The 953,992-nt window shown below is 46.7% G+C and overlaps 86 protein-coding genes, 15 long non-coding RNA genes and 4 other non-coding genes across 259 annotated transcripts; 41 read left to right on the top strand and 64 right to left on the bottom strand.

Moving 5' to 3' along the window:
- Positions 1-1,825: 1,825 nt before the first annotated feature.
- Positions 1,826-4,603, bottom strand: LOC130539934 (cytochrome c oxidase assembly protein COX16 homolog, mitochondrial). 2 transcript variants are annotated; one of them, XM_057058709.1, is made up of 5 exons: positions 4,440-4,603; positions 3,817-3,894; positions 3,503-3,571; positions 3,326-3,420; positions 1,826-2,269 (listed from the first exon to the last, which is right to left on the bottom strand). In XM_057058709.1, the coding sequence occupies exons 1-5, from the start codon at positions 4,497-4,499 to the stop codon at positions 2,110-2,112; spliced, it is 462 nt and encodes a 153-aa protein (XP_056914689.1). In that variant the 5' UTR covers positions 4,500-4,603; the 3' UTR covers positions 1,826-2,109. The 2 variants fall into 2 exon arrangements, with proteins under 2 accessions (XP_056914689.1, XP_056914691.1); XM_057058711.1 differs by lacking the exon at positions 1,826-2,269 and adding an exon at positions 2,927-3,184.
- Positions 2,157-2,695, top strand: LOC130539950 (uncharacterized). Its single transcript, XR_008954260.1, has 2 exons — positions 2,157-2,290; positions 2,521-2,695. It is a non-coding gene; the product is annotated as an uncharacterized LOC130539950 (long non-coding RNA).
- A 74-nt stretch (positions 4,604-4,677) lies between the features above and the next one.
- Positions 4,678-5,348, top strand: LOC130539944 (uncharacterized). The gene is made up of 2 exons (XR_008954254.1): positions 4,678-4,951; positions 5,144-5,348. It is a non-coding gene; the product is annotated as an uncharacterized LOC130539944 (long non-coding RNA).
- actn1 (actinin, alpha 1) lies at positions 5,206-30,217 on the bottom strand. Of its 5 annotated transcripts, none has more exons than XM_057058569.1 (22): positions 29,819-30,217; positions 18,725-18,839; positions 18,472-18,591; positions 16,460-16,546; positions 16,169-16,256; positions 15,222-15,300; positions 14,694-14,775; positions 13,096-13,181; positions 11,345-11,437; positions 10,615-10,845; positions 10,390-10,537; positions 10,148-10,298; positions 9,729-9,837; positions 9,503-9,643; positions 9,188-9,370; positions 8,869-9,003; positions 8,589-8,768; positions 8,180-8,326; positions 6,580-6,660; positions 6,243-6,308; positions 5,871-6,029; positions 5,206-5,772 (listed from the first exon to the last, which is right to left on the bottom strand). In XM_057058569.1, the coding sequence occupies exons 1-22, from the start codon at positions 29,915-29,917 to the stop codon at positions 5,614-5,616; spliced, it is 2,739 nt and encodes a 912-aa protein (XP_056914549.1). In that variant the 5' UTR covers positions 29,918-30,217; the 3' UTR covers positions 5,206-5,613. The 5 variants fall into 5 exon arrangements, with proteins under 5 accessions (XP_056914549.1, XP_056914547.1, XP_056914552.1 ...); XM_057058567.1 differs by lacking the exon at positions 13,096-13,181 and adding an exon at positions 14,384-14,469 and having other exon boundaries at positions 29,819-30,216; XM_057058572.1 differs by lacking the exon at positions 6,580-6,660 and having other exon boundaries at positions 29,819-30,216.
- LOC130539949 (uncharacterized) lies at positions 26,888-29,769 on the bottom strand. Its single transcript, XR_008954259.1, has 2 exons — positions 28,289-29,769; positions 26,888-28,115 (listed from the first exon to the last, which is right to left on the bottom strand). It is a non-coding gene; the product is annotated as an uncharacterized LOC130539949 (long non-coding RNA).
- Positions 30,218-32,617: 2,400 nt separating the features above from the next.
- Positions 32,618-37,882, bottom strand: dcaf5 (ddb1 and cul4 associated factor 5). The gene is made up of 9 exons (XM_057058584.1): positions 37,431-37,882; positions 36,558-36,701; positions 36,418-36,454; positions 36,203-36,342; positions 35,977-36,106; positions 35,378-35,591; positions 34,621-34,687; positions 34,410-34,537; positions 32,618-34,301 (listed from the first exon to the last, which is right to left on the bottom strand). Exons 1-9 carry the CDS (start codon positions 37,636-37,638, stop codon positions 33,051-33,053), a joined length of 2,319 nt encoding a protein of 772 aa, XP_056914564.1. The 5' UTR covers positions 37,639-37,882; the 3' UTR covers positions 32,618-33,050.
- Positions 37,883-38,275: 393 nt separating this feature from the next.
- Positions 38,276-56,409, bottom strand: pacs2 (phosphofurin acidic cluster sorting protein 2). Of its 8 annotated transcripts, none has more exons than XM_057058574.1 (26): positions 55,831-56,409; positions 46,601-46,688; positions 46,427-46,516; positions 46,152-46,277; positions 45,537-45,699; positions 45,386-45,459; positions 45,244-45,324; positions 45,110-45,169; positions 44,884-45,038; positions 44,710-44,800; positions 44,492-44,563; positions 44,270-44,394; positions 44,070-44,202; positions 43,875-43,979; positions 43,694-43,800; positions 43,465-43,619; positions 43,286-43,396; positions 43,081-43,189; positions 42,600-42,632; positions 41,687-41,731; positions 41,132-41,174; positions 41,008-41,050; positions 40,764-40,899; positions 40,449-40,669; positions 40,211-40,324; positions 38,276-40,138 (listed from the first exon to the last, which is right to left on the bottom strand). In XM_057058574.1, the coding sequence occupies exons 1-26, from the start codon at positions 55,947-55,949 to the stop codon at positions 40,020-40,022; spliced, it is 2,718 nt and encodes a 905-aa protein (XP_056914554.1). In that variant the 5' UTR covers positions 55,950-56,409; the 3' UTR covers positions 38,276-40,019. The 8 variants fall into 8 exon arrangements, with proteins under 8 accessions (XP_056914554.1, XP_056914555.1, XP_056914553.1 ...); XM_057058575.1 differs by having other exon boundaries at positions 40,449-40,672; positions 45,110-45,166; positions 55,831-56,408; XM_057058573.1 differs by having other exon boundaries at positions 40,449-40,672; positions 55,831-56,392.
- Positions 56,410-56,869: 460 nt separating this feature from the next.
- srsf5a (serine and arginine rich splicing factor 5a) lies at positions 56,870-61,102 on the bottom strand. 2 transcript variants are annotated; one of them, XM_057058672.1, is made up of 8 exons: positions 60,943-61,102; positions 59,892-60,023; positions 59,742-59,812; positions 59,436-59,567; positions 59,286-59,355; positions 58,027-58,100; positions 57,854-57,958; positions 56,870-57,769 (listed from the first exon to the last, which is right to left on the bottom strand). In XM_057058672.1, the coding sequence occupies exons 2-8, from the start codon at positions 60,015-60,017 to the stop codon at positions 57,463-57,465; spliced, it is 885 nt and encodes a 294-aa protein (XP_056914652.1). In that variant the 5' UTR covers positions 60,018-60,023; positions 60,943-61,102; the 3' UTR covers positions 56,870-57,462. The 2 variants fall into 2 exon arrangements, with proteins under 2 accessions (XP_056914652.1, XP_056914650.1); XM_057058670.1 differs by having other exon boundaries at positions 56,870-57,958.
- Positions 61,103-61,977: 875 nt separating this feature from the next.
- On the bottom strand, positions 61,978-68,092 carry LOC130539922 (deubiquitinase DESI2). Of its 2 annotated transcripts, none has more exons than XM_057058691.1 (5): positions 67,272-68,092; positions 65,008-65,080; positions 64,485-64,578; positions 64,272-64,413; positions 61,978-64,192 (listed from the first exon to the last, which is right to left on the bottom strand). In XM_057058691.1, exons 1-5 carry the CDS (start codon positions 67,308-67,310, stop codon positions 63,902-63,904), a joined length of 639 nt encoding a protein of 212 aa, XP_056914671.1. In that variant the 5' UTR covers positions 67,311-68,092; the 3' UTR covers positions 61,978-63,901. The 2 variants fall into 2 exon arrangements, with proteins under 2 accessions (XP_056914671.1, XP_056914672.1); XM_057058692.1 differs by having other exon boundaries at positions 61,978-64,141; positions 67,272-68,086.
- A 540-nt stretch (positions 68,093-68,632) lies between these two features.
- Positions 68,633-70,968, bottom strand: synj2bp (synaptojanin 2 binding protein). Its single transcript, XM_057058714.1, has 4 exons — positions 70,762-70,968; positions 70,180-70,316; positions 70,007-70,102; positions 68,633-69,769 (listed from the first exon to the last, which is right to left on the bottom strand). The coding sequence occupies exons 1-4, from the start codon at positions 70,814-70,816 to the stop codon at positions 69,626-69,628; spliced, it is 432 nt and encodes a 143-aa protein (XP_056914694.1). The 5' UTR covers positions 70,817-70,968; the 3' UTR covers positions 68,633-69,625.
- Positions 70,969-71,264: 296 nt separating this feature from the next.
- On the bottom strand, positions 71,265-74,871 carry lgals3a (lectin, galactoside binding soluble 3a). 2 transcript variants are annotated; one of them, XM_057058657.1, is made up of 6 exons: positions 74,704-74,871; positions 74,301-74,318; positions 73,498-74,214; positions 72,893-72,981; positions 72,474-72,630; positions 71,265-72,010 (listed from the first exon to the last, which is right to left on the bottom strand). In XM_057058657.1, the coding sequence occupies exons 2-6, from the start codon at positions 74,313-74,315 to the stop codon at positions 71,855-71,857; spliced, it is 1,134 nt and encodes a 377-aa protein (XP_056914637.1). In that variant the 5' UTR covers positions 74,316-74,318; positions 74,704-74,871; the 3' UTR covers positions 71,265-71,854. The 2 variants fall into 2 exon arrangements, with proteins under 2 accessions (XP_056914637.1, XP_056914639.1); XM_057058659.1 differs by lacking the exons at positions 71,265-72,010; positions 72,474-72,630; positions 72,893-72,981 and adding an exon at positions 73,143-73,341.
- A 734-nt stretch (positions 74,872-75,605) lies between these two features.
- gmfb (glia maturation factor, beta) lies at positions 75,606-80,282 on the top strand. 2 transcript variants are annotated; one of them, XM_057058704.1, is made up of 7 exons: positions 75,607-75,752; positions 76,908-77,004; positions 77,363-77,412; positions 77,493-77,542; positions 77,693-77,775; positions 77,848-77,921; positions 78,090-80,282. In XM_057058704.1, the coding sequence occupies exons 1-7, from the start codon at positions 75,750-75,752 to the stop codon at positions 78,159-78,161; spliced, it is 429 nt and encodes a 142-aa protein (XP_056914684.1). In that variant the 5' UTR covers positions 75,607-75,749; the 3' UTR covers positions 78,162-80,282. The 2 variants fall into 2 exon arrangements, with proteins under 2 accessions (XP_056914683.1, XP_056914684.1); XM_057058703.1 differs by having other exon boundaries at positions 75,606-75,752; positions 77,693-77,921.
- A 213-nt stretch (positions 80,283-80,495) lies between these two features.
- Positions 80,496-84,701, top strand: cnih1 (cornichon family AMPA receptor auxiliary protein 1). Of its 2 annotated transcripts, XM_057058707.1 has the most exons (6): positions 80,496-80,656; positions 81,403-81,471; positions 81,696-81,743; positions 83,226-83,338; positions 83,410-83,553; positions 83,637-84,701. In XM_057058707.1, exons 1-6 carry the CDS (start codon positions 80,576-80,578, stop codon positions 83,662-83,664), a joined length of 483 nt encoding a protein of 160 aa, XP_056914687.1. In that variant the 5' UTR covers positions 80,496-80,575; the 3' UTR covers positions 83,665-84,701. The 2 variants fall into 2 exon arrangements, with proteins under 2 accessions (XP_056914687.1, XP_056914688.1); XM_057058708.1 differs by lacking the exon at positions 81,696-81,743.
- On the top strand, positions 81,750-82,953 carry LOC130539948 (uncharacterized). The gene is made up of 2 exons (XR_008954258.1): positions 81,750-82,197; positions 82,284-82,953. It is a non-coding gene; the product is annotated as an uncharacterized LOC130539948 (long non-coding RNA).
- Positions 84,702-84,822: 121 nt separating the features above from the next.
- cdkn3 (cyclin dependent kinase inhibitor 3) lies at positions 84,823-86,837 on the bottom strand. Its single transcript, XM_057058693.1, has 8 exons — positions 86,780-86,837; positions 86,192-86,293; positions 86,061-86,116; positions 85,936-85,980; positions 85,620-85,842; positions 85,414-85,445; positions 85,221-85,324; positions 84,823-85,131 (listed from the first exon to the last, which is right to left on the bottom strand). The coding sequence occupies exons 2-8, from the start codon at positions 86,269-86,271 to the stop codon at positions 85,042-85,044; spliced, it is 630 nt and encodes a 209-aa protein (XP_056914673.1). The 5' UTR covers positions 86,272-86,293; positions 86,780-86,837; the 3' UTR covers positions 84,823-85,041.
- A 472-nt stretch (positions 86,838-87,309) lies between these two features.
- On the top strand, positions 87,310-93,420 carry LOC130539879 (uncharacterized). Of its 6 annotated transcripts, none has more exons than XM_057058607.1 (15): positions 87,321-87,555; positions 87,849-87,967; positions 88,261-88,305; positions 88,694-88,858; positions 88,933-89,027; positions 89,094-89,194; positions 89,262-89,382; positions 89,743-89,881; positions 90,109-90,216; positions 90,289-90,369; positions 90,547-90,692; positions 90,784-90,870; positions 91,803-92,472; positions 92,915-93,009; positions 93,054-93,188. In XM_057058607.1, exons 3-15 carry the CDS (start codon positions 88,264-88,266, stop codon positions 93,055-93,057), a joined length of 1,854 nt encoding a protein of 617 aa, XP_056914587.1. In that variant the 5' UTR covers positions 87,321-87,555; positions 87,849-87,967; positions 88,261-88,263; the 3' UTR covers positions 93,058-93,188. The 6 variants fall into 6 exon arrangements, with proteins under 6 accessions (XP_056914583.1, XP_056914584.1, XP_056914582.1 ...); XM_057058606.1 differs by having other exon boundaries at positions 87,322-87,555; positions 93,082-93,420; XM_057058603.1 differs by having other exon boundaries at positions 87,310-87,555; positions 87,852-87,967; positions 92,915-93,420.
- Positions 93,406-111,064, bottom strand: sos2 (son of sevenless homolog 2 (Drosophila)). 2 transcript variants are annotated; one of them, XM_057058515.1, is made up of 23 exons: positions 110,165-111,062; positions 105,551-105,676; positions 105,344-105,475; positions 104,899-105,063; positions 104,623-104,829; positions 103,226-103,369; positions 103,033-103,143; positions 100,860-100,958; positions 100,315-100,442; positions 99,515-100,170; positions 99,333-99,414; positions 99,124-99,246; positions 98,304-98,416; positions 98,009-98,231; positions 97,811-97,930; positions 97,576-97,738; positions 97,175-97,292; positions 96,931-97,103; positions 96,737-96,853; positions 96,390-96,657; positions 96,276-96,317; positions 96,097-96,200; positions 93,406-96,016 (listed from the first exon to the last, which is right to left on the bottom strand). In XM_057058515.1, exons 1-23 carry the CDS (start codon positions 110,246-110,248, stop codon positions 95,504-95,506), a joined length of 4,011 nt encoding a protein of 1,336 aa, XP_056914495.1. In that variant the 5' UTR covers positions 110,249-111,062; the 3' UTR covers positions 93,406-95,503. The 2 variants fall into 2 exon arrangements, with proteins under 2 accessions (XP_056914495.1, XP_056914494.1); XM_057058514.1 differs by having other exon boundaries at positions 96,276-96,657; positions 110,165-111,064.
- Positions 111,065-111,287: 223 nt separating this feature from the next.
- On the bottom strand, positions 111,288-115,987 carry l2hgdh (L-2-hydroxyglutarate dehydrogenase). Its single transcript, XM_057058644.1, has 10 exons — positions 115,777-115,987; positions 114,252-114,367; positions 113,775-113,926; positions 113,548-113,679; positions 113,317-113,479; positions 113,203-113,237; positions 112,971-113,138; positions 112,569-112,726; positions 112,365-112,496; positions 111,288-112,253 (listed from the first exon to the last, which is right to left on the bottom strand). Exons 1-10 carry the CDS (start codon positions 115,866-115,868, stop codon positions 112,058-112,060), a joined length of 1,344 nt encoding a protein of 447 aa, XP_056914624.1. The 5' UTR covers positions 115,869-115,987; the 3' UTR covers positions 111,288-112,057.
- A 25-nt stretch (positions 115,988-116,012) lies between these two features.
- Positions 116,013-117,254, top strand: dmac2l (distal membrane arm assembly component 2 like). The gene is made up of 4 exons (XM_057058698.1): positions 116,013-116,297; positions 116,406-116,614; positions 116,787-116,958; positions 117,035-117,254. The coding sequence occupies exons 1-4, from the start codon at positions 116,203-116,205 to the stop codon at positions 117,147-117,149; spliced, it is 591 nt and encodes a 196-aa protein (XP_056914678.1). The 5' UTR covers positions 116,013-116,202; the 3' UTR covers positions 117,150-117,254.
- A 188-nt stretch (positions 117,255-117,442) lies between these two features.
- cdkl1 (cyclin dependent kinase like 1 (CDC2 related kinase)) lies at positions 117,443-122,437 on the bottom strand. Of its 2 annotated transcripts, none has more exons than XM_057058662.1 (10): positions 122,321-122,437; positions 121,392-121,623; positions 120,653-120,774; positions 119,593-119,665; positions 119,201-119,291; positions 118,827-119,027; positions 118,657-118,739; positions 118,511-118,567; positions 118,246-118,401; positions 117,443-118,068 (listed from the first exon to the last, which is right to left on the bottom strand). In XM_057058662.1, the coding sequence occupies exons 2-10, from the start codon at positions 121,557-121,559 to the stop codon at positions 117,970-117,972; spliced, it is 1,050 nt and encodes a 349-aa protein (XP_056914642.1). In that variant the 5' UTR covers positions 121,560-121,623; positions 122,321-122,437; the 3' UTR covers positions 117,443-117,969. The 2 variants fall into 2 exon arrangements, with proteins under 2 accessions (XP_056914642.1, XP_056914643.1); XM_057058663.1 differs by having other exon boundaries at positions 121,392-121,581; positions 122,321-122,431.
- On the top strand, positions 121,513-122,844 carry LOC130539945 (uncharacterized). Its single transcript, XR_008954255.1, has 2 exons — positions 121,513-121,647; positions 121,761-122,844. It is a non-coding gene; the product is annotated as an uncharacterized LOC130539945 (long non-coding RNA).
- A 146-nt stretch (positions 122,845-122,990) lies between these two features.
- Positions 122,991-171,735, bottom strand: nin (ninein (GSK3B interacting protein)). 10 transcript variants are annotated; one of them, XR_008954238.1, is made up of 29 exons: positions 167,684-168,940; positions 167,394-167,603; positions 166,647-166,740; positions 166,053-166,225; positions 164,520-164,565; positions 164,264-164,439; positions 164,044-164,190; positions 163,805-163,972; positions 163,596-163,732; positions 163,293-163,433; positions 163,029-163,203; positions 162,848-162,958; positions 162,684-162,773; positions 162,490-162,625; positions 162,269-162,390; positions 161,022-162,130; positions 158,279-158,377; positions 158,132-158,201; positions 157,856-158,020; positions 157,664-157,780; positions 157,410-157,523; positions 157,192-157,338; positions 156,940-157,119; positions 156,748-156,864; positions 156,576-156,677; positions 156,405-156,497; positions 154,668-154,862; positions 153,059-153,582; positions 122,991-123,006 (listed from the first exon to the last, which is right to left on the bottom strand). XR_008954238.1 is itself a non-coding variant. In XM_057058507.1 (28 exons), exons 1-28 carry the CDS (start codon positions 171,476-171,478, stop codon positions 153,289-153,291), a joined length of 4,761 nt encoding a protein of 1,586 aa, XP_056914487.1. In that variant the 5' UTR covers positions 171,479-171,717; the 3' UTR covers positions 152,931-153,288. The 10 variants fall into 10 exon arrangements, 9 of the variants coding, with proteins under 9 accessions (XP_056914487.1, XP_056914488.1, XP_056914486.1 ...); XM_057058507.1 differs by lacking the exons at positions 122,991-123,006; positions 167,684-168,940 and adding an exon at positions 171,446-171,717 and having other exon boundaries at positions 152,931-153,582; XM_057058508.1 differs by lacking the exon at positions 122,991-123,006 and having other exon boundaries at positions 152,931-153,582; positions 154,668-154,841.
- On the bottom strand, positions 123,225-141,439 carry map4k5 (mitogen-activated protein kinase kinase kinase kinase 5). 8 transcript variants are annotated; one of them, XM_057058560.1, is made up of 36 exons: positions 141,098-141,439; positions 140,292-140,507; positions 138,098-138,155; positions 135,401-135,491; positions 133,700-133,764; positions 133,571-133,626; positions 133,443-133,490; positions 132,868-132,910; positions 132,717-132,789; positions 132,462-132,593; positions 132,317-132,379; positions 132,150-132,231; positions 131,938-132,054; positions 131,270-131,348; positions 130,784-130,855; positions 130,055-130,113; positions 129,857-129,924; positions 129,517-129,555; positions 129,105-129,146; positions 128,990-129,032; positions 128,700-128,910; positions 128,596-128,619; positions 128,406-128,491; positions 128,283-128,324; positions 128,121-128,205; positions 127,974-128,053; positions 127,820-127,880; positions 127,153-127,267; positions 127,003-127,061; positions 126,780-126,883; positions 126,518-126,695; positions 126,375-126,443; positions 126,198-126,290; positions 126,060-126,130; positions 124,823-124,878; positions 123,225-124,169 (listed from the first exon to the last, which is right to left on the bottom strand). In XM_057058560.1, exons 2-36 carry the CDS (start codon positions 140,397-140,399, stop codon positions 124,082-124,084), a joined length of 2,760 nt encoding a protein of 919 aa, XP_056914540.1. In that variant the 5' UTR covers positions 140,400-140,507; positions 141,098-141,439; the 3' UTR covers positions 123,225-124,081. The 8 variants fall into 8 exon arrangements, with proteins under 8 accessions (XP_056914540.1, XP_056914539.1, XP_056914544.1 ...); XM_057058559.1 differs by having other exon boundaries at positions 140,894-141,436; XM_057058564.1 differs by lacking the exon at positions 130,784-130,855 and having other exon boundaries at positions 140,894-141,432.
- Positions 141,608-148,270, top strand: atl1 (atlastin GTPase 1). 2 transcript variants are annotated; one of them, XM_057058628.1, is made up of 14 exons: positions 141,608-141,922; positions 143,210-143,460; positions 143,624-143,758; positions 143,833-143,937; positions 144,375-144,425; positions 144,582-144,638; positions 144,759-144,851; positions 144,952-145,090; positions 145,214-145,341; positions 145,415-145,471; positions 145,582-145,653; positions 145,730-146,161; positions 146,718-146,732; positions 146,817-148,270. In XM_057058628.1, the coding sequence occupies exons 1-14, from the start codon at positions 141,883-141,885 to the stop codon at positions 146,928-146,930; spliced, it is 1,689 nt and encodes a 562-aa protein (XP_056914608.1). In that variant the 5' UTR covers positions 141,608-141,882; the 3' UTR covers positions 146,931-148,270. The 2 variants fall into 2 exon arrangements, with proteins under 2 accessions (XP_056914608.1, XP_056914609.1); XM_057058629.1 differs by having other exon boundaries at positions 141,611-141,916.
- sav1 (salvador family WW domain containing protein 1) lies at positions 148,522-152,695 on the bottom strand. Of its 2 annotated transcripts, none has more exons than XM_057058654.1 (5): positions 152,300-152,695; positions 151,237-151,698; positions 150,009-150,279; positions 149,773-149,928; positions 148,522-149,691 (listed from the first exon to the last, which is right to left on the bottom strand). In XM_057058654.1, exons 1-5 carry the CDS (start codon positions 152,391-152,393, stop codon positions 149,478-149,480), a joined length of 1,197 nt encoding a protein of 398 aa, XP_056914634.1. In that variant the 5' UTR covers positions 152,394-152,695; the 3' UTR covers positions 148,522-149,477. The 2 variants fall into 2 exon arrangements, with proteins under 2 accessions (XP_056914634.1, XP_056914635.1); XM_057058655.1 differs by having other exon boundaries at positions 152,197-152,322.
- Positions 169,577-173,882, top strand: LOC130539910 (lysophosphatidylserine lipase ABHD12-like). 3 transcript variants are annotated; one of them, XM_057058667.1, is made up of 13 exons: positions 169,577-169,799; positions 170,602-170,820; positions 171,467-171,569; positions 171,744-171,863; positions 172,024-172,054; positions 172,128-172,173; positions 172,242-172,371; positions 172,460-172,497; positions 172,562-172,641; positions 172,838-172,920; positions 173,006-173,084; positions 173,155-173,288; positions 173,650-173,882. In XM_057058667.1, exons 2-13 carry the CDS (start codon positions 170,718-170,720, stop codon positions 173,675-173,677), a joined length of 975 nt encoding a protein of 324 aa, XP_056914647.1. In that variant the 5' UTR covers positions 169,577-169,799; positions 170,602-170,717; the 3' UTR covers positions 173,678-173,882. The 3 variants fall into 3 exon arrangements, with proteins under 3 accessions (XP_056914647.1, XP_056914648.1, XP_056914649.1); XM_057058668.1 differs by lacking the exon at positions 169,577-169,799 and adding an exon at positions 169,828-169,963; XM_057058669.1 differs by lacking the exon at positions 169,577-169,799 and adding an exon at positions 169,917-170,055.
- On the bottom strand, positions 173,770-179,673 carry pygl (phosphorylase, glycogen, liver). The gene is made up of 20 exons (XM_057058583.1): positions 179,379-179,673; positions 178,994-179,095; positions 178,847-178,925; positions 178,676-178,779; positions 178,127-178,258; positions 177,933-178,044; positions 177,655-177,737; positions 177,448-177,585; positions 176,985-177,077; positions 176,630-176,776; positions 176,393-176,556; positions 176,206-176,320; positions 176,032-176,133; positions 175,647-175,794; positions 175,298-175,356; positions 175,035-175,176; positions 174,746-174,953; positions 174,536-174,670; positions 174,390-174,456; positions 173,770-174,282 (listed from the first exon to the last, which is right to left on the bottom strand). The coding sequence occupies exons 1-20, from the start codon at positions 179,619-179,621 to the stop codon at positions 174,094-174,096; spliced, it is 2,562 nt and encodes an 853-aa protein (XP_056914563.1). The 5' UTR covers positions 179,622-179,673; the 3' UTR covers positions 173,770-174,093.
- A 318-nt stretch (positions 179,674-179,991) lies between these two features.
- trim9 (tripartite motif containing 9) lies at positions 179,992-200,799 on the bottom strand. 4 transcript variants are annotated; one of them, XM_057058593.1, is made up of 11 exons: positions 199,822-200,799; positions 192,849-192,944; positions 192,290-192,412; positions 187,580-187,690; positions 186,454-186,607; positions 186,119-186,264; positions 185,147-185,285; positions 184,034-184,072; positions 183,166-183,415; positions 182,875-183,037; positions 179,992-182,693 (listed from the first exon to the last, which is right to left on the bottom strand). In XM_057058593.1, the coding sequence occupies exons 1-11, from the start codon at positions 200,656-200,658 to the stop codon at positions 182,616-182,618; spliced, it is 2,136 nt and encodes a 711-aa protein (XP_056914573.1). In that variant the 5' UTR covers positions 200,659-200,799; the 3' UTR covers positions 179,992-182,615. The 4 variants fall into 4 exon arrangements, with proteins under 4 accessions (XP_056914573.1, XP_056914571.1, XP_056914574.1 ...); XM_057058591.1 differs by having other exon boundaries at positions 183,112-183,415; positions 199,822-200,796; XM_057058594.1 differs by lacking the exon at positions 184,034-184,072.
- Positions 200,800-208,180: 7,381 nt separating this feature from the next.
- tmx1 (thioredoxin-related transmembrane protein 1) lies at positions 208,181-210,844 on the top strand. The gene is made up of 8 exons (XM_057058673.1): positions 208,181-208,423; positions 208,817-208,932; positions 209,009-209,054; positions 209,321-209,449; positions 209,650-209,695; positions 209,875-209,976; positions 210,055-210,121; positions 210,225-210,844. Exons 1-8 carry the CDS (start codon positions 208,221-208,223, stop codon positions 210,452-210,454), a joined length of 939 nt encoding a protein of 312 aa, XP_056914653.1. The 5' UTR covers positions 208,181-208,220; the 3' UTR covers positions 210,455-210,844.
- Positions 210,845-227,529: 16,685 nt separating this feature from the next.
- Positions 227,530-242,996, top strand: frmd6 (FERM domain containing 6). The gene is made up of 14 exons (XM_057058616.1): positions 227,530-227,702; positions 232,464-232,744; positions 232,874-232,964; positions 234,192-234,271; positions 235,118-235,194; positions 235,282-235,468; positions 236,062-236,217; positions 236,295-236,360; positions 236,491-236,559; positions 239,054-239,228; positions 239,317-239,625; positions 239,724-239,855; positions 239,940-240,031; positions 240,607-242,996. Exons 2-14 carry the CDS (start codon positions 232,646-232,648, stop codon positions 240,898-240,900), a joined length of 1,827 nt encoding a protein of 608 aa, XP_056914596.1. The 5' UTR covers positions 227,530-227,702; positions 232,464-232,645; the 3' UTR covers positions 240,901-242,996.
- Positions 242,997-245,472: 2,476 nt separating this feature from the next.
- LOC130539937 (guanine nucleotide-binding protein G(I)/G(S)/G(O) subunit gamma-2) lies at positions 245,473-255,008 on the top strand. Its single transcript, XM_057058715.1, has 4 exons — positions 245,473-245,683; positions 251,722-251,777; positions 253,837-253,955; positions 254,034-255,008. Exons 3-4 carry the CDS (start codon positions 253,869-253,871, stop codon positions 254,160-254,162), a joined length of 216 nt encoding a protein of 71 aa, XP_056914695.1. The 5' UTR covers positions 245,473-245,683; positions 251,722-251,777; positions 253,837-253,868; the 3' UTR covers positions 254,163-255,008.
- Positions 255,009-257,511: 2,503 nt separating this feature from the next.
- Positions 257,512-260,279, top strand: LOC130539935 (dual specificity protein phosphatase 23-like). Of its 2 annotated transcripts, none has more exons than XM_057058712.1 (3): positions 257,512-257,701; positions 258,105-258,381; positions 258,694-260,279. In XM_057058712.1, exons 2-3 carry the CDS (start codon positions 258,112-258,114, stop codon positions 258,877-258,879), a joined length of 456 nt encoding a protein of 151 aa, XP_056914692.1. In that variant the 5' UTR covers positions 257,512-257,701; positions 258,105-258,111; the 3' UTR covers positions 258,880-260,279. The 2 variants fall into 2 exon arrangements, with proteins under 2 accessions (XP_056914692.1, XP_056914693.1); XM_057058713.1 differs by lacking the exon at positions 257,512-257,701 and adding an exon at positions 257,876-258,037.
- Positions 259,947-266,808, bottom strand: LOC130513021 (afadin-like). Its single transcript, XM_057011561.1, has 21 exons — positions 266,686-266,808; positions 266,371-266,575; positions 266,193-266,299; positions 266,003-266,109; positions 265,843-265,904; positions 265,739-265,766; positions 265,436-265,694; positions 265,210-265,355; positions 264,984-265,078; positions 264,632-264,903; positions 264,360-264,503; positions 263,629-263,827; positions 263,092-263,174; positions 262,906-262,992; positions 262,734-262,799; positions 262,587-262,660; positions 262,204-262,322; positions 261,937-262,095; positions 261,781-261,857; positions 261,517-261,645; positions 259,947-261,436 (listed from the first exon to the last, which is right to left on the bottom strand). Exons 1-21 carry the CDS (start codon positions 266,779-266,781, stop codon positions 260,609-260,611), a joined length of 3,342 nt encoding a protein of 1,113 aa, XP_056867541.1. The 5' UTR covers positions 266,782-266,808; the 3' UTR covers positions 259,947-260,608.
- A 3,082-nt stretch (positions 266,809-269,890) lies between these two features.
- Positions 269,891-274,144, bottom strand: txlnbb (taxilin beta b). The gene is made up of 10 exons (XM_057058632.1): positions 274,010-274,144; positions 272,352-272,595; positions 272,179-272,270; positions 271,871-272,041; positions 271,398-271,592; positions 271,192-271,311; positions 271,032-271,106; positions 270,859-270,951; positions 270,610-270,705; positions 269,891-270,409 (listed from the first exon to the last, which is right to left on the bottom strand). Exons 2-10 carry the CDS (start codon positions 272,581-272,583, stop codon positions 269,954-269,956), a joined length of 1,530 nt encoding a protein of 509 aa, XP_056914612.1. The 5' UTR covers positions 272,584-272,595; positions 274,010-274,144; the 3' UTR covers positions 269,891-269,953.
- Positions 274,145-274,706: 562 nt separating this feature from the next.
- Positions 274,707-289,464, bottom strand: hivep2b (HIVEP zinc finger 2b). Of its 2 annotated transcripts, none has more exons than XM_057058499.1 (7): positions 289,238-289,464; positions 279,569-283,456; positions 279,152-279,309; positions 278,857-279,032; positions 278,444-278,542; positions 277,588-278,375; positions 274,707-277,259 (listed from the first exon to the last, which is right to left on the bottom strand). In XM_057058499.1, the coding sequence occupies exons 2-7, from the start codon at positions 283,352-283,354 to the stop codon at positions 276,897-276,899; spliced, it is 5,370 nt and encodes a 1,789-aa protein (XP_056914479.1). In that variant the 5' UTR covers positions 283,355-283,456; positions 289,238-289,464; the 3' UTR covers positions 274,707-276,896. The 2 variants fall into 2 exon arrangements, with proteins under 2 accessions (XP_056914479.1, XP_056914478.1); XM_057058498.1 differs by lacking the exon at positions 289,238-289,464 and adding an exon at positions 285,511-285,828.
- Positions 289,465-289,501: 37 nt separating this feature from the next.
- LOC130539895 (plasma alpha-L-fucosidase-like) lies at positions 289,502-297,784 on the bottom strand. Of its 3 annotated transcripts, XM_057058640.1 has the most exons (8): positions 297,766-297,784; positions 292,146-292,284; positions 291,606-291,793; positions 291,187-291,526; positions 290,912-291,122; positions 290,464-290,654; positions 290,280-290,388; positions 289,502-289,883 (listed from the first exon to the last, which is right to left on the bottom strand). In XM_057058640.1, the coding sequence occupies exons 3-8, from the start codon at positions 291,769-291,771 to the stop codon at positions 289,746-289,748; spliced, it is 1,155 nt and encodes a 384-aa protein (XP_056914620.1). In that variant the 5' UTR covers positions 291,772-291,793; positions 292,146-292,284; positions 297,766-297,784; the 3' UTR covers positions 289,502-289,745. The 3 variants fall into 3 exon arrangements, with proteins under 3 accessions (XP_056914620.1, XP_056914619.1, XP_056914618.1); XM_057058639.1 differs by lacking the exon at positions 297,766-297,784 and having other exon boundaries at positions 290,912-290,960; positions 292,146-292,441; XM_057058638.1 differs by lacking the exon at positions 297,766-297,784 and having other exon boundaries at positions 292,146-292,440.
- Positions 289,759-290,260, top strand: LOC130539940 (uncharacterized). The gene is made up of 2 exons (XR_008954243.1): positions 289,759-289,932; positions 290,003-290,260. It is a non-coding gene; the product is annotated as an uncharacterized LOC130539940 (long non-coding RNA).
- Positions 292,584-294,724, top strand: LOC130539917 (putative deoxyribonuclease TATDN3). The gene is made up of 9 exons (XM_057058681.1): positions 292,584-292,705; positions 292,817-292,890; positions 293,092-293,176; positions 293,408-293,470; positions 293,567-293,676; positions 293,789-293,844; positions 293,925-294,037; positions 294,288-294,368; positions 294,472-294,724. The coding sequence occupies exons 1-9, from the start codon at positions 292,589-292,591 to the stop codon at positions 294,613-294,615; spliced, it is 843 nt and encodes a 280-aa protein (XP_056914661.1). The 5' UTR covers positions 292,584-292,588; the 3' UTR covers positions 294,616-294,724.
- Positions 297,785-298,024: 240 nt separating the features above from the next.
- LOC130539894 (plasma alpha-L-fucosidase-like) lies at positions 298,025-300,957 on the bottom strand. The gene is made up of 7 exons (XM_057058637.1): positions 300,652-300,957; positions 300,133-300,320; positions 299,714-300,053; positions 299,436-299,646; positions 298,988-299,178; positions 298,804-298,912; positions 298,025-298,409 (listed from the first exon to the last, which is right to left on the bottom strand). The coding sequence occupies exons 1-7, from the start codon at positions 300,837-300,839 to the stop codon at positions 298,272-298,274; spliced, it is 1,365 nt and encodes a 454-aa protein (XP_056914617.1). The 5' UTR covers positions 300,840-300,957; the 3' UTR covers positions 298,025-298,271.
- A 166-nt stretch (positions 300,958-301,123) lies between these two features.
- On the top strand, positions 301,124-303,247 carry LOC130513022 (putative deoxyribonuclease TATDN3). Its single transcript, XM_057011562.1, has 10 exons — positions 301,124-301,228; positions 301,341-301,373; positions 301,461-301,534; positions 301,616-301,700; positions 301,932-301,994; positions 302,091-302,200; positions 302,313-302,368; positions 302,449-302,561; positions 302,811-302,891; positions 302,995-303,247. Exons 1-10 carry the CDS (start codon positions 301,124-301,126, stop codon positions 303,136-303,138), a joined length of 864 nt encoding a protein of 287 aa, XP_056867542.1. The 3' UTR covers positions 303,139-303,247.
- A 155-nt stretch (positions 303,248-303,402) lies between these two features.
- Positions 303,403-311,488, top strand: coq8ab (coenzyme Q8A, genome duplicate b). 3 transcript variants are annotated; one of them, XM_057058608.1, is made up of 17 exons: positions 303,403-303,997; positions 304,227-304,378; positions 305,081-305,359; positions 305,446-305,512; positions 305,599-305,670; positions 305,792-305,917; positions 306,479-306,564; positions 306,642-306,782; positions 306,874-306,955; positions 307,055-307,148; positions 307,364-307,505; positions 307,659-307,766; positions 307,848-307,913; positions 308,189-308,275; positions 308,481-308,652; positions 308,724-308,792; positions 310,020-311,488. In XM_057058608.1, the coding sequence occupies exons 1-17, from the start codon at positions 303,964-303,966 to the stop codon at positions 310,172-310,174; spliced, it is 1,932 nt and encodes a 643-aa protein (XP_056914588.1). In that variant the 5' UTR covers positions 303,403-303,963; the 3' UTR covers positions 310,175-311,488. The 3 variants fall into 3 exon arrangements, with proteins under 3 accessions (XP_056914588.1, XP_056914591.1, XP_056914590.1); XM_057058611.1 differs by lacking the exon at positions 310,020-311,488 and adding an exon at positions 309,092-309,342; XM_057058610.1 differs by lacking the exon at positions 310,020-311,488 and adding an exon at positions 309,092-309,342 and having other exon boundaries at positions 308,481-308,792.
- Positions 310,310-311,240, bottom strand: LOC130539928 (proton-coupled zinc antiporter SLC30A2-like). Its single transcript, XM_057058701.1, has 4 exons — positions 311,138-311,240; positions 310,860-311,068; positions 310,619-310,765; positions 310,310-310,467 (listed from the first exon to the last, which is right to left on the bottom strand). Exons 1-4 carry the CDS (start codon positions 311,191-311,193, stop codon positions 310,310-310,312), a joined length of 570 nt encoding a protein of 189 aa, XP_056914681.1. The 5' UTR covers positions 311,194-311,240.
- On the bottom strand, positions 311,338-315,395 carry LOC130539924 (dnaJ homolog subfamily C member 5-like). 3 transcript variants are annotated; one of them, XM_057058695.1, is made up of 6 exons: positions 315,311-315,395; positions 314,814-314,943; positions 314,159-314,372; positions 313,899-314,049; positions 313,424-313,513; positions 311,338-312,700 (listed from the first exon to the last, which is right to left on the bottom strand). In XM_057058695.1, the coding sequence occupies exons 2-6, from the start codon at positions 314,924-314,926 to the stop codon at positions 312,642-312,644; spliced, it is 627 nt and encodes a 208-aa protein (XP_056914675.1). In that variant the 5' UTR covers positions 314,927-314,943; positions 315,311-315,395; the 3' UTR covers positions 311,338-312,641. The 3 variants fall into 3 exon arrangements, with proteins under 3 accessions (XP_056914675.1, XP_056914674.1, XP_056914676.1); XM_057058694.1 differs by having other exon boundaries at positions 315,190-315,356; XM_057058696.1 differs by lacking the exon at positions 313,424-313,513 and having other exon boundaries at positions 315,190-315,356.
- Positions 315,396-315,510: 115 nt separating this feature from the next.
- LOC130539906 (quinone oxidoreductase PIG3-like) lies at positions 315,511-319,314 on the bottom strand. Its single transcript, XM_057058661.1, has 7 exons — positions 318,155-319,314; positions 317,616-317,691; positions 317,348-317,518; positions 316,885-317,152; positions 316,346-316,558; positions 316,045-316,241; positions 315,511-315,961 (listed from the first exon to the last, which is right to left on the bottom strand). The coding sequence occupies exons 2-7, from the start codon at positions 317,667-317,669 to the stop codon at positions 315,776-315,778; spliced, it is 1,089 nt and encodes a 362-aa protein (XP_056914641.1). The 5' UTR covers positions 317,670-317,691; positions 318,155-319,314; the 3' UTR covers positions 315,511-315,775.
- cenpo (centromere protein O) lies at positions 317,761-321,385 on the bottom strand. Its single transcript, XM_057058675.1, has 6 exons — positions 321,198-321,385; positions 320,902-321,047; positions 320,420-320,576; positions 320,058-320,329; positions 319,805-319,964; positions 317,761-319,502 (listed from the first exon to the last, which is right to left on the bottom strand). The coding sequence occupies exons 1-6, from the start codon at positions 321,217-321,219 to the stop codon at positions 319,393-319,395; spliced, it is 867 nt and encodes a 288-aa protein (XP_056914655.1). The 5' UTR covers positions 321,220-321,385; the 3' UTR covers positions 317,761-319,392.
- On the top strand, positions 321,355-328,964 carry LOC130539882 (sodium-dependent multivitamin transporter-like). 3 transcript variants are annotated; one of them, XM_057058613.1, is made up of 16 exons: positions 321,355-321,481; positions 324,163-324,510; positions 324,586-324,651; positions 325,181-325,232; positions 325,305-325,372; positions 325,496-325,650; positions 325,833-325,973; positions 326,301-326,430; positions 326,893-326,981; positions 327,201-327,313; positions 327,388-327,458; positions 327,526-327,612; positions 327,747-327,934; positions 328,005-328,111; positions 328,194-328,315; positions 328,529-328,964. In XM_057058613.1, the coding sequence occupies exons 2-16, from the start codon at positions 324,163-324,165 to the stop codon at positions 328,655-328,657; spliced, it is 1,866 nt and encodes a 621-aa protein (XP_056914593.1). In that variant the 5' UTR covers positions 321,355-321,481; the 3' UTR covers positions 328,658-328,964. The 3 variants fall into 3 exon arrangements, with proteins under 3 accessions (XP_056914593.1, XP_056914594.1, XP_056914592.1); XM_057058614.1 differs by lacking the exon at positions 321,355-321,481 and adding an exon at positions 321,588-321,610; XM_057058612.1 differs by lacking the exon at positions 321,355-321,481 and adding an exon at positions 323,077-323,265.
- A 43-nt stretch (positions 328,965-329,007) lies between these two features.
- On the bottom strand, positions 329,008-330,680 carry LOC130539932 (ankyrin repeat domain-containing protein 66). The gene is made up of 3 exons (XM_057058706.1): positions 330,208-330,680; positions 329,478-329,706; positions 329,008-329,380 (listed from the first exon to the last, which is right to left on the bottom strand). Exons 1-3 carry the CDS (start codon positions 330,344-330,346, stop codon positions 329,251-329,253), a joined length of 498 nt encoding a protein of 165 aa, XP_056914686.1. The 5' UTR covers positions 330,347-330,680; the 3' UTR covers positions 329,008-329,250.
- Positions 330,681-331,051: 371 nt separating this feature from the next.
- Positions 331,052-337,139, bottom strand: LOC130539851 (tudor domain-containing 6). The gene is made up of 4 exons (XM_057058513.1): positions 337,007-337,139; positions 331,387-336,315; positions 331,258-331,297; positions 331,052-331,180 (listed from the first exon to the last, which is right to left on the bottom strand). The coding sequence occupies exons 2-3, from the start codon at positions 336,288-336,290 to the stop codon at positions 331,285-331,287; spliced, it is 4,917 nt and encodes a 1,638-aa protein (XP_056914493.1). The 5' UTR covers positions 336,291-336,315; positions 337,007-337,139; the 3' UTR covers positions 331,052-331,180; positions 331,258-331,284.
- Positions 337,140-341,195: 4,056 nt separating this feature from the next.
- On the bottom strand, positions 341,196-346,523 carry vsnl1b (visinin-like 1b). Its single transcript, XM_057058700.1, has 4 exons — positions 346,218-346,523; positions 344,198-344,364; positions 343,906-344,121; positions 341,196-343,093 (listed from the first exon to the last, which is right to left on the bottom strand). The coding sequence occupies exons 2-4, from the start codon at positions 344,357-344,359 to the stop codon at positions 342,896-342,898; spliced, it is 576 nt and encodes a 191-aa protein (XP_056914680.1). The 5' UTR covers positions 344,360-344,364; positions 346,218-346,523; the 3' UTR covers positions 341,196-342,895.
- Positions 346,524-347,191: 668 nt separating this feature from the next.
- Positions 347,192-355,684, bottom strand: LOC130539900 (sex comb on midleg-like protein 4). 5 transcript variants are annotated; one of them, XM_057058649.1, is made up of 9 exons: positions 353,654-353,798; positions 351,358-351,440; positions 350,287-350,523; positions 349,872-350,001; positions 349,562-349,786; positions 349,284-349,445; positions 348,982-349,203; positions 348,752-348,897; positions 347,192-348,668 (listed from the first exon to the last, which is right to left on the bottom strand). In XM_057058649.1, exons 2-9 carry the CDS (start codon positions 351,358-351,360, stop codon positions 348,543-348,545), a joined length of 1,251 nt encoding a protein of 416 aa, XP_056914629.1. In that variant the 5' UTR covers positions 351,361-351,440; positions 353,654-353,798; the 3' UTR covers positions 347,192-348,542. The 5 variants fall into 5 exon arrangements, with proteins under 5 accessions (XP_056914629.1, XP_056914632.1, XP_056914631.1 ...); XM_057058652.1 differs by lacking the exons at positions 351,358-351,440; positions 353,654-353,798 and adding an exon at positions 355,666-355,684; XM_057058651.1 differs by lacking the exon at positions 351,358-351,440 and having other exon boundaries at positions 353,654-353,907.
- afg1la (AFG1 like ATPase a) lies at positions 352,063-357,297 on the top strand. 2 transcript variants are annotated; one of them, XM_057058634.1, is made up of 13 exons: positions 352,063-352,266; positions 353,797-354,002; positions 354,409-354,460; positions 354,540-354,641; positions 354,874-355,004; positions 355,116-355,215; positions 355,370-355,428; positions 355,520-355,602; positions 355,680-355,750; positions 355,840-355,940; positions 356,024-356,164; positions 356,238-356,351; positions 356,440-357,297. In XM_057058634.1, the coding sequence occupies exons 1-13, from the start codon at positions 352,242-352,244 to the stop codon at positions 356,575-356,577; spliced, it is 1,323 nt and encodes a 440-aa protein (XP_056914614.1). In that variant the 5' UTR covers positions 352,063-352,241; the 3' UTR covers positions 356,578-357,297. The 2 variants fall into 2 exon arrangements, with proteins under 2 accessions (XP_056914614.1, XP_056914613.1); XM_057058633.1 differs by lacking the exon at positions 352,063-352,266 and adding an exon at positions 353,294-353,481.
- A 252-nt stretch (positions 357,298-357,549) lies between these two features.
- foxo3a (forkhead box O3A) lies at positions 357,550-364,885 on the top strand. The gene is made up of 2 exons (XM_057058615.1): positions 357,550-358,818; positions 361,728-364,885. The coding sequence occupies exons 1-2, from the start codon at positions 358,267-358,269 to the stop codon at positions 363,033-363,035; spliced, it is 1,860 nt and encodes a 619-aa protein (XP_056914595.1). The 5' UTR covers positions 357,550-358,266; the 3' UTR covers positions 363,036-364,885.
- Positions 364,886-369,829: 4,944 nt separating this feature from the next.
- Positions 369,830-370,735, top strand: LOC130539943 (uncharacterized). 2 transcript variants are annotated; one of them, XR_008954253.1, is made up of 3 exons: positions 369,830-369,870; positions 369,934-370,155; positions 370,541-370,735. It is a non-coding gene; the product is annotated as an uncharacterized LOC130539943 (long non-coding RNA). The 2 variants fall into 2 exon arrangements; XR_008954252.1 differs by having other exon boundaries at positions 370,587-370,735.
- A 7-nt stretch (positions 370,736-370,742) lies between these two features.
- Positions 370,743-373,408, top strand: LOC130539942 (uncharacterized). Of its 6 annotated transcripts, none has more exons than XR_008954249.1 (5): positions 370,743-370,832; positions 370,909-371,667; positions 371,863-372,063; positions 372,192-372,510; positions 373,195-373,408. It is a non-coding gene; the product is annotated as an uncharacterized LOC130539942 (long non-coding RNA). The 6 variants fall into 6 exon arrangements; XR_008954246.1 differs by having other exon boundaries at positions 370,755-371,309; positions 371,556-371,667; XR_008954251.1 differs by having other exon boundaries at positions 370,755-371,309; positions 371,556-371,667; positions 371,873-372,063.
- Positions 373,409-373,534: 126 nt separating this feature from the next.
- zbtb24 (zinc finger and BTB domain containing 24) lies at positions 373,535-377,039 on the bottom strand. 2 transcript variants are annotated; one of them, XM_057058597.1, is made up of 7 exons: positions 376,956-377,039; positions 375,554-376,382; positions 375,208-375,375; positions 375,053-375,136; positions 374,903-374,986; positions 374,756-374,837; positions 373,535-374,470 (listed from the first exon to the last, which is right to left on the bottom strand). In XM_057058597.1, exons 2-7 carry the CDS (start codon positions 376,371-376,373, stop codon positions 373,618-373,620), a joined length of 2,091 nt encoding a protein of 696 aa, XP_056914577.1. In that variant the 5' UTR covers positions 376,374-376,382; positions 376,956-377,039; the 3' UTR covers positions 373,535-373,617. The 2 variants fall into 2 exon arrangements, with proteins under 2 accessions (XP_056914577.1, XP_056914576.1); XM_057058596.1 differs by having other exon boundaries at positions 375,208-375,384.
- ddo (D-aspartate oxidase) lies at positions 376,982-381,037 on the top strand. 3 transcript variants are annotated; one of them, XM_057058664.1, is made up of 5 exons: positions 376,982-377,103; positions 379,275-379,587; positions 379,735-379,843; positions 379,919-380,098; positions 380,240-381,037. In XM_057058664.1, exons 2-5 carry the CDS (start codon positions 379,416-379,418, stop codon positions 380,796-380,798), a joined length of 1,020 nt encoding a protein of 339 aa, XP_056914644.1. In that variant the 5' UTR covers positions 376,982-377,103; positions 379,275-379,415; the 3' UTR covers positions 380,799-381,037. The 3 variants fall into 3 exon arrangements, with proteins under 3 accessions (XP_056914644.1, XP_056914646.1, XP_056914645.1); XM_057058666.1 differs by lacking the exon at positions 376,982-377,103 and adding an exon at positions 377,363-377,475; XM_057058665.1 differs by lacking the exon at positions 376,982-377,103 and having other exon boundaries at positions 378,646-379,587.
- A 443-nt stretch (positions 381,038-381,480) lies between these two features.
- On the bottom strand, positions 381,481-407,527 carry LOC130539858 (SAM and SH3 domain-containing protein 1-like). Of its 7 annotated transcripts, none has more exons than XM_057058542.1 (19): positions 407,151-407,527; positions 406,278-406,989; positions 390,140-390,268; positions 389,254-389,304; positions 388,828-388,877; positions 387,469-387,509; positions 387,178-387,264; positions 386,989-387,101; positions 386,612-386,707; positions 385,668-385,797; positions 385,191-385,552; positions 385,029-385,103; positions 384,820-384,939; positions 384,608-384,740; positions 384,233-384,402; positions 383,950-384,156; positions 383,723-383,873; positions 383,474-383,602; positions 381,481-382,451 (listed from the first exon to the last, which is right to left on the bottom strand). In XM_057058542.1, the coding sequence occupies exons 2-19, from the start codon at positions 406,743-406,745 to the stop codon at positions 381,754-381,756; spliced, it is 3,210 nt and encodes a 1,069-aa protein (XP_056914522.1). In that variant the 5' UTR covers positions 406,746-406,989; positions 407,151-407,527; the 3' UTR covers positions 381,481-381,753. The 7 variants fall into 7 exon arrangements, with proteins under 7 accessions (XP_056914522.1, XP_056914521.1, XP_056914520.1 ...); XM_057058541.1 differs by having other exon boundaries at positions 384,820-384,942; positions 385,668-385,794; positions 407,151-407,526; XM_057058540.1 differs by having other exon boundaries at positions 384,820-384,942; positions 407,151-407,526.
- A 509-nt stretch (positions 407,528-408,036) lies between these two features.
- On the bottom strand, positions 408,037-428,894 carry stxbp5b (syntaxin binding protein 5b (tomosyn)). Of its 7 annotated transcripts, XM_057058518.1 has the most exons (30): positions 428,737-428,894; positions 428,414-428,633; positions 426,796-426,893; positions 424,033-424,114; positions 423,800-423,900; positions 422,814-422,948; positions 422,007-422,070; positions 421,690-421,773; positions 420,732-420,855; positions 420,360-420,438; positions 419,647-419,801; positions 419,495-419,567; positions 419,211-419,358; positions 419,045-419,112; positions 418,910-418,950; positions 418,196-418,416; positions 417,851-418,035; positions 417,532-417,657; positions 416,605-416,756; positions 415,209-415,271; positions 415,055-415,111; positions 414,917-414,964; positions 413,963-414,013; positions 413,648-413,767; positions 412,750-412,989; positions 412,290-412,647; positions 412,029-412,194; positions 411,765-411,876; positions 411,238-411,458; positions 408,037-411,150 (listed from the first exon to the last, which is right to left on the bottom strand). In XM_057058518.1, exons 2-30 carry the CDS (start codon positions 428,552-428,554, stop codon positions 411,109-411,111), a joined length of 3,555 nt encoding a protein of 1,184 aa, XP_056914498.1. In that variant the 5' UTR covers positions 428,555-428,633; positions 428,737-428,894; the 3' UTR covers positions 408,037-411,108. The 7 variants fall into 7 exon arrangements, with proteins under 7 accessions (XP_056914498.1, XP_056914496.1, XP_056914499.1 ...); XM_057058516.1 differs by having other exon boundaries at positions 428,414-428,888; XM_057058519.1 differs by lacking the exon at positions 414,917-414,964 and having other exon boundaries at positions 428,414-428,888.
- Positions 428,895-431,096: 2,202 nt separating this feature from the next.
- On the bottom strand, positions 431,097-432,280 carry rab32b (RAB32b, member RAS oncogene family). The gene is made up of 3 exons (XM_057011563.1): positions 432,067-432,280; positions 431,715-431,992; positions 431,097-431,429 (listed from the first exon to the last, which is right to left on the bottom strand). Exons 1-3 carry the CDS (start codon positions 432,278-432,280, stop codon positions 431,280-431,282), a joined length of 642 nt encoding a protein of 213 aa, XP_056867543.1. The 3' UTR covers positions 431,097-431,279.
- Positions 432,281-432,443: 163 nt separating this feature from the next.
- Positions 432,444-445,198, bottom strand: grm1b (glutamate receptor, metabotropic 1b). Of its 5 annotated transcripts, none has more exons than XM_057058529.1 (11): positions 445,012-445,193; positions 443,500-444,305; positions 442,275-442,524; positions 439,337-439,572; positions 439,119-439,133; positions 438,642-438,653; positions 436,998-437,244; positions 436,685-436,853; positions 436,400-436,526; positions 434,780-435,707; positions 432,444-434,391 (listed from the first exon to the last, which is right to left on the bottom strand). In XM_057058529.1, the coding sequence occupies exons 2-11, from the start codon at positions 444,203-444,205 to the stop codon at positions 433,581-433,583; spliced, it is 3,501 nt and encodes a 1,166-aa protein (XP_056914509.1). In that variant the 5' UTR covers positions 444,206-444,305; positions 445,012-445,193; the 3' UTR covers positions 432,444-433,580. The 5 variants fall into 5 exon arrangements, with proteins under 5 accessions (XP_056914509.1, XP_056914511.1, XP_056914510.1 ...); XM_057058533.1 differs by having other exon boundaries at positions 434,113-434,356; positions 445,012-445,198; XM_057058531.1 differs by lacking the exon at positions 439,119-439,133.
- Positions 445,199-445,861: 663 nt separating this feature from the next.
- Positions 445,862-455,315, top strand: shprh (SNF2 histone linker PHD RING helicase). Of its 3 annotated transcripts, XM_057058510.1 has the most exons (30): positions 445,862-446,003; positions 446,658-447,233; positions 447,358-447,487; positions 447,580-447,798; positions 447,871-447,949; positions 448,028-448,178; positions 448,285-448,390; positions 448,470-448,729; positions 448,809-449,432; positions 449,546-449,797; positions 449,892-449,970; positions 450,070-450,233; positions 450,355-450,611; positions 450,841-450,962; positions 451,197-451,285; positions 451,442-451,534; positions 451,618-451,725; positions 451,919-452,061; positions 452,152-452,325; positions 452,406-452,468; positions 452,549-452,774; positions 452,847-452,984; positions 453,150-453,251; positions 453,362-453,433; positions 453,674-453,862; positions 453,949-454,041; positions 454,124-454,210; positions 454,425-454,603; positions 454,699-454,779; positions 454,849-455,315. In XM_057058510.1, the coding sequence occupies exons 2-30, from the start codon at positions 446,667-446,669 to the stop codon at positions 454,943-454,945; spliced, it is 4,944 nt and encodes a 1,647-aa protein (XP_056914490.1). In that variant the 5' UTR covers positions 445,862-446,003; positions 446,658-446,666; the 3' UTR covers positions 454,946-455,315. The 3 variants fall into 3 exon arrangements, with proteins under 3 accessions (XP_056914490.1, XP_056914491.1, XP_056914492.1); XM_057058511.1 differs by lacking the exons at positions 445,862-446,003; positions 446,658-447,233; positions 447,358-447,487 and having other exon boundaries at positions 447,580-447,653; positions 447,731-447,798; XM_057058512.1 differs by lacking the exons at positions 445,862-446,003; positions 446,658-447,233; positions 447,358-447,487 and having other exon boundaries at positions 447,580-447,653; positions 447,731-447,798; positions 448,060-448,178.
- Positions 455,316-455,541: 226 nt separating this feature from the next.
- Positions 455,542-460,357, top strand: si:dkeyp-110a12.4 (pancreatic secretory granule membrane major glycoprotein GP2). The gene is made up of 9 exons (XM_057058660.1): positions 455,542-456,236; positions 456,455-456,543; positions 456,646-456,750; positions 458,286-458,446; positions 458,528-458,663; positions 458,983-459,077; positions 459,545-459,713; positions 459,884-459,998; positions 460,076-460,357. The coding sequence occupies exons 1-9, from the start codon at positions 456,149-456,151 to the stop codon at positions 460,243-460,245; spliced, it is 1,128 nt and encodes a 375-aa protein (XP_056914640.1). The 5' UTR covers positions 455,542-456,148; the 3' UTR covers positions 460,246-460,357.
- A 530-nt stretch (positions 460,358-460,887) lies between these two features.
- Positions 460,888-466,234, top strand: fbxo30a (F-box protein 30a). Of its 2 annotated transcripts, XM_057058590.1 has the most exons (4): positions 460,888-461,094; positions 461,969-464,037; positions 464,130-464,358; positions 464,452-466,234. In XM_057058590.1, the coding sequence occupies exons 2-3, from the start codon at positions 462,025-462,027 to the stop codon at positions 464,331-464,333; spliced, it is 2,217 nt and encodes a 738-aa protein (XP_056914570.1). In that variant the 5' UTR covers positions 460,888-461,094; positions 461,969-462,024; the 3' UTR covers positions 464,334-464,358; positions 464,452-466,234. The 2 variants fall into 2 exon arrangements, with proteins under 2 accessions (XP_056914570.1, XP_056914569.1); XM_057058589.1 differs by having other exon boundaries at positions 464,130-466,234.
- Positions 466,235-466,343: 109 nt separating this feature from the next.
- On the bottom strand, positions 466,344-469,245 carry stx11a (syntaxin 11a). 3 transcript variants are annotated; one of them, XM_057058677.1, is made up of 3 exons: positions 469,081-469,216; positions 468,630-468,702; positions 466,344-468,538 (listed from the first exon to the last, which is right to left on the bottom strand). In XM_057058677.1, the coding sequence occupies exon 3, from the start codon at positions 468,531-468,533 to the stop codon at positions 467,670-467,672; it is 864 nt and encodes a 287-aa protein (XP_056914657.1). In that variant the 5' UTR covers positions 468,534-468,538; positions 468,630-468,702; positions 469,081-469,216; the 3' UTR covers positions 466,344-467,669. The 3 variants fall into 3 exon arrangements, with proteins under 3 accessions (XP_056914657.1, XP_056914656.1, XP_056914658.1); XM_057058676.1 differs by lacking the exon at positions 468,630-468,702 and having other exon boundaries at positions 469,081-469,245; XM_057058678.1 differs by lacking the exon at positions 468,630-468,702 and having other exon boundaries at positions 466,344-468,586.
- On the bottom strand, positions 466,836-466,918 carry trnal-uaa (transfer RNA leucine (anticodon UAA)). Its single transcript has one exon. It is a non-coding gene; the product is annotated as a tRNA-Leu (tRNA).
- LOC130539916 (syntaxin-11-like) lies at positions 468,883-471,514 on the bottom strand. The gene is made up of 2 exons (XM_057058680.1): positions 471,363-471,514; positions 468,883-470,453 (listed from the first exon to the last, which is right to left on the bottom strand). The coding sequence occupies exon 2, from the start codon at positions 470,449-470,451 to the stop codon at positions 469,594-469,596; it is 858 nt and encodes a 285-aa protein (XP_056914660.1). The 5' UTR covers positions 470,452-470,453; positions 471,363-471,514; the 3' UTR covers positions 468,883-469,593.
- Positions 471,515-474,607: 3,093 nt separating this feature from the next.
- LOC130539946 (uncharacterized) lies at positions 474,608-477,286 on the bottom strand. Its single transcript, XR_008954256.1, has 2 exons — positions 475,969-477,286; positions 474,608-475,482 (listed from the first exon to the last, which is right to left on the bottom strand). It is a non-coding gene; the product is annotated as an uncharacterized LOC130539946 (long non-coding RNA).
- On the top strand, positions 475,296-485,739 carry akap12a (A kinase (PRKA) anchor protein 12a). 3 transcript variants are annotated; one of them, XM_057058491.1, is made up of 4 exons: positions 475,296-475,541; positions 477,119-477,207; positions 477,281-485,101; positions 485,175-485,739. In XM_057058491.1, the coding sequence occupies exons 2-4, from the start codon at positions 477,171-477,173 to the stop codon at positions 485,177-485,179; spliced, it is 7,863 nt and encodes a 2,620-aa protein (XP_056914471.1). In that variant the 5' UTR covers positions 475,296-475,541; positions 477,119-477,170; the 3' UTR covers positions 485,180-485,739. The 3 variants fall into 3 exon arrangements, with proteins under 3 accessions (XP_056914471.1, XP_056914470.1, XP_056914472.1); XM_057058490.1 differs by having other exon boundaries at positions 477,119-477,203; XM_057058492.1 differs by lacking the exon at positions 485,175-485,739 and having other exon boundaries at positions 477,119-477,203; positions 477,281-482,407; positions 482,483-482,562.
- rmnd1 (required for meiotic nuclear division 1 homolog) lies at positions 485,254-488,485 on the bottom strand. Of its 2 annotated transcripts, none has more exons than XM_057058647.1 (12): positions 488,317-488,485; positions 487,565-487,998; positions 487,385-487,490; positions 487,243-487,318; positions 487,112-487,151; positions 486,926-487,026; positions 486,749-486,855; positions 486,608-486,672; positions 486,429-486,505; positions 486,219-486,339; positions 486,026-486,142; positions 485,254-485,949 (listed from the first exon to the last, which is right to left on the bottom strand). In XM_057058647.1, exons 2-12 carry the CDS (start codon positions 487,976-487,978, stop codon positions 485,917-485,919), a joined length of 1,257 nt encoding a protein of 418 aa, XP_056914627.1. In that variant the 5' UTR covers positions 487,979-487,998; positions 488,317-488,485; the 3' UTR covers positions 485,254-485,916. The 2 variants fall into 2 exon arrangements, with proteins under 2 accessions (XP_056914627.1, XP_056914628.1); XM_057058648.1 differs by lacking the exon at positions 488,317-488,485 and adding an exon at positions 488,111-488,292.
- Positions 488,486-488,913: 428 nt separating this feature from the next.
- Positions 488,914-492,071, top strand: ccdc170 (coiled-coil domain containing 170). Its single transcript, XM_057058656.1, has 6 exons — positions 488,914-489,214; positions 489,324-489,506; positions 489,652-489,954; positions 490,131-490,331; positions 490,425-490,598; positions 490,675-492,071. Exons 1-6 carry the CDS (start codon positions 489,197-489,199, stop codon positions 490,969-490,971), a joined length of 1,176 nt encoding a protein of 391 aa, XP_056914636.1. The 5' UTR covers positions 488,914-489,196; the 3' UTR covers positions 490,972-492,071.
- Positions 491,752-550,170, bottom strand: syne1b (spectrin repeat containing, nuclear envelope 1b). Of its 15 annotated transcripts, XM_057058477.1 has the most exons (148): positions 550,055-550,170; positions 548,920-549,178; positions 543,866-543,927; positions 542,410-542,505; positions 541,779-541,862; positions 540,966-541,058; positions 540,646-540,824; positions 540,362-540,558; positions 539,981-540,090; positions 539,669-539,719; positions 539,484-539,516; positions 539,156-539,263; positions 538,934-539,071; positions 538,352-538,516; positions 538,130-538,242; positions 537,815-537,983; positions 537,625-537,721; positions 537,500-537,520; positions 537,012-537,214; positions 536,761-536,925; positions 536,496-536,648; positions 536,276-536,419; positions 535,980-536,147; positions 535,728-535,886; positions 535,482-535,646; positions 535,262-535,396; positions 534,973-535,131; positions 534,673-534,881; positions 534,398-534,506; positions 534,054-534,218; positions 533,807-533,974; positions 533,521-533,697; positions 533,233-533,373; positions 532,963-533,123; positions 532,451-532,601; positions 532,073-532,300; positions 531,857-531,955; positions 531,556-531,743; positions 531,320-531,443; positions 531,013-531,179; positions 530,626-530,779; positions 529,907-530,532; positions 529,613-529,792; positions 529,348-529,498; positions 529,047-529,205; positions 528,778-528,960; positions 528,598-528,699; positions 528,310-528,513; positions 527,962-528,169; positions 527,765-527,877; positions 527,487-527,692; positions 527,265-527,414; positions 526,892-527,183; positions 526,642-526,814; positions 526,243-526,552; positions 525,955-526,119; positions 525,373-525,729; positions 525,077-525,213; positions 524,778-524,955; positions 524,464-524,646; positions 524,214-524,357; positions 523,631-523,786; positions 523,158-523,322; positions 522,892-523,064; positions 522,503-522,656; positions 522,215-522,358; positions 521,961-522,125; positions 521,544-521,861; positions 521,198-521,353; positions 520,733-520,903; positions 520,258-520,584; positions 520,007-520,159; positions 519,646-519,813; positions 519,355-519,531; positions 519,118-519,264; positions 518,914-519,039; positions 518,651-518,827; positions 518,216-518,481; positions 515,970-518,130; positions 515,517-515,854; positions 515,277-515,421; positions 514,969-515,187; positions 514,582-514,850; positions 514,297-514,462; positions 514,024-514,179; positions 513,794-513,946; positions 513,497-513,679; positions 513,268-513,405; positions 512,989-513,174; positions 512,789-512,911; positions 512,520-512,702; positions 512,203-512,346; positions 511,945-512,121; positions 511,679-511,816; positions 511,353-511,466; positions 511,089-511,250; positions 510,755-510,943; positions 510,507-510,683; positions 509,411-509,602; positions 509,158-509,289; positions 508,850-508,950; positions 508,605-508,755; positions 508,383-508,514; positions 508,134-508,286; positions 507,853-508,062; positions 507,623-507,724; positions 507,431-507,550; positions 507,017-507,217; positions 506,745-506,918; positions 506,428-506,559; positions 506,104-506,300; positions 505,891-506,023; positions 505,461-505,643; positions 505,151-505,300; positions 504,816-504,992; positions 504,557-504,712; positions 504,314-504,469; positions 504,043-504,213; positions 503,833-503,966; positions 503,496-503,700; positions 503,145-503,327; positions 502,849-502,995; positions 502,613-502,767; positions 502,361-502,508; positions 502,192-502,286; positions 501,881-502,115; positions 501,558-501,752; positions 501,321-501,446; positions 501,016-501,171; positions 500,139-500,297; positions 499,789-499,955; positions 499,547-499,709; positions 499,252-499,439; positions 499,029-499,179; positions 498,768-498,950; positions 498,494-498,631; positions 498,220-498,411; positions 497,687-498,014; positions 497,213-497,281; positions 496,392-496,519; positions 496,175-496,301; positions 495,874-496,085; positions 495,473-495,673; positions 495,269-495,397; positions 494,976-495,188; positions 494,804-494,896; positions 493,890-493,948; positions 491,752-492,671 (listed from the first exon to the last, which is right to left on the bottom strand). In XM_057058477.1, exons 2-148 carry the CDS (start codon positions 548,969-548,971, stop codon positions 492,431-492,433), a joined length of 26,388 nt encoding a protein of 8,795 aa, XP_056914457.1. In that variant the 5' UTR covers positions 548,972-549,178; positions 550,055-550,170; the 3' UTR covers positions 491,752-492,430. The 15 variants fall into 15 exon arrangements, with proteins under 15 accessions (XP_056914457.1, XP_056914468.1, XP_056914460.1 ...); XM_057058488.1 differs by lacking the exon at positions 539,669-539,719; XM_057058480.1 differs by lacking the exon at positions 539,484-539,516.
- Positions 550,171-550,998: 828 nt separating this feature from the next.
- Positions 550,999-552,854, top strand: myct1b (myc target 1b). Its single transcript, XM_057058685.1, has 2 exons — positions 550,999-551,303; positions 552,011-552,854. The coding sequence occupies exons 1-2, from the start codon at positions 551,030-551,032 to the stop codon at positions 552,511-552,513; spliced, it is 777 nt and encodes a 258-aa protein (XP_056914665.1). The 5' UTR covers positions 550,999-551,029; the 3' UTR covers positions 552,514-552,854.
- A 146-nt stretch (positions 552,855-553,000) lies between these two features.
- Positions 553,001-563,866, top strand: tulp4b (TUB like protein 4b). 2 transcript variants are annotated; one of them, XM_057058496.1, is made up of 16 exons: positions 553,001-553,396; positions 554,196-554,311; positions 555,216-555,485; positions 555,725-555,853; positions 555,944-556,105; positions 556,236-556,416; positions 556,520-556,627; positions 556,716-556,882; positions 556,983-557,207; positions 557,306-557,540; positions 557,915-558,038; positions 558,257-558,401; positions 558,485-558,578; positions 558,648-558,791; positions 558,885-562,216; positions 562,293-563,866. In XM_057058496.1, exons 2-16 carry the CDS (start codon positions 554,294-554,296, stop codon positions 562,407-562,409), a joined length of 5,451 nt encoding a protein of 1,816 aa, XP_056914476.1. In that variant the 5' UTR covers positions 553,001-553,396; positions 554,196-554,293; the 3' UTR covers positions 562,410-563,866. The 2 variants fall into 2 exon arrangements, with proteins under 2 accessions (XP_056914476.1, XP_056914477.1); XM_057058497.1 differs by lacking the exon at positions 553,001-553,396 and adding an exon at positions 553,527-554,071.
- Positions 563,867-564,134: 268 nt separating this feature from the next.
- slc18b1 (solute carrier family 18 member B1) lies at positions 564,135-583,301 on the top strand. Of its 5 annotated transcripts, none has more exons than XM_057058642.1 (14): positions 564,135-564,375; positions 564,505-564,644; positions 565,466-565,561; positions 565,644-565,717; positions 565,819-565,966; positions 566,105-566,261; positions 566,353-566,489; positions 566,568-566,669; positions 566,748-566,839; positions 566,981-567,076; positions 567,166-567,240; positions 567,332-567,425; positions 568,425-568,474; positions 582,724-583,301. In XM_057058642.1, exons 1-14 carry the CDS (start codon positions 564,345-564,347, stop codon positions 582,785-582,787), a joined length of 1,356 nt encoding a protein of 451 aa, XP_056914622.1. In that variant the 5' UTR covers positions 564,135-564,344; the 3' UTR covers positions 582,788-583,301. The 5 variants fall into 5 exon arrangements, 3 of the variants coding, with proteins under 3 accessions (XP_056914622.1, XP_056914623.1, XP_056914621.1); XM_057058643.1 differs by lacking the exon at positions 568,425-568,474 and adding an exon at positions 581,612-581,661; XM_057058641.1 differs by lacking the exon at positions 582,724-583,301 and adding an exon at positions 568,595-569,171.
- On the bottom strand, positions 569,034-571,998 carry LOC130539941 (uncharacterized). Of its 2 annotated transcripts, XR_008954245.1 has the most exons (3): positions 571,368-571,998; positions 569,609-569,676; positions 569,034-569,528 (listed from the first exon to the last, which is right to left on the bottom strand). It is a non-coding gene; the product is annotated as an uncharacterized LOC130539941 (long non-coding RNA). The 2 variants fall into 2 exon arrangements; XR_008954244.1 differs by lacking the exon at positions 571,368-571,998 and having other exon boundaries at positions 569,609-570,238.
- On the bottom strand, positions 583,164-590,706 carry ahi1 (Abelson helper integration site 1). Of its 3 annotated transcripts, XM_057058526.1 has the most exons (27): positions 590,672-590,703; positions 590,210-590,284; positions 589,987-590,108; positions 589,304-589,866; positions 589,127-589,212; positions 588,843-589,029; positions 588,571-588,763; positions 588,404-588,499; positions 588,130-588,315; positions 587,893-588,045; positions 587,648-587,780; positions 587,439-587,562; positions 587,006-587,235; positions 586,698-586,804; positions 586,371-586,489; positions 586,032-586,162; positions 585,827-585,967; positions 585,570-585,754; positions 585,422-585,467; positions 585,298-585,335; positions 584,806-584,923; positions 584,481-584,539; positions 584,301-584,366; positions 584,042-584,204; positions 583,889-583,959; positions 583,739-583,806; positions 583,164-583,658 (listed from the first exon to the last, which is right to left on the bottom strand). In XM_057058526.1, exons 2-27 carry the CDS (start codon positions 590,217-590,219, stop codon positions 583,505-583,507), a joined length of 3,549 nt encoding a protein of 1,182 aa, XP_056914506.1. In that variant the 5' UTR covers positions 590,220-590,284; positions 590,672-590,703; the 3' UTR covers positions 583,164-583,504. The 3 variants fall into 3 exon arrangements, with proteins under 3 accessions (XP_056914506.1, XP_056914507.1, XP_056914505.1); XM_057058527.1 differs by having other exon boundaries at positions 588,843-589,026; positions 590,210-590,706; XM_057058525.1 differs by having other exon boundaries at positions 590,210-590,706.
- A 462-nt stretch (positions 590,707-591,168) lies between these two features.
- ankar (ankyrin and armadillo repeat containing) lies at positions 591,169-594,913 on the top strand. 2 transcript variants are annotated; one of them, XM_057058630.1, is made up of 13 exons: positions 591,169-591,407; positions 591,652-591,771; positions 592,216-592,335; positions 592,435-592,554; positions 592,626-592,745; positions 592,820-593,028; positions 593,117-593,162; positions 593,301-593,449; positions 593,500-593,631; positions 593,749-593,863; positions 593,960-594,091; positions 594,170-594,295; positions 594,460-594,913. In XM_057058630.1, exons 1-13 carry the CDS (start codon positions 591,209-591,211, stop codon positions 594,543-594,545), a joined length of 1,674 nt encoding a protein of 557 aa, XP_056914610.1. In that variant the 5' UTR covers positions 591,169-591,208; the 3' UTR covers positions 594,546-594,913. The 2 variants fall into 2 exon arrangements, with proteins under 2 accessions (XP_056914610.1, XP_056914611.1); XM_057058631.1 differs by having other exon boundaries at positions 593,301-593,425.
- Positions 594,699-599,875, bottom strand: map7a (microtubule-associated protein 7a). 3 transcript variants are annotated; one of them, XM_057058599.1, is made up of 15 exons: positions 599,336-599,875; positions 598,707-598,787; positions 598,463-598,537; positions 598,219-598,382; positions 598,038-598,131; positions 597,790-597,906; positions 597,300-597,583; positions 597,074-597,201; positions 596,742-596,977; positions 596,488-596,668; positions 596,249-596,417; positions 596,056-596,160; positions 595,873-595,923; positions 595,498-595,726; positions 594,699-595,412 (listed from the first exon to the last, which is right to left on the bottom strand). In XM_057058599.1, exons 1-15 carry the CDS (start codon positions 599,460-599,462, stop codon positions 595,402-595,404), a joined length of 2,052 nt encoding a protein of 683 aa, XP_056914579.1. In that variant the 5' UTR covers positions 599,463-599,875; the 3' UTR covers positions 594,699-595,401. The 3 variants fall into 3 exon arrangements, with proteins under 3 accessions (XP_056914579.1, XP_056914578.1, XP_056914580.1); XM_057058598.1 differs by having other exon boundaries at positions 597,300-597,607; positions 599,336-599,873; XM_057058600.1 differs by lacking the exon at positions 597,790-597,906.
- A 1,094-nt stretch (positions 599,876-600,969) lies between these two features.
- Positions 600,970-615,116, top strand: LOC130539938 (otoferlin-like). Its single transcript, XM_057058716.1, has 43 exons — positions 600,970-601,109; positions 602,527-602,590; positions 603,420-603,478; positions 603,666-603,786; positions 603,896-603,950; positions 604,031-604,162; positions 604,238-604,300; positions 604,375-604,459; positions 604,539-604,698; positions 604,783-604,969; positions 605,055-605,241; positions 605,325-605,548; positions 605,849-605,957; positions 606,048-606,231; positions 606,321-606,441; positions 606,507-606,607; positions 606,698-606,788; positions 606,881-606,997; positions 607,069-607,221; positions 607,290-607,479; positions 607,582-607,706; positions 607,779-607,913; positions 608,508-608,669; positions 608,741-608,860; positions 608,937-609,098; positions 609,205-609,367; positions 609,474-609,547; positions 609,634-609,660; positions 609,739-609,870; positions 609,945-610,017; positions 610,798-610,913; positions 610,989-611,126; positions 611,268-611,393; positions 611,472-611,599; positions 611,680-611,850; positions 611,937-612,097; positions 612,190-612,332; positions 612,429-612,517; positions 612,600-612,698; positions 612,783-613,024; positions 613,099-613,277; positions 613,350-613,450; positions 614,551-615,116. The coding sequence occupies exons 3-43, from the start codon at positions 603,436-603,438 to the stop codon at positions 614,729-614,731; spliced, it is 5,370 nt and encodes a 1,789-aa protein (XP_056914696.1). The 5' UTR covers positions 600,970-601,109; positions 602,527-602,590; positions 603,420-603,435; the 3' UTR covers positions 614,732-615,116.
- Positions 615,117-615,238: 122 nt separating this feature from the next.
- Positions 615,239-615,311, bottom strand: trnaa-agc (transfer RNA alanine (anticodon AGC)). The gene has a single exon. It is a non-coding gene; the product is annotated as a tRNA-Ala (tRNA).
- Positions 615,312-615,667: 356 nt separating this feature from the next.
- Positions 615,668-615,740, bottom strand: trnaa-agc (transfer RNA alanine (anticodon AGC)). The gene has a single exon. It is a non-coding gene; the product is annotated as a tRNA-Ala (tRNA).
- A 183-nt stretch (positions 615,741-615,923) lies between these two features.
- trnaa-agc (transfer RNA alanine (anticodon AGC)) lies at positions 615,924-615,996 on the bottom strand. The gene has a single exon. It is a non-coding gene; the product is annotated as a tRNA-Ala (tRNA).
- A 128-nt stretch (positions 615,997-616,124) lies between these two features.
- Positions 616,125-620,940, bottom strand: mapre3a (microtubule-associated protein, RP/EB family, member 3a). 3 transcript variants are annotated; one of them, XM_057058682.1, is made up of 7 exons: positions 620,787-620,940; positions 619,431-619,558; positions 619,197-619,342; positions 618,912-619,104; positions 617,801-617,943; positions 617,555-617,707; positions 616,125-617,454 (listed from the first exon to the last, which is right to left on the bottom strand). In XM_057058682.1, exons 2-7 carry the CDS (start codon positions 619,549-619,551, stop codon positions 617,386-617,388), a joined length of 825 nt encoding a protein of 274 aa, XP_056914662.1. In that variant the 5' UTR covers positions 619,552-619,558; positions 620,787-620,940; the 3' UTR covers positions 616,125-617,385. The 3 variants fall into 3 exon arrangements, with proteins under 3 accessions (XP_056914662.1, XP_056914664.1, XP_056914663.1); XM_057058684.1 differs by having other exon boundaries at positions 618,948-619,104; positions 620,787-620,939; XM_057058683.1 differs by lacking the exon at positions 620,787-620,940 and adding an exon at positions 620,239-620,557.
- An 863-nt stretch (positions 620,941-621,803) lies between these two features.
- dpysl5a (dihydropyrimidinase like 5a) lies at positions 621,804-629,503 on the bottom strand. 2 transcript variants are annotated; one of them, XM_057058627.1, is made up of 13 exons: positions 629,330-629,503; positions 627,176-627,446; positions 625,786-625,944; positions 625,501-625,680; positions 625,333-625,401; positions 625,213-625,257; positions 625,060-625,135; positions 624,767-624,923; positions 624,532-624,673; positions 624,223-624,365; positions 623,905-624,112; positions 623,506-623,674; positions 621,804-623,007 (listed from the first exon to the last, which is right to left on the bottom strand). In XM_057058627.1, the coding sequence occupies exons 2-13, from the start codon at positions 627,416-627,418 to the stop codon at positions 622,922-622,924; spliced, it is 1,677 nt and encodes a 558-aa protein (XP_056914607.1). In that variant the 5' UTR covers positions 627,419-627,446; positions 629,330-629,503; the 3' UTR covers positions 621,804-622,921. The 2 variants fall into 2 exon arrangements, with proteins under 2 accessions (XP_056914607.1, XP_056914606.1); XM_057058626.1 differs by lacking the exon at positions 629,330-629,503 and adding an exon at positions 627,527-627,673.
- Positions 629,504-630,978: 1,475 nt separating this feature from the next.
- LOC130539860 (DNA (cytosine-5)-methyltransferase 3A-like) lies at positions 630,979-654,828 on the bottom strand. Of its 8 annotated transcripts, none has more exons than XM_057058556.1 (23): positions 654,619-654,828; positions 653,347-653,534; positions 651,399-651,500; positions 648,070-648,421; positions 645,847-645,893; positions 643,837-643,983; positions 638,732-639,079; positions 638,241-638,399; positions 637,868-637,975; positions 637,412-637,568; positions 637,186-637,332; positions 636,933-636,977; positions 636,783-636,862; positions 636,593-636,705; positions 635,476-635,659; positions 635,289-635,373; positions 635,068-635,213; positions 634,772-634,862; positions 634,519-634,667; positions 634,188-634,288; positions 633,908-633,977; positions 633,721-633,839; positions 630,979-633,614 (listed from the first exon to the last, which is right to left on the bottom strand). In XM_057058556.1, the coding sequence occupies exons 2-23, from the start codon at positions 653,419-653,421 to the stop codon at positions 633,473-633,475; spliced, it is 2,967 nt and encodes a 988-aa protein (XP_056914536.1). In that variant the 5' UTR covers positions 653,422-653,534; positions 654,619-654,828; the 3' UTR covers positions 630,979-633,472. The 8 variants fall into 8 exon arrangements, with proteins under 8 accessions (XP_056914536.1, XP_056914532.1, XP_056914530.1 ...); XM_057058552.1 differs by having other exon boundaries at positions 634,203-634,288; positions 634,781-634,862; positions 654,619-654,813; XM_057058550.1 differs by having other exon boundaries at positions 634,781-634,862; positions 654,619-654,813.
- Positions 646,331-647,640, top strand: LOC130539947 (uncharacterized). The gene is made up of 2 exons (XR_008954257.1): positions 646,331-647,484; positions 647,535-647,640. It is a non-coding gene; the product is annotated as an uncharacterized LOC130539947 (long non-coding RNA).
- Positions 654,829-656,553: 1,725 nt separating the features above from the next.
- On the bottom strand, positions 656,554-674,924 carry dtnbb (dystrobrevin, beta b). 7 transcript variants are annotated; one of them, XM_057058620.1, is made up of 20 exons: positions 674,681-674,923; positions 672,872-672,918; positions 672,071-672,138; positions 671,756-671,836; positions 671,426-671,639; positions 670,030-670,115; positions 669,665-669,819; positions 669,487-669,589; positions 669,247-669,413; positions 669,041-669,165; positions 664,823-664,897; positions 662,290-662,380; positions 661,794-661,882; positions 661,475-661,588; positions 660,279-660,375; positions 660,069-660,089; positions 659,390-659,549; positions 659,224-659,313; positions 659,055-659,108; positions 656,554-658,710 (listed from the first exon to the last, which is right to left on the bottom strand). In XM_057058620.1, the coding sequence occupies exons 3-20, from the start codon at positions 672,135-672,137 to the stop codon at positions 658,685-658,687; spliced, it is 1,815 nt and encodes a 604-aa protein (XP_056914600.1). In that variant the 5' UTR covers position 672,138; positions 672,872-672,918; positions 674,681-674,923; the 3' UTR covers positions 656,554-658,684. The 7 variants fall into 7 exon arrangements, with proteins under 7 accessions (XP_056914600.1, XP_056914599.1, XP_056914597.1 ...); XM_057058619.1 differs by having other exon boundaries at positions 661,794-661,879; positions 669,487-669,592; XM_057058617.1 differs by having other exon boundaries at positions 669,487-669,592.
- Positions 674,925-675,909: 985 nt separating this feature from the next.
- On the bottom strand, positions 675,910-687,485 carry asxl2 (ASXL transcriptional regulator 2). 5 transcript variants are annotated; one of them, XM_057058537.1, is made up of 13 exons: positions 687,208-687,485; positions 686,029-686,111; positions 684,938-685,046; positions 684,726-684,858; positions 683,816-683,934; positions 682,873-682,987; positions 682,567-682,626; positions 682,155-682,315; positions 681,834-681,930; positions 681,605-681,710; positions 679,749-680,427; positions 678,855-679,395; positions 675,910-678,749 (listed from the first exon to the last, which is right to left on the bottom strand). In XM_057058537.1, exons 1-13 carry the CDS (start codon positions 687,262-687,264, stop codon positions 677,656-677,658), a joined length of 3,354 nt encoding a protein of 1,117 aa, XP_056914517.1. In that variant the 5' UTR covers positions 687,265-687,485; the 3' UTR covers positions 675,910-677,655. The 5 variants fall into 5 exon arrangements, with proteins under 5 accessions (XP_056914517.1, XP_056914515.1, XP_056914514.1 ...); XM_057058535.1 differs by having other exon boundaries at positions 675,910-679,395; positions 684,726-684,855; XM_057058534.1 differs by having other exon boundaries at positions 675,910-679,395.
- A 36-nt stretch (positions 687,486-687,521) lies between these two features.
- LOC130539872 (kinesin-like protein KIF3C) lies at positions 687,522-691,705 on the bottom strand. Its single transcript, XM_057058588.1, has 8 exons — positions 690,095-691,705; positions 689,911-690,012; positions 689,716-689,838; positions 689,512-689,630; positions 689,200-689,313; positions 688,910-689,024; positions 688,658-688,821; positions 687,522-688,083 (listed from the first exon to the last, which is right to left on the bottom strand). The coding sequence occupies exons 1-8, from the start codon at positions 691,469-691,471 to the stop codon at positions 687,951-687,953; spliced, it is 2,247 nt and encodes a 748-aa protein (XP_056914568.1). The 5' UTR covers positions 691,472-691,705; the 3' UTR covers positions 687,522-687,950.
- Positions 691,706-691,846: 141 nt separating this feature from the next.
- Positions 691,847-697,532, bottom strand: hadhab (hydroxyacyl-CoA dehydrogenase trifunctional multienzyme complex subunit alpha b). Its single transcript, XM_057058585.1, has 20 exons — positions 697,379-697,532; positions 696,627-696,668; positions 696,459-696,529; positions 696,240-696,373; positions 695,772-695,910; positions 695,561-695,680; positions 695,262-695,364; positions 694,973-695,095; positions 694,768-694,886; positions 694,626-694,682; positions 694,423-694,532; positions 694,213-694,347; positions 693,971-694,142; positions 693,780-693,866; positions 693,562-693,702; positions 693,393-693,461; positions 693,112-693,307; positions 692,918-693,032; positions 692,684-692,829; positions 691,847-692,509 (listed from the first exon to the last, which is right to left on the bottom strand). Exons 1-20 carry the CDS (start codon positions 697,446-697,448, stop codon positions 692,364-692,366), a joined length of 2,295 nt encoding a protein of 764 aa, XP_056914565.1. The 5' UTR covers positions 697,449-697,532; the 3' UTR covers positions 691,847-692,363.
- Positions 697,533-699,894: 2,362 nt separating this feature from the next.
- rps6ka5 (ribosomal protein S6 kinase, polypeptide 5) lies at positions 699,895-713,613 on the top strand. The gene is made up of 17 exons (XM_057058894.1): positions 699,895-700,209; positions 702,939-703,010; positions 703,106-703,324; positions 703,510-703,625; positions 703,704-703,805; positions 703,886-703,969; positions 704,046-704,149; positions 704,227-704,377; positions 704,460-704,621; positions 705,716-705,841; positions 706,339-706,472; positions 706,652-706,745; positions 707,322-707,492; positions 707,770-707,961; positions 708,825-708,984; positions 709,160-709,323; positions 709,416-713,613. The coding sequence occupies exons 1-17, from the start codon at positions 700,140-700,142 to the stop codon at positions 709,716-709,718; spliced, it is 2,424 nt and encodes an 807-aa protein (XP_056914874.1). The 5' UTR covers positions 699,895-700,139; the 3' UTR covers positions 709,719-713,613.
- Positions 713,614-738,861: 25,248 nt separating this feature from the next.
- On the bottom strand, positions 738,862-743,392 carry mbip (MAP3K12 binding inhibitory protein 1). The gene is made up of 9 exons (XM_057059373.1): positions 743,224-743,392; positions 742,471-742,587; positions 742,124-742,333; positions 741,468-741,564; positions 741,067-741,132; positions 740,787-740,945; positions 740,585-740,682; positions 739,307-739,345; positions 738,862-739,209 (listed from the first exon to the last, which is right to left on the bottom strand). Exons 1-9 carry the CDS (start codon positions 743,341-743,343, stop codon positions 739,102-739,104), a joined length of 1,014 nt encoding a protein of 337 aa, XP_056915353.1. The 5' UTR covers positions 743,344-743,392; the 3' UTR covers positions 738,862-739,101.
- Positions 743,393-753,444: 10,052 nt separating this feature from the next.
- On the top strand, positions 753,445-760,841 carry LOC130540319 (uncharacterized). 2 transcript variants are annotated; one of them, XR_008954413.1, is made up of 3 exons: positions 753,445-753,992; positions 758,996-759,485; positions 759,559-760,841. It is a non-coding gene; the product is annotated as an uncharacterized LOC130540319 (long non-coding RNA). The 2 variants fall into 2 exon arrangements; XR_008954412.1 differs by lacking the exon at positions 753,445-753,992 and adding an exon at positions 758,720-758,909.
- On the bottom strand, positions 755,821-758,019 carry nkx2.1 (NK2 homeobox 1). The gene is made up of 2 exons (XM_057059377.1): positions 757,647-758,019; positions 755,821-757,036 (listed from the first exon to the last, which is right to left on the bottom strand). Exons 1-2 carry the CDS (start codon positions 758,011-758,013, stop codon positions 756,366-756,368), a joined length of 1,038 nt encoding a protein of 345 aa, XP_056915357.1. The 5' UTR covers positions 758,014-758,019; the 3' UTR covers positions 755,821-756,365.
- A 2,112-nt stretch (positions 760,842-762,953) lies between the features above and the next one.
- On the bottom strand, positions 762,954-764,679 carry nkx2.9 (NK2 transcription factor related, locus 9 (Drosophila)). The gene is made up of 2 exons (XM_057059378.1): positions 764,154-764,679; positions 762,954-763,904 (listed from the first exon to the last, which is right to left on the bottom strand). Exons 1-2 carry the CDS (start codon positions 764,308-764,310, stop codon positions 763,336-763,338), a joined length of 726 nt encoding a protein of 241 aa, XP_056915358.1. The 5' UTR covers positions 764,311-764,679; the 3' UTR covers positions 762,954-763,335.
- Positions 764,680-771,835: 7,156 nt separating this feature from the next.
- LOC130539773 (uncharacterized) lies at positions 771,836-773,863 on the bottom strand. Its single transcript, XR_008954219.1, has 2 exons — positions 773,655-773,863; positions 771,836-772,102 (listed from the first exon to the last, which is right to left on the bottom strand). It is a non-coding gene; the product is annotated as an uncharacterized LOC130539773 (long non-coding RNA).
- pax9 (paired box 9) lies at positions 773,748-779,881 on the top strand. Of its 2 annotated transcripts, XM_057058357.1 has the most exons (4): positions 773,748-774,062; positions 774,527-775,141; positions 776,587-776,711; positions 779,020-779,881. In XM_057058357.1, exons 1-4 carry the CDS (start codon positions 773,774-773,776, stop codon positions 779,272-779,274), a joined length of 1,284 nt encoding a protein of 427 aa, XP_056914337.1. In that variant the 5' UTR covers positions 773,748-773,773; the 3' UTR covers positions 779,275-779,881. The 2 variants fall into 2 exon arrangements, with proteins under 2 accessions (XP_056914337.1, XP_056914338.1); XM_057058358.1 differs by lacking the exon at positions 776,587-776,711.
- A 1,485-nt stretch (positions 779,882-781,366) lies between these two features.
- slc25a21 (solute carrier family 25 member 21) lies at positions 781,367-842,011 on the bottom strand. 4 transcript variants are annotated; one of them, XM_057058359.1, is made up of 12 exons: positions 841,782-842,011; positions 841,574-841,665; positions 833,617-833,880; positions 800,998-801,046; positions 793,839-793,922; positions 788,965-789,031; positions 788,572-788,631; positions 785,793-785,900; positions 785,555-785,719; positions 783,960-784,141; positions 783,083-783,135; positions 781,367-782,803 (listed from the first exon to the last, which is right to left on the bottom strand). In XM_057058359.1, exons 3-12 carry the CDS (start codon positions 833,690-833,692, stop codon positions 782,742-782,744), a joined length of 906 nt encoding a protein of 301 aa, XP_056914339.1. In that variant the 5' UTR covers positions 833,693-833,880; positions 841,574-841,665; positions 841,782-842,011; the 3' UTR covers positions 781,367-782,741. The 4 variants fall into 4 exon arrangements, with proteins under 4 accessions (XP_056914339.1, XP_056914342.1, XP_056914341.1 ...); XM_057058362.1 differs by having other exon boundaries at positions 833,621-833,880; positions 841,782-842,010; XM_057058361.1 differs by lacking the exon at positions 833,617-833,880 and having other exon boundaries at positions 841,574-841,661; positions 841,782-842,010.
- A 1,003-nt stretch (positions 842,012-843,014) lies between these two features.
- plekhh1 (pleckstrin homology domain containing, family H (with MyTH4 domain) member 1) lies at positions 843,015-860,366 on the bottom strand. Of its 5 annotated transcripts, XM_057058354.1 has the most exons (31): positions 860,079-860,366; positions 858,071-858,249; positions 857,253-857,420; positions 853,681-853,743; positions 853,027-853,176; positions 852,858-852,941; positions 852,648-852,729; positions 852,348-852,518; positions 851,416-852,164; positions 851,225-851,303; positions 850,306-850,397; positions 850,082-850,229; positions 849,829-849,965; positions 849,639-849,749; positions 849,472-849,558; positions 849,171-849,329; positions 848,553-848,633; positions 848,295-848,474; positions 848,114-848,225; positions 847,824-847,936; positions 846,899-847,075; positions 846,720-846,817; positions 846,476-846,653; positions 845,890-846,045; positions 845,500-845,597; positions 845,288-845,429; positions 844,978-845,108; positions 844,758-844,887; positions 844,576-844,659; positions 844,347-844,493; positions 843,015-844,260 (listed from the first exon to the last, which is right to left on the bottom strand). In XM_057058354.1, exons 3-31 carry the CDS (start codon positions 857,397-857,399, stop codon positions 844,105-844,107), a joined length of 4,242 nt encoding a protein of 1,413 aa, XP_056914334.1. In that variant the 5' UTR covers positions 857,400-857,420; positions 858,071-858,249; positions 860,079-860,366; the 3' UTR covers positions 843,015-844,104. The 5 variants fall into 5 exon arrangements, with proteins under 5 accessions (XP_056914334.1, XP_056914333.1, XP_056914332.1 ...); XM_057058353.1 differs by lacking the exon at positions 858,071-858,249; XM_057058352.1 differs by lacking the exon at positions 860,079-860,366 and having other exon boundaries at positions 858,071-859,169.
- Positions 860,367-878,440: 18,074 nt separating this feature from the next.
- On the bottom strand, positions 878,441-879,819 carry LOC130513070 (eukaryotic translation initiation factor 4 gamma 3-like). The gene is made up of 5 exons (XM_057011621.1): positions 879,538-879,819; positions 879,273-879,451; positions 879,093-879,177; positions 878,757-878,894; positions 878,441-878,625 (listed from the first exon to the last, which is right to left on the bottom strand). The coding sequence occupies exons 1-5, from the start codon at positions 879,635-879,637 to the stop codon at positions 878,477-878,479; spliced, it is 651 nt and encodes a 216-aa protein (XP_056867601.1). The 5' UTR covers positions 879,638-879,819; the 3' UTR covers positions 878,441-878,476.
- Positions 879,820-879,822: 3 nt separating this feature from the next.
- LOC130513071 (uncharacterized) lies at positions 879,823-880,211 on the bottom strand. Its single transcript, XR_008946607.1, has 3 exons — positions 880,184-880,211; positions 879,939-880,043; positions 879,823-879,861 (listed from the first exon to the last, which is right to left on the bottom strand). It is a non-coding gene; the product is annotated as an uncharacterized LOC130513071 (long non-coding RNA).
- Positions 880,212-890,850: 10,639 nt separating this feature from the next.
- LOC130540374 (uncharacterized) lies at positions 890,851-895,868 on the bottom strand. Of its 3 annotated transcripts, XR_008954430.1 has the most exons (5): positions 895,786-895,868; positions 895,427-895,705; positions 895,255-895,328; positions 893,063-893,755; positions 890,851-892,826 (listed from the first exon to the last, which is right to left on the bottom strand). It is a non-coding gene; the product is annotated as an uncharacterized LOC130540374 (long non-coding RNA). The 3 variants fall into 3 exon arrangements; XR_008954429.1 differs by lacking the exon at positions 895,786-895,868 and having other exon boundaries at positions 895,427-895,772; XR_008954431.1 differs by lacking the exons at positions 895,255-895,328; positions 895,786-895,868 and having other exon boundaries at positions 895,427-895,772.
- Positions 895,869-903,355: 7,487 nt separating this feature from the next.
- On the top strand, positions 903,356-907,512 carry zfp36l1a (zinc finger protein 36, C3H type-like 1a). Its single transcript, XM_057059096.1, has 2 exons — positions 903,356-903,573; positions 904,464-907,512. The coding sequence occupies exons 1-2, from the start codon at positions 903,523-903,525 to the stop codon at positions 905,523-905,525; spliced, it is 1,113 nt and encodes a 370-aa protein (XP_056915076.1). The 5' UTR covers positions 903,356-903,522; the 3' UTR covers positions 905,526-907,512.
- Positions 907,513-911,942: 4,430 nt separating this feature from the next.
- Positions 911,943-944,241, top strand: LOC130540320 (E3 ubiquitin-protein ligase TRIM33-like). 4 transcript variants are annotated; one of them, XR_008954414.1, is made up of 10 exons: positions 911,943-914,255; positions 915,457-915,648; positions 942,361-942,507; positions 942,676-942,762; positions 942,875-942,983; positions 943,084-943,204; positions 943,304-943,381; positions 943,460-943,531; positions 943,613-943,672; positions 943,785-944,241. XR_008954414.1 is itself a non-coding variant. In XM_057059381.1 (9 exons), the coding sequence occupies exons 4-9, from the start codon at positions 942,954-942,956 to the stop codon at positions 943,805-943,807; spliced, it is 387 nt and encodes a 128-aa protein (XP_056915361.1). In that variant the 5' UTR covers positions 915,109-915,648; positions 942,361-942,507; positions 942,676-942,762; positions 942,875-942,953; the 3' UTR covers positions 943,808-944,241. The 4 variants fall into 4 exon arrangements, 3 of the variants coding, with proteins under 3 accessions (XP_056915361.1, XP_056915359.1, XP_056915362.1); XM_057059381.1 differs by lacking the exon at positions 911,943-914,255 and having other exon boundaries at positions 915,109-915,648; positions 943,081-943,204; XM_057059379.1 differs by lacking the exons at positions 911,943-914,255; positions 915,457-915,648 and having other exon boundaries at positions 941,761-942,507; positions 943,081-943,204.
- A 36-nt stretch (positions 944,242-944,277) lies between these two features.
- Positions 944,278-949,281, top strand: LOC130513025 (eukaryotic translation initiation factor 4 gamma 3-like). The gene is made up of 12 exons (XM_057011564.1): positions 944,278-944,946; positions 945,035-945,368; positions 945,517-945,675; positions 946,629-946,931; positions 947,017-947,145; positions 947,371-947,580; positions 947,716-947,820; positions 947,898-948,000; positions 948,307-948,485; positions 948,581-948,665; positions 948,864-949,001; positions 949,133-949,281. Exons 1-12 carry the CDS (start codon positions 944,660-944,662, stop codon positions 949,279-949,281), a joined length of 2,181 nt encoding a protein of 726 aa, XP_056867544.1. The 5' UTR covers positions 944,278-944,659.
- The last annotated feature ends 4,711 nt before the right edge of the window (positions 949,282-953,992 follow it).

Here is a 953,992-nt window from a genome sequence, read left to right on the forward strand (position 1 = left end):
AATTATTCATATAAATGATGACATTAAAGGAAATAATGGATCAGCCGAGCGGTAAATGACGTGAACCTGGAAGATTAAAGCGTGTTATTTCACTGGTTTTGGGATAATGGTTAGGATTAGGAGAGAGGATGGTGTTTGTGAACGTACGCCATGGTTTGAATAGAGAAGACTGGAATCAGTTGGATCACCATCATCAAAGAGACACGAAGGTCGCTGGCGACCAAAGCAAACCCACCGATGCCTCCTGGAGGAGCCTGAAGGCAACTCAAGCAAACAAGAGCAGCAGTGGAATACGTCTGGACGTGGGCAACCTGGCTGCGAACATCAGAGACGTCAGAGGAGTGATGGAAAATAGCAGAAAACTCAAACGCCTTTGATCTGAGCTCCAAGATCAAAGGACGCCTACAACCTTCTGAAACCCAAAGAAACCTTCGGCCTCAGAATATCCAAGTTGCTGCTCGAGTACATCGCGCCAGGCATTGTCGACGTCGAAGAATCTCGCCAAAGCACACGCACGCGCGTGTAGAGGGCGTGCACGTGGAACTCTGTGGCCTGAGCGCTGCTCAGTATTTGCACATGTAGCGGAGCTCATTCTCCAGCTGCAGCTACTGGAGCATTCACAGGCTCACTGGGCCGGAACGCATCTGAGGAGGGGGTTACCCGCGCCTGTCCCAGGACATCAGGAGACCAGGGAGGACGCTGGGGGGGCGCCGGGCTGAGCGATTGACAGGAAGGAGGGAGGGGTGACAGTCAGGCAGGAGACAGAGATCAGCCGGGTCAGTTCTGCTGGAACCCTCTGTCCATCTCTGAGGCACCCGGGGACCCCGCAGAGTCCCGCGGAGAGCGGCGGCGGTCCGCGCGCCCGGCTCATGTGGGGAGTAAAGCGCAGCAGCCGGGGGGGTGCATTTGTTCTGCGTGGACTACCCCTCAGCTGCCAAGCTTCCCTCTATTTATAGAAATGAAAGAGAGATGAAATAAAGACAAATCACAGAGGCCAGCGCTCTTCCTCGGAGTTGATTCCATTTTCCTCTCTGTTGCTTTGAACGTGACAACAGTGTGAGTCAGGAGTGTGGGATGGCGAGCACCCTGGGATTGTTAGAACCTCCAGGAGCGGCAGATACTGCGGCCACGCTCATCACGACCAATCACAGCGCAGCAACATCTGAGGCCGAAGGTTCTCCTGTTCCCCACGTAAGGTCGGGGGTCAAAAAGCCCAGGTTCAAAAAATGATAGGAAAGAAGTGTGATGTAGCTGTTGGGCGGAGTCTATGTGGGTGTGGGCGGGGCTTCTCATTAAGGCGGGGCTTTAATCTGACAGATTACATCATCCTAATCTGAGATGTGTCCATGAGGAAGAGAAAGAGAGGAAAGATTTCCTGTTTTTCTGGACAAAATCCAACTGGTGATAAACGGCCACAAGACAAAATAGGAAGTTGCAGAAAAGCCTGATGAATCCAAAACATCCTTTCTTCTAAATAATCTCTAATCTCTCTCACAAAAAAAGTGCCCTTGTAAACTGATGGCGGCTGTAATTATTCATCAACTGGAGTGCGTTCGAGTGTTTTGGAAGAGTTGGGGTTCTATTTTTCCTCCATTCACGGAGCGCCAGACCGACTGAGAGCTGATTGGTCCTCCCGCCGAGTGTTACCACGGCGGCGCTGCGCTGATTTGGCAGCAGGAACTGTTGAACGCGAAAGAATCGGGGCCCCTGGAAGATAATCCGATTAAATTTGCCGAGGAGCCTCTCTTGTCACCGGGCCCAGCTCTCCTCCTCGTGCTGCTCAGATCTCATTAGTTCTCCGGCTCACAGAAACTGCTGGTAAATATTGAATTTTTTTTCTTTTCTTAGCAACATAACATGAATATTTGATTGGTTTTTCGTGCATTTCCTGGTTAAAAATTCAGCAGCACGTGCTGGCGCCGGATGTCTTGGAATTAGGAGTCAAAGTTGGTGTAAGCCCCCCCCAGTGCTCTTCCTGGCCTCCGATGACTCTGCTCCCTCTGAAACACATCTTTGCACTCTGAAGCTTCATCTGTGTGGGGGGGGGGGGGGGGGGGGGGGGGTCGCTGCGAGGCACAGAAATTAGGGATGCTTCACCAGATCCAGACCTCAACAAACATGGAGGCAAGAGAAAAAAAAAGCAGGCAGATCTGATTCTCGGGACTGAAAAAACCCTGAAATATTCCGAAGTTCAGCTGTCAAGAACATCTGTCTCTTGAAGAAACGCGTCCTGAGAGCAGAGGAACGTTTTGCTTCAAGGAATCCAAGTCTGGAATGATAAAAAGCTCTGGTAAATATTTGATTCCTCTTAGTTTTAGCAGAGTAATCTGAGGAGAGTGCTGTGATTCAACATCGGAGCTAACGTTTATTCCATCCACGGCAGGTTCCACTGCTTTTATCTGCTCTGCTCCCCCGAATGAGGCTGGGGTCTTGAATTTCAGAGTCGCTCCTCTAAAATATTTGCGCGATAATCCTGCTGCGTGTGTGATTTGAGACCGCAACGGGCATCTCTGTGTCCAGATCTTTCAGGCTGGATTTCATCATCAGCTGCTGCACCTTTGAATTTACACGCTGATCCATGAAGACGCATCCACGGTCAGACGCGACCCGAGGGGCTGTCCTCCGCCGCTGCAGAAGCACGGACGCCTCCAGAGAGGGAATGATGCGAGGCGGCGGAAAATAACAAAGATTTACATCGGGATTAATCTAGAAATGCACAGGAAGTGAAACTCGTGACACATGAATTATTTCCAGTCCATCATCATTCCGTCCCAATCAGCAGCCAACAGTCACGTTCACTCGGTTTCTCAAAACCAAAAAAAAGGCCACACAGGTTCCATTATGAGTCGAATAAATCCACTGCATTGCAAAGTAATAACTGTCAGAGAAACAGATTACCATCGAGACCCATAAGCCCGAGGAAATGTCGGATTTTCCTGTTGTTTATTCTTTTAGACTTTTGGCTGGCAAATCAATGTGATTCCTTGTGTAAACAAGACTCAACACATCTACAAGCCTGCTGTTAAAAATAAAAGTTTGGATCAATAACACATCATTTATTGGAACGGAATTCTGGAATTGACGCCCATCGTGAAGGAAAAGGGACCGCGGCGCCCCCTGGCGGTCATTTTGTATTTTAAATCCTCAACGTCACAGAGAAGGAGCGGCTGCAGGTTTCAGGCTCCTGCAGCACAAATGATCCACATCTTCAAGTCCGACTCATCTTTCAGGGTTTTAGGTTCAGCTCAGTAGTGCCATCACCACAGAACCTCCCCTCCCATCAGTGGCACGCTTCCAGTCGAGAATGCCTCAGTCTTTGTTCTACCTGCTCCGCTGCTGTTCCTGGTACTGTCTGGAGTCCTCCCAGGGACGAGGACCACGTATGTTCTTCCAGTCGTCCAAATTCTTCTCCTTCAGCTTCTGCAGGGAGAAGCCAAAAAAAAACCCCACAACAAATGAGAGATGAGCAGCAGCAGAGGAACGCATCACCATTTCTACTTACCTCATACTGCTCCTCCAAGACGACAGCCTGATTCTGAACATTCACTCTGGCCTCCAGTGATGGATCCAGCTGAGGAAGAACGCATCATTAATCAGGTAAAAACAAAAATAAAAAAACAATAACATTTATATTCCGTTTTATTTGATTTTGTACCCGTTTAGGCTCTTTGGATGGCAACACATTAAAACTAGATATGGGTGCCACAAAAAATGGATGTTAGGCCATCTTAGGACTGTTTCTTTTATCTCCATGCTTTCTCTTGAAGCTGGAAGTGTGAGTAGCCGTTTATAAGGGAGATGGTGGAGATTCCGAACCTTTTTTCTGATCTTCTGGGCATCGTAGCGAATCTGCGTAAACTCTCGCAGGCCAAAGGAACCTCCAACGACCAACAACTGGGGGTTACAATGAACTTACATCATTCAATTTCACTACTGGATTTACAACAATTTGGTGAATAACATCAAACAACGCATAACTGTGAATTTAGCAATTTATTACAAATGTATTACAATGATTTACAATATTTATGGATTAAGTGATAATTGTCACAATAGCTGACAGTTACAGCACAGTAAACAGGTTGAAACAGAAAAAAAACATCTATTTACTCATCTTATTAGAAAATGTAATGGATCTAGACTCGACTCTGGTAAAGCAGTGAAATTCATTTAAGTTTGCCTTAAACTAACATTTCATAATTACACAATTTAAACACAAGCCAGTCAAGGAACACGAATTCTAACGTGAGATGGTCAAACTCTCTACATCTTTGCTTTTCATCGATTCACAATTGTTCCACTGCTTTAGGTGCACAGAACAGTCAAAGGTGAAACCTAAATACTCAAAGCTGTCACACATTTGTAAAGCCTAATGATAATGTCGACGTTAGCATAACGCGCTAAGACGCTTCTTTAAAGCGTAATAAAAAGCTACTGACCAGCATAGGGACTCCATATTTCAAGGTTTTGTTCCTCTGCAAGGCTTTCAGATTAAACATGATTTGCTTTGCAATTAAATGTCCATTTTTTAGACGCGGACACACAGCAGGTCACTGAGAGGTGTGTTTCCTCATTCAGGTCCGACACATAATAGTGTCCGTGTAGACCCGACGACCGGGCTATGGTTCCCATTTGTTATTTAAAAGTATTTTAGTTCTAAAATATTTGTATCATGGTAACGGAAATCATTCAAAAATTTAATTCCTTTGATTTCAAATATCAGTCTCACAAATAGAGGGGCCGCTGCGCAATTGCGCGCCGCCGGACATTACTAATTCCTACAAACTCAATCTGGCACTTTTTCACAAATTTACATAGAGCTGAGTATTTAATATTTAACACAACAATCCTACCGTCTCTTCAAACTTTGGTACACTCTTCTTACACCGGTGGCACCGACAGGTGTTTCTACTTGTTGAGGTTGAAGACCCAAACGCACCATCATAAACAGGTTTGAGCTCTTTCACCGACTATAATTATTCATTATCTCAGTTATGGATTTTTGCCAGTCTGCCTTTGTGTGGATGAACAGTTTTAAGCTTTACCTTCAATTTTAAGTAGAGTTGGAAGCAATGTCAAACAATAATTCTCTTGTAAATAAAAGCAGATTTTATTTAACCCACATTTATTTTTCTCTTTATAGAACTGTCACAAGCTAGTCAGTCGGCTGAACACAATCCCAGTAGTAAAAAGAAGAGAAGAACGTACAGCAATTTGTCTTTATTACAATTTTTGTCTCTTATTTTCAATCAGATGAAGAAAAATACCTTTATTGTTCAGTATAATAAAATATGTTAACTTTATTCATTTTATGAAGAAAAACAATGACAAGAAAATAAAAACAAAAATCTTTTTTTTCTCTCTCCCTCTTTGTAAACCTGGAGAGCAGCTGCATTGCGTGTAAAGCAAATACAATAAAGACAGTGAGTGAGGGAGGCAGGAGGAAGAGGAGGAAGAGGAGGGGGAGACGTAGGCAGGAGGCAAAATAAAAGATAAGGCCAGAGACGTACAAAAAAATGAGCACAGTAGGACAGGAGTGAGGGCCGTTGGAGGGCGTGGCGGTGATCGGAGCAGGTAGGCTGGTGGTCCCGAGTCAGGACTCCTGACGAGTGTTCAGAGGTCGCTCTCTCCGTACAGAGCCGTCGAGAAAGACATGTAGTCCAGGGCTCCGGGAACGCCGTCGGGGCCAGTGTAGGGGGCCATGCGGGCTATGCAGTACTCCGCCTGATCTGGAGGAAGCTCCCGACGCAGCTCGTCTGCCAAAATGTAGTTCTGTCAAAAAAAATAAAAACACCCGATGTAAAAAATCAGCTCATTGGAGTCAGATCTCAGGACGCTAGCATCACAAGCTCGACAATATGGAGTCCTACCTTATCCCCGGCCAGAACTTTGAAAGAGGCTATCACTTGGTCAGCCGTGTCCGTGTCGGCGGTCTCGCGGGACATGAAGTCGATGAAGGCCTGGAAGGTGACGATGCCCATCCTGTTGGGATCCACTACACTCATGATGCGGGAGAACTCACTCTCCCCCTGGTGGTGGAAAACAGCAACTGTGACGCTCAGGAGTCGTGGCGACAGTCAACGCAACAGAAGTGCACACCAGATTAACATGCCCTTTGAATAAAGCTATTTATGAAGTAAAATGTCTAACTGTAAAATAAAAGAATAATGTAATCAAGTTACCATTTCCAGTTGGTCTCTTTAATCACACAAACAAATGTTCATACTTGTAATAGGCTTTACCAGGTTGTAACCCATGGAGATAAGGCAGGTTTTGAAGTCTTCCGCATCCATGATTCCTGATCTCTTCTACAAGGTCAGCCATGAGACCAGGGAGACGGAGAATAACAGGGACAGTGGAGGAAAAGGGTGGAAGGAGAGAAGGATGAGTCAAAGGGAGGAGTTAAGGAGGAAACTCCACAACAGTCCATGGAGGAGGACGTTGCAAGGGGTGGAAAAAACCCACAAATTTGGAGAGGAGGGGTCAGCGGTGAAGGTAGGAAGAGAGAGAGAATAGAAGAAGAACAAAAAGAGAAACCAGTTAAACTCCTGGCAGCAGGGCGAGGCTGCGCCTAAGTACCTGTGCATCGTTGGCGATATCGAAGCCCAGGCTGATCAGGCAGGCCTTGAACTCCTCTGCGCCCAGAGTGCCCGAGTGGTCCTGGGGTGTGGGAGGCCAGTGCCAGGCGAGGCGCCGGGAAGGGGAGCGGCGCCACAGGCCATGCAGCAACACATACAGCGGTGTCAGTGAAGGGGTGACAGGGGTGAGACCAGGGAGGTGGGTGAGGTGGTGTGGGAGGGGACGGGAGGAAACAGGGGTGAGGCCGGGAGTGCATCATGCACGGGGGGAGGTGGTGGTGGTGGTGGTGGGGGGGGGGGGGGGTGTCATGCATGAGACAGAAAAACAGAACACATTGCATATTCATTAGGATCTGGCAGGTGACCACACGGTGGCAGCAGAGCTGCCATGCTGGGCGTGGGGCATTCAGAGGCGTTAATGTGCGGTATGCAGGCAGACTACGGGCCCTGGAGCCCTGTGGTGGGTTATTTACATCAACATCACACAGTTGCTCTGCAAGGAAAACGCCTCTCTTCAACTTACAGCATCACAGCCCACTGGGAAATGCGTTTAACCATTAAAGCTCCAACTTCATTAGACTTTTCTCCCTGTTTCATTTCTACTTAATACTGCATTTGTATAATCTTTAACTGTGTTTTATGATGATCTTGTGAACTTTTAGTAAATATATGCAGTGCCTCTATTAGCCACTAGACGGAGAATCAAAATCCATTTTTAATGGATCATTTTAGACCAAAACTCAACAAAATAAAGTTGAAAACAGTTTTGCTATGAGGGAGTCATTATATTGTATTATCTGTTAGCTTGTATATCTCTTTCAAAACAACTAAATACCTCATTAAACTGTAAAAAGAAACAGCGTTATATTCCTAAAGGAAAAACAAATGGGTGATTTCTTCTTTCTCACTCGCGGACATCAGTACCAACTAACGGAGTGGCGAGGGGGAGGAGCCAGGGCTAAATAAAAACTCGTCCATAATTGGTGCTGAATCTGAGTATAAACAATAAGGAGGAGGGGTGGAGAAACAGCCTTCAATGGAAAGGCCTGTGATATGAACTAGATCTTCAACTTTTGCTCTGACATTAGAAACAACTTTGTTGATATTAGCGCTGAAATTTTTGTTGGCTACGTTTCAGTCAGTCAGACAAACGAGTCGCGCCTGATCTCTCCTGGCCTGTTCAAAGACTCCTTAAAAGTTTAGTATAATCCTTGTTTTAGATGAGTGGTGACGACCTTTTCACCTGCCTCTTAAATAAGGCCTGCAGATGATTCTCCTCTAGCATGTAGCGCTCACAGCTCCCTCTGAGGCTGAAGCCAAACTGCTCAGCGTGTGTGAGACATTCATCCGCTGACGCAACTACGACCTTCGTTCTACAATAATAACGGCCGTCTATTACTCTGCAGAGGACAGCGGGGAGGAATCTTAGGAAACCCGTGCAGACAGAGCAAGAACACGTCGACTCGTGCACGTCACCAAACACTAGCCTAAATAATTAATATGAAGTGGGGTTCTGGACATTGAGCGGAATCTCAAAGCGAGGTAACGGGTTTGGGTTCAGCCTGGGAACCCTGTCGTAGTCCCCGCGTTGGAGTACTGACCCTGTCGAAGTGGTTGAAGGAGGCCCGGAACTCGTTGAGCTGCTCCTGGCTGATGCCCTTGGCGTCTCGCGTTAAGATCTGGTTCTCAATTTCGTTGATGGTGCGAGCGATGGTGGTGAGGAGCTGCTCCCAGCCCACACGGATGTGCTGGGGACGAAACACACACACTTTAGTGTTCTGATGGCTAAGCGGACTATCGTGTAGCTCGTGGTCGCGACACACTTTCAATCAAAAGAAGAAAAAAAAAAAACCCGAAGAGAGCCCCCTGGTGGCCAATTTCAAATTACAGAAAAGTTAAACAGCCTCAGTTCAAATTTGTTTCCTTTATCTGTTATAATCAAAATTGTTCACATAGCCCCCCCCCCTTCAGCAAGACGAGATGCAGAGCCGTTGATGGGCTCAGATTTACCTCCATGGTGTACTTGGTGTGTTTGTTGTCAAAGATGAGAGCTTCCTGAATGAGCTGGTGGTCTCCCTCCAGCTGGTCGATCTTTGGCTTGTAGTTGACGATGCTCTTCTCGTACTGGCGTAGGTGTTGCAGCTGGTCCTCCAGGGTGCCGTGCATCTCGATAGAGATGCGTCCAATTTCCTGCATGGAGAGAAGAAGGTTGTGATACGTGTGGTAGGATTCAGAAAAATGCTTCCTGCTCTTTAAAGACCAGGTTTGATCTGTTCTGGCTCGCTCGCACCTCCATCTTGGTTTGGATCCAGGGGCCGATGACGTTAGCCTGGTTGGCAAACTGTCGGCGAAGACGTTCGTTATTCTGCTGTCGCGCATGTTCCTCGATCAGAGCCTGGTCGCGCTGAGGCACCAGCTGCTTGACCTGTCAGACACCATCGGGTACGACTCTATCAGACGCTTGTCCGGACAAAACAAAACAAGAAACCCTCCTTTCCTCATCCTCTCTGGTCACGACCGTCATCGAGTAGAAAATTAGCATTAGCATCCTTCCCAGCTGATCCTATTCTGATGAAATCTTTTACTGCTTGACTGGTTAACTCACACACCTTGTCCCATTTGGTGTTGACCTCCTGCGGGGTGATGGTGGTGTAGGGGTTGGTACCGGCCATGTTCACATGATAGGTCTGCACAATCTTGGCTATCTCGTTGTGGATTCCCAGGATGGCCTGGCGTTCCTTGTCGGCTTCGGGAAGTGTTGCTTTGAACTGCTCGTGAGCTGTGCTTAAGCCCTGGAACACACCAACATCTTAATCTACTGTAAACTGAACAGAAATACCCTCAGTTCATATTTCCAGTGGTTGTGCTAAGCTAAGCTAAGCTAGCGCGGTGGCCTCCTTCACTGGTGGCCGTCCTCTGCGCACCTGAATTTCTTCGATGGTGTGGACGATGAAGGTGTCCTGCAGGTCCTCCATCGCGCTCTCCATCCAGTTATTGAACGGCGCCGCTCTTTTGGCAAACTCGAGGTACAGTTGGTCGATGGTTTCGAGGAGTTTTCCTGTTCTCTGTGGGGCAGACAACACACGTGTGGGTGGATCTCTGCGGAGGCACCAGCGGGCTCATTTTTTAAACGCCGGGGTTCGTCCTCACCTGCAGAGCTTCGCCGCGTTTCTGGGTCAGAGCTCCAAGAGTGTCCCACTGGTCGCAGATCCGCTGGCAGCGAGCGTTCACACTGGGGGAGTCGTAGTAGTCCAGTTCACTGGAGAACAAACACGGGGAATCAGCTGACCTCTCAGAGCACCTTCACCCTCTTCTGGCCTCAGTTTTACGGTCTAAAACGACTCCTTTCAGATAAAACTGGGCTTCCGTTTTTTCCTGTACAACATCCGAACTCACCGCAAACACAATCGATAGATCCTTGACACTGAAGACAGAATAATCAATGTCATTCATGTCCTCAACAGCACAGCTCTATCCACTACGCCGCCACGCTTACTGCACTCACAAGTCTCCCCTTCAACTCCCTCCGTTATTGATCGGGAGAAGCTCTTCGCCGTGCAGGGTCTTACTTTAACTCCTGTGCGATGGCGGCGATTTGCTCGACGCGGTCCTGATGTGCCGCCAGGTCGCTCTCAAACGCCTCGTGTTTCTTCAGCAGGGCCTTGATTTCCGACAGAGAGGCCGTCTCGTAGTCATGCTTCTGCAGTACTTCCTCTTGACCTGCAGGGGGGGGGCGCAGCCCATCCAGGCTCTTCATTAATCCTTCCGTCTCAGGGATCTTGTGGCGCATTCATCTACAACAGCCAGTTACCTTCGGTCCAGGCTTCATGGATGGTGGCCTTCTGGCGAAATTTCTCCGCCAGGTGGTCGAGTCTTTCCAGCCGGCGGATCTCGTTGAGCAGCCACTCTTCGTAGCCCTTCTCTGCCCCCTCCAGGTTTCCCCAGGCGTTGATGATGTCCTGCAGTGATAGCGGAATCGTGTTATTACTTCAGTAAACTTTAGCAACAGAAGTGTGAGGTTCTGAGTCCGACCCACCGACACCATCTTGCCCTCAGAGGGCATGAAGGCGGGCCTGTTGCTCAGCCTCAGTTTGGTCTGCAGGGTGTTGAAGTTGATCTCCAGCTGGCACTTCTCCTGCACTTTGGGCGGCTTGTGGAGGCGGCGGTAATCTCTGAAGTCCTCCAGCTTCTGCTGCATGGCCTGCATGGTGTTCTCTGGCATGCGGTTCTCCAGCCAGGGGATGGTGCGACGGATCCACTCCAGCAGCTGCAAGATGTGCGTGCGTGTGTGTGTGTGTGTGTGTGTGTGTGTGTGTGTGGATGGGTGGAACAGATAAGAGAAAAAAATGGAGCAAAAACCATTCAGGGATAAAAAGGAGAAACATGCAGATGTGAGGAAGAGATGAGGATTTGATGAATGTGTATCAGCAGAAGACAAGAGCAAGTGATCAATTAGCTGATCTTTTTGTACATGTTACCTGCGCCAAACCATTTTTTTAAACATCATATTGATCTGCTGGAGTGGTCAGATTTCCCACCTTCCCACTGACCCCTAAACGCAGCATTTTATATGAAGATCTACAATAAAATAACTATAAAAGTGCAGGAGCTGTTCATGTGGAGCCACACTCTTTATGTACATCTGCTGCACCTGATGGAGCACAAACCCCAGGTAAAGGGAGGCGGGGCTTAGATGGGACAACAGGAGAACAGAGGGTGAGAGGAGATGCGGTGTAATAATGAGGGAAGAAGAGGGGTGTGCTCACATCACTGGCAAGTCTTTCATAGTCCTCCATCAGCTGCTCGTTCTCCTGGTTGACCGCCAGCACTTTGCAGATCCTGTTGGCCGCCGTCTCGGCCTGGATGGTGAGGGGAGAGAGGGCATGAGACCACAAACACGCACCCTGACGCCATCAGGCTGACAAAGATTCAGCTGGAAGTTTATCATCAAGCACTAAAGTTACTCAGCTTCCAAGGAAGCTTCTGCTTGATCACTCTGCATTTGAATGTTTAAGTGTTATCTTTAAATCCAAGTGTTTAAATATCAAGGTACATAACTAAAATTGTATGTTTGAGTCTCCCCCTTTGGGAATTCTGTGTCTACATCAGCTAAAGTCAGCTTTTACCACTTTGATTCATAAAAGCGCTTCTGTCGTCATCAGATTTATCACTCTGTTTTCAGCGTGCACTGTGCTGCTGTATTATAAACACTCACTCCACTTTCCCACATTTAAGCACATGAATCCATCATGCTGCTTTCAGGAGCGCGCTGAGATTTCCCAAATGAGTCATTTTGGGAGATGAAGCCATGGATCAGCAATAAAAAAGCTGCTGGCTACTGAAAGTGCGGCAACATAATAGAGGGATCCATCATAGCTGCTGCGCGCTATTTTAGCATGTTTAATTTACATGTGCTTAAACAAGGGGTGAAGAGGGGCTCGACTACACGACACCCCACTTTCGACGTGTCACTCCCTGACTGGACTGGTAATGCATGAACGAGCAGAGTTTCCATGACAACGCGTGTTCTGTTAACCCTTTGAGGGCGTGTGAATGGAAAGTGTCAGAAACTGCAGAAGAGGAGGAATAAAAGAGATTTGAGAGATGTGCAGAGCAGAGGGAGGTGTGCAGCTGAGTGCAGCCATATTTGAACACGTGGAGGGGAAAATTCCACATCCTGGAATATCTGAAAAGCCCGTTCAGTGAAGGTAGGCCGAGTCCCTGAGGACGGCTTCAGTGCTCCTCCTCCAGCCTCCGCTGGCCAAAGGTTACAGGGAGGGTGGGGGGACCAGGCTCGGCGGGAGCTGTGCGCCGGCCGGCTGCCTTAAAAGGCGAGCAAGTCGCGCTTGTCTGAGCAAATGTTTGCTGCTCAGCTTTTTTTTTGGAGAGTAGTTTTATGAATCGGAGCTTGCGTTACTGACAGACGCTTGAACGCAGCCCTGAGTCACACACACTGAAACGCTGATCGTTCCTGAGTGTGTGTTTACAGGAAGCCAAAGCTAATACAGGTTTTCTCCTGCGCGCGGCTCTTTTTGGTGGTTCCCTGCAGGGATCTCAGATCTGCTGTGACGCTGCCGTGCACGAGGGGGCAGGAACTCACTGATGGAGCAGGACGGTTGTAAGAGCAATACGCAGCTGAGTTTGGATTCCCTGCAGGGACGCCCACACACTAAATGTCACAGCACTCAGAGGAGCAATCGCAATATTCCCCACAGCTGCCAAGAGAGATGACAGATGTAAAAACACATGTTTCCTCAGCTCAATTATGTTTCAAATGAGCCAAACTCAGTCCCTCCGGGTTCAAAGAGCCCTTTTTCTGATTGAAACCTGGTCAGAATAGCACACAGACACGATCTAACCCACACAAAGGCAAATCTGTCAGAAAACTAATGAGTTTTCTTCATTCAGGGCTCGTAAAGTCAAATAAATGTGTGCTATCAAAGACATTTCTGCCATTTCCTGCTAGCAGGCATTCAATTATTGTTTCCAGATTTTTCTTTTTTTCCCCATTTCTCACCTTCTGCTTGCCTGAGAACGCGTGGTAGTAACACGACACATAAGTCATGACGGCCTTCTCATCGGGCCTCAAGGTGCTAATGATATCTGCCCAGGGAAGAGAGGAGAGGGGACAGGAAGGAGAAAAACGCAGAGTAAAAGAGTGCAAAGGCAAAAGGGCCAGCAGGGGGCGTAATAACAGGGAGGAGGCGGCGGGACACATGTCATCTCCAGGCTACCTTCAGAGCCAACCATCTTGTCTAAAATCCTCATCCTTTACTCCACCACCCTGTTTCTTTCGCTGCAGGTGTGACTAAACTTTCCACAGGTGCGTTTCCTCTCTAACGTCATCCTCGTCCAGCTGTAGCGTCGCTGCTCTCGCTCAGCCTCTGCGCTCCAGTTCTAAACACACACGCTGTTGTTTAAAGGCAGCTGTGTGTCTCTCTGCCGCTGGGCCTCTCGCACAAAACCTGCTCTTGCGTAACTTCCGCCTGGTGAGGCGTCGGCCCTCTCGGATATAGGAATTACAAAACGCTAACAGCAGTGCCCGTCATGCTGCAGTACAGCCGCGGCTGCTGCTGCTGTCGCTGGCAGACGTGAAATGCATTGTGGGATACCTAGCTGTCCAAATTCACACTTGGGTGGCGACTGATGAGGTTGCAGAAGTCCGCGAGACCACACGTACAGACAAGTACGTGCGTCACCCCACGGAGCTGTGCCACGATTCCTTCTAAAGAGTTAGGCTCCGCCCCTTTCCTGGTCCCATCTAAACCAGCTGGAGCGTTCCTGTTGTGCTGTGGCATGTCCGTCAAACACAATTGTAGTTTACGCCGCAGCAGAGAAGCTCCGCTTTGCTTAATTTGTTTTGTTAATTTGTTTTAGCTTGACGGCGTATCGGGGATGGAAACGGCGGCTCTGCTGCAGTGACAGCTCTGATTTTATTCATCACCCCCCCCCCGCGGCTGAAGACAACCCTCAATTTAAACGACCCCCCCACTCCCCAGCGTGGCTGATTGGCTTCTTCTCGGCTGTCATCAGCAACATCAGACAAGCTCGGGCGCCGCGCTCATTGCTAATCAGTCCCAATCAGAGCTGAAAGGACCACAGCAAGCTAGACTGGAGATGCACTTGTGTTCTGCCACTGCAGGAGCAGTGTCTTATTGTCCCATCATGCATTTGGTGGAGTGAAACCATGCGAAAAGTGAAAGAAGGACCCCTGCAGGAAGGGGGGGTCGTGTGCGCTGCAGGAAAAAAAGGGCACTGTTAGGAAAAAGAGGAGAAGGGTGAGGAGGACGCTGTATCCAGGATACCTTCTGAGCGCCAGAGAAGGCGTGGTAGAAGCTAGAGACGTAGGTCATGATGGCCTTTTCATCCGGACGGGCAGTGCCCACAATGTCTGTGAGGGAGGGGGGAGGGGGGTGGAGTTCGTTAAAGAGGTTAATGCAGACGAGAGGAAGCAACAACTGACAGAAATACGATAAAAGCTTCTCTTTATGCTGCAGGTCTACATTAGGCTGCTGGAGAATCTTCTGTCTTTCTGCTGCTGCTTCAGTTTCAGAATAGAGGACTGACAGATTAAAACCGGGACCAAGACGACGCTCTTCCTCCACCTCAGCTCACCTTCTGCGTCCAGCATCTTGGGGATGTCCAGGTACTTCTCGGCCACGTCGAAGGCCGTGTTCAGGTTGGTCATCGGGTCGTCCTGACAAACACGACAACAAACTCCAGCTGTAAATACTCCATTTGAACTGATTTTCTGCTGCTCAGAATGTTAAAGCTGATAAAACGTATCCAACGAATTAGAAACTCAAGATTACAAATGATAACGTTGCTAAAATAATCACATCAATCTGGGAATATTGAGCCCAGAAGACAAAGCATGTCCAGAAATACTCAGACAAACATTTCTACATTTAATTTCTAAACATTTAACATCATAAAAGTTATTTAACTTCGAGGATTATATTAACAATTAAGAGCAGTGAGACAGAACTGAAGAGAGTAGTTCAACTAATCAGAAATAATCACTGAATAATAAAAAAACCTATTTTTAAACAGGTGTTAAGGAGCATATCAGCAGCCAAAAATGATCTTCAGTTAATTAAAAGCAATGACGACCGGTTGTGCTACGAGGCCACGCCCCCTCACCTTCCGCAGTTTTCCATAGTCGATGAGCTCCGGACGGTGTCGATGGATGAGCGCACAGAATCCCAAACCGTCTTTCCAGCTGAAACAGAGAAGCTCGTGATGAAACCGAAGCAGCTGGAGACGAAACAATGCCTTTTAAAACGATTCTTCCTTCGAAGAACCGAGGTCGGAGTCCGTATATCTGGTTATCGAAGAAAAATAACCTGTTTGGACAGTTTAAGACCCTAACAATGCAACTAATCCTCTCTGGTTTGCAGATATGGACCGAATTAACAGAAAGCAGAAATAAAACCAAAAGAACCTGCTTAAAACTGATTTTTCTATCTTTAGGGGGCAAGGGAAAGACACAGCACCACCAGGGGGCGCTGTTTCCCCCTAAACACAAACGTTATTGCAACAGATACTCCAACTTTACCAGATCACCCTCATGCACTTATTACTATAATATGTTTAACACGTTACTCCAACAATTCTGCTGTGCTTCAACTTTACAAGCCTCTGGGCTGCTGCACATGACCTTGGGCTAGTTATGGCTCCACAAGCTGCTAACGTGTTCAGTGAGTAAAACCTGCTGCCGTACGATCACATTTCTGTTCCTCCTGCACCGTTTTGTTGGTAATGACGCTAAACACAAGACGCTGCCGTCAAATCTGAATCACAACGTCCGACAGCAGATGATATAACGTCGCTGCTCTCATCGTTTTGACCGTTTTCATCTCCTCCATCATCTCTCACAGAGGGACCACATCAAAGGCCTGCCCCCTCTCCAGCGCCGCCGCCGCCACCGGGCCACTCACCACGCGGCTCTCATGCACAGCCGACGGCCGCGGCGGGTGTCCATCAATGATTCAGCACACGAGTTCACGTGATATTTACCCAAATATCAGATTAGCGTCTTTGGTGTCGTCCGGGGGACAGACGTCACGTGACCAGAACAACCTCCTCACCTGATGTGGAAGTTCTGGATGTTGACGTTCTTGTAGGGCGCCGTCTTCCTCTGGCACCACAGCAGGAGGCCCTCTTTGGCAGACGTCTCTGCGGTGGGAGAGAGGAGACGACGCTGAAGGCGGAAGCGAGGAGAGTGGGAACGTGCACGACCAGCGGGGCGTCTGGAATCCAAAGCTCGCCGCGTCATTCTGATGACTCCCGACATTTAAATCGGATTACACCGTAAGCACTTTATAGGGAGGAGAGCGAAGCTACCGCTCAGGACGGGAGCAAACACACGTGCACGCTACCTTCCACGGAAATGTCTTGGATGGCGAAGCGGAGGATGATGGTCCAGATCATTCCCAGGGTCATCTTGGCGTTGCCGTCCACGATCTCTGAAAGGACAGAAGACTTACAGCGCGACTGTTGCCGAGACAACCAGGGTCCACCCGGAAAAGATTACAGGAGCCCCGAAACATCACATGATCTTTGACCAGTGTCAGGTGATCGGGGCTCCTGTCGTGTTTCTATCAGACACCTCCTGGATCCCGCGCCAATTAACACGGCTTCATCTGTGACTCAGCGCTTTTAGGGAGGATGGAGCCCGTCGAGCATCGGCGTGAGTCAAGTGTTCGCAGGTCACCATCCAACCACGGCGAGCTGCGGCGCCGTCCCTCAGACGCTGCGAGAGACGTCCGTCAGGAGGCTGCAGCATGCGCGGATACATGTTGAGATTAGCCCTGATGAACATGGCTGATGGGAAATCCCATTAAGCCCATTTTGAGACCTCCCCCCACGCTCCCGACGAGGGTGGGGGACCTCCCTTCGTCTTGGCGGCTGACGGAGCGGCGCAGAGCCGCTCCAGCGGGAGCCAGGAGGGGATTCCATGCAGATAATCTGTCTGGAATTCTGCTTGGCTTAAGAGCTTCTGCGGCAGCCTGCGTGCACTGTAACAATAATCCCCATTTTTATGATCTCATTTTTAACCTCACATATGTTACGCTGGGAATGATTTTAGGATTAGGCTCCTTCTCTTCAATGGCCGGTAGTTCCTGTAATCGGAGCATCTGACACGTGTTTGTACCCAACATCCAATTTGAAATCTGATACTGAAAACAGAAACAAGCTCTGCCGAGGGGTCAAAGGTTAACCCAGGGAGGTAAACATGGATCACGCTCATTTACAGGGATTCCTGCTATACGGAAGGTCACTTTAACGCTGTTCTGACACGCTTACGGGTCCGGTTTGGGGATTTCTGCCTCTGAAACCTCCCACCAACTGGACCGGCTTCGGCAGGGATGAGTGCAAACATCTGTCAGCAGCAGGAACTGTTGACATTTAGGCTCCAGGATAATCCAGGACGCCGTTTCTGGAAGTTCCTGTTCAATTTTTACAATCTGTCATCGCTTAAGACAAAACTCAAATGTTTGTTCTTGCTGCTCTGCACAAATTTACCCAGCGGGGAAGAGCAACATCGTTCTAAAGGACCCTCAGAGACTGTTCAAACACTCCAAGATCCATTTCTGTTTGCTACAAACACACGGGGTTTGTGTTCAGACCAGAAAATGCCAGCGTGTGTGTGTGTTCTTGTCTATGTTACAAAGTGAGGACATCAGGGCTGGTCCTCACCACCACAAGTCGCCCATTTGATGCCGGTTTGGTTTTAGTGCCATGTGTCGGCATTGGGCTCAGGTCAAAGAGGGCTCTCACAGAGATAGAAGGACAAATGTGTGTGTGTGGAAAAGGTAAAGAAGATAAAAGGTGAGAATGAAAAAGAGAGGAGTGTTTGTTCAACTGCAGAGATGATGGACAAAGTTATTTGCGCTCAGCACTGTGTGTGTGTGTGTGTGTCTGTGTGTGTGTGTGTCTGTGTGTGTGTGTGTGTGTGTGTGTGTTCTCTTGTACTTGCTACATACTGAGCACCAAAATCCACCTTCTATTAGCAAAGTGAGGACATTTTGGTTGGTTCTCACAACTTCAACGAGACATGGTTTTAGAATTGGGTTTAGGTCAGGGTTAGTTGGGATGGTTAGTTGGGATGGTTAGTTGGGATGGTTAGTTGGGATGGTTAGTTGGGAGCTCATGGATTATGCCTATGAATGTCCTCACAAATATAGAAGTACAAGAGTGTGTGTGTATGTCCTATAGCACTGCAACACTCTGGAACAGCCGTCTCATTAAACTGCACAGTAGTTGGCTGTATCGCCACGGTAACAGGAGGCAGAACGGCACCAACATCGCACACTTGGAGGTGTAAACAAACGGGGCGAATCCCCGTCGGGCAGAAGGAGTGAGGACTGGGAGACGTGACGTCGCTCACCCTCTGCTCCGATGGAAACCAGTTTGACTCCTTTGCTCGCAATGAAGTCCAGAGCTTTGTTGACGTTGGAGATCTTGTGGACTCTCATCTTGCCTCTCTCTGGTTTGGCTAAACGTTCACCTGGACACAGAAGCACAAAGGTAAAGACACCAGAGGCCGATTAGCTTAGCATAAACAAGAGAAGACGTCACATCCCAGCGAACGCAGCCACACCAGTAGAATATCATGTGCTGATAGAGGATAACGCGGTTACCTGAGATGACCTCCAGCAGCAGCATGAGTTTGAGGCCATCCCGGAAATCCTCCTCGATGTTCTCGATCTGTGTGCCCGCTTTCCTCAGGTGGGAGTTGCACCAAGCTGTAAACGTCTGCAGGAGAGGGAAGCAGTCACGGGTCACATAAACCGCTAATGAACTTCCTGCTGCTCAGGTGTTCTGGGGCCGTTCTGCTGGGAGGCCGCGTTTATGGGTTCCTGACGCTGCTCCTCGGCAGAACTTCATTAGCGAGCTTCCTCCGAGAGCCGCTCTCTCCACAGCAGTCGTCCAGTAGTCGCAGCGTTCGCAGCTTCTCTGGCATCGCTAACGGAAAACATCTGGAGCGGCGCGGCGGCCGAGGGTTCAGTGCAGCCCTGTGCAACGGCACCAGGAACCCCGTTTTCACCACAGAGCTGGAGGAGGACCCACAGGAGCAGAGCCAGCCCCAATGAAAGCCCACACTGTCTGATTCTGGCCCGGCTGAGCAGAAACCACTTAAAAGTGAAGCACCGCATCACAGCTGAGATCAGGGCTCAGAGTGGCTGAGAGTAGAGGATCCAAAGGATCAGCATCGCAGTTTGGATCCCGTCGTCGCCACGGCAGGACGCGGGAGAGGGGGCGGGGCTTAGCCTGAACAGAGAGCGATCCAGAAACACCTCAGAACAACCGGACTAGAGACACAGCACTCAGGAAGGACAGAACGAGTGTGTGTCGACCACAGAGAACGGTGAATTTGGCCGTGAGTTCAGCAGAGGAATGTTAGCTTGTTAAACGCGGGGGGGGGCGGGGGTGATAAGGCTCCTCCTGGACAGAATTAGCCCCCCCGCAGCTTCTCTAGCGCTCTCTAAACCGTGGAGTTTTGGCAGCAGTGCGCCATCCAAGCCGGCGGACACCTGCGGCGTCACATGACCTGCCGCCCGTGTTGTGGCCGACGCTCGCGGGCCCCTCGGGTGTTCCGGGGGACAGGGCGCCGCATCGGTCCACTCGGCCCAGTGATTACTTAGAGAAGAGCTCACACACGCTTTATCAGTTATTTATAGCCGTAATTAAAGCCTCCTTTGACAGCGACGCCAAGACATTAATGATGTCAGACAGCCATGTGGAATCCCGTTATTAAAGAGGTGTGACAGCAGCAAAGCATGCTGGGATGTTTTAGGATGTTCCACAAGCATGCAACAATAGACTAAAGTGACTTTTACTGTCCCTGCTGGGCGGGAAAACCCGTCTTCTGCTGCTATGAGGAGTGACAAGTGACGAGTCAGGGCACTGGGAGTTAGCAGCTAACTGTGGCTAACAGTTGCTAACAGATGCTAACGGCATTAAATCAGAGTGCTTTGATCACCTGGCAATACAACGACCGTCTGTTTTTCCTCTGCTCCCGGAGACTTAAACACATCACCGAGAGTATTCTGACTCCTGCCCCCCCCCACCTCAGCCCCCTCCCTCCCAGCCCGCTAATCAACCTCTGTTAGGAAAATATTTCCTGCCTCTCTGCCAGTTCCATATTAGTACAATCCTTTCAGTGAAACAAGCCGGCTCATGAGAGCGAGCCGCTGCCACATCCCAGCACGCAGGCAGCCAGACAAGTCTGGGCGAGGGAGGAAAGTCAGATATCGCTGGCAGGGACTCGGGACACAGGAAGGCGGGGGTGCGACGCCGCCGGCAGTTTCTCGGGCCTCTCAGGGTAGCAGCGCCGCTCGTATGCGAGACCTCGCGCTAAAGGTCGAGGCTAATTTTTGGTTCATTTCAGCTTGTTTACTCAACAACTCGGCCTGGAATCAGATGAGAAATCCGCATGTTTGGGGAAAGGGGGCCTCGGTGAAGCCGTTGCTACGCTGCCTCTGTCTCACCGAGGCTCCTGGGGGCCCTGAATGTGCTTCTGGAAAGAGTGTGTGGTGCCAGAAACACAGAGCTGCTAACAGCCGCGGCACCTTCCTCCGCTTCAGACTCCCAGAGGACTTCCTGACGAATGCAGCATCGGCCTGGCAGCTTTTACTGCGGGCAGATTTACAGGGGCCCTGGGGAGGGGCCGCTCGGCTAAACACAAAAGGGAAACTTGTAGTTCGACTCACTCGACTAGATCCAAAACCAGCAAGACGAAGACGTGAACGCTCCTGAGTGGACGGCGGGTGAAGAACAGGCAGAAACTGGTTTCCATCAATGTCTTAAAGTAACATTTGTGATCTTTGCAGACAAAATTTGGGTTCAAACAGATCATTCCCAGTGAAGGAATGACTTCCTGCGTCCAGGGTCGTGTTCCGACGTCACCCGACCACGGCAGAACCAGACACCCGCTCCTCCAGAGAGCCGCAGCTCCGTCCCCACGTGGGCGGAACAGTACGGCCTTCGCTCGGCCTGCTGGAGGGACGGAGACGGAGTTTCTGGCTGGAGACGTGCCAAATAACAAGCACTTAAAGGGTCAAAGGTCAGCGTTCAACCTTCCCTCTGCTTCCTGTAAAGCTCACTGGAGGATACGGCCGGACCACCACACACACACACACACACACACACACACACACACACACTCTGGCCCCAGCGACGGAACAACAGCGTGTGTGTGAGAGAGAGCGGGCCATATGAAGTGGTGCGACACCAGTATAATCCCAGCACTGTCTCTCCACATCATCACACATGCACAGCTGGGCCGCCAGCTTTTGTTTTTCCTCACTTCCTACACGTTTCTGTTCAGCTTCAACACAAATCTGGGTTCTGTTTCCACACAGAGCCGCTGCTGCTGCCCTTACAGAGCAAATTAGGAGGGTTTTTTTCATGATCCAACAGCTGTGTGGAGGAAAAACCTCTGGTTTCCTATTTAGGAGACAAGGACGAATGTAAACAAGTCAGAAACATGTACAACAGTCTCAGAAACATCTGGAAAAAAGGATGTTGAGGCTAATGGTGTTGACGGCCATACCGCCTCTCTGCTGCCTGATTTATGATGACCTGGGAATATCTGAACCCAGAGAGCTGCAGGACATGGTGGAGGGAGCGCACACACACACACACACACACACACACACACACACACACACACACACACACACACACACTGGCTTGTAGTGCTGATGGAGTAGCATCATCCAACCAACCAGCCCGAGACTGCGAGCTAGCGCTTCCTGCAGCGCCAACGTGCTAAAATATGCTAACACGCAGCCTGTCATCACACGCGCGCGTGTGCTCTCTGCGTGCACACGCGCAGGACCAAAAGGAGGGAAATAATTCGGACGTTTAAGCCCAAAGCTGCACTGATGCATGTTTATCTGTGTGTGTGTGTGTGTGTGTGTGTGTGTGTGTGTGTGTGTGTGTGTGTGGAGGGGGGCTCTCTCCTCGATGGACTTCATTGAACAAAGAGTCTCGCCCGTGAAAATGCCGCAGAGCGCCCAACACTGACCGGTTGCTATGGCGACCGCTCAGGGCTGGCGGAACCACAAACAGCCCGGCTGCTCCCAGAAGCCCGCGTGCGCCGCTCGTCGTCATGTCAGCGCGCACGTTTACTCACTGGCGCCCACGCAACACAAGTTTACGAGCGCGGACGCGCGTGACCGCGGATCGCCATGGAGTCACCTGGAGCGACTCCTTGGAAAACATTAATAACGACCCAGTAATAACGAGTCAATCACGTCATGTCAAAGCTGGAGGAGCAAACACAACCAAATAAATGGTAAAATCCAGCTTCAAAGAGGAATTAAACCTAAAATATGAACCCTAGGCTAATAAAATAAGTCCACTTCCCCTGCTCAGAGCTCTGCCCCCCATGTGCAGCTGGAGCTTACCTGCTTCGCTAATCTGACCCCTTTTGAACCATTTATATTAGAAAATAAGACAAGTCTCCACTAAGTAAAACTGGTTCTTTAAGACAACTGTGTAGTGACTATAGGCCCACTTTAGTGCGTGAATTAATGCGTGTAAATGTATTAGCGTCATGGCAACGGTCGAGTTTCACAAAGGGACCTCGAGCTCTGGTGTCAGTGATGAGCTCAGAGGCAAAGCAGAAGTGGTCAGCAGCGGGTTTCAGGACGACCAAATAAGTCCTGCCGGTCCTCTGACTGGACCTCGCAGCATTTCTGATGATGTCACAGGCTGCAAATGACAACGCAAATCCGCTGTATTATTCAAATGGCTCCGTCAGAGCGTCCAGGCGGGACAGAAGAGCAGAGTTAGCATGTTTGGAGGCTCCGCGGCTGTCAGAACCAGCTCGGCGGAGCTTTGCTTCATTCCTCAGAAGTGACTCGGGGGGATTGTGACCCCCTTCCAGACTGACAGGAAGTGGCCTTCACACGGGTCAGGACGCAGCAGTCACGCGTCAGCTGAGTGCTCAGAGGCGTGCCCGCTTGGACCCTGGCGCTGCTTTGTGCCGGAGCAGCGCTTTTGCTCTGCTGACCGTCACCTGACTCAGAGAAATGCTGAGCTGGGAGGAGCCGCGCTGCTCTCGAACAAAGAGCGCTTTCAAAACATTTGGACGTCCACTGTGCTGGACGCGTCCCGGTTGTGCACGCCGTGCCCGTGCGCGACCAGATGTAATCTGCAGAACGGAGGCAGAACGATGTCCATAAGCGGTCAGAATAAACTGGTCAGAACACACTTACAGTCAGAGGCTAGGCTAGGCTAGGCTAGGCTAGGCTAGGCTAGGTGAGCTCATTGGGAGACCTGACATCAGTTAAACCTTCGATGACACTTTTGAAAGTGTTCACCAGAACTGTGATGCGACACAAAAGTAACAGAAGCAGAAATTGTCCACATTTGTTCCTTTTTCCCGCCCCGTTAGTCAGTTAACGCTAACGACAAAAACCGCACCAAGAGCTTGCCGACCAGTCCCTTCCACATAACACTGAAATGGGGAAGTGGCACCATTCTCACTTCAGCAAACCAAAGGGCAGCTGGACCTGGACCTGTTAAACGCTAACAACTGGCTGTGGGACGTGTGTGGACGGCAAAAACCAGCGGTGCCTCCCAGGATATTTGAATTTAACACCGACCAGGACAGTGAAGGAGGTTGGGGGGGTTTATCTTTGGTCATTACATCCTCCAGGAAACTCCCTACTGCAGACTCATGCTGCTGTTCCTGCCACATTAGCTGCTTTCCATCCTAAAATAACCGCTCGCTCTATGACGTCATCAACCGTCACGCAGTCTCTGATTGGCTGGTTTTGATCAAGGTTCCAGTAAAACTCGGCCACGTGAGCGTGCTTTAAAGGAAGGAAGGATGTGAAGAGGCGATGATGTCCGTGTTTCTGTGGCGGAAGATCAAAGGAGGCTGGAATTAAGACTAATTCCTGAAGCTCATTGGTGCTTTTCTGCCTGTACGTGGTGGTTTTGGACACTTCCCTCCTCCATCTTCCATCCACCACCTGCCGCCACGCTTCGCCCAATCACCGCTGTCCCGCCGCACTGCTAAGTGCTCTCCACAGCACTTGAGTGCTGTGGGTCACCGAGGGTGGGACTGCAGGGGGGGGGGGGGGGGTGTCCATTACAACTGGTAATGAGATCCGTCCTGAGGCTCCGCAGGAGCTGCTGTTGTTTACCAGCACAAATGAGGTGCCATCGCGCAGGCTAATCCTGCAGCAGGGAAGCAGCGCGCAGCAGCACAGATGCCGGCCAGCGCTCGCCGCCGCCGCCGGGCAGAAGTGGCGGCGGGTCAGTGGGGGGCGGCGCCGCCCTGCAGCCGGCCCACAGGCCGCGGTCTTTAACCGAGCAGGAGCAGAACCGAGAGGTCGATAGCAGCCTCTGATTGAAACTGAAACGTTCGATACTTGTCCCGATTTAGGTGGACAAACGGCCTCTGGCCTTCGCTGGAATGATCCCCCCCCCCCCCCCCCCCCCCCCCCCACCCCCACCCCCACCCCCACCCCAACACACAGACCCCAGGACTGTCAGACAGGCTGAGGGGTTTAGTTCTCCCGTCTCTTTGCTGTTGTGCAGCTTTGTTTTTCACACTTGAGAAAGTTTAACTGCGGGTTAATTCTCTGGCACTCGAGCAGGGGGCCACGCAGGAAGTGACGCGGGGGAGTTTTCTAGCGGCGGTGGCCAATAAACCGTAGCCGGGGAGTCGACCTCAAAGCCTGAGAGGACAGACTGTCCAGAGGAACAGCAGAAAGGGGGTCATGGCGGGGGGGGGGGGGGGGGCCTCCAGCAGCCGTCACGTCTGGGCTCAGAGGCAGCGGGTTCAACCACCGGGGCCGTGTCATTCGCGTTGCGTCCGTCCAGGCCTACTGATGGAGTCGTGACGTGTCACATCCTGTTCAGACAAACATGGCGGCTGCCAGGAAAACATGACGGTTTGGGAACCATATGAAGCGCTCGTTTAAGGCTGAAACACGACAAGTATCGAGATATATACGTATTCAGCATAGCACAAGATTATTCTGCCCCTGGTGGTGGGTTGCGGTAATTGTTCATGGTCATTTCCAGGAGGAATTTGTATAAAAGAGACTATGTTTGTCTTCAGTTGAAATGTTTGCAGCTATTTGTTGTTATCTTGTTCTGGGCGTTCTCGTCATCTTAACACGTCAGTTAGCTTAGCTTAACAACTGCCAGCCAGGCTAGCAGTCAAAACCGGCCGCTAGCAGCAACTGGATGAATCGTTTAACGCAGACCCGTAAAAGCAGAAGCGGTAACAGCGATCCTGTTTCCAGCAGGGCTACTTCTAGAATCTACACAGGTTCCCTAGCAACAAGATCCCCTGAAGCCAGTCTTTATGCTAAGCTAAACCGTGGGGCTCCCGCCCTTTAACAGACAACAGTAGCAAAAACAATAAACTTTTCCCAGCTTTGATGAGCAGAGCGCTGCGGGGGTCATGTGATAGAACCTTTAACACTGATAAATTATCAATGCTGAGCTGACAAAGGAGCCTCCACCCTTCTGCTCCTCCTCCCACAGCCTCCAGCTATTGGGCAGAAAGGTGCGCCTGCTTTTACTGCGGTATCTGTTGACTCAAAGCCCTTTTCACTTGCATGAGACACATCGCAGCTGCTGCCTTCACCTGATGACGTCACACCCCCGAGGCCACGCCCCCAGCGGCTTCAGAGAGGAGGACCGGGGCGACCACGAGCATTAGAAAGGAGAAAATGAGAAAATTCCTCCTGTCCGTGCAGGCTACCTCGGTCAAATCCAGCCTGATCCCGCTGACGCTGGGAAAATTCAGCGCAGCTGTGAACCCCTGTAAATCCTTCACGTTAATAACACCGGCGCAGTTTTAACGGCCTGTAACCAGCAGCCAATTCCTCCATTCTAAATTTAGGGCGACGGTCTGAGAAAAACTGCAATAAAGAATGTGAATCGGGGCCCAGCGCCTGCAAAGTGCTCAGATAAGGAACGGGCAATCGCTCGCATGCGTTTCAGCGGAAAATTACAGGTAACATCCAGCTGGATGGGAGATTTAGAACCCTCCAGAACCCAAACACAGAGAGAACGTCCGGCGATGCCGAGCTGCTACTTAAGCATGAAAATGTTCCCAGATAAACCGCCGCTCCGATTCACAAATGATCTGGGACGCCGCTTCAGCTCGCTCAGTTCCTGAATTACTGATAAACCAACATAGGACACTTTTATGGATGCAAATTTTACAACTTGGCACATAAATTATGCCATCACCTGTGCCTCCGTCGTGCTTCCAAACATCCCCGTTTATTCTACAGTCGCTCCAAAAATGACTCCAGTCTAACACTGGGTGGAATGGAGGCCAACCTTCATAATTAGCCTTGATAATTAGCATGCTAATGCCCGATGAGTGTCACTAAACACTTGAAGTTAATACAGCATTAGCATTGAGCTAAACCACAGACGATCTGCACCCATTTCCTGGGCAAACACTGGCGTCAGACCTCCGACAGGAACAGGAGAAGCACCCATGGATGGTGTGGAGTTACTGGAGATTACACAACAGCAGACCTCAGGAAGGAGGAGAAAATGGGAGCCTGTTTTTGGCTCACGGGTGTTTGATTCCTGGCTGAGATTGTGGTTATGAAAACATCCTAATAACGCTAATGCTCCATTATCAGCAGCCGTTAGCTGGGAGGACGCACGGAGAACCTGGAGGGAGTGGATGGACCGACGCTCCGGGGTCCCCTCATCCGTCACAACAAATGAAACGGGACCGTGAAAGCGCGGCCCGGATGAGATCCCAGGGTGGATCCAGACTCCCGTTGGGATTAACATCCCAGCTGTTTTGGCAGCGCGCCTCTGCAGACATAACTTCCACTATTTATTCCACAGAAAACCCAAACAGCTCTTTCCTTCACATTGGAGCACTGAAACATTCCAGTTAGCAGCTAACTGTTGCTAATATCCATGTCAAGAAACGTCCCCACGACCTTGAGAACACGCCAACACAGAGGCGTCGTTAGCTTAGCTTAGCCTAAAATACAAGAGAAGAGAAAACTGAACACAGTGTTGATCCAGGAGTTACACGGATCTGGTTCTTAAAGGGATTTTCGGGAATTCGAGGCAGGAAGTGTCAGATGTGACCCGACGACCTGCAGATATCGATAACGCGGCCTTTGGAAGCGCAACCGCCGCCGCCGCCGCCGCCGCCGCCGCGTGCGAGTTTAATCAGAGGCCGGCTGTCTGATCTGGCTGGGAGGGATCACGTGATCTCCGGGCCGCTCATCACGAATGAAACGACAGGAAAACAGGCGCCGAGCACGCCGGCGCGGCCTGAAAAGAAATGACACTTCAGCAGAAAGAGCCTCCGTCCACATTCCAGCGCTTTGTCACCCACTTCTGACGCTCGGCCTTTGTTGGGAGTCGCATCGCGCCAGCGCAGGAATCCGATGACAGGAAGCCTTTCGCTGGTCGGTAACCTCGCCAACAGCGGCCCCGTACGCAGCTCGGCGGCCTGAGTCAGCTTCCTGTCCGGTCCCGAGGATCAAGCGCGTCTCCTCCTCGGGAGATTAACAGGTCAGGATGCTCGGAGCGCTGGCCACGCCCACTGATCAGCCCCACGCTGGCAGGGTCGGGGGGAAGTTCTGGGACGGTGACCCTGAAACAAGTTCCGGCAGAGCAGAGTGTGTGTGTGTGTGTGTGTGTGTGTGTGATTCCTGACTGCTGGAAGGTTGGTTTGGGGCAGAAAAAGGCGCATCAGCGGCGGCGGCTGACACACAGATGTTATCTCTGACCTGACTTGCAGAGTCTGAGCAGGGGAATGTGGGTGTGAGCGGAGGATCGGGGAGGGGGGGCTCCAAGGTGCTGCGGCTCCTGTCCATATAAGGACAAACCTGGACGCGTTTGTGACATCATCCTGCACCTGAGCGTCACAGGCGGGCCATCAAAACTCCGCAGAAAATGAGCTGCGTGTGTTTAAAACCAGATTTTATATGCAAAGTTGGGGAAGATGAAGACAACTTCTGGAGCGGCAGCTTTTAATCGGCTCTGGCAGCGACGTTCCCGACACACCTGGAAAGACATTAAGATTCCAGGCAGATAAGAAGATTGAAGATTCCAGGACCGCTGTCAGGGTCAGGTTGAGACTTGACTGTAAATATTTCAGGCATTCTGTAATGTGTGTGTGTGGGGGGGGAGGGGGGGGGTTCAACTGCTAACGAGAGCCACAGGACAAAAATCCTCACCTGTGGAACATCCACGTCTCTGGAGACGTTTTCTCCCCTGTGGAACCCCAAAAGCTGCTGCTTTAAACTGCGGCCGGTCAATACTGTACGTTTCTTCTCCACATCGGAGATCTAGTCGGGAATTTTTGGAATGGCAGATGTGGCACAAGCCAGGTTTAGAGCGCGAGATGGCAGATTCACGCAAACATCGATGCGGGTCCCCCTCCATGGGCTGGAACGTTCATGCTTCCTGTTTCTACGGTAGCCCAGGAAGGACATTTTAATTGAAGCAGTGATCTCCAGACCCGATGCAGGCTGTGTAGGAGAAGAAGGAGCCTGTAGGAGCATTCAGGTAGCATTAGCGGCTTGCTAACGATCTTTAAAGTCTAGGTTTAGGGAACTTTTCAGGACCAGTTCTCCAGCAGGGAAGCCATCAGCCGCGCCGCCACCACCGCCGCCGCCACGCCAAGGCGTGACCACTTATCTCTGCTGGAGGAGGAAATGAGGAATAAATCATCCCAGCTGCTCTGCAGACCCGGCAGAAATGCGCAGGTCATTCACAGGAACTCGGGTCCTCATGCTGGACCTCAGGTCAGGAGCCAGCCAGGTGTGAACTTCCGGAGGGGCTTCACCTGACACCACCCCTCCTTTGACCGCCTCCGCTTCGGTAGCAGCTCCGCCGATGACATAATCCAGGAAACTAGGAGCAGCAGAGAAACTTGGGGGGGAAAGTTTTCCGACAGGCAGCGAGAGGGGCCGATTATTACCATTTTTGGGCACGCTCGCTCCCATGCAGGCCCAGCCCAAACCGCAGCGACTCAGATTCCACACTGACTTTTCTTCCCCGTTTTTCAAAGCGGGGCAGAGAGCGGAGGAGCCGCCGGGGGGGGGGGCGGCCCGAGGTCCGGGCGGCGGTGGCGCGGCTCTGCGTGCGGGATGGAGGAGGAGCAGCGCCTCCAAACTACGGCGAATGCTGAAAACCTGCGCGTCAGCCTCAGTTAGGACGGATTTAACCGCGCTCCCCATCTCCCCAAACACACACACACACACACCACACACACACACACACACACTTCCTTGCCGGTAATTAAGCGTGAACTAATCCATGTCTCCTCCCGCAGCAGATGACAGGAGGGTCCCTCACACAATACGCACCCAAGCGCATGGCTGACATCTGTTGCGCTGCAAAGGTGCTCCACTTCTTAACCGTCTTCCCGAACAACGCGCGCGCGCGCGCACTCGCACGCCCGCCCGCACGCACGGACTCGGCGTTATTTCTACTTTCCGAATCGTGCTGCAGAGATGCAGGGTGGGTCAGAGGCGCTCGTATTGGTCCGTGAACGCCACACGGGACGATGGGGAGAAAAGTTTGTCGGCCGAGGCGGAGGAGCGCAGGTGTTTGGCAAAGTGGGGGTAATTAAAGTAGACGGAGGGCAGCGGGCGGCCGGACAAACGGCCCCCCCGGGCGATGGGCGATGGACCCGGAGCCATCACGCAGCGCAGCGCCACTTCCGCACCTTCGCTCCGGAGGTAGAAGGAAGTCGGACTCACCTTTCGCTGCTGCTTCTCCCAGGCGGGGTCCAGCAGCAGATCCCGGTCCCAGTCGTCCTGCTGCTGCATGTAACACTCTTCTCCGTCATATTGTTCCATATTAGAGGCGTTTATCTGTGAAGGTTGGTGGGTCCAGACGCTCCCCCGGTCCTCGGTGATGGTTATCGGCAGGCTGCGTCTACTCTCCGCCACGCATTCAAGACGGTGTGTGGATGAAATTAACGGTCCACCCCCGGCTTCCTCCTCCCCTCTCTCTCGCTCTCTCTCTCCCGCTTTCTCTCTTCCTCTTTCCCCCTCTATCTTTCTCTATCTTTCTCTCTCTCTCTCTGGCTGCTCTACTTTTTTCCACTCGGCGGGAGGACACAGCAGCAGACAGGTACAACGGCCGAGGAACAACGCGATAAAACTTTGCTTCAGACAAATTAAAATCGATGACCCACACTAGGCTCTGATTGGACGTGGTCGGGCACACATGACCCGCCTTCTCGACGCTGATTGGCTGGTTCCGCTGTCCGTCTAGCTTTGACTGCGACTAGGTTGATCCAAATCAACGACAGCTTGACTGTGAGGATCCTTGAGGATGTACTCTAGTAAAACACGTGTAACGCGTTACTTCTCTTTTAGAATTTTAAGAACTCTAAGAATTTCGAGGTTTCGTTGGAAAACGGCTGAGATTTGAAAGGTTTTACTCAAGGACAATTTTGAGGTACCTCATGGACCTTTTCTATTTTTGCTACCTTTTTAACGTAAATATTGCACTTTTAATATGTTTCACACTTTTCTTTTTTTTTTGGTTCTATTCCTGAACTCTTCCATAGACATCACACATGTATATTGCATCATCAATTAGCATTCATATATACGTGTATGTGTATGTATATATATATATGAGTGTGTATATGTATGTATATATCTGTGTGTGTGTGTGTGTATCTATGTATGTATAGGCACTAACTGCAACAGCCTCACTTAAAGGTCAGCATTGATTGCAGAATCTTAAAATGTCATGCTGTTATTAGTATAGTAAGACATGTTTTATTGGGATCAGAGTATTTTCAGTGTTGTAGTAGTATTTTCTTTCATATATTTTGTCCTCTACTGCGTGCTGGTGGCTGTAAACAAACAAACTTAAGTTATTCAGCAAAGAAAGGTGAGTCAAGCGCAGCCACTTTAAACGAGTGAGGCAAAAGGTCAGATCTGTCAGCCTTGTAAGGTAAACGGACTCCCATACTTCTTCTCCCCGTCTCTCTCTCTCTCTCTCTCACACACACACACACACACACACACACACACACAGATATCAGAGCAGTACAGATGCTGACATGGGATAGCCCCGTCAGTCAGAAGAAAGTAGAACACACTTCCATATAAGGACAAACTTCCAAGGGGAAATGTTTGGGAATCTGATGTCACACAGTGGGACCAGGCTGCCAACTGTCTGCCTGGTCCCCGATCAGAGGACGCAGCTCCTGTGCAGGACGTGCTGTCGGAATTTTATCATCCTAAGTGCACATGATCTGGTTTGACCTCTGACCTTAGGATCATTTAGACCTACAGTTGATTTTTTTTTTTTTTAAAGTGGTTGTTTATTGCAGCATATTGTGCTGAAGGAATGTAAGAGAACTCGGACTTTGGCCTTTTGACCTCCGAAACTGTTGATCTTTGACCCCCACGTTCCAAATTTGAATAAACACTCATTCAAGTATTCCAAAATTGAGAAAACAATAAGATATCTGTGACCTCAAATCAGACCAACGAATGAGGTTTCTGAGTAAAAGAGTTCAGGGCTAGAGAGGATTTCCAAATAAAAGATTCTTGATTTTTTTTAAAAGAGAATTTCAGATCGTGAAAACTGAAGTCAATCGACCGAACGCCACCTTCACTTTGTCCTTCAGCCAATCGACATTCACACCAATTGAGAGAAAACTCAAAGGACCTGATAACACCAATAATAATAATTGGTTGTGTCCTGGGGTGCAGCAGAAGCCTCCTGTCCACGCTGCACCACAGTTATTAAACGCATCAGCTAACTCTTTATGACGGCTCACTGGGACGTGTCTAACGACCGCCATGGCACGCTCCACACCCGACCCCGAGACCGACGTCAGCACTGTCGCTGCTCAGCAGAATCTCAGCATGTCCAGCAGCACCAGGCCCGCGGGTCATTTCGCGTTTGGCGCCGTCTATTTTCTGGCACGTTCCCAAATAATTCCGGTCGCGTTGGGAGGAGAATTCCCGAGCAGCTGCGCCGTGTACGGCACTCGCAGCAGCCATGAAAATCGGACTGAATTTTACACGTGTTTGGGTTCGTGGATCAAGACGCTCGAGCCAAAAACATCATCGGGGAGCAAAAGGACCAGAGACTGGGGGGCCAGGGGACAAACAGGAAGTCCACATTCTAAGGACAAACACCTGTCCGAGGACGGGCCAGAAAGTAAACGTGGCTTTTAGTGGGATATTGTCTTTATTAACATCCCCCCCCCCCGAATGAGCAGCCCTGTGTGCAGCCTGGAAAGAATAGAGGTTTGCAGCCCAGTGGGCTAGCGGCCAAATGGTAAACAAACACGGCCTCTTTATATCTGAAAGTGTCTCGGGGGAAACGCGGCGGTCAGATTAGGGACGTGGACTTCCTGTAGACGAGTGTCGGCCACAGACAGAAGATGAAGGAGCGGAAAGGTTCTTAGAAACGGGCTGGAACAGCGTTTCAGGTCCTCGGACCATCGTCAAGACCGGATTCATTCGTTCGGAGACCATTTGATTGATGCCGGGCTGGAATGAAGAGAGAGATTAAGCTGGAAGAACTGGAGAACACTTGATTCTTTAATCACATAAACCAAAAAGGAAGGAGCATCGGGCGCTAACGACACCAACAGGGTGGGAACGAGCCAAGGGTTCCGTTGCTCAGGTGAGCCCGGAGCAGCCGAGAATCCCCGTTCGGAGAAAAGGAGCCCGAATCGGACTCAAACGGCAGAAATTAAACGACTGCAAAGCTTTTTTTGTCCTCCTTTGTTGCTGTTTTTCTGGTTGAAAACGTTCCTGTGGAGCTTGGTGGGAAAACAAAGGGAATAACTGCGGTCCAAATGCCAACGCCGTCCACAACGCGAGCCAACGTGGACGTTTTTAGTGTCACCTTCAGGGGCCTCGTCCAAACGGTCGGGTCAGAACAGAAAAGTTTCATAAACAAACAACCTATAAAAACCTTCTTTCTAAATGAACACAGCTCCAGGACAGATCAGGCTTTGAGCTTCTTCTCTGAGCTCGGCTCTTCCTCCTCTGAACCCACGCGAGTCCGTTTCTGAACCAGGCCTTTGTCCCTCTGCGGCCTCGTGTCCTCCAGCGTGACGGCCGTCTCCCCCTCGGTGTCAGAGGACGCGGCGAGGCTCTCACCCACGCACGGCGTCTCAGTCCGGTGCTGTCCGTTCACCCCGCGGCCGTGCCGGTTCTGGGCGTCGCTCCGGGGTGATCCCGAGCCGCTGCAGGCCTCCTCGCCCTCGGAGCCGTCCAGGGCCGGTTCCTTCTCTGGAGTTCTGTCCCGCTCGGTCCCGCCGCCTCCGTCCTGGTTCTGCTGACTCTCGGGGGACATTTCTGGGCTCAGACACACAAACTGAGACGGGCTGAGACACGTGTTGTCGTCTCTGCCGCTGCCGGGTTTGATTCTGAGAGAGTCTCGTTCCTCATCTGAGGACGACGTGGACAAATCGTCCACGGATATCGACGGGTAGCTGCAGGAGTCCACGGCTGAAAACAGCGCCTGCACGGACTCGGGTCGCTCCCCCGCTCTGGACAGCACGTGCATGCAGCGCCTCCTCATCACGTTGCGCCGCCTGACTTCGCTGCGCCGCTCCTCGTCGTCGCTGCTGGAGCTGGAGGTGGACGTGGAGGAGCTGGAGGCGCCCGCGGGGAGCGAGGGCGAGGTGGTGGGGCTGGACAGGGTGGAGTTGTCTCTCGGGCTCGGGGATCGAGGCCGGGGCATCGGGTCGAGCCAGAACTCGCTGGAGTCCGAGTCGTCGTTGTCCAGGAAGCCCGAGTGATGCCTCTGACGGCGGCCCCGCCTCCTTGGCCCCGCCCCCTCCTCTGCCGCCGCTTCCCCTCCGGAGACATCGGCCCCAGCCAGAGACGAGGACGACGAGTTGTCGGAGTCGCTTTGCTGACTAGAACCCGGCGCGGCGGCGGCGGCGGCGGTCGCCACCGTCTCCCGGGCCGCGCGGCGCCCGCGGGCGTGCAGCTGCATGATGGCCTCGCTCAGGTCGCTGTCGGAGTCCGAGCTCCAGCCCTCGATCTCTCGACGCACCAGCGAGTCAAAGAACGCCATCATGCGGGGGTCCTCCTGGATGGACTGGCTGACGTAGTCGTGGGACAGGCCGCTGCCGCTGTTCAGCACCAGGCTGATGTACTCCTCGTGGGTGTACAGGCTGCGGGACTTCTCCTCCACCAGGCCCTCCAGGTCGCCCAGGCTGTCGGGCTGCCTGTAGGGGCTCCACAGCTGCACACAGACGGAGACGCGGTCATTCTACAGCCAACATCTGCACAAACAGCTGGAGCTGCATCTCTGCTGGGGGGGACAACGGCCCCTTTTCCTGCTCCCGCTCACCTTAATCACTTTCTCCACGCCGGAGGAGCAGATCATGTAGCTGTGGGGGTTGAAGCGGACCTGGTTCACGATGGAGCGATGACCCTTCAGGACCATGAACGCACCGTTCACCACGCGGCCGGGGCCCCCTTCGGGTCGGAACAGTAACATCGTTAGTAGTTAAACGTTTAAAGACTTTATTGCACGGTGTTGCCTTCGCTGCACCACTCACCTGCTTCCGGGTCTTTAGGGATTTTCCACATGTAAAGGTTGAAGTCGTCGGACCCAGACAAGATGTACTGCAGGGGGAAACACAGATGTTTGAAAAGGGCCCGGTTCTGAGTGACAAAAGGTTCCATCTGAGCACGGGACAGAGGAACTCGGGGGGCTCCAGAGCGTGGAAGCCGATCTTATCGCGGCGTTTGGCGGATCAAACGCCGCCCGACCCGCCGCTCCGCTCACACATGGTTCCACTTAGGAAGCTGGGTTGGGAGGCAGACACGGTCAGGACAGCAGAACACGACGCTGTCTGTCCAAATTCCACAACGCCGGCGGACCGACGCGCAGACGCACGTCTGGTTCCGTTTACTACTGTTGTGAGAATGGCGCCGTTTGTTTGTTTTCCAGCCAGTTTTCAGAAGACGGCGGATAAATTCAGAGACGTTCGGGAATGCCGACGGACCGTCGAGTCCTGGAGAAGACAGTAGAACCTGAAACGGCAGCTCTCTCCATGTACTCTTTGCCCCCCCCACCACCCCAAGACCTCTCCTGCCCCTCTTCTGGGCTGAGCCCAGTCTGGCCCACTGGGACAAGGATTCTATAAACTGCCTCCTTCCCCTGCGCGGCGGCTCATTTCTCAAGCCTCCGAGGATCATGCTAGCATAATAAACATGGCTGCACGCTGATGTCATGTCTGAGGAGGAGCAGCGGGAGGTCCGGCGGCTCCTGGCGCTCCTCCAGCACCGGAAAAACGATCCGGAGCGACTGACCTGGTCCCTGTCTCCAGCGAAGCAGCAGCTCTTCATGGTGCAGGAGTTGAAGTAGCCCTGGTTGTCGAACTGGAAGCTCGGCAGGCGCGAGTGCAGCTCGTACAGGACGGGCGGCAGGCGGCGCCGCAGCGCCAGCAGCTGGGTGCCGGCGCTGTTGAAGCGCACGCTCATGGCGCTCTGCAGCGACATGCTTCCTCCGTAACGCAGCAGGGAGCTGAGAGGAAGGCAGAGGACACAGTAAATGTGGAGCCGGGGATGAATTCAATGAAGCAATTCCATAATTCAATCCCCTTGATTAAAAAGGGCTGTTTTAGGTGGAAAGTGAAGGGAACCGTTCCCGTCCTGCAGACGCAGAGGAGGATTTACTGAAAACTGGGTCCTCGTCAAGCAGAATCCAGCCCAACCTCTATAAAAAGACACTCGGAATCATTTTAGTGGCGCAAACATTTGAATGAAAGGCCGAGAAGTGGTGTGACTGCGGGCCCACAGCTCCACCTGCTGGTCAGAAGCCGCACCAACACCTGCTGAAACCTGGAGCGATTCTGCTGAGGGAAACATCTGGAAATTGGCTGACAGCCACAGAGAAGCTAAAGTCTGACCTGCGAGGTTTGCGGATGTCCCATAATCCCACTCCCTCCTTGGAGTTGGCCGTGGCGATCAGCCTGGGCTCCACGGGGTTAAACATCACACTGTGGAAGGCCGAAGGGTAGATGGCCAAACAAAACGGCTCTGCGGGACATTAAAAACAATGGGATGGTGTTCAGACACGACGTTGGGCGGGTGCAGAGACGTCCACGGATGCTAAAGGAGGCGTCCGTCTCTCACCGGCGTTCGGGGGGCCGCGGGTGTCCCAGATGAGAACGCGGCCGTCGTCGGAAGAGCTGGCGAAGACGTTGTCGTTGACCGGGTTGACGGACAAACTGTAGACGGCGTCGATGTGCAGGAACACGTTCAGAGTTTCTCCTCTGCGCAGGGAACAACAAAGCAGGCGTTAGCGGTGGCGTTGGGGAGGAGACGAGCGCACGTGCAGTTTTACCCACCTCTCCACGTCGTGAAGGATCACCTGCTCGTCGTTTCCTGAGGAACAAAGAAGGCAGAATGTGGATCGGAGCTGCTGCACCCGGGTTTATTTCCATGCACGTTTCCCACCATCGTTTTTGTGAGAGTGTCTGGAACTCACCCCCGGAGAAGACCTTGGTGTTGCTGCTGTCAAAGGCCAGGCAGAAGATGTTGGAGCGGTGTTCTCCCTTCAGCTTCACCGGCTTGGACCGCCCGTGGATGGCTTTTTCCATTTGCCACAGGAGCACGCGGCGATCGTCTCCCCCTGCAGACACCACGGACGTGCACCGAATCATCTTCTGTGTCGGGTCCAGTCTCAAACATCAGACTTTACCAAATGATTCGGCCAGTTCTAATTAGCAACACTAATGCCCTTCTTCTAATCCAAGATATTTTAACTGTGATGCCAAATAAATCAAGAATCCACATCAGGTGGGGAGATTAAGGCAGTTTCTTGAGGACTTGAAGTGAAATGTTAAATGAGTGAATGTTAGGTCCAGCTGACTTTAGTGACTTTTATGCAGCAGACTGGAAGAATTAGCGTGCAAATAATAACGAATATCTGCAAAATGGAGCGTGAACGTACTTTTTTCTCGTGTTTATAAAGTTAACTGATACAAAGTTCACATTCTCAGTAGCTCAAACATGGAGGGACAGGGCTTGTACACTAGGCCAGATGAGGGTTTTCCAGCCCAATCCAGCATAAATACGGCGATATCAACACGTAGCCGCGTTTACACCCTCAAAGGTGTATTTAAAAGTTCTATTCAGCGGCCGAAGTGAAGAATTTATGGGCTGACACGGCGACTGGCCCCAGGCTAATGTCTTGCGCTGCTTGCTGTTTGGTTTGACGTTAGCTCGCTGGCTAGTGGGCGATGCTAGGCTAACTTAGCTAGCCCGGCAGGCTTTCAGCGGACTGCCAGGCTAGTTAGCGCTAGCATGCTAACACGCTCGAACAGTGTCGCCCAGGAGCGGGCAGGGTTTGTCAGCTCACCAGACACCAGCCATTCCCCGCCGTTGTTGGAGAACTCAATGGCGTTGACGCAGCCGAAGTGCCCGAGCATGTCTTTCTTGTACAGGCTGGTGCAGCCCGCCAGCCGTCGCCTTTGGAAGTCCTCCTTGATGAGCGGCTCCCCAGTGAGCTCTCTGCGGGACAGAAAGCCCACTGAGGAGCGCATACCGCAGCCATTCAGCTCCTTCATGTTTAGCGTGCAGAAACCCCCCCCAAAAAAAGCCGCCCCGCCGTCGTTTTTCACCACAGCTCCCTCCACATCTGCTCTTGTTCCTCGGTAAACGCTGCGCAGGCTCCTCGGGGGTCTACATGCTGCTGAACCGCCCGCTAACGTCGGCGTTGTTGTCGTGTAGCTCCTCCGTCTCGTCGGTATCCCAGCAGCGGTTTCCTGCTCCGGCGGAGGATCTCTCTTCCTCCCCCTGTCTGTCACGCAGCATCACCGGCCGGGACCCGCTGACCTTTACCCGCTACCCCCGGTACTGGAGGCAGGGAATAGTAGTTTTAAAAGGATTTTTGCTTAATACAAATATGAGCGACGCGCCAGGCTACTGTAAAGTAAAGAACTACTTTTTTTTATTGCAAAGGAATAAACGGATATTGGGCTTTCGTCAACTTTGTGCGTCGTTTTATGTAACAATTACGCGTGCTCGTACTTTGCATCTCAGTAATTCGTATCTAAGAAAAGCTATTTTGATACTTGATAAATAGACGGGTTATACTGCACCGCCGTATTTAGGAAAGAACTCAAACATTTAAGGAAGTACTTTATTGCATGATGTTGCTTTCAGTCGCTCAAATCTTTGGTTTTCACACATCAGAAGAGTCGGTTATAGTGTGTGTAGTAGTTTATTATGGTGGAAGTATTTGGGGAACATTCTGCTTCAACAGGCCTTTCTCTCTGACAAGAAAATCGAATTTGAAGAAAACCGAATTTAAAAAAAAAAAAAATTGTTCAGCAACTGAAACAAATGCAAGCTCAACAAAACAGGGCCATTCTTCTAATCCAACACGAAAGCCTTTCAATTTTGTGCTGTTTGTGTTTATTTTTACTCCTTTCCGCGCCACGTTAGCGAAGGACAAAATGATTCAGCAAATTAGGCACTTGTCAAGATCTTTTACATAAAAACCGCCAGTGGAGAATAATGCGAAATGCGTCCATGTTAACAGTCAACAGAAGGTTCGGGAACATCCGACGGACGTCAAGTGTTGTTGGAGACCGATTTCAGCTAAACCTTGAGGAGCCTTGAGGAACCAGCAGCGCAGAGAAGCTGCTGGTTCTTGGTTTGATTTGCATTAAAAAACTACTTTTATTAACGCCGATTCTTGTGCCGCCGTAAACCACAAACCCGCAGAATCCGTCTGAAACACGAACATCGACAAACATTTAAAAGTGCTTTACATTAAAGTACATTTAGTACATTCGCCTCTACGTAACAAAATATTCTATAATACCACACAGGTAACGGGTCGGCTGATTTCTGGCGGCAAAACTAACGTTAGCTTTAGCTTTAGCAAACGATGCGGAGTGTCTCAGCTTTGAGGGTCCAGAGGTCTTTCCATAAAACGATATTAGCTTTCCAATTACCTGACACAGCGGAGACAAAAGCATTTTCCTCACGTTACACACATAAATGTTGTTACACTCACTAGCGTGACAGCTACTGTGCTACAGCTAGCAGCTAATTAGCGTAGCTTAGCACAAACAAGCGTGGAAACAGCTAACCTAGCTGGTACGATTCTAATAAATTGTGTTGAGTTCAAAGAGTCTTCAGTTTGAGGTGTGTTTCTTGTGGGAACTTGAGTTTTCAATAGAAATAGAATGAATTTTGTTACTATTGTCAGGCTAACCGTTTCCCTCATTCATGCCAAGCTACATGTGGTCAGGCATTTAAATGATACATTGATAGTCTGAGCTAACATTCAGCACAGGAACAATATATATTATATATACGCAATACATAATATATATTGTCATTTCAAAACAGTATTGTTAGTACATGTAATCCTGCTACCAAAGTGTTCATTTTGTGCTGTGGTCTTCATCACCTTCACCTTTAATTGCACATCTAAATTTGACTAAACCTTAAAGGTCAGAGGTCGTGGGGGTGAAGGTAAACAACCACCTGGTTGTGTAATGGAGTTTGAGAATCACATCTGCACAGTTTAGTGGACGCTGGACTCTTGGTTGGTGTGACAAGAAGTGTGGCGGCGTCTCGTCCGCAGCTGCTTTAGTGTGTTTTTAATATGTTCTATATGTTGTGCATCACCCGGTTAAAAAAAAAAGAATACAAGGTGAAATCTGGGCACTCGAATATCTGTTAAAGTAATTTATGGTTATTATTTTTTAAAAGTCTAAAAAACTCGAGCGAGATCCTTTTAAAAAGCTGAATACAGAAATGTTCTCCTGGCATCCGCCACGAGGGGGTTTCACTTAAATAGAAAACAGAAACACACAACAGATTAAATAACACGTAAAAGCAGAAACCAAACAAGTGTGCGAGGAGGGGGTTAAACACTGAAGACAGGGGGCGCCGTCCCCGGGGTTTCAGTCCCGTCGCTGCTGCTAATGAGCTAATAAGGACCTTTGGTGTGACCGAAGATCCCGATGGGGAAGTGCTTGACGTGGGAGGACCACTGCGCCGCCAGCTGGAAAAACTTGACGTCGTTCCACTCCACGCCGTCGATAGTTACTGCGGAGCAGGAAACACGGTGAAACTCCACCGGTCAGCGACACCTTTCAGGATTCGGGGGCTGTGGCGTACCTCTCAGCATGGTCTGCTGTTGTTTGGCAGTGCAGATGAGGCGGCTGATGCCCTCGATCACCTGGCTCTTGGACTCCACCTCCTTGTCTTTGCTCTTTTTTGGCAGGAACATGACTGGCGGAGGACAAACGGGAGACACACGTGCTCCGGGTCAACCAGGGATTTACCCTTCCAAGGTCAAAACTGTCAAACCTGCAGTAAATAAAGCCCCGGCTGTCTCACACCAATGATACTTTACCCTTCTTGTTCTTCTCCTTGGTCACCACCGTCATGGACATGCTGGGCTGGGCGCTCAGCTCTGCGCCCCCTAGTGGCAGCCGGCTGACCTGCAGCGAGCGGAAATTGCACTTCAGGGTGTTTTTGGACGAAGAGTCGCGCTTCTCAACGTCCTTCTTCCTCTCCGTTGGAGCCACCCAGTAGTCCACTTGGAGCCCCATCAGTTCTGACTGACCCGCAGAACTGCTGAAGGAGACAGAGCTGGTTTGATGGAGAAACTGACACACACGCACACACACACACACACACCGGCATCCAGGTTTAATACAGTAATTACCTGTAAACACAGAAGCTTGTGTTGACGGAGGGTGAGGAAGGCGGCGTGGGCGAGGCTTCTTTGAGCGCGGGTGAGACTTGAGGGGGCGTGGAGGAGAGCAGCGAGGCGCTGAGCGGCGTGGCGTCGTCCGAGTCTCCTGTGGAAGAGAGACAACATTTTTTCACATCTCAGAACACACGAGCTGGAGCTAATGCGTCCGACACGCCGCTTCACGTTAGCATTGTTTCTAATTTGATGAGCTTGCCTGACGTGGCAGATGTTTGCTCCAAGATGCCGACTTTCACCACCTGCGGGATTAGAAACAGATTCCAAAAATGGATTATTGCTCATGGAGCCCCTTCAAACCTGGAATGAGAGGAGCTTCTTACCCCGATGAAAGGGATGAACTTCTGACAGGAGTCTTCATCGGGGCTGCGGAGAGTTTCAGACAAAGTTCAGAAGAGGAGGGGAGGAAATCCTCAAAAGATCAAAGGGATCAAAGGCACTAGCTACTGCTAACTGCAGCTACGGTTAGTAACAGAGTGCATTTCCTATTTTCCATCTGGAGGTCCACCACAGAAGATAACCCCAGCATGCTTCACCGATTCAGACTCCACTGCGGGCCCCTGCAATTCAGCTGCAGAAGCAAATTAGGACATGCAGGCTACCGGCTAAAGGCAAAGCTGGAGCAAAAGTACCAAAACCGAGAGTCAGAGGGGCATTCAGGAGGCGGTGGGTCCACCAGTGGGGCATTTACAGGTGGATGAGAAGAACAGGAAGAGCCCTAACCTACAGCCGCAACCTCTCTGGCCTGCACGCGCCCGTGAGCAGCCGTGCACGGCTACACGCTACGAGAACTATTTTCCTGACGGCGAGCAGAAAAATAGCCAGAGCGCTTCTAGATTCTACGTGTCGAAGCCGGAGCGGAAGATTGTTGCCCTTGCCTTGAGGAGAGCTGCCATCGCCCCCCCAGGGAGGAAACAGAGAGGCTGCAGAGGAGGGGAGAGAAGGAGACACAGGTGGAGCTGGGATCAGAGACACGGCGCCGGATGTCTGCCTGCTGCGATGTCCAGGTCAGACCTGACAGTCCGCACATGCGCGTGGATCAGACGCAACTCAAGCTCCCGCAACAGCAACGCTGGCATTTTACACTCAAAACAGAAGCTCATGTGCCGTTTATCAGTCTTATCATCAATCTATTCATCTCTTATTATTATTATCTCATTACATCAGAACATTTGATCCACACTTGAGGAACCACAAAGCTTCTCTTTGATCTTTGTCACGTTTCTGTTCGTGAATGTGCGCGAATAAAGTTGCATTTGATGATGAAATCATCCGAACTTGGCTGAGGACAACTGATGATGTGGAGGCAGATGTGATGATGTTGTTAGTTCTGCAGTGGAATGATGTCATTTGGTTCTTATTGGTCTACGGCTGAAGGACAACAGACAGACACGGAGGTCAGAAGCACGCCAGGCACCAAGATCAGAGAAGAAGAAGAGAGTCTGGCGCATCGGTCACTTTATCAGCCCGTGTTTGCCACCGTTTCAAAGGGGAACAAACTTATTGTCTTTATTAAAGAAACTGTTTCATTCACTCTTCGAGGATCCCGGATTTTCTGTCTCCAAACAACCATGTAAAACTCTTCTTTTGCTGTTAGAATATTCAGCTTTTAAAGTAAAAAAGAAGCTACTTTTGGTTAAAAAGAGGTTTTTCAGTCAACTGGATAATCTGCTGTTTTCTCCTATTTTTTTTGTGAGATTTTATAAAAACGAAGCTGTTAAAGTGCCAAGTGATGAAGGTGGGAGGAAAGCAGGTGAAGCTACGTGAGAGACACACAGTCGACCACAATACCTGACTGCAAAATCAAAATGAAAGCTCTTTTTCCTTCAAAGAAAGAAAAGGAAAAAAAAATACAACAGAGGGACAAAACGTGTTATTCACACACACGCGAGCGCATAGAAGAGAAGATTCACACACCAGCGACCCTAGGCCTCCTTCTCCATTCAAAAGGGGGATTAAAAACATCCCAGCTGAGCTAATGCTAATGCTAACAGAGAGCACTGTTAAAACCATGATAACTTTGACTTAATGTTACATTTATGCAACTTGATGTGAACTAAACTACTAAGTATGCTAACGCTAGGCACTGGGACGCCATCCTACACCTCCAGGAAGTGTTTTATGCTCTGCAGAGCCAAAATTAGAAACTAATCTAATAAAATGTTTCCATCTGAGGTCAGATTATTCCACAGTTTAATCCCCTTTTGAAGAGCAGCTGAAAGCTCGCCATCAGACGCGCGTAAGCGTGGCGAGAACGGCGAAGGGGGCCTACCTCTTCTGCTTGTAGGTCAGCATGGCCTCGGCGATGGGGAGCTGATGAGCACCGTTGGCTCCCAACATGTACTGAGTCACTCTGGACACCACGTCCAGGCTCTCCTGAACTGCAGCCACACACACACACACACACACACACACACAGATCAAAGTTCCACCTTTAAACGGAGCTGTGCCGGAACACTAAAGGTCGGGGAACCTACCAATGACAGGAGCCTCCGGTTTGTGAAACAGGTCCCTCCAGGCAGTGTCCTGGAACAAGCTGTTGTAGCGCTGATCGATGGTGCCCAGATACTTGGAGACAGGATGGGCCCCTGATCAAAGAAACACCTCAAGCTCACGGACACAGAGAGACGTGCGAAGGGGACAAAACGCCACCGACCCAGAGGGATGATGAGGAACCTCATGTAGCCGAGCCAGTCGGGGGTCTTGTGGGAGAGGTGGTCCACGAACAGCCTGAGGACGGCGCTGAGGTAGTGCTGCGCTCCGGCCACCGCCACCTTGATGGGAACTGGCGTCTGAGAGTTGCAGTTGCAGCTGGAATAGAGGAGAGTTTCGCCTTCAGCGGCGGGGACTGTGGGGGGGCCGGGAGGGGAGGGGGGCCCACTTACAATCTCTGTATGCGCGAGACGATGGTGTTGAAGGCAGCCTGGATGTCTGCGGTGGTGCAGGTGCAGACCACCGGGAGATGGTGGTTCTGGAGCACATCTGAGAGGTACTGAGAGGGAACAGAGAGTTTAGATGAAGCCTCTTAGATCATCCACAGGGGGGCAGCAGAGGGGACCTCCTGACCTGGCCCTGCCAGTCCGAAGTGTTGATGAGCACAATGCTGTCAGGGAGATGGTTGTCAGACACCAGGATGTGGTTTAGCTGGTCGTATACCGTCTTCCTCGGGATCTGGAGGACAGATTTTAGGACCTTTAATGTGTTTTTGACCAGATCTGATTGCTCTTCCAGCGTCTGGGTCCTGCAGTTCTGTCCTCCTACCTGCAGGTGGCAGCGTGTTTCCAGGGAGCGCTCGTTGTCCAGGCTGTTGGCCCTCTCGTTCTGCGGCCTGCTGGGCTGACGCTCCTTCAGAGAGGTGCTCCGGCCTCGTCTGCCCGCCAACTTTGGTTCCTGCCTGCAGGAGAATTCCGAGATCCATAACTGGTCAGTGAAAACCAAACATGGGTTGCCGTTTCCTCTACCGGTTGGACGCGATGATCAGGGACTCGGTCTTGGTCATCTTGCCGCTCGGTGGCAGCCTCTCTAAAAACGTGTCCATGTTGTCCATCTCCAGCTCCGTGGTCGGAGTCACCGACTCCGGATGCTCCTGTTGGACAGTGAGAGAGGAAGAAGCAGATTCACGCTCACGTCGCCATTTACCACAAATATTAAAGAAGCTGTTGATTCTTGTATCAAGAACTCACAAAAGAGACGTTTTCAGACATTCCATCATCGGGAAATTTGGCCCCCGGACATTTGCTTTTATCTGGGTCAATCTGTCAATCAGAAGAAAACCAGGAGTGAGACCAGGAGGAGGCTGCTGGTTTCTCCTGAGGAGCTCCAAAGCCTCCGGCCAGTGCTCCCGTTATCCCTGGAATCTGATTTTTCCTCTGTATTACTCGGCTTTGCCGGGAAGGCTCACCGGGCTGGGGGGGTCCCTGTGACTTCGGATGCTGTGGATGCTGCCGATCTCCGTCTGAGAGCTGGACAGAGAGACGCCCTCGAAGTACGGCCTGAAAGAGAGAGAGAGCGAGAGAGAGAGAGTGAAGGAGACGGCTATTGCTAATGCTAATGGGGGTGCAACGCGTCCACTGACTTGAGTTTGGGCTTGGGCGTGCTGAGGACGCTGTCGTCATCGTCCAGCTCTGGCCCGCTGTCGCTGGGGTTCTCGAACTCCACGCTGTCCAGGTCCAGGTCCTCCTCCTCTACCTCTAGGGGCGGCTCTGCGGGGTCCTGCTCCGAGTCCAAGACCTACACACGCGAGCGTGTCCTGAGTGGCTCGAAGGCAGACGGACCCTCGGCTGGAGGCGGGAAACACTCACCTCGTCAGAGACTCGGAAGCGCTTGAGGAGCGCCACCACGCGCTGCTTAAAGTTCTGCTGCTAAAAGACCAGGACGGAGCAGCGTCAGGATAATCTGCGGGATCTAATTTGGAGTCGGCGTCTCGGGCTCTTACTCTGGTGATGGAAGGCGTCCTCACGATCGACCTCCTCTGCTTCTTTGGTTTCCTCACGTCGTACTCGTCATCCTCCAGATCCTAAAGACAGTTAAGATCAGTTAGGGGTCAAAGGTCAGGGCCCGCCCACCCGCCCGCCCACCTGTGCCTGCAGGGCGTCGTCGCTGGCCTCCTGCTCCGAGGAGAAGCTCTCGTACTCTTCCTCAGAGTAGGTGTCTGTGGAGAATCAGAGGTCAGAGGTCGGTGTGTGCGCGGCGCTCCGGACGGGCCTGCGGCTGCGGCGCGTCCCCTACCCGAACATTTGATCTTCTGTCCTCCCTGCAGCGCCGCCTCCTCGTGGTCGATGGGCTGGCTGGACAGCGAGAAGATCCAGATCTCCGCCACCTTCCCCAGCAGCTCTTTGTGGCTGCTGCAGAGCGCCAGGACCTGGCCGCCCTCCGTTGGGTGCTGCATCACCTGAGTGGGTCAGAGGAACCAGCTCAGAAACTCTACTACTGTGTCACGGATGCTTCAGCATCCCAGCGGAGCTCGCCGTCCCTGTCTGTGGACAGGCCAGCACCGATCCAGGACAAGGCGGGATTTTCCTACTGAACTACGGACCGTTCAGTCCAGTCCACGCTGGTCCTCACTGCTCACCATTTCTATGAACACACACACACACACAGGACGGTCCGCCCCACCTCTCAGGGACCAGCGTGTTTTTAACTTCCTGGTTTTGACCTTAATAAGCTCCGCTGAGCTTTAGGAGCCCCCGGGGAGCGCGCCGCCATGATCCCTGTCTGAAGACTGTTTGTTAATCACATTAGAACCAAATGGGCCTGTTGAGATCAGAATGAAAGTTCTGCAGGAAGCAGAGAGGTGCACAAGGTTCTGAAGAGGCGACCACGGGGTGTCAGGTGTGGTCGTACCTCGGCCATGTCGATGGAGCCCACGGCGAGGGTCTTGTAGCCCAGGATGGTCCGGTTCTTGTAGCGCTTGCGCCTCTGCAGCATGATCTGCAGCTTGTTCCCTTCTCTCTTCAGGAAATGAGGATACTGGGGAGGAGAGTGCATGTAAAACACAAAAATCTCTGCCTCTCCAGAGGTGTTACCGTGGCAACCGGCCTCATTTAAGTCCTCCCACACAAGAACCTGACTTGCTGATGACTCTCCCACCCAAAGGAGCCGCGCTGGCGTCAGCGTACCTGCAGCGAGAAGGTGAGCGCCAGGTCCGTCTCCACACTTCCACTGGGGGGCAGCACAATCTCATGGGACCTCAGAATCCGCTTGGAGCCCTGGGGAGGGCAAATGGGAAGAAGGGGGGGTTCGGGAGTCTGCAGCTCAAATGTTCCAGCATTTTGATAACACCTGGAATCTACCTGGATCTTCACAGCAATGACCACCGAGATCAGCTCCTTATCCAGCTCCCTCAGCACGACCAGCTTCTTCAGCGTCAGGCTGCACAGCCTGCGGACAGACGGACGGACGCACGCACAGGTGAGGTCACCTTGGGTGGAATACGAGCAGACGCGCGCTCCCTTCCAAAAGGTGGCAGATTCACATTCAAAGTGGAAAGCAGTGCTTCAAAGGTCATCTCTGAGGGCTGCCCCAGGCTGCTAAATAAAGATTATTGTCATTTGCTCAATAAAACTACAGAAAATCAACCGTTGATCGTGGAAGCGTTTGTAAATTCCCACGCTGGGGGGGGGGCTGAGCTAAATCCTCTTTCATTTGCAGATGGGTTTGTGCCAGCAGAGGAGAATAATAGGGAGCCTGAGGGTGGGGGGGTGTCAGGGCAGCCACGGGGGTCCGTGCTCTTAACAAGCCTGTCACGGTGTGTTCCAGACACTTCCTCCTCCAATGGAAAAGAAAAGCTTTTCTTTCTTCCACAACAGGCTAACTGCTCTCAGCCTGGAGGTGGACGTCCAGCAGCCGGTTGGTAGCCTCCCGCCTTTTCCCTGGCGGATCTAACGCTATTGACGCCGTGGTCGGCCAGGATGACATCATTCTTACACTATCGTGGCATGACAACACAGCTCTGAATGGGAGGAATGGCTATTCAACACCGTTAGCCACTTTTTTATTTTATTTTTTTTAACAGGAAGAAACCCTGAGCGGGACCAGGACCAACTGGAAAGGAGTGAGTTTCATAATAACAGCCTTTTCCGTTGGATCTTTACCTCCACCAAGCTGCTCCTGACGGCCCACATTTGCCTTTCTGTTAGAAAAATAGCTCAGTTACAGATTTTGGTGGAATTTTCAGGAAAGGTTGATATTGGGCCGATAAGGAGCTCATTCAACTTCGGTGATGGTTTGGATTCCAGAAACTTTGACCATTGACCTCCCAAACAGGTGAGGATCAGAGCCGTTTCCCAGTTGATCACGAGCAAAATACTGATGCGGAAAAACTCAATGAAGGTGTTCCGAGGAAGGCGCCAACATGGTAACTGTTAGCATGATCCCAGAGCAATCGCGCCACTTCAAAACAGGACGAGAACTTTAGCATCGTTAGCTGACCGTGGACGTGTGCTAGCTAATCTAAGACTGGAAGCAGCACCCCAGCAGTAAAAGAAGAACTTTTCCTCCCCAAACCAGACCCAATCTAAAAGACCCCCCCCCCATCCCTGGCACAATGGAAGCGAGCCGTGAAGGCTGGCATTGTCTCCGGGCTGCTCCCACTCGGACAATCCGCAGCATTCTTTTGTGTTCTCCCCTGTTTCCATCGGTTCCAAGCCCACCGCTCCGTCCATCCCTGCCCGGGCAGAGGTGGAGCGAAGGAATCTGGCAAATTTTGTTTCGCAGAAATTCATGTGGGATTGTCGCTCAAACAGAAAGACGCAACTGGCGGGTTAACCAACGCTTGTATCCGGCCGGTTATCCTCCTTGTTGGATCTGAACCCTTTTGAGTTCTTGTCAAAACGGTGAGACAGGAAGTGAAGCGTCCACAGACCCAGACTGGACATGTTTGTGGACTGTGAGACCCTCATCGATTGCAGATTAACACAGGTAACAGTGGAGACGCTGGTGGACCCCAAGTCAATCAGGACCGCAGCTCCCGTGACCATATATGGGCGTAACATTGATCAGGTGAACCCCTACCTGTATCTGGTGGTTCACATTGACAATTTAAGTTGGCACAAGCGAGACGGTGGAATGCTTTTTATTTTTTTATTCTTATTTCTTAAATTTCTCTCCATGGAGGGAAATAAAGACACTTTGACTCGGACTTAGCGCTTCACACGTTAATGTGTCGCTGCATAACAGAACACTCACGGCTGACTTGGCTCAGGCAACAGCAACTTTACCACCGACGACGCAGCAGTGAGGTTTCAGTTAACAGCTGCTGCCTGAAGCCTGGTCAGCAACAATGGCGGTGGAGCGCTGAGCTAGCTGCACTGTTGGAACAGTAGCAGAGAATCACCTCCATGCTGAAACGCACGGCCTGCCAACGCTAAGTCACATCGGGATTAGTCAAATATTTTCATTAACCTACGAAATTTGAGTGCCCAACGTGTGAGTCGACAGGTCCAGGGAACAGGCCATGAAAAATACCTGAACTGCACTAGTAATCAGGACATTAGCCGCGAGCGCCGCTCCAATACACGAAAGGACTGCATGTTTTTCTGATATTAGCATTCACTGTAAAGTAAGCATGGAAACAGGAGTGGCAGCCTTGCAAATACGCTCCTAACTACAGTGTGAACACACTGGGAGCATGAATATTTACCACGTAATGTGTAGGGTTAGCGCGACAACTGCTGGAAATTAGCACGGCTGTGTGAAGGCTAGCGTGGAGGGAGAGCTCTGCAGTGAGAGTCCCTCAGCGATATAAGATCTCACTTCCTGCTCTTCTGCATCAGATCACATCCAAACACACACACGCACATGTGCACACACACATGCACTTAAGCCCCAAAAAAATAATGTATCAGGTATCAAAAGAGAAGCTAATTCAACGCTTTCATCGGATGAGCTTGATGGATGTTTCAGCGTTAGCTGGACCCATCAGATTAAAAACATGCACTCGATATTAAGCTTAAATATCACTTCAAATCAGGAGAAAAGACACGTGAGCTTTTCTTTCTGTGAAAGAAAATCCCACCTCTGGAACACGCTCCTACTTCAAGGCTGAGCCAAAAAGAAAATAATGTTTTTGTGCTGCAGCGGAGCAGAATCCTGACTCCGCTGACCTCCGACGCTCTTCAATAAACCCCGTCTGTCTGCGCCCGTACAGCGAGCTGCCAGGATTTATGCCGCACCGCTGCTGCCTCGCTCTTATTCTTGTATGACGTCTTAGATATGTCTTGTTATTCTGCCCTAAATGTTAAATTTGCTCTGGATTTACCAGGTTAGCGAGCTGCTATGCTACATCAGTATGCTAAAGCTGCAAATATGGCCATATGCAGACATGTTAACTCTAACAATGTGGATTATACATGAGCCGCATCTCTTTAATCTAACATGTTGCTAAATTAAAAGATTTTTTATTCAACAATTCCGCTTCCTGTAAGGTTGCCCCTGGTTACGCTGGTTCTGCCGGATCCCTCTTTCATAAACTGATGCTATGCAACTAGAGCGGGTCTGTTAATGATCCAGTGTTCTCTTCACCAGCCGTGGATCGCTAACCGATGTTACTGACTCTGCTGTCTCAGCTCAAAAGGTCAAAGGTGCTGGTTAACCCGTTCACCGCTTGTGTTGCCCCCTGCTGATGTCTTTGGACACGACTGGCTAACAGACTGGTTACAGAGATGCTCACAGCTTCGGCGCCTTCTTTCAACATCCTGCACCTGCCAAGCTGGTTAAGGCCTGGTTGACGTTGCTATGGCGACCGGGATTTCACACACAGTCACAGAGATGAATAAGTTGCGTTCAGGTGATGACTCCCACCGTGTGTCTGTAAGGCTGCAAGTGAAACGCCTCACACAAGTGTTATGGACGTACAACATTCCAGTGATTTAAAACGCACCACTGGACGTGTGTGTGTGTGTGTGTGAGTGTGTGTGTGTGTGTTGGGGGAGTGGGGATGGCTGTCCATCAGACAGCTGCTGGAACGAGCTGCGGCTGGAGACACACTGGGCAGGTCAGCAGGGGTCAGCGGGGTCAGTGGCTGGTCTTTAGTGGGATGGACAGATGAGGGGCTGAGGGACGGTGGACAAAGCGCCTCATACCAGGTTAGCAAGGCCTTTAGCCAGCATTAGCATCCTGATATTGGACCGACAAGAGAAGAAGATATGCAAATTAGAGAGAAGACACATGCACATGTGCGCAAAGACACACACACACACACACACACACACACACACACACACACACACACACACACACACACCATTGTTCCGATGTGCCAGAGGGGCTCTCCAGCACTCAGCTGCTCATGTAATATTCAGCTCTGGGATTCACCGCATGGCTGCAAATACGGTACCGTGGAGAGACAGAGCAGAGGCTGGTGTCTGTGTGTGTGTGTGTGTGTGTGTGTGTGACAGTGAGTGTGAGTGTGAATGCACTAAAAAATGCACTAAACCTAAAATAACGAGCTGGTTTTTAAGTACAACCTGTCAGACGAGACCAGAGTTTTGATAGAAAGTGTGAATCACTGCCCCCCCCCCCCCCACACACACACACACACACACACACACAGGTAATGAGCATAGTCCCATTCTGGTGAACAGATTCGTCCCGCCTCACAGCTGGGAGCCAATTGGCTTAGCATAAAGATGTAGGGCGCTAACTAAAGTAGGAAAATAACCAACAGAACATCTGTAGAAACTCTAAAGCTAATTTAACTGGTTCCGACTACACAACTCTGATTCCGTGATTCCAGAAATGTGCTGAATATTTGTTCTAGCCATTCCCAGAATTCCTGACTGGAGCAGCTCCTTCATCAATAATAAACAAGCCACTGGAGGCAAAGTCTGAGCGCCGTCACACGTCTGTTTGCCCTCCCAATCTGTGTCAGTTGATCATTAATCCGCGTGACGGCCGACGGACCGGGAGACGTTCGGACACGCGTGAGCGCTCGGACCCAGCCGGACGAGCTTCCTGCCATCGGGATAGAAACAGGAAGTCTCCACTGGCGGCGAACGCTCGAGGAGTCTCACGGGTTTGTGAATTTTAATGAGCGAGCAGCGGGATGCTAATGAGAATAATCAGAAAGAGAGCAGACGCGGCCCCAAAGATCAAAGCTCAGTTGCAGGAATCAACAAAAACACCACCAAGTCTTAATAATTAACTAAATTAACTAAGACACTTTTCCCTCAGCAGCAACTTCAGAGCGCGTCTGGAAACGCCACGACTGACGGACGGAAGTGAGCGACAAAAGAAGGTAAAGGAGGTGTTCCCACCACGCCCCCGGCCTGCGGCGCCGCCACCACCGCTTCCACAGCTCAATAATTGACTGCTGATCTTTTATTAAAGCGCCGGGACAAAGACGCCGTGGCACCGCCGCCTCCTCTGGCCGAGGTGCCCATCAAAGCTTCATCAAAGCTTCATCAAAGCTTCAGCACCTCTGCCATCGCACTGGTGATATTACCCATGATTCAACGGGAACACCGGCAACAACAAGCCGCTGTCATAGTAACTGAAGGCAGCGACTAAATGGAAGACTCAAAGCTCCGTTTGTGAGAGTCCTGGGAGGTTACCCGCATGCTTTTATTGTGAAGGCCCACAGACGCCACACGAGCAGCCAAATAAAAACGGAAACCCCCCAAATAACTAAGCAAACACGTCTGGAATTTAGATAATTAACAGACTTTTCTGGCAACAATTGAGCAAACGAACAGAGCGCCGGCCTTTTAAACATGAATGAAGCCTTCGCGGATGATGGATGTGGGATTTAGGAGAAATGTCGGACTTTTAAAGGCACCGTTTCTTAGATTCGATGTTTCATCGTCTGACATCTGCCCTAAATCTCACACTGATCGTCTGGGCCTGACGGCTGCATCCGGCACGCCTGAGAACAATCAATTTTTAAAAGGCCGCCGCTCCGTTAGGATGAGGCGCGTTCTGGACTAAAAATAAAGCAGCACAAATTGGGTCAGAGCGCTGCCGGTTGTTCGCCTGTTTCTGTTTTCACCAGCTGAGCTGCAGCGACCCCAAAACATCTGCAGGAGAAGGACGCGCAAAGGTCTGAGGTCGCGAGGTCAGAGCCCGGGCTGCTGCGCTACAGGTGAGGCCGAGAGGTTTCCCAGAAGCCCCTGCGGGTCAGGAAGGTCAGCCTTCTTGTCTGGCTAACGGTTAGCATCGTCGCTAGCTTCCATCTCATCCAGGGCCCGTGGCAGCTTCTCTCAGCCCGAGCGGCGGCCAGGTCACATGACTCAGCCAGCGGTTCTCCTCCCTGACAGCCTGACCTACATTTGGGCTCTGGAGTCTCGCGGGAGAGATCCCCCCGGGCCCTTTCTGGCCGGTCCGCACCAAGTGCAGAGGAACACAAACACTGTTGCTACGGGAAACGCTGACTAATGCGTGACGAGGAGTTCCCTGGAAGTGCGACTCAGAAACAGAGCCGCCCCGGCCACGGCCGAGGAAATCACGGAATTCCACGGGCCGGAACGGTGGCCGGGAATGATGAGGAGGAGGAACCCTCCCGGACGCCGAGACGCAGCAGAAAGTCCAAACTGAATGGAGCAGGAGGAACGCCGGCGTGGCTGAATTTCCGGGACATCAAAGTTTGGGCGAAGGGTGAGGGCAGACCTGGAGGCAGGCGGCGCCCACGGCTCCAGAAACGCCACTTTTCCTCCCTCCGACAGGCTAAGCTGCCGCATAATCTCATCAACATCTGCCGCAAAGTTCTGACAAATCCCCCTCTGCCTTTTCCAGCGCGCTAACCCCATTTTCCCATTATTACCTGCCATTAAAAAGTAAATAGCGGAATCCACGAGCGGTTGTGACGCGCTTGTGCCATCGCTGGGCTATTTTAATCGTTTTTAAGCAACTTTTGGAATGAGGATGTCTGCCGCCGTCAAAGGAACGACCATTTAGGATAATGACATTCTGGCACGCAACGCAGCTGTGAGCAGAAATGGGATTAATGGGTTTAGCTTAATGGGCGAGGTGGCCGTCGTCATAGCTCGCTTTATTTTAAAGGTCACGGACAACTTTATTCTTTACTCTGCTGCTAGCTTGCTTTGGCTGCTGGCTAAGGCCGCTGTGTACGGTTTTGTGTGTGCTACATTGGATGCTGCCCCATCACTGAGGCTAGTAGCATGAATTGAACTGGGATTTGTCACATTGGAATGAGTTGAACAGTTTGGAGGCCGTCTCAGCTGCTGACGCCAGCGTAGCCTCGTAGCCTCTAGCCTGGTGCTGCCAACACTGGCCAGAGTGAGTTCATCACAGCAGGAAATGCTAAACCGTCCTCCTTGAAGACGCTAAAGTGTCTGTAAATGTGACTAAACCCATAGTTCTGTCATATATTATGCATTAGCTGGCGGTCGTAAAGGTGATTACCGCGCATTAACCTGAAGGAGGGGTCCGCCGCTCTGAGCGTGACCTGAAACTGAAAAGCATTCTGGGATTATTGCATTAAACAGCCATTTCTGCTGATGAATAAAAGCTCGCTCTCTGGAACCTCACCGGTAAGCCCTTCTTATCACGCTGGGTTCAAACGGCTGCGTCTCGTCTGCTCGCCGTCCCCGCCTGGGTGTATTTAGACTATTTATGCTATTTATGAAGAGGACATGGTGACCCCAGATGAACATTTACAGAGATGAGCGGAGGGACCAAGGTCGCTTTAGCACCAGCTGACATCGTCTCGGAGCACAAAAGTGACCTGGAAACACGGTCCTGATCCAGATCTGTCGCTAGCATCTTAAAGGAGCATCAGCGCAGCGTTCAGGGGCGGCGTTTACATTAAGTTATTGTTTACATTTAGGCTTTATCACTTTGCTTTAGGCAGCGGTTTTAAACAGCAGCCGGTTCTTTTCAGCTCGCGTACAGCAGCGAAACGAACTGCAAACGTTTTCTGCCTGTCGTTCCAGTGTGTCGGGTTTCACGGAGACCTGTACGGGCCGCAACGACAATGTTCTATAGGTCAGACCTAAAGACGGTGGCATGATCAACGCAGGCGCTTTAGAATTATGCGAGGGGAAATAACAGCCGAGCGCAGGAGGCAGGAGCCAGGCCAGAGAGAAGTTGGCTGGAGTCAAAAGTGATCAGGCTGCAGCAGCAAAGCATCTCGCGTGTGTGTGTGTGTGTGTGTGTGTGTGTGTGTGTGTGTGTGTGTGTGTGTGTGTGTGAGAAGGCTGCCCTTTGCAGCCCTGCACAGGACATGCTGCCTCAGCAAGATGGAGGAAGTTGAGCACCTTATATAAGACATTTCAAAACCGGCAGGCGCTAACTTAACACGTTATTGATTAATTTGTAAAGTTAGCATCCTGATCGTGGCCCTGCAGCACTCGAACAGAACGGGATGCGTTTTGTGTCACAATATTCCCAGGAAATTCCTCCTGCTGGGGCTCCATAACTGGCAGCGTAATCGCTGGGACGAGGGAACCTTCGCCATGGATGTTTGAATTGTTAGCATGCTATCACGCCCACGCCGAGCTGCCAATGTTAGCCGAGTTACAGATGCAGCGTTAACATTTGTCCAGCGCTGGTACCGTGCGGGACAAAGAACAAGAAGGACATCATAAAACAAAGAGGCTTTAAGTGCTTCTCGTTCATCCTACTAGAAATTCCGGCGGCGTGAGCATCGCGGGCAGCGCGAGGACAAAAGAGCAAGTGTCTCCTCGCTGCTCAAAGCGACGTCTCAGCATTATCGCCTCCAACGGGCCAAAATGTGACGGCCTACTGGGTCCAGCTACCTCTGGAGGGCCCCGTTCAATCCTGGCTCTGTCTCACAGATTGGCCCACTTCGCTCCACATCCGAGGGCCGGTGCCCCCTTCAAACACCAAGAGGAGGCGCGGATACGTCCAATTTTAGCGGGTGGCTCCACGCTAACAGCTGCTGGCGATAAGCCCCGCCCCCTCTACCTGTGACCGATGAATCTGGACCTTAGTGGTGCGTCCGTGACAGAAAAGTTCATCAAGAAAATGAGAAAAAGAACCGATGAAAAAAGTAAAGTGATCTTCTCGCAGTGGAAACAAGGTCTGAACGCACATAAACAGGAAGTCCGTGTGTGTGTTGGCTCCCGGGACAGCGAGGACGTGTCCAAGCCAGGATGACGAATGTCCAAATGATTTAACTCAATCAAAGTCAGGATTAATCCTAAAAACAAAAGTTACCTTCCTCTGGTATTTTAGCGAGTTATTCGATGGGGGGGGGGGGATTGTATGATTCTCATGCATCCAAATGACAACAAAAGCCAATAAAAACTGGAATCATAAAAACAGAAACAGAAAGCAGAAATGGGTCAGGGGGGGGGGACGACTGGGTTACAATCACACATTTATCACAAAAGGAATCATTTAATCCAGAATGAATGAGTCCAGGTGTGGTTCTGTGGTCGGCTCCGGCCAGGCTCTCACCAGCCACAAGCCCCCCCCCAGTGAATATTTACCCCCCTTGTTTATTTAGAACCTATCAGAACCAGGCAGAGGTCTGAGAGGAACATGGGGGGGGGGGAGCACTGCTGTCTGCTGCACCGGGGAAGTTTGAACAGCAGCGGCTTACCTGGGGATGCAGTTCGGGGAGGATCCATCTATCTCCCATGTGGCGAACAGGTTCATGGGCACCGGCCTGTTGAGAGCGCCGCTCCCGGGGAAGCTCAGCCGGCCGCTTCTCTCCGCCATGGTCCGGGCTGCGGGTGGGACGGTCCGACACCGAGCTGGGGCTTTCTGCAGACCGGGGCGGCTCTTCGGCGTTTGGGTGTGTGCGCGTCCGCGAAGTGGAGCGGCGACACGCTCAGGGCGACGCTGATGCGGAGCGAACCGCGAAGGACGAGCTCATTTCTCCGTCCCCGTTCGTGGGCCGAACCGCTCGGGGTGGAACCGCAGTGGGAAGTGGCGCTGGAGCGAGCGCGGAGCTGGTTGTGCCGACCACGCCGCTCCGACGGTGTGAGGGCTGGGGAGAGCTGCCGCTGCCGCACAGGCGCACCGGGGGAGGCGGCGCCAGGAGACGCAGGCGCAGGGACGCCGCCAAGGCGTAAAAAACGCTTCCAAATTCCATTTTAGCCACCATTGACCACAAAATACTCCGCTAAGAGTCTGTTTACTCGCTCCTGTAGCGCCCCTGGCGTTAGGCTGCAGTAAGGGCAAGTAAGCCTTTAATTAGCATCACGTCGTCCACATCGAGCGCGCGCGCGCGCGTGTGTGTGAATCAAAGCTAAAGCGAAAATAAAGGTGATTAACAAATATCACCTATAAGTCACTGGTTACCGGAAGTTACTTTATTATGGCGCGCAGTTAGCATGCTAGCGATAATTAGCTACACAATCCATATTCATCTTCTTGTTGGCGTTTTGTGTTGTATTAAGGCGTCTGGGCGGGTGGCGCCCCCTGGTGTCTGGACCGGGGGCTGCAGGTTCGGCGGCCAACACACCCGGATTATTCAGCCTTCAAGGTCCTCAAACCGGCACAGAATTAATCTGTAAACGGATTATATTAATCCGAGTTTATGTATCGATGCTTCCTTGGATACATTTGTAACTACTGTGGGATTAATGGTCTAATTTCAGACACATCTTAATCTACACATCACAGGACAACTGAAGTGATGTTATGTATTTTATTAGTATCAAATTAACTTTCTGAAGTTTCTCTTGCTGAAATTGAGACCAGAGCAGAAGCTCCAGCAAACAAATGAAAAAAAAAACTGCAACATGAAACAAAATTGTGATACAGCAGTGTTTTAAAAAAAAGACATTTAATGAGATTTTACACAAGACAGAACTGAAATAGACCACCGACCGGTGTTTACGTGCCAGGTCAGTGAACGCAACACACCTCAACAAAAGCACAATCACAGTTTCACGGCGATACCAGAGCTCACGTCAAACTTGCTCGGTGACATTTTATGGTTCCAACAATCCTGGCAGGGTGCTGGGGGGAAGGGTGGCGCCAGAACAGGGCCCAAGTCTGATGGTTTTACACACACTCGAAGGGGGGTTAAAAAGAGCCAATCATTGTCAATCTTTTTCTCCTGACAAAGACAAACTTAAAAAAAAAGTAGATTAATGACGCAAGATCTTATTTCAAAAGGAAAAAAAAGGCATGTAAAATGTTCTCCCCTTCATTTAAAAAGACTGATCACCAATGCCACCACCACCAGCAGCTGTCAGTCTGTACGCCCGACAGACGGACAGCCTCAGTGTTTGCTATCTGCTGAGGGGGAGCGAGAACGTGAGCGGGACCGGGACCTGGACCGGGAGCGAGAACGTGAGCGGGACTGTTTGTTTGGGTCGGGGAGGGGGGACCGTGAGCGAGACCTGGACGGGGACTTTGAGCGGGACTTGGACCTAGAGGGGGACCTGCCGGCAGCCTTGCCCCCACCTGATGACTTCCGCTCTGGGGTGCGACTGAGGGACCTGGAGCGGCTCCTGGACCGGTTGCGGCTCCTGGAGCGGCTCTTGGATCGGGAGTAGCTTCTGGAGCGGGAGCGGCTCTTGCTGTGGCTGCAGGGAGTAAAGACGTCATTGTAGATTCGGCACAAGAAGAAGAACCATGTTTCAAATGTGTTGGCAGGGAGCGAAACTGACTTTCTGCTGTCCTCAAAGACCTTCAGCTTCCGTCCATTCAGCTCTGTCCCATCAAACTTGGAGATGGCGCTCTTCATGTCACTGCGGGAGGCAAACTCCACCACCCTGCAGCAGACGCAGCCGTCACAAGTCTGAGCCACCACACGCGTCTGGCCGACAGGAGCAAGACTCACCCTTCGTTTTTGTTGGGCCTGTGGGCGTCCACAAAGGTAACTTCACCTGCTTTCCTCATCATGTCCTTCAGGTCCTGTTGGAAAGCAGAGAGCTACATTAGCGACACAGGACGGAACAGCAGGTGCCTGAGAGAGCCTTGTCTTACCTGGAGGGAGAAATGTGAGCACAGAAACCAGAACAATATCACGCTTAAAGCTAATAATATCCCTCTTCAGCGGTTGGAATGTGCACAAATATAGTGTGGACCAGAGTTATGATCCCATTAATTTGGTTTATTTTAATGAGCTACAGATTTGAAGCAATATAATGAGGCGGTCAACATGTGTTACGCAGTTTTATCAGCAAATGGAAGCCGATTCTGAATGCAGCATTAAATAAGATTGATTTTGTGTCTGCGTGTTTTACAGGTCAATCGTTTTAAGAAAAAAAAACTTTTCTAGATTTTAGCATTTATGGTTAAATTGCTACTAAATTTGCAAAAGTGCTGACAGTAAAATTGATCCCTTTCCCATTTGAGACTGCAACTGTTCACCACCCATCCCTAAAAACCCAATCACAGGAGTATTTACTACTTACCGCTCCATACCCAAGAAGACATTAGCATAGAGCCACTTGTCCAAATAGCAAATGGGAACCAATGCAGTGTTAAGCCCTTGAGAAACGACCTCGGCCTTGACTCAGCATCCGGCCTCCACAAGTAAGGAACCACCAGAGAGCAAGTAGGGGGAGGGGTGTGCTCCCAACTCAACACCCTTCCCCAGCTCCATCAGCAACAGACAAAGACCCAAATGGGAGAGTGTAGGGACCGTGGATTTGAGAGAGGATGCCAGCCCACAGAACCTCCAGACTGGGGCTACGGACCTCCTAAGGCTACCGTATCCTGCGCTAGACCATTTTCACCCGCTATGGAGCCCAGCCAAGACTTTAGACCGGCGGCAACTGCGTGCAGGGAGAGGCACCAAATGGACACTATTCAGAAAAACAACCAGGAGAGGGCGCTAGACACTTCTGACACCTGATGAGCGCATGTATTCGTCTGATACACAGGAGACCATATCAGAGCAGCTGCTAAAAAACAGTTAAATGATTGTTAGAATGCCCACAAGCAGCTGAAATGTACTTTTGAAAAACATGGAGTAACATTTTTTAACATAATCTGATGAGGCATCGACTGCCACATGATCAAATGAATGTTATAGCATAATCTTAAAAAAGGACAGAGGGGTGTGGATTTTGAGAGGTAATAAAGAAACCTTACCTGCCAGCTGATTCGCGAAGAAAGGTTCTCCACAATGAGTCTGTGCTCAGTGCGAACAGGAGGGCCGTATCTGGAAACAAAAAGGAAATCTGCGTTTTACAAAAAACTGAAACAAGTTGGACCACGGCAACAAAGAAAACTTGTCTTCACCTGGGTCCGCTGCTGCGAGAGGGCCGATAGCCTCCTCCTCCGCCCCCACCACCACCACCACCACCACCAAAGCGTCCCATTCCTGGGCCGCCACCTCTGCCCCGCCTGGAGCGAGCATGCTCAATCGTGACCCTGAAAAGAAAGCGCCGTTACAGCCATGGCGCCAACGGAGACGGCCTGTCTTTTCGGGACTTTGCCACCAATAAATGACTTGAAATGCTGTGTGCACGTGATGGTGACAAGGAAACACTGCAAGTTTGCTTTTACAGTACAAGGTTCAAAAGAAAGGAAGCAGTAATTTTATACCTTTCACTGCACAACTCTTTGCCATTCAGTTCATAAACGGCATCATCTGCATCTCTGTGGTCATCAAATTCCTGAGGAGGTTTTAAATGTAACAAATTAGACAGCGGGAGAAGTGCAAAGCCTGTATCTGACAAGTGGTCAGAGACTCACCACGAAGCCAAATCCATTCTTCAAGTTGATTTCCCGTATGCGTCCGTATCCCTTGAAGAACTTCTCCACGTCCCTCTCTCTGGCGTGGGGGCTCAAGTGGCCAATGAAAACACGGCAACCACTCATTGTTAACTGGTGAAAGTGGAAGCAGGAGATCTGGTGAACATTAACCCACAAGTGCAATAACATCCTAGTGGTTTCAGTGAGGCCCGAGGCTCAGTTAAACTGGGCCGAACCCAGTTTCGATGTTTGAGGTTGGAGAGCCTAAACAGGCACCGACAGCAGCTTCCAGAGCTACAAAACGATGGCAGGGAACCACAAAATGTGCCACATTCAATAGACTAGCCATGTTTTCTAGCACGGTTTCCGTGCACCACCGCAGGGCTGAGCACATACAGGAAATATGCGTGGCGGGCCTCCAACCCGCATTGTTGCGGGTCCAGGGCCTCCGCCACACAGGGACCCGGTGCAACGATGATTAACTAATTTCGTCGACCCATCCAGAATTATTACATTTCGATTACTTAATGAACCACTGCGGGTGTGATTTAACGGTAGAAAAAATACGTTAAAGACGAATGACGCGATTAAGCAAAGCCAAAATTTAGTTGAGATTAAGATGCACGTGTATCCCCGTTTTAATCACATCAAGGCCTGGTGGACCATACAAAACCATGTCGATTAGTCACATCAGCAATATTATTCTATTAAAATTATGACCACCGAAACCATCGAATCATTCAACGAGGCGGGCCTTGTTGTAGCATGCTAGCTAGCAGCTCTCGCTGCGGCAACACGCCCCAACAATGGGAATATATACGTTAATAAAAACAACGCAAAATATGTCCGTCCAAACTGTACTCTTGTTCAATTATGGATTAAACTGCGTTAGGTTGGTTCGGCCTGTTATTTTCGTGCCATGATGGCTGCTGTTCGCCTCGAGGTCGACTCCTGCTAGCACAGGCGAGCTAGCCACCAACGACCACGGAAAAACACCCAAATCCTCTAAGCGCAATAAAAAGTGACGCATTATTTCGCATTTGTCGTTCACCTTGGAGATTCTGTTAGCCTCGATTACTCTTTGTTTTGCCGTCTGCTACGCTGGTTTTCGCCAACTTCAGTCTCGTCCTTTAACTGTCGAGATCAAAATGGCGAATGAACGAGTGCCTCGCGGGGGGAGCCAACTCCCCAACAACGACGGCCGCTATTGGCTGTCCTAAAACGGACATGACGTCATCGCCAAATTTACATAGTTTACGTTTCCATGTTATTGTAAAGGCGAGATAAATAATGTGGGAGGGGCTATAAAATGGCAAATTAACTTTTTGGGATATTTTGGGAAAATATACTGTGGTTACGTTTTCATCGTGCAGCCTAAACAATTGATGCAGAAGCCCAGTGGTTTCTTTTTTAATATCTTACATTGCAATTTGTATTAGCTTTGATCGCTGCTGACTCTAGTTGAGTTTAATCGATACCAGTAGTCTAGGCAGGAGTTACGCAATGTAGCGTAGTTCTATAGTACGATGTTTACAATCAAAGCTCCTTTGAACATATGCAGGTACGTGGCCACCGGGCCAGCCGCAGCGGTGTTGCGCTTGCGCAGTACGGACTACACATATGGGTGGGTTTGCAGCTGGAGACCCCTGGGAGCCGCTTGTCGCCAGATTTAGCGAGAAAGCCGCTAAATTGGACACGCTACAGGTGTTGCTGCATTTACCCTGCCAATTTTGGGCTGTTACGGAGCAATAATATAATTTTCTTTTACACGGTCATTAAAATAAACCTATAAAAAGCCAGTTAAGGCGCTCATGGTGTGGAAAGTACTGTATTCTAATTTAATTGTCTATCAATTGTCCAGGGGAATAAACGCGAATCTTGGGGTTTCTTTTCAAAAGAACCTGAATCGGATCGTTCTTCAGTAAAATGATCTAAAAGTCCTAAAACATTAGTTTCAGACGTTCAATGATAAATTCAATGTTTTGAATTGTATCATATTTAGGAAAAGTAATGTTCTTTACACTATCAAAAAGTTTTGTTTTTTTTGTTGTTGTTTTTTGCAATCAAAACCATTTCCATCCAAAGATGAAGAGAAAGCATTTATTTTGACCTGACATGTAAACAATTCAGTATCCAATTTAGGCCAGTCTATTATTATTATTGGTCAACGATCCAACATTCCCCCACAAGCAACATGATGATGAAAACTTTCTTTTTGGAGGCTGAAACCTCAGATCATGGCTCTAGGTTTGAGGTAGAATATCAAATACATGTTTCCTCTATAATGTGGTCCTATAGTCTGAAAATAAGGCCTGTCACTATATTTGTTTCACCGTATCAAAACATAACCGGTGCCAATGATGCAAAAAAAAAAAACCACTTATCTGCTGTTCCAGTTTTTTATTCTAGCACTATATCGTTGTTGTCTCGGGTTAGGAAAAGGGATCATGGGGTTAAGGTTGACACGGTACCATAGAAAAAATACCTGGTCAGCTCTGTAGAAAGTGTCAAATACAGGAATACTGATCACTGTACAGCTGTAACCGACAGAAAATATACCAAAATCTTAATACAATACCCTTGGTGAAGCATAAATATAAATAAGACCAAAACCCTTGTTTAGATGGAGAACTCAATGGTTATTTTGCACTTTCTTTTAATCGGCATATTTCGGTTGTGTTTTCCTTCCTGAGAAAGAGTCCTTTAACACAGCAGGAGGGACGGGGAGGGTAAATCACCTGCGTCCTTATGATTATAATGATCATCATCACTGGGCTTGTCAAGTAGGTTTGGAGCTAAAGCAAACTTATCAAAAGGTTTGTTTTCATATTAATCACAAGTTCTGTCTATGCTCTTATATGACACAAATATGACACAGGACTATGGGCTGGTTAGCTCAGTATAGCTATAGCTTATCCAACCAGGGATAGGCAAGACCTAGAATAGAACTCCCATTAAATGCCAAATCGAATAAGAATTTAAAGTTTTTATCGGCTCCTCTGGGTGTCAAGTTTAATTCTTGAATTTGTATGTGAACAAAGTTTAACAGTTGTGTCTTGAAATGCTAAGTTAGGCGAACTACCTGGACAAATATGATAGTGGTCAAGTGTCACCAATAATTTATTAAATTAAAAAAAACAACTCTTGGTTGTATTAGCTGCTACAATCTGAAAGTTTAAATTTTAAAGTTTTCTATTTTTCTTTGCACATTAGCTTTAAAAGGAACTGTTTAGCTTGGGAGCTTTTTTATACTGTGAAGCCCATTTTTTACCAAGGTACTGACAAAAGATCCCCACTAGGTATTAAAGTCGAGACTTGATATTGTATTAACATGACTTTCTGTGTGTTTGTGCCTCTGGGACGTTCACCGCAAACACAATCCAGCCTGGAGCTGCAGGAAAGCTCCTGAAATAAAACAATATTGACCCTCCATAACAGGCGGTTCACAGTAAAAACAAGACCTGGGGGAGGACAGGTTCACCTTCAAAATGGAACGGGGATGAGAAACACTCCACGACAAGTGTTGCCTTCTTGAAAACTCTCTCCACATGCAAAATTTTGATTTGAATTCAATTTGAAAATCAGCCAAATCATTTCAACCCTTGTGCTCCTCAGGTACAGAGAGCAGTCATTAATATCAACTGAAGGCCACGAAGAGGCTTTTGGGAGAGAATCAGTTGAAATCGAGTGGATTAAATTCAGGATAAGAAGCCTCGGGTGTATATCAAGTTACTCTACAAAAGCAGCTCTGAAGGCAGGGCAGGGAACAAGGCTAACAAAGGTTTAAAAGTTCAAGAAAAAGACCCAGAACGTCTGAATCAAGCTCTGTGAATCTGAAATCGAGTGTGCAGGAAAAGCCCCATGTCCAGTTGTCGAAAAACCCGAAGGATTCCTCTGGAACCGGGACGTCTTTGTTTCCTGCCTCTTTACTCAGAGGACAGTATGAGGTCAGGTGGTTGTTGAAGCCGACCGCCCCCCCGGCAGAGGTCAGGACGTTTTTGTTGGCGAGTTCAGACTCTCGTGTGGCGACAGCTGTGGGAGGAGCCGGTGGCCGCCGCTCCGGACGGAGAGGAGGGCTCGTCGTCGCTTGAATCGTTGCGTTCGTCTTTGTGGAGGCCCAGGCTGATGTGGCTCTGCAGGGCCGCCGGGGTCAACCACTCCTTGGGGAGGCAGCTCTGCAGGAAGGGGATGCAGGAGCTGAAGTAGGCCAGCCTGTTGACCCAGCGGGGGATTTCTCGCCCACACAGCAACTGCAAAAAATGTGCGAGATAACAAAAAGGAAGCAGGCTGTGCTGATCCCACTGAAACCAAACCAGATGACAGGAGGTGCCTTCACAACACTATTCTCACAGCAGCATCTAGCGGTGGTCTGTGACTGACCTCGGACAGCGAGGAGGAGAAGTGGTTGCAGTTTTTGTGCATCAGGTGGTAGGCGCTGCCTCGAAACTCTTTGCCAAGCTCCTCCATGATTTTATCGATGTCCTCCTCCGTGAAGTCCGTGGTGCCCAGCACGATGGCCTCCCTGTTTGGAGAGGACAAAAGATGGGCGGGTGGCCTCGGCGCTGTGTACCTGCCAGCTCCAACAAGACTCACTTGAACTTGAAGGTCTCTCCCAGTTCGGCTGCGTTGCCGGGGTTGATCTCAAAGATGCCACTGAAGGGGTAGGGGTGACCCCCGTATGCAAATTCTGCAGGGGTGACAAAGCAGAGGTTAAACAAACAAGTGGAGGCGACCGTAATCACAGAGAAGCAAGTGATTAATCACTGTGTTTAAATCACTGACTCGGATAATTACGGGTCCGTCTGTGTCCTGTTTACACGAGCGGAACAACAGCTGCACGCTGTTAGCAATTTAGCTGCTAAAGCATTTAGCCGTTGTATTCTACTCTATAGTCTACAAATGGATAATAGTTCTGTGTTGTTTCTCTGCCTCACACACACACACAAACACACACACACACACAAACACGCGCACACACATACATGCAAACTGAGTCAGTGGTGACTCAACGAAGAGAAATGGGGTCATGCTATTAAGAATCCATTTTTAAAAAGCAGGCATTTCATTTGAGTCTGAAAAAGAAGATTCTCACAATTAAAAGAAATAAAAGTCTTACCTCTTCCATAAATCTCAATGCCTGAATGAAAGACTCCAATACCCAGAGTGGACGTGTATTCATTGATCCAGTACTGCAGAGAGAGAGAGAGAGAGAGAGAGAATCCATTTAGGATCAATAGGTACTAAATGTGTCAGACATGAAAAAGGATCATCACTGCAGACTAGAAAACACCATCATGAGCACCATAAAGAGTGCAGATGTGCTTACAGCTGCACAAGTCTGAGGATTTACGGCTGTGCAATCGCATATCAATCATTAATACGCAGCACTTAAAGGTGCAGCCAGGGGACTGAAGGTCTCACGAGAAAAATACAAGCAAATACTACAAATGTGCTGAAAGAACCACCAAATTTTACAATAACAGGAGTCAGAATCTGTCATAAATCATCATTTTCTGGTATCAATCTGCTGGGAAATGCTCTCTGGCTAAATCAGTCATTTGGCTACGGTAGCCCAGAATGGACAAACCAAATGCCAGCTTCAGAGACGGACATTAGAGAGATTCAGATTGCTGCCGACAAGCACAACCCAGTAAACATCTCATTACCCATCAAAAGGTTCACATTTAATAAGCACCACTTGTACGAGGACGTTCCTGTTGCTGCGGTTGAAATTAGCATACGCGCTAACTTGGACTTTATTTCAGTGTTCTGCACAGACATGGTGCTGCTGCTCTGCTCCTCGTTGCTACGCCTGCTGTCTCCGCCAGAACAAAGCGGGTTAGATAACAGAACCTTTGACGCTCACATGATGCGCTTGCTGGGTTCCAGAGCTGCGCTGGTGAAATCCAAGCCTGCAGGAAAGGCCGGATCAGGAGGGTTTTTGTTGAAGGGAAACATTCGTGTCAGTGGGGAGATTATTTATTCCACGATTCATCGGCGCCCTCTGACACCCCCGAGGGACACGCTAAGAGCTTCTCGCGCTGCCACAGATGTCCTCTATTAATAATGGAGCAGGTTTACAATAAAAAAAGCACATCCACCGTCTCTCTGTGCAACAGAGACGTCTCATGTTTCTGATCCTGTTTGGGCTCAGCAGCAGCAGCGGAGACAGGCTGGAGGGCCGCCGTTCTGAGTCAGTCTACAGAAATCTGGAGCGTTTCTGTGCACGCTGCTTCCGCTGCTGGCAGAAACTCGAGCGTCCCGTTTCCCAGAATCACCCAGCGCTGATGTAACCGTCCGTGCAGCCTCCTCTGCAGCCAGCGTCAGTCACACCGATCGATCCCCTCATCAGCCCTGGCTGGCTGCAGCCTCTCTGGGCAGCGGAGGCTGGAGTTCTCCACAAAAAAGCACCTTTTCATCCTTCTCTCCCCTTTATCCAGAGCACCGAGGAGTGTCCAACATCTGTAACATGCAATTCTGAAGTTTTTTTTAATCAAGAAATTCAGTTTTGTATAATTTTGAAGGATTATTTTAACAATTTGGGACACTATAGCGCACCTATGGGCTCAAACGGGGATTGTTTGAGTGTTTTTCTTGTGCATAAAAGCTACAATTCAGCAACTACAGTTTATTTACATGGTCAGAACCAGTTTTCTTATGTTCATAAAATGTTTTAAAGACAAGAATATCTCTCCAACATCACACATGTGATTTTTGCAGCATCTACTGGCCTTGGAGACTGTGTTTTTGAGGGCCTGGTGGGATCTGCAAAGGTCAAAGGGCAATTAAAAGAGCCTGGGCCCTGTAGATCATGTGACAGGAAGTGCTGCCCCTGCAGTTTATCTGTTTACATTAACATTTATTTACAGGTTTTGAGGAATAATGTGAAAAATTTGCAATTTAACAAACATAATGTGAAATAAGTCGTAGGTTTGTCGATGTTATACAATGTGCTGACAATGTTTGGCTCCACTGTGAGTTGGATTACAGCAACATGTTGCATAAGACAGGCGGTGGGCAGAACGAGGGGGCTCACTCGTCTGCCAGTGTGGGGGTGCAGGATGGGATCATTCTAAAACCTACATGAGGCAAGTGGAGTGGTGACCGGTAAAGGGCCAAGATAAATAAGATAAATGCTTTTTTTTCTTTCAACTTTTCTGCCTCTTTTAACTCCTGGTAAATCAAAAATGGCCGCCGTGTGCAAAATAGCAAAACAAACATTTTAAAAGGGCTCAAACATTAATTCCTGAGCATCACTGGTTCATTATGAGCTTGAAAATGCAGACACACTTGAAAAACAGGCACCGCTACTCTATAAAGTGGAGCTAAAGGGGCCAGACCCAATATTTACCTCCAGTTTGTGGTGACATAATATCTTACCATGTCGTACACGTTCAGGATGACCGGTTCATTGGCCATGGCTCAAACCCCAGCTGGGAAGAACGTCCCCACCCTCCACGTCTGATGGCCGTCAGGAGCTCCACATGCAGCGGGCAGGCCGCAGGTCCTCACTCCCCCCCGCAGGGAGATGACCGCCGGGCAGGAAAGCCAGTGAAGTGTCAAATGAAGCTCCGGCCAGATTTCAGCGGGCATAAAACTGATTCCAGCAGCGATGGAGGCGAAAATGAGTGGAGAGGCAGCTTGATCCCGGGTATCTGAGCGAAAGAGCCGCAATAATCCCTCAGAATTTAGCATCAGACGGTGATGTGACCCAGAGGCCTACAAGTGCTGACATGAGGCGGCAGCGCGGCTGTCATCGCGGGCGCAGAGCGGAGGGCTGCGGCGGCGCGGCGGCCCATGTCCCCCCGGGGGACGGAGCTGGAGCGGCGGGGCTGGTCCTCCTCAGCCCCGCTGATTTTCGCTGGATGCAGCCGGAGGTGATGCCGGTGGTGGAGGGTTGCTCCAAGTTCGGCTCTAGCAGCTCCCCCGTCCGATGCTTCTACTGTCCGCCTGCTTCCTCCAGCAACCGCGGCCGCTCGGCCCAAAGCTCCGCGACATGACTCCCGAACGGAGCCCTGGAAATCCGCCGATGCGGGCTCTCCGGATGAGAGGGGGGCAGATGGGAGGCCGTCGTGGCGCGGCTGCGCTCCGTCTGTCTCCTGTGGCCGGACTGAAGCGTTACATGACATCATCTGCGGCTCCGAGGCAGCATCCTCCACCAGCTGATGGAGACGGTGATGCTGCTGCAGGAGGCTCAGCACGCACGCACGCACGCACGCACGCGTTTACTTTTCCTGCCTAAAACTTTCTCACCTCTCTGGGAGCAAAATCAGCTTAATCACATAAAGAAACGTTATTTTTTTATTCGCTATGGAGACTGACCAGTCCCCACTTTAATGAAAATGTTCTTTATTTTGATTCATGTGTCAATTACTGGAACATTATATATGGAAAAAGAACGTTCCCATCACAAGCTGCCACAGGTGGGACGTTACCAATACAGAACCATCCAATAATGTCATTAATTCGTGGTCTAGCCGTCATAGATCTGGGCTCTATCCTATCACCTAACATGGCTAATCTAGAGATTTACTTAAATGACGTCAAGTGTGATTTTAAAGACGCAAACGAGTCACAGCTTTTATTTTGAAAGCAGGATAAAGGCTTCCGGTCCTGCTTAATCAGGTTAACTTGACAGGTATAATAATGCTCAGTAATTTGTATCAAATCCCTAAAATTTAAGGTTAAAATAATTTAATGAGACCATCTGGAATAAAGAGGGCGTAAATAAATCAAAAGAGGCCGGTTCATCATCACCTTTATTACAGCAGGTTCTTGGATATAAAACAGCATTTGCATATTTTAGTGCTTCTAAGCAACGTTCACCAATTCACCATCTCTCTGAGTCATTGACAGACGAGCTGCTGACGGACGCTCCCAGGCCGACCAGCGCTCCGACACTCACGTGACCCTGGTTTAACGATCGTGGCTAGTGCAAAAAAATAATAAACCTGCAGATAAACTCTTGAGGTGACGCTCACTGGCTTACATGATCCTTCACAAAAACGGGAAATGGTGTAAATCTGGGTTTCTGTCCCGAGGGCGCGCGGCACGGTCGCCGTCGTCGAGGGGAACGTCCGAAACGAGAACATCGTCTCGGACTCCTTCGCGATTAAAGATAAGCTGCCAATCACGCGATTCATCTTATCTGTCCTGCATAAGTGAAAGGGTCATCCTCAGTGATCATGTGACGCCCAGTGATTGGTCTTTAGTATCAAATCCGATATTTCTAATTTTGTCAATAATCACCTGACCCTGTTTCACTTTATAAATATATAATCTAGAATTCATTTTAAGACTATGGCACCCGAAACACTGGCCAGAGTGACAAACATGTATTGATCCGCTGCTGGAAATAGTCCCCCCCCCCCCCCGCCCACACATGAGTAACTTTAGTGAATCTGTCACCGGATAAAAGTGCCTGTGGGACTCAATCTGGGAATTTCAAAGGACATTCTGACAGTAAGGAAATCTGGATTAATTGCAGCCAACATGAGCAGCCCGACCGGGATGAAGAACCCGACTGGAGGATGGGAAAGGATTGTCCCAGTGTGCACGGGGAGCGTCCCAGTGCCCGAGCCCAGCCCAGCGGCAGGAACGTCTCGTTTACATTCAACAGTAGACGGAGAGGTTGTCAGGAGAGTAGGTATCGCTCACCAATCAGGAAAAATAAAGTCTACAACTGTGAGTTTGTTCCTTTCAGCAACGTTTAAAATAACAGACGTCACCTTGCGTTAAAAGTCCTTTCTAGACCGCCTCAAGTAAATGAACGCAAGAACCGCCGCAGCTGCCCCTAAAACTGTCAGGATTTGCAGAGATGACACAGAGGACTTGGGCTCTGGTTCTGAGTTTGTTGGTTCGGTTGAGATATTGTGAACCTGAAAAAACAACAACAAAACACCACAGAAGGTTTTCACGCAGGTAAACAACAGATCAAATCTTTAAAAATGCTTCAGATTACACTCTGGCATGAAAGAAAAGCAGGTTGTGTCTGAAAACAACCTTCCTAGTTGGGTTTAAGTTCCCGGCCGTGATCTGATGTTTCTACATCGTATATGTAGCCCGAAGCTGCAGTTCAGACCACAGAACAGGGAAAATGAAGCCCTGCCTCCTACCTTTTTCTGAACACAGAGCTCCACGTCCTCCCCTGCCGTCTTGAATAGATCCACCACGTGTCTGTGTTCCCGGTCCTTCAGCCAGATTCCATTGATCTGCACCACAAATGTGATATCAGCCCAGTTACAGGGACTTTCACTGCAGGTGACATGGATTTCCAGTCGCGTCTTACCGACAGGATCTTGTCCCCCTCCTGCAGCCTGCCATCCAAAGCTGCAGCTCCATCTTCTTTAATTTTGGACACATAAATGCTGGCGTCATTGGCAACATAGTGCTGGTCAACACCTCCAACTATGTTGAATCCCAAACCTGGAAGAATAAAAATGATCCCATCAAACTGGGAGGTTCGGAGCAATGCTGCATGCTGGAGAGTCCTGTTGCTCAGATGTGTTTTCAAAGACAGATCCCACCATCAGACAATGCCATTTATGATCATTCCATCAAATCAATTAGCTTCTCTGGCTCCAGGCTGGGAGGCCAAAAATGAATGTCACTAAAAGGATTTGGACCAAAAGGCTGAAGCACATCGGATTAAACTCTCATCTCTAACCCCAGCGTTGAGGCAACAACCTAGAAGACCCCTTGACTTCATTCTCATACATTTCACACCTCGACAGAACACGCATGGATGAAGTTTGTTTCAGCTTTCACTTAAATTAGCCGTTAGCTTGACCGCGTTGACTTTTACTGCTACGTAGCCGCTAACGGTGCGACCCGCGGACGACGCGTCAAGGCTCCTAAACCAAGGTTTTACCTGTGGGTCCCCGCTTCAGCTTAATGGTCTCCACGGTGGTCGCAGAGTCGTTCATTGTGCGGAGGCACCAGGATGGATCCACAAAGCCGCTGGGAGAGAAACTATTTATCGTAACTCATTGAACACTTTCGATTAGCTTCCTTCTTCATGCTGCGCGGGTTGGTGTCTGCGCTGCCCCCTGGCGGCTCGGACGAGAACTGCAGGCAGAACTTTGACAGGACGCGGACGATGAGAGCAAAAGGTTCATTCACTAATTCACTAATTCCAGGTCCAACCACAGGCGTGAATCCCTGTTCATTATTCTGAAGCGTAGCAGCAGCTCAGCATTCCTTTAAAACTGTCTTTTAGTATTCAAAATACCCGTTTTATCCTGTCATTTTGAGCTACACTGAAGGAATTGTTTGTGACACAAACCATTTACCACAGTGTAAAATAGACTGGTGACAAGAAAAATATGTGAAAATCTATTAATAATAACAAAAAAAACATCCCGACATCATTAATTCTTTATTACAGCCTTTATTTATGAGACAATTTCAAAATATTGTTTGGCAACTAAATCAAAGACCAGAACCTTACTGGTTTTTATTTTCACTGTTAAAGACTTCAGCATAAACTCACTCTGAGTTTAAAGTCAGAATAAATAGTTAGAAACGTCACCATCGGCCTTTTCTGTTAATAAGAGAGAGAGAGAGAGAGAGATGGAGTGAGAGAAACTACAGAGGTTTGTCAATACTGTGATTAAAAATGATCGGATTATAAAACAAAGTGCTGATGGGACTCATGATCAGGTCACTCAGATGTGCTCCACTCGGCCTATTTTCTCCTTCACTATGTATAAATTAGCGTTACCTAAAGGAGGTCTTTTGATTACCTCATAAAACAAGCTGGATTGTGACTGGCGAGCCAGAATGAAACCAGTAGAAAAAGTCCAGGACTACTGGGTGCAGACCTGGATTCATCTGCCATCTGCTCGGTGATAAATGACATTTTTTTTATTGTTTCGTTTTCGTGCCTCAAAAACTCCATCGAGGGAACCCGAGGAGCTTAAACTGGGACCGGGGTCTCCGCTGCAGGTTCCACAGCCCAGAGCTCAGATCATGCTGGGCGCCGCGCTGTACAGCGCCACGTCCCCCTCCACCCGCACCAGGGTCACGTCCTCCATCCCACCCACTCTGTGCTCGTACTCCAGCAGGTGGGTGCCGTCCACCGCCACCTTGTACATGTCCTCCTCCACCAGGATCTTCAGCTACGGCGTAAAAGCAGACATCAGAGATCGGAGCTGGCGTTTGCAACAAAGGCAAATCAATAGCTTCTGCTCCAAAATGAATTAGGGTGTGTTGTGAAGCACTGAACATTATCAGTTCCTCTATGACCGAATAAAAAAGCATTTTAGATGTCTTAAACCCTCTCGTTTTAAGGTTTATTAATTTACAATAGTCAATTAGTTTTTAATTGCTGATTTAAGCATCGTGCAAATATCAAAGTTCATAAAGTAAACATACAATAAACAGGAAACACATGTGCTTGGAACCACTGTAAAGTGTGAATAAAACACACATCCTTCACCTTCTATCTTTGTGAGGACCCTTATGCAACTCCATCCTCACCTTGCAGGTAAAATGCACTTTGGTCCTTGCAAGCAATGTACAAGGACACACACACACACACACACACACACTTTTGGTTTGTGCGCGCCAGGGATAATTCACCTCAAAGCGGCGTCCCTGAACGAAGGGAAATCCTCCCTCCCGCTCCTCCGGCCCCCAGCATCCACCCAGACTGGAGTTCCTCACAATTGTCTGTTCGTGGAATCGAGGATTAAAGTGAAAGACGACATCTGGGCCTTTGATGAAGTCAACCTGGAACCTGCGAGACAGAAAAAGGGGCAAACACCCTTACACAATTGGATCCTGTCAATCCTATTTGTGACCGACAGCAGCCAAAATGCAGCGACAGCTCACGGCACGCAGGGCGAAACGCAGGCGCGTTTGGTCCTTCAGGGCCGCCGTAGCGTGCGCCCTGGTATGAGCGCGTGCACACTCATAGCTGAGGTTAATCAGTAATATCCACAGACCAAAGGACTGAGCCTGACATCCACGGAAGCAGAATGAAAGGGTTGTTACTCTACCTGTCCCCACCAGGAACCGGCTCCCCGACTATTGTGATTAAAAGTCGTGGCAGAATTCCAGCATGAAGAGGAAGATCAAAGGGCAGCATCTGTGGGGGCCGAAGAGAAATTACTGATATTTTATCACCAATATCCTGAACCTGATGTGATAAAGAAGGAACTTTCAGTTAAGCATTATTTTAAACTTTGAGCCTGTTGAGCCACCAACTCCTGAGCGTTCATCTTGTTGATGCAAGTAAAAGACAACAGCGAGGGTTTAACAGTTTAATCATGCAGCGAGTGTACAAAACTGATGCTGTGCAAATGAATAATAATCAGGAGCCAAGGCAATGTGGGGAAAACCGTTGCTGCATTCATCGTGGCATTAACATGGATTCAGGCGGGGCTGTCCTTGTTCCACCCAAAAGCTGAGTTCATTGCTTTCAATTATATGGTGGGAAATATCTGGGCTGAAAGACAAAAATGAATGTTTGATAACTACTTTTGCATATTGATTCAGTTTGATTATGTGCGGCACCCCTGCAGAGCCCAAGAGGAAATGAAAGAAATGGAAAAGCAGCCCAGCCTGAAAGCATCCTGCAGGAAAATAACTGAGAGGGACTCACCAACATGCCTCCAGGAGCTGCTGGGCCCCCATATGGACCCATAGGCCCTGGGCCTGGACCAAAAGGGCCTGGGGCCGGAGGGAATCCTCCACCTGCAGGTGGGCCCCATGATCCAGTGGGTAAGGGTGGAAAACCTCCAGCAGGGAATGCAGAAAAGGCAGACGGGTCGGGTGGAGGGAATGCACCAGGACCACCTGGTCCATACATCCCTTCTCCGCCTCCAGGGAAAGGTACATTGGGGTAGGGCCCAGCAGGAGCTCCTGGGCCAGAAGGAAACGGTCCAGTTGGATAGGGGACTGGGCCACCAGGTAGCTGTCCTGGAGCTCCTTCAGGTGGATACTGCCCAGGAAACTGCCCAGGAAACTGCCCAGGAAACTGCCCAGGGGCTCCAGGACTGGAGGGGAACTGCCCTGGGGCTCCTGGTGGATACTGCCCTGGAATCCCAGGCCCAGGGGGAAATCCGCCAGGAGCTGAAGGAGGTCCAGGGTACTGCCCTGGTGCCCCAGGACCAGAGTGAAATGGGAGCTGTCCTGGAGCTCCTGGCCCGGATGATCCACCAAAGTCACAGGGAGCAGAGGGCTGGGTGGGTGCTCCAGGCGCTGAACCTGGCCATCCTGGATTTGTAGGAGCTGATGGGTTCCCAGCAGGAGCGGTGGGATTAGTGTTCCCTACTTTTTTAGCCTGGCTTGGGCTGTCATCTGCTAATGCATCTGCCAGCTAAAGAAGAACGCAAAGAGGTGACAACTGCGAGAAATCAACTACAACAATGATACACTCTTATTCTGGGTTTGCAGAAAACTCACCGAGAAATCCGACATGACCTAAAAGGCATATAAATATAGCTATTAGACATGGTATACATTTAAGTAATACAAGAAGCTGTCACAGGAAGGCGTGTCACACAGAAGGTTTGAGTAATAGCTGAGTAAATGTTTCCATTTCCTCCGCTGAAGACCAGGAACAAACATAATATCAGCAGAAGCAGCTTGATCAAATTAATTATTATAACGACGAGTCACACAGTGATTTCAGCTGCCAGCATGTAGTTGTTTAACAACAGTTGTCTGATGTTATATAGTTGCCGACCTGGCTAACAGCGGCTAAGTCTTAAAACAGCCTTCAGATGATTAGCTCGTTTATTTCTGTTTGCTCCGTGCTGCCAAAAACATTAAGTGGTAAAAAAAAATAAACATGAAATCGCGCTACCTCGCCAGTAGACGGACTCCTCTCGGATAATAGCTGGAAAAAGTGAAGGTTTGTCCGGTGGCAAGTTAGCTTGCTAATTTTCCCCCTATCGAAAGCAGAGTAGCAGGCTAACCAACAGAGCTAACTGCTAAAGAAAACTACAACTCTCCTAAAAACGGAAGAGAGGGTACACGCGCCACAGCGATGACGTATGGGACAAGGTGGGCGGGGCCATGACGGAAAGGCACGCAGCACACGTAAAAAAAGTTGGACAAAATGCATTATTATTATTATTATTATTATTAGTAGTAGTAGTAGTAGTAGTAGTAGTAGTAGTAGTAGTAGTAGTAGATTTACTATGGTGAATAAATATGTAATTGTTATAGTTTAATATAATATTTGATGTTAAACCAAGAAGATAAATAGGAAAAACAATTTTGGTTTTCATACTAAAAGAGAGAAAACAATGTATGAGAGTAGTTAAATTTCAAGAAATTTTGTGATGAAATTCTAAATACACAACAGACCACAGAATTGAGTGAGGGTCGTTATAATGTTATAATGGGAAAGGGGTGAAATGACACCATAAAACGTTACTATTATATAACTGCTCTAAATTTTAGAAATCTGAATACTAAAATGAACAATTTCGATGCAAGAAAATAATCATACTGTTATTAAATTTTCCTCTTTTTTATCTCTTTGAATATAGATGTATATTTGCAGCTCATTGCATATAATTTATGTAATTTATGTTAGTACTTGTTACATTAGTTTGCATTCTTTGTTTCTGGTCAATTTTCTCGTCTCTTATTTCTCTTTCGCACAAAAACTTAACGGTCTTCTATCCTTAACAGAGTTAAGAGGTACTTTTTTCCATATTTATGTTTCTAAAGTTTGGTTTTTGTGTGTTTATTCACCATGGTAACGTCTGGAGGAAGTGAGCTTGTTTGGGATTGGCCAGTCAACAGTCACAAGATGAGGGGAGTTTGAAAAAACCATTTCCAGCGTTTCTCTTCCTCTCAGAGCCGCAGCTGCAGCTTCAGAGGATTTCCTGCTCCGCAACAATGGTGAGTCCGCCTCTCGCTCCATATAATTAACCTGGTTTGCATCTAAGAATTGGGTCTTGGTAACAACTACAAAGTTCAGTCACATCTTTTAGAAAACTAAGCAAAGAAATCGCCCGTGTTAGCATACTAACATTAGTTACACCCTCCGTTCATCGTATTTGCATTAAGTTGGATGCAGCAGAAATACGGGGTTTCCGGTTGGTCATTCCAAAGTAAAACCAAAGAAAGGACGTTTTCGAACGTTTAAAACACCGTAAACGACTGTCCCGTCGTTTCTGTAATTTAACATTAACTCTTCCTAAAAAGGTAGTGGTCATCAAAAACTAACGAGACGCTTTCACCAGTAAATCTTAAAGAAATTATGTGATTGCGAATCGTTAGGGACTGTTATTTTGAAATCCCAGCGGCAGGGGTTCCTGTAGCCGTGCGGCTTGGTGCTGTTAGCTTGCCCCCGCTTTGTTGCTTAACGTGTCTGGGCTCGGTCATCGCTAGCTCAGACGCTTTTCTTTCGTTTGTAGGTCGTGGCAATTCCACCGTCCGTCCACCCATCCTATGCTTTAGAAATCTTGCCACTAGTGAGATGATCTGTCTGAATTTGGGCAGAGGTTCGCGCACTCTGAATTATTGTTTGAGTTGTTAGCCGAACTAGCGGGCTAGCTGTCAGTGTGAGAAGATTTGAACCATAAGTGGACCTGTGGCGTTCAGTGTTTGCTTGCTTTGTCACGCCTTGTGCAATCTTTTAGTCCTTCCCTCCACAACTGTTGTAGCAGAAACCACAGACACTTGAATTTCATCATAATCTGTATAGATTTCCCTGCTGAGCTCAGTGAAATCCCGGCTTCCACCTCCCATCTGTTCAAACAGGTGTAATTTTAGAACTCAAATTTATGTCTTTGTGGTGGTATTATGTAACCTGACGGGTGTGTATGTGTGAAAGAGAAAAGCCTCCTTTATTTCCCCAGATTCATTCGCGCAGAATCCCACACTAATAAAGTTTTTGCATTCATTTGGTAGCTCAGTGTGTCTGCTTTGTGCATCATTTAAATCAAACACTCAGAGAATGTCTGTATCCGTGCAAAAAACCCCACACGAATCAGAACAGTTTGTGGGTTTTTTTCCCATGATTCTGGGCTCACTGATCATTGTTCTCCTCAGAGTGAATCACTGGTGGTTTGTGAGGTGGATGAAGACCTGGTTAAAAAGCTGAAGGAGTTCCGTTTCCGGAAGGAGACCAACAACGCAGCCATCATAAGTGAGTTTTATGTGTTATACTGGGACAGAGGGGGTAAATGGACAGGTTAGACAGAGGAGTTAGTGGTGCTTGTCGAGCTCTGTCAGGCAGCACTTTTGTCCTGGTTTAAACAGATGTTAGGGAAACACACTCGATAAATCTGACCTACATAACGAAAGGAGGAAAAAAAGAAAAATGTAGGACGCAGCATAAAAGCAGCAGGTGGTGTGGCTGATTACATTTTTTGAGCTTTATCCTCCACATTCTCTGCTACACACACCTCTTTTATACAGTAGTTTGCAATAATATCATCTGAATTTATGTCTGTTCTCCTGGTGGATTTGAAGATTTCATCATGTATTTCCTTTTTTTTTTTTAGTGAAGATTGATAAAGACAAGCAGCTGGTGATTCTGGAAGAAGAGCACGAGGCAAGTTAGCTCTTAGAGCCTGTGAAATCTTGTCTTTCCCAGGTGGGAGACTGAATTGATCATCACTTGTGTGTTTCCAGGACATTTCTCCTGACGATCTAAAGGATGAGCTTCCTGAGAGACAGCCCAGATATCCTTTGACGATTATTTCATCAGTTTCATCCTCCATCTCAGTCTCTAAATCCTCCCTCCACCTGGTTTTCCCTCCACTTACCCCACTTTATCTGTTTTCTTCCTGCATTCCTTCCCTCCTGAATGTTCTCTCCTTAACAACCGGCACGTTCATCGTCTACAGTTACAAGTACCAGCACGATGACGGACGCGTCTCCTACCCACTCTGCTTCATCTTCTCCAGTCCAGTGGGTAAGGAAAGTCGTCCTGCGTGTTTCTGCATGTGTCCTGCTTCTCTGTGGTTAATGTCGGTGTTTCCTGCAGGCTGCAGACCGGAGCAGCAGATGATGTACGCAGGGAGCAAAAATAAACTGGTACACACCGTCCAGCTGTCCAAGGTCTGTCAGCTTTGCCCTTCTAGCATCACCATCAACATGGTTTTGGTTTTTTTGTTTCTGCAGCTCTAATAATTTGGATTTTCAGTGGTTCTGTTCATCTCTCTGATGTACCTGAAGCTTGCAACTTGGATGCAAAATGCTTACACTTTTTATTTATTTTTTTTGCAGGTGTTTGAGATCAGAAACACAGAGGACCTGACAGAGGAGTGGCTCAGAGAGAAACTGGGCTTCTTCGGCTAAATGCCGTCTCCTGAGGAGAATCCCCTTCACACGGGTTGGGAGAAGAAGATAAAAACCCAGAAAGATTTAGCATTTTCCTCTTTGTGTCAGACCTGATTTAAATGGTTGTTGTGACTGATTCTCTGCTGGGCTGTGGGCTCCTCTTAACAGGGGTGGTGGGATATGCAGCTCTGGTGCTGAAGTGACGCGGCTGTTTAACGCAGGTCTGCTTCTGTGTCCCACACGGTCTCTTTGTGACAGTTTTGTCTGCTGAATTCAGTCTCCTGTAGCGCTTAAGTGGACAGAAACACGTAGAATAATGGAGCATTTTCTTTATTTGACTCTTTAGTGTTTAATTTTGTATCTTTAGTTGCAGATTTGGTTTACTGAGCTTTAGTTGATCTCTTTGGCACTCCTCAGACATATATAGGGTGTTCTGTAGCTTTACCCATGTATCAGCGGTGCGAATCCTCCCATATTTCCCGTGGCTCATGGGTAAAACCTGTCCTCCGATTTCGTCTTATACTCTGGAGAATCCCATTTATGCAGAAACATTCCAAACCCAACGTGTTGTTACTGACTGAGTAGCCGTGATGGGTGTGAGCGTCTTGATTCTGCTGCATTGGCAGCGGCGGTGTCGCACAGATTGTCGGTGAATATTGGGAGTCACAGTCGTTATTAGTGTTTATGAATGTTGCCCTTTTTAAAGTCGCTTCGATCTAACGTTCCGACCTCTGTCTCTTTTCCACATGGGACAGAATTTTACCAATTCTGCTCTGGAGGCTGATGTAGATGTGCCAGTATTCCTTTTTTTTTGCCTGTTTATTTGATGTGACTGAGGTTATTGTGACCCATCACACATTTAAAATCCAAAGGTGGAACTTTTCTGGACCCTGATGTGACGGTTTGGCTGTTTTTCTGGACCAAGAGTGACATCTGTTATTTTTAGTGTTTTTGCATCAGGATTACAGAGACTCCAGCGCACCAAAACTCCAAGATAGTTGCTAATATTTTAAGGATTTGCGGCTTTTAAAAGAATTCCTCCATCCACACTCCAGTTGCACACCTGGAAATAATAATGTTGTTTGAATATACTTTGAAAATGGTTGAGGGAATATATATAATATAACCTTTTGTCTTCATCCAAATGCCTTGTCTTCAACTGGATTTGTGGCCCTTTGGCTCAATTATAATAAATTAAGTATACAAGCATACCATAGACCAGGATTTTTCTCCTGTTAAATGAAAAGTGTCTTAATTCTGACTGAAATATGCACAAACACGCCAGTTAGTGTAAATCAATGAATTAATTTACATTTTCGGGGAGTTTTAACAAATTAAAAACAGCGCATGTGGGTGTAATCGCTGCTTTCGCTGTTTATTGACAGCGACGGAGCTACGATTGATGCTGTGCTCTCCACAGGATCAGTGTTATTCTGTCGTGGGTGAATCTCCCGTTGAATGTTCTCTTTCCCTGTTTGAGCCGAACGTGTGTATTTGAGCTTTTCTTGACTCTGGAAACTGCAAAAACATTGTAATAGTAGTTGGACCTTTTGAGAAATGACATTGTTGGCATCTATTTCTCTTTAATAACATTTTGAAATGTGAAGAGCTACCTTAAACAGATGCGCATGCTTGAAAATGCGAAGGAACAACCGGTCTGATTTTTTTTTTCAACTGAGATTGAGAAATCAAAAAATGAGACGACATTAAGATGATTCGGGAACGTTTCATGCATGCAAATTCTTTCATAAGGAGCAAGATTAACATCTCACAATCATTCCTCTCACATTCTGTCATTTCTTTGAGGAAATCCACTCTTTTTGTTGGTGAAAATGAGTTGTCAGAATGACTTTCTCTGATGTATCTATATTGAGCCATGTATTTGGTCATATCCTGTGGATCTAACTCCTGTTTGGTGAATTCCTTGTATATCTGACCTCAGTCAGCTGCAGATATGTCTTTAAGCTCGTGGTGTCTTGGATCGAATGCTTAGCTCTTCTGCCCTTGTTAGTAAAACCATCAAAGATGTTTCATAAACAGCTGCCTCGTGGAGTGAAACTTGATATATTTGTATTTTCTCCATTTAAAACAAAATGTCTGTCATATTGTCTGAATAAAACGGCAGTCGTGTTTAAAGCGTTTGGGTGTAACTTGAATTGAATTCTCAAGTTTTTAATTTGAAATCTTATTTTATGTCAGAAGATTTTAAGGATGTTAACTCCTTGATTCAGCGTGTATATTTAAGTATCACCTCTTTTAGTGGCTATTGGAAAACTAGCATCTTCAACAGTCCGTTACCAATTGTGAGCAGAAGGGGGCGCTGGTGCGCTGCACTACTTTAAAACCACAGAAGAAGACGAGGCGACTCAGCCGCAAACGGTCGCGAGGCTGCCTGCATCACCCGCCGGGATCCGACGAGCAGAAGCGAAGTAATGGCGTTCACATTCGCGGCCTTTTGTTATATGCTGGCTCTGCTGCTCACGGCGGCGCTTATTTTCTTCGCTATCTGGCACGTAAGTACAAGCTGAGGCCGCACGATTCATGACTGTTGTCCTGCCTGTCGGAGGCGACGAACAGGAGCGGACGAAAAGGCGAGGGAGGCCGGTGGCTAAAGCTAGGCCCGTTTAGCCGCTCAGGCGGGACTTTGGCGGAGGCTACCCGCGGTACCTGCGATGATATCCGGGTCCACCTACAGGCCCAGCGCCTGGTTTGGTAGCTACAGAATGAATGACGAACGTTAGCGATCGCCTGGGAAACAAAACCCACCCCGGTATAAATGTTGTTTTGACGTGGTGTTATCTTAATTAAAATCCACCTCTGTTGTCGCGATTAGCAGGTAATTTACCAGGTGTTTATCCATTTACCTGTGTTCTAAACGTCAGCTAGCAAAGATGCTAAACTGCTCTGTTATTATTTCATTCATTATTCATGTTAAGAGAGGTGTAATTAACTTGATATTCACTTGTGTTCTTATGGGTGAAGAAGTGTAACCAACATAAACCAGATGTCCTTTTAAAACATGTACATGAAGAATGAATTAAACAAAGTAAGGGCTATGGAACGAGATTCAAATCTAAGGAATATATACTAATAAGGTCTTGATGTCTTCCAAATGATGTCCAGGAAGAAACAGCCCTATAGCAAAATAAGTTGTCATTTAGTGAGATGAAATTAATCAGTTTATTAGGCTTAAGCTTTTATCCTGTTGTTGGCTATTCGTGACATGTGTGTTAACGTTACACTGTTGTTTATTCCTCAGATAATAGCATTCGATGAGCTGAAGACTGATTACAAGAACCCTATAGATCAGTGTAACACCTTAAATCCGGTAAGTGGCCCCCAGCCTCCAGACACTCCTCCCTGGCCTCTTTTACTGCATGCACATATGCTCTGTCCAGGTTACTCATTTATTTTCAGGTTAAATGTCTCCCGCTATCATTTCTCTGCACTGTTTTGCTGAATAACCTGCCTGTTATGCAGTCAAACTCTAACGGCTGTTGTTGTTTTTGTTTTCCCTAATCTGTTTTTTGCACTTTGTTAACGGCATAAAAGACAGTTGAAAAGGTCAAAAAGATTAAGAGAGTCAGAATTGCCTTGAAGGTTTGTACCAATCTCTAGTTCAAGTCGGTCTGCAGTCTTGTCATCTTTGCACGGCGAAGTGTTTGCAAACGTCTTTTCAGTTAACTAATCTCAGCTTTAGGATCAGACGCTCGTGCCTCTGTCCGCGTTAGCTGGAGAGCGTTTAACCTGAACACCCCTGACATGGGCGTCCGTCTGGGGATCCCTGGGAAAGCAGAATCGTCCGTCTTGTAATTTATGAGGCCAGTTTAGTCTCCTCGATGTCGTTTGTATGCTGTTAACTCAAGGAGCCGTGCGTGTTGTTTACTACTAATACTAATGTAAAAAGATGAGTGTAGCTGTTAACTGAAAAGACTTGCAAATGCTCTAAACTTGCATGGACTTATAACAACCTACCCTTTGTTTGCAAATAGTGTTTTACTGGTACAGAGAGTCAACACTAATGCCAGGAACAGGAAATCTGAAGTCAGATCAGGTTTATATTGCTCCTCTTTGGGTTCACTTAGCTTCAAATCGGTAAACTTGAGCTAATTGGGCGTTTCCTCGGGGTGGGGGGTGCAGGTCAGCTATCAGCAGGACTCAGCTGCTGTACATGAGCTCATCTTTGGCTCTGATCTTCCTCACCTGTGGATCAGGACAGATGGCTGCAGAATCGGCATCGCCCAGCTCAGCGACTTTGAGCTGCTCTGATTGGTTAATGTCTGGGTAGGAAGAGTCATGTGACTCTGGCGCTCAGGCCTGTTCTGAGCTCTGATCTCGTTCTGTATTTGGCAGCACAGTGCAGGGGGTCGGCACGTCACAGCCGCTGCACCTTCCTCCTCCTACACCTTTCCATCTGTGGGCCGTTTGTTACCCCCCCTGCTCTTTTTGGGTGCATGGCTTTCTTGTGCTTGGTGAAACAACCCCACAGCATGGTCAGACGGGGCCTGTTTGTGTTTGTCCTCGCTGAAGATGTGCAAAATGTTCTTCAGAGCTATCGGTGGACCCCCCCGTTTCACTGAGCAGGTGCATGACCTCTAAGCAGGGTGAGAAATTAACCCTTTCCAGCCATTTGCAAGTGTGCGGAGCAAATTTCAGCGTTGCCCCAACAGCTGCAGAGAGGCTGTCGGAAGTTGGTTAATCCCGTTTGCAGGTGGTGGAATCTTAATTTTTCACCCAGCGCGTCCACACAGACCAGTGCATGACGGCAGTGCTCACTGGCGCCCCCCAGTTCTTCTCCACGTGTCAGAATGTTGTGAAATCACTCGGGCTGGTCCTGGCAGTCTGATCCAGAACACGTTTAGAGCAGCTCATTGGTATTCACGCCCGTCTCCTTGGAGCTGACTGTCATTTTCCAGACGTCCACTTCCTCCAGAGCCCTTTAGTCAGTTCCTCTGAGGTTCTGCCAGTTCAGCCTTTAGCTCCTGGCGTTTCACAACGTTACGCACTCGTCAGTCCACCCGCGCCAGGAGGAAGTCGCTGTTTCGTGGGCGTGACGGTTTCTTTGCCTTCTGCTCCGTGCAGCTGGTTCTCCCGGAGTACCTCATCCATTTCTTCTTCTGCGTGATGTTCTTCTGCGCGGCCGAGTGGCTCACCCTCTGCCTGAACCTGCCGCTGCTGGCCTACCACGTCTGGAGGTGAGTGAGGAACCCGCCTGCTGCCTGAGCCGCTGCTGCGGGGGCGTCGCTCACCAGAACCTCTGTCGCAGGTACACGAGCAGGCCCGTGATGAGCTCCCCCGGACTGTACGACCCCACGACCATCATGAACGCCGACATCCTGGCCTTCTGTCAGAAAGAAGGCTGGTGTAAGCTGGCCTTCTACCTGCTCTCCTTCTTCTACTATCTCTACGGGTAGGAAGCCGCGCTCGCCGGGCTTTTGAAAGCAGAACGACACCGTGAAACGTGTGATGGACCTTCCTTTGCTTCTCTTACAGGATGATTTATGTTCTGGTGAGCTCCTAAAATGGACGCCAAGGGGGAACGGGACCTGCATGTACAGTAGACGACCAGAAACTCTGATCCTGGTGCTGCAGCACTGGACCTGCTGGAGACGGATGATCTCGACCCCTCACTCGCAGCACAGACTGTCAGTCCAGACCCATTTAGCCATTTTAAACCCACCTCTGCTGCAGCGTTCCTGCCATTACACTAGAGATACTTTTTATGGAAAACACTTAAAAGCCCAGACGGACATCCTTTTTTCTTTTTTTTATTATTGATGTGCTCTTTTTTTCTGATGCTTTTGATTCAAATAAAGCTTTTTTCTCTTCAGTTCTTTTCAGACTAGCTAGACTCGCTTCTGTGAGGAGGCGGAGCCGCGTGCTAACTGCGTTAGCGTTCTCCGTCAACCAGGTTCTGGGCTCTAGCAGCTAATTTCCTCTGGCATCCAGACGGACCCAGCAGGACGACGCAGGTGCAGACTCGACGTTTTCAGACCCCAGGGTGCGGCGGCGCGGGCTGAGCTTCACGGGTTACTATCCTCGTTGACGGGTGCTGCGCGGGGACGATCAGTCGCGGCGCAGCACCGACTCCCAAAACCTGACGTGTATTTTCAGACGTGTTGAACATCCCGTTGGATCCACGGAAGCGTGTTTGTGAACCCAGTAGAAGCGTAGATATCTGTACATTTCAGAGGCGCCACGTAGCAGCAGCGCCGCTCTGGTTTTCCCACTTCCTGGATTTCTGTTTGTTAGGAATCTGCTGATGTGCCATCCTGTTGAATGTGTGGAATTCTGTGGCTGTGCATCTTGTTTTTCCCTGTTAGGAGCGCCGCCCTTTATTTATTTTCACTTTTGCGTGATATCAAAGCACTCCTTGTGGTGCGGAGTCGCCTCCAGACCAGAATCCAGAGTCGTTTTGGCCCTTGAACGGAATCTGGAAGTATTTATTTCCAGTTTTATCATCACGGTACGACGACGCTTTATCAGTTTGTATTTTTCCCATCATGTCTCACCAGGAAATGTCAAAGTTGTTTGAATCTAAATAAAACGATCCAGGAATGTTGTTGTGGATTTCTTTGAACAGTCCGGGAAGAGAAGAGTCGGTGAAACTGAGTTTAGCATCTCAGGATTCATCTTTTTCCCCACACAATATAAATGAAAGCAACGTGAGAAGCGGGAGTTAATTTTGCCAAAATTTACTGTGAAGTTCAGAATTAAACTGGAAAATGAACCAGTTTTTCCCCATAAAGCTGTGATTTCTTGAGAACGTTGACGGAGAAGCATGATTTATCTCCCAAATCATCTTTTTAATGTTCTAATGAGGACAAAAACATTCCATTATCCCGTTAAAGTGCAGTCGCAGAACAGAAACCTCACACCGGCAGAGATCCCCCGAGGATCACCGGGACACCGAGCGCTCCGGGGACGCCCTCCGGCTCTCCACGTAGGCTTTGTACTTTTCCCGGAACTCGTGCAGGAAGTTGTACTGCTGCAGAGGAAACGTGCACGTTATCTGTGGACATCTTCCTGTTATCAGAGGTTTCTGCCTTTTTAATGCCGAGCGGCGCCTCAACCGACCTTCACCGTTTGGATGGCTCCGCCTCCTCGGTGCTCCCTGAGGATCTCGATCACCTTGTTCTCCGTCAGCGACACCGAGAGACGAAGCAGCAGACAGGCGGCGACTGGGGCAGAAAAGGGCAGAGGGAGGCTGGAATGAAGCCCCCAGAGAGGAATGGACTGGGCTACAGAGGCGGGAAGGCGAGATTCTTACTTAATCCGGATCTGCCAAGACCTCCGTAACAGCTGAGGGAGGAGGGAAAAACGGTGTGTTTGAGTACCGCCATGAGGAGGTTCTACATTCCTGACAGGAGTCCTGTTGCTTCACATTTACATTCTCAAGTCCAACCAAACCAGTCTCACACAGACTGAAGGAAATGTGAAGTTTCATGAAAAATCAACAGGAATAACTCGGCTCACTGGATCACGGTCCTCCTGTTGTTCTCCAGGCTGGTCTGCAGCTCCTCCAGGATCCGGCAGCACTGCTCCAGCTCCGGGACGTCCCCGTCCGGGAACGGCATGTGGTGGACGCAGAAGCCTCGCTGCTGGTAGACGTCCAGCAGGGAGGGAACTCGGTACCGGTGGAGCTCTGCCCTGCTGCAGAATACAAAGACCTCCTGCACCCCCTGGTTCTGGAGCTCCTCTGGTGGGAGAGGACCTCCAACAGTCACGATTCTCCTCAAGAGCGAGCGAAAAGGCTGATGTTGAAATCACTTTTGGACTCGGGTCTTCTTACCAACGTCTCTCTCCAGGCTCCTGCGGACGTCTTTGTATTTGCACCCTGAGTTGAGATGAAGTAAAGACTGAATGTCGGTCGGGTGAAGGCGGGAACGGTGTGAGAACATTAAAGGTGTGTCTCACCTGGAAGGGCACAGATGCCCAGGAACTGCGAGCACTCCACCACAGACAATGGTAACCTTTGAGCCAAGCACAACACACCTCAGCTTCTGTTTCACAGCGCGCCAACGCTTCCTGCTGCAGCTGGAACTCACCAGGAGATGTGGAGAGGAGTCAGCTGCTCCTCCCCGACCTCCTCCTCTTCAGATGAGGAGTCGAACTCACTAGTCCTCATGGCGGAAACTGGGACAACAAACCACTTGTAATAGTTCAGAGCTTTACAGGTCACATTCATGTAAACGTGCACATCCAAACATTTCCTTCTCCTTCAGCAATTCAGTGTTTCCCTCTTTTGCACGTTGTTTAGGTTCTTTTTGAACTGCATTACGTCATAAAGTGTGTTGGGCTAACATGAATGCTAATTAAAAGTGAATGCTAATTACCTCAGCAGGCACCTAGGCTACCCTAGAATGTAAACCATGAATAAAATATACTCATATGTAAGATGGCGAGCAGCTGAGACGAAATGCATAGTCAGATATTTAAATACAAGGAAAATATATATTAAAATTACTGTCACAACTGTCGACACCCAGCAGCGATGTTACTGAGAATGTTCGGACGGAAATAGAAATACGCACACCGCATTCCCATTGTAACTTTATCTACACGTTGTTCTGAGATAACAAAAGTGATTTTAGGCTACTTGTTTCAGGAATATGAAGCATTTTCTCTCGTTTCCTCACCAGCTTTGCTCTCCTCCTGTTTTGACAGCTCCGTCAACACTGCCTCGATTTGAAAACCCCTTTAGCCTCACAGCCAATCACATTCGAGCGCGTCACACTGACCACGCCTACTTGACAACAGATGGCGCCGTGCGTTCGTTTGTTTTGATGTACGGGCAGCGCCGCCAGGGCGGAGGGAAGCGACAACGGGAGCAACGGTCACTTTATTTAATAATGTTTAATACGATTTTTAGCGTAAAGATGGGAATTAATAGGAAATTTTAATGGGCTATCTGAGAATATGTAGTCTATATGTTGATTAATATATTTATGAATAGTATTATACTGCACCTCACGATCATTTTCTATACCTTTTCTGATGGTTAACTGTATAATGGTGTATCTGTAAAGAAATAAAAAATACCCTAACTATATACATAAAAGGGTTTTCAATTACTAACGATTTTAAATCAGGCCAGTCAGGCCACACATTTTGTGCATGCTTATAAATATGTGTGAGTAGTAGATAGTGATCGGAACTGTATTGCGGCTCTTGTGGCGCCTGTGTGTCACTGGGTCGTGCACGCTCCAGCCTGACTTGGCCAGTTCAGACCATCACAGAGCCGCTCACTGAGCTGCATCTGTTCTGTGCACAGCTCAGCCTCACACAGCCGCTCTCTAACTCACTTCACTCCAAATGTTCTCACTGCAAACCAGGAGATGTTGGACATCTTAAAAGGGTTTTTTGGGGGGAGATTCCGCATCTTTCATGACTCTTCATTGGATGAACTGAGGTGAGTTTACATCATTGTGTGTCGTTGGTCTTCAGCATGATCCCTCCAGTGTAATTCTGGTCTATGTGCTTCCAGATAAAGTTAAGGGGTGGAAAACAACACCCTTTACAACATACAAAATAATGTTTGGGCATTTTAATGCATTTTAATACCTCAGGGTGACGCATGGTTAACTCTCATAAGTGATTTTAACATTTTTGATTTGAAGTTTTGAAGCTGTGGTTATAAAATCATGCACCTGATTTTTTTTTAAATTCTGTTTTTCTGCCCTTTTGTGTTTGTCCTTTTGTCAGCAGGCTTTAAAGAGGAGGATCTTGGCTCCCGCAGCCATCCCGCCTGCAGGGCTGAACTCTTTGGCTGGCGTGTCACTTCCTCTGCAGAGGGGCTGCTGGCAGACGCCACATCTACACCGGTACAAACACAGGCGCTCTCCGATGACTGTTGTAGCACCAGCAGTCGTAAATGTAGCAGCAGCGACTCTCAGTCCTGCTCTGGTTCATATTTCTGAGCAGGAAGAGGTTAAATATTCCCTCTGTGGAGGCAGAAAACACCGTTGACCTGCCAGGTTTGAGCCTTTTGTGCTAATGCAACATTATCTGATGTTTAGCAGGACACTTTGAAACAGGAGAAGCTGTTTTCCTCCACACGCTGGAAATATGACGGCCGGTAACCTCTGAGCGGTGCTGTTTGTTTGTCTGCACGCAGGTCATGAAGCCACAGGAGGCCGAGCTCGTGGGGGAAATCGCCAAGGTAAATAATCACCTCCCTTCAAGAGACACTTGGCTTTGTAGGCTGTTGGCCTCATCGGAGTCAGAATTACTTCAGCAACCAGCCAAATGAGGCAGAAACCAACAATATAAGCAGCTAAGATGACAAACGGATATCACTCTTTCCTTTTATTGGGTTTTGAACTCTGGTTCAGCTCCATTCAGGTCACTCAGAAACGCAAAAAGTTGCCAAAGTTCCCTCAAAGAGATCCCACATCAGCTCAGGATGACCAGTGGAGGCAAACCGAGACTTTTAATCCAGATTAAAAGTCACATTTTTTCAGTTCTTCCACCTCCAATTTTTGCGAGCATATGTAGAGGAACGCCTCGTCTTTCACCATAAGGGGACATGTTGTGTTTGACTCCCTCAGTTGCAGTACATGGTCTCAGAGCTGAAGAGGGGCTTCACCAGCGCCCTGCTGGAGCTCAGTCACATCCAGCATGGAGACACACACCTGAGGGAGGAGCTGGAGGAGAACCGCAGGAGCTGCCAGAAGAAAGCTGCTCGCCTGGAGCTGTTGGTGGACTCTCTGAGGGTCAGGCTTCCTGACGTGAGCGTGTGCTGATGCAGCGTCCAGGGAAACACTCAGGTTTGTCCTTCGTCCTGCAGGAGGAGCTTGGAGTGCTGCAGACTCAGATCTTCCAGCTGGACAGTAAGAGACAGAGAGCTCTGCAGGACGGAGACACCTCCAAACACAGAGAGAGGTGAAGACAGAGTTGAGGGGAGTTGAGTTGCTACAGACGTGTCCTCATGTGGTCCCTGTTGTCCAGCAGCAACCCAGCAGACGCGCCGCCGTCCTGTGGGTCCAGAGGGAAGCTGCTGCTCCACTGTTTCCTGCAGGGCCTGAAAGCGGGACTGAGTGAAGGCACAGGTGAGTCCTCACACGTCAAAGCCCGAAGCGCTGAAGGTTTGTGGCTTCTGTCATGTTTTCTGTGCAGATGCTCGACATCAGGTGGCCATGCAGCTGCTGCACGCGGAGTGGGAGTACGTGTCCACGCTCAATCAGCTGCTTGACAAGTACAAAACACCTGCAGCTCAGCAGGGGGCCCTGGAGCCGCAGTGAGTCTGGAACTCTTTAAATCATCCTAACGTTCAGGTCAGAGGGCGGCCGAGGCACCTGCAGTACCACCTGTCACCAGCAGGAGGCCGCTCTCCGCGTTCAATCCCCAAATGTGTTCTGGAAGGCTAATAAATATAAATGTTGTATCAAATGTAGCTTTCCATCCAGTTTAATGACAAATCAAGAGTTGTTAATTGTTTTTGTTTATTTAGCAGCATCGTTTAGTGTAAATACTGATGTGGTGTCGCTGCACCATGTTTCTACACTAGTTGGATTAGAGTTCAACATAAATGTGCACCTGTATTTATCAAGTTAAGTCAACTCTGGAGCCTAAAGGTTCTGACGATTCTCGCCATCAGTCAGACGCTGGTGAAGTTTGTGGAGGAGCTGCTGCAGCGACATCTGCCGTTCAGGAACTCGCTGCAGGAGCGACTCTCTGCTGCACACTGGAAATCTCTGGTGGGAGACATCCTGGTGCAACTCATCGGACAAAACGATGTGAGTTCACACCGCCAGCATGTGTGTGTTCTTGTACTTAAAAAATCAGGACCACACTCCATATTCTACGTGCAATTTTGGGTGGTTAGAGCTAAAATAGTAAGTTAAAATGCATTACATGTATTAAAGGCCTTACAAAGATAGAAATACAAGTAAGTGTGTGTGTGTGTGTGTGTGTGTGTGTGTGTGTGTGTGTGTGTGTGTGTGTGACATGTTCCTGTTTACAGACTGTCTTCTCTGACACATATGTTGGATACACAACCACGCTGGCATCCTTCCTCTGCCTGGAGTTTAACAGATTAAACCATCCAGACAGCAACAGCGACAAAGTCCAGGTATTTCACACACACACACACACGCACACAGACACACACACGCACACACACATTCACCTGTCTGTGAATCAGGAGGACAGAGAGGAGATGAAACTGCTGTCGCTGCTGCTGGCGCCTGTGTCTCGAATTCACGCCTACCTGAGCCACGTCCAGGTGAGTCCAGGGGGTTTTGAATCAGCTTTATTTATAACGAGACACAAAGCAAAACCCTGTTTTTTTTGGCAAATACCAGCAATAGTTTGATCTGAAGGGAAGAAGAGGAAAATGTGTAAAATCTTGGTGGGGAAAGATCCAGAAATTAGTATTGAAGTTGACACTGAATGTGTGCAGAGTTTGTTACAGTGGACGGGCAAAGAACATCCCGACTGCAGCCTCCTGCTGGGAGCCGAGCGAGCGCTGAGGAATGTTCTATCCCGCTGTCACGCCATCCTGGAGGAGGATGTGAGGTGGGAGGAAGCAGAAGGTGCAGGGCAAAGGTCAGGGAATGATGAGAAATGAGCGCGTGTGACTTTTACTTTCACATATCTGAGCTTAATTGAAATGTGGAGGGTTTCTCTGCGTCCTCAGCTGTTCTGAGGCTGCTGGATCTTCTGCCAGCTGTTGCGGGAGGAACCATGAGAAGAGAGAGTCTCCGCAGGAAGCTGCAGCGCTCAGGTGAGTGCTGCCCTCTACTGGACATCTGCAGAACTGCAACCAGACGCCTGTCTTCACCCTCGAATCCAAACCATCAAAAAACAAACAAAGAAACAAACTAATAACAGAAGTAGATCTGAAATGTTGACCCGAGAGAGAAAATGAAAACCTCAGACCGGAATCATCTGAAGATCTCTGAAAGAAACCAACCAAACAGGCAAAGAAGCAGAGAAGCTTTTTAACGTGATCAGCCCAGCTGGATCCTGTAAAACCGGATGATCTGCAGAAGCCGAGAGCGGCGCGGCTCTGGTTTCTGATCCGTAACTCTAACCCAGAGCTTGGTCTCAGCGCGTAACTGCACTTGGTTAAAGTTCTTGAAGCTGTTTGGCCTCTTCTCCCAGAGGTTGGAGCCAGAGCTCAGAGCTCCAGCCTGTGTGGACCAGTAGCATGTGAATGATCTGGGCGGTCAGCTGAGGGGCCGTAGTGGACTCGTCTAAAGCTTCAACAATGTTCCAGGAGTCCTCATTTGTCTCCGCTGGTCCAGTCCAGCCGATTGAACTATTTCCAAATAAAAAGGTTTAGTGTTGACAGATGTATCAGTCAATTGCTCTGATTAGTTCCCGATGATCCAAGATGAAACTAGGGTTAGTTTAGGGTTGGTGTTAGGGTTGGGTTTGCCTTTAGGGGTGGGGCTAGAGCTGGGACTAATAATACTACTATTAGTAACTGGGTTAAGGCTGTGTTGGTTTAAATTGGTTTGTAATCTCTATAAGGGTTCGGGTTTTTAACCATTTTCTCCTCTTTTATTGATGACTATCGATGCCCTGCTCTCTGTCTGGGCCTGGTCTTGAATCTGGATCCCCAGTGGGAGGGACTTCAGCCTCCTGACACCAACCCAAACCCAAACCCTGACCCTGACCCTGACCTCTATATGTGCTCTGATCCCACCCCAGAAACGATCCGCCGGTGGCCGACCTTACCAACGGCTGCCAGTCCATGCGTCTGGAGTGTTGGTCCTGCAGCCCCGTCAGGCGGAAGGGCTGCGGGCGGGACAGGAGCGTCCAGAACCGGCCGGGTCGAGACTGTTGCCGCGCCTGCTGCTCCCTCCTCATGCCCGACGCTGCTGGGTGGGGGGAGAACAGCGACTCGGGCCAGGGAACCTTCAGCCAGCACACTGGGAAAGGCACCATTGGCCCGGAGGCCACCGGCGCCACCTGCAGCCCAGAGGATGTCGAGACGGACCTGGATGACACCTCGGCCTTTGGGGACTCCTCCGTGACCTCCTGCAGCCCTGATGGGACCCTGTGCAGGGAGGAGGTGATTAGTGGGCAGGAGGAGGAGGAGGAAGAGGAGGAGGACAGCCAGGTCCCGGTTCTGTTGAGACCTTCGTACAGTCAGCAGAGGGAGGGGTCCAGAGAGAGGAGCGTGTGTCTCAGATGGCAGATTCCAAGAGTGACCCCCCACCCGCCCCTGAGAAACGCAGCAGGGCCCCCGTGCACTACCGCGGCCACGCCCTGTCTGGTCAGCTCCCGCGGAAAGAGGCTGGTCAGCATCCGGACCGGCTCGCCTCCGCTGCACCCAAAAAGCGCCTTCAGGCCCATCTGGGACGACCCCTCCAGACAGGTGACGGGTCACTCCCGTGGTTCTAGTGCAGGGGTGGGCAAACATTTTGATTCGTGGGCCACAATGGGTTCTAACAAAATATCTGACTTTGGAATGAGTCTTAAAACACTTAAAATCAAATGAATAAAATGTGCCTTTTTAAAAAAAATTAATAACCATTTCTATTTTAAAGCACTGAAAGTTCTGTTATCCTTCAGGATATCACCATCACTCTCCTCCTGACTGTCTTTTTTCTAGTGGGAAAACACCAGAATTGCAGTGAAAATATAACATTAACAAGGTTTATTCATTTAATTTTTCAAGTTTGGCGGGCCGGATTAAAACGTTTAACGGGCCGCGTGTGGCCCCCAGGCCGTAGTTTGCCCATGCCTGTTCTAGGGTCTCCATCTTCTTCTGTGGTCTGTAACGCTGCCCCACTCCTGTCTGTGTCTCATCGCTTCAGGACGATTCGGCTCCAGAGAAGGACGTCAGGAAAGGTTTCGTCCCAGTTCAGGCTGCCGCCCGGCAGAGTCTCGGCCTGGGCAGAGACAATCTGAGGTACCAGTGGCATCATCTAAACTCTGAAATCAAACAGATTACAGGTGAATTCCTCCCTCTGCGTCTCCTCAGGCCGAGTTTACGGCGAGCCCACGCAGCGGCGGTGAGCGGCCCTGGATTGTGGGAGGACAGCGAGGACAGCGAGGGGCCATGCAGCACCGTGTGACCCTCCAAGCTGCAACTTCCTGGTCCATCTGGACCTTTTATTTGATTATTACTGGACCTTAAACCCCCCTTTTTTTACAGGAGTGAATATCCAAAAGAGAAAAAAGGAATTCCTGAAAAACAGCATAAAAGTGAGCTCACATCAGAGTTCAGGCTACATGCTAAGCTAACTGGATGAGCAGGAGGGCCATGCCATGAAACGCTCCAAAGAATAAAAAGAGAAACAAGCAGTTCAGTACAAAATAAGACTGGGTGATTTATTAATCTCAAGACCATTAATACAAAGCAGTTAAAAGGCCACATACCATCAAATCAATCAGTTGCTGGATCAAGCCGTTACAGTGCCACCAGAGGAGAACCTGTCAGCTGGGGTCGCCAAAACAAACATCCAAAGGAACAAACGTTTGGAAAATGAACCCCAAAAATACTGTGTTTCCAAAAAAGGGGAAGAATATGAGCAGATCTGAGCCCCTGTGACCCCACCTCTCATTTCTAGTTTGATCAATTTGATGGCGAGGCGAGGAGGGGGCGTTGCTGGAGTCCAGCATTGGTAGGTCCAATGTGGGGGGGGTAAAAACGGAGGCGGTAGACTGGTGTTTTCCTGCCCTGATCCACATAGAAAGTGTGAGTTAAACAGCTGCACAGGACAGTCGCGTCCACCGACATGACCCATAGCAACCGCGGCTCTTCAACAGTACAGCCTAAAGTGCACAAAGTGTGTATTCTCAGGGGGGAAAAGGTTTTTACACCACTACAGCGGCCGAACGCAGGTGAGCCGTGGCTCTGACGTGACTCCAACCTCTGCACAATGAGTTAGCATTGAAAAGAAAAACCTCTGAAAGTAAGAAAAAAGGCCATTAGTAGGGCGTACAAAGTGAAGCACGTCTTTAAGTAAGTGCTGGGCATACTGGACTGTATACTGGTTCTCATTGCTTTAAAACAGCAAAGGGGCAGGGAAGAAAAATGGCTTTCCTCAGTTAATACTCCCAGTGTCTCAACTGGAGATTGTCTGTAAGTTAGCGACAGTGACCTGTTCTGGTTTTGTTTTTATCGTTTTTCTTTTTTTTTAATGTTATCCGACTGTAGCAGCATTGGATTATTAGGCAATATTTGACTGAACAGATGCGGATGAGGGTAAAATACAACAGGAAGAGGAAAAAACTTGTCACTTTATACAAATTACTTAGTTAGTGTATACATGTTATATATACACAGTATCCACAAACATGTACAATTTCATAGTGTATAGCTTTTGTTCTAAACTTTACATAGGCAACTTTATTTTTAGCATTTTAGACACAGTTTGCTTATTCCTGTAAAGTAGAAAACAAAATAAAAAGGCACATCTGAGCATGATGAATGGGTTATTTTAGTCTATCCAAAATGTTTTCAAGCAGGAAAAAAAAGTTGTCAAGGTCCTTTTTCGAGCGGCCACCAGGGGGAGCACTGCCGGTAGAGTTTGAATACCAATGAAGAAGAGTTGGTGATGGAGGAGCACAGTGCGGGGACAGCAACGCTGCGGCTGAGCGGCCCAGTTCAGACATCAGCTGTCAGAGGATGCAGGGAAAAGAAACACCTCTTTGCTCTTCTTTAATGCTGCTTGATATTGTTTTTAAAAAAAATCAAGAAAAAAATCGGGGAACTGAACAAAAAACTCCCGACAGTGCCGAAACTCGATGTGCAAATGGAGTGTTCTCGGCTCTCGTCCAGGCTGACGGGACCGGAGCCTGGGGGTCAAAGGTCACCACTCTTGGACCTTTGAAAAGGCAACGTTGTGTGGCTACGGAGGAGCCTCAGAGGGGGGAAAAGTCATTTGACCCAGTCAATGCAGTCACAGTGTGCAGTTGAGACACAAGATGGCGGCGGCGGCGGCGGCAGCGTTCACTGTTGCCCCCCCCCGTGTGTTCTTTTCGTTAAGTCACATTTTGTTCAAAAACATCCCTTATATCCCCCTGCAGAAAATAAGACTTTGGCTAATTGGGTTGTAGAGCGGGTGAACGGCAGAATCCGCGAGCTGCGGCGGGACTCCTGTTCGCGTCAATGCCCGAAGAAAACCAAGCACGACAGCTGAGGGCAGACCCCCCCCCTCACATTCAACCCACCCTGATAGGGCAGTGAGTGGGGCAAAGCTTCGGCAGCTTGTTGTCTATCAGCTGGCACACTGGTGAGGGTTTCCCATTGGCACAGAGGGTTGAGGGTGAAGGCGGAGCTACTGATCCCCTGAGAGGCACAGCGAGGGTGTGATAGGTCTATACAGGGGGGGGTGGAGTCCAGAGCGCGTTTGTCTGATCAGTAGCTTGAGTCCGATGATCCGAAACACGGCGCCGACTCACTGGCTGCTGTCGCTGTTCTCCACCAATGAGAGGCCTTGAAGCGGCAGCGGCGGCGGCAGGAGCTCCCTTTTGTATGTCTTTGGTGGGAGTTTGGGAAGCTGGGGGCTGGAATTGTGGCGAGGCGGCACCGGCGGCGCGGTGATGGAAACGGGGAGCGGACAGAGGCTGTTCTGGCTGGCGCTGAGCGGGCAGCTCCGGCGGGGGACGCGTGGCGAGGGCGTGCTGGGTGGAGTGTTCGGGGAGCTCGGGGAGCTGCTGAATTCCCAGTGGTAGCGGCCCACCGGGGAGGGCTGCAGGTTCAGGGGGTAGTTGATGAAGATCTCCGGGGGCCGCTGAGGCACCGGGGGAGGCGTGTCGGGCAGAGGGTCCCGTGGAGGCGGCGGAGGAGGGCTGGGCAGGGGGCCGTCGCCGGGGGGGCCGTTGTAGATCACCGGTCGGGGCTGGTTCCTGGGAAAAGGAGGAGGCAGCCGGGGCGGGATGGCGGGGGGACTGTCGGACCTGGAGCTCAGCTGACGCGCAGAGATAAGAACAGAGAATGAATAAAACGCATCTCATTAAACAGATGCTGCTGGGGGGGCTCTGTTCTCACTTTAGCCTCAGACATGGCATCTTTCCTCCTGGGGGGTAGCGGAGGGGGCTTCAGCTGCTCCTCCCCGAGTTGGTGCAGGCTGCCGCAGGACACAGACTGGAGCTCTGGGAAAACAGGCCACCATTAAAACCATTCCACATCCTTAACCCCCCCCAGGTAAAAGGAGACCAAACACTCACTGGAAGTCGGAAGATGAGCCGAACCGAATAAGGAGCTGCTACCTGTAAAAACCAGAACCCGGATCAGAAAAGGTGTTTCCCCGTCACCCGGGTGACGCTCAAGCGTGAACTCACTGCCGCACAAGCTGCCCAGGTCGTGCTCCATGAACACCGAGCTCAGGTCGGACGAGGCCGACTGCGGGGGCGTCGGCGTGTTCGGGGAGGTGGGCACCGAGGCGGACGGCGGCGTCTCCGGCGGTTCGGTCTCCGCGATGCTCCTGAAGGTGATCTTGTGCGGGGGCTCCCGCTCCAGGGGGACCGGGTGGCCCTTCAGCGTGCCGGAGGTAGAGGTCCGCACGGGTCGGATCCCCGGGGACTTCAGCGTGTACACGGTCTTCCTGGGCTGCGGGACCGACAACACACGGGGAACTTTAGACTCGCCGGGATGGAACCCGCGACCTTCGGGTCACTGCTGCGCTTACAAATCTGGGAGGCTGCCTGCAGTTCCGTGGCTCGATGTCCAGAGACATTTTGAACAAGTAGTCGGCAAACTCCTTCTCCCCCATGTTGCCCATCGGGTTCAGGTTCTCGAAGAACCTCTGCAGAACAGACGAGGGGGTCAGTTTGGGATTCGACTTTGAAGGACCACAGAGGGGCGAGAGGAGAGGGCGCTCACCCTGATTTCATGCTCCACCTTCAGACAATACGGCTGGTTCTGATACTGCTGGATCTCCCCGGTGATTTCCGCCACTTTCCTCCTCTTGCTGAAGTTGATCAGCTCCTTGCTGTGGCGCGTGAGGAAGTCTGGGTTGCCCTCCTCTGTTTTCAGGATGTTGGTCAGGTAGATACCTGTGGATGAAGGCGGGAGGCGTCAGGGTCCCGCTGGGACGCCAACCACTCTCACACCGGCCAAGACTCACCAAAGAAAGGCACGCAGGGCGGGTTGATGGACTTGAGTTTAGCCAGGTACTTCTTGAAGTGGTCCTGGCTCAGCTCCACAGCTTCTTCCAGGAGTTTCCTTTTCCTTTCTGGGATTGCCTGTACGTGCAGATTTTTTTTTTTTTTTAAAAGGGTCAAGTTCCGTGAACGAAGAGTGGATCCACATCACGAAGACACGCGAGCAGAGAAACAAAAGGAGTGTTGATGAGGAGAGATTTCCAGTAACGGCTGATGAGGATTTTTAACAGAACGAGGGTTTCTGGGAAAGCGAGTTTTAATCGAGTGTTACAAATCAGCCCTGAGCGCCTCTCTGGGCGCTCGAGTCTGGCAGGTATGTGGCCATGCCCCCCCCCCCGTCCCGGGAGCCTACTGCCGTCCCTACCTCAAAGGTGTGGTCCAGCCTGTACACTGGGACAGAGTTGATGGCGCTGACCACCTCCAGCACGCCGTTGAAGTTGTTGAGCTCCTGGAACACCTGCAGGATCTCGATGACCCGCGACAACACGGCCACCCGCTCCTCTAGATTCATGGTCTCCACGATGCACCTGAGAGCGCGCCAGCATGCGCACGGTTACACATGGAACTGGATTTTCTTGTGAAGGAAGTATTTGACTTACTTCTCAAACCACAGCGTGAGGTTGGTGGTGTGGCGGATCATGCGGAGCAAGTTAGGCGAGTTCTTCTCTTTGTCCTCTTTGGTCCAGACACTGCCGACCAGCTCGGACGGCCTCACGGCTCTGCCGGGAGGGGGGGGGGAGGAGTCAGAGCGAGGGCAGGGCGGAGTGCTCGGTCACGTCAGTTGTAGTTCTACTCACCTGTAGAGCTCCGATTCGAGCAGAGTCAGCTGGCGAGCGATCTCTATGGGATGGAGGGTCATGAGGTCAAAGGCGTCCACCTGCCCCGCCCTGCATATATGCCACTCGATGGGGGGAGGCGGGCTCTCGAAGGTGATGTTGTGACTGACGCCGTTGGCCTGCGTCTGCAGCTTCCTCTTGATGATCTTGTTGATGGACTCCACCCACTTCCTCATAGACTTGCCTAAACAGCGAGACGTCGTTTAGACGGGAGGACGAGAACATCACAAACACGTCCCGAGGGTTGACCTCCGACCTCGCAGTTGGATTTTGCTGGTGATGTACTCCTCCAGGTGACTTCTCAGCTCTGGGTCGTTCTCGAAGTCGTAGAAATGGTGCTCCACCCACTGGCGGAACACATTGAGAACCCTGGAGGAGCAGAGTCACGTTAGGCTCACAGGTGTTCACACGACAGGCGGGAGATGCTCCCGTTTCGCCCCTTTAGCTGGCGAGAAAAGTCCCTCAATCAAGGAATCGGGATAATGAGAAGACACCAGCGTGTTTACGTCCTGTGTTTACTCCTCACAGACGTCTTAAAAATAGCAGCAGCTGGAATGTTTTGTACTTTGAAGGGCAAAAGGGCAGCATGAAGAGCTATTTTCACCTACTTCGAGTGTCCTGGATTTAAAATAAAGCAGCGCTTGCTAAACAACAGACCACCCAAGATGGTTTCGTTCATTTACACAATGGTTGCGTAACCAAAGGAGCTATTTTTAGCTCAGTCCTTTTGGTGTTTCTGCAGATTCTGGTGATCCGACTGTGACCAGAGGACCTCACAGCCTGCTGCTGTGGAGGGATCCAGTTGTGTTTTAATTGCTTTTTTATTGCAGCTGGCATTAAGTGGAGCAGCAGAAGCTTTCAGATGGTTCTGGGTTCCTCCTTATAAGGAGCTAAAGTCTCATACAGATGAGAACATTCAGGCCCTGCCAGCAGAGTGGAGCAGCAGAAGAACAGGAGACGCGGGGCTGTCCTACACAACGCGTTTAAAGAAGTTCACCACTTTTATAGATGAAAGAAAAACAACACTGGCTCTCCTAGGTCAGACAACAAGACCCAAACTGGGACGGCTGTGGTACCTGAGCTGGACCGGCTGCACGTACTCCTTCCTGAACCTCTGCAGCTCGGCAGCCATCGGCTGATCCCCGTTCCAGAGAGCCTGGCGGTCCTCCTCAGTCGGCTCCGGCTCAGGGATCTCGATCCTGGGTAATCAAACACGGGGCGTTTTAGTTCCTAACCGTATCCGCCGGGCCTAAACGAGCCAAAGGACAGACGTTCTAGTCTTTACCTCTCTATCAGCAGGGTGAGGAGCTCCTGAGGTTTGCAGAACGACCGATATGTGGTGAGAAACGTGCGCACGAAGTTAGGATCTACAAAAAGACGTCAAGATGAGAGAAGAAAGACAGACGTGCATGGATGAAGAATGGAGCGGCGGTCCAGCAGGCTGGGGCGAGAGGAGGAGCGTCTCACCAGCATACATGTGGTAGGTCAGCCTCTCGATGAGCTTGACCACGGTGCCGGCCTTGATGATGGGGATCCCCGTCTTGCTCTGCACTTTGTCCTCAAACACGATGTTCTCCTCCGAGTCCTGCACGGCAAAGCGGTACACCTCCGGGGAGGGCAGCCTCAGAGGGTGCTCTTGCTCCTCGTGCTGCAGCACCGTATCCAACATGCGATCCAACGTGGAGCGGTACTGCAGAGTGACCAGCGCCGCCATCCACGCCGCCTTCTCCTCTGCTGTCCGTGCGCAGAAAACCGCGCAGTTTTCGTCCTTTCCGATCAGTTCGAAAGCGTGCCGCAGCTCTACGGAGTCCTCGCGATCCACGATGCGCACCTTCCTCAACACAAACTTCTCCTTCAGGCGGTATTCCGCCCCGCTGCCCGAACCCGGGAGCCTGGAGCTCTGATTGGCCTTGCAGCTGATCATCAGGCCATCAAACAGGAAGTTGTGCCTCTCGTGCTTGGCGCCGGCCCGTATCAGCGGGCCCTCCAGGATGAACTCGCTGCAGCACTGACCGATGTCCTTCCCCTCCCAGCCGTCGATGCTCTTCTGGATCTCGTTCATCCGCTTGATGGCCAGCTGTTTGCTTCGGACCTGCCTGCTGTACAGTCGGTACATGGGCTCACTGGCAACGAGGAGCGGAGCAACAATCACACATTGTTCAAGCCACATAAGTCACATGATGGCGCCGTTTTTCAAAAACACACGTCAACATTCGCCACATTCCTAAAGGTCTGAACGGTCACAAACGCTAGAGCGGGATTCCTACCCGGGTTTACGGCGAGGCTGGTGTTTAGTATAGATGCGGTCCACGCTGCACTGGAGGTTTAGCAGCGCCGTGATGGCCTGTTTCAGACACTCTCTGTCATCTTGGTCCTCACTGCGCTCCTGAAGTTGCTGTGAAGTGAGAAAAATGTGATGATTAAATGATATAAAAGGGACCCTCGACAGAACAGCAGCAGCATGAATTTAATGAGGATATTTTAAATCGTATCACTGCATATTAATGACACCTTCCACTAAAACAGATGCATTTCCTGATACTGTGTGATTCCTGTAAATGTACCAACTGTGGCCTGAATCTATAAAATGTGCTAATAATACCGATAGAAATAATAATAATCAACCCAGCAGAGCGGGAGAGAGAAGCAGAGCAGCGGCTGGGTTGAGCTGGTGTGTGTGGTCAGACACTGAAGGTGTCAGGGTGTGTACATGTGAGGGAAAGAAACAAACACAGCCGAAGTACATGTGACGAGCTAACCGCTGCTGCATCGGGGTCAATCGGCTGCATCTCTGACGGGAACCTGAACGTACCTGCAGGAGCTCGAAGTAGTGCATACAATGGTATACCGGGACCATCATCAGCTGGGGAAGAACATACTGGACGGCTTCTTTGAAGCCTTCTGCAACTGACTGGAGGCACAAAGATGCAAATGACCCATTAACAACAACATTATCACTGGAGCATCATTCATGAGCTGTAATTTTGATTATGCAGGAAAAACAAAGCTGCGCTCCTCCCGAATGATTCGTCATCTATCAATAATCCAACGGTTAAGACCAGGAAATGTTTATAGGTAGTAGTTTTCATTGAAGGTTCATCACAAATTTCAACATACATCTATCAGAATAACCTCAAAACACAAATGTGTTGGGTTTTATTTAAACCGAGAAGCAGCCAACAGAGTGATACTTCAGGGTAACCAGAGACGAGGCCGTCATAGTACCCATTTAAATCTCCCGTTCCCCTGATAGACGATACAGAATCAATACGCTACTACTCAGCCTCCCCGGCACGGCGTGGAGGGCAGAGACGCATCAGCTGCAGGATGACGGAAAGCCGCACAACAACGGCTGAAGTTAAGATCACCTCATTTACACACCAGCACCAGTGAGCTGTGGCTTCATGTTGTGCAACAGAATCTTGCAACACACACACACACACATAACTGTCCTATAGTTAAATATTGTAGCTGAGCTATATTTTAGCACTGTAGCACTCCTGTTGCCATGGAAAACTTAAGGGTTGCTGACTCTTCTGTCTCAATCCACAGCTTATTCTGCAGGGTGAAATGTGCCACAGGCAACTGACTCCCCCCACGTTGCCCCTTGTGCTTCTCTCCCGAGAGAGCGAGAGAAAGAGAGCGGGAGAAATGGCCCGCAGTGTGGCGGCGTGTTCTATTTTTAAAAGGCGATGTAATTTAGCCACAATAGCAGATGCTGCAGAGTGCAGCGGCTGAGTGCTCCACAGACACATTTAACTGACATGGAGAGCAGAGGAAGGAGGGGCGGGGGGGTACAAAAAGATAAAGTAGATGTGTTGGGAGGAAAACAGCAGGGAGATGGGTTACAGACAGAGGTGTGCAGATGTGTGAACATTGGAATTGATCTGAGATAAAGACCAAGTGTCTGCTCAGAGATGAAACAGGGTGGAAGGCGTGTGTGTGTGTGTGTTTAGGAGTGTTAGAAGGTCGGCTATGACACCATCTGCCCCTGGGGCCGCTGCTGACGATCACACACACGAGTTAGAAACAATCCCACAAGCATCGGGTCCGAATCTGAGCGGTGAACTGTTAAAGTGGCAGAAAAACGGTAGTTTGAGCTTCTCAAACATGGACGGTGACGCTAAATGTTTATTAACTGTATTGTTTTAACTTAAGTTGTGCATTTTTCCTGGTAAAACCTAACCCTAACCGTTGTATCCAAGATAAATAAACAAACAAGAGAGAGACACAGTTGACCTTAGCTAAAACCCGAGTCAGGCCAGTACGTGCAACAATGTGAGGTGTTCTTAGATAAATCCCATAGAACCCCCCCCAATAATGCAAAAAACAAAGCTTTATTTTTAACCTGTCTGCCCTTTCCTCGCTTTTATACAATGAGCCCTGTGAAAATAAACTGTGGGTTTGTGTAATCAGGGGACAGTGCCGTTGGTGTTGATCTAACCGGGGTTAGAGCAGCGGTTTGAGGGTAAACAGGCAACCTCAACCTGAGGAACAGTCCTGCCGGATGACGCAAACCGGTGTGTGAAAGCTAGGAGGAGAGAAGAGTGTGAGACAGGACGGAGCAGATCCCCCTCGTACGTTAGCTCCGATGCTGCTCCGTGTGAACGTTCAGCCTGAGAAAACACCAGCACATATTTCAAGGCTACCAAACGGCCCCCCGCCGAGCGTAATTCAATGCTGTTCTTGTGAGGAATGTCCAAATAAAACAAGGCTGCAGCGGCAGTGAATAAACTCAACACAGGACGCCGACTACATCGTGACATGCCCTCAAACGATAGCGGAAGTTATTTCACCAGGTTCACTTCAAAGTCACACAGGAACAAATATTCCGATTCTGTTGCTGTAAACACACAAATGACCTGCTTATACCCGACGCTCCAAAACACGCGGCGTTTCGCTTCATTCTGGTTTTTGTTCTAGCCCCACTTGTCCGTTTGATGCACGCTTTGATGGCTCACAGGTGGAGCCGATGTCAAACTTACCTGGAAGTAGAGGCCGGCGGTCGGCCGCGCCATCAGGTTGTTGAAGTGCTCGTGGAAATCCTTGCGGAGGATATCCTGAGACATGGTCTCGTAGGGGTCAAAGGCCTGCTCCTGTGGTCACGGGGACAATGAGAGGTCATTTCGATTGGCCAACGACGAGCAGACGTTCTCTCCATCAGAAGAGTCGCCGTACCTCCGCTAGGTCTTCAAAGCAGCTGCCCACCAGCGGATGGGGGCTGCCGTCGGCCGTCATCTCCACGGCGTCTTCGATCAGCCCCAGCAGTTTCACCGTCAGCTCGTGGATGTCCAGGATGTTGCTGAAGATCACCTCCACGTCCTGGAATACGGGACAAACACATGGGAGGATGCTAAGAGAAACAACATCTTTTAGCTGAACTTCCTTCCTGTCTCACACTGGAGGTGATTCAATTTGTGCCGCAAAATATTTTTTTAAAAAAAAGCTCCGAAATAGTTGTTGATTTTGACCTGAACACGTAGACGCGCTGCTGCATTTTTAGAGGCAGTGGGAATAACGCCTCGAACTTCCCGAGGATGTCATTGTCTCCAGTAAACATCCATAAACGTGCGTAGCCGGAGAATTCTTACGTTATAAAGCTGCCAAACTTATCAAATATGTGCGCAGCGACGAAGAACAATACCCAGCGTGGAACACGGAGCTCCAGCTCCGGGATAAATACATTCTTCCAAAATAAGGCGACAACCAGCTTCAACAATTTGCCCGAGGAAATCATTAGTCAAGCAGAGGAGACAGCGAAAATAGCAGCGAGCGATTATTGACGGCTCAACTCTGCCGAGGAGTTCAATCCTGTCATTACCCGACTGTACACTTCCCTGCCTTCTCTGGGGCAAGTCCACATTACGCCGCGTTTCAACAGACATAATTGAGGTTATTTTTGCGCGGGGTGCAGATGCTCCGCTTTTCTCAACGTAATTACATGTGCTGCATTCCACTGGGCCTCGCCAAGGTTTATCCTCTTCACCCAACTGATGCCGCAAATTACTCAACCCAAAATATGCAAAGCCGCAGCAACCCATTAAACCCAACTTTCCATTTACTTCTCACCCAGGAGACCCACTGAGCCGCGCCTCAAACCTACGTCTGGTTTTTAGGAGAGATTAGAGAAAATAATAGCTGCGCTGGATTGGGTCTAATTTGGAATTTGTTCCGCATAAAGACGCGAGTATCGACTGATTCCTGGAGGGAACGTCTTTAATAGTGAGGGAGTGCCTGCGCTGGCTCTGCCGACAGTATGAAAACACCCAACGTGCGTTAGCAGCAAGTGAATGTTATGCTATGTAGGATTAATAACGTAACAGTGGGGGAGATATGCATTTCAAAGGGGATTCCTGATGCTGATTGGCGCCGAGCCGATTACAGAGTTGTGATTTTTTAATGTTCTTAAGGTGGATTAGGCGGTCTAATCACAGGCTGAAACTTGACTAATGGCTCATAAGCTGATTTGGAATAAGAGCTGGAGGCCGGCGTGTTTCACGTGGCGTTCTCCCCGCAGACGCGCTGGAGCTGCCGACCGACACGCCTCCGTCAGGTCAGGTCCTGCTTGTCCTCACCTGCGGCGTGAAGATTTTGGGGTTGGAGAGGAAGTGGTGGCGGAACACTTTGATGATGAGGTCGAGCTCGCGCAGGTACTGCCGCTCCTCTGCGATCTCCAGCCTCACCAGGTCGTCGTACGCCAGCTCCCCGGAGGAGGACGGCTCCTCCGTGCACTGAGACATCAGGCCGATGTCCTCCTCCTGGTCAAACATGTCCATCAGCACCTGAAACCAGACAGCCGGTCAAAGTGATGCTCCTCCTCCTCCTCTACCGAGTGTCATACCGACGCTCACCTTGTCGGCGCACATGGACACCTTGATGTCCTGCTGGCTGATTTCGTAGTGTCGAATGTTCCCCACGTAGTTGCCCGCCAGCTTCAGTATGTCTGCCGATATGTACTCGAGCACGGCCACGATGTACAGGGAGACGTGGTAGTCCACTTTATAGCCCAAAACCTCCTGTTGAAAAGAAACAAAGCAATGACTCAGGAGTCAAGCGGCAGGTCAGGATCCGCAGAGGGAACTCTGTCGATCCAGGCAAATTCAATCCCAACAAGCTGTCAAAACAGGCAGCAAATTAGATTAGCAATGTTTCCCAGAAAGTGCAGCGCAGTTCTGGCGTTTTTGTGAACGAGAAAACATCCCTGTCAGCATTTTAGCCTCAGGAACAGAGATTACAATCCTAATCTTCTGCTCTGACCGCCCGTAAAGCTCCATGTGATTGATGGCCCAGCTTTACCTTCAGCAGTGGGTGTATCTTGTCCACGGGGAGAAGCAAAGGGTTTCGCCTCTTGCGTTTCTCGATGGCGGACTGGGCGTCTGCAATAGCCCATTTATCTATAGGGTGGGGGAAGGTTTTCTGGACCCGTTCCTGGGGAGAAGGATCATCTTTATTCATGCACTCAAACAACAGTCGTGGCCCAGTTTGTGTCGGAGGACGTCTCACCTCCACGTCCTGCACGGAGCGCGGCTGCGCCACGCACAGCATGTTGAGCAGCTGCAGGATCAGCTCCTCGATGTGCTGCAGGGCGTCCTCCTTCGCCATGAGGCCCGGGTGGACCTGCTTCTGCACCTGAACCACGAACGCACAGAAAGGCACGGGGGTGATTAACGGCCGGGGAGACGCGCGTCACCGCAGGAGCATCTGCGTGTGAAACGGCCGCATGCAAATCGAGCAGCAACACCTGGGGGGATGCGCGCCAGCCAGGCTCGGCGCACGTTTCATGACGTCAGAGCTGCAAGTACAGACAGCAACTCAACGCCTGTCGGCCTTAAAACGCTCAGATTGGCCGCAGGTTCCTGCTCACATGGCACCATTACACACTGCGGCGTCACTGACAAGAACACAATCGTCCTTTTATTGCGAGATGAGAAAGAAAAAAGAAAATAATCGGCCACTTTGACACTTTTTCTTCAAGACGCGCGTCAACGGGCAAAGCAAAAACACCAACAACACACAAAAAAGTGCAGATTCTGAGACGTTTCTCCTGCCGAGTCATCCACCCTGCTCGTAGGAGACCCTCAGAGGTGGAACCGGCCTTCCAGGAGGCGTGGTTCCAGATCAGGGGGTGGCAGAAGGTGTGGCGCCTCTGTGTATATGACAGGAAAGGCGAGAACAAGCCCCGCCCCCTCCAACCACCTTCTAACCTCCCAAAAGCTGTTGTCATTTTGGCCGTGCCCTCCTGCAGGAATGCCGTCAGTTGAGATACTATTACAGCAGCAGAAGCGGCCAAAAAGGGAAAGAAACGGGCCGGGAAAACGAGCCTAACATTTACTTCGCCTCACAAAAGCCGGCCTGTTCACATGCTAGTGATGGAATTACCCTGGCACAAACTAAAAAGTGGGGCATTATGATGACAAAACCTTGCCCCCAGATTGAGGAATGTGAGAGGAACGTGAAAAGGTCAACGCGGAGCCGGCTTCACGCATTCTTGTGCTCTGACCTAACAGAGATGCAGCGACAGGCAGGATGTCCACCCGTGTCAAAAAAGAAAGAAAAAAAGAAAAAACGGGTCTTAAAAAAAGCAAAAAGAAAGGAGGTAAAGTCCTCCGCTGGGGGAATATAAAAGAATCTCTGTGTTTGGACAGTAGAACAGCATTCAGACGCTGGAAAAGCTGCAGCCACAGCCTGGGCTCATCTGCCTCTCTGTTTCGGTGCACGCTCACAAGACCTGGCGGCCATAAATAAGCCACGAGCGCGGCGGTGGAAAAAAGACATGAAAGCAGAAGCAGGTTATGACATAGGCGCTCAAGACTGCATATGGCCACTTGACCAAATTCCACAAGACACCAGGAGCTGTGAGTCACTTCGCTGAAACTACCGGGGTTTTCCCTCGCTCCATTCATAGAATAGTTGGCCCGGTTCTGAGAGGCCCGCGTCCAACTGGTGCCTGTCAGGATGGGCGAGAGTGGAAAGAATGAAGAGGAGAAGCTACCTGTCCAAATAAATACGCCAGCTTTAGCTATAGCAGCTAAAGACGGGCAGGTAAAGACAGGAGGAATCAACATCACGCTAACGGATGCTAACGGAGGATATGTGTGAATCCAGAACTCAACCAGAGACTGATGGCGTCCCATTAAACGGGGGAACGCGCGCCCTGTCCCAGACGCCCGTCACCGCCCCCCTGCCGAGCGGAGACCCCCCGGGGACGGGGACCATGGACGAGGCATCGAGGCACGAGGACGGGTCTGACTAGAACTAGAACAGCATCAGGAGGTTTGACAGAACACGCAGAGCAGATGTGACAGGTGAAAGTGACGGGAAAAATCATGATTCACAGGCTATCGGGATCAGGTGATGACGGTGTGTGTGTGTGTGTGTGTGTGTGTGTGGAGGTAGCAACAGACGACAGACAGTGGTCATACACCGTTAACGGCTCTGATTTGATTAATTATTCTAGTGCCCGTCTATCGCAGGCTCAGGTTGCAGGTAATGTGGCTTGTGTGTGTGTGTGTGCATGTGTGTGTGTTGTACACATGTGGGGGGGAGGGGCTTGTTATTATACCCGTGCATGTGTCACTGTTTGTGATTCATGCCATGACATCATCTGCCATTACAACCAGACTGTCTGGGGAACCATAGGGCAGAAATAATCTCTGAGACAACACACACACACACACACACACACACACACACACACACACGATGTAGACATGCTATACAAAGACAAAGACATAAACAGAGATAAGCCTGGAGACATCTAAACAAGCAAAAACACATCTGCCAAGATGGAGACTTGCGCGTGCACACACACACACACACACCCCCACACACACAATGGACGGTGGTCACGACGGTAACCTTGCCGTGACCCTGGTCTATCCTGACCCAATGACCCCCGCTGGCCACCCCTCCTCTGTCTGCACTGATGATCACACACTTGACTTCCTATCCTTATGGGGACGCGGGGTCAGAATTAGCAGTCGGCGTTCCCCTCCTCGCCGCTGTGCAGGAAGGGCGACGTTTTAAGCGGCTCCCTTCCGATAAACGCCGTCCTGACGTAAAGCTGCGCGTGGCTGTGTCGTAAGAGTTTTATTGATTGTTGCTAAAGGTAAACGGCTGCGGGTCACCTGTTCAACTTTTTCCTCATTGTGTAATTATTGACAGCCCGGTCCCATAAACCCACATAAACCCCTGTGGCCACACAGGGAAGGGAAATCCCAGATTCCAGACCTGGATCCATGATTCCAACAGAACCATTAGGGCTCAACAGACAGGCCGAATTAGGTCATTCAGGCGGGCACAAATCCAGAGGCGTCCTCGGGCGCCCGAGGCAGGACGCCGCACCGTCCACAGCAACTGTCCCGGCTTACGTAACCTCGCTTATTTCAATGCCGCCTCCCACGCTATTATTTTTAAACAGGCATCTTTGCCGGAGTCCCGAGTGCCGTCCTCACTGGCCGTCGCAACTGCAGGGAGGAACGAACCGCTGACGCGTGCGTTTTGAACACGCGTGAAGGCGGATGAGCGCTGAAAGGTGTGAAACTTACAAATGTGTCCAAAGCTGCGACTGGCGTGAAGCGAGCGGGTTTCTAAGGAGGCCTGCAGAGTCTCCAGCGGCGCTAATGGACGCACAGTCATAAGATTAATGCATCCAGGGTCAGATGCTGCTACGGCTGACGACAGATGGAAATTTGGGAGGGGAAAAAGAGCCTCCGACGATGAATCTGTGATTAAACCGCCGTCAAATCCGAGCAGGAAGAGCAGAGAAGCCCGTTCGGGAGCCACCGAGGGGGAACTGCAACCTTGGGCTCCGAGGACAAGAGAGTTCTTGAAACCTGATAAACGTTAGCGTTTGATGTCGGCCTCCCGGCCTGGTGCCGCGCTAGCATAGCAACAGGCTGAAACTGTAGCCGGGCGGGCTCTGGCCCGGGTCCGGAGAATGCACAGTTATTATCAACATCGGCGCGTCAGAGGCGGAGTGACGCGCTCGCATAGCTCTGGGTACGAGCCGCGCCGGTCAGGAATAGCCGAGACGGGAGACAGGGGCAGACGGAGCGGGACGCCGCAAGCTCGTCTTTGGCGTTTTCACCTCCTATAGACGAACGCAACCTGACCTCTGGCGTCACAGGTTCATCATCAGCCCCCCCCCCCCCCAAAACCAGCCAGTCACAGTCTGTCAGAACCACAACAAGCCTCTCTTGCGTCAGTGCTCTGACGAGCGTTCCCCGCGGCGGCCGTGCAACAAGTCGAGACAGCGACGCCGTGGCGACGCCAGCGGCCGACCACCTGCTCGCTCGGCTTCACCTGATTCATGGCGTCGGCCACAAATAACCCGCGTCCCTATGCCGCTGGAAACTTGCTAAACAGCCAAATGCGATGTTTCCGACCCATCGGTCCTGGGAAGAGTGGTGAACACAGACGCACAGCGGCCACCACCCCCCCGTCACCCCCCCGTCCATCTCTAAACTGCTCAAATCAGCCACAAAACGTCTTCAGGCCTCTCCAGTCTCTCCAGGTCCAGCCACATCAGGACACACAAAAAGCCCGTCTACTTTTCCAGAGCCCGTCTAGGTCCCCCCAGCAGCGGGGATGGGCAGAAGCGTGGACTTTCTGACCAGATCCAGCTCCAGACAAGCTGCCCGAAATAAAAGCCAGCTAATGATGACAGGGAGACGCCAGGATGAGGCAAGAAGGCGGCCAAAGGGGAACGGACGCGTGCAAAATCTGCTGACAAAGGGAATTAAAAACGTTTAAGTTGATCAGAACGCGAGCGCGTTTCTCCGAGGGGGGAGGATGACGAAAACTTGGCTTGTGACCATCACGACGCCACAGAGAGACAAGTTCTGCTGCAACGCGCTCAGGGATTTTTGGAGGCGTCCTGCAGCGGGTCAGAACCATCTCCAAAAATCCTGACGGGCACATTTGCCTCATCCACCAACCAGAACCAGAACACATGGGTCAGAATCCTGAACAGCTTCCAACCGGTCGACATAAAAGAAGCCCCTGCAGAGCAATAAGCCATTAGAAGACCAGGACCAGGACCGGGACCGGGCTCTGAAAGGCCACTTAAGGGACGTTTCAGGATCACGATAGTTGGCGTTGTGACAGCAGTTTTACCTTTCGTAAAGCTTGCACGAAAAGGCCTCTCCATTTGTGACTGTTCTCGTCACTTGAAAAGTCGTATATCTGCTGGGGCTGCATGGCTGTAGCGGCTCCTGGCGTTGCCGTGATCCGGGCTGAACTGTCAGCATCGGCCCCGGGTAGATAGTCCTTGTGGGTGGGTCAGTCCAGGGCAGGCACGGTGGGAAAAGTCAAAGCGCCTCGCTTGCTAATACAAGAGGAACGCAAAAACACGCCGCCCGTCCTGGCTCGAGCGTGGTCAAACGCCGAAAAACGAGCAAAAGTGTAAATAAGCACATGTAGGTATAAAGTTAACTCGTTAGCTCGGTGGCTAGTGACGCTAGCCTGCTACTGCTGTAAACACGGGACGGCGGCTAACTAAAAGAAGCTACTGGCTAACAACAATGTTGCTAAGTGTTCTACTTGCTACTTGGCGGTTGTTAAAAGGCGGATAACAGGCACACAGAGTTCGGAAATTAATCACGCCATTTGAGCTGGGCTTGTTGCCAGAAAACTACGGCTACCAACTAAGTTTGGTTATTTGCTGTCTAAACACCTGTAACGTTAGCAGGCTGTCGTTAGCCGACTAGCTAACTAATGCTACAGGCTGCTGCTGGCCTTGATGCGCTCCGAGTTTTATGTTGTGGCACACGAGCCTTTCCTCTCCAAACAAGGCACACTTTCTCCGGCGCCGCGTACTTCAACTTTAGTCATCTTTTCCGGAGCGATCGGGCGCTAAATCCAAAGCAGATCCCCCGAACGGCGGCAGTTCCGAGGCAACGTCCATGAGCGGAGCAGCCGAAGGGAGGTCGAGGTGTTTTTGGTTCGATGAGGCGAAGATGTTCGTACCAACTCGGCTGCCTGCCTGCCTGCCTGCCTGCCTGACTGTCTGCTGCTCCCCTCTGAGCTGCGAGTCCCGCTGTCAGTCACGCACGCTGCGTGATTTCACATTTTATTGGACGGGGCGGGGGGGACGAGGCTGGACTTCTCTCTGGTTTCAACTGGAAGAGCCTCAGCCTAACAGTTCCAGCGACACTCCGAAAGGCCCCGGACGCACGAATTTAGCCCCCAATTATTGACTTTTCTTATCCGACAGACGTGTTCACAAAAAAGCAGCGCAGGCATTCCAAAAAAATGCGTTTTATTGGATACACGTGTGCGCGTACATGCGTTTTAATTTTGCGCAATTGCGCAGACAAACAGTCACGCAGGATTAGGTGGTTTTCGTGGCATTTTGCGGTAGATTTTAATATTTGCGCGTCCATTAAACCTCAGGTTGTCCGTCGCGCTGCTGCCACCTTGTGTACCAACAGGTTCCATTTTTAATTCAACCACAATTCTTCACTTAGTACCTCGGAATAAGATATAAAAATGACGATACATCAACAAGCGCCAACAATTATATGTTCATAGATGCCTTTTGACTTTCATTTGTCCACAAATGAGATGATATAAGTGACAGTTTAGATAATGGCAGATCCTGATATGTCGATCTTCTGCATCATAGTGGATACATACACAAGTAAATATGAGCACAACCTGTGTTGAGATGCTCATAAATTCGATGGTAAACTGCCCGAAACAATAAAACACACACACCAACTACATTTTGGTGTGTGCAACTTCCTTCATCCACACTTCTGTATTTATATTTCACTCACAGTTCATCGTTAAAATTCATTGATAAATGATTTTTTTGGAGTATATCTGCTAAAATGAGAGAAATCCCATATATAAAAAAGTCGATATATATTTTATTTTAGATGTGGTCACCGTGTAGCGCGACCAAGGCTCTTTTTACGTGGCGTGAGTGAGATTAAGGCTTGAGATTGGGAATTAAAGGACAGCGGTGATGAGGTAGTGGCTCAAATCTCTGCTTCGCTTCTCTTCCTACAGGGCGAAGCGACTCTCCACCTCATCCGCGATCATTTCAGCAATGGCGAGCGAGGAGGTGGCCGCCGGCGAGGGGGCGTTGCGCACGTGGAGCACCCGGCTGCCGACCTCCCCGACGCCGCCGTCGAAGACGAAGTCGTCCACCAGGTTTCCGGCGCGGTCGAGCGCCTGAGCTCGGACCCCCGACGGACCCCTGCGGAGGAGACAACGGCGGAGGGATTAATCACCTGGAATTCTGTCCTCCCAAATTAACGTTCCCATTAAAAACAGCGTTCCCATAACAGGCAAAGACGCGACGCCTCACCTGAGGACGTCGCTGGGTGAGATTTCAGGAATGTACTTCTGCAGGAGTTTGACCTGCGCGCTGGTGAAAATCCCTCGATACATCTCTCCGATCCCGTAGGCGACGTTCCTGAGGACCAGCTTCTGGAGGCCCCTGGATTAAAAGGAGGCGAGACGTCAGCGGCGGCCTTCAGACAGCCGCTCACAGAGGAGAAGCCTCGGGTACCTGAAGGACATCGCGTCGGCGAAGTCCCGCACGTTGAAGTCGTAGACTCTGTAACCCTCCCTTTTGAAGGCCAGGACGGCGTTGGGGCCGAGCCAAACGCTCCCATCCATCCTCGGGGTGAAATGGACTCCGAGGAACGGGAATCGCGGGTCAGGAACCTGGGTGTGAAAGGGAAGGAGCGGGCGTGTTAATTATGACGTGCGTCTGCTGCACGGATGATGAGTCCCATCTAAAATAACACTGGTGGGCGGAGCCTATGCTTTAACCTCATCCTACCGCCAGACTCAGAAAACAGGGTTAAAAATGCATCAGATCTGTTCTTCCTGTTTGAATTGTGAGTGTTTAGACCCTGACAATCATCAGCAATCCAGGTTTTTAGCTAGAAACAGTGATTTCACCCACGGGGTAGATGTTTCCTTTGACCAGATAATGTTTCTCCGGCTTCAGGACCAGATAGTCTCCTCTGAAGGGGACGATTCTCGGCTCCCGGCTGCACCCGGAAATCTGTGAGAGGCGGTCCGAGTACAGGCCTCCACACGTCAGGACGTACCGGCACCGCACCTTGTTGCCCTGTTGATACAAGCAGAGCCCGTGAGATCACGCCAAACAGGTGAACACAAGCTGCCATTTTTACCTTCTTGTCTCTGATTTCAATCGGATATTTCATTCCTGCAGGTTTAAAAAACGGGACGCATTTCAAAGGGGGCTTCAAATGTGCTGTTAATAGATGTAATGAGGCATTCGTTACCTTCGGCGCTCCCGGCCGGACTCTCGTTGGACCCGGATATGTCGTTGACCTCACAGTCCGTCACCACCTCGCCGCCGGCCTCCACGAAGTCTTTGCCGTACTGGAGCGCCACCACCCTCCAGTCCACGATGCCAGTGTAGGGGGAGTCCAAGGCCATTATTCCCTGTAAGGACGAGAGGATTTAGGCTCCCGCAGCCGCCCTCGTCTCCGCCCAGCATCCCGGCCCCTCACCCTGCAGTACGGCTCGCGCTCTCGGATCTCCTTGGCGTCGATGATGCTGAGGTCGCGGACGTTGTTCTGCATGCCGCGCTCGTACAGCGCTTTCAGCCGGGGGATCTCCTCCTGCTCCACGGCCACGATGAGCTGCGGGTGCGGAGACACGCGGATCAGTGGCGGCAGAAACCGGAACACCAAGCACATCATTCACTGGAAGTCCGTATTCTGGGCCTGAGTCGGACCTTTCCACATCTCTTGTAAGGGAGTCCTTTCTTGTCGCAGTACTCGTAGGCTAAAGTGGCTCCTCGCACACACAGACGGGCCTTCAGGGAGCCGGGCGTGTAGTAGATCCCGCTGTGAATGACTCCGCTGTTGTGGCCACTCTGGTGCACAGCTGCCCAGTGACAGAGAAGTTGGACATCAGAACATATAAAACACTCAGTATTTAAAAGCCTGGCTGAAAGAAAGGACTCAAATAGAGCTGAGGGTACTGAGTGTACGGGTTATTTATGTTCAAACAGCAGAAGAAGAACTGAAACATCCAACCCTTGGCTGGCGGAGGCTAATAAGAAGAATCATCAAGCTCCGTCTCCAGCAGCATCACAGAAAATGGATCCATTCAGCCATAAAGTTGCTACACTTTCACTGTCTAGACGTGTGGTTTTAATGACAGTCTCAACATTTTGTTGCTGCTCCCTCCTCAAACATCTCGAACCCACCGAGCTCCTTTTCCTTCTCCAGCAGGATGAAGCTGAGCGACGGGTGCCGCAGGAGGAGCTCCCTGGCCGTGGCCAGACCCACGATGCCGCCTCCCACCACCGCCACATCGTATGTGCTGAAACGCAGGTCAAAGGTCAGGTTACACGCTGTCAACAAATGAAGACGTTCGCCTGATAACGGCCACATCGATGTGTTGCAAAACGCTGCGAGTACAACAGAAAAATGCAGGTCGGCGGGTCAACGTCCTGCTGGTCACGGCTGCAACTGCTGGACCTTTGGGATGGATCTATATTTTAAAAAAATGACCAGCGTCAGCACCCACAGGCCACTTCTGTCTAAAGAGAACAAAAACCTCCATTTTAGCATGTAAGCGACCGCCGATTGTTCTCTTGTGGGCGGAGTCAGAGGCCAAAGAAGCATATCCAGAACATCAAATCACATGAGGGTCTGCGCGGGAATCGAAGCGCCCCGTTTTCAAACCAGGAAGAATATTTGGAATTCTTTGGCACTGAACCCTGGTTCGACATCTAGAAGGCGTAGTTAAATAAGGCAGACGCGGGGAGGAACCGATATATTCACAGCTTATCTGGAGCATCTGTAACTAAAGGGACCACTTGAGCAAATGTCCCAGAGAAAGGCAGCTCCACCCAACGGGGACAACAGGAGCCAATCTGTCCCTTATATAATCCAATTAGGAACGAAGAGAAATGTGATTCACTCCTCACTATCAATGATGTGATCTTAAAACGCTTAGATGTCAGGGGAGGCTGGGGAGGAAGTGTTATGTAAGGCCTCACCCCCCACACATGGCTCCTCATTCCTTACGGTGCCAAAACTCAACTGCTGGACAGATGGGCCGAAAGACATAAACTTACTATAGTTGTTCTAAACGCACAGATTATAGGTTTGCTCAAGAGGTCTGCCGTCTTCTGCACAATTTAAAGATATTTGTTCAGATGAGTTAAAACATTCGTGTTACAGGCTACAGCAGTACTTTACAGCATATTTACATTTGTGTCTTCCATTTTTTGGGGAACTTTTACTACCCAAAAAACCTGTTTTCGTTTTAAAAAAAAAAGTCTAGTTGCAGCCCTGCTAGGAACTTAATGGCTTTAATGTGAAACACATGTGGACTGCATGCATCTCCAGAGGTGCATTATAGAGCCAGACAGTTTAAAAACAAACAACAAAAGAATAATTACTTCCTTTATGTATAAAAATATGTCTACAAGTCCCTTGTGCACAAATCTGGAACGGCACATGCATAATTGTGGACATGTAAATATTTTGCGTGGGCAAAATATGAAGCGGGTCGTGCACCAAGTGCAGGTGAAATGTGGATCTGCTCGTGTGTCCTTGGCGACGTCTGGCCTCGATTAAAAAGTTCCTTCTCGCACTTGGACGCGACTTTGGTCTCTGCCCTTCGCCTGTCTTTGTCTGTCTGGTGCAGAAAATGACAGTTCTGGGAAGTTCCCTCAGCCAGCGCCACGGAAGTTAGCGGTAGCCTCTTAAGGTCGCTCCTACCTGTGCAGCTGCCTGCTCGGGGAGGCCTTCAGCAGTCTGGGCTGCGCTGGCCCGGCAGCCCGGAAACACGCTCCGCTCAGCGTCCGGATCATTGCGGTTACTGGGCCGACTGCATCGTGCAACTGTCACAAAATCTTGCCGACTTCTGTTTGCTTTTCCTCCTCCCGGTGACTCTCCGTAAGCCCACTCCCCGTCCACGGACGGACCCGACGTCCAATGGAAGCGCGATGAGGCGTTCGGCCAATCACGAGGCACGTTGCCTCTGACGTCATCACGCCGCGCCCGACAACAATGGCCGTCCCCGGAATGTAAACAGGTCGCTTCGATGACCGGGGAGAATCCTGCTTTAACCCAGCGTGTCAATGGAATTGCATCCTTAAAATATACAAGCATTTAAGGATATATCTATTTTATTTTTGCGCAGGTATGAGATATTTATTTTCGGCAGTGACGTCAGCTGTGGGTTCGAGGGGGTGGAACAGGAGACACTTCTGGGGTTGGCTCAACGCAGTCTTCAACAAGTGAGAGCTCGCTGTTATTATTCTTAAATGTGGGATAAGGACGCGCTTCTAAGCGTCCAGATTACGCCGCATTACGTCGTGCTGATGCTGGTGTTGCTGGTTTGTCAGGGTGGACTATGAGAGGATCAAAGCTGTGGGCCCTGACCGAGCTGCCTCAGAGTGGCTGCTGAGATGTGGGGCCAAAGTCAAGTTTCAAGGGTTTGAACGATTTCATCACGACTACAACGGGCTGCCCGTTGGCCCCCTGGGCAAATACAAGATCCAGGCTATTGATGCAACTGAGTCGTGCATCATGTACAGAGGATTTGACTATTTAGGTCAGTGACCCATCTGGCAAATGTGTCATTTTTTGTGTGGATTCTTCTATTTTCTTCCAACAGATTTTAATACTTTTCTTGGCTCGGTCTCACGAGGGATTTCTGCCCGTGCCACGAAGCCGCAGATCATCCTAAACCTCTCTTCTTCTCCTTTCTGCTCATTTGCTGCCAGATGGTTTAAAACATGTGGAGGAGATCAAGTTTAACAAGTGTATCTACATCGAGGACGCGTGTCTGGAGAGGTTGAGCTCCGTCGAGAGTCTCCAGGAGAGCGTGGTCACCATGGAGGTGGTGTCGTGTGGGAACGTCACAGATAAAGGCATCATCGCGCTGCACCGGCTCAGGTCAGTTCAGTGGCTGAACGGCTGATTCTGTGATCCAGACGGTCAGGAACAGTCACTGTCTGTGTATCCCACGCAGGAACCTGGAGAACCTGTTCCTCAGCGACCTCCCGGGGATCACCGACAAGCAGACGATGGTCACGCGGCTGCAGACGGCGCTGCCACGGCTGGACGTGTCGCTGGACCTGGACTGACTGGTTTTCAGTTAAACTGCCTGAATGACCATTCCAGCATGTTTCATCCTTCACCTAAATGTTCAATTAAGATCTTTGTTCAATAAAAGAGTGTGAAAACAACAAGTTATCGTTGCAGCATTTCCCCAATCCTTAGTATATATGATACTGTTCATAATATAGCTGAGGGAAAAGGAAATTTCATCATGAATATAAATCTTTTTGATTAATTGTGAGTAAAATAAGGACAAATTCCAAAAGAAACAAACTTAGTTAATAGCAGAAAAAGGAAATCAAGTCAGTTACGCCTCAGATTATAAACTCTTGGTAGAATAAAGTGTTTATTACAGTTTCAGCATATATGTGAGCACAACGGGACATTTTTACATCTGTTCTCCAAAGACAAATTTGGCATTTGTGCGATATTGGAAAGTTATTAGCACCATAGTTCCATAGTTCGGTGGAATTGTTTACATTGTGATGCTAATGAATATTTTCAGACAAAACCGTCAACCGTTATTAAAACTTAGTGACTATCTCACACTGGAGTCACTGGCTAAAACACGGGACTCCTCCAGAGTCCGCCGTCGTACAAAAACTACGTTTGGCAACCCAGGCGAGGCACTACGTGATGGCGCGACCTCCGGTCCCGTACGAGCAGAGCGACGCTTCACTCTTTGTCTTTGTGCATCTACAGGAAATCTACAAGACCTACTGGGATTACTGGGAACACGGGGACCAGCGTGGCTGCGCGTTGGCGAACAGTGCATAGACTGAACCAGTGGTCCATCCTCCTGGGCTGGAGATCCTGAGCGGAGCAGAAAATTCCTCACGTTCGGCTTTAGATGTTGGGGAGGTGGTAGTTGAACTTCCGCAGGTTGTAGTACCTCTTGTTGTCCACAGCGGGGAAGATGCTGCTGCTGGTCAGCTGGGGGAGATACTGGGAACAAAGGGAAAAGGGTCAGGAACGGCTGGGATAACTGTGGAGGGTAAACTTTAGGAGTATTGAGGAGTGTTTGATGGATGCGTGCTCACCCCTGTTATAGAAACAGGGGTAGTTGTGTGGCTTCTGGAGGTAATACTGTTGAATATCGTGTGTGACAGCAGGTTATTTTACCCCGGGAGGATGGTGTTTCCGAGGGAAGCGCGTCCTCCTGCTGCGGTCCTGCTCCCGAGAGCTGCTCTCGCTCTTTTCCCTCAGGCTGTCGAAGTACGGGTGCAGCAACAGCTGCTCGCAGGTCAGCCGCTCTGACGGGTCCATCCTCAGACAACCCTGAACGTTGGAAACCATGGAAACCGTCAAAACAACAGCAGCCGCAGAACGGTAGCATTTGTACCTCATCCATTTCCATAATCTGGAAATGGATTTTTGTGATCTTTACCTTCATGAGACTCAGAGCCTGGACTGAGACATTTGGATATTTCTGCTCCAGAGGGTCCTGGAGGAAGAAAAGAGAAAAGTTCAACTGTATTTTTGCATAAAACAGCAGCTGAGGATGAGGAGGATGAAGCAGCTGCCCGGTCTCACCATCTCCTGTGGTTCTGGGATTGAGACGCCACAGAAGAACTGGTTGTTGCTGAAGACCTGCTGATGCCGAGGGATCAGATCTCCTGCCGACGACAACATAAAACAACAAATCATTCCGCCTTCATCAGAAATCCACACCTGCCCTCGTTCATCAGAACGGCTGCTCCCACCCAGAGTCTTTCTGATCAGGTACAGCTGGTCCATGTCCGACTTCCCGGGCCACAGCGGGATCCCTGACAGCAGCTCTGCGAACACACAGCCGATGGCCCACACGTCCACCGGAGGACCGTACTGAGTGTCCCCCACCAGCAGCTCGGGGGCCCGATACCAGCGGGTCGCCACATAGTCCGTGTAATAGTCAGATGGTCCAGCTGAGGACGCAGGAAGAGAAGTGTCACGTGTTTCTCAGGAGGGTGGAGTTAGTTTCACCTTCCCCTTTCAAAGAAATATTCAGTCTTTTCAGTTTCAAATTAAAAAGTCGTCTCCAGTGTTATGGAAGTGGGTGTCCAGCAGGGGGCAGTGTCAGGAGGAGCTACATTCTTACTGAGAATCCTGGCAAAGCCGAAGTCGCAGAGTTTGATGACCTGCTGTTTGGTGATGAGAATGTTTTCAGGTTTGACGTCTCGATGGATGCACTGAAGAAAAGACCAGGGAAAATGGAATCATCGCACGGAAAACACCAGATCCTCGAGATGCAGACAGTAAAATCAAGCAGCGGCGCTGTGTTTTCTGGACCAGGCCGCCCTATTAAACGGTGGCCTGGTAGCATTCGTTGTGTCTAGGTGACACATTAACTGCTGGACAGCCGAGGGGGAGGAATTCTTGTTAAAGCAAAAAAAAAAAAGAAAATACAAAGAAGAACTGAGCCATAAAATGAGAGGAGAGCTGGAGGAAGGCAGAGCCGTGAGGAACCCAGAGTCAGAATGAGCCACTTACACTCTGTTTGTGACAGAAGTTGACAGCTTGAAGAGTCTGCCAGGTTATACTCCTGACCAGCGGCTCTGGAACCCTGCAAACCGGACCAGATGCAAAAAGTTATTTTGACTAAATACATCACTGCTGCTAAAACTACCGACTCTTTAAAGATATCAGCGTAAACAGTCCGTTACGACTTTAATTACTGGCAATTAAAAACATTTAACTGGTGGTTTTGTGTCATGTAGCTCATGTAGCATTGAGACGTTCAGGCCTCGATGTTCCACGGTGTCTCTTGTTGTTTAGGGGGAACCGTCGTCGATCGGCGTTGCCAAGGAAATACCGAAAGGAAACTTTGTGAGCAGCAGTTAATAACCGCCTCCACCCCCCCGCCCTCCTCCTCGCCTGTCTTCTTTGTGTGGGAGGCCTCGGACGGCCAAAACACTCCTTGTAAAATGTGGCCGAGGCCGGTCAGCAAAGCCTTCTGGGAGAGCATCACTGTAAACATTCCACAATGAGCGGGGTCAGCGTCCCCGGAGACGAGCGCCGTGCCGGCCCGAGCCCAACAAAGCGGGTGGTGGAGTGTGTGATGGGAGGGAGGCAGAGATAATAGCGAGTACACAGAGGCGGGATTTATGCTCTCTGTATCGCCATTTATCTCCGCTCAGTCCACTGAGCTGTGTACTCACTCCAAGTAATCCAGAAATAGGTACTTTAGAGCATATTTATTCTGATGATTCTATTATGAAGGATAGTTCCCCCCAATAACCAGCATATAAGGAGTTATTCCTTCTTATTTCATTAGCCGTGATTCAGTTTCGCCCTAAACTTGGTTTTTTATGGATTATTTCAATGTTTTGGTTTTGCTTTGTTAGTTTTTCTGCAGACAACCGTCTGGTTTCATCAGCAGCAGCTTTAAAATCAAAGAAAATGGCAAGTTTGCTGCTTCAGGCTGACAAGTGAGGCCGCGGACGTCTCTGAACAAGCGCCGCCATCTTGGATCCAGCGTCTCGCCACGCTGACCTAAACAGAACGGCCGCTTTGAACGTGCGTTTGCCCCGTTGACCCGGTCCACACTCACCCTCTGGGATGGCGGTCCAGCTCGTTGAGGACCGTGTGGTCGCAGTACTCGAACACCAGGTGAAGCTTCCGTTTGCGGCGGAACACCTCGATCAGATTCACCAGGTTGGCGTGTTTCAGTTGCTGCAACCAGGAGAAACAGCAGCGTCTTGGCTCACAGCTTCAGGGTGGCGTATTGTCTGACAGCTAGTCATAAACATGCAGTTGCCCCTGACGACGGGTTCGAATCATGCCATATTTATGAGCCTCTGGTGTCCAGCCCCCCCCCACACACACACACAGCATGACTAATTAACTGACTGATTCATTGTTGCACCTTTGATAGCAAAATAAATCAAGGATCTGGGACGGGGGACTGAAGAGTCAGGAACATCACCCTCGGCAGGATGCTCCTTTTATTGGATTGGTTCACGTCTCAGCCTCTTTTTAAAATGTTGCCCCTTTAAATGACGTTTTTATCAGCTACAAAAGTGCTTCCCGTCCCATCTCCCGCTGTTCGCTCCTGCTGGCTGCACCAAGAGGAGCAACAATGGACAAGGAGCATCAATTAGCCTCCGTCTCCATCGCAGCAGTTTGATTGACAGGAGCTTCTGTTCATACGTGAAAGGTTCAAATGATGTTTAATGTTCAAAATTGTGCCTATTTGTTGCTATTTGAATGTAATTATGTTCTTTTCCAAACTGTAGGTCTCAAAAGTTTATCTTCATAAACCAAAGTTGGGTGTATTGGAGAAAGTGAACCTTCAGCATCCGGATCTCCCTCAGCGCGATCTTTTTGATGATGGGATCGTCTTCGGACTCCACGAACTTCTTGATGGCGACGATCTGGCCCGTGTCTCTGTTCCTGCACTTGAACACAACACCGTAGGAGCCCTCGCCGATCTTCCCAATCTTCTCGTACTTCTCCATCTTCAGGGATCTTTAAGGCGGACTGACAGATACGCGGAGGGTCAGAACAGGTCGATGGGAGGGTCTGATGGAGACAGTCACTGGAAATGTGAGAAATGTGACTAATGCTGGTTTGTTAAATCAGAATTATGAAACAAGCTCTTTCTGCCTTTAACCTCTTGAACATGCAAAGTGTTAAGTAACCTCTTACGTTGCCTCCAGATGATGGATCTAATGTCCTGAAGGCAACAGTACACCCGAGTCTGGACTGTCTACAACTGTCTGACAACCTTCACCGTATTGTATCAGGATGCTGGTTAAGGCGCCCAGCAAGTTGAACAAGCCAATTAAATATTGGGATTTTAGAGCAGGTTTACTTTCCTTGCTGGTCATAAAGGCTTTTTAAAATCAAGATATTTTTTTACATAATTATTTAGTTGTTCCATAAATCAGAAAATATTGCTAGGGTATATATATTTATATATATGTGTGTGTGTGTGTGTGTGTGTGTCAAAGTAAAAGTTATATATATCTAAATGTCTAATATATATGTCTAATCTAAATCTAAGTTTAAATAAATGTAAATTCAAAATAAATAAAATAGACTCATTTATAAAAAGATTTAGAGATAAAATGACAAATAAGAGTAAACCGATATTAAAGGTTTAAAATAATAACAATAGTTCCAACAATCCTCGGAGGCGCATCAGAAAACCGGTTGATCACAAAAAGTTGATTTTTATCACATCCGGTTTATTCAGAATTTAACATTTGGAACTCACCTTCGGGCCAGATGCTCAGTTGTCGGTCAGTCAGAACCAGTCAGTGAGTCTGGAGCTTCCAGCACCAGCAGGGTGGTCCAGCACTCCTCGACTGGCCCCGCAGAGCCGCAATTGGACCAGTTATTCCAGCATGAACAGGGACATCCGCTCTGGCCTTTCAAAATAAAATCCCAAACTCCGCGTCATCGCTAGCTTAGGCAGTCATAAACGACGGCGCTAAAAATGAAGTTTTTATGGGCGTTTTGACTGCATTAAATCTTTTATTTTTTATTTTATTGGGCAAATAAGAGAACAGTTTAATAAGCAGCCCAATTCGGACAACTCAACATTAATTAATGTACGTATAAATTTTAATAAAAGCATTTGAGATACAGCGATTAACCCTTCAGGTTTCTGATTTATTTTGAAGGCGAACTCTGACTTCCTGTGCTGACCAGCTCTGCTGAGCTCTGACGTTACTTTTCCACCCCAGTCCCAATAGGAACCAACTGCACCTTCACTTAAATAAAACCAGTTAAACTAGACTCCTACTGGGTTTGTGACATCCAACAGACTTTGTGTCAGAGACGGTGTGAAAACAGAAGCTGTTTGTTCATTTATGAAGTTAATATCATTAATCTTTACTGAAACTACAGCCAGTAGATGAGTCTGTGCTGCACTGATGATGATGATTTAGTTCTTCCACACTTGGATCCACTTGAGCAAAACCTTCATGCATGACATAATCATGCATGTGACACTGACGCGCTGCACTGAGACCAATTAGTGCAGACGGGAGACGCCCGTGGAATGGCAGACAAAAGAGACAAATGATGGAAACAGGAGTCACACACCATGGTTCCTCCCAGTGGAGCCGTCCTCAGCTCAGCCGTGATCTCACAAGAAAAACAAACCCCTCACATAGTCACGTTAACAACTGGGTTTTTTTAATTACAAAAAAACAAACAACAAAACAGCATACAATTAACAATTTGAGAAGGGAATGCAAAGATGTTAACGAAACCTAGCAAAATCCCTTATTTTGTCATTTCATTTTAAATAAAAATGTACAAAAGTGCTTACATGGTGCAAATAATGAGAAGTAAAAGGTCTATAAAAGATGGAAGTAAAGCAAAAAAAGAAAAACAAATGTACATTTCCCAAATATCTAAAAATGCAGTAGATGCTGAAGAGATGTGAGATTATTTATCTTACACAGCATTAAAAGAACCCAAAGCTGCTCAGAATCTGTCCATTAGGTAGTTAATCCTCATGCAGCAGGACTGCATGTCACTGTCTGTCAGAGGGGTCCTGGAACACCCCCCCACAGTTAACATGAGGTTAATAAATATGGTTTAAATAGCCCAGGATGCTGGTGGGTTTCTGCCTGGATTTGGCTGCTAGTCGGACTAAATCAAACCCTAAAAACCTCTGATTTCTACACGTTACAAGGTAGCAATGATCTCCCATTATCTGCTAATACAATCCCAGACTTGTGAAACTTAATGGCACTTTAGTCGACAATACCTCTAGATAACGGTGTCTGGAAGTCAGACTAGGGAAAATGGCTGAGTGACAGCTTGAGATGCTAATGTTTGCCCTCCATCGGTCGAGGCGAGCGTGTCGTTGCTGGTCTTAAGGCTGTATGTGCGGCTCCGCGTTCTCTCGCCGCCCCGCCATCAGCAACAAAACTACTGTCTGAAAACGGACATTTTCCTGGACGCAGGCCTTTGCGTCCCGAAACGGAGGCGTTTTCGGTGCTTTCCGATCTGTGCGTGAGGCTCAGTAACTGTTCTCGTGACCTGCCAGGATGTAGAGGTTGCTCAGGGCCGTGGGGTTGTCTGTAGGTCGACTCTCCAAAACCACCACCCTGCGGAAGACACACAAACACACCCTCATCTTCAGACACCAGAAATCGCCTGGAAAATCCATATATTCAATTTCCTGATCAACTTTGGATGAGGGGATGGAAGCGGAAGAGCAAAGCTAGCTGTTAGCTTAGCATAAAACAGGAAACGGCACGCCAGTCAGGTCAGGACAGCTGTGTGTGTGTCCTCAGGTCCAGGTCTGGTGGTGACAGGTGAGCTGGGATGCTACAGTCCATACCGCCTGTTCCATCAGATGAAATTACAGAGGCGAGGAGATGGACGCAAACCAGGCTGGCAGTGAATAAAACATGGCCGTGTGGGCAGAGAGGGGCGCAACTCTGGTGCCACAGACAGATCGGCGACATCGGGAGTCGCATGTGAGTGGAGATTAATCACAACTGGTGTATCGGCGAATAAAAGTCGTGTTTAACCGACTGACCCGGCAAACCGAGAGCAACCTGAGGCGACAGGAGGCGAGAGCTCCTGACACGGCAGGTGAGGAGGGAGTTTGCTGGTTTCCAGGTAATAACACCTGGGAGACAACAGCTATAATCACGAGGCCGCCTAATGACAACAGGGCTGACAGAAATAAGGAGGGTGAGAGAACCTCTTTACACCCTATGATTTTTAAGACTGATCTGAAATCAGCACCAACCTGTCAGATCCCAGGAGGTGAAAGACTCTGCTCGGATCAGAGATCTCCTGGGTCACCTGTGGGAAAAATAAGTAAATGACTTCAATGAAAGACAAGTGAACAAACAACAATAACCAAAGTAAAACCATGTTTTCAGTGAAGATGAGGATCGTTGTGCATAAATAAAGCAAGTCAATCATCACAACTATGTCAAAGGCGACAAAGAAGGTTTTTTTGTACAAATTATAGTGGAACATGTCCACTTGTGAATAGTCATTATGTAATAATAAGAGTTTCTAAAAAGGAAATATTGTTTTTTATTGTTTTTAAAAAAAGAACTTTTGAAGCGTTTGGTGAGAAGGCACAGATTGAGAATAGGTGAAACAGCGCCCCCTCTACTCAGCGGATGCAGCTGGTAATTACATCAAACGTCAACCATTTAATACAAAAATCATTGTCAAAAAAAAGGATTTAGTTGGTAACTGTCACTGCAAAACGCATCATCTGAGTCACAGTCTGTGTCCAGCGTGGCTGTGTACCCTCAGATCAGTGTGTCAAACACAAGCCAACACCTTGAAACACACCTTTGTGGTGTTTGGGATGGATTCACACACTTTGCAGAGCCCCTTCAAAACACTCCTGTGTGTGTTAAAATAACAAAGACCTGTGGACAGATGTGAGGCGGTTGGCGTATGACAACTGACAGGTGTGAGCCCTTGGCCTCGGGGGGAGACCTGATCTGTTAAGGTCTAAAGGAGAACAGGGTCTCGGGTGTGCCGCGGAGCGCCCGCCGAGGCGAGCACGGATCAACGGGCCCTCCCGCTTTTCAAAGGAATCATAAGGAGACAAAGGTTGAATAATTTAGCGCTGCTCTCTGCCGTGTGACGGTTTTCGATTATAATCGGGCATGAATTTTGCATGGCTGCTGACATTTCAAAAATCCTCGCCTGGGGGGGGTAAACAAAGCTTTGTCTCGCCCGAGCGTTACGGGACCACGTCTGACGCCGCCGGCATTCAAAGAGGGCGACCCGGATCGCTTTCCATGAAAACAGGCTTCACCTGTCCGCGATCTCCTGAACTTTTGATTGGCGCCAGTCCTCATCGGGTTCACATGGGCGCCCGCCGTTAATGAGGGGCAGCAAATTCATTACCTCAGCCTGACACACAGACACCACCGCGGCGGAGACCTGATCCGGGATCAGAGGTGTTGACGTGGAGAGCAAACAACTCTAATGCTTCGGAATACAGCGTTCCTCACCTCATTAGACTTGAAGCTCTTTCCCTGCATGCCGTGTTTCCAGAAGGCCAGGACGCTGTCCTGAAGACACACTGTCAGGGGACAAAGGTAAGGCAGAGGCTCAACACTTCCCGGGGTCTCTCCTGTATGAAAGCTCACCAACACATTCGATGGAGAAGTCAAAGCTCAGTTCAGAAGCCAGCTTCTTGTTGGACTTCAGTCTGCCCTGGAGGTTCACAATCTTTAAATTTTCTGCAGAGAAGAAGAAAAAAAAGACGCATAAGAGGTTGAGGCTGCAGGAGCGCAGCTGCTGACATCTGCTGAGGAGGTACTCACGGTCCAAACACACCAACACCGTGTCCCTCTCCAGCTGGGTGACGTGGATCGCGTCCACCTGTTGATTAGCTGGAAAAAAACCCAAAACCCCTCCAATGATTCGGTTCTCCCAACCTCAAACATCTCCCATCTGTGGGACTCACTTGTTCCGATCTCTGTGAACCAGGACGAGCAAGAGTTGAGGTTGATGGTCTCGAAGCGGACCACCTGGCTGGGGTCTGAGCCCTGGCTGATGGCCACGCACACCAGAGGATACTCCTGCTCCGGGACCACCAGCATCTCAAACACCTTCAGGGGGCTGGGGAGCGGGAAGTCAAAGAGCTGCGGGAGGAGAGAGTGAAAAGAAGGGTCGGTCTCGGTCTCAGTCTGAAGATCTTTGACCTTTCCACGCTCTGGGACACCGACCTTGAGGAGCATGAACCTCTGCATGGGCTCGTACCACTGCAGCAGGACGATCCCAGACTGCAGCGCTCCACACAGATACTTGTGGCCCGTGTAGGGATTTCTCACTGCAAACAAACGTGGACAAAGTCCAGTCAAAACAGGAATCTTGGCAAACTCTTTATTGGCCAAGTTTAATCTGATAGACAGGTGAGTAAATAAAAACAGAGGTTAGGAGGAAGCTCACCGATGCAGCATTTGTGACAGCCCTTGGTGTCGGGGATCTTGGTTGTCAAGGCAAACCTCCTAAAGAGAGAAACAGTCAGACCACTGGCGAAGCAGTCTGCCTACTTTCGACCTCTGACCCCGTGGAGTGTCTGCCGATGGACGCTCTCACCTGGGTAATATCCTGTCTGGGAAGCGGTGAGTCTGGAACTGAGCCGCCAGGCCGGGTTTCCTCAGCTGCTCAAACAGCCCGATGAGGTTGTGCGAGTACAGCTGGAAGGTTTTTCCTACACCGCGTTCAAAACACAAACACGGCGTGACGGACGAAAATGAGACCCGCGGCTAGCATCTGGAGCATCTGAGCGATGAGGCGGGCTTTTATGTGGACTGGTTAGGTGTGCAGAAGCAGAAGTGTGGCGATGATGTGAAGCATGATTACCTTCTGATGAAGCCAGTTAGTAGAATATCAAATCAAGCCAGGCGAGAGGAGGGTGGACAGTGTCCAAGGGAAGAGAAGAGAAAAGAGGTTACGTAAATCGAACCTGATGAAAGCAGACATCGGCGCTTTGTAACCTCAGCCTGAACCGTTAAACTCCTCCTAATGTTTCTGTATCGTACATGAACATGTGCTGCTTCCACTCTATTCTACAGAGGTCAATAAATGAGCAGAAGCACCCCTCCGCTTGTAAAAAGGCCTCTGGTGGCAAAACAAAGAAAGGGCTGTTTCAGGGTGCAGACGTAAACGACCGTTTTGCCCTCAGAGACGACACAGGAAAAAGAAGCAGCGGGTTATGACAGTGTCCAGGGAAGCACGGGGGAGGCCACAGCCTGGTACCCACCAGAGAGAGACATCAGGTTGTTGTTGATGACGTAGAGCCACGTGCACTTCCTCGGGAAGAGCTGAACGAAGAATCCAATCAAATACGGACAACCACGGAACGACCAATCACGGGTCGGCAGTCGGATGCTAAAATAAGGAGACGTTCATGTTACCTGCTCCATTGTGGCCTCATGCAGCTCATTCAGGTTCAGCGTGTAGATGCCATCCTCAGTCCCAAAGATGAGGTACTGATCTGCAAGAACACGGGAAGCGTGTAAAAACGGACCTCGGCTCTCACAAACCCTCTTTATGAGCTCCACCTTTGGTGTCAGGATGGATCCATGACGTGGCACAGTTGATCTTCAGCGGACATCCGTCGAACACTTTGGAGAAGCAGGCTCCCATCTGGAGGTAAACACAGCAGTTCAGCACGGTCCCGCTCACTGAGGCACCGCGAGGTTACCAGAATTCCGGAAACTCACCAGGACTTTAGGAGTGGGGGGCAGACCGTTGATAGCTGGTTTCTAAAGGTCACCAAAAGTTCACAAAACCATCAATTCGGTTACTGTCACATTAAGACGCCAGCGGGAATCATTCTGACTCACAGGAAACTCCTTTTTCTCCTTCCTGTGCTGGCGGTTGGGCGGTTGTCTGGGGCTGCCTTCGTTCACGTCATCGTCCGAGTCGTTATCTGGCAGGAGAGAGCAGGCTGTGAATGCATTTACAATCAGCAATAACGAGAGCGTGACAGCATCTAAATACAAGGCTCAGGTTTATTATCTCGGGCTGCCTTACCTTTACATTCAGGCTTACTGAGAGCTTGCAAAAATAAAATATCTGCTCATTTAAATGTCAGCTTTCACGAGAGAAGACACTGTCAGATAGAGAGCGGGACTGACCTGGATCTGAGGCGTGAGACAGGAGGCCAGGGCTGCTGACGCTGGCAGACAGGTAATCGGGGGAGGAGTTCTCCACCTTGTGGCCCTGCTCTGGCGTGCTCTGCCTCCGGGACGCCTGGCTCGGCCCGTTCTCGTAGTTTGGGAACCTCCGGACCGTCAGGATTCTATCGTCATTCAGGCCGATTTCATCTGAAGAGCTGTTCAGTCGAGGCTGAGAGGTCCCAGAGGAGTAAAGATGACGAAGAGCTCAAACATTAACCAACAATCCGAATCCGGGGTTTGACTCTCACCTTTGGGGGTAAAGGAGGGGGAACCCCTGGCTTCAGAGTGGAACTGAAATTCAAATCTGTGTTTTAGAACTACATGAAAGTTCCAAAGGGAAGAATTATTTGCAACATCACTCACATTTCTAACTCAAATGCATCTTCAAGGTGGGTGACGTGTCCCCTGCAGAGAGAAGAAAACAACAAGTCAGCAAGCTAAGACTGGGCACAGCTCAGGGGCTGATGTTTGTGTTGAAATCCTCCTCAGAGATGGAGAAAACATGACTCTGAGGGGAAGAATGAGAGCACGGAGATGGATGCGGGAGGTAAAAACATCAATATGAAATGCTCTTCCATACAAATGTCAAACTTAGTAACCAACGAGCAGCAGATACACGTTGATAAGATGCCAGCTGAGGATCCTCTAGTACATCCTAAACTATGCAATGGAGTGATGGCGGTGGGATGAGACAGGTGGGAACTAATCTTTGTCTTAAAAAAGGGGGCCAATGGGTGGTGTTAGGGTGCTACAGTGCACACAGTGTTAGTGTTACCGTTGGAACAACTCGTCTTCAACGCTTTTGAGAAGGCTCCTTAGAGGGAAAGGAGGAGAGAAACAGAGAGAGCGACAACCAAAAGGCACAGGGACAAGTGAAATAAGTGGAGGAACGTTCATGCGCAGTTTCAGTGAACGAGCAGGTTAATGTGAGACATGGATGAGCAGCAAAACTCAACTAATTTACACTTTGAGCAACGGACATCAGATTACAGAACATACAGGATCACATTTGTCTGAGTCTAAGACGTAAGCAAGTCAGAAGAGAGATTGAGACAGAGACAGAGAGGAGGAAGTAAATAAGAGCTGCTCCCGTGACAACAGTTTCCATAGATTACCTGGTTGTTATTCCTCCCTCTGCAAACGGACTCCAGGGGGAAGGAAAGTCATTATCTTTACTCACATCCTGTGGAAAGGCACAAAAATAGACTACTGACAACGCAGCCCTTTTTATGTGGAAATCCAATTATTCATTCATTCGCACATAACACGAGGTGGTGACAGAGCAGCGGTAAGTTTAAACTTGTTATGATCACCATTTCAGAATGAGCCTCTGTTTCCTTCCGGAGTGGAGGTTCAAACTGCAGCTTGTCGACTGTAAATGAAGAGGAAAATATTGTTTTTTAATTCGTCCAACAGGAATATCGTCCACTAGAGGGCGCCAGAGCTCAGCACAACATGACATTGGGGGCGGCGGTGTTGTGGGTATAAGCCTTGCAAAAACACTCATTCTCAAAGAAAAAAAATGATCAGGCTGTGATGCAAACACCTAAACATTTCACAGAAACAGTGAGATGACTTTTTGAGGAACCAGAAAACTCATTTTTGAGACCGTTTAAATAATCTTGCTCTAATTATGAAGCCGAAGGCAACAACCTGCTCAAACATTCTCCCATGTAATCGGCTTGTTATTGACAAAGAAAGCTTGTATCCCTTATTAACAGCCCAGATATTTGTTCTTTAGTCAGGTTTGAGGAATGTTGGACCTTTTAAATCAAATACATTCACCACCAACGAGGTTAGTTTACAATATTAAATGTGAGAAAAATTGAAAATCAACCGCAGTCATGTTAGGATTTGATTAGTTATTCACTATATTATTTAATTGTAAGAGGAACCGATATGTCAATGAGCTCAGTATGCACCTCCTCTCATTAGTATCACTTCAAACCTTCACACATTTACCTCTTTTTGCTACTTTGTTCTACTCGGGCAGAATCTTGGGAATGGGATGGCAAACAGACACACACTACGCTGTCACTAACCTGCATCCCCCCTGTGTCCCCCAGTGAGGTTAGGACTTGGGCATGGCCTTCCTTGGTCTGCCTCATTGTTTGCTTCATGCAGAAGAGGAAAGTCAAATGTGACGGTGAGAAGCGAAAGCAGAGCTAACCGTGAAGGTGCATCTACTGCACGATGAACTTTTGAGTTTCCGGAACGATGCCAAACGTTCAGACGCGGCACCACGAACACGACCAAACGGCAGCTTCCCCAAGCGTTGCGAAATAATAGACACACATCTGTGAGGCTGTTAAATTTAGGCTCGCTGACGTCTGATGAGCTGTGAGGAAGTTACATGCACATCCACTTTTTCTTCCATGAAGGCCTGAGCTATAATTACACTCCAGACTGGAAAAGTGCCAGCCAGTGCTTCTGTATTACGGGGATGACCCTCCGATTGGCGGCCAGATGACTATCCCGGCTGACAACAGGACTGATGCTGGTGTCGAACGGGGTGTTTGTTCACTTACAGTCGATCTCCGAGCGCGTCCTCTCAGCTCGGGCATGTTTGTTGGTGGAGCGGATGGTGTGTCGGACTGCAGACAGAGGCTGAAACAAAGAGAGTGAAGCAGGCAGAGATGTTCAGATAAGGAAGCAGCTCCTGGCGATGGGACCAGACAAGTGGCTCGAATTATGTAACGTGGGCGCAGCGGTTCCTGCAGCTGCTCGACACAATTGTGACTTTTATCTCCAGGAAAGTTGTGATGCAGAGCTGAGCTGTGGTCAGGTCTGCATCACCACATTACTATGCACCCCCTGACTTGTCTGCTCTGCTGCTGGGAGTCAACAGCCTGCAGGGCTGGTTTCATTCACCGCAGCCAACAGTGTTGCTGCTGTCAGGGGGAGAACAGCACAATGATCTTTTAAAAAGCCACTGGTACCACCTCTTTGGCTCCCATACTGTTGTGACGCTGATTCCAGTGGGAACCAGAGTGCTGCAGTAGACTGGGGAGAGGGGACGGGAAAGTTCAACTTCTTATTGCGACATAATTGAAACAGTTTGTGCCGTTAAGCGAGTTCAGTGCTGCTGGATCAACAAGGGGCTGGTTTTAATGTATCACTTTCTGCAACCAAAACAAATATGTCATCAGCTTTTACTTCCTCGCTGTGTTCTGTGACCTTAAAGTGAGGGCGTTACCTCCAGGTCGTCGTCGTCCACCTCGCTGTAAGGCTGGTGGTTGTCTGGGTTGTTCATCTTATCCAGGAGATCGACGGCGAGCCGCCAGGTCAAACCAGTCTGGGCCACAAACACATGCTGCCGCAGAACAGACGAGTCAATGCTACTGACCAACACACACACTGTGCACACACAGAAGCATAAAGATGTGATCCAATGTTGAGAAACATTACTGATAAAAGCTTTTCTGCTGTGGGCCTCTTCTTTGGGTTCTTGGTGAGGGACACTTTGACAAAGTTATGGAAGCTGGTGGACCTGAAAGAGGAGACGGTTTGGTTTTCAATGAGCCCATCGGCACCGTTTCACCAAGAACAGCTCGTTTAACATTCCGCTCACCCACCATTTGTTTTTGTCTTTTAGCTTTGGAGGCTGGAAGCTGCTCTTTGACATCAGGAACAAAGCTCTGAGGAAACCAGAGGGAGAGTTAGAGGAGCTACAAGGCAACAGGATGGCTGCAGAGAGAGGCTGGAGGTAGCTGAAGAGACCTCATGGGGTGAAGGTCAAACATCGGCGGCTGCAGCTCGGCCAGCTCTATCGACGTGATCCCGACAGCCCAGATGTCACACAGCTGGTTGTAGCCACCGTTCTTCTCCACCGCGGCTACTTCTGGAGCCATCCTGCACAGAAGAGAGTTCAGAGGTGACACAGGGGAGGGCTGATGAAGAAGAACTGGTTTTTTTTGTAAAAAGCAGCAGGCCAAGTCAGCAGAAAAATCAGATAAAAACGTCCAGTCCACTCACCAATAAGGTGTCCCAATAAAAGACTTTCGTTTCGCAATAGTAGCTGTAATTTTGGCCGCGACTCCAAAGTCGGCTGGAATGAAACGGGACAGGATGTTTGTTTTAAACAGACTGTGACATTAGGCTGACGTGGAACTTGTTAATAACTTACCTAATTTTACATCTCCTTTGTCTGTTAGAAGAATGTTTGCACCCTGCAGAAATACCATCGTTTTTAATACACTTAAGCAATTTGAGGAACTTGAAAAGGTCTGTAACCATGACTGGAGATATTCTGAGTGATAGTTGCGTAGCATTTGCAACCCTGCAGCTCATCGGTTTCTCAATTCTTAATTTGAACATTCTCTGCAAAATCAGCCACTGCTGAAATCTGTTGTTGCTGCCATCTGAGTTGCACTATAACTGCAGCGTTTCTGGTGGCATCCTGCAGCGAGAGCAGAGGAAACAGGAAGTGCTCGCTGTGTCGAGCCGAGCAGAAATAACAGGTCCAACCCTGACCTTATATGATAACAGGCAGGACGGGGGCTCCTGACACACTGTTCGCGCTGGCTACAGTGACTCAACAAATTGTGACCGTTACACCTTTCTGGTGTCTTCAGCCGACACACCTGAGAGGTGAGGAAAAAAGGCTCGAGGGGGAAATGTCGAGTCTTCTGACTTTAGATTTCACAGCTAAACTGTTGTGAAGAGTGAAAAATGTGGCATAACACTACAGCAGAGCAATACCTTAATGTCGCGGTGCATCTTGCCCATGCTGTGCAGATATCCCAAACCCTGTAAAGAGCGATCCAAAGTTTAATAAATTCAGCCTGAATGTCCCAGCTTGAAGATATGTTCAAAAGCAAAGCAATAACCTGTATAGTCTCTCTGCAGACGTAGGCTATCTGGAGCTCCGACAGAGGGCCCGTCACTGGAATCACATGACCGTTCACGTTATCACCTTTGGGATGGGAATGTTCTAACTGGTTGAGAGTGAAGCTCACCGTGGTAGATGTCCTGCAGAGATCCTCCGCCGCAGTACTCCATACATATCCACAGCTTCTCGCGACTGAGGAAACCAGACAAAATCACCACGTTAGCATAACGCTTGGCTAAATATTCTGCTGACTACAGGGTAAATACAGCCAAGCACTTCAAAATGGTATACACAAATGTTCACCTCATCTCTGGGCCAGAATCTAAAAGCTAAGAGTCTGGTCTGACTGTGACAGTGTGTTCACGTGCACAGCTTAAACGAGCTATGCTCAGAATTGAACTTTGCCGTCTCGTCGGAATCGGTCCTTGTCCTACTTTACATTACACTACTTTACATTAAATAACATGCTGTCCTCCCCAACACTAGGGGGCGATATTTGTCTTTTCAGCAGGTTAAGGTGGCCGCCTTTTGGGTCATTCCTATTATGTCACATGATAGTCAACTGGAGTCAGGCGGCAGACCGGCATTTCCAACAGGTGGGTGGATAATTGTTCAGCTTCGTTCGTCTCCTACGTATCGTATGCTGGACAGATACGAGGGCTTTCTTGGATGGTTTTGTTTGAGGGGGTCGTGAAGCTTTTGCACATGCATTGCGCACTTTAACCCTGCTAAAGGCGCACACATGATGGAGCGAAGCGATTTCCGATGGCATTATCTGTGGGTCTTACACCAACAATACACAGGATGTGACTGAGCTGCGCTCTGTCCTCGGCCAAGATACACCGGCTGTGTCTTCAGGTGTGAAATTCCAGCACTTACTTTCGATTGCACGATATTACCACTTTTTGGTGTATGAAACGCACACCACACAATTGTTTTCATTGAGATTCGTGTTTCTTTAGTACGTAACTCCATCATTTCCACACAAGGTTGAATTCACAGATTATTTATTGTGTATGAGGTTTATTTTTTCATATAAATAGGTTTTGTAAGTGCGGATCCTATGAAACCGCTAAAAAATACCCTGCCCTAAACAGAAAATTGTATTTTGTAGGTGACTTCCTGTCCCACATGCACTGCATTGCCAGATGGCTGCAACGTGCTCCGCCATCAGGCAAAAATAGGAGCCGGTGTACGCACACATTGATTTGAATGTAAACAAATCAGCTCCGCTGTCCTTTCAGAGCAGAGATGCTCCACAAGCACATCCGCTGCATTTCAGGGGTCAGTTGGACCACTCGATTACTAATCAGACGAGCATGTTTACACACTTCAGTTGTCTAGTTGGTCAGATTAAGGCCATCATTTGGTCTTTCAAGCGTTATGTTTATGGATCAGGAAATCATAACTGCGCCACATTTCAAACCTGGACACAGAAGTGAATCTAAATCCGGAGAGTTATTCTCCCATTTTACCGTTAATCAAGTGAAATGTGGCGCCCATTTACATTTTATAGCCAGAGTTTGTCCTTTGTGTGCTGGGATACAACACGTGTGTCTCTCTGGGCCGAGAGCCACATAAAACACATCAGAGGCTCATGTTCTTGTTAAACCTGCTGGAGGTTGGAGGCAGCTGTGGGCAGATTAAGCACTTCCTCTCAGATACCAGCCGCAACATACACAGGACACATGCTGGCACTAAAGGGCCTGAGACAGCACCGGTGGGCCCGGTTCAATAGGCTGAGTCATGCTTCACACACGGCTGTATGGGAATACACACAAAGTGACAATTTCAGGCGACACAGACAGTGTTTTAAGATGGCTCCTACCAGAGGTAGCTCCCGAAGTAGGCAACAATATTCTTGTGTGTGCATTCCTTCACCATGAAGATTTCCTGCTGGATGATGGAAAAGTCATCCCCTGGAAAGAGTGAGAAAAAAAACACAGACGTGGAAAAAAAGCCTTTAATTTCATCTTTTCCAATGTAAACTGAGAGACTTTTGGGTAGAAGAGACCGTGGTCATCGGCTTTAGTTCTGCCTTTCTGATCACGTTCACTGAATTTTCCCCTAATCTCTGTGGAATCCCAAACTGGACGGGACACCTTGTGCTTTGAAAGTTTATGCGGAGCGAGCAGATATCCTGGTTGTTTTCGACTTCGGCGGAGCCCTGCGACACATCCGACCAGTAGGAAGTAGGGAAACAAAAAAAAATCTGCTCCAGCTGCTGCCAATTATGCAGACACACAAACCCTGGAAGACATTAGCAGTCTAACTCCGGCGGGGCTGCCAGCTACGGTGCTCCATCATTCCGTTGTCAGGCTTTAAAACTGAAGCAGCGCTGGAAACGGCAGCCACGGTTTCAATCAGGCCAAAAGCACCCGTCAGCCTGTGTACATGCACAGCTTAAACGAGCACGGCTCAAAACCAGACCCTGGCGTCTCGGAAGAATTGGTTCCTCGTCCCGGGTTACATGCAACTCTGGAGGAAACTGATGGGACCATGTCATCCTCCAGCACACCAAGCGGCGACAGGCATCTTCCCAGTGAATAAAGCCTGGTCGACCTATTCCGTCACGTAACGACGGATAATCCAACAGCTTTTTACATCCCGTGTGTAAATGACACTTCTCTTTATTAATCACATTATCTGGGCGTCTTAGTTTTACATTAATTGGACTCACACGCTTACGTGCACTTCCCAATATCGATGATCAAGGCAATTTTCCCCTAAATTGTTGCGTGAATATACAGCGACGAGTCGGTTCACTCTCTGTTAGCTTGCGCAGGTAATATTCAACAATGCCTCTGACTCAGCCATGAAGGTGGGATGACCTGCGAAACGCAGAGTCACGTCACATCGACCCGTCACCAGAGCGGAATGATGAACGAGCGTTTGATAAAAGCCCGATAAATGCCTCTCGCTGCCGTTACACAAGCCTCCGCTGCAGGCCAAAAACAACAAAGCCGCAGCTTCTTAACGACGGGCTGGGGAAGTGCAGTTTATCGGGTTAACTCGCGCGTCCTCAAGCAGAACAATGCTGCCGTTTCTGTCGGGGCACCGCGATAAACTGGGTCCTGACAGCACAAAGAGAAGGGAAGTCTGGAGACACTGACACACGGCTGACTTGGGTTTTAGTTTATCTGTTGCCAGTGACAGAAAATAGGTAATGCGACTAATCCTGAAGATAAATCAAAATGAGGAGGAGGCTACTTTTTTTTAGCTTTTGCACCCAACAGATGTGTTTGGAAACTGGAGCCTTGAGTCTGACTCACACGGTCGACTCTGATAAAGGACGTCTGCACAGAATCTCCTCCCGCTGCTGCATCTTTCAAAGCCACGACCCACAAAAATGTGAGAGGGACGATTTCAGTGACGTGTCTCTCAGTTTGGTAAAAATAAACTGAAAAAGAAAACCCACAGCCACTTCCTGTCCCTGAAGCTGCGAGTAAACATGCCACCACTTGGTGCTCATCTGAGCTTTTTAATTTGCATTTTGTTCAGAGAGAGACGTAAAAAAACACGACGTAAAGATGTCAGAGGGAAGACTGATGTGACCCAAATGTGAAACCAAATCTAAACAAGCAGAGACCCCAAACAGAGGCTGGACTTTTCTTCTCGGGAAGAGAAAAATCCATATTTTGGTATCACAACAACAACAAAACTGAGAAGATGAGAAAGTCATGTGACTTTCAGTCGTTGGTGGTGCAGAACGCTGGACGGAGACGTCGGTAGTGATAAGATCCGATCATGCGGATCATTTCCAGTCATCTCTGCCTTGTGAGCTAAAACTTATTCTCTTATTTGGTAGGAAGGGTTGCTCGGCACTCCTCCGTCACTCCTCCCGGTCAAACCAGTTTGAGTACGCGGTCCACCTCAAAAACTGTTTACCTGAAGCTCAGGGAGGGAGAGCTGGGCAGATCTTTGTTTAATTAGAGATAAAATAATGTAAATATGAACAGAACAACTAAAGATAAGTCAAGAAAAACCTGACTATTCTTCTACACCAGCTTTCACAGTTCTCTAGGCCTCTTTTTATTCTAATTGACGACTATCCTTTACTCTGTGTGGGTGTTACATGATCATGTGCTCAAGTTGGGTGTGATATCATTTGGTGCAGCTCCTCTAAAGAGCAACTGGCCAGTATTTTTCAAAATGGAAGGTCTATACCAGGTTTTTTACATTTGTTAGAAAAAACCCATCAATTTCAATAAGAAATATGGAGGTATTCTTCCTGATCTTCCCTCACACACATACAGACGCCCAGACACATACACTATTCTGATTCTACAGGTAGAATGCATCTGCCCTGTAAATAACCGGCTCCAGAACCAAACCAGAGCAGAAATATTGCAGAATATTGCTAATCCTCCTCTTCAGCGCCGCTCCGTCTGTTCTGATGGTGTAAAGCTCTCGTCGTAATCCCAGTAATCTAGATCTCTGTCAGTAGGTCAGACTACAGAACCTCGCAGTCACACCACGATTACAGATGTGGTTTGTGGTCCGGTGGGGCAGCGGTTTCTCTTACCTGGTTCCAGCTTTATGATCTTCACAGCAGCTAGCTCCCCTGTTTTTATGTTCCGAGCCTGAAAGACACAACAGGAGACAGTCAGAGCAGGATTCCCGACCTTCCCGATCCCATGTTTTTGCACAAACTGCTGTGGCTGTACAAAAAGAATCCCGATTTTACAATGTGTTGATGGGGTAACTGGAGGGAGAAACTTTATTTTCCAAAACCCAACCTGAGAACTGTGTAACCTGATGCTAAAGACAGTGGCTCTCAGCCTGGATAAGCATTAATCCAATAAAAGTCACATGGATGATGGTTTTGTTGGAGAAGTGGAGCGAGAAATACTCATGGCTGATCATTAGCCACAACAACAGTCCGCTGATAAGCATTTCCAAACCACGTCCGTCCCCATGGGGGACACGAATACCATAAAGTAGGCTGATCTGACATGTGAATTCAGGTCAAGATGGGATGCTCCTTAATCTGAGACGAGCTGCTCAATCAACCATAAACCCCGAAACCCCCCCATCACGACCCGCTTCAACACAGGAAGTCCGAGCAAGTCGTTCCCAGAGCGTTGACCAGCCTGCGGCGAGACGGCTCAGCACGCCACGCTGTTCAGATCAAGCACCTGCCCCCAAAGCAGTCTTTACTCAACCTGAGAAGTGATCCCAGAAAGGGGAACTTGTCAAAGGTCAACAACACATTTGCCAATGACGCCGTAAACCACAGCAGGAGCATTCAAGCAGCAACGACACCCGAGCAAACACAAGAGAGGATAAACAGGTGCGTGCATGCGTGCGTGCACGGATGAAGGCCCCAGATAATTGTAGTGAGAGTGTCATAAGACTAATTACCACCAACACGAGCAGCCGCCAAATTTCCCTAGTCGGTTAACATTTCTTTGGTCAGAAGTGCCTGAGGATTGTGGGTAGTGTAGTTTCTGAGACTCTGACTAAATCATTTTGTCTCCTCCAGAAGCACATGTCCTCTATGTAAAGGCAGCGCGTGGTCACGACAGTAAAGCCGATCATCGCATCAATAAATCGCACCTTTGCTTCCAGAGGCGCACAAATGACCTCAAAAACCGTATAAGCAGTCCATCAAAACTGCGCCCATTCAAAGTGAACCCAGCACAGCAGCCACGGGAGGACTCTCCCCCATGTGAAGCGGTTCCTCTGTCAGCGCAGCCCCGAACACACCCATGGAGGAACACATGTTTAGACAGGGGCCTGATCATATTTCAGCCTGCTGCAGCCCCATGGCCTGCAAGCTGTGGGAGAATACCAGGCGCAGCATTCCACCAGTGGCCCGTCTGGGGGTGGGGTGCTGTGTGTGTGTGGATGTGTGTGTGTGGGTGGAGAGCGTGACCACGAGAAAGTGCCTCAACCATCACACCCTGTGGCAGACGGATAAACAGGAGAAAACACCTCGCCGGAGCCACCCGGGGGTCACCTGGATAAATGAGCCTGTTTATCTTCGAGGTTTCTCATATTTCACTGCAAAAAGGCTCCATTAATAAAACCAGGGAAGGTGAAAGCTGATATTTAAGCAGCCCTATAATTAAATATTTGATAAACATCTCAGAAAGCTCCTGAATTACTGCGGAATGTTTCAAAACTGCTCCCCAATAAGGGAAAAAGTCTGTGAGGAGTTTTTCCAAAGACGATTTTTTAAATAATAAAGCGTTCACTTCCTCTCAATCTCTACCTACTCACACACTATTTCAGTTCTCCAGTTACTGACCACGGCTTCAGAGATGGCGAGCGTCTTCTGCAACAGAGGCGACCGGCGCCGTCTCCCATGAAGCATCAACGTCCATCAGACAGACAAACACTGATCACTCGGTGTGACCAACCAAATAAGTTCAGGAAATGGTTCCGTGTCACCGACACGGAGCTGCACACAGCTAGTAGTTAATTCACTGGCTAATTCAAAGAAAAGCAGCTGGTTTAAAGCGGAACTGGAACCCCGGTTAATCTGTTGATCTTAATCTAAGCTCTGAATGCATTTTCAGAACATTATGAATTGCAACGACCCGGGTGGAACCCCCTGCTGAGCTCTCAAGGGCCCTGAAATGGGCCCTCAATTACTGTCTAATGTCAGAGGATGATTAAAGTGTCAAATCCAGGGCAGCGGCGTGGCTCGACACAACTGGGATGCACCACTGGTTGTGTGTTCGGATCTCCCCAGTTCAGCAACTCCTTTATACCTTGTACACGTCTCCATAGGTGCCACTTCCAACCCTCTGGATGAGCTCAAAGTCTTGATGAGGGTTCCTCCTCTGGATTTCTCCACTAGGCCGAGGAAATATATCCATGGTGGATCTTTGACATCGAGTAGATCAAATCTGATGAAAACTTGTTTGTGGGTCCTGGATTCAATCTGAACACTGAGATTCAGGCGATCCTTCTGCGCGCTCCATAGGCTGGAAACAGATCAGCAAAAAATAAATTAAAGACTGGGTAAAAACCAAAAAGACAACATCAACCTGACAAATATTTAACTTGTGACGCTGAAGGAAAACCAGAACAGACGGCTACACTGGTATTTATCTGTCAGCCTAACCCCAACATATCATTTATCACTCAAAAGAGAGTTTCCCAATTAGAGCAGGCAACAAAGGAGAGGCCAACAAGAGGAATCACTAGTAGAACAACTTGTTAAAACATCGGTGTGACCACTGAGGCCAGCCAAACTAAACTTAGCCTGCAAACTACCGGGAGTTAGTTGTCTCGGCGTTCGGGCAGATCGGCTAATGCTAGCAAACCATAACTTAGCCGCGCGACTGCTCCAAACTCAAGTCGTAACTACCTTTCTCGACGCACACGTCGCGGGCGAGTGGGAGTCGCATTTCTAAAGATCCCCGAGACGATCAAACGTAGGCTGGCGTCGAGTAGGTGCAGAAAAAAAACCACAGGCGCCCCGTCGTTATCGAAGAAAAGGTAATAAACTTCCAGCAGGCTGATCGCCCCGTCCCCTTCAATGGCAGTCGTTAACAGCACAATTCCCGCATACTTTTATTAAGCACAGCCCGTGACATGTCGGTTCCTCCCGGATAAAGTGTGAAGAGAGGCGTCGGATTAGCCCGTCAAACAATACTGGTAAAGCTTTGAATAATATCAGGTTTTCCTGGTAGATTCACTCCAAAACAATCAGCCGTAGGAAAAGCAACAGTGTGCTGCTAATCTCCCTGGGGTAACAGGGTAGCTTCTGATGCTGCGTTCACGGCGCCTCGAAAATATTACACCCCTAACACAACGTTGTAAAATGACTGAATAACATTTTGCACCGACGCTGTGTATCAAAAGCATTTATTGAATTAAAACAATATTCTGTCGTACTGTACTGAATTAAAACGCCCCTGTCGGACCCATATTCCACGATGACGCGAGTCCGGATTGTAAATCCGGGAGTATCTACAACGGTCCGGAATGCATCAAATTTCCCAATCTCTTTGTACGTGTCGCCACCTTGTGGTGAAACCTGAAAATGTAAAAACGCCACACAAGAACTATTGCACCAGAAATGCTAAACGTATCCTGCGGTTACGCTTCAACACAGTACACAGTAAATGAGGAACCACTTTCTTTTCCCGTCCGACATCATCAGGCTTCCTCCCTACAGGGACACATCAGCGCCCCCTGGCTGCGTGTTGAAGCTCTGCGTCGCGCTGGGAATAAAAGCTCCATCATCGTCCTCCTTTACGAGGATCGGTGGATCTCGGGCATCCTCCCTACACCTATGACTACCCATTAGGGTCGCCTATTAACGCAGAAACAGAGGGACACACGGACAGCATCATGTCGAAACACCGTAAAGACAGAGACAGCTGGGGTGAGTGTACGTACAACATTTCATATTTCATTGACGCACAGATCTGTTTTCTCCATCATGCCGTCGAGGCGAGGACCTTGCCCGAATCGATGTTTATTTCAGGCTCCACCACCAAGGGCTTGTTCGCCTTTTCGTGGCAAATGTGCATTTATCTGCACCTCGATCTTCTTGGCTGGGAGAGAAGCAACGCGATTCCTTCTCTTCGTGTGTGACTGCGGGCCAGTCGTGCAGAAGCGAGCGGACATTTTTTTTAAGAAAAAAAAACGTGTTGTGCTTATTACATCTTGAGAGATGTCTTTAATAAGCACAGTGGAAACAGACTGGGCGGTTCTGTCCCCCCTCCCAAAGGCCTCAAACACACCACCCTGTCTTTATTATGATCACTGAAGTATCACTGGGGCTCTGTGGTGCATCTGCCCTCAAATTATGTAATATTGCATCAGTAAACCTCTTTAAAATCCTCTTTAAAGCATCATTTGTGTCACAATTATCATCCCCATATGATCCAGCATCCTCCACGGGCTGTGACCTCCCTCTCACACTCATGTTAACTTTAAATAGGATAAGAGTGTGTGTGTGCCAGTGTGTTGGGGGCTGGGGGGGTGTTGACTGCAGGGCTGCATCAGAGGAAGAACCCATGTTAGAGTTGATCTGGTCTGACCCACTTTAGAGGCTGACGTCTTCACTTAAACACAGCCCGATCAGTTTAACCAGGCGGGGCCGTCAGCCGGGCCTCTGCTGGAGTCCAGGAGCCCGACTGACGGCCCTCCTCGCACCCCCCCCTCCTTCAATTATTCACCAGACTTTCATGGCACCCTGCAGGACAACCCTGAACGTGCAGAACTGAACTGTCCAGATGGGACCTGACCCGTGCAGCATGGTCAAAAAACTCCTGGAGTTAAAGTCTTTTTTATTTTTTTACAGAATCAACATTCAATAGTTTAGCCACCAAACCAAAGCTGATTAAATAAACATAATGGAGTTAAAGGCTCTCTGAGTCTGGTCTGCATGACATAGCAGGGGCTGGAATCCGAGTCAGTGCCTGGAAAGTGCTGGAAAAAAGTGAGGCGATTGGACACGATGGGATCAGGTGGTCACGGCGTGAATCATCATTAGAGCGAGGAGCACGGAGGCCATATTATTGATCAGAGCTAACAGGAAGGAGTAATGAACCCTGATTTCCTGTTTCTGCACCTAATGGACCACAAAGTTCCTGTCTGGTCTCTGTCAGGTTCTGGTGATGTGGGTGGGTTTCAATGGGGTCGATTTTTATTGTGTTTCTCTGACTTTCAGGGTCCCTCAGTGACAAAAATGTCTACGACTGGAGCTCAGAGGAGGAGGAGCCTGATGGACGGGCCCGGCCCATTCAGGTGCTGCTGGTCAAAGACGACCACACCTTTGAGCTGGACGAGGCGGCGCTGAGCCGCATCCTGCTGGCCGAGGAGGTCAGGGAGCGCGAGGTGGTGGCCGTGTCCGTGGCCGGAGCCTTCCGGAAGGGCAAGTCCTTCCTCATGGACTTCATGCTGCGTTACATGTACAAGCAGGTGAGCACTGGCGAGCACTGACGAGCACTTCCTGTTCCTGCAGGGCCACACACAGGGGTGGGGTGGGGGGGCACCTTTACGCTATCATAAGGGCTGCATAAGCAGGTTTTTCTGCCACGAAAGGGAGAAGTTCTAGAGAAAATTGTGGACATTGTGTGCTCAGGCGTCAGAAGACTGGCTGGGAGACAACGAGGAGCCTCTGACTGGTTTTTCCTGGAGAGGGGGCTCGGAGAGGGAGACCACTGGGATTCAGATCTGGAGCGAAGTCTTCCTCGTGGACAAACCGGATGGTAGAAAGGTGAACTAACCATTAAATTCCACACATGTCCTCATGCAGCAGGGGACGGCGTCCTCACGTCTTGGCTCTTCCAGGTGGCCGTGCTGCTAATGGACACTCAGGGCACGTTTGACAGCCAGTCAACGCTGAGGGATTCAGCCACCGTGTTCGCCTTGAGCACCATGATCAGCTCCATGCAGGTACGGCCACCTTCACCCGGCCCACCCCGGCGTCCCTTCAGTCATTAGCATAGCAGAACAGATTTGTGGAAGCTTTCCTAGAGCCCAGAGGACTGATGGGCGATAGTAGAGTTTAGCACAATGCTATGTTTTTGATTTTAAAAATTCTCAATCAATTTGTCCAAAAAATGAAACACATCCAATACTTTTAAGGTCAGCAAGCTTCATATGCACTGCTCATTAACTCATGATGGCTGAAGATTGTTTTAGCTGCCGAGCAAAGGGCATTCTCAATTTAGCAAACATTAGCTGTTAGCTTTCTTGCTAATGTTTATCCTTGATTGGCCTTATGTTCTTTATTTCCACGTTATTTATTATTACATTTATAATTTACTCACATTAAATAGAAGCACTGCACACATTGTGAGTAATTTGTTGAAACAAATTGTCTTTTTCAGGTTTACAACATCTCTCAGAATGTACAAGAGGACGACCTTCAGCATTTGCAGGTATAAGTGCTAACATGCTAACCTGTTTGTGGAAAATCATATATGGTGAGCAGAAGAGTCACTCAAATACAGGCATTTTTTAGAATCTCCACTAATGTTGAAGAGTTTAGAATGTGTCTATGACTGGATGTGTAATAAAACACTGAATTGTTGCAGCTTTTTACCGAGTACGGCAGACTTGCCATGGAGGAGACGTTCCTCAAACCGTTTCAGGTACCATCCATCATTTTCTCCTGGATGTAGAGTTCCTTAAAACGTCAGGGAACGGCATTTCCAAAGGGTTGACAAGAAATGTACCAGAACTAAAGTCAAATGGTTCCGTGTCCTTCTCAGTCCCTGATTTTCCTCGTCCGGGACTGGAGCTTCCCGTACGAGTTCCCCTACGGGCAGGAGGGAGGCATGAAGTTCCTGGAGAAGAGACTGAAGGTCAGTGAGGACGCTGCAGACATCTGTGACACCTCACAGAACCCTCCAGAACCACCTAATCCGAACCGACGCGCTGCGCTCTGGCGCGTTTGTGCCGCAGATCTCGGAGAACCAGCACGAGGAGCTGCAGAACGTGCGTAAACACATCCACTCCTGCTTCACCAACATCTCCTGCTTCCTGATGCCCCACCCCGGCCTCAAAGTGGCCACCAACCCCAACTTTGATGGGAGGATCGCAGGTACGGTGCAGAAATACACGGAAAACGCTCCAGCCGGAGAGCCCTGTTGCCTTCAGGTGTTGATGTGTGTTGATGTGTCTGATTAGAGAATCCTAATCCTTTGTGTTTTTCCTCCACGTCCAGAGATCGACGGTGATTTCCTAAACAACCTGAAGGTTCTGGTCCCGTGGCTCCTCAGCCCCCGAAACATCGACGTGAAGGAGATCAACGGCAGCAAAATCACATGCAGAGGCCTGCTGGAGTACTTCAAGGTCAGGGGAATGTTTATCCAGCCCACAAAAGTTCCAGTTACAAGGATTCCTATTTACGTCCCTTTACCTTCAGGCATACATCAAAATATACCAGGGGGAGGAGCTACCACATCCCAAGTCCATGCTGCAGGTAGAGCAGCGCCACGTTGAGCAAACAAGCCTGTAAAAATCCTGGTTTAGATGCTTTTAATGAAGGCTTTTATGGAATAATTGGCCACTTTATTCCCGTCTTCCTGCTAGGCCACAGCGGAGGCGAACAATCTGGCGGCGGTCGCTGCTGCGAAGGATCTGTACAACAAGAAAATGGAGGATGTAAGTAAAGAAGGGAAAAGGTTTCAACTGAAGCTCCACGCGCCTCTTTAACCCTTCTCCGTGCATCCATTTCCAGGTGTGCGGGGGCGACCGGCCATTCCTGGCCCCCAACGAGCTGCAGGCGCGACACGGCGCCATCCGGGAGGAGGCCCTGCAGGTGTTCCGCGGCGTGAAGAAGATGGGAGGCGAAGAGTTCAGCCGCCGCTACCTGCAGCAGCTGGAGAGCGAGATCGACGAGGTGTTTGTCCAGTACATCAAGCACAATGACTCCAAGAACATTTTTCACGCCGCCCGCACGCCGGCCACTCTGTTCGTGGTCATCTTCGTCATGTACGTGGCCGCCGGCATCACTGGCTTCGTGGGCGTGGACATCATCGCCAGCCTGTGCAACATGATCCTGGGCCTGGCCCTCATCACGCTCTGCACCTGGGCCTACATCCGCTACTCCGGGGAGTACCGGGAGCTCGGCGCCGTCATCGACCAGGTGGCCGGTGCGCTGTGGGACCAGGTCAGAGAATCGGAACAAATTTGATTTAAAAACCTAAAAGAAAAAAAGGAAATAAACAGAAGATTTCAAAAAATACTGCATATTAGAACGTACCACCCTGTTAGTTATGATAAATGGGAACATTTGGAGATTTGTCCCTTCCAGAAAGATAAAAACAAGGAAACAAACAACACAAACAGGCGAACCTGGCTGAATTACATTAGACTTGATTACATTCCATGATTCAGCCCTGAGGTTTCTGCTGATTGATTAATCAGATGATCCCTGCATGATGATATTTAACAAGTCTCAGTAACTCCCTGACCTGATGGGACAGACAATTTCCCCCACTGACAGGAGGACATTTGGTTTAATTAGAATGATTATAGCTCTCCTAGTCCAAACTAAATCTGATTAATTCCTTTTTAAGAATTACACAAACACTATTTGACTTGTACTGGCTCCACCGGCCACTAGAGGGCGTCGGTCGTATTTTAAGCAACGCTCTGTTTTCCCTTATGTTTTATGTCAAATACGTTATATTCTCCTTTTCCTCCCTTCTCTAACACATCCACAGGGGAGCACAAATGAGGTAAGAGAACATGCTCAGTGCAAATATCTGTAAATCAAGTGTAAGTGTTGTAACTCCTGTTGTACCCACCTCTGCCCCCCACAGGCTCTCTACAAGCTGTATAACGTAGCAGCCAATCACAGGCACCTCTACCACCACGCCTTCCCTGGGCACCAGGTGGAAGAGGCCGCGGGGGAGCGGGACAAGAAGCGGGACTGATCAGATAAGACAGAGGACGGCGGGCCCATCCTGGCGATTGAGGAGCATCCTCGCCTCATCAGGCACCCTTAGCTGCTGGTGTTGGCCACCAGTACACCCACCACTCCACACCGGACTGGACGACGTTCATGTATAGGCTGCTGCAAAGTGACGGATGCCGTGTTTTTCTTTTTTTTGCCTGTGTAAACTATAAACGTGCGTGTTGGCGCTGCGCTCCGGGAGCCCTCGGCGCCACCCGAGCTCGTCCGACGCCGTAATCCAACACATCTGTGACCATTAGTGACGTTTGTTCTGTTCTAAAGTTTAGTGCTGTTCACCAGAAACCACATCGACGCGGCCCCACGCGCCCGAGAGCCACAATATGTCCTGTGTGTTAAGTAACGAGGCGTAAATGAGCGCCGTCAGCATGGTGAGTGATGTCTGTCCGTCACCTGGAAGCGGCCATCTTTATATTAAACCCTTCAAGTTGTGTTTCAATGTCGTATCACAACATGTAAAACTGCCGTTTTGTTTTAGGACTTGGACGCCATCTTACTTTGCAGGTTTGTAACGAGGCTGCGCATGTTTGGTGTACTGGGGGGGGGGGGGGTCCTGGTCATTGTGATGTGGAGGTGGTGGGTCCAACCATTGTCCCCCCCCCCCCCCTTTTTTTTTCCTCCTCGCTGAATGTTCCAGCGAACGCCAGGAATGTAGCGATCCTGTGGCCGCCGAGGAATCAAAGCGTGTGCGTGTGAGGCGGGGCCACGGGGCCGCTCTGGAGAAGGATCCTCATTCCACGTCTCTGGCATCACTTTCACATGCTCGTGTTGAATCATCTGTAGGGAAGAAAAGAGAAAAAAGCTGCTCTCTGGTGAGAGCAGCAGCCCCCCCACTCCGCTTCTGACCTTAAACGCAACAAAGGGAGAAAAAAACCAGGATTTTAATTGAAGAGAATCACTTTTTGGTGTTGAAACCGTAGATTGTTGGGTTGTTTTTAGCGTACTAACGTGAGCACTGAAACCTTCCTAACCCGCCACCACATAAAGGTCGGAGTTGATACGGAGGCTCGTCCCGCACGGCCGAGCGTCATCTCAAGTCTTCCGACCAGTGTGATCACCTCCGACCTTCACGCGGGCCAGGGGTCACGAACGCCTCCCAGCGTTCATTCCTCAGTCTGGTTATCAGCAGTTGTGTCCCGGACTTTGGTTGTGGGTTCATTCCCGAAGCCTCCGTGGGGAGAAACATCCGCCCCCGGATGTGCTGACGTGGTTTGGGAAAAGGTCGGAGGAACGAAGCGTGTGTCCGTTCCCACACTCGCGCTGCAAACTCTGATTGAATAAAGCTGGACCAAACTCACGGCAGCAGCAGCAGTCGGACCCTTCCTGTCCCACACACACCTCACACACACTCTTAATACCTAAACACATCTCTATCGCTAAAACGGACAAAATGGTGACTGTTAAAACAGAAAAAAATCTATTAATAGTCTTAAAAACCTACAGCTGCAGGGTCCAGCGCAGGTTTCCTCCTGTTAAAGACAGCTAACCCTGGTGGGTCTGGCTCCAGGTGTAACCATAGTGACCAGGGCCAACATCAGCCGGAACCAGAGGCCTTTCTTTCTCCACTGCAGACTTTATTGACCTGTTTGTGGTACAGAAGCAGGCGGGTTCACACCGACCCGCTCGGGGGTACAGACATGACTGTTGCATAGCGACGGACCCGGAGACGCTTCCCGACATTCCGCCGCGAACCCGTCGCCAACGGGCCCAGAGCGACGGCCCGAGAGGCTTCTGGGCGGCGGACCCAAACCCAAACTGCAGCCCGGAGCCGCTTCGGAGCGTCTTTGGGGCGTGGCGAGCAGCGGCTGACGGGATGTTTCCACAGAAGGGTCCGGAAAGATCAGGAAGAAGCTGAATTGCACATTTTTGGCAAACTGACTGTGTCTGATATAGTTCCAGTAGCTTATTTATGTTTCAGTACACACTCTCTCACACACACACACACACATTTCCTGACTTACAGTAATGCCAAGAGCCATGAGATGCTCAAACTGCTGCATCATGTGATGCTTCACCCCCCTCGACAAAAAGAGCCTTTAAATAAAGACCCTTTGAATATCAAAACTTAAATATCTGTCAGTTTGGTAGATTGTCATAAAAAAGGACTTTTTTTTTAGAGTGATAAGAGCGCGCTCGCAGTGGAATATGTCAAACAAAGATGCTCCTGGATGGCGTCGCCGGGGGATACAGACGTGAGCAGGCAGAGAAGAGCAGGTTTTTTTCTTTTTTTAACTTCAAGGCAGAATCTGAGGAGGTCTGTGAACAAAGACAGTCTTAAAACAAGTGTTCCCTGGCCAGATCTACATGAAAGGCTCCCCGTCTCCGCGATGGCGTCTCTGTCCACCACGGCGTGCGCGCCGCGGTTCCCGCCCGTGTCCCCATTTCCTGGATGATATATTTGGATCAAGCGAAGGCACAGATGTGTTTGGTAAAGAGTCGGTTAGGAGTGGAACCCCCCCGGGCCGCTCCCAGCCTGGGAAAACCTCAGCGAGGTGTGGCGGCCCCGCCCTCACATGTTCCCGATGAAGTTCTTGGCGGGCTGCTGGGCGTACCACTGCTGCTGCTGCTTGCGGGCCTCCACCTCGGACAGCAGCGCCTGGCGGTACGCCTCGTAGGACTTGACGATGTGCTCCAGCTCCTTCATGAAGAGCAGCTTCAGCATCCCCTGGTAGGTGTCCAGGTCGGCCAGCTGGAACAGCTCCCACTTCAGGATGTGGTCGTACCTGTGGGGAGGGGGAGGGGGGGGCATCGGTAAAACCGCATCACAACCATCTGAAAGCTTCCACCCTGGACCGGTCACTCACTTGAGCGGGGCGCGGGCGTAGACCTGCAGCCAGTCGGGGATCTCGGCCGTGTGGTAGGGGTTGGCGGGCACCAGCACCGGCTGGTTCCTCTCTGCTGGGCGCGGCTGGTAGGCGACGGGAGGCGGCAGCGGGGGAGGCTGGTCGTAGCGAGGGACGCTGAGGGCAGACGGGGAGGACAGGGGTTGGAGCGAACGTACAAGAATGAGGCGGCGGCGGCGGCGGCGTGGGAACGGTACCTGGGGGCACAGGGGTGACGGTACTGGGCTCTCTTGTTTATGTGATCCACGTAATAGACGCCAAACTCTGCCGACTCCACCTTCTCCCAGCCCGGGGGGAGCCCCTCCCTCTCCAGGGGGTGGCTCCAGTGCGTGGTGTTGGTGTTGTGGTCGATGTAGTACTTCCTGCCGCGGATGGTCCAGTCCACGGTCCAGCCGGCAGGAAGGGGGAGGTCCTCTCCCGTCAGGCTGGAGAGGTTCCCCAGGGATTTGGCCTGGATTCGCCCGATTCCTGCGCAACACAAATATTTTGTCTTCAGGCGGATGTGAGCAAACATCTGGGAGACTCGACCTGTGAGAAAATGACATTTAAAGGAGGCAGACGCGTTCTTTAGCGGTCCGGGAGCCAGGATCCGGGCTGACGGGCAACATTCGATGAATGGTAGGAAGTGGGAGTGTTGCACCCCCCCCCCCCCCCCCCCAACACGGCTGCAACCACTCGACTGTGCACGCGAGACAATGTGCTGGGAATGAAAAACCTCAGCAAAATGGAGGCTACAGCGGGATAAACTCCCCCCGGAGTGACAGCAGCAGGGCCGCAGCTCCCTGCCAGCCGCCGAGGGACGGAATGTGCGTGTGCACCGCAGAAATGCACGCCGCCGCCGCCGCCTGCTCGTCATCGCCAGCCCTGCCCTTTAACTCGGAGAAATATGGCGGGCGGCCATACTCGCGCTGGCACCTCCGACCATCGCAGGAATGCCGGAGCAGTCGGGAATAGAAGCCTCTATTTGCGGGGAATGTTACATCCCGATGGCTGCAGGTTCACGTTGCACCAGTTGCTGCAACATTTTCAACTTTTTCCTGAAACGTAAGCAGGCCCGGAGTCTGGCGGCGATGACGTCATCCTAAAACTGGCTCCCCACCAGTGGGAATGGGAACGGCGAGCCGGCATAGTGCTAGTTTGTGGGCAGAGAAAGATTGAGCAAACAGAGAGGTGAATAACGCAGAGCCCCTAAAGCCTGTTTGAACTCCCTCCAAACAGGACACGACGGGCCTCGCATAAACCCCCGTGCACCACGTCTGACGCTTAAAAATAATTTTAAAAAATCCCGCAGTTCCGAACGTCTCGCGCAAATTTTCAAAGTGGAGCCGGAAAAGAACGTCCCGCTCATCCCAGCGAGACTGAAAATTCCGACCACGTCGTGCTGATTCTGGCAGCCTGGACCCCAGCAGAAGGTGGCGCCTTTACCTGAAGGTGGTCTGCTCGGAGCCGGGGGGGTGTGCTGCCGCGGAACTCTTTGGAAGCCGTGTTCATTGTGCTCATGGTACATATAGTCCGGGACCCTCCTGGGCTGGCGCTGCTGCTGGCTGTCGTAGTACGGTTCAGACGGGTAATAATACCGGGCGGCGTCCCCGTTCTCGGACATGGGGCTCACGTCTGTGAGGAAGGACTGCGAGGAGCCGCTGTACTCGTGGGGCAGGTCTCCCAGACTGCGGGGCAGGTACGGCGGCGCCGACATGCGGTGGATCTCTCTGCAGGCCACTTCGTGCGGGGGCCTCTGCACAGGCGCGCGGAGGACACTCTTGTTGCGGGGCACCACGGGCTCCCGGGTGGGGGCCACAGGATAGGGAGACGGTCCCATGTCGGGCGGAGGTCTCTCTGCCCGTCGAGGAATGGTCGGTCCATGACGGATGAATGAGGGCATGAGATCTGCAGCAGGGTTCAAAAATAGTGTCAGCAAAGCACGAAGGTTTATCCTAAACTGGTAGTTCATTACACCTGGTAACAACAATCTATCACATCTCCAGATGCAATAGTTTATTAAGTCTTTCATCTGTTTACTGTTAGAATTTATGTGCAAGTTAATGCTGACCCAAAAGGAGCTATAAGTTAACACGTTTCAAAATGATGACAAGATTAAGGGGGGGCGTGGGGAGGCTAACTTAAACTGCACGTCTGGGGTGGGTTTCGAGTCAGAAAAGTATAAAATACAACTTATTTAAAGGGTAAACGGATCAATGGACATGGTTGCCGTCTGTTCTTTAGCGCTGCCGTTCAAGTTCCAGTAGATTAAGTCAACGTTAGCTAGCTAGCTAGCGGTGCTGGCATCGAACTGCTTTAAACTCGATTAAAAGTGGCTTTAAACGCCCGATAATCGCACTGGTGTGGAGTTATCTCTCGGTTTATTCTCGCCGGGCCGTTTGTTACCGTCATCTGCTACTTGGCGGCGGCAGTGCGGCCACTTTTCCGCTCGCCTGCTAGCGGATGCTAGCGGGAGCTAGCGGGCGGTGGAAGCATTTGTTGCGCTTACTTCTGAGGAGCGGCGACGTTTCCTTCTTCACATACTTCCCGTGGACCTCGGCTGGTTTCGACGCTTCGTTCTTGCTTTTCTTTCGGGAGAGCATCACTCAAGGCTCCGACACATCAACAACGCGGCGCACTGAGGTCATGGCACGATCCGTCGACTGGAAAACCACCGGGTTCGGACCGCAGCGCTGGGAAGGTCAACATTTTGGGCTTTGGGTGGACTAGCAGCGGGCTAGCAGCGGGTTAGCCGGCTAACTCGGGCTGCAGGATGAGCGTCTCCCTGCGGAGGTCCAGTCAGTTCTGGAGCTGCTCCACTCCCCCCGCCGCAGGATCCCTGCAGGATCGTCCTCCAGACCACCGGGCTGCAGAGGGATTACCCGTCACACTCCCGATGAAGTAGAAATAGCCCCGCTAAGACTTTGCTATAATCTGTCCTGCACATTTCCTCAGCAACAGGAACTTTACTGCAAAAATACTGAAGATTGAATTAAGTGAAGCTTAAATTACTAAACGATCCCACCCACATGTATTATTAAAGCCTTATTACTCGGTGGAGACAGATTCTTTATGGAAGTAACCTAAATAGTCATTAATTATTTACGCAGTCGCTATAAAAATGCAACACAGGCCAAACATTTGCGTTGGAGTTTTAATGTTGTGGGATTCTGAGTCATAAAAAGCAACAGCAGGGTAGAAGATATTTACAAATGAAACATAATTCTTTTTTTCCACATATAAAACACTATTATATATCTATAATAACATAACCTTCGCTTGAATATCTAATTTTACAGTTTGCAAGAGTTTAATTGCAGCTTCCACTTTAGGATTATCCAACCTGAATATAACTTATGTTACATGTAACACAGGTGCTTAAGCAAAACATATTTAAACATGATAAATTACTTTTTTTATATAATAATAAAAAATAAAAGTATTGCTTGATTACAGATTGAATGCTTTGCAACTTTCTGTTGTAACAAATAGCAGAAGTCAGATGTTTAAAACTGATTTTTCAGTGAGTAAACAGTGGCATTTAGGGCTTGGAGGTGCTGTCCCATCAATGCTGGCCTCTGAGCATTTATACTGGTAACGCAGTGGGGACAGTGGGGAGGGCTTCAGGTCACACACCATCTTGTTCAGACTGGAGATCTTCTCTTCCAGGAGGTAGTTCTTCTTCTCTGTGATCTTCTGTCGCTGCTCGGTGATCTCCAGAGCCTTCAGCAGCTGGGCGTTCTCCACATACAGGTCACCCATCAGCACCTCCGCTTTCCCCTGCTGCTGCCGCTGGAGGGGCAGAGGAGACGTGAGATGACCGGAGACACACGAATGCACCACGACCGAGGGCAAACCAGTCCTTTACCTCTGTCCCAGTGAAACCAGTCTTTTACCCTCTGTCCCAGTGAAACCAGTCCATTTCCCCTCCCTGTCCCGTGACCGTCCTTTCCCCTCCCTGTCCCAGTGAAACCAGTCCATTTCCCTCCCCTCCCTGAACCCTGCCCGTCCATTCCCCTCCCTGTCCCAGTCAGTGAAACCAGTCCTTTACCCTCCCTCTGAACCGTCCAGTGAAAACCAGTTCCATTTCACCCCCTGACCAAGTGTCCATTACCCTCCCTCCCATGAAACCAGTCCATTTACCCTCCGTCCCAGTGAAACCAGTCCATTTACCCTCTGTCCCCAGAAGTCATAACCATGTCCCACCCTCACCAGTCACCAGTCATTTACCCATTCCCCCCCCGTGACACCCATTTACCCTCCCTCTGTCCCAGTGAAACCAGTCCATTTACCCTCCCTGTCCCAGTGAAACCAGTCCATTTACCCTCTCCTGTCCCAGTGAAACCAGTCCATTTACCCTCCCTGTCCCAGTGAAACCATCCATTTACCCTCTCTGTCCCAGTGAAACCAGTCCATTTACCCTCCCTGTCCCAGTGAACCAGTCCATTTACCCTCCCTGTCCCAGTGAAACCAGTCCATTTACCCTGTCCCAGTGAAACCAGTCCATTTACCCTCCTGTCCCAGTGAAACCAGTCCATTTACCCTCTCTGTCCCAGTGAAACCAGTCCATTTACCCTGTCCCAGTGAAACCAGTCCATTTACCCTCTGTCCCAGTGAAACCAGTCCATTTACCCTCTCTGTCCCAGTGAAACCAGTCCATTTACCCTCTCTGTCCCAGTGAAACCAGTCCATTTACCCTGTCCCAGTGAAACCAGTCCATTTACCCCCTGTCCCAGTGAAACCAGTCCATTTACCCTGTCCCAGTGAAACCAGTCCATTTACCCTCTGTCCCAGTATAACCAGTCCATTTCCCCTCCCTGTCCCAGTGAAACCAGTCCATTTCCCCTCCCTGTCCCAGTCTAACCAGTGGAAGTCACCTGTTCCTTCAGCTGAGCGTCCTTCTCTCGGAGCAGCAGCTTGAGGTTGCGCAGCGACAGCTCCACTTCCTTCATCCTCTCCTCCGTACCCTCCATCCTCCTCATCCTCTCCTCCGTACCCTCCATCCTCCTCATCCTCTCCTCCGTACCCTTCATCCTCCTCATCCTCTCCTCCTGAGGACAGGGATGAACACGCTGAGAAAGGGAAACGAAAGAAGCAGCAGCAGCAGAAAGGAGGACACTTTTTAATGAGCTTAAATCTTTATTTCAGCCATTTCTCACAGGACAAACACAAAAATAAAAATAAATAAAATAAATAGTCATAATATTAGAGTCCAAATGTAGCTACAAAATAAATTAATGCATACATTTAAATAGCTAACATGATTTAATTAAAATAACTAAAAATTACATTTATTTTGAAAAACCCAACATGGATATGACATTATTGAACATAACACTAAGACAATACAACATAACTGAGACGGGACCTTTTTGTTAGTTGTGAGGATTTTGGTTGCCCGGCAACAGTAAGACAGAAAGCTGACAGACATGTAGCTGAAAGGAGCATCGCGTGTGTTAGCAAACACACACACACACAGGTAAACAAACGTGCAGAAGAAGACTTCTGGATAAAACCCTGACTGGTGTGGATCACATGACTTTGCTCCAGTTAGGCACTGATCTGTAGTCCCTGAGGATGGTCACTCCCTGTCTCACCCCAAACCAAGACATAGCACACGTTTTCAACTGCAGATTGCATTTAATGCAAAGCTGGAAATATGATGGTTAAATCTTTTTTTGTTACAATTCTATTGAGGAAAAGCCTCATTCAGGGGCCTCCGCTGCCACCTAGTGGCAGGAGAGTGCAATAACATTTTTGGAATCAGGCTCCGAGTTTGTTCAGTCTCCTACAAGGACACATATTTTGGCTCCAAACAAAGCAGAGGCCAGAGAGACATTAAAAGCAGGGACAGAGGACGGCGTTAGAGCCCGCCGATCCGCCGGTAGCTGTCTGCGTGAGTGGCCCGCTGCTCCGGCGTCGCCCCCTGGGAAGAAAAGGTAGGCACACTTCACCACAGCTCGACCTCTTCCACGACCCCTAATCCCTGTACAGGCCTGGTCAGTGAACACACCATTACTCTGCCTTCTACCCCAGGATATGTTTGATTTCAATAAGAAATATATAAAAACTAGTCCACATTTGTAGCATGAGATCGTGAGGTTATAATCATTGATGGTCACATGACTAGATTGGAAAATTGGACTAGTGGGGAAAATCATTTCAGTCTGATCGTGCTGCTGAATAGAATGAAATCAAAAGATAAAATCAACACTAAAACTACAACTACTTTATGTGATGAGTGGCGAGGTGACAAATGGAAAACGACCACACCCGAAAACAGCCTCACCGCTGCCGCTACCTCAGTAACGAGATGGAAACGTAAAAGTTCAGAAGCGCACACACAGACACACACACACACAGAGGCAACATTGAACCCAACAGTGTAAACAGAACAGGAGACGAAGACAAACAGGCGCCGCTATGAAGCCAAAGGAGAGCCGAAACTCAAACAGAAAGAGAATTTTAAATAAATGACCCTCGGCTCTGCTGCTTTCATCATCTGAATTCACCTGAACCGGGTCGTTTATTCGAGTGGATGAAGGATGGAACAAGGTGCAGTGATATTCCCAAGCATCAGGTGTGAGAGTGAAGAGAATAAAACGCTCTCGTACCTGGGCGTTTTCTGCGTCGTCCCCGGGGTTCTGCACCCTCGGCATCCTGAGAGGCGACGGGGGCAACAGTCCCACCAGCTGAGCCTGCAGCGTCTGGAAATAAACCCTCATTTAATCTATGGAAAACAGGAAGAAGCCCAACATGTCCTGTAAGAAGGGAAATATCCGCACATCTATTAGATGCGTGGAGAGTCGAGACATCTGCGCCTTGAGTGCTTCGTTCTCCTGCTGGAGGCTCTCCAGCCGCACGTGTCCTTGTCCTCCTGCGCCGCTCTGGAAGCACAGGCAGAACCTGAGCCCACAGCACCAACCTGGGCCACTGGAGACACTGAATTATTCTTACGCTGGAGAGTTCCTTCTGTGCCGCGAGCTCCCGCTTCAGAGCGGCGTTCTCCTGCTCCAGCGCCTTCGCCGCCGGAGACTGACTCAAGGACAGGACAGTCGCGTCCAGCTGACGCACCTGCGCATGTGAGAAACGACTCCAGGTCAGCGGGACAAGCGGGGCGGCGATGGGATGGGTAGAACGAGGCGTCACCGTTTCTCGGGACCGGAGGAGGTCTTCCCTGGCGCGGCGCACCTCCATCTGGAGCCGCTCGTTCTCCTGCCGCAGCAGCTGCTGATCCTGCTCCACCAGCCGAGACATCTCATCCCTGTGCCGCTTCTTGCCCTGACTCAGCAGGCCGCCGGAGTACAAGGCCTTCTCCAGAACGCGGTTCTGTGAGGTCAAGGGTCACACTGACTAATGCCTCCAGAGGGAATGAGAACACTCTGAATGAGAGCATCATACCTTTTCGTTGACGTTCTGCAGCTGCTTTCTCAGAACTGTGATGTCGTGTTTGAGGAAATCCCTCTCACGCTGCACATCAAGCAGCTCCGACCTCAGGCAGCCATTTTGGTGGGTCACATCCTCAAGACTTTCTTCTATTTTCACCACCTGGAGAGGGGAAGTCTCGTCAGGACAGGATCAAATCTCCATTTGGTTTTGTGTCCGTGCGCCGTTCTCACCCTGTCTTTGGCTTTGTGCAGCTGGTTCTGGAGGCCCTGGGACTCCTCACTCACTCTGTCCCTCTCCACCACCAGCTGGCTGAGCTGAATCTCCATGGCATCGGCTTTGTAGGCCTGAGAATTAGAAAACAACCACCGTGAAGTGATCCGTCGTGAACAATCCCAGCTCCGAGGTGCTCTCAGGAAAACATCAGGGTAAAGTGAAAAGCTCAAGGTCAAGCTCCGACTCTCCGGTGAGATCATCTCGCGCTCACCTTCTCTCTGAGGACAGAGAGCTGCTGGGACAGCTGGGTGTTCCTGTTCTCCATGCGTTCCGTGTCCTCCAGAGCTTTTCTCAGCTCTGTCTCCAAAGCAGACACACACGCTGCCAGCTAACACAAAACAGCCTCTGATTAACTACCACCGCACGACACCGGCGCCACCAGCGCGCCACCGCCCTCGCTTACCTCTCGTTTGTCTTCCTCCGGGGACGCCTCCCTCTGGGGACGCTCCACCAGCTCCGCCAGCTGCCGCCGAAGCGTCTCCATCTCAGCGGTGTTCCGGGCATCTTTCTCTGACAGCATCCGGTTCTTATCTTCCAGCTGCTGGCTCTGCAGATGCATCCGGGAAACCTGCAGACGGGATCGGGATGGACGGGATGAGGCGAGTCCCCGCTGATGCCTGTGCTCGGCTCCTCGGCTTAGCTTCAAACTAGCATCAAAGATACCAAAGACTCTCAGTACCTGCTTACTGAAAGCTTCTGCTTCCCCTTGAGCCACCACCTTCATTTTGTTCAGATGCTCCAACTTGTGTCTATACAGAAGAGAACAATTTGAAATATCAAAACGTTGCCACGTCACACATAAATTCCCGTGGACTCATTAACTTACAGTAACTCTTGCTGGGCTTCCTTTAGGTCCTCCTCCTTCAGTTCAGTGATCTTTTGTTGGAGGAGGTGGTTTTCTTCAGCGAGCCGGCCGGCTTCAGATCTATAAACAAGCAAAACTCCAGTCAAAAACATGAAAACGTTCCATCCGTACGCGGATATTCAGCTCAAGGTGACATAATAGCATCAATGATGCTGGAATATTCACAAGAATGTTTCTAATCCGTTGATTTGGTGATGACAGGTTCGGGTTTTAGAAAAGCACCACCACTGGAGATCTAAAACGGGTCCAAGTAGGAAACACTCCACGAAGGGTTCATCTAGAAAAGGTCTGCTGGGGACATTCAGGACGGGACCACGAGGAGCTGCAGGAGACGCGGATTCCTAGTTTCTCCTCTCGTTACCTTTGAGCCTGCGTGCTCTCGTGTAACGTCTGAGACTCGTCCTGCAGCGCCCAGATCGCTTCGCGAAGGCCGATGTTCTCCTTCTCCAACTCTGCACAGCAGCCCTGCAGCTCAGTCGCCCCCTGACCTTCAACGTCCGTGGGCCCGGGCCGATCCACCATGGTTTCCACTGCTGGGATAGCAGAGAGAATCTCCCTCTGCAGCTCCAGTTCACCCAGTAACTCAGAGAACTTCCTGTTGTCTTCCCTCAACGTGCCAATTTCATCCAGCAGCGACACTTTGGAATGGTTTGGGAACCCCTCCCATCTACTCACCCCTCTTTCAAACCTCTGGACACTCTTTTCAAGCTCGCCGTTTCGGTACTTCAGCCTGGCGTTTTCACACAGACAGTCCTCATATCTGGCCTGAAGAGCTGCGGCCTCCGAGGCCTTCAGCTCCAGCTCTTTGACGCGTTCCATCAGAAGCAGGATTTTAACTTTGAGGCTGTAGTTCTCCTCCAACACTTGGTTTCCTGTTTTGATCTTCTCACTGTTATGATACAGAAGCTTTTCTAATATTTGGGTCTTCTGCTGAAGCAGAGAAATCTTCTTGAGCAGGAGGATGTTCTCCTCTGTGGCCACATCACACATGACCTGAAGTCTGAGCAGAGGACAATCGGCACCCTCATCAGCCGTCTCCAGGCCATGTGAGCGTTCTTCATTAATATTAGCGCTCGGTTGTTCAAAAGTCAAATGTGCCGCAGGTCCCACTTCCTGTTTGTCGTGGGAAACCTGAACATCAGGAGGAGATGGCACATCGGGGTCACTCACCTCCTCCGGCATGAAGGGTTCGTCTTCAATCGCTTGATTTCTCTCTTCATCTTGGGAAACGTTAACACCGAGCAAAACTGGAACGTCTTGAGGTTGGTTTTTCGCCTCACATGACTCAAGATCCAAGGTTTTCTCCGTTTTCCCTGTGCCGGCATCCGAAGCCTCCGACGCCCGGAGCGCCACGACCGTCTCACACAGCGGCCGTGGGAAAAAGGCTTCACTGTTGGAGTCTACACTGAAGTTGTTTTCATCTGGGCCAGAGGAATCCAGGTCCAGGCCTTTAAAGGATGTTGATTGTGCAGAGCAACAATCTGGAGAAGATTCTCCATCAACTTCCTGTTTACTTCCAGCCAACACGTCAGTCTCATAAATCCAACCATTCCTTTTTACTTCTAAATTTCCATGGTGCTTACTGGCTAAATCATCATCTTCTCCAGCACATGAAGCTGGTGCCATAATCTGAACATTTTGCTCCAGAGGGTACGAGGAATTTGGGATGGGTGGAGAAACATTCTGGGGGCCCTCAAAGCACATGCCAACAGCAGCTTCTTCTTCTTCTAGAGCCTTTTCAGCCAAACCCTGATGGACAAGAAGTCCTTTTCCGGTGTTTTCTGGATCCTTTCTTAAACCCTTCTCCAGTGTGGATAGGTGTTCTTGCAGTTCTTTCGTCTCATGGTAAAAGTCCACCGCCGCCTGCTGAAGGAGCACCTCCAGCTCTTCAATCTTCATCTTTAGACCATCGCACTCGCTAACCAGCTCAATCCTCTCCTGAGTCTGCTTCTCAGATACGGAAAGCATCTCAGTATTTCTAGCTTCAAGTTCTGTGTGGCTCCTCAGGAGTTCCTCCTTCTCCTCGAGGGTTTGTTGTAGCAGGCGCTCGGCCTCCTCCGCCTTCCTCTCAGACTGAGCGAGAAACTCGTCCCTGGTTTCCAGGTTCTCTTGAAGCCTGTTGTGAAGCTCGTTCAGCTGCCTGCTCAGTTCCAACTCTGCAGTCTGAGCCACGCTGCTCAGCTCCTCCAGCTCAGTTTGCAGTTGCTGGTTCTTCATGGCAAGTTCTTCCATTTTCTTCTCATGCTGGCTTTCCTGCTGATGCATCTCCTCCCGCCACTGCTGATCCAGCTGCTCTCGCTCTCGCTCCATCGTTCTTCCTTGTTCTTCTGCTTTCTGAAGTGCCTCCTGTATCTCTGCATCTAAGAGGAGCTTCTGCTCTGTGTGGCTTTGAGAAAGGGTCTCAAGCTCAGTCTGGTAGTGCTGCTCAAGTCTCAAAACATCGGCCTGAAACCGCTTCTCGACAGAATCCTGATCACCTGAGAAACGAGCCTCCACTTCTCGGATTCTTTGCGAGAAGCTCAACTCGAGTTCCTTCCTGCACATGGTTATGTTAAAACAACAGTTTTCAACAGGATGTTATTTAAAACTAGAGCCTAAAATCCAGGAGCCCCTTTAGCTTAGCACAAACACTGAAATGGAAAAGTTTATCCTAAGGTGTCGCTAAACTGACACCTCACAAAAGAAAGTGTTTTTGAATTCTCACCTTTCTTTGGCGATGTCGTCTCGCAGTTTCTCCAGCATGCTGCTCAGCGCGTCCCTCTCCTCGCCGTGTTTGCTGGTCAGCTCCCTAATGGCTTCTCGGTGACGAGTCATCACCTGTGCCATCAAGAATTCCTGCCTCTTCTCCTGTTCCTCTGCTTCCGCCTGAAACTTCTCCCGCTCCTCACTCAGCTTCTCCTGGAGCATCCCTTCATAATCCTCCTCCAGCTGCAGCCTCTCCATCTCCCACTGCTCCTTCTGCCTTTTCTCCCTCTGCTCAAACTGCTCCTGCAGCTGCAGCCTTTCCTGCAGTAGCCTCTGGAGGAAAGTCTCCTCTTGGTGCTCCTGAAGCTCAGCCACATTGTGCTCCCACTGCTCCCTAAGTTTGTTCTCCTTATCTTCATGTTCTTTGATGAGCTTCAGCATCTCCTCCTCCAGCAGCACCTGTAGAGACTCGCTGTGCTCCTCGTCGAGCCGAGCCCTCTCTTTCTGCCACTGCTCCGTCAGCCTTTCCACGATCTCATCACGCTCGTGCTCAAACCTCAACTTTGCCTCCTCTGATCTCGCCTTTAGTTGGTCCTCATGGCTCTCCTGCATCACCTCCCTCTCCCTTCTGAAGTCATCCAACAGCTTCTCCATCTCAGCCTTCTCTTCCTGCATTTTTGCCCTTTCCTCATCCAGTCTGGCTTCAGAGAGCTCCACATGTTCCTGCTCCAGTTTTTTAATCTCATCTGCGTGCCGTTTTCTCAGATCTTCTATCTGATTGGCGTGATTCTCACCCCTCTCTACCAGCTGGGTGCTCAGGGTGGTTAGCTGCTCCTTCAGGTCTTCAGCATAGGAGTGGGCCTCGGTCAGCTGCTGTCTCAGACTCCTCACTTCCTCCTCCCGCTTGTTTTCCAGTACTTCTCTGTCCTCGGCCTGCGCCCTCTGCAGAGAAGCGTTCTCCAACTCTGCCTGCTCTAGCTGGCTCTGGAGCTTCTCTATGTGGCTCTGGGTGGAGGCCAGCTCCACCTTCATCGCCTGGAGCTCCTGCTGGTACTGGAGGGATAAAGCAGCCTTCTGGTCTTCATGGATCAGACCGTGCTTTTCCACCATCATGTCAAAATCATTGATCTGTGCCAATGAAGAGAATATTTCAATTTTGATGGAGGATATCAAAAAGATTAATAGTAGTCACAGGCTGTATTAAACAGTCAAACAAGTTTTGACCCGCTGAAAAGACAGAAATGGTAGACTGTCTCCTGGACCCACCTTGCTTTGCAGCTGGTTCCGCAAATCCTCCATTTCCCGAAGGTGTTGTTCCTTCAGCTGCTCCAACATCATCTCTGCTTCGAGGCTCAGGCTGAACGGCTGAACTTCCTCCGATCCAATACCTGCAGAAGAGTTCCGGTAGTAGAGAACCTCATCAAGTGCCATTAAGTTGCAATAAGAGATGCTGGGCCTGTGGTGACTTCTCCGGGGAGAGGTCTCACCTGGATCGGACTCCATGCCCGGGCTCTTACTCTCGAGCTCTTCAGAGAGAGGCTGTCCGATGGGTTGCTGGACCCGCCCCAGACTGTGGAAGTCCCGCAGTTCTGCCTGCAGCTCATCAATTCGATCCTGCATCTCCTGCACAACAAGAAAAGCTAAATACTGAAAATCTCAGCCTCTGCTCAGACTAACTTACCCTGTACTGAGCTTCGTAGCCGGCACCCAGTTGTTTCATTCGCTCCTCTTGGAGAAAGAAATCTGCACTGCTGGGGTCCAAGTCTCCAAACTTGAGAAAAAGAAGATCATGAGAGTTAAAAGTCATTCTCAGAGACGGCGGGGAGAAAGCAGCGCTCCGTATACCCGTTCTTTCATGATGTTGTCCAAACTCCTCTGCAGTTTTGCTACTTGACTTTCAGCTTCCATCAGTTTTTCAGTGCTGTCCAGCAGCTCTATTTCAAGACGTCTGTTATCCTGAAAACAACCACCATTCATAAATCTGTTTATGAAGAGGATACGTTCGTGTCACCGATGGTTTTGGTACCTTCACCGAGATGGAGAGGTGGTCTCTGAGGAAAGACTCATCCTCCCTGATTTTCTGGATCTCGGCTTCCAGCTCCTCGCGCTGCAGGCCCGCCTGCTGCTTGAGCTGGTCCATCTCCTTCATCAGCTCCGATCTCACTGCTGACAGCTTCTCCTTGTGGTCCTGCTCAAGCTTCCTGTGGACACCCACAGAGAGGCTGAGTAATGCTTACACACAGAAGAAATGACACAACCTCTTCCGACACTTTTGGGGGCGGTGGATGACCTGAGATTGAGGTTGTTCTTGTGCTCAATTGCAGAGTGGTGCTCATCCACCTCGGTAGCGAGCTGATTTTTTAGTTTCTCGGCTTTTTCCAGGTCAGAAAGGATTTTCTCTTTCTCTTTCATCTCTCTGTCCACTTGTTCTCTGACAAAATTAAAAAGAAAGTCGCATTTTACATTAAAATGGACAAGGATCCTAATCTGTAAGGCGTTCTCACGAATAACATACAAAACCTGCAGAAATTTAACATTTCTAAGCTCTGTATACTAATAATACTGAAAAACTCCATTGATGGTTTATAATTACAGGAGATATCTGATTTCAGCTTTGAAGCTTGCAACTGCCGCTTGGTGGATCCCATTCTTGGTAATCAGAAGTTCATTCTCCAGGGCCGTAGTGAGGTCGCTCAGACTCAGTTTTCCATCCAGATCAAAATTTAAAGCCTGGAAATGAGAAAAATCATGAAGATTTTGCTGCGTAAACTTCAGCTGCTCCAGAACAACAAGGTCTGATACCTGCAGGATCTCAGCGCTGTTCTCGATCCCCTCGTCTAGCCAGGCATCCAGGATATACTCCACTGGAGTGAAACCAGTCCCGTCATCCAGGGTGGAGAACAGGCGCATGCCTATGGTGCTGGTGAGAGCAGATGGGGGGGCTATCCTGCGGCCTCCTTCATCGAATGGCTGCATAGAAGTATATATTTTTTTAAATCATGATTTAAAATGAGCAGAACCAAACCAGTAAATGACTGTACCTGGGTGGAATGGTGTCGCTTAAGCTGCCTGTACGGGGTGGAGGCAGGTGGAATCTGCGTCTTGTTGCTATTTAAAACTCTGGAAACAAACTCCTCCACACTCATGACTCCGTTCCCTGATAGACTCTGGAGCAAATCCGAGTTTAACTGGAAAAACAGAGATATTCTTTTTTAAAATCCATGAATCAGTTTCAACAAATAACTCCAGTTTTGGTCTCACCTTCAGGCCCAGGTGTTCAGAGAGGACCAGCAGCTCGTCGTGATCCGCAAATCCATCCCAGGAAATCATCAGCTGGCTGCAAGCCTCCCGCAGCCTCTCCTCCAGAGAGGTGGATGGCGCAGCGTTGGATCCTCGAGGCGTGCTCGGCTCATCGGGGTTCCACAGACGCAGCTGACCTACAAACACAAAACACTGGTCATTAGAGCTTCAAACTCCAGAGGGGTTTTTAACCTAAAATACAGAAAACGGGACATACCTTCTGCTTCATATTCCTCCGTGCTGCTTTCATTACTATTCCAGCGCTGTTGGAGACAAACACAAGTCAAAGCTCGACACACTTATCCTAATATTTTGGCTTCTTTTTGAAAGACAAAAGATCTCTAGCGTTGTATAAACTAACTGTATAAAATCCTACTTTTCTGATGCCTTTTTTAACTCAATTAGTTTCACACATTTTGAAGATTCAAAGTAAAAAGTGAGAATATATGTGGATATTTTTGGACGAAAAGAAATTTCCTTTTGTGAATCCTGAATCTAGAAAAAAAAACAAAACGGGGGGGCAGGGTAGGGGGGCTCATGCTCATCTGACGTCCGAGTGCTCCAGTTCCAGCGTGACCCGTCTATTGTGTAGGATGCAAATAGTGAGAGAATGCAGGACAGATGGAGTCTGCAAGTGCCATTGAATGGGGTGTATAGGCATCTACAAGGGTGGGAGGGGTCATGGGGCTCATTGTTCCGCTGTCACCCTCCTACAGCCCCTCGTCCTGCTCCCCCCAACAGCACCAGGCCTGCCCTCTTTGCAGCAGAGCCCTCTGACCCATCCCCATCTGCTGATCACTGCCGTATTGTGGCAACACAGATCAGTCAATGCTGAGACACGCTTCTGTTCAGCGTCTTGAAGGCGGGTGTTCGGTAGACATCTGGGAGGGAGTCAGGAGCGTGCACAATGCACCCGATATTTATCCCGTCCCTGTGCACAAGCTGCAGCGACCATCATTCAACCATTTGTGTGATTTAGTCTGTGACAAATTAATATGAGAAACGAAGTGCTGCCTTGAGGTCACAGCAGCTCAAAATAAACATAAAAAATAAATCTTTGTTTCAGGTCAGCCACCAAACCAATAATTGATCAAAAGCTTTTTAAGAATTTGATGGAGATTTGGCATGATGGCACCTTCATAAATGCACAAAATGTGACTTTAAGGAGCTCCACGTCAAACAACTTTCACGCGTCAGCATTAAGGGTAATCCAGGATCAGTCCTGGGAACCACGCAGAGAGACGGTGGTGAAGCCTCCGATGTTGTCGCGTCAAACAGGAGCCCCTCATTAAAGCCACCATGGTAACGTGGACAGGGCACCAGCCTCACCGCCAGTGACAGACCGGCGGAAATATCGACAACCATAAACTCTCCAACCAACATCTGTCGCTCTTTAATCTTCCGCACCAGTTCAGTCAATTCCTACGTAACTGCGATGTTGCCGTGACTACCAGATCCCCTCCATCACAAACACTCAGGACAAAATTCAAACCAACACAGCCGCATCTTGAAAACGCTTAAAACCATCACAATCAACAGTCAACACGTGTTTCCCAGCTATGCAAGAAACCCCAAACTTGTGAACAAGGCCCTCCAGAACCGCTTTTTCAGGATCCACGGCAAATGCCGCTAAGCTGATTAGCTAAGAATAACAGCTCACTGCCAGCCAAAGGTTGGCCACAAACATTTGAGAGTTGGAAGGTGATAAGAACGGCGTCCGCCTGTCTGGATCTTGATTCGGCACCTTTACCTCACGCTTTCTGGGAACGGCTGAATCATAGTTGTCCTCAGCGACCTCCTCTTCTTCCAGATTAGTGTTTCTAACTTCAGAATGGTCGGAAATAGGCTCAATGAACTCTGGTGTGGAACGGCGGCCGTAGCGTTTGCTGCCCTTCACAAACTTTGGTTGGATCTCAGGAGAATCTGGGCAAAGAAAATGATAAATCAGTCCAATCCACGAATCTGCAATGGAATAAAAATAACATTCTAATGTCTAAATGTTTAAATGATGAACTAAAGACTTAACTGTCAGTTACTTGAGATAAATATGACACATGATTAAAAACAACCTACAAATACATTATAACTGACTAGCACACCTAGTAGATGTTCAACACATAACAGGATGTGAAGCATTTGAAATAGTTTCATCATCCGTGGCAGTACAAACACTAACAGTCAGCTAAGTGGCTTTGGGCAAACACTTCAGGCTGGGTGTCTGTGTGGAGAGAAGCAGCTGACTCAGCAGGTTAGCTGATCCACTCTCACACGTAACCTCTGATCAGCTGACATCTCTGTCAAGTTCAATACTAAACAGGGACAGAATTACATCTAAAGCCTTTACCTGGTTTCGACAACGTCTCCTCTTCACTTGGTTGCGGCTCGACATTTGAGGACAACACAAGAATCAACGCATCCTTGAACTGCTCAAAATCCACCTGAAACAAACAAAAAAGGCGTTTGTATGTCAAATGTTTAGCATCTGAAGTAACTCCCACTAAATTCTTCAGTGTGGATGTAATTCCCCGGGTGTTGGGTGGAGGAAGGGTTGTCGAGCGCAGAGGTCACACTTCAAGAATCAACAGCTGCTGACCTTGAATATGCTGATCGTTATTGTGCGAGCAGGCTGGCGGCTGCCGCTTCTTGCAAATTTGGTGGGGGAGCGATTCTGTTCTGACTTCATTGTTGGATGCCATGGGTACGCAATTGGCCCTCTGCTAACACTTCCCCCACTCCTACACTTAACAATGCCCCCCCCGTATGTCCACGTGCTTATGCACAAATTCAACTCGATGCAGAAGTGCACATGAATATGCATTCCATCCATTCAAGATAGATCTAAAGATAGATTTCCTGATTAGCCAGATCGGTTGTCTTGGCGACAGACACCTGGGCTGTTGGGGGCGACTCAACAGGACTGCTCACAAAGCATGAAAACGTCTGGACAAACAAAGAGCCCAAGAGCTGAAGTGGCTTCACGCAGATGTCTGCATGGACACCTGACAACATCTGACCTATGACGATATCTGATACAACAGCCTCCATCCTCACGTCACGGATGCAACCTTTCCATAGAAACTTAGAAGGGTACCCTGGCGTCGAGCTGATCCTGGTTCTGCAGCAGTGCTTGGAGAACCGGTGTGGCATCATCCAGATGGAGGGACTGGCAGAGCTCACAGAGCTCCTCTGGTGACAGAGAACCAGCGCCGCTGGCATCAAAGCTGTCAAAGACTTCTTTTAGGCGCTCCTCGTAGTTGCCCTGCTCCTGGCAGTCATCCATCCCACAGGACAGCACCCTGCCCTGGAGGAAAAGCAAGGAAGATTCCACATTAATGTAGCAGAAGAGACGGTTTTTAGGAAATATGATATCAAGTCCCTTACAACAAAGGCCTCAGCATGTCTTCCCAACACGTTCATCTGAGCGGTGCTGGGAAACTGAGAGACCAACAGAGCTTCTCCTGAGTCATTTGTGGACAAGGCTTTGACTAATCCAATCAGTGTGATTAGACAACCAGTTAAATTGACAGAAGTGGTTAAAGTCAGACTCTGACGTCCACTGTTAACGCATCGGCCTTTGGAACGGAGACAGAGCGAAAACCTTCAAGTGTGGCACAAATCTGTCTTTTTGGAGAAGGTAACGAAGCAGCTCATTCAATTGACCAAACTAAATGCTGCCCAAATTAGCAACCAAAGACACAGAGGGGGAAGTGGAACCAAGTGGAAGCAGCAGCCAGAGACTGATTCATTGATTGAGGGTTGTTTACTGGCTGTCGGCACCATTAACAACCACAAAGACTAATGTGGTGTGATTTAACTGCTGTAAATTAATTATTTGAATGCAGAGCAACAAAACTGGAGAGGAAGTCCAGAGGTACCCGTGGGTCAAAACCAGAATAGAGAGATGAGCTGCCTGCAGCTTAAGGAAGGTGAATATCTGTTGCCATAACCGGAGAGCTCAGCACCCGTCCGTTGCTATTTTTACTTAAAGTCTTTGATTGCGCAACACATGTTTTATGGACCGAATTTTCACATTTTTGCCATTTGTCAGAGTAAAAGGTCTGTAAATCCTTGACAAAGACGCCGAGAACAAAGTTTGACATTAAGTTGATTGTACCGAGTGAAAACATCCGTACAAAAGGCGAACCTGTCCTGTTTTATGTCAGTTCTTGGTGCTCTTGCCCAGGTGCCCCCCCCACAAAAGCACCAAGACTAATGGGAACCCATTCATTCAGACAATAAGGGGAAATCAGTATTCTGCATCTGCAAATTTGAGCCTTTTGTCAATTTAAAATCAATAAAAAGCGAGGTAAATAATAAGAAGTGAGAATCAATGCAGTGAAATTTTAAATTTTTTATACACTTTTCCACTGTGCAGGTCTCAATTTCTATAAAAAGGTGTCACTCTGTGTCTTTGCCGCTTTTCAGATTAGCTATCCCTTTCACCCTCACACACCACTGCAGTCACGGTGGGTCACGGTGGCCGAGGTTTGACAGCTGCTGCAGCCAAAGAATCGCTCTAGTCCGGGTCAAGTAAAGGAGGTTAATCTACATCCACTCCTGCTGCTGTGGCAAGTCATTATCACAACCTGTGGTCAATCCATGTCCATTATCCTGCTTCTTAAATCTGTGTTTGTTGGACACAACTCCTAATCCTTTTGCCTGTAAAATTAGAAAACCTCAAAATGAATCCGATCTCCTGCAAATCCAATTTCTAATTGCTTTAACTTTCTATGCAGCTTTTTGCCAAATTTAATGCGATGGTTTTGTGTTTTCCTCTGACAATAGCCAAATGCACTGCACAATACTCCATTATTCAATCATACTTACTAAAATAATTTAATCTGGCATACCTTGCAAAGCAGATAATTAGAGGTAGCAGTATTAATTATTGACTACTTGTTTTAGAAATCCTGAAGTAATATTTAAACCTTAAGAGTCGATGACTTGAGTCCACGCTTAAAATAAAGAATAACAAACCTGAGTTTTCTGTTTGAGACAAGCAACAACCTTTAAAGACAAGTTGGGTGGAAAAACGTTCAGAAAGAAAATAGGAAACAATTCAAATTGTATGTGTAATTGAAAACACACACAATAGTCGTCCTTGAAATGCCTGAATCACGAAAATTGGGAATATTACAACAACTTATGGGTCATTAAAGAAAAACAGCAACAGCATGGTATGGTTTAACAAGTTTTACTCAACAAGTTTAACTTGTTAAACCACAATAATCCCAGCGATGGGACGGGCTTTGCTAACCGGACGGTTTTCCAGCAGGCACTTTGGAGGGAGCAGCAGTTAGCCAACATCAGCCAACGTTTCCATCCGAGCAGCACACACAAGATCAAGAAGCGTGTTCGGGGGATATAATAAACTCACCAAAGTCTCCGAACTTCTGACGAGAGTCGATTCCTTTCTGTGGGATTTACAGAGCGAAACGGGCGTAAAAGTCAACTTTTAGAACATCTTTCCTGCTGTGGCGTTGCGGTTCCCTCGCAGGTAAAACGATCGTTTTTAGAAAGAGAAGGTTACTATCTTGATAATGCGGCCGGTGGACTGGATCACAGTGTTGCTACTCCGAACCGAAACAGGGAGGATTTTTGTCCAGTGTCGCTACAAACTTCCCGCTTCGTGTCCCCGCTTGAGTGTTTCATCCTCCTGTGGTTGGTAGCGGATTTTGAAAAGGGGCTGTGGAGGAAGGGGCGGTTACCGAGAGGCTGCGCGGCCCCGGGAGGACCCCCCCGCGGGCTCCAGGGCACACTGACCACGGCAGTGATGCTCGGCCTTAAAGCGGTGGAGAATGGATTAAAGAGTGCCTGTTATAGCTGACTTTATGAGTTAACTTTAAGATATTTCTCCCAGTTCTTGGAAATAGATTGGGTTACAGTTATTTCTAGTCGTCTATCTCTAAAATGCACGTGCGTGCGTGTGTGTGTGTGTGTGTGTAAGTATGTCATAAGATTTTTGCGGAAGTTGCACAAAAATACACATGAAGTTTTAAAAAAGTACTGTCCATTTTATGTTGCCCATGATGTTCTCTGCCAGTAAGGTGCATTTTGTTTTAGATTTAATTGTTTTTGTGTGTTTCTGCGCTATATTGTGACCTCTATCTGCCTTTTGAAGCAAAAGTCTTTTCCTTTTTCTTTCCTCTTTCTATTTTCTCAGTAAAACCTCAATGGATCACACTCCTCCTTTGGTTTGAGTCGGTGCATCAGCCCTGAAAGCATGACATGATCTGATTTGTCACATTTGAACGTTGACCCCTTTTATGATCTCTCTTTCACAATCCTCGTGTTGTCAGGACGAGCGCCGCTCCGGATCCCCCTGCAGCTTCGAGGGTGAAGCAGAGAAAACAGAAACCGAGTTGGACGGCGAGTTTGCTGCTGCAGACGAGAGGCTGGATCCCCTGAGGCCAACATGAGGAGAGCTCTGCTGTATGTGATCACTGTTTACGCCTCAGCGCCTGTCGTTCTCTACCTGTTCCCCTGGATACTGGGACACATCGTATTCTCTCACCTTTGTAAGTATTCTTCCTTTGATCAGTGTTGGGTAACTGAATCAGATCCATCAAATCCTGATTTTGTAAATGTCAGAAACTGTCTGGGAGCAACGTGATGATCAGGTTATCTGTTGTGCACCACATTAAAGGTTGTTTTCTAATATTCTACCGACCTCTTTAAAAAAACAATATCATAAAAGTAAAATATATGAATGAAGACAGATATGTTTACTCTAGAAACCTACTGATCAGATTTATATTTGATTGTGACCTAAATAACTTTATAATACACCACATTTAAGTGTGATAGAGACAACTGACAAGTCAAACATAACAAATAAAGTTGATTTTCTATTTAAAAAATAACATTGGCTTTTTTATTTTAGTTAAAGAACATTTAAATATGAATAAATGGGACGTGTGTTTTTATGCCCTGGTTTTCCTTTGCAGATTCATTATTATTATCTTCATGGATAACAAAAATCATCATAAATCAAATAAAATAAAGGCATACCCAGAACTGGTAATTGACAAGATGTGATGAAAGAGGATGATTCAACATCTTGGATAATCTAAATGAATAATGTCTTTTCTGACATTCTGTAAAACAGAACACATACTCCGGTGTGGTGGAAGGGGCGCTCACCTTGTTGATGTGTCTCTGCAGTGAGGTTTCCATTCTTCGTGGATCTCAGCAGGCCAGAGCTTGTGCTGAACCACACATGCAACTTCTACCTGAACACGGACGAGGGCGTCTCGGTCGGAGTGTGGTAGGTCGTTTGCTGCTTCCTCTTTTGTCCATTGGAGTGCATCGGTGCTTGAAAACGAGGCGGGCGGGCGGGCCAACATTGGGGGCAGGTGACTCTCCAGCGAAGAGGACGTCCACTTAAAGACGTCCTGTGAAAGACACTGTTTGTTTGTCACGCTTGATCTTTGTCTCGCAGGCATACGCTCCCCGCCAGCCAATGGGAGGAGGCCGCCGGGAAAAGACCTGAGTGGTATCGGGAGACCCTGAAAGACGGCAATCCTGTTATTATCTATCTCCACGGCAACCTAGGGACCAGGTGGGATGAGAGCAGCATAGAGGTCGTTGAATTGATGCTAAGAAACTCCAGTGTGTTTCAGAGGCCCAGGGGCTTATCCAGAGGCACAATGCCCTCTAGGGATTGTGGGTAAATCAGCCTGAAAGCCACTTGTTTGTTTTCATTCACATTATTTCTGCAGGGCAATACACCACCGAGTGGAACTTGTGAAGGTAAAGGCTCCTGATCGGAAGCGTGCAGGTTTGCTTTGACATCAGATTTTCATCTGTGTTTCCTGCTTTACAGATTTTAAGTGCTGCAGGATATCACGTCTTATCTCTGGACTACAGAGGTAAGACACTCTTTTTTAGAACTTTGGGACGTCTCTCTACATTAAAGGCTGGTATTTTCCTTGTTGAGGGTTTGGAGACTCAACCGGGGAGCCCAGCGAGGCCGGGCTCACCAGCGACGCCCTCTACCTGTACCACTGGGTAAAGGTGCACAGCAGGGGAGGGCTCGTCTGTCTGTGGGGGCACTCGCTTGGCACCGGGTCAGTTTCTCTGCAAATCACCGCATCGACATGGGAGCCCCCAAAACACCAAGTTACAAACATGCAAACTCTTTTTGTTTGCTTTCAGGGTGGCAACAAACACTGCAGTGAAACTTCAAGAGCAAGGTGGGCCTAAACACTCATCAATTAAAGACTTAAAGAAGTCCTGATTGGCCTTCTTTGTTTTCAGGGTCTGTCGCTGATGCATTAATCCTTGAAGCTCCTTATACAAGAATGAGAGATGTCGTGGACAGCCATGTGTTCGCCAAGGTGAGGTCAGGATTTTCAGGAATAAATTCCTTTTAATGACCAAAAAAAATGCAACCCCACATGGGTGAGTCTTTTATAAGCAGTCTAAAATGAATTTTATTGAACACTGCCTGTGAAGCAGATGGTTTCCTGTGGTCTTTTATCCGGGCATACCACCGTTTTTACATAACACGCTTCATTCCTTGTGTTCTTCCAGATGTATCTGTTCGTTCCAGGAATTCAGAACTTGCTTTGGGACATACTGGATAGGAACAACATTGAATTTGCTAATGATGAAAAGTGAGCATTCTCACCAACGTCCATCTTTAGCTGCTTTTTGTTCAGCTGTGTGTGACCGCGACATGTTTCGCCTCAACACCTCCAGTTTAAAGACTGTGACCAGTCCGCTCCTTATTCTGCACGCCGAGGACGACAACCTTGTCCCTCATCACATGGGCTTGAAGGTACTCTCCATCCTGTTTCATTTCCTCCTGCGTGTTGCCTCTTCATTTAGAACTTCTTTTCCCTCTCCAGCTGTACCAGATATCACTTCAGGCCAGGAAAAAAACTGAGACAGATGCCCAGGTTGAAATGATCTCCTACAGCGCGAGGCGTGGATTCTCCCACAACGGCATCTACTTGGACCCCAATCTGTCAGACGCGGTTGGGTAAGTTTCATCCGAGGTGAGCCAACGCTTCGGAACGCACGTGTAATCGGAATCAGACCCAAACGTTTGCACGTAGACGTTCCAGACAGCTGCAGACTTTAGTGTTGTTTTACTGTTAGCATCGGGAGCTGCAGGCCAGCAGGCAGCCTCAAGCTGCATCTGTGTCCTCAATAAAGTGGGAGGAGCACCGCCATGACCTCTAGTCCACGTTTGCAAACAAACGTGGACCAGCAGGCCCTGCGTAACCTTCAAGAGGGAAGTGGCACCAAAACAGATGGGAAAGTCTGAGGTTGAAGTATATTAACGTGCGACAACAAAAGCAGGACAGAGGACTCATATGTTATCAATTTTTCGATTGCAGGAGTTTCTTACACAAACTGAGGAGGTAGTCGGCCTCTTCTTCCTCCTCCAGATGCAGGATTACCTCCCTCTTAACTGCTGGCTACATACAGGAGCGTTTGGCCAAAGAAACAGACCCAAACTCCATAATCTTTTTTATTACATGGCATTTTGATTTTAACACTGGAACGAGCCAATTGATGTGAAATTCAGTGTAAAGCTGTGTAAAGGTGACAATAAAAATCTCCTCCATCACCTGCGTCATTTCTTAAAATGCACGAAGGACATTTGACAGGAAGGAGCCTCATCTACTGGATCTGTAACAGACGTGTGTCCTGCAAACACTGACCAGGATACGTGACAGTAAAAGTGAAAACATGCAGCGGGGGCTTCCCCCATCCGTCCCAAAGGTCTGAGGCACTTTAGTAAACAGGCATTAATGGCGGGCCCTCGTCACGGAAAAGACTCAGAGTTTCTTCAGAGCCCGGGCCGTCTCTTCGATGGCCTCCCTCGGCTCGCTTGGAGGCGGGATCTTCAGGTCGGTGGGCTCCACACCCCAGACTTCAGTGGCGTACTCTGTGATGGTTCTGTCGCTGGAGAACTTCCCAGTGGCGGCGATGTTCTTGATCACCATCTTTGTCCACTCCTTCGGATTCTTTAAGAAATAACATTAAGAGAAACATGAAACTTGCTGTTTACGTATAATCCAACCGGAAGGTGAACTTAAACAGGTCCCAGGTCTGTTTGAGGGGGAGCAGGTACCTGGTAGAGCTTGCTGACTCGTTCTTGACACTTTAAGTAGTCTTCAAAGTCTGCAAACACTTTGAAACTGAGGAGGGAGGAAACGGAACAGGAATTAACGCAGCCGTTCACGTCGGGGCCCAAGGAATCGCCCGCCTGCGTCTCACCGGTCATGTTTGAAGAGCATGTTAGTCAGGTCTTTGAAGAGTTCTGGGTTTTTGGGGCAGAAGAACCCGCTGGTGATCTGGTCCATCACTTGTTTGAGCTCCGGGATCTTGCTGTAGTACAACATGGCATCATATCTGCACCAGAAAGCACAGACGTTAAACCGGAACCCACACAGGAAGATAAATGATCAGCAGAAGAACGTCCTTCACCCCTTTTTATCAAGTTCCGCCACATCCTCCACCCTCATGCCGAAGATGAAGAGGTTCTCCTCGCCGGCCTCCTCAGCCATCTCCACATTGGCTCCGTCCATGGTGCCGATGGTCAGAGCTCCATTCAGCATGAACTTCATGTTGCCTGTTCCTGAAGCTTCGGTTCCTGCAGTGGAGATCTGCTCCGACAGGTCAGTGGCAGGTATCACTGAAGGAGATTCAGAGATCATTGGAAAGGGTTGTCACCTTTAAAGTCTCAAATCAGGAATATCTTTGGACTCGTCTGCACCTTTCTCTGCCAGAGAGACCCGGTAGTTCTCCAGGAAGATGACCTTCAGCTTGTTCCCCACCACAGGGTCGTTATTCACCACTTCAGCCACTGACGTGATCAGCTTGATGATCATCTTGGCCATGTGGTACCCTGGAGCAGCCTGCAGGGGGCGTCAGAGGACATTTTCTGCCGACTATCATCTCGCTCACACACAGACGCCGCCCCCCCCACGCACACACGCGCGCGCTACACACGGCTGCTGGTGGGTACATTCGTCCTACCTTTCCACCGATGATCACTGTCCGTGGCACAAAGGGTGCGGCTGGATTCTTCCTTATACCTGAAAGGCAAATGAGACGTGTTGTGCTCTGTAAAGCACTTTTGTTTCATATATTTAAATGAATCCTGACCACACCCTCGTCACAACATAGCCTTCATGGTATTAAAGAACTGCAGGAAATGGAATGCAGGCTGCCTGGATCCGACTTCCTGTTTATATCCTGCTGATTTCATGGAATATTCCAGGACTTTAAGACCAGGCTCGGCCTTTGTTTTGACTTGCCCGAGGGCCGGTCGTGACAGAGAGTTCTGAAGTAACCCCAGAGCTCGTAAAAGGCTCATCTGACGTACGGTTGTACATGACGATGATGTGCAGGCAGTTGAGCAGCTGCCGCTTGTACTCGTGGATCCTCTTCACGTGCACGTCAAACATGGAGGCCGGGTTGATCTTCACCCTGTACTCCTGCTCCAGGTACTGGCCAAACTTCACTTTGTTGTCCTGTGAGAGAAGACAGACGACATGATTTGAAGAAGTAAAAAAATAGGCAGTTGCAAAATCAGGTCTGAAGTGCAGAAATGTGAATGTCGCAACAGAGACAAACAATTCTGCCTGCAGTGACCTGCAGATCAACAAACGTCTTCTTCTTCGATGTGAGATCAGATGTGGTTTGGCTCCAAGCTGTCGAAACACAAAACAAAAGAACCCGGAGCAGCAGAACGGCTCGTTTCTTTCTACCTGTTTCACTTTCGAGACGTCGCGGATGAAGGCAGCGTCGTCCACAAAGTCGTTCAGCTTCTGCAGCTGACTCAGGTCCTTCACGTAGTCCTCCCCGATGACCTGGTGGAGGCGAGAGACCAGCTCCTAGACCCCGTCATCATAACCCAGAGCGCCACAAAAGTACCCACAAACCTCGGCGATGAGCTCGGCCAACCCGGGGTTGCAGAGCAGCAGCCAGCGTCTGGGCGTGATGCCGTTGGTTTTATTCTGAAACTTTTTGGGCTCCAGGTCGCTGAAGTTCCGGAAGCTGGAGGAGAAAGAAAAGGTGTGGAGGAGTCCGAGATGACACCTGCTGACCACAGAGATCCCACCCACTCACACTTGAGTCTTGATGATGTTGGAGTGTATCTCAGCGACTCCGTTGACGGCGTGCGAGCCCACGATGCACAGGTGCGCCATGTTGACCCTCTTGCACCCGTCCTCTTCAATCAGGGACATTGTCCTCAGCTTGTCCATGTCTTCGGGATACAGAGCCGCGATCCTCTGCGGGCGCAAAGCAAACACCCGTCAGCCAGGGCGAGGGCTCTCTGAAGCCCGCGAGTGTGTGAGCGCGTACGTCGAGGTGGATCTGGTTGATCTGGTAGATGATCTGCAGGTGTCTGGGCAGGAGCGTCTCCAGCAGGTCCACGGGCCAGCGTTCCAGAGCTTCAGGCAGGACTGTGTGGTTGGTGTAGGCAAAGGTGCGCCTGGTGAGGTCCCAGGCCTGCAGGAGAGAGGAGCCTTAGACAGGAACACTGTCCACTGTCCTTCTCTCCCTGCCTGGTTGATGTTGCACAACCCTCAAAGAGCCGTTTCAAAAGCCCTTCTTTGATCATCTTCAACTTCCTTTCTTTCAAACTTCTCTACCTAACAGGTCTGTTGCACCGTGCACGCAGAAAGGACAAATACATTCAGACACAGCTCTGTCCCACCGTGTCCCAGTCCAGCTTCTCAATGTCCACAAAGATCCTCATCAGCTCGGGGATGGCCATGGCCGGGTGAGTGTCATTCAGCTGGATGGCCACCTGGAAGCAGAAGCTTTTCAGTTTCCCTCCAACAAACGATCACTTTAGACCCACTTTGATCAGCCTTTTCTGTCCAACTAAACATCCACACCACTAAAACACCTCTCGAACTTGATCAGACGCTTCAGGCGCGTGGCGTCAGCGACGTGTCCCGACAGCCCCGATCCTAAAGCACGCCTCCGTTTACGCAACACCTGCATTGTCCCTGGAGGTTTACCCCCAAAACCTCTCACGAAACGCTCTCACTTCCGCACCAAATCCTCTCATTTGGCTTCCAGGTCAAAACAGGAACGTTTTATCTCTAAATCAGGCAGCCCAGGTACGATAAAACCCTTCATCCATCGTAACCGTCCACAGAAATAACGCTCACTTTCTCCGGGAAGCCCTCGAAGGAGGTCCGGCCGGGGCTCTCTTTCTTGGTGGTCTTGAAGCGGCGGATGATGTCTTGGAGCGTGGCCGCCACCACGAAGTACTCCTGCTTCAGCCGGAGCTCCTTCCCCTCAAAGAACTGCAGCAAACAGAAGGGTTCACTCTCATCCTACCACAACGCCGCGTTTTGGAGCCGGGTTCTCCTCACATTGTCGTTGGGGTAGAGAACCCGGGAGATGTTCTCTGCCAGGTTCCTGTCCAGAACGGCCTGGATGTAGTCCCCCACGTTAACTGCAGACACACAGGGCGGGTTTGCCTTCCTATGACACTCCATGTGACTCAAAAATTAAGTTTCAATAAAGAAAAAAAAAACCCATTTAAGGGGTTTAGAAATGTCTGTGTTGCAGCAGTTCCTTATTTGTGTCGTAAGAACTAAAGGGGAACCGGCGGAGGCGTTTCACAAGCGTGTTCCACCAGGTTACTCACAGTCTCTGAGGTTGAAGTCGTTGGGGGCGCGGGCGGACCACAGCCTCATGGTGTTCACCGTGTTGTTCATGTAACCGGGGATGGGCGTGTCGTACGGCATCGCCAGGACAACCTGCGACGACGCGGGGCGGGAATTAATGACGCGCGCATCAGCCGTCCGGTTTCGTCTCTTTGGGGCCGTTTTGCTTCGGTACCTGAGTGTCGACCCATTTGGAGCCGCTTTTGGTTTCCTCCACGCGGCCGTAGAAGTGAACCGGCAGCATGTACTCGGGTCGCGCCTTCTCCCACGGGTTCCCGTGCCTCAGCCAATCGTCCGCTTCCTCCACCTACAGGGCAAAGATGAGGCGCTCGTCTGTGCAACTCGCCGCCGTTGAGCAACCAGCTCTACTCTTATCAAAGTCTGAGGCAAGAAAACGCCATTTTCCGTCCCTCCTTACTCAGGTTTATCTCATCAGGTCTATAATTGGAATCACTTTTATGGAAAAAGCCCCTGCAATTGAATAGAAAGGCGGTTGAGAGGGGAGGGGCAGGTTCATTCACCCCAGGCTGAACACACCGGGGTCAGGGGTGCATGTTTGCACTGAGGGTCTGATCAACAAACAGCAGGAAAATTCTAAAGGGCAGCAGATGAAACAGCCTTAAAGCCATCCCATAATGAAGCCAAGAAGGTGACGAACCGCAGGAACCTCCAGCTGAACGTCCCTGATTAGCTCTTTGACCCGGGGCAGGGGGGGCGCGCTTACCTGCCAGCCGCCTCTTATCTTCTGGTTAAAGATTCCGTACTCGTATCTGATGCCGTAACCGTAGGCAGCCAGCCCCAGCGTGGCCATGGAGTCCAGGAAACAGGCTGTGGGGGCGAAGGAAACACACCTGAGGGGTTAAAGGTCACATCCCCGGGGCCGTGCTGCGTTTACCTGCCAGCCTGCCCAGACCACCGTTCCCCAGCCCCGCGTCCTCCTCCATCTCCTCCAGCTCCTCCATGTCCAGGCCGAGCTGCCGCAGACAGGACAGTGAGTGCGTGTGAGCGCGCACCTCCGGCTCGCCACCGTGCTGGTACGCACCTGGTAGATGGCTTCGTCGCAGGCGTTCTGCAGGCCCAGGTTGATCATGGTGTTCTGCAGCGTCCTGCCCATGTAGAACTCCAGGGACAGATAGTACACCCTCTGGAAGAGACCATGTTCAGTCCGGACAGGCGGCGCAGGAGCTGATTTTTGCCCTAAAGTGGCAGGAAATGCGCTGTTGCACCGCAGATTTACACAAAAAGCTCCTGCGCGAGTGTTACTGATACAGGAACTGCAGAAATAACTCGTCCTAAACAACCTCGGGTCACTAAAACGCCACTTTTGGTTTTATTTCCCCCTGTTGCGCATTAATAACGCCCCAGGAAGTCGGGAGTCGGAGTCTCGGGGCCGCTCTGTGGTTCACCTGTGTCGCACTGATTCTTACCTTCGGGTCGGTTTCATAGTAGAACTGCTGGGTTCGGATCCACCTGCCCACCAGGTGATCCCTCACGGTGTGAGCCAGGGCGAAGTAATAGTCCCTGGGCGTGGCGATGTTCCTGTCCTTCACCAGGGTGAAGTGCAGGTGACGGTTGAAGCCCTTCTTCAGCTCCGCCACGTTCTCCACCTCCACGATGCCCCTGATGCTGATCTGCTTGCGCTTCTCCTGGTCGGTCAGAGGTTTCGCCATGGTGGCCTGAGGTTGCGGGTTCGCTGCTCCGGCTGGAAGTGAAGCGCAGAGGTGAAAAGGTGGCGCATTTCAGGCGACGGCCCCGCCCAGCGCCGCTGTTGATTGGTGGATACAGACAGAGGGGCGTGTCCGTTCGATCAGACCCGCCCTCTTTCTGCAGCATCAGGAAGTGGCTGCCCTTGCTTTCAATGTTATTATCACATTATTTAGTTGAATAATTATATTAGAAATATAAAATATATTTAATTATCGGGCATTTTTAGGGTTGTTTTTTATTTAAAGTTGTCGGATACACAAATCCCAAATTTGATCTGATTTATCCACCTGAAAAATGAGACAACAGCAGCTGTACAGACGCCCAGACAACATGTGAGCTAGCTGACACCTATTTATTGAATGTTCACATGTACAAAAAACCCACAGAGGCTCAGTTTATAACTCATTTCATTGTCATAGTAACATCAGCATGGATGCACACTCGTAGCGACTATAATGAAATTATATTAGTGACATTTTTCATTCATAAAACTCTCTATAGGCAAACATCGGCATCACTTTAAAGTTTTCCTTCAAACTGCCAAAACAAAACAGCTCACTTTGGACTTAAAATAAAGTTATACTGCAGATCACACACACCTCACACACATTTGGAGTGTCGCACAGCGACTCTGAGTTAGTTTTTTTCATCATTCCTTTAGGTTTTACCAGATCCTGGGCCTACTTTTGTGTATTTACAGTGTATTTTTGGCCTTTTGGAAAAATAGATGTTACAATCATACGTGTGTATTTATTGTCAGGACAGAACTACACTTTTTTTTATATATATAAAATTTGACATTGGAGGAAAAAAAGTTGCAGGAAAAGCATTATTTGCACTGAAAAGTAGCAGAAATGTTTATCTGCTCCACATGGATGAAGGCGGCAGCTCTACCAATTTTACAATCAATATTAAAGAAAAAATAAATACATTTTGTTGCACCTGACTGATATTCTCTTCAGTAATATAGTTAACTATTGTTGAATTTGCTGATAGAAAAATACATAGCAGCAGCTGAAGTCAGGCATGACGAACTCCACTGATGAAGCAATCGATTAGCTTTTAGCAAAGTTTTGTGTATTTTTCAGGTATCGGGGGGGTAAAGGCACACCCATGAAGCTGGAACACAGGATAGCACCTTGTGTAAATGCTAAAGACGCGGGCCTGCGATGCACCAGGAACCTTTCAGGGCAACAGTTCCCTCCAACTGAAGAGATGAATGCTAAAGCTAACAGAGCTGAAAATGTAATTTCACAAGTTGGCTAGGTATTTACAGTCTCTAGACAATGTGTTGTAAACCTTTTGCTGATTTTCTGCATGACTAGCTAGATCAGGAAGTTGGCGTGTGTTTTTAGTAAGCTGACAACCAACTCTTTGCTCACAACACCTCCATCACCATACCTAGCTGGCTACAGCATGTTAGCCCTCTTCACAGTGAACTACTTCTCGGCTGAAGTTAGCTTAGCTGTTCCTGCAGGTGTTAGCATCCGTGGCTTCATGTATGACACCAAATCCTGTCCACACTGTCTGCTAACATGATTGCTAAGACCTTTGGCTAAATGTTCACGGTCCCCAGAGGACTCTTGACCAACCAAAATGTTCAACCTAAAATCACATATATGGTGTATCTTGACATCATAATGAAGAGGATATTATTAGCATTAGCATTATGTCTCATACATTGTTGCCCAAGCACAACAGCACAAACATCCAAGTGCGTTGAAGAGACAGAACTCGTTCTCATTATTACTGTAAAAGCCTCTTCAAGAAATAAGTGGGATTTATTGAGCAACAAAAAGATTCTTCCTGTAATAACCATACATCAAATAAGAACAAAACTCAACATTAATAAGTCATGTAGCTGTACAGTTCTTTGTTTCAATGACAGTGTTACAAAACTGCTACGACTACAAGTAAAAAAAAAAAGATGCGAGCCGTTGTAGCTAATTCAGGCACCTTCATCGTTCTCTTTGTTAGCCAGTTCTCAGCACTGGTTGATGCACAGAACTGAAGTTATGCGGGGGTTTTGTGTGTGTGTGTGTGTGTGTATTTTAGGATGGTACAGACGTCTCACACGTGCGAAGCCACTTAGCAAAGCACCCTCTACGCAGATGAGGATAGGAAAGTGACACATGAGCATCGGACTATTGCTCTTGTACCAGAACCACAGCATGCGCTGACCTCTCCTGCTACCCCTAGTGTTTCAGACACGCCACAACGCTCAGAGCTGACAACAAAAATCAATACACCCAATACAGTTTATTTTATATAAATCTAGCAATAAATAAGTCAAAAATTGCTAATGCTATAGAGGCTTCTTCAAATGATGTACAACCTCCCCCTTTTCATTGAAATGAGCCTCTTTGCGTTCCTGCAGAGAGACTGAACAACAAAAATGGCTTTATGCTAAATATTAAGCTACACAAAGCAACCAGCTAGCTGAGCTAAATGTGATGACTTCTTGATCACCCTCTGGAGGTAGGCTAAAGGAACGCTAAGCTATAGAGCAGCATGTGCAGTCGCTAGTGTGGTTGTGCCACTTGGCGGCGGGTTACACACTCGGTAACTTGCACACCAATTGGTGTTTTAGCTCTGACTCCATTATGCTAAGCTAAGCTAACTGGCTGCTAGTAGAGGTGTTGTATCTTTTATAGCACAGTAAAGTATGTGTGTCAGTCTCTCTGTATGAAAGCTAACAGCTGAAACATATTCCCCTATGTTTGTAGCCACACATGATTCAGGAATCGTCAGCTCGTGAGGATCCGCTGGCCCAGGCGTCCTGGGTCCAGGCGAGATAAAGGCATGGCTCGCGGCTGGACTGGTCCTCCGACACAGAGGAACGGGGTCAGTTGGTCGGGGGAGTGTGGGGGTGGGGGTGGGGGTGACAGGAGGCGTATCATAGTTAAAGATTGACAGGCTGAACCCGAGGAAAACAGGTTAGGCCGCAGTGAGTCTATTTAGCATACGGATCCGGTGGGGTCGGCCTCCCCAGGAGTGTAGAAATCAGGGATGGGTAGTCCAGTGTGGAGCGTCACCTAAAAACACACAAGTGTTTGGGTTAGAGAAGCTGTTAGTATTTGTCCCACCTGCAGGGGGAGCTGTGAGGTTACATCCTCATAGAGTTTCCTTTGCTTAGCCTTCACATTCAGCTCTTTCTCTCTCAGCTAAGATCAAGCCGTACATTAACCGGGTTAATTACAGAAGCTAAATCTTCACCTGGACGTTTCGGTTGATGCTGATGGCGGGATAATAGACGCCCTCCAGCCCCTCGAAGGCGACGGGGCCCTGCTGCTCGTCGTTGATGAGGAAGATCATGATCCTCCGTGAGAAGTCCAGCAGGATTCCTATCGTGGACCCTTTAGCGATGCCGCCGTCCGTCCTGCACAGATTAGCAGGTCAGATTAGCGACGTTAGCTTCTCTGTCGTCTTCCCGGAGGAGACTCCAGCGCTCACCTATTGGTGTGCGAGTTGTTGTGCATGAACCAGGAGCGGTTGTTGTCCACGTACATGGCCCACGCCTTGTCGTCCTTCCCCAGCATCACGTCCTTCCGCACGTCGCCCCGGGCAACGCCGAAGGCGGGATCCGGGTGGTTGTCATAGCGATCCAGGGTCATCTCCCAGTAGTGGACCCCGCGGGAGAAGGCGGAGTTGCCCAGCACCACCCTGTCGTCGTAGCTGCTGCACGTCACCGTCAGGTTGTCGTTGGAGAGGACGATGTCAGGGTGGGCGGAGGCGGGGTCAAAGGTGAACCAAGCAACTGCGGGACACACAGGGGTCACCGTTACCGGCGGAAACGCCACCGAGAGCTGATGAGCATGAGTTTGGAGGTGACGTGAGTCTACAGACTGGGGGTTAAAAGAGTGATGTTGATATGTAAATGCCTCATTATGACTTATTCAACTATCGTCTTAATCATCTATGACATCATCACGCCTTCGCCAGTCTGCAAACGCTGACCTTTGACCCTAACCTGCAGGAAACAGGTGAAGATAAAAAGATAAAAGGTCTAGTCGACGTGCCTGAATATTTTATTCACACATTTCAACTCAAACGTGTGTCTTTCTGCAGATGAATGAACAGAAATACAGTGCGAATGCACCACAGAGGCGTGGAAGCTGGGGGGGAGGGGGTGGGGGGGCGGATCTGCTCCTGCTCCACATCGGCTGTTGTTAATGTTAACGTGCGCTGATGTTTCATTACGCAGCCTTATTTCCCGAAGGAAATAAGACATTTATTAGAAGAGCTTTTGACCACTGAAGCCCGCGGAGCCCCTCCCCAGCTGAGAGGAGTGAAGTGATGAAACAGGAAGTGGAAAAGCGGCGGTTGTGGGGGGGTGGGGGGGTGGAAACAGTCAGCCAACAAGAGCCGTTCGTACCTGTGTTTATAGACTGAATATCGCAGGGCGGGTGTCCAGCTGTGGAGTGGAGTGAAGGGGGGGGGAGAGAGGAGGGGGAGGAGAGTGTTGCAAAGCAGCAAAGCAGAGGGGGGGGGGGTAAAAAAAGCACGTTGGATCAGCGAAGTTGACAAGAAAACACAAAGAAACCCATCAGAGGACACAGAGAGGAGGACGTCGATCACGCGTTCTCTGTCAGCTCCTCTGATGGGTGACGAGCTGCCTCGTCTACATGGCAGCTGATGGGTGAGCCCGTGGGGGGGTGGGGGGGGTTGGAGAGGGGGGGTACCCAGAGTGGAGGCTTGAGCAGAGTCTCTGAGACAAGCTGATGCCCGAGAAGCTTCAGTGCTATTGAACCACAAACATGAAAGTGAATGAAGAAGGCGGTGGAACGTCCGGACCCTTCAGGAGAGCGGCGCTAAAATCTTAGAACAAATAGACAAATATTCCCGTTTCTCTCCAAGTTCCTCAGAATGGAAATTCCTTCTGAAGATGCGGAGCGTCGCTCGGGCAGCGGCGGCGGGTCCTGCTTCAGATCTCGCGTCCAGTCCACATTTATTCGCGGTTTCAGGACAGCGAGCGCACGAAGGCGGCGCCGACGCTTTAGATCGCCTCTATGCTGCCTGATATCAGAGAAACTCCAGGGGGGCGGGGGGACATTCTCATGGCGGGGGGGACATTCTCATGGCGGGGGGGACATTCTCATGGTGGGGGACATTCTCATGGCGGGGGGGACATTCTCATGGCGGGGGGGACATTCTCATGGCGGGGGGACGTTCTCATGGCGGGGGGACGTTCTCATTCCCTGCACCTACAGGCTCAGTCCCGCCTCTCAGGGTCGGTTAGCCAGCGTAGCCAATTAGCACGTTAGCGGATAATCTTGTAATATGCTGCTGGAGCTGCGATTTGGTGAAACTATGGGTAAATCGCCGCCCCCTGACGTGCTGCGGTGCAACTAAAGCAGATTTTTCTCTTCTTTCCTGCTCTGCAGAGGAAAACGGACGCTAACACGAGCCCACCGCGGTGCATCGTCCACGTTTCTCACAGTTTTGACGCCGCGCCTGGACGTCGGGATGGAACAAAGGTGGGACGTACTCTCAGAGGTCTGCATGATCAGGGTCTTGCTGTACTGGCCCACTCCGCTGGCGTTGAAGGCCTTCACCCTGGACTTGTACGTGCTGTGAAAGTGGAGGCCGTCCACCGTGCAGATGGTCTCCGTCCCCACGTAGACCTCCTGCGGAGACACACAGTGAGGAGTCGTGATGCAGGACTGGCAGAGCTGCCTTCGCTAACCCCCCATTCAGCGCCGCTTCCGTTGGAGCGTCCCCCACTTGGCAAATAACCCAGCGTGGGCGAGGCTGCAGCCCACGCCACGGTAAAAAAAGAGCGAGGACACGCCGCGGCGAGGAGCTGCGTTGGCGAAGCCCCGTGAGTCAACTTCCTCTATGCTTCCATCAAAAACGCATCATAGGTGCCCAAGATAAACCTCCGAAGGGGCCACACAACTGCCGACAGCTCGCCAGTTAGCATTTGGCGGCTACGCTCGCGTTTGAATGTCAATGATCAGCTTTTGATCAGACAGCAGTAATTATCTCCGTGGGGGGTCGCGAAGAAGGACAGAAGCAAACGTTTGTTTCAGGGTCACAATATTGCGTTTAAATCAAAAGTGTTTATTCTTTTTCAGGCCGGAACCATGAAACCGGGTGGAACAAACCTTTTGTTTTCCAAACCTTTGCATCATATCGGGAGTCGATGCTAAAACAACTGAAACGCTCCTTTCAGATCCTATTTCCAGTAAAGTGGGCAGAGGTTTAACGTGACTGTAGGAGAATGTAAAGATCTCCCAGACCGATTGTGGGGGGGGGTCAATAGGCGCCCTGTGCAGGGCTAAACGGAGGAGGAGGATACCTTCTGCATTGTACTGGCGCCATTGTTCGACGGGGTTAAGTTGCCGTTATAACAAAGCGAGCGGGGGCCTCAGCGTGCAGCTGGGGGGGTCTAAGGTGGATGGATTACACGAAGGGATCATCTGCACGGCCGACCGGTCCCGAGCCCCCCTCAACTCACCCTGAACGGACCCCCGTTCCCATCGTCCAGCTCCAGGATGTACCCGTCCACGGCGATGGTGGAGAGCGGCGGCTGTTTCCATGACAACGTGGCGCTGTTGTTCTGAGTGCAGCATTCTTCCAGCTGCAGCATCGGAGCAGCTGGGACTGAGGGGGGGGGGGGGGGGGGGGGGGGGGGGGGGGGGGGGGGAACCCAAAAACACAGATTACAGCCCGCAGAGTCCTGACAGGACCAACATTGATCACGCAGAAATGAAAGAAACGCGGATTCATAACGGCGTCAAAGGCTCCACAGGACCGGAGTGATTCCAGGATTCCTGCTTCATCTCCTCTCACCTTTCATCTGGACAAAGTCCAGCTGGTGGATGGTTTGCAGGAGGGGCCCGTTGTCCAGGGTCAGGTCGAAGTCGCTGGTCATCCTGGGCGTCAGGGTGCCCTTCCCCCACTGCCCCTCCGTCATGTGAACCCTCCGGATCAAAGCATCTGAGATCTGGAGACGCCAGTGACGTAAATGTTATTGTGAGATTAATATATCCTGTATACATGCTGCCCCCCCCGCCCCACACACACACACAACCATGGAGGAGCCGCAGGTTCTAGTTTGCTCCATAATGAGTGTGGCGATCTAACAAAGATGATGTCATTCAGCACAAACTCCTCACACACTCCTCACACTCTCCTCACACACTCCTCACACACTCCTCACACACTCCTCACACTCTCCTCACACACTCCTCACACACTCCTCACACTCTCCTCACACACCTCACACTCTCCTCACACACTCCTCACACACTCCTCACACTCTCCTCACACACTCCTCACACACTCCTCACACTCTCCTCACACTCTCCTCACACACTCCTCACACTCTCCTCACACACTCCTCACACTCCTCACACTCTCCTCACACACTCCTCACACTCTCCTCACACACTCCTCACACACCTCCTCACACTCTCCTCACACTCTCCTCACACACTCCTCACACTCTCCTCACACACTCCTCACACTCTCCTCACACTCTCCTCACACACTCCTCACACTCTCCTCACACACTCCTCACACACTCCTCACACTCTCCTCACACACTCCTCACACTCTCCTCACACTCTCTCCTCACACACTCCTCACACACTCCTCACACACTCCTCACACTCTCCTCACACACTCCTCACACTCTCCTCACACTCTCCTCACACACTCCTCACACTCTCCTCACACACTCCTCACACTCTCCTCACACACTCCTCCTCACACTCTCCTCACACACTCCTCACACACTCCTCACACTCTCCTCACACTCTCCTCACACACTCCTCACACACTCCTCACACTCTCCTCACACACTCCTCACACTCTCCTCACACACTCCTCACACTCTCCTCACACTCCTCACACACACTCCTCACACCTCCTCACACACTCCTCACCAACCACACGACTCAGAGAAGCGTCTGACCTGCAGGAAGCCGCTGGGGTCGTTCTCCTTGATGACCTCCAGGCAGTACTCCATCAGCCCTGTGGTCTGGCGCAGTTTCACAGTACAGTGGGAGATCTGGTCCCGTACCACCTGGAGAAAAGGTGCAAAAGAGGCGGGATGAATAGAGCAGCAACACCAGCCACCTTTCAGCCACCTTTAAACTCTCTTAAATCACTCTGGAGCCAGACGTGAGGCGCGTGGCGTTGCTCTCCTGGAACGCTGCAGCAAAACGTCGGAGGGAGCGGAAACGGGCGAGCCGCCCTGTTACTGACGTTAAAGGGATGGAAGCGACATTTGGTTTTCACACGGACAGTCGTCAGCACGGTTACATCATGAGTGAGGCTGTTAAAAAGCCTCTTTCGGGGGAGGGGGGGGGGTATGCTATCATCATTCTCTTATCTCTGCCCCCACTTCCTGCAACAACGTGACCCCTTTCAGGTGGTGTGTGTGTGTGTGTGTGTGTGTGTGTGTTCTTGTATTTGTTACCGTACCTATTGAGTACCACAAAACTTGCTCTACCAGCAAAGTGAGGACATGTCCTGTCCCTAAAAGGACTGTTTGGGGGTTAAGACATGAATTGGGTCAGAGGTCAGGGGGTTCATTTTGATGCTTAGGAGCCAGGTGATGTGTTACGTCTGTGAAAGTCCTCACAAAGATAGATGGACAAGGGTGTGTGTTTGTGACACTGTCCACAGAGCTGCCTTGAGCGGCGTGAATGAAACAGAGTCGCTGGACCTGGAGTTGCTAGGTAACAGAAAAGTGCTGCTATCTGAAGAGCTGAACAAAGAGGAAAATCCTTTCTGCTGCTGCCAAACACACGAGGACGAGTGACAGCAGCCAGAGAGCAGCCAACGTTTCAGGGGTGCAGAAAAAGTGCGTTCAAAAGCACCTGAACACACAACACTGGGAATTTAGCCACGGAAATGGTCCCTTCCTTCCATTTGGTCTTGATCACGCTATAATTTACTGATATGACTGGATTACTTGGTGTATATTTTAAACTGTACATATGTCAATTGTAAATTTGAATGTAGATTTTGCATTTGATTCTTTAAAAGGGACCTTTATTGTTTAAAGTGCAATTCATTTTTTTGTAAGTGATCTTGTTGAGTGACAGGCTGTTTGGGAGGCTAAGAGATGTTTATTTAGCCAGTCTAACCAATCAAAGCTGCTCAAAAACCCATGCGAACGGGCTCCTCTTCCTCAGCTGCTTCCTCTTGTGCTCATTATTTGCAAAGGCTGCAGAAAATCCCCATCACAGACGCTGGATTCACATTTTTGAACTTCCTTTATTCCTCCAGGCAACGAATGTTAGACGTTTTGCCACGTTTCAGCTGAGGCAAATGAAAAACAAAATGCATTTTCTCCTCCAAAGTTCATAAACTTTTGTACTAAAAGTATTTCTGCTGCCATAAAACGACTTTCTCTTCATAACTATTAAATATCGCTGCTTTTTTTATACTCGTGAATGATTCATGTCGGCCATTAGCCAAGGTTTTTCTACATTTTTGCTAAGGTTCCTGTGTAACAGTACACCAGAACTGTGTTCACCCTCACCAGCCTGTATCGCCCTGGCTGACCTCCCCCGTCCCCTCCCTGCTGACGGAGGCCTGGAACATCCACAGCCCTGCAGCGCCCTGACTGTTTCCCCACTGCTGCAGCAGCCTGTCAAGCTCTCAAACCCACGGTCCCGTCTCCGCATGCACCCGGAGTCAATATTCACTTTCTGCACAACCTAGAGACACTGGAACTGTGCACCGCTTCATGTTCTCTCGGCGCTGACACTCGTCCATGCTTTCATCGTCCTTGTTCCCTGAAATCTGCCCTACATCGCACCGGGACGAGATAAAAGACAAAGCTGCCGGTGGCAAAACGGTTGTGCTCGGAGATGGGCAGATAATGGGCACGGCAAGAAGCACGCGAGCGAAAAGAGAGCTGGAGGTTAGCTGAGGAAACTGGGAGAGAAGAGACAGCATAATGGAAGTGGGCCACCGTTTCTGCAGCAGGCTCCTGCACATGTGGTTGTCACGGTGATGAAGCACACGGCCGTGCAGATTCCCAACACTGCAGCTAAAACAAAAACAAGGACAGCGATCATCCCAGCAGGCGAGCGAGAAGTGGGACGCAGAACCTTAGAACATCACACGGACTTTTCCCGTGGCTCATCACTGAGTTGTGACCAAGTTGTTAACAACATGCTGTAGCCGTGACAACAGCTAACTCACCGCATTTATTCAGCATCTGGTCTTTGAAGCTCTTTCTTCCCCGATCAGAAACAGAATACACCTACAATCTTAGATCAGATTCTGAATGCGGTTTCGGTCCATAGTTTCTGCAACTTTACAGATGGACCACAAACAATGCAGTACCCCTTCAATCCACAGGGGTCGGTATTGGACGCAACCAGGGAAAGCTTTATTTTTATGCATAAGTATTTATGTGCTAAACATCCCAGCTCATTATCTAGGCTGTCTGTAACTAGACTTAATATCTAGATAGGTATATTCTGCAATTTCTGTAGCCATGTCATGCCAAAGGATTATTCCAAATTAGATCTAATAAGCAAATACTAATGTTGTGTTGTACATTTGGCCAGTCTAAAGGACCTGCTTTTCTTTGGATTACAGTTCCGGCTGTATTCATCAGACCACTGCGGCACTGTTGGTCCTGTGTGACTGCAGCATCGGAACCTCTTTACAACAGCACAGGCTTGAATACAGCAGACAACAGTCTGAGATTAGGATTTTAAAATGATTAAATTATACTAAAACACTGCGTCATAATAGAGATTATGGAGGAAAGAGGAATATGAGGGATTATGTAAAGTGGGGAGAGTGTGAAGCAGAGAGGAAAGAGAGGTTATGTGAGGTGAAGAGGCAGAGGAGACGTGTGGCACAGCGATGGGAATGGCACTGTTAAAGGACTGGAGGAAAAAAAGATCATAGAAAAATGAACTAACTTGGGTGAAATTCAACTTCTATCAACCCCGAGGTGCCAGCGAGGATGGAGGAAATGGAAATATTGTCTACTCTAAGAGCGACTGTGTGACGCTAATAAGAGAGAAATGAGCCACAGGAAGAGGACGCTGAGTTTCTGCTCATCTAAATAAATTAATAAATCAAATTAAACTGAATAAAATCCCTCATCTGTTTAAATGATGCTAGGATGAAATATTGACAGCAGAGCAGAGTCCTGGCTAATGTCTTCCACAGCCAACAACCGCCACAGACTGCTCTTTATTCACGGTCTCTTTTTGCTGGAAACTAGCTGTTAACTGCTCTCACATGCTAAGTTTAACACCAGTCTTCATACCAACACGATCATTAAAAATTCCCTGTGATAGATTATCAATTAATACAGTCTGACCTTTAAGAAAACTGGCTGCCTGGAAAATGAAGATAAAGCAGCCAATCGTGTGTGAATATCTGGAGAAACACGGCAAACACGGGGGCTCTTAAACCAACCATTAAAGAATCTGCATGCAGAAAAAAACCTGATTCATATTTGTCAGATCTGCTTCCCGCCTCTGCTACTTCACACAACAGGCTGAAGGGGCCCTGGTCACCATGGTGACCATGCTTGGTGTCAATGTGCAGAACCGGAGTGGTGCAGTAAGAAGAGACGTGTGTTTGCACTGTCACAGGTCTGGCTGAGCTTTCCCCAGCTTCTGCTCATTAAAAGAGTTCTTTATATGACAGAAACAGCCCAATTTAATCAGGACGCTTCATTAGCAGCTTAATCAGACGTGAATAAACACGCACGGTTGGCATTTTGACACACGCGAAAACTAGCTTTTCATATGGAAATAAATCCAGATGCTGCACATAAAATATACACAAAGGCCCACATTATCATCAGGAGTGTCGCCCCCATCCATTTGATGACCTCCGCCATGGAGCCACATGCTGATTAGACAGAAATAATTGAGTGCTCGTGTCAGAGGGGCTGGAGGTGCAGTGATCCCCCCCCCCCCCCGTCGAGGGTTCGGACATGTGCCTAAAGTGAGACGGCCTCCAGGACCAGACAGGGAACACCCATGCAGGTTCTTGCCTGTGAGGGTTAGCTTTAATGAGTACGTGCTGAGAGATCAACCTGAATTTCAGATGTGGCGGATGGCGGGTGGGGCCCAGGCAAGATGGGCCTGTTGATGCCTCCACATGTGTGGGGGAAGATCTTAGCTGCAGGCCAGAAAAATGGCTGCCGTTATTTACAGGTAACATCTGTGGTGCCTTTGAGCAGCTGCTTGCAGTTTTTACCTGTAAAACTGCAGAAGCTGAGCTGCCAGACAAAAACCTCTCAACAAAAGACGGAACGCTGGGTGGACGCTTGCAGCAGAGGCTTTGATGATGATGATGATGATGATGAAAAAGAGTTTTCCAATTTGGATTTTTGAGCCGCATTAGCACAGAAATTCATTAGCACAGACGCCTGCGTGTGTTTGCGTCGTCATGCGCAGGCATGTGTGTCTCAAACCACCAACACGTGTGAAAACTTGAATCTACAGAGCAGCCGAGTGTGAAATTGGATGCAGTACAGCACAAATCCATCGCTCCCTCCTCCTCCTCCTCCTTCTCTCACGTTGGCTCGGTCTCCCTCTGTCCCAGATGGTCTCGAGACAAAACCTTTCATTCCCACAGACTTTAATGATGAAATCTGAAACCATCTCTGCCAGACGTGCGGGTGGCTCACCTTCAGTTTGTGCTCGTGCTCTTTGTTGACTTGAGCCAGCAGTTGTGCTTTGCGGCGGGTCAGGGCCTCGATGAGGGCGTCGCACTGCGCCACCAGACAGGCCTCGAACTCTACGCCGTTCTCCTGCAACACAGCGAAGGAAGTAGGGGGGGAAAGATCTGAGACGGTGAACGAAAATGCAGGAGATGGTGGTGATGAGCGGGACGCCATTAGCGTCACAACCTCACACAGCCACATTCTCCCCATGACGCGCCCCCCCCGCCGTCACGCAGTGTTTAATCTCCACTCATCTGCTTCATAAACTGACCGCAGCCTTCTGTCTCAACACGCAACAGAGCGCCAGAAGCATTTTAACTTGTCATGCTGACAGTAAGTCCAATTATTCCTGACTAAAGTCACTCTGATTTAGCGCTAGTGGCGTCTGAAGCCCCTGTTAAAGACTGTGGCCTTGCTCGTTCCACTTGTGGTTTTAGGGATTACGGAGCAGAATGAGGGATTATCTCCATCCTGGTGCAGCCATGAAAGAAGAAATCTGCACCTGCTTCTATTGTATAAGTACCTGGATGTGCTGCACCATGTTCCTCAGCTGGACCAGGAACTCTTTGGCCTCAGTAGCTCGATCTGAGAGGCCGTTGAGAGCTTGAGACATCTGACCCTGTGAGATATATATATATATATATATATATATATATATATATATATATATATATATAGTTAGTTAGAGAGAGAGAGAGAGAGAGAGAGAGAGAGTTGTGTTAGAGGCACAGTGGCAGAACAATTGAAACACTCCTTCATAAATATGGAGCTTTAAAATATTCCTGTGTTTATGAAACATCATTAATCCAAAAGTCAAGCAGCAGATGAGCTCAAGTGAAGCGAAATATCCCAGCAAACAAAATGGTATTCTGGTCACTCTGGAAGCAAAGCTGCTTTTCATGGCTGCTGAGAGTCTGACATTTGAAAGTGTCGGAGCACTCACCCCAGGTACCAGACGCACCAGAGGGCTAATTCTCACGGACGAAGATGACATTTGGAAGAAAAACGAAGACGATTTGTGGACAGAAACGGGGCTCGATTCTTGAATGGTCTGGTGCTGGATAATGCAGAGGACGGCACACGTGACGGGAAATACCAAGGCTTTGGATGAGTGTGATGAGAAAGGCGCTCCTGTTTGGGATAGCGGGGAATCAGCGGGGTGTTGGTGTATGAGAAGCAGGGTTATGTGAACAGAGGGGTCAGGACACGGCCTGGCCTCGTGGGAACCTTGTTCGGTTCACTGAACAACAGTCAACTTGGGGAGCTTGTGGTATTCTGTTCATATAAGAGGACATTAAGTAATTTTTCAAACAAAAAGGGTGCTTGAACTCCAGAAGATAACAAAAAATCCTGAAACACTCCAAAAGTAGGGGAATCAACAGTGTCAAGCCAGCAAGCACACATCCGACGTTATAGCCAGTCAGATGGGAATACGTCGGCAGGATCCGGCAGCTGACCTTTAACCCCAGCGTTGGGAAAACCGTGACAGCTGCCACTAACATGATCCGACTACACCAGGGGACCGGCCGAGCTGGTAACAGCTGAGCAAAGACTGCAAAATATTCTTTTGTGTGGGACTTCAAAAGAACTTCCTGCTTGTTATCGTGGGACCCTGTCGGAGAAACGTCCGTGCTAATTTGGTGTGACAAGAATATCTAATGGACTAAATAAATAAATAAAATGCAGGAGAATCATAACTTGTGTGGAGTCCCACAGGGTTCCGTCCTTGGTCTTTTTCAGTTTTTTCCAGTATTACAGTGAATATGCTGCCCCTGGTGTCCGTTTAGTTAAGCTTCATCTTGTGGCTGAGCCTAATCCAATCCTGAAATACAAACTATGTTATAGTGAAGGGCGATTTGTTTTCTGGCTGCTGATGCTTTTTATGTTGTGGTTATTGTAGCATCATAAAATTATGAGAAAGCAAAAAACCATTTGGGTCCTCTGAGATAAGCCTCAAGTCCATCAGGTTCTAGGCCCATCAGGTCACTTAAACCAGCCCTCTAAGCTGCGGTGACATGGACTATATTTTATCTTTCAGGTTTCCCATTTTCCTCTGCGCTGCGGCCTCTTTGACGGCACTCGCGGCTCACTATCGGCGTGCGTTTGCCCACAGAGCAGATGAAATGAAAAGCACTTGATTGTCTGGAGGCGTTTTTCCGCAGTGTCTATCAGAGAGCCTGCAGAGCTCCATCCTCAAAACCAGGTCAACACGTGCCGTGAAACTAGATGCTTTCTCTACATAGCTTAAGGCTACTTCCTGCTAAAGACTGTAGCATCTCACCAGAAGGTCGGCATGTGGGAAAAACAAGATTTGTGCTCAACAAAGGGTTGAAATACTGAGCAGGACTAACTTTACAGGATATTTCAGTTGCTACACTGCTAACCTGTCCATCCGGTCCAGTGGTTGCTGCACTGTATAGACAATGCTAGCATGTTTTTTTTCACGAGGGCTTCTTTCATCTCCATTTCTACGTGTTTATTATTAATGCAACTCAACTCTAAGCCTGTTGAGGGATGCCTCCATGTTGCAATACATGACAGAGGATTTGTTAATGTGGTGTAGGGAGTTTAGGGTGTCCCTGCTAATCATCTCAGTAATTAAGCCGAGCAGGAACACATGCAAGGCATGAATAATTCATCAGCAGCTTCGAGGCTGTTCTGCTTGCTTCGTGTTTTCACCATGGCCGAGCCTTCTCACCAGCCTGTCAGAGGTAAACGAACGTGTCAGAGGCAATGGTACAACCAAATCTCCCTCCAGGAGGTGGGAAGTGAGAGGACAAGAAGATGTAGGAATAATGCCAATTTAAGCTCTTAAAGCCGCTGCAGAGTAAAAGTAAAAGTATTCCCCTATTGGCTTAACATAAAACCACATAAATCTTCTGTCGTTTCAGAATTTCATTTATCTCCAAGCTTAGGGCGTGAGCATTTTCAGTGGTTTTACACAGTATTTAACCTAATTTAATCCTGTTTCTGCAGAGGTTTATTCCATATTTTCACTCCAGTATGGTAACAAAGTGAGTAGATATTAATGCCTTCTTCTAGCAGCATGATTCCTGCCTGTACCACCACCCCCCCTCCCCAAAGAGTAAACAAGTAGACACTTAAAACCAAAAGGTTGCAGCTGTTCACATGCACTGTTACATGCTATATTGATGCTACTGTATTTTACCCTCTGGGGAGCTGTTCTCAAACATCTTCTTGCATCAAGATAAGATTGGGCTGGAGTGTGTAACTGCTGTGTGTCTTGTGAAACGGCCTCCCACACGTGGACCTGAGTGGCAGGTGCACTATTCATCACATCCCTGCTGCAGCAGCAGTCGCTAACTATCCACACGCAGGGGTTGTAATAAGGAGGGCGTCTGGAAGTTGCCACAGTTTCTTCACATGAGAAACTTCTTTGAAGGCACCAGGGGACAGCAGCGAGGAATTTGGAGCAGAACTGAACTATTGTCTGTGTGTGTGTGTGTGTGTGTGTGTGTGTGTGTGTGACAGTACTATCTCAAAACAAAGCCTGAGTTAATGGAGCCTGGCTGCAGACTGGACTCTGAGACTCTGTTAAAAATCTCATCAAATTTGGTTCATTAGGCCCGAGATCGCTTTTCCTCTTTCAACGCATTTTCATGGTAGCTGGAGGGATGAATATATCTCTGCCCATAATGGAGGAGTGCGTACCCAACAGCTTTAGGATGATTGAGCCCTCCCTCCCACTGAGGTTGACTATCAAGCCTTTATCTTCATCCCACACAGTCCTCCATGATGAATAATCATTCAGCCACTTTAATAATCCTATCAGAGTAGATGTGAGGAAAAGATGTTTTGGTGGTTCAGGTCAACTCGAAAGGTCCAGGAACTCATCTGGAAAAGAGATACAACATATTGTTCTCTAGGATCAAACACAGTTCATCTTCCAGCTCTTCCTGACAGGACCCTGACATTAACAGAATGGGTCTGTCTTAGAAGGTCTTCTGAAGCCTCCAGAGGGAGACTCACAAGTCAAATAAATTCAATTATTAAAGCACCAGTAACAGTTCACTCATTGCCTCAAGGTGCTTTTGCATTAGCCTGATTGTGGACTGGGTTTGGACACCCCTGCTCTAGAGCAAGAACGGATGCAAGAAAGAAAAGCATTTAATGGGATCTTGAGCAGAATAAAGTTCCTATAAGGGACCAATCTGAGGACAGCCAGGACCAGGTCCTTATCCATCTTAACTGGTATCATTTGATAGTCCAATAAAAAGCAAAAACAACATCTGTATTTCACACAGAAAAAACAACATCGTCTGCAAAAGGGCCACAATGCTGATGGTCCCAACCCAGATCTTCTCCTCACCCTGACCTGTTGCCTTAAATACCAAGCAGCTCCGTGGAGAGCCTGCAGCCCCGATGGACTCAAGCACCACAGACATGTTTGGATTTGTTCAGAGCTCATGGAAAGGGCTCATAGTAACAACTCCACCGAGGAATATCTGGTATCAATAAGACACATGTCCAGAGTAGACTCAGAACTCCCACAACCCCCCTAGCGCGGATCTATTTCTCACCACCACTGTCAACCTCACACCAAGGACTCAACCAAAAAGCGTTCTTGAAATTTCATCTATCAGCTCACAGTTTGAGATGAACCCTGTTGTTTTTCATGAAATCCCTAGAAAAACAGGTCATTTAAGGTGGTACAGCTCAAGTAAGCCTCAACCTTCTTCAGTTTGAGAACAGAATTGCACCTTTGCTGTACCTCTTCTTCAGTTGCCAATGAACATTTGCTACGGGACACTTTGGTGCTGTCTTTTGTCTGGATGTCCTGGTTACTGAGCAGCCACACAGCAGGATTTACTGGGAACACAATAGATCCAGCTTGACAGCTCGCCTCATTACTATTAGCAGAAGGGCAGAGATCCTGTCACCCCGGCCTGACATTTCCAGGCCTTTCTGTCCCCCCCACTGAGCTCAAGCAGAGCTACAGGAAGCTCATCCAGATGCAAATCCCCCTCAATATCAAGATGGGGCTTCCTTCCACAATCTGCCTACTCTGCTCTCATTAGCCCAGATTCCAAGGTGATAGTGCTCAGATGGCCCATCTGTGTCGGCTTCGGATCAGCCCGGGCCGTCTGTCTGTGTCACGAACCTTAAGATCAAACACCCGATGTCTCCTCAACCTCCACTTTGGATGGGGTGGTCCAGAAGACCAAGGGATGAACTTTTTTGACAGTAAATGTGGTCTGCCTCCATTATGGAGTGCTACTTTATGGAGATAATCACATTCATTTAACAGCCAATATGCAGCCTCGGGAGGAATTTGCAATCCCCTAATGATGGGGGGAAGCTTCCATTGACCTTCAGGTCACTGGGGGCCACCTCGCTTCCACCACAGATTGGTTAAAATGCCAAAAGTGTGCTCAACAGACTCTGAAAACAGTTCACGCGCACTACCAACTTGTAGAAATGGAGGGTAGCAACAGGTGGGCCAATAAAAGCAGCAACTTTCAATCATACAGAAAGAATTCAATGCGATATAATTAATCCCCTTTAAATGCAACTAAATGCTCGAAGACACGGCAGAGCCTGACCCAGATCTGTCCTAAAGGTGCTTCGTGATCCCCTCTGTTATCCCTGACTGAATGGACACCATTCATAATGTATGTAACGTGGATAACAGATTAACATGGACACTGTCTGCTCATAAACCCCTCTGACACAGATATGATCAGGCAGATGAACAATTGGATGAGTCAAACTATGAAGTTCTGAATATTTTGACTTGTCCTTTGCGACCGAATTTGACTTTGGAGGCATGAAATGGCTTGGTGTCGTAGTTTAGACACGGTCATGTCATGGTAGCACAGGGTCTAGGCGTGTATGATGGGTTTCTCACATCATCCAGTACCTCTGAGTCCTAATGCTGCTCGACACCAAGAGGGAATCGGTTGCCATGGCGGCAGGTGGTTCAGCTCTAAAGAGAAGTGTTTTAGGAAGACAAATAGGACAGAGTCTGTCCTCAGGTTGCCAAAGGTGATGCTAGAGAAGTACAAGTTCGATATAAATCTGGACAGGAAGTGAGAAAAGCATCTATTTATCAGCTCTGAAATGTGGCAGCTGCACTATTTTTTATTTACCAGTGACAGCAAAAAATTCATGGTCCGATCACATACAGCAGCCAACAGCTCGGACCAGACTTTATTGGTGAGAAAACTGATGCGCATGCAAAAGCAGCTTGGAGTTTCCTACGCTGGGCTCTGTGTTGGGGTGTGATAAAAATTGACAACATATCTGCGGGAAACGGAACCCAATCTGGATACGAGGAACACCCAGAAGCCCTGAAAGATGCCATCATCATCATCCACACTGCCAGCACAGAGCTGAAGGCCATCTGTCACAGCTACTGTGGGCCAAAACGCTTCAGATATCAGGTCAGAAATGAGAAGGAACCATGAAAAGAAGCCAAAAACTGGACGAAAGAAAACATGCTGACACCAGTATCAGTGCAATGGGTCAGCATCTAAAAATGTATCTTTCAGATATTGTTTTCTTTTAGGAGGGTGAAGCAGGATGACTTGTGACTGGTGGTAATCCTGAGGTCAGTGATAGGATGCCCCCCTGGAGATTTTCCCATCAGTTTCTCAATCTGAGGTAATGTGCTATCTCAGCAGCCTGTGGAACAGATGATTGAAGCGGAGATGTGTTCAAATTGCTATTTTGAAGACATTCTGTCATTGAATCTGCGCATGTGTGGGTGAATTCTCAAATTCTCCATATTTTTGGCACTGCAGTAACTATCACTACATGCTGCTCGACCGTGTGTGTGCGTGTCTATGTGCGTGTGTGTGGGGGCGAGCGCTGAAGTACTTTATCAAGGTCTCCATCCACCCACATTACTGGAAGTTCTTCTGCAGAGGCACAGAAATAAACACTGAAGCCCACGACAGCTTCAGCTTCTGAAATAGCCCCTCGGTCCGCACCCAGGGCCTGCATCTGTGCCCCGCCGCCTCTTTTTAAAGCATTTGGCGGCCGTGCCTAACATCTCGTGGGCGCCTGTACCAGCCGTCGAGGCAGAGAAGGGAGTGGAACATATATATATAGGGGTGGAGGAATTTGGTGCATGAAGAAACAAATGGTCGGCTGAAATCGTGCCTGGATGACCCCCACAGCTGGGTTCTGTTGTGCACGAGTGCGGATTTATGGAGGCAGATTCTCCTGCTGCTCCTGTTGTCCACGTGTGGACAGAATCTTAATCAGAGCTGCGTTCGTTGCTGACAGCTCTGCACGCTGGAGAGCTCCCAGCTGTGAGGACGTGCCTCATTCAGCTGTTGAATTCACGTGAACCGCGCGCAGCGGTGCGCGTCAGACGGGAACGCTCCTCTGCTCAGCTGAATCCTGCGAAGCATTCCTAAAGCTGATGCGGCAGCGGGGCCAGAGCAGACTTGTTGCTCAGCTCAAGTCTGAGACTCACGCGCACGACAGCAGCACACGGACATGTTGACGTCTGGTTTTTACGCACGTACCTTGTGCAGTTTCCACATTGCGCCCAGAGCTTTGACTTCGTGGGTGCCGTGTTTTCCCTCCTCCAAGCACTGGTAACACACCGGCGTCTTACACTGGACGCAGTACATGCTCAGATTCTCCAGTTCGTGCTCCGTGCATGTGGAGATTTTGCGGGGGCTCGCGCGGCGACTTATGCGACCCTGCGCCGGCGGCACCAGGCGATGCTTGGCGAGGGGCCCGCGGGGAGGATGGCACCGCAGACGGCAAGGGTCGCAGTAGAACACGTCGCACTGCTCGCACATCACGGTGGCCTCCTTCGGACTCTTCTCGCACAGTTGGCATTTGAGGGCAGCCGCTTTGCTCTGCTGGTATCGGTCCACCACCCCCTCCAGCACCCGGTTCTTGGGGAATCCGCGGAGACCCCGGTCGTCCAGGATGAGGCTGCGGTGACACTGTGGGCATGTGATGCAAGAATTACGCGGGATGGGGGGCAGCGAGCCCGGGTGCGGTAGCAGGTGCTGCGGCGGGGGCTGTTGAGGGACGGTCGGTGGGAAAACTCTAACCCCGTTTGGAGATTTCTGGCACGGGGTGGTAGGAGTGCTGACGAAGCCCCCGTATGAGCCATAGCCACTGTCCGCCTCGCTGTACAAACTCATTTTATCCAAATCCAGATAATCGTAGTCGGAGACCCCGGATCCGGAGGCTCGGCTGCTCTGCGGGGACTCGGCATCGGGGGTCTGAACCAGAATATTCCGAGCACACGCCAGGCAAATGTTGTGGGAGCACGGCAGGATGATGGGCTCCCGGTAAAAGGAGCCACAGACGGGGCATTTCAACTCTTCCTCCATCTCATCCATGGCTGCTTCTACGAGGCGGGAGCTTCCTCTGCGGGGCGCAAACGCAAACTCTGTTGATTATCGGCGCTGCTCGTGCGTAAAAGACGCTCTGGCACCGTCTGACCGATTACAGCCAGCGCAACCTTGACCAGAAGGGGGGGATAAAAGAAGCGTCAATGCCGGGGAGGAAGACCACAGCGCGATCTTCACCAATCAGCAAGCAGCCCGGCTCACGGCCGATTACCATTGGACAACAGGGGGCGGGTCCCGGTCATTGATTGGACAGCGCGGCTGTCACTGAAGGCTGTTAATGAGCTTTACTGCGATACAACAACAGATAAAGTGTTTAAGGCCTTACTAAGCGTCTAATACCAACCTAATTGCAGGGGATTATATGAAACAATTCCGTTTAATAGAGCATAAATGATTATTAATATGAGTGCAGACGCTAAAAGCGTGTTAATAAACTGAGCCATAAAAAAGAAGGCTATTGCTTTAGAACAATAGTCTGGATGTGCAGTGAGGGGCCTCAGTAGTTACGCATATTCCTGGAATCAGCATCAATCAGAAGAGCTAAGCACCAGAATAAATAACATTTGGTGTCATAAATAATCAACAACATCCAACATTCCCATCAGATGTGACATTTGGTCAATGAACCCTCTTCGATCGTGTTGTTATTTACTTTTGTTGTAAAATAAACAGGAAAGTTATAAAATCTCCCAGCACCAGGACGGATTATCATAAAATCCAGGCTTGAGTCAAAATGTGGCTGTACAAACCACGCAACCCTCCAGATCCACTGCACACGTTGCAGGATCTTGCTTGTTTGTTTGTTTGTTTTTAAAATGGAAAGCTTCTCACAGCTGCTGATGGACCCAAAAAAAAAGATTCAGCCTCATAAAAGTTGTGGCCTCATACCTCAGCCATCTTTGACACTGCCATGGCAACACGAGGACCCACTTTGAGTCCCTCAATAGGGCTGTTGATGGGGAAATTATGTGCAATAATCCCATTTTACAGGATGGCTGTTTCCCAGACCTGCAGAGTGTGGCCACGCCGTGTGATTACATTTGCATATTATGTAAAGCAGTTTGGGAAGGAGAAGGGCAACTTTGTCTGAAGAGGAGAAGTCTTGCGATGCATGAGAATCTAAAACGAGTCTCGTCTGTCATCAATAAATGTTGGAGTTTTGTGTAAATATGTAACAAACGGCAACTTTATCCACGGTAACATTCTCTGGGATTTCGGTAAAGACAGTGAAAGCCAACATTCCCGCACAAGATCGGCTATTTCCAGCCCCGCGTTTGCTCCAGTGCGATGCCATTGTTCTCTGCGTAATCTCCTCGGTTCGGAGGCGTGCTGCATCTTCCTGTGTGCTGCCTCGGAGCAGATGATGCGGCCGATCCTTCTAAATCTATTTCCTTTCCTGTGTTGGTGCCAACTCTCTCTCCTGCTGTCAGGACACCCACAGCCAACGCTCCGACAGAAAAATAACATCTCCGTTTCAGGCTTTAACGTCACATGACGTCGTCACAGAGGTGTCGGCGTTGTTCATGGTCAGGCCGTGTGAAGGAGCATCTTCTATTTAAGAGGGCAAAGTCAAAACCTCGCTTCCTGTAGCATGTTGAGCTTCAGCCGGAGGCCTGACAGGCTAATCTGAGCATGCTAGGTGCTTTCAGAGACCCAAAGCCCCACTTTTATTCAACAGTGGCAGGGAGAAACCTTGAGCTGGACCCTCCTGCTGATGGCCAACAACCAGAGAAGGTGCCTGCACTAACCTCTCATTACGCAACATCTTTCTTATCACCACCAGCTGCTTGGTGGCTCCCTGAAACTTTTGGTGACACATAAAGTCAAAGTCATGCATCCGTGTGTGGGTGGAATCTTTTAAAATGAGCTCATGTGTATGGATTTGGTGCCATCTGCACCCTTCAAGGTGACCTGGAAACTATAATTTCATCTTGCAGTGTTGTTTAAATGAAACCCTCAGGGAGTGAAACTTGTAAATATTATCATATAATGCACAAGGAATGACTTTGTTACTTCTGTGGAAGGAGCGAGATTTTCGTATGCTTGAAAAAGAGCGATCGGAGCTACAGGTCAGAGCTGCACTCATGGAACACATTTCCATGTGTGTGGGCTGCCTGAAGAGCCACGTGAGGCCAAAGGCCCGCACGTGCAGCATCACTTTCCAGGTCCCTCGTGCAAACGTCCAGGCTCTGCAGGGAGCTTGTGCTGAATTAATAATGATAATTGGATCCTGCAGAGTCTGGCGCAAAGTTCTTGCAGCACAGAAAAGTTTATGACTGAGTAGTGACAGAATGTAGCTAAGTACGTTTACAACATGTCTTCACGATGGAAATAACAGCTAAGCCTGAGTGGAAATCTGTGTGAAATATAGTTAAAAATCAATAAAATTGAGTTGCAATGGACAAAGTGTTGCGTGTTCCTTTGACTGACCGTATAAGATACATCACGGATAAACAAGGGGGCATGGCCAGAATACGATGCTGTATTTGCTTTTCTTGTTTCCCACCTGCAGCAGCGCATCCTCAGTCCACGCGCTCCCTCTCTCCCAACCCCCACAGAGACTCCAGAGGGACTCCCCACTAATGGAGTCGGCTCCCGTTACCGCACGCCGTAGGACTCCTTTGTTTACCTCCAGTGTGGTGAGCAGGTGCAGAAAAGTGGAGCAAAGACAAAGAAACCAGTGTTTGAGGAAGACGAAGATCAGGAGTGTGCTGCATTTTTATCCTTAAAAACGGAGATGTGGTCAAATTGTGCATGAATAAGATTTATTTTACTTCTTTTGCAACATTTCCATGTGTTGAATGCCAATTTAATAGCATGTTGAACAGTGTTTTTGCCTGCTATTGAGCTCTTTGCCTCTCCTCATTGTCTTTGTCTCAGTTGCAATGATCCCCCAGATTTCCTTAAACTCCGCCCCTCAGGTCTCCCTCCAGGTAAATCCGTCCTGCCATTCACAGTTGACCTCCAGCAGGCAACAGGAGGTTGTAGGTTGTCGTGGCGACAATCGATTGGCTGGCCTGCACGTCTCGTATCCCCGTCTCACAGCTGTAGCTCCCCTGGGTGCAGATTAACAGGCTGTCAATGCTGACACAACAGGAGGGCTCCACAGAAAAAGATCAATGCTAACAGTTATTTTGCTAGCAGGGTAAGTCCTCTGAAAGGGTCTGCACACATTAATATAGAGTTTAAAATCTGAGCTGCAGCCTGCCAGACAACCAGTGATTTAGTTTGTTCCCTTAGAACCTTTATTTTATACTACTGTTTTAGTCTCTCAGTTTTTAGTTTTTATATCCATAATCTTAGTTTTCTGTTTTAGCCCCTTTGTTTTTAGGCTTTACTCATTGTATCATGTATTGCAGTTATACAATTCACCCTTTCTTACTGTCTTTTCTACTTTTTAACGTGTTTTCCCTTATTCTACCTTATACCTTTTATCTTTTTTTTTTACTGTTAAACGCCACCATTTTGTAGCTCCAGGAGGACTGTTGATCAATCTCTCTCTATGCTGATGATGTAGCACAATCTGTAGCACAATCTGAAATCAGCTCTACATTTACAGCACAGAGCAACAACAGTTACCAATCGCTAACAGGCTGTTAATCCATTTTCACCAAATAAATATAAACAGGATTATGCTGAAAAACAGGATGGATATCATCCTAGATATGATGACATTCTGCTGTTTGTTGCCTTAAATTCTTTAGTTATATCCTCATAAGCTATTGGAATGAACTCACAGAGACTTAAACAGACTGATGTACATGTAATTACCAGCACTAAAAGCTATCCTTTAGCGTCACAAACATTGATGGCAGATTCTGACATGTTTTTGCAGAGGAACTGGCCAAAATTATAAGCTCAGTAGGGTCAAAGGTCAGTGAGTGGGGATGTCTCTCTGCTAAAGCACCACTGCCCGTCAGTGACAGAGTTCAAAGGTCATCAGAGGAGATGCTGAGCTCAGGAAGGTTTCAGATTCAGACTCAGACTCAAGGTGATTCTGGCCAGCACAGTTATTTTTCATTTGTCACTTACATTGGAGAACAAAGTGTATTAATTATTTTTATATTTTTATTATTCTCTTCTCTGGCCTGAAATCAAGCTTTTCTCAGAATAAATCTCAACACTATAAGATTTCAGGTAAAAATGGGAATGTGTTTTTTCAAACAGAACCAAACTCTTCACGACAACTTTCATTTTTGCTGTATTTTAGCGAGAGCAGAATATGTTTTATTAAAAAAAACAGCTACAAATAGTTGCTATAAATTTAAAATGCACTCAGTGTAACCCTCCTTGGCTTTGAGAAATTAATTATTTCTTCTCTTAGCTTATGATTAAAGATTAAGCCTTAATCAAACGTCATTCTATGACAATGTTTTTTACAAAAAAAGGGAAAAATCTAAAATAACCTGTGTGACGAGGTTACGCAGTTTAACACTGGATGTTTCATTGTGTCAAACAGGATTTACGCATCCACTTTACCTGGAGTGAGATGCTGGTTACATAAATGCTTTAAGTGATGAGTGTGTGTGTGTTTGTGAGCCACCGTGCACCTCCCACCTTTCTGCTGTGCTGTTCAGACTAGCTGCTCGCACCTCCTCCCACAGCTCCCACTATCCTTTCTAACTCAGGCGTCCGCATCATCTCACACGTTATTGCACTTATATGGGCATCAGGCACCTTCAGAAATGAGTCAAACGGCTTTATATAAGAGCCGTGGTCTGTTCGGAGAGGAAATATGAGCATGCCGACGCTCTTCTGGTAGCAGAGGACTGAAGGGAAAACACGGAGACACACATCCACGCTGGTGCTGGTGGTGACTGGTTGATCCAGCACCACAGAGATCACTGGTTCACTTCGGCTACATGTCTGCAAACTAATGAACCCCGAATACCTACCCCATTTTGATCTCACTCTTCCTGAACACACACACACACACACACACACACACACACCCATATGCACACGCGTGTTAGCCTATCTTTCACAGCTCTATTAAGCCTCCACAGTTGTGTCTGGTTGTTAATTGCACCATTAGAAGCTGGCGAGACGCCTGGCAACGGCGTTTGTGTCACACCTGTTGGGCGCTCCTCCTCTGGAAGGACTGGAGTGTCTGTACGAGTGTTGATGTCGATGGTGCATTGACTGAGATCTGATGAATGCTGTGTTGTTAGACAAAGACACATGCTTAAGGCTGATGGAGCGTGATCACGCTCAGTAATGATGCTCAGAAAGCCCCCTTCAGTTGGTCTTTGGTTGGAAGTCACCAACCCTGTTGTGCTATAGCTCCAGACAGATGTTTATGTGTTTGTTTATGTGTTTCACTGCCATTTCCTTCTTTATCATTAATTCGCCGATGTCAAGATTGGTGTTTGTTCCCTGACATCATAATTCCTGAGTGCTTATTGTCACTTTTTGGGGTTTTTTTGCAGAAGGGTTTGCAGAAACGATGAGTCATAGTACAACAAAACACCCAGGAACACGAGCGAAGCTTATCAAATCAAATCAAATCAAATCATTCACCTCCAGCATTTTTCCTTTTATAAATATTAAAATCTGAGCCTATGCCTGATTATGGATTACTATCCTGTATGCAACCCCCCCCCCCCCCACACACACACACACGCACACACATACACACACACACACATACACGCACATACAAGCATACACGCATGTGTGGATGCCAGGGGGTGTAATGTATGGAACATGTACTGCTCAGGATCATTAGAATAAAGTCTTTTGTTCTAAATGAATCCAGGCTTTTTGCTGCACGTGCAGATCCAATTAGAGAGGCTGGAGGAGAGAACCTTCCCCTGCTGACACCTGACACATTTACAGAGGCTCACGTTGAGGCGTCCCAGCATGCACACAAAGGTCTGGGATGGAGTAGCGAGCCTGGCCAACCTCTCCCTGCTGCCTTCAGAAGAAGGAGAAGTTCTTTATTAACATATGGCCTCATTTTCCTCCACGCTCACAATCTGTGATACTTCCTGACCCAATATTCAACAGTTTTGACACAGATTACCATTTAACAGACAATTACGATGCCAAGTTGTTGCGACGTCTTTTTTCCTTGCTAAAGCTGAGATCAGCAGAATCTCTGGCGCTCCCTAACCCGTTGACCCAGTGTCCGACTGACCCGGTTTTAACCTCCTCTGCCACTCACCGTGTCGGCCTTCCTTTGTTATTTCTTTGCACGCCACACGTGAACGCCCACGCTAAATAACTGTAGCCATTTGCTGGAAGGGCTCCAATTTTGTGCTACAAGTGTGATTCAAAATTGTATAAATGATAATATGACAGTTTTTAGTGTTTTGACAGCAGATTCTCTCCCAACACTCCTTTTGAGATTGTGTTAATAATAACAATAAAAAAAGAGATTAACATTTTTCACTCTCTTTACAGTTTTGTGGACCTACATGCTGACCAGAGACAGACAAACAATCCAACAATCTTGGTGATAAGTGCAATATTACTGTCTTTGCAGCATTCTAGGATGTGATTGTCACAGATGTTTTATGGTTCCAGTCATCGAAGTAAACAAACCATTTTTCAAATCAATCTCAGACAGGAAATGAGGAACCAGTCAGTTCAGAATTCTCCAGCTTGACTCTCATTAACTGCACGCTGCCAACAAACAATGATAAAGGGTTGTAAAATAAATGAAGGTGGCTGAGATCATCAACGATTTCAGTAATATCCTCAGCCCTGATAAACAAACATGGCTGGAGATTAATTGGCAGTGGCTGCTCATTGCGACATAATGTCACAAATTAATTTAAAATTGTTTTTTCGAAAGAGACAAGCTGGAGTGCAGCCAGTAATGCATGTGAGCAGCTGGAAGTAGATCTCAAGGTGTTTGTGAGGACAGGTGATATTGACTGCTCTGCTGGTTCCAGATGTTGGAGCATCTGCTGTGTAGTTGCAGTTGCCATGTATGCAGGTATGCCCCTTATTAATGGTCCCCAAGGAAACCGTGATAAAAAATAGGGATTTGAAAAAAAACAACAGTTATCTCAATAACAGCAGCAGAGCTAATGTGTAGGAAGGAAATGCATCTTTTGCACTAAATGGAGCAGAGTGGGCTGGAGAAATGGGGGGATGGTATAATGTCACAAAGGGATGTCAGCTGGGTGCCATTTTTAACTGATCACCGGTTGCCTGCAGGTTTATTAAAATAATTGCTCTTCTTGTGCAGATTCACTCCTTCCATGCTGAGAAATGCAGGCGAGTTGATAGACTCGGTGTTTAAAAGGTTCCAGGAAGAGTCTGTAAGATTGTATTACGCATTATATTTCTATTTATATTATATTGATACGCATTATTGTGGGCAATGGCGCCCCCTGGTGTTCGAACAATTCAGCTGGACCCAACGTTTGGATCGTTCTCCAAAACGTTGGCTTTACTTGATCAGTTAATTGATCAAATGATCGGATTTGATCAAATTTGTGACCCCCCCATCTCGCCATTAAATGTTTTACATTATTTCCGTCTTTTCATACGTCCGGGGCGGAATGACGTAACCCGGAAGTGAAAGCGCTGCCTCCGGTATGGCGGGTCTGTCGCTAAGCAGCCCTTCAGGCTTCAGAATGTTTTCACTGACAGCGCAGGAGTCGCACCGCTTCTGGAGATGCTTTGTGGTCGCTGCACTGTGTTTGTCGCCCCTCTCGGTTTCAGCCAAGCGGGAAAGCCTGAAGGAAGTGACCGACGACAACTGGGAAGAAATCCTGACCGGAGAGTGGATGATTGAATTGTCAGTGAGAGTAACGTCCACTGCTAACGGATTAGCGGCTAGCTGTCTGTCATGCTTTGCGCTCGCCGAAACCGAGACGTCATTCATTGTTTTCCTGTCAGATAAACCAACCTGTCCCTCGTCCTCTAGTTGTCGGTGCTGCCTTAGTTTAGTCGGAGGTGTTTAAAGTGTAACGCTTTGTTAACGTGCTGCGTTTGACGCCCTCTAAAGTAACCGCGTTAGCCTCGGTTGCATGCTAGCCACTTTGCTGCAAGTAAGAAGCTAATAAAGGGCGTAAACAACGTGAGATGCCAGTGCACGCCACTTTTAACAAAGGGGTATTTTGAGGCTCAACTAAAGCAGCGTGTAGTTTTATTTCCCGGAAGTTTATTTTTGTAACTTATTTCCCCGCAGTTACGCGCCCTGGTGTCCAGCATGTCAACAACTCCAGCCGGTGTGGAAGGACTTCGCGGACTGGGGGGAGGACATGGGGGTCAACATAGCCAAGGTGGACGTGACGGAACAACCCGGTAGGCCTGCGAGGCTGCTCCCCTTGGCTTTCACACCTTTTACTGCATTTTGATTCCTCTTTCGCTCCTCTCTTAGGTCTGAGTGGACGATTCGTCATTACGTCACTTCCCACCATTTACCAGTAAGTTCTCTACTGGTCTGAGGTTTTGGTTTCTTTGCTTTTTTGGCCCGCTGACAGCTTATTTCCTGGCTGAACGTGGTTTAAAACATTTTAGGAAACCACATTTTCAACTGGCTATTCTGTGAAACTTGGTGTCATTAGCATTTTGACCACAACATCCTCTTTGCTGCCTCTTTGTTCAGCACTGGAGGTTTTAAGTGGTTTCGTTTTAATTTGACATCATTTCTGTCCCGTATTGCAGCACAATGTGTTTTTAACCCTTTCAGCTGCAAGGAGGGCGTCTTCCGGAAGTACCAGGGAGCTCGCACTAAAGAAGAATTCCTCAGCTTTGTTGATGAAAAGAAATGGGAGGCCGTGGAGCCGGTGTCCTCCTGGTTTGGACCCTCCTCGCTTCTGTGGGTCTTGAATAAAAACTCCTTTTACATTCCCGGTGACGCTGTTTTTAATCCAGATAACATCACAAACGGGACATCCCCCTGTGAACAGTGCTGATGATCTCACTCAGAAAATATAAAGCTGCTTTTGTGCTGCTGAACCTTTTTGTGGTGGTTTTACAGGTTCAATCTTTTAACATTCTGCCTCTTCTGCTTCTCAGGATGAATTCAATGTCTGCTTTGTTCAAGCTCTCCATGTTTATCCGGGTAAGTGAGGACTGCACCTTTAGAGGGTGGGGGTGGGGGGGGTAATCTGAGTGAAATAATCGCATCATCAAGCTAACGCAGTTAGTTTTTCCCGTGTTTTATCACATCAACCCGATTATCTTGATTCATTTGACGAGTTGCGTCGGCGAGCTCCAGAAACATCTTCCTGTGTTTTTCAGCGTTGTCACAACTACATGACGGAGCAGCTCGGGCTTCCTGTGTGGGGCTCGTACGTCATCTTCGGCTTGGCGACGCTGCTCTCGGGCCTGGCGCTCGGACTGGTGAGTGGAAACGGCGGCGCCCTGGCAATGACATGACTCTATCTGTCAGGGTTTTGAAGGGTGTCGTCCTGTCTACAGCTGCTGGTCTTCATCGCTGACTACGTCTTCCCCTCGAGACGGTTCTCTGCTTCAGATTACCACCAGAGTGAGTTCCCGACCTCTCGTTATGATCTGAGTAATCGGAATGATGTGTCGGAGCGAACGCAGCCTGTCGGTGCCGTCTTTGAGCTGCTTTCCCTCTGGTGCAGAGAAACAGTACTCCCAGCAAGCCAGGTTACTCCAGCAGGAGGATGAGCTGGAGGCCGACGGCGAGGAGGACGACGACGAGGACGACGAGCAGGACGACTCCTGGAGCAGGAGGAGAGGGGCCCCCGAGGGCCGGCCCGAGCCCAAGGGACAGAACCTCTCGGACGAGGCCCTGAGGAGGAGGGTGGTGGGGACCCGCGAGGAGGACGAGGACGACGAAGAGGACGCCTGAGGAGGCCGGCGGTCCTGAGAGCGTGTTTACAGAAGGGACAGGAACCCCCCCCACCCCTCCCCAACAGAGTCTGCTTGCCCCCCTCTTCCCTGGTTATTTCGGGGCGCTTTAAGACTCCACTCCTGTTGACCCCGGGGCGAGCCTCCCGCCGGAGCGTTCAGGGTCCCAGATGCTGTTCAGACGACCTCTGCAGTGTTGGCTGTGCTATGCAGTTTGGTTTGACATGTTTTAGGTGTTGAGGTTGATCCATTTCATTTTCCTGACTTGGATTTGAGGAGTGTTTTTGAGTTTTACCGTTCTAATAATATTCCATTTGAAAAGCAAATCTTTGATATAACAGCATTAAAGGATCTACTGTACAATAAAACGCAGCTGTTCTGCTCAAATATACCAGACGTTTGACAGTCGTCTTTCCCTCAGAGGTCAAAGGTCAAGCCCGCTGTACTGCACCCAGCAGCTCTGGTCTGGACTTGACGCTAGAAATTCGGTCCAGAGGAGACCCAGAACCGCTCCAGCAGCGTCCTGCTGGTTCGGAATCAATGGCATCCCCCCGCCAGCAGGTGTCGCTGTCGCATCGCCCTTAATAAGTCGGTTCAGCGTCTCTTCCTCCTCTTCTCCTCTTCCTCTCTCCCTCCTCCGCTCCCTCCTCCTCCTCCCCGTCCTCTTCCTCTCCTCCTCCTCTCCCTGATCTTCCTCTCCCTTCTCCTCTTCCTCTCCTCCTCCTCCTCCTCTCTCCTCCTCTCCCTCCTCCTCCTCTCCCTCCTCTTCCTCTCCTCCTCCTCCTCTCCTCCTCTCTCTCTCTCCTCCTCCTCTCCTCCTCCTCCTCTCTCTCCTCCTCTCCTCTCCTCCTCTCCTCCTCTTCCTCCTCCGCTCCCTCCTCCTCCTCCTCTTCCTCTCTTCCTCTCCTCTCCCTCCTCTTCCTCTCCTCCTCCTCTCCTCTTCCTCCTCCTCTCCTCTCCTCTCCTCCTCTCTCTCTCTCCTCTCCTCTCTCTCCTCCTCTCCCTCCTCTTCCTCTCCCTCCTCTCTTCCTCTCCTCCCCCTCTCCCTCCTCCTCCTCTCCCTCCTCTTCCTCTCCTCTCCTCCTCCTCCTCCTCTCCTCCTCTTCCTCTCCTCCTCTCCCTCCTCTTCCTCTCCCTCCTCTTCCTCTCCTCCTCCTCCTCCTCCTCTTCCTCTCCCTCATCTTCCTCTCTCTCCCTCTCCCTCCTCCTCCTCTTCCTCTCCTCCTCCTCCTCCTCTCCCTCCTGTCCCCATCTCAGAGCCTGACCTGAGGGTGCCTCTTCATCAGCAGTGACGGTGGCAGACGGCTCCGCTCTTGAAAGGTCTTCCTCACTCCTCTGTCCCCCCTCAGACCCAGTTCAAACAAGCTTGCAGATGATTTGGTGCCTTCCTGAGCCCAGGCTGGGAGCTCAACAGCAGGTTCTGCTGGAGGACCTGAGGCCTCCTCGGCCTCGCCATCACGACACAGGCGCCACTTTAGCACTTCCTGTTTTCGGCCCATTAGAGCTGCTCTCCACCCACGGTGGCCATCGTCTGTCCTCCAGCACGCACTTCCTGTCAGGTCAGCTAATCGCGCTGGGCTCAACCTGGAATCAATGGTTTGTTTTTGCATCTGCAGCAGTTATAGTTTTAATAAAGGTTGCGGTCGCCTGGTTACAAAACCTTTGTTTGAGCTGATGGATGCAGGATACGGAAATAGCAACAGTCCCCCCCAAGGTGTAAACATGGGGAAGTGCTGGCTGCTGCTGCTGGCCAGCTCAGGTAATGTGGAACGAACGAATGAACGCAAATCCACATCATGCTAGCAGAGGAGCATGCTAGCATCCGTGGAGGGGGACCCGTTCAAAACGTATATAGACATCTGACTGCTGGGTGAAATCTGGGTCCACCATTACTACAAACTTTAAAAAGCATGCATTTATGTTGATTTCTGGCAATAAAACAAAGACTAAAAGTACTTAAAAAGCAGCCAAACGCAGTACTTTAAACTGCATGAATGACACCGAGGGAGGGGGCAGATGTTTGAGGATACTTGCAGTATAATTACACAGCGACCGGACTCTGACAGCTGTTCTCAGTAATGATGATGAAGATTACGGCTGAGGTCAGGACGTTTTGTAGAGGATAAATTCCTCTACAAACCCCGAGTGTCCCTGAGGTCGCAGTGATAATCATCCCAGTCAAGATAATAACCTTAAACGTCTCTACAGCTGATTTATAATATCCAGTTTTGCACTAAATCCACTCCAGGTTTGGTTCAAGGATCCGAGTCTTTATTGATAAAACCTGTGATCCGTCTGACAAAGTTAACGTTGACTGGACTTTGTTTTTGATTTCAAACACGCCTCCGCTCCTCTAGGTTTAGCTAAAAAAACAAAGAAAGTCCCTAAACTAACACAGCAAAACACATTCTGGGGTTAAACATTAGCAGAGGTCAAAACTCTGTTTCCGTATTCCGCATTCTTGACATCCTAAAATGTCCTTGTGGGTCCATTGGAAATGTCTACATCCTGCTGGGAGGTTGAATACCACAGATCAAAATCAGACAGCACTGAGCAACATCTGTGATTAATAATAATAAAGTTGCATAATTGGGAGGTTGTGCAGGATTGTACAGAATGTTCTCAATCAATAGCTATTTTCTTTTCAAACCATAGCAGACAGATCAAAGCGCCAACATAGCGGAGTTAGCATGGTGCTAGCGAGCATCCAGAAAATGTACATTTTGAAAATATGCGCAAGTGCTAAAACTGTTTTTATGTCTTTGAATCCTACTGATGGTTTCACAAATGTTGGACCTGTGCTAGCTGGTTAGCATGCTAGCTGCGCACAATTCTTCTGTAACACTGTTGTGGGTCCTTCCTGCTCTGTCCCTGCTGTTGACTTACATGAGCTAAGGTTACAACTCTGATTATGTTTTAGAAACAACACATTCTAAAGTCTATTTGCTAAAGAAACACCCACATTCCCAGAGGGATTAGCCCACGTCTCTCGTGGCTTTGCTGCAGCCTTCTCCTACAGGGACACGTCTATCTTCTGTGTAGGAACTCTTGCTCCTCTGATCTCTAACCCTTCGCTCCTCACAGCCTGGAGCAGCTCATTCATCCTGTTTATATCTGAAACAAAGTCAGGAAAGGGGCTCCGGGCCTGCTGCTTCTCTCTGGAGATGCAGCTGCACGAGGCTGAGATGTTTCTGAGTCCACGATGAAGGAGGACACCGTCCCCTCTGTCAGGTAATCAGGGTGTTTATGGGCTGGGCCTCAGACCTTTAAATAGCAGCGCCAGTGAAAGAACAACAGCTGAATGTTCAGCACGTTCGTCAGGAAACTGTTTAAGGTCAAGACGAAGATCTGGATTTAATTAGATCCTAACCAGGGTTTACCAAAGAGTCATGACTGGAATATCCACACAGATGAGAGGACAGCATGGATCCCTCGTCCCGTCCCAAGGACAGAATATAAGACCTGTTCATTGGAGTCAGGGGACGATCGCAGGCTCATGGACGTGGTTCCAGGAAAAGTTTTATTAGATTCACACAGAGAGTTCAGCAGCATTCATTTCTAACTTTACATGTAAGACTCAACACCTGGAGAACCCTCTGGAGATCCATTCACCAGTCAGGTTGCCATGGCGACAGTCGACCCCTGCTGAAAAGCCAGGACCACCCTGGAGACGACGTCAATTTAAAGGAAAAAAGAGCAGAGCTGAAGCGTCCCAAGGTCTGAAAAAGAGAGGGAATTCTCCGGTTTTCACAGAAAACACAATGAGGAAACTCCTAGCATTAGCATTAGCATTGTTATGCTTATCTCCAGCTCCGTGTTTCTTCCATTTGGAGCCAACAAAGGGTCTCCTCCTGCAGCCTTTTCCTCCTCTTTGTCGAGCATCAATCACGCGACTGCAGCTGCTTAGAGGATTCACTCACAGATTATGAAACGTGATACCGGTGCGTTTTCGGGCCCGCGGGCGCCGTTTACACCGAGTCAACCGTGCAGCGGCGCAAAAGAGGGTCAAGTCTCCAGCCCGTGAAGGTCAGAGTCTCCCCTCTTTAAATTCCTGCCATTGTTGGAGTGCAGCCAATAAACTGATGGACACAAGCTCCTCCAGAAACGTCCACCTCTTCACCTCATCTCAGTCGAAGCATCGATACCTTCAGCGTCTTTCTGATTGTGCTGAGTCATCGTCTGGCTGCAGCTGAAACCTTATTCAGCATTAAATATGGGCGCCATCATGCCTGATGACATCATCAGGAGCCGAAGGTGACATTCCCCTTTTTTATGACTCCCAAAACACTTGCCTACCACTACCTTGTCTACCACAGGACACACACACACACACACACACACACACACACACGTGTGAAACCAGTTGTCAGTGGATGCGTTTATGGATTCTTCCCACTCAACACACTCACAGTTGCATTTAGAAGATAAGGGGAATTTCACAGGTGCCTGTATTCCTGAACTCCTGGAGAGAGGAGGGTGTGTGTGTGTGTGTGTGTGTGTGTGGGGGGGGGGGGGTGTCCAGACGGACTCCCGGGCCGTCTGGACCACGACATTCCACCCGCAGCATGTGGAGGAGTCATTGCTCCTGACTAAAGGGCTTCGCCTCCGGCCCTCTTAAACCACAATAAACTTCACAGTGAGGGTCAAAGGTCAGTCACAAGGGGGCGGGGGGGGGTGATGTCTGAGGCAGTCCGGGTCAGGAGGGTCCACGCCACGAGGCTCGCCGTCCGTCTCCTGCACGAGATCCCTTCCTGCCGGACGTGACGTTTACCTGCCAACACTGATTTTAGTCTCAAGATCACGTTCACAGGTTTCCTTTAATCCGAGAAACTTCCCGTTCCCGTTAGGATCCTCCACATCCCGCGCGGAGCACGGAGGCCCGCGGAGTCCTGCCGAGGCTCCGCTTGGCTGTTTGTTTTGCTTCACGTGTCGGAGCGCTCGAGGGGTTTTTCACCTTTTGGTCATTGTGTTCCAGCGTGAAGAGAAGATCGTGTTGCGGAGATTTCACGCTCGGCGAGGAGACACATTCCTGCGTGTCAGCTCAGATCCTGCCCGCCAAACGCCGGACAGGCCGCAACCTGTTCCCAGCCTCTGCTCTGCAGGCACACGCACACACACACACACACACACACACACACACCATTGTACTTCTATCTTTATGGGGACTTTCATAGACACAACCCATTCCCCAGCTCCTAACCCTAACTAGAACCATTACAACTAACCTACCCCCTCCTAATCCAAACATTAAAACCACCTACACAATATGTAGCAAGTGCAAGAACACACGTGCACTCTACATGCAACGCAAACCTGAGCAACCATTTTGACGCGGACACATTTCCTTTAAAAAGGGAATTGTCAGTGTGAGAAGGCGAAGCCTGGGATTATTGTGGGAGGCGCCCGCAGCGTTCCCTCCCGCAGGTCCCGACACGCCGGGACAACCAGGTTAACCAGTGCCGCGGCTGAAGGATGCCTGTCGGCGCCTTTATCTCGCGCTAACGTCGCTAAAGCACAGCAGCGAGACGACACGATGGAACCTCCTGCTTGGTTCCCTCACAGTTGCATCCCACTTTTCCAGGCGGCTATTTCCAGGCTGCTTCCCTCCGCACGCTGCCGAGGCCTCTCCCCTGGGTGCCGAACGCCCCCTGTTATTTTTGTTGTTCTGTGGTTCCCGCCGGCACCGCAATGGCAGGGCTGCTCAAGTGCTCCTGCACTTTTACAGTGATTTAGCGCCCGGCTAATTGTTCCGGTTTCACGCAAACACGACATTAATGGCGTCTCCGGGGACGAGGAGGCGGCTTCAGCGCTATCAGAGTACCTAAAACTCCCGCAGGCGTCATTTTGCCCACGTATTTGATGGATTTTGAAACGGCGGTTAGTTCAGGGAATCCTGTTGGTGTAAAATGTAATGTTTTCCTCGGGAATGTCAGGGAGCAAATGCAAAATTCCAATTCTGCTGTTAGATTCCAGCACCGGAGACGACGTCGAAACCTCCCATAAGGCCTCAGCTGTAACCACGGCGATCCCCTCATTTGCAGACGCGTCACAAATTTCAAACTTCCCGCAAACCTGAATGCAGCACATCTCCAGCTGAGCCTCAAGTGCGCGTTTGTGGCTATAAATCATATTTAATGTCTTTTATTCCCGAACGATGACGCTACAAAGAGATCTGAGCTGCTCTCGTGTAGAAAATGTCGGATGCGGAGGCTTCCTGGAGCAGTGAGATCATCAGTGGGATCTTAGAGCAGATGGAATCGGGAACCACAAGCATAAATGAAGATCTTCATTAGGAGTCTCCGTGTCCGTCTGTGGCTTCGGCAGCTGAGGTTTGACCTGTGGAAAGTGCTGCGTTTGGAGCTCACATCAGCCTGGGAGAATGTCGCCGGCCAGCCCACAGGTTGTGTAACAGAGCCGCGGCTCCACAAGCCTCCATTTGGATGGAATGGAAGTGGTTTCTTTCCAAATATCCAGGGTGGATCCAGGCGAGTCCCCAGATCTCACGCTTCCACCCAAGAGGGGAATATTTGCATCATCCACTGAGGTCGAACTGGAGTCGTAACGCTTGTCAGGTGAATAAAAGATGCTCCGGAATGTGAAAATCTGTTGTTTTCAGTGAAAACACCCGCGGACCGTGGAGACAAATCCCGCGAAGCTGTTGTTTTTCAACACGTCCGAGCTTTGAGTTACAACAAAAGCAAACTTCTTCTGCCAAGACAAAGTATTCTTCATCATCTCAAATTTTGGGAAATGTTGTTAACGACTTGGGCTAATCTGAAGATCAAGGGTCAAGGGGGGGGGGGCTTTCCTCATGTCTGAACCAATGTAACTTTATATGCTAACGACTTATTAGCATTCACTAACAGCAGGATGAAAGCATCTTTGCTGTAATTAGACAAACAAGGTCATCAGCTTGTGGCTAAATGCTAAAGAAGACCCCAGAGGAGATGCATGATCGCAGATTAATGAGTCCATCAGCATGCTGATGGAAGTCAATACTTTTAGGAAGGACATGAAAACGTGACCACAGAAGCAGTAAAAGCACATGCTCAACATTCTGATGTCAGCTTCTAGCTGGCTGCTCACTGTCACAGGCTCTGATGTCTGATTAGTTTAATTGCACTTTAATGCAATCTGAGTTTATCATCTGGAAAATACGCAAGCTGCTGACTGACCCTGCGCGTCTCAAGGATAAGGCAAGCTCAGTGACGCACTTGGACTTGAGTTACAGACCTCAGAGTCACCGAGTCGCTTCAGAGATTTAGCATTAATGTCCTCTAAACCGACTGGAGGCATCACGGGATGAAAAGGTCCTCCGAACAGCAATAGCTGCCCCCGTGTGATGCGAGGAGAAGCCGTTTAAGCTCAGGTCTAAATCCGGAGCGGGTTTGGTCTGCTGATGCTGGGAATCAGCCCAACCCAGAGTGGGATCACAGCGCTCTCCAGTTCATGGCTACAACATCTGGTTCCATTTAGGCATGGTGTTTATTCCACGCGTCATTCCCGGAGCTGTTTGTAATGCGTTCCTGCGTCTAAAGTGTCAGAGAGGTTCCAACGATGAGAGTTCAGCCACGAGATAGAGGACATAATCCCTTTAGGGTCGTTTGGACAACCTCAGCAGTTACCTTGGTTTCCCCTCATGGTCATGTGACTGTTGAGCATCAGGTGACAGGTGAGGGTCACGTGTTCAAGGGGAGAAAACTGCCCCATTAAAGCCCGGAAACAGAAAGTGGAGGGCGTGACGCACTCCTTTCCTCTGCTTAAGGCCTATTTTGAGTTGCTCCAAAACCCCCTGAATGGTTACAGACGACCATATTTTTCTCCCAGAGGGCAAAGGTCATGTTTTTGTCTGCTCTGGCATGTTTGTTGTGCTGTATTTAAGCCAAGTCCCAGTCTTGTGCCTGTGTTTGCATATTGATCCAGCCATATTCCGGGTCCTTCTCCTCCCCCTCCAATCATCGGCTCCAGTCTTCCCAGTTTCCTGGCCCGCATTATCACGACCGGCGCACTGATCTGCTTGACAATTAGCAGGAAGCGGGCGACCTCGGCTAGCTTCAGCCCCACATTGTGACCTGCCAGGCGCACAGATGCTGTTATTTTGAGGAGAAGCCGTAAACATATATCTGTAGGCGAGGACTGTTTACAGAAGCCTGTGGCCTCCAGACTCGGTGCCAGGCTGACTGAAGGAAAAAACAGGCGGCGCACAAACAACCGGGTCTCATTCAGCACACAGGTCCAGTGGCAATTAGGTCTAAATACAGGAACAGTGACTCACAACACAAAAGCTCAGATTCCTCGCTGAATATTTCCCTGCTCTTGTTTTGGTCAGCATGCAGACGGGCTCTGACACAAGGAGAGAGGGATTAGAACCAACGACCCTCAGGTGAGGGAGATGAGGCACGAGGAAAAGGAGAAGGAGTCTTCAGAATTCCCAGAACTCTGGAGGCCCGGCAGAGATTAGATTGACTCAGGTGTGACTTTCCTTGAACAGAAATGGAAATGGAAAAATGGCACGCTCAGCCACTTTGAGTTTTCCTTTGATTCCTTTTTAATCAAACATCAAAGACGGGTAAAAAAGAAAGCAGCATTCAGAATCACCTTTCGCTGGGTTCAGACAGACGGGGGTGTGTGTGTGGGGGGGGGTGTGTGTGTGTGGGGGGGGGTGTGTGTGTGTGTGTGGGGGGGGGGGGTGTGTGCTAGTCGGCAAGTACTTTGAAGCCCAGCGGGCTGCTGCTGCTGGGGGCTCAGGAGGTTTGATCATTGGAGTATTATATGGGGTGGGTGGGGGGGGGGGGGGCTGGTCTTAACTAAACGCTCAGCACGAGCTCACACATTCAGAGCCGGAGGTGAACTGGCTTCCACGGAGGAAATAAGGCACCAGTTAATCTTTGCCTAATGTGTTTTTAGAGTGTGTGTGTGTGTGGTGTGTGTGTGTGTGCAAGCGTGAGCTCATTTTTAGCCTCTCACTGTTGTCTGAGTGTTTTTCTCTTGTGTATATTTTTCTGTTTCCATCCCTTTAGAATGATTTCCTTTGATTTGGATCTCTCGGCATCACCCCTGCGTTGCCTGTCAGGACCTGAGTCGACGGAGAACTTTGTTGCTAGGTGACCTTGCCGATGGGTCCTTACTTTTTGCAGATAGTGCAGCACAACTGTTGTGAGGAATATTCCGTGCACAGGGGCCAAAAAATAACACGCTGGCTTTGAGATCAGCGTGGGTTTGATGCACATCGCAACAAACTTCCTGAAACAGACAGAAAGTGCAGAGTGCGCCCGCCGTGGGTGGTGCTTTCATGGGTTACTGTTCTCCTTAATTAGGCCATTACGGGATGACAGGGACACAGTCCTGCTGTCGGCAGATTAATGGCTCACAAAATTGCCTTTGTTGCTCTTTGCATCCCCCCAACAACCATCCCGCGGAAACTTTGAAGCTCGTTAACGACCGAGCTGTTGAAAATCAACCTTTGAGAACGCGTTTCAACCACGGTTAAAGCGGCGTCCGCGGCGTGTGACGGCGGCCCGGGCGAGCGGCAGGTGTGATTAATGGCAGGCGAGTAGCAGCGAGCCCGGGGTTGGTCAACATCCGGCAGCGGTGACCCTCTCCGCTTGCACTACCTCGTCACGCACCTGCAAGAATTCCTGGGGAAAAACAGGAATACGACGTCTTGTCCCGACCCGTCAGCCAATCAGGAGCCAGGAGCTCAAAGCCGGGCTGAAACACATGACGTGTCCATGGGGCGCTGATGATTTATAATCACTTACTCAGAATGTGGCTTCAGGTGTGTTCCTGTCATGTGACGTGGCTGCAGAGGAAGCGTTGGAGCAGGTAAAATGTCCTCATGGAAAAGTACTCATCAATGATTTACTGATGCTAATGAAACTTAAATATGGGGCTCAGCTAGCTTCATATCTGCTAGCTTCATATCTGCTAGCTTCAGATAGCTGAATTATCTATAATGTGTAACTTGTGTCTTGATAACGCAGCAGAAATACTTCATTAACGTGACGGAGACACGTTTGAGTGGCGCCACAGCTTGTGCTCGCCATGTAGTGAGTTATGGGTGATGTTTAGATGGCAAACCCGTGGCGAGCCTCCTGCTGGTTCCACTGGGACCAGACTCATAAATCTCTGCACCGACGGCTGATGAGCAGATTGAAAACTTCCACTCTGACCATCTTTTGTGGGCACAGGGGCCTTTTTCTCTCTTGGCCTGGAGCCCGTTGCTCATTCGTATGAAATACGCGGCGTCGCTGCCGTCGGCTTCAAAGGCGTCCTCAGACGTCACCAGACATCGACTTTCCCTGAAAGAGCCTTTTGGGAAATTTGAGTAAAAGGGGGGTGAAACAGGAAGCAGGAACTCGTGCAGCGGTTTTCAACAAAGTCCAATCAAAGCCACATTTACATCCGAGGCTCTTTAAACAAACATCAAATGGTCTTTTACCCAAGAAGGAAGATCAAAACCGGCAAAAAAAACCCCACAAGACAGAGGAGACGCATCCTGGCGCAGGAGCGTGAAGCCCCAGCGTGTGTGTGGGTGGGTCTCGAATGAAAGGAAAGCCAATCTTTCCCAACCATTAGCACTGATGTTTGGTCCTCAATGATGGAAATTCAGATTAAACGATCTGCGAGGGGTAATGACAGATGAAATAGCTGATGCGCCACAAAAGAACCATCCTCTCCATGATGACTCTAAAAATCTACCCAAAAGGGCTGAAATATAAGAGCCGCTTTCAGATTTTTACTTTTAAATGAGGTCAATGAGCTGCAAGATAAACATGGGCTGGATCAGATGGTAATTTTCAGGTGTGGCCAAATATCAGGGCGGCTGTGTAATATTAAACTGTCGTGTTCGTGGCGCCCACGAGAATGACGTCACTTCTGAAAGTGGGAGAAGAAATACGCAAGCATCAATGTGCGGTCTCGTTCTGACACGTCGCCAAGGAGACGCGCTGCAGACAGAGGTTTGACGGTGGTGGAAGCAGCGGCCGCCAGGACGCGCCGGCATCTCTCGCCAGCCCCGCAGCCACATGATGTAATCAGATGCTGATGTCATCGAGGGTCAGCAGGGAAGATCCGCGGCCCCATCACGACTGTCAGATCTGGCCCTGCACTCTGTCATCATCAGCCCCCCCCCCGCGGTTTCCGACTGGGCTAAGCATCGACGGTACAGCCTTTCTTAAACCGCAGCGTCAGTCGTTCTTCCCCACTCCCCCCACGGTCATCCGGAGGGTCGGCCACATTTCAAAACCCACTGATGGAAGCCTGGAAGTGGGTTTGAAGCCTCCAGCAGAGCCTGGAGGGTTCTGGCCCCCACGCGTCCTTTTCTTCTGCGTCTTGGCTTGTTTGGGATTTGGACACGTGAGTCCAAGTGAACCAAAAGGAAAACAGAGAGCAGCTCCAGAGGTCGCGGTGTCCGTTTGTAGTTTATGGAGGAATCCATCACGATCGTTCCCGTCTTGCAGAGGTCCCGTGATCTAAAGTCCGAGCCTTTAAAACCTTCAACCAGCGAGAGCACAGCGGGGCTAATGTGCCTCTCTCACACAACCCCCAAGGGCCCTGAAATATTTCATCCAGGAGACTATTTTTATCTCCTTGACAATGTGGGACACATTTAGAGGGACGAGATGCATGCGATCCACACATCCAGCCTTTGTCTATCCCCACGACGCTCCGCATTCCCGGGCAGGCGGACTCTTCAGTCAATGCATCCATTGTGGATCCTGACCTCTCCGCTCAGAACCGGCTGTGCTTTCTTCCACTTCCCCTTTTATCATGAACAGATGCTGGGTTTGAGGCAGGTCCGTCGTATCCAGCATTGCCGTAAACCAGCGTCCTTAGCAAGTTAGCTGACATGAGGAGTCGTCTCTTATCGGTGCTGATCCGTTTCTAATCTACACACTCTTCCTCCCTCTACTCCTCCTCACTAGATTTACTCCGTGGTCCTGGAGGCTCAGACGGAGCCTTATCTCTGCCCGTGGAGACACAACAGGCAGGGAGTGGAGTGTGTGGGAGGACGGTGAGTTCCTCTGTATCGGCCTGTGGGGATGATTCCCTACAACGTGCGCTGATGTGATTTTCCCAGCCTTGACAACATACGTGTCAACAGGATTTCCAGTCCTCTCCCAGGAGCCCGTCCCTCTTCAATCTGGCCAATCAGGTGAGAGGAGTATGAGGGAACCCAAGGTCCAACAGCACCTGTGGGGCCAGGCCTGCGGAGCAGACCTGTGTTTGCTCTTGCTGCTATTTCGGTTTCGATGGGACAGTTTGGGAGGATCAAACTGTTGAGCCGAAGGGACGGTTTCGCCTCTGGACTTTGGTCAACGTGCTCGAAACCCAAACACCTCTCCGGTTAGGGTAAACAGTTGCTTCAACCCCCTCTGAATGAAAATTAGCATTTGTTTACCAGGACAAGATGCCCTTTTAGTTTAGTCTCGTGGATCCTGTTGTTATAGAGTCAAGGCCTTGGATTTCAGTTCCAAACAGATAAAAATGGCTCCGAGATTTTGGCGACTTCTGTTACATTGACCCTGTCCTCTCCACAAGACAAAATAATGTCCAGTCTTGATGTTGCACAGATAGTTTAGGGTTTATAATTTGTGGTCCTTTGCAACAGTGAAGAACTGCTCTGAGATGTGATCTGCTGAATTAAACAGCAGAGTTTTGGAACGTTTCTTCAAACATTGAGACTTAGCCAAGAGGCATTATAGTCCAATTAGCATTCACAGTATGTGCTAACCTAAATAGCAGGCTAAAATAAAGTCTGGAAATGAGGAACTCCTTTACAAAGTAAAGGCAAGTGAAGGAAAGACTTTGGGTTGTGTGTAGCTCAGTTTTGGATGCTGTCGACATCAGTTGTACAGCACAAATGTATTATTTCCTGATTAACGACTCGAGGAAGCAACACTGTCCTCCTGGTTTGGGGCTGGAGATTAAAACACTAACTCCTAAACTGGATTTGCGCCCCTCTTGGCTCTGCGCTTCCCCGCCAACTCACACAATTTGGGGATTGTGTGTACTGCCACACTGACCTGCGTGCATGCCGGAACCTGCCTTTTAACCTGGGGGTGACGTGAGTGTTAGCTTAGCATTTGTGCTGCTGGTGCAGCTAACAATGAAGGGCTCGGACAAACCTACATGGACATTCCTGTCCCAAGGGGTGGGGTGCAGCTGGAGGAGGGGTGATGTTTGTTTTGTTGCCCCCCCGAGCCTCCAGCTCCGTGACCTCACTCTCGGGAAGGATCAACAACTACAATCCAGCACTAATCCTTGAAAGACACCAACAACAGATATACTAATCTGTGTTGTGGCAATCGTCAGTCCTGTCGGACAAGGTTGACCGCGGTGATTTGAGTCGGGGACAAGCAGTGACCTGCGGAGAGGCGCCCAATAACCTGCTGACTGAGGCCCCCCCTGAGATTTCACTAAGAGGTAAACATCTTAATTCGTGCTAATGGACTCTAGATATCAGGACGTGACAATAAAGTCCAGATTACAAGCAATTGTCCGTAACTATTGACGGTAATACGATGGTGGGATTCAAGGCATCCTGAGCTCACGAGGGTCAGAAATACAGGAAGTGAGAAGAACTGTGTTGTCGTAAAATGAGACAAGAAAATCAATATATCTTTATGATTGTAGGAAAATGCTCCATTAGGCCTCTGTCTCCATAGGAGGCTCATAAGAGACCTGACCTGATGTCACACATGAGGAAAGCACGTATGAATTTTGCATCGGGCTAACTCAGGATTGCACCTGCTCTCAATAATTCAGCGCAAATATCCAACGATGAAGCCTAAAAGGTGACTCAGTGGGGTCTAAGAGCAGCTCCCAGCAGTCCTGGAGGATCCATCTTGTGCTTTAGAAACTTTCATCCGACAGGAGCTTCGAAGATTTTTAAGCTTTTTGTCTGAGAAATCATGGCAAAACTAAATAACATCCAGTTTTAATTTTATAGAGACTAAGAGCAAAGAGCTTTAATTTCAAAACAAATTAAACACCAATCTCCCAAAAATGTGGAGGGGACACTTCCTGTTTGGGAACAGGTGAATCATAACTCCCGTGTTTGGATCACTCCGGAGCGGTTATGTTGTGAGTCTGCTGAGTTAGCGGCGTGCCATGTGGCCGTGGGAACGCGATTGGATGAGGCCAGGTACGACAGCTGGTGCCTGGAGCCAGCCAGTATTGACTCACGGGTACAAGCGTGACCCCCATGTTGTCGTATCAAAACAAAACAAGCTCCCATTTCCACCCAAAACACACACACAGATGCACCGTGAAGCATCCTGGCTCGTATTTCTGCTAAACAGATGGAATCTTTTTTTCAACAGAATGAGCTCTATCACTTTTGATCATCAAACTCTGAAGCCGAACTCGTGCAACGATTGCGTTAGCGCTCAGGCACGGCTGCCATGGACACTGAAGACAGTTGCACGAGGATTCCAGGACGTAACGGAGCGGCACCAGTATGTTTCACGCTGCTAAGTTAGTTCTTTAAAAATAAAAGTACTCTCAAATCATTTTTAAATCCTAACACTCAGTAGCTGTCCATGAGACGCCCTCAGAAGACTCTTATCTGTCCAAACTCTGGATGTACGGTAATGGTGCACTCGTCAGCTGAACAAGCTTTATTATGCACATATTAGCTTACATAAGCCCATTGAATGGAGCCAGTGTAGTGTTACCATTGTGTATTCTTTTCACTGTACCATCTGGTGGCTTGCACTCCTCCGGCCCTCTTCGTTGCTCTTACTTTCTTCCTTTGTGTTCATTTTCCGACATCACCGCATCCTCCAAGTGAGGGACGAGCTGGCGAGGGTGCAGATGTGGGGGTGACCTGGCCGTTGTTGGTGGCAGCAAATGCGAGCGTCTTTTGTGTCGGCAACACGGGAGCAATTGTCCTGTAGGAACAAGGAAAGAGCTGTTGATGACTCACAAACAATGTGAAATATTTAGTGGGGACGTACAAAAATATTTGATTTTTCACCCCTCGCCTTCTACAAACACACGGAAGGATCTAATAATACACTTATAATACACTAATAATACAAAATTGTGCTGACTGATTACAAGTGGTTGAATTCAGAGCAGTTCCAGGAGCATTTAAGGGTTTTTTTTGTCAAATTTGCAGCTAAACAAAGCAATTTGCAAGCATATTTTATGTTTCACATTCCAACGCCTCCCATCCAAGCCCACCAACTGCTCGCAAAAACATTTGTCAATGTTGGACCAAAACTCAATAGTGGGAAATAGTTTGGTCAAGTAAATTAGCATCTCTCGGTATCCTGAAATGCTTCTGTTTGGCTTTAGAATTGTCGCGTTAGAATTGCTTTAGAACTGTTTAGGTCTTCACACAACTTCTTTTATCCTTTTTAATGTGAACAATGGAGTGGTGCCTGTTGTAATAAACAGAAAAACAGGCAGAAGATTGTAGAAATCTTAATGCAAAAGCTTAGAATTATACTTGACATCACTTTTTTGTGGCTTTAACGTCTAAAGTAGCTGCATGTGTCAAATTAAGACTAATGACATGGAGCCTGCAGCCTGGGGAACGGTGAGAGGGCTCCTCACGTTTCCCCCGGGAGACAGAAATACAGAGAGTGTTATTTCAATTAGTCAGATACAACCCTGAGAGAAAGCCCAACCTGCTCCTCCAGCCTGGCCAGAGACAGCTAATCAAATCAGGGACTATGAAAACAGGGACTGGAAGCACTCACTTTGAGAGGAAGCAAGATGGGGAGAGTGTTATGAAATATATGAATAGAATTTACCGTCCCACAGGAAAACTTGCATTCAGTCTGTTAAGACAAACCTTTGCATTTTAATCAGCTGCACCATCCCTGCCATTTACACTAATACAAGAAACCAGATTAAACTACGATATCAAAACCTGCTTTGCACGGTCATGTATGTAAACAAAGAGGAATGTGAAGGTAACATGATCACTTCTATGTGTGGAATGGGGATAGTGGTCAGCATGGACCTTTGTTGTCCTCTGGTCCACTTCTGAAGTCACATCAAAGTTATAGGCAGTCTGGGCCAGAGGGGTTTAGCCGGGCTTTGCCAGGCACACTTCCGAGGCTCTTTTCATGTTTGCCACTCCATTTCTCCTCATCTCCCGCTCTCTGACAGGCAGAAGGAGCAGAATGTGGGCCCCCAGCACTAATTACAGGTCACCATGTCAACTTAAAGGGCCTCTCCCCACTGCTAAACCTCTGGATGACATCATAAAGGGGGTGGACAGGGCTATAGAAGAAATGTAGTCCCAGGGGGAATTCATCTCAATAAAACCAGAGGTGAAGCATCTGCACATTTAGAATCGTGGCACAGATGGCGTGCACCATCAGCCATACATTATACCACATATGTGACTGCTAATGCTTCTGGGTTTCCAACACATGGATTAAGCTCATTAACAGCAAAAGAGATCACCTTTGAAGCTCATTTTTAAAGCCAATCACTGTTACAGGAGTTATTACTGTGTATATAACAAGTGCTCACAAACCGAGTCCTGGATTAACGGTGTGCTTTAAAGTCTCCATATTGCTTTGCTTCCTTGCTTTTAAATCATACAAATCTTGAAAGATTTATTACGTTGTTATTAATATCTTACGCAATGGCACAACTCCAAAAAACGCGTATGTAAAGAATTAGGGACAGTGTAGCTGATACGGGCGTAAAAATAGACTGTCCGACACCTCAGAACTTTTTTCTGAACACGCTCTAAACACATCTAAGTATTTCCCCCGGCCGACTTTCCAAAATTATTGCAGCAGATCTCCGCTCCCTCTGTTGGGAAGGATGGAATGAAAAGCAGCCGTGGGCGATACCAACTGGGCTTGTTCTACGGAGGGGGGGTGAAGCTGAGGCACCGACAATTCCAAAAAAAAGTTAATTAATCAAGCTCGCTAATGTAACATCTTCTGTACCTTAGTACAAGTAAAATTGGAAAAAGCTAGACATCGTATGTATTCCCCCTCTGTCTATTAGTCAGTTCATCTCTGTTTGTAATCTGTACGGTGTCCCGCACCCCCCCGTCCGGGTTAGCACGCCCCGCACATGTATTTCTATCCGCCCGCTCGGGCTCCGGCGGGGACAGAATGTGGACGCCGTCGAAGGCGGCGGCACCGACGCTCCTCTCCAACTTGTTCAAGTCTGTCCCAAACTCAGGATTTTCCCCCGTTCGTTTTTCTTCGCTTCCATTGACCCAACGGATTAACAGAGTAATTGCGGAATAACTTTCTCATTAAAAGGTGAGTTTGGCCCCGATACATTGAGCGCATTTGTCATTTTGATGCCGTTCTCACGGCAAATCTTAACGGTTAGCTTAGCGGCACTACGTCATTTCCAACAATCTTCAAAAACTAAATGTAAAAGTGAGCGCTTGATAGTGATTCTTTTGTACATGTAAACGCCAGGGACTCCATGAGCAACTCTAAAAGTTTGTCTCGCCTCTGCCGTGGTTTCCATTTTATCCAGTGATGCCACGAAATAGAAGTAACGTTGCATAATTGGCTCCGGCTCGGTTCGTCTCCTCTCTCATGACACACATCTGCTGACTACATTTACGTGGCCCGTTTTGCCCACTGATGTCTGTTTACCACTTTCCTAACTCCACTTTGTCCTTTTCTTTGCCCGTTTTTGCCTCAAAACACCCCTGTGACGTCAGAGCCGTGCAGCAACATCTACTCCAGTCGTTCCCACATCAGACACACAAGTGTTGTGTTTCAGGTCCTTTTAACCACTCTTTGGGGCTATTTGTGTCCACCGATGACCTGTCTTAACCAACCCATCACTCAATTGCTGTTTTTGAAGTGCTCATAATGACAGTGTGCTGTTTATGTCAGCTAATTAATGTTGTTGCGGGTCTATAGCTGTAATGGCAATTAATGGTTGGTGGTTGCAGGACTAGAACACAGCTTGGGTTGTTGAAAAAGTGCAGGATATTCTGTGCTAAACTCCATCTAAACACTTATGTTACTTGTGTTTTGTTTGAGTGGCTCATGTAATGCGTGACGACCTGCAGTTTAATCCACTGTTCAAGGCCTTTTCCGTCTTCTCCCTATCCGATCATCTGGATCTCGGTTCCAGCTATTGGGGAAAATCCGTGGTTTTGATAGTCGCGCTGGTTTTCTGGATGTCAGAAAGCAACGCCGCAGGTGTTGTCTGGGCAGGACGAGCGCCGCTGGAGTAGAAAACAGAGGAAACACATGAGCGAAGATGGCTGGTATGTCCGTGAGTCAGTCTGACACGTCCCTGATGAAGGGAGAGCCCAATATTGCACAAGACAAACCCCACTGGGATGGCTTTTCATTACTTCATTTAATTATATTTGTACTTTTTCAAAGAACTACGAAAATTAGGCTGTGTTTAGTACATCGTCGGTAGAGTTGCAACAAAAATGCTCATTAGTTACGACAGAAGGGGTTTGACTCACTATTAGCAAAATAACTCAAAAGGTTTTGAATAGATTTTAAAAATTTAAAAATTCATTAAATTTTGGGATTTCTTTTTGGCTTCCATAACTTTGACCTCAGGGCTTTGATTTTTGGATGCTAGAGCGAACAACAACGGCCTGTAACCGTGTGTTACTACTGTATAAACACTCAGCGGCCACTTTATTACAGAGGCTGCGCGTGTTCACTTGCTAAACGGTCACTAATCAGCCAATCACACGAAGGCCTTCGGGTATGAAGAGGTGGAGACAGCTGGCTGGAGGTCAGGGCATAGAAGAAAGGTCATTTACGTGAACCTGAACGTGGCTGGTTGCTGGTGCCAGTCGGGCCAAACTGCTGATCTACTGGGATTTTCACCCACAACCAGCAGCAGTTGCACGGAGGAACGTTGCTGTTGATGCGAGGCCAGTGGACAAGATGCTATAACGCCGCTCCTGGTGAACCCGTACGGTTATTTTAAGGTTGAACAGCTTCCAATAAGAAGCCAATGCGGATCTCTCTCCAAGTACCCGGTGGAGCGCTGCACTCTCTGAGTGCTCTTCCTGTTTCATTTAGATGAAGTTTATTAGGAATCTTATTTTATTACCATTCACTAAATTTAGCACACATAGAAAAAGGATGAGAAAATAGAGACAGCCAATGAAACCTTAAATGGAGATAGAGGTAGCAGAAATGTAGCTCTGTAGATGCTCTGGGCTCCATTTTGAACCCTGGACCTTCCACGTTACTGCGTTTGATTCTAAACTTGCTTTTGAAACCTCTGTTTTTAAGTCGCGGCTCTGCCGCGGTTGTTTTAACTAATTTGACAACAATCCCACGAGTGAAAATGCTATAAAACCACAATTTGAAGCTGTGGTTTGTAAAGAAGCCAAAGAATGTCGTGACTTTTCGGCAGCGTTGAGTGGTTAACGTCTCATCACTTCTAGCACATGCAGCAGAGGAGGATACAGACCATAATACCGCCGGCCTGTTCTTCCTGCATTTGTCTCTTTCTTGCTTTCCTTGCATTGTTTCCCCTCCTGGAGGTTGTCATCCACTGGCAATAACCGCTTGTGCTCACACTTCCTTCTCTACATGCATTCGGATTTGACCAGGAACAAAATAAAGTAGGAAGGAGACTTAAATCCATGTGTCTCCCATCTTAACTGAGGCAAATATTCCCTTTCCAGGAGTTTTACCTGCAGGAAACTGGTCCAATCGCCTGCAGCAACACTGTACCCGTAACACTGGAACAGTTGGGGTTCAAACCGCTGCTCATTTCTTAAAGCGTCTCCATTAAGGCCGCGCGCTCTATTTTAGGCGCCTGTAATGGTCGGTTTGATGTCCCAGCAGCGCTGCAGCGTGATTGCTAGTTTGGTGGCGTTACTCATGATTTCGGGGTGGGGCGGGGGGAGAGATGCTGCCGACTCTGTCCCAACACGTTAGTCAGCGCTGACAGTTTGAGGTGTGTGTGGGCACATCCGCCCAGAGACGACGCGGATATTTAATTCAGCAGAAGGTAAAAGTGATACGCTTTAAGCTGTCTTTTACCGTCTTGGATTCCAGTGCGTGGGCGCTTTGATGTCTGGAGTTTCTCTAGTTCCAGGCCCGTAGTGATTATATATGAGACTTACTGACTTGAGATTTTCATTGGTTAAGAAAATTAGCAAAGGCATGCGAAGCTAATTCAATATCAGACGCATTTTCAGCCCTTTTTGAGTGTGACATGCTGAAATGATGAGCTGTTGATGCTGGTCCAGCTTAGAGAAGGTTAAGTCCTTAAAACAAGGACAAAAGAAACATCCCACCACGCCAGAGCAGCGGCGGCGGCGCAGGTTTCAGGGTGATGTCAGGGGCTGTTTTTTGGAGTTGGTGGCCGCGTTGCTTGTTTTGTGCGTCAGGAATCAAAGGCCGCCATTGTTGGAATGAGAAGCAGATGTTGGTGAGGAATTCTCCTGACTGCAGCAGTTTTTTTCATGCCCGAGCTTCCAGCGCGGCCTCAGCCCATCGCTCTCCCTCCTACTTCCTTTCCCTTTCCCTCTCTCTGCCGTGCAAACTCTTCACATTTCCATTCCTCCTCTCCTGTGTCCAACTTTAACACCTAGCAGACCTGCTCTTAAATCTGTAACAACCTCCACAACAAAGCTCTCCTCCGCCCTCCAAAAGTCAGAGCTGCAGCCTCCGTCACCCTTTTCTGGAGCAAGCGAAGGAGGGAACGAATGAGAAAGGGACTTTTTCTGAATGGCAGCATGGGATTTTAGCGTCACGCCTGACGTTGAGGTCTGCCACGTTGACAGGATCCCTGTTTGAGGCAGGAGGCCGCTCAGCTGGCTGCCCTGTGCACCAGCTGCTTCAGATGGGACTGCACCGTAGAGGTTTAGAAGCCAGGCAGGGGTGATTTCATCATGCTGCTGCACGCACGCTGACTTTCCTGCACGCTGCACGAAAGACTCCTATTTCAGAGAGTCCGACGTTCCCTCGGCAGCGGCGTGACAGACGCGCCTTCAAATCTGCCGATAACGGAACGAGAATATGAGCGACGCACAAGAAATCCTATTGCTTTTATTTACCTGAGCAGGTCCCAGTGACCCTTTGAGACCGATGCGTGAGTCTCTACACCTCGTACACATTTAGATATTGGTATTTATCAGAGAAGGTCACGTGGAGGTCATATCTCAGGTCGCACGCAGACGTTGGGCTACAAGGGTGCTGCAACATCTTGACACCCCTGAACATTGAACCAGTTTTGTATCCTGGCCGTTGTATACAGTCCTATATTGTGGGTGTGAGTACACGTGTGCGGTTGCTGTAGCACTGGTGGGTTTTCCAAGGTCGGCAGCAGCAGAACAGGGAGCCACTCCAGTCATGGCTCGTCAGCTGAATTTGCTGAGTCAACTGCAATTGGGATGTCCCAGTCTAATAAGTGGTGCTGTATGTCAACAGTCTGTATTTACGGCTTCTCTCACAGCCCTAAAATCCTTCCCACACGTCTATAGCACGGCCTCAGGTATCACTCGGTATTACTGTAGAGCCTTTATTCTATTTCTAGCATTTTTCTCTTTAAGAGCCAGAAAGTAGCGTTTTTAAAACTTGGCCTGCTTTCTGTCATTTGAATGACCTCAAATTTACCATCAAATGGAATCAGCGTAATTCTTTTCACTCTGTAACATGAACCTGTGTTTTATTTTAAATGACACAGCGGCTCAAGGTGCAGCACATTTCAACAGGAAGAGGCGATAATCTGGTCTGATTGTTATTTAACATGCTTTTGTCTGCTCTGACATTTTTCTGCGCCCCGTGAAGGGCTCACACACCCTCGGGCTCGGCTCATGCTGTGAGCTCGCAGGACGCCTGGGTCTGCTGGAGGTGTGTGTGTTCTTCATCTATTGTGTGTATGCATGAGCAGAGAGAGCGGCAGTACATAGTTCCTGCTAAAGGAAGTTTGAATCTTAACAAAAGTTGGCTAATCTGCTTTTTAGATTCCTGCCATGTTATTGGTTTGGATATAGTCAGTAGAACCCCGATACTACTTAACCCCGTTAAAAGAATGACAGTGTGTCCTGTGTTATGTCTCTGCAGCTCTGCAGCTGGGGTCCCCATGTTCCGCCCTGTGAGTGCTTCCCGGCCTGCTGAGCCCCCCGTCACTGGTAGATCTATTAAGGACTGCAGCTGAACGAGGAGGGGCGTGCTGCTGGTGGTATCGGTGGGCCCAGAGCCCCGTTTGCAGGCAAAGACGCCTGTCCTGTCCCAGCCACACAAAGATGAACAAACTGAGCTTCCACAACAACAAAACCATGCAGGACCGTCGCTGTGTTTGTGTCTTTTTACCCAATGATGACACCCTCAATGTTATAGTTAATGTGAGTACAAGTGCAAACATTTGCCAGTCTGGAAAATGCTGTTTTCTTCTGTTCTCTATGCTAACCTGCATACAATCCCTGTCATTTGTTAAAGAATTTAACAGGACTGTCTTTTTCTGCCATGCTCAGGTGAAGACCCTGTGCCAGGAACTGTTGGTCCAGGTTTGTGACCTTCTGAGGTTAAAAGACTGCCATCTGTTTGGCCTCAGTGTCATTCAAAGTAAGAATTCTTTCCCACAGTGGAAAATGATTTCCTCCTCCTATTCAGTTGTAATAACAGATCTATACATATGCAGGTAAAGACGTATAAACATGTTTACCTCAGGGACTTTTGAATTGGTTTATCACATGAACAGACAATGTTTACGTCTTGGTTACTATTAAGTAGTGTGGAAAAGAGTCTTTTCTTGGAGAGGCCGTAGCGCATAAGCACATAAACACATCGTAACTAGGCTGTAATTTTCCACAGACCAATAACATGGCTGAGAACGGGGAAGCCGTCCTAAATGTAACATGTCCCACCTACATGACAGCCGGGGCCTCCTCACCCCAACAGTGCCCCATTGTGCCGGAAAGTTGTTTTCACACAGCGAAGCTCAAACTGTACGTCTCTCAGCCAGCCGGTGTGTCCCGCCGCGGCGGGGAAACAATAGGTGACAATTGTACGACAGTTGTCGGCGGGCGCAGAGCAAGAGTGAATTGCAGGGGCAGTTTTCAGACAGCTGGGCTCCAGATGAGCCAATGACAGCACAGCGGATCAGTTGAGCAGGAGCCATTGGGTCTGATTGTGGGACATTCCTGAAGTTCTTCTGTGAACAGCATGAAATCCTAAGGCAAACGCCGGCCACACACTCTGTGTCTCAATCCAGCCTCCACTGACCACAGAATCCAGCCACCATCGATGAAGAGGGCATCGCGAGGGAGATTAAGTAGATGAAGATGAGATATGTGGCCTGGAGGTGCACTCTGTAGGGTCAGGAGAACATTTCATATGAAACCAGTGTTTTTTCTTCAACCCTATTCCTGTTCTTAATGTGCTGATTTAAAAACTAGATAAGATTGGGTTATCTAGTGCATCACAGTAATGTGTTGATTCTGAACTTGCATTGGAAGGCACGTCACAACACGTCTCCTCATCAGAAATGGATTATAAATACACACCAGTGTTCTGCCAGGGAGCGCTTCGGTCGCGTTTCTTTGTGCGCGATTAGGCCCTTTAGATCAGCAGGTCTGCAGATTCCCTACAGTGTCACATCTATAGATTAAGACAGGAAGAGCGAGGTAAAGAAATGAGAAGAATACGCAAGAATAGCAAAGGAAGTGCGGAGTTTGTGTGTTGTGATATCCCTGAGGCATTCAGGGGGGATTTCCTACTGCATACGGCAACATGGAGGTGCGTTTACAGACGACTTAAAGAGAATAAATTCCTGTGGTTCTCTCCTCACAGATAATGAACACATTTATATGGAGTTGGATCAGAAGCTTTCCAAATACTGTCCCAAAGAGTGGAAGAGAGAAGCCAGCAAGGTAAGAAATGATGTGCTGCAGTTTCAGTTAACATTCCAAACAAAAGCACAAGCCACAAGCATGATTTATTCTGGAAAAAATCTGCTTCACCGCGTCACAAAAGGGGTTGTTAATGCGTCTTCTGCCTGGACTCCATGACATTATAAAATTCAGTGTCAGGAATTGGAAATATCCTGTCTGGCAAGCCCTCAGTTTTAAACATAAACTGCAGCTGCCTTTAGAGTCGCTGTGGAGTCATTGCACTGTACCTGACCCCCCCTCTGGGTGAGCAGAGTTAAGGAGCAAAAGCTAAGGTAGAAACGGTGGTATCTGAGGATTCTTCTCTTGTTTTTAGCCTTGCTTGCTGAAAGCTGTTACCACAGCGACAGGACTCTGGGTATAGGAGAGTATTTGTGTTTAAGCTTTATTGGTGGAAGGATACACCCAAAGAAACACACAGACGAGGGAAAGGAGTAAACACCAGGAAAACAGGAGACAAAGGGGGGAAGATCATCACACGGTGATTCACATTAAAGCTGTGGTCCAACTCTCAGGGAAAGAAGCACAGAAACAATCCCACAACTCAATTTTTATCTAAGTCATTGTGGTTTTAAACATCAACGTTGTAACCCGACTTTAAGTCACATCCAAAACCCAACGTATTTGTTCCCATAGCCATGTTATGCAACCACACTGGTGATTTTTTTGTTTTGGATCGTCAACAACACATTAAATTACCCGTCATGAACTGGTCTCTATAAAAATAAAGAGAGAGGAAACAACAACAACATCCAGAATAAATTATGCTTTGTTTGCTTGCAGCACATTTTTTGATAGATTTGAATCATAGACTTTTTCTTTCTTTAGGGCATCGACCAGTTTGGGCCTCCGATGATCATTCACTTCAGAGCCCAGTATTATGTTGAAAACGGGAGATTGATAAGGCAAGTACTGACCACAGGAAATAGCTCAGATGACTAGCAGCTGTTAACCTGGGATCCTGACTCTCTTGCTGTTCCTGCCCCCTGCAGTGACCGGGTCGCCAGGTACTACTACTACTGGCACTTGAGGAAACAGGTGCTGCTCTCTCAGTGTATCCAGAGAGAAGAGGCCTACTTCCTCCTGGCTGCATTCGCCCTGCAGGCTGACCTCGGCAACTTCAAACGGAACAAACACTTTGGGAAATACTTTGAACCTGAAGCCTACTTCCCTCCATGGGTGAGTTTGTCCGACAGGCACCATGTGTGAGTGGAACCCCCGCATGTTGGATTCATCAGAGAAGGAGCGACCGTTTAAAAGTCCCCTTCCCTGCACGTGAAGTTTATGGGGCTCTCGCCGACTTCCATTAAGCAACAGTAATTGGGCCTGTGGAAGATCCTGAACTTTGACAATGTGTTTATTTTTAATCCCTGGAAGTGGAACGCACAAGAGTCCTTCTTAAATCCTGAGGAATGCACCGGTTGATGCGGCTGACTTTTCTTGTACCTATGTGGCTACGTCAGCCACACCCGTTTGATTGCTCTTCACTTCCTGTAATTAGCTTATCGCCCCTCTTAACCAGCAGTGACAGGAAATTGTTTGATGATGGGAGCTGCTCCACACTAAATCTCCTACGGATTTAGTTGCCTATAAAGCTTACTCAGTCTTCAAAAGCCACATGCCAAGCTGCTCGGTGTCTTCAGCCTGCCGTTTGTTTGCCCTGCAGCAGGAGCTTCGCTAGCGTTGTTGACTTCCTGCACTGCCAGCCTGCAGGAAGCTTCAGCTCTTTCAGTAGCCGAGCTTGACCTTGACTTGTGTGTCCCTCCGCTCAGGTGATCGCCAAGCGCGGCCGTGAATACATCCTGAGGCACATTCCAAACATGCACAAAGACCAGTTTGCTCTCACAGCATCAGAGGCTCACCTGAAATACATTAAGGAGTGTGCCCAGCTCGATGACGTCACTGTCCACTACTACAGACTCTACAAGGTAGGAAATCAGTTGGGTCCATTCGGATAAAGTGGGATAAAGTAGCATTTGAACTGGATGATTTGCTCTTTTACCAGGACAAGAAGGAAGTAGAGGCCTCCCTCACGTTGGGACTGACTTTGCGCGGCATTCAGATATTTCAGGTAGAAGCAGAAATATCTAAACATAAAAAACACAGAAATGGTTTTCTTTTGCACACAGATCCAGGAATAAAGTGAAAGCCTTTTGTACCTGTAATTACTGACTTTATGTGCTTTGGCTTCTGCTTTGCAGAACGTGGGTTCGGTGAGGCAGCTGTTGTACGACTTCCCCTGGACCAATGTTGGGAAACTGGTATTTGTGGTGAGTCAGCAGCATTATTACACCTCGTTCCAACATATAGCCTCAAGAAACATTTTCCCGCTCTTTGGGTTTTTCTTTCAAACGCTTATTCCAGTGATGATGAAACCCAAACACCCCCTGGCTTATGATGATGAGCCTCCTGATCGGGGTCCTGGAAATCTTTACGCAACTCTTTCCCCCCCCTCCGTGCTGCCATTTTATCTTAGTCTTGCAATTCCTCTGGAACTAATCAGGGATTTAGGAAGACTTGCTGTGCCCACATGCTCCTACACTGTTTACATGTTTTACATGTAATAACATCTGAAATTCTCCCTCACTTATGTCTCTTGTTGTTCCTATTTGCACTTTTATTTTTATTTTTTTTACAAAAATATGCTGTTAAATGTAAATATTGGCACATTTTCACGCCAGTCAGATGTTAAGCTGGGTGCTTTAGCTGGTTTATCTTCTTCTGGAGGGTCTGTGCTGTCACAGGAAGAAGCTTACACTAGATGTGTGTCGCTGTGATGGCTCCACGGTGTCTGTCAGCTCACTGTTCAGCACAATCCTGGGCGAATAGTCGTGCTCGTCCCCGCTTTAATTCATTGGTCCACTTTTTACATTTGAAAACATTACAGATATCATTTCAGGGAAACTGCTTGGTGGTCTGCAGTTGTCGTCTCTAAGGTGTCGCTTCGGCCTGATGCGGGCACAGGTAGCCGTCACATGACTGAGACGGACATCCTGTCCATTTCACTCTTGTTTTCTTCTGAAGTCCGCTGGCTGCAGTGTTGTGAGGGTGAAGCAGCGGTGGCGTGGCTGTGGTTGCTCTCTGGACGTGAAGGGCCTCTTGTGGCCTCGTCCCGCCCTGCTCCAGAACGCAGACTCGCTTTTCCACCCCACCCACGACTCACATCGCCACTGAGTGTTGTGAACGCGGCAGGGCGGAGGGATCGGCAGGTCAATATACACCAGATGTTTGAACTGGCTTTTGCTGGATTGATTCTCTCTTTGGCGTACTTTCAGAATGACTTTAGTTCATCTTTGTCAAAGTTTAAATGCTTGGAAACCTTCGCTCTGGTCCAGTGGTGCTGGTTCCAAGACACTCTTTCTATAATCCTGGGTTTGGTGAGGAATTCTTTGGGTGATGCCAGGCGTTTTTCAACGTGTGTGGCCTTCTAAGGAGATTCTTTTTGTTGCACAAAGAGGTTGCACAGCTGTCCTCGGCACAGTTGAGACGTTTTATTTAGCTGACATCGGAACCAAACACTTGACAGCGATCCACTGCTGAGTATTTCAGGTCTTGAGCGGAGACGTACAGAGAGCTGCACAGATCAGATTCATTGTTTGTTTTTTCCTTTTTGAAAGGATTCACTTGCATGTCAAATTACATGATATTATGGATGGGACAGATTTCCAGAAGAACTCATTAGCTTTCCCAAATTATAGCCCAGACCAAAACGCTGATCAAATTCAACCATCATCCACTTTTTTGCCTGCACTATCACATTTTATACTTTGCTTTGTAGCTTTTAGGAGAGACCCCTGCTTTCTACACGCCCATATAACCATAAATGATCAATACTGAGGTTTATACATGAGATTAGCCTGATAATTAGAGCTGTACAAACCCCAAGAGGGCTGGGATCTCATCAAAATAGAACCTAATCGGTGAAAACACTTCACTTATTTATTTTAATTTGTTATTTGCCGGCGGGGTAAAAAATATTCAAAAACATGCGTGCCATAAAAGCTACGTATATCCACAAAGGCAATTCCAGCATGTGTGAATAATAGTTGAGATATTTCAGGAACATAACAACCCAAGTTAAAACCGAGCAACGGTGTCACTTGAGAATCATATTTTTGCATCATAAACACCAGGTTTGGCGTAGTCACACTAAACCGTTGCCCAGTTGTTTCACTGGTGGCCCCCAAGTGTGTTGTGGTGGGAGTCAGGAGGATGGAAAGATGCCTCCCAGATGCCTTAAAAAGAGAAAATACTGGACAATCCAGCACATAATAAAATAAGCTGGATTTACTTTTGCTGAATTCTGTACCTGTGCACTGGCTTTAAACAGCGCTGACTCATCAAAAACATCTGGACGAATCCAGTGGAAGTTCCGTCCTGTGGTCTCAAATGTGCAGATCTTTGCGTTTCCCAGCATTAAACCCACTGGCGGCCATTGAAACCCCAAAGCCTTGCAGAAATGTTTATAGGGCTGTATTGAGAACAACCCCGCTGACACTAAATACAGCTGTTATTGGGTCTGGAGGCTGCCAAGAAGCACAGAAGAACACAGAAACCCACCATTTTAGCTGCTCCCCCGAATTCAATCAACATGTCTGCTTCCTGGAAAACCATCAGAATTCTAAAAAAAAATGTTTTGCTTCAGTGAGCGAGCACAGAAATGGAGAACGTGCACGCGAGCGGCTATTTTACTGCGACATGTTTTCCGTCTCCTGTAACTCACGGAGCTCTGGAGTCAACGTGCTTGTTCTCTCCCTCTCGCAGGGGAAGAAGTTTGAGATCCTCCCCGACGGTCTGCCCTCGGCCCGTAAGCTCATCTACTACACAGGCTGCCCGGTGCGCTCCCGTCACCTCCTGCAGCTGCTCAGCAACAGCCATCGCCTCTACATGAACCTGCAGCCCGTTCTCAAACAAGTCCGACGCCTGGAGGAAAACGAAGGTACCTCCTCTGGTTTCTGCTCCGACATTCTGATGCGTAGAGGGGTCGGACCCAATCAAACATTTGTCTTTGTTGTGCGGCTCTGCAGAGAAGAAGCAGTACAGGGAGTCGTACATCAGCGACGCTCTGGAGCTGGACATGGACCACCTGGACAAGCGCTGCCGAGCCAGCGGCAGCAGCGCCGGGAGCATGTCTCACCACAAACGCCTGTCCAGGAACTCCACCACCAGCCACGGCAGCTCGCACACGTCGGGCATTGAGACGGACAGCTTCCGGGCCCCGGGTCAGGTCCCACACAGAGCTGTGAGGACCTGCAGCTCGTCCACAACCAGCCACGGGAGCTCTCACACGTCTGGAATCGAGAGCAGCAGCAAAGACCGCATCCTGGACGATGACGGTGAGCGTGACCGTTGGATATATTCTGTAAGAAATAATAATAATAACAGATATATGTGAATTTCTTACATTTTTTTGTGGTTTTTTTTTGTTTTTTAGAAATTGAGATGTTGGTGGACGACCCCAAAGACTACGAGGAGCTTCACGAGATGGTTCTGGACCAGGAGCTGTGCATCCACATCACCGAGGACATGTTGACCATGTCACCGGATCAGACCAATGGATTCTCTGGTACCTCGCATTCTAATGTGGTCCTCTATTGGGGAGTGTAGCTTTGTCAACAGTGATGGGAATATTCCTACCTGTCCTCTGCAGGACTCATCGTGAAAGACGTGAGCTCCTCAACCTCCAGCTCCTCTGAGACCGTTGTCAAGATGAGAGGACAGAGCATCGAGTCTCTGCCACAGGTAGGTCCAGGACAGGACAATGTTCTGCTCAACCTTTGTCCCGGTACAGTGACTAAACTGTCTCACGGCGGGAACAATCATTGCCTCCTTCAGGAATTCAGCTGAGGTTCTGACCAGAATCTGCTCTGGTCTTGGATCGTTCTCACCTGCTAGCAAACAGGACAAATCCACTGTTGATCTGCTGGAGTTATGGGGGGGTTATTTCCACCAACCATCTTGTTTCTGGTCCACTTCTTTTGTTATTTGATCCTTTTTATAGGCCCAGCGGGTGATGTGGCAAGCTGCTTGCCCAGTGTTACCATCCAGAACTCTTTCTTTTTTCATGCTTTTGGTTTTTTCCTGACTGAAAAACATTGTTGAGCCTCAAAACAGCAGCTGAGGAACAACAACAGGCGTCCAGACGACGCGTCAGCATGTTTGCAGTTGGACATTATGCGAAAGCTCCCGTTGAGTCACCACTGAATTAGCAGTGTTAGCGTTTAGATGTGTTTAACCTCAATGTGAAGGAGAGTGTTTTCGTGCGGCAGCGTTTACTTGTCACCTTTCAGTATTTGATCTGTTGTTTTTCCCCGCAGACATCTGCGTGCAGGAAGCCTCAGTCTTCGACCGACCGGCACAGCCAGTCCCTCGACGACATCCGCCTCTATCAGAAGGACTGCCTGCAGTGGGCGGAGCTCTGCCAGGACACCGCGCACAGCTACACCTTCGGCTGCGCCCAGGAGCTGAGTGACGGCGGCGGCGGCTATCAGAGCCTCGCTGAGCAGCGCGCCGGCATGCTGGCCGAGCAGCACCCGTTTCCCATCAAAAGAACAAATAAGTACTTCTCCCTGGACCTGACGAGCGAGGAGGTGCCCGAGTTTGTGGTGTGATGGAGGCGGAGAGCAGCGGTCAGATGTGCAGGGTGACAAAGCACCGCAGCAAACTGGCATCATGTTCATCCAAGTTGAGAACACAAGAATGGGATTGATGAACGAACAAACGTGCAGGAACCTACAGCCACTCCCCCGCGTGAAAGGAAACAAAAGGGATCTTTAAAAAACAACATTTCTCTTCTCCAGATGTTTATGTTCATAATATCCTGGAGCTTACGTGGAGGCGTGAATCCATGAAGAGTTTATCAAAGATCTTCTATGGAGGACAAAGAATCACTCTGAGCTACAAACCAAAGATGAGAAATTAAAGGATTGGCCCCGGTCAGTCCCCTTTTGGAGGGAAGATGACGCTATAATGCTTTAAAAGCAGACAGATTTGCTTCATTTACCTCACCAGGAAGTGCAGAATACCAATGTCCCCTCCTCAGCCTGGACAAGCTCGTCACGTGACACACGTCCCACGTGCCTTCATCACACTATGCAAACAAAGTTTTCGCCTTGACAATCACACACTTTGTTCAGATTAGCGTATTTAGACCTCCATTGTTAAAATTTGCAAACTCCAGAGCATCCAGACAGTGACACATAGAACTAAAATGTTGTAACAGTCCTGTGAACTCCTGGAAGGAACGAGGTCGAGTGTGTTTATGCAAGTCTAAACATGCACTGAATGAGTGGCATCAAAGGCGTTCCCGTGGTGTAAATTCAAAATGGAGCGGTGCGGCTGTCGGCCAAAACAAACTATATTTTTATTTCTGTGTTTCAGTTTTATTTCCCTTTCACCACAGCTGGTAATCAGGAGTTTGTTCCAGGTTTTATTCATCCACTTTGGAAGCGTTTTTATTATGTACGAACTGCCCAGGCTCACGTTTGAACACTCGCTTCGTGTGCAGTTGCTCACCTTCAGTATTATAACAAATGTATGAGACAGTATTAGCATCATGTGACTGGACAGACTGGTTTTTAGCGTTTTAATCTCCAGTGAAGCTGCGCTGGCTGACAGGATGTGTTGTTGCTCGGAGAACGACTGCTCCTAACTAAAGAAGGAGGTGGTCACAGGTTGAAGCAACAAGTTCCGTTTTTTTACTTGTTAAGGTACAGCTGACAGTTTAGCTTCCAACACATGAGAACCTGAACAGTGTGATTTTAAAACCAACTTTTTCTACACTTAACTGATCACTTGTTTTTACTCCTTTTTAAATACTGGATTTTCCTCTCTCCTCTCACTCGTACAGAAATCTGAAGCTAGAGCCAGAAGACCAGGCTCTTAGCAGTGTTGTGTATATGGTACAAAAGCAAAGGTGGGAGAAGGCTAATTGACCCTGCAAAAGTTGTTTTATAGGTTTTGCAAGTTGCTTAAAATACACACTTCCTGCCAAAAAATACTCCAAAAAAGAAAAAGAACAGTTTATTGTAAGCTAATTCAGGCTTATTGTATTATCTTACCATAATATTTAGGTCAAGAATGAGGTTAATGGGCCTTGTAAGTCAAGTAAACGTCCACAAAAGGGATCATGGAAATGGAACACCTTAGCTGTTCATTTTATTAGTGTCCTTATTCAAACGAAGCAAAAATGTGTACAGTAAACCTCCAGTGGCTTCACGCTCAACCCAGTTCAGTTTTCAGCAACCAAATATCGACCATATGAGGGTGAAAAAAACAAACCAACCGACCACATTTCTGTTTTCCTAAACATCTGAATTTGATTTTGATTTATTACATGATAAACTTGTTTTTTTTCTTTACACACTTATATTTTATATCAGTGGATAATGTCTATAAAGTCATATTTTGATGAATAATGTTTGGTATATGAATAGTATATGTGTGCATATTAAGGTCAGGTACACAGCCATAACTGTCATAACCCGTCTCTTTAAAACCTCCACAAACTCTTGTTTAATGTCCCCGTCTGTGTGTCTCTCCATAATCCTTTCTGTGAAAGGAAGAAAGTGGAAACTTTAGCATTTGTATTTTTGTTTTTGCCACCCTTTAGTTAATGCAGCAAAAGATTAGTTATTATGAAGTCTATTTTGTGCCTTCTTGGTACTAATGCCCTCAGTATATAATAAAATGGTACATGTATTTGTCACATCTTTGCATTTTTGGTGATCATTTCACGTATTTCAACACTTCTGAGTGACTTTCGATGTATCAGAATTATTTCTAGAGCGGTTTATAAAATGATAACATAAAAGTTGCCATCGCTGCTCCAATCTGACGTATATAAAATGTTCTATTTCTCAATGACAGGTTGATCGCTGGCTTGTGCTGCCCCCTGGTGGCGCCTGGTCTCTGCCTCAGCCCGGCCTGTAGGTGGCGCTGTTGTCCGTAATATCAACTCAACGAGGCGGCGCTCGGCACCTGTGTGACGCCCGCTAATGTCACCATTTAAACAGCTATATCTGAATAGTAAAAGAAAAACTATCCATGTTATTTTGAGTTTGGGATATTTGTGGCTTCTATAGCTGTCGGCGGTTTAGAAACCGGAAGCGCGGAGTACTGACATTATCAGCGACACGCTGATAGAAAAGAAATCTCTCTCTCTCTCTCTCTCTCTCTCTTTCTCTGAGCTCCACAGCTGTACAGGAAATCAGCCGTTTTCATCCCCTGTGGTTGCCTTGGCAACAGAGAGGGGGGAAATCCATCTCTCCACCCTCCTTTGCGTTGTCTTGTTGAATTAGGAGCACCTCCACTCAGTATTTTAATGTTGTTTCCTTCTTCCCTTGCATTGTGTGCGTGTGCGCGCGTTGCTGTAAGCATTAGGTGACAGTGCGTGGTGACCTCTCGGTAAAATCCCATAGGGCACCGGAGCAGAGTGGGCGGAGGCGGCCAGCAGCTGCCTGGAGAAGCCAGATGGTCACAAATCAGGAATAAAATCCTGGCCCCTCCCCCAGCGCCAGTGTTAGCCCCGCCCCCCGAACGCACTCATACGCACCTAAACGCATCATCCCCATCACCCGACATCATCTACTGGAAATATTCTCTAAATATTTAGATGTAACTACAATTCTGACTCCTGCTGAGCTGCTCGCTTCTAGAAAGGTCACATTTCTTCTGTTGACGGTAAAAGAGGGCCACGTCTGACCTTTCACAGTTGGATTAACAAGACGTAATAAACCAGCTTATTAACCTAAAGAGCCGCAGTGACACTGCAGAGATGATCCGCTGATAATAAAACCAAATAATCAGATTATAAACTGATAAATCTCCGGATTTGCGTCTATTTTAGATGTGACAGGGAAATGGGATCCTCACAGTCTCTATTGATGTTCACTATTAAACTGTAAACAAAGACTTCCAGCCTGGGATACCCTGGAGATGTCCCTGGAGGGGGGGTCTCATGTGGCTATAGTAGACGCCAGCACCACCCTGGATGAGCTGCCAATCAGCCAAAAACGGATGGGCAGTCGTAGGGGGCGGGGCACAGATGGCCAGGTGTTAGGGGGCGGGGCAGAGATGGGCTGTTGTAGGGGGCGGGGCACATCTGGGCAGTCGTAATGGGCGGGGTTCATCTGGGCAGGTGTAGGGGGCGGGACACAGCTGGGCAGTCGTAGGGGGCGGGGCACAGATGGCCAGGTGTAGGGGGCGGGGCACAGATGGCCAGGTGTAGGGGGCGGGGCACAGATGAGCAGTCGTAAGGGGCGGGGCACATCTGGGCAGTCGTAGGGGGTGGGGCACAGCTGAATAGGTGTACAGTATGGGGCACAGATGGCCAGGTGTAGGGGGCGGGGCACAGATGAGCAGTCGTAATGGGCGGGGCACAGATGGCCAGGTGTAAGGGGCGGGGCACATCTGGGCAGGTGTAGGGGGCGGGACACAGCTGAATAGGGGTACAGTATGGGGCACAGATGACCAGGTGCAGGGGGCGGGGCACAGCTGGGCAGTCGTAGGGGGCGGGGCACATCTGGGCAGTCGTAGGGGGCGGGGCACAGATGACCAGGTGCAGGGGGCGGGGCTCAATCCGTGAGATGAACAGATAAACTGACCTAATCAATGCCAGCAAAGGTGATGCAGGCAGCCGCTTAAATGGTTTAAAGTGCATGTTGAATTACAATTATTAAACCACATCCTCTAATATTTACTCTTTACTTTAAAAAATACTTGAACTGGAATTTTAAATGTAGCTTTTATTGTACAAAGGAAGGCAATGAGGACAAATACTGATAAATACTGAAGCTGATAAACACTGTTTGTCCCTTCCAGGCCACCGTAGGAGCACATTGGAGACCGTCTCCATGGAGGAGGACCCATGTCAATAATTACATTAATTCTTCTCCTGAGTGAACAGAAACACTTTGATCGACTATAACATTTTTCCAAGAACATTTTTATTAAAAATTACACACATTTAAGATCATTTAAGCTAAAATATTGATTGGACTATTCATGTAGATCCAGCTGGTCCGGAGCGTCAGCTTTCCTGGTATGTATTTGTTTACGGTGTGTGTTTAGAGAGACAGAAGCTTTTCCTGTGGACCTTGAGGGGAATAATGGAGGGGGGGGGGTTAGCAGATAGCAGAAGAGGGAAGAGAGAGAGAGGAGGAAGAGGAGGAGGAGGAGGGTAGTTTCTTTGCAGCCTGAACGATTGGCCCAAGGGTGGAGACTCAGAGGAGCAGCGAGGAGGGAGGATCTCAGCTGGAGAGGCGCAGAGAGAGAGGAGTGTGTGTTGTGGATGTGCTCGCCCGCCTCACTGTCGGTGTGTGTGAGACAAAAAGAGGACGCGTGGATACTACGCTGCACCGCTGGATGTGTTTGGCATCTCCCGCGCACCCAAAGGTAGGTGGCTGCTGCCTCCTCTCCTGCTCTCCATTCGATCAACCCTCTTCCCTTTTATTCGGAGGCATCTGGGTTAATCACATCCAAAACAGGGTGTGTTCCAGAGGAGGAGGAGGAGGGGGGTTCTTCACGTCCAGGCTGTCGTTTTGTCTCCGCTCGAGGGGCAATATTGATGCTCTTGGCTGGCTTGAATCATGGGATCCCCCCCCCTCCTCCTCCCTCTAAGAAAAACCTTATCAATGGCAGGTGAGCCGCCACGTTATTCCTCTAGGGTCTCAGCATTTTTTCCAGAGAAGAAGACAGACCTATTTCAGTGAACGTGGAGATGGGGAAGCGGGGGTGGGGGTGGGGTGTGTGTGTGTGTGTGTGTGTGTTGGGGGGGGGTGTTAATGACATTTGGTTTTGGTGATGTTTGCACAAGAGCAAACGGGAGAGGTGAGAAGGGTGGAGACGAGGCAGCGGAAGGGAAGACGGTCCCCCAGGCCATTTCTCAGCTCTCCCACCACTCTCTTCGGCCGAAGGGAAGGCGACGGAACCACACGCGGGGGTTACGTGGTCGTATCGGGCAGATGGCTGGCGAGGAGAAGGAGGTTGGCGGAGGACGGGGCGGGAGGGTGTTTTCGTGTTGCTCGCAGGGGGGCACCGGCAGCAGCGGGCACGAGCGGGAAAATTAGCAAAAATGAAGAGAGGAGCTGTTGGGTGTCGGGGGCGCCGGCGTGCAGCGGAGCGTCACGTATGCAGGCGTGTTACAAATGCACACGGCGTGTCAGAATTACGCAAGAGCCCACGTCCGGGTGGCGCGCGCTTGTACCTCCGAAGGCAAGTTGGTCCAAGGCCACGGATTGTTGCACACGCGCCAATGTTGAGACTAGCGGAGCGGCGAGCGGACTATCAAAGAGAGACCGGAGCTTTGGGAACGAATGAGAACCAGATTCTGGGGAGGAGGACTGAGCGACCATCCACGCCTCCCTGACCACTCCGACCTCCTCACACAATTGCTCCCTCAGGTGGAAACACCCTCCCGTGTCAGAGCGAAGCGTGAAAACGCCCCAAAAGCAGCGTTCCCGCCGAGGTCGCGTCCATGTTAGGATGTTTTCCTACGTTAGGCTTTGACCGTTGGACTCGATGCCACTGTTTGTTCAGAATGTTGATTTTAGTTTTAAGGTTGTTCGACCGTGTTGCCGCCTCCTCGCCTGCAGGAGAGCTGGGAAAGCCTCCAGTCTAGTTCTGCCAAGGCCTCAAAGGAGTCCAGCTTCTTTCTGAAGGCTGTTGCACTAAGCTAACGCCATTGCTCCGTTAAAGACAGAGACGTTATGCGCTGAATCTCCAGGCTGGTGATAAATGCTGAGGTGCAACCCTTAAAGTCTAAATTCACTAATGATGCTGGCTGCTGCCCCCGGCTGTCCTGGTGGTGTCGTTGCTATCGATGTGTTTCCCAGTTCAAAATTAGCATATTTCAGCCCTTTGCTTCAAATCACAAAACATCACTTTATCTGGCAAAAAAAAGATCTCGGACATCCACCCGATCTTTTCTACCAGCGAAGAACTTGTCAGAAGTTTATTCAACGAATGTCCAGATGTAAATACATCCGCTTGTGCATATTTTTGTGTTTTCTTCACTTAGCAGTAAATATTTCCCCTCCCCAGCCACGTTTCCACAGTAGCCCAGTCCAGACAGACCAAATCCACACTGGTATTTATACATACTGCTGCTGTCACGTTTACAGTAACCTCGTCTTCGTAGAACTGCCTGCAGTTATGGAAAAAGCTTGGTCTTTATAGCCGCCTGGAAGTCGTCCTGAAATGGGTGCAGGGGTGTCAGTGGGATTCCTACCACTAGGTGTTGCCAAATCTTGCATGCTGAAAACATAAAATAAAATCCCACATCAGTGGATCTTCCCTTTAAAACGAGATGGGAACCTTTTGTTGATGTTTCACGTTAAGGACTTGAGTCCAAGTTTCCAGTGTAACCTTGAATTGCCTTGATTCTCGGCGGCCGAGTCAAAACCCCCAGCACACAGGGGCTGTAAATGGAAGCTTTCAACAGTCTGGAAAATATCTATTTTACACCAGACAGGAGATTTGAAGCAAAGCCTCAGCTGGAGGCGTCCAGGTCTGAGACCGTCCAACCAGCAGGCCCAGTTTAAACAAGTCCGGATGTTTGTAATATCGTTAACAACTCTGCTGATGTTATTCTTGGCCAGCTGATTGATTATGAAGTGTGTTTAAGCTTTGCCACTCAAGACAAATGGGCAAAAAGACAGCCGGACACTCACTTTTGAAGGCTGAGAATAGTTTAATTTACAGCAGGGATGGAAAAAGAAAGGTAATTTTTAAATGGAGGGGGCTCTTCCAGATGACGGCCGACTTCCTGTGAAAGCGGTCAGCAGGGACGTGACTCAACCCCTGTCACACACAGCGTTAAAACCCACCAACAGGCCTTAAATCTGCCCGTCTTCCTGGCGTCACTGACACGGATTGTTCCTGGTCTACTCATGTGCGCTGCCGTTACGTAACAGGCAAAAAAAGAGGCTTCTGAGCGCCGACACTCGCCAAAAACCTAAAGAAGGGAAAAAAAGCCCAACTTTCGCCGCTTTGATCTCACGACACAGCCTGAGCATTCAATTTAATAAACATAATAGAGCACATTTGCGCTCCCCGGGGCAATAAGCCTCCTCCCTGTTGCCACTCGGACTCTCCGGGGATGCATCACTTCCTGGGCCACTGCCTCTTCCCCTCCCCCCCATTCTGGGACGGCCCTAGATTAACCTCCAACACACACTCATGCACGGATGTCTCCAAAATGGCAGAGTGAGCAGGGCATGCTGGGGGGGGCACAGATGTCTGGGATAATCAAATATTGGTGGCGGGTGTGTGTGAGTGGGGGGGGTAATGGACAGGCGGGACGGGAAAAGGAGAGTTGGGGGAGAAGTCTATCCATGACGAGAGTCACGGTTCCAGCAGAGCTTGAGGATTATTGGAGGAAGTAGCCGTCACGATCCGGACGATCGGGGATCGAGTCGTATGTGACCGGACCATTAATCAAGAGTTAATCGGTTCAGAGTCCAGAAAACCTGACGTGACGTTGGGCCACAGCCAAGAACCAGTTCTTCCTCCATAATTATTAATTTCTTAGTTGTGACAACACAGTGCACCTGAAACAACAACTTCCACTCATTATTTAGTTAGCGCACACATCACGAAGCCAGAACACGTCTCGTCTGTCAACCTGCTTCTCTGGAGAAGTTACATAGCTCAAGGTTGAAGGAAGAGGCGGGCTAGCTTGAGCTAACGTCAGGCGCTATCAAAGGAGGGCGAGAGGTGCAGAATTACAGACATGGAAACTTTATTAAGCAAAGTCCAGCTGTGATAAACGGATTCCCTCGGTCGAGGTCGGAGTGATGTGAGCCTTAAGGTCGTCTCCAGGTAGGGGTCAGAGCCCTGCGCTGAGGGGATGCTGAGCCGTCTCGCTCGGTGTCATCTCCCAGAACAATCGTTGGCTGACGGCTCTGCCCTCGGCGTGCTCTCAGTGTACACAGGGAGGGGCGTCCTTCCTCCTGCTGAAGGACGGGGATCCGTGCTGCATTACACTCCATCCTGTTCATTAATAACCCTGGAGGTCAGGTTGGTGCGGCGTCTTGCTTGCTGAGGTCGCTGTAAAAGCCTCTCCAGTAGAAGATAATACCATCCCATCTCGCTGTCCTTCTCTACATCTCTGAGTCTATTTCCGGCGTCCATTCAGTCGTTCTCTGTGACCTCTGTGGGTCCCGCGGCCCTGAGCAAAATGTGTTGTTAGCAACAAAACAGTCATAAACGCAGGAAAATTTCGACTAATTTGTCCTTTAAATGACAATAAAACATCCGTTCTTATGGATGACTGAAAGAATGGGATTTTTTTTTACTAGGCAAAGACAAGCTTCAGGCTAATTGCTAACTAGCTTAATTTGACACCGAGCACTTGATTCTGGAAAAACAGGCTCTGAATAAATGTTAGCATGTCAGACTCTATAAACACGTTCATGAATCCGACAAAAAGCCAAACACATTCCCCGACAGCAGTCCGAGTTTGCACTTTTCCGTAGGAACAAAGATATTTGCTTTCGCTCCGAGGCCAACAAGCAAAAGCTGGTAGTTGACATAAGTGTTTGCAGAAAGATTGTGAAACACTGCCACTAGGGGGCGCTTCCTTTATTCAATTACATCAAAATCAACCTGAAAGCTTGTGGAAAAGGTGATAACCTTCAGTCACAACAATTTAACTAATTTTAGTGACAAAAATTGCTGATTTCCTGCATTTGAAGGCACGTCGTTGTGACTTTTCGTTGTCCGTTTTGATTTAAGAGAAAGAATCTTTCTTCTTTTTTTTGTCTTAACTGAAAACAAAAGAATTATTTTGAAACCATCCCTGTGTTTTCTTGAGAACTGTTTAAGTGTGTGATAGCACAGTCGTTACGGTTCTTTTAAATCTTCCACCCTTATCAATATTGGTTACTAAGGTTACAGGGCTCAGCCGCTTTCCAGATTTAGCCCGGAGCGTCTGCGAGCAGGGGTTCCATCCTGCCAACTTGCATCCCTGCAGAACTTCACAGGTTCCCTGATCTCCGGGGTCCAGATGGCTGAGCTATAGGGACAGATTTTTAATTACAACGTTCTAATTTCACGAGCTGGGCATCGCCAAGGACCGAACGCTCCCTGCACACAGAAGCTGAGGTGGGCACATTAGCGACGAAGCCCTTAATGTCAGCCGGCCGCTTTAATCTGCAAAACATGCAGAAGAGGAGGCCTTCAAAGGGCAGCGGAAGGATGTTAGAGGGGGTCAGATTGATTCGGCGGTGCTAGCAGCGGGACGGAGCATGACAACGGGCGAATCGGTGGCCGGCGGGGAGGGACGAGCAACAGACGGCCCCCGACGGGGGGAAACGGAGCAGCTGCCGGCTCCCTGAATTCACAAAGTCCAGTTTCTTTGCAGATTCTCGAGCGGTTAATAAATGAAAAACAAGTTAAAGGACACGTGATTCAGCATTGTCACCCAAGCTCATCTTAAAACACAAAAGGCGGATGTCAGATCCTGCGTCTGAGTCACAGTGTTTCCAGTGTTCAGATCTGTGGGAGGGTTTTTTGTCCGTTTGATGGCTGTCTCCATCAAAAGGAGCAAAACTGCCAATCCCTCGTTCAAACAAGGCCTACAGATGTGAGGCCAGGAGGTCCACTGAGCTTTGGCTACCGGAGCCTCTGCTGTAAGATCGCGTTAACGTCACTGTGGCTTCCAGAGGTTGGAATTCCCTTCCTCCGCAGATCTGCTCATGCAGGCTAATTGGCCCATTTATCAGAGGCAACGGAAATCTGAACCGTGCAGTCACAGATGCATTAAGGATGGATCTGTAAGGAGGAGGAGGTGAGCAGGTCAGCGCCGAGAGGAGCTTCACTTGGAGGAATAACCTGACACAGTTGGGAAATACACAGGGATCTCTTCAAAGGAGCAGAAAATCCACCTTCAGAAGATCCCTGTGCTTCTTTTAGGTGTAAATGTCGAACTTGTCAATGTCTCACAGCCCAGATGTTGTTTCCTGTGCATATTGAAAGATTTAAAGGATTTCGCAGGGATTTGTTGCTTCAGATGTTGCAACTGATTTCGCAACATTTTCCACTGTCGGAAAGTTGGGAGGGTGTGTGTGTGTGTGGGGGGGTTACAGAAATATCCCGAGGTATCAGCATGTACCAGATCAGATTCTGTCTCAAGGTCTGCAATTGCCCCACCATGAAGGTCCAGTCCAGCCTTGCTGTCAACTCACATTATCAGCATCATTTGGAGTCAGAAGGAAGCGGCCGCCTGCCCGAGGAGCATAAATGATCAGGAAAAGGAGGGAACTTAAAATCTGATCTAATACGGATGTGATTCATCGTTCAGGTTCTGTGCTTTACTCCAATCTACCACCAGGGGGCGATAAAAAACCTATCAGTTTCCTGACCATCTTTTACGCGTCCTGATCTGACATATTGACTTGTGTGTGTGTGTGTGTGTGTGTGTGTGTTTGCAGACTGAGGACCGGAGCAGCTGTCTGAAGAGCCGAGCGCAGAGGTGCGAGCAGACCAGGTAAATGGCCCACGCCCCTTTGCATCGCGGCGGGAAAAAAGCACGTCCAGCCAAGCGTGTTATCAGCTGCAGGGTCCTTATCAGCGTGTTGAGTGGGGCATTCTGGCCTCATGTTGTACAGACCAGCAATTAAATTATGCATCTGCCAGAAGTTGTAAAAACGCAGGGTAGAAACGGTTTAACATTCACTGAACAACATGAGTGCAGCCATCTCCTCACCCGCTCTGGAAATGAGCCGGTGTTGCAAACTCCGCCTACGAGATAAAACTGCCGGTGATAAGAAAAATGGATGTAAAACACAGTCGAGTGGCTCCCAGCTATTCCTCTCAAACCAGGCTACGGTGTCGCGCTCTTATTTTGCGAGTTCTACTTTCCAGCAGACACCCCAGAAAACGTAAAGAGCGACATCTGTCCCCATCTGCTGATACATCGGCCTGCTTTGTGCTCCCGCGGGTGCTGGGACGGTAATACGGCCTCGATAAAACGCCCATTTCAGGTCGCCAGGCGCACCTTTTGTAGTGGGTCGGCCGCCTGATTCTTTACCTTTGAACCAAAAACGGAACCAATCCTGAAGATTCTGGTGACCAAGCCCAGTATGTGCACGTGAGCAGAGGTTACCTTCAACAACCATGACCCTAAAAGGTGAAACGCTCCTGGATGTGAGATGGCCCAGCCTCCCTCGACACCGTGTTTATGTTCCGCTGTTGATAACAGTGTCGCACTTAACTAAATCCTCCTCAGAGCGCACGTTTGGCTCGCACCGATGGGACGCTGGAGTCTTTCCTCTTCCTCTTCTTTGGTTTGTGTTTTAAAATGTCATCCAGTGATGCTGATATGCAGCTGCTGCTTCAGCTCCTGCGGCTGGTTAGTTTCCCTCGCAGCCCAGTGTGACACCAATGAGGGGCCATTTGCTGACTTCCAGGATTTGCACGTGGAAGGGCCACACACGGGAGCTCTCCTCGCCATGTAGGGCGGAGCGGAGCCGTTCTGTCATGTGACTTATTATAAACAGTGAGTAATGAGTGTCTTCACGCCCGGGGAGCGATGTTGTTGATGTTGGCCAGCGTGACGTGCACCTTTCCAGGGTGAGAGGGACAGGGCGGGGCCGGGGCAGCTCGCGTTAGCATCACAGCGGTGGCTCCACCCCCCCCCTGAGCAGGTGTGCCATCAATACTCACACTCGTGTGCGGCACCTCGCTGCGATCAGGGCTAAACCCTAAAGCCACACCACACCTACGGCGGTGGGGGGGATTGATCCCACACCATGGATGAGAGAGCTCTCACAGCTTGATCCGCTCAATCACAGAGGTTGTAAAAGTCAAAGGAGCATCTGAGGACGCGCACAAAAATGAAGGGAGGGTTGCCGAGACTGATTAAAAACAGATTCGGCCATTCCCGATCTTTTAGGATGATCGTTAAACTGGTCACGCCTCCTTCATGTTCTGGGTTCACAATCAGTTTGGCTAGCTTACGTTTGTCAGTAAAAATCGTTGAATATGCTGGTGTTAAAGGTCTGACGGAGGCCGAGCTGTCCGAATTACAGCCTGCAAACACTGGCTTCAATGTTTACATACCCATCACACACCCGAGTGAACAAAAACACAGCAATTAGTATGCGAGGGTTATGGCGTGCTACGAAAAGCATACCTAGTAAGAAGGCCAGGCTCCGCCTTGGTGTCCGCCCCCAAAGGGTCACAATTCACTACTTTGGTAGCTAAAAATGTGCACGTAGACCAAAGAAATACTTGCCGAAGTCGAGATATAGTCGCTGGACTATTGAACAAACATAAACATGTGTATATATAGCCTGTCATATGACCTGGGGTGTCTGTCAGGTGACATTTCACTTGTTCTTGAGAGACAGTCTCTCTGATTACTGCCCCTTCGCTCTCCTCCCACATTCCTCGGCTCCGGCTCGCTGTCATGTGCTGCCTAGCAACTGAGACCATAAATATGTCTTTCTTGTGCATTGGCGGTCACGTGACAACGAACATGGCACGTGCTGCCAGCAGCTCCGTTTTTGGCTGATCTATAAGGTTTGCGTGTTTCTGGCATCCAGGCGGATCACGTGAGACCTGACCGACGGCGCCCATGGCGAGCAATAACACAGCCAGCATCGCACAGGCCAGGAAGCTGGTGGAACAGCTGAAGATGGAGGCCAACATCGACAGGATAAAGGCGAGACACTGGTGCTACTGGTGGTGTTTGGAAACAGTTTGGCTTTTAGCTGACTGGGAGTTTTGTGCGTGCGTTTAGGTGTCAAAAGCAGCGGCAGACCTGATGTCATACTGTGAAGCCCACGCCAAAGGGGACCCCCTGCTAACGCCACTGCCGGCATCAGAGAACCCCTTCAGGGAGAAAAAGTTCTTCTGCGCCATCCTGTAAACCCAACGTGGCCCCTCAGCAAGTCTGCCCGGCGCGGGACTCTGGACGTGGACGTTCAACATGCGTAGAAATCTTCTGGTAGGAGGGAGCGGCTACAACCGCCCCCATGTTCTTGGACGGCACCTAAAGAGTGCGGCAAAATTAAAAACCAACAGAGTTTACATGTAACCGTTGAAGTGGTCGTGAATGCTTTTTTTGTAGGGGGCTGTTGCAGCATGTTGAAGGGGTCTGTGCTTCTAGATGAGGGAGGATGAGGATGAGGATGAGGATGAGGATGAGGATGAGGATGATAACCCTGAGACGTGGCGGACGCACCGTCTGCACACTCAATCTTCAGGTTGTGACGTGTGAAACTTAAACCATAGATAAAATGAGAGTTATATATATATATACATATGACGTTTATATATATATATATATGACGTTTATATATATATATATATAGTGGTTCTTTTGGGGTTCCCAAACGTTTGTTGCTGGGTTGAGCGCAGTAGGACAGCAATCAGGCTTTACCACTAGATGCCACCTGATTATGGGTCTTGTTTTTAATGAGTTCACGTTTAACTTTAACCTCCTAGATATCTTTATATAACTGTACGTGTTACTGAAACAGCTCTGTTGACGTCTTTTCTTACCAGTTAGTGACAGCTTTTTCAAGGGACGTTTGAATTATTCAGCGCCATGATTCTCCTCACCAATACCTGTCTGACGGTCAGTCTCTGTGTCTGAACATCTATCTGGCAAATGTGATGCGGTTTGTCTCCTTTCGGTTGTTTAAAAAGAAACAAATCTCTCTTTTTACTCTTTGTATAAAATGACTAGCAAGTAAACTGTGCTGTGCTGTGACTTCTGAATCTTCGTGTCTCATTTCCATATGTATTTAGACATTCACAGTGGCTTTAAGTGTCATCTGAAGAGCACGACTTGTGTTGGTGTCTGTTATCATGACTAAACATTTAAAAGTGGAAAACAGCAGCAGTTTGAAGCTCCCCTACCCCCTAAATGTGTCATGATTACATTTTGGTCTGTAAATATGGAACCAGCTGTTAATGAGTTGGAACATCTGATTCACAGAATGATTAAAAAAAGTGCTATCATGAGATAAAACGTGCAAGATAAAACATTTCTTTAATGCTTTGATGCCACCTGGCTGTAGAAATGCCAATTGTAATGATTGAACACTTGAAGCAAACTTATTTTAAAACGGGAAACAGTAGAAATCCAGTTCGTTGTGTAAGTACGGTAATACTTTACAAATCTCCCCTAATATTGAATAAAGGTAAGACTCAAATCTGTTCGTCCCCTCCAAATATTATTCAGATGAGCTTCACGGCACTCCTGCACTGACTCTTGCTCCTTGGTGAAATAAAATACGTAATAAGTAACGCTAAGGTTGTTGTTTTTATAGTGTCCGTAAATTGCTTTCGAGTACGCATTTAACTTAAAATGATAAGGGTCCATAAAAATGAGTAAACGAAAGCGACAACATCGAAAAGCTGATGTCAGAAGCAGGATTCGAACCCGAACCTCACGGGGGACTGCTACCTGTTCCGCCATCCTCACGTGGCATTCAATGACACACTCTTACGCTATTAAGCAATTTACCAAACTAGGTAGAACGAAACTGATCGAATTTAGATTTAGATCTAAACAGAATATATATTCTCTTCATACTAATGAGACAAATACTATAAAAGTGCATTGGAAGCTTACGCAGCACGAGTAACTCCTGGTTGGAACGCAGAATTGTAAAGCAGACAGTGAATCAGCCTCGCCCGCTCTGTTTTTCACCTATTTCCGCGGGAGGGGGCGCCATTGAGCTGAGTAAGCTTAAGTCACAAAACATACTTTTATTTTTTACCACTAAATAACAGGGTTACACTGAAAGATACAAAGAACTTTTTTCCAATAATTCCTGGATAAGTCAAAACTGGTGTTTTGTGAAAAGATAGCAAATGAATTGGAATATTTGTGTTGACGGACCCTGAATATTGACCACCAGCTCAGAGTCCAATTGCCATGACGCCGACGCAGGTGACGTCATCACTGGCGCGTCTCTCTGATTGGATAACCTGCCTGACGTTTATTAGCCACAGACGTCTCCTCTTCTGCCAACAGAATAGAATAGTTTTTTTATTATCCGGAACCAAGTGCAATAGAAAAATCTCCTTTGTCAGGGCACAACCTGCATCTGCATTTAATACACTATAAAACATACAAGTACCACAGAATCCCAAACACACTGGATGAGAAAATGCTTACATAAAAGAAAGAAAAGATCCACACGTGGCCTACAGGATTTGCTTTAGTTTCGAAAGCTGTCATGGTAGTTGGAATAGATTATTTTCTATAGATAACAGTCCTTGATAGTGGAACCTATGTGATCACCAGTGTTTGTCTTTCTATTAGCAAAATAACTCAGTTGTCTATGAATTTGAATGAAATTCTCTGGAAATGTTAAAAATGGGTCAATTAAGAGTTTGGAACATTTTGGTGATGTTCTGGATTCCAGAGGGACATTGACTTTTGACTTGCCAAAGATGTGAGGGTGACGAACAAAGACAAGGGGCTTGGATATGTAATTTCACAATGCATGGGGAAATGAGCTGCTTGTTTTTAAGTTTTAAGTTAAAGGAAGACGGCCCAGACGTCCCTCCGAGATCCTTCATTCTCTAATCATCGCCAATAATCTCAATCAACGATCACAACACACCAGGTTTTCTTACCTTCCTTTATTTTAATTGTACAGTGATTTTGTTTACCCTGACACCTCCTGCAGTGCACCGAGAACATATGCTACATTATTACTTTCATCACATTTCTCCTAAATAATAATTTGAACTAGGAGGACATACATGCCAAACCTTTTGACAAAGAAAAGTAGTATAATGAAGGGTGTGCCTACGGAGGCACTATCAATTATATCCTCCCAAAAAATCTACATGCATATCAGGAGCGTGGGGTGTATAGATCCGTTGTTCTACCTTCTCTAAGCTAAGAAACCAAAAGCTATTTAGTTAATAACTAATAACGTTAACCGCCTGAGGCTAGAAGCTTGGTGCCAATGAATAATAGGTTTAACATTCATAGGCTTTACATTACAAGATATGTTATCGATATTTTTAAAGCGTCTGCGGGGTTTATCACGAGTGACGTCAATGTTCCCGAATTATCACATCAGCCCTCGTTCCGCGGACTTCATGAATATTTAGAACTTCGGATATATGGACCAATAGGATGGCGGTTTTTAAAAATACATCAAGCCCGACCTCAGCGGACCAATTGCAAGACGGCTTCTTGAGAGTATTTCCGGTATCTGGGCCAATCAGATGGCGGTATTTTGAATATCTATATAATTACAGACGTCCGGCTGTGCAGAAAGCGGGGATGACGATTTAAAGAGTGTGTCCGTTTTAAGAAATTAGTGGCTAATTTTTTCTTCGGGAGTCCAAATGAGAATAATTAGTGCATTTCTCTCCTTTATAGACATTAAATTTGGTGGAGTTGAAACGGCACACTGCCCAAAAAAGGACTGTTAGGTAAGAAGTAGACCATATGCAATGAGTCTTTTCTTTTCTAGTTTTAAACCTAATGTTTTTTCTTCCACCGTAAACTATCGGTTTTCAGCTATTAGCAACACCCTACGTCTATAAATACGTATAGTTTCATACATATACGCAGGCGAGCGACTAATGGAATCTTTCTGATACGGAACTGTTCGCTTTATGACTCGGGTAGGAAGTGCTAGAATGCTATTTTATATTCAGCTTTAAGTGTTGGAGGTATGTTTGCCAGAAAAAACTGGGTGTAGTTGCGCTGTTGCGCCGAGCTTTTAATCTCCTGGTGAACAGTAACCGGGCGAGGCGGTACCGCAGGTATTTCTAACATATTACTGCAAATGTTTTGCCCGAAACGTAATGTGTCATTCTGATTTTCTTCCAGCCTGATCATGGCCTCTTCCCCTCCACATAATTTCTCCTGGGTGGAAAAAGGAAAGGTAGCCGGGTTAGCTTTGCCCAGGATGACCTCAGAATACCAGTTCCTGCTGGACAATGGGATCAAACACCTGGTTTGTCTTTGTGAAAGAAAGCCACCAAACTATGACACCTGTCCTCAACTAAAACTGCACCATATTAAAATAGTGGACTTCACCCCACCGTCGCCGAGCCAGATCGAAAGGTTTCTCAGTATCGTGGAAGACGCCAACTCCAAGGGAGAGGTAAGAATTCACCTGTGCTGAGCTTTGTGCTCAAGGCTGTAGAATAATTACAGCGGTGCTGGCAGCAGACCAGAGTTAAAAAGCTGGTTCAACTCATCAGACCTGTAAAGAAAACATTCATGTCTTCCACAAGCCCGTCTCTCTAAAAGTGGTTTAACATTAATATCAGCCTGAGTTTGTCTCCAAAGGCCCCACGCTCAAAGGTCTTTCTGTTAGAAACAATAGATTTTTATACCAGCTCTAACCTTGACGTCTTCCCTTAACTTACTTGATGTGCTGAGAGGAGTGAAGACGTGTTTTGTTCCTCTTCAGGGTGTGGCGGTTCACTGTATGCATGGTCACGGGAGAACCGGTACCATGCTGGCTTGTTACCTGGTGAAGACCCAGAAGATTTCTGGCATCGACGCCATCAAACGGATTCGCGAATTGAGACATGGCTCAATTGAAACGCATGACCAAGAGAAAGCTGTGGTCCAGTTCTACCAGCGCACAAAGTAGCGTCGCATACGTCTGGCTAACAGACTGGTAATTAATGGTGATTGTTTAAGCACTGGGCACTTAAGAAAAGACTTCATTAGCTTCCAAAATAATGGGACATAAGTTAAGAAACATAGACTTGACAGTGTTTTCCTTGATCTTGCATTGCCAGAATGTTTAAAAGTCTAAAGCTTTTGTTGATCACGATCACTTCTCTTGATTTTTCACTCTCAGTTTGACTTGTCTCATCTTCCTTCCTATTGTGATGATGAAACTGTAAAGTGCACAAATAGTGACAATGTGACTGTTTCTAAAGCCTTTTGCTGAGCGTTATCTTGTCTTTCTACAAAATTTTTTTGTTCTGCCTCGTTAGTCTGGAACACTGTGGATTATTCTCAGAAGATGTTTGTATCACCTTTTACCAGAGAATGCTTTCATTTGATTTTCAGTTTGGACTTGCAGGTTTATGTCTTCAACAACCCATCAGTTTTTTAATTTTAAATTGATCTTAGAGGTTTACTTGGTCTTGGAACTGAAGTGTTCCAGCTCTTGCCTATAAGTGTCGAAGCTATATTTTAACTCAAAGGGACAAGGCTATGTCTATTTTTTGCTCCCGGAGATGCCTGCTCAGTTGCAGAAGCACTGCACTAAAGCTTTACACTTCGTGTCTCGGGTAACATTTGGGAGGCGTTGTTGACATCATAAATACACTTGTATGTTTCCACCTCTTCTTAAGATCATTTCAATGTAGAATGAAGATTCTTAGAAGGATTAAGACATCAGAAACTCACAATCCAGAGGCTTTTCTGTGAAGTAAATGTCTTTCAGAGTCTGCAAATGACCGATTTTGGTAACTAAATTGATGTCAACCTATCTGAAGAGAAATAAGTAGTAGTTCTCGCGTGGCCCTGAAGGGGGTGCTGTCGGCCTTCTCGCTGTCTACACATTACCAGCGGGGAAACATCGGCAGAGGAGAAAAGGATACCGCAAGAAACTTCAATTTAAGTTAATTAAACCTTATAAACCTTATACTAAGTCGGTGACATTATGGATTTTGTCGGGATGTTTTACAAGAGTGACAAATGATGTGTTGTTTAGCTTTGCGCTAAATGCACTTTATTGTAACAGGAAATACAAAAAAATAATTTCCATCTGTAACATTGGCACTACAGTCGTTTGTACTTCTCAGCTATACTTTGTGCCACCTCCTTAGTCATAAAGTAGTTATAAAGATTATGTATAAACCCCACTTCTGAGGTTTGTGTTCAGGAGGCTTGAACCTTCATTTCTGCACTGGACACCCAAGAAAAGAGACTCTGACGCACTCTGAACGTGAGCTTTTCAGGCGTTGACACTCTGGTTCTGCAAATGAACAAATTGTTATCATTTAGTTAATAAAAGATGAAACTTATTTAACTTCATTTTCCTGCACAGTTGTCATGTTCAGACTTACTTGTTTGCTGCCATGTTGACATGAATTGACCCACTTTGTTCTGTCATGGAATGATATTAAGATTTTGAGGCTTCTGTGCCTGCGTGAAGATGAATGAAAAGACAAAACTAAGGATTACCCGTCTTGGCTTTGTTGTCACTTTGGGAGAGACGAGGTCGTGATTGCTCTTCCATCCTTTTCGGGTCAATGGTGACATTTGCAGCAGAGCTTTTCGCCATCTTCATCAAGGTAAAAGAAAGAAAATTGGATTAAATGCTATTTCAGAGACAAACAGTGGGATTCTGTGTAATACGTCAATTAGGAAGAACTTGCTTGAGTTCGTCTCTCCATTTGGTTAATGGCCAACATTGTGTCGAGGTCCTCATCTTCCTCCTCTTCATCATCATCTCTTCTCTTCTGAATCTCCTGCAGCCGTTTCTGAAACTGCCACTCCAGGCTGAGCCTTCGGAGCCGGTCATTCTCCTCCAGCGTGAGCTCCTCCTTAACCTGGAGCCTCTGCACCTCCTGCTCCAGGCGCTCCGTCTCAAACAGCTCCTTCTCCTTCTCTATTTGTCCCTGGGCCTCCTTCCCCTTCCAGCGATCGGACCCCAGCTCTGGGTGGGTCTTTGGGCGGTGCCCCTGTTGAGCTGGAGGATCTTGGAAGGAGACGTGTTTAGTTGGAGTGAAGCCGTCTTCCAGGGTGCTGGTTCTTAGCTGCAGCGGTGAAAGTGAGGACTGAGGGGGCTTCTTGTTTGCAGGGGTGGGACAGGCATAAATGTCATGGGCTGGGTGTGGAGGACTCAGAACATTTCTGTTTACCGGAAAGTTCTGGTTGATTCTGATGGTCTGATGGTTTGTTGGGGTTTTCACTGCTCTGGTCAGAGGGATGTCTATGCGTTTGGGCTGGTTTGATGGGGTCTGCTGTTGGGAAAGGGGAGTCCTCCAGACGGCAGCAGCACTCAGACGGCTGCTCCTCGGTTCCTCGGTAGGAGAAGAGCCATCTGACAGGATATTATGAGCAGAGGAACTGGAGCGAATTGGGAAAGATGAATCATGGATCCTGGTTTGTTTTCCACGCCGATCATTCTGCTCCCATAAATTCTGACTTTTGTCCAGGTACAAGCTCTCCTGGGACATCGCCTGGCGCTAGTGAAAGCAGATATGTTATTTTCAATGATACTGGAGGGTCTACATCTCCGTGGGTTAGCAATTTAATCACTACTCACCATTGAGGATTTTTGAGAGGAACATTGAAGATTTAAAAAAGTCGATGTTTGATGCACTTGACTGGATTTTGGTTGGTTCTTCTCTTGCGATTTAAGGGTGGGAAGTGTCAAATATTCTCTGGGAAATGTCTGAAAACATACAGAACAGCACAGAATCAGGTTATCTCTCGCTTCATGATGTGTAATAACAATCTTTATGTGTAATTTCTGTGGGCGTGATATGAAGAGTGTTACCACAGTTTGATGAGAATCATAACCTCTTACATTGGTACAAAGGTTGAGACTGGAGACGGCTGAAATGTTTTTTCCTTCTATTTGCTCAGTTCTGTCTTCAAAACATTCTGAAATAGGGAGAAATTAAACATTTAATGTCAAAATACGCACTGTTGGTCCCTAGCAGAGTAATGGAAGATTATCCACCTGTAATATTGGGGTGGGAACGATAAAGTTGTCTGTTCCTCTGCATTAACTGTTCTTTCTTCCTCCTGCTGTTTCCATGGAGATGTTCTAAGCACTGTGGATTCAGACTGTGCAGCATGAAGGCTGTACTTTTTGGATTAACATAGCCTTCCCCACCTCCTGAAAGAAGCAAAGGTCATTTAGTCACAAAGAGTAGAAAAGGATGTAAAAAAAAAAAAAAAAAACCCACAAAAAACAGAAAATGATGGTTGAACACGTTGCATTTACCTGAATTTTGTTCTGATGTGTGTTCGCTCAGCAGAGGCCCCAGACCGTGGTGACTTGCTGCAAACTTTGCAACCTTTAAGGTCACAACTGGGCCAGTTTTCATCATAATGGCAGCTGCCCTGAATAAGAGGAAAAAAATTGCTTTCAAAATCAAATCCTCACTTTGTTTCATCCTTCAGAAACTCGTTATGAGCACAAAGAGAGAAACTGCCGAGAGAATAAATACAGGCAGACCTTTAACAGCAAGGCTACCTGACAATTGAAACACCGCAATAAAAATACGGCAGCGCCCAACACTGAGGCTGACGCGTCTCAAGCGCCCCCTGCTGGTAGGTGGGAGAATAACTACTCAGCAATTCACGAAACCTGCCACTTGTTTCTACCTTTCTTGGCTGATTCCGACCAGGCTGTGACCATCAACACTCAACAGCTGATCCCCAGCTGTCAACCTGCCGTTCTGGAATACAGGAGAGAATATGATTACAGTGATTTCTAAGCTTCCATTGTGATTTCTAAGCTTCAGGCCTTACCCTCTCACCCGGTCCCCCCTTGACAATCGATTTGATGTAAATTCCCAGGTGATCTTGGCCTGCTCCCTGAGCCATCAACAGACAAGGGCCACGATTAGAGGTACGGTTGTTTTGTTGTTGTGACTATTAATATTTGCAGAATTCCACCTCCTGGCACATTTGAGGCGCTCACCTTGGCAGCAACGATGCTGATCCCCATTCCACTGTTGAGAGGTTTGTTCAGTGTCACGGGTACGACCTCAGGCTCTGCCTGTTCCACCTATTTAAAACAAACCATAATAAATCACAGATGCTCACACGTGTCACTCATGTCTCTTATCACACACTGGAATAAGGGAATAGTTTGTTCTGGACTTACTGTGCACGGTGCAGATGTTGATTTAGGGAAGTGCACGGTCCAGATCCCCTCTGAGTTTGTCTGAACTGTTAGAGAACAAAGACCTGAGGAGAGAAACAGCTGCTCGTGGATCTGTAAAATACAGTTTTTGTTCTGTCTGAAATCACGTCCTTTATGAAAAGAATTTAGCCGAAAATTCCAATGTCCCCTTTTCCCCCAACCAGCAACTTAAGAGCTGTTTTTGTGGCTTTTTATCAAGATTTTTGGGAAAAAACAACCCAAAATAATAATAATCTAAATAATCTAAATTTGGATTCCTGTTGGGAAAATCATCTGTTCCCAGGAAAGTTATGACTGTGTTTTCCCGAAACAATGTAGAGATGATGTTCCCTCAATAATCTGTGTAATTAAATTGCCTAATCAGTGAATCTCAGAGCCTGTGATTGATTATTCAAGCTACATCTTTCTCCCAGACCGATGCTGAACTCTCTGGACCTTCCAAAGGTGGCTCGACCCTCCTGAAACAGTCAATATTCACTGAGTCATGTTTTCGCTCACCTTTCTGGGAGACTGGTTCCAGGAACTGCAGAAGTCCTGGTGGGATTCCTGTCATGGTGTCACAGGAGAATCCTCCCTCGGGCAGCAGGAACGGCAGGCGAAGGTCGAGGCTCTCCTCCAGCTGGACGTCCCACCCTTCGCTCCGGATCAGCTGGTCTGCAGAGGCCTCGGCTGCTGCCGCCACGGCCTCGATCAGCTCCTGCAGCCGCGGTGAGACAAAGGAAACAACCAGTCGGTTTCACCCAGACGAGCTGTTGTCTGCTTGGCCTACTTCATCAGTTACCTCCACAGTGTCACTCAACTGTGTGAGTTTACACAGGCACAGACATGGTGATTATCTGCTCATGAATATTTATGCAATTGTGCTGAACAATGGCTAATTCTGCTCGAGCGCTAATGAGGATGAGCTTTAACTTGTCAACTCAAAAACAAGCAAACGCATCGTTTTACAGTTTCTTGGTTTGACTCATGTTTTTCTTGGGAATTTAAAAAAAAGCACAGCTTGAAATGTGTTTACGGGTTAATAATAGAATTACATTTTCATTTTCCAGAGACTTGTTTTTCTGTTTTGGGTAGAATTGTGATGTTTAAAGAGGCATTTGCAGCCTCAGTTCACAGAAGGCACCCATGGCTTCTCATCACCATCCCTAAACTCTGAAGTGCTTCTCTTCTGTGGCCTGCTGATGCTCTGAGTTCCAGCCCCTGCTGGAGGGTATGAGGGCAGGACTCACCGGGGGGATGTGAGGCTCATTGTTGGCGTAGAGGTAACCAGCGAGCAACGCGCGGAGCTGCAGCGAGTTCAGCTTGAAGCAGGAGTTCTGGATGTCCTTCGCGTCTTTGACAGAGTACTTGCTCATGGTGAGGAGCGAGGTTGCCTGAAACCGATCGGGTTAAACAAACGTTAGCAGCTTGTACATCCAGATGCGACGTGAAAGCTTTGAAGGTAGAGCGCGACTATAATGCTATTTCAGAGACGCTCCACCATCGTTGGCGTAGACGTGACCTGGATTATGTGTCCGAGGTGGCAGTGAGCAGCCAGCTCCAGGCCCTGCCGCTCCGCCCAGGCCTCGATGGCCACCAGCCTGTGCCGGAGCGCGGCTCCCCAGTAGTAGGAGCGCAGGCCTGACGCGCCGGCCCGCGGGTTCACCAGCTGGTTGAAAATCCAAGCGCTGATAAAATGGAAGAGCTGAGAGAAGAGCTGTATGGTGAGGGCGGGGTTGACCCGGCAACGGCGCAAAAGGGACATGGAGTTCACCAAGGTGTTCAGCACCGTCTCTGCAAGAGGCAGCGCAGTCTGCGTCTGAGCGAGGGAGCGTGTGGAGCAGGGAGAAGGCAGCTAACGCTTTTGACTTTACCGATGCCAAGTGGCAGCGAGCCGTGCTGCTCGGGATCCACCAGGAACGTGGGCAGGTGACTCCTCAGCGCGTTCTGCAGACACCGCACCAGACAGCTGCAGGAAGCCAAAAGCATTTATATCCTGTCTTTGGATCAGACGCGCTCAATATGATGCTGAGCTGACGTGCACACGCCAGCCGCATCTTCTGCAGGGTCTGAAAGAGCTGCTGAAGGTTTGGTGCATACCTGTAAGCGCTGTGCACCAGGTGGGACAGATCCAGCTGACTCTGCCGCGTCAGCGGGCTCAGCTCGGTATCGTGCTTGAGGAAGTTGAGCAGTTCGGAGGCGTTGGCCATCCAAAAGGCCAGAGTGCCGGCGATGGCCTGCTGGCCCTGCGAGGCAAATCCAGATCCAGAGTAAGAACGAACCGCTCCACACTCACTGATTCGCGCTGGATTTTCTGGTCCCTTGCCTGGATGACCTCCCGCATCATGGCCACCATTTTGTTGGTGATCCGGGTCACCCGGTGCGATGGCCCTCTGACCTGGGCACCCCGTCTGTGGTGCTGCTGCAGAGCGAACCGCCCGGCGGCGTAAAGGATGTAGGCAGGCAACAGTCTGCAGGGAAGCGAGGAGCTGCTGGGGGAACTGATGACGGCAGACAGGACGGCGTCCTCAGCTGCCACAGAGACACAGTCAGGCGGGACGAGGCCCAGGGCGGCCGACTCAAAGCTTTATACTCACATTTGTCGCAGAATTCAATTTGAATTGGTAACTGAGGGGAAGCATCAGGGCGGAGGCCCCCTGTGAGAATCACATTTGAATTTCAGAGAGTTCGTCTTTGGATTTCTCCTCATTTTTGGAGCTTTTCTAAACTCACCCAGGATTTGCTGCTGTTCCTTCTCCCCGCTGAGCTTCTTCACTCCAGCCTTCTTGGTCGTCCTGCACAGCAAAAGGATGCACATTATTCAGCCGGTTCCTCAGGCCTGAAGCCAAAAGTCTGGAGAGTCCAAACTCATAACGTGGATATTTTGTTTTACTCGGCTTCGTCTCCTGAATCCTGGTGGGAGGCTTTATTTTTGTTCTTCTTCTCTTTCCTCGACAGCGTCCTCTTGAAGCTTTGGATCACACCTCCTTTGTCCTTCTCCTGAAAGTTTTCCTTTGTTTTAAACACACACGCTCAAAACACCATGAACTAGATCAATGCGGAGGGACCGAAGGCTTCTTTACCTCCAGACGGTCCTTGTCAGTCTTCAGCATGAAGCGTCCCTCTCTGTTGTCCGTGGTCCAGTTTAACTGCACAGCTAAAGGCTTCTCATCCAGATCCAGTTTACGCTCTTTATCCCACAGAAGCAATTGTAATCATTAGAAACCATTGGTTCCCATGGTTACAGGCACGTCTCCTCACCTGTTGGATTATCTTTGCTCTTGTGGATCTCGTACAGCGAATGGTTTCCCATCGGCACCTTCACGTTGGGCCTGAACTTCTCTGAGAGCATCTCGATGACCTCGCGGGTTGAAGAGCTGCTGCAAACACGCAGACATTTCGTGGCCACGTTTCCGCCATCCTGATCCTCAAAGTAGAAGCGCATCACGCCGTGAAACTCCAGGCGCTGCCGGCGAACACAGACGCGGCTTTAATTCGGGAACTTTGGGAAGACTTTGGGAGGACAGAGACATGAACAGAGAAGCTTGATGGTTCTGGCGTCTGCAGGCGACTCACCTCATCGGGCTGACTGATTTCAAACAGGTCCAGGCGCTTGTTGTTCCACTGTCTGATGACTTGGGCTAATTTCTCTCTCTCTTGCTCTTCTGGCATCTTCTCCCCTCAGTTAAACTCAGACTAACCCGGCGGTCCTGCAGGGAATGAGGGGCAGGAACGTCCTCAGATGAATTAAATGTCCCTGTGCGGCGGGACCCCGTCCCCTCGTTCATTGTAACTATTGTGCAGTCAGTTCTTAAACATAATTGCCAGCGCCCCCCCCCCCCCTTCCCTCACATTTACCAGGTCAGTGGACTTTGGTTATGTGAAGTAAACAGTTTCCTGATCATATATCAGTCGCGGGCTGATGGTAGGTGTGTCCCCCTCCCTTCATGTCATCTTTCATGAGGAAAAGGGCCGATCCTGATGTGTGCTGGTGCATCTTGGTGTTTTTATATACATCATTGAGCCTCCCTGCTGAATCCAGCAGGCATCAGGACCTTTAACTACAGAGCCACTCGTCCTCCTTCCCTCATATAGTCACGCCTAAGGGGATCTCCTGCATACCAGCGATTTGCTACACAGTTTAGTCCCCACACTCAGTCACAGTGTATGTAGGACAGCTTTTGTTGGCTTCTCTGAAGCATTCTGGGTTAACAGACAATGGCACAAAAGCCTGATAAAGACCAACGTTTAATTAGATATACGGTTGTTTTGTTGCTCTTTTCTAATTTAAAAAAGCACAATGGAGGGTTTTGTTGTCTGGACTGAGATGTTTTAAAGTCTTTTTCTAACATAACAGACTTTATAATCGAATGTGAGAAATGAGTGCACACCAGCGTCCTTTGGAAAGAGCAATAAAAGGGGAAAGATCTTAAAAAAGCAATCCAATCAAAACGATGCATCTTATGTCGGTAGTAAAGGAATCCTGTGAGTCTATTAAATAAATAATGATTAGCTCTTCCTCCACATTCATCTCTTTGTTCTAGTGTTTATTTCTGTAACAGCAGCTTCACCCCATCACTCCCTCCTTCATTCTAAGAGCAGATTATGGGCTGTTTTATTTCTGTAATCCATCAGTTAATTGTGACCACAATGGTAAAAAAGACTCTCATCTCTGTGCCAAACTGAATCAACCGTAAAAAAAAAAAAAGTGTAATCATATAATTTTTTTTAAAAAAAGGGGAAATAAATCATCTATTTTTGTAGCTGCTATATTTTCTAGGGATCTGTGTCTATTTAGAGGTAAGAAAATGAGATGATTTAACCAAATTTTCCTTCATTAAGGCCTCTTGGTGCAGCCTCTTGGAAGCATCTGTTTTGGAATAAATATACTCCTACATGGAGTTCTCTAAAGAGCTTTTTATGGCTTATGTGCTTTTTTACATACATGTACGGGCATCTGAGTGATGTACGGTTTCTGGCTTAGATGCTGCTTGTTGCACAACTAAATTGAGCCTTTTTGTTCAGAAAACCTCTTTATTACATGTATTTTTACATTTTCCTTTGTTACTTGGGACATAGAAGATTCTTCTGTAATATTATAATATATATAATATATAATATAAATCCATTGAAGACAATTACCAGCTGCCAGTGCTGTCCAGTGTGGGTGGGGGTGTTTGGGAGACTTCCACCCTCACTGTGCTGATACATTTTATCAGCTGCAGTGCATTTTATCAGACAAATGCACTGCAGCTGAATGTGGGAAAACAGCGCCCTCCCATGTTCACTCAGCAAAACGTCACCTCCCAGCTGAGAAGCAGCAAACAAAGACACCCGACTTACCAGCCGGTGATGTGGGCGTCACACCCAGTCAGGATTGATTTTAGTCTGTGTGAGCTCCTACATCTGGATTTATTTTCTTTTCTTCACCAGGAAGCATCAGCCATCTTTATTTGAATAATAATACTTGGAAAATTCCCTTTGTTAATTTTTTTTTTGCTCTTTCTTTCATTTCTTTCATCCAGGTAATCACAACTTTGACCAGAGACGCTACGTCCGGGCGCCACGCCCCTGACCCTCAGAGTGCTGCAGAGTTTGACCTCTGGCCTTCCTGCCAGGGCAGCATGTGTTCCTGACAGGCAAACAAAACCATCACCACTTCAGCTGAGTGTTCGTCCAAACACCTCTAAAAAAGAAGAGTTCTTGCAGATTTTAAAAACATTTAAATGAACAAATTTCAGTGCCTTTTTTTTAACCGTATTTTACTACTGCTCAGGAGAAATGTGGCTAACACCAGCAAGATTTTGGTTTTGCTTTTTATCTTTTACTTTTATCACCTCTCTAGAAACCGAACAGCAATGAAAACAGAAGACAACAGCTTCCCTCCATCAAACATTAATTTAAACGAGTCAATCCCTCTCTGCTGTTCTGGTACCAGTGGGAAAGGTTTCTGGAACAGGTTTTAACTGGTTCTGTCTGTCCAGTAGCTGAACACTCAGTTGGATCTCTTCAAACTAGTGTTATCGCCCCCTATCGGTCAGATCAGGACGAAATGAAGATTTACTGAATGGGGAGATGGAGATAGCGCACGTTAAAAAAACCAACATGAAATATCTTCAGCCTCCTTTTTTCCTCTTCACAATAGCCGCTTAACTCTGAGCTTCAGCAGCACATGTTTCTGCAGCAGTAAGATGAGTAAAAACATCCACAGCTTCTGCTCCAAACCTGTGCAGGTCTGCTTCAATCAGGCCCAGCAGAGATTGATTCTGTATGATCAACTCCTGAAGAGCCTGCGGGAGGTTTAAAAAGGCGGGACCTGCTTTAATGTTTTGGCAGCAGCGACTCCACGGCGTGCAGAGCTCTAGCCACCTTCTCGGCCTGCTGCAGCAGAGCTTTACAGCTCGAGTTAAAGCCGTGAGAGCGCTCACACAGAGACGGAGCTCCAGCAGCCATCTGCAGCTGAGGTAGTTACGGTCTCGTGTGAGATCAACTGTCCTCATCAGAGCACTCCGGACTTGTAAAGTCCACGGATGGTGTTTGCCATCAAATTGGCTTGTTGGGTGTTGTTGTTGTTGTTGTTGTTGTTGTTGTTGTGGTGGTGGTGGTGAATGATGAATGTGGGAGCTGGAATAAATTGGTTAAAGAAGAGGATGCAAATGTTAATTATACAGTGATCAAGTCTGAAAATATTCCATTTTAAATTAAGATTTGACACTAAATTGCGTTCATATTCTCACATTTCTGATCAGTTGTGTATAAATGGAGTTAAAAACCAGGAGAGTTTGTTTGTTGTTGTTTTTTATTGGTCTGGCTCATCTGAAGCTGGCGCGGTTTCACAGTAGAGTTAATCGACAGACTCCATTTCTAATTCTCTCTGTTTCTGGAATCCCTCGTCTTCCTGGATCTCCTCTGTGCCGCTGTGCTCTGTGTCCTGGGCGCCGTGGAGGAGCTGCTGTGATTGGCTGGGGGCTGTTTCTGCAGGCAGGACGTGAGAGACTGTGAACGAGCTGGCGATCTCCTTCAGACGGGCCTGCTCGGCCTTCAGTTTGACCAGCTCTCTGGCCAGCGGAGTCTCCGGTGTGGACGCTCCAGCGGGAGCTGCAGGATTCTGGACCGGGTTGTCCTGAGGAGCTTCGGGGGTCTCCCCCTCCTCCTCTGCTGCCTCGCTGCCCGGTTGAGGCGCGGCCTTCTGCAGCTTTTCATAAAGGCTCTTCCTCTCGTCTTGCAAAGCTCGGCACAGATTCTCGAGCTTCTGGGTCTTGACGGTGACAAGCTCAAACTCTTTCTCTTTTATCGCTTTCTAGAAATTATAAAAACACAGACGCAGGTAAAAACAGCTTTGATCAACTTCACCTGGTTATTGTTATGTTGCCCTTTATGTAATATAAATAAACATGTTTTGTTCTTTAAGTCCACACAACAGCAGTAAATTTCTCTCCACATTTCCGAGCACATTTTGATAAATCTCAGCATCTTCCAGGACACTTTCATCCCTCTTACATCTGCCACCATGTCGATCAGACTCTTGTTGCATCCGTCAAAGCGAGTCTTCCAGGAGTGACACTCTCTCTCCATCTTCTTCATTTTCTTAGCCATCTGAGCGACAAGCAAAAACAGGCACAACACATCAAACCCCATCTTAAAATAGGCTCCTCCAGTCTGCATATTAATCTCATGGGATTTTTTTCCCTCTCAGTCCTTTTTTTAGTCTTCCCACTGGCATCAAATATCCTGTGAACACGTTCTCACTTTGTCCATGTCCTGTTTGAAGCTGCTGTAGACGCTGTTACTCTTTGAAACGGTTCCCTGGATTTCATCAAACTTCTGGGAGTACATGTCAAGCTGAGCAGAAACGGTAGAAGAAGACATTAGCTACACCTCCAGGAAAGGAGAAAGTCTCCAGCGTGGCTCCATATCAGTACCTGGATCTTCATATCAGCCTCCTGCTCCTTTATGAGCTTCACCTGCATCTTATACTCCGACACCTGTTTGAGCATCTGTGGAATCATGATGAGATGGTTGCAGGAACATGAGCGTCCTGGGACTAGAACCACAAACATGCTGCTGAAAAGCTCACGCTACCAGGTCTTTCTCCAGCCTGTGCTTCTCCTCAGCCTCCTTCAGAATCATGTTTGCTTGCGTGATTTTGGTCTCCAGCAGCTTCTCTTTCAGATCTCTGTGTTTGAAGACCTTCTCCAAGTTCTGGAAAACAGTTGGGTCAAACCTTTGACCATTAAAAATAAAACCCCACCGTTTTGCTGGCGTCGAGCACGCGATGGGTTCAATACCGCCTCTCGCTGGTCATATTTTGAAATAAGCTCCTTCAGCTTCTCGGCCAGGGCGCCGTTCTCCTGGCACAGCTTGGTGTTCCTGTTGCTGTGCTCCTCAATCTGGGCCTGGATGTCGCTCAGCGTCCCCTGGAAGTGAGTGGTGATCTCTTTCCTCTTCAGGTCGTCCTCTCTGCACCTCTGCAGCGTCTCCTCCTGTCACTCAGGAGGAAGATTCTGGTTAACACCATTTTTCCAGCCCGAACGCGAACTGAGCTCTTTAAATCTTTTCGTTTTTGTGACAACATTTGGGGTCACGACATGAATTGGGGGTGTGATGTTCTCAAAGGTCACAGCAGCTGAGCTTTAATGCCAGCTGATGTCACCTCCCGCCGAGCACAACATATGTTTACAACACCTGACGCCCCAAAAAGTCAACATATGGGGCCGTTTCAGCGGCTGTGATGGGGGGGCGGCTGCAGCAGCAGAGCTACCTTCAAGGTCTTGTTGTGTCTCTGCAGCTCTCGACACAGCCCCTCCAGTTTGCTGCGGGCCAGCACGGCCCGGCTGTGCTCGCTCTGCAGCTGATCCTTCTCCTTCATCACTTGGAGCAGCTTCTTCTGCAGAACCTTTAGCTGCTTCTGGTCGCTCCGGTGCTCCTCCAGCTGCAAAAAATGGGACATTTTGATGATTGTGCACGAGAGAACATCAGCTGTTTTGTAGAAAAACAATATTTTCTCTTGTATTTCTCTTCATGTTGTTGCTGATTTCTTCAGAATATCCGATCCGCGTTCCAGCTCACCAGCTCGGCGTGTTTCTTGATGATGGCCTCCAGTTTCTGCTCCGGAGTGCTGAGTTTGTGCAGACTCTGCATCAGCAGCATGGCCTCCTTCCCTGAAGGTTAAACGTCAGGCATCAGCGCAGGACAGAGGTCCAGTCCAAAATCCATTAAAACACAATGAAAACAAAGCAAACCTAAATTCTTGAGCATCTTCTTCTCCAGTTTCTGCTCCCTGCGGGTATCTGCCTCTTTGACGGAGGTGACCTTGGCGTCCTCTGGCTCTGCGGGGATCTCATCAGCCTGGTAGGTGCTAATGATGTCCTCCAGCTGCTGGGACAGGTCCTCTGTCAGGTCAATTTTATGACCCGGGAGTGGAGACGCCTCTGGATCTGAGGGTGCAGGACTGCTCTCCTGTAGGGTTTCCATTATCCCGAGTTGCTGCACAAACACAAGCACATATATGACCTCCTTCAATCTTTACATCAGTTCAGTTCTTAATCCACCTTAATGACTGATATATACACAAAAGCAAAGAGTAGACGTTCATGCTGTAAGAATATGTCTTTTTGTGCTCAGGAGGTTTGCAGAGGTGGTGGAGGGGAGGAGGTGAGATGCTGCCAGAAGTGGACCCAGGAAAATTATGGGAGGGAGGGATGCAGGAGCCCTATTAAAGGAACCAGGCTCTGACCAGTTTGCAGTGTAGGGAGAGAGGATGGAACACAAGGCTCTTCCCTGTGTGCAGGGTGGAACAAGGAGCTTTATGGGAAGCTCAACAACTCGCCTGTTGAGGGACCGGGGGCTGAGGGGGAAAGCGCTCTATAAAGCCGCCAGAGAGCTGCCAGAGGGAGCAGAGACATGAGCTTCTGGCCATGGATGAGGACGCGATATGGGAGCTAGCACCTGCAGAGCAAGACTAGCTGTGGGGAGTGACTGGAAGGGTGACTGGTCACAGCCCCACTGCCTGGAGATGTTCCAGGATAAGGGGTCAAACATCAGCGAATAGGGGTCTCCAGCTGATGACCCCACAGCTATCACTCTGGAGAAGGGCGCGGGGCCTTCAGGCAAAGCAGGGGATACCAGCTACCTGGTTTCATTTATTTGTAGTGAGTTTGCAAATTCCAGCTTTGCTTTTAGAACCAACATTATGGCACATTAATATCATGTCTTGTCTGAAGGAATATTTCACATGCTTCACAATTCAAAGGTGTAAAACTGAGTAAAACACATGTTTGTGGGTGCTTGTGTGTGTGTGTGTGTGGGGGGGGGGGGGGTTAGATACACGTGTATAAATATGTAAAACTGCTGAGAAGCTTATTCGCATGCTGCAGAAACTGTTGCACCGGCTCAAATCTGTTTACGTGCATGAAATGCGTGCAGCGTTTACAGGCAGAGGAGATGGCACCTGTTCCAGACCCCTCACGCTATTTTAGGAACTTCTTAATATGGGCAAGATATTTATTTATTTCTAATGGACTCTTATTGATGCCGCCGGTGTCAAAAGCTGCTTTTCTAAAAACATGTCAGCGTTATGTAAGAGATCCCAACTTCAAACTGAAAAACAACTATAAATACACAACAGTGGGAAATATTGACATCTTCTCTATCTAAAGAGAAGTGGTGCATACATAAATGCTAAATAAATAAGTAGGAGTGCTGCTTGTTTCCTCAGAATTTTCCGTGTTGTTGGGTGACACAAGGAAGTTAATTTAATATTACAGCAGTACAGATTTTCAAAAACTCCCACACACAGTGACTAAATTAGTAAGTGGAGTTAAAGTAGTATAACATTTATACAGTAAAGGAGCAAAAAATGCCTGAAAAAGCAGAACAACGAGCAAAAACTGGATCTTACCAGGACCAAAGGGCTGGAGAGGGACAATGAAGAGTGTTGAGGGGGCTTTTGGAGAGACTGCCAGCAAAGATACAACAGCTGTGACAAGACCAGCTCAAAATAAACCAGAGACTAATTCTGAGGAAGGAGAGGGTGTCTCTGACTGTCCAGGAATCAGCCCTCCATTTGAACACCGCTAAGTCCTCTGCTACTTTAAATGCATAAACACATGTAGATATCATTCTTGAATGGGGATTGTTGCTAACAATCATTTAACTGTTTAAACAATGGTATCTTACGCAGTTGAGTGTGAGCAACAGAGTGATTGGCCAGAATTAGACAGGACTGCCTCCTCAACCCAGGGATACTGTTGTAGATTCAGAGTGATTCCCTGACCCAATTTATTCTGAACACATTCAGGATTCACTTCACGCATGTTGCTCCCAGAAAACGGCTGAATATATTATCCACAAGGTTAAAACTATTTTTGGAATTCTTCTTTGTTGCGGCTGCAGTAATCACTTTGCACCAGCGGGTGTCACTGGTGAGTCCTTTGAGTTCTAGCGCTGAAGTTTTTTTTGCTTAGTTTTCAAAAATTATTATTATTTTAATCAAGAACATTGTTTTTCTTCCACGAAAATAAGACACGATGTAGTCTGGAACCCTGTGAAAGTGTTCAATCTGAAGAAAAAAGTGAAATAAGCACCAGCACACATCATTGGGTGAGTATATTTTAAAACAATTTTTGAATTTAATCTGAAAAAAGTAGAGCACCAAACAATAAAGTCCCCATAGCATAAAAGAGGCACTCTGTCCTGACTAGTTTTGATGCAAATCTTTGAACAACAGATTGGCTACTGAGGATTGTTTTTTCCTTCTTTTTTTCCTCATACAAATCTTAGCTGAGAGGTAAAATGATTTGTCCTCTGTGAGTTTTACAGGGAATTTCACAGACATGAGAGGCACAATGCAGATCAGTAAATATGGATACACAATAAATTAAAAAAAAAAACACAATCTGAATACACACTGTATGCCAAAGCAAACTGAAAGCTTCGCTTTCCCTTCACATTTTTCCAGCGTTCTGCACCGTTCATCACCACAAATAAAGTCACATAACCGTGAAACCAAAGCTACATACGAACACAGAAATTAAAGCAGTGCACCTTTAAAAGATTTTATGTAAACATGAGTGAACAAAGTGTTTTCTGACACTGAAATCCGTCCTCAAACTGGCAACTTGAAGATGCAAATACACTTTTGTCCTTATTATTATAATTATTATTTTTTCCTAAGGATGAGACACACGGTGTTAGCCATCAACACTGTGCTATTTTCGCCCTCAATAAACCTCCATTACATCAACTGCAGACATTTTACCTCTTAAAGAGATACAAACTCTCTGCATAAAAAGTTTTCAGAATTCAACACTGCAAAAATAGTTTAAATAATAAAAATACACGTATATATACAGAGACGTAATGCATTTGGTAAATGATTAATTACATTTTGAGTAGTAATAGTCACCCAACTCACGCTGTCAACATCATAACTTTAGTATTACAATAACTGATATCAATTCATATAGATACACTTGAACTGCATGAAAACACACTACTGACTGATCATGATAGCCCCTTGAATTTGTGTGCAACGTGTTCGACGACATGAGAAATGTGAAAACAAAAACAAGTGGAATGTTTCAAAAAACCACAAGAGAGCACGACACGTTTTACTCCCCCAATATTCACCGACTAAGTCGTCTGAACGTCAAAGATCAAAGGATGAAAGTGCATCATAAAAACTCAGAAAACTCTTATGGTCATCTGGATAAGAGAGAGCCAGAGAGAAAGAGAGCGAAGAGAAAAAAATAATAATAAAAGCTGTTTATAGCAAAGACAGGAGATCAGAAGCAATGCCAGCGTGGTTCACTGCATAACTGCATCACTGCTGCATAAGTACAGATATACCATATAAATAGTAGTCAAATATTTACCAGTATCAATAAGTGCTCACGTTCTAATATATAAATACATCTTACAGTATTGATAATTACATATTGACTTCCTCTATGTTTGTGCAATAGCAAATCCCATGCATCTTTACCAAGAGAAAAACCACAACATTAAGAAATAAAATGTAGAGATTGTTTCACATAAGCTGCGTCCGTCTCATCTGACGGAACAATAAAGAAAGAAAACAAAGCTCTCCCGAGCCACAGCGCTGAGACGTCTGAGTAAAGTGTACCTCTGCATTTTCTTTTTGTTTCCCCTCATTTGACAGCAAAAAACAGAAAAAAAAACCCTCCTGGTGATGACGAGAAGCAAAATAAAAAGGCACAGACTGATGCTGCTCGATTAGAAGCACCAAACGGCACAAGCGTCTACTTAAAATCTGATAAAATTTGGTCAGACTGTTCGATATTATACATAATTCTCCCTTTTATAAATAGTCTTTATTTACTGCACTACTGCGTCACACCTTGATATGATTACATGAAACAACAGTCTATTTTCAAAGTACACGGACCATAAAATACACTGTTTGTATGCATCTAAGAAGGAGTATATATTAAGGACATCTGTACAGAATCCATAAATAGAATTTATGTGCAATTGTATGCAAACTACTGTCAAACAAAGGCATATCAGCTTAACATTTTCCCATATTGCACCTGCACCCAATCACGGTTCTCCTTCCTACCGAATATCCTGCTGCTCGTCCAATCAGCTCCATCAGAAGCACCTCATCCTCGTTGCTCGGACGTAGAAGCTGCCTGCAGCACGTGCAAGACCAAAGTGTTATTATATTGCCTCTGACGGGATAACGGTGAGGTTATGTGCCTAAAGGGCTGCAAATAAAGTTGCATGTGTATCAGGGGGCGAACGGACTGAAAAACAAGGGGCTTTCAGTGAGGGTCCTCTGCAGTAATTTTCAGTGAGGCGATGGCTTTCAGGCAGGTTTGGACGTTCTCCTCTTGAACGCTGTCCTTAACGTCGAGGTTCTGGTTTCTGACATCCTCTCCCTGGACAGATCCCTCCCTGCTGCTGCAGCACTGGCCCTCGCTGCTCTCGGGGCTAGGCGCCGCGGAGGGGGCGGCATCGGTGCCGGAGGAAGGCGGGGAGTGCAACATCTGGAGGCCTCCGACGGGAACGAGGGGGAGCAGGCTGCTGGCCTGCTGCTGGGAGTGCAGAGGGAGGTGGCTGAGGATGTTCTGCTGATGGGAACTGGCAGCAGCAGGCGGAGCAGAAGCCAAGTTGCTCCTTTGATCCTGAAACAACATGTTGGCAGAGTCAGTGCTGCAAACAGTGGCCAGAATTTAGACCCAGGAACTGAAGAAACGCCATGCGTTTCAAAGTGAAATTCCTCTCCCATACCAAACTTCTGATGTTCAGAAAAAACCCTCAATTGTCAGGTGTAAATTTTGGGAACCCATTAAATGCTAATTTAAGCTGCACCATTTGAAATACTGGTTGAGTTCCATCTGAAGACAAGAACACATGTGGGATGCTGCTAAAGCATCTCCACGCTGGAATTTACTGTTTTAAGGCAGCAAAAGCTCTCCTGCTAGTGTGTAGAATGCACGCCATGATACTGACCATTTCCACTTCAAAGGCGGCTTGCTGTTGAGCCATCTCCATCTTTGCCTGGTGTCTGATTTTATCGCCGCTGCCTTTGTGTTGATGTGACCCCCTGCGTGGTGAAACCGCCCTCAGCACGACTCTCTGCCGGCCTCTCATTGAGGCTTCTCTCTTCCCGGCCAGGTCCATTCCAGGAGACATGGGACGCTCCATGGAGCCTGGGGAGAGGTGCTGAATCGTCGTGAAGCTGGGTGACCCCGCTCTAATTGGGGAGGAGTCCCATCTGGGAGAAGCGCGACCTCGCGGGGAGAGTTCTCTCCTTGGGGACGGGTAGCGCAGGCGTGAGGGGGAAGGCTCCCTGATGGGTGACTCCCAGCCAGGAGAAAGAAGGTAGGAAGAGTAAGGGTCAAACAGGAAGTTGGTCTGGTCTGGAGAGAGCATGGTCAGAGAGTCTTCATCCATGGACTTCTCCCGCTGCTCTGCAGCGAGAACAGTTTGTTGGTCCAATCCCGTCTGCCTGCCAGACGACGGTTGGCGGAGTTCGGCGCTGGGCAGGGGGCCCATGGAGCAGCTGTGGACCGAGGCGGTGGCTGTGATGGACAGAGACACACCTCCGCACGACTGAGGACTGGTGCTTCTGGAGCGCAGTTTTGGAGTGGAGTCGCCATCGTAGTCATCGTCCTCGTCGTCATCTTCATCGACTTCATCAACCTCTTCATCCATGCCGTCAGAGTCCTCCGCATCGGAGAACTGGTGTTTGGTTGTGGCCACCAGCTCCGTTTTGGACTCTTGTTGGACGTCATCCACTGTAAAAGACATTCAAATTAGATTTAATCCTGTTATTTGCCAGCATGAGACACCATCGGGATCCTACCGGGTTCCTGAATATCGGTCTCATCCATCGTCATCGACACTCCCAATTCGAGACATTTCTTCATGTGTGCCTTCGACTTCATATGTTTAGTCAGGTTTCCTAAAAGTATTAAACCAAGTCAGTATTGTCACCTTTCAAACATTAAAACACATGAAAACACTTAAACACAGCAGCAGACTCTGAATTAAATCCTTTCGTTCTGCACTGTGGTCGGTGTATTAAATGTGGTTTCAAAAATGCACATAGGAACACTTATGCAAAACTCAATAAAATAAATAAAAAGGAAAACAAATGTATCGCTGGACAGATGTGATCATCACCGGGCGACGTTGCTATAATTCTGTGTCACTTCCTGTTTTATTTTGAAGGGCTGGCTATGTTTGGAGTTTTCCTTTGTTGTATCGCCACCTCACCTTTAGTCTTGAAAGCAAAGTTGCAGACCCTGCATATGTACGGCCTCACGTCCGTGTGGGTCCTGATGTGTTTTTTCAGCATGCTGGGCTTCTTACAGCGGATGCCGCACTCTTCACAAATGTATTTCCCCCGGCCTCGACCTCTGACGTACACGTAATCTTCGTTGGATTTATACCTGAAAGCATTACAGAGTGTTCTATATACAGAATATACAACCAAACGTGGGGCGCAGATGCAGGTTTTGCGCCGGCGCGCAGCAGAAGATGTGTTCTGATTGTTAATCTTTCCACTGACCCTCCCTCGAAGATCTTGACGCGAGTTGGCACCGCCTGGTTGGCGGAGGCCTCCCTTTCTTTCCACTCCTCCTTGCTCGTTTTTCCTCTGCTGCTGGTGTCTTTCACCTTCTTCCCGTAGCTGACGTCCACCTCTTCTGTCTCCGGTTTCCTCGGCAGCTGAGTCAGATGAACACACGTTTTGTTAACATCCGATTTAAGTGCACCGTTATTGATGGTAACGCGATGCCTGCAACCCCACCTGCCTCACATGGCTTTACAAATTTGGTTTTGCTTACACAAACAAGAGCAACGCGATCTCCCAGTTGTCTTTCATTTGATGTGAGTAAACTGCAAATATTGCAGCGAGATGCATGAAATGGGATTTTTGTTTTCTCCCCGATAATAATCGTTCAGCAGTGATCAGTACATTCCTCACCTGTTCGATGGTCTGTCGCCACAGGATGAGCGATGAGACCAGCTTCCCCGTGCCAGGCTGACACATGGTGGCCATGGTGTAAATAACCTTGTCTCCCCTCTGTCTGGACCTTAACAGAGCCAGGACAGCACTGGTGCTCATCTCAAGCGGGTTGGGGTTGTGGGAACTCACACACCAGGTGGCGTATTCAGATGAAAAAGGGGCGCTGGCGTGTGAGCAGCTCGGCTTGGTGTAGTTGAGATAACACCAGCTCACACCTGTCGTCGTGCGAAGACTTGGAAACTGAGATAATTCCTTCGAATGCTCCACGTCTGAGATCAGCACGTCACGACCGGGGACCAGCTGCGCCGCCATGTCCATCTGCACTGGCTTCTCCTTGCAAACTTCGTTGACTGAGTAGGGAGATGAGCTGCTTTCCATAGCTGAATCGAATCCACGGTCTGTGGGCTCTGTGGCGTTTTGTTGGAGCGTGATGTATTTACCCCTGCAGGAGTCATCTTGGGCCTGCATCTCAGACCTGCGGCCCTTCTCCTCGCTCACATTGCACTTTCCCAACTCCACAGCGCTCAGCTCCTCTACAATCTGCCCAAACATCCTCTCCTCTTTTACACGTTTCTGTTGCTTGACCTCCATGAAAATGTCAAGGCTGCTCGCGGGGGACAGCATCCGCTTGTTTGCGCCGCCGCTGGAGGCGTTGGTGGTTGATATAGTCCGAGAGGTCAGAGAAAGAGGGATGCCCGTCTTCAGCTTAGCAGATGACAAATCGAGGGCTTCGACGCTAAGGGTGTGTGTCGACGGCGTCCTAGTGAAAGCTAGCACACCGTGAGAATCGTGAGTTCCAGGCAAACGTGCGGCTTGATTCTGAGAAGTGGGCACAGTTGAGGTAACGATGTCATACTGATTGTCGAAAATCTGTGATACCGAAGTGTAAGTGATACTGCCGTAGGAGGGGACGTGTGTCTGTATTCTTACAGGAACTAAGAGGCTGGGATGTGACGGCTGGGGAAATGTATTCGCCGTGGAAAATATTGGCAAATTCTGTGGCAGAACAGCGACCGTGAAGGTAGACGAGGTACTGCCGAGATACTGCGGAAACGCTTGTGCTGGGACCTTTGTGACCTCGGTGTCCATATTCAGAGACTCCTGTCGCACCAAGTTCCCCCTCCTCTTGTCCCTCACAGCCTGGTGTCCAGTGTTGATGTCCACTGGTCTAACTTTGGATGTTGGAGAAAGACTGCCATAGTCAAATGATACGCTGCGTACCTCTGGGAACTCCTTACGCAAGTTACAGGGCGCCTGTTCTGAGGAGGAGCGTCTCATTTCATGTTGTTGACGCTGGGTAAGCACAGGGAGGGTGTGCCCACTCCCCGGCACAGCTAAGAGCTCTAGGGGTTTGCCAAATTCATCCTGCCTGGCTGGAGACACTGGCTTCAAACTGTCCTCCCTGTCAAATGAGAAGGTGGAGGAATAAGATAAGTTGCTGTCTTGGCTGGGGCTGCGGGAGAGACTGGTGCAGGCCGACTCAAAACTCGATTCTCCGGAGGAGTGCTCGATGTCAGCCAAGCGTAGCCTCTTCTTCTTTGGAGGGAGCTTTTCTGGAGGGAATTGTGCTAAGGTTTCACTCCTTTGAGGCCACTGAAACTCTTCCACATGCTTCTCTGGCTCCTTCACCTGCACCTCTGGAGCTTTATCTGGACTGTCAGGCTCTACGGTGACCCTGATTTCTGGGACTTGAATGTTGGGCTGCCGCACCAGTTTGGGCCCTATTTGAAATGACTGCTGTAGCCTACTATCGCTCTTCTCCATCTCATAAGGTTCTCCTGCATCCATAGCTTGGCATTCCTGTCTCTGCCCTCGATATTTGTATGGTTCTGAGTGTTCCGATAGAGGTCTGTTTATGGAGTTTGTGTGCTGGATCACAGAAATGACATTCCCTAAAGTCCTTCGACCAGACAATTCAACGCTAACTGATATGTCCATGTCACACCTGTCCATCTGCATACTTGTGAAATGTCCTTTCCCTAATGCCATAATGCCAGCCACAGCTTGTTTTACATCATAATCTTTGGCCGACTCAAACATTTCCTCACACTGCTCGTCATGATGCTCATATCGGCCGTGCAACTCTTCCTCTTCCCGCTTCTCCTTCCTGCGTTTCCGAGTTGTCAATTCCATGGCATGTCTCTGATGGCTCATACGGGATGCCACAGAGGGATGATTTTCCATTTCTAATCCTGAGGGTGATATGGCGGTTTCGCTAATCTTTACGTGACTGTCGGCGTCTGCGTGGCCCTCGTGCGCAGAGAGTTCGAAAGCAGCCTGTCGCCTGAGCCTCCTCATGCTCCCACTGCTCGTTCTCTCATCAAACGAGTGGCTGCCTCTGAGGGCTTGAGGCATCGTCAGACACACAGCTGAGGATGTTGGCATTGAGTTGCTCCTGATTAGAGTCGCCACGTCAGAGCTAGCATCTAACAGCGGTTCCGTCGCCTCCTCTCGGGTGAACGACTTTGTGTTGATTTTGATTGACTCCACTGTGTCGTTCTCTTGGGTGAAAACACGGGAAACCCCTTTTTCCGACCGTTTCCCGTAATATTCGCTAGATTCGGCACTACAAGCCACAAAATTGGCTGTCTGTTTAGGGCTCGGTCTGTAGCATTTCCCAAACATTATTTCTTGATAGGACTTTGCGTTAGTGTTTGGAGGACCGGTCTGGTGCTCAGTACTCTCGGAGCGTGAAAAATAGCCGGAGTCCGTGCTGCCCTTGCTCGACTGACTCGGTAGGGACAGATTGTGTTCAGAGTCGCTGCTTCTTTTTTCAGAAAGGCGAAGCGCAAGCCTCTGCTTGATGGTGCAAGATTGAATTGCACGGCTAGCCTCGGCAGCGGTAGGAGGCGCATTGATTTCCTGGGTCTGGGACGAACCATCCTGAGCTGACATCGGTGTGGCTCCCTTTTTCTGGGCAATGAGATTCAGGACTTTTACAGCAGTGTTATCTGATCCCTCCACTGGAGAGTCCAGCAGCAGCAGCGGATCATTAAGAGTGTCCTCATCCGTGTCCGTGCTTTGCTCTGCATCGGAGAACAACTCTCCTTCTCCTTCAAAAGACCCCTGGTCTGCACTGACAATGCAAGAACCAAGTTCTGAGAGTGGCACCGCACCGGCTTTGACTGAGTGAGCGTGAGACTTTCTGTGTTTGTACAAATTACTCTTGGTTTTGAAGGAGAATCCACAGGGAACGCAAGGGTAGGGACGTTCTCCAGTGTGTGAGCGAATATGTTTCTTAAGCACGCTGGGCTTGGCACATGCCCTCCCGCAGTAGTCACAAACATACTTGCCGGGCTTTTGCGGTTTCTGTTCCACCTTAGCCACAGCATCTGACAGCAGATCCATCCCTGAAAGGGGACCCTGTTGTTGGACATCAGGCGAACCGGTGGACTTCATGTGAGAGGAAGGTACCAGAGAAGGAGCAGCAGCGAGGTGGACTGCTGCCTTTACTCTGCCGGTGGGAAAGGTTTTTGTCGACTGCGGTGGATTTGAAGATGCCTCATACTCTCGATGGCTTGTGGGCTGAATTTGGGAGTGCTGATCTACTAATTGCAGTGATTTCCCTGAGTCAGACATTTCTTTGTAGCCACATGTATCAATGGCTTGACCCTCTTGAAGTGGTTGCCACCCTTTTCCTTCCAATTCGAAAGATGGATTCCTTTTGCTTTGAGCTGCCTCTGAGGTGAACTTTTTCTGAGGAACATTTCTGTCCTGAGCCTCAGTAATTTCAAGTGATTCCATGGATCTACCGTCACTTTCCGTTTGGGATCAATCTTTAAGGAGACTGTGATGTAACTGTGGTGATATCAACATGCATGTGAAGTGAATGCAGGGAAGGGTCATCTGAAAGAAAGCAGACAGAATTGGCAATTAGATGACTCCAAATTGATGAGAAATAGAAGTTAAGAATTTGACCATTAGGATTGTTCTTAACTCCAAGATAATTCCCTTCCCAAGAGTCTTTCCCAAATGTCCAAGCAGGATGAAATTTAGAGCTTGATGGAAATCTCTCTTTATGAAAAGCAAAAAATAAACCTCATGTGAATTCTGGCAAGCTCTGGTAAACCCCTTTGCACGAGCAGAGAGATGAACAGGTATAAGATGCTTTCACCATAGTGTGCGTGTTGTGAGTGCGGGTGAGGAGGAGATTAAGAACAGCATTATCCTGTTTTTAAACAAGCTTTGCAAAAAATTTCCAAAAGTTTTGTCATAATCATGACCTTCCCAACATCTGTCAACACTTAGCCTAGCTGCAGTCGTCAAAATATCCACTTTCATATGTGCGATAAAGCGCTTCAACAGTAGTGCCAGTTGTTAAAAGGAGCATCATGTTCGCGTTGTGTGTTGATGCGTGCCAGCACAGCCAGGCGTCAAATCAAGATGGGTGAGGATGAAGTATGACGGGTCTATCTGCGCCCCTTCTGCTGTGACACGATAGCAAACAGCTCTAAAATAATCTGCAGAACTCTTTAATCCCCTGACAGGATCATAACATCTCCAAGTCTCCCGCCTTCTGCAGGATTTAACCTCACCGTGTCTCTGTGCTGAGCTTCATCACCAGGGCTGTCCTGTATGTAAACAGACATCATCATCATCATCCTCCCCATCATCATCATCATCATCACCCCCGTGGTTGGAGTGAACTGCTTTCGCCACTACACTTTGGTCTTCCACCATGGGGATGGGTCTCTGAGGACACGTCATTTCTATCTTCTCAGTATCAAACGCCGTGTCCTCCCTAACGAGGTTATGTAAGATTATCTGGTCCAAACCCTCTGAGTTCCCCTTAATTAGGACATCTCCAGCTCCCTCTTCCTCCCTCTCCCCGCACTCGCTGTCTTTCTTTGTTAGCACGCTGCACACTCCTCAGGCACAAACCAAAGAATTCGAAGCCAAGGTGACTCCTGAGATGAAATGCAGCTCTCGGGATGATAATCTCCCATTTGCATTTTGTTTCTTTGCTGCCTGTTTTGACTGTAAGCGCTTGAGCAGCTCTGCCTGCCGACAGGTCTGAGGGCTCTTCTCCAAAAAGAATACCGAGGGTGTTTAAAGGATGGCGAAGGCGGCTTCAGATCGGAAAGATCTGTCGTTTCAATGCAGGCTTGGAGAAGTAAACAAAATGACAGGCTGGCAAAGGGGAACAACATTCTCAGGCCTGGCGGAAAGCTCTACTTCAAGGTCGATTTGACCTCATTGCTTAGTTTCCATCGTTGTTGAGCTACAGAATATGGGTGCAGAGTGACAGCAAGATAAGACCCTCAGAAACGAGGCATACCTTTGAACTCGGCACGATCAACAGGGACCAGAGCCCACACATTCCAAGCCTCACAGACAAGTCTCTCAACGCACTTTATTTTTGTACCGAGCCCCAACCGGCAGATATTTCACCGCAACTGTCTCTTCTCCCGGCAACAATCATTAGCCTTTACAAAAATAATATGACACAGCAGCAATGACGTGCAACAACAGGAGGCAGGTGGGTGGCAGTAGGTGTGTTTCAAGATGATGTGGGCTGACTGAGTTACAGTATGAGCACATGGATGGAGAAATTCTGAAGATTTATTACAGCGACAGCATGTGTGAGGCACATCCCTTCTGCTTTCAAGAGAGAGAACAATGAGCAAACAAATGCTGGCTATAGAGAGCATCGTTATGCTGCTGCATTACATCAGAGGCTAATTTGCCCATTAAAGGGAACGGTCATGACAACAAATCCATAAATATCACCAGCAAACGACCGGTTTCCATCACCCGAGACGATCGAACCCTCTGACAGAGCACGCGAAATCTAGCGAGCCCTCAGCGAGCTCCGAATGACAGAGAGCGCTCAAACTGATGGGGAGAGAGCCTCGGCTCTGACAGCAGCTGACATTCAGACATCAAATCCTCATACAAACCTGACATTTGAATAGTCCCATGTCCCATATCCACGGTCACATGTGCCGCTCCTCATGCTGCATAGTCCAAATCCCCGTTCTCCTCATGTCTGCGCGACAATACTCAAATAAATTAGCGAGATAAAGTCCCATCAGTCATGAAGCTGCTGGCTGGCTGGGTGTACATTAGAAGATCTATTGATGCGAGCTAGTCACCAGAGAAAATACCCAACCGTGACGTGCGGACGCAGGCACAAAAATAGCAAAGGGGCCCTGGGAGGGATTACACAACAGCCCACGTTAAAGGACGCTTTTCCTTTCCCCCCACTCTGCCTCTCTCAGCAGCAGCTGCCTCACACTAGAAGACACCGAGAGGGGAGTCAGATATCATGATGCAAGGAGCTAAAATCGCCTCTCCCCATATCAGAAGTAGCATTAATCATTCATGTCAACCTGAAACATTGTGATCTGGATATAATAACATCCAGGTGCACACCATCTTGAGCTAAGGCGTTCTGAGCCAGTCAGACAGAGCATGTGAGCAGAGATAAACATGCAAAACTGGCGAGCACTTTGCAAGGATAATGACAGGTTGCGACAGCTCTGAATGTACATTTCCTACGGCAGGATCCTGTTGGGTTTACGCACAGAGGGGAACTCAATGAAAATGTGGTGTTTGGCTGGCTGCGAGGGCGCTGCAGAAATGAGACATGCTCTCTGAATGCTTCAACACCCACAGCCCGCTCACTGGCAGTTCTTCCCGTCACGATCGCGACAGGATTCTGCTTTGTGAATGGAAAGAGTCGTGATGAAGGCTGTCATTAACAGGGGAGCGAAAAAAGAGAAAGAAGAAACTAGGACAATGCTGCAGATTATGTCGAGCTGCACAAACTCCATCCTGTGAATCAGTGATATCAGATCGGTCTGACATGAGACAACAGCTTCACAAAGATATTCAAATTATTTTTTCAAACCTTAAAAGCTCCTTTTTAAGTTGCATTAAAAAAATCCCATTTAAAATCCAAAATGAATGTGTCTTTTTTTATAGATAATTGCGTGCAATCATGTGGTACCTTCAAATTAAGTTAGGTTGCCATTCCATTATATAGATTATATGATATAATCCATGATCATAATCTTTTAACCCATAAATTAAGATGTCCATATGCACAGCACCCCCCCCCCCCCCCCCCCCCCCATGGTTCTGATGGTCCCCCCACCGGCACAACAGTCTGCCAAAACCCTACAAAAACTACTCAGGTGTGAGATGAGCAGTGATAATGAGCTCAGTGGGTCAATCACCTGAGCGTGAAATCCCCCCTGATCCCAGTTCGATCGGAGTAGCTCAGACCCAAAGGGGCCCCGCTTTGTAACCGACACTGCTGTGAAGGGGGGGGTCACACTCCCCAGTCCCAGGTCAGTCTCCAGGTGAGAGCTCATTTGAATTCACAAATGTGTGGGTGAATTTTCAAGGCCAGGTTCACACTTTCAGCTCTTCAGCCTGCTCCTCTCTTCAACAGGTTTTTGTGGTGCGGCAGCACTCGTTGTCTAACCTGGAGGGGGGGGGGGGGGGGGGATGTCATTGAAGTGCGCCAGGGCATGGGGGGTGCCTGGGTCAGATGACTGGTTTCAAGTGGCATCTGCGTGAGTGCCACGAATGAGGATTTGCGAGCAGAGCACTGGACACCGTTAGCCGCCGTGTTGCTAATCTAGGAGGTTAAAATGATCTGAATGGTTGCGGCCGAAGTCGCTTCACTGTTAAATGTTGTTTACTGCTAGAATGTGAAGTGATTTCTGCCTGCATGTGAAACAAAGTGAGTCTTTTCCCTCAATAAGAGGACCCCACCCAAGTCATTTGTGTCAAATGTTGGCCTTTCAGCACAATATAATTTACAGAACTAAAAATACTTCACCCTCACTCGGGCCCACTCGTGTGGGCCAACGGGTGACAACAACTGGACGCCTCTATGAATAGGAGTCCTTGATTATGGCTAAGACCTGCCCGGCTTATAGCATACTGCTAACAGCACATCGTAATAATGCTAAAACCTGACTTAATTTGTATCCCCTGACTACGTAAGCTGACCTTCCTTTCCCGGGAACAAATTTTCAGTTCATAGCAGCAGAACTTCGCCTCCCATTGGGCCAAAACGCAGTGAATGCAGAGGCAGAGTTGCAAACAGAGCCTCTCCTCAGTGTGGAACTGCACAAAGCTATTATTAGATATCACCTCTAACAAGCCAAAGATGAAGCTGAGGCTAACTAACTGCACTGCAGCTGAGATCCATTATGTTGTATTCAGTAGAGGAGCCACGCTAAAATGGCTGATACTCAATGTGCAGTGAAGGTCAAGTCGGCCGGCTCTATAAATATAATGGTCTGTCCCCCAGGATGTTCCACGCTGCATGGCATTTCCACTATCTAAAGCCGCCCCACCGCTCTCCATACAGGCTTAAATCTGCCACAAATGTACATGCGATTGAATGCCACGCATGCACCTGACTGCCAGGAGGCCTCTAACGATATTAGGGTAAGAACAGATGACAGAGAGGACGAGGCACCCGCAGGCAGTGGGGATGTTCATGAATGGAAGGAATGTATTCCCTGTTGGTTGCGGTGGCCGCGCACTGCGGGGACGGACAAAAGAGCTGATACAAACACCAATTCCCTCCACGCAGGATGCCTTCACCTCACACCGGATGCATCATTCACAAAAATCCACCTGATTTCACCCCACCTTTACCCCCCCCCCCCCCCCCCCCATCATCAATCAGAGCCAGCCTTTCATCTGCCTTCACCAGGCGCGCTTATGTGCCATTATCGCAGCAGTACCTGAAAATAATCTGACATGATTGTGTGTTTCCATGGCAACCGGGCCCACGTCTGTAGCAGTTTCCCCACTTCCTGTCTACATATGTAATTACCAGCAAAGATTACAGCGCCGAGACCGGAGAAATGAGCGGAGAAGTTTTTCTGCCACACGGTGATTTAAGATGTGATCATGCAGTGTTACAGGTTATTTTTACTAAGGATACAGGAGTCAGGGCACATCTTCATGGAGTCATTCATAAAGAGGCAGCAGAGAAAATACACATACATCACAGACAGTTCCTGAGAGGGTGGATTTTGATGTTATTATTCGAATTTGTACATATTGTGCTTTAAGTAATTGGGGGAATCCAATCGCTATTTAAAATAATCAGCAATTATTCAGATAATTTGAAGCAAAACATACCCCCCATCATTTGATCATTTGCTAGTTGCCAAGCCCGAGGTTATGAGATAATCGTGGGTCGATCAAATGAGCTATCGAGCTATTTGAAATATATATGTCGATTCAGTTCACTACCGGTATATATTAAGTCCGTGGTGCCTTTCTTCGACTTCTCTGAATATGTGCATCCTCACGTCTCTCTGTTGTTGTTTATTGTGGATCAGCTGTCATGTGCAGGGCCTAAGCTGGGGAAAGCCTGCTGACGGGGGGGTGGGGGGGGTATGCAGGGACGTGAGAACCCCTTGCAAACCCCCCATCTGCACGTCATGGAACATTTGCAGAACAGGGACCTCCCACCTGAAAGGCGTGCAATAGACAGCAGACACAACAGAGAGATCGTCCCTGCAGCGGACGCACCATCTTCGGTGACGAGAACACCGCTGGCCGCTGTAGCGGAGCGGCGGACGGGGCTCACAAAGCGGCGGTAAAACACGGCGTGGCCGCGGTGCTGCGTGTCGAGGAGCAGAGACTTACCGAGGAGGAGGAGATTTCATTTCACCGGTGCCGTTCAGGGCAGGCGTGTTCACCTGGGCCGGCTGTCCGCTGCAGTAGAGTTCGGTTTGCGCCGTCAGTGCTTTAAAATGTCCCGCACGACTGGCGCGTTATTACACATGTGTGCAGCAGAGGGCGCTCATAATAGTCGAGCAGAATACAGTATATATGAAAAGAATTTAAAGAAAATTTAAGTAAAACTCAGTGGTCAAACCACGAAAAAAAAACATAACAGGAACAAGGATATTTTATTGGGAGGATTTATTTAAAACAAGTGTTTATTATTTTTTAAAAGAATCAGGCACAGGCCTGGAATGAAAAGACAAAAAACAAGTTTTGAATACATAGAAATTCACCTTCGGCCATTTAGAAATTGTGTTCTGCTTTTTTCCCTTCAAACAGAGAGAAAAAACTTAATCAGTAGGAAATGCAACAATCTCTGAGTTGGTCTTTTGTTCTTGTCCCTCGTGTCACGTGATGTGGTTTCTCTCTAACTGGCACCTGTCAGCTTCAGAGTCCAGGCCCACTGGCAGGGTATCTGCCTGAAGGACAGCTGAGGCAGGAGGACCCTCAGTCCGCTGGGCTTTAAGGGCTCCCACTGCAGATCCCTGTAACCCAGGAGCTCCACCTTGAGAGGGAAAAGAGTGATGAACTTCAAGAAAATAAAAACCAAAGGGGTATGTTGTTGAATGCATTATTGCTTTTTATGTTCAGGTTTAATTGGATTTTTCTTTTTCTTTTTTACAGTTGATGCAGTAATATATAACTATTTGTAATCTTATCAATCGACTGCCAGCAAGAGTATGAAACACGTGAAATAGCGACACCCAGCGGCGTGAATAAACATTACAAGAACATCAGTTCCGGGATGCTGTAGTAATCTCACAACGTTCAAGCACCAATGAGTGACAAATATCAAACTCCATCATGTAATCAAAAACACCAGTTAGAGTCATAGACCAAGTGATATCTATTATACATGATTAAAAAGTATGTTGTGTTCTACGCCAATCTCTTATCTTACCTGAGTGTGTCCTTGTGTCACCACAGGCTCACTCAGAATCACAGAACCATTCACTGGCCACTCCAGTAGGATAGCAAAGATGCTTTTCCCTTGCGGTTTGAAAGTGTACCTGTGGAAAATTTGCTCCATTAAAAATTTATTTAGGAAGTCACGTGCGCCTACAGTCAAATGGCCAAGCACCGACCACAGGTTGGGAGTGATGGTGTCATTCTGAGCCCTCCATGTAGTCGTGTTGTAGATAGCTTCCCCGTTGACCTTCAGCCACATGCCCATCTGCCTCAGACGCTCCTCGAAGATGGGGGCAATCCTTCCGTCGTGTGTTGGACCGATATTCATCAGCAGGTTCCCGCCAAGAGACACAGTCTTCACCAAAATCTGACACAAACAAACACAGGGAAAATTTAAGGAAATTGTATTTATTACATCTATGCAAATATTTTATTGATATTTGAATGAAATGCCAAGACACATGGACAAAATATGCAATGTTCTGAAAATGACCCAGCAGAGGGCGCTGTCTACCTCCAAACTACCATAAATATAAAGAATGTTCAGATTAATTAGTTTGACAAGCTTAAAAATGCGTGACACTGCCATTATAACACATAGCCATGAAAACAAACATCTCTCACCGCCACGAGCTGCTCAATGCTGAGGTAGTCACTCAGGGGAGCGTTTCGCCTGTAACCCCACGACCTAGTGTCAATTGTCATGCAGTTTTCCCATTTGTGCTTGAGCAGATGTTCTGGTATGTAACGATCATTGCAGGTATAATATCCTCCGTGGGTGCAAATGGAACCATAACCCCAACGGTCATTGGTCACAACTGTGTCTCGAACTGGACTGTGAGGAAAGCGCGCATCATCATCATGTTGAACTGGATAAAATACATTATAAAATAAAATACCTGTCGTTGTAGAGCCAGGCTAAGAAGCCAGTGCTGTTCCAATAGGTATCTGGTGCGTTACCATCCCCATCAGACCACAGCACCTCTGGTTTGTACTTGAGGATGAGCTCGTAAAGCTCAGGTAGAGTTTTCATTGTGGGAAAGTAGTTGGTAGTGAAAACATTGGCAGCATCTGCTTCATAGAGGGGATTAAACCATTCAAAGAGAGAATGGTCCAGCCCCACTCGGAGGTCACCGTTAGCACGGACGGCGGTCACCACTTCATCCACCAGATCTCTTTTTGGTCCAACATCCACTGCATTCCAGTTCCAGGAGTTCTTTGAGCCCCACAGTGTGAATCCTGGAAATAGTCAAAAGCCAATATTACACACTTGTATGTGGAATTATATCCTCTTTAACATTTTGATCATGTCCCAAACCTTCATGGTGCTTGGTGGTCAAAACCACATACTTTGCTCCAGATGAGGCGAGGATATCCGTCCATTCCTTGGCATCAAAGAACTCAGCGGTGAACTGAGGAGCAAAATCTTGATACTTGAAATCTGGAGGATAATTGTTCTGCATAAACTCAACATATGGCTTCATCTTTTCTTTCTCCCAATACCACCTAGAATGGAAAACAATACAAAACAAAAATCCACATTACTGCACAACCAAATATCATGTACTTCTGATAAGGACCATGGTTAAAGAGAGTTATTGCATTTAAATGTGAAGCATTAAACATCTGATACATAATTAAAGACCTGCAGTAAAAGCACATAGATCAGTTTCAGAGAAGTTGCATTTAATTACCTCTACAATCATAAAAATGCTTCCATATAATTCCATGTGTCTTTGACCTCTCTAGGAAATAAAGTTGCTGCATTAAACTTTTTTTTTCTTCTTATTGATCATGGTGCAAATGTGAGACTGCAAAGCACCCACAATAAGCTGCTAGAATTGTGTTGGACACCCACCAGAACCACTCGCTGCCGAAACTCGGAACGGAGAAAACTCCCCAGTGGATGAAGATCCCGAACTTGGCCTGGTCGTACCATTCTGGCAGCGGGCGGGAGTCGATGGATTTCCAGTTCGGTTCGTATCTAATCGCTGTGCCTGGACCACAAAACAGAAACGACACTACGAAACTAACGGCTAGAAACATTTTGAGCTGGACCAGTTGGTGAACAAAACCCAAATAGCTACCACCAAATGACTGTCACATGATAAAGAGAAGGCAGGTGACAAAAGGTACCTAACGAGCCTAACGAGTAAGTACAACTTCCTTATACGGATACGGTTTGATTTGTGTTATTGTATGAAGGCGGTATAATACCAGCTATCAGACATTTGAGAAGGCAGCTACTCCGGCCAACGCTGGATTATAAATTAGGCGCCTCTTTAAAAAAGAAATCTGCGCATGCGCAGAGATGATCTGTTTGCGGAAGTGGCTCGATGTTTTGTTATTGAAAGGCGTCCACACATGCAGGGGTACATAGACTGCCACTGTCATATCTCTGCGAGGGATTTCGACAAGGTATGTCTGCCTGACTGTATAACACTGTCCTAAAAACATAGGGGAATGTTTTGATTGAACTTGATTCCAAATATGTGTCACGGATTTACGTTTTTTTATTCTCTTTATCAGGATATCGATGAAGTGATTAAAAATTCGCAAAAGGTGGGACGTTTCGCCCAAGAAACTTCTCATATCTGCAATAGGTACTGCTGATTTTTACGTTAATTTCTGTGCCATGTTATCCCAAAGGCCGGATTATTGGCGCTTTTAGCTGTGGCTGAGCATGCTGGAGAGTTTGACAGGATTATTGACCTGTAACAAAGGTACCTTAACTGCAACATCTCCAGCCTAACAAATGGTCGCCTTTCTTACTTATTTCTTCCCGTCCTCTCTCGTTTTCCTAGATTCCCAGGGTTTATTTTTCCCTGCCTCGGAGTCCACCCTGTTCAAGAAGTCTCCCCTGGGCAGCAGAGAGGAGCTGTTCTTCAGGTAGATTTAAGGGTCATTTTACCCAAATGACCAAACCAGGCAGCTGACAAGTTTTCAGCTACTGTGCTTTTTACCTCAAAATGTAAAGCAAATTACTAGGAACTGAAAGCGTTTGATAAAGTTTCAGGACTCTACAGTTGACAACAAAGACCTGGTTTTATGCACATCTGTAATAAAACAGGGTTACAGCCAATTGCACAAATCTATCCCCATTACCTTTCCATTATGTAGGATCTAGATGCTGCTTTACCCCTAATAGAGAGGTACAGAGACCACCTTGTTGCCATCGGAGAGGTAATAATAGTATTTGTATTGCAAATTCAAGAAACATTTTTTGGCCTGATCATTTGTATTTCAGATTTTTTATTCATTTATTTTTTGCTATTTCAGGTAGGTTTGGATTTTACACCCCGATATGTCAGCGGAGACGCTGAGAAGGACAACCAGAGGCAGGTCCTTATTCGTCAGGCTCAGCTAGCAAAGGAACTGGATCTCCCTCTGTGAGTCAAATGATCATTGAAATCATTGCACGGATGCACAAATGGATCTATTGGTAGAGTCTCTCTACCTGTGCATGAACATAATAGAAATAAGAAATGTTTATATTGCTAGAAATGTCCATTCACGGTCTGCGGGGAGGCCCACCATCCACCTCCTGAAAGAACAAGGTAAACAGCTGTTTACGTTCTACAGCCTGTTGAGTGACCGTTACCGAGAACGCAGTTGTAGTTCCTCTGACTTCCACCAGGGGTCGAAAAGGCTTTGCTCCATGCCTTTGATGGGAAACCCTCTGTTGCCATGGAGGGAGTGAAGGCTGGCTATTATTTTTCTATACCGCCCTCTATAATTCGCAGTGAGCAGGTACAGCAGAGCGCACTGCACATACTACACATTCATATTTGTGATATATGTGTGCAAATGTGGGTAAAAACCAGGCGTCTACACAGATATCCGTGTCCTTTATATGCCAGCACGTACAGATTACATAGCCCAAGCCTGACATGGCGTCAGCTCAGATAGCACAAACTTGTTTACTTGGCTCATACTAGCTGACTTTATCACTTGGGGTGTTAATAATTAATGATGGCTTCTTTTTGTATTTTCCAACAAGAAGCAGAAACTCGTAAAACAGCTGCCACTGGAGAACATCTGCCTAGAAACCGATTCGCCTGCTCTGGGCCCAGAAAAGCAGGTAGTTTGTCCCCTCAGATTCAAGTAAAGTTGGTTTTGATGCCATTTTATTCTTGGCTGTTAAATAAATGTATCATTTTCTCTGTTTTTTGCCATCATCGCAGGTGAGAAATGAGCCCGGTAACATCTGTATATCTGCTGAGTACATCAGTAAAATCAAAGGGGTGTCGCTGCAGAAGGTGATGGAGGCGACAACACAGAATGCTCTCCGACTCTTTCCAAAGTTAAAATCCGTCGTCAGACCCTGACCGTCTTAAAAATATAACTTAATCATTTGGACCTGACTGAATTATTCAGATATACTCAAGAATCATTCATTAAGCCTGCAAAAGTGTTAAATAAATCTCATGTGAATTATATGGCGTTATTCTTGAATGATGATGCTTTTTCCACATCCCTGCTGCATCTAAACCCCTTGTTTTCATAAAATGTGGGGTGGTTTTCATATTAACATCAGCAAATCTCAGCAGAGCTTCGAATGAATGTGGTTTCTCATCCCGCCTGCGTGTCAGTGGTAAAATATATACAGGCTTTTTAACAAAAACAGACAAATCTGTTCACTGCTGGGTGGAACATTATGGCAATAAGTACTCACTAAGTCATATATTTAATGGCTGAAACTGTAGAAACCACAGATTTGTATTAATTCGCATGTTCTTCCAACTGTCCTTAGTAAAAACAAAACCAAAAAAAACTTAATTAATTAATTCTGAGATTGAATCAAACGGAGAGTGACTTTTTACGAGCGTCACTAAACGCCACGCGTGTGCACTTCACGGACCGCCCAGCGGGACACGTCACACTGTGTAGTGGGGCCGGGATTGACAGGCTCTGCAGCCAGTCTGGAGTTTGCTGGCTGACCAGAGCCGTCGGCGGAACGTTCCCTCATTGGTGCGCCGCGGTTAAACTTCCCTGCGGCGGTGGAAAAGTTGCGTGTCCTTCAGCGGGTCGTCTTCCTCGCTGCGGGGCTGAAGCTGAGGTGTTTTAGTCCGAAGAGTGTCAAGTCCAGTCAAGGTGAACCGCTGCGCCCCGCTGCAGCCCCCGCACGATGCTCCCCGCATGCTGACGGGGCTGAGAGGACATCTCCTGAGAGGTGAGCGAGTTTGCTTTAATTATGAGGGGAAATCAGCCGTTTAAGTGTTTGATTGAATGATAATGGGGCCGTGTTTGCTCCAAGAGTCTCCAATCTCTTATCGCCCAAGTTAATGTTGCACTTTGGTCAGGATTGAAGGGTGTGCCCCCCCCCCCCCACGTCTGGGATATAGTCATGCTTCATCCTACACGTGTGGGCACAGACGCTTCCATAAACCCTTGTGATTCCTGCAGGTCTGAACATCAGCACCATGACAGGTGACGTTGTGGTCCGGAGGGGCCTGAGCTGGATGAAGCAGGTGGCCTGCAGAGCCCCACAGGAGGGCCTGCACAAACCCACCAGGCAGAGGCTGGTGAACTTCCATCACGCTGCTGGATCAGCAAGGGTGAGCCTGCTTGTGACAGATAGAGTTTCACTAACATGCGATCCAGATTCTTTCTGTGGTTCTGCCCTCATCACCTCATCAACACCAACAAAGCAAAGATACAGCCAATCATACATGTAGGGGGCTCCAGGGACCTTCAGTGGCCCTTGAGCCCATCAATAACCCAGGTCAATATTGCTGTTTAACTTTTAACCGATTCAAATAAGGACACTGAATAAAAAGTTGCTTTTAACGAAATTTAATAATACCAATAAAATCAGCTGTAGCTGCAGGAGGTTTGAGTAATCTGTCTTAAAGGTTTGTGGTTCAAAATTAGAACTTAAATTAGCTCCGTTGTTTTGACAGCTGTAAATAATTAAAAGTCTTTAGTGGATGTGGTCCAAAAGATGGGGGAAGTCAGTCAGGGCTGTGTAATTGAATCCTTAATGTCTAAATTGGAGATATAGTTTTGATAATTCCTGCTTGATTAAATACAAATAAAACGGTTACATCTTTACTAAAAAAAAGCCAGCAGCCTTCACTTAGCTTAGCTTAGCAGCTAACCTGACTATTTAAAGTGTTGTAACAGGAGCCCAGTCTCCATGCTTAATACTAAGATGAGCTAACTTGCTAGTTTTTTAATTTAACAAACATCTTACTTGGGCCAAGAATGTGATGCTAAATGTTTTATTTATAGAAATCATAATTTACATTCCAGGAGACTTTGAATAAACCGGAGCTCCACGGAGTGGCGGCAGAGCCAGCTCACAGGTATTCAACCATGGCGGCTTGTTTTGGCGGCGGGGTCATCAGGAGTGTGAACGCTGGGCAGTGGAGCTGCGGTAGAAGGCCCGGACCTAAAAAGGACCACTGGGAGTGGCCCAGGCGGCTGTTCTCTAGACACGCCCGGCTGTTCACCCAGGACGACTCTGCGGGGGAGCCGCAGAAATCGGCAGAAAATGCCAAGAAAAAAGACACCAAGCAGCACAAGCAAGCGGTAACGTGATGATCACTGCTGGCTGTTTCCACACCGGACGTGTCGATGCCTTTTTATGTGAATCACGCTCACACTCTGTGTTCCAGCTCAGCGACAGAGCCAGAGAGAGGAAGGTGCCCGTCACTCGGATTGGCCGGCTGGTCAATTTCGGAGGCGAGTGTGTTCACCGGTTTCTAAGTGGGGGTCGCTGAGGTCAACTTTGTTTTTCCTGTTTGTGAGCGACTTGATTCTTTTCGCAGGTTTGGCAGTCGGAATCGGGATTGGCGCCATCGCCGAGGTGGCAAAGAAGACTTTAAGACCCCATCAACAAGGTGATGGGACGATACCTGCTTTGTTGTGATAGCCTGAGGCTGCACTCGCCCCTAATGGCTTCTCACTCTGCCTACATTTTGATTGTGGTTAGAACTTAGCATGTTTTCTCTGTTTTTGAAGGTGATAAACAGTCCATTCTGGACCGTAGTGCCTTCCTCTCTGAAGCCAACGCTGAAAGAATCGTCCGCACACGTTGTAAAGTCCGCGGTGCTGCTCTGAAAATCGGCCAGATGCTCAGTATTCAAGGTGAGGCGGCTGTTTCATGTGTGCAGTAAGAACTCGTCTGTCATCTGCCCGTCTCTCTGTTGTTGTTTATTGTGGATCAGCTGTCATGTGCAGGGCCTAAGCTGGGGAAAGCCTGCTGGGGGGGGGGGGGGGGATGCAGGGACGTGAGAACCCCTTGCAAACCCCCCATCTGCACGTCATGGAACATTTGCAGAACAGGGACCTCCCACCTGAAAGGCGTGCAATAGACAGCAGACACAACAGAGAGATCGTCCCTGCAGCGGACGCACCATCTTCGGTGACGAGAACACCGCTGGCCGCTGTAGCGGAGCGGCGGACGGGGCTCACAAAGCGGCGGTAAAACACGGCGTGGCCGCGGTGCTGCGTGTCGAGGAGCAGAGACTTACCGAGGAGGAGGAGATTTCATTTCACCGGTGCCGTTCAGGGCAGGCGTGTTCACCTGGGCCGGCTGTCCGCTGCAGTAGAGTTCGGTTTGCGCCGTCAGTGCTTTAAAATGTCCCGCACGACTGGCGCGTTATTACACATGTGTGCAGCAGAGGGCGCTCATAATAGTCGAGCAGAATACAGTATATGAAAAGAATTTAAAGAAAATTTAAGTAAAACTCAGTGGTCAAACCACGAAAAAAAACAACAGGAACAAGGATATTTTATTGGGAGGATTTATTTAAAACAAGTGTTTATTTTTTTTTTAAAAAGAATCAGGCACAGGCCTGGAATGAAAAGACAAAAAAACAAGTTTTGAATAGATAGAAATTCACCTTCGGCCATTTAGAAATTATGTTCTGCTTTTTTCCCTTCAAACAGAGAGAAAAAACTTAATCAGTAGGAAATGCAACAATCTCTGAGTTGGTCTTTTGTTCTTGTCCCTCGTGTCACGTGATGTGGTTTCTCTCTAACTGGCACCTGTCAGCTTCAGAGTCCAGGCCCACTGGCAGGGTATCTGCCTGAAGGACAGCTGAGGCAGGAGGACCCTCAGTCCGCTGGGCTTTAAGGGCTCCCACTGCAGATCCCTGTAACCCAGGAGCTCCACCTTGAGAGGGAAAAGAGTGATGAACTTCAAGAAAATAAAAACCAAAGGGGTATGTTGTTGAATGCATTATTGCTTTTTATGTTCAGGTTTAATTGGATTTTTCTTTTTCTTTTTTACAGTTGATGCAGTAATATATAACTATTTGTAATCTTATCAATCGACTGCCAGCAAGAGTATGAAACACGTGAAATAGCGACACCCAGCGGCGTGAATAAACATTACAAGAACATCAGTTCCGGGATGCTGTAGTAATCTCACAACGTTCAAGCACCAATGAGTGACAAATATCAAACTCCATCATGTAATCAAAAACACCAGTTAGTCATAGACCAAGTGATATCTATTATACATGATTAAAAAGTATGTTGTGTTCTACGCCAATCTCTTATCTTACCTGAGTGTGTCCTTGTGTCACCACAGGCTCACTCAGAATCACAGAACCATTCACTGGCCACTCCACTAGGATAGCAAAGATGCTTTTCCCTTGCGGTTTGAAAGTGTACCTGTGGAAAATTTGCTCCATTAAAAATTTATTTAGGAAGTCACGTGCGCCTACAGTCAAATGGCCAAGCACCGACCACAGGTTGGGAGTGATGGTGTCATTCTGAGCCCTCCATGTAGTCGTGTTGTAGATAGCTTCCCCGTTGACCTTCAGCCACATGCCCATCTGCCTCAGACGCTCCTCGAAGATGGGGGCAATCCTTCCGTCGTGTGTTGGACCGATATTCATCAGCAGGTTCCCGCCAAGAGACACAGTCTTCACCAAAATCTGACACAAACAAACACAGGGAAAATTTAAGGAAATTGTATTTATTACATCTATGCAAATATTTTATTGATATTTGAATGAAATGCCAAGACACATGGACAAAATATGCAATGTTCTGAAAATGACCCAGCAGAGGGCGCTGTCTACCTCCAAACTACCATAAGTATAAAGAATGTTCAGATTAATTAGTTTGACAAGCTTAAAAATGCGTGACACTGCCATTATAACACATAGCCATGAAAACAAACATCTCTCACCGCCACGAGCTGCTCAATGCTGAGGTAGTCACTCAGGGGAGCGTTTCGCCTGTAACCCCAGGACCTAATGTCAATTGTCATGCAGTTTTCCCATTTGTGCTTGATCAGATGTTCTGGTATGTAACGATCAATGCCGGTATAAAATCCTCCGTGGGTGCAAATGGAACCATAACCCCAACGGTCATTGGTCACAACTGTGTCTCGAACTGGACTGTGAGGAAAGCGCGCATCATCATCATCATGTTGAACTGGATAAAATACATTATAAAATAAAATACCTGTCGTTGTAGAGCCAGGCTAAGAAGCCAGTGCTGTTCCAATAGGTATCTGGTGCGTTACCATCCCCATCAGACCACAGCACCTCTGGTTTGTACTTGAGGATGAGCTCGTAAAGCTCAGGTAGAGTTTTCATTGTGGGAAAGTAGTTGGTAGTGAAAACATTGGCAGCATCTGCTTCATAGAGGGGATTAAACCATTCAAAGAGAGAATGGTACAGCCCCACTCGGAGGTCACCGTTAGCACGGACGGCGGTCACCACTTCATCCACCAGATCTCTTTTTGGTCCAACATCCACTGCATTCCAGTTCCAGGAGTTCTTTGAGCCCCACAGTGTGAATCCTGGAAATAGTTAGAAGCCAATATTACACACTTGTATGTGGAATTATATCCTCTTTAACATTTTGATCATGTCCCAAACCTTCATGGTGCTTGGTGGTCAAAACCACATACTTTGCTCCAGATGAGGCGAGGATATCCGTCCATTCCTTGGCATCAAAGAACTCAGCGGTGAACTGAGGAGCAAAATCTTGATACTTGAAATCTGGAGGGTAATTGTTCTGCATAAACTCAACATATGGCTTCATCTTTTCTTTCTCCCAAAACCACCTAGAATGGAAAACAATACAAAACAAAAATCCACATTACTGCACAACCAAATATCATGTACTTCTGATAAGGACCATGGTTAAAGAGAGTTATTGCATTTAAATGTGAAGCATTAAACATCTGATACATAATTAAAGATCAGTTTCAGAGAAGTTGCATTTAATTACCTCTACAATCATAAAAATGCTTCCATATAATTCCATGTGTCTTTGACCTCTCTAGGAAATAAAGTTGCTGCATTAAACTTTTTTTTTCTTCTTATTGATCATGGTGCAAATGTGAGACTGCAAAGCACCCACAATAAGCTGCTAGAATTGTGTTGGACACCCACCAGAACCACTCGCTGCCGAAACTCGGAACGGAGAAAACTCCCCAGTGGATGAAGATCCCGAACTTGGCCTGGTCGTACCATTCTGGCAGCGGGCGGGAGTCGATGGATTTCCAGTTCGGTTCGTATCTAATCGCTGTGCCTGTACCACAAAACAGAAACGACACTACGAAACTAACGGCTAGAAACATTTCGAGCTGGACCAGTTGGTGAACAAAACCCAAATAGCTACCACCAAATGACTGTCACATGATAAAGAGAAGGCAGGTGACAAAAGGTACCTAACGAGCCTAACGAGTAAGTACAACTTCCTTATACGGATACGGTTTGATTTGTGTCATTGTATGAAGGCGGTATAATACCAGCTATCAGATATTTGAGAAGGCAGCTACTCCGGCCAACGCTGGGTTATAAATTAGGCAACTCTTTAAAAAAATAATAATTAAAAAAAATAAAAATCTGCGCATGCGCAGAGATGATCTGTTTGCGGAAGTGGCTCGATGTTTTGTTATTGAAAGGCGTCCACACATGCAGGGGTACAGACTGCCACTGTCATATCTCTGCGAGGGATTTCGACAGGGTATGTCTACCTGACTGTATAACAGTGTCCTAAAAACATAGGGGAATGTTTTGATTGAACTTGATTCCAAATATGTGTCACGGATTTACGTTTTTTTTATTCTCTTTATCAGGATATCGATGAAGTGATTAAAAATTCGCAAAAGGTGGGACGTTTCGCCCAAGAAACTTCTCATATCTGAAATAGGTACTGCTGATTTTTACGTTAATTTCTGTGCCATGTTATCCCAAAGGCCGGATTATTGGCGCTTTTAGCTGTGGCTGAGCATGCTGGAGAGTTTGACAGGATTATTGACCTGTCACAAAGGTACCTTAACTGCAACATCTCCAGCCTAACAAATGGTCGCCTTTCTTACTTATTTCTTCCCGTCCTCTCTCGTTTTCCTAGATTCCCAGGGTTTATTTTTCCCTGCCTCGGAGTCCACCCTGTTCAAGAAGTCTCCCCTGGGCAGCAGAGAGGAGCTGTTCTTCAGGTAGATTTAAGGGTCATTTTACCCAAATGACCAAACCAGGCAGCTGACAAGTTTTCAGCTACTGTGCTTTTTACCTCAAAATGTAAAGCAAATTACTAGGAACTGAAAGCGTTTGATAAAGTTTCAGGACTCTACAGTTGACAACAAAGACCTGGTTTTATGCACATCTGTAATAAAACAGGGTTACAACCAATTGCACAAATCTATCCCCATTACCTTTCCATTATGTAGGATCTAGATGCTGCTTTACCCCTAATAGAGAGGTACAGAGACCACCTTGTTGCCATCGGAGAGGTAATAATAGTATTTGTATTGCAAATTCAAGAAACATTTTTTGGCCTGATCATTTGTATTTCAGATTTTTTATTCATTTATTTTTTGCTATTTCAGGTAGGTTTGGATTTTACACCCCGATATGTCAGCGGAGACGCTGAGAAGGACAACCAGAGGCAGGTCCTTATTCGTCAGGCTCAGCTAGCAAAGGAACTGGATCTCCCTCTGTGAGTCAAATGATCATTGAAATCATTGCACGGATGCACAAATGGATCTATTGGTAGAGTCTCTCTACCTGTGCATGAACATAATAGAAATAAGAAATGTTTATATTGCTAGAAATGTCCATTCACGGTCTGCGGGGAGGCCCACCATCCACCTCCTGAAAGAACAAGGTAAACAGCTGTTTACGTTCTACAGCCTGTTGAGTGACCGTTACCGAGAACGCAGTTGTAATTCCTCTGACTTCCACCAGGGGTCGAAAAGGCTTTGCTCCATGCCTTTGATGGGAAACCCTCTGTTGCCATGGAGGGAGTGAAGGCTGGCTATTATTTTTCTATACCGCCCTCTATAATTCGCAGTGAGCAGGTACAGCAGAGCGCACTGCACATACTACACATTCATATTTGTGATATATGTGTGCAAATGTGGGTAAAACCAGGCGTCTACACAGATATCCGTGTCCTTTATATGCCAGCACGTACAGATTACATAGCCCAAGCCTGACATGGCGTCAGCTCAGATAGCACAAACTTGTTTACTTGGCTCATACTAGCTGACTTTATCACTTGGGGTGTTAATAATTAATGATGGCTTCTTTTTGTATTTTCCAACAAGAAGCAGAAACTCGTAAAACAGCTGCCACTGGAGAACATCTGCCTAGAAACCGATTCGCCTGCTCTGGGCCCAGAAAAGCAGGTAGTTTGTCCCCTCACATTCAAGTAAAATTGGTTCTGATGCCATTTTATTCTTGGCTGTTAAATAAATGTATCATTTTCTCTGTTTTTTGCCATCATCGCAGGTGAGAAATGAGCCCGGTAACATCTGTATATCTGCTGAGTACATCAGTAAAATCAAAGGGGTGTCGCTGCAGAAGGTGATGGAGGCGACAACACAGAATGCTCTCCGACTCTTTCCAAAGTTAAAATCCGTCGTCAGACCCTGACCGTCTTAAAAATATAACTTAATCATTTGGACCTGACTGAATTATTCAGATATACTCAAGAATCATTCATTAAGCCTGCAAAAGTGTTAAATAAATCTCATGTGAATTATATGGCGTTATTCTTGAATGATGATGCTTTTTCCACATCCCTGCTGCATCTAAACCCCTTGTTTTCGTAAAATGTGGGGTGGTTTTCATATTAACATCAGCAAATCTCAGCAGAGCTTCGAATGAATGTGGTTTCTCATCCCGCCTGCGTGTCAGTGGTAAAATATATACAGGCTTTTTAACAAAAACAGACAAATCTGTTCACTGCTGGGTGGAACATTATGGCAATAAGTACTCACTAAGTCATATATTTAATGGCTGAAACTGTAGAAACCACAGATTTGTATTAATTTGCATGTCCTTCCAACTGTCCTTAGACTTATATTAGTAAAAACAAAACCAAAAAAAACTTTCCATTAATTCTGAGATTGAATCACACGGAGAGTGACTTTTTACGAGCGTCACTAAACGCCACGCGTGTGCACTTCACGGACCGCCCAGCGGGACACGTCACACTGTGTAGTGGGGCCGGGATTGACAGGCTCTGCAGCCAGTCTGGAGTTTGCTGGCTGACCAGAGCCGTCGGCGGAACGTTCCCTCATTGGTGCGCCGCGGTTAAACTTCCCTGCGGCGGTGGAAAAGTTGCGTGTCCTTCAGCGGGTCGTCTTCCTCGCTGCGGGGCTGAAGCTGAGGTGTTTTAGTCCGAAGAGTGTCAAGTCAAGTCCAGTCAAGGTGAACCGCTGCGCCCCGCTGCAGCCCCCGCACGATGCTCCCCGCATGCTGACGGGGCTGAGAGGACATCTCCTGAGAGGTGAGCGAGTTTGCTTTAATTATGAGGGGAAATCAGCCGTTTAAGTGTTTGATTGAATGATAATGGGGCCGTGTTTGCTCCAAGAGTCTCCAATCTCTTATCGCCCAAGTTAATGTTGCACTTTGGTCAGGATTGAAGGGTGTGTCCCCCCCCACGTCTGGGATATAGTCATGCTTCATCCTACACGTGTGGGCACAGACGCTTCCATAAACCCTTGTGATTCCTGCAGGTCTGAACATCAGCACCATGACAGGTGACGTTGTGGTCCGGAGGGGCCTGAGCTGGATGAAGCAGGTGGCCTGCAGAGCCCCACAGGAGGGCCTGCACAAACCCACCAGGCAGAGGCTGGTGAACTTCCATCACGCTGCTGGATCAGTAAGGGTGAGCCTGCTTGTGACAGATAGAGTTTCACTAACATGCGATCCAGATTCTTTCTGTGGTTCTGCCCTCATCACCTCATCAACACCAACAAAGCGAAGATACAGCCAATCATACATGTAGGGGGCTCCAGGGACCTTCAGTGGCCCTTGAGCCCATCAATAACCCAGGTCAATATTGCTGTTTAACTTTTAACCGATTCAAATAAGGACACTGAATAAAAAGTTGCTTTTAACGAAATTTAATAATACCAATAAAATCAGCTGTAGCTGCAGGAGGTTTGAGTAATCTGTCTTAAAGGTTTGTGGTTCAAAATTAGAACTTAAATTAGCTCCGTTGTTTTGACAGCTGTAAATAATTAAAAGTCTTTAGTGGATGTGGTCCAAAAGATGGGGGAAGTCAGTCAGGGCTGTGTAATTGAATCCTTAATGTCTAAATTGGAGATATATTTTTGATAATTCCTGCTTGATTAAATACAAATAAAACGGTTACATCTTTACTAAAAAAAAGCCAGCAGCCTTCACTTAGCTTAGCTTAGCTTAGCAGCTAACCTGACTATTTAAAGTGTTGTAACAGGAGCCCAGTCTCCATGCTTAATACTAAGATGAGCTAACTTGCTAGTTTTTTAATTTAACAAACATCTTACTTGGGCCAAGAATGTGATGCTACATGTTTTATTTATAGAAATCATAATTTACATTCCAGGAGACTTTGAATAAACCGGAGCTCCACGGAGTGGCGGCAGAGCCAGCTCACAGGTATTCAACCATGGCGGCTTGTTTTGGCGGCGGGGTCATCAGGAGTGTGAACGCTGGGCAGTGGAGCTGCGGTAGGAGGCCCGGACCTAAAAAGGACCACTGGGAGTGGCCCAGGCGACTGTTCTCTAGACACGCCCGGCTGTTCACCCAGGACGACTCTGCGGGGGAGCCGCAGAAATCGGCAGAAAATGCCAAGAAAAAAGACACCAAGCAGCACAAGCAAGCGGTAACGTGATGATCACTGCTGGCTGTTTCCACACCGGACGTGTCGATGCCTTTTTATGTGAATCACGCTCACACTCTGTGTTCCAGCTCAGCGACAGAGCCAGAGAGAGGAAGGTGCCCGTCACTCGGATTGGCCGGCTGGTCAATTTCGGAGGCGAGTGTGTTCACCGGTTTCTAAGTGGGGGTCGCTGAGGTCAACTTTGTTTTTCCTATTTGTGAGCGACTTGATTCTTTTCGCAGGTTTGGCAGTCGGACTCGGGATCGGCGCCATCGCCGAGGTGGCAAAGAAGACTTTAAGACCCCATCAACAAGGTGATGGGACGATACCTGCTTTGTTGTGATAGCCTGAGGCTGCACTCGCCCCTAATGGCTTCTCACTCTGCCTACATTTTGATTGTGGTTAGAACTTAGCATGTTTTCTCTGTTTTTGAAGGTGATAAACAGTCCATTCTGGACCGTAGTGCCTTCCTCTCTGAAGCCAACGCTGAAAGAATCGTCCGCACGCTTTGTAAAGTCCGCGGTGCTGCTCTGAAAATCGGCCAGATGCTCAGTATTCAAGGTGAGGCGGCTGTTTCATGTGTGCAGTAAGAGCCCGTCTGTCATCTGAGACCAAACGCTGTAAACTGTTGCTTCCCAACAACCTGGTCATGACTCAGGTCTGCAGTAAACAAACCGGGCTCATAACAGAGAAATGTCATCAGCTAAAATAGACCTGGGGCCAGCTGAGCACAGTAAGCACCATTCCAGCAGAGCTATTGTAGGATGAAAACCTCGCAGAGCCGCCCTGGTCGCTCTCACAGCGACACACTGCCCTGAGCCGTCTGCTGTTGTTTTGTACCTCTTTTCTGTTATCATTGTGGTCGAGAGCCTGTGTGTCTATGAGATAAAAACGTCCATGTGTCACTACTGCAGTATCAATGCATCCCATATGTTGAGGTTTGATTGGTCTGAGGGTACTAGCATCTATTCAGATGAGGAAATGTTGTCTTATGATAAGCTTATGCTTGCTAAAATGATTGTCCTTAAATCAACACAAATCTACTCTAGAGTCTGTATTCTAACGCACCGGAGATGCGGACTGAACTGAATCTGCGCATGTTTTTGACTTGCCCTCTTCCAGACGACGCCTTCATTAACCCTCAGCTGGCTAAGATCTTCGAGCGCGTCCGTCAGAGCGCAGACTTCATGCCATCCAGACAGATGATGGTAGAGTATGGCCAGCTGCCACGGCTGACATCTGGCTTCCTGGCCCACGGATGAGAATGTTCCCGTTCTGTCTGCAGAAAGCCGTCAGCAGCGACCTCGGTCCTGACTGGAGAGACAAGCTGGAGTACTTCGAGGAGAAGCCCTTCGCGGCGGCGTCTATCGGTCAGGTGCATTTAGGGAGGTTGAAGGGCGGCAGAGAGGTGGCGATGAAGATTCAGGTCAGGGGTGTAGAGAAACCAAAACAGATGTGAGCTACGGCACAACAGTGCAGATTTAAATAAACCCACACCATTTTATCTCCTGCTTCAGTATCCCGGAGTGGCAAAGAGTATCAACAGTGACGTGAATAATATCATGACTGCTCTGAGTTTGAGCAACGTGCTGCCTGAAGGTAACATTGTGTGAGAGTTTTCCCGTCTTCGATAATGGCTGCTTTTGTCCGTTGCCAAACGGACGTGCCGGTGTTTTTAACATCTGCCCTCTTGTGCAGGACTATTTCCTGAGCACCTCATTGAAGTCATGAGCCGGGAGCTGGCGCTGGAGTGTGATTACATAAGAGAGGCCAAATGTGCTAAAAAGTTCCAGTGAGTCAGTCACAGAATTACCTTGTTCTGAGGTGCTGGCTAATTCTCCAGTCCACCACCAGGGGGCAGTGAAGATGTCATACGTTTATGCATTAAGAAGTTAATCTTTGTATTACCATTTTGGGTTATAGATTTGTTTAAACCCACTCACATTTATTTATTTGTGAATGTAAATAGTTTCTTGCCTATCAGACATTTTCATGTTTGTTTGTCAGGGAACTGCTGAAGGATCACCCCTTCTTCTATGTGCCTGATGTTGTCGATGAGCTGAGCAGCCAGCACGTCCTCACCACGACACTGGTGCCTGGTTTCCCTCTGGACCAGGCCACTGACCTCTCACAGGAGCTCAGGAATGAGGTATGTTTGCCATAAACACGACACCACTCACGGAGCAGTTTACACCTGCACGCTGCCAAAGGCTCCGGAGGCCAGGGTGCAGATTTATGCCAGAGGCATGTCAACCTGTAGTTCTTGACAAGTCTTTTTTTTTATATCCCTTTCTTTGAACAGATTTGTGAGCAAATCCTAATCCTGTGCCTGAGGGAGCTGTTTGAGTTCAGATACATGCAGACTGATCCAAATTGGTCCAACTTCTATTTTGACCCACAAGCTCACAAGGTCAGCCCATCTCTGATCACCTCACATTCACTCTCATTATATTCAGCATTTTGATGTGGGACCTTCTTTTGGGATCTTCAGATTGCACTGCTGGACTTTGGAGCCACACGAGGTTTTGATAAGAGCTTCACTGACATGTACATTGAGGTGAGAAGTTGAAGAAACATTTTTAGTTAAACTTATTCTGTTAATCTAAGTCATGTACACTACAAATATTATGTCTGTCGATATAGAAATATCTATCTATCTATCTATCTATCTATCTATCTATCTATACACATATATATATATATATATATACCAAACAACCAAAGCGCATGAAATATTTCATCAAAACTGAAATATGAAATAAAAGGCAACTGACACAAAAAACCCTAATTTACACTTTTATTAGCAAACCCATTTCTTTTTTCTCTGCACAGATTATTAATGCAGCTGCACATCAGAACAGAGAGGGGGTCCTGCAGAAATCCAGAGAGATGAAGTTCCTCACAGGATACGAGTCCAAGGTAGTGTTATTAGGTGACTCTTTACTGACCTCTATCGGTGATGATCAGGTATTACAATTTATAAAATCTATGTAATTTGACTTCTATTAAGTTTGTTCGACAGGTGAAATAGACACTTTAAGAACTTAAAATGCAATAGTCACATGTCAGAGGTCTAGTGATGACAGTGTAAGTATTTCTTGGTGACCGACTGTTCTTATTTAAGACGATGGAGAACGCTCATGTGGATGCCGTGATGATCCTCGGAGAGGCCTTCTCCTCTCAGGAGCCCTTTGATTTTGGGAGTCAAAGCACCACCGAGCGCATTCATAACCTCATCCCGGTGATGCTGAGGGAGCGACTTACGCCTCCTCCAGAGGAGACCTACTCGCTCCACCGTAAGATGGGCGGCTCCTTCCTCATCTGCTCCAAATTAAAGGCTAAAATAGCCTGTAATAACATGTTCCAGGAGACCTACAAAAACTACTGGAAGGACGGACGCCCTGCGTCATCCTGAGGCCTTTTACTGTTGTTTGTGGTATGTTGAACGATTAAACTCACACATTCTTACCTGAGAAGACATTTCTGTGCAGCCTGATGTTACAACTCTGTGATTTTTATTCTTAAAGTAAAATAAGTACATAAAAAAACAAAGCTTCAAGTTGGTTCCAGCTGTGAAGTTAATGAGATGCTGTGATATTAAGATTTGTCCTTAACATTGTCTTTAACATTTGTTGTGCCGACTGTGCTGAATGATTTTCAGAAAACATTCATTTGACCAGGAATTGATATAAATATGTTGCAAAATCATGGTTACTGTGGTTACTCTATTTCAAGGTAAGAAACACTGACCTCGAGTGGTAAAACAAAGCACCTGCCAGACGGGAGGATAAATACAACCCCCCCCACACACACACACACACAAGTACCATTTTATACAATATTCTATCACGATATCTAATTTTATAAGATTTGTAGCTTAGGTTATCGAGGGAATGATGCAAAAGCTGCTAAACAAGATGATTTAAAACACATTTTCTTTTGTCTCTGTGTCTGGATATCAATCAATAAATAAATATTTTAAAAGCTTGGGGAAAATATTCTGAAGACTCTGTAAATAAATGACCTTCGGGGAAAAAAAAGAAAAAAAAAAGGTGAATTTCAGCATAAAGGCTGAACAGTCCAGCCACAATCGCATCTTAACGCTCCACTTGAACTGTGACGCCTGAGAAGCTGAACTCTGAGCGCAGCAGGTTAGTTACATTAGTGAGGACGGTCTGTGCATCTGCTTCTTCCTCTGAGGACACAAAAAACTTTCAATCAGCCGGGTTCCAGTCAAAAGGCAGCGTGACGCCTGTCTTGCATGTGCGTGGGCCTACCTGCAGTCACGTGCACGGACAGCAGAGCGTGCGTCATGTTGAGGCTCCACACGTGCAGACTGTGAACATCCGTTACTCCACTGACAGACAGCAGCTGCGTTCTCACGCTGTGGACACGGACGTCCCGGGGAGTTCCTGCACAGAGAGAACCTTTAGTCTCACCAACTCTTCCTAACAAGCCTCCTAGCAAAGCCTTTTTACCCTCCATCAGTATCCTGAAAACATCCTTCGTGACCGGGACGGTCGTCCCCAGAACCAGAGCCGAGAACAGAAACGTGCAGATTGGATCTGCTGCTTTATACTCAGGCTGTGAGGAAGACAAGAGCCAAAGATAAAGTAAGAGGTTATTGTTTCTGCTGATACTAAGCTGCCGTCTTTCTGAACAGCGAAGGAACACATGAAGGTTCCTCTGCCACACACCCAGAACTGGATGATGGCGGCTGCCAGCAGCACCCCGACACTTTGCACCAGATCTCCCAGAACGTGGACGAACGCCGCCCTTACGCTGGCGTTCTCGTGGTCGCAGCGGCCTGGACGCTGATGCTGGTGGGGTGCGTGACTGTGGCCGTGTGAAACGCCAGACTGATGGAGGACCAGCGCCATCCTGCGCGGGACAGGTTCCAAACTGCTTGAGTAAAACAGGCTGTGAAATATACGAACCAGGAGCTCCTGAAACTCACAGGATGTTGACTCCGACCGCACAGCCTGAGGTTATCAGCATGATGTGTCCGTCCACGTCGTAGTCTCCATGGACGAGCCTCTGTATGGCCGACAGGACCAGCGCTGCTGTCACAGCCCAGATAGACACGACTGACAGCAGCATGCCCAGAATCTCTGTTGGACCCAACAGTCGACCGCTTAATCATTTCGATTTTGGAGTCACAATGATGCAGAAACAACCGTGCTGGGCAAAACCTCCATGAAAAGGCAAATCCCTCATTTAAAAATGATAAATCAGCCTCCAGGCCAAATGGTTTCTCCTCACCTGCTCGTTGCCACCCGAAGGTCATGGCGTCTGTCGGCGGCCTGGAGGACAGCCACAGAGAGAACAGGCTGACGGCGATGCTGCCAAAGTCGGTCAGAAGATGCGCCGCGTCCGTCATGATGGCCAGACTGTGAGCGGCGTATCCACCTGCAGAGAGGGCGAGAGGCCAGAAAGCAGGCCTATTTTTCCTCTTGGAATAAAAAGACGGCCCAAAGCATCGTACGTTTCTTTTTCTGCTGACCAATCAACTCTCCAGTCATGAAGACGAGGCTCATGGCGCAGGCGATGCACAGCTTCCTCCTGGCCCGTCGCCTCACATCACTTTCAGGCCCTGATGTGGAGACAGTCTGCTGGCAGAGCTGGTCCGACCACCACAGGTCGCCCACATCAGAGGCCCCTTCGCTCAGCTGCGAAGCAGAATCGGAGCACGTCTCCTGGGGTGATCTGGTCCTGAAAAACAGAACAGCTGGTTTTGCTGCCATGAAATAAGAAACACACACAACGGAATTCAAAATGTACCATCCGAGAGGCTGGTGGTGATTTTCGATCAGCTGTTGCTTCTCTGACAGCTCCATGTCCCCGGTAAAGCCACTTCAGGGGCCAACGTTAGTTTAGCTAAGAGAACTTTGTCAGCTGCTCAGTCTTATCTGACAGAGGTGGAGCCAACAGGAACCAATGAGGCTGCTGGGCTGAGGAGTCAAGGTACCAAAACACCATGGTTTCCAGTATCGCTCAACTTTATTGAACCAAAATCACAATTTACAGAAGTAAACAAATCTGCCAACATGGAAATGATCTTAAGATGTTTTAGATTATGTTGGAACCTGAAGGAACAGTCGAGCACTTGCGTGAATTTTTTTACACTAAAAATAAACAAAATTGACAGATCTGGAATTAACTGAACATCTCTTACAGCTATACATGTTATTGTCCTGGGAAAAATAAGAAAACTGAGACTTGTGAACAAAAAAAAAAGAAATAACACAAGTTTTATTTTAAAAAATACAATGGCACAATTTAAGGCATTGTCTTAAAATATTCCTGTTATAATCAGAAGATTATCTCTTAATATACATAACAATCTGATCACATTGCTGAGCGATCGTCGTGGTTACGACTATGTAACCAGGTCACGGAAACTAGAAAACGTGACAAAGAGAAGTTTTGCCGTTACATTCATACATTAGTCCCTTTGAAAACAAAACTAGGTGCATGTGTTTGTAAAAGATTTTCCACAGAGGATGCTAATCAGGCTTAGCCTGTCACAAACACACCGTTTTTGCAACACTGGAAACAAGAGTTAAGCTGTGGTGGAGTTTATACAGCCTCACGCCTGTGCAGGTTTGGCTGTTTTTAATGCTAACGCAGCTCCATAGCAATGAAAAGGCAAGAAATTACACAGGTTTCCAGTTACAATTTTACATATTTATATGTGAAGACAGTTTGTATCTTCAGAAAATTAACAAGTGTCAGTTTGTCCCTGAGCTCTGTTAATTAAACTCCAAAGGAAACACACCGTTCAGGCTTAGAATCAACTCTCGGGTTAAAAGTAGGCATCAATTATCAGACAGAATGGGGCATTTTGTATATTGTCAATTTTCGAAAACATTTAAAGGACGAAAACAAAATCAATAATAAAACGTTGGAGGAATTTTAAAGTGATAAATTAATCCTGTTGTTTTTATCCAACTTGTTGCAAAATGTCCGTCGTTGGCAACTTTGACATTTTATAAATGAATTCTTGTGATATTAAAGTGCAGGATAAAAAGGACTCTTCCAAAACATTGCTCTGTGTGGCTTTTTACATGCTGCAGAAATACAGGTACTGTACTGGGACAATAGAATTGGTATTAGTTCAAATAACTCACTGGCACAGAGAATCTATGTGCATATTCAGGTTGGTGTTTGTCTTGTTTAGAAGTGCAGGGAGGAGCCACACAGACAGTCTAAACAAATCATCAGGCTCATTTTACCCATCCCAGTGCTGCTTTGACCGAGCCCTTCTGAGTGCCTCAGTCACGGATCAGGGTCCGAAGGTGCCATTGGATGCTTGAGGCTGAATGACAATTGGTCTGTTTTCATCTGCGGGCATGAAAACAAATATTTAAAGACATATACGAGTATTTAAAAAAAAAAAATCACAAATGTTCCCTTTAAACTGAGCAAAGAGGAACAATGGCTCCACTTAACCTTCTACAACTGACACCAAGTCTCCCTAAAGAGGCTGAAATTCATTTAGTTTGAGCTGTAAATCACTTTGTCAGTTCCAGTTCCACTAACTGGTTCTGCAAACTGGGAGTGACTGTTACTTACAGCAGGAAATGAGCTGGCGTTGTTAATATTAGAAATGTTACTGAGTAAGAATAGAATCCCCTTAAATGATGTTCAGTCTCAGCATTTTTGAGAGATCATTATGGTAAAATGGTTTTAATTTAAAATTGAATTAAAAAAGCAGAGTTAGAAATGATGTTAATTTGCTGGTTATTAACGCCACAAACATGAGCAGTATTAGCATCAGCCTGCTGGGTTAGGAGGAGGGATGGGCATTTTCATTAAACTGTAATTACCTTACAAGCTTAAAATCTGATTGTGCAACTGTGATTTTTTTATTTTTTTTAAGTCTTTGGGTTGTTGCCAATTTCATCTGGAAATATGTGCATTAAACTTAAAACATACAAGCAGATTGCATGATGCCCATCCATGCACAGAAGCAACCAAGACCACCTTCCATAGTGGTTCAGGATCAGCCAGATTAGCCAAGCGGGACAAAGCAGGAACAGCTGAGTCTAGAGACTCAAACGTTACCTGTAGAGATGACAGCTTCACCTGATGGGGCCACAACTATGACTGTAGCTTCACTACGGGTGGGCTGATTACTTACTACATGGTCCTGTGCTGTGAAACAGAATTTAACACTGAGGAATCCCACACTCTCTTAGGTTACTGTCACAATGGCGCAGGAGCCACATTGCTTTCTCCTCATGTTTAACATTCATCTGGCGACAAATCTCAGGTGATGCCAGAGGACTCTGCAGTCAGCATGCTAACGGGAATGAGGCTGCGCTGCGGCTGCTCATCCAGGATTGGCCCATGGAACAAATTGAAATCCATCAGTCAAACTCAAAGACAACAAAATTGTCCAATTCAGGAGGCGCCCAGACGATGTGTAAAGAAAAAGTACACACTGCTTCTAGTTTCAGTTTGACACATTCCAGCACCTGACATAACTAAATGATGAGACAAGACGTTTTATGGACGCTTGAGTGTCTGAGTTACATACCTCCTTCTTCTTCTCTGATTTCTGCCTCAAGGTCCTCAGGGTCAATATAGACGAAGTCCTCCTCTTCCGAACCTTTGCACTTCCCGCAGCAAAAGCAGCAGCAACAGAAACAGCAGCAGCACGTGAAAATGCTGCAGCACACCAGGAGAGCCTGACCAGGGAGGAAGGGAAGACACAATGCATAGATTTTAAACAACTTTAATTGAACTGTCTTCCATAGTTGTTGCACCTGTAGGCCTTTCAAACCACATGCCACCTACCTTGAACCAGCACTTGGACATGAGGAAATAATATTTGACCCCCTCTTCCCCAAACTGCTCTGCAGCATAGAGGCCCATGGATCCATATTCATCATAAATCTTCCGTTTGTTCTCGTCAGTGAGAATAGAGTTGGCATTGTTGATCTCTTTAAATTTTTCAGCAGCTTCTGGATTGTCTGGATTCTTGTCAGGGTGATGTCTCAAAGCCAATTTTCTGAAGACAAGTATATTAGCGGTTATAAAGTGGCCTGCACTGAGACTGAAAGAGACACACACACACCAAAAGCAAACCTTCTGCTAAAAACACAATTGTATTATGATTTGGTTTGACTCATTGGTGAGTGATCCATGGATTTCAATAGAAAACTGACATGACATTATTTGGGTACATAAGACATTATTATGTATCCCTATATCACAGTCAGCTAGGATTTATATCTGAACCATTACAGATTTCAAAAGGAAAAGCAGTTGGAGGGAAACCAGCTGGGTGGAGCAGAACACTCACAGGAACAGTTGAGACCCAGGTCAGAGAGTGACAGAACCCTGATAACCAAACTACATTTAATAGGTTGGACTTTAAACCATTCAACAACTAATTAAGAGGGCCCTAATGTACCACATGCAATCCATTGTTTTTTACTAGACGCCTCACCTGTATGCTTTTTTAATGTCATCGGCAGATGCTCCTTTCTCCAGGCCCAGGACTTTGTACAAGCTGTCTCCCGCTGTGGACAACTTACGCTGAGGTCTGTTTGGGTCTTCCATGTTTCACTACTCGGCAACTGTCAGGTAAATAACACACATACTTCCGGTTACAAGCCTCACACCTAAACTTAAATGCAGCCAGCCCGCCAAAGTTCATTAATCCATACTTCTAAATTCACTTTCAAGCATACGTCTAAGGTTACCGAACACTGATGGATTTACAAAAAGACTTCATAAAAGAAAACTTCTAAGTGATTCACGCTACACTATAAGCTAATTTTAGCATGTCTAGATTTTCATATAACACAAAAATCGGTACGCACTAAACAAATACGGTTGTTTTTGGCCGAATCATAGAGTCCACGGTGTTTCCACAGATGCTTTTAACGCCTGTTCCGTTAATTGAAGGTGGCAAAAGTTTTCCTCTTTTTAAAAAGTTGTCACCTAAAGAGCCGGAACCACCAGAGAAGCCGCAGCGCGAGAGAATCAAGGATTCTTAAACGGGAAGTAGACCGGCTACGTCATCGGGAAACTTCGCGCGGGGTTGGCTGCGCTGCAAACACGCAGACCGCAGGAAAACGCAACTGAAGGAAAGAAACAAAGCTAAACTAACAGTTCAAGAAGTGCAAAGAAATAAGATTAAAACGGGTTTTGTTTTAATTTATTGGTACAGTGAATTACAAATTGCCCATGTATAATAATAAAAAATAAAAAGTTTATTAGAAAGAAGGTTGGTACATTGTATACTGGGAACTGATTTTCATTCTTCACATCACGATTAGTGTTGGCCTGCAGTAAAATACAAGGTGCTAAGGGTTCTAACTGGATAATTTGCAAAAAAGAACAGCTGAAGGAAGCATAACACAATTAATTACCCTTGATTAAAATCTTCATTAAAAAATATTATCATTAAAATTTCTGATTCTCAGAAATCAAATTAATGATGATCTTTCCCATGTTCCTATTGGCTTCCATATGTCTGTGAGCCTCTGCAATGTTCTCCAGGTTGAATGTGCTGTCAATCACTGGTTTCAGAAACCCTGAGAAATGTGGTAGGACTCTCTGCGAGAATGCTTTCACCAGGTCTGCTTTGTACTGTGAGAGTAAAAGGGGCACCCATCAGGCACAGCTCCAAACACAAACGTAAAGAAGAGATGAGGGGGGGCATTTCATCCCACCTGAAGGCTGCGGGAGCGCAGGAGGCTGCTGAGCAGGTGACCTCGCTTTGACAGCAGTTTGCCCAGCAGATCTCCCTGTACTGCTCTGCCTCCCATGGTGCCATACAGCACCCACCGACCATCAGTGGCCAAACACCTGACATTTTCCTCCCAGATGTGCCCTCCAATGGAGTCAAGGATAATGTTCACTCCCTTACCTGTGAAATTGCAACTGCTCAAACAAACTCAAATCTGAATTGTGTATTAAAAGTAGAAAAGTCTTAAATAGCTCTGCCACACTGTGACATTCTACCTAATTTACCTCCAGTGAAATCATCAACTTTTGGTGCAAAGCTTTCCTCTTTGTAGTTGAATCCAGCCGCTGCTCCCAGATTCTCGGCCATCTTCAGCTTTTCTGGACTCCCTGCGGTGACGATGGGCACCGCACCAAACAGGCGAACCAGCTGAACGGCAGCTGTTCCAACCCCGCTGGCTCCAGCATGAGCCAGCACTACTTCACCTTCCTGCACCTGAGCTGTAGCACAGATGGTAACAAGACACAGAATCTACAGTCCTTGCTGACAATAATAGAAAATGGGAAACTCACATCTGTTTATCTGTAAACTGATGTGAGTTTACCATTTTTTAATTCTATTCTAAATGTTACATTTACGCCATTTTAAATTTCAACTTCCCTGCTGACTTTTGACTGGGAAAAAGTGCTACAACATTACTGTTGCCAAAATTGTGTTGACGATTAAAACCATTGACATAGAACGAACACAGACACACACAGAAACACACACACACACACACACGAGTTCTGTAAAACTTCTCAAAGCTGTATGGTTGTTTCAGTACCTATAAAAGCCAGCAGTTGAAAGGCTGTGAGCCAGACCTCAGGAATGGCAGCAGCCTGGCAGAGTGTCAGATTTGGGGGAACTGGCATGAGAAGCTCCTGGGACACTGCGACATATTCTGCGTATCCTCCCCCACAGAGCAATGCCATGACCCTGTCATCTGGCTTCCAGCCACTTTTCACCCCTGGGCCCAGAGCGGCCACAGTGCCTGCCACCTCCAGGCCGATGATGTCGCTCTCTCCTGGAGGGGGTGGGTACAGTCCTCGCCTCTGTGGAAAACAGAAAAACATCACCACAAAATGATGAGATGAGTCAGTTAGCAGTCTTTAAATTTGGAGATAAATTATTTATCTGCTATATTGATGGGAATTTTGTTGAGCTGTTCCTATTTCCAGACATTAGAAAAAATGATAAATATCAACAAATTAAATTATCTGTAAAGAAAATTCTAAATACTTCAGTACCTGTAATAAATCAGCTCTGTTGAGGGCAGTTGCATGAACTTTAACCAGGACTTCACCCACTTTAGGCTGAGGTCTGGGCACACTTTTTAACTGCAGATTCTCTGGTCCCCCTGGATTGTCCACACACACTGCCTGCATCATCGCAATTCTAGAGTAACACTTGCACCAGGCCTACAAGTAAAAAAAATCCATAAATAAATGAGAAACCAGGGCGCAAATGAGCTAAGAGGAAGCTGAAGTTTGATTTTGCGCTGTTTGAAACACTTACGGTCACGCTGGTGTTTCCCAGGTGAAATCTCCCAGTTTGCAGGATGTGATGCATTTAAGAGTTACAGCAGTTTCAACTGTGAGTCAACAGGATTAGGATCAAGGAAGCTACTTATTCCAGGTTATAATATCACACCAAAACACAATTTATCACCGGAACAAAATAGTTTATTCTTCTCACAGGATACATCGTGCTTCTAAAAATTCATAAATGCAACATTAAATGAGTAGCCAGGTTAATTATGCATTAATAGAATCTAGAATCTAGGGCAGATTATGGGACCTTTTCTCCCCACAATTGTCACAAAAGAAAAACTGGCTTTAGTGGAAGCACAGTTGATTGCAAAAGGAAGAAAAAAGATGTAAAAGAAAGATGTAGCAATTTGGGAAGTTCAGCAAAGAAACAAGTGTCTCTAACAGGCTTACAATAAATGAAATTTCTGATGAAAATGGTTAAACCTGACAGTAATATTGTATTTATCATATTTCTTTGGAACATCTACACAGCTAAAGACATTTATAGATCAATCTTTTGGCTACCTTAGAGGCGAAATCAGCAGGAAGCGATGTCAACAGCTCATCTGCTCTGAGACGACTCATTCATTTTCGGGAAGTTGAGTTTTTAAAGCAGAGGAAAGGAGAAGGCCGATACTGATGAGGTAAGTGTTTAACTGGACCCACCCACTGGTTCCAAATAAAGTCTTATGTGATCATTAATCAATACAAACAAATAAATGCGGAAAGGTTTATAATCATTATATTATGCTTATAATCATCAGACAGTGCGTACTGATGGCCTCAGAGCAGCAACAGGTCTGACCATATGGTAATCTGATCTTGTAAAATCAGAAAAGCAACGGTACAGTGTCACGCAATTCCAACCACTACACTTTAAATATAATAGGCTATCGTATTACCTCCACCGAGATGACCATAGCAGCCAGCATACCTGTTTGCCACAGCTCCCTGGCAGACACGCCACACACATCAGGTAGGGCAAACAACAATTCTCTTTCAAGCTGGAGACCTCAAAAAAGAAATTAAAATAACAAAGACAACTCTTTTTTCCCCCAGACTTAATGGATCAAAATGTGAGCAGTGTTGACATACTGCAGAGGAATCTGAGAGTGCTGAACCAGAAGGAGGACAGAAATCTGCAGCAGAAACTAAACACGCTGGAGAAACAGTACAGGTACACCCACAAGATGCTCCAGCAAAGACGAGACTGGCTAATGAGAGAACACAGAAGAGTCACGTCGGTCAAAATCTGTGAGCCCAAAGCGACAGTTAACATCGCCATGAAGGAAATCGGAGAACAGCAAAGAGTAGAGATGCACTTTAGAGCTAGTCAAACAAGCGAAGGCAGGAGATTCTTCTCCAGCAAGCGTCGAACCGAAGGATCTAAACAGGTGGAGCGGGGCCGTTCTATATCTGCGCCGCTGCCACCACTGGGCACGCCGGCCAGCCCAGTGAGACGCAGAGGCTACATACAGAGCAGTTTGTCCCTACTGCAGATGAAAAATATAGCAAATATTGACTCAATATCAGAAAAAGAGCTGGCCAGGCAACAGAGGGAAGCCCAAGAAGAACTGGAGAGGATAAGAGAGCTCCAGAGGAAAATGTTACAGAAGAAGGTGACGGGATTTATAGAGATGCTCAAAGATAAATGTAACGTCCGCACCGAATCTCTGGATAGGAATGTGATGGTTAACCTTTCATTTTAATACCTGGGCATTTAACATATGAGGAAATTGTTACAGGAACGGTGTTTTGTTAAATCATACAATAGAGCCCATCCTCCTCATGGCTGACAAAGCTTGATGCACAGGAGTCTCCATGAGAAGTCTGCAGTTTTTCTTCCACTCCTCAGATTCTGGGAGACTCATGTCTACAAGTAAATAAACAACAAAATTTAAACCATGACTGCAGGTAAAACAAACTAGCTCATTTAATGCATGAATATAAAACTTGTGATGTACAGTTATTCATGTTCCTCTATTGCACTTGAAATAAAATGAAGTATTGGTGTAAAATACACAGGCACACTCCCGGTCCTTCCCCTAAGTTAAAAAGGAATCAAACTAGAAAATGTGTCTTTTTTATGTCTTTGTGTATTTTATGTCCTTATTAATTGTGTTCTATTTAATGTTTACTATTCAATTCATTTTTACAACTTGAACCCATTCCTACCTTCAGATTCAAGACTGACTCTTTTGGGAAAACAACTGGTGTGGTCAGAGTAGTCCAGCATGCAGAGAACAGTCATCTTTACTCTTGGAATAGTGAACATCAGCACCAGTATGGAACACAAAGCGTTACTCTCCATCACCTCCACAGATTGATGGTGTACCTGTAAAGAAGAAGAGGGATTTAGATTCATCTGTCATGGCGATATTATCTGTTGGACATAATGCCAGTTACAAAACAAAACCAAGACTGGCACCTTTACGAGTCTCAGCTGCTCCTTGCGACCAACGTAAGCATTGAGATGTTGGCTCAGGGTGTCTAGAAAAACCATCAAGTCTGTCTGAAAGTTGCTGTCTTCTTCCAGTCTTTTCAAGGGAATGAATGGCGGAATGTTATGACGGCTGATCTTTATTATTGGCCTCAGATTTAACTCCAGGTTATACGTTTCGAAGAACACGCCGTTGTAGGCAGTTGCCAAAGAAATACAAACTCCTTTGCCTTGGCGAGTCTTCACGAGGTTGTAACCACCTAATGACATCAGCACAAAACAAAAAAGTCAGTCTTTTATGTTTACACAAAAGTGTAATTTCACAATATAAAAAAAAATCTTGTTCGTACCAGTGATGTGGTGAGCATACAGAAGGTCTTTGAGCTGTGAATATTTGGCCATCTGCTGTAATACTTGTGAATCTGGGTCTTCGCCCATTTCTTCCACTGTCTCCTTAGCTTCTTGTGTACTCTCTTGGTCCATAGATGACCTTAGTTTCTGAAGTTTCTGTGGCAGAAAGTTTCAGTCATCACCAATATACGCATTTTAAAAAGTAGTGCAGCCACAACGTTGCACAAGGAGACCCTAATAAACAGCTAGTGGTGAAATCGATGTCTGGTGAGTTACTTTAACTTCTGTACCTGACACAAGGCTGCAGTCAGCCTGAAAGTTACACCTTTTTCTATGAGGCAACCTGAAGCTAATCATACTGTATATTAGCAATGATCTTCCCTTTTTATAGTTACCAGTACTGTACTCCTTTTAATTAGCCAAGGACGGCTGTATAGCTACTTAACCATTTTAAAGCTGAACTAGATCGTCGTTGCAATACCTTGTGTATTTCTATTTCTGCCACCAGCCGGTCTCTTTGGATCTTCAGCGCTTCGACTTTATCCTTTAGCTCCTTCAACCGGCCTTGCTGCGGAGTTTTACGCTTTCTTGCTTGATCTTCCAGAACGCTGAGATGCCCCAAAACACCTGAAGAAGAGCAATAATTATCAAGTAGAAGTGAAGAGCATCCCACTCATTGTAGTTGTGTTTGCTAACAGACAGTAAACCTTTACAGGCTAGTTTAGCAACCAGCAGCAAAGCTAAGTGGCGAAAGTGACTTTGTACGTTATGAGCTACCTATCATCGACGATTCCTCCATACTTAAGTAGTCCACACCTTCTCTTTCTGTGTTAAATGGAACAGAAATGACTTTAAAACAGTTCGTAACAAATTAAGGAAATTTGAGTTTGGCGGCTTCGCGTCATCAATTATAGTCCCGCCCCCAGCTCCAACCCCGGAAGTAAATCAAAACACAACACGAGCTCGCAATGCGGTGATCACGTGGAGCCATCGGGAAGACTGTTGCTTTGGCAAGGACCCAGAGTGTCACTCTAATATCCTTGACTGGCATAACTATTAAGGTAAACTGGTTTACTGTGGATTTCAGGTCATACTGGTATCAGGAAAAGTTGTATTTGATCACCGTAGATCTCATAAATGGCGCTTTTGGCAGCGAGCCCTATGCGGATTTGATGATGCAATGAGTGAAGGTGAGGCTGGTTTACGTTTTACAATTTAATTGGGTGTTCTTCCTAGGAGCACCCGTTACTATCCTACGAGCACCAGCACAAAAAGTGAAATCATTCGGGAACCGTCATGAACCAAACACCGAAACGTGCGCCGCGGATTTTATTCTGTAAATGCAACGGTGCCCTAGAACCCCCCCCCCCCCCCCCCAAATAAAACCCCTCCAATTCCTCCATTCTTACACCTAACAGGAAGTGGCTTTTTTAAAATATAATATATATATTCTGTCAAGAGTTTCTTTAGCGCATATCTCCTCCTATATGCTTTGGCTTAGAGCAGCGCTTCTCAAATAGTGGGGTGGGGTGGGGGGGGGGCGCGTGTGACCCTGGAGAACATGTTTTTTTTTTTTTTTTTTTGCCGTACTAGAATAAAGTGTAATTGCACATCCCGCGCGCACACACCACAGAGCAAGAGATAGGAAGTGGAGTGAACAAACCACCAAGAGACAGCATGAAAAAATACTTAACAGTGATGAAAAGAAAGGCGGAGAGAGACGGAGATAACGAGACATACGAAAGTCTCCCGAAAGCTAAGACGAGGAAATATGACGAAGCATTTATAGCGCTTGGCTTCACTGCGACTACGGTGGGAGACGAGGAAAGACCGGTGTGTTTACTGTGTCTAAAAATGTTGGCAGGACAGCATGAAGCCAAATAAATGAAGGCGTCACTTAAAGACATTACACCCCAGTCACGCTGATAACACTAACCCTGGTTAACCCTAACCCTGGTTAACCCTAACCCTCACTTAAAGACATTACCCCCCAGTCACGCTGATCAGCCGCTTGAGTTTTTTCGGCAAAAACGTGCCGAATATTGGCAACAATCATCCCGCTTTGGTCTATATTTCTTTCTTTTTTTGTTTTCTTTAATATTAATAAGGATAAAATGTTATGCAGAGGTGTACTTATAACAATTTCATAGACAAATGATACTAATTATAGTCACGGCGGGGGGCGCAAAATGTTTTCTTCTTCCTAGGGGGGGGCGTAACAGAAAATAATTGAGAAGCACTGGCTTAGAGACACCAATATTTCCCAGAACCTGGTTAAATTATGGGAGTCGGTGGCTCTGACTTCTCTTATAATTAGTCCGGAGGGTGGGGTGGGGGGAAACATATAATTGCTTCCAAGGCCTTAAAATCCCATTGTAACTAATAGGAGCGGCCTGGAAAGGTCATGGAATTTAACCCCCAGTTTGAGGGCCCGTAGCTCCGGCAGACATTCACCTAGAAAGACCTTCAAACTTTAAAACGTGGCCACAAAGGTTCTGGGTCATTATACAACTTATGAAAGCCCTGTGTCAAGAAATGCCCCCCTGCCTGGAAACGTCCTGTTGTTTCAGCGGGAGACCACGTGACCCAGAGCGGAGACGCACAAGCATTCAGATGGAAAATCTCCCAAACAAATAATTCTGTCCCGGAAGCTGATTAAAAAAAAACTTGTAGCCACAAGCCTTGACTAACTCACAGACGTTATATTAACCAGCGCCTCGTAAAACGAGCTACAGCGCCGACTGGTCCGCTCAAATCTCCAATTAACTCAGAGCAGAGCAGAGCGGGGGAAACGGTCCGGAACCGACAAAAGCTGCGCGTTTAACTCGTCGTTCTCCCTGACCAGGTAAGCTAGAATTACGAAACCCGACACGGATGGACTTCAAAGTCTTGCGGTTCGAACGACCCCCAACCTCGGACGGTTATCGGACGTTAAGCGGTCCAAATAGTCGTTTGAAAACGGGTGGTTCTGATCACGAACCTGTGTGTGTGTGTGTGGGTGTGTGTGGGGGGGGGCAGCTCACAGCCAGTGGGTATGGGAGGGGCTGCGAGCATGCATTGTGCAGACTGCACAACATGGCTGCACAAAGGGCACTCAATTGGCTTGTTGGGGAGCAACAGGCAAACTAACTTACCTAAAGTTCTTGCAGAAGTACATTCTTATACAACTTTGAAAAATATTAGTACATATGAAATGTTACAAATTGCGTAATAGTTAATGATTAATGTGTTCAATCCTACACTTTAAATTTTGGTGTACAGTGTGTAAGTAATATGTGTAAACCCCAACACGTTCATATTGATGCACATAGCTAGCCAAGTAAATTGTAACTTATTTAGATATAGATTAAACAAGGGACAGAAAATTAAAATGGAAAATATTTAAGTAAAATTTGTTTAATAGAAAGAGCTTGATCCTGTCCAGATATGATGACCGTATTGGTTCAACCAGCAACACGTTTTGGCAGCTTTAGCCTCCGTGCACCGGGGGGTTGTTTTGCTGCTCAGCAGAGGTCGTCTGCAGGAAGAGTTCCCAAACTGGTAATGTCAGTATTTTTGGATTAGCGCAAGTGGGGTAAAGTTGACACAGAGGGTGTTTGACCTTGGTTAGTTTATCTTGGGTTGCATTTCTGCTGCACACAAGGTCGGCAGACTCCCAGGACTGAGGGGTGTGAGCAAAGATGTTTTCCTTCTATCTGACTGTTTCACCAAAGAGAAAAACAATTCTTCCTCTTTCTTCAAGATGGACCCGTTTGACCAGAAACACTTCACAACTGTGGACTATGTGATATTTGCGGGCTTGCTGGCTGCCTCGGCGGGCATAGGCGTGTTCCACGCCCTGACGGGTGGGCGCCAGCGGACTACACAGGAGTTCTTGATGGCAGACAGGAGCATGGGATGTATTCCTGTTTCGCTGTCCCTCATCGCCTCATTCCAGTCTGCTGTGGCCATCATAGGCGTGCCAGCAGAAATCTACACTAATGGGACTCAGTATTGGTTCATGGGATTTGCTTACATTCTGGGCCTCCTCATTCCAGCTTATATTTTCGTTCCGTTGTTGTACCGACTGCGACTCTCAAGTGCCTATCAGGTATGTAGCGGCCATTTTATTTGAATCCGTTAGTGTTTGTTATCCTTGACCAACACCTGCTGCTTTATTCCACAGTATCTCGAGCTACGCTTCAGCAGAGCAGTTCGCATCTGTGGAACTTTGACTTTCATTTTCCAGATGGTGGGTGACAATGTTAAAACAGAAAAGCATAAATCAAACGATTTACTGTCCAAATAATAAGCATAATTCCTTATGAGGGGTCCGTTATGTTTAGATTTTGGTCAGTTGCACTGCATATTTTAGTCATGGACAAGGACCAGAAGTGCTTTTTAAGTCAAAAATGTTGGCTCTATAATATTGCCAGAGGATCAAAATTATAATATATATATATATATATATATATATATATATATAATATAATGGAAAAGGGGAAAATCTTCCATTTAATAGTATTTGCGACAACGTTGGATTACGGGGAGAAGCATTTATTTTTCCAGTGTCTGTCACATGGTTCCACCATGATCATTTAATTATATGTCCCCCAAAGCTTTGCAAACTTTTTCTCTCCTCCCCAGGTTCATACATGAAAATGGCATGTTCACTGTTCTACCGTAGTCTGATAAATAGCATGGGTCATTAATAAGGACAGAGCAGCACCATGGTTATTACACCTTTACGAGGTCTCTGACTATAATTTCCTCTTTCACAGGTTGTCTATATGGGAGTTTGTGTTTATACTCCTGCCTTTGCTCTAAATGCAGGTGAGAAATGTAGCCACATTTTCCAGTGACTGGGATGTTTTACATCGATATGTGACACTTTTTTCATCCCAGTAACAGGATTTGAACTGTGGGGTGCAGTGCTGGCCACTGGACTAGTTTGCACTTTATACACAACGCTAGTGAGTTTCTGAAGGTTTTTTCGATGTAACTAATTTGACTTTGTTTATCTGTAGTAAACATTTAATAGAGCCTAATTATTGTTGCTGACATATCTTGCTCTATGTTTTCTCTGTTTCCTACAGGGCGGGTTGAAAGCGGTCATCTGGACAGATGTGTTTCAGATGCTTGTGATGTTCGCAGGGCAGCTGGCTGTCGTGGTGGTGGGAGTTCACCAGGCTGGAGGAGTCTCCGAAGTCTGGAGAAAAGCCTTGGAAGGAAACCGCATCGCCTCCCTCGAGTAAGTCTGCAGTGGAGTTTGGTTGCTGCTCCTTAGGTAGAAAATAGAGGGACACATTTCTTTTATTGGGAGTTTTCAACAAGTTGCGGTAAATTTAGAAACAATGTTGAAGGGTTAAGATTAAGTTTAGGCTTATCAGGACACATTTGCTTTAACAGTTATGTGCTCTCTACTGTGTTCAGCTTAAACCCCGATCCTACAGAGAGACACACCTTCTGGACTCTGGGGGTCGGCGGGATCTTCCTCATGCTCTCCCTGTATGGAGTGAACCAGGCTCAGGTCCAAAGATATCTCAGCTCACGCACAGAGAAAGAGGCGGTTAGGTGAGTAGGGTTACACTCTCCTGACTTTCTTAAAACAACTTGGATTTTTGTTGCATTCAGGCCGGATTATTATTTTCATTGACCCGTCTTACGTGTTTGAAATGGAAAAATCACTTCATTACACAGAGACAAAAAATAAAGTTAATATATATCTGGGTTTGTTTTTTTTTACTAATCTGTTCTATGAGCAGTTGCATCTCAACACTTTTGGGGTAAATTATATCATAACCTTGACTCCTAATCATCAATTCATAGAAACATGACCTCAGAAATGATGGTGACTGGCTTGGTCAGGTAAGGTAACAGTGACTTGTTACCCTTCTGCAGGTCTTGCTTCATGGTGTTTCCCTCCCTGCAGCTGACTCTTGCTCTGAGCTGTGTGATGGGCCTAGTCATGTTTGCATGCTACTGCGGAGAGGATCACTCCCATAAGCTGGGCACCTTCAAGAGGGATGCTGTGAGTGTCTGCGCTGGGCTCCTCCTGTGTATCAATGATATAACAAGGGTTCCAAAACGTTTCACTGCCAAGACTGGACAGACAATGTAAATTTGATGGAGCTCAACTGCTCTATGTATTTGCCAGGACTAACAGAGCTAATCTACGACCGCTTTACCCAGTGTTTCCGTCACTGGTGCTCCACAGGAGGGGGACAAGTCTTTTTGATAGAAGGCACATCAGTGGACAACTTTTCAAACGGTGAACGTGCTGAAAATATCCCAAAACCGGACATTGTTTCTATTGAAAGTACTACTTTACTGAACAAAGACGACCCAGACTGATGCACAGTAAAGCACAGTGAAACCGGTGCAGGTTTTTACTAGTTTTCCATTATGGTCCGGGTCCCCACAGCTCTGGATCTGACTGAATTGGAATCGTATTGTTAGCAAATGCTTCAGGAACTCTTGATGTTCCCCACAGATGGTGATATACTTTGTTATGGATATGCTACAAGAGCTTCCTGGACTACCTGGACTGTTCATCGCGTGTTTATTCAGTGCAGCTCTCAGGTAAATGACTTTCCTCTCCGATGTTCTGTCTGCGTGCACCTTTTTTTCATTTTCCCTTCACAAAAGGAGCAAAAATCATGTTTACGGTGTGTTTTTCTTGTGTGTGTTTTTATCTTTAAAGAGTAACTGATGTGTTGGCAGATGGGAACTAAGGTTTGTGTTTCATTGTTGATGCCGATTGTATTGACTGTTGTTTTCTCCTGGGTTGTTTTGCTGCAGCACCATCTCCTCAGCTTTCAACTCACTGGCCACCGTGACGATGGAAGATCTCATCAAGCCACATTTCCCCAGCATGACGGAGTCCAGAGCAACCCTGCTGTCCAAAGCTTTAGGTGAACTCTCTAAAGCTTTAAATTCAGGACTCTGGATGTTGTTTTGACATTGCCATGTGTGTCTCCTCTCTAAGCCATGTCCTACGGGATCCTATGTCTGGCCATGGCCTACCTTACCCACCTGATGGGGGACTCGGTTCTGCTGGTAAATAAGTAAGTTGGCTCAATTGAGTCTTAGACTGTAGCATGTAACCAATATGACTGATCCTCAGGTGGCTTTGAAAATATTTGGAATTGTTGGTGGACCAGTTCTCGGACTGTTTTGTCTGGGGATGTTCTTCCCGTGTGCCAACTCCACCGTAAGCTAACTTTTTATTCAGCATACAATTATTCACAATGTAAGTTTGTTAGTGTTTCCTGTCTTCCTTTACTAAGCGTGATTGAATGTTTAAATATGTCTTTGCCAGCCATCGATATTCTTTTTGTTTACCAGGGAGCATTGGTGGGTTGGGGGGCTGGTCTGGTTCTGACCTTTTGGATCGGGATCGGTAGCATCATCACAAAAACCTCCAGCACCTCTCTGCTCCCGTCTGGCTGCATACCCATCCTGCCAGTCAATGCCACCGCCGCCGCCGCCACCACTGCCACCCTTCAGGCTGCGTTCAGTAATGTCACTAAGAGGTATCAGCCACAGTTACACACTTCTGCTGCTGTGGGTCCAGAAATCACTCCTTTTGTCTTTGCTCCATAGTCGACCTTCTGCACTGAAGAGAATGTATTCACTGTCCTACATGTGGTACAGTGCATTCAGCTGCTTTTCCGTCATCACCGTCGGCCTGATTGTGAGCTTTCTCACAGGTATACGATGTCCTATATAAGAACATGGTCTTCATTTTCAACACTTTCTTTCTAATCAGTTTGACTTAACAATTCTTTCAAGGACCTATGAAAGAGGAGGATGTAATGCCAGGCACAATCTATCCCTTGTTGGAGAATATGCTTTCTTTTCTACCTAAGCGCCTCAAAAAGAAGCTCTGCTGCATGAACCCTCTGGGACAGACGGTAAATAAGATTACTTTTAATCAAAGAATGTGACTTTATGACTTAAGGAATGAAGCAGATAATTAGCTATGCTGGCAGGATGGGGCACGACTGACATTAATATTGCTGCATGTCAGTTTATTGATTAGTACACGGCTGTGTTTGGTAAAGAATGACCAGTCTCTTTGTCTATTTCAGCTGTATGTTTTCATAATTACTGTAATAATCTTGTAGTCCCCAGTGAGGCAGCCGACACAACACAAAGACGGTAAAGGCCCGACCTTTGCAGCAGAGGACGGTGAGAAAGAAGGCTTCCTTCCTGAGACCCACACAACTTTTGTGGAGCGCGAGACGTCTGTGTGATGTTCCCCGACTGTCTGGAAAAAGGATGACGCATCCTGATGCACTTATGTCTTTGATTTTGTTACAATTGGTTTATAATCAATGATGTTGGGTTTTTATTGTTCCTTTTTGAAGGAAAGTTAGTGCTTGTCTTTTGTATTTTTTGTAAGACTGGAATGATTGAACTCGACCTCATGTGAAATGTCCACGTTCGTAGGTGCTTTATTGATGTAAATTTTGACTAACAATTACAGCTGTGTAAAGGTTTGTCATAGTATTTAATTTGTATAGGTTTGACCTTTTTCAATGATTAAACCTTTTTTAGATATTTCATTTCATTCTTTATTTAACTGACTGTTAACTTAAACTGGTTTTAAAAGACATCAGTCAATTCTGGTTAAACTTCCAAAATGTTTTTTTTTCTTTAATCAAGTCATTGTTCCATTGTGTCACTGGACACCAATTATGTTTCCAGTGAATTAAGGGCTGCAGGAATGCATGGACAAATTTCATTGCAGTGATTCTGTTGGTAATAATGTGATCAAGTACCATAGAAACACTGCTCAGTGAAAGGCAACAAGGATGTCAATCAGTTGTGCATAGAGACGTGTTGCTTATGTTGATTTAGAGGTGGCGTTTTCTTCAATGTCTTTGGTCAGTTCTGGCCACTCATCATCCGAGTCGTCCAGTGAAACTCCTTTTTCAGCAGCCATCTCACGATAGGCCCGACTCTCGATTTCTGCCCTGCAACACACCGACGGGGTACTTTACTCCTTTAGATGATGTGTGGGTGAAGATGAAAGAGGAGGATTAGGGTCAATGATGGAGCTTCATTTCTAACCTTTGGAGGAAAGTCACACAGTCTCTGTGGCCATAAATCTCTGCTATTCTCACTGGTTTGTCCCCACAGCAGTCCTGCTTGTCTATGGGAGCGTGGAGCGAGTGCAGCAGCTGCAGCACGGCCAGCTTCCCGAACTCGGCAGCATAGTGAGCCGGAGTCCAGCCGTGCTCGGTCTTCAGAGACGGCCGGGCTCCATGTTCAATGAGGACTCTGACTGTTTCAGTGTCTCCTGCAGGTATTATGGGACAAAACGGGATAAATCAACTGAAAGTTCCTAATGTGAAGCCCCCTATTCATGAAATATGTTAATCCATCTTCTGATTCAATACAAATATATATTTTTAATTCGAACCCTAGATTTCTAAGGAAAATCTCTTAAATGCTGATTTGTACACAATTATGTGCCTTTTTCATGGAACAACTTGCAATTACAGCTGTTATGTAAATGTGAATAATGTGAGAAAGCAGCTGGGTCTGTTGGGTCTGGGCTGACCAGGGAGGGTTCGTGGTTCGAGCCCCCAGTGCCGACGGTAGGGGTGGGGGGGCCAGAACACCCTTGAGCAAGGTACCGAACCCGCAAATGGCGACTCACCCAGTGGTGTACCCTGCCTTAACCCATACCCGGCGGTTAAGCAGATTTTTTTTTAAAAGTAGCTGTTTAAAGGACCAAAAACGCTCCAGCGCTGCACGCTGGGCACCGTGCGAATGAAGCAGTAGATCGTCGCCGCACCTCTGGCTGCTGCCCAGTGGAGAGCAGTCTTGTAGCTCCAGTCGACGTCCCTCTGGTTGGGGTTGCATTTCTTCTGCAGCAGAATCTCCTCCACGCCGTCCACGTCGCCCGCTGCTGCTGCCTGGTGCAGCTCGGTCATGTTGCGAGCGGTTGTCACGGCAACGCGTCATCAACACAAGATGGAGCTGGTTTTCCTTGAAGAACATTTCCCGTACAGAAATAGAATATCCAGCGGAAATAAACGTTTTGCATGGTTAACAGAAAGATAAATCGGACTGAATATCTCAATTAAAAAACGTAACTCTGGAACTCTCTTTCACCATGTAAAGTAACGTAACGTCGGTTCCTCTTCAAATACCAACTCGGCTAATTACGCTGTCTTGGTGAGGTTATTGGACAGCAGACGATTTGTCTGTTAGCAAAATAAGTCAAAAAGTTCAGAACGAACTGTAATTACATTTTCAAGAAATGTTTATACTGGGCCAACGAAGATCCCATTAAGTTTTGGTAATGCTCCGGATTCCGATTATACTAGTCTAAGTCACAGTATGTGAGGAAATAAGGTGTTAGGTTTTAGGTTGAACAAGAAACTCATCTTTCTCACGGTGCCTTGATATCAAAACAGATATCAAGACGGTGGACAGACACTCTGGTATTCCAAGTACCGGTAAATGGAATGTCTGGGTGTAAGTCACCATATTTGGGGAAATGATCTGCTTGGTTTATACTTTTTCTATCTGCTACCTTGAAGGAGTTTTATCTGCTCTATTATGTCTGAGTAATCTGTCCTTGAGTGTCTAGAAAGCTACTAATAAATGTAATATAAAAAGAGTACACATACACATGCAAGAACTGTCTCTTTATTGGCACAATAGGAAGGTGAATACTAATATCTTAGTAAAATGACAGCTGGTAAAATTGTTCTTATCAAACCCACAAGGTTTGAGTATTGACGGAATTTCAGGGTCCAGAGCTGAAAGAAGAAAAATATATTAATCAGAATTTCAACTCCATAAAATGATTTACCCAATTACTGCAAAAGTAACGAACCTAAAATGCAAAAGGACTCAGTCTTCATCACTGTGGTCCACTAGAATTAAACAAGAAAATGCAACATTTATTGCAAGATGCTTTAATCAAAGTGTTTTCAGGACATGACACTGAGTTAAGCCGTCTCACCCGAGCTGGACTTTTGCGGCGAGACAGCCTTTCTGTCTGGCTCTTCTGTCCATCAGCGTGTTGACATCCAGCCATCCACCAATCATAACATCCTTGAATTCTACCTGCACCATATACTGGGGCACCTCGATCTCCGGATGGGCTTTGGTACTGAGGACTGTCACTCTTAGAGGTTTATCAACCAGGAGGCTGTAGAAGTCTTCACACACTTCGTCGTGCCAGGAACTGTCGGACTTGTCAAATCCATTCATACAGCACAAAAAGGCCTGAGGGGCTGTGGCCAGCAGTCCTGGGGGCAGCTGTCTCACGCACTCCACGGCAACGTCGGCCTCGTTTCCGTAGTCCACGAACACAACATGGACTGTGGCGTCACGCCTGGCCATCACTTGGGCTCGATACCACTGACTGTCACTGGAGAACAGGGCAAGACACGGACCCCCGGGAGCGGCAGCCTCATTGGACGTGTTGGGCTGTGTCTGTCCAGCTTCCTGACAAAGCTGAGAGATTTGAACCAGGTTCTCTGTGTCAGCGTACTGGCACCAGAAGAAACAGGGTCCAACAATACAGGAAGCATAGACATTCTCCTTTTTGTCCCTGGAAAAGGTTGGCTGCTTGTACCTGACTGCGTTTGTCTTTTCTTTGGAATCACCAGCATGTGACTGGCTGGAATCTGTTTGAGCATCTTGGGTCAACGTGTCTGTGTTTTCTACCGGGATGCTCTGCTTGGAAAGTGGCTTCCAGTATTTCTTCATCATCTTATTTATGTCCACTCCCTCACACTCAATCTCCACCTGATGCTGAGGAAGTGCCGACTCTGAATGCTTCCCGATTTTCAGCACACTGAGCTTCAGAGGCTTATTGACCAGAAGATTGTAGAAGTCACTGTAAACTCCATTGTCCCAGGAGCCCTTGGACTCATCAAATCCACCCAAAGAGCACAAAAAGGCCTGAGGGGCCATATCCAGCAGACCCCCAGGCACGGATCTTACATTCTTGACATCAACGTCAGCCTTGTTTCCGTAATCGATAAACACGACGTGAAAACAATTGTCCTGTCTGTCCATCACCCGAGCTCGGTACCACTGGTTATTACTGGAAAACAGGGCCAGGCAAAGACTTCCAGGAACAAGAGTTTTGGGGAACTTTGTGTCCAGCTGTGACTGTCCTGCTTCCTGAGCAAGCCTGGATATTTCATCCAAATCCCCCGTGTTTGCGTACTGGCACCAGAAGAAGAAGGGCTCCACAATACAGGAAGCAAAGACCTCCATTTTAGTGTCAGATCTGTTACGGTTCTCAGACGTGTGGGTATTTTCATTTCCCGTGGAACCGGTTTGACTGTACTGGAGGACATTTTCAGTGACAGAGTCTTCTTGCACAACATGCTTTTTGGCGGCGGGTGTCCAGTATTTCTTCATGGCATCATTTACATTTGTTTTTTCAAACTGGACTTGCACTGAATACTGAGGAATCGCTGTTTCCTGGTTGTCCTGAACATTAAGGAGGCGCCTCCTGCACCGACGAAGAAGCAACCCGTTCACCGTTACTCTTAGCAGTTTGTCCACCAGGAGATTGAAGAAAACATCATAGACGCCGTCGTCCCACGAGCCCTGGGACTCTTCAAATCCATCCAAAGAGCACAGAAAGGCCTGAGGAGGCCTCTCTAGCAGAGCCCGAGGCAGAGGTCTGGCGTACTTCACCTCAACATCGGCCTCATTTCCATAATCAATAAAAACAAGGTGCAGTTCATTGTCATGTCTGCGCAGCACCTGAGCTCGATACCACTGATTATCATCAGAAAACAGAGCAAGACACGGACTTCCAGGATTCAGAGACGTAGAGAAACTCAAATCCCCTTGGGACTGTCCTACTTCCTGGGCCAGTGTCGAGATGGTTTCTAGCTCTTCTGTGGCAGCGTATTGACACCAGAAGTAAAGAGGTCCAACAATGCAGGAAGCAAAGACCTCCTGTGTCTGCTCTGGAGGAACATCTGGCCTCTTGTACGCGCAGATATCCACGCTGCCCTCAGAGCACGTTTGAAATGACATCTGTTTCACCGCTGGCTCCACAAGAGACCTTCCTTTCCCCAGAATGATATCGACAGTTTGTTTATGTTCGGCTTCAAAATTCATTTCATCCTCCTGAACGAAGACGTCACTGATCTCACCGTTGGACCGCCCTCCCACACACTCTCCATTGCTGCATACCTCCCCCCCCTCCTGTGGTAAACTGCTCTGATTTGACTTGCTAGGACTGGAGCCTGTGGGCTGCTGCTGCTCAGGCGTGGCTGTCGTTTGTCGTTCCGTCCGCTTCATCATCTCTCTGACAGCCACATTGACATTCACAGATCCATCGAAGAGTTCAACAATCAGCTTTCCGTTTCCCCCTTTCGCGACTACAGAAATGGTAAACGTGTGGTTGATGGCACGAAGGGCAAACCACCGGTTGACCTCCTGTGGTACTTCCTCTGGGACGCCGAACAGTCCCAGCAGAATGGCCTGCACGGGAACCGATTTAGCAAAAGCGGCTTCATTTGGAAAGGCGCAAATGTCCCATTCATTCACTACAAGAGTGTCGCCGTGATCCACAAAGTGCACCTTGATCTGCGGAGAGTTTTCCACAACTCGACCTCTGTACCATTGATTATCAGGGTGTTTAGCGATGCAAATGCTATCAGGTCCGACTGGTCGCTGTCTGCACAGATCCCGCGCAACAAATTGTTGAATATTTTTATGCAATTTAGATAATAAGGGAGAGCTCTTCTCCAGATTGCAGTAGAAGTGATTGACATTGTTGCAGGAGGTCACAGAGACCTTTTCCTTCCCACCTACCTTAATGCTGTGTGCTGAGCAACTATACCCATTACTGGGAGTAATTTGCACCTGATTTCCTCCTTTTAGAGCGACCAGCTTCCCAGCGCCTTCTGATGGAGCCTCAAACTCAACAACGTTGAGAGGAAGTCCTTCTTCATCCGACGTTACAGCTTTCACAACGCACCTTAGCCCAGCATCCGGGGATGAGCCTCGATCCTCCAACTTCTGAAAGTCTGCCAGTGCAGATTCTGCGGCGTTGACGGCAGTGGGATCACTGGGGCCCCTCTCACTGAAGAGGCAACACTGGAAAGCCTGTGCATTCAGCCGCAGGAAGGCTGGATCGATGGGCCGGACATCTCGCAGGGGGACCTTCTGGACGTGACCAAAGTCTATAAATCGTACAGCTACGACAGGGGAGTGGGGACTTGCCATGATCCTGGATCTGTACCACATTCCATCGTCTGGACTGCGGGCGACACATATCGACTCCACGATCGGCTGAGGGTGTGTGAAGGCATAGTGGCTCTGCAGGTTTTGCATTAGACGTCTGACTGAGCTGAACTTTTCTGTCTTCTGACACCAGAACTTGTGCAGACTTTCAATGCAAGTCACTTTCACACTGACATTACTCCCGACAGCAAACGTGCCGTCACTGGTTGCCGTTTCATCCGACGGGAAAACTGCTGAGTGATGGTTACGGTGCAGTAGACTGTCAGAGCCACTTTTAATGGAACAATCATCAAGGTTGTCGGAACCCGCAGCACCTTTCCTATCGTTGGCCACCAGGGTCTTGGTGTTTGTGGTAGTTTCCTGAACTTTCATGCTAACTTGGGTATTTGAGTGCAGAAATGGAAGAATGGGTTCATCAAAGGCATTTGGATCAGAACCTGAGGAAGATAGAAAACAACTGTTCACACACACTGCATCGCTTGCATAGAGGATGACCCGATAGACGTCTTCAGGTGTGATATGGTGGCTAAACATCGCCAAAGCAGTCTGGTTAAGGATTAGTGATTTTAAATAGTCCGTCTGGTCCTTCGTCCACCCTGTCCCGCTCTCCTTTACGCCATCAAGATGACAGGGATAGGTCACCACTGGCATTCTCAGGAACTTTTCATGCAGCGGTTTGACGTTATCAACTGGGACCAGTTCTGTTTTTCCTTCGTCCACATGCATGACTTCTACAAGACCAGCAGCAGCAGCTGTGTCTTGCTTCAACACTGAACGATTCCATCTGCCGTCTGAGCCTTTGGCGGCGCAGGGATCCCCGCAGGCCAGTGACTGTGCCTCTGCAAACTCTGGCTGCTCCTCATAGTGGTGCTGGATCTCCTCTGATAATAGCTTCAGTGCGCTGGAAAAAATTAGGAGTCTGCAGAAAATGTTCTGTGGATCGATCACCTCTGCCACATAAACATGCTCATAGGTGTTTGTGAGCAGTGCTGGATACAAATATTGGCTGTGTTTCTGAGGTTGGCGACTGCTCTTTATATGGTTTTCCTGACCTTTCTGCACGAGGTTTTCAAACTCATCTTCTGGGATCTTCTTAGCTAGTCCAGCCTCGCACATCTCCTGAGAGACAGCTGGTACGTCGAGGATGATGATCCTGTCTCTCATCAGCACGGCTTGAACCAGCGCCTCGAACGTTTTGCCGGGCAACAATTTCAAAAAGGTTTCTGCTCGCTCAAGCTCGTTCTCCGTGATAAGAACATTTGCAAGTATGCAAGACTCAATTTCTGGAGGAAGAACAAAGCTGTCACTTTTGGCCCATGCCAAGCTTCTGCCTGTGGTCACATGCGCTTGTGCTTGGTCAATGAGGAAGACGCTGTAATTTTCTCTTTCTATAGATTCAATCCGAGCCCTGTGCCAGATGTCACTGATGCAAACCAGGCAAAAATTCCCCGGTCTTCCTTCTGCACCATTAAAGTTCCTTTCAGGATGCTGAATGTCTTCTCTCATCTGCTGGTAAATATTTTTTCTTCCATCATCTATGTTAACCCAAAGTTCCACCAGACCACAGCCATCTTTTAGGTTAACCCTGGTCACCAGAACAGACACTACAGATCCTTGTGCTGGAAGCCCAGGAATTAAGCACATTGTGAAGCTTGGAGTTTTGCTACACCTGGAAAAAATGGAATGCACGTGTAAACCAATACAACTGATGCTAGCAATCACTGTGGAACATGTTCAGTAGTGGTAAAAGCTTTAAATAATCTACTTTTGTGTGTCTAGTCAATACCGCTGCAGTCAATATCCTTTGCTAACAAGTGTTATGGGAACATTTCCATTCAAAATCCTACTCGCATTACCACAATTGGCCACGTGGTGGAGCGCTCTCGTCAGATTACATTTTGGTTTTATTCATTTTTAATTAAAGAATTGTGAGAAACACACAATTGTTCAAAGTATCACATTCACTATCCTTCCCATTCACGTCTTCACAAACGATCCCGGCTAGTAAAGGTTCCAAAGAACCAGGTACAACGTAGGATAAAGACATAAAATTAACAGTGCAGTAACAGGCCAGACTCACAAATCTCACACTCGTCAACACATTAGTCAAATACGCCGACCCGCGGCCTGTTTCATTTAAACGAATCCAAGTCAGTCATAAATTTAATTTGCTTTGTTTTGTTCGGTTTTTTTGCATTACTTGGGAGTTTGGGTAATGATCGCAGATGTTTTTAAAACATCTGAACGCCTCGAAAATGCAGGTAAGACATGACGTAGCCACTTTTGCTTGTTAACCATGTCCGTAACCCAACAGTACATAAGATCAGGTTTTGTAAAGCCCACTTCTCCGATATTCTTACCTTTTCAACTATAAGGATAGCCAAAGGGTTGCTACGCGCACACGGGCAGGTGGTGGGAATATCGGGAGTGGTTTGGGATTCACGTCCCAGCTGTCAATCACGCTGAAGCAGTTAGCGAATGCTCCCGCATGACCTGCACGCAAACGCACCACGGCAGGAGGACCAATTAATATTATGTTGATTATATTTATTCTTCATTAATCTAATGAGTTTGGGAGAATTTACAAACTGTGTCGCTGTACTGATGTTGAGAGAAATTGTTCATTACGTTTAAGTATTTCTCTGTTAACATTTTCGCACACACACACACACACACAAATATTTAAACTGTTGCCATCTATCGTGAGCAGCAGACAGTCTATACTCTCATTAAAAGTGAAAGGTGGTTTTAATGGGAACATTGGTGAGATTTAATATCCCAGAGAAGGGTATAATTTCCGGTTAATTCTTATATCTCCAGTGATTTGTTTTAAAAAGAGTAAGAGGAAGGATGAAGTATCATAGATGGAACATCTGGTTAGAGACACAGACGTGTAGCTCTGGGTATCCAAACCTATCAGATGATCCGGGGAGTGTCCCCCTGTGGCATCCCTTGGCACCACTGTGAGTAATTTCCCCCTGAAGCGCATTTATAAAACTCACACGTCTGCATGTTACCAGGGAGACATCAGCCTCGTGGAAAGCTCTGCACAATTCCACGTATCCACATTTTCCCGGCCCATTCCAGTTTGGGCCCAACGAGGAGCTGATTTCCTGATGTTCTCGAATCAGATGGTGACTTCAGCTTGTGTGTTTGTTACATCCACACAGCAGGTAAACATTAATAACTGGCTCATCCATCATAAAGAAAAACAGACTTTATCTGATTTGTGCAGAAATCAACATAAATCATCTAAAGATGTCATCAATCAAAGTGATGCAAAGGATAGTTGATGAAAAAATGTGTGTCTGGATCAGATATAACTTAATTTAAAACAGAAGCCCTTTGATTCTAAGATGTGCTTTGTCTTTTTTAAATTTTTAAATTTATCATATAATTTAAAATGCCCCCACATAAGATAAATATTAAAAATGGCATCAACTTAAGGTTGACTCCGTCTCCTGGCAATTCTTTGTAAATCTTTAGCTCTGTATCACTTCTATCATCTGATTGATCCTTTTTCTGCTGTTTCATTCTCTGCTTTGACTGTAGGACCCGGTGGACTCGCTGTCGCCTGGACGTTGGCGTCTGTGGCTGCAGTGTCAATCTCCAGTGCTGCATCTCTGACGGTGGGCTGAGAAACAGAGGAGCAGAACTGATGTTACACCTTCACCAAACGTCAGCTGGACACTCACGTTTAAGAGTGGAGACAAATCAGGTCAGTGGAGACCTGCAAACCTCTCTTTTGTATACATTCTTTACGCTCGGGCAGGAATTTTCCTCTATAAACCTGCGCACAGTTGCTTTTTATGTGTTTGACTGGCTGGTACCATCGCTGCAAGTGTGAATGTAAATAATCGACCCATTACAGTCGCACTGACTGATGTGTTTTTAGAGGCTGTAAATGTCACTGTTGGACCACTAACTGTAGCACGCTGGACCACAGCGGTGCTATTTGGTCCCTGTTACTACAAATTAGTGATGAATTTGGTATTTTATTTAACAGTTTTCCACCATTCCTGGTGTAGAAGTCCAGTGTTTTATTTTAATTTTTGCAAACTCATCATCTTAAAGGGATGGGCTGCCCAGAAAAGTCAGTTTGGTCATCGGGACATTCAGAGTTCCAGAATTTATCATTCAGATGCAAACGATTGGCTTGTTTTCAATTTCCTTTTATGTGCAGCCATAGAGACGTGCACAGAGAACTTCACTCTAGATAATCATCCTGAAATCAAAGACAGTTAATATCTGTGTTTTTCTTTTTAGGACTGTTTTTGGAGGATTTATTTTCTTGGTTCTTAAATGTCACATTGATAGGGATGAAGTGTATAAACTGGCACTGAAGTGTTTATGGAGCTCAAATAAAGGACAGAAACATCCAGAACTCGCCAGCTGGAACCTCTTCTCCACCAAGAACTTAGTCAAAACCGTCACACGCAGCAAGTCCAGAGTCCAGAAGAGGTCAACCTCACACATAGCTTTATAATATCGCAGCTTCAGCATCACTTTAGAAATTTCAGTGACATTTAAGCTTTTTAGGTCTTAGTTTTCTGTCTTCAGATTTTTTTCACATAAACCAAAGTAAGAATGATCTGAAATACACTTACATTTAACAACATTTTATTTATTGTCCCACCATGTAGCCTGTTGGTGCACCCTTGCTCTTTCCACCATGCTAATACTCTTTTAATAACAACAAACAGGAAGACGTGGAAATTGTCGCCGCTGCAGGACAGGAAGACAGATTATTATAGATTATTGTATGATCATTTATCATCATTTCACTAAACAAAGCGTTAGAAAAAAAAGCACCATGAAAGATTTTCTAAAAAGAAGGAGTTTTGTTTTCTCACTATGTTAATATAGATGATTCCAGACGGCTGGATAAACTGGCCAAACATTCTGCACGTTCACCGATATTTTACACACGTCCTGGCATCTACCGTAATTTAAATTTAATTTAAAATAGTTATTTTAGGTAATTTTTGACTAAAATTTGTTATATGTTGCATTATGAAAAATGTGCACGACAGATGTTAGATTGTAACTGTATAATTTCCACCTACAAGATGTCCGACGGACAAACGTTCAGCTCTGTCAGGTGAGTCAGGCGTCCCCATTTATGTCAAATGTAAACTTTCTTTTTATAAGTTTCCGGACTCCTGTAAAGCTTCACTGCAGTGAAGTGTAAACTTGCTGTCCTGATGTCACACTGGTTTTACTGGTTTCAAGCTGATGTCCTGTGCTGGTCATGAAAACACTTCTAAGCTTCAGAGCATCAAAAACAGAGTAACAGCCTGAATCACAGTCATGATTAAAATTACAGCTTTATTTATCTATAGGTGGACACATATTCTATTGGTTTATACTGTAAACAAGCTGCCACATGCATCAACATTAGCTCAACCTCTGATGAAGGTCACACCTCTGCATCTCCTGCTGGAGCCTTCAGAATAGCACCACTGTCATGAGCTCTTCTTCATTACGGCGTGCAGTTCATTGCTGCGCTCTGATTGGATATTTAGTGTAAACAAGTCAGCGAACAGGAACTGATAAAAATCACAGATGTGAAACAGTCAAACAAAAGAACCAACAGTCAGTGGAATGTTGCACGTGTGCTGGATTGTTTACATTTGCCCATGTTTGTGGCCTCCAGTCCCAGACATTGTGTCAACGTCCAGGCTAGCGCCCCCTACTGGCCCGGAGGGGGCGCGCACACACAGACACACACAGAGGTCACTTTTTTAGTTCTGTGTGTTTGGAAGTTGGAGCTCAAGCTTTTTAGCTCAGCTCAAGAACCTTATGTTGAAGACTTTGTTTTTTAAAAGGACTTCCTGTGTCCAAAATTATTTATTTTCTGTTGCATTTTTCAGACATCTGCTCCACCATCTTTTATATCAGGAAATCAAAAGTTAAAGATATCTAGACTGAACTCAGTACATGCATGGGTGTGTTCGTGCACACGTTAAGTTTTCCTTCTTTTCTTGACCTCTTTATTCGTTTCGGGGTCATGGTGAAGGTGATGGAGTTAATCCCAGCTGCATATGGGTGAAGGCAGGGTACAACCTTGATCGCATGGCCCTATACGAGCATTTTTGGGGCTTGGTACCTTGCTCAAGGGGACCTCGGCATTTCTCTGAAGGTGCCTGGCACCTGCCTCTACTACTAGGACACCTTCCATGTTTTGTATGCATGATAGCTTGAAAAGAAAAACCCTTCATTTCTGAGTCCCTGCAAACTTCACTGCATTGCACATATTAAAGTTATCATTCATCCTGTTGATCTGTTGTTTTGTTTCTCCTTTGGTTGTAAACATTGTCCCTTTTAGCAATATATTTCTATTATTGCTAATATTAGCGTCTGAACCTTAATCCTTTTGCCAGATGTTAAAGGTCATGTGTAACCTCTCAGATTCTAGTATATTTGCTGTTGTGTGAGGGCTCTTCTGAATTCCCATCATTGTTTTTAGAACGTGGTAAATTATTGGCGTAATTGTCCACAAGCAGCATCCAAAATGTTGATGGACAATGAAATACACCTGCCAGCGGGTGTCTTTTGAAAAAGCCCAGTGAGGTTTTATTCAGTTTCATCACTACAGAATTATTGTTGGGTGCAACACATGCCACATGTATAAAAGAATACAGTCACTTGTATCATGATTTTTCATAGTTGATATAAACATTTACAAGACAAAGAATCCGACAGTGACTGGACCGAAACGTATAAATAAGAGAGACATTGACTGTGTGAGGTTTTCATAGACAAAACCAGTGAAAAGCTTCTGCAACCTCCACCACTGCCAGTGGACTACAAGCAGACACTCCGTCCATGCTTGCATAGCCGAGAAAATGGGAAGCAAAAACCCTTGAAAGAGAATTTCTCGAGTGGCTGTTACTGGCACCGTCTCGCTGAAAAGCTCTTTCAAAAGCTGCGTCCAGCACCTCTGCTGAGCGTCCTGGATCATTGCAAATGGAATAATTCAAAGACGAACGCTTTCAATAAAAAAGTTTTTCCTTACAAAACAGATGTAGGAATGCAGTGTGTCCAGTAAACGTACGTGAGGCTTTCTCCCCATTTTTTTTTGTTGCTGGATTGGAATTGAAGCCCCTCTCGACAGATTCCCGACCTCGAGAGTGAGCTCCCAACAATAAGGTCAAAAGCCAAGACTGTTAACAGTTTGCTGTTTTTTCCCCTTCTATTATGCTGATATGTAGTGACTTTAATGATATAAAGAAAAATCCAAAAAGCCTGGAAACCAAGAAGCTAAATTTGGATCACTATGGGGAGTAACGCAGCAGCGCGTCAGGCGAGAGCAGTAATTTTGGTCTTTCCTCTACATTTGGCAGCAGCATTGTTCTACAATAGAATTCATAGAAGTCATTCTGCACCACCAATGCATATCTCCCCCCACCAACCCAGAGATCCCTGATGTAAAATACAAGTAAATAAATAAAGTCGATTTGAATTTTGAATCCTTTTTCCCCCACAACTGCAACCGAAATATCTCCCAAAAGGAACTCAGGTGTGACACATGCACATGTATCAGAGGGAAGCATGCTCCCACATTACTGCAGGTCAAAGAATGGAAGTCCAATGAGTCACATACTGTACATCCCATGCAACAATACTAGATGAATCCTGGAGGGTTTTTCTTTTATAACCACCTAATGATGTAAACAAGATTATTATTATTTTTTTCTCTCCCCCACACATTATATATGCATGCAACGAACCTACTTTTCTTGGTTTGACCGTGTGAAAACATTTGGAACAGACAAGAGCCTCTCTATTCTCCAAGAGCTTTAAAAGTCTGGATGGTAGAGACAGTTACAATTATTTTGGGAATTATTGTTTGGTTGCTATCATATAAAGCGTACGGTCTGTGCAGCAGTCAATACCGAGGATCCTAAATACCGCAGGAACATAATTTAATGCAGTGCTCCGCTCATATACAAGCAAAGGTTGAGTGAGGATGTGTCGGGTTACTGTGCACAAATCACACTGGCATGTCTGGAAATAGAAATGTATGATATCTTATATAGCTATATTCAAAAGTATTTAGCATTTGACATTCTCATGCATACGACCACAAGAAGCAAGTCCATTGAAAAATAGTCCAAGCATTGTATTATTATTATTTTTTCCTGTGGAAATGGCAGAAACCCTAACGAGACATTAAAACGTGTGCTGCTGTCCAGTGCGTGTGGATTACAGACGGGGAGAGGAGCGCGTGAGGGCGGTGGCGGGGCTCACTTCTGCATGTCACACTGCAGCAGGAGCACGATGGACGGGTCGCTCTTCGCTGCCTCTTTGAACTCGTCCAACGAGATCTGGTCGTCGTTGTTCTTATCCATTTTGCTGAAGATCTTGTCCACCCTCTGCTCTGGTGTCAAACCGTCCTCGTTCATCTTCATCATGATCACAGTGCCCACCATTTTGTAGATGGCCTGCAGAGGAGGATTCAGTGAGAAATTAGCCCCAGGACTGGTTTTATGTAATCCAGTGAGGCCTGCAAGTGCTCATCTAGATGTCCAGCTGACCATGATTAAGTGTTTTGAAGCATACAGTGAAGGGTAGTTTGGCTTGGACCCTAGGAGCTTCACCAGAGGCAAAATTCTCTTCTATTTTGTGTGAAGAACAACCCATCTACACATGCTGATTCTTACTATTCGAGATGGGATTACAAGACTAATTTCATGGCCGCAGAAGGAAGAAGAAGAAGCTAACCACCAGAAAAGAGAATTGCAAATGTGGAGAGATTTTTGAAATGGCTTCCTTGGTAATTATTGCTGACCGCGTTCAAACTGTCAGGACCACAGGTTCCTCATCTTTAACACAACTCTGCATTCACCAGCTCTCCATATAGAGCACCGTGACCCAAACTGGGTTACAACCTGTGCCTTGGTTCGCTAAATAAAGTGTGATGGAAAACTGGCCTTTGACCTGGTTGGAGAAACAGTAAATTAGATGGGATAACTGGAACTGCACTGCATGAATGAAAATAAATATACCTATTAATTTGATACAAAGTGACACCAAGTGTGACATCATTTAGCCACGGACCGAGCAGCATTGTGGATGACTATAAAGACTTGATCTGTCAGTACTGGAATTATCAATATCCTGTGTCATGTAGGTCCATCCCGCTGCAGGTTTCTTGTTGTGAAATGGCCTGTACATTTGAAAACGCACATAAACGTTCAATAAAAACAACCGGGCCCTCTTTGAGGCGTGGCGGGATGATTGGTAAATCTCCCACCTCGATTATCTCCAGCATCTCCACTCTGGTGATTTTGCCGTCTCCGTCCAGGTCGTACATGTTGAAGGCCCAGTTGAGTTTCTGCTCGAAGCTGCCGCGGGACGTGATGGACAGGGCGCAGATGAACTCTCGGAAATCGATGGTCCCGTCGCTATTTTTGTCGAAGGTCCGGAAGGCGTGTTGTGCAAACTTTGACGCGTCTCCGTAAGGGAAGAACTGCAGATGTGAGAGATGTGAATATTAATGGCTGGGATTAAATATTCAGGCATAAACGCGCACGGCGCCCACACACCTTGACATAAAGCTGCTGGAACTCCTCCAGGTTCAGCCTGCCGGTGGGGCAGTCTTTCAGGAAGCCTTTGTACCACTGCTTCAGCTCGTGTTCATTAAACTCTGTGTTCTTCACCAGATCCTCCATCACCTCCGGAGTCAGCTTGCTGTTCTGTTTTCCCATGGTTCCTGTGGTGCAAGAACACGTGAATAACGCCTTTAGCTCTGCTTCGATAGCGGCAGTATGAGCATCTCTAGAAGAGCGTAAAAAAGCGGCTTTTTGAATGTCCTCCTCAAGCACCAGGCCGTGTGTTTTTGTGATGGGGGAGTAGGCAGCACATTGTGTCCCTGGCGCGTTCTATTTCTGTCGCGTCGGCTTGCTCGTGCCAGCCTGTGGCCGGTGCAGCTCTGACCTGGATCATCACTGTCAGAGCGGATCCAATTCATCAAATGTTCGATCGGCGTTATCAAGTTTCCGCTGCAAACGCTGTCCTATAACCCGACAACGACAACAGCGCCGGTGCTGTTTTACAAGAGGGGCGAGATCCAGGGACCTAGGTGAGAGGCAGGAACCTTCTATTTGCACTCAGGGGGGCATATAACACATCTAAAGGCAGCTGCGTCCACTGTCAGCAACCACGCTTTTGCATTGATTTGCATTTTTCTGCTTCTAAAGGTTGCACACACCACTTTGCTGACTGGGAACTAACAGACCGCCAAATGTGCTTTTTAAAACAAAGAGGCACAAAGATGCAGCACGGCCTTCTTTGCTGAATTTCTTGGCAGGTTGCGTCGCACTGGTATGATGTCACGCTGTGGTAACTGGTGCAGCCATCACCATCTGGGCCACCATCAACACCCCCCCAGACAGATCAGGGTTCACTTCTCTACAGCAGTAAAACGGACATCTTCGTGCAGCTTCGAGGGCCAAACATGACAACTCGCGCCAGCCCAAGTGAGCAGCCGGTCAGAGGCCCCGAGTTAATTATTGACTCCTGCTGCTGTGAATTACACGATCTGGCCAGTAAGTCGAACATTCCCAATACACAGTTTAACAAAGGAGACAGCTGAATATTATTTGAATAGCTCAACAGAGGGCTGATCCACCTGAGACCAACATGGTGCCACACATCTCTGCAGCAGCAGGCTGGACAGCTCCATCGTGCACACTTGCACCGCATTGGCACAGGCCCTCCACAACAAACTGCAGAAATGTGGGATGGAGCCAAATTCGGCGCAAAACTGCAGCCTTTGGCTTGTACAAATCACTTCTCCTACCAGGAACTTTAGAGAGCAGGGTTTTTAATTACAGCGGCTCACATTTGGGCACAAAGGTGGCGGGAGATTTGCTGTGAAATGAATGACCTTGAGGACAATATTATGCAGGAATGATGCCTCAAACGAGATTATTTCCACTCGACATCCCGTTTTCTGCGTCGTCCTGCGTTTGATAAAAACACCCCCTCACCCCACTTCTCCCCAAAGTCGACACCGGTCCGACTGGCTGCGTTTTGGTCGAACAGATGCCAGCAGACGCTGGTTTATGTCAATGCACTCAGCAATGCATCCGCGTTAATGCCATTAAAGCTAACCGCCTCCTGCGAGAGCAAAGTGGGGGCAGCTGCTGCATTCCGATGGAAACGACGCAGCGAGAGCGTCTCCCCACCACCCTGCACCTAATGACATATTTGCATGCGCATCAGAGCGGAAAAACCCACACATTCATAACTCAGCAGCGGTGAATTGCTTTAATACAAATCCCCTTGATGTCACCTTAAAATAGACACAGAACGGCCAATTACTAGCGCAAATCCGGACCCCAAACGGTCCAACACCTTCTTATTTTTGTGCGTTCTGGTTCTGGCGACGCGCATATTTTTTTATTTAATGGTTGCGCAGGTGCCAGCCCCTCCGCTCGACCCCATTCATTCGAAAAAATGGAAAATCTGGAAATAAAACGATGCAGGACACGTTCGCACAAGCCATCCCCCGCCTGCTGCATCCGTGGTCGGAACAATCATGACACGAACATCGCCTCTTACCTTGTCACAGCCTATATTTAGGTGAATATCGGGATAAATCACTGGCTTCTGCAGGTAGGCAGAAAACCCTCCTCCGATGGAGACGTTTGCCCGAAAGGGATCACGCTCAGCCCTGCTCGCCTCCTTGGAAAAAGACGACACCCGCTGATGAAATGTCAGGGTTTTCCGACGTTATTCCTGATGGGGCGCAGCAGGGAGCGATCCCACTCCAGAATGAGGAGATGCGACTTACAGCAGCGCGCCGTCAGCCGTGCGCATCACAGCCTGGTAATAAGTTCTCTCTCGGCTCCGGTTCCGATGTTTCCTGTTACGTTATAACCGGATCAGCCGTCGTGATCAGAACAGTCGGACTGTTTTTTTTTTTAATTCCAGGAAAAAATTGAGTGATGCGTTCAAATTAACCAAACCCGATCAATCAGCTGAGTAGAGAAGCCAACTTCATTGATTAATTAGAATTAAGAAGGATGAATGGTGTTTATGGCTGGACACAAAAGCAACCTCTATACCGTAATGCTTCACCCTTTTTTTCTTTTTGTAAAATAAATAAATATATTTTTTTAAGTAAAAAAAAAATAAAAAAATATATATTTGCATGTAATATTTTTGCAATGTTTGGCTAAAGTCACAATTTTCCCCAGAATACTGTGAGACCTTATTTTGTATTTGAAAAAACAAGGGGCCAGATGTCTTAAGTTAGCCTATAGCTTACTTTAGCTTTGCCTAGCCTCACACATGGTAAAATAATAGCTAGGCAGCTTCCACATTACAGTGCGGCCACCCAAAAATAGCCCATTGCATAAGACCCAGTAATCCCCCCCACTATTGCCCCCTTTTGGTTTTTACCACTTTAAACAAAATTTAATGTAGTAGTTAACATAATTTCAGAGCGTTTCAGGAACATTTTGGGGACCTTTTTCAAGGGTTTCAGGAACCCTTGACCACTGTAATGTTGCAAAAAGAAGTTTAAAAGCTGATTGTTTGATTTCTTAATTTAATAGTCACATACAGTACAGTATACAGGTAAGCTCCTTTACATCTCACAAACACAAAGCAAACAGTCAAATACATTGATAACTTTAGCACCAGCGTAGAGTACTGATCCACTCAGCTTTCTCTATATACTCAAAATAAAACACCTTAGCTTGGTCTCACTATAGGCATGGCTTACAGGGAATATATTTTTACAGCAGCATTCACTTACAAAGGAAATGATTTAAAAAGGATGCATACTGTACACCGAAGGTGGTTTACCATCGCCATACATAGTACAAGGATATTTTCTCAGTGTAACAATTAAGTGGTTAATATGTTTTGACAGCTGTATCAACACTGGTGTTTCATTTTTAAAAAATAATAAATTATGGAGATAATCAGCATGTAGCAATCTTGCATATTGAAACAAATAAATAACGCACTGAATTTTCTTTATATATATATATGTTGTTATATATATAGTATGTTGTTATATACTATATATATAAAACGATAGGAGTCCACTATTCCTTCAGTTTATACTTTTAAAAATATGAAAACAACAATAATAAAAAGGAGAAATCCAATATGAACATTACCTTTTGTTACATAGTAATGTGGAAAAAATAGTATCAAAATGATTCCCTAAATTTCTTAATTAAATGCAACGTTTGAAGGACAGGTATAGATGTTTTTTTGAATTGTTTTTTTTTTTTAAATGTGAGATAAAAAGAGTCGATAATGAGGTCTGATTTCTGCTTTTTTTTGTGGATTATACAGCACGTATATGTGAAATGGAATCTGCAGACGGGTGTTGTGATGTTGTGTGGGAATGACACATTCCACCATTCTGGACAAAACTTTTGTACGAGTAAGAAAAGAGAGACGTGAGTGTTCATCATTAAATGATGTCATGAAATGTCTTCAGCAAAGTGTAAGAAGACGGCCCAGGTGAGCGTCTCATGTACCACAGGACCATAGGTCAGCAAGTGTTTCTGAAGAGAGGATGTTGCCTTGGTAACAGGGTATCGCTTGCTTCAGGGTCATTCCCAGATGCACTTTATTTAAAACAAGGTGAATGCTCCACAACTATCAGGAGACATGGAGGAAGCCTTGTCAACAGGTGCTCTCTTTGTTCTCTTTGTTGTGTTTTTGTCAGTTTTGAAAATAAATACATATTATCTCTTAGCTTGTTATTCTGTAAATAAACGATGGTGCTAAATGACCTTTGACATAATGGCTATTTGATAGACCAGTGATAGGAGTGTGTGCAGGAGGCCCTGTAGGAAGCGACGCCCGCTCTTCTGATTCGATGGCGACCTCCAGATTTCAGAAGCACTTTTTCAAGATTTTTCAGAATTTGTTCTGCTTTAGTTTGTCGATGTGGTAGCAAAGCTTCAGGGCCGGCCCCAGCTTGAGTCCCAGGTACTTCATGATCATGTCACTCTTCAGGAGCAGGAGAGCATTTCCATCAATCTCCTAGAAGATGCAGGAAGAAACACTGAGTTCTGCAAAGGCAGTTGTGACCAAACAGGTTGATCAGAACGGAAAACTGCACTTACGTGTTTCCTAAAAATGTCTGCATGGGGGCCAAGAGCTTGGGGGTCCGCATCCCTGATGAACCAGACAACGTCGTCTACAGACCAGGTGGTCGGGTCCTTATTGACTGGAGCCTTGGACTCTTGGGACTCAGATGGTGCATTATACCCTAAAAAAAAGACAATTCTATTTTTGTATCTCATGGAGTTTACTATTGGAGCAGTCCTGATTTGCTCTTTCTAGACTTTCCCACCCGTCCTGTTGCTTTCTGGGAAGGAGTTTGGGCTGGTGGATGACTGTCGACACATGCTCATGGAGGCTGGCCCGTTGGAGAACTGCTGTGTGGAGCGAAAGCTGTAAGACTTTGTCGAATAGGACGAGCTTATGGAGCCGAAAGCAGAATCGCCAGGATCCACGGAGTAGCGTTTGCCGTCAGACTGGTCTAAATGGTAGTCCTCAGTCATGGATGTTTCAGCTACAGGCAAAATTAGACTCAGATTGAGCTCAAAGGATGTTGTTGAACCTCCATTTGGCAAACATTTTTAAGTACTGTACCGTCTGACTGGTAGGAGCCACTGTTGTGCTGGGTTATGGGCTCATCGCTGAAGAGGTTTTCACAGTGCAGGCTGCGGCACAGCTTCTTTAGAAAACGAAGGACGTAGTCTATACTGTTTACCACAGGAAGGCTGAGAAGGTGCTGCTTCCCATCAAATGTGGCTGCAAGAGAGCATCACCAGACCACTTGAAATCCCAATATGTTCCCCAAAAACTACAAAGCTTTGTCTGCTTTGCCTTTGGTGAAGAGGTGAACGTTAAAAGCTACTGAGCAACACCTGAACGCCGCCTTTGTACAACACCTGATATCTTTTCTCCGCCGTAGCCTTGCGTGAGCAGGGTGAAGACTGTTTTCTGCTGGAAGGCGCTGTCGATGCAGCCCTGGACGGCCTGCTGGAGCACCACAGAAGGCCTGTCGGGTCCAAAGTGATCAGGAAGCTGCTGAATCTTCTTCCTGTCCAGGTTGGGCCCAGTGTTTGCCTGCTTGTTGATGTAAATGCAGACTGGTACGGGGAAGAAACAGGTGGATTGCGGCTTCTAAAAGACCATTCATTCTTCATAGGTGGGGATTGGCATTTTGTGTCCTACCTGTGAGCACCTGGGGGGTGGCAGAGTGGGGGATGGTGGCAGCATCCTGAGGAATTGAGCTCATGTCTGGTTCAGGGGTACTGCTTGGTGGCGAGATCGCCAGTGGGGTCATCACCATCCGAGGTTTGAGCTGCAGGAATATTGTTTGTTTTCAACAAATCATTCTGAGAGGAAGTGATATCATAACTGGGAGACCAAATTTAGCTACAGTTGATGCATTGTGCACATGTCCATGGATAATAGATGACCACCGATTATATTCACCAAAACAATTTGCACAGGGTTTAAGCAGAACAGCGCACAGATGTCAGCTCTGATCAGGACGTGGAGCCTGTGTGGCTGTGCAGTTCTGTGCACACATGCATTTTTAAATACGTTGCACTCAGACAACATAACCCCCCCCCATCCGGCTGACCTTGAAACCCGGCTTTCTTCCCCTCTTCTTTGGCACTTTGAGCGGAGGGAGCGTGTCAGGGTAGCGGCTGGTGAAATCCAACTTAGCGACATTGCGAAGCGGGGGTCTCCCCCTCTTCCGGCCCGGTATTTTCCCCGACTGGCTGGGGATGAAGGAGGGAGCCACTGCAGCTGACTGCATTTCACCGTTGTTGCTGTCTGATTTCTGTGCCGTGGCTTCAGGTACACTCATTTGGAGCTATAGACAAAGGAAACTAGCGTTGAGCTCAACAGAAACATGCACCTTCTTTTCTCATTGATTCACTCTCCTCCTCAGGAGCTACACATGAAAGCATTGATTTAGGGCTCATAAAGATGAAGAAAAAAACCTCGGCAAAGGTAAAAAAAAAAAAAAATTTTAAAACAAAAGAGAGGCTGCAGAACACAACTGCAGGGAAAAGGAAAGCATTTTTGTTGCAGCATTACAATCCTAACAGCACAAAAGGCAGCCATGCATGAGCTGTGGAGGAAACAGCACCTCCGTCCTGCACTGATTCCCCACCAATGAACGCCACGGAGGAAGGGAGAAGGGGGTGACTGTTACCTGCCGTCTTCTATTGTGAAAGCCCAGGGGCCAGGCCTTTTAAAAAAAATAAAGCTCAAAATCCTTGAGTCCACTACAAAACTAAAGCCATATTATTCTTGCTCTGTGTGGATTTTTCCTCATCCTCTTTTGGTTAACACACTACCGCTGCTGCCGCCGCCGCCGCTGCTGCTGCTGCTGCTCGGCACACAGGCTGCAGACATCTCATTAGACTAATGCATTCAGCAGTGGTAGAGGGAGGAGGGAAATTGACTTCACCATGGCTACCCAGCTATGAATTAACAGTACGATGACAGATTCTCTGCTTAGATTTGTGCCTTTAAAGAAATCAGGAGACGCGACAAAGAAAATAAATCACGTGACACACACCCTCTCATGCAGCAGGGCTAGCTAACATTAAGCAACAGCAATTTCTAGATCTATAATGGAAAGCAGATTTGCCAAAGGATGCAGCATGTAAACAAACATAACCAGTCAAGAGGGACTCACCATCCAAAACAGATGTGGAGTGTCCCCTACGCTCCCTTCTTGTTTTTTATTTATTTATTGTTTTACTGTCAGTGGAGCTGATCCTAAAGCAAAGGCAGATTCCACTGTAATACTGTACTCTGTGTGTGTGTGTGTGTGTGTGTGTGTGTGTGTGTGTGTAAGAGAGAGAAGCAGGCAGACAGAGAGGAGAGAGAAAGAGAGTGTGTGTATGCATTAAGGAGAGACGAAGAGAGAGGCCGGGAGGGAGAAAGGCTGTTCTGTTGTCATGACAACAAGCCTGTAAGCCCTGTAACACCCTGTCAGTTGTCTGCCATGTTTGGTCTTCTCAATGCATCGGAGGTATAATTAGACTGTTCATTCAGGTCTGTGGATCTCAAGATTTATGTAGTGTTTTAGTGAATGCATCAGGTTGAAAACTGTAATAAAATATTAGTGCAATGTTGAATTTGAACATATTAATGGGCTTTGAACATATTAATAAAATTATTACTACTACTACTACTACTACTACTACTACTACTAGAAAATAAAGCACTCAACACAGGAGAGCAGTCCTCCACCAAGCAGGTCTTTTCCCCACAGATTTTGACTTACACTGGTAGTGTAGTCCCTCTGGAATCCAGAACATAAGGTCTTCCTTATTATCATTACCTGAAAATTTATTTAAAATCCATTCATAACATTTTGAATTATTTTGAGTTATTTTTGTTTTAACATTCATTAAAAAGCCACTGTCCTTCTCAGAGTTGGTAATAATGTTGAAACAACAGGGAATAATGATGAATGTTTATCTTGTAGGAGCAGAACTGGAGTGAGCAAAAGAAAGGAAACGCCTGAATTATGCTTCAGCACTGGATGAAGTTTAAAACAGGCTGCTGTTGGTGATGCTACATGGAAATGAGCAAAAAGGTAAAATTCATGATTATGCAAAGATCAATATCTAACACGTTGAAAAGTTATGGTTTGAAAAACAGGTTGACTGAAAAGTTTGATCTGTAAAATGTGTGGCAGGATGTTTCTGACTGAATTAGGTGAAAATTGCTTCTTTCCCAAAATGGTGGCCATACTTCAATGTCAGCAGTTCGGTCACAACATGACCTGTGTGGACATTTACTATTCTAAAAATAATAAAACTGTGTATATGTATCATTGTTTATCTGCTTTCTATTGAATACCATGTACATTTTTGAGAAAATTGAAAAAAATATTCAATAACATACACACACACCCTTGTATTTCTATCTTTATGGGGATCTTCACAGATCCTTACATTACCCAGGTCCCTTCTCTATCTTTAATGCTAATTTCCCTAATGGACACCCCCTAAAGGGATCAATAAAGTACTCTGATTCTGATTCTGATAATGTTGAAATAATGAATAATGGGGATAATGATGAGTGTCCATGTTGTAGGAGCAGAACTGGAGGGAGCAGAAGGAAAATATCTAAATTGTACTTCAGCACTGGATGTTGTTTAAAACAGGCTGATATTGATGATGCCATAAAGAAATAAGAATATCATTGCATTACAAAAATCCCTGTGGATTTAATCTTTGATAAAAGGTCAAAGTCCCTCCAGAATATGAAACATTGCCAAAATATAATCTGTTCTTCCTTGGCCCATTACCAAATAATAGCAGTGGTAACAACAACAATAACATAAGCTTTTAAAGGACCCGCAATCATTAATATTTCCTTTGAGACAAACTGCTAAACAATGTAAATCACTGAGATCATCGTTCAGCATAAATACTGTTTTTATTTGCAGTTGCCTGTTTTTCCTAGATAAAAATGCACTAATTGCATCATCATTTATCCTCATTTAAACCTTTGAAATGATGTCTATATTTATCAATGAGACTAAAAGCCGACCTCAGGTCTTGTTTTCTTCGCTGACACTAGTCTCTTTTCTGCGACATCGCCCCCTGTTGGACGATAGCGGGATTGTTTGTGCGTTGTATTTTTATCAATAAAGATACGTTGAGGGAATTTGAAGCCAAGATGGCGGCCTTCATGCCGCTACCCGTAAAGATGTCACCCTCAGCGTTGCTGGGTTTTCAAAAGCTTTTGACATCGCAACATGGCCAAAAAAAGCTGCTCAAAACTCTGCCAGTGCTTAGACGAGGTGAGACCAGTTTTTGTTGCGAGTTATTGCTGTTGTTTGTTGACCGGTGTTATTCCTCCTGAAGTGAAGGAACGCCCTGATTTGACTAGCTGCAAAATGTGTTGAATATTAAATCATGCTAGGGAAAACCTTGTATTAGGATGTAAGTATTTGAGCCTCTGCATTGACTTACCCTACGGTTTTGTCGCACTCTGCTGTCTCAAGGGTCGCTTCCTCGTTAATTTAGATATTGTAGTTTCCGTAAATTCCTTTTGTAAAAATTTGACTGGTATCCCAAAGAGCCCACGTCGAGTTTACGTTTGTGATATTTGAAAGGTTTCTCTGCAAAAGTTCAGCAAGCAGCGGAAGAGAAGGGTGCCACCACCGCCGGTTTTAGCGGGCCTCTGGATCACTATTCCGGGCTTATCCGAGAAGGGACGTTGCGGGAAGATGAGCACCAGAAATCAGTGCTGCAGAAACTGGACCAACTGCACAAAACACTAAGAGGGTACAACAACACTCCAACTTCTATCTTTTCCAAGGTACAGTGAGCCCTTACAGATCTTCGTTGTGGGTTAATTCTCTTTATTCCCCAACGTAATAATTCTATTGGTTCTCCGAGCTCCCGTTGTAAATAGAGTCCCGGGCAGCTTTTAAAGGGACAGTTCGTCCAAAACAAAGACTGTCCCCGAAAGACTCGAGCCCATTTCCTCCAAGAGTTTGAAAGGAACACTGTAGCTTATACAACAAGAAAACCTCTAAATACATTTTGGGACCGTGTCAGACTTTTGCCCGTCATCCAGGATGCTGCTTGAATGATGCTACTGCCTGAAAAAGATGCTAAATTTGACTTTAAATTTGAACTGTTGGAATTAAGACAACAGTAACACAATTGGCTATGCACCATTATTTGTATATGAATATTTGTTCTGTATGCTTGTCTTTCAGTTTTTCACAAAACCGAAACCTCCAAAAGGATTCTATATCTACGGAGATGTGGGTAAGAAACTGACAAAAATAACACTCACTTGTAAAGATATACATATATATCCCGGCTTCTAATATATATATTTTTACAGGTACAGGAAAAACTATGGTGATGGACATGTTTTACTCATATGTTGAAACTGAAAAGAAGAAGAGGGTTCATTTCCACGGCTTTATGTTGGATGTCCATAAGAGTGAGTTGTCTTGCCACTTGCACTGAGCTTGTAAGATGTTAGCTGCTTTACTTTGATGACTGAGTTGTTCTGCATTTTAAAACTGGAAGTTGAGGTCATACATCATACATTACATTTTAAAATTACAAGTGAAATTGAAATCTTTACTCAGATATGATCAAGTTTAACTTGACATATTGCCAATTTGTTCTTTTCACCCAGAGCCCTAATTGTAACCTTTTTTGGTCCACAGGAATCCACCGTTTGAAACAGAGTATGCCAAAAAGGAAAGCAGGAAAAATGGCCAAATCCTATGACCCCATTGCCCCAGTTGCTGAGGAAATCAGCGAGGAGGCTTGTCTTCTTTGCTTTGACGAGTTTCAGGTTAATATATTTTGATATTTCCACCCAATATCACTAAAGGGAATAATACTAATTTAATGCCGCTGCCTATAACGTGCCGCTCTAATGCCTTATTTTTTCACCTTATCTTAGGTGACAGACATCGCTGATGCCATGATTCTCAAGCAGCTTTTTGAGAATCTGTTCCTGAAGGGTGTCGTCGTCGTGGCCACTTCTAATCGCCCCCCTGAAGGTCAGTACGAGAGCAGTAACATGGCCTCAGCTTTGATAGTACAAGACAAATTTCACCTTTTCCTCCTTTCAACAATGCAGTAATTGCCAGGCTGAAATTGGGGGATAATATGAAAATATTCATGCAACAATTGTCTGTCCCACCGTTTCCTCAGACCTGTATAAACACGGCCTGCAGAGAGTCAACTTTGTGCCTTTTATTGCTGTGTTACAGGTATGATTAAAGGTCCAGCATGAGACACACAGAAAGGTTTTCCTTTGATTAGACTGCAAATGTTCCTGATCGATTATCTCCTCATGTGCAGAAATACTGCGAAACTCTTCGGCTAGATTCTGGTATAGACTACCGCAAAAGGAACCGACCGTCTGCTGGAAAACTGTACTTCCTGTAAGTCATTTATTTAAAAAAAAAACAAAACAAAAGAGAATCTTTTTTAAGAATCTTACTGACCTAATTATTTGCAGATCCAGTGAGCCTGATGTAGAAGCCACGCTGGACAAGATGTTTGATGAGATGGCATTTAAACAAAACGACAGTGAGGATGGTTTCACCGAGCTTCTGCCGTAGTAAAATTGATCTGTTACAAAATATCGCCGTGACGCAATCGATACACTTTCCCCACAGTAACTCGACCACGAGTTCTGAACGTGCACAACAGGAAGGTACGTCTGAACAAAGCATGTGGAACCATCGCAGACTGCACGTTCGAGGAGCTGTGTGACAGAGTAAGGCTCAGCACTTACCACACACAAGGCTGTCAGGAACGTTCTTCTGCTGCAGATACATTTATATTGCTTCAATACTCCAGCCTTTAGGGGCCAGTGACTACCTGGAAATGTCCAGGCTGTTTGACACCCTCTTCATTCGACACATTCCCCGGCTCACCTTGAACCAGAAGACTCAGGCCAGGCGGCTCATAACGCTCGTAGATGCCCTCTATGACCATAAGGTAGATCGGGATCCAACCTGCAAACATCAAAATGATGCTTTTTCAAAAATCTTAGTTATTTATTTTATTGCAGGTGCGGGTGGTGATTCTAGCGGATCATCCATTGGAGGATATTTTCATACAGGATCAGGAGGATCACGGCCATGACGAGAGCCACATTCTGATGGACGACCTGGGGCTGAAAAGGGTGAGAGCTCAGCTCGTTTTGCATGAAATGTAATTAGCGGTAAATTTCACAAACTAGATTGTTCTTTTCTTCCCCTGCACTTCAACAGGACGAGGCCAGCAGCCTGTCTATTTTCAGCGGAGAAGAGGAAAGATTTGCCTTCCAGAGGACGGTGTCCCGGCTCACGGAGATGCAGACAGAAGAATACTGGATAGAAGGAGACAGAAGCACCAAGTCTCAGGCATAACCTTTATAAAAAGGGCATCCCATAATGTCCTCCACCAACTGTACTACACTCTGCCAAAACAGCTCCTACTGAACACCACAGCTGCACATGAACCCACGGCGACTGCTCAGCAGCAGGTGGACAGAGAAGATTTTTTGAAATCTTAAAGGGGCTTTTATGCTTTTAATGTAAAACTGCACTTTATTGACGTTTTAAAATGCACCATCAGTGGTGTATTTATTTATACATGCTGTCATACCGCGGTCCAACAATATTTACTTTTAGAAACAAGCTGGAGGGATCTGGTACAGTCTTGGGAAGAGGATCCAATACTTTTATTATTGTTTGAAGGGATTTTAAATAAGTACTTATAGAGATGTAAAAATGTTAATTTGAATACATATTTAGTTAAATACAATCGCATCGGTTTGATTTGGGTGTGTAGATATGTATAATTTTTAATGATTGGTGTGAATTGATGAAGTTTAATATAACTCACTGGATGCTATTTAAATTAGAAATGTTATTTAAAATGAGTGTATTGTCCTAAGCATTTTAGATTAATGATTCTATCACCTAAGGAAAAAAAAAACAGTGAAAAGTTGGGAAAAGCACTTAGTTATATCGATATCTACAGTCAGCTTGGACGATTGGTGCATAAAGAACAAAGCTGATTAATGCATTTAATTTAAAAGGTTTAATCTGGAAGGAAATGCAAACCTATTAAATCTCTCAAATGAATCAATGCCTTTAAAGTCCTGTTTTTGTGGCGCTCCCTGCAACAGGCTCATTGTGTTGCTCCCAAAAATAAAATGGCGGTTAATGCTGCTTTAAATGTATAGATGTTTTTGGGAGACAACAGGCTGCCGTGGAGCACTCCAGCGTCCATGTATGGGGCGCGCACGGTGATGTCAGTTTCCTGCGGTCATCTCCATACTGTCACTTTAATTCCAGCGCAGTCCAGGGGGCAGGATTGTCTCCTTTTTTTCCTTGGACTCGGAAGGTTTGCGCCAGCAGCAGCTGCAGCTGTGGATTGAATGAACTGCATTTTCAGATCCGGAGAGCGTCGCGCTGCTTTTCACCATGCTGTAGACGCGCAGCCAAAATGGGGAACGGATCCAGGCTTTGGCACATTTCTGCACTGCCCCCTCGTTTGAAAGAAGCTGCGGGGCCTTGAGGAAGCCACCCCCGCCTTGATGGTATCTGGACGGCGGCGCACTGCTCAAACGACTGGAAGCACTCGGATGATAAAGAACTCCGGAGAAGGAAATGGTCAAGATGGCAGCTGTGCGCGGAGTGATAAAGCTGATGTGTTGGCATTAGCTGGAGGTAATTTTCTTTCTGTGGTATGCACATCGCGGGACTGCGGGCGCGGACGCTTGTGAAGGAACGTCGTTCGGATCCCGCTGAGACTGTTTTTTTTAAATGCACAGAACCCAATTCCTCCAGAATTTGCAATGCATGGTGGCCAGGGTGTGGGCTGTGCACGGAGAATTGTAATGTTTTGTTAATGGCCAGCCCGATCACCGCTTTTGACGCCGTTGCTGGAGGATAGATCGACGGACACGTGCTGGGACTGGGCTCCAGGCTGGACATTTGCATACCGTGCATCGTAAATAAGCTGCCAGCGTGCCTGCACACACTATTGATGGAATGCGACCTGTGTAATTTTTCAAAAATCCGTCCCACCGCCGAAATATTACGATTAACATGGCTGAGGCGCCGTGCAACGAGCCTCCCTCCAACATCGAGATCGACCCGGATTTCGAGCCCCAGAAGCGGCCACGCTCCTGTACTTGGCCCCTTCCCCGTCCGGAGTCTGGTGCGGGCAAACCCGGGACTAATGACACTGACGTAATCCCCGAAGAGGAGGACGACGAGGGTGGCAGCTCGGGCAGTGGCGATGCTCAGAAAACCAGCGGTGCCATTAACATTAAACCCCGGGAGTCGGGCAGGAGCTCCGCTTCTCAGCCCGTGGAGCTCCAGCGCGGACCCTGCAAGGAGGAGGCCGCCGATGGCTCGCCCTCCTCCGCACAGACCCCCGCCGCTGCCGCTCTCAGTACCTCTGCGTCCCAGCAGCTGAGGAAGTCCTCTGCCCGTCGGAACGCATGGGGCAACTACTCCTATGCAGACCTCATTACGCAAGCCATCGAGAGCTCCCCCGAGAAGAGGCTGACCTTGTCCCAAATCTATGACTGGATGGTGAGGTCTGTGCCATATTTCAAGGACAAAGGCGACAGCAATAGCTCTGCTGGCTGGAAGGTGAGCTGTCACAGTGGTGCTGTCTTTACAACAAAGGACCATACTGTGCTCACGTAAAGATGGGGGTGGGGGGTGCACACACTCACCATGTGCGGGTGCAGGCTATATGTTGAGGTTTATTCCATGGGGTCGGCTATGCATAGGAATTTGGATATACCGTATGTGTATATGGCAGCCAGATGAGCATGTGATGATAAATGATGCCAGAAACAAGAGGGTGCAGCCAGTCGCACACTGCTCTGCTGCAGAAATGCTTGGATTCTATGAACAACATCAAATGTGCAGAAAATTTACTCAACACAACAAGTTAATTTCACTTTCAGACAGACTGCTCACGCTGCAGCAGAGGGGCTTCTTCCAAGCTTCATCTGGGCCCCTGCTTCTGGTTTAAGGATTAGCTTGGCTTGGAAAACCAATTCATCTGTCATGGAATCAAGTCTGATGAGGGCTTTGAGCTTTGAGCAGGATTTAGATGTTGTAGTAGAGGTGGGGTGGCAGTGGTAGGCAAACTCGGCTATAGGAGTGTAATCCTGCACAACTGTGAGTGGGATGCAGCCTGACGGTCGTGGGGGTTCCTTTTGAAGAAATGAACCAAATCAAGCACAAGTGTGGTGAGATCCATCAGTCAGAATCGCAGTGACAAATTAACACCAATAACCAAATAAGCGGCACTCAATCGGACGGTTGGTTAATTCCCCAGATTAGCAGCAGAGTGGTCACTCATCTGTCATGTTTTGGATACAGCGATACGCTCAGCAGCTCTATATACGCGTTCACCGAGGAGCAAAGGGTTAATGATGTTATGCTTTCAGAAGTGCTGAGATCAGCATTTCCTTGGAGATGCTGTGTGACATTCAGGAATCTGCTCTAGGACAGTCGTCCGCGCCACGTACGCGGACACTGTGCAAATATGCTTTGTTCAGGGTGGGACCGCGAGCCTTTGTAGCTCCCACACAGTCGGAACTGGACAGCGTTTCTTCAGCAGCAGGAATGGACAGTCCAGTCGGTGCAGCGTTGCCTCCGCTCTGCATCTTTTCATGAGGCGTGGGTGCAGGATTCAGTCAGCGGCGTATAAATTATGTAGGTCGATGTGTGGCCATTTGAGAGAAGCTCTGTCTTTCTGGATCTGGCTCTTGTTAAACTGGCATTGCTCCAGTCCCCACTCAGAATGAGGCTGCCGCAGCACTGCTATGACCGATTGGGGGAGGGGGGAGGGGCGGGCAGGAGTTACTCTTTGTGATTTATGATTTCAGCACTGCAGGGGGGCTACTGTATGTACAGCTATACCAGTGCGAAAGGTGGAGTCATAGCTACAAGGTGTTTTCTGTTGTCCTCCACTGTTGTGTCATAGTGCTTTTTCTCTTTGAAGCTGTCTTGATGCCCTAATAATGGTGGAGTACGTGCCTTTTCTCCCAAAGGTCTAATACTTTAACATTTTACTGCATATTAAAATATAACAATATGTCTTCAGACAAATGTTCACTGTGGATACTGATATATTAATTGGTCTGTTCCTTGTTCAATCTGAAGCTAAATACCGTACAAATATTGATGTGGGTACTGGGATGATGTTCCTGTGTATAAACCCTATTTGTTAATATAACTCAGTTGTGATATTTAATGTTGTAGTGTAAAAGATATTTCGGTTTAACTTTGCTACCACGTGACTGAGAGGAGCAGACATTGCTGATTATTCAGTGCTTTTCAAAGTGGTTCGCAGGGGTTTCTAAATGATATATAATACGTAATATCTTCTATATCCTGGCCAAATTCTAATAATATGCATAATTAACATGCGTGAAGCAAGACGGTCATAGACCACAGCACAGCTTTGTCACAACCTCCAGCTTTATCAGATGCAGCAGATTTACAGGACAGTATAGCTCAGCTGTCCATTATGTCATTCATTCTGGTCAACATTAGGTAATTAATGGTGATCAAAGAGTGACCTAAGACGGTAAACATGTATGCGTTGCTTTTATCCCATACTGCAGCCATACTGTGAGGACTGTGGCCAAAACACACCGGCAGCACCTCCTCCAGGTGCTGTTTCATAGATCCAGAGGCCAGGAACAGCTGGAGTTTGTATGAGCAGAGCTGGTTTATTGTTTGATCAAATCCTCTGCTTGATGGATTTAAATAGAACCCTGGTTTACAGAAGTTAATTCGAGCTAAGGGAATTACTCTGGACCCTCTCCCAGTCATGTTGGCCTTTAGCTGCTGTCGGTGTGACTTGGTGTGGGCCGCTTGTTCTGGCTCCAGCTGTTTAATTTCGTACATGGTGGGAAACGTCTCCAGGGAAATCCCGTGGATTTTTTTTTTCTGAACAGCTAGAAATAGGTCAGAGTGTGAGGTGCAACGAAGACACCACAGTGTCGGTATCTGTTTTTTAGCTGCAGCTCATTCAGAGTCCCTGTAGTTACTTTTTAAAAAGAGTACTTTCCCCTAAACTACAGTGGACACCTTTCTGCCTGTCAACCATTGTCATTCTTTTTTCACTTTTTTTTTTTTTTCCCTTGCAAATGTGATTTTGCAACGACAAATCTAATTTCCATCTGGGGAAAAACAACAACATTGATTTCTTTCTGTCCCCATTTCTGTTTTTCTGATCCTAAATGAAATGTCTTCACAGAGGCGCCCTGCACACCAGGAGCTCTGGGGCTGATGTTGGACACGATTGTCCACAATGAAATGCATATCTGTTACTGCTGAGTCGAGGGTAACTGCCTGTAAATCAATCAGAAGATCACATAGCTTCATGTTGGCACACTGACATGTGTCCTGCCCTGCTGCATCATGGATTTGTGGACATGCTGGTTATTTGCTGACTGAGAGAAATTGGCGTAGAATGAATGGCCGTAGGCAAGTTGAACATGTTTTACAGTTGTGCGTCATTCTTTTCCTTTCAGAATTCCATCCGACACAATCTGTCCCTTCATAGCCGATTTGTGAAAGTCCAGAATGAAGGAACTGGAAAAAGCTCCTGGTGGATGGTCAACCCCGAGGGTGGGAAAGGAGGCAAAGCTCCAAGACGAAGGGCCGTATCCATGGATAACAGCAAGTACATTAAAGGAGCCCGAGGACGTGCCACCAAGAAGAAAGCCTTGCTGCAGGCTGCTCAGGACGGCAGCTCGGAAAGCTCCTCCAGCCTCTCCAAATGGACAGGAAGTCCCACATCCCGCAGTAGCGACGAGCTGGATGCCTGGACAGACTTCCGCTCCCGGACCAATTCTAACGCCAGCACGCTCAGTGGTCGTCTGTCCCCGATCTTGGCCAACCTGGAGCTTGACGAGGTGCCCGATGATGACTCACCCCTTTCTCCCATGTTGTATTCCAGTCCCAGCAGCATGTCCCCGTCCACTGGGCCCACAGTGCTGTCTGATTTAGCGGGCACGATGAACCTCAACGATGGGCTTTCCGACAACCTGATGGATGACCTTTTAGACAATATCAGCCTGACCGCAACCCAGCCGCTTCCTCCTGGAGAGGAAGAAAATGACAGTCAGGGGACCTCTGTTTTTACCTTTGGCTGCTCAGGAAGCGGTCTAGGTAGCCCTTCGGGCAGCTATGGGCCTAACCCTCTCTTTAGCCCTCCGTCCATCACAAGCCTGCGGCAGTCGCCCATGCAGACCATCCAGGAGAACAAGCAGACCACCTTCTCCTCCATCTCGCACTTCAGTGACCACCAGACCCTCCAGGATCTGCTGAGTTTGGACTCCCACAGCCATAGCAATGTCATGCTCACCCAGTCGGACCCACTGATGTCACAGGCCAGCACTGCCATCGCCCTGCAGAACTCCCGCCGGAATGCTATGCTTCTCCGTAAAGACCCCGCCTCGGTGAATCACGCCGGTGCAGGTCAGGCTCAAAGCGCTTCAGTGCCTGGTTGGCAAGCTGGCTTGTCAACCCCTGATGAAAACGGCGGCCGCAACAATGCCAAGCAGCCACACCTGAAGTCTCCCAGCAAGAATGCCTCTATGCAGCTCGGCTCTGGTTTTCCCAGCCAGGATCGCTTTCCCACCGATCTGGACCTCGATGTGTTCAACAGCAGCCTCGAGTGTGACATGGACGCCATCATCCGTAATGAACTGATGGACGCGGATTGCCTGGACCTCAGCTTTGACTCTCGCCTCGCCTCCACCCAGAATGGTAACAAGAATTCAGGAAGCTTCTCCGGCTCAAAACCAACGTCCCCTCACAGCTGGGTCCCAAGCTGAAAAGCTCGGAACGGGTGTTCAAGGGGGAAATGTAAATTATGGTTTGTTGTGTTGCATTGTACAACTAGGGGGAAGAAAGTGTGTAAAAGTGTATTCATGTAGTATTTTCCCCATGATTTTTAATGTGAGGCATTATATTTGGTACTTTGCCGTCTTAGACACTCAGTAGTGTCTTCAAAGTGAAAAAGACCTTTAAGAAGATCAATACTTGGGTGGTCTGGATGCCAGTATTGACTAAATAGTAAACAGTACCAGACATGTCGTTCAAACCATATGATTAGCATCAAGTTAGTCTCAGGGATTCATTCATACGGTCGCAAAGTAATAGTACACCAAACTGAAGAGGAATTACGTTCCTCACCCTGCTTTGTCGTCTCCTCTCACACTTTCCTAAATCAAGATTTTTGCCAAACCAGCTGTCAGTCCGTGGACTGACAGCCTGTTTACAGAAACTAAGCTGCAGAGAATGTTACATTACGTTCCAGTGGAGGATACTTGACATGCTTTTTCTTTTTATTTCTTTGAAAGATGTAGCCTAAAAGGACAAAACCAATTAAACGAGTGTTAATGAAAAGACTTTTTCCCCCTTCCCCTCCCCCCATAAATGCACAGTCATGCACCAAATATCAGTCTGTAGACGTTAATGTTTATCAAGATGTGAACTGCTCTACATTGTGTGGTAATGTTTTATCATTTAGCAAATTTTACCCTGTGATTTTAGTGACATTACTGTGAATTCTGTTTCTTCAGGAGAAGGTGCATTACTGAAGTCTATATAGACTATGGTGTTTTTTTTCTCCAAACACCCCTTCCTCCTCTTACTTATACTATCACAATATTGGAAGTAATGCCCAATATAGAGAGTTAAGGGCAGAATTAAAGACCGTGTTTTGTGAGCATCATGATTTAGCTCTAGTTGACACCATTTACATTAGCAAACACTTAGAAATAAGACCAATTGGATTAAAATAACCACCCCAAGACTTCACAGCAACCTACTATCATGTTGTTTTTTAAAAAAAATCTTATTTCAAGGCGTTCTTGGTGCTATAAATATGAAGATAGCAGGGAGTGGCTACTGTAAGAGCAGCGTTAGCAGCCTCCCCTTTGTTATCAGCACTAAAGCAGGTGCTGAGCCAAATGTTTCCATCTCTGCAAGAGGAAATCATGTTATGTCTTGGAGCCATTTCTGCCATGTTAAGAAATATTTTAACTATTGCCAAAATGTTTCTGTATTTAAATAAGTGGAAATTAGATTATATAGTGTAAAAATAGGAACAAGTACTGTAAGACAAACATAACATCAGCACAGTTTTTGTAGGAACAGCAGGATTTAGAGTTTTTAGTTTACATTTTATCAGCTCGAAACTCTGTCTTCATTGAATTTCTATTTCAAATGAATTAAAAATTTTATTTATTGACTTTTCTACCTGTACATTAATGACATGTCTGGTAGAACTGACCAAAAAAGCACTTTTAAACCACTGCAGTTGAGCATTAATTAGGACAGAAGACCAACAGAAAATGGAGCCTGCAGTAGTGAATAGTTTCCATTCCAGTTTAGATGAAATTTTGATTGATATATCCCACAGCCCTTTGTTTAATCTTTATATTTACAAATTAAAACTGTGTAGCTTCACATGGCCAATTTTATCCTAATATGTTATACCAACTTGAAGCTTATTTATTTCTATGTTAATTTTGAGTTAATCCTCACTGCCAACATTCAAATAGTAATCTTCCTCTTGCTCCTACAAAAAGACCACATTGACATTGCCACTTGTAGTTCCAATTCCAATTTTGGCTGTATGAGATATGGTGCATGTAAATAAAGCTCAAAGAATGATGAATGGAGTTCGCTGATGCATTTTTCCTCCGATATTTATTTCTGATCTTGGTGAAATTGCACCCCTGCAGAATCGAGGCGATTTCCTATTGGACAATCACGTCACACGCTGACAACCAATCACACGCTGTATCCAGGAGAAACGGAGAGGTGAGATTAAGTCAAAGCTGTCGGAGTGTGTCCCATCATCGGCTTCATTCTTTGAAAAATAAAACTGAAAAATGCAATTTCCTGCGGAACGAGAGCACAGTTGCTAAGGGTCGAGAGGCTAAATAAAGCTGACAGACTTCCAGAGGGCCGCAGTGTAACATTAGAGCCCTCTAGAGATCAAACACAGTCACTGAATGGGTGAAGAATCTGCTTCATGGACGTCAGTCTCCATGGATACAACGCAGTCAGTATGTGGAGACAGATTTGTCAGTGCTTAAGAAGATGTGAACTGTATATTTAGATTAGGATTTAAAAAGAACTACTGAGAAAGAGTCTTGGCAATGTGTTCTGTGTACTGTTTGCTCCTCATTCAGAGGGACAGATGGAGACAGAGCTGTCAACAACTCAGAATGGACCCCGCCAAGGAAACAGGTCCTTTAAATAACAGGTGTGGAAGCTTGGCTGCTCTAGCTAATACATCTAAGTTTGACATCTTTAAACTGACAAGAATGCAGGTTTTTCCCCTCTTAATATTGCTTCACGTCATTTCCCCCTCTTGTCAGCCAATCATTTATTAAATCGTGTTTCAGGATCACAATGTTTAGAAATTCTTCTGATGGCGGTTATAATATGAACTTGTAACTCCTGTTGCGCTATCAAGAGTAAAGATAAAAGCTTTAAAATGAATTGTACACTGAATCAAATACATTACCTTGTTACTTTTTCCACGTTCAACAAACAAACACACACACACACACACACACACACAACAGCGATAAAACTAACCATACGTGCTCTTTATTATTTTGTGCCAATAATGCTGCATTAGCCTAATGTCTCTGCATTTGGCTGGCTGCGTCCTCTGGTAACAAAGCCAAGTATTGCTTAAATAATGTTACAAACATTAACAAACATGTACAATAGTGATAGAAAGGCATAATTCAAGACAGTCAATAAGCTGATACGACAGACTTTAGTTTGTTAGCTTAGCATATGCTACTGGTTTACTAGTCTCCGATGTGATGTATAAAATAAATAACATTTCGCATTATGTCAGTTTTATTCCACCCTAAAGAGCATATAACATTTCCTCATGTAAAGGGAACAATTATTAAGTGAGACTCCTGTAAACGTTTTTTATTTGCTTCTGTAGCTGCGCTCTAACTGACCTTAAATCGTTAAGCGGAAATTGGTTTTATTGAACTTCCGCTTCACAGGTGGCCGCAGCTTTAGCAAGTTAGCATTAGGCTAACTCCATGCGGGAGGGAGGTGTGTTTTGTGTTGGGAATAAGGTCCAAACAGTCTGTCTATGCTACTCAGTCGGGTGGGAGCAGTTGATCGACACCCATATAGAGAAAGTGGAGAGAAACGGGGGAAATTTAAACCAGGTTCTTATGTATTTTAACGTTCTACACTGGCAGCTTACCACTTTGGGAGAAGATTCACCTGTATCCTTCACAATCTTTATCCTCATTACAAGGTGACAACATCGGTCTCTATAAACCAGACAAAGTATAAGTTATTGTACGTGCCTATTTTTTAAAAATCATCCTTTTTGAATCGCTGTCTCCAATTTGTAAATGTAATTCCACGTCTCTCGGGACCAGGTGTCGTTTTTAACGAGGGAGTATGAAGATGCAAGAAGAAGATTTTATACTGTTTCATTCGTCCTTTATATTCAGATTAAACTCAATTACAGGTGCTGCATTACATCCCAGCATGTGGAGAAAAAAAGAAACAACTAAGGACGTTTCAGAAAAGGCTAAACAGGCTCATGGTGAGATTACTCAACACTTACAGTATTATTTATAAAATTGCTGAATGTTAAATTCATGTAGTCTATAAACCAAAATTTAAATAAGGAATAATACTGGAAAACCAAGGTGGGAATTACAGTTTTAATTCCAGGACCACTCGATGCACTCATTTGGACTTGTTTCCTCCGGAGCCACGGCGTCATCGACTCTGGACACCTCAGCGTCTCTGCAGATCAGATGGAGCCATTCAGCACTCTTCCAGGCATCATTCCGAATCACCAGCAATGTGTTATGTCTCCCAGGGTCTGCAGGCAGTTCTCAACAATTTTCCAGCTTTAGGATCAAATGAATGAATTCCCTCATCAGTGGTGAAATGTAGTTTTCCAGGTTGAAAGGACAGTAAAAACAGAATGAATTCTGAAGCGTTATGGGTGCAGCCAAAAAAGGATCCATGGCAGCAGAAAGTTATGAGCTGTATAAAACTCTAGTGATAAAGTGCTGCAGATGCACAGCACAGTTCTTCAGGGAATGATCAGGAAGAAACCAGCACAAAACTCCAATGATTGCTTTGGCTTCTAACAGTGCCTGTGAATTTACAATGATATTCTCTTCAACAACATATGTCAGAAGTGATCTTGGGATTTTTGCGCTTGTTCAGGTTCCTGATGTGCTCAACGTGGTTGAAGATCTAAAAAACGTGTTGCTCACGTTGGTGGATTAATGTCCTCAAACTCACAAGACGGTGACGGAGCAGCAGGAGCTCTCGGAGATCTGGACCAGTGTTGACTCTCACTCAGGCGTGTATCATCGAGTTTTCTGCTCAGAGAGGTGGGATGAAACACCTCACTCTTGTACGTGCTGCTGCTTGTTTGGGAACAGATTATTAAAGTGACATTTGCCTTGTTCAACTGGAGTCATAGGAATCCCACAAAGGAAGAGTGTAAAGAACTACAGCCCATACTAAATACATGGTAGGTGGTCATCAGTATTAGGTTTAAACGGTGACACCTTCTCACCTCTGAGCTTTGAAATGGGAAAATGTTATTCCATAAAGATGTTATTTGGAGAGTCTAAAGCTTCTGGGCTCTTGATGTCAGTTTAGAAAAGGGGTCAGCAACCCAAAATGTTGGAAGAGCCACATTGGACCAAAAAAACCAAAAACCAAATCTGTCTGGAGCCGCAATAAATTAAAAGCCTCATATAAGCATTATTATGAAGGCAACACATGCTTTAAGTGTCTATATTAGCCACATTTTTAAAATGATCAGTAGGCTACAAATACATAATGAGCATTCATGATTAAATGTTTATTTTCCCTGCAGCATCCTGCAGAGAATGACGCACCACGTGACCACTCTGCTGCACGATGGTGCTTTAACTTCCATTATAATGAGATCTTGAAATTAAATACTTATTATACACATTTTTACAGCATTGGAAAACTTGAAGATTGTTTGTTGTGTTTTTCCTCCTACAGAAATTATATTAAAACAAAACATATATTCACACCATCTTTTTTATATTTTTGAAAAAGCTCCAGGGAGCCACTAGGGCGGCGCTAAAGGGCCACACGCGGCTCCATGGGTCGGCCCCTGGTTTAGAAGGTTCTGATGTAACAATGGATTTTACCTTCCTCTGGTTCTCCTCCCTCACCTAAAACTGCAGCAGCTGCAGGTAAGAAATGGGATTAAATGTATTGAATCTATTGAAAAAAATAACCTTTACTTTGGTTATCTTTGTAGTAAATCAGGATTATATCATACTTATTATGTTTAACCTGAAGGTGCTGAGGAGAACTGTTGGGAATATGTTCAGTAAATGAATTAATATTCTTTCATCCTCAGTGGATCTGGCTTAGGCTGCTGAGCTACCTTCAGTCTGTGGAGAGGACTTTGGCCTTTGCAACCAGAGGATGGACTCCAGGACAGCCACAACACTCCAGTTACTCCAGTGAGGTGTGATTCATGTAGACGGGCAGGCTTTGGGTTGGATTTCAGCTCTGTACTCCACTGTACTCCAGTTATCTCCAAAAACACAGTTAGTGATACAAATGTAAATTTCTTTCTGTTATCTGCTCGTGGCTGGCCTGCATACACTGCAGGTTCATTGCTGGAAAGTTGAGTTGGGAAACCTTCATGATTTCTTCAGCACAGAGGGCCAACTTATCCACACCCAGGACCAGAGAGGGGTTTACATCAGGTTACTCAAGGATCTGGAAGAGCTGGAGAATGAAGCATTTCATCTGGGGAAATGGTAACAAAATGGGAAACAATTGGAGGGACATCACCTTGACATGGTGCTCATGTAGGAGTTCTGATTGATTTGTGGACTTGTGAGGTGGAGATTTTAGAAACCAAAGTGCACATACAGCCAGAAAACCATTGCAATGAATATTTACCCTTTTTCATTCCATTTAATATTAAAGTCTGCTCATGTCATGCATCATGAGCCATAGCAGCAGGGATGCAGAGCTTTGCTCTGGCTCCTGTTGTTACTGACATCATGCACCACAGGCCACAGCTGGACCTGAACTGGATCACTTTGTTCCAGTCTACAGAGGCGAAACTGACTGACTACAGAAGCACAAGCATCTGATCAGTCATTTTGAACAATCAGGTCTCCAAAGTGCTTTTATTCCCTCAAGAATGTTCAGAATTTGTTAATACCGTGTCAGGGATTTCGCATTAGCCTCACTGATTGCATCTTGTTTTGAAAATTGTATTTATGGCTTTAATTCAATGAGTTCATGTCACGCTGGAGACAAAGACGTGTAGAAACAAAAGTGTGCTGCAACTGAAACAAATGGTTCTTCCTGTGTTGTTTTTATCAGATTGCAAATCAGAGGCCGTACCTCCAACGCATCTGGACAGACTGCCTGAAAGGCTCCGCCCGTCATTATGGCCGTCCACCAACTGCTTTTCTAAACATCTGGTTTCACTTGGAGGCAGCAGGCAAGTAAACACAGAACAATTTGATTATGAATACCCCAGATATGGTTTCATCCAGAAGAATAATGATTTCTCCTTCTCGGTTGCTGTTTTCAGGCCAGCGCTGATGAACCTTTTCCTCCTTGATATGAGATGTAAGTTTGCCTAACTATCATCACGTTTGCCTAATTATCATCACGTTCTTACTTGCTTCATAGGTGGGAAGTGGGGGAATACAGACTCCAGATGAGCTGGTCTTTATCTGGCAGAGAGAAAAACAGTCACAACTGCACCAGGTGGCTGGGGAGACGAGCTAAGGATCCATCACAGGTTTTAGCAAAACTTGTCTTCGAACGTTGCTACCTTTTCTCAAGGCCGGTGCCATTTGAAGCTGCTGAGGAGAAAGAAGCCATACCGGAAGATGACATCCGTGTGGACCTGTAAGCAGTCCAACTACCAGAACTTTGTTCCCTGTATGTCAGGGTCTGACCAGGAACGGCCTCAGTTAGCATCCATGAGCTGGATGATGACCAGTTCACAAGAGAGGAACATTTTCAAGTGCTTCCCTTTGTTCCAATATTGGTAAACGGCTGCTTTAATATAAGTAGTTCATTATTATTACACATTGCTGTGCTTCCCTCTGATAAAGATGCAAATTTTGACTCCCAATGTTGGAGGTGAAACAAACAAAATATAGGAAAATCGGGCTTCAGTCTGTGCAGGAACTCCCACTACTTGCAGTGAGAGGTCATTTTATTCACACTTGAAGAGCAAAACACACAGAGGATGATTAGTAACGGTTTGTTGTGTCTTTTTGATAACCAGACTTGTTTGATACCCCAGGCTGATGGAAGCTTTTGTGTCCATCCAGCTGGAAAAGATGAGTCTGCGTGAGGAGATGCTGAATTTATTTTATGAAGAGGAAACAGGCTGTGGGGTGTCTGATAAAAGTGAGTTGTAGCTGAATCTCAGGTGGGTGAGCAGGATGATAAATGTGAGCGACTGCCCGTGAGGAAAATTCAGCCTTGGGTCATTTTGTGACTGGACAAGCTGGCAAAAGCAGGCAGGTTTTGATGGAATGCCCCAGTTCTTACCAACACCTGCTGGGACTCTACAGGTACTGTGGGAATTTCAGGAAGTGCGAGCTTTTGATCACATGCACAGGGGTTGGTAATCAGTCATTTCTTTTACAGGTCTCCTTGGGAACATTTTGAGTTTGTTTTTTCTTTTTACCAGTGTTTCATCATTACTCTTTGGCATATTTTAGTCAGCACAATGATGCTGGTTTAATCACTTTTGCCACCTCAGCTGCTGAGTGATGGAGCAGAGCACCGTTTCCTGCTTTACTCACCGTTTTATGACCAAATCTCCAGGCTAAAGGTTGCACTGTTCTACAGAGAAGGCAAGTGTGGTCGGTACAGGCAACATTTATAGAAAGGTCTGAAAATTACAGAATATGTCTTGGCATAAAGATTTTCCTGCAACTATAGATTCTTGAGGTCACCTTGAACACCAGGAGAACACTCTAGAGGAGCAACTTGGCCTCAGACCCTTTAGCCCACCTTTTGCCCACATACTGTATGTCCAGCTAAAGGTGAGGCCTTACATTCACATCTTCAACATTATGTTTGTCTGAACTCTTTCTTCAAGCATATGTTGCACCGCTAACACATTTCAATGCTAAAAGGTTCATACATTTAAAGTTATGAGCATCTAGAGCAAATTGGTGTGTTATTTCTTTATTTCAATCAGTGTGCAGGTGAGATGTTTTTTATTAATATAGTTTTCCCTTTAATTTGGCTTTGTGAGTCACTATTTCTTGTCGTCCTCTGTGCTCAAGCCAGACTTGATGAGGAGAAATTGGATCAGGGTGTTGGAGAGATGGGGAACAGAGCAAGAGCTGTACGGCTGCTCCAAAGACAAAGACCCGACTCGCACGCTTGCAGTTAAAGGTGAACAAAACAAAAAGTATCTGAAACATTGCTCTCAAATGAAAATGCCCAGAAGCATCGTTTCCTGAAGAATGGCGACACCATCTTTTTCATGCATTCTTTTAATTACCTTCTGACAAAAACATAATTAAACATCGACGGTTTCACATGATGGGACAAAACACTCATTAGTGTTTCAATTTCACGGCTCTTTAGTGTCTTTCAGAAAAAGAAGTCCAGGAGTTGCACCTGGAGAACACGGAACGAGCGCTCTGCTCTGTAGCCTCTGAGCTGCCGGAAGCAACTGATCAAACAAGAGAAACTCTGGCGGCAGCTGCTCCGTGCTCAGCGGGCCATCAGCAGAAAGCTCAGCATACTCGCACCATAAATGATGCCAGCAGGAAGAGCAAATGCCAGGTCTGGGAGAGAATCCTGGTTTTGTTTTTACTGGGATTTATTTTCAGCTTAACTAGAGTTACAGTCGTGCAGGCATTTAGATTGTGTACTCAAGACACTGTTAGAGGGAGATTACCTGTCGTTCCAAGGCTCCACATGAAGGTGACCTCAGAGGAGGTGGAGGCAGTGTGGAAAGTGTTGAAATGGCCACAGACTGCAGCGGTGCCAAGAAGCTGGTCGGTGTCCCCGTTTGAAGGGGAGTGTCCTGCACGTATGCAGTAAAGATTCAACAAAGTGTTCGGGCATGTACAAAGTGCAGTTTGGATGTTCCAAGTAATCAAGTAATGATTCAAATGCAGCATCTGTAGGTATCCAGGCATCAGTCTGGACAGCTATGGAGGGCAGAGGACAGACAGACAGCTGAGGGAGCTCAGTGAGCAGATAACGGAAGCAGGATGAACCGAACAGGTATTATAAAGGAATACAGATAAGAAAAATGCCTTAAAAAATAGAAAATAATCATTAATCATTCTGAGCACTGGTTACTGAGCTGAGCCTAACAAGTAGCCTCTCAGCAAGTGGAGAAGTGGAGGCAGCTTTATCCAGTTACGTCTCTACACCTGCTACAAACCGTAAAGCACATTTACAAAAGATGGATGGAGGAAACCTTATTTAACTTCTTTAAGTGGGATTTTTTTGGCAGTATGCCCTTAGTGGGCGAACCAGATGTTGCTTTTGCTTTTGAGTCCCCGTGCCCTCAGGAGGGGTTTACAGAGGACTGACAACTGAAGGATTCAGCAAAATGCAGTGGAGTGTATTAATATATTCAGCAAAGTATAAACTCCTGACGTTCTACAGCATCCTGCTGTCTTCAGACCCTGAGATCTGGAATTAATTAGAACTGTTTAATTACTGCTAGGTTATTGAAGAGAGGTGCTAAAATCTCTGTCATAGAAAAGATTTTAAAAAAGTTTACTTGCCCTAAAGTTTTTTAGGGTCTAAAGTGATTAGATTTTGTAAAAAACAAACAAACCCATGTCCACTGCTTTGTAAATGGGCTGTATAATGGAGGAGGCTCTGCTTTTTAAATAAAGCTGAACAGACTTTGAAGAACACAATCAGCATTCACATCAGCTTCTGTTTTTCTTTCAGGATCCGTGTGCTGAATGCTGAGGAGACGTCGCCAATCCTGTGAGATTTCCTCCAGTGTCTTGTAAAGAAACATCAGCTCAGTTAGCAAATGGGTTTGTGTTTGATTAGCAGGCTGCTCATTCAGTCAAAATTAACCTGTTTATTTAACAATTGACCCGTTGTATAGTGTATTTTTGTGTGTGTTTCTGTGCTCTGTGCCTCTCCTCCTCTCCTCCTCTCCTTCTCTCTCTTCCCCTTGATTTGATTTGACAATAGGTTTTAATATCTGTCAGAAAAGTCAGTCTCCTCAAAGCATTGTACATTCTTTGTAGTGTTATTGTGGTAATTGAAAATGCTGAGAGCTGATGAACCGTTTATTTACATAAACCTATAACAAGTGTTCTGCAAGAGCAGCAGCATTGTGCCTGTCTGGTTCTGGAGCGCTCAGCTCTCCTGCGGCACCCCGGTGGTGTACAGGTAGGAAACGGTGCCTGCCTGGATCTGGAACATCTGTCCCTGGATGTGGTGGCTGGAGATCTGCTCGCTGGTCTGGCTGATGGAGATGGGCTGGCTGCTCTGGCTGCTGATGTGAATGGCCTGGCTGGGCTTCTCCCCGCTGGACGGGCCCCGCGAGCTCCCCGGCTCCATTGGCTGCTGCATCACCTGCAGCTGCTGGATGGGTCGCTGCGCTACCTGGATGGGCTGCGGGGGGCCGTGATGGGCCTGCAGGTGCTCCATTGCCTCTTTGCTCAGAGTGATGACGTGCATCTGCTCGGGCTGGTGGGTCATCTGGCCCTCCAGCATGTTGATGGTCTGAATGTGAGGGCTTGGCTCCACCACGCCGCCCTGAGCGACCAGGGCCATGTTTCCCGACGGCTGGGTGAGGAGAGTGAGCCTGGAGTGAGATGATTCCGTCGCCTCCTCTTCTGTACTAGTGATGATGCTGATCTCCTGGTCCTGCGTCGGCACAAAGTTTATATTCTCCACGTCTCCCGTCACCACCAGCTGAATCTCCTGCTCGGAGCCGGAGGGCAGCTGGAACTGCTGCAGCTGCAGGACGTTTCGCACCTCCGTAGTTGGCGCTTCTGTGGAATCTGGTTGCGCTTCTGTTGCTGCCGCTCTTTCTTTGTTGTGTGACTTGGTGTGTGTTTTCAGATTGTCCAAGCGGGTGAAGGAGAGGCTGCAGAAGGAGCAGGTGAAGGGCTTCTTCCCCGAGTGAGACATGACGTGCCGCCGCCTCGCACTTGGGTCTGAGAACGATTTCTGACAGAGGTTGCAGGCGTAGGGCTTCTCCCCCCTTAAAAGCAGGAACAGTTTTAAATGTTGCAGCAACAGTAAAGTAAATCCACGTAGAATGGCTAAAAGCTAAATTTTCTGTTAGATCTAAAGCAATCAAGAAACTGATTTGCCTACAGTCAAGGAATCTCTTAGGAATACTAAAAAACAACTTTAAGGTGGAGTAAATATGAGAGATCTTAATTTTCCACAATTCATTTGAATTAAGAATTTGAAATAATGAAACGGAGGCAATAAAAAAATACAATTAACTTAAAAAAGACCACAATCCTTTTCTGTTGCTTACTTATGGATCCGTATATGTGTCTGCAGCGTGCTCTTGGTTGTAAAACACTTTCCACAGATCTCGCAGGTGAAAGGCTTCTCGCCTGTAAAGATAAAGACATCAGCTGGAGGACAGATTTAAACAGCATTCGGTTTCAACACATCTCACCTGTGTGAGTTCTCAGGTGCTTTTTCAGCTGGGCTGTGTCCATGAACTTGTGATGACACTGAGCACATTCAGGCAACGATTTACCTTCGTTAAAAGAAACCCCACAGTCATTGTCCACCAGCTGCATTAAACAGGTGATGAGATTCTTACCTGTGTGAACTCTGTAATGGCTCTTAAGTTGCCTCTTCTGAGTGAACGTCTTTCCACACTTCTCGCACTTGAATGACTTCTTTTCTACGGATGTGGCCACATTTAAAATGTTTGCAACGTGGAACCAACGTGCTAAAACCCGTCGGACTGCATACCTTCGTGGAGGTTCATGTGCTCCTGCAGGGTGTGTTTGGAGGAGAGCGCTTTGGAACACACAGAACACACAAACGGCTTTTCCCCGGTGTGTATGCGCTGGTGGGCCAGCAGAGTGTGCTTCTGGGTAAAAGCCTTCCCACAAACCTGGCAGCAAAAAGGCTTCTCTCCTGGGGACACTCGTGAAAATAAGTTGATGCTGTTGAAACTCAACATAGCGTCTTTTAGGTTATTGATAAAGGTATTACAGTTTTGTTTTTTTTTTGCTATTTAGAACATGTTATCATGTGATATCACCTAAAAAAAAGATTTGTTTAATCTGGCTGGATTTAAATTTAAAAAGGCTACCTGTATGTGTTCGCAGGTGAATCTTTAAGAACAGGTGGTTTTTGAACACTTTGTCACAGTCCTCACACCGGGCCTCCTTGGTGGGGTATTTCCTTTTTCTGCCTCTCTTTCCTGCATCTTTGCCTGCTGCTGTTGTGTCACCACCGGCCTTGAAGCGCTTGTATTTAAGAGGAGCTCTAATATGGCGTTTGCTCTGCCGACAGGCTGCAGGATTATAATCTGCATCGCCTTTATTATGAAAATTGGCTAGTTCGTCATCAGAGTCCTTCTCTCCAGCCTGAATCTCCTTGTGCCTTTCACTCTGAGCAGTTCTCTCCTCTTCGACTGTTAATTCCATAGGGACATTTTTCCTCGGCCTTCCTCTTTTGCGCTTGGACAGCTGCTGGGCCCCAGCTGGCCCTGCCATTATCTCCTCACCTCTGGATGCTGAGGAGCTTGTGAGCTCAGCAAGGACCTTGACGAGCTCATGAACTTCCATGAGACGAGCTATGGCCAGAAGCTGCTCGATGGCGCTGGGCTCCACTGACACCTGGGCGGAGTAGATGAACTCCAACAAGGCTGCGAACATCCTGGGTTCCATCCCCTGCAGCTGGTACAGGGGCCCTTTGGCCCCGTCCGCTGTGAACATGAGAGAAAAGTAGTCGCTGCTCGCAGCCAGCAGGGCTCGATGTGCCTTGAAGTGCACATCTTCCACAACGAGAGTGATGTCACACAGAAGGTCTTTTTTCCTCAGCTTGTTGAATTTGCTCAGGATGCTCTGCTTGTGTGAGTCGGAGTGTAAAGCCATCATTGATGAGGTTGTTGGGGCTTTCTGAGACATCTTCTACCCCTGCAGATGAGAAAAAAATACATTAAAGAATACAGTAGAGAGAGAAAGTGTTTATCAAGGGTACATTTAGTTACTTCAGACTGATTTAGTTTATTATGAAAGGATATGCACGAAAAGTGGGCAGAACATATTTGCTTCTTTACGCTCTTAAGTAGTTTTAAACCGTTTGCACGGTACAAACACCGGAATCTTTAATTTTATTGAATAATATGGGCTAATTTTACCTGACTTACGCACTTAAATAAGTTGTGCAAAACTGCTTTGAACGTTAGACTAAAATATTTGTCAATTTTAGTCAAATACTGTTTTATTTAACATCTTACAAGTTTGTTCACGAAAAGAAGCTACCAATGTTGTAAGCAATCCGCTCGTTAGCTAGCACTGTAGCTAAATTCACATTGATGTGAAGCAATACACCATTTGGCAGGAACATGCAGCAATGAGCGAAAACAAAGATTTTTGCAGTAAAACTGTGTCAAGAATCTGCAGTTGTGTTTCTGATAGGACCTGGACGGTAGAAGTAATCGCTTAAATCACAGTCTAAATTAAAATAGTGAGCTTTTAGGACCTTACCTTACGCTGTTGCTTCTGGACCAGACGGTATATGTGTATGTATTATCGCGAGAGTATCGAACGATACTCTTTGTGTTTTTTCCCCTCCATTCAACAAAAAACTTTATTAAAAAAACACCTGATAGTTTACAGTTGTGGCTCCTGAATGGTAAGTAAACTATTTATTTCATGAAACACGCATTAATTGATGTTTAATGGTAGACCGGACTTATTACAACAATTAGATATTTCATACACTAACAAAGAAAATACATTTATATAAATTTGCAGGGGCTTTTTTTTTTTGAAGATAATTTTAAAATTTTTCTGTGATTATAGTATTCGGGTCAGCACATTTAATAACCTAGGGAGGTCAAATACTAATCGCATCGCTTTAACATTTTTTATTTTATTTTTTTTAAACTAGTCGAAAGAAATACCCGAGAACAGCCCATGGTGGGGGACTAAGGAGCAAAATGTTTTCATCGTGTATTTCGAAGAAAAAGGCCCCAATACACCCTGCAACTCGGACTCAGATTTAGTAATAAACACTTAATGTTTTGGCTCGCAAACACTGTGTAATTATGAGTATTAATACGTTGAGAGAACCGTGCTAAAAACACGACGCTAAAGTTAGTCTCCTATTCATAGCTTCCTAGAAGATGTTAGGTTAAGGGGAAATAAATTCATGCAAGTCTTTACATGCAATGTTCATCTAACACAGTGCTTCTCAATTATTTTCTGTTACGACAGCCCCCCCCAGGAAGAAGAAACATTTTTGCGCCCCCCCCCGCCGTGACTATAATTAGTATCATTTGTCTATGAAATTGTTATAAGTACACCTCTGCATAACATTGTATCCTTACTAATATTAAAGAAAACAAAAAAAGAAAGAAATATAGACCAAAGCGGGATGATTGTTGCCAATATTCGGCACGTTTTTGCCGAAAAAAACTCAAGCGGCTGATCAGCGTGACGGGGTGTACTTGTTGCCTGTAGTGTTGTAATTTAGGGCTGTAGTGAGGTTAGGGTGTAATGTCCTTTAAGGATAGGGTTAACCAGGTAGGGGTCAGGGTTAGTAGTGTTAGGGTTAACCAGGGTTAGGGTTATCATCAGACTGGGGATTCCTGTATGGGGTGTAATGTCTTTAAGTGAGGGTAGGGAACCAGGTTAGGGTAACCAGGGTTATGTGTTTATCAGCGTTGACTGGTTTGAATGTCTTTAAGTGAGGGTTAGGGTTACCAGGGTTAGTGTTAACCAGGGTTAGGGTTGTAGTGTTAGGGTTAACCAGGGTTAGGGTGATCAGCGTGACTGGGGTGTAATGTCTTTAAGTGACGCCTTCATTTATTTGGCTTCATGCTGTCCTGCCAACATTTTTAGACACAGTAAACACCCGGTCTTTCCTCGTTCCCCACCGTAGCGCAGTGAAGCCAAGCGCTATAAATGCTTCGTCATATTTCCTCGTCTTAGCTTTCGGGAGACTTTCGTATGTCTCATTATCTCCGCCTCTCTCCGCCTTTCTTTTCATCACTGTTAAGTATTTTTGGTGGTTTGTTCACTGCACTTCCTATCTCTTGCTCTGTTGGTGTGTGCGCGCGCGGATTGTGCAATTTTACACTTTATTCTAGTACGGCAAAAAAACAAAAAAACCCTGTTCTCCGGGGTCACACGCCCCCCACTATTTGAGAAGCGCTGATGATTAACACACATGAATGTAAAGCTGACGTTATTCCTGCATCATTCCTGTACACAATTAAGAAATCTGTTTATTTAAAAAACAAAACAAACAAACAAAAACACCTAGTCTCCTTGACATCACAACTGATTTAAATCGGTTACATTATAACTTTTGCATTACACCAGTAATCCATGAGTTTGCCCACGTCTTTTGGGCTAGGTTAGTTAATTGCCCAGTTTGACATAACTCAATTAAAAATATTAATAACTTCCTTCCCAATACAATATTCCATCCTTGTCTTTTAACTTACAGATATCACAGTTAAAAGTTCACCACTCTGAGGTCACAGTTGCGCTTCAAGCTGAATGTTGTCACTGATTGTGTTCGGATTGTACAAGTGCAGAATGTGACCATGATTGGTTTCAAATTCTCTTATAACTAAATTATTGGTCCTTGGACTCAGCTGAATTGTTTTTCTTTTCTTCTTTGTAAAGGGTGCTGAGTATGAAGGAATACATGAAAAATGGGCTTTAGGACTCATGATTAGATAAGAGGAGCGAGTAAAAGTTAAAATTTCCCTTTAGTGTTGATTGTCACTGGCTCCCATCTGTTACGCAACACTTTAGTGCAGTATTAACGTGATCCTTGGACTGTGCCGCCAGGTTAATTTAAAAGCAAGTCTTCATCAATTAACCTTGACTTCTACACACCCACGACGGGAGACGTCTCGCTGCAGTCAAGCAACCCCGGAGGTATTTCTTTGCGGCTGATCACCTTGGGTTCCAGGCTTCGTTCGGTCCAGGATGACGAGGGTCAGGGTCGCTGTGGTCGGAGCTGGTGTGGTTGGTCTCTCCACCGCAGTGTGCATTGCAGAAGCTCTTCCCTTCTGCTCAGTCACTGTGCTGGCTGAGAAGTTCAGTCCAGACACCACCAGTGATGGAGCTGCAGGAATCTTGTTTGCTAACTCGTTTCCAGGTATACTAGAAATTCTGATCTTTAAAAAAGCATTACTGCTATAGGTGCTTTTTTTTAATCAGTGATGTTATTCCTAGTATTAGAATCAATTTTCTTTTAATTAAAAAAACATGTTAGAAATGTATTTTTACTAAATTTCACTGTCAGATATTCCTTTGGAAAGACAAAGACGTTGGTTCAAGGACAGCTTGGACCACCTGTTAAGCATTGCTCAGTCCGAACAAGCGTCAGAAGCTGGCGTGCTGCTGACATCAGGGTAACCATAGCTGAATATGGCTGGGAAACAATTGCTTTATGGCTAGTGATTTTTATGTTTCACTCCTTATTGCAGTTGGCAAGTTTTCAAAGAGGTTCCCATAGAAAAGAAGCCCTTCTGGTCAGATCTGGTGATTGGATTTCAATTGCTGACCCAAGATGAACTAGGGCAGCTGTTTCCAGATCACAAGTTTGGTCAAGCATTCACCACCGTGAAATGTGAATGTGTCACCTACCTGCCCTGGCTTGAGAAGAGGTTTGTTGTCTGAAATTGAAATAAAAGGGTGGTGGTTTTGAGCACAAGCTCTAATGATTAAAATACAGTACAAAATATAATGGTCAAGTCAATTAAGCAAAGTTAAAATCAGAAATACCTGCAAAATTTTGTCTTGCCAAGGTTGAGAAAAGCTGGAGGTAACATGGAACAGAGGAAGGTCAGAAGCCTTCAAGAACTGAGCCACAGCTATGACGTGATTGTCAACTGCTCTGGTCTGGGCTCCAAAACACTGGTGGGGGATGACGGCATGTATCCAATCAGAGGCCAAGTCCTTAAGATGGAGGCACCCTGGCTGAAAAACTTCATCAGAGATGGAGACGGCAAGACCTACATCTTCCCAGGCATACACAGCGTGACTGTGGGCGGTACGAGGCAGGAGGAAGACTGGCGACTAGAAGTGGATGAAGGTGACAGAGAGGACATGCTGGCACGCTGCATCAGGCTGGAGCCGTCGCTCTGCAAAGCCAAAGTTCTGAGGGAGTGGGTTGGACTGAGGCCAGGCAGGAAGAACCCGAGGGTGGAGAGGGACCTGGTGCAGCTTCAGGGCCGCCAGGTGCCCGTGGTCCACAACTACGGACATGGGGGAATAGGAGTCGGCATTGCCTGGGGTACTTCCATGGATGCTTTGGGGTTGGTCAAGCAATGTCTCCATGATATGCACCTGCAGGCTAAACTCTAAGTTTGCCATCAGCAGCTCAGTCTAATTTAGCAGTAATAATGGCCAGGTGATGAATAGTAAAATCAATAATGCTACAAAGTCATTGCCAAAGTTAGCCTAAAATATAAAATGTATTTGTTTAATGTCCAGGGGATTAGAGACACATTTAAAAAGTAAATAAGCTAGCGAGGAGAGTAGTTTTCTATTTTAGAGCCAACTTGAATTGCTTAAACGTAATAAAAATTTGGTTTTGAGAGTGACTGATTTTTTTTTTTTTTTACAGTTTCCCTTGAAGTCAATAATTGATACACGATAGCTTGTTATGCAGCGGTCTGAAACAACCATTATCCAAGGATAAAGGCGCAATAAAAAAAGAAGGCCGGGACTTTAATCCAACCATCTGTAATTCATCTTTATAACATGTTTGCGACATAAAATAAAATCACGTCTTTCAGAACGTCCACCATTACGACAGGACGGACAGAGGGTATCGTAGCGCGAGGGTATCGTAGCGCGAGAGTTTGGCGTCTGACGAGAACGACCTCGACCGGCGCGTGTCTTCTCCAAAAACTTTATTTATACAACGTCGTCATTCCATCCAGGTAAACGGGAGTTCGGTTCTCTTGTTTGATGACGCTTCACTTGTTACCAGAACTTATTCTTCAGTTCTGGTTACTCCAGCAAGTTATTATCAGGAATGCGGTTTACTTATTCAAGTTCAGTTTATTAACAAAGTACACACTATACAGAAAAACAGACGAATAGATATGTTGAAGTTGATGTGAAATTGTGTAGACAAATACCCTGACAATGCTGCTTTTATGTGTCCTGTTTGCTGTGAATAGCTACTGTATATTACAATATATCTTAAGATCACTTTTTCCCGAATATATAAAATAAGGTTCATGTCGTCAAAATCTACTCTTGAGAAAACCATCTTCCAACAGCTGTGCAGTTTGTATTTTTAACTAAAGAACTAACATCTTTTGTTGCAGAGTTTGTTGTCCCGTTTCCTCTGCCTTTTGAGCCGCTGGGCTTCAACAGTGGCTGAAAGTGAAGGACTGTCTGTAGCCAGTGAGGGTATGTTGTCGTAGTTGGACAAACAAGACGACGTTGCAAGTGGGTTTGACAAAGAAAGTGTAGGAAAAAGATGATCGGATCTTTGTATCGGTGCAGCTGGCTGCAGGTGTGTGCTTTGTGTCGTTTCTGCAGGTTCCTGGGTGTGTGCTGGTGCTCCGGTTAAAGCGCTCCATGATGGAGAGATGAGCTCAGACCCTTTCTCTGGACCAACCCAGTCCAATGTGCTCTCCTCAGTCTTTACTGATTCGTTACGTTTCCAGTTTTCAGGCTCGACAGGATCCTTCCTCTGCTTTCTTTGTAAGAAAGTCCCGGAGAAGCTCCGTCTCAACTGCTCAGATGCTGGGTCTCTCAGCTCTGTCCAACTCCTGCTCCTCCCAAAGATTTCTCCAGGATCCTGAACTTTTTCTGGTCCCACAATGGTTGAGATGCTCTCGCTTGGTCTTTGTGAAGGCATCACACATGGCTGGTAAATGTTACTTGAACCAGTAGACTCCAAGGACTGAGGGCACGTGGGGTCCTCTGGGGGTGTGAGGTGTCTTGACTCAATACTGACGGAAGACCTGCTGAAGGACGAAGACGCCTTTTTGTCCCTTCCTGAAATGAACAGGTGATTGCTGAGCTACACATCAGTCGTGATGAGATCCAAGGAGAGCAGCAGCAGAGTGACGTTGCGGAGGGAAAGAAGCAGCTTCTACTGTGAAAGGATGGCAGAGGAAATGAGCTCAAAGCAGAAAGAATGAAAGAAAAGAAGTCCAGTTTGGTAAAGCATAGAGCAATTTATTCCTCATGCTCAACCGTGACAGAAGCACACTTCAGAAAAACAGCAGCCCCCCTTCTGTCAGTGTTTAATCTATTTTAAACCAATCAGAGGCCTGCATTTTATGCATTTACAATTATACAAAATGCCACATTTTAGAAAGTAACGTTTAATTTTTTTTAGGTGTTTTAATTATTTTGCTTTATGCAATTTCCAGGCACATGATAAAATATTGTGCAACATGTTTTACTTAACTAAAAAAATATACACACAGCAAAATCTACAGAAACACTGTACAAAATTTGGCGGATCTACATCCTCTCTGACCACACGTCTTTGACATTCACAAGAACCTCATTGACAGCAAGCACGATGCTGCATTTGACAGCTATAGACTTTTCCTGGAGGAAAACAAATGATATTCAATAACTAAAAATAAAAATTCCAAAAAAACTACTAAAAGGTTTTCACACCCATTTCAACAGAAAACCACCACAACCCACAGCTGTGGATCTATTTGTGGGTAGACTTTCAAGCAGCTCCACATAGAAGTTACTAAAGTGTGTGAAAAACAGAATATTACTAGTCCCACAATAAAACTTGATGAAGGAAAGTACCGGTAAATTCAGTTTTCAAAAAGCACCAAAGAGACAAAGTGGTGAGTTGGTTTAAGAAAAACGGAACAAAACGACTCAAAGCAGATGCTTCAGGGGAAAAACAAAGCACTGGATATGGTCTGTCCAGAAGAGCAGGAAAGCTGGCCTGAACGTCAGGAGCGACTGAAGCCCACACAAGTTTTTCTGTTGAAGCACGTGGCAGGAGGAAGACAGTGTTCACAGACGCGTCAGACTGTCATTACCGTTCTCCAGGTTTTCGTTACTCTCATAACAGCCAGAATCCCGCGGGGAGTCTCCGGTGAGGCCATGCAGACCTAGAAGCTTCTCCTGTGAGCCTCCTGACTGGCTGCTTCTCTCTGGATCACTGCTTCCTGTAATGCACAACATCACCACCAGAGGGCAGAAACCTCACGATCAAGAGAATGCTCTGTTTTGATCTTGATAATGAATTTCTCCTTGTCAAACATTTCTGAATATTTTACCCGACCCACCATCATACTCTTGCAGCAGCTCCACGGCGGTGAGCAGCACAGCTCTGTGCTGGGAATCTTTGATGTTCAGTTCATCCAGGTCCTCCTCCTCTAGCAACTTGAATGTGTCTAAATCCTCGTAGCCATTAAAAAGAAAGGTGGGAAGATGCTCCTGGTGAGAGATGGGGCAGGAACAGATGAGTGTAACAGCTTAAATATGAGTCGAATAACCTCAGAAAGAAAATTACTTTGAGGTTTATGCGAACAAGGAGCTCCTCCACCGAGGTGGGTTTGGGTTGACGGGCCTTCCTCCTCCTGCGGGTCTTTTTGGGTTTAACCTCTTCCTCATTCAAGACATCCACATAAATGAACTTGAAAGTGCCGACTTTCCCGTTGAGCATGCCCATCCACGTTCCCATAGGAGGCTTACTAATGATATCGATGACGTCTCCGCTCTGCAGTAAAAGATCGGAGGAGCTGGATTAGGAACCAGCTCAGCTCTACGAGGTTTGGTCAGAAAAGCATCAGCACCTTCAGTTTGAGGGAATCTGTGTCATAAGGGCTCGGGACGAAGTCGGTGTGAACTAGAGCGCGTCCACAGAAGGGGCCGCAGTAAGGCAGCTCGTCTTCTTCCCCGTCCTCAGACTTCACGCTTTCTCTGTTGCTGTTGGAGGAGTCCGTGGTGCCCACTGTCTGACCGCCTGCACGCACCAATAAAAACAAACCAATCACTCCAAAAGGCACAAGAGTTCCTGACAAATATGAACATTCTCTCCCTCTGGCTGGTGATTGTGCAGGGAGCAGAAGGTTTAGACTAACACCTCACATCTGGTGTTCCCAGGTCAAGTTACAAAAACAAGATGTGTCAGCCCGTCTGATCAGAACCTGTCTCGCGCACAGACGTACTCATGGAACTTTGTCCGCTGAGAGAACTCCTCAGGCTCTCCACAGATCCTCCCAGCTTCAGTTTGGGCTTCTCCAAAGAGTCAGAGTCGGTCTGAGGTGAGTGTCCGCAGCTGGATGTGAAGTCTGGACTCGACTAGATCACAAAGAAGAAATTCGCCTCCATTAATCCTAAAAAAAACCCCAAAATCTCACGCGAATGAAAGAACACGTACCTGCGCAGAGACAGGACACTGATACCGCTTGGATATATGTTTCCTCATGGATTCTCTCACAGACTTGACTTTTTTGCCCAGAGATATACGAGATGGTACAGGAGATTTAATGTGATCTTTCTTCTGATTTACAAACACAAAAGCAAAAGAACATCGCATAAAGGTACTGAATCAATGCAGGTATGTTTAGATGGGTCAGAGACACGTACGGTGTGATCGGTGGCAGAAATGGCTGCCTGTGATGAGCGGCTGGTCAGGTCAAATCCTCCAAAGCTGCAAGCCCTCTGTCGAGAAAAAGCAAACAAAGTTCCTCATTATCAATTCTAGGAGATGTTTTAAGCTGGAAGGGAAGAAAACCCTCCTGAACTTACCCCATGTTGGCCGAGAGGGTTGGGAATCCGCTGTTTGAGTTCTCCATCTGTAACCGAGCGAGGAATTTTGGACTTTTCGTTGCTGCAAGCCTCTGGTTCGGCGAAGCCCCTACACTCGCTGCCCCCCAGCACGTCGGCTGTTACGCTCGTGTCCTGGTGAACGGGGCTCCCCTCACATTTGCTGAGGACCTGGTAGTTTCTGTGGCTGCTGCAGGTGTCCAGGCTGCTGGTGGAAGGTGAGGTGGTCACACTGTCAGAATCCCTGTCATAGCTGAGCTGCTCCTCCAGAGCCAAAGCCAGAGAGTCCACTGGGTCACCCGCGGCCCTCTTCTGCACATCCGAGTACAGGGACGAGCAGGCGTCTGCACGCAGCAACATAATGAAAACTGGGTGACCAACATGCATATTTTGTCTTGAAACACATGAGTTTTTAACTTGACTAGAGAATCTTGTTCTAAGAACCGGTGGCCGTCATACCCTCTGATCCACTCCTCTTAGACTCATCGATTCTGATCAGCTTCTTCACCTTTCGGGTCGAGTTGACCAGTTTGTGGAGTCTCCTGAATGCCACCGATTCCTCCTCTGTGTCTGACAGGTCAAAAGTCTGCTGGGAGAACATTTTCTGTCATTATACATGGTTAGCATTAACAGAAACAAACCTAGACATGCAGTCTAATCATTGACAATCATTCTTGTGTGCTCAGTCCTGTCATGTTCATGCTGCAGCTGGTTCACACGGTCTACCAAACCATGTAGCTCGATTTAAAATGTGGCAGGAAACCATAGTCATAACTCACGCTTATGACAACGACCCACTTGACCAGGAAGTTTTTTATATCTAAGCTGAAATGTCTGAACCAAACTGTGGTTGATAAAAAGGTATTGGAACATTATTTCACACTGAGGTTTCAGTGCAGCACCAAAACAGGTCCAACAGTGAAGACTAGTCAACACATTAATGCAAAAAAGGATGGGCAAACAACAAAAAGAAAAGAAAGAAAAAGTGAGAATAAGCACAAAAACACAGCAGAAAGAAAAAGTCAGACCATCCAGACGAATCTGAAAAATGTGCCCTGAACCTGAGCCCCTAATCGCCCCACCCAGGCATGAAAGCGCTGCAGCCTGCAATCCAGGGGCCTGTTCTGAATCCGCTGCTCACAGCAGCACAATAGGGTGTTAGTGCTTTGACAGCGATGAATAGAGGTCCACCCAGTGTGCTGTAGTTGGGAGAAGCCCCTGTGCTGCAGGGTTTTAGAGGGGCCCTGGTTCACTGGTTGGACAGAGGAGATAGAGGGAAGCTGTCAGCAGCTCGGCAGCCTTGGCAGCGGTAAATCGGGGCACCTCCGGGACAACGTGCTGCTCAACGTTCTGACTGAACATTTAAAACCCCATCAGCACAGAGCGGTTGCTCAGAGACTTACGCTGGGGCCGAACTCGTTTGGTCCGGGGCTGGAGGGGCCGGTCCACTCAGTCAGATCAGAGCACGTGTGCCTGTTCTGAATCTCAAACTCTTTAAGCTGCAACAGAAGAGAACCTTCAGTCCGAAATTAAAACAATACAAACCCGCTGAAAACAATCAGAACATGATTATTTAGTTAGCAAGAATAAAACATTGACCATGTTTAAGACTGGTGCTTTTCCAACAGATTAAAAGGTGGAAATGATGTGCTTTTATTAGCCCACCCCAGCAGAAACTTTAACATGGGTTACGCTTAACTACACAACCTTTACATACACAAGATTAAAGACTCAGCACCTGTAGATTTGTGAGTGTGTGTTTTAAAGAGTGACATCATACCCGTGCCAGGGCTTCCTCTATAGAGATCATATTCTCCTTCACCATTGTCATCAGCTGGATACGCTCTTCGTCACTCATCGTGATTTCACTGGCCACGAATCCGACATCATCGCCTTTGAAAGGAGCCACAACATGGTTTTCATTCAACAAATAACTTCACAATTTCTGCTCCGTTTTCTTTTAACATACCTTTTGAAATCTGACGCACCACCCCTCTCTGGGACTTGCGGAAACCTTGCCAAAAAGACTTGCCCTTTCTCTTCCCATCTAATTTTCCTTAAACACACGATACCTCAATTGTAATTTAGTGCAAATAAAATAATATCACTACTAAATAAGGCAATAATATAGTTCTGATTAACAATGGATCATCGCCTTACCAGTCTAAACTACAACATCCATCATCTTTAATCTAAACAGATCTAAACCTGAAAACATATCAACTAGATATTTACAACAGTCCACATATCCTACGCTCACCTCCACATCCATCATCGGGGCTCGATTTGTGCACAGCAAACCTGAGATCAAACAGAAAAAGGACAAATGATGTCTTATTAATCTGAAGGTTTGACTGAGTCCAAAGCTAAAAACACACCAATACCTGCTGTTCAGAACAACTCTCTTCATTTTCTCTGCTATCCCTCTCTCTCCTTTGACATGTTTTGCCATCTAATACCGACTGGCTAATTAAAAAGCCATCAGAGTGCTGCTTCCTTCATGACATTAGCGTCACAGTGATGAAAACGAGCCAAACAGGTGAAAAAGAACGGCTGCTCTTAAGCGATGAACAGACGTCAGCCCTCTACGGCCATCAGGGCGACAATGGAGTCCTCTTTATGTCCACTCAGGGTTTTGCAGCAGTGCATTCCTGCAGACTTTGACCCTCCCCGTCTCTCTCAGCCCGTCGCGTGTCACCTCTCTGAGCTGGTTGTTGCTCTCTCTCTCTCTCTCTGGCTGGACGCCGACAGGTCGCAGTGTTTGTTCAATGTGTGTTTGCAAACAAAACAGACACGCCCTCATTATCTCGCGTGGAGATGGAGGGAGACTATAGCTTTTAGTTTGTCAAACCTTGAACATCTCCTAATACTTAAGAATAGCAAATAAAAATTAAATCAATTATTTTAATGTGCACTAATGAAAATCGCTGTGTTATATTCAAGGGAGATTCGTGTAACAAGGTCAATTCAAAGGAATTTCTGTAGATGTCCAATCATCAATTCAGTTGACAGACAGACAAGACAGACTGACTCAAGGACTGTATAGGAACATGAATCAAAAATGATAAAAAATATCACAAAACATTAAAACATTACACATGCATAATATACAAAGCTTATGTCTAATAAAGGAGTCCTAAAAATGTCACATCAACTAAAAATGTTTCATAACGCTATATCACTAATTCTTCTTATGGAATAATTACACAGATATCCATGTGTATCCAAATAATTCATTAAGGGGCTAAAATTGTTCTGGTGCTGTTCAGGTTCTGAATGACAAACACCTCCTCTCGATTACCATTTATATCAAATGTGTAAACCGCTTGTTAGTCATGTCTTCATTTGCAGTATTGGTGATAAAACGTGACTAATCATTAGAATCCTCATAAAATCAACAATGGGGGGAAGGAAGGAAATTTTAAAGTGACTGAGTGATGCTTCATAAATGTGACTGAGGGCACCAGGAAACGGGGGAAAGGAATGAAAAGCACAGAGATAATACAGGAAGACGAGTCACGGCTCGGTTTCCTGTGAAAACTAAATTGTGATGTGACATTTCATCAATGGAGAACATTGCTTAGTAGTGTATAACATGTAAATGATAAGGATTTATTACCTTCTCTCTGTCTCTGGGGTGGATGTGTTACTGTCGAGTCCGAGGGATTCCTTCAAGAGATTGTTTTTTGTTTTTTTTCAATAGCTGATGCTTTAATAATCAAAAGTTATGATTAAAAATGATACAGCAGCACAACTTCATTCCCAGGAGAACCAACTGCAATTAGGAGCCAGCAAAGAGGAACCTGAATCTTCCCACACATGTAATTTTAAGTTGCCACTCGAAATGAACTACAGACCACATGATTTATTCCCTCACGTTTATGGACAGAATGGATGCAAGCTCTCAGAATCACAGGCAGATATTTCAGCTTTAGTTTTCCACAGGAGAATCATGGCCAGATAATTCCATCTTCTCTTATCAGCTGACACACACTGCAGGAAGCTGCCTTCTCCGGGGTTCTGACACACAGAGCTGGACACTCACCTGGATCTGACAGCGGAGCTGGAGCGATGTGGCCACTGACTCAACCGTTCCCTGAAACACACAGGATGAGGGCAGTAAATTACAGTGTCATCAGAAAACAGGAATAGAAATCATATTCAGCTAACGATGCTCGCCAACCCACACTGTGGGTTCACAGCTGCACGCCACGGCCACGGCCTTTACAGAAGCCTTTCTACGGAAACACATCTAGTTTAAGTAAAATAATGCTTGTACATTTGTACATTCATGTTTCAAATGAGATAAAGAAAGTCAGCATTTCAGAAAACAGGATGCTTCACTTGTTGCATGAATATCTCATGTATATAATTTATTTTTAGTTTACAATTGATGCTGAATGTCTGGTTAAAAAACAAGCAACACTGCTGCTTATGTAGAACTTTTTGGTGATGTTATTTTAAAGTAATTTTTTCCTAAAATAAATGCTGAAGCTTCCACATAATACCAGGTCTGACAACGTTAATTGAGCATTGTTGGATTTCAGTTCTTCTGTGACCGTTGAGCAACTGAAAACCGTTAGCGGTACATTTGCTGTATCACAGATGGTCCAAAGGAACGTACATGAAATGCAGGATGAAACGATTGACCGTCTCCAACAGAGGCTGAAAGACTGCTGGTTTTGCATATCTGTGAAACGCAAATTAGCCTCATGCAAACAGTCTCCAGAGAACTGTTGGTTGCTAATATGTAACAGAGATTTACTAACTGAATTAGCGAGTCTGGTAGGAGGTGTCATCACCTTTTGCCTGAACCAGGCTCTGCTCATGCTGGTCTGCAGCAGTTGCAAAGATGGCATCCAGATTTCAATCTTGTCATCCTACATTTTTAATGAGTCAAACTTCTTGCTCATTAAAGGAACAGCACTGACCATTTCTGCGCCCTGCACTATTTTGCGTTTCCGTATCTCCTCCATTCTCTCACACACGTCACGGAGGGAGGTGCCGTAATAATGAGAATACTCCTGAGCCAGGTCATCAAGGTTCCCCACTGAGCCATCCTGGAAGAGATAACAAAGCACTTAAAAACACTCTTGGGTGACTGCAGGCACGACGAGGACAACAACACCCCGCGGAGGCTGCGCAGGACGGCAAACGTCAGGCCGACGCTGTAAACAGTGGGATGATTACGGCCATTGTTTAAAGGTTTAGAGCGGTCACCAGCAGACCAAACATCCAGGAAGCACAGATAAACCAGCAGGAATGTGGAACGTCCAGCTGCGCTCTTGCCTGCGTCTTCGCCATCTTCCTGCCCCTTGACTCCTTCCTCCCCTTCAGTGCTCCTCAGACCTGACCCAGTGGCCAGAGGAAGCTCGGTGTGACGCAGTCGGGTCACTTTAGGCTCTCCTACAATCATCAGGGGTTGACTTAAGAGGCCTCCTGCCCGTAACTCACACGTAGAAAGAGCCGCATGAATCTGCTTGTCACAGAGAAAAACCCTCTCGTTCTGTTTCCTATGATTGTGCAGAATGTTTAAATGATGTGACTTTTGCCTTGTGGGATCAGCCAAGTAACATCAGTCACGCTTCTGCCGAGCTTCACCACTTACTGACCTTGTCCAGATTTAACACATAAGACAACAATTTGGATGAGTTAAAAAGCTTATTTGTATCAAAAATCCCATCAAATACTATGAACAACAAAATAACATTTTTATTATATCAGCCAATTGCCTTATAGGCTGTGAAAGATCCCTTTTACATCTTTTTTATAATCTCATGGCAATAAATAAATCATAAACTAAGTAAAAAGAGTTTAGAAATAGCCAAAAATAAAAAATATAATCAATTATAGTCATTCAAAAACAGTCTGACATGTTAATACCAAGTTAAACCCAGGGGGGATGCAAATGTGCCAAATGAAAACAGTCCACTGCAGTGTGCAACAATAATGTGTTCACTTCACAGCCTGAAAAGAGGGCCATTCATTTGTTAAAAGACATGCCCCGAGGTCAGAACAGGCCCTGAAAAATCTGCTTCTCATGCAGGCTGAGAAGCTCTGTGCCATGTTTGGATGCTGCTGCTGGTTCGTATAGGCGGCTCATTGTGTGCACGGCCCCATGACGCCACATCGTCACATGTGAACACGCCGTATTTATGTTTTCTTGCCCCTGAACGTAAGTGTAGCCGAGATGCAGAAAAAGACAAGAGGGTGAACAATGAAGGCTGAAAATTTAAAAAGGTAGAGTTTCAGAGGAAAGTTAGTAGCGCGCTTTATACTTCCATTTCTAAATGAACGGTCTCTAAATTACAGCATGAGACATCAACCACAGAGGCCAGGAAAGAAGAGAGCGGTGTCACATTTCTCAGGCAATGACCATCTCACAGACAGACAAAAGGACCCACGTGCCCACAGGGCAGAGTGTCTAATGAGTGTTTTTACAGTTTCTCTGCCTTGTCTCACTCTTTTAGCCATTCAGCAGGGTGTCACTGAGTACCAGCCAGCCATTTGTAAAGCCACAGCGGAACGCTGCTCCCAGCTACAGGCACTGAAAGGTGGTCACGTTTCTGCGAGGATGACATTATCAATTTACTGTGATGAACAAATATTGACCTGTAGTACAATACGTCATATGAGCCTGGAAGAAAAACACTCCCTTTATCCATTTCTATACATATCTCAAGCTTGCTACAGACTTATTCATCTGCTTGTAACACTTGTGTCATAAATGTCACTTAAAGACTACTGTAAACCACTAAAATGTCCCAAAAAGGTCAAAACAAGCAATGGCTTAAATCTCTTCCTCCTAAAAACCTTTCTTTGTCTGAGCTAAGACTTTCCCTGCACACACCACAGTTTTTAGAAAGAAGCCTCATAAATTGAGATGTTTCCCCATTGATGTCTAGGAAAGTACCATTAACCAAAGGACCACATTCCATTCAATCCTCAATACACACTCACCACAGCCAGGCATCCGTTCCAAGGGTTGCTAACCAGCACTAGCTGTCCACCTCAAGTTCCACCACGCTGCGTTAACACAGTTTTGAAACTTTAGTCAGTGAGTGAGAGGAGGACAATACATCCTGGGAGGGGAGGGGTGTCCTGTATGCATAAATCAGAGGGAGGGTGGGGGAGTTGCTACCACATGTGACGCTGGTGCTGCTGGGTGGGGTGCTCTACGCTCCCCAGCTGTGGCCCAAAGGGACTGGCTGACTCACATGTTCAAATAAACCCCCACCTTTGAGTCTGTCAGGACGGCCGTGTGTTTATGTCTGCAGCAGATTCAGTGATGTGTCAGACTTTATTGGCTTCATAAACTGTAATGGGTATTAGTCATTAGTCTGCTGAAGAACTTTATGTACATTTAACTTTAATTATATATGTAGTCATCTGGTTATGTCAAGTTACATCTAACTTTTGTCTTCATTATAGAGTCTGAGTTAATTAAAATGATTACACACACTTAAGTATTTTTAGTCTTTTTCTTTAGCCCTGATTACTCCTGGAGGGTCCTCTTATTAAAACAGTGCTATCTTAAGGTTCTTCATGCTTAATAAAAGGCAGTAAAAGGGTAACAATGGCCTGATATGAGTTAATGTACCAAAGATTGTAAATAAAGGTAAAAAAATAAGTGCCCACTCTAGTTTTCTGTGTTGCTTTGATAAACAGTAACAGCTGGATTAAGAACATGAGGGAAAAAACCACAGGGAGGTTTTGAACGATCTATCTTCCGACCGGCAGGTGGCAGCAGATAGTTATCGTGCTTTTCATTCAGTTATTGTTTAAGCGCAGACAAGAGAGGGTTAAAATACGCTGAAGTAGATCTAAAATCTACACATGTCCTCCCAGAATAACTAAAATGATTGGAAAAAGGATAAAAAAATTGAACTTGAAGTCAGTAATCTGTGGTGCTACCGGAGGTCCCTCTTGACATTCCCTTGTGTTAATGGCTAAAATGTGTTCACGGATCCTCAGAGATCTTTGCTTGTGCTCAAGGCTGGAGTACGAGGGGGGTGACCTCGTTTGACTGTAGGCAGCTCACGCTTGAGGGAAAACCCCGAGAATCCTCCTCTTTGTTGCCCTACTGCCTTTAATGCCTCCATCTTTAGCAACCAACTACTGATTTCAGAAGGAGAAGCAGTAGGGGGACACAAAAGTGGTGTCAGATGAGCAGTGGGAGGCTGCAGATTATGCGGAGCTGCAGATGAATGGAAGGGAAGATGGAGAGCTTCTGCCTTGCACACTGCCTGGAAGGGCCGGGTTCCAGGTTACACCCACTGTGGAGGACTGCTGGTCAGTTCAGGGTGCATGGGAAGGAGGAAAGAGAGGCTTTTCAACCTGGTCCATTTCACCGGGCGCTATGATCCGTGATGGCTATTTTCTGTCAAAACCCTGGAGAGTCAAGGTACTCATCTGAGCTTTGATCCCAGCTGAAATTACTGAGCACAACGTGATGACAGACGCCATTCAGGGGATTGTGGGAAGATTATGGCATGATGCTGGTGTCTCTCAGATGGGCTTTCTTTTTTCAATGAGTAGGTCACTTGTGAACGGATAAAAGGGTTTAAATGGAATGCAACATTCAGAGGAAGTCAAATGAACTAAAATATGACTGGAAACAACATTGAAATATCAAATTCTAATAATAGTGTATTATCTTCAGACTATAATTGTGTGCATGTGTGGGATGTGCATCTACCAAGTGAGGCCACGTGAGTGACAGAGATCAGAAAGCAGAACAACAACCCTGCAGAGAAAAAGAGCTTAACCATTTATCACTAAGAGCTAAGTGGATTCTGACAAGTCTGAAACTAAAGTCTGATGATACGTCTCCGACTCTGACACACGCCGTCAGCCACATTCATGGCGTGCATACAGATTAGCGGCTATGGTTTGAACCGTGTTGCCAGGGTCTGAAAGACACACCTCTGTTCCCACATTCTGACGCATCCCGACACGGATTAAAGGCTTTTTCAAAGAGAGACAAAAGATCAAAACCTCTGCTACCAAATCTGATGCCCTATAATGGTGAAAAAACAAAAAAGAAAATGACGACACCATCCAGACCTATGACAAACACACAAACCAGAGGTTCAAATTGAAAAAAAAGAGAATGTTAGTGAAGGTCCAATGTTGATTAAAAGAGCAGACTGGCACAAAAATAACCCCAGTCTAGGGCACTAAATCTCACAAATCTGGTCAGATTTTGACCAAATCTGGTATAATAAATGAAACTCTGAAAGGATAGAGCACAGCATTACATTCCTTAAAAATAATGATGACCTGTCAGGTAAAGAATGGGGAAACGCAGCCCCGTCTGGACGGCATCATGTTCCTGTGATGAGGGGAACCCGGGAGATTACTCCCAGCCTGTGGCTGGTTTAATACTTTGTGGACTGCCTCTCCGTAACCCCATCCATAGGTAATTACCTGTGTGTGAGTGCACCGTATTCCTCCGAGACCAGACTGCCAGTTTGTACCATTTCAGTGCGTCAGCTCATCTGTCAGAGGAGCCCACATCTTGCTGCAGGAATGAAATGAAGCTGTCAATCATGTCATCCAAGACCACGACGCCTCACAGTGACGTCCATCCATATGTCCATCCAACCTGTGAGGCGATCCGATTGCTCCTCATGGAAAAGGGCAGGGAAGACAACAAAAGGATGAAATTCTGGGAGAGACCCACGATCACATGACTAATGTAGTAGTTATCAGCCTAGTCCTGTAGATAGAACTATTCTGGACTGTCACAGGTGGCCTCCAATATCTCTAACAAGACTCCTCTTGTCAATAGAAGGTATCCTCCCACAGAAGGTTGGTTTCTCCTAACACTGAAATGATGTAAGTGAAACATTCAGAAGACCGCACGTGGCCCTTCTGACAGCTGAAGATATCCCAGCAGAGCAGATGACAGCGTTCCCTGTCCGACTCAATTTGACTTCCTGTCTCAACTCACTGCCGCTCCAAGGACACCCACCGTACTGCCTCAGCCACTAATGGATGTTAACCACAGCTAGCCAAGCGTGCTCTCTTGTCATAAGAATTGCATGAAGATCTATATGGATCTTAAGACCTATTTTCAGCTCAACGTTCATGAGATTTCAGTGTTTGACAGCCCCTGATGTATTATTAGGCACTACAATTTATCCACAACTGACCTTGGCTCCGGATTTTTGGCTGTTTCATTGATAAATTAAAGCATCATTTTTTAAAGACCAAGTTCATCATTAAAAGAAGAAATAAAAAATAAAAAATAAAATCTCTATATCTATATATATATATAGATATATATATAATGCATGTACGTATGTGGGTTAAAAAGCTACGCTGTAAAATATACAAACTTAAATAATACAGTATTCTTAAAGCACATTAAATCAAAGGGGCACTCAGGAACTAAAATAAAAATAATTAAATGCATTATAAATGGTTGTCATGGAGCAGTCTATAATATTCACAGTGGGTTTAAATGCGATTAAACTGATATCATTAACATCTTCCTTCAATAAACGTACTTACAAGCATCCCAGATATTAAGATTAGACACAATAAAAGCAGGGTTAAAGATACTGTACAACACAATGTAATACTGTATCCAACACAATATGTATAGATTACATATCAATATAATACGGCCCCGCTGACCCATTGTATAGTGTATTTTTGTGTGTGTCTCTCCTCTCCTCTCCTCTCCTCTCCTCTCCTCTCCTCTCCTCTCCTCTCCTCTCCTCTCCTCTCCTCTCCTCCTCCTCTCCTCTCCTCTCCTCTCCTCTCCTCTCCTCTCCTCTCCTCCTCCTCTCCTCTCCTCTCCTCTCCTCTCCTCTCCTCTCCTCTCCTCTCTCCTGGTACATCCCACAGAATTCCATGAGCATCAGGTTCAGTTATGCATTAAATAAGGTGGGCACAATGTGGAAACTATTGATTTGACCTAAATACTTCTGATTCAACAGCTCGTGGTGACTCGGCTGTTTTCTATTGACCTCTTAATGCTGCACCGTTCTAGACTACAATTGTGGACCAAAAGTGGATCAAGTTCATGCTGCTTTATCAATTTGCAAAGGCTGTATCGTCGTGTGAGGCAGAACGATGCATAAGTTTCACTAAAACTTGATTTTACGATTTCTATTAGCTAATATCATAAATATAAACAAACTCAAATCATTACATTTATCAATTATACCTGTGATAATGATAAAATGATAATCAGTCTTGAATAATGGCGATTAAACTAGTGAAACAGAAATTTGTGGGCCTGGGGTTCAATTGAATAAGAAATAGTCACGCAATGCTGTCTTCAGAGAGATAACACATCAAACATGGGGCAAATGGCCAAATGTTCCCTTTTACTCAGCTCCATTGACACAGGTGGCAGCTTTCTCTGTGAAGCAGCAAAAACACGTAACAGATTTCACAGAGCATGTCGACCGCTGGGAATAATTGGCTCCATCACTGGAAGCAAGTATACAGTATGTTCAGTGTGGCCTCTCCGATGTTAACATTCCGATGAATGTTGTTAGGTGTTAAACTGCGTTTATCAGCTGACCTGACAGTGATGGTCTCACAGGGAGGCCGCTTATCTGCACACGGCAAGTTATTACTGCAGGGGCTGGCATGGGGACGTAATCATACAGACACGATACAATGACATTTAAAAAATACAGATTACTATCCAAATTAAATACGTGGCTAATAAGGATTAGCATCACAAAAGACAAATGCAATTAAAAGAAATGACTCGAGGTCCCTGGGTACCACTAATCCAGGCAAATACGGCTTTAGGTTGCAAAATAGGCAAGACTTGAAGCCAAAAACGCTCTTAATCTAGTGCAGTTGCACAGCAAATGAAGAGGATTGTCAGGGGAACATCAGCTGCAGTCCTCCAGGTGAAATCACATGAAGGAGAAAACTGGAGAAGAGACAGCTACGACTTTAAGAGGACGAGAAGACGTCGAGCAGTTTGGAGCCGACGTATCTCTGGGCAACAGATGTTGACATCTTTGTATACGAGTATATTTACCAGGTACAGCACAAAAACAGTCAGTTGAGTAAAAATTGAGCCTTTAAATATCAGTTTAAGGAGCCCAAAAACACTGAAAATTATATATATATATATATATATATATATAATATATATATATATATAATTTTTTTTTAATTATTTTGGTTAAAATAAATGGATTTAAAATGAAAAAACAATCTTATTTCTAAGTGTTTGTCTCATGTCATCCATGTAAAATGCACTGCTCCTTGAATCAATTTTTCTGCCTGGATTATTCCGGAGGGGAACTCAAAAACCAAACCCAGAGCTAAATGTCACTGACTCTGACCTCACATTTACTTCACTTTACATTCACAATCACCTTGGAGATAAAAAAAACAAATAAAGTTCAAGCCGCTCGAGGTTTCCGCCGCGCCTTCAGAGACACAGATGAGAGCACATCTGGGTGATAAATATTCATCACAGTGGATCTGAGCCACAAATAGATTCATTCGATGGGCGCAAACAAATCACGTCAGGTGAAGCGAAGAAGAGAGTCATGAGCTCAGTCATTACAATGATCCAAGCTACATCCGTTTTCTAAGACTTGCTGGGCAATCATCTTACTCTGATGCAAATTAAATCCATATAATCTGCCTAATGCAACCTTTCTCCGGCACAGTTGACAATTTCCTACAAATGCGTGACCCCTTTCTGGCCCACCCATCTGCTACACCAGGGAGATTAACATAAATACGTTCTATTTGCCAACAATACTTGACCCGGGTCGGAGAGCTGAAGTACTTGAGTCAGTGTTTTCAACTCTAACTGGTGACGATCCCGTTTCCAAATCAGATGTGGTAAACAAGCACCTCTGATGTCCATTCTTTTACACCTGACAGGACCGTGTGTCGCTTTTGGGATGTGGGTTTTGCAAAATTTTAAGTTTAAATCGTTGTGACATTTTCAGAACACATGTTCAGTCCTGAACAATGTCACCCTCCACAACCTTTTCACTGACCCTACTATTTAAATGCCATGGTACCTGGGCATGGTTCATGACAGTGACATAATAACTACAGTACTTGGCATTTAAGAAATGTTCTGCATGATGTAAAATGTCTACTTGGATAATAGTCAAAGGCTGAAATACACTTGGTGACCTTGATGATTCAAGTCTCTCTTCAAATGTGTGAATTTAGTATTCACGCTGCATTAGAGGGAGGTGCCACCTCTCTCCCACCAGTGAATCACCCTGTGTAGACACACTAAACATGCAGCCAGAGGTGCTGGTGTGCAAGTCTCTGGCCTCATTGTGCTATATGGAATTTTTTTTAGCTTGTCCTCATCTCAGAGAGTCTGCGCCAGCAGATACGCCAGCTCCTAAAAGCTGCAAGTGCAAAGGTGAACCCCTAGCTTCACTATCTATCACAGCTGTCTCATCTGGGTGGGTGTTGCAGAGGACCTGGAGCTGCACAAAGCAGCAAGATGGGCCAGGGTTTAGTCATTGTGCCACATTAGACTCCATAAGGAAACCGACAAGCACTCACCCATTCCACCCACAGGCTGTTATGGAGCTATTGACCACTCAGACTGGAGCGCTCGCTCAGTCACCACAGGAGGTGGAACACAGAAGAGGAAGTAGGGCAAAATACAAGATACTTGTAGGATTTCTTGATGTTGGTTAATTATTAAAATGAAATTGGCATCTTAAGAGTGCGCAGCCGTGTGAGCGTACGTCATTTACATGGGTCATCCTTTTGTAGCTTTGCATTCAAAACAGGTTACAAAGGAATTGGATTGATTGGTCAGTTTTGTTATGATTACCAAGCTGTATCCATTTTATATAATCCCAGTGTGACATGTTTCCAGGAAGAAGGGTTCACAGTTAGGCTGGTACATCATCCTGCCATCTGCGTGTTGCAGCAGAAGCACAACACAGTGAAAAAAATGCAAAATAAAACCTCACAAATAGCACTCAACTGCAAGGCTGTAGGTGTTAGGCTTATTTATATCAGTGGCTATACTAATACGTTTCCCATAAATGAAAATAACATTCCATAAATGCCATTGGAACATAACTGAGATTACCAAAGAACAGAACAAACATGTTTCCATTGACTTTCAACAGTCCAGTTGACCCACTGCTAGACCTCCCCTGATCTACACCACGTCCATGAGTCAGAATCTACGTGGACCCGTTGGTACCAGAGACAGAAACATTTCAATATTCTTAGGTTTCTTGAAATAGGTCCTGGCAAGGCCAACCCTGTCCAAGTGGATATTCTGCATGATGTTCAGTCTGATATGTTACATCCATGCCAGATGTGTAGCTAATTGCTGTCAAACCTGTAGATCCTGTGGCATCTGCTATCATAGAAATAACAGAAATGACCAATTGTCATTGCAATTTTATCCCATTAAATTCAAAGTCACTCAGGTCCGGTCACATTTTTAAAGTGTAGCAAGTTTTTGAACGCAGATATCAGAGTGAAAACTTTTCCCTGTAAAGTTCCCCCAAAAGAAAAATCACAGAACTCACTGCACATAATTCTGAAAGATTTCTTCTCTCAGGAAATCTATAGTACAATTAACCTTATTAGCCTTAAATGTTTTAATCTCGCTTTTAGAATAGTTAGCAGCCTTTTAAAAGGGCCGCTCTAGAATGGAGCAAGCTGGGCCCGGCCTGTAGTGTCCAGCGATCAATATTTCACAAGAATAATCAGCTGATACACAGAGGAAAAGTTTGTTCGCCCCGATTCTTTCAGCTGAAGACACAACACCCACACTAATGGCTTCAGAAACATTAAGACTTGCTGGCTAGGTCATGTGATGCCGCACATCTACGATCACTTCCATCCAGAGCGGCACCGCCAGCACTTGAGAGGCTTTTTTAGGAACGAGCCTCTACATCATCACGACGGCCAATACACTACAGAACGCATGGTCCAAAGGGGTCTTTCTACATTTAAAGCACCTTATTTTGGGGTGAAATGTGATGAGCGAGAAACCATCCATGGAGATTTGAGCTTGTTAAGAATCAGGTGTCATATCGTGGACAAATAACAGAATTTCATGCTTAAATCTTCGCCAATGTATTCAACTGTTTCATTCAGATGCATCCTGATTTTCTGTTAAAAGACAACAGTGTACTTACAGAACAGAAATGTGCACCCAGTCCGACCCCTTAAATGTTAGTGAGCACTGGTGCGAACAATAAAGATGTTTTAATTGCACATGACTGATTTTTTTCCCCTTGTGTGTGACGATAACGCCTGCACGCAGGAGCTTAATATAAATGAACTCTAATCCTCTGCTTTAGCTCTGCTGGAATAATGAAGCAGAACAAACAATCCTCCCTGCTGCTGGATATGACCTGATAGTCTTGGCTCATGTACAAAATGGGAGCCGAAACGTTTCATATTCTGGAAAACTGAATGTGGGGTAATGGAGATTAATGTAAAAACAACATCTTCATATTTCCTCAAGGCACTGAATGAAAGGAACGGGGAGTTGCAGAGGCAGCCAAATTGTCATATGAAATTCATAAGGGAGGATGTTCTGTGGGAAAAAAAGAGGAGTGAAAGTGGGTCATAATCTGGAGGTACACTGATGACTGCTCTCCAAGGCGTGTGACCCTCCGGTACATTTTTGAAACCTAAACAGGTAAAGCTTGCACCCACTTGTAACCCACCAGTTCTAAACAGTCCTCCTCTCTCCCTGATCATAGGAATAAAGAATTCTGCATCAGGTTTTGGGAGAGAGAGAAACGCGCTGGAACAGTTGGCAGCGTAACCTCCAGATCTGACAGTTGTGTTTCCTCCACACAATTAGAGGATATGTGCCACCCGACCCACAACGCTGAATTGTTACCATCAGGTAGGAGGTTCAGGGCTGCTGTACCAGCACAGAACTACTGAACAGAACCTGAATAACAGAACCTGTAACAGAGATCACACAATGAGGTACATTAGAGTGTTTTGGGTTGTTTTTGTTGGGGGGGTCACTGTTGTTTATCCTTTCTAGTTGGAATTGTTGTACTTTGTTGTGGCGTAATTTGAGTTAGATGTATCACATGGTTCAAAATAAGGTCTCCACAAAGGACAAATTGTAAGAAAAAAGGCAGCATCCTGTTTGATTCATGAATTCCTTGAGGGGATTTGTGCACAGAATAAAAGAGAAGGGAGCACAGAGCTGTGAGGGAGGATCGACTGGTACTGAAATCTGCACATCATTGCAAAGGTTTGGAAAATCACTGTTCTGGAAACCATATTTTTGACCTCACTCACACGTTATGGTGGTATCCTGCTGCAGGAGAAGCCTTGAAATCGTGCCTCACCGAGGTTAACTGATGTACGTGTCAGAGAGATTTAAAAATCAGAGAGGACGATTGGATCTCTGACGTATGTTCAGTCACATCAGAATCAGACCGCTATGAGTTAGAAAGGAAAAGTAAGATCCAGCTTAGTAAAACATACATATATATCTATATTTGGCACTCATGGTGCCAAAAACATAAATACACTAATGTTTTAGGTTTATTCGCTGGACCTTTTTAATGTATATTGTAACTGTTTTTATTCTACCATTTTTTTTATGTCATTACTGTTGTTATGGTCTTTATCTTGAATTTTTATGTTTTCAAGGGCGAAGACAGGGCCAACAGGGCATAATGCAATTCACTGCATTAAGTGTACATTGTGCTTTTAATCTATACGATAAATTAACCGAACGTGAGCTTGATTTCATCCAACACAAAACCGTAAACTCATCTGCTTTTAAAGCTTAGAGGGCTGATTACTGTAACTTTTAATTAGCAATAATGTACTGAGAGCATGGACACAATCTATGACCTATAAGGTGTAATCTATATAACATTACATCTCATGAAAAACAGAATAATTCCTGCACTGTCATTTAATGTCATATTAAATGCGTTTATAGATAATAAATCAACATGATGTGTCCCAGAGTTAAGACCCAACTGAAGGGTTGCTGGTTGCGGCGGATAACGGCCTGGTTAGAGAATCAAGGCACTTGCTGTATGGAGGGAGGTATGGATGGATCTGGGATCCATTCGGTCCGGACGGATTGATGACTTCAATGGGATTTATTTTAATCATGATTTGAGATCGGTTGGGAAGCATAAAGCGTTTCAGAGATGATAAACTTGAGGTCGTTATCTAGTGTTGTGTACATACAGGTGAGTATATAATATAAGTTTTAAAGTAAGTTTAGGTTTATCACCTCTGAAACCTTAAGTATAGGTTTTAAAGTAAGTTTTTTTTAATTTGCCTCTTGAAACTAGCTTGGCCGACTAAACCTACCAACAAGGCTGAAATGGCCGATCTGAGCCATGTAGCAAAGAAAGCCCTGCAGGAAACACCATTGTGATGGAATGTGATCAAGGTCAGTGTAATTTAGTGTGACGCAAAGACCTGAACATGGCGGCGATGCAGCACTGACAGAGAGGTTAAGGGCAAAGACACGCCGGCTTCGAGACCCTGACAAATCAATGGCGGTGCGGGTGAGGTCGCCGCCGCTTTGATCCATTCTTTCACCATGAACTTTCCCATCAGACGGGATTATTTTCTCTGGAAGTGGTGCATTCAGTTTTGGGATCTCAACAGCAGATCCCCTCTGAACCTCAACAAAATAAAAAAAGCAGTTTTCAAATCACACACAGGTTCAATAGTCTCAGAGAAAGGTAAAGGCAGAGCTGGTCGTTCTTGTTTTTGTTGGGGATGTGAAATCATCCATTCTTGTGGTAACTCTGCGTACTATTGGGTGGATGATCCAGTTCTCCTGGGGTCTGTAGGCAGAGCCCCTCTGGCTGCCTGTTCTCTATTAGTTCCAGTTGGAGAACACATGGAAGACGTTTGAAATGAAACAAACTATTAACCCCAAATATTTCATCTCTAAATATGTTAAATTCATAAATTTTATTAAGTCAGATATTGGTTTGAAAACAGACTTCCACATGAACAGCGCATCACAAATGGGAGTTCAGCAAAGGTCAGAAGTATTAAACATGTTCCTATAGCATGTTAAGCTTTAGAGTGCTATGCAGTATAGCTTCCCCCAACACAATTACTGCAGTAATCCAGCCATATTCCAGTAATGGTGCACTGGTTTGACTTAATCTATACTGACACTAGTCCATAAGTAGGCCTACCCTACTTTACGCTACATGATAAGGAAGAAGATGATGGCACCAGATGCTTTACATCACTCAGACAACTATACACGAGTAAGGCGTCGTGCATGTTATGGAGCTACAGACCTCACGTGTGCACATATGGAATAACTCAAGACAAAGAAACGCTAAAATCTCAGCCAAACATCTCCCACCAAACTAACACTTCACCAGTTCACAGGACAGAACCAGTGGTGTTTAAAGAAAAAAAAAATCCACCTTGTTTGACAAAAACCAGTCCTATTCAGTCTCCAGTCTGCAGGGACAAAACCAATGACAGCTGTCAGCTGCTGCAGAGCTTGTTTTTTGCCAGGCCCCATTCAAACTGGCCTTTAGTCTGTCAGGAGAGGCCTGCTGGTTCTGGGTGTCCCCTGAACCTCTGACAGAGAAAAGAGGGGGGGTGGGGGGGGGGGCTTTTAAACAACCAGGATCTGTTCCGTGTTCTGAGGATGGACTTCAGGATGTGTGTTTTAATGAGGCCTCTGGTTTTGTAAAACCAGTTCTAAAGAGAGTCATTCACAGGGTCTGGGTGTGATCAACAATGTTAGGCAACAATAGATTGCATTCAAGTTGCAGGATGAGACTTTAATGACCTCAGTGCGGTGTGTTTACCATTTGAATTAATCATTTCTGAAAACTGTAAAATTAGAGTGTTTCTTTAACCACAACTGGTTACATCACTGAATGTTTTTAAAGTTACTAGACTGTAAAATGTGATGAAAAGCACCACAGTTGCAATAAGACCCCATCTGGAATTTAATCTGCTAGGGTCAAGGGGTGTTCACGTCATGGGAATTTTGATTTTAGCTTGAATCTGGTCCCCCCCTCCCCGCATCCACATTGTACCCATCTTTAGGTCATGAACAGCTCAGTCGACTTTAATTACAATAGTTTTTTACAATCACTACGGCAGCTTTGGTGAACTACTCATGCGTGCAGACTAGCCAGAACGGATCGGACAACTCCAACCAAGCTGAGGGGCAGATGAATTATGGGATTAAAGAAAAAAAAAAAAAAGAAAAGAAAAACCCTACTGTCCAATAACTTTGAAGAGCATTATGGAACATTTGGATTTCACATTGTTACAAATAGAGGGAACGCTAAAAATAGAGACAATCATAGTGTATCAAGTAGAGACTGAATTATTGAATTTATATTGCTAAGATACAGATTGTTAATAATTAATGGCTAGAGGGATCTCAAATTACCAGAAATCCTTGCACGGATTTCATATTAGACGCATTCCTGACAAGAGCAGAAAAGGCCTGAAGCTACCGTAATCTTCCCTTTTTTTTTTTTTTCCAGCTGAGAAAATGGGTTGTACCAACCTGCATTCTGCTACTGTGTAATGGATTCAGTCAGATGAGCACTGCAACCTCCAAAATCCTGCCCTCACTCGGGCAAATAGTCAGATTGGATTGTTTTGGAACAACTCAGCTGATGAACTACTAAGAAGCATGTGGGTATTCATTATTTGAGCTGTAATGGAAAGATTGTGCAATTAGAAGTGTAATTAGGCAGGATAACCAGACCTTTTCCAACCAAAATGCACCATAATGGCTTAATACTGTGGTCCGAGCACAGAAAAATGGGAGCGATTAAGCCACGCGCAGCATGAAGAGGGTGCGTGAACAAACAGAGGAGCATCAACAAAGCCAATTTTCCATCCAGCTGTAAAAGCTGCTCCGGTGGAGTTGAATAGGTTTTGCCCCATGATTGAACTGTAAAAGTTTGTGCTGACTCCAAGAAGAAAGGAAAGTTTGGAGCAGCCGGGGTTTGCTGTAACCTACAAAAGGGTTGATGACAAAGTGCCTGTGTCTCTGAATCTTTCATGAACACTTGGAATTATGAGGCAGGGCTCCTTTAAAGCCATCTGTGCATTCAAAATACATTCAAGTAAACCACGCACCGGACTTTGCAGAGGTTCTAGCAAAGGCAATCAAATAAAGTGGACTCTCCTCTCTGTTATGAACCAGATAATAGCAAAAAATGGCACCTTGATCTTCAGCCAGTTTAATCCTGTTATTAATGAGCAGCATTTCAAACCAGTGTCAGTGGAGGGAAGCCAAAGCCAACGCTGGTATTAATGTGAATTAAAAGACTGTGTTCTCTCTGGGCCGAATGACACTGACGTGTGCAGTGACTGCGCCTGGAGCCGCATACAGGAAAACTCTGCAGATTTATGTCCCCAGTGATGTAATCACATCCCAAACCCATCAAAACCACGTCCCACTGACAGTGACTTTTGGGTTGGTTTTGTTTTAAACCAAACCTGGCATGCCCGGCCCCAGACTACCGAACTCCCTCAGTGAATTACAGACCGAGTGGATTTGACTGATGCCAGAGTGAAACAGCAATCCTCTGCAATTACGTTAACTGACCGGCTCTGCAGTCAACAGACTGGCCAGTCTCCTGAAACACAAGGAGATGAACAAATAAGAAACGGGACAGTCAGTTGGACAGCTATGTGCAAATAACTAGCGCACATACTTTAAGCCAAAGACATGGTATATATTGTATATTGAATTAAACAACATATGGGATACTGTTGACTTAATCCCAGGAGGAAACCAACCAACCAACCCTGAAACAGAGCATTAAAGTCATTTATCATTGTACAAGATGGTTATGATCAAGGGCCGGACGCTGCAGGCTCCTCACATTTAGCGTGAGCAGTTGTAACGATTAAGACGATGTGCAACGCAACATTCCACTGAAGCTCAGTATCCTACGGTCTGATCAAGCGGGGCGGTAATGAGGAATGAGTAGACGTCGGCGTCGTCGGGGACATTTGTCACACTCGCCATCACCCTCACGGCGAAGCAGGCGTACCGAGTCCGCTCTGACGCTGTTTGACCTGCCGACACTTGAGAAAAGAACGTTTAAAACTGCTTACCTTAAAGGTGTAAGGTGCTTCTCCCAGGTTGATGCCGTCTTTGGCCAGTTTGTCCCTTATGAGCACCTTAAGCTTTAATTTGGGATAAGTCACAAAGTCGTTACAGTCTGTGACTCTCAGATTATGGTTCCCAGGACAGGAAGGCTGGTGTTGACCCCTGGGGTGTGAGCGCGACCTCCGACAGCCACCTAGCATGCTCGGGTGTTTGCAGAGAGAGGTGTGCAGAGGCTCCAGGGTGAAGTAGTAGCCCGGTGCTTTCCTGCTGTCCTCATCTCTCAGCTTCTGCACCGCGGAGAGCAGCCGGTGTCGGTGGTACTCGATGTGGACGCCAATGGCGTCCAGGTCCGGCTCCCCGATCTGTTTGCAAACTTCCAAGTCGTCGTAGCCGTTGTCAAGAAAAGACTCCACATACTGAGCCAGATGGAGCTTTGACAACCACTCCAGGATGATGTTTGGCCCTTGGCTCATTTTAAAAGTGGATACAAAGAGGCCTACTTCTCACGCACATCATCCTACCCACTCACCAGGGATGGAGCTACTCGCATCCATGGGCGCCCTGTCTCACACAACCCCAAAGTCCATTTACCATTGAAGAAGCGATGCTTTACTGTAGCCAGGGAAATCCGTCTAGGGGTTCCTTTCCTGGAGACAGCAGAATGGCGTCCTGAGGGATTCGCTGCTCCTCGACCTTTCAATCACGTCGGAAGTTTCCCTAAACAAATCAGCAACAATCAGACTGGCGCAAACTGGGTTTTTTTTTCTCAGTTTACGGCGAATTAAACGCGGAATCCCCGTCTGGAAATGTCCACAAAACGAATCCAACATAATTGGACACCATCGTAACAGGTCACTGAACTGTGTGATTTGACCCACCTTATATCTGTTGTTGCGGGCACGTGGCGAACGTCTTCAACTTGTTCACGTTTGCTTCAAGTTGTCCTCAGAACCGATGAATGCGAGCGGTTGGCGTCCTCTGAGACCGCGTCCATCGTCTTTGTCTTGCAACGGATAACAACAGAGCAGAGAACCGTTCGTCCATCAAACATTCCACTAGAAAAATCGAAATCAATGAAGCCGTTTATCGAGGGGGGGGCGTGTGACCGCTCTCCAATTTTAACATGCGCAATTCTTTGCACCTGCCCACAGTTCCTGTTTCGGACTTTGTTTCCAGCTTTTACCGCATTGAACTTACTCGTCCCTCCATACACCGGTTTCAGACGCTGTGAGGAGAAGGAGGAGGAAGAGGAGGAGGAGGATGCTCTGCTTCGGTTTTAGTTTTTAACCCAAGTGACGATGGGACTTCACGGAGCGATGGCGCCACCTGTAGGGGATTCTGGGAAATGTAGGCAGCATCCCACCAAAGTGAAAAGGTGGGAAAAAAATTATATAAAAAAAACAACTAGTAGTGTTAATAAAATAAATCTTTTTATTTTTTTCTACATTGGCTCGTCTCTTTTCGGCTTTTAATTAGTAAGTGGGCCACAAGAGTTTCTAATCTAAACGGCAACAAAGTTTTTAACAACGGATGTTAAATTTTCAGGGCCAAGGAACCGGTTTCCTGAATTTTGTTGATGTTCCCAATCCTGTAGCGCCGAGGTCTGTGCTCTCCTAGTTACATTTTCATATTTAAGAGGTCAGACTTTATTGATTTAGCTTTGATTAATTTATGAAAAACAGCATTACATAGTATTTTACTATTATTTAACAAAGAATTCAGACTAAAAAAAACCAAGGTGCAACAACACAAAAAAAAACCCCATCATGATCAGTTTTGAATTTATTTTCCATTGCACGGGAATATATATATCTATATACTGTATCTACAGTCTATGTGGCAGCAGATTAAGTCAGACATCCATGTGAAATTTATTTTAATAAAACTGTACAAAAATGGCCTACAATGACAAAATACTGCAACTCCACAGATATTCATCCTGGAAGTCAGAAAGATGGACGGAAAATATGGCAAACGAGGAACCCCTCGAGCTCTCCATGTGGCTGTGACCTGAGCTTTTGTTTCTTATGCAGTGTCTGCTGTGCACAAAAAGCAAAAGTTTTCCAGAAGCAAACAGTAACAGAAAAAAAAGCAATATAATATATTCTCTCACTCTTGTACATTTGGCATGGTCAAATGAAAATGGTGATGTGCCATGAAATCTTCAGATCTTTGTTCATCTAGGTGTTAAATACAAATGCCAGAGCAGACAATCTCTAAGAGGGATAATACATGGTTGTTTCAAGTTTGTAAACACTTAATATCATGCATCCTTCAATGTGCAAGAAGAGACCATTTGGGACATAAATGTTGCAAACTGAAGCACTTCAGATTTGAGGCCACACTTTGTAGAAACGGACTCCAATGAGAGGGAACGACCTGCCTGCAGCAGCAAACTTTTAATCTGACATGAATATGTTCAATAGACCACAAGAACATGTTTCTTGTCATATTAGGATGATTATGGACAACCTCTGAGCATCAATGCAAGTCATTGTATCCTAGAATTACATTAAAGGTATTATTTTAAATAGTTGATTGAAATTAAAACTATATATAGATGTTTGTTTTCAAATATATAAATATCATAGCATCATTAATATAACATTAAAAACAAATCTGAAAGTGAAGCAATTGGGAATGAACATAGATACGCATAGATTCTGACACATTTTGGTCCTTTCAAAAGAATAACAAAAGTGGGAGAGAGAAACAGTAAAAAAAACAAACAAATTGCCTCAATTACAAAAATAGTGCAAAACCCACACAACCGCTCTGAAATGGGCTCATCTCAGTAGTTTACAGTATACCCGATCAATAACAGCCAACTACGATGAATGCTTCCACAATGACGTGTCCACTTGAATTCAATATCTAGATGTAATCAGCGGATCAAGGTTACAGGTTTGAATCCTCAAAAGTCAAATGTAATCTGTCAACAGCTGAAGCCTGCAACTATTCTTAAGAGTCACTTTTACATGATTGGAATCTACCGTGATTTTAGAGATCTACTCTTCTCGTTGACATCTCCTGTCCTTCACTTGCCAGAACAACTTCAGTAATACGGGTACTAAGTCCCTTCTGCCAAACTATCTAAACTTTAGAGATGGGGAAAATAAATCAAGACAACTCTGTGAAATTAAGCAACTCTTTGGTGTTGGAAAAGAACATGGTCTGTCAGATTTGCACTGTCAGAATTGTGTCCAACTGTCCCCTTATTTACATTTGGCAGCAGTATGGAGTCACCAAGTCTTTTTCTTGAATTTTCAGAATAAAAGACCAATAATGCTTCTCCATTGACACAAATAGCAGCATATCCTCACACCTCATGAAATCTAATTACAATAGAATTTTAATTAATCATTGGAAAAAACACTGTCAAGCAAAAACAAAACCTCAAAATTCCTACTGTAATACACTGTATCCATGTATTTTTTTTATATAAATATTAGTGCCCATACACATATTCCTGAATATATGCATGTTCACAAACACACAGACATACATAGGTAGAAGTTAGCATAATACGCGTCATGAGGCAAAGGCATAAGAGAAATGTGTTTTACGCAAGTGATTGAGAGACCACCAACGGGGCTCCGTGGGATGCTCTGTCACGTCTATCGGCAGTTAGAAATTCCAGTACAGCATTACCATTTCCATTGTGCTGTAAGAGACACGTGCCTCTTCCCTACATGATATAAATACAACAAAAACAATCTTGCAAACAAAAGAAAACTTGAACCAAAACATACAGTTAAGCTAAAGATGTTGAGGACAATCTTGGACGTGTTCTTCAAAACACAAGCTGTCTTGTATGCGATTTAACTGCCACTCCCCTGAATACAGCACACCTTCAGAGAGTTTTCAGTGTATCAACCTTTTTTTGTCTCAGAGATTAATGTAAACACTTCTTCAGGAGTTTTAGCACATTTTACTGCAATAATTGACAAAAAACTCAATGCCCAAAATACAAACCTCAATTGATTGATTCCAATAAATATTCATGATATAAATATTCACCCAAGTGGCTCTCAGGTCATTACCTATCATTACTTTTTGTGCCCAAAACAACAAACAGTTTGGGAAGATGCTGTTAGAAGAATGGTTGGTGTTGAACTAGTGAACTACCAGCCCTTAGTCATAGTAGGAATTTTCTTCATCATCCTTCTCTGTTCTCTACAGTTCTAAGTGCTTTAAAGGCCAGTTCTGGACAAAAAAGTGACAATAATCGACAAACATCAGGACCAAGGTCAAACTCTTAAGAAAATAATTTAGACCACAAAACAAACATTTCATTGATTTCATTGATTTGATTATTTCCTCAAGAAATTTAACATCTTTACTGATTTTTTTTAAAGTCATAAGTCATATTTTTTTAAGTCATAAGTCCGCTGTGTTTGCCAACACCATAAAGGGCAGAGAAAAGAAAAACAAGTACATTTTTGCAGAAGCGTCTTTCAAAACAAAATAGATAGATAGAGCTTTAGAGGTGAAATATATGAGTGCATGATTGATGGATATGAAAGGTCCCCTCTCTCCTATTCTATGATCACCAAGGGTAATGGAACGAAAGAGTCATACTGGCATATATGCTTCCTTTTCTTTCGGTTCTCATCGCTCTGAGTCAGCCGGTGTTGATGCAGCTGCAGTCTGTCAGTGGCTGAAAAGCAAAGTTTATGATATGGTGCTGAGAACAAAAGCATTAGTTTGCTGAGAGTTGAGTTGTTTGTTGCTGAGCCTGTGAAGGGAACCAGAGAAAAGAAAAGGGGGACCTGCAGTTCTTAAGAGACACTGGTGATTTGCGTGATTTCAGAGTCTGCTCCGTCTCAAATGCCATCAGAGCTGGTACCATTTCTTGTCTTTGTATTTTATCATCATCTGGGGAAGAAAAGAGAGAAACCTTGAGAAATAAACCAAAGGAATGCCAAGATAGCAAAGATTCTAAACAAAATATCAAGTATGTACATCATGAGCATGTTTGGAGAAGGAATCTGCGCTGGCCATCATAGCTGCCGTTCTTTCCTCCAGCTCTCCCAGCTTCTGTCCTCTCTCATCCAGAGCTATCCTTGCACGGGCCAGGTCTCCAACAACTCCAGATGCTGCACTCTTCATACCCTCCATGTTTCCTGGGCCTGGAATGTGTTGGGCCAGGCTACGCGAGGCTTTTCCTGCAGCCGTTTCACCAACTGTCACACAAAAAAACCCCCATCGAATGTGTTAGCAGCCTCTAGCACTCCACTTACCTATGTTTTAGAGCAGTGATGGGCAAATCTAGGCCTCGAGGGCCGGATTCAAAACAGGTGTTGTGTCCTACCAGGCAGAAACTGCTTTCACCAGGGGAAGTAGAACACCAGGTGAAAGCAATGTCTACCTCTGGGATAGAAAACCTGGCTAGAATCCGATCCTCGAAGACTGGATTTCGCCATCCTTATTTTAGAGGTCTGCAGATTGTGTAATTAAGATTAATTTAAGATTAGATAATCTGTGCTCACAGAGATCCTCTCTGTCCAGAGACTGAGCTCCTCCTCCAAAGAGGCCTTTGAAGAAACCTCTGTTAGGAGCCTCTGGTGTCTCCACAGGGGTAAATAGCTCACTGAGCATCTCCTGAGGAAGACAGCAACATGGAAATGAGCACTGTTTAAAATACATCCAGAGCAACTTCAGTTGCTAATAAGTGATAAGAATCACCTCATTTTGACATTTATTATAAACTAGTGCTGATTAAACATTTGAACATTTGATAATTCTGCGTTAACCTGCAGGTTATCACATGTCTCCTGGCTGTATGTGATTCTCTGGATCTCAGTGGGGGAGGTCATGTACATGGCTTGACCCACGTTAGAGAAGCAAAACGTCCTGGCAATGCGCATATCCGTCAGTGGCAAGTAATTCACATCCAGCAGAGGTCTTAGACTTGGCAAACTATGGTACAAAGACACATGAGATCACATAACTTAAATAAGAAATATTAATGTAGTCAATAGAGTTTTAGCCCAAAGACCTGCAAAAGACTATACCTCAGAGTCATGATGTGCCCATTAGCACAGAAACAGGTGATGCAGTTAGTTCCTGCCAGCTGTATGACATCAGCTCTCAGGACAAAGGAGGCCTCTGTGATGTTGTGTTTGTGAACGCGAGTCTGGGAAGGCATAGCCACTACTTTGGCCTGTTTCTCTGAACAGATCACGGCAAACTGGCAGTCCTGACCCTCTTGTGATGATGGAGGAGAGACTGGCCTGCGCCTCCGGCTCTTTTCTTTCTCCTCATCTGAGGTGTTTGGGTCATACCATGGCTCATAGGAAGGGGGCAGCAAAGCTCCAGTGGCGTCCAAGAGGGCCATAGTTAAAATGCCTCCTTTGAGACCAACCAGAGTGCCTGATTGTGAACACAAGAGTGCACATTCATTACTTCTGACAAGGTGTTCAGCTTTTACCTATGTCTGTCTGTTGAGCTGCATATCCATGTTCTGTGCCTTACCACAAGAGGAGATGCCAACTGGCTGCTGAAGCCTTTGGTCCCCATTGGGAGGCAGGCTGAGGGCCACCATCATCACAGAACCCTGGGTGGTTCCTACCAGCAGACAAGAGCTGACCTGGTGGTCTGTCTTCCTGGGGAAACTCTCACAGAAGTGAAAGGCGGAGATGGCCTCTCGAGATTCTCTATCTATGCTGGTTACACTTGAGCTACGCGAGCGGGTGAACGAGCTGTCCTTGGCATCTGGACAACAGAATGAGAGTGAACACAGAAATGAAAAATGTGGGAACTGTTTGTGTCATTATCAAACTCAACAGGTTTACAGATGATTGCTTTCATAAAAGATGCAGAGGTGTTATATGCATAAAATCAATTCTTCTGCAATCGGTTTAGTTCCTTCTTGAGCCCAGGACAGAAAAAAACATTTTTGACATTGAGAGGCTCTTGTAAAGTTTATATCAAATGGTACATTTTCTTTAAATGGTCTACAATAACCATCTCAATGTGAAAAATAAATATGCGTAAGAAGTCCTTTTACAACAGAGAACAATTTACAGTTATGGATGACGTATAATACACGCCTCACTATTGTGCTGGTGAGAGCTGAGAGCTGCCAACTTTTCAAAAAATGCTACTGGGGTGTCTCAACATAAGCACAAAAACACAGAGGGAAAGAGCTCACACTGCCCAACATGCATGTTCTTCATGAGATTAAAGCTGCAAACAAGAAAAACAAGATTTCTAACAATGAGAGCAGTCGGGTCAGTGGAGCATCCTCAAAAAGGAAGAAAGAGTCACGGTGAGATTAGTGTCATATGTCAGCTCGTTCAGAATCAACGTCCCAGCACTGGCAGGAGTTAGTACCAGTTATCCCACTTCATTTCACGGCTGGTCCACTCACTGAAGTTGGGGGTTGAGTTAAATCTAGAGATTTTCTTGTGGTTCATCTTAGCTGGATGTCCTTCCTTCACTGAATGAACACGCTTCTGACATGTGTGAGGATGCTTTTGGAACCTCTTTTCTGCTCACAGTGCAAACACGGAGTTTCTCTCAATGTACATGTCAACAGCAGTGTATGATTACACAAGAGGAAGACTCATGTTTTTTTTTTTACAGGAGTCACTCCGAAGCAGACCGAAGATTCAAATAATAAAAGAAATACCTGCAAGAAAAGGTCAAGTTTTTTTAGAGGCTCATATTTAGTAGTTTGTCTTACCCAGGTCTGGCTTTTGTTCGCTAGAGGAGCTAATTTTCCGTGAAATCCTGGCTGTAACAGAGACAAATACTCCTATTTTATTTTTTGAGTGGCCATTCTAGTTTGTGAATTAGAAGAAGAAGAATTGTAACTGTGTTCATGATCAGTTTTGTAAATCATTCCACAATAATCAGGAAAAAAAGCTTATTGGATTCATTTCCAGTGGTGATACACACTGGGCAACTGTTGAGGATGTATGGTTAAGATCAATATGCCAAAAATGGGTGCAGCAAGACTCTACTGCTGCAGGAACTATATTCTGATCTTAAAAGACCTCGCTTTGGGTTGGCTATTTATTACCAGCAATACTGGCTACCAAAACCATAAAATCCCCAAAAGTTGCTCGTTGCAGTCTATGACCACCCTGAGAGCTACAAATATGGCTTCCTTGCAGACAAAAAGAGGGTCTGTAAGGTCAATTGAAGCAGTAGTTGTGCAAAGAAAGGAAGAATGATATAACTGTAATCAGTGGGGTAGCGAACCTGTAACCAGAAACACGCACAGCAAGTGTCAATCGAAGAGAAATAATTCACTTACAGCTATATATTAGTGGTGCAAGGAATATAAGCCATAAGACAGATTTTCTATGCCTCTGAATTAATTAAGAAGAATGTGGCAATTTGGGATGTTTTTAACTTAGACAGCAACAGGCTTAGCTCTCTGCATAGAAAATCTGAGATCTGAAATTTAAAGGATGTCCTGTCATGCATTTGGAAAAGATTCATGATTAATCACATTAATCAACTCTGTCCTTTCAAAACAATATGATTAGTGGAAAATATACAGGTTTTTTTCCATTGTGCTTCCTTCCTTCATTGGCACAAGATGCACAAAGACAGGATTAAGGCACAGCGTGGTTAGAATGTCATCATTCAGAGAGAGCGAGGGAGAGAGTACATCTGGATGATACAGTACCAAAATCATTGGCAACAGTCTTGGAAAAGCGTCTGCTTTTGTACTTCACTGAAATAGGTTCAAAAATACAAATCAGACACCTGCACCATTGTCATAGGCAGAAAAGTAGGGGACATGCAGCAGGTAACGATACACTACCCTTCTCTATGAACTTCTGCTTTCGTTCATCGTCTGAATTGCAAGGTGAGGTAGATCCTATGTGACAAATTGCAGCATTTTAAACAGATTTGTTTTAAAATGAAACACCCGGCATATGAAGACCAACAGTCGTGGTGACTTGATAGTATCGTACCTGAAGTAGGTGATTTGCAGCGGTCTTCTAAAGTGTTGGGCCCCTCGTTGGAATCACAGAGTGCTGTGGGGGCAACAGAGATTTGAATTACACCTGGCATAAATCCTTTTAAACTAGACTAAGGTGGGAATAATAAAGGGTCACCTATATAAGCACGAGTTTATCTCACAAGTCTAGGCTTGTCATGACAGAGTCATCATTTAGGTAACTTATGTAACCGACATAAGAGACATAAACAAATGATAGGTTGAAGGAAAAACAGAAATAAATTGTAATGGCAGCCAGTTCATCAATGAAAATAGACCTCCAAACATAGGGTCTATTTATTATTCTCTGGCATGGCTCTCAAGTAATTGAATCTCATCCTTATTTTAATTATTTCTGGGACAATATGCTGGCCGAAAAGGTAGTTATCTTGACAGGCCTACACATGTTGTGTTTATTTTGGTAGAGGTGTCAGGGATAAAGGATTTACTCCAGAATTTTGTTAAAGTGCGCCCATGTTCTGTCATTCCGCTGCAGCTCACTGCTGATGTTGAAAATAAGTGAGCTATGGGGCACTCTATCAAAATCAGGAAGTGTAAGTTTATGAGGCAAGAGGAACACACAGAGGAAACTATACAGTAGCTGAGTCGAATTCTGACAACTTACGGACGGGAGATGAGCGCAGTTTTTTCAGAGACTGAGTATACAAGTTAGAAAGCCTGGACATGCAAGACTTCACAGGTGGAATTTCTTTACCAAATCACAAAGAGAGACCGACAGTGAAAACAGTGAGAGGACATCATAAGAGAAACAAAAGTCGAAGAGAGGATCTTAACTGGACTTCTGATTAACATTAAACATTACTTTAGCATTCTGCTTCATGCCTTGGATCTGGCTCCAGTCAAATGAGACAGTAGAGAATGAGCAGAAACAGTAAATGGAAGGATGTGAAGGCTCAAACAGAAGTGCAAAAAACAAACAAACCCCAAACCCAAGAATGTTAGAAACAGTAAAGACACGCACATAAAAATTCACTTTGGTGTTGTTGTGATTAGAGGCAAACAGGAACACAGTCATAGTAAATTCTATGGCTGCAAAGATTATGAAGAGTGCTCTGCTGTTTTTGATCTGTCCAACAGAACAGATGGAGAATCTGTTAGTGATTACCCCCTGTGGAGGGACTGGAGCTACTGCAGGGGGCGGCGCTAACGGTCCACTGTCACAGTAGCTGTTGCCAAGTGTCAGTTCTCCCTTCCTTTACACACCTCAAAAGAACCAGTGTGGCTCAACCGAGCATTTGGAAGGTATAAGCGCAGAAACAGACAGCTTTTGGAGTACGAAAAACATACAAATATATATTGAGGGTTAAAAGTCTGATTGGGGACCTCTACAGTATGTTGCTACAGCTCACCTCCTGAGGGCTGTCTTGTTTTGCGTGGGGAGCGAGGCTGCCTCTGATAGGGGTCAGAAGGGCTGTACAGCTCTGATGTTCCCATGTTGAGGAGCAGAGTTTTCTGAAGGTAGTCCACCACAGCCAGGCCATTGCTATTTCCAAACACCACACTGAAATACAGTTACACAAGGACAGAGTTGTAATACATACTGAAACTCACACACAGAACATACATAACACAAATAAATCATAGTTTATTTCTGGTAAAAGTGAAAGTCAATGATATGAATACTATTCTAAAAAAATTTACCTATTAGTAGAATTAATGTGCTGCTGAAAGAAGCAACTGTTGAAAATACAGTTAACTCTTGTCTGATGTCTCAGAAATCAGAAATTAAATCTGCATTCTTCAACTAAAATTAAAATGAGGAAAACTGTTTCACTAGGCACTAATCAGAATTGTACAACAGTTACTTGATATAATATGATATAATAATTTTATTTAATAAAGGTCTTTAGAGGTCCAATGACATGGGTTTTTTGGCCCCCTAATACTGTATCATAGAGCCACGTCATGACAGAAGTTGAATCTGAACAGCCTGTTTGAGCCCTGTTTTACAAGTGGGTGGGCTGCTGAGATGACGCAGGACCTGTTTAGTTTCCTCATTCTGTAAGTTGCTCAAGGAGGACCAGAAAACCACATTACCACCCTGTAGCTTCATGGGACCTTTAACACAAAATGGAGTCTGTGCAGTACGAAACATGGTATATTTTTCTCTCAAATGTTGGAAGGAAAAGAAAAAGGTTTTGAAGAAGCAAATTCCAGTCTGAAATATGAGCTTTCTGTGCAGCCTGAGCCAATGACAGAGTTTAGAAATCCAGGCTAAATCATGGCCACAAACAACATTGCAAAGGTGTGTTGTGTCCACTGCTGCTCTGACTTACAGGCCATAGGAAGAGTTAATAGCGAGGCTAGTGATTGGCTGAGGTGGCTCCCCGCTCACCCACACCAGCTGGATGACCAGCTCCACCTGGTAGCCCGGAGACTGCTTCAGCGGGGAACTCCTTACTCTGCAACAAACACACAGGAGAATGAGAAAACAGCCTGCACTTCAGATTATAAACCTCTTCTGCCATGATTAGCATTATCTTCTCCCTCCTCCATTTCTGTTATATTCAGTGGGGAAAAAAACCAACAGCCACATTATCTAAACAATTGCCACTATTTCATGCATTTCAGTGAATATAAAGTGTTTATCCATACTGCAGGCATGGTATATTATCCCGGGGCCCATCACAGGAGTTGTTTCCAGTGGAGGGTTGAGGGGGAGGATCACTCTCCTGAGGGCTAGAGGAAGTTCCTGGGTTAGACAAGGTGGGTGTCTGCTCCCCGCCCGGATCAGGAGAATCCACTTCGCTAAACTCACTCTGCATCCGCACTTCCAGAAGCTGCAGACAAAAAAGGCTTGTTTTTGATAGGAAAAATATGCTATATAAACTGTCTCAACAATGATATGTCTGCTCCCAAAGGTTCTAATGATTGTTGTAACTGTTCTCAACACACAAACATCTTCTCAAGGAGCGCGATGGACACTGAAAGTGGACACACCTGAACAACTTCAGTGGTGATTTCTTGTTTGCTAAACCTGTAGATGATAACATGTGCTGACACACCAGCCACACAGAGCATTCTGCTCTCAGGACACCAGGACAAGGTCTGGATGGCAAATGGATCCTCTTCTACTATGTCCACACTTGGCTTGTCTTCTTTACCACGGGCTCTCTCAAAGACCTTCGCAGTCTTAAGCTTGTACAGGACTTGAAACATAACTGACAAGAGCAGAACAAAGAAGTTAGGTAGAATTCCACTTCATGTGCTTATAGGCTGAACAAATTAGAGCAATTTTTTTGGGTGTTTGTGTTACTTTAAATATTTATTATTAGCATTAGTAGTAGTAGAAGTCATGGAAAGGATTTGTCTAATCATGCTGAGTATACTGTTGGAACCAATGTGTCACCTCTACCAGAAAGTCAACAGAACAAAATGAAGAAAAACCGAGCAAAACAGTCACCACAATCAAATTGCTGCATCATTATCAAGCTATTCTGTTTGCAAACATTAAACTGAATAGCAGAAATATCTGCACAGCCAAAAGCCTCTGATGACATTACTGCAGTTAATTCAATTATTGCTACAATTCCAAAAAAGGAATTTGATAATCAGTGTTGACGGCCAGTCTTGTTTGAACTGTAATTTTAGTGTCATGTCCAGCTGATGCACTGCACACAAACAAATAAAAAGAGAGGGGAAAAAAATACTCACATGCAGATGCATCCCAAAATTTGATTGAGCCATCAGCATGACTGGTATGGAAAAGACAAAAAAGTATGTTTTTTTTTTACTGAAACAGCAAATATTCTGATTCCTTTATACAGTCATGATTAATCCCTCACTAACCCAGTGATAATGATCTCTGGGTAGCTCTGAGTGCCTTGGCCCCAGTTTCCTCCACTAATGGGCCATTCCTGTGAAAATGGCAAACCAGGCAGTCGATTTTTGGCTTGTAACATGTGTCTGTAGCATATTTTTTGCATACATTTTCATTTAAAGATTGATTTCTCACCTTCTTGCTGCAGCATTGTCTCTTTTGCCGGCTGCCGACAGAGTAAAGTGCAGGAATAAGTTCAGCAGGACAGTCAGCGAAGTATTCACAGCAGGTCACAGGTGATTCATGGATGGTCAGTGGATACGGATTCTCAAATATTGGATACCTGTCAAAAAAGGTGCAAGAGGTTAAATGTGAAGTGGAATAAATTCAATTAGTTGAAGGACCATGATAATTAAACAGTCAATAAATACCTTAAAATAGCTTTACTCTAACAAAATGTTAAAAATCTGAAAATTTACCCAGGCTGTCCAAGGTCTATGACAACTAAATCCTTCTCGAGGAGGACTACCACAGCATACGGTTCCTGAAAATCTTTAAAAAGAAATATGTTGTTCAGTTAATACCACCCAATATGGTGCGATGCTAACCCCAGTGCAGCGCTGCAGCTCACCATTTGGATACGGAGTTTCACACAGTGTCAGGAAATCGACTATGGGGTAGTCCATCTCCAGGACAGCGGTGCTTTTTCCATGCATCACAGTCAGACAGGCTCTCCTCCCCACTGTATCGTAAGACAAGCCTCCAGACAGGACCATGAATGGATCCCTGGGATGAGGGAAAACAGATATTTAAACTGCTCCATCCAATATGTTTCACTTTGTAACGTGAAGCTACAAATTCCAATCGGTGTTAAACGGGAGGAAAGGGAGATCAAATTTTTACTGTTGGGCTGTCTCTGGAGATTCGTTGCCCCCATTTCAAAACCATTTGAGGTGGGAGGAGCCTAATTTTAATTAAACTGAAATCTATATTAATCTCTGTCCTCTAATACCTGCCAAAACAGTGCGAGGGATAATTAGATCAGGTCCAGTAAAATAGTTATAGGGTTCATTACATGACTTTTACAGAAAAGTTGTAAACTTGTGGCCTTGTCTTAAGAAACTTTTTGTCTTCTGATAGATGCATTTCTAGTGATCACAGTGACGTGGAGGCAAAACATATAGACAAATAGACAACAAAACAATATGCAAATATAACTGGACACCTGACTTTCATCAGAAGATAGATGAGAAAACAGGAAAGTCCACATTCAGTACAGGATAAGGATTTCAACGGGAGTTTCTAAACACAGGATGGGTGGGTACTCAAGACCATCGGACTTACCCAGCCCTTGTTGTTTTGTACTCCACTTTTAGGATAGGCTTGCATGGTTCTGGCTTTTTTCCATCCTTGGGCTGCTTTCCTAATATGGGTCAAATGGCAAGAAATGGGTTCAGATCATCAAACATCAGTCGTGTTATTATTTTTACACCGAATCTTTTTCAAAGATACGGAAGACTTTGCAACTTCTAAAAATACACTTGGCTTCATGCCTGTGTGTGTGTGTGTGTGTGTGTGTGTGTGTGTGTGTGTGTATGTGTGTGTATGTGTATGATAGATAGATGGGACCTCTATAGATAGATAGATAGAGATAGATATATACACACACACACACACATACACACACACAAATGGTGTGTATTCAACAGTTCCTACCATGTGGCGTGATGATCTGTGCAGGCTTGGCTGGAGATCTCACATTCCATGTGGTCAGGGTGCCATCAGAATGGCTGCAAACAAACTGTTTGCCCTCATGGTGCCAGGCTACTGAGTGGATGGCCTTAAAGACACAGCACCGCATTAGTAGACAGGAGCAGATTACATTTAACAATAAATAAGATTTGTGTGCAGTCTGTAAAAAAAGATAAGGCTGGATTATACTGTTACATTTTTCCTATTGTCAACAAATCCCCATTGGCTACAACAGTTTGTTAATCTCTCTCAGCTTTAAGCCTATTTGCTTCTTGTTCCCTCAAATTGGATCACAACTACAGTATATTCCGTCACTGCTCTAAAAGGGTGCCACTGCAATTATAATTTAATTTTGGGACACATATAATGCATGTGAAATGAGACATAAAGCACCAAATTTTGGATAGAAATAAAGCCTGGATTTTGTGCTAAGAACTGGTACCACACCTTTGTGGGGTTTTTGGTAGCTTATGCACACATTGGACAATGGATTTAAGAAGACGCAATTACACAAATATAGTATAATAATAATCTACTGTATATATTATTAATATATATACTATACATATTTAAATGGTTATAAGGGGATACCTTTAATTTCTGGAATTTATTACTTTTCTGATTCATTGGGTGTCAGCCTAAATCTATTTAAATAAAGTTAGCCTCACATTCTCTAATGAATTCTCTAATGAATACACAAAAGTTCCAAAACGGAAGCCCATGGGGCAAAATCTCATAGGACTGCAGCGATCAGCTGCCCGAGGGTACATGAGGAAACATTTGAGCTACTGTTCTGTCACGTGTAAAGTAAGTAAGGGAACATCTCACAGCCAAACATGTTCTGGCAACCAGAGTGAGGAGAATACAGAAACGGCCTAACGACTAACCTCGCAAGAACTGAACGGGGAAAATAATGGCTTACCTCATCATAATTGTAGCGGTAGTCAGCTTTTTTGCACTTCAAATCCCACAACACCACTACCCCACATTCAAATCCAATCAGAAGCTGCAATAACAACAGAAGTAAATCACAGATCAGCCCACTGCTGTGAAACCAATTTCTGCACATTTCCACCCAACCTGCAGTTAAAGCTAGAGCACAATAACTGTCCCATTCAAAACATCTCACAGTATTTTAAAGCAACTGTAACAGTACTCTCTGTTGAAATTATTTTACCTTTTATGGTACAGGAAATCATGGTTGTTCCAGAGGCTACAGGGTGGTTAACTATCAATTACCTTTCCTTCATCCATGGGGTTATCGCTGATGTGGACGACGGGCCCTGGGTGTGTCTTGGTGGATCTGTGTGCGATTCAGGGTCGGGTGAGAAAGAAGGCAAAGAAATCAGAGACTGTGTGTAAATTATCAGCATTCTTCTGACTAACGTGCTGCATGAAGTGAGCGTTCTAGAAAAGATTTTTTTGGGAGAAAAAATAATACAGCAAGGCCGTAAGATGCAAAATTACGTCAGTACATGCAGGAATGGGAGACGTGGCAGATGAGAAACAGAGAGGGAAGGAAGGAGAGCAGGGTCACATGAGGGTCTGAAGGAGATTATAGCATGTGGAGACGGCATCACCGTGGCAACAGAGCAAGGGGTATGAAGGCAGTAAAGGTCTGGCCTACAGAAAGAGTTGTTGCCTCTCAGTGAGGCCAGGCTCTCATGGCTACTGGTCTCATAGTGGCCTGGAATAAGGCTGATATAGACAACCTTATTTTAATGTAATCAGAAAATGCATATATAGATTGTGATTTAATTATATGTCTAGTTTCATTTCACTTTAAAACTGAATATGAGATAAAAAAAAGAAATCAAAAAAAGAATTTTTAACCAGCCCCACTTTCAACCATTAAGACTGTAAAGACACAACTTTGGAGAGGTAGAGATACAGAGCTCCAGTGTTCTAGGCACTGGAGACCCCGTCTCTGCAGACGGTCCGCTCGTCTGCTTTTCACAGATACCTGGTTATGTGTAAACTGGCACAGGACAGGAGCAAAGATAATACAGACAGAAGTAAGAGCAGGGGAAAAAAGTGCACACTCACAGTTCGATGGCTTTGTTCCACATGATGACGTAGCCTGAGAGAGTGAATGACTCCACGTTGACGATGTGAATGTTTCCTCTTTCGGAGCCGATGTAAAGCCATTTGCTCTGAAAGGGCAGGTGGCAGTATGTGATTCTGCAAGAGAAGATCAGGGTCCATCACAAGTGATCACAGGCCAGGCTTTTTATTATCTCGGGACTCAATCTCATCAAAGAGTCACCGTGGTCCTTAATCATGCAGCTCCACGTGGACGGAGTAGGGAATGAGTAAGATTTAATTACAAAAGCCTTGTTCCATGTCACACTAATGAAGCTAGACTATATATAGACTATCGCAGATACATACTGCTCTTTTTAAAAAAACTGTAGGTAGAAATGAACTGCTGTTTTCTTATCTGAATTACATCGCTGCTAAAATAGTTTACTCTTTCATTTTGGAAAGCAATTCTAACTGTAAGCAAAGGTTTTTCTCAAAGAGCTGATTGCGGCTGTAGCAGCAGACTCTTTTTGCCACAGATGTGGCAGTTCAGGTAGTAATTACCCTTACTGGAGCTGTTTCTACTGCTGTCTGGTGGCTCCTTTATGATTTATAGTGGACTTACCATAAATATCTTGGATTAATTAAAAAAACATAGGGAATGGGACTGGGGTGAACCCACTAAAGTCTGGTGAAACGCCACAAATTCTAATTAAAGAATTGCTGGGACATGTCCGAGTATAAATCTCATAAGTTCTACTTTCAACAGGTACTGGAGTTATTATAAATATGATAAGGAATATTTAAAAACTTGACACACTGACATTAATCTGATAGTACTGGAAGGCTGTGTTATTTCCTCTTGGCTTTGGTTATTTGCTGAACTTCACGTGGACACAAATGCTTGGTTATTCCAGACCTGGTAGCAACAACGCTGCTAATTATACGCAGAGAGGCATGAAGCCAGCTGTGAGAGTCACAGCGACAGATGCTGAGTCACATTACTGTACCTCTCCCTGTTGAACTTGAGGGAATGCAGGATTGCAGGGATTTTTTGCCTCAGGTTCCACAGATGGATACTGTCATCAGCTAAGGCACTCACCAGCGCCCCCTGTAGAAGAGGGTGCAAAATTCGGGCAGTTAGACCACGCTGAGTATCGCGACTGTGTACTTATAGAGATGCTTGTCAGTCAAATATCAACAAGGAAGATGGATAAACAAACAAAGACAGAACAGGACAGACCTCATTAATCAGGAACTGAAGCTGGATGACAGCAGCACCGCTGTCATGCTGACAGTAGCATTCCACGCCTGCTCGGCCAAAGCTGAAAGTCGTGTCAGTCAGGGAATATTTAAAAAGAAATGGCAGAAGGAAGGCTGACAAGAAATATCTAGTATATCTCAGTGGAGTTAGCAGTTTAAGTTGTGTTAGCGAACAGAGAGGAGCATGAAAACCATCTGATATACCGTATTTGAATGTGTCAGAAGATGAGCAGGCTCTTTTAATTGAGTTTACAACTAAAACTGTTCACACCCAGTCAGCTAGCCCAAGGCTCACTGGATAATAAACTATGTGCTGCAGGTAGGAGGAGGGAGAGAAAGAGTGGCAAGAGGAGAAAGATTCCCTACTTCAGGCTTTAATCACCATTACAGAAAGATTTCACATGCACAAAGGATGCTCACATCTGCACAAAAAGAAGCACAGAGGAACCCTGAGCTCTTCTAATCACAAAGGGAATCAGACAGATAACAAGCTGCAACGCTTCTATTACGATAGTGTCAAAGACAGGAAGCAAAGTGGTGGCTCTGGCCTTCACACAACCACTGAGCTGAAGCTGAAGCAGTACAGTCTGTCTGAACAGGATTAACTAAGCCGTGACCAAACAATCCCTCAGTGCCTTAAATAAACCCAGGCGGGGTAGCGGGAGACCTTTTCGTTCTCCCTTTGGGGCAGCCTCAACAGTGGGCATCACTCCTACAGAAGGCTGCAGGCAAACACAGACTATAAGACTTCTTACTGGCGCCAGGGAAGACTATTAGAGACTGCACTCACATCCACCCGTGACCTTTCTGTCCAGTTTTACCTCCTGGCTTCGCAACTTCTGCACATGTATCAGAATTACTGATACACGTCATGACGCTAAGGTTTCGAAATGGAGGAAGGGACATTTCTTGATTTGTTATGCAGCTTCTCTTAGTGAAAATGAGAGGTGTGTCTATTCTTACTGCTAACCTCCAAAATGGACCGGGGGTGTAAATGCACACGTTTCTGCATCAGACAAACTACTTTAGGGCGTTGCAGGAAATGAATGAAAATAGGACTTTTAAAGTAAGATTTTATCACCCATCTGAGCAAAGTATTCAACTAATTTTCCAATGATAAGGTATGCCAAGGGTGTCAGCTAAGTGTCAGCTGAATCTGTTTTACACTACAGTAACTGCTTCATTTTATGACTTAATTTCTTTAGGAGACCTTATGATTCTCAAACTGTGTCAACACAGGAACTTGGATCACACTTGTCAGCTGTGAAAAAGTTTAGACTCACACAATAAAAAACACCTTCCCACGAAAGCAGCAAAGTTAAAAGTCTAGTCGCTGACACTTATTCATGCACAAACATTCAACTTTAAAAAACAACTTTAAAAAACGTCTTGCATAAAACGTATCGACTCTCTTGCACATCAAAACTTCCTCATTCTGCAACCATCATGGTTCACCACAGCATTTGCCAGTGACCACTGTAAGTCAAGTGATATCCGTTGTGACAGGTCAAGTGCTATCCATTGTGACAGGAAGTTATTCTAATCATGCTTTGAGTCAAGTGAGTAGGAAAAATGTTTTTATAAGATCATTAAACAGCAGGAAAATATCCACAATAAACACCAGATCCCATGACATAAAGCGTAAATGATTCCTTACGAAACGTTCAGCTTCACTGCAGGCATTTATCCCTGAGTGGATGAGGAGCAGTGGACTATCTACAGTAACACGCTGATTAAAACACTGTAGTAGAGACAGATCTCTTAAAAGCAGACATTTATTGCTTGTAGACACCTCATTGAGCTTATGTCTACAGAGCAAAGGAAACGTTTCCAAACTCTGGGGGCAATGAGGTGGATCGATACGGCCTGTCTTTTGATAAATGGACCTATTGCCTGAAAGACAGCGATCCCATCAGCTGCACCTTGCACATTAGGACAACACACAAGCAGTGTGTGTTCTCTGGGAGTTGCCCTCCAAACATAACACTCTCTTAATCTAGAGAGTGAAAAAAAACAAGAAAGGAGGCACATTTACTGAAAATGTAAATAAAGCGGGCAGGCCTCCCATGCAGGATATTAGTGCTATGGGAAGCCCTTGGTTTACACCCTTATAAGCCAACCCTGAAGACACCTTCCAAACAGCACCTGAATATGACTGGACTATCCTACAGGCGCCGTTTCACAGCCTGGGATCCGGTGCCAGATTTGTTGCTGTGACTCACATTTTCTGCCTGGTTAGCTATATAAACTAATTTTTAGTCCTTGAAAAACAAACAGACTCCCAAGGGCTTGCGGGGCCACACTGCACGGCCTGACTACACGTGTCGAAGGCCAACGATGTTTACAGCACATATGAAACGACATCCTGGCACAGCTCGAGCGGCACAGTTGATGAGCTCAGTTCCTTGGCATATGGCAGCGGAGCAGCTCGTGCTGCTGCAGATACCACTAATGAGCCTGGTGCTCCTGGAGATACAGGCTGCAGGCTGCACACAAATACATCCTAGCTAGTCTCTACTTCTGACAGGTGGTCACGACGGGTCACTTGCTGTGTGAATCATTCCGCTTGTGCAATGCTAAAGGCCATCTAGCCCTTATGATGTAGTCAGGGAGGATGTCAAGAAGTTAGACAATTGAAAGATGTGTGATTTTACTGTGTGTGTGTGTGTGTGTTGACTATTTTAGGGCTTACTTTCCTCGTGAGATTCTCTTCATTTTCACTTTGGAATAGTAAAAAGGATACAGCCTCAATGCTCCACTCTGAGTCCCAACGGCCAGGATTTTCTGTACGGGGTCAAAAGCCATCGAGGATGGTTGGTTTGGAAAGCCATGACGCACAGTCTGCAGGAAAAGAAAACAAAAAACAGAATTTATATAAGACCTCTATTCAGCTAATCAATCTTCTAATTCTGTCAAGCTGGCATTACTGAAGAAAAGCGGAAAAACTCATTTTACAATCCTCCAGCAAAGTAATGAATCAATATAGAAAATCAGCCTCAATAGCAAGATAAATTAGATAAATGCTAACCATTAGAGAAAATGGAGCTATAATATTCATGCAATATCATCCAAACACGAGTGTGGTCTGTAAAACGTTCGTAATAAATTCATTTTAGCCCGACCGAGGCTAAAAATTCTATCCCTCCACTTTCCCAGCCCAAAAGCCACCAAAACACTATTATCATTACCCATCCATAATTACATTTTTTCCCCCTGAATGGAGCTCTTTCCCAGCTAACCGTGAGCCCTGTGCATCTTCCATCAGCATTATGTAACAGGTAATGCCCTGGCCCTATAACCTAGGGAGCTGACCTGCTCGCTCCCAGCTGTGACAGACCGTCGCTCTCTGAGATGTTCAACACATTTCACACTTCCTATACAATATCAGACACATCCTAAAGGATGAACTAGATTATTCAACCAAGTCGGAAAATTAGTTTGCAAAAATGTGCCACCACCTCAGGCTGGGTTTGAGAGGGACACGCGAGCGATCGCTCCAAAATCCCATTTGCAGAAGACAATGGGATTAAGATTACAGGTCTGTTTACCATCATACCACAGACTGTCCCTTTACAGGTTCAACTTCTATAGGTTCCTCCAAATCCATCAAGTGCTTGTTTGTTCAAGCGAAGGAGTTGTCAATACTGTACAAAGTTCTTCCTGTCAATACTGGACCTTAAGAGATGCTCTTGTAGTGGAAAGACAAATGTGCAGGGGGAAAAAATTAGGCTACTATTGTAGCATAAAGGTGTGAAGTAAATTCACATTTTACTCATATCAGTTAAGTGGATCTAAATGAATATAAGACAACGTAAGAGTCATGGATCACACCCTCGTTGGATTTCGACTCAAGCTCTAAATCATCTTAAGAAGGGACCTCTTAAAGGCCAGCTGGGACAGGGAGGTTAATACAACGACCAGTAAGCGTCTCCAATGGGCTACACGTTTGTGCTGGAATAAATAAGCAGGAATAGGAAGCAGCTCGGCTCAGGCAGGCTGCAGGACTGATTGGTTGATCCAGCTGATTTTCAATGAATAAACGGTGACTGGAGGCGAGGATTCAGTGCAACGCAAACAAGCTGGCTGCTAAGACAGCTCCGGATACAACCCTGATACAACCCTGGGCTCCAGCCAAGCAGGGCGCACGGCTAATAGTAGCCACACATGACTTGTGTTTGAGGAAAGGAACTGAAACGTTACCCTTCACACATCTCTGTGTTTATTTATTTATTTATTTATTGTCGTTTTAATATCCGACCAAATACGCGATGCTGGCGAATGAAAACAAGTGTTCGGTCACGCTGCTGTCATCTCCGATTGAAACCAATCTGAGGTTAGCAGCTTTTTACTGGTCCACCCACCTTGCAAAGCTGGAAATGCTCCGACTGGAGAGTCTCCTGGACCACATCGTTCTCTTTGGGAGTACCCGGCTGAGCAGTTGCGAAGGAGGAGGAGGAAGCCGCTGTAAAGCCGTCCATCACCTTTCTTCTAAACTTCTTCATTTTCCTCCGATAAAGACGCGACGATAGAAAAAACGGATCGAGCGAGCCACCATAAATTGGATATAGGGGTAGCTAATAGCTGTTAGCATAAATAACGCACAGTTAATATTTTACTGTATACATTTTACATATAACGGAGGGTGTTGCCAGCGCACGCCCTCAAAAGACCCCGGTTTACGAACATTGATTTGGTGCGTCGTTCCCAATGTCGCGGTTAATCCACCATTTATGGTTCCAGCTCCAGTGTCATTCGTTGAGAATCAATCGTTTCCGTGAGCTGTTGCCTCTGCCAGGACTCAGCGGGTAGCAGGCTGGCTACGGAAACGCAGTCAACTGCGGAAAGCACTGCGCATGCGCCGCCCGGTGACCCGGATGCTGAGCAGACGTTACCGCATATTTGTGACTGGCCTCATTCTGCGATCTCGATTGTATTATTATTACTATTGTTATTAACACTGCTGTTGTTCTAATCAACATCTATCGTTATATTACTTATTTTGTGTAGTAATTGTAGTCGGCATTGTAGTTATTCGTATTATTATTTGGATAATAGGAGTGTGTTGACGTTGAGTAGTTTAAGAGTTGGTCTATGTCGCCATCTAGTGGTTTTATTCTAGTGTGATGAGCTGTAGCATTACTGAGTGAGACTACGTTAACATATTTTACAAATCAACAAGCCCGCTCTAGGTTTTTAATTTTGTTGTGGTTTCTTGACCGCTATATGCCTTTCGAGATAACATGGAGGGTGCTTGTACTTATCCTTTCATATGGGTGAAGGCAGGGTACGTCCCTAAATGAGATTATTACAGGGCCCCAGCTTTTCACAGTATTGTATATGTAGGCATTTGGAGGATCGGTACTTTGCTCAAGGGTCCATCGGCATGGCTCGGAAGGTGTCCTGGCACCTCTCCAATTCTTCCACGTTTCTTCCCCGACAGACTGAGCGACCTCTGCGTGTGTATTGAAAAATATTTAAATATTTTACTTGTTAAACATTTGTCTATGTAATGTGCTGGAGTTTTCATACATCTGAAACAAATATATGTATATTTTCAACAAACAACTGTCTACTGCCTCCTATATTTACAACTTTCCACTTTATCCTCAGCTTTTAAGGGTTGATGTACATGCAGATCTTTGCCACGAGATGGCGCGGTCCACCATTGTGACATCAGTTCTCCAGTCAAATCGCATGTTTTACGTGGTGGATTCTCTTCAAACTGTCAGCACCATGGACAGCAGCACTTAATTTCCTCAGCCTGACGGATGCTCTTCACAGAACAAGGTACCATTGGGTTTTTTTTAATATAAATGGGCTTGTACATTTTGACTTTCATTATCTGTGCAGTGAAAGAACAGCCTGCTTTCCACAGTCGGTAAATATTTAATAAATGTGGCCAGGCGTTAATTAGGTCACTCAAGACGCACCGAGATAGCTGACAAAAGCCCAAATGTTCACAAATTGAAATTTTCATGAATCATAAATATATGAACAAGACAGTCAGTGCAAACGTATGCGGGAGGGTGCAGATCAAAATAGAGTAATATCAATAATGCACAAGTAATGGGATCTGTTGCAATGACTGCGACTCACGCTCAAATCTGTGAACAAGTCAAACACAGTGGGCCTTTGTGTCCAACGTGACAAAGTATTGGGGCCAGCCTCTCTGTTTGACTCCTGTATTTAGGTCTCTGCTATCTGGGCCGTAGATCCAGATTTAGCCGTTGTGTCTTATTTCCCTGACTTACTCCAAGGCAAGGTTGCAACTTCAGGTGAACTACCTTGCTGGCTATTCTCTTGACCGTCGTTGTGTTTAAACGCTAATACAGTGTTTGGATTTAGACTTGTAAAGTCAGATTTACTTTATCAGGATGGGGTCCAAATTGGAATAAAAGCTGCTGCACAAGGTGTCACTTGGCAGGATGTAGCACAGTCCCCAGGACGCTCATCAAGGGCAGAAGATGACATTGATTAAAGATGGTTGCAGGTCTGAATGTTGCACCTTATGGTTCTAAATCCTCCCAGACACAGGTGTGCTATACAAACTGATGCAGCAAATCATAATAAATGTAATAATCATGTAGAGAAATGGACAGAACTAACAATAATGAACTAAAAAGAGCAACATTATGACCTGAGATGACTGAAAGAGCTCCAGCTCTGCTACAGCCGCCCTCACTGTCAATTAAAAAATGTGCAATGTAGCATCGGAAAATGCCGTCACCCCAAAGAAGGACTGGGATCATCGTGTCTGCTGTCCTTCTCTGTTCCTCGCCGGTTTGTCCCGGCATCGCTCGCTAAACCCATCTCTGGGTGGAGCGTGTGCAGGTGGCGCTGCGGCGCATTTTCCCATTTCTTTCCTCCATCAAAATCAGGTCAAGCTGAGAGCTTCTCTCTCCTGTTGGCCACATCAAGCTGGGCGGCAGCACTTAGGCGTCACTGTCAAGTCATAAACAGATAATGTTATGCGCGGGTTGCATAAGAGAAGAGGAACAGAGAGTGATTTTAATGATTTTGAACATGTTTATAGACAAGCACGTCTTGATTTTTGCACGCGGTTTATTTCCAAGCCCCTCTTGGGTCTTTCATAGATTGTAGTCATACATTTGCACCCCTGCAGAATTTAACCTGACAAAAAATTCGCTGGTAAATTTAAGATCTGTACCCACTAAAAAGTCATGCTAAGACAGCTGCTTTTGGCCCTCAGCCCGACAGCCTTGGTCCTCAGCAGCACACCTCCCGGCACGGACCGTCCTCTGACGCCCTCCTCATTGGGATTCTGTCCCGCTGCTCCTCTTCACCGGACAAGCCACCGTCCAGCAGCATCATTTGTTGGACGAGGAAGTGGACTGCCTCATCAATATTGATGTTGTCCTACAAAGAGGGAGGAGGATGTGTGATTTAAAGCTTTGGGCACGCGGTGGCTGAGCTCAAAACCCTGGCGGCAAATGGTTTCTTCATGTTAATATTTGAACACTTTTTATGAGCAGCCTAGTGCAGCTACAGTAAAAGGCCAGTTCTGGGTCACATGATAAATATGTAACTTTCCTCAGAATGTGAAATAAGCAGGAAAATACATACTTAAAATATCAGTATATTTTAATATTTGATTAAAATACAGGAAAAAAAACCTGTAGATGAGCATCATTATATACACACCTTAGCTGAAGTCTCAAACCAGCCGCTGAAGCCGTTCTTCTCACAGAAGCCGTCCAGCCAGGACGGGTCTCCTCTGTCTCTTCCTTCTCCGTCACATTTGTTGGCCAGCAGGACGGCGGGGAGCAGGTGTCCGCTGTGGAGACAGACGTTGCTGTCCAGGTCCTCCTTCCACTCTGATGCAGCCTCCAGAGTGGAGCTGTTTGTGATGTCAAAGACCACCAGTGCTCCCATTGCGCCTTTGTAGTAGACCCGAGACATCTTCCTAAACCTCTCCTGCCCTTGTGAGACATCAATAACCTCTCATGTTGTGTCTAATCTCCTGTAGCTTAAGCTTACTTTTGTCAACACTCACCTGCGATGTCCCAGAACTGCAGTCTGACCAGAGTCTGAGGATCCCATTCAATTGTTTTTAGAGCAAAATCAACTCCAATGGAGGCTTTGTACTTTTCCATGAAGCATTTCTTCACATACTGAAGGATGACGCTGCTCTTCCCCACACCGAGATCTCCGATGACTAAAACCTTGAAGAGCTTCTCCTTCCACGATGCAGATGAGGCTTCCGTCATCTTCTGACAGGCATGGACAGTAATGATCTTCACTGCTCCAGTTTAAAATCCAGCTTCCCTCACCGCTCATTCCCATTTTACATTCCCATAAACCATAAATGTTTAACCTTTGGAGTTATAAAAGTGAACGAGGCAGGAAATGAGACCCACAGTAACAGTCAAATGCAGAAAAAACACCTTTGTTTACTGCAGGGAAACACGTTAAATAACTGATACTGGTCACATATCAAACTGCAGGTAGCTTATTCAGAGTACGACGTGTAATAAAAGCACTTTGTCACATATATACAGTTTCTGTAGACTCTAAAGATTGTAATATTTAGAACATTAATTGGTTTACAACATCAGTCACAGAAAAACATACCTAGTAAGATTTCCTCTAATAATATGACTGTATTAATATTAACACAATCACAAACATGTGCATTATGTTTATCGTACACTCAAATAAATACTTTACCATTATGAAAGATGTCTAATTATAAAAGATGTCTGTACAAAACTAGGTTAGAGGACCGCTGAAATGATTTGAGGACCAGAGAAATTCAGATAAATGTTGGAAAAATGGAAAAATCTGACATAAATCTGACTCTTCCTTTCTCTACATTCGTGGTCCTGGCAGGAGTTTATGGACCCAAAAGTCTGCTTTTTGATTGATCTTTCCCAAGATTTTTTATCGCAATGCTGCAGCATTCGGCAAAAGTGCTCCTTTGTTTTTCCTCTGAGGTCCAAACTAGCACCGCTGAATCTCACAAACAAACAGGTTTTATCAGGAGTGTGAAAATGGCATTTGTTGGACGGAGACGGGTGAGCTGGGACCCTTTCCCAGTTTTCTAACTGCGCTAAATTAAGCTAGTTTTCTACTCAGTGTGCAGCTCTCCTCAGGAAAAGAAATGCAACAACTACAAATCCTCTTTTGTTTACTGAGAGGATTAAATACCCAGCCTGAATCTCTACATACAGACAAATAAAAGTTAGTTTTAAATCGTTTCCAGTGTCTCCATTTGAAACAGCATGTTATTCCACCTGAATGCTTAAAAGAAATCTATTATTCATTATACATACAAACGCCAACTTCTGCACAAATGTTAAAAGCTCATCTTAGCATGTTTGTTAAATATACGCTTATATTTTGCAGTTTCTCTCACTATTTTCAGAACATCAGAAGGAATCCTAAAGCGGGGCAGCTTGCGTCATGAAAAAGCTATAAATCACAGGAACTTGTCAGCCTACAGAATGAGTCCTCTCCTATCCCCTCTGGTGCGGCGCAGCTTCGGTGAGGTGTGTTGATTGAGCGCCTTTACAGGGTCGAGGAGCTTTGTTTGAAATCCCCGAGGATGACGGAGGTGTACGACACATTTGGGGGGCCGCACAAAATGGACTCGGACAATGGGGAATTGGAAAAGGGGCTCGCTGGGGGACAGGTGCAGTCGCGAAAGGGGGAAGGAGGCATCAGAGCCAGAGAGTCCTCCATGGCTGATCTGGCTTCAGCCGTGTCCTCCTCATCGTGAATGAGGTTGTTGTTATACATGTAGCCCTGAAGGAGGCCAAACTGCTCGTTCTCCAGCTCCTCCTGCAGAGGGGACGTGTGCTCCTGGCTGTAAGAATGGAGGTGGATGGGCAGGACTGGCTCCTGCTGGATGAGGTGGGCCTGGTGGTACGCAGGCAAGCTCAAAGTCTCAGGCACGCTAAACTCAGGGACGTCACCACGGAAATTCACTGCCACCTCCCCCTGCGGCCCATCCGCCATCACCTGTTGGGTATTGGGCGGAAGACGCTCGGAGGCGTAGAGCTCCACCTCCTCGATCGCGTCTTTCAGCGGCACACGGCCAGGGAATGGCTGGTGCGCCATCCTGGGGGGAGTGGCAGGGGGATTATACCTGACGCTTTCGCTCTCGTCCTCCTCGGCCACGTTGTACAGAGTCTTAGTGCTGAGATTCGAGAACTCCAGCCTGTTTTGGTAGGTGTTAGTTAAGGGTTTGATGACAGCCATCTGATTGGAACCTGCCTCCTGTCTCTTCACATGCACTGACAGTCTGTGCCACATGTGATCCCCTTTTGGAGGATGTCTTGCACCTGGTTCAGACCATGACACAGACTTTCCATTAGAACTACGAACGAAATAAAGACGGCAGTTACTGTAGGAACCCGGGAAAACCAGCATCAAAAACAGCATCTCAGGTTCATACAAGAAAAAATTGTAAAAAAACCAATGATGCTCACGGAATCCGGCAGAAAGCCATTTAATACCGTGGCACGTGCTGTCCCTCAGCACACAGAGATGCTAGTTTTAATTTTACTGTCAGACCAGAGGGTTAATCAAAGGTTGAAATGGCTGTGTGCATTGGGCACTAACCTACATCTGTCAGACAACAGGTGTCCTTATGGAAGTGAATACAGTTCAGACAACTGGGTCCCCTTTGAGAGGGAATTACAGTCAAACCAGCATCCCCGAGGTGCCTCAGGAGCAGGACTGATGTCTGCAATTAATGAACCTACCTGCCGTTTCCACTGTTCTTCTTCCTCTTGAACATGTTCAGCAGGCTGTTGCTCCGGCAGGCGATTTTCCCATCGCCGACGTGCATGCGCACGGCGTCCGACGTGGTGAACGCGCTGCGCACGTTCCGTTCCGGCTTGGCGAGGATGATGTACATCTTTGGCGTGAACATGCAGCCCAAGGCTACGGTCACACTGAGGCTCACGGAAAAAGATGTTGTGATGATCTTGTAGTTGCTGCCAAAGTAGATGGGAACGAAGGCCAGCCAGATGATGCACGTGGTGTACATGGTAAAGGCGATGTATTTGGCTTCGTTAAAGTTGGCAGGTACATTGCGCGTCTTGAAGGCGTAGTAGGTGCAGCTCATTATAAGCAGGCCGTTGTATCCGAGCGGCGCCACGACGCCCATGTTGCTGGTGTTGCAAATGAGGAAAACCTCTCTTATGCTGGGGTGCGATTTGATGGGTTCAGGAGGCTCCAGGACGATGAGGGTGACCTCCAGACTGAGCTGTAGACTGATCAGGATGAAGGCGATGACCACCTGAGCCCAGGCGCTCATGAACCTCGGTTTCCTGGTGCAAATCTTCTTTTTGCTGCCTGCCAGAATACGAGCGATGCGATTGGTTTTGGTGACAAGGGCGGAGTAGCACATGGCAGCGGAGAGCCCCACGAGGAGCCTCTGGAGGTAGCAGGAAGCTACAGTGGGGCGGGCGATGAGGGTGAAGGGACAAATATAGCCCAGGAAGATTCCAGCGAGGATGATGTAGCAGAGCTCCCGACTGGAGGACTTGACCACAGGTGTGTCTCGATACAGGACGAAGATGAAGGCAACGAATGACGTGACCAGGATGCCCAGGCAGGAAAAAACCACCTGGATAATGGACTCGGGATTGCTCCATTCCAGGTAGCGCACTGGGATCAGCTCACAGCCTAGGAGGAAGGGAAAATATCAACAGACAGTCCTCCAAAAGCGGCTTATGGAGGTTTTGGGTTAGTGGACTTGAGAGGGGCAGATTTTTCAAAATCAAAGGATATTCTAATAAGAGTTACATTTTACCTAAAGAAATGGCTAAAAGTAGGTTTTTAGTTCAGCTATAAATAGATGTTTTCTACTCAGCTATGGTCAGACTGAGATGCAGCCAGCTGAGAGGATGGGGAGCACGCTAGCAAGGTAAACTGTCGCATTTTTCATGCATCCAAATTAAATCTCCTCTGCTGGAGGCCCTTTCAATGTCTAATTGATATTTCTTTTCATCTCCACTGGATTCAGTATTGCTGTGGTTATGAAACAACAGGAGTGGCTTTGAGCAGCAAAGAACGCTTTTTGTGGGCAAAAGTGAAGAGGGTGGTGCTGGTGGGAGATGAAAGGTGAAGGTGATGAATAGCTCTCGGGTGTCATGGGAACGCATTTGAAGTAGAACAGAAGAGTGAAATAGCTCAAGAAAAAAATGTTTGCAAACTAGGACAAACTGCAGGGCAAACAAATAAAAGCGAAGCGGCCCAAAAGCTAAAGACATGAGGGTAAAGTGTGAATAATGAGGCTGCAGCTCTAGCTGCAACAGGAATGATAAATATGAGCACGATGATGTTCGCTGGATGCTCAGGGAACGTTCTGCGGGTACCTTCCAGCTCTCTGTCAGGCCACCATCCCAGCTCACAGGCCTTGCACGTGAACTCGTCCTGGACATACTCGTTGTCTTTGCAGGCGGTGCAGATCCAGCAGCAGCTCACTTCTCCCTTCCTGATAACCTGAGTGAAACAAATGTCGTCACTTTCTCCTCAGGGAATCTGACCTGTGCTCAGCATATTATTAGCAGTGAGTCAGGGCCCTGAACTGCTGTGAAATATCGATTTTATTAGCGGAGGAAAATGACACTCTGTTGTAAGAAACCTGATTGTCCCCTCACCTTGATCTCGCCTTTGGAGCAGGGCTCGCTGCAGACAGAGCGGACCATGTCACTGCGGTTCATCTGAATCATGTCTTCATCCAGACTGAGCACGCCCTCGTGCCAGGAGCCGATGTTGATGTAGTCATAGACGCCAGGCGCCACGTGCTGGAAGTTCATGATCTCGTATCTAAGATTGGACAAGAGGACGCGATTTAGAGAAAGACATATCCCACCCAGGTTCCGCCATTGCTGCCAGCTCATAATATTCCAATGCTGTATTTAAATGTAGCCTAATCTGACCTAACGCCTCATATGTGCACTGTGAAGTCACCTTCCAGGAGAGTCGCCATTCTCGTCGAACCATATGTCCTCTCCGGAAACTCCAGTGAAGCTTGTCTTGAGAAGAAAATCCAGCAAGTGGCTGCCATCCACAGGCTTCATATTTTCACACAGGCCCTCATGCCCGGGGCAGAGGTAAGTGTGCATGTCGTGCAGCCCGTGGGCCATGGCGTAGATGGCGTTGATGACAAAGCCCATCTTGCTGTCTTGAACATAATTGTCCTCCAGACTTTCATAACCTGTTCGCACACGAGAGGACGGTGAGGAGGCGTGTTGTGGGTGGTTGCCGTTAAAACCTTAACGGAGGGGTGCACCAGTGCTGCAAGCAATAGCAGGTCCTACATCTACGCATCAGGTGTCCAGCAAGGTGTGGCGCGTTACAAGGGAGTGATAGGGTGCTTGCAAATCTTCCACTTATTCTCTCTGTGTGGGAAGAAGTGGTTTGTCTCTGTAGGAGACAGCTTTAAGACAGCTGGAAACCTCAGTAAATGGCTTCAGAGAAACCTTGTTACCATGGCAAGTCAAGCCATTCCTGCATTTATGAGGCAGGAAGTACTGAGGGCTGGTACTAAAGTCTCCTAGGGGAGAAATAAATGACTCAAAGTATCTGTTGCCTTCATGCGCAACAACCGAATGACACAAAATGTAAAAAAAGTTGGATAGAAACAAGCACACGCTATCAGTTCATTGTAATGCAAGCTAGATGCGAAGTAATCGAGTTGCTCCGTGTGAACATGTTATTTCAGCACAATGCTTGATGCATCTTGATCTTTGTCATTTAAATCAGTGAATCCGGTGAATTTTAGCATAGCGTGGATCCCTGAAACTCAAAATCAACATATTCAGACCCCTTTAGAACATTACAAATGAAACCATAGCAGTAATTCTCAATTCTGCATTATAGCAAAGGCAAGTTTATGTTGTCTAGCTGTAGCTGCAGATTTAAAAAGCTAAATAAAAAGTGTCTGAGGGAGTCTGCAGGCTGTGTACAGGCTTCACTCTCAGCATACAATCATGTCATGTTGAGCGTGACGAGCTTTGTGTCTCGCTGGTGACCTCCGCTTCACTGAAACAATCCAGTAAACAGTAGTTAAAACATGACTTAGAGGAGATCTTCGCCTGAGCGTAGCGCATGTTCTGGCTAGCAGCTGGTTGAGCATCCGATGGGAGCTGCTGGTGATGACCTAGTTTACCAGCGCCTCGCCTGAGCCGTGTGAGTTTCAGTTGTGATGAAGTGATGCGATGCCAGCATGCAAGCAGAGGACCTACTGTCGTCCGCACAATGACCGAATCCCCCACCTCCCAATATGAGCTAATTTATACTAATGCCATCAAAACGGCATCCGTTTCTCTGTGGCTACATGCAGCTTAAGCACCATCTCATTCAAACGTTATTGGGCTGTTTCAAAAGACCAAAAATGGTTTCAGAGCACAGGATGAAAGTGATTCATCGGTTTCTCACTGAAGTTTAAAAAAACACCCCAATAGCTTTATATATTAGAGGTTTACTGAGATTAATAACATATTTGTGAATACATAATAGTTGAGCAACGCTTTAAATCTTAATATCAGTCAACCTCTATGTATATTCCCAAAGTGAGGAGCAGTGTTGGTTCCATATAGAAGTTTCACTCACCGTCTTGGAGTTCTATACCAAAGAATATAATACAAATATGAAAAAAATAATAAAAACAATAGAAGACAGCAAACAATATCTCCACCGATGAGGTGAAAGGTAATAACACGAGAGAGACCTTAAAATATTGCACTAAAGGAGAAATCAAAGCTTGAGGGATGTGTCCAACTGAAAACAAAGTTTTGTAAATTGAATGTGTCAAAACTAAAATGGTGGAATAACCTGAAAGAAGTGAAACGAAAATTTCAAAAAAATGTAAAAAAAAAAAAGCCTTCGATAGTTGCAGCATGCGTGGGCTTATATTTACGTTCACCAGGGAATTGGTTTGAAAAGGTTCTTTTCGCCTGATAAACGCTGGAACGAACTGAGTCAGAAAACGTAAATATAGTTTCTGAAATAATAAGTGGCGTGTTGAAGAATCTTTGGGGAAACATGCTTGTTGAGCAGTGTTTCAATGAGCGAAAGCATTCCATTTACCTAGAGCATCATCCTCTGCACAGCCATGTGCCACGGAAATAAACAATATGAAAGAAACGTTACTGGACTGGTTACGGGAGGCTGCCCCCCGCTGGCAGTGCCATCCATAATGGAAGAGCCTGTTCCAGTTTGTGGGGGCTTGGGTGTCGTCCTCTGACGCGTCGGAACAGTTCAAACGGACACGCGCATGTGAAGACTGAAGGAATGAAAGCAGCTACCTGAGCAGTTTCGTGCATAATTCAGGTTTTCTTGCGGGTGTCCGGGGAGGCGGCACTGAAAGCGGTGCTGCCAGAACTCGGGAAACCACGGGTTGCGGGCGTTGGTGCGGAGCCGGAGCTTCAGGAAGTAGTCGTCAAAGGAGGAGACCTCTTCGGACTGCAGCTTCACGGTGATGCCCCCCACGGCCTCCTGCTCGTACCCCTCCACCACCTCCACTCGGTCCGCCCAGCCGTCGCTGCGGAGAGGGCGACAGTTTTCTCACATGTTTGGGTTGCTGCTTTTCTTCCCCTTTTCCCAGCATCAAAAAGTGTTTCTACATCTGTTACATCCCTCCAAATTGAAGCTGATTTGTCAGAGAGGCTTTCAAATGTAAATGGGATGTTAATACATGAGAGCCTCTAAAATTGGCTTCTCCTAACTCCGGGATTATGGGCTCGAGTATTAGCTGAGAGGTTTCCTAGATGTCATTTTTGAGCCCCTTTACACGGAAAAAGGACCGTACGATTTCTCCTAAGAGAGGCAACAAACACTCACTCCGAGGATGCTTTGCTACAATTTGGAGGTGACGAAATTTGTTCCATTTGAGGCTAAATATGCGCAGCCCTGTAATGAGCCTGAGCCTGAATCCTGCAGGGACCTTCTGCTGCCCTGACTTTGTTTCCCTTTAAGCCTTCCTGCTGAGGGCCACGGACTCCTCGCTGAGAGAAAAGGAAGAAAAGAGCCGGTCTCCTTGACATAATCACAAGTCCAGCGAGAGTTCACAGATTAGTTGTGTTGCAGCGCAATCTGTGTTGGAGAGGAGCGAGCTCTCGCCACCAAGCTTCTCCCAAAGGACCCAAACTGTCTCGGTGTGGTTCTCTATCTTTACTGGTCATATTTATAGCTCGCAGTTCCTGTTTTTTTTTAACCAAAATGTTTACCAAAATTTCACACTACAAATCAGGTTGATGGGGCCTTATGGGATGCTGTAAGTCTTTATCAGGCAGAGGCGTCGCCTTAATCACTCCGATTTGCTTAAATTTTGATGTCAGTCCCTTGAATGTTTCTCCGATAGCAAAAACAGTACTTGAAAGAATTTCTTGGTTCTGATGCTTATTCTGAAGTGTGGTTTACTCTCATTCTGCAGATTAAAACATGTCTTATCCAAACTAACTCTCTTGCCTTGTTATACAGGTGAATGCTAATCTGTAAATGTCTGTCTCAGCATGCTCATGGCTTTTAGCTGAGGCATTCGGTGCTATTTTAACATGGCCCTGCCAAAAGTGAGACCGACTAAATCTGTAGCTTTTGCTATTTAAATGCCGCCAAATGAGCTTTTCTTTCAACAGGGCACAGACAAAAAAACGAATCTGGGGCAAAAGCAATGGACAGCAGCTCACAACAACCTGCGCCAGGCCTCAAAATAGATTTCCCAAAGGCGAAGCCGGTGACACGTTTAGCCTGGCCGCCGCTTCAAGGCGGAGTGGACAATGGCGGTCTAGTGTGACGGTACCTGACCATCTGCTTCTCAGCATCACACCTCCACCAGTGAAGCTCTCCCAGCGCCAAAAACCTGCCGCTCTGACGTCAACGTGCACGTGCTCTACACATTCACAATGGGTTTTGCAGGTGGAAGCAATAAGGTTGGAGGTAGAATTGTGAAGGGCTGGGTTGAGTCAGCCTAATGCACAGAACACACACGTTCACTCACTGCACTGCTCTGGAAGACATTTTCCTTTGAAGTTGTCTTCTTGACCCAGAAAACACACACACACAGGCCCGCCGTTCTGAACCCCTGCCATCATCTTTCCATGGAGATTGATGAATGAACCCGGAAGGACGAGAGCATGTTTAGGCTCCAAAAGGCCCTTAGTGTCTGCACACAACTCAGGAAGTGAAAAGTTTCTTTTTCAGGCCGCACAAAAATGAGCCGCTTTGATGGTTTCAGGTGGATCCGAACGGGACGGGAGGTGAGCTGAGACGTGTCTGGTTTAAGCGCTGATATCGGCTTTGATGCTGGCTGCTCCGTGTTCCCCAGCTTGTGCTGGAGGTGCTGTCCCGTATTACCCCCCCCCCCCCCCCCCATACCGCCTGTGATCTGACAGAGAGCAGGAAAGCTCGCTGCGTAGATGCATTATTCATCGCCCGGCCTGACTCAAAGCGTCTTCTGCTTTCACTGGAACTGTTCTCCCTGAAGAGAAAAATAGATTTGGGTTCCACATGAACTTCCATCTATCTTGAGCGTGGTTGTATATTAGAATGTCAACGTTCATCTTTCATTTTTAACCAGTATATATACTAGGGAAAAGAGCATGCGAGGAGTTTATTCCTGAATTGTACTCTAATTATCATATTTAGAACAGGGTTGTCTAATTATACTATCTACTATCTTAGCTATATTGCTCTGCATCCATCTACAAGTATCGCCGACCTCATAGCTGTGTGCTGACCTGCTGACCTCTGACCCCACTCATCTCTATTGATAGCATATTGTAACTCATGGATGCGCGTGATTGATGTCTGTTCTCTCCATCTGACTTCTGCCTTCTCCTCATTCTCTGCCCAGCCGGCAATCAGCAGAACAGTCCCCCCCCCCACCCCACCTCCCATATAACCTGCTCCTGCTCAAGGGTTCGTTCCGTTAAAGGGGTCATTAAGGGGTCAGACCCTGGGTTTCTGTAACGTGCCTGGAGACAATTTGGATGAACATGTGATAATCTGCAGAAAGAACATACTTAATCTTAACAGATATACTAATTTAATAATTCCTGTGAATCTTTTGATAATATCCATTCAGAAGAAAGTAAGCTGATCATTTTTGTGGAGAAAAACAAACAATGGAAAAGGCTCCAGCTCAGATAACTGACAGGGCGAAGATATTTACTCCTCATCGCTCCATCTTTGAAACCTTGTCTGCTTTTTCATCCAAACACGAAGATCCTCTCTGGGGAAACAAACCTGCCAATTAGGAGGAACTCTCCGGCTACGCCGAGCCGCCTCATGGCCATCAGCAGGCCTCGGACCGTCATGCCTTCGCAGAAGCAGACGACCACTCGCGCTTTAGGCAGACGTTCGCGCAGTTTCCTCAGCAGCCTGTCAAAGTGCTTCTCCCCAGCGTTGCTGTAGATCTTGTCCGAGTGAGCGACGCAGAAGCCGTCCTGCGAGGCGAGCTCCTTAAACACCTCCATCCCGCTCTCGCCATAGTTCCCTGAAGAAAACAGGGCTGTTCATAACTTTTGTTATCACATCTCTGTTTGACTGATTGATTCTTTGCTAAGAATCGATGATTTGTACGACCTCTGAAGAAAAACGGGAACGTACCTGATCAGGGGAAATTATTCACATGGGTGACAATATAAAAACATGGTTATGAATGCAGTTACACCACAGGTACAACCTAGTGAGCGTAGCATCATCCGCAAGCATTTCTTCTTTATGGTTGCAATTAGCAGAAATTACGCTCATGTGGGTGTGAAAGTTCTCGTGTTTCCATGTCTACAGTATATCATCTATTTACCTACACTTTGTTGAAGAGCTAAACAAATGCAGTCGTTTATGTTGAAGAGCTGGATTCATCATCGTTCGCCATTCAAAAGCTCTAAAACAGTCTTTAAACAGCCGACGCTAGAAGCTCAACAGTTCAATACATACATAATTAACAGGGAAAGTAGGAACTCATATCCTGCCGTCAGTCAACAGTTTAATTCCACTGACAGGAGCTAAAGATCTAATATACATGTCAACTCTGTGGAGGAAAAGGAAAGACAAGTGTAAAACAAAAAAGTGGAAATTCTGAAGAAGACTTTGTGTTTTGGGGCTTTGATGCATAAAACTAGGCTTCAGAAATGATCAAGGGACCGTCTCCCTCTTTCCCTCTGATATTGCCCTCTATTTATGCTAATGTGGTGTCCATGGGCGTCACAAAGGAGATCCCAGCTTCTGCTAATGCTGTGAAAACAGCATGGAAGCCTGTCATTTTTAAGCCCGAACAACGATCGTAATAATGCACAAAAACCGAGTTAAAGATCAGTGCAGAAGTTCTGTTGTTTTTTGTGTGTTTTCATGCTTTTCATTTGCTGCCGCACAGGATGGAATCTGCTCATTCATTCAGACAGAACTGCTGAGTCATTGAAGGGAAGATTTTTGTTTTCAAAGTTATTCAATTAGGAAGCTGGCGTCTTACCCTCTGTGTGCACGGCTGACACGTAGGTCCAGTTGTATCGTTTGATGATGTCCAGCAGGGCCCTGGCCTGGAGAGTGTCGGAGGGCACCACCCTGAGGAAGTACTTAAACAGCGTCTTGTCGCTGAGGTCGATGCTGGTTGCAGAATAGGCGATCTGAGGGATGTTGAACAGCTGCAGGAGGTTCTGAACTTGAATGGCCACTGAACTCGAGCCGGGCCCGATGACCCCCACGATGGGCTTCTTGGTCGGTGGCGGCTGACTGGAGGGCTCCCCCTCGATGCACCATCGGGAGCCCCCGCTGTCTTCTCGGATGGAGATGAGAGAGTCCCGTATGAACTCAATGCTCTGCTCCAGAGCCACCGAGGAGTGCCAGCAGGAGTCCCTGATCTCACAGCCCAGAGTGATGTTGGGCAAAAGGTACGGATCTGAGTTAATCCGATCCAGGGTGTGGAACATGGCCTCCACCCTTTGGATGCCATACTGCTCACGGATTTCCCCGCACTTCCTCTCTGCGACCTTCTCAGCAGAAGGCTGGTGGTGAACAGAGAAGAGCGCTCCGATTAGGATGTCCCCGTCCATCCTGGCCACCAGGCGGGAGGCAGAACTGGGCACCACTGACCTCTCATACTTGCCTTTAGACAAAGCAAATGCCTCGAACAGTAAAACAGGCGAGTATAAAATGATGACGGCAGTCAGAGGGATCATATTCGATATTGTGGCAAAGGTGCTGAAGTCAGAATCATGTCCGCTTGGTCATAATTGCGGTCTATCAATCCATTTTCTGCTCTTCTGCAGTGTAATCCCCCTGTAGGATATGAAAAATGAGTCCCCAACAAAAACTCGAGCTGTAACTAATGTTTTAATAACGAGCTTTCAGGCATTTGCTGAACATTTGAGAGGAATATATTTTTCATATATGAAGCTTTTACTCTGTTGTTTAAATCCTGATATTTTTTTGCGTAGAAGAGAAGTGAAAAGTCTGGTGATGAGAAGCATTCAGGACACTAAAAAAACCTGGACCTTTAGCAGCAGAAAGTCGTTTCTTTTATTAGCTGATATCAGTTCAATTAGACTGTGACCGTTCCCTCAACTTTCACCCCTGAACGCTCCACAAAAAGACTCCGGGACGTGTTTCGTTTCCAAAAATGTTAGCGACTGTAGCTTCTTGGCTGTAGACCTTAATTTTCAGTGTACTTTTATTGTTGTTATGGTTATTGTTAAAAAAATTCCGTTTTTAAACAATTAAAAAACGGAACGGGATTAAAAACGGAAATTAGCCACCGGCCATGATCTTGCATATTTACATGCAAATGTTTATTAAACAGATAAGTACATAAAAATCGCAGCCTTACATTGAAAATATATTTTCAACATCGTCATGCACATACGTCTTAATTAAAAGAGAAAGGGGAGCTTATGACAGAAGCAGCCTGAATATTAGAAGGTGTTAAGGAATCTGAAATATTAAGTCGGACTCTTGAGCCTGCAACGTCTCCCATCACTTTACCTACCTGCATGGCGTGTTTGCGTCTTTCCTGCAGCTCTTCAGCCGTGAAAAACACAGTGCAACTCTCATCCCCCTCTCTCGACGTTTCTCTCTCTCTCTGCACTGATTCTGAGGTGCCTCCTTCATCTCCTCTTCCTCACTGCATTCTGTAAGCGGGTCACACTCACTGCAGTGCCCCTGATTTGATGCCATGGTCCTTGGAAGGATGGTTGGGTGCGTTTATGGCATTTTGATGTAACGTACGAGGAGGATGCGTAATACAAGTACAAATATTTACGGGCGGCGCAAGGCAGAAATGTAGCGAAAAAAGCTGAAATAATGATAATAAACCTATGTTGATTTGAGGTTACCTGCAAGTCTGGTCAAACTTCACATACCTGTCCGTGACAGACCAGAGGCGCCTGAGACATGATGATCTGCTGCCATCGTGTGGCTGAGATGTGAGTTGCTTAAACTAATATCTGCAATTTGAGCTGGAACTCCATAAATAAAACCTGAACTGCCGACCTAGTAGATTTTCCATGGGATAGCAGCTTTTGGGTGACGTGCACATGTCCATTTTTACACTTAAAAAACAGGATTTGCATAAACATTCTTGCTGGATGTTCACACTAACATAATAGTTCTCAGTACAAATCAAATCAATGCACAAGAAGGTGAGACTTGATATCGTGGAATGAAAAAAATAACTTGTGTAATATAAATCCAGACGAAAATGAATTCGATAGATTTCCCCGTGGCTTTAAAATTAATCATTTTGTCCATACTAGGTCTTCATTTGCGTAACTTTTTGAATGCGTAAGTTTTACAATATGCTTTAGGTCATGCGCAGGCTCTGTCGTCACTTCCGCTGTTTAAAGATGGCGGACTGCGCCGCTGCTGTCGGCTCACAGTCTGTTTTGGTGGACGGTAACTCGGGTCTGTCAGGCTCTTGGGGCGATGTAAGACTTCAGATGCAGCAGTAGAAACCAGACTTCTTTGCCGGGGCCTCGAAAAGTAAACACATTTCAAAGTTTTGTTTCAATTTCCCAATGATTGTTGTCAGACATTAAACACGCAGCCTATTGGTGATTTCATTGTGTATCTATTATCAGACATTGGGGATCTGCTCCTCGACAAAACTAGTAACCCAAAATAAAGAGCATTTTTTTGCGTAAGGGAAATAATAGCCAACGTGCAGATAAACTTATTTCGTTAGATTGGTCGCATCATTAATGTTCGCCTGTGTTATCCAAAGACATTAGCTTTTTCCTTGTGTGCTAAGCAATTAAAGCTGAACTTCCTATTGTAGTTTCTAAGGAATAATCCAATAACGACATGAATATGCCTACATAAAGCATTATTGGAAGCAAATGCATGGAAACGCAGCTTTATAGTATTTCATAACGGAATTTTTGAGAAACGTGCATCTTTATCATATCTAATCATTATCTTGTTTCCACAGCATCTTTTTAAACTTAATGAATTGAATTTAACCTGAATATTTTTTGTGATTAGTGTGTTCATTTTGATAAAGAGATTTACTAACATGTTACTGCTAGTACACACAGACATGAATAGATCCAATACTTTGAGGACTAAACATTTAGATGTATCACCATCTACCTTTCCTTGAAAAATTATACTTTGTATTTGTTTTTATCCACACAGAAGGTAGTCATGAGTACCCGGAGAAAGAGGGCACCCCCTGTGAGGGTGGATGAAGAACAGAAGAAGAAGTTGAACTGGAACATGCTGGACGACCGAAAGTCTGAAGCGATCCAGGAAGATGACCAGATCCCCACCTGCTCAATTATTTCTCTTAGTCCTTCTCACAGCTCCTTTCTCTTTGCCACCAAGGCTGCCTGCGACACTTCTGTTCAGTTTCCTGAAGAACTCCCTTGTGCATCATCAGATGGTGCACCTGCCCCAGCCTCCCTGGACCTTACTGTGGCACCTGCTTTGAAGCTGGGCCACGTCTGGAAAGCACTCATTGGGGAGTTCAGCATCCATCCAGCCTGGATCCCGTCTGACTGTGAACAGAGGGCTTTTGTCCTCCACAGAATGGGAGCACAGCTGTACCTTAGTTACTGCAGCTGTGAGGATTTAGGGCTGGAGGGGAAGACCGATGAAGACTCTTGCACAGTGGAGTGTAGCTTCAGTATTGTCCCACTGGAGGACCTTGACTGGATGCAGAAAAGGAGGGTGGTGCAACTCTGTCACCAGGCAAAAGATGGGGCTGTCAGGGTAGGATATTGTAGAATTTAGAATTTATATTGAAATGATTAATGTGACTCTTTAAGCACATATCCCATTTACTTTTAAAATAGACTTTTTTTATTATCAATTGATGTTTGTTTTAACCTGGCAGGTGGGGATTTATGTGCTGGAACCTGGGCTTGGCAAGCCTGATTTCCTCAGCGAGGGAAGTGTCCGACTAAAGAAAGCAAATCAGTTAATGCAGAAGTTAATGGAGTATTTCTATGACTTCATTATCCCTGGTAAGTGTCTGCTCCTCATATTTAGCTTTAATCCAGGCTCCTAAATATAGGATTGATTTCCTATTTCCTGCTTTCCTGGTTTTCCCTTGTAGAAGTTGTAGAGAATGATGAGGAGGAATGTGACACTGACCTGGAGAGGCAAAATATTGAAGAGCTTTATGATTATGTGAGACATGTCCACCAGAGAGACACCCAAGAAATGACGTATGATGTCCAGCACAAAGCTCTCATTCCCATTCTCAGACCCTATCAGAGCCAGGCTGTCAACTGGATGCTGAGAAGAGAGAAATCCCGTAACATCTCACCAAAAGGTACTGACTTTGTTTTAAAATCCAGACGTGCAGTTTTCTCAGTTTCTGACTCTTTTTAAACCACTTCTACAGAACAAACTCTTCATTTCCTGTGGCGGGAGTTGATCACTTTATGTGGCAAAAAGTTGTTCTACAACCCTTTTACTGGCTGGTAAGAGCTGGACTCTGCTCATATTAGCAAGACACCGTCGAACACACTTGGCTCTATTTTTATATTGCTTATTTTCAGCTTAATTCGAGAGTTTCCTCTGGTGGGTGCAGAGTGGCCCGGTGGGATCTTGGCTGACGAGATGGGGCTAGGAAAGACAGTGGAAGTCCTTTCTCTTATCCTGTGTCACACTCGACAGGACCTGGAGCTGGAGGTCCTCACGCTGCCTGTGGTGAGGATCAGAAGAAAGTTAAATTTAAATCTATATGCATTTTAGTGAAGCACATTGAACTAATAACTCTTCTACTGTCAAAATCTTTACATTTTTGTTCTTGTAGGGGAAATCTGTAAATTACTTCGTACCTCCTCCTCCCCTTGAAAGTAAGAAAGTGAGCTGTAAGGTGGAAGTGCCTAAAGTCCCTAAAATGAAAACATCATACCCGAGTAAACCCCTCACACTTTTCTACACATCCCCTTTATCATTGGCTCCTGATTTACATACATTTTATTTTATTCCCTATAGCTGTACGACTCATGCTCCTTGCTGCAATAAAGGAGATGAGGACTGGAAAAGGAACCTCGGTCAATGCCATCTTCAGCTACATCCGATCCACATACGGCTATGACCTCTTTAAAAACCGCACCCACATCAGGAAGACCCTGGCCAAGCTGATCAGTGAAGGCCTGGTGGAACAGGTGAAAGGGCGAGGCCTGGCTGGGTCCTTTAGGCTGGGAAAGAACTACAAAGAAACAAAGAAGATGTTGGCAGAAGCGTCCAAGTTTGTAAGAAAATGCGGCTTCATACGTAAATGTTTGATATGCAAAATTGAGTCGGTTGTAATATTTGTGTTCATTTTGTTAGAACTACAAAAGCACAGAGAGCCCGCCAAGGAAAATGTTTCAGAGACGAGCTAAAGAGAAGGCGGAAACAGCCATGCAGAACTCTTTTACTGAAAATGAAAGTGATCTATACTCTCACGTGTCAGCTGATCAGACACCAACAGAGGGGGAACCAAAGGAGGAATGTGATCCAAGCAAACATGAGAAAGCCGATGAGTTTGCAGACATATTGGACACGTCTGCATCTAAGAAGGCAGCAGATATCCCGGACATAATCAACACGGATGATGCACCAAAAGAGGCCCCTCAGATGGATTTGCACAAGGACTCAGAAACCCCAACAAGAGCGTCTGTTGTCCCGTTCAACACTCAGGACTATCGCTTTGAGTGCATCTGCGGTGAACTGGGCATTGTTGACTACAAAGCTCGTGTCCAGTGTATGAACTGTCAGTTATGGCAACATGCCAGCTGTGTGAACTACAAAGAAGAAAGCCTTGAAACCACACCCTTTTACTGCCCTCACTGCCTCGTCGCCATGAAACCCGTCTCCACAGGCGCTACCCTCATCATCTCCCCGAGCTCCATCTGCCACCAGTGGGTGGAAGAGATCAACCGACACATCAGGTCATCGTCACTACGAGTGTTGGTATGATACGAGATGAAATTGTTGTTGTCATCATCATGGAAATACGAAATATATTTATTTTTCTGCATGCAAAAGTGAGTTTTCAATAAGATCCATGTGATGTTTCCTCTCAGGTTTATCAGGGCGTGAAGAAGCATGGATTCATCCAGCCACATATGCTCGCCGAGCAGGATGTGGTCATCACTACTTACGATGTGCTGCGGTCGGAACTCAACTATGTGGATATTCCTCACAGTAACAGCAAGGATGGGCGCCGATTCCGCAACCAGAAGCGCTACATGGCTGTACCCAGCCCCCTGGTGGCCGTGGAGTGGTGGCGCATCTGTCTGGACGAGGCTCAGATGGTTGAATGTCCCACTGCGAAGGTGAGTTGAAGAGAAATGCAGTGCTCATTGGCTGGTCTATAGTATTGGTTCGTTTCTGTTTTATGGGAGGTCATCTTGCTTCCATCCTCTGCAGGCTGCAGAGATGGCCCTTCGTCTTGCTTCTGTCAATCGCTGGTGTGTAAGTGGCACCCCTGTCCAGAGAGGACTAGAAGGTGACACGTGCTTGTGCACATGTGTTGTTTAAATAAACACATAATTCAGGCATGTACAATCTGATATGGGCGTTTAATCTGATTTTGTTTTCTGTACAGATGTGTATGGCCTGGTTCTTTTCCTGGGAGTTGACCCGTATTGGGTCAAACACTGGTGGGACCAGCTGCTCTATCGCCCGTATCGGCGTGGAAACACAGAGCCACTGTACAATGTCATTGCTCAGCTGTTGTGGCGATCAGCTAAGAAGGATGTCATTGATCAGGTAGAACAAGATCCACAAGATGTTTTCAGGGGTCTTTGAATAAAAATTTGCACCTGGAAACCATTTGGCTTTCAGGTCTGCAGACAATAGCTTACAAAATTGTTCAAATGTTTTATTCCAGATTCAGATTCCGCCACAGACGGAGGAGGTACACTGGCTGACATTCTCCCCAGTTGAGGGCCACTTCTACCACCGCCAGCATGAGGTCTGCTCCCAGGACGCTCTGGTCAAACTCAGGAAAATCTCTGACTGGAGCCTGAAGCTCGGCAGTCTGGACCGTCGCACCGTCAACACCATACTGTGCCCGCTGCTTAGGCTGCGTCAGGCCTGCTGCCATCCGCAGGCTGTGAGGGGGGAGTTCCTGCCCCTTCAGAAAAGGTAGATCCCACTCACAGACAGGCAGGCGAAGAGCTCTTTATCTCAAGGCAGCTGCAGTACTTCATTAGCAATGTTGCTTAAACAGAGAATTAGTGTGTCAGCAACGGTAATAGACCCGAGCAGCGTTTTTTCATCCCGGGTGCATGTGCATTTATGTAGAATTGACCCGTTCTATGTTATTTGCATCTTGCTTTTCTTGTTAAGTGTCTTTGCCATACCTTCCCCCCAGCACCATGACGATGGAGGAGCTCCTCAAGTCCCTGCAGAAGAAATGTCGAGTGGAGTGTGAAGAAGCTCACAGACAATTAGTGTGTGCACTCAACGGCCTGGCTGGAATCCACATCATCAGAAGTATAAATCCCCACTTCTGCACTTACACACAGACTTACACTTTCCCATGGGAATCAGTTCAAACAAAACACGGGACATGATCTCATCTTTGTAGCTCTTCACACGTTTTTGTACAGACATGCTTTGTGGATGTCGGGGGTTAAAAACACAATGTTACTTTGAATGTCTCCAGCCTCACATGTGATGGACGCATTCAGTGACACTAATTATTGTCTCTTCCTTTACCTCATGCAGATGAATTTCTAGAGGCAGCAGAGTTGTATAGAGAAGTACTTCGCTCATCAGAGGAGCATAAAGGCCGATTGAAAACGGATTCCTTACAGGTGTGTAAGCTAATTCCTGTCATTTAATTAACATTTGTAGGGTTTTTACAAATCTGACAGCTGCTGCCTGTTGAGAAAGCTGAACAGAAGAATAGAGCATTGATGAACTGTTTTCGCATACTTGGAATGTCATTGTTTATGATTCTGTTGAAACAGAGGCTTCACGCTACTCATAATTTGATGGAACTGCTGAGTGCCAAACACCCCGGCATCCCGCCAACGCTCAGAGATGACCGACTAAGTGAGGAGGTGATTGACAAGCATTTCTTGTGATGCTACATCTGCCATTTCTTTTGAACATTAGATGCGAGCCTGTTTCTTCCTGTCCGTAGGAGAAGCAGCTGCAGCAGCACTATATGACCAAATATGACTCGGAGGTAGCAGATGCCCACCAGAACTTGCAGCCTGTTCTGCAGAACATCAAAGAGCTGAAATGCAAAGTCAGAACTGCTTCTTCTTTTTCATTAGTTTCACAATATCACCATGTTTCATTAATTGCTTCATTGAATAGACCCAAAATAAAACAACTGGGTGTCACCTAATGGACACTTGAGAGCATAAGGAACAGTTTTTAGTGTTAGGGTTTGATCAGGCTGGCAATTAGTGCTATTTCTAAAATATCTTGTCCTCAAGGTAAAGCTGAATGCTCCCTGGTGGCTGGATGTCATCCAAAAGGCCATCCGGTGTTCAAACGATGACGATCTTGTGTCGCGTGTGAAGAACGAGTTGACGTGCAGCTACAAACAACAGGCGCAGAAACTCTCCATGGCAGACAAGTAAATCAGCTGCTTATGTCCCCCCCAAAACAATTGCACAAACGATTCATAAGGGAGAGTGAAAGAAATGGCAAATATGGCTTCCTGCAGGTTTCGGGACGCGTGCGGTCTGCAGTTTCTTCTAACGTCACAGATGCAAGATCTGATCAAATCACAGAAGAGTGTCCGAGATGCAGTCAAGAGCCTTGAGGGTCCAGCCTCGAAGGCGGTGATTGACGAGGCCACCATTTGCCACCTCAGGCCCATGAGGCTGCCTTTGAATAAGTAAGGCTCCATTATTGCTGCATTTTAGGATTTAATCTTCATCGCAACACACCGTTAATCATATTTTCTTCCCTTTTAAGTTGTGTGTTCTGCAAAGCTGATGAACTCTTTACGGATTATGAGTCCAAGTTGTTCTCCCACACGTAAGTTGAGCAGTATTTTGCAGACTCTAAGGCTGTTTGCTTGAAAACGTGATGGTTGATGACAAAACGCTCGTCGGTAGAGTGAAGGGTCAGACGGCCATTTTTGAAGAAATGATTGAAGACGAGGAGGGGCTGGTGGACGACCGACTTCCCACCACCAGCCGAGGGCTCTGGGCGGCCAGCGAGATGGAGCGTACTCTGAAAGCCATCCTGTCGTTTGCAAAAACTAAACGCATGGAAGCAGAGCTGGTGGAGGAGGGCAACACCTTCATGGAGTTGTTTGAGAACTGGAAGAAAGAATACAAGGTCTGTCCACAAGGTTGAAATCCTGTAATATAACTTCAGGCTTTAGTGAACATGTCTTCTGCCCCTTCATAGGTGCTGCATGAATACTGGATGGTGCTAAGAAATCACGTGTCGGCCATTGACGAGTTGGGTATGGCTACTGAGAGGCTGCGCGTGCGCCTGCCCGACGAACCTAAACCAAAACTTCCCCACATTATTGAACCTCACGAGGTGAGTTAAAGGAGAATTAGGCTTTGCTGTGCGTTAGCAGTTAATATCACCTACACAGAGCCATTGCACCATTAGTTTTGTTTATGTTGGTCAAACGTTTCAGGGTCTTTAACTACCGGTAGTTTTATTGCATTCTTGACTTCCGCTTCATTGCATCTCTTCCAGGTGGAGCAGAACAGAGTTAAGCTCCTGAACGATCAGGCCGTCGCCAAGTCCCAACTCCAAAAGAAACTGGGTCAGTTTCTCTATCTCACCAATCTGGAGAAGGTAATTTACGTTTCAAATGCAACAACACACAGAACGTCTGTTTGTCGGTCAGGCACCCGTCTCCATACTCTGATCGTGCTCCAGTTAACAAACCTTTGTCTTTTCCGCAGTCCCAGGACAAGTCTACCGGAGGTCTGAACCCAGAGCCGTGTCCCATCTGTGCCCGGCCCCTGGGGCAGGAGGTGAGTGTCGTGATGCTGTCAGTGCACCCACATAGTAGGATGAATTATAATCCTGGTAGCAACATTTAAAATAAGTGCATTTTAAACTAAATTGTGCTATTTTTAACATTCCTATTGATTTATATATTCTCAAATTGTGCTGTCTGCGATGCTGTGTGAAATAATAACCACTCATTTATGGAACAAAACCTTTCACATCTTTATTTTATGGCGCTCTCATCACCTCGCCTTCTTCCCCAGTGGGCTGTGCTGACCTGTGGCCACTGCTTCTGCAATGAGTGCATTGCCATCATCGTGGAGCAGTACAGCGTGGGCTCGAGGCGACGGGCCATCAAGTGTGCCATTTGTAGGCAGACCACATCACACACGGAGATCTCCTACGTGTTCACCGCCCAGTCGTCCAATCAGGACCAGGAAATACCTGTCAAGGTAAATCACGTTTTGGAAATCGATTGTAACTGAACCGGGGTTGGGCCATTTTTAACAGCCTCATTTTTCTTGCCTGTGGCTCTCAGGGAAGCCATTCCACCAAAGTGGAGGCAGTAGTGAGAACACTAAAGAAGATTCAAGTGACTGACCCTGGGGCCAAGTGTCTCGTCTTCTCCACGGTAACCATAAACTACCCCCGCTCCCAGATTAATGCAGACGGTATAAAATCTGAGCCAATTTCTTTTTTCTCTTCGTGGACAGTGGCTGAGCGTCCTGGACATCATCGCTAAGGCCTTGTTTGACAATAACATGGAGTTCTCTCAAATCAATGGCATTCACAAATTTCAGGTAAGACATCATTGTTGTTTCCTAAAATAGGTCGTCCTACCAAAGGGACTAAAGACGGAAATTAGCTGTTGGTAATAATCTTGGATATTTACATGTATATGTTCATTAATATGTGCTGTCCCTATTTTAAATAAATAAACTCAAACTCGCTCAGCTGCATCAGCAAATCTCATAGCTCACAAGTCCAACTGGTGGATTGTTTTCAAACTTCCAGGAAAATCTGAGCTCTTTCAAATATGATGAAAAGATCAACATCCTGCTGCTTCCTCTCCACACGGGCTCCAATGGTCTGAACATCATTGAAGCCACCCACGTTCTGCTGGTGGAGCCCATCCTTAACCCTGCTCACGAGCTCCAGGCCATCGGCAGAGTCCACCGGATTGGCCAAACCAAGTAAGACGCTGGGTGGGGGGGCGACTGCTGCATCAACCGCTCGCACGTCATTAAAATCCCATAATGTTTTTTTCGTGCTGTTTCCTGTCGACCAGGCCAACATTTGTGCACAGGTTTTTAATCAGATCCACCATCGAGGAGAGAATGCAGGCCATGCTGAAGACCGCAGAGAAAAGGTGAGAGCTGCACGACCTTTGGACACGTTTGAAACCGTTTCACTCCGCTGACGTTTCGTGCCGTTGCAGTCACACGAGCACAACCATGAAGCACTCGGAGGCCGCTGTGCTCACCGTGGCCGACTTGGCTGATCTTTTCACCGATGACCCAGAACATCTGGAGTGAAAGAGAACTTCCAGGTTCACACGACAGGCAAAGAGCTCAATCTTTGCTGGGTGATTTGAGATGTTCTCTGATTTTTTGTACATTGTTTTTTTTATGAAAAAACATTTAAAACTATGAAATACATTCCACAATGTTGAACTTTTTTAGTGTATTTAATTTTTGTGTGTGTGGACTGCAGTACTTGTAATCTACTGTTCAGGAATCACTCCAGCTGCTCAACTAGACTTTTACCTAGACTCTCCAGACTCGGTGCTCGTTTTAATCCAACGCTGGTTTATGCATGACTACACCTTAAAAAGAACCGACCAAATGATGTCATTGATTTTTTGTGTCCTCGAAACCTTCAGGAGATAAAAGTCTGTCTTGTCCAGAGCGTTTATTGTGGTTCTTCTCTGTGTGGTAAAAATGGAGGCGGAAGGGGAGCCAATCATATTCAGAAGAGGAATTGAAAGATTTTCTTCAACCGGACAATCACTTTAAAGCTATTTATCTGTTGAAACAAAGGACCTTACACTTGAGCCGGTTATAGTTGAAAGACAAAGCAAAGATTCAGTGTCTTGGAAACTAATCTTGTAAATGAAAAACCTGAAAATCTGAAGGAAATTTACTTCCTCAAAGCAGCCAATTGAAACTTTAATGTGGCGAGTTGTAGATACGTGAGCCATTTCTACCTCTTCACTGCATTTAAAAGTAATCATTCCGTCTTCTGCTCACACCTCTTTGTTGGACCAACAGCACTTCACTCGTAATGACTTTCTCTCTCTCTGACTGACTGGGATTCCCGCACCAGTAAATTTTTTAAAATGTCCAGACAAAGGATGTAGACAACAAAGACCTCCAGCCCGGCGCTGTTGTCAGCCTTTACGTGGTTACCGGTCTCCTTGTTGCTCCCTGCAGTAAGAACCTGTTGTAAGATGTTTACTGAGAGGACATCGCCGCAGTAGGCGGTGACGGACGTGTCTCCTTGGACTCCTCTCAGGTCTCACTATTCACGTACGGAATCTCATTGTTGGTGGGGACATCATTCAAGGCCAGAGGGAGGCTCCTAGTTCATTAGAGCTGTGTATCAAGGGTTGGGGGAAGAGAGGGGCATTACATCTTCGGGTGACAGCAAACTGCTAAATAGTCCCCCCAAAGAACATTCTGAGATTTGTGGAAAGGTCTCGTAGGTGCAGCGGAGAGGCTGAGCAGAATCCGCGGATTATGGCACCTGCCAGTTTGTTTTTCTCCTGGTTACTGGTCACCCTGTGGACGGTCACCCGGGCAGAGTATCTGGAGCCAGAGGAGGATGGTGAGCTCGCACCAGCCATGAACTCAACCCATGGCTTCATTTTCTATGGCCAGAATAAAAATAATTATTAGTTATGTATCTTTCCCAGGAGGTGTAGGAATTGAATTTGGCATTTAAAGAATTATTTCTATTTTTCTGGGACACATCACCAGGTTTGTCACTTTAATGTGATGAAATGTCACTTCTCTGTGATATTTAACTTTGATGTTTTTCATTAGAGCTCAATGAAACTGTCATCTGCACCAACGATCACATGGAGGTCATTATTCAAGGTGCTTTTTTCCTCAACAAAGTGCCTCCTGTTTATGTAAGTGAGCAGCAGTTAAGCGTCGGCTACTCTCAAACATTTGCAGCCTAACGTCCCTGAGAATATAAACGGCTCCTCTAAAATTGTGTTTATCCTGTTAAGGTCTGGGATTTGCATTTAAATGATCCGGATTGCCGGGGCACTGAGGTCGGCGATGATTATGTTTTCAGCATAAAGACGAATCTCTCGGACTGCGGGACTATTATGGTATGGCTTTTAATCCTTTGATGTTCAACCTCTGTGACAGGAGTCAAACCAATCAGTCGCTGCACGTGAATTTAGACAAGGAGAACATTAACAAAGAATGAAGCCACCAGCTTTGACCCATATGGAAATAATTGACATTAGTGACAATATCACATCCCCTTTTCACTGCCACTTTATTCAGTTTATTACATTTTACCTCATAAGACTTTATTGTGTTTCAGCTGTGATGTTAATGTGGAATTTGAGGCATTCTGTTTGGAACTGCGAAATTCAGTCTTAGCAAGTAGAATGCGATAGAGAGAGAAAGGCTCAAACTCTGGGTCCAGACAGAAAGGCGGGAGGAGGGTGTCTGTCACGAAATAAGGCCGGCGTTGTTCCTTTTGCCTGTAACAACACAAGACCTCTTTCAAAGCACCAAAAGGAGCCTGAATGGCTTTGTGATTCTGAATGATCAGGATTTGCATTGATACGATGATTATTTGTTTATGTTCGCTGGATGGGAAGGCCATAAATCATCACATTACTACATCACATTACTCCTGCATTGACCTGCACTATTTCTTACTATTTATGTATATACTGTATATATGTCTTATTTTATTTTATTTATCTTATTCTAGTGTTGTCTTCTTTATGTTGAATGTCGCAGCGTCACACCAAGACAAATTCCTAGCTTGTGTAATACTGTGTATTACATGAACAATGGCAATAAATCTGATTCAATTCAATTCAATTCAATTCATCAGTCAACAAGCCCTAAAGATTGATTGAGTAATCCAGCCATTCACGGTTCCAAACTTCATTTTGTGTCCTCCCGTCAGGCTCACAAGTGTCCTTGAATTGCTGATTTGGAATGCATGAAGGTTTTTCTCGTAAAGCCGGCAAAAGGTTAACGCAGCTTACAGCAGGGAGGAAATCTCCGAGTGCCCCACCTCTGAACTTTTACAAGGTTTGACTGAGGAAAGTAGGCCTGTTCTGGATTAGGGGGCTGTTGCTAAAGGAGAGGAATGTCATAGCAACGCAACTTTTACCTTGACCTTAGAACCACAGGACTTTTTTTTTGTCTTTTAATATTTGGGATCATTTTGTGTTACCAAGTGTCTTTGGCGTTCCCTGCTGGAGCGACAGAGAGCTGGTGCTCCCAGCAGAGGCCTGTCAGCGGCGTGTTTACTGAGAGCAGTAAAAGATGTCCTGAATGTTAGCATCCAGGACAATCCATCCCACCCGGTGTCCACAGAAGACACCCTCCAGCTGCACACAGCAGGGTCCCGGGCAAACAGTAGAAGCAACCTTTTCACCCGTCCCCATTTTATGGTGTCGACTGCGTCAGCGTAACACTGAGCAGGACGAAGAGAGCAGAGGTTAAAGAAAGGAAGCCGATGGGCTGAGATTCGGTATACGATTTGGTACTTTCTGGCATTTTATAGGTCAAATACCACCTGTAATACATTAAAACAGAGGGTTCATCAGTTCAATCATCAGTGATTCAATAATATTTTTTTCTGACACCTCAGTTCCTGCATTTCTTTTCTTAGACCTCGGATGACACACACATCATGTTCATAAACACGATACACAACAACAACACCGACGTGATAACGAGGAACTACATCAACATAACATTTGTCTGCCGCTACCCCATCAACTACATGGTCCAACAGCCCAACGGCGAGAATATGATCAGAGTTGATGTCAGGTAGGTTGGACGGTTTGTTCCAGGACGTGACCATGAATGCCAACTGCATGTTCATTGGTGTCTGGGCTGCTGTCTCTACAGAACCATCACTCTCAACACGGAAGATGGCAACTTTTCTGTCTCAATGTTACTTTACAAGGACGAAGCCTTTGAGGACAGATGGACTACGGTGCCATCACTGACCCTGGACAATGACATATTTGTCAAAGTTTTCATGGTAAATAAACTCAGATAACAGATAAATTGCTATGTAAAGGCCTTAAATGGAGGCACGGGTCGAGACAAATCTGGCAGATGTGTGAAGACGGAGGAGTTGAAAAAGGATTTCAGCTGTACATTTCATGGCTATTTTCAGATGAGGTTGTTGCACGCGTTAGGCAATATGTTGTGGATGTTCTCCAGAAATTTAACACTTGACACCCGTGACCCCATAGTAACATGAGTGTTGTTTTAAACTGCTGGCAGCTGTTGTTTACAGATTCATCTTTTTGACCCCCAGTGGGGAAAAAGGTTTAAACGAACCCTCTTTGTTGCAGATCCCTGCTAACCTGATGCTGCGTATTGAGAGATGCTGGGCCACGCCGAGCAAAGATCCGTACAGTAACATTCAGTACACCTTCATCAGAGACAGGTCTGCCTCCAATCTGCTCAAAGCAAACGTTACTTGACTGTCTAGTGTGCGGAAACATTTGATATCTGAAAATGATGCTATGCAAACAGACATCTCTTCAATGGCCACCTTATAGCCGAAACTAGAACAATAAAGATTTATAATATTCACACCAGACTGGCTGGATGCTGAAACCAGCTCTCTGTGCGTGTTGGTTCATCGCACTGGCAAAGCAGCTTTAATCCGCCTACCTGAAGGCTGTTGAAATCTGAAATAAGAGATTTAGTTGCCGGAGGGAGCCAAGACAACAGCTCAGAGGCTGGTCATGTGACCGTGTGCGTTTCAGTTCAACAGCTGTGCGCGTCCTTGACATCTAGACTGTATTTATGAGCAGAATAGAAGATCATCTCTTTCTCCAAAGCGCCTATACGGAGAGATTTTATGCGTTTCAAGTCTACATTTGTCTCATTCTTTGCTTCCTCTGCTAGCTGCCCATTATTGTCAAATGAACAGACCCTGAGCGTGCTGAAGAATGGCCAGGGTCCAGAAGCCATGTTCAGGATTCAAATGTTCAAGTTCGTCGGCGGCTCTTACACCAACGTCTTCCTCCACTGCAACGTCCAGATCTGCCACAGTACCGTGGGGAGGTGTCAGCCTGTGAGTGAACCCTGCAGCACTCATTCCTCACACTGCAAGTCAGAAGCCAGTTCAGACAAGAAGGCAGACAAGGAGCCCTTAATATAGACGCCCTGGTCTGGGAATGGTTTTCAGCCAAACCAGCTGTAGTATAACTGTAACATGAAGAGTCTGTTAATTTCTCCAAACAGAACTGTTCTGGGGAAGATGGGGTTATGAGGTCACGGAGGGACATCCCACTGTCCCACACGGTGTCTTACGGACCAATCAGACGACTGCACAATGACAAAGAAAAGCTGGGATTTAGTATGTTTTATTATCCATGGGGCTGGAATGCTTGAGGCTCCCACTAAATGCCCGTTTCCTTTTGTCTGTGGATGCAGGCGGGGTCCTGTCAGTGGAAACCTTCGTCCTCGGGGGGCTGCTGCTCCTCTTGCTGCTCATCACAGGAGTGTTTGGGAGGCTGTGGCTTCGCTCCCGGCATTTCTACCCAGCGCAGGAGGCACAGCTCACACTGTCCAACATTCACCACATCTCAGAGGTGGCCTCATGAATCAGGGATCATCTGGAGCAAAGAAGTGAAAATTCATAAATTGTACAAATTCAACCAGAATGTACAGTTTTGATCTGTTTTTTTAAGTAATAAATCTTTTATTTAGAATGAACCACTAAAAGTGTGATTAATCTAATAAAGCTCTGTAGTTTTCCCCTTTTTACTCCCAGAAAAGAGTAAAAGTTTTCTTAGAGAATATGCTTTATGGATATTATGTTCTTTGCATTTTACATCCTCTTTCATTTCCTGTATGTTTTAGAGATAGTTGTAATTGGCAAATAAATCATCCAGTATTACATACTCAAAGGGAGGTTTCTAAATCTATTAGAAGTAATCTTCCTTGGTACTATCCAGTTTTCTTCATTTATTCAGCCACCTTCTCTTCTGGAACTATCATACTGGGTCAAATAAGTGAGCACGGAGCATTCTACACCATATATCGCTGAAACTAAATTTATTCTCCACGTGTGACTTTTGCAGACCTCTAAATTCCCGCGATTAGCAGCAGCGCGGACACTTTAGGAGCGATTTCATGTGAGACTCTTCGGGGTATTCCCCTCCATCTATTTCAGTGCCTCTCTTGGGCCTGCGTGCGTCCATAGTGGGCCTTTGCGTGATGACGTAGCACGTCGACGTCACGGTCCGGGATCAACACAAACTGACCGAATTAGACCAGCGGAGGACTCAGCCGGAGGCACAGAGCTGCTCCGAGCCGTGGAAATCTCAACCAAAGCCTTTGACATTTGATCATTTGCACGCCTCGCCGTTGTGCCGGGGTTGTCAAACTCAGCGGCGTTAAATAAGCAGGGAAATACAGGTTGAACTCGTCCGAAGAGCCCCGTGAATCGGGTAAGCAGTTCTACAAGCTAGCTGCTAGCTAACCCAGGATTGGAAATGTGGCTGCCAATGCTAACAGTCTGGCCATGTTGCTGTGTCCTTTTGTTTAACGCGACACTATCTGTCGCCTAATGACAGGCTGCTTTCGTTTCCTCAATTAACGTTAGTTAATTTATTTGTTTGCTGGTGTTGTCATAGCTGGCTTCGAGACAGTCGTTGGATAACAATGTTGTAGTAAATGCAGCCGCCGGTTGTTGACATGTTTTAAGGGTCTTAGCTGTTCGCTAACATGCTCTTTATTTATACCGAGCATGGCTAGTTGTTGCCGTGCAGGGCTGCAAAGGTCCGAACAATAGGTCTACTGTGGGATTTTGCTGTTTTCGACTAGTATCATCAATGTGGGTCATATTAGCTGTGTCAGTGCTCATTATCCGATTACTTCCTTTATACGCCTGATGTAAAACTTTCAGTGCCAGAGGCGAACGATTAGTCCTTTAACCCATTGATTTTTGCATAAAACGCTGAACTTCTCACTCGCCCATCAGTTTCGTGTAGCAGAGGAAGCTCCCACATCAAAACCAGGGGTCAGGTTTGACCTGAAGTCTTGGTAGAACCGGTGTCTCAGTGAAACCAGAGAAGGTTGTTGTGAAACGGGATGGAACAGTCTTAGTAAACACGCACAGAGAGAACATGTGAGACAAAACAGTTCATAGAAGTAGGCCTGCACATGTTGTGTCAGAGAGGAACCATAAAGTCAGCTGTGCAATATAACACCAACATCTTCATCCAAATGAATAACCTATGAAGAACCAACGTGGAAATCTTTTCTATGAATGACACTATTTATTCCCTGTGAGTGACTTTCCGTCTGCCTCTCTCTTCACAGGGTAAAACATTTGCATCGTTTTCCCTCTTATACTTACTTGGCGTGATATAGGAAGAATGGAAAACCTCCATTCCCACTGCCTTAAATGCATCAATAGAAGATGCATGGTGAGACCAGAGACGGGCGTTTCCTGTGACCTCATTGGCTGTCCCCTTGTGTGTGGGGCAGTTTTCCACACGTGCAAGCTGGACGAGCATCGCGAACTGTGTCCATACGAACGATTGCCGTGCCTTAACCGTGGATTTGGCTGCCCATTCACGATCGCGAGGATCAAGATGGCAAAGCACCTGGAGACCTGCCCGGCCAGTATCGTCTGTTGTACCATGGAGTGGAATCGCTGGCCTGTGAGTTACTCCGATCGGAAATCCTATGAAAACTTGAGCAAAGACTTTGACGAGGTGGAGCAGCTGGACATGGCCTTGGCTTTGCAGGATCAGAGGATGCTGCTGGAGTCCCTGAAGGTGGCAACCACTATGTCAAAGAATGGAGATAAGGAGACGGTAGAGAGTGAGAAGATGGCCACAGCCTCAAGTTTAGCAGACCCAGTGTTGCACAGTGAGAGCGTAGAGATGGAAGACGAGCCCTATAACGACCTGTATCGAGCCTCGGTGGAAACGGGCAGAAGTTTAGCACTGGCCTTGGATATCGTCACTAATTCCAAGAGCGGCGATGCGATGGTTGGCAATTTAAATGGCGAAAAAATAGGCAATAGTGAAGGTCTCCGCAGTGGATCAAACGGCGACAGTCATCGTGCCTTTGGTGCCGAGGGGGGCAGGAATGTAGACATGCGAGCCAGTGATTCTGATTCAGAGAGTGAGCTTGGTGCAGTAGGCGGGGCGGATTATCAGGCTGGGGCCGACGGGGGAGACGGCAGTAACATCTGGGTCGAAGAAAAGGAGTTTGTAGAGTTGTTGTTAGAGGAGACCGAAGACATTAACGTGGAGCCGGTGAACAACGCCAACCCCGTGTACCCCGAGATGCCCCAGGATTACATGCCCGTCATCGCTCTGGAAGACCCGGCGCCCCAACAAGTGGCGCTCTCCCCACCGATGCCGTTCCTTCTCTCCGATCATGTGAGGAATAACTTTTTGCAACACTTACCTTCGGAACTCAGGTACAGGTGTTTGGAGCGTAAGCTGCAGAACGTGGAGGTGTTCAGGGGGATAGGGATGTTCACGCTGAACGGGCGGCGCACTCTGCTGCAAGACCCTTACTTGTTCCGAGCCAGAATGGAGGACAAGGCGGTCGACACGTCCGACCTGGAGGTGGACGAGGATCCCATGGGCCTCCACGGCATTGACCTCATCACAGCGGCTCTGCTGTTTTGCCTTGGCGACTCTCCGGGAGGAAGAGGAATCTCTGACAGCAGGTTCGTGGACGGCTACCACATTGACTTTGGTACTCAAACATTCTCGTTCCCCTCCGCCATTCTCGCGACCAACACCATGGTGGGAGACATCGCGTCCGCCTCGGCCTGCGACCACGCCAGCCCGCAGCTTTCCAACCCAAGCCCCTTTCACACGCTCCGTCTGGACCTGGTCCTCGAGTGCGTGGCTCGATACCAAACCAAGCAGCGCTCCATGTTCACCTTCGTGTGCGGGCAGCTGTTCAGGCGGGACGAGTTCTCCTCGCATTTCAAAAACGTCCATGGGGATATTCACGCCGGGCTGAATGGGTGGATGGAGCAGCGCTGCCCCTTGGCCTACTACGGGTGCACCTACTCTCAGAGGCGGTTCTGCCCATCTGTGCAGGGCTTTAGAATCATCCATGACAGGCACCTGGGTTCTTTTGGGGTTCAGCCTAGTTTGCCGTTGAAATCTGGCGGCAGCCTCTCAAGAAGGAGCTCTCGCTGTGGTCCTCCCCTGGATCAGTTCAGCAGTCTTCCATTCGAGGTGCTGCAGCATGTAGCGAGTTTCCTGGACAGCTTCAGCTTGTGCCAGCTGTCCAGGGTGTCCCGCACCATGCGGGACGTATGTGCAAGCCTGCTCCAGATGCGTGGCATGGTGGTCCTGCTGTGGGAGAAGATACGGCGCGCTGACGGTTCTTCCACTTGGCAGATCACAGACAAGGCGAGTATTTTCGGACCGTTCCAAACAAACGTGCCGCTGGTTCAAAAAACAAAACAAAACGCAGCTTAATTAACAGGTTGTTTTCCACTCAGGTTTGGAGATTCAGCACCGCTTTCGGGACGGTCAACGAGTGGAAGTTTGCCAACATCGCCAGCATGGCCGACCACCTCAAACGGTGCAAGTTCAACACGATCGCCCGCCGCGAGGAGGCGATCCCCCTGCCGTGCATGTGCTTCACCAGAGAGCTGACGAAAGAGGGGAGATGTTTACGCTCTGTTCTCAAGCCTGTCGCTTAGGTCCTCTTCCACAGCACAATCTGAGGTTTGGACAATTTTAAGACCACAAGAGCTCAAGTCCCTTCCTGCAAAGTTTACATCCATGAGAATATGAGAAACTGTTGGTTGTTTTTTGCAGTCTAAGAAAATTCCTAACTCCAGTATGAAAGGTTAAAGCTGGTGGTGGGCGAAGTGATACCTCGGCACTACAATGACAGACGGGCACCACGTGTCTTCTTCACTGCTGGGTTTACCAACACCAGCGTACTGAAGCCGTACCCTCATGTAATCTGACATTTTGTAGATAATAACTTTTTGATGTCATATCCTTTTTATATTTCTAGAAATAAAGTCCCTCCTGTGCAACAGTGAAGGGAAGTCAAGAGCCTTACAATACACTTGATTTTTCCAGCCAGGAAGTGCGCTTCGGAGCATTTCCGTTCTGCCTCTGGCCGGAACAGTTTACTGGAGATCCGTGTGGGTTTTCTCCCGTCTCCTAATACCTGAAGTGACCATGCAGAAACTGCTATTTCATGGCTTTATTTCTACACTTTTTAGACTGACCAAACATCTTTGGTAGCTGTGATTTTTGATTCATCAGCGTGAGCATGTAGCCGGTGTGTTCTGGACAGGTGACAGCATTAACACAGCCTGTCCAGCTGTATCTTAAACTTATGACCGCGATAGTCATTTGGAGCGGCATCATTCACGTGGCAAAAGAGTCGACGCGGTTTTTGTGATCTATCTAAGTAACCAGCGATTATTTAGCTGGTGGTTTTCTACACAAAGTCAAACGTAGCAAGAGAAATGTGGAATGTAATCAGGGCCGAGACGAATCCATCTGTGCACAGACTTGTGTTTCCTTTTCGGTGTCAGACCTCATCAAACCTGCAGGTCAGGTGTACCGTTGTAATTTGGTGGACACGCGGTTCCCACCAGGAATTGTCATCACTAAGAATGTTCATTAACTTCTGTGAATGTGCGGTTTTGTTTTTTTAATGACACGTCGTGTCATCTCAGGGTTGTAGCATGAAGCTAAATTCTTCGTAATTAACAGATTGGATCATTTTAGGGTTCCTCGAACTGACTTGTGCACCACTCAGTGTTACATCACAAGCATATTATTGTGTTGCAGTGCTTGAACAGAGAAAAATTCAGTGTTTTCAACTGTCATCAATCAACATTTATAAGTCCCTGAAATAGGCTGAGAGTTAACACAATATTTAAATGTTCTTTAAACACTCTGCATTGACAAAAGCCTTATATGTAGAGTTTGGAGTACTAAAAACATTTTGAAAACTTGGCCTTAATCTTTTGTAAGCAGAATGGGAAGTGATGGGGGAAAATGAGATGTTTATACAAAATACTTTCATCTTCAACTAACTTTTGTCTGTCCAGCCAGAACAAAGTGGTCTCTGTAGGAAGTTCTGCCTCATATTTTGAGTTAGTCACCGCTTACTTCACTGGTACGTTTATTTGAGATGTCAGGATTTGATGGAGTGGTGTCTAAATTAGTGTTTGAGTTTGTGATTTGCACACGAAAGCATGTACTGTAACAAAATGTTAGCATAATCCTGAGGGTTTGTTTTGCTTCAAAAGCTGGATTTATACCCCAGCAGGATTAGCATGTTAGTTTGATGTCTCAGATTCATTCAGTTTACTTCTCAGGCATTACATCAGTTTCACATTAACTATTAGTCATATTATTTAAAAGCTTCGTTATAGATGAAGTGGATGGCCTGGTTTGTTTGTTCTGTTTTTAGAAATTAAAATTGTAATTTGCATTACATTTCCTTTTTTTTTCTGCAAGATCACTCTTACTACACGTGCATACTTTTTTTCACTACTGACGTGTATTTTGTTTTCCACAGTTCATTTGTTTGACTTTTGAAGCTTTTTATTAAAAAAAGGCTCTTGGTTTACTCTTGTCTTTTTGTTTTAAATCAATATATGCCTGATTTAACAAATAAGACAGCAATTAAACCCATCTTGGTCTTTAACGAGCTCTCAAAACAAAGTGACAAGACAAAATTCCATAAATTACTTTTATTAAATAGATGCATTGATGTGCTTTAGACTGGCCTCTAGATGGCGCCATTTCCGCAGATTCAGCTCTTTCCCCAGGCACGTCGACACCACCGACTTCAAAAAACTATTGTGATTATATTTTTGTCCGGGTATAATATCAGTGTGCAGGGTACTGTAAATAAAATAAACATCGGGTGTAGATGGTTTCCAGCATATCTCAATTCCACGTAGAATTACAAATTAAATAAATAGGGCTAACACGCATGAATGTCAATATGGCATTTTAGTGGTTCTGTAAAACATGCTAAAAGACAGTATCGGTTGTTCACTCAACACAGGAGTCCCCAAGTTGCCCCAATCTCAGTACAAACCTATATATTTATAAAGTAGGAACAAGAGTCATTGGTGATATTTTACAACCTTCTAAACAAGCAGACTGAAAACCCCACAGTAGTTATTTCTTATTCCTTGCTAACAATAAAGTTGACAGGTCTCTACCAGAAGTGGGGCTCGAACCCACGTGGACGTTCGTCCATTGGATCTTAAGTCCAACGCCTTAACCACTCGGCCATTCTGGTACGAAACGCCTTCCTGTGATGTCATAAAAGGCCACGTGCCCATTGGCGGCGATACCCTGCAACCACCCAACGCGTGAGAAAGACGGTGATGGTCCATGGCTTGGAATTTCCCAGCAGAAAGTTACCGAAACACACACACACACACACACACACACAAACCTGTACAAAGAACCACACTGACCAGACTCTTCTCTTAAATGGCTATTGTTGCTTGGTTACAACAAACAGCCTTGGACAAGTGTTCTGTATTCGGCTTGAATTGGATGTTCCTGACTCTATGATTGGTTATCCACCTCTGTCGGTGAGGCTAAGGAAAAGTCGGGATTGGGCAAGAATCCCCCTGCTGATAACACAACTGCCAACAGTTGGTTGCATCAATGAGTTACATTTTTTGATCCTCCCTCAAACAACCACAAAGTTACCGTGGTGTTTCTCAAGACACGTTAAGCAATGCCGCCGCTCTGCCTCACCTCCAGGGAGCTAAAGCCGTCGCAACACTGAGAACGAAGGGTTCATTAATGTAATAACTTACGAAAGACTATTACGTTGAAACAGGAGCTGCAGGGGAGAAAAGGTGACGGGTGTCCTAACAGTGGCCTTGCGAAGCTGCAGCAGCCATCAGGAAGTGCAACACCACATCTCCTGTCTTTATGTGTGGTTTGAGATGGTGTTTAGATGCAGAGTGAAACATAGAGGCTGATAAATACAGCTGAACATACGCATTTACATACGCACACACCCGTCCTGCTGCTTATGCGCAGCAAGGGAAGCAACAGCAAAAGAGCTTCTTGCACGGATGGCTTCTCTTGTATCTCACAGCCTTCCTCACATGAACTTGGGCCTTGGCCACATAATCCTTAGTCAGCAGCATGTTCGCTTCGATGTTGTCCAGTTTGTAGCCCTGCTCCTCCACCAGGTGAGCCATCTGGAAGAAAAGCTCTTGGATTTCCCTGATCCGGCTCTCCAGCTCCAGCAGCTCCTTATGCCGGCTCTCTATCTCGCTGAGCGCTGACTTGGCGCTCCTCCCCTCCAGCAGGACGTTGTCAGAGAACATGTTGACTTTGCCCGTCTCGATCATCTCTTCGATCTGCTCCTTGCTCAGCTCCTTCCCCATGATGTTGGCTTGCCTCTGGATGCGGGTCATACAGTTCTCCCTCTGGGCCATCTCAGCCTCGTTGTACTCATATATGATCTCGTAGAAAGTGGCGGTCAACGACTCGCACTGCAACTGCACCATGCGAGCCACAGCAGGAGAATTCTCTGGCTCCTTTCCTTGCTGCCTCAGTTTCTCCATACAAGCGTACAGGCCGTTGATCCTGTCCTTGATGTCCCGACGGAGCGCATTCGAGTCCCGTTTGATGCTGCTGATCCTCCTGACTGATGTGAGGAACCTGGTGTTCTGTTTCCCCAGACGCCTCACGTCCATTTGGAGCAGCTGCATCTCCTTCCTCAATGCCTGCACCTCTCTGTGAAGCCCGTTCATCGTCTCCTGGTCATCAAAGACGATAATCTGCTCCACTTGCTCCTCCACATCTTCGCCGCTTTGGTTCTCCTCAACCGTAAACTCATGGGCTGGGAGGTCAGAGGTCAGCAGCTCAAGCAGTCGGTCCCTCATTTCCCCTGTAAGAGGTGTCAGGAACTTTTGGATTGACTGTGGATTTTTTTTTTCTAAATTAAACAATCTATTAGAAATTGTAAAACAGCTACAAACCTTTTCAAATCTGCCCTAGATGCTGGTCAAATGACACCTAGAAGTTTTGCCCTGACTCTGGAGGTGTTCTTCCCTGTGGACCATCAGAGGGGCCCAACATTAGACTGACACCCAGTCACCCCCACCCCCCTTTATGTGGCCAAATTTAGACTTCTTCTTAAACCTTTTACATTCCTTCAGAGGAAGATGACGGGTCACTTCCTCAGCTGTGAGCGCCTTAATAGTCACTGATCACAAGGTGTGGACTCATGAATCGGTTATTTCCAAGCATTTCTGTTTTATTTTTATCTTTAAAAACAACCCAACAGATAAATCCCTCGGGGACACTTTAAAATGTCGCCGCCTTGTGAGGATCGCGATTATAACGGCTTTAATACCGCCTTTATTTAACGACTCTCGGTCCCGTCAGCGATTATTTTAGGCCACGTAGTAAAATATAAACTACAAATACCTGATTTTTAGCGTTGCCACGGTTTCAAAACTTGTTCAGTTCTTTGCAGCAGCGGAGGCCACCACGCATTTGCGCATTTCCTCTTTTTCTGCGCCTTCTGTCACCCCGCTGGTGCGCGTTCTGCAGGAGGCATATCTCACACTGACTGATGCAGCCTGCAACAGGTACTGACTTGGACAATCACGCCTCTTGCTTCCACCCCACTACAGATTTTACATGCTTCGCTGGTCTGACAGCAGGAAGCAGGCGCGGCCAGCACCGTGCGCAAACACCGCAAACGACTCTGGGCGATTACGCACGATTTTAATGGTGTCAAGAACACCAATGTACTCATAATAAGGACAAACAATGCTTAAAAATGTTAGATTTTAGCGTATCGTATATGCTAATGCCTTCATCTCTAAGGAGTGAATGCTGTGTTTGTCAACAATGTTATATTTTAATAATTCATCATGCCTGGCTGGAGTCGTTTCGTATTGCAGATTTCATTCTTGGCATCAGAGGTCTTGGTTATTAGTAATAACATGGAAAACAGCCACAAAACATTCTCTTGAAAGGGTTGTTTTTATCAGACTGTCTGGCTTTGGCCAGCTGAGCCACGCCATCCTGGACGATCGATTCAGAGGCCTGGACACTGTTCTGGATGTTGTCCACAACAGCTCCCTGCTGCTCTACGAGAACAGCCACATCCAGGAAGAGCTCCTGGATGCCCTGGATCCTCCGCTCCAGCTCCAGCAGCTCTCTGTGTCGGTTCTCAATCTGCAGGAGAGCTGAGCGGGCGGTTTTGCCCTCCACCTGGGGGCAGAATACGTTCAACTCCCCATTCTCCAGCATCTCCTCCAGCTCCTCTTTGGTGACCTCCTTGCCCACCACCTCCAACTGTCTGTGGATCTGCTGTTTGCAGGCCTCCCTGTGGCTCATCTCTGCATTATTGTAGCTGAACATCACTTGCTGGAGAGCACTGCTGAGCCACTGGTACTGGGTTCGAGCAATGCGCGCTGTGGGGTCAGCGCTGCCGCGCTCAGCCTCAAGTTCCTCCCTGAGGCCATTCATCATCTGCAGGCGGTGCAGCACGGCTTCACCCCTACGCTTCACATCCATCCCAATTTGGTTGGAGTCCCGTTTCGTGACGGTGGGGAACGAGGTCTTGTTCAAGGTCTGGTAGTTGACATCTCTGAGCTCGCTGATGTCATTCTGGATCGCCTGGATCTCCAGACGTACCTGCTGGGCCTCCTGAAGGACGCTGTCCATGTGCTGGTCAGGGTTAGATGCTCCCGCTTCCTCACATTCTCCAAAGTTTTCCAGCTCCACTGTGCTGAACCCATCAGAGCTGCTCTGCACCTGATGGAGGTGCGTCAGTCTGTCTCTCATAGCTGAAAATAAAACAAAACACAAAGGAAACACTTCTTAAAGTAGATTCTCTGACTCAGTTAAGGTCAAATCTACTCTGAATACACATCCCACATTCAAGGTTCTATAAAGTGGCTTGATGTTATACATCTAGAGGATGAAAGTGCACACTGAACTATTCCCTCCAGACAGCAGGATGCTGTTAAACCTAAAACACCGCATCACTGCAGTTCTGAGTATCCTCTGAAAGTGATACATTTGGAGGCTCTCAGTGATGCATCAGGCATACACATGCAGCAACAGTGTCACACTTTAGAGTTCTTTTAAACATGTCTCTTGTTTCAGTTCTGGTTTCACATTATTCTGAAACCCCCGAATCTGCCGCTTCACTGCTGAAGATTCCTGCAGCTGTGAGCGATTTAAATTTCAAGTTCCTTTGTGATATTTGGCAGGTTTTTCCCACCCATAATGCAATGTAACATCTTATTTGTCTGATAAAGTTTCACCTTTAATGTACCATATTAAATGCGTGGAGTACATAAAACCTGCCTCAAATGTGGACGCTTTGCTCCTTTAAATCCTCTTTCTGCATAGATGAAACAGCACTGAGCAACAGATGAAATTAAACAGGTATGCCAGTTGTCATGGATATGTGGAGCAGGGGATTTCAGGAGAAGAAGTATGTTTCATCTCAATACAGGACCAACCAAACAAGTTTAAAAGGAGAAAACAGTGGGATTAAAAGTGTGTAAGCGTGTCTGTAAGGTGGCTATACAGCAAACAGGTTCTTGAGTTCAACACAATAGAAGAAATAGAAAAATTTAGGATTGGGTATTTGGTTCCTTTGCTGCTCTATATTCATAACTATCTAGACTTGCTAATATTTTTAAATTAGAATTATAATCTCTAGTAACATGAGGAACATTACTTACTTTATGGCAGCTACTGGTCAATGTTCCCTCTATCCTGAGCCTATAAAGGTGTTTCGGTCCAACCTGGAGTGGGAAATTTGTATTTCTGAATGATCGTCACCTGTTCAAGAGAAAACTGCCTGCATTCCTGTGTGTCACATGGAGGTGTGTGACGCACAGAGAGCCTCTTAAAGATCTGTATCATAGCAGCCATGGCTGATTTAAATTCTTCTCTAAGATGTAATCTTTTGGTTTTATCATCTTTTATTGGAGCAAAGGACACTATCTATTATGAACAATCATGGACTCCCTATAGGAAAAAGAAGAAACCAAGAACTCACAGACAAGAGCCAAGCATCCCCTTGGCATTGATCTTTTGGAAGATCAAAAGGTAAAAGTCTCTCTGCAGAACATCCCTTAAATTTAATGAGCTCCTCTTGGCCCATTATCAATATTATTTATTATATTATGTATTGTGACATTAAATTTAGAGTTTCATAAAAAGCCCAATCGGCTTGCATGATGTGAAGGCACCAGCTGTGCAGGCATTCATAGTCTCGCTGAAACCATAAGCGGAAAAACCATCAGTCTATTTGTGTGTGGGAAGAAAGATGCACCAATCATGACAGTTTCCACAGCGGATATGTGATTACGAAATGCCATCAATGAATCATCGTGACTTTTTTGTTTCTCCAAACCAAAAATGACGGTAAACATGATGCAACAATGCTTATAACGTGAAAAAATTTCGTAAACCTGCAGAAAAAACACGTATTTCACCAAGGGTTAATTAAAGTAAAACTCGACATATAAAGTGTGTGGCGTTTATTGGCCGCTGGGTGGCGACAGCGAAACGTTCTGCCCATTCACACCGCAACGCTGATGTTTGTTGTTATAAAGATATAAAACCTGAATAAATCCTGCATTTTACCAGCAGCTGGGGACGAATCATTGAAACAGAAAACAATGAATGAAGAATTAACTGCAGTTTGTGTCATGAATCTGATTATTAACTGTGCACAGAGTCGATGAACTTTGTGTCAGATCATATCTAAAAACACTTCATGTGTGAATTCATAGCATTTAATTGGACTCTGCATAACATTTCCTGCAGAATTAAACCTCAGATCTTATATCTTAAGAGAGCGAAAACTAATTTCAGTGGAATACTTTATATTCTTGGTTGGTTTGTTTTACATTAAAGTAAACAAAGCTGTAGCATTGCCTGGTGGATAAGAAGGAAGCTACTCATTTCTTAATCCTTCATTATTAATCTAATAGACATACAACTTCTATTTTGGGCTCATTTGACATTACCGTGCTGTAACCATACCAAACAGAAGTTTAGCTGTTTATTTTTGAACGCACTAAAGTGAATTAATTTACCAATCCGTCCTTAAACAGCTAAAGAGCTCCTGCTGTTTTTTTTTAAAATTTCGCCCCCTTAAGTCTGGTAACATTTAAATCATGCATTGGTCATTTTTCTGATTTCGATAAATCAAGTAATGGAAACTTCACAGAATGTTTTGGTTAACTTAAACTCGTTTAGATTTTCAGTGCAGATATTCAGTCCATCCACGAAAGGAAACGTCTGTCAAACAGTTTAGCCAGAGATCGAAAGATGAAGTAAAAAAACCACTAATCTACTTAGCCAACTGGTGATTTTCATTCAGTTAAACTAATTTGGTGCTTTTCAGAGGACACTAGGACAGTGTAGATACCCTGCTTGTTTCTTCTCTCACCATTTATTACACACATATAATGTTTGAAATAAGAAATTACCCTGATTTGTTGGGCAAGCGCAGGGCAACCTAAATAACATTTTGGTGGGAAGGGTTTGATACGATCAAACGCGTCTGAGCCATGGGCGCCTTATTCTTCCTGGTCCATCAGTCACGGTTTGCTTATAATCACTGGAAAACATCAGCTGTTTCCAGTTAGCCAGAGATGTGACTCTAATAAGTTTGACTTAGTGGCTTCCTTCGAGTTTCAAGCTTTACATAACAGCATCGGATCAGTGGCTGCAAACATCTGATCCCACTGCCCGGTTTCTCCTTATTTAAGGATGTCCGTGGTCAGCTGGGGTTTGTCTGAGGTGAGACGCCGTACCTTCATACAGATGTGCTTATTTATACGCCAGCTTTTGGACCTCCGCTGTTTGGAAAATGAAACTAGTGAGAGCGTAAAGCTTCTGTCCAGTTTCAGTCTTCGTCCACTTCTCCGGGCCTGGGTTGCAGCACAACCCATGGGGAAGGACCAGAGTGTCCTCCTGTCTCTGTTTTGGAGGAAGGCCCAGCCACCAGAGTCCAACAATAGATCCCTTTTCTGGGTTGCCTTCATAACAGGGGCCCCAGCAGGGTATGAAGGTCTTCTTCAGCCACACACACCTTCACACAACAAATTAGTGCTGGGAAATCCTGCAAAGGACAAACCAGCCTAAAGAAGGGTCCTATTGTCAGGGGGAAGACATCTGCTGTTGGAATCTGGTGCGTCTCTTCAGCGCTCAGAATGTTGTCAAAGATGTGAAAGCGTGTGTTTTGCTGGGCCTTCCTCCGCGTTTCAGCCTGGTCGTCAGATGAAATGGAATCTGCTTTTCTCCAAAGGTATTTAGTCAGTTAATTGAATACTTCAAGAGATCAAGAGATCACAGACGTATGGCTTCAATTAAAAACATTTCAGTTTGACTGACAGCAAGACTGATGCATGCATCCAATAGTAATAGAATAGCGAAATTAGCCATAAAAGCATGTTACTCTTGTATTTAATGGTGAGTCAAGCTGATTTATTAATGTGAATACTTTAGTAATGTTAAGCAAATGTTATTATGCTGGTAGAAATTGATGTTAATTATAAATAAGCAGTCACATTTTTCTGATAAAGTAAGACATGCTTCTTCAACACCGGGCATAATTGGTGTGGTTATCAGTTTTTCCACATGCACACACGTGAAACATCTGTGGAGCTTAATTTCTCTTTCTTGATTTGAAAAACAAAGTACAGGTCACAGCTTTAGACCAGCCCCCGTCCACACACCGTGAAGCCCCTAGAGAGGTGGTGACTTCTCCCAGTTCTGGCTGTCATGAGATAAAGCGGCCTCATTATGAAGCTCCCTTTGTCTGTTAAAAAGCTTTCCCTTCAGAACAGATGATCCATTAAAAAACCACACCCGCTCACCAAAATGAGGGTCAGGGAGAGGTGTGAGAATCGCCGTCGATTACATTACAACTTAAATTTAGTGCACATTCATTTTCAGGTACTCAGTCCAGTAGCATCTATATCAGGTTTTAATAATCCAAAATTAAAGCAAATGAGGTGTCTGTGGCCCAACAATAACCACTTCTATCCTACTATAGCCTAATGCAAATGTAATGCAGCAAAATGGAAGAATGACAGTCTGAAGAAATCATTTTAAACAGCATTAATGATGTGCAATCTTGGGTTTCTGTAAAGAAACAGCTGCCTCCCTGTCGACGTGACCCCTGGCTCCACATTGTTAAGTGATGCATGTGGCAAAGTTTGACGTCTGATCTCGAGACTCCCTTTTACTCTTGTGTAATTCATTTTTAACGCTGAAATGGAATCATAATGAACAATGAGGCTCATGATTATTCACTGGACCCTGTCAGGGGCCCCAGCAGTATGTTGAGCAGTATGAACAATACCAACAGCAATAAAAAATAAAATAATATTAATGAGAAAGTGGTCTAATAAGGAATTAAAGGCGCTTCGCACTGTCAGAAACAGTCTGCCTCAGCTTTATTATTACATTTCCCACATGCTGCTGTGGATTTTAGCCTGCCTGTGTGAAGTGTTGCAGTTTGCTCCTGTCAGGAGGACACGATGTTTTCCTCTGCGTCGCTGTTTTTATGCGATGCATCGGGAGGCGGGTCGAGCCCGCCCGGGCCGGGCCGGGCCAGACTCGGCTCATATAGCTTTCATGTGATCTTCCAGGAGGGTGTTTTCAACTTTGGGGGTGCAGCATCAGAGAGCCGAGCCCATCTGTCTCTCCGGCAGCAGTGTGCTAGGACCTGTGCGCATTGGGGATATTTCCATCCTTCCTGTGGATCACGGTGACGCGCTGCGGTTCTGATCATGGGAGACGTCCAGTCCACGCAGCGGGGGAGCAGGCAGGATGCGGCGGCTGAGGAGGAGAGCAGAGACGCGAATCATCCCCAAAATGAGCAGAATACCGACCACGAAGTAAGTCCACGAACCCGAACGGTTCTCTTTTCCTAAGTCATGCTGTCGTGCGTAACGGAAGCGCTGAGGTTGCTGGTGCTGCGCCAACTCATCCATTAACCAGACAAAAGCTTTGAACTCATGAACAAACTGTCTTTTATCAAACGTATTCAGGCCCCTCTAAAGATGTCGGACTCTTTCAGCTAAGTCACAATGTTTTTTTTTTGTCTTTAATTTGGATAAAATAGAAAACAGCGTGATGGGAAAATGCCATTTCACTTAGAGGAGCCCAAATAAAGCCCAGGGGAGAGGTGGAATTCCCCTCTCCCTACACTCAGCAGAAGACAAAATCGATTGGTTGGGAACAAAATGTATATGGAGTCCTGCGGAGCAGGAAGTCATTTAGTGCATTCATGCTGATATTTTGATGATGTGGTTTAGAACTGACCTTGAGAAGCTTTGCTTTTAAGTAAAATCTGTTCACAGATGCTGCTCCCAGTGAAAGTGGGAAAAGTGGGAAAATCAGCTGACAGCTGCTGATGATATGATCCAAGTATTTATTATTCCTGCTTCAAGCTTCAAATGGTTCGTGGCCACAAAAAGTTGCTGTTGACTCCAAAAAAAATGTATCATTGCATCTCCCACCCATTAACAAACAAACAAACAAACGTGGATTTAATATTGAGAGAGAAAAAAATGGGCTAACCTGTGAATAATGCCTGGATGGAAGATAATTAGAGCCACCCATGAGAAGAAGAATCAGAGGAAGTTCATGCACTTCAAGAAAAATAAATAAAAACATGGACAATAAACAACCACTGCATGTGACCACTTCTACAAAATGGTGAGACTATACTTCAGACTCGGCTCTAGTAACTATCAACTATTTAGTAAAAAGAGAAATACAGAATGTATTTTTAGCTCAAAAACACAGTGTGGTTATCAGTATTAGGACCTTGAAGAGCTCGGGCTTAAAACACAATGCCGAGGTTAGCTTCCATTTCAAAGTTTCTTATTTGGCAGTTAAGGGGAAACTTAAGGGGAAATAAATGCATTATGCTGTGCGACTGTCTCTCCACTTTGTCTGGTTGTACCTCTTATCACCTCTTATCACATGAAAACATTTTCAGCATTTTGGCTAACACAATAACTTTTGACTGACATTCAAAATCCCAATCCCAATCCGCTTGCCATGAAATTCATTATGAAGCCATCTGCAATGTTGTCTCTGAGTTCTTCAGAATGGCTGATCCCAGCGGCGACCCAGAGCTGTAAAGCAGCTCCAGCTCAGGCTTTATATGAAGAATGGGATTTGTGGTCTTTTTTCCTTTTCCCAAATAATCAGATTTGCAGCTTTACCAATTCAGACCATTAGCCCTGTTTACCTCACGGCCACAGGAGGTGAACAGGACTAACATGACAGCAGGCTGTGTTGATCACATAGAGAACTGGACTTTTCAGCCCCATACGACAACAGTTTTAGCTTTTTCCTTTTATGGAACAACAACAGTCAATGAAAGAAGTTTAAGCAGGAGCTAATGTATAGCGGACTGAAGGGAACTCAACTGCATTGGTTGTTCCTGTGTGCTTTGTTACAGAACAGTGAGCAGACCTCAGACTTCAGCAGAAAAGGAGATGAAGTCAAAATGAATGGCTGCTGTGAGGATGAGAATGGGGCCCAGGGTGTGTATGTTATGTTTGTATGTAAGTCTTTTGTTTGGATATTTTAGTATTTCATCTGATATGAGCTCTTTTCACAGGTTTACCTTTGATTCCAACAAAAGAAGCTGCTCCAGATACACAGGGGAACAAAGAAGAATTACAGAGAGAAGGCGATAATGACGGCATGCACCTCGAGATAACTGAAATGGATGTAAAGCAGAATGAAATGAACCCTTTTGGGAGAATCTTTAGTAACATTGGTTTAAAACTCACCATAAACCGGGGCCTGGGTGAAATGGCAAGAAATGATGGCAAAAGGATCAATACAGAAAAGTCTGAGCAAACCAAAACTGAGAAGACAGAAGATAAAGCTGAAGGACAGACAGTGCAAGAGGGTTCTGATCCTGCATGTTCTATTCTGACAGGTGTCACGTCATCGGAGGTTCTAGGAGGTTCAGACAAAACAGTAAAAGCTGCAGAGGAACCTGAGGGTGAAGCAGATTCGGTGACAGGCACACAGGAAGATGAGCCACATTCCACAAATTCATCTGGTCCTGGAGACGTGGAGATCGATTCTCCAATCAGAAAATTCTTTGCTACTGGAAGTTTTGCCGGACTGTGGAAGAAAAAGGAACCAGATGATGAACCAACTGAGAAAGAATTAGAAGAAGTGGGGGGGAGCCAAGCCATAGAGACAACAGGGCAAACAGTGCAGGAGCAACATGAAGGAAAGGTGACCCCTCCAGGTGAGCACAAAGAAAATGAGCTCAGAGGTGAGATGTTGGCAAAAACCCCTGAGTGTGACATTTTAAGCTCTGAAGAGAGGGACAGAGTTCAAATGAGTCCCCTCCTCAGATTCCTGTCGGGGTCAAGTTTAAAGAGACTGTCCATGAAGCAGAGAAACGTCAAGTCCAGTGAGGCCAGGCTGTGCGACTCTGGAGAACACCCTCCAGAGCTCCTCCCCTCTGACCCCGCTGAAGATCATAGAAATGCTTCTTCACCAACCTCTGCAGAGGCAGCTAAAGACGAGGAGGGTCCATGGGCTTCCTTCAAAAGATTCATGTCTCCAAAACCACGCATGAAGAAATCCTATCACAGTGCTGAAGAGACCCAACAGCCAGCACCAGTGGAGGAACTAAAAGCAGAGCAAACGTCTGATCACTCCTCAGAAGAAGGCAAGAAAAGGAAAAACTCCTCAGTGTCATGGGAAGCTGTTTTGTGTGGATCAGGAAGGAGAAGGAGTCGAAAGACCTCAGACTCTGAAGACGAAATGCCTCCTATTGATTTAAAGCATCGCAAAGAAGATGCAGGAGCTAAATCTGGTGGAGAAAGTGGTGCCGAGAATGAGAAGGAAACATCATCTTCGTTCAAACAAGATGGGACTCTGCAGGAGGGTGATGGAGGCTCCGCCTGGAAGTCGCTGAAAAGGATTGTCACCCCGAAAAGAAAGTCCAGGGATGAGGATGAAAGGATGAAGATCAACATTCAGCCTGACGCTGAAGGTGCTGAGGAGAACTCCTCTTTTTCAATAAAGAATCTACTGCCAGGAAGAAAAAAGCAGCGGTCTGAAGAAAGCCAAGGCCCTGTGTCTTCAGGTGAGTCCAGAAAGGGTCTAGCTTCAGATGATGAAGACTCTGAGACTCCGGGTGTAGTCCCATTGTCCGAGTTTGAAGTGGATGAGGAAGAGAAAGAAAGTTTAGATGAGGGAGAAAAGTCAGAACTTCAGAAGGAGCAGGTGGCTCGCATGAATCTTTGTTTCCCCCAAGACTTCAATGAGGCTTCAGAAAAACAAGAAGATGCAAATAAGGGACCCGATGAGGTCACCAAATCAGCCGGTAAACATCAACAACTCAGTGACATTCAAGAGGAAGGAGTGAACACAGAGCCCGGGGCCACTGTGACATCAGTCCCCGAAGAGGTGGAAGTCAGGGATGACGCCATGGCAGAGGACCTGATAGAGGTGGCATCTGAGGCCTTTACCGCGCTAGAACCTGCCGCAGACATTACCCTGCAAGACGAGACAGAGATGTTCACCGCTGTGTCGCAGTTCTCTTCTGAGTCTGCGAAAACATCCGGCAACGCGACACCAGTCCCGGCAGAATCTGACATCATTGAAACAGACACGCTTTTGCATCAAGTCGCTGAAACCTTTTTGACAGACCCAAAGACGACAACACCGAAGCCAGAACAGATATTTGAAGCATTTGTGGAAAAAGACTCAGCTGTCCATGAACTGCAGAGGAGACCTGGTGCAACACCCAATGAAACTGGGCTAAATGTGAAAGACCTGGAAACAATCAGCAGACTCGTGTCTGCATCCTTAAGAGAGGGCGTCTCTAAGGTCGCTGAGGTTAACTCTGCAGGATTTGTACCTATTGAGGAGCTTGACAGGGGTGAAACCACCCTGGAGGACGTCCACGTGATCAATGTTACTCAAGAAAGCACAAACGAAGATGAGAAAAATATCCCAGTTTCTCCAGTTGAGCAAGTCGAAGTCAAATCTGTGATGGACGACTGTCAAGAGCCTGTTTTGACATCTGCAATCGGGGCTACGATTGAGAAGGGAGATCTGGAACAGGAGGTCCAAACGCTCACAGAAAATGGAGACCTGACCAAACACGGCATCCCTGATCACCCAGAAGATGAGGATGAGAAACAACCATCAGCAGAGGAGGAGGGTGTGCGAGATCCAGCTGAAGCATTAGCCTCAGGAGGTGTCGTTGAGCTAGGTGAACATGCTGACATGCTGCCTCTCACTGAAGAAACTGTTGTTCAGGAACCAGAAGAAACTGAAGATCCAGCAGAAGGCCATGTTCCTTCACATGAACCAAATGTTATATCTGATAATATTTCCATGTGTTCGGGAATAGAAACTGGTGGAGATAAGCCTGAAGCGGAGCCTCGTCTTCTCACTGAGGCCATTGTGGAGCAGCTGGATGCTTCCAAAAGTGTTGAAGAACCAGAAGATTTACAAGCTGAGCAGGCGTCTTCATCAAAGCTACAGGAAGGCAACATGTCTTTAGACGAGCCACAGATAGTATCTGAGAATCTGGCTAGAGCAGATGCAGACAAAGATGAAGCAGATAAGACCCAAGTTCTTACTGAAACTCTTGAGCTAATGGAGGCTCCTCAGGAAACAGAAGTATTACAAGCTGTTCAAGAAAGGTCAGCAAATGGAGATGTCATCGTTCTTCTCCTAGAAACAGAGCTCATACCAGAGAAAGGTTCCAAAGCTGAAGATGAATTTGAACCACAGGGTCTTCTCAAACCTGCTACGGAAGCAGATATATCACAACCATATCAAGCATCCTCTGAGATGTCAGCGGAAATCAATGATTCGGACCAAATTGTACAACTACAGGAACTCAACAACAGCACAGATCTAACTGAAGATGCTCTTGGTGCTCTTGAGGTCAAAGCTTCCAAAACTGTTGAAGAACCAGAAGTATTACAAACTGCATCCTCCTTAGGTTCAGACAAAGGCAACATTACATCAGTGGAAACTAACGAAAAACCAGATAGTATTCCAAAAGAAGAACTTCATCTTGATGAAAATGAAAAGGAAACAATCAACACTGAAGACACAATTGAGTCAATGGAAGCCTCCACCATTGCGCAAGAACCAGAAGTCATGAAGCCACCTGCATTGGCTTCAGAGGACATTGTTCTACCGCCTGAAACAGTGATCATTCTTAAAGCAGATTTAGATACCGATGAACACAAAACACAATCAACACTCATCACTGAAGAAGCTGCTGATGCCCCAAAAGTTGAAGAACCAGAATTAGCACAAGGTGTGCAGCCATCCCCATTAGAGTCAGAAGAAAGCATAGGTGGACCACTGGAGAGAGAGATAACATCTGACAACATCTCTGAAGAACAAACGACCACAGATGATCCTCCAGGTGAAACCATTATTGAGGCAGTGGATGATTCTAAAACTCAAATACTAGAAGAACTCCAAACTGTGCAAACATCTTCTTTGGTAAGAGAGGAAAGCAGCATCTCTCCCTATGAAACAGAGGAAACCTCTGATGGCACTCTCACAGCAGAAGGACATATAGCTGAAAACAAAGAAGATACAATGCTTCACACTGACTATAGCATTGAGTCTGAAGATGAAGTAAAGGTGCTCCAAGAAGCAGAAGAATTGAAGATTGTGTTTGAAACATCTCCAGATGAACCTGAAGATGTAAAAAGTGTTGCCACTGAGATCTTATTTGAGAAAGAACATTTCAAAACTGTTCAAACATCTTCGTTTGTGTCAGAGGAAATCAGTATTCCTTCCATTGATCCAGAGGGAACATCAGAGAACCTTCTGAAAGCAGATTTAGAAACTGAAGAACACAAAATGCAAACAAATCTTGTCACTGAAGACACTTCGGAGCTCCTGGATGATCCCCACAGTGTTGAAGAAGCAGAATTATCACCACCCGTGCAACCATCTTGTGAGGAGAGCGAGAATATTCACGATCCGTTGCTCGAAGCAGAAGCAATATCACACAATACCCCCAAAGCAGAAACTGTTCAAGAGGAAACCAATGAAGAAATAATACTTGACCATGTTTCTGAAGAAGAAAGAGTTCATGAGGAACCCATAAAGGAAGGACACACAAATCTTCAGTCAGAGGATCCTTCTGAAACTGTTCAAGAAGCTAAAGCATTACAGGCGCTACAACAGTCATTAGCGTCAGAAGAAACTGAGGAGGCAACCTCTGCCAACCTTACCGAAGAAGAGACAGCTCACAGTGAACTCAAAGCTGAAACTCCTGTTGCTGCTGAAACCATTAGTGAATCAGGGGATGAGTCCAACGCTGCTGAAACAGTAGAAGAACTCCACACTGTTCAAACATCTTCATTGGTGTCAGAGGAACACGGCATTCCAGCTCTTGAAGCAGAGGAATCATCTGAGAACCTTCACGGGGCAGAATCAGATCGTGATGAACACAAAGTAGAAATGGTTCTAGTCCCAGGAGACACTTCTGCCCCCAAAACTCCCGAAGTACCAGAATTATCCCAAACTGTGCAAATGTGCTCATTAGCCTTAGGAGATAATGAAACTTCTTCAGATGAACCAGAGAAAACATCTGAGGTCATCCTCAAAGGAGAAACACGTCCAGATAAACCCAGAGCTGAAACAACTGTTGCTGGTAAAACCATTAATGAGCCAGAGAATGAGTCCAAAACTGCTGAAGTAATAGAAGAACTAAAAACTGTGGAAACATCTCCATTGGTGTCAGAGAACAGCAGCAAATCTACTTTGAAAGCAGAGGATACATTTGAGGAGATTTCAGAAGTACAACCGGATACTGTTGAGAACCAAGTAGAACCAGTTCTTGTGACGGTTGAGACTTCTCAACCCAAAACTGCTGAAGAACCAGAACCATCTCTGCAATTAACTGTACAGTCATCCTCACTAGAGTCAGAAGATAACAATATTCCTTCAGCTGAACCAGAGATGACATCTGAGATCATCTGCAAAGAAGAAACAGTTCCAGATGAACCCAAAGAAGAACTAAAACTTCACAGTGAAAAACCTTTGGAACCTGAGGATCCTTCTGAAGCTGTTGGAGGAGCAGAAGCATCAAGCGCTGTGAATCCACAGTCAGAGTCAGAAGAGATCAAACTGGAAACCTCTGATAACATCTCTGAAGAAGAAAGAGTTACAGACGAACCCAGAGATGAAACAACTCTGGTTATCGAAACCAGTATGGAACCAGTGGATGAGTCCAAATATGCTGAACAGGTAGAAGAACTCCAAACTCTGCAAATATCTTCAGTGGTCAAAGAGGAGAGCAGAATCTCTCTTTATGAACCAGAAGATTCATCTGAAAACACTCTCAATGCACAAATAGATGTAGATGAGAACAAAGTAGAAACATGTCTCGACGCAAAAGAGACCTCTGAACTCGTCCCTCCCAAAGAACCAGAATCATCACTGCAAGTAACTGTGCAGTCATCCGCATTGGAGTCAGAAGATAACAATATTCCTTCAGCTGAACCAGAGATAACATCTGAGATCATCCACAAAGAAGAGACAGTTCCAGATGAACTCGAACCAGAGTCCAAAACTGCTGAAGTACTAGAAGAACAACAAACTGTGCAAACATCTTCACTGGTGGAATATAAAAGCATTATTCCTCCTCTTGAAGCTGAGGAACCCTCTGACAACATTCCAAAAGCAGAAATTGTTCTAGAGGAACCCGAAGAAGAAATAACACTTGACCCTGAAAATACTAAAACTGCTGAAGAACCACAAGCATTAACAGCTGAACCTCCAACACCAGAAGCAGAACCTCCCTCACTGGGAAACAGGGCAACATGTGACCACTTTCCAGCAGAAGAAACAGTCCCAGATGAACCCAAAGAGGAAACAATCCCTGAAACACTGGATGCATCTGAGCCTGTCCAAGAACTGGAACTAATACAAGAAGTTCTAGTACCCTCATTAGCTTCAGACGAACTAGAGGGAAAATCCAACAATGGTGCTGAAGCAGAAACAGACACAGTTCTTCTCTCTCAAGTCCACCATAAACCAGGAGACGTTCATAAACCAGAGGTCTTAGAACCTGTGCAGGCTGTCTCATTAGAGTCAGTGGCGGCCAGTGATGAAACACAGGCAACATCTGAGAAGATCCCCGAAGCAGAAACAAATCCAGAAGATGAAGATCTCAGAGTGGAAACAGCAGCAGATGAGCTAAATCTGCACCACCCTATCAAACTGGTTGAACCAGAAGAGGATCTACCTGTGGAAGAAGCAAGAACAGGACCTGATCATACAGCAGAAGTGCCTTTAGATAAAAGTGAGAGTGAAGATCACGTTGGAGAAACATCAGAACACAAACCTGAGACCGTCCTACAGGATAATCAGATAAAACACGAAGGCTCCACCCCAGAAGAGTTCCAAACCTTAACAGCAGGTCAAATATCAGAAGAACCGGTGGTGTCTGTTGAAACCAGGCATCTGAGTGAGGAGCAAGTAATTACAGAGGAGGTAAAAGGAGACAAATATCTAGGAACCGAGACAGAAACTGCTGAAGACGAGGACCCTGCAGCACCGCAGATAGATAAATGTCATCCCGAAGAGGGAGGTCCTGACATTCTGATGGGACAAACATCTCAAGCTTTGATGGAGGAGGAGGACGAAGCTGCTCCACCAACAGTCAGAGATGGAGTTGCTGAGGACGTCAAAGAAGGAAAAGCTGAGGACGAGGATGCGGCGGAGATAGGGGAGGTTGACGTGGACATAAAGTCAGAAGGGACACCTGTGGACTGGTTGCAGGAGGTGGACAGAACAGAGGCGATGGAGGTTTGCTGCAGTGTTCCTCCTACAGTAAGTGTTACGGAAGAAGAACGTAAAAATGTGGATTCCAAAGAGGAAGAGACGGTTGAAGGTCGGTCAAGCAGAGGGGAGCTTGACACAGAGGTGAAGTGTTTGACACCGGGGTTTGGAGACGAAGAACTATGCGATGTGTCTTCTGGACAGCAGGAGTCTAAACATCTCCTTCAGGAAATTCCAGGATGTTTAGAGTCCATCCACGAGGATCCTTTGGATGAGCACGACAGGAACGAAGGTGAAGTGAAAGAGAAAGAAAGTGTCGAGGCAAAAGACGCATCCCCTGGGCCCCCAGGGACACAAAAGGAGGCGGTGGACCAGGACGAGGAGATGGATGGAGATGTTCAAAAGGAAACTGCAGGTTTGTTCGATGAGGTGGAGGAACCTCTAGAATCTCAAAGAGGAGACGAGGACATGGAATGTGCAGGATTGGAGGAAACCACTCAGGCTTCCAGAGTTGGAGAAGAGAGCGGAGAGAGGAACAGAGCCGAGGGAGCGTGCCGGTCGGAGAGGGAGGGCAACGATTCTGATGTGGCGCCGGAGCATCCAGGGAACACGAGCACCACCACGGTGTCCCTGACGGGTGAGTCTCCACTTCCTCAGTGCTTTAAACTGCATTCTGGGAAATCTCCTCATTCATTCGCTTCCCTTTACAGGTTGAACAATCATGGAAGCTGCAAGTGTGAGTAATGAGACTCCAGGCAGGAGGCAGAGGAGCGTCCGCCCACACGGCTCTGCAATAATCCGAGAACTTTATTGTGCACAATCATTTGTAGCAGAGCATCGCTTTAGCAACACAGAACGTTTGGCTCCATCCCATCCAGGGGAGGAGTTTTCCTTCCCAGATGGATGCTGACAGGTTCATCAGCTGATTGTAGATTTCGGATCAGCTTTGTTTCCATGGCATCTATGCAAATAAATAAATATGCAGATGGAATCGCTGGAACCTTCGCTGTACATAAAATGATTCCACTGGCAGAATTAATAAGTATTAGACTGCAAATAATATCAGCGCAGCTTTAACGATCCTGACAGCTTTCCTTTGCTGCTGTGCCTGCGTGCTATTCCTGATAGCATTAGCTCAGTATTCCAGTGTGTTCAAACAGAAAAGTCTCCAATCTTAATAAGACCATTGTGAGTTGCCACTAATAAAATATGAAAACTGTAGTCCCACTAAACTGTTTTTGTATTTTATTAATAAATGATCCAATGATAAATCCAGTTTTTTTCCGGGTCCGTCCATTCCTGATGATCATCCTTTATCTTTAAATAATTTGGATGATGTTAATCTTGGAGGTGCTTCATCGCATTAACAGTGACGTTTCCATAGACGGGGCAACGTGCTCCCTCAACGCATCCAATGCACATTCCAGATGTGCAGGTTGCCGGCGGAGCCCTTTAGAAGATCATCTTTGTAAGTTCAAACAAAACCTGCAAGAAAACAGGCGAGTTAATACGGTGCACACACTGTCCACCTCGGCCACTTTTGAGTCTTTCGAACGCTCGCCTCGATCGTGATGAGGATTACGATCATCCACTCCAACCTCAAACTGTGTTTCTCGCTCAGGTGACTTCTCATTAAATCCGTGAGCTGCGTGCAATGTTCCAGCTTCTGGTTCACCACCTAAGAAGACCAGAAATGTTCCCACCTTACACACAGTAACGTCTCGTGTTGTGGTTATTGGAGGAGCCTCATTTACGTTCACTCTGCGGTTGATGCTGAGGAACTGGCAGGTCTTATCATAGAGCCTTTCCAGATTTTCACGGTCCCAGTAGAAATCTGGGGTCAGGAGCAGGTCAGACCTCAGGTTTATACAGTGTCTGACAGAAACAGCAGGTTTGAAACGCCATCGTGGGGATTAAAGATTGCAGCTCTGGCACAGATGCTCTTCAGACAGAAGCGACTTTACCTTAAGGTGAAAAGCTCGCCAATCTTCTTCATGACCTCTGCTGAGGACAGCTTCACTCTCTTCCCCGACTTAAGTGTCTAAGAAAAAAACAGCGTCTGGTCAAGTCTACAAACAAGAATAAATCGCCGCTGATGATTAATTATTCAAATTATTGGCTGCCTCCTAAGATCCCACCATACCTCTGGAATTGATTGAATTGACTCTACAAAGTTGTCCAGCGACACCTCCCAGATTGCCAGCTTGACTGGAAAAGGAAGAAGTCCCACTTGGTGAGCATGCGGAGCACAAATTAATATAAATAGAAACTTATTGAGTCCCACCTGACAGGCAGAGCGCATTTGAAAATGCAAATTTCTCCAGAACTGCTTCAAACGGGTCCATGTTGTCACTCAGTTTAAAGTTGCCCTGTTCAAGCTTTGTATTTCCCCTGGAAAAATGGAAAGATTGATTTAGCTGCAGAAAGAATTCGAGAACATTAAAAGTGGAGGCTGCCGTACTCTCCAAGAGTGTAGTTGATCTCTTCATTTTCCCAGTGAACCAGGGCAACTTCATATGGCTGAATCTCGTGATGTTCCAATATCCTCAACACCCGTTTCATCTGCAGAGACAGTTGAAAGTGATGCTGACCCACGGAATTTCAGGAAAATTCAAATCATCAGAATAGCACGCGTTGTTTTATTTACCATCTTGTCTTCGACGTTCCAGAAAACAACGGAGCCTTCCCTGAAATGTCAGATCTCCGGTCAGCCTTGACTCATTAGTGCCCGAATAAAATTACAATAATGCAAACAAATGTAAAAGGGAGCATTTTTACCTGAAGAAAAACATCAAAGCGTCGTCGTCTGGTTTTGCAGCCATTTCTGTGCTGATCACCAGCGCGTTGGCGGCATCTGAAATCCAAACGTGTTATTGGTTCCGAATCTCATTCTGGGAAAAGTGAACAGTCGTGAATTTACCTCGAGGTAAATCTATCTCACTGAAGCCTTGGCTTATCAAGGCATGGCAAAGTGTTGGTAAGTGATACTGATCCGCTGTTGCATAAGCTATACATTGCATCATATCCTACAGAGAGAAGCAGGTTAGAATTGTAGTTAAACAGAACATGATGCAACACGTGGGCTCCTCTGATGAGCCACCTTGTCCTCTTTCAGGGAGGGCTGGTTGGTTCGTGACGGTTGTTTGGTTCTTGGTCCTTTGGGTACCCTTTTCCCAGGCACCACTGCAGATTTTAAATTGGGTTTTAACATTAAATTGACAGGATTGGTGGAGTAGAGTCGCTTCGGTTCCCATGAGCATGTAGCTGCGACCCCACACGTCACTGAGGTTCTGGTCAAACATTTCAGTCCAGAGGCAGTGAGAACATGTCCTACATTCTGATGGAGGTGAGTGTTTAAACAGGTCTTTGAATGGACCCAGCCAGTCCTGGGATTAGACCCATATTTGTGTGGATGGAGCGACTGGGAGATGCTGGTCAAGCCACAGCTGAGAACTGGTTTCTTCTCTAATGACAGCTGAGTCCCCAATCTGCACCACAAAGACCTGAGAAGCATTTTTCGTCAAACCCAGGGGGCTGCAACACAGGAGATAACCCAGTTACACTTCGTGAAAATAAAAGCGAAACAAACTAGCACTTGGATACCCACATAAAACCTGCATTTCAAATTACAACACACAAGACTGACCTTGAAAAACCCTACCGCCCCCACCCCCCAATATAAACATGACGATTATTGAAAATGATAGCAACACTGTGAGCAAGTAGCAAAAACCATTATAGTTTTTGTATCTTGTTCTTATTTTATGGATGAATCTATTGAGCACTGACAACATGCTGCTGCTCAGTGTAGGCTAGTGTTAGCCAATGTGTGGGTAGCTCCTAGACGCTTACCAGCCAAAGCAAACCGGTTTATTTAAGATGAATTTCAAAAACAGTTTTAACGATAGAATAAACGTTCGTTAATATAAATGTAAAGATAACATATTTGACATGACACAAGCATTATACAGTGCATAGATGCGCATCTGCTGTAGTTTGCTAATAAAGTTTTTTTTTTAAAACTGTCATTTCCTGCTTGAAAGGTTTCCTTTACCCTGTGCTTGGTCTATAAGGCCAATTTGACCCGTCTATTTATATTTTTTAACCTGTTTTCTTTACATTTCAGAATCTGTAAGCCCGCTTCCAATATCATACGTGCGTAGATATATTTTTACTCACAATGTGTGTCAAAGTGGTGGCTGCAGGCACCACAAATAGTGCACAAGCGTCATAAAATGTGTGCAAGGTAGATTAATTAGGCTGCTATAATAACGAAATATGTCAAGCTTATTGACAAACAATACAATACTATGTAAAATATTGTTATAGTGTAACTGTTATCCAACAAAATTTGATGAGTTCACTTTACAGCTTCTAACCACCTTGAAGTCTAAAATCAGGGAAAATACCATCAAGTTGAGCTTCACTTTAGTTTCCATCATGTTCTCCCCTTTTGGATTATTTATTGCATATCTGCCATTGATCATTGGGACTAAATAACTTGAAGATATTTTTTTAGTGTTACGTGATTCATGCATTTTGAGTTTTCTTTCCTGCCTAAAACGACTGTTTAGAATTTGCCGTTATTCCAAACTTTATCGCCCCCGTCTGTTGTATCCGGGTATAGACAGTCTCTGTTGAGGGTTGCCTGGAGACTTCATAAACGGCAACATTTCTCTGCACAACTTCAAACTATATCTGACTTCCTGCAACGTTACTGATTATAGAAGTTATGGAAAACTTTGATGAGGTAGGCTTATATGACCCATATTTTATGTATTTGTTCTTTAAATTGCATGTCAGCAAAAACCTAATCTGTCATGTATAATTATTTCTAAATGGTCATTTGTTCATTTGAGGTTGACCAGTCTCAGGTGAGGGAGAGACTGAAGATGAGAATTGGGGTATTGGAGGAGTGTGTGAAGTCCTTTGAGCTGGAGTGTAAAAGTGGCAGCGAGACGACGGTCAGGCTGACAGCGGAGTTGGATCGAGAGAGGAGGAAGGTGGCCAGCAGCTCAGCAGCCTTCGATTCACTCAAATTGGTAACCACACATCACCAGATGAGGGGAAAATTACATTAAAAAGAATGTAGCGAGACACCTGCACCGTTAAAGTTCTGTGGAAATCATTAAACTCACCATGACAGTCAAAATGTTCGGGTGCTTTCTGTGACCCGCTGACCCTCAGGAGTTACATGACCTGGTGGCGGGAAGAAGGGACATGGAGATGGAAAAGGAAACCCTGCTGGAGCGGGTCGAGGCCAGCAAGCGAGTGATCGAAGCAGGTCGACGGGAGTCACTTTGTTTAGAGAAACAGGTGAAGGAGTTGGAAAGAAGGTTGCAGCAGAGCCACGGAGAGACCCGAGCGGCTGAGGAGAGACTGCAGGCCTTCCTGGGAAAGGTGGCCTCCCTGCTGCAGGTCAAATCCGAGACTGTGGTCGTCCCCACAGAGCGGGACGTGCTACACGTAGTGGAGAATCTATGCAACGAGGTGAGATGTAAAGATATTCAGCAAGACCCAGAGTGTTCAAGGCTTCAATCCTCCTGCATTTAGTTTAAGGAAACAACAAAATGATACCAGCTGGAGATATTTATATATATAGCTTTGATATATATATCACCTAATGCTGCACACATGCAACACCCGTGCTGTGTTTTTGAAAGCAGCGCTTGTCCAATATGGAGGCCAGGCTGGCCCGGGTCTCCGAGCAGCTGAGCGAGCAGACAGAACTCCACCACAGTGCGGCCCAGAGGGCCGAGCTTGCCGAGCGACAAGTTCACGACCTGCGGCAGAGGCTGCACATGGCTGAGACCGAGTTATTAACTGCACATGTGCAACGAGATGGGCTCAGACAGAGCAAAGAGCATGTGAGTAAAGTCATATGGTATCACAGTTAAAACGGGGCAGTTAGCTGTTCGCCGTCTCTGCTGAGCTAATTCCATGTCACATGTTTTTACCAGTACGAAGGGTTTGTGGAGCAGCTGTCAGAGCGCATGAACATCGAGAATATTGCAGCAGATCTGAGTTTTGATATGACGCTGAAGCTCATTCAGTCACGTGTGCAGCAGCTGATTCAGCAAGAGGCAGCTGCTTTGGTGGAGAGCAGACATTTAACCTCCAGTCTGCAGCGAAAGGTTGAACGGCTCATTCTCTGCCACTAATATGGTGCCGCATGACCCGCAGTAAACAAAGTGTTCCAATTTTCTACAGCTGAAGTCACAGAAAGACCAGCTGGAGAGCAAAGGACTCCACGTCCAACTCCTGAGGAAGAAGGTGTCAGAGCTAGAGGAGGAGAAGAAGCGTCACTCCGGGGAGGAAGATAACGCTCACCGGGAGGTGAAGAAGCTGCAGAAGAGACTGGAGCGGCTCCAAAACGAGCTGAGGGCCACCAAGGTGTCCAACACGGAGCTCAAGGCCCAAATGTCCCACACCAATGAGCTAAAGGTGGAGGGGAGAGGGGTGCAGGCTGGAGATAAATCCAGAGGCAGTTTCAGCGCATCATTTTAACGCATTAGGGTTTCCAAATTGGTTTGTGGGTGGATAAATGGAATTGATAACGATATATTTTTAATCTTCTAAATAACACTTCTGCCTGACGGGCCAGGTGAAAGGTCACAGAACACAGTCAGAGCATGCTGGAGCGGAAGAGGAGGCTGGATCAGCTGGTGCAGGGGAGGGCCGAGGTGGAGAACAAACGGAGCACAGCCAGCTCAGACCCGAAGAGCCAGGAGAAGAAGAGCAGAGAGGAGCTCCGGAGCCTCAAACAGAGCCTGGCCCAGCAGACAGAGGAGCGAGAGGTGAGGGGAACTTTGAGAGGTTCCATTAAAGGGGGAAGAGAGCAGGAAAATCATTGGAGTGAGATCTCAACACACCTCTCTAAGTCAGCAGCATCGTAGCAGAAGAGTCGCCAGAGGACATCGCTGCTGCTACTCACTTAAAAAGACTCCTTAAAAATCAAAATCCTGTGGCCAGGTGGAGGATTTCCAGCCGGTTGTTTATCAAATGTTGGGTCCGGAGGCCTCAGGCAGGGTCTTTCCCAATATGGAACCCATCGAACTACTAGCGGTGCATCATCACCTTTATCCCGTCAACATCCACTGGCTCTGTCCTGCTCACCAGACAATTCAAGGACTTTCCAAACAGCTCCTTAAACTCTCCTCCTCCAGCCCTGGGCCCCTTTAAATAGCTTTTCACACACATGTCTGCACTTAAAATGTAATATAAACTAAAGTTAACAGAAAAATTGGACATATATAATGAGACAAAAATTAAAGACAAATGTCAAAATGAGGATTTGGCATTCATTGTTATTTAAGGTTGCATATACAGAGATTTTCCATATTCTTTTTTTCTTACCATTCTATACATGTTATATAATCTTGGACTGTTATACATTTGATACTTAGCTGACATACAAAATATATGTTAGTTCTATATGTCATAAAGTTATATTTTCTTGAAAAAATAAAAACATGTCAAAAAGACCATGAATGACTGGTGTTAAAGGTTAAATTCTTTCAGTTCTGTCCAGCTGTGAATTAAAACAACTAATTTAAGTTAAAAATAGGCCGTTTAACACAGACACAATGAAGTCGAAAAAAGCAAAAGCATGCCAAAATACAGGTAAAAAAATAAATGCAATGTCACATATATTAAACGTATATTCTTTTTCAACAAGCTTTTTTTTTAGTTTTAAGCAACTTCACAGCATCTAACTTTGGTGCTACCCACTGACAGAGCTCCGAGAAATTCAGCATTTATAAATAACACTGATTTGAGCTTCAGCTTTCTCTGCCCGATGACGCACAATTACTGACACACAGATGTGAGACCAGTTCCAGTGTCATACACCCCCCCACACACACACACACGCGCATTAAACAAATGACAAAGATCATTTTTGCTCAGCATGATTCCACATGGAGTGATTGGAAGAACACTGGAGAGAAGGGTTTGTGCTGTCACTCTACACTGGAGGTGGCCCGTTGGTGTAGCGGAGCATCGGGTAGAAGGAATGGGCAAAGTTGTTGGTCTGGGAACAGTAGTCCTCCTCAGACATTGGCAGCAGGAAAGCAAAGACCACTAAAAGGAGCAGGAGGAGCTGGAGAGGCAGAGCGACCCAGAGGACCCGCCGCAGGAATCCCCCGCGTTGCCGCGGCGCCTCGGCATCAGAAGGGAAGGAAACGGATCCAGCGCCGCTGGGATACCTGTGGATATGACGTTCATAATGCAGACTGGATATTAGTCACTCCTGGGCCGGGTTTCTCAGACTAAAGAGAACTTCTCAGCAAACTATGACGGACTGAATCAGTCTAACCTGGTAAACAGACTTACGACAGACAATATCCTGATCTCCACATTTGTTTCAACCCATTTCCCAATCTAATCAAGAGTTTAGTGATGGGGAGAGTGTCAATAAAGTTAACACACACCCAGCTTGTCGTTACTTGTGGCCAAACACAGTCATAACTGTACAATCTAGCAGCAAACACAGAGAGTTGACAAAGAAGCTCGCATTAATGTGCAAAAAAGGTTAGGATAAAAGGAGGACATGCTGCCATAATCTGCTGATTGGCCGGCGGATATTTTCATAAAAGGACTCTTTGTGTCCCATGGAAAATGCAAAGCACACTTGAAAGAACAGAACACAGAACATCTAACAACCTCTAGAAGCCTCTGTGAACTGTGAGACGAGCAGAGGAGCGGGCCTCTGCTCGTCTCAGTCTGTCCAGTGAGGCTGACAGATGTAGCATATGCTTCATACCAGCTAAGTCAATACACACACATGCTTAAATCAAAACGTTTGTATCAAATTAAAATCAACTCCGGGTGAGTGACAGGTTGTCCTGTGCTGGCACCAAATGTGCCCTTTAACAAAGGAGGAGCTGAGAGGCTGACAGGTGAGACTGGAGGGGGCAGAGGGTGGAAAGATGATGCGATAGCAGCAGCAGCAGCAGCAGAGGAAGAATAAGACGTCACAATGAGAGCGAGAGAGAAAGAGGAACTTGTAGAATTTGAATTGTTCATTGCAGACATTTACTGGCTCAGAGATTTGAAAAGGAGAGTGCGCTCAGTAACGGCGAGGGACTGTTAGAGAAGTGCTTGTGTCGAAACGTGAGAAAAGCCCTCAGGTTAGGGATGTTCAGCAGCAGAGGGCAGAGGCAAGAAAAGAGGCTTCGCACCATTTAGTGGGAAATATATTCATGGAGGATATTTAAGCTGCATTTCACGTCACCTCTTCACCTCAGAAGATGATGGAATTCACCAGCATGTGGTGCACGACTGGTGTCGCTATTGAAAACCTTTCAGAGCGCAGCTGTTAGATAAATATTAGCTATTTTTGACAAAGCGTCTGCCTCCAAGAGCATCATGGGCTGATGAGTTCCATTATCTTCTGGATGTCCTAAAAACCAACAGAGAGGTACCTGTGGTGAGGGCCGCTCACAGAGGGTCCGGGCTGGGACCGACTACATTTGCCCCGTTGCTGTTTGCAATGAACAGGGAGGAGGGGGAGTAAAAGAAAGAAAGTGTGTTTAAATCCAGGCAAATCAAGACAAAAGCTACCGATGAAAAGAAATCCCAAAATGAGAGAAGAGCAGTGACAAAAATCAAAAGTGAATGAAGCAGATTTTCCATCTGCTTCGTGGGATTCTGCCCCTCATAAAGGAGACAAGGGTTAAGCCTTTGTCGTGTTTCAGATGTGAGTTCCAACAAATTCAATCCAAAGAAGAAGCTAACAAATTACAGAGCGATGCATGACTTTCACATTTAATCATTGACACGCTTGTTTGGACTGATTAAGATCAAATTGTGACCCAATACTGATACACAAATGCTGACTGACTACATCAGTCCAAATATACAAATATAAAGTCACTCCTTACAGGGTATATGAATATATCACACAGGTGCTATGCTAATTTTGAACAGTCATCAGTTGAATGAGAGCCAAGGAATTTCGGAGGATGCTACAGACATCAAGCTTGCAGGAATGTTAGAGGAAACTCGAGTGAGAGAAATTGTAGGATTTATAGGATTTTGCTGAAAATGCTGAAGAAGTGACAAATAGGGAGGTCAAAAAGTTAAAAATTAGCTGACAAAATTTAGAAAGGGGAGTCATCTGGCAGGTAATGAACAACATGCAAGGGTGAGGAAACGAAAAGGTTCAGAAAGTATGAAGCAGAGGTATGGAAAGGCGTGACGAGAGAGGCTGAAAGGTTAAACATGGCCTCCATCAGGGCATTTGGGCCGCAGGTTACTGTGAGGGAGTCACTCAACACCTGGGTTCTAACAAAGCAGGAAGTGCAGGCAGGTGTGTGTCAGCGTATGTGTGCGTTACCGATCGTCGCCGACTCGGAGTACTCCGCCCTGATACGGGACTCAGGGAGCCGGATGTGTCCAGGTCATCAGCAGAAGACCAAGATGAGAGATCCTGACCAAGACAAACACAAAAGGGAGGTTTAGGCGCCAGGAGCCAGCGTTCAGCCTCCACCCCCTGCTGAGCAGCCCACCTGCTGACTGCTGGTGATGTCCAGGATCCTGGCCAGCTCTCTCAGATCTCGGGTTACTTCTTTCAGCAGCAGTTTGAGGCGGTTGCCAATAACGTGAACCTTCTCCTTGGCCTCCAGGCAGTCGCTGCCCTGAGAGTTGACCAGCAACTGCAGGGACATGTCCTGAAGGGAGGCGACTTTGAGCTGCGAGTCCAGCAGCTCTTGGCGGATTTGCTGTGGACATTTACAGCCGTGAATTTTAATATGCTTCAAATAGTTTTAAACAACCGATGCTTATGTGTCTTCACAGATACCGTCAGTGTTTTGTGATGCTCGTGGAGAGTGTCGCTGTCCTGGATAGGGTCAATGGGAACCACCTCGTTCCGCCTGCGGTCGATGTTTTCCAGCCAGAGCAGCAGCCCGTGGCTCATCTCGTGGAAATCCTTCAAGTCACAGATCAAGCTGAAGCACTGGAACCCCATGGGGATTTCTCAGCTTCCTCTTTGACTCCAACCTACCTGACATTGCATGAGGGCTTCCTGTAAGGCAGATCTCCATTCCTCCAGCGAGCTGCCCATTCTGTCCCAGTGCTTGTTCATGTCTTTCAGCTTGGCCTGAAGCTCTCGGGACTCTGCCGTGTCGGTCTGCACAAATTCGTTGCTGCACAGGTTGATGGAGAGGACGATCGGTTTGCGCTTGTCATACGCTTTCTGCAGCTCCTGTACGCACATGTTTAAGTTTGTTTAAGAATCCAGAATAACCAGAAAAGGTTGTTGCTTTCATAAATATAAAGAACCCTCCAGAAATGTAAGCTAATGCTACATTTCAACCATGCAAACGACTTAGGCATTAACAAAAATGTTCAACAACATTGGGGATGTAGCCTGAGCTTTTTAAAACATGCCCCACGAGCATCAACCTTGAGCTTTCTGATGCGTTGCTCTATGGTCTGAATGTCCGTGCAGAGCTCCAGCCTCTGCTGCTGCTCCAGCTCTTCCTCTGTCTGCCTCAGCCAAGCCCAAATCTTGTTCAGGTCCGAGTTCAGCTGCTGCCACTGCTGCTGGTTTTGCTTTGTACGAATCTCTTTGCTGAGATCCTGAGCCTGCAGCAGCTCCCAGCGCTCGATCACTCCTGGAGGGCAAAGCAACACGAGATGCCGGTGAAACCACCCATACATGTTACAGAGTTGTGTGTCAGGGTTAATGGTTGTGCAGTATTGCCTGATGTCTGCGACTCTGAGCTACTAGGGTCTGCCAGTCCCGACACTGTGTCTTCCTCTTCCTTCAGCTCAAAGCCCATCTTCTTGACCGCATCAATGCTCCCACGACACTCTCCGAGCAGCCGCATCTGGAGAACAACAGGTATTTGTTTGCACAGTCAGAGGAGAGGATAACCAGTCTGAGGATTCCATATGGAGTCACCAAGTGCAACACGTACATATCCCATATATGAGGCGTCTGTTTCTGTGCTTGTGGGCGTGCGGCTGCGGCTGCCCTCCAGTTGTTGCAGGTGGAACCGGGTGGCATCAAGCGGGTGAATATTAGAGTCTGTAGAGGCCACCTCACCTGCGGACACAGCACCAGCGTAAACCTTGGAGATTGTGGTGAACTCTAGATATGTACCTTACAACCCAAGAACGTACGAGGCCCCATTTAAACAGAGAAACACAAAAAGTCTGTTAAAGGAGCACAGCGTCACCAGTTCACCTTTCGTCTTTTAATCATCTTTTAAGTGGGTGATCTTTGCTATGTTGCCTTACTAATGTGCATTTTGAAAAGCAGAATTCAAAAGCATTTTCCTCACATCTTCTCTGTGTGAATGGAGCCACCGAAAAACTTTCTGCACACAAATCTGCAGTCTTTTATAACGTTAAAAGTCCAGACTTCTTAACATGACACTGAAACTACATGCGCTTTTGAAACAACTCAAACTACCCAAAAAGGTTAGCTACACACCGCAAAGAAAAGTGAGAAAGCCAGTTAGAATAATGGGATAGGCTGAATTCCATTTCAGTTCTGCTGAATTCAACACCAAAGGAAAGGTGGCAAATTAAAGGGTAAAATGGAATTGACCCTATTCCCCAAGTGTTAGAAAGTGTTGTGACACATTATATTCGGTGCCCAAAGTGTGCAGAAGAAATGAAATGACCAAAATGAAAGACAAAGCCAGTGGATGGCCTACAACTGAGGTGTTACTCAGTGAAGCTGTTAATTCTGGCCCCAAACACTTGTATCATGCTGGGGTCTGCTGTGGCCTACCAGTGCAGGACCTCAGTGTTTGTTCTGTAAGTTTAACAAAGGTCTCAGCGCTCTCTGGGATGACTACATCTGGAAAAAAAATTATACAGTACACACATTCAGGAGTGGGGATTGAACTGTTGTCTCCGTCATGACTGAAACCGTAACTCGTGAGAAGCTGACATCTGATGCTACATGTGATTAACAGAGTGATTTTCTGATCTTCGCTAATTATTTTGGAAAGAGCGAACGGACAGAAATTTAACTTGTAAGGGTCTGCCATACATAATGAATTCGGCATTGAGCTCAACTGTAAAATGGAGAATATGCTTTGATATGACAGCATGGCAGACTCTGCAATCATGGGTTCCCGAGGAAAAAATTATTACATATTAAAGATGCTGGTAAACAGCATAAACAGATTTTCTCTACCTTGCAGGAAACAAGCCCACAAAATTGCAATTATTCTAAGGAGAAAAATGGAAGGAAACTAACCAGACAAGCTGGAGGAAGGCCTCTGGAGGAAGTCTCCCTCCTCACTCTGCTGCTCACGTAAGGCCCTGCTGGCGCTCTCCAACCCACGGCTCAGGTCATAGTCATGGTCCCATTCCAGTGGAATGGAATCCACACTGGCTGGGGTGTCCCTGCCAGAACGCTCAGTCCGGAGCTGGGCTGCCAGAGAAGCTGAGCGTCCTGAGGAGGGCAGAGGAGATAGGAAACCATCCCCCAAACGCTCATTCCAGGGTATGCTGGACAAGTCACCAGGCTCATCCAGCTCCGATTCACGATCTGAGAGTGACACTTCAGTATCGTCGTCTGCCAGCTGAAGGAACAAACCATTACAACACAATATTAATATTACAACCATACAATGACATGCACATGATTAAAATGAAGTGATCATCTCCTAATATAACATTTCAGAAAACCAACAGACACGTTCACATATTGGCTACGGAGGCTAATGTTTTGAAGACACCTGTGCGAGCCAGAGGTCAACAGTTGTGTAATATTCACTCAAATCTTACAGGGAGCCGGATTAGCTTTTTGTAGTAGCGCTCCACTCTTCCAAACACCTCCTGACAATAGCGCTGAAGCTCTTCTAGCTCCTCCTCAATCACAGCGGCATCCAGAGGCTCGCTCTTCTCGATCAATGTCTCTCCCTGGTGGAAGATGTGCTCAATTTTGGCTGTAGTGAGGGAAATTTCCTGCTGGAATGACTGTGGAGGCGCAGAGAGATCCCCATCAGTTCTGTTTTTCATAGCGAAAACAAGATTCTTAGACAAAATGTGACAAACTAACCCTGAGCTGTTTGATTTTGGCCTGGATGTCGCACTCTGAGAAGTGCTCTATGTTGGTCAGCTGCAGGTCCATCTCTGTCAGCCACACCAAAATAGCGTCTCGGGCAGTCTCAAACTCCTCTCTCTGATTAATAAAGTGCTGTAAAATTGAAAGAGACATGTTGCTCTGAGAATAATTGCAAAAAATAACATTTGGCTGAAGGGTATGTGGGCATCGATCCAGTCAAACAAGCACATCCGCCATTTTGAACACAAGGTGAAAGGATCTATTGTACTTTGAGCCTGCGGAGGATGGAGGCCACTCTCTTTTGGAGGTTGTCCCATCGCTGGTTGGCGTTGTGAGCCATTTCCCTCAGATGACACGAGGCGTCCGTGCGGTTCTCTCTGGCCAGGCGACGGTATTGCTTGTTGATTAACTCTAGCTGGGTCAGGCTTTCATGGACTTGCCTCTGGAAAGTCTACAGAAAAACACATTTCATTGATGGCAGTACAACCATTTGCGATAACAAAATAAACATTCTTTTCTAAGGGCTTACCTCAAATTTCTTAAGTTCTTCCTTGGCTACAGTGTACAATACACCGGAGGAGTTTGGATGAGAGGCAGTCTTTTCCGAAATGGCAAGCCACTCCTCAAAATGTGCAAAGTCATCCAGGAATTTCTGCCATAACCGCCATGTGTCTTCAATCCTAAAACAGGGGCTCGTCATAAACAACAAATCGTTGATAAACTCCTTTTCCTCCATCATCTGGTTGTCTTACTTGAGTCTCCTCTCCATGGACATGGCGCAGATGCTCCTCCAGCGGCGGTCAAGGCTGCGGGTCGCCTGCTGGATGGAGTCACACTCTGCATCCGTGGCACAGGCGTCACAGTCGTGCAGAAGCACCTCGCACAGGTTCAGCACGGATGCCACTCCGGTGCTGTGTTTTTCTATGTCACGCTGAAGCTCCTGATGCGCCATCAATGACAAATAAAAAGTCAGGATCTTTGTAAATATCATGCAACATTGTCTACACTCCACATGAACACACTCAGCACGGTGCTGTGCACTGTTACCTGTTGCAGATCAAGCTTCCTCTGAATTTCCGGGAAGTCACAGGAGTCATAAAAGATGGGCTTGGACAGCTCGTTCTCTATGTGGGCCAGCCAGGAGCGAAGGCTGTTCATGTTTTTATCCAGTTGTTGTACAGCCACCAGAGTTTCTCTGAGCTTCTTCACTCTGTCAACAGAAAAAATGATGTGCACCTTCATGAGCAACTCCTGGAGGCATGTTTATCCACTGAAGCGTGTCTTTTTACCTGGCTCCGATGAGATCCAGGAGGTGCTGCCACCGGTCTCCAACTTTGTTGAGTTTCTGTTCAATCTCTAGTGCCTTGCTTTTGTGACTGGCTCTAGCCAGGCGTTCTCCCAGCTGGTGCAGATGGAGCTTGTTTTCTTCTGCCACTTTAATCTCCTCCTGGTAGTCCTGAGACACAATGCAAGGCAAGCAAGTTTGAATGTGTACCATAACAGTTAAGTAATTATCCTCTAGTGTCAATTTTAGATCTTTAATTTTCACTGTCCAGTGAAGTCAAATATTAACTCAACAGTATTTTCAGAATACAGTCGATACCAAATGAGAGACATGTTGTCATTCAGACATGTTTACCTTGTGGAGCTTCTCGATCATCTCCTCAATGCTGATGTCTCCATTCTGGGAGACTTTGCCCTCCATGCTGGTGAGCCACTCACAGAGCTCCTTATACTTTTCGTTGAATACAGCCCACTCATTCAGCTTCTCGGTTATCTGCTGCCTGCGCAAAGACAACTGTCCACAACAGCGATATAGGTCTTAACTAAGTGCAACTAATTGCATATCAGGGTGACAAAAAAAATTAAACTAATGTAAAAAGGTTTCTGAACCTAGCAGAGATCACTACACCGTGACTGACACATTTGCACTGAGCAGTAAATGTGCTTCCTGTGTGAGTTTATCAATCCTGCACAGGATGCCGCAGAGAACAAGACTTTAAACTTGAGGTTTCATGTTACACACCAAAAATAGCTGCTGCAGACAGGAAATTTGTTCTTTAAAATCTGCAGTAGAATGTCTTTTTGAGTTACCTTTGACTAAATTAAGGAATGATGTTCTGTATTGTAAGCTTTTTAAGTAAATGGACATTTGTTCGAAATGTTAATAATGTTAGAAATGCATTATATCAAACCCTTCCCAATGGATGATTAGACTTTCCTGAAAACAGTTAATCACATATAAAAAAAATTGTATGTCTGAAAAGGAAGCTTGTGTCATCATACAGACTCAATTCAGTTTTATCGTTCAGTGTGACAACAGCGCCCCCAGCTGGAAGTAGACAGGAAGAAGATCCATATTCAATTGAGAAAAAAGACTCCAATACTTTGGATGCGTCATTAATTGAAGACTATGAACTAAGATAACATATTTTGTTACCAATCTGAACAGTAGCCGATAAGATCCATTTATCCTGAAAATATTCAAACCAAATAAGGAGGGGCAGGGCACCTACCTGATGGCAGATTTCGTCCCATTGGCGGTGCAAGAGCTCCGTTCGCTCCTGGAGCACAGAGAGGTCTTCGGCACTGATATAGCAGGAGAGAGACTCCCGCAGCACAGACAGATGGGCCAGATCCCCAGTCCAACCATCAAATCTATTTTCAAGCTCCTGTCAATCCAATGAAACAATAAACAATTATTTCAAGAGAGAATTTTTATCTTTACCTCAAAACTGTTATTACATTTCGTCAGGTTTTCTCACCTAAGGTCATATGGAAGGTCTACTGATGCGTGAATGAGTGATTTTTTTTCACTTACCTTGCAGCGCATCTGCTCATTTTGAAGATCCTCCTGGTGATCAGGAAGCGGCATAGAGAGTTGACGTTTGAAGGCTCTGAGTTTTTCAAGTGATCCACAAATTCCCTTTTCACATCTCTCCCAGTCCTGAATATGATACAATCAATGTCTACAACTGTGTCCTCGCAGTATGTTTTATTGGACTAATTTGTTTTATCAGGATAATTCTTGTACTTCTGCAGTTACAGGTACTTTTACCTTTAACAAGGAGGTGAGGGCTTTCTTCTGTTCCTCCAGGTGGGAGCTGGCATGCTTCCACTGCTCTTGGATGCCAGTGAGCTCCACCTGCAGGTCCCCTTCTGCAAAGCTATCTGCTGACAGAAGCAGTTGTCTGCCTGCCTCTACTGTTAGAATGTAGCTGCCTTGCTGACCGTGAAGCACCTTTTCCTTCAACTGAAGAGTAAATGGATACAATATTCATATCCTAGTGATATAATAAGTTAGCTTGTCAAACAGTGTATCTCTGTAATCCAGCAGTATCTTGACATGTGTTTTGTAAGCTTTTACTGTACATTAGGTACCTGGACAGCATCGAGCATGGAGCGAGCTTGTTGCAGAGGCACTGTAGCTCCTGATTGAAGGGCCTCTGCTGGCTGGGAGACCTCCACCATCCACCTCTGCAGCTTCTCCACCATTTCTCTGTAGCGCTGCCACTGACGGATCAGGCTGTCGATGATGCCCCGTCTTTGCTGACCACGTCGTACGACACCCTGCCACTGGTTGCTCAGGAGAGCCAGCTTCAGGTTGAACTCATCCCTGGACAAGGTGACCGATGTAATTGTTATTGGGAGTGGTAAAACAGGTCAGTAATCGTGAAAATAAGATCTTTTACCTGTCATCTACCTGACCCTGCTCCAACATCCTCTGTCCATCACTGATAATAGAGTGTAGGATTTGCTGTCGACTGAACATCTCAGCTTGGAATAACTGGAGGATAATGAATAATGATTATTAAATAACGAATAATAAACATCCTATTCTGCCACCATTTTGGATACGACCTCATGCGCTTTTTGTTGTTCCATCAAACTCTGGTAGTTTCCAGATATTTCCACTGCCAAATTCTCTTCTGTTTGGACCAAGAACTCCATCCATGTTTCACACTTCTCCAAGAAGGTTTGCTGCTGCAGCAGGAAGGACTGGAGCTTGCTGGAAGTTACCATACAGCATACATACAGTGGGTACATTCGCCTTAACTGGGACATTTTAAATGTACTTATAAAAAAATGTTTTTTAAAGTTATTGCTCAGTACCTGAACCTCTCCGTGGTCTGTCCTGAGGATGTCGACCAGCTTCTGTTGAGGTTTTGCATGCGCTTGATCTCTGCATCGTTTAAAGGGAGCCGATAAGCAAGCTCATTGAGACGTTCTAGTTCAGGAGCCATGCTGCTGAATTTCAACATGAGTTTCTGGACACAGACATGTAAGCAGGGTTACATTTTGTTTGTTTTTTAAGTAGATTCATGACACCCTGAAGAGAACACAAAAACCTTGAGCTCCTCCATGCGGTCTTGAACCACTGTTGAGTCAGTAGAGCCATTGGGGTCCTGTATCTCCAAAGCCTCCTCAGCTTTAACTATCCAGCTTCCCAGTGAATCAAGCTGTTCATTAAAGATCTCATAGTCCTGAACTCCAGTCTGGAATTGAGAAGAAATCAGTGTGAATGCAAAAACCCCTCAAGTAAAACTCTCATTACATGTTCTCTGATCAGCGTTTTTGGTGATCGGTGACAGTTGGAAGCATCGGCTCTGTCATTTAGTGATTATTGACACTGTGACTCCACTACCTGCAGAGTGGTGAGCTGTCTGGTAAGTGCATGTTCCACAGCAGCCAGCCTATGAGTGAGGGAGACGTGATCGGACTGGAGGGCAGACGCAGCCGATGTGTCCACCTGCTGTTTCAGCTGATCTCCGAGTTCCTGTAGAACCTGCAAGGAGGCCTGCAGTGGAGCCTGTGCTCGAAGCACATCCTAAGGGAACACATCCATGCAGTTAGAGAGAGGCCTTGCTTTTCTCTTGGATTATTTTCATTGATTAACATTAATATATCTATATAAAAGATTATATGCACAGATTCCATACATTTTGCAACAATGGCCCAGTAGCATCCATTAATGTAACTCTAATAAAGAACTCACACTACATTCTTCTATCCAGTCAGACAGTTCCTTATCAGCGATGTCCTTGCTGCATGCATGTTTGAGGAGCTTGTCTGCCATTTCCTCCTGAAGCTGGATGTTGCTGCAGTTCTGCTCAAAAAGCTCCTTATAGCGCTGCCACAGCTGAAGCAGGGCCTTGCTGCTTCTGAGACGCTCGACAATCTCCTCCAGCAAACAAGACCATCTGCATTAGAATATATACATCCATGTAAGAATATAAAAAATAAGTCATACAAATGAACAACAAAAATAGCTCCGCTTGTATCTGAAAGGTGGATTGGCTTCACCAATTTAGCAAGTGCTCGAAAAAAATCACCTCGCGTTGACGTCTGTCAGAGTGTTGTTGAGAGAATTAGACACTGATGGGTGGCATTCTCTCAGCAGCTGGTGTGTCAGTGCGCCAAATTTTCTGAGACTGCTCTCCTGTTTCTCCAGCTCCTCCTGCAACTCCTTTACAGACAGTTATACATAGACGCGGGTATTTTATCATCTTAAAGTCTCATTAGCACATTAACACAGAACGTACCTCAAGACTTTGCACTTGCAGCTGAACAGCTTCAAGAGAGCCAGTGAGGAGACGGAATCGGGACACAGAGTACCTTCCCTCCATCAGGTAGCCATTGATTTCTTCTGAGGCCTGCTTGTATAAACTCCACTGATCCAGTACTGACTTCAAACTGATCTTTAGCTGTCCAATCTGTTGAATGAGAAATACCGTAACAAAGAGAGAGCACCACAGACCGGTGTAAGAAAAACAATCACTTTAAAATCGGTGAAAAGGGAACGAGGAAGCCTACCAAGTGGTCCAGGTTAGCCCAGGTGTGATTGACACCCTGGAGGGTCTCCATGACAATAGCACAGGCCTCATCAGTCTTGTTCTGGACAAGAGCACAGCCCTGCTCTTCCACCCTCTCCAGTTCTTTCTCTTTTTCCTTCACCAGCTCTTCCATTTCCTAAAATTGAACCATTTAGGTTAACCAAGATATATAAATCAGTGGTGTAGGTGTAGAAAAGCACTGAAGGTTTAAAAATAACCCCACCTGGCATTCTTTCAGAGCATTCTGCACAGATGTCAGATCTTCCATGCGGTGTTTTTTCTTTAACCTCTCTTCTTGATTTGCCATCCAGGACTTCAGAGCTTGAACACTTCTCTCATACTCAAACCACATCTCCAGCAGGCCTTCCAAAAACTGGATCTGCAAGTCATTTATGTAGGATCAGTTTGGAAATTCGGATTTTATCACTTGTAAAATCCCAATTTTGCTTGTTTTTACAGCTTTATCCAGTCTTGGGCCTCACCCTTTCATTGATGCGGCCTTGTAGGATCTGCCAGCGGCGGTTCATGGCTCCAAGACGCTCAGCAAAGTCGGTCTTATCGCTGCGCTTGCTCTCCATGTCTTGACCACCAATCTGAAGCACTGACTGGTTAACAAAGTCCACAGTCAGCTGCTTACAGCTTAAATCTACTCGGAAGCCCTGAAATAGGAAAAAAGAAAAAAGCAGCAGAAGTAAAATTATGACCAGTAATCACAGATCAGAAAAATGACGCTGAGGTTAAAAAAGTTCATACAAAAGTAGTTACAACCAGGAATGATGACAGAACATTATGTAGACCTGTTTTACAAATACACTACCTTGTATTTTTGTAAGTAGTCCTGAATCACATTTGATCCGACGGCACTCTTCAGGTTTTCTTCATCTTCCTGAGTGACATTCTCCATTAACGATATCCAGTTAAACAGTTCAGAAATAGCATGACGGGAGGCCAGCTTTTCCATTTGGATCTGAAATGACACGTGGACTTTGATGCAGTATAAAGTACATTCATTGAGAAACACACATGCCGACAAGAGTCTGAAAAACCTCTACATGTAGTGAAGCAGCAGAAAGCATAATCCAATTTGTTGTGAAGCAGCTAAGCCATTCTGTTGCATGTGACGGTACCTGGTGCAGCTTCTCCTGGACCACTGGGATGCGTGTGAGAAGCTCAGTCCACTGAGTGTCAATACGGGCCAGGTCGGACCGCAGCACCACCGTATCCACTTTCTTCAACCGCAGCAGCTGGTTACCCTCAGTTACAACAGCGCTCTTTAGGCTGGATTTTCCTTCAACTTCCTTTGAAAATTCCTAAAAAATATGCAGTGTGATGATACAGGACTTTATCAATTTTCAGAGAACACAACAAATGTGACCATGTGCAGAGTAAACTGCACATTTGTTCCCCTGAAACTAGGCTTCTGTTTTTTGTAACCCTAGATAATGCTCTAGAGTGTACCAGACAGCTAAATAGATAAACTTGTACTGAATTGACTGCAGTGCTGTTGGTGTAAAACTTGAATCCCAGTTGATCAAGACAGATGAAAGATGTAGTTACCAGGAAAGCAGAGAGATGGTCTCTGACAGTTTCTAGCTCCTGTGGGACTAAAATTGCCTGAGTATTCCAAAACTCAAGACGTTCCAGAGCCGACTGTAGCCACTGGCTTAGCTCTGCATTTTCCCTCTGGTACCTGGTAGAAAACCACAGTTGGTCTGTTACAGATGTCCCAGTGTTTTCATTATTATTGAGAGATCCCGGAGCTTTTCTGACCTGGTCCAGTGTTTCAGAATGGCCTCCAGGCGCTGAAGTTCATTATTGATCTTGCTGGTATTGTTGAGCCAATGTTCGCCCAGCAGTGCAAGTTGATTCTCCAGTGAAGGACAACAGACTGACACCAAGAGATGTTTGCCCTCATCAAGGACTTGGTACAACTTGTGCTGATGCTCTGTAAGCTTCCCCTTTAGACCCTTTATAGAAATTCACAGAATAATACAAGTAATGAGCAGCTTTCAATAATCTAATTCAGTAAGGCTTCACTGAATTAAACTGCACTAAAATGCAAATTCTAATCCGTGTGATTCTGTCACACAATACCTGATACAATGTTATTCTGTCCATGAGCCGTTCTTCGGTCTCCTCCACCAAACCAACAATAGGGACATTGCCTTCAACCGCCTCCAGGTGACGGTTCAGGTTCTGGTAATCCTGCACCAATTGGCACCAAGTCTGGAAAATATTATTACCATAATTACAATATTAAATCTGTTGGAGACCATCAAGCAAGCCAATTAGAAATTATTTAATTTCAAATGTATTTTATTTGAAGGGCACTTTCCTCTGAAAGTTGATGTCATGTTTTGTTTGCAGGTAAAGGCAAATAAAGTCTTGAGATAAAGTATTAAGTTGTTTACCTCTAGGATACATTCCAGTTCAACTCCTTTACCATGAGCTTTTTTGATAACAGTCTGAGCCTCATCTAGTGTGTCCTCCAATGCTTGTCTCTCTTTGGGAAGCATCAAAGCATTGATTTTCCTGAAGTATGCCTCTGTTAGAATCATATGGGACTCTAGTCCCTGGAAGAACTCCTAGAAAACATACACAACATTTAATGCATTTATTTTTCTCAGCACTGCGTTGTTTCTGTCGTCGGCAGGACAGGACGCATTCGTAGTCAAGAATGTACCTTGTGTTTGTCCAGGTGATGTTGGACCTCCTCCACAGAGCTGGCAACAATTCTGTTATCGGCAGCCATCTTGTCTTTAGCTGTGTCCACCAGGTCAGTCAGGTCCTGCAGCGCTCGCTCGTACTGCTCCTTCAGAGCCATGTTTTGGTTCAGGCCACTGCGTCGGGAACCCACCATCATTACCAGCTCTTCATAGGAATCCTGAAAAAAGAGGACACTCTATTTAGTGAAAAAATAAATTGATTTACACAGCATTCGGTATAATAACAATAACAATGATGATGATGGTAATAATAATGCTAATACTACAACTACTACTACTAATAACAATAATAATAACAATACTAATAACAACTTAAAAGTAAAGCTTACACTGAGTATAACTGCATATTCTTGTGCCATCAGTTATTTTACCTGGAGTTTAAGTATCTTGTTTGTGGACATCTGATCTGCTTGTAGTACGGCTCCTTTGGTTTTTAGCTCTGTGATTTTCTGCTCAAAGTCTTTCAGACTCTCCTCTGCATTACCAATAACCTGAAGGCAGTCACAGTGGAAATGAGGAACATTAACAGTCCTTTGGTGGTCCATGCATTAATGTTACATTACCTCGAGTTGTTTAGAGGCTGGCCTGTCCATGGCTCCAGCTAAGGCCTGTAAGATCTGGCACTTGGTCTCAATTAAAGATGTTTGCAGAACTTGCAACTTGGTCTATATTGAACAGAGGATAAGTCAGGGTATTATTATCTTTAGGCTGTGAGGTTTGATGGTGACTTCAGGGTGGAAAAAGTGAATTTTGAGCTGTAGTTTAGTTCAGTGTGTAAGGCAACAAAGCAAACCTGGTAGGCTGTGAGTTCATGAGTCCTGGTTTTTATATGATCACAGCGTTTCTCCAGAACACAACCCAAAGCTCCTAATCTGTCTTTCAGGCCGTCAAGGTTGCCCTCTATCAGTGCTCGGTCTTCAGGTTTCAACCCAGAAGTTCCACTGAGCAGGGCTTTACTGAGCTTCACATCCTCTACGACAAGTTTTACTTCATTTTCTAATGTCTGCGGAGAGGTTTTGAATTAGTCAGACAGAATTTCAAGCCTTTAGGATCTGCCCATAATGCTAGTTGTACCTCCTGTTCTTGGAGATAAGTCTCAGCATTTTCAGGGAGCAGCATCGGGCCAGACAAGACAATGTTTTCCACACCATCCAGCCAGGAGGAGGTGGATGACACAGCTACGTAGAGTTGCTGTTCCATCTGCGGGAGTTGCGACTCATCACTGGCCTGTAAAACACAACACAAAGGTTAAATATGTTCAGTTTGATAAAGTAATGTTCCCCAGTAGATAGCTAAAATATTCAATAGGGAACTATTGAAAACCTGAGAGGGCATGTCTTCTATTGTCTGTTTGAAGTTGTTAAACAAAGTCTTGAGTGAGGACTTGTCAACTTGGGACTCTTCTCTAAACAGAGATGCAGACGTGGTCACACATGAAGGTCTAGAGTACACCTGCTGGGGGAAAAGTGATGGATGGATTTGAAACAACTGTGTCAACAGACTTTGATTTCACTTTGAACAGTGACAATAGAGCAAGGTTTGTACCAGTTTGTGGTCCTTTTCTAGGTTTTTCTGGAGGAGCTGTAATTTAGTTTTTAGCTCTAGTCTCAAACTTTCCCATTTCTGCCTCATTTGATCTTGATCAGCCTGAGATTCCCTCTCAACCACAGCAACTGATGAAAATGGGTCCGTGGAACTGAACAGAAATGCAGGAACAGGTTCAGTTAGTAAGAGATAATATCAATCACTCCGCTCATATGAACTGAAAGGTTTAAAGGTATGAAAAATACCTGGTAACAGTGGGTGAAGCCTGCTGGATAAGGATCTCTTCTCCTCTGCTGGCAACTGACTGCAGTAACTTTTTTTGTTCAGCCAGCTGCTCCTCCAGTTCCTGAAATGGAAACAGTTGCTTATTTAATTTTTTACTTTTTTTCCACAATGAAATGCAGTGCTTTAATGCATATCTGCTGCACAAAGAAATTAAGAAAAGAAAATGCAGCAAGTACCACCATGGAGTGGGGATATTTGAGTTTTAGTAATGTATATTATAGCTTAGAGGTCGCTGGGGTCTAACACAAGGTGGAAATGTAAAATGTACCCTTTGACTCTGTAGACTGTCTTCTTGTTGTTGTGAACGGGTGCTCCTGGCCTGGGCCACCCACTCCTGCACACTAGGACTCTGTGAGAGGCTGGAATCTGAATCACTCTCCTCCTGCTGCTGCAGAGAGCCCTGTTAGACCAAAGAGACAGAGTGTTCATGGAGGTGAAGAACTTATGCAATTGTATATTGATTTAGATCTTGTCACATGCATATACCAGCAAGACACTATCAGAAACACAAAAGTAGTCACCTGGATGTTCATCTGCTTGTCTTGTAGCATCTTCTGCAGCTCCAACAAACCACCCTTCAATGTGCGTAACCTCCTGGTCAACAGCTCAGCGTCCTCCCTCATATCTGTCCGGCCTTCTAGCAGAAGGTTCTCGCTGTGTATGGACAGCTCTGACAACGCCAGCACCTTTTCTTCAATTTCTAACAGCATGTTCTGCAGTAGCAGGAGGAGAGAAGCCATCTCAAACATGGTGCCTTACCGCCGACATTGACAGACAGGGGGTCCAGGGTCTGACTGAACCCACTATACCAGAGGCCTTCCTAAGCCCCGGGAAAAGGAGAGCTCTCCCATTGCTGTCATCCTTGGGCCAGCTCTCCCACCTCAGCTCCAGAGCAACACATTACCACTAATCCTTAAGGCTCCATTCTTTGCAGCATACATGTTAACACTGAAATTTAAAAGTTATTGTCCCATGCAGAATGCCATTCTTAGTCCAAAAAGGGTAATTCCTGTGAATGAAGGCTCTTCCGATGTTCAAAGACACATTCCTCCCCCAGCAACATTCTCATGATTTGGTGATCAATCGATTTAGCAGGCTAAAGTAAGGCAAGCTCTTCCCTCCTTCCTCATTACCAATGCCATTCTCTAGGATTCCCCTACTTGGATATGTTAGCAGCTTTGTCACAAAAACCAATCGAAGCAGCAGGATCTTTTAATCGTCTGACAGCCACAACCAGTCCCCTGTCACACAGAGCCATCTGCATAATCTGCTTAATGCTAGTGCTTCGGTTGGATAGAAGCCCATCCTCCTGAATGCACCTCTAACTCCACTAATGCTCTTGTTTACCAGGTGAAAGGTTCCATCCCCTCACACGTGAGAAGGGAATCAAAACAGTAGAAATACAAAGTAAATTTACCTGATCCACTGTCAAAATTAATGCAATACTGAAATATATAGCTATTCAAAAATATATGGCAGACATACATCAGGTATTTTCAGAAAGTTTTCTGTGACATTATCGGGGAACTAATAATTTTAAATGAAATCATTTTCTAAATATCTCTAATACCGGATCTGTAAACTGTTCTTTGAATGTCCAGCAGGGGGAGCCCTTACCTGACATTCATCGAGCTGATCCTCCATGTCTGCCTTCTCTTGGGAACGAAGCTCAAGGGAACAGATTACAGCGTTGCGCATTCTGATCAGCCACCGCTCCAGTTCATCAGCCTGGGTATGGTAACGGTGTATAGCATGTTCTTGCCGTTGGCCTTCAAGATGATCGCTCATGTGCTCCTGGAATAGTTTCACATCATAATGGTAATTATTTTAGTATGTTTTCAACTTGAAAATATTAAAAAAAATACCTCTAATAACTGTTGTTTGCCCGAAGCCTTCATGTGGATGGTGGCCATCCTCTCAGCTAACACTGTCAGAGACGACTGCATGGCTAGCTGGTCACCAGAATCCACCGAACTTGTGGCCAGATGCTCTGTAAATTCCTCCTGCAGCTTGTTAATTTCATCTTGTACTATTTGAATCTCTCCTAAAAGACCCTGGAGAGGACGACTGAGTTATAGGAGACTCTTTTTTTGGGAAACTGTGATATGATTAGTGTTACTAAATACCTGTTTCAATGACAGTGCTACCACAGTTGAGTAGTTCTCTCCACAATTCAGGCACTGTACTGTCATGACTCACCTCATGGGCTTTAATGTGACTGTCCGGGCTTATGTCGACCTCCAAAGGCTCACTAAGTTTGGCCTCCAGAGCCTCCATTTTAGATGAGATTGACTGGAGGGAGCCCTGGTAATGCTGCTGCTTCTCCAGGGCTTCATACAGAGACCTCTGCTTCTCATTGATCTGTTCGAAGTCAAATAGTGATTTTGAAGAGCTAAAATTAAAGCCTGATAACAAGAGAGAATCAATAAATGAAAAGACTGAATTCTTGTATTAATTATGTACCACATTCTTTAATGACTCCCATGAGCGCTGCAAGTCATCTAAGTTGGCCACAGATTCAAAATTTGGATCATATAACTCCTGAATTGGAGCTCTTGTGAGTGTTCCCCTTCCCATCTGAATAAAACATTAAAAAAAACAATAACATTAAGAAACGTAGAAACGGAAGAACTTGGATGAGTATGGACATGATATAGTAGATTATTTTATTTTTGCTTCCATCATTGAGGCGTTGCATTTTTTAAAGCCTGAGTACTTGTGGCTACTGTTACATTGGCACAAATGACCATCAAGAAAAGATATCAAGAGGAAAAGAAAAGGACAGATACCTTAGTTACAGTGACTTCGGTGCGATTGAAGGGAGGAGAGCGACAGATGGGAGAGAATGAGACCTCACTACTACTTCCCTCCTCACCAGACTCCTCCGTAACAGGGGACAAGAGAGTGTGACAGCGGCCAGCTGTCATCTGAGAAATAGCAACAGGATAGCAGACATGTGGGCAGATTTGTAGGAATTAATGATAATTTGTGTATTTCTTTAGCTACTTCTTTAGGCACAATGAAAATCTACAAAATCCAGAATGTCTTTTCTTACCGTTGTGGCTTGTGCTGAATATTTCTGGGATTCCTCCTCGTCCATCTCCGGCTGTCCCTCAATATCACTCACAGTCAGCAGCATGGTGGCATGTTTTGCCTTCACTGCCAGCATCTTGCATTTCGAGTTCAGTGATGCAATCTGCTCCTGGTAACCCTTTATTTTCTGTGCCAGCTCCTTCATAAATGCATAACCAATCATAATGCAGTTGGATATCAAGCAAATAAGTAAATATATAAGTAAATGAGGGGATTTTACTTCATGGTGAAGGATCTGGGCCTGCAACTCCTGGATGTTGTTTGTAGGAATGGGTCGGTCCTGAATGACTCGGTGCGCCTCCTCAATCAGACTCTGAAGGTCTTTCACTTCCTGTTCATACTGCTCATATTGCACCACTGCCTCCTGGACAAAAATGTGACATTATATTGTAACTTTATCATTTTCAAATAAGTATATTTGAAAGGGGTGCAAAAAACAACAACATGGCACCATACCTTCATGTAAAACATTTTTTCTTAATTGACTTTGTCTATGAGAATAGATCTGAATCAGAATTTGGCAGGAGCACAATCTACCTGTAGGATGTTACATTGCTGAATAGCCACATGCTGCAGCTGACTGGCTTCTTGCTGCAAACGCAATGCTGTGCGGCAGATTGCAAGGTTGGGCATCACCTCCTCAGGGACCTGCAAAGCACTCTGACACATCTGCACTGCCTGTACCTGCTGCTTGAGACTCTCCATATCGGCCAAAAGACGCTACAAACACAAGAAAAGTTTATATAGTATATTTGTATATTTGTTTGTAAAGTGTTTTCTGGATGATGCCAATGTGGTGTGATTACTTGTCTCTGAAACAGCTGTTCTTTGAGGCTCTGGCGTGCCAACTCTGGTGAGGTCAGTGTGGCTTGGACCTGCTCCAGAGCAATCTGTAGGGCTTTAACTTCATACTCCAGAGCTTCCATAGTCTAAAAAAGTACACAAATATTACACTATACATCTAACATGAGGTGTGATTTATGCGTGTTTGGTCAGGGTGTTGCACCTTATTTGCATCCTCCAAGCTTTGTAGGCGCATTTTAATGCTTTGTTGCAGCTCCTCGGTGTGTCGACTTAGTTCACAAACCTGCTGGCTCATAGACTCAACTTGTAGCACCTCAGAGAGGAGCTCCACTTTCTCTGCCATTGATTCCAAGTCTCCATGGAGCTCACGGGATTCACGAAGTACAGCCTGAAGACCAAAATAGCTGACAGTCATTAAAAGGACCTTGTGAAAATTATCCCTTTCAAACCCTCTCCAGCTTATTAAAAAGACTCGTGTCACCTGGCACAATCGTATCTGCTCCTGCAGATGACCAGAGGAGTTCCAGATGATATTTGCCCTTAGCAGACTTTTGGCTTTCTCTGACCATCTTATGATAAAGTCCAGCATTTCATTGTATTCATCTATGTAACAAACAGCCTAAACAGCAACAAGAACAATAGGAAATAGGAACGTATTCAATACACAGTTTTGAAAACGGCTGTTTTGTATGCTAGAGTGCTAATCAAACCTTTTTGATCCAGTTATTTCTACAATCAGCGAGCCGAGAACTGTTGTGATGCATTTCTGATAGCTTGCTTATAGAATCACTCAGCTGCTTGGCCAGGAAGGGATTCCTGCGCCCAAAATCTTGCACAGCAGAATCCAGTTCAGCGAGAACACAACCACAACCTTCCAAGTTCTCAGACAGGCTCTGAGTAAAATAATTACAACACCATCATTTTTTACGTTTTAGTATATACATTAGGCCTAAATGACACCAAACCATCAGTGATTGAAAATTCAACAGTATGGACTGAAAACCAACCTTGACCTCTTCTTTGGCATGATCAACATCGGGAGATTTTTCCTTGAATTTGACAGAAACAGCTCTGAGTTTTTCAGAGACGTCATGGATTTGGGAACTGATGTCCTCATTTATTTCTTTGGTTCTCTGAATTTCTCTCTCTTTTGAAAGAACCTGTAACACAGGAAACTGCTACATTAGTTGAATTGCACAACTTAAAATCAGACAGGCTACTCTAAAGGCCACAGTACCTGATCTTCAATGGCCCCCAGTGCAAGTGAGACTTCAGCCAGTTGCATGGAAATTTCAGAAGGCAATATGGTGTACAAGTCCAGATACTTGCTTTGCTGCTGCTCAGCTAATTTATCTACGTTCTGACGATAGGTGATCACATCTCCATGTACAACCTAAGTGCAAAATGTAGATCACCCATCACTCTTCTCAAGCTTGACACAATAACGTATAATAATATTAATGCTTAGCATGGTGGGAAATCGATTTCTAAGAGATGATGTGTGGTATACCTCAAGCTCCTGCAGCAGAAAATCAATATCTTGTGTTGGATTGAGAAGGAGCTCTCTTGTCTCCTGAATCCAGATTTTTACGACACTGAGTTCCTTCTCCACCTCATCTCTGTCTCTCAGCTCCTGAACAGCATGGGCCCTCTGGGTCCTGGACTGTGTGAGGAGGCTGAAGGCAAAGACAATACGTTCCAAGAAGCACCAGAAAAAGGATTCTTTTTTTTGTTTTTTTGGGGGGATGACTAAAAATGACTAAATCAGCATTGTGCCATTTGATCTTCCTTCTACCTTTCCATTTTATCTTGCACACATCTGATCTCCTTCAGCCCAGGCAACTCATCTTGCTCATTTGTTGGTGAAGGAACTTCCACATCGTGCAGCAGACTAAGAGCATACTGACGCAGCAGCGTGAGGGACGAGAGCTCTCGTTCCAAATCTTGGCTGAGGAAGTCGTGTTGATCCAAAAGGGACTGTAGGGTGGCTTTGGATGCCTTTTCCACAGACGTGTCAGGAAAACGACTGTGCAGTTCATCAGAAACTGCTCTCACCTTTTTCATCTGTAAAAACAAAAATGTGACGCACTAATTGCTTTGTGGCTGTAGATATATATAAAAATGAAATCATGAACAAATTTATCCACATGATTCACGAGTATCTGAGTTTATATTAGTGTACCTTATCTCTGAAGGTCCTCCATTCCTGTGCCGTGTCCTCAAGCACACTCTCTTGGCCTCGTGCCACACTGCGCAGCCGAGTCCAGCGCTGCCACACAGTGGTCATTGAGCGGCTGATGGTAGCCTTGCTGGCATCACTTGCCACCAGCTCCAGTTTGGCAGCTTGCTCCTCTAAACCACTCAGCTTTTCTTGAAAGCCATTCACCAGCGACACTAGAGACTATTAAAAAAAAACCCATCAAAACCAGCATTCCTATTTTAAAGACAGAGCCAGATTTTAAAGAAAAAGCCTGTGTTGGCCTCTCATACTCGATGACTGCATAGTTTGTCTTCAGCCTCTTGGCTTGTGGCTGCTTTCGCAGTAGAAAATTCAGTCAGCTTCTTTTCAGCCTCATTCATGAGCTCAATGACAGTCTGCCTTGCTTCTTGGTACGACTTCCACTGAGCCACACAACTAGTAAAGACAAAAGTATTTTAGAAAAAGGTGCCATCAAACATACTGTTCATTCCTCATTAGCAATTAGTCATCCCTCATTTTATCCTAACTACCTATGGAGGACATCCTGGTGACAGTGGAGCTGATCTCGAACTTCTACGCCTCTTTGCCTTGCAGATTCCACACTGATGTGAAGCTGTTCTTTCGCTACTGGATTAACTATAGACTCCAAGTGAGGCACCAGGGCCTGCAACTCATCCAAATGGATGAGGAACTCCTGCTCTGTGGCCATAATGTCCAGCTGTTGTCGGAGACATTCCTCATAGTTCTCCACATCCACGCCCAGGCTAGCCTGCTGCAGGAAGGACACAGCGTCCTCTAGCCATTCACAGGCAGACTGCATCCTGAAATGGTACTTCTGGCATAACACCAGAGCATCTTCAAGGGTTATCTGGAAAATACAATCAAATATAGAACACAATGGGAAATAGAATTGCAACAGAAACTAAAACAGACACAGCTTATTACTTGGCAAAAATGTATTGTGTAAAAATGTAATGGCTCACCTGTCTGGAGCTCAATGCTTTCTGAACATCTGCCTGTAGTTTTGCCATCTCTTCGAGGCTTGTATCCACGTGCTCTGGGACAAGTTCATTCACACTGACATACTTCTGTTTTTCCCTGCTACTGAGGGACGCAACTATTCTTAGACGGGACTGCACTTCTTCTTGCATGATTTGCTGTTTTCTGATCTCCTCCTGCACCTTTTCCACCCGCACGTCAACAATCACACCACTTCCCAGTTCATCTCTGACCTGCTGGAGCCAGTCTAATGTCCTTTTCATCTCCGTTTCAAAGTCTTTACTCTGGACAAACCTAATCTCACACTCTTCGATTAATTCACCTACAGCAGACTGCAATGATCGCAGCTCCTCTTGCCACAGAACCACTTGCTCTTTGGAGGCATCATGGGCTGCTTGGTCCACACGGGGTGCAAGTGAGTCCATCTGCTCCATTAGCCTTGATAAGTGAGAATTAGCACTCTGGAGACTTCCTGCCAGAGCATGATAGTTCTTCAGCCTCTCCTCGGCCGACTGTGTTTCTGCATTAACTTTTACCAGCTGCTCTTTAGTAGCCTTTAATTCGGAGTCCATCTGCAAAGCCATCGCCTTGTGGTCCTCGAATGACTCCAGTGTCTCATCGAGATGCTCCACTTTCTGTTCAATCAGTCGTTTTAAACCATTGTACAAGCTCACAAGCTGGGTCATTTCCTCTGGGCACCATGGTTGACCAGTACTACGGAAGGCCTCTTTCTTCTGGTTTAGTTCACTCACTGCCAGACCCAGGTTACTCAGGTCTGTCTGGATTGCTTTATAATCATTCTGCAAACTGATAACCTCTTCAGTATGTAATCCTCCTGGTTGGATGCTGAGGGTATTAAACTGTTCCTCGAGTTCTTTCAGTGCTTTATAAGTGACGTCGATAAAAGAGGTGTACTCGTTTCTTGTGAGAATGGCCTGCTGGATTTTTTCTTGTTTTTCCTTGGCTAATGCTAATATGCTATTATACTGTAGGGGGAGACTGTTGAGCTTTTCATCCAAATAGCAGTGGTCTACCTCATTTAAACTAGGCAATATTTCTTGTCCAGCTCTTTGCACAATTAGAAGAAGATTTTCATATTCGACCGCTTGTTCAACTATGTGTTGATATTTTAGGAGCTGCATTTCCAGTTCAGGGTCTCCAACCATCAGATTGATTTCAGGGAATGTAACAATATCTGCTTGCTTTATCCACAGACAGATCTTTTCCAGATCGCTCTTAAAATACTTTCTGGACACAAAGACTTTTTCAAGCTCCTGAAGCTTCTGCCCACATCTATGCAATGTTTTGTCAAAGATATTTTGTAACTCCTGCAACTTTGTGAGGATCTCATTCCTCTCCTCTTCACTGGCATCCCTCATCAGGTCCCTCCCCTGAGACCACAAAGAGGTCAACTCACTCTGATAGGCTTTCAGGCTGCTCTGGATGTTCCTGCAAGTTCTGACCTGCTTGGCCAGGTCTTCAGGAAGCAGAGCAATATACTCCTCTGCCTGGGCCTTCTTTTCATTTTGCTGGACCCAGGAAATGGATTGGCCCACAGCCATTAGGAACTGTGTTCGCTCTGTGAATGCCTTGCTGAGATGTTTTCTGCGCTGTGCAACCTTCACACTCAGAGATTCCACCTCATTTTGAGTGTCTGTAATGAGGTGTTGCAAATGTTGTCGTTCACTGAGGCCCAGCCGTGCCAGCACCCTATCAGCATCAGCAGTGGCCTGTGCCAGCAGGAGCTGTTTGGCTTCCAACTCACTGCAGATGCTCAGATGGTCAAAAAGGAAGCTCTGGGCCAGCTCTGGAGGAGGGCTCATTTTCATGGCCTCAGACAGGGCAGGCTGTTGTTCCTCTGCCCATTCCCGCGCCTCTTTTAAACGAGCCTCAATTTGGGCCATATCTTCAAACGTCATGACAGAATCCTGGATTTTCCTCTCAATTAAACTTTGCATTTGAGACCATCGTTGCTCAAAGTGGCTGATCTGCTCTTTCACCAGCTCCTTGTCATCCAAGTTCAAATACTGAATAACTTTCTGTTTTTGCTCCTTCAGGTCCTCAAGAGTACTTTTTTGGTCTTCCAGACTTGCTGCCAGCTTCCGTAAAGCCTCCAGATGCTGAGATGAACTTTCAGCATCAGTCCTGTGCCAAAGTCAAAGTTAATGAAACATGGTCAATAAATTATTGGAATCAGAGCAAACAGCATCAAATGAATGCGGAAGCAAACCTGGCTAGACTGTCCCACTCTTTAGACACCTGCTCAAAGAGTGCCTCCACAGCACCAATGCAGTCATGGTATTCACTGGACCTCTGCAGATCCTCTTCTCTCTGCATCTGCAGCTTCTTGGCTTGATGACAGAGCTCCAACCAAGAGTGGCTCAGATGGTCAATCTCAGCATGTTCTGGAGAATCTTGGCCCCTGGTCAGTTTTCTGACAGTCTCTTTCATCTTGGTCAGGATGTTCTGTTTAGTCTCTAATTGATGGCTATATTCCTGCATCATAAACAATAGAATTGATAATCTCAAAAACTGCCCAACAGTGAGAGGAAATGTTTTTAATCCCAACACACCATGACCCGAATCTTAGAATAATGAACAGGCAACCATAATAAATAAACTGCATTCTTATCCATAGACAATCCATAGACAGAATGTTCCCTACCTTGACTTGTGACAGCATGTTTTGAGCTATTTTTGTCTCCAACTCTGCAGGCCTTCTTGAGAAGCTAAGCAGCTGCTGTTCCACATCTTGGAAGAAGTTAGTCAGCTCTTGCTTCTGTTCTTTAATCTCCCTCCAACCTTCAGAAAGCTCCTGGGCATTGGACATCCTTTCCTCTATCTGTGGCTCAAATATGCATATTATGGTAAGTATTGAGATCATTTTGCTTTATGCTTTTGCTAAGAATAAGCAGGGATGTGACTGACCGTAAGTTTTATTTGTTGGACCTGAGCAGCTGCAACTCTCACGGCATCATCGGATAAGTCACACACTGAGCACACCAAGTCCAGGTACGTGCTGGCTTGCTCCTGAAGGGCCCTGTACTGCTTCACCTGTGAGGATGAAAATAAAAGAAAGTTGTCATGGAAAGCATAACTAATTCAAAGTGTGAACAAGATATTCTATGTCACCTGTTTCAGTGCTTCCTGCAGACCTGATGGTCCCTGATCATTTGACTGAAGCTCCTCCTGCACAGTGATAAGCCAAGTTTCGCATTGTTGGAGAGTGTCCTGATGACTGACATGTTTCTGCAGTTCCCGGTCAAGGCTCTGGTAGAGCTATTGAACAAAGAGAGGAAAAACTTTTAAAGTGAGAACATTATGTTTGTCATATCTAAGTAAGTGTTGGGTTCAGCTTGATCAACTCACGCGTTGGGCAGTGCTGCAAATGGCTGAGTAGCTGTCTCTGGTTCCTTGCTGGTGAGACTGCACTTGTTGGCTGATCCTGGCTTGAACTTGAGCTGTACAACTGGCTACAAGATCATCTCCTTTTAGCTTTAAGTTTATAAGTCGCTCTTCAAAACTGGTTATCTCTTCCATCAATGCCTAAATAAAAACCCAGATAAAATGTAATGTGTCATTTTACAAAAATTCATACAATAATGCAACAAAATGCAAATTTACAGTTTAAACTGTGATTTGACTGTGTTGCTGTGTTACCTTATGTCGAGCAAGTTGCTGAGTGGCCATCTCCATGTTGCTGGTCTGCATAGAATCCGAGGTGACCAGTCTGCCAGACATCTGTAACAGCCACTTTTCAACCTCTTGCAGTTCACTGTTGTAATCCTCATGTTCCTTCACCCACTCAACAAAGTTTTGGACCTGGGTCTGTTACCCAACACACAAGACATGTACATGCATTGTATATTAGCCAAATGTGGTCCAGACATGAGATATTTTCCAATGTTTGAATAAAAAAAGCATCATGGCTGAAATAATATATGAATTTATGAGCTTGCATCATCTAACCATTCCTTTCCCACATACATTACCAAAAATAACAATTTAATACTGCTCAAACCTTTGCAGCTAAGCAGATGTCTTGGTAGTCAGCCTGCATCTTTTTCATATTGTCACTAATGGTGGTATCATGGACTATGTCCAGCAGAGCCTGTCCTTTTTCAAAGACAGATTTTAATGCTGACTCATGGGACTGTACTGTCTGCTGGATTGTCTGTACATAAAGGAAATGAGGAGAATATTATACATGAGCATATTGAAATTCACATGTCTATTTCACATAGAAAGAAAAAGTAGATTAGGACACGTTACCTTGTACTTTGCTAGCTGAGCTTTCTTCTGGTAAAGTTCAGCTTTAGGCTCCACACTGGATAGCAAAAAGTTCTTGGTCTCAATAAGCCACTGTGTCTGGGCCTTGTATTTGTCCAAAAAGTCCTTAGAGAGTGATATACACTTCTCGAGGGAGCTATGCTCTGTACGCAGAGTGTCCATTAGCTCTTGTAATTGGAGGAAGTAAGTGTCCACCTCATCCCTCAGCTGCTCTGCTTCAGGCTCCTCCAAGAATGCCATGGCTTTCTCAGATTTCTCTTTCATTGTTTTCAAGTAAATGTGACCCTGTTCCATGTCTGTCTGAAGAGCCTAAAAGATTCAAAATATATTTAAATTTATTGCAGTGTTGGGGGCCTTTACTTATCAAAAGCATGTACCGGTATCTATAGTAAAGGAGCAAATGAATGAAAAAAATGTCCAAGCAATCAGAAATTCACTGGGTTATTAGAAAGGGTACCTCTAGTTTTTTCATCTTTTTCTCCATTGGAAGGCGTTCCACTGCATTAATGGGGACAGCCACAGTGTTAAAATTCTTCTGAACTGTGTTGAGCCACTCAGAGAAAATGGTAAAAACACTCTGTGCCTCGTCAATGCATGAAAGCTCTTCCTGAAGCTGTTTGATTGTCTCCTAAAGTATAAAGAAAAAAAGGAAAGAGGAAAATACAAATTTTAACAATTTCAAACATTTTGCACTGCTTTGAGGGTCATTATTAAAAGTTTTAACCATTAAAATAAGTTTTCATATTTTATTATCTTTTATAGTGGATGATTATGTGTATGATTCTCAGTCTGCCTGGATTGATAAGTCTTAACAAGATAGATGAAGTTTGTAAGCATATGTATTTTACTATACAGAGCTACATTATAGAAACATTCATAACAATGTGTTGGTGTTAGCAGTGTACAGTTGCTAAAATATTACCAGCAGATGCAGAAGCAGAATATGGTAACGGGCGGTAATCTTGGTGGCTCTGGTACTGATTTGGCTGCTAATATGAGTCTCATCCATAACCTGTTGAGCCAAAAGACTGAGGCCCTCCATCTCTTCTTGGTAAACCATCACTTCCTCCTGCCAGCTCTGCTCATACATGAACAATAAAAAAAAAATCTATTTCAATTATTGTTTTCATTATAATTATGGTTCCAATAATTGTTTTTTTACACCAACATTTGTCTCTTCTAATAACATCACTGTGACAAAATTTACATATTCCTAAAACGGTGCTCGACATTAACGTTTGAATAGCTTCTATGTGAAAGTGCCTGACCTTTATTAACTGAAGTTGAGCGTCTTTAGTGGCACGGTCTGATTGTCGGTTGTTACGCAGTTGTGCTTTGGTCTCCATGCCTTTAAGCCAGCTGTCAAGACACTGAAACTTCTGCTCTATCTGCCGGAGCTTGGCCAGACTGCTGTTAAGCTGACCCCGGGTGTCGACCAGTTGGGCCTGATACAACCTCCACTCCTGTTGCAGAGTCTCCAGTCTTCGGTCTTCAATCTGAGGTAGGCCCCAGGGAATGACCAGTTCTCTACTGACCAGCAGTGTGTTGAGCAAAGCCTGGCCTTCTGTACAGTGGCACTGAAGTTCCTGAAGTTCCAGAGATGGTGCTTATCATTTTCACAGTATTCATTGGAAAGTACTTTTTTACATTTTATGTAACAGTGCAGGGAGTTCAACTGTTCATACCTGCAGCTTTTGCAGAGTCTCCTCAAGCAATTCAACTTCACCCTCTAGCTGTGTATAACAGCCAAGCTTCTCTTGTTCCTCTTCCAACCAGTCTTCAAATGTATGGAGTCCATGCTGATATTCCTGGTGAGCTTTCACCAGCTCTTCTGCTTTACCTACGGCTCTCTGAAGACAGAAATTATGAAAATTCATTTCCTATTACTTCTATAGTTGAAATACAGTGAACATTTTTTTTCCTTTTATTCTTTTGTTACCATGGCATTGTCTTTCACAGCATTATATCGCTCTTGCAGATCTTGCAGCTCCAGTTGGGTGACAAAGTTCTCAGAGATGCAGGCACTCTTTGCAGTAATGGTGTCCAGCAGAGTATTATGACTAAGAACCTCCTCATAAAGCAACTGAAATCAAAAAGAGGGAGTCTACAATTCACCAAGTCTGCAAACTATTTCAAGCTGCAGCTAAATGATTCAAGCCTATTTTAGCAAATGTGGATTCTGCCTATGCAGTATAACACACTATTACGCAATCTGAATGAAAAGTACCTTGGCCTTGCTTAGATTAGCAGTTTTGTCTCTCATCTCAGGGCAATGTTTTTCAGCTGGGTTGAGGCTCTCCTCCACATGCTCCAACCATGCAACAAACTGGCGTACATCCTCCTGGTAACTGGTCCACTGGGACAGGGAACCCTCCAGTTGACTATTGTTTAGAAGAGCAAAAACAAGTCAGATAACATCACTGCGGTTGATACAGTCATTGAGCCAAATAGTACCAGGTAGCTAGGAGACCGCCTTGTTACATAGTATAAAGTACTTATTGCTTAAGTTGTGTATAGAACCATTATATTTTGTAGGTTTAAAGATTTTGCAACAACTTGTATAGAAACGCAAGTAACACACACTTATATCAACTGTTTAAATGTGTACTTAGTTACCTTTTGCAGTGGATTGAAACAGACAGCAGGGCATCCCAGGAATCCTTTAGGTCCTGAATTTGCTTTTGGACCACAGGCACTCCCTCTGCTGATGTGTTTCTCTGAACTGACTCACCTCTGGTAATCAGCATTTTAAGCTGAATCTCTTTCTCTTGACGAGCAGTCAATAAAGCCTGGTGTGGTGTTCACATATGTGGACTTGTCACATTTTTACAAAGTAATTTGAATGTTATATTCTTGTGTGGAATATAGGGGATTTTTTATACCTCCAGCTTGATCATCCTGCTATCAAGAATATTTTTGTCAGCGGTGGGTGCGCAGTATGTGTGCAGCATGTGGCTAGTGTCAGCCACCCAATTCTGCAGCTCCTTCAATCCCTGGGAGAAAAGCTGGTGCTCAGAGACAATTCGGTCAATCCGTGATGCTTTCTCCTGCAAAACCAGTAAAAGCAATCATTGAAACCATGATCACAACCAGATTCCAACAGCCATTAATGGCATGGAAATGGAGTTCATCTCCTTCATCCCCTGCAAATAGCTGCTTTAAACTCCACATACAGCTTTGCTGTTTAGCAAATTATATTAAAATACAATTCTAATAGAAGTATAGGGTTGCAAAATCGATACCTTCCCTAGTTATCATCTGTAAAATTATGTAGCGCTCGATCCATTGTCTGCTTTCAAGCACTTTCCCCTAGAAAAGCCCCCGTGTACAGGCAGATCTGAAGGCATTACTGTACCTTGGTCAAGTTGGTTAAAGCTAGGTACTGAGCAGAGAGCTGTGCGACACGATGCACAAAACCCTTGCCGGCCGCATGTTCATCCCACAGCAGCTGGGCCTTCTCTCTCAGCTTGTTCAGCTGAATTTCAAGAGAAGCTAACTCCTCAAGCACAGACTGGAAGAGCACAAGCAGGTTAGCAAAGAGGCATGCAAGCTGACACGCACAATAAGGACAGTAAAATTCAGAGAAAGGTTGTAGAGTTAGAGATGGCAACATGAAAAGAAAAGCAAAGTGATGGGATGCCTGAGAAGCTTTTGATGGACATGGCGTGCAACCAAGACCTAAGTTTTAAAAATTATAAATGTATTCTAAAAGCAATTTTAAAAAAAAATCTATATAAATTATTGACCTCGACAGTTAAGAGAGCAGCTGAAAAAGAGGAGAAAGATGCCAGTAAAATAGAAAATAGGCAGACATTTGGCAAGTTTAGGGATTTTTGCAAATGACAGGAATGATACTCAAGCAATAACAGGACCTGGCACTTAAATATGAGGGGCTGTGAGCATGAGCAGTGCTGCGGGCAGATAGGTAATACAAGTACCTGTAGCTTGTGAAGCTCCTCTTTCTTGCCTGTAAGGTCATGAAGCCTTGTGCTGCTCTCCTGTACCACCTGTTCTGTAGCATTAAGGCAGTCCTGAAGGGGCTCAGCACAGGCCTCAAAATTTTCCATCTGAGACACCAGATTCTGAAAGGCACAACGTGATATGAGAACTCTGTTGGGACTTGGCCTTGACAAACAAAAGCAGATCTTTTTTAAACCCTAATTTTGGGGATGAATTCAACGCCCTCACTTGTAGCCCCATTTCCCTGTTGTGCAGGTTGGTCATGAGGTTTTTCCAGTCCTCTTTGGCAGTGTTCATTTTAGCCTGAATGGCTTCCACCTTCTCTTTAGCTGTAACATTACAGACGAGCTCACCGCTAACTAAGACAGCGTTCAACTTTGACTGCCCTTGCTCATGATCACTCAAAAATTCCTAAGAGGGTGAAAAGAGAGGATAACGTTAAACATTAAGATAAGGTTTTGTCAGGGTCACGCTGCTAAAATGATGTTCTTAAACAGTTTTCATAAGTGTTCTAGGTAATTTAACTCTCTAATGCACTCTACCTGAATCTTTAGCAAACTTGCAGAGGCCTCGTTGAGGTTTTGTGGCACGTCGAAACACTTTGCTGTGTTAATCTTTGCATTCACCAACCACTGTTGGAACTCTCTGAAGGCTGAGCGGAATCCTTGTTCCAGCTGTTTTTGTTTGCTTTGGCACTCTCTGGATGCCTGAAGACTCAGGCTAGGAAAAAAAGGAAAGGAATGAAAAAAGTTCCTGTGCCAGGTAAGTTTTATATCTAACTTATTTATCAGTAATAGAGTGTGTTTGTTGATGTGATGGAGTCCAAATTTTGCATCCGTACCTGTTGTACTCTTTAATGACAGCTGACACTCTGTCAGATTGAGCGCCCATGTCTCTGGAAAATCGGCACAGGTCATTGAGTTGAGTCTTTAGATTTTCGGTTATGGGTTCAGCTTTGCCAAGTTCATCCAAAGTGTCCTATGAGGTAAATATCAAAGAGGGGAAAAAACAGCCTTAAAATATATTTACTTTCACTCTGCCATCACCATCATATAAAATGAGGCCTCCTCTGCTATCACTGCTTCTATCAAAGAAATGCTGAGACTTAACTGTAAGGTAATGAAGGTCACGACCTACCTTTGCTATCTGCCAGCCTTTAACGGCTTCTTCTCCATTGTTTTTATTCTCTGCTTGAGACAAGCACACATGGCAGTCTTGTAGCTGCTGAGTCAAGGCCTGCAGGTCCTGCTCCAGTTGTGTGGATCGCCTGTTGAGTTCTTGCTCAGAGTTGGTTATGTGGAGAAGGGTCGATTCTAAACTGGCTCGAGTCTGCAGGGCCCCACGTTCCCACTGTTCCCATGAGGACATGAGGGCCGCCTCCTCTCGCTCCATAGCCTCATAGCCCCCTGACCCAGTGTGATCCCTTGCCACTGCTCCAAATCTTTGAACGCGGTTCAGTCTCTCTCTTCCTCGCTGCTTTGAGTCAAGCAGTTCCTGAAAATGGAAAAAGGTGTCATCATGGCCACAGTTGTTATTTCCTCATATCTTCTGTATCTAGTATCAAGGCCTGCTAAACACTTGATAGGTTAAAATAAGTTACAAGGAACAATCAAGGCAAGATGGAGCCGTAATGTCCTGAATCTTTTAGTGCATAAGTGTGTATTTAAGTTCGGGTTATAAATATTAACAACATTTTAAGGGCGATGGGAAATTCCTCACCTGCACTTTGGAGAGCTTTCTCTTAATGGAAACCGAGTCTCCTGACAAGTCTGACCAGCGCTGGAGTTCCTCTTTTGCAGAAGTCAGCCAGTCATTAAAGTCTCGCAGAGCATCGAGATACTGCTCATGTTCAGACACAATATTTTGCATGGACTGCACCTTAGCCTTCATAAGATAAGATAAGGAAATAATTACAGGCGATGAGGATGTCAATCTTCCAGTTATTATTTGCATGCCTTATCAAGCGTAAAAAAGAGTTTTCAGTGCTGCTGGTTAGTAATCCATTACCTTCACAACAGCTGAGATATCAGCAAAATGTGCACTCAGCTCCGCTCGAGCATCTGGTCCAAAGGACTGGTCTCCCGTTTTTTCATACATCTCCACTGCTTTGTCCGTTAGACGCGACAGTGCTGATGCATGTGCGTCGACATCAACCTGGAACGCCCTAAAGCGCTCAAGCAAAGCACACTTCTCCTTAAGTCCAGGTTGCTGAGGTAGAGTTGTTCCAAACTCCTGCTCAACTGATTCCATCCACTGTTGTATTTGAGCTTTACTTTCCTGAAAGCTGCTCCACTGAGCCACCGTCCACTCCAGCCGACTGCAAATCATATTTTTAATGAAAGTAAGAGGTTGGTTTTATGAACTGTATAAACCTTGAACTACCATGGGGCAGAAGACACTTCTTACCTGTGGCAGCTCATGGAAGTCATCAACATATTAGCCCAAGCATCCTTGAGACTCTGTAGCTGTGAGCTAATAATCTCCTGTCCCTCCAGTCCTTTGTGTTTTAGGACCTGTTCTCCTTTGCCTACAGTCATATTAAGTTTCACCTCACCCTCCCCCTTCATTAGCAGAATATCCTACATAAAACAAAATAATATATCAAAATGTAATATTCCTTTTCAAGAAAAGACAAGAAAACACATCATTTACTGACCTGTACAAGCCCTAGTCTTTTCTCCAAAGTCTCTTTATTGCCAATGGTGCTATTGAGCGATGCCAGGCGTTCCTGAACTCCATTAAGCCAGTTCCAGGTGGTCTGCAGTGTCTCTTCAAAGGCCTGTTGCTCCTGTAGAGTGAGCTGGCAGGTGTGCACCCTCTGACTCACACGCCTCAGCAAGGCCTGGTGCTGTGACTGCAGCTGAGCTGAGACTCTGGTCTCGCTACCATCACCTCGGCCACCTTCATTCAGTGCTTGACCCTCCTGGCATAGGCGCTCGAACGAATCCCTACGTGGACAAAGACACAAGGTTTTTTTTGTTTATTTTTAAGTGCTGGGAAAATGTCTTGATTTTAACATTTCTGCAAACCTTTCTTTGAGAATTTCCTGTTGATATTGCTCGACTTGTTCAAGCACAGCTTTTTCAGGACCATGCTGTTTTGCTTCCAGCAGATCTGTAGTCATTCTCTTCTCCACATTCTCCACCCACCATCTGAGCTTTTTAAGGCGACCCTCAAATCTGTAGAGAATTGACATTGCAGAGTTCATACAGCGGCTGGTCCTTTAGGGGGCCGTTTTGTGTGACATTCACCCTTTCATGAGAGAGGCACTGTCGTCCAGGATTTGTTGGTTCTGTCCACACTGCTTAACAAAGCTGTCCCAGTCCTGCTGGATGGATGACAGGTGCTGCTGGACCTGCCCGGCACTGGCTTTAGGAAGATGGAGTAACAGTTTCTCTCCGTTCTCACAGACCTGAGTAAGGCGTACCTCCCCCTCCTCCACGCGATCCATGGCACCCTAACACAAAACTCGTCAGTTTTAACTTTATTTGTGTCCACTTAACTTTCAATGTATTTTGTTCCTGTGTACCTTCAATTTCTGTAGTTTCCGTTCCACAATTTGAGTGTCCCCCGATCGGTCCGAGCATTCTTTTACAATTTCCTTCTGTTCATTAAGCCAGCGATGAAACTCCTGAACTTGATCTAAGGAAATAAAGGAAAAAGAATGGCAACATTAGAAGCACATGAAAAAAAATGTCCAAAGTTCCTTTACATACAATAACTCACCAATGAACTGCTGCTGAAGACAGTTTTGCAGTGACGTCAGGGTCCGGGCAGACAGCTGGTTTACAAACTCGTAAGTCTTGATGAGGTCAGTGAGAGCCGAACCCAAACTTGCCAGCTCCTCTGATGGATATTTTCGACACAGGGTGTTGAGACCTTCCCTGGTAGAGTCAATACTTCCCTGCTGATTTTGCAATTCTTTCTGGAGATCCTACAAAGCAAAGTTATTTAAATATCTTATAGATGCTGCATTAAGAAAGTTTTATCTTTGAAACACAAAAAAATAAAGATGATTTGAAAGATGTTGCCAATGCATGTGATGTAAATGAAGGCATTGTTAACTGACTGCACCTTTACTTTGCAGATGTCCTCAGGATCTGATCCTGTGGGTGAAGAAACAAGAGAATCCTCCATACTTTTTAGCCATGCAGACATTTGGGTGATGTAGTCTTCCAGTTGTTTTCTTTGGAAAGTGAAATCCGTGAGGTTTGCCTTGACCTGATCATGTAGCTTGTGGACTGTGCTGATCTTTTTACAAAGGTCATTCTGAAGAATCTGTTGAGGGTGAATTAAACTATGAAGTATAAAACATAAATATAAAAATGCATTTAAAGCCAGAAGAACAAACAACTTGATTACCTGTAATTTAGCAGGTGTTTCCTGACTTTGACTACATTTCTTCACCTCTGACACTTTGCTCTGTAGGGTTTCAAGTTTTTGCTCCTTCTCACTCATTTCCACCTGCATGTGTGATGTGATGTGATTTTATTTTTATTTTCCTTTTAGCTATTACTATTCTTACTGTGGCAGTGATCTTACCTTTAAAACAGATAGTCGTTCTGAAACTTTCTGAGTGTCATTGAGATTGTTCAGGGCCTCATTTAATTCAATCAAGCCATTGTTTGCCCAACTCTCAATGTCATCACTGATTTTATGCACATCATCCCACAGCACCAGACTCTGGTTCAGTTGGTCAATATTCTCATCGATCCTCTCAGACACCTGACATGTAGAGCAAACCTCAGTTTTTAAGGGGACTTCTAGAAATAACGCAGTACAACCATAACAACTCCTGAAGTTAAACTTACATCCAGCCACTGATCCACAAGTGTATCCATATCCTTTTTGATGATGTGAATATCACAATCAGGGATCTTCAGGAGCTCAGACAACAGCTGTTTTCCTCTACTGGAAAACGCATCCAGTTCATGTTGTTTGCTGGCCATTTCTATCTTCACTGCTTCATGCTGTAACAAAGAGGGCACCACACAGACAACAAACATTCACAATCTTCTCATGACCAGGTTTAAAGCAATGCTAAACAGCGATGAGGACTGTTATTACAGAAAGGTGGCGTAAAGCATGAAAGATGACATAATTTGATTTGACCTTTGCTAGTGACCTCCTGGTTCCCTCATGGTCTTTCAGGACAGAGCTAATGTCACTGAGATGTCCAGCACCCTCAGATATGCTGCTAATGGATGTTCTCAGGATTTGGTATTCTCTTAAAAGGTCAGCAAGGGTGTTGCACTGCTCTTGTCTGTTAAAACAAGACAAATTGTGTAATATATAATAAATTCCTTGCATCCATGCACATGTTTAACCAACAATATTTTCTGATGCATTGCATGAATATCCTTTATTCCCTCAGTACCTCTCTGTGATGAGCCTTTTGGTTTCCTCCCAGGTGGTCTCCAGCAGACTGAGCTCCCTCAGTACCTCACCAGCCAACTCTGCATCTTTCTGGGCCAGCTGATGGCCCTTGTCCCTCAGCCACTGCTCCTCGTGTTGGTGAGACTGTAGCTCATCCTCCATCTGATTAAAGAACTTTATCCTGACAAAGAGTTGAACAATACCAACTTTTCCTTAACTCCTTTTTTGCAAATGCAAGAAATGATTGCAGACACACTGATGAATATAATATTGATGGAAATACATTTCCCTGTACCTTTGCTGCAGTGCATGCATGGTAGGCTCTTTCAGTCTCTGTTGGTCTGCCTTTTCTTCAATGTCCTCCACAGCTTTAAGTAGTTGCTCTTTCCTCTGTCTAAATGAGGTCCACAGAGCCCCCAGGGCTTCTGCTTCGCTTTGCTTTGTACCAAGTAAGGTCTTTACTGCATCTAGCTCGGCACTGAGGGTATCAGCCAACATGCGGCACGATTTGCGAGAACCATCATCGACGCCTATATGAAGATGGCTTTTGCAGAGGCTGCTATCCAGATTAACAGCGAGAGTCTCAAGGTGGCTAATGTCTGGGACAATAGTGGCCAGCTCCTGTTGGAGTTCTTCTACTTTTCCACGGTCCCAGCTTCCGGCACTCTCCACGGTTTGCTTCAAACCCTGCAACACCCCTGCTGCCACACTGTGGGTGTGGAGAAAAGCTTCAAGTCTTTCAAGGCACTCTAACTGCTGCTCAGTTATGTGTTGGGCCTCTACATAAGGCTGGAGACAGCTGTCTACTTTCTTATTAAGGAGCTGTGCATCACTTGGCTCACAGAGCTGACAGAGCTTCTCAGTTTGCTGCTCCAGAGTTTGTCTTGCCCCAAACTGCTTCTGTAAGGCCACCTGGGTCTCCTGTCAAATACAATTTAAGTATTTGATTGGTTTTTGCTGTAACAAATGAAGTAACTAGCAAACATTAATACACTAATCCCCTTTGGTTTCTACCTTCACTTGTGAGAAGGTCAATTGAAGGTCGCTGATGCTGACTTGCGATGGTGAATTCAGACTGGAAAGTATGCTGTCACACCAATGGGAAAACTTGAGGAGGGTTTGATCAAACTGTTCCACCAGCGAGAGGTGGTTTTGTAGTTCTTTGATTCTGGGCGACAAAATAATAATACACGATAATGAGACAAACCTGTCTTGGGTCACACACTATGAATACCGATTTATGGATGTGATTTATATTAATCACTCTGTTAGTGAATAGCTTTAAAACATAGCATCTAAAATTTTTATCCAACCTTTCTGATTTTTAGCAGGTCTATACTTTAACACCCTCTAACGAAAGGTATTCGAATCATTACAGGGGATTCCTTAACATTGTCTTACCTTTCAGGGATGACTTCATTCTGAAAATCTAATCTCTTCTGCAGAGTCCCAAGGTCATCTTTCAACTGCTGAACTCTTTCTTCAGATGCAGTTGGACACAATGAATTGACTAAAGTAGCAAGCTCAGGATGAACAAGCTGGAAAGACTGAATTTCAGAATGTAAGGCCTGCGAGAAGAAAAGAAATCTTGGACTATAATATTACTGTGGTTTAAGTAACATTTACATTTGTACTATTTATCATAGTAAAATTATCCCCTATGAGGCAGTTGATCTGGGAAACAAAGTGATATTTCTATGTGTGTCACCTGTAAATCATGTATTTCTGTGCGGAGCTTAGATTTATCCGCTGACAGACAGTTGCTCTCTTGTTTGGATGCAGATTCGCTTCTCTCCAGGAATGAGATGAAGTTTGTTCTCAGTTTTTCATATCTGAAACACAAACACTGATGTTTCAAAGACCACAGATTTGATGTCCTCAAAATAATTGTACAGCAGGAAAAATTGACAACCAGACTTTGCGTTAATATTTAATTGTACTCACTTTTGCCAAAGTGAAAACAGGTTTTCCAAAGCGCTCTGTTTCACCTTTGCCCGCTCCATGCTTTGCTCATAGCTGGTATTAAGCTCTGCCAAAGTCTTTTCTGCTTGCTCTTTGTCACAAAGTCTTCGGGCGCTGGCAGACAGGGACAGCAAATTTCCCTTCAGCTTTTCTAGATTCTGAAAGACATCCTGGACAAAAACAAGACACAGTAATCTTAAAACTATTATGACTACAATAATTAATGTCAGCACTGTATTGATTTTTTTTAATTAAAAAATAAAAGTAGAATGACTAAAGTCACCATGTGGTTTTGAAGACCTTTATAGGTCTCTGCAGAGGAGGTGGAGGATTTAACAGGATGCTCTAGATTTGTGTCAATGTCTCTGAGAGTTTCTTGCACCTGGTGGAGAATAAATGTTAAAACAAATAGCGAATTACAAATTTGCTTAGCTCAAAAATAAATTATATGCAAAATGTCCTGCAAAAGAATTCCTCATTGTGAAGTAAGTTTATTTACCTCCAAAAGGCTAATTTTGAACTTTTGCTGGTGAGAGGAGCGTTCTTCCAGCTGTCCATCAAGCTGCTGGTGGCTTTCTTTCAACTCCTCCCAATACCTGCCAATTTGAGTCAGGCGTGCCTTAATGTGAGCTGCCTCCCCTGAAGACATAAACTGGGCTAGTGCTTGAGAACGTGTCTCCAGCTGAGAAAGAACCTCAGCTCGCTCCTGAATTTCTGTATCAACAATCTGCAGAATGAAATACAAAGCATTAGGGAGCAATATTAATGTTGGCAGTGGCCTTAGCAGTGCTTCACAATGCACATTAGCTGTCATTTACTTTAACTATTATAACAGTATTCTACGGTATATTGTAGTACTGCAACACACACACGGCACCTTTACTGTGTTGATCTGTTGCTCGAGAGGCAGGGTAGAAGATTGCAGCCCATCCAGCTGCTTTTCCTTTTCAGATATCCATAAAGAAAATGTTTCAAATGCTCCTGCAAAATTATCCCAGTGATCCTTTATTTCTTCCAAAGTTTTGATGCTGAAACAAATAAAGAAATAATATAATAGGGTTGGACCAAAGGTTAAAGGAACATTTAAAAAGTTACATTCACTATCAGGGAAGGGCAAATCCAGTCCTTGAGGCTGAATCTGGCCAGGATTTATGTCCTACCAGGTGAAAGCGTAGGATCGAAAGCAAGAATCCGAACCTCAAGGACCGGATTCACCACCATTGAAGCTTGATTTGCCTAGATTGTGTTAACATATTACACTACATCCTTACAAATGTCTTTCAAAAGTACAAACATGATACTGCTCATATTTTGTGTCAAACGACACATATGTGGCACAACAGCATATTAGATTTATACAATAGTGCAAGCTAAAACTCTGAAACTTACTCTTTATTGAGCCCAGCTTCCACTTTGTCTACCTGCTCACTCAGCGATCGAGCTTGTTGTAAAAGAAGACTCTTGTTCTTTGGACCAAGCTGGATCTCTGTTGCTCTCTTCAGCAAAGTGTTCATGTGTGACACTTCTGCTTCACACTGCTTTAATAAAACCTATTTAGGAAAGAAATAACACTGGTAGCACTCTCCAAGTTGATAGCTAACTACTTTCAGTAGGCAAGATGAAGCCACAGAAAATAAATACAGGTGTAGTTTTACATACTCGGGTCTGATCAAGTTCAACGGCCAGGCTCTCTGGACTACTGAAACTTAGGTCTCTATCTATTGTTGACTGTGTCTTATTCACGAACTCGTGCACTGCCTCCTGCTGGCTGTCAAACTCCTGCCACGCCGCCAGTGTAACCTGGGGATTAAGACACATCGTCATTAAGGTAAAAAAAAAGGTCCTTCATAATGAATATTAAAACTCAACTGATTGCAGTTAGCCCAAATATCTTTAAATATTGCTTGTCAAATACATAACCCAACAGACTTTCATTTCATTGCCCACCTCTAGACTTTGCTCCTGTGAATCCATGTTCTGTTCCATTTTGCTAATTGTGTTATCTAAACACTGCAGGTCCTGTTGTAATGTCTCTCCCAGTCCTTCCTCAGCCTGAAGCTGTTGGCCTCTGGTGATTAGCTGCTGAACATCTTTCCTCTTCATCTTCAGCCGTTTTGACAGTTGCTATGAAAAATGGAGCATTACAGGCTGACAACCTAATCAACCAACTAACCAATAATGAACCTTAATCGAACATTTCTAACACACCAAATTTAGAAACCCTCTATGGTACCTGGTAAATCAGAAGTAGCTGCTGGGCATCTCTGACTGTTGGAGAATCCAGTATTTTGACAAATTCATCCTGCACTTCTTTCTGTCCCTGTATCAAGTCATCCAATGTAGTTTTTACTTCTTCCTTGAACTGCACACAGTCTTCCACGGCTAGCATCATCTTTTCAGCCTGGATAACCAAACAGAGGGTTGGCTGTGATATCTATTTTGGCCCTGGCACCAGAATAACATCTCTAAAGTTTATCTACCTCAGACAAAGATGCAAGAAGCCCCTTAAAATCAGCAGAGAGCTTGCCCAGTGCACTTCCTTGCCTTTGGCCGTCACTCTCGGCAGAAATCTCAATAAGAACAGCCATACGTGCTTTCAGCCATCCAAGATTTCCCTCCTGGAGCTCTGCATCATTTCTCAGCTCCTGCACACACCCAAAGAATGTGAACTCCCTCATGCCGTGTTCACAGGCACCAGCCTGTGAGATGTAATAATTTAGCAGTTTGAGCTGCTCAGTTGTAACACATTTTAAATCACAGATTAAAATGAATGTGACAGAGATTATCAGTGGTTAGTTGGACTGTAGGTTATTAATTAACTAACTGTGATGGCAGTCTTCACTTGGCCATATTTTCTAGGGTCATTGGCGCGATTTCGCAGCAGTCTCAACTGACTTTCTTTGGATATGAGCCAGCAGGAGAATTCAGCATATCTATTGCAGAACAGATAGGGAAAGTTTGTATTATAGGAGCATTAAATGATTAGAGGAGTATTAGAGGAGTAATAAGTAATCTTATCAGCCATTGAAACAACTTTCTAATCACAGAAACTATTCAGTGTGTGCAATTCAAAGAAAGTACCAAGAAAAAGGGCTGCACCTTGCATTATACTCCTTCCATTTGTCTGGATGCTGCATTAGTTTTTGATTGGTGCTTTCAATTTCCTCCTGAAGTTCAGAGAAATCCTTCCTTGCCGTCTCCAGAGTCTGCTGGGCTGCATCACCTTCAGGCAGCTTTTGACAAAGTTCCTCCATCAGCTGTAGTCTTTTCTCAAATATTGCCTGGGGTCCCTTTTCCTTAAAAAAGGCCTAATGCAACCAGGGATGGCCAATGTTTATTATTAAAATACTTTTAATTAAATTGTGCAAGCAGTAAATGCAGCCGTCAGTCTATGCGTACCCTGTGCTCTTTGATAAGTCTCTCACTGCCCGTGCTAGGTAAGTGACGGTTCTCCCTGGTCAACTCCGCCTGGCAGTCCTGCAGCAACACCATCAACTTGCCCTTCTCTACCTCTACTTTAAGGCGCAGTAGGTGAAAGGGGGAATCCGTCTGGATATCCTGATAAATGGCAAATAAAAAAAGTTGACATTTGACACAAATGGTCAAGACATCATCAACATCAAGATTATGTCACATGCAAAACATATTAAAATGAGCTGAAACATTATATCTGTTAAATGATAACCACCTTCCAGTGCTTGTGCAGCTTCCTGACTGTTTCCTGTAGTGCCTGCTGCTCTGGCTCTGGCAAAATATCTGTGAGCTCATCACAAGCCTTGAGAAATGTATTCAAGACGCGCTGGTCCAGCTGACCAAAGAACTCCTGTAAAATCAAACCGGTTGCAAAAAAGGGTTGTATTGTATTCACCGCCATCACTTAATTCATTTATAGAGATTATATTTCCTACCGTGTGTTTCTTGAGCAGTTCCTCTGGGTTGCCTCTTTCTGATAGACAGTTCTGTGCCAGTTTAAGACTCTTTTCCAGCTCCACTCTTGATTCATCAAACCTCTTCATCAGGCTGCTGTTGGCCTCCATGTGCTTTCGCCACTCTGTAGATTCCCTAATCATTGTCTAAACAAAAAGACAACCATTTTCCCTCACTGAAAAAAAGCTTTTTAATAAACTGAAAAGTGTTAATGCACATTACACTACCTGTGAGGAGACTTGCAGGTCTGCGACTCTTTTCTGTAAAAGGCTCATGTCCATGTGCTGAAGGGTTTTATTGCTGTGTACTATTTTCTGAATAGTTTGGTGGTTCTTCTCTATCACAGCCAAACATTTCTTACAGCTATGTGTGAAAGTTGCCAGCTCCTGCAGTATCCAATAATATCAAAGGTTTTAAAACATCATTAAACAAAACAAACAAATTAAAACACAGTGCTTAGTAAAAATTTAAATGGTTACCTGGCATTTCTGTTTAAAGTCCACTGGTCCTTCAGAGTCTGTAGTGCCAGTGATATAACTAGCTTTTTCCAGAGCTTGGTAAAAGCCTGTAATGTTTCTTTCCATTTCTTCCAGAGGAGGCAACAGAGACACAGAGTCTCGTAGCAGAGGTAAACACCTCTCTCTTACCTGACCAGAAGAGAGAATACTTGTTAAGTGACAGGTGATTGTCAATAAGCTCAAGCTCTTAAATATATCTTAGTCATGATATACTAGATATCTAAAATAAAATCTAGCATATTTGTTTGTTTGGACACCTTGCTCAGCTGCTCTTTGATCGATGCCATCACAGCCATCATCTGTGAAACCTCGTCCTGTGGAGTGTCTTTTGTCAACAGCTGAGCAGTGCGGCTCGCCGCCTTACAAGCAGCTTCCATCGCTGGGACTTTGTGCTTGATTTCCTAATTATAAGTGGAGAAAGTTATGCAGTTTTTCAGACAGACAATTCTGAAATGGATGAGCATGCTGGCTGTTTACCTCAACATCTTGGACAAAGGCTCTGATATTTAGGAAAGATAATTGCACTGGAGCAGTCATCTTCTCATTTGTTGCATCCATGAATATTTTCAGGGTATTAATCCCATCCTGGTAGTCTTGCCTCAATTTATCTACCTCATCTGCTCTTGCATACTAAAAATGATGGAAAGAAAATAAAGAAATCCCGTTGTCCTTGCACCAATGAATACAAACAAATGCATATACATGTTAGATGTAATATTCTTTGTTTGAATGATATATTTACATGTTTGACTTTAACAAACAGCTCTCTCCATCTCCCATTTAGAAGAAGAAGCTGCTGCTTCAGATCACGAGAGACCGTTTCATCACAGGTCTCAATGAGAAAGTTTCCAGCATCGTTCATGTGCATGTGCTGCTGAACCCAGTGAGGAAGGTTTCGGAAGAAGTCCTGAAAATAGGAAAAATAAAAGCCCAACAATTTAGTGCGGCGGCACTCTGCAACGTTCTGATCAAATTAACACTACTTGTACTTACACGTTTGGCGTTTTCTGATTGATTAAGCATCTGTTCAGCGTCCTCTAGCCAGGCCTGCAAAGCTGCTACTGTGCTGCTGTGTTTCTCCCAGTTACAGATCACCTCTTCCAGCATGCTGCGAACACTTCGGACCTCCAAAGACAGGTTTTTCCACTGGGCTGTGGCATCACTGAGAAACTTACTAACCCCCTCAGCTTCATCAACTGAAAGAAAATGCGCAAATCCAAATACATTCATTTTATCTTTTGCTATAATTCATTTGATCTTTTACTATATTTACTGATCAGAGTTTCATTCGGTCAGTGCTACAGGTCATTAGGTCAGGTTAGCATTCTAGCTGATGCAATTATTGTCACAACCTCATGCATGGTAAGAGATTATTTTCAGGTTCTGGAAGTTATTGGTATGATCGAAAAGAAGAAGTGCTGGTCAGATTGGGAGACAGGCAGAAGGGTTTTTAAGATTGCCAGGGTAGGTTTTGGACTTACCCCTGTTACAGGTTTTAGACCCTGTAACATGATATTGATAATAATAATTTTATTAATTGGCCAGAAAACTTTAAGAACAAACAAAGTTAATACATAAACAAATGAATTAATGCAAAGGTTCTTACTTGAGCTGTCAGACTTGACATAAACATCTGCAACTTGTTTCAGAGCTGCAAAGATCATTTCATACTGTTCAAAGAACCTGTGGCCTTCTACAAAAGTCTGGAAAAAGAACAAAGCATTAAATCAATCAACTGTACTTTGTTGGAGAGGATGGATGAGCTAATATGAAAACGTTAATTCTATATTACTTACGAGATATGATTGGAGCAATAGCTCAACAGAATCTCTTCTACCATATTTAATGATCCAGGACTTAAGCTTTGCCTCAGCTAACAGCAGAAATGCCATCAGTCGGTACTTCATTTCCCAGAATTCAAGTTTTATCAAGTGGGAATGTGACGATGTTGACACGAAATTGAACCTGTATATTAATCATGGGCATAAAGAATAAAGACATAAAGATTTTTAGAGAACACACACAAATAATATAATTAAATATATAATTATATATACATACAATGTATATAGTATATAATATTATCATATATTCAGAGAATGAGGTCTTACCGTTCAGCCATATCTTGGAGTTGCTCAGATGGGACAGGTACCCCATTCACTGATCTGTCTTTGTGAATCTGCTGGAAGGTTTGCTTGTGTGATTCTAAGTTTCGTAACACCTCCTGTAAAGTATCATCACACGTAATTATGCACATTTATCCTAAGCTCCATGCCTTCTGTTGCAAAAACATATATCTAAAAACCTTGAGGTTCAAAAATGTGTTATGTTACCTTATGCTGCTCTAGTTTTCTGTGTAGAACATTGGCGGTCTCCTCAGGAACTTGTTGAATTGGAAAGTCCTCCCTCAGAGCCATCTCTCCCCTATGAAGCCAGGCTCCAATCACACCCAAAGGACCAGGCAGGGATTTGTCCAGGTGGAGGTGCCAGTCCAACAGCTGCAATTGACATCATTAATAAAACCCCACTTAACAAGATTGCACAAGATCAAACCATCTCCACATGCTCACAAGCACTCAGGCTAAATACGGGTTTGTTGGTCAATCTAGATGAGATGAGGATATCGAGAGGAGCACACTGCCCAATAAACAAAACCTCTTCTGTTCCCGTCCCTTCCCCAGTGAACAAACTCATTATTCAAACACAATCCTCCCCCTGGACTTTCTTTGGCAGCCACTGAAAAGGAAAATCCCAAAGTTTATACTTTCTTTCAAATATTCTACATTTCAAAGAATGCAGGATGAAAAAATGTAAAAGGCTTCATTGATTTAAGATTCAACTGTCATGATTACGATTCCATTGGTTGGCTTATTTATAAATAATCTCCTTTATGCGGCAGAAAGCAGGACTCTTACCCGGGCAGACACACGATCCCAGGCCTGTTTGACAAGTGCTTGGTCCACAGACAGCTTGCCATCTCTGTGCACTGGCTGCAGCAATGGATCCGTCTGTTTTTTCTTCATTTCATACTGTACGCTGAAGCTCTTGAATGCCTGCAAAACAATGGCAATGACAAATATGCATTAAATGTTAGCTGGTTAAAAAAAAGCACTTTGCAAGTCAGGTTCTGAACCCACCTGATATTTATCTGTAAGGTTCCCTTCTGATCCCTGGGCCCTCAGAACATCTCTCTCCAGCTGATCTAAAAACACTTTCAGCTCTCTCAGGATCTTTCGCTCTTCTCGCTGTTCATAGAAATGTTGAACTATTAGTCATTTTTGATTTATTGCTCACACAGGACTGAGAGACCACCCACACCCCAACAACTTCAAATAAAGGAAAAAAAACGACTAGAAAAAAGACAATCCATTAAAAATTAAGATACTGCTAATACTTGTGTCCACTGATTAGTCAAAAGAGGAAGGACTGTGTCTAATTTAGTTTTGTTAATAGTGTGGAACATACCTCAAGCATTTGTTCTATATCTTGAGGACCAAACTATCCAGGAAAGCAGCAAATCACACAAAGAGATGCAAACACACAGCACGCATTAGATGCACTTTTAGAAAGATGCACATAGGGGGACAGAAATGGCTGAGCAGAGAAGCCAGACAGGGCAAAACATGCAGCGCTACGACCTTAGATCTCACCTGGAGTACGGGCACCGACAATGCAAAAGTTGGAATTGAGCCAAGAAGCAGCTTAATGTGCAAAAAAACAAAAGCATGTCGATGGTGAAAATGAAAGAGTCTGATTATGGGAAACTGAATCATGGTAACTATACAGCATACCACTGTGTAGCATGAACCACAAATACCACAAATAAAATGATGGCAGCAGGTGTGAATTAAATTCTCGTGAAATCTCCAATTTTAGCCAGCACCAAAGACTGTTTCATTGGTATTACTCTCAAATGATCCGACCCCACCACCATATACAATTTGTTTACTTTGAAAAAATACCTCATCATGATATCCGTCAGGCCCAGACTGCTGGGGGTTAGGGTAGTGCTTGAGGAACTGTGCCACATATGTCATAATGGATTTTTCATCTGGCTTGTCAACGTCCACATCTGCGATTGAACACAAACATTTCATACATTTGAGAATCTGAGAAATTTGTGCAACAATTAAAGTCAGATCAATGTCAGATCTTCCAACTCCCAGTGAAACAAAGGGCCCCTCATTTGTTTCTAGTCTGGTTTGATAGCTAATTTACATCTTTTGGGGTTTTTAACAAATCAAGGTTAAGCTCCATAAAAGCAGAAAAATTTTTATTATCTAAGATACAGAAGAATGTTACGTTATGATTAATCTTTAAATGGAAGGAAAAGTCAAGAGCACCTTCTGGATCCAGGAGACGAGGGATACCCAGCTCGTTTTCTGCAAGGGCAAAGGCTTCCTCCAAATTCTCCCTGTTGCTCCTTCTCCGTACCACATCCATATCAACCAAGTCTGGCCTGATGGCGTGCACCACTGACTGAAATGCAACACCATCACGCCAACTGGGACCAAAGTCCTTGACCTCAATTCCATGATGCCTTAAAAACACGCGTTTGACGTTATAAAAATGCGTATCAAGTCCAGCTACTGGTCATCTCATAGTGCTTGGTTAAAAATGGGCATACTTGGCTGAGGTAGACTGCACCCATCCTAGCAGGGCCTTCTTGGCATTACCCTGAAACTTGTTGATCACTTTTCTCTTCATGGGTGGGCTTCCTGTTTCAGAGCTGGCGATACTTTCTACAGAGGAGTTGCTGTTGGACAGAGCCTGGAGTGCTGGCAGGTTGCTGGTTAACTCCTCAATCTAGAAGGAAAAGAACAACAACAATGCCATTATAGGGTTGTTTGAATCAAATAGGCTCTGCTTTCAAACTGAAATATGCTAAAAACTAAACAGCTTATACATACCTGTGCTGGTTCATTATTACATCTGATAACAGCTTACCTGGAAATAAAGGATTACGGTCCATAACAGCCCAAGGACAATTGATGGTCGTCCATCTGCGATGTCAGTGGCATGAATGTTAACAAGTTTGATCTGAAATCACAACAAATAACACAATTAAGGTAATGGGTCACAATGGACGGAATATATCGCAACTTCATATAGATATAGACATTTGCTTTCTTGCTAATAGTCATCAAAGTAAGATTTTTGATGTAGGTCAGCTCTATGACAGCAAAACCAGAAGGTCAGACACAGCCACAGTGAAACCAGAAGAAAGAAAAACATATCTGCATTAATGGAGAACTGCAGCGAGATGACAAGTTTATGGCTCAGCTTTAATGGGCTCAGGGCCAGTGCTTAAAAAATGCATCCTTATGGCATGTTTCATAAACAGAACATCAGCCTCCAAGCGCTTTGCAAGTACACTTCATGCAGAAAATGGAGAGGGTGCAGCGTATCAGATCACACAGCAGGTTTAGTAGTAACTGACCGGAGATCCTCGGTACACAGACTGCCAAACATGATGGGAGAGAAATGACAACAGTGACTGTGAGTCTCAGTCCTCAGAGAAGCCGAATGAAAGTGGGACGCAAGCTTTACTGAGCCACGGGATTTAATAAAGGGGTTATGTAATAAAGAAGCCTTTTTTTCCCCCCTTACTAGCCAGTTCACTGAACATCATGCATGTGCCACAACAAGCTTCACCAACATTTATCAGCAAAAGACTGTTTTCTCATGTATTTATAATCATACTCGAGGGTTACTTTTGTTAAGAATGGCAATATGCTCCCATTATGACCCCATGGTTACCTTTCGGCCTTCCAGGAATTTGAGTGCAGTGCCGATATTGGAAACCCAGTGAATCCTCTTCAACTGCCGGCCTTGTTCACGTGGCTTATGTCAGAGGACAGGAAGTGAGCAGACAAAGCCATGTCAGAAAAGCTCAGGTATCAACACGTTATATGGTATATGATATAACCTTATCATTGTGTCTGCTTTACCAGCCACGTTCAGCATCAGATTAAGGCAGCAAAAGAGGCCTGGGAGTATTTGCAGGGCTCTTATTACGTAAATTAAGTGGTGATTTTCAAAGCTGCTTGAAGTTGAAAAAGGCTAATCCTGCATATAAACTAGCTTACGGCTGACTTGGGATGTCTGCTGTGTGTTGAGGTTATATATATATATATATATAAAGCATCATTACAGAAGAAAAATAACTGACAGTAAATTACTGCTGAATACTTTGAAGCATTCCAGTGAACCCATACTCATTAAATAACACATGTACGTGGAGACATAGTTTTGTATAATTTCTGTGCCCAACTTCTCTAAAAATAAAAATCATAGTGCAAAAAAGATGATTTAAGCACCTTATGTTAAAAGAACTTTCACATAAAGTTAATTTTTTAATCCTGGACAAGAAATATTAAGCAATACTCACTAGTTTTTGTCCCGAAAGCACCTCTAACAAAGCCAGGAGCTTCACCCCATCCTTGATGTCCTCAAATAAGTCATTAACCTCTAGTGGTGGTTTACACTGTAGGGAAGAAAAAACACAAATGAAAGTTGTTTTGCTTTTTTTAAAAATGTATACCCTGAAATGCTACTGATATTCCAGTAAATTGCCAAGAATGAAGAGAACGCAAATGTTGTTTGTGAGAAACAGGCTTGTTAGCGACGACCACAGAGCCTCCCTGCAGCTGACAAGATGGTGCCTATTCCTCAGGAGTGGCTTAGTGCCCAGTTCTGAGGCAATGTTCTCTCTCAAACCTAACAAGGTCCTGTCAGGAAATCCCGAAGACAAACACCAGTATAACCTAATGAGTAGAAAAGTGCAATATGCATGAAACAGATGTGTCTTTATTCAGCTTCAATTAAAAGGAATTTCTTTATTTGGCACCATATACAGGTCAATTCACAGCTCAGCATATTCCATGACAGGATGCAGTTGACTGCATATTTGGGGCAAAGAAAATGGAAATGAACATGCAGGCCTGTTATATTGTAACAAGCTACACAAAATAACATACTGGAGACTCTCATGTAAATACTTACATGAGCAGCTATTTTGTAATTATTAATATAACTTCATAAAATAACATGTATGCTCTTATAATCTGTATAGCTCGGTCAGCTTTAAATAGATTTTAAAGCACAGAAAGTCTACCACCATGGAAAAAATAGCTGTCCCAACTAAGAAATCAATCCCACCCTGGAAACTGAGCCACATGACTCCCTCATATCAGTGGAAAATTTGTGAACGTCAAAGGTGCACAGTAACACCACCAAGGGGAAAAGGCACACAAAGGCCAAAGTCAAAGGGAGACGACTGGAGGAAGTTCAAACCTAGATAACGTCCCAATGTGGTCAGACCAGTCATTTAGTTTCATTTGAGTCACACAAAATGTGGTGTGAATTCCAAAATACAGTGATTTATAAAAAATAACAATCTGCTCTTAAAGAATTCAGACAAGTCGATCCAGGGATGACACATGACATCTCTGTAAAAACACAAACATTTTTCCATTTAACATGATCCAGTTTCACATACCGCCTTAACAAGATAAACTGGTCAATCAGCCACACATAACTAGATAAAGTTCAACAAACAGAATTATTAGGGCTCCATCTTGTTCATATTTCTTAGCACAGTTCCTCTTGCAGCCAGATTTGTGACAGTTTTCTTGCCGGAAACATCACCGACAAAGGAGAATCCACATCATAAGGAGCAAATAAAATATTCTAAACATTTAATGGGCGTGGAAATCTCTAGCATCCAACTCACTGGATGATGCTGCAATGGCACTTTTATTCTACGCATGTGTCCTTTATGACTGCCTAAACTCCTACTGCCTGCAAAACCTGTCAAATGATTTATGATGTACACGAAGGCTTACCTTTGCTAGATGGGAGTTGATCCATTTTGTAAAGGTTCTCTTCTGAACCGCCTCTTGCTCACCTGAAAATGAATACCACAGATTGTGTAAATAAATGATAACAACCAGGTCCTTTTATAACTGAATGTTAGCATACAATAATACAAGGCTGGATTGGAGGAGCGCATGATCATTATCAGATATTTGCTCTTGCAGATTAAGACTGCGATTTGATTTTATGGATATGGTGATGCTTCTAGCAACTACAGGAGCATAAACCCCACAGTGAAGTGTTTACTGGACTCTTCCTGTCTGCTTAGCGTTGCCTCTGCAGCAACACCGCATCAAGCATATTGGAAAGTTCTGTGTCAGCTTGGAGAGCACGAGCAATGTGACAACGTCATAAAGGCAAACAAGAGAACGAGCAAACGTAAAATTTCTGCCAGCACATCTCACAAGTCACCTCTGTGTTCAGCAAAAACGTGCATTATTCTCCCTGTCGCACCCCCCCCTCCTTTTATGTGGTCTATTATGGCCCCACAATGCCTCATGAATTATGCAGCACGTTTCACAAAATAAGTGAATTCTTTGTCCTCTTTGGGCTATTGTGTGCGTCAAGGACTTCAAAAAACTTGCCATGCATGCCGGCAAGCTAAAGCTCCACACTGCATACAGTGGCCATTTTTAAACATCCACTCGTAGGGATATATGCAAAGGTCACATGTTTAAGGAAGCAATGGCAACACTGTAGAGTGAGCAAAGACGCTACACCGACCCACAGGCAAATGTTTCATCACTGATGCATAGGGGATGCCCACTGAAGCAGAATACACACGTACCAACACACACAAACACATACACAGATGCAACACATGTACAGCTGCATAGGATTACTGCATAGTTTGCTCCTCCATATAGCAGGGCTTCACCTACAAATCATTAACGTGTGTTATTAACATCCCAGAATAGTAATTAATGTGAGACGGCGGCTGCTGTTGCCCTTCTTACCACGTAGATACTGAAAGAATCCCGTCACTAGATTTAAAGAAGTCTTCCTGACAGATCCATCCTTGTAGTGAGCCATTCTACAACCCACTCTCCAGCTGCCGTCCTTTGCTTTTCATGAGTCCCTCCGTACATACATGCTAACACGTGATGATAGGATCCATCGTGGAAAAACACACAACTGTTCCTTTCCCCTCCTATTTCCAGCAGGAAGCAAAACAGATTTGGCTGCCTGGTTTCCCCGGTGAAGGCAAAAGCTGCTGGAGGCTTTGATGAAAACGTCCCCTCCTCCCTGACATGCTCACACACTGATTCACTCAAACACACACATGCACACACACACATACACACAGTAGAGGAAAATGTCTAGCAGACTGGGTAATTTACAGTTCCATATTTCAATCTTCCTGTGTTTTTCCCAGCCAGAGAAGCCATGCCTGTGTGGATGTGCACAGCCCCCCTCCCACTGCACAGCTCCGCTGTATCATCGTGCAGTGGGAGGCTGGGGAGACATGAGCTAGAAGCACCATTCCACCAATCAGAACACTGGGGGTGGTGACGTCACAGCCCTGGCTGCATTATCCTGATTTAGATGTATGGGGGGGGTCTGTGTTTACTATGAGACTGGTCTAATCTTCCATGAGACAAACCAGTTCAAGGCATTACAGTGCATGTATTAGATAATCCTTTTGGATTTTCTGTTTATTTGGATTTTTAAAATACGTAAACTGTGCTCCCTGTAGACCCATTGATTGGAAAGCCCAGAGTAAAATTAAAAGACTGTTGCACGCAGCACAACACAGAGCAAATTTTAATAATTAATGGCAAGGCTAGTGAATGACGTCTACCAGCTGCTCTCTCACCGTGTCAATGCTATTGTCATGACAAAGCAGACACACCCACCTCGGGATTCCCACCACACAGTTTCACCCCAATTCAATTTCATATCCATTTTTGGCCACTTCAGCTTGGTCTATTCTTTTTTCTCCTGTTACTCAACACCTTTCAATAGAAAATGCAAAAGAAAGTATAGTAGCCAATTAGCTTATCGCCTCCTGCAGGAACGTCCCTTTATTCTTTCAAAACCAGCGACATGTTAAAAGCTTTCCTGATACACTAAAAATAGGTCTGACCTTCTATTATTATTCCTCTAAAGACTGCTTGTGGACCTGGCCCAGAAAAGCTATTTGAGTGAAAAGAAAGTCAATTTTCTTTCATTTAGACTAACACTGCAAACCAGAAGCCGTCACACTAGCACCAAGTACACTGAAGTACACTCTGCTTTTAAATAAAGTTTAGCTGAATATCTTTTTCAAATTCATAAGACAAGTAGATAACACAAGTTAAGAACACTTTACATCTGCTCTCCTTTCTGTATAGTGTCTTATGGGCTTGCACTTAACAGTTTTAGTCTTGGTTGTTTCCAACTCAGGAAATTGTGCCTCTGCAAAGGAAGTAATGTGTTTGCACTCATGCCAACAGCTGCACTTAGATCTGGTACTGAAACACCACTATTTGCTGTATATGTAAACTTTTTCCAAGTGAGTTGAGTTCATCCTCAAATGTGGACTGTTAAAGAAAGCTACAAATAGGTTGGTAGCCTACTGTCCACTTTTGCAAAAGTGTCTTGTTATTCTATCTAAACCTAAACTTGGTAAACACAGGAGCTGTCCAGAGTCCTGAAATCAGCTTGTTCAGCTGTGAAATACAGTACATGTGACCATCAAATCTAAATACAGACAAGCATAAAATCATTACATAAGCAGTTCCCCATCATTAAGTCATCACGTCTGAGACAGCTGATTTAATTAAGCTTGATGTAGCATTAGCTAAGTGGCTATTAAAAGATGACAACCCAAGCATCAGGATCACACAGGGCAACAAAACATTAAATCAACTGTTACTCACATGAGTACTTGAGGTGATCTTAGGACAGATGATACCTCAGGAAACACTCTGCAGAAGGTGCTCGGCTCCATCGGCCTGTTAGTCACCTGGGAGCGCTGTAAGAGCCCACTTACCCTGCTGTTTTTCCATTTAGAGGAGACTAGCTCAACTTTAGCAAAAACACTAATCAAGCCGGACATGGATGCCTGAGGATATATGATCCACAGTTTCCTAATGAACAAAGCAACATGATGGTAATGGTCTGAAGCAAGGAAAGCTGTAGCGGATGGATGTCCAAAGCAAACAGAACAAATGAAAACAGGCCACAAATATTAAAAATAGTGAGTCGTAGCTTATTTGGCATGTGTAATAATTAATAAAATATGAACAGTCTCGGGAATTAGATGTTCAATTAATGGAATGAAGTCACTATGATGGTTATATGTCTATGGCAGCTGTTAGTGACACTGTAGAGGTGCCGTATCTCTACCAGCTGACAACACGATGTTGCTTTACCGCACTCTTAATGAATGGGTAGCCACACTGCCACAGTGGTTTTCTATAATGGCCAATTAGACCAGAACTGTAGCAATGTGTCACGGTATCAGACGTGGCTTCATATATTTTTTAGTATTGCATGGTTCAGATTTCTAAAGTGACCTTTTAAACAAGAGCATTTTAAACTGCATGAGGCTTCCCTGTTGGGTTTCACATCCTCTTTTAGAGATTCTGTTAGCACGAAACCCACTAGAGCCCAGCAGATGACAGCATTTGTTGTGCACACTCTTGCATGACATGAATTGTACCCTGAGAGCATTTGAGGCCACAAAGTGTTGCTACACTAGGGAGTCATGGTGATGAAAGCAAACAGACTTACACAGGAGTAGTACCAAGAAACATGCAGACGCAAATCATTTCCGGTTAGATTAGTATTAGCTATGGATGCTTCTTTACAAATCGGTTCTTGGGTGATTCACATGACAACATATTTGCTGGTGTCAATAATTCAGCAGCCCAGATGGACCGTTACTCATGTCGGAAAAACAACTACATTAGGGTTTTGATGACAAGCAGCTTTGTTAGATTATCAGTCAAAACCAGTCCGGACTACTATCTTATTTGCTGTCTACAGATCCCTGAAAGCCAGGGGCACTTTATTATTTTCCAGATGAGACCTGATACAAAATTCCACTTCCTGGTGTGAACATTTACAACCGTTGCTGGCACTCTTCATCTCAGGCTCATATGGGAGTCCTTGAAACGGCATCAAAGTTTCTGATGCTTTTGTTGGATTTAGGCATTTGGATTCAAGAGCAAAAATACTGTGTCAGGAAAACAAACCTGTATATTAGTGTCAGGCCATTTTATTTCTTTTATATATATGTGTATGTATGTATACGTATATGTATACACACACATAGATAGATAGATAGATAGATAGATAGATAGATAGATAGATAGATAGATAGATAGATAGATAGATAGATAGATAATAGATAGATAGATAGATAGATAGATAGATAGATAGATAAAAATAAGAAGTGGGTTAAAGATATTTCAAAGTACAGAGGAAGCTGAAACTTCAGCGCAAGGCAGCGTGGGCATAACCACAACTGATATTTCACAACAGTCGCTATGGTAACAAGCCATAATATAAAAAAAGATTCCTGGGAGAGCATTAGAGGCATCTCTATGATTCTTTATTTGGATATTATTATCAAGGAGATTCGTGTAACGTAAAGCCCCACTTTCTTTACAGCAGAAGCGGACTCAGGTACCTCAGCTATTGATCTCTTGTCAAGGGCAGAAAGGGTGTCAGATTTTTGCTTCACTCGGTGCATTCCTAAAGCCATAGCTGTGTTTTGTCTCCCAAGAAATCATAATAAATTACATGCATTCACAAAGAATTTAAAGTATGGCTGAAAGAAATGCACAAAAGCAGCTAAACAAGGACTCTGACTGTGAGAATTTTACAAAGTAATATGTGCAACTGTTTGATTGAAATGATATATTTTCTCAAACCGAAGCTCACCTATGTGCCCACATGCACATTCACACATCCTGCCTTGCAAACTTCAGCTGGGCAAGGAGCCCAGGCACTGAATCAGCACAAAAAACTGTGCTACCGCAGAGGAGAGGATGATTTATTTGGAACCCAGCTATAAAAAAAGAATAGCACTCACCCTGGAGCTTTTGCATCACATTAGCAATGTCCAAAGGCCTCCGAGAAGCCATGTTGTTCCGCTGCAGCGCAGATGACAAAGGTGGATTACTGATGTGCAGAAGATCCTTCACAACTGTCCTGGACGGGACATCCCCTCTGCCACTCCTACTCAGCTCTCTCCTAATTTCACTGCAGGAACCAGTCCAACTGAATCTCAGGTTGCATGCAAGGACAAGCAGGTTTTAATGTCCAGTGGGAGTGCTTCATCCAGTCTATGCCTGCAAAACATCGGTGATAGTTTCTTAATTCAGGCCACACATTTCTAATATGTTTACTTCTTTTCCTAATCTGAACAGTTTTAAAGGGTTTATGTGTCAGCGTTGACTATTGTCTCTTCATAATCGATTCCTCTATAACTTAAATGCTGAAATATCTCATGATGTACTTCCTGTTTAAAGAGCTATATTTATGACAGCTATTTCTATTTTATGACATCATTTTTAGCAAACTCCAAAGACTACAGCAGAAGATATTACGATCTAATTTTCACACACAACTGAGCTTGCCATGTGGAAAAATACTGCCTTCATGATGAATAACATGCTATCATACCATCTATAGCATTTTAATGGGCAAATATGATGATACCGGCAAGACGTGTGGTTTTATTTGCTCTCACCAACTATCTATCCTTATCAAATAAACAAATATTTAGTGACACTACTTTTTGTGAAAATAACATACTTTGATGCCATTATGTTGCACAACAAACATAATGCCCAATAGCACACACTGAATATTATATATTCTGTTATGTATATTGTATACACCCTCTGTACTATGTATAGAAGGTGTATACAAGGTGTATAGAGGACGCTATCCAGCTTTAACCAATTATTTCCGACCATTATATAAGCATATAAGGTTAAACAAAAGATAAGGTGATATTTGCGTATGGTTTGAACGCACCACACAAAGGATGCCTACAGACATGTGAATAGGGTGCAAACAGGGCGTTACTAACACCACCGTGGCTGACAGGAAGTTATTCTAAACACCGCAAACTCTTTTAAAATTAACTCCTGCGCTGCGAAACACTCAAACCTTAAGTCAGACATCAAAAACTTCGGATGACTTCTGGCATTTCACCTTACCACTTAGACGAGACCATAATCATGTCACGTAACAGCGTTCCGTGTGTTCTCTTGTTGCCATTGGTAACGGGAGATTCGCTGGCGCGTGTTGAGGTTTGTAACCGAGGGAGGCGGTGTCAGGGGCGGAAGTGAGCAGACTGTTTCCTGTTCTGCCAATTTTCTATTTAGAAACATAAAGGTCCCTTTATTTGCTACTTAGACAAGAATTTAAAGCATCTTTGAGTTCAGGTTTGATTTTGCGATGCTTGCCAGCTACGTCATAGGTTATCGACTCACAAGAGACTTAAAATAATCTAAGTCTATGTTGTTGCTGTTGTTATTATTATTATTACTTTCGACAAACAGCAAAAAACCTCACTGTCCCTAGAGTTGCATTTTTTTTACTTTTTCTTACAATTAGTTCTGAAAATCCAAAAAATTAAAAATATAAAATAAATTCGAGAGAGAGAGAGAGAGGGAGAGAGAGAGGGGGGGAGAGAGAGGGTATCGTACCATCCATTTCGAGTGGGAATTGAGCCACAGAAATGTCTTTGCTGAAGTGCCACCTGCTGGACATGTCTGTTATTACTTCATTTTCAACAGAATTTTCCTTCGAATACAATGACATTAACCACCACTAAAATACATATTTAGTATATGAATATGTATATTTAGCATATCAATTACATTTGAATGACTTGGTAAGAAATGGTTTGGTATTCGCCTTGCTAGCAAATGGTTTTGTCTGTGGGCTTAAGTGAAGAGGGAACAAGGTAACAATTGAAGGATGTCCCAGCACAGCCTGCTTGACATTATACAGACCCTCCAGAAGAAGTTTATATCTTGGGTTTGCCTGTCTTGAGTTTTTCAAGATACGAAAGCTGCTGCCATTTCAATCAAATGAAGAGTTATATTTTTAATATGTACTTTAACTTTTTTGCCTGAACTGTGAACTTGCAAATGTAGCTATTGTTGCAATGTATTGATCGTGAGGAAATGATGCAAAGGAAACAACCCTGTTTCCCAGTGTTATGTTTAACACAGATAAGCAACATAGCAGCTAATTTTAAAGCCAAAGAGGGAAGGAAGCATGACAGAAAAGTTTCCTCCATAGCAAACACAGTGGAAGAAAGCGAGAAGCCTCTCAGGGAAAACCTTCAGTCTGTCTATGTGCTGGAAGACTGTGTGGAATTAACTTCAGTTAATGTTGGAATTATGGCTCAAAATGATACACATCTCATGATGGAGATACTAAAATCATTCAATCTCGGTGAGTGTGTCTATTTATTAGTTTATGGCAAAGAACTATTTACAAAAGAAATGATGACCAATCAGTGTGTTACGTAACTGTACAATCAATTTTTGAGAGCCTTTCAACTTACAAAATAACAGATTATCTATTCAGTTTGGTGGGGAAAGGCATAAAAAGCAATTCATAATTCTCTTATACTACAAATTAACAAGTTTTATGTCTGCTGCTGCTTTTGAATTTGAGCTTATATGTCAAAAATGTGTTGCAGCAATAATTGCCCACTTTGTTTTTTAAAATCTTAAAGTTGGTTTACATCTACGAAAAATTGGGGGGGGGGGGTTATGAATCTTTTAAGATATGTGCATTCCCATATGTCTTGAACAGCTTTTTCATTAGAAACAGATTAGTTTGTAGCACATTATGTTATTATAATCACATAATTCATCATTGCCTGTGCTTTAGAACAATAAATCACACCCAGATATGACGTAAGGTTTTATATAACATTCCTGGTGTAGGTCCAGCAATAAAAATAAAAAAAATCAATATAAAGAATACTTGAACATCTGTAGCACATACTGTACTGTAAGAGATGTATTTTATAGCAACCATCTAGAGAAACAGTCACCCCAGAGAAGTCATTATTTCTGCTTCTACAGTACTAAACATGTTCCAGTAAGACCCCCTTGTCTTAATTATCTGCAATGATTCTTTTTCTTTGGCAGGAGATATGATTCTAGCCTTCTGTCTCTCTATTCTTGTGGGTCTGCTGCTTGGTGCTTTGGTCTACATTCTCCTGACCTGGGTATCCAGGCGCAGGGCCAGCGCCATGATCACCAGGCGCTCCAGAACAAGGTCTCGCACCCCACAAACAAACAGCCCCTTGGGAGGGCAAATAGGTCTGTACAGGAGCACCTTTCTGAATGTGTACCGTCAGCCTTCCTTGGAGCCGGTGGGCCCTCTGGGGAGTAAGCCAAACCTCGAGACCTCCACTTTTCGTCCCGCGTCCAAGAGGAGCAGGGCGCCCCTGGACATGGGAGAGGACACTCAGATCAACATGGCTGAGGACACAGCGGCTTCAAACGCATCTGAATCAGAATCCCTGGTGCCAAACAAGAGGCATTCCTTTTGGCTGGGCAGTAATGGACTAAAGGGATTCTTGACCTCACCGACTCCACCTCCTGCATACGACAGTGTCATCCACGCCTTTGAGGAGACTTGCACCTGAAACGGTCTGCAGAAAAAAATGACTGAAAACAAAAACAGACAAGGGCACAGAACTAGAGACTGAACTGTGTGCAGAGATCATAAAGAGATCATAATCACTCTCACAGCAATCAAATCTTTTATCACACCAGTTCAATAATACCAAAACACATAAATTAAATTTAAATGGCACAAATCCATACTCGGTGAAACGGACCCACACTGTTGCATTCTTGACAACGGGCATATCACTGTTATCACTGCAGAACAGCTCATTATCCTAGAGAGGAAGGAGGAGGATTCTACATGTGAGCATGAGGGATTAGTTGCCTGATTTAACAATAAAGAACCAATGACTATCTTTATTCTGGTTCTTGTGGTTTTGTGCAAAACTGAAGCCAAGTTAATACAATTAAACGAAGAGAAAAAAAAAGTCAGAGTCTACTGGATCTTAACTGGATCATATGTTGCACAGTTAATGATAATTAAACGGGGAGACAGGACAGTGAGACACAATCACTGTTAGAAATATCAATTCCACTTGCTGTGCAAAGATAGGGTGCGTCCGGCAGGTTGCCATTATGACAGAAACCCTTATCTGAGATGTAATAAAAATTGTTGAGGACATTTTCAGATTCTATGGCGGAACGATGCATTTCCTTTCCAGACAGGCAAAGCTCTGGCACGACTGGTTATTTTCAGGCTCCCGAGAAACGCCGTGACCCTCGCTATGTCTACAATTAAAGTTCGGGGACCATTTTACGGGCTACCTATCTCATGGCAACCCGTTTTAAAGCCACAACCCTGAAGTGCTGCCGCTGGAAAGCGCCTGGCAACAAGAGCCGACTGTGCGCCAACTGCTTTTTCCCCCTCCTCAATTAATGCCGTGACATTAGCCCTGTCAGGTAAGTGCAATTGAATTACAGGATTTTTATCACGTTAACTCCTGGATGAAAACACTTGCGTGTGTTCCACCGCGTCTGCCTGGTCTCGGCAGAGGTGCTCAGCTGGCTGCTGCATGCGGTCACGCAGGCTTCAGGACGGCTGTGAATGAGAAGGCAACTGATAAAACGTGTGTTTTGACTAAAGCATCTTCATAGAAGAGATGATGTGCGTTCAGCTTTTGTTCAATGATTTTTTCCTTCAGAGCAGAAGGCACACTGTCTCGCTGCCGTTCCACTGATTTTTATTGCAGTTTTATCCATGTTGTCTGCAGTAGAATAGGTGTTTTTTTTTCTTACACACGTGTAAATCGGAATGCAGTTTATTGCCAGGCTGCTTGTGTGTTTGACGTCAAAAGGGGAGAACGGTCAGCATCAGTACCCATGGAGACAGTCTGTGCGCGCTGATCTCCAGCGCGGTGTTGCATAGAGACCGAAAAACTGAAATCTAAGGTTGATGCACTGAATGACAACGCGGTTATTTTAAGCAAGAGCCTCCTCTTCCTCCCCCTCCACCACCTCCTCCTCTTCGTCTCTACCTCCCCAGCTTGCACAACTAACCGAACAACTATGTTTTTATTCGCCGTTTTGCCTTCTTCGTCGCACAGGGACTGCAGAGCTGTCCAGAGAAGACGTGAGGTGCACGACTACTGTCACCAAGCCTCACATTTCATGGGAACCTCGGGGGTGCAGAGCTGCTTGTTTGAAGTGAATGAAGAGCTGGACATTATCTGATTGTAGAATGCGTTTTACCTCCCCTTAGATTTCATTGGAATTGTGAAGAACAGAGCAGCCGTTACCATTCAGTGATTCATCTGATTGAAAATATGGACACCTACATTGGAAGATTTTTGACTCAACATGTCCAGGAACTATGAGGTATGTCATATTTTATATATATATATATAAAAAAGGCAAAAAACACACAGACAGAGAATTTAATTCCATATGTTCATTAATATTCATATCATGACATTAAGTGATGATAAATTGTCAGACAAAGAAATGTCAAGTTATGATACTGTATTGTAATGAGACCATTGTGATGAGATCTTTGAAGACCAACTGTCTAGTTGTTAATAGTTCAAAAATCATGATGAAATGAAGGCAAACTTAGAAGATAGAGGATGTGTGAAGAGTGCATTTTTGTTAAATCAATGGCTAGAATTCAACCCCCCCCCCCCCCCTCCCCCCCTACACACACACACACACACACACCACACACACACACACGCACACAAAAGCTTTGGATAAAGCGTTAAATATTTGTAATATTTTTCTATGTGTTTTGTGGCTGTTGATTTTTATCAGCAAATGTATTTTGTAGGCAGGATTGTCTGTGATGAAAATTGTAAATAGCATCAAACCACACATTAAAAATGCCGCAAACCTTCTGTTGAGGGTCTAAAATAGATTATAATACCTCAACAAGGCTTTCAAGTTTCATTTGTGATTGTCTACAAATAAAAATGACAGACGGTGCGGATGATGTCATATGGAGCTGCTCCCCAGACAGTGAATAATAGAATAACAGCTAGAAGAACACTTTGAAAAGCAGCCATGGTGATTTTACTGATATAAGGGCACATTTAATGATTCACGGTGGCAGCTTATTAAAGGGAAGCTCAATTTGGTTCAATTGTTACTGGTTTATGGCTAAATATTGATGGTTCTGCTCTGCACGGCAGTTGAACACACACTGATTGCTGATTTTGTAATTTGTAAGTAGCCTGAAAGTAGCCTTTCAGCTTTGACTCCTCCGTTCCTTTGCTTTACCTGGCAGCCTGGGCACTCAGTAGGGATGTTGGCTGCCGTGGAACATGGTCCCATCCTCTGCAGTGACTCCAACATCCTCTGCCTTTCATGGAAAGGCCGGGTCCCCAAAAGCGAAAAGGACAAGCCTGTGTGCCGGAGACGGTACTACGAGGAGGGCTGGCTCGCCACAGGGAACGGGAGAGGAGTCGTTGGAGTGACGTTTACATCGAGTCACTGCAGGAGGGACAGAACTACGCCTCAGAGAATCAATTTCAACCTGCGGGGACATAACAGCGAGGTCAGGCTCTGTGGTTGTCACCTTCTATTTTTTTGATTTTGATCATTTTATTCTTATTAACATCTCAGGACAATGATACATATTTATATACCAGTGTTTACAGCCTTCAAATGAAATGAGATGAGGTTTCGATGACGGGAGAGGGAAATAGCAAAATGACCAGATAACCACTATTTAATTGACTTACAGCTCGTTCTAGGTCTGTGTTATAAAACAGTCATTTTTGGGGACCTTTGTAGGTTGTCTTGGTGCGCTGGAATGAACCCTTCCAGAAGCTGGCCACCTGTGATATGGAAGGAGGCATTTTTGTGTGGATCCAGTATGAAGGAAGGTGGTCTGTAGAGCTGGTGAACGACAGAGGAGCTCAGGTGCTCAGTTTGGTTTCTGCTAGCACTGACATGAACACGTGAAGGTTCAGCTAATATGCAATGACATTTGTTGTTGTTTCCTTCCCCCAGGTGAGTGACTTCACTTGGTCACACGATGGCACTCAAGCGCTCATCGCATACAGGGACGGCTTTGTGCTAGTCGGCTCTGTCAGTGGACAGAGACACTGGTCCTCTGAGATCAACCTGGAGAGTCAAATCACGTGTGGCATCTGGACACCTGATGATCAGCAGGTAAATCCTAGCTGCTGTGCACTCTAAATTCTCCTGATTGACCTTTTTGACCTTTATGACGTGTGTTTTTATTCTGGAGCGTTGCTATTATTCTGCCTGCTGAAAAGTGATGTGGAATGCTCCCCTTCAGGTCTTGTTCGGTACAGCGGATGGTCAGGTGATAGTGATGGACTGTCATGGACGAATGCTGGCCCACGTCCTGCTGCACGAGTCTGACGGGATTGTGAGTATGTCTTGGAATTGCCCTGATTTCCTGGTGGAGGACAGCACAGAGAGCGACACTGACTCTGATGACAGCGTCCTGCCTCTAGGTAGAAAATCAACTCTCCAAAATTGCAATATTTAGCAATACTCTTTTACCTTCTCCCGACAGCTGTGGAAAGTAAATATATGTTCTTTTCTTTGTTGTTTAAGTGCACAGAGTCAAGCCTTTGTTGACAGTCACCTTTCTATCCGGAGATATCAGCTTGATGAACAACTATGATGATCTCTCTCCTGCTGTTATTCGCTCGGGGCTGAAAGGTGAAAATACCCATTTGTCCCCTGAACAACATATTTGTGTTGGTATCGATCACATGATCAATACCTTAAATACCGCTTTGCTCCTCAGATGTCGAGGCCCAGTGGTGCTCCCAAGGAGACCTGTTGGCTGTGGCCGGCATGGAGAGGCACGGGCTTCCCTCTGAGGCCACCTGCACGTCTATCATGAGGAACGCCCTGGTTAAGTTCTATAATGTCCAAGGAGAACACATCTACACTTTGGAGACACCGGCACAGGTTACCTAGATATAAAGCAGAATCGGGGACAGTTATTTTACATAATCAACCAAATCCTCTGTCGCCAATGGCTGCTTAATGTCGACTGGTTCTTTTCCAGAGACCCATCACCACCATTTGTTGGGGTCACAGAGACTCTCGTCTGTTCCTCGCTTGCGGACCGGCTCTGTATGTGGTGCGCGTGGAACACAGGGTGGCCAGCCTCCAGCTTCTGTGCCAGCAGGGCATCGCCAGCGCCCTGCGTGAGGAGAAGGACGTGGGGAAACTGAACATGCCTTCACTGCTCTGCTCTTATGTCACCAGTGCATTCATACCCACCATCAAGGTGAAAAGACAGCGAGTAACTGCTGTGTGCCGCCGCATTTCCTGGTTTTCTTTTGAGAGTGCAGCAAGACTGCAGCCCTTTTCCTGTCTTTGTTCTAGCCCCCAATCCCTGACCCCAACAACATCCGCGACTTTGTCAGCTATCCCACAGCTGGGAATGAGAGGCTGCACTGCACCATGAAGCGAGGTGAAGACAGCCCGGAGGCTGGTGGCCCCTGCTACACCCTTTACCTAGAATACTTGGGGGGGCTGGTGCCTATTCTTAAAGGACGACGCATCAGTAAACTCCGGCCTGAGTTTGTCATCATGGATCCCAAGACAGACAGCAAAACAGGTGGATTTTATATTAATATGCATGAACAACGGTGGATGAAAGAGGAAAATACTGCTAAGAAAAAATGGAAACATTAAGTTTCTATCACACAGATTTCCCCCTTTAAATATAAACTGTATATAGTAATTTTCTCCACAAAAACAAAAACAGCTATTATTTTACTACATTTAATACTAATTCAAAGGTATTTTTCCCTTATCCTTTTTTGGATTGCATGCAGATTGCCCCTCAGTAAGAACGGGATACAGTGTGGGGGGATGACTCTGCTCTGATGTAACATAGTCTTGGGCTCAGCACAGGATCACGCGACCGTGTCACAAGGCAAGGTCGCGTGATCCTGCGTTACAAAAACTCAACAATGTTTTTTTTTCCAGATGAGGTGTGCGTGAACCCCATGATCTCCTACACTGACAGCTGTAACTGCTCTGACTCCAGTGACATTGAGTTGAATGATGAGTGGGTTGGAAAGAAATCGCCGAAGTTATCCCGAGGAAGCAGGTCATGCAAAGTCCTCATGGGTGGGGAGGGGGCTCTCAATTCAACAGTCATTAGAGGTTCTCATTGTTTGAGGCCAAAGTTGAAGTTTCCACCAAAACATAACAATAAAACCTGGAGAACTTCCTCAGTTTGTGTCAAACAATGTTCAAAGTTCAATGAGTGTTCTATGGAGAGAGAGTAAAACAGTCTGAATTGGTTACCTTTACTTTGTGTTAAAGGATGAACATGGAGTTGAGAAAATCTCCCAAGCTTTCACGTGCCAATCAGGAAGGTCAACGCTCTCCACGGTTGCCTACAAAGAAGCCTCCAGTTAGGTCTCCCAGTCTGACACGTCGAGAGTTTTCAATGGATGGCATCACAGAGGTATGAATCTGCATTATCTGCTAACACACCTGCATTATTAATAATATTTACTGTATTAAGCTTTCAATTTCTCTTCTTTAAAGCACAACTACCTGGCTCAAGTTACGTCCAACATCTGGGGGACAAAATTCAAAATTGTTGGACTTGCCTCTTTTCTCCCCACCAATCTCGGTGCAGGTGGGTTTCACAGGTCCCGCCTGCACGCGGTGTTAAAAACATTCACCATACCGTTTCGTTGCATTTCAGTTATCTACAAGACAAGTTTGCTTCATCTGCAACCGAGGCAGATGACCATCTATCTTCCAGAGGTGCGAAAGATTTCTCATGACTTTATGAGTCTTCCCGTGTTCAACCCAAATGTATTCAGCGAAGACGAGGATGATCTACCAGGTAGCACCGGCCGAAGATGTCTAGAAATCTGTTTCCCTGCAGATCGTTGCATGTGTTCATAATGATTTACTCGATTTCCTTTGTTTTCCAAAGTGATGGGGTCCTCTGGAGTGGCAGGAGACAACCCTTCTTGCACAGTCAACATTCCAATTGCTCCCATACACAGCCCCGCTCAAGCCATGTCTCCCACCCAGAGCATTGGCCTGGTCCAATCTCTTCTGGCCAATCAGAATATTCAGCTTGATGTCCTGACCAACCCTACAGCCAACGCTGCAGCAGCCGCTGCGGCCGCAGCGGTCGTTTCCGTCCCTGTTAGCGATCACGGGCAGGATGCAGTTGCGACGCCATACCCAGTACCGAGTAGATATTCAAGCCCTGGTCAGGCCATCTTCAGTGGGTTGGAGATGAGTCCTCTTCTTCCTGGTACTCTTCCTCCTCCGCCTCCGCCCCACCATCTCCCGCCACAGCCTCACTCGCAGCGTTCTCATTCCCAGCAGTCTCGCCAACTGCAGCCCAAACAGTCACAACAAATGCAAATGCAGCAACAGCAGCAGAAAATAAGTCATCACCAACAACAACAACAGCAGCAGCAGCACCAACAGTTTCTGCAGCAACACCACAACCAGGCCCTCTCACAGCAGTCACAGCAGCAACAGCAATTACAACAGCTACAGCAGCTGCACCACCCACAGGCACTCCATCAGCAACAGCCCCAGCATCAACAACACCAGGTCCAGCAACACCAACAGATGCAGCAGAATCAGCCGCAGGCCCCGCCGCAACAATTCCAACACCAACAGCACATCCAGCAGCAGCAGCAACAGATGCAGCTGCAGCACGAGCAGTTGCAGCAGCAGCAGCAGCAGATGCAGCAGCAGCAGCAGCAGATCCGGCAGCAGATCCAGGAGATGAGGCATCAGCAGCAGCAGCTCCAGCAGCAGCACCAGCAGATCCAGCAGCAGCATCAGCAGATGCAGAGGCAACACCAACAAATGCAGCAGCAGCTAAAGATGCAGATGTCGCTGCCCCCACCTCCAACTGGCTATCCAACTATTTCGTTACAACAGATTCACCTTCTGCCCCAGATGGGTCCACCTACTGAACCTGGGCTGAACAGGGGGGAGCATGCACACACCCTGAAGCCGAATATGCCGCGGTCTTTACCCCCCTTCACCGACATGGAGGGGTCTGTGGAGATCCAGATGAGGAAGACGAATCCTCCTCCTCCGTACCCAGGCACTGTCTCAGCAGCAGTTACAGCTGCAGCTACGCCTCAAACGCTTGTCACAAACTGTGACAGCCCAAGTGTCCTAGCTCCAGACCCCTGTCTCAAGAAAGATGAATTTTTGCTCCATCCAGTCACTTTACAGTACCCAACACCTTTAGGTTACGAAAGGATCACAACCTTTGACAGTAGTGGAAATGTGGAGGAGGTTTGTCGGCCCCGGAGGCGCCTCATTCGCAATCAGAATGCGTACGCTGTCCGTGGCTCAGCCACACTCAAAGTAACGTCCTCTGAGAGTAAAAAAATTCAGCTTCCCTACAGCTCAGCAACGCTGAGTCGTCTCTCTGTGCCACGCTACTCGATACCAAGTGGAGACCCTCCACCTTACCCTGATCCAGCCAATCAAGTGAGTGCTACGCTTCCTCCTCCCCAGAGGATTGACAGCGGTCTAATTCATGCCACTCTGCATCGTGAGCGGAGGGACGTTGCACTCAAAGTACCACAGATGATGGAGAGCTCAAGAACCCTCCCCTCTAAGGCTAAAATCAACAGTGCATTTGCAATGAGCTACCAGCAGAGGGTGCCCACCGCTTTATACACGTGCACCCAATGCAGCAGCAACAGCAGCAGCACCAGTGTCAGCGTCACTGGTGGTGGAACTACAAGTAGCGGAATAGCAGGTGGAACCGTGGTGAGGCAGGACTTCCCCACAGGGAAAGGAGCTCACCACAGTACCATTATTGTGCACTCTAAGGGTGCCTCACCAATGGCCTCTCAGTCATCTTACAATCTGCTCAGTGCTGTCGATAATAGCAGAGACAGGACAGTGTACGTTAACTCTGCTTTCACCGAGGATGAAACGTTAAATCAACAGTGTCACCTCGAAAAATCTGTACGTCAGCTGACTCTTGGTGATGTCAGCCTCGCCGTTAAACATCCCCCACCTTACCAATGGGACACCTCCAGCTCAGAGGACTTTTGGCTCACCCCAGAGCAAACAATGTTAGCGCCTCCAACAGGTCCCCATAAACCACCTCCTCTCATCATCAGTCAAGCCCAGCACTTGGACATGACTCGACTGCCATTCGTCCTCACGGCTAAATCTCCAAACAATCCGAGCACAAGCACTCTTGCTTTCCCGTCTGGTTACCAGATATCACTGTCACCTTTTCCTCCGGGTGTGGGTCACAGTGGTCCTTCTCTTCAGACCTTGCAGAACCCTTCAGCCCAGTGCTCTCCAAACGAAGTAGTTGCCTCAGTCCCCTACGCCCAGCAAGACCCTAACTTGGTCTTGCCCCCGGGCTATCCTCCAAATCTTGCTAACCTTGCATGTTGCCCTCTCCCCCCGATGTACCCAGGGGCCAGCTCATGTGCAGGGCTTCAGCTGCACCCTGTTAGCCTTCACCCCTGGAACCCCTATCCCTGCCCACCTCCTATGCAAGACCCGCCAGCACCCCCCCTCCCCACCAAAACTCACCAGATTTTAGAGAAGCCGATTCTGTCTCCCCCTCCACCCACTGGGCCACCTCCACCTCCCCCTCTCCCCCCTCCTCCCCCACCTACCGAGCTACCTCCATCCAAAAGCACCACGGAAGAGCTGGCCGATTCCGCCAACAATTTTCTGGAGCCGCCTTCCCTGAATGAAAGCCCCGTGCCACAGGAGTCAGAGCGCTTCAGCAAGAAGAGTCGTAAGAGGTTGGACAGCAGAGCCGAGGAGGCCAACATGTCTTCTGTCTCTGAGGGCAAACCAAGAAAGGAAGGTCGAGCACTCTCTGACTTTAACAGCCTCATTTCCAGCCCAAGGCTCGGCAGCAGAGAGAAGAAGAAGCCCAAGGGACAAAGAGAGCAATTAAATAAGACCAAGAAGATGAGCCGGACTGCAAATGAATTCCAGGACAGCTCTGAGAGCGAGCCGGAGCTCTTCATCAGTGGCGATGAGCTGATGAACCAGAACCAGAGTAGCAAGAAGAGCTGGAAGAACAAACGCAGCATGCGTATGGCAAGTGAGCTGGAGGAGATAAAGTGCCGCAAAGCCAATGAAAGAGAAGACCGCAGCCTGGGAAGCCAGGGATTCGTCTATGTCATGGCCAATAAACAGCCCCTGTGGAATGAAGCCACCCAGGTGTATCAGCTGGATTTTGGAGGACGGGTCACCCAAGAATCGGCAAAGAACTTTCAGATTGAGCTGGACGGTCGACAGGTAATGACAAATCTGTCCAATATAAGCTGAAGTAGTGTGTTCTTTTCTCAGATCTCTTCCTCTTTTTTACATTTAGGTGATGCAGTTTGGTCGGATTGATGGAAACGCGTACATTCTGGATTTCCAGTATCCTTTCTCTGCAGTGCAGGCGTTTGCTGTTGCCTTAGCCAATGTGACTCAACGGCTGAAGTGAGCGGAGTCTTCTGGATCCCCTGTGTATTTATTTTTAAAAAGGCCACATTGAGAAGAACTGTGGGTAAAATCCTGTAATGGTTCTCCTAAAGAAAATAATAATGTTGTGCACATGTAGATACAACAGATTATTGATGGCAGAGTTCGGTGACATTTCTAACTCATCTGTTGAATGTACGTTAAGATTGTTTATCACACCACACAAATGCAGTTTATTGAATTGAAAAGTCATCAGCACTCCTGGGATACTAATAATACTGTCAGTGATGGATCAAGTGTCATATGTGCCAAAGACTAAATGCCGTATTACACGTGTTTCAAATCAATATTTTTTCATGACATAAATTATAAATAAGGTTCATGATTATAGGTCTTCTTCTCTTGATATATAGACAAACTGTCATTCATCATTTATACCACAATCTTGGTAGTGTTTTAATTTTATTTTTTAGGTCCTTTCTGCATTATGCTTTACTATACATACATTCCTAAAATTGTAGAAGGAATATGTTTATTTGTCCATTAATAAGTTGAGTGCACTAAAACATAGTTTGTACATTTTTTTACTCAAAATACTTCTATGAAGTGTTGCAATGAACATAGTTCAACATATTATTTTGACCAATATTCCACAAACCATTAACCAGTCAGAGCCTGTGGTCGGACTGTGTATATTATATTTTTCAAGCATACACTTTGCACATCATTTTGAAATTCTTTGCTTCAATTTGAAATTGCCAACAACGGAAAAAAACACCTTGATTTGAATTAATTAACTGGGGAAGATAGTAAAAAGACTCATCAATCAAAAACTCATTTGTGTTGTTTGTAGTGGGTGTTTATGATGCTTCTTCATCAGTAATTTGCCTTGTTGGAACTCAGTGCTGCTTTAAATAGATAAAGTTTATGTGCAATAATGCTACTAGATACAGTAGAACAGATGCATTTGCAAAAAAATTAAAGCTTTGGACATGGTGTAATCCTTTATTATAATATATGTTAAAAATGTGCTTAAATCTTATTAATTTCAATACTTTGCACTTTACGCTGTTATGCAGTTTTGTGAAGTCTCAGTTGCTAAAAAGAGAAAAAGGACTTTCAAAGTTTTGAAACATCACATTTATGCATTGCTAAGATTAAATGTCAGAAAGGAAAAAAATCATGTAGCGTCGGTGCTAATGTATAAAGAAAAACTGTCAAAATATCACCTGACATTGCAACATTAATTCAAAATGTATTTTTTAAAAGAAATCTGTTAATTTCACAGTTCAAAAGAGTTCACGGAATGCAGCTTTTAAGGATGTGTATCAGTAATACTGCTTAATGAATATTTGTTTACCTGTTTTTGTCTTTGGTTTTTTTCTGTGAAACAGCAAAATATTTATGGCCATAGATTTAAAAGGGCACACATGCTGGCCAAAACCCATTAAAATAAATTGTTTAAATGCTTTTGTGTCATTCTGAGTTTGGCTCTTTTACTCAGTGCCTCATTCATTTATTTTCGAGTTGAAAAGTAATAAATTCAAGTAAGCACATTAAATTATTTGTGATGAGTTTACTGATCCGAGGGAAAAACGAGTTCCAAAAAGGTAAATTATTTTATTCCTGCAAAATAATTTGAAATTTAAAAAGGAGAACAAATTAAATTTAGTTCTGCCGAGCTGTCTCCTAAAAATTAAGCCGAATTGTGTTACACCGCTTCCTGCTATTTATTTTGAAAATCACCGGAAGTTGGACTTTATGCGCTGACGCCAATGAGCATGGAGGTAGAAGCGTTCGCACCCAGGAATTACCAGGTAGTTCTCCGAGGTTGACAGCGGTGTAAGGTCGTCGGACGGTCAGCCAGGAGTGGTCTAATTCCTGAATTAATTGCGCGCTGCTAATATGTTTCCGTCTGGATTGATAGTCATCTCTTAAGAAACCGTGAAAACTGAAAATGGACCCTCACCCAGAGCTTCAGCCAACAGGTTGATGACTTACTAAACTTCAGATTCTACCGTTAGAGACACGTCTCGGTACTTTATGTCACGTTAAACTCGGACTTACAACCTCCCCCCAGAAACTCTCTTTTGTCACTTTTGTTTCCGTTTTTACAGAGAATGACGCACCAGGAGAGACTCCGGAGCCTCCGCAGAGGATGACGAAACGGCAGATTCTCACCCTAATATCGATCGCGTCCGTCAACTTCAGTTCGATGATCTGCTACTCGATATTGGGCCCGTTTTTCCCTAATGAGGTAGGCTCCAGAGGTGCGACTATAACCCGCCGAACTCACCTAATGGTTCAGGGGCTCGGATACCACGTGACCCACCACTTATAAATCTTTAATCACTGGCTCAACATGCTGGGAATTCCTTAGACTATGCTGGCACAAAAACACCTTTTTTTTGGAGAGACAATGGCGTTACTCTTGCTGTATCTCACATGCACCCCTGTCTGACCTTTTGACCTTGAGTTGACTTGAAGAGGGTCCCTCACCATATGATTCAAGCACTTTTGTTTCTTCTTCGCAATGGAGGGAGCCAGAGAACATGCACTACTGCAGATAGGCACAAACAGATGATGTAGTCATGTGGACACTCCATTGTGTGTGACGGGGGTACTCTTGACATCGCCGTTATCAGCCCCACTATCAGACTGTTTTCTTTGTGGCATCAATAATCACATGATAGCCACGAGGAAACCCACCCTCCAAGCCGCTGACATAACAAACTCATTGTGGATTGTTTATTAATTAGAAATCAAAGGTTCAGGCTCCGATCATTTAATACTTGATACTTTAGTATTTTCTGGGGGGCAGGTTTGTTGTGTCTGCCTGGAAGTTCTGTCTGGATTCAAGGAGGAAGTGAACTGTTCTGTGTAATGGATAAATGAGCTGTTTCACATCTGAAGCATAACTCGACTAATAGCTTCTTATTCGACAACGCGTTAGGCTTTGAGTTTTTTGGGGCCTTTTAAAAATGGAAGGAACCTAGAAGTAATCAGCAGCTTCTCCTGGAAGCATGAAACACACCTTTGGGGCCAAACACTACATCCCATTAACATACTTCTATACAGGCAGTGAAGAAAGGAGCGAGTCAGACCGTCATCGGCCTCATTTTCGGCTGCTACGCCATCTGCAACTTGCTTGGTGCGTTGATTCTGGGAAAATATGTAAGTATACGATTCTCAATGGGGTCGTTAGCTTTAGCGTTAATTGCAGGCTGATGTTGGTTCTGTCTGTTGCTGCTGTCAGATAGTCCAGATCGGCGCGAAGTTCATGCTGGTGATGGGCCTTTTTGTGTCGTCCGTCTGCACCATTCTGTTCGGGTAAGCCAAAAACCCTCTACGTCTGCTTCAGTTGGCACCGCGTCCCAACGCCTGGTCAATGCACAGATTGCTTATCGTGCTTGTTGGTCGACCGGCTGCAGATTGCTGAACCGGGTTCCAGCAGGGGCCGCCTTCATCAGCCTGTGCTTCATAGTGAGGTCTGTGGATGCTGTGGGTTTCGCTGCTGCTATGACCTCGTCTTTCGCCATGACAGCGAAAATATTCCCCAACAATGTGGCCACTGTTTTGGTGAGTCCAGACGAGCGTTGTGTGCTGGGAGGGTTGCTGGTCACGGGAGGGAGGGCTGCGTTATTGCTTTTTTGTTTGTCCCATTATTAGAACCTAAACACCAACTAATGAACTAATCTCCTCTTTCTCTCTCTTTAGGGTAGTTTAGAGATTTTCACAGGACTTGGTCTTATTATGGGGCCGCCAGTCGGAGGCTGGTTCTACCAGTCTTTTGGATACGAAGTCCCGTTTATGCTTCTGGGATGTTTCCTCTTGGTCATGGTTCCTTTCAATATATACGTCTTGCCGGTCGTCGGTAATGGCTGAATATTTCATCTCTGGCTTGTTTATATTCACGTGTTTTGGCCGCCTCTTTACCGTCAGCTGTTCTGCTCTGCCCCGAGCAGAAGCCGAACCCTCGAAGGATTCCTTCTTACGACTCCTCATGAAGACGAAAATAGTCCTGCTCTGTTACGTGATATTCACGCTCAGTGCAGGTTTGGGCTATTTGGACGCCACGTTGTCCCTGTTTGCTATCGATACGGTAAAATTCCGTCTTCTGAAGATCTCCTGACTGTTTTTGTTCCTCACGTGACCTTTGTCCCTCTTGGTCCTGGTGTAGTTCGGTCTCTCTCCTGGCTACGTGGGGCTCATCATGCTGGGTTTGTCCTTACCGTACTGTCTGGCCTCACCCCTGTTGGGCTACTTCACTGACAAATACCCGGTGAGCGTAGCAGCATATCTGGATCCTTCCTTCGTGTTGTTACCGCCGGCTGAACACTGTGTGTGTCGTGTCCTTCAGGTCACCAGGAGCTGGTTCATGGTGATAGGTGGAACCGCCACAGGGATTGGCTTCTGGTTTCTTGGTCCGGCACCTTTCTTTAACATTTCCAGGTGAATTTTACATGACTTGAATGTCTTTCAGTGGAAATGATTTACAAGCGTTGCCTGTTTTTAGAACCTCAAATCTTACTGGTTATAAAGACAAAAGGACTATATAAAAATACTCACGTACCTTTTATGTTTACCATGTAGTCATCTGTGGTTGCTGGTCCTCATGCTCGCTATAATTGGGTTTTCTCTGGGCATGACAGCAATCCCAACATTCCCCGAGATCATCACATGTGCATAGTGAGTGTTTTTACACCTTCTAGACTTTCCAGTCAAAAGGCGTAAAAGGCAAGGAGATGACCAACTTATTTTTTTTGCCTCCTTTGCAGTGACCTTGGATATGAGGAGGGATTAAGCACTCTTGGAATGGTGTCTGGACTCTTTGGGGCGTTTTGGTCCCTGGGGTAAACACTTACTAGCTTCAATAATAGTTTTAAAAAAAAGACACACACATTAAATGACAACAGGGTGTAGTGTATCTGTTTGTTCTTGAAGGATGTTTTATGGACCAATAGTGGGGGGGCTTATCACACAAAACCTGAACTTCCAGTGGGCAGCTGTAGTCCAAGGAAGCTTGGCCTTTTTAGGGGTGAGTAGGCTTCTCTCCGTTCCATTACGGATATTCCAGGTTGTAGCTGATAGTCACTGTGTCAAAAAGTATATGGTGAAAGGTAATGTAATTTATTCATTCATATGAGAAAGGCAGTGGTCAAAGTACCGTAATTTCCGGACTATAAGCCGCTACTTTTTTCCTACACTTTAAACACTGCGGCTTGTTCTACGGTGCGGCTTATTTATGTAATTTTTCTATCGGCCGCTAGGGGCGCTCGAGCAGAAAAGGTAAGAGAGACAGGTGGAATATATGTGTCGAGGAAGACGGAAGTTTAGTGTAACTTCGCGCTTTGCGTATGAATTAGCATAAACAGACCCTCATCATGGAAAATGCAAGAAGAAATTTTACCGTTATGTTTTTTTAACCAGCCCTGTTAGTGTTACTGTCGTATTGCTGCTGTGTTACTGCCGCGTCACAGGCACTGTTTGAAAAGAAAAGCAAAGGTAGTGTAGCGTGTTGGGGAGGGTCAGTGTGGGAATTTCCCAGCATGCTTTGTGGCAGTGTGTCTGTGGGTTCAGGTTTATGTTAACCCTGTTTTTGTTAATTGTAAATGTTATCTTTTGCAACTTTCAATGTTAGTGTTCTATTTATTGAGTTCTGGTTGTTGATGTATTTAATTACTGTTTTAATTACTGTTTGCACCTGCACACCATAAGCCAGGTTATGTGTGTGATTAAAGACCTCCCTTCGTTGACGTGTCTTTCGTTCAGTGTAAAGTGGAGCTTTCCGCAGTCCAACTGTTTAATAAGCTGGCGGAAGTCCGCGTCTGAGTTCTTCTGCGACCTATGTTTCAATGCGGCTTATAGACAGGTGCAATTTTCTTTCTAAAATTAGATTATGCGGCTTTTAATCAGGTGAGCTCTGTAGTCCAGAAATTATGGTACAAAAGTAATCAACAGTTGGATAGAGATAATATGAGGGTTTACACATGCTTTATATGAGACTGATAGAGAAAACCATCTGAACTCTCCTCAGGCCTTTTTCCTAGCTGTGTGTTACTTCTATCAACAGCCGCAGGAACGAAGGTAAATTTACTTACCGGTAATAAAATACGTACATTTGGATATTAATGGAAAATGTATATATGAATCCTGCAACACAGGGCTGGGCAAAACACTGATTTATGGTTTGTGTTTTTTTCCAAGTGATCGACGAGCTACGGGCGACAGGCAGCCAGACGAAACAGACGAAACCACGGCTCTCCTGTCAGCAGGCTGAAGGCTGCAGCAGCGTCAGTCCTCCCAGCTTCCATACGTCCAAAAACACTCCTTTTTTCCTGATTTTCTTTTCTTGTAAAGTTGCTTTATAAAACGTTGAGAGGATGTGGTGCCTAACAGCCTGAAAATCAAATCAGTGGTGATTTATTTTTATACGGTACATCACGTATTATTTACTCAGGATGAATTTAATCATAATCTGGTGACATTTACATGTATCACTAAAGTGAATGTAAATTAATGTGAAACAGAGGTGTATGACCTTGTAATGCAGATATTTGTGACTTTTTAGTGCAATTAATATTTGTATACATTTTGTCACATTTTCTTTATAGACTTTCTTACTAATGCAAAAGAAAACATTAAATGTGTTTAAAAGGAGTACTTTACTTATATAATATGTATGTCAAATTCTGCATTTACAAACAGGTTTGTTATACCAATGTTGACAAATAACTCGATATAAATAAAGCAATGAACAGTAATAAAGCAGTAATTCCAACAATGAGTCTAGCAGGTGCATGGATATAGCAAGTGTATTTAAATGTTTTAGTCCATAATAAAACATGATCCATAGAAATGAACAATTTTAGCAGATTGAAAGAGTTAATGTATTTAAAATAAATATGGACAGACTTTAAATATAAAAATAACTGCCAGCATTACATTATTGTATTTAGTATAAAAGGTGTAAGCCTTCTTGAATATTTAGGTATCGGGTTCAAAGGCGTTGTTGGTCTGGCCCATTGGCCTTCTGGGGAGGGGTCTGGGTGTGGATGTAGCTCTCCTCCTGGTCCTGGTTAGCTCTGCCTCTGGAGCTGGGGGGATGCTTGACTGTGTTACCTTCTTTCTCCTCCTTGCTCTGTGGGAAAACCACAGTTTGCAGTCTATTTTTCTTTAAATAGAATGAATTTACCCAACAGGGAAGAAACTGCTGCTAACCTGGCGTCGGTCGCCTCAGGATCGTTGTCAGACTTGAGGTCTGCGGAGAAACTTGCTGTAGCTGATACCTTAAAAAAGTACAGAAATAAAATGACAGGAGGAATGAGAGAAAGCATGTAATTATATCCCTTTAAAACAGGGGTGGGGAACCCCCGGCCTCCGGGCCATATACGGCCTACGAGACCATTTCTACCGGCCCGCAACGCAATAAGATTTTTATATTTTATATGTGCACTTATACAGTGGGACCGTTCGCTAAACTCCGCGAGCTGCGAGTAGCAGCGGTAGCGTATTTTTGCCTTTCGTATCCTGAAATTTCTTTCGAGAGGAAATAGTTTCCCGTTTTCTGAGATAAAACAGACGGTTATGTTATGTCCGAGTCAAGGTCAGGGTCGGTGAACACAGCATGTGAGGTACGTAGTGGGCTGGACTGATTGACACGGACGAATAATGCCTAGCGAAACACGCTAAACTCTATGAGTTGAAAGGACAGATGAGTTTGGATAAAATTAAGCTCTTCGTCGAAGTTTGGAGGCTCAACAAGCAGCTTTCACACGACCATGTACCGACAGAGAGAATATTACGCGTGGAAGTTTTGTGGTGAGTGAATTAATAGCCACGAAGCTGAAACCTCACGACGAAGGATTGTTCGTGAACGAGCCTCGTAGCCGCCGCTGAGGCGCTCGCGCCGGACAAAGTAAAATTGTTTCAAAGCCTTGAATTTTTTTTCGTGAATAACTATTGAACTAAGACATATATTGTTATGATTCCAGTGGCTAACGGTATGTTTTTATGGTCAAGGAATCTAAATATGTAGTCAAAGTATACTGTATGTGGGACTAATATTTATGGTGGAAATCACAATATGCCAGGAATTGTTTTGCTTGGCGGAGGTCTGCGCTCTCCGAGTGCTTTCTAGTTGTTATTATTATTGTCTTTTTCTTTCTTTTCATTTCTTTTCTTGATTATCTTGTTGTATTGCAGTTTTTGTGAGTAGAGGCCTCAAACAGGCCCTTACGGGTCTCTTGCCTCAACTCTGCACCTCTTTTTTTTTTTTATTGTTTTGTATGATCATGAAAACATATTTTACTTGTTTGTCATTTTATTCTATTTTTTTGGTGATTTTATATGCATGTGTGCTAAATAAATAATTCAAACTCAAATGCAGCAATCATGAGACTTAGTAACACAGTGGTTATAGACTTTTTTTTGTCTTTTTTTTGCATCCCTAGGTATGTGTTCATAATAGTATGGCCCTCGGAGGACTTTATAAAAATTGAAATGGCCCTCGATATGAAAAAGGTTCCCCACCCCTGTTCTAGAGCTTTAGTTACGGAGCAGTATTGTTGGGAATAAAAGTGCAGCACATTTACCCAAACATGTAACACGCGCCCCCTTTCTCAGCCAGCAGCATGTCTAAGGCCATTCTATTTTGCATCGCTACCATAGAGGCTGCTGACAGTTGCTCAGCAAGTCCCTCCACCGTATCCCAAGTCAGGTTTGCTAATCTTTGAACATTATAGTGCACAGAAATCGAATTTAAAAGAGGTAGGGGCCCCCATCGTGTATTTTTAAATGTGATCGATGCGGGGCACTTGGGTGGTGCGTCTCGTTTGGCTCGTGGATGACCCCCCCCTTTCCATCAATGATCTGTTCTTCCGAGTTAGCATTCCACACCTATGCACAGCTACACATATCGTTATAGATGCAACGATTGTAACAGCCCAAAGCAAAGCAGACATGCATATTATCAATAAACCATTCGACGGTCGTCTCCACTTCGTCGTTCGTCCCGCTGAACGTCGTCCCGATTTCGGTTCTGGGTCCAGATGTTCCTCCACCTCCTCATCTTCCAGCAGGGGTTCCAGCACCATCGCATCCATCGTTGTCGTTGCAGGGAGAGGTTACTACCACTTCATCTGTTGCGCATTGGCGGCTTCTGACGTCGCAGACCCATAACTGCTCCCTTTCACGTCTGCGGTTTTCGGTACCTTGGCACACTGCGAGAGGTGGAACCAAGTGTCGCCCCTTCCTTCAAACTGGATCGCTGTGTCAGAGCGCGCTGTCACTCGATGTGGGCCCGTCCACCTCAGTTCCTGCCACTTCCTCTTAAGGACCTTCAATAGCAGGTACTCCTCCCCTGTGAGGTCTGGTCTCTCTTGTGGTTCTGGCGGGATCTGGAGAGAAAAGCTTGAACACATGTAGTTAAGTATTTTAAACATTACCTTGGGATGTACCACCGCTCCTTCGGTCATAGGGTGTCCTGGTCTTGGGAAGGGCCTTCCATGGTGGAGTACAAACGGTGTAAACCCAGTGGCCCTATTTACAGTGTGTCTAATTGTCATGAGGGCCAACAGAAGGGCTTCCACCCAGTTTAGTCCCGTTTCCTTCATGATTTTAGCCAATTTGGTCTTGATGTTAGAGTTCATTCGTTCCACCTTCCCTTGTGATTGAGGGTGGTAAACCGTGCCAAATTTGTGTTTGATTCCCATTGCAGTCTCTACTTCTCTCAGGTGTTTGTTCTTAAAATGAGATCCATTGTTGGACCGGATTGTTCTAGGGAACCCATGTGTTGGTATGAAATGGTTCACCAATGCTTTCTTTACTGCTGCCGCATCCTCCTTAGCGGTAGGATAAGCCTCGGGCCATCCAGAGCAGGTGTCTACTATGACCAATAAGTAGTGCTTGCCCATTGCCCGGTCTCCCATATCAGTAAAATCCATAATAATTTCTGCTCCTGGGGCTCTTACCGGGAAGGCCCCCTGTTCATTCCTAAAAGTGGATTTTGGATTGAATTGGTTGCAAATGTCACACTTCATTCTAATTTGTTCAATCATTTTGTGCAGATCTGGATGCCACATATTTACACAAAGTCTTTTAATGGCGTCCACCCACACATGCGATGGACCATGGGCTTCGTCACACATTTGGGCCAGGAATTTGGTCAGGACCACCAATTGTCCTTTGGGGCCTTTCCACAGGGGACATTGACCTTTCTACTCTGTCCCTATTTCTTCTACTGTGGCCCCGTGCTCTTCCCATTGTTGTTCTGCCCATTCTGCTTGCGCTTGCACGTACCCCCACTCTTCGAGTGTACGGGGTTTTAAGTCCTCCATTTGTTCATTGTCCACTGTCTTCACTATGTACACCCCCAGCAGATTCAGTCCTGCTGCCTCTTTTGCCGCTTTATCTGCGACCACATTTCCCTTGTAGTGAATGGTCCCGTCACTCTTGTGTGCCGCCACTTTAATTACTGCCAATTCAGAGGGGATCCACAAATTTTCATCTATTTGCTTGACAATTTCCTCGTGTTTAGGTGGGACCCCTGTTACTGTTTGCCACCCGTTTCTTTTCCATGAACCCAGATCTCTATGTACAACAAAATAACCAAAAGCAGAATCAGTATAAATATTTGCAGGTTTGCCTGGCGCCACTGCCAGTGCCTTTTGTAATGCCACCAACTCCGCTTTCTGTGCTGATGCTGGCTCAAATTTCCTTGAGACCACCTTGTTAAAGCTCTCGCCTTCTCTCATCACCACTGCAAATCCTGCTCGCAATTCCTCGTCTGTTTTGTGACAGCTTCCATCAATGTACAAGTCTATGGCACCTTCGATCGGAGATGCTTTTGTGTCCAGTCTTGCTTTCGCCACTTGGTATGTCTCCTGGATGCAGTCATGTTGTTCCTCACTGTCTGACATGCAATTTGCCATATTTATTTTAGTTTTGAAACGTTATGTGTGGTTGTATTAGGGTGTCTACAGCTATCTTTTCTCTTCCAGGGGTGATGTTGAACGCTGAGGATGTTTTTATAGGATATTGTGGGATAAATACTGGGTTTGTCATGTCAATTTGAAAGGTGACTGGGGCTGTCTGAATGAGACCCACATCTGCCTGATGATTGACCCAGATGTGGGGGGGCAGCTCCGTAAGGGCAGCCTCTGCCTCTCGGTCATTAGAGTCCTCAGCCCCGTGGTGTCGTTGGAGTTGTCGGTGCTGGAGGACCACAGCTATCTCGCAGCTAACTTTGATTAATTCAAATTTAGAATGGGTAGGAGAGGTCCCCAACCCCCAGTTCCAGCGACACCCAATCTTTAATTGTGTTGGCTTCAGCAACCATAGGTCCCAAGGCCTTAGCCTGCGCCCCCATTGCTACGGCTAGTGTAATGTGTGGCGCTGAATCGGGGCCCATCCTGTAATGTTGGAGTTGTTCTGGTGTAAGGTGCACTGGTGCGGCCACACCTTGCGGTCTCAGGACGATGCCAGATACAGACACCACCCAATGTTGCCCATCCAAAGTAGAATTGAACCATTCATGATATATCAGGTCGTTATCTTCTATCTGGAGGTGGCGAGTAGGCCCAAAACTCCCTGATGAGAGGGCCCCACACGCGGAACGCGGCCATGAGCGGGTTGTCGTCAGGTCCTGTAAGAAGTCCCCAATAAATGTCAGCAGTGAGGAGGTCCCGGGGTTTTCTGTGCCCACCCACAGAAGAGTCTGAGTGTGTGCAGCCTTGTCGTAGCAGTGGAAGGATTCGCCGTTGTGGAAGGTGATAAGGGTACCACCTTGGGCAATGTCAATGTTGCAGCCTAAAAGTGTGAAAATGTCTCGCCCCATAAGGTTAACAGGACAGCCTCGAAATGAAATAGGAGCACAATCTTTCAACCAATGTGGTTGAAAGATTGTGCTCCTATTTCAACATCCAACGGGGCAGTTCACTGCATGTACAGGCGCTGGCCTTCCACTCCCCTTACTGGCACCTGTTCTGATGACAATGGTGGGTCAGTTCCATGCTGCAGTGCAGACCATGTCGCACCCGTATCCACGAGAAACAGTTTTTCAACACCATCCACCATCAGAGGAAGGAGGGGCTCGGCCAAGTTCCCTCCAGTACCAGCTTGGCCCCTCTACGAATACATTCCTTGTCCTTGATGCGGGCCCGGCCTGGGCTCGCCCCCCTGTGAGTCTCTTGGACTCCCTCTCACGGGACCCCTCTGAACCCTGCACTCCCTCGCACAGTGGCCGGCCGTATTTGTTTCGGGGTGGTGCCTGCCGCATCACCTCCTGGAGGGCCGCCAGTAGTGAGGACTGAGTTACAGGCTTCTCACTTCCTGGGTTCTTTTTGCCTGTTTTTTAGCCTGTTCTAGCTGAATCTGCATTAAGGTGTTAGCTGATGCTTATTGTGATTGCACTTGCTGCTGTGTCATTTCCCAGTGTTTCTGTAGCAGGGTGATCAGACACTGTGACCACTGGGGCCATGGTGCGGCAGCCACTAAAGGATTATCCAAAAAAATTTATTTTACTGGTTGTGGAACATTATTCAATAGTTTGTCTTTGAGCATCACCATTGCAGGGGTACTATCAACTGGGGCCTCACCCATCATCTGTAACCATTTCTGGTGGGCCTCGTGTAGCCAAGACTCTGGAGTCATGGAACCATCATTCCTCCAGGGATGGGCAAAACCTCCGATGGCAGCCGTGCTAATTGGGAAGTATACTCTCATAGTGTCACAGAAAGCGCCGGTGTGGTCTGCGAATAGTGTAGTGTCCGGTGCTCTGTTGCCCCCTCGCACTGTGGTGCCCGCCGTCTGCTCCACTATGGCAAGCTGCTCTAATCTAACGCATGCAGCTACAATCATGTGGACATCCCCCAGTGCTAAGGGCACGCCCTTTGTCAGTGCCTTGAAGGCTGCTATCCACGGCGCTGCTCCATTGGGAAGCGGAGGCAGCTCCATCCGCAAATCATTTAGTTTCCATGGTCTATACTGCGGGGCTCCCCCTCCTGGAGCAGCCACCAGGGGGTACTGTCCTCCCACAGCTTCTTCCTGGTTACAGGTCCACCTCCCTGGGGAGGAGGGGCTGGAGCTTCTGATTGACTCGTGGCCCCGCCCTGTGGGGATTTCCACAAAAGTGTGGGGGCCGCCTGCCGTGGGGGCGGCTCCCAGTTGAGCGTCAGCCCGTCACATGCCTTCACTCCGCCTCCAGTGCCTTCTTCCTCATCCTCACTCTCATCCTCCGCGCCGATCCGCCTGTCGATCTCCTGCTCCATTCTTCCCTCACTTGTTAACAAGCCCCCGAGGTACTTGAACTCCTCCACTTGGGGCAGGATCTCCTCCTTGACCCGGAGAAGGCACTCCACCTTTTTCTGGTTGAGAACCATGGCCTTGGATTTGGAGGTGCTGATTTTCATCCCAGCCGCTTCACACACGGCGGCGAACCGATCCAGTGATCATTGGAGGTGACACCGATCATACAGGGAGCAGACGGCCCGTATCAGGGGGCCCGACACCCCATACTCTTGGAGGGCCCCCCACAGGACCCCCTGAGGGACACGGTCAAATGCCTTCTCCAAGTCCACAAAACACATGTGAACTGGTTGGGCAAACTCCCATGCACCCTCGAAGACTCTGCTGAGGGTGTAGAGCTGGTCCACCGTTCCATGTCCAGGACGAAAACCACATTGCTCCTCCTGAATCCGAGGTTTGACTATCCGGCGGACCCTCCTCTCCAGTACCCCTGAACAGACCTTACCAGGGAGGCTGAGGAGTGTGATCCCCCTATAGTTGGAACACACCCTCCGGTCCCCCTTCTTAAAAAGAGAGACTACCACCCCAGTCTGCCAATCCAGCGGCATCGCCCCCGATGTCCACACGATGTTGCAGAGTCGAGTCAACCATGACATCCCTACAACATCCAGAGCCTTAAGGAACTCCGGGCGGATCTCATCCACCCCCAGGGCCTTGCCACCGAGGAGCCCCGGCGATAAGAGAGTCCGTCCCCAGGTCCCCAGGCCCTGCTTCCTCACTGGAAGGCACGTTGGTAGGATTGAGGAGGTCCTCGAAGTATTCCTTCCACTGATCCACAACATCCCGAGTTGAGGTCAGCAGCACACCATCGCCACTACACACAGTGTTGACAGTGCACTGCTTCCCCTTCCTCAGACGCCAGATGGTGGTCCAGAACCTTTTTGAAGCCGTCCGGAAGTCGTTCTCCATGGCCTCACCGAACTCTTCCCATGCCCGGGTCTTTGCCTTGGCAACCGCCGTAGCTGCACTCCGCTTGGCCTGCTGGTACCTACAGTATCTGCTGCCTCAGGAGTCCCACAGGCCAGTAAGGCCCGATACGACTTCTTCTTCAGCCTGACGGCATCCCTCACCGCTAGTGTCCACCAGCGGTTTCGGGCATTGCCGCCACAACATGCACCAACCACCTTGCGGCCACAGCACCAGTCAGCCGCCTCAACAATGGAGGCACGGAACATGGTCCACTCGGACTCAATGTCCCCCACCTTCCCGGGACATGGTCAAAGCTCTCCCGGAGATGTGAGTTGAAACTCCTTCTGATGGGAGACTCTGCCAGGCATTCCCAGCAGACCCTCACAATACGTTTGGGTCGGCCGGGTCTGTCCGGCATCCTTCCCCACCATCGAGCCAACTCACCACCAGGTGGTGATCAGTTGACAGCTCCACCCCTCTCTTCACCCGAGTGTCCAGAACATGTGGCTGCAAATCCAATGACACGACCACAAACTCCATGGGCAGAGGTCCGGCCACCAGGCGCTCGCCAACGTCATAAGGGGGTCTTGGGCTACGCTTTGTCTGGTCCCTCACCTAGGACTTGTTTGCCATGGATGGCCCTACCAGGGGCATAAAGCCCCAGACAACGGAGCTCCTAGGATCATTGGGACACGCAAACCCCTCCACCACGATAAGGTGGTAGCCCAAGAGGGGTAATTCAAAATTTATTCTTTTAAAAAATCAGTTAATGTGGAACATTAATTTCACAGTTCAAAAGAGTTCATGGAATGCAGCTTTTAAGGATGTGTATTAGTAATACTGCTTAATGAATATTTGTTTACCTGTTTTTGTCTTTGGTTTTTCTGTGAAACAGCAAAATATTTATGGCCATAGATTAAAGGGCACATATGCTGGCCAAAACCCATTAAAATAAATTGTTTAAATGGTTTTGTTTCATTCTGAGTTTTGTGACGGCTCTGTCATGCCTCACTGTTGTCGGGGCTGGCTGGAGGGGCAATTCCCTGGCTGACCTGCAGGGGGAGTGCCAAGCGTTTCCAGTCGACCCAGCATGTTCACCTGCTCACCTGTGGCCAATCTGCTGGGATTGGCTGCCTGACAGGTTCAGGTATAAAGACCTGTCTGGAGAGCATCTGAGGAGAAGTCTCTTGTCCTATCTGGTGTGCTGCAGTGGAGTTCGTCAGCTGAGCCCTGAGCTTGTCATGTTCCGTAGCCTGACGGCCACAGGAGTTTGGAGTTTTCCCTCTTTGTGACTACTTGGACTTTTCCTTTTTATATTCCACTTGGTTCTTTAATAAACATTATTTTGGGTTGGAAATCGTCCTCTTTGGTCTCCCCATTTTATGTCATGGCTACCTTGAGCCAAGTATTCGTGGCAGTTTGGCTCTTTTACTCAGTGCCTCATTCATTTATTTTCTAGTTGAAAAGTAATAAAAGTAAGCACATTAAATTATTTGCGATAAGTTTACTGATCCGAGGGAAAAACGACTCTCAAATAAGGTGAATTATTTTGGTCCTGGAAAACTACTTGAAAGGAGAACAAATTAAATTGAGTTCTCTTTAGAGCGGTCTCCTAAAGTTTAGCCGAATTGTGTTACACCGCGTCGTGCTATTTATTTTGAAAATCACTGGAATTTGGACTTTATGCGCTGACGCCAATGAGCATGGAGGTAGAAGCGTTCGCACCCAGGAATTACCAGGTAGTTCTCCGAGGTTGACAGCGGTGTAAGGTCGTCGGACGGTCAGCCAGGAGTGGTCTAATTCCTGAATTAATTGCGCGCTGCTAATATGTTTCCGTCTGGATTGATAGTCATCTCTTAAGAAACCGTGAAAACTGAAAATGGACCCTCACCCAGAGCTTCAGCCAACAGGTTGATGACTTACTAAACTTCAGATTCTACCGTTAGAGACACGTCTCGGTACTTTATGTCACGTTAAACTCGGACTCGGACCTCCCCCCAGAAACTCTCGGTCACTTTTGTTTCCGTTTTTGATCGCAGAGAATGACGCACCAGGAGAGACTCCGGAGCCTCCGCAGAGGATGACGAAACGGCAGATTCTCACCCTAATATCGATCGCGTCCGTCAACTTCAGTTCGATGATCTGCTACTCGATATTGGGCCCGTTTTTCCCTAATGAGGTAGGCTCCAGAGGTGCGAGTATAACCCGCCGAACTCACCTAATAGTTCGCGGGCTCGGATACCACGTGACCAGTTCTTTAATCACTCGCTCAACATGCTGGAAATTCCTTAGACTATGCTGGCACAAAAACACCTTTTTTTGGAGAGACAATGGCGTTACTCTTGTTGTATCTCACATGCACCCCTGTCCGACCTTTTGACCTTGAGTTGACTTGAAGAGGGTCCCTCACCATATGATTCAAGCACTTTTGTTTCTTCTTCGCAATGGAGGGAGCCAGAGAACATGCACTACTGCAGATAGGCACAAACAGATGATGTAGTCATGTGGACACTCCATTACTCTTGACATCGCCGTTATCACCCCCACTATCAGACTGTTTTCTTTGTGGGATCAATAATCACATGATAGCCACGAGGAAACCCACCCTCCAAACCGCTGAATAAAAAACTCAGTGTGTATTGTTTATTAATTAGAAATCAAAGGTTGAGGCTCCGATCATCAATACTTGATAGTTTAATGTTTTTTGGGGGGCAGGTTTGTTGCATCTGCCTGAAAGGAACCTAGAAGTAATCAGCAGCTTCTCCTGGAAGCATGAAACACACCTTTGGGGCCAAACACTACATCCCATTAACATACTTCTATACAGGCCGTGAAGAAAGGAGTGAGTCAGACCGTCATCGGCCTCATTTTCGGCTGCTACGCGATCTGCTACTTGATTAGTGCACCAATTCTGGGAAATTATGTAAGTATACGATTCTCAATGGGGTCGTTAGCTTTAGCGTTAATTGCAGGCTGATGTTGGTTCTGTCTGTTGCTGCTGTCAGATAGTCCAGATCGGCACGAAGTTCATGCTGGTGATGGGCCTTTTTGTGTCGTCCGTCTGCACCATTCTGTTCGGGTAAGCCAAAAACCCTCTACGTCTGCTTCAGTTGGCACCGCGTCCCAACGCCTGGTCAATGCACAGATTGCTTATCGTGGCTTGTTGGTCGACCGGCTGCAGATTGCTGAACCGGGTTCCAGCGGGGGCCACCTTCATCAGCCTGTGCTTCATAGTGAGGTCTGTGGATGCTGTGGGTTTTGCTGCTGCTATGACCTCGTCTTTCACCATAGTGGTGAAAATATTCCCCAACAATGTGGCCACTGTTATGGTGAGTCCAGACGAGCATTGTGTGCTGGGAGGGTTGCTGGTCACGGGAGGGAGGGCTGCGTTATTGCTTTTTTGTTTGTCCCATTATTAGAACCTAAACACCAACTAATGAACTAATCTCCTCTTTCTCTCTCTTTAGGGTAGTTTAGAGATTTTCGCAGGACTTGGTCTTATTATGGGGCCGCCAGTCGGAGGCTGGTTCTACCAGTCTTTTGGATACGAAGTCCCGTTTATGCTTCTGGGATGTTTCCTCTTGGTCATGGTTCCTTTCAATATATACGTCTTGCCGGTCATCGGTAATGGCTGAATATTTCATCTCTGGCTTGTTTATATTCACGTGTTTTGGCCGCCTCTTTACCGTCAGCTCTCCATGGCTCTACCCCGAGCAGAAGCCGAACCCTCGAAGGATTCCTTCTTAAAACTCCTCATGAAGACGAAAATAGTTCTGCTCTGTTACGTGACATTCACGCTCAGTGCAGGTTTGGGCTTTTTGGACGCCACGTTGTCCCTGTTTGCTATCGATACGGTAAAATTCCGTCTTCTGAAGATCTCCTGACTGTTTTTGTTCCTCACGTGACCTTTGCCCCTCTTGGTCCTGGTGTAGTTCGGTCTCTCTCCTGGCTACGTGGGGCTCATCATGGTGGGTTTGTCCTTACCGTACTGTCTGGCCTCACCCCTGTTGGGCTACTTCGCTGACAAATACCCGGTGAGCGTAGCAGCATATCTGGATCCTTCCTTCGTGTTGTTACCGCCGGCTGAACACTGTGTGTGTCGTGTCCTTCAGGTCACCAGGAGCTGGTTCATGGTGATAGGTGGAACCGCCACAGGGATTGGCTTCTGGTTTCTTGGTCCGGCACCTTTCTTTAACATTTCCAGGTGAATTTTACATGACTTGAATGTCTTTCAGTGTAAACGATTTACAAGCGTTGCCTGTTTTTAGAACCTCAAATCTTACTGAATATAAAGACAAAAGGACTATATAAAAATACTCACGTACCTTTTATGTTTACCATGTAGTCATCTGTGGTTGCTGGTCCTCATGCTCGCTATAATTGGGTTTTCTCTGGGCATGACAGCAATGCCAACATTCCCCGAGATCATCACATGTGCATAGTGAGTGTTTTTACACCTTCTAGACTTTCCAGTCAAAAGGCATAAAAGGCAAGGAGATGACCAACTTATTTTTTTTGCCTCCTTTGCAGTGACCTTGGATATGAGGAGGGATTAAGCACTCTTGGAATGGTGTCTGGACTCTTTGGGGCGTTTTGGTCCCTGGGGTAAACACTTACTAGCTTCAATAATAGTTATAAAAAACACACACACACACATTAAATTGACATTCAGGGTGTATCTGTTTGTTCTTGAAGGATGTTTTATGGACCAACAGTGGGGGGGCTTATCACACAAAACCTGAACTTCCAGTGGGCAGCTGTAGTCCAAGGAAGCTTGGCTTTTTAGGGGTGAGTAGGCTTCTCTCCGTTCCATTACGGATATTCCAGGTTGTAGTTGATAGTCACTGTGTCTAAAAGTATATGGTGAAAGGTAATGTAGTTATTTATTCACACATATGATAGAGGCAGTGGTCAAAGTACTGAAGTATCACTAGTTGGATAGAGATAATATGAGGGTTTACACATGCTTTATATGAGACTGATAGAGAAAACCATCTGAACTCTCCTCAGGCCTTTTTCCTTGCCGTGTGTTACTTCTTTCAACAGCCGCAGGAACGAAGGTAAACTTACTTACCGTAATTTCTGGACTACAGAGCGCACCTGATTATAAGCTGCATAATCTAATTTTAGAAAGAAAATCAATTTTGCACCGGATTTTAAGCCACAGGTATCCCACGTAGTAATATGAAAAATTAGATCGAAAACATTCAGTACGGTAGATGTTTTTATTACCGTAAGAGACGAGTCACTGAGGAGTGACAGACAGGTAAGAAACAACAGCCACTCTTTTCACTTGTATGTTCATACAGAGACCTTAAATCCAATTTTTATCATGTCAGGATTTTTTAACTTTTAATTTAATCCGCTTAGCAACATAAACAAATATATTCTACCGGTAAATGCTTTTTTTCTAACGGTGTCTGTAATGCAGCTACCTTGAAATATACGTTTGTATCAGCTACACACAAATTACGTTGTTTATGCTTTTTTACTCAAACAATGAACAATCTAAAACTCCCCGATGGCCCACCTCTAAAATCTTCTATTTTCATCGTGGTGGCGATTGCTTTTGCCTTCCGTCTGATTTGTACAGCGGAAACACCGCGGCCGCCTGTTCTCTGTGTGTTCACCCAGTCTTCCTGAACGTTTTCAAGCTCGGGCCACCTGCTACGTTTACGTCTAGAAGCTTTTGTCGTCTTTTTGCTTTGGATCAGTTCTTCAGGCGGGCGTCTCCACCTTCTCGCCATTGATTACCGTAATGTACGCCAAGATTACGCGTGGCAGCTTGATTTCCTTCTTCAACCGCCAGAGTGATCGCTTTTAACTTAAATGTCGCATCATATGCTTTTCTTCTAGTATTTTCCTTGTTGATGAGGGTTAGTAAAAATGACTGATTCACAATAGTTGTGATAGTGCGCCATGAAAAAAAACATAAATAAGCCGCACCGTAGAATAAGCCGCAGTGTTTAAAGTGTAGGAAAAAAGTAGTGGTTTATAGTCCTGAAATTACGGTAATAAATACTAACCCAAATACATTTGGATATTAGTGGAAAATGTATATATGAATCCTGCAACACAGGGCTGGGCAAAACACTGATTTATGGTTTGTGTTTTTTTCCAAGTGATCGGCGAGCTACGGGCGACAGGCAGCCAGACGAAACCACGGCTCTCCTGTCAGCAGGCTGAAGGCTGCAGCAGCGTCAGTCCTCCCAGCTTCCATATGTCCAAAAACACACTCCTTTTTTCCTGCGTGTGGATTTGTTTGATTTTCTTTTCTTGTAAAGTTGTTTTATAAAACGTTGAGAGGATGTGCTGCCTAACAGCCTGAAAAGCAAACCAGTGGTGATTTATTTTTATACGGTACATCACGTTTTATTATTTACTCAGGATGAATTTAATCATAATCTGGTGACATTTACATGTATCACTAGTGAATGTAAATTAATGTGAAACAGAGGTGTATGACCTTGTAATGCAGATATTTGTGACTTTTTAGTGCAATTAATATTTGTATACATTTTGTCACATTTTCTTTCTTACTAATGCAAAAGAAAACATTAAATGTGTTTAAAAGGAGTACTTTACTTACATAATATGTATGTCAAATTCTGCATTTACAAACAGGTTTGTTATACCAATGTTGACAAATAACTCGATATAAATAAAGCAATGAACAGTAATAAAGCAGTAATTCCAACAATGAGTCTAGCAGGTGCATGGATATGGCAACTGTATTTAAATGTTTTAGTCCATAATAAAATATGATTCATAGAAATGAACAATTTTAGCAGATTGAAGAAGTTAATGTATTTAAAATAAATATGGACAGACTTTAAATATAAAAATAACTGCCAGCATTACATTATTGTATTTAGTATAAAAGGTGTAAGCCTTCTTGAATATTTAGGTATCGGGTTCAAAGGCGTTGTTGGTCTGGCCCGTTGGCCTTCTGGGGAGGGGTCTGGGTGTGGATGTAGCTCTCCTCCTGGTCCTGGTTAGCTCTGCCTCTGGAGCTGGGGGGATGCTTGACTGTGTTACCTTCTTTCTCCTCCTTGCTCTGTGGGAAAACCACAGTTTGCAGTCTATTTTTCTTTAAATAGAATGAATTTACCCAACAGGGAAGAAACTGCTGCTAACCTGGCGTCGGTCGCCTCAGGATCGTTGTCAGACTTGAGGTCTGCGGAGAAACTTGCTGTAGCTGATACCTTAAAAAAGTACAGAAATAAAATGACAGGAGGAATGAGAGAAAGCATGTAATTATATCCCTTTAAAACATTAAAACCTTACTCTTGTAGGTGTCTGATTAGGCAAGGCTGCATGTGTGTCTACAGACTCATTTTTCTCCTCACTGAAATCTCCTATAATATGACAAAGAATCAAATATTTTAAATTGGTAAATTTTGTATGTGGGTGTTTTAGAGGAATATATAACCCGCTTACTCTGATCAGCTACATAAGAGGCAAGAAAATATCCCTGCAGCCCGTTAGTCAGGCGGCCGAACCACCAGCTCTCATTGTCTTTGTACAAGACTCGGATGACGTCACCACGGCGTACGGTGAGCTCATCAGAACGGTTAGCGTTGTAGTCGTAGAGTGCAACGACCTGGAGTAGAGGACCAATGAGGGGGGTAGGCATAAGCATGTGAGCGTCAGGAATATGCAGTATCAGACATGGTTCACTGCCAGAGCAAAGACTCACCAGTGGCTGAGCAGAGGCAGCATCTGTCTCCAGACGGACGCCTGAGGAAAGGTGCTCAGAAAGGCTCTGACAGGACAAGATAAGTACCCCCCCCCCAAGTGGTTAGATGCATCTGTGAGGCTTTTAATTCTGTTGTGGTGTGACTGCAAGATAGTGGCAGGAGACTGTCTTCGCACTCACCGACTGTAATCTGAGGGACGAAGTCCGTTTAATGTGCTGGCTGACTTGAGTGAATCCACCTGAAATGACAAAAAAGCCTCAACATTGCAGCTTTAACAGGGCTGAACCCAGCGAGATGACTTACGAACACACGTGAAAACCACAAGTGGTCCGTCTCTGTCTTTGTGCACGGTGTACATGTTTAGAGACGTTCTGGTCACGTCTGTTCTACACTGCAGAACGATAATCTACGAAAATATTCAACCCTGATTCATCCCAGCACCACAGGGGAATCTATTCATTGGATAAATGCATAACAGAGGGATTAACTGTACAAGCCACTCACCACTCTGAGTGATCAGAGTTGCCGGGGGGATAAGCTGCTCCGCCAGGGAGCCGGACCACTGCAGCTTGGAGTGTGGTGACATGAATGATGGCGGAGGTAAAGAGGAACCGAATCCCATCTGAGGAGATGAATACTCCATTTTAAATCCTCGACCACTTTGGTGTAGACCTCCCAATGAAATGATTAAAAACTTTGCAGATGAAAGTCCTTGATAGTGTCCAGCGGGACAATCTGGTAATAAAACTCACACAAAATAACTTTCTATTTTACAAAGAGGCATTTTCTTGCCAATCGAAATATATATTGATTATTTTATTTAATACTCCCCGAATTCACAAAGCCACAGATTTATTTTTGTCAGGGATTCATTCACCAGTTCTTACGTAAGTTAAAAGTAGTACAAGTCGCAAAGAGGACCCAATAAAAAGGGTGAGGACAGAAGTACCAACACCCATATTTTCAAATGTATACAAAGGTGTGTTCAAAGCTCACCCTTCCAGATTCTGAGGTCAAAGTCCTCCCAAGTGTGTCTGCACAACACCAGCAGCAGGAGATAGATTATTCCATATTATGCTGGTAGCTCAATCCATATTTTTAACATACGAATGCTCCCTACCTTGTTCATGAGGATATCCAGAAAATGAAGCTCTCCGATGCGCATCCTAAAATCAGTGACAAAGGAGCAAATGCAGAGTGTAAATTATATAACAGCAGGTATAACAGGTTATACAACAGAACAGCGCTGCCACAGGATGGATATTTACAAGCACAGAATCCAGCTGCTCCTTAACAGACTTCGTTTTCAAAGCCAGCCTTGTTGTTTGGGCAAACTGATCCAGGGCTGAAGCAGCAGACGTTTCCTGTAACGCTCTGGTGGTCCTGGAGTCTCCAGAGGCTGATTTGGTTGTAGCTGATGCTCCTTTTATACCACGAATCTCCAGCTGGGACACTGTGGTAGAGCAGGACTGATGAAAGACCCAGGCTTTACATGGCTGAAATAAGACGGTGATATTGAACACACCTTTGTGGTCATACAGGTATGTGTGGATAGGCTGGTGATGGCCAAAGGCACAGAAGGCAACCATGTTCTCATGAGGGTGGAACGCCACACCATGGAGAGCAGTAGGATAACAGAGCTCAGAGTAGACCGCGACTGCATCACCTGCACAAAGAGAGGTGTTAATTCACAAGAGAAAATACTCTCAAACCTCTGTCTTCACCCTCACCTGTGTCTGTATTCCACACGTACGCCAGCCCGTCTTCACTGCCAGAGAAAATAAACTTTCCACACGGCGTGAAAGTGCTGCAGATCCTCTCTCTGTAGTTGGTGGCTCCAATGTATTTCTTCATAGCCAGGCTGATGGAGTAGATATGTAAGTGAAACAGTCCTGGCATCAACCATTTTCAGGCTAATTCATTCCAAGAACCATCATCTTACCACCTTACTTAGACTGAGAAATGGCTGCCTCATCAAACACATACAATGGTAATGCTAAATTCCATTGGGAGGTAAGCTAAGAGTGTGCAAGTAAAATAAATGTGTTTTTAAAGAAAGTGAAACTCACAATCTCAAATCCATCATCCTCAAGACACTGTCTTTGGCATGGATGAGCAGGTAGCGCCCATTCGGATGGAGTTGCAGCGTGTTGATGGGGACGCCACTGAGGTCCTTCTCATTAATTTTCTGGACAGGAAAGACATTTAGAATTAATTACATTTCATCCATGCAGATTTACACCAACTCACAACATCCCTCTCGACAAGCAGAAACCAGTTTAGAACCCAGTACCGATCAACACCTACTTGAGAAGGGCGGGTGTTGCAGTTTTCACTGCATCGTCTTATCAGAACATAATCAAATGAATTTAAAATCAGATTGTTAGATCTCGTACCGTGTCTATGCACCACTGGTGACATGGGTCCAGCTGCTGGTCCTGGCTCACAGATGTTTTCCACACAATGATGAGGCCTGTGTTGTCTGCAGAGAACATTTGTCTTCCTAATGAAAAATCAAAACAACAAAAGCTTTAAAAGTTTGTTTGGACATGTTCCAAGTTCCACATAAAATCACAGCACTGCATCTTGTTTTACTAAAGTATAAATGCATCTCTGGAACACACTTGATTCCAGTCTGAGATGTATAACACAGAAAGCTTTAACCACCAAGGAACCTTCTCTTATTTACTGATTAACTCAATACCTTCGGCGTCAAAACAGAGGGTGTTGATGAAACTGGAGTGGCCCTCAAACTCTTCCAGCAACTGCCCATTTACTTCATCAACATCAAGCCTCCACACACGGACCACGGTGTCATAGCCACCGGTAAGTACCAGGTTCTGGGCTGTTGGGTGATACTGGGAGCAGTACACAAATGAAGGATGGGGGAGAACCTTCTGGGCTGCCTCAAGAAGCCTCTCCACATTCCACTCTCTGGAAAATGAGAAAAAGAATGGAAACACTGTTTTGCAGGGAAGAAATGGTATCTGTTCTCCAAAAGCATCAGGGGCAAAAACGTGATGCGTCACTGACGAACTACGTCGCCCCCTAGCGGTGACAGTAAAAACCTCATTCACCAACAGGAGACACCACACACAACCTGACTCTAACACTGAATGCAGCAAAGAGGACCTTACTTGACAGTTCCATCAGATGAGGCAGACAAAAGGCTGTGATCATCACTGGACCAGCAGAGATCATAGACCACTTTAAGATGGCCGCTGAAGGCAGTTAAAACCCTGCCAGATGGAATCTCATACACTGAAACAATGATGAGTGAATTATGAATGAATTATGTAGACCTCAGGAGTCCCACAGCAGGGTTTGGTGATGAGGCATCACTTACCTACGACGGGGAAAGAATCTCTGTCAGCGCAGGCAGCAGCAAGCATTGTCCCAGCATGAGAGAAGAGCACTGTGAGGCAGCCCAGCTGGCCACCGCGGAACGTCAGCATGGGTTTGTTAGGAATCCGACAGACCTTCGACAGAAAGGCCCCGTTAAGGCTAGTGGTTGTAACGAAGGCTCCTCCAACGTAAATCTAGCTGTGTCCATCCTGCAGAATCAAATCAAAAACTGCACGTTCTTCTTACCTGTCCAGGCAGCCTACTCCATTTTAAGGCAGCTGGCTGGTTGTCTATTGAATGTGTCAAGCTCCTCTTAGTGATTTCATGTTGCAGTTCACTGTAGGAGGTGCTTCCTCTCTCCTCCTGCAGCGCCATCATGGACCGAATACTGGGGTCCACCTGCAGAGTCAAATCATTTCCATTTTAACATATAACTGAAGCTTACAGTTGATTCATTCTAAAGTGATAAAGTGGCTAATTTACATGCTCAGGAAGCTTGATGCCTTTCACTGTAACATAAAGGGTTGATGGGTATTTGTTCCTGGGGTACATCCTCCACCACTCAAACGCCTCGATTGTTTTAGGTTGCCTCTTTGCCCGAGGTGGAGGACAATACAGCTGGAGGCGAAGTTTACTATCAATATTCAGCACACCATTTGTACCAACAATCTGGTGGATACGGGGGGAAATATGGACAGATTAATAAAGCTATTTGAAGGAACCAGCTTTTCCTTTCTGTACGGCCACACCACAATACCTTAAGGAACGCCCACGCAATCTTTCTGAATCCTCGCTCGTGCTTGTCAACATCAACGTTGGCTCTTGCCTCCTCCATAGAGATGAAGTCCAGGATCTTTTTAAAACATTTAAGGCAGTTATTAACAGCATCGCTGATGAAAAACTATCCAATTTTGGTTTTCTTACCTCAAAAAAGAGCAAAACTTTGGGCCTATCATCACGTTGTTCAACAAAATAACCAAAGCGTTCATTGAAGATGATCTGCTCCTGCCACTCGGGGACGACAGATTTGTTTTTCTTGAAATCAAATGGTTGACTCATTATGGGAAGAATGTGATCCACGTTCTCATGCTCGTAAAATGAGGAGACTTGCCGATGGCTATCGAGAGACAAAGAAAAACAGAGAAACTTCATTTTCAGGTCAGAAGGACACAGGCTGAATAAGCGTAAAGTCTCACCAGTCCTCTTTCTTCACGTAGTATCCCGTGCTTTCGTCAACAACGTGGATCTTCACCATCGGGTGTGACATCAGGAGGTCGTTCTTCAGCCTATCCGTTCGGTGGACAAACACCCCCAGCACGAGGCTGTCGTCAAACTCTGGTTTCGATGGTTCTTCGTGCTCAGTACTGCTTGTTTCATTTTCTACTGAAAATGTGAAATTCAAATTAATTTAATTAAATATCAATCATATGCAAATATTAGCATAATATGTGCAAATATTTCATAGATTTCATGGCCTCACGGTGTTTTTTCTTCTTTTTCTTCTTTCCTTTTGGTTCATTTTCATTGTCAGCATCGGCACTGTGCTCAGCATCTTCTACTCGTTCTCTATTGGACCAAAATATATTAAAACTTACTTTGTAATGCTCAAAGAATGCAGATTTGTACGGTTTATATCGCAGTACTGGAAAACACACACCCATCGTCCGACTGTGAAGTTTTGAGCTTCTTCTTCTTCTTCTTCCCAACATCGTTATTTAAAGTCATAGTCTGAGAGACAGTACTCTCTTCATCAGTCTTGATTTTGGACTTCTGCAAAGTCTTCGCATCTTCTTCTGCAATCTGCTGCAGGTATTCATACTGCAGCCTGTCTTCAGAACCCAACACTTGACTCTCTTCTTTGGCCTCTGCAGGTTTCTTGTTTTTCCCCTTCTTACTTTTTTGTTTTTCTCCCTTTCCACGATCAACAGTGGTTTTCTCCACAGCAGAATCGGAATTGACAACCTCCACGTCTTCCTGGGCACGGCTTGAGTTCTTGGATGGAGGGAGCGGGGGAAGATCCCTTTTTATGGTTCTCTTGGGTTTTGAAGTCTGGAGGTCCTCTTGGTTGTTGAGGTTAATTTTTTCCACTGTTTCCTTCTCTCTTTGTTTATTCTTGGAGTAGCGAGGGCTGCCCTGTTCAGGGTGATACGTGTTCTGCAGGATGGCCTCATCATCTTCTGTGTCCTTCTCAAGGTTAAGACTCTTTGTTAAATTCTGCAGCTAAAAGGAAGGAAAGGGGGAAAGGAAAGCACCCAAGTGTTTACAAATGTGGTTCAAAGGTACAAGTCATGTCAAGTCGATGTGACATTTCCAAATGCTGAAGACACTAAACACACTTACGACAATAGTCTCCTGAGTTTCTGCGCTTTTCTTCTTAACCTTCTTTTTCTTCTGTGCATCACTGTATTTGTTGAACACTTCATTGAATCTTTCCTGGGATTTTACCCGGTGTTCACTATTACCTGTATAAAGATTAAACTACTGATGAACTGATGATGTTTTGGCTGCAGTGAAATCGCCAACAATTCAGAAGCAAATTCTAAAAAACAAAAGGCTAACTTACCTGCTGGCATTCTTATGTGTGTATCTCATTCTGCGTGCAAAAAACAACAGTACTCCTGGGAGGATATTTTTCATGCTAAAAATAAAAAACGGGTTTTTACCATGGTTTTGCGTGTCATACTTAACTCGTACGAGATAAATCGTAAATCGTTCCGCTCATTTCGAACACTTCTAGTTAAAAGGGGTTATAATCCACTAACCGGCGATTTAATGAATCAATATTCTGTTACGAATAAGAGATCCTGCACCACTACGTTAGCTTAGTCGATAGCTTGCTAATCGCAACCGTTAGCAGGGTCAAACGCGCACATTAGCCTTGCTAAAACTTGATATTGTTTAATAAAGAAACTAGTTTAAATCCATCAGTTCACTCAAATTTGTTCAAAACTTTCACATAAGTTCGCGACTAATAATATTTGTTATTATATGTCAGCAACTAGCAGTGATTGTGCCATGCCCCAACCTCGTCAACAACGCTCCTGTTTCCAAGCCAACCACGGAATGGGTGGAACGTGAAGGCGGGGCCTGGCCGCCATGTTAGTGACGTTGCACAAAAAAACAAAGAAAATGACCAATGAAATGTCACGTAACGAAATACCTAACAGTGACTGAATAGAATCCAACATTTGATTGGCCCGTTACATGTTAAGCAATCCTTTAAAATGCCTTTTAATTTTTGAACCTGATTGAATAACGTTGATCCATGGAATAAATTATGAAATTATCATTGTATACCAGTTTAATGTAATTAAAACAAGGCACTGTAAACCTTTTAAAATATTCCATAGTGATTAACTAGACAAATTAATGCACACAATAAAATATAGTATATTTGTGAAGAACTCGGTCACCTTTCTCTATAACGTCTTTGTCAAACTTTGTGCAATAGAGTAAGACATACTGTCCCCACCTGCAATGTACCTTTCGGTCACGTGATTCAAGGGGGCGTGTCTCCACGCTGCAGGTGTGCAGAGTGAAACGGGATAGTCGAGATGTAGCCATGGCCTCGCGATTCTGTGAGCGTTGTTCCCGACTGCTGAAACAAATTACGACGTGGTTGCTGAGAGTTTGCAGAGAAGTTGAGCAAAAAGTCCGGGAGGTTTTCAGAGAGCTGTGTGAGTGTGGCTGCTTTAGATCAACACCTGAGAAGGATGTATTCAGAAGAATGACTCAGGAGCTGGCGCCAGTACAACTCTTGGGTGAGAACTCTTAAGAGCTGTCACTATTTACTTTCATTGTTTGTAGTCTCCAATTATGTGGACGATTGAACATACAGACAGACTGCCTTTGTGATTTGAAGACTTTTGCGTAAGCTTTACGATATCTGGTTAAATATGAACTGAAATTACGTCAACAGCGTCTATGGAAAACTTCTTATTGCTCGTGATATTCATTCTTGAGAACTCTGGCTGGAATTTTTTAATGATGTGTTTCTTCTGTCAGATGCTCAAACACAACTTTTTAACCGGGAAAATCTGCAGGCCCTGAACAGACTTGCAAACTCTGAAAACACTGAAGAACAAAGGATGGCAGCCTTGTGCTATTTACATCTAAGTCTCCACTGTGAGTAGAGGAGTCCAATAAAAACACACTTCAACACCTCACCCTTCCTTATATCCATATCTTTCACACCTTTTGATAATGTTACTCAAAGTAGAGATAAGCTCCCTAATGTGTACAATGGGCATCGTGCAAATTATCAACTTTATTTTTATCCTTTTGTCCCAACATGCTCGGATCGCAGAGCTACACAAGAGACCTTTTTCATTTATGAATCCCAATTATTATTTTTTACTTTATTATCCCAGGCTGCTAATTTTAACAAACTTAACAGCTCATAAAGGGCTTCTGCTTGCTGTAATTTCAGGTAAACCTCATATTTTGCATACAAATGGCAGTTGAGATTCTTGGGTTTAAATAGAATAGGAAGGCTATCTCTTGTGTGATTACATAATTAGCACCAACCCTCATTCAAATATGTCATGGCAACACTGATATGTGTCGCAGTGAAAATCTCTTTGCCTGATGATTTCCTGGAGCCAGTCATGGCCTTGCTGCTATCGCATGACCTGGATGTGCAGAAGACCATCTGTCTCTCTCTGGTCAACCTCTTGGTCAAGAACAAGGGTGAGATAAGAATACAATTAAAAACTCTGTTGGGTTTACTCACAACCTTCTACGCTCCACAGAGTAGGTTTATCGGGTGATTCTGTACTTGATTTTTAGTGTGCCGAGAGTCGGTCATCGAAATGGGGGTGCTGGTGCCCATGCTGGAGTTGTTCCAGTCATGTGATGTCGCTGCTCAGTGTCACTCGTGTGCCTGTGTCACCGTGCTGGCTTCGTCAGGTTAGTGTAGAGTCTGAAGATTAATTAATAACGGTAATTGCTTCAACAAGTTCCATTTTTTCCCCCTACAGAATTAAAAAGAGAGGCTCTCCTGGTGGATGGAGTGAGGCCACTGTTGGCTTTAGCAAAATCTTACAGCTCAGGGGTCCAGCGGAACGCAACATGGGCTCTCTTACATCTCACACAGTCAGGTAAGATAGCTCAGCCTCCTTGTGTGTGTTAAATAACACGGTAATACCTAATAATGTGTCTTTTTTCTCTCCAGGCTGCTCCACCAGGATCATGTGTCAAGCAGGAGCTATTCCTGTGCTGGTGCCTCTGCTGCAGTCCTCTGATTCAGAGGTTCAGTTCTACAGCTGCTCGGCTCTTTGCAACATCGCAGCTTTCCAGGAGCATCACTCAAAGTTGCTCAGCATCGGGGGTCACTTTTTGTTAAAGTCCCTTCTGACGCTCATGTCTTCTTCAGTAGAACGGGTTAGCTCCGTGGACACTTTCGAACACGAACACTTTAAAGCTAACCCAGAATTATGCTTGATAACAGACACATTCTTCCCTCTTTCAGAATTCTTCCCAAGCCTGCAAATGCCTGCAAACTCTCTCACATAATGGTAATTCTAATTCATCAGCCCTCCAGTCTGGTTATGGTTTAAATTTAAGACTAAATTCAAAGTTTGCCTTCTCTGTAACATTTAGAATGTACAAAAAGACGACAAAAGTAGGCCACAAACATTTTTGTGCGTGTGCAGTTGCTATACAGGAGCAGCTGATGGAGCTTGACTGCGTGTTGCCTCTGAAAGTCTTGATGAAATCCTCTTCTCCGGAGCCAGCTCTGTCTCTGCTGTCTGTCCTGTCCGCACATCCTCCAAACAATGTACGGCCCGTCACAGGATGCAAAGTAAGGCGAGTATAAATGGTAACAAGCAAACATTGATTTAACCTTCCCAGTTTGTCCTGGTGAGTGAGGGAATCCTGGACGAAATGGCTCCGCTTCTTCATCACAACAGATCCAGTCCTCTTATAGTCACACGCTGTTGCGAAATAATGGCTTCACTGGGCAGCTCTTCCATCGGTCAGCAGGTACATTGGTCTGCAGCCCTCGTCTTTGTGTGCCGTTCATGCTTGGTTCACGTGTGCACGATACCCAAGGTAGGCAAAGGCTCTAAAATAAAGCTAAATCCAATCATTGTCGTTTAGGCAGTGCTGGAGAGCCAGTGTTTATCTGGACTCCTCGAGGCCCTCCAGTCTCCAGCCCAGTCAGATGAGACCTTACTGCATGTGACATCATACCTGAATCAACTAATGACCTCGGGTCAGAAGTGATATCATTAGACTTAAATGTGTCTATTTTCTATTATGAATCTTCTCGGGAACTGATCTGCTTTATCCACAATTTGTCACTCTTTAGACGTCCTAAAAAGTAGCGTGTCAGCAGAAATAACATCAGACCAAGTTTGGAGGCTGGTGGAGCTGTCGGGACAGCGAAACCCTCAGCTGTCGTACAACAGCGTCGCCATTATCAGCAAGCTGGAAATGACTGGTAGTGATACGTGAGGTCGTAAATTCTATGATTATAATGCGTATTCAATGTCATCGTGCCCTCCGATTCTTCGCCCAGACGAGAACGTCCTTCTGCTGAAACCCCATCATAGCAGCGTGTTGGACCGCCTGATATTGTTTCTCAGGGAGGAAGATGTCAAGTTCCATCACCTCGCAATGGTTGCAATAGCCAACCTAAACAAAGGTTAGCAATTATTGAACCAACTGGGTGCTCGTCGCCTGAGCGGCCATAAAACACTCTTTTCTGAGAGGATGTCTCTAAATCACCTGTTGTCTTGATTGAGCATTATCATCAACCATGGTAGTCATCATCAATCATTTGCTTTGTGCTGTTATTCTCCCCTGTAGATGAAGAGTTTTTGCTGCTCTTGGGCAAAAGTGAGATCAAGGAACAGCTCAAGAAGGTGCTAGGGCAGCGCACACATCAGCTCTGAGGATTCAGACCCATATTCTATGGAACTGATGATCGCAATTTTGTTGTCGGGGTGTCCACACCCATGTACTGTATGAATTTTTTAATTTTTTAAACATTTTTTTTAGTGTTTCTACACATTTTTAATGTTTGCGGTTGGAAAATGAGTGAGATGTGGCATAGAATCAACTTTAATTAAATATGGCATATGACTTTTTTTAACAGTTGAAGTTAAATTACAAGATCAAATACATCATAAATGTATTTTCTGTATTATTATAACAGACACACCTAACTCCTTAGACTCACAATCTGCTTTCAAAAGTGATTGTACAATTATCAAAGTAACTGTCAGTGCAATAAAGGCCTCAGGCAACAACACTCACGAAACTGAAGCAAATTCTTTGGAGGCTAACTTCCTTAGCAGCTTTTACATAACAGATTGCTTAACGTCACCAATTAAGAAAGCAGGATGAGGAATTGTATAGGAAGCTAGCTTAAACTGAGTTCCACTCAGGAAGCAAAAGGTGCTCAACTGTCAAGTAATCTAGGGAATCACTAAGAAGCGTATGGCTAACGTGTTGTGGGAACAGCTACTCCCAGGACTTCAGAGGCAACTATCTCAGCTAAACCACTGTCTACATGTACTGGGTTTTTTGGGCTAATTATTAATCCAGAAACCTGCTCTTCTCAAGAGTATTCATGACTAAATACCTTGCCTAATATTTACGCCACTGATTACACAACGATAAATGAGCAGCAAGGCAGGAATATTAACATGCACATCAGCGGTACCAGCGCGCTGCAGCGGGGCTGTGCTGAGAAGTCCCTGCTTCACGCCAGAGTCATCTCGAACGGTCGGATGACCTCTGCAACGCTCAGATGACCTCTGCAAGGAGACGAACAAAGACATTAAAGTTATCCAAGCGGCTTCCATTTTGTACCATCTGAAATCCGAGGATCCGGCACCTCACCTGCCCGTTGGTGGGTCTGGATTTCCTCCAAGCCCGTCAGAGTCCTCAGGGATCTACGTTCTTTAAAGGCCACGACAGGCACCATGTCCTCCTCATTAGTCAGCACCAGCTGTGACGTCTTTGTCCCCACCGGAAGCCTGGCGGCGTCTTCTATGGTCCCACTGTGCACCGGCTGTGTGTTTTCTTTTGGCTGGGCTTGGTTTGGCAAGGCCTTCGCTGATTCAGATCGCTGTGTAAAAAAAGAATGAATCTCTTTAGTCGAGGACCTGCTGTTTGATTTCAGGAGCAGAGCTGATACTTGTCAGTGGATTCTAGATTTGCGTCATGAGAGCCCAGAGGCGATGTCGTTTTTAGAATCAGAACAGTAGACTTCACCATATCTGCCGAATCTGTTCTCCTGGTTCTCCGCATGATCTCCTCAAGCCGCTGCAAAAGAAAAAGGCTTTTGTGAAAACCCGCGGTTCCTCCATAAGGTGGTACCTTTGATATTAGTGCCGCTCCTTATGCTGGTGTTACACGGTGCGTTAAGGTTTTACGTCAAATATTTTCCAACTTCACCTTCTTTCTGGCCTGCCGTGCCGCGTCCTCCTTCTGCGCCAGTAACTCTCGCTCTTGTCTCAGCTCCTCTGCTCTGGCCCTCTCTCTGGCCTGTTCCTCCTCACGCTGATACGGGCAAAAAACAAACAGGGAGGCTGTTACCTCCCTGGTTGTCTGAGAGGGAAGGAGGCTAGTTTGAATATGAGTGGTCCACCTGTTTCTGAAGCAGCGCCGCTTCCATTACGGCTTGAGCTCTTTCTTCCTCGGCTCGTCTCTGCTCCTCCTCGTCCCTCCTTCTCTTCTCCTCCACGAGACGCTGAGCCTCGGCTTCCTGCCGTGCTTGCTCCTCTGCCCTCCTGCGCTCCAGCGCATCCTGACGTTGCCTGGACATGGTGTAAATTTTAGAAAATGATGACCTGGCAGCGTCTCTTTGAGCGAGGACGAGCTTGTCACCTTTCCTCCGTCTCTCTTTGGAGGCGCTCCTGCTCCTCTCTCTCCCTCTTCAGTCGGGCCTCTCTCCTCCTTTCAGCCAGGAGCCGGGATGCTTCTTCTGGGCTTGTAGCACCTGTGGGAGGCTTAGTAAGGACCTGAGGAGGGCGTGGAGCTGAAGGAGAAGCTGGAACTTCAAGAGGGCCTGAAAAGAGACAAATCCAAGTTTAAAATGCACAGTAAGGTTTGAGGCATGCACAAACTGAGCGTCTCTCCACCTCCGTGTGCAGCTGTGTTTACTGCGTCTGACACATTGTTGGGCATGTTTGAGCGTGGCTTCGCCAACAGATTCTCCTTCCACCTCCTCTCTTGCTGAACAGCCAGAGCCTGGACAGGTCTTGAGGACCCGGGAGAGAGGGCAGAAGAATAAACCGACGCATCCTCCTCGGGGACGGGTGGGAGCTCCAGCTGCTGCGGGGGTGTTGAGCGGCTCCTGATGGATTTTGGTGGTGAACTTTAACATTCAGGAGAAAGAGAGCACATTATTCCCCTCAAGGCTGACGCTATCATGATTCCATGGTGGCAGCTTTTGTACAAAGGTGTCACGTACCGATTGGGAGAGGAGGAGTCTTTCCTGCTTTTTGGAAGCAGCTGGACCTTTGTGCTGGCAGAAGGCGACCGAGCTCCCGAGCCGACATTTAAGTCCTTTTTCTTTGAGTCTTGTTTTGTTGGTTTGACCTAATGTGAAAAGAGAAAGAAGCTACCGTTGATTTGTGTCTGGTTAAATCCAAAAATCTAACAAAACCATTTTGTTCCCCAAAATGCAAATGTGTCACCTCTGCCCAACTGGTGTTCCTGTTGGGGCTAGATGACACTGTTGCTTTTCTGTGCTGGCTGTTGATGGGAGTAGGAGAGGCTGGTGGGAGTTTTGGCCGGCTGCAGGTGGGACTTGAGGAAGATGGCGGTCTTCTGTGCTGGCTGTTGATGGGGCTGGGAAAGGAAGATGGTTTTCTGTGCTGGATGCTGATGGGACTAGGTGAGGAAGATGGCCTCTTGTGGGCTGAACCGGAGGGATGTGGTGGGTTTTGGATGGTGGTGTCGGTGGTGGAGTGGTATGAAGCTGCGCGGCGACAAACAGGCACAACTAAACCAGTGATTTGCGCCATGTGGGAATTTTGACATGGAAATATGTACCAATGGCAGAAACAGTGATGGGATAGTGAAGCAAAAATGAGCAGCATTAGCGATCAAAGAGCTGGCTAGCCGACAGCAGTAGAAGCTAAAAATCAAACTATACAAAGATAAGTGGGTTCATTCTGAGAGTACCTTCTTCTCCTGACTGAAAACCAGCACTCTTGCTCCTGGCCAGATAAGAGAATGTTGGCGTAAGGAGGCGAGTAACCAAGTTCTTCTCCCATGTTGTCAGAGGCAAACGCCCTGGGGCTAGCATATCAATCAGTGCAAAGTTTCAAGCGCAGCAAAAGCAAAAGATAAGGCATTCCAGCGGGTAAGTATGTTATATAAACAAAGCGAGAGTAATTAAGAGAGAAACAACAGCACAAAGCAGCACTTACCATCCTTCCAGAGCCTCCTTCCTCTTGTGTTTTGGTTTTGTTGGGCTCTCTGGCTCTTCTCCACTGTCTTACGCACCGCCGATTCAAATCGTTCCTTGGTTCAGGTTGTCATGTTAACAAAGTTATTAAACCCACGTCGCTATCCCCCTCGACAAAAATGCCACCTTTTTCCGCTACTTACTTTCTCCTCCTTCAGCCTCTGCCGGCGTTTCTCCTCCACAGCAGCGCGCCTCTTCTCCTGTTTGAGCCGGTGCTCCAGGAGTTTCCTCTTCCGCTCCTTCAGCTGCTGCTCATAGTACTGCCTGGCCCGCTGCTCCCGCTCCAACCTGCTCTTCTCCCGAAAGGCTGAGGACAAACGGCGAGTGAGTTTGGATGGAGCATCAGCCCTGCAGGCTGATCAGCAGCACCCCGGGAGGCTCTCATACCGAGGAACTTCAGCTGCTCCTCTCGTCTTTCCCGCGCTGCTCTCAGCTTCTCATCGATATTCGTTCCATTAGCCACTAAAATTCCAAAACATAATATTTTCTATTCACAAGGACACAATAAAGATTTTACACAATGCTTCTCAAACATTTAAACCAAAGCTTTGGCATAAAATTCTGCAGAAAATCCATTGTATTTATGTAATGCACGTCCAATAAGCGCATGATTATGAGAGTTGGCTCGAACCTGCAGTGGTGCGTGGAAGTGCTGTGTTGATTTGGGCAGAACTGTGGACAGAACAGACAGGCCTGTTTGTCTGTTGGTTGTCTAATAAAAAACAAACAAACATGCAATTGGGTTATAAAAATAGTTATGCAGCTGAGATTTAACTTTCCATGGCGCACAACAAGCAGTAATACAGGACGACTATCAAATCAAAGAGTTTGGCTTGGAAATTCCTCTGGAAATCACAGACTCATGGCCTTGGGCTCAGATGTGAATAATAGAGCCATTATAGGCAGACGTTATAGGAAAGGGAATGAGGACATGATAGCACCTGATCCATCCTCGTGTGGATGATGACTGTAAATGAGAACAAATGTACACAAGCAAGGGCACACAACTAATGTAGGCGCAGGGACAGAAATTGCACGCCTACAGGATATGCTTTTTGGTTAAAGCTGTAAAAGGATGCTGTTTGTTATGTAATCTGAGCGCACAGATCCTGCCTCATTCCCTCCGCGCCATACATTATGAATGATTGAAGGGAAGGTATTATTTATAATTTCCTTTAATGCGTCATCACTGCATTTCTGATCTACAGCCTTTGCTAAAGACGACTGTTGCTGCTGAGGAGGAAAACAGAAGCCACCAACCTCTCATTCCGCTATTTCTGGTGCCCTTCGTCTGGCTCTGGATGGTTTGCGTGGAGAGCGGTCCCTGTGCTTCAGGGACGACCCTTCTTGTCATCTGCACGGCCATGTCCGATACTGGGACGCGCATACCGACGCTCTGCGTTTAAAACCCCTCTCTTTCCTCCCCTCCTCCTGCTTTGAATTTCTATTTCAAGATGCCTTCGGGTCCTTCGCTTTGCAAATGCATTTTGTAAGGAACTGCCCCCTGCGTCAGCTGCTCATCCATCCGTGCATATCAGCCGAGGGGGAAAAGGCACGAAAAACATCCAGTTAAAGCCCTCTGGCGTGGATTCTGTCAAAGCTGTGGTGTGTAGTGGCGTCAGGAATTGATTATTTCCCCTTCAAGGATGGGAAAAAACCGACAGATTCCATCCCAAGTGAGTCATTTCCATAAAAGAAAGAACTCCCCCTTGTGTGCTGCTCCGCTTTACTTTCAACATGATCGAGCTGTGTCACTTTAATTCCCCCCACCTCCCACCATGCTGTCGGTTAGATGTTCTGGACGCAGGGATGCACCGTTTCCTGGATACAGAAATAACTGGAGGAAGATAGTGCTTTCAAATAATTGCCATGGAAACAGCGGTGTAATATCCAGTGACATACATGAGTAGGGGATTAGTCACTGTCCTCAATAAGTGAGGCAATTTTATTTTATCCTCGACAACTCTTCAGTAAATGGAACACTACAACCACTAGATGGAGGTCTGTCTTTAAAGAAATCCTATAGAAATAACCTAAAAACACGAAATATCTAAATAGAGTTATATGTGGGTCACCAAAACAGAAAAAAACAATGAAACTCTCAAAGAAATCTAAAAAAAATCAACTAATTTCTACTGACAACTGGCAAGTTATCGATATTTTTGAGTCTGTAAAAAAGAAAGTAATTTTAAAAGAAAGTATCAATAACACTAGAGTTTATATATTGACGTCAACATCAGCAGGCATCACTGATGTAAGCTAGCGCGGAGATAATAGCTCTATAACTATTATAAAGTAAAACGAATGTTTGTCGAGGCAGTAAATGTAAGTTGGCCTTGGCAACATTTTTTTTATCTCTGTCAAAGATGAGCATTGCTTCAAAGCTGAGGTAAAATGGGTTTTAAATGCTAAGATAACTTTCTAACTTGTTATTCTTTGCAGTTGGCAGAAACAGAAGTCTTGTCTTTGTCAGTTACTTTCACAATTGCCGTAAGTCAAATTATTTAATACGTGACTTTATTCGTTCCCGCTATTACAGCGAAGTGGCCGCCAGGTGTCGCTGCGGTTCACTGTAGTAACACCATGCGGCGCATAAATGGTCTTTATTATAACACTGAGTTATTCTTCAAGGCCTTGGATGGAAGACACAGTTTTTCTAGACCACTAGGTATCATTATTGCCCCTACATCATAAATGGGATGAATGTTTTTAAATTGGTTTCCTCGTATAACATGCATTGTTACAATTTCACACACAGACCCAGGAATTGACAATAGTAAACATTACTGTTACTTTAAGTTCCTGCAGAACTGTTGAGATCAAATACACCCAAGCTTTTCTGCCCATTGACAACATTCAACAGTTCTTATCCTTTTTTCCACCAATCAAGCTCGCTAACCCTGCAACGAACACAACACCAGTCAGGTGGTGCGCCCACAGAGCCACTGGCGCACGGACAAAATGGTGATAACCCGCCTACAACTAACCAAACAAGACCTGAGGACACAGGACCTACGCAGGATAAGATTGCAGGGTTGGTATCAGGTCATTGTGAGGCTTGCCCTAGAGACGGTAATGTCAAAGGTGTCAGTTTAAAGGCCTGCTTCCTTTCTCATACATATTCATTTGTGAAACCTAATTATTCATAAAACATTGAAATATCAACTCTCTTATCTCAAGAAATACAGAAAAAACATAGGATTTGTGTCTGACTGCTGATATGTCCAATGTTGAAGCTGATATACGTAAAATATTTTTAAATCACCCAAATTACTTTATCTCTCCCGTATCCAACAAGACATCAACCATAACACATCTTCGAGTGTTTAAAGCTCCATTTGATGACAACACCCAGCAGAAAACAAGTTTAACAGCCAGCATGTACAACCGGTAACACTGCACGACTGTTGACGCGGTCCTCCAGGGTGTCTCGAGGACCTGGGACATGGTTTTCGCGCCTTGTCGTAGCTGTTATTGATGCGTGTAATTAAGCGCAGAATCCCTCAGCAGAGTGATCGGGTTAGTGACACTGGGAGTATCAACCACTTGTGGCTCATCAGGAACCAATGCGACACACTGTTTTGATGGTAACGATGTGGGGACAACACCACTTTTTCTCTAATGTCTTACAGATCAGCCAAACATTACTTTTCATGCATCTTTCAACAATGAGCATTATCATTTCCCCAACTGGGCCCTAGAAGTGACCTAATTATTACAACACAAGCATTTTCCTCTCATTTCCTCCCTGTATGTGTATTTTTTTTGTGCGAAGAGTGACACATATCGAGGATGTTACGTGCAACTCTGACAGGAGGGCTTGAATAATTCAGAGGTCTGTCTCATCATCGGACACCAGCAACTTTAGACTTTGGTGCCTGGCCGTATGTGTTATTGATGAGTTGTCCCGTGGCATTCAAACTGCATTGAATGGAAGTTGTTAAAGCATGCCTCATTCCAGCAATGCAAAGCAGTGCAATCAGTGCCCTCAATGCTTTAAATGTTGTTCTAACTGATTCTTATTTATCTGCAGTTTTCAAATGATCCCCAATTAAAAACCAGAATGCTGAACTCTTTTATTTAAAACAGGAAGTGAGCCAAATTAGCCCAATCCTGTTTGGAGCAGAACCTAATAGGCCATAAATAACAGGAAAAAAACCTCAAATTTAGGGACCTTTGACTAGAATATGAAGCTATTTGAACCAGAACCATTTAATATTTTCAATAATGCACCGCCTGCTCACAGTGACGTCCATCACCAGACCCTACCAATAGTTACCTGTCTCAGGTTCAGCCTTCATGCACTATTCATCATCATATCACATCACTCCTGACCAACTTCGGACCGGAGCGAAGCAAATCCTTTTCTGGTCAGCTTGATGGTGTCGTCTGCTCTCAGTTACTGCGTGAATGTCAAAAATGTTCACGTCGGGTCTTTTTTATTTCCTCAGATGAAAAGAGAACGTGACTGAAGGAAGCTGCTCAGAAGACTCCCAAGCTTTAAATCCTTGTGTGGTATGTATGAAGGACAGTTTTATCTGCTAAGGAAGCAGCAGTTATTGCTGTGTCACTTTTGTCATTTGCAGAAATATTTAGGGTTTTTTGCATCTACTTATATGGTCGATATGAAATGATCATTGCTCTTAGTAGCTAATTGGTTTTTTATTATTGTCTTTATAATAATTAACTATGTTTTACATTCATTGGTATTGATCTGTGCAGTAACGTTTAATAATAAGGCTACAATATGAACATCAATGTCAAAAATGAACCCTAGCATTCCGGATTTATGACCTTTGTGTAAATTTTTATAAAAGGATGTCCTAGATAGTTTACACTCCTAATCCCATTAAATTCTGTGAACATTCTATTTTTAAGTATGTTATCTTTCTGCTCCACACATATGTTTAAACAAATGTATCAAGGTGGCATCCTCTGAATGTAGCACAGCTACATCCCTCTGACAGGAGATTAATTACACGCGTGCTTAAGCTTAATTTCAACAAATATTTGGAATTTAGATGCACGACAGTTTGTGTGTGTGTGTGTGTGGGAAGGGGGGGGGGGGGGTTCGGTTTGTGGGCTTGTTTGCAATGAGTTCTTGGCCAAAGTCAGTGGGTTATAGTTCATCCTGTCCCAGCACTCTCCTGTTCTTGCCTTAAGCAACAGGTTTTGTGCGGCAGACAGAAGTAGTGGGTCTTATTCCTGATCATGCATAGAAAATGAAACGCACATGCATAAAATATAAGATGAGCTATTTCCAAAGAGCTAGGCAATAATAGCTGGTTTAAGGTGAGATGCGGATGTTTTACTGTTATGAAACCTTTGTGTATCCCTTTCCCAGCGCCAACATTGGAACAATGAAGCGGACAAAACGTGGACACAAGGAGGACAGACATGGAGGTATCAGTAGCTGAAGATGATTTGATGCAAAGACACTATCAGAATAAAGTATTTTCAGTCATACCTCAAGAAAGTAGGCAAAAATCACCTCTACAGATGTGAGCAGAAGTGATTCATGACTGTTAATAATTCCGCTATCACTGTTTTAAATACCAGCACCTTTATTTTGTTTATGGTGCATCCCTAGACGAGCCTGCTATTCTTGAAGCGGAGAATCTGGACCGACGAGGCTTGTTCATGGGCCCGGACATCGACGCCGTCTCCCTGGCTTCAGTCACGGCCGTCACCACTAACGTTTCAAACAAACGGTAGGTATGGCTCAGCTCTTCACACAGCTGCCTTGGAAACACTGACATTGCTGTTGTCTGTTGTGGTTTACTGTGTGGAAATGGAGGCCTGGCTGCTCTTGTGTTACAGCTCAAAGCCAGACATCAAAATGGAGCCCAGTTCTGGGAGGCCAGTGGATTACCAAGTGAGAAGAGGTTCATGTGTTTGTGTTCCTGTGTTGATTCACTGGTGATCCTGCATTTTCACCTCACGTATTCCTTCCAGGTGAGCGTGACAGTGATTGAAGCCAGGCAGCTGGTGGGGCAGAACATGGACCCGATGGTCTGCGTGGAGATTGGAGAAGACAAAAAATACACCTCGATGAAAGAATCGACCAACTGCCCGTACTACAATGAGGTCGGCCACTTGAACCACACGTGCTCTTTCACCCACGGCCACCCTGACTGCATTAATGTTTAATTCCCTTTACAGTACTTTGTGTTTGACTTCCACGTCTCTCCAGACGTCATGTTCGACAAAATCCTGAAATTGTCTGTAAGTTGCGACACAACCTGGTGACTCTGTAAGGATAGTTTTGCTGCAGTGAATCAGCCTTACGCTGTTTTCAGGTTATTCACTCCAAAAATCTACTGCGTAGTGGAACGCTGGTAGGAACCTTCAAACTGGATGTGGGCACCATCTACTCCCAGCCTGGTAAAGAAAAGTCCGTTTTTTAATTGTGAGTTCATCACGCTGATATTTCAGCAAGTCTTTCTTCTTGTTTGTTCCACAGAACATCAGTTTTACCACAAATGGGCTTTATTGTGCGACCCCGATGACATCTCAACTGGTTGCAAAGGCTACATCAAGTGTGACATTGCAGTCGTGGCCAAGGGTGATACTATGAAGACCCCACATAAGGCCAGTGAGACGGATGAAGATGACATAGAGGGGTATCTTAGTTTCATCAAAGTTCTGATTAAACAGAAATTGTCTTGATTCAGATGCTACAGCTCACGTCTTTGTCCTTTTTCCAGTAACCTGTTGTTGCCAGATGGGGTACCCGCAGAGCGACAGTGGGCTCGTTACTACCTGAAGATTTATAGAGCTGAGGGACTTCCCCGAATGAACACCAGCATCATGGCCAATGTCAAGAAGGCCTTCATTGGAGAAAACAAGGACCTCATTGATCCTTATGTCCAAGTACAATTCGCTGGGCAGAAGGTCAATATATTTAATAATCTGTGTTATTAGCTGTCCCGTGGCTGCTGAGAAGCTAACGAGTTGCTATAATGGCGTTTGGTTAAAGGGTAAAACAACAGTGCAGAAGAGCTGCTACGAGCCCATCTGGAACGAGCAAATCGTTTTCACTGAGATGTTCCCCCCGCTCTGCAAGCGCATAAAGATCCAGATCCGGGACTCAGATAAAGTGAACGATGTCGCTATCGGCACACACTTCCTGGACCTGCGGAAGATTTCTAATGACGGGGACAAAGGTGGGTTCCCTGTTGCCCAGGAAACAAGTTCTTTCCTTTGGCTGGTCATCAGATGGAAATGATGTTTATTCTTTATTTTTCAGGCTTTCTTCCCACGCTCGGACCCGCCTGGGTCAACATGTACGGCTCCACTCGTACTTACACACTGATGGATGAGTACCAGGAGTTAAATGAAGGCCTCGGGGAGGGAGTGTCCTTCAGGGCCCGCCTGCTCATCAGCCTGGGTGTGGAGATACTTGACCCTTCCTCACCTGAAATTACCAGCTCCACGGAGGTGCAGGTGGAGGGAGTACCCAACATATCAGAGGTGAGCCACTGCTTGCATGGGCGGCCATGCAGAGAAACCTGCGTAATCCTGCTGCCAGCTCATTGTTCTGCAGTTATTTTGAATTATTAATCATCTTTTTCAAAGCCCCCACCATCTGCATTATTAACACACTGTTTACATTAATGGGCTTGGTTATTGTTCTTGGACCATGTAAGTCACACAAACTCAGCTGGGACCTTAGGATTCTCCCAGGGTGGTCCACATTACTCTGTGTTTAATGTCCTGTACGTTTGACACCATAAAGAGCAGTAAAATAAAGATTTTTTTTCTGTTTCACAGAATGCCACTGGGAAAATTGAGGAGTTCTTTGTCTTTGGCTCTTTTCTGGAGGCAACAATGATCGATAGAAAGATTGGTGATAAGCCCATAAACTTCGAGGTCACCATCGGTGCGGCCCTTTCCCGCTCATAATCTATTGCTCCTAAAATCCACCGGTGATTCATAATCTATTTTTAATAACCTATTTTCTTTGTGGCAGGTTACTATGGAAATGAGATTGACGGGCTTGCAACAACAAGAAATAAAGGTAAAAAGGAAGGTGGAGACGAGGACGAGGAAGAAACCGAACTGATCCAGAACTCCAGTGAGGATGAGATGGATGAAGATGGGGACATCACTTCTGTAGCGACAACACCGCCTATGAAACCTGTCATCACTGACCGGTCAGAGCAGCAACCCTCCACCCACCACCCCAACAAAGCCTGCATTTAATAACATTTACTGGGTTATAAATGCTACAACGTATCCACAGAAACTACTTCCACTTACCCTATTTTGAGAGGAAGCCATGCATCTATATCAAGAGCTGGTGGCAGGACCAGAGAAGGAGGCTTTACAATGCCAACATTATTGACAACATAGCAGATAAACTGGCAAGTACTGTGATCTGCTGGTCTTTGGATGAGCTTCAGTGTGTAAACGCCTCTTGTTGCTGCAGGAGGACGGGCTGAATGATGTGCAAGAGATCATCAAGACAGAGAAGGCGTACCCTGAGCGCCGACTGAGAGGCGTCTTGGAGGAACTCAGCCAGGCCTGCAGGTCTGTGGTCTCAATCCCAAACTGCACGGTCTATGTAATTCGAATGCTGAATAATAATGATAACTATACAATGGGTTTGACCTCTTTCAGTCACTTTCTTTCGCTGGCTAATAAGGACCAGAACCAGTCTGGCAGAACCAAACTTGACAAAGAGAGGCTGAAGCTGTGTCTTTCAGAAATGGTGTGTCGCAGAAAAAAGGAACTGTTCAAGCTTTTTTTTGTCGTTAATGTGTTGTTGTATCTGTGCTAAGCGGGGTCTCTTTATGAGTTTAGGAGACCATCTTTCAGCAAGCTAAATCCATGAGGTCGCAGGTAAAGAAAAGTACAGTGAGGGAAAAGATCAAGCTAGCTCACAACTTCCTCACGAAGCTGCGCTTCCTGGCCGACGAGGTGAGATCAGCAGCGTTATATTTATGACCGCTGGAGTCTGTTGTGCCACTAATCCCCCTTCCTTACTACAGCCTCAACACAGCATTCCTGATGTTTTCATATGGATGTTAAGCAATGGGAAACGCATTGCATATGCCCGCGTTCCTTCTAAAGACATCCTTTATTCTGGGACCGAGGAGGAGAAAGGAAAGGACTGTGGCAAAGTCAAGACCATCTTCCTGAGGGTGAGTTGCCAAACATCACCTGACAATGTTTCCCTTTTCAAACCAATATTTTCCTGTGTGTAACAAAGATCCCTGGGAAGAAAGGATTTGGTCCTGCCGGCTGGACAGTCCAGGCTAAGATAGAGATATATCTGTGGCTTGGTCTGAACAGACAGCGCAAGGATTACCTGAGCGGGCTGCCCAATGGATTTGAGGAAAATAGGCTGTCCAAAGGGCCTGGCCTTCCCTTCTCACCACCCATCAGCCTTAGCTACATGAGTAAGACCCTTGTCTCAACGTAGTGTTCCTTCTTTGTTACTCTAAAACAGTACAAAGGGAAACAGATTCAGTTTATTTTACGTTTATTTTGACGTTTGCCAGTGAAACAGATCTTCCAGCTGCGGGTCCACATGTACCAAGCCCGCAGCCTGTTTGCTGCCGACAGCACGGGTCTGTCTGATCCTTTCGCCAGAATCTTCTTCTCGACACAGAGTCAGGTCACAGAGGTGAGCGGCCCAAATCTGATTCCATTTTCAGCGCTTTCTGGATCTTGACAAGAGGCGTCGTTTCCCTCTCAGGTGCTGCCGGAGACGCTGTGTCCGACGTGGGACCAGCTGCTGGTTTTTGAGAATGTGGAGCTCTTCGGGGAGGCCTGTGAGCTGAGAGACGACCCTCCGATTATTGTCATTGAACTTTATGATCAGGACACAGTGGTGAGATACAGATACCTGTCGTTCAGAAGAATAAATTCAAGTTCCATCCCTTTTACATCTGTACAGGATGTGTTTTGTGATATTATTTGTATTATTATTATTATTATTTAATGGCAATTTCACTTCCAATCAAAATCAGTTTTACTGACTGTAAGTTCTATATTTGCTCCTGGCAATAACACCCTTTTATTGGATGACCCTTTGGATAAGTAGAGTGTGGGTTCTGATGGCTTGATACTGTAGCAGCACTAGTGGTAAAAAAGGCATGCGAGAGGAATAAGACACGTCTCCAGTACAAGGACTGACGGGCTCTCATTGGCCTATTATACCTGTTGCATTCCTTTAAGTTACATTTTGTGCTTGAATGTGGGAAATAACCAATTTGGACTCTACGTAACCACTAACTGCAAGAGAGATTTCAAATGAACGTCAATGCTCAGATGTCTTTGGCAAAATTATGCATCTGTCTTGTGGTTTACTGGTTCATTTAAAATTCTATTTTGTTTACTGTTGTCTCTGTCTCTCATTTAAATAATTATTAATAATTATTAATAATAATAGTAATTAGGATTTCACCTGTCTTCATGCTTTCAGGGCAAAGCGGATTTCATGGGTCGCACATTTGCCAAGCCAGTGGTGAAGATGGCGGACGAACACTACGGTCCCCCCCGTTTCCCTCCCCAGTTAGAGTACTATCAGATCTACCGTGGGAACTGCTGTGCTGGAGAACTGCTGGGAGCCTTTGAGCTACTGCAGGTAACCCGCAGTAATGAGATGTGTCCTTGTAGTGGGTTAGCCCGTCAATGCTTTCTGGTGTCTCCTGACAGATTGGACCCAATGGAAAGGCTGACCTTCCTCCTATAGATGGCCCCACAGATATGGATCGAGGTCCCATCCTGCCAGTGCCACTGGGGATCAGACCAGTCCTCAGCAAATACAGGATTGAGGTAAAGATATTACAGAGCTGGATCGTTTGCTCAGTGACACAGATAGATAAAATGAGCCAACCTACTCGACCTACAGGTTCTGTTCTGGGGTTTGAGGGACCTGAAGAGGGTGAACCTGGCCCAGGTGGATCGGCCACGAGTTGATATTGAATGTGCTGGGAAAGGAGTTCAATCTGCCCTCATTTCCAACTACAAGAAAAACCCCAACTTCAGCACCCTTGTCAAGTGGTTTGAAGTGGTATTTCCTCCTCCATCTTACTCTCCAGACCCATTTCCATGCACCTCTGCTGCAGAACGTGTTGTTCTGAAGTACAATACAAAGTGTTTCTGTTTGCGTGCGTCAGGATCTGCCCGAGAACGAGTTGCTTCACCCGCCGCTGAACATCCGAGTGGTGGACTGCAGGGCTTTCGGACGCTACACTCTGGTGGGCTCCCACGCCGTGACCAGCCTGCGGAAGTTCATCTTCCGAGGGACAAACAAGCAGGCCAACAACTGGTCAACAGCAGGCACGAAAAGACAGCACCATTGCATATTTTCCGTGTCTATTCTACGCTAGGTGTGAAAAGAGGGCGTAAATGTGTAAGTGATCGTTGATATTGTTCAAATTTCCAGAGGAAATTATTGTGGTCAACATGGACACTGATCCTGGCTTCAAGAAGATGGATACTGTGGTCAAACTGGACTCGGTGAGTGTGATTTTTTTAATGTCAGTTCAAAGAATTTAAGAATTTAATTCAGCAGCACTTATTTATTATTCATCTGTTCTCTCCAGTGTTCTGATGCTGTGGTGAAGATTGAGGTAAGCAACTCTCTTTTTGTGCCCTAAAATTTACTCTGGATATGTATGATGTCTTTTTTTATTTTTTTTATAAAAAAGGATGATGACAAAGACGGGAAGGGGAAAAAGAGGAAGAGGAAGAAGGGTGAAGACATCGAAGAGGATGATCTTGATGAGAGCATGTTGGACTGGTGGTCCAAGTATTTTGCATCTATCGAAACGCTGACAGAGGTAAAAGAAGAGTAACACAAGCTTTTCTGGTTCAGAGCCAACAACTGGAGCTGAGAAATTACCATTTTTTACAGTCTCTAAAGGCCCAAGAAGGTGCTCTGTCAGACTCAGAGGACAGAGATGATATGGACATGGCAGATGGTGGAGGTAAAAGCTGATTTTAATATGTAACATTGTCCCTAGTTATGGGATCTAAAGTCTGAAACACTGGCAGGTGGTGGACTGATTATCCAGAGAAAAGTGGTGTGTTGTGTTAATTAAAAATAAATGCCACGCTCCATTTCTCCCCTGTCCCTGACCCCGTACCAGCCTGTTCAGCTAATGATGCCTGCTGCAGCCACACATGTACACGTCCTTCCAGAGGAGGCAGACGAGATATTATATGAAACCGGGCAGTTGCATGTCCATGTTTTATGAGCTCATTAACTGTTTTTTCTTCCTCCACCGTGCATTTGTGAACCCCAAATTATGTCCATGTAGACGCTGACATGAATCCAAGTTTCCATATGTGGGAAAAAAACCCACTCCTCCTGTCCTTTGACCTGTGCATATTGTCCACACTCTTACCATGAAAGTTGTCCATAAAAAAGACAGAAAACACACGCCACAGTTCGGTCGTAAAATATACACACACATAAAGAATAATCTGACACATGACTGCATATATACAACAGTGTTTTGTATTTTGGTGTGACTGTGACTTATGAAGGAAGGACCCAGCCAGTTGTCGACATAGAGGACCCTGCCCCACCACCAAGTATCCAAGTATCGCCACTGAAATGTATATCGCTGTAGTATACGCTTCAGTGAGGTGCTTGCTGTACTGAGTTACTGCTGCTTTTGGCAACTTTCATGTGGGATTCATGTCTGGAGTTCTCTGCTCTTCCTCCCCCCATCCCCGCCCCACCTTCACAAACCTGTACTCAGAAATCAAAACTGATGACTCCCCAGTGAAAGGCAGCAAAAGAGGCAAAGGCAAGAAGGAGAAGAAGAAGACGGCAGAGCCGGCAGAGAGGAAGAAGCCAAAGCTGGAGGAGCTGAAGGTGCTGGACAGTCACCACAGTCAAAAGCAAAACGTTAAAAAATGTGTTTTTAGATGTATTCTTTGGTCCAATAAGGTGTACCCAAAGGAACTGGAGAGTGAGTTTGACAACTTTGAGGACTGGCTGCACTGTTTCAGCCTGTTCAGAGGAAAAGGTGGAGATGATGACGACCAAAACGTCACAGACGAGGACAGAATAGTTGGAAAATTCAAAGTAAGACTCGTTTTTTTTTCCTCAGTCGGACAGTCGTAAACTCACATAAGCATTTACGGGAGGGGCTGGAATTCTTTCTGTCTGCCTGTCCGTTTTTATGCAGCTGCGTTTTTCACTTACGTTTTATTGTGTTCCTTTTAGGGCTCCATGTGTGTCTACAAAGTGTCAGATGAAATACACAGAGACTATGATTCCAACATGGGAATGTTTCAGAACATTCCCAGCAACGATCCCATTAATGTCCTTGTTCGCGTGTATGTCATCAGGGTAAGTTTGAGCATGTTCTGCACCTCTTTACGAGGGAAGCATTCATTTTATTCTGGGGGGGTTGTATGGTTGTGGTAGGCCACAGATCTGCATCCAGCTGACATTAACGGGAAAGCCGATCCGTACATTGCCATTAAACTGGGAAAATCCGAGATTAAAGACAAAGAGAACTATATCTCCAAACAGCTGAATCCTCTATTCGGCAAGTAAGTACAAACGTTTCTCCTCCGATCACTTGCACTCGTGCCTTTTATTCCCTAAAATAAAATGCAGCTCCTTGTATCAGATCCTTTGACATTGAGGCGACCTTTCCGATGGATTCGACCCTCACTGTGTCAATCTACGACTGGGACCTGGTGGGAACCGATGATCTGATTGGAGAAACCAAACTGGACCTTGAGAACCGTTTCTATAGCAAACACAGAGCCACATGTGGTATCACGAGTAACTACGCCACGTAAGAATGAAAGACTGTCCTAATATTTAAATCATTTTTTTTATATATATGTGTGTAATTGTAACTACCTGCCTTCATTTATGTAGCCATGGTTACAATGTGTGGCGAGACCCCATGAAGCCAACACAAATTTTGGCTAAGCTGTGTAAAGATGGCAAATTGGATGGACCTCATTATGGGCCAGGAGGCAGAGTGAAGGTGGAGAATCGTGTTTTCATGGCACCAACTGAGATAGAAGATGAAAATGGTGATTGGTTTCCCCCCGGAGCGAGAAGCATCTGATGTTTCTGCAATAAATGGCCTTTTACCATTGTTTTTTGTTTGTTTTTCGTGTCTCAGGTTTGAAGAAGAAGACTGATGAGCATCTGGCTCTGACTGTGTTGAAGCACTGGGAGGACATCCCAGGGGTCGGCTACAAACTCATCCCAGAACACGTGGAAACCAGGCCCCTGCTCCACCCAGACAAACCGGGAATTGAACAAGTCAGTCAAACGCCGAATGCCTGCTGACCTCGTCTTATCTCAGAGCCCATCTCAGTAAAAACACACACTCCATCTTCTTGATTTACATCCACACAGGGAAGAATTGAGATGTGGGTGGATATGTTTCCGAAGGATATGACCGCACCTGGCCCCGCCCTTGACATATCACCGCGGAAACCAAAGAAGTATGTTTATCAGCATACGTCCCCGATTCTGGTTTGGCTTCCTCTTCACTCACGCATGTTTTCTGATCTCTTCTCACGGCAGGTTTGAGCTGAGGGTGATCATCTGGAACACAGATGAGGTTGTCCTGGAAGACGATGATATCTTCACTGGCGAGAAATCAAGCGACATATTTGTGCGCGGGTAAAAGCAGCTCTCCGTTTCTGCTTTTTTGATGCGACTGCGTCGAGACACAACGTTCCGTCTCACACCTTCTTCCTGTAACAGCTGGTTGAAGGGCCAACAGGAGGACAAGCAGGACACAGATGTCCACTACCATTCCATCACCGGGGAGGGGAACTTCAACTGGCGCTTAGTGTACCCCTTCGACTATCTCATGGCTGAGGAGAAGATCGTCATCTCCAAGAAGGAGTCCATGTTTGCCTGGGATGAGACGGAATACAAGATCCCGCCTCGCCTTAACCTGCAAGTGTGGGACGCCGACCATTTTTCTGCAGACGACTTCTTAGGTGGAGACAGCGGAGATCAGTATTAAACCAAACCGCTTCATTTGCATGGTAGCAATAATGATGTTCTCTTTAAGGTGCGATCGAGTTGGACCTGAACCATTTTCCGCGTGGGGCAAAGACGGCTAAACAGTGCACCATCAAGATGGTGACCAGCGAAGGAGACATGCCCATGGTCTCCATCTTCAAGCAGAAGAGAATCAAGGGCTGGTGGCCTTTTGTTGCTAGAAACGAGGAGGACGAGTTTGAGCTCACGGTATTTAGAAATACAGGGTTGTTTCTCAGAATCAGCTCACTATGTCAGCGCTCATTGTTGTCGTCCATTAAGGGGAAAGTGGAGGCAGAACTGCACCTCCTGACTGGAGAGGAAGCCGAGAGAAACCCAGTCGGATTGGGACGTAACGAACCTGAGCCACTGGAGAAACCCAAGTATGGTGGATGTTCAGCTGTCACCCCACTTTTCACATTTACCAATGTCTTGGTCCTCATATCTCTGAATTATGAAATTATGAAGTGCACAGCAGCTGCAAATACAGCAGAGACAGAGATTAAGCTCCCAAAAGGAGTCAACTAACTGTAGTGTGGAGAGATAAAACACAAATCTATGTAAAATCAGATCTAAACAGATATAAAATGATATTAAATGTAAAAACTAATAAATTCTCAAATATAAAACAAGTATAAACCTTAATAAAACTTCATAATTTAATAATAATAAAATAGACTACATTACGTTAAGTTCTGAATGCATCACTTTCCCTTCCATAACGTTCTGATTTTATTCCTACACACAATCTAAGATCCTCAAATGCTCTTTTTTTGCCTTCCCTTTTTTCTTTTTCTCTTGTCTGCAGCTATTTTTTTTTTTAAATTTCTATTTAGAAAGAGAGCTGTGCTCCATCCACAATGTTTATCGTTTTTCTTTCTTTCCAGTCGGCCAGACACCAGCCTCCTGTGGTTCCTCACTCCCTTCAAAGCCATTAAACACTTGATCTGCAACCAGTACAAGTGGCTGGCCATCAAGATTGTCACTGCTCTCCTGCTGCTGGCCATGCTAGCTCTTTTTCTATACAGCATGCCTGGTTACATGGTCAAGAAAATGCTGGGAGCTTGATATGTTGCTGCAGACTCTTCTGCAGAAGGTTCCAGCACTTTCATATGCCAAATGGGATCTGATGCTCTTGCCTTCTGCTTCCTATCACTACATTCCTTTTGATTCAAAGGGTGTGGAGTGACCTTAGCTATCAGCTAACAAAATAGCTTCTTAAAGCTAAAAGACAATTTTGGAGGAATCCACTTGTTTAGCCCTTCTGTTGTCCAGCCTCGCATGGACACGGTAAACAAAAGAAATGATTCTGCCTGTCATATTGTAGCATGTGTCTTTAGCCTTGATGTTTTCACCTTCAAAACCAAACATCTGTGGTATGTGAAGCTCAACTGGCTCAGCCAGCAACTTGCTTGTCTGAACGCCAGGTTGAATGGCGTCTCTCTCTTTGCTGTTCACTGACTCTGGTTTTGTGTCCTACCAGCCGACCAGACATTGCCCTCCTTTGGTTCCTCATCCCCCTCAAAGCTGCGAAACACCTGGTGTGTGACCAGTACAGGTGGCTGACCATCAAAATCGTCGCTGCTCTCCTGCTGCTGGCCATCTTAGCTCTGTTCCTTTACAACATGCCTGGTTACATGGTGAAGAAGATGTTGGGGGCCTGAGGTTTCTGTTGCAGAAGACACCTTTGAGTTGTAGAAGATCAGCATTGATGTATCAACAGCAGAGAAAAAGAATAGGTATTTCTCATATGTGGTTTGTGCAACTTTAGTATTGTGATTGTGTTTTATTTTGGTTAAAACATTCACCTTTGTGTTGATCTAAAGTAAACCCAACAGTGTGCTTTTTTTCCTGATGTTTAATTAGAAAAAAAAAGTCAAAAGGAAATTAAAACCCACCTGATTTCAGCTCAGCCTAATTTAAAAGTGGATGTTTGATGGTTAAGTTTGAAAGAGCACTAGTTCTGTTGCATCAGTTACTTAATGAGTGAATATTTTGTTGATTTCTATAAAATTAAGCAAATGGCAATAAGGTGGTGATATGACAGGATTGTAATCTTACATTATTTTTGGTGGTTTTCTTTTAAGGAGAATGTAAGATAAATTGGTATAAGATGACTGCGTAGTTATTTTACAACAAGCACACCTCACCTTAGTTAACGACCAATAGGTTGGAGGATGCGGGCATCGATCCCGCTACCTCTCGCATGCTAAGCGAGCGCTCTACCATTTGAGCTAATCCCCCGTCCGTGAAAACCTGTGACGTATAACTTCCGCTCGGATGCACATTAACTACTGTTTTATAAGATATATGAATATGCTTTTCAGCTACGCATATTCTATGGAATTTAACGTTTCATTAATTAGAGTTATTTGGCAATAGTGATTGGACGTACGGTAAAATCATGTTGCTTCTGCGTAAAAGTCGTGAACCAACGACCAATATAAATTGTTTTGAATAAATTGTTATTTTATTACATCACGTGAAGTTAACTATACATGCATATGCACACTAGGCATGTGTGAATGAATTTTACATTCAAACAAACAAACAACAATATTAAATAAAGGTTATTTGGGAAAAATAGGAAAACAAACTTGTGGAGGATGCGGGCATCGATCCCGCTACCTCTCGCATGCTAAGCGAGCGCTCTACCATTTGAGCTAATCCCCCTTACTTTTGAATTGATGACGTATAACTTCCGGTCGAATTCACATTCACTGGACAGGACAAATTACTTTGCTTCTGCGTTGAAATTGTGAAGCACCTAACAGGCGTAATAATATACGATGTATGTAAATTAGTTTAAATAAATTACACAACATGACAGACTGTGGTCTGCGTCAATAAAAGTGGTGGAGGATGCGGGCATCGATCCCGCTACCTCTCGCATGCTAAGCGAGCGCTCTACCATTTGAGCTAATCCCCCTTCATGTTGCGTTGTCTTCAAAGGAGTGCTACTATCAACTGAACCAATCTTTGGATCATAAATAATAGATTATATAGTATTCAACTAAATGATTTTAATATTTTCACTCGAGAAAGGATGACCAAAGCTTTATGTCACAACTGTTTATTTATTCAAAACATGAGTGTTCTGTAGATGTTAACATGGACAATGAATGTAAATTCCAGAGCACATGACAGCCAGTTTGCAAAATAAAAATAGCTTGAATAGGACAGATGTCCTCAGTTTAAGTGGATTTTATTGATCAGTCAACTGGTCACTATGTTCTTTCTCCCAAACAATAGCTCATACACGCAGGGGACTCTGCAATAACATCAAATTAATGCACAATTGGGGAGGAAAATCTGGTGAAATCTATCTGCTGACAATTTCTAAAGTATCAGACTCTTTTGGATTAAAGAATAAATCATTAGAACTGCTACAGTAACCATGTCGTCATAGACTTACAGGCTTCTTTATGTCTTCCTAAAACTTCACTGCAACAAACCAGGATCGTGCGACATCAGACAAAATCTCCACACACAATACATACATATACAAAATATCACTCATTCACAGTCAATGTATAACATTCTCATGCTCCGATATGTTGCTGATCAATAACCAATAATCGCAGAGTAGTGATCATATTTAGAGTCACTGACTAGATCAAAGGATTCCTTCAAGCGTTTCCACATGCCATAAACCCACTATAACACAAACTAAAGCCTGAAATAACTCACGCAGCCTCAGCTTTCCATTCATGTACAGTAGGTTTTGCACCAAGTATGCTACAGAAAGGTAACCTAAAAGAAATATTAAATTAATATTAAATAAATAAGACGTTGTTACTTAAAAGTCACTCTTGATGCAGTTTTAGTAGCTCTGGGAGTGTCCTGATGGCACATGTGAGCAGAGTTGTTCTGTGCTCTATCAAAAGTATCACAGCGCACCAAAGGCAAATAAATAACTCCGTATCGAGCAAAGAAGTTGCTCTCTGAGAAATAATGTTGGTAATATTTACAGACTTAAAATTCATTGTTTTGCCATAACAAACCTCCATGCCAGACTTGATTCTGCGTTGTTCATGCTGTACTAACTGGGATATGTTCAACGTTGCTGCCGTGGAGGAGAGGAGCAGTGAAGGACGCTGCAGAGTAACTGTGGGTAGTGTGTCGACGGCCAGAGGGCGGGAGGAGGGCGGCTTTAGAAACAGATATACGTAGCAGAAAGAAAAAAGAAGAGGCGGGCGGAGGGTGAGTGGGGGAGAACGGTGAGTATTTATAGAGCGTGCAGAGTAGAAAACAAATTAGGTCAAAAATAAAAAGGAAAAGGAAGATGGAGTTTTCAGGGGGGTGGGAAGCGAGGGGATCAGTATTCGTCCTGGCCCAGGTGAGCTTGTTCTTCGAGGTCATCCTCCTCTGGAGGTGCAAAACCTTCCTGCAAGTCAGGCAACAAAAGGGAAATGATGGAATTAGGGTTTTAAAACAGACAGAACTCTGAGGAGTTAGTGTTGATGGCTGGGTGCATGCAAGGCTACCTCTGTTGCATAGAGAATGTCCATTATCTTGCTGAGGATGGGGTGGTTTTCACTCTCTGGTTCCTGGCAGATCAGCTCAATGTCCCGTAGTTTGCCAAAGTAGAAATCTCTCTCCTTCTCCAGTCCGTCCACAGTCAATTTCAACTCCATCAACTTGAAAAAAGAAACACAACCCCCCTTTTTAAAATTCTCCTGAGGATAGAAGTCCAGCTGGTGTGAATCTAGAAGCAGTAAATACAACTCTACCTGTTGATTCAGCTCCATGATCTCAGCGTCGCTGCCCCCGTTTCTAGACAAAGATGGATTCTTCCTCAGGGCTGGGGTGTTGTGTTGGACACGCTGCGGTGTTGGCATGTTTTTGGGAACTGTTGGAGATGTCCTCTGTGGTCCTGGAACACATTGGAGAAATGATCAGTAAATGACGTCCGGGCGACCGACTGCAGATGTGACGGCTCTGTAGCGCTGGCGATGGTTACAGCGAGGCTGGGCAATGCATCCATTTATATCATCTGGGTTGATATAATCTGGTTTTAAAAGAAGCATCACAGAAAAGGAATTTGTAATCTCCTGAAATTACATGTATTCTACTTGTTCTCATGTCTGCTATCATCCTCATCACCCGGCCATGTCACCCAGCCCAAGCTTATAAGCACATTACAGAGCGCTGATGCGAACAGCTGACAGAGGAATGTTGTTGACATGAATTTTGGAGTTAAATAGAATTATATTCTAACATAAAAGTGAAGATATCCCACTTTTCTAAAATCAAGATGTCAAACAAGAACCCCCATCTCCTCCCAAACCACTGAGTGCTTCGCAGCGGTGACAACATGCCAACACGCACCGACCGTCGCTGGTTCATAAATGCCGCCATTCTGTGATTTGCACGCACGCCGTTTGTCAGTGGCACAAATCAGGCTTATGACACAAGTGTAACTCATTTGCTCGCCAGGGTTCTGGAGCACAAAGCGTTCACAGAGGCGCAGCCAGGCTGACAAATGTTAGTAGAATGACGCTCTCCGATGGGATCACTCCGGCGTTCAGAGAGGCGGGGCAGCAGCAGCGTAAACACTGAGGGGAAAAGCTCAATTTTGACATTTCTGGAGTTCCGCTATCAAACCCTTGATCCCATATTACAGCTTCAGGGGATTCACTGATGCCGCAGTCTTCCTCCGAACCCAGCAGCGAATGGGTGGTACCTACAGGTTGCCGGGTGAATGCTGGGCAGTGACATGGATGTGAGGAGACAGCAGTCATCCTGGGAATCGTGCTGCTCGCGTTGCTTGCGGGGCGAGGTTTGGAGCCATCCAAAGCTCAGACAGGGCGTGCAGTGGGAAGGCGAAGCGTTTCACTTTACCTGAGAATCTCTTTGGTTTGTGGATAAAGTGATCACCTGGGTTGGGGGGAGGGGCCACGTCCTGCCCCTGTCTGGCTAGTAAAGGGTCGTACTCCTTCCCATCATAGTTGGCGTCGAAGAACTTCTTGAACCACTGTACGAATTCAAAGTTGTCTTGGAACTTCCCTTTTACAAGCTTTTCTACGGGAATAATCTAGAAACAGGAAAAAAAATCATAAAGGTTATTTCTTTCAAAATAATATTCAAAATATGACTGGATGTGTGGTTTAAAGGAGAAAAACGGACTTTGTCAACATTCATCCTTTTAAAAGCTGCCTGAAGAACTTTGAAGTTGTGTATATATTCGTGCTCCAGTTTTGCTTGAAATTTGACCTTCTTCAGAAGGATGCAGCCTGGAAACAGCATGTCCATGAACTGGCAGTACGCCGCTCCTGGAAAACGCACAATCACACAAGTCACACTTATGTTTCACGGCCTCGGTCCAGTTTTCCTTCGCTGAGCTGGGAATTTAGCGCCTACCTGAACAGAGCTGCTCGATCTTTGTGTAGGTGAGATGCAAAGAATCGTTGACCCATGCCAGCATGTCATGCCGGCTCAGGTTGTCCACGGACACAGACGTGGCGTACACATTCACTGCCATCACCGACCTGAGGGAGATAACACAGGATAGTCACTGGGATCAATCATGCCTGGAGATTGTAGATTATTAGTCTATTATTGAATAGTTTCAAGATAATGACTTTGGAATTGTGCATAAACAGGCAGATAGATGCAGATAAAAAAGTGCCTTGATTATTTAACAACACAAAACAATCCTGTTCCTCTAATAAAATATGAAAAAATGTAAGAAAAAAATCAAACATTCCTACAAATCCATTTCTGCAGCTACTTGTTGATGTCAGTAAGTAGTTTCAGGCATAAATATAATATAATCTCTTAATAACACATTTAATTCCTGTCTACATCCACATCATGGGTTCTGGGATGGCTTCCCTTATTGTCCTGCGGGTGTTTTTTAGGGGGGATTTTCGGGGGGGTGGGTCACACACAGCTGTATTCAACCCCTAAAATCCGCCGACTTTGACTGCAAACACAGCAACCGAGATGCATATTTAGTTACAGCCCTAATCTGCAGATGTGTCGCGGGCATAATCCCGCCTGGATTAAACGGAAATAGGGTGCGAGCATCCCTCCACATCTGCTCCGCTCACTTGGCGCGGCCGCTGCAGCGCTGACATGTCGGACGGGGCTCATAACACCTCCCCGAGCACAACAGAGGCATAAAGATGAGGAGATTGTTCCAAAGGTCACAGGTGACACCCATTACCTGCGTGAGCGCACGCAGAGATCCTGAAAACACCGACGCGCCTCTTCCCGTTTGCTTTAGCGGGCCCACAATTAGATGGTCACCGAGCCGATTTAAAGGCCACGTCGGGATTCACACCGGCTCCTCGGTCGTTAGCAGACTTTAACCCTTGCGGCGGGTGAAATATCTCACAGTGTGGATTATTGTGCCCACAGCGGCGCTGGAAGAGAGGATCTATTCTCTAAAAATGCGCCGGGGCCTCGGCCGGGGATCCGGTCGCGACCGCCCCGAGCTGGAGCGGAGCGAAGGGCGGACAGTTCAGCTCCCGGCCGAGAACAATAAACACGGCCCGTTTCCTGGGTGCATTTCGGTCAGATTAAAAAAACCACCGCAACGCCGCTCGTTGCTCTGCTAGCGGCCCCCTCTACAGGCCTCCTCGAATACATCAGGGCTGCCAGCGCACGGGAATTATCATCGGCGGATGGAGCGTTCCTCCCGCAAACAGCCCTCCTCCGCGGGGCTGAAAACACCCCGGCGAGACTGCGGCGCGTCCGCGGCTGCTTACTCACTGTTTTCAGGGCTGTCCGCGGTGGTATCGCGCCGGCTTTATTCCTTGTGTCAGTCCCCGGAGCTGTCGTCGTTGTCGGAGCCGTGCGCGGTGCGGTGCAATGGGCCGCCCTGTCTGGAGCTGCAACAATCCCAGCACGTCTGCGCATGCGCGCGGCTCCATGCTGCTGAAGGCTCATTATAAATAGGACTTCGGCCTTTTCTCGTCATGTGTCTGTGGATTACAGGCCTGGCTGGGACCAGAGCACGCTAAAAGATCTGTTTTTTTTTTCCTTTTTTGTTCGATTAAGGGAAAAAGCTCCTCGAGTCAATAAGCTGGTGTAAAAAATCAGTTTTAGATATTGCACGCATGAAGATATTCTAGGTACATCAGGTGTTGGTAACTAGGTCTGCATGGACAGATCTTTCCCCACCAAATAAGCGGATTGCGCAAGATTAATTATTTTAAAAAACACCTTAAAATTTATAGAAAAAAATCCTTTTTGAGTATGACACCAGTGTAAAATCGTGTACACAAGGGTCTATTCTCCCTTTCATAGAGCCCTTCTGTGGCATCCACCAACATCTTCCCTTCCAGTAACTTTTACATTAGGTTGGTCTCATTCTACTAACTATGCCCAGAAGGGACAGCCGTACGGAAAATTCCTCTCAGGTGTTTATAATTTTATCATCTGATGTTTTTGATGGAAATTGTGGTTGAGTTTTCAAATTAATTTTATTGTTGCTTGGTGTCTGGTGGTGCTATTTGTGTTTTAGGTTGTTATTTCTTTTTAGAAGGTCAAAGATATGCTGGACTTAATGAGTCACTCTGGTTCCATGAAGATCTTAAGTATTAACTACATAAAAACAGATAAGCTCTGACAGTTTTTGAAAAGAAAAGCAACAGCTTAACCTTTGGTGTTAAAGCGATAATTAAACCGATGTGAAAAAAGCCTCAGACAAAGCTGTAATAAACTGTAATAAAAGTGTTAGAAAGAAGGTGATGTGCTTTCCAGCACAGGTCTGCAAGAAAAACATGATTCACAGAGTCCATTGTGGTTTATTTGCACTCAAATCATGTGATGAAGAGCTGCAAGACAAAATGAGATGAAAGGAAATGAAGGTGATAACATGTTCTTCAGCACCGGTGTGGATAAACCAGGATAAACATTGTAACTAAAGACAGACGTGCTATCAGTGCCTTGTTGCCAGCGAGCGTCCCGTCAGACGTGCCAGGACCTACGGCATGTCTGCTTCCAGCCTCTGAACGTTAAAGAGGATCAGTCAGCCTGCATCACAGGGGCGTGCACCATTGGAAGTTAGTCAGAGGAGCATTTTAAACCCTGCTGTGTTAGACCAGAGTGCATCAGAGCAGTCGAAAGTGCCCTACAGTGATATTATCTGCACCGCCACAGAGGGGCGGTATGTTCGTGGGCATCGCTGTTCAAAAGAGAAAGGCAGTTTGGGTGAGATGGGAGAGAAAATCACAGACAATCCTGCATAACTTAGCGCTTATTACAGTGTTTCTAAGAGTAGGCGCAGCATTGGTTTATTCACATTTAGAGGGGTGGAACAGAAATCTATTATAATGCTGTAAACATGAGCCCTAATGCTAACATGATGACGAGGAACAACGTAACACAGACGAATTCAAACGATTCAACGTAACAGTGAAACACAAGATAGATTATAAAAGATAAAAAATATAAATAAAGAATTCAAATCAAAACATTATGCTGTTGCTCAACAGGTGGTCAATTGCAGCTATGTTTTTGTCCGTGGCGACTTGTGACGTTTCTTTCTTCCTGGCAGTAAAAGGACAATTGTGATATTCGTGACCTTAAATCATGTACAAAAAAGGCATCTACATAATACATGATGGAAGTGCAAAGTTGTAATTTACAGTGAGGTAAAACAATCATATCATAAAAACCTGTTTCCACTAACACCAGCCTTCAGCCAAAATTTACTGGAACGTTGCTTTTTATCTGCTACTTTGCATCTGGTTAACGACTGAAATTTACTTGGACCGCTCAACAATAACAGTAAGGTCATACAGTACTGATTATAATATAAAAACAGGATTTTTTTAACCTCACACACGTTCTAAGCTTGGACATATGTTTTCCTCAGGGGTTCATTATTTCAAGCTTGTTGGTTACCAGATCCCACTGGATCTTCCCCCGGGAGGAGCCAGGATCCTGGCTGAGGATCTCTTTGGGACCTTATCATCAATCTGGGCACCTGGGAGCAGCAGGAAACAGGAAGTGTTAGTGTTTAATCAGAGAATACAAAGGTATTGATCCTGGTGTAAATTAGAGTTACAGGTGGGCGGTTAAACATCTTCTGACGAGGTGAAGGCAGAAGTTGTGAAACTCCATTCTTGAATTAATCTGTGATCACGTGAATATCTCCTTTAGGTAGTCTCATTCTCATCTCTCAAAGGGGCGGGGTTCTGATGAAACATGTGACCACCGACACAGGCGTTGGGTAATACTTGAGTGAGCCGTCTTTGCTCACGGACTTTCTTTGTTATTACTTAAAAAAGGGTGATCAACCTGCAGGCACCACTTTTAAGAAACATCATTCCTCCTTCCAACATTTATGACCTTTTGTATTTAACATTATCTTTATGTGACTGCTTTTATCTGTAATAATTTCTTATCTCCATGTGTAAATAACTGTGCTCTTTTTTCATTCATTCTTTATTGCCTTTATCGCATTCTGAGGCTTTAGTCATACCAGAGAGGCTGAAGCTGGACTCGTGGAGATCCCTCACGCCTCCGTGCCGGGTGCTCGGGCGGGTCGGAGTGTCCAGATCCAAACTGCCCAAGTCCCTCTTCCCTGAGTTGGCCACCGCTACAACCTCGCCCGTGTACGGCTCCCGTTCTACCGGCTTCACGGCCTGGGACTGAAAAACAAGACACAGTTACAAAATAAAGCTGAAATAGTTGCCTGATACATAAAACATGATCAGATCTGCACGACCACTCCTACAATAGTGGGAGTAACTGTTAGAAGAGGTTAAATAATATTATTACTACAGAACATGAACTTAATGCACTAAATATTTAAGGGTTAGAGTATACTTTTACCAACTGCTCTTTTAGTGTAACTCAAGGTTCTGGATCTATCCGATACCTTTGCCCTCTGCACCATCTTCTTGTAGAGGTAATCAGGGAAGGTTCTCATGGGGCAAAACTTCCCAGAGCCCTCAGCGCAGGTGAACATGCCGTTCTCGTAGACTAAGTGGCCGCGGCTAATGGTGACCAAGGGCACGCCGTGACAGCGGAGACCCTCGTACAGGTTTATGTCTCCTCCCTGGACCTGGTTATCAACAGAGATGGTCCTTGAGATGGAGAGAAGATGATTAGAGAGAACCCTAATCAGCTTCAGAGAGTGGAGATAAAAGCTGCGTGAGGCACGCCGGTCGATGGATGGATGGATCGAGTTTCATACTTGGATCCCTCTGGGTCCCAGACCACAATATCAGCATCTGCTCCCGGGATGATCCGTCCTTTTCTGGGGTAGAGGTTGTAGATCTTGGCTGCGTTGGAGCTGGTCACCGCCACAAACCGATTCTCATCCATCTTACCGCCGATCTGGAGATTACAAACGCACAAAATCAAAACACTTGAAACCGTGATGGCAGAGACGACATATGACTGGATCAAGTGACCCTCCACAACCTGGAGCAGATGTTTCTGATATCAGCTTTTTCTCCCCTTCAGTACATTTTCCAGCAGGAGACAAAAGGACTACACATACCACTCCTTTCTCCCAGATGACACTCATGCGGTCCTGAATACCAGGCAGCCCGTGGGGGATCTTTGTGAAGTCATCCTTGCCCATGGCCTTCTGTTTGATGGTGAACGGACGGTGGTCGGATGACACCACATTCAGAGTATCGCTGCGAGAGAAGGAGACAAAGGCTCGCATTTATGTCCACACAAGTCAGAAGAAACACTACTGGATTTCTTTGGATTACATAATCTTTCCTCACTTTCCCAGCAAGCTCATTAGGTAATTGGGAGTACTGGGGTCCAGGCGCAGGGGTGGAACAGTCACGTGGGCTGCGGCGTAGCACCAGTCCTGGTGGTAGTACTGCATGCCGTTCAGCACAGAGTGGGCCGTGGTTGTTTCAGCATGGACCACCTTGCCTGTGATTGTACAAACCCCGTTACAGGACATGACCATAACTTCTTGATGATTATCTGTCATTTTAAGGGCCATATTGCCCTATTTAGGGCAATAATGACTTCAAACCATAATAAGGACAAGACGGAGCCGGCATACCCTGCATTTTGGCCGTGGCCACTACGTCTCCGGCTCCCATACTGGACACATTCACGAGGTAGACGGGGCAGTTTGCCTGAACAAAAACAGGTATTGTTCAGTATGTTAACAAATCTTACATTTATACATGAATATCACGCACAACACGTTTACCCTGTTGCCGATAGTGATTGCCCTGTGGGTCGCCTCGGCCTCCAGCTGTACAGAAACAGAAAGGTTAGCTTCATACACTAAACCATGGAGTTGTTTTATCCATAATCCACATTACTACACCTCTTCAGGCCTGCTGATTTCAATCCCCTCTGGACCGGTGATGCCCAATTCCAATGTTTCCTTTGCACCCTTGCAAGCAGCAAGATTATAAATAAGTGTTAAAACAAAGGAAACATTTCCTGAGATGTGCTTTAAAGACACAGAGGTGGAGGTTGTGAGATGGCTCACCTCCGCCACCAGTTCTCCATTCTCGGCGTGGACTCTTGCTATAGCGCCGATGTCCTTACAGTGCTGCAGGGCTTGGAAGAGCTCACTGTCCCTCAGCATGAACATATCCTTATAGGCCATGAACATCTGGAAGGAATTTACTCCTTCCTCTCTCACCAGCTTCTCCATCTCAGCGCGCACCTGGAGGACGTAAACGTGCACAAGCCCTTGGTGGTCGTACGAATGAAAAGCACTGAATGGAAGACGTGACCCTGTGGCAAAGCGGGCCGTGTCAGAGTACCGTACCTTGGGTCCCCACCAAGTGACTCCTACATGTAGAGCGTAGTCGCAGCAGGTTTTGGCGTCCGCGGCGAGGCGGTATTTCTCATAAGCCTCCAGCAGAGACTCGTTCTTCTCCGGCAGAACGTGTCCGATCACCATCGTTGTCCCTCCGGCTAGAGCAGCCTAAGAGAGAGATTCTCAACTATTGACTGCAATTTAATGGCGAATCAAGACAAATGTGAGGTAACCACAACAATGTCACTGCTGCGCCTGGTTTATTCACTTTCAATCAGCAAATATTAATGTATTGTAATATTAATGACCAAAACAAATGAGCGCAGAGTGTGTTTTTGTGTTTAAGTGCACGCTTCGCTGAGCGTCTGTCAGTGACCCTGGAGATCCAGCGGTAGGAGGTTGTACGAGGGGAGCCATTGTCTAGCAGCACAATGGTGCAAGTGGGGGAAAAAAAAGGCTTTGCAGCAGTCTTTGCAGCAGCCCCCCGGTATCCATGGAAACAGACACTGATCTGCATTTTGCTCAGGGAAGCAGGTGGGGGGGGGGGGTTAGAACCAGAGGGAGGAATGAGAGGCGAGAGAGGAGCAGAGAATAGTGTCTGACACAAGCTTTTACAGACTACAACCTCGAGTACAGTCAGCCTCCATCGTCTCAGACTGATGAGTCACCACGGCGCTCCTGATCCGCAGGAGTTTTCCCGTCTGCCATGACGGTTTTGAGCTATCATTTATTTATGGCAGATGCACTGGCGGCTAATTGCCAACTCATACCAGCCATAAACCTGCTGTTCCTTTTATTAAATGATCCTTTTTTTTGTTTATGATTAGGAATTGCAACATTAACAATCTGGAAGCAGCTACTGTTCAAAAAAATCAGACTGAGAAATTTGACATTTGTTCCTGGAAAGCCCTCAAAAAGCCAGACGTAGTGCAGGGAACCCAAAAGAAGGATCCTGGGGAGGCAAGTTATCAGGCTCAGTGCAAAATAAGGTCATGAGACTGGAGACTGGCTTCACTAAATGCATTCAAAGTACATAAAAACTACAGTAAGGGTGAGAAACCACACAGAGTTTGCATTGTTCAGGTCACAGCTGCCATTCTGTGTCTAATTTCAACATTTCAGTCAGCGGGAGTGTTTGAGCCTGAAATAAACAACCCATTTGATGTCGGAGTATCAGAGGAGATGAAGGTGCTGGAGAAAGTGAAGACGTGTTACAGACACCTGGACTAAAATTAGACAATGAAGAAAGAGATTTTAGATCATAACATCCTCAAAGTTAGGCGGATATTTAAGGGAGTGTGGCTTGAACTAGTGCAGAACCTGAGCTTTTTAATCATTTAATGCTTCTCTGGTGCCGAACATGCATCACACAGTTCTCTCCATTTCTCCAGGACGTTACCTTGGTGCCGCTGTAGAAATCATCAGCTGTGGTCGCGTTCATGAAGCTCTCCTCCAGGTGGACGCTGGTGTCGATGCCCCCCGGCAGGACCAGTTTTCCAGAGGCATCGATGACTTTCGCTCCGCCCGGGATCATCAGCTCCTTGCCAACCTGCTGGATGATGCCGTTCTCGATGTAGACGTCGGCATCCTGGGTGCAGTCGTCGTTGACCACCTTCCCTCCCTTTATCAGGATCCGCGTCATGGCTGAGCTGGATGGGGTGGCTTTAGCTCTGTGGGGAAGAAGAAAAACAATCGTTTTTTAGCTCTCTTTTACCTTTTCGTCCAGTTCTGCGAGGAGGAAGAGGAGGACCTCGTTTGCCTCATTTTGAGAAGATGGCAGAGATGAAAAATGTGGCAGAGACAAGAGTGCACGGTGCTGCGCTGTTGCCAGGCTGTCAGACTGTGACTGACATCAGCCGAGGGGCTGAGCAGACCGTGTCAGTCACCGCCTGTGACCTGACGACCCGATGAACAGTAACCATTATATATATACCAAGCTAGGCAGGAATTGTCACTTTAAAACACACAAGAATCTGTGACGTTGCGCAACATAAATCTAATAAAAGTGAGCTAAAGACCGAATATTAAAAAATGGCCTCTACTTTTTAAAGTGGTCTTCATCATAAGAATTAAGTCCGCATGATCACACCTGCAAATATTTCCGCTCCAGATGTTTGTGGTTGCAGCTACATTTAGAAATTTCCACGAAACTTCTAAAACTGACATTCTGGTCTGTTTTATGGTAGAAATGTGCTGGAGCAACATTCTAGCACCCACGGAGGGAAACCCATGTCAATATTTATATGAACATCATACTAAGGTACAAAAACACATAAATTAGCAGCCAAAAGTTATTATTATATGTGTCTCAATGTGTCATATTTATTCTCTGACAACAGATTAGGAAGAAATTTTGTTTGTTTTGTTTTCTGTGCCTCATTTTTCTGCCAACAACATTGCACAACTGGAGTTGCTATTAGTTATGTGTGTGATGGAGTGATTCCAGTAGTAGGCCAACCTAAGAGAAGTTCAAATTCAGGGTTTAAATCCTGGCAGGGTAGCATTTCAATTACCCTTATATTGTCTCAAATTTATCTTTGGCATCAGAAATTTCAAATCGCGTGAAAATAGAATTTCATCCTCTTAGAATTCATTATCTAGTCATCATTAACAAAGAAAGTCCAGGATCAGCCTCCACCCTTCCCTCCTACACCACTCTGCTGCGATGTATTGTGACTATGCCCATCCTGCGCGCGTCCTGCGCGCATGTGTGCGTGTGAGGGTGCGGCAACTTCACTGCATGCTGTCTTCTTCACCCCTCCAGACACTCAGATCTGGTGGCTGATAGCTGGACCCGATTATTATTATTATTGATTATTATTGATTATTATTCCTTTTTTATTGGTGCACTAATATTTGCATACGGTGAGGGGATAAAGCACCGTTCCCGGAAGCAACAGTATATGATTTATTATCATATTAGAGGCCTTCCAAGGATCAGAAGCCTACAGAAGTTAATCAGATGATTTTAAGTTACCGCCATTGTTTTCAAATAAAGGATAAAATACTCAAAATGCAGACCTTGCAATGATACTATGACCTGCGCTTTGCGACGATAACTGGCTTTAACATTTCAAAGTATAAACTATATAGGTCAGATTTATTTTAATATTCGCCTTGATTATCTAATAGTTTTGTCCTTGAAAAGCAATATCAAGCACGTAGCAAATAAAACAAATATTTGGGGATTAAATGCCTGTGCCACAGCAGTGAAATGATGACACTTGACACAAAGAGACCGGTCTCCATCCGGCATGATCGGATACAGTCTTCGGCGACCTAGAAACCATCTTCCCAAGTCTCTGCCCTCCCTCGTCCCTCCTCCACCATGCAAAAGTAAAAATAAATAAATCAAAAACAATATGTGATCCTAAAGCCTCTCTAAGCCAGGCTAAAAGGTGTGTATTTCAGCTTCTGGGAGGGTGGCAGACGCCCCCGAAGCACACCGAAGGCGCACGGAAACAAAGTGTTCGGGCTCCGACGCGTATTTCTCCGCAGACACGGCAGCTATATGCTACACGGAGGAGCGTCGGTGGAAGTGGAGAACACCTACCTCCTGTAATGAGCTGCTGCAGCTACTCCGCTTGGCTCTCTGCTTGCTTTCTGACAGGAAAGGAACGCGACAATATCCACGGATGGCACTACCCGAGGGTACGTACACACACACACACACACACACACACACGCACACACGCACACACACACACACACTCACACACCAGATGGATGCCTTCCTGACCGGTCTGGGTCCATCAGATCGCAGCATCATCGACGTCAAGTATATAAGGAAAGATAAGTACAACCTCCGGTTTAGGCGGTCTCAAATAAAATACACCGATTTTTATTTCTCTCAATTTCATTGAATTTCTTTCGATTTAATTGTATAATATGTACTCCAGGCTTCAACGACTACTTTGCATGTAGAACTTAAAAAACAAAAGATGTCTCAATGTCTTAAGTTTGATGTTTTAAAGAAAATGTTGAAGCAGGTGTTTTAATTTGGTGGGTAATTATGACGGTTTCCGGCTTATCCTCCTGATCTTGTGGCTAACGTGACGCAGCACTCAGCATCCACGGCCTCGAGACAGGAGGACGTTCCAATCAGCTGCGTAGAGTGAAGGCTTGGTCGCCTAAGCAACCAATTGCTTTTTACTTTGGGCGTGTCCATCTTCAGAGGTCCGTACCATTATCCGAAATGGGGGGGTGACCTGAATGAATCAGGAGACAGAGACGGCATAATTCATAATTCAGCGCTGTTGTGATGGATTTCAAGGCTCGCATGAATGGATCTCTTTTACCTCACACGACCCGCTCTCGCTGAGACACAACTACAGATGTTCATCTTTATAAAGTCACAATAAAATATCAAAAGTACCGTTTGTGTTTATTAAAGCTATTACAAAAATATTTTTATTTGAGTTTCTATTTTAAGTTTGTAGTTTTCAATAATCAATTGTTGAAAGGGGTACATGACATGCTTTAAAAGGTATATAATAAGTAACTTTATTAAACTGTTTAGAAAAAAATTAAGATATTTATTGAAATATCGAGGCAAGTTCCCCTCCATGTTTGCGTAACCATTGCATCTATAGCTCTGAAAGGTAAAAACCTTGCAATCACTGGTGGAAGCATTCATGGAAGAATCTCTTCTGTACCTTTAAAGCCACCGAAAGTTCTCCAACACTCTTTAAAATGAAAGAGCTTTTAGAAATCTGTTCTTTCTATGTTTTTGTCACCAGTTGCTGCCAAGTCTTACACACTGGATCTCAGCAAATATAGTTCAGTCATTCAGTAATGAATAATAATTTAATGATTAATGATGGTATGGGCTGTTGGCTAATCAGTACTTTCAAAGGGCAACTGGAGTCCTGGTGAAATCCCTATTTTAACTCAGATAAATAATTTTTCAGGAACTTCAGTATAGAGTCAAAGGTTACATAACAAAAAGCAGAGAGAGTAGTGTTGTTTTTTTGTTGTTTTTTTTTTGCTTTTTGCACAAAAACAATACATTTATTCAAGTGTTCTCCAGCACAAGTACATACGGAGCCTTTATCTTCTCTCTGGGCACTAAACATAGGTATTGAAGGTGGTGTGTGTGTAGGGGGGGTGGGGTGGGGTGGGGTGGGTGGCTGCTACATATGCTGTATGAACTGATCTTGTGGAAAAGCGTGTAGATTATAGGCAGAAAAAAGTCACAGCGTGTCAGCAGTAATGTAGAATTATTCACCTGCTTTGAACAGTACAAATGAAGTATTTCTGATTCTTAAAAAAACAAATACAATCATTTTAAAACATTTTAAAAACATGGAGAGCATCGCATGGAATGTAGGAATAAAAAGCAATGTGTATTAAGCATATATTATGCTACAGTAAAAGTTATTACCTTTTTTCTCACACAAATTTCCCACAGATAAGCACCAACTACAGCAATCTCTAGTCTAAAACAATATAGGAAACCTTTCATTAACTGTTATCCTTATTTTTTCAAGTACAAAGTTAAAATGCCTTTTTTAATATATTTATACGAGTGAAATAATAGTTCTGTTACTACAAGGAACTTAAAAACAGTCATTGTCAAGACATGTTTATTTCTCTTCCAATCAAATATACTTTTTCTTGATTAGATAAAATTTTTAGCACCATCAGAAAACACCTACAATCCCTCTTTTTGAAAGTCTTACAAAAGAAAAAAGGATCAGAAACAAAAAGGGGGAACAAAATCACCACCGTGTAGGGCTGCGCAGAGAAGATTCACCTTAAAGCTGTCTCTATTTAAGACCACGACACTAAATCTGGACTCACTTGACACAAACTAACCAGTACGATAACGTCTCCCTACGTCTAAAAGCAGGTTCGGAACCAAATCGGTTGCTGGATTCGTATTTTCAACCTACGTTTTTTTTTTTCCTCTAATGTCATGGTGATATATATTAGCAACAAATTACATTTGTACATCTCCAAAAAAAACAAAAAAAAACAAACAAAAACAGAACCAATAGAAAACAGCAACTGGAAAACTATGTACAAAATGTACAAACCACAACAGGGATGTTAAGAATGAAGAGGAAGTGGGAGAAATAGCATCTCTCACGAAGCACGGGAGGTCTTACGGACCCTGCTGTGCAAGGAAAACAATGATGGCAATAAGGTCACTTAAGAAATAATTACATTTAAATTTCAAATTTAGACTCTTAAATATGATATAGATAAGCGATAACATCTGTTTAATTACCCTCTTTAGTCTTTGAGTGCTGACGTCTTTGTTAAGCACGTGTCAGTTTTTCGTTTTGACAAACCGTCGCCTAAATCCTTACGGTGGAGACAATTTAACCTGTGGCTGCAATCCAATCCGTCACCATGACGACCACGCCAAATGTTAAGAGTCCAAAGCCTCGCTTTTTTTTCCTTTTTCTTACTCTACGTTCTCAACGGAAATAGACATTCTTCCATTCTGGGCGGTGACACGATATGGATGATGGCCGAGTGGGTTTGGGATTACATTAATCCCGCTACAGCGCGGATCCAATAACCCGGGTTTCAAAATCCGTTCTATCACTTCTGTTGGCACAGCCCTACTGTATACAAAAGGTATTAGAGGGTAGATCAGTTCACATCATCAAACCAAAATAATTCACAAAAACAAAATTAAAAAAAAGAGAAAAAGAAAAGTATACATATAAAAGTGCTTTATAATGTTGACATAACAGCACAAAATCGCTATAAAAAGGTAGAAGAACATTGTGAAGCCGCACCATAGTTGTTGAGTTTCCTGACTGTTGTTTTTTTTTTTCTTCAGTAAAGAGGCGAGATTAGAAGCAGGCTTACCTGTCCAGGTGAGCCTCCAGCTCCCCCCCTTCCTCCACAGTTGTACAGTAATGTCATTGGTGAGGATAAAACTAGAAAAACAAAGTTTCACAGACTTTTTTTCTTACTTTTTTTTACTAAAAATGAATGACGGGAGGCGTCGTTGCGCGCGTGGCTTGGCCTCGCTCTGTGCGTTCCAGGCGGACGGCCTCGAGTGCAGCGAAGGCTTCGGAGATTTAAAAGAGCACCAGTACAAACTGTAGAAAAGCTGTAAAATGCATAAAAGAGGACACGCTCGTGTTTGCAGTCGAACGAAAACAGGTTGCTTTCCCAGTAAGTGTAAAAATCTATTTTTTTTTTCCAGCAACAGCTTACACAGCTCTAGAGTTGTAAATGCCACACGAGCAACGACTGCTTCCCGTCACCTCGGAGCACCATGGTGTTGTAACCATATTACAGTAGTACCTTTATTACCTTCAGTTGTGTATAGAAACTGTAAACAAAGAGGTATATGTGATCTGGAGTTTTGGATTCTTAGAGACACGGCGCTCCTGACACTGAGGGCAGTCCGTCCTGATCCCCACGTCTGAGCCAAGCTCAGCAGCTGGAAGCACGGCCGCGACTCAGGGGAGGACGTCGCAGCCCTTCTGTATGGACGTGTCTCACGCGGCGCCTCGCTTTGCTGCCTCAGTGTCTCGAGAGGAAAGCGCGGCCTCAAGTATAGCTTGCACAAAACAAATCATCAACACCCGATAACACTGCTAAAAGGTAAAAGGACAAAATTAAATAAGAATTACAATTCAAATACAAGAAATAATGTGAAGTCTACGTCAACGTTTGAGGATCAAGGCTCTTGTTTCTATTCAGAACGCGCAGCTCCTAAAGTTGTCGCTTAAACGCACGCAAAGTATTCTTTGAGCGGTGCAAAGAGGTGGCGGATGACCGGGACGCTCCACGACCTGCCCAGCAGCCTCTGCCTCGCCAGTCGGCTCATGTTGGACACGTCTGTGTAGTGGACCGGGAAGCCGAAGATCCTGCCGGGTGGAGCGGGTGGAACAGGGAACAGACAAAGAGGCGGAGGAACATTCGTATTAGAGGCGGAGCCTTGAAACGGTCCCGCGACAGGTGGCGCCGGTTTACCTCTCGATCTCAGTGCACCAGAGGATGTCCTCCTTCTCGTTCATGTAGACGGGGAAGTGTTGGTCCTTGCCCTGCTTGATGGAATTGGACCTGGTGGTGATGGTCCTCACCTTCTCGAACTGGCGGCAGATGGATACGTAAGCGAAAGTGGCCGCTTGGAAAGACAAAACGCGACTGATGCAACTACCTTAGCCGTCCTGCCGTGCTCTAAACATTCCTGCAGGTCCAGTTTGTCAGTGTTTGTTGAGCTCAAAGGCCTGAGGAGAAGGAACGACATAAATTAATGTCTGTGACGCGTTCAGACTGAAAAGCGTTTGTTTTTAAACTGAAAACAGGTCTTATTACATCCCCAAAGGGTTTATTACATACAAAACATGTTCTCATTGGTTCCCAAATGTTGCATGCAAACAACACAATAATGTGACAACCAAAGAAATGTGTTTTCCACTGTTGGTCATTGTCCTCACCATTCACACACCAACCTGTTCATGCCAGGAAGGTTACCCCAGAAGTAGCGTGCACGGTGGGCGGCGGACACCTCCTTGGCATCGATCATCACTGGGTTGCACTGCAGCGCAGAAACAGAATGAATCAGGCTAATCCAATTTCTAAAAATGAGATCAATTTAATAAAAAGGCTCTTATAACTGCTGCCAAATAAAGGAAATAATGTATTTACGCCACCAGGGGGCATTCAACATCCACCCTGCCCTCCTCTTCATTACTGCCCCACTCGTGGCAGGTGGTTCTGACTAGTTATCACCTGCCGGGTTAGATAACCCCAGCGAGAGAGGCTGACCTCTAAAAAGCGGGATATGTCCCTCTTATCGCTGACTCCCATGGCCACCACGTTTTCAAAGAGCCAGAAGAAAGGCCGGTCGTCGCCCTCCTTGGGACGCGCCTCGTGCAACAGCCTGTAAAACTCAAAGAACAGCCGGCCGGTGCCCTCTGTGGGGCGGAGAGAGCCAGTCAGGGGCGCACACTGGTGACGCATTAGCTGGTGAATGTGCTTTGAAAGTGGACAAAAAAGAAATAGGGGGAATAAAACCCACCATAGAGACCTTTCCTTGCAGGATTGACTATGGAGAGGTCGTTGCACGGGCTTCCTCCAATAACCAGGTCAAAGGGACCCCACTCTTGTATCTGTGAGGAGATAAGATCACGAGTAAGAAACATAAAGAGGCCGAGTGGAGATAATAGCGATGAAGATAACACTCTATGTGCAACAACTGCCTACGGGCAGCAGAGCATGATGCTTTAAATACCAGCGTTCTCCTGCTGCAGTCTTACATATTTGCAACGATCATCCCGGTCGTGCGTGCCGGACGGATCAACAGAGCCGACTCACGTGTTTGCGCGTGACGCTCCTCACGTCGCCAACGTACATGATGCGACCCTGATGCCGGACGATGCCCAGAGTGATGGAGTCTTCGCACACCTCCGAGGCTACGTAGCGATCCACTTCGATGCCCAGTTCTTTTAGCACCAGCAGCCCTGCGGGGATACACAACACCTGAAACAGCCGCCGGGGTTTGGATGCGTCTCTCCCTCACGGAGCTCTCAGCTGACCTGTTGCTATGCCGTCGAACAGCGACAGGACGCGAATGGGCTTCCTCTTCTCTGCCATGACGGGGGGGTAAACCTTTGGTGTCTCCTGAAATGCATTCAGAGGAGAGGAGGGGGCGAACATGAAGACCTCCAAAAGAAATGAAGACAGTCAAATAGATGAACTGAGACGCTTTTAGTCGCTACTCACGAAATCCTGTTCGTGATTATTTGCAAAGAAGTGCTGGAGGCGGCTGGGCCAGTCGATGCGACGGGCCAGCAGACCGAACACGCCCTTCTGGCTGCACATGTAGCAGTTCCAAGGGTCCTCTTTGATGGCCGCATGTGCCGCCCCTGGACCGACGAGGAGGTCGACGCATTCCACGCAGAAACACCTGCAGGGAAACGTTTCACCATGAGTCCAAGTCGCCTTCAACGTTACCCAATAACCGTTAACGCTCATAAATACCGAAATGAATCTTTCAGCACAACAGCGGGCTGCACACGAGAACACGATTTTGTCATCTCCATCGAGCTACGCAGGTAATTTAATTGGGAAAAGCTAATTAAGGAGCACGCTGGCTGGTTGCAGAGGTCAGAGCAACTAGGACAACAAACAGCGATGCTCCAATAACAGCCAACATCATGGACGGCGGCGTTTATCTGTCCAAACCTGCAGCAGAAGGCTGTAAAAAGGGAGAATTTGCTCTTTTCAGCTATCAGCTAGCTTCATATACTATTGTGTCCTGACTACAAAAACAAATACATTCAATATGTGCAAAGAAGGCATAATCCTGCTAGAGGAAAACCAGATGCACACTGGCAGCGACCGCATACAAACAGATGATTTAGATATATTCATCTCCTATAGAGATTTATTCCAGTATGCTGTTCTTCTGAGAGGCAACTTTCCTGCGTTATATATTGCACAAGGCCGCTGACAGCAGGTCACAGTCAGCGGAAGATGGATGGGCTGCATCCAGTGGGCTGTAATTTGTGTTTATTTGAGAAGAAGGTTCAAGTATAAATGTTAAATCAAAACATGCCTGCTCAGTTATGATGGGGATTATGCTGAGAGGCCTCAGAAATGATCCTATTTTTGACAGTCTGAGAAGAAAAAAAGCCTTTTCAGCCCTGGAGCCTTTTCCCGGACCAGTTTAACGACACCCAACGGGATAATTGCTGCCCAACTGCTATTAAAACTCCTTATATGTGCATTTAGAACGGCACTGAACGCAAACATCTACCCTCCCTGGTCATTTCACGCTGGAGACGATAGCGTCGCCATAGTCAGTGTCCACGTCTAAGCTGCGCGGCGGGAAGCTCACCGACAGCAGTTGTTGTTGCCGCACATGAGCACCTCCCGCCCTCCGCAGCAGATCGTGCAGTATGATTGGTAGCCGTCGTCGTCGTACTGGTACGCACATTCCAGGAAGCAGTTCTGCAAGAGAAGGAGACGCGGTGAAGCACAGCAGGGGTCGGAGCCGTAGATTTGAGCCGCCTCGCTCTTCCGCCTACCTTACAGCTCTGGCACATTCCTCCGGAGAACAGCGGGTGCTCCAGGCTGACGTTCAGGCTTCCGCAGGAGATGCAGATGTCTGCAGGCAGAGTGTGTGTGTAAGAAGGCGTGAACGCTCCTGAAAGGGCCGCCGTGTGTGAAACACCTACCCTCCAGGTTGCGGCACTTCTGCCTCACGTCGTGAATGAGCCGCTCTGAAAACACGCACAAGCGATGGAAGAGATGCAACTTAGAGGCAAAACTTTCTGGTCTGGGCCACAGCTGAAGCATTTCTGCCTCCACCCATCACGCCCTGAACCCCCCCCCCACGCTGACAGACCACACGTCCATGCGGAGTCCTCCCCGCGGGACAGGAAGGAGGGTCCACGACTCCTTTTCAGCCTGATAAATGAGCGACTTTACCTCGTGTCCTCTCGTCAATGATGTCCTTGACCTTGGGTTTCTCCGCTGTGCTTTTGCGGGGCTTTTTGGCCGGCGGGGGGGTGTAAGCTGCGGTTTCAGGCTCCACCCACATCTCAGGGTAGACTTCTGTGTAAGGGTTACGCTCCTCTGGGGTTAAAAGCACATCATGAATTAATCATCGCTGAATAAACCGATGGGTGGCCATGGACCCCGTTGATCATCTTACCCTCTGGTGGCTCTAAGGCCTTGGGGCCAGTGGGCTGAAATCCCGTCATTGCCCAGTCAATCATCTGCTTGTTGAGAATTTCCACTGACTTGGAGGTTTCTGTTTCATCACTGTCAGGACAGGCCATGAAGGCTTTGCCTGCCCGGCGACTCGCCACCTTCAGAATATACACACACGTCAGGAGACACCTGCAGCTGTCGTTGGAAATCTGATGAGCTGAATATTTAAACTGGTAAATGATGTAAAATAATGACAAACGTTTGGGCAGAACTCAAGAGAACGAACTGATCTTGTGTCTTATGGGTCATTTTAGAAACAAGTTTGTAGGAGATTCTACTCAGGCAAACACCAAGATATTACACATTTATATTACATGGTATAAAATAAGTGCTGACGAGCTAAAAAGAAGCAGTTGTTAGCATAAACATCTCAGTTCACAAGGCTGACTCCACTCACCTGTAACACCTCATAGATGGCTTTCTTGTACATGGGCTGCTTGGTGTAAGTTGGTTGGTGAAAGGCATTACTGAAGGAACTTAAAGGCAAAAGTTTCTCGACACAGACCTGAAAAACACGCCCGCGAATCATGTCAAATATGTGGCAATTTTAAATTTAAGACATGGAGGCAAAATGTGTGTGGACATTAGAGACGCTCGTGGTTACGCTGAAGAAATAAAAAGCCGAGCAAATAAAGCGCGAAAGGCTCGTTGCAGTGATTCAGTGGGCGGCTGTCACCGCAAACAGTGAGCCGTTCACCTTCGCTTCTCCTGAAAAAAGGGAAAAAATAAATCACCTGGCGGCAATATTAACGTTGGCCCCGCGCACTCACCACGGAGAATTTTCCATCTCCAAACCACATGACCCATCTGGTTCCCTCAGCAGCTCTGCTCCGTCCCGTCATCCACCAGGACACGATGCGGCCTGGCCACCAGGAGAAGCCGCGCAGCTTCCCCCAAACCAGCTCGCCGATGCCAAAACCACGGCCGTCCTGCAGCCAAAGGCAAAGACAAATCCTCCAGTCAGGCGTCACCTCTGAACTCATCCCGTCTCAGCTCCGTAACGCCGAGGAAAGAAACCTCGCGTGGCTTTGGCACGACGGCTTCACCAGAGAGGGAGGAAGAATAATGCTGCACGTTTCATTGGAATCTCCCCAGGAAACCCTCTGAAATCGTAGCCGCAAATGATGCAAATCTGCACTGATGCAGGTTTAAATGCATCATTGGACCACGTGGGCCCGTCACCTCAAGTCAAGATTCCTAATTTATGCTGCTCTGCTATCACTTCAAATTCAATGACTTGAACTCAGTTGGTAAATCTTACATCATACTCAGGCTCAGTGTCTGCAGGATTGGGGGAGGTCTTTTCGGCTCCTCCGATGGCGACGGGTTCGGGGGTGGTGGCCACCGTGGGGGACGCTGGGTCAGTAGGCTGCTGCTGCTGCTGCTGCTGCTGGGGCGGCTGCTGATGCTGCTGTTGCTGCGGCAACGATTGCTGTTGATGCTGAGGCTGAGGCGGTGGCTGAGAGTGAGGCTGAGGCGGCTGCTGCTGCAGCTTTGAAGGCGGCGGGTGTTTGATTATCGAGACCTCTTCTTCCCGGCTCTCCGTTTCGCTCTCCTTGTGATCCTTCATCGCGCTCATGGCTGACATCTGTCTGGCCTTTTTCTCTGCCTGAAAAACAAGAGTCGCTCTTTTCAGACTCCTTTTCCAACCACGAACAACAACAACAAAAAAAACCCTCTGGTCAGGCTATAAATAAACGGGATTTGAACATATGGGCGAACAAGAACTGTGGAAAATGAAAATATAAATGAAGCTGATGGGAAATAAGCAAAAGCAAATTCAAAAACCACCCAAACTCCCTAAAATTCCCCACAAAAAGTTATGCTCTAGAGTTCTAAGAAAGATTAGTGCCCGTCTCTCAATAAATCTCCTTTGTTCTCCCTCATGGTATCAGGATGCTCCACAAACCCTTTGTGGAGTTATTCCAAGTTTACTCAGGTCAGGGCATTTGCATATCAGCTCCAGAAAGTTATTAAATGAAGCTTGTGGGAAAGGTCACGAGGCGCCTGTGCTTCATTCCACGCTGACCCAGAGCGTGTAGAGCCGGGCCTTATGGGCTCTCTGAAGACATGGGAAAAGGGACCCAAATCTGTGGAGGAAGAGGAGGATTGGGGATGGGATATTTGCAACATTAAAGCAGCATCAGGGCTTACAGAGGCGCGTCTCGCACCGTTCTAACCGACTCCCACCAGATTGTTTAGATTGGGTTTAATACCCCCATCGAGCAGCTGCCCGGGCGTCAGAAGAGGGCTCACGCTTTATGATCCCGAGGCTGAGGCTCAAGAGTTCCGGGCAGAGAAATATGATGGTGGTGTGTGAATTACTGCGATTGTTATTGTTATTTCGTGACTCTGCCGATGCAGGACAGCAAAACCCGAAAACACCTGCAATAACGCAGCCACGCCAAAGAAAAGCTTAAACATAAAATATTAACTTGTGCACCTGTTGGGACCAGCGCAGCTGTTGACCGCTGATCAGTAAAACCGCAGTTGACGCGACCCCTGCAGTGACCACGCCTTTATCCCCGACCCCTGGGCCCAATGGATCAACTGTGTGCAGTTACCCCTCGGGGTCCGGGGCTGCAGGGTTCACCGGGTTCGTGGTACCTGACACTGAACCTCCGCGTCCATCAGATACCGTCGGACGAGACCCGGTGAGGCTTAAGCCTTCCGCCGCAAATCCACAACAGCTGCGCACTATTGATGTCCGCCTCCTTCGCGGCAACACACGCGAGTCCACGCTGCCTTGCTCCTCTTCCCCTTTTTCTCCTTCACAACTCGCACATATAGATGCGCTCCCATATGCAAACATGTGTGAGCGATGCTATAGGCGCCCCGGCAGAACACTGCTGCACAGCTGTGCTTACTTTCCCAGGTTTTCTGCTCTCACACACACACAATACACACACACGCAAACTGTAAATGTCCGGCGGCGGGCTGAGTGTGTAGAAAGGGGGGGGGGGTGGTAGAAGAGAGAGGGAGTGCGCACAACCCCAGCGTGACTAGTAAACAATAGAGCCTTTAAGGGGAGGTGGAGCCTAGACGTCATGGGGAGGGGCTTCAGCACAGAAGAGTAGAAACATGTGCTCTTCAATCAAGGGGCTCTGCTGCAGTTTATAAATATCTACTGTGGTGCCGGGTGGATAGTTCAAAGCCCTTGGCCACATGTGTCGGACCTCTCGGTTCTATGAGAAACATGCCGGAGTCCCACTGGCCCAGATGTGAGGTTCCGCATGCTTAGGCGCAACAATGTGTCAGTCAGTGAAGTTTGTAATCACTCAAACAGCGATAGCAGCTATGCTAGCTAGCAACAGGGCCTGTGGCTAAACCGGCGTGTTCGGGGGCGTTTATGCCGACCCCACGAGAGGGTGAAACTGCCAGTGGGGGAGGAGAGACAGAGCGGTGGCTATACGAACCAGATATTTGTCTCTGGACTTCTTCCCAGTTGTAAATGCCCCCACCGCCACTACAACCCCCCCCCCCAACACCACCACCTCCCCTCTGGGGGCCTCACAGTGTGTGCAGCGGTGAAGGCAGACCCTCCGAGTCTGAAGGGGAAGGCAGAAAAAAGCGGAGGCAGCAGAGACACAATGCCGTCTTTATCACGTCCACACGGCTGTCCATCACCGCCGGCTCAGAAATACCATCAGTGCGATCTGCACTCGCGCCCGAGACAAACGCCGAATGTGACAGTAGTTTTACAGTAAACAAAGCTGGCAGTGAAAGAGCTCCAGTAGGAGCGAACCTTTCATTACACTAACAGACTAGATTAACAGTGGACGCCGTTGTGTTGCAGTGAAAACAGAGGCTCTGCAGGCAGGGTCTGGAGACATGTTGGGTCCACAAAGAGGGATAATCGGACTCCTAAGTCTGTTCGGCGTGACACCCTGAGGGCTGCAGGGGTGACAGAGTGCACGGGGAGGCACAAAAAAAGAGAAAGTCTATTGGACTCTGGAGCATGCACAGTTGATACTTGAGCATCTGATCTCAGCCGTACTTGTTAGCAAAAAAAAAGGTCAGGTTTGCTGCGCAGCGCCAAGACAACAACTGCGTATTACGAGGTTTGTTAACTTTACGAGGGAAACCTCTGAGCCTCCAAATGTCAAAAGTGCAGTTGCAGAGGAGAGACAGGTTTGAGCACAGGGTGTGAGCGCACGGAACAAAGGCAGCGGATCGAAAGAAAGAAGCGCGAGAGAGGAAAGTCAGAAGAAACAAACTGCAGCTGAGTGCTACTTCCTTGCGCTGACTAAGAGTGAGGCTTTGAAGATGTGAAGATGACCTTTGCATGCAGCCGCATCTCATGTGAGACGTGCAACGGCGCGACAGCAGAGAGGGTGGTAGGAGCTGTTTGAGTGGCAGCAGAGCCAGATATCTGCGGAAGTACGGCCGCTAGCAAACAATGCCAAACAGCCTCCATTCACAGCGGGGACGCGCCAAGAACGGCAGACATCTCACCTCTGGAAGCGGCAGATTCTGCACGTTAAGAGCAACCGGTTGCAGGTTGTGTCGCCCAGCAAATCGCCACAGATTCCTGCAAATGCTGTGTTTTCATGAGAGGCACTGGGGGTAGGTGTCAGGCTAAAATTAGCCATCTGGTTCTCATTGTGCCGCCTCCTTTCAAGAGATAATTAGCAATATTACCGAGTCAGTCATGAATACATAAACAGAGTTCCTCTCGGAATCCACAAGTGGATGAGGAGCCTGCACGGTGTGTTCAAATGACCTTTAAAACTTCTTAAATCTGTCTAAAATGACAAAGAGCACAGGCACTTTTGGCATGGAAGGAAAGCGAGCAGAGGGCCCCCCACGCCAACTTCACCCTAATCTCACGACACGGCGCCATGCTAAAGCTAAATATATGTCACCTAAATCTACACTCCTGCTACTCTTGACATTTCAAGGCGCTTCTATGAAACAGGAAATACTTTGTGCACATTTACCACTCCGCGGGAAAAGGCTCTTTTTTCTTTTTTTAACACACCAGCAACTTCCCCCCCCCCCCCCCTCCAAACATGGCTAAAGCCTGCTGCACTCTTCCTCTGTTAAAGAGACGGGTTCCCTTTAAGCTGAGCAGAGCAGATGGTTCGGGACAACTCGGAGAAATACCTCAAGTCAGCATATTTCCCCTCGCCGTAAGCAGGCTAATCAAACATGCACGCCCGTGTTATCAAACAAACAATGCAGCGCACGTACCCATACGCACCAGCAGCAACCCTCATAATCCAGCGTGGGGCTCGAGTTTTTTTCCACCCCCCACTCTCAGCGTAGAGCGAGATCGCTTAAAAAAAAGAAAGCATGAACATTTCTTTGTCTGGGAATTCAGGGTCAGGTGATTGCCGACAGGAATTCTGGTTGGCTGGAGAGGACTTGCAAAACGTTGGCAGGGAGCCAAGAGGCTGTCTTGCAAGCTGGACTGGAAATTTGCTGCAAAATCTCATCTTCACTCTCATGTTGATGGTACAGGGTGCACGTCCGTGGCCGGGGAGGGGGGGGTCAGGACAAGAATGAGGAGGGAAACAGAGAGAGGGAAAGCCAAAGAAGTGCACTGTAACAGAAGGCACGTGGAAAAAAGAGAGAGAGAGAGATCCGGGAGAAAGTGCGCTGCAGCTGCAGCCCTTCCAGGCAACAAGTCCTCCGGGCTGCAGCGGCACGCACGCGGCTGTGGGGGCTCTGGGTCAGCGGCACAAGCCGAAAAATAAGCACCGGCATGTTCTGTTGCTCCTCGGGAAAGCGCGCTGGTGCCAAGTCGGTGTTGCAACATGCAAAGAAGGAAAAGCTCTCATCCGGGAAAATCTGCAGCTAGCCCTTTAGCTTTGACGCTCTGGTTGCAGGGCCGCGGTTCTGGGACGGATTTATGAGCTCTTGTTGACCGACTGTAGATTAAAACCATTTAAGGTGCTGGACCTCCTCGGGTTCCTTTCTTCTGCACGTCGTGGAACAATCAGAACACAACCTAAACAGTGGAGCCAGAAGCTGCAGCCCCCGCTCTTCAGTTCCCGAACCTCTGAAAATGCACTGCAGGAGTTCCACCGGGAACCTATTAGGTGTTCCTAAGCTTTCTGGTGAAAGTTCATGTGGTTCAAAGGCAGCCCAGGGCTCGCCAGAAGGGAAACATCTGCAATGTTGCAACTGTTAGATAGCATACGATACTAAAAATACTAAAACAATGAATAGAGAGAGGCAACTCGGGAGCAACTCCCAGACAAGCTGGAGCTCAGAGAGCTGTGGATCTGACCGCTGAAATAAATGGTACCTTCATGAGATATCAAATGACCCATCAAATACACTTGGCCGTGTTTGAAACACCACATGCCCTGACACTGGCCCTGTAATCTACGGTGGCTGGGACAGAGTTGGGGTACTCACCTCCAGCTTCCACTTGGCCAGCCACTCCTCCCTGGTCCGCTTGCTAATGTAATAAGGGTCACCAGCCTGGAAGGTTATTCTGGGCATGGGCCTCTGACGAAGGCTGATCTCCCAACCAACTCCCCCTCGCAGCCTGCCTCGATCTCCCTGTTTAAGGTGTTGGATACAAAAAAGTTAGCTACCGTGTCTCCAGTCTGTTACCCAGATTCTGCACTCGAGCCTTTTCCACTGCAGACTGCAGCACCTACTCATCTCACCTCTACACCAAATTGTTTTGGGGGGGTTGAGAAAGCATCCCCTCGGCATCGCTGCTCATGTTGCAACAGCTGTGAGCGGACTTACACGGTCAGACGATGGAGGGGATCGAGGTTTCCAATGTGCCGTTCTGTGTTCGGATGCAGGTTTAGCACGTTAACATGCAACGTTCGCAAATAACGCATATTCCATCATTTAGAGCTCTGTAATTACCATGCTCTTACACATAGAGAGCGTGTCGTTCACAGTTATAGAACCGACCAATCGACAGTCTGCAGTACCGGAGGCCGCCTATAGGTGGCCAAGAAGTTTTACCACCTCTGTGATCGAGAAGGAGATGGAGATCGGATATTTGTGTGGTGCGTGGTGCTAGCAGGCTCGGAATGGTCAGGTTGCTGGGGGATGTCACAGCCTCAGCGACAGCGTTTCCAAGTGTATTTGATATTTCAGATCTATACACCATTAGGTACCATTTCTTTCATCAGGGTAAAGTAGGAACACGCAGTGGATCTGATCTTTAAAAAGAAGACGATACGCTGTCAACACCACGATCTGCAACAAAGTAGAGTCCACCGCACGACACCCGTTCCCATAAAATTACCCATACGTTAGGGTTCGCGTGCGTTAGCTAGCGGTTCAAGGAGGTGGAGCTTTTCACTCAGACAAGCATTGAATTGTGTCACAGGCGGCTAACCTCAGGTACGGCGATACGCCACAGTGGAGCAATTGACAGTGACATTAACATACGAGAGTTGGAAGTTAGTTTAATCTAATCCTGACAATGAGCAACATGAGAGCTCCCAAAAAAGAAAAGTAATTGTTGAAGGCCCTCTGGTGGCGGGAGGAAGTATAGATGGAAACCCAGATTACGGCAGGTAACGTATGGCTAAAAAAGCTAAACTCTTCCAAACTCTTCCGAATGATTTAGCTATGTTAGTTAATGTTGGTATTAGTTTTGTGTTAAGCATGTTGTAGCATTAGCCCTCAGAAGGAAACATTACACGACGTTAGCAACCACTTACTTTAGCTAACGACTAGCCTGGCGTTGTCCAAAGCAATGTGATGTGTCTTCCACAACCACTGATTTTCATAAATAAACATGTTTGGAGTTCTTTTATGAGTATTCCGACGCAGCGGTAACACAATGACTAATGGATGTTTTACACTTTCCCTGTGAGATAGGCTCAGAGAGAGTTTGTTAGCATTGGAGAGACGCGGGCTAGTTGGGCCAGTCCAACCGTTTCAAGGCTTTAATTTAAGCTTAACTAACAGGCTTCCGCTTCATATTAAACACACAAATATAGCGAGAGGTTTCAATTCTTGTGTCAAATCTGCTGCCAAAAAGTAAATAAGCTCTGAAATTGTTCCTTTATGGAGGTTTCCACGTTGGTTTATGACTGGACAAAGTCAGGCCAGTTGCTGGCTGCTGTTACAGACTTTATTTTACGCAAATCTGAAAGTGAATGTTGACTTAAGGTTTATATTTGCCTATAAACTCTTTCATCATCATTTCTCAAAATTCCTTCCACTTACAGTCATGCAAACATCCTCGAGTTATGTACACAGCCTGTCAGCAGTGACTATTTGCAAAATTAGGAAGCAACTTTGCCGGATTTGCGCTTGCAAGAGGACCAAGTAGAAAATCTATTTAAGAGTTAGCATTTACGCCTCAAAAATGGCAATTTGTTCTCATCACTCAAAGGAAATTAGCCAAAAGCAGTGCCACAGTCCCAGGAAGTGGGCCAGAACCCTTACCTCAGTCTTGACTGAATCAACTCCGTCTTCCTCTTTGTGCTCCACATCTGAGAAGGCAACACAAGAGTTGATCAGTTATCAGACAGTGCAGCCATCGCTTATGCTTGGGTTTAACCTCGCCTCCCCGTCTACAATTACCGGCGACAGCAACTGAGTGGATGTGAAATTCGTAAACCTGCGGGGAGACGTGGGCTCGGGGGAAACTCCTCGAGCCTGAGCGGAGTGGAAACTTGTCTGTGATGGCTGGAGCTCAGCCGCCACGTGAGGTTTGATTCCACTCGGCGGTTGTGTGGCGACTGCTCTGGTTATGACGACTGCGGTGAGGAGTCAGGTTTACTTTGGCGAAAGTCACGCTCGTCTCATTATACCCCGCCCCCTCCCGCATGAGAAACACAGCTGGTTGCTATTAGCATGGCCCCTCCCACTCCAGAGACGGACCGCTTGACTGTAGCTACGGCGTGGTTATTCACCATCTTTCGCTACAACAGCTCTCCTCGACGATCGGGGACAAAACGGGACCGGAGCTTTCCCAACCGTAAGTCTCCCACAAAAATTCCACTTTGCATGTTTTAGTCCATTAAGATTTTTTACTTATGTACATTGTAACCTATGACTTCCTGTTCATTTCCAAATTTCTGAGTCTCGAACCCGGTCGTTGGCCCCCCTAAACGTGGGCGCTAAAACGCACGTGAGCGCGTAAAACATGCGGTGGTTTGCACTCGTGTCCTGGTGGCCATTCCTGATCTGATGGATTTCCACTCGGGAAGGAAAACAAGCTAAAGCTATCCAACAAAAATGAAGCTAATTTAAGATGTGGAGTTAATAATTGTTTTCTTTCTTAAACAACGCTGTTTCCTGTGTTCGGCGGAGCGGCGAGGGGTGAGCCAGGCAGCGTGGACGCCGCCCAAATGAAACACCAACAGCAATCAGGCTTCACCACCCAGCAGCAGCGACGGATAAGCCAAAATCAGCTTCGTCACCATCGGAACCGACGCTCGATCCCAGCACAAAGCGAGTGTTTTTACAAGAGCGGCGGCTCGGTGACACGACCCTCGGTGACGGCTGTGGCAGCTGTAGCCTAAAATAGCACCGGTGTGAGTAAACAACACAAGAATCTGCCGGCTCAAACCCAAACACTCGAAGCCCGAGGAGCCAAGGACATCTGATGCCACGTTTCTGACTCTAGCTCGTCCGTGAAGTGCCCTACAGACCCGTCCAGACAATAATCCCCTCTCTTAGCACCCTCTTCAAGTCGGTTCCATGTGCAGCTCAGCCGCCAGCCTCCCCGTCCACGCGGCTCTGCTCAGAAGTGCTCGCTCTCACCGGGGATAATTGACCATAGAGCAGATCTGCGGAGTGGTAGCGGCTGCCAAGGTCAGCGGGTTTGTGAGGGAGCTGGCTCGCGTCGCCCGCGGAGAGGACACCTTGCCAGTTTGAATTGGTTCCAGTTCTCATATTGCTCGAAGTCAGTTCCATTGCCTCCAGAGCGCCGACTCGCCCCAACAGTTCCTAGAAGCATTTTCTGGAATGAGGAACGGTTGAGGACAGATCTGGGCGGCGGGAGCTCCTCTTTAATCTAAACAACTGCTGAACAAATCACAGGAAGCTCAAAGAAGGTCAAACACAAACCCTCTCCGCGTGTTGACACTGCTAGAGCCAACCAGAAACCCACCTGAGGGAAACTGGAGCTCCCGGGGGCAGCCAAAGTGTCACCTGCTGCTTTTGATGGAAATCGCTGCTTATTTGTGGCTGCTTGTTAATAAAACAGGCAACGGAGCGCCGCTGCATCCCCGACTGTTGCTTCTATTTGTCTCCGGGCACGGCGCCATCCACCTGGCGGCGCATCTGACGGGGAGGCCACAACACAAGCCCGTCGGCTCCCAACTGAGGCTGGTTGCCAAGAGACACTCCTGCCTGGGTTTTATTTGCCATCATCAAGGTCGCAGCCGGTGCCTTTGAGCCCGGGAGAGGTGTGAGACACGTGGCCGAGGGCGCCGGAGGCCAGGCTGAAAGGCGGCGCGCAGCTAAGTGATATTATTGTCAGGCAAAAGCGATCGGTCAGCACCTCTCCCACCTGGTTGTTACGTTTCTACACCTATTGTAGCTGCTGCCAGACACAAATCGACTGGACGCGCTCTACGGTTGGCGTCTGTTTGGGTCCGCGCTTAATATCAGCATCTTAAATCAAGCAGAAACAAGAACTGAAGCACCATTCCAGCTCACATTTCGTGGGGCGCTCCAGTTTCCGTCTCCCTCGTTTCTTGCGAGACAGCGTCAGGCTGTCGTCCTTGTCTTTCTCCGGGTCCTGCTCGTCCGGACTGGGCTGTAATCCGTTCTCCTGGACGGGGCTCCAGCTCTGACCCTGGGGGCTGTCCTCCGCCCGGCAGAAGGACGAGTCTCTGGGGATCCCGTTCTCCGCGTCTCTCCTCTCCTGTTTGGGGAAGCACGCGTCGGACATCCTCTCTCTGTGGCCGTCCGCGTCGCCGTTGTAGACCTGGGACATGGACAGTCTGCCCATACCAGGGTAGCTGTGGCCCCCGCCGACGGCATCTTTAAACGGGCCGCAGCTCTCGCCCTGCAAGGAAAGCCAAAGCGCTCCATGTAGAGCTCATTATTGCTGTTATCGGTGAGCAGGTTAAAGAGCATTAGAAACACAAGTCCTCACGGCTCAATTTCAAAGTATAATCGCATGAAAGCTGCGATTCATCACGTCGCAGATAAGCCCCCTCGTGCCCGGCGGCGCTCCAAACTCAAACGCGGGCTCATTTCCCTTTCAGCTCTGTTAAAGCACAGTTGTAAACTTCAAAGTTGCACCAATAAATCTGCTGCGCGGCTACTAATGTGCTAGCGAGCAAGGGATTACAGTTGGAGTTCACGAGGTACATACTGAGCCTTCTGTAGCTGTGCATTTACCATTACAGCAGCATGGAAATATGCCCGGAATGTTGGCTGTTTGACAACAAAGAAGGTTTTTTCACCGCATCCAGTTTGGAACGCCCAGTGGAGCTATTTCATTGTCCGGCGGGGACGTAAATTCAGCAATGACCTATCTGAAGCTGAAGTTTGGGTTAACTTTGATTGCTGTGCTTTGTTTTCGCCTGAAGACCTGGAAAATAGTCTTTTAATCCCTCAAAGAGGAAAGCGGTGGCGTTTCGGCTCCTAAAAATAACCGGCGTGGTTCAGAAAATCCCATTACTGGGTCACCGTGAGCAGAAAAGTAGAGCATGCCTTGTGAGATCAACACGGATGGGACGCTGATGCTCTCAGCCCCTCCAGAGACGCAGGTACGGCGGGCGGCGTTTAAGACGGACGCCGTCCCCGAGCTGTCGCTCTCCAGGCAACGTGAGGTGCAGCGCTAGAGGCAACAACAAATGCACAGCTCAGATGTTGTTAGCCATCTGACTCAATTCAAAACCCAGGAAAGAGCAGACGCTGTGTGTGTGTGTGTGTGTGTGTGAGTGTGTGTGTGTGTGTGTGTGGTTGGCGCTAAAGCCTGCGTAAACAGTACACAGGGCGCTTGCGGGAAGAGTTACGCAAGTGATTGCTCCCCTAGTGACCTACAAAAGGCCCCTGACTGGGGTCAAAGTTCACAGCCGGGTGAATCAGGGGCAGCTCGGACGGACGGACGGACGGACAGCGGCCAACGTTCAAGCTGATCGCCTCAACGTGCCGTCGCGACAAAGAGCTGGTGATTGTTTTTCCGTATTTCCAGGCTCTGGTGTTTGGTTTAGTGGCGCATAAGTGGGATTATATTCCATATGTTATTATATATGCGTGATTTAAGAACGGCAGGATTTGGCGCAGGTTCCGTGGTTAAAAACGCAACCGAGCGAGGATTCCTTTTCCAGGCTGTCGGAGAAGGCTGCAGCCCGGAGCCACGGGAGCGGCGGGGGCGCCGGGGTCAGTTAATATGTAAGTGAAGGGCTGCACTCAGGTGGGTCCATAAACACTCGGCTTAGCATTGGTGAGCAGGTCACGCAACTCCGGGTTCTTGTCAGGACTTTATGTGTGAAAGGTTGGAGTCTTAATCTGGCACGGAATAATAATTAGCGAGGGGAGAGTGCAGACGAGTGTAATCCAGAGCATTTCAAAAATCCAAAGACAGCCGAAAGCTAACTAAGCTGGCAGGCAGCGACTTGCGTTTGGATAATAATATCAAAAATACCTGTTTGACTGTGACACCTGGCTGATGCCGGTCCCTCCGCGGCTGTGAAAACACTCACTGTTATTCTGACAGCAGCTTTTTCCCCTCTCTGACAGGTATTAATGCTTAGCGGCTTCAAGCCCATGCCGACGCCAGCCTCCGGCACATCGCTCCCTGTCAATCACGCCGTACCTGCCGAGCTTTTCGAACCCTTTTTCCAGGCTGCTTGAATCTCACCGGGAGCGTTAATGAACAACGATTCTGAAGCAGAGGCTCCGGCTAACCATTAGCTTCTCAGGGAGGAATACACACCAGCCCAGGAGTCATTATTAAATGAAAGCTTTTAACTACAAAAGACGTCTTAAACTGCTAACGAGCAGGGAGAAGCACGCAGGAGTCGTTCCCAGAGGCTAGAACAGCACTTTTGTTTTTACGCTAATGTGTCGCCTCCAACTCGTGCTCCAACACGACCGTGTGACACCGGAGGCTGAAACCAGCTCATATGATGAGTCACGTGGAAAAAAAGGGTTGTTTGTTGTTGTTCCAAAAGCCCACGTGGGACGGAGGGGTGAAAACCGGCTGCAGTGGCGAGGGAGGGAAGGGGGTGGTTTCCCCAGGCCTTTCGATATTCATCTGAATCCAAAGACAAATATCCTCCAAGATCTCCCCACGCCTGACTAACAGCATGCCAGAGGCTCCTGTTAAGGATGAGTTTGGCGTCCTAAACTGCCCCTCTTCCCCTGTGGTCTCTCCTTCTGCAGCTCGGTCCCTCTCCGGGTTTCTTCCTGCTCTTTCCTGCTACAGTTGCATGGAGCAGCTTGCTCGGGGGGGTCAATTATGTTCAAAGGGAAATCTATCGGGCAGAAGGGAATTTTATGAGGCTGACAATAAATCAGTCAAAACTCACTCCGCTGATGACCACGGCTGCCCATCGGGGTGGAAATAAGGGGGACATTTCCTGGGAGGCCAGCGAGAGGCAGGAAAAATTACGATCAACGTCGCTTTTAAAGAGGGAGCGTCGGAAAACATGAGCGTCCTGTCCTGTTTGCGTTCTGCCAGACTCTGCACTTCAGGAATCCGGCGAAATGGATTAATGATTCACTTTTAATCAGTCCGCCCAGACAAGAGCACCCAGCCAGGCTGGAGATGAGCTAATGTTAGAGTTTAAGAGGCCGTTAGCATCGACTCGCTGGTGCCTGGGATTCGGAAAAAGCTGATAAGAGAGAAGCATTTTATAGAGAGGCAGGGGAGAACAATACAGCGGGAGAACACGTGCATGCCTTGCAGGATGTAGGAAACGTGCACATTTATCCCTGTGTTCAAAGGATTAAACGCCATTTTCCAGGTTGCTACTCTGGCCACGACTGCTGCGGAAGGTTCAGGTGATGCAGGGAAGGTCGTCACTCACGGGGAAATGTTTGCGCTTCCGTCCAGGCTTGCTACCTTTGTAAGAGGCACTGGCTGACTTGTCCTCGGTCATCAGGTCCACGTCCATTATTGTGCTTTCACCCTGCCAAAGGAAATCAGACGACAGATCTTAGTGGAGCTTCCTGAAGTGAGTGAACAGAGTTAGCAAACGCTGGTATCACAACTGGTCAAGGGAAGAACGACAGGAGCTCCTCTGAGCCCACCTTCCGCAGACAATCCCCCCGTCAGCGTTACAAAGATGCTGACAGGCCTCCTCCTGCCGTAATTTCATTTTGATTAATAAAACTGCCCCCCCCCTTCCACCACCATCAGGCACCCCTGGGGCTGACGGGAGAAAAGACCATCCGGATGTCGACGCTTTGATTTCCAATATTGCCTGAATGGGACCACCAGCACCACGTCTGCATTCGAACGAGGGTCGTTCCTGACAGCCGGGTGGTGGGGGGGGGGTTATTAAATTCCTTCAGTATTGAATGTGTGACTCCCTCCAAGACAAATGAGCTCTTCAAACTGTAATGCGTTCTAGTAAGCAGAGACCCTCCGCCGACTCCCCGTTAAGTGCTTTCATTTTAATCTGGGGGCCTCGTGGGGGGGGGGGGGGGGGGGCGATTACAGTATGAAACCACACGACTGTCGCTGCCATATTGGCAGCCGGGGAGAGATAAGCGGTGGATCTGCAATGGCTCCTTCCTGCAATCGGAGACGAACGCTATAGGAGTACCAGCTCAGGGAGGAGAGTCAGAGCGCCGGCTCACATCACAGCAGATGAGCTGCTCCTGGTCTTTCTGGGGGGGGGTATGTGTTGTTTCAGGACAGGCAGGCGGCCGTTGGCCCGTTTCTAAAAACCCTCGTCTGGATAACAAGACTGATGGAGCTGCGCGATGAGCCGCCGCCGTTTGCAAAAGGAACGGGACAACTGGCCCCAAACGGTGAAAAAACCCGTTCTGGATTCACTGTGTTTGTTAAAACACAACCTGGTGCTTCAGGGATTTTTTTTTTCTTGCATAGAAGCAGAATTTGCATAGATAATGGCGCGTTCTGGCGCCATGGCTCATTTGGGAACCCCTCGCATGGATGACACATTTCACTGGTGCCTGCAGGAAACCGTCTGCGTGGCGGCCGCGTGAGCGCTCCGGCGCTCAACACGAGCAGCACAGGTAGTTTAGAACCCACAGCCCCCCCCCCTGATGTTCTCTCAAAGACAAAATGACACCCCAAAAAAATGGGGGAACATGAAATAAAGCATTCTGTAGCCTGGGGTGAACCCGGCTATGTTGTCAATATCTCGCCACTATTTTCCATCCGAGCAACCAGTTATTTGAGGGAAATTCTGTTGCTTGGCAACAGGACGACAGGCAGGACTGTGTAATACGTGGTGGAAGAGGACAGATCTCCCCCCGTTAAAAAAGCCGCTCCAGTGCCGGCTCAGCCGCCACCGGCCAACGCCCACGTCACCATTAGGACTCCCACGTGATACCTCGCTGGGCCCGCCCCACCGGGGCTGCCGCCGGGCGGCGGTGACCCAGTGAGATGATGAGTGCACGGGCAACTCACGCCGCCAGAATTCACACAGCGTCGTCAATAAACAGATGGAGCCGACGCGTCAGAGTCATCGATGGTTAATTAGCTCCATTTAAATCATTTAACCGGCTTTGGCCCGTGTGAAAGTACAAGCAGGATTACTTGATGACATCATTGGTGTAATAGTACAGCAATAATGCTGACTAGTCATCCAGGACTACGAGTACGAGTAATCTCCTAAATCACGTTTTACAGTGGGAGCGTCGGGTCAGTCCAGGTCATCCAAAGCGACCTTTGGCGAACCCTGCGGTCATAAACCTTTGGGAGACATCCCCATTGACAGTAAAGCCGAGAGTAGTCCCATAAATAGAGATTCCAGATGCTGGTCCCTCCCACATCTGCCTTACCATTCTGCCCCCAGGTGAGTCGGTGTAGTCTGAGCCTTTAAACGCGGTGGTGCCGGCGACGGTGTTGGACGGCATCCTCGTGAGGTCTCCCGGGGTAAAAATAAAAAATAAAACCCTGACAATGATGTTGAGGTGGAAATAAAGCAAAAGGGGAAAAGATGGAAACGAGAGATGGTCCCTCTTCTCTCCTGGAAGGTAAGAAGAGACGAGAAAAATCAAGCTTTCCATTCTCGCCCCCCTACCGAACACACAGTTCCGTGCACATTTCCTCCAGCTGAATATCATTTTCTGTCACGCAGAGCATCAGCTTCCATTTCTGGAGCGCAAGACGCGCATAGGAACCTCAAAGGCTTCTATAGGATACAGTATAGCTCGCCTATAGTGCCGAGGCCCTCGTTCCTGCACCGCATGGATGTGTCGCTCTACAGTAAATGGCCGTGCGGCGCAAGCGCGTCCGCCGACAGGAGGCTGCGAAATCAACTGGCGGGGATTGTGTTGCACTCCCCTTTCCACGTTAGAACCATTCCCTTTTCACATTCGGCGTCTGGGTTGGAGCGAATGTGCAGGCGGCCATGCGCAGAGCCGCACGGTTACGCAGCTACACTCGTGGAAACGCACGCAAAAACCACAGGTTACATTTGTCCTGTCGTGCACGCTTCGCTTCGCGTCCTCACGGGTGTAAGTCAACGTTAATGACAGGCAGGAGGAGCTCGTTTAACGGGCATGTGAGCTGCAGTGTGTCGAGTGAAAGGTCCTGCAGAATAAACGCGTTTCCGTGAAAAAAAAAGAAGATCAGGACCGCACCGGCTATCACTCTTCACGCATCCTCACGCACATTTACCAGGCCCGAGCCTTCAACTACCAATCAATTAGTTCTGCATTCATAATTGCAAAGTTGAAGACGTCTTTCCAGTAGAGGAAGTCTCCAGTCTGACCCGGGGGGTGGCTGTGGCTCTCTAAAGGCCACGGTCACTCAAGTAGAACCCCCGTTATCAGTGTGCGTGAGGCCGGGTTTTCCTGGAGCCACGTTCCCGGTTCTGCCCCGTAAATTCGATAAAGTTCAAGTGCACATCGCGATGACCAATCAGCACATCTGCAAAGAAGCAACCCCCGCTGCCTCCAAATAAATAAATAAATAAATAAAAATGGCTATTTCCCCATTTCCATCGAGCGCCTTCCGCTCTCAGCCTTCACGGTCTTTTCATTCCGAAAGGTTGACCTTCCTAGCGGGTTACGCGGATAGAAATGCGCGAATCAGTGTCTGATGGTTACCCGATTTTCCCGAGTCCCAGGTCTGACCCTTTTTTGTCTCGCTTGCTCCCGGAGCCTCCTTCCTCTTCTCTCCCCGTCCTCCACCTCCCCGGCCGGCCAGCTCTCTTCCAGATGCACCGCTCTCACTGCAGGGGCCGCCGGCCGCCTCCTGCTGCCGCACACGCGGTCCTAGAGCCCGACAAATGCGCCCGGCACCTGTGTAAAATGAGCCCACAGTCACTCCAGCAAAAGTTCAGAATTATCAATGATGTGGCGATGAAAAGTGACGTCAGTCAGGTTGAAATTCAGCCCGAGGTTAAAAAAAAATGGTATAAAAGCACCTTATTTGAATGGAGAGGATTCATCTGTTTGTTTGTTTGTTTTCATACTGTCTATTCGTCTTTTAATTTTATTTAGGAATTCATTGGTTTTAATATGAATGGTCCAGTGTGTTTGAGTTGGCTTCTTCTTTCTTCAATCCTCTTTGCAGGTGTTGAGCATTTAATTAGAACTTAAATGTGCCGTAAACATGAATGTAGCTGTTGATGAACATCAACAATATTTGAATTTCACGTTTAACTTTGTCCCCTATGAGCTTCTGGAGAAACCCGGAAGACCTCGCGCTCATGGAGGGGGACCCGCACCACTAGTTACAATATTTATGCTCATATTAAACACAACGCGATGATAACCCATTGGTCGCTCAGTTGTAAGGGATTAAACATTCTGCAGTGCTGTTGTACCGTCTCAAACGGAACCAGTCCCGTGTGGACGTGTTTTCTTTTACGGGCCGCAGTGATTCGCTTTATTGGCTGCTCAGCCTGAACAGTAGCAGCTTGCGCCTGTCTGGATAATTAGCATCTTTCATCTACAGGTTGAAAAATTAACGAGCACAACAAACACGCAGAGCCGTGTTAATAAAATGGTGACTGAAAGAACAGGAACCTGTTTTACGGGCCCCCTGGTGGCTGCAGGGCCTCTAGCGGACACATTACTGCTTCACGCCTGCATGCGGTCAGTACGAAATCCGAACTGGTTTAAAAAATATATTAAAAACGGTGATGACTGATGACTTTTAGTTGTTGACACGAATGTTAACTTTATGCCGAATGTTTTATCTCTATTTTTCAACATACCGTTAGCATTGTTTTATGCAATTTTGGGTCTTTTTTCCCTTCCTTATGTCAATATCGTGCTTCAAATGAAAGCCTTTCTTCTATTTCCCACTCTTCCTACATATTTAAACACTATCTTTGAACCATTTCACTTGTCTGACACCTGAGCCGTCTCGGTTTTATCCGGTTTGCTGCCTGGAGACGCGCCAAGCCTGCAGCCGCGGCAGGGAGCAGCTGTCGCCGCTAGAGGGCGACAGACGCGAGTTTTCCGGGATTATCGGGGAGGAAATGAGACCTCTGCCTGGGGAGGAAGAGGGTGATCGAGCCTTATTATCCCGGGGGAAATGGTGAACACCTCTTTAAAAGACCTGTAAAAGAGAAACTGATTAGGTTTTGGTTAAATCAGTGCAAATAAGTCCACACTTAATAATTTTAATATCAATTTATTACACATGTACACTAATTTAACAAATGAAATAATATACTTGCGTGGTTTGTGCTGTTTTAATGTATTTATTTTTAATGTCAGATAACATATTAGCACATTAATGTATCAAAAAAGTGGCTGCTTAAAACTACTGCAGTAAAAATATGAACGCCTCATCAGCATATTAGATTTGTTGTACAGATGTGTTTAAAAAAGTAATATTGTCCATTCTTAAACTCAACATTCTTGTTATTCTTAGTTATATTCTTGTTATTCTATTATATTAAGCTGTAAAAGTTACTTTACATGTAGAAAAATTAGAAAGTAGAAGTCCTAACCTCATAGAAAATAAGCAGAAATTCTGTTAAAAATAGGTTATTTTAGAGTGCATTTTAGTGAAACACAACCACAAGCCATATTTTAAATCTCTTTAATATATCTCACATTTGATTTATTTACAAAAGACAGTGACTTTGTGACATAGAACTATGATTTCTTTTGTAAAATCAACAGAAGAAAGAAAAGTAGCAGAAGCATAGTAACCATATAGAACATATACAGTACATAGATAAGTAACATCAGGGGAGCTTCGCCGCCGACGCCGACGCCCTCGCCTGTCTGGCTGAGTCTCATGTAGCCTGAGTTTGGTCTGACAGGACATACAGACGCTTCAGCACTACCTTTGGAATGTTTCCCACCCATGTTTGACCAGCTGTGCCAGACATTCTCTGGGTCGCCACTGTGGGTCACGCAATGACCTATTGCAGATACACTCATAAACACCTGCAGGCGTCTGCAAGAAAAGGTTTGGCACATATGCAAAAGGCTTCCCCCAACAACACATTTATGAAATCAATAAAAATCCCAACAAAGTCACAGAGCAAAACTCCAAGGAAAAGGCTGATTGATGGTCTGATCTGCTGTAAGGATCCTCTGAACGGCACTATACAGGACGGCTACAGGCACAAACTGAAAACCAACCAACAAATGCAACAAAACAAAGCTTCTGAGGTCGGATGCGCAGACACAGTGAAGGGGAAGACAGTTTCAGACGCTTCGCCTCTGCATTCTCGCAGCTCTTGCCGCTCTCCTCCATCCTGGTGCTTTTAGTGACTTGTGTGTTTTGGATTCTGATCCAGGTGCGAGTGTGAGATAAACCAATCACGTCACATTTACGCCACCAACATTAAACCATAACAACCATGGAAACATGGCGCGAACCAAAGTGGCACACCGAGAACAGCAACAACAGAGGAGCCTCTTTTCTTTTTTTTGTTCTTTTTCTTGCGGTGGATGATATGATCTGGGAAGCGTGTGCATTTATAACTCCACGAAGGCCAAAGTGTCAAAGTAAGCGACCTGAAAACAAACACGTCTGTGAAGGACACAAATCCACACGGGGACAGACTTTATCCACGAACATGCTTCACTGAACTCCAGCTCCAGACCCACAGTCTTCACCCACAGCTTCGTCGCACAGAATCACACAGAATTGGAATAAATTAAACAAACATGCCGCCTTCCCGCACGGCTCCAGCGGAAGGACTCATCTAAAAACGATCCCTTTGCCCCTCAGTGTTAACCTTTGACCTCTGCGGCCTATGACATCACCGCTCCCTGAGCACCGACGCTCGCTCCTTTAATAAATACATAAATCTAACAAAGCTACTTGCTCACGACGACCTCCTCACACAGCCTGTCGGTGTTCACACCTCAACTAAAGCCCAGAGATCAATCAGTGAATCTACTGTGACGTGTGTGTTGAGATTGACCTCATCGTTGTGTGTGTAGATGCCCCTGTTTAGAGCGCTGCTGGAGCTGCAGGGGCAGCAGTGCAGCATCCTGGCTAGAAAGGGGCCTGGTTAAAAGGGGCCAATGTGAAAGATTAAATCTACTGTCAATCCATAAAGACAGCATTAGACAAACTAGGAAGGAAGGAAGAGTTTTCACGGCGCCGAGATGAAAGAAACAACAGAATGAACTCAGCGTGCAGCATCAGCTCAGTTCCCTTCTTGTGTTTGAACCGAGGATGATCTGCTGAGGGATGATCTGCTGCTTTATTGTGCCACTTCTGGATAAGAGGGTCATTTCTGAGGCTTCTGACGGGCGCCACCAGCTCAGTAGCCCGCTCCAGACGCCAGTGCAACCTCATGCAAAATCACACCCACACCCCCACACACCCCCACACAAAGAGCCTAACCTAAAATACTAGCACTGATGATGCAAAAGCAACAACAGGGAAGGGTGGGGGGGCTTCAAGTGGGGTGTTCCCTTTTACAGTGTTTTATGTACAGGATGATCTGCTGCTGTGGAAATGGGGGGGGGCACGTGAGCTGCTCTCCAGCGGTTCGGGAGGGAAATGGTCGGGTAATTACAGCAGTTTTCTTTTACAAGACGACATACACACTCGTTAATTGGACACATCCTGCTACCTGCAAGATGCAAAGGTGGTTGTTTTCACATAGTGAAATCCTGGTAGATTACAGCATGCATTACTCTAGGTTCTAATGCCTCTGGCCGGGTGATGGAACGACGGAGCCTCCCCTCAGTGTTTCGGTACCCTCATTGTACCTGCACACACACACACACACACACACACAGAGCATGTTTATTTCTGCTGCAGGGATAAATTACTTTGTGCAGTGAAGAATGTGTCATGTCTTCCCTGCCCTCTGGGTCCACATTACAGACCAGTCAGTCTGTATTTTAGAGAAAACAGAGGCAAACCAGGCTCTGATGGATTGGAGATCTATTTCTGGCAAATTGTTTTTATGACAATTAAACAAGGATGAGGTCATTTTAATTTATTGCAATTCCTACTTCTTGCATTTCATACTGGTTTCCCGGCTTCAGCCGGGAAGAAGGGCGAGACAGTCGGTAATTTCCCTGTTACTGGAGCGTGAGCGCAGACTCACCTCTGTCCCCTCCGTTCCTCATGTTGGCCTCCTCCTCATCTGCTCCGTCATCCACTGAAAAGAAGCGATTCTCTTTTGAAAATGTCCAAATGTGCTACTGTTGTGTGTCCTGTGATTCAAGCGTGAGTGAATGTGCTGCACATGTTGCAGAGGGACGTTCTAAACTGACCTGAGTGCAGCTCTTTCACCAGAGACGACATCGTGTTTGTGATCGAGTCAGCGGCGACTAAAAGATCGTTCCGAAGGTTTCTAGGTACACCTAGGAGACAGACACCTTCGTTTAAACGTGCGTTGCAGCTTCAGGAGGAGCTTCTGAGGCGCTGGGGGAGTCTCACCCTGAGCAAAGGCCTCGAGCACGTCACCCCCCACCCCCGCCAGGCAGTCCTGGGGCGTGTGGGTCGGGGTGGAGCCAGCCGATGTGGAGCGGATGGGCATGGGCATGGAGCAGCCGGCGCTGTGGCTGGGGGAGGAATGGGGGGATCCTCCAGACTGCGACTGCAACACAAACAAGCCCGAACTGTCAGAAAGTCACGCTTTCCCCTCAATCTGTCGTGTTTTGCTCCCTGATGCGTTCTAGCTGAACCCTGGGGTGACGCTTAAATCAAAGACCTCCGTCCTTAAAGAAACAAGGAGACCGGAGTACAGAGAAGCCTCTAGGAAATCCTGGACCGGCTGTCTCTGTAGTCCACCTTGACTGGATCAGGGAGGTAATAAAGAGCATGTGACGGTGAGCGCTGATGCTACACATCCACCTCACACAGGCGGGATCACTGTCTGCTTCCAGGCCCAGCGTGGTGGCTCCAGGCCAGGCAGCAGATGGGAAACCAGACTGCAATGGCATTCTAGGAGGGGCTGATGAAAGGAACAGGTCTTTGAGAGAAACGCGGCTCTCTCAACTAGTTTGAGAACTAAGGGAAAAAAAAGGAATTTAAAAGCATCCAGGTCATGAACCTGCGCTCTCTAATGCATGCTGAATGTGAGTGCTGAGTCTAAAAAGCAGCCTTGCAAACTTACGGCCTGTTTCTGCTCTTCATCCTATCAGCCAACAAAGGTGAGCATTAAAAAAGAGCAAGGAGAGATTTGGGATTAAATCAGCTTCACATTTAATTAAAAAGGCTTCCAAAGCCTCAAATGCAGACTTCTTTTAGGAGATTAGCGCTGACGATTGCTTAAGAGCAGTGACACCTGCAGGTCCTTGGGCTGGACTATGTTGGATTACTTTACCTTCAACAGCCTCATGAGACCCTCCAGCTGCACCATCAGCTCCCGCCTGCTCTCCTGCAGCGCTGACATGCGCCTCTCCAGCTCGTCTTTCCTGTGTCTGTGGCAGATTGAAAGAATTTAAGCGTGTGTGTGTGTGTGTGTGTGTGTAGGGGGGGGGGTGCATTTCCAAACATCCGTAGTCTAACTTTTCACTTCCTGTGTGTGGATAGGCCTTTTCTCTGAATCCTCGCCCACCTCATGCTTTTAACACTTTGAAAGTACATTTACAACCGCAGCCTAAAGCATTCACATACTTTCATATACTCGTTTACACACTTACATTTACTTAATTACATTTTAAGCAAGACTATCAAGGTTTTATTGTCTCTGCCTGCTGAATTCAACCCTCATTCCAAAACCCTTAAAGTTTAATCTGCTGTTAAACAGCAGGTAACTGAATATAGTGTTGAACCTTGAGCTCGAATCTGAGGATTCTAGTCTATTACTGCCCCCTAGTGTTAATAGTGTGATGCTGCAGCTTTAAACTGCAGGGGTACTGCATTGAGGGGTACCCATGTTCAGCAACACAGGAGCTGTTCTGTGCTGCTCAGCCTCCTGATGAATAAAGCCAATATCAGAGCGGAGCAGGCAGCATTCAGATGCGGTGCACACTCTACCATGAAATAATAATTATTTGATAATATCCTGGCCTAAAACCTGAATCATAAACAGGCTCAGTGAGCTGTAAAAATGCTCCTAGACACACTGGCATTAAACCGTAGAAAATCAAGTGGCATAAGTCTACCCTCCAGTTATGCAAAACAATTATCTTACAGTTTAGTTTGTGCCATTCTAATCCAAATATATCACGATGGTCTCCTTTTCATGCATATACAGTATCTGAATGAATGGTAAAACAGAGCCTGTGTGATTCCTCATACTATATAATTTATGGTATTACAACATTCAAAAAAACTTTTGATCTAGTTATAAATCTGTAAACTAGTGCGTTCCTCAGAACAGAAGGATGAGAAGTCGTTCGGATAAACGAGCGCTTCGATGTTGTTAATCCGCATTTTGTTGTGTTGCTGACAGGAAGCTCATTTAAAATAACCGCTGAACTCAAGAGGCATTATTTCTGCTTGAAGAGTCTAGTCTGCAATTACAACCGCCCTGAAATACAGTTGGGGAGAGGAGGCAGCGGCACGGTGCGATACCTGAGGAGCCGCAGTTCGGTCAAGAGCGTTGGGTTCTGCTGGGCTTTTTCCGGGGTGGGCTGAGAGGCCTGCTCATGCTCCAAACGCAGCCGCTGGATCTCCTGGAGGATCTCCCTGCACGGATCGACCAGTCAATCAGGTCAACAATGGGGAAAACAGTGAGATTATCCTGAACTCTGCCCAAAAAGATCTAAAAACAACATGGTTGGCCTGTCTGACTTTTCCTTTTCAGCTCATTTTAAATGGAAAGTTCAGTAGTCGTAAGCAGATGAGATCATTTTAGGCTGTAAAAATACACAGCTACAAGACTAAATATTACCTGTTTTTGTTCTCCAGCTCTGCAATCAGTTGCCTCTGTTGCTTGTTGGCATCAAAGTTGAAGCTCAGGTCTGATGGAGGACACTGCTGCTGGAGATACATTTGGAAAAGAATCACGCGACTAAATTAAAACAGTGCGAGAATAAAAGTGAAACACAGTAGATGGACACAACCCATGACTTGCTGCTCTTCATTTTAACCACTTTAACCAGTTTGAGCCAATTTTGAGCACATTTATATGTAAATGAATACGAACATCAGCAGCTCCCATTAGAAGCCAGGAAACACCAGTTTATATTATAACGCCTGCTATTATGCTGAGTTAAATGTTGACTAATGAAGAATGGCGGCAGTTTCCATCAGTTCGTTGAAAACTCAAGAAATAAAACCCGTTTGATACGTGCCAGTGAGCTTCACACTTCAGCGGAGCGTCTAACAACAACGTGTCAAATCATTGAAGGTGAAGTGCAGGTGGACCCCGGCCCAGCGCCACTCACCGTGGAGTTGCCCGCCTCCGCTGCCAGGCGGGCCGCGTAGCGAGCGATGAGGCGGTGCTCTTCATCCAGCCGGCTGGGACTCTCCAAGACGCTGTCCAGAGCCAGGCAGAGAGGAATGTCACGCCAGTGAGCAGCTTATGTAAGTAAAAGTCTGCACAGTTCGAGGAAGCCAGATCTGAGCCGGGGGCTCGGGCGTGCGGCGTGCCAAGCGCAGTCACGAGCGTGCCAGTGTTCAAACGTGGCGCGAGACTTTAAATGAGCACGGCCGTGTCGTGTGGCGAGGACAGGTGACGGGACATATGTCGTCTCTGGCTTCTATCCCTGCCGCGTTACCCGCGAGCGCCTGGCGGCCTGGGCCAGAGACGCGGCGTGGAGCTGCCTTTTAATCGTTGTTTCTGTCAAAGTCCTTTCAGTCGGTGAGCAGATGGGGAGAGAAAAGCGCCGCAGCGACGAGCTGATTTAAGCTCCAGTTTATTTCCAGTGATGATATCTCAGATTACAGGATGTTCTGACTCCACAAGCAGCAAATCGCTCCTCGCGTTCAGTAAAATGTCAAGAAATGTCCCATTTAATGGCTCGTCTTTGGCCTGAATAGGGCTGTGAATGCAGCGCATAATCTGCACACGAGTGACCCGGCTGTGCCTGTCTCTCCTGAAGGTCCCGGTCACCTTCTCCAGGTTAGGGAGCTCTTTTTTAGCATGCACACTGGCCACGAGGCTCTACATTAAGGCTGCAGCCCTCTGAAGAGGAAAACATGAACGGATCAGACGTTCTGCTGCAGAATGTTGGACCTTTGTTGTTGTTCACATCAGTTGGTCCTAAAAAAGTGGAGGTTTTTTACACATCCGGGAGGCACAAATCAGAATTCCCTGACAGTTTTTAAGGCAGCTGCTGGAACTGATTCCTCCACTCTGATGTTTTTTGGTGCCACATAAAACTGAGCTGCAGGCAGAAATGTTGGGTTGAAGCTGTTTTACGAGTCGTTACTGTTTGTTTTCTCTCAGGGGGGTTTCAGTTTGCTGAGAGCTCATCTGCATATTTTATGATTAAGTTTGTTCTGAGGTCAAGTTAAGGTTAAGGGTTCGTGACTGACGCAGCTCGTTCTCAATAAGACCTCATCAAGCTCAAAGTTTTTTTCCCTTTTTGAAAAACTTTGTGGTTCTGCACAACGGCCAGGTGATAAACTGCTGTTCGCCTCCAGAGAATCGTGTGGCGGCGGCGCGATTGTCTGCGAGAACAGGAGGCGGCGAGTGTGTGTGTGTGTGTGTGTGTGTGTGTGTGTGTGTGTGTGTGTGTGTGTGTGCCGTGTCAGCAGAGCAGACTGTGATGGAGGCTGAGAGCAAAATACGCAGCACTTCTATGAGTCGGCGGCGACACACAAAGGCGAGAGTTTCTTTCTGACAAAGTGGAACGTGGCAAATGTGGGAAGCACCAACGGCGCTTTTCAGCGCGGCGCTCTCCGGTCCTGCATTATTCACCGCGAGCACGCCTGATTCACCGGGACGATTGTGACGATAGATTCGTACTTACAAGAGTGGGAGGCAGGCAGGGAGTGACCTGAATAGACCTAAAAAACTGGCTCCTTTCCCCCAGATCTGACAATGAAACATCATCAAAAGCACCGGGATCATCAACCCCCCCAAGTTTAGCCTCCCTGCATCCTCCAGAAGAAGGATCTGGATTAGAGGGCATCCATTCCAGCCTTCCAGTTATCAGGCTGATTACTTGGTCTGATTCAGAGGCCGGTTCGCCACCTCGGGCGTCTCACCCCTGGTTACCGGCAGCTCCAGGAGGCGGCGCATGAGGTTCACCTTGGCAGGAAAGCCGATCTGATATCGACTGAGTGTCTCATTATCCCCGACTGAGTTCCTACAGCAGGACAAACACACAATTTCAGGTCGCCCGGTGGACATTTCCTCCGTCTCCGACCTGCTTCCTCCTCTAACGTTCCGTGGGATGTCCTGGCCCGCTCTGCGATCCCGCTTCGCACCACAAATGGCTACACAGCTACACAAATGGAACAACAGAAGCCTGCGGGAGCCTGTCCTGCTGATCCATTACAGCTGCAGAGAGCTGTCCTCCATACAGAACAGAGGCAGGATGGCTCATTACCACCGTGAGTAAATAATCACAGAGCTGGCTCCCGACTGTCGGAGCGCCTGCGCCGGCTCCGCTTTACACCATCAAGCTCCAGTTCCATCATCATCTATTTGTCAAATCAACCCTTTAAGTAGGAGCGCGCAGGCATCCTTCATGACAGCGAACCAAATTTCCCTCTAAAAATACACTCACAAGGGCTGCTCAGGCACAAGGGAGCAAACAACATCTGGAGTCTGATTTGCCGGACCATTTCCCCCCGTGGAGGCGACTCCGGAAGATTGTGCAGACCGACCTCAGCGAAGGGCTTTAGGAACTTCTGCATTCTGTGACCTAACCCTGAAGGACCGTTAGCACGCCGCGAGCAAACCAAATGAGAGGGGACAATCGCAGCGGGAGGGTGAGTCTGAGAGACGCCGAGCCTGCGCTTGCTTACCTTTGGGTAGGTGCGGGTGCCCCGGAGGACATGAGCATTGTGTTGTTCATGGTGTTGGCCACCGGTGCCGGCTGACTAAAAGACAAGATTAGAGGTCTTTAATGCCCGCAGAGGCCGGCGGTGCTCATCAGCGGGGGGAGAGGTGGAGGGCATCCGCATTTTATTAGTAATCATGAATCAGCGATCCTGGCTGCAACTGTACAATAGAGGCTGAGAGAGGAGATCATGGCAGTCCCGCGCCGGCCGCGCAGGAGTCCAGTTAACCTTTAATTAAAGCCGTCTCTCTGTCACCTTTACTGGGAAAAGGTGGCTCAGAATTAAGGCGAATTAACAGGAGCCACGACGGCAGAGAAGAAATGTGATTAGAGGAAGTCGAGGCGAGGTGACATTGCGGGAGGAGATTTATGCAGCAGAGCAAACAGAGCCACCGGGATCATCTGGCGGCTGGATCAGAACCCCCCCCATCTCCCAGACCGCCGTCTCATCAACCGAGCCGGTGCAGCTGACAGCCGCCTCCATCCCGCCGTAACTGTTTTAGCATCAGAATGTTGGGTAGCTCTGAGTCTTCTGAGGCTCATTTGTGCCGTCAGCTTTTTTGGGTCCAAAATGAAAGTGTTTGTTAACCAGCAGAGTTCTGTTATCAGCACGAGGCACAGCCACAAGCCACAAGCAGCAGCAAATATCTGCTTACTGCCAGTTAGCCGGCTGCTCAGGATCGGGCCGAACCGGAAAGTCTGTTGGTTGAAAGTTCCCGCAGGACAAAAGCCCACAGATTTAAACACCCTGACGACGGCGATCCCCGCTTAGCTACCACAACAGGGCGGGAAAGATGAAGCAGGTGGAGGCAAATCCCCAGTCTGGACACCCCCCTCCTTTCCCCTGAAGGCGATGGTTGGGATGTGGGGGGGGTCCAGGCAGGTGAGGCATCACACTTACCTCGGCGAGCGCTCGTCTGGCTGGCAAAATGCATCCAAGCGCCGCTGCCGCCTGGTTCCTACTGCCTGCTCCGGACCGAGCGGGCGAGCATCTCAATGTACTACACTGCTGCTGTCTCCAAGGAAACTCAGCCGTCACATGACTTTGTGACGAGGTCGATCTCTCTCTCTCTCATTCCCCTCCTCTCTCTCTCTCTCTAAAGCACTAAAACACTTCTCACCACGCTCGCAGGCTGGAAATCAGGGAAATGTTGCTCGCCAAAGACGCCACAAATAAAAGCCCAGATCTACGCTCATCCCGTCAGGGAGGGGAGACGCGCGGCGGATCTCTGCAGCCGGTTAGCTGCATTTACATATCGCCCTCTTACCTTACGAGTTACATAAGTCGCAGCTCTTCCTGCTCCATAAATAATCAGCGCACATTTGTGGGCACATCAGTGGAACTCCAGGCTGAGCCGGGGCTCCAACACCAGAGCTTCCTTTGACACCAGGGCTACAGTCAGCCAGCACCGTTCACCTGTGGGTCCTGCCTGTCTGCCTCAGAGGTCACATTTTAGGCTCGGTCTGCAATGCGCCGGTCACGTGCTCCAGTCGTGCGCTGAATGACAATGTACCATCCTTCCCTTGTACTCCGGGGGGGAGCCAGCAGGAGCCCATCACACACGTTCACACACGTTCACACACGTCCGCACACGCCGGTCTGATTGCTAGAAACCACATATGCACGACTGCCTTCAATTACCGTCGCTTGGCTGAAAACAATAAGCAAACACGAAGCGTTCTGGACAGGGAGGCAGACACAGGCTCCACCAGCCACAGCCAAATGGAGGCTGCCCAGATGAAAGTGAATTACAGGCCACTCCTCTGCCTTTTAACTGCACTGATGGAATTTGCATTGACCCGGCGAATAAAGAAAAAGACCTACAACAGAAGTGGGTCGTTTTTAAACCGGCAAGGGACACGCGGGGATTGTGGAAAGCAGGAAAACCTGCAACTAACAGGAACTCCGGCGACATGTAGTGCCTTTCACATTAATGCAAAGTCCTGTAAGTCTGTCTCACAAGGCGCCAAACCTCGAAATTCCTCTCCAGATCCCAGAGAATCTCAGTGACAGGTGAGGGGACAGCAAAATCCAAACCTGGGCTGTTCTTGTCTCCGCTCATGGGCGCCGGTAAACACTTCAGACCGGCAAAAGAACGGCTCAGAGCACAAGGGTGGGGGGGGGGGGGGCGGTTCGGGAAACCTGCATCATTCAGAAGCTGCGATCAAACCTGCAGCGCAAACCTCAAACTGCCATTTTTACCCAGCAGAGACGCCGTGCTGACGGACGTCTGGTTGTTCAATACCGCGTCCTCGCTGACATAATTCTGCTGCACTGTACTGGGAACAAAGGCAGAGGAACGGTATTGTTGGGAGCCGGAGCCGTTTGGGGGAGGATTTCTGGGAGCTGCAGGGACACCATTGGTAGTTGAAGAACTTCTATATTTGTGCGGGAAGAGCGACAGAAATTCAGGTCAGAACACAAAGTCTTAGCCAACAGATGGGTTGGGATGGGTTGTCTTAGCATAACAGCTAATCTGGCGCTGCCAAACTAATAATATCAGATATATACGGTCAATGTTCGCTTAACAATCCACTATAGATTCGAGTCAACTGCTTTAATCGGCATTTTCTCCACTAGATGCTGCCAAATCTCAAACGATTAGTTCTACATTTAAAAAAAAATTAACTATAAAATGAGGTAACATTGATAGTATATTAACCTTATGAGGTAATCTAGTGTGTTCCTTTTTCTTCTCCAACCCTTGCATATACATCAGTTCTCATATTTGTAATATAAATCTATTTGAGTATTTGTTCAAATCTATTTCTGTGCTTCAAGGACAGGCAAGTCTGCTTTGAGAGCAGCAGTCAGAATAAAAACATCATCGTGTGGCAGCTGTTGGATGTATAAAAATATCTCTTTGTGCCGTGTCGCCACGCTAAAGCAAAAATAGATGTCTGTTCTTAAATTTAAAAAAAAACCAAGACAGATAGACGGACCCAGGAGATAACAAAGTCTCGGGGCTCAGGAGTCGCACCTACTACCCGAAAAGTCAGTGGACACTCGCACGTAGTGGCGCCGACCTTGAAATGCCATCTGCAAGAGCAGGAGAATCCACTTTGTCCATCCAACCCTTGAAAGTCTGAAAGTGACGGGACATTTCCAGGACGACTCCTGGGAAAACTCTGATTTCGGGCAAAGCAGCCTCGAAACATCCAACTCAATAAAACGCAGTTGTGTCACTGAGATGTAATCCAATGCAGATTAGCTGCAAATGGTATTCCAATCAATATTAATCTGCTTGTGCGCTGTAATTTCACGGTACACAGCCGATACTGAGCTGATCCAATCAGATTTGGCCTCTCAGCTGGAGGAAAACTTCCAACCTTTTTTCATCTCTCTGCACTGCGATGAAATGTAAATGTATGCAAATGTAGACCTCGTTCGGGATGGGGGGGGGGGGGGGGGTGCAGAAAAATCCTTCCGTCGCAGTGGACGTGAGGGATGACCGATGGCGCCGGGAAAACAGGAAGGGTCCCTTGGTGGATTTAAGTTTTGGTCATGGCGATTCTCTCCCCACGCTGCATCCATCAGTTCCCCGCTGCAGCTCGCCTGCAGCTCCCGCACACGCCACCGCCCCCGTTTTATGGCTGCGGCTCGAACGTGAAGCATGAAGATGAACGCCAGGGTGAGGAAGTGCAGAGATTCACTTCCTGTTGATGCCAGGGACGGGCAACATTTGTAAATCAGGCGAGGAAACGTACGAAATGACCCCGGCGAGGTCGATTCCAGCGGATGTATCTCAGCGGTGGAAGTGATTATGGAAACAGCCCTATTTGTCAACTGAAATGTAAATGAACGCACGCGGTTTGAGACGGCGGCAGACTTTAATGCATTTCCTGTAATGATTCTCAGACGCCTCGCAGCCGCACGCCTGTGATTTATGCCGCCGCCCCTGCTTCGCTGCCGGCAGCGCGGCAAGGACGGCGGCGCCGTTAAAAGGCAGCCCTTCCCAGTATATCACCATATTCATGTCAGGAAATGATGGTGGGATCGGTGTCCGAGGGTGGGGGGGGGGGCGTTGTGCTCAATCCGTCATGCACTGACAGAGTAATGGAAAGATGAGCGCCGTTACATGGCGGGAGCAGGCTGTAGATCAGGAGCGTGCGGGGCTGGTAATCGACAAATCGGCCAGGTTTTCCTCCTGGCTGACACCAGGAGCGCTTCAGGGACACTTACACGGTGTGGGTGAGCTCCTGCGGTCTTTCGGCCTGCTCCGGGAACACGGGATGCGGCGGCTCTCCGATGGGGACGCAGCCTAGAGATTTACTGATGGCGTGGCTCAGCTTCTTGGCCGGAGACTTCTGTGGGGAGGACAGGAGGAAAATACGGGGTCAGCGAGTCATCTGCGCACTGCGATGACATGATGAGAGCAGCCAGCTCACCCAGGACGAGTGCTCCTTCATCTGGTGCTGGTTGCTGTGGGGACCGTTGGCATGACCGCGCCAGAAGCAGCTCTGGCACAGCTGGTAACCATGACACTGCTGGCAGCGGTAGCGGAAACCCATCATGCTCTCGCTCCGGCAGTATGAACATTCCACAGGATGGAAGACTGGGACGCCATGAGAGGAAGAGTATTTCAGATCAGAGACGTCGGCGGATACAATCGATGGTTCCAGCCTTACCATTCTCTACGTTGGCGAGTCGGTGCATGAGCGGCAGCCACACGAGGCATTGAGGGGGAGGATCTGCCATCAGCACATCCAGGAACGTGTTCAGCAAGATCTTCTTCTAGATGCAAACACAAATGCGCTCAAATGTGGACACACTCGCACTGGGGGACGGAGGGGATCGAACTCATACCTGCTGAGGGAAGCAGGTCCGCACCGAGTGCTCCGTGTAACCAAAGGAAGGACCCTCAAACACGGCTGTGGGCAGCTTCAGCACCTCGCGGAGAAACTGATCAAACTTGGCAAATATCATGAGTCCGCTTGAGTCTGAGATCTGTGAGAAAATATCTTAAGGGACAAATATGGCTCTGATTACTCTCTACAGCCTCTATGAACGTGACTCAAGAGCAACACCCAGTGGTTATTTAACGGAACTGCCCGATGGTCGCTGTTCCAGAAACAGCTTTGACAAGATGAAACACAAATGACTAAACATTAGAGGGGTAAAATGGCTCAGGTGTGGATATGAGTCATTCAGGTGCACTGAAATGTACTTACAGCGCAGTTTGTCCACAATTTTCCCTCCACACATCGTAGACAGCATGGCTTTCACCGAGAAAACGGTCAGCTTTCCATGACTTTCACTGCACATAAATCAATATGCACCTTTTAAATTGAAGGTAAAATTTACGTCACATCATCAAAAGACCATTGGAACATGTGGCTTAATGGTTTATAGACTGGAAACTGTGTTGAGCAAGTGAAGGAGCGCTAATTCATAATAAAAATAGATATTAAGAAACTGCTATTCAACTAAAGTATATTTTTGTCCACTATAGCTCGAGTGTATGTAAAAAACCTTATTTAGAATATTTTCTCAATCAGTGACTATGTTGTGCATGTTTAAGCTAATACACCACACTGATTTATCATCTTTTACGTCTAGTTCTAATTCCGAGCTGAGCTATAAATTCTATGCAAACAATTTTGTGAAGCAGACTGATGGCACAAGACATGTAATGAACTGTTTACTGAGCAAATAAAGCCCACGGAGTAGTTCTCTCTGTCGCCTCCTGCTGGTCAAAGGTGAGAATTAGCGTCAGTCCATGAAGATGAAAAGCAGAATATTGACTCATATCTGCCTTTTTTCCACATCACTGACTGTGTTAGAAAACACTTTTTAAGAAGTTACTGAGCCTCAGCAACAAGCTCGATTGATTTTGGATGTGATTGTGAGTATTTTTATGGTATTTACATCCAGAATATGGCTGAAACTCAGCACTCGGGTGTTTAAAAAAAAGCCTTTTTACTGTTTGTTTATTAATTTTTGATGCTTTCCAGGCCATTTCTTTGCATGAGAGTCAGTTCCAGAGTTCCTCAGAAGGACAGCGTCATGAATATGTCAGTGCTGCAGCAGGACGGCGGCGTAGATAAGGCCGAAGCTGCTGAGACCGGCGATGAATAGACACGATAAGCAGCCAATCAATTTCGAGCACACTAGGTACAATAATGAGAGTGAGCTTTATGGTCAATAATAAACCTCTGCAGGATGCTCACCATCCAAGGCCTGCAGGCCTTGAGCGGCAGGCAGACAGTGAAGCATCACCAGGGACACATTCTTTGTATCTGCTGCACGAGAGGGAAAAATCTGGCAGATCTCTTCGGAGCCAGATCATCCTGAAGCCTAAAACCTGTCTAGATGGATTGTTTGGCTGGCACTGAAAATAGGGTCGAGTTCTACTTTTTTTTTAAAATTTAAATTAAGATCTTCGTGATGGGTTTCATATTTGTATTTAGTGTAGTCAAGCAATACGTGAAAGAAAGGGTCATTTCATCCCTGCCAATGTGCAGAATCAGTTCCCACAACAGCAATCCCAAACGATTGGTTTTTCTCCTATAAAGGAAACGTTAAAGACATTTCTTTGGCAGATCACATCTTTCACAGGGAATGTACCTGTCGTAGGTGGCCACCATGAAGTTGAGCAGCAGCCCGATGGACTGCTCCACGTTGATCTGGTGGGTGGTGGGCAGCCTCTTGTTGAGCTGGTAGTAGATGGAAGACAGGATGGTCTCCAGCCGCGACACATTGATCTCAGCGTTGTGGTCCAGCGTGTTGAGCCCGTTGTCACGAAAGGCTTCGATCATGTTCCAGACGTCCACCAGGTGAACTGTGGTGTGTGTGTGTGTGTGTGGTGGTGGGGTGGGGGGGTACAGTCATCAGTCACATTTCTGCTGGTGACCCAGCATACAAGAGATCGATTTTTAAGCTTCCACGTGCACTTACGGTTGCATCTCTTCTGCACAAACCGGAGTTTGCAGGCGGTCCTGTAAGTCGACAGTCTGATTACGTCAAAATTCTGAGCTCCTGTGGGGGCAAACACACAAAGAAGGCCTTTAGAAAAAACATCACAATTACTTTTTCCTCCAGATTCATAAAATAAAAATAGCCTCCAAGCATAGCCGGGCTCTCCGAGGGTCCATCCAAACACGGTGTGGGAGGAATCGCAGCATTCCGAACACGTGAGGGAGCGCGCGGCTCCTGCTGAATGACATGATCCGCCGCTGACGGCGAAGGCTCCTCGCAGTCACGTTCACTCACTCATTTCCATGAAGAGCTGTCTCTTCTCCACCATGGCCTTGCCTCGTTTAGTGCCTTCCTCGATCATTCTGCAGCACATCAGAAAGCAGAGCATGTTAGCACCGCTGTTACCGGCAACACACGCCACCCTTTAGAAATGCTGCGAAACAAGCTGCTCTGTATCAGTTCTGCCTCCACATTGGCAGCTGAAAGGTGATACAGCTCCTGAATGCTCCTGCCTGAAGTTTAACAGATGGAGGATGTAGCTGGAGATATTTGTATGCGTATATTTGTATGTGGGAGATATTTTCACATTTATTGGCTTCTAATTTTCTCTAAGATATGAGTTTTATTTATAGAGCAATGGCTTATTTCACGCTTTGGGGAGTAATACGGTTTGAAAATCTGACTCTGCACAACTAAAGCTGGCCAATTAGCATTAGCTAATGATAACAAGAGTATTTCCCTGCTTGGTATAGGTGAGGATGACAGTCAGCAGTTTAGTGTCAGAGCAGCTGGTGTGTTTGAATAAACTTCAACTTTGGTTCTGAGACCTGATTTAGATGTTTTGTCTACGCAGATTTTTAATTTGAAACAAAAAGCAATGAGAAAAGAAACAATTGTGTCTACTATGACATGTGAGATGGCCAAACCATCACATGATCGCCCCCTGGTGGCAGGCTGCATAGAAAGATCCACCCCAGCCCCCGTCCCTTTATATGATACAGTGCTACCTGCATGCAGATGCCTGTTTAATGGTACCATTTTTCTGCAAAGTGCCCATCGTGTATGTGATTTCCTGAAGGACTTGAATGCAATTACCTGTTGCTGGCTGGATATCAAACAATGGGAAGCCGGAGATGTTCACCCTGCCAAGCAAAGCCGTAGATCAGAGTGGGTGTGAGAGCTGTTACTCCCTGACAAAACTGACTTTCACATAAGTAATTAACACTTCTGCCTCTCTCCCTCCTTCAAGGACTTCATAAATTCCCAATTTGTGCTTCTGTAGCCCCCCCTGCAGAGATGCTGGGGAGCTGGCGAGGGAGCGGTCCAGGGTCTGTGGTCGGTGCAAATGATAATTCTCCCTGACATCCCGCTCAGTGCTGAATGTGTCCTGTGGGCTAACGACACCGTCTGAGCCGGACCCGCTCCACCAACAGAACGTCACAGCTGGCTGGAGAATGAGGGGCCCCGGAGAGTCTCGGTCCAGGGCTGGATCAGGGGCAGGGTGCGTTCACTGGCCGCGGCGAGGGATTGTGTTCAGGGTTCCACTACAGCAGAACTACAGCTCCCCAAGGTGCTACTCCAAACATCACACCAGCGTTACATAATTTCACACAAAGAAAATGTTTTGAAAAGCCTGAAAAGATGAAAAAAAAAACAAGTTTTCACAGGTCTGATGTGATATTTAGCCTGTTCTTCCAGTTAGCGCCCATCTAGAGTTCATTTGTTAGATTATCACTAGTATTTGAAATCAACGTGGCACAAAGCTGATGAATGATATTTATGGAGCTAAAGTTTTGTATCTGTTCCAGGATATCCAAGAAACTTGGGGGGGGGGGGGGGGGACTGTGTCAATATATGTAAATATCACTCCTTAGTGGGCAAAAACACAGTGCTTCCTGCTCTTAAATCATTACAATAAAGAGTGATTGCCGACAGTTAAAAACCCAGATTCCTTTTAAATGCCTATTAAACATAAAATAAAGACACATCATTAGTGACTAAAAGCTGGACGTGGCTCTTTGTGGACAAAACGTGAAGTGAAACCGGTTAAAATAGGCGCAGATTTCAGCCAAATATGCCACTTTTGAGCGTTTTCAGCGATTAGGGAGGGGGGAGGGGGAGCTGTGGGTTTGCAGGGGGGCAGAACTATCAGACATGTCAGCAAAATAACACAACGCTTCCCTTGTAAATATTCAGCCTCTGAAGAAACTGCAGAAATTCATGAGTGGGCAACTCGGGCCTGGAATTGGCAGGCGAGTATATGAAAATGTAAGCAGCTTAAAACTTGATGAATTCATGTCAGATGAGGAAGAGAGACAAGTTCATCATTCATACGGCTGGAATCGCGCTCAAATGAGGGAATTTAAGGATTCCCCCTTCCCATCGACCGTGGAATGGCATAAATAAAGCTAAACTTGGCGATTCGGGAAGAGTGCGTGTCTGTTCCGAGCCCATGAAGGTGCATCTGTAACCGCACCTTCGGCTGGAGGTAATGACAGCATCCTTTAGCAGGACTCGGATGCTGCAGTACCCCCCTCCCGCTATCAGTCACTTCTCCAGCGTCGAATCCCACCGAGCAACCCTGCAACACATGTGCGTCAAACGCGTCCGCATCGCTCAGCAAACCGCACATTTGTGTGATTTCCGCAATGGGGACGGCGCGTCGTGATGCCCGTAAATATTTTTAGGGGGGGTGAGGATGAGAAACAATGGCAATCCCGCGTCTTTGCTCGCTGGCGTAGCGGGGGAACTGGCCTTTTTTTTCTGCCCGGGGAGGAACATCACGCAAGTTGGCGCTTACGGCATCGCCACCATCATCCTTATCAACATCATCATCATCATCATGGATGAGGATGAGAGTGGTCCGGGGTGAACAAGGAGATTTCCTCCGCGATCCGCGCTCACCTTTGACGAATTCGTGCGTGTGTCCGCCGACGTTACAGCTGCCCCCGCGACGCCAGAGCGCTCCGACGATCCATTGTCGTTTTCCGCGCTCCTCTCCTCTCTCATTCGGCTCCGGCGGACAGAACAACGGTGGTGGGAGCGAACCAGCAACCCGCACTGCCGCGCGGCATCATCAGCGACCCAGCGGCAGAGGACGCGCAGCCAAGCACGGAGCTGCCATGCGCGACCACCCACCACACTTTTACGCATGTGCGCACGCACGCTGGTTAAAGGCGTACTACTACTATTGCTGCTTCTACTCTGAATTATGAGCTCAAAACAGGGGAGAAAAAAAGGGTTTAATTGTGTTTAAAGGAATATTTTAGCTTCTACGGGGCGCAATTTAATTACGTTTTTATCGAATTAAAGAAAAAAAGTAAAGCTTATTCATTTGTGTCTTGCTGGTTACATAGAAAAAATAAATAGAGATCAGATTTTAAAAAAAACGTCTCGTGAAAGCTTAATAACAAAAAAGAATCAATAACATTCTTTCAAAGCCTTGACTGCAAACCTAGAGAGGCAGAACACATGGATTTGTTTCCCTTTTTTGCCAAACAAAGCAGATTATTAGTGTAGATTCTTGTGGTTGTAAACTACGGTGAAGCTGCAGCAGCATAGAGCTGCTGTTCCCTCCCTCTCTGCTGGACCACACACCAAACTGTCACAGTCACATCCAAATGAAAGCTCTGCCAGCTGCTGCGATGATGCCTTCGGACACTGGAGATGGAGGAAAAACCACCTCCATGTCGCAAGAGACACATCTGATCAGCACTTTGATGTTGCTGATCATTTGTCTGATCCATCATTGGGGTACGTCTGTTAGCTCAGGGGTTCCTGTTCTCATGTTCTATACGTCTGCCTTCCAAAATAAGAGGAAAATGAGAGAATAGCGACTCCATCACATCTGACAGAGAGGCTGTGTGGGAAAATACTGCTGGACGGAGCGTCCTAACAGGATGTTTGGACGTGTTTACGGTACATGACAACACTGGACGTTCTTTCCCACTTGAGTTTGGTGTGAACACAAAAGTGCACCTGCACCCGAAACAGATCATTAAAAAAATCGTGTTTTGTCCTGAGAGGAAGAGATCAGGAGGTTGAGTATCTTCACACATGAGAGTAAAGACGTATTTACTGGGTCACCTGCGCTGTTGTTGATGCAGTCTGTGAGCAAAAATAAGACAAAATCCTTCTCTTGTCATTATTTATTCATAATACTCTATACCTCTTGATAAAATACACTTTGTTTACAACTGCTGATTACTATAATACATTCACTGTGAGTTTAAATGGAGACAAAAAGACACAGATAATAAGAAATTCTTGTATATCAGAAGGGCGGGGAGGTTCCCTCTGCCCTCAGTCCTGAATGGACGCACACACAATTGGATCTATGCGTGGCTCACTTCAGGTCAAATTATTAACAAAAATGTCAGCTGCCTTCTGGTTTGATTGAAGGATTTTGTACAGTACAGTCCCCCAGAGGAGAGATCTGCCCTGCCAACACATTCCAATAAAACCTAAATACAACAGGGGATAAATTAAACGTTTCCTTAAAAATCTCTGTTATAACCCCGTTTAAAGACATTTTAAGAGGGTAATGACAGCTAAACTTACACATCAGACATCTTGATGGAACAATACAGACCAAAAACCAAAAAAATAGACTAAAAGGAACTAAAAACAATGGTCTGTCCAGCATGAAAAATCAAAGGAAAAACTAATATATTATTATAGCAAATACCCTGTTGATTTCCCAAAGAAATTAGCAAATATGTTTTTATATTAAAATATATTAATTAAAATATATTACTTTAATTAATCAAACATTTCAAAGCAAATTCTGATTAATTTCTTTCTCTTTAAGGTGACTTTGGATTGCTGTTGAAGATGACTCCTCACACTGGCCTGTTTTAAGCACGCTCACGTGCGCTAAAGTAAGCAGCTCCACGGTCTTAACATCGTCATAGTGCAGCTCCATCCCAGTGTTACCATTAAAAAGACAGTACATTATAGTATGCGGACACGTGGCAGCACATGTGACGCTCTTAAGTGTTGGGATGCAACATTTAGCGTCAACACGCTAACCTGATAAACAGCTGGATATGCTGAGCCCGGAGTGCTGCACGGTTCGGAACCTTGGTGACGACTGAAACTATTTACATTTCAAAAAATAAACTAAATTAGCTTAATTTGCTCCCCTTGAGTGTTTTAGTTCCACCTGCGTGACTATGGTAAAAACCCAAAGAACTGGGGATCGGGGGGGGCAATAGGTTCACACGGTAGGAAATGAAAAGAAGAATCACCGTAATATCATAAATAAATGACTCTGGTTTGTCCCTAGATTTGATTTTAAGTGCTGTACAGTTGTTACTGGCCTAAATTCAGGAGTTTTTCAAGTGCTTGGTAACAAATATCTGATGTGCAACAAGCTTTAGTAATAAACTTCCTTTTATACTCTTTCTAAAGTTATACATGCACTTTCTAGTATTTAAATCTGAGTGTTCTCTATTATAAATGTACAGTTTTTATAAAAAATAGTTATTGTAATATGCACTTCCCTGCCAAGCGTGCGTAAATGCCAAGTAGGAGGTAATCTACGACCAATGATTATCATTAACGCCCCTTTTGACTCTCACCTAGGCCCAAATACGAAAAAGGATCAGGCTAAAACACAACAGTCATTATGTTCTAGAAAAATAGCAACATTCTTTTTCCCTCGTTTTGTTTGGAAAAAAGCCCCAAACTACACATATTATAAAAATATATCACGTGGCTCCGAGCCAAGTGCAAATGCTGCCAGATTCTAGGTTTGTCAGATTGAGCGTCTGATTGAAATCTGAAGGACACGAGGAAGAGGAGGCCCTCCGCCGGGGTTCCTCGCCGGTCCGAGGGCGACCGCATGCTGGTTGCTGGAAGCTGGAATCAAACTCTCATCATCGTACAACTAAGCAAGACACGCAAAGTTTTGAGGGGCCGATGCAGTCGTCGTGGCAAAAGGCGCCGCATCCTTTACACATGATCATGGCCTTGAGCCGGCAGTAGCATTGAGACTGGACGTCCTCCATGCCGGAGCTCTCCATGAAGGACTGCTCGGCGGAGGGCTCGTCCTGACCGCTGTGGTCCAAAGGGTGACCGGCGGGGATGGTGGTGACGGTCACCGAGAAAGACATCACGCTGCCGTTGATTCCGCCCACGTCGGTCTCTGAGGACGACGTGCAGGCGCCGCTCCCTGCACCGCCGGGGTTCAAAGCAAGAGGCACAGACATGCTGATGGTGCCGCCGTAGCACGCCGCCGCCGCCGCCGCGTCCTGGTTGTCCAATGTTCTCTGAAAGGCAGGTGGCTGCTGGTGACTGGGGTCCGCTTGGGAACGATATGGCTGGGGGATTCCTTGATGACTGCTGCAGAGTTGGAGGTCCCTTCGGTGTGACTGAGAGAAGGAGCTGGTGTCTTTGGCTGCCGCGCCGGCGCCGTTGCTGTTAGCGCCCGCCGCGCTGTCCTCTGATCCAGGCTCCCTCTTTACACGCTGAACGCTCCCCGTGTTGACGGAGCTGATTACTGAGTATCCCGGGTTCTCGATTTTAACCGCAGAAACCACAGGGGAAATGTAACCGGCTGGTTCTGGTTCCAGACCTGCCTCCTCTCCTTCTGCGCTTTCACGTTTTAAACTGAACACAGAGGCGTTGGTTGAGGCGGGCTGACGCGTTCTCCTGCTCTCGGTCCCTCGGCCGTATGTGGACACGTTAAGCAGATAGTGCCCGGTCATGGCGGGCTTCGGCATCCTCTTACGTCCAAGAAGTCGTTCGGACATCCTGGGCTGGTTCTGGGGCTCTTCCACATGCACCAGTGGAGGAAACTTGTGCTGAGGGCCCAGGCTACCATACAGCTGGCTCTGCTGGACCTTCCTCTGCATTAGAGCCTGGAGGATCTGCTCCTGAGTGTCCTTGTCTGGAAGTTCTCTGTGATGTCTGGTGTGATCTGAGACAACTCTTCCTGATGAGTGTGACGTGTGTTTATCAGTCCAGTGTTCTGCAGAGACAAACGCCTTCCCTTTACTGACACAGGATGAAGTGGACTTTACTTCCAAACCTGAGGGTGGTTTAGGAAGGATCTGCTCCAGAGGAACCTCTTTACCCTGAAGTAGCTGAGTGACCAGAGGGTTGTTTGCAGGGATATAGGTGCCTGTTCTGGTGAGTGTTGCAGAGAGTGAAGGGCTTTCTTGTCCCTTCAGGGAACTTTCCTTCCATGGTGCTCCTGCACGGGTCGGACCCTCATTTCCTTTGTGTCTATCATCAGACTGCGCTGCGTATGGTGTCTGAGACGGGTTTAGGCTTATCTGAGCTACAGAGTCTACTGGGCGTGATGGGGGTGTGCTGGTCTGATGGGCTGTTGTCCTGGCCGACGCAGGCAGGGACGTTGGGCTGGGGCCTAGTGACGACAGGGCCTGCTCCCCGCCGCCTCCACCTGGCCCCGGGTCTGTCACAGCTCCCTTACACACAGATGATAACGCAGCCGCTGCTGCTCGCTGTGCTCGGGCCAGCTGAGCTTTGGCTTTGATGTCTGCCAACGTCCGCGCGCCGGTGCGAACTGGGCTGCTGAGTGGGGCCGCGAGTGGAGTTCTGGGTGACACTTGACTGGGTGACAGTGGAACAGAAAGAATTCTAGAAACTGGGATCTGAAAAAAGACAAAAAAACCCCAATTTTATCAAGAAATGAATAAACAAAATCAATTGCTTAACATTCTTTTCTACAATCCAGTTCAATATAGCTTCCTTGCTATAAAAAAGCCTCCTCACACCTACAACAACCTCCTCCAGCAGGCTAATTCATGTATTTATTCTGAAGGTTAACTGAGAGTGAAAAATAATAGCAGTTGTTTTCATTATCCGTGACACCTTCGCTGCCTCTGACGCCTTTGAAAGCAACGGCGAAGACAAAAATCCCCAACTTGTTAGAGGGACCTTCAAAGCAGGCTGCTGGCATGTTTTGATATGGATGAGGCGAGGCAGATCTGAAAAGACACCATACCTTAAGTGGTGGAACCCTTGGATTTGTTGCTAAAACTGGTGTAGAGGGGCTCGATGTGGATGATGCAGGAGGAGACACGGAGGAGATTGAAGACACTGAGGAAACTGATGACAATCTGGGCCTTTTTTCTGGCGTCACTTCTCCCTCCAGCTCACTGAAGGCTGCCCTTTTCAGAGGCTCTGAGTGGGTGGCGGTCTCCATACTGACTTCAGTGGTCTGCTCAGCAGACTTGTGCACAGAGGCCAGCTCTTCTTTTAACCCTGCCCTGGTCTCCGCAGGGATGATGTTGTCCACAGGGCGTTCTCGTTTCTCTTGTTTAACTTCCTTTTTAAGCTCCTTTTCATGCAGTGTCCCTACTAAGGCCAGGTCAGTCCCTCTCGCTACCTCAGGTGTTGGCACAGCCTGCGCCGCTGTGTTCATCTTGGATTCCTCAGCCAGCTGTGAACGCCGTGTCTTCATGGGCTCTGTGGTGAAAGCCTGTTCTTTCTGACCTGATGCTGGTTTCTGAGCTCCCTGCACTGTCACTGTGTTCTTCCCAACAACCATATCAGCCTGGGTCCTGTCTCTAGTCCTCTTGGGATCCTCCAGTGCCACCATGTGAGGCGATGGCTGACTTCCAGACTCCTGATTCTGATCAGTCCCTGTCAGCATTTTGGAATCCTCAAAGCTGAGGCCAGAACTACAGAGAGAGAGAAGAGAGAAATAACCTCACAATCTCAAAATACTGGCTTTTGTAAAAGGTCTCGAATGGAACACAAAAATGCCAATGACTCAAAACGTTTTCCACCTCACAGCTGTATCGTGTATCCATGTTAAAGCACTAGTCATCCATCAGTCTTAACACAGAAGTAAAAGGTCAAGATCTTTCTGAGTGGGTGTATCAGGACATTTTTCAAAGTCTCCTTTATAAATGAGTTAATGCCCTCTGCAGGTCTGCTGGATTCCTCCCTGGGGCGTGCTGATGTGATTTACAGCGCTCGCAGCAGACGATTCCACCTGTAAATTATCACTGTTTTGGATTTTGTGATGTGTTGCATTCCACATCTAAATGTTTAATGGGAGGGTTGGCTTACAAAGAGCAGATACAAAGAGTCCTCAAATATTCAAAGGGTAATACTGTATATGAGCATTTTTGAAATGCTACATTTGGAGGCCAGCCACAAGCTGCATGTGGTGAATATCTTAGCAGCATTTCTTGTGGAAAAATAGTTTCGCAAAGTTTTCCACTGCTGGGATGGTGGTGGAGACCCAGATGTAGTTGTTACCAAACGGAGAGAAGATCACAGCTTTATGGCGCCGTTTTTTAAACTGGCTACCACAATCGGCAGCTCGAAAACGTGCCCTTTAAAGGCCTCTGATATTATAAAACCTAATAAAAAGGATCTGCAGCCTTTCACAGATGGACCACCAAAACTCCTTGATTGACAATTCGCAACACGATGAGTTCCCATTTGAAAGCAATGAATGGAGTTTTTTTAGGCTTTGAGTCCCTCAATACAATCTGATGAATGCTCTGAATGATCCTATTGTAGTTGTCAGTGATCCAGTTCCATATTGCCCTGAAGGAATCTCAGCGTGGTTATTATCCCCCCTGTAATGTGAGAGGAAAGGTGACTGTGTTTATCTTAACAGGTGTCTTTAACCTATGTGGAACATCACTCAGCGCTGCATATTCCTGCTAACACCCCGCCCTCTAACAACAATGCACGACTGAAATTGGATATTGCATCTTGCTTAACATATAATAGATGATAATCATAGAATATCAATAAAAAATCTGCCTTTTGGCATCTGGGAAATGTGGAGAAATCATACCTCCACAGTTACAATGAAAAAATGGCGAAAGGAGAACCTACTTTTCACCGTAATAGTTTTCAAAGAACGCCTCCTTCCAGTGCTCCACTTTCTTTTCCTTTTCAGTTTCTTGCCTCATTCGTAGCTGCAACTCTGGAGTAAATTCCCCTGTAAGTGAAAAAAGTTATGTAACAAAAAGACAAAGAAAGGTTACACTGCAGTTTACCCAGTGACATAACTGTGACTGTGAAGCAAAAGCTGTTAAGATGGACTGGAAACGGTCACACTGACCCTCAGCCAGTCTCTCCTTCCATGACTGGGCTGCTGATGTGAAGAACTCATTGTTTAAGGCAGAACTGGTGACCTTCAGAAGGCCGTCCATGCAAGCCTGGAGGGAGAACACAATGTTATGACTAACACATCCACTATAGTATGCAGAATCAAGGACCATCGATAAGAAACAGAGGAGTGTATTTAGTACATTCAGAAGAACACAAGTGCACAAACTCAACTGAAAAGTCTCTTGTAACTGAGGCTTTGAACCCATAACCTGCTGTGAGGCAACTGTGCTAACCACTGTATAACAATGCCGCGTGAAGCGTGTGAAATCACCTGACGATCAACTTCAGGCAGGAGTGTGAGCAGCCTCTGTTGGCACTCGGGGGGCAGGATCGAAAAAGTGTGTTTATTGATGATCGCTCGCAGGTTGGTGTTGACCAAAATGGAGTCTGGGGTTTCCACGTCAATCTTGCACTTTGTACGTTTCAGCTGCCCTGTGGTACAATACAGGAAATAGCTGCTCAGACCGGCTGAGCATTGCAGGAACCTGAGGTACGTTCAGTTATTTGTAATTCTTTTAATAACTGAGTTTCCAACAATAAGTATGTTGTGATATTGGCGGCATGGCACCTTTTTAAGATGACTTGCTAAGAAAAACAAAACCAAAATGCAGCTAAAAACCCCACAATCCTACATTGCTCTGGATCAACGGCTCACGTTATTTTGAGTTATTTGCCTAATTCACCTGCATTGAGACGACCTGACCTTGGGGAAACTTTCCGTGGAACAACTGGGTGACATAAATCTGTCCGGACACAAAGAAGAGAAATGGCTAAAAGGAAAAGAACTTCACATTGTTTCCAATCACACATCGATGGTAATAAAACCATACCTTTTTTTATTTTAACTGTCTGTAATAATGCAAAGCACACAAAAATCTGGAAAATTTCTAAAAGAAAATAATGTCTTCGCCTACATTTTCTTGGCTTTGTGTGTTTAACTATCATTTTCATTTAGTCTTGTTCCAGTCAATAAAACAGCCTCCACCTACCAGTTGTAGTAATGTCCGCCATATCTTTGATGGTTTTCAGAAGCAGCCTGGGACTGGAGGTGGTTGGCATCCCCCCTTGTCTACGCTGGTTTCTTTGTTGCTGCTGCTTCAAGGCCTGGAAATGAGCAAAATAAGGGAGGAACAGATACCCAGCAGGATGAGAAAAGCAGAGTCTGTGTAACCTTGTGTTTTCCTGCAACTACGCCCCCAGAGCCACTTGCCTGGTTAAATAACAAGTAAGTAACAGTGCAGCAGTGGAACATAGGTTGCATAACTTAAGAATAAATCAACATTTTGTTGTAAATCTCTCAAGAACTGGATCTCACCAGAGGCTCAATACCAACAGACAACAGATGTAATCCAAAGCAGACCGCGTCTTTCTTTTAACAGAAATAACAAAAGATATTACAAAAGACAACACACTACTCCAGCACTTATACTTTAGCCAAATGGCCATCTTGTAGCATCCATAAATGAATGCAAACCGCTCTCCCAAAGCTGTAAATTCCACACCAGCACAGATGGAATGAATTACAAGCTGTGCAATCAAGTGAAATCTAATTAAATGGAACACAACAGGCACCAAGCTGCCAATAGGAAAATTCGGAGGGGATGGATTATGAGGACATTAATACTGTAAAACCAGCTATAGGCTTCTGCCCCTGAAGCCACATTGTTTTAGTAATCAGTTCAAGATGTCGCACAGACAAGGAATGGAGGAATAATTTCAGGTTCTACCCACAATTACTGTCTCAAAAAGTGACTGTTACATGTCAGCTGAAAAGTAAGCATTTAAGCCTGGAAATAACGAGATAAACAGTGGACGGGCGATAATCTGACTCCTATTCAGACTCATTTTTGACTGGAAGTGTACGAGCGTGCTGCACCTTTTCACGCCGTCGGTAAAAAGCAGTAAGAAAAGGGAACGGAGGAGCCACTGTACCTGTTTCAAAGCTTTCTTGCTGTGTTTCTGCGAGGGAGAGATGAGTTTACTGGTGGGGACAGAAGGCGAGGAGCATCGAGGCTGCGGCGAGGACGGCTGTGACTGCAGCTTAGAGGGAACTACAAAGAAGACAAGCGTATGAAACAGATGTCACAAAATACACTTCCTGAGGGTGGTGTACAGACTTCTGCACATCATGCTTTTGTTATGGTGAAACTGAAACCAAGGCGAAGGACAAGGTTAGAGGTTGCATTACCTGGCAAAAATATGTGAGCTGGCAGAGCATTGCAGTAATCCTACTGTTGCATATTCACACGGACAACTGTGAACAACCTCTACTAACACTCCGTTTGCATTATTCATCATTTTCCTTTGCACAGTTATTTGCTCAACAGAATTTAACTTGTGCATAATGAGGAAGTGGTCATGAGTTGCACCGAGAAAATATGGCTTCCTGTTTAACTGTAACCTAGAATAGTCACGTGACAGGCGGAAATGGAGAGGATCAGAAATCACTCGCCCCGGGGAAGGCAAAATATGTCGCACTTGAAGCAGAAACGCTCCTTCTCCACAGCGCAATGAGGCAACAACAGAGGAGCAAGAGCTGAAAAGCTGTGAGCGCCAACTGCTCCTAGGTTCTTCACACGGACAGCGTGACAGATAACACTGTTCTTCACTATCAACACGTCCTACAGCACTCAAGGTTTGTTCACATGATAAGACAGTGTGGCTTTTCCTTAGAAGAAGCTCTTAACTTGTCTCTCCTTCAGCTACCATTGTGTCTCACAATAAAGCAAAGTAACCAATAGAAACAACAGCCAGGCAACACTGCTCTTGACTCAATGTAATGCCAACATCATCATTTGTGTTACCATAAAGAATCTGTCTTCTCATTAAACACACGTCCTACCTCTTCGCATCCACCTTCCTCTCCGGCCCTCTTGACTGATGTTGTTCTCTCTGCTTTGGGTGTCAGAAAGAGTGTCACTGCTCTCCTCAGACTCCTCCTCAGACAGCTCCTTTGCCACATCTGAGATGTCCTTCTAAAGAAATAGAAGATTAAATGAACATCAACCAGTCTCAGGGAAGGGCAACATTAAACTGCGCTTGTGTCCGACTAACCTTTAAAGTGTAGACCCCCATTCTGCCTGGAACTTTGTAAAAAATTCCCTCCTCACCACGAGAGTTTGTGTGCAGCATTGCATTCAGGCACGCCAGCGGCGAGGTGCCACTAAATCATGAGAAAAACACGCTAATTATGCACCTGTTCTCCGACACCGATCGCAGCTGGGGGAAGTGTGAAGAGGGTCAAATGCTGAGTGTGACGACTGGGGAGAGACTAGCTATCATGCACCACGGGGGGACGTCCAGGCTCGAGTCAGAGTCACGTCAACTGTAATTCTGAGGTTCTATTACTGAATAACAACAGAAAATCAGTCAGTACTTATCGCTGGTCTTCTATCACTCAGCTCCACATAAACTATTATGTTTGTGGCAACAAATTCATTGTTAAAATAACTGACATTAAGTGAATTAAGGTTGTGCAGTCATACCCCAGGAGTTGGAGTCATGCAAGAAAGGTTTATAGTTAAGGAATTATTTTTCTTTAAACCATTTTCAGCTGCAGTTATTTAGTCTAATATATATTGAAATTGCTATAAGCACGTCAATTAAAATGTCTGGTAATAAAAGGCATTGAGCTTTAGGGGGAGAGGCACCAGCTGCTTTTCATTTAAGACAGTGAACTATAATGTAAATAGCTAACAGGTGAAATTAATTTTGAACCAGTAAACTTGTTGCAAGCGTGCATGCAGCTGCAGCAACTTCTCAGCAGCGCCCATCGTTACTGTGTTGGAGACAACTGGGAGCTGTACATGTCTGTAGAATCACTACATGGGAAACGAGTCATTATGCAACTGAAATTCCAGGCTACTGTTAATAACATGCAAAAGGCAAAACCACAGTGGCATTGTAGTAAGTTGGTTAACAGGTGGGGACTAGCTGTTTCTTACCTTCTGGATGACAAGAGTGTAAATGAAACAAAAAGAAATAAAACCAGTGTTAAGTAAAATAACCAGAAGTGCTAATGTGTAAAAAAGAAAGCAAAGGGAATGGGAACAACAACAGAAGGAGAAACCTGTTCGGCTTTCAGGTGAAGACGTTGCACAGTAAAACAGGGCGATTTAAAGCTCCAATGTCAGTCAAACATCTACCTTATTTCCTTCAGCCTTTCTCTTTGGATCACCTGCAAGATCTCCTTGTGGCTCATGGGTGTGTTGGGGTATTTCTCCAAAACCTGAAAGAGCACAATAAAATGAGCGAGAATGTCACAGCATATTGTGCAAATGTCAAAACCTTCTTTTGAATCTAACCAAAAACAACATGTACTGTTCAGAGCAACCCAATATTTCATTTTAGCCTCTAAATTTTTGTTACATTTTGTTGAGGTCCAATCGTGACATTTAAAGCATGTTTGCATTCATTTTTCTGATAATAAATGACTATAACCTAATAGTTACCTAATAATTTCTACATATTAACTGCATATTCAATTATTATTATATTATTATTTTAATATTAGCGAATTGCAGTTAGCTGCAGATGAACACATTAAATGAATGCCTTAATTCACCAAAATATACCTCGCAGTCCAGTCAGTATTGTATTACTGCAATGTGTTTGGAATTTCAGTTAAAAAACAAACTTTGTGCGCGTCAAGATACTTACGATATAACAATGTAATAACTGCAGAGTGACGCTGTATGACGCTATATTTCCAATAGCCAGTTAACGCATCACTGACCCAACATGTCATGGTAGCACCCATCCAACATGTTTGCTAATTCAGACTGATTAGCATGCTACGCTTGAGCGATAGCTATAATGCTATTAAGTCATTAGTGTCTCCCCAGCCATTGGCACGCAAACGATTCATTGTCCATGAAATGCAATAATAGAGGGAAGGCGGTAAATGTGGCGTGTCTTGGGTTTTACTGCGTTTTATTTTACGGTGACAAGACTTGTTGACGGAGTAAGTCGCATTAGCGGGACTTAGCATGCTAACGTCGGTAGCGCTCAACACCGACGCGACCACCTCGCGATTACTTTCGTCGTGTCACACTGTCTCGCCGACAGGCGGAGGGGTGTTTATGGGGTACAAGCTTGGGTCCGGACGGCTGACGTTTGTCTGAGCTGCCCTAATGGCCGACGGGCGAGCAACGTCGGGCGGCTGCTGACAGCAACAACTGACCGTCAACACGGGCCTCGCGCACTGAAGGCAACATTTCGTCTCGAGCAGCAGGTCATGAACTCATAAACACGGTGGCGCGAGCGAGTGGGAGCGTCCGGGCAAAACAACCGCGACACGGGACAGAACGAAGCGCGTAGAATACCGTTTTAGCGGCTTCCGCCCACGTCCTCCCCTTTTTCTTCTTCTGCCTCTCCCGCATGGCTGGTGTCTTGTGGCGGAGTAGCGCTGAACGTGTCTGCTCCACTTGGGTGTTTTAGTTAAGATCCACTCCGTCTGCCATGTTGGGCTTACTGTAAAGAGTCACGTGACCCCGCGGGAGACGTCATCTTACTGTATAGAGCTGTCATTTAGAGCTGTATAGAGCTGTCATTTAGAGTTGTTATTTAAAAGTCCGCAACTTCCCCACATGTGTTTGCACGGATGTCACCCGCGGTTATGTCCGGAAGTACACAGAAATAATTTCAGCATGTTTATTTTCGCGTGTAAAGCGAGCGGACTTTACACGAGCTCACAAGATGATAAAATAAGGCATCTAATCAAGACAGCATTATAATCTTCCTTCCAACATTGGAGCAATAATACCGACCCCCCCATCACTTAATTTAGCAGACATACATTATGCGTGCGTTTAGAAAATAGGCGATCCTTTTAAAAATGAATCAAAAATACTAATTGTAAGGATCCCCCTAAAACATTCAGTGTGCAGTCAGGTTTCAGAAATCACTTCTCGGCTGACTAAGACATGGGAAAACAGTGTTGAGTGCATGCTTTCTAAAAATAATAAAGTGAATTGGAAAGCAAGGCAGCCCCCCACCCCCCACCCCCCATTCCTGCTTTGTGCAACATTGAACTAAGGCCAGGCCACATGTACAGCGCTGACAACTATCAGGGGCTTGTGTGGACTGAACCGGCCAGTGGTAGGTAAGCAGCAGAGGAGGGTCTTTGTCGCTGAGGAGAGAAGTTCTGAGGCTCTGCTGATGAAGATGGGATGATGGATGCTGCTCTTGGTGCTTGATACCTGTACAGCAGCCCATAAAAAAAACATGCATCATTAATTAGAGACAGTGAGATACATAGTTTTTAACTGATTATCGGGTAAAACAAAGAGATTATATGTATATGTGCTGCCCTCTATTAGCCTTACTGATCATGGTGGTAAAGTTGCGTTTCAGTGTAGTACCAATATTCGCCTGCAAGCGGCAGCCTTGATGCAAAATGAACTCGGACTAGCTAAAAGCTAGCATGTTAGCTGACAGTAAAATAACATTAAACATGTCATTTTATGATAATCAAATGAGTCTATAGATTGTTGCTTATGCTGTTATGGTTGTGAGGATTTTGGCTTTAGTAGTGGTGTAAAAGCTCCAATCGTGAGCATTGTGCGAACAGATGACGTGCTGTTATAGATGTTAATGGTGGTGACAAATCTAATTTTCACATGGACTAACGCTGCAAAGCATAAAAACATTGGTAGCATTCTGATCACCCTGCAGTAACAGATTAAGCCCATCCTGAGATGACACTGAAACTGTACACAAAAATCTATATTTCTCAACATTATTGTTCAAAATCCTCCAAATTGAGTCTCTTACCAGGACTGGGACTTTCTGACCCGGGACAGCGAGCTGCTTCTCTCTCTACGGGTGGTGCTCATCACGCTGGGAGAAAAGGCTCTCTCCAGGTGAGCGCCATTAAAGTTCAGAGCAAACATGGCGGGTGGAGACATGTCCAACTCCAGCAACATTATGTTCTCAGCCTGAAAACATGGATCAACCCAAGATCATGGTCACATATAGAAATATACAGTTCTATTCATTTCAGATTTGGTCACTTTGAACACTGACCTGGTATCTACATGGTGCGCCGGTCGCCGTGGCAACAGACATCTGGGCATAATGGCTGAGTGGTCTCTTGTATCCCACAGCAGACTGGGGTCTCCTCTGGGCCTGAGCTGGTGCACTGGGAGGAAGACATTGGAGATTAGGGATCTGTTTCAAGTCTCCTGACCTTCAAGTGGACCATATATGGTCCTGATTAGCCCCTGCTACTTAATTCTCCCCAGTCATTTACATGAACATTAATTTAAATAATGTACTATTTTATGTGGCAGAAGGTGTGAGAGTGATCTACTGACATCTCTGGAAGGATGGACTGGAGCCTCCACTGGTCCTCCTCACTGTCAAAGTAGAGCCTGTTCATGATCTTGTTCTTCTCCTCTGGAGGTATGAAATTCTCAATCAGGACGTTCCTGAAATACACATAAAAAATCCAGTGTGTTAGAGCGTTGCCTGGCAACAAGAGAAGAAATTCAAGCCAATAGTTCTGGAGCACAGTTAAATATCATCCTGCCATTTATGCGGTTACGCTCCGACGTGTTGCCAGTCGATGGTGCGAAAATCAGGCCCAACTGACAGGGTGTCCCGCGTGGGCGCACGTCCTGACTCACTTGTACTTGAGCTCCCTGGTGAGCTCGGCCTGCGTCTCCTCCAGCTCCTGCCTGGCTGTGACGTGCTCCCCCAAGATGTCTCTCATCTCTGCCTTCACCAGCTGCAGTTTGGCAAACAGCTGCACAGAAAATCAAGCGGGAAGCTCTGATCCGTGCTGCTCCGGTTCCATCTTAAATCTAATGATTGAGGGTGAGTCATCCTACCCTCTTCAGCTTCTTTGTCTTGAGTTCCACCTCCTGCTGCAGCGAGGAGAAGGTCTCCTTCATTTCTAACGTTTCCTCATCTTGCAGCACCATCTGCTGCTGGATCTCTCTCTCCTGTCTTACCTGCCAACAGGAGACAGAGCTGACTTTGAATGTGACTTTCAGTGGGGAGGTGATAAAAATGCTTTTATATACCTGTTCTGCAATTTCTTGTCTCTTGAGCGCCAGCATTTTCTGCTGCTCGTTGGTGTGATCGATTATAGTCTTCCCACCAATCAGCAGCTTGCTCTCCATGGCCTGCAAACAAAGAAGCAGTTAATTATTGATCTGAGCTTGTTTTGTCTCAATTTCCAGACATGACCCGGCGTTGTTAAACCACCTTGTATTTCTCAATGATCTTCTCCAAAGCATCCTGATCCCACTGCATGTCCTCTAACAGGCTTTTCCTGTTTACATTCAGGTGCTTTAATCTCTCTCTGCTCCCCCGGCAGGTAAGGAATTTTGGGCTGTCACCGCCCTGTTTGGGGCGTGGCTCCTCCTCCAGGGTCTTCTCGCTGAAAATGTCCTCTTCTGTGTCCATCAGACTTTTGCTCAGTCTTTTGCTGTCCCTCCTTCTCCTCCTCTCCTTTGCTAGCATCTCCCGCTCCTCTAGCTGCGCCTTCAGGCGGGCGATCTCTGCCTGAAACTCCCTGAGCAGGGCATCTTTGGGGTCCTCGTTGATCCGAGGCTTGTTCTTTATGTTCTTGGCCCGGCTGGCGTACCTCAGCGTGGCCAGGCTTTCCTCAAAGTTCCTGTGAGACGGTCCCACCGTGGCTATCATCACAGTTTTTGCATTTCCACCCAGCGAGTCCTGGAGCAGGCGGGTGAGTTTGGAGTCCCTGTACGGGACGTGGGTGCTCTTCCTGTCCACCAGAGCTGAGATGACGTTCCCCAGAGCGGACAGGGACAGGTTGATTTTGGTTGCTTCCTTTAGCCGTTTTCCTTTGGCGCCTGTTTTGCTTTGCCGCTCGCTCCCGGCCAGATCAACCATGTTGAGCTTCCCGACTCTGATGTGGTCCTGGCCGTCTGGACCTTCCTCGCTGCACTCCACTGTTATAACAAAAATGGCGTGGGACCGAGAGCTGCGCTCGTTCATGTTGGTGAACCCTACAGACCTGGACTGGCTTCCAATGGTCATCACGTGCTCGATCTCGGTGACGTTCTTGGTGACCACCGAGGTGAGGTCTTTCACATAGACCCCAAAGTCAGGACTCTCTTTCAGCTCCAGTTTCTTGTTGTTGTCCTTGCACAGCAGATCTCTGATCTCTTCCTGGTAGATCTCCAGGTATGAGGACCTCACCAGGTATTTCTGATTCTGAGTTCGGGATATTTGTGTAAAAATGTGCTGGAATGAATTCGGTATGACCCCTCTCCTCTCCGGGTCTTCTGAAACTCCCTGCATGGTGTGCGTTTTACCTGTCCCAGTTTGTCCATACGCAAATATGGTCCCGTTGAAGCCCCGGAGCACAGAATCCACCAGAGGCGCGACCGCGTCGTCATAAATGTCGTTTTGCTTTGAATCCCAGCCGTGCACGGAATCAAACGTGAACACTTTGAGCGGATCATCAGGTGGTGCGTTTGGATTTCTGATGGTGATCTGGCCCAGTTTGTCATCAATCTCCAGAATGTTTTCATCCCCCGCCTTCTCCTCCCTCCTGCTGAACGGCCGGCAGCGGACCACCACCCTGACCGCCTCGCAAGCTTTCGTTTTGGACATTTTGGCCGATCGATTAAAGTCGCCAGCTTGAAAAATCCATCTTCACGGGCGGAGACCTCGATTTTCCATCTTAGCGCAGGTGCAGCCGCTCGTGTCTAGTGTTCAGGGAAGGACACACCTCGTATGCGCTCCGATATCATCACTCCGTGAACGCAGCATCTTTGGCATCTTCCAGAGGGGAGCGGTGAGGTAACGAAGATGCTCCGCACAGCCCCCCCCCCCCCCGGTACACACCCTGCTCTGCGGACAATGGCGAAGGTACATGTGACCTGTGCGGCGAATTTCATTGGACCGGACCTCCCCCGTACAAATTTATTCGACGCCGCTTCATTAAAAAATACCTCCCTCACAGGACGTAAACGCAACACCAAGGAGGCGGTTTTGGAATCCATATTTTAAGCTTTTATTTTACATAATTGAACACACCAGACCCCTAATGTACATTAGAAAGAAGACACTTAGTGGACCATGAACGGCAGACATTCATCAGAACAGAAGAATTCACCAGGTGTAAAATAGTTTAATTTGTTTTCATAATCTTCTTTACATCTGCAAACTATAATCATCCTCCAAGTGCTGTTCTATCTATACAAAGTCAAAAAAGTAAGGTACAAAAAAGAATAATCCGTTTTTTGTGGTGGATTTTGCAGTCGGTTGCCAGTTTATTCAGCAGTAAGCTTATTATAGACTTTACTGATCCTTCAGGCTTTACTGTTCTCTTGTTTTACAGATTGAAACCTTGAATTTAAAGTTTCTGAAATAGTCTAGACTGGCAGCCCAATGAGAATTAAACACGGTTGAATTCATTTGAAGTAGCCCATGACAGCACTTTTGCCTCACAAAATAAATGGCAGGCTGGCGTTTAGTTATATTCTGGCACGTGGTGAATCGGTCACTTGTGGAACTTCTTGCTAGAATCCTTAGCATGGTCCAGTAGGAGCTGGCACGGAGTGAACTGGTTCCCATAGACGGCTTCATACTGCCTCATCTTCTCGACCAACTTGTCTGCACCGAATGTGTCAACAAAGCGGAAAGGACCTGGAAGAAGGAAGTTTTATTATTACTGCTCCATTCTCAGGATTCTCCCAAGACTCCTACAACACTGAACAAAAAAGCACCAGCTCAATAAAGGAAGAGCTCTTTATCTCTGAAGGCTTTTTAAGTGCTATTTTTATGAGACAGATTCTGAGCAACCACGGTTTGAAGTCTGACCTCCAAGGCAGGGGGGGAATCCCAGGCCAAACACAGCCCCGATGTCCCCTTCCAACGGGTTATTGAGGATGCCTTCCTGCAGGCACAGCACGGCCTCATTCACGAACCGAGAAACCAGTCTGTACTGCACATCAGAGTCCGACGACCTGTTTGGGACACACACACACACACACACATCTAAATAGTGTGTCTGAATACTCAGCATTTATTTATGGATGCTGGATGCAAACGTACACAGTAGGATGTGGCGTCATCCTGTATTTCTCCAGGATCTCTCCAATTTCTGGGTTGATCTCTTTGGATTTGAGTCCTGGCTGGTAAACGTAGCAACCCTTTCCAGATTTGCGACCTAATGAATTGAAAATAAAACCACCCATAAAAACCATGTACAGACACCTCAAACTAAGCTTCAGCGTTGCCGTCTGTACCCTTGAAACCCAGGTCCACCATGGTCTTCAGAACCTCCACGTTTCCACCGCCAAAGCGGGATCCGAAGGCTTTGCCGAGGTCCTCCGCTACGTGGGCAGCCACGTCGATACCCACTTCATCAGCAAGCGTGGCCGCACCCACAGGGAAGCCAAAAGACGTGGTGAGAGAATCTAATTTCTTAGGGTCAACTCCTTCCTGCAAGGGCGTAGAAACAGCATTATGGGCAACCTTCCAGTCACCCTGACCTGCTCTATAAATACCAGCAGACGGCACTTCATACCTGAAGAACTCTCACTGCTTCAGCCAACATGGGAGCCAGACACCTTGTTGTGTAGAACCCAGGTCCATCCTGTTAAAATGTTTTAAGATTTCAGAAATTTTGTTTCCATGTTGTCACCCCTGTATTCCTTTCTTAAATCCGAGCAAAGGAAAAAGCTGTCAAAGCTCACTCCAACTACAATGATGACTTTGCCCTGCTTCAGACCGACTGCCACTGCAGAGGCTATGGTGTCCTTCGATGTCTGCTCAGTGCTTATGATCTCCAAAAGCTGCATCTTGTCCACTGGAGAGAAGTAGTGCATTCCAACCACCTGAAACACAACACAACATTTAGCATTCCTGCAACAAATTTGTGAATTAATCAGAAAAAGAACCTTGTCCAACAAACCTTGTCTGGTCTCTTGCTGGCGGCAGCAATATCCTTAATGGGCAGAGCAGACGTGTTGGTGGCAAATATGCAGTGAGGGGGAATCACCTGCAGACAAATGTGACGTCAGAGCTCAAAGTTGTCACAAATAAAAGTCACCGTCTGTCCTCAATGGACTGCAGTGTTGCCCCACTGGGATCCTTTCCACTTACAGCCTCCACTTCCTTCACAACTGCATGCTTAATGTTGATGTCTTCAAACACAGCTTCGATAACCATGTCAGCCTTTTCGAAGCCATTGTAATCTAGCTGGCCCCTCAAGTTGGACAAGATGGAGTCCCTCTCAAACGATGTGATGCTCTTCTTTTTCGTCTTGGTGTTCAGTCTGGTTAAAAGGTGACATCAATTAATAGGTTATTAATAGACCAAAAACAGGTTTTAGCGTGATGCCTCACCCTTTGTAAACTTGCTCTTGTCCTCTGGCGAGCCCAGCAACAGTGGTGTCCTTCAGGATGGTGCTCACGCCTTTGTCCACCGTCACCTGGGCGATACCTGCTCCCATCAAACCTGCTCCCAGGATGGCCAGGGTCCTGTTTGCAGACAGTACCAACAATATAAAATACATCATTTCAAACATCTTATCCAACGTCTTCTTTAACACTTACTTGACTTCTCTCTGAGGAGTTCCAAAGCGGTTCTTCTTGCAGGCAACCTGGCCGTGATAAAGGCCAATCAAGGCTGCAGATTCTGGGGTTTTTCCCAAGTGACCAAAATTCTACAGCAAAAAGTTAAAGCGTCTGTGTTTATACGTAAAGAATGTGTGGGAATTAATGTTACACTGGTTCGTAGTGAAGGCCGGATCCCAGACCTGAGACTCAGCCAAGTATCCAGCAGTGGGGCCTTGTTCTATTCCCGTCTTTACACACTGAGGTAGAGGAGCAGACTGTGAGTAACAACCCTCAAACCAGCCAAACCCAAATCTGTGATTTCATCCTCAAGTTTTTACTTACTTCAACTATTTTCAGGGGCGCTGGGTAGAGTCCCTTGCTCTGCTTCATAACTTTGCCTTGGACGGTTTTGTAGATCTGATTCCGTACCACTGGGTAGCTCATAATGTAGTCTTGAATTTCTGCAGAACAAAGTGTATCAGCTCTGTAATGAGGGCTTTACGTCCAAAAAAGGAAAACAATCCTGGAATTTCAAATTGTTTCTTACTCTGCATTGTGCCTTTCTCCTTGCGAAGAGGGATCTTCTTGTTGACAATCCCTCTGGCGCACTCAATGGCAACTTCCTCAAGGTAGTTTATGGTTCTTTCCTCAGGACCCATTAGCCCAGGTCCTGTTACATAAATACATAAATCAAACTGTGGCCTCAGCAGAATACTACCAAGTCCACTACAAATGCAAGAATATTGGGGGAGAAAAAAAGAAGCGTTGGCTGGTTTAACACATGATCTCAAATGTCTCTATACCACAACGACCTGCATTTCATCTTAATTACTTACCGAGAGGGTCTACAAGTTCGTTAACTAGCCCCATCTTTTTGGCTTTATCTGCTCGGATGTTTCTTCCTGTCAGCATCATGTCAAAGGCGCTGGGCAGACCCACCTGAGAGCAAGATAACGTGCTAACATTTAATCAGCTGTTCGGAGGACGTTGATTAAGCACATGACTAGACAGTAGAACAGTAAGCAGCAGGTCTCAGATGGGGCACGGCAAGCTCTTAAACCAATTACAGTTTAAAGCAGATTATTTTCTGCTGGTATAAACCACTGTGCTATGATGACACTTTACATCATCTCACCATTTTAGGGAGTCTTTGGGTACCACCAGCTCCAGGTAGGAGCCCCAGCATCACTTCAGGAGTACCGAGAACTGTTTTCTTACTCTTTGTTGCAATTCTGTACTGACAGGCAATGGCAAACTAAGAAATAAAGGATTAAAAAGACATTCTCGGTTAATATTCCCAATTTATTGCAACAAATGTTGTAGCTTGTTGCTGGAAGATATTTTACCTCCAAGCCACCTCCTAAACAAGAGCCATTGATGGCAGCAACAATGGGTTTGGGAGACTTTTCAATCTTCTCGAACATCTTCTGCCCTTCTTGAGACAGTTTGGTGATTTCTTCAGAATCCGCACAGGCCTGAATCATACTGTGGCAGATAAAAAGATTAAAATGTCTTTGTCTGAATTGTTTGTAGAGGCTGAGAAGTTTTAAAGTACAAGTACAAAGGCCAACCTAAGCTTATCCCAGAGTATGACAGTAAATATTTGTTCAGACAAACAGCAGATCTTAAGATGCAGTGTACAAAACAAAGTCTCACTTTAACAGCAAAATTCTGTAATGTAATGTTGATGAGGCAGAAGGACACACATTTGGTTTCATTAGGATTTAGGTGCCTCCACTATGTGTGATTCTATTATTTTCCACTCAAACAGACATGCACCACCACCGGTGTATCATGGGGTAAGAAGTTCTTACTTGATGTCAGCTCCTGCAATGAAGCATCCTGGCTTTTTAGATATGAGGACAGCACTTTTAACATCATTATTGGCCCAGATTTCATTCATTATTTCTGTCAACTCATTCTGCATTTGGACTGACAGTGTGTTGACCTGTGAAATGAGCATCCTGGTTACAGCACACTTGCAAATATCAGAAAAGATATTGCATGGCCAATAAAATGCAACAAATACACACCTTGGAGTTGGGGTCGTTGATTCGTACCACAGCAACATCGCCCTTGACTTCATAGTCAACATGAGTTCGGGCTAAACAGCAGAAACGCAATAAGACAATTAATGTCACTGGACAGATTAGATAAATTTAAACAATGAACTATAAATTACTATAAATAAGTGAAATTACCCAACATTGAAGAAGCTACTGAGAAGGTGCGAGAAGCAGCGCCTACAAAACAAAAACAACATATTTAATCGACGCATGATTGCATTTATAGGACCCCGACATTTAAATGTGCACGGCCCTACATTGCGTTGTAATAACTATATAGTTCGCTGCCGTCCAACGACAGTTATTGAATTGTAGAAGGTGCATTTGAAAGCATAATACTGGTGGATGACCTCAGACGTGACCAGCCACACTGGGGAACTCTTGACCCTTCACCTAGATTCTCCGCCTCCCATTCAAAGACAGCGACACTGGAGCAAAGTTAGCCGTCGCATTGCACCAGTGGTTACGTTTTCACTTGTTTTCTAAAGTTTATATATACAGCACAAGGCACGCGAACATTTAATCATTTTAATTTAAAAGTTCGGTTTTGTAGTGGAGCTCCCATAAAGTTAAGTCACGCATGTTGGCCAGCTGCTAACTGCCGCAGCCAGCTAATTTTGAATGCTGTATTTTAAATTCACTGAAAACCACAGGAAAAAACTTTAGTCGATTATATTTTCAAAGGATCGGATTGTTCCGAAATATATACAGACATGTATATATGTGGACATATGTTAAATGTAGCACGTTAGCTATTATAGTTTGGAGCTAACAGGGAGTGTAACAAGCTAATTACGGCTGCCTTTTGAATTAACTAACCCAGTCTTTAAATTACATTCGTCGCTTTTGCCTTCAATGCTGACATTTTAAAAACGACTAGTTCAGACCTGAGGAGAGTGTATATCTCCTTGCTGTGAACCTGGAAAGAACACCAAGGGCTCGAACACCAGCCATCATTGGGAGCGGAGGTCACTTAGCGGTGGTGCCGAGATGGCAGTGTTGCCTGTCAACGCTGTTCCTCCACTTCTTCTTCTTCGTTTTCTTCTTCTTCTTTTTCCTAAAGGCGGGTGGAATATAGCCAGAGGTGCATTACCGCCCCCTTGTGCCCTATTTATTCTATTTTTATTCCTTGGAATAGCTCCCTTTGCTGCTCTTATTATCCCTGAGATTATGTGATCATTTAAATCCTCTAGAAGATCTCCAGAAACATCAGTCATTGTTTCCTCACTTTTCTTTCGGAACAATTAGACCCATATTGTGATTTCTTCATGGGTATTTGCTTCAATTTTCCCTTCTACCAAACATGATCACTGCTATTAAATCGGCCCAAACTTCCTAATTACTAACCCTAACCCCGTCATCACCCCTTTATTCCTCCTTCTGTCCATCTTGTTATTCCCTGTCTCTTTTAAGGTGAATGCTTTATCAGTTTGTTCTCCACTTCTTTTATAAATTCCCATCATTAAGCACCTTTACCTCTTCTGTTTGTCCTATTTTACCACCCACAGTTGTTGTGAGCAGGGAAGAATTCATTTTCTTCATGTTTTCCTGTCCCTTTTCATTAAACCTTATAATTACATAAACTTATCCTGCCTCACCCTTTGCGCTTGTTCAACCCTTCCAAGTTCCTAAGTTCCCATCAAATTCTGTTTGTGTTCCCTCGCAGGGCTCCATATTTCTAGCCTTTAGGGACGCATCCATTATGTACTGATGCATTCACGGTCACCACCATGAATAGCCTGGACTAAAGTACGTTTTATTTTTACGCAAAAGCAGGATCAAAAAAATATTTACCAATTTGACCCTTCACGGGCTCCGTCTGTTTCATTGTGACGGTGAAAAATTCAAGCAGGTTCACATCAAATGCACTCGACACGGTTTGTGCCTCCAGTTTTCATACAAAGCTTTTGTTATTTTGTTTATTTATTGCAAACACGGGTCAGGACACGAAATTAAGAGGTGAAGCTCCCGCGGCACACGTGATGCTAAGCAAAATTTGTTGCTGAAATCCGGACCAACAAATCCGATTGCCGTTTGCTGGTAATCCTTGCAGATGATTAGATAATTAGGATCTCAGTGTCTCAAAGATATTCATGTACTTCAAAACGCGTCTTAAATTTAGTACTTCCCAACCAATGATTGGGGAAAATTTTCATTTTATTTATTTTGGACTAATATGAAATACTGTTGTCATTGCAAAAGTGTTCGTACCATACACTTAAATAAACAACTACAGCTGCAACTATTAAAGTATCATTAATTATTTCATATACATTTCATACTGTATATCAATGTTTTAATAATAATAATTACAAAACAAAAGCGCTTGGAGAGCGAAGACCTCTGCCAATATTATATATGTTTTGCATAACCAAAAATGTATCTGTTCTTCTTCGACCCATTGTTAACAATTCCTTAAATTTTAATTAAAACGTGCGTTCATAACCTTTTGAGTTACTTTGCAGACAGACAGCTGTCACACAACCTCGTTGAGGTAATGATCACTCTACCTCCAGCCCATGGATGAGGTGAAGAGCTTTCATACCAGGGCTCATGTTCTCAGGCTCATTTTACTCATTTTACATCCAGAATTCTCGGAAAGTCAAATCATTTGCAACAATCCTTCATGACATCTTGTATCAATTACAGCACAAAAGAGACCTCTCGTGGTGCAAAATGTGAACTGCAGCATCGGTAACCGGAGAAAGCCCGTCCCTTGGTAAATAAGAACGCGACTCGTTGCAAATGTTTATTCGCCTTCTTTATCTCTTGTTTAACAAGTTGAACTTATTTCATCATACTCCTGCACTAAATGAAATCATTATGTCAAAATGGAATACATTACAAACCGTGACGAATGGAAATCGATCCAGGCCATTTGTTGCGACCAAAACATCATCCAAAGTTGTAATTGTTTCTAATTGATTTCCACTGATGAAGAACATGCGCTCAGTTTAATGATCGGTGCATATGCTAAATATGCTGTAACTGCAGAGATCATTTCCGATGATATCTATTTCTGATAATATCTTTAAATATGTATGCCAAATCGAAAATAATGGCTATAGATTATAGGTTAGCAAAATATAATATGAAGCAAAATTAAACTCTGTTTACATTACTGAAGTAGCAATACACACATTTGAGAACTCCATTACTTTATAATTAATATTTATCCTACATCATATCACATTCAACGCCATATCCGCGCTCAATAATGTATTAATTACATTTTAGCCTGACATTTGACTGGGGTTTATACGATGGACATTGAAGGCAGCGCCAGTCAGTCAGTCAGTTTTTTCTGGGAGGCGGGATCATGACTCACTGAGGGAAATCAGCCAATCAGAGGGCTGATTCCTGCATAGCAACACCAATCAGCGACGAGGGACTGTCTAGTTGCGAAGGTAGTGGCAGCGTTCGTGTTCTGGATGGAACAGCCAGGGTTCCTCCGGGTTTGTTTGCCGCCACGTTCAGCTGTAACCTTCCTCGGTTAAATCGCTTTAATTTGTAGCCTAACAACAAGGCGTTTTATAACATTCGTTCGTTATTTCGTTTTCTCCATGTCCGTGCTTCAAACTGGCGTGCGAGGCGAGCGTAATCTTGCCTGAAAAGCATCTTGAAACATTACCGGAGCCCGACTTTACGATGCCATCCCCGATGGAGGGATCTTCCAGAGAAGGTGACCTCTTTACTGTGAAGCATGAACTGAAAAATGGTAAGTTGACAGTCAATTGTCAAAAGTTCACCCTGTCGTCTTTATCACCAAGCCATCTATAAAAGACACGTGTCTTGGAGAGAGGTTAGCGCTTAGCAGGCTAGCCCGGGAGCCAAGTGTCACTGTCAGTGGGCATATGGAGTTAGCACGAACACCAACCTTCACGTTACTCGGCTCCAAAAATGGCAGAGAAAGGCGACCGTTCCCCGGCTGTTCTTATTACCTGCGAGGCCACTGCCAAGTCACGCAAACTCATGTTACCTAACAAAATTGGTAACGTTAGCCAGCTGCGACTTAATAACATTAGCTTAGGTGAGTCGCTGAGAACGTAGGAGATAATGATAAAGTCCGCAGACTGTCAAGGCAAGAAATGAATGGCAATGAAATGATCAAGTGTTCTTGTTGTTAGCTGATCGAGATAACTTCTGCAGGCAGCATTACTGCGGAGCTGTCAAACGTTAGCTTGATTTCATTCCGCATGTCACCGAGGAGTACGGTCCATCAGCACTAAATGGATATTTACTTATAATTAGGCCAGGGACTTCATGTAAACACCACGACGAATCACCATCCCTGAGGTAAAACCGCGATCGCCTTGTCGATGCCCAGCAGCAGCACCTCGGCTTTGGAGGCTCAACAGGAAGTCTGGCGTTATATTTACCCACTGCTACAGCTCCCAAAATTAAGATATTTCCGACGTCGAACATCTTAATTCTGCGGAATCAGTGCGCAGGCTTGTTGAAATTGTGCCTCGCTGCTGCTCTGGTGTTGCAACATGACTGTGCTGCAGTCCGTTTGCTGCCCTGCCCTAAATATGCAGTCAGGCTAGATGGTGGTGGTATTAGGGTTGCATTTCACCCTACATTTCTAGCTGCTGCATTCATCTAGCCTCAGTCTTAAAGAGGGGATGACAGACGGCATCCCCTTGCATAAAAAGTCACCAGTGTTACACAGTTCCCGCGAAATTCACTTTTAATGGCAATTTTGGAGTTAAAACAAACCAGGTGTGAATGATCAAGTCAGTTTCCTGCAGTTTTGCGGGGCGTTTGTTGGTGAGGATAATTGTGGCATGCACAATCAGCCTATTTATTTTTGACATTTCCTCCCTGAAGACTCAAGCGCCTCCACTTGTGTAACACTGAAGCATCATCTGGTTGGACACCTCTGTTAGTCTATTAATAAACATAGAAATCAGACTTAGCCATGACAGGGGGAGCTTGACAAGGGGGGGGTTACGCAACTCGAATCCCTGCCCTCAGCTATGGAGAGCAGTGTTTGTTGTTTTGACAGTGTATGCACCCCGTGCGCCTCATGGTTGCAGCGTTCCTCGTAATGTGTAACAGGAGAAGCGGTGAAAGGATGAAATCAACCATTTTAATTGCTCACTAGCCTGTTTCCAGAGTGCAAGACAGAAGGAATGCATTCACTACGATGAGTGTGCACAATTAAAGTGTGCTCTGCTCAGTCAGCTACAGTACGATACTGATTTGGAAAGACACGAGGAGCTACTGCCTGTGTGCTAACATCACCCAAGACTTTTGTTGCACCATAACACCCTGTTGTTGGTCATCGTACCATGTTTGTGTGCATTTGCAGCCAGCATTATCTTGTACTGAGAAAAGGCAATCTTGCATGGTCTTTTTCTGGTTAAATAGCTCAAAGTAGGAAAACAAAAGCTGCACCGGCTATACCATCAGTGGTGTTGTGTAAAGTAAAACTGTTGGCTTCTGTATTTCCTGTGCAGTGAATTTATGTTTAGTCTGTTTAGTTTATTTGGGAAATTGTGGGTAGATAATTGTGTTGAAACTGTCAGCATTAGGAGAACATAGTTGTGAGGTGGGAGGTCATCTCTAGCAAACTGTCGGAGGGAGATTGTGTACCGGCGGTGATTCCTCTAAGACTGCTCTGGAAGCTCAGGTTCCCCTCGAATCTCAAAAATTAAATGGTCAAATATGTATAATTGTGTTAGACTGCAATCACCTCGAAGTTGATTAACCTTCTCCGACATTCCCGAGGTGTCCATAGATGAGTCCGAACTGCCTCCCCTCGTGTTAATGGGAATACATTGTTTATTTTTCACTGAAACCCGCCGGTCATTGGATAAATGTCAGGATGTGCAGGGGCCCGGCCTCGGCCGATCCTCCGATCATCCCGCGGAGGCCGTTGAAAGGCTGGATCCCTTTTTTGAGTGACAGCTATTTTGAGTCACTTTTTCACTAATCGCTCATTTCAACATTTCCTTGTTTGAGTTAAGTTTTGTTTAATTAGTTGGATCATCGATGCTTGGACTCCCAACCTCCCCTTTATTGAAACACTACACACCAGCCGCCCCTGGTGTCACAACACATGTTGCAAACATGGTGTAATATCATATCTTTGCACCAAAAAGTGAGCCACTTCGGCTGGTGTGTGACCCAGCTCAGGCTCTTCTTTTAGCATCGTGAGAGGAAGGCTTGTAGGTCGCACTAATTCTCCAGAGAGTTGTCTCCAATAAGTCCACACTAAATTTGATAGGTGGGGGTTTCTCATGCAGCTGCACACAGCCCTGGCTGTCAGAGCCCGGGACATAGACCTGCATTCCCACTTTTCCAGACTACTTCCAGACTCAGTCTGCTCTGACTAAATTAGTATTAAAAATCCATTCATGTCTGCATATGCACTGTTTTTTTTTGTTGTTGTTGTTGAATGTTTTTATGATGCTCTAGTAATATATTTGTTTTAAATTCCAGCCAATCTGACAGGTCATGTAGAGCGGGTTGGCATTGAAAACTTTGAGCTCCTAAAGGTGCTTGGAACAGGAGGTAAAGAATTCTGTTTTAATCTGCGGGGACTCTGATACGACCCGATCCGTTCCACTGCACACTGACCTTTGACCTCTGCTTGTTTCAAACCTCAGCATACGGAAAGGTGTTCCTGGTGAGGAAGGTGAGTGGCCACGATGCGGGGAAGCTGTACGCCATGAAGGTTTTGAAAAAGGCCACGATTGTGCAGAAGGCAAAGACCGCTGAGCACACGCGCACTGAGAGGCAAGTGCTGGAGCACATCCGCCAGTCCCCATTCCTCGTCACACTTCACTATGCCTTCCAGACGGATACCAAGCTGCACCTCATTCTCGGTTAGGACGTCTCACACGAAACCGCCTTCCATGCACCGCAGATTACCCCTTTTCTGTTGTTTCCAGGCTGTAGTTCCAGGTTAATGATTGTCTGCTCACCTGCTGAATTAATAAAGAGTGAAGAGTCTATTGGGAAGAAAAGCTGAAGTTACTGTTGGTTCAAACATGGTATTGTCCCGTTATAGATTATGTGAACGGTGGAGAGCTCTTCACACATTTGGTGCAAAGGGTGCGTTTTAAGGAGCAGGAAGTAGCCTTGTACAGTGGAGAGATTGTGTTGGCACTGGAGCACCTCCACAAGGTAATGAGCACACCTGCTTTCATCAAGCTCACTTTTTTCCTCCTCCTGCGACACGTTTGACATCATTTCATTTTGCAGCTCGGGGTTGTCTATCGGGACCTAAAGCTGGAGAACATTCTCCTGGATTCAAGCGGTCATATAGTTCTGACCGACTTTGGCCTGAGTAAAGAGTTTGATCAGGTGATCGCACTTCCTTTTCTGCTCCAGATCTCATCTGCTGAGCTTTAAGACATTAACTCTCAAGGTTTTGTCTGCAACAGGTGGAGAGGGCGTTTTCTGTCTGTGGCACGATTGAATACATGGCTCCAGAAATTGTGGAAGGGGGCGAGTCGGGACACGACAAGGTCATTTGTGTTGTACTGTCTTAGGAACTTGGAATGCCTTCTTCCAGTCCGTTGATGGTGCTCTTTTGTGTTCCAGGCAGTGGACTGGTGGAGCCTCGGCGTTCTGATGTACGAGCTACTGACTGGCGGGTCGCCCTTCACTGTGGACGGAGACAACAACTCGCACACGGACATCGCGAAGTGAGGATCCTCCCAGACCGTCTTTAGCATTGTTCACTTCCTATGACCTCTGACCTTATCTGTCTCACACATCACAGGAGAATTTTAAAAAAAGATCCTCCTTTCCCCAAAGATTTGGGGCCGCTGGCCAAAGACATCATCCAGCGGCTCCTCGTTAAAGATCCAAAGAAAAGACTAGGCTCGGGTCCCAATGGAGCGGAGAATGTGAAGAAACGCCCGTTCTACCAGGTGGATCCGGCTGTCTGCTTGAAACAGATCACCCGGTGCCGACCCAGTTAATAAGAACCTTGCCGGGTCCTTCTCATTTTAGAAAATCAACTGGGAGGACCTGGCAGCTAAGAAGGTGCCCGCCCCCTTCAAGCCCGTGATCCGGGACGAGCTGGACGTCAGCAACTTTGCCGAAGAGTTCACGGAGATGGACCCGACCTACTCTCCTGCAGCGCTGCCTCAGAACTGCGACCGCATCTTTCAGGTGGGAGGGCGTGCAGGTTTGCGCTGATGCGGGATTTTGTTGTCCGCGCGCGAGCACGCCGCTTTCTGCCCCCCTCAGGTCACTGCACAGGACAGCTTTTGTGCGGTCGTCCGTGTGGGACACGGTCGCAGGCATGAAAAATGGCATTCGTCTGCTTTTGTCTGCTGCTATATTTGACACACTCGAGTCATCAAGTGAAGTTTTGACTGTCCTAAAAAGCTTGCTGTAAGTCAACACGAGTTTATCTGTGGGCACTTGTCTTCCAATTGACTAAAGGGTCTTTTTATTGATGTAATTGCTGCCATATGCGGCTCTTATTGAAGAAACAGATGTGAATGAGTATTTTTGATGTAGCTTTGAACTGTAATATGGCCCGCAGCTCCGTGCCAGCTGATGGCTGTCTGATGTATTGCATGAAATTTCAACTCTGATTGCCTTCTGGATCCTTGAGCCCGCCAGATCAATAGATCCATTAACGGGCTTCTCTCATGGAATAAAAGGTTACACTCTGAGAGCTTCGCCACGTCTGTCTCGGTTACGCCTCCAGTCTTTGATTGCCAACTTCATCTCGTCTTTTTTTTTTTTTTTTTGCTCTCAGCTGCCATTCACTTAGTCTGAGATTTTGCAGTCTTTATAATTTGCAAGCCCAGCAATCTTTGAGATAACGACAGCAATCCCAATTTTAAACCGTGCACTTGCTCTCCCGCAGTGCCTTACAAAACAAAATTAAAATTGCATTAAGAGCGCCAAGACGTAATTTCACAGCAGAGCAATCAAATATTCAAGGCCGGCAATTAGGGGCATCTCATTCATTCGGCATCCATCCTTCCGTCCATCCACGGTTGTCACGGCATACCACACGCAGCTGTGTGAGGAAAGAGAGATTAATGGGCTTTGGGTTCCCCACAGCTGGAATTAAGCAGGCAGAGCAGCACAATGACAGGTTCAACAATGGGAACAGCTGGACAGGCTCCGTCACTCCCAGCTAAACGTGGAATAATTGAAGGAAATAAAGTTTCCTTAGAAATACTCACCATGTGTCAGTGCTATCAACTGTCCTCTCTGTTTAACACTTTGTGTGTTTGTGTGTGCAGGGCTATTCCTTTATGGCCCCCTCGATCCTGTTCAAGAGAAACGTGGTGATGGACGACCCAGTGGAGCTGTGCGCTGGCTCAGACAAGCCCGGGTCTGCTGCGGTGGCCCGCAGTGCCATGATGAAGGTAGGATGAATGGACTTGGATTCCCTGGTACCAGCACTCTTCAGCTAATGCCTGTTGTCAAAGACGGGAGGCCGTTCCTCCCCCCTCCACTCATTATTTTTCCTGTTGCACTAGTTCGACTGCACTCTGATTCCATTTCCAGACATGAGTCATTTTGTTTAATTTTCTTCGTGGGTTCACTTGTATTGACAAGGAAAAAAGCTTTTAGAGATGGTTGCAGTGCATTAACTTTGCGTGCTGCCGTCTCTAGCGCTGGTTCGTTAATCAACTAATGCTGTAATGGTAAATGATGTTTTAATAAGTACTCAGAACTTTGTTTTCTTTACTTATATGCTTTTAATAATTACACGCTATTGAAAATGGGAGCTTCAGTGGGGTGAATCCGAGCTCCACTGCACATTTATCGGGACTAAATACTTTTCCAAAAATACATTTAAATTGACTAAAGCATCTTGTTTGAGGGGGGGAAAATTGTCACTTCCTGTTCCCTTCTACAGGACTCGCCTTTCTATATGAGTTATGAGATGGACCTGAGGGACAATGTTCTGGGAGAAGGAAGCTTCTCCATCTGCAGACGTTGCACACACAAGAAGACCGGGGAGAAATACGCCGTTAAAATTGTCAGCAAGAGGTACAGGCTATGTTAGACGGCTCTGTGATGAACCAAAAACATTTGAAGCAACGTCAGAGGTGTTAAGATGCTAATTATGGGGAATGATGAAAAGATGGAATAAAGTCTGCAGGAAGTGTCCAATGTTCTGCATTTATGTTGAATGTCCGTGACACCCTCTGTCTGTTGCCATGCTGCAGGATGGAGGCACAGACTCAGCGGGAAATCGCTGCCCTGAAGCTCTGTGACGGCCACCCCAACATCGTCAAGTTACATGAAATCTTCCACGATCAGGTGAGCGTGACGGTGCCTGCAGGAAAACATAACCTGGATATGATCTGGAACTGGAAGGGGACAAATTAATGTCGTCTCTCGCTGACTTCTCCTGTACTGTAACTCTCCTTTTTTTTTTAAACCTCAGCTGAACAAACATCTGGCTTTTTCTTTTTATTTGCGTCGCTAACGATGCTGCATGTGCGGCACAAGTGTGTTTCAAGCATCAGCTTGGTTATGGGGAAAGTGTGGCTGACTGCTCGCAGGTTCATTAGCACTGACTCTTCAAATCAAAGAGCGCCACTTTAGTCTGATGAGCTCGGCGGGGTTATTACTGTACCTCAGAGACCTGTGACCCAGATCAGCCCAGTCCAGCTTTTGTTTCACAGATCCTGCACTAATGAGATGTTTGAGTGTAGCTCAGGCATGCTATTTCATTTCTCCCCCTAACTGCCCCCCTGTAGCCTGATGTAATTATGATTTGATCAGCAAACAACTAATATCTGTTTTGTTTGCACCAAATGTATATTGAGAATAAAAGCTGGAGAGAAATGAGGGAACTGAACTATGTTCTGTAAACGTGTGTACTTGCCGTAGCTTCACACATATCTGGTTCTGGAGCTGCTGGGGGGAGGAGAACTGCTGGAGAGGATTCGCAGGAAGCAACATTTCAGCGAAACGGAGGCCAGCCGCATCATGCGAAAGCTGGTGTCGGCGGTCAGTCACATGCATGATGTCGGCGTCGTACACAGAGACCTTAAACCGGAGGTATTACATGTACACTCAGCAGGAGTACTTCCTCAAATCAGAGTACAGTTTGTGTCTCTGTTATTCACACAAATAGGAACTCAAATGTCTACTCTGTCATATTCACGTCAATTTGACTCTGCAATTTTCTGCAGAGCAGAAGAAACATTATTTGGCCAGCGACGGTGTGTGTAAAGCACCCGGTCCGAACAGTTTCGATGCACAATTTAGCGAGCGCTAAAGTGGACCAGCTTTGCACTGCAGAAAGAAATGATTGCTGTCTTGTCTCGATCCACAGAACCTGCTCTTTACAGACGAGAGCGAGAACTCCGAGATAAAAATCATAGATTTCGGCTTCGCTCGCCTCAAACCACCAGACAATCAGCTTTTGAAGACTCCCTGCTTCACGCTGCAGTACGCCGCACCAGAGATACTCAAATACGATGGCTACGACGAGTCCTGTGACCTGTGGAGTCTGGGGGTCATTCTGGTGAGTACTTGTGGGGCCTCGCAGTCACGTTCAGTCTGATACTGAAGACCAAACATTGAACGGGTGACGAAGAATCTGTAAAATGTAACTGTTTTATCCAATGAAAATGTGTTTTGTTTCCTAAATCAAAACCATACTCTCAAGTTTGACATTAAAATGGATAAACTCTCTGTTCCAACTCCTTGGCATCTCCATTGTGTGCTCCACGCTACCATTCTCAGCATCCTGTGGTAAGCTGACACAGTTTAAATCCCACCACTCAGTGAAGAGCGACCAGAGCTCTCAGCGCCGGTTAAGGCGGCACTCATCTGAGATGTTGCTTCCTGACAGCGGAAATGTCATCGTAATTCAACCTTTTTCTGCTGAGCAGAGGAAAATGAAATAGAGAGGCAGAGGGGACATGAAGAAGCCACAGAGGGAGCACCGAGATTTCCGTACTTGGCCAATAATCTGTACAGAACGCGGGTTTCCTTGTGCCAGCCCTGTTTACAACATCGCCCCCTGGGGGACATTAAAGTAGTGTGCCTTTGATGAAATGGTTACTGACAAGCTGTGCACAATTCCCTGGAAGCAAAGTGAGACAACACAGGGAGGGAGGGGAGTGATGAGAGCGCTGCGGATGCACTGCCAAAAGGGCCATTTCCAGCTACTATCATTCTAATGAGAAATCTGAAGCCAGATACAACCAGGCCAAGGTGAGAGCATCCTAGCCAAACACAGGCCGCGCTTCTCTTCAGTGCTGGTTCAACAACGGGCATCATGGTAAAAGGAAAATGTCGACCATTGTGCCTCTGTTCACAGCCATGGTCCTCCAGCTCATTGTAAATAACAGGAATGTGTGTCTGTTGTTTTTACATCTGCAGTACACCATGCTGTCTGGCCAGGTGCCTTTTCAGTGTCAGGGGAAGAGCCTGACCCACACGAGTGCTGAAGAAATCATGAAGAAAATCAAACAGGGCGACTTCTCATTTGAAGGAGAGGCCTGGAGAAATGTGTCGCAGCAGGCCAAAGACCTCATACAGGGTGAGGGTTGAAATGGCGCCTTCTTTCTGAAACAAATCTGTTTTGGAGTCAGACATATTGTTTATTATGATTCACACCGGTTTATATGTGAAATGAAACTTGAAATCGCTCTTCCTCCACCCTGAGCGCCCTATTCAGAGTTCCAACGGTAATGATCCGCATCTTGTTCCTGCAGAGCTGCTGACGGTGGACCCAAGCAAGAGGATTAAGATGTGCGGCCTGCGTTACAACGCCTGGCTGCAGGACGACAGCCAGCTGTCATCCAACCCCCTCATGACCCCAGATATCCTCGGCTCCTCGACCGCCTCCGTCCACACTTGCGTCAAAGCTACCTTTAATGTATGAAACGGCAATCTGCATGTTGGTTAGATCTTAACAATATATTTCATCCTATAGTGCGTTTAAATAAAAATGCGTTATTTTGGTTCCAGGCATTTAACAAATGTAAGCGTGAAGGTTTCCGGCTGCAGACGGTGGACAAGGCCCCGCTGGCAAAGAGAAGAAAGATGAAGAAGACCAGTACCAGCACAGAGACCCGCAGCAGCTCCAGCGAGAGCACCCACTCTTCTTCGTCCTCCTCCCAGTCTCAGGAGAAGACCTTTGCAGCAGCTGAGGCCGCCCTGCAGCCCCCCGTCAGCACGCCCGCCGGCACGCCCATCAACACCCCGCTGGCGGTTGGGACGGATTCCGAGCACGACCCGCCACATCCAGCTTTCGACTTCTCAGGACAGTGAGAGGAAAGGAGAGATCGGGATGTTTTCCCGACGCGGACCAGCGTAAAGACGGCTCTTTCCTCTTCCTCTCCGCCCCTGGCGACTCTTTGCCTCTGGCTCAATTGCATGGACATCAGCATGTCTCCAGAAAACAAGCATGCAGTAGGAGCAGCAGCCGTCACCTCAGTATCAATCAATCATCACTAGCAATAGCTCCTCCCCTCTCCCTGTCTGTCTGTCTGTCTGTCTGTCGGTCTGTCTGTCTGTCTGTCTGTCTGTGTCTGTCTGTCACTTCAAAAACAGACCATATCAATCAGGGAACCAGGATGTAGTTGCTACTTGTGTCCAAAATGAAAAGGGCTGTCCTCCTGCCCTGCATCCAGACAGACACTGGAGAGACAACTTGTGTCTCGCGATGTCCTTGTGCCCGTCTGTGTCTGTGCGTCCAGCTGTTTTAAAGGGAAAGTCGCAGTGTTTACACCCCAGAAGCTTTTCAGTTTTGTCAAAGCGAGAGAAGCAGCGTTACGTGGGTCCACTTCTCTCTTTGGGGGAATTTATATGTGAATTTTACAGACTGAATTTAATTTAAGATAAGCTATATTGTTAACTTATTTATTCAGTTTGAGCTGAAGAGAAAGCTTAGCTAGAGTGAGTCTTTAGAACTGACAAAGACCACTTGTTTATGTGTTGTTCCTGAATCTAAAGATTGCATTCACGTGCTCTGGTAGTTGTCTTTACATTTCTAGATGTAGATGTTGTAAGTTTATTATAAGCAGAGATTAGCTACTCTTTAATGGCTACGAAGCAGTTAATGTTGTATAACTGAAGTCCTTTGGATTTAGACAAATATTTATGAGTGCTGAAGTCTGGGACTGGACCTTACGGCGTCCAGATGTCCAGAAAGTCCCTAGTTTTAGTAAGGAGACGTCTGAACATGTTTTTCAAGAACTGTTGATTTGTGGTTTTATAGTTGTCTGGGGAGATGTGCTGCCCAAGGGGATGTGATCCCATAAAGAAAAGCAACTTGAGAGAGTTTTTTGCCTCTGAAGTAATCACAAGTAAGACTATTTCTCAGCTCAGCAGTGGTGCAGGTTGATCCTCAGCCTGGCTCTGTTTCTTCATTTAATGATAGTCAGTCCAGTAATGGATCTGCTTTGAGGTCTTTGAGGTTGCTGCAACAATTTGGAAGCCATTGGACAGAGCAGAATATCCCGATGGAGAAAAGGTGAAAGGGTCAAGGGTGGCAGTTCAAACAGATCGGAGTATTTAAAACCATGAAACGTAGGTGCCAAAATTCAAATCTCAACCCTTTATGAAAACCTCTAGTCGCACGCCCGACATGATCTTTGCACTGTGTGACCGCTCTCGCGCTGAGAGGCCGATCTGATCGTCTCCAGGGCTCGACGCCAACCTGCTCTTCGTCTCTTACTTGATGGGCTTTTACTCCTGCAAATGTATTGATTTATTGTAGGCTTGTTTACTTGCACATGTGAATATCCCCAGTTTGGAAGTTAAAGTTTAGCTGTTTTACGAAACGACGAAGCCTTTTTCAGTCACCTGATCATCATCATTTTCCACTTCTACAACGCTGGCTTAAGGAAAATTACTCATGTCTTTTCTCATGTCTGTTTCTATGAAAATAGTTTCTGTATCCTCTTCGTATCTACAAATTTACCAGTGTTTGTTGTGTGGGGCTGCTTAGAATCAGCATCTCCGTCTCAATTGGGCTAAAACTCCTCGGACTACTGTGCGTATGAATACACTCTCATCTTCTTCCTTTTAAAGCACTCTGAACCAAAGCATTAACTTTAAGGTAGCTGCTCTAAACTGCATGAGATGTTTATTTTCATGCAAATATGCAAAGATTTGCTTTGTTTTCTGTTTATTTTGTCCAGCTGGTGAATGAGTTTGTAGCTTATCCTTTAGCAACAGCGCAGTGGGCTACTTCCTAGATATTTTATAGTATCTATGATATTCATACCTAGCAGACTATAATGCTTTAAACTATGCATCCGTTTTTGCTGTTTTAATGCTTTTGTCATTTCAGTATCCCCCTCCCCCCCCTCGCTAGATTTGTCAACGTGATGCACAATAGGGCATCAGACAAAGTACATAGTGTACTTTTACTCTCATGGCATCAGCCAAAAATAGCAAAGTGGTCCATTGGTGTATGAAAAGCTGGAATCCTTAGAGCTAAACACTACAAAGCTCTTGTCTAACTTAGCTCGCATGAGTTCCCTGTTGCTGCCTCATTAAGCCTCTTTTCTTTTGTTTGGGTGTATTAATAGCTCAAGTGGAGGAAGAGGAAAAGTGTCCTATATTGAGCTTCCCTCTGGGAGCCCGGCTCTATTAGCAGATGCACTGCAGTGCTGTTTGTTCCAAAGAAAATACTGTGCTCCACTCACTGCCTCCGTGGGACCCGGCTCACTGTTCTTTGTAGAAGAAATGGGAGTATCACAGAAAAGCGTTTGCAGCGTCTCTGGGGGCTCGGACTGAAACGAGACCTCTCCGCCTCCCTTTGATGCTGTTCAGAGCGCCACTTTGAGGGAGCGGGAGGCCAGTTTTGATTTGACGTCCCCTCTTCTTTTTAAGATATCTGGAATTTAAATAGAAATTCAACCTCTGCCGAGAGTGCTTCCTTCTTTCTGCTTCTCTCTGAATTACGCCTGAAAGCCCCCCCCCCCCCCCCTCCCATGTACCGTGTACATGCTTGTGTCTCAAGATTGGCATAAGATGGCATTGGAGAGAAAGTGGCATCAAGCATTTTGCACTCCGGGCTCAGATTGTCAGGGCCGAGGTTGTGGAGCTGTCCGGAGTGCTGAAGTGTAGAAACCCCGGATGCTGCTCATGTCCCTCCCCCACAATAAGGTGATGGGTTAAAGCGGTCATTCTCCACCTGCCGTGCACGTGCAAAGGAAAATCTTAAAGGATTTTTTTTTTCTCGTGTGGTGAGTAGCAAAGGTTTCAGAAAAGGATGTGCTTTTTTTTTTTTTTTTTGCCTCAAAATCGTTTACGGACGACAAACCTGGTCTCAGTATTCGCCCAGTTTCAGACTGTCTACACTTTAAAAAAGGACTTTGTATTTTTGGGTCAGTATTTCAATTGAATGGGAGAAAATGACTTTCACCCGCCTGAATTTGATGGACAGTGGATAAAAAGATGACCAAAAATAAGAATCAATGATAAGGATAACTCAGCTAAGCTAAATTAAGTACTGTAAAAAATCATTAAGACTGTGTGGTTAATTAAAATTGTCAAATAATGCCTATTTATATATATAAAAAAAGACTGTGAAATGACCTTCGATTTATCCCCGCTACCCTTGTCACAGAGGTCAAAGTTCAGCTACGAAATGGCGCTGTTACGTTTTGTTTTTACGTGTTTGCATACTCCTGCGAGCGCCAGGCCAACCTGCTACTTCAGCCTTTTCATGACCCAGCTGCTGTTCTGGTCCCGTCAATGCTCGTCGAAAAGTACCGTAGCAGTAAATCCCTTTGAGATTGGTCGGTTTCTGAAACGCAAATTTAACTTTAAGGGAAAAGCTTTGCAATTGTGTCATTTTAATCATTTAATTGTTTTTGTAAAGGGAAAATTGTTTGTTTAGTTTTATGCCATTTTAAACATCTAACATTTCAAGTACAGCTACTAAAATATAACCTCAACAGCAGTACTCAAAAGAATAGACCATGTGCCAACCTGCTTTCTTATGGCACTGTGAACATCACGTTTCAAGAAACACTTTTTTCGTCCGCTCAATCCATCTTTACATTAAAATAGCTCCACCCTGCTCATAATGAGTCCTGTAATAAATCCTTGGCTTCTCTGTATTTTATGTGTAGTTACATCATTAATATTTTGTGATACCAGGATCCTTGTGAGATGTCAGAAAGACAATAAATGTATGTTTTCATTATCATTTAGTGATCTTTACTGATGTGTCGAGTCTAGCAGCGTTCGTTCCAGCAGACGACCTCTAGATGGCAGTGTTTGTTAAAGCACCATTGCGGTCCACTTGGGTCCTTCCGTTAAAAAGGTCACCAAGTGGACCTGGATAGAGATCCATTAAAACAGATTCATATATATTTGAGAACGTAGATAAATGATTGATGTATCTGTGTATCCTTTAGATGTGTCTAAAGGAGGACTGAAAAAAACTGCATTGAGTTCGTTTGGAGTGATGAACAAAACTGGTTCTCACATGTAATTAAAGTAAATTTGCTAAAATATGCTTAAAATATTTTATTTAGAACACTAATTAAAATTAATACAGTCCACATAATGTGATAGTATAATAATCTGTTTAAATTATTCTGTTTAATCGCTCTGATTTCACTAATTTATCATTGAATAATCATTCGAATTCAACGGGTCACCGACATGGCCGTAAAAGGTCAGAGTTCATGCAGACAGTTACTCAAATGTTCGTTTTTAACTGTACAGATAAAATGTGCGGTAGTGCAGTTTCTGTTCAGCAGCTACTTGAAGACATCGCGACTTCATTTAGTTCTTAGTTTATTTTTCGTTATTACTTTAGTATATTAATAATAGTAAACCGTTTGTTTATTAACCTATTGAACAGCAACCCATCTTCTCCCCGAACAGACCGAAGGCTTTTATTTATTCCATTGAGTTCATAATCCCAGATTATTCTTCTTAAACGCGAAAACTATTTTAAGGTAAGTGGACGTCAGCCAGCTAATACTATTAGCTAGTGTTTGTTTCTAATTTCGTCCACCCCGGGTTAAATCTTTTAACATAATTCGTAGTTATACACAATTACAAATTCTCTTAACTGTTAGTTATTCACTTTATTTAATTACTTTCACATTTATATCAGTTTACCCATTCGTTGTCCGTAAAGGAAGGGGGTAATAATGTACCAAGGGATTTTACTGCATTTTGTGCCCATTTACGGCACGCTCTTCCATATGAATGCTTGAAAGGATCTGAATTCAAAAGCGCGCACTTGCACACTTTTACTTAACCACAACCTCCCTTCAGGTTCACTACGGGCACCAGTTACATACTGTTGTGAACTCTGAGTTTAGTATGGTTTTATGTTCAAACGTTTAAAAAAAAATACTTGTTATAATGTTATAATAAGATGGTTCCATACAGGCCTAATTATTAGGTTATTAAAACATTCTCATTTTAAATCAGTGGTTGAATTTAATTTTCCTTTTTCATGAAATGATTTCTCCTGATTCCCCAATTGTACAACAAAGCTGTTTTTAACACATTAATAGTTTTGGTGGCTAACTGTATGTTTTGGTAGAACCTAATTTATAAGAATCTGTTGGGTTTTAGTCCCCAAGGAAATCTTATTATTTTAATCTATTTTCAAGCCATGTGTATGGCCATGTATAAATCATGTATTTCACTCCCTCTTTTAGGTTCTTCCTCTTACATTAGAGGTCAGAAGATGCATATTTACACTGCACACAAATGTATAATAATTCCAATGTACAGTATCTATATTTATTGTGTAAAGCCCTTTTTTGTTTTTAGTGTTTATTTTTCATTGTACTTGCTTTTGTGATCTTTTGTGATTTCACCCCACTTGCTCCTGCTGCATATGCAACAATCCAGCTAGTGCACTTAGAAAGCAATTTTGCCAGGCTTATTTTTCTATGTGGATGTCAATATGGATATTCAGCAGAGGAAACTCATTACACGCAGTGTGTCCTCTGTGTGTATTTGTGTGTGTATCTCTTTTCTTTGAAATCTCTCTGCACTATCCATTACTAAATAATGTGTTGTATACTGTGGTCAAGTACTCAGACGGAGGGTCTGCACTCTAAAATCCATCATTGATTTTTTTTTCTATGGACTAATACATCATAAAAATGCATCCATGTATTTTACAGTAGACTCAAAAAAATATGTGGTCTTTTTTAAAATTAATGCTTTTTTGAACAATATCAAGAATTCAGAAGCAGCAAAAGTTGAGACAACGTGACCTCTTGTTTGTTAGGCTATTAAACTCAATTCTGCTCATTACAGAAACCTTTTTTTGTTCTTTAAAACAAAAGTGGAGATAATCAGTCATTATTCTCCTCGGTGGTGTGGTCATAGTGCTAACCTTTATTTCTACCAGTACTTTTCTTATTTCTCACAGCAAAATGTTGACATGGTCTCTTTTTATAAGAAGCAAGTTGAAAGTGAACTAATTTTCTGTTCCAAATTACGTAACCTTGTGGAATAAAAGGAACACCTCGACCAAGATGTCATTATCATAAAGTTACCAAATGAACTGATCACTGGCAAAATCATCAAAAACTGTCAAGCTAGAACTATTATAATATCCTGGGGGTGTTTGTTCTGTTAACTATTAACTATCTGTTAACTACCATGTGAACAGAGAGGGTGTGTTTCTCGTGAAAATGGGGATGGCATATTTTAATCTCAACAAGGGAGGAGGAATGGCAAAACTAGTTGTACAGTGGGACCTCTACTTACGAAATTAATTGGTTCCGGAAGTTGTTTCGTAGCCTGAAAATTACGTAAGTAGAGATGCGTTTTCCATGTAAATGCCCTAATCCGTTCCAAGCCCCCAAAAATTCTGATATAATTTTTTTTATAAATCATAAAAATGCATTAAAATGTTACAATTATGTTACAATTAGATTACCGCACAATAAATGTAGGAATTCAGTGCAAGGCTTCTCCAGGAACAAAATGAACTTTATTACAGGCTAATCTTACATTAGCCGTCATTACTAGCAACGAACGTTAACACTTGTGGTAACACCGCCATCTAATGGACAAACATACGAACACCCACAATAAATCCTGAAGACGACGAAGAAGAAGACGCTGGGATACACACAAACTTGTACATATTGACGTCCTTCCTAGCCAATGGGATTACAGGAAGATGCTAGGCGATAGCCAATGGCAGAGCAGCTACTAGCATGTTTGCGTATTTTTGCCTTTCGTATCCGGAAATGACTTTCGTAACAAGAGGAAATATTTTCCCGTTGAGACGTTTCGTAACCTGAAAATTTTGCATGTAGAGACGTTTGTAAGTAGAGGTCCCACTGTAATTAAGTTTGAATTGTAGAACAAGGTGTGCAGAGATATGTGTTGTGTTCTGCCACCTGCTGTCCTGGCCTGCTTACTGCAGCGATGTCACAAGACTGTCCTCCGTTTTCCTAATCTGCTGATTGATGATGTATTTAACTCGCTGATATGATTCTCATTTTATTTTTAAACACATTTATCTGCTTAAGCCTTTCTAAACCTCACAGACACTCAACGTTCTGCTTCAGTGCTAGGCTCCATCTTGCGACTACGTTAAAGGAAGAGCAGCAGAAGATGGATGGTGTAGCCTCGTTGTTAACCTCCTACCGGTGCTGTGCGTGCACGGCACATGCACGTTTAAAATACATGATCAAATCATATAGGCAGGACTGAGATTTAACAGTTGACACCCCTCTAGTTTCTGTTGTAGCTACTTTTAGATTAAGCTGTGTTGGAGTTGACCGTGAGCCCAGCCAATGTGCTCTCAAGTATGGCAGATTCCAGGCGTGTGTACCTGTTGTGGTGAACCGGGGGGGGGGGCTTTGAGTGACCAGAAGCGGGAGGTGCTTCCTATCCTTGGGAGTGGAATGCATTTCCTTTTGTTGCCCTCCAATTTTTGACTGTCTTGCCCCAGCATATGAGCATGATGGGCCTGGTTCTATTGTCCTGCTTCCCACACCCCCCTTCTCCATCCAATCCAACCTTGTCCTGCCTTTTCCCAAAGCGACTGGCATTCCTGGGGGCCACCAGTGAAGCAGCTTTAGAGGGAAACCTTGCTGGCTCCTGGGTGGCCTCTTGTGCACGGGCTCCAGGGGGAGGAGACAATGTCTTATTAATTGACTGGGCGTCTTGGGCAGAGTTCAGGAATTCGCAGAAGGGGGTGATGGAGAAGTGGGGATGAGGGATGAACTGGGAGGGCTGGAGGGGGCGGGATGACAGGGGCAGATTCCCTGTCCACCGGGGGTGATTTATCCAACCTCAGACCACGTCTGTTTGATTTACAAGGCTGAAGGTGGTGGGAAATGTATTAATTATTTGGCTGGACTGGAGAGGAGTAAACATGCTGCTGATGCTCTTTTCCATATTTCATTTTCAACTTTCAGAGAAGTTTACAGGTCTCACCAAATCTGGAGCAATTCATCATTATTGTTCACACGACAGTAAAATATTCCATTTGGCCAAATAAATCTGTTGAAAAAGATAAACTGTGGTTAGAGAGCCCCTGATAAGTTAGTCCCACTCAGCTTGTGGGAATTATCCAGTAAAGTAAATGAACTATCAGCAGGTTGATTTTCACTTTTCATCTTTGCTTCACATTAGATGGTAAATCAGCCCGGCAGGAAGCTGTCCCCAGGCAGACTTCTGGTTTTGTGCCAGTTTGATGGAGTCAGACAGGACTTTTTTGGGGTGGTGTGGGGGTGTTCCCTCTCTCCATGTGGTCCCCCCAGGTGTCCTCATCCCTAATCCTGTTTCATGTGTCCCCCATTAGCACTAATGGAGCGGCCATTGTCCCTTGGTTGGGAGCTGCTCTGCCCTCAGCCCAGTCACCTTGAGTCAGTAAACTCAACCCTGTCATGTTTGGACTGCTTCCCACACACACTGGTATCCATGGCTACAGCAGAACCCCCTACACACACATACACTCACACACATACACTCACACACATATACTGCTACTCCCATTCACTTAGATGGTTAGTGATGAAATTTGAAATTCTACACAACAGTGTAGTTGCTTATGTGAAGTTGCTTGCGATATCTTGATGAAATCAGATGTTTGCTTTTGCTTTTGCTTTTTTTAGGTTACTGGTTGAACTTGCGTAACTTCGTCTCATTTCCCCCATTTCTCCCTCTTTTTATGATTTTTTTTGCAGCATTTATAGGATACAGTTCCATATTAAATTAATATGGATATATGATTGGGGAGGATTCCTCACTGCTATAAATGTTTTATTTTAAATCATTTTATTGCTGATGTAACTCTTTAGTTATACTGTATGATTTAAACTACACCGCCAGTGTTTAATTATAATATTAGACAGGATCAAGTATTATTAGCAAATACAATAAGTAAATAATTAGTTTTTAAATCGTTAATGGCCTAAAGAGTCAAAGTAATCTGCAGTAAATCAATAAAATGGGAGCTCGCGAGTTCCTGTTTATGTCTCTCCACACTGAGACAGTAAAACCCCCTGATAATGTGGCTTTTATAGCAGGCTGTAGCTGAGTGAGGGATGGAAAAAAAGAGGCGAGGAGGGCGTGCTTTGCACCGTCTTGTTTGGTGCATTTCAGGTGACCTGGCCCCTGCGCCACATCCATCATACAGAGACTGATTGCGCTGACCTTCAAGCCTGCCCCGTCGACCCCCATGCTTCCTGTTCTTTGTCCCCCTCTCACAATAACGCTGGTATCACACAGAATAGGGAGGTCTGAGAACCAACGGAGGGAGTCCACCCAGGCTGAGGCAGGGGACGGCAGGGTGACGTTGGAGGGTAGAGAGGAGGGTCTTCAGGGAGGGAGCTGAGGACCCTCTTTTCAATCTCGCTCAGGTTTTCCAAATGAGAGAAAAAGCAGAGAGTGGTGTCCTCTGTCACCCTGCCACACAGAGACCTTTAAAAAGCCGCCTCAGTGGTTTCTCAAGTGAGGTGTCTTCTCAAGAGACAAAAAGAGGGAGAGGGAAAGAATGAGTGGGCAAAGAATTTAATGGTGGTCTTGTGTGAGGGACTGGCAGTAGGAGGATGGCCACTCTAGTTTTTGTAAAGGACTGGTCCTGTTTGGTTGCATCTCTTTGGCCCCATGAAATCTGAGGTGAGAAGCATCATCTCTGCTCTTGCCCAGGTAACAAAAACCAAAAAGTAATAAAAAAAAGTGTGTGGTTGGACTCAGGGTGTCGAATAATTAAATGTTTGATCTGGAGGCATCCCCTCAGTGGGTCCTGAGTCAGCTCCCACATTAACGTAGCCACATTAGAGCAGCTGGTGGAGTCCAGTCACTCCAGAACACTGGAGATTTGCTCTTCTCAATGTTAAAATCATAAATTGGATCAGGTTCTGAAGTATCCCATTTTGGGACTGAATCTGGCCAGGACTGTGAGATTCTGGGAATTTAGGTTGTCTCACAATCTTGGTTTGTAACCTATGAATTTCCAACCTGTTTGTGAGATGTTAGCTGCGGTGCAGCCGTAACTCTTCTCCAGGCACTCCAGGCACACGTTTTCCATGTTTTCCGTCTCTTTTCTTTCCCTTTCCTATCATTTGGCTTTAGTGGGTTTTTCCAGAGTTAACTCAGGTTTATCCCTTTTACTCTACATGATGTGTGCATGAGAAAATGGCATTAGTTTAAGCAGAAAGAGCCCTTCAGTACTTGAGCTAGTGTTCAGCTCCATTTAACCAGCTCTGGTTGAGACCAAGCGTGAACTGAGCATCACAACAATGGTTAATTTCCTGTCTGTAAAACTTGCTTTGCATGCTCTCTGGAATGGTCTGTTTTTCCGATCTTGGGCTTTTACTCCAGGAGGACATATACAGCTTTGTCTGCAGGATCTGCGGTAACCATGACGATGTTTCTTTGGGACAATAACCCCTTGCATCCCCATAGATTTGATATTAATAAGATGTGTCCTTGGACACCAACCTATGCTGTTGTGTAAAGGACAGGTTGAATCATTTGTCTTGATTGATTGTGCATTTATACAGCTGCACTCTTCACATGAAAAAGGTGCACACACACACACACACACACACACACACACACACACACACACACACACGCACACACGCACAATGCTCTTTCAGTACAGTAGATGTGAGTCCTTGCAGTCTTGTGGTATTATTTCTGTATAAAAGTCAACAATACTGTTCCTGATTGACCCTCCAGGGTCATCACAGAAAACTAGAATTTATGACCACGACCAAGAAGACCTCTTATATTAATGACCTCCCCATCATTTCATTACCCAGGTCCCTCTAAAAGGACGGCGGTGGGATTAAAAAATACTGGGAATGTCCTTTCTTTGGTTTTCAAAAACCAGCAAAGGCGACTGAAAGAATGTCCCTCTCAAAAAGCTCCAAGAGCAGCAATTCAACGCTTTTGTTGCTGCTTCTTTTTGATGGATGCAGGAGAAGATCTTTTCCTCTGCAGTTTCCTGCTCAACCCTCCGGTCGCAAACTGCACCAAAATGAAAGTAGTTTAATCTTCTAGACTTTTTTAGGTCCGTTTTTCTCCAGGATTAGGGATTAGGATTATGTTCAAATGCACTCGTAAAGTGGACGGAGCAGCAAGCTTGCCTCACCTCACCTGGTGTGTGCCCCCCCCACCACTGGGATGGGTCTGAGTTTGCTCTGAAACCAAACCGCCGTCTCAGTCTTCACGCACTCGAGGTGCACTTCTTTCTCCCTTGCTTCATTTGCAATGCTAATGGAAGGAGACAGCTGCCATCTTGCATGTCCGTGCTCAATCCAAAGCCAGGAGTGGGAGGAGGAGGGAAGGAGGAGGAAAAGATAAATAAAACTGCTGGGTAAATAGGTCAGCCTATTATATCCTGGCCTTGTGTGGGTGCCGGTCCTTGAGAGCATGAATTTCAATGAAAGTCTCTTTTCACGGAAGGGAAGAAGAAAGAGAATAAAATATGGAAAGATGCCCACGGAAACAAATGAGAGCAGAAAATTGGAAGTGGGTTGAAGGAAAGCAAACAAGTTTTGTTTTCTGCTGCCTTGTTGAAAGTCCTCTTTATCAGCTATTGGAGGGCTTCAGCAACAGTGTGTGTGTGTGTGTGGGGGGGTGCTCTTGGTTTAGGATATACAGACGTTCTCTTTCCTTGAGATCATATCTGATTAGTGAGGCTTGTGCTTTATTTCGTGGAGGCGCAGGGCGAGCACTGTTTTAAATAATCCAATACGACTTCAACAATGTTCAGAAATGACCATTCAGGTGCCCGGCCTTGTATTTTTCTGGATGTGCTGCTCTTGTTGCAGTATTCATTCATGTAGCTGTTTTTCTTTATCTACTGTACCATGAAAAAGCACCTCCTTTATTATTGTGTCATTTGGGATGTCGCAAAGCAAAGATGCACATTGCTTCCTATTCTGTTGCACTGCATTGAATATAACTGTAACTCCTGTTAGATCTGAGCCGGGTCTCTCCGGATCGCTCAACCATAGTCCTACACAGCCCAGAAAGAACCAGCCGCCAGGACTGGTTATTCTACTATTCGTTAATATTATCATGCAAACGTGTGGTGCAGGTCACTGGGTCGGAAATGGTTTGTTTCTGACTCCAGCAACAGGGTGCAAAAGGGTGCTGGTCTGGGCCTAAAACACACGTCTTTGAAGATGCGCTTTCCAATTGGAGGACTCAAAATCACCTGTGGTGATGTACATCACAACCACAAAAAACCTAGCCGTAGCCTGAGTCAACCTGCTAATGATTGCTAATGATTGAAGGTCAAGTAGCGACGAGCAGTCCCGTCAAATGTTTCATTACATAATAGAATTTATGTAGTAAAATTCAAAAATTCCAGTATCCAGCCAAAATGTATGGAATATTAATGCTTTAGAGGGTGGTCATGCGTTTTAGGGTTGTTTGTTTTTCAGATTGTGGATCAATTAGCTGTAGAACAGAAGCAGCCACATCAGTGAGGAGACAAAATATTCAGCTACACGACACCGGAGGTCAGTCGAGACAAGACGCTATTACTTTCCCTTCACTGCCTACACTTTCCCTGCTAATAATGTTTGCCCAGGCTGGATTGAGGGAAATGATGTGGAAAATTCAGTGTGTTTGGGAGGTGGGGTGGATCTGTTTCAGTGTGGTGGGTGGGTACGGTGTGAGTGTGTGTGGGGGGTGATCAATTGATTCCTGTTGTTAAGGAGTAGCTACAATGTTTCATCTTAAGATGCCATCTCTCAATCTCGCTGCTTTTCTTACCCCCCCACATACACACACGGTGGTAATCCCTATGCTAGGGCGCCCAGATCATTATAGACTCTGATCTGCGCTCCCTGAAAGAGGGAATTAGCTGGGAACACAATCCCAGCGACCTCTGTGACATGGGAACAAAGGATCAGCTGCTGGGGGTCCACATCCCCTAAACCAGCCCATATGGCTCAGACAAAACTGCTACAATGCTTGTTACAAAGGAAACACGGTGGGAGGGTCCGCCGCGCTGCCCCAGTGTGTACGCGTCCCCCACCAGATCTGACGGTTTGTGTGCGTCTGTACACTAATATGTTGTTGATCTTTAGTTGCTGATTGACTGACATCATGGGGAGTGTGTATGTGTGGGTTTGAAGGCCCACTTTACAAAAGATTTCTTCAGTTTTACACCAACAGCTGCTGTTCCCAGATTTTGTCTGAAGGGGGCGTTTTTACCAGTCCCCATCTGTGCTGAGCCTGTGTGTGTGTGTGTGTGTGTGTGTGTGTGTGTGTGTGTGTGTGTGTGTGTGTGTGTGTTTGAGAGAGAGAGAGTCTGCTTGTGTGTACACTCCATTTCCTACTTCCTATATGTAGGTCTTTCCTCTGCCCTTTCCCTGTGAGCTGATGGGTATCCTAAGAGCCCCCCTGCTGTGATCCTCTTTGTGTTTCGGGCAATTGGAAAAGACCCCTGCTTTTAGAATACACAGAATCTTGCAGCGTCCCTCTGACACACACACACACACACACACACACACAAGACACCTGTTCATTTGCTACTGTAATCCTTTATTTTTACATACTTTTTCCTTCTTTTTTTTTTACCAACGATCAGCTTTAAGTAGATAAAGTGATGCCATTTATTCAGTATTGTTTGTCAGGACGCCCCCGATCGATCAGAATGTTCAAATATTGCTTATTTATTGCAACAAACAACAGGCTTTGTTTCAGTTTTCTTCTTGTCATGGATGCCTATGCTGTAAAATCAAAATATCAGACAATGTAAGTATTCCTTTCATCCTTTAATATTAGATAAAATCCAACATACAATGATTTATCTCTTGTTATTTCTAGTAAAAAAAAAAATGAGCCGAATGTCCAGATTTTTCAGGTTAAATTCAGCGTCCGGGTCTCATCCGTGTTTCTTTGTGTCTCCTGCAGCACCGGTAGAGGACTGAAAGGATAATGGGCTCTTCTAATCTTTCAGCAGACAGAGCTGAGACGATGATGAACTTTGACACCGTTTAGATTTTATTTCACCATTGCGCTCTTTCACAAAACCCGCTAATGTGAATTCTCCCTCTCGGCAGTTTCCACCTTTTATAATCTCCTTGGGAACGTAGCGCTGCATTAATTCTATTTGCCTGAACTGCTGTGACATTTGGTTCCTCAGTCATCCTGATAAAATGGCAGGTTAATAATAAAAGTGTGGGTATCTTAGATTATTCTAATAATGAATTTATTTCACCGGCGTGTCCTCAGTCCTGCTAAATGGTTGCGAGCTTCTGTTTTCACCTATCAGGTCGAGTTATTTCTCTAATGGTCCTTACTGATGTGAAGTGGGTTAGAGAGCCGGACTCTCTGCTCAAATGGCTTCCCTTATCACATATTTTAAAACACTGACGATGATTACGGCTGCGAGAGCTGATTGAGCTTCCTTTTTCAGGGGCAATGCGGCGGCTGAGCTGATGTGCAACTGCGTGACCCGATATTAATGTTTGGCATGATTCTTGTCAGGGATGCATTTTCTCTGGGGGCCATATTCTCTCTTTCTCTTTTCTCTCTGCTCTCTTCTCCACTCTCCACCCTCTCCAATTAGCGGAGCTCCAGCTGTGCACCAGTCAGGATCAGAGGCTCCTTCTATTAGCCAAATCCATTTGTGTGGCGATTGAATCACTCCCCAATCTTTTCTGTCCGCCTCCATCGCCCCCCCTTCCCCGGTCCCCACGGTCCCGAATACACAGACTCCTCCATACCCACGCTTTCAGGAGTGCCCACATGACACGAATCTGATGTTCTGCAAGCCCTGGATGCATAATTTGGATGTCCAAGCTCACTCATGAGGCGGAAAAGCAAACGAAGCAGAATCTTAATGATGCTTCAAAAGGGCGCGCTTAAAAAAAGTGACGCAAAAACCTATATATATATATAGATATACAATAAATCTATATATATATAAATCTGCATGTTACAGAGAATAAACCATCCTGAAAGAATCAGTGTTTTTGTCCACCCAGGTTGGTCCATCGTGCTCTTCCCCATCTTGTCCAGAAGGGGGCAGGATTGTGTCAAACTGCGCTGAGGTCAGGGGTTCATCCTTAAATTTCACTGTTCCACAGACATCATAACAAAATGCCTGTATGTTAAGAGACCTTGAGAACACTTGACCCCAAGCCGGTGTTATAAGATATATCTTTAAAAAAGGAAACTTGTTATACAGCGACTGAAGAGCATGTGACCCTTCCACAGTCATTTTATACAAATTGATTGAGGCTGAGTCTTCAGATCCTCTTCCCGTCGAGGGTCTTCTGCCCTCAAACGAATACAAAAATAACGTTTAACCCACACACTGTCTATTGCCATGCACACACGTGCACACAGCTCTTTCTCAAGTTGTTTCTGAATGGCACTTTTTCTCCCTCAGCCTTTTTTGGGAGAATGCTATGGTCAAACATTTCTACCCACAAATAACTCACCAGACGCAGCTTTCTGCTAATGTTGGTATAAAAAAGATGGTTTTGCATGATCAGGAATGAACATGAGGAGTTCCGCGTTGTGTTTTGCGGGGATCTACTGTGGCATTGGATCTCAGATCCAGGGATAAAGTTCTGTCCCCATGTTAAACCAGGAAATGAGTTGAACTAAATGCAACATCCCTCGTGTTTCCTGGGTGATGTGGGAGGCAGAATGGGCGAAATACCTGGAATCAAGGGGGGAGAGGCATCGCGCTGACTTATCCTACTACCGGTAATCTTTTTGGAAAGTCTCGCTGCTGCCCTGGCTCCAGCGGCCATGTAGGATCATGCAACCTCAGGCTTCAGATTTCTCTGCTTCTTCTAAATTGCAGCTGTCCTTTCAGAGACCTCCACAGAGCTGAAGTGCCCTCTGGATCCCACCTCATAAATATTGGTTGGTTGGTTGGATATTTCTCTTCTGTTGTCAACAGACTGGTAAGAAAATATTTGGAGGTTAAAGCATTAAATGTATCCATGGAGACGGGTCCTATTCCACCGAACTCTGATGTGTTTTCCTGCCTGGTTGTTGGCCCACTTCACCCGCAGAAGTTCAAGGCTGAGAGAAGCCTCGGCTGCTCTGGATGACACGAGTTTAAGAAAAATAGCTGTGGCTAAAAGGCTTGGCAAGGTGTTCTCCATGGGCAGCAGAGAGCGTTTGTTTGAGGAGGGGGGGCATACTTGACCTCCTCCCTCTCGAGATGCGAGGAGGAGAGAGTGGAGGACTGTTCAAGGCTGTCAGTCAGAGGTTTTCTTCTCGTTGTGCAAAGCTCATGATTCATATAAAGCAGCCCCTAAGTTGGCACGTTGTGTTTGATGGGAGACTTATTCACATATGACATTTGAAATACTTTAAAAGTTCCACAATACGCAGTATTATTTTACATTTCAGCTTTAAATTGTGATATTTTTTTTCATCGTCTGTTAGTTTCTTTTTCTTAGGTTAAGTTTTCATTCACAGAACTTTACATTCCAAATTTCTTCTCCTGCAATTGATATAAATAATAATAAATAACAATAGTTAATATTATTAGTAGTACTATTTCATAATGTTAACATGATAATATTAAAATGCTAATAATGAAGGCTTTATATGACTGTAGGAAGCTGCATCATTCTTAGCATTTTCTGCCAAAAAAGTGTAAAAAATCTCCAGCATCTTCCTCGGCGATGAAAGATCTCAAGAGCTCGTTATCCTCTCAAAACTCTCCTGAAGCTCCCGGAGACACAAAGAAACACTTTGGGCACCCTGAGCAGCTAACGTAGCGCTTCCAGCTAGCTGTTGCTAGTGCTAACATTTATTCAGCCACACGTTCAGTCAAGAACCTCACGTCTCACTTCTGCAGGTTGCAGTTTCACACACACACACACACACACACACACACACACACACACACACACACACACACACACACACACACACTGTTTTTAGTTATGTTTTAAGCTTTAGGTTGCATTCACAGGAAATAAAAATTTAAGACATCAAATAGCAATCAAGTCAGTACTTCAATTTTTGCATCATTTCATTTCTTAAATATTAATTTAAAAACAAATTTAATGCATGTCACAAAAGTAGATTTAAATGATTACAGCTTTTTTTTCTCAAGTTACACCTGTGTTCCAGGCTTCTTTCACCTTGATTTCTTTAGCTGCATTTGCTTCTAGTTTAGCTTCAGCAAAGCTGACAGGACTCGAATCTCTAAAACCTGTGAATGTTGTTGTTTACCAGACCGTCAGGGCTACAGTTTTGAGCCTAGCGGGTGAAGAACACACACTCAGCAGTTCACTCATCTCTTGCATCTTTTTCAGTGACTAAAGTTGTTGGTTAGTTAGTTGGTTTTTGATGGTAATCCTGTGCTAAAGCTTTTTCCCCCAATAACTTCTGACCAAACATGTAATGAATTAGTCATCACATGAAGAGGGCTAAATTCCTCCCAGCTGCCTCCGCCTCGGGCCCCTAGATTCCTCTCCTGGCTCCTCGCGGTCTCATCACTGTGAAGACGCTGCTGCTGATTGTGATCTGTATTTTCAAAGATGGGGCGGGCAGGCGTGGGATGGGGGGGGGGGCTCAGGGGTATAGGTGTTTGCAGCAGAAGAAGACAATACAATTAAATGATTAATGCACAGCGGGGCCGCTGACAATTAAAACTATTATAGAAATTAAAATGGCATTATGGCGCAGTGGAAAGCTGATGATACCCTTGCTGTCTTTTTAAAAGCAATTTTCATAATTCCAATAATTGAAATTACCGCATATTCATCCATTTTACTGGGTGAGGAGGGCTAAGAGCGGCCACTAATGAAATGCAATCATTAGCATCCAAACAAAGTAATTGGGTAGTCTTTTATCCTTGCAGATAGGTGATAAGGCACAATCACCCCCATCAACGCTCCCCCCCCCTCCATCAAAATGGAGAAGCAAGTAATTAAAGCACAGACAAAGATGAAACCAGCTTAGCATCTGGGCCGTTCACCTCTGAAAACAGCACTGATTGCCTTGATTAAAGACCTTACTGTACCCTCTGATTTTGTTTATGGATACTTCGACGTTCTTGGAATATGTGGGAGGGTGGGGGGGGGGGTAGGAAATAGGCAGGAAACTTTTCATCCTGAACGTGACAGTGCTGCCCATGGCCCCCGAGACTCCATCTCTCAGAGCCACATTAGCTCAGTTAGGCATCAGCTCCTTCTATATACTTAAGGTAATGGAATATAGTACCGCTTTGTGTGACACTCACTAAGCTGCTCCAGGGGCCAGAGTAAAAAGACCCGGGAGGCACAGGTGGAGGTAGAGAGGTGAGCTGGAGAAGAAGAGGGAGGTTGAAGTGAGAGGGAGATGGGCTCATGAAGAGTCTTGAGAAAAAGAGCTCCTTCTCGCTCATATTTAGTGGGGACACCATTTTCCTCCTTTTCTTAGCTCCTTCCTCCGTGGCATTCTCAGTGCTCCTTCCCAGCTCCCCTTCCCCCAGGACTGCCATCAGTGGAGAGCATCATTAGACCACCTGGGGGGGGAGGGGGGACCTGCTAAAATAAATGGAACCTTCTCCTCTCATGTTATCTCCTTATTAAGCTTCCACATTCAATATGGCCTCATCACGCACTCACGTCTTCATCTCCCATGGATCTGCTGTCTTGAGCATCCAGGAAGAGGAACTTTTCCTGGATGTGGGGCAGATGTGACAGCTGTCACAGAGCTCTTGCTCTGTAAATATAAGGAGGATGACAAAGGGACCTGGAGGGCAGAGGAACTGCCCTCCTTTTGTTGCTGTGGCCCTGAAGGCCACACTTTAATTTTGCTGCATCCTGTTTCTTCTTCAAAAAATAAATATCTTTCTTCTTCAGCGGCACCTAGAGCATTTCTCTGTCCAGTTTTCTCTCTTTGTGTTCTGATGTGTTCACCATCTCTTTCTTATGGCTAGGGAAATGGGAAAATGGTCCTTGGTTGCTTTGAAAGGATTAAATTCTCTTTTATACGTGGTTGATCTGACCCTGTGACAGACATTAAGTGGGTCTTCGGCCTGATGCGGAGCGCATGTGTTGTATGTGTCCCTGTTTAGATGTGTGTGTGATAATAGAGCATAGTCATCAACGCATGGTACGTTCATGCATCGACACGTCCTTTAGATGTGCAGATAGGTCCAGAGAAAATATTCAGTAGAAATAAAGACACAAATGTTTATTGAAGCAGCAAAGTACAAAGGTGAAGCTATCCTGATAAAAGGGACATAAAAGCATCTCCTGTTGCTATATTGGGACCACTCCAATGTACGTTTTTAATTCTGCTGCTGCTCAGGATGTGTGTTCCACATCCATCATTTTATGTCTGGAACAGCTAATGTGGACTCAGGACGATGCACCATCAGTCTATCCATACCGTCACCCGGGGGTGTCCAAATCCAGTCCTCGAGGGCCGCAGCCGAGCCAGGTTTTCCGTCCCACCAGGTAGACGTCGCTTTCACCTGGGATCCCACTGAGGAAGCGTTTACCGCCTGGTAGGACAGGAAACGAGGCCTGGATTAGCCCCGCGGCTATGGGCTAACCCTTTAAACCCCCACCCATTCGTCATACAAAAGGCAACAAGTTCTTGGGCCACTCCAGACGCCACCAGAGGTTAAGTTCTTCGTGCCTGAACTATGAAAGGAATCGAGACCGAGGGAGACAAAGCTGTCCGTATAACTGTGCTGACTGAATTCCTGAAAAGAAAACCGACCTGAACGCAACCGCACACCTGGTCCCGCCCTCATCCTCTACCTGTCTTTGTCAATTATCTCCCATTTTCTGTGATTTCTCTCTTGTCAGAGTCTCGCAGGGGCAGGAAGGAGGGAGAGGATGGGAAGAGGAAAGAATGCGTTTGATTACACAAGTTTGCTGTCGGTGGCGGGCTGTCTGAGAGGCGCACGCCATTGTGTTTCCCGTGGATGTGTGACTGCCGCGGCGGATGGGGAGGCTAAAAAAAGACGGGCATGGGAAACATGCAGACTGACATTTCTTAATCAAATATGGCAATCAGGGGCCTAACCAACAGCATAGCATTTGCAATTCCTTTTAATTCCTAATCAAAAGCTGAGCAAATGAGGGAGAAATCGAGGAAGACGGAGGGTGGGGGGACGCAGGTCATTACATCTCTTTTTACTGGCCGGATGAAAAACGTGGAATTAATCAGTGGCCATTAGGGTGTATTTACTTACCCCTGCAGGGGCTCAGCTCGCTCTAGCCTTTCCTGGATACCAGCCCAGGCAGAATATTCATCTTGGCAAAGGCGGCTCCGTATCCGAGGAAGATTCTGCTGAGACCGGTGCTGCGAGGATGTCAGCAGCGTGCGCCCGTACAACAGTGCTGCAGCCATCTTTACTCTGTGCGTAATCCTCTGTAGGGTCAGTCCAGGGCCTCTGGTATTGACTCACAATTGCCCCCCACCCCCTAATGCACTATTGTCATTGCTCACCCGGGTCCTGAAGTCTGGTGCCAGTTTGAAAAAAACCAAAAACTGTTAATGGTTATTAAAACCTCTGAGGGTTGTGTTTGGAGGCTTTGGACCCAACTGCAGACATTAAAATAAGTGTGATTATGTTTTAACGAGATTTTCTCATTATGTCTGCTGGTTGTAAATGAGCAATTTACTTTTAAATCAAAGGAGATTGCATCAAAAGGGCCAAGGGTCTGCAGTCTCGCATTATTAATCAATCCAATGATCTTCATTTGCAAAATAAGTATAAAGGACTAAAGTGTGACTTACAAATATGAATTAATGTCAAAAGAAAGAGGACTGATGTAACGTTATACCTGCATTTGGTGGCTGCTTCACTGCTGGAGGCCTCACCAGAATTAGCTCCAATCATGTGCATACAGAGTTTACATTAGGGAACAGGAAGAGTGACAGAAAGAGTCTACAGAGAACCTCTCCTCCTCCCGGAGTCATGGAAAATCACTGCTGTGTGTTCAATCCCGTTTAACTTTGTTATAGATGCTGTGTCATTAATCAGTATTGCAGAGCCTGACCTGCTGCACCCAGGGGTGTTAGCATAGCTGTGATACTGACTGTTGCTTTAGAATTACAATCCCCTTTATGCAACTGCCAGGTTTTAAACGCAGAGAGGGCGTTCTCCACACACCATATTTCTATAAAAGCTTTCTAAAATTCCCTCCCCGAGGGTCCGTTTTGCGTGACCACAGAGGTCAGATGAGACGCCCAGCACTTCAAAGCGGGTGACGCTGGCTGACCACGCCATTACGGCACACAACTCTTCAAACAACTGATAGTGAGACAAAGGAGGCCACGGCGAGCTTTCTGTGGGCGATATGAGCAAACAGTTGATGACGTTTACTCAAGATTAGCGCCGCTCACCACCAAAGGAGTCTGGCTCACAGAGAGAGAGAGCAAGCAGAGAGCAGGAAGAAGGTAAAGAACAAAAAGAAGGCAATTGAACACTTTAGTCATTTAGCAGACATTGTTGTTTGTCTGTTTGTTGGGCGTGCTGGAGGAGTGGAAGAATGCTGCATTCAGAAGTGAATAATTGGCTCAGCCCATCAGCACAGGTACACCGTCACCTGTTCCACGGGCACCGCGCACATAAAGGATCATTTAAGTAGAATATTGTTCATCAGAGCCTGAATAAGATGATTGGAAAATCCAAGAATACTTTGTTATGTAGATGATGTTGAATGGATGGTGATTGTGTTTCATAGACGACGCCGTTAACAAATGGTGGGAGGGAAAAAAAGGGTCTGCTAATGAGGAAAAGGCATCAGCTGAAGTGGTACAGATAAAAGTCAGTTCAGACAGGAAACAATGCAGAAAAAATGGCAAAATTCCTTTCTTTCAAAAGCAGAATCTGTTAAATCAATTAGAGTTTTCTGGCGAACGTGGAAGTTTGAAGAGGGAAAAAGATACTGGCTCCACAGAAAATATAGGATAAAGTGCGGCTCCGTGAAAATATGAAAACCTTTGCTCCGTTCCATGCTCTGAGCAGTATACCTTCATGTCTTCCTGGGCCTCCATACGTAGAGAGCCGGGCGCCACTCTCCGCCACGCGGACGTGATTGCAGCCGCACCCCAACAACTGCAGCTGATTCCTCCCCGGAACGTGTAATTTTCTCATTTAGCTCACAAGCGTTTGGCCCGACACCAATTAGCAGAGGGCTCTGACCTCAGACGTCTGCACCAAGAGACGCTAACGGTGGCTAACGACGCACCACGTGACACGCCTCAATCAGCCGCTTCTATCCTCTTTCTATTTTGGAGCCATCAAATCATCACTATATACATAATTCATACTCCTTAGATTTGGAGGTTTCTTTTAATGCACGTTCAGACTTAAACTTACGCAGAACTTAAATCTAACTTTATATTGAGTATCTTGCAATATTCAAAGGGAAGAAATCCATAATAATCCCGTTGATATTTTAAAATAATATTAATGATGACCATTTATTTTTCAGATTTCTTGGGAAAATGGCAACACGATGCAATACCACCATCCGCCATGGGAGGGTGGGGTCAGGCCAAAGTGCTGCTTTTACCCATGGCCCGTCAACAGCAGTGGGGAGGGTGAGCTGGAGAAGAAAAATAGATCTTTGGTAGCTTGTTGGGGTGATCAAAGATGTATCTAGTCCAATTTCATACTGAGGAGAATTCTTCATCAGTCATCTACAGCATCGATATAGAAAGGCATTAATATGCACCATAAGCTATAATTACATGAACTTTGATTGTTTTGTCATTAACCTCTTGTGCTGCTCTCGTTAAAGAAATTTAGTGGACTCTCATTATATTTGATTAGTTTCCTGACGCAATTATTTTGATCTAATTTGATGATGTTTGCACTCGCGTGCACGGGCTCCCGTATGCACCGAGTGTCACCGAGTGTTTGCGCTTTTATATGTATATGCACGCAAGTGCGTGCCTGCCTGCCTGCGAGCCCGGTGGATGTGTGTGCGTGCACATGTGTGGAGGGTGCAGCATGCACATGTCTCTCCTCCTTGACGTCGTCTTTGCACCCCACCAGGCAGCTCTTGGCCCCCTCCTTTCATTGCTAAGAAACCATCCATTCTGTGTGAGTAATCAGAGCTGTGCCTCCAGGAGCCCAGCCAAGCCTCTCATCCTTGGGCTGCTCAAGAGCTGCTTTAATTAACCATCATACCACAGATGGGATCAATTTTTCTCCCCCCCCCCACCCTCTTTCTCGCTCTTTCTCTGTGCCTCTCCCTCTCCCTTCTATCTCTGCAGCTTCTTTCCTGCACCCTTCTCTCCCATACACAAGCCCCATAATTGCACTGGAACAGTGCCAGCCGTCAGTCGGGCCCCAGACTGCAGGCCTCTCCCCTCGCACGGTTCTCGTCCTCAGCCCCTGGCCTCACCTGCTCAATACCTTATTAGTGTCAGGATCTGGAGAGAGCCATTGCAGATTAACTAAAGGGATGTGAGATTGATTCCTGCCCCTGCAGACAGAATGGAGGTTTTCGTCTCGTCTGAGCGCACGTGTTTATGTGCAGGGTGTGCCGAGGAGGGACGGGGTGAATAGATATACAGGCAGGCAGAACGTGCATATGATGTTTAACTTGGGGAGGGGGTTACTGTGTGCACGGGATGCTTTCTTCATCCTCTGCCAGTCCAGCGTGTATAAGAGCTTTTGAAATCAAGGTTTTTTTGGATGAGTTCAGCATCTGCCTCATTCACGGATAAATAATTCCTCATCTTATTTCACCTTCATCGGGTTTCATGTAGTTCTAGGAAGACACAGATGTGGGTCCCTCTGTGTTGAGCTCTTCCCCCCAGACCTGCACACACACCAGACTCTAAAACCACCAGCCTTCTCAAAGGCCAATCTTAGCTTCTAATCTCGCACGCTATTATTCCCAGTAAATGACCTGTTCAGAGAAATATGTTCAGGAAAATGTTGCCCTATTGATTATTCATGCTGTAGCCGCGGCTATATGTGTCAACGAGGTCTCAGAGGCCGCCGGGTTGGGCGAGAGATTAACATCTATTTCAGAGATAGGTGAATTTGTCATGCAGGGGAGGTGGTGAGGGGGTTCTCTGCGTGTGTGTGTGTGTGTGTGTGTGAGGAGTTTCAGGAGGTTGGGCTAGAGCGGGGTGGAGGGTTGTCTCCTCAGGATTGTGCTGTAATCACAGGGCTCCGTCTGTGTGGCACATCTCAAGAGTGGTGTCAGCTGGGCTCTCTTCTGTTTGCTAATAGCAGGGAGTCAGGCCTCTCTCACAAAGAAGTGCGTTTGATCTCCAGGTATGGGACGTGCAGGGAGAGAGGTGACACGACTGAATACTAACAGGGCCAGCTCACCACCGCTTATCTTTTATCTGCCGCGTGAGTGTGTGTATGTGCATGCACGTGCCTGTTATCCTAATAGTATTTGTGTTTTGTGGGTAAACAGCTTAGTGGGTTTCAAGCTTTTAAAAAGGAAAAGAAACACAGGGGTGGTATTATTACAGAGGGCTAAAATCAGGGTCAACTGACAATATTCTAGCACCTGTAATGCTAACAATCGCCCGCAGCTAAAGCCGTTCGGTTCACCGCCCCCCCCCCAAAAAATAGTTTCCTAACAATTGTGTGCGACGGCAGGTGCATCGCTTTTGTACGTTACAGCTGCTGATTTGCAGCGCGCTGTTTGTGTGATTGTATAACAGCCATTGTGGCGTTGGTCGTGGAGCGGTTCACGGGACCCAGGGCCCAGCTGCCCAAGTGAGGCAGAAGAGTCAGACATCATTGTGGTGTGATTTCCTCCTCTCCTTGCAGATGGAGTGTTTTTGTCAGAGCGAGGGCCACTGTGATTGCCTCTTCGCCAACGGTGTCAGCCCGGGATAATACCGCAGCCGTCCCCACAGGAACAAAACAGGATCAGCACAATCCATTTTCTTTTTCTCTGGCAAAATGGAATAATTTCAAAGAGACAATCCCTGGTAGTCTCGGCAGCCCTGGAAAAATCAAAAGACAACCATTACGGCGAAAAAAGCGTGAAAGAGGTGTTCCACCTTTACCCCTCGGCTGCACAAAATACTATGCCTGGCTCTAACTAGCACGCGCGGCCACAGATGGACAAAGAAAATAGATTTGAAAGGAAAGTTCGCAATCTGACAATGCGGAGCCCTGAAGCGCGGCGTGAAAGATGCATTGGCACCGACTGCAGATGAGGACGGGGAGCACGACCCCCTCATATTAGACGCCTCATTCACACCTTTACGTCTGAAATCTGGTGCGTCTATACCTCTGCAGAAATCTGAGATCTATGGCAGCGTACCCTTTACAATCTTAATGATACTTCAGCAAAGTGTGGTGGCTGAGAGAGGGCGGGAGCCATGAGGCTCGAGAGCGTCTTATTGGAAAAAGGGGCTAAGAGTGTTGTTGTGATGCCTGACTCCATAGTCTTGGGTCATAGATATTCAAGAACCGCACCTCCCTTTACATTCCTTCTCCCCGTCCCTGTAACACACACTTCCAGACACCCAGCCCCCCCCTCAGTCAGATACCTGCAAATGGATGTATATTGCAGAGATGGCGATGTGATGAGGTCTGAGCTCGACGGTCTGGTGTGTGAAAGATGGATGCAGGAAGGGAGGTGCTGCTGAAATAATGAAGAGGGAGTTGTCTTGCTTTAAGGACAATGCCAGAGTAGCTGTCTATTATAGTACAGTGTGAATGAATGAAGAGTGATTGAGTGCAGTACTCCACGCCACCTATATAACACACAAGTACAGCAATGTGGAATGGGGGGGGGGGGGGTGAAAGAGCCCTAGAGGCCTAAATGAGGTGAAAGGAAGTGGAAGCGTCCAGTAGGGGGTCTACTGCTGCGGAAAGTGAAGGGAAAGTGGGGAATGAAGGGCTTGCTGGAATCCTAGGCCAATGCATGAAGGTTTAGGGCTAAGTGTCTCATCAGCATCCAGCTCAGGTGCTGCCGGGGCCCACGCTCTAACTATGCCCTGACTTGATTGTAATTGCCTGAATTCAACACCCGCTGCTCCCTCCCAGCAATACCACAGGCACATTTCAACTCCAGAGGCAGCAGGGCCACAGAGAGCAGCTGACTGCCTCTATTTGAAGCTCATAGGCTGCAGGGGGATCCTCTCTGGTGCTGTCTGCTTCACGGGGGAGGGTCACAGGTGCGCGCACCCCCTTACCTCGTGGGTGTTTGCGAACAGGAATCAAGTGCAAGTACATCGGGCAGGCTTCTAGAGTGATGGCATGAGCATGACAGAGGTATGTGTTGCTCTGACAGCACCTGAGGGCCAAAAGAGATTTCTTCCTGTAGCTTTGAAGCATCTTGTTGGGGGGGGGGGGTCTACAATGCATGACACATTTTATGCCGATAGCATTTTACATTTCCATAGCTATCAAATTGAATAAGACTGCCGAGCCCGTGTTTGTCATCTCCAATTCAAAGTCAAAGAATACACTTGATTGCTCTATACGCGACAATACTTTCGCATACAGTGGTGAAAATCCTTATCGTTGTCCTTATGCTAATGTTTTGAGGGTTGAAAATTGCTCAAATCTACTGCTCAGAAAGAACCAAACCCCTCCAGATGGCAGAAATAATTGAGTGGAATCACAAGACCAACTTTATAATAACTAATACATTTTGGATTTGTGCTAACGGCCAGCGTGAATATTGCTCCAGGTCTGTTATAGAACCGCGGCGCTGCCTACATTCAAGCGCCTTCTTTGCCAGATTTATAACCCACAAGAAGGCTGAATGGAGCACTTGACGCTCATGCTGGCAAGTCCTCGTTCAAAACAACAAGATACAAAATTATGAGCAGAAATAGATTTTTTCTAGTGGTCGTATGTAATTTATGGCTCCCGGTTGACCAGCTTTGCAAACTGCCGGAGGGTTAACTTTAAAAAGTTAGCCTGTGGCGGTCCTCATCCCGCGATAATAAGGCCGTCTCTAATAAAGAACAGGCTTGTTGCCAACAGGTGGTCTCTTTAAAAGACCAGAGCCACAGCACTCAGGGTAAGGGAGAGAGAGAAAAAACGGCCATGGCAAAATGTGTCAGAATCTAATGTTCTGCTGAGTGAAAAGCCTGTTTTCTGTCTTTTGTTCCCAGCTCGAGATTTAGCCATGTTCCTCATTGTTCGGGGCACAAACGAGCAACAGTCTTTTTTGACACGGAGCCACAGATGAATAAAGACTGGAGCTGACTAGTCACAGGAAAGAGCTTTCTTTTTGAAGGGCATGGAGCCCATTAAGAGTTTGGGAGATATGAATGGATATGTATCCTCTCCTTCGACCTCACCAGAAAATACAACCGGACCCATAGAAGTCGAGGAACACCTCCGCGTCTTTTTCACCAAGGTTCCCAAGCACATAACAAGAAATTGGCCAAAGGGAGGACTGATTGACAGGCAGGAATTAGACGGAGTCAATGAGGAAGTGGCTTTTTTGTCCATTTGAAAGGGTATACTATGCCCACCCAACTTTAGAGCCCCAACCACTGACACTAATGTTGATGTTTTGACTTTATATTCCCCACACAGGCTGCAGGGAGTGCGGATTGTTTAATCGTGGCAGGCCTTAACATGTTAATTAAATCCAGTGATGAGCTGCGTGCATGGCGTGTTCACATAATAAAACTGGCAGGATAAAGATAATGAGATATTTAGTGAGCCACTTCACGCAGACGCCAGTCAGTGTTCCCGGCTCAATAGGCGGATGATGGGTGGATCCCGGCAAACGCAGCCCACAAAATACAACCTTTTGTACCGCTCTGTAATCCATTTGTTACACTCAGACCAATTTGTCCTCATTAACCCTCATAAGGGGGACTGTGTCTGAGACAAAAGCTCCAGGGGGACAATGAACAACACCCCCCCCCCCCCCCCACACACACACACACACACACACCCCTGAAACCCACCCTCCGCCTCCGTCCATGTCGCTTCACCTCAAGTGCTCCCCTTCCCAGCACATTGTGGCCCCCGGCTGCCACCGAGGTTCCAGCCTTGTTGGAGCAGAGCCAAACAAGTGAGGCACACCTGAAAGAGGGGGTGAAGAAGAAAATTCCCATTTCCGCATCCAGAGTGAAATATCTCCGGAAGGAGGGGTGGTGGTGGTGGTGGGGGGGGGGGGGGGCACAATGCAACGTCTTCTATTGTATTCAGGTCACTCCATCAATCAACTCTGAAATAAATCTTGACGTGGCATACAAAGAGCCACAGCAGAGAAAGGGAGAGGGGTTACAGTAATTTCAAAAGACGTGAGAAAGTTGGGTTTCCTCCGCTGCTGCTGCTTGTCACACCTGTTGCAGCTGTGATTGGAAAATGCTGTGTGTTATTGTGGAATAACCCTGTCCAATCAGTTTGATGGCACCTGCCCGGCCGCGTACACGTGAAACCAAGCCCCTGCTGCACGTCGGGGCCCATAAAGCGATCCAGACGGAATATCGGGCAAGGCGAGAAAGCGGGATATTCTATTTCTACAGCCACGGGTGGCCTGGATACACTTAACGACACGTTCCACCTGTAATTAACCATACCGTGTCATTTGACCAGTCTTCATGGGAGGAATAAGCTGAGCTAAACTCACAATTACTGTTATTATCCAGGCTTTTCCGTGGGAAGTTTTCTTCTCCCGTCTAAAAAAAGCACGCCCTTCTCTCATGATCTGGCAGCTTAGGTGATCTGCAGGTGGATATTGAGATCGTGCATAGTTAACGGTGAGCTGCTTTCACCCAGACCTAAATTCAAATAGTTTTTAATCCCATAACCAGGCAGGGATAACTCATTTATCCACTTGGAGAGCCCAGAGTTGTAATAATTGCTTCAGCTGCTCGATGGGAGCATGTCACAGTGTCAAACACAGCAGCGTCTCATTGAACGCTGGTTTGTTTGAGTCTCCAATATGTTTTCCAAACAGAGATGCGGTAATCAGGTCATTTACTATAATGACAACCATTAGGGAGCATCATCGTCACACAGCAGTCAGATAAATTAGGCGTCTCAACCGCATTAAAGCCGGCTCATCATTGCACATTCAAGGTAGAAACGGGAATTATACAGAAATTTAATGGCTGGAAAAAAGGTTTACAATACAGTTATATTGTTGGGAAACCTGAAAATGGCAATTTATTGAGGAAGCGATGAGTCCATATTTACTGGGAGGGCACAATGTCCTATTGTAGCAGCTTTTATTTGTTGTGTTTAAGCTAAATACCAACATGAGTCACTAAAACATGGAGTTCTGCATTTAGTTTGATGTGGAGAAGCTGAAGAGAGGCTGTGGCGGTGCTACAGCGGGCACTCGCTGCCATATCCAGACCCAAATTCATTCACTCTCTTCAATAGTGCCGCTTTCACAGCGCTGATCTTCTCATCCAGCTCCGTCAGGTTGCAGGCCTGAAGGACAAATTAAAGGGAAAAAATGTCGGAATGATCAAAAGAGGGCAACCTTAACCACCGGAGAGCAGGGGAAGGAAACAAAAGAGCTCCTGACCTGAATGGGAGATGTCTTTGGTCGCTTGTGCAGGTGACTCTACAAAAAGAAGCACATGTTAGAACTTTCACATTTCAGAGTAATTCATTAAAGCTAACACCGTGTTGAACCCAATGTCACCCAGCTCTCTTCAGTGGAGAGGTGCAGCCTTGAACCTTCCTGCGTTTTATATCAGATTGAATGAGAATTTAAATAAAAGATTCAAAGGATTGACAGAAAATGGTTACGGCATGTTGCCTCAATCACCTCACACACTTGATATTTTACAACAGAAAGGCAGCAAACATTCCATATATTCACCTTTCTCCCACCCTGGGGGGACACGGATGCAGAGTTTGTCATTTTAATGCAAAGGAATGAAAGAATCCTAACACGGATCCATTTACTTTCATAGATTTATGTGATATTTTGCTTTCATTGAAATGTTTTGGTTATGAACAAGATGTTTCGGTAAACACGGGAGAAAGCACGAGTTGCAACAAGAGATGTGCTTTTAATCTGACATCTTTGACTCTCAACTGAAAACCAGTGTAGAATTGTTTAACATGCTGCATAATTTGCTGTTGAGAGTTAAAACATTCCTGGCTCCGTGGGCCAACTGTGTACAGCTCTTCAGTAAATCCCAAACTACAGTATTTTCAGAAATTGGGGGGGGGGGGTGTGTGTGAAAAAAAACAGCACTCTGAATATAAAAGACCCCATCAGTTTATTCAAAGACACTTGACGTCTCTTGCTCAGCGCGCACAAACATGCAGTGAGTCAAAAGCAGATAGAGAGCAGCGGCGTACTCACAGGAGCAGCATGCGGCGCCGAGAAATACCAGCGTGAAGAGACATGCAGCATCTTAAGCACACTTACTCAGAATACTAAACGTATGCTGGACAGACTCCTTCAGGATGGGAAATTAGATTCTGTGTGACTGTGAAAATCTGCTGTGGATGTGGATTATTGAAGGCTGTATTCTGACTGGGCAGTTCAAAGAAGGGACTTTTACGCCTTTGGCAGAAATGTTAAAGCAAATCTAACCTGCTGCATTAATGACCTAAATGAAATTTGATCATGACGAGGTGTTTATGTGAGTACATTTTTGTCATAGACAAATTGCTCTTTCAAAGTTAATTTCCTTAAAAAACACACAAACCTACAATAAATGAATGTTTTAGTTTGCAATGGGGCCTCACACACTTGTGTTAAACAAATGGAAATCATGCTAGAATAAACAGACAAACCATATTTTACATTCAGCATGCGTGTGTTTATAATAGCCACAAAACTCACTGAGGACTGGAAGTACTCAGGCGAGAGTCCCTCCAACTCCAGGATCCGGTCTTCCAGCTTCTTTAGCCTCTGGTAGACGTTTAATGGAATTGGACCCGCTGAAGAAGAAACATTTGAAGATTTTTAAAATCCTGGATAAAAGCAGGTCGGTGCATGTGCAGACTTTGATGGCACGAAATGAATTTTTAGATTTATCTTTGACCTTCTGGGAGCCTCAGATGAGTCTCGATGTTTTGAAGTCGTTCTTCTATGGCGGCGTTTCCACAGTCTCTTGTCTGCAGGCCCCTCTGCTGCTCCCCAGCTGCTCCGTGACCCCCCCCAACACGAATCTGGGGCCCATAAGTGTTCACTACCCTCGTAACTGGCAGGTGGAACAAAAGGCATTATGGATAAAAAAAGAAATATCTCAGTCTTATAGTGGTTTAACAGGCTCACAAACAAGTCAATTTAATTGAAATAACAATGTGAATGTGTATTCTTACCTTTCACGTGGCTTTTAAAACCTGGATAAGGCGTGAAAACTGCATCTGTTCTGGCACAGCTGTTTTCTACACAAGAAATTTGAGAATTAAATCAAATTTTAAGCGCTGTTAAATTTTCTCTTGCTCAGTCTGGAACAATTACCATTAGCGTGTTCTGATTTCTATAATTGGTGTCTCACACAGGCTTTGAATTTAACAGAAAAAAAGAGAAAAACCCGTCTTGTGTTTTTCTGGACTAAGCTGGTTGTATTTTGAGGCTGAGTGTGTTAGCTACTTCAACACCACTCTTGGAGCAGTTCAGCCTGACCTCTCGCCTGTAGAAATCAGCTCTCTCCCAAACATTGGCAATCTGTGTGCAGACTCCCTCTCCACCCTGCCCCCAACCTCTTTCCCATTCTCACCCTGATTGCAGTCGATCACGTTGCAAAACTCGCGCACATTGTTTTCATTGATCTCCATCTGCTTGCGCTCCATAAATGCAGATATTCTCCGCTCAATCTGGGTCACAACGGAAAGACAAAGCAGATAATATGATAAAATATATCGATGGGCTACTCAGAGATGTCAAGAACGCGATGAGATCTTTCTGCCGACCTGCAGGTAGATTAATGATCTGAGGCAAACCAGATGCAGCAATGACACGGAATGTGAAAGGTAGTTGGAAATGATTCCAGGTAGCCAAAAAAGGTTGAACGGCCTGTCATCGTCACATGACGGAAAATGAATACTGTTTGCTTGGCTACCAAAATAAATGTACAACAGAATGGGGCCTCTTGTCCTTCATCCACATGCAATCTCAGAGTAATGAGCATCCACTTCATAATCCATCAAGGACCTGGCCCTCTCTCAAAGCCCTCCACCAATGTGCTCTGTTCTACCCGAACTCAGCACTAAAGAACCCCTTATTCTCCACTGAACTCAGCTTATCGGATCTCCATCAAGCTTTTGCTCCATGTACACATCATCGGGTGCGATTACTTATGATTATTCATTTGCTTGATGGGGAGCAAAGAGGGCTCAAAATATGGCCGTGGTAAAACTGCTGACTGAGACGAACCTCTGACTTCCCCGCTCTTATCTGCACCATGACGTCGTCTGCTGGCGTCTTGCTTTCTGAAGCCTCCGTTCTGAGAGGACAGTAGTCCGGAAGTTCGGTCGTCGGGGGCGTGAATAACGACGATGTGACAGCAGTGTCTGACGTGTTGTCTGGTTTAGTTGATGTGTCCCCATCAGCATCAACCAAAGGCTTTAACCTGTCTGAAACAGCCTACACACACACAACAATAAGACGATAGTGTATCAGAAGGTAGTTTTGACTGGAAAATGCTTTATTAATCATCAATGCATCTCATTTGATTGTTTTCTCCAATGTAGCACATCAAAGTCAGCATAGAAGTACTTTACCTGTAATTTTGTGATATGCTGCTGTAAAGAACTGTAAACCTGAGCGAGAGGCGTCGTAGAAAGGTCCAAAGCGTCGGTATTGACGTCTATTCTCAGCACAGCGTTGTTTAATTTAAGCTGAAATTTAGAGAGGGTTTTAGTCACACGTCAGTCTTAACAGGTCAGTACTAAAGCACATTGATTGAGGAGTTAAGTATTGCTGTCTCTTCTTTAACCTGTTCAGCTCGAAGGAACAGACTGTCGGAGGAAGCCCATTTAGGAATTAAGAAAGAAAGGACAGCTATAAAGCCACTACGGTGAATGTGACTTCATCAATATATGCTGGAGCTTTCAGATACGGCAAATGTGGATTATGTGCAAGGACATTCATGAATTCTAAGGGTCTAAAAATGAATGATGGACCTCATACACTCTGGATTTATCGTGATTTTCAGAACGACGTTAGTTCAAAATAGAAGTATTGAATAATGTAGCGCTAAATGCTATACTAAGTAAATGAATTAAAGCATTGTAGTAACGTGGATTGATTTATAACCCAGACATTCACATTTATAATTGAACATCATGGATAAGCAGAAGCATAACCAGTCTATTTTACTGTAACGCGGTGTTAAAAACGCCACCTGAAGCGTGGAAGTGAAAGAAGAAAAGACTTGTGTACACCATCTACAGCAGGGCTGCTAAAAACATTAGCATGTGCTACCCGACCGCAAGGAGAAAACGTGAGGCCTGGGGCTCCGGGGCTCAACAAACCTCTTCCCCGAACTGTGCTAACAGCTTCAGCATGGCGCACACGCAGTCCCCGTAGCTGGACATGTCACCGGAGTCCTTCAAAACACCGCTATTTTCACGCTGCTTCATTGTCTCCGCCATTACAGAAACGTGACGTCAGCGTCACTGCGCGCTGATTGGTGGACCTGGGACCGCGAGTGCGCGCGAGAGGAAAAGAAGACTGCGCCCGCGGCGCGCGCGTGCCGAGAGGCGAGACTGCATTGCGGTTGAAGAACTGTTTTATTTTAGCAATTTTGATCAGATATATTTAGATGTAAAAAGTCATTAAAGATCATTTTCATAATAGTTTAATAATAATCAGCACATTTTTCCGTGGCAGGCGCCGCAGTGTGACTATAGAAGGAGTAAAGTTAATATTGTTATTCTTATTTAACACTTTTAAGGGTAGTAATAGTAGCAAATTGGAGTATTTTGTAAAATAAAGTGGACTCGGACAACTTTATTGAAGATAATCTTTGTGGAATAGTTATTTTATTAAAGTTAATATGGAGAATATTAAACCTTCCTCCATCTTGTGTCCTATTTTTTTAAAAAAATTAAATATGAAATCGTCAATGATTCTGTGTTAGTGTTTTACTTTATTTAACACTTTAAACCAAGCTATTTGGGGTAAAAAAAAATTTTTTTAATTATTTCTGATGCAAGCAGTCAGCTTTAACAGAATGACAATGTGTGTGAACTTAGCAACATTAAGAATCATATTTATCCTTTAATAGTATGGCAATATGACATGAGCACCTTCTTTGGTATTTTTTTGTTTAAATGCTTGACAGGAGGAACCTCTGCCAAAGCAACATGTTTCCCTGAATGATTCAAAAACGTCACTAAACTAAAATAGTTACTGACTGTGACTCTTAATTAGCTTCCATCTGCTGTCAAAAAGAAACTACTGGACATAATTACCTGCAGAATGGATGGACTGAAATGTGAGTCACATTTAACTTCTCCATCACTTTTCAAACTGGGAAAGAATGGTCATTCAATTAGGAACACTGTCTGTCAGCCAAAGCGGACTGTTCAGCAGGGCACTGGGATGGGAACCCTGTGACAATGGCGTATTTTTCTGAGTTGAGTGACTGTGGGAAAAGCTCCCTCTTCTATTCAGACATTTTTCTCTTCTTTTCACATAAATGGGAGAGAGACTGATGAAGGCAACAACAGAAAAAGAACAATTACAGGCAATGAGAAAGCACAACCACTCAGAACTACGGGTTAATCATTTTAGGAAAGGGTCTGAAGACAAGCTTTTTTAGTTTAATTCATCTCTGGGGTGATATTCCCCCCTGATACAGGAAGGGAACTGTAACACTTGACATGGCTTGACATGCTGAGCCATGGCTGACTGTTCCCACACAGCATGGAGCTCAGGAATTAAATAAAGAAAACTGCTCATTTTAATTTGCCTGTCTGCAGGGACAGGAGCCGTGTTTATTCATATTTCTTTCTTTCTTTTTTAAAGGAAGAACCATGTGATATGTATTTTTCTTTTGTGGTTGTTGATCATTTTTTACAGATGCGGTTTTATAAATGACACATGATGAGATAAGAATCTTTACTCTAGTTGTGCTGAGATGTTGATCAGGTGTCACTCAGCTGCACCCAGAACTGGACTCATAGATCCCAGACACCACTGCCAGCGTAATAAAATAAAATGTCAGTTTTCAGTCAAGTTCTTTCAATATCCAATAAGATCACCAGATTTCTTTGTTGAAGAAAATTTAAATGATTAAAATTAAATTTAAAATAGGGAAGCTTTAGCAACACATGTGACATTATCATCAGTTATTAGAATATTTATCTAACATATGGGAATTTTGATTTATTAAAACCTCAGAAAACCTTATCTCCAATTTAGTATATTTGTGAATATACTAGAAGCAGAGTTGTTTATAATATATAGAATTTTAAACTACAACTTTTATACATACATACATACATACATACATACATACATACATACATACATACATACATACATACATACATACATACATAGGTTTGAAGCTCAATTACTGTTAATCAGTATGAGAAAAATGAAAATATACCTACGCATGTAGGCAAATAGTTTATGCAAATTGGCAAATATTACATTAAAATATGAGCTTTTTTCCACTTTCCACAAATTAACTAAAGGTTAATATCTATTATTGCTCATCATTAATGATGATGCTGTGCATAAATACTTTGTTTTACCCCATCGTAATTCCTTAATAAACCATTAAGGTGATTTCACCTACACATTGTTAGATGGAAAATTGTGTACATCAGCATTGCTGACCTTTTCTTTCATCATCCTACAGGAAGGTCACAAAGGTTCTGCTATAGAGCCTAATCGTGGTGCCTGATGTTGGTAGAACGTAACATAAACAGGAGAGTCGGTAAAACTTGTAGTTAAAATGAATACACTCATCCACCAGCAAAACAAGCAGAAAATCATCACTTTGCAAGAGTATCTTCAAATTAGTGATAATTATAATAATTTGTTACACAAGTCAATTTTTGAAGTTTAAGAACAACCCATATTATTATAACTTGTTTTAAAACAAATGTTTGAAATATATAATTCAACTTATTCTTCTGTACTTGTAGCCCCCCCCCCCCAATAATAACATTAGTTAATTGGCTAATAAACTAAATATACCTACGCCTAATAAGATTTGTAGAAAACTTGTAGTGTAGATTTTTTTTTTGTTTTTTTTACCATGCTTAGTCTGCTTTGTTGCAGTGTTAAAAGGAATTTGCAATCCTGGAGTAAACCTAAAAGCATTTTATCAACATAACATCATAATGAGGCAGCAATATTAGATCTAAATGTATGTTATATATAAGATCAAATTTACAGTAGATCCACAGATCTGATGATCACCATCAGCAGAGAATTTGTCCCCCAGAAACCATCAAACTGTCCTAACAAGAGCCTGAACATTAGCCTCAAAGGCAAACCCGGCCCAGACTCACCGAGATCACATGATGGGGAAACGCTGCACTCCACTTTAATGCAGCCGCCATCGAAACCTCGAAGCCTAAACTTATTACTTTACACCACTTCAGCCCGTGAAGAGCATTAATGATATGGACAAAGCACTGAGGATACTCATAAAGTTATTAACCAGCTTTTACACCTGCACGCTGCTGTTCCTGCCACCGCTGCAGGATGCCCAGACACCATCATGTAACTCCTTAATCACTACAGGTTGCTGTGTGGAGTGGGTGAAGAGTCTCTGCATGGATAAAGATGGCTTGGGTTCTTTATTGTTTGCCTTTGACTTTCCACAAAAGCACCTTGAACTTCACGCCAATGACAAGTCGGAACAGGAAAAAACACAAGCAAACAAGTCAGTTCCTCTTGTAGATGTTTAATTTGTTGCTGCTGAAAGTGGAACGACTTTAGTAATAAAGTCCATTTTGGAGCAGAATGACAAGAGAATCCTAACCTAAGGGAGTGGAAATAAACAGTCAGCACACTGTCACATCCCGTTCTTTCAGACTGTTTTTTTTTTTCCATTTATTATACATAAATAATTACGGTCTAAATTTAGTTTTAAAGGGTCATCTATAGAATACCAGTCTTACGTTGCAGCAGGTTTAAGTCTAAAGATGTTACTCACAATCAAAATACTGTGGAGTGCGGTATCCCCCTCCCCACCCCCACCCCAGCCAGCCCACACTGGGCATGCGCACTACAGCTTTAAGCAACCGAGCTTTATGTGTGGGCGTAGAACATTGAGAGTAGAAGAAGAACCAGAGCAACAGTAACTCCCTGTCTGCTGCATTTCTGAAGCAACTCAACCTCCACTCCAAACTTTGTTGCTCGCCATTAGATTCGCTCTTGTTCTGAAAATGTCCTCCCATAAAGCTCCGAGGACAAAAGTGCCCTTGCGTGTATGCCGGTTTGTCTCATTACCGCCACCTACTGCCCCGGCAGATGTACTACAGTGTGTTGTTGTCTTCGATACGTTGTCATCTGCATGATGAAATGCTTTGCTATGGATTTGGAAAATGCGTGCATGGGGTTTTAGCTGGATCTTACCTAAAATGATCAATTTCAGGGTCAACCTTCAAATTCATCTCCTAGCCTTCTCCATCGATACAGATCCTTGTTTTGTTTCTAGCTTTCTCAGGACATTGTCAGGAACAGGGCCTTTTAGGTTTTGTAACATCATCCATTCATAGCAGGTACCTGCTAACCTGGATGCTGATGCTGCCACTGACTTTGGCTGGAGCAACAGGACAAAACACAAAATGCTAACGTGAACATTATTTATGGGATGACACTTTGCTATTGAAATGAGAATATTCTGACTGGGCTATTGTTGTCATCGATAGCAGTATTTGAAATGAACATGATTCCTTAATCTTTGTTGGCATATTAGGGCCATTTTATAATTATTTTAACTAAATTTCTCACGCGCTGCTCCTTTAACAGTGTGGCACATGGCTACATAATTCAAACAGTCAAAGCTGTGGGTTGTTTTAATCTCATCTTTGTCCCTTTGTGACCTGCAGCACCACTGGTTTGCGTCGTCCTTTCCATTCTCACCATGTCATTCACAGCTGTTTTCACTAAAAGGCTCTTCACCACAGGTTTTCTCCCCCAGCTAGCAGACAAGGTTAGCTGCTAGCTGTTGAAAACAGTCAATAGCAGTGAAGTATTTTCCTTTCAGTCCTGGTGGAAAGGTTCAGAAATCAGTGGAGATCATTTTATTTGCAAAAGTAGCATCACTGAGCCATGTTATTTGTTTTTCTGTTCTATTTGTTACTTTGTATGTAAAATGGATGATTATTTAATTATTATCAACTCTTTTTACTTACAGCTTGTCACATTACAGCTTTTCAGACCTTCCACAGCTGACATTTCACAATAAACTGCACTAAAAAAAGTCATTTTACACCATAGAAAGCACGTCAGTATGCATTATATGCAATTTGTGTCAATAGATTACTGAAAATGTGGCACACAGCGTCTTGAAAGTATGCTTCATCCCAGTTATTGTGACTCTCACTTGTCCTTCCTTGTCCTTCCTCCTGCGATGAGACGGGATCCAGCTGAGCCTAAATGACCCAAGTCGATTGCAGTGAGTCAGAGTGCTTCAGTCTGCTTCAGTCTTTCCCCTGAGAGGTTGCATGTTGATGGTTCTGTTAATACACGCTCAGTCAGAACCACGGAGAACACGCCAGACCTGGCTGTCTGCCAGATATACTGATCAAGACGTGAGATATTTGTTGGCGGATAATCACAAACACTTGATGTGAAAGTGGTGTTATTTGGTTACGAGTATTTTTGAACAGGGGGAGTCATTTGAGCAGAAACACTGGGGGTAAAAATGGCTCTGAATATAACTTAACAAAGAGGTTATCAATGTATATATAACTTATAGTAGACCTACAACTGTCTGTTGTGACATAAATCTCTTTGTTGATATGTTTGTTGTGTTTTTGTCTTGAAACTGGTGGCTAGTGTTAGCATCAGCTGGTGCTGTACTTACTGTATGTTTATTTCTTAAAACTATTTGCTCAAGGATCTTGTATAAGTTGCACACAATTACATAATTTTAAAATATATTTCTACAAGAGGAGATTATATAAACTGATGTATTTTCCTCTTGTAGTGTACTTTTAACATGTAGATAAATAGCTGACAAATGGCATTCGCATGAACAGAATATTTGGCCTTTATGCATAGAAAACAGCAGTCATGGAGGGGAACCCGGGTCGCTTCTTTTGTACTATAAGTAAATTTATATGCCCACTTTTTCCAAGGGCTACAGATTAATGATGATGTGAGTTATTCATCAGCCCGTAGATTGTTTGCAATGATGGGAAAATGATGAGAATGGCTAATTTCAGAATCCTACACCCCCCAATAAAACAATTGTGTTTTTTACTTTAAAAAAAAAAAAAAAAAAAACTTTGTTGAGGTTACAAAACTATGAGAGTAGTAACTTTTTTGTTTCTGGGCTTTTACAGTAGAGCTGACAGACTGCATTAGCCATTCTGTGACTATATGTTATATCCACTCAAAAGATCCCTGATCATCTTGTTTTTCCATCGCGTCTCCCCTCAGTGTGTCTGTCCCCCACCAGCCCTGCAGATACATCCAGCTCCATCACCCCATTACCACCTCCACCAGCAGTAGCAAGCCCCCCCTCCCGTCCCCGCCCCCACCCTCAGGCGGCTGCACCTGTCACCTGCGGGCCCCTGCCTACATTCAGGATCAATTTACATAACCTTATTTAGCAGTTCACAAATCAGAGCCATTAAGAGCCGCTAACAGGAACCCAGGCTTCTAATTTTGCCTTTCACAGTGGGGAAATTGTTCGGTTCAGACCTACAAATAAAGATCCAGGTCTTGGCTTTGATTGTTGATTGTGATGGTAAATGTACAGATGATTAGAACTGATTTTTTTCCTCTGCCCCCGTATTGATTTACTGCCAAAACACAGCAGGGATCATTTGTGGTGGACGGGGAGAACTGAGTAATGAGGGCGTTTGATGTATGCACCGATATATGCACGCGTGAGCTTTAGTTTTCCACCAAACCTCGCGACGCTGCCAGAGTCAAATCTGCGCTTCTGCATCCAGACGCGCACGTTTGCGCTTCACGGAGGAGGAGGACCGAGTCCAGGCTTCCGCCCACAGATGTTGTCTGCTGTTGTCTTTTTTTTTTTCTTTTTTTAAAGGTGATTGCATAACATCAGCCATCAGCAGGCAGATAAGAGCCGCGGTAACAGCGGGCCCGCAGAGATGGCGAGCCGTGGAGGAGAAAGGCGCTGCCGCGGTGGCTGCGCATAAAAGCCCCGGGAGGTCAAGTCAAGCAAAAATGAAAATGTTTATGAGGTGTGATTCATTAAAGTGGCCCTGTCCGGCTTCGGCCCGGCTCGTTTCAGTCGTTTCACTTGAGGATAATTTATTACAAGTGCGCCGAGCATGTCCGTGTGGGGGTTGGGACTCGGCAGAATGGTGCTTGAGAATGCTATAGCAACCAACAAGAGGATGTGGGCCTTTGCTGAAAGCTGCTGGGATTGTGTAAAAAAGAGAGGGAGAGAGGGAGGCAGAGGGACAGATACGATAATACTGATTTTTATTCCAGTTACGGTTAATATGTAGGATTTTTGTCTTATAAAGCCTCCAACTGGGGGGCCGCCAGACTGAGAATAAAGAGCAACAACTGTTGTTGTCGTGCAGCCTGCACGAATTACTCGTAATGAACATGTAATTAATGGAAATAGACTCACTGGTGTCAAAGCAAACAGCGATTCTAATTGATTTGCATTTCCCTTTTTTCGCCCGTCTTTGTCAGCCCTCTCCATTGATCAACCCCCGCGCGTATCGCCCCGCATGCGTTCGGCTTCATTAGCAGATAACGGGCTCCTGACCGCTCCCATCCCGGGTTTAATGTCGCCTAATGTCTACTTTGTTCCCGTGTCATGTCGGAGGGCAGCTGACATAATGAGGCAGTAGGTGGGTGGGCCGCGGCGGGATCAGCGGTGGGGTTAGGAAAGCAGAACCTGCGGGACCGGCGGGGCCGCAGCGTTCACTCTCACATAAACTGGCCGTTTTCTGCAAAAAAATATGCCCTTTTAGCATCAAGAGCACCTAACCCCCCCTCCCCCCCCGGATTAGGGTTCCGTTTATTCCGCCTGCAAATTGACCAAGTGAGAAATCCCAGCGAGGCTATGTCCTACTGAGCAATTCAGCACCGGAACAGCACACGGAGAAAAACGGCCTAAAAGGAGAAGCAGCGCATTGTGCACAGAATTGCATGTTAGCTAATTGTTAATTTAAGCGACTCGCAGCGGCTAATTATGTCGGCACAGCCGAGCCATTTGCATGATGGACCAGCCACCTGCCTGAAGGCACTGCCAGGGCAAACTATGTAATTACTGAACAGCAGTGGGGCAATTTTTGACTGTCGCCCCTTTTGTGTCATATGAATTCCTCGTAATGGCATATTTCATTAGGGGGGCAAATATCACCCACCTCCCCGTCCCCGCGGCTGCTTAACAAAGGGCGCAAGCCTCAACAGGTCCTAATACCCGGGACCTATTTACATCAGCGCCCGCCCGCTATTTTATTTTTCTTTAAATCAACCTGCAGTTATGTGGCGCTTTGCTGTGAGTTAAATGGGCGAGATTCGCCTTTTCTCAGCTCACCTCACGCGTTCTTTTTTCTTCAGAGGTTAAAATAGACCGAGTGATTGCAGCCTGAACTCATTAAGCTGTCAAATGTCCGCGCTTGATTGCTTATTGTCGAACCATTCAAGGGCCACTTTTTAACCCGCTCTGACCGATGAACTCCTGGATGTCGACCCCACAGTTTCAGTTTAATTATTTAGGATGAACTCTTTTTTTCCACCCAGAAAAAATATTTTAATCATGCTTTATTTATCCTTTAATTATGTTTAGAAACTACCAAACCGTCTTCATTTGCTGCTTAAGTGTCTTTTATTTTCGTCTCTAATACGAATTGTAATAATACAATAAATAAACAAAATAAAAAACATGTAATGGATACATCGTCTTTCTTCTGGTGGTAAAACATTTAGATCAGGTAAAAACTGGTCTCGCGGGGTTAATTTGGCTTGGTTTTGGCTCTTGTCGTCTGAAAGGCTCCTTTAAATGGAGCCGTCAGCGCTGCGGGCCTCCGGGGCGAGCAGCGGGGCCCGGGTCGCCGTGGAGGGTTTGGTGTTAACGGGGTTAGTGATGGCTCGTTGGTTTCTAAAGGACCCCCGCTGGGTACTGTACACAGACATGACAGCCCGACTGGTTCCCGGGTCAAAGGCACGCGTGCACACGCGTTTTCGTGAATTGCAGTCTCTGTGAGGACCTTTTGTACCCAGCCTGAATTCTTTTCTGAGTGTACATGTAGCAGAGCATCGGCAGGTCACGTGATCGGGAGAAGGCGTAACTATACAAAGAAAAACTAATATTTACTTTATGAGCACAGGGAACAGTGAGACTTTATATGCTCACTGAGGTGAGGTTGTGAATATGTCTGCGACATAAAACTTTCCATTGAAGATGCTGGGAGGTGAGGACAGACTGGGAGCAATGGAGAAAAGCTAAAGTTTAGTCAGAATGGGATGTTAAGACTTTAATTACAACGGTAAGAAGGGATTTCAAAACAACAAACAAAGTCACGTGTCCCCGCTGAGTGTTAAACTTTGGGTTGTGCTGGAAAGTTGCACCCAGATTTATAAAATGAAGATAAATGGAAGCCTCCTAAATGTCTCCCTCATCATTAAACTGTGGAATTGATCTTTAATTCAAAGCTTGAAGCTATCGTAATTTAAACGAGTCAGCGTGATCTGTCAGTGCAGAAGTGCTACAACAGACACACTTAGCTGATGAGTGGTGATAATCTCAGCACTTGTATTAGCTGGACACAACCACCAAAGTGCTTCATTACTTTAGAAGAAGAGAGCCAATCAAGGGCTGACTACAACGGCTGGAATATCGCTGCAAACGTCCCACAGCAAGAGCTATGCTAACACAAGGCCTGGTGAGATGCTAATTCAGTGATTTAAAGTCTGGTTTTAGCAAAGTTCATGATAAATAAATAAAAAATGACACGACCCGAGGGTTGCACAAGTGGCTCTCTGTGTCTCCAGAGTCCTCAGATGCTGACCGACAGGTGGGAGGAATCAGGAGAACTTGTTCAGAGGTGCCACAGGGCTCAGTTCTCAGAGCAGGTACGTTCCAATATCACCACTAATGCTTTCCAATTACGACTCCAACCCTTTATAACTGCCCACCAGTTACGTTCCACCTGGATTTTGAAATTTAGCGTCAATTTTATGCAGGCAGAGTTGTTCTAAAATCCCCATTCTCCTCAAAATGTGCAGTTTCTGCAGTTTGGCCAACCAGACAAAACAGCTTTTTACTGGCAGAGTAACAAATAAATTGTTTAACTTGAATGTAGAGCCGACGAGAGTCTTTCTAATCGCATATAATCATATTTTAAACGTTGCTCCCCATCAAATGACCCGATGTTACCTGATTCTGTGTGTGTGTGAACAGATGTTGATGGGTTTCCCATTTTCTCTAATCTTACCGTTGGTTTTGACCGCAGATGTCAGCTTAAGCCCCCACATCAATCACCATCCCTCTGAAGTGCTCTTGAGCAAGAAAAGAAAACCCCGCTGTCCAGTAGGCATGTCGTTTAAAGACCTGCTCTGTTAGCCGATAAACATGTGCAAGTTTGGTGGGCCGGGCGCGGCTCTGATTGTCGGGTATTGAAGTGAGGAATTTCCTAATTTGTGCCGTTTCTCCTCCGCCTCGCTGTTATTAAAATGGAGATAAATTACAGACGGTCCGGGAGAAATTTTCCTGAAAAGACACAAAGCCAAATGAACCCTGCAGACGTATAAATGCACTTTGTTCATCGGGCCCAGAACAGCCTCCACTCAGGCGGCTGTGAATGCTGCATTTCATGCCTGCAACAATTATGCTGAAAGGTCAAGTATTACTGCATCTCTTGCTCCGCTTTGCATGCAAAGTATTGCGGTTCACAAATGCCCCTCGTTCTGCGCTCTGCCAACAATGGCTTCAAGAAGCAGATAAACGCAGGACAATTAAAGATTTCTTATTCTAAACGGGGGGTGGGGGGGTGATTGCAGTGGCTGCGTAATTGTCCTATTTGTTTCGGAAGTTATGAAAGCGCTACCTTGGACAACTGCTCCAAAGGAAAGAAAAGCGGCTCTTGCTTTTCGGAATATCTTTTCCACAGAAGTGAGTAAATTTATTGACTGCTTGATTTGCTGATTTATGCTGCTGATATTTACAGTGAGAAGTGAAAGAAACTGCAGATGTGACCTTTTTGCCTTTTATTTAGGTTACACTGTAAAAAAAAAAGTATTTAAAGTATTTTCACTGTTTTTTAAAATGCATATAAGACGTTTCAGCAGCCTATATTTGATTAAAACCATGTGATTTATTTCACATCTTAAAACATCACGGAACTCTGGAGTGACACTGAAGCTAAACAGGCGAATAAAATTCAGCATCAGTCCCTAACTCAAATATGATTACCTTGAGATTAGGGACTAATTGCTTGGGGTTCACGGGGACCAGTCCAGCATAAAGCCAGGAGGGTTTGGGGAGTTCCACTGTGGGTTTCTACAAAAGAGAGCGATGAGAGCACACACGCTTCCAACAAGTCATTCTCAACAGCTACAAGCTGCGCACAAAGACCACACACCGCGCCAAAGACATGGTAATGTAATCCCGAACTTCTCACTTCTCCCCGAACAAAACCAGCCCGGCAAAATACCTAATAGAAGACAGTTTCTGATGATGGAGGGACGTGGAAATCCTCCAACGGCTTCTTTACCCCCGCGCAAATCTGGCGCTGCACAAGCGTTTCTCACACAAAGAAAGTTTATTCCTGCAAATAAAAAAAGGAGTTTCGGCTTGAGTCATTTCATCTGTCGGAGCCAAGGAACGTTGTGGAAATGGTTGTTCTTTCTGTAAAATATTCCATAAAAATATAACAGGTCGTCGCAAAAACAATAATATATTCTTAAAATTCGGAACGTGCGATAAAACAGAAAGAAACCGGCTCAATTGGCGTAAAACGATTTAGGAAGTCAGACTGCTGCGAGAATAAAACCATTTTATGGTGAATAAAACCATTTTATGGTGAGTAAAACCATTGTATGGTGAGTAAAACGTCAAAGTTTGCCGCGTCAGGTGGGACCAAAAATATACTGTTTGGAAATCAGGCCCACAATAAATAAATAAATAAATAAACCCAACCTGCGGCTCCGCAAAACATCTGCATTATTTTTGTCAAACCATTTGAAATTATAGCCCCAAGGACGACACAGAATAGACAATAATTCGTTTGAACCGTAAAGTAAAATTATCTGTAGTTACCTTTGTCTCTTAGCAACCGCCCTGTTTACAGATAATACCCAGTGCGCAGTTAAATGACGGGACAATAGTTCCTAATGATTATTATAGCTCATATTTACAGAACCTCCACTTAGAGAGGAAAAAATGAACGGCTCCGTGTTGCTTATTACTGTGTTTTAGGATAGATAAAACAGATTATGTATCCTCCTATTTTTTTAAAAGAGAGCAAAGCTGCTGCGACCTGCGCGGCCAAGAAGTTGACAGCGGCTCGTTTCTTTGTTTCCTTTCAATTCATTGATTAATTATTGATAATAAACAAAGCAGCCGATATCTCCGCTCCGACGCAGAGAAGAATACGCGCTGTTTGGAGAAGGATTTCTTTTTATCGATGAGCTGCGTTTGATGTCGACACACCTCAGGACGACAAAAGCGCGCGTGTTGACCCCGCCGGCCGCGCACGGCAGCTTTATTGATGAGAGCGAGCCTGCGCCAATTTACACGGAGCAAAAGGGATGTCATGTTGGATAAGAGAGCTATTTTCAAGCCTTAAAAATAAACAGCATTTTTTTAAAGTCACCCGGGACCAATAATAATAATAATAATAATAATATAATAATAATAATAATAATAATAATATAATAATAATAATGTGTTTTATTAGTCTCGGTTGATCTGTGAACATATTTCACAATAAACTTAACGATCTGGTTTACATAATTTATTAATAGGACTGTCTTGCTGTGAGTCAAATATCTATATAAGTTACAAAGAAATAAAACGTACAAATACCATCGAAACGACAACAAACTGGCGATAGCGTCAAAAACTTTGTACAACAGATAGCTAAAATTCAAACATTTTCTCAGAATATGCAGGCTAGAACTACAGCTTACATTAAATTCTATTATAAATCAGAATGTGTGTGTTTGTGAGTTTTTTTTTGTTTGTTTGTTCAGCAGTTTCACTTCACTTTTTCTGCCGATTCTTCTCGTCTCATATAATTTACATAAATAATTCCATGACTTTTACATCCAGAGTCTCTGGTCGGCTGCGGCCTTTTTCCTCTCCTTGTGATTAAATTCACGTTTCCATTAAAAAAAAAAAAAAAAATGACCAGAGCTGCGTGATGAGGCGTCTCTGCTCAAACGCGCGCAGGCCGACCGGGACGCCGGGAAGTCTTGACAGGGGGAGAAAAAAAGGCTCTGTTCTCTTCAGTAAAGGATTTTAAATCATACACGTCGCCTCTTGTCACCACGTCCTGCCATATAACAGAGCCGAGCACTGCAGCGCGGAGCCGTACTCGGCCCCGGGGGAGTTGAGGTGAGAGAGCCCGGCCACTTGGCTCTGCAGAGACGACGGGCTGGATGAATGCGGCGCCAAGTCTGGAGAGTGACCTGTGCTCCCCACCTGCTGGTTCTGATGCTGCCCCAGGCCGGACGTGTTGTTGGACATGATCATGACGTTGCCCCCCTGCTGGTGGTGGTTCTGCGAGGACGACGTGGGCGTGTGGCCGCTGCCCTGGCACGGCTTCCCGTCCTTCACCAGCACCGGCACGGCCACCCTCCGCGGGGACTGCTGCTGCTGGCAGGAGCCGCTGTCCTGCTGCATCTGCTGCTGGGACGCCTTGTCTTTGGCCTGCCGTTTCATCTTGTACCGGTGGTTTTGGAACCAGATTTTCACCTGGGTCGGGGTGAGGTGGATCATGCTGGCCAGGTGCTCCCTCTCCGGCGCTGACAGGTATTTCTGCTGCTTGAAGCGTCGCTCCAGCTCGTAGACCTGCGCCTGGGAGAACAACACGCGCCTCTTCCTCCTCGGGGTGCTGGACAGGGAGCCCATGCCTTTACCCACATCAGCCAGGGAGGTCAGGCTGCCCATGCTGCCCATGTTCATGCCAGACGACGAGCCCATGAAGCGAGAAACTGGGGGGGGACAAATCCAATTAAGTTTGACCGTTGCAGCGCTCGTCTTATTGCACCAAATGAAAATAAAGAAAAAAACGTATAAGGCTTAATTCCGACCCGGAAATTTAATTTGACATTAATCACAACAGTGGAGTGGAAATAAACTGCTTTCATAACCTTCATTGACTCAAGCGTGTATCAAAGTCCATATTCACGCATTCTCAACCTGTCAAACTGTATAAACAAACCCTTTAACTCTTAAGAGCAGCACTAAAGGTCGCAAACAGACTAAGGTTAACGTGTTAAAACACTTAGATAAAATCATCAATACACAATTTCTCCCTAGAAAAACGAAAATTCCTCATAAAAAGCAGCGCGATGTGTTTTTTCCCCACTTCGAATTAAATGCTGTAGACGGAACGCGTGTTTTATGATTAATAATAGCATTATTATTATTATTATTATTATTATTATTATTATTATTATTATTATTATTATTATTGCGCTCGGTCTGGTGTGTAACAAAGCAAGCCATGAGAAATAAAAAGTTGTCAATTTGGTATTTAGCTGCGCCAACAGACAGGAACGCCTGAGCGCGGAGGGTGATAAGAGACGCGCCGGTACTCACTGGTGGAGAAGCGCGGGTCCGGGTTGGCTCCGTACCAGCCGGTGGCTGTTGTGCTGCCCCTCATGCCGTCTTGGTAGGACGGCAGCTCGCCCATGTTGCCCAGGTTGCCGTTGCAGTAGCCCCCCATGGCCGTGTGTGACAGCTGAGAGACACCTGTCGCAGTCATGTGATAAGCCGCAGACACAGTTCCATTATGGCCCATGTGGTGCTGCTGCATCGCCGCCTGAGAGACCTGCGGCTGCCGGTAAGAAGTGAGAGGTGCCCCCAAGTTGTTATTCTCCATACTTACTTTCTTATAGCTCTCCTCGAGGGGACTCAAGATATCGGAAACAGAAAAAGGAGTCGTATGCTTTGGGCTCATCGACATTGTTCTGAGGCTGGAGAGGGAGAAATTAGAAGGCAAGGCAATCTCCCCTTCTCTCTCCTTTTTTTTTTGGCCAAAGCCTCTGCGGTTCCTGCTGTCTCAGCCTCGATCCCGCTAGATGAACACGCACGAGAGCGCCTCAAGTCCGCCTTAATTGAATTGAGTGAGAGCTCGGTGCTGGCTTTGGTTTGTTTTAGCTGGGTGCCAGGTTTAAGGCTGCCATCAGAGGCGGGGCATCGGCAACAATACCAAACAGTTCGAGCCTCTTTTCTCGCAGCGTAATTTCACCTACCAGATATGCGCTCCCCTCCCACTAACAATAACAGGAGCGCCGTGCGCGATCAGAAACGCAAGCGCGCTCCGGACGGGCGGCCGCGGGCGCGTTTGGAGTCGGTGCCTCGCCGTGGCCGCTGATAAACAGGCGGCAGCACCTCCAGGCTGCTGACCACAAGGCTCTTTATTAACTGTAGTGATGTTTACGAGGGCCTCTTGATGAAAGGAGGCCTATATGGACTTGAGAGTTGGAGAACCACTCCTCGGCTGAACTACTGACTTTTAATGGCCATGAGAGGCCTCCAGTCAGTGATTGCAGGATTGTTTGTGTTATGCCTTATCGTACTCAGACATGCAAAAGTGCACTTGCGGGGAGGGAAATTGACTGATACTGATAAGTAAATAAATACACATCCGCGCGTTAAGTGGCTGCGTAAATGATTAACCCTCACGTTCTTCCCCCCCCTCTTTGACACCATTGGACGCGCTACCTAAATTCAGATGCTCGTCTGGGAAGAAACAAAACAAGAGGGAAGGAAAAAAGCAAAACGGAGTCTGGAGTAAAAGAGGCTCTTGTATGAAGTAAACGGGGTTCAAGTACTCTCAGAACGGCGGAGTAACGCCAGGTAGCCCTCAGTAGCATCCTGCCTTAATGCGCGAGGAGCCGCAGCGGTCTAACCCAATCATGTCTCATCTCCAACACGCTGTACAGGAGCATTAAAGCAGGATCCAGCTCCAGCAGACCTGGGGGATCCAGCTCCAGCAGACCTGGGGGATCCAGCTCCAGCAGACCTGGGGGATCCAGATCCAGCAGACCTGGGGGCAGGAGCCGTCTCCCGTTTTTACGCTCGGCTCCTTCTGCTTTGGGCTCCAGAATGGCATCACCGCACATTCTTCCATTATTACTAATATATAATCATAAGAAAATGATTTTATTCTTACGTTATTATTTTGGAAAAGTATAAATGGATCGCAGATTTAATCGCTTTCTGCTAAGTTTAAAATAAAAATAGTAAATTCCTGATCTTTGACTGGTTATTCCATGGAAAAACTGCAGATATCAGATAGATCTTTGGGCTGCTACTCCAGCAGCAGCAGATGGAGGAGAAAAAGCCCCCATCAGAAGCGTGAAAGCCCGCAGGTGGAGCCGACGTGACCCCGCTGAGCCGCCACTGAGGAAACACAGCGTCTTCCGCTGGCAGGTAGTGTTCCATATGTGTTTATATCTCGGGTTCACCGATTAGATTCTCATCGAGATTCTGTTTTTACCCACAGACGCGGCCGCAGCAGCCGCAGCCCCCGCGCTGTGTGCGTGTGGAGCCCCGCAGACGTGCGGGTCACTGACCCGGTTCGTCGCGGGGATCAGCGGCTGCTCGCGGCCTGCTGCAGGCGTGGATGCCGCTGCTTGGGGGAGCAACCCGCTGCCTTTTAATCATATTCAGCGCGACCACATTATCACATCATGGAGCCCCAACCTGAACATTCCAGTTTGCATTAAATTGTTTTGGGTGGTAGCTGCGCGGCAGCGCGCGCGACGCGCGGCTACATAATCGCAGGTAATTAAAATGACGACGCTTCTGCATCCAAACCAAATCTCGCTTATGTTTTCCTTAATGAAGGAATGTCACCAGAAATCTTCAATCAGCTTTTCACTGTTCACTCCGCTATTACGACCAATTAACGGCAGTTAGTCCAAACCTTCGGGCTAATTCAGAATTAGTAATTCTGCAGAATAATGAGACACTGACTGTGCAGGTTCGAGACTACCCACAGACCCGGATTTAGGCTGGTGTTTATGGAGCGAGCAGAACGCCAGAGAACAACAGCTACAGGAAAAAGTTAAACTATTTATTATTATTATTATTATTATTATTATTATTATTATTATTATTATTATTATTATTATTATTATCATCGTTATTGTTGTTGTTGTATTTTAAAAAAAATTATATATATTTTTTTTATTTGTTTTCTTTTGCTGATGAAGCTGATATTAAATTAAACCAAACTTCAATTTGAAATAAACCCTCTACACTCTTTTTAAAATTCAAACTAAATAGGCATCATTTTCTCGCTTCCTGCTCAGAAAGTTTCCGATATTTCTCCTTCAAAAGTTTTCTTTCTTATTTTCCTGCTTCTATCAACCTCCATCAAGTCTTGTTCTACCCGGAAATGAGCTGCGTGAGGGGGAGAAGTTGTCAAGGAGGTGAGAAAAGAAAGCACCTGTTCTCCATCTCACGCCAGACTACCCGCGGTGACCTCCTGGTCTCTGCTCCTTTGAAGTGACGTCATTAACCGCCTCTGCTGACGCGGGATCACGCCGCCGCCGCGCGTCACCGCATCCCGTCAGCAGCTCGGTCCTCTGGTAGCGACCTCTGCTGGCGTCTTCAGCCACCTGCAGCTAAAAGCGCACCTCCATCTGTCGCGCGCCCTGTGGCAGGTGATGACGTGTGCTGTGGCGCCATCTACTGGACATTTGTGTCATAGGAACAATTTCAATCGGCAGAAAAAAGATCAAAATAAAAGTTGTCTGGATAAATTACTTTAAGTAATTTATACTCACTGGTTTATGGTTTAAATCTGTTTGTATTTAAATGATTTAGTTTAAAAACATTTTGGCTATGATTTTATATATAGTTGTTAATATATTCTTTCAAAAATATGTTGAGGCAGAAATATTTAAGGGAAAACACTAAGCAATGTACATGGAAGTAAAGGCCAAATAAGGCTTAAAGGAATAAAACCAAACTAAATTAAGATAACTTAAAATATTACATTATATGACATAACCTACATTTACTGTAATTTGTTTCGCTCCGGTACGCCTGCTCTTATCCATCTATTTTGTAATTAAATATTGTATTTATTCCTATAGTTTACCCTTGTGATAATAGTTTGTAATTATTTCTTAGAATAACATGTTTTTTTATTATAACATTTATTACAGATCAGCAAAAAAATCAGAAATTTAAAAACTAACTGAAGACGGTCGAGAGCAATAATTAAAAAAAAACCTAATTAAATAATAAACAAGCTAAAGTAGTTGTAAAGAAAAATCTAGGCCAAACACACAGCAAGTTAGTAAATTCAGTCTGTAAAATGTCCAATTAGAAACTATGTTTATAGATCACTGCTGTGGTATGACCTTTGACCTTGGCAACAGTGGCAGAGAGATCCATTAAGAGTTGAGAATTTTCGACCTTTATTTTATTCTTTATTAAAGTGATGGTGTCTTTCTAACTCACATGAAATGGAGAGAATTCTGCAGGGTGGAGCGCTTCACTGTGTGACCTCACAAACACGGTGCTGACGTGTGACACTTTCACCGTCATTCTCTGTTAAAGGGACGACGCTTTGGTTTTTGTCTTGATGCTTTGACATGACGACAGGCGTGAACCTGTTTTATGTGCACCAGTGACCCATCTCCTCAGATAATCTGCCGTTTGATGAAACGAGGTCAACGCTTTATCGCATCAGCTAAATCCAGTTTTTGCTGCCTCCGTTTGGACGAGTGAAGCAGAAATATGAAGCAAAAATGGCCAAACGGAACCTTTAAGGCCGTTCAGGCCTGATGTGTATCTGCGCCGTCTGGATGAAACTCCTCCTGTGGTCCGGTTTTATGGACCTTATAACTTTGCTGAAAGGGGCCCCTGGGGACAGAGCAGTGAGTAAAACTATAGGATGGGCAGGCTAATACCAGCCCATCCTTTTCAGACAATTCTTCTGACCAACTTAAAAAACCAATGGCAACCTCTAAAAGCCTGTCTTTGTCACCCTTAAACCCCGAGATGCTCTAAAACGCCATTGTGCACTTAAACCTCATAAATTTGTCGCAGGGGCTGATTAAACATCACGGGAATTGAAACACTAAAGATTTTGTCTCAGTCCCTTTTGGCTGCGGGACAATGGTCCATTCAGTGGGAGACACGCAGACAAAAAGAGTGTTTCAGGGGAGATGCAGCGGGCTGAGGGGTTCGGCCAGTCCCCTCCATATGTGATACAAGGTGGCCCCAGCCCGGGGGACAAAGGGCCAGGTGACAGGGACGATGGGCTGCAGGGTCACAGGACGAGCAAACAACATTATAGGGGGCGTGAAAACAGAAGACCCCCCTCATCACAAATCACAGATGCGATTTTAAACACCGGGGCAGAATTTTTTTTGTAATATCGGGAGGCGTGGAAGTATTTTGACCCTCAGTTAACGGGGCCGTCGACTTGATTTTCTCTCACTGATCAGCAAAATCTGCCTGATTCTGCAAAAAATCGGAACTCCTCGGTGGACAAAGATCATCGAAACCTCTCCTTTGTCTCTCTTTTAGACCGCTCCTGCAACAGTTACACACATCTCAGTGTCCATATTCAGCCCCTATGTGAGAATAACAAAAGATAATTTAATCAAAGTGAAAAGCAGACGACAACAGGAGGGAGGCTGTGATGTTTACTGGGCATTCTTATGCCCAACTGGGTCCAGTCCCTCTCAGGCTGATGTTTGCTCAGCTTCTGGCTGCATAATTAGTTTTTTAACATCAGAAAAGCCTCCAGGCCCCCGTCCTGACCCGCTACATGTTTAACATTTCACAAATTTAATCAAAATGCAACCGATTTACTGAGCAGCTCATCCTACATCAGGGATTTTACAAGAAAGAAGGCGTGACACAGCAAACCTCTCATCATTTTAAGAAACTTTTATTAATAATCTTGTTATCAAAATAACCTTTACAGGAAATATCTTTAAAGATGACAAAAATAAAACACTCAGGCTAGTTCTTCTATCTCTGCTTTAAGTCTATAATGCACCTTATTTGTCTTAACAAAGGTTACACAAATGCAGTCTATGCTTTACATGATCTCAGAGGAGAATTAAACATCTACAGACGGAGGCCTGAAACATTATCAGCATTTATAAGAAAACAGTCACGAACACACATAAAATAAAATGTGCAAAATATCCTTCTATTAAAGTCTAAAATGTTTTAAGTTGCTCCTGAATTGCGCAACATTCAGAGAAGGTTTGCGGCAATCCTGAACGAGTCCGTGCGCTGGACCGGGCCTTCATTTGAAGGAGTTAAAATGCACCGAGTCGCTCCAAAAGTCTCTCCAGGCGAACCTGGAGGCCGCCGCGGTGTGAAAGTGCTGCTGGTACCTTGGAGGGAGGCCAACGGGGGACGCATGCTGGAGAGATGAGTAGGTGAGGGGGAACGGTGCCGCCGGGGACCCCGGCAGACACGCCGCTTTTTCCGGGTCCAGTAAACAAGGGTGAAAAGGTTTCCCGTCCCGGACCAGGATCGGAACCACGACCCGGCGCAGCACGGAGGACTGCGGCATCTCCATGTCCTGCAGTCCTCCTTCTGCCCGGCCCCTCTTCATCTTGTACCGGTGGTTCTGGAACCAGATCTTCACCTGGGTGGGAGTCAGGCTGAGGAGCCGGGCCAGCTGCTCCCTCTCCGGGCCCGACAGGTACCGCTGCTGACGGAAGCGCCGCTCCAGCTCCAGAGTCTGGGCCTTGGAGAACAACACCCGGCGCTTCTTGCTCTTCTTGTTCTTGTCAGGTTCCGAGTCAAGGGACGAATCGTCCGGTTTGGTGGAGTCCGGAGAGGCCTCCAAGCCTCCTTCATCAGAGGCTGCAGAGAGGAACAGATGGAGGTGAGTCCGGTTTGATTCCTATCTATCTATCTATCTATCTATCTATCTATCTATCTATCTATCTATCTATCTATCTATCTATCGGGTGCGTATATCTCTATCTGGATAAAGTCTTATTTTAATGTTAGAATGTATTGATTGTTATTAAAGGTAATTTCTTTACCACAGCCCACCGTTAGAAATAAACACTGCACACATGCTAGTGGTGAAATGTGCGCTGTACTCACAGATACAGGGGCTTCTGTCGCACTCCATCCAGGCTGTGTACGGGGAGCGGGAGGAGCAGGAGAACAGCGGAGAGGACCGCGGCGCAGCCTCCACATCCCGCTCCGGCAAATCCAAGATGCTCCTTACGGAAAAGCTGAACTTGGTGGGGGCGGCCATGGCGTCCTGGTTTGCTTTAGCGTGTTAAAAGAAGCCAGCCGCAAACAGAGCAAGCGTATCCGAGGACGCGGCGGATCGTCTCCTCCTTTACGCGCAGTCCAAACAGCGGCTCGGTGTTTACACAAACAGCTCTCCACAGGCTGGCCCGCTTATAAAGCCTCCTCCTCCTCTCGCTACCTGAATGGCTGGAGTGCCGAGGCCCAATGATGGAGGTGTGGAACTGAAAAAACCCCCGTCAACAATGCGTGAAGGAAACACTCGTCATCATTACAGATTCGTCGCGTATCGTCAAACTGGGAAACAGATAATAGTGATTGTTGGAGCTGAATCACGTCTTGGGTGGCAACTGACAACAGAGGCCGTCCCATCATCAACCCCCCCTCCTCCTTCTCCCCCCCCCCACCTCCCTCCTCCTTCAGCCCAAACAACGTGTCTAGTATTTGCATACAAAGTGAGCAATTAGGGTGCGATGGTCGCAAGTTGGTTTAACTAATGCTCCCATTAGAGGCGTATTAGTTACAGGCGTGAGAAGTTTGGACGTTTATGGATGGCGGAGGACCCCCAGGCACCCCTCGCCCCCCGTTTCCGCTGCCTGTATAAAGACAGAAAACGTCGATTTTTAATCCTGGTGATTAGATGATTCAAAATATTTCTGCTCCAGAAATATCCCAGAAATTAATTCTCACGAAGCGCGACATTAATTGAATATTTGGACGCCTGAAACGAAAGTTTTAAAATAATCTCTACGCCGGATGAGTCAATCATTATTCGTGTTCCCCACTTTTCTTGATTTTTGTGCTTGGGGACAGCTCAAGTGATAACAGCCCAGCTGACGGGGACATGGGTCTCTGTGTGTCCAAATCTGATGGAACCGAGCGCGCGGCCCTGTTTGATATGGACACCGGCCCTCATCCACTTCAGCGAGGAGCACCAGGCCGCGGGAGGAGAGTGCTGGTGCATGGACGCGCCTCCCCAGGCGTCCTGGGTGGTCGGACGGGAGTGAACACACATACATGCCAACCAGAGGAGGGGAACAAAGGGGAAATGTAGCCCCGCGTCCGAGACCCGTTGGAAGCATTTGTTCCAGTCAAGATTTTGCATTTGTTCAGTCCCGCAATAATGGCTGATTGACGCCGCGGCACAATGCGCTTTAACTTTGCAGGATAAATCCGAGCTTGTTCCGTGTTGTCATGGTTTTGAAAGGAGCTGAAAGGGGTCGGGGACACTATCTGTGCCCACACTGGCGCGAAGTCCGGAGCAATATGACGGGCGTGATTCCGAACCTATTAGATTCTCTTTAGCCTTGCAGATCCAGTTGCTTCTACAACAAATAAACAAACAACAAAACAAACCCGCGCCAATGTGCCAAAAATGCAGCACAGCAGCAGCAGCACAGCAGCAGCAGCCCAGTAGCAGCAGCCCAGTAGCAGCTGCACAGCAGCACAGTAGCAGCAGTAGCAGCAGCACAGTAGCAGCAGCAGCACAGTAGCAGCAGCAGCACAGTAGCAGCAGCACAGCAGCAGCACAGTAGCAGCAGCAGCAGCACAGTAGCAGCAGTAGCAGCAGCACAGTAGCAGCAGCAGCACAGTAGCAGCAGCAGCAGCACAGTAGCGGCAGCACTGCAGCAGCAGCACAGTAGCAGCAGCACAGTAGCAGCAGCACAGCAGCACAGCAGCAGCAGCACAGTAGCAGCAGCAGCAGCAGCACAGTAGCAGCAGCACAGTAGCAGCAGCAGTAGTAGCAGCAGAGCAGCACAGCAGCAGCAGCAGCAGCACAGTAGCAGTAGCAGCAGCACAGTAGCAGTAGTAGCAGTAGCAGCAGCACAGTAGCAGAGCAGCACAGCTGCAGCAGCAGCACAGCAGCACAGTAGCAGCAGAGCAGCACAGCAGCAGAGCAGCACAGTAGCAGCAGCAGCACAGTAGCACAGTAGCAGCAGAGCAGCACAGTAGCAGCAGAGCAGCACAGTAGCAGCAGCAGCACAGCAGCAGCAGAGTGGAGAGTTTACCGAGGCCACTCCATTCGAGAGCCAAAACACGCCAAAGCAAAGAGAAGCCATGTCCACAGAGCCAGAATTTCTGTGTCCACAATGACCCAGCAGCCACTTAATCTCTTTAACACTCACAGGCTCCAGGCAGAGGGGCTCCTCTGCAGCTCCAGAGGGCCCTCCAGGGCCAAATATTTACTCTGCTGTTCAGAGCCCCGGTCCTGCTGAAAGCTCCGCCACCAGCGCCGGCCTGGTTTAGCTGCTGAGCTGAGACTGTTCCAGCACAATATCAATAATTCCCTCCATCACAGGCTGGGTGAGACCTTCATATTAGAAGATGTTAAATTACATAAAATATATTTAAATAAAAATACATACAGAGCAAACAGGAGATTTAGGATTTGTTAGTGAATGTATTTTTTGTAATAATAACAAATCAATAATTTACCAATTATCCTTATATTATGATTGTTAATTTAATATAGAAACATTGTTTTTTTATTAACCTTCACTGACAACTTCTGAATTTCTTGTTTGTTCTGATTCTTTTCAGTGTTTTCTTGTTAAAATGATATAGAGAAACAAGTGCAGAAGTTAGGTGATGAATAAACACAGTCTTTTTGTCCATCCTGGGCTACTGTAGAAACATGTTAGAGGAGAAACCCTGTGTGACTCTGGTAGAAATTACTATTATAATGTCATATCTGGAAAACGGTTTTCTTTTTAAAAGCCTTTTCCTTAGTTTAGCCAGTGAAGAACATGTTTTAATCCTTTTTTAATGGCGAAAAACATCAAAGACAACATGAGACAACCACAGAGCTGACTTATTTTTAAAAATCGAAACCTTTGTTAAACTACGTTAAACTACAGAAACTCTGAATTCTGGCCTGGTTCTTCCAGACGGTCAATGTCTGTGGTTCTACTCTAATATTTACCATGTTGTTTACACAGGGCCTGACACACACACACACACACACACACACACACACACACACACACACCACACACACACACACACACACACACACACACACACACACACACACACGCAGTGGTGGGAAGTTTCTAAAAATCAGTAGTTTCGAGTTTGTCAGTGATTAGAAACTCTTTAGTCCTGTTAATAACCAAGTAAACACCCTCAGACTGGTCCAGTCAAATGGAAATACAGGCAGAGCGAAGGCCTGTTTGTTTTGGGACTTTGCTTAAACGCTTTTATTGTGAAACACTTGACTCATCTTTAGCTTTCATTCATAATTTCTTCAAGTCGATATGAGCAGAGCAGACAGAGAGGCCCAGGATGTTTATCTGAGCTGATAATCCTTCACCTAAACAGCCACAATGATCCCTCTGTTCCCCCTCTGCAGGCTGCACGGTGGCTCAGCGTGATGCTCCAGCGGCTGCACCTGCCGCTGGCGTCCTCGCCCCTCTCCCAGTCCTCCCAGTCCTGTAAATACCATTAGCATTTTGGAGAGGGGCTACTGCGGGGGGTTATTTATTCAGCAGCCATGGTCCTCTCGTCTCCTCAAAACTGGGTCCTGTGAGACGGTTTCATCTCACAGCAGCTGTGTGTGTGTGTGTGTGTGTGTGTGTGTGTGTGTGTGTGTTGTGTGTGTGTGTGTATGTGTGTGAGATAAAGTCATATTTGTTTAAAAAGATGTGTGCTGATAGGATTTTCTTAAATAAAGATCCAAAAAGAATAACAGTCCTCAAAATAATCACTATTTGCTCACCAATTATTTCACTTTAAGCTTCTTCATTGGTTTAGTTTCATTTAAGTCTTTTAATGATTCTTTATTTTACTTTTAATTCCATATATACATTGTCTATATTGTCTAACAGGGGCAAATCAATTTACATTAAAGATCAGTTTAACCTTTAACTTGGTGTTTTTATTCAATTATATTTTCTTTATTGAAATCTACCAAAATTGTTGTCATTTTTGGAGAAATTCCTATTAGGTGAGCAACAAAATAAAAGAAATAAAATCATTTGATCATCTTAAAATTGATGCTTAAAATTTTTTCTTGGCTCAAAAAAGATGGAAACAGAACCGAATCCTATTTTCTTGGCCACATTTCATAGCAAATGCTGCTTCAACCCTGATTTTCCCGTGTTAACTCCACTTTCTTGAATGATACAATGTTAATAAAACTTAAGCTAAATTATGTGCTTCCTTTTATGGATTTTCTTCAGCTGGTCTCTCTATAACAGCTTCTCCCTGTTCTCCATCCTGTGATCCTTGGTTGCCCTCTGCAGGACACATTCCAGACAAACTTTCCTGTTTGTCCACAAACGCATCACAGGAATCAGCCGCGAATGAAGCTGGAAGTGGGCGGAGCCAAGGGAGTCACGTGGGATCCGATTGAGTCCATCAGGGCCGCATCCAGACCGGTTTCGTTGTTTAAATGACACTAAAATCGCCGTCAGACGATTGTTTCTGTGTTTTGGATGCAACAAAACAAAATCAAAAATTTAAAAAAATATCTATCTCTATTCCTTTCAACAAAAAATGTTTCATGTCAAGAGACACACGAACCACAGTTAGGTTTGGGAGGATCAATCAATCAATCAATCAATCAATCAATCAATCAATCAATCAATCAATCAATCAATCAATCAATCAATCAATCAATTTCGTTGACTTAAAGCTTTTTTATGTATAATAGGAGGCAACGGCCGCGGGCAGTTACACTGAACTTTTCAAATGTGCGGAAGTGCAGGAAATAGCTGATTTGTCCCAAACGTTAAAGTAATCACAACAACATGACTTTCGACATTCATGTGCAAAGTGGCAGATAGAAATGAATTTTAGTCAAATATGAAAAACTTTAGACTGATTTAATAGGATAATTTTAAGTTAATGTTTAACACAACCGCTACCCTCTTTACTGTACAGATGGATATCCGCTGTTGCACCAGTTGTCCGCTAGATGTCGCCAACACACTCTTTAAAAAGTGCCCCGGTCAGTTTGATTTCCGGCGTTTCATCTTTTCACCCATTCACCTCTATGATTAGTAATTATGAAGCTTTTTTTCTCAGGACGCACTGCTAATCAAAACTAAAGGATGTTATTTCTCTGGATGCCCGGAAAAGACGCGAGGCCTCGGGTGATTCTATCATGACACTTTTTTCATCACAGTTCGGAATGAAACGATTCATTTGCGTGCAGTTTGCTTCGTGGAGGCCTTTAATTGTGTGCGTTTGTTTGTTTTACACCCCACATCATTAATTTGCTGACAACTCAAACAGGTTCAGAGGCTGTATTTAGCAAAAATAATAATTTTACCGACTTATCTGACTCCAGGAAATAACAAGCTGCTCCTTTCTCATGACCGGAATGTTTTGAATTAAGCTCTTAATAATTCAGATCAATGTATATTGTTTGTAGATCAGATCTGCGTTTAGATATCCGGGAGGTAAAAACACAGTTCCTTTGTCCTTGCTGATGTGTTGACATATTTTGTTAATAGTTTCTCTAAAACAGTTTTTTTGTTACCACGCAGCCACTGCGTGCGTCACGTGACTCTGGCTGCAGCCTTCCTCTCAAACTTAATAATTGTCCCGAGTTGTAACGGAGGAAATTAAATCTAAATGTAGTCCAGGTATGACTCAACCGTCCTCCGGGCCCTGCGCGGCGGTGTGGTCTGAATCAGCACCCCATTTGCACTTTTCTGGACGCTGGAATAAAAACGCACTAAAATTCTCAGTGTCCTTGGTTCGTGACGAAGAGCTGGATGAAATATTTAATACTAATGGATGCCAGCTGCCAGACGGACACACGTCAACGTGATGAATGCGCAAAAGTGCTGTAAATATTCATTCTTTCTGTCCTGAAAGCTGTTGGAACGCCGCGGCGTCCTCATTAAGGCCTGGAGGAGTGTTAACCTTCGACTCGGTGTTATCACACACACACCACACACACCACACACACACACACACACACCACACACACACACACACACACACACACACACACACACACACACACACAGAAAGAGAGAGAATCATTCCATTATAGCTGGTTTAGATTTCTCCGTCTGGGAATAGAAGCAGTAACTGAGAATATTGTTAGAGGTTTATTCCCTCATCAGCGCTGAGACTGTGTCCGCGTTCCTCTGGAGCAGATCAGCGGATGAGTTACTGCCACCAGGTTCTGCTGCCTCACAGGAGAACCTGTCTGCAGGTGTCCAGGTTCGGACGCGCAGCAGTCAGTTCCGAGTCGAAGCGACTTTTAAGAGTAGAAATCAGAATAACGCCGCTGCTGTTTCTCCTGTTAAATCTATAAAACAGTACAAACAATTTTCTTTCAATATTGTAATTCTGTTTTTATATTTTTTGCTCGTTCTGCCGTGTTTGGTTCTTGATTGAAACGCGGATTTAACCGGATTAATTATGATCAAATCGACCGTATTGACAGGTACAAATAAGGCAAGTCTCTAATGAATTTAATAATAAGTCAACAATCTGTTTTAACGGTAAATAACAAGTTAAGTAATAGTTCACTTACTTATAAATTTTAGACACATGAGAATTACAGATATAAAATATTATTACGATTCCAGGCGCAGATTAAATATCTGATGACCGTAAAGGTTAATGAGATTTGGGTGTTTGGTGGATTTTTCTCAGGAGACAAAATAAGCATCATTCTGGAGAAAAATAAATCAATTAAAGATGGAAACGAGCTTTAAGAGCAGCCGGTGGGAAAAGTCAACCCAGGTAAACGTGCGTGAGTGTGACGGCAGCTGCTGAGGCACAAACGGCCCCTCAAGTCTTCACTTGTCTCACATTAAAAAGCAAAAAGTTGCCACTTGTTTTTGTTCGGGAGGGATCCGGTTGGTGCGGGAGGAACTGAGATCAAAGATTCTCTCAGCCAAAATGGAGAAATTAACAGACTCAGGTGACAAAATGGCTCTTTTATGCACCTCCGTTAGTTTGGGGATCAACAGAGACCATCTGAAGAGCCGGAACCTGCACAATTCAGGATGAAATAAAGTACATGGATGTAGAATCATTACTGGGAGATCAAAGTAAACCAGAGATCATTTTAAACGTTCAAAAGCGGCTCGCGCTCCTTCCGCCGCCTCGCGACAACGTTGATCTGCTGCACGCGGGCAACCAATCAAAACCAGAGCAACCAAAACAGGTGAGCTCAGCAACATTTCTGCACAAAACACAGCAAAAACGGCGAGAAAAGCTGCTAAATTGACATGTTACATCTGAGGCTGAGTCACCTGACGCTCCGGGTTATTTTAGCTCCAGATTAATCAAGTTAAAGGATTTTAATATGAGTTATCATTTCCATTTACGCGCTTATTTTAATAAATTATATAAAATTGATATTTTCCAGATTCCCACACGAACGTTTGCTGCACGAAAACCGGTGATGTCATTAGATTATTTATAAAATATTAATCGGACATTAAACGATAGAAGATTTAAGACCTCTTGGTAAATTTGTATAAAAACGGCCCAATACTTGTGAAATTTAATATTTAAAAAAATCAAAGAAAACGTCTTTAATTTAAACGAAAAGGATAAATGAAGCAGTAGAGTTTAATCATTTTTGTAAATTTAAACTAATCGGCCAGGTTATTAATCCACAAATCCTCTCCAACGCGCAGAAGCTGCAGGGGCGGATGAAGGTGCTGTCAGATGCGAGCAAGAGTGAAAGATGGCTGAGTGAGTCCGTTTGTCGTCAGTCGACGCTCTTGGTCCACCTTTGTGCAATTTGCTGCCTTCAAATTTCAGCGGGACGCGGACGAGTTCGGGCCTGCGAGCCGAGACATGAGACGGCCGCGCCGAGCCTGGAAATCATTACTGACGATCAAACCATTCCTGTTCACCACGCGCAAAAATCATGTCAGCAATACAGACAGACAAAATATTGGTTGTTCCGCTGATGGGTGATGTCATCAATCAGACCAAGTTCGGAGGGGATTCAATCGTCGATCACGGTGTGGGGAAAAAATGAGGAAAGTGTCGGATGATGGGAAGAGGCTGAAGATGGAGCAGCTCCCCGGGGACCTTTGATCCCTCACCACTGACCTTTTGTTGTTTCAGCCACCGGAGGACCTCAGTGGAAACAAACCGAGCACGTTTGGCCTCACAGTAAACATTCTCCCTGACGCGTCTGCGGCCTGCAAGCTAAGCAGGGTGGGCATGTGGGGGGCGACAGAAAAAGTAAGCCAAGACCATCAGCCGGTGGTTTGGAGAGAAATAACCCACGCCGATTATTTTTTTTTAAACATTAGATTAAAAGACTGTTCTAATCTGCGTAATATCTGAGATCCGTGCCACCCTGAGAAGGAGGAAAGAGCCAAAACAAAGCCCTGCAGGAGTCTCAGGAGGCCGACTTCCTCGGCTGTTCCCCGCAGCTCACCGCGCTGTGCGTGCCGAAACAAACGCTGCGCGATACCGTGTGTACATGTTGGCCCCTCGCAGACGCTTTAATTTAGGTTTTCAACATTATTCCTAATTGCACGGCTGCACCGGGGCAGCGTTTGATGTCTGATCCCTTTAGGTTAAACAGGAATGAGGGTCAGTCATGCGTCGTGCCCCCATTTTTTTTTTTTAAATGACACGAGGAAGGCGCAATAATTGGGGGCAGAAGGAGAGACGGCGCTCGGTGTCCTTGTTTATGGTGTCAGCAAGCTAAATAATATTTGCAGGCAATGTCAGACAGTTTCTGCACATGTGAATCAGACGGGTGAGAAGCAGCGCGCAAACAAAGTCAAACCTAAAACAGAAAACATTTTCTGTCTTTATTATAAATTACCTTTAACAAAGGTAGCACATTTCTGCCGGGCGTAACCGTAAATACGCCAAGTTGTGACGCAAATTAAACATGTTTAAAACCAAATCTTGAGGTAAACAAGCGTTCGTCGTTGTCATGTATACTCTCTATATTTATTATCCTTTTGTTCGTTTCTGGCCCTTTTCCCTCCCAAAACTGTGTGTGGAAGTTTAAACTCGGTCGATGTTTGGTGCGTGAAGGGGAGACAAAGCGTGGGGGAAACATGAGCAGAGATGCTGATAATCCTCCAGCAACCTGAGTTATCATTTACAAAAGTCAGCCAGCCAATTATTCCATTCACAAACAAGCGCTCATTTCCTCCCGCTCCCCTAATGGCGCCGCTTTAAACACAGTTCAGGGCGTAAAATCTCTGCATTTCCCACCCCCCCAAAATGACATTTTCTTAATTTTGTCCTCACGGTTGGTCAAGACAAAACTACGGGATAAAACGACGCCCAGCTTCGAGTTTCAGACAGTTTCGTGCGTCCCGCTTCTACATTTCTCCACTTCGCTTTACGTGATTTTTGGATCTTATCTGAATCTTGATATAGCGATGTACTCACCATATCTGTGTCAATAACATAAGCATCTCCAGCTTTCTGATGGGAGGCAGCAGGGCGAGGAGGAGGAGGACTGGGTGGGGGGGTGATCAGTAGAGCTGTCATGTCAAACTTTTGCGCCAATGGCGACGCGGACAGGAGGACTCGAGCAGGTCCGACCGAGAGCGCAGCCAATCAGAGCGGGAGCCGAGCTGGAAGTCCAGCCTCCCGATTTCCACAGATTGAAATGTAAGCCTGTCTCCGGCGCCGTCAGGAAACAGATCGAGAATTTTGTCCTTCTCGTTCCTGATCGCGCAAGAACCTTTTCCTGGACGCGGTGTCGGACAGTGGGCACGCTGGACGCGGAGCAGGATCCTCGCAGGGGGCACAGACCGGACACTGTTTTCTACATCTGCGGCTTCAACACCATGGGTGAGTCCAGATCGGATCGTTGTCCCCCCCCCCCCTACTCTCTCTTATCAAGGATGCAGCCTAAAGTTTACAGAATGGCGAGACGTCGACTGTGTGTTCGACCGCTGGTTCCGTTGAACCGCAAAAAAGCAGCAAATTCAGGTGTTTCAAGTGTCAGTTACGCATGAGTTAGAGCGCAGGACATCCGTGTGGAGTCAAGGTTTCCCTGGAATCCACACACAAGCTGAAAGCAAGAAAGTCTTGAAAAGAAAACACTCACGTGACAGTGAAGTCATCCGATTTGTAAACTTTATTCGTGAGGTTTTGGGTTTGGATCAGAGGTTAAAGTTTACAGGATAAATGCGGTCACAAAATAGACCCCAGTGATCATTTACGTAAATATCCATAGGTCAGGGTAGCCGGCGTGTGTATTTTGACCGTGCTGCAGGCTCTCACTCCTCTCCTCTGTTTGTTTTGGGCACCAGAACCTGCCTTCGGCGAGGTCAACCAGCTCGGCGGTGTTTTCGTGAACGGCAGGCCGCTCCCCAACGCCATCAGACTCCGGATAGTGGAGCTGGCCCAACTCGGGATCCGGCCCTGTGACATCAGCAGGCAGTTGCGGGTCTCCCACGGCTGCGTCAGCAAGATTCTAGCGCGCTACAACGAGACCGGCTCCATCCTCCCCGGGGCCATCGGAGGCAGCAAGCCGCGCGTCACCACACCCACCGTCGTCAAGCACATACGGACATACAAGCAGAGGGACCCGGGGATTTTTGCCTGGGAGATCCGGGACAGGCTACTCGCCGACGGGGTTTGTGATAAGTTCAATCTGCCCTCTGTCAGCTCCATCAGCCGGATCCTGCGCAACAAGATCGGGAATCTCTCCCAGCAGGGCCAGTATGAGTCTGGGAAGCAGGCGCCGCACCCACCTCCGCAGCCAACGTTACCCTACAACCACTTATACTCATACCCGACATCCAAAGTGCCCAATCCCCCCGGCATGCCAACCCTTCCCGGACACATGGCCATGCACAGGATATGGCCCTCCTCGCACTCTGTTACAGATATTCTGGGGATTCGGTCAATCACAGAGCAACAAAGTAAGCATGGCTGCACCGAGCTGCATTTTTACATTTACGCAACAACTTTGAAGTCGTTCGTGCGCAAAAGTGCGTGTGTGTGAGTGTGTGTGTGTGTGTGTGTGAGTGTGTGTGTGTGAGGAGGTTTTATTGTACTCAAACGGGCTGCGATAGAAACGCTGGTGACATTATAAACTCACAGGCCTCTTGGGGCAGAACAAAGCTTAAACGGTGTTTGACCTTCGTGCTGATGAGTTTAAAGGCGTTTGGAACAGCTGCTCCGGCTCGGATCATCATTAACAGGCGGATGTGGAATATTAGAGGCAAAGGCTGGTAGATTAGATGCATCACAATGAGGCACGCTGATTGTTTACCCGTGACAGAACCCCCCCCCCCCCCCCCCTTTCATTATACACCAATGCACGGCTTTTGACGTGTCACACTCAAGTGGATCCAGATTGATCGGGTTGGAATCAGTGCAGCGGCCTCCTGCGTAAATCACTGCTCACGCCGCTGAAAAGGGGAGTTTTGGGACGTTGGTTTTCCAGGGAGGGATCGTCGGAGCGCGCCCGGGCTCCTCTGCACCAACACACGGGCAGAGTTGACGGAGGCGCCGGGGGAAGGGGGGAGGGTCTGTTTCTGAGGCTGGCTGTTAAAATAATTTATACATTTTTTTAATTATCAGCAGATGCCGCCAGCTGGTTGTAGAGAAACACGTTCGGGCCTAAATACTTCTCGATTTAAAAAGAAAAAAAAAGAATCGCTTCGTGGTAAATGTAAATGAACGGCTGATAAATCAAAGTGGCTTATTGTCAGAGACCAGACCCGGAGCCTTGTTCCGCCGGTCGGTATCTGGTCGGGCTCAGTAGCGACGCGGCTGCGGTGCGTGACGGGTTTTGGTGAACTGCGAAGGCGCTCACGGTTCCAAGTGTTGAAGCCGGACAGGCTGAACCTGAAACCCGCTCCTGCTCCGGGAGGGAGGGCGGAACTAAAAGACGGTGAAAGTAAATCAAATTTGTTCCCGACAGGAGGACTAAAATGCCTCTGACCTTTGACCCCGGCAAAGTGTCGGCTCACATCTTCGAATGAGCCTCGAAACGTTCCCTTTATTTACCAGTTTAATCGGCTTTAAGATTTAATTTGATTTGTTTTGACAGATATTACTTTACCTTTCCCTCAACTCCCGAATTGTTTTAGTAAAAAAAAAAAGAGCTCTTAAAGATTCATTTAAATACAGATAAAATATCAGGTTACAGAAGTCACTCACATAAAAATCGTCAATTGTTTCACGCTCGTTTTTATACTGAAATGTCTCTAAAATCGCGCACTTAAACAGGCTGAAACTGTGCGCGTAAAGGCGCGCAGGAGAGCGCAGCAGACTCTTGTTCGGGCTTCCTAACCTGGTGCATGATATGCCAGCCTCTCTTTTAACCTCTCCTCTCCTCTCTTTCTCTTTTGCCCCCCAGTTAGTGACAGTTCGTCCTTTCCAAGCGCCAAACTAGAAGAATGGAGCGCTATAAACAGGACTAATTTCCCAGCACTCAGTGGCGTGGATAAACCTCATTTAGAACCCGAAGCGAAATACTCACAGGTAACAAACGGACACCTTCATTGTTGTGTAGCAGAGAAGCCCCGAGAGATTCCCTCAGAGCCGGAGCTCCTTGGAGCCCGTGGAGCTCTTTAAACGCTTAAAAGTCGCCATTATTTAACTAAAAGCTCTGGCAGCCTCCTCATCCTTCTGACGGATTTATTCCCCTCTTTTATGCCGAATTGTTTCGCGCTGGACGCATGAAAAAAGAGAAAAGCAGTTTGTTTTGGGGTTTCTTGGTGAGTTGTTCTATTTAATGAGCTGGTTGAGGGTTGGAGGCGCGACAATGACCACTACCTAATTTATCTTATTTCGGATTACTGCGAAAAAAAAATTATTACAGCAGCAGAAAGGTTGGGAAAAAAATCTGAATGTTTAAAGACATGAGTGGAATAAGCCAGAGAAGAATTGTGACACTCGGAATTAGGGATGCTAAACTATGATTAAAATGGAACAAATGAGCGCGTTTTTAAGAATAATTACACGCACGTATAATCAAAATAGTCAAAGTGTTTTATTTTTATCTACTCGAAATGAATCAACTTCAGATCTAAGTTTATTTTCTAACGTGTGTTTTTACTTATTGTAGCGTGAAGTCGGAAGACAGAAAGCAAAAATCCCATTTTTTAAGGCGTCGTTGGGTTTTTGTCTCTTTATCAGTTTTTCACGCTGATCACGCAGGAAAAATGCGGGATGAAATGAGCTGAGCAGAAACCGACAACTGGACGCGCAACCAGAAATAATCACCAACCATTAAACAAATAATAATTAACAAATCTTTCCATTGCAACTTATCTACTAAAACACGGCAGCACGTTCAGAGTTTCGACAAACCTAAAAATGGCGCTTTGTTTAAAAATGAATGAATAATTTTAACAAAAACTGTCCGTTCAAATTCAAAGAAATAATATTTTTATTTGTCATTAATTCTCGACCAAAGGGCTCGCGAGACTTGTGGAGAATTTACCAATAACAGATAAATAAATAAATGAATAAAACTCGGTAAACAACCTCAGTAAACAACCGAGTCTGTTACTCTGAGTAAAGAAATGGAACCGGAGGAATTTGTTCTGATTCGGTGCTCCAGTTATTAAAGTCCTGTACAAATGAGCTCTTAAAGCTGCTGCTAATAACTTTAAAACAAAAGAACCGAAACGTGGATTATTTTCTTTTAAAACGAATCACGTCATTAATTGTAGCAAAGTTATAAAAAGGCCCGATGCTGATTAAAATATTTTTGATGAATAAGAATAAACGATTAGCCGAAATCCGTGAGGTGATCTTATAATTAATGATTTAGGAATCCACGAATCCTAAATAATAAAATCTCTAAATTGTTCCATCTGTTTATTTAGTAGAATATCAACATATTCAAATTATTTTTTATTGATGCTGGAGGAGGGAACACGTGATATAAGCTGTGAAAACTGGCATTAATAAAGCGTGAATGTATGAAATGAGCTGAGCCGATGCGGGTTTGGTGTCAGCTCCCTGCTTATTTAGGCAGCTTCCCGCATCTTTGCTGTCAGGCGCTTCCTGTTTTATGTCCGAGCTGCTAACATTTTCATACTGAACAAAAAACCTCTGCGGCTGTTTGGAAAAGGAGCCTCGGTGTCGAACCCCCGCACAAACACCCGCAGCCGCGCAGGAAAAAACGCGTTTTGTCATCACCGCAAACGTCAGAGGGGTTTTTTGAAATTACCGAGGGGCAACCAGGGACGGGGCAGCACAAAGGGCCTGATTTCAGGGCTAATTCTCAGTAGCCTCAGACCACCCAGGCAGAAATTTGGCCGCTCTGCTGAAGCACTTTGGATAAGTTAAGTTCTGTCCCGCTGCCAGAGCCAGAACCCGCTCAGGCTCCGAACCCCGCTCGGCCAATCACCATTTCCCTCCTTCTTGCCCTTTCACTGGGAATCTCTCATGACATCTGTTTTGCGGTGCCTCCCCCCTCACCCTCACCCTCACCCTCACCTCGTCTGCCATCGTCTGACGTGGAACATCAGCGTTGCCAGGACGAGAAATCCATTTTTTTAGGGCTAGAAACTAAATCCTTTAGACTATAATGGCCAATTATGGATGTGTGGCTCTGAAACACGTTGGTCTGCGTCACGAGAGTGCTGAATTTATCACTGCTGCTTTTCCTAAAAGGTTGGATTTCCCCCCTAAAACGCCTGTTAAAAAATCCATTTGCACTGTTTTACTTCACGTTCACCTCCGAGTTTTCATCTTCCTCTTCGCCGTCTTACTTTGATAAAGCTGAAGGTGGGTTCCGGCCCCCCGTTGACCCTCTCCTCTCTCTCCGTCTCTGCAGACGCCGAGTGGCTCGCCCACAGTGAACAGCTATGTCACAGCTCCCAGCATCCCTCCCTACCACCCTCCCACCCAAGTGTCACCCTACATGGGGTACAGCGCCACCACCTCGGCCTATGTGACCGGAGCCACGTGGCAGCCAGCCAGTGGCAGTGCTCTCTCTCCCCACAGCTGTGACCTCGCCGCCCCGCTGCCCTTTAAGAGCATGGCGGCCAACCGTGACGCCATCCACCCGCTCGCCGCCTCGGCGCTGTGAGGACTGGCGGAGGGAGGCGAGGATACAACCGGTTCTGTCTCCTGCGGCTTCACATCGCTATGAAGGACTCAGGCCCCCGGGACTCCTACCTGTGCCCCCCCCCACCAACACCCCCGCCACCTCGTCCCTGCTCATGTGAGGAGTAAAGCGAAACCGAACTTTAGAGCAGGCGTTCTTCAGGACGGACGCGCGTCAACAGCTCTTTACTGCGGCTAATGCCCCGGGGCAAACGGGGTAAAGTACAAGGTGATGACTAAGAAGAGGGGTGGGGTGGGGGGGTAAAAAGAAACCCCATTGATCTTCAGGGTGCTTACTGCTATTGTTTTTATATATTTGTACGCTTTCTTTGTGTTGTTCTTTATGTTTTCATAAACTGTATAACATGGAGCGTTCCCCCCCCTTCTCTAAAAAAAAAAAAAAAAAAAATCCACACGATAGCTCCAGAGAAAAGTTAATTTATTAGTTTAAGGTACGTTGAATGAAGTGCAATTGGCCTCGCAGACAGCAATGGGGACCCGATTGGCACCGGTCTAATGTTGGAGTTTAACACCTGACAAATGTTGCACACTGAAATTGAATGTATCTTATTAAATTGCTTTGCTGTTCACGAGGCCTAAAGCTCCCTCCTTGTACGCTCGCCGACGTGCGCGTCGTGGTCGCCGCGGCCTCCCGGCCTGCTTTACATTAGCAGGAAGCCGCTTTGCATGAAAGAAACCCAGACCCAGGAGGGCTGGCGGCGCCGGCCCGGCAGGAACGACCATCAGACTCGTGTTTGTCACGCACGGCGCACATGAACGCATCACCATCTCGGAGCTGCGTTAATGGGGTCTTAGCTTCAGCCTCACGGAATCTGGGTCAAAATAAGCTAATTCTGTAAATTCCGAGTTGTGTGCAGGAGGTTTCCCGGCCGGAGGTCGTCGGGAGTCGAAGACAGAAGGCCCAAAAATTAGTTTTGCAAATTGATGCAAAGAGTTTCAGGTGGGGGCTGCAGCTCCAGGTGGAGCGCAACCCGACAACAATTCTCACCTCCTCTTTTCCATAGCCTCATCGCCTGGACCGTGGGCGGCCCGCTCAGCCCGCGTTACAGCAACAACGGCGTCCACGGCCCCTCCCTCCCTCCCTCGCCGCAGGCTCATTTGACTTGGAAAGCGCTCTTCTCCGCATCCAGTGGTCACGGACCGTTGCTCAGGGATCGCATTGACCGTACGTGAACCACATCACAGGACGCGACGACGCGCCGGCCGCCCCGGCCTGCCCTCGGGGCCGCCCCGCGCGGGCCCCCGTCATCCATCAAACCCGGCGAACGAGGGCCTGCGAGTGGCACCAGAGGTGCTCAAACACTCACAGAACACTTTTGGACTCCGCCAGCCTCCCGTCGGCCGGGCCGATGGTCCGAACGGCCCTCAGACCGCACGCGTTCACAATCGACGCCGCCGACTTCAGCGCCACGTGGTGATCTTTGCTTCTTGCAATGAGGCGGCGGCGGCCCGAGTAACGCAGAGCAGACGGCCCAGGCCTTCGAGCGTGTTGATAGAACCGGCGTGAAGAAGCTGACAGCAGCCAGAATCTTTCCCTAAGCAACAACTCCCCTGAGCCGCGGCTGGTTCCGCACCGCTCACTCCGATATCATCGCCGGACCTTCTGATCGGTGTGTGTGAGCAGCCATGCGTGTTGGGAGGAGGAGCAGCCGTGCCGTAATTGCAGGCCTGCTCCAGGAACTGAGACGTTGGAGATTTATGGCCGGCTCGCCGTGCCGGGGAATCCAGGTGAAACGCGCGCCGGGCTGTGCTTCTTCCCAGCTGTCAGCAGGTTCGGCGCTTTGACAACTCCATCTGTCTGGGAGTCATCCATCACCACCCCCCCCCCCCCCGGCAGAAAAAACCTTCCGCCACTGTCAGATGCCTACGTGGCTCAGAGGAGGCCTCGGGCCGGCGGAGAGGTGCTCGCGGGCGCCGCCAGAGCATGTGCGACTCCCTCAATCCTGCGTTCACTTTCACAAAAACCCTGAGCTCAAACACCGACGGGGGGAGGCGTGCACGAGCCGAGGCGCCCGAAAACAGGCGACAAAAACTAGTCCCACACAGAGCCGACGAGGAGTTTCATTCCTTTTTATTTGTTGGAGAATACATGTAAGTACCGTGGCAACAATGCCAAAAAAAAAGTACAAATTTATTGTATAAAATGTGAAAAATAGTATCAAATGTCTAAGTTAATGGGAGATCATAAAAAAACATGCATATAGATGAAAGCAGCTCGTGAGCTGCTGCCGCTGCTGCTCTGAGGTGATCACAGTATCTATAGGGGAGACGTGGGGACTCTGGGAGGCTCACGGCTTCATTGAGATGGGATGTCTGGTAGAGATGAATCCTCCGCTGACCTCAGCGGGTTTTTATGACCTCTGTGCAGCAGGACGGCGCTCGGCTCTACGTCGGGCTGCCTAGAGCGGCGCTAATATGACTGAACAGTGACAACAGAAAGGCCGCTCCGCCTCGCTGTGCTAGCAGCGGAGCTGAAAGGTGCACTTTGGAAAACAGCGACATTACGTGACGGAAGCGAGCGTGACGCAGCTCTGCGGACGGCTGAGCGCAGCCCGAATAACGGGGGGTGGGGGGTGGGGTTCAGACCACAGGCCTGAGCAGGGTCGAGAGACAAACCGGCGGGAGACGCAGCCTCTGAAATTCTAAAAATAGAAAATTACAATTTTCTAGATTTCTTTTAAAAAAAATAAGCCCGATGAAACAGTTTAAAAAAAATAAAACTGATAAATCCTGTTTTGATTTTTTTTAAAGCTGCTTTCCAGCTGTATTTTGACATGTTTGATCAAAGGTCACATTTTTTTGACCTTTGGGATGCAAAATTAAAAGTCTTTTTTTTTTAACATTTGCATGTGTTTCACTTCCTTTAAAGAGAAAATCACAAAAGGGTTTATTTCAGAGGGACACAAAAGTCCTCTGAAATCTGCGGACTCGCACTCGACCCTCAGCTAAAACCGTACGTGGACGTCTCAGTCTTACAAACTGCATCTTTAAGGTGTAAAAGCATTCAAGTATCACGCATTTCTATAAAATATTCAGTAATACTGCGTCGACTAAATAGTCTACTCATTAAAGATTTTCTTCATAACTCATTTCTTCACCCCCCCTTCCCAAAAATGGTATCGCCCACTTTTTTAACCCAACAGAAACGCTCCGCGGAAAAGCGATAAAACGCGTTAAAGCTACATTCAGCAGAAACTACCGAGTTGTTAGCTCGCGGATTTGCATTTGTACCTGATGCTGACGTGGAAAGTTTGGACCTGCAGTTGTTTCAGAGCTGTTTTCTTCCGCTTAACCGTAGTTCTGTTTTAACGTATCACTGTTATAGAAGAGCAGTATTTTTGAAAGAATTTGGTCTGGCGATACTGAATATCAGTAGGAGGTATGATTAAGGCACTGTGGTTTGTTTCGTTCTCCTGTCGGGGGCCGCTTTTACCAGTTCCTCTGCAGCCATCCTGACACGTACTCATACACCAGCAGCATCACAGCCCCACCTGCACAGAGAGAAGACCACCACAGTCAAGCTGACCAACAGCGGCTAATGCTAACGAGGAAATTCACTGAGTGGATGGATGGATGAGAAAAGATGAGCCGGTCCACTAATTATATTTTTATGACTGCGTACACGGGGCAAAATGGTCTGAATTAAGGGTATAATTGCACACGTTCTGCTTTCATTCCAGCAGAAACAATCACAAATAGCCCAGGCCACGAAAGCCACATTAACCCTGAACCATCAGCTCAAGCTGCGTTAGCATCTGTTAGCATCTTACCTGGTCCCAGACGCATTATTTTGGGTACCAGTCCTTTGTAGAGTGCCAAGTACCTGGAAAAAACACAGAAAAGGGTTTCAGGAAATCATGTACATGTATGTGCACTTGCTTGAGAGTGTGTGTGTGTGTGTGGTGTGTGTGTGTGTATGGCGACTTGTGGCCTGTCTGTCTACTTCCCTCGCCTGTCTCTCACCCCGTCAGGTTCACAGCTGGGGTCTAATGGCCAGCGGAGTCAAAGACCTGCCCCTTAATGCATTCAAGGTGACCGGCGGCCGCCTGCCTACGCCGAGTGCTCCCGGTCCCGCTCCCTGCCCCCGCCACTGATGGCGTTAATAAGGCTCGACCCACTTCCTCCCCGGCCCTCTGTCTGATTAGATTGACCCGTAGAGCGCGGCGTGCCTCGTTAGGGTCTGCTTAACGACATCTCCCATAGGGACCACTAATTAGCCGGGACTGTGTTGTGTTAGTGTAGGGGACTGGGGATGTCCCCCCCCCCCCTCCGTGCACCCCTGCAACGCCAACATTTCAGCACAGGGCTGCTGGGCTCACTAACTACAAACACGTCGTCCTGGAGGAAGGTGCATCGCAAACACAACGAAAATATGCTAACGTTTACTGTCCAGCTGACGGACGGCAGAAATGAGCGTAGCGTCCATATTTGGTTTCCATTCATCAGATCAAACCGACCCCCCCCCTCCCCGACTGCATTGTTAGCGGAGGAAACTCGCACCACATCACCCACTCTAACTTGTTGCCGCAGCTGGAATCATTTGTCTTCTCTGACAGACGGTTTTGGCCGCTCGTCGGCGATGAATTGCTAATGAAGCGGTCCAAGTGTCTCTTTAGCCCCCGGTGCGGCGGCGACGTGGACGCTCACCCCTCCTCCCGGTACACCAGCGCCATGGTCTGGAAACAGGTGCGGTATTTGATCTCCCCGGGCACCGGCTGGGGGCCTTGGATGCGGCTCTTGGCGACGTCGAAGGGGATGTTGACGCAGGAGGAGATGGTTCCGGACACCAGGCCGATGGTGAACTTCCTCAGGAACTCCAGGGTGGGGTCCTGGTCCAAGAGATAAATGGGGATAATTTAACAAGTGCTTTGGACTCGACTATGATGCTACAGGAGAGGAAGTGGAGACGCCGCGCACGGACGATATGTGATGTCTAAAATAATAGATTAAAGCACGAGAGGGCTTGTGCATATAATTGCAAAGCCGGCATGAAAGCTTGGATCATTTTATGGTAGCGGGGGGTAGATTAGGACTTCCTGGCTGTGGCGCAGGGCTCTGATTGGCTGAACAGAAGCACATGTTCTTTGAGGAGCCAGCAGAGAGGATTTATAAACAGGGTGCATGCAGGCAGACTGAGGAGGCATATGGGGACAATTTGTGTAATTGGGCTGCGACTGGGCGCAGGGGTATTACTGTACCAAAGAAGCCCAGACTCAGAGAGCTCCGACAGCTAATTGGCCGGGATATTTTTACAAATGACAGCAGCCTCTTTGGTCCGGGCCTTTCTCAAGTGGCTGGACACCCTGAGAGTCGAGGTAAATCAACAGCTAATCCCACTTCTTCTCTTTTCCTCCGGCGGGCGGTGTGGAATGGGGCTAGCATACCCGCGGCCTAAGCACACCCATCAAGCCACTTCCTAACAGCCTTAAGCAAACATCTCCTCGCACATTCACCTATGAGTGATGATTCCTCCCGCACGCTGTTAAAACAGCCGCGCGGGAGCAGCCCGGATTCGGCCGGCTCAATTTGCAAGTTCATTGTTGCCGACTAAAGGGGATTTGGAGGAACGCCGCCGTCCGTTCGGCCTGCGAGATGTCGGAGCCGCAGTATTTATGCGTCTTCAACAATAGTCATCGTTAGCCTCTCGCAAACATCATTCCATCCGTGTATACAGATGTGGCCCAGCCCCACAAAGAAGAAGAAGAAGAACAGAGCTATTTGGGTCACCTAGCCACATAATTATCATCCAGAGGAGGATGACCACTCGCTCCTCTGCTCGCCGTGCGTCACTGGAAAAATGCGGAAAATGCAGCGGGCCCGGCAACCTCCCCCTGAAAATAGTCTCTGCTTCCAATTAGTTCATTGGAGTTAATCTAATGCTCCCAGTTTGTACATGTGGAAGGGGCGGATGGTAACATTTCCATTAAACAAAATTAACTTTTGTTTGGGCCATCAGAGCCTGCCGGATGTGTAACCTGAAACTTTGAGGATGTTATGAGGAGCAAACAGATGAGGTATTAGCGGGGCTGATCTTACAAGCTCTTCTCTGATTTTGGCTTCCTCCCTGCTGAGGCCGGCAGCCTCACTAATCATACTGTCAAACACTCGCAACTCTCCCATGAGGCGAAGTGGCTGGGACATGTGTAGCGCGTAGCCTGGAGGCAGCAAAAAGCTGCGTGTAGCCGAGGTTAGAATCTCCTGGCTCTCCGTCTGCTGTGGGCCAGGAAGTGAGGGTGTGTTACCGGGCTGGTGGGGATGGCGTCCTTAACGTTGAAATAGAAGCCAAAGTAGATCATGTTGAAGACTCCGTGGCGTCCCAGCGTCGACGTCAGCCCTTTATTCAGGCCTTTCCGCCCGAACCCGTCCGTCTTTATGATGCGTCTTGCTTGAGCGAACGAGGAGGGTTGCTGTAAGAGAGGGCATCCGCTGAATAAAGCGCAGCTCACACAAACACGTTGCCAGTGATTTATGCCCAACAACCTCTTTGAAGGCGTCTCTGTTGGCCTGCAGGCTGACTTTCACCACCTCGAACGGGTTGACGACAACAGCTTCAGTCAAGCCTGCGCCCAGCCCTGCGACGGACAGCGCCTGCAGGAGGAAGGACGGGGTTTCAGAGCACGTTGGGGTCCAGACTCGCCTCTTTTTATGCATCTTAGATGGACATTTGCTCGTTTTTTTCCTGGTGTCGGTCGTTGTTTGACAGACGCTAGAGACGCCCGTGCTTATTATCGTCGAGAGGACCCAACAAAATGGAGGAAACGGGATCGTGAGAGTTTTTCGGGGTGAAATACGGGAGATTCCAAATGTCTCGGCAACAGAGGGCGGACGACAAATTGCGGCGCGAGGGTAGTGTTGTGAAGGCACCTGAGTGTTTGCTGTAACTTGAGCTCCTCTGCTCGCTGTGGGCTGGCTCAGCGTACATGTTAGTGCATGTGAGCATGGCTGCCCGTCCCTTTCTACCCTCCAAAGTCTGTTTTAAGGCAAGTTAGCCATGAAAAGGTTCTCCCAGGAACCATTGTGTTGCAGTGTGAAACTGACAACCTTGATGAAACAAACCCAATTAGAGGGGAGTTTCCATAGCAACTGTGACTGTTGGGACTGCAGACGTCAGAAGGTTGCGTCCCCACCTTCTCAAACTCAATGCCAGGGTGGACGTGCTGTTCAATGAGGGCTCGGGCTCGTGTTACTGATGTTAACAGTTAAACAGAAGCGTTTGCGTTCTCATCTCGTTGCCAACGTTAGCAAGAGCGACTTCAAATCCAGAGTGACGGCAGGTCAAGACTAAAGATTAGCTTTGGTACAGAGGAGAGTTAGCAGACAGTAGCTAGCTGGTGGCGCTAACTGTAGCTATTTATTGAGTGCAAGTCAGGCTAAAATGCTACTGGCCGCTCCGATCCTCTGCTTAGAAAATACAGATTTAGGCACCAGTTGCCGAAATACTCATTTCTGTCCCTTCTGGAATTAAAAACCATCCAGATTCAAGTTTCTTATTTTTCCTTAAACCGTGCCATCGTTTTGATACGCGTCCGACCCCTTTGTAAACATAATCAAGTGTTTTAGTTGCATAAATCTGGGTTAATCCTGAAGCATGTGGTGGTTGTTTTAAATATATCTCCACTTTTTGGAGGGTCTAAATGTAAACAGGCTGTTTGGTTAACAGAACCAACTGTCCATGGTGTCTTAATCCCACCATAATAAAACAAAACCAATCAAGTAATTTCTGTAAAATAAACTTGTCGATATTCCTTCATAGTTTCTGATGAGACACTTGAAACTGAAGCCTATTAACACACACACACACACACACACACACACACACACACACACACACGGTTTAATTTGTGCCAACGGTGAGGCGGCAACATGCATGTTTATCAAGATTTAAACACACGCGTCACTAAAATGTGCTCACATCACTTAGAACAAAAGATCGATGAAATCCTCCTCTGACTTTTCCAGACACACCCCTGCGGACTGATGTGGGCGTTTGTACATATGAGGAATTTCTTTAAAAACACACTCACACACACGCACGACAAACAACTGTGTGAGTATGCCGCGGCAAAGAAAACAAGAACCCGAAAAACAAGCAAACACAACCTGTGTGACAGAGGCGCCATAAATGCTGCTGGACTAATTTGATGACCAAGGATCAGAAAAAACCACAAATGTCACATATGGGTGCGTGCGCGCTCACACGGAAGTAATGGAACCATGTCGGGACCGCGTCTACGGCTCATTACTCTTCCTGGCTCTTTATCCTGCGACCATCTTCTCACACATCTTTGTGATGTTTACACAGCCAGGAAACCGGCCTGGATTCGTGTTATTGGGTCTTTAATTGAAATGAAGGTACTCTGTGGCGGGCAGCGGTCTATTAGAGACTGTCTGTAGGTGAACAGGTGTGATTTCGGTAGGAGGGGGGGCTCTGGGAGGAGGGGAGGGTGAAGGGGGAGATTGAGAGATAGCGAGGGAGGAGGAGGAGTGCAGGGTGATGGATAGGGCAGGTAAACATTTCTCCACCAGCGGTTGTTCACACAACGCTGCTTTCCAGGTGAGCCATCCATCACGCCTGACGCTTGGCTGCCACCTGAATAGCTGGTGTGTGACGGCCACACCCTGGCCATGCAAATCTGTCCAAATTTGTCCAGCTACAACACAGACCAGGGACGGAGCCATTGAGACAGGTGGTGGGACCAGAGTACAAATGATGCTATTGATGCTAATCGCGCTAATAAGGAAGCAACGTTTTGGATATAGTGTTGTAAAAATAGCAGAATCAGCAAGACTAGCGTGTTAGCATAGACGCTAAACGTCGACACATAATCAGCATTGGAACAGCTGAAATATGGTGCAGAGCAGCACGGGCGGCGCAGCTCAGTTCTGCAGGGTTCTGAGAAAAGTAAATTAAAGTAGCTTCTGTTCAAATAAAACGTGCAATTTAAACTAAATTGTCCAGAGTAGTTTTAGTTCTACGCCGCTTCCTTGATGGTTGACCAGAACTCCCAACATTGTGTTGTTGTATGAAATTCACTTCATTTCTGGTTTGGAAACACAAACTCACATTAACCCCTGCAGCCCCAGACTCCACATTAGTGGGAACAAAGAGCTCAGTGCTAACAGGAAGTGTTACACCAAAGCTTGTGTGTTCCAAAATAGTTTTTGGCCTCACTGGGTGTAACGCTCTTTCTGGCCCAGCCGGAGTGTGTTTGTTTTTCCGGGTAACAGTGTGTTCAGGTGTCGTGTGTGCTGGACTCACAACGCCCGGGGACAAAGGGGTCAAATTCAGCAACTTCTTGTACTGCTCAAAGGTGAAAAACTGCGGAGAGAAGAGAAAGATAAATGAGCTGTTGCCGTGGCGACGCGCGTTAAAACGCTGACACCGATATAACTCATCGGCGATGGCGCAGACACGCCGCTGGAGGCGGAGTGCGTGAGACAGAGACGATTCCGAGGAAGAGGCTTGTGGGGGTGTGTCTGACGTCACGCTGGCCGTCTTAATCTGGGCGCCGTTTCACAACTTTGCTTGCTACACACAAATTATCAGCCCATCAAATATGCCAGATGATATTTACTGGGCCAAAAGGAAGGAGCGGTCACGGGTTCCGTGCTAGCGCCATGCTAGCGCCTCCTGTTACACCCCTCAGCTCACCTTCACGGCCCTCTTCGGCGTCTCAGCCACGATTGGCGGCAGGATTCCCTTGTAGAAGCCGAAGATTCTGCAGACAGAGAGGAGAAATTTACTTGATGGTCGACCCCCAGGTGCCACCAACTGGGATTTATGGAAAAATGGTCTTCTTTGAGGGCCGATCCTGGACCGGCTGTACCATTAAAACCACAGATAAAGGTTTACTCCTCCTCCTCCTCCTCTTCACGCCTGAGGCTGCTGGGATGGACGCCAGCATGACCATCAAACGCCTCAACATCAGGGTGGTTTTAAGGTTGTTGCAGTCTGTGATAATTAGTCTTCTGGACGGTTGGCTTAGCAAAACAAATCACTGGACACGGCCGCATTTATGAACTTCATGCACGACCACAAAACAATTACGGTCCCTGTTTGAGCGGCGTAAGCTGGGAAATGTAATTTATCAAGTGCTTCACACGTGTTTGTAGACTTTGTATTGTATAATGTGACAGCCTCGGGCGTAAATTACACCCCAAAAGGGGACACATGGAGCGTAATTGAGTAAACAAATTCATTTTCCATAACTAATTTCTTAATTTTGTCACACTGCGTGGGAATAAATGGCAACCACATGTCGAAGACAATCAGCGAAGACAATCATGAGCGATCTTAATGCAGCAGAGACACGGATTTACTGACTTCAGGCCCGTCGGGCTCCAGAAATCTGGATCCTACATCTCATATCATGCAACAAATTGCTGCTACGGGCTGAGCTGAGCTACGTTCATGATGTCATTTGGGGTATTTCTGCACCAACTGAACTGCTTCAAAGATGCGAGTGGAGCTACTAATCGGGTTTATATTTCCCAACACCCGCGCGCTCCTTCCAGCCGCCGCTTTGATGAATGTGCGCGGCTACCGCTCGCCTACTTCCAAGCCTTCAGAATGTAAACAGAAAATATAGTGCCGCTGTTTGGCAAAATCACTGCTGAGATATATCCTGAAACCACAAACGCTGGCAGAGAATTTCTGCAGAGGAAATGATTTAAGTGTTTTTTTCATGACTCCACGTTCTGTACGTTTCAAAGGGCAACAGCTGTATAATTTCAGTCAATTTGGTGCTCTAGCTTAGCTTTGCTCGCTCATAAATCCAGCCGATTTAACATGCGAGCCGGTGCCAGGAAAATGATAAAATAAGTTACGTACGGAGAGAAAAGCCTGGATAAAACGCAGGTCGTGGCGTCATTTCCATGTGGGAGAATGTTTCTGTAAATCTTTTAAGGATTTAAATGCTTCGGAATCATTTACAGTTTGGACCTGTCCCATTCAAACAATGAAAATTCTCCCAGGAAAACAGGCAGGAATGTAAATTACTGATGAATATCTGCTCAGGCAGTTTCAGGACAGCAAGTACACCTCACAGCTCAGTCTTCCACATCAGGTCCACCCTTACTAAAGTCCTGTGAGGGACCGGTCACCTGTGTCACCTGTGGCACCTGTGTCACCTGTGCGGGGCGTCGTCCTGCCTCCACCCCTCTTCCCAGGACCGAGTGCTTCCCTCCTTGGGCCAAAAAGGAGGATTCAAAAGAAAACCTGAAGGCCCTGAAGATTCAGACTATTTACAGAACTTGACAGAAGCAGAAACCTGGAGGTTTGAGCCTTAATGTTTGGGTTGTTCGGCCGGTTCTCCATGAGAACCTGACCAGCCTTTGACGTGCAAGAAGGTACAAGCACAATAAAGATGGCAGATCACTCAGATATCTAATTTCCCTTAATCTCGGGAGGCTAACCCTACTCATCAGACATCAAAGCTTGAGACTTGATAAGAGTCAGCTAAAGTTCTTTCCTTTTCAAATGATCATTTAAAGATATTGGGGGGGGGGGTCAGTTATATTGTTATCCCCACCCTCCCACCGGGGGATCATTCTGTTTACAGACGTGTGCTTTAAAACGGTTGAAATAGGTAAATAACTCAATCAGGTCTTGTCACGTAGGTCAGGCGTGTGGGATGTCGCAGCCCCTGGCGGTGAGGATGTGAACCGACATCAAGTAGACCCTGTTGGAGTGCCTACGGTGGCTGCTTGGGGACAAAAAGCTTCTCCAATCGCTTCCAGTCCCGCGGCCATTGCTGGGTGAACGCGGCCAAAACGTCACCTGGGAAGAACCACGTGTGGAAGCAGACGGTTGGGCGTTAAATGAAGCGTATCCCGTGGCTTCGCTGCGTGCAGGCGAGCGCGTATTGATACTGAACACAGGTGAGCGGACAGACTGTGACCTGTGCACGGCGGCACCGGCGTTGTTGTGGCAACACAGATTATCTGGCCCGATTTGGCCCCAGTGTAAATATTGTGGGTGCAGGGGCTCGTTTGTCCTGCACATAACTCCAGAAGGACGGGACAACCTCCGCTCCCTCTTTATGGCGAGCCCAATTAATCCCCGACATCGTTAGTGTCAACAAGTTATTTCAGTCAGACGGAAGCCCATTCCCTCGCCTCTGTCTGTCCATGCAAATGCTGGCCACAGATTTCCCGGGTGTGGTCAGGCTGGGGAGCCATCGGGTGGTGATGGAGGAGTGAATTTTGTTACAGGACAAATATGGCCTCTAGTGAGTGGCCCTCGTTTGAATGCTCATTTGATTTCCAATGGAAACGACACGTTAAGTCCCCTTTTGGCTTTTTTTAAACAAATGGCCTCCTGACACAGAGCGAGTGAAGGACTGGAGGCGACGTGCACGTGTGTGTGTGCGTGTGTGGGATTTGGCTTTCATTTTCATAAACCTTTCCTTTTTTAACAGCCGTGTGGGGAGGAGTTTGGCACTGACTCCGTCCAGTGGAACATTTCCAGCACATTTTGCTCAATCCCAGTTCAGTTTTCAGAGGAAAGTCACGAGAAGGGAGAGCGGTCTACCAGCACGCTTCCACTGCAAATGTGTTGTCTCGTCTTGTCTCACCTTGACTTTATCAGTGACAGGGAAAATTACTGCCATTAGAGATTTACAAGATAAACGCACAAACGACACATGAATCACACAAATTATGAAGCAACAACATTAAAATTCTGACATTATCTCCTCATATCATTACTTTCCTTCGCTCTTTATTAGTACGTTAAAATATATTGTGGACAGTGCCACAAGGTTCCATATGGATGACATTTGGGCGCATTTAGCGGAACATCTTTGAATTTTAGGAACCGAATACTTGTCCCCGGTTTGTGGCAGAACCTAGAGTGGCTGTTGAGTCAGAGAACAAAATATTTTTCACGACTGGATTTACAAGTATTTCCAGTTGGAGATATTTTTAGAAATTATCTTGGGAATTTGGAATTTGCCTTTTGTGCTGCGGCTGGGCCCCCGTACTAGCATTAGCTGATGTGTTTAAGGCCAAGGATCTCTAATGTGATGGACGTTTTTCTTATTCTGTGGACCGTGCTCTGGGTCCTGACCCAGACCCTGGGTACCCCGCTCCAGAACGCAAGAGAAAAGAGTCTTTTTTGTTTCCTTCCAGACGGAAACACTTAACAGGCGCTCACGCTGCTACACCCAGAGAAAAAGGCCTGTAAGTTAATACAGCAACAAAGTGTCTGTGAGCGGAATCAACGCCGTCACACACGCCTGAGCACGGTTATGGCATTTAATAATGTTGTGTTTTTTATCATAATAATCTACTCTAACATTGTCATTTTTCAGACTCCCAGGATTCAAATGATTTCCTGCAGTTATATATTTGGACCTTTGCATGTGCGCGTTTCCACATGGTTGCTCGGTTTAATCACCAGGCTCGTGCTGGGAGATCAGGTTTCATCCCTCATCACATCAGAGAGCGGGAGGAAGAGAGGTTAGCCACGTTGTGCTAGGAGCTGAAGGCAGAGGTTTATTTTTATTAATAATAATTCCACAATGGTGGAACTTAATTCTATTTCTATTACTTAGGCCTAAGTGGTTTTGACTGGCGGTAATCTGGGACGTGCTACTGGGGAAAACCTCAATAGGAGCAGGTCGTTCCTGATAAGTGGTGGATGGGAAAGTGGATCTTCCTGCTGCAGTGTTTCTTTAGGTAAACCCACAGTCAAATATCGGTCACAGGTGATGTGAACGTTGCTGTGTAATTTGGCAACAGCTTTATTATGTCAGAGACTGTGGAAATTCATGTGAATCTTGTGTCAGAGGACACACCTAAAAAGCATGTAGGCACACAGGTATTGAATTTCACACTGTGTGTTTGTGTGTGTGTGTGTGTGTGCGGAACTGTAGCTGGATCTGCTAGACTCGCGCAGAGCTTCCAACTGTCACAGGCCGGGCCTCCCTCGCACCTCGCTGCAGATCGGCTTCATGTCCGCTGTAAAGCTGTCGACTCGCCGTAAACAGAACGAGCACCTGCGTCGTCTCGCAGGCCTGTTCCTGGGGCAGGGGCAGGGGCAGGGGCAGGGGCAGGGGCAGGGGCAGGGGCAGGGGGGGCTAGGCTATGGTGCCTGCTTCACTCAGAGGGTTTTACATCCTGATCTGCTGCTGAATATCTCTCATCTCTGGTGACAACTTTTGGACACGTCCCATAAACTGATGCTGTGTTTTGTCAAATAGACAATTAAAAAAAAACTTATTACCAAGCATTATTTCTAAAGGATATTCCTTGATTTAAAAGGAATTGAATCTGATGAAACTGGATTAGCCCTTTAATAAATGCCATGAGCTCTTTCTGCATTTGTGTTTGTGAACATATCGATTCATCCAAAAAAAAAAAAAAAAAAAGGGCTGAATGAATTTAAATCTCTGTAAGATCAAAGACAAACGAGGGCAATTACCTCCTTGTGCACACAGGAAACAGGAAGGCTGAACCGACTGTTAGCCCCAATCAGTGGGTTTTTTCTGTGCGACGGATGACAACGGTTGTGGAAAAACCTACCCCTCATTGCGGAAGATGGTCCGGAAGCAATCACCCAGGCTCTTGTAACTATTGGGGTCGCTGCTTCCTCTTTGGATCTGGAATCTGTAACGACAAACAAGTTCTCATTACTCTCTCAGTGCAACAGGCTACTGTACACAGTCACACCTGTGTGTAAAATACACTCAGAACAAATGGGATCTTATCATAAATGAGCTCGCCGTATTTTCCTCAGCTCTCCTTTCATGTGTGTTTTTTTCCACACTCCTGCCACCAGATCCCCCCAACACAGAGGAGAACTCAAACATTTATTTAACCCAACCGATCCAATTAGCCGCCCAACTCCCCGGGACCAGGCCTGTTGCAGCGAGCTTTTCAGCTGCTAACACGCTATTAAGCCGATCGAAACAGCTCTTCAGTTACGTGTAAATTTTTAATATGATGGAGCCAGTTGAGGGAGTTTCTGTTGTACAGCAAACACGCTGGTGCCGCGCTAATAAAGGCAGCTAGTTGCGTGTAAATCTTTTACATGACAGGCCTGTCGCGCTGAAAAAGAAAGAATGTAGACAGAGTCTGGTAGATTTTCATGTTTTAAGATGATCGGAGATCTCATTACGGTTTAGAAGTGACCATCCCCCCACAAATAAAGCAAACGGGACGTGTTTAAGGCAGATCAGACCTGTGTGCTCTTCATACAATCACTGTGTGTTCTGAAGACAGCAACATAAGCGGATTTAAGGGAAGGGAGAGGAGGGTAATAGGACAAGAAAAAGATTCCCTCCTCATATGGCTTCAACTGCCAGGTCACAAGGTCAGCAGTAAGTCGTCCATGCGGGTGCCTGATGGGGCCATAAAGAGCCCCCGGGTTCCAGTGGAGGGGGGTTTAGTGGGGTGAGCGGCCTTTCATATCGCTAACAGATTAACATCTTAGAAGGGTGTCCCTCAAATCCTGCTTTGTGGATTCCCAAATAGCTTGTAACCCGCTCCTGAAAACCAGTTAAAACAGCATAATAAATAGATGTCTGACACCATATTAAAGAGAAGAATCAAAAGAAGGGCTGCAGGGATGAGGGGATGGCGCAACGAGAGGCACGGAGGTGGCGGTGGCAAAAGGCCGGAAGATTTAAGACCACTGGGGCTTGTAAACATATTCAAATCTGGCTTAATGAAAGGCATATGATGCTGGGGTCAAGGATGGAAGGGACCCTGTCCCCGGTCTCCTCCTGTCTCTGTGCTTTGCTTACCTCAACACAAAGTAGCTCTTACAGAGTTAGTTCGAAAGGGCTGCGGTCCGGTTCCAACCCCCTGACTCGACTCGCGACCCCGAGGTCACCTCATTTCCTCATGGCCCTCTCCTACACTGCCATAAAAGCCAGGGACCAAACAGCAAGGCCCGTGGAGTGGGAGATAATAGGGAGGACCAGAAGAACTTGTGGCAGCAGGGGAACCATCAGGCCCCTGGCAAGGAAGTTGCTAATGTCACTCGTCATGGAAACCAACATTGAAAATAAGGGCAAAGTATGAGTATCCCATCTGTAAAGACAAAGACCTCAACTTTTGCTTCATAATTTCATCCTCTTTGGCCAGAGAGGAGTGGAAGGTGGTCCACTTTGCTCTGGCGGATTCTCTCAGCCTTGGAATCAGCAGCAGAGATCGTAAACTCTGCAGATAGAAGACTCTAGGAAGCCCCGGGGCTTCTTTTAAACACGCCGCTTTGAGCGTCTCTTTCAATCATAGCAGGCAGAGATACAGTTTACCCTGGTGGAGCTATTGAGGAGATCTGTGGGTTCATCGAGAGTACTCCTCCTTTCATTCCCTTCCAATATCCCTCTCTTCCAGTGGTTCTGTTTTACAGGCCCAGAGCTGCCCATGTGAGGGTGAAGGTGAGGGCAGGTTGGGGCTTCTATGACCAAGACATCGGGGTAAATAATAAGACTTTACCCATCTGACCTCCACTGCCTATAAAAGTACAAACCCTCAGCGTCCATGAAGTCAAAAAGGTAAAGGAGGGTGGAGCAACGGTTCCAGGTCCAATTCTTTGTATTTTTATGGGCAAGAGCAGCGTGTTTGAGGTCCGTGCAAGGCCGTGCCCGCTCCCAGACCCTTGAACCGAGTACCAACAAGACGGGCTGTCACATCTGAGCGGACGAGATGTTGGGGTGACGCTCATTAATGACAGGGGGGAAAGGGTGGAAGGGGCCTTGGAGGTGCAGATCAGGAGAACTCTGGCACTAATGGTGTTCTCTCAGTGTCAGTCCGACCTGGTTCAACACACGGACACCTCACATCTCACGGATGATCCTATTTACAGATAGGACTCCCTCTCCAGGCGTCAAGTATATCATCTCCAGGGAAAGTCTTGTTCTACTCGTGGCTTTAGGAAATGCCAAGTACAGTGTAAAAAAGAAAGAAATGAATCAACACAGCCACAGGATGAAATCTCTGGGATAAATCTACAGACAGTCCAGCAGGAAATATAAAGCCGAAATTGATTTTTTTACAGCCAGACAATTAATTTTAATGAGGCGGTAGAGGACCATTGGATTGGAACATGAGGTTAAAAGCATTTTGCCGACCTCAACAGTCCAACACGATGGTCACGGCCTCGGTTAGCCTAAACTATTTGGATAACCATGAATAGAAACTGTCAACAATAGATGCAAAAGTTGTGTGTTTGCTCAATAATCTCGGAGCGTATCTTTTCCACGTTGGACTTCCATACAAGTCTGACACTAATCCAGTGTAACTATGTGCAGTTAAACGGCACAAGAACACTAGCCAAACATTAAAAACTGAAATACAACAAAAAAAAAGTGTGCTAAAGTAGAAAAATATGTTTGAGTGACTGGAGGAGGCCAATAAAGGAAGACCTTAGGAGGAATAGGAAAACAGTGTCAAAGGGAAGAGGACACAGAGATGGGAGCAGAGGGGAAGTGATAAAGCCCCGGAGCTCGTGACACGGCAGGCTGCCAGAGTCAGATCTGGACTGGTGACACAAGAACTGCAAACCCGCCGGACCTGGGGCAGCTTGAGACATGGGGCAGTATGTTAGGGGCAGATAAAGACGGAGGAAGCTGGAACTTTGGCTTCTTTCTCAGTCTGATAAAACCAACTCCGGTTCCCTTTGGTCATGTTGGGACCAGTTCTGTCCAGATGTCTGCTCATATACCTTGACCTCTCTGACCTCAGATCAGGCTGTGCTGCCATGAAGGAGCAGGAAAAGGGCTGCATAAAACAGCATGAGGATGGGCCCAACCTGAGTCAGATGTTTTGAGCATTACGAGTGTATTTTTGAGGCGATGACACGTTTTTCACTGCAGCGTTGGAAAACGTTGGAAGTTCCATTTGATTAGAATCTTCCCCAAGGATTGCACCAAAAAATGATGTTGGGGTGTTATCATCAAAGAAAGATCAAAAAGATAGGGAAATGTTGGGAGAAACGGAATGATCCAATGTTAAATATGCTGAGGAGAATCAATGATTCTAAATCTACCAGATTATATTAAAATTGACTTCCTCTCATAACGATCAAACAGCCTCATGCTTCTCATCCTCATGTTGCTCATTTTTTGCAGCACGAGTAAGTGAAATGTTTCTTTCGCTCATTTGATGCTTCACTCTTGGATAGTTTTTTGCTGCGTACACTCAGAAACAAGGAATGGAACTCCAATCAGCATAAAAAGAAAGAGCTGCACGTCGACGGCTCCAAGACAAGCATTCTTTAAAGGTTCTGCTTTTCTGCAGCCCGTGCACATGGCAGCTCCAGCATGATTCTGGTTAGGAAAAGACTGCGGTTTCAGGAAATAAAATATGGTTAAGGTGTGGGTTAGGAAACACATGGTTACAGTTAACAAACTGAAAATTACAAGTCTGGAATGTGAGATGCACAATCACTTCAAATCAACATAATTCTTGGGGACTCTGGGGCAGATTGATAATCCGTGCGTCTTGATCACAATATTTAAAGTCCTTGGTCGGATCATACAAAGAAATTAGGTGAACTGCCTGGTCCTCAGGAGAGCCTGGAGTTTTTCAAAGCGTTAATTCTGCCAAACACGTTTGCGCTCGTGATTACAGCCCAAAATGATACTCGCCGGTTTTTCCTGCGTGTTTGGGTTTACGCAGACGGAGGAACGTCTGGCTCCGCAGTCTCACAGTGCTGACCGGCCATCAGGCTGCAGCCCCTTTGTACCCTGCTGTTTGAAGGTTGTGTCAGGGATTCCTCCATAGGTGCACGGAGGTTCACCGAGCAGCTGGGGGCAGAAGTTGGGGGGGGGGGGCTCTGGGCTGCCCTCGGAACTGTTCCCTGTCTGAGCCCATCAACACAGATCACTTTCAACACCTTCCTCATAAGTTGGACACGTTTTAACGTGTTGCCAAATGGGAGCAGAGTTGCTATGGAAACGGCTACGAGTGAGGGACGATACCAAGTTTTCCAGCGGGCCTTGAAGCAGCCTCTGTCATGCAAAGCAATTAAATAACGTGATTTTTTGGAGCATAAATAGCTCTACAGAAGAGCATCGGTGGTAGAAGGACCAGTGGAGGATGGTTCGTAATGTGTAGGTCAATGATCTGGGGAAGGGGGGGGGGGGGGGCAGCAGCAGAGGAGGAGGGGCTGAGCCAGGAGGTACTGTACATAAATACATCTTAGGGGCTCATTAAGGCAAACACGTCCAATCGCTCAGATGTAAAGAAAACGGCACCGAGCTCACGCTGGCAGGATTCCCTGCCGATGGGGGTCCGAACACGAGGAAGGCGGGGCTTCGACTGCGTGCCGGAAGTCTGACGGGTTGATGGAAGCTGCTTTCAGATGAGAATGTTTGTGCATTCTTGTGTATTAGGGCGGAGCTCCGTGTAACAGGATCTCGACATGAAGGGAACGCAGCCCGAGTCTCTAATGAGAGGGAGAACCTGATCAGAGTCAGATGGGGTGCCCCAAGCACACAGCCCCCCACAGAATGTGCCGCCTGACACCCTTTGTTACCTCTAAGTGAGCTGAGACCAGCCCATGAACCATGTAACTAGGTGGTTTCCAGGTTAATGAAAAGCTGTAACTCCAGTTCTGGTGTCTCTCTTTCAGCAAAACTGACTTCGTCCCTCCCTTCACCCCCCCACCCTCCATCTACACCCCACACCGCGGTGGGGTGCTGGTGCGTTTTTGACTCAAACTTTTAAAAAACCTTTCACTGGTTTGACTGTTGCTCATGGATTGCGTGTGTTAAAGGGGAACAACAGTGCGAGAACTGTTGCAGATGTTCTGTTACGTCCGTAATTACGCCGTTTCACAGAACGCTAAAGAAAATATCCGTGGCCCACAACTTCGCTCCAACATTACATGCTATATTCCAGCTATGTTGCGCTCTTCCAGGCTGACGTGCAGTCAACATTTTCTCTTGTCTCATTAGCCGTTTTTCCTCTAGTCTGTTTTTGAGGCACATTTTGACACGTGACAGTGGAGAACACTGGGAAAATAATGATCACAGAGGGTCAGATTAGGGGGAAAAGTCTATTTTTTAATGCTTTTTTGGCTAGTTTTGTTCTGTCCTTTGCATTAAGGTGTAAAAATGTGGCCCATAAGGCAGACCATACAGACAGGAAGCTCTGTGTCGCACGCATACTCCTGTTCCAATGTATTTATATGCATTTGCCTCTTTTAACCGTGATGAAAGTGGTGGTAAATCTGCGTGCTCCGCAGGAGTTCTTTAAGATGTAAGATAGATGTACTTGTTAGCAGAGGTGAGTGAAGGGGGTCACGGCTTGACTAAGTAGCGAGGAGCACAACGGGGAGTAAAAATCCAACAACAAAGGCAAAAAAGACGCACAACTCTCACTTCTGACGCCAGTTTCTAAACGAACACACCTCGTCCTCCCCCTTCACGGTAAGATAAACCCTCATTTGGAAAATAGGCAAACAAGGGCTCCCAGGCAGGTACACATTTACCTTGCAAAGAGAAAAAAAAGTGGAAAAAGAAATGGGGGGGGGGGGGTCCCTTTGATTCTGAGTCAGTGGAAAAAGGTAAATTTACTCCAGTTGCTGTTTAATCTGAGGCGGTGGACATTAAAGCCGGGGCCGGTGCCTAATAAGAGCCATGCCTGGCTGAGGGAGAAAGTGACCGACTGGAGGTGTGTCGCTGTCTGACTCCCTAATAGATTTCAGCTCCTTCGTTGTCCCAATTAGCTGGTCCGTCCACTGGGTTTGGGCACTGGTTTTAGGTGTGTGTTCATGCATATCTGCTGCCTACGTGTTTGATACCCGAATCTCCTCATTAAAGATGTCTGCGTTTTAACCTCTGAGACCAAAAGGAGTCAGTTTAGCCCGAACGAATAGTTACTGTAAACACATGGAGACAAATGGAGGAAAGGACAGATAAACCTGTCAACATTCAGAGCAGCTTTTACCACTTTTTAAGGATGAGAGTTACAAAGAAAATAGAGCGTGCACTTTTAACCCTGACCCCTGCATGAGGACGGACGGGCAGCGCTGACGACTTACCTGTAATAAACCCACATAGCTTCCATACGTGACCGTAAATCACGCTTTAAGCTTCAAAGTATCAAATATCGAGTAACGCCACGCCGCCCGGCGCTGGCTTTTATCCCGGCCGTTCTTATTGTTCTGGTGTTGGCGCTGCCTTCAAAGTGCAACCATCTCACTCTTTTAAAAGGCACGCCGGGCAATTGATTTACCAAGAAACTGCTGCCGTAAATGACAGAAAGAGTGAGGGGGCACGGGGGAGGGGAGGGGGTTGAGAATGAAGCCAGAGGTCTCGGCTTGGCCTGTGAGGGACTATAAAGCTTTACTGGTAGCCCACGACCTGTTTATGGCTGGCTGAGATGCTGTGGTGCGAGGCTCCTGATCACTCAAAGACGGCTGCTGCTTTTGCGTAACAAGCAAGCCGGTCGTTAAAAAGCAGCCGACGCATTTAGCGGCATCTGGCTCATCTTCACCCTGCGTGCTCACCGACCACAGACTAAAAGAATTCCCTTTCATAATGCCGTCTTTGCCGGGAATGACATATTTCCAAACAGTGCCGTCCTTTTTATCAATAAGCCCCAGACGTTTGAGCGTTGAGTCTTGTCCAGGTCAGACGATTCCAGGCAGATCTGGAGGTTCCTGTGTGTAGCTCACATGCAGCACAGAGTAGGACTTTTAGCATATTCGCTTTCGGCGGGGTCTTACCTCGTCTTCACTACGTCAAGGGGGTGCATTAAGCAGATCTCCACCAGACCTAAAAGGCGAAAAGATGAGTCAAATTCATAATTGGAAACAGATCATAAATGATTCAGCCACTCTGTGATTTCAGACTAAACACATGCTTTGATCTCAGTAGGAATCAAAGTGATTTTTAAAGGAATGTTCTGAAACTCCAAACGGACTGGCCATCCGTCTTCATCCCATCTCACTAAAACGCCCCTAAATGAGTGATGTTTGATTTCACTCCTGCACCGATGGGAACACCGTCTTCCCAAACCCTTTTCTAAATCCCAAACCCTCTCCGAGGCTCTAAAGCCACCGACCCACCGGTCCACAGGACCCGACACATCGGCAGCTGCAGAATCGACATGGCCTGACGATCGGCGAGGGCCTCTGAGGATTGGTACGCACGCCAATGACGTGCATCTGCATTAAAAAAAGCCACCGCTTTGGCAGAGAGACGCCTCCTGACATGAGGGTTTTTTTTCCCAGGTCCGCAGTTCTCAGTGAATCCCTTTACTGGGGCTCTGAGGGCTTCCCTTACAGATTCCTCCGCGTGTGTACACAGCTGCTGCGCAAAATGGACCCCGTCTAATTTGCTCAATTAAACATATTGTCAATAAAAGAATGTGTCTTCTGTGGTTTTTCCATGGAAGTAATTATCAACTGAAATACCACAGGAAAACCGAGTTTGTCTGCAGCTGAGTCTTGAGGAACAGAAGGACCGGAAAACAGGGATTGAAGCGTGTTACCGACAGGCCAGACAAACTGAATCCCATCGTTCACGCCTCGGTAGACCTGACAGCAATACAGCACTCCAGAGCTGAATACAAGGCGGCTTTGGACGCATTATTCTCCGTCCTCGCCATTAATATGCCTGCGGTGGAGAGGAGGCACATCAGATCTGTCAGCGGGTAATCAGATTACATGATGAAACCAAACCGGCTCGACCGCCTGTTTCTTCGTCCTGTGCAAACAAGGTGATGTTGAGAAGGGAGCGAACATGCTCCAGCAGGAGATGCGTGAAGCCTCACCTGAACCGAATACTTCAGGGGTCAGGCACTCTCGGTATCGAGGCTTTGTTGTTTTTAATGACATAATGCGAGTCTGAGAACTAACAAATATAAGAGGAAGGCTTTGAGTTGGATCATCTTAGGAGAAATAAACAAAACAAATGAGGAAACTCCCACTGGACCCTTGTTCTCCTGCAGCACATCTGGATTCTTGACCTAAAATGATTCATGGTAGATTTTGGGCCTCATCGTAAACCTCAGATTACAGGAACTTTGAAGGATACAGGTTACCGAATGCTTCGTTAACTTAGACAGCTAACAGTAGTTAACACTCTTTACTAATTAGCCAGTCTGCCCCACTGTGCCTTTCAGATACGGTGATTAGTTCAGCGTGTGGACACCAGCTCTGAGGCTTTTTAGTGATCTGTGTCAGAGGGCAGCGGGGGCCGAAACGACACCTTTACTTCTTGGAGATAGCGGCTGTAGAAGGGTTAGCGACGACAGCCTCGAATGCAAAACCGCACCGTGCTTATTTGAACTGTTGACACATAAAGAGGCGGGAAAAAACTGAAAGTGATCCAGATTCTACACTCAGCGACAGTTTTTAAAAGCAAGCGCGACTCAAGAGTCGACACAGAACAAATGTTATGTGCCCTGTCAATCAGAACACAATAGGCAGGTGCACAGGAGGGTGTTGCATGTCTTTACCTGGTGACAGATGCAAAATGATGCAACTTGACACGGTTGAGAGGTTATTCTCAGTGAAGCAGTTAATTGTCGATAACATTAGCTTGTTTGTTTTCTGCTCCAGCCCAGTAGAACATGTTTGCAGATATTCAATAATACACTGCTGTTTAAAGTCTTATCCAAACACTTGGCAGGACTTCACTTTATTTTCTTGCATGGAGCTTCCTGGTTTCCCACCTGATCGCCTGACAAGTTGGAGGATTTATCACTGGACGGTTCTTTTGGTTCTGAACCACAATGGGAGTGACAGGACTTGTCATCCAGGGGCTAACACTCACAATCAGGCTCAGCGCTAATTGGAAAAGGGGTGTCTGGAGCTCACACAGTTGACAGACACTCCACAACGCAATCGATACGCACAGAGGTGAACTGAAGCGCTTCATTTACGCAGCAGGTATTTTATATTGTGACAACATGTAATTTTATTTTAATGCACGCCGTCATGGTTGTCATGTTCTGCATCTTAGAGCCGTAATTCTTGGCTATAGATGACAGCCTGTTTTAAAATGAGACACAAGAGTAAATGTGTGAGTCACCTTCAGTAGCTTCATCGGTAACACCGGAGCTGCGGCCACCGACAGTTCATCTGGCGACTTTTCCTCCGAGGAGGGAACATCATACATCAAGCAACGAGTGTCAAAGTTGTTTTTGGCTTGGGAACGCGCGAGGCTTGCTCCCACGCGAAAGCGGGAAACACACACACACGCACGCACGTACACACAATGGTGCACCAGGGAGTGATTGCACAATGGGTGCATGTGTCATCTATCATGCCAAGACACACACAATGACTGTAATTCTCTGCAGCCACAGAAGGTTACGGCTGCAGGAAGCACAGCGCCCGGGGTCAAACAGACGACTGCATTCATGCGTTTCACGTGCCTATTTTACCCATTGATTCTGTCTAATGGCTGCCTAAAGATGCTATTAAACAATGCTAAAAATAATCCAGGGTAAAATCAGGAATTTTAGCCGATTTTCGTCCTTATTTCTATCTAAAATGAAGAAGCAAAGACATCCCAAGCAGAAATGAAAGTACATGGTGAGGTTTGATGGGTACAGATGAGCAACAATGACACCAAAACTCCTGACTGAACCTGCAAGTGATGCCTCACGCCTCCATGTCCTGCATTAATACTTTTATGAACACATCAAGCCTGGAATGCTAAACAAACCCTGATAGCTACAGTTACAGACATGATATCAATCAGCAAATGGGCTTGGCAACGCTGATATACTAGGAACTGGGATTCATCTCACGATCTGCAACCTGTCAGGTGAAATCACAGGGGAAGGAATGACAGGAACGTTGACAAATGATGAGTAAAGGTCGGACAAGCCGAGGCTACGAACAGTAAACCTGATGAGCAAGCAGCCAACGGTGGCCTCAAGAAATCAAGCGAAAGCAAAATTTGTTCTAAATCTCTGCACAGGCCAAATGGCGACAATAAATTCCTTTAGTTGTACATTGAAAGAAGCAAAACCCTTGCTTTAAATGATGCCTTGTTTATATATTTTTTTCATACCAAGCAGTTTAGTGCCGCTCTAGTGACTGATTGTGTAAATGTGTGTTGTTTTTTTAATTTTATTGGAGTCTAAAGATTTGCATATGTCCTCTATCATTATGACTACAAACATCCTCTTTCAGTGGACTGCCAAGAACATATTTACACCTTCTTTTATTGGCGGCCTACGCACCACACCTCCGTCATTACGCCAGGTCGTGCTGCTTTCAGCCAGTCTTTCATCGGCCAGAGTCCTTTTATAGGGCATTTACTCGGTTCAGATTATTAAAAGTGAGACCTAACTTGACAGATACCATTAAATTCATGCTCTACTTGTAGGAAAATACTTGCATTGGGCATAAACAAGGTCAATCACGCGAGTGGGCGACATAAATGTAGCAAAATAACAGGAGCCATGCCCGACCGCCCGCCTGCCTGCCTGGGCAAAAGCAATCAACTGTAGCCAGAAACTCTCTTTACTAAAATACAAAATATTGTCTATTCCAAAGTGATCACAGGGGCATTGAAACAGAGGGCTTTTTTTTTCCCCATGTGAGTTGGGGAATGAAATACATTCCTAAATCTGACAGGAAACCTCTAATCCAGAGGCTAACGTGCAGGAACTGATTCTGTATTTAAAAAAAACAGGATAATGGCTTCAAGACATCTGGAGAGAGAAAAAAGGGAGAGGAAGATCAATTAATCACAAATACAGCCAATCAGGCTTCCTCCGGAGCGCAGACGAGCTCCGGGCCACTCAGGTTCCACTTGTGATACGCCAAAACGTAACCTGAATAAACAGCAAACGGCCACGCATCTCCCTCCTCTTTTATTCTAACCTCCTGAGATTCTGCTCAGAATAATTGGGCCTGGTGTTGGAGGGGAGATATTTTCGTGGATTCTCATTCCTCCACACAGATTCGAGAATTCCACACTTCCCGCCGAGTCACGTAAACGGGGCATGTGAACGGAATTTCATCGGTGGTGGCGTCTCTTCACAAAAACAACGTGCGACATCTGGGCCCACTCTTCAGCTGTCATGCTCGTTCTTGAGTAAGACGTCTTTTCTCCTCAGACCAGGAGACGTGGGTGGACTCCTCAGCTCCTCTCGGACCTCCCCCATGTTAAACAGAAGAGTATTGAGGACAGAGGGTACATCCTGCAGCGCCTCAGCGTGTCCGGTTTACCGACTAGCTGAACCAAGACAAAACTGACAAATCAGTCCTTTCTCTACAGCCGTACATGTACCTTGTCCCATAACCGTCTGTCCCAGCCTCTCTTTGCAGAAGACAATCTCATTCCCCACCGTGCACGTTTCTGTGACGCTGGCATAAAATGATCAATCTATGAGGCGTTTTTGAGTGCTGTCTCCTCATCAGATTTATAGTCGACGCCTTATCTCAAGGCACATTTCACCCCGTGGAGGTATGGAGAGGCAGCTCGGGTATGTCCCCATCTGTCAAACGGCTGTCTGTTAAATGAACTTTGCATAAACGCGTGTGAGATGTTGGAGCTGTTGCCCGGGTCAGGACCCCATCCGCCGCTGATGGGTTGATGATAAGTTAGTGACAGACTGACAGACAGCGCGTCGTCAGCGTCTGCCGCTCGCCCCGCACCTGCGGCCGCCGCCATGTCATGCAAATGTGCTCCAGCAGGGCGGAAGCTGGCGACAGTCGGGGGAGAAAAGTGGACAAAATGGATGCAAAGCCTGGTGTAACCGATGTCTGAGAGGAAGTCGTGTTCTTTTGACAGGATGGCTTTTTAAACAAACACGCTCCAACTCCAACTCCTGCAGGACGCCTGCCACTGCAGTCAGCTGGGCATTTTAGGAGGTTTTATCACCTAAAAGTGACACTTTTGGTCAGGGTTATCAGTCTGCCTGGAAACCACAAGATCTGGCAGCAGTGATTTCATTACCAGACCCTAATTACAGGAAATTAGCCAGTGAAGTGAAGAAATTGGCCCATGTTGCAAGGCTGCCAACCTGTAGAGGTGTCAGAATGCATGTGTCAGAGCAGCCTGCTTCATTCATCGTCTCTCTCCATCAGCAGAAATTACACGGTTGGAGCTGTAAACACTCCTCTGCGCTCCGCAGCAATTCAGCAACACCATTCGAAACGATGTTATCAGCGTCACTGTTGCGGTTGCCAGCCTACGCTCTTCTTGTCTGCACTTGTTCGACAGTTACGTCAGACAACTGCCCCCATGCAGCAGCACCGGAGGCATCGCTGATGAGGAAACTCTTCCAAAACTTCTAAATGACCCATCGAGACTGTTCGCAGAACCCGTGACTCACAGGCAAAGCGCTTCTAATCCCGCCCACCAGTCCGTCAACCTTCTAAACTAACCCCAATGGTCTACTGGTCATGTACCCGCCATTCACAGTTCACAGCCTCTGTTGTGTAATTTTTGACTCTTTGTAGAACAATTTGGGCCTTAAAATGCTGCTGAGTGATGCAAAACAGAGGAGCAAATCTGCCCTATCATTATCTTACCACGGCTGCCATATCGGCACGGCTGCCGTGGCACCCACCCGCTCCAATAACTTCACCTTGTGTAAGCAAAGATTACGCCTCGTCCCCAGAGGGGCACAGCTGTGTCATTACTGTCACCTAGTGGACGGAGGTGAGACGGAGATTGATTAACAGGCAGGGAGGTGAGACCTGCAGAGAGATGGAAAGCACATGTGTGAAGCCACACAAAGGATGGCTCTCTGCCGGAGACGAGAAAAGCAGCTGCGCAGGCATATTCCGCTCAGCGCTGAGAAAAATCCAAATGCAAATCACTCGTCTGTACAGTCCTTCGCTTTGGAAAATGATAATGTCTGTTTATGGCTGTTCTGAGACCTGTTATTTTATGTGGGGATGGAGCTGACCACTCAGCCAAAACAAGCACGGCTTTGTCCGGAAGCTCACCTGAGTCCATAAAAGCTGATAATAGAGCTAATAATTGGGAGAGAACAGCAATAATGGAGTTTTAGTGAGGCAATAAATCCTTTAATTAGTTGTTAACACCCTGTGTCTATATGTATCGGCTGAAGCTTCCCCCATCGCCGGCTGCTGTCTGAAGGAGGCTAGCAGGACATTCAGGGCATTCGTGGCTCATCTTTAAGGCCAGAAACGTATTTAACATCTTTCTTATTTAGCGTGTGCAGGAAAAGGGGGCTGCTGGGAGACACATGCAAGCTAATTTAAAACTAGCTGAATGGTGCAGACAGAAGTACCCTTTCTGTAAAGATAGAACTGAAAGCTGCACACATGATTCTGATATATAAAGGATGCACATGATTTCCTGCCAGTTGAGGTCATCTTTCAGCATCTGATATCTGAGGATAAATCACTCATTTCTCAGGGTGGTCTGTTTTTTTCCGGACACTGGTGGATCCCTCTTGTCTGAAGCCAGGGCGCCGTTGCTGAGGCGTAAACACACTCGGCCGTCGCCGCTGCAGCACAGGCGGAGCGCTCTGGCGCTTAAAAAACCCGGCTGTGGGAGGAGGTCGGTCAAACCCAAACACAACCGGGCACGGCGTCCGCTTTAAATAAAAGACTCCGGGACAACTTAAGTGCCCGGGGCTACCACCCTCGCATGCATTGTTAGCAAACGCGCCGTGTCTCTTTCCAACCGTTGCATAACGCCGCTCCAGATGCTCTCCGGCGGTTTCAGCGTGATGAGAGGCTGTGATTGAGTTACATACGACGGCGGTTTGGTGCAATAATTCTGCAATCAACAACATGGCTTTGTGTTAGCTCTGTGATTCATCAAGCTTATTTGAATTTGGGTAATTAATTATGGTGGGTGGACAGGCAGACGGCTCACCCTCTAACAGGACAGCTATGACAGCCCTCGTTTTGGCCGACGGCCGCGTGCCACGTCGCTCACTCACCACTAGGGAAACTATATTCAGGCTTAAACACAACGTTGGCCTTTTCCAACCTATCGGTGCCTTCTGAGACCAGACACAAACAGTAGATCTATAGATAGCAGACAGATGCAGAGGCGGCTATAGGAGACAGAAACGTGCTGGTTATGTATGGAAAAGAGTCCAGGAGCATAAACGTAGCATGACATGTCACTCAGGCTGAAACCGAGAGGTGAGGCCCTTTGATTGTTGTGCTCGCAGGGACGGAGCCCGGAGCTGCTCCGCTGGCGCTGAAAGAAAGATGGACTCTTTGGACCGGCTTAGTGTCCGAGATGATGCTGAGAAAGGTCAAGCAAACATTCTTTGACTCCATAAGTCTCCGATTCATTGTCAGTGGAGCCGATCCAGGTTTTGTCTCGTCACGGCATCAGATTATAGCCTCGGTTCTCTGGTTTCAGTCGGCGGAAACATCACAGAAAGGGACACGTACTCAGCTGCACTTAGAGGAACTATTCAGAAGAACCCCGGGTCTTTGAGGACAGCTGGAAGGTGTGTGTGTGTGTGTGAAACTGAGTTTGCACATTCAACCAACAAATAAGGGTAAAAATATAGAGCAAAAGCCAAAGTTACACTGGGTTCATTCCACATGTGTGGATGCAACATTGCTAATGAAATTCAGCAACACGCAAAAGCAAACAGCTCCATCATCCCGTAATTGAGGGGGTCAAGATCTCCTTGTTGGACAAACTCCAGCTGAACCGTGCACTGATGAGGTGGTCGCTTTTATCCCGAAAAGCTGAAATAACTCCAAACTGTCACCAGAGAATTATGAATGCGAACCCGTGTTTGGAAAGTCACACAGTGAGCGGTTTGGTGAAAGCAAAAGCAGCTACAGCGGTGAGGAGCTCCCAAAAAGGGGAGTGATTGCAAACGTCAAAACCTGAGGGGGGTATTCAAACCATTTATCTCGGGAGAGAATTTAAATATTAAGTGCCAAAAACCTGAAAGAGAACATAAACACTGCTGAGCTCCAGCTCCGTACTGAGGCACAGACTTTAGGAGGAGAAGTTTAAAAAAAAATAAAATAAATTCATTTCAGAAGGAAATGCAGTTTTTCTTCATTTGATAGCGCCACGTGAGACATGAGGGTTCTTGTGAAGGACTGGTTATTGCGACAGATCCAATGGATCTGCCAGTGTGCCTACGTTTGGCCCTCGCTGTGGCCGGTTAGGCTACGGCACCGGCAGGGCCAGTGCACGACCGTGCACGTGTGCGAGCTGCGCTAGCTTCCCGGGCACCGACTTTGCTATGACAGATGCTGCCGGTGAACTCCTGACATCAGCTCGACCGGTTTATGTCCAACATGTGTGTCTCTGTTACTGTCTCTGGTTTCCACGAGGCCTCCCAGGCTGGTTCTGCTGCGGACGCGGGTCCTGTGTGGGCCTGTGTGCGTCTTTGTTGAGGCCAGGCAGAGATGAGAGGAGCAGCAGGGTCTGCGGCTATCTGGGAGGTTGAGCGTAATGGCACACCGGGGACAGATTAGGTTCCTGTCCATCAGGAAGACTCTGATTTACAGCCGTGCTGACCAGCCAGCGAGCCCTCCACCCAAAGCAAACACGCACAGAAAACACCGCTGCCTCTGTGCGGCGGCAGGCCGTGGGACCGCACGTGTTGCATTTGGCTACTCCTCATACCAGGTAGGTTTTTAAATGCCTGATTCTACCCTGAAACCGGTTTTAATACCGACTTCTGACTTCCACTGTAAGGATATTATATACACGCCTGTTTAGAATATGCAAAGCTATGCAAGCTAATAGCTGCCCACCTCCCCAGAACAGTGAGAGAAGGGAGATGGACAGATCCTTTAAACAAGACGTCGCCCCCAAACACAACAATGATTAATCACAGGCTGCAAATTATAAGCACCTGTATGAATGGGCTGCAAAAACCCCTCTCCCACTGTCTGACTGCATGCTTTCACTCCCTCAGACAGCTGCCCCACCAAACCCGGGTCCCCACAGCCCTTCCCTCCTCGCTGACCCTCCGCACCCCCTTCGCCGCCCCCCTCGTACCAAGAGGAAGTCTGCCTGAAAAGAAATAACTCACCGCGTACACAGAAGGCCATTTTGACTTAAACTTTCCATGAAATGATGGGATTTGATGGTTTACGCAGAACCGCAGGAGCTGCGTCCGAAAACAGCGCACAGAGCAAATATGTCGCGCTTGGGGGGTGGGGGGGGGATCTCCTATCAAGGTGGTGGAAATCGATGAAGACAGTTTGATCAGCGTTCTTAAACTTCATTTGACCAAAAGAAAACACAACCAGGGGATTCAAAAGAACTTCCACATTCGAACTAAATATAAGGATTTTAACTGTGGCGGTCTGGGCGCGGCCACCTGAGCTGGTTATGGGAACAAACAAGCCCTGCTGATAGGCACATGGGCTGATACGAGGAAATGTGAGTGTGATTAATGTGGGCAAAGCTGAGCTGCAGACTGCTCCCCAGCCCCGGTTAAAGAAGTCGGCTGCCATCAGGCTCAAACGTCTGCAGGCTGTGCTGCGCGCTCCCGGGCCCAGACTTCACAGCAAATCTGCTGCAGACCTTCGTTCTGCTGCCACACAAAACAAAGGCGGCCCCCGCCTGGACCCGCATAAATCTAGCAGGCACACAGAACCCTCAATGGAAACCATACTCCTGATAGATTACACAATTGTGCTCATGTACTGTACATCAAAAAAGTCCTGGTCTGGCTGGTCCCAGGCTGTGATCCTGGCCAGACCACAGTGGGCGGGGCCGGCGGAGTGAAGCGGAGAACCAGTCCCAGGAGACGGACCATCGCATATAAAGAGCTGCATAGCTGACAATCTGGGAGCTTCAGAGAAGGAACGCATGAAGGAGGCATAGAGAAGAGAGGGAGAGCAGAAGGAAGGGGGAGGCAAGGCAGCTAACACAGCCCCCGGGTACCTGCTTGTACAGTCGCCTCTCTCTAAATGTTTACTTTGGACCAGACCGCCGGCCAACTGGTTGCAATTGACCCTGTACCAGGACGAGTTAGAGAATGAACACGAGACTTTTCCTTTTGGGAAAAAAAAAAGATGGAGGGGAGCCACACACGTACACAGACTCCAGGCACATTCATGCAAATCAGAACGAGGCAAGTTACACTGGGACAAATTACAGCGCCGTGGGATGACTAACGGAAGTAGCTGGAGCACAAGCAGATTCACCTGCCACAGGTGTGCCATCTCGGACCTGAGGACTCTGACACACTGTCAGCACTGAAGCCGCCTGTACACAGACCTGTTACACAGAGCTGTTACACAGAGCTGTTACACAGAGCTGTTACACAGAGCTGTTACACAGAGCTGTTACACCTCTGCTGTCACTGCTCTACAGGTGTAACAGACGGCCAAAGTGGCTGCGCCTCAGAGAAGGCATCAGACTTCCTGGCTAAGCAGAAAAGCTCCGTTTTGCTGGGTGGTAGCTGCATCTGGGAGGTTCAACAGCAGAACGGAGCTGCAGCTGCAACATAAAAGAAGGACTAGAAACAAAAAAAGATTTAGGCATCATTTTGTGGTTAATAAAGAGACGTTTCTAAGCACAGCAGACAACCTGACCGGAGTCTTGGACAGGACGTCATGTCCACTGGCTGCACCGACTGAATAAAACCTTTAATCCTCATAAACTGCTCCATATGAGGGTTACATCTCTGACTCTGCACAGGACTTCCGGGGGAATGGAACTCATTCTGGGGGTCAAACATTGCCAGTATTAAAGCGGGCCTGCTCCAACACAACCCTCCAATTTGCTCAGACATCGATGACAGGTTTAAATCCTTAACCTGTGTGTGTGGTCGAGTGTGTCAGCGCCACAATGTGTGGCGAGGTTTGTGAGATTTATTGCATAACAAAGTAAAATAAAATAAAAGCTACGCCACAAATTTCCTTGTCAGCTAGCTAGCTGCTCAGTCAGCACACCTGAGCGGTGGGAGAAAATACGGGGGTGGTGGGGTGGGGTGGGGTGGCGTTTCACTCCAGGCCGCTCATTTGTCACAATTGTCACAGAAAGCACAAACACAAATTACTGAATTATAACTGCGGATGTGTGTGTCCTGCCTTGGCTAAATCAAGGCAGTGCTGGTAGCTGTCATAGCAGGGGCTGACATCTGCGGGGGGGGGGGGGGCTGTTCGTATATGTGGACAAACACAAACTGAGTGAGCGGATGACTGAGGAGGGAAACAGAGGTGCAGCAGAACGCATCAGTTAATGCATCAGAATAAGTAGCATCATCGTCACCATAAACGGGATACGTTTTATTTTAGCTGCCACAAATAACACAAAAACCTTTTAGAACAAATTCTATCCCACGATGGCTGAGGCAGGCGTGCAATCTGCATCCTGACTGCAGGTTCTGATGTGACTGGTTCTGTTGTGAGTGTGTGTTGAGGTGAACCACACAGGTACGGTGGGCCAGACACAGGAAACGTATTAACATGGACCCGTGTTTACTCTCCTAACCACAGCGCGTCCCACAGGGACATGGATAAAAAGCCCCAGCCAGAGCCTCTCTCTCTCTCACTCTCTCACACACACACACACACACACACACACACACACACACACAGTCATATGTATTAGACAACTTTTATATGCAACATAAATATTCAAATGTAATACAAATGCAGCCACACACACACACACACACACACACACCGGAGTGGGTTTTCTCCATGTCCCTGTGTTAACACCTGTCCACGTGCATTCACAAACTATCCATTAACACCTACATAAAACACCTACAGGCGCCCGTATGCTATTAAAGGTCAGCGCCGAGCTCCTCAATTTCATGGCCCATGTATGAGGGCGGCAGAGGTGAGCGCGATGACAGCAGGGCAGCGAGCGTCACGGCCCGCTGCAGACGGACTATCACTCACTGACGCTGGTGCTAATCTGGAGAAAATCCCAGAGCGGAGCGGAATTTCATCGAGACCCAGATGAACAGAAGGTAATGGATCCGATTGGACCGCAGCCTTAGAAGACCCCTGCAGGTTCTGCTCTAAAATGTTCAGATTGGCCATCGGGGGTTTTCGGCTTGCCCTCTTTTTCTTTACTCGTTTCCTCCCCCTCCCTCTCAGACAGGAAGTAGGTCTCTTCCATGGCTGGGAGGTTGTAATTTGTTCCAAGCGGCCGGGCAGCCAGAGGTCTCCCTGTTATCTGGACAGGGGATCACCGGGAAAATCATATCAGACGGAAGGCGTGTTTAAATCTGGCCGTAATTACAGCAATCATTTCTTGCTATCCCCCCACCTCCCACATGAAAAAGCCCCACCTCCAACTTTCTCCAGCACCCCCCTCCACCCATTATTCAGAAACTCCTCCTCTTCCAGAGTATTTCCTTCTCTAGTATCCAGTTAATCCCAGCTCGTGGTGTGGGCCCGGGGGGGCTGACAGTTGCATGACAAGGAATGTTTCCCTTTGTAAGAGCCTACTTCCTCCTCGCGCAGTTTTAGCCTAATTGAAATGTTTCCTATTGAGCTCAATCAAGGGGGCAATTACCTAATTATTCGCTTATGCCTAACTCGGCCCGAGATGGGGAGACCCAGAGAGAGGGGCGAGGGATGGAAAGAAGCAGGAGGAAAAAAAGATAAAGCACCATAAGACGGGGGAACGGGGAAAGTAAGGGAATAACCTGTTGCATTGTGGGAAATGAGTTCTAAATGTGCACAAGGCTGGAAAAGTCCTTCAGGAAATGTTGATTTCCAGGCAAAATCCTGATGTACTATGAAATTTCTTCTGATTTCGCAGTAGTGCTCCTTAATCTGACGACTCTCCTGCCCGTAAGGATGAACACAATCCCTTTGGGAACGCTTTTCTTTTAGCCGCGCGCGAGAAAAAAAAAAAAAGGAGAGGGTCTCTGAGAAAGCGTTTGGTTTTATGGCTCATAAGGAAAAGTATTATCAAAGAGAGGAGCGAGGGGGACGGGGGAGACATTAAAGGACCTGGAATGTTCTGTTCCAGCTCAGCCAGCCTCCAACACATTTAATAATGAGACAGGTAATAAAACACACTGGCACACGCACCCTCACACTCGCATACACAAATATAATCAACCGGGACACATACATTTTCTCCCAGGCGTTCCTCACATTAAAACAGATTGCCTATGTCAGGTTCTGAAGCATAATAAACAAAATTTTATAGCTCGCTTGAAAATGAGGGATGTTAAGAAGCAATCAGTACATCGTTAAAAGTATCAATCTTGGGCGATGTAAAGCTTTGCTCCTGAAAGGTTTACTTCATGCGACCGAAGCACGGCGCTGAGCCGCGGCGTGGACGGCATGAATACCGCTACCTGTGCGCCTCAGCCGGGCTCCCTCATCCCCGAGGGCCCGCCCACCGCGGCACATTCGACCAGCGCCGGGCCAGTCAACTCCTAAATCAATCATTTAAATATATGGATGGATCAGAGAGCCGTCCTGGGTGAAAGCACACATGCCGGAGCTTAATTCACCCGCACAAACCAGCGCCGCCGCCGCCATATTTCAGCCAACATGTGCGCCGCTGTTGTCTAAACAAGTGTTGCAGCAGAGGAGGGTCCTGGCCGGAGGTCATGCAGTTATAATGAACACACACACACACACACACACACACACACACACACACACACAGCCCATGGAAATCTGTTAAAATGTCATCTTCAACCAGAGAAAATGAGTGGAGCAGGGAATCACATGCAATGACACAAGCATGTGCACACACACACACACACACACACACACACACACACACACACACACACACACACACACACACAAACATGCAAAGGAAAGAAAAATGGAAGCCCACTCTGTCACAGGCTGGGTGGGCTGGTCAGCTGGATTTCGCAGGGTAGTGCATGTGGGAATTCTGCTTAAACTCTTTCCCCAAACATGCGCGCACACAAACTCTGAATTAGACACCAAGTTAAAGTAAAATGAAGAAACGGTTGAGACATAAAGCAGCGCGAATGATGAAGAGACAGTACGCGGTCTTTACCCCCCCCCCCAGGAAAAACCTGAAACGTGTGTGAATGCGACCATGATTGGGTTGGCAGCATATGATTAAATATAATTGCACAGAACAGCTCCAAACGCTTCAGAGGTTTTGAAAAAAAACAACAAAAAAGTGTTTTTCTTAAGTAGGAAAAAACCCAAGTTTGTGAGGGAAAAGGTGAATTTTGCAGGACGGCGAAAGAGATAAAAAGGCCAGCGACTCCTTTCAGAGCGGGGCTGGTTTTTACATGCACATGCCGAGCAGATAGAGCATGCTGGAGTTCAGGGGCACAACTGTCACATGCGCATGATTGATGGCTCGGTCTGAATGCTTAAGTCAACAGAGCCTGAGCACGTCTGAGCAGCCCGGCCAAGGCCCGCCACTCAGCACCTATTTAATGGTCAGGTGCTGCGGAACACGCTGCCGCCATTATCTGATCAAAACGGGTGGCAAACAGAGACGGGAAATCACCTCTCAGAGGAAGAACATGACGACAAAACGCAAAATACAGCAGCTCAAAACTATAGAATTAAGGATTCTGTCATAAATTAACCGGATCGTAAGTGGAAAAATACCTTATATTTTCAGTTTTCAAATTAACCAGGAGCTAATCAATGCAAAATGTTACTTTTATATCAACTGTGTAAATAATTTAATTACCTCTTAGTTTAGGCATGACAGCTCATACTGAATGATGGAGAAATGATGATTTAACAGGTGTGAAAGAAGCCTGTTTTAATGTCTTTAAATCTTTTTACATACATCATCACAGATGCATCTTTACTCCATGCTTCTGTGTTTATCCATTGTTGGGGTTTTTTTGGTCCACTGACTCGTTTAACTCCAATTATTCAGATGAAATGATCACATTAAAGCTGGCAACAATCGAGAAATACAGAAAGATTATTATGTCGAGCATGTCCACCAATTAAAAATTCAGAAATAATAGATAATATAATAATTAGAACATCTGTGTGTGTGTGTGGGGGGTGGTTTTATCAGCACTTTTTTTTACTGGTTTTAAATTGAGTTTTTTCAATAACATCAAAGTGTGTTTTATGAAGTGTAACCAGAAGTACTCTGGATTATGGAGAACTTTTCAGGTATCTCCATCAAGCACCTGGGGTTCCTGCAGGTTGAAACAAAAATACATTTCAGACTTAAGCCCGTTTAAATACCGTCTAAGGAGGAAAATTTCCCCATGGCAGCACCGAATCATCACAAAAAGAAACTCGGAGGCCGTTTTTTTCCTGACGTGGCTGCAGAGCTTTTATGCAGGTTCCTAAGCTGAGGGTTCGTTACACAAGTCGCAGCAGGCTTCAGATTCATCACTCTCAACAGGCTTCAAGCAAACATGTCCTTTTGAGACGTGAAAGCAGCATCAACAGGGCTGGTTTTAACTTATTGCTCTTCAGAGCGGTTATAGACTCGATGAGAGAGGACGTGGCGCCTGCCAGGATCAGATATAGCGGCCAAACTGAGTAATAACACCGAAGGATACACGTGGCCCAGAAGGTTTTTAGTCATAACGGGTGGAGTTTATTTAGAGGACAGGCTAAAGGAAATATTTTCAATGAGTAAAGTGAAGTGTGAAAGATTTGGCACCAACTTGTGGTGAGAATCCAGACTGCAGAAGCTTTAGAGAAATATGACTGCCAGGGAGTAAAATAGATGTTTATAAATGTATGTTTTAATTCCAGAGGCTCACTGTGGTACTGGTAATGAAAGAACAAAGTTAATATTGATGTTAATTTTGGCCTATCTGGGCTACTGTAGAAATGTGAAGGAGGCAACCCGCATCAATATTCATTAAATGTCGTATTTCTGATGTAATTGATTTAACATGAAGTCCGTTGATGCCTTTATAATCCAAAACAATCCTAATCATGATACATAATAAAAAGAAAAGCCAGAGCTTTAGCTTGCTGTCGTCCGCCATGCTCATCTGTTGGACGTTCCAGCACCTCGTCACCGGAGCCTCATCCCAACTTCCCACATGGCTTCCACCCTGTCATCAGTCCAGTGATGAAATCTTTTCCCATGAACTTATATGCGTTCGCCATCCATGTCACGCAGAGCGTAATCGCCAATGTCATCTCCATCTGTGAGCTCGTTTAATGTCCAATAAAGTCATCACACACAGTTTACAAAAGACAAGAACAGGAGCGGAGACGAGGGCTAAAGCACATGAGTAATAATCCAGCTAGCTGGAGGAAAAGAGACGCACGACTGATCAGAATATGTACCTGTAGTAGTGTTTAATAGTAAAAGAGCAGTTGAACTGAGATGATCACATGAAACTAAAGAGGTTAACTTGTGGTTTTTGCTGGGCTCCTCTCGGCCGTCCGGGGCCACCCTGTCGGGGGAAAACTATCAAACATTCTGCGCGATGAAAGAGCGCCGGAATGTGGCAGATAAATACCTTGTAGTTACATGACGAGCTTTATCCCATGTCAGATCTCCAGAAATCAAAGACAGATGCATCACAAAGGCCCTGGTTCTGGTGCGGATCGGCGACGCGGCCCAGGCAGCCCCGAGAGTGTGTTTAAACAAAGCAAAATTCAATTTTGGAGATGTGGCCGGCGTTTTGAAATTCGCTCCATGTGCTGCGCAAACATGCTTTTTAATCACAGGAGATGCGTGCGTGTAGGCCGCCGTGCACGTGCGCGGCTGATGTTCTTGCAAGCGACGGCAAAAGAGGGGCCGGAGCGGCGGGAAAAGAGGAAGATCCTGCGGTCGGAGTCACCTTGATCAGCGCGTTTGTCTTTGACTCCAAATGAACGACAGATGCTGCGAGGTGGGACGACACACGTGGGCCGGATTCATCTCTGTGACCGAGTCAGCAGCAATCTGGGGGATGGGGGGGGGGGGGGCTGAGTGGAAAGGAGATGAGCTATACACGACTAGGAAAGGTTCAGCATGTGCGGAGCTTTCACAGAGCGCTCTGTGTGTGTGTGTGTGTGTGTGCGCGCATGTCTACAGATGTCTCTCGTACAACTCTGACATACCCCTGCATCTACAAGTATACTGTACCCTTTGTGTGTGTGTGTGTGTGTGTGTGTGTGTGTCTTCCTGTGGGGCCTGCAGCTGTGACAGGACCTACATCACAACACAAACATCGGGAAAATAGCTCAGAACACAATCACTGGATCACACAAGATCAGATTCAGTGACTCAGCAGGGGCCTGGGGAGCACTAACAAAACAATCAGACAAAACACACGCACGCACACACACAACTGGAAATGCATTTAACCTTCACTGTTGGGGGGGGGGGGGGTCTCTGATTTCCCCAATTTCCCCCGTTGATTTACTAACTGCTGCCGCCAGATGAGGATCGGGATGGCACAACAAAGGCTGCCGCTCTTCATTTTCCCCCTGGTCATTAGTGTCCACATCATCATCCTAACCCCCCCAAACTGCCACCACCAGCAGCTCCTCGTGGACTCGCTCCCCCGCCTCAGACACCCTTTGCCGTGCCATGGGGCTGGGCGCCTCCTGCAGACCAACTCGTCCTGATTGCGCCTGATTTGGGTTAAGTGGCTATTACGCTGCTGCGGTTTGGGTAGGGACTCTCCCACAGACTTCAGAAACAAAGATGGAAGACACACACGCGCGCACACACACACACACACACACAGACGCACACAGGTCACAGTGTACTTCTACATGCAGGGGGTGTGTTAAAGTTCCACAGCTACCTGTGTGTATTATCTAAGACACAAAAAGAGATTGTCTAAGAGAAAAATTACTGTAACCAACAAAATCAGCATTGAGAAACACGTGTGCGTGGGTGTGTGTGTGTGTGTGTGTGTGTCTCATAGCTGGTGCTATAACATAAAGCTGCTCTATGGACAGATCCATAACATTAATATTACGGACAGAGGTAAACACACTCTCCTTTGATGTTGGGCCAAAATCAAAGCAGGTTTGGTCCATTGTAACCACGGCGACAGCAGGAAAGTGCCTGAGCATCCACTCAAACGGTCACATGCAGTCAGACAATAGGAGGGTCACCTCCGACAAAAGCAAATCGTGTGAAGGATTCAGGAGAAGCCATTTTCCTAAACAAACAAACGGTGACAAAAATGGATAAAAAATAGACTGGGTTGGAAAGATGTGCTGTGCCAATCAGATGATGTGCAGGATAAATATTTGACTTGAAGAAAATCAGATTAGGTTGTGGTGTGAGGGGTGAGAGGCTGACACAAAGAGAGAAACAAACAAAGTTTCCTGACTGGTCAAACCTAATTGGTACCTGTGGATGCAACTGGTTGCAATCAAATCAAAAATACACATTCTTCCTCTCAGATGAAGGACTGTTTATCCTTTTATGAAGATAATTGGAAGACATGATTGCGAACACTTCAGGGAGACACCAAAATAATCTACAGGAAGAAAAAAAGAGAACCTGAAGCTGCCGAGTCTGATTTAAATGGGTTTTATTGCATTATTTTGTTGGTGATACCAAATGTAACCTATTTAAAGCTTTAGCTTAGCTTTGGTACAGGGTCCAAAAGGATGGATAAACTCATCATAAAAATGACAGGAACAGACGTTTGAGGGACTCCAACAGCGGAACTATGGGAAAAATTTGATGGAGGGTAAAAATGGAAAGTGTTGCAAACACATATTTATGAGGCCGAGTTAAACTGCCTCTAACTCTGTAATTCAGGCTGTGGGTGGGTGGGTGGGGGGGGTGTTGTTATTCTATTGTCCATCTCCTCTTACAGCCACCCATCAGATTTAGAGCTGAGGGTTCAGACGTCGGGCCGTCGCTGCGTTAGGATCAGCGTGAAACCGTCCATGTTCTCCTTTAATTATCTAGTTGGGAGACCGTACAACTTTCCACAACTGCGTTCAATAGCATTTTAACTGATACTAGATTTATTAAAAGCTTATAATAGCTGAAACTCTGATGACAATTATAAAAAATAAAAGCTTTTTTATGTGTTGCACTGGTCAGAAAACACTTGTTGATGTCTAAACGGTCTGAAATTAGTTGTCTTTAACTTAATAAATCAGAATATTTGATTTGAAGTGAAAGAATCTACCACTTAGTCACTCATCAGCTTAACATATTATATTTTAAAATCATTAAAAACTAAACCCAAATCACAAAAACAAAACAAACATAAATCAAATCTGTTCACATGACATTCCTGGCTGATTTAATCTCTAATAAAGACTAAAAAAGATGTTCAGGTTCTCATCTGTCACACAGGAAACACACAAAGATATTTTACATCACAAACCACCAACAGAAAAGCAGAATTTTTGCTCATTCTTATTCTGGATTGACTTCAACGGCGTGCACAGAATCAGGACGACCCAGAACTGGAGTCATGTTCCGACGGCCTGAAAAATGTCCGTTTCCAGGCCGTGCAGCTCCTGGCTGGCTAACGCTTCTCCAGAAATGAATTTGAAATGCAAACACACACACACACACATACGTGAAGCCTCAGGGGGGCACGGAGCCAAAAAATACACCCTTAATCTAAAACATACCAAGTATAATCGTTCTGGGAAAGATTCAACGGGCCGAGCGGCACACCTGCTTAACCCAGCACAAGTGAGAGATGTTTCCAACTATCAATTTCAATCAGGCTGATAGAAGGCAGAGGAACCTCCAGAGCCAGAACGGCTTCATGTATCTGAATAACTAGATTTATCTTAAACACAGCCCAGCAGCCAAGTCGCTCGGATATGTCAGTCTACAGTTACACACTCGCTAACACACGCAGTCAACAGTCTGCCTCAGTGATATGATGGAGAGCACATATTCATATCAGAACAATATTAATGGTTCTGAGCAACCGCAGGAGAAAACATTTTTATTCTGCTAATTATGCCATCAACAAATCCGAAAAGCATTAGCATCAGCGTACAAAGAAGTGTTAAAACATCAGATTAGAGAGAAAAACACACTCATGTCAGGCAAAATTCGACAGAAAATCTATTAAATTTGACCAGAATATCCTAAAAATCCCAACATTGAGTTCTGAGCTGATTTAAATGTCATAGTTTGGGCAAAATCTATAATTAATGGATTAAAATAGCAAACGATGGATTAAAATAGCAAACGATGTGGCCCTTATGTGAACAAATCTGAATAAACACCATTTTTTAGATTCATGGCCTTTGCTAGCTCAAGCGTATGAGGTCAATGATTAGCTATGCAACTAAGGCAAATTTACTTCCTCATTTAGGTATTTTCCTGCTTCAAAGTCTTTGGTGCAGGTTCGGCTTTAGCTTAGATGGGAAGATGAGCAGCTGAAGCTGAAGCAGCTGAAACGAGCATGACGACGGTGCACGAGATGACTCCGCTGACTCGTGGAGCGCTAGCGCGGATCTCGAAGCCCAATTACGCTCACCAAAAAGACGGTGTGAAATTTCTGGAGAAAGAATCGGCCTGCTTTTAATTATGAGGAGAAGCGGTTGGACGTGAAGCTGGAATGCAGGGTGCGAAGAAGTTATGCAGCAGCAACTAATTTCAGATGTTTACCACGCGTGAGCTGTTTTTAAGGCTGGAAGAACGGTGGAAAACATAACTCCGAACATCCGCTCTTTTATTTGGAGGGAAAGATGGGCAATAAGCGAATTGTGTTTGACACTCATTATGCGGCGTGTTATAAATACACAAACTATACGACCACTGTAACGCTACGCTGTTAATGCGCGTTTCGCTGCAGCTGTAAACTTTCCATCTAATTATTTTCAGACAGAGATTTATTGGGATGAATATATTTAAGTGCACTGGTTTGAGTTGGATCATCTCATCTGTGAACATGCCGCATTATTGCCCGTTTTCCTGACTCACCACGTAAACTCGCCTACCTGTGACGGCTTGAGGAGGAACGCCGTTATCCTGGATATAAAGCTGTGTATTCTCAAACAAAGCGAATTACGAGACTGGGCCACTGGGGAAACTGCACAATGCTGCACAACACTGCACGCTGTTGTCCAAACAAGGGAGAGGAAAGACCACCAAGGTTATCCCCCCCTCCATATTTACTTAAACTTTCATGGTTTGATGGAGGCGCTACGGGGCCATCTTTCACCTCAAAGATTCCCCTCCTTCACACCCTGCATGTGGGATCTTTTCTAGCTCTGTAAATGAGTTGGCACATGCACAGAAATACCTGCGTGGTAGAGGCCAAGAACCCTCCTCTGCTCACCATTTTTTAAAGAATTTTAAATGAGGAATCGAGAGACAGTTTCTTTGGGGGGGTGGGGGATCCAGCTGAGGTGGACCGGGCATTTGGTTGGGAAGTCTCTCACATTGGCCACCTTTTGAGGTTGGATGAGACCCTGAGGCCGAGAACACCACAAGTCCTCCCATAGGAGAGATGGGAAAGTATGGGCTGGGCTTCCCAGCTGAAGTTTCTGGGATCAACATTATTTCTTTTTTGGGTCAAAATATCGCAAACTGAACTCATCTAATGGCCAGAAAATGATCCTAATGTCCAAAAATGCAGCCATCGTAACATCAGCTAAGGTCAGTGCAGAGCTGCTCAGATAGTTAAATTCAGGATCAGAAACCAAGCCAACAGTGGCAAACGTCACTGGATAGAAAAATTTAGATTAATATCAAGAGGAAGAAACATTTATTCATTGAGTCTTGTTGTGATTTTTCAGGAACAGTTGTTGGAGACACACGCGTGCTGCTCTTAGAACCTCTGGACAGATGTGAGCATCTGTTTCTCAAAGAAAAATCACAAACAGATCAACATGTTTTTTTGCGCAGTCGGCTTCAGTTGTTGTTTTTTTTTAAAAAGATGGATGCTTCTGAGGGGAGGACGATGGACAAACTCTCGGCGCTGGAGGGTGAGGCAGCTCACTGCTGGGGGAGGAATGTTGTGGCTCCCCGTCCCAAGAGACCCGAGGGAGCAGTCTGGCTGCTTGTTGTTACAAACTCCTCAAGGAATTCCCTCACAACGCATCGCAAAATAGTCCAATGGTGACGTCGCATCAGAAGCCTGCAGGTTGTGTTTCCTGGTGTGCACAGATCACACACACACACACACACACTTTAGTGAGACAAACTTCCCGCAGAGGTCTTGTGCTTTGACAGGGAAGGTGAGAGGAGGGGGGAGTGTTTTTTTTCCCTGCCTGTGGAAAATGGAGGCGAGTTTTATGACCCATGTTCCCTGTCCTCCTGTAAAAATCACACCAGCAGTTTTCCAGGGCTGCAGCATCATCGGCCGCGCCGCCAACCAAAACAACGGAGCGTGTGGAGAAGAAACAAAGCAAACACAGGCGAGGGAGAGAAAAACGTCTTCTTGGACGGAAATACCTGCAGCTGGGTTTGAGTCTCATCAGAGGGAGCGCGTCTGAGCTTACTCCTGGAGGAACGCGGCTTCTCAGGGGCAATCACGACTGGCGATCTCCCAGAGCACTTAGAGGCACTTTGTTTTGCAGCAGGAGGGTCTTTTGGGTCAAGCCCAACAGAGATGCATCAATGCGTGGACCCGCCGCGCGTGTGTGGGCAACCGGATTTGGGTTTTTTTCAGTTTTAAAATACAAATCTTTACCCCCCCCCCCCCACACACACACACACACACACACACACTTTATCTATCAATAACAAAAATGACTGATGTGGAGTCGGATGTTGATAGAGAGACAGGATCTAAATGTCCAACAATAGAATGTCAGAATGTGAAAACACTGGAGCTCAGCATCCATCTCCTCTCAGTCCTCCCGTCTTCTCATTATTCTCTGTCTCAGTTCAATGTCCTTTGTCCTTTTCTCCTCTTGCCACTTCCTTCCTTCTGACCAGTCCTCTCACCTGCTCCCTTAACCCCCCAGGTGCGTGCTCCGACCCCTCAGGTGTGCTGGTCTGCCTCACGAGCGTGGCCTCTCCTAATGCTCCTCCTGCGCTTCTCGTCATCGCCAAACTTCTCATTGAACTCCTCTTTCTCCTTCTTTGTCTCCTCAGTTTGTTCTTTTCTGTTGTTTTTTTTCTGCATTCGCTGTCCAAGTCTGAGCAGATGCTGCTACTGGAGGAGGGGTCGGAATCTGATCCGCTGGATGAGTCCATAGAGGATGATCCATCAAGAGAAGAAGAAAATATCCTTTATTGTTCCCAGTTTCAGTTTTGACACATTCTCCCGTCCCCCAAAATGAAAACTGTTGACACATAAAGAGAATGAGCAGGCTGCCCCTGTCTGGTGCCCTGAGTTTTGGGGATTCAGTAGCTTGCTAGAGTTCCTTGGGGTATCTTGGCAGCATCCTGAATCTCTTCTCCCACCACTTTCTGCATCCATGAACGAGGAACCCTCTGACTCTCACCCCAATCACCTACAGACTGAGCTACCATCACCCCTAATCAGATGAGCCGGAGGATGATGAGGATGAGCAGCAGAGAATTCCACCTCCTGTTCTGCGTCATGATCATCTTAGGAGCATTCCTTCGATGTTCCCTCAACTCATCTGTCAGTTCTCCCCTCCAATAGAGGTGAAGAAATGACATAAAACCGAGTGTTTCTTGGATTATCCTGAGGAAAAAGCCCTTCAAACCTGGTGCTACAAACCTTGAGGCTGTGAAGCACTGTTGCTTGAGGTTTGGGTGGTTGCTCTTTGTGAACATCAGGAGGATCAGCTCTCCCATCTGAGGGAATTTAGAGCTGATGATAGCAGCAACAACAGCATAAACATGGGTGATGCTGGGTGATGCTGCTTGAGCCTACAACACCAACGATCCCTCCCCCTGACACGGCTCTCCTGCACCAGCTCCTGGACTTCTGGAGCGCCTCCTAGCATCCTCCGATAGGCCAGGCTTGTCAGAGATTTACTAGTGCATCAGACACAGCTATGCAGGTTGGATCTAAGCTCCACCAGTCCTAGTTAAAACTGGGTCAACGCCCTCCTTTTTCTTCTTGACTGGAGGCTGCCTCCCCATCTGCTGGAGAAGATGCTGCGCAGCCTCCTCACGTCTCTGTCCCAGTTGTTCCATCGGTCAAAACTTGAGCCCCTCTCGCCACGGTGATCATCTTCTAATGATCCCCTGCCCTCACTTTGTGTAGGGTTGATCTCTACATTGAGAGTCCATGTTGAAAACAGCGTCTGAACAAGTCAGGACATGGCCTCATCACAGGGACTTTCTGATGGATTCCTTTCATTAACATGTTCCTACCAATTGCCCGTCCCGGATTCTGTTTATAAGGTAAATCCAGGCCCTCCTTTACATCCCTGTCAGGGGGCGCAGAGTTGTGACTATATACCATGTCGGGGAAGAGTGGCAGGCCGTTCTGCCTCAGCCCTAACTGTGATTGTCAGATATGTTATTGAATTAAGGGAAGAGCGGCAGGAACGCATGTCTCGGCAGGGGATTGGAGCTTCGAAGATGAGAGTACAGGAAATGCCGAAGTGACTGTCCTGTGTGGTCCTTTCCGAGGACGTCAGGGGAGGGCACACGGGGTGTTTGATTCATACGCCACACTGCATTACTGCACAAGAAGGGCTGAGAGGAGGCAGATTAGCTTTGAAAGCTGGAGAAGAGGGACAAGGCATTTGTACTCTGCCAGGCTGGTAATAGACAGTAACAAGGACGATTTGCATGGCTAAATCAAAACCGAATGACGGTAGGATTGATGTCCAATGCGTTTTCAAATGCCCACACTCTTTAGCAGCATGAAAACTTAGTTAACCTGAGCGTGCTTGGACCTTAATGCGCTGCAGATGCCGCATCTCAAAGTCACACGTTGTATTGAAAGCTCACAACGCCGTTGCTTTCCCGCCTTCCCTGGAAGAAGACTGTTTAGAGAAGGAGAATCTACTTATCTGGAGACGCGGGAACGATCTGGGCACAGGCGTCTTACGTTACAGCGGCACGCCTTTTAAGACATTTGAGACGATTGGGTGAACACCGGGCTGCCTCCATGAATGCTAATGCAGGATAGGTGAGAGATGGATGCACGATAGCGGCGAAAGCTCGCAGCAGACATGCAAACCAGGCGGCTGCATTACTCATGTAGTTGCAAGGGCGGCTGTAAAATTGCCATACATTACAGCTATCTATTGTGGGCTCCTGGCAGTTGCCTACGCTGCCTGCGGTGAGGCTATCTATCTATCTATCACAGGCAGCCAAATTTATCTGCTGTTATAATCAGACCCACAGCAGGCCGGCCTAAACACGGCTTATCTGACTGGAGACTAGGATCAGCCAGGAGAGGAGCTCCGAGAGAACGTCCCATTCAGAGGAATCACACAGGAAAGCACTAATCTAGACCTGACAAGTACCTCGATGTCACCCAATCCCACCTGCCCCCCTCTCAATGCTCCTCCCCCCACTCAGACCCCCTCTGCCACCACCTTCCTGGCTCCATTGCTCCAGGAGATCCTATCATTTCTCCCACAGACTAGATTTCTTGGGTGACTTCAAAGCTTGTTCACTAAGTGTTTAGAAGAATGCAATGGAAACAGGAAAATAATGTTCTGATTTCTGTAAACTTTATAACATCTGCTTCTGCTTAGTGCCGCTGCAGTGCGAAGCAGGGGCTCCGTACTGTGGAGGCTTTTTTTCTCTGCAGTTTAAAGGGCGCGCTCCGCACCGTTCTCCACAGCAGAGCATGGAGAAACATACGGCCGTTGGACATTGTTTTCATGGAAGCAAGCTTATTAGTTTCCATTTCTAAAGATCCCATAAGAACTGCATTAGTTTAGCATTTAACCTCTAATTTCATCCATGTTTGTGGAGCCTCCATCTTTGGAGAATTCAGAGGATGCAGTGATTTCCACGCAGAGGGGAAGGAACCAGGGCCCGCGTCCCAAAAGGCCTCTGAGTAATGTTGCTGGCACCGTGCAAGCGTACACACAGACTAGGTCTACCTCCTTGTGTATATACAAGATGACAAGTCGTTTTTAAGGCCAGGCCAGATAACTCCATCACAATCTCCACACGCTAACAGGGCAGCATGACAAGAACGCCATGTATACACACACACACACACACACACACACACACACACACACACCATCCGCCCGGCAGCCTCGGGGCTCCTGTCTCTTTTCCCCTAACTCAATCATGCTCGGGTTTCACTCTCGCCCATCCGAGGCTAACTCACTTCCTCTGTCTGTCCACCCTCCCGCATACAGTACCCGCTCCTAAACCCAGTCATGTCATGTTAAATGGACTTTCAGAATATTTAATAGCCTTCAAATATACTGCAGCACGAGGGCCATTAAGATAAAAAAGGAGCCGTAAAAGGGGTTTGACTTCCAGCATTTATTGTGTCCTCTATTCCACAGTTGTATAGTATCAGTTTCCATTTATATATTTAAGCATTTTCCCAAATTTATCTAAAAACCTTTGTGGAAAGCGGTGTATCGACAGCCATCCATGAGGCTCGTTTTCATGCCCATTTAAGGTCTTTTGTGTATGTCTACTTATGCTAATTAGGCTCAGGCTTATGATTTATGAGATCGCATTTGTTAAACTAACAGAGCTGGAACAGACGGCTGTTGCAGGGGCATTTTCAGGAATTTGAATGAATAATTTAAGATTCTTCCTGAGAACAAATTGAGAAAGAAGAAAAAGATAATTTTCCAATGTTGGCCCAATCTTTGTTGACTGTTCTCTCCTAAATTTGAGTGGCAACATCTACAGTTTCGCACATTATTTTGGTTACTTCCAAGTCTTTAAATGGTTTTAGCTGAACACTGATATTCAGTCCGGTGGACATTCCTCAGGGGCCTCAATTATGTCTGCACGTTACTTATCAGAGAGAATACAGAAGGGAAGAGCTCCTGAAATTACCCAAAATGCACTGCAGCCACAAGAGAAGATGACTAAACGCCTATTAGTTTATTTAGCTGCATTTCAATTCTGTTTTATCATGTCATCCTGTTTTGCAAGAAAAGAGACGGGCATTTTTAGGAGTAACAGCTTTTCTGTAGTGAATAAGACTTAAGTTCATAAAGTGAGTCCCGCTGAACGAGGCTACGAGGCGGGGGCTCCGAATCCCTGTCAGGCCTGGTGTGAGTCTGACCATGCGCTATCTCCACCCTGCTCTGTTCTCTGTTAGCTTCACACGTTTCCTTGTAGAAACTGTGACAGTGTCGTTTTGTTTACAGCACTGCTGTACGGCGCGTTTAAAGGTTAATGACTCGCAGATGCCGCGGGAGGGTTGTTTCTGGGATGAGGAACTGCAAGGTGTTAAAGTCTGGAGGGTCGGGGCTGTCGTACTGTCAGGTTTGGCAGCAAACGCGAGAAACCCCGGGCGGTGCGAGGTACAGTCGTGAATTATTTGCTTCCTTTAATATCGTTAAAAGTTTCTGGCTCTGTTGCTTTTAAATTCCTGTCGTCAGCCTAGCGTAGCTTCTCCCGTCCATCTTTTAATTTTTCTAGAATATTCGAGCGGCAGGAAAACCGGCAAATTAAAGAAAATAAACACGGGGAAGAAAAATGCAAAAATGAATTTATGCAGCGGGCGGAGGGAAGGAACATCCTGTGCTGAGCCGAGGAGAAACAAAACTCCCATAGACAGGCGCAGACTTCAGCTGGCAGCCCCGCTCAGATATTTACAGCAATTTGGGTATTACAGTTACGAAATATCGCCAGATTTCTGGTATCGAGTTCAAAGTAGAGCTCAGCCTGTGCGGAGCTGTCAGCAGACAGATGATAGGATCGGGCTAGCTTCGGTTCGGGCTTGGAACCTACTTTATAGCAGCAAGCCAGCATCATAAACTGGAGGTTGGGGGTTTGGAGACAAGGACGGTCAGATACGCTGAGATTAACAGCTACTCTGCACGTACAATAGCAAACGTTTAAATTGTAATGCTTCCATATATCCCCCACTGCCACTAATAACTCAGAACCAAATGTTTACATTAAACCATCAGTCAATGCTTGTATGAGTCCTTAATCTTTTAAATGTGTTGCCTTTGGATGGACAATCATGTAGAACTGAATTCAAGGGGGGGGGGGGCATGTCTGTCTTCCAAAACTGTGGAAATATCAAACAAGCTGTGTGTCCAGAAGAGAAACGCCCCTAATGACCGCCAGTTGTTGTTGACCACATCTGTCAGGCTGAAATGGGAGGAGTCAAAGAGCTGCCAATCTCCTCTGGTCAAGATGGGGGCGGGGGTAAACATTCATTTAATGGTCAGTTGGACTTGGGCTTGATCCCGACCGGCCCCCACGAGGAAAAAAGTCACCGTGAGTGTCTGACGGGCGGCACGGACGACTCTCTGGGACGGTGGCCGCCGCCCCGGCCTCCCGCTGCCGTGATGAATGGGCCCAAGCTCCATTCAATTACGCCCCAAGTGCGAAGACGTGGGGACAATGGGAACTGGCCTCTACGCTGCAGACCCTCGGCATTCTTCGCAACAATTTGGTCTAATTAGCATCAACTCCGTGCCCATCCATCATACCCCTCAGGAAACACAAACAAACTGTCAGCTCTAGCGTAACAAACAGATCGTCCAGCTACTTAGCACAAATTATTCTTACATGAAACACAGACACACACACACACCCCACCCCAACCCCCTCAGGCCATATGGGGGAATGGAGAGCTATTAAAATTGAAGACATATGTTTAGTCAAGTTCAACTCTCCAGAGCCACAGTGGACACTGACAGAACTTTGCCCCTGTTGGATCGGGCCAACGCCACTGAAGGGGGGGGGGGTTCACATCCATCTGTATGCACAATGTTATCGATAACATAACCTTAGACACACAATCTCAAAGTTCTATAACATCTCTTTGGTGCCAAGTTAAGGATAATAATTTAATTTGATAAACATCTTTTTTAATTTGCGTCGATTTCAGTGGAATCAGAAAATAGATTAAAACCACTTCTGCAACTGGAGAAATGGAAAAAACGGCAACACCGGCTCTGGAAACCGGCATTCATTTGCATTTTAGTTTGCCAATTTTGTGAGCATCTGGTAACGATTTGCACTTGATTTGGATGTGTAAATAAAAATATCATCTTTAGCCTAAACGTGGGCTTGTTTTCATCTCACTGCGACCATATTACTGAAAAAAGGTCACATTACGGAGAGTTCCTGGATTAGCCAAACGCAGCACATTTTCCCGACTTGACTGGCGTTACCAAATGCTAATGAGGAGAATGTAAATCGCCTCGCAGTCACCGTGGGCACAGACTACACAAACAAGAGTCGGCTTGTAACTAACCAACATGCTTCAGATCACATTTCAAACCTCAGACGGCCTCAGATTGTTTCGTAGACTGTCTGACACACCCCAAAGACTTCAGCAACCAAATTCCAAATCATTTTCTGCCATAAAACCCCATAATTCACTGTGGTTCAATTAAAATATCTTACTCACAATTACACTGCTGCTTGTGGAGTCAAGGGTTTCTAGTCAGACTGTATTAATCAGTTAATGAATTTAAAAATCAAGATATTTCTCACAAGATTTAAATACTGGGTGTTGATTTAGAGACCATGTGGTTCCTCAGCTCTGCTCCAGACCAGCCCCTCTGATTTGACACGGACCATGCTTAATTTGTCAATTTTCCGTTCGCTTTTTGATGTTCTGCAGTGTGTGAAATGCCTCGCTAATTATCTGGGAGGTTTGGCAGGCGTGGCGTGTTGTTTTTAGGATTGATGGCGAGCCTCACTCATCCCGGCGAGGACGGGACTGCACAAACTCATCGTGGCGATCCGACGGAGGGCCGTCGGAATCTCGGGGATCGGCCAAAAACACGGAGCAAAATGAAAAGGTCAGCACAAACCATCGTTTTTCTTTCCTACATGAATGTTCTTGTTTCATGTTAAACATACCGCAGTGTGTGAGCCTGTGTGTGTGAGCCTGTGTGTGTGTGTGTGTGTGTGTGTGTGGGGGGGGGTCTTAAACCAGAACCAGAGGAGCTGAGGGAGTCTTTGACAGCAGAGCAGATGGAGGTGAGAGCGGAGGGTTATTCTAATCAAGCTAATTCCATTCAAACCACAGGATGATCTCATCCAGTGTTTGCTCATTACAGGTTTTTGTCAGGTTGCCAGGACTCAGTTGTGAACACAGATTTCAGCTCCTGACCCAGCCCCCCCCCCCAGGACAGACACGAAGCTCTGCTGGGTGCTCACCTACACGCTGAACCGATGTCAGGACAGAAGTATGAATCCACCCGTACACTGATGCCTCAGACCAATGGAGGCCTGCTGCACTGGCAGCCTCTTTCCCACGACCACCTCAGTGTGTCAGCACGCCATGGCCGACGCCATGATGATGGGCAGAAGAGCCCCGTCCTCTAAACCTCCACACGTCTGTGTGTGTCTGTGTGTGTGTGTTCGGTAAAATATCTGCAACTGCAAACAATCATCCATCTGACCAGAAGATTCCGTTATATATCAGAAACCACTGATTGGCTGACATATTCACAGTAAATAATATTCTTAAATTAACGTCAGAGTCTCTGGAAGACTGATAAACTCAGCAATTGTAATTAATCCAGACAAACAACTGAGGCAACACCAGCAAGGTCATGACAATGTGTAGAATCCTTACCAAGAACATGTGTAAGATTTAGGAATACTGTATTTTAATTCCTATATTTATAGGCGTTGCAGTGTTAAGTTATTGGTTTATAAGAAATATTTTAATTGTGACTTGGAGAAAAGCACATTAAAAATAAAAAAGTAATAATTCTGAGACGACAGCACCTCAAAAATGCATAGATATTTGCTGAATCAAGTAAATTTCAGCTGGATTCAATTACAGCTTCATTAAACTAAAGACTTTTGTAATTAGGCCTGATTTGTGAGTGTATGATCGGAAGTCCCTTTTATATTTGTGACGTAAACATTTTCCTGTCTGTGTTGTTTACTGGATTTTATGCGTTTTAAAGGTTGTCATGTGTAAAAGTCCAAATTATGTAAAAATCAGGAATTGTTTTGTTGCTGCGAAGCTGTATGACAGCTGCACTTTAGTAAGAAAATAAACGTGAGTGCAAAGGAAATGAACTCGAATTCTACTTTAAACCAACAGAAACTGGAAGGTAAACAGCTTTAAAGGCATCTTTAAACGTGATATCTCAGACTTGTCTCCATTAGGTTCAAAGATGCTTGTTATTGTGGGTGCAGCTGGTCTGGGACTGTAGATTTTACAGTATATTGTGTCAGTAATGCGTCGGCCCGTACATGTTTATGGGTTCATACAAACATTTTCAATGCACCATAAATACACAGACACAAACGTAACATTCATCCGGCAGACCCCACCCCCACCCTCCCATCCCCCTTCCTGATGACGCCACTCAGAGGGGCTCCGTGACCCGGGGAGCGGCGGACCGCTCCCTCTGCTGACGCGTCTGCAGAGCTGCTGGGGCTCTGGTGGTCCTGCCTCCGCAGAAGCAAAACAAACGCTGGTGCACGTCCCTGTGAGCGGCTCCCTGCGAGCCAGCGGCCTCCAGGAGGCTGCCCAGCCGCTCCGGCCCCTCGGACCAGGATGTTTGGGTTAGAAAATGACTTTCCTACTCCCTCGGCCCCTTTCTCTAATTGCCCGAGGGGTAATTACCTTGTCTCCTTCCCACTTAAGAAAACCCAAGAGCTGTGGTGGTTTTTTTTTCCTGACAGACAAAAACTTAACTTTGTTTTTTAAGGCAACAGGAATAATATTTGTACAATATTTATTACAGTTATACCCATAAATGAACTAATTGGTGTTGATGCAAATATCAAAGTTTAAAAAGTGAACGTAGCCGCTTTAGCAGCTTATAGGAGTGCGATTAAATAATCCTTTATTTTACAAACAAAACATTTCCTGGTCGTTCACAATAAAAACAACATCTGCCAAACCGCAAAGGTCTGCATGTGATCACTCAGGACGTTTCCATCGAGGAAGGAAAAACAACAACTCCCTCTCACACACACACCATCAATTTAAGCTAAATTCTGAATATGATGGGGGGGACTCGTTCTGCCTCGCTCTGGCCGGGGGGAGCACAGCTTCTCCCCCGGGTGCCATACATCAGGCTGCAACGTTGTGGAACACGCCCAGAGCGCAGCCATTCAGGAAAAGAGCGGAACACCAAGGGAGCTCTCCAAAGACGACGTCTTGTGCGGTACAGAAGGAAGAAAGCATGTGACTGATAATTCCAGCTCATCCATTAAAAAACCCGAACGGCAAAAGCTCGGAGCCCGGCTGGAAAAAGAACCCAGGAAAGACGAAATAAACAAATCCACCTGCTGGGAAGCACCAGACTCGTGGCAGACCGGCGACACTTGGGCCTCATAATCAGCTTTTGAAGGCCTCCACATCCATGTGTCACCATGGAAACGGTCGACTGTCTGTGTGTTCCTCCGCAGATTCCCCGGGGGGGTCTTATCGAGAAAGCATCTGTCAGAGCCGCCCAAGTGAACACACACACTCAGTCAGACTGCTGACCTGCCACCAAGACACACGAAGAAACACACACACACACACACACACACACACACACACACACACACACACACAGACAGAGTCCATGTACCTGCCTCAGACGGCGCTCTGTGTGGTCTTCGTTCCATTGACCGCATCGCCGCGTGAATGACACCCACACAGGCCATATAAAACAGCCAATGACGTGTCGTGGTCACGGTTCGGACCTCCGGGGGGGTTGACAGGGAAGATGCAGTTTCAGAAATAGGTGTGCTGGAAGAAAACTTGGAGGCGTTTCAGGGTAAATAAGTACTCCCTGTACTGGTCACGTCACCGGTTCTGGGTGAAACTGGGTACAGATGTGAGGGCGCCGTCTCTGATGGGGAGTCACACAAACATTAAAGGATCAGCAAAGTTATCATCTTCATATTATCGTAAAAGCCGGCCAAAGTCTAAACTGGCGGCGTTACTGATCAAAGGCGAGCTCGGCTCTGCCCTCTCAGCCTCAGACATCGACTAGTTTAAACTCATGTCGACGATAACACAAAACGTCTCTAAATCTGAACCTCCGAGAGATTAAACTAACCAACCGCTCTCCAGCGATATAGGGTCATCCCAAAGAGGGTGTGTCCAAATCTTGACAAAGGAGCAGGAACTTCCTGTGTTATAAATTTCCAGCTCATCCAGAGAATCACAGGGCAGACACAACGTCCACATCCGTGCAGCATGGGTACACACACTCACACACACTCAAGACTTTTAGTTTGTCCGGTTTTGTTGTTTTTTTTTGACAGTGCTCATTATGTTTATTTATACGTCTGTGTTCGTAGCAGGAGCTTGTAATTACTGTATCTGAACATGCGTCCTGTATCGAATTCAGCTGGAACAACATGAGGTTTGTCTCAGCCTTGTGTGTGTGTGTGTGTGCATGTGTGTGCTTTAAGGATTTCCCAAAACAATGCGAAAAACCAGTCAGCAACAGATGAAAACCTGCTGAGCCTGAGAGTATTAGCAACACATCCACCACCGTGCAGCCGGCCCACATGTCTGACCTACTATCAACGGTGGCTACAAGCTGCAGGGCACAAGGTTAAATGCCCAATTCGAGACTTTTCAACACACATGTCAGTGCTCATGAGGAACAAGGTGGGAGAGGGTAAACAGAAGGGAAAGCACCGGGCAGGAGGAGGCTGCAGAAAACGCACCTTCTGCGATTTTCTGCTGAGATTTGCCGTCAGCGAGGGCAGAAGCATCACAGATCAAACTCAAATCACACAGCGAGATAATAATTGTGCCGTGGTGACAGACAGTAGCCCTCCACAGGAAGAGCTCATATCTACCGTGACTTAATTAGGAGGTTCAAGACAGAGCCGGGCTCAAAAATATACACACACTCCAGAAAACATAATCCAGATGCACACAGGACACACACACACACACAGGGGCATGCACTTAAATATGCCTACTTCTGCAGATACATGTGTGAGCAGGTCCCACACGACTGGCTCCAGATATAATTCATCAGTAGAAAAGCAAACAAATTATTTTGCATAAAGCTAAAATATTAAACACACACACACACACACACACACACACACACACACACACAGAGTAAACGTTGATTATTCCAAGGTCACTCTGTCTTTGCCCCCTGACTATTCAGTCTAAATGCTTAATTAAGTGTAGCCCGTTTAGCTGATATTCCTCCCAGTTTCCTGCCTCAGCTCTGAACCTCTGCAATCAGATCTACTGACTCCTACGACTTCAGTTCGGGCTGCTAACGATCAAAAGGAGAAACTTTTCAGGATTGTCTCGTTTACTGTATGAAATTGCTCAACGATGTGATGAAACCCTCTGAAATCGGCTGCTCTCTACAGCCCAGCGCTTAATAACTGCTGTGGCTAAATTAGAGGCAATGATGCAGAGAAAGCCTCCCATGTTGAGTAATCATACTTATCAGACTGGATCTATTAGAATAACAGTATAATTACTGGTATAATTATGGAAAATTCTGCAATAGATTTCCTGCATATTGCCATATACAACTATGTTGTGAGTAAGCCACGGTTGCTAAGACAACTTAAAATGCTTTTATTTTGTAACTAAAATAATAATTTATAAAATGATTAAAGCTTGATTAAAGCCTGCCCTATATGAAACAGTCAGGCCTTGACAAAGGGCCACATAAACTAGAAACATGTCTGAGGGATTCTGAAGCTTTAATTAAATACAATAAAAGAAAAGAAAAACCTTTAAAAAGGAGAGCAAAAAAAAAAAAAAACAATCCAGAAAAAACTATTTTCCCTAACTAAACTAATTAAAGTAACTTAAATTATCTGGTAGCAATGGAATGGTCAATCTTAAGTTGGTTGAATCGATGTCTAATTCCACCTTAATTGATAAAATTAATGTTGCCAAAAAATAGCCACTAATTTTTTTATGAGTTTATATGTTAAATAAAACCCCCACCAACCGGATTAATTACAAGCATTGGCACGTTGATGCCACTCGTTAACAAAGCAGATTTACTCATTTTTATCTATTTAAATCAAGTGTTTATAACACTTGTAAGCGTCTGACAACTGCCAATAAAATACGATCAAATTAAGGATCCAGTAATGCGAGTTTACGTGATTAAAAGAGCAATAACTTCGCAGACGTGCGTCACCGGGCAGCTGACTCCGCAGTCCCCGCGGGGTGCACGTGGCCTCCTCTGGCTCCCGACCACGCACGTGCCTGCGCGAGCGGCAACGAGAACACTTTGTGCAGCTCTGTCCGCTTGGAGCGACGCGCCGGGCCTCGCGACCCGACAGGCCTCGCGACCCAATCATCTCATTAAGATAACGTCATTGATCACGCCGCACGCTAAAGCTAACATCCGCAGCTAACGGCGTCATGGCGGGTTTCAGAAGAACCTTTTGGGTTTGAAGGTTCTGTTAGATTTTCCCCCTCTTTTCTGCTGGATCACAGACAGAAACAGATCACAGCCTGAGGTCATTTCGGGGAAAATTGATGGCACTTGTCAAATAACTCCAGTTTGAGAAGGCCCCACCTGTAGACTGACTTTAAAATGGTTTAAAAAGGAAGATTCTCATGCACCTTTCGCTGCTGGCATTTGGTTCAAATAAAAACGGGATGTAATAGATAAATAGAAGAGTTGGTGCCAGAAAATGGCAGTCTTGAAGCGTGTTGTAATGGTTTCAATAATAAAAGAAATGAGCATGTTTTACGAGTTTGCTTGGAAGAACATTTAGAACAACGGAACGGTGATCCTCAATGTAGTTTTGGGAACTAGAATATGCATCATCTCTGATAATAATTTAAATAAAAAACAAAACGCCTAAAGTCGCCTGTTTGGTTCTGAGCTTCGTGACAATTTTTTAAACATAAAAATGTCTAAAAAAGAGATAAATAATAATTTAATTGCAGAAAAAAGTGAATTACATAATTCCTGTTATAATTTCGCATTTTTATATGTTGCTGCTATTTCTGCGCAATTAATGGGTTACAGTGGGTAACTCAGACATTCTGACGAAGATTATTTAAGCGAGATAATAAATATTAGGTCTCTTTTGGCATTGTTCGTGTGTTTAGAAAGGATAAAAACGCAGAGATTACAGCTAAAGACCTGCTTCTGAGAGGCAGGCTGTCAAAATAAAGCCGTTTTGATGCCGAAGCCGTCCTCCCCGAGAGTGAAAAGACAGATGTGTCCAGTTAAGTAGCCATCGTTCAGCACCATCACGCCTCATTTTAAGCAAGCCATCCACGACCGTCGCGGACGGACATTTGTCTGCCCGAGAAACAACGTTAACGTGGAACACGAAGCACACATGGAAGCGGGGGGATGAAGAGGGCTTGGATTTAGAGGAACAGCCATCCGATCCAGAACCAACATTACTTCAAACATGAGGTCATCTAAACATCTGTCTACAACATGTCCATTGGGAGTTCAATCAAAGCCAGAGCGAAATAAATATTAGGCCTAATTCGCCTGGATTGGCTGAGGAGCAGCTCACTACGGCGTCTGTCAGAGGACACACACGCTTCGCCTTTATTTATTCAGAGCGCTCCTTCTTTCCTCCATCTCCGTTTGTTCTGATTTCAGGTTCTCTGTTTGAGATGAATTAGAGCAGGAGGCTTTTTTTTTTCTTCCTCCAAACGGGGCTCTGACAGTCTGGAAGGAATCACCAGCCGGCCGCCTGTCTCATGTCGTCACAGTCCATTTGCAGGAGACGGATCGATTTACTCTCGGAGTTTTTAAAAAACAAATGCTTCTGCCAAGGAAATAACAAAGAGCTTAGAGAAAACATTACAACGAGGGCCGTGTAACTGGAGAGATTTCCACCCTTCTGCCTTTTTGCTAATTAGCCTGAGCCTATTTAATCATATTGACATAATTTCAATTACTTTGTTCTGCCTCTACCTCCCATGTTTAGATTTTTTCTACAAGTTACATTTCTACATTCCCAGGCTTTTTTTTTTCTTTTTAATTGAATCAGAAGAGTTTTGTTTTCCAAACGATCTTATAAGTCCTTGAATAGTGATCTATGGAACACCTCTGTTCCGCTCTTCTCCTCTGTGTGAGCAATAAAACAAACAGTAAGAGGTTGAAATGTCCCTTTACAGTCAGAACAGATACAGCATGCAGCTACTGCCCCCTGTCGGAGGGGAGAATGACCGCAATTCGATTAACTCTCTCATAATAATATATCAAAATAACCATCTGGAGTTTAGAATTATGGTAAAGTACGTCTATTAGATTACATATTAAAACAAACATTGTTTTTCTGATGACCACATTGCTTTCTTTAAAAATTAATGCAATATGCAGCCGTCAGGCATTTCTTCTCATCCAACTATATAACCGCAATAACGTTAAAACATTATTTGCATTTGCTGCCCCCTGGTGGCTCTGCGGCGGAAACTTCAACATATTATTGGGGCGGGGGGAGGAAAGCTGTTGGTAAGTTTTCACAGAGCAGATAAATACCTTCAAGAGTGAAAACTCTGTTTAAAATAACAGGTTCCAATGCTTATTTAATATGGAAATTGCTATTCTGTTACCGCTTTAATTTCTGTATATACTGTACAATGTACATAGCAATGTACATAATATAAGAGTCTTTTTATTTTTATCTTTTAGTACTTTTCTGTATTGTACCCCACGGGCTACCGCTGTAACGTGCACTTTCCCCGATGTGGGATCAATAAAGTTTTTTATCCTTATCCTGACATAACCAACGACAGCACATGAATGATCCAGGCTTTATTCTCTTTTTTATTATTCTACCAAGTTCTATTTATTTCTGAATCATTTCTGTTTATCAAATGATAACTGTAGTTTTAGGCAGTAAAAGTACAAATCCTGCAGCACACTACGCCTTTCATCCACTTTCCCGCTGCTGTTGCAACCGTCTCCGCATAAATAACGGCAGATCTGTCTCCAGCCTCATTACCAGTCACTCAGGATGACAAAATATCCCCACGGGGCAGGTAACGGTAACGTGAAGGTGAGAGGAAACACTGAGCTCATTCTTCTCCCGCTCAGAACCTTGGGTCACATCTTTCTCGGTGAAGACGGATTAAGGCGGCGCGGCCTCCGGGAGGACAGCAGGTTGTCAGTCCCACGGGAACCATGAAGGAAGTGGAAGCTGCTGTGCCAGAACATGTGACACCTCATTCCTCATAAAGCCACAGCCTCCGAGACAAGTCCTGCCCTGACAACTTCATCATCAGATGACAGCATGAAAAATGTTGCTGATGATTTAACACTTATTCAGCAAAGGTTCACAAAGATGCCCATAGATTAGCTTTATTATATGATCGAGAAGAAAAACACCCAGAAAAGCAACCTGAGGATACAGCAAATATAGTTTTAGCCTAAAGATTTTAGGATAATAAAAAACATCAGACTTCTACAGCAACAACTCCACCTTAAATTCTATCTGGCCTAAAGATTTGATGGACTTCAGGGCGATGACAGCTACTAATTTAATCCTCTGATAATCAGTAATCTATCAGAGGGGACAGAACAGGACATCAGTGATGTCACAGTAGATGGAGATCGCCGCAGCGCGCCGCCTAGTGGACATAGCATGGATTACAGGACTCCTCTCTACGGTGGCTGCCGAGGAACAAAATGTATCCAGAGGTACTGTATGTTCTTTTAAATAAAAAGTTTAAAATTACATTTCTGAATTGCAAAAGTGATTGATTATAGATATATAGTAACATTAAAGTCTGTATTTGTACCAGTTTGCTCATTCCAGGCTATTGTACGAACACACTGGAGGGTCCGTGTAACACTCACGGACCCGACGCCACACGTGCTCAATATTTTACTCCTAAGTTAAAGACAACACAGTCAAGTCACAATCAAACTGCTAATGTTATTAGACACCATAAATGTGTATGATTATGTAGATTATATGGATTTTTTGGTAAGAGATAATAAAAAGAAATAGTGTTAAGGACAAAAGCCAAATTAAGACGATACAAAAGCTGAAAAACTATGAAACTGAGGTCATCTCTCTGATAAAATGTCTATGTTTGGCCTTCAAAAACTTTATTTGTGCAAACAGCATGATTGCAGATCAGGACCAACTCTTCTGATAAGAAAGTGACATCAGAATAGACAAGGTGAACCCAAGGATGTAAATGATTTGACCTTCGCACGTGAAACATTAAAGCAAAGTGTTTTAATAGTAAATGTAAAAAAAAAAGAAGGGTAAATGATCTGTTTATTAGAAATTTATGAAAACTCGTCAGTATCAAAACAAGCTTCTGTTTCAAGTGAAGGTCGAGAAGACAAGAGAGGAGGAAATATTTCTGCCTTTATGGTTTGCAGCACTTAGCTTGATCAGCAGAGGTGACAAAAAAGAAAAAACTTCCTTTTTTATTCTTGTAATCCACAATAATAGCCAGGAAAGTTTGACTTAATGTTCCCTTTTCTTTTCTTAGATTGGGTCTGTGGACTCGACAACAGCAGCAGCTGATAATTGTCAAAATTCCAACTAAAAACTGGACCCGCTGCACCGGGGGGTCGTTCCCTTCAGGGTTATGAGCTGACTGACCCAACAACCTTTACGCGTGTTCGAGTCTGACTCAAAGTTCAGCTCAGTCCTTTTGTTTATATTACCTTGACTGAAACTGTTGCATGTAGGTGAAAGTGTGTGTCCTCTGTGCTGGTGTATTCCTGCCTCTGACCCACTGACTGCTGGGATGGCCTGTGCCACCCAGCCACCAACTTGAACTTTGACCCATTGCTCCTTTTTTCCCCCTCACTACAGCACGAAATATCCACTCAATTATTTATAAACCTCAAAATCATCCAAATTGCAAAAACCCTTGAAATGCAAAAATGAAATACAGACAGACCTGTCAAATTAAGTATTTTAAGCAGTGTGTATTACAGTAAATCATTATAAAAATACAACACGCAAAGGCTCTCTTATCAAAATGTGTGTTCAGTGATGCCATTGGTGACCAGATACTGGTTAATTATAGGAGGTTCAAATTTGCTGTTTTAACATCTGTTAAGAAAGGGAACAACCAAAATGTCCTAAAATACACTTTGCTAAATTTGTACATGCCTGTAAAAATGTAACTACACTATCTTGGATAAGTGCACATATGATCTGGTTATACTGCCTCTCAGACTCATACACATGATAATCAATAAACATCACTAGTTTAAACATTAATATTTACCATATTTCTTACAAAACTCGGCCACTTTTCCATGAACCGCCTGACACCAGTACACTTGTGCGCATGCGCGGGCTTCCAACCGAACGACATTTCCGGGTTCACATCACTGAACCATCTTGTCAAATGTCCTAACTTTTGGCGCTAGAGAAACGGCGGAAGACTTAGCTCAGATTTACCTGGCTTAATAACAATGGTTGCAACTTGATTTATTTCAGCACCATCGTCGTGGAGAGGTGAATGGTGGTGGTGTCGTAGCTTTCATTCTAACTTTATGCTAGGCTAAACAACGTTAGCAGCGCGCGCGCAGAAACGGTTGTGTAATCGCTGCCAATAGTTGTGGACACGTTTACTCCGCTTACCTGCTGATCCTCCAGCAATAATCTGATGAGAGGCTTCTCGAAGCATGCTCCTGGGCTTCTGCGCTGTCATTTTCTTTACAGTAGCAGCCTTTCTGGCGAAGCAAGCACACGAGAGGAACACGTGAAATACGTGTTATCCGCGCTTTAAGCGCGTCCGCGTATCGCTGACATTAAGCCTGGATGCTAACAGACGCCCCAGTTTGTTTACCTGTTTGCTTTCCTGTTCTCTAATGATGGTGCTCGGCTGTTTGGCCCCGCTGGCGTCGCTTATCAGCTGGTGTTCCTGTAAAGCCGCAGCCCACACTGCAGAAAGCGCAGCCGCGTCTCAGCCAGCGGTCACAGGAGGCTCCGCTGGTATGGAATCAATTACCAGGGCTGTTGCTTCACATCCACTCTCCTCGGAGCCTCCTGGGCCCCGGAGAGACGACATACTGCAAACATGAGGAGATAAGCAGCGGTCTGCTTTATCAGCGGTCGATGCCGATGCTTTAGAGTGTTTAAACTGTTGCAATAAGTGTCTCATGAAAGTAAATATGCAGGGGGGGCGACTTTGAGAAAGGTCGAGCCTTAATAAATATTTCCAGGCTTTAAATTTTGCTCCCTCTGAATATAGATTTAATCCCAAAATTCGCAGGTAAAATCTTTCTCATCAATCCGTCGGAAGTATCAGAATCATGCATCTAAACCAACAGTTTTAACCTTAAAGTATTGCCGGAATCAATAGGGTTGTTGAAAATACAAACTACAAACTAGCTACTAAGTCTAAATCCTCAACAACTGCAATAAAATAGTATAATTGCCCGGCCCGAATTGATAATAAATGACTTATTAAACTGTCCAGTGTTGTCTGGTGCCATCTAGTGGTGGCGAGATTAAACTCCTCAGAGCAACCACACGAGTGCACAGGGATGTTCACTTTAGGTTATTAAAATGTTTTTTTTTTTAAAAAGGCATTTTTAAAATTTAACGACAGGGGTTGCTCCGTTTGTCCATTCTGGAATACTGTAGAGACATGGCAGGAAGTCCCTGGAAGGGGACCCGCCTCAATATTTGGATAATTAATTAGTCTCAGTGAACAAAATGCTACTAAAGTCATCAAACAGTGTAAAAAGCAGATTGATGTTCATTATTCAAACTGTGATCATTAAAAATCTGGAGGTTAAAGCCATCGTCCGTTTAGTTAATTCAACATTTTTCAACAACACACAAAAAATTGCATCTGTGCACCAAGATTGCTTCAATGCCGTTTGTAGAAGAGCAACTGTGGAACAAAAAGAGCCTCAGAGAGGCTGTAAAAACGGGATTTACTGCAAATACTTGGCAGGAAAGACCATCAGGGCTTCAACTCCCCTTGAAGAAAAAAAACAGCTTCCACCGTGACACAGGCAGTAAGACATGTGGACTGGGGGGGTTGTGAAAGCAGCACAGAGAACGTTGAACCCTCTTTATATATTTTTTATTATCACATAGTTTTCTGACTGTGCTCAGGAAGTGTTTTCTGAACAGATTAGATTCAAAAAACGGTCGTAAAATGTGAAGCTTTTCCAGTACTCACATAAGAAATCACTATTTTATTTAATTCCAGTTTTAATATCAATACACTGAACTGAGTTTATTCTGAAAAGCTTTGTTGCTTTGTTGCAGTGTGAAAACAGAGTAAAAACACCCAATTACAGAAAACATTTATTATCTCTCACCCACCTGTTATATAAGGACATTATTGCTCAACATCTGTAAAACTTCACACAGATACAGTAATCAAACATCTGCTCTTAAATTAAACTGGCACCACTAAAATGGGAAAGCTGTGGTACTTTAAACTGGTTTTGAATGAAAAGAAAGACGATATTATGAGTGAAATAAATAAAGTGGACACTATGAAGACAGTGGTTTGATCCAAAAAGGTTAAAACTAATTGAGTTTTACTGATCCGCTGAGTTGATCGTGATGTCCTAATCTGCAAAATTCACCGATGAACTACGCAGAACAAGTACCACAATACACTCTACTGTATTCCACTGTAAACTACAGTACCATAAACTACAGTACCATAAACTACAGTATTGCACCATAAACTAGTACTGGACTCTAATGTACCATAAACCACAGAACCGGACTCTGTAGATCTTCGTCATATCAATATTAACATGTGATCTGAGAGAAGTAAACGCCACCTTTATTTGACTTGTTTCTAGATTATAACTGACCCCCCTACAAAAATATAATAAGATTAGAAAACATCCCATAATGAGCCTAATTTCTCTTTTTTTTTTAAAAAAAAGCCTCCCCGACCACCCAGAAGATACGGAGAGCTGGATTCAACCAAATTCAGATTTCATGGCTGCTGCTTTGCCGCCACTCGAGGCTCTATTTGACGTTAAATACATGAGGTTGTTTGTGAGAGTCAAGGTTCTGGGGTCGAGCACAAAGGTCAGGCTGAGCCCCCATAACCCCCCAAAATTAGTAAAACAGGTATCAAGACCCAGCGCTGCAGCCTGCACGGTCCCGGAGGCCCCTCTCCCGCCTGTTGCTCACAGCAGCGTGGGGCCCTTGGTGGTGTAGTTCATAGCGGGAAAGTGTCTGCCGTCCATGTCCCAGTGTTGCCCCCCCGGCTTGTGCGAGGCGGGTGAGACGCCGGGGTTCCAGTGGTTCATGTAGTCGGCCATGAGCAGGGTCAGCTCCAGAATCTGGGGCAGGATCAGAGCAGCATTAACCAGTCTGGGCATTGTTAAAGTGCTGCTTGCTGTTCTGCAGGTGCGTTAGATTAACCCACCTTTGGTTTCGCCATCGCAAACACCAGCTTCTCCACGCCCCTCCTCCCGACACCAGGCTCTCCCTGCTGGCTGGTGACCACCATGAAGTCGTCACGGCAACCGCCAAAGGTGACCACACACTGGTAGGGATATGTGAACAGCGTGTTCTGGGAAGCAAAGACACAATGTGAAGAAGCGTGACATAATTCCCAGGAACCTCAGCTGGACGGAGAACTTTGCTCCACCCACCATGGTAAAGTCGAGCACGCACAGCCCGTCCTCGTTGACCGCCAGCCACACCTGGGTCTGCTCAACAGAAGACGGCGGAACGGGCTGCAAACAGGATGAAGGGAGACGGGTGACTCTACAGGCACCACCCCTCTGAGTAAAGGTCTAACTTTTTGTCAGGGAAGTCTCCGTCTCCCCGTTACCTTGGCGCTGTAGAGCTTGGCTCCGAACAGGGGCCATTTCCGAGCCACCGTCAGATAGATCCTCACACACTCGGACGCGCTGCACCCACGTAGCATGGACCACTTGTTAGCCAGACGCTCGGCGAGATCTCTGAAAAGTGAGAAGGTTGCAGGGTCACAGCTCTCCCAGGAGGGTAGCGCACCATCCCAGGAGGACAGGGGGATCCCTGCTGTGGTTCACCTGAGCTGCTCCGGGGCGCAGTCCTGTCTGTAGCGTTTGGGGTAGAAGCGATCCAAGACCTGCAGCAGGAGCAGCTGAGACTTGGGCTGAGGGGAGGCGGCAGCAGGTTTCTCCAGATCGCCGTGTTCCACCTGAAGCAAGAGCAGGTAGAGCTTGTTTGGGCCACGCGGTGACTGTTTACAGCCCCCTCCTGGGTTTGATCTCACTGGAGATATGGTGTTGGATATGGACACACACAAATCTGGTTCTCCAGACACATTTACATGTTGAAGAGTGGGATGAAATGTGAACTCTGAGCCAACAGCTTCACCTGTGCCAGGAGAGCAGCCACCTCCAGAGCCAGCTCTTTGTTGACAGGAAAGTGGCCCTGCTGGACCTCGTCGTTCACCTGGTAGGCCAGCAGGAGGCGCTCTCGCTCCGTTTCTCCTTTCACCTGAGCTCTAAAACACAGCCTGCACACACGGAGACGGTGAAGCTCGGTCCGCTGGGATCGTAGAAGCTGGTGAAGGAAACAATATCTACCTGCTTTTATATGTTAGCCGTACGATCCGAGTCCCCTCGTTTTTCCCAGGATGCAGTTCTTTCAGGGCCTGCTCCCACTTGGAAATGACATCACAAATCTGGCAAAACAGGTGGAATCAATCTCCGTGCAGTGTTTGCAATATTCTGGCTGCATCAGCAGGTTAGTAGCAGAAAAGAGTTTGTTTTAGAGCTCTAAAAGGAGACTTTCACTGTTCTGATGAGCTCGTCCAAGAAAATGGAAACTTTTCAGAACCCAAAATGAAAATGGAGCGACAGCACCAGTTTTATTATGACTGGGTGGAATTAAATTGCAGGGTAAAGATGCCGTATTTAACTCAGAATTGGATAAAGGCACCACAGGAACCTCAGATCGGTGACCCGCTCCCTCACCTTGGCAGACGGCTGTAGACAGTGTTCCGGTTCTTTGCCGGACGGGTGATCGGTGAACAGGGCAAATCCAGAGAGCTGAGGCTTCCTGACACCGATCCTCTGGTTCAGCGTGTGGAGGAACTCCTCCACCGTGGTGGAGCCGTCGAAACCCACCACCTGTGTGAGAAACCAGAGAACTTTCAGTGGGTCCAGCCCAGACTGGGACAACTTTAACCTGCAGAACTGCAGACTGAGCGTGTCCAGTAGCTTAAGAGGCAGCCAAGGCCAGACAGACTGCTGTTCTGGTTCCAGGTCCCCAGGAGATGATAATGTAAGATCCAGAACACCCAGTTTGACTCGTTAAACGATGGGCCGGAGCTCACCAGGAGCCAGAACTCCTCACAGTCCGTTTTACGGCCTGTCGAGAGGACATTTAGAGGCGGTAGGAACCTTCCATGAAAGCCTGACAGACGCAGCCGCCCGAGCCAGCAGAGCCTCAGCCGGTCTGGATCCCACTGCCTGCTTTTCTTCCCTCAAACTATGCTGTGAACATTTTGTTAGAACCTCCAGTAGTTTCTGTCCAATCACGCGGTTGGAAGAGGCGAACCTGGTAGGTGCTGTTCATGAAATGCACTGGGATGCTGAACGGCAAGGAGTGGTGGTACGGGTTCCTCAGCAGGATGGAGACGATCTCCATACGCGAAGGTCTGGCCTCCCGCTCCCCGTTGGTGAGCGTCCGCTCCACGGACCTCTGGCAGTACACGGCATACTTCCCCACCTCGCTCCTGGGAGGATGGCAGTGGAACGAGAGTGGGTATGGTACCTCGGGAATGAGATTTTTGGCGGCTCACCTTGGGTCTGCGTTGCGTTGCAGGTACTGTTTCAGGTACCACAGGAAATGTTGTTGGGGAAGGAAGAGAGCGACGCACAGGGACAGCAGCTGCCAGCACTGCGGGAAATTAAAGACAATCCATTTTAGGATAAATCCTCAGGTGTGGAAATAAAACAACACACTTGTGGGTTTCCTTACCTGTGTCAGGGAGTAGTTGTGCGGCATCCTCTGGTTGGTCTGCTTGATGAGCTGACAGTACATCTCATTCTGGAGCTCCGGGTGCGTCAGGCACACCTGCAAGGCATTCTGGGCCAGTGAGGTGTGGTAATCAACAGAGGGAGACTCCACCAGCACGTTGATGAAGAGCTGACAGGACTGCGGAAAAAGGTACAGTTACACGTCTCTGCCAACAGGGGGAGATAGAAACACGCATTTATCAGCGTCTGCGGATTAAAATTAACCTGCGAGAGTTCAGGAGCATCGGATGATAAACTGAGTTTAACAGGAAAGAAAGTGGGTCAGTGTGGACCCTGAATGCGTCCGCAATTATTTCGGGCGCAACCTTTGTTCTGGTCGGCCGGGAAACAGACGAGAGGACTTTTCGTCAGTGGTCAGATTCATTAAAACTTCAAAGGTCTGAAGTGGAGCTTGAACAGCATGTCACATCCATTCATTCACATTCTTTGTGTTTGTTTGGGGTTTTTTAAGGCCGGCTGGTCAAAGAAGGCCGACCCATTCAAGTTTTCAAAGCTGCAGCCAGGACGGGTCTGCCAGGGGAGGGGGGTGCTTTTGGGTGGGCACAAAACAGAAAATAAAGAGAATGATTGACATCATTCTCTTTGCTGGGTCTCTGCTGGTCTGAAGGTCCTAGCCTCCCTCTCTAAAGAGGCTCCTCTCACATCGTTTGTAAACCACAGCAACAGTCGGCAGCTAATCTACTGCATTATCTCTCCTCCGCACTTTTAATGAGCCCGAGCTTTGATTAGGACAGGAAACGGGACAAAACGGGCTTCGGTTTGGAAGGAGCAAAGGAGGGCAGAAGATGCTTCCTGCAGGCCCTCCCCATGAGAAGCAGACAGCGACGGGGAAGGGACGAGAACAGACGGGCGCCGCCAAGACTGACCTTGAAAAGCTTGAGAGCCTCGGTCTGCAGAGCTTCAGAGGGCAGCGTGGTGAGAGGCGAGCGCAGACCCTCCTTACAGAAACTCAAGGCCTCGCTCCTCCACAAGGCCGATTCTGGGAAAAGGGGAACACACACATAAAAGACCAGTTTCAAATGACTCAACAGCTGAGGCGGCTTCACACATGCTGCTCCAGTCGTAAACACAGTCTGCAGCCTGGATTAAAGCTGTCTGAGGATCAAAATAACACGTAGCTGCTGCGAGCCCTCAGCTCTAAACACTGTGTTTTCACCTGGGTCTCCGTCAGCATCCAGGAGTGTCCCGATGAGCCGCTCGTACTCTGTGCCCACATTGAAGGTGGCGCTGCTGCCCGCTGCCACCATCAGGTGGTACAACCACGTGTCCTGTGTGTGAGAGACCCCCCGTAAACACACAGCCCATCGTGTATTCAACAGAATACTCCCATTGGGTACCTTCTCCTGCCTGGTGCCGATGAGCAGGTAAGTAGGACTCTGGTCTCTGGGCTTCACCACCAGTGTGCAGTGAGAGGACAGGAAGCCACGGCTGCCCGTCTCGTAGTCCTCGTCCGAATCGCAGGAGCGATCCACTTCCTGTACGGAGGCCTCGCGCATCTGCAGCTGCCCCAGAGGCAACTAAGACGTAGAAAGGCCACGTGTGATCAGGACAGTTCCAGATATCACTGAATGAAAGGCTAGCTTGAGTTGATGGACCTTGTCTTCCTGGATTCGGTAGTAGCTGAAGACTTTTCCGACCAAAGAGCACCAGACCAGCTTAGAGTGTCCGTGTTTGACCTGGGAGAAGAAAGCCACCAATCAGATGTGAGGCTCATTTAGGGGCCACTTCACAGACCAAAACAAATGTAAAAGGATCCTCAAAAGGGTCAACAGCACTGAACGGTGATGCTGTCATCTCAGTGGTGGTGGGGGAGGTGCGGCGGAGACGGGGGCTCCATCGGCTCAGACCGAGGCTGTCAGAGGCCCCTCACACCCGTCACCGTGACGCAGGCTTTCGAGCATTCAGAGCCCTGTCCCGACGTGCTCCCCAGAACCTTCCCCACCCTGGCGACAGACACCTCCATCTGCAGCCTTTCTGCTATCTGCCTCAGGGGGAAAGTCTGGCTCATCCTTATCTCAGAGTGGAAGTCAGATAAGGAGGATGAGATTCCTCAACAGATGGAAGCCGCTCCAGCTAAAACATGAAAACCCTCCAACCCTTAGGAGGCTACCGACATGAATATGGCACCAATTCATGAATTCATGTGACTTTAAGCAGCTAAAATGTTAAATTCAGCTTGTCCAGGTCGGTGGGTGACCCCTCTGTGTCTTTACCTTTGTGAGCCAACCCCTGATGGTGGGCTTGGCAGAGGCCTCCACCGTCAGCGGGCCGCTGGCCTGGACTTTGATGATGTTCTGCAGAACCCTGATCCAGTCCTCCAGGATATTGGGTGAGTCGGCGGTCAGGTAGAAGGTCTTCTTTTCAGTAATCAGCTGATTAACCCAAAGGGGAAGAAAATATGGGAAAAATGCTGAGCCGGGCCAAGTGAGATAGCATCCTAGTGTTGGAGATCAGAATCAGCTCCAGGAGAGCCCGGAAGCTCTGCTGCCGATCTCTGGGACAGAGATGAACTACCTGAAACGTCTGTGCTCCTTCTCCACGTACGATGCGACAGCAGGAGTTCAGCTCAATCTGCCCCTGCGGTTTACGGATGACGTCACTCTGAACACAGCGAAGCACACCGGAATCACAGCCTGACCAGAAACGGGCCGGCCGGCAGGCTGAGAGGGATTCAAGCTCACCGGCGATTTGTAGTAGAGGATCTCTCCGTTCCTCAGGATGAACCAGCGCCGCTTCCAGGCCTTGACCCGATTCCCCATCTTCAGCAGGTACCCAGACTTCTCCAGCACCTCCTGCGGGCGCCGACGGGACAAAATGGAGTCAGACACAGCTGCAGCGTGTGTTCAGCTGTGGAGTTCTGGCTGCACTCACAGGTCCGGCGCTCTCGCAGGAGTAAGAGGAGGTGCGCAGGACCTTATGCTCCGGCTCCGAGTAGTCGCTGTCCATAGAGTAGGCGTCAGGAGGAATGGCATAATCACTCTCTGAGCTGATGGAGGACATGGACACACCTAGAAAACAGAGAGGAGGTCCAAAATGGGGGTTGGGGAGAGCATGCAGCTATGGCTCTGCAGTGAGTTCAAGGTTCTAATCCCGTCCGTATTCGATTTTCCCTGAATGTCTTCACCTCGTTTGACAGCTCGCGGGCTTCCCGGGACACTTCCCTTCTTGTCCGGGCTGATGATGGAGGTCCGTAAACTGGCCAGGGAGCTGCTGTCGTCCTCAGACCCAGACTCGTCATCGGGCAGCGGCACGCTGCTGATCTGAGTGGCTCTCTGAAACAAAACGCCAGCTCATGAAGTCGCAGGAGAACACGCAGCTCACGCACCTCCAGCGTCAAACATCGCTCACCCCCTTCAGCGTGGTGTAGACCGGAACGCTGATGTTCTTATAGATCAGCGGACTGAACGGGCCCGTCGTCGAATACTGAGGTAAGCTGGACCCTGCGGGACAGACGGGACACTGCTGATCCAGTAATGGAATGAAGTGTATGAGAGCCAGAAAAGGCCAGAAGCTGCGAAGCAGCGACCAGACCCAGATGCTGCAGAAAGGTTTAAAGCCAAGAGGAAGCTGAAGAAGCGGCGAGGTTAATCCACAACAGGGGCCGTGCTGGCCGCCGTTGCTGTCAGAGCTCGCCGTCTGCATCCTGACATAATGGATGATGTCGGAACAGAACGCACAGCAGTAATTACAGCCAGGCCCGGTCCTTTCATCACAGCTGATTAAAAAGCAGCCTCTCTGTCAGCTCCTCTGAGCCTCCTTCTATTTTCACCACCGGGTTGGGGAAGAGGGGAAGAGCTGGGGGGGGGCACACACCTGTGAAGGTGTGTCTGGAGCCTCGGGCCAAAGGAAGTGACATCAAATGAGGCAATGACAGATCCAGAAGCAACCGCACACCTTCACAGCTGCTTAGCAGCAGCACCAGAATTCCCAACAGATAACGACCGTGCTGCTGCTAACAATAGTCACGTTTCCACCGGGGGCAGGAACTTCACAGGAACCGCTCCTCTCCACGGTCGTCTCCAGTGCGGATCGGACCCCCCGACAACATCAGTTTAGACTGTTGCGATACTTAGAAAATACAAAAGTAGACAGGTGGCCGCTGCTTCTGATTTGTGTGTCTGTGTGCGTAGCGCTGGATGCTATGATTGAGAGGAGAAACGGCGTTTGCTCGGCCTCTTCTGCTGCTTCCACATCACAACCTAAACCTCAACACCCACCGAGGCATTGTTTTCAGGAAATGTGCCTAAGAATGGTTGGGGGGACCCACCCTGTCCGGGGCTCCTGGCTCCAGGTTCAGCTTCTGATACTCTCATTCCTGATTTAGCCACCGCATAGATCCGGCTCTCCTGCAGAGATCCGTGAAGTAAATCAAATATTTATTATAAAGGCTAACATGCTGAATGGGTGACAGAATACTGTCCAAAGCTTCACTAGCTGAACTTGTTGGGGCGCGTTTACCCATGAAGGGAAGCGGTGTAAAGGAGGTGTCGGTGGCTTCAGAGATTCAGGATCCAGCCGCTCCAGTTCCTCAGCGAGTCCCACAAAAGAGACTCCGTCCCTGAGTGGTTCTAGTCCCGTACCCTCCACCACCCCGTCCATGCTGTCAGACAGCCCATCGTCGATGTCTGTTTCCTCTATGACCTGCGAGAAGGCCACGGTGGCGGTGCCCGTGCTCTTCAGGGTGGAGGAGGTGGAGGACGCTGTCGTGACGTCTGCGTTAGCGTTAGCGTTGAGCGGATGGAGCCGGTCCAGGCTGGGCTGCGGTTGGCTGTAGTGCTTCTTGACCAGTTGGATGCTGTCTCTGGGGGTGAGCGGGGTCCGGACTTTTGGGAGTGTCATGCTGGCGCCCGACTGTTGAACCGGAACGTTTGGGAATGGGTTGTTGGTTGACGGGGAGCGCGACAGGGATGTCAATCTGATGGTGGGCTCGGGGGAACTTGGTCCATGGGCCATCTCATAGGCTGAGGAGGAAGATGAGGACGATGTGGAAGAGTGCAGGCACTGGGAGCGGAACTTGTCATTGAGCTCATCAGACGAGTTGTCTCTGTCAAAGCCCCCCAAGGGACACTCTGGACTCATCGAGGGCTCGGGTCTGCAAATAGAAACTGGACTACTGAGGCCCTCCCTGGTCCACAGCGGAGCATCTTGGGCCGCGAGGTCTCCGAGGCAAATCCCCTTAGAGGAATGTTCCAGCGTCTTTTTCACATCTGAGGAGGATCATTACATTTAATATCATATTTGCTGCCACATGGGAACTTTTTCCATACCTGAAAACAAAAATGATTACGTTTTCTGTCTAGAATCTGGGGAAGTTGCCATATTGGTGTAAACCGACGGTTTAAAAGCTTCCTGATCCTAAAATCCAAGACAACAAATCAAAGGCAGCTCACCTGCCGGAGAGGTTCTGGCCCCCCGGGGGCAGGTCTGCCTCCAGCCGTCATCCTGCGCAGGCGGAGTGCCGGGGCAGCTGGGGGGAAAGATCGGACTGCTGGGCACCAGGTGCGTATCCGCTCCAGGAGAGGTGGCGGGAGATCCAGAGGCGGAGGCTTTCTCCAGAAGTGCTGCGGACAAGCGTCAAAGAAGGAAGACCAAAGAGATCAAAGTGATGAATGGAGACAATTCTGCAGATCAGAAGAATCCGACTCTTATTCTAAAATATGATCAGAAAGACCAGGAAAGGCTGCGTCCACCTTGTAGTTTGTCCTGCAACAACATTATCTGTTCCGTCTGTTTCAGGTTGGCCATTTTCAGCTGCTGGTTCTCTTGTTCCATCTGCAACAAAGACACAAAATACATCAACCACTCAAGCTATTACTATTCCGTGAGCACGTCGACCTGGTTGGGGCGATTCCTTAAGACACCGCTTCTTGTTGGACATGCTGAAGGTCGTGTGATCTCACCTCTTTAAGCTTCAAGGTGACCCAGTCTTTAATCTTTGCCGCCTTCTCCTCAATAACTTTAGCCTCCTGGGCTCTGACTAAGACCTGAAGACCAGAGAAAACAGTCGGCGGATGATCCCAAAGCACATTTTATGAACATAAATGGACATTTCTGTTCTCGGTCTGCTACCTGTTTTTCCAGCTGCGTCTCTAATCTTTGTATCGCGGCGTCTTTTTCCTGAACCTGGATGGTCAGATCTTGATGCCTCCTGTACAAAAGGCTCTCCGATTCACTGGTTTGGATGTTGGCGGATTTCAGCTTTTCTTCCATGGCATGGATCTGAAATCAAAGTGTGAAATTAAAGTGACTTCTAGCTTTGGATGAGCCCAAAAACAAAGAGTGCAAAAAAGCTCTGAGGTTCTTTTTTCACCGCTAAATTACCAGCTATGCTAACGCCTGCAGGAGCCAGTAATGACAGCAAATCTGCGAATAAACCCGACAGTAAAAGAGATAAATTACATGTCCCGCACCAGCTTTTGTTCAGCACCATCAAAGACCAACGTAGCAGTTATGACAAAACAAAACCAAGAATTCCGGAGCTGCAGCAATTTACGGATAAAAGTTTCAGACATGAAACAACAGATAATACCTCATTTTCCTTTGATTTTTTTTTTTAGGTTCAGGTAAACTGCATTAGTCATCCAGTCAACAGTTGGTATGTGGTTGTACTGACAGTAGGTGTTATTTGTGATGCCAAAGCAAAATTTTGGGTGTGTTTTTCATTTCTGTTCATTTTTAAAATCTGATTATTGCATCAGCAGCAGGCTGAGAAGAGTTGAATACCTGTTTCTCAGCGTTCTCCGCCCGCTGGTCAGCCTCGACCACCCTCTGCTCCAGCTCCTGCATCTGGAAAACAGAAGAACCTCTTAATTAAGACACAAACGAGGGTGGAACCAGCAGAATAAAAGACAGGAGATTGAGTGCATCGGATCCCAAAGGAGAGATCCTCCATGGCAATATTACTCACATCATCTCAACTCCAAAATGTACTTGGACCAGTCTCCCAGTTTGAACCAGTCTCCCAGTTTGAACCAGTCCCCCAGTTTGAACCAGTCCCCCAGTTTGAACCAGTCCCCCAGTTTGAACCAGTCCCCCAGCTTGAACCAGTCCCCCAGTTTGAACCAGTCTCCCAGTACGTCCACTGGTCAAACACCATAAAAATGCCACGGTTTCCTCACAAGCACCTTTTGTGTCAGCATGCCTGCGCACGCTTCCAAAGGCTAACACCGACCATCCTGCGTGCACGCACACATCTGCGAGTGGCCCTCGCGCCCATCCCACGTGCACCGAATACCTCCGAATGCTCGTACGTGCACATGTTCAACACGGGCGTCCCCTTCTGTGGAGCTCAGTGACCCAGGTCAAAGGAGAACAAACACACTAATGGATTCACTCTGCTTGAGAGACCCATTTGAATTCCTCCCATCATCTTTGTTTCCCTTCCTTTTGTTTCTTTTTGTCAGCCTACTCGTCACCTTCATAAAGCCCCCCCCCCCCCCAGAATTCAACACTCACACCGTGCGAATGCTCCTTTGAAGCCACATTAGCATGTGCTAACGGCTGGTGGTGAGTAACCAGACGACGCCTGGTCTTTAAGGTCCAACCGCTGTCGTCCTCCGACACCCTGTGAAGTACTTTTCTCATCGGCAAGCCTGCTCGTTGCCATAGAAACGCAGAATTCCCCTTCAGGCCATCAGATATGGTGCAGATGAGGCGAGGCTAATGGTTATCTCCCCGTCCGTCTCTGTTTGCTAACTGCAGAGTCCAACAGTTGCTGAGCAGGCGTGACGCAGGTATGTCTGCAATGCAGCGTCTGGGCCGCAGCACCAGCTCAGGGTCGCCTTCTGGACGCTGCGCCTGAGGAGTCTCACATTTCCCCCGTGTTGACCCCCTGGGTGTTGCAGAGCCTCGGCAGGAGCACCACGGAACGTCTGAGCTCCAGCACGTCCAAGCTGAACCAGGCTGTGATGTCTTCAGTCCCACCTCTCCTCCAGCAGAGGAGACGGGCTCGAGGCCTTCAGATCAACACTGGATTGATTAGCACAAAAGAGCCTAAACATGCTTTAATGTCTGCTCAGGTACTTTCAAAAGCCAATCAAGAATTTAGGAGAACTCAAAGCTAGTGGTTTTTCTGGGATTCCAGGAAGGTTCCTGCTTATTTATTCAGCAGTGCTGAACATTCAAGAGTCCACAGGTCCTGGAACTATCTACAGGAACTACGAAGGGCTCCACAGGGGTTTGATTCCACAGGGAAACACAAAACCAGATAAAGCAGCAGCTCCTTGGTTTCCCAACAGCTACATGTTGTCTGTTCAGTGTCAGGACCAGAAAAAGAGCCACATCTGCGCTCAGATTAAAGGAGAGGAAGTAAAAAAGACCCCCAGACGGTCAAACATAAACTCCACCTGTTGATCTTAACGTTGGTCATTAACCCGCCCGCACAGCTGACGGTTGAAACCGACTCTAGCTCGGCCATTAGCCACAAGAACTGGACTCAAACAGGACACCGAGAGACCAGAGGTGGGAGAAAGTCCTGATCCAAACATGTCCTGAACCCACTGAGCAGTGACCCCACTCTGTGGAGGAGCTTAATCTGATTAGTCCAGGATCAGATTATCGGAGTAATGAAAGTAAATTTGCTTATCTGAGGACAAACGACATCGGCCGACAGCTCTGGGAGCTGTAAAAGTAGCTGCATCTGGATCACTTCTAATTCCAGGCGATAAAAAACGGCTCCCTCAACCCCCCCATACCCCCCCCCCCCCAACCTCTGGGGATGAACGCCATGACACAAGCAACCACATCAACTTTTTTTTTTCCTCATGTTTTTCCATGCCAAAGTGGGTCAATGCGTAAAACACTCCTAACTTGGCAAGAGAGGGGACGAGGAGCGAGAAGCAGACTTTCCAAACAGCAATAACAGAACAGCAGTGACTCCCCACCCCCACCCCCCACCCCCCACCCCCCACCCCCAGCCTCCCTTCAAAACAGAGCCGAGCGTGTGAGGGTTAGCGCCGGGCCACATTGTTGTATCGATGATAATTCCCCGGGATCCCTCCTGTGACGGACGCAGGTCTGACAGGACCTGACAGAGGAGCAGCAGGGAGGCATCCTGCTCTCATGGGGCTCTGGGTCATGTTTGCACTGTAAACATCCTGCTGGCCGAGCGAGCCGCCGCAGCGCTTCAGAACCAGGAACGGCTCCGAAAGAGCCTCCAAAGAAGGCAAAAGAGCCACGTGCTGGAGTCCAGACACCCACCGTAACCTGCAGGGACCGTCCACACGGGAGGAGGTTCTTCTTGGTTTCCCTCCCCTGGTCCAAGACTCTGAACTCTCCACATCTCTGCTCATTACTCCCCGAGCGTCTGCTCGTTCGAGATTTACAGCAGCCGCAGATTTACGAGCATTTGGCCGGCAGCTGCTGGTTATTTCCAAACTGGAAGGAAGGCACCAAAAATGAGCTGAAATCTTGAATATTGGCGTCGGCTGCCTCCAGTGACGCAGCATGAGTGGACTGAGCCGGTGCCAGAGAGGCCGAGCGTCCTCCCTTATCTCCGCGCACACGTGTCAGCAGGCTGTCACCCACACCCGCCTTTCGGACTGATTCACGTGCTCTTAATTGTCTCCTGGTGCTCCAGATGAGAAATAATCCCACGAGGCACCAAAATCTACGCAGCGTTCGGTCAGAATATGGTGCAGCCTGGCCCGCTTTGGAGTTCAAAAGGGTTCTGACCAGTTTAAACAACAAGAAAACAACTTCTCCCAATCTGAGATGGGCTTTTTAAATATTATCTCCAGAAGGCTAACGCTGCTCTGACGCTCGGCTCACTCCTCATACGCAAACTCCACAGAAACTACATTTCCCATCTGGCTCGGGAATGTTGCCCCCCCACCAGCAGCTGGAGGTGGTTACAAAGAAAAACTTGCAAGGTTACACATCTTTTTGTTTGTTGTTGTTGTTTTTAAGCTGTAATAAAAGTATTCTCATCAGTATTTATGACCTCCAGTAAACCCAGTTCAACGTTGGGGAAATGAGCTGCAGCTGGAGGTCTATAGTGCACGGCGCCGCCTCCTGTCATGGTTACTGAGCTGTCGGTTGTTCAGGTACAACAGGTATAACACTGTTAGCCACGCTAGGTTAAGGTTTACCAAAACAAAGTCACATGGTTTTGATTTACTGTGTAAAAAGTAGAACTCCAGCTGTTCACCCGACCCTTAAAAACTCATTTCTGTGTGGAAACATCTGTAACAGTGCAGATAAACAGAGCTGGGTGCTAAAAAAGGAGAAGAAAGAACCACATTTTTGATCCAGAGAAGCTAGAAAAAAGGGTTAAAATCTGAAACCTGGAATCTGACCTTCTCCGCCAGCAGCTCTCTGATTTTCCCCGCCTGGATCCGGAACCTCAGGAGCTGCATCTCCAGAGCGACGCAGCGCTGCTGCCAGTCCACGCTCGCCGCCCTGACAGCTCCTGACCCTCCGCTGCTCTCCAGCACGTCAGCCATGGCGAGAAGCTGAATTTAACACTGAAAGGGAGGGGAAAAAAAACAAGTCACAGTCCTGGTCGCGCTCTGAAGACAATAATTTGCCCTCTGGATGAGTCATCGCGCTCGATTCGACCTTCCGAGGAGGTTTAATCTTCTGTTTTCACTTAACACATACGTGATTTGACCCCTCGGCTGACCGCACTTCCCATGATTCACCGAGGAAATGAGTAAAGCGAGCGCTAATGACGAGTCCTGAATGACTTCCTCACGGGGAAGGCAGCTCACGACTGCCACAGATGGAACTATTCTCCCTCCGTCCGCAGCCTCTCCACATGCCCACACACACTGAACAAAACCCCAGCAGGGAGGCCGGCTGTCGGCGGGGGGGTCGGGTTCGTGCGTGTGAGCTGCGCTACAAAGCAGGTCAGCGCTCTGTTTTTTAGCCAAATTACCTACTAACCCACTGCCTCGGCCCCTGACCCCCTCCTCCCTCGCCGTGCAAGCCCTCCTTAATTACAAGGCACGGCTGAAACGAGAGCCCGCGCGGCACAATGGCGTCTTTCTACGTGACGGTCCCATCACGGCCGGACAGGAGGGGGCTCGCCTCAGAAGAAAGGAGTCAGGAATGTGTGAGGATGAATGAGCCGCGTGGCCGATGTGGGAAACATGGACGCCGGGGTTATTTTTACCTGAGGAGGGTCTTTCTCTTCTCCTCTGAGGGGACGCTCATTCAGAAAGACTGAGGCCCCAGTTCTGGAGACAGAAGCAGCCACAGACGGGAGGAAAAGTCCTCCAGACTCAGACTTCAGCCAGGCAGCGTCAGCAGAACAGCAGACGTTCAAAGTCCAGCCACTATAACTGCGCCCCCCTGCAATTAGCATGTTCATAAATACAGGCCTAGCAAACAAATTACAGCCGTGCATGCGGAGGCTTCGCTCAGCCGACCGCCGTGCCCACGCAGAGCAGCCCAGGTCCAGCTACGGCGTCTCCCCCGGCGTGAGGGCGGGGCAAAAAATCCGACCTCTTCGCTGACCTTTTCAGCCCAGCAGCTGGGAGCAAACGAGCTGTGAGCACAGCAGACGACCCTCGTTGGACCCGAGGTCGATCAACCGCTGTCCAGAACGTGAGCCCGCAGATGTGAGGGCCGGGAGGCCACGTCACCTCCCCACCGCCAGTCCACCTTCCAGAAGCAGCGCGTGTGGGAGTCACGCTTTTCTTGAGACTGGAGGCGTCATTTTCTTCCCCGTCAGAGCGTAACCTTCCATCGTGGGGCGGTTTAGAGGCGCAGATGACAGTTTTCCAGCTGTTACACGCGGTCCGGAGAGGCTTTTCTGGCCCGATACCGATGCTGGGGTGGGAAACAAGCTCCCCGAGACCGTTGTGCTGGTCTCTGGGCCACCCAGAGGGGGTGAACGGGGGCTCTGTCTGTTTCCGTCAAGCTGTGAGATTTTGCAGGACGCCACGGGGGGCAGGCAGGAGCTTCCGAGAGGACGCACGGCTCTCCAGCCAGGCCCCCGCACGGACCAGCGCCTCCTCCATCAGCACATCCTGGAGCGCACGCTTCCCTGGGCCGCTCGTAAATCTCGGACACTCGCAGATGGAGACGCAGGCAGGAATAAAGATTAGAAACAGACACACTCGCGCAGGCTGACACACTGCTGAGCACGCAGCTGCGGTGATGTAAGTGATCAGGCGCTGCGCTGATATCATCCCCGCCAGACGCTTCAAATCCCCCCGCCGCTGTTGTTGTCTCTGTCGAGAGGGTCCGGCTTGGATTCCCCTACTTTCTGCCACGGGACCCCCCCCCCCACACTCCTCCTCGTAAAAAAATAAAAAATAAAACACAGCAGGGGAGCACGTGCGTATGAATCTGGGTCGGATTGAGCTGATTTATATCAGCGTGGCCGATCCCAGAGTGCACAAACAAGAGGAAGAAGTGCACGAGGAGTCCAGCGGGTGTGTTAACTACGGCCCCGGCTCCTCTGTGGCCCTGGGTATTTAGCCAAAGTGACCCCTGTCCACTCGGATCCGTCAGGTGGGCCTCAGGCCTTTGTCTGAATTAGTGCCTCATTATTTTGGTCCGATTTTACAGCAACAACTGTAGGACCCCAGGTTCCTTGACCTTTCTCACACACACACACACACACACACACCTTTATCTTATCTACAGTGTCTTCCTCCGCCTCTCACTTTCTGCCACCCTCTCCATCCTCTCCTCCTGACTTTTCCCAGCATGCACCTCTGCGGCTCAGGTTAATGACAGACCTCAGCCTGTCCACCATTATCAGCGCCAGCCTTTAACACAGCCTCTGCATTCTTCTGGACCGAGGTGGGAAACAGCAGAAAGACGTGCAAATGTCGGGGGGGGGGGGGGTGCTGGACGATCAGCTTTGACTGCTCCATTTGACGCATGAGTGTGCGCATGTGTGCCAGCAATAAACACTCAGTTTACCTCTAATTACGCGCGCGATGATCCGTGTGCGGACCCAAACAAGCTGGTTCTGATGGACCCGGGAAACAGGTGTGCCAGACGCGCTCAGATCAGCGGAATCAACCCTAAAACAGCCGGTCAGCAAAACTCGGGCTGAGCCAGACTTTAGACATCTCTTAAAAATACCCCCCAGCTGCCGCTCCAGCCCCTGCGACCCCCGCCATCCTCCTTTAGGCGCAACCCCCCCTCCGTCTCTCCAACTTTACCTGACTCCGTCGTCTGCTCGGCTTCCTCCGGCTCACGGACCTTTTCTCCGGCAGCTGCTCCGCGCCCGGCGCATAACTCCTTCCTCTCCCGGTCGACGCGCAGCCTCGGGCGGGCTCAGTCCTCCCTCATGTCCGGTGCCACCGCGGCCGTCCTCGGGTCTGTGAGTGCGCGCACAGCAGCGGGACTCACTCAGCTCCATTCATCCGTCTCATCCTATATTCCTTTAAAGGGCTCTTTGCGGGATCAAATTTCTCCAGGAGCGCGCCCCCCCCCCCCCTCCCCGCGCGCACGCAGCAGCTCCACGGCCACCCCCACCCTGCCCTGCGCACAGGAGCTGTGCAGGATATTGCATTAAAGCTGGCGGAGGTTTTTATTTTGGGACGTAAACACAGAGTTTTGCACATCTGAGAGTGATGGTGGGAATTTCAACACTATTTCCCAACAAAGAGGCTGAAACGTGCTTTTAAAACTGCGGCGCAAACTCGCAGATTTGTCCCAGATCTGATGATTTAGACAAAACTTTAGACAAACTTTTCTCCTTCCGGTTTATGATGAGCTTATTTAGCCCCGCCCCTTCTGCTGCGTCACTTTTTTCCCCCTTTTCTTGGAGTTGTAAACTAGATTAGTAATTTCTAACCAATTCAGTCTGACACGTTGGAGCAGCTGCAAATAACAGTGGCAAATGCTAACACCAACAGGTCCTTAGTGATGTGCTAACATGCTAGCATAGCATGTTGACAGTGTTTAATCCATTAAATTGTTCTGAAAACTGTCCCAGCAGGCTAATGTAGTCTTTATAATTCTGCACATGCCTCGTGTGGTTCCCTTCCTTAACAAGTCCAGCTTCTAGATTTTAATAACAGTAATTTAATGGCGTCTGCCTGCGGGCAGGTTTAGCAGGCGGGCTCAAAAGTTGCTCAACCGCCACAAGGAGCTTCACAACTGGAGTGAATCATCATCTGGACGATTGTGGGGGATCGTCTGAGACCAGGTTAAGAGCTATTCCTGCAGTTTCCCTCAAACGTCAGAAACGGTTGTCCGTCAGGCTGCTTTAATCAGGGGTGTAGTTTTGGGAGGTGATCATAAAGGCCGAGCCGAGGACCTGCTCTGAAGATCGGGTTCTCCATCTGGAACCTCTTTTAACATCTGTCGTTATGATACGTGCTAACCCTGAAGAATTAATCACTCACTTTAGTCTCCAGATTGTCGGACACTCACGGGAAAGTCATGAAACACAACAGAATATCTTGGGCAAGTTAAACCGAGAAGCTAGCTTTATTTGGAGCCATTTTTAGGGTGACACGCCCTGCTGAATCCATGACTGAGCTGCACCACAACACAGCCAGCAAATGAGATGCAGACGCACACAAATAACCGCAAATGTTCCTCAGCTGCTGGCCTGGGATGTGGAAATAACGTCACATGTTCATATTCATCAGCATAGATACTCAAACTGATGCTAGTTTCCTGCTACATATAAATGCTAATCAAAACAAAGTTTATCTTCTCTTTTTAAAAACTCACAAATATGAATAATAGGCTGCCAAACACATGATCCACTGATGTTACACAGCTCCTGTGTTTATTAGACATATCACCAAGGCAACAAGTGTAGCTCCATTAGAATTCGTAATTAATAATATATTCTCAACTAGCTAGTAAACTGTTAGCATTAGAGCACCACTGAGAAAACAATGTCAAATTTAAATTAAGTAAACTAGAAAAAATAAATGTTTTTTAGCGACTGATAGACCACTGATGGCTGAAGAGAAACAGTAATAAATACTTTCTGTTCAACTTTTCTCCAAAAACTCACATTCCAGCACTCATGGAGGAGAACCCGGGTCAATATTTACATGAATATCAAACTGCTAAGCCCATGAAAACACAGCAATTGCAGATCTCAGTTTATTCTAAACAAAACTAGGTTAATGTCTGATGATAGATCTTTTTTTGGGACTGAACAACCTTTCAGAGGAACCCCCCCCCCCCCCCCTCCAGTCAACGCTGGTGTGGAGGAGGCCTGCTTTACAGGACCATCCTCAGCAGTGCAGCAACAATGGAGCTGCCTTCCCCCAGCATTCACAAGTGAGGACACTTTATGGACCTCTGGAGGCACTGCGTGACCCTGCCTGTGACCGGATCGCTAAGCGGAGACCAAACAGACCAAACCGAGTAATCTGGTTCATAATTACAGCAGAACAACAGCAGAGGAGGAAACAGAGGGTTCTTCTTCCTGAAGTTCCCAATGAGCTAACCACTAATTACACCTGTGTGCCAAAGCCTGCGCAGCTTCGGCCTTCCCTCCACATTTTTAGTCATTTATTTGTGTTTTTGGACGCTCCGGTGCTGCACTGGAGGGGGCACATCCACAGCGTTTAACCAGCCGGGGACCTTTCAGACACCTCTGATGTCCATAAAGTCCTTTAAGAGATGAGGTTTGGAGGTGGGAAAAAAGGCCTCATCCTTTCGTTTTTCACCCTCTGTGATAACAAGGCCATTAATTCCCTGTTATCCACTCTCCCCCCAAGCTTGGGCTTCCTCCCCCTCCATGTGTGGTCCTCTCCGCTTGCTCTGGTGTGGCCCAGAGCTTCACAAAAGCCGGCGTTGAAGGTAGCGGTCATCCCTCTGCTGGGCACCACTGTGACAGGAAATGGTAGAAAGCCCGTTCTCACCACTGAGAGGACCTCACCGGGAGAAAAGGGCCAGTTTGCTGTGGTGAAACTGTTCATTTTGTTCTTTTCTCATGGTAAAGGGAGGAGGGGACGACTCCACTGTTGCTGAAATGACCAAAATAAGGTTGCAGAGTAAAAGGCTGAATATTACAAGAAACAAGGAAATATTAAAAAGTATAGTTTAACAAGAGTTCGTGTCCCTAAATGATAAGGCCCCAAAACCAATAACAACCATTACAGATTTATCTTTCACCTCTGATCATCCTGGTTTTCCACCAATCAGCATTCTTCAGCTTGTGGCCACGCCCCTCGGGAATTCCGGGAAATCTAAATCGTTCCTGCCCTCTGAGGTGTCTGTCTGGACTACAGCAGCTCTGCAGGCCACCCTAAAACTCCACAAAATCAAGGGTTCAAGCCCCTGCGTGGTCCAGAAGATGGTGGTGGAGGAACCGGGAGATGCAGATGTTCCCTTGAGCAAGGCACCAGACCGCTACGAAGAACTGGTGACTTGCTTGAGGGGTGTAAGCTGCCTTCTCCAGTCCGCTGCTGGGAGAGGCTGCAGAAAGGCTAAAGTGGTCCGGAAAATGGTTGTAAATGAAAGGTTTCGTCATCATTTTCCTTTTTCTCAGGTTTTTTTGGAGGAACATGAGGAACTTCTGCCGTGAAAACAGTGAAAATCACCGTGTGCTATGCGTACTGTCACCACTAGATGTCACCAAACCACACACAAAGCAAAGCCATGGCTAGCGTCAAGGGGCTATTTCTGACTGCTAAATTGCACCACGACTGTCCGTAAAACCGATACAACCCAAAAGAAACTTAAATAAACACGAGCAGTTCCGCTGGTTTGTTGATAAAAGGAGGTCCAGCACACCACAGCGCCACTGTTGTGTTCTGACTGGGACAAAATAAACCAAACACCTCCGAGACTTCGTAGGCGCGAAGGTGGACTGCGCTGACTCTCGCAGACAAAACAGGCCGCGGCGAGGACAGACGGGACCCGTCCAGGCGCCTCCTGTTTACAACGCCGTGGACACGGCGTGAGGAGATAAGGAGCGATGGCGTTCGGGCCCAGATGGCTCAGATTGGGAGTTTGGAGGTGGAAAAACACAGTGGAACCGGGTGGAGGTGGAAACGCCGCGTGCTTTGCAAACAGGGGGTGAGGCAATGTCACGCGGCCTTTTGAAGCCCTTTGGGACGCGAGGCTGTGAAAGCTGGGGGACAATGGGGAGTATGAGAGCATGAAATGGAGAAAACCCAGCATTGTGATGCGTGGCTCTCCAGCCTGAAGGCTTTGCTCCTCTGGGGGAGTTTTGGCAGCGGCCCCGCTGAGCGTCTGGCCCGCTGACAGCTGGCGGCAGCGCCGGAGCGTTCTGCATGAGGAGGTGACCAGATGCAGCTCTGATAAGAGCTTTAGGTGGCTCCTCAGATCCTTCACCCCTAAATCCACCAGCACCACTGTGGTTCTGAAACTGGTGCAGTTTGGGCCTGTGGTTTCCAGTCTGGCTCCTTTTGGGACAGAACATGTCGTAGAGAGCGCGTTGGTCGCCCCCTGGTGGCTGACCAGAGCAAACTCTGAGGTTCTTTATTAAGTATTCTTGGAAAAGACGGCGATCCGGGATCGAAGGCCCCGTTTAACTTTAATATTTTTAATTTGGTTTGGGCCACATTTGCGTTTTCAAAATGGTTCTGTGTTCACCCGCTTCCATGACAACTGGAAAGGCTGCAGAGAGCATGCCGGGCCTGTAGGTGGTGGTGTTTGTCAGAACGTTAGCGATTGACTCAGTGGGCCGATATAACAACTTGGTCTCCACTGATCAGTGTTGATGCAGCAAATCCACATTTTGTAGGAGGAGCGATAACAAGACTAGCAGAGTCAAGTCGCTCGCTAGTTGACCATAACTGTTGTTATGGGCACCAATCTCGCCCCGTTACATCGCTGTAAAAAGGCCTTAGAGGGCCTAAAATGGAGCAATACGGAAACGATACGGTTCCATCGTTGAGCGGTTCAAAAGCAGCCCGACATCTGTTGCTGTGTAAACAAAAAGCAAAGCGCTTTCAGCAGTTTGGGGTCTACAGCTAACAGCTAATGAACTATGAGCGCTTCTATTAGCGGTCTGTCTGCGCGGATGTTGTTTTTGATGCACGGTCGTCTGCAGGGGGAACTACTTTGCTGTGAATTCTGAAACTGCGTAAACGGGTCTGACTCAGGAGGGAATCTGAAGTGTTTTCTCACCTATAAAAAGTGCTCTTTGGTTGGCTGGGTTTGGTTCTCCTCCACTTCCTCTGCTGGACTCTCGGGGAGGCTAACATGACACGATGCTAACATCTGCCGTTGTGTTGCTGCGCAGCAACTTCAAAGCTGAAACTTGAGGCTAGGGGCTCACATCAAAGCAGAAACACTGTCAACAACGCCAATTGCAGAGAATCTGATCCGACAATGACCCTTCTGTGCAGAAGGGTCATTGTCGGTTTGACGTGTCAACAGAGCAGAAAACAGCTCCAAACGACCTCCTGAGGAGACATGGTTAAGCACCTCGCTGAAACCAGATGTTTATGAAGTCATAAATCAGGTCAGTCGGCGCTGAGAGCTGTTTATCTGCCAGAGTGAAGACGCCGAAGGCAGCTTCAAATGCACGTCTCAAACAGCAAAAAAGAGCTTACAAAGCCACAGGTATCTAATATAAGTTGACTTATTTCACCATTTTATCACAAGTCAACAATAATTACAGCAAACAGCTACAGATAGCAGACGGCTATAGCTGTTAAAACAGCAGCACCATGAGTTATATTTAGCTAACATGCTAAACAATAACACCGTAGAACATGTTCAGCCAAGTAGAGGATGATTTTGATAAGCAGTCTGTGCTAAAGATTAGCACGCTAACAGCTGCTAGATAGCGCTGAAAACCAAGACTTGTGGGAAAGATATTATATTTGGTCATAAATTAAAGGTTTTATCATCATTTTTGAGGAATATAACTAACTCTGTTCAGTTTTTGAGACGTTTATTGAACCAAAACCTGAAAGTCCAGGTGGAGCTCAGAGAGACCACCAGCGCCTCTGTTGTCTCTCCGGGAGACATTTTCCTCACCAAGTGTGATCAATGAATAATGCAGAAAAGCCTGAAATGTACTTATGTCATTAGAAATCCCCCACAGGGAAGCATAAGCTGTGCTAAATTTCATGAAAATCCATTAAAGCTGTTGGCGATGTCCAAAAAAGGCTGAGATGACCTTAAAAATCTGTCCGAAGCAGCTTGAAATATGTCTAAAAGAAACAAAATGAGACATTACTTATGACCACACACTATTTAACAGCCCCATAAAAGTAAAAGTCAACAACAGCCATGTAACTTGTTAAAAGTGAGTGCTGAATTGAATATTTAATATGAAAACCACCATGTCCATGTCTCCACGGTAACGCTGGACCAAAGTGTGAGGTAAAACCCGCCCATCCCTGACCTGGCTCCCTCTTCAGCATCTTTCATTCCTGGGACTGATGTCATCAGCACGCAGCCAAACAGCTGGAGGAAGAAAGGATCATATGGAGGTGAAGGGAGAATAAGAGAGGAGGGGAGAGGTGTGGAGGACATGTGGGAGGACAGGATGATGGCTTTAGCAGGGAAACGGGGGAGGAGAAGCAGCCTCGGGACTTCACAAGCGCCTTTTGTTGTCTGCTTGTGTGGTATCGACTGTAACTGCAGCAAAGATGACAGTGAGCAAAGGTTGAGCAAGGAAGGAAGGAAGGAAGGAAGGAAGGAAGGAAGGAAGGAAGGAAGGAACAGTGAAAAGAGTTACTAAACTTAGCGTGAAAAGAGGACAGACGTTCATCACGTAAAGAGAAATACTTCCCCCTGCTGGACAGTAAAATGACTGCATCTGTGCGAGCTCCGTTTTGTTTCTACCACGTGGGGGCGCCAAATACTCTTTTCTGAGACGTCCCACTGGCGCCTTTTCCAGTTTTGGCTTTAAAGTGTGAGCCACATAACAGCCGAGTCCTAATTTAGACCAAGCCGGAGGCCTGACGGCAAACAGGTGGGGGACGTCACCAAATTCAAGCTGTGTTGACGCCACACGGCGGATTAATGAGATACATACTCATTGTTTACGTCTTTAAATGCGTTCAGATGTATTTGATGTGTGTTCCCAGCAACGCTCTGTGTCACCTTAAACCAATTACGAATTTGTAGGCCTGGTCTTTGGAGCGGTGAGACGTTATTTCTGCCCCCGTCCCGCCGCGTCGCTAACAGCAACAAAGCCACGGCCTCCATTTGTGACGCGTGTTTGACAGGCTTTAGAGCTTTAGCTCTGCGATAAAAGCCAATGATCGGGGACACGACGGGGGCTGAACATGTGGCTGCACAGATGTTGCAGTGGAGTAAATAACGCCAGGCTGGAACAAACCCCCTCCCAACAGAAATGCTTGCGGTCTCCTCTGAGAACAAAAATGCAGCAACAGATGCTGAAAGACTCAGACACTCGATTTGTCTTTTGTCCAGTTTGAATCAGTTTTTTTCTCTTTAATCTACAAATAAAAAAAGAACCCCCCCCCTTCCTCCCCAATGCTAACGTCTCAGCCTCCAAATAACAGGACAGAGTTGTGGGAGACGGTTGGGGGGCCGTTGGACAGTTACATGTGACAGAAAGCGTCCTTCAAGTATGAGGGGGTGCAGGAGGTCACAACCTCGGGATCGGCTTCTTGGTGGGGGTGCGCATCTAAAAAAAGAAAGAAAGAAAGAAGAAAGGGACGAGACAATTGAGCACTCTCTCCAGCGCTCCGGCCTCCGCCCGTCCACCACCCCCAGCAACGCCACATCCCATTGAATAACGGACACTTTGATCAAAGGGGAATTCCAGCTCTCCGTCCCTTGCTGTCCCTATCAAGTCATGCTCATGTCAAGTGGAGCGAAGGATGGACGCATACTGGATATTCAGCCCGGCATCCTGATTACAACACAATGGGCTCTCACGCTGTGTCAGTTATGTGTGTTAAAGCATCCAACCACTGCTGTGTACACAGACGTGCAACACACACACAGACACAGAGGACACGCTCCACAACCGTGACCCCAGGAGCAGGTGGTGTGTGGACCAGGAAAGGTTCTGGGCCAGTTTAACTGCACGGGTCGGGTCAGGGCGAAACCTGAGGAGGACTAATGCGCGGAGGGAGAGGAAATTAGAGATGCTGGGAAACATGAATCTGGATGAGAAACCGGCTAATGTGGAAGATTAGAAATCGCGAGTCGCCCATTTTGGGGCCTTTAATGCACAAACTGTAGCTTGCGTCAGCTACAGTTAGCGTTAGCTTTGTCTGTTTCCTGAGCTAATGCAGACATCCTCTGATGTTTAACAAAAATAGATGAGACATTGTCTGAAATTTGCCCTAAGCTGCTTTATTAATGACCTTGCGAGTGTGCACACATGAAGCCTGTGGTCCGATTCAATGCTGCTACGACAAGCGGCGAGTCGTCTCACACCAACTGACCTTTAAAAATCACCTGATTGTCCAGTGGTTCCCAAACTGTAGTGCGTGTTCCATTTCTGGTACTCAAGCGCCATCTGACAGGACAGTAAGAACCATTTTAAGGCTGCTAAAGGAACAAAGCTAAAATAAAAGCTGAACAGCAACACATGTTGAGGACCTAAGGATGTGTGCTGTGTTTCATCAGCGGGATCACACACACACACACACACACACACACACACACGAGGTCAGAGAGAGTAAAACTGACTGTTTAGAATTAATACAGTCAGTTTCCTGGTGTTTGTTTTTCCCCATTAAGGACGGCCTGGCTCCAAAAACATCTCACGCTTCCCAAACGTCTCTCATTTGCTTTTTAAGATCCACACACACACACACACACACACACACACACACACACACACACACACACACACACACGGTTTTTCAATAAAGCCTCTTCGATTTGAAAGCATAACTGTGATGACATAACAGGAGATGTTTTTTCACACTCGATGAAACTGAATTTCAAGAGCAAAGAACGGGTCACGTGAGCCGGTGCTTCCTGTGACTGAGGCTCGGGTTTTAATCCGGTCACGATGAATCAAGGCGCCGCTCGCTGTAAAGGCGGCGCCTTGCAGTTCAATGGGCTTTTTTCACGGTCCCTGTGACCCCCTGCAGGGCTGCTGTGTCACATTAACTGCACATTTTCCCCACCGACCAGGACTAATGAGGGGGCAGAGGTGGGCCGGCTGCTCCAGGCTTCTGTTGATCCTCACCTTCTGGTCGGAACCCTGGTGGTAACTCAGGTTTTAGATGGTAGAACATGAAATACTTGGCAGGAGCAGGTGAGCTCAGACTCCATCAGGGCTGGACCACCTCGTAGCGGCAGCCAGTATCTCCCTCCTGCCAGCGCTGCAGTTTTTCCCTCGCCACCTGGTTCAACGCTCCACATCTGCCCCGAATTATCACGCCAGCGGTTCTGCCCTAACACCTCCCCCCGGAGCCTGCCAACAAGGGGCAGATCCCAGCGACACAGATGCTCGGCCCGCAGGAACGCTTCACATGTTCCACACAGGGAATGCAAAACATCCTCAGCGCCCAGCGCACATCTGGGAGGCAGCTGTACCCTCAGCAGACGAGCGACGGCACGGTTCCGCCTGCCCGCTCGGACGCCGCCGCTGCGCTCGAGTCACCGCGTGGACCCGTGTTTACACAGCGCACATTGGTTTTGTATACGGAGGCCGCGCACACGTGTGCCTGTGTGTAAATCCGAATGGGTGGCAGCAGCTTTGCGGGTGGAAGGGGAGCGGGCGACAGGCACAGCTTCACAGACCTCCACACAATCGGCCATTGAGAGGCGGGCTGTGTTTGGAAAGGCGTGGAGGCCCAACGTCCATGAAAGAAGAGGAGTTGGTTCAGGTCAGTGGAAGACAAACACACAGACGGACGCAGATGTTCTGACCGCCGCAGAAGCTCGCTGTGAAAACAAAACGGGGAGAGCCGATGAGAAACTTGTGAATAAACCCAAAAGTGTCCGTTTGGTGGCTCATTTACTGGAGCAGAGTGGAGCCAGCCGGGAGGTTACGGGGTCGTCTCGTGTTATTCTAGTCTGAGAGAACAAATTGTCGATTTCTTTTGCATGGTTTGAAAGGGTGACATCATGTTCACATCATGAGAACAGAGCAGCATTTCCAGTTTCAGCCGGACTCATGACTCCTCTAATGACCCAAGATGGCCGCCAGAGTCTTTATTATAGCTGGCAATGAACATGCTGAGAAACAGCTGCTCTGACTTCCTGTAAACATGCAGAATAGTGCGATCAATAAGGTGTTTTGAGACATTCTGATCAGATGTGATAATTGGCAAGAGGGAACAACATTCCAGGCCTTGAGCAGATGCTCCTTGAATCCTCGACCATCAGGAGGCAGTACCACTTATGTCCACTAGGCGCCGCTTGTGGTCCGTCTCAGCTCCAGCCAGCCTCATTAGACCAGTTTTAAACCTTCTGGTCTGTGAAAAGTCTGATCTCTTAGACCTCCACTTCCTCTGCAACCCTATCAAACAATGATGGCTGAAATATCAAAGGAAAGTGTGAAAACATCTGATTTTGCTCTCAGTTTTTCCATAAACAGAGTTCTGAAACAGAGTTCTTCTGCAGACATGCATAAACATGCAGGGCATGCACACACAAACACATTATGTAGCCTGAGATGCCTTTACTGTAGTGTGTCGCGCTTCAGGTGGCCTCGTTCTGGAGCGAAACAGCCGTACTTCTGCAAAACGACACTGGGCAGCTGCAGCACACACGTGACCAGGAAGTCTGCAGCCATTGTTGTTTTTATTGTTGTTGTCCTCAAATCACACCAGGCTACCGTTTCCCCTCCTCACTCCAGTGGATTTGTTTCCCCCCAAAGGCACAACCGGGGCGGCGTTTAAGAAGTCCTGCGGGACGTGGGGATGAGAGCAGGGTAAACAGACACGAGAGGGGCTGTAAAAAAGCAAGAGCCTCGGAGATGTGAGGCTCCAGGTTCCACAAATACACAGAGGGCCTTTTTAATGACCAGAATCAGTCATTTGTAGGTGATGAAGGGAAGAGAGCTACAAAAACAAGCCTATTCTCACATTCGAAAAGGTCGCACGCATGTTATCTTAAGGTCAAGGGCACAAAAAGGCTATAAACAGAATGTAGAACCAGCGTTAGAGGATGCAAGGCGCTAATAATCTGATGTGTCCCACACGTTCATCACAGTTTCTGTACATTTACAATCCTGTTCTGTTTCATAGTCTAAACTTGATGAGGCTAAATGGACCTATTGAAATTGGAGCTTAACCCGGCACCATCGCATGGGCTGCTGCTGCCCCCTAGTGGTAGAAATGACAAACAACAAATGGACGAGTCCGTATGCTCCACTGACACTACAAAAACAAATCAGGATATATCTTTTTTAGGGTGGGGGAGTTCTGGCTGCTGCTGCTGCTTATTTAGTTATTTTTATGACAAAATTCCCATGTGGCCTCAAAGTGTACTGTAATACTCCTCTCCTCAGCCCCTGACTATAACAGGAGTTATCACAGTTTTTCATGGCACAACTTGAGTTTTAAAATGAAATACTAGAGGAGTGTGTGTGTGTGTATGGGGAGGGGGGGGGGGGGGGGGGGCAGGAGTGAATCCTGACCATGCAGCCGTGGATAAGAATAAGACGAAGAGTTGTTCACGAGTCATTTCCTGTCTGGATGCTTTCATTTTCCTTCATTTCTCTGTGGGTTTAATTCCCCGGTAACTCCGGCTGACAGCCGGGGTGCTGACCCGTCTTCTCATCATGGTAAATAAGCTCCTTCCCCTCCGCTCTGAGCAATCCAATAAGCCGCCCTGATTGAGACGTCAGGACAAAACCAACAAAGTATGAAATGTTTACGTGGTAGTCAAACACTGTTCTGTTGTTGGAGGCATAATGATTATAAAGGGGGGGTATGTGGGGGGGTGAGTCAGAGAGGGAAAACCAATGCTGAAGATGCCCCAACGAGGCCTTTCAGAGGTAACTTCGTTCAGCTGCATCTCCTGGACTGATTAAGGAGGCTGTGCGGTACATGCTGGGTGTGTTCTCCTCCGTCCGCGTGTTTACATGTGTCGGTCTCAGGGAGGGGGGCTCAGGGAGGGGGGCTCGTTGGATATAAGACGAGCGATCTCCCACCTCTGTTTAATCTGCTCTCCCTCCTCTTTTCTGAATGAAAGAGTAAGTGGGCTCAGGTTGTAATTACTGTAATGAATGATTTGGCTTTACCTTTCCGCCTACGCAGCACGTTTTCTGCCCCCCCCCTCCCCCCCCACACACACACACACCCTATCTGTTCCTGAGATCCCCTTTCACCCCTCCCTGTTCCGCTGGAAGTGGTTTGGCTGTTCAGGCCTCTTTGTTTTTGGTAAGGAGATCCCCTGTTTATGTGGAGGTGGCTGTCCCGGGGTGTTCATCTTTTTTCCCTCTTTCTTCTTTTCTTGTTTACTTTGATCTGCTCCTCCCACTCGCCCCTCCAGTGTACCCGTGAGCGCCCGCATGCACGAACGCCGTCCCCATCAGAGCATCGGCGGCAGAGAAGAGTGAACATGGCGCTGTCTTTCTGTGTGCACAAACATGTGGTTTTCATGCGTCTTTGCTGCTGTGTGTCCTCTGATGTCAGCTCTGGGTCTAAGTGGTTTTGGTGCCATCGGGAGTCTGCAGGAGTTTACATAACGCAGCGCTGGCTAACATTATAATTGAAATGTCACTTCAAACCTCAATGTCCATCTGCGCTGACTCAATTTACACACACACACACACACACACCACACACACACACACACACACACACACACACACACACACACGCTCTCACAGAGCTTGTGCCTCCAGAGCCCCAGAATAGCAGCATAACCATGCACACATGGCAAAAGTCATGTTTACATATGGTCATTATTGCACGCAGACTTTGTTCTTGCCTCTCCACAGCCATTTTTCTCCATCAAAGCTGCGTTAATTCAACATCCCTGCCTTTCCCCACCTCTCTTTGGATTAAAAGGGATTGAAATGATGGGTATTTACATTATAAACAGGGTTCAGATGTTGCGTGATGTGGGTCACCCGCGGGTTCGGAGCTTCGGGCGCCACACCTTTGCTGTCACAGCTCATCGCGGACATGTCTGCCTCAGCATCTTGGACGCTGGGACTCAGCATTTGGGGAAGCAAAACTACGTGTTGAGCAAGTTTATATCAGGGGTGAGTTGAGATGGGAAGGAAAGGCAGAAAGTGCACAGCTGGAGAAAGAAAAGGAAATAATCTGCAAAAACAGCTCTGTGGTGAGAAAAAGAGCAGCGTGATATCTGATGCAACCCAGTAGATCCTTTTCTCAGCTTTACTGCAGAAACGGGACGGAGTCATGTAAACACGGCCGAGGTCTGATGCCTGGACTCGTGCCTGCCCTTTGACCCTGACATCTCCTGGCTCCCTGCTGGGCCGCTCCTACAGGCGTGTTCGGCGTTGGCCGTCAGACCCTCTGAGCTCTGCTGCGATCAGGAGCCGAGAGCCTTCCTGCCTCCCCCGGCCCTCCTGAACTCACCCCCAGCAAAAACAGTCCAGCAGTGGGAGGGGTGACCCCTGGGTCTACAGGCAGTTCACGGAGAGTTGAGTCAGCTGACTTAGGTCCTTCCTTGAACACACCACGGCCTTCAGCTGATAAAGTAAAGTGCTATTAACTCACTGGGAACTGGTAAGAAGATGGCATGTTGTACGGGTTGTACTGGAGCTCCTGACGACAGATGTTGTGACTCCAGAATTTCCAAAACACTTTGTCACGCTATAAAAATACATCAGCATATTGTAGCCAAAGGAAAAGCCATGCTATCCTATTAGCCACAGCTTCTGTACTTGTAATTTACTCCAGATTATTTATTGTTATTTTATCAGTAAAACTAACTAACTAACTAACTAACTAACTAACTAACTAACTAACTAACTAACTAACTAACTAACTAACTAACTAACTAACTAACTAAATGCTGTTCATGTGGCAACTGAAGCTTTCTGTTTTGTCTCTGGGTTGGGAAAGGTCTGCTTTTCCTTTAATGGCCACCAGCAGCCCTCGGTAAACGTGCACACTGTGAGTGTCTGGGGAAATCCTCTGTTGAAAAACTATAAATTAATTTTTGACAAGACATTACAGTCCACTTCCTCACAGAGCGCCTTTGTGCCTCTTTTCAAACTCTGCGGTTCGTCTTCCAACCCTGCGGCTGGGACAAAAGTGGCAGCGGATCTGTGCCTGTTTTTGTTTCCTCGCTGCGTTCAGGCTCTGATACGATACGTCTCTGAGTTAAATCACGCGGCTCTACACCGACAACATGCTCCCTTCACAGCTAAGACCACATTTGAGATTTAACAGTTTTATTTTACAGGAAACAGTTACAGAAATCCACACTTTTAATGCATCCCAGTCACTCTGGGTCCTACATTTCCCATGAGGCAGCAGGCAGGGCCTTTCCTGAGACCCCACGTGAATGCTGTTAATGTTTGTAACCCAGTCTGCCTGTTTGAACGTCGTTTCAGCTCCAATCTGAGCTATTTTTCAAACTTTGAAATGGCCCCCCCAGAGCCACAGAAGAGGTTACACAAATATTTTCACAGATGGTGTTAAAATTGATGGAGTGGCACTTTGACCTTTACGGCCAAGCTCAAATCCAGGCTATAAACTCTCAGATAAGATGCTAAATTAGTGTTTTGTCGCCAATTCCTCAAATTAAAAAAGCCCTCAGACGTTGATGTCAGACCCTCGTCATGAATGTAATGGTTTCAAATCCTAGCACGACGTCTCCGGGCCACCAAACACCAGAGACCACAGCACAACAGCAGTTTGTCAAAAACAGCATCTTAATGCTGCCAGCCAACTTTACCCAGGTGCTGCTTGCGTTACATAATCGGTGGGTTTGACCACGGGCGACAGGTGGGGCGAGATGTGGGAGCAGGGGTCTGTCAGCTCACACCAGAGCTGCCAACGAGGAGGACGGGGCTCAAAATGAAACACCCCTGTTATTGATGGGAGTGTTTCCAATTAGGAGAGCGGGCTGGCGAGCAGCAACGCTCCATCAGGGCATATGAGACTGAAGGCCTCCTGCTTATTAAGCAGCAAATAATGGAAGCGGACCCTTAACCTGTAAAAAATAACCCCTCCCCCAGGCCCACTTATCTCGTCCTCAGGTCCTGCTCACAACAGCCCAGGGAGAGGCATGTAAATCTGGCCCCCTTTGAGTGAGCAACAGGCTCCGGAGAAAATAAATCTGCAGAGGTTCACGGCAAGTTCAGCCAAGCCACAGCTCGAGGCGTTCTCTCTCTCGTTACCCCTCCCGCTGCGAAAACGCCGTGGCCTCCGCCAACGCGACCCTCTCTCCATCCCCGACTCTTTTACAGTCCCGTCCCCGCTGCATACTTGCTAGTGTCACAGACAGAACAGGCGACAGAGGTGTCGTTGTTCTGGCAACGAGCTCTTGAAGGAAGAGGGACAGTCCCCTCACTCCTGTTGTGTCTGGGCTCTTTTGGTGGAGCGTCGGACTGGATCCAGACTGGATCCCATTACAGAAGGGGGCCTTCATTTCTCACACTTTGGAACAAAACCCCCGTTGGTGTCTTCACGATGGACGCTTTTCCATTGTATGTGGGGATTTTGCTCCGTCCCCTAACTGCAGACGGAGCTCCACACACACCGGTAAAGTGCCATACAACCGGTTTTAATGTATAAAATCTTGGCATTCTTTTGCCACCCTCCCCAGCAGCACCATACCGAACCTGACATAAGAGCAGATTAGGATAACACGCCTCAATTAAGGTGATATATTATCAGTTATCGATGGATACTGCAGGTCTTCATCCAGAGTTCTTTATAGTTTGTACCAATTTGGCCTCTTTAGCAGAAGAAAAGTGTCTGCACATAAAGAACAAACGCAACCATGGCAGCAGAAAGTGGATTTTTCTAGAAAAATCGAGCCCACCAGTCCAAAACAAAAGAGCAAATTCCTGAGGAGTCCAGTGTTGGACACCAGCTACAGGTTTTTGGCATCTTAGTGAAACTGGTTGAGCCCCACACAACTGAGGTCAGCTGTGAAAGTTTATGAGTGAACTTTAAGACCCGGGATTTGTGTTGTCTACTAAACCCTTCTCTGACCTTTATGAATATTGGCCTTTAATTTGCTTTCACGCTCAAGGCATTTCAGGAGGCGGAGCTTCAGGTTACGCTGCATTAATTTCTGGGCCTAATCCACTTGATCCAGGAGAGTTAGATTCTAAACAACTCGTTTCATGAGCTGGATCTTGAACGTTGCCCGCTGGTGCTACACGTCGGCGAGCTCGGTGTTGACATTGTTGAATCCCTTCCTCTGATGTGTGTGTTTATCAGGCAGGAGGAGGCCTGGTTGCTGAGTACTTGCAGACGCCTGATGAAGACAGATGTGAGGACACGCCGTCCAGCCTAACCCTGCAAACTCTGACCTGTGGTGCAGGGGTCTAGCTCCAGATATACGAGGCTGCGCCGCCTGATTTGGTGCAATCAAAGGTATCTGCGGCCTCCCTCTCCCACAGCAGGAAGTGCCATAAAATGGTTCAAACTGAGGAAAATATCAGTTTGCAGTAAACAAGCGGGGAGACAAAGGCCTCATTGTGGCTGCGTTCAGCTCAGATGTTCGAAGAGTTTTGACCACGCATGTGCAACAGCGGGTCCACAGTACTGTCCATTATTCCAAATCACCGCTTCCCTATTTATGCTTCCAGGACAAATTGTGTGAGTAATTGTAGGTAATCTGGCTCTGACTGTCATTAACCGTCCCGACTCCTTATCTCCATCCCATAATACCACAGATGCCTCCCTGACAAGTGCCGAGGGTGTCTGAGAGTGATGTGCAGCTCATTCAACAGGGCCTACTTCTTAATCCCCGGTCGGGAAGAGAGATTCTCAGTTTACACAGCGAGTGGTGGGAGTGTTAGATTACCGTCAGACCAGGAGGCAGATAAATACGGACAAATGCTAATGGGCATTACTGCATGGATGCACACGTAGGCATGTGCACTCCTGCAGGGAGATGCTGACTCTATTATGGAGCAGTGCTGAAATATTCTCTGCAAATTGAATTTAAAAACAGAGGCTACTGCCCCCTGGTGGCTGATGTTGATATGGAGCTCCTTAGCTGTATGGTGGTCAAATGTAAATGGTTGACCCATAAGCTTCAACAAAGCCTGACAGAGCTGGAAGTTAGAATGAAAGGTCTGTAATTAGTGAAGAACTGACCAGTCGGCGAGCGTCGCAGCAGCCTCGGGTGGGGGGGAAGCTGACACAACAAATACACCCAAGTGGGCTTGATCCAATCCACTTTTAACAACCAGTAATTTCATGTTGCATTTTCAAGCATGAATGCCCAACTGTGTTTGCTCTGTGTGCACTCTGACCCCTGTCCCTCATCCCCATGACCAACCCCCACCAGTTCACCTCATTCTGCAGAATGTGGCCCAGCTTAAACTGGCCCTCTCAACACGACAAACTGCAGGCCCCCCTAATCAGCTCATTTAGGGCAGATCAATGGCACCGATGACAAGAGCCTGGACCGAGGCCGCGCTCCTGATGAAGGCCGAACAAAAACAGCCTTCTTAAAGGATGGCCTCGGAGCAAATAGCCCGCGGGTGAGGGGGTCAGGGGGTTGGTGACCTGAGTGGGTGCGGTAGTCGAGGTGTCCGGCTGGGACCATGCGAGGGGGTAGGTCTGCGTCCCCGGCGTTCCCCATTGGTGAGCCAGCTGAACAAACAGCTAGAAACAAGGCCGAGCTACAGTGTGGAGAAATGCAGAGCTGCAGCACAGAGCTGGTCCACAGGCTGACTGGAGCCCCGGGACAGAGGGAGGGACAGCGAGGGACAGAGGGATTGATAGAACGAGGACAGAGTGGGAGACAGAGTGAGGGACAGAGTGAAGACAGCAAAGGAGAGAGCGAGGACAGAGTGATGGATAAAGCAAGGACAGAGTGAGGACAGAGCGAGGGACAAAGGGAGAGTTGTCTTCTCTGGAGAAAAAGAGCCTGTCTGATCACATGGAAGACACAAATGCAACTGCAGTGTGGACATGCATGTACACATGCTCACTCACACACAGCATGCATTCCTGCACACACACACACACACCACACACACAAACACACACACACTTGTAATTGTATGGATTACTATACACAAACACTATTTTTACATGTTTTGAGTTTACATTTCTAATATTATTTATGATCAATGCCACATTGTGGACACAAGTGAAGAAATTGAACCCCCCACTTCCATCCCATTACATCAAGCTTGAGTGTGTTTTAGTATCACTAAAAGAACAAATATAAGAAATACGCTCAATATATCAGAATCTATTTTACTTTATATAGCACTTTATTTTATCATTAAGCATTATAAACAATTAATACTTGTTAGAGATTGTGCTCTCTAGGTACTTGTAGTGTAAATGTTTATAACTGTCTTGAACATTCAATCTCAATAAACCAAAACTCCTTTAGAGAGTAAACCATGATGATCACATCAGGATAAATGGTGCCAGTTGGGACTATATTACCCAACTTCACTAAAACATAAATTATATTCAAGGACTTGTATCAGACAGATGATATTACTGACAATGAAATAATGTAGATTTTAAAAAAAAAAAAATAAAAAAAGAAAAAAAAAAAATATATATATATATATTTTGGCTCCCCAAGTTCAGTTTATCCGTCTGTTAGCCTCTTGGAGCCACTTGAAGAAGTTGGTCACGGATGTCACATTAACTGAGGATGACCTCCATTTGAAGAAGGTCTCATCCTGGATGACTTCTTCATCCCACAGCACATCAAAAAACATCCGCAGCAGACCTACACGGACACACACCAGCAAAAATTACAGGAATAAGTCAATAGAAAAACACCACTGGCTTCTGAATTTGTAGTTCAAAGTTAAAATGAACAAAGCCGTGACCGTTGAGGTGGATAGATGGGACACTCACCATCAGGTTGGTCTATGTGGACCACCAGTTGCTGCACAACGTTCAGGGCCACCAGCTGCTTGTGGTCATCCTTGATGAACCTCTTGAGGAGGCTCGCTCTGTCGAGCAGCTCATAGGTGTTCAGCATATAAACCCCACCTGACAACACAAACACTCTCTTCACACCACTGTAAAGAAACTGAACACATCTAATCATGGACCATAAAGTGTCCCAGACTGGTTTTGTGCTCACATAATGTAAAACAGACGTCTATGTGGAGTAAAACTAATGAATCATGTTTTTGGACAGAAACAGGCTGAGTTTTCTGCCTCTATATGACATTATAGAACACTTACAGTCAACAATGACTGACTGGCACACTGCTCTCATCAAGGCCCTCACAAAACCATCTGATGACCTCTGCCTGTTGTTGAGGGTGTTCTGGGAGGGGGAGAGGAACCTTTGTTAGTTTCATGCCTACAGTAACAATCTCTCCAGACAAATCCAGTTTAAAGGTCATTCTCATCGGGAGTTACCTGGATCCACTCTTCTAATTGATCATTTACAGAGTTGTTCTGGAGGAGTCTTTTCAGTGCTTGATACACTTCTTCCTCATTGCAATCCACCATTCCACTATTCACTGGTGCCTCCTCCTTTGCGAACAACTCTGATAAGGGCTTTGAGGATCCACCTTTTGGGGTGGTCTTGTGTTCAACTGCAAAGAGCAACAAGTAGTGAAAACCCCCATCCAGATGTCTGCTTTAAAAATGTACCCAATCTTTTGGTTTTTCAGTTATTTACCTGTAATTTTGTTGACTTTAATCTGTGTTCCTCTGTTTATCTTTTGTTCATCCAGGTACACAACAGGTTCTCTCTCTTTCGGTCGCCAGGTGTTTCTCATGCTCCTGTATTCATATTTTTCTGGTGACCGAAAAGTTGAGCTGCTGCCCCTATGGTACCGCTGCTTCCTGTCTCCTTCACAGTTGCGTCTGGAGTCCTGGTTGAACTTCCCAGGAATCGCCTTCTTCAACTGGAGCTGCTCCCTCTCTTCAGCCTGCTTCACCTCTTGGTGAAGCTGCTGAATGGTTTGGGTCCTTCGTCTTTCCTTCGGGGCACCCAGTTGTTCTGAAGGCCACACATGAGAGGTGATGAGAATTCAACTTGCAGACTATATTCATGATTTAACCATCAAAGAGTCTCACCTTTCTTAGGGCCACAACATCCTGCAACATGAATTTGATTCTTGAGGACATCTTCTGCTCCTTCAGTAGGTTGCATATGTTGCTACAGTAGCTATCAAGTTTTGGCTAAATGGAAGAAAATAATAGGAAGAAAATAAGAGTCCCACTCATTCAGTTTATGCGTAGACAGTGTGTGTGTGTGTGTGTGTTTGTATGTATATGTGTTTGTGTGTGTGTGTGTGTGTGTTGCGCACAGCTCTCCTTACCCTCTCAGTCCCAGTGTCCAGGTCCTTCACCACTGTGGACAGGAGCTTGCACACACACTCCAGAGAGTCCTCGCACTCGTCCTGGAGGAGTTTACCTATGCAGGTGTGTATGATGGGCTCCCAGATCATCTTCAGCTTAAAAAGCTCTCCGATAAACCTCACGGTCCCCAGCAAACGCACACGGGTCTTGTGTCTGGTCTGCTCCAGGTCCTTTGGGGGCAGATTTGCATGTATTCAATTTAGGTGAAACACTGTAAAGGTTACATTTAAGTTTGTGTTCAAAATCTAACTATTCTACCGTTCTTGCCAGTAGAGCAAGCACAATTTTGTAGGAAATACAAAAAGTTCTCATGAAAGGTGCATTGATAAAGCTGAGCTTCAGTCCAATAATTGCACTGGCATATTTGGTTCTGCTGTAGGCGTGCAGGTACTCACCTCTTGAACAGACACATCCTTTTCCTTTTGTGTCAGGAGTCCACAGTTCTGGAACTCCATCTGACATCTTGTGAGCAGACGTTTATGGAAGAGGACGACGTCATTGCTGCTCTGGGATGAGACCATCAGCTGATGTGGGAAAGGTTTGGCATATTAGTAACAATAATCTGGTCCAAATTCAACCAATCGTACGGACAAAGAATGCAGAGTTTACCCCCTTCAGATGGTGACACATCTTAGCATAGGTTGCGCTGTAGCTCTGCTCAGACAAAGCTTTGTTAACGATGAGCTCAACGACCACGTTCAGCGTCTCCTCAGTATCGATGTTGAGCTCATCCACCTGCTTCATGAGGCTCTCAAACATCTCAGGGGTGAGCTTGTTTAAAATGCCCCGAAAAGTTCTGATGACCTTCTCAGTTGCCCCTGCTGTCCGTCCATTTCCCTCGCCACCACGCTGGGGGCTTCCGATGGAGGGAACCTGTCCTACCTGGTAAATGTTAGTGGTCATAGTTGGAGTCTGGAACCACAAGAAAAAACAAACATTTGCTATAATTTACAATGACAAGTAAATTTATACTGTCAGATACAAATACACCATCTTCTTTGTAGTGTTAAATGGTTTCGAGTTCATTTTTACTTTACAAAGCCTGAGGGAAAATTCCACCCTAACGTTTCCATAATGGCCTGTTTTTTTGTTTGGGGCTTTGAATTAATTGAAGAATATGGAGGTGGCGGTAGCTATTGGGGACTGGGCTGAGGAGCCGATGGTTCTTAGTTCAGGCCCCAGTGCAGACAAAGCAAGGAAGGTAGTAGGGGAAGGTGTAAGAAGCACCGCCTAGTCAGAGCACTGCCAAGGTACCCTTGAGCAAGGTACCAAACCCACAATAGCTCACATAGGGCCCTGTGATGAACTCAACCAGGGGTATACCCTGCCTTCGCATATATGGGTGCCCTCCCCATGACCCCGAAAAGGATAAAGCGGTCATGAAGATATGAGAATATGAATACTTTTGGTAAAAACGCTAAAGAAAAGAAAAAAGTTCATAGTTTCAAGAAAACTAAAAGTGCAGCCTTGTAAAAGCTCAGTGGAAGTGATCTTAAAACTATCAGAAAGGGAGAGTTCACTCACTTGTAGTAGAAAGTTAGTATTCAGACTGGAGTTTTGCTGGTTGTTCCTTGAATGTTACGATTAGCATTAACTCTTAATATTTTAGCAGGTGCTTTTTATAGGATTAAGTTTAACTAACCTTCAGTTGGATTTAACTATGTAGACTTTAGGTCTTTTATGTGAGATCTTTTGCCTTTAATTCAATTAAAAAAAACCTGTCTTTCATGTTGAGACTTTGATCCTTTGACCTTTGATGCGCTCTGTGACTCCGCCTCTCCAAGCTGACCCCCCCATCTGGCTTTGTGCTTATGTTTTAGTTCTAACAGTCAATCCTCCATCTACTTTGTTCCTTAGAAGTGATCTCGCTCTCATCAGTTTTATTCCATTAATTAAACCAAATTCATTTCTACAGCGTCCATAAAGAATTCCACAGGTCTAAAACCAACTCATCTGTGTTCAATTTGATTTGCAGCAGTTGTGAAGCATGTGTGAAGCATTTGTTCATTGTTTTATTTTTAGTTTCTACAGGCTGTAGATTATGAGCTACTTCCTGTTTATCAGACTACACATCAGAATCACATGACATGGTCGTGTGAGTCCAGTGACCAATCAAAAAAAAACATGTCTCAGCCAATCACAAACTTGGTCCTTCTGCAAAAAACAATTCCGATTGCAGTACTGGAATGTGTTCAATTTGGGGCACGCTAGAAGATTGATGAGAAAACACATTTCAGGTTTTAATATTGCAATGAGGGCCATTTCTGAAACTTATACAGATCAATCATTAGGGGCACCGGATGCTATTTACAGGGTTTTCTTTATGAGGACCTTGGAAAATGTCCTCACAATAAAAATGTCCTCACACGTTAGGTTGTTTGTCAAGTATTGTCTTCACAAATATAGCAATACAAGAATACTTACACACACACACACACACACACTATCTCATGCACACTCCATGACTTCACACAGCCTCTGTGGCTCTCTCATCTCCAACAAAAGGCCTGTGTCTATCTGGTTTCTGCTCAAAATAACAGTCCTCTATCTTCATCCTATTGATCTCTGCTGGTCAGTTCCTCCACAAAACATCCACTGTTTCTAAAAATCTGACCCGTTTGACATCCATCCAAGGGTTGGCACATTCCAGGAACTATTCCATATCTGCGGCATTATCCATGAGCCATTCATCCTTTTACAGTACCGATTATGTAAAATCTCAGGGCAAAAGCCGAGATTGAGGAAAAAAAAGTCTGCCTGGACCAGGTCAACCAGAGACCCATTCCCATTTGCATGTGGTGCAGTTCTGGTGTAACAGGCTCAAAGAAAGATTAAACTGCACACACACACACACAGACACACACACACCTCTTGATGGCACCCCTCTGACAGCCTGTCAATCAACCCTTCAATCCATCACAGCCTCTGGGAATACTGGTAATACTGGTGTAATGGTGAGAGTTTTTTTTCTCTAAACTTATTGCATTTTTCTTTCCTGGATTTTGAGAAAATTAACATAAAGTGTCGTTTATCGGGGTGAAAGAGGATTTTCGGTGAACTTATGTTCAGGTAAATGGGTCAAATTGGGTTGACAAAAGTTAGGTGCACACTTGCAAACAAAGACACACACTAAGCTGTCCCCTGCCTGAGGAACTGTGTGACGGATGTGTTCACTATTCACTCCCTGTACTCCCTCCACATTGTGAGGACACAATGGACAGGAGGTGGTGACGATGGGGCGGAGGTTCTCCCCTGCTGATCTCCAGTTTCAGGTGCTCCGAGGGTGGCCGTGGGCGCGCGGCGTGGGCGGAGACGGCTGCTGATTGTGTTGTGGGAGCAGGGAGGGGCAGCACTGGCTTGTGCCCTGCACACAGGATTTTCACGTGTTGCAGAGAACATTTGGAGAATCCGTCTGGATCTCATGGCATGCCCCTCCCCCCACGCATCTCCTCTTTCACCTGTCACCACCGCGATCCCTCAGACGTAGACGAGAAGATCATTCTGTAAGAGACGACAAAAATAAACAGCAGACGGACAGATGGAGGGATAACAGAGCAAAGGCCTTAGTGTGTTATTACATTGATTCCTATTAATAAGCAGTTTATAGGTGAAACTTCTGAATTATTTTTATATTTTTGATATTTATCTCCTTGCTCAGTGCAGCCCTGAAGGTATGGCCTGGTTGGTGGGAGGACTGGGAGGAGATATTTCAGTTCTGTAAACACTGTCAGCGGAGCACATGGTCAACATGGGAGGGGTAAATTCAATTTTCACGCTGCATATTCCTGACGACATTCCCCAACAAAATCGAGACCAGCGTTTCGAAGCGGTGCGAATGTCTTTGGAGCTGTGAGAACTTTCTAGGCGGGACCGCTGCGAGTCGGCCAGCTGCTGATTGTGAAACAGGGAGACAGGGACAACTGCCTCCTGGCCGGGCTCTACCTGACCCCCCACCCCCACCGGCTTCCTTTTCCACGAGTGGGGACTTCCAATTCCTCTTGTGCCTGGCTTGACTTCCAGCAGCATTCCTAAACATGTTCCCAATAGCAGCTAAAACCTGCCCCCCCCCCACACTATTGTTTGTTACTTTATAAATCCTGCACACTGACACGTGATACCTGGTATCAGCCATCCGTTTGTCACCCTTGCGTCTGTCTAAGTTGTCGAGTGCTCTCAGGGTTGAAACACTCCCCTCCCCATTCATGCTGTCCCCTCCCCGGGGCTGTGGGGGGGCCACAGAGACGGGCGACTCCTCTGAGCCGCCCTCAGGATATACACGTCTTATCGCGTCCGTGGGAGGAATCAAGACTAAAAAAAAAGTGGGGCGGGTTAACGATTGACAGACTGTGACTAACATTGAGCAAGGGGAAGGAAAACCTGGAAGTTAACTTTAAAAAAATATGTGCATACTTTGTGGAATTTAGCACCGCGCCAACCGGTTTGGCCTTGTTTGGCCAGAAATGTGAGCTCGCTGCAGCGTAGCACATGAGGTTTTAATTTGCTGTACTCAAAGGATTAAAAAAAAAAGGTTATAAACAATTTGGCAGCAGCGTTTCCTTTCAGGCAAATGTGCTGGATGTGTCCAAACAGTGTCAGAAATCCCCTCCTCCAGGAAGGAAATCATGTTGGAAGAGGAGCGACACCAGGGGCCGCGGCTAGCTAGGGGTGGGAAACAAGCGCATTTGTGTGTGCCAAGACAGGTGAGGGTTTGAATGGGGGCACGTCAGCGTCTATGCTGCTACTTGTGGCTCCGAACATTACAAAACAGACGCAACCAGACGTGAATCAGTTTTAAAGCTCCAGTTCTCCATCCACCCTATAACCTCTCCCACAACGAGGAGGAGAAGAGAAAGTAGCATCTTGGGGGACGCTGAGATTGGGCAAAGTACAACTTTTTCATGGATGTCTGGATCCCTGGCAGGAGGCCAGGAGGCGAGACAATGTCCTGCTGTCCCGACCGGAGGACCTATAGATGCTCACTGGAGCATCAAGCTGATGGTAGGCGGTTTAGCGAGGGGGGCGGGGCTTAGGTTTTCATGATGGGAGATGAAGGAGCATTGCAGCCGACATGTACATTGAGCTGACATGGAGGGATCTGTCCTTCCTTCTGTTCCAATCAAGCTTCCATCAGATATTACTGCAAATCAGACCCCCCCAACACACACACACACAACACACACACACACAAGGTTCTTTAATAAGTGACTTTTCTGTCCTCCCATCATCTCCTCACTTCATTATATTTTCATTCATTTCAATCAGTGTTTCATTTCCTTTCTCTACTCTGGGCGCTCTTGGCGGTACGTGGAGGGCCGAGGCTAATGCTGAGGGAGAAACATGAAGGGGGGAGGGTGAGGGAGGACAGATGGGTGAGAGAGAGGAGAGGTTGCACCCCTCAAACATCAAACGTTTCGTGCCATTGTGAGTACAGTACAAAGACGAACAGCGGAGAATATAGTCAGACAACCTCTACTCCCCCCCCCCGCAGGCCAACTGACAGCACAGCTTGGAATCATGGGTAATTGGAGAAATGACAGGGAGTGAACTACCACACAAGCAGAGCCAATTCAAAGATTTGTGTGCAAAATTTAAGGACTTTATAACCAACTCTGGTTTCTTTGGCCGTTTGTTAGTATTAATTGTCTAAATTATTTAGTTTTGTATTATTTAATTTAGTTTGTTTCTTCTTGAAAAGAAACACAAAAGGCACATTTTCTTTAATGAGATGTTGACAACTTTTTGCTGTCGTTTCCTGATAAAACTGGCACTTTCAAACTTGTTAGCGTGTCAAGACAAAAACTAAGCATAAATGCAGCGAATGGCGACAGGCGGGGTGAAAACAAATATGGCCGGTCATAGAGAAACAAGCACAATCCTTGACAAGCTTTAAATGAAATAAAATGACCTGGGGCAGATTTCACAGAGGTGGAGGTGGTGAGTTAATGTGTGTTTAGGTAAGTTGAGAACAGAAAGAAAGAAAAACAGAGTCTCGGGTTCCGTCAGTGATCTAAAGATAGCTGCAAGTGTCCGGGGGTGGATGGGGTGGGGGCGCAAAGAACAACAGAACAGCAAGTGATGGAGAAAAACCTTCTTAATGATAGCAGGAAGGCAGAACTCGATATCTGGAACGAGCGCGCTCGCTCTGCCTGGACCCAGGCTGCAGCCCAGGTGCTGATCCGGATGGTGGGGGCCTGCATGCGCTTTATGAAAAACAAAAAAAGCCCCCCACAGAGAGGAGCTGTCGGTTGGGGTTATGCTGTCACAGCTGGAAACAGTGAATGACCCCGGGGCAGAGTCTTACATCCACACAAAAACTCCTCAGCCCCTTCAAAAGGACCCACAGATTTCAGAATCTTCCCTCTTCTCTGTTAGTGCCTCAATTGCCCAAGTGCACTTGTGCTTATTGCCCCATTTTAGTCCTGATTTTCTGAGAGTTTCTACCTTCGCTCCTCCTCCCTCCCCCCTCTAAGCCATGAGGGGCTTATCTATGGGGATGAGGGAGAGAGGAGAATGGGGAAGACAGGCACTTTCATGGCTGAGTTGGGAGCTATTAGCCCCCCATGTGCTCAGCCCTGTTCTACCTCCTCTCAGTATTAATCTGCAGTGACAGCTTCACTGTTTACCAAATCCACCCAGAATCCTGGGGGATGACTGCCCGGCGCCACTCTGCTCCATTAACCTCTGACCTCCAGCGTTACAGCACCAGACCCAGGCCGGGGCTCGAGAATAACCCGGCCCGAGCGACCAGTCGGACACCTGTCTGCCATCCGAGAGAGAACTCCTGTCAAACAGAGACAATCTGCGGGCAGAGACGGGTCTCAGCTGGGCTCTAAAGGCCGCTCTCTTCTATCGTAGCTTTCTGTCTCCTACTCCAAATGTGGCTGTAAATAAAGGCTACAGATGTGGCAGTAAAGCCGGTAAGGACGGTGTATCCACTACAGATGGAAACTGTACTGCCGCACATACGCTTAATTGGAAACACACTTTTGCCCCGAAGAAATCTAATCCGAAAACAAAACTCCAGCTTCCAGTAACATCCCCATATTTTGACTGGAACCACCAACTTCCTGGAGTTTGATCCAGTGCGGTGCCTGATATCAGGTTCCCACACAAAAAGGTTTATATTACACAGAAATGTGAAAGACGAGAACAAAACTAATCCTTAGATGCCAGAAAACCATGTCAATAAACTCCAAATCATTCCTTATTCCTAGCAGGATAAAATACAGCCTGAATCACCACCTCCAGACAAAAGTGGCTATAAATGTAAAAAACGGGGAAAGTCTGAGAAAATATGATTAACTCATAAAATCCTGAATGTCACACAAACGTGTGGAGGTGAGGGTGGCCCTCCTCTATCTGATTATATCTGCTGAAGGATGAATGAAAGGTAAAAAATGAATGATTGATTCCAGCTGCCCTACAGGCAGCGTTTGGGAAACACCGAGGACAAAGTGCAACCGGACTTCATCTGTAGGATATAAAAAGCTTCTTATGAGTGACAGACAGTGAACGTGATAGTTTCTGCTTTCTTTACAACATCTTGTTTCGGTCACGGCGTGCTGGAATTGTTTTAACACTGTGATTCAGTCAGGAAATACGATGCCAGCCCCCATCAGGACTGAGGGACGCTCCGCTCAAGTCACACGTCCGCAGTTCCGAGGAAGCAGATCAAATCTGGGAATGATGATGATGATGATGATGATGACGATGATGATGACGGTGAGAAATATGGAAAGGTTACAAAAATTGTATCCTTCAAAACAAACGTCTCCCGCAGATCCCGTCAGAGCTGCGGATCCAGTTCCAGGTACCGATCCCGGGAGCATGAATTGTCCCTGCTCGATGATGTTTACCCTGTGGTTTTACACGGGTTTACACAGGCCAAACACACTCCGGGCCACTGAGCAAGCAGCAGATTAGCGGCTTCGCCAGCTGAGAACGCCAGCGTTGGATTTTACTGCAGCTTTTACTGCAGCTAACAACACGCTGAGTCAGACGAACCGACGTAACGTTACGTTTAACCCGTTAAAGAAGCGTCGCCGTCCTTCTGTGACATCCAGCATCAACCCTCGCTAGACGGAGCGAAGGGGTTTAATCTCAGAATTACGCATTTGGAAACTTAAACAGATGTCAGATTTTTTTTTAAAAAATTAAGTCGATTATTTTTTCAAGTTGCAGATGTGAGTAGGCAGAAAGTCAGTCTGTACAATCATAACGCATAAACACGCCCATACGTTTCCCAGCAGCGTTTCTGCTTACAAAGCAAGGCCAACATGAACACTCAGAGGCATGTTTTTATAACTCACACACACACTCACTCACACACACACACACGCACACACACACGCACACACGCAGACACTCTTAGAGCCAAGCTAAACACACTCAGTCTTCTGCCAGACATGAGGAGTGACAAAGCACCACGTCCTTCCATCAGCAGCCCACAGCCTGACCCCCCCTCCCCAGCTGACCTTTGACCTTGATGACAACAGACTGTCATCACCATCACTCCTACAAGGTAAACACAGCATCCTACAAAGGCCAGCAGACAGCCCAAGTGGTGCACGTGCACGCGTGCGCGTCCCGACTTTTGGTTTGTCCTTCAGCGCGTTGGGTATCAAACCAACATCTGCTCGGGTTTTTATCTCCTCTTCTCTTTGAAAACTCTGCTCCCAAGTCCTGCCCACCTGCTGCCACGACCCAGATTTCTCTGCTGAACGTTCGGGGCGATGCAAAGGGACAGAGCACCCATCTGCTGCCAAAAGAGGAATATTTACCCAGTGTGACGCAAGCCGTGCCCTGGTATTGAACCGCTCCGGTTATATTTAGAAGCTCCCCACCACCAGACCAAAGTGCTGCACTCATCGAGATAACGGCACAGACATAAAAAGAGTCTCCTTAAGAACAAATCCCCCCGCATCACTTTAAGTTAACCCCCAGATTCCCTGCCGCGAGGCGCACGTCCCTGATGAGCTCGTGCACCTTTTTACCTCATGACCCCACCTTATCATGAAGAGACATAATCAGCATGTGAAATTTGGACTACAAACACAAACGCACGACAGCCCCCCCCATCGCCCTCTATGATTGCCCGTTCTGCAGATCATAGACAAAGGTTTATGGGTTTTAACACAAATTAAACAAATACGGCGAGGGCAGGGATTGGGTCAGGGGTAAGGGGAGAGTGGAGGGCGTGAGGAGGAGGGGGGAGGGCGAGGCTCTTGGACAGTGTGTAAGGCCGAGCCTGGAGCCAGCTGAGCACTCCTCCGCTCCCAGGAGAGCAGGCCACGCCACGGCCAGCTGGAAACCATTGACAGGAGTTTGGGGTTAGCGAGCGAGAGAGGCGAGGGGGGCTCGGCGGAGAGGATCACGGGGTCTGCCTGTCTCGATGAATCCATTTTCCACAACTAAAGTAGAAACAGAAACCAAAAAGGAGGAGAAGAACAAGTATGTGTCATATATTTTCGTGCCGGGAGGGAAAGAGAGAGCAGTGTTTGAAACCATGAATCATCGCCCGCGTTTCCCGAAAGAGAAGTGGCGAGAAAAAAAACAACGTTTTCTTTTCAGATTTATTGGCCATTCATGAAAATCAAATGTTTCCATGTGTTTATGGGTTCGAGTGGAGAGGGACGCGCTCTTTTTTTCATTAGCGCTAATGCACGACAAAGACACCGACTTCTGCAGACGTGTAGGAAGAGCGGATCTGAGTCATGCGGCACTTGACATTTTGGCGCAGCGACTGCAGCCCCGGTCTGAGCTGAATTATTGGTAATTTTGCACAATAATAAAGAAAATAGGGGAAGTTTTGTCAAGAGTTTCTTAATGCTCAGTGCTTGTCTGCAGAAGTATGTGGGCGTGCCTCCTTAAAATGCCTTTTCTTTTCAAGGATTGAAGTGCTTGATCCAGATCCAGCTTTAAAGGAGAGATATTGTGTGTGTGTGTGTGTGTGTGTGTGTTTGTGTGTGTGTGTGCCGTTGTCATTTACAATACAGAAGTTTCCCCTAAAACCCAGACGTCCAACATCTGCACCCCTTCACAACAACACCACAACAGGAAGTAATAGCCCGAGCAGCTTCATCTACTCAACGCTGCGATTATGGGATAAACAGCAGACATCGGAGCAACGTCCCCTCCCATGACATCAGTTCTGCTGCATTTCAACGCCAATACTCAACACTTAAATATGCTAATATAATAACTGAGTCAGCGGCTGCTTGACAGGGAGGAAAACAAACTGTCCTGCTCGTGTTTCACAAGTTAAAAAAAAGGCCTGAGATCATTTAAAGTGGACAGGAACATTTATTGAAATACTTGTGCTCTTCGAGTATTTGTACGGAGCTAATTCACAACAAATGATTCGACTGAGATATGGACTTTGGTCTGATTTCAGTGATAAATATATCGGGGTGTCATCTGCATAGCATTAAAAATGAGTGAGATATACATTATAAAGTGTAAAGCTAAAGGAATTGATCCAAGAACACAGCCTTGAAGGACTCCATTCGGGTCACCATCTACATTAATAACATGAAGAAACTAAGACTTTTGACAGCAAACAGCTTAAAGCCAAAAAGATATCTGCCATCAAGTTATCCTTTATAATTCACATAGCAAAATAAAACAGTCGTGGTGGAACAATTTTATTAGTTTTAAACTGTTCAACAGATCCAGGCTGGCCAAAACCTTCTGTTTACACTATTAGCTAGCCAAGCTAGCAGACTGTTGGCTGTTTACTGACTAGAACTTACTTTCCAACGATCACAGGCAAACTCACAAACGTTAAATTAATGTGAAGGAGGCCATATTTCAGGCACGACGTTGATGCTATAAATCTCATTTGTACGCAACCTGTAAGATTGTAGCCCTGACGTGTCAACAGACTACTGCAGAGGTTGACTCTGATTTTTTTTTTTCTCCTTGTGTGGCTGCAACTGTGTGTTTTAGGGCCAGCAGCCACTCCAGTAAATTTATACAGTTTCCATGCTTGTCATTGATGAGGAGGATATTCAATCCCCCGCTTCTCGGGACATGCTAATCCCGCAGCAAACACAGCTAGCAAATGATTACAAGAATATATAATGGCAGCGTTGGGGCTTCCTACGGCCGGGCCTCCAGGACAGTGGTCACAGCTTGGTGGGAGTCTAGTCATGTTTTTATTCCAGCTGGCTTCCTCATTTCAGGCTGATTAGACAATCTGTTGTCCATTACAGATGTTTTTCAGCGGGAAGCGAAACAGTCCGCCGACAGGCCGTCCTGGTTTGGGCGGAGCTGCAGAACAAAGCAAAGACATAACTCATCTCTGCATGTAAAGCTGCAACGTGAGTGCACAACTGCACCTGCATGTGCACCTGAAACTAGACGCCGCGCAGTGGAAAAACACCCGACAATAGCATCAAACGGCGGCGCACGAGGAGGCCGCTCGTGTTTTTTCTTAATCACCGGTCTCAGGTGACACGAGACGTCCACTTTCAACAAAAAGGTGATTGTTTCGCTCAGATTTGTCAAGCCGCCGCGTCGTCAGAAACTACGAGGCTACGGGTGCTGCCTCGCTCCCTCTGATGGCTGGAGACGTCACCTGAACAGCCAGAAAAAGGAGAAGTGTCATGCTGCCCACAATGTCTTCTTCTTTTAAAGTCTCATGAAATGGCTGACAGATGTGGGAGAGGAGCTGCAGCGGCGGCGGCGGCGGCGGCGGCGGCGGCCTGGAGCCGAGAAAGAGAAACAGGCAAGATGGAGGCTGCAAGAGCAATAAACAGGAAGCAGTCTTTCAAGCTTTGCAGGCTCAGTGCGTCAGCGAGCGCTGGTCCGACCTGCAGATAATGACGTGAGGTCTTATAAAAGGCAGATGTTTGCCTGCACGTCGCAGATACGGCCTGTTGTGACCATGTATCTCCGAGTGTTTGTGCTTCATCATTAAAATATTTACAGAGTGCGAGAGAAGGGCGCCGTCATACCCTCAGAAAAATGATCCGTGTGCTTTTTAAGTGCGTTAGATAAATACGGTGGGAGGTTTGCATATCTGCGCCTGGAGGTAGTGCTCGCAAGACAGGAATCAGCTGAATTCCTGCCGTCTGTCTGACTGAGATTTAACCCGTGAGGTTCGTTCCCGTCTATATAGGAAAGAGCCGGCGTGAAGGCCGCCGGCCTCCAAGCTCTGTTTGATGAAGTGCCTGCGCCAGGACTTTGTTTTGACATGCGAAACAATGCGCTTGTTATGGGACTAATATTCCACTTCCTGTGCAGTCCCTGAACTCCATTGTCACGAGTCTGACTGGAGATGTTGTGACACGAGTTCCCTCGCCGGGTCGGTTCAATCCTTTCACAGCTCCAGCCGGTTGCACCCTGCGTCCACAGGCACACGGCCCACCGGTAGAACCTGAAGTGCAGCACGTATGGAGGAAGCCGCACCAGTTGGAGAAATTGGATCCATCTATGGGGAATATCCCAAAATAAACCCCTCTGTTCTCCTATATCAGGCCTTGTATAAATAAGATAGCACGGCAGGCACACTGCTCCATGGGAATTAGCCAATCCAGTCCTGTAAACATCAGCCAATGACTTCTGGCAGGCCGGCCGGCTCTCAGGAGGGGAGTTTCTGTTCTGGAATTCATAAATAAATCACTTTTCTGGGAGGATTATATGTCCACAGTCCCCATCCTCCCCCCAAAAATAAACAGGGCCCGGCAGAAATAGCAGAGTTTAAGCAGCACCACAGGAAATTATCTGGGCTTGTTGCTGTAATTTGGGACATTATTGTTGTAGCATTTGCATTTCAGTGAGACCCAAGTTTTTCCAGAAAATCCCAGTTTAACAGTTAGCGGTGACTCGTTACTCACTGAGACTTGGACCCACTTTCTTCTTCTTGTACTTTAAACGCAGGCGTTTCTAATGAAAACCTGGAGTCAGGTGACCTTTAGTTGTGTTGTTTCAGTAGCTTTGCCCGACTGTATATGCCATTAGCAGGTTTCCAAGAGGAAGATAGACAAACCCACTTATCCCGGCCCTCCCTGGACAAACACTCGGGCCCAGCCAGCGGATGCTGGATAGAGGTTTAGCTCCAGGTTGGCACAGCAAAAAATGGTGGAAACTGAAATCAAAGTACCGTTGCGTTTTCAGTAAGTTGCCTTTCTGTAACTAGAAGGGTAACAGGTTTTATCGGAATGAGCAGGAAATAACAGCGAACAAGAAGGCAGCTAGATTTTCCAGCAGGAGGCTGTTTGTGTGTTCTTTTCTGTCATTGCGCTGAATTCTTCTTGTGTGGGCACAAATGGGTTAAATTGCAGAGGGCGAGAAGCCCTCGTTGTGTACACAGAGGCTTCAAAGAGCGGAGCGTTCCTCGCCTCCTCTGCATTTTCCATACAGTCTACAGCACTTTTACTCAACTTTTACTCATACAGTAGGAGAGAGAAGCCCGCGAGGGGAGACGTGAAGAGCAACCCGCCACTTCCTGTTCATCTGAGCGCAGGTGCTGCGGCGCCACACCAAAGATGGGAGCGCACAGTTGAGGGTCTGGAAATTCACCGTGCCCACTGAAAAACAAAAATAAACACGTGAGGGGGGAACAACAAAAAGTGGTTATTTCTGGGCTGACATGCGACTTCAAACGGCGCCGCGATAAGTCGGTCCGGGGAAAGTAAGGGGGCTTCCTCTTTCCACATGAATGTGATAAGAAAGGAAGTGACATAAGTTCCTGCCGGGGCCTGCGGCTGATAGCGAGCGCCGCATGTGTCATGTTCACAGAAAAACACGCCACTCGCAGAGGCCAAACGCACTCAGATGCTCTGATACCGTCCAAAGGCTTCACTCTTAACCAGGATTGGCTAATCTAAACCGAGTTAACGAGCGCTGCATCAAGGTCGGCTCGGCACACGTGAAGTAAACAATTCTGACGGGAGCCAGAGAATCCCACAATGCCTGTGGATGTGAACTGGGCCCTGGACTGGGATCTGCCCGGTCCGCAGCGTGCCTCACAGTCTGTGGCGTCGCCGGGGTTTTACAGCTCAATAAACGGGGCGAAAGGTGGCCTGGCCGTGCTGCGGTTCTGATGGGCTGATAGGACGGCAGCTAACGCCGGCTGAATGTTGGTCTTTGATGACCAGAGAAAGAAGAAGGGGGCACAAAAGGAGTCTGAAGTGAAGAGGTTCAGGACCTTTTATTTAGAACCTTCAATACCTAAAAAGGGTTTTAGAAACCGTCGACCCAGACGGGGGTTCAGCTTTTGTTTCGATGGACAACCCACCCAACGCTTGGCGAGGGTCGGTGAGCGCCCCCTTGGTTGCGCCGGGCCGCAAAAGTCCAGAGTTTGAACGTGTTCCACTTTGGACTTGGCTGTGACACAGAGAGACCGCAGGCCTCCAGACAGATAAACAACTCGGGCCGGGCGACGCAACCACGGCAACCATGACGGCGTCCCAACAATGTTGACTGAGCCTGATGGGTGGCAACATGCATAGCAGGTAGCAAGTTAGCGCCACAGACAGTCGGAAAGTAAACTAAATGACACGTCAGTGAAAAAGGCTCTACTAGAGAGGACAAGAACCCCTCGTAATATTTAAAATAACCATTTACACGGGACTTTTTTCACAGGCATTGGCTGCGGGTAGTTTTGGTAGTTTCTGAAGATTAGTAACTTGTGCATGTTAGAATGTACTGGCTGCATCAAAAACCGAACACAGGAAGTGGGCAGATAGGGGGACTTTTGTCAAAGGTCTAAAATAGCACATTAGGCAGCGAAACGTATGCCGTTTCCTCATCCTCATCGGCGCTTCAAGTTTTTAAGGTCAATATTTGAAAGAAGTTTTGACGTTGAAAGTTTAAGGAGGTTGAATCCAAACAGCTGTGAAATGCCCCAAAATCAACAAACCGGTGGTTTTTCCATCAGAGCGCTGGAGCTAGCATGAAGTATGCGGCGCTGTGACCGTGTGAGGGCGTACAGCCTCAGAGATAAGTCGTAAATACATCTCAAAGCTGAACATTAACCTTAATAGCATAACCTACTTATTGGAGAAGCAGCTGCGCAATGATTCACCTCAGATCTGTCTGTGTTTTATCTGCGCTGGTGTCGTCAGCATTTCCTCTCTGGATTGTTCGGGGGCCATCAAGCTGGGGTGCAGCGAGGTCAGAGGATGAAGGGGGAAAAGAACAGAATGTATGGTGGAGGGGAGACCTACCGTATGACTGCAGTCTAAATATAAACATACCAGGGTTAGCCTTGTGTGACTGTTAGCAACAGCAGCAGATCTGCTCCCTCCTTCTCAACCGCCTCAGTGGGGTCGTGTCAGGGAGACCCGGGTCGTTCGATTTGCCCATTTGGTCGTCCAATTCGCCCATTTATGCGAGGGCAGCTTGTCGGAACCACTGAACCTCAGTGAGGCAAACTAGCAGCAGCTGCTAATGCTAACAGGGAGATATCGGCAGCTACAGCACCGCGACGTCCGGGTGGTTCAGCACAGACAGCAGTCCTGGCCTGCTCCGATTCCCTTTACACACACACACACACGCATGATTCTCTACAGATGTATATAAATTAACCCCCCCCTCCCTCCAGCTCCCCGCTCACCTTCTAACTTCTTCCAAAAACCAAAGTACTCCCACTCCTTCCCTCCCCTCTCTGCCCTCCCCCTCCATCTTATGGGCCCTCTCACTGACAGCTGGCTCTGATTATGGCTGTGAAAAATGGGGCAGTCACGCCAACAATCCCCCCCCCCAGCATTCCTACAGCATGACTGCGCACTTTCTCCCTGTGCTGCTGCTCAGCCCGTCTCTCCCTCCCTCCACATCTCCTCTGTCTTTCTTCAGCTGTCTTTATTTCGCTCTTTCTCATTGTTTTTTTTTTATTAGGGGGCACATCAGCAAAGAAAGAGCTAAGGTTCATGGAGGCGATCGTGTGCTGGAGGGGATTTGCGCCCTACAGCAATGGATGTTTTGAAAAGCGGCGGCGTGGGGGTGGTGGGAGAGGACGAATTAAATGTGAAGATTATGCCAAAATGTGGTGGAGTTACAGGGACGGGTGGGGGAGACGTGGGACCGGCGGCCCGGAGCTGCTTCACATATGGAGCGAGAGGAGGGCCGGAACGCCTGCAAACACACGCCACGGCTGCATCCAGCTACATTACATGACTATAAAATGATTACAGCATGTTCCAGACCATAATGCCCCCCCCCCCCCCACAAACTATGAGCTTGTTTATAGAAAGTGAAAAATTGAGACTGGCTTGGATTGGTTACATGGACTTGGCTCGGCTGAAGCCAATTCTGAGCATAAAGAGCTAAAGTTTTAGCACATGTGTGTGTGTGTGTGTGTGTGGGGGGGGGGGGGGGGCATACTACAAAACTGACCTGTTTTCACTGGGATTGTATCGTAGATTTGATTGAAGACTGGGCAGAAGTGACGCACGGTTCCTCTCCTGAGTGAGTTAAGGTCCTGGAGCTGCAGTAATTTCCCCCTCAGCCGTCTCTTTATCTCCTGAATCTGAAATACCTTGATAATCTCCCGTTTCCCCGTCTGTTAGGGAGTAGAGAGGCTCGTTCTGCGGCATGAGGCGAGTGCTCCAGAGGCCGGCAGATGCCTCATGTCAGGCTGCATAAACAAGACAGAACACTTTCATCCATCATGCTGCCGAACTGGGAGCTTTACGCACTCTTATCCAACTCAAGACGCTCTCAGGGCGCCGACCTTGATGTTACCTCACAGGAGATAAATCCAGCCAGGATCCTCAGAACTGAAAAGCCTCAGATTCAGAACATTCATTTTATGTCGGGGGATTTAACGCCTCTTTGTAGGAAGCAGAAATGTTTTGTTAATTGGACCCAATATCCTGTCATAACAAATACTGACTCAAATAAATTAAAGCTACTGACTCAGAACCAGACGCAACACGTCAGCCCGTTCTGGTCCCGTTGGGGTGAACCTTGTGCTTTAGGTCTGAGCAAAAAGGTGCATGGACGTGCGTCAACGGTGATGTCACCGATAGACACGAGAGTGTGCGCCTGTGACGAGACGGCGTGCGGGGGGGCGATGGGTGGTATTTCAGCCTTGCTGAGTAATGTTTTGCCCACAGTGGAAGCTCCAGGACTGTATTCCACCAAGGGCCCTCCCACACGCCACGGCTGCACAGCTATCTGTGCCTGACACATCAGAGCTGCGTCGCTTTTATAATAAAACACGAGTGTAGTGGGGAGAAACCCTCCATCGGGCCCCAAGTGGAGCTGGAACAGTCATTTCCTTGGGCTGGTCCACGTCTCACGCTTAAACTGGCTGCCTGGCGTTTGTGTAGGCACGAACAGAGGGAGAAAGCTTAATTGGTATCATAGCTCATTTTATGACTGTAACTCTATCACAGCCCATTTGTAGCGGGGCGGCCCATTTTATTAACCTTGGACCGCACCAGCGCCGGTGCAGCGGCGCAGAGGCAGGGCTTTAAAAGTCTGCTGAAGCACTCAGAGCTCTTTATTGTGATAAGGAAAGTTCAAAATGCAGACTGGCATTTAATGGAGTGCGCGCGGTTCCCACCAGCATTTGGACCATTTGTGTGGAGCTGGAGGGGTTCAGGGGGGTAAACACTGTTAGCAGACAGTTGGAAGGCTTCAATGAGGAGAGGGGGGGGTTGTTTTCGATGTACTTTGGCAGCGGTTTGGGCGTACAGCAGCACTGGTAATGGTAGGAAGGTGGGGGTTGTCAGCTCAGGGTTCTTGGTAAATGCACCATTATTTATGGGTCGGGCGGGCTGAGGGGGACAATAAACTTTCATTTCTGGGAAAGCCATTCAACTTTACTAGACTTTGTAGAACCTAGGCATGAAAACGAGGCAAACCTCAGTAATTAACAGGCCCAGAAAAAGTGTTTCCACATTCAGCTGTCACACACGCGGCACTAATGTGAGCGGTCCCCTGGTCCGAGTCACGTGAGCTGTCCGTCACACTCAGGTGACGCCGGTGCTGCTTACTGGAAACACCCGTAAAGACTCGCAGAAACGGACCTGCAGCTTCTCCCTGCCGCCTGATTTGCTGACACGTGTTTTGTAGCGGGTTCTAATAGAACATCTGTGTTATATGGCAGCGGGACAGTCCCCATTGTCCTGTTGGACACAAGCGGCTGGAGCCCAGGAACTGCTCAGGCCTGGAAGTTCTGCCCTGGCAGCAAGACATTACAACCTTGGCCAGGAAAGTCAAGCAAATGGGCCGATTCTTCTCATTCAGCCCAGAGGACGCCACACAGCTGCACTTTCCCTCACTGCCAGGAGAGAAGACAAGTCTGAAAGGGGAGGAGAGGGGAGCAGTCGGGGGGCATTTGGACTGGACCGGCCTCAAAGAGCACTTTTCTTTACACCAGAAAGGGAGTCATCCTGGACATCCAGCTCAATTTGCGGCCGTGTCTGGACTGGGGCAATTAGGCAGAGTCCCTCGCCCGGGTCGCCCCTCGCCCGGGTCGCCTGGGTCGCCCCTCTGGAAGCCCCAATCAGGAGGGCGATGCGTTCAGGCTCCTTTAAGAGCACCAAACGCCACCGAGGCCTTTGTCTGTTTCCCTCTGAGGATGTCTGTCAAAGGTCCCCTGATCTTTATCCACATACCGTGAGCTTTGCTCATTTCCTCAACATTTTTCCATTTAGACAGACAGGACATACTTTAGGAGCTCATGTGATCTGGCAGTGGAGGCAGGTCACCAAACCAGATACTCGGAGAACATTTCAAAAGAAGCCCCGTTCGAGCAGAGGAATAATCTGCCCCTCAGTTACAATCGTCTCTCTTTGGTCCCAAACTGAAGCAAACATGGCAGATCATCATACAGCAAACAGTAGAATAAATAATAAATATAAATAGGAAGCGCAGAGAATAAACACACAACGGACATGGGAGCCACGAGGGAGAGCGAAGCGGCCAGTCAGAGGCTTCCAAACACCGATGAGGTAACGTGCAGGTCGGTGTGGCTGTTGCACGTGAGCTGACGGCATCTGGAGGAGGATCAATAACCTGAGAGGAGGCGATCCTGTAAATCTGATGGCCTGTAGCGTGAGGGGAGTGTGGAGGGCCACGCGGGCGCTCGCTCCGCCGTTTTGACCGTAACTCTAGTGCAGGAGTGGCCACACAGGGCCGGTTGTTAGGTAGGGAGCGCTGCAGAATGGAGACAGATGGACCGGGGCAGGATTTGGGGTTAGAGAATGTGTTCCACTGTTCCTGAGCTACACAAAGACCATTGATTTTTTTTTCCCCCTGCGTTGAGTGAGGAGCCGCGGAATATCTCATTTCAGCATCCGCCGCATGGTCACGACACCTGGTCCGGGGTCTGGCAGGTCCCTAGCGGAGGTGCGCCGAACCCCGAGGGGAGCCAGGCACGACAGGCGACCGTCTACCTTCTAATCCCGTCTCGTCTCCACGCCCTGGACGGCGTAGCTCGGGGCGGCTCATCCGGCGCATGTTCGTTTTGACCCGTGCGTCATCCTCCCAGCTAATAACGCTCAAAATCTCCCTTCCCATGAGGCCGCGGCACAGGCACAAAAATTGTTCCTCAGGAAGCAGGGGTCAGGAAGTCAGAGGAGGAAGCTGGACTTTCATTCTAAATACAACCGTCCTCGGGAGACCAGCATGTCAGCAGAGAGCCGCACAGTGAATCTCAGAACCTCCAGATTCTGCTGCCGTGTCTCAACCTGCTGACCAAAACACAACCAACCATTCGCACGTCCCAGAGAGTGTTTGTTTTGAGCCTTGACTGTGATGATGTGACATGTCGAAGGGCCCAGAAGGAGCCAGGCCGAGCCGATGACGCATCCCACCCAGAGGGAGAGACTGGGAGCTGTGGAAGTGGAGTGGACGGGACTGGCACGTCGGCCTGCGATTCATGGGAACGGCATCGGCGCGAGCAGCTGGTGGTTGACCACTAACAATGCTGTGGCTGCTCTTATGGACAATTAATCGCTGCCCCCCCCTCCCGGTTTCTCTGAGGCCGCGCGATGACCGCAGTCCTCCCATTTGAATTTGGCTAACATACCAGGAGACATGAAACACAGGCAATCATGGGATCCTGGCTGTCAGGGCCTAACTGGGTCACACAAATCTGGATGTGGGGAAGAGAACGCACACAGAAACCAAACCCACTCGCAGCTACGGCCAACGCGGGTCAACACATGACAACATTTTGATGAAATCGAACACCGCTCAGCTCCGACTTGGCGCTTCTTGATCACCGGCTGCTCAAAAATCAAAGGCCGAGTCAGGAAAACATGCGTTCCCGTGCAAAAAAGAAAGAAAAACCCCACGAAGCTGAAGCTCCGTGAATGTTGAGCAATTATTCTTTCAGTTTTTAGACATTCTGCTATTTAAAAGGTCAAAGGTTAGGGCAGGAAAATACTTTATGTTTCACACTTAACATTTAAGCCCAGATGTTGCCCTTAAAAATTACAGTTGAATAATGAAAAGTATTTTTACCTCATTTCCATGACTTGCCAGTAATTGACACAAATAACAGTAATATTTTCATTGAGCACTTTCATTGGGAAGCTGTTATGTTCCACTTACAGTTGTGTTGTTATGGAACTGCAACTCTGTGTGTGTGTGTGTGTGTGAGCTGCCTGTGCGTGCATGCAGTGTGGGTGTGCACTGACTCTTAATCTGGAAATTTCACTTTATAAGAAACCACACGTGGAAAAAGGCAATGCATCAATAACCACCAACCTCTAGAATATATGAGTAGACCATAAATGAGTGAAGAAGGTTACGACTGGGTTCATCTGTGGAACGCTGTTTAATAAGCCTGTGCTCGCCGTGGCGATGTGGTGGGGCACAGCTTGAGATAACCGCAGAGTTGGTTTTGACAATCTTGTCTTTGAGAGCAAAAAATAAGTTCTTTTACTTCACATGAGGGCTAATGAGTTAGTGTGTCAGGGGAATGGCTGGATTATACAACACGGGCCTCATTCGCCTTAAAGCGGGGAAGAACTTGTTCTACTGTCTATTTTTAAAGACTCGCAATCGTGCTCTGACTGTTCAGATCATCTAGAGTAAAAGTGGTTTCTAAATAAACAAAGTTACTGTTAAATGAAGGCAGTAAATAAATACATGCTGTAGAGGCAGAACTCCGCCCTCTGTTGGCGATGAGTAGGAACTACAGGGGCCGCTGCTGCTGCTGCTGCCTGTAAATTGGGTTTCTTGATTATTTCTTTCATCTCCAGCCCCATGAGATAAAACATTTGATAAGCAGTCATTCCACTTAGACCTTATCGGTGACCTCAAGCCTCCTACCTGTCCTCCCTTCTCAGGAGGGGTTCGGGAGATTGGGCAGCAGGGGAGGCACCGATCAAGCCATGCAGCAGGAGTTGAGGAGGGAGTCGCTATCAGAGTCTGATAGGGCCCACAAGCCAGAGGACAGCCCTGAACCCTCGGAGCAGCGCTCTGCAGAAAGTAGGGCTTTGTTTTGCCTTTTTGTTTTTTTAGATGTTCACTGTAGCAGGAAGCAGGTGCCTCCTCCAGAACCTGGAATGCCAACAGCACCACACATTACTGAGCAGGCCCAAGCGGCCCGGAGGCAGGCTCCGGCAGGGTCCAAGGTCCACCGAGTAAGACATTTCCACCGGAGTCAGCGCTTTGTTGCTGGGCTTTGGAGACGTGCTGACCTCGATGGTTCAAGTAATCTAGCTGTCCTCGCTGTCCGGCGGTGCATTTACAGTCCCGCAGTAAAAACGGGCTCTGTTTAATGTGTTACACATCATGAGTTCTGACACTTCCCTGCCTGTTTCTTACGGGGGGGGGGAGGAGACCATTGATCCAAACCACTCAATCAATCGGCAACAGGGCCTTTGAACTGCAGACGTGATTTCCAGCAAGCCTTGTCATCCCACCCTGTCGTCTGTGAAAACACTCCGGGGGGAGATTACTCCACACAGCCCCGGCTCGTAAAACTCTTTTAATGTAGCAGCACACCCCCCCCCCCCCCCCCGACAGGATCCGGCCCTGGCCGTCTCCCTCCACCCGCTTTGATTTACATTTCTTGAAATCCTGGTTTCATCCTCACACGTTGTTTATTCCACCTCAACTCCAGGCAGCGTTTCTGCCCCCCCCACCCCCCGAGACAAAGCTCTCCACCCCCTGTGTGGCTTCTGTATAGGCAAAAGGAGAGGAAGGGGAAAGGGAATGTTTTGCCTCTTTCTCTCCACCCCTCTTCCTTTGCCTCCCCAGGGCAGCGCTGTGTAGTAATAAACCTCCCCCATAAATCTCCCCCCCTCCCTCACGCCAACGCCGCCCCCTCCTCCAGCTCCAACTTTTTTTGTGTTAACAGCTTCTTTTCTTCTCCCTCGGCGCTGCCTTTCTTTCTTTCCCTTCTCTTTTCTATTGCAATCCAACCCTGACATTGACTCTGCACATGGCCAATGGCTGCCTGCTCTGTCATGAATTTGGGGGGGGGGGGGGCAGATGATGGGGGCCACAATAGCTCTGTCTAAGTTTCCCTCGCCGCAGCCTGGCTCTTTCTCCTGCAGCTGAGAGTCTCATTGTGACTGTGGTTGAGTCTGGTGAGGTCACTCGTATCAAGTTATGGCTCAGGTGATGGAATGACACACGTCTGCAGGGATTCAGCCTCCGAGAGCCGCTCCTCTGCTCTTTAAACTCAGAAATAAGAACAAAAAACAGGGGGGGAGGGAAGACGTGAGGGCCGAAAGAGTTAAGCACGGTGGAAGCTGCGGTGGGGAAAGAGTTAAAGGCTGCTGAATCCACCGGAAAGTCCCACCAGTGACGTTACAGTCCAGCAATTAAGAGTAAATTAATTACAGAGTGGTGGATGGTAGCTGAAACCCCTGAGGACAGCGGCAGTAAACAACTCCGCACTGTTTAAGACTTCCTCCACAGGAAAAGAGGGGGAAAAAAGCTCGTAAGGGCTGAAAGTTGTGATCTATTTTTGCTTTAAAACAGCACTTTTGTTTGCACTGAAGCCACATCTGAGGGCCAATAAAGACAACATGGCAGGCGGACTAATGTAGGACGCGTTTAGTGAGTGGGGAGCAACAGTGTGTTTAATATTCATGCAACAGTGTAGTAATGTCAACCTGACAAACCACTGCACATTGGGGGGGAAGAAAAAGTTAACTGAAAGTTGACGCCCAGCTCTGGAAGCTCCTCCTGCACGGCATTATAAAGCAAATGTCGGGCTGCTGCGGGCTAGAGGGGGAGTTCTGCTGGGTCACAACAACACGGGAGCTGCGAACTCACGAACTCAGCAGACCTGTGCAACTTTCGAACACGCAGTCTGGGTTTTTTTTTTTTTTTTTTACCACCTTTTTATTTTTTAAAGGCAACTTTCTCCGCTGCAAAGATGACCACCGCCGTGGTGTCGCCTTTCTTCGACTTCGAAGTCATGAACAAGGTACTTATGGAGGAATGACGCGGTCACATGGCGCACCGCGCCTGTGTGGAGCTCGGCCTTTCGCTCTTTTCAGTCTTGATCCTTCTGCTTTTTGGCGTGTTTTGTCAGCGCATTCCAACATTGTTAACGTGTTGGTCTCTTATGAGCGCCTCGCTAAATAAATAACAGCGCAACAGTTGGTTGAAAGTGGGGGGGAAACTTGTGCCGCCCGCTTCAGCTCGACATCTGCTGGCCCTCCGCTTCGTTTAGGGTCGTAAAAGAATGTTAACGAATGGCTGCATGTGGTTTTATGCGTTCCTGCTTTAAACCAGGTCACTTTTGCGCCACATGCTCGCTAATCATTGACCAGATTTGTCTGGCTCTGACCTACCGATCCGCCTTCAAACCCCTTTTTTTCCTCCACCAAACGCGTCTCTGCCCTTTTTAAAAAGCCATAACTGCTCTGTGGTTTTGCTACCGTTAACTGCACAGTTTCAATTTGCATATATTTTCGGCGTCGAATCACTTTTCCTCGTTCTGAGCTGTAAAGATTTTCTGCTTGCAGATTTGAATAATCGTGTCGCTCGGTTTTCTCCGATGGTTCGAGGCTTTATTTGGCTGATTTCTCATTGAAGGGGGTGTTCGGGCATTATTTTCTGGGGTGCTGCAGTCTCTGTAGGCGCCCACTGGCCCCTCATGTGAGGCTGCTCCATTTTACTAAACAGGCACGCATTCCGAACCGGGGCAGCCAGCCAAAGCAGCTGCTGTTCTATAGGCCTGTATCCGCTCGTGGCGAAGCCAAGAGAACTCGCATGCAGCACCGTGCCCCACCACAGGCTCCAGGTCTCATCTAGACCAGTCTTGCTGTGCTGAGCATCTCACGTTTCCTGCTTTGTCTCCTCCCCCTGCAGAACAACAAACTGCTCAACTACAACAACAACCTGGGTTCTCCCCATCCCATGTCTGTCCCTTGCACTGGCACCAATGTGCCCCTCTCCAGCCCCGCCGGAGCCCTGCTGGACAGGAAGGCGGTGGGATCACCCTCAGTGGGAGGTGTGTACCAGCGGCGGCACTCTGTCAGCAGCACAAAGTTCAGCCAGAACCAGTTTCTGAACAGCCTGAAGGCAGTGGACCACTCCTCGCTTATCTCAGGGGTTGGCAACGCCAGCAACAACAAGGAGAACCGCCTGCGGGACCGCTCCTTCTCCGAGACGGGCGAGAGGCTCATCAACAAGTGCCTGGGCCCCGCCAGCCCCACCGGCGGCAGCGGCCAGGTCAACTCCAGCCGCTACAAGACGGAGTTGTGCCGGCCCTTCGAGGAGAACGGCTCCTGCAAGTACGGCGACAAGTGCCAGTTCGCTCACGGGATCCACGAACTCCGCAGCCTGAGCCGCCACCCCAAGTACAAAACGGAGCTGTGCCGCACCTTCCACACCATCGGATTCTGCCCCTACGGGCCCCGCTGCCATTTCATCCACAACGCCGACGAGCGCCGCGGACCCCCCCAGCAGTCGTCTCCGCTCAACCCCTCCAACAAGATGGAGCGGCCTCGGCTGCAGCACAGCTACAGCTTCGCCGGCTTCTCCAGCTCGGCGGGGCTGAGAGACAGCCCCACGTCGGTCACGCCGCCGCCCATGTTCTTCCCTGACGAGGTGCCCGACTGGCCCAGCAGTAATCCGTTCACCTACTCCAGCCAGGAGCTGGCCAACCTGTTTGGGCCCAGCCTCAGCGCCGGCCCTGTGGGCACAGAGCCCAACACCCCCGCGCCACCCTCTCCAACAAGCACGCCTTACTATTTTAGACCCATGTCCCCTCAGATGTTTGAGTCTCCATCCAGCCCTCCCGACTCCCTGTCGGACCAAGAGGGCTACCAGAGCAGCTCGGGGGGCAGCCTGAGCGGCTCCGAGTCCCCCACGCTGGACACCACCCGCCGCCTCCCCATCTTCAGCCGCCTCTCCATCTCTGATGATTAGGCCGCACACGCTCACCAGTGACTCTTGGTTTGATGACACAAAGAGAACACGGCACTCCCCTCTACCTCTGCCCCCCAATCCCCGACCTGCCCCTTCCACCGTGTTGGTCCCTCCGACGATTAAGGGAACTCTGTGGACTCAGCCCGCCATTTCGCCCTGCCATGTGTCATAGTGCCAACGGAGAGGAGGCCGAACAATGAAAATCCCAAGAATTGACTGTTGCCAGGTGCCACTTGTTTATTTGTTTTTCTCTTCATTTGTTCTTGAATGTGTAGCAGCACAAGTGGCCTTGGATAGGGGAGTGCATTGCACTGCCCCCCCCAACCCTTCCCAGACGATACCACTCCCCCCCCCCCACCCCAGAGCTAGCTAGAGGGTGCTCACTAACTGTAGGTGTACCGCAGCCGTTTTTACAGACTGAGTTAAAAGGAAAAAAAATAAAGACCCTAAAAATAGTTTTTAAAAAGAGAAAAAAAGTGCCTGGGGCGGCTCCTGCATGTGTTTAGGGTGAATGGACTACTGTTTTAGGTTCTTTCTCATTTGCCCCCTCCCTCCAGCCCCCTGCCACGGTTCCTCTGGAGGCCCGGCTTATGTAATGGTGGCCCGGGTGAGTCTGCAGGGAGGACTTTGAACTGGAAGTTGGTTATATTCCTCCATCCCAGCCCCGAGTTTCCCCTCCTGTTGCTGGTCACTGGCTTTTCTTTCTTTTTCTTTATTGTTTTTTTTCTCCCTTGGGGAAGGAAGTCCTGATATCAAACCGATCATTTAACCCTTTTGACTTTAGCCCCGCCCACCACCCGCCAAGATCCGGGGAATTCCAGCATTCCCGTGGTGCAGTTGTCCTGCGACTTGAACAGATTGGATCTCCGAACTATTTTATTTTACCCCCCCACTCCCCAGTTAGGCCCCCGCTCTGACGAGCACTCTGTATTCATTACAACCCTTTTGCTTTCTTTATTTGATAATTATTTTTTATTAATGTTATTATTACGGTTATTGTTTTTGAGAAAAAAAACCTTTCCAGACAGAAGGTTTGCTTGTCACTGCTTATTTAACTTATCAGAACATATTTATTGGTGATCATATGCATTTTTTTTGTTAATTTTGTTTTGTATTTATCTGGATAATGAACAATAGAATATATTTTCTTTTATGTTAAATTATGATCTTCCATATTAATCTAAAGATTGTGAAGACGTTTTTGTCAGTTTTCCTTTTTTCACAGTTAATATATTGTACTTCAATGACTTGTTCTGCAACTACACTTTGTCAAGATGAAACTTAATTTAAAGCAAAAAAAAGACGTTTTGATTATTTATTGTACGCTTTTTCCTCCTCATCGGACTGCAATTCCACCTAAACTAGCTGTGCTTGTATTCATTCCTTATTTTCCACTCACATCTTTACAGTAATCAGACAGTAACAGTAGCCCACTGTTAGTACAAGCTTCATTTTTTCCTTTTTGTTTCTTTTTTTTTCGTCCTTATTTCTGGACTTGATGGAGGAAGCAAAGGGGGGGTTCAGACGTCACGACTGGTTCTGTTAAAATGCCAGTAATGTTCTTGCCCAGTCTGTTAATACAAGCAATAGCTGTGACCAAATGGCTCGAGGAAACGTTTCTATTTTTTTAATGAATTTGGATGCTTGATGCACTCGCCCCCCCACCCCCACCCCCCCATTGGAAGTGCCTCGTTAACACATTCCAGGTATCTGAGGCTTCGCTGCCTTTCATATTTGATAATGGAGGACTTTTTTTTTTTTCTTTAAGTCACGTGTTCAGGGCCGCCTTCACGTGTCTGGAAGAGGTGAACAGATCTTGACACAAAGAAAGTAAAACAGTTGAATGTATCTTTTTTTTTCTCAGCTATGTTTTTTTTTGTTTTCCACTACAGTTAATTTCTGTGAGTTTGTATGAAAACCTTTCCTCTTTTGTAAGTATTGATTGCAGTTAAGACAATAAACACCGTATTTTTTTTGAAAAGTGAAACGAGGAGTCGTGTGCAGATGTTTTTGGGGGGGGTGCACAATCACACAAAAGGCGCTAGGCCGCGTATGCTAACCCAGGGTTCAGAGCTGAAGGGAGGCTCAGCCAGGAGGAAGTTGATTGGATACATGCAGGGTACTGACCTGCAGATGATCAAACTCCTATTGAGCCGTCGGGCTTACGTAAAGGGCACAAAAACACCTGATTTCAGCAGAAATATTGATTAGGGGGACGCAACTTTTCTGGGAATAAAAGTCCGATTTGCCGAGGTTATCGCTGGTCCCGAGGCCAATCGACCATCCCGCCTCTGGAGCCGCGAGACAAAACGGTTCAGATATTTTCACATGCAAATGTAAACGCATGATAAGGATCTGAGTCTTAATGTAAATAGGAGCCACTGTTGCTCGGCCTTGGTGCGCTCCTGCTTTCCTTCTCCGCCCGGACGCTTCCGTGTTTACGTTTTCTCGGATTGCAAACGAACGAGCCGGAACAGGAACTCCCATCCCTCCTTACAATGGTCTCTGCTGACCCGTGGAGCCCCCCCACCCCCCTCCTGCTGCTGCTTTACACCACAGAACCTGGAGCTAGAAGATGCTTGTGTTTCCCTTCCATCCCAGTCGATTTAATGCTTTTTTTGTTACTTTTTAAAAAGATAAACGCTATTTTTGGGTCTGTTACGTCATCGGCTGAAGCACGAACGACCTCATGGCTGCGGTTCGTGCTCCACCAAAGCGGTTAGTGGTCAAAAACTTGCCCGACGGCGTTTAATCGCCTCATTTACGCGCGCTGGGGAAGGACTGAAGCGTCCCTCTGTTTTGTTTCTGGAGTGATGACAGGAAAGGCAACACAATGAAAGGATTCTGCATCTCACTCCAGACCAGCTGACTCGTGCACACCTTCCTGCCTCGCGTGTTTTCACATGCGCTGCGTGCAGTGGAGGGACATGAAAGAGGGCTGTTTCCTGTTTGTGCGTCTGCAGAGCTACCTTGAGAGGCCGTGCAAGGAAGTGGGTTTCAGAACCTGCAACAGGTCTCACAGGGCGCTGGAGGAAGGGGGTCATCTGCTCTTTGGTATTTAAAACGCCTCAAAAACGTCACTTGCAGCAGGTTGTTTTCCAACGTGGAGATGACGCAGTGACACAGATCGGGTCTGCGGTTCTTTCGCTGCTTCCTGCTCAGCCGAATAAAGCAGGTGTGTAGATTCACTGGTCACCTTTGACCCCGCGGTTGAGCAAGAGAATTTGGCGGCAAACACTTTGTGACGCTCTTATCAGCGGCAGGTTTGACCCTGTTTGAGAGGTCGGTGAGCAAACTCTGCTGGATGTGCTAACTGTGCTATTTTCCTTATCGGTGCTCACAGCTGAGAGCTCGCCCAGTGGGAGCGTGTGCCGTGGTGTGACAGAGGATGTGACAGAGGTGGGGGGGGGTAATTCATCACCAGCCACCGACTGAGGTCATCGGCGAGCGATGAGGTCACTCGGAGACTCAGTCTGCGGAAAACACGCGCACCACACCTTTGAATCCTCCTAAAACCAAGCATCAGAGTTAGCGCCGGAGTTAGCGAGCGGCTAATTCTGACTCTTCCCTCTGAAAACAGGGAAGCGGGGCCGTCCGGGGCAGCAGGATACGGTTGTTAGCACCGCGGCCTAACCCTGGCTCTCAGAGTGTTTTCCTTCCTCTCACCCAATGCATGCTGGGACAGCCTCCAGCAACCCCCACCAACCTGTTGCAACCTTTTGATTCACTCACTCAACAGTCGTGCTCGATCATAGAGGTGCGCAGTGTGTGTATGAGTGCACACACACACATCAGATCGCTGTTTAAATGATTGTTAGCCAGATAAGTTGTGTGTGTGGGACGACCCTGCCACCCCCCCTCAAACGCCCAGTTCTGTGTTACGTCTGTTTCCCTCCTCAGGTTATTACCTGGGGGTCAGCGCTGCATTTCCCATGGTTAGCGCAGGTTTTAGCCTCTTTATTAGCAGCGTAGTTGTGTCTTTATCTGTGTGACGGGGAGACTGATCAGAGACAACAGTTGCAGCCCCTCCCTGGTCATGTGGGCTGAACCCAGCCGCTCCGCTGCCCTATTATCTGCACAACTGTGACTGGGACACGCTGCTCGCTGAGTAATGAGCATTAGCCCGGGCAGGATCCAGTGTCACATGTTCCCCCCCCGCTCCCTCCGGGCTAAGTGGCAACCCTTGACCTGCGAAAGAAAGGAGGAGACAACACATCTGCGTTGAGCAGAGGAGGTGAGGAGGCTTCGGATGGTGACGGCAGGTTGTGGAACCCCCACCCCCCCCCCACCCCCCTCCTCTGTGACAGAAAAACAAACACACCAAACTCTCCTCCAGCCCGTCGCTAATGGACGAGCCGTGATTTTCTATTTCTGAAAAACTTGCCGGTCCAATGAGGAGAGGAGACGAGGCCGACCAATGGGAGGGTCCCTCCAGAACCCAGCACAGGTTTCTGGTCCGCTGGGCCCGGTGAGTCGGTCCTCAGCTCTTCTGAGGGCCGAACCGCTACATTCTTCCCGTCTCGTGACTCCTGACCGCGGCCCGACGGGAGGAAACGAGCCTTCGTTCCAACACCTGCTCTCATCCTCACGGTTTGTGTTTGTTTTGCATTCGTGGGCGCAAAATGTTCCGTTTTCCTATTGCTGGAGGAAACGAAGCCTTAAAGCAGGATGACGGCACCAGCAACCATCCTGTGCGATGGTGACGACGCTTCACTCTACACCGCTGAAGCGTGCAGAAGCTAAAATAACCCTCCGAAACAGCCCCCCCACAGGTTCAGCTCTCGGTTTTGTTTCGCAGCATCTGTTTCCTCTGGTGACAGCGGCAACACACCCGTTCTTACTTCCTAACCCCCCCCCCCCCCGTCACATCTATTATTGCACCAACGGCATTTTATACGACCCCGGCCTGCATCCATCCGCTGCCCCCCCCACGGTGGACACACGGGCCCCATCTGCAAACAGAAGATGAGATCGGAGCTCATTTTACTGAATTATTGGGCTCGTCTTGGGGGGAGCCTGCGCAGGACGACCGAGGGAAGACCACAATTAGCCCGAGACAAAAGCCCGGAGGGCTGGCGTGGAGGCAGGACCCCGGGTTTAGGGGGGGACTGGAGGTCAGGGAACGGTTAAAAGGGAACTGGCTCCCTCCTCCTGCACATGAGCGGCTGCGTGTTGGCAGGAGCTCAGAGAGCTACAGATAAGAACTGACTGTGAGAAACGGCAGATCTCACACCCACGCTCTCACACACGAGAACACACCTACACACACCCCACACACAGGCTGCCCCTCGCGCGCACGTGCGCGTGCGTGTGTGCGATGCAGAAGGGCTCATTTATCAGCCGACAGCGGCGTCCCTCTGGGAGGTTCACGGACCTTCTCATGATGGAGGAATTTAGCTGTGAAAACACAACACAGATCTTTTGGAACGTCTGAGTGCCGTTCCCATTTCTCAAGGCAGATACGGGCCGGGCCTGAGACCCGTCCCGCTCTCGCCCTGCAGCCTCGCCCGCTAACCTGCCGCGACACGCAGCCGCACAGGCAGGCAGGAAAAAGGGATTAGAAGGTAACTGCACACAAAGGCCTCTGGTGATGAAGCTGTCAGCGCTGAGAAACCCACAGAGTGTGTGTGCGTGTGTGTGTGTGTGCGTGTGTGTGTGCCTGTACTCTTCCAGATTTTTTTCGGTACTTTCTGTAAACACGAGAGGGTGACTCAAATTAAGATCTGCCCGTCAGATTTGAGGCTTGGAGCCGTCCGAATGACTGTACGCGAGCATTAGCCAACACATTCTGCTCTGTGGACAGTCAGCACGAGAGTCGCAGTGTCTACGCTCGATTTCCACGAACTTTCACGGGTTCTCTGAACATAAAATGGCATTTATAAGCAGAGTTTAACGGTTGATTATTGGGAGCTAGCGTGAGCTTCTGTGTCTTAATGCCGTCGCAAAATGAAACGCTGAGATCAGACCAAGATTGTCGGTTAACGATGTGTGACATCGTCAGTGATGGGAGGCTAACCGCTGTCACGCCCCAGGCGCGCTAACAACTTCCAGGCAGTCACAGAGCGGACTGATGCCATCCGTCAAATCAAAGCCACTTCCTGTGTGTCTCCCACTGATCACCTGTAGCCAACAGCCCTGCTGTACGTCTGCGTCTGTCCCGGAGTGACCCTGAGGACATGAGGAGCTGTACGGGAGCCGGGCCGGACCAGAGAAGGGATGAGGAGCTGTACGAGGAGCCGGGCCGGACCAGAGAAGGGATGAGGAGAGCTGTACGGGAGCCGGGCCGGACCAGAGAAGGGATGAGGAGCTGTACGGGAGCCGGGCCGGACCAGAGGAAGGATGAGGAGCTGTATGGGAGCCGGGCCGGACCAGAGAAGGATGAGGAGCTGTACGGGAGCCGGGCCGGACCAGAGGAAGGATGAGGAGCTGTACGGGAGCCGGGCCGGACCAGAGGAAGGATGAGGAGCTGTACGGGAGCCGGGCCGGACCTGGAGGCCGGACCGGAGCTGGCTAACTGCTCCCCCACCTGTGGCTGCTGTCTCCCCAGAAACACCCAGAGCCACAACAAATAACAACAGTAAAGCAGTTTAATCAGACGGCTCTGATCTATCAGACAGCCCGTTTCAGCCCTTCCAGGAGGGGGGGGGGGCAACTGGGCCGGACCAGTGCCCAGGTCCCGGCAGGGCCCTGTGGGAGTATTTGGGTGCTTCTATCAGATCTATTAACGGGGTTTGGTGACAACACAACACTCCTGCTGTGATTTTTAAAGGCTGAAGCCCAGAAATAGGGGTGATGTCATCCAAACGGGTCTGGTGCGGCCCGTCTGAGCGGCACTCGGGGTGGCGAGGAACCCTGAGGTGCTGGGGGACGATTGGACTATTTTCTAAGGACTGAAGAGGTTGTGCTGAAGGGGGTCAGCGGGTGTTTTCATGTATTCTACCGTCCACCCCTCCCTCTGTTTTTCCTCTGAGTGCTTACAGACGCAGAGATTCTTTTTTTTTTTGAGGGGGGGGGGTGAACATAGAGAGCCCTTCATGAAGTCACATCTGGACCAGAACGCCCACTGGAGCGGCCAGGCTAATGAGTACATTATGTAATTGAGCTCTTCCATGCGTACCGACAGAAATGTTGGCGAGATCAGAGCTCGTTAGCGCGGCGCTGCGGGGGCCCGTGCAGACGAGGGCCCGGGTCGGGCCCGCGGTCCAGGCCCCTGCCGTGAGACCCGGAGCGGCACGGCGCTGTAAACAGCGCCTTTTTGGGCCTTTGACTGACCAGCGCAGCGGAAAAAGCAGCGAGGATTTGGAACGCCAAGCCTGATCACATGGTTCTGTTTGATCCTTGTTCAAAGCGTAAACAAGCGCAGAGTCCGTTTATGACAAACACATGTCTGCCGGGGAGCCGCTGAGCAGCGGAGCGCTTAGACATGGTGAGAGGGAGGGAACCTACGTGCACGGCGGCACGGCGGCGAGGTGCGTGTGCTTCCGTATTAGCAGCTGTCGCTCATGTCGCAACCGTGTTGAGCCAGCGCAGCGCTAATGAAAGTTAGCCTGAGTCAGTCACAACAAGCTGTTGCGCAATGACCTTGTGAACAAAGAGCCTGATTTCAACAGCGACATTTCCCAACAACAACCAACCTAAAAGAGCCACTTCCTACCCCGGGGGGGGGGGCAACATCAGCCCGTTTGGCTGGTCAGCTGGTTAGCTGTCCTGGTGGAACTAGCAGCAGAAGACAAGCTAGCAGATGAAAGCCAGGAGCCGAGCCGGAGCGATCCAGATCTCAGAAGGGTTCGTTCTCCTCCTGGGGGGCCTCCAGGATACTTGTAGGCACGTTAAATACAATCTCTGGATCATCGGAAGCTCGGATTTGTCTTCCACGGCTGAGGAGGGGGGGGGCGGATGAGACGCTCCTGAAATGACCACGTGGTGAAACCTGCCGCTGTGTAACGTGGCGCCGTCCGGCCCCCCCGTGGCGCCGCGCCTCCAGTGACATCACAACACTGCACCTCCCATTGATAAAGGACGACAGTGACGGGAGGAGCCCACATACTTTACCTGCCATTAAAGGAAGGGCGGGGGGGGTTCGGACCATATGGGAGGCTGTAGGTGAAAGGCCACCTGACCCGGGGGGGCCACAAGTCTCCCATCAACACTCCTCGCTAGACCGGGCCTCTTTAAAGTCTTACATAATGCCCTGAATACCCCCCCCCCCCCCCTTCCTGCCCTCTGCTTTCCATTTCAAGACCACAACCACAAAAACGGGCCAAGGCCAAGAAAAACACAGACCAGAATCAAATCAATCCTGAGAGGCTGCGGTGACGGGACGGCCCCCCCTCAGGGGGCGTGAGGAGCCGAGGCCGTTCCCGCTACAGCCAGCGGGCACGCCGGGAAAGGCCGTTCCCACCGACGCGGTTACGACCCACAACAACTGAGCGGAATTCTTCAAGTGGCGGCACAACCGAGGAGGAAAAGCTCCGAGAAATTCCGGTTTTCTGGTTCCTCTCTTAGATCTCCAGGCTGGAATTGTCAGCAGCTGCTTGTGTAGCTTAGCATAAAGGCAGGAAAGCGCCCAGCTCAAGAGGAGCGACGGTTTCTGTGCAGAACCAGCACAAACCTGCAGTTTTATGGACGTGCTGGGAGAAGAGGGGTCAGAACCAGGAGGTCAGGCTGCAGATCCGTGGAAACACTGACTCACCCGGACCGGTCCCGGCTCAGTTCTTCTTCCTCACACACGTAAGTGAAAAATAATCGCCTGTAATTGCTGCCATGTTGTTACATCACAGGCCAAACAAAGCTGAGGAAAACCGGCCCAACCGAGCCTGAGAACCGACTGAAAACAGGACAAAATGCTGCAGAATGGCTCCTAATTTAGCAGGAAAACCGGCACCATGGGGGAGCGCCGGGCCCAAGGCTTCTCACAGCGGTTCTGCTCTGATCTCATAAAACCGCTCCCACTTTATGGGCCACGGTTCAGGTTTGAATGGACTCGTGTTTAAGACCCGGCTGGAAACGATGACATGTGAGTGCTGAGAGAAAAGGTGCTGACCTGGGTCTAGGCCGCCGGCACGGAGCCGGGTCGGCGATCTGGGTCAGAGTCAGCGAGCACGGTCGCTGTGGCGAAGTGAACTTTGCCCAACGCAGAGGAACAGGAAGTGACAGAACCACAACAGCAGCAACTGCTGTGGAGAAACAGGGTCAGGGCTCGGAGCAGAACCGCTCACATGTCGGAAAAGTTTATCCAAACCAGTTTAAAGTGCGGAACAAGCTGATTAACCTGGGAACAGCTGGGAACAGTCAGGAACACCTGGATAGAGGCCAGGAACACCTGGGAACAGCTGGGAACACCTGGATAGAGGCCAGGAACAGCCAGGAACACCTGGGAACACCTGGATAAAGGCCAGAAACACCTGGGAACAGCCAGGAACACCTGGGAACAGCCGGGAACAGCCAGGAACAGCTGGGTAGAGGCCAGGAACACCTGGAAACACCTGGGAACAGCAGGAACACCTGGAACAGCCAGGAACACCTGGATAGAGGCCAGGAACACCTGGAAACAGCTGGGAACAGCCAGGAACACCTGGGAACAGCCAGGAACACCTGGATAGAGGCCAGGAACACCTGGGAACAGCTGGATAGAGGCCAGGAACACCTGGGAACAGCCAGGAACACCTGGGAACAGCTGGGAACAGCCGGGAACAGCCGATGGTCTGACATAAATAAACAACAATCAGCACCAGGGCTGCCGGCCGCCTGTTTCCACTTGCGTCTGGTATTTGTGCCAAACTAAGACGCTCCGCTAACGGGCCGAGGATTTGAGACAGTTTCATGTTGTTTCCACGGAGACAGAAGGAGAAAATGTTGCCTTTTGTACACAGATCAAACACACAAACACACACACACACACACACACGCCTGAGCTGGCTCTCCTGTCCAGGGTTCCAGCACCTGTGTGTGTCCAGGGCTGCCGAGACCTCTTGGCACCGGGTCCAAGTTCCACGTCCGCTCTGATTATACCGGCGGAACAATGTGGGCCATTGTGGCGAGCGCCGCCCCCACGCCGTCTTCTCCATCATCTCTGGCTCAAAGGCGGGATAATGGAGCCCAGAGCCGGAGGAACCACATAAAGGTGAGCGTGAAATATGGCTGCACACACACACGCACACACACACACACACACACACACACACACAGCCACTCCATCACTGCAGACCTCCGAAACACAAACGCAGAAAACTGCCGCCACCTCTCGTTAAAGGCGCACGTGCACGTGCACGCGCCCCTCCCTCATGCGCGCCACCCCTGCGAACGCGTCCGTAAATAGAGACGTGTGAGGCTGTGCCCGTCCCCCCAGGGGGAGGTGACCTCTGACACCCGTGACCTTTCACCCCGTGGGAGTCAATGATGTCCAGGGGCGTGCACGGGCGTATTACCCCCCCCCCCCCCGAAGAGTTTCACTTCCTCGTTGGGCTGTTTTGCTCTCACAACCTGTGTGGAGTGGGCGGAGCTACCTGCGGGGAGCAATTACAGCTAAATGCAGCAGCACCGGTTTGGCTGCAGATGAGGCATAAACAGAATTATGGGATGGCTGCCAGATGAGCTCTGCCGCTGTGATTTGCCGCATCATGAAATCTGCTGCTTCCCATCGTCGCAGTTGCGGGCGACCACGCTGGGACTGACCTCTGGGTCAAAGGTCAAGCGGGGACCAGCCTGGCCTGGGAACAACAGATGCAGGAGATTTGTGACGCTGTTTTTGCCCCCCCCCCCCAGTCTGGTTACAATCAGCCAGAATCCCAGTTGGAAGGGTCGTGGCGACGCATCGATGGGAGATCAAAAAGCGGCGGCGAGGAACAAACGGGGCGAAGCGGCGGTGATTTAGGGTCTGATTTCATCTCCCTCAACAATCAGAAACCAAAGCGGGTCTTTATGACGCTCAGACAGGTTCTGATGTCAATTTCCTCTCTTATGTGGGCGCCTTGTTCTCGTTGCATGGCGCAGAAAAGGGGCGGCGACCGCCGCCTCCATGTGTCGCGTCCTAAACGAGCGGCTCACGGTATGCTATCCCCCCCCAGAGGAGGACGCCCGGGGTGGGGAGACGCTAGCGGCTGCTGCTAACGTGGGACAGTCAGGGTGAATAAGGCTGCAACAACAGCGCGGAAGGCTGGAAAAACCTGGAATTATGCAAAGAAAAGTCACCCGGAAGATTGTTAATCCAAATTAGCAACGACGCTAATTAGCCTGGCTTGCATAAAACCTGGAGCAACATCACATTCGATGCTGCTGACAGCACAACAGCGCCAACACAATATTTACGCGAAGCTTCTTCATCAGCTCGTCACCCTCTTGGTCGATTAGCACAGCTAAGAGGCCGATTAGCATCAGGAGAGTAGCGGGTGTCCAAACCTTCGCGCTCCTCCAAACCTGGTGAAGAATTTAACTGTGTAAAGTCGCCTGCTGACAATGCAAAACACTCCTGAGTGTCACCTGACCTCCCTCGGCTGGTGCCGCTGCTAGCTTAGCTTAATCATATCAGGCCGTGACCTCACACTCTTAAACACACTTCGGTCACGTGATGTTTTAGCTTCGCGTTGGGCCCAAATTCCAAGTGTCAGAAGCTCCGAGTGAGGCGATAATGATATCGTGTCAGGCTGAAGCTTCGCTGCCGCCGCCGCCTGCGGTTATCCGCGATTGCGCAAGACTTTTTTTTTTGCATAAGACGGCGTGTGACAGGTTTGATGAGCGATGAGCTGCGTGATTGTTCTTCACGCCTCAGGTCCTGTCAGGCAGACGGGACCAGACACGCTGAACCTGAAGGAAGAGATCAGGGCAATAGCGTTGTGATACAGGCGGGGGGTGGGGGGGGACTCTCTGGATGGAGGGCGGAGATTGAGGTCACATGACAGGATTTTATTGACCTCGTGGGGACGGAGCCTCGCGTCATGACGGTCATGGTTGATGGCTCTTTAGCGGCATGCTAGCTGAGCTTTAGCGGCGTGCTAGCTGAGCTTTAGCCTGGAAGCTCCTTTATTTTGGAATGATGCAATAATCAACAGGTGGGGGCCTGCAGGGCTGCAGCAGGAGGAAGAGCAACATGCTGGAACCAGGAGGGTTTATGGGGGGGGGGGGGCAGAGTCCCCCCATAAACGTGGGGTCAACCGGGAAGAGCGGCCTGTTTGAAACGCGCGGAGGACTTTGTGGATTTGGTGAGCCAGAGCCGGAGCCCCCCCCACCCTCCACAACTTGGCGTTGCCCCCCCCCACAACTTGGTGTTGCCCCCCCCACCCTCCCGCCACCATTCTGAGACGTCGAGGTCAGAAAGAAAGTCTGAATGAAAGAAGCAGATTGAAGAGAAGAGAAGGTGGAGCGAAACAGAACCAGAGCGGGGGGTGGGGGTGAGGGTGAGGGTGAGGGTGAGGGGGGGGCGTTGCTCTTCAAGAGCAGCAGAACAAAGGCTCCTTTGTGTGCAGAGCTGAGAGTGAAGTGGAGCCAGAGCTCAGGGAGTGTTCAGAGTGTTCAGAGCTGCATTCCTGCAGTCTGATTACAGCAGCTTCATTTCTGCTCAGGAAACCACTTAACTCTTCCCTCTCCGCGTTCCCTGCAGCTCTACCTGCCCCCCCCCCCCCCCCCCCCCCCCCCCCCACCAGCCCCACAGACCCCCCAGCCCCACAGACCCCCCAGCCCCACAGGCCTTTCATGAGGTCGCTCACTGCTCTTGTCCCTTCAGTGTCTGAACGTGGTCGTTAGCTTGGACTAGCTCTGACTGGCTAACTTCCTGTTTTTGTTTGTGCTGTTTGCGACAGACTAATGAGAACGGGGGGGGGGGGGGTCATTGATTCTGGTGCTAATCGTGCTCAGGTTTGGGTCAAAGAAGATGACACTGAGGCAGTTTGAGCTGCTAGCTTGGGTGCTACGTTAGCTAACCTAACAAGCGAAGCTAAGAGCAACAACAGCTAGCATCACATTTAGACTGGAGCCTCCTGCTGCTGTTCACATGAACAAACCTCGTTATCTCATTTAGCAAATAGCATTTGGTCTCCTGACTAGTCCGACCTAATGGGGGGGGGGGTCAGGGCACGTGCACGTCAACCCCTGGCCCACATCTGGAAGTGATCAGTTATCAGGGGAAACATCTGATCCCAGATCAGCCCCCCCGACTCCCCAGGACAGAGACAAAGGTGGGTCCCCCCCCCCCACACACACTGTATTCATATATTCAAATGTGAGATAAAACTCCAGCCTGGCCTTCCTCCTCCCCCTCCCCCTCTTCCTCCTCCTCCTCCTCCCCCCTCCCCCTTCCCCCCCCCCTCCTCCTCCTCCTCCCCCTCCCCCTCTTCCTCCTCCTCCTCATCCTCTTCCTCCTTCTCGCTCCGCTCCACTAATGAGCGCCACCATTGTCCACCTCACTCCCAGTCTTCCATCACAGTGGGGGGGTCCGGTGGGTTGGGGGGGGTTGTTAGCTATAGAGATTTAATTAGCCTAGCGCTCCTGCCAGGCCTCCATTCAGGCTCCTCTTCTCTTTTATCTGCCCACTCAGCATTTTCCACCTCTAATCCCAAATGTTTGTGCTCCTTTCCCCCCCCGATCAGAAACGCAGGCCTGTGGTGGGGCGGGGGGGTGAAGGGGGGGGGGGGGGGGGGTGAAGGGGGGGGGGGGGGGGTTACAGTATATTGTCCATCAAAAACAATCCAGCTTTCATATTCAGCCCGGATTAAGAGTCCAATCAACAGGTCCTGGGAGCTCCTGGGTGTGTTTGGACCGCCGGGCCCATTTTTGTGTGTTTTCCTGGAGCCTGTGTGTCCTGGCGGCGGCCCCGGAGCGCCGGTGCGTTGGGAACGCCGTCTGTTTTGCAGAACTTGTGTCTATTTATAGCGCTGTGGTATTTTGTTTAAAATGGCTTCCAGAGCGAGACATCGTCACTCAGCAGATCTGCTAATACGCAGCTTCAGACCTGTCAGAGCTCTTCGGGCTCTTCGGGCTCTTCGGGTTCTTCAGGCTCTTCGGGCTCTTCAGGCTCTTCGGGCTCTTCGGGCTCTTCGGGCTCTTCGGGCTCTTCGGGCTCTTCAGGCTCGTCGGGCTCTTCGGGCTCTTCGGGCTCTTCAGGCTCTTCAGGTTCGTCGGGCTCTTCGGGCTCTTCAGGCTCTTCGGGCTCGTTGGGCTCTTCGGGCTCTTTATGCTCTTCGGGCTCTTCAGGCTCTTTATGCTCTTCAGGCTCTTCAGGCTCTTTATGCTCTCAGGCTCTTCAGGCTCTTTGGGCTCTTCGGGCTCTTTATGCTCTTCGGGCTCTTCAGGCTCTTTATGCTCTTCAGGCTCTTCAGGCTCTTTATGCTCTTCAGGCTCTTCAGGCTCTTCAGGCTCTTCGGGTTCTTCGGGCTCTTTATGCTCTTCAGGCTCTTCAGGCTCTTCAGGCTCTTCAGGCTCTTCGGGCTCTTTATGCTCTTCGGGCTCTTCGGGCTCTTTATGCTCTTCGGGCTCTTCAGGCTCTTTATGCTCTTCAGGCTCTTCAGGCTCTTTATGCTCTTCGGGTTCTCCAGGCTCTTTATGCTCTTCGGGCTCTTCGGGCTCTTTATGCTCTTCGGACTCTTCAGGATCTTTATGCTCTTTGGGCTCTTCGGGCTCTTTATGCTCTTCGGGCTCTTTATGCTCTTCGGGCTCTTCAGGCTTTTTATGCTCTTCGGGCTCTTTATGCTCTTCGGGCTCTTCAGGCTCTTTATGCTCTTTGGGCTCTTCGGGCTCTTTATGCTCTTCGGGCTTTATGCTCTTCGGGCTCTCAGGCTCTTCAGGCTCTTTATGCTCTTCGGGCTCTTTATGCTCTTCAGGCTCTTCAGGCTCTTCGGGCTCTTCAGGCTCTTCAGGCTCTTATGCTCGTCATGGGCTTAATTTCGCGAATTTCTGGCGCTGCCAAATGTGCAGCTGTCACCTTGTTGTCGATGCTTCGCCGTGTTCTGCCCAGAGCCGCGTGATAGCCGCCTAGCTATGAGGTACAATAGCATACAGCAAATGCCACAGTACTGCCTGGGCCGAGGCTGCTAGGCCACGTAGGTCGCGCTGCCTCCACCGTCGCTATTTTTACCCTCCTGCGTGTGTTCCTGTGCCTGCGAGTGCACGAGAGCTGTGCAACAAGGTTAGCCCACGAGTGGAGAGCGTCTCTGACGGCCTGCGGTCACGGCCAAAACTGGAGGTTTCCGCCACCAAGGCGGAACGACCACTGGCAGACTGAAGTTAACCCCCCCGAGCTCACCGTGATGCGTCGGAATAGAGGCACTGCGGTCGGCTGGCGTGATGCAGCGGGGAAAAAACACGCGTGTGACACGCAAGAAAGAGCCAAAGGTGAAAAACAAATGGCCAAAAGTGGAGGGACAAAGGAGGCTATGCTAACAAGACCAGGTTAGCTTACTTTCAACTTAAACCCAAAGCACACTTCCATGTTTTTGGCGTGTCAGTGCTGCACACCCTCGGTCATGTCTGTGTTAGACACAGACCACAGCAGAGCTTTGCTAGCGCCCGAGACGCTGGGCTAAATGCAACACTAACGTGAAATATGAAACAACCCCCTGTCTGATGTCGCTGCAACGCTCCCCTGCTGTCCGTTACAGCGTGCTCAGTCGTGAGCTATGCTATCATACATGCTACTGACACCAAAACGTGTTTGCTAGCAATAGAAATGAGCTATTCAGACCCACGTAAATCAAAAACATTTTGTTTTAGGGTGAAAACACGTCAACATTCCAACTTTAGCGCAACCTTAGCATGAGGTCATCAGTGAAAAGCAGTTTATAGTCAGGACGACTGTTTTAGTCAGGACTTCCACTCTAGATTAGCACCTTTTTCCTGCTGAAACCACATGAAACAGGACCGAATTGGCGCTAACCCAAACGAGTAGCGGGTGAAATAACGCCCGCGGTTGTCAACCTGCTCATCTGTGTATGTGCGACACGCAAACCTGCTGGGACCTGCAGCTGCACCAGACTTCACCAGTAAACATGCTAGTTAGCTTTGTTAGCTGTAGTTTAACCAGAATAATCCAATAATCTCTATTCAATTAGCAGCTGCGACTCTGAAACAGTTTTTATTCATCATTCGTTCTGGATCGGTAAAAGTCTGTGTGCGTGTGTGTGTGTGTGTGGGGGGGGGTTACATGACGGCCACGTGGCGTCAGTCCTGATTTCGGGCCGTGCGGCGGCGATTGATTGCGACCATCAGCGCCGGCGCTGCTGGTCCGGTTCCCGTCTCTGTCCTCCGCACCTGCCAGCAATTTGTGAGCAATGTGGGCTCTGATGGATCCAGATTTAGATTTAATAATCCAAATTGGAGGAATCATGGGGGGCGGAAGGACAAGTGCGCCCACTTGTGACCCCCCCCCCCCCCCCCCCCGCCCTCATCAGCAGCGACCCCCCCCCCCCCCAGCCCTGCTGACCCTTCCAACCCTTCTTCCACATTGCTCACAGGTCATCAGCAAGAAGAAAGAAGGATTTAACGGCTAACTTGGTCCGAGAGGGCCCGTAGACCCCCGTCTGAGAGGACCTAACCCCCCCACCCCCCAAACACACCCCCCCCCCCCCTCGCCGAAAACATCTCCCCTCGTATTTGGGGTTGATTGTCGGGGCTGAGAGCACGTCAGCGCGCTGATGAGGACCAGGGACGCCAGCTTAGCTTAGAGGCTAAACAAGACACATGGACACATGCTACGTTAGCATCGGGCTGTGCTATGCTAATGGCGCCCCTCCTGGTCGTTGCCTTCTCACACACGCGTGAGATGTCGTCAACTCGCCAAGACGCTCCAAGTTTCGCCGCAGTGTCCTTGCGGCTGCGGCTGCGACGCGTCTCGGGTGGACTCGGTGCAGCTCGGTATCCCACAATGCATTTCACCTCGGCCAGGCACAGCAGCAGCCATGGAAACAAAGCTGGGACCTCGAGTATGAACTTTGAAAGTTCTCAAGTCCTGATTTTGAATTGTTCTATAATGAAGCTACTTCCTGCTGCTAATCCAGATGTTTTATTCCAACATCCCAGCACAGCAGCGCTGAGCACCATGACGGAGGTGCAGGTGCTCCGGCTGGAACTGAGGCCCAGACTCGCCTCAAAAGAGGAATTAAGCGTCCAAATTAGCTTTCAGGCGGCCCACTTGAAGACGCCCTTTCTGGATCAGCACGTCGCTCCACAATGTGGAGGCAGCGGAGCGGAAACTGAGACGGAATCATGTTTGTGTCTCCAGAAAGAGGCTGAAGGATTATGGGATCAGGCAGGAAATCACCAGTCCTGGGGGGGGGGGGGGGTGTTTGTTCCCGTCAGGACGCCCCGGCTCACTGCCCCACTTCTGGGGCCTGGGGGTGTGGCGGTGAATGGAGGGTGGGGCTAGAATTATGCTAACCTGATCAATAACGCTATTAAAGGCTAATGAATTCAGTGGAGGGTTTTATTTGGACGTGGCAGGAAGCAGCAGCGGCACATCAAAGGCCGGCTTTGTTAGCGCTGAAGCAGATTAGCGCTCGTGACGCAAGGACGGAGCCATCCAAGAGGAGGCCACACACACACACACACACACACAGACACGCACGCCAGCGGGATCCTACACACTGCAGAGGAATTCAATCCAATTCCGTATTTTCCATTTGCTTTTCCTGGATTCTTAAAGGCGTAATTACGCAGTAAACGGGCGCGAAGCGTCTGGAATACCAGCAGCGTTCCGGGGAATCACAGCCTGATGTTCTGAGAAAAGCTTCCCGAAGATTTGTGACAAATCAGATTTAGACAACAGGCTGTGGCCGCGAGGCTGTTAGCTGAGTGTAGCTCAGTAGCTGTGTTTCTGCTAGCATGTTTGAGGTTAGCAGCGAGTTAGCAGTGTCCTCCTAATTTCCTCTTCCGTCCCCAGGAACGCCGTCTGCAGGCCCCCCTTTCTGCTCCTTTTTTCCATCATTGGCTCATTTTCCCGAGCGTGAGGGGGCCTGTAGCATCAGCCCCCCCCCCGCTCAGCTTCACTTCCTGCCGAGGGCTGATCCCGCTCAGACGGCCTCCACAGGAGGCTAAAGGACGTGACGGACGCTAACGCGCGGTGCCGCTCTGCTCCCAGGAAAGAGCTGGAATAAAATGACACGAGTTCTCCGGACCAGGAAGTTCCACTCCGGAATGTTCTACTGGGACGTTACTGGACTGTGGTCGGTGACGTCAACACGGGGGGGGGGGCACTAAATCACAGAACATTGATGTTGATTAGGATATAATGAGATAAAAGAGGTGCCCCCCCCCCCTTTTATGACTCTCTGCTTCCTAATAAACTTTTGTGGTGTTTGGAATTCATTAGAAGCAACATCCCACTTCTGAAAACATCCTGGCTCGTTCTGGGGGGGGAGGGGCTCGCATTTCCATTTCTATTGGGGGGGGGGGTTGAAGAAGAAGAAAGTAAAGCTCAAGACAAACAGCCTTCTGGTCCTAAAGCAGTAAATTGAGTTAGCAGCTAGCTTTAGCGCCTCGTTGCGACTGGGCCACCGCCCCCCCCCCCTTCACTGTAGGTATCGGGCTAATCCCTCCATTAGCCCCCATAAAGCTGTTAGCCAAGCGCCTTGTTTATTCCAGCGCGCAGGTGATGACCCCCCCTGTCTGAAGACGCCAGCGCGGCTCCAGCCCCGAGGGCGTCGGACCCGGTACTGCTCGCTGTATTAGCCGCCGCGCTGCAGATTACGGACAAACGGGAGTGAACGGCGGGCTCGTAACAATGGTCATTTCCTGGTGGGGAGCCACAACAAAGCGCCTTCCTGTGCACGACCCCTCGCACGCACCCTCGCTTCCTGTGGACGCTCAGACCAGGAGCCGCCCGCATGCGCGCCGGCGCTGAGCGGCCTCGCGTGCCGCCGACCTTTGACCCCTCCCGACAATGTCAGGACGGCTGAAGTGAAAGTAGCGTTAAAAACAGGACGTTAGCTTCAGATGCTAACGTGACGATGCTGATATGGACAACAGCGTGTAGCCTTGAACACTACGGATGCTAACTCACCTGCTTCCTGATGGCCGTGGCCACGAGCGCCTTCATTAAAGCGACCGGTTCAGAAACGTGCACAGTCGTTAGCATCTTCACAGCTGGAGCGCAGACGTGCACGTTCCCACTCCCACACGGGCCGGACCGGAGGAGCAGCACGCACCTCCGGGGAGGAGAACCACCGACTGGAGGAGGAATTACAGCCGGGGAAACGATCCGTGTGTGTGTGTGTGTGTGTGTGTGTGTGTGTGCGTGTGTGTGAAAGGTTCTGGCAGCACGTCCTTGGCTGTGGAATAAAGAGGTTCTGGAGCGCATATCGACACCAGAAATCCATGTTCCTTCTGAAGCATTACTGTAAATGACGTTGGTGCGCTCCGCTTTTTGGATTTCATCAAGTGTGTGTGTGTGTGTGTGGGGGGGGGGGGGGCGTCGTTAAAAAGAGTGCGCTGAGCTTTGTGGGTAATTACTGCAGCGGTGGAAGAGGGAGCGCTTGGGAAAGACTCGAGGGCCAGATGTGGAATGTTCTGGCTGCGGCGTGCAGAGCCTGGGTGGGGGGGGGCAGGGTGTATGTGTGTGGGGGGGGGGTGAATAGCTCGGCCTGCAGCTCGTTAACGAGCTGTCAGGCCTCCAGCGCTCCACTGTGTCTTTCCCATCTCGCAACGACGCTGCAGGCTGACGTTTGTGTTACTGTGCGTCCTCCGTCGTTAGCATGCTAGCTTCAGCACTGCTGCTAGCCAACATCCTCAGAGGTCCCTGCTAGCATGAAGAATCAAGGGGCTACTGTTGTTAGCGCTGAGCTAAGCTAATGCAAACCCGTTCTAGCGTCAACCTTTGGGATTATTTGCTAACAGCTGCGCCGCCACGAGCTGCCCGCTTTGATCGGCTCTCAAGCCGCAATGCTGCCTACCCACAATGCACCTGGAGAGCTCAACCTGCGTCACAGGCAGATCCTCTCCGGAGAGTTGAGAAAGGCGTCCGCCCTCCATCTGCTTCTCATCATCATCCATCCCCCCCCCCCCCCCCCGGCACACAGCGCTCCGTCTTGCTACCTCGTCCTTCTACCAGAACCGCCGAAGCTCTGGATCCAGGACCACCTCCCCCCCCAAATGGGCCACGGCCCCGTCTGGGCCGCTAAAGTTTCGCTTGGAGTTGCACATTTGTGAGGGAAAACAGGTTCTGAGTTATGACATCCTGAGAAAAGTCCGTTTTCCACCACGACCCAAACACACCCAGAACCAACGCGGTTCTAATGAATTCCTGATCGCGCCTTCAGGTTCGAGAGCTGTTTGTTCTGTTTGTTCAGCTGCTGAGGGGCCTCAACACGAGACCTGGGGGGGCCGAGGAGACCTCATACCCCCCATTCATCACGGGGGGGGGGGGGGGGGGGACCTGTGTGTGTGTGTGTGTGTGTGTGTGTGTGTGTTGTGTTTTTCTTCCCCGCTCTGCTGAGTAAGGCGCTCAGCTTTCTGACCGCTCGCGCTTCATTCATGCCGCCTGGTTGTGTGTGTGTGTGTGTGTGTGTGTGTGTGTGTGTGTGTGCGTGCGTGCGGGTGTAAGGGTGTGTGTGTGTGGGTGGTTGGGTGCGTGTGTGTGTGTGTGCGGGTGTAAGGGTGTGTGTGCGTGCGTGTGTGTGCGTGCGTGTGTGTGTTTATCGGGACAACAGTCGTCAGCATGAGTCACGTCCAACATGCGGCAACAATTTGGTTTCAACATGACCCGACGCGCCTGCTGCGTTTGAGCAACCTCCATCTGTCACGCAAGACCGGCACTGCAGCCACGCGGTTAGCTTAGCTTAGCTTAGCTTAGTTTAGCTTAGCAGGAGGGGGCCACGGCATCCTTGTCAGCGGTCCTCTGCTTCTGAGGTGGGTGCTAGCTTGTTTCTTTACCCACAATCCATCACTTTCGTAGCATAGAAAGCTAATGGGTGTCTCGGTGATTAACGTCGTCAGGGGTGAACTCCTTTGCCGGGGCGCTAAGCTAACAGGTTTAAACAAATGTCAGAGAGATTTCAGCAGTGAGAAACGCCTAATGCTAATGCTAACGTGCTTTTCTGCTGTCTTCCCCTCTTTGTCTACCTTTGGGTGGTCGTTATCGGGCACTACTCGGGGCAGTTCTGCTAGCGAGCTGCCCCGATGAGCGGCTGCGGCGGCTGAGGAAGTGCAGCCCAGACCGCCGCCGCCGCTCCATCCTGTTGTTGCGCCCTCCAGTTGCACCAGCGCCGCCTCACAGCTGCTGCCTCAGCACTTCTCACTTCCCCAAAAACATCAGGGACCAGAAACGCTGCTCGGCGGCTTGGGAACGAGGCTGGAAGATTCCCAGAATCCTGCTGACTCGGCACGAGGGGGTCCGCGCTGTAGCGACATGCTAGCCCTGCCTAGCGACGCCTTACTGGTGTCAACAGTCCTGACCGGCAGGACTGGGAGGCTCCGCGTCTCTCCCAGTGACTCAGTATCAGCGTTCCCGTCACGCTCGTGGAATTAGCGACCTTGGGCGCTGGACAATGAGGAGCTGTCTCGTCTTATCGCTGTCCTCCTCCCGCCTGTGTCCTGCAGAACTTATCAACACTCTCCCACAGCCTCCCTGGTTCTGGGACCAGATCAGAGCGATCCGGATCAGAGCGATCTGGATCAGAGCCGGAGTTCCTGTTGTTGCCGCTGGTCCGTGCGGAACGTGAGGAGGAGCGTCCACGCGGCGTCCTCGTCTGAGGACTTGAGTGGACGTTTAAAAGGTTCTGGTGAGGGTTAAAACAACTGGCTGTAGCGGTGGACCTAGCCATGCTAGTTAGCAGCCAGATGTTATAAACGACCAGACGTGGGTCCTGGTGGCGACGTGAGCGCTGAGGTCACGGCCGCCGGCGACCACCGGGGGGGGGACAAGCAGGTGTGAGAGACGAGATTCAGGAGGAGGCCGACGTCTGGAAGCAGCAGAACAGTTAGCGGGTCGTTTTACGAGGAGGTTCTTGCACCTCAAACCGCGTGTTTAGCAGAACGTTACAGAACCGGGCCGACGTCTTCAGCATGAAGAAGAACCCGCTCAGGGCGCCGTTCACCTGTGCTTCTATGGCTGGACGCCACCTCTCGAGGGGGGACGCAGCAGCTCCAGTCCGGGGGGTCCGGCGCCAACAGGAACCGGGTCGAGCAGCCAGCAGATGGTTCAGCTTTTGGGTTTTGGCTAGAAAAGAGCAATTAAGAGCTGCTCTTAATGAGGCTGGTGGCCCATAAACTGTCTGGATTGGTGAACGAGCTGCTCGTTAGACGGAGCTGGAAACTAGACACACACACACACACACACACACACTCACACACACACACACACACACCGTCACTGGAACAGGAAGCCATTGTACATCTGTGTGGTAGCTTTGAGCTAGGTTGCTACACGTTGCTTTAGCAGACATCAAAGCCAGCAGGAGCGCGCACGTGTGCGTGTGCGACTGTGTCGTTGGGGGAGTGTGATGATGATGATGATGATGATGATGATGATGCACATTTTCCATGAGGTAAACGTGCCGAACACCCCCGGCAACAGATCCCAGAGGAGAAACCAGGAAGCTAAAACGCACAGTGACCAAAGTTGTTGACCGTCCTACGAACGTCCTACGACCATCCTACAACCGTCCTACGACCGTCCTCCGACCTGTCTGTCCCGGGGAGGCTTTGGAGCAACGCTCTCCTACTGAGCCTCCACCAAAAAAGGAAAAACGGGGTCATTTGCAGAGTGGAAAGCAAATAAAGCAGAGATGAAGGTGGAGCAGTGGCCTCCTGCGGGGGTCAGAGGTCAGGGGTTGCTCCTGATCCTGGCTGCAGGTGCGGGGAGCTCCCAGGTGCCTCCTGTCCTCTGGGTGATGTTTATCTGGTCGTGTAAATCGGGCAGGAATTTTTCATCTCTTCCGTATCGTTCCTGTTTTCTCAGGATGATCCCGATCAGACTTCTAAGAACCCAACACTCGACCCTTTTTTAAACGTTTTAAACACGTTTGGGGCCCACATGCTGTTGTCATCAGCGCCGTGCGCTGGAACGGGCGGAAAGCAGCCATACAGGAAGTGGGGGGGGGGGGGGGGGTGACAGGAAATCAGGTAACGAGGAAGCCAAAAGGGAAAAAATAGAAATCCACACGGACTCAGGACTGGTTTACCGGAGCCAAACTAAATGCTCCCGCCTGAAAGAGCCACTCTGAGCGCTAATAGCCCCTCTCAGCTAACGCTGCTGAGCTATGGAGTCGATCCCGCCCCCACATCCTCTCCTCGCCACGGGCCCGGAGCGTTTGTCTGCCAGATGTGCACAGCTCAGAGGGAGACGAGGGGCGCAGGACGACCAGAGGTGTCTGATATCGGCGGAATTATTCTCCTAATGATGTAACTCAACACATGGCGCTAGCAGCAACAGATCTGCTAGCGCCATGTTTCATTCAGCTGACCTTTGAGGAAAAACCGGGGGGGTGGGGGGCATGACGACGGCCGTGATTTTCCTTTTCCATCCAGCGTTAATCCACAATCAGGCTGTACCTGCGAGCGCTAAAGCACCACAGCTGTATTTTACTTTTCCAGCAATCGGTTAGCATTTCCAGCAGGGGACAACTGCCCGTTTCCTGTTTCTTCGAGCCTCAGAACTTCCTCTTATGTCGCCTCTGACCACGACTCATCTGAGCCCTGACGGGGCAGGAGGCGATGTTCCATCTGCCCCCGCTAACACCTAGCTTACCCGGCTAACACCACCGGGACACCTCAAAATCTGCCCCCGCTGTTGTAAACTACAGTGTCTCCACGCAGGGAAACTGGATCTGGTGGCTCGGCCATGTAGCACAGGGCCCAGTAGATGGATATCTACCCCCCCGCCCCGCCCCCCGGAGCATTGCAGTGAATAGATGGGGGGGGGGGACGGTACCTGACATTTACTTAGTGCCCAGAGAGAGACAGAGCATTGTCCTGGCTGAAATGAGACTCCTGCGCCACAGAAGGGCAGAGACGGGCCGGGGGGGGGGGGGACAACCTGATATCAGTCCAATATCTGCACGTTGCCCCCCGCTGATGGAGCCTCTGGCCTGTTTCTCAGCGCTCACTTTCTTCAAACGCAGACGCTAAATGATCTTTTAAACACCCCCGCCCCGCCCCCCCCAAACCTCAAAGCTATTTTCAGATCCGGTGGATCAGAGTTTGAAAGGTCTCAGAGGTGGGTCGGATGAGCCCGACAGGCCCGGACAAGCGCCTGCGTAGGCGGGAAGACGGAGAAAGAAAGTTAGCTCGTCCACAGCAACAGAGCGAGCCTGTCAGCATCCAGCGGGGGGGGGGGGCGATGGGGGGGGGGGGCGATGGGGGGGGGGGGAAGAGGAAGAGAAAGAAGAAGTTGAGAGCAGAAAGGAAGTGAGACTGAGGACCAGAGGAACATCTGCTCCAGATCCTGTTTACCGCTCGCTCGGCTCCGCACGGACGGGTCGGGAACAAACAGCAGCTAATCAGTCGGCTCGGAGCGCAGTCGTTCCGGGGAAAGCGTTTAAAAATAACGGGGCACATCAATGTTATCTGTTCACTCATGAGCAGAGACGGAGGAGCCAAAGAGGGACAAAGGGACAAAAGGGGGGGGTGAAAAGCCCCCTTCTGACTCGCAGTGACCCACATACATTTGCCCAGATTTTCTGGGGCTCCGGCTCTCTTGGCAACCGGCAGCCTCTGGGAAAGAATCCCAGCATTCAGCCAAAGGCAGAGCCCACGTGAGGGGGGGGGCTGTCCTTCTCCCCCCTGACACGACCACAGGTTTGAGGTTTTCAGGATCTTTGTTTCACCCAAAGCCCAGTTGTGTTTTGCTCCCACGCCGTCCCTGCGGTCCCGCTCACAGAGGCCGCTGGTCGGCCAGAAAGGAGGAAACCCCGGCCTTGGTGCTAGCATCAGGCGGCTAGCAAATGCTAACGAATGCTAATCAAACGCACGTTCCAGAGCGGCAGCTGCGATCGGCGGACAGGCTGAAAGGGCCCAGGAAAAGGTTTTAATGGGGCATTTGATCGGGCGTCCAGACGTGCAGCCTAGTGGGGCATGAATGTGGGGGCATGAATGTGGGGGCATGAATGTGGGGGCATGAATGTGGGGCTTCAGAGACGTGACAGAATCATGGGGCTGTAGGGCAGCGAGTGACAGCTGAGTGGCTGCAGAAAGAGCTCTTTCAGTCCCCACCATCAGCGACGCCCAGCCCAGGTCATTAGCAGTCAGACGGGCTGCAGGGCCTGCTGCAGGCTCCTGTGAAGCACACACACACACACACACACACACACACACACACACACACACACACCAGCGAGCGGACGCACTCAGCATCACAGGAAAGACAGATTCTGTCCTGAGTGAATCAGGATTTGTTCTTAACGGTCCAGAGCTGTGATTCCTCTCCCTCCGAATGGTCCTGGCAGCCTGTTTCATCCAGGCTGCTAACCAGCTCCAGGCTGCTAACCAGCTCCAGGCTGCTAACCAGCTCCACGCTGCTAACCAGCTCTACACTTGCCCCTCTTCTCCTGCCATTAAGCTGCAGCCGAGCTAAACCCACAGCTAGAACCTGATAGTCGTGGAACCCCCCCCCCCCCCCCACCTTGGAATGCATTTCTGCAGCGCTGCACTTTTCACCAACCAGCAGGGGAATGGATGCCCCCCCCCCCCCTTTAATAAGCTCTCCAGACTTTGTTGGTCCTGCCTGAACAAACCAAAGCAGCAGTAGCTGCTAGCGTTGCTGCAGAGCTCTCCCTGTTTCCCTGAACCGTGAGCACATGATGACACCAGCGCGGCTTTATTGTGTTGAAGCTCGTGCACAGCTGGATCCACAGTCACACAACACAGTAACACACTAACACAACACAGTAACACAGTAACACAACACAGTCACACGACCAAACCATTAAAGCTACTGGAACAAAGACTTGATGCTATTTTAAAACCTGTCGCTTCTTTAGCTTCGCTTCTGGTTCTCCTGCAGAACGTCCAGATTTAATAGCTGATGTTACACACCAATGCCCCCCCCACGGACACACCAACGTCCCCCCCACGGACACACCAACGTCCCCCCCACGGACACACCAACGTCCCCCCCACGGACACACCAATGTCCCCCCCACAAACGCTCTCACACCCTGAATGACCACAACGGAGCGCAGACAAACTCCTGCCCCGTCACGCTTTCTGGGCTTCCCTAAACCGCAGCGGCCCGTCCGTCTGACCCCCCCGGCCCCCCCCGGCCCCCAGCCCACGTCCATCCCTCACACCCGCCCTGCTGTGAGTGACTCACTCCTTCCATCCTGCCCTCCTCACCCCTCCGGAGGCCCTGAAGAGCCAATTTGGTTCAAAATCGGAGGTGAAAATACCTCCGCCGACGCAAAACAAAAAAATAGAGCAATGATAATGTGTGTGTGTGGGGGGGGGGGGTGAGGAGGAACTGCAGAGGAGCAGAAAGGAACAAGTGTGGCACGCATCACTGCAGCACCTTTGGGAGCGCTTCTACTGCCCCCTGGTGGCTGCTGATAAATGCCCCCTCTAGGCCCCGCCCCTTTCCCACAGCGCTCACTCTCCCCGTGATGACTCTAATGACACGCTGCGCCTGTTCTGTAATTACACACGACACAACGTGTGTCATCTACATAAAGAAAGAACCGTGCACACCGTGGTATCACAGGTGAGCTTCTGCTGTTAGATGTTGATAAAAGATCCCAGCCTGGAATAACAGAGCAGAACCCACCCTGCAGCCCCCCCCCGTTTTCTTAGTTTAACCCGGAATATGAGGCGGTTTCTGGAGTTTTAGCCCACTTTTCCGACTCAGCAGCCACCACAGTGGTTTCACCAGGAACTGCTGGAGGTTTCTGGCAGGAAATTGGGTCTGGTTGGAGTTTGATCTCAGCCGTGTTGAGAGGGGATGAGCCACACTGCTGGAACACTGGGAACACTGGGAACACTGGGAACACTGGGAATAAGGGCAAAAGAAAGGAGATTCTTGATGCTAAAGGTGAAAAACCCAAAGATGTTGTTGTCGTTGTCACGTGTGTGTGTGTGTGTGTGTGTGTGTGTGTGTGTGTGTGTGTGTGTGTGTGTGTGTGTGTGTGTGTGTTTCCGATAGGCCCATAAGCGCCGCGGGGTCTTTCCCCGGGCCTCTTCCAGCAGGTTATGGGTTCTGTCTGCAGGAGCTGGAGCATAATGGCCTCATTCAAGCCAGGCTGGGACCTGTCGGCATTATTGTAAAAAAGAGGGGAGGAAAAGGCCTTAAAAACGGCCGTGAAGTCACATTAGGTGTTTGTGGGGGGGTTTGAATACACTGCAGGATATTTTAATTGTATAAATAATCAGTGTTAGAAGTTAGAAGAACAAATTTGACGGCTTTGGGGGGAAAATGAGGCGTTTTCAGGCCTCCTGTCCTGGTCCTGAAGGAAAGGCTCCAGACTCCTCATGAGGGTAATCGACCTCTGATTCATGTCTCCAGTCATAAACCGTCTGGTAACGTCTCAGGTTAGCCGCTAACGCTCGCCGCTAACGCTCGCCGCACAGGGCGTCACGCGCTGCACGGGTCAAGGTCCCGTTCCATTTATCCGCTGAACGCTAAGAGAGGAATTGTGGTCCGTCTTCGTCCCCTGGTTCACTGTTCCAGCCATTAAACTGTTGCGCAATACAATCATCTCGGGGGGGGGGGGGGGGTGCTAGCTTTGCTAGCATCAGGGGAACGCCCTGAAGCGGGCGCAGGTGCAGGTTCCGTCCCGACGCCCAAACAGTCGGGCCCAGTTGCATCACGCCACCCTTATCTGCTCAAACAAAGCCTCGCCGTTTATCTTTATCAGCTCCGAACACTTCATATCTGCCCTGACAGACCTCATAAACGCTATCACCCCCCCCGTATCAAAGCCATGCGCTCGCCGCTGGTCTGGCTACTAGTGAGGAGACTTTGGCCCAGATGTGGAACCGTGAACCAGGGTCAAGGCTTACGCCGGATCCATTACCGGAGCAGCGTGGGTCCGATACCGCCGGACACGCTTCTCGCATTCTTGGGTTTGTCAGTTGATCCCCAACAGACGCTTTTATTGCCGTTATTGACTTAATTCGGCTTTTCGGGCCTTAGATGACACTGAGACTCTGGAATTAGCTTACACATCCTGTCCCAGGTTGAGAGGGGGTCCAGATGGAGCAGGTTTTGGTGGGGGGGGGAGCTCAGATGGGCCGCATTCTTGAGAAAACTTAAACCTGGCGGGACATTTTTTCAGATATGGGTGGTCTGCCAGCACGACGCGGGCGCCCAGGAGCACCAACTGTCGGCCGGCGCTCAGAATCAGACTTCAAACGGGCTGGAAAGCGACCCCGCTGGCCGGTCTGGTCCGGTCTGTCGCCCCCGCCGCTCCCCGGCCTGTCGAGATCACAGCCGCACCGTCCCAGGGGAGCGGCGTCCGCGTGCGTCCTGCACTCCCAGCCAAGGTCACATTGTGGCACCTGCTGGACATGACTGGGAGGGAGGTCAACCCCGTGTGACCCCGCGACCCCAGGACCGCTTCCAGAACCAGTCTGTCCTTTACCAGTTGGCAGCCTCTTCGTTTAAACTATAAAAAGCAACCGAAAAGCATTTGAAAGCATTTGAAAGCATTTGAAAGCAGCGGAGCGCCGATTAGGTGCCTCTGCTGAAGGTTCTGGGTTCAGTCCCCTTGGAAACACGCTCCCAGTTGGTCCTGCCGGGCTGAGCGTCACCGTCTAGACCCGGTAATCTTGGCCCCACGTGAGCCTGACCAAGTTGTTTTTCAGGGGAGAATGAAAGAAGGAGGTCAGTACTGAGCTCAGAGTCACTGACACAGACCTGCTGACTCATCCCGCCGTTCCCACTGTTCAAAACCCAGAACCTGCTCCTCCAGTTCTCACAGCCTATTTTCCGCCCCGGCCTGTGAGCGCGCGCCGCCGGCTTGTGTGTACGTGCCTGTTCTGCTGACGGGATCGACAAGTCCGGACAGTCAGAGCAAACATTAAAGGAGGCTGATGAGAGATTGGAGGGTGTGTGTGTTTGTGTGTGTTTGTGTGTGTGTGCGCAGACGCTATCAATCAGCGGTGCAAAGCGCGCTGACTAACTGGGGTCAAAAGCAGCTCAGGTGAGACAAAGGCAGGGCCCTCAGGTGGCGTTCCCACTGTTACATCACAATCATCATCGGGGGGGGGGGGGCTACCAACATGATGGATGAGGATTAAGGGCTGTTAGAGCCTGGCATTGATCTGGAATCACACACACACACACACACACACACACACACACACTCCGCACACACGTAACAGGTCAGATCCTGCTCCTGCTATTTGGGTATCTCCTAAGCTCGGAGCTTTAGTGGCATTTCCCAGTGATCCGATGGTGAATTAGAGGCCATGAGCCGAAGGGGGGCGCTGGAACGGGCCGGCGTGCTGCTGCGCTTCCTGGTTGCAGAAGTCGCGCTCACATTTTCGCTGCGTCGCTGCGGCAGGAGCCAGTCAACAGACAGGCGAACCAGCCGGTCGGACCGCACCAGCCAGCCTTGACGGGCCGCCAGAGTAGTAAACCCCTCGGGCCTGGACTGAGGTTAGCGGGGGAAGTTCGCACGCCCAACACGGGCCGCCGGAGCACCTGGACGCTAGCAAAATATTGACACTCCCTCGGCCAGAGTCGCAGTTTGGGCCCCGAATCCAGGGGGAGACGCAACTTCGGGGGGTTTCGGAACACCTGAGCCGCTCGGCCTCAAGACGACTCCGGTCGGCCCACCTGCGAGCAATCACTCGTCCCCCCCCCCACCCTGGTCCATGAAACACAACCTTTTAAACACACCACCTCCACAGAGGGGCCCATTCTGTCTCCATGCGCTGGCGTGCACAGGCTGCAGCGCAGCACTATTTTGGTTTTGACAAGTGAGGCCTGTGGGACGGGGCGGGGGGGTGGGGGGGGCAGGGGTGGTCTGGGGAGTAGACATGATGTAAAGTAACTCAACTGCTTCATAGTGGCGGTGGGGGGGGCTGAGGTCTGGGCCAAAACCAACACCAGCAAACTCAGCAGATGTTGCTGTTGTTGCTGCCAAATTGCCCCTTTTTCACCACTTGACCCATCAACCCCCCCCCCCCCCACACACACACACACACACACACACACCCTGACACGGCTTTATATTTTTTTAAAAACGCTTTTGCTGAGGGAACATAGCCGCTTTGGGGAGAGATTATTATCGTACAAAGGACGGGAAGACTTGAAACAGGGCAGCTACAGGGGCCCCTGCACCTACCTGCATGGTTCATGCAGCTAACAGCTAACAGCTAACAGCTAACAGCGTTGCAGCCTTTGCTGCAGGTAACAGGAGAGAAACTGTGCGCGACAGCTGGGCCTTTAGGACGCGGCGCCGCCAGCAGATCTTTCCAACTTTTCAAACTCTGTTTCACAGGAAACACTTCCACAAACACAGGAAACCAGCTCCAGCTGTTATTGTCGGGGGGTGTTAGCCAACGCGTCCCACCGCTTTGTGACCGCCGGGCTGAGGGATGGTCCTCCTGCTGGCCGAGCACGTCCCTACTTGCCGTGGGGGGGGGGGGGGGATAAGAGAGCACAGGTGGCTCTCCGCAGAGGTCATAGGTCGCCCACCGCTTAACGTTGGAAATATCAGCTGTCAGTCGTCACATCAAAGCAGGCCTCCGCAAATAAACGCTGACTCTGCCCCGCCGCTGTCAGCCCGAGACGGGGGAGGAGGGGGCGCGGTCGGTGGGCTGAAACCGCAGCATCGACCCCGGGCGGAAACAGTGCTGTTTTCCTTGACTCACCGGGACGGGGCAGCGGGGGGTGGGGGGGTAAAAGGAGGGCTCTGAACGGTGCGAATGGTTGAAAAAACAAAGGCCGCGGCCGTCGGCCATATTTCCCCAGCTGCACCTGCACAAACAGCCACTGTAGCTCCTATAGAGCTTAACAGGGGCTGCGGTCGCCATGCCGACGCAGCGTCTCACCTGCTAGCTAGACTGGAGTTGCCAGCGTGTTGATACAATGAATAGAAGGTAAACACGGCTCATGATTTCAGAGGCTGGAAAAAAAAAACAGGCACTGCGACAGGCAGCTCAGATGCTTCGGAAACCACAGACACTTGCCCCCCGACGCCCACACCCTCCCGAGTCACCCGCACTTGGAAAACAAGACAGGCGGCTGATGAGCGGGGAGGCTTACGCAACACACAGCCCCTGCAGGTTGGCTCGGGGGGGTAATACTGTTAGCGTCTTATCTCTGCTTGTTTGAATAATGTAATAGTGTGTGCACAGACACACACGTGTGCGTTTGTGCACCCGCAGCTGTCATTAGGCCGTTAAATACAGTTAAATAATAATTCCAGGATGGCAGTTTGCATGTGGCTTAAACTAATTTCTTCCTGCTGTTACAATCAAACAGTCCACGTGCACAGAGCAGCATTTGATCCAGTTCTGGGCTGTTTTTTAAAATTATCAACAGCGTTTTGTTCTGTTGCTCTTCAAACAACAGGGCAAACTTGACAACAGCCCCAGAGGTTTAGGCTGGCGTGTACAGCATGTTTTTGTTTGGGGATGTTTAGCATGCTAATTAGCCTCAGCAGCACCTCGTGATGCAATCGGACAGCTCAGCACCTTTACTCTCAGCGAAGGTTTGAATTCCCTGACCGACGCTCAACGATTTGGCTGGTTTTCGCTCACGGAAATACCAAAAACGCCCAATAAAGCGCCGCCGCTACGGAATGGCTACAGTTCGGGGCAAATGTTTACACCTCATCCCGGCCAGGAGGCAGCTGAGTGGGGCTAAGTTGCACTTTTTTAATGACTAACACGCATAAGGACGCATTTAGCTGCATCGCAAACAAGTTATTGCAGCTTAGGTGGCCAAGTGAGTTTATAAGGTCGTGTTTACTGGGGAATAAGTGTGCAGTTCACAAGGAGCCAATGAAACGGAGCCAGCTTCTGCATTTAGGTCCCATCAAAACCAAACTATGATGACGTTAGCATGTGCTAAGTACAGGATTCCCACTTCAAAGTCCGGATTGGGAGCAGGCCCGGGCAGCAGTACAGTGAGGAGTCTGTTTAAAGTTTAGCGGACCGTGCTGGGACACCGCACAGAGCGGGGGCCTTCGGGCCTGCTGGGATTAGGAGAGGGAGGGCTGGCATCAGCTGTGTTGGACAAATAAAACACTCTGATCGCTGCCCAAAGTCCTGCGTGGAAAAGGGAGCAGCTCTTCAAATTAAGCGGGAATGACACATGAGCAGCACCGGGCTGAGTCGGGCCCTTCTCGTTCTGTGGTGTACCTGTGGAGCCGCGGCTAACGGGATGGCTAACCAGGTTGATCGCCTGCGTTTTCCCACCTTGGCCCCAGCGGCAGCCGCTCTCTCATGCTCAAAAAAGGAGGATAAAAGGGAAAATGAAAGTGGAGCGGCGTCAGGAACATTTGCCTGTTATCTGATGGAGTCGAACGGATTCTGCGACGGCGTCTGTTGCTGAAGGGCAAAGAATACAGGTTTGAATATGAAAACGAGGCGGCGCAGGAATGGGCTGGGCCGCCGACTTGGCAGCGTCTCCGTTGACCTCGGGCCTAAATTCGTTGCGCATGAATGATGCATTATGAAATCACCTTTCACCACACTGGAAACCGATCCATCCAACCTGGAAAAACAAAAGCTTCGCACCAGTGCAGCTGTTTAGGCCGCATCCACATTTAAGAGTTAATAATTAATAAGAATTCCTCATTTAACGCCCTCCTCCAGCTCCAGTCAGTGGCTGCCATTAAAACTCGTCAACGTAAGCCTTCAAAAGCAGCCGTAAAGCGCTGTGGGAAAGTTCGGTCTTGTTATGTAAAGGCTGGCAGAAGATAAGCCTTAACCGTTAACCAAAACCGTCAGAGAGCAGCAGCTGGTCATAGGTTCAAACTGTCATCAAGATACTGTGAAGGTACGGAGCCGTCGCCTGGCTGATTTCCACTTTGATTTGACTGGCTGGGGCGGAGGAGAGACGAGATTCAGTTCCTGTCCTGCAACAGGAAATGGACGGCGAACTCACGATTTTAAGGTGGCGCCAAGGAACGGCGAGGGGTCGGCCTCCTCTTTAGTCAAACATCAGACACGCTAACGTTGTCATGACACTCCAAAACTGGCGTGAATATGACAGTAAAGGTGCGACCCCACGCTTATATTCAACATGCCCCGGCGCCAGAGAAGATCCGAAAACACAGATTCGGATCTTCTCTCCTGCAAAACGACCGCTGAGATTCGACTGGAAACGGCGTGAAAACTCCTTCCAGCTCTGAGTGCAGCGGGCCCGGCTGCCAAGCTGCCTCCACGCAGGGAAAAAGTGAGTAAAAGTATGGGTTTCCGACAGGAACTGAGCTCAGGACCCAGACTGTGTCCAAAGACGTAAAAGCGGGACTGTGTTCCGGCAAACAGCCTGACGCACTCGTCCGCTCCGGCCCATCAATGGACGGCTCAGTGGAAATGCTAATGTTAGCATCCTCACCCGTGTTTGCTCGTCCCCACCGTCACACACACACGACATCATCTGTAATAGTCTTACTGGCAGAGAACGCATGGATCACGTAAAGAACCGCTACGTTCCCACTTCACAAAGCTCGTCCTCCTCCACAGACGGAGGAACCAGCAGATGTTTCTGCAGCAGCTCCTTCTCTGGGTGTGCGGCACCGCCAGCTGCCCACAAACTGACAAGAATGTGCAGATGGGTTTCATCTGTTGCCGTCAGCATCAAGTTCGGCTTTCAGCCTTTCAAAAGCGGCGCCAGCTAGCGTTCGACCAATCAGAACGGCAGGTTTCACTGCTTCCAACAAATGTCGCTGGGGACGAGTGTGAAGATTCTGCTGTGTTTCCAGTATTTTAGAGAGAGCTGAGACCTCATGCACTTTAATACAGACCAGCAGAGGAACTGCTGAAACCTTCACGAGCAGGAGACCCGAGTCATCATCTTCATGGGTTTGGAAGTGTCGCTTCAGGTAATCGGGGAAAAACTCCTCCCCTGACTGTATTTGTCACGAGGAGAGCGGCCTGAAATTAAGGGTTGGCACTTGACGTGAGAGCAGCAATCAACAAAACAGCACTAAAATCTGGCCCAGGTTCAATCTCTTTGTCATCTCTGCCGCACCGACGGCAGGTTTGAAACACCATATTTGGACTGAGAAGGACTGATTGGATGATGAGGCCATAGGGTGACAGTTCCAAACGAGGCATGGTTCATGGCATCAGTGCAGCTGTGTGTGTGTGCGTGTGTGTGTGTGTGTGTGTGCATGTGTGTGGTGGGGGTGTGTGTGTGTGGGGGGGCGTGTGTGGGGGCGGGGAGAGTGGATACACACACACACAGGTAAGAAAATATTGTCATGTGGCTGCAGGAGAGGATTTGCCACGACAGGTAGCTGACCCAGATTCGAACAGGTGTGGCAGCAGGAGAAGAAAGGCACATTGAAGGCGCATTATTCCGAAAAGTTGATGGATATTCGGTTGACATCAAGCTGAGCTCCAGCCTGTCAGGCACATAATGGGTGAAAGCGGCTTTAACAGGGAGGGACGTGTTGGGTCACCTGAACACAAGGCCCTCCTGCACATTTGGTGACTTTGAACCACTGCAGAGATCCCCGGAGTTAAAGAGCTTCTGTGAAGACTCATTTAAACTCAAACTCGGGTCCTTGGGGGCTCCGCGCTGCTGCGCTTTCTTTTCTGGTAAAAAGGTGCCCTCGAGTGGTCAACAGCAAGTACTGCAAGAATGATGTGTTTATGAAACCTGTCACTAATATTAACTGTGTGTGTGTGTGTGTGTGTATTCTTGTATTGCTAGATTTGCGGGGACAATACTTGACAAACGACCTAACGTGTGAGGACATTTTCTGTTGTGAGGACATTTTCCATGGTCCTCACAAAGAAAACCCTGTAAATAGCATCCAGTGCCCCTAATGATTGATCTGTATACGTTTCAGAAATTGCCCTCATTGCAGTATCAAAACCTGAAATGTGTTTTCTCTTCAATCTTCTTGAGCGCCCCCAATTGAACATATTCGAGTACTGCAACTGGAATCATTTTTTGGGGAACGACCAATTTTGTGATTGGCTGAGACAGGATTTTTTTTATTGGTCACTGGAATCACACGATCATGTCATGTGATTCCGATGTGTAGTCTGTTAAACAGGAACTAGCTCACAATCTACAGCCTGTAGAAACTAAAACTAAAACAATGAACAAATTTAGATTTATTAGTAGTTTTCTGACAAATCTGTTTTTTCCCTTTTTTTAGATTCTGTTTTTCATTTTTCATTGGAAATTAAATCATTTGTATTAATTTAAATAAATGAATTACTTAGTATATATATAGTAATAGTATATATTTTATTTATATATGCATTTATAAATGTGTTTGTGTGTGTGTGTGTACACATAATACCTTACATTAGTTTATGTTGGATTTTTGCCATGGTTATCAATATCAATTACAATCGCAACAGTGATGATAATAATAATCAACATTATTATTAATCAACAATCAACATCAACACAAATTATTGTTATTATTATGATGATTTTTTATTTCATTGTGCTGATGATAATAGTAATGTTTGAGAGGAAATATTGTCATCATAGAAAAATACAACAAAATTTCATTCGGAGCGGCATCAGCAGTGATGCGGGCGCTTAACCGATCCGTCGTGGTGAAGAAGGAGTTGAGCCGGAAGGCAAAGCTCTCGATTTACCGGTCGATCTACGTCCCAGCCCTCACCTATGGCCATCAACGTTGGGTGATGACCGAAAGAACGAGATCGCGGCTGAAATGAGTCTCCTCCGCAGGGTGGCCGGGCTCAGCCTTAGAGATAGGGTGAGAAGCTCAGACATCCGAGAGGAGCTCGGAGTAGAACCACTGCTTCTCCACATCGAGAGGAGTCAGTTGGGGAGGCTTGGGCATCTGGCTAGGATGCCTTTCGGACGCCTCCCTTTAGAGGTGTTCCGGACATGTCCCACCGGGAGGCAGCCTCGTGGCCGGCTCAGGACTAGGTGGAGGGACTACATCGCTTGCCTGGCTTGGGAGCGGCTGGGGTTTCCCCCGGAGGAGCTGATGGAAGTGGCCGGGGAGAGGGCTGTCTGGGCATCCCTCCTGAAGCTGCTGCCCCCGCGACCCGGATCCAGTTAAGCGGGAGAAAATGGAACGGAACAGAATTGCCAACCCTTAATTTCAGGCCGCTCTCCTCGTGACAAATACAGTCAGGGGAGGAGTTTTTCCCCGATTACCTGAAGCGACACTTCCAAACCCATGAAGATGATGACTCGGGTCTCCTGCTCGTGAAGGTTTCAGCAGTTCCTCTGCTGGTCTGTATTAAAGTGCATGAGGTCTCAGCTCTCTCTAAAATACTGGAAACACAGCAGAATCTTCACACTCGCAGAAGCAGATAGCATGTTGTTGTCGTCGTCGTGTTATATGTTTCGCGAGTTTTCGCTAGCCGCTAGTTGCTAATATGTCAATGGGTTTTTGCAAAACTACAATAGAGTCATCGGCTAAAGTGTGCGCTTGTGACATATTAGCTGTGTGGAGTATTAACTCCTTTATTACTCCTTTACATTGTTGTGGCCTGTACTCCCCCACCCCTACCCCTACTGCTGCTACTACAGTGGAGCGACATTTTGATTTCACACTTACTTTACTGACAACACTGTAGTTTCGTTACTTTATTAGCAGTAATGGTTCAGTAACATTATATTATGTATAAATTATGATATAAAGTAAAGTGTGTTACTCATGTGCTGCTGATCTGAGCGTCAAATCTTCACACACTCTCATGCAAATGCCGTCGGTGGGTTCAGGGCATGACCCCTAATGTCTGCTCATACGTTTATTTTGATGGCATGCATTTAAATAATGTCTGTGTATTTATGTCATCAAAGGCAGCAGCAAAGTAATCACACAAGGCGATGGGAGACGGAGAGTGGGTGTCTTGCCTTCGTCAGTTTGCCAGCACTGGGGTCTGGCCTGCAAGTGAGGGCAACACGCCAGCCCCCTGACAAAAAAAATGGTTTGATTTGTATAAATAGGTATGTAGCTTATTAAATGATACTCTTAATACTGATAAAAATTGGGCCCTATATTAATTCGAAGGATTTATAATTTTTAGGTTGAATAAATGTGTATAATGTAAATTTGTAAAGACTAAAAAAGAAAAGCAATCATTTAAGGTGTATGCAAATTACTGTTGTTTTCAGATTGAGAAGTGCCCAAAGATGTCCCATGGAAAAAGATCCTTGTTCGGGGACATGATAAATTGCATCTGTGGGTTCTACATACAGAAGGTAACAGTGTGTATTTGTGTGTGTGTGCGTGTGAGTTCGTTCAGTTTAGTTTATTTGTAAAGTGCAGTTAATGCAATGAGTTAAGTGATGATGCTTCTGCTCTGTCATGAAGGGACAGCCAGCTGCTGAGGCTGCAGCAAATCCACAGCCCTCCCCTCCCAACAACAGACCTGACTGGTCTTCCAGGTGCCATGGGTCCACCCATTTCAGCAGGCAGCAAGGTTAATGCAATGCAACAAATGCTGAATCAGTCATTGGTATTGTTGAATAAAAGTTGCACAAACTAATTAGTGTCACGTCTACTCCATCTGAACAAAGCAGATAGCAGCTGCAGCAGCTGTCCCTCAAGCTCCTGCTCCTGCCCCTGCTCCTGCCCCTGCCCTGCTGCAAAGCCCTGCAGGCAGCGATAATTTGAAGGACCCCAGTGTTGACCCTGGCAATGGTATTTGGATAGTTATTCACATTTAAAAAATGATAATAATGTTTTGGCATTTTGTTTACTTTTAGTTTGACAATAATCTTTTGCTTTATTTTGATTCAGTTCAACAAGTCAAAATTCGGATGGAGACATGTTGCAGCTGCAACTCCAAATTTAAGCATGGCACGGAAATTTACAAAGGTATGTAGAGTTTTAAATGGAATAGTAATATTTGCAGCTATAACAGAAGAAACCTAGATGGACTGCACTGCTTCACAGACACAAGTCACTGCTGGCACAGGACAGGCCAGCACCAGCCAGACCCCACCTCCAGCCAGTATCGCTGCCCCAGTAAGTCATGACACAAACCACTTCTCAAATACAACTCAAGCAAACCTAAACCTATAAAACGTCTTTTCCTTTTGTCTACAGACTCCACCAGCTCCTGTCCACAGTTCCCCATCTTCTTCAAGAGTGTGTGCCAGTGTGTCTGTAAGTAATACAAGATTTAATTTAGTGTTGTGTAGAGCATGAGATGTGGTTATTAACAGTGTCAGCTGTATTGTCGTTTTGTTGATTTGGTTCTGTTTTGTCTTTTGTATAGACTGCTGCCTCCAGTCCTCTTAAGTCCACTCTTGGGACACCAGCAGGAAATCAGCTGCCCCGTTTATGGTCAAATACCTTGCCGGTTGAAGACCATAAATGGATTTCTAAGCAGCTTTTCCGAACTGTACTGGATCTTCAGGACCACCTGAAGCTCTAGTACTTCCCACCTCAGCACAGTGAGGTGTATAATCAGGCTCCAGGTCCAGACCGCTTTTTTGCCCATCCACTTCTTGTCTGAATGCCATACAAGTTGTGGAATGTGAAGGTGGTCTGTCCCAACCAGGGCTGTGGGCTGCACCAACTAACTGGGCTGCATAAGAGGGCACGGCAGGTTCTGGATGTAGATCGGACCTACAACATGGTAGCAGAAACTTTAATCTGCAATAAATGTAGATCCTCCCATGTGTCATGGAGCCAGACTGTGCTCACACAGCTGGACCTGGCACATCGGTCAGAATTTTTTTCATCCTTACACGAAAGTGAGTATTTTCTTTCTCGCCATGTCTTACACACAAGTTTGTACAATATTCTTACTGATATGTTTTCTATCTATATCCAAGGTACGCTTGTGATATAAGGGTGATCCGGCTTCTGCGGGAGAGAGGACTGGGCAACAGTCCGACTCGTGTCCTGAAGCAGCTGAGGGAGAACCATACAGAGGAGTGGCTGAACCGAGTGTTACGGTACGGCACGGAGTGCGTGGACTGGACCTGATGGCTGCAGGTCTAATGAAAAGATTCCAGGAGGCTGGTGTGGATCCTCCTGCGCTCCTATGTTGATTGTGGATGCTGCGTCGAGTTGGGAGAGACAAAGCTGAGGGCCAGATTCAGTGGATGGCCAGACCTTGCCATCAAACTGGATATCTGGCACTTTATGCCCCGACTCGCTGTGGGCTGCACAACCAATGCTCATCGGCTGTATCTGCTTTTTATGTCACGTCTATCGGCGTGCATATTTGAGTGGGATGCTGCTGATTTAGCTCGGTTGTGTGAAGCTAAAGAGCAGCAGTTCAGGGCGCAGGGCTTGTCTCTCCCTACTGGCAACATCCACAAGCATCCGTCGAGGGAGGAGCTGACTCTGCATTGCCAGAGAAGGACAGGTGGGGAGGAGACCACCGTCCAGCTGGTGGAGGAGCTGCTGCATACCTTGATGGGAAGCAGGTTATTGTTATTTCAGGGCATTGGGCATTGTTATTTCAGGAGAGCTCATTGGGATGCAGGATGATTTTGACACAATCAGTCTCTTCAGGCAGACTGGCCAGGCACTGCAAGATATGCACCCGGATTCAGAGGAGACGGCTCAGCTAATCGAAGAGCATGATGTGGTGAAAGATGACCTCTCTGACCTCCCAGAAGATCCGACAGTAGTCCTTGAGCCCTCTCTAGCTCCTACTGCCACTGTGACCACATCAGTTGTCTCATCCCCGGCACCCTGGACACCCACCATCACCATCACAGCTCCCAAGCCTTCCACACCGGTAGCTCCAAGCACCACAACACCCAGGTCATCAATGGCTGCCAACCCATCTGCGCTGCATACTAGCACTCCAGCTACTACATCTGTAGCTGCAGATGAAGATGTGGTAGGTGACAGAAAGCTATTTAGAATGTACAAGTATAGCTCTGTACAATTTTTAAAAACATTACGTTTACAGTCACGTAACATATTGTCAATTTCTGTGTCAGTGAAGGCTTAATATTCTTATCTAAATTGTTTAATTATTTGCATAGGTTGTTGATGACAAAAACAGGCCTGGGTACCAGCACGTGGACAGCCTTGGCAAGTACCTGGTAGAGCTTCAGGAGCAGACAGTCCTCTTTTTAAACCCGCAGCAGACCGACACTATCATCTCCCTGTGGCAGAACCTGCATGACTATGATAAACAGCAGGTGGTTTATGCTGCATGGCACCGGGGAAGACTGTTGAGCGGCCGATTTAGCACAAAGCCAGATAGGGGGGGGGGGATCTGCTTGGAGAGGTGGAGTCACAGAGCGCATCAAAGGTCAAAGGATCAAAGTCTCAACATGAAAGACAGGGTTTTTTTAATTGAATTAAAGGCAAAAGATCTCACATAAAAGACCTAAAGTCTACATAGTTAAATCCAACTGAAGGTTAGTTAAACTTAATCCTATAAAAAGCACCTGCTAAAATATTAAGAGTTAATGCTAATCGTAACATTCAAGGAACAACCAGCAAAACTCCAGTCTGAATACTAACTTTCTACTACAAGTGAGTGAACTCTCCCTTTCTGATAGTTTTAAGATCACTTCCACTGAGCTTTTACAAGGCTGCACTTTGAGTCATCTTGAAACTATGAACTTTTTTCTTTTCTTTAGCGTTTTTACCAAAAGTATTCATATTCTCATATCTTCATGACCGCTTTATCCTTTTCGGGGTCATGGGGAGGGCACCCATATATGCGAAGGCAGGGTATACCCCTGGTTGAGTTCATCACAGGGCCCTATGTGAGCTATTGTGGGTTTGGTACCTTGCTCAAGGGTACCTTGGCAGTGCTCTGACTAGGCGGTGCTTCTGACACCTTCCCCTACTACCTTCCTTGCTTTGTCTGCACTGGGGCCTGAACTAAGAACCCTCCGCTCCTCAGCCCAGTCCCCAATAGCTACCGCCACCTCCATATTCTTCAATTAATTCAAAGCCCCAAACAAAAAAACAGGACATTATTGAAACTTTAAGGTGAAATTTTTCCCTCAGGCTTTGTAAAATAAAAATGAACTCGAAACCATTTAACACTTCAAAGAAGATGGTGTATTTATATCTGACAGTATAAATGTACTTGTCATTGTAAATTATAGCAAATGTTTGTTTTTTCTTGTGGTTCCAGACTCCAACTATGACCACTAACATTTACCAGGCAGGACAGGTTCCCTCCATCAGAAGCCCCCAGCGTGGTGGCGAGGGAAATGGACGGACAGCAGGGGCAACTGAGAAGGTCATCAGAACTTTTCGGGGCATTTTAAACAAGCTCACCCCTGAGATGTTTGAGAGCCTCATGAAGCAGGTGGATGAGCTCAACATCGATACTGAGGAGACGCTGAACGCGGTCGTTGAGCTCATCGTTAACAAAGCTTTGTCTGAGCAGAGCTACAGCGCAACCTATGCTAAGATGTGTCACCATCTGAAGGGGGTAAACTCTGCATTCTTTGTCCGTACGATTGGTTGAATTTGGACCAGATTATTGTTACTAATATGCCAAACCTTTCCCACATCAGCTGATGGTCTCATCCCAGAGCAGCAATGACTTCGTCCTCCTCCATAAACGTCTGCTCACAAGATGTCAGATGGAGTTCCAGAACTGTGGACTCCTGACACAAAAGGAAAAGGATGTGTCTGTTCAAGAGGTGAGTAGCGGCACGCCTACAGCAGAACCAAATATGCCAGTGCAATTATTGGACTGAAGCTCAGCTTTATCAATGCACCTTTCGTGAGAACTTTTTGTTTTTCCTACAAAAGTGTGCTTGCTCCACTGGCAAGAACGGTAGAATAGTTAGATTTTGAACTCAAACTTAAATGTAACCTTTACAGTGTTTCACCTAAATTGAATACATGCAAATCTGCCCCCAAAGGACCTGGAGCAGACCAGACACAAGACCCGTGTGCGTTTGCTGGGGACCGTGAGGTTTATCGGAGAGCTTTTTAAGCTGAAGATGATCTGGGAGCCCATCATACACACCTGCATAGGTAAACTCCTCCAGGACGAGTGCGAGGACTCTCTGGAGTGTGTGTGCAAGCTCCTGTCCACAGTGGGGAAGGACCTGGACACTGGGACTGAGAGGGTAAGGAGAGCTGTGCGCAACACACACACACACACACAAACACATATACATACAAACACACCACACACACACTGTCTACGCATAAACTGAATGAGTGGGACTCTTATTTTCTTCCTATTATTTTCTTCCTTTTAGCCAAAACTTGATAGCTACTGTAGCAACATATGCAACCTACTGAAGGAGCAGAAGATGTCCTCAAGAATCAAATTCATGTTGCAGGATGTTGTGGCCCTAAGAAAGGTGAGACTCTTTGATGGTTAAATCATGAATATAGTCTGCAAGTTGAATTCTCATCACATCTCATGTGTGGCCTTCAGAACAACTGGGTGCCCCGAAGGAAAGACGAAGGACCCAAAACCATCCAGCAGCTTCACCAAGAGGTGAAGCAGGCTGAAGAGAGAGATGCTCCAGTTGAAGAAGGCGATTCCTGGGAAGTTCAACCAGGACTCCAGACGCAACTGTGAAGGAGACAGGAAGCAGCGGTACCATAGGGGCAGCAGCTCAACTTTTCGGTCACCAGAAAAATATGAATACAGGAGCATGAGAAACACCTGGCGACCGAAAGAGAGAGAACCTGTTGTGTACCTGGATGAACAAAAGATAAACAGAGGAACACAGATTAAAGTCAACAAAATTACAGGTAAATAACTGAAAAACCAAAAGATTGGGTGCATTTTTAAAGCAGACATCTGGATGGGGGTTTTCACTACTTGTTGCTCTTTGCAGTTGAACACAAGACCACCCGAAAAGGTGGATCCTCAAAGCCCTTATCAGAGTTGTTCGCAAAGGAGGAGGCACCAGTGAATGGTGGAATGGTGGATTGCAATGAGGAAGAAGTGTATCAAGCACTGAAAAGACTCCTCCAGAACAACTCTGTAAATGATCAATTAGAAGAGTGGATCCAGGTAACTCCCGATGAGAATGACCTTTAAACTGGATTTGTCTGGAGAGATTGTTACTGTAGGCATGAAACTAACAAAGGTTCCTCTCCCCCTCCCAGAACACCCTCAACAACAGGCAGAGGTCATCAGATGGTTTTGTGAGGGCCTTGATGAGAGCAGTGTGCCAGTCAGTCATTGTTGACTGTAAGTGTTCTATAATGTCATATAGAGGCAGAAAACTCAGCCTGTTTCTGTCCAAAAACATGATTCATTAGTTTTACTCCACATAGACGTCTGTTTTACATTATGTGAGCAAAAAACCAGTCTGGGACACTTTATGGTCCATGATTAGATGTGTTCAGTTTCTTTACAGTGGTGTGAAGAGAGTGTTTGTGTTGTCAGGTGGGGTTTATACGCTGAACACCTATGAGCTGCTCGACAGAGCGAGCCTCCTCAAGAGGTTCATCAAGGATGACCACAAGCAGCTGGTGGCCCTGAACGTTGTGCAGCAACTGGTGGTCCACATAGACCAACCTGATGGTGAGTGTCCCATCTATCCACCTCAACGGTCACGGCTTTGTTCATTTTAACTTTGAACTACAAATTCAGAAGCCAGTGGTGTTTTTCTATTGACTTATTCCTGTGATTTTTGCTGGTGTGTGTCCGTGTAGGTCTGCTGCGGATGTTTTTTGATGTGCTGTGGGATGAAGAAGTCATCCAGGATGAGACCTTCTTCAAATGGAGGTCATCCTCAGTTAATGTGACATCCGTGACCAACTTCTTCAAGTGGCTCCAAGAGGCTAACAGACGGATAAACTGAACTTGGGGAGCAAAGAATTTTTTAATTTTTTTTTAAATCCACATTATTTCATTGTCAGTAATATCATCTGTCTGATACAAGTCCTTGAATATCATTTATGTTTTAGTGAAGTTGGGTAATATAGTCCCAACTGGCACCATTTATCCTGATGTGATCATCATGGTTTACTCTCTAAAGGAGTTTTGGTTTATTGAGGTTGAATGTTCAAGACAGTTATAAACATTTACACTACAAGTACCTAGAGAGCACAATCTCTAACAAGTATTAATTGTTTATAATGCTTAATGATAAAATAAAGTGCTATATAAAGTAAAATAGATTCTGATATATTGAGCGTATTTCTTATATTTGTTCTTTTAGTGATACTAAAACACACTCAAGCTTGATGTAATGGGATGGAAGTGGGGGGTTCAATTTCTTCACTTGTGTCCACAATGTGGCATTGATCATAAATAATATTAGAAATGTAAACTCAAAACATGTAAAAATAGTGTTTGTGTATAGTAATCCATACAATTACAAGTGTGTGTGCGCGCACGCGCCCGTGTGTGTGTGTAAAAATAAAAACCTGTTACATTCAACATTGTACATGATCGACATGCCGCGCTTAAAAAATGCTATTTAATCTACTAACGCGGAAATTAGCTTGTTAACTACCTAATGCTAACAAGACATAAACTTGGTAATTTTTTGCTGGTTTTAAATGAGATTATAACAAGTTATAGAATTTGAAGTTTCATCTTTAAAGCATCTGGGGACAAATGAAGTAAAATGGGATATTTTGTACAATGACCTATGGCTGCACAGCCCTCTTTGTGCTTGACTTCTCCCTTAACTGTATATTTACAGTTGAGTAACGTCAGGAAGCTATTTGAGGAGGTCTCAATGAAGTCAGATAGTGAAAATGTAACATGAGTTTTTCCCAGATGACTAAAATAAATATAATAAATTTACAGCCACCTGAGTCAGTGTTGGGCAGAAATGGGTGATTTTAAATTGTTTTAACACCCTGACACATGTTTAGACGTATATACTGTACATACACATCTTTACCCTTTGAAAAAAAGATTAAAATAAATCAGTAAAAACTAGCATTAATTCATAAAAATTCTAGAAAATTAAATAAAAACGGATAAAACTCCTTCCATTTTAATTAAACATACACTAATCGTGAAAATGTAGCTATCCAAGCCGTAGTTTTTGCCGCTTTTATGGCCCACTGGTGAGGTCCACAACAAAAGAGGAAGACACGCTGACCAGTTTAACCCTTTATTTCTTAAACCAAAAATAAAACACCCAACAAAGGAATATGGCAGGTGAGGGTGAAAATCAGTGGTGTGAGCAAGGGCCTGGATGAAGTGAGTGAAGGGGTGATGTATGTTGTAGGTGCAAAAGACAATGGCTGTTTCCAAAACCACACACTCGTTCCCTATTCACTACTCACTACATGGGGGACATGGATTGAGTGAACTACGTAGCGCACTCAATTTAAAGTTATTATTCGGACAACGGTGTCATTTACGGCACACGTAAAGTGACGTCAGGGTTTCGCATAATAATTACGAACCGGTCGCCGGGAAAAGTGGCCAGGTCTATTTAATTATTTTAACCCATCAGAAATACATTCAGCGGTCATTTTATGAAAATGCAATATTTTACCCTATAATTAACGTTATATAATAAAATGAAATATTAATGTCAATAATGATAATACAATAATAATTACTTATTGCCTAAAATAATTAGTGTCCCTTGACATTTTCAAGCCAACACGTGATGGTACATTCTTAAGTCATATTCCGCTGTAGTGAAAACATTTAATAAAGCACTTATCATCAAAAATGGATCCAGAGCTACTTTTCATCTTTGTAAATATTCTTTTACTGAGATTCTGTCGCCTGGTGAGGAACAGACAATTCCGAAGAACAATTTTAAGTGAGGGATCAGTGAAGATTGATTTTTTTTTTCTTTTTACACATTTATATTTGTAATATTTTAAGATGATCATATTGGACCCCTACTGGAAAAAAATCTTATTTCCAAAAATTTCATATATCAAAGTAGAAATTACGTTAAAAATCACGTGATACCGCAATGGCTGATGGGATACATTTTTCGAGTTAGGGTGCTCGCTCGTACACTACTTTTCGCAGTGCATTGTGGGATACATTGAGTGCACTACATAGGGTACAGCGAAGCTCACTAACATTTCGGACACCATTTCAAAATGGCATCCACACTCTTGAGTGCACTATGTAGGGTATAGGGGGTGGTTTTGGAAACAGCCCAAAATTCACCAAGAGGCAAAGCACCTGGGGACATCAGGTGGAGGTAGGATCGGGTGGAGCTTTATAACCTGCAGATCACTGGCCAGGTGCTCCAATTAGGTTAGCTCCACCCTGCTGGAAACCTGTGAACCACAGACAGCACACAGCAAGACAACCCCAAAGCTCAGGGGTGTCACAGTCCGGTCAACCACTGACAAGCACAGAAATCTATACCGTATTTTCCGGACTATAAGTCGCACCTTTTTTCATAGTTTGGCAGGGAGTGCGACTTGTACACCGGAGCGACTTATATGTTTAATAAATACATTATTACTTTCGTCAATTTCACATCTTCGTTATTTTCACACTGACGACCACAAGAGGGCGCTCTAGGCTTGTGTACCTGTACCTGCTACTTCTGTACCACCGAAAATTTTAAATTTAAACAGAACCAGTAGCTTAAAAATACAACTGAGAAGGGCAGGAAAAATGGCATCAAAGAGAAAATCATCCTATTCTGCAGATTATAAGCTGCAAGTAGTGAAATCTGCAGCCACAAATGGTAATCGAGCAGCAGAAATAAAGTTCAGAGTTAGCGAGAAACTTGTGAGGGACTGGCGAAAAGCGGAGGTTACTCTTGCCGCAATGAAGAAAACAAAAAAGCGAATCGCAGGCTAAAAGCTCGGTGGCCAGAGCTAGAGGAACAAGTCTGCGTATGGGTGCTTGAACAACGTGCCGCCGGGAGAGGCTTGTTAACAGTGCAGTTGCGTCTCCATGCCCAGGTGGTCACCAAGGAAATGAATATAAATGACTTCGCGGGAGGACCTTCTTGGTGTTGCCGTTTCATGCAACGCAACCGCCTCTATCAGAGCGAGGACAACGATGTGCCAGAAACTGCCAGCAGACTTCCAAGCCAAGGCTGACCGTTTCCGTGAGTTTGTTGGAAAGTACGTAACTGAGCACAACTTGACACCGGACCATATTATTGACATGGACGAGGTCCCCCTCACATTTGACGTTCCCATGGGCCGAACTGTCACAGAAAAAGGGCAAAAGAGTGTGAATATAGTAACAACTGGTCATGAGAAATTACACGTCACAGTGGTGCTGGCATGTTGTGGAGATGGATGCTTGTGATGCACAGCATGCAAGCGTACATCACGCCACAGTTCAAAGAAAAATTAAAAGGTTTCAACTCCATACCTGCCATCATCCCCGGAGGCTTAACTAAAATTCTCCAGCCACTTGACATCTCCGTGAACCGGAGCTTTAAGGCAGCCTTGCGTAACCTGTGGGAGCAGTGGATGATGGACAGAGAGCACAGCTTCACGGCAACCGGGAGAATGCGCCACACAACTTTCCTGGAAGTCATTGGATGGATCGACAAAGCATGGGCTTCAGTGACAACCGAAACCATCCTGTCTGGTTTTAGAAAGGCCGGAATAATTGGAACCGCAACTAATGACAAGTCTGATGAAAGCGACGCACAACAGGAAGCGGCGCTTCGTCTACCTCCGGAGTTGGCGGAGTTGTTAAGAAGTGACAACGAGGATGAAGAATTCAATGGATTTACTGACGTGGAATGAGACTTGATTGTTTGGGAAACGTGCTCGGATGTTCTTTATGTTATAGTTATCTGAATGACTGTTAATACCGTATGTTAAGTTAACAAAGCAGACACGTACTCAGTTCGTTGTGCGCCATGTAGCTAAATGTATGCTAATGAACGTTAGCATACTGTAACCCTATTCAGCCCGTTATTTTAATCGTCTTTCAAGATAAAATGTATGTTCTTGGTCTTGTATTTATCAAATTAATTTTCTCCCAAAATGCGACTTATAGTCCAGTGCGACTTATACATCTGTTTTTCTTCTTTATTATGCATTTTTTGATTAGTAAGTCTTAAACTCCGGAGCGACATATACTCCAGAAAATACGGTACTCATGTCACCCTGAGTCCAGTTAAAGTTACATTGTATTTTACAATCACTTTCAAACAAATTCACACCAACGTTAGCAGCTTGAAACATCAGCGTCTTCTTTAAACGTCTTCCTTCTTGAAACGTGTGTCTGCAAAGGTTGCCACATGCTTCACAACTGCTGCAATTCAAATTTAACACAGATGAGTTGGTTTTAGACCTGTGGAATTCTTTATGGACACAGTAGAAATGAATTTGGTTTAATTAATGGAATAAAACTGATGAGAGCGAGATCACTTCTAAGGAACAAAGTAGATGGAGGATTGACTGTTAGAACCAAAACATGAGCACAAAGCCAGATGGGGGGATCTGCTTGGAGAGGCGGAGTCACAGAGCGCATCAAAGGTCAAAGGATCAAAGTCTCAACATGAAAGACAGGGTTTTTTTAATTGAATTAAAGGCAAAAGATCTCACATAAAAGACCTAAAGTCTACATAGTTAAATCCAACTGAAGGTTAGTTAAAC

This window comes from Takifugu flavidus, chromosome 16 (assembly GCF_003711565.1).
Source record: "Takifugu flavidus isolate HTHZ2018 chromosome 16, ASM371156v2, whole genome shotgun sequence".
Lineage (NCBI taxonomy): Eukaryota > Metazoa > Chordata > Actinopteri > Tetraodontiformes > Tetraodontidae > Takifugu > Takifugu flavidus.

What these genes read in the sequence shown, in the direction of transcription:
- fbxo30a (XM_057058589.1), top strand. Translation starts at nt 462,025, where the DNA reads ATGGAAAACCTCCATTCCCACTGCCTTAAATGCATCAATAGAAGATGC. An exon ending in CTTGGCAGATCACAGACAAG is followed by an intron (nt 464,038 to 464,129) that starts GCGAGTATTTTC and finishes TTTTCCACTCAG; the next exon opens with GTTTGGAGATTCAGCACCGC.
- LOC130513021 (XM_057011561.1), bottom strand. Translation starts at nt 266,781, where the DNA reads ATGCCAGAAGAGCAAGAGAGAGAGAAATTAGCCCAAGTCATCAGACAG. An exon ending in CAACATCTGCACCGTGCACA is followed by an intron (nt 262,993 to 263,091) that starts GTAAGTCCAGAA and finishes TGTTTTAAATAG; the next exon opens with GTGGAACAGGCAGAGCCTGA. An exon ending in CCTCTCAAAAATCCTCAATG is followed by an intron (nt 261,437 to 261,516) that starts GTGAGTAGTGAT and finishes TGCTTTCACTAG; the next exon opens with CGCCAGGCGATGTCCCAGGA.
- sav1 (XM_057058654.1), bottom strand. Translation starts at nt 152,393, where the DNA reads ATGCTCTCCCGAAAGAAAAGCAAGAACGAAGCGTCGAAACCAGCCGAG. An exon ending in AACGTCGCCGCTCCTCAGAA is followed by an intron (nt 151,699 to 152,299) that starts GTAAGCGCAACA and finishes ACCCTGCTGCAG; the next exon opens with ATCTCATGCCCTCATTCATC. An exon ending in CGTCACCCCTGTGCCCCCAG is followed by an intron (nt 149,929 to 150,008) that starts GTACCGTTCCCA and finishes GTCTGCCCTCAG; the next exon opens with CGTCCCTCGCTACGACCAGC.
- LOC130539860 (XM_057058556.1), bottom strand. Translation starts at nt 653,421, where the DNA reads ATGCCGTCCAACACCGTCGCCGGCACCACCGCGTTTAAAGGCTCAGAC. An exon ending in CCATCTATGAGGTGTTACAG is followed by an intron (nt 637,569 to 637,867) that starts GTGAGTGGAGTC and finishes TATATTCTGAAG; the next exon opens with GTGGCGAGTCGCCGGGCAGG. An exon ending in TGGTGCACTGAGATCGAGAG is followed by an intron (nt 633,615 to 633,720) that starts GTAAACCGGCGC and finishes TCCACCCGGCAG; the next exon opens with GATCTTCGGCTTCCCGGTCC.
- rab32b (XM_057011563.1), bottom strand. Translation starts at nt 432,280, where the DNA reads ATGACGGAAGCCTCATCTGCATCGTGGAAGGAGAAGCTCTTCAAGGTT. An exon ending in GCAGTTCTGGGACATCGCAG is followed by an intron (nt 431,993 to 432,066) that starts GTGAGTGTTGAC and finishes ATGTCTCACAAG; the next exon opens with GGCAGGAGAGGTTTAGGAAG. An exon ending in GGTTTGAGACTTCAGCTAAG is followed by an intron (nt 431,430 to 431,714) that starts GTGTGTATATAA and finishes CCCTCTTTGTAG; the next exon opens with GACAACATCAATATTGATGA.
- gmfb (XM_057058703.1), top strand. An exon ending in CTTCCTGAGAGACAGCCCAG is followed by an intron (nt 77,543 to 77,692) that starts ATATCCTTTGAC and finishes AACAACCGGCAC; the next exon opens with GTTCATCGTCTACAGTTACA. An exon ending in ACACCGTCCAGCTGTCCAAG is followed by an intron (nt 77,922 to 78,089) that starts GTCTGTCAGCTT and finishes TTTTTTTTGCAG; the next exon opens with GTGTTTGAGATCAGAAACAC.
- grm1b (XM_057058529.1), bottom strand. Translation starts at nt 444,205, where the DNA reads ATGATCCCTCTGACTGCCGTCATCATTTTATACTCGCCTGTTTTACTG. An exon ending in GCTCCAAAGGCGAGATCAAG is followed by an intron (nt 436,527 to 436,684) that starts GTGAGGGGACAA and finishes TGTTTCACTCAG; the next exon opens with GTTATCAGGAAGGGAGAAGT. An exon ending in GCCTGACAGAGAGCTGGAAG is followed by an intron (nt 435,708 to 436,399) that starts GTACCCGCAGAA and finishes CCTTCCTCCTAG; the next exon opens with GCTGTGAGCTGATCCCAGTG.
- zfp36l1a (XM_057059096.1), top strand. Translation starts at nt 903,523, where the DNA reads ATGACCACCGCCGTGGTGTCGCCTTTCTTCGACTTCGAAGTCATGAAC. An exon ending in ACTTCGAAGTCATGAACAAG is followed by an intron (nt 903,574 to 904,463) that starts GTACTTATGGAG and finishes CTCCCCCTGCAG; the next exon opens with AACAACAAACTGCTCAACTA.
- sos2 (XM_057058514.1), bottom strand. Translation starts at nt 110,248, where the DNA reads ATGCAGCCCCAGCAGATATACGACTTTTCAAGTGACGAGAACAGTCAC. An exon ending in ACTACTTCGAGCTCCTGCAG is followed by an intron (nt 100,443 to 100,859) that starts GTACGTTCAGGT and finishes CTCACTTCACAG; the next exon opens with CAACTTCAGGAGCGCAGTGA. An exon ending in GGCTGGACCACACCTTTGAG is followed by an intron (nt 97,293 to 97,575) that starts GTAGGGACGGCA and finishes CTGCACGTACAG; the next exon opens with GCAATCCCAGAAAGGAAAAG.
- afg1la (XM_057058633.1), top strand. Translation starts at nt 353,358, where the DNA reads ATGGCGGCCTTCATGCCGCTACCCGTAAAGATGTCACCCTCAGCGTTG. An exon ending in GGCATTTAAACAAAACGACA is followed by an intron (nt 355,751 to 355,839) that starts GTGAGGATGGTT and finishes CTTTCCCCACAG; the next exon opens with TAACTCGACCACGAGTTCTG. An exon ending in ACGACCTGGGGCTGAAAAGG is followed by an intron (nt 356,352 to 356,439) that starts GTGAGAGCTCAG and finishes GCACTTCAACAG; the next exon opens with GACGAGGCCAGCAGCCTGTC.
- asxl2 (XM_057058534.1), bottom strand. Translation starts at nt 687,264, where the DNA reads ATGCGGGAGAGGCAGAAGAAGAAAAAGGGGAGGACGTGGGCGGAAGCC. An exon ending in TGCCTGAAGTTGATCGTCAG is followed by an intron (nt 681,931 to 682,154) that starts GTGATTTCACAC and finishes TTCTCCCTCCAG; the next exon opens with GCTTGCATGGACGGCCTTCT. An exon ending in GAAGGAGAGACTGGCTGAGG is followed by an intron (nt 681,711 to 681,833) that starts GTCAGTGTGACC and finishes TTTCACTTACAG; the next exon opens with GGGAATTTACTCCAGAGTTG.
- LOC130539858 (XM_057058540.1), bottom strand. Translation starts at nt 406,745, where the DNA reads ATGAGCCAAGGGCCAAACATCATCCTGGAGTGGTTGTCAAAGCTCCAT. An exon ending in CAGCGGACAAAGTTCCATGA is followed by an intron (nt 384,403 to 384,607) that starts GTACGTCTGTGC and finishes TGGTGCGTGCAG; the next exon opens with GCGGTCAGACAGTGGGCACC. An exon ending in GCTGCTGCAAGAGTATGATG is followed by an intron (nt 383,603 to 383,722) that starts GTGGGTCGGGTA and finishes TGTGCATTACAG; the next exon opens with GAAGCAGTGATCCAGAGAGA.
- frmd6 (XM_057058616.1), top strand. Translation starts at nt 232,646, where the DNA reads ATGAACAAACTGAGCTTCCACAACAACAAAACCATGCAGGACCGTCGC. An exon ending in TGGCCTCAGTGTCATTCAAA is followed by an intron (nt 232,965 to 234,191) that starts GTAAGAATTCTT and finishes CTCTCCTCACAG; the next exon opens with ATAATGAACACATTTATATG. An exon ending in ACTACTACAGACTCTACAAG is followed by an intron (nt 236,218 to 236,294) that starts GTAGGAAATCAG and finishes CTCTTTTACCAG; the next exon opens with GACAAGAAGGAAGTAGAGGC.
- rmnd1 (XM_057058647.1), bottom strand. Translation starts at nt 487,978, where the DNA reads ATGCTTCTCAGGTCTTTGTGGTGCAGATTGGGGACTCAGCTGTCATTA. An exon ending in CAATTCAATCAATTCCAGAG is followed by an intron (nt 486,506 to 486,607) that starts GTATGGTGGGAT and finishes TTTTTTTCTTAG; the next exon opens with ACACTTAAGTCGGGGAAGAG. An exon ending in GGCGAGCTTTTCACCTTAAG is followed by an intron (nt 486,340 to 486,428) that starts GTAAAGTCGCTT and finishes TGTTTCTGTCAG; the next exon opens with ACACTGTATAAACCTGAGGT.
- cdkn3 (XM_057058693.1), bottom strand. Translation starts at nt 86,271, where the DNA reads ATGAGGACTAGTGAGTTCGACTCCTCATCTGAAGAGGAGGAGGTCGGG. An exon ending in ACTCCTCTCCACATCTCCTG is followed by an intron (nt 86,117 to 86,191) that starts GTGAGTTCCAGC and finishes CTTGGCTCAAAG; the next exon opens with GTTACCATTGTCTGTGGTGG. An exon ending in AACAGGAGGACCGTGATCCA is followed by an intron (nt 85,446 to 85,619) that starts GTGAGCCGAGTT and finishes CTCCTCCCTCAG; the next exon opens with CTGTTACGGAGGTCTTGGCA.
- tulp4b (XM_057058496.1), top strand. An exon ending in TGACAGCGTCCTGCCTCTAG is followed by an intron (nt 556,417 to 556,519) that starts GTAGAAAATCAA and finishes TTGTTGTTTAAG; the next exon opens with TGCACAGAGTCAAGCCTTTG. An exon ending in AGACGAGGATGATCTACCAG is followed by an intron (nt 558,792 to 558,884) that starts GTAGCACCGGCC and finishes TGTTTTCCAAAG; the next exon opens with TGATGGGGTCCTCTGGAGTG.
- ddo (XM_057058664.1), top strand. Translation starts at nt 379,416, where the DNA reads ATGACGAGGGTCAGGGTCGCTGTGGTCGGAGCTGGTGTGGTTGGTCTC. An exon ending in GTTTGCTAACTCGTTTCCAG is followed by an intron (nt 379,588 to 379,734) that starts GTATACTAGAAA and finishes TTTCACTGTCAG; the next exon opens with ATATTCCTTTGGAAAGACAA. An exon ending in CTGCCCTGGCTTGAGAAGAG is followed by an intron (nt 380,099 to 380,239) that starts GTTTGTTGTCTG and finishes TGTCTTGCCAAG; the next exon opens with GTTGAGAAAAGCTGGAGGTA.
- vsnl1b (XM_057058700.1), bottom strand. Translation starts at nt 344,359, where the DNA reads ATGGGAAAACAGAACAGCAAGCTGACTCCGGAGGTGATGGAGGATCTG. An exon ending in TCCAGCAGCTTTATGTCAAG is followed by an intron (nt 344,122 to 344,197) that starts GTGTGTGGGCGC and finishes TCACATCTGCAG; the next exon opens with TTCTTCCCTTACGGAGACGC. An exon ending in AGATGCTGGAGATAATCGAG is followed by an intron (nt 343,094 to 343,905) that starts GTGGGAGATTTA and finishes CCTCCTCTGCAG; the next exon opens with GCCATCTACAAAATGGTGGG.
- LOC130539938 (XM_057058716.1), top strand. Translation starts at nt 603,436, where the DNA reads ATGAAGCGGACAAAACGTGGACACAAGGAGGACAGACATGGAG. An exon ending in TTCTAATGACGGGGACAAAG is followed by an intron (nt 605,242 to 605,324) that starts GTGGGTTCCCTG and finishes TTTATTTTTCAG; the next exon opens with GCTTTCTTCCCACGCTCGGA. An exon ending in CTGTGGTCAAACTGGACTCG is followed by an intron (nt 609,548 to 609,633) that starts GTGAGTGTGATT and finishes TGTTCTCTCCAG; the next exon opens with TGTTCTGATGCTGTGGTGAA.
- foxo3a (XM_057058615.1), top strand. Translation starts at nt 358,267, where the DNA reads ATGGCTGAGGCGCCGTGCAACGAGCCTCCCTCCAACATCGAGATCGAC. An exon ending in ATAGCTCTGCTGGCTGGAAG is followed by an intron (nt 358,819 to 361,727) that starts GTGAGCTGTCAC and finishes TTTTCCTTTCAG; the next exon opens with AATTCCATCCGACACAATCT.
- akap12a (XM_057058490.1), top strand. Translation starts at nt 475,434, where the DNA reads ATGGGAGACGTCCAGTCCACGCAGCGGGGGAGCAGGCAGGATGCGGCG. An exon ending in AGCAGAATACCGACCACGAA is followed by an intron (nt 475,542 to 477,118) that starts GTAAGTCCACGA and finishes GCTTTGTTACAG; the next exon opens with AACAGTGAGCAGACCTCAGA. An exon ending in GGATGAGAATGGGGCCCAGG is followed by an intron (nt 477,204 to 477,280) that starts GTGTGTATGTTA and finishes CTCTTTTCACAG; the next exon opens with GTTTACCTTTGATTCCAACA.
- zbtb24 (XM_057058596.1), bottom strand. Translation starts at nt 376,373, where the DNA reads ATGTCTCAGAAAGCCCCAACAACCTCATCAATGATGGCTTTACACTCC. An exon ending in TCACCTGCGAACACATACAG is followed by an intron (nt 375,385 to 375,553) that starts GTAGCCTTTTTA and finishes TATTTTCACGAG; the next exon opens with TGTCCCCAGGAGAGAAGCCT. An exon ending in GCACCTGAGAACTCACACAG is followed by an intron (nt 374,838 to 374,902) that starts GTGAGATGTGTT and finishes TTATCTTTACAG; the next exon opens with GCGAGAAGCCTTTCACCTGC.
- dmac2l (XM_057058698.1), top strand. Translation starts at nt 116,203, where the DNA reads ATGAGATATTTATTTTCGGCAGTGACGTCAGCTGTGGGTTCGAGGGGG. An exon ending in CTCAACGCAGTCTTCAACAA is followed by an intron (nt 116,298 to 116,405) that starts GTGAGAGCTCGC and finishes CTGGTTTGTCAG; the next exon opens with GGTGGACTATGAGAGGATCA. An exon ending in ATCGCGCTGCACCGGCTCAG is followed by an intron (nt 116,959 to 117,034) that starts GTCAGTTCAGTG and finishes TATCCCACGCAG; the next exon opens with GAACCTGGAGAACCTGTTCC.
- hadhab (XM_057058585.1), bottom strand. Translation starts at nt 697,448, where the DNA reads ATGATGGCTGGTGTTCGAGCCCTTGGTGTTCTTTCCAGGTTCACAGCA. An exon ending in TTGTGAAGGAAGTGGAGGCT is followed by an intron (nt 693,867 to 693,970) that starts GTAAGTGGAAAG and finishes ATTTGTCTGCAG; the next exon opens with GTGATTCCCCCTCACTGCAT. An exon ending in GGTGGACCTGGGTTTCAAGG is followed by an intron (nt 693,033 to 693,111) that starts GTACAGACGGCA and finishes TCAATTCATTAG; the next exon opens with GTCGCAAATCTGGAAAGGGT.
- LOC130539924 (XM_057058695.1), bottom strand. Translation starts at nt 314,926, where the DNA reads ATGGAAGACCCAAACAGACCTCAGCGTAAGTTGTCCACAGCGGGAGAC. An exon ending in AATCAGAGAAGAAGAAGGAG is followed by an intron (nt 313,514 to 313,898) that starts GTATGTAACTCA and finishes TCTGTTTCACAG; the next exon opens with CACAGGACCATGTAGTAAGT. An exon ending in TGAAGCTGTCATCTCTACAG is followed by an intron (nt 312,701 to 313,423) that starts GTAACGTTTGAG and finishes TCATGCCCGCAG; the next exon opens with ATGAAAACAGACCAATTGTC.
- LOC130539928 (XM_057058701.1), bottom strand. Translation starts at nt 311,193, where the DNA reads ATGGAGCTGTCAGAGAAGCAACAGCTGATCGAAAATCACCACCAGCCT. An exon ending in CACCACCAGCCTCTCGGATG is followed by an intron (nt 311,069 to 311,137) that starts GTACATTTTGAA and finishes TCTGTTTTTCAG; the next exon opens with GACCAGATCACCCCAGGAGA. An exon ending in CTTCGGGTGGCAACGAGCAG is followed by an intron (nt 310,468 to 310,618) that starts GTGAGGAGAAAC and finishes TGGGTCCAACAG; the next exon opens with AGATTCTGGGCATGCTGCTG.
- LOC130539906 (XM_057058661.1), bottom strand. Translation starts at nt 317,669, where the DNA reads ATGCATCACATCCTGCAAACTGGGAGATTTCACCTGGGAAACACCAGC. An exon ending in TCAACTGCTGGCTTTTATAG is followed by an intron (nt 316,559 to 316,884) that starts GTACTGAAACAA and finishes TCTGTGCTACAG; the next exon opens with CTCAGGTGCAGGAAGGTGAA. An exon ending in TGCGCTCCCGCAGCCTTCAG is followed by an intron (nt 315,962 to 316,044) that starts GTGGGATGAAAT and finishes TTACTCTCACAG; the next exon opens with TACAAAGCAGACCTGGTGAA.
- LOC130539935 (XM_057058712.1), top strand. Translation starts at nt 258,112, where the DNA reads ATGGCCTCTTCCCCTCCACATAATTTCTCCTGGGTGGAAAAAGGAAAG. An exon ending in ACGCCAACTCCAAGGGAGAG is followed by an intron (nt 258,382 to 258,693) that starts GTAAGAATTCAC and finishes GTTCCTCTTCAG; the next exon opens with GGTGTGGCGGTTCACTGTAT.
- LOC130539882 (XM_057058613.1), top strand. Translation starts at nt 324,163, where the DNA reads ATGGACCCGTTTGACCAGAAACACTTCACAACTGTGGACTATGTGATA. An exon ending in GACTCTCAAGTGCCTATCAG is followed by an intron (nt 324,511 to 324,585) that starts GTATGTAGCGGC and finishes TTTATTCCACAG; the next exon opens with TATCTCGAGCTACGCTTCAG. An exon ending in GCACTTTATACACAACGCTA is followed by an intron (nt 325,373 to 325,495) that starts GTGAGTTTCTGA and finishes TGTTTCCTACAG; the next exon opens with GGCGGGTTGAAAGCGGTCAT.
- map4k5 (XM_057058560.1), bottom strand. Translation starts at nt 140,399, where the DNA reads ATGGATATATTTCCTCGGCCTAGTGGAGAAATCCAGAGGAGGAACCCT. An exon ending in GATCATAAAGCTGGAACCAG is followed by an intron (nt 135,492 to 138,097) that starts GTAAGAGAAACC and finishes CACTCTTTCCAG; the next exon opens with GGGATGACTTTTCCATCATC. An exon ending in TACTTCGGGAGCTACCTCTG is followed by an intron (nt 133,765 to 135,400) that starts GTAGGAGCCATC and finishes TGGTTTCCTCAG; the next exon opens with TCGCGAGAAGCTGTGGATAT.
- pygl (XM_057058583.1), bottom strand. Translation starts at nt 179,621, where the DNA reads ATGGCGAAACCTCTGACCGACCAGGAGAAGCGCAAGCAGATCAGCATC. An exon ending in GCGACGAAGCCATCTACCAG is followed by an intron (nt 178,926 to 178,993) that starts GTGCGTACCAGC and finishes TGTCTGCGGCAG; the next exon opens with CTCGGCCTGGACATGGAGGA. An exon ending in TGGCCGAGCTCATCGCCGAG is followed by an intron (nt 176,134 to 176,205) that starts GTTTGTGGGTAC and finishes CGCCTCCACCAG; the next exon opens with GTCATCGGGGAGGACTACGT.
- LOC130539895 (XM_057058638.1), bottom strand. Translation starts at nt 292,333, where the DNA reads ATGTTTCTAGCCGTTAGTTTCGTAGTGTCGTTTCTGTTTTGTGGTCCA. An exon ending in GCATTGAGCAGCTCGTGGCG is followed by an intron (nt 290,655 to 290,911) that starts GTGAGAGATGTT and finishes TGTTTGTGTCAG; the next exon opens with ATTTTGGTGAAGACTGTGTC. An exon ending in ACCATCACTCCCAACCTGTG is followed by an intron (nt 290,389 to 290,463) that starts GTCGGTGCTTGG and finishes AATTTTCCACAG; the next exon opens with GTACACTTTCAAACCGCAAG.
- LOC130513022 (XM_057011562.1), top strand. Translation starts at nt 301,124, where the DNA reads ATGATCTGTTTGCGGAAGTGGCTCGATGTTTTGTTATTGAAAGGCGTC. An exon ending in AAGGAACTGGATCTCCCTCT is followed by an intron (nt 302,201 to 302,312) that starts GTGAGTCAAATG and finishes TTATATTGCTAG; the next exon opens with AAATGTCCATTCACGGTCTG. An exon ending in CCACCTCCTGAAAGAACAAG is followed by an intron (nt 302,369 to 302,448) that starts GTAAACAGCTGT and finishes GACTTCCACCAG; the next exon opens with GGGTCGAAAAGGCTTTGCTC.
- synj2bp (XM_057058714.1), bottom strand. Translation starts at nt 70,816, where the DNA reads ATGAACGACTCTGCGACCACCGTGGAGACCATTAAGCTGAAGCGGGGA. An exon ending in GCTGAAGCGGGGACCCACAG is followed by an intron (nt 70,317 to 70,761) that starts GTAAAACCTTGG and finishes TTATTCTTCCAG; the next exon opens with GTTTGGGATTCAACATAGTT. An exon ending in AGCTCTGTGTTCAGAAAAAG is followed by an intron (nt 69,770 to 70,006) that starts GTAGGAGGCAGG and finishes TTGTTTTTTCAG; the next exon opens with GTTCACAATATCTCAACCGA.
- cnih1 (XM_057058707.1), top strand. Translation starts at nt 80,576, where the DNA reads ATGGCGTTCACATTCGCGGCCTTTTGTTATATGCTGGCTCTGCTGCTC. An exon ending in AGTGTAACACCTTAAATCCG is followed by an intron (nt 81,472 to 81,695) that starts GTAAGTGGCCCC and finishes ACGGCATAAAAG; the next exon opens with ACAGTTGAAAAGGTCAAAAA. An exon ending in TTCTTCTACTATCTCTACGG is followed by an intron (nt 83,554 to 83,636) that starts GTAGGAAGCCGC and finishes CTTCTCTTACAG; the next exon opens with GATGATTTATGTTCTGGTGA.
- plekhh1 (XM_057058353.1), bottom strand. Translation starts at nt 857,399, where the DNA reads ATGGCTGACGTGCTGGAGAGCAGCGGAGGGTCAGGAGCTGTCAGGGCG. An exon ending in TACACCGCTTCCCTTCATGG is followed by an intron (nt 851,304 to 851,415) that starts GTAAACGCGCCC and finishes GGATCTCTGCAG; the next exon opens with GAGAGCCGGATCTATGCGGT. An exon ending in TCCTCTACTACAAATCGCCG is followed by an intron (nt 849,559 to 849,638) that starts GTGAGCTTGAAT and finishes CGCTGTGTTCAG; the next exon opens with AGTGACGTCATCCGTAAACC.
- ahi1 (XM_057058525.1), bottom strand. An exon ending in GGAGTAGGCTGCCTGGACAG is followed by an intron (nt 587,781 to 587,892) that starts GTAAGAAGAACG and finishes TTTCTGTCGAAG; the next exon opens with GTCTGTCGGATTCCTAACAA. An exon ending in TGACCTCAGAATCTGGAAGG is followed by an intron (nt 584,924 to 585,297) that starts GTGAGCTTTGAA and finishes TCATCTCCTCAG; the next exon opens with ATGGGATTCGGTTCCTCTTT.
- srsf5a (XM_057058670.1), bottom strand. Translation starts at nt 60,017, where the DNA reads ATGAGTGGTTGCCGTGTTTTCATTGGCCACTTGAGCCCCCACGCCAGA. An exon ending in TCTCGCAGCAGCGGACCCAG is followed by an intron (nt 59,356 to 59,435) that starts GTGAAGACAAGT and finishes TTTTGTTTCCAG; the next exon opens with ATACGGCCCTCCTGTTCGCA. An exon ending in CTTCGCGAATCAGCTGGCAG is followed by an intron (nt 58,101 to 59,285) that starts GTAAGGTTTCTT and finishes GCTTTCCAACAG; the next exon opens with GACCTGAAGGACATGATGAG.
- pacs2 (XM_057058573.1), bottom strand. Translation starts at nt 55,949, where the DNA reads ATGGCGGAGAGAAGCGGCCGGCTGAGCTTCCCCGGGAGCGGCGCTCTC. An exon ending in CTGATCATCGCGTCCAACCG is followed by an intron (nt 44,203 to 44,269) that starts GTAGAGGAAACG and finishes ATTCTCCTGCAG; the next exon opens with GCAGGAACCAAAGTTGGCGG. An exon ending in AAACACGCTGCCACCTGCAG is followed by an intron (nt 43,980 to 44,069) that starts GTAGGAGGACAG and finishes TCTGTCCTCCAG; the next exon opens with ATCCCGAGGAAGACGGTATA.
- nin (XM_057058500.1), bottom strand. Translation starts at nt 167,719, where the DNA reads ATGAACGTGTTGGGAAGACATGCTGAGGCCTTTGTT. An exon ending in GGGCATGGAGTCCGATCCAG is followed by an intron (nt 162,391 to 162,489) that starts GTGAGACCTCTC and finishes ACTCTTCTGCAG; the next exon opens with GTATTGGATCGGAGGAAGTT. An exon ending in GACGACATCGCCAAAGAAAG is followed by an intron (nt 160,854 to 161,021) that starts GTGAGAATTCAA and finishes AACCATGTGCAG; the next exon opens with GAAGGAACTCGAGTTGAGCT.
- atl1 (XM_057058628.1), top strand. Translation starts at nt 141,883, where the DNA reads ATGTCGAAACACCGTAAAGACAGAGACAGCTGGGGTGAGT. An exon ending in CGTTCCTCAAACCGTTTCAG is followed by an intron (nt 144,639 to 144,758) that starts GTACCATCCATC and finishes TGTCCTTCTCAG; the next exon opens with TCCCTGATTTTCCTCGTCCG. An exon ending in ATCCCAAGTCCATGCTGCAG is followed by an intron (nt 145,472 to 145,581) that starts GTAGAGCAGCGC and finishes TCTTCCTGCTAG; the next exon opens with GCCACAGCGGAGGCGAACAA.
- shprh (XM_057058510.1), top strand. Translation starts at nt 446,667, where the DNA reads ATGAGTACCCGGAGAAAGAGGGCACCCCCTGTGAGGGTGGATGAAGAA. An exon ending in TGGCAGAAGCGTCCAAGTTT is followed by an intron (nt 448,730 to 448,808) that starts GTAAGAAAATGC and finishes TCATTTTGTTAG; the next exon opens with AACTACAAAAGCACAGAGAG. An exon ending in CCCGGCCCCTGGGGCAGGAG is followed by an intron (nt 453,434 to 453,673) that starts GTGAGTGTCGTG and finishes CTTCTTCCCCAG; the next exon opens with TGGGCTGTGCTGACCTGTGG.
- syne1b (XM_057058474.1), bottom strand. Translation starts at nt 544,928, where the DNA reads ATGGCTCACTACAAGGATGGATCTGTCAGGAAGACTTCTTTAAATCTA. An exon ending in ACAGTCTACAGAGTCAAAGG is followed by an intron (nt 508,951 to 509,157) that starts GTACATTTTACA and finishes TTTCCATTTCAG; the next exon opens with GAACTGGAGGAGCAGCTGGC. An exon ending in AAGGCCGCATCAATGAAAGG is followed by an intron (nt 504,713 to 504,815) that starts GTGAGGCCCAAG and finishes AATGACTTGCAG; the next exon opens with ATCCAGTTTTTGGAAGGCCT.
- dcaf5 (XM_057058584.1), bottom strand. Translation starts at nt 37,638, where the DNA reads ATGAAGGAGCTGAATGGCTGCGGTATGCGCTCCTCAGTGGGCTTTCTG. An exon ending in CCGCGGCCCCCCGAACGCCG is followed by an intron (nt 36,107 to 36,202) that starts GTGAGAGACGGA and finishes AATGTCCCGCAG; the next exon opens with AGCCGTTTTGTTTGGCCATC. An exon ending in GACATCCGCAAACCTCGCAG is followed by an intron (nt 35,592 to 35,976) that starts GTCAGACTTTAG and finishes CCTTCCTCTCAG; the next exon opens with CTCCCTGCTGCGTTACGGAG.
- mapre3a (XM_057058682.1), bottom strand. Translation starts at nt 619,551, where the DNA reads ATGGCAGTGAATGTGTACGCCACGTCTGTGTCCGTGGACAACCTGAGC. An exon ending in CAAACCAAAGAGATTCTCAG is followed by an intron (nt 617,944 to 618,911) that starts GTAAAGTGAAAC and finishes AATGTGTTCCAG; the next exon opens with GACCACAGAGGACATCTCCA. An exon ending in ACATTCTCTATGCAACAGAG is followed by an intron (nt 617,455 to 617,554) that starts GTAGCCTTGCAT and finishes CCTGACTTGCAG; the next exon opens with GAAGGTTTTGCACCTCCAGA.
- dtnbb (XM_057058617.1), bottom strand. Translation starts at nt 672,137, where the DNA reads ATGATCGAGGAAGGCACTAAACGAGGCAAGGCCATGGTGGAGAAGAGA. An exon ending in ACCGAACTGCGGCTCCTCAG is followed by an intron (nt 660,376 to 661,474) that starts GTATCGCACCGT and finishes AATCTGCCACAG; the next exon opens with ACACAGGAAAGACGAGCTGG. An exon ending in GCTCGAGGCCTTTGCTCAGG is followed by an intron (nt 659,314 to 659,389) that starts GTGAGACTCCCC and finishes TCTGTCTCCTAG; the next exon opens with GTGTACCTAGAAACCTTCGG.
- LOC130539900 (XM_057058649.1), bottom strand. An exon ending in GAAGAAAGCCGGGTTTCAAG is followed by an intron (nt 350,002 to 350,286) that starts GTCAGCCGGATG and finishes ATATTCCTGCAG; the next exon opens with CTCAAACCTCGGATGGTGAT. An exon ending in CACCCCCCAGGTGCTCACAG is followed by an intron (nt 349,787 to 349,871) that starts GTAGGACACAAA and finishes TCCCCGTACCAG; the next exon opens with TCTGCATTTACATCAACAAG.
- LOC130513025 (XM_057011564.1), top strand. Translation starts at nt 944,660, where the DNA reads ATGCCCCGACTCGCTGTGGGCTGCACAACCAATGCTCATCGGCTGTAT. An exon ending in AGGATGTGTCTGTTCAAGAG is followed by an intron (nt 947,146 to 947,370) that starts GTGAGTAGCGGC and finishes CTGCCCCCAAAG; the next exon opens with GACCTGGAGCAGACCAGACA. An exon ending in CCACATAGACCAACCTGATG is followed by an intron (nt 949,002 to 949,132) that starts GTGAGTGTCCCA and finishes GTGTCCGTGTAG; the next exon opens with GTCTGCTGCGGATGTTTTTT.
- nkx2.1 (XM_057059377.1), bottom strand. Translation starts at nt 758,013, where the DNA reads ATGTCGATGAGCCCAAAGCATACGACTCCTTTTTCTGTTTCCGATATC. An exon ending in GGACCCGCGCTTCTCCACCA is followed by an intron (nt 757,037 to 757,646) that starts GTGAGTACCGGC and finishes GTCCCCCCCCAG; the next exon opens with TTTCTCGCTTCATGGGCTCG.
- txlnbb (XM_057058632.1), bottom strand. Translation starts at nt 272,583, where the DNA reads ATGGAAACCCTACAGGAGAGCAGTCCTGCACCCTCAGATCCAGAGGCG. An exon ending in GACACAACAAGACCTTGAAG is followed by an intron (nt 271,593 to 271,870) that starts GTAGCTCTGCTG and finishes CCTGAGTGACAG; the next exon opens with GAGGAGACGCTGCAGAGGTG. An exon ending in TCAAACAGGACATGGACAAA is followed by an intron (nt 270,706 to 270,858) that starts GTGAGAACGTGT and finishes CTTGTCGCTCAG; the next exon opens with ATGGCTAAGAAAATGAAGAA.
- actn1 (XM_057058569.1), bottom strand. Translation starts at nt 29,917, where the DNA reads ATGGAACAATATGACGGAGAAGAGTGTTACATGCAGCAGCAGGACGAC. An exon ending in GCTGCTGGAGGTCATCTCAG is followed by an intron (nt 18,592 to 18,724) that starts GTAACCGCGTTA and finishes TTCTGTGTCCAG; the next exon opens with GTGAACGTTTAGCCAAACCA. An exon ending in CAAGATGCTGGACGCAGAAG is followed by an intron (nt 13,182 to 14,693) that starts GTGAGCTGAGGT and finishes TTCCCTGGGCAG; the next exon opens with ATATCATTAGCACCTTGAGG.
- lgals3a (XM_057058657.1), bottom strand. An exon ending in CAGCTCCTGGAGGCATGTTG is followed by an intron (nt 72,982 to 73,497) that starts GTGAGTCCCTCT and finishes CGGCCCCCACAG; the next exon opens with ATGCTGCCCTTTGATCTTCC. An exon ending in TTCAGGGACGCCGCTTTGAG is followed by an intron (nt 72,011 to 72,473) that starts GTGAATTATCCC and finishes TTTACGCCGTAG; the next exon opens with CTGAAGATCCTGGTGGAGGA.
- cdkl1 (XM_057058662.1), bottom strand. Translation starts at nt 121,559, where the DNA reads ATGGAGAAGTACGAGAAGATTGGGAAGATCGGCGAGGGCTCCTACGGT. An exon ending in ACTTCTGTCACAAACAGAGT is followed by an intron (nt 119,292 to 119,592) that starts GTAAGTGGCTCA and finishes TCTTTTCTTCAG; the next exon opens with TGCATCCATCGAGACGTCAA. An exon ending in CCTGATCAGAAAGACTCTGG is followed by an intron (nt 118,740 to 118,826) that starts GTGGGAGCAGCC and finishes TGTCGTCGGCAG; the next exon opens with GAGATCTGATCCCTCGGCAT.
- cenpo (XM_057058675.1), bottom strand. Translation starts at nt 321,219, where the DNA reads ATGGAGGAATCGTCGATGATAG. An exon ending in CAGAAATAGAAATACACAAG is followed by an intron (nt 320,577 to 320,901) that starts GTATTGCAACGA and finishes TTTCTGCCACAG; the next exon opens with AAACTTCAGAAACTAAGGTC. An exon ending in AGCAGCTGAGACTCGTAAAG is followed by an intron (nt 319,965 to 320,057) that starts GTGCCAGTCTTG and finishes TCTTCTTTACAG; the next exon opens with GTACACCATCAATCTGTGGA.
- slc25a21 (XM_057058359.1), bottom strand. Translation starts at nt 833,692, where the DNA reads ATGGCCTGTGTGGGTGTCATTCACGCGGCGATGCGGTCAATGGAACGA. An exon ending in ACAGAGACGCCTTCAAAGAG is followed by an intron (nt 785,720 to 785,792) that starts GTTGTTGGGCAT and finishes CCTCTCTTACAG; the next exon opens with CAACCCTCCTCGTTCGCTCA. An exon ending in ACGCCATCCCCACCAGCCCG is followed by an intron (nt 784,142 to 785,554) that starts GTAACACACCCT and finishes CTCTTGGACCAG; the next exon opens with GACCCCACCCTGGAGTTCCT.
- nkx2.9 (XM_057059378.1), bottom strand. Translation starts at nt 764,310, where the DNA reads ATGGCCGCCCCCACCAAGTTCAGCTTTTCCGTAAGGAGCATCTTGGAT. An exon ending in CGACAGAAGCCCCTGTATCT is followed by an intron (nt 763,905 to 764,153) that starts GTGAGTACAGCG and finishes TCCTCTCTGCAG; the next exon opens with CCTCTGATGAAGGAGGCTTG.
- LOC130539934 (XM_057058709.1), bottom strand. Translation starts at nt 4,499, where the DNA reads ATGTTTAATCTGAAAGCCTTGCAGAGGAACAAAACCTTGAAATATGGA. An exon ending in CCCAGAAGATCAGAAAAAAG is followed by an intron (nt 3,572 to 3,816) that starts GTTCGGAATCTC and finishes GTTCTTCCTCAG; the next exon opens with CTGGATCCATCACTGGAGGC. An exon ending in TCTTGGAGGAGCAGTATGAG is followed by an intron (nt 3,421 to 3,502) that starts GTAAGTAGAAAT and finishes TTCTCCCTGCAG; the next exon opens with AAGCTGAAGGAGAAGAATTT.
- LOC130539894 (XM_057058637.1), bottom strand. Translation starts at nt 300,839, where the DNA reads ATGTTTCTAGCCGTTAGTTTCGTAGTGTCGTTTCTGTTTTGTGGTACA. An exon ending in TTCGGCAGCGAGTGGTTCTG is followed by an intron (nt 300,321 to 300,651) that starts GTGGGTGTCCAA and finishes TTTCCATTCTAG; the next exon opens with GTGGTTTTGGGAGAAAGAAA. An exon ending in GCATTGAGCAGCTCGTGGCG is followed by an intron (nt 299,179 to 299,435) that starts GTGAGAGATGTT and finishes TGTTTGTGTCAG; the next exon opens with ATTTTGGTGAAGACTGTGTC.
- LOC130539879 (XM_057058603.1), top strand. Translation starts at nt 88,264, where the DNA reads ATGAAGCCACAGGAGGCCGAGCTCGTGGGGGAAATCGCCAAG. An exon ending in TGTTGGTGGACTCTCTGAGG is followed by an intron (nt 88,859 to 88,932) that starts GTCAGGCTTCCT and finishes TTCGTCCTGCAG; the next exon opens with GAGGAGCTTGGAGTGCTGCA. An exon ending in AACTCATCGGACAAAACGAT is followed by an intron (nt 89,882 to 90,108) that starts GTGAGTTCACAC and finishes TCCTGTTTACAG; the next exon opens with ACTGTCTTCTCTGACACATA.
- slc18b1 (XM_057058641.1), top strand. Translation starts at nt 564,345, where the DNA reads ATGGACCCTCACCCAGAGCTTCAGCCAACAG. An exon ending in CCCAGAGCTTCAGCCAACAG is followed by an intron (nt 564,376 to 564,504) that starts GTTGATGACTTA and finishes CCGTTTTTACAG; the next exon opens with AGAATGACGCACCAGGAGAG. An exon ending in GAAGCTTGGCCTTTTTAGGG is followed by an intron (nt 567,426 to 568,424) that starts GTGAGTAGGCTT and finishes AACTCTCCTCAG; the next exon opens with GCCTTTTTCCTAGCTGTGTG.
- map7a (XM_057058598.1), bottom strand. Translation starts at nt 599,462, where the DNA reads ATGCGCGTCCCAGTATCGGACATGGCCGTGCAGATGACAAGAAGGGTC. An exon ending in GGAGCAGCTGAAGTTCCTCG is followed by an intron (nt 598,383 to 598,462) that starts GTATGAGAGCCT and finishes GTTTGTCCTCAG; the next exon opens with CCTTTCGGGAGAAGAGCAGG. An exon ending in AAGGAGGCTCTGGAAGGATG is followed by an intron (nt 597,907 to 598,037) that starts GTAAGTGCTGCT and finishes TTGATATGCTAG; the next exon opens with CCCCAGGGCGTTTGCCTCTG.
- LOC130539917 (XM_057058681.1), top strand. Translation starts at nt 292,589, where the DNA reads ATGCGCAGAGATGATCTGTTTGCGGAAGTGGCTCGATGTTTTGTTATT. An exon ending in CTGCGAGGGATTTCGACAAG is followed by an intron (nt 292,706 to 292,816) that starts GTATGTCTGCCT and finishes TCTCTTTATCAG; the next exon opens with GATATCGATGAAGTGATTAA. An exon ending in ACTTCTCATATCTGCAATAG is followed by an intron (nt 292,891 to 293,091) that starts GTACTGCTGATT and finishes TCGTTTTCCTAG; the next exon opens with ATTCCCAGGGTTTATTTTTC.
- l2hgdh (XM_057058644.1), bottom strand. Translation starts at nt 115,868, where the DNA reads ATGATCCGGACGCTGAGCGGAGCGTGTTTCCGGGCTGCCGGGCCAGCG. An exon ending in GGAGAAGGAAAAGGAGCTCG is followed by an intron (nt 113,927 to 114,251) that starts GTGGGTTCGAGA and finishes GTCACTGGGCAG; the next exon opens with CTGTGCACCAGAGTGGCCAC. An exon ending in TCAAAGGAAACATCTACCCC is followed by an intron (nt 112,727 to 112,970) that starts GTGGGTGAAATC and finishes TTTCACACCCAG; the next exon opens with GTTCCTGACCCGCGATTCCC.
- stxbp5b (XM_057058518.1), bottom strand. Translation starts at nt 428,554, where the DNA reads ATGAAGAAGTTTAGAAGAAAGGTGATGGACGGCTTTACAGCGGCTTCC. An exon ending in TGAAACTCCGTATCCAAATG is followed by an intron (nt 419,568 to 419,646) that starts GTGAGCTGCAGC and finishes TTCTTTTTAAAG; the next exon opens with ATTTTCAGGAACCGTATGCT. An exon ending in AACAAGACAGCCCTCAGGAG is followed by an intron (nt 415,272 to 416,604) that starts GTGAGCTGTAGC and finishes TTGCCCCCACAG; the next exon opens with CACTCTGTGATTCCAACGAG.
- LOC130539872 (XM_057058588.1), bottom strand. Translation starts at nt 691,471, where the DNA reads ATGTCCAAAACGAAAGCTTGCGAGGCGGTCAGGGTGGTGGTCCGCTGC. An exon ending in AGATCATTGAGAAATACAAG is followed by an intron (nt 690,013 to 690,094) that starts GTGGTTTAACAA and finishes CTTTGTTTGCAG; the next exon opens with GCCATGGAGAGCAAGCTGCT. An exon ending in AGACAAAGAAGCTGAAGAGG is followed by an intron (nt 689,631 to 689,715) that starts GTAGGATGACTC and finishes TTTTCTGTGCAG; the next exon opens with CTGTTTGCCAAACTGCAGCT.
- pax9 (XM_057058357.1), top strand. Translation starts at nt 773,774, where the DNA reads ATGGCGACGCGGACAGGAGGACTCGAGCAGGTCCGACCGAGAGCGCAG. An exon ending in GTCAATCACAGAGCAACAAA is followed by an intron (nt 775,142 to 776,586) that starts GTAAGCATGGCT and finishes TTTGCCCCCCAG; the next exon opens with TTAGTGACAGTTCGTCCTTT. An exon ending in CCGAAGCGAAATACTCACAG is followed by an intron (nt 776,712 to 779,019) that starts GTAACAAACGGA and finishes CCGTCTCTGCAG; the next exon opens with ACGCCGAGTGGCTCGCCCAC.
- LOC130539910 (XM_057058667.1), top strand. Translation starts at nt 170,718, where the DNA reads ATGAGGAGAGCTCTGCTGTATGTGATCACTGTTTACGCCTCAGCGCCT. An exon ending in ACCGAGTGGAACTTGTGAAG is followed by an intron (nt 172,055 to 172,127) that starts GTAAAGGCTCCT and finishes CCTGCTTTACAG; the next exon opens with ATTTTAAGTGCTGCAGGATA. An exon ending in AATCTGTCAGACGCGGTTGG is followed by an intron (nt 173,289 to 173,649) that starts GTAAGTTTCATC and finishes TTTCGATTGCAG; the next exon opens with GAGTTTCTTACACAAACTGA.
- mbip (XM_057059373.1), bottom strand. Translation starts at nt 743,343, where the DNA reads ATGGCGGAGACAATGAAGCAGCGTGAAAATAGCGGTGTTTTGAAGGAC. An exon ending in AGCATATCACAAAATTACAG is followed by an intron (nt 742,334 to 742,470) that starts GTAAAGTACTTC and finishes GTGTGTGTGTAG; the next exon opens with GCTGTTTCAGACAGGTTAAA. An exon ending in CTGAGTACTTCCAGTCCTCA is followed by an intron (nt 739,346 to 740,584) that starts GTGAGTTTTGTG and finishes TTCTTTTTGTAG; the next exon opens with AGTCACCTGCACAAGCGACC.
- stx11a (XM_057058676.1), bottom strand. Translation starts at nt 468,533, where the DNA reads ATGAGGGACCGACTGCTTGAGCTGCTGACCTCTGACCTCCCAGCCCAT.
- myct1b (XM_057058685.1), top strand. Translation starts at nt 551,030, where the DNA reads ATGATGCAAAGGAAACAACCCTGTTTCCCAGTGTTATGTTTAACACAG. An exon ending in ACTAAAATCATTCAATCTCG is followed by an intron (nt 551,304 to 552,010) that starts GTGAGTGTGTCT and finishes TTTCTTTGGCAG; the next exon opens with GAGATATGATTCTAGCCTTC.
- dpysl5a (XM_057058626.1), bottom strand. An exon ending in CTAATGAGCTTGCTGGGAAA is followed by an intron (nt 624,674 to 624,766) that starts GTGAGGAAAGAT and finishes CTTCTCTCGCAG; the next exon opens with CGATACTCTGAATGTGGTGT. An exon ending in TCATCTGGGAGAAAGGAGTG is followed by an intron (nt 624,366 to 624,531) that starts GTATGTGTAGTC and finishes TGTAATCTCCAG; the next exon opens with ATCGGCGGTAAGATGGATGA.
- LOC130539851 (XM_057058513.1), bottom strand. Translation starts at nt 336,290, where the DNA reads ATGTGCTTAATTCCTGGGCTTCCAGCACAAGGATCTGTAGTGTCTGTT.
- LOC130539937 (XM_057058715.1), top strand. Translation starts at nt 253,869, where the DNA reads ATGGCGAGCAATAACACAGCCAGCATCGCACAGGCCAGGAAGCTGGTG. An exon ending in CCAACATCGACAGGATAAAG is followed by an intron (nt 253,956 to 254,033) that starts GCGAGACACTGG and finishes GCGTGCGTTTAG; the next exon opens with GTGTCAAAAGCAGCGGCAGA.
- trim9 (XM_057058591.1), bottom strand. Translation starts at nt 200,658, where the DNA reads ATGGATGAGATGGAGGAAGAGTTGAAATGCCCCGTCTGTGGCTCCTTT. An exon ending in GATCATGCAGACCTCTGAGA is followed by an intron (nt 184,073 to 185,146) that starts GTACGTCCCACC and finishes TCCACTCCACAG; the next exon opens with CTGGACACCCGCCCTGCGAT. An exon ending in GCATCAACCGAAACGTCCAG is followed by an intron (nt 182,694 to 182,874) that starts GTGAAGATTTAG and finishes GTGTGTTTTTAG; the next exon opens with GTGACGCTCCACACTGGACT.
- si:dkeyp-110a12.4 (XM_057058660.1), top strand. Translation starts at nt 456,149, where the DNA reads ATGGCACCTGCCAGTTTGTTTTTCTCCTGGTTACTGGTCACCCTGTGG. An exon ending in TATTTGTCAAAGTTTTCATG is followed by an intron (nt 458,664 to 458,982) that starts GTAAATAAACTC and finishes TCTTTGTTGCAG; the next exon opens with ATCCCTGCTAACCTGATGCT. An exon ending in CCGTGGGGAGGTGTCAGCCT is followed by an intron (nt 459,714 to 459,883) that starts GTGAGTGAACCC and finishes TTCTCCAAACAG; the next exon opens with AACTGTTCTGGGGAAGATGG.
- LOC130540320 (XM_057059381.1), top strand. Translation starts at nt 942,954, where the DNA reads ATGGGTCCACCCATTTCAGCAGGCAGCAAG. An exon ending in TGGCACGGAAATTTACAAAG is followed by an intron (nt 943,382 to 943,459) that starts GTATGTAGAGTT and finishes ACTGCTTCACAG; the next exon opens with ACACAAGTCACTGCTGGCAC. An exon ending in GAGTGTGTGCCAGTGTGTCT is followed by an intron (nt 943,673 to 943,784) that starts GTAAGTAATACA and finishes TCTTTTGTATAG; the next exon opens with ACTGCTGCCTCCAGTCCTCT.
- rps6ka5 (XM_057058894.1), top strand. Translation starts at nt 700,140, where the DNA reads ATGCCATCCCCGATGGAGGGATCTTCCAGAGAAGGTGACCTCTTTACT. An exon ending in ACTGCGACCGCATCTTTCAG is followed by an intron (nt 704,622 to 705,715) that starts GTGGGAGGGCGT and finishes TTGTGTGTGCAG; the next exon opens with GGCTATTCCTTTATGGCCCC. An exon ending in CCCGCAGTGCCATGATGAAG is followed by an intron (nt 705,842 to 706,338) that starts GTAGGATGAATG and finishes TCCCTTCTACAG; the next exon opens with GACTCGCCTTTCTATATGAG.
- LOC130539932 (XM_057058706.1), bottom strand. Translation starts at nt 330,346, where the DNA reads ATGACCGAGCTGCACCAGGCAGCAGCAGCGGGCGACGTGGACGGCGTG. An exon ending in CCACTGGGCAGCAGCCAGAG is followed by an intron (nt 329,707 to 330,207) that starts GTGCGGCGACGA and finishes TAATACCTGCAG; the next exon opens with GAGACACTGAAACAGTCAGA. An exon ending in TGTGTGACTTTCCTCCAAAG is followed by an intron (nt 329,381 to 329,477) that starts GTTAGAAATGAA and finishes GGTGTGTTGCAG; the next exon opens with GGCAGAAATCGAGAGTCGGG.
- ankar (XM_057058630.1), top strand. Translation starts at nt 591,209, where the DNA reads ATGGCCTCGCGATTCTGTGAGCGTTGTTCCCGACTGCTGAAACAAATT. An exon ending in TGTCTTCTTCAGTAGAACGG is followed by an intron (nt 593,029 to 593,116) that starts GTTAGCTCCGTG and finishes TCCCTCTTTCAG; the next exon opens with AATTCTTCCCAAGCCTGCAA. An exon ending in GCAAACTCTCTCACATAATG is followed by an intron (nt 593,163 to 593,300) that starts GTAATTCTAATT and finishes GTGCGTGTGCAG; the next exon opens with TTGCTATACAGGAGCAGCTG.
- ccdc170 (XM_057058656.1), top strand. An exon ending in TCAGACAGAGCAAAGAGCAT is followed by an intron (nt 490,332 to 490,424) that starts GTGAGTAAAGTC and finishes TGTTTTTACCAG; the next exon opens with TACGAAGGGTTTGTGGAGCA. An exon ending in CCTCCAGTCTGCAGCGAAAG is followed by an intron (nt 490,599 to 490,674) that starts GTTGAACGGCTC and finishes AATTTTCTACAG; the next exon opens with CTGAAGTCACAGAAAGACCA.
- LOC130539922 (XM_057058691.1), bottom strand. Translation starts at nt 67,310, where the DNA reads ATGGCCAATGAACCGGTCATCCTGAACGTGTACGACATG. An exon ending in TCCTGAACGTGTACGACATG is followed by an intron (nt 65,081 to 67,271) that starts GTAAGATATTAT and finishes CTCTCTCTGCAG; the next exon opens with TACTGGATCAATGAATACAC. An exon ending in TCTCCTCCTCGCTGTCCGAG is followed by an intron (nt 64,193 to 64,271) that starts GTCAGTCACAGA and finishes GTTTGGTTTCAG; the next exon opens with TGGGATCAGCACAGCCTGCT.
- LOC130513070 (XM_057011621.1), bottom strand. Translation starts at nt 879,637, where the DNA reads ATGAGAAACACCTGGCGACCGAAAGAGAGAGAACCTGTTGTGTACCTG. An exon ending in TAAAGTCAACAAAATTACAG is followed by an intron (nt 879,452 to 879,537) that starts GTAAATAACTGA and finishes TGCTCTTTGCAG; the next exon opens with TTGAACACAAGACCACCCCA. An exon ending in CCACATAGACCAACCTGATG is followed by an intron (nt 878,626 to 878,756) that starts GTGAGTGTCCCA and finishes GTGTCCGTGTAG; the next exon opens with GTCTGCTGCGGATGTTTTTT.
- LOC130539916 (XM_057058680.1), bottom strand. Translation starts at nt 470,451, where the DNA reads ATGAGAGACAGACTGACGCACCTCCATCAGGTGCAGAGCAGCTCTGAT.
- tmx1 (XM_057058673.1), top strand. Translation starts at nt 208,221, where the DNA reads ATGGCGGGTCTGTCGCTAAGCAGCCCTTCAGGCTTCAGAATGTTTTCA. An exon ending in GGAGAGTGGATGATTGAATT is followed by an intron (nt 208,424 to 208,816) that starts GTCAGTGAGAGT and finishes ATTTCCCCGCAG; the next exon opens with TTACGCGCCCTGGTGTCCAG. An exon ending in TCACTTCCCACCATTTACCA is followed by an intron (nt 209,055 to 209,320) that starts GTAAGTTCTCTA and finishes TAACCCTTTCAG; the next exon opens with CTGCAAGGAGGGCGTCTTCC.
- coq8ab (XM_057058608.1), top strand. Translation starts at nt 303,964, where the DNA reads ATGCTGACGGGGCTGAGAGGACATCTCCTGAGAG. An exon ending in TTGACCCACAAGCTCACAAG is followed by an intron (nt 307,767 to 307,847) that starts GTCAGCCCATCT and finishes TGGGATCTTCAG; the next exon opens with ATTGCACTGCTGGACTTTGG. An exon ending in GCCTTTTACTGTTGTTTGTG is followed by an intron (nt 308,793 to 310,019) that starts GTATGTTGAACG and finishes CTTTCTGAACAG; the next exon opens with CGAAGGAACACATGAAGGTT.
- hivep2b (XM_057058499.1), bottom strand. Translation starts at nt 283,354, where the DNA reads ATGGAATCACTTGAAATTACTGAGGCTCAGGACAGAAATGTTCCTCAG. An exon ending in GGCGACAGACCATCGAACAG is followed by an intron (nt 279,310 to 279,568) that starts GTGAGGAATGTA and finishes CATCTGACTCAG; the next exon opens with CTGCCGAGGAAACCGGAGAC. An exon ending in GACCGATATTCAGGAACCCG is followed by an intron (nt 278,376 to 278,443) that starts GTAGGATCCCGA and finishes TGTCTTTTACAG; the next exon opens with TGGATGACGTCCAACAAGAG.